Source organism: Crinia signifera, chromosome 5 (genome assembly GCF_055691185.1).
Source record: "Crinia signifera chromosome 5, ASM5569118v1, whole genome shotgun sequence".
NCBI classification, from domain to species: domain Eukaryota; kingdom Metazoa; phylum Chordata; class Amphibia; order Anura; family Myobatrachidae; genus Crinia; species Crinia signifera.
Window position 1 is genome coordinate 206,951,026 of NC_139221.1, and position 912,500 is coordinate 207,863,525.

Below are 912,500 nucleotides of genomic sequence, written 5' to 3' on the forward strand. Positions count from 1 at the left end.
CACTCCGTTCTGTGCATAAGTGAGAGCTGCAGCTGTGTGAGCCCTGCAGAAAACAGTGGTTTATGCAGATACAGCCCAGTGTGAAGTTGCTGAGAATTGCCTGAGGATTTTATATATGTCCTGGGTGAAAGCAGCTACAAAGCCACCTGAAAAATCTGTCAACATGGAGGAACTGCTTAAAGCCTTGCTGCAAGCTACAGCGGTACAGCGGGAGGCCACAGCAGCTCCGCAGGAGGCCACCAGGCAGCAGCAGGTGGCAATGGATGAACTTTGCAGGCAACAGCATCAGGATAGAGAGGCCTTAACCGCAGTGGTGCGAAGCTTGGCAACACGGACCGGTGATGTGGCCGTCAGTGCTCCAGCCAGCTCTAGTTCTATCCAGGCCAGTCACTTCCTGCAGAAAATGACAGAGACTGATGATGTGGAGGCTTTTCTGACCACATTTGAAAGGACTGCTGAGCGTGAGAACAGGCCGGAAGCACAATGGGCCAGTCTGCTAGCACCTTTTCTCTCGGGAGAGCCCCAAAAAGCATACTTTGATTTAAGCCCTGCAGATGCTCGGGACTACGACAAGTTAAAAACTGAGATCCTAACCCGCCTGGGAGTCACACTGTCCGTAAGAGCCCAACGGGTGCACCGCTGGGTATATGCCCTGGAGAAGCCTCCTCGCTCACAGATGCACAACCTTATTCAGCTAACCAAAAAATGGTTACAGCCAGAGACATTAACTGGTCCCCAGATGGTGGAAAGAGTCGTCATGGACCGTTATTTGAGATCCTTGCCTGTGGTCCTGCGCAAGTGGGTGAGCCATGGAAATCCGGATACTGCTGACCGGTTAGTCGACATGGTAGAGAGGTATCTGGCGGCAGAGGAATTACTGATGACCACCCAGCACCCCACAGATCCCCCGACAGCGCCCTTCAGTGAAGACTGGTAAGACTGTTCCATGGGAAAATGTTGCTGGGCGGTTAAGAAAGCGCAAGGCTGGAGAGACTGTAAACAGTGGCCCTGGAGACAGGCCAATGGGACTAGAAAGCTCTATGCTGCCCAACGGGTTGATAATCATGTGATTAAATGTTTCAGGTGTGGTATGCCAGGTCCTATTATTGCTAATTGCCCAGTTACGCAGGAACCCATGCAATGTGATGCTGCCTTTGAAAATCGCAGAATGTCTTTCTTTGCTAGATTAGCCTGTACTGTGGTGCCTTCTCCTAAACTCGAAAGACAAATGTGTGATGTTTTCTTAGAGGGTAACAGGGTAGAGGCTTTGCTGGACTCAGGAAGTTTGGTTATCCTTGTGAAAGCTGGATTAGTGAATCCCTTAAAGGTCCAGCAAATACCTATTGGGGTTACTTGTATACATGGGGATACCCAACATTATGCCACTGCTGAAGTACATATAGAAACTTGTTGTGTGTCAGCAATTGTGAAAGTAGGACTGGTCCCCTCTATGGTGCATGAGGCCATAATAGGGAGGGATTTTCTTCATTTTTGGAAGCTGTGGGAATCACGTTTAGCCACAGATGGGAGAAGTGAAGAGCCAGTAGTTAATGCCAATGATTTTGTGGATGTATGTGGGTCCTTTGAACCTTCTGACCCTTTACCTTTTTCTAGTTTGGCTGGGGAGGGGACAGATGGAGAGTCCAGTGAGGACCCTCTTGCTGGAAACGGAGAGGTAGTAGTGCCTGATCTGGAGGTAAAGAAATATTTGTTTATGTCTGAACAGTTAAAGTACCCTACTTTATTGAAGGCTAGAGAAAATGTTAAGGTTGTTAATGGGGAACCCGGGGTACCAGGTGCCAAGATTTCTTATCCCCACATGGCTATTTGTAATGAGCTTTTGTACCACGTTGTCAAAAAGGGTGAGGAAGTGGTGGATCAGCTGGTAGTTCCCCAACCTTATAGGAGAACGGTACTAGATTTAGCCCATAGTCATGTTACAGCAGAACATTTTGGGGCAGAAAAGACCACTGAAAGAGTTTTACAAAGGTTGTTTTGGCCAGGGGTGTATAAAGAAGTGTCTGAATATTGTTCTTCCTGTCCTGAATGCCAGTATCATGTCCCTAGACCTCATTTAAGGACCCCACTAGTTCCCATGCCTATTATAGAGGTCCCATTTGACAGAATAGCCATGGATCTCGTGGGGCCCTTGTTAAAATCCGCTCGGGCCATCAGTATATTTTGGTAATAATGGACTACGTCACTCAATATCCTGAGGCTGTCCCTTTACGCACTATCACAACCAAAGCGATAGCTAGGGAACTGGTGCAGGTTTTCAATAGAGTGGGAATACCAAAAGAAATTTTGACTGACCAAGGTACTCCATTTATGTCTAGGGTCATGAAAGAATTGTGCAAATTGTTTAAGGTCACCCACCTCAGGAAGTCTATCTACCATCCCCAAACTGATGGGTTGGTGGAAAGATTTAATAAAACGTTAAAAAGTATGTTAAAAAAGGTTGTTGACAAAGATGGGAAAAGCTGGGATTGTTTGTTGCCCTACTTGTTGATGGCCATCAGAGAAGTTCTGCAGTTCTCTACTGGGTTTTCTCCGTTTGATTTATTGTATGGTAGACACCCCAGAGGACTGTTGGACATTGCTAAGCAGACGTGGGAAGGACAACCCACCCCTTATAAAAGCGTTGTTGAACATGTATCACAAAGGCAGGATAGGATTGCAACCGTGGTACCTATTGTCAGAGAGCACATGGAACAAGCCCAAAGTGCACAACAGAGTGTATATAACCGGAGTGCCAAGATATGGGAATTTGCTCCGGGGGATAGAGTTTTTGTGTTGGTGCCCACTGTGGAAAGCAAGTTCCTAGCTAAATGGCAAGGACCATTTGAGATTTTGGAAAAAGTGAATGAGGTCAATTATAAAGTATACCAACCAGGTAAGAGAAAACCTGAACAAATCTACCATGTTAACTTAATCAAACCCTGGAAAGATAGGTTGTCTCTGTCAGCGGAGCCTTGCTCTTTGGCATCTTCACCTTAGTTGCTTCCCGTGGTGAAGGTAGCACAATTTGAATAAAAGTATTGGGTGCGCACAAGTGGATAAGGTGCAGCTTAAGAAAAATGTGCAATAAAGTGACATCCAGTACACTTTAAAACAGCAATAGACAAAAAACAAAAAGCACACACTCAATAAAGCGCTCCCAATCCACACCATGTATATAAAGAGGGAAGAAATAAATGGATTACTGTTCCTTTAAGAATTTCTCAAATTCATATATTCATTTCCATACAGTGGATCTGTGAATGAAACCTCAGCTTTATGCAGCCCATCCAGCATACATATTGCCAAGGGGAGAATAACACAAATTTAGTGTAGATGGTTAGATCCCTTTAATTATAGTTGTAAATACTCTGTGCACTCACAATCTCTCACTTGGAAATAGCACATTCAATGATAATCCACTGGCCAACAGCATCAAATCCTCATTTCAGGATGATGATACATAGAGGGATTAAAAAAGAAGCAGCGATAGTGCAGAGGATTAAAACAGCAAGATATTTTAATACATATTGCACTCACACATAGAAGACGAAAACAAAAGCACAATTGGTATCCCCAATGGCAGATCAGGAACCCGATGTGTACAGCCTCACTCCCGAATGCTGGTGTTATGCTTCACTGACCCTCCGGAAAGGTCAGACTCAGGAAGCCAGGAAATGAAGTCCACAACAAGTCTCCGATGCCAGGGTCCAACCGAGTGTTCAGTCCACGCTAAACGCGTTTCGGAAATGTCCTTTATCAATAGCGTGGTTTGTGGACTGTCTGCAGGTTGTATTTAACAGCCTGCTGATTGCGTGCATGAGCCACAGCTGTCGCTAGCCGCACATGCGCAGATTACCTATCCAAAATGGCGGTGCGTTCCAAAGACCTGGAAGTACCGGGTCTTTGCGTTCCACCATGTTATTTCTATGCGCAGCATTCTCCATGGTCTTAATCTACATGGAGAAACATAAAAATCAGTAATAATGTATTAACTAAGTTCACATTAATATAGATTTGCCTACTGTGGTTTCCATTGTTGGTAGCTATTAACCATATACAGATAAATAATTTAATTTCATATTTAAAAATCAGTGATTAAAAAACATTTTTAATTAAAAAATATATAAAAATATATATAAAACCACAGTAAGCCATTGTACAGCAGAATAAAATAAGATATACTTAGAGGATAACATATCCAAAAAAACATTGATACTAAAAAACATCGATGTCTATGCGATATGTATACCTCTAAAAAGATAGCAAGTGAAACAGAAAGGAATGAGAAAATATTATATTAAAAAGTGCACATGGAACAAGCCCAAAGTGCTCAACAGAGGGTATATAACCGGAGTGCCAAGATATGGGAATTTGCTCCGGGGGATAGAGTTTTTGTGTTGGTGCCCACTGTGGAAAGCAAGTTCCTAGCTAAATGGCAGGGACCATTTGAGATTTTGGAAAAAGTGAATGAGGTCAATTATAAAGTATACCAACCAGGTAAGAGAAAACCTGAACAAATCTACCATGTTAACTTAATCAAACCCTGGAAAGATAGGTTGTCTCTGTCAGCGGAGCCTTGCTCTTTGGCGTCTTCACCTCAGTTGCTTCCCGCGGTGAAGGTGTCAGAGACATTGTCAGCTGATCAGAACAATCAGGTTAAAGAATTTCTCAACCGAAATAGGGAGATATTTTCAGAGCTACCTGGCCAAACGACCATAATAAAACATGATATTGTCACTGAACCAGGGGTCAGGGTTCATTTAAAGCCATATAGGATTCCTGAAGCTCAGAGAGAAGCTGTCTCTAAAGAAGTTAAAAACATGTTAGAACTAGGAGTCATAGAGGAATCAAACAGTGAGTGGTCCAGTCCTATAGTTCTCATCCCGAAGCCATATGGTAGCATACGCTTTTGTAATGATTTTCGTAAATTAAATGAGGTGTCCAAATTTGATGCATACCCTATGCTCCGTGTGGATAAGCTTATAGAAAGGCTGGGAACAGCCAGGCTTCTCACCACATTGGACCTGACTAAAGGTTACTGGCAGATACCCCTAACTGATAACGCAAAGGAAAAAACAGCCTTTTTGGTTCCAGAGGGGCTGTTTCAGTATAAGATGTTACCTTTTGGGTTGCATGGGGCTCCAGCAACCTTTCAACGGACGATGGATAAAATTTTGAGGCTCCATAGAAAATATGCAGCTGCATATTTGGATGATGTGGTAATTCACAGTACGGACTGGGGGTTGTGAAGATACAAGTTCTTCAATCACTCAGACACCGAGCAGATGAAACCAAAATATGGTTTATTTTTATCACAGCACACACATATAGATAAAGACAGGAACAAGAGGCAAATGTAGCATATAAAAGTTATCGGGTAGCAGTCCAAAATGGCAGTCCTTGTAGCAGCAGTTCCAAAGCACAAAACTATCACTCCTCCACACAGCAGTGATAGCAGATAAGTCCACACGAAACCTAGACAGAGTACAACCTCTTAGTCTAGGACAGTCCAAAAAATCTCCCCCCTGGCTTGTGTGCAAGTCATTTTAAAACCTTCTAAATTCCCACGGTGCACAAACCAAAAGTGGGCTTGCAGTGGATCTTGATTGGTGGATTCAAGAGTCAGGTATATCCCCCCCCCCCTCAAGCTGCTGCTGCCCCCCTTGCTGGGTCAGGCTCCAAAGAGTCTACTAGAGTCCAGAGATATGCAAAGGAGTGTCAATAAGGAGGAACAACCACAAGCTGATTACGTTGTGTGCTGATCACCCCCTGTGAAGATTGTCCCTCAGCTGTCACCCTCCTGTAAATAGCAGGAACAATAGTATGGTAATTGGACATAACATTTTGGTGAAATCATACACTGTTCTTTCATGGGTATTTCCTGTCCGACCATATTTGGGTAACAGCATCTAATACTATGGTACACACAGATATGGGGAATAGAAACATCTGCAGAGAACAAGAGGGCTAAAATGTACATTAATTACTGTGGAGTTCTACAGCCTTATACTATATGATCTGAAAATACACACACATATATGGGGAACAGACATATCTATAGAGTACGAGAGGGTACAGACTGACTAAAGTGTACATTCATCACTACAAATAATAAAATATCATAATTACAGTCTTACTGTCAGTCTGCTAACCTCACATTCCTTCCCCTACATCTTTAGTCACTGTACCTGTTGTTCCGGCAACCGGGAGCAGTGTGATTCAGAGCAGAGAATCTCGGCTAGAGGTGCACCACCTGAGTCCCACAGTGTGACATTATACCAAAACCATCTTGTAAGAGGCGGCTGGTTTGCAGAACCAGCAAGTGCAATATTACAATATAAGTTATGCATGTTAACTAACAAGTGAGTTAGCAATTCCCCGTCTTCAAATGTTGGGTACCCCCCCTCTGCAACATCGTAAACTTTTACACCGGGCACACCTATAGGGTGTGCTAATACTTTTGCCTCTGGCACAATGGGGCAGGGAGCAGTTTCCACCTCCCCCTCTTGCCCAAGGAACATCTGCCAAACAGCAGCCCAATATCGGGGCTCTGGCCCTGGCACTTCTGCCACTCTGTCAAGTCCTTCCTCCCTCAAACCCAAACTAGGGGCATGGCAAATTTCAGTACAGCATTTGGTCTCAATTCCCAGGGCTGAGGAGGGACCCTCCATCAGGAACAATTCCGCTGGTGGCTGCAGGACAGGCCGTATCAGCTCTATCCCCTTACAAGCCAGTTGCTCACCTGCAGCCACTTCTGCGTACACCTCCTCCTCCTGGATAAACTCCTTCCCCAGCTGAATATGCTGGGCAGCCTGAAACAAGACGTCATCTGTGACTGGTATTCTTGTGGCCTGGATGTTGGCGAATACTCCTCTACCCACGGTGATCTCTTCTTGGACGCAGTCCTCATAGATCCCCTGGCAGCAGGATAATAGCTCTTCATCTTCCATCTCATCAAAAGGGAAGCTGTAGTGCAGCTCCTCCTGGGGTGCCTGGCTAACGGGCCCCACTTCCTTCACTTTGGGGATAACCTCCCCCAGTATAGAACACTGACCAGCTTCTTCCCTAGGCTGTGAGAGAAGCTGTTTCAGGCGGTGCCTTTCCTCAGTCACCCTGCAACACTGGTCTCGCCATGCTGGGGTGTCCAGGAGCCTGTGATCAATCGCCTCTTCCTCTCCCACAATAAAGCACTCCTCCAGACACTCCAATTGTTCCCACACACTCAGCTTTGCACCGAAATGGAGGATCCATGCCCGATAATCGGTAAATGCTTTTGTAGAATCCCCCTGATCTTGAAGGATCTGCTGGATGATTTCCCTGCGCATGCAGGATTGGACGGGTATACCTCGCAGCTGACATTCTGCTATCAGCTCCTCCATACTCATTTCTTCAAGGGCAGTTAGGGGCCCCCCTGACAACGACCCTTCTCTTGTGGTAACAAATAATTCTGTGTCAGACCCCTCGGTTGTCTGCCCAGATTGCAGTAGCCCCCTTATAGACCTTTCCTCTGGTTCTATCTGGGGCATCAATTTATTCTGGACTTGTCCTTCAGCCTCAGAATATTGTCCTCTTTGTAGCATCTGGGTAACTGTAGCAATCACTTCCTCTGTAAATTCTACAAACTCTGGCTCCCCCAGCAGATTCCACGAGGTGGCCTCACCTTTACAGTGCAAGAATGCATCCCCCAGGTAACACAACTTGTCCTGTATGCTGGATACTCTCCACCCGCTGATCATCTGCTGAGCTTCTTCCCAGTACTCCCAGATATACTGCATTTTTCTGACAATAAATAACAGATCCGGCTTCCCAGCCTGCCGATACACTGAAGAACCTCCATCCCTGAGCTCCTCTGCTCCAGGGGTCTTGAGGCATCCATTTTCTTTCCTTGGAAACATTTTCCCTTTCACAGGAATGACACCTGCTCACTTGCTGAACTTCACCTTAGTGCATTTTCCGTTTCCTTACATATGGTCTGATCCTCTGTACTCTGTGCTTTCTGTGCTCAATGGTTGGTGTCTGAATGATCCCACTGTCGCTGCCGCCAAATGTGAATATACTAGTTCTTCAATCACTCAGACACCGAGCAGATGAAACCAAAATATGGTTTATTTTTATCACAGCACACACATATAGATAAAGACAGGAACAAGAGGCAAATGTAGCATATAAACGTTATCGGGTAGCAGTCCAAAATGGCAGTCCTTGTAGCAGCAGTTCCAAAGCACAAAACTATCACTCCTCCTCACAGCAGTCATAGCAGATAAGTCCACATGATACCTAGATAGAGTACAACCTCTTAGTCTAGGACAGTCCAAAAAATCTCCCCCCTGGCTTGTGTGCAAGTCATTTTAAAACCTTCTAAATTTCCACGGTGCACAAACCAAAAGTAGGCTTGCAGTGGATCTTGATTGGTGGATTCAAGAGTCAGGTATATCCCCCCCCCCTCAAGCTGCTGCTGCCCCCCCTGCTGGGTCAGGCTCCAAAGAGTCTACTAGAGTCCAAAGATATGCAAAGGAGTGTCAATAAGGAGGAACAACCACAAGCTGATTACGTTGTGTGCTGATCACCCCCTGTGAAGATTGTCCCTCAGCTGTCACCCTCCTGTAAATAGCAGGAACAATAGTATGGTAATTGGACATAACATTTTGGTGAAATCATACACTGTTCTTTCATGGGTATTTCCTGTCCGACCATATTTGGGTAACAGCATCTAATACTATGGTACACACAGATACGGGGAATAGAAACATCTGCAGAGAACAAGAGGGCTAAAATGTACATTAATTACTGTGGAGTTCTACAGCCTAATACTATATAATCTGGAAATACACACACATATATGGGGAAGAGACATATCTATAGAGTACGAGAGGGTACAGACTGACTAAAGTGTACATTCATCACTACAAATAATAAAATATCATAATTACAGTCTAACTGTCAGTCTGCTAACCTCACAGGGGTCCCATTTGGTTAAAGTACAAGCAGTACTGGACTCAATCAGAAAAGCAGGGTTTACTGCTAACCCAAAGAAGTGCTGCCTTGCAATGGAGGAGGTTAAGTACTTGGGCTTCACCATTGGTAGAGGTCTGATTAAGCCCCAATTAAATAAAATCGATGCTATTCAAAACTGGCCTCGGCCAGTGAATAAAAAACAAGTAAGGGCTTTTTTGGGAATAACTGGGTATTACAGACGATTTATTCCTAATTTTTGCAGCCATAGCAGTGCCGTTGTCAGACCTTACCAAGGGGAAGCAGTCAAATACGGTGAAATGGAACCCTGATGCAGAAAAAGCATTCCAAGCGTTATAAGTGGCTTTGTGTTCACAACCTGTACTGATAACGCCAGATTTTTCAAAAGAATTTGTTGTACAGACAGATGCCTCAGAGGTAGGGATAGGGGCTGTGTTGTCCCAAACCAGAGATGGGGATGAACACCCTATCATCTATTTGAGTAGGAAACTCAATGAGCATGAAAAAAGGTATGCCATTGTGGAAAAGGAGGCTTTGGCCATTAAATGGGCATTAGATACCTTGAGGTATTACCTTTTGGCAGGACAGTTCAGGCTAGTGACAGATCACGCCCCTTTAAAATGGATGCATGTAAACAGAGGTCAGAATGCTCGGGTAACCAGATGGTTTCTAGCATTACAGGATTTCAAGTTTAAGGTCGAACATAGACCAGGTTCACAGTTGGCCAAGTGTTCCGGCCCCTAGGTCGAAACAGGGGAGGGGGATATGTGACAAGAACACTGGAGTAGTGTTTGAGGGCAGGTATATTTGTCCCAGGTTCTTGTCCTACACCTTTTAGAAACAGGTGTTTTGCCTCACAGAGGGCTAATCAGCAAGCAAGCTGTAAAAAGGCTGTCAGAGTGGACAGTGTGAGAGGATTGCCTGGGAGATTGCAGAGTCTCTGTGTGTGAGAAGCAAACCTGCCTTTTACAAATGAGTCCCCAGTGTTGACTGGGAAACTTTGTATTTTTCTTTAGTGACAGTTAGGAGCATCCTGCGTATAGTTAGTGCCGGACAGGCAAGGTATTTTCTTTTTATGTTGGCTGCCGTCTACCCCAGGAAAAGGCATCCAAATTCCCCTACAGTGTTACAATATATATATATATGTCCTGATGAAAATGGCTGAGGACCATTGAAACGTAGACTAAACAGGCTGTGTTCTGAGTCTTTATTTCTTTCTACTTGAGTGCCTCCCTTTGCTGTGGATATATATATATATATATATATATATATATATATATATATATATATATATATATATATATATATATATAGTCAATATACCGGCACTCCTCTGTGGCTTCTCAATGTCCTTGCTCAGGTGCCCTCTTCAGATTTGGTCTTGTGCGGCCATCCCCCAATACAAATGGATGGCGGGGGTAGGAGTGAATTGCGCTGCTGATTATAGATAATTATACACTAAATGACTGTATAAAGATGAATGTAGGACACGCTACTACCTTTGTACCTGAGAAGGTGATTCAACCAGCTATATCGCAGCAAAGCTTCACGGAAGCAGTGCCAGCCGCATAACATCACCGGCAATTAGCCACCTCGCGTGCATCCAGCCAGCAGCACAAATCCTGTGCATACACCAAAGGCACTTAGCCGCTTCAAGCTGCTTCAAGCTCTGTACCTCCGGCTTCATTGGAGCGTGCATCTCTCCCCCCTCCTCCCCTGGGCTTACCGCCGACTGTGCATCCATTCACCCCCAGCTGAAGTGCGGCTCACCTCCATCCTGAGCTGCCAGCCATCAGCTGCGCACAGCCTAACTACACTATACAGAGGAGATCGGAGTCCACTGCAGAACGGCGCATCACCCTCCAAAATCACTCCCTACCACCGCAGATTGAACGGTGATTTCACCCCACACTGCGGGGTGGTTCTACCGGCGTGCTGCCGAGAGGAGTTGTTATTCCATCTGAGGGGCTCCCTTGTTCCATCAATCGGTACCGCCTGCATTAAACATCTACCAACTACTATTTTGGTGAGCATACAATTTATCTGACTGCCTAATACCGTATGTATATTTGACTGGCCAGTCCCATATAAAACCGGACCTATATATATATATTTTTTTCTAGCTGCAATCACTACCTGCAAAATACCGTCAGCTCCAAGCCATATCTTATTTGCTGAGCTTAAAAATATATTTTGCTGTGAAGATATCCAAGCTAAACTAGCTGTTTTGGGATCCCAACTCTCATTACATACATATTTCATATCTTATATTTATTATTGTATATGCTTGTTGTAATTCTATGTGTTTTTTCTAGATAAAGATATATATATAAAAAAGGCTACAGTGTGTCCTACATTCATCTTTATACAGTCATTTAGTGTATAATTATCTATAATCAGCAGCGCAATTCACTCCTACCCCCCCCCCCCCCCATCCATTTCTTCTTTTTCTGTGCGCCTAGACGGGCTCACAGGAGTGTATGCTGCAGCTGTAGGATTTCCATATGCACCATTTTTTGATTTATCTAAACTAAAATACTGGAAATTGCCGAGCGCCAGGAAGTGTGTATCTAGGTGCCTCTTCTAGGGCCACTCTATTTCACACAACACCCCCCATTTTTCATCCCCCAATACAATTATATACAAGGAGGCACTCTGAGTCGGTTTAAAAAAGTGCAAACAAATCGCTGGTGTTTATTAGGTGGGCAACGTTTCGGGGCTGCACCCCTTTCTCAAGCCTAAACAAGTGAACATACCTGTGTACAAATCGTGTTTAAATACATTTACTTACTGACTACGCCTCTTCCTCTCCCCCTCCATGGCGCGCTTGGCGTGCTGTCGGCGTCTCCCTGCTGCATCTCTGTCCGTTTCCCCGGCGCGTATGACATCGCCTGAAGCAATTAACAAACCACCATAATCCCCGAAGAATAAACGGGGTCTGAAGATTGTATCAAAAAAGCACCTATTGTATTGACACACATGCGCATGTTTTTTATAGAAGTGTCTAGTTAGAAGTGTTAATGATTTTGTCCGTATGTTGCCGTCTTCTGTTACAGAGCACTGGTTGTCTTGGCAACCAGACGCTCTGACCGCCGGGCATGGCTGAACGCGGCGTGACAGTGCGGCGCATACCTGTGACGTCATACGCACCGGGGACACGGACGGAGATGCAGCAGGGAGACGCCGACAGCACGCCGAGCGCGCCATGGAGGGGGAGAGGAAGAGGCGTAGTCAGTAAGTAAATGTATTTAAACACCATTTGTACACAGGTATGTTCACTTGTTTAGGCTTGAGAAAGGGGTGCAGCCCCGAAACGTTGCCCACCTAATAAACACCAGCGATTTGTTTGCACTTTTTTAAACCGACTCAGAGTGCCTCCTTGTATATACTTGTATTGGGGGATGGCTGCACAGGACCAGATCTGAAGAGGGCACCTGAGCAAGGACATTGAGAAGCCACAGAGGAGTGCCGGTATATTGACTATATATTGTTGCTGAGGAATTTATTATTTTGCATCGGACAAGGCACCTTGGGCCATCAGTTGCTGCGCGCCCTTTCAAAGGGACTGAACAAGGACTGCACTTACGCACAGAGCACAAGCACTTTTTTATTTTGGCACACCACATCTCCTCGGCTGACATATCTACCTTTGCTGATTGTTTGGAAAGGAAAATAACAGGGGCGGTCATGGCGGAGCATGAAGTCCTATATTCTTCAGTGTGACAACAGCGATAATTTCAGCTATTCAGACCTGGAGATAGAAAATATTCTGCACAAAGAACCTGCGTTTGACAGGATAATGCATAGCACCAATGAGGAACTGTTCCGGGAATTGCTGAAATTGAGTAAAAGGGAAGTGGATTTCCTGTATCACAGCAGGACATTATCCGATTATTATCGTGTTTGCCAGATCCTGAGGGGGTTTCGTATAAACAACCTGCCCACGATTGTCCACTATAATGCGGTGTTCTGCAAAACCTGGATCTCCATCCTTAATAAATGCTCCACAGACCTCATGCTCCTGGTAATCCAGGAATCCACACAGGAGTTAATAAACACCAGAGAGAAGCTGAGTAAATTCTCCAGTGAACATGCAGTAAAATTGGAGACGGACACCAGCACTAAGTGGATGGATAAATTGAAGGAGCAGCTGGAGAACTATACAGCAGAGCTGATAAAATTTAAAAAACAAAAATTGATAAAAGTTCAGCAGGACTACGAGACCCACAGAGTATATCCGTGGTTGGGCACTGCACAAAATCAAATACACCCAAAGAGGCCGTACATAAGACGGCGACCAAGAACCCCGCAGGACGAACAGGCCAGCACGTCCGCGAGTGAATCAGAAGAAAGACCACACAACTCCAGAAAACAAAAGGAATTCATCCCTTTATGAGTTCGCACAAGAACAGAAACGGGGGCCCTGGTGTCAAGAAAGCCACCTGCCGCGGCGGGCAAAACTGACGGCAGAAAAACAAAGGGTCGGAAGTAACAAGTGCAATCTTTAACATCTCCTCTGTACCTCTTACCACGGCTGAAACCACGCTATTGAGTCGTGGGCTATCTTTCATTCCCAACAATCCCTATAACCAGTTCCAGCACAAAATTGACAACTTTAAATTCCAACGGCAGTTAAAACTCAAGGAGCATTTTAATTCCACAGAACATTCAGAGGAGCAATTACCCCAACGTCTTTTGAAAGTAGGCACCCGTTCCACGTTTGAACCCACCACCGTTAATGCATCCATAAAAACGTTCCACCGGGCACTAGAAGAGCAACCGACAGCACCTCTCAGGAGACCACAAAAAAAATCTACCGCAGGAAGAATTTCAAGCTCTGAAAGCTTTGAGTAAACGGTCTGATATCATCATCCGAAATGCGGATAAAGGTGGGTCCATAGTGGTCATGGACACCACACAGTACAAGCAGGAATGTGAGAGGCTCCTTACCGACCAACACACCTATGAGGTGTTAGGGGGAGACCCCACAACACAACACAATACAAACGCGAATTGGACTCACTGTTGAAATCTGCCCATAATGATGGCATTATCTCCAACAATGCCTGGAGAAAGTTATCCAAAGAATTTCCAGTAGTGCCACTTTTTTACATTATCCCCAAGATACACAAGAGCACCAGCCAGCCCCCCGGCAGACCCATAGTGTCAGCCCAGAGGGTCTCTATGCGAACCTGTGGCCATCTACATAGACCACTTCTTGCAGCCATGCATTCAGAGCACATTCACCCATCTGAAGGACTCTTCCACACTGCTCAGAAGATTACAAGAGATAAAGGACCTTCTTGTCGACACCACACTGGCAACAGCAGACGTAGCCAGTCTGTATACATGCATACCGCATGATGCAGGGGTGACAGCAGTGCAACAGCTGCTCACAGGAAACATAAAATACACGGGCCCGGACCTCCAATTTTTTCTGGCCATCTAAATGTTCACATTAGAACATAACTATTTCTATTATGATGGAAGATATTACAGGCAGAGAGTTGGCTGTGCGATGGGGTCAGCAGCCACCCCGTCGCTACCAAACTCCTACATGTGGAGTGTCGAGAAACAGATGTTATTTGAGAATGAGAACATTGCCTCTAGGCTACGCCTTTATTATCGATACATAGATGATCTCCTGTTCTTTTGGGCAGGAGACATCAAAGGTCTACTGGAGGTGATTGAACAACAAAATGCATCGGCTAGCCCAATAAAACTTACAGTGGCCCACCATGAAAATGAGATACACTTCCTGGACATTAACATTCAAATCCAGGAAGGAAAAATAAAAACATTGCTCTTTACAAAAGAGACGGATCGGAACACATTGCTTCATCATGCTAGTTTCCATCCGAGAGCCACAGTACACGGGCTGCCATACTCACAATATATAAGAGTGTGTCGATGTACCAGTCATCCAGTCGAAAGGGAGACACAACTGGATATGATGACCGAGAAATTTAAGGACAGGGGTTACCCCATAGCAGAATTGAAGTTGGCAAGGCTGAAGCCCAGCAAACATACAAGAGACAAACTGCTTGAGGAGCGTAAAAGAACAAACCTGTCCAAGGTGATACCGTGGGTCCAGCAGCACCATGAACAAAGTGAGAGCCTGGTGTGAACAGGAAAAAGATACTGGCCCAAGGTCATCTCAGACCCTGATCTAAAATCTCTGAGAAATCACCGGCTGATGCCCAGTTACAAGAGGGGACGGAACCTGAAGAATTGGCTGTTCAAGACAGATGTGACGGGAATGGACCCAGGCAGCTCCAAGAAACATTTTCTATCCAAAAAGAACGGGTGCCACAAATGCCTGGGATGCACCACCTGTGGCTTCATGCTAGCGGGGAACCATATAGCACACCCGCACACAGGCCAAAAGTTATATATCAACAAGGTCCTGACATGCACATCAAAGTTCGTTGTGTATGCTCTGTACTGCCCATGTGGCTTATGCTACGTGGGCAAGACAGAGCATCAATTCAAGGAGAGAATGGCACAGCATCGGACAGCCATCCGGGCAGCCATCGCAAGAGGGAGTAGTGAGCAGCCGGTGGCCTGCCACTTCGCTTTAAAGCAACACGGGGTGGCATCCATGCGCCACAAAATCATAGATCAAGTGCATGTGTCACCACGAGTGGGTAACAGGGGTAAAGCCCTGTTACAATAAGAGGCCAGATGGATCCACAAAATGGATACAGTACAGCCGAGAGGATTGAATGAATCCCTTTGGCTGGGCTGCTTCCTGTAAATATGGGGGGGAGGCCAAACCCAATGTAGAATGGGCCCAACCATAGTGGAAGTAGCGAAAAAAAAATAAGCATCAGGAGGGAAGTTGTGAGGGTGGGCTCGATTAAGAGAGCAACACCAAACACACCCGTGTAGACCTTTGATGGGTCACCCATGTAAATAAATAAGCAAGGGGAAGGCATTACGGGAGGGTAAGCGGGGACAGGGGCCAGGCAATTAAAATTCTTTTTGAAACCAATAAGAAGCAGAAGAGTCAGTGCCCTGAGATGGGGAATTTATAACTAGGGTTAACACATAGTATTTATCCCAGCACAATAGGCACTATGGCCATGGGAGGGCTAACCCACAAGATTTTAATTAAACACGGCCAGCACAATCAATAGGCACAGTTTTTAACCATTCATCACCTGAAGAAATTAACAAACCACCATAATCCCCGAAGAATAAACGGGGTCTGAAGATTGTATCAAAAAAGCACCTACTGTATTGACACACATGCGCATGTTTTTTATAGAAGTGTCTAGTTAGAAGTGTTAATGATTTTGTCCGTATGTTGCCGTCTTCTGTTACAGAGCACTGGTTGTCTTGGCAACCGGACGCCCTGACCACCGGGCATGGCTGAACGCGGCGTAACAGTGTGGCGCATACCTGTGACGTCATACGCGCCGGGGACACGGACGGAGATGCAGCAGGGAGACGCCGACAGCACGCCGAGCGCGCCATGGAGGGGGAGAGGAAGAGGCGTAGTCAGTAAGTAAATGTATTTAAACACCATTTGTACACAGGTATGTTCACTTGTTTAGGCTTGAGAAAGGGGTGCAGCCCCGAAACGTTGCCCACCTAATAAACACCAGCGATTTGTTTGCACTTTTTTAAACCGACTCAGAGTGCCTCCTTGTATATACTTGTGTGTGTATATATATATATATATATATATATATATATATATATATATATTCCAGTTTATCCGGCACTCTGGATGATAGGGCAAATGCCGGGGTGCCTTCTTACGATATTGATAGTATAGATTACCTCCTGGCCCAATTGGACCTAGTAGGGAGAAGCGGCACTCCACGGGCTTAAGACAAAGTTCTGGTTTATTCCAGGTTTAAAATAACAAAATAGTACACATGTCGTCAACGTTTCAAGACCTCACGGTCTTTTCTTCAAGACTCGTACTGTGCAAATAAAGTGATGCTGTGCTCGTGAAAAAAGGCTGTTACAGCCTATCTTACCTTAAATAGCAGAAGTCAGCTGTGAATAATGCGCCGCATGTTCTCCGGTGTCCTGGCGGTCGCGTTTCCGGGGATGCCTGTGACGTCATCCCTGTCACAAACCGTGGGTCTCAGCCCCGTCTGAGACCACGTCCATTACCTTCCCGGTGGTCAGCAGTGAGAGTAAGGCCTCTGGTAGCTGTCAGTGTCTGGCGAGATGTCCCATGTTTGGCTGGTGTTGACCCGTGCAATCGACATGCCGGCACGCTGGAACCCGCGCGTCATGGGCGCCGCCATGACACATGCGCTCAGCTGACCAGAGGGTCCAATCCCGCGGTCCAGCCAGGGTGACCTCTGACCCACACACCTGCACACCTCTCAGGTGTGCTCACTCTTTCCCTGGACTGATTGGTGCTGCTGCAGCTAGCCAATCAGTGCGCAGCAAGGGGGATATATTCCGGCTTCTAACTCTCAGTCATCGCCTTGAATATGTGTTCATCTGACCTCAGTCCCTCCTGTGTTCAGCTGTTTCCAAAGGCTCCTGGTTATCTGGTCTCCCCGTGTACCTCTCGCAGTTTCCTGCATACTACCTGGTTTGTCATCTCCAGAAGACTCCTGCCATTCCACTCTGCAGTCGAGTATTACTCCTGTTACCATCCTTACCTGGCATACCATCTCCAGAAGCCTCCTGCAAAATAACCATCGTGCAGTTGAGTGATCCCATCGACCCTGCTGTCGACATCAGTGTTGACACTTTCACACTGTGCCTTCCAGAGACTATTCCAACCCCCAGTGTCTCCAGTATCACTACTACTCTCAGCCTACGTCCAGAGGACCTGGGCAGAGGGCCGCGACCTGCCTGTCAGACGCAGCAAAGTCCATATCCCCTTGCGGGGGTCCCTGGTGAATACCGCTGGCAGGTTAGACTCCGCGCCTCTGTGTACGGTCTCCGCCAACACTCTGGTACGCAAGGCAGTGCCTCTGTGCATGTCATTCATCAGGCCTCCAGCCTTCCGATACACAGCGCCCTCCACTGGTCCACCACGGTCAGGGTCGGGAACACAGCAGACCACAGACCTGACAGTATATTCAAGGCCGATGGACTCGGCCCAAGACCCAAGTGTGGGACCAGCGGTTCTTCAAAATGTTGCTGCCAGAATGGAGACCCAAGAAGCCACTCAGCAGCAGGTGATTAAATTCTTACAGGATGTGTCCAGTCGGTTGGACACCCTGCAACAGTCCCTGTCGACTTCTGTGTCAACCTCTTCTGTAAGATCAGCAACACCAGCTCTATCATCCCGTCTCCATCTGCCAGCACCCACCAAATACGATGGTGACCCCAAGACCTGCAGAGGGTTTATTAACCAGTGCCAAATTCAGTTCGAATTGGTTCCTCATAACTTTCCTACGGCCAGAATTAAAATCGCATACATGGTGTCGTTATTAACTGGCTCGGCCCTGAAGTGGGTATCACCCTTATGGGAAAAAGCAGATCCTCTGCTGACGGACTATGACCAATTCCTCCTGACCTTCCGCCGCATATTCGACTTGCCAGGTCGACCCGTGTCAGCAGCTACCGACATCCTCCAGGTTAAGCAAGGGTCCCGCCCCATGGGGCAGTATGTAATCCACTTTCAAACTCTCGCGTCTGAATTGCAGTGGAACAATGACGCCCTGACAGCTGCCTTCTGGTTAGGAGTTTCTGACCGGATCAAAGATGAACTGGCATCTCGCGATCTTCCTACCCCATTGGAAGATCTCATATCTCTATGTGTCAAGATTGATCTACGTCTTCGTGAGAGAGGACTAGAAAAACACAAGAAGTTAATTCCCAAAGTTTCTCCCAAGATTCGTTCTGAGTCTCCTACGCGTGAAGAACCAATGCAAGTGGGTAGATCACGACTGACTCCCGAAGAACGCACCCGTAGGCAGCGCAATCGGCTGTGCATATATTGTGCTGCCCCCAGCCATTTCATTAACAATTGTCGCGAGCGTTCGGGAAACGACCGGGCATAACCTGTAAAGGGAGGAGTCAGGTTGGGTCAAGTGGTGAAATCTCCTCCAGAAAATGACTTTGTCTTACCCGTATCTTTGGATACCCCTGCTGGTGCCCATTCCAGCTCCGCCCTGGCAGATTCCGGCTCGGCCGGGAATTTTATTTCTCAAGACCTGGTTACTAAACTGAAGATTCCAATGGAACCATTAGTTCCACATCTAGCTGTTACAGCAGTTGACGGCAGCAGAATCCCAGGCAGTGAGGTTCGCTTCTGTACCAGCCTCCTCACCCTCAGAGTCGGCATGCTGCATCAGGAACAGATCAAATTTCTCGTTATTCCCAAATCTTCTTATGAAATCGTCCTTGGTCTTCCCTGGTTTCGTCTTCATAATCCAAACATCAATTGGAAGACGCTACAGATCGAGCAATGGAGTTCTCATTGCCAACAGCAGTGTATCAAGTCAGTGGTTCCCACTCGTTCAGCCAATGTAAAAATTCTTCCTGGGCTCCCCGAAGTCTACAGTGAATTCGCTGATGTGTTCTGTGAGCAGTCCGCTGATACTCTTCCTCCTCATCGTAATTGGGACTGTAAAATTGTCCTCCTCTCTGTGAAATTCCCTCCTAAAGGTCAAACTTACCCATTGTCCGTTCCTGAGACCCAAGCCATGTCTGCATACATACAAGAGAATCTTCAGAAGGGCTTCATCCGGCGCTCAAGTTCACCAGCAGGCGCAGGTTTCTTTTTTGTAAAGAAAAAAGATGGAGGCCTCCGCCCGTGCATCGATTACCGGGGTTTAAACAGTATCACAGTCAAGAACAGTTACCCGCTTCCTTTAATTACAGAACTTTTTGACCGAGTGCGAGGTGCCCGACTCTTCACCAAATTGGATCTCCGAGGGGCATACAACTTAATAAGAATCCGTGAAGGTGACGAGTGGAAGACCGCATTTAACACCCGGGATGGTCATTACGAGTACCTGGTAATGCCTTTCGGTCTTTGTAATGCCCCAGCAGTATTCCAGCAATTTGTAAACGAGGTCTTCAGGGACATGCTCTACATTTGTCTTGTGGTATACCTCGATGACATCCTCATTTTTTCAAAAGACTTATCCTCTCATCGAACTCAGGTCAAGGAAGTATTATCTCGTCTTCGCAAAAACAAACTGTATGGCAAGATTTCCAAATGTACCTTCGAAGTTCCTTCTGTGCCCTTCCTGGGTTACATCATTTCTGGTTTCGACCTACGTATGGATCCAGAGAAGTTGGAGGCTATTAACGGGTGGTCGCAACCCACTTCCCTCAAGGCAGTCCAACGCTTTATAGGGTTTTCCAACTACTACAGGAAATTCATTCGAGGCTTCTCCACGCTGATTGCACCCATCACCGCACTCACCAAAAAAGGGGCTAATCCAGCCAACTGGCCTCCAGAAGCCGTCGCAGCCTTCCAGTTTTTAAAACAAGCTTTTGTCACTGCTCCTATCCTGTCCCAGCCTGATGTCGACAAACCCTTTTTTCTTGAGGTAGATGCCTCTCACATAGGAGTCGGTGCTGTACTATCTCAAAAGAACAGTGATGACAAACTCCACCCCTGTGGGTTCTTCTCTCGCAAGTTTCTTCCAGCAGAAAGAAATTACTCCATTGGAGACCAAGAATTATTGGCCATCAAATTATCTCTCGAAGAATGGAGATATCTTTTAGAAGGTGCCAAGTTTCCCGTGACGATCTTCACAGATCATAAAAATCTGCTGTACCTCCAGTCTGCCCAGTGTATGAATCCTCGACAGGCTCGTTGGTCCTTGTTTTTCTCTCGTTTCTCTTTCAAGTTGTTATACCGTCCAGGCACTCAGAATGTGAAAGCAGATGCCTTATCACGTTCCATGCAAGAAGATTCTGACCTACAGGAGAATCGGCCCATTCTGGACCCCATCGCCTTTGCTCCCACTCAGGTGTCGCCTGTGCCTCCTCCTGGTAAAATCTTTGTTCCCACTGAACTACGTCAGAAGCTTCTTTCCTGGGCACACAAGTCGTTATTCTCTGGGCATCCTGGCGCTCAGGGGACATTAAAAATTCTTCAGAGATCCTATTGGTGGCCGCAGATTGGCAAAGAAGTAAAAGAGTTTGTGGCCTCATGTCCAGAGTGTGCACAGCACAAAGTGTCCCGACAAGCTCCAGCCGGCCAGCTCCATCCTCTGTCCATCCCATCTCGTCCCTGGACTCACATCTCAATGGACTTTATCTGTGACTTACCCAAGTCCCAAGAGTATAACACCATATGGGTAATAGTTGACAGATTTTCCAAGATGGCCCGATTCATCCCGTTACCCGGGCTACCATCCGCCCCCAGTCTGGCTCAGCTGTTTGTACAACACATCTTTAAAAGTCATGGCTTGCCTAGCGAAATTGTGTCCGATCGTGGGGTACAATTTGTGGCACGGTTCTGGAGAGCCCTGTCTGATGCATTCCAAATCAAATTAAAGTTTTCTTCAGGCTATCATCCCCAGTCCAACGGTCAGACAGAAAGGGTGAACCAAGATCTGGAGACCTTCCTACGTCTTTATATATCATCCTCTCAAGATGACTGGTCGAGACTCCTCCCGTGGGCAGAATTTGCTCATAATTTCAGGTACCACACAACCACTGGTCATTCCCCTTTCTTTATAGTCTATGGACAAAACCCCCGGGCTCCCAATTTTGAAATGTTACCAGCGATAGAGGTACCTGCAGCCGCAGCAGCCGTTAACCATTTCTCTCAAATCTGGCGTGAGGTGCATTCCAACATCACGAAAGCTTCAACAAGGTACAAATTCTTTGCAGATCCCAAGAGAAGAGCTGTTCCTGAGTTGCGTCCAGGAGATAGAGTGTGGCTTTCTACACGGAATCTCAGACTGAGAGTTCCCTCTATGAAATTTGCTCCCAGATTTATCGGCCCCTATACGGTTCTACAAAGAATCAATCCTGTCGCATATAAATTGAAGTTACCCAAATCTTTACGCATTCCCAACTCATTCCACATCTCTTTGTTACGTCCTCTCATCCTGAATCGCTTCCATACTTCCTCACCCGCACTACCCAAAGTTCGAACCAGCAGGGGAGTAGAATTCGAGATAAACTAGATTATTGATTCTCGTCGGAGGTATGGACGTCTCCAGTATCTCATTGATTGGAGAGGATATGGTCCTGAGGAGAGGAGTTGGGCAGATGCAGAAGATGTGCATGCCCCCCGTTTACTCAAAGTATTCCACGAAGAGAACCCGTCCAAGCCTAAAGGGTGTTCGGTGCCCACCCTAAAAGGGGGGGGTACTGTCACAAACCGTGGGTCTCAGCCCCGTCTGAGACCACGTCCATTACCTTCCCGGTGGTCAGCAGTGAGAGTAAGGCCTCTGGTAGCTGTCAGTGTCTGGCGAGATGTCCCATGTTTGGCTGGTGTTTACCCGTGCAATCGACATGCCGGCACGCTGGAACCCGCGCGTCATGGGCGCCGCCATGACACATGCGCTCAGCTGACCAGAGGGTCCAATCCCGCGGTCCAGCCAGGGTGACCTCTGACCCACACACCTGCACACCTCTCAGGTGTGCTCACTCTTTCCCTGGACTGATTGGTGCTGCTGCAGCTAGCCAATCAGTGCGCAGCAAGGGGGATATATTCCGGCTTCTAACTCTCAGTCATCGCCTTGAATATGTGTTCATCTGACCTCAGTCCCTCCTGTGTTCAGCTGTTTCCAAAGGCTCCTGGTTATCCGGTCTCCCCGTGTACCTCTCGCAGTTTCCTGCATACTACCTGGTTTGTCATCTCCAGAAGACTCCTGCCATTCCACTCTGCAGTCGAGTATTACTCCTGTTACCATCCTTACCTGGCATACCATCTCCAGAAGCCTCCTGCAAAATAACCATCGTGCAGTTGAGTGATCCCATCGACCCTGCTGTCGACATCAGTGTTGACACTTTCACACTGTGCCTTCCAGAGACTATTCCAACCCCCAGTGTCTCCAGTATCACTACTACTCTCAGCCTACGTCCAGAGGACCTGGGCAGAGGGCCGCGACCTGCCTGTCAGACGCAGCGAAGTCCATATCCCCTTGCGGGGGTCCCTGGTGAATACCGCTGGCAGGTTAGACTCCGCGCCTCTGTTTACGGTCTCCGCCAACACTCTGGTACGCAAGGCAGTGCCTCTGTGCATGTCATTCATCAGGCCTCCAGCCTTCCGATACACAGCGCCCTCCACTGGTCCACCACGGTCAGGGTCGGGAACACAGCAGACCACAGACCTGACAATCCCGCTTCAGCGTGAGGGTCGCCTGGCAACCACGGACGCTCCTCCCGCCTCTCTTCCGGGTCTGTCGGGCTTGTCATGATTAAGACCAACTGTTAAATAAAGTTGGAAAGGTGTCAAACCAAACGTAAACAAACTATAAAACAAAATTGCTTCTGCTAGTGTTTTAAATAATGATGGATAAGTGGGGATGGTTCCTTGTGTGTTATTTAGTAAGTGAACCGAATCAAAATTAAAGTAGATGTATCTAATAGCTGAGCGATGTTTAATATTTAATATTTTACTTTTGGTATAGTTATAACATACTTCTATGAACACAGCAACACCTGGACATCATTCAAAAACATCACAGGAATAGTGTTACATATACAATCATGCAGAATACACTGGTATACTATAAAATATATGACTATGTGTACATACATTCCTGACTTCATGTTATTATATGAACACATTCCAGGCAATCTTGTCGTTCATGCCTGCTGGTTTTAAAGTGTTTAATCTGAAGATCCACTCAGATTCTTTTTGTGTAAGCAGTTTACGTCTGTCCCCCCCTCTATTTAATTGAGGGATGTGGTCTATTATTTTGCACTTCAAACTGGCCAAGGTATGCCCATGTTCTTTGAAGTGCCGGGCTACCGGTTGGTCTATGGCTTCCCCCTTTAAGGTTGCATTAATGGCGGACCTGTGCAGTGCCATACGTTCGCGGAACGTCCTAATGGTTTGCCCCACATAATACTTGCCGCAAGGGCAGATGATAATGTATATTATGAATTGGGATTTACATCCTACTACATGTTTTATTTTATACTTTTTTCCTGTTTGTGGATGTTTAAAGTATTCTCCAGGTTCCATCGAGCTGCAAGTAGTGCACGATGGGCACCTGTAACACCCAGTTTTTTTTCTTTGAACATTGAACAGGGTAGGCGTCTCTTTTGGGGCAATATTGGTTTTAATTAAAATATCCTTTAGGTTACGCCCACGTCTGTAACTAGGCATTACAGTTTTGTTTTTAAAGGTAGGCAGGTTTTTATCTCCCGAGATGATAGGCCAAAATGCTTTAGTGGCCCTGGATAGTACTTGGGTAGCAGGCGTATATGATGTCACTAACGGTATTTTGTTGAATTCAATTGTTTTCTCTTTTTTATTATTCAACAATTTTTCGTTGGTAACCTCTTTCAATGAATTTTTCTATCATTTTGTTAAGGTTCGGTTCTAGCTGGGTCCTGTCACTCGTGATTCTGGCAACCCTTATCATCTGTGATTTGGGGAGGCTACGTTTTAATGAAGGGGCATGGTAACTGCTATATTCCAAAAGTGTGTTTCTGTCTGTTTGTTTTTGATGGATGGAAGTACTTAGTGTACCCTGATTAAGATGGATGGTAACATCTAGGTAATTGACCAATTGATTGTCAATGACATAAGTGAATTTAATTGGTCCCTCCTGTAGGTCATCAATGTAACGGGTGTACAAAATGAGATGTTGACTAATATTTATATCTGTAAAGAAAAATTGGTTCTCTTGCTCGAACATATAAATATTTGCAAGGGATGGGGATACATTGGATCCCATTGAACACCCTGTCAGCTGTAAATAATAACACCCATTGTGCAAAAAGTAATTTTTAGTTAAAGTGAGGTAAAGTAATTCCAAAAACAAGGGGATGTCCAATGCAGAAAAATTCACTTTATGTAGAAAAGCTCTCGTGGCCGATATTGCTTGGGCATGGGGTATCACAGTGTACAAATTCTTTACATCCATTGTACAGAGAAGGGCATCTGGTGGGATATGTCCTAGGCTCTGTAGATGTATCAAGAGTTGCGTGGTGTCCTTTAGGTATGATTTCTGTCGCATGATGTATGGCTGTACCAATGTCTCCGCAGAGATGTTGCCTCTTCAACGCCGGTGCTTAGAATGATTCTATTGGCTGCTCCCAGCGGCGCTTCTCATTGGCTGCTGAGCAGCCAATAGAATCATTCTGATGTTAGGCGCTGAAGATCAAACATCTCCAGCGCCTTTCATCATATTGCCGAATGGAGCTGCCGGAGCCGCAAGAGCTTGAAGATAAAGAAGAAGAGAGAAGAGAGAAGAGAAGACAGAAGACCATCCATGGTGGACCTGGTGAGTAGGATTTACTTCCACAGGTCCAACATGGATTATCGTCGGACAGGACGCCGACCCCGGAGCCGCCGACACGGTGCAGCCGACACCGGAGCCAGCGACACCAGAGCCAGCGACCTACCGACGGGATAAAGATAGGTAAGTATGAGTGTGTGTGTGTGATGTGTGTATTAAACTTTTATTTAAAATGTGTGTCAGTGTGTGTTTTGTGTACTATTTTTTTAACAGTAGAACTACAAGTTACAGCGGGCCCTTTAATGCCCTGCAGGCTGGGACTTGTGGTTCTCCAAGTCCCAGCTTGCAGGGGAGGCTTGCTGGCACTTGTAGTACCACTGTTAAAAACAATAGATTTAACTTGATTTTACACAAAATCAGCTCCATGCCCACAGCCCAGGGGCATGGAGGACAGCCCCGGGCTTCAGCATGGGCAGGTAAGTTCTGGAGGGGGGGGAACCCTTCTTTGGGGGGGTCCCCACTTCCCCAGGACCCCTGCCCATGCTGACCAGCCACAGGGCTGAATGCTATGGCCGGGGGGACTTGTATAAAAAGTCTCCCCCCGGCTGTGGCATTACCCTGCTGGCTGTTTGGGTCCGGTGCTGGTTCTTTAAATACGGGGGACCCCAGTCATTTTGTCCCCCGTATTTGGGGAACCAGAACCGGCCCTTGAGCCTGGTGCTGGTTTCATAAAATCGGGGGAACCCCAACTTGTTGGTTCCCTTGATTTTATGAAACCAGCAACGGCTCTTTGAGCCCGGGGCTGGTTATGATCGGGAGGGGGACCCCACGCCGTTTTTTTTTTTGTTTTTTTTATATCGCACATTTGAAAATGCGCACATTTTCATGACTGAAAATGCGCACATTTTCATTACTAAAACTCGCCCGAAATCGCACCACATCGCACTTTTTTCCCGTGAATTCGCATCTCATTACATATGCGAATTTGCGGCAAAAAATGCGATTTGGAAAGGTGCGATTTTGTGCGATATGGTGCGATTTTTGGACTAGTCCAAAAATCGCACCCTATTACATATCGCCATATATGTCAGTATTTTGACCTTGTCGGGATTTGTAAATGTCGGTATTTTGACCATGTCGGTATTTTGACTTTGTCGGAATTTTGACCTGGTCGGGATTTTGACCGTCGGTCAATGGTTGTCGGTATTTTGACCATCGGATTTTGACTGCATCCCGCGTGTCCTAAGTAAGTTAGTGAACAAATCATCTCCCAGTTATATATGATTCCCATTTCTGTATTTGATCATATCTCCTCTTAACCTCCATTTTTCCAGTGAAAACATATTCAGCCTGGCTAACCTAGCTTTGTATTCTAGTGATTTGAGACCTTTTACTAGCTTAGTCGCCCTTCTCTGTACCTGTTCCAATTAATTTATGTCCTTTTTTAAGGTGTGGTGCCCAGATCTGAACACAGTATTCCAAGTGTGGTCTTACCAATGCCTTCACTATCACATTGGCATACCTTGAATCCATACCCCTTTTAATGCATGCTAGTGTCCTGTTTGCTTTTGCTGCTGCACTTGAGCTGCACTTGCTGCTGCACTATTACCCAATTTTTCATATATGATGACACCAAAGTCCTTCTTTACAGCATAATTCCCTATAGTAACTCCATTTAGCCTATAAGTAGCTTGTTCATTTTTGTTCCCATGATGAATTATTTAAATGTATCAATGTTAAACTGCATTTTCCACTCTTTCAGTTTAATTAAGTCACTTTGTAGTGTATGTACATCCTCTTCTGAGTTATTTTTCTTACTCAGTTTCGTGTCATCCGCAAATATTGCAATTTTACTCACTATGTCACTTCCTATATCATTAATAAATATATTGAACAAGGTGGGTCCCAATATTGAACCTTGGGGGACTCCACTTTGGACCTTACCCCAGCTAGAATGTATGCCATTTACCACCACTCTCTGTTCCCTATTGTGCAACCATTTTTTAATCCAATTACCAATTTTATCTCCTAACCCCAAGTTACCTAGTTTTATTAATAACCATTTATGAGGCACCGTCTCAAAAGCTTTAGAAAAATCAAGCAGTATTACATCAACAGCTTTCCCTATGTCCATTTTCCCCTATAATTTTCAGGATTAGTTTTGCTACCTTTCTTCCATATTGGTACTGCATTAGCTGTACGTCAGTCCTTTGGTACCATCCCCAAGTTTATTGATTCATCGAATATCAGATAATGGTAGTGCTATTTCAATCAAGTCAATTCTTTCAGTATCCTACGGTGTATTTCATTTGGGCCACGAGATAGATTGCAGAACCTACAGTAAATACTGTAGTAACCAATTTTTCTCACTAAAACATACAGTTTGGGAGCAATCAAGAGCCGAGCATTTAATCTGTGGGAGATCCTCTGAAGATTCTTCCCTTGTGAATTCTGAAGCAAAAAAATAGAAAGAATAATTCTGATTTCTTTTTTCCTTATACTACCAGGGTACCATGCTTATTTTTTAGTGAGCCAATATTTTCCTTCCTTAACCATTTCCCGCTTATATAACTGTATAACTGTATAATTTTTTGGGATTAGATTTGCTATCTGTGGCTATTTTACATTTAGTCTCTTATTTAGCCATCTTGATTGTATTTTTACATTTCTTATTATATTCTTTATATGCTGCAAATGATTTGAGTGCCCTCCTTTTTTTAGCTATTTCAAATTTGTCTTTGCTGTTAAGGCAAATCAGTTTCCTGTTGACATTTGTTCTTTTATTTACCCTAGGAATAAATGTATCAGTGCCCCCCCCCCCCCCTTTTTCTCTTTAAAGTTTGCCACCTTTTAGTAGTATTCATACTTATAAATAATTTCTTCCAATTTACATCATTTAAGGACTCCTCAAACTTACCAAAGTTGCTTTTTGGAAATTTAAGGGCATAGTTGCTCCAATATAGTTATCTTTGTTAAAGTGTAATTCAAATATGGTCATATTGTGATCACTGTTCCCCAATGTCTCCCTTATGGTTATGTTAGTATGTCCCCATTGTTGCTTATCAAGAGATCCAGAATATTGTTACTTCTGGTTGGACTTAATAAATAAATTGATACAAATAGTGGTCATTCAGGGCATTAAATAAAACATTTCCCTTAGTGCAGGGGTGTCCAAACTTTTTGCAATGAGGGCCAGATTTGGTGAAGTGTAAATATGTGGGGGCCGACCATTCAGCTTGACCTTCTTTGAATCATTAATCACATCAGAATGGTCCCCCACTCACTCTGTCCCCCAGCCTGCCACTCCTTTATTATATGTCCCCCATTCACTGTATGTTCCCTATTCTGCACCCATTCACTCTGTCCCCCAGCCTGCCCCCTTCTCTTAATGTCCACCAGTGCCTCCATTCATTGTATATCCCCAAGCCTGACCCTCCTTCACTGTATGACTCCCATTCACTGTATGACCCCCATTCACTTTGTACCCCACTCTGCCCCCATTCACTGTATGTCCCCCAGCCTGCCCCTGCTCCCCATTCTATGAATGGCCATCACTACCTCCATTCACTGTATGTCCCCCAGCCTGACCCTCCTTCATTGTATGTCCCCCACTCTGCCCCCTCCCTTCTCTGTATTTTTCCCAGCCCCCTGTGTGAGCCAGAGGAAGGAGAGGCAAAGCAGGCACTGCAAGGACAGGAGATGCTTGGGCTCCCGCTGCTGCCCTCCTCCGCTCTGCATGTTACAGGAGCAAGCTTCCCCCTTGCTTCCCCCCTCCCCACACACTGCTGTCACTGTGATTGTGGAGTAGGATGACATACGATTGCAGCAGCAGGGGTAGGACGCCAAACACATCTGACTGTGGCGGCCAGCACCTCCTCACTGCAGCAGATAGCAAGGTAAAGGCGCGCTCGCCGGGGCCCCACCTTTAGTGTCCTGTGTTGTGCTTCTCACATCTGATGCTCTGCCCGCTTCCAGCGGGAGGGGGCCACTTGAAATGACAGCATGGGCCGCAATTGGCCCCCGGGCCTGACTTTGGACATGCCTGCCTTAGTGGTACTACTTGCCCTTTCTTTACAATTTATTTCTGAGTAGTTAAAGTCACCCATAATAATAATGTCCACTAAGCTGGCTGCTTTTCCCACCTGTAGCAAGAGGTCTTTTTCCTTCTCCGTATTTATGTTGGGTGGTTTATAACATGTTCCTACTATAAGTTTTTTTAGCCCCTTTAATATTATCTGTGATTTCTATGCCGCCTTCATTAAACACAACAAAGATCCTCATACATATCCTTGATTTTTTGATAGGCAGACTTGGTAGTTGCTTAAAGCTGCCTAATGGTAGAGCTGGCCCTGCCTCAACATTCTAATGGGGTAGAATTTTGAGGAGATTTTAAATGCTTTCATGAAATCCACACTGCATCCTATTGAAACTTCATTTGTTAACTATGGGATAATAAAATCCCACTGGTAGATTATTTGGCGAGTAGAAATTAATTTTCCTAACCATAATAATCTATCCCAGAAATATTTTCCTTATAATACAGAATTGTATAAAACAGTATTGCTAAGCATCAAGATGATCTAGTAATACAACTATTATTTACAGTAGTCAATATATAATTAATTTCTACATTACATTCAGCTAGATGTTTGCATTATTTTTTGCTAAAGAAACAAAACATGTTTTGCTTAATATTCCTTATAATGGCTAACTAAGACTTTTAGTTGATTTCTGAATTATTGTTCAAACACAAATAAACTGTATTGAAATAACTTTATTTCTAAAGCTACTAAATAAGAAAAATGCTAATTTTAAACCCCTGAATACAGTACTGTAGGTCTCCTGTTTCATTGTTTTAAAGTTTCTTGAAAAAAAAAATCAATAAAATGAAGTTGGGGAAAAGATGCATTGCTGACGATGACAAACACATTACATTGCCATTAATAATGCAAATGCTCTTATGATGTACAAAAAAAATCTCTGCTTTATTTTAAGATTGTTATTATGGTTTGTTCTAAGATTTGGAACACACTAGAGAGCGTGGCCTAGTATACAGATGCATTTACCTTGACGGAATGAAATTGAAAATGCTTTACAACAATGGCCTGGAGAATACTTTGAATTCACCATGGGCCTCTCCTTTTCATATCCCACTTAAAATAAGGCTGGTGTGGATGTTGAACCACACCTACCGCTTGTGCCAAGAGAGCAGAGCAAATGAATAGGTCAGGCACCTGACATATTTCCTTCCAATTTCAAGGGTAGAATGTGTTCATTTTCTGACTAATGGCATGTCATTTCACTGAAGCCTTTGGTCGCGAATTAATCTTGGAATCAAAACAGATTTTCCGGGGAGCAATCTTCCATCAAGTATTGATTTTTTTGCACTCATGGAGCCCGTACTCCCTAATTTAATCTGACAATGATTCTGAACAATGGACTGGAAGCACCTAAGAAACTCACAAAAGAACTTTTCACAATGATTTTTTTTTCTCTAAAGTAAAACACAAATGTAACCAGCACATATAGACCAGTCACTGAGGGACAAAATTGTAAAAATGTAATGTTCTATTACAGTATTCCACATTTGCAATGAAAATCTCATGTACTGCAGTCAGAGACCATGATGATGTGCAAGTGTAATTAAATATTTTATTTACATTCTGCTTTGCACATTTTTAGCAGAGTACTGCATGCAAAATAATTGATCAAGTTGAAAATTTGTTTTATATATATATATATATATATATATATATATATATATATATATATATATATATATATATATATATATATATATATATAGTCATGGGTACAGAAGGAGGTCACTCGCCAGACTGGAGTTAAAAATGGTTATTTTTATTTCATCTCATTTTATTTACGCTGCCATCACATATGGTCAACGTTTCGACCCGAATTAGGGCCTTTTTCTAAGACTTGTATGACAGCCATATCAGAAAATACATCGAAATAGTGTAGACACCTATATCAAAAAAACACATACAAACAAAAAATGTGTATCAGTCACTAGGTGGAATTAGGTTACTCACTCATTACTACAATGCAGACTATCCCAGACTGGTCAATTTCTATCAATGTCACCTCCTTGCAGACAAGCTAGCAAGGTGCAAATATCTTACATATTAAAGCCCATTCACTATCAATAATACACGCCAACCAAACCAAATGCTTCAGCAATACATACCATGAAGTGTCCAAAACGCTGCACCACGAGCTGTTAATGCATGTCAGCGTCGTGTACCACTGTTTGCTATCAGTCCACCTTTTAAAGCGTCATATGGCGCGAAAAACGTCATTTGAGACGCACGCCAGACTCCTATTTGGACCGCACATGTCAGGCTAACATTTCCGGGTGCGCGGCACACAGGTAGCGCGTCACCCAATTATTCCTATCTAACAAGGCATGTGATCGTGACTAGCGCGTCACATGACATTAACACCCTATCATATTAGGCTTTATGGCTGTTGGTAATGAATGGGCCCGCACGCCCCAGCCTGGTCTCCATAACGGAGACCAGTGCCCTGAGCTCCGCAGGCGAAAATGGGGCTGCTCTCCCATAGGCCGCCATCTTAGCAATGGCGCAATACAAGCAATCATGTCCTGTAATTGGTTGTTCACAGTGATATTTGGTATTAACTTTATTGTTCATTTTTACATTAACAGCGTGTATGCGCCACAACAGACGGCTAAAACATTGCATCGCAAAACAACACTTGCTTCCGCTATGATGTCGTATCCCCCAAGAGGTTAAATGAACAGCTCAACTTTAATATATTTCGATGATCATGTATGCTATCCTACCACATTATCGAGTCTGTGTGTTTCGCAACTTTATTGTCTATTTATACTGTTATACCTTCTTCTTACAGTTTCAAGATATTTCAGTTCTTTGATTAAATGTTTGTTACTATGGTGATGGTTGCACGGTTTGGGATTGGTGGAAATACCAATGATGTCCGATGATGTCATCATTGCCAGCCCGATAGGCGGGGATGTACGAGCTGGCCTCATTCACATGGTGGTGATATGTTATATAAGGTATGTTCTGTATTTTATGTTTATCCTGATGAAAATTTCGCAAATGAAATTGAAACGTTGATGTAAAGGAACTGTTTCTTGCCTCTTTATTACGCCGAGAGTGCCGCACCTTTGCTTCATGTACTACCTTCTTGTGAAGGCACCGGCTAAAGTTATTGCTTCATTGGGAGTGCCTGGCCCCTTTCTCTGTGTGTATATATATATATATATATATATATATATATATATATATATATATATATATATAGAACCTCTGTGTGGAGACACTCCTAATAATCGACACTCTGCACAGTGTTAACGGTAACGTTTCGAGGTTTATTACCTCTTCATCAGACACAGAATATAACATAACATCACATTTTATACTTACAGCACCAGCAGCAAACTGCAGCCGGGCGGCTCCGTTGCCATGGGACCCTGCAAAAACAATACAATACAACTTTATTGACAACAAACACATCTACTGAAAATACACAAAATAAGAAAAAGATTAAAAGCAGACAAACATATTACATATTAGGGTCCCATGGCAACGGAGCCGCCCGGCTGCAGAGACGTGACTACGTTCTCTGCGTAGGGACGCTAGATGGCGCAGAGTGATGACGGAAGCGGAAACCACTGGGTGCTGCTCCCGCGCCGGACTCCTGTTTGCTGCTGGTGCTGTAAGTATAAAATCTGATGTTATGTTATATTCTGTGTCTGATGAAGAGGTAATAAACCTCGAAACGTTACTGTTAACACTGTGCAGGGTGTCGATTATTTGGAGTTATTTATCTATATTTCCGGTAGTGCTGCTCCCACTGGAGATATAGAAACAGGAACACCCGGCACTCTGCTTGTTAGAAATATATCTTGCTGCGGTGCCTTCCAAAGAACTCCGCAGAATCCCAGTACAATCCAGCAGCACTCACACAGTCTCTTTGATGAAATAAAAGTCCTTTATTAAGCGGTCCTACGCCGTTACGAAGTTTCCTCCGTCATCAGGGACACAAAGCATATACGAATACACAGGCAATAAATACCTAACAACACAACATTACCCCGCCCCCCACGTCCCACCCGATTGGCTAATCCCACAACCCCCAGGTACGGAGCCCGCCACACACCTGTACCACAAGTCCACATCAGCCGCAGGACACCCGGAACACAGCGAGATAGAGCACAAGCCACTCACACTGACCTGCGCTTCCGCCCACGTGACCGGACTGTCCCACCGTCTGATTGGCTTGACAGGTTGCGCGTCATCATCCCGCACCAGGAAACCGGAGGATCAGACCAATACAGTTTCTATGGAAACAACAAACAATAATAATAAAATATCATGATAAAAACATGTTTAAAAGCATTTGAAAACATTTGAAAGTGAAGCGCAACATCGTAACAATCCAATAACATTCATTAATATAATTTGGTATCCAGATTGGATTATACCATCAGACTAAATAAATACGTAATGCGATCACTGAAAGCAAGCAGTTACAACGGTGCCCCAAGACAACAATATGGCATATAATATGGCTTGACAAAAGATCTGATATCAATATATTAATATGAACTGTGCTAATATAGTAAACAACGTAAATGTAGAGGAAAAGCATAGCTAAAAAGATGTTTATAGAGGGAATCCTATATGGCATCCCAGAAAGTCAAAGAAAACACTGGAGCCCCAGCGTTTCATTTAGACCTCCTGGGGACATAGTTCCCAATGAAAAAATCCATCGACTTTCTTTCTGAAGTAAGATCTTATTTCTATTCCCCCCTCTAATTAGGGGTGGGACATGATCTATAATCATAGTACGAATACTAGCAACATTATGTTTGAAAATCGAACAATGGCGGGCCACAGGCTGGTCACTGTGGCCACTAGACAGGGCTTGGTGAATGGCTGACCTATGTTGGGCCATACGCTCTTTAAAGGAGCGCTGGGTCTTCCCAACATAGGTCAGACCACAAGGGCAGGTCAAAGTGTAAATAATGTAAACTGAAGTACATGTCAGGGGAAATTTAATAAAGATTGTATTCCCTTTGTGCGGATGGGTAAAAAAACTCCCCACTGACATGGACCTACACGTGGTGCAGCCCAAGCACCTGAAACACCCATTTTTTTCTGGAGAGAAAGTTTTGGCCGGGGGGGATTTTATCCCAGCCAGTGATGTCATATTTAACCACCATATCTTTAATACTCCGTCCCCTGGTGTAGCTGGGGAGTATTTTAGAATTCTGTAACAGGGGTAGATCACTGTCAGAAGACACCAAAGGCCATAAATCTTTGACCCTCCTTGTTCTCCTCTCAGATCCGATGGCATAACGATTAACCCAAGGTACCCGTTTATCAAGTTTATTATTGGCGGGAACTATCCTAGGGTTTAACAACTGATCCCTGGGCATGTGCATAACCTTATTTTTGAGAACCTCCAATTCATGATATTTTATTATTATTGTTTGTTGTTTCCATAGAAACTGTATTGGTCTGATCCTCCGGTTTCCTTATGCGGGGTGATGACGCGCAATCTGTCAAGCCAATCAGACGGTGGGACAGTCCGGTCACGTGGGCGGAAGCGCAGGTCAGTGTGAGTGGCTTGTGCTCTATCTCGCTGTGTTCCGGGTGTCCTGCGGCTGATGTGGACTTGTGGTACAGGTGTGTGGCGGGCTCCGTACCTGGGGGTTGTGGGATTAGCCAATCGGGTGGGACGTGGGGGGCGGGGTAATGTTGTGTTGTTAGGTATTTATTGCCCGTGTATTTGTATATGCTTTGTGTCCCTGATGACGGAGGTAACTTCGTAACGGCGTAGGACCGCTTAATAAAGGACTTTTATTTCATCAAAGAGACTGTGTGAGTGCCGCCTTCATCCTGCTGGTATATATATATATATATATATATATATATATATAGTCAAGTGCGTTCGTCTGCGGCACTGGGGACTGAAATAACTCACACAACGGCCAGCTCTGTGGTAACGTTTCAGCCTTTATCGGCTTTTTTCAAACCAGCTTACATGAAAAACAAGTGAATACACTCACCTTATATGTGCAGCAGATCCACACTGGCGTGCAGCAGCAGCGGGCACTTCCGGGCGCACGATCTCGGCGCCTGTCTGTGACGTCACTGTGAGAAAGACGGTTGCCGTGGCAACACGATGCTAAGTGTTCTATGTGAAAAAAAAAAAGGAAATCCAATAACCATAGCGATCAGCAAGGGGTGAATTGAATACTATTGGGATACATATATGTATATATAAAAAAAGTATGTATATGTATAGTTGAAAAAGAAGAAGAAAAAAATATCCGTGCCCGCTGAGACTAACACTGCAAATGTGGAAAAACTGACACAAATCATGGTGAAATAATAAACAACATTTTGCGGGGCATAAATACCGGGGTAGAAAATTGCTCCAACTTGAATCGAGATGGATACACAAGTTAGATTCATTGGCCCCCAAGGGGCTCAACGAACAGCTGGGCCTCCGGTGTTTTTTATAAATGCCAGTTAGGGTGTTGGTGGGACAGTGCGTCGACACTGTACAATACAATGGGACAACCACAAATGCTCATATATATATGTACTGAGGTCCTACTATAATGTTGTATTTTGGAGCTAATAATTACACATAGATAATACCCCATATGCCCTATCGCTTACTTGTGGGCAAAACTTGTTGTTGTTTTAGAATTACGAATGACGGAATCAGCAGAGTAAAAATCTTTTTGACTTAGTCAAAAAAGTCCTTGTTTACACAAACATAATCTTTTTTATATATAAAAAATTTTTTTCATTAAATTTGTTTAGTCATATATATAATGTTTGTGCCTATAAATATACACAAACTAGTTCACTTTAGTATTAAAAACATTGATAGCACTTTATGACGTCCATTTAACACATATTTTAGATACCATTGGCACTTAATGTACTGATGTTTTAATAATTATATATAGAATGAGCACTGTTTTAGAGCTGTATATGTATTTATGCCCCGCAAAATGTTGTTTATTATTTCACCATGATTTGTGTCAGTTTTTCCACATTTGCAGTGTTAGTCTCAGCGGGCACGGATATTTTTTTCTTCTTCTTTTTCAACTATACATATACATACTTTTTTTATATATACATATATGTATCCCAATAGTATTCAATTCACCCCTTGCTGATCGCTATGGTTATTGGATTTCCTTTTTTTTTTTTTTCACATAGAACACTTAGCATCGTGTTGCCACGGCAACCGTCTTTCTCACAGTGACGTCACAGACAGGCGCCGAGATCGTGCGCCCGGAAGTGCCCGCTGCTGCTGCACGCCAGTGTGGATCTGCTGCACATATAAGGTGAGTGTATTCACTTGTTTTTCATGTAAGCTGGTTTGAAAAAAGCCGATAAAGGCTGAAACGTTACCACAGAGCTGGCCGTTGTGTGAGTTATTTCAGTCCCCAGTGCCGCAGACGAACGCACTTGACTATATTTGGTCCGGCGCGCTGGACCCTGCTGAAGGCACGGGGCTTATTCTCGACAAGGAGCTGAGTGCCGACTACCCGTATGTTTATATATATATATATATATATATATATATATATATATATATATATATAGAAAGGTCTTACCCCCTCGCAGAAAGGATTGGAGCCGGCACACGGTAGTAGGTGAAGAAAAAAAGGATTTATTGCAATTACATCATTGCACAAAGAACAAAGAGACAGCTGCCGACCTGACAGCCGTTTCAACTGCATGTGAGCAGTTGAAACGGCTGTCAGGTCGGCAGCTGTCTCTTTGTGCAATGATGTAATTGCAATAAATCCTTTTTTCTTCACCTACTACTGTGTGCCGGCTCCAATCCTTTCTGCGAGGGGGTAAGTGCTTTCTATTAACCACATTATGTGCCTGGCACCGGAACAGTTTTATCTTTAACCAGAGTGCCAACCTGAGAACCCAACTGTCTATATATATATATATATATATATATATATATATATATATATATATATATATATATATATATATATATATATATATATATACACGAATGGAGGTAGGCGGCACTCTCAGATTTTTCAAAATGCAAACAAATTTATTGTGGTGACTCCAACATGTTTCGGGCACAGCCCGTCCTCAGGGAACAACAGATCGTAATACGATCCTGAGGCAGGAAAGCTGCCATCCAATTCCCCTCAGACAGGGCCTACCCTATTCTCAAATGCTTAGGGTGAGGCGCATCACCAGCAGAGAGGATAATGTGAAAGACGAACTTGACAGCATGCAAAAGAAATTTGAGCAAAGGGGCTATAAAACTGAGGAATTGGTTAAAATTAAGCAAAAAGTACTGGCTACCCCAAGAGAAAAAGCGCTAGTTGGAGCCACTAAAGAAAGATCATTAGGAAATAAAATCCCTTGGGTCACAAAATTTAGTGTAGAAAGTAGCGACACCACCAAACAGGTCAAAGCACTCTGGCCTATAGTAGCCACAGACCGTGATTTAAAAAGCCTGCATAACACCAGAATCATGCCAGCCTATAAGAGGGGGCGGAATCTGGCAGACCTTTTGGTAAAGACAGATGTCTCGTCATTGGTGAAAAAAAGTATACCATCACATTTTTTATCTAGGCCAAAAGGATGTTATAAATGTATTGGCTGCGTGACATGCAGTTCAATGCTCACAGGAGACACGGTTAATCATCCACATACAGGGAAAAAATTTAAAATTAAACATTCTGTAACCTGTTCATCAAAATTCGTGGTCTATATTCTGTCTTGTCCATGTGGTTTATACTACGTGGGCAAGACAGAATGCCAGTTCAAAGAACGCATGGCCAATCATCGATTGGCCATACGCCAGGCTATCGATACAGGGCGAAGTGACCAACCCGTAGCCCGCCACTGTGTAGAAAACAAACACAGTCTAGCGAGCATAAGATCAAAGATAATAGATCAAGTCCCAGCCACGGCCAGAGGAGGCAATAGGAAGAAAAAGCTTTTACAAGCAGAAGCCAGATGGATCCACCTGTTGGATACACTGGCTCCCAGGGGCCTGAACGAGCAACACGGGTTACAACACTTTATATAATGAGTAAAAAATATTTTGTATAAAATACTAAAGTTGAGTGTTGCTCTGGAGGGGTATAGCGTTTAATAGTGAGTGTTAGTATATAAAGATAAAAGCTGCCCCACCATATATCTGCTGTGCCATTTTTTAAATGTATGTTTATATGTATGTAAATTTTACACTTTTTTATAACACAATTGCATTAAATTGCAGTTATTGTATGATGCCAGAATAGGCATCTCTTAAATTGGCCTGCAAAGGTCTCTTATGTCACGTTTAGCACAATGTTATTCATAGATGTTTGCTTTTTGTTTTTTTTCATAGGAGCGCCTGGTTGCCCTAGCAACACATCCCTGAAGCGGCACCCAGAGAGAGGCTTGGACTCCCTGTGCGTTCCAGATGATGCGCAGCGCGGGGTGACGACATCAGAGGGAGAAGCCGGAAGCCTGTGTGGTAACGGAGCTCTTACTGAGGTGTCTGAGCCAGCAAAGCGCGGCAATGGCGGACGGGTGAGACAGTCTGCAGGGGAGCCCACAGGTGAGAGTTGTAGGGGATTAATGAGGCGGGGGGCGGGTTTTCCCATGTAGAGTTTTGGTATTTATTTGAGCACTGTGCACTGTGTGAGTTGTTCCCTGAGGACGGGCTGTGCCCGAAACATGTTGGAGTCACCACGATAAATTTGTTTGCATTTTGAAAAATCCGAGAGTGCCGCCTACCTCCATTCGTGCATCTACAAAGGACCCACCAAGTCCCCTAGGAAGGCACCGGGTCATACTAAGTGACATCCGCAGGAGTGCCGGGCATCGGGTAAAGTATATATATATATATATATATATATATATTCCACGGAGTCAGCCCGGCACTCTAACCTGAATACTTCCAGCTGCCGATGGTGCCTTCCTGGGTAGATATGCAGTTGTCGACAGGAACAGAGGCGGCACTCAGCGGACTTAGTAAAAAAGGTGTTTAATCACAATAAAGTGAAATGAAAGTCCAACGTTTCGGAGCAAACGTGCTCCTTTTTCAAGGTGTACAAATGTAAAACAAACAACTCATACCTTATATACCTCACCCAGGAGTGTGCAGGAGATCTCGCCCCGGGGCCGGAGCAGGCGTCTGACGTCATGTCCGGGCAGCGCGGTGTACCAGCGCGCTTCCGTGTGTTCAGTTGCTAAGTGATTCCGGCGGCCAGGCTAGCATTGTCCGTTGCCTGGTAACCGCCGTCAGAGGCTGCGTCGGTCCCGTGGGCGGGATGTACTGTATAAACAAAGGAAACCAGTGATTACGGAGATTAAATGTACAGTTACAAATCAACTATAACATTGTGACATGACTGCCGCAATGGGCAGATTACCTGTGTCTATAGTGACTAAATAGAAAGAAAAAAAGAATGAAATGAAAACAGATAAAAACGGGTCACCAGTTTGAGGTCTCCACACCTCCCAATCTATAAGTGTTGAGCTGGCTGAGAGCCAATCTAAGGAAAAAGCAGGATAGAGCCTTGTGGTCCCCTGTGACAGGCAGAAAGGAGGCCCCTGCCACGGGTCTCTCATCTGCCGGACCCAGGGGAACCCCTGAGGGAAACTTCACCCAGTGTTAGCAGCAGCGATCGGCTATAAGTGCTATCCCTGGATCCACGTCATAATCAATGGTTAAAAGAGCAAAGTCTACGAGAGCGGTGTTGTAGTCTGTTCCAACTATGTTTCGGAATCTTGTCTCTTAGTTTTGTGGGACCGGTTGGTCTCACAATGTACCGCCCCAATATCAAAAGACTAGCAATCCCAAAAATTATATAGAAAAAAGATGAAAAAATGAAAAAAATGAAAAAAATATATAACAAATATCAATAACACACATGATGGTGCCTTGTGGTACTGTTTCTATCTCTTTCAATTTCAATAGAAAACTAGTAGTATCCTTGATGAATCCCTCCTGTTTGAGTATTAGGGGCTGCAGGATGGAGTCTAAAAATTGAGAGACCGGTTGGAAGATGCCATCTTGGGCCGAAATAATCGGTCTACCAGGTGGTGTGGTTAAGTTCTTGTGAACTTTTGGTACTGACAGGGGGTACAACCTCAAAGATCTGGAGACTCAGAAGCAGGAAGTTCTATGCATTCCAAGAAGTGAACTGCTGTCCCCAAAAATTAAAGAAAAGACACATATCATCCCTTGGGTCTCGAAATACAACACCAGTAGCCCCGTGATTCCCCGAGCCACGAGGGCCCTCTGGCCCATAGTGTCCACGGACAAGGACCTCCACTGCTTCAAAAAGACTCGCCCCATGGTTTGCTACAATAGAGGAAAGAACCTCAAAGACCATTTAGTCCACTCGGACATTTCTAATTTCAACAAAACAGAGATTCCAAAGAATTTTCTATCCTGGCAGCCAGGCTGCTACCGCTGCGTGAAATGCACTACGTGTGATCACATGATTGTGGGCAGCACCTTTTCCAATGCAGACGGCAACAAAACCTTCAAAATTAGGCACATTCTACATTGCCGGTCCTCATTTGTAGTCTATCTGATCTCATGCCCGTGCCAGCTCCTATATGTGGGCAAAACGATTAGGACGGTACGCGAGAGAATGGCCCTACACCGGTCGGCCATCAAGAATGCCTTAGCTTCAAAAACATCCGAGCAACCGGTGGCACGGCATTTTCTAGAGGCTAAACACAGACTCCAGGACCTTAAATTCATCGTAATAGATCATGTCCCGGTCTCCAACAGGGGAGGGGACAGGGAAGGGTCATTGCTACGCTGCGAAGCCAGATGGATCCATATGTTGAATTCGGGCAGACCCAAGGGCCTTAATGAAAGGCAATCCTTGAACATATTCCTTTAACACCTGATGATATCTAATGAAGATCCACAATGGACTTATACTCCAGTCGAGGCAATGCCACCTTTGGTTTCTCCCCAAGGAACATTCCTATCTGTGTTCATTATCATGACTTCTGTACTGCATTTTTCAGTATATTTTTTTCATTTTTTTCATTTTTTTCATTTTTTCATCTTTTTTCTATATAATTTTTGGAATTGCTAGTCTTTTGATATTGGGGCGGTACATTGTGAGACCAACCGGTCCCACAAAACTAAGAGACAAGATTCCGAAACATAGTTGGAACAGACTACAACACCGCTCTCGTAGACTTTGCTCTTTTAACCATTGATTATGACGTGGATCCAGGGATAGCACTTATAGCCGATCGCTGCTGCTAACACTGGGTGAAATTTCCCTCAGGGGTTCCCCTGGGTCCGGCAGATGAGAGACCCGTGGCAGGGGCCTCCTTTCTGCCTGTCACAGGGGACCACAAGGCTCTATCCTGCTTTTTCCTTAGATTGGCTCTCAGCCAGCTCAACACTTATAGATTGGGAGGTGTGGAGACCTCAAACTGGTGACCCGTTTTTATCTGTTTTCATTTCATTCTTTTTTTCTTTCTATTTAGTCACTATAGACACAGGTAATCTGCCCATTGCGGCAGTCATGTCACAATGTTATAGTTGATTTGTAACTGTACATTTAATCTCCGTAATCACTGGTTTCCTTTGTTTATACAGTACATCCCGCCCACGGGACCGACGCAGCCTCTGACGGCGGTTACCAGGCAACGGACAATGCTAGCCTGGCCGCCGGAATCACTTAGCAACTGAACACACGGAAGCGCGCTGGTACACCGCGCTGCCCGGACATGACGTCAGACGCCTGCTCCGGCCCCGGGGCGAGATCTCCTGCACACTCCTGGGTGAGGTATATAAGGTATGAGTTGTTTGTTTTACATTTGTACACCTTGAAAAAGGAGCACGTTTGCTCCGAAACGTTGGACTTTCATTTCACTTTATTGTGATTAAACACCTTTTTTACTAAGTCCGCTGAGTGCCGCCTCTGTTCCTGTCGACAACTATATATATATATATATATATATATATATATATATATATATATATATATATATATATATATATATATATATATATATAAAGAATCCAACAACCTGCACCCACGGACTTGCTTCAAGAAAAAAGACTCAGACCAACAGGCTCAAATGGACAAGCTTTCGGGCTTTATTGCCCTTCGTCAGGTCAGCAGCATACAAACTTTAAAGTGCAAATATCTCACCTTATATTCCCCAGTGCCATCTCCCTTCCGTCTGCCCCGGCCGCCTAAGGTCCGCCCCACACGCCGCAGTCATTTCCGGGTGCATCCCCATGTTCGCTCCGCTCTCACCGGAACTCGATGGTGCACTCCTCATGCTCTGCGTCGCCGGCGTCACGTTACCAAGGTAACCCGGCTGCAGACGTAGGTTTCTGGAATACATAAACCAACACATTACATATACATGAACAATTACCAAATTATAGTGAAAAGAAACACCGTGCATATATACAGTTATACAAACGAACTATCCATGTACATACAGGAACGAGAATTGAATTTCATGATTATAAAAAGGGGAAAAAAATATATTTTTTATATATATAATTAATCTAATCATCACACAATATAAACATTAATGGAAAACAGCTAGATTTAAATGGTCATTTAATCCTCTTGGTTTCACAGTATCTAAGTAATGAATCCATTTTGACTCCAGCTGTAATAAAGCCTTATGTCTATCTCCTCTTCTTTTACTTTCAGGTACATGATCTATAATAATATGTTTAAAACTAGCAAGGTTATGTTTAAATTCAGCAAAATGCCTCGCTAGTGGTTGATCGGAAGGTTTCCCTGAAAGTGCCGCTCTGATGGAGGTCCTATGCATAGCCATCCGTTCCTTAAAGGCCCGGATGGTTTTGCCAATGTAACATAACCCACACGGGCATTTTACCATATAGATCACGTAGGTAGTACTACATGTCAAAATATGTTTGATTACATATTTTCTTCCCGTGTGAGGATGAAAAAAATTTTTTGTTGCTACCATGTGTTGACACGTAGTGCAACCTGTGCACTTGTAACAACCTGGGCTTCTCCTTAGGACTCTCTCATCTCGCTGCATGTGCTCAGTAATATCTGAATGTACCAGCCAATCTTTTATGTTTTTCCCACGTTTGTAACAGGGCATTAAAGTAGAATGTTTCAAACTCGTGAGTTCCTTATCCGTTTGGATAATAGGCCACAAAGACCTCGAAGTATTCTTGATGGCCTGGTGGGCAGTATCAAAATGCTGCACCCAATGCATGCGGTTAGGTATTTTTTTATCTTTTTTAGGAGGTGGATTTAAAGCTACTTGTCTAGAAACCCCTTGTATTTTACTCCTAGCTCCTGCAATTATTTCATCAGTATATCCTCTCATTTTGAATTTGTCAGACATCTCATCAAGACACCTCTCATACTCCCCCTCCTCACTGTGTATCCTCCTCGCTCTGAGGTATGCTGCTGACCTGACGAAGGGCAATAAAGCCCGAAAGCTTGTCCATTTGAGCCGGTTGGTCTGAGTCTTTTTTCTTGAAGCAAGTCCGTGGGTGCAGGTTGTTGGATTCTTTATATCACACTGTGTTTCCTGGCACCGCGGCATTTTTACAAGCGAAGGAGGGTGCCGGTCTGCTGGATTGTATGTATTCTGGAAGTAGAGAATTTTGCTCGTTTTCCTGATATAGACCTTCAGGCACCTCCGCCATATTTATGTGTTTGATACACAGCCTATGTTGCACATTGGACTGCAGTACATAACCAGACCCTATCTCTAGTAAGAGAGAAAGAAAAGGAGATTGGTGATTCTTTTTAAATCACTATACTAACGGGTGTCTGTGGTGCATTATGGATGAGGCAAGTGGCTTCAATTGGACTGAGATACCAGCATGTGAGATTTTAAGTCTCTCTGAAAGTGAGACTGAGGCGGTGTTGTTTAAGGAGAAGTTTGTGGACACACTAAGCGATCTATCAATCGATGATAAATTTACAGGACTGCTACGTTTAAAGAAAAAGGAGGTGGATTACTTCCTTCATGGTGTGACCCTCTCGGATTATGTGCGGGAGCGCAAGATTCCGAGGGGGTTCAGAGTGAGGAACACACCTACGATTGGCAGATTTAATAAAGATTTCTGTAGAAGGTGGATCGCAGTCCTCAACAAGTGTTCATTGGATCTAATGACACTTGTTGTGGAGGAATCAGCCAGGGAATTAAACTTGTTAAAGGCAAAGGTCACTGAATATGAGGCTTTACACAAAACTGCTTTACTGCAGGACAAATCACAGGACTGGTACATAAAACTACAACAGCAAGTTGCCTCTTATAAAAGTGAGCTCGTGGCCTTTAAAAAGAAGAAACTGGACATAGTCCATAAAGACTATGCAGAGCACCAAGTATACCGCTGGCTGTCTGGCAAACCTGAACCATCCTTTAGAGATAGAGGACGTTTTAAACAAAGAGAGTTCAGAAATCGTAGAGATCAATTCTCTTCAAGTGAGCACCCGTCCTCATCAGGTGATGACTCTAATCGTGAAAGTGGTATGGAAAAACCCCCTTTTAGGGAACTCTGGTCGAATGAACAGAGGCAAAGGCAAAGGGAGAGGTCGAGCCACAAACGTACACGCAGAGGGGGTAAGCGCCGGAGTAAAAACAAGGCGAGGGAGAACCAACCCGAAGTAAACCTGGTGTACAATTTGTCCAAACGTGTCCTAACCACAACTGAAGAAGCAGTATTAAATAAAGGACTGAGCTACATACCTACTAACAAGTTTAATAGCCTCAATTGGAAGATAGATATGCATTACCTTCAACGCCAATTGAAGCTTCGAGAATTTTTTGGTTCTAAGGGAGAAACGAGACAAGAAGAGACTGTACAAGAAAAAGTGTCCTTCAAAAGAAAGTCTGCCTTTGAACCTTTCACACACAATCCAGCCATTTTGGGTTTTTCACGAGCTTTGGACGTACAAGTATCCAGATCCCAAACCAATTGTCCACCTTACAGGAATAATTTAACAGGGCCAGAGTGGGAAGCCCTTAAATCCCTTAACAGCTATAGGGATGTAGTAATAAGATCAGCGGACAAGGGGGGAGGGATAGTGGTCCTCGATGTAAATGATTACTGTGATGAAATCTATTCACAGCTAGCGGATCCAAAAGTATACCGCTGTTTAAGATCTGATCCTACTGATCTATACAAATCCGAGGTTGACTTGTTACTGGACAAAGCAGTGAAAGATAAAGTGATTTCCTCTACTGTGTCTGATTACTTGAAGGTTGATTGTCCTAGGGTCCCTATCTTGTACACATTACCGAAGATACACAAGAGATTGGAAAAACCCCCGGGGCGCCCTATAATATCTGCCCGGGGGTCTCTTTTTAGTAATATATCCACTTTTTTGGATGTGTATCTTCAACCATGTGTGCAGGATAGGGATACCTACTTGAAAGACACAACCAATCTGTTGAATGATTTGAACTCGCTTGGTGACATCCCGCCTAACACCTGGTTGTGTACGCTGGATGTCACCAGCTTGTATACAAACATTCCTAATGATGGTGGCCTGCTGGCGGTAAAAAAATTGTTGTCTAACAATGTATTGTATCAGGGTCCAGACCTTCAGTTGTTTTTGAGTCTCCTAGAGTTAGTTCTGACTCATAATTATTTTTATTTCAACAATAGGTATTACCTACAAGTGGGCGGGGTTGCGATGGGTTCGCCCGTCGCCCCCGCCTACGCTAATACTTATATGTTTGCCATTGAGGAGGAGATGTTTTTTAACAGAGATGTTCGTGATAGAGTTTTCTATTATAAAAGGTACATAGACGACATCCTGTTATTATGGTCTGGTTCAGCTGCTGATTTTTCTGATTTAGTGTATAAGTTGAATAACTTGGAATGCCCCATCAATTATACTCACCAAATGAGTTTGGAGGAGATAGACTTCCTTGATGTAAAAATTATGTTACAGGAGGGTAAAATTTCTACTAAGTTGTTCACAAAAACAACAGACAGGAATACACTGCTCAGAGCTGAAAGTTACCACCCCCCTGCAACCATTAGGAGCCTACCATACTCCCAATTCCTCAGAGCGAGGAGGATACACAGTGAGGAGGGGGAGTATGAGAGGTGTCTTGATGAGATGTCTGACAAATTCAAAATGAGAGGATATACTGATGAAATAATTGCAGGAGCTAGGAGTAAAATACAAGGGGTTTCTAGACAAGTAGCTTTAAATCCACCTCCTAAAAAAGATAAAAAAAATACCTAACCGCATGCATTGGGTGCAGCATTTTGATACTGCCCACCAGGCCATCAAGAATACTTCGAGGTCTTTGTGGCCTATTATCCAAACGGATAAGGAACTCACGAGTTTGAAACATTCTACTTTAATGCCCTGTTACAAACGTGGGAAAAACATAAAAGATTGGCTGGTACATTCAGATATTACTGAGCACATGCAGCGAGATGAGAGAGTCCTAAGGAGAAGCCCAGGTTGTTACAAGTGCACAGGTTGCACTACGTGTCAACACATGGTAGCAACAAAAAACATTTTTCATCCTCACACGGGAAGAAAATATGTAATCAAACATATTTTGACATGTAGTACTACCTACGTGATCTATATGGTAAAATGCCCGTGTGGGTTATGTTACATTGGCAAAACCATCCGGGCCTTTAAGGAACGGATGGCTATGCATAGGACCTCCATCAGAGCGGCACTTTCAGGGAAACCTTCCGATCAACCACTAGCGAGGCATTTTGCTGAATTTAAACATAACCTTGCTAGTTTTAAACATATTATTATAGATCATGTACCTGAAAGTAAAAGAAGAGGAGATAGACATAAGGCTTTATTACAGCTGGAGTCAAAATGGATTCATTACTTAGATACTGTGAAACCAAAAGGATTAAATGACCATTTAAATCTAGCTGTTTTCCATTAATGTTTATATTGTGTGATGATTAGATTAATTATATATATAAAAAATATATTTTTTTCCCCTTTTTATAATCATGAAATTCAATTCTCGTTCCTGTATGTACATGGATAGTTCGTTTGTATAACTGTATATATGCACGGTGTTTCTTTTCACTATAATTTGGTAATTGTTCATGTATATGTAATGTGTTGGTTTATGTATTCCAGAAACCTACGTCTGCAGCCGGGTTACCTTGGTAACGTGACGCCGGCGACGCAAAGCATGAGGAGTGCACCATCGAGTTCCGGTGAGAGCGGAGCGAACATGGGGATGCACCCGGAAATGACTGCGGCGTGTGGGGCGGACCTTAGGCGGCCGGGGCAGACGGAAGGGAGATGGCACTGGGGAATATAAGGTGAGATATTTGCACTTTAAAGTTTGTATGCTGCTGACCTGACGAAGGGCAATAAAGCCCGAAAGCTTGTCCATTTGAGCCTGTTGGTCTGAGTCTTTTTTCTTGAAGCAAGTCCGTGGGTGCAGGTTGTTGGATTCTTTATATCACACTGTGTTTCCTGGCACCGCGGCATTTTTACAAGCGAAGGAGGGTGCCGGTCTGCTGGATTGTATATATATATATATATATATATATATATATATATATATATATATATATATATATATATATATATATATATATATATATATATATATATATATATATATAATATATATATATAATATATATATATATATATATATATATATATATGAAAGAAAATACCCAGCGCAAAAAAGTCCACAGTCTCGTTATAGGGTAGGTCCAATGTCCCATATAATGTGTGCAGCTTCACTAGCAGGATCCAACCACGAATCCAAACAGGGGTATGCTTGCAAAGAAGAGAAGAAATGAAGCGCACAAATCAGCAATAAATTTATAAATATTTACTTCTGTATATGCTGACATACATTGGGTTAAAATCTGAAAGCTTGCCGTATAAGCAGGGCCAAACAGCCGGACCAGGCGCCGATGTAACAGCCGCAGGCAGTGATCAATTGCAGGCGGAGCGCATCAAAGTCGGGCAGTCAGCTGGGAGCCTCCAGGATACAACACGGACCAGACCAGGACGTCACCACGTCGGGAACAGGTAACCACGCCCAACGCGTTTCGTCACAGCTACGGACTTCCTGACGAAGGACAGGACAATTGCACCCCACATTACTGTGCACTTGGACATTGTATCCACGTTATCCCCCATCCCCTTGCCCATACAGACCGCTGCGGTCACCCACATAGGTACATAGGTTCCTATTAAGGGACCTATGGTTAAAGAGTCCTACCTAGGTCACTCTTACACCTAAACAATAGGCCTAGTGGAGTGATACCCCGCTGGCTTATTCCTGCATCACCAGGACTCCACACATTCTCCCACTGCGACTTCATTTTTATTTAATAAATTCATTAATATTTACCCACTTACCATCTTACTCTCTTCTTTTGCTTACATCTACACACTATATTTGTATATTCATCATAAGCGCATCACAGGTGAGCGCAGTCTATCCATTTCTTTCTCATAGTACCTCACAAGGTGTCCAGGACACACCTGATAGACTGCAGCCCCTTTAAGACCATACACATACCTCTCCATGCCTATAGGACCTACGCTAATGATAAACTTGAGCGCATATTACCTAATATTCACTACAACGAACCTAAAATGCCAACCCCCTTCCCACCTCATGCCAACCAGCATAAAACACCCTCTACCCTGTGGTAACCAGCATAAAATGCCCCCCAGCATGTAACCCCTGCAAGGAGAATATAACCCCTAGCAACAAGCATGTAGGTAAGCAGCACTTATGTGCTATAATATGTACTTGTTATAAAAGTGTGTACTATAATGTGTACTGGGCATATCTGTGTGTTCTATAATGTGTACTGGGCATATTGGTGTGTTCTATAAGGTGTACTGGGCATAATGGTGTGTACTGTAATGTGTACAGGCATAACGGTGTGTACTGTAATGTGTACTGGGCATAACGGTGTGTACTGTAGTGTGTACTGGGCATAACAGTGTGTACTGGGCATAACGGTGTGTACTGTAATGTGTACTGGGCATAACGGTGTGTACTGTAAAGTGTACTGGGCATAACGGTGTGTACTGTAAAGTGTACTGTAATGTGTACTGGGCATAACGGTGTGTACTGTAATGTGTACTGGGCATAATGGTGTGTACTGTAATGTGTACTGGGCATAACGGTGTGTACTGTAATGTGTACTGGGCATAATGGTGTGTACTGTAAAGTGTACTGGGCATAACGGTGTGTACTGTAATGTGTACTGGGCATAACAGCGTGTACTGTAATGTGTACTGGGCATAACGGCGTGTACTGGGCATAACGGTGTGTGCTATAATGTGTACTGGGCATAACGGTGTGTACTGTAATGTGTACTGGGCATAATGGTGTGTACTGTAATGTGTACTGGGCATAACGGCGTGTACTGTAATGTGAATTGGTACTACTATGTGACCACACCACTTCCCCCAAAAAAACATGCCCTAAATTTTTAGCGCGTGCCTTCGGCGCGCACTGTCCCTTTTTTCAGGTTTATATAGTTTCTAGTGTATACTGTATGTATCTTTATGCGAGTGGGCCAATTGATACTTCCCCCCCCCCCCCCCCCCCCGACCCACATGTGCCATGCTGGGGAGAAGGGGAGAGGAGGCATACATATATATCTATTACTGGAAAAGATTTGAGGTTATGTTCTCCTTCTAAACAGCAGAGGGCATCCTTGCCTGTACATTATTTAAACCAGTACACTGCTGTGTTTGCTTAGATCTGATTATAAAAACAGCTTTTTAGTGACAATAATAGAGGCAATATAGCCAGAATTACCGAGTCCCTGATTTAGGTGACTGAATTTAGCTGTTTATATTAGACTATATCACACGGGACATACATATATCATTTCCTGGCTCTTGTACATAAAAGTGCCTAAGATCCCTCAGCTGACCAGCAGAGGGCAATTAAAATCATAAAATACAAGAGCACCAGTAAAAACAGTAGTCATATTGAGTAAAAAACGTTTATTACCTAACAAATCTATTAATCACTGATACCTTCTCAGTAAACTTTCATATACATTGAAGTCATGCTGGAATAAATAAAATTGACATTTTCAATTACATATCTTTTTAAGATCACTTTTCTCTTCTAATTTTTCACTAAAACACCATCTGTGTGTATATATGTTTGTATGTGTGGTTTTAACCCCTAAAAATTCACTGCGGCCTCCCATCAATATCCTATAATGGGATTTTTTAGAACATGACACATCAAAAGTTAAATTTTATGTGTTTTTTTTTTTACTTGAAGTGCGCTCCCAAAATAAGGCGTCTAATGCATTATTGAGATGAACCTTTTCTTTCAACTTAAACCTTGATTACCCCTAGCAGTAAATCACACGGACACATGACCTGAAATAACTCACACGGACACGTGACCTGAAATAACGACACGGACAACCACTGCATAAGTTTAAAAAGGTAAAGGGTATTTATTGTGGTATGACCCTATTGAAAGGGATGGCCTAGAGAGCGCTTGACGACCAGCCAGTCATAAACGTTAGCAATGGCGGCGACTACAACGCCCCAACTTGTAACTAGGGCGAGGAACCGCCCCCATTGAATTCAAAGCCAGCCTGCGCTGTGACTGTCTTGCCGCCCCTCCTAGGGCCTAATGAGAACAGTTCTAAAAGTGTCCTGCGTCCCCCCTCGGGGGCAGAACTCACCCGCCTTCCTGGCAGAGGGTGGCAATACCTCACAGTGACCACCTGTACTTCAAACTGGACTGCTGATCGAGAGCGCCCTCCCGCCAATTAATATTAAAATTGATGAGAGCCAAATTTGGGTGCCGGCTGGAAGGCCATGTGGTAGGTTAGCACAAGGGAGGGAGGGTGGGAATCCAGACTCAAGAGGAAGATGGATCATCTGACTACCTCTTATATACCTCCACCTAAGCTACCACCCCTTCTACACCTGATTGGCTACCCCATCTACACTGCACTTCTATGGGTAAGTGACACTCTGATTTCCATCTTTGTCATATCATCTCAAACTGCACCGACTCTTATATTCCCTCATGCCTAGGCAGCCCTCGCTCTCTCTAAGGCGTCTAATGCATTATTGAGATGAACCTTTTCTTTCAACTTAAACCTTGATTACCCCTAGCAGTAAATCACACGGACACATGACCTGAAATAACTCACACGGACACGTGACCTGAAATAACAACACGGACAACCACTGCATAAGTTTAAAAAGGTAAAGGGTATTTATTGTGGTATGACCCTATTGAAAGGGATGGCCTAGAGAGCGCTTGACGACCAGCCAGTCATAAACGTTAGCAATGGCGGCGACTACAACGCCCCAACTTGTAACTAGGGCGAGGAACCGCCCCCATTGAATTCAAAGCCAGCCTGCGCTGTGACTGTCTTGCCGCCCCTCCTAGGGCCTAATGAGGACAGTTCTAAAAGTGTCCTGCGTCCCCCCTCGGGGGCAGAACTCACCAGCCTTCCTGGCAGAGGGTGGCAATACCTCACAGTGACCACCTGTACTTCAAACTGGACTGCTGATCGAGAGCGCCCTCCCGCCACAGCTGGGTTCAAAAATTGCCACTTAAAGACAATTACTGTAGAATCCAAGCCCGCCAAACCAATCAATAACTAAGTCAACCAGAGTAACCCAAACCTAATCCCCTATCTGCAACGACTGAACAAGTCCTGAAGTAGAACGGCCATGCCAGATTCCACCAAATGTACACCATAACTTCTGTAGAAGGATGGGGTCTCGAGTGCTAAAGAGGGGTGTCTAACTGCTGTGCCTCCCATGGACGTGACCGCTTTGGAGACCGCAAAGTTGACCTTGCGTCTGATATTCTCTAATGACTTGGGGTTCCAGCAGCCCCTCCAGTTGAAACGAGGCATTATGTCGGACCAAACTACCCGCAATCCAGGCCAAAGGCCTACCAGAGTCTTAAGATCAGCCTCGATCCTCAAAATAAGGCCTATGCTGGTTCCCCGGCCTAAGTCGTTACCTCCTAGGTGTATCACCAACACATCCGGGCGACCCCAGCGACGCTCTTTATCAGACAGTAATGGTAAAAGACCATTCCACCGGAGAACCTTGACACCGAACCAATGTACTGCCTTCGCCCCTAGCTCTGCCCGGGCCCTGACAGCTAACTGATGATTGGATGCCCAGAAAATGTATGAATGCCCGACGAACCAGACAGTGGCATGAATCGTTGAAGGGGAGGAAGGGCTGAAAAAGAAAACCCTAACCAGTTAGCATTCAAACTTAAACTGTATAAATGCACAACGTAGGGTTAGACATATAATGCACAACATGAATTAGTACACTAGAATCCAAGTGAAGGGGAAAACCTTAAAAACCTCCGGTGGACTTGAGGGGGGGGAAGCCAATTGTAATCAGCCCACTATCGGAGGAAAAATTAAAAAATTCCCTTCACACCGTCGATTCCGTAACGCTGCCGTTACAAAACCGATTGTAAACATAGTTTTTGGATCCAGCGCCGAAGGCGCGTGCTAAACTTATCTAGACGTATATAAGATTTATAAGCGGAGGACTTCCAGCGGCCGAGTTGCTGAATGGCATTCACTGGAAGGCCCTCCGCTGCTGCGTTGGTGGCCGTACCAATACGGAACGAATGCGTCCCGTAATCGGCGACCTCCAAACCCAACGCAGCCACACAGCGCTTAAACACAGCAGTGCACAGTAAGTGCGTCACGGCCATGTATCAGCATGTGCGAGGAACTGGGCCGTAGCGGCAGGCCTCAAAGGCAGATATGCCGTGGCCAGCCGCAGATCCCCTTTACCGCTGGGACTTAAGGGATGCCAGCGGCCTCTGCCCAACTGATCGGTCTCAGACCGGCGGAGCACACAAAGGACGAACCGTCCTGGAAGACCATGTCTTCGAACCGCACCTAAATCAGTGGCATTCTTGCTGGCCGCAACCAGCCCGCCGACCCTAAAGTCCCTAAAGAACGCAAAAGAGAACGCCATCCGAAAGAGTGACATCTCTTCTGCGCTCTCCGCTACGCTCTGAACACAGGCTACAATTTCCACCGCGTCTACAGCTCGATGGACTTGTGGGAATCCGCTGTCATGGTCTGCACTCTCGCCCTCAAAGCCCTTGTTAGTGCAAAGGCTTTGGTGGTGTCAATGCCTAATTTTTCCCAGCATATAATTTCCATAATTATATTTATAACCATGCCCATAACGTTAATAATAGTCAAGAATAAATAATCTTGTTTCCCATAAGCCAGGAAATATTGCATTTCAAGTTGCACATTTCATCCCACATGTCATGCTTGGTCTCTAAATGAGCGAAATTACATTAGCTGTCAGATGACAGTTATTAGAATTCCATATCATATTGCACTCACATGTTATAACAAATTATAAGTTAGTCACAGAAAAACCAGCATTAGAGATGAAGTCATTAACATTTCCCAAACACCAGTGAACCATACAGGATACAGCAAACAAAGGGGCGTGTCTATAGGCTAGTGATACCAGGTGAATGAATGGTCTCTGGGAAGACAATAGGATCAACCCCTCCCCCTAGAAAGTTTCTTGGATAGTGAAAGAAACATATCCAGTTAGTTGCTTTTGGAAAGTCGACCAGACAAGATGGACATAGACTCCCCGGGAAGAGTGGCCGTCTACTACATGTGTGGCAGGAAGTGTTAAGTATACTCTACCTATATATTGTGTACTAGGACCCCGGTTATGGAATATGGATTATGTTAGAGAGTTTAAGAGTAGTTAACTTCCATTCTTAGTTTGTCTTCAGATATTAACATGTGCATAGGCCCAGAGTATGTTTACATGGTTACACAAAGAAAGCTTCTGTCTGTAGTTGAGGGTGACCTGTGTGAATGATGTTTAGCTAGCCTGTAGTTATGAATCGTGAGTGGAGTATAGGTGGATCAGCAGGATCAATGGTGTGTTGGCCCTGTACCGTGTGGAGGTTTATTGTGTTGGAAGTGTGGTGTTTTTGATCTGTTAGGAGAGGATCTGTTTGGCTTGTTAGATTGAGATACTATCCTATGTCATACCAGAGGGATAAGCAGAATAAGGCCTGGAATCAATTGTAGACATGTGCTGCAGGCTCCGGCCTGCAGTGTGTCCTTTGTGCCGGTAAACGGCTAACATTGGTGTTTGGACTGGCCCATGTGTGTCTTAGTGTGGTTGTAAAGGAGTTCTGTAATATATTGTCTGGATTCTTTGTATTGAAGTGTGTGTGTCTGCGTCCCAGAATGGATTAGCCCTGAGTTGTTTCTATTGAAGAGTGTGAATGCTTTGTGTAATATCCAGTGAGAATATCTAGATAAACTATCGGATAAAACCAACTTATATGTAACAAATGTTGATAGCATGATGCTCGAATGGTGTGTGTGTAATGGCTTGTGATATGATTAGGGTATGATTAGTCCTTAGATTGTATAGTGCTATTTAAGTGTTCTGTACAGAAGTACATGGTAGATTAATGATATATTAATTGAGTATGCAACAGGTTTAATGTGTTTGATGGATGTGCAAGTTATAGTCAGGATTGTGAGTATTGCATGATGCAGGTTATAGGTTAATTTGGAGTAAATGTTGTGAATAGAAATTATGAACGTACAGTCAGTTTATGTGTGATTGCCAGGCGGAAGTTATTAGTCTTTTGTTAAGGTTCCTTTGTGGGCCATGTAGTGGAATCTAAGATGGCGGAATGCCATGCGGCTGACCAACATGTGTTCTGGCCAAAATGGCCGACAATCAGGCTCTTTCATGCTACTGTATAGCCACCCCCCCCCCAGCTATGTATTCACATTTATATATTTATACATCACTGAGGTTAGCTTTATTAAAGGATGCTGGAGCAATAATCGTTATTTTGTATAATACCTGTATTGTTATATTTATTATCCATGATACAGTTTCATCTGGTTACACTTATAAATAATATTCATTGATTATAAATCTGGACATTCACTAATTGATTGATTGCGACATGAATAAATTAGATAGACTTTGCATATATAAATAAATGTACTTCCATAGATGGGGTCTCAGTCCTCGGGATTAAGCATTTGACGATGTGCGGATATGCGCAGGTTTGCGAATATCGGCAGGTGTGGGATCATCTACCAGAAAAGAAGAAAAAGTTTTTATTTTTATTTTTTTTCTGGTGCGTTTTGTGTGTTTCCATATTACTGCCGGTTAGGGGCCTGTGTTGGATCTGTAGTATTACAAAGCTCTAATTTGAACTTTGGGACAAAAGGAAAAACATTTATTTATATTTAAATACCAAGATGCGATTCTATAAGTATATATATGTTATAATAATTTGTTTTCTCTCATGTGATGTTATCCTTTTTTTGATGTTTATCTTTTAAATAATAGTCAGATATGATTAGCAAGGGCTGTTTCAGGTTGAATTGTTTTTTTTTTTTAATTTGAATTGTTTTATAAGCAGTGCAAATTTTAAATAAATGCACATCTTTTATAATTGCAGCAGAAGCGGATTATAAGGGAATAATGTATAGCCATAAATTGCAGGTATCTTACTGCAGACCATCTCAACCTGAGAAAGCCATTGTATAGTTGTATGTTGCAAAGAACTCTGGGTAAAAATGCTATTTCTACTAAATAAATTTATTTTATTTTTAGTATACCTTTCAACATATGGTAATGAGAATAGTAGGCAAGGTGGAAAGCATTGCCAGTGAAACTTTCATTCCCATAATTGATAGGATTGAGTCATAAGTATTTTAACTTTAGAAAGATAAAAGTAGAGAGAGATAAAATACCAGTCGAGGGAAAATCAGGTACAGTTAAAATCAACAAATTCCAAGCAGTATGAAATTTGAATGTTACTCTAAAGTGTTACATTTGAAACTGAAACTAATTGTTACCAAATATGATATATAACATTTTTTCTTTTTCTATTCCAGGCTAAAAGACAGATTTCTCCTAAGCATATAACACAACAAAGAAAGATTCCTTAACTTTAAAAAGGGCCAGCCAGAGGGTATTTAGATGTAATTTAAGGTGTTGAGACAATAGACTTACAACCATAGCCAAAGGCAGAATTTGAATAGGAATGGTTCATTCATTTGCTTTCTCTCCCACAAGAGACTGTAGTTTCAATAGTTCACAATAGAAACAAAAGTTTTTTTTTTCCTGTTATGATCTGTTACCCCAAATGCATAAGTGCAGGAAAACTGTAAGAGGTATTGTACTGTGTGGAGTTTGTTTGTACCTGTTAAGAGTAAAATTTCATTTGTTTTCCCCTGTGAATGTGAGATATCTACAGTATAGTAAGAGGTGTTAAATTCATAGTGCCATATCCTTGCAAACCACAAATGTTATAGAAAGAGTGTACTGTTGGGATTTCTTGAATAATTAAGTTACTGTGGGACACAATGCCAAGTGGCACTGTGTGAACCCACATAACTATGCAAAAGAAGGCGGGACTCGGACACATGGGTGTCAACGTCTGCCGCTCAGTGAGACACTGTTTGCGTGATGGACACATGTGTGGGCGCATGTGATTGCCTAGGTACGCTGTACAGGTAAATGCCCAAGGATGGGTAGTGATACTTAATTGAGTGATAATTACAATTCATAAATTGAGTAAGACTCCTGTTGAGTTACAAACAGGATTCTTTTATTATTGTTCAAAATTCAAGAAATTCAAATAGTATTGATTAAATTCCCATTGATAGTCAAGGGAACACTCGTGTGACATCCAGTAGAAGAGCTACCAGCCTAGGAAGATTTTCTGTACAGAAATATTTCAAGTTTAAGCATAAGACCATAAGATGTATAGCGCCCAGTGTGAAACATAACTGAGGCGAACGGGTGTGTGACGGCACGACTCAAGCGCAGTGTAGTCCAGTGTAGGACAGTCCAGTTAGGACAGGGTGTACATGGCGACGTGCACATAGGAACTGCCCCTTCAGTGGAATTGATCCGCTAGGAGGGTACAAGAAGATACATCGGAACCCAGTGATCCGATTAGCTACTTTAGAAAATCCAGTTTCTGGGGGCACAGGAAAACAAGTTTGTTGTGCCCTGGAGAAATTAGGCCGCACCTTGCAAGTTGACTAGAAGTTCGCTGCTAGTTGAAAGACTTGGTGATTGAGTATCTTACCTCGTATCCTTCGCACCTCACTTGATTGTGGGGATGTTCTAGGAAGCTGTAGAAGTGAGTGTTTGGGGAGCTCTCAGACAAGTAATAACCCACCGGTATCTATTAGGCGTGAACGTTTATTCCTGTAATTATGGGTAATAACGGGTCACGCTGTGATAACGTGCAAGTTAGGGAGGAAGCAAGCCGGCCAAAAGGATCGGCTGCTTTTATTATGTGCTGTGAGCACGGTGAACGAGCAGTTGTTTACCAAAAGAAATGAAAAGGAATACACAGGCAGCAAGTTAGAATTTCCCAGTGTTGATAGCTTCGAACCGGATGAATTACACAATAAAAATTGAAAATATGTCTGCTCTCATCAACGCGAGGTAAGAAGAGGCATAGTGTTTGTTTAAAACTGTGGTATAGGAAGAGGCAATAGGAAGAGTGATGGTAAAAGTGCAATTAGACTGTTAATGCGGAATAGCAATACCCCCCCCCCCATTCGTATATAATGGGACCAGTTATTCTAAAGTGTCTGATGTAATTGTGAAGCTGACTAACCTATACCCTGTGTCAATTCCTTGTTAAGGATTAGTAAGTGTTGACGTAATATTCGAGACAGCTGTCGTCTCCGAGACAAGATAAGTTGAATGTAAGGCGGAGTCAAACAGCCAGAGAGGATGCTGTTTTTCCCAAGTGGTAAGAGACGGTACGGTCGATGCCAAATTGACACAGCTGGAGAAGTAGGTATACTGGTTTCACACTGACTCAGGTAATAAGTATTAAGGTAACAAGATAAATTGAGAATGCCAAATTGTATTTGAAATTAATTACATCCCCAGGTTAATAACTGCTGTAGGTATAGAGAAGCAGAGATGTCACCCAAATGAAGAACGGTAACTAGAAAGACTCTTAAACTTTCATTCTCCCCTTTCAGCAAGTAGATTAAAGATTTAAGAGTAGAACACAATATTACAGCGAACACATGAAGGTTTAGACTATGGTAAGACATACAGGTATAGAACACGAGGAAAGGTAGAGAACAAGATAACATGTTCTATTCAAAGGAGTACTGCATACGATCCGCCCTCGGTACCAGGGTAACGACGTATTGGGAAATTTGTTTTTGAAACATGCTTGTTCATTACATGACATATAGTTCCCATGACACATAGGTATGTAAACACATAGATATAGGGAAGTGGTTACAAGTTAATAGCCACCTAGTGGTGACTTGTATGTGATGTAATTGTCAGTCCAGGTTCTTAGGAATCAAGTAAGGAGAAATGGAAGTTAGTCTATACGTACTCTCTTTTGTTTGTTTGATTGTCATTGTTTGTTTTGATGGTTCTCAGAATCAGACATATGTCGTGTAAGGTGTCTAAAGATTTGTTTTTCTGTTTGTTGTTTAGTTAAGCCGGAAAGAGCTGTGATTGGACCCGGTCAAATGTGACGCATTGAATTTGGAAACCCCTATTGCTCCTAATTGCATGGAGAGCGTATGGACCTAACATTGAAAAAGTTTCATCCCCTAGACAACGAGATATATTACAGAGTTTTTTAAATGAGATTTAAAAATCTCAAGATATTGATAGTGTTAGGTCCAGATGTCAAGTAACTGATAGTCCCTAGTGATTAGACAGAGAAGGAAAATGAGAGATTGAATATTCTGAATATCTCAGATTTCCTCTAGTCACATTTTGCCGAAGAAGAACACAGATTATCTGGCTCAGAAAACTGTATTTGTAATATATGGAGTGATATAGAGGTTAAATTGAAAGAAGTTTGGTAGTACAGGGTAGAAATACCCTTAAATAAATTAGAGCGCCACCTAGTGTCAAAAGACAGTAAGGCGAGGGTTAAACTATAGCACTCTAGAGTGTAGAAGCTTCACAGATGTGGGAGGCGGGATACTTTTTAACGCTTGGGAAGTTCTTTCTGTTTATGTCTCTGCAGGGAAACAAGTCGACGACAGAACTATCGGAAGTCTACAAGTGGATCGGATGGAATACAAGAAGCCAAGAATGGTAGGGAAAATAGGTTAAAATGCAAAGATATTGATACTTCTTTTTCCTACAGATGCAATGGAGAAGGAGAGACGAGCCCAGCCGTAGACAGATGATGGTCCTCGAGATGACGACTTGGATACCGACAGATGACTGGACAGGAACCCAGCTAGAAAGCCCCAAGAGCCGACGAAATACACAAGCCGACCAAGAGAATGATGACCCCTAGACGACCCCACGTCGTGATGAGCAGAAGACCCACTAGAGACTATTTTTTTTGGCCCTTAGTTTTTATGTCAAGAGGCACTAGGAATGACCCAAAAGTGCGTTAGAACGGTTTTTATCCTGGGAGGTCTAGCCGGGTTTTTAGTCCACTAACTGCACTAGGAGAAATGACTGTTCTCCACTCTTTCAGGAAATCTTTATAATACTCTGTTAAATTGTTTTTTGTTATGTGGTTCATCCATGTTTTCCTAGCATCCTTTGTAGGACATATGAAGGTTGTACAACCCTGTACACACTGCGGTAGGTAACACAACACCTATGCAGGAACACTACACCCACATAGACTACACATACATTCCCCAAATGTATCATTCAGTCATGTGTGTCTGGGCTGTGGCCCTACAACTATTGTGAGGTCATGGTCTGGACATGCCGGCGTTAAGTAAATGCACTCCCCCATTTATTATTAATCTAGGATTAAGCCATTGCGCAAAAATGATACATCCCCTTCTTTCTACATATACACATAAGTTCCACCCTTTAAAAATCTTTTTTTTATCAATGAAAAATATTTTTATGAAAAATATTGACATTTTATGAATTATGAAAATGAATGCGGAAATTATGCATTATTAATGTGACAGTTTTATATACTGTCAAAGGGACGACTGTCAATGCCTAATTTTTCCCAGCATATAATTTCCATAATTATATTTATAACCATGCCCATAACGTTAATAATAGTCAAGAATAAATAATCTTGTTTCCCATAAGCCAGGAAATATTGCATTTCAAGTTGCACATTTCATCCCACATGTCATGCTTGGTCTCTAAATGAGCGAAATTACATTAGCTGTCAGATGACAGTTATTAGAATTCCATATCATATTGCACTCACATGTTATAACAAATTATAAGTTAGTCACAGAAAAACCAGCATTAGAGATGAAGTCATTAACATTTCCCAAACACCAGTGAACCATACAGGATACAGCAAACAAAGGGGCGTGTCTATAGGCTAGTGATACCAGGTGAATGAATGGTCTCTGGGAAGACAATAGGATCAACCCCTCCCCCTAGAAAGTTTCTTGGATAGTGAAAGAAACATATCCAGTTAGTTGCTTTTGGAAAGTCGACCTGACAAAATGGACATAGACTCCCCGGGAAGAGTGGCCGTCTACTACATGTGTGGCAGGAAGTGTTAAGTATACTCTACCTATATATTGTGTACTAGGACCCCGGTTATGGAATATGGATTATGTTAGAGAGTTTAAGAGTAGTTAACTTCCTTTCTTAGTTTGTCTTCAGATATTAACATGTGCATAGGCCCAGAGTATGTTTACATGGTTACACAAAGAAAGCTTCTGTCTGTAGTTGAGGGTGACCTGTGTGAATGATGTTTAGCTAGCCTGTAGTTATGAATCGTGAGTGGAGTATAGGTGGATCAGCAGGATCAATGGTGTGTTGGCCCTGTACCGTGTGGAGGTTTATTGTGTTGGAAGTGTGGTGTTTTTGATCTGTTAGGAGAGGATCTGTTTGGCTTGTTAGATTGAGATACTATCCTATGTCATACCAGAGGGATAAGCAGAATAAGGCCTGGAATCAATTGTAGACATGTGCTGCAGGCTCCGGCCTGCAGTGTGTCCTTTGTGCCGGTAAACGGCTAACATTGGTGTTTGGACTGGCCCATGTGTGTCTTAGTGTGGTTGTAAAGGAGTTCTGTAATATATTGTCTGGATTCTTTGTATTGAAGTGTGTGTGTCTGCGTCCCAGAATGGTTTAGCCCTGAGTTGTTTCTATTGAAGAGTGTGAATGCTTTGTGTAATATCCAGTGAGAATATCTAGATAAACTATCGGATAAAACCAACTTATATGTAACAAATGTTGATAGCATGATGCTCGGATGGTGTGTGTGTAATGGCTTGTGATATGATTAGGGTATGATTAGTCCTTAGATTGTATAGTGCTATTTAAGTGTTCTGTACAGAAGTACATGGTAGATTAATGATATATTAATTGAGTATGCAACAGGTTTGATGGATGTGCAAGTTATAGTCAGGATTGTGAGTATCGCATGATGCAGGTTATAGGTTAATTTGGAGTAAATGTTGTGAATAGAAATTATGAACGTACAGTCAGTTTATGTGTGATTGCCAGGCGGAAGTTGTTAGTCTTTTGTTAAGGTTCCTTTGTGGGCCATGTAGTGGAATCTAAGATGGCGGAATGCCATGCGGCTGACCAACATGTGTTCTGGCCAAAATGGCCGACAATCAGGCTCTTTCATGCTACTGTATAGCCACCCCCCCCAGCTCTGTATTCACATTTATATATTTATACATCACTGAGGTTAGCTTTATTAAAGGATGCTGGAGCAATAATCGTTATTTTGTATAATACCTGTATTGTTATATTTATTATCCATGATACAGTTTCATCTGGTTACACTTAAATCTGGACATTCACTAATTGATTGCGTGCGACATGAATAAATTAGATAGACTTTGCATATATAAATAAATGTACTTCCATAGTGGGGTCCCGTTCTCCGCGTAACTTAGCACGGAATATATCTCGGCTAATGCCGCAGACATGGCAGATGACAGGCCCGCACCATAATGCCCACGCCCGAAAACAGCAACGGTCATCGACCGACTTCCGCTGTTCCCCGGGGACTCCTAAAAAGGCCGCCCCGTCCTGCAGCGTGGCTGCATATGCCCTACTGGTGGAGGGGGCCAGGGATTGCAAGGTAATCCACCCATAATAAGTGAGCCCAAGGGGCGCAGCGATCGGTACCAACTCGCAAAACTTCGCAAAGTAGAGCCGCGACAGGGCATCGGCGATGCCATGGTCGACCCCTGTAACGTGCTGCGCCATGAAATGTATGATGCCCTGCAAGCAGCGTAATACCAAATGTGTGAGCAGTGTCAGGGGTGAAAAAAGGTGCCCTGGTTGTTAGTGGTGCGTACCCCTCCTAGGTTACATCACCATAACCTCCCGTCTGGCTTGCCAACGTATGAGCCCACCAACCCACCGCTACAGTGATGGGAAAGACTATAATAGCACCAAATTAGCCATGAAACCCCTCCCAATCCATGATTGAGGCCATGTGGGTGCACGCCATTCGCCCTGAAAAAATGCCCCGGAACCCGAGGGCCCCCGGGGCCTGCGTAAATAACTGAAGCCTGGCCATAGGCGAAGGCTCTGCGGTCTAAAGAAACTCCTCATTAAAGTCCACCAGAAGTGGAGACCAGCCGACCAGGTCGTAGCGTATCTCCCGGGACAGCCTACATGTAAGGGGAGCCTTAGTCCCCGCTGTAGCCCCTACCAGCTTGTGGCAAAACACCGCCCCTGGGGGGCGGCCCAGCACTCAAAATTAAGGGACCCCCAGTAATGACTGGACCTGCCTTAGATTGGCCTTCTTCTTGGCCCGACAGCCCTGTATAAGGACCTGAAACCTGCAGGCTCGGTCAGCCGGCAGGCTACAGCCGCCGGCCGCAGTGCCAATCTCTAAGCATGGCCAGATGTGATGCATGTTGGGCCCTAGGTCCTGGCGTAGGTCACCGATACCCCTAAGTTAGGGTGTCACGGAAGGGGGCAGAAAGCGGACTCCATGCCCAACTTGGCCCTGAGTGCACAGTGCCCAACTTATAGACTAGCCAGGGTATTTTATCAAACAGCTGATAACGCACTTGCACGCCTACTCAGTAATAGCATCTTTAATGGATGCCCAGCGAGGGCAAGCGGGTGCTGGATTAACCGGTATTTACCCAGAGCCTTCTTGGGTACTACTCCCAAGGGCGAAAAACACATGTTGGGCTAATGGTACGGCAGTGGTGACTGGCCCCCCAATTCCAGGAAAAGCGGCGAAGACGGCATTGACGCCTCTATCGCCCCATGGAATCCTTGACGGCAAAGCACTGGCCTTTAGCGGCTGGCTTTGTACCCTGCTTGCCAGGGGAAAAAATGACTTCTTGGGATGGCACTCAGAAGTAGCATGGCCTTTACCCATGACCTGCAATCATATCCTGACGCGCTTAAGGCCCACGGGCGTAACCCGTGTGTCTGCGTGGGTCAGACAAAATTTCTCGTCCTAATCCCTCCGAGCCGTACCCTTGTAAGCGAGAAAAACCCATGCCCAAGGAAAATGCATCGCCTAACGCTGTTGCGCTCCTTGAGTCTAGGGTTAAAATAGCCAGATGGAATATAAGGAACTGCTTAAGCTAGGGTGAAAACTCCGATATGAGTTTTCACCGACACCGGCCGATGTCTTGGCCTTGTCGAAATCAGTTACATGTTGCTAGCAACGTGAAACATGCACGAACTCCCCCTTGGCTATTTTTCCCTTTGTGCCCATATGAGACCCCTGGACCCTGCAGTGTCGCTGCGATGGACCATGTCAGAAGAAAGCTGGGACTCAGCGAAGGATTTAGTCTTGCTAGCCCGCTAACCCCTTCCCCTGCTTGCTGTGCAACTGTGCGCGCTAAGCTTGGCAAACCTGTGGGGGCGTCTAATGGTTCCTGACTCCTCGCAGCCGGCATAGGAATGGCCCGGAAAAGACTCTGAGGTATCATAACCATCATGCTCACCATCACCCGGAAAGTCGACAGTCTCCCGAGGCCTGGCCTCATGCGACGCCCCTGCTGCAGCTGCCTGGAGAAGCGATCGCCGTTGTTGCCTGTTCGCCTGTCGACCACACTTCAGCGCCTGCGGCACCTGCCGTAATGTTCTCCCCAGAATGATGATCCACTTCCGCGGCTGCCCTCCTGGCAACCAATGAGCCCTTGGAAGAAGCATGCAAAGCGGTTAGAGACTCACTCATAACTCACGCACAACCAACCCCACCCTGAAAGAAGTGGGGGCAAAGCCACCTGCCATGGGTATGACAGTCCGGGGCCATTCGGACGGGGTAGGGCCATACCGGAGGCATGTGGTGCCGTAAGCTAGGGGGAAAACTCGTGGGAACCGGGCCCGAAACCGTGTAATAACCCGGATGAGGTTACATGTGAGGGCCCTCCGCCTTCTGGCGGTGCCTCAGATGCCCCCCCAGCCCTGATGGGGGGAATGTGGAATTTGATGGTGGGTACCCCTGCCGTAGAAATATTGGCACTGCCTTGGCCGGGTACAAAAAACCCCAACTGGGGAATACAGCTGCCCCTAATGTACGTGCAATGATGCAAGGTACCAGCAGGGGGCGCAGCGCCCCTCTGCAGGTATGAAACAGCCGCCGCCTGGGATCCAGGAACCCTGGTAGCGGGGCGTCCCAGATCCCCCTGCTGTGCAGCCCAGGCCCCGATTGTGGCGCCCCCTAAGGGCTTATGAATACCGTGGGGGGGGGGGCACCATGGGGATGCGTTTGCCGGGACTGTATTAGAGCTGGGTAAAACGGAGATTAAGCTGAGCCGGGATCAGACGGATTTCCCGGTGAAAAGATACAGATCTTTTAGACGGATCCTCAGCTCGCTTTAAAAAACAAAGGGGGATATACATGACCGAGTAAAAACACTGATCGATGGCTGGGTGCAGCATCACCATCGATGGCAACGATGGTACTCAAGTTTTTTTGATCCAGTACGTCTCAGCTGCCACAGGTGGCAGCACTGAGACCAGGAGAATGAACTCTAAGCTGAGCCGGCTCATTATGCGGCTCTCGCGAGCCGCTGAATCGGATCCGTATATGGGAGCCGGATCAGCGCGAGGTCCCGGCTTTGTACAGTATGACGACCCGCAGCCGCCGCCGGGTCCTGTGCACTTGCGGTCGCGGCGGGGCTGGGGAGAGGGATGGGATGCTTCCAGAGAGCCGGGCGGGGGAGAGGGGACCTGCAGCAGCGCAACCGTGTGCGCCGCCCGCCCCCCGCCCGGAGGAGGACGCTTGTTGTGGAAAGTAGCGCGGTGAGCGCAGCGGGGGAGAGGGGACCTGCAGCAGCGCCACCATGTGCGCTGCCCGCCCCCCCGCCCGGAGGAGGACGCTTGTTGTGGAAAGTAGCGCGGTGAGCGCAGCGGGGGAGAGGGGACCTGCAGCAGCGCCACCATGTGCGCTGCCCGCCCCCCCGCCCGGAGGATGACACCTGAGGGGGAAGGTAGCGCGGTGAGCGTGGCGGGGAACAGACTGGGCATATGCCGCCGGCGGAGGAAAGCCGCCAGCGGCGCTAAGCTGCCTGGAGGGTGAGCCCTGAGCAGGCAAGGGGGGATTAGTTGTAGATCCCGCCTGCCTGCCGCCACCACCATATTCCGCAGCAGCCGGGGGATGGGGGGGGGGTTGTATAATGGCGCAGCAGAGGGGCAATGAACCGGGAAGGGTGATATGTATGGATCCCCCACTGCTGCACTTATCTCTTTCAGGCTGTTCAACGTGATCCTCCCAGCAAATCCAGACTCAAGAGGAAGATGGATCATCTGACTACCTCTTATATACCTCCACCTAAGCTACCACCCCTTCTACACCTGATTGGCTACCCCATCTACACTGCACTTCTATGGGTAAGTGACACTCTGATTTCCATCTTTGTCATACCATCTCAAACTGCACCAACTCTTATATTCCCTCATGCCTAGGCAGCCCTCGCTCTCTCTAACAGTCCTTTTCTCTCTTGCTTGGTGGTGCGGGCGCAGCCATGACAATGACAGTGTCACATTGTCTGTCAAAAAAAAATAATAATTACTTGAAGGGCGGGCTGTCCAATGGGAGAGAGGCTGTCCAATCGGGCTGTTCAATGGGAGCGAGAACGAGCTGTCAAATGGGAGGGAGCGCAGTCTGGATGGAGTGTCAGAGACAGCAGTGTCTGCTGGTCTCTGCCTCAGCTTCTCCTATGCGTGTGATGTGATCACATCACACGCTGGAGACTGGAGGCCATAGGAGAGGAGCCATGAAGATGCCAGTCAACAAATAGCAAGAAAAAAGATGTGTCCTGGTGTGGTGCACCTAGATAAACTGTACGATTAAAATATAGCTTTTATTAATATGTCTTAAAGGCGAAATATAAAAACACACAGACAAAACAAAATGTATGTGGATGTGTTTAAAAAGCGGCGGCTCCTTGATTCCACATCCGTTCTGACTAGAGGTAAGTATCCCCACAGGTATGGTGTGCTGACACTTGTATTATTAGTATAACGTTAGTATAGTGTATTAGTGTCAATATAGCTCAATACCCCTTCATATAAAAGCGCATATGTAAACACCAGTGCAGTGATCAATGTGAATTTGCACAGTTGGGCTGTTGACCACAGTATGATAGACTATATTTGTGTCACATGGGACACCATATGTTTCAAATCTATATTGTATAGGCTGGAATTGCCTTAATTATAGATGAACCTCTATGTAGAGAATTAGTCTGTCGTGAACAGGAGTATACTCTATTCGTGTGGTAGTGCTGAATCCAATCGGCTTATAGGTATTGTCAAATGTATAACAAGTTTTAATAAGTCAACTCAGATATCAGTCTACATAAATGTCAACTGATTCAAAATGCACCTTGGTTTGTTTCAGAACTCTGTTTTGCAGGCTAGAATTACCCTCAATATAAGGTAGCCTTGGTGCTGAATAGACCTGTCTACTTAAGTCAGTAGACTATATGTTCTACGGGCTAGAGTTATCCTCAATATAAGGTAGCCTCAGTGTTGGATAAGAAATAACCGTCAACACATAAGTCAGTCAACACTAATAAACGACATATATTAGAATTCCCCTTATTCCTCTTATTTTGGCTGGAATTGCTCTTAACGAGGAGAGAAATACATGTAAGGCTCTTTTTCACAAAGAGTTATTATTGTCGGTCAGTGTCGACTTATAGTATGGTCTATGTCAGCATGAAGTGATATTACCAATTGCTCATTGGAAAGTGTGGTTTTGTGCACCGTTGAAACAATGATGAGTCGATTGTGCTCAGGCACTACAGATTTTAAAACATTTTAATATATTTTAAACATTCAGCAACAGCGCTGTCTATTAGCGCATGATAATTTTAACAATCACTGGTGTGAGTAAGGTTTTTAATCCTTTCCTGGACTGACTTGTAGGTTGATAGTATACCAACACTATTCATATAAGATCTGTGGTCAAGGTGGTATACTTAAGCAATTAGCAGGGGCGCTGCCTAAGGTTGGTGGAAAATTACTTGATAGTAATCCACCTGCGTTATGAACACAGCTACCAGAATTAAGTACAGGGTAGGGGCACTGGTCGCTGTAAATGCTCAGTAGCGTGCCCTCCTCTAGGCAATATAATCGCACAGAGTACAGTGATAGTGCTCAGTCCGGTTGCCCTAAATATATTAAGGTCAAACCCCTCTGGGCAGTACGAAACGCACAGAGTACAATGATAGTGCCTAGTCCGATAGCCTAAAGTATGTTAAGGTCAATCCTTAATTAGTAAAGGTTTCTGCCCCCAGCTATTTGTTAATGTGTGGTCACAGCATATCACCAATGGTGTCTGCTGCACGGTGGTGGAACAGTGCGCAAGTAATGAAGGGGTTCCTGTGGGTTAAAACAGAAGTCAAAAGTACATCCTAGTCAGATGCGAATCAAAGGAGCGTCACCGCTAGCCGGCGTACGCTTCGCATTTAGCTTTTTCAAGGCCAACCCGACAGGCCTATCTGAGGTGTTTAAATACCCTATCAAATAGGTAGGCGTGAGTATCTCAAGTTTCAATGATTGGAGAATGTCCAATCATCTGTTCGCTCCTTCTCCGGGGCGACGTATATTCATTCAATAGGCTGAGTTGATTCAAATTGATGGGCGTGAGTATCTTAGGATTCAGTAGCCGTGGAGTGTCCAATCCTATGTTCGCTCCTTCTCCGGAGTGACATGTGATCGTTCAGTGGGTTAGATGGAATAACACTGCATATGGGAATTCTCGTAGTGTATTGGCTAATGGCCGGATCATTCAAACTGGGTGGGCGTGATGAGTTCAGATGGAAATTCTAATCGGCATATTTGTTTGTCGTATTGGACTCTGTGTGTATATTTAATATGCTTTTTTGGAGATCTCTTCTCTAAACAATGATGAGCGTCAGGTATCGCACCTGGGATATTAGGATTTATGAATTTTTACTAGTATGCGTTACCGCAATATAAAGTAAATATCTCTGGGATATTGGGGAATAAAGAAATGATGAGACACTGATGAGACACTGACGCATGTCTTACATGATACATAAAAATTTTTTTTATATATATAGTTCCCTCAGATCACTGTTGGTAAATCAGTACAATAAGTGCTGATACAGGAAGTATACTATATAGCCATTTGTTTCAATAATGCTTTCTCCTAGTTGATACAGATTATCGTGAAAAAAAGGGGAAAAGGCTGCAAGTGAGGTTATATTGATTTGGATTGCTACAAAAATCCTTTAGAATAATATCAGTTGTGATACGAATGTCACACCTATAGGTAGAATTAATTCATAATCAGAAGTAGGGATTTATAATATATCTCTAGATTGATTTAATTGTATAATGTAATCATATTGGTTTAATATAAATTAGCGCACTGTACATAAAGACAGTATCTGGTTGTTAATAATAAGAGTGGAATGTGGTAGAAGATCGTGCTTATTTAAGAAGGACGTGTGGTATGGAAAAGTATTTCATACTTAGGAAGTTTTAGTGTTGTGGTGTGTGACTGACGATGTCAGTCTCGGTGATACGAATGTGGACAGTTTGTAGTGTGTCACTGTTGGTGAAGGTAGATTTAGATGAAGGTTATAGCCCGCATCCGTGTTGATATAGTGAATGGGAAATGGTGAAAAAGAGGGAAACCGCAAGTGTAACAAATAAGAACAAAACGTGAAATAAAACTGTGCAAAAACGGGACGGGGGTGTTAGGGACCCCATTGTAGTGGGTAGTGTATAACTATTTAATTATTCGAATAATAAAATAGTATAAAATAAAAATAAAATAAGATAAAATTGATATTTTGTCGACAGGAATGATGTCGACAGTTTTGATTTCATGGGATAAGGTAAGTATGGTTGGTCTCTATATTCCTAGGTGTGTAAATATCAAGAAAATAGATGCAATGAGATGAATAAAAGTTTGTCGAAAAAGAGTCTACCTCAAGATGCCAGTCAATACAGAAGGCCCCAGGCACATGTCCCCAACTTCTGAGCCTACTCCGCTACGTGGAAATAGTAAGTACAAGTGGTTGGTACTTTTTGTTCTAACATAATATGGTCGACAGTCATTAGGTCAGCATCATAGGGTCAACATATAGGAATTTTGACAGGTAATTAGGGCGTCATTTCTCAATGATGACAGGTATAGAAGTAGACACATGCGTTAAGTGAATTGCCATGGGTTTGGTACACAGTGAAAAGGTCAGCATGTTTTTTTTTATATATTTAAATCCGCCATTGCACATGTGTCGACCAACCCTTGGGCATGCTAATTTTCTTCAGGAGGCCATAACATCGTCCACAGTCATTAGGGTGACATATAGGAAGGTCAACAGGTGTATAGGTCGACACAGGTATTGGTCGACACATGTACCATGTCGGCACATGTCTACCAAGATTAGAAACAATTATTTTCAGTCTTCCATGGCTCTTTTTTGGAGTGATTCTAATAGGGATTGTGGGGGGTGGGTGTGTTCGGATTAGGATGAAAGGCCATAGTGCACTTATGTACAAACTATGGCCCTCCAGCTGCTGTGAAATCATGCATTGTCACAGATTTGCTATTATGGAATATTTAAAATATTCCAAAGCTAGGAACACAGTTTGGCCAAGGCTGCCATACTGTGTATATTGGCCCTTATTCAGATCTGATCGCAGTACTAATTTGAATTTGAAATACAGAATGTTTGCATTGTAAAGTACTGAATTTTGTGATTATATTGTGCCCATAGTATACAATGTGCCCCCTAGAAGAAGGCATCCAAATCGCACTGAACAGGCGGCTAGGGTCATGACGACGGTATTAGCAGAACGTCTTGATGGGATGGATGCGGCTATGTCAGCACGTGAAGACGTGCGCCTGGAACGCTATTTGCACGCTCAACAGGAATTGAACCAGGCGTTCCTGGCACAATTAAATGAGGATACACTTAATTCTCAAAGGGAAAACCAGGAATTCCAAGTACGCCTGTTCAGAGAAATGCTGGAATTCTCAGCTTCACAGCAGAGAGAGATGCAGAAGTTTCAGATTGCACTCTTTGAGCGTTTTCTTACTCCCCAAGAACGTGGGCCCCCTCCACAATACCCACAGTATGGCCATCACCCATCATTCCGTGACCATAGCCAGCCTCCAACCTACCTTCATCCCGCCCAATATAGCCATGCACCTCCACTCAAATGGACAATATGTGTGCACTCAGTGCTGGTCAAATTTGCAGCTTGTCTTTTGTAAAAGGGTTAACGCCCCAAACCCCAAACGGATACACAAAGTTTACACAAGAAAATAACAAAAGACTAGCGCTGAAGTAAATAACAAATTAATGTTATCTTCAATCTGGGATTTCGATTCTTGGTGACGAATCCCTCCTGTTACCATAAGGAATTGAACTTACAATGTAGTTCAATCTGGTGTGCCCGTAGCAGGTTCTTTAAACACTGTGAAATAGCGGGGGGTAACAGCATGGAGTTGACTTACATGAGATTTCTGTCCCGAGTTCACATAAAAGGTTTTTTTTGCCGGAGGATGAATGCAGGCACCAGATGACAGGTACAAAGAAATTTATTACAGCAATCCAAGGATCCAAATAGTAAAAATACAATTAAAAAGTCCAGACGCAAACGGAGCAGAGGTGGATGATCAGCGGCTTGTTCCTCACTGCGGCGTGCTGCAGACAAGCGCCGGGGGAAGGAAGTCTGTGTAGCGCTGTGTTATTCGTCCCAATCTGCGTCCTGAAGCTCTGTGTTAGAAGCCGCCCAATCAACGCGTTTCGGATAATGGGTTTATCCTTTTTCAAGATGTGCCGCCAAGATCATAGTCAGTGCTTTTAAAGCCGGGTTGTCCTATCACATGGTGTTCACTTGACCAATCGTAAAAGATGCCCATTTGAGAACCAGTTCGATCAGGTTCTCCACCCCTTGCGGTAAATTCCACCCAATTTCTATCTCCTGGATGTTTATTTTATGTAATATTTGTGTCCCAATAAAAAGTTTGTTTTGCACCATATATTTCTTTTTCTTCCCATGAGGGAAACTGGATACTGTGTATGGGATTTGACGCATGCAGTGATGAACGGGATGCTGGTTATTTAAACCCAGGCTATTTACTTGTGGAGAAGAGGAACGCTATTCATTCCTGAGGGAAGTGTGGTAGTTTTTCTTTTTTCCTTATAAGCGCTGGTGTTAAGGATCGACCCCCACTTGGTACCTCCTGGTACCCACCTGTTTAATAAAATAAGGCTGACTGATAGTAACTTGTAAGAAACCGGACATTTGAATGGGGAAAAAAAGGAGATATAAAGAACATGGTTAGTGGTACGTATATATTACCATACTACCCCCCTTAATTACTATATAAGCCACTTGTATTCATAGTCCACATTTAATCCATTGGGGACCATGGTATTAAGGGTAAAAATACATTTCATCTCCATTTTCGCCAAACGTTCCTCCATGTTATTCTTTCTCCACTCTGGTTTGCAGATTTTAATTCCACAGAAGGATTTTAGCCCTTTTATGTCACAGTCATGTTTCTCCTTAAAATGTAGGGAGACATTATGTAATTCGTAGCCCTTTTTAATATTGCGGGTGTGTTCAGCTAGACGGTCTTAGAGGTGTCTGCTGGTACGTCCCACGTACTGTTTCCCACAATGACACTGCAACAAATACACTACATTTTTGGAATTACACGTAACAAAGTCATTGATGGTGAAATTCTCATTATTAGTATTGGATTTATATTCTGTAATTTTAGATGTAGTTTTACAGGCTTTACACATTGGGCATGTACCGCAGCGGTAGAAACCTTTGGATAGAACCCTAGTTGTTCTTTTTGGTACAGTTTGGGCACTTCTGACCAAGATGTTGCTAAGATTATCTGCCCTGCGGTACACGAATTTAGGACGGTGTCCTACATATTCTTTAAGAAGAGGATCTTTAGTGAGGACACTCTATTAATGCTGTACAGTTTTTAATAACTTCAGTATTTCTAATACCTTAAAAACATTTAATATACGTATGCACTTTAAATATATCAGTTAGATTTTTAAAGTTGTAACGTAGAAGCCGGACACAGGTCTTTTACGATTGGTCAAGTGAACACCATGTGATAGGACAACCCGGCTTTAAAAGCACTGACTATGATCTTGGCGGCACATCTTGAAAAAGGATAAACCCATTATCCGAAACACGTTGATTGGGCCGCTTCTAACACAGAGCTTCAGGACGCAGATCGGGACGAATAACACAACGCTACACAGACTTCCTTCCCCCGGCGCTTGTCTGCAGCACTCCGCAGTGAGGAACAAGCCGCTGATCATCCACCTCTGCTCCGTTTGCGTCTGGACTTTTTAATTGTATTTTTACTATTTGGATCCTTGGATTGCTGTAATAAATTTCTTTGTACCTGTCATCTGGTGCCTGCATTCATCCTCTGGCAAAAGAAACCTTTTATGTGAACTCGGGACAGAAATCTCATGTAAGTCAACTCCATGCTGTTACCCCCCGCTATTTCACAGTGTTTAAAGAACCTGCTACGGGCACACCAGATTGAACTACATTGTAAATTCAATTCCTTATGGTAACAGGAGGGATTCAAAATCGAAATCCCAGATTGAAGATAACATTAATTTGTTATTTACTTCAGCGCTAGTCTTTTGTTATTTTTTTGTGTAAACTTTATGCACCTCCACTTGCCTATCCTCCACATCACCAACCCCACACAGAATATGTACCTCCTACACATTCCCACCCTACCCAGACCAACCCCATTCCTACCCCTGAAAGTATGCATCCTCGACCAGATGAGGATACACCAGCAGAGGAGGAACCCATTTTTACTCGTCTATCATAAGTTTTATATATGTCAGTAAATTGTTTTAATACTGAATTTGTTACTACCTCAAGAAAGTTTATATTTGTAAGTTTTTATAGTTGTGAGTACTCACAGTTTTCAAATGGGACCAGTTGGCATGTTTTGTGCTATAATTTTTTTTTTTATTAGTTATACAAAATGTGTGTGTCTACTTAATTGAAAAAAGATCTTGCACATAACATTAAACAAAAGATGTATTGAATACTAAACAAAACCCAACAAGAATAGAATTAACAAACATGTTCACTGCAGCAAAGCGGGAAGGTTTGCCACTATAGCTGTCCTCATCTGCTCTGCTGTAGAAGAACAATCACCATTGTAACAATCTGTTTCAGGTGCAGGATAAGCAGACGTATCCTGATTGGCCCACTCAGGAAGAAATTCCTCCCTCCTGAACTCACACAGATTGTGCAAAATACAGCAGGCAGCAACTAATTTAGGCATCAGTTCAAGGCTCACATCATTGCGCTTCATGAGACAGCCCCATTGTCCTTTCAGCCATCCAAAAGCATTCTCAACCACCATCCTGGCTGTGCTAAGGCTGTGAGAATAATGGATTTGTTTCTGGGTCGAGGTACCATGTTGCGTGAAGCCCTTCATGAGCCATCGTCTCAAGGGGTAGGCTGCGTCTCCAATGATATGTACAGGAATTTCCACTCCGTCAACATATTTCGACTTCTAAAGCAAATAAAATGACAATGGCATTAATGATTTGGTATATTAAACAGCGTCACACTCCTCTGTCAGGGACAGTGCCATGGGTTTATTTTCTAGAGCTATTTCAAAACAATTGGATTAGAATGTGTTAAAAGGTGTGAAAGGAGCACGCACCATGCAATTTATCACCTGTACACATATGCAACTCTTGTGAAATGGTCGACAGGAACCATCACAACACATCAAGTTCTTGTTGCCTGGCTCCCTGTGTGTGATGTTCAGTTTCTACCAGAGGTCTTTGTTGCATACCATTGCACAGAACATATACAGACCAAACTGTGCTAGATCCATTACAGCACCTACATTTGTTTTCAAAGTTGAAAGCATGTTGACATTCCTGCATGTTGTGCTGTGCCATGTGTCGACCTAAACACAGTCAACCACCTTGCTAGTGACCACACCCCTTAATGCACTGCATGATTGACATTATATGTGTGTAAGTACACTTCTAAAATCAATAAGTACTAACACACAGGTGAGGGCAAAAATTAGGTGCTGCCTCAAGAAGTAAATATGTTCACACTAGGCAAGAGTTTGCATTTTTTTGTAAATTGCTGTAGTTTACATACCTCTCTAGGAAAAAGCCATCCACCTTGCCATCTTCTGCAACTCGATACAGATCAGAGTTCGATAGAACACATGCATCATGGGATCTTCCGGGCCATCCGATGAATACATCAGTGAAGCTACAGAAATAGATAATGTTATTAAACATATTTAAAAAGCTTGCCTACCTGACCCTCTCATTCAGGATAAAATTGATCTTTTCCTGGACTACACTGGTAATATGATTGCCTTCAACTGTGCTGAAAATTAGAAATTTCAAAGCTCCACACAGGTGATGCCAATCAGGTATTACCAGGGAAGTCCACGAACAGACCATATTCTTCCTGAAGGAGAGGGTCAGGTAGGCAAATATGATTGCACAAGAAGAAATCATTTCCCCCCTCCACAAACCACCGCCCCCCCTCCCAAAAATAAAAGTCTTACCAATACTTATGATCAACCACGGCTTGTAATATTATGGAATGCCAGCCCTTGCGATTATGGTAATCCGCCGGACTATCGTGAGGTGCAATTATGGGTATGTGTGTCCCATCAATCGCTCCAGCACATTGCGGATATCCTCGCAAGACAAAACCATTAATGGTGTCCTCCAAGCGTGCGCCTTGAGGTAGACGAATATAACGTGCATACAGGATGTCCAGCAAAGCGCGGGTCACTTCATGAACAATAACGCACACTGTAGATATCCCAACTCCGAATAAACACAATATCGACCTGTATTCGCCAGGGGTGGCATACGACCACAATGCTATTGCTAGCCTCCTGCTTGGTTCGATCGGTCGGCGGAAATTGGTTGCAGCACGAGTCAGTGCTGGTGTCAGCAGTTCCAGAAGGTAAATAAATATTCCGCGAGACATACGGAAGTGCGCTTTCCACTGGACATCCTGAAAGTTCATGACACAGCGCATGAAAATTTCACCACTGGGACGTTGATGCATCCACAAACTCTTTTCTGTCGACACACTGATCCCTATGATGGTGTTCATCATCGTAGCTATATAGGACCTCCGCCTGCGGTGGTATTCTCGCTGGGACCGGTTGTTATCACGCAAAAACCGATGCAAGTTCCTATGACTCTCTGTAACATAAAGCTGTCTCCTACTCCTCCTCAACCTGCTGTTAAGCAAGCAGCACAATGTCAGGACCTGCAATAGCCTCTCACATGCTGAATCTATCAGCAGTACAGCACATGTAAGCACAAACTCACCAGAGACATGTGCTATGTCCGCCATGATTGCTGCACTGATCAGTGCAGCCACACACCCCCTTTTTATAGGTTGAAAATGTCATAGGTGTGGGCCAGTGTGGTCTGAAGAAAGGGCCAATAAAATAATGACAGGCACTATTTTCTCTGGCTTTAAACGTGTTCAGGGATTAAACGGTTTCAAAGGTGATATGAATGGTACTTAAACGGTATTTTAAAATGGTAATCTGCTGCAATGTGAAGACTAGACCCGGTTCAAATACCGTTTTAAAATACCGTTTTTTGAAACGTTTTGGCAATGTGAAAGCAGTATAAAAGGAGTTACAAAAATCTTTATGGTGTGGTCCAAAAGTGCTGTTTACATCCTTGTTTTGTAAATGGAACAATAGCAAAAACTGCACAAGCACAGGATAAAAATACAAAATATGGACCGGGACCAGGTAGTTACAAGTGCTAGAACCAGTGGTGGCTTCTACCTCATTGGCCCGATGCCGCCCTCCCTGCTGCTCCCCACCACCACCGCTGGGCCACGCTGGTCCCTGCTGCTGCCAGTCAATGCTGGTCCCAGCCATTCCTGGCTCCCGCTTTGGTAGCTTCTTCAGTACTGCACATGCTATGGTCCCCAGCTTCTATGAACAATAGAAGCTAAAATACAGTCCTGGGACCTGTACACTGCAGGTGACAGGCACCGGGACCGGCACATGCGCAGACCCCGGATTCTAGGGGCTGCAGCCATAGCAGCACACAGAGGCATCCCGGAGGAAGGGGACACATCCCAATGGGACTGTTTTGGGTGACTGGCAGGTCAGACTTACAAAAGGAAATCACTGCCAGTCACAGTGAGGACAGTGCAGTCTTATATTTTGTACACACGGTGAGATTTGGCATGAGATTTTGACTATATACTATATACGGATGTAGGTTGCCCAGGTTTTTGAACCTTTCGATCCCGATGCGTCCTGATGCACGTTCTTGCACAGCAAAAATCCAGACAGACAGGGCTGCCAGATAGAGCCAGATATAGAAGACTTCATTGACTATATAGTTAAGATCTGTACTACAGATGGAGCAGGCTTCTTCTTTGCTGGCGAATCGCCAGAACGTCAGCGCTAGCGATTCGCCAGCAGCCTCGCTAACCATCTGACTGAGATGCGCGTGTGTCTCATGCGCACGCGCATCTCAATCTCCGTCGGCGGGGCGACGGGAACCCTTTCCGTCTCCGCTTCAGGGAGACGGACAGGGTTGGGGGGGGTGTGGGCAGGCGGCGGGGACCCCGGGTGACCGCCGACAAGCCGGCGGTGACCCAGGGGAAGCGCTGGAAGCGCCGTCGGAAGGGGACATGCGCGCCTCTAGTGCCAACTTGTCCCCATGTCTTTTGGCTTGCCGTGCGACTCAATCCCGATGTGGGGGGAGATTCTCTAAGAATCTCTGCCCCCTTCGCCGCCCATCGCATATTTAATTATCGCATATGCTGTAACATATGCGATAATTAAGGCAAAGGACAGCTCTTGCGTTAAGAGCTGTCCTTTGCGGTGAGAGACGCCGGGTCCCAGCAGGGAGGAGGTCACAGGTCCGGGCAGCACTGCGCTGTGCTGCCCGGACACAGGTGAGGGGGGAGGGGGTGATGCGGGGCGGCGGGGGGTCGTCGCGGGGCGGCGGAGGGTTGCGATAGAAGCCCATTGAATTCTATGGGGCATCGCCAGATTTTTCTGGCGATGCCCCCCGCCGGGTTATGCTTACAGCATCCCAAAATGCGGTAAAAACCCCGATAACGGGGTTTTTACAGAATTTTTAGCTTAGAGAATCTCCCCTATGATCTGCTATGCAACCTCCCGGACGAAGGCTGAGACAAAGCCACGTCCCGGGCAGCAGCGTCGCAACTGCTAACACATATTTAGATGTAAAGTCCTAAAAGTACAATATAACTTTGATTTGGTAAATTATATATTTGTCTTGCATGTCAATATACCCTGCTACCAATTTCCTATGGCAAGCCTGGCCAACCTGTGGCTCTCCAGATGTTGTCAAATTACAAATCCCATCATAGAAGGAAACACAGATAGTGGAGAGTTTTTAGGTTCTCTCACTAGCTGTGTGTCCCGGCGCTGTTAGGTCAATATAAATTTGTAAATTGGTTAGATCAAAATAATTCCCAGCTGCAGCAGGTGTTTAGGGTGAGTCTGCTAGTACTCACACAAAAAGTGAAAATAGAGAACAAAGAGATAAACACTTTGCGCTGCTGGGTTTATGTTATTAGTTGTTGTGTGAAGCCCACCAGTAAAATGAGCACTGGACACACTATGGGTAAAAATATATTTTATATATAAGAAAAAAACATATGGTATAAATAACACAAATTACATATAAGACATTGATAAAGAAATAAAAACATGCATATAAAACTATCAGGTTAGATCGATCCAAGAATATATATTTGGACTATGCCAAGTGGCAATAATAAAGCACTTTGAAATAGTGGTTGGTGTGGGGGTCTCCGTATCTGTCACTAAATGGGTTAATGAAGGGTTAATTCCGGTGTAATTAATGGAAAGTAAATGTCGAGCAAGCCAATGGTTAGTTTAGCGCAAAACAGTCATTTACGGCACAGTAAGCTTGGTTAGCGAGTAAGCAATAAACGCCAGATAGTCTGTAATTAACAAGCATGTGCAGTCCAGTGTAAATGGATGTAATATCTCACCCTCCGCTCGAGTGTGTAGGCAGCAGGATTCGGGGAGCAGGATTCATCAACAGCTCAACCGGACAAGGCAATTTATTGGAAGCCCCAGGTGAGTTCGCCGCATAGAGCGGGTCCTGTAAGGACAGCAGTGGTTAGAGCGATAAGCTGGCTTGAGACCCTTCGTTTAGGCTGGCTGGTAGCGGCTCCAATGGAGGAGAGAAGGAGCGCAACTATCCGGCTTTGCAGTGTGACCACGGAGGTATCCCACAGGCGGAAGTGACTTCGACGTGTTTCGTTTCCACAGTAACCAGAAACTTTTTCAAGACAAGTTGGTATCTCCCACCAGTGCTCTTTTTAAAGGCTTAATTGCGCACGATAATTGAATAATTCATCAGGCTCCTAGTCAGTCGATTAATCATTAGTATACAATTCATTGTTAAGCAGTGTGTCCAGTGTTAATACACAATATTATAGTTTGTACAAAAAAACATAGTTACCAATATCTTATCTGTCCATTTTTTATTCCCATTTATAGTGGTGATAAGAGTCCTACGGATAAACAATAGCTATTCAGAGTGGATAATTGATATTATAGCAATCAATTTATTCTATAAAGAGAGAGAAAGATCCGGATATAGTCCTAATATAGAGATATATTTACAACAAATTTAAGAATTCCAATACCTCCGATTACATAAACCATACTTATAAACAAGTTTTAAATATATATATATATATATATATATATATATATATATATATATATATATCTGGAGGCATAAATGGATAATCTAAACTAATGGATTCCAATATTAACATTGATCATAGGTAAAGAAGGTAAGAGATCTTCACAATACATAGTATAACCTTTCTTATATTTTTGTTTTTATTTTTATTTTTAGGAGGTAAATGTAATTAGACAAATTCTCAAGTATCAAGTATCAATCAATAGTTATAAATATAGCTAGCATACTATTTTGATCATTTGGCTGGTCATTTCTCATTGCCGCGATCTCAAGTCTGTGGGGGTTGGAGGAAGCAACATCTGCAAACTCCCGATGTCAAAGATACTGCGCACCGGGAGTAGATGTCAGTTAACCCAATCCCCTCAGAATGAGAACCCGGACTCGGGTTCTAACGTCCCCTATACTTTTGATTAATCTAACAGAGATACATTGTTGTTCGATCTATATTATCTAGCTATTAGCCAACAGCCCCATAGAAATATCCATTGGGTTAGTTCAATATGTTTACATATATATATATATATATATGTTTTTATGAATGAGCTACTTAGCAGTTCACAATCAAACTCTGTTCAAATAATAATAATAATAATAATAATAATAACCAGAAAATAATAGTAATAATAATAATAATAATAATAAAAAATCTCAGTAATATAGCACCAGTACTTTATATTTTTCTTACATTGCTGTCTAGTCTAAACAGGTCAGATCCAAGGCTTCATTTAAACCTTGTGGGTATAAGGTATCCAATTTAAAGATCCATAAGGATTCTGCTACACAGAGTTTTCTAAATCGATCACCCACTCTCTTGGTATTAGTGATGTGTTCGACCCCCATGATGGTGAGACCACTGGGGTCACCATCATGGTGTTTAGAGAAGAGTCGTGGGATACTATGGGTTGAAAGTTTCTTAAGGATGTTGTTACGATGTTCTCTGAATCTTGTTTTGATACTTCGAGTGGTTCTACCCACGTATTGTAGGTGACATGGGCACTCCAATACATACACACAAAACACTGTATCACAATTTATAAATTGTTTAAGAGTAAATGTTTTTTTTATTGTAAAAGGAAATCACTGTGTTTGCTCGGTTAACCATATGTTTACATGTCAGGCAAATATTTTTATTGCACTTATAATTTTCTAGTGGTTTATTCGGAAGCCAGGAGGTCTGAGATGCTGAGGGAAGTGAGGGTAATAAACTAGGTGCTACAAAATCTCTTATGTTCCTATTCCTTCTAAAGACAATTCTGGCGTTTATTGCTTACTCGCTAACCAAGCTTACTGTGCCATAAATGACTGTTTTGCGCTAAACTAACCATTGGCTTGCTCGACATTTACTTTCCATTAATTATACCTGAATTAACCCTTCATTAACCCATTTAGTGACAGATACGGAGACCCCCACACCAACCACTATTTCAAAGTGCTTTATTATTGCCACTTGGCATAGTCCAAATATATATTCTTGGATCGATCTAACCTGATAGTTTTATATGCATGTTTTTATTTCTTTATCAATGTCTTATATGTAATTTGTGTTATTTATACCATATGTTTTTTTCTTATATATAAAATATATTTTTACCCATAGTGTGTCCAGTGTTCATTTTACTGGTGGGCTTCACACAACAACTAATAACATAAACCCAGCAGCGCAAAATGTTTACCTCTTTGTTCTCTGTTTACAAATCCCATCATGCCTTGCCACAGTTTTGCTATAAGGGAGTGCTAAAACTGTGGCAAGGCAGGCTATGATTTGTAGTTTCACAACATCTGGAGAGCCACAGGTTGGCCTGTCCTGTCCTGTCCTATGCAATCATTTGCATAGACAAAAACGTGAATAGAATCTTTAATAAATAAATGCCAATATACCAACAGTGTACACTTTCATTATTACTATCTGATTCACAAAGCAATATTGCTGGCACTTGGCCTAGCTTCTGAATTTATGTATTTCTTCTTGTTTAGAAGATTGAGCTTTAACTTTTCAAGTACATTGCACCCAGTTATTTTTATATTATGTAGCTGCAAAGCCTTTCAAAAACCCATTCTATTTCTGATTATATCTTCCCATGTGGTCAGCAAATACATCTTCTTTCTATAAATTATGGATTCTTCAATGTATCTATTCCTTTCCTAGTCTACATAAAATATTTTAGTAACAAGGTCCTTTGTCTGCCCCTCAAATCTGCAAACACACAAGAGCCATAAATCAGTTTGTATGCCAAGAACGTAAGAAGTTATTGTGTAATGTTTTCCTTTTGATAAAATAACCTTGCGCCCAGTTTGATACAAATAAACAAAAAATCCAGTTCTCTTTTTGTTATTTCAATTTTAAGTTTATTTTACTTAAAGTACACACCAACCAAAGGTATGAATTCTAGTGCTAAAAACAAAAATGGTGAATAAACTATGATGATATTTGATAGGTATATTATTATTATTATTATTATTATTATTATTATTATTATTATTAATAATAATCATAATAATGTCTAATACATGCCACCTCTTACCATTACAATTTAACACTAATTAGAGACACAGAGACATGTATTAGGAAGGGAAGGCAAGCTGTAATTCAAATTTTAGTCTGTTCCTAACTATTAATAACCAGGGTCTATTTTAATTAAAGAATGTGAATAGTGTAGAAGAATAAAAGTATGGTGGCACAGAAAGAACAGCCCCACAACTGCATACACTCAGGGCTCCATCATCCATGATAGTCATGAATTCCCACCCCTACCATAACACTATACGTTAAACAATTCTAAACCTCACCTTACACCCTGATGTCACCAAGGGTTTTCTAATATGCAAGGCCATGAAGGTTTGGGCGCGAGTGGTGCCCGTTCGCCAGGACACACGTCGCCCAATAGATAGCTCCCTCCTTCAAGCCCTATTGGTGGCGGTCGAGCAGTATGCAGAGTCCGCACTCGAAGGACTGCTCTTCCGCCTGGCATTTTCTATGGCCTTACACGGGGCATTCCGGGTGTCCGAGTTGGTCGCCCCATCCAAAAAACGGAATGCCACCTTGCTGCAATCAGATGTGCGATTGGACAGCGGGTCCCTATGGTGCAGGATAAGGAGATCCAAGACAGACCAGGAGGGGAAAGGGAGATGGATAGCCCTGGACCCCGCCTCATCTGGGAGTGTGTGTCCAATAGCGTTAGCAGACCAGTATGCGACAGTCAGACCAGCGGGGGGAGAATCCTATCTACGGCACTATGGGGGGTCACCACTGAGGTACCAATTCAGCTGGATGTTGCGTAGATGCCTGGAAGGTATAGGCCTCTCCCAAGGGAATTCGGCACATACTCTTTCAGAATAGGGGCGGCTATAACCGTGGCAAGGGCAGGCCGCACGGCGGAAGAAATTAGGGCCGATGGCATTCCGCTAGTTACAAGAAGTACATCCGCCCCCGCACCTACTAGCATGAGGGCAGTGCGCCTGCCTAATTGCGCTAGCGCTTGGGTGGATGTTTGTATGTAATTTGTGCCCATCCTACTCAGGGATTAACTACACTCTGTTGTTGGGCAGAGCGTCTAGAGTTTTCACACTTTTTTACCTGAACTGACGGACTGAATTCAATAGTCCCTCAGCAGGTCCAGACGTTTTTGTCCTCTGGACGAGTAAACCCCATTCCCCAGAACCTCTCCCCCTTTGTGTCAGTAATGGGCATTCTATTGGTACTTTACCAAATTCTATGCAACCAAAATTGGGCAGCAAAAAATGTTTATTTTCTTTGGCAGATTCTCCTAAATAGGCATAGGCAGGCAGTCCTTTACAAACTGATACTAATATCCTCTCACACATTTCCTTCCTCTATAGGTCTGACAAGCGATAGCCTCAGGGTATGGATGGTAGATCAATCTTTTGTACATTGGGCCGCAAAGCTGGTAGCGTCCGGGGGCGGACCTGTATTCGCTGGCTCACGCCTGGTGAGGTGGTTAGGTATCTGGGGCATGTCATGGAGTGAGCTTAAGGCATTCCTGATGGTGAACGTACGTTTATATGGGTTGCCCGATATCCTGGTGATTCACTTAGGCGGCAACGACTTGGGGAAGATGTCCCAACTGGCACTGCGGGCACAGATCTTGAGTGATCTGGGGGCCATTAACGCAGCATGGCCTACCTGCACCATAATTTGGTCTTATATCATAACCCGGTTGTGTTGGAGAGGTGCACGAGATGGTAGAGCAATAGATGAGGCTAGGAAGAAGCTTAATGCAGCGGTGGCACGGTGGCTCATAGCTGCCGGAGGGGCGGTCGCCAAGCACGACCGAATTCGGTATCAGTGCCACCATCTCTTCCGGCTTGATGGGGTCCATCTGTTTAAAGACGGACTGTTTATGTTCTTTGATCTGTTCCTTGGAGTGTCTTCAGTGCTATAGGCTGGTGGCGGGGGCGGGGGTTTCCTGGGACCAGGACCCCCACTTTGGCAGGAAAGAATGGCAGATTAATTGATTTAGGTCTTCATTAAGCAATGTTTATACATCACATCGGTGTTTTTCGGTGCGCTCACCTTTCATTGACTAAAGGCCTGCGCTGGATCACCCGCTCGGTGACAGCTACACCACCCGGTCGGGTTGGCAGTCAATGGAATAAGTGGAGCCATACCGCTTGTTTAGGGAATACGTCATTACATACGTCAGTTGTGGGGTGGAGCTTAGATCACTAGCAGTTCTTTCTGGGCCATCATTTAACTAAGGAATTATAGTACAACCAATTAGCTTAAAGTGTTTTAAATAAATTCAGCTAACAGTTTCTGCCATACCCGATTCCTTATTTCAGGTTTATATAAGTAAGTGTTGAAATGTGAAACTATATACATGCATAAGGTCACATATCAGTTGCTAGGATGTTTATGAATTCCCACCCCTACCATAACACTATAGGTTAAACAATCCTAAACCTATCCCTACACAAATAATCACACACAGGGGCATAACTAGAACGATGGGAACCCCATAGCAAAATCTTGAAAGGGCCCTCCCATGCCCTCCATTGTCACTATAATGCGCATTGAGGGGAGGACAGAAGAGTGAGAGACAGAGAGACAGATGGAGTCAGGGAGAGAGAAAAAAAAGGGAGGGATAAAGAGAGAAAAGGAGGGGGCTGGTAGGAGTGAAAGGGGAGAGAGTGCGTCAGGGAGGTACCTTTTAGTTACCACCCCCCCCCCCCAGTAAAGGTGCCGCTGTGTACACCCCTGCCAGTAAAGTTGGCACTGTGTACACGCTCCCCCAGTAAAGGTGCCACAGTGTACACACGCCCCCCAGGACAGATAACGCTACCTCTGACTCTGCCGGGTGTCCAGTCCACCATGCACCGCCAGATTTCCGTTACGCCAGGTCTCCACAGTACACCGTCAGATCTCCCCACCACTCCTGTCATCAGCACCGGAAGCTGCACAGTGCCGAAAGCTGAACAGTGCAGGCGTTTTTGTATTTGGTTGGTCATTAGAGAGTGACATTGAGCCCCCAGGAAGAGCTGGACCAATCTACAGTGGTGCACTGTCAATGGGACACAGGACAGCGGTGCTGCCATCCTACCACTGCCAGCAGCATTATTTTAAAAAGTTACAGGGTGGTACATGGGATTGCTAGCTTGGCCTCGGGCACCCCCAACCCACCAGGCCCCATAGCACTGATCACACAATTATGTTACCCTTTCCAGTCCAGAGGCTGACACTCACAGATAATATGAAATGCATTCCGTATTTATTATTATTATTATTATTATTATTATTATTATTATTATTTATATTATTATTTACATTTCTAGTAATTCCTGCACACTTGTTATAATTCTACAGCGTTTGTGAACTCCAATGGAATAATAGCAGCCTTTTTGCGTATGTGCTCATATAATTGAATACATAAGATCTTTTAGAAATGTATTATTGTTTATTTATACAGTGTCACTATAAAATAGCTCTGTGTGGACAAAATTGAATCATGCACATAACCCTCTGCGTCTTTGGATCTTACAATCTAAATGAAGAACATACACACATTAGGGTCAACATATATTGTAGCACAAGTTTAATTACACACTAGCATATTGGTCCTTCTAATGCCTGGTGGAGGGTCCTCTAATCTATTCTCCACCTCCATCCCTACATTTTTCCTGGCCCATAAAACCATTTCTCTTGCATTGACTTTCTTTTTGCTTCTCACTCCATTTTTCCTGAAGTTCAATCTTATCCATCCGATAGCCTTATCTGATCACGCCAAGGTCACATCACACTTTTCCTTCCCTGAAGAATCTTGCTCCAATAAACTGTGGAGATTCCTAACCCGGATTAGCAAATCAAACACATATAAAGTGCTCTTGTAAACTGTTGTGCAGAATTACAGTGTGAATAATGTAGACACTGCCCATTCGGACCTGTCCTTATTCGTCCTGAAACCTGTTCTGAGAGGTGCCATTATTTCCTACACTGCAGCCTCCAACAAGAACTATTCTAAAAAATACTTCCAACAAGCATTAACAGACGCTTTTCAAAGTTTCAAAATCTCCAATTCTCCTTCAATTAAACAGACATACCTGTACCTATTGGCGAAAACTCACTTTGATGAATACCTGGCGGATATGGGTGATTGATATATCTTCTCTGTTAACTACAAACTTCTGTCCAATTTACTGAAAGGTTACCAAAAACCAGCGGTAATCCTACCACTCTGCAAACCTGATAGCACACTGACACATTCCAAATAAACAGATTGCTCACACCATGCAGCTCTTCTACAAACATCTTCCCTCAAGAGCCCCCCTGCCCCCCACTCAAATAGCCTCCTCCTCACCCTACACCTCCCTTATGTGAATCCCTTCGCTTCCCAACACTGACATCTGAGATGTCTGCCTTTCTGCAGTCACCGATAATTATCAAAAAAGTCTCTTCAGAAATTCTCAAACTGAAACCTAATAAAGCCCGACCCCAATGGATATAGTGGAGAATATCACAAACTAATGTCTCCCGTGTTAAGCCCTTTCTTGACTGCAGCTTTCAATTCTAGCCTATCATCACCAACACCCCCTCACCATTTTAACTCGGCTATTTTAAAAATCCTTCCCAAACTCAATAGAGACCTATCCCTTCCTGGATCTTACCGCCCCATATCACCCCTTAATTTAGATTACAAGCTCCTTGCTAAAATATTAGCTGACTGATTGAAAATTCTCCTTCCTCACATTATACATCCAGACCAGACTGGATTAGTTCCAGGCCGACACTCTGTGGTAAACTTGAGGAAAGTTATTTCTGTCCTAGCATCTAGGTCTTCCTCCCCTCCACTACAGGTTGCTATACTCTCTCTAGATGCAAAAAAGGCTTTTGATTTAATCGAATGGCCCCACTTATATGATTCTTTTTGCAGATTTCAGTTACCAAATTACTTTATTCCCACAATCCACCTGCTCTATTATGCTCCCCAGACCTGAATTTCCTGTAATGGGTTTCTAATTTAGAGATAAGCGCCGGAGCCGATATTTGGATTTGTCGCCAGGATTTTAATTTGGATTTGGCTTTGTCAAACCGGCGAAAGGTTTTGGATTTTTTTTTCAAAAATGGTCAAAAAGACACAAGATTATTTGGTATAGACACAAGATTATTTGGTATATCTGGGGTTGAGGTTCACAAACTCTATACAACATCTATATTCTATACATTTTACTCACTTTATTTCTTTGATGGAAAGGGACTTTGAAAAATGGAAGCATCTCCCACTTTCATACATTGGTCGATGCTATTTGTATAAAATGATATTGTTCCCTAAACTTTTATACCCGGTCCAGATACTTCCGTTTTTTGTGGCTCCACGTGACATTGCACACATTAACCGTATGCTGTCTTAGTTCATCTGGGCCGGGAAATGCCCCAGAATTTCCCTGTTGAAACTGCAACAGCCGCTGTCATTGGGGGGATTAAATTTGCCTAATATCCAGGATTATGCCTTGGCCTCAAATCTTAGATACGCAGTGGACTGGGTGGGTAATGCTAACAACTACGCTAATTTTACTATAGAACAAGCTTTACTACCAAATCATTCATTAGTTTCTTTATTACACACCCCCGCACTATCCATCCCTGTAGCAGCATCATTTTTGGCAGATGACTTTTGGCAGATGATCATTCTACGGTCCTTACTACAGTATGGGCCTTATTCTGCTTGGAGCGTCCGGGCCGTACGCGTATGTCCCGGGGTTTTTTACGATCTGCGCATGTGCAGATACGCTAATGCGCCGGCGCGAACACTCCACAACGCTTACGGCCGGGCTCTCAACGTGCGAAAAAACCTGTACGCGAGCGTACGGGTAATGGGGCGGCATAGGGGCGTGTTGATGGGAGCGGCCGAAATAATGAGGGAAAATGGGCGTAAATATGGGCGTACACGGGGGTGTGCACCAAAAATGAGCGGTGCTACTACCGCACGATCGACTAAGGCACCGTTCGTTTCGGACACCAAACAGGCGTCCGCCAACCGCCAGCTAAAACCACTCCTACAGATACCGCATGCCAGCGTGCGCCTGAGTTGGCTAATTAACGCTGATTACTACTCAAACACATACACCTGAATGTAATAAGCAATGCTGCAGTCTATTAACTACAAACCATGATTTCACTGCCTGCAAGCCACACATGCAGCACGCAAACACATTGGAAGCTTATGTTTCTATACTTCTCCACATTTAAAGGTTTGTTTAATTTAAGGTAAGAATCTTTTTATACGCTAAGGTAGGTATTTGCTAAACAGACACATTCACTACCTGCTTTCATAGACTTTACGCAGTAGCACACTCAATCTACACAAGTCGACATGTGTCAACGTGTTCACTCTAATACTAACATAGGTTTGGTATTTAGGATACAATAACATAAACCACATCTAACACCTACAAAGGATGTTTCAGCAATGTTTTAAGCCCATGACCACTATTTTCCGCACAATCTTTGTATAGTACCCAAAATTATGACCTGTACCACTATCTCATCTGCTATGATTTGGATTTCACTACACTCTGGATGTAAGATGCCACCAATCACATTATTGCACTCTCATCTCTCTAACAAAGGATTCCTACATCTGATTATGACACTGTCAAATCATATATATTTTAAAAGTTATGCATGTTTGTTCACAAGCTAATTTATCATGTTTGGCCCATTCACACATCTTTTTTTAGGGAGGACACATCTGAATTCCTACACAAATGTACCTTTTCACCCTTGTTTGTCTGCCTCACCCACTCCATGAGGAAAGCATTGTTCTGGACCTGCTTTTACCTACTACTGTAGGAGCTACCTCACCTGCACACAAACTGCTTTCTCACCTATTAAGTTGCTCTGCACATGTGCTGACACAAACTAATTAGCATGGAAAAGTTGGATAGGAACATGGGAATGGCCATGGAGAGGGTTACACATGGGAAACTTCCACCACACTTCAACAAATGTTCAAAAATACCCTGGTCAGTAAGTACACATAAATCTAGTATTTGTTTCACACAAGAAATTACACATACCACAATTTAGATTTAATTTGTAAAATAAATTTATTTGCTGTTCAGCATCACAGCTTGACACTTTAATGTGAGAAATCAAAAAAACAAATAAAATAGACACACAAATAATAAAACAGCCAGAACAAGAGGTTGCATATCTCCAAACATGTGTTACCCTGCAAATGCAATGGTGAAAGAAATGGGGACACCAGAATACTGCAACAACCAGGGTGAATACTAAGCAAGATACACACCACCAAAAAAAAATATCCTGCATTTGTAGAGGTCAAAATACGAACTTTCATGCCCATGGCACGCAAATGGATCGATGGGCAACTCAGGAAGCGGATGTCCAGTGCAATTTAAACCTTTGGCCTCCAACCACAGAGGAAGTGAACCAGGTCTCATTTGGGCCCTTTTTTGCCCCTTTTAGATGGGGCCTTGGGGACAGGGGCCTTTGGGTCAGCTGGCTTTCGGCGTCTTCCCCTAGTCGCCACAGGAGGGTCAGCCGAGGTGGAAGGTTGGGGAGCAGCTTGGGGTGGGGCAGCAGATGGGGGATTGTCCCTTAGGGACCTGGCGGTGGACAGCTGCTCCGCAATAAGTTCATTCTGGCGGCTGAGGTGTTGGCCAATGCTTAGCATGCCAGCCGCCAGAGTTTCATTAATGCGGTTCAACGCCTCAACCTGCAGCTGGTTTGTGGCCTTCCACTCCGCCAGAAAATCCGCCACCTGCTGCTGACGGATCGCAGCATCCACCCCTTGCTGCTCGATCCTGTCCAGCGTCACCAACAGGCTCTCACTCAATGTCTCCTGTGGCTGGGGCTGGGGGCGACGTCTTGCTGGAGGCTGGACCACCTGCTCCACCTGTGGCTCTGCAGAGGCCGATGCTGCCGGTACATCCTGACTTTCTGCTTCTGCTAGGATAAGAATTGAAAACAATGTCACCATCACATACGCAATAAAAAATATCTTTCTAAATACAATGCATTACTGTGACTTACCATCAAAAGCAGCAGCAAAGACCTCCACCGGGAGCTCACTGTCCATATTGGAGATCCCCCTGATCTCCCCCACATCGATGACGTCACAGGAGTCCAGCTCCAGGGGGGTAAACTCCAAATGGTCAGGCATAGGACCGCTCCCGGTGGACATGCTGTGGTTGTACCGGTCAGTCATCTTCCTCTTCAGGGCACTTTTGAAGTCAGTCCACCTACAAGTTTAAAAATACAAATATCACCATGAGATATGTGCACCACTGTGCTACGTGTAGGGTTACCACCTAGTCCCTTTAATTCCGGACACATGTTACTTACACAGGTTCTGTGGCAGTTTAAAATTAGGTGAAGTGGAGTCTTGAAGTCAGCCAGCCACAGAACCTGTGTAATTAATATGTGTCCGAAATTAAAGGGACTAGGTGGTACCCCTAGCTACGTGACATTTCCTAGTGTGGGTGATCTTTTGTGCCATGTGTGGCCAAATATTTCTTTGATGGACAAAACCATGTGCACTGCAGGTGAGGCAGGTGTAAAACCCCACCCAAATCTGATTATCTCTGCACAAGTAACACCTGCCTCACCTGCAGTGCACATGGTTTTGTCCATCTAAGAAATATTTGGCCAGAAAGAGTGAACTAGAATAAGGGCCTCAGTTCCTGCTGGAGACTGCTGAAAAATTGCCCTGACAAACACACTAACCTTTTCTTCACCGCGTCCCAAGTTCTGACCACTGGTGCCACCTGGTTCACTTCCTCTGTGATCTTGTCCCAAAGGTTTCTCCTTGCACTGGCACCCGGCTTCCTGGTTGCCAATTCAATCCATTCGCGTGCCCTGGGCACGAGAATTCGCATTTCGGCCTCTACAAATGCAGGGTTTCTCCTTCTGGTGGTGGTATCCTGCTCAGTCATCACCCTAGATGTTGCAGCACGTTTTCTGGTGGCCCCAGCTCTCTCACCATGCACCTGCTGGGTCACACCTGTTTGGAGAGATGCAACCTCTTGTTCTGGCTGGTTGCTTGGCCCTTGTGGAGCTGGTGGAGGTTCACCAGGGCCTGTTACTGAGGGGCCCGCTTGATCTTGCAGGCGACTCCTCTCTTGGGCCCTCCTTCTCCGCTCCTCTTCCCTCTTCTGTAATGCTTGAAGCAGGGATTCGGCTTGTGCTCTCTGCAGAGCGTCCTCTGCTGCTGAATCGTCAGAGTCAGACATGTTTGCAGCAATTGTGGGCTGCATCTGACTGAATATTTATATGTTAATCTCCCGCCACGAACAAGGGGGCGTATATATTTTCCCGCAAGGTAGATGCAAATTTACGCCGATATTTCCCGCCGATAATTGCCGCTTAAATTACGCAGGTCTCAATGCACCTGATCAATCACCCGTATATGTATATACACAGGTTGTGGAGCATTGTGGGCTACATCGTGAAATGTGTGCACCTGTCATTCCAATGATGAGTGTTGTCAGCTGGTATCTGTTGGAGTTCGTGTATGCTTTGTGAGTCACATTTCAAAACATCACGTTATCATGCTTGCCTTGCATATGTAATGTGTATGAAATTGTCATACAGCAACATGTTGCATTGTGGCCCTTTAGGCAGCGTAGTTATAAGTAGAGGGTTGCGTGTATTATTTTCCGCCTACTGTATATACAGTACTCCTCTCCATGCATATCGGTGTATCGTGCCCCCTTTAAGCAGCGTAGTTATAAGTAGAGGGTTGCGTGTATTATTTTCCGCCTACTGTATATACAGTACTCCTCTCCATGCATATCGGTGTATCGTGCCCCCTTTAAGCAGCGTAGTTATAAGTAGAGGGTTGCGTGTATTAATTTCAGTAAATACAGTACTTCTCTCTTCATTGAATGCATGCTGTTGGTTGTGGTGTGTGTATATCGGAACGGTCCGCGTAAGTTTCTATTCGCATCCAGTTTGTTAATGTAAGAAGGATTAATAAAGTTAATACCAAACAAACAATTTTTTACACCAATCAGCAAGCACCAAAAGTGATATATGTACCTGCAATTAATAACTGCGCCATTGCCACCATGACTTCAACCAGGGCTAGGGCGTTTTCTACCCAGGAGCTATTGGCCTTGGTTGAGGTCATGGACCGCCGCCTGGGGCCCAGGGGCCCTTATGTATCTAATAGGGAGAAGCGGCGGGCATACAATGCTGCCCGGCGGCTAATTTTCGCCAGGACCGGCGTAGATAGGAGCCTGGCTCAACTGGAGCGGCACTGGTCGGACCTGCGCCGGCGGCAGCCAGTGTTGCTCAGCACACTTCGCCGCCATATTGCCCGATGTAAGTTTTTATTTACTAGTATGCCTGCGTTATTTTGCAAATGTTTTCTGTACTTTTTATAAATGTGTCCCTGAGTATGTGGGTGTATATGGGGGTGTATATGGGTGTATAGGGGGTGTATATGGGTGTATATGGGGGTGTATATGGGTGTATATGGGTGTATAGGGGGTGTATAGGGGGGGTTTAAGGAGTTGATCAGTTTTTGGGTGTAGGATATCAAATAGTTTGCATGATAAATGTCTGAAATTTCACAGCAATGATAATTTTGAAGGTTATGAGCATGACTAATGTGAATTTTTCTTTCCCCCTTTTTTATGAAACCCAATCTTCGATTTCTATGCCATCAACATGAACATTTCAGCACGGGCAAGGGCACGCATTGAAGCCCGGGAGCAGGCAGCCCGGGACCAGGCAGCCGAGGAGGAGGAGGAAGAGGAGGAGGAAGAAGAGGAGGAGGAAGAAGAGGAGGAGGAAGAGGAGGAGGAGGAGGAGGAGGAGGAGGAAGAGGAGGAGGAGGAAGAAGAGGAGGAGGAAGAAGAGGAGGAGGAAGAAGAGGAGGAGGAAGAAGAGGAGACCCAGGGTGCAGTTTGCACCCACACAATTTCCCCATCCCCCCCCCCTCCCCAACCCCCACCCCCTCCACAACCCCCCCCCCTCCACAACCCCCACCCCCTCCACAACCCCCACCCCCCCTCCCCACCCCATTTCCAACCCCCCTACACCTCTCCACCACCCACCCCCAAACCTCTCCACTCCCCAGTCACACCCACTACCTCGGTCCAAACACCAGGACCATCCTCCTTGCTCCTGCCCCCCCCAACCACTCCACAGCCAAGCAGCGGCGCCCAGGATGGCTCAAGTAGCCGTAAGTAAATAATGTGTCTAATGTTGACCTACACATTTCTACACATAAACAATCACAACAACCACATATGTGTATCCAACATCAACATTAGTTGCAACATATCACTGCAGGCCGACCATGAGGTGTGTCCTGTCCTTCTCCAGGAACAAGGGTCCCCTTGGTGGTTTTTTTGAGTGTGGCCATGCCTCACCCCTTGAATAATTGACATAACAGTACATCCAATGAGATATCCGACATTAGTGGTGTGGTAGTTATGTGGCTCCAGGTGTTGGGTAACTCCAGTTCCCAGCATGATGTGCAACACAGGGCCAGATTATAATGGAGGCGCAAGGGGTCAGTGCCCCTGGGACCCCCTCTAGCTAGGGGCCCCCTGTGGTTGTCATTTTTTTTTTTTAAAAGAAAATGTTTAAGTTATGGTTTTTTTTTTAGCTAAATGTTTTGTGCATGGGTGGGGTAGTGCTGCAGCTTCACCTATCTGCCAATGTGACAATGATTTATGGTGCTGAGCATCGGGAGGCAAGGCACACTGATTGCACAAGTGTGCAGTGCATTTCTGTGAGTTGACTAAGTCCCATGACACTTTGCACCAGAGGACAGAGGCTGAGAAGTTTGTGCTGAGCTCTGATTGGTGGAGCTCATTACATACTTCTCAGGTCCATGGAGAACAGCAGCAGCAGCTTAGTCATAGGAGGGTTTTTAATCAGAGGCAGCACTAGGACTGTGAGGTCTCCTCCAGAGTAAGGGGCAGAGGGACAAACACAGGCTTTATATATATATGGTCTTCTACTGGTGACACACTGCATCGCTTTTCTCTGTCTTGAAAAAGGCCCTCCGGGGTCGAAACGTCGACAAATTTATGCTGACTTCTGTCAAATAAATCAACTTTTTCTACCTGCTATTGGTGGTGAGTGCCCTCTCTGGTGACCTACACTGGAACTTTACATTTATATCTGGAAGTGACTTTCCTTAATAGGAGCACCCCCTGTTGTGGACATTACCTGGATGGGAGTGCGGATTCCCCTACATATGTATATATATATATATATGGTGTCTATTATTATTCCGAGTGCCGCCAACCCCCTGTCTATATATATATATATATATATATATATATATATATATATATATATATATATATATATATATATCCCCTGCTGGTAACCATTGACCAAGTTTATTCTGCCTTTACTCTGTGTTTTGACAGTATAATATTCGCCCATGCAGTGTGCGGCCAGTAATGACAAGTGCAAGGGGGCCCCCCGCTCTAAAGTACCCCGGGCCCCCCAAAGGCTTAATCTGCCACTGGTGCAACTTAAATGTAGAGATTGTTTTGGTAATAGTGTGTGAGGCCATGCGGATGCATGCTTTACAAACATAGCTGTAGGCCTATAATTTGTACAGCAATGTCCTAAAATTAAAAAAGTAAGGAGTGCTTAAGCCACAACAATGTCATAACCCTTAAATAGCACAGGCTAATTGTGAGGTTAGAGGAGAGTCCCCCAAATCCAAAGTACCAATTGGGATACAGCATACATTCATTGATGAAGGAGTAATTGAATTAATGTTATTTACTATGTACAGTATGTGTGTGTTAACATATTATTTTTTAGTACTGTGTTTACAGCAGACCCATCTTCAATGTAGTTTACAAATGTATGTGGCCTTCACACATAACTCTGAACTTTTTATTATGTACAAATACAACAAACATTTGTGTATGTTATATATTTTTTTTTTTTTTTTATCCCTTCACTACAGACACTGAACAGCACCAGGAGGAGGTCGCCAGAATCATGAGGGAAATGTTCCTGACCCTCCTCTATTTATTTATTCTTTTTGGGCAACTGGAGGCCCTCATTTAATTTATTTTTATCCCCCCCCCCCTTATTATGTTTGTTACAAATAAAAGTTTCGATTCTGTTATAAATTGCCTGTGTTTTTACTAATAAATATGTTAGAGGGCTTGTAAGGGTAGGTACATACAGATGTGTACTGTACGTTATACTTGTAATTTGAGGTGAGGGGTAATGATTGATGTGTGAATGTGTGTGCTTTTGAGTAAAATAACACATAGTGAAAATGCATGAATGTTTAATGTTGTTCGATTAAAACATCACACATAACATCAGGGTAGGTATACATGTTACACATTTTGGACAAAGTAATTACGTACATAATTTAGTACATATACAGAAACACCAACATAACTTGATTTAAAAGTAACAGCAATATGGGGACACATAGATAGTGATTAAAATGCCACATTAGAACATAACAAATAGACATGTAATGTGGGTTAAAATGTAGTTTTATTAGGTCTTTATTAAGGTAGACAATTGAGTTAATAGAAAACAATAATTGAATAACAAATAGATTAATTAATCAATTGTCAGATTAGTAGTTGAGAGGCAAGATTTGCAGGTCCATATATGTGAAGGGTATGCCAGCGTGCACGGACGAACGCTCACTCTCACGAGCGGTGACATAAGCTGAGTTTTCCATTGAAAACAATAGGGACCCGTCCGTGCAAACTGGCGTACGCTCAGATCGCCGCAAGAAGGCGGTGGGGAGACGGAGGAAAGACGGCCGTAGACGGCGCCGTACGCTCAGTTGTACGCCTGTTGTCGGAGTGCAAGGGCTGGCCCGTCCACGTACGTTGCCGTACGCGCATTTGTACGGCACTCCCCTTCTACGGTATTTCTGCCCGTACGTAAGCGGCTGATTTGTGGGTGGACTTAACCCTAACGGCCGCGTACGGCTAGCGTGCGGTAATTGTGAACGTACGCACGTTTGGCCGCTCCAAGCAGAATAAGGCCCTATGTCAGGTCTTAGGGACAGACTTCCTGATATACACATTCCTCTATTTGCATATTTTCAAGTTCGTAGTTACGGCACCAAACTTATAGTGGAGATGAAAACCCTAGATAGATCAAATACCCTGGATAGCTTGAAAAAATCTAGAGTGGGACACCCCCTTTCTACCTTCCTATTATATGATCAGGTTAGGAAGAGAATTGATTTAACCGTAATAACAACTGGTTTAACTAAGTGGCCGGAATCGATCCCAGATATGTCTATCCAGACAATAATGAAGGCTTCAGTGGTGTTAAATAGACAGTTGATTTCCTCCTCCTTTGCAGAAATGCAATTTAAAATTCTACACAGAGCTTATTACACTCCCAAACTTAGATTTCTAATGGGATTGGCAGATGACGCATGATGTTTTAAATGCAATCAGCCTGATGCTGACATCCTTCACTGTTTGTGGCAATGCCCTATAGTGCAGGATTTCTGGAAGGAGGTACAAACTTATATAACCAATGTACTACATATTGAATTTAATGCTTCATTAACCTGGGCCCTGTGGAATCATTATGCTGACGGCTTTATACCTAAGCCTACTTTGGGAAATAGACTACTATTAGCTACAATTGTGGCTGTGGCCAAGAAAACTATTTTATCCAAATGGATTCAGATAACTCCAGTCCCCCTGTCTTTGATGCTGCCGCGGCTGGTACATGTGTTCCGTATGGAGTGGGTCGAATGCTCTTTAGACCTGGAGTCAAGAGCCCCTAAATTCTTTGATATTTGGCTGCCATATGTGCGCACCCTACCTAGTACTGAGCGGGACCACTAGGTGGTTCGACTTTCAACATGGTACAATATGGCCATGCTGGAACATAGTGCCCCCTCCCTTCTGAGAGGAGAGATGTGGCTTACATATTGCTGTCAGCATACATGAATAAGCCCTGGATGTTTGAATGTTTCTCCCCATTGGGTCAGAATACTGTTTTATTTGTCATTAACAGTGTGTACCATACTGCACTTGGTGAATTACTGTGACAATTTGTTATTATTTGGTTCATACCTGGAACATTTTGTGCTGTCTGTTTTCAAATAGGTCAACATTCTGTATTTCTTGAAATAAAAAACATTTAAGAAAAAAAAAATGGTAAAAAAACGCTCCAAGCTTTTTTGTCCTTAGAGTAATATTTACCTTAAAAACATTAATTACTAGCCCTTTCCAGACAATTTTGACCAATTTACAGCTCACAATGGCCCTTATTCTGATCTGTGCGGAAATTCCCGCATTCTTACGGAGCGGTCCGCACGCCACGGTGTTTTTCCGCATGCGGCCATCGTCCGTAGAAACGCCCACGTGTCCTCCGCATTCGGACGGACTCACTCTTTAAGAACAGGGCGTGTTTACGGACGACATACAAACCATGCGTGTGCGGGAGAAACACTCTGATTCGGCACGGTATTACAGAGTATTACAGAGTATGCTCGGGAATACCGCATCCGAACGGGAGCCAAGCGGTGCTACCGCACGTAAGCGGAGGATTTCCGCCAAACAACCCACTATGAAGTATCTTCTGCAATACATCACATGACCCACTTATTCAATTACCTACCCTCATAAAAAACAGCTTATTTGGAATTGGAATCAATTAGATTCCAATATATCCTTACAAGCATGCCTAACACATGCATAGCACACATTAACCCTTACAGCAATGTAAGTGCAATGGTTTCTATTAAAGCACTGACAAGCGGCCTATTAGTGAGTAATGAGTAAAGGAGTAGATTCTATTGGGTTCAGGTGTTAATGGTTGTAGTCATTAGGCGTACGTTCGCCTACCGCATGAACGAGTGGTGTCCGCAAAGCAATAGTACACTTGTGGACACCGCACATTTCAGCCCTTTTTGCTCGCGTGCATTCGGAGTGGTTTCCGAATGTACGCCCCCCAACATAAGTGTACTCCCCCGTGTCCGCCCATGTTTCCGCCCCGTTTTGCCCACTTTGAAACTACGCCCATGTGTCATTCCGCATGACGCCCATAATACGCCCCTATTTCCCGACTGATAGCGGTGACCAGTTTTGGACGGTCTTTGTCCGAACTGGTACCGAGTCAAGGCGTGGCACATGCGCGTAGCGTTCTCCACGCATGCGCAGACGCCGTAAAGACGCAATCCGTAAGAACGCGGTAAAGTCCGCATCAATCAGAATAAGGGCCAATGTTATTTTCATTCAATTTAGGCCAAGGTCTGCAGCAAGCTGGCTAGTTATTAACACTCTGAACTTTTGGCAGTATCAGTATGGTGTATTGGTGTGCACTACACACAAACAATAAAGAAGAGCAAAATAGTTTTTATTTTTAATGTGCAGCTTATATAATGCTGCGTGGAGGCCGAACAATCACACATGGAACTTCTGACAGTATACTATTTTTGCAGTACACTCAAACAATGAATAAAGAAAATAAAACTTGATTTTGTTTTTTACTGTTAATTTTTTGTAATGTGCAGCTAGTATAATGCTGCATGAAGGCAGAACAATCACACATGGAACTTATGATGTATACTATTGGGGTGCAGTATACACCAAAAAAATAAAGAACAACAACATTTATTTTTACATTGTTTTTATTTTTTTATTTTTATGGACGGGGCTTGTATAACACTGCGTGGACTGTGAAGGCAAAACAATCACACATTGAACTTGTTCTGACTGTAGTATATGGTGTATTTAATTGCAGTGCAGCACACCACACACCACAATGAAAAAAAATAAAAAATTAAAAGCTGACTGACAGCCTGCCTGTGTACTACTGTACCCCACTACACTGACTGACAGCCTGCCTAACACATGACCAGTACAATTACAGTGTGTATGTGTATATATATATATATATATATATATATATATATATATATATGCGCAGCTGGAAGTGCGACTGCGAAATGGCACCAAATTCTCAGGAAGCCGAGCTTTTATAAACTTGGCATCTCGCAAGAATCCAACGCTAGATTCCAACGGAAACTCGTGAGCGCGGCTTGCAGGCTCTCGGGCCCTCGGGCCGACTATGTTCGAAGTGGTTCGGATTCCACGGAATCCAGACCGCTCATCTCTAGTTGCTATCAGATCCCTTAATCATAGGGAAAGGCACAAGGCAAGGTCTGTCCACTCTTACCCCCTGCTTTTCGCTATAGCACTAGAACCTCTGGCGATACTCTTAAGCTACTCCACTGTTTACATCAGCATTCTCATCTACTGGCAGGAGCTCAAGATCGCTGTGTTCGCTGTTGACATGCTCCTTTTTGCATCAGATCCCTTAGCCTCTATCCTGGAAAGCCTACACCTCATCATATAATTTGGGAAAACTGTAGGTTATAGGATCAATGTCATAAAATATGAAATCTTACCCATTAACCTACCACAACCACTCCTCTCCTCTCTTAACACTATTTCCTCCTTTAAAGTTACTCAAACCCGCTTCAAATATTTAGGTGTGCAGATCCCCAGAGAGGTCTCTGATATCTTAACATTAAACTTCTCTAAAGTTATTACAAATATTATATCCAAATATTATATCTAGAGGGCTGGACAGACCTTCCCCTTTCCCTATTAGGCAGGATAGCAATCCTGAAATCGGTAATATTTCCTAAGATTTTCTATATAATGCAATTGCTGCATTTCATTATCTCCACATCAGACGAGTGCAAACTCAGAAAAGCATGGTACGCTTTATTTGGCAGGGAAAAAACTTAAAATAGTATATTCAAAATGAGTAATGACCAGAGATGAGGGAGGCGCAGGGGTCCCTGATATTCTATCCTATTCTCTATCTATTCCTCTGCTGCGGATTGAATATTGGGACTGAGTACCTATACAGACCTGAATTTGGATCAGAGTGTCTTTCACCCATATTTGCCAAATGCCTTATTGCACACTAAGAAAACCCTTATCCCTCCTGCAAGACTACAGCGCCCTCTCTTTCATGACACATATCTTAGTTGGATTATCTTGCACAGGAATTGAAGAAAGACCATACTGCCTCTCTCTACTGTATGTCACACTCTGGGGCAACCCATATTTTGTTCCCTCAATACACAAGTCTAACTTCCTACAATGACGAGAGAAAAGGACTATGCATAGCCAATCGATTTTTGATCCTGGCAGCTACATTTTTCAATTCTCTGATTTAAAGAAAAAAAAATTGCTTCCCAACTCACATTTTTACATGTACCTCCAAACATGTCATTACGTACACTCCCTAAACCTGATGATTTCTCTTTTACAACCCAAATGCACCATCATTAAGCTATTGAAACGATGGGTATCTCACCCCTATAAAATTAAAAATGTGTATGACCTAATTGTTAACTTACCTTCCAAACCATATTTGCTCATGCTTGCAGACAGATGGCACCACAACGTAGATAGTGTGGTCTCGGTTGATGACCTGGTGGCACCTTATACCTCCACCATGAAAACCCTCCACTCTGCATATCTGTAGGAAGTTCACTTCAAGACCATACATAGAGCTTACTTGTCCCCCAGCACCAGGGACTATTTTTACCCCTGGCGATGAGGGACGCTGTCCAAAATGAAGAGGGACGGGAGCCACCTTCTATCACTCCTTTTGGGATTGCTATAAAATAAGACTGTACTGGAACAAGTTGTTTTCATATATAAATTGTCATTTTTAGGTTTCCCTGTCTCCACATCATAAAGCGTGTTTATGTATTAACTTCTCGGACTGGTCCGGCATTGCTTAATGCAGGCAACTGTTTCCACTACTTAGTATTTTATTCACGATTTCCAAAAAACTGATCCTAAAACACTGGACATCTCACTCGGGTCCATCTATTGGTGAAATGCATAAGACGGCACTTCAACAATTATATTGTGACCATAAATACTTGTCTGCACTATCCTCCTCAGGCATCATGCGTTTTCGCAGAAAATGGGACATGGTACTTGTGGAGTATCACGGCTCCCATCGTATGGCATCGTATGCCATATGTAGTGGCATACGATGGCATACGATGCGATGCGATGTTTTACCGATTTTTGAGCATTTTTGCGCAAAAATCGTATGCCATCGCATAGCATCGTATGCCATATGTAGTGGCATACGATGTCATACGATGCGATACGATGTTTTACCGATTTTTGAGCATTTTTGCTCAAAAATCGTATGCCATCGCATGGCATCGCATGCCATATGTAGTGGCATACGATGTCATACGATGCGATACGATGTTTTACCGATTTTTGAGCAAAAAATTGTCAAAAATCGGTAAACATCGGATAACATCGTATGCCATATGTAGTGGCATACGATGTTATACGATGCGATACGATGTTTTACCGATTTTTGAGCAAAAATGGTGAAAAATCGGTAAAACATCGCATGGCATTATATGCCATCGATGCGATACGATGTTTTACCGATTTTTGAGCCATTTTAGCTCAAAAATCGTATGCGATCGCATCGGATGCCATACGATGGCATCCGATGCGATGCGATGGCACCCGATTTTGCACTGAAATGCATCAGAATGCATTGAAATGTGTATTAAAGTAGTGAAATGCCCCCAAATGCCATTTTTCATAGTGCACCACCCCCACTATCAACGTCAACCCGAAGCGTGGCGAGCGCAGCGAGCCCGCGAGGGGCGGCGGTACGCGTCCTACGACCTTTTCATACCCCCACTATCCACGTCGGCGTGGAGTTGAGAATAGAATAGTGTGGCGAGCGCAGCGAGCCCCCGAGCCCGAAGCGTGGCGAGCGGACGCGGATACCTGTAAAGCCCGCGAGGAGACGTGTCTAGCTGTGAAGGTATCCGCGTCCCCTCGCGGGGCTCGCTGCGCTCGCCACGCTTCGGGCTCGGTGGCTCGCTGCGCTCGCCACACTATTCTATTCTCAACTCCACGCCGACGTGGATAGTGGGGGTATGAAAAGGTCGTAGGACGCGTACCGCCGCCCCTCGCGGGCTCGCTGCGCTCGCCACGCTTCGGGTTGACGTTGATAGTGGGGGTGGTGCACTATGAAAAATGGCATTTGGGGGCATTTCACTACTTTAATACACATTTCAATGCATTCTGATGCATTTCAGTGCAAAATCGGGTGCCATCGCATCGCATCGGATGCCATCGTATGGCATCCGATGCGATCGCATTCGATTTTTGAGCTAAAATGGCTCAAAAATCGGTAAAACATGGTATCGCATCGATGGCATACGATGCCATGCGATGTTTTACCGATTTTTCACCATTTTTGCTCAAAAATCGGTAAAACATCGTATCGCATCATATGACATCGTATGCCACTACATATGGCATACGATGTTATCCGATGTTTTACCGATTTTTCACCATTTTTGCGCAAAAATCGGCAAAACATCGTATCGCATCGTATGACATCGTATGCCACTACATATGGCATACGATGTTATCCGATGTTTTACCGATTTTTGACCATTTTTGCATAAAAATCGGTAAAACATCGTATCGCATCGTATGACATCGTATGCCACTACATATGGCATACGATGTTATGCGATGGCATACGATTTTTGAGCTAAAATAGTTAAAAAATCGGTAAAACATCGCATCGCATCGTATGCCATCGTATGCCACATGCGATGCGATGCGATGCGATTTTTAGCATACGATCTGCATACGATGCAGGTCGTGGGAGCCGTGATACTCCACAAGTACCTGGGACATACAGTAAATATGTGTATATATATATATATATGGACTGGGGTTTGCGGCTTGGCACTCCTGCTCTCACTAGCAAATTCCCAGGTGCCCTCAGGATCCAGTATGCAGTGTAGGTGTAGCCAGGTATAATCCAGGTAACAGACAGACAGCGGCACTCAATGGGTTTTTCAAAAGTGGGTTTAGTGGTACTCCAACGTTTCGGGGACTAGCCCCTTTGTCAAGGTGTAAGAACAACACACTGTTCTTACACCTTGACAAAGGGGCTAGTCCCCGAAACGTTGGAGTACCACTAAACCCACTTTTGAAAAACCCATTGAGTGCCGCTGCCTGTCTGTTACCTGGATTATACCTGGCTACACCTACACTATATATATATATATATGTATATATATGTATACAGTATATATATATATATATATATATATATATATATATATATATATATATGGTACTTATGTAGTATCTGGGCTGCCAATTTCTAAATCGGGTCGGATCGGGAGATCGCATCGCATCGCATGCGACCATGCGATTCGATGCGATGCGATGCGATGACCCGATTTTTCCATAGGAATCAATGTTAAAATGGACTGAGTCCATTTTAACATGGAATTCAATGGGAAAAATGGGTCCTTTTCATACCCCTACTATCCAAGTGGGCATGGAGTTGGATATAAACCTGTGGCGAGCGTAGCGAGCCACCGAGCCCGAAGCGTGGCGAGCGAAGCGAGCCCCGCGAGGGGACGAATACCGTCCCCTCGCGGGGCTCGCTTCGCTCGCCACGCTTCGGGCTCGGTGGCTCGCTACGCTCGCCACAGGTTTATATCCAACTCCATGCCCACTTGGATAGTAGGGGTATGAAAAGGACCCATTTTTCCATAGGAATCATTTTAACATTGATTCCTATGGAAAAATCGGGTCATCGCATCCGATATCGGATGCGATGCGATGCGATGCGATGCGATATCGCATCGCATCGCATCTGATTGTATGCCTTAACTTAAGGCATACAATCAAAAAATCGGCAGCCCAGATACTACATAAGTACCATATATATATATATATATATATATATATATATATATATATATATATATATATATATATATATATCAATATGGACAAAAAGAGGCACTCAGGAGGACTTGGTAAAAAAGTAACAAATCTTTTAGTGGAGCAAAGCCCACGCTATCGACTATGGATGGTGACACTCAGTTTAAAATCTACCAATTCTCAGAGTTCCTGCCCTGGACTATGTTATGCTCATCTACTTGGATGATTGCCTGAGGTTTTCATATGCTAGATACCCATCATACCCCCTAGTCTTACACTATATGGTTCATTCATCTACAGTGCATTTTAAAGGTTTGGCACCTATGTACCATTTGTTATTGATGTGCAAGGTGATTCAATATCCCCCCCCCCCCCCCCCCATCTTATTCCTCTCACGCTTTTTCTTCTCTATCACTCTCTACATTTTGGCAATATTATATTGTTACATATTCTATTGTTATATTGTTTTATGTTATAGCCATACCATTCGTCTAGGGGCAGTACAGAGAGTGTAATGGTTAGCATTACTGCCTCACAGCACTGAGGTCATGGGTTCTATTCCCACCATGGCCCTAACCGTGCAGAGTTTGTATATTCTCCCCGTACATGTGTGGGTTTACTCCAAGTACTCCGGTTTCCTCCCACAATCCAAAAATATACTGGTAGGTTAATTGGCTCCCAACAAATTAACCCTAGAATGTCTGTGTGTGCGTATACATGTGGTAGGGAATATAGATTGTAAACTCCACTGGGGCAGGGACTGATGTGAATGTTCAAATAATCTCTGTAAAGCACTGCGTAATATGTATGCGCTATATAAGAAACTGTAAATAAATAAAATAAATAATAAATAAATATTTGTTATGTATTTGCTACGGATGTCGGATGCATGACAGCCACACGCCATAGCTGAGCTGAACTGTTACTACTGTATTTGGATAGCAAGATTCTAAATACCATACATTGTGTATTGACATCGTTTGATTGTAATCTCTCATTGAAAATCAATAAAAATGTTTCTTAAAATAAATAAATAATATACAGAATAATATATTGGGTAGAGAAACAAGACTTGTTTTCTTATGTAATTAAACCATGTTTAAAAGATTAAATAATTTTATTAGTGTACATAAAAGGCAGTCATTTCCATTGCTTGTTTAAAAACAACAGTGTTTTATTAAGGCCTCTACGAGCAATGGTGTTTAATTCATAAATCCACTTGCTTTCTTTTTGATGCTGAGGGTTAAATTTAACAGGATGCGAAAAAAAAAATGTTGGTGACGTTTTTCCCATTATATAATATACACATCGCATATTCAATGCAAATTTGGGAAAATTATACTAAAAATTGCCACATAGGCAGACCAGACCAGGTTCTGACAGGCACATTGACAGAACCATGAACAGATCATTGAGATCTGTGCATGTTTCTCTCTTAAAAAAGTGTGAAAGTTAAATTATAAAAAAATGGCGTGTCCCCCCCCCCCCCCCCCCCTCCGAGCATAAACAGCACTAAGCTTATTGAGCCAGACCTGGTTCCAAAAATACTGGGGGACAAAAGGCGTAGGGGTCCTCCGTATTTCTGAAACCGGCCTGGGACTCTTGGACCGGTCCTGGTTCCAAAAATATGGGGGACAAAAAAACTGGGGGTCTCCTGTATTTTGAAACAAGCACCGGGCTCCAACAGACCGCGGTGTCATGCCACAGCCGGGGGACACTTTTTACATAAGGCCCCCCAACCGTATCATGGACGGGGTACCTGGGGTAGTGGGGATTCCCCCCCACTAAAGGGGTCCTCCCCAGGCTTCACCTGTCCAGGGCTGAAGCCTGGTGCTGGGGACGCTGGCCTGATAGGGTTAAATCAGCCATACAAAACATTTCTTTATACAGGTGAACTACAAGTCCCAGCAGGCCTCCCCCGCATGTTGGGACTTGGCAAAACACAAGTCCCAGCATGCGGGGCATTAATGGGCCCTCTGGGACTTGTAGTCCACCTGCAAAAAGAATGTGCAAAAAAAAGACACTAAGAACAGTACAAGTTTATTACACACACACACATTAATTTTACACCAATATACTTACACCACCAGGGTCCAGCGCTGACTCCCTCCTCCACTGCAGACTCACACCACACTAACAGCGGGGTGAGCCGGCTTCCTCTGTGCCTGCTAACAGCTTCTATAGCGCTGTCACAGCACTAGAAGAGTGCCTCAAAGAGTGAACTAGAATAAGGCCCCCTGTCCATTTGTCCTTGCTGTCCTTGAATTTTGGCTCATACCATGTGGCACAATGTGTAAGGGGCACTAGTATTAGCTAGTATAAGGGGTCCTACTAGTGTGGTGTATAAGGGGTATGTGGTGTGGTACGCTACACTTAAAGACATGCCCCCTTTTCAGTGGCCACACCCCCTTTTTCCTGGAGCGCGCGTATAACTAAATTTTTTATTTTTCCATACCCCCACTTTCAAATTTCCACTTCGAGCACTGCTTACATGTATGTGAGCTGCTTATTTGTTTTTAGTAAATTTGATATGTTTAATCATTTGGTGCGCTCCTTCTGTTTTTTTTCGCATACCCTAACCCTCTGAGGCTCGAGCAAGCCCCTATTGAAGTTGAGCAGCACCTATATTCCTTTCTGGACGGAGAGAAATCTATTTCAGAGACGTTGCGCATTGGTATTTTGTATATATATATATATATATATATATATATATATATATATCTCTTATATATTTGGCTACATCTGTCACTCAAAGTGTGCCTGAAGCTGTAACGCTGGGTGGAGCCTCTGACTCACATGACTGACTCACACGACAGCCCAGTGAGCCCACAGTGCCAGACTGCCATGGTCTGCCTAATTTTACACCAATATACTTACACCACCAGGGTCCAGCGCTGACTCCCTCCTCCACTGCAGACTCACACCACACTAACAGCGGGGTGAGCCGGCTTCCTCTGTGCCTGCTAACAGCTTCTATAGCGCTGTCACAGCACTATAGAAGCTGTTAGTGTGGTTGGCTCTCACCCTTAAAGTTGGGTAATCCTCCTCACCCTTAAAGTTGGGAATATGGTACTGTAGACGTTTTCTTAAAGGAGCTGGATGGAAACTCTCATTCCAAAGTATTGTGTTCCTATCAGTTTTTTTTTTTTAATAAGACATTTGAAATGCCCCATCCGGCAACATGGTAACGTCCAAAAATTTGACGTTCTGTAGATGGGTGTGGATAGTTTTATCGACCACAGTAAGGTCGACAGTCATTAGGTGAACACCATTGGGTCGACAGGTGTCTAGGTCGACATAAGTGAAGGTCAACAGGTGTCTAGGTTGATATAGGACAAGGTCGACATGGGTTTAGGTCGACATAGCGTTAGGTCGACATGAGTTATGTCGACAGGTCAGAAGGTCAACATGGTTTATTTTACTGTTTTTTTTTTACCCAAATGTCGACACAGTCGACATGGACACAGTTGGAAGGCAACCGCAGCCCCTCTCATCACTCGCTTCGCTCGCAATGCTTCGGGCACTATTTTATTCTCCCACCATGCCCTAGTGGATGGTAGGGCATGAAATAACGCCTGTCGGCATATGTCGGCTTAAAAACAGTAAAAAACCATGTCGACTTTCCGACCTGTCGACATAACCCACGTTGACCTAACGCTATGTTGACATAAACCCATGACGACCTTTTCCTATGTCGACCTAGACACCTGTCGACCTTCACCTATGTCAACCTAGACACCTGTCGACCTTCCCCACGGTGTCGACCTAATGACTGTCAACCTAAGTGTGGTCGATTATTCGACCGTATCCCCTGTAGATGAACTTGATGACACTGATTGATTATTTACGATATCTTTTGGATGTACACATTTCCAGTAATACACGGCCATGGGGACCAGGTTCGCCTCAAGTTTCACCAACCTATTTATGGGGTGATTTGAGGAGTAGAACATCTGGGGGCGGGACTTGGGGGAGAACCTGGTCCTCTATGGCAGATACATAGACGATTTGTTTTTCATTTGGGATGGGGATTTAGATTCTGTCACTGAGTTCACCAATAATTTAAATAGTAATGAGTACGGTTTCACCAGCAATAGTCAGACAGAGGGTGTCACTTTCCTGGATATTTCTCTCACGGTAGAGTGAGAAAGGATAGAGACTCAGACGTATGTTAAAAGTGTCGATCAAAATAGATATCTAAATTATAGGAGCAGCCATTACAACAAATTGAAAAATAACATACCCAAGAGTCAGTTCATGAGAATGAAAAGGATTTGCTCAACGGATGTGGCTTTTGATAGACAAAGTAGAGATCTACATCAAGCATTTTCAGAACAAGGGTACCCCGAAAAACTGTTAGATGAGTCCCTGAACATAGTTAAGAATATGGAGAGAAAAACATTGTTCGAAATAAAAGAAGATAACCAACCATCCAAGACGTGTAGGAGAAGGGATCAGAATAAAGAGAGGAAGGCAACCTTTGTTATACAATATAACGTGAAAGCCATGGAAATAAAGAAAATAGTGAAGGGTAACATGTATTTGTTGAAGTCGGACGAGATTCTGAATAAAGAGATAGATTTTAATAATGCAGTTGTATTCAGAAAATCTCGGAACCTGAAAACAAAATTAGCACCTAGTTTCTATAAGAAGAAAGGGAAAGATAAAATTAGCAACCCTACATGGCTGCCATCCCCACCAGAAGGTTACCACTCATGCGGGGGAGGGGGTAAAGGGGGATCGTGTGCATCATGTATGTATATTGAGAGAAAAACAACCACCTTCACTTCATATGTGTCAGGTGAAACTTTTCCTATTAAAGGTTTTTTAAATTGTAAGACTAAGTATATCATATACATTCTAACGTGTGGATGCGGCCTACAGTATGTGGGCCGCACCATTCGGAATCTTCATGTTCGTTATATGGAGCACAAGCGAAACATTGTGAAATTTAGTAAAAACAACAGCCTTTATAGACATATGACTGGCTGTCAACGAGGAAAAACAAAAGGGATTAGGATGTTCGGAATAGAACATATCCAAAGTACCCCCCCGGGGAGGGGACAGATATGTCCAGTTATGCAGGTGTGAAGCATACTGGATATTCTGCCTAAGAACTCTTAGCCCCCTGGGTTTAAATGACAGCATTGAACTAAACAACATTTAAATTTAAATTGTGCCTGGCATGTCTGAAAAATGAAATGTGGTCCCATGTTATGTGTATTCGTATGGATACAATGAACAGTTTGAGACGGGTTTAGGGGGAGGGCTTACTGGCCCCCCACTTCTCCAAATTATGATTGTTTGTGGTATTTAATGCCTTATTTGCAATGTAACCTGTTAACTCTCCCAAAATGAGATGACTTGCATGTATGTATATATATTGTCTGTATCGATGCAGTGTGGGGCCCTATTAGTACTCCCTCTCTTCTCTCACTTTGCTTTCCCGATCATTAATTAGGGTTATATAGACATTTATGTAGGTTAACAATATTATGTATATGTATATGTGAAAAATATAGAATAATGAAAAGGATGCATTATGCATGTATTCATATTCCCCTAAAAAATAGGTTGTGATAAAATTGCATTACTATATTATATCGATTTCTCTTTGTTTTAAATAATTGTGGTATCTGTATAATGTTGTTTGTCTGTGAAATAGTGGCTGGATGAGGCGAAATAACCATAGCAACAGAATGTGGAAAAGAGGCTTGGTTACAGGCTGAATGCTAGTAGATAAATATGGCTACACTTGAGAGCGAGGCTTGGAATATAATATAATATAAATATGGCTGTGCCTAAAAACGAGGCTTGGAATACAATATAAATATGGCTGCGCTTGAAAAAGAGGCTTGGAATACAATACATACAAAAAGATGGCCGCGGCAGTCTATTGTGTCAAAATGAGGCTAGGAATACACGGAACTAAAATGGCCGCCGTCATCTATATATAGTAGTAAAACCAAAACAAGGCTTAGCATACAAATCAGGAAGTGCGGGGGCGCGAGACGCGCGAACCAGCATGCTATAAATATGATACCTGCATATCTAACAGCTCAAACTGAGGAAGCCGCCGATAAGCACACAAGGCGGAGAAATGCATTTTTGAGCTCTACCAAGGTACCAGTCCTTTCAAGGCATCACCAGCCGGGTCACCCCTACAGTGGACAGCAATATCCAGTTACATCACTGGTAAAGGAGGAGAGAAACGTACCACCCACAGAATTTGCACCTGTGTGAGGAGGTCTACCCACAGTGGCGTAACTATAGAGGGTGCAGGGGATGCAGCTGCTATGTTTGGGGGGCCCCAAGGCAATCCCCCTGCACCCTCTAAAAAAAAAAAATCGTATTTTTGTTACTGGTGTCCCGGCAGTTTGGGTCCCGGCAGAGACCGAGTTGCGCTGTTACCCGGAGAGAGGCAGGCGGAGGAAGGCGGAGTGCAGTCCCAGCAGTTAGGCTACTGTCAAGTACCCAGCAGTTATCCGAGGGAAGGAAGCGGAATGAGGGAGGTGGGGTGTTTGCGTGGGCGGTTCTTGTGGTACATCTCTATACGCGGCTACCGCTCCGTACTGGCAGTGGCTGCCGCGGCTCTAGCATTGTACCGGACTCCTCCTCTCCGGGTGCCTCATCAAGGATCCCCCTCCAGCCGGTGATCGGGAACTGCGGCTGGTGAAGGAAAGGTCACTGCCCCAGGCTGTCACCGGCTCCTATGATCCTGACTCGGTCTCAGCAAGCAGACGGCGTTGCATGCTGGCCATGTCAATTATGCTGGCAAAAAGTGAGTTGAAATAAAAGGCATCCGATTAATAATCATTTAATATGCATGGGGGTGGAGGTTTGGGGGGGTGTATTTGGCATATGTATATATTGTAAAAGGGGTGAAAGCTGGGAGGGGGCATCTATGCCACTTCTTGTCCTTCCGGCTGTCTCCCATATGTCCTTTGCCCCTCCCAATAATGCCCCTTCCTTCTATCTATGCCCCCTTACATCCCTCCATCTGTCCATATATACCCACTCCATCGATCCTGCCCATCTTTCTATACCCTTGCCTGTCCATCCTTCTATCTATGCCCCTCCTGTCAATTTGTGCCCCTCGCATCTGTCCATCTATACCCATCACATGTATGCCCCTTCCCTTCTGTCTTTCTATGCCCCCTACCATTCATTTGTCTGTTGGTCTACGCCCCCTCCTGCCCTCCTGTCTATCAGTTTGTGCATTGATGCCACCACCCCCTCCTGTGCTGTAATCAATAGTGTCTCTCCTGCTTGCTCCCCTCTTTTCTCTCTCCCTCCCTAACACTTTCCGCTCTCTCTCTCTCTCTTTCTCCCTCTCTCTAACTGGCTCCTCTCTTTCTCTCCCCCTGACGCCCTCTTTCTTTCTCTCTCTCATCCCTAAATGGAATTGTAGTGGCATAAGATGGGAGGGGGCCCCATCAAGGTTTTGCTATGGGGCCCATCAAGTTCTAGTTACGCCTCTGTCTACCCACTTTACAATCGCTGTTGGAGACCATTGACTGTGTCAGGACTGGTAACTATAATGGATTACAAACTGCCATTAAGGAACTAACATAATGCCATTTCAATTCCAAGCCTGCTATTTGCCTCAAATCTATAGCCAGCACTATATTCATAGTTATTCATTTATATGTACAACTATTTTTAAATAAATACAATTTATTATTCAACAATTAATTGCTTATAAATTTGTTTGATCCCGACAAGACTGCGCTTCTTAAAGCGACAGCGTCCCATATTGGGACAAAGTCACTTCCTGTTTTTCCTAGTATTTTGTAAGAGGCAACACATCCTCTTCTAAAAAGCAGCAGCAGCCTAGCCGGGTACATTAAGCTTTATTTGTGATCCAAATCACCAGGTTGAATACCCCCAGCGCTCCTAGGTGCCCCTATGGACACTCCCTCTTCCTACAGTAATAGTGTCATCAAGTTCACCTACAACATTGATCCACAGAACTTCCAATTTTTGGATGTTAATATCATGTTGCAGCATGGGGTGTTTCAGATGTCTTTATTTACAGAAAAAAACACAGAGGGATTCCCAGTGACCACCATCATGGGGACACCGCTTAGCCCTGATTGGTTCTAAACGTTTAGGCCTTCTGGGCCTTCTGGGACTTGTGGTTCAATTGTAAAAACCTTCTGGGACTTGTATTTCTATTGTAAAAACAAATGCATTTTTAAAATCTTTTGTTTTTACACAAGGGGGACACCTTTATTAGGCAGACCACTACCTTAGTTACCCCATCCAGGACTGACCATCCACGGAAGTCAAAAGTTCGGCCGGGGAACCTTGCATAAAAAGTTTCCCCTGGCTGTGGCATGACACAGCTGGCTGTTGGAACCTGGTGCTGGTTTCTCAAATATGAGGGATACCCATGATTCCACCCACCCCAGTATTTGGGTAAACAGGACCGGCTCGAAGATCCCGGGGCTATTTATGCTCTGGGGAGGGGTGACCCCCATGCCATTTTTTTCGGTACTTGTTTCCTAGCACGGCCACACCGATTTGCATCGGGGTGGTCGTGTCGGAAAAATCGCGTCGGTCGCATCGCATGCGACCAAATCGCATGCGATGCGACCGACGCGATCGACGCGATTTTTACATTGAATCAAATGTGAATAGGGTCCCTGGGACCCTATTTTACATTGCCTTCAATGTAAAATATTCCCCAGACCCCCAATTTTACCCCCTCAACGCCACCCCACGATTGACGCCAACCCGAAGCGTGGCGAGCGCAGCGAGCTCACGAGGGGCGTCGGTGCGCGTCCTCCGACCTTTTCATACCCCTACTATCCACGTCAGCGTGGAGTTGAGAATATAAAGTGTGGCGAGAGCAGCGAGCCACCGAGCCCGAAGCGTGGCGAGCGCAGAGAGCCCTGCGAGGGGACGCGTATAACTTCACAGGTATACGTGTCCCCTCGCGGGGCTCGCTGCGCTCGCCGCGCTTCGGGCTTGGTGGCTCGCTGCGCTCGCCACACTTTGTATTCTCAACTCCACACCGACATGGATAGTAGGGGTATGAAAAGGTTGGAGGACGCGCACCGCCGCCCCTCGCGGGCTCGCTGTGCTCGCCACGCTTCGGGTTGACGTCAATCGTGGGGTGACGACGGGGCCATATACAATGTGAAATGGGTCATATTGGCCCATTTCACATTGTTTCCTATGTGAGATGGACTTAATCAAGTCCATCTCATCTTGTGCCATTATAATGGCACAAGACCAACGCAATGCTCCCGATTTCAATGTTAAAAAATATTTTAACATTGAAGCCTATTGCAAAATCGCGGGCATCGCGTCGGTCGCGTTGGGGGCCATGTTAATGGCCGCAACCGACGCGTTGCCCGCGATTTTGCCTTTGCCGGCAAAATGCGAGTGTGGCCGTGCTAGGAAACAAGTACCTTTTTTTCTTTAATTTTTTTAGTTGTAAACACTTTTTATTTTACAGAACATGCACAGATCTCACTGATCTGTGCATGGTTCTGTCAAACTCGCCAGCCTGGACCTGGTCTATTTTGTTTATGATTTTTGGTAATGTTTACCAAAAATTGCACCCTATTACATTTGTAAGTTTGATAAAAACATCTGGGTGTGATTTGTAATGTGTGATTTTTAAGACATGTCAAAACATGCCATTTTTACCACAAATTGTGCAATTTTTAACAGCAAAATGCACCTACAATATGTGCAATTTTCGGAAATGTGTGATTTCAGACTTTTTTTTGCCAAAAAATTGCACATATCAGAAAATTGCACCCTATTACCCCTAATATGAAAATGGGGAATTTACACTGAAAAAATCAAGGGGATCTCCTTGATCATGTCTCACCACTGCATTATTAAATGATTGTGTTATTGCATTATTAATCCATCCTTACTCCACTGATCTGCTGTTATAAATACGTATTCCTACCTACATAACCACTACCATGTTGTTCCATAATTCTATTCTCTTTGACTCAAATATTCTGCACATAGTAAGTTCAGTCTAGGAAATTTTGGAAAAAAAATGTGTTCGTTTCTCAAAATATGTCTGTATGTGTATGGGGATGTCTTAATGTGCTCTATTTTTCTCTTTACAGTACTAAACTATAGAAACCGCTCAAACAAAAGCAATGTTTACTGAAGGCTTGCTGCATCTAGTAATAAATACTTCAAGACTCTTGAACTACAGTAAGAGAAGTTAGAAAAATATTCTTATGCTTCTTTTTTCTCATGTAGGCATACAGATCTCCAGAGGGCATTAACTGCAGACAATGCTGTATGTTACTGTCTTTCAGCTCTCTCTCTCTCTTGATTGGCCAGATGCCTCTCAGCGTGGTATAATGTAGATTTACAGCCTCAATGTACTGCATTCTAGCAGACTGTGCTGTCTTAAGCATTTTAGATAAATATTTCCCATACACTCAGAGTTGGGTTAACTATCGGCAACACAAATAACAGCTTTAAGCTTACAGTAACATTTTCTATCCAAATGTCTAAATGGCCAGTTACAAAGTTAAATTGGTCTCTGGAGAAAGGGAGAACACTGGGCCTATTTATCAATACGTCACTTTAAGAGCTTTTGGCAATTTGCCAGATTCTATGAATTCATCCTTCACATCAGGTACAATAAGACATCTCGTGTTTCAAAATGTATTGGATATGTGGTTTCTTCCATAATGTTGCATCTTTGCTACACTTTGTGGTTCTTACTGCATTTACTGTATATTTCTGCAACATTAGATTTAGTCAGGCGCATAATTCTCGTCATGGGGGTTATTCTGATTCACTCGGAAAGGCACAATCATTCTCTAATGGACAAAACCATATGCACTGAAGGTGGGGCTGATGTAACATGTGCAGAGAGAGTTAGATATGGGTGATTTATTGTTTCTGTGCAGGGTAAATACTGGCTGCTTTATTTTTACTCTGCAAGATAGATAGTTTGAAGTACACCCCCCACCCAAATCTAACTCTCTCTACACTTAATTTCCTTTATTTAGATGTCGCCACAAGGGATCTGCAGCACTCAATTACAAAGTACATAAGTGATGCTCCGGGCACGTAGAATTACTAGTGCACAGGAAGAATTGGGCAGTTGTCTGTCAAATATGTCATCCAATTTTGAGGAAAGAGGGTATTGACCATGGTTTAATTGCAGACACTAGGAGGAAGGTTCTGAGCCTTACAAGAGAGGAGGCATTAACATCAAAAACTGCATCTAAAAATGTAGACGATAAATTGATCTGGGTAAATACATATCACCCAGTGAGCCCAGCTTTGGGCAAAATTGCCAAAAAGCATTGGCCGATTTTGACTTCTGATCCCTCCCTACCATCACTTAAAAACAAGTCTCTTATGCATTCCTACACTAGAGGTAGGAGCATCCAGGATTTTGTGGTTAAAAACAATGTTTCTTTTCCTCCCCCTAAAAAAAGTTCTGCGTTTTGGAGTACAGCCAAATTACGCTATAAGTGCAGTGGATGCACAACCTGTTCCTATATGATACAAGGGGATTCATTTTTTCACCCCTACACAGGCAAGAAATTTAAAATGCATCACAGAGTTAGCTGTCACACTAAATTTGTTGTCTATGTAATAAGTTGCCCCTGCGGACGCCACTATGTGGGCAAAACAGAAAGGTCCTTCAAAGAGAGAGCAGCTGCCCACCGTTCAGCCATTAAGGCTGCCATTCTGTCTGGCCACAGTGAACAGCCGGTAGCCCGGAATTTTGCTGAGGCTAGACATAACATGGCAATGCTCCGGTATAGGATCATTGACCATGTTCCCCCTTTTAAAAGAGGGGGTGATCGTGCCATACGACTACTCCAACTGGAGTGTCGGTGGATTTTTATGCTTGATACCCTAAGTCCCCGGGGGCTCAATGAAAACCTGGGGCTGTCCTGTTTTTTATGAAATTTTTCATATAAAATTTATGAACTGCTCTGCATGCATGATTCTATAATGGCAGATACAAATATGTCCTTGTATAGCTCCCGTGAAAGAGGATTAGATATAAGGAGTAAACCTAGGAAAAAAGTTCAGGTTAAAGTTGTTTGTATGAAACCTTTTACAAAAGAGATGTTCTATGCTGTGCGTCTAAGTGCAATAGTTCACTAAATGGTGGTTTTATTGTGGTTTTATTGTTGTTGTATATGTATTTAATGTGATGTATTTAATGTCATAGATGGAGTATTGCCGGGGAGCCGGAGGCCATATTGTTTATGGTGGTTGCCCGGCAATGGCACAACATGGGTTCCCTTCATGCTACCCGTAGTGTCTTCATGCGGGTGACGTCACATCAAGGCGCCGAAGCGGGAGACGTCGGGCGGCGTGAACGGACGGTAAGGTATGAATGCGTTGTTTTATATGTAACACTTGTTCTTCCTGCACCTTGATAAAGGGGCTACTAAAGCCCAGAAACGTTGGTCTAATCCAGTGTGGAGTCTTTCATTGCCGTGCCCCCCAGCCGTCTATATATATATAGAAATAGACTTCCACCTTCATGCTGTTTCTCTCAGCGACTATTTTAAAACCAAGATGATCCCCAGAGGTTTTAGAATACGCAATTGTCCTACTATTGGTCGTTTCGACCCACAATTCTGCAAGCGATGGATAGGCACTTTAAACAAGTGTTCTTTGGACTTAATGGTTCTTGTAATAGAACAATCATCCAAGGAACTTGTACTGATTAAAGAAAAAATTAAGAGCTATGAAGCCACCAATCTGCCACTGCTCACCTCTGATTCCGAGACTGACTGGCTAGATCGCCTTCAACATCAAATCACTGTATACAAAAAAGAACTAATCTTATTCAAGAAAGAAAAATTAAGTAAAGTCCAGGGAGACTAATTATGACAGACATCAAGTGTACCGTTGGCTTGCTGGCAATTCAGCAGAGGGCCAAAAGCGCCCGTTTTTCAGAAAGAAAAAAACATTTAAAACCGGCCTCAGTCAATTTGAGTCTGATTCTTCCCAGGACATTCATAGTTCTAACAGTGACTCTGACAAGGCTTTTTCCGGCAAAGTCCCTTTAGGGGTCAAAACCCGACGAGGCAGAGGAGTGAAAGGAGGAATAAAAGAAGATGCACATGCAGAGGCAAGCAGTGGAAGAGGCAGAGGTCGAGTGGGTCGTCCCCCAACGAACAAGAAACCCTGATCTATAATCTGTCTTCACATGACTTGTCGGAAATCGAAATTAAACTTCTTAATCATGGTCTCTCATTTATTCCTTCTGTGCCCGCACAGGAATTACAGTGCAAAATTGAGAACCATGAACTGCTCAGAAAAATTAAACTAAAAGAATTTTTCGCTAACCAAACGCCCTCCCTCATACCCTCCTCTGATGCCATCCCTTCTTCAATCAAGAAATTTGCTCCTCCTTCCTCGTTTGAACCTTTTACTAATAGTCCTAGCATCAAAACGTTTGCTAGACTAATTGATCAAGAAACCATGGACATTGTTCAAAAACCTACTATGGTCCATCCCAATCTTTCAAATACTGAACGCTACGCCTTGAAAAACCTTGCTAATAATAGCAACCTCATTATCCGCCAAGTGGACAAAGGAGGTGCTATCGTGCTTCAGGATATCGATGCCTACCACACAGAAATCATGAGACATTTATCCGATGTTTCCACCTATCGGAAACTTTCAAGTAACCCAACTAAGATGTGTCGTCAGAAACTGGTTGAAATCCTCCAATGGGGAGTCGATTCCCATGTCATCAACGATACCACCAAGAAAATTCTTACCCCTGAATTCCCACTGGTACCCATCCTATACACTTTGCCCAAAATTCATAAGGGTCTTGACCCTCCCCCCGGACGTCCGATCGTGTCGGCCCAAGGCTCCTTATTGCAACCAGCAGCCACCTACTTGGATGATCTGCTGCAACCTTTATTCAAATGTCAACAGACTTTTTTATTGGATACCACCTCTTTTTTGAAGAATATTGATGATCTCCCCCTTCTACCTCCTACTGTAACTCTAATCTTTTACCGGGGGGCGCCTCCTGCATTGTCGGCAGGGGGGCGCCGAAAATCTAGTTACGCCGCTGCCTTTGAGATCAACAATAACCATGTCCACTTTCTGGACGTCGACATAAAAATGGTCGACAACACCCTTATCACTAGTGTGTACATTAAAGGGACGGACCTTAACACCACCCTCCAACCAATTAGTTGCCACCCACGTAACTTAGTAAAATCACTCCCTTTCTCACAGATGATTCGATATCGCCGCATTAATAATACCGATGCCATCTGTATGATTCAATTGAAAGAACTTGTGGAGAAATTTGTCATTCGTGGGTATAATAGAGTTGAATTAATGGAGTGTCTGTCCAGAGTGCTCGCCATGGAAAGAAACTCCCTTTTGTGTCATAATCCCAAAACCAACAAGGCTGCGCAGACCATCACTTGGGTGAATAAATACAATACATTGAGTAATGCTATCTCATCAGTGATAAAAAAGAATTGGTCTATCCTTAAAAGTGACGGTTCCTTACCCTTTAAGGATACTCGCATTATGCCCTGTCATTCCAGAGGTCGAAATCTTAAAGATTTCTTAGTGAAAACTAATGTCACCTTTAATCCGTCACCCACTGAACCTAACTGGCTTAACCAACTCCGTCCCGGTTGCTTCAAATGTACATGTACGGCATGCCAGTTTATGCTGTCAGGAGATTCCTTCTCCCACCCTCACTCTGGCAAAGTGTTTAAAATAAAATACCACTTCACGTGCAACTCATCATTTATTGTCTATCAACTTATCTGCCCGTGTAGTCTCAGCTACATCGGGAAGACTGAGCGCAAATGTAAAGAACGCATTGCGCTGCATAGAAGTGCTATTCGTGCGGCTCTCTCCAGTGGTAAGGCTGAACAGCCAGTGGCTCGCCACTTCTTGGAGTGTCGACACCCACTGAACAGCCTACGATTCAGAATTATTGATTGCATTCCACCTGCCATCAGAGGTGGCAATCGCTCTCTCCAATTACTACGCTGTGAATCCAGATGGATTCAGCGCTTGAATGTGATCTCCCCTAATGGTTTTAATGAGCAGATTTCTCTCTCTGTTTTTAGATGAGATTTTTTACAGTTATATTTGCTGTCTTTTGCCTATGCTGCTTATTTGTAATTATGATGACTTAATACCGTTATTATATACCAGCACAGCACGCTGCACTTTGTCACTGTCATGCACTACATTGAGTCCTGACGAAGGGGCCAGGGAGCCTTGAAACAGCACGTCGTAGACGAATGTTGGTGATGTAATTTTGCACAAATATATATTATTATTGAAATACAACTCCCCTCCTGCTCTAGCAGCGACGCGGGTGGGCGGGGCTGCAACAGCATCAGTGCATCACCTGTGAAGCTGTGGCATGCTGGGCTGGGGGTCAGGGTGGGCTACATATTGCTCCGTGGCTAGCTGGGCACGCAGGCTGCCCAGGGAAGCCTAGTAAGAGGCGGGATTCTGGGCAGCATGTCCCTGTCAGAGTGCAGCAAGCCTCCTACTTGGAGGAGAAGAAAGGAGGATCTCTGCTTTCCTGTGCAGCACTGTACTAAACCTTGTGCCATTCGCAAGTAAGGAATCCTGTTCCTATTACATTAGAAGTTTAGCCTCTATGATCTCAACCCCCCCCCCTCTCTCCCCCCCTCTCTCTCTCCCCCTCCCCTTTCTCTCTCTTCCCCCTCTCTCTCTCTCTCCCCCCTCTCTCTCTCTCCCCCCCCTCTCTATCTCCCCCACAAACTACTTTGTATCATTCAGGGACAGTGTTATATCCAGTGGCAGCAGCAATTAACCATTGTTTATAATGTGTACTGGGGGGCATAACGGTGTGTGCTATAATGTGTACTGGGCATTACGGTTTGTGGTATAATGTATTCTGGGCATTACGGTGTGTGCTGGAATGTGTACTGGGCATAACGGCGTGTGCTGTAATGTGTACTGGGCATTATGGTGTGCTATAATGTGAATTGATACTACTATGTGACCACACAACTTCCCCCCCCCCCCCCCCCAAAAAAAAAAAACATGCCCTAACATGTCCCTGTCCCTGTTTTCAGGTTCATATAGTTTCTAGTATATATGTATCTTGATGCAAGTGGAACAATTGATGTTTTTCTTTCTGTGCAAAACCAAAAATATATATATCTTTTTTTTTTGGGGGGGGGGGGGCACTAAATGAATGTCTTGCCCCAGGCACCAGAAACCCTAGTTTCGGCCCTGACTATTGTGGTTCTCCAGATCCCAGATCCCATACGCTAGCATGCAGCGTTCACAGCATGTAGCAGCGGCAGACACAAGCTGCAAAAATGAAACAAATAAATAAAAAAAAATGGTGTGGAGTCCCTCCCATGAGTATAACCAGGTTACAAAAGAGCACCAGGCTCCAAAAGCCAGCAGTGTAATGCCATAACCAGGAGAGACTTTTTACACAAGCTCCCCTGGCCATCACATTAACACCCTGACTGGTCAGCTCAAGGGCGGTGGTTGCCGGGCTGATATTAACAGTGTAAAAAACAGATTGAAACCAATACTTTTTATTTTTTTTCACCTTGCATTTAGCCTTGGCAAAAGGGCGTTTGGAGCCCTGAAACGTTGGCACATTTTTTGATGCACATATCATAAAGTTATTTTTTGCACCAAGTCCCTCTGGAGTGCCATCTTTTCTTCCTTACAACAATATATCTATCTATCTATCTATCTATCTATCTATCTATCTATCTATATATATATATATATCTGTTTTTACACTGCGGTCTTATCTACTCTTCAATTGTTAATACTTTTGTTTGCCTTGGCTCTTGAAAATGGGGGTTGCGCCCTGAAACTTTGAGCACATTAAACTGTCTACTAACCCGTGCAGTGCCGGGTTGTGTCTGGGGTCCATCTTGGCTTTATGTATATATATATACGAACAAAAAGCAGAGTCACTCAAGGGGTCTTGTATTAATTCTTTTTAGTAAATGATGTCTGACAAAAAACAGGGTACATGCACAGAAGTCAACGTTTCGATGCTGCCCCTTTTCAAGACAGCATGTCTGTTACTGTGTTTACATGCTGTCTTGAAAACGATGGGGCATTTGAATACTAATTCAAGGAGTGCCGAATCATTTCAAATTTATATATATATATATATATATATATATATATATATATATAATTAGAGATGTGCAGACTCGGATTCCTGAGATCCGAGCCCCCACGGACGTCATCATTACGAGCCCGGTTCCAAGCAGCGCTCTGAGATTCCCGCCTGACTCGGGTCCGTCCGCGTGGTCAGAACGTCATCTCCCGGCGCCGGATTTCGCGAGGCTTTAAAAGCGGCTGCTGCGCCCGCCATCTTCACTCCAGTCTGCCTCAGTGCTGCTGTGTACTCTGTTCTCCTCTCTGCTTAGGAGAACAGTCTAACTGTGTACCTGTAGTACTACTGTCTTCTCTGTGCTGGGGCCTACCTCTGGTGCTGTGCTGTGCCTGTAATATTATATTATATATTAATAATTAATTAATTATATTATATATATATAGTCCACTGGTGCTGCCTGCACTGAATCTGCCAGTATTATTTAGTTACTCAGTCCACTGTTGCCACTGGCAGTGCTACTGCCTACCTAGTGTACCTACCTAGTACATACTAGGCTGCTATATCTTCTTTAATTAAAAAATAATACTTGTGCTGTGTGGGACTGTAAAAAATAATTCCATGCTGCTGGTGCACTGACGTGTGCCACTGAGTGCCACTGCCAAGCAGTACCTAATATAAAATTAATTATTATATAAATTCTGCTGGTGCACTGCATAAAGCTACTGGTGGTGTGTAATATAATAACTACCTTTTGTGATGACCACTGGAAGTGCTACTGCCTGCCTGCCTACCTACCTAGTACCTAGTAGTTTGTTTTCTCTACCTACTAGGCGGCTATATTATTAATAATTACTTGAATTATATATAGTCCACTGATGCTGCCTGCCTGCACTTAATACTGTGAATAGAGGTTGCCAGTATTATTTACTCAGTCCACTGTTGCCACTGGCAGTGTTACTGCCTAAGTGTACCTACCTAGTAGTACAAGTACATACTAGGCTGCTATATCTAATTTAATAAAAAAAATAATACTTGTGCTGTGTGGGACTGTAAAAAATAATTCCATGCTGCTTGTGCACTGACGTGTGCCACTGAGTGCCACTGCCAAGCAGTACCTAATAATACAATTAATAATTATAAATTCTGCTGGTGCACAATACTAGTATTGCTGAGGTATCTACCTGTCTTGTGCCTAGTAATGTCTTATCTACCTGTCTGTTTTCTAGTACTGCCATATCTACCGTCTGGTCTGGGGCTCACTGCCTAATACTGGCGTATCTACCTGTCTGGTCTGGGGCTTACTGCCTAATACTGCCGTATCTACCGTCTGGTCTGGGGCTCACTGCCTAATACTGCCGTATCTACCGTCTGGTCTGTGGCCCACTGCCTAATACTGCCATATCTACCTGTCTGGTCTGGGGCTCACTGCCTAATACTGCCGTATCTACCATCTGTTTTGGGGCTCACTGCCTAATACTGCCGTATCTACCGTCTGGTCTGGGGCTCACTACCTAATACTGCCGTGTCTACCTGTCTGGTCTGGGGCCCACTGCCTAATACTGCCATATCTACCTGTCTGGTCTGGGGCTCACTGCCTAATACTGCCGTATCTACCTGTCTGGTCTGGGGCTCACTGCCTAATACTGCCGTATCTACCGTCTGGTCTGGGGCTCACTGCCTAATACTGCCGTATCTATCGTCTGTTTTGGGGCTCACTGCCTAATACTGCTGTATCTACCGTCTGGTCTGGGGCTCACTGCCTAATACTGCCGTACCTGTGTGGTGTGGGGCTCACTGCCTAATACTGCCGTATCTACCTGTCTGGTCTGGGGCTCACTGCCTAATACTGCCGTATCTACCTGTCTGGTCTGGGGCCCACTGCCTAATACTGCCATATCTACCTGTCTGGTCTGGGGCTCACTGCCTAATACTGCCGTATCTACCTGTCTGGTCTGGGGCTCACTGCCTAATACTGCCGTATCTACGTCTGGTCTGCGGCTCACTGCCTAATATTGCCGTATCTACCGTCTGGTCTGTGGCCCACTGCCTAATACTGCCATAACTACCTGTCTGGTCTTGGGCTCACTGCCTAATACTGCCGTATCTACCGTCTGTTTTGGGGCTCACTGCCTAATACTGCCGTATCTACCGTCTGGTCTGGGGCTCACTGCCTAATACTGCCGTACCTGTGTGGTCTGGGGCTCACTGCCTAATACTGCCATATCTACCTGTCTGGTCTGGGGCTCACTGCCTAATACTACCGTATCTACCTGTCTGGTCTGGGGCCCACTGCCTAATACTGCCATATCTACCTGTCTGGTCTGGGGCTCACTGCCTAATACTGCCGTATCTACCGTCTGTTTTGGGGCTCACTGCCTAATACTGCTGTATCTACCTGTGTGGTCTGGGGCTCACTGCCTAATACTGCCATATCTACCTGTGTGGTCTGGGGCTCACTGCCTAATACTGCCGTATCTACCGTCTGGTCTGGGGCTCACTGCCTAATACTGCTGTATCTGTATAACTGTCTGCTGGTGCATACTCACTGACATATTAATTGCACTCCAGTGGTGCTGTCCTGTGAAATAACTCCACAAAAATAATGGAGATCCAAAATATGGAGGTTAAAAAACAAAGGAAAGATGAAGATCCACTTCCTCATATTTTGATAAGGAATCAAAATATGAAATGTAAATCGTTGGAAGAGAAATTTAAACTTGGCAATATGCCATTTACGACACGGAGTGGCAAGGAACGGCTAAGGCCATGGCCTAACTTCATGACTAGTGGTGCAGCTTCAGATGACGAGGAAAGTCCTCCTCCTCCTCTCTCCCCGCCCAATAGGAAATTAAAGAGAGTTAGGCTGACACCGACTCAAAAAATTCTGAAAAACTTTCAGAAAAAAAAAAACGAAAAAAATTCGGAAAATAAATCTGAAAAAAACTCAGCCTTCTAAAGACATATCCCAAATCCCCACGGAGACTCCTAGGGTGGCGGTGGTTGTGATGCCGGACCTTCCCATCACTGTGCGTGAAGAGGTGGCTCCTTCCACCATTTGCAGTACGCCCTCTGCATATGCTGGAAGGATCACCCACAGTCTAGTTCCAGATTTTATTAGTGAAGGTGATGTTGTACACCAGGAAGAGGGTATTGATGTAGCTGGCACTGAGGAGGAAGTTGTCGAGGATGATGGACAGATGGTTTGCTTAAATGACGCACCAGAGGAGAATGAGGCATCTCTGGGGGAAAAAGTTGTTGTCCATGGGATGAAAAAGCCCATCGTCATGCCTGGACAAAGGACCAATAAATCCACCTCTGCGGTCTGGAATTTTTTTTATCCGCATCCGGACAACAAAAGTATTGCCATTTGTAGCTTATGTAAAACTCCAATAAGCAGGTGTAAGGATCTTGCCCACCTAGGGACAACCTCCCTTCAATGTCACCTAAAGAAGCGTCATGGTTCAGTGTTTAGTTCAGGAACTGCGGCTAGCAGTCCAGCGACACCTAAATCACTCGGCCCTCCTTTTGGAGCCAAGTGCCTGAAAAGCACACCACCAACTCCCTCCTCAACAAATTCCTCCTCGATCCGAATAGGGGAGAGTCCTGCAGTCCACCTCACCTGCATGAATGACTCCATAGATTCCTCCGGAGGATCCTGCAGCGCTACGCCTACTACTACTGCCGCTGCTGCTGTTGCTGCTCTTGGAAGTCAGTCATCATCCCAGAGGGGAAGTCGTAAGAACGCTACGTCTTTCACTAAGCAATTGACCGTTCAACAGTCGTTTTCCATTAAGATGAAATACGACAGCAGTCATCCTATGGCAAAGCGGATAACTGCAGCCTTGACAGCTATGTTGGTGTTAGACGTGCATCCGGTGTCCGCCATCGATGGAGTGGGATTTAAACGGTTGATGCAGGTATTGTGTCCCCGGTACCAAATCCCATCTAGATTCCACTTCACTAGGCAGGCGATACACGCGATGTACAGGGACGTCAGAAAAAGTGTCCTCAGTGCCCTGAAAAATGCGGCTGTACCCACTGTACACTTAACTACGGACATGTGGACAAGTGGATCAGGGCAAAACTAAGGACTATATGACTGTGACAGCCCACTGGGTAGATGCATCGCCTTCTGCAGCAGCAGCATCTCCTGCACGCCAGCTCCTTCCAAGGCAGGCTACGCTGTGTATCACCGGTTTCAAGAAGAGGCACAATGCCAACAACCTCTTAGAGAAACTGAAGTAAATCATCTCCCTGTGGCTTACCCCCTTTAGACTCTCCTGGGGATTTGTGGTGTCGGACAATGCCAGTAACATTGTGTGGGCATTAAACATGGGCAATTTCCAGCACGTGCCATGTTTTGCCCACACAATAAATTTGGTGGTGCAGCATTTCTTAAAAAATTACAGGAATGTGCAGGAGATGCTTGCGGTGGCACTCAAAATTTGCGGACACTTTCGGCATTCTGCCACTGCCTGCCGAAGGCTGGAGCAGGAGCAAAAACTCCGCAACCTGCCCTGCCATCAACTTAAACAAGAGGTGGTGACGCGCTGGAACTCCACCCTCTTTATGCTGCAGAGGATGGAGGAGCAGCAAAAGGCCATTCAAGCCTACACGGCCACCTACGACATAGGCAGAGGAACGGGGCTGCACCTGACTCAAGCACAGTGGAGGCTGATTTCCGTGTTGTGCAAGGTTCTCCAGCCGTTTGAACAAGCCACACGTGAAATCAGTTCCGACACTGCCTGCATTAGTCAGGTGATTCCCCTGATCAGGCTGTTGCAAAAGCAGCTGGAGAAAGTGAAGGAGGAGCTAATGCGCAGCGATTCCGCAAAGCATGTCGCTATTGTGGATGAAGCCCTCCATACGCTTTGCCAGGATACGAGGGTGGTCAGTCTGTTAAAGTCAGAGGAATACTTTTTGGCCACAGTGCTCGATCCTCGGTTTATAGAGTATGTTGTGTCTCTGTTTCCGGCGGACACAAGTCTACAAAGGTGCAAAGACCTGCTGGTCAGGAGATTGTCATTTGAAGGGGACTGTGACACAGCCCCAGCTTCTCCTTCATTTTCTCCCCCACCTGTGCCTGTGAGGAAACAGCTGCGATTTCCCACAGAACCCGCTGGCGGGGATGCAGGGCAGGCAGGAGGAAGTTTGGACATCTGATCCGGACTCAAGGACCTGCCAACGATTGCTGACATGTCTACTGTCGGTGCATTGGATGCTGTCAACATTGAAAAAATGGTGGCAGCATCCAAGTAGACATGTCCAAGTAGACATGTCAGACAGTCCTTACCTGTACTGGCAGGAAAAAAAGGCAGTTTGGAAACCCCTGTACAAACTTGCTCTATTTACCTGAGTTGTCCCCCCTCCAGTGTGTACTCCGAAAGAGTATTCAGTGCAGCGGGGAACCAGGTCAGTGAGCGGCGAAGGAGGTTGCTTCCGAAAAATGTTGAGAAAATGATGTTTATAAAAATGAATTATCAATTATTCAGTGAAGACCAGGAATTGCCTCCGGAGATTATAACAGGACCTGTGATTGTGGAGTCCAGCGGGGACGAATTGATAATCTCTGAGAATGAGGAAGTACACACTGAAGGGGGCGAGGAATCAGAGGAGGAGGAGGATGATGATGAGTGACAATGACATCTTGTTGCTGTAGAGCCAGTTTATACAGGGAGATACTATGAATTGTTTTTTTGGTGTGGGGGCCCAAACAAACCAATCATTTTAGCCACAGTTTTGTAGGCCCTGTCGCTGAAATGTTTGGTTTGTAAAAGTGTGCATGTCCTATTTTCGCAACATAAGGGTGGGTGGGAGGGCCCAAGGACAATTCCATCTTGCATCACCATTTATTATTCCTACTGCTGAGAGTCATTCATATGTGGGACTTTTCAATGCATACAACTGTTTGCATTCCACTAATGAGAGTAATTGATTGCTGCACCAAACGCCCACTGCTGGTTGCAGCTCTCACCCTGCTTTAATTTGTGAGTCTGCCACTGCAGCCTTTTTTTTGGAGCCTTGAGACTTTTAGGGATGCTGTACTAGCCGACACCTTTAGGTGGACTCTGGTCTGTCTTGTATCAAGCACAGTGGTCTCGTGTGCATGAGATTGTTCTCTGTCCTCTTCTAGAATTGTGTCACCATCTTCATGGGTGAGAATGTGATCTCCCTGACCCTCAATAGAATAGAACAAACTTTATTGGCCATGTATGCTTGCGCACACTAGGAATTTTCCTGGGGCAACCTCCTGTATTATTAATATAGCAACAGGCCTCAGAAACACTCCGCCCATATAGAGGGCCTTCAACAAAGGGAGTCTCTCCAGTACTATCCCCTATACTGCAAATAGGGGTACTAGGGGCCTCTGGGCGCTGGACGTGCCTTGCAAGTCTTCTTTAGGGATCCATCCGGGGTGCAGGCCAGCAATGGGACCACACCATGTCCCTGTAGCACGGTACCCTGGGGGAGTCAGGGCTGGGTCAGGAAGGGTACAGGCTGAGTGGGGGTAGGGCACCCTTGTACCCTGCTGCTGTTGCCGGCTCTGGCCGGTAGCGTCTCCCTGGCGTCACGGCTGGCACTCTGCCTCCCTCTTGCCTTCCTCACGATGCTGGCTGCTGGCTCTCTCTGTGAGCACCGCTGTCCATCACCGCCGGACCTACCGGGTGGGTGATTAGCGTGCGCCCGCTCTCCTCTCCTGTCAGTCACATTGCCCGGGACCTCGCAGGAGCACCCGCTCTCCTCCGGCCACTGTGCAGCTTCAGATGTGGCTGTCAATCACCGCCGGGTCTCCTGCAAAGCAATGCTGCCCGGCTCTCTCCTCTCTAGCGGGTCTCACTTCTGCACGCTTCAGGCTGCGCACTCTGCTGCTCTCCTCTCTGTGGATCTTTAGGGTGCCCAGAGTGTCTTCTCTCTCTAAGCATGTGTCAGCCTCTCTCACGCTGCTGCAAACCCTCCTCTGTCACGCTGCACAGTTTCAGGTCCCCTCTGACCTCTCCTTTCACAGGGCTATTTTTGTGCAGGCTCCAGCAGGAACTGTGGCCCTTATTCTAGCTCACTCTTTCTGACAAAATATTTCTTAGATGGACAAAACCATGAGCACTGCAGGTGAGGCAGGTGTTACTTGTGCAGAGATAATTAGATTTGGGTGGGGTTTTACATCTGCCTCACCTGCAGTGCACATGGTTTTGTCCATCTAAGAAATATTTTGTCAGAAAGAGTGAGCTAGAATAAGGGCCACAGTTCCTGCTAGAGCCTGCACAAAAATAGCCCTGTCCTTTCATGCTCCCTGGGCAGCCAATCAGGTGGGGTGTCAGGCTCCCTGCACGTGGACTGAGCTGGGGCTGTTTAACCCCTCACATCCCTGCAGTTTTCCTCTGAGCAGCATTGGCTGCAATTAAACTTCTTTGGGGGCACAGGGGCACTCCAGGGGCACAGGGGGTATCCTGTAGTGGGCTGCCACACAAGCCCATTCACATTTTTAGAAATATGGCTATCCACAGGTTGTTCAGTCTGCCATTTGAGATTGGGATCTTTCAGCACAGAGACAAACTGCACATCAGGGTCAGGATCAGACAAGTTGATAAACGGGGTTTCGACCATGAATTTGTCAAATAATACCATTGGCCTGCAACTATCAACTTTCTTTGGTGAAACGGCAGAGTTAGTGGGATCCACGTGGTATTCCATCTCCTGGCTTTCTTTCATGCTGCACCGCTGTCTCCGGGGCTGTCACTCAGCACCAAAAAGCTGCATTAGCGGCCGCTGTTCCTACTTCACAAGATTAAATTAATTAATAATAATCATAATCACAATCAAGCCAGATAGGGGTCTTGTTAAATATTAAACTGACCAAAACAGATACACACTCGCAGAACAACTAGTACTGCCTCATCTACCTGTCTGGTCTGGTGCCCACTGCCTAGTACTGCCGTATCTACCGTCTGGTGCCTAGTACTGCCTTATCTACCGGTCTTGTGCCGAGTACTGCAGTATCTACCGTGTGGTGCCTAGTACTGCCTCATCTACCTGTCTGGTCTGGTGCCCACTGCTGAGAGTCATTCGTATGAGGGACTTGTCTTTTCAATGCATACAACTGATTGCATTCCACTAATGAGAGTAATTGTTTGCTGCACCAATCGCCCACTGCTCCTCGGCTGCACTGTGTAAACAGTGTACAATCAAGCCAGATACAGGTCTTGGTACTTGTTTTGAGGTTGTAGCAGGGGACTGCAGCTACTCGTAACACCTTGAGCGAAAATCAGTACTTCTCTACCGGCAAAGGACATCCTCCTCGACCGAGTGCGCAGCTTCATGAGGGACGCATGTGAAGCAGTGAGCAAAGGGAACACCCGCCTAGCGAGCCAGATCACCTGAATCCACCCTAGCGATCAATAGAGTTACAGAAGTCGCAGCCAGATAGAACTCTTCCAGCTGCCACCTAGTCATTGATTAGCCCCCTCCTCTCCACCCATTAGGCAATGATTGACGAGATGAATGGTAATAAATAATAAATGAATAATTAATAATCACAAAATTAAAAATAAGATGAAATTAATTAATAATAAATAATCATAATCACAATCAAGACAGATAGGGGTCTTGTTAAATATTAAACTGACCAAAACAGATACACACTCGCAGAACAAATCAGTGCGGCACGAATTAATAATCATAAAATTAATCAATCACATTTATAAATTAATTAATAATCAATCACAATCAAGACAGATAGGGGTCTTATTAAATATTAAACTGACCAAAACAGATACACACTCTGCACCATCGAGCAGGTGATCGCTGACATGCCAGGTGCAACTGTCTTTAGCACCCTGAATGCCAAGTGTGGGTTTTGGCAGATCCCTCTGGACAGACCCTCTTCCTTGCTTACTGCCTTTATGACCCCTATTGGGTGCTACGTCTTCCTCCGCATGCCCTATGGCATCACCATGGGCAGCGAAGTTTTACAGCACTGCATGGAGCAACTGTTCGCTGGCTCTCCCTGTGACATCATCGCTGACAGCATCCTCATCTGGGGCCGCACCAGAGAGGAGCATTTGGAAGGGTGAATTGTTTAAAATATAGCGCACTCTCAAAACATGCAGCAGTTGGTGAACTGTGTTTTTGTCATAACACCAGGAGTGATACAGAAGAAAAGTGGTTTGTTCACCAAACAGCGCTACCCTGAGATGTTCCCATAAATTCCACCAATATGTGGTAAATATTAATACATAACTTAATTGTAGGTAGGTAATGAATCCAAATTGCCAGCCAGAGATTCACTCTGAAATAAAACAAGAAAGTACCCTTTTGTCCCCCAATAATTGGGACTCACATTGAGGGCACATAAAGACACATCATAGTGTAATATGGTACAAACAAATGAATTTTAGTTCGAAATCAGCATTCAGTCCCAATGGCATCAATGTTTTTAATTTAAAAATCCATTCCATCTCAGCCTTGGATAAACGTTTTTCAACATCATTTGTTCTAACTTTTGGAAGGATTTGTTGGATGCCATAAAAATTTAAAATGTGGCACTCTTTTTTGTTGTGAACTAATTTAAAATGTGCTGGGACTGAATGTGTTTCTAAACCCTTTCTGATGTTGTATATATGCTCGGAAAGGCGAGTTTTTAGGTTCCTTGTTGTTTTCCCGACATAACATAATTTGCAGGAACATTCCAACATATATACAACATTCCTTGAATTACACGTAATAAAAGAATTTATTTTAAAACTTTTACCATTGGTATCAAAACTTAAAAACTTGGCTTTTTGGCTTTTAACCGTTCTGCACATAAGGCACATACCGCACCTATGGAACCCTTTGGTTCGGATGCTTTGGCGCGGTTCAGTCTCTATACTACTGTGCACCAATTGATCTTTTAATGACGGTGCCCTCCTATAAATAAAGTTGGGGTGATCGGGAATATGTTCCATTAAAATAAGGTCCTGCTGAAGAATTTTCCAGTTATTTTTAAAAATATTCTCAATCTTTTTAAAACAAGAGTTGTACTGGGAAATAAAGGACCATTTAAATTTATCGTCATTATTTCTCTTCGTTTTTTCCACAAGAAGGTCTTCTCTACTGATCCCAGCTATACGATGTTTGGCTTTTACAATGGTTTTTTGTTGGTAGCCTTTTGAGAGGAACCTATCTGCTAGTTCCTCTATTTGGTTTTCACAAATCGTGGGATCAGTGCAGTTACGCTTAACTCTGGTAAACTGACCGAAAGGTATTCCTTCCAGCCAGTTAGCGTGATGTTCGCTAGTTCTATCAATAAAACTGTTGGAATCAGTGGATTTTCTAAAAATTTTTGTGCAAATTTCATTTTCAGAAATATAAATCCATAAATCTAAAAAAGAAAGACCCTCTTGGCTGATGTTAAAAACTAGTTTTATGGAGAAATTATTAGTATTCAGGTTGGCACAAAATGATTCAAGTTCGGAGTGATTCCCCGTCCAGATAAAAAGTACATCATCTATAAAACGTTGCCAGGATACCAGGTTCGCCACCAGATGGCCTTCGGGCCAAATGTACTTCTCTTCCCAGTATGCCATGAATAAATTTGCATAACTGGGGGCGAACCTGGTACCCATAGCTGTGCCAACCAATTGAAGATAAAAGCAACCATTAAATATAAAATAATTATTTTCTAAAATAAACCATTAAGAATAAAATTTTTAAGAGAAGGTAAAAAATCCGTTTGATCTAAAAAATAGGAGACGGCTAAAATCCCTTTTTCCATATCTATAATCGTATACAAGGTGGATACGTCAGCACTCACTAAAAACATGTTTTCTTCCCATTTGGTACTTGCAAGTCTCCTAAGAACATCTCCTGTGTCTTTTAAGTAGGCCTTTGTTTTATGAACCAGGGGTTGTAAGTAATAATCGATTAGTGATGATAGATTTGATGTAATACTATTGCAGCCTGAAATAATTGGCCTACCGGGAGGTTCAACTGGGTTTTTGTGAATTTTCGGTAATACGTAAATGGTTGGGATGGACGGATGTTTGATATTTAAGAACTCAAACTCTTTTTTGGTGATGATACCATCATTAAGAGCTGTTTGAGTGAATTCTAGCAAAGCTTTCATAACTTTTGAAGTCGGGTCTGACTTCAATTTCTTGTATGTTATGCCATCCTCTATTTGGCGTAAAATTTCTGCCATATATTTATCTTTATCCATTAGTACTACACTACCGCCTTTATCAGCAGGTTTAATAATGAGATCATTGTCCTCCTTCAATGATTTTACTGCTGCCATTTCTTTATTTGATAGGTTACATCTCCTACCATGTTTTTGAGAGGAATTTTTGTTTATTATTTTGTCTACTTCCCCACAGACTACTTTTCCAAATGAGTCTATACAGCTGCCTTTTGCTTGTAGTGGGTAGAAAGTGGACGGTGCTTTAAAGTGCGATTTATCACAGGATTGTTCAGGGCTTTCATTATCTTTATTTAGAAAAAAACGTTTTACTGTTATTTTTCTTATGAATTTTTGTATATCAAGAAAGATATCAAATGCACCTGGTTTATAGGTGGGAGCGAATTTTAAGCCCTTCATTAATATATTTTTTCTTCATAAATATTAAGTTCTCTTTTACTCAAATTGAATATTTTTACTTCCTTTTCCATGATCAACGCCTCCACCAGGTACTCCAACGGGCTCGCGCCCTCAACCTCAAGCTCAACCCTGACAAGTGCAGGTTCAGAGTCACAGAGGTGGCATACGTGGGCCACCTTCTCACCGACAAGGGCATCCTGCCAGACCCCAACAAGGTCTCTGCCGTCCTGCAGATGCCCCTCTCAGCAGACAAATTGGCACTCCAGCGCTTACTGGGGATGACCAATTACCTAGCCAAGTTTCTCCCACGGTACAGCACTACCACTGCACCCGCACGGTGTTCCCCATGGCAAAACAGCTCCTGCGGCCTAGAGTCGAATCCCAAGTGAGTGATTGCATCAACAGACACAGAGCAGGCTCCAAGGTGTCCTACGACAGATCGGCACATCGCCTGCCACCACTTTCTACAGGACAACTTGTTCGCATACAGACTGAGCAAGGCTTTGACAGAACAGCAGTGGTGCAGCATCCAGCAGAGTGTCCCAATAGTTATGTGGTGCAGTCTGATGATGCCTTGTATGAGCGCAACCGCCGACACCTGTCGAGTACAGCTGAAGAGGACTCTGCACAGCCAGGCCCATCAGTTGCTGCCACTGCTGCAACCAATGCTAGTGATGGTTTACATCATTTGGACGATCCCATCCCAGAGACCTTACCGGTGTCAGAGCCCTCACAAACTGTCCAGGACAATCCTATGGGCTCACAGCACACCATCACCAGGTCCGGGCGGGTGTCCAAGCCCAATCCCAAGTTCCAAGACTTTGCTATGTAGTCTTTCTCTTTCTCTTTATCTTCATTGTATTCTAACTGTTCTAACCATGCATGTTGTGTCCTCTCAGTTTAAAAGGGGGGATGTAGATGCATCTGATGCATCTTGGTAATTGTAGTACCCTGGTAGTGATGTCACTTCCAGTCACATGACTGGCCGGGTAGTCAGAGTTAGCCGAAACTGGAATAAAGACGCACCTGTTTGAAGCTGCACAGGTGTCCGTGAGTTTCCTTGATACGCACACATCTACATCTTCCATCTGCCACCTTAAAATGGATTAGCCCCCTCCCCTACACCCATTAGGCAATGATTTAAGAGACAACTGGTAATAAATGAATAATAATCACAAAATTAAACAATCAGATTACATTAATTAATCATAATCACACAATTAAGCCAGATAGGGGTATTGTTGGATGTTAAAGTGATCAAAACAGTTACAGACTTGCAGACAAACTCTGTTCTGCACAAAATGCCCACCGCTCCTTGGCTGCACATGGTAAACAGTGCACGATTAAGCCAGATAGGGGTCTTTTTTGGGCCTATTTTTTTAAACTGCCATCCTGTCTGCCGCTGCAGTGCCACGTGTTTGTGCCGCACACTTGTGTGGCTTAGCATAGTTATCCAGCTACATCGGTGCAACCTTTTGCCCTAAAAGCAATATTGTGAGGTGTTCAGAATAGACTGGAAATGAGTGGAAATGAATGTTATTGAGGTTAATATAGCGTAGGAGCAAAAAAAAAAACCCAAATTCTGCGATTTTAGCCGTTTTTATGCTTTTTTAACAAAAAAATCAGAACCCAAAACCCAAAAAATAAAAAAAACACAAAACATAAAAAAATATACTCCCAATAGTATTGCCAGCAGCCCTATGGTGTTTCAATGGTGATTCCTGTCTCTCTCAGCTATATAATTCATACACAATAGGTTTTAAACATAAAACATTTATTATAAGAAAATATTTAAAACACTTTTTCCATATCCAGTTCTTTATCAGAGGTGAAATTTTCACAAGATTAGGGATGGAACATAAAGCCAAAGCGTTTCGTCTCGTTATGAGACTTCATCAGGGGTATACATGTTTTAAACCAATCTTTAATAGGTCTATTGATGGTTCTTTCCCAGTTGTACAGAGAGTAATATATATTGGCCCTCTGGTGGAATAAATGGTTCCTCCTGTGTTAGGTGGAACGCTTATTTTGGTGCACACCCTTTTATATGGGATATTTCGCTAAACAGGGGCTCTCCTATAATCCAATATTGGAATCCAATTCAAACTACCATCAAATAATGACCTCTGTTGGTCCTCTAATAATTAGGAAAATTGGTCCTCTAGAATATTATTATTCGGGAAAACAATCAGGCTGCTTCTGTGAAGTAGGTGCATGTGCTCACATCAAGACTCAGCCTGCACATGCACCTACTTCACAGAAGCAGCCTGATTATTTTCCTGAATAATAATATTCTAGAGGACCAATTTTCCTAATAATTAGAGGACCACCCTTTGGCCTTCAGGGTGTGGAAGGACATGAAGAAGGCCAAAGGAGGCCGACACACGTTGGAGCACCACACACAATTCTTTTCTAAAGTCTCCTCCCCCTCAGAGAGAGTCAAGCACACGGTGCCCAGTGGAGGTAAAGCTGCGGGTGTGCGGGTTTTCACGACAAGGCTCATCTCGCGGCAATACCAAAGCCCTGAGGTGCCGTGGATGATACGGCAGCAGGACCCGACTACCGCAAAGCACCACCCAGCAAAGAGGACAGCGGGAGACCAGGAAGCAGGTAAGTGTATATTGCGGGTTGAATGGGACGCCAACCTCCCGTGACACCTACCTGCCGCACACCGGACCCAAACTGTTTCTTCCCTTTGCTGATTTTTTACCTATCCCCTCACCCCCAATGCCTCCCACCTCCAACTCCATGGAGTAGAGGTGACCCAGACATGGAGTAGAGGTGACCTAGTATGCACAAACACATTACCCTTGGGAGCACAGGTTACAGAAACCCCTCTTTTTCTAAATATTTTAAATACATAAAAATAATCGGGCTCAGCAATCACCATAGCAAACTGACTCACCTTAATAATAAATAAATAAATGGGTTTTGGTTCATGAATTGATCAGCATCCAAGCTTGCAGCCATAGGCGTGCTCACGGGGGTGCCCAGGCATCCCCTAATGACCAGCTCTCTCCTCCACAGACTGCGGTGCCGACAACTGTGGGGAGTCAGTGATGCAGTGTCTTCCTCGGCGGCCACTCCAAAGATGGCCACTGCCTTGGAGGAGACCGATACTAGAGGCCGGCATAGCCTCTAGTGTCCCTCTAAGGAGCACAGCGCGCCCAGCAGCTGGACCATGGGGGAACTTGAAAGCAGGACCTCCCTCCTTCCGCAGTGGCACTGTGGAGGATGCAAACTCGTTCCTATAAGGCCTCCTATTACTGCACAGGGCTCTCTTGTATGCTAGACAGAGCCAGTGCCTCTCAGGGTGTGTTCTGTACAACCTGGAGTCCTCCTACCGCTGGCCTCCCCTTTGCACTGTCCCTGGATCCTCTGGCCTCTCTGACACCCTGCAGCTGCTCCCACAGATTGGTGAGTGCCCAGGGTTCACTGTACTCACCAACCCCTCTGCGTGTGTGCCCCCCTTCCTTTGTATGTGTGACCTTCTGTACACTACTATCCCTGTGTGTGACCCCCTCTAACCCCCCCATCCCTGGTGTTTGATACTCCCTGTATCCCCTTCACCTATGTGTAACACCTTGCCTCCGCTACCCACTTCCTCATTTACTCCAATTTCCCTGGTGTCTGATCCTCTCTTACCCCTACCCCTGTGTTTGACACCTTGTACCCAAACATGTAAGACCCCTTGGCAATGAGCATTTAATCCCCCCTGGCAATAAGCATGTAACTCCCCCTAGCAATGAGCATGTAATCCCCACTGGGCAATGAGAATATAGTCCCCTTTGGCTACGAGAATTAACCCCTATCAATGAGCATGTAACCCCTGGTATTGAGCAACAAACTCTGGCAACAAGCATATAACACCTGACAATGAGTATGTACTGTAGGTAAGCGGCACTTATGTGGAATAATATGTAATAGACAATTAAAGTATGTCATATAATGTGTAATGGGCATTATTGTGTGGGGTATAACTTGTGATGGGCATTATGGTGTGTGACCTTATTTGTAATGGGCATTACAGCGTGTGGAATAATATGTAATGAGAATTAAGGTGTGTGGCAATATGTCTAATGAGCATTACGGAGTGTGGCATAATGCGTAATGGGCTTTATGGATTAAGACATAATGTGTAAAGGGCATTACAGTGAAAGTATTTGCCACGCCCCTTCAGTGTGCACTGTGACTGGTTCTAGTGTATGTGGGGGACATTATTAATTCTGATATATATAAATACATAAATAAGTCACCAACTATTTAGTTTGCATTGATGCCCAGTAGGCGATGATAGACCCACCCGTCCAATGGTGCAGTATTATTCTATCACCTAGACTTTTTGATCACAGCTTTCTTTTGCGAAATATCGATAGAAAAAAAGAAATAAGCACATTTGTCCCTAGTTTAAACTAGTATTTTTTTCTCTAAAAAAAATCAGTCTCTTAAAAAAATAAAGTAAAAGTTTGTCTGACTACTGCATAAATAACTAATGATATTGATGTTAGAAATTAGCTCAAAAATGGTAAAAATAGACTAAACATAAGTGTTTGAAAATCGTCAGCAGTGGATGGATTATTTTATTCATCTACGCCTAGAAATCTGTATGTGTGCTGAAGATCCATTGCATTTAAACACAGTAAATTTAAAAAATGTTGTCACTGTTTCCTATAAACGCATTGATGATGATACAGCTCCTGCAACCTTTATCAGTGTGCCATTGGTACTAAGGTTACATCAATGTCATTAACAGCAGAGAGTGCAATCCAGGGGAGAGACATAGAGTGAAAACAACAAAGATAAGTAAATTAACTTGTTGAATAGATAGTTTGGGGATTAAAGTACTGGAGATAAAAAACGGGGAGAGATTTAATTGGAGGAGACACACAAAAGGGATATATTGATGGCTGGAGAAACACAAGTGGACAGATTTGATGGCTGAAGACACAGGAGAGATATTTGATAGCTGTAATCCCCCCCTCCCATAAGGAGGAGAGAACTAATGATCATAGACACTGACAACCCCTGCATCCACAGTCACCCACTGTCATCAGGTCATGTCCATTCACAAAGCCACATTGGGAGGGAGAGGGCCACAGCCACAATTTTGCCTATGGTATCAAATTGGTCAAGGCCGGCCCTGTACAAACTCGAATAACCTTGTTCTATCCTTAGCATCAAAATAAATGTTCTTTTCTATAGCAGTCGTTCTTAAAATCGATCCTCAGGACCCCACACAGTTCATGTTTTCCAGGTCACCCAACAGGTGCACTCATTACTGACTGACACATTTTAAAAGACGATCCACAGGTGGAGAAAATTATTTCACTTGCTTCTGTGAGGAGACCAGCAAAACATGCACTGTGTGCGGTCCTGAGGACCGACTTTGAGAACCTGTGTTCTATGCAATCCTCTGTATAACATTTCAATAGTAAAATGATAAGAGAGTTAAAAGATAAATGTTGGTTTGTGTGTGTGTGTGTGTGTGTGTGTGTGTGTGTGTGTGTGTGTGTACTGCATGTGAAATTAGCATGTAAGAATAATTAATAATTCAATAACATTAATTTGAATTAGATACATTAATTTGAATTAGATAATTAAATTCCATATCGCATTTTCATGTCAAACAAATCTTTATTCATATGGTACAAATTAAAAGTGACAGATCTGAAGCTTTTAAGAAATACACAAAGTGCAGCTTTACTGACCATACAGATATTGCTCTAGATTAATTACAGTTTTAGTTTATTCCAGTTTATAAAATTTAAAGCAACCTGTGCAGGTAATTCAGCTTTGGTTTCAGTGTCAGAGCAGTAAGGAGTTTCCAGTACAGTTTTTGTTTATCTTCCAGCCATAAGTCCACCACAAAAAACTCCTTTTCCAGTGGAAATTTAACATAGTATCTCCCTCAGTGCTGTCTTTCATTCAGTTCAGTGCTGGAAACAAAAAACTAAAGCGTTATGTTATTCCAATCCAACCATTGTAGGTATTAAGCAAGTATGATGAGAAGTACCTTTGGTGCTACAAATGAATTACACAAACAGAAAAAACGTATGTATAAATAGTGAATTTTAAATCCTTTCTAGAAGTGGAAACATTGCCATGGAAATTTTATTTCAGGATTTACACCATTTTCGCTTTCACGCTGTTGCAGGGCTTTGTTGTGAAACAATAACAAACATGTATGTTCTGCTTTTCCATGTGACACTTTAATATTGCAAGATTGTCAGCAACATTTAGCCATTTTTTTACACTGTGCATATACCTACATACATTGAGCTTTGGTCCAGCATTAAGACGAGCAAAGGCATTTTTACATGTTTCTTTTTGGTTATAGCTTGTTTATAGCTTGAGTATTTCTATACGCCTCTACTTTTTCATTGATGCTTTCTCTTGTTTCTGTCATTGCAATGTTGAGAAACTATAACAGCCATTTCTGTTTGCAAAGCAGCAGATCCACATTTTTTGGTGTGTGTAGAATACACCTAATGCAAAGATTTTCTTCTTTAACTAGTTACCAGCCCGTCAAAATGACAGAGCCACTTAACAGTGATGCCAGCGCCAGCAGCTATGCATGCCCGAACAGAGCAACAATTGAATTGCTCTGTCAGGCACCATCTAGTGGTTGCAGGTGCACAAAACATTTGAATTCCCCTATTGGAGGTAAGGAGCAGCATTAGCCTTTTATTGTATAGCAGTGATTCTCAACCTTGGTCCGCAAGTACCACCAACAGTGCATGTTTTGCAAGTCTCCACACAGAAATAATTAGCTCCACCTGTGGATCTTTCAAAATGTTTCAGTGAGTAATGAGTACACCTGTGCACTTGTTGGGTGACCTAGAATACTTGAACTTTTGGGGATACATGAGGACCGAGGTTCGAAATCACTGTTGTATAGGATAAGGGATGCTAGGCTGATATTTATATTTTATAGATTTAGATGTCTTCTATATTTTGGCTACTGAGGAACAGGGTGTCTTTGATTTCCATACACATTACTGCTCTATCTAGAGCCAAGAAATAAGGGATTATTTACTAACATTGATCAAAGGCACAACTTTATACTAGAACATTTCAATACATTTGCATTTCTTGTCTAATGTGCTGGACACATAAAAAGCAAGTTTAGTGATTATTAAGTTAGAACGAATTAGTGCACCTTTGAGTTTTGTTAGTAAATAGCAATACAATATGCCAGTTGAAAATGTTTAATAACATAACTTGTTGGTTTAAGTAGCTTGTCTTTACCCGGTAGTGGCAGACTATTAGTATTGTAGGGCAGGATATGACCTGTAGCTCTACAACAGCTAGGAAAATGAGCATTAACTATTTCTTTTCTACACGATCATCAGCAAGAAGAAATCATGTGATAACTACTTATAAACAGTATTGCTCCTTCTTTATTACAACCCTTTAATAAAGTGATCATTGCTTGCCACAATTTATTTTCTAGGCAGAAAAATGCATTCAACTACTGTGTACTAATTTGTACTATGTGTACTAATTTATTTATGTGCCATCATTATAGTAGTACCACCCAGGTAATGACACTGACTTGGCCTAAGTCTGAAGCCAGGATTAGAAAGGGGGAAATCTGATTACTTTATGATCCATCCAACAGTAACCATGCTCAACATTATGGAGCTGGGAAATGTAGTTTTGAATTTAGATGCTTCCGCACAAGAGCTGTTTGCATCAAAAGTGGAATATTGTGAGCCAAGGCATGTGGTTGGCTGAGCTGCTTTGCCGAATCACATGTATTTACTGATAGGTGGAGCTGATGCAGAGGGGAAATCACACACTCAGTAGGGAGCATTGATGTTTGGGAGAAAAATCCCATAATGATTGTCCACATTCATAGCCATTCTATGTACTGTATATGAAGAAACAGGACCAAAAATGGCCTTTGTACACTCTAACTGGTTAACATATTATACACATCTGGCTGTATGTGCATTGTATTGTAGCATACCTAAGTTAGCTAGGAGCTATTACTGGGGCATGATAACGCTCCACATGGCATATAGAAAAACTATTAAAAACAGAAACATTTTGCAACCAATAACCTTAAGGTCCAACATATAATATGGATCCAATTGGATCCCGTTGCATCCAGGCAGATAGAAACATTTTTTGGTACTTGTTTCCTAGCACGGCCACCGACGCGATGCCCCCGATTTCCCATTGAAATGCATTGAAAAAAGTCAAAACTGCGTCGGTCGCGTCGCAGGCGGCTAAAAAAGGCTTAAATGCCCGCGATTTCCCATAGGGAACAATGTTAAATGCCTCAATTTATCCAAATCATCATAGGGAACAATGGTAAATGGGCCAGAAACCCCCCAAAACACCCCTGAACAGTGAAATGGCCCCCCAAAATTAGTTTACGCCACCCCACGATCAACGTCAACCCGAAGCGTGGCGAGCGCAGCGAGCCCGCAAGGGGCGGCGGTACGCGTCCTCCAACCTTTTCATACCCCCACTATCCACGTCGGCGTGGAGTTGAGAATAGAATAGTGTGGCGAGCGCAGCGAGCCACCGAGACCGAAGCGTGGCGAGCGCAGCGAGCACCTTCACAGGTAAACGCGTCCCTTCGCGGGCTTCACAGGTATCCGCGTCCCCTTGCGGGGCTCGCTGCGCTCGCCACGCTTCGGGCTATGTGGCTCGCTGCGCTCGCCACACTATTCTATTCTCAACTCCACGCCGACATGGATAGTGGGGGTATGAAAAGGTCGGAGGACGCGTACCGCCGCCCCGCGCGGGCTCGCTGCGCTCGCCACGCTTCGGGTTGACGTTGATCGTGGGGTGGCGTAAACTAATTTTGGGGGGCCATTTCACTGTTCAGGGGTGTTTTTGGGGGGTTCTGGCCCATTTACCATTGTTCCCTATAAGGATTTTGGTAAATTGAGGCATTTAACATTGTTCCCTATGGGAAATCGCGGGCATCGCGTCGGTACCATCGCACATGATTTTTTAGTGCATGCGATGGCCGCGATGCCCCCGATTTTTACTAACGATGCCCACGATCATGATCGGTGTGGCCGTGCTAGGAAACAAGTACCCATTTTTTTTAATAGATTTATTGTGGACCCTGTTGCATCTAAGTGGATCCAAGTATTTTAGTGGCAATCTATTGAGGATCCATTTGGATCTTGTTGCATCCAGGTGGATCAAAATGTTTTTTGGTAAAATGTAATCTGGTGGATCCAAGTGTTTGGATGCGGATGGTAATAAATGACCCCTAAGTCAGAATTTAAAGTATCCACTTTAAATTCTGACTTAGAGGTCATTTATAACCATTCATATCCAAACACTTGATCCTAACATTAAGTTAGAAATTGATGCAATTAAGAACATTGAGATCATAAGACTTGGTGATGGCATCATACTGTATAGTGGTGGCACTTATATATATTTAAAATATAAGGGAAACTAAAACATTTCTTACCATATGTGTTTTTAATGGAACTGCACATTTTGTAAGCAAATATGTGGAGCTGCTACTTAAATGCCTTCACCACAAGAGTGAGCATCAATGGATTGATATATCAGTAGTTGCAATGCATTGCAGGTCCCTTCTGGCAAAAAGGGTAAAACTTTTCAAAGTGAAATAAAATACCACTATACAATAACAATACTCTTGTATCTATTCAGTCTACGGTATCCAACAACATAGAGCACTAAGAGCATTGAACAAAAAAAATGTACAAAAAGTGTTGTTGTTTTTTTTCTTTTTTCTTTTCTAAAAAACATGTTGTGATCTGTTTTTATGCAATACGGTAAAAGGGGAAAAAGTGGCTACAAATATTTATGGTTTCAATATTTACACCTTTCAGACAATTTTGTTGAGTTATTATTCTTGCTAGGCCTTCAAAATTAGTAAAATGAATATAGGAAGCATTACCGTATATTTTCAAGAATACAAAAACAATACAAAATTATAAAACAGTAAAAAAAATGTTTCAGTGTGTCAGTGGTTGCAATAGCTAATTTATTATACTCTATGCAGCAGGGATTAGTTGTCTGCTAATATTTTTTTACTACATTGTAGTTTTGTACTTGGGACATTTTAGCCAACAGAATTAACTTGACAAATAGAGTGCAATTCAATTCAGAGTGATGTGCAGTCACAATGTGCGAGCAGTACTGTTATCAGATGTGAGATAAAATGAGCAAATATGCAGTCGTAATGTGCTGCCATTAAGAAAGGGCACACGTACATCACTATGACTTGAATCGGATTAATTTATTACTTAACATTTAATTTATGATGCTTGAAACATACAGTGTAAGTTGTACTGATTCAATTTTAAACTATGTCCACCTACAATCAGATTTATTTATTGATTGATTTATTTACAAAGCTCGTAATAATTTGCTGGATATTTCTTTATGACAATTTAACTAGGTAATTAAGGTAAATGTTGTTAGGTTCAAACCCTTTCTATCATACTTCTACTTAAAAGGTTGCTAGTGTCTCGTAACAGTTAAAACTGAAACATAACAGTTTTTGGTTACACAGGGGTAGATTTATTAAGGTTGGTGAAGTGATAAATAGGCCATTGACAATGTACCAGCCATTCTACCGCAACTGCCAATTTTCAAACCCAGCCTGTAACATGACATATAGGAGTTGATTTGCTGGTTCATTATCAATACCCACTTTATCACTACACCGGGCTTAATAAATCTGCTGCACAGTGCCCAGATTCCTATATAATTTGTGGTATTCAGTAACGATAACTGTCTTTCTGTACTTTTTTTTAAAAATCAGGTTCAATGTACTTGTAACAATTTAAAACAGTTGTTATTCATATGGATAGATACAAAAGCACTAGAAATGCTCAACAAGGTTAATCCTTTGGTGTGTATATTTGTGAGGTAAATGTAATTGTGCATTTTTACCTGTCATATATATTTGTGGCAAAATCAGACTTTACCACATTAGGCTTAGCAACCAGGCTTCATGTCATGTATATTTTTCAATTGACTAAATATGGGTAGGGCAATTTATCTCAAATGCGAGTCACTAAGGTGTTATAATAGACAGGTTTTCTTTAATTAATGTTGAACATTAATTGAAAACCGCTCATCAAACAAGTAGTAATTATACCACTCCATTTATGTGTTTATGAGTAGATTCAACAGACATTGATTAAATGGCGTGAATGCAAATATTTATCTAAGTAACTTGATAAAAGTCATCTACATGAAATTAAACATCAATCTGGAATCTTCAGCTGTTTCTAAAACAAGTGTGTCACATAGGCATAGACAGTCTGTCACATTATGCAATGCACAATTATTTAGGTAGCTGTGATAAACAGTTCAGTAGCTGTGATAAATAGTTTAATACTCCCCCAGTCTTTCATTTGGTTTATTGAGCTGCTTCTATTTCGTTAGACCCTCAATACAATTCTTTGGCTAGGAGACTTTGGAGAGAAAATACAGCAAATGGCCGCACACCATATTTCTTCTCTTAGGATTTTCAGTAATGAGGTACAGTATTTCCTTGCAGGGTAAGGAAATGACATGCACCCAATGATTAGAATTCATTGGCGCTACATGATGATAACAAAATATTATTCAGGTGTAAACACGGAAGCCATGCATCACATGGATTACGAATTGAAGCCGTGTTCAACATATGATTCGTTTAAAAAGTGAGCGACTCATAAAGGTAAAATATAAAATGTGCTCCAACATAATGTAACAATGCCATAAAAAAAATGAAACAAAAATTACTTTATCCACATAGCAGACAATGAAATGTGTAACATAATATTATGCTCATTATATAGAGAAGTCCAACAATCTAGTTTTGCAACACCATTTTTCTGGCTTTGGTTAATAGTGAAGATTTTCTAGTGATTGAGCATTTAAAAACTAAAAGTCTACGATTGATCCTCCAGGTGGCAGTCTTGCCTTCTTTTTAAATACATAAAAGAATCTCGTGTTTTTCAAACAGTGTTCGCATTGCCATAATATACAGAAAAATGTACGCAGTTATTTGGTTTTTGTGAAGTCCATAGCAAAAAAAAATAGTCATTTTTTTTCCTCAGGACTACTATCACATACACACACACTAAGTGGTGTGCGTTATATTTGGAAAACTCATGAATACATTAATAAATTGTTCTGTCCACCTGTGTTTTTCAGTCTTTTTATCTACTTACAAGAATGATGAACAGGCATAACACAGAGCTGAATCTCAATGTTTTAGGAATTTTCTTCCATTGAGTCCGTTAGAGACTCCATAGGGACTCCTGTGCCTGGCTCATGTTGTTTTAAACGTTTTATTGTGTTCTTGAGAGCTTGCCGCTTGTTGCAGAACCAGACCCGGACAACTTCCCGGTCATAGTTTAACTTCTCAGCAATTTCTGTCATTTCCTGTCCAGAAGGATGCGTGTTCTTCTCAAAATGGGCATTCAAGATCTCTAGTGCCTGCGGAGTGAAAGATGTGCGCCTCTTCCGTTTTTTTGAAGGCTCGCTGCCGATAAATTCTGTCAAATTCTGCATACCTGCTCGGTGGCGGGCCTCAGCCTCGGCCATCCACCTCTCAAGGACAGGCTTTATCTTCTGGGCACTTTTAGGGGTGATGTCCAGCTTTTCAAACCTGGCAGGATACAAAAGGCCAGGGTTCAGTTTGGCTGTCAGACTGCTAGCTATAGTGTTCTCTTGGGCTTCCTGTGGTAGGAAAAAGTGGCTTCTCAGGATGGTGTGTCTGAGGGGAAAATTGAAAAAGAAGAGTCTTACACTGATGCTCTGCCAGGGTGGGACTTCCTGCCTGCCTAACTAATGGACTGGCAGAGGTAGTTAACAAGGACACATAAGCTCTATGAAAAACAATACGAAACATACATGCAACATTTGAAACATTCAACAGCAATATGAAAAACTTTCAGTTTAAATAAAAAAAAAGCATAGTAGATAATAATAAAATGTAACTGAACAAAAGATGCTCCCTTACTCTCTGTCTAGTTGTGTTGTTTCTTGTAGACTGTTTTTATTACTCATAATGACTTTTTTCTGTCTTGCAATGCGTTGAACATACTGTATTGTTGTATCAGTGTACACGGGGAAATAAACCTCCCTGTTCTACTGCTGTGTTAATGTTTTTTCCTCTTAGCTTTCAAAATATGAGTGACTTCTTGAAGGATGTTGGTTTTGAAAGGAATTTTAAACACACACACACATGCTTAGGCTACATGCACATGCTTACATTACACACACGTTTGGGCTACACAAACACATACATTTTCACAACCTTGCTTTAAGTAAGAAAATAAAAAGGCTGTGCCTCAATTACTCTACTGTGACGCATCAACCAAATAGGATTGTACCCTTAGGTGAGGTACACAACTGTCCGAAGGACTGGACTGTAAGGTTTATGCACAAACATGTATGTCTTGTAGCTACACTTACAAATCATTTGTCCGATATGTCTGGGCAGCAGAACAATCTGAAAATGCCCATCCACTTGTGAGGATCTACGGTCGTTAGATCAACACGCAAAAGTCGACATCCATTGAGTCGACCACGGAAGGTTGACATGGCTTAGGTCAACACCTGAAAAAGGTAGACATGCTTAAGGTCGCCATGGATGGAATGTTGACACAAGGATTAGGTTGACAGTAAAAAGGTTGACATGGGTTTTTACTTTTTGAGCCGACAACTGCCGACAGGCACATTTTCATGTCCTACCATCCACTAGGGCAAGGAGGGAGAATAGAATAGTGCCCGGGAGGGGACACGGTGTACGATACAGTGTCCTTGTCTACCATGTTGACATTAGGGACAAAGAAAATTGAAAAACCCATGTCAACATTTTGACTGTCGACCTGGACACTGTCGACCCAATGCTTGTGTCGACCTTCCATCCATGTTGACCTATTTGAGTTGTTGACCTAAGCCATGTCGACCTTCTGTGGTCGACCTAATGCATGTCAACCTTTGGTGGGTTAACCCAATGACCGATAGCCCATGTGACAACATATTCAATGGATTCTACAGCCTACTGTATATATTGTTTGCTTGGGGGGGTTGCTCATATAATAAAGGTGATGTACCAGTATATCATGCAGGGCTGCCTTGTTATGTATTTTAATGACACTGTTCACAGAAATATTGGTTGTATGTACGAGTTGATGGTTTAGCCGATTCTGGATATTGTTCAGTGGCTGTATAAATGATTAGGGCATTTGGGGCACACAGTGGACAATATCATCCACTAGTATCGCTATTTCTTGTAAATATGGGGTGGGCAAATGACTGCCTTGCCCCGGGTAATGGGAATCCTCATTTCGGCCCTGCCATTGATAATTATAGGGAATGTAATCTGGAGTGCTAATTACCCTAAGCAGTAAGTCATGTGAAACTCACAATGCAGATCATCATTTGTGTGCAATTATGCCTAAAAGAATGGTAACAATCTGCTTATGAAAATTTCCCCATGAACTTTTGCATGATTGTGATTGTGAATAACAATATGGAGGATAACAAAAGCAAAATTGTGCCTTCAAAGCAGGGTCGGCTCTACCATTAGGCAGCTGCCTAGGGTGCCAGGCTCTGGGGGGGGGGGGGGGCAACCCCAAGTCTGCTTATCAAATGATGAAGGATGTCTATGGGGATCCTTGTTGTACTTAATACAGTTGGCTGCTGCGGAACTTCTAAGAGCGCACCTCCATACTTTCCCTTGAGGCATTCTTCCCTACTTTGCTGCCTCCTCCTCCTTGTACTCTGTTGTGGGTGGCAAAGGGGGGCCTCTAGGGAAAGCAGGGGACTGAGGTGGGGCTGGGAGGACTACCCAATTTTTTGGGAGCCTCCCTGCCATTCTATAATGTTTGTCAAGTATGCCTTAAGGGGTTAGAAAGTGGGTATTGGTGGCAGTATGGGGGAGAGGGGGGGGGGGGTGCAGTAAGTTTTGCCTAGGGTGCTGTGAAGCCTTACACCAGCCCTGCTTCAAAGTTCTGCCTACTGTAGATGACCAGCCTCTTTACAACTGTTATTCTTCTTCCAAAATGGTGTTTGTTAGAGAACATATTTAAGGTTTTAAATAAGTCACAGAGAAATAGCAAACTGGGACTATCTTTATTCTGTGTGTAACATGTGTTCATTGTTTTGTTGCATCTCTATTTGTTTAAGTGGTAATACAGTATATACAGGACTCACTGAAGCTGTAAGGTTGTGTTCATTTTTTTTAGTTACAATATGTGTGGGTTTTTTTTTTTTTAAATCTAGGTATGTAGCAAATAATTTAGTGAATGTCACATCAACTACATGATGGTTTCAATGGATACCATAGATTACTGTGGGCCAGATGCACTAAGCTTCAAATGTGATAAAATGGAGAGTGATAAACAGCCAGCCAATCAGCTCCTACCTGCCATGTCACAGGCTGTGTTCGAAAAATGTCAGGCAGGAGCTGATTGTATGGTTGTTTATCACTCTCCATTTTATCACTTTTGAAGCTTATTGCATCTTGTCCTGTATCTGATGTAAAAATTGGTGTTTATTTAAAATTATTTCTGCTTTTTGTATTGTAATTTAGGAATGAAGAGGAGCACTGAGTATCCAGAAATGTTTTGTTTCTTATATTGTGTACAGATTCACAGTGCTCGAAGTGGGCCGGTATACACCGGTATGGTATACCGCAACTTCTTCGAGCACTGCTTTCTTTTTTTTATTGACGGCTTTGATCTCCCGAGTCCTCATCCCTTCAGTGGCTATTAGCAGCATGCAGGATGCGGGGTGCGAAATGGAGCAACTGTCCCCCCAACTCGTGCTGGACACTGCTCCTGTCACTACGCAGGAGGCCGGGTAAGACGGCGGGGCCGTCTGGATCACTGCCCTGCTGTGAGGCATGCACGTCACCGTCCACATGGGATGCGCTCTGTGCGCTCTGCTGCTAGGTGGAACTACTGGCGGTGGAGTGCACCGGGACCCTGATGTCAGCGCTGAGGCTGTGACCCTTCTCCCACCGCAGCCTAGGTCAGGACCCTGGCGCCACCGGCGCTGAGGCTGAGACCCTACTGCTGCCAATGCTGTGGACAGGGGGACCCGCTGCTGCCTTACTAGGTACACTTCTCCCTGTGCCCCTTCTCCCTATCTCTCTCTCTCTCCCTGTGCCCCTTCTCTTCTCTCTCTCTCTATCTGTTCTCTCTGTCCTCTCTCTATCTATCTCTTCACTCTCTCTCTGCACTAACTGTCCACTGGGGTAGGGAGGAGGAGATAATTGTGTCCAGTAGGTCTGAGGTTTGGCACATACATGGGGGTAAGTGTGACAGGGACAGTAAACCCTGTAGACACGGGGCGATATATCGCTCGGTGTCCCGTTTGCATCAGCGACCAGAGATGGTCGCTGATGAAAAAGAAACTGCTGGGGGAGCCCGGCAGTGGAAATCAGCTGGTCGCAGGAGCAAGCTTCTGCGACCAGCGATCACTACGGGCAGAAAATGGGAGCGCGCACCCAGCAATTTATCGGCAGTGCACACTCCCATCGCTGGCAAGCGACCATATTTCCAGCGATATTTGCAATAATCGCCTCCGTGTGTATGCACCATTAGTGAGTGCGTATATGGCCATGGTTAATGGATGCTATGTGTGTTCTTTAAAGCAATACAGTGATGCAGTTTACACACCACGGCAACTGCTGGAGCCAGGGGCTTAGACCTGCTGTCGTCAGGACACAGTACACCTGCTGTCGTCAGGACACAGTACACCTGCCACCACCACTGCCGGAGCCTGCTGGAGTAGAGGCGATCCACTACTTCCCAAGCAGGTGAGAAATAGACCTGTCTGTCCTTGGAGGGAAGAGAGGGGAGTTAAAGTGATGCCTGGCAATTCTTTTAAACTATCGCCCCCTCTTCCCCTCTACCCCCTCCTCCATTCCTCGACCCGCCTCCTCCCCACCAGTCCCCTCTTCCTCCTCCCTCTTCCTCTGCTCCTCTCCCCCCTACTCCTCCTTTTCCCATTCTCCTCATTCCCTTTTTCACTCCTCCTCTCCCCGCTCCTTCTCACCCTCATCAGCACTATAGGTGGCATTATATGTGTAATGACCAAGCCCCTTTTATATAGCCACACCCACTTTTCTGGAGCGCGTCCTCTCTTTCCATACCCCCACAATTTTCACTTCGACCACTGGTACAGAAAGTATGTATATATGCACAAAACGAGTTGAGCAACTATGGGCCTGATTCATCTTCTGTTAGCAAAACAAAAAGCATACAAATGGGTAAAACCATGTTGCACTGCAGGTTGCGCAGATGTAACTATTGCAGAGAGAGTTAGATTTGAGCAGGATGTGTTCATATTAAAATCTAAATTGCAATCTTAAAATAAAGCAGCCAGTATTGATCCTGCAAAGAAAAATTATAACCCACCAATATCTAAAATGTTCTGAACATGTTACATCAGTCCCACCTGCAGTGCAGCATAGCTTTGCTAAGTTGTGTTTTTTTTTATTAGCTAACAAAGATGAATAAGGCCCAGAGTTGCAGCTCCACCAGAACACCCCACCACCACCACCCCCGGCGCCGTATACCTTCGCAACCATACAAGGGGATTTGTACCTAGGCTCACAAATATAAGTCAGTGAAGAGTGACTTATATTTGCGGGTGCCGGGATGAAGACAGGACAGGAGGCTGACGTCATGTGAAGTCAGCCACCCCCGGCGCACTTCATCCTTCCAGCATTTGCATGAAAATGCCCTATTGCAAATGAACCAGAATTGGCCACTATATGCAAATATTTGCCCATAGTATTTCGATTTTTATGCACCACTGCGGAATTCATAATTCCCTGCCAGAGAAGGTTGTGATTGCATACTCAATTTACTGTATATATTAAAGAAAGATTAAAGACATCTGAAGCCATCTTCGGTTATGAGGGATTTCTGGAATGGAACAGATTGGTGGTTGCTTGGGTTTGCAAATATAAGATAAATCCAAGATATGGTTGGTGGACTGGTATCTTTTTTCAAACTCCTCAACTATATAACTAAGGGGGTTATTCTCTAACATTTGGCCCCCTGTAGGAATGTAACAGGGCTGCTGTAGGAATGCCTTCGGTGACTATCACAGTTACCAAAGTGATCATATGTGTAGGGGAGGGGCATCCCCATGAAAATGCTGGACTTTTTTTCAGCTGGGATCATGGGCGGGCCAATGCCTGCAGGGGGCGGGTGGCTGACGTCGCTTGATGTTAGAGCCTGCCCCAAATTCAAAGATGTATGGCCAGGATAAAAGTAAGTACAAGCTTACTTTTATCTACGAGGAGGAAGAAAAATCATTCGATGGTGAGTGGCCATCGAATGCTTTTTCTTCTTTTAGGCCATATGCGAAGGGATATGTTATCTTACACATTCCCTTCCATAGCAGGTGTTCGGCCATGCGGCGTGAAGCAAGCGACGTTTGCTTGGAGAGCGGTGATGAACCACCGCCTATTTATTGTAACTGTCATCAATATCACTGTACTATAACACAAGCTTTATCAATGCTGCAATAGATCCATCTGAAAACATATGCACAATTTGGTCAACATGCTCTATCAACTTTGTCTACATGAGAGTACCCCATTACAGCCCTGTTACAGCTACGCATTGCAAGTGGGGAAGCAGAGTTGTCAACTTTCTGGCTGCCCTCTCCGGGATAGGACAGCCAGCTTGGCAAAAAATGTGACAGAGCCACTGGAGTGATGCAAAGAGGAGGCGGAGCTCACTTTAGGATATTGTACAGGGGCAGGACACTTGCATAAGCATCATCATGGCCACGCTCTAACCTCACAATGCTGACATTATAGGCATAATATAGCGGGAGGACTGGGCCACGATGATGTGATTCAGCATGAATTGACTGAACTGGTCCCCTTAGTTGCGGGGGATTGCAGGGATTGTGGGGAACATGCCCACCTTTTGGGGGGATGGGAGGAGCAACCGATTTTTGACAGCCTCCTGGCCATTCTAGGGTAGGCAAGTATGTGGAATGAGATGTGTAGGACTTTGCTTCTCCAGTAGCTGTGTATGCCAGTCTCTGGTGCACGCATAGTGCACTAACACACAAGAAATACTGCAAAGGGATTTGGCCTCAAATAGTCGATACTATTTAATGATGTACACAGGCCAGATATACTGTAAATTATGTTAGCATCAAAAGTAATATTGAGACAATAGTACAATATCAAATAAATATTGTGAGTTATGTTTTATGAATAGTGTTGCTTTCCATAGAAGAGAGAGAAAATGCTAACTCATTACCCTACAGAAAGGGACGTGGTATTTAGATCATTGGCGTTTCTCGTCTGTGTTGATTCGTCACTACATGATATTTTGTATAACAATATACAAGTCATGAAACAAATTTCCCAGCAGTAGTATCCTTGTATAGACTGAATAAAGGTTATTTTCTACAGGGAGGTATCTTATAAGAAAAAACAGTAGGGGATACCATAGAAGTGAGAGGATCCTATGGAGCTTTTTGTATTTAACAACAATCAATGGGTTTTATGGAAAATCATTGAGCAAAATGTGAGCTGCAAGCTCACTACCCCATACTGATGTTATTTATAACCTTAGTCTTAAACTGCGGGAAAAGTACACTTCTGTTCTACAGGGAATACATTAAAAATATAAAGAGCGGATAAAGAGACAGAGAATTTCATGGATCACCAAGAACAAAATCCACTTAAATGAGCTGGGATTTGGTTGGCTTTTTTGTGACAGACTCCAAGGTCTTCAGGAACAATAGAAACCTCTAGGCTTGGTATATGCAGCCTTATTTACAAAGTATAAACTAATGGTGTATTGTAACATGCATATACAGAGTATGTTTAAGAGAGAGATTTGCAAATGCAGACCAAAAAAAAAATCAAGTCTGTACACTATTATTATATATGTTTTTATGCCTGTGTATATGTATATATATTAATATACATATGTATACATATATGTATATGTGCATGCACACATCAATATATATATATATATATATATATATATATATATATATATATATATATATATATATATATATATATATATATATATAGCATTCATTTCTATGGCTTTACTTTATTCAAGATAAGTTCTCATTTCCCATCTGTACTTTTTCTATTAAGTGTGTGTGGGTGTGTGTGGGTGTGTGTGCGTGCATGTGCTACAGTGCAGCAAAGGGACCGAGCCAATGAAATGATTGCTGTTTGTAAATGAACTGACGAGAACTAATGAAAAAAGTGCGGAAGTCAAAGAGAACAATATGCTATAATGTTGGAGATAGTTTTTGGAAATAAAAGTTAATAAAGTTTTAACATGATAGCACCAGAGGTTTAGTAGAGATCAAACTATCATTCTCATGCACATAGGGCCTAAATGTCATCAATAATGGGCCTGATGGGGCTTCCCAGTCTTCAGCAAACACAGGAAACTGAAGGGTTTCAGAGTTGCCTTTCAGGAACAAATGCCATCTTTAGATGACGTTAGTTTGAAGATCCGTCATACATGTGCAGTCAGTGGGTAATCTATAGTAACAATGCTACTTCTATAGCAGTATTAGTGATAGCAGGGACTATGGATTTTCATAGCAATTGTCACCCCCCCCCCCCCTGCACTGCTGTAAATTGGATAGTTAATCATGGGGGAGGGGCATCCAGGCCCCAATGGAGTATAGGCCCACATCCGTTCTATATTACATTCATGTAATGATGGTATTGATACTATATCTATGGTCTGTATGTAAACAGGGCTGATTATTTTCAATATTAGCATATCCACTCACATTTATACTTAAGGTGCATACACACTGTACAATTTTTTGACCAATATTGTTGAAAGACATTTCCCTTGAATCCAGTGTCCTGGACAAAAGATGTTGACGAAAGATATTGACAATAGACGAAAGATGAAAGATCCAAATTGAGCTGCATGCACAGTTGACGAACAACGATGAACAACTGGCGGGTATGCGCATCATCATTCGTCATTCATCGCAAAGGCACTGAAATATATTTTGACCAATTTCGTTCAGAATGGCCGAAATTGGTCAAAAACGTTGGTAAAAAAATTGTACAGTGTGTATGCACCTTTACAGTATGCTTGGTAATGCTTAGGAGTGGGGAAGGGAATAATAATAAACTTTAATACTATTACTGAGGTATTTCATATTGAAGTGAAAAATAAATGCTGAATTCACTAGGGGGTAATGTTTTAATCTCTTTTATTTAAATAGGACACTTAAAAAGGCAATAATATTTCAAAGCAAAAAAAAAATAATAATAGTAGGGGAATATTTAAAAAGCATGTTTTTGCTAAGTTCTCTTGTTAATAGATTTATTGCAGGAAGGTAAAATGTATGGTACTAGCAGATATTCATGCAACGCATGCACAAATATGTAGTGTGTTGTATGACATCTTACCTGCAGATGGCAGATTGGCTATAAGCTGGGCCTTCTGTTGCACTTAAAGCCTGTCCCACTTGCGTTTGCGTCAGACCCAGGGAAAGGCGACGGATTTTAAAAGCTTTAGCAAACTCTCTTATTTCTTCCAGATTTACTCCATCAACCTCACCACTGGCAGTTTGTGGGTCTGTAAAAAAAATGATATGGAAACACCATGTTTCATATGTGTGAATAAGTTGAAATAATACTGTACTTGGCATGGTTACAGCAAAACATATTAAAAATGAAAGCTCCCAACAATATAAATGGGCATATTATTATATACAGCATCCTGCTTTATATTTTTCATAAGAACACATAAATATCCCAGCAGACTTTCTGATACAAAATAGCAATTAGGCATGCAGCCTAATAAAAGCATACATACTGTATGATACAATTTTACAGGTTGGGTATCCCTTATCCAAATACCCATTATCCAAATTATTCCAAAGACCATAGTCTCCAGAACAGTACTTTTTTATTATTATTTATTTTTGCTAAAAACCTACTCGGTACATCTGTAACTGGCACTACTGGAGACATCTGTAACCAGCACTACTGGGGACATCTGTAACTAGCACTACTGGGGACATGATACAGATGGAGCCTCTTTAATTCAGCTTAAGCGCTCACCAGAATGTCCCCGCTGGTAAGCAGTGGGTAAGAGGGACTCCATCTGATTGGGACGCCCGAGCGTCTCACACGTGTCCCAGTCACTCGGTGGCAGGGATTGGAAATCCTGCCCGTCTCCACTTCAGGGAGATGGGCAGTGTTATGGGAGGCGGGGAGGTGGTGGTGACCAACGGCGAGGTGGCGGGGACTGACAGGGAGCTCCATTGGAACGGGGCGCAAGAGTGTCTCATGTGCACGTGCCCCCTTCTGGCGGCTGGTGGCCGATAGCGGGGGCTGTATGTAACTGGCACTAAATATGTGCCAGAAAATGATTGCGTAGCATGCAAAGTCAGTGCCTGAGATAGGACACAAACTTTATTTAATGTTTCATGCACAAATAAAATATATTTGTGTGTATTTCATGTGTTTGATGTGTTTGTACAAAATAAATGCAAGATACCTCAAGATACCTCATTCAAATGTAAAAATATCCCAAAATACGGAATAATCCATTATCCAAAATGCTTGTGGTCCCGAGCATTGTGGTTAAGGGATACTCAACCTGTACTGATTTTCAAACACTTGGTGGGAATAATCCATAATTGTGTTTATATTAGTAATGCACCAGTTTTGTGATGGGCACTGTAAAAACAAATACAGTATAGGGCTGATTCTGGCTGTTTCTATGCCTGTCTGTTGAAGGACCGTAATTTAACTAAAGTAGGCATTTGTAGGGAGTAAATGGGCAGTGCCCATGCAGTCACATGGAACTATTCTGTCTATTGGAGTGGCATGGGCTTGTAAGCCGACTACCTTATTGGATCTTATTATACAGATGCAGATTGGACGTCTGATATTTTGGCCCAAATGTGTGGCTAGTGTAAGTCCTGATGCCAGGGCAGCCGAGAGGAATGCCGGGCCCCAGTAAAATTTTGGGGGCGTGGCCTCAGTGTGGGAGGTGTGGGCACCCCCACACTAAGGCCACGTCCCCAAAATGTTTAGAGGAAGGTGAAAGAAAACGCTAAAAACTGTAATTTCAGCAGCAGCACACAGCAGGCTCAGCATTACCTCTCACGCTGTCAGTGAGACACTCATGCTGAGCCTGCTGTCAGCACAGCACATGCTGTAGAAGTGTGTGCTGCTGTTGCTACCCAGGAGGGACATAGGGGGAAGCCTGGGCCTGGGTAATTAGTACCCGCTCCCCCCCCCTTCTCGGCTGCCCTGCCTGATGCTACTGATGATTGGCGAGGGCATAGGAATTGTGGGCAGGAATGTTTTTCACATGCATTAACATCAAGGCGGATAGTCATATAGCAGGCTGACATTGCTGTATGGAAAAGCAGCTACATACTACTCAGAACCAAGCCCTACGGCAGTGGTTCCCAAACTGTGTGCCGTGGCTTCCTGGGGTGCCTCGGGACACATGCAGGGGTGCCCTTGGTTGGTGGTCCAGGACCAACTCAAATTTTTAATGGTTAGTTATTCATGAGCAAAACCAGTGCTGGTGCCTGCCAATCATAAAATGTGTACAAACAGAAGCAAATCCTGCCCTTTACCACATAACTGACCCTGAGAATTGCATATAAACCCAATCTAAATTTTATATTTTTTTGGCCTAGGGGTGCCGTGAAAAAATTCTGATACTCTAGGGTGCCGTGATTCAAAAAAGATTGGGAACCCCTGCCCTACGGTATGTCTGATTATATAAAAGTATAGCTGAAATGCACAGAAATAGTAAAGAGAACATAATGTAGACAGTACAAGTTGCATTAGAACGAATGCAGGAAAAATGAAGAATGTGGACACCCCTCTATTTTATCATTCTTTCAGCCTTTACATTTCCCATGCTACAGTACAAACAAAACGCAGCTATAATACATATTTCCAATGTTTTCTTATTTTAGCAAAGCTTATAGCTAAAGCTTCTGAAAAGGGCATCTAATTGTAGACACATACTAGGTGAGGAAGATTCCTTTGGTGCCAGAAAATGCACACAATTTAAGACTTATCAAGGGAAATGATATAACCACTGGAGCCCAAAACCTTTTTCAACTAGTGATCACTGATTTAAAATATATATATATTTTACAAGGTAAAAAAAAAAAGTTTTCATGTTTTTGTATGTAAATATACGATTAAAAACGATATAGATATAAAAAATAGATACATGATATACAGCTAGTAATTGTTCCTTCTGTATTTTTCAGTTCAAGGTTTTCAAAGTGGAGATTAATAGGCTTTCTCTCTGGAGATTATTAGGCTTAGAATAGGATTTATTTACCCAATACTGATCAAATGTGTGGTTAAGCTGTAACTAGTCTGTACACCAATACCCCTTTTAACATCACACAAATAACTCAGGACCTTTTCAAGTTACCCTGGTCCAGCAGCCCAGCATTCCAACCTGGGTCGAGCAACTCGGTCCTGTTCACACTATGGAGGAGGCAGCATCAGCTCCAAGCAGTGTCTCCTCCCCGCCCCCTGATGATGTACACTCCACTCCCTTTTTTACATCAGCCGGAGGCAGGTGGAACACTGACAGGTACACCCCAGCTGCTCTGACTGTGCTGCAGAGGCGCATCCACGCTCAGGATAACCGAGTGCACAGCTTCCTGTCCACACAGCACGGGAGGAGGGTGGGACGGCAGGCTGGCAATGACTGGCAGGAATGCTGACGGTTGTGTCAGGAAGCTTTTCTCTCTCTATTGTCTTCTCTGTGGGTGTTCACCAAAAAAAAGTGGTGCCTAGGCAGATAGACACTTAAATCCACCTCTGGTGACCAGGTATTTGCAATATGAAAGGGGTATTATATCTGTTATTATTGTCTTATCCTTTTATTTTGTAGAAAAGGAGTGTTATAGCTGTTAAGGCATAATAGATTATAACCAAGGGGTTTATTCTAGTTCATTCTTTCTGACAAAATCCTTCTTAGATGGACAAAACCATGTGCACTTCAGGGGGGCAGATGTAACATGTGCAGAGAGAATTAGATTTGGGTGAGTTTTTTTGTTTCTGTGCAGGGAAAATACTGACTGCATGATTTTACACTGCAATATAGATCTCACTTTGAAGAAAAACCCCACCCAAATCTAATTCTCTCTGCACAAGTTACATCTGCCCCACCCGCAGTGCACATGGTTTTGTCCATCTAAGAAGGATTTTGTCAGAAAGAATGAACTAGAATAACCCCCCAAGTGCAGTATCATAAACATGTTTCATATGTATCCCCAATATTTATTGGGCACTATAACCTTATTTCTAAAAATATATATATATATATATATATAGTATGGGTGGGCGGACCGGCACTCGCTCCTGGCTGTGCAGCCTGCTCCGGTGCCTTCCAATACGGAGGATACAGACTTGAAAGAACAGCGGCGGCACTCGGAGACTGGTACAAAATAACTTTTATAAAAGCATCAAACTGTGCAAAAAGACCGACGTTTCGGGGGAGAACCCCGTTTTCAAGGTGCAGAAGTGATACCTTGAAAACGGGGTTCTCCCCCGAAACGTCGGTCTTTTTGCACAGTTTGATGCTTTTATAAAAGTTATTTTGTACCAGTCTCCGAGTGCCGCCGCTGTTCTTTCAAGTCTATATATATATATATATATATATATATATATATATATATATATATATATATATATATATATATATTTTTTTATTTTTTATTTTCTATAAATGCCTACTAAAACTAGGAAATATTATTATTCTTTAAAGGTACCCTTACAGTAGATCTCTGAGTATATGAAATTAATAAAATACAAGCAGTAACTGTAATGTTTTTTAGTCTGTCAAAATCAAACAGAGGTCAATCCAATTAGAAAAAGCACCCGAGAAATGTGAGATCCAATTAGAAATGCCAATTTGCAGAACTTGAGTCAAGGTTGTGGGAGTTTTCTACCAAAAGCAACCTGGGAGAAGTGCATGCAAAAGTGAGGGAAACATCCTGCACAACAAAACGTGACAATTGAGATAGCAGGACCATATAGAAGAGGCCCTGAGGAAGACCCACGAAGCGTACGCCGGCCGACCCAGCCGTGCGCACGTTCCTCCAGCAATTCCCTACCCCCCTTTTTTTGTGTTCTATGAAATGTATTTATTAGTCCTTTTCAGGACTCTAATGTAATAGCAGCCTCTTGTCACTAGTCACCCTAAGACCACACCAGCAGCAGTACGAGCTGACAGTGGCACAGGGTTGGACTTAAAGACATACGGCAACTGAAATCCTGTTTGCGGCACTTGTCCCTAGGACAGGGAGTGCGCGCCGATAGCTACCTGTTATACGGAGAACGGACGGCTCCCTGCTAGCTGTACGCGACCATAGTATCAGGTCGACAGCACGGGGTTCTACCTAGTACCTGTGATACTATTGTTACCGTTACCACCAGCCTCTCCTTTTGGGGGAATCATTGCATACCGTCCATATAGGGCAGGTTTAAGCTGTACTGGTTAAAGAGTCTCCCTGCGACCGCAACTATAAGCTATATTCTCAATAAACAGCGTAAGGAAAAAACTCCACACCATCAGCCTAATTAATAACCCTAGCCCAGGTAGCAATGTTTATCCGGGCATTGAATTGATTCACTAGCAGTAACCCATACATATAATAGAGGTGCTGCATCACCCTAAAAACCCGCTCTGTAAGCACTGATTTAATAGTGACCTCAGACGGAAAGGGGTAACCGATTAGTGATATTACTGCATTTCTGTGATAACACACAGCTCAATTGTATTATCAATATACAAATAATACAAACAGCACCACGCCAGATAAACTGGTAATTAATTGAGCTAATTAATTCAATCTCAACCAATTGAGTACCAAACACCGCATCAAAGTAGCTAACATATAGGCTGTTACATTTGTATATAGAACACAAACCTATTTAAGATTGACACACTTCTCTCCTCAAACAATTGTTCAAAGGTCAAGAAGGAGAAAGCTAGTAGTGTAATTGATAATATTGAATAGAGGGAATTTGCTCCAGGAACTCGCACGTGCCTTTTAATGGCACACTGTTTTCACTTGTGTTAATGTTATTTGTTGTTTGTCATATTTCGTGTTCTTCACTTTTAAAATAAAAATAATAAAAGGTAAATTTTATGACTCTTTTCTATAAATGGTGCACCACCATATGACAATCCATTCTCTTTTCTGTAAAAATCCCATATAGAAGGATGTTAGTGGACATTTGGAAAGTATGTAATATTTTTACAATTGTTGAAATATGATAGCAAGAGTGTGTTTTATAAAATTAATCCAATTTGTTTTTAAAGTGTTTGTATAGCATTTTTCTGTGTTTTTTATACAAATTTGTAAAAAGTTGTAAAAGATTTACCTCTAATTTGCAAAGTTCAAAACCCCCTCTCCCAACCTTATGACACATCCCTGTATTCGCCTAAACTCTTAAACCGTTATTGAGGTTTTAAAAAAATATTTTTGAAAACTGAGATGTTACTATTGGCCAAATGATGCTATTTAAACTCCAGACACATGTTTATTCGTTAGGAGGGGTGTACAAGAGGTTTTACACTGTGTCCTGAAATTTTTACCTTGAATTGAAGATTTTGCCCTATCTTTTCACCTCCTCAGGGTTGTGTGCAAAAAAAAGAAAAACATGAATTTCATCTAGAACAGCAATGTGAGTTTTTAATTGGATTGGAAATGTAATTTGCAATGCAAGCTTGCCATGAGAACAAGCTGAAGAGACCCAACTCAGTGGCACTGCTTGGTACAACTTCTCCACCTGCCGTACAGACTTGGTACTGCTTTGTGTGTTCAAGGCCATGAAATTTGGTGTGTGACATTTGGGACATGGCCACATGCCAAACCCTCATTCTTGCCATGCTGGGAGCTTGCTGAGTACTATGGGAGCTGCTGAGCACCCCTAGCCTGTACCAGCAGAGTATGGATGCTTTGCGAACAACACTCTGGAGTGCATGGGGTGCTAACAAAAGTTAAATATATTTAACTGGTCTCTGCAAGTGCTACTGAACTGAGGATCACTTCCCCCTGAGACACATTCAAATATACTATACATTAGGGGTGGGGTAATGTCACTGAGGGGATCTATTGGGACTGGATGATGGTAATTCCCATAAAGGTGTATACATATTTTAAAAGTAGTTGTAACTTAATTAAATACACATTAATTGGCATTTTTTGTTATAAATGTAATTGTTAGTTTAGTAGTAACAAAAGACACAAGAGTCATAACTAGTGGTGTGCAAGTGGTGCTGTAATAGATGATGCAGGGCCCTGGGGGTGGCACCATTACTACCGCCCTACAACTGGTTAGCATTGCTTCCTGCCACAATTTGTTTTACCTATATGGCATGTACCCTGTAATTTTTCAAACACAGCCTTAAATATGGCAGTTGGGAGCTGATTTTCTGAAATGTCTCTGACCTCAAAGGGGTAAATTTACTAAGATGGGACCTATTTCAAATAAGATGTTGCTAGGAGCAACTAATCAGACTCGTCTTATTTATGTAACGCCTTCTAGACATTAATAGATATAATCTGATTGGTTGCCCAGAGCAACATCCCATCTGAAATAGAACTCCCATCATAGTAAATTCCTCTCAAAGGCTCAGTACATCTCTCTGAATGTTAGCTTTGCTCCATTTTTATTTTATAAATACCACAGTTTTGCAAATTCCCTAAGTTTCCAAAAATGTACTGAGTTGTACTTATGTGGAGTGCCTTAGCTGCCTGTTATTATTCCTACATTATTCAGTGATGAATAAACCATTAGATGTCCTCCTCGGAATATTTTCATGTTATCGTCATTCTCTTTTAGAAAATCCTGATCAAAGGTGTTACCCCTTCTGCAGGTATCATCATAGTTAAATGACCTATACTTCAGTGACAATTATTGGGGCTTCTCAATGTCCTGGCTTTAAATGATATCCCATGCATTCAAAGTGTATTGTTATGGGCCCTTTGCAGCACCATAAGTATTATACACCAACATCACATGCATATAGATTTAAATATTATTTCCTTAAATTGTCCCTTTCCATACTTGATAGAGTGAGTCATGTTAAGATGTTACTCGTTGCAGTTTTATTAAACAATCTTCTGTATTTATTCCTTATCGAGGACTCCAGGAAAGGACTGCTTTGGTCCATTTATTTGCAACAAAAGTTAGTTTTGCTAAAAGTGTTAGTTTATGTAAAACACATAGAAATGGGAGGGTTAATTGTTACTTTCATCTATAACTATACTACTAATTACATGCTATACTACTAAATACATTTTCTTCTCTCTTATTGGTTTAACACACATACAAATATAGCTATTCAGGTACTTGTGTATTTTGGCGGCGCCCATCGCATCGCATACAATAACGCATGCGATGGTATGCGATGGTATGCGATTTCGTGCGATAGTGTGCGATGGCATACAATTTTCAAATTGTATGCCATTGTAAATGGCATACAATGCCATACGATGCAATGCGATGCGATTAAACATTGTATAAGCACCCTAATGGGTGCTTATGCAATGTTAAGCACCCTAATGGGTGCTTACAATGTTAAATGCACCCCCACGCCACCCCCCCACTATAAACGTGAACCCGAAGCGTGGCAAGCACAGCGAGCCCGCGAGGGGCGGCGGTACACGTCCTACGACCTTTTCATACCCCCACTATCCACGTCGGCGTGGAGTTGAGAATAGAATAGTGTGGCGAGCGCAGCGAGCCACCGAGCCCGAAGCGTGGCGAGCGCAGCGTGCCCCGCGAGGGGGCGCAGATACCTGTGAAGCCCGCAAAGGGACGCGTTTACCTGTGAAGGTATCCGCGTCCCCGCGCGGGGCTCGCTTCGCTCGCCACGCTTCGGGCTCGGTGGCTCGCTGTGCTCGCCACACTATTCTATTCTCAACTCCACGCTGACGTGTATAGTGGGGGTATGAAAAGGTTGTAGGACGCGTACCGCCGCCCCTCGCGGGCTCGCTGCGCTCGCCACGCTTCGGGTTCACGTATATAGTGTGGGGGTGGCGTGGGGGTGCATTTAACATTGTAAGCACCCACTAGGGTGCTCAAAAGCACCCTTTAGGGTGCTTATGCGATTTTTCATCGCATATGGGGTAAAAATCGCGTCGCATCGCATGCCATCCGGTACATGGCATGCGATGCGTTCATCGTGCGATGTACATCGGGGCCGCCGCTATAATACACAAGTACCGCTATTCATATTATATTATAAACAAACAATATAGACCCATCACTGTCCCCCTATAAGAGCTTTCTGGCAGGACAAGCCCACACTGGGGCAAATATGACATAATATACAAAAGGGTTCAACAAACCTAATTCATAATACTCTGATTATGTATTAATGTAATCCACATTCACTTACAGTATGTGTTTGTTGTAATTCCTGGCAGTGCAGAAGTCATGAGCAATTAGTCAACCCTGGGTACTATAAAGTATTACGTTTCTACAAATGACAGCAATTGTAATTGAGGGAGTCCTTATCTGCTTGTGGTGGAAGGAAACTCTCTTAATTCAGTAGTGAGTTCAATACTGTGGAATTCCTAGACCTCCGTCATTAAAAATCAATGGTTACACATCTCACTCCAAATATATCAGTTGTCTCTATTGACTTGGAATACAAGGGAGGGGGAGAGAGATCTTGAACACTAGTGGGGTGAAGTTTGCAGATACTGTAGGTGAGAGTTTATATATATGCAGTCACAGTACAGAAGAGAAAGACTCTAATCTTTGTGGGGGCGCTGTTTTAGGAATTATTTTTATATTTTAATGATTAAAGCTTCAAAAAGTAAGTAAAATAGGACATTTCAGACCAACATAGACAGATGAGCTCCATGAACTATATCAATGGTAGCAACCAACATATTGCTGTCATTGGAATAGTTTTATAAAGCTCATTTGCCTATCCCTTTCTGGCACAGCACTATCTATCTATCTATCTATCTACCTATCTATCTATCTATCTATCTATCTATCTATCTATCTATCTATCTATCTATCTATCTATCTATCTATCTATCTATCTATCTATCATCTATCTATCTATACAATATACATAAATGCTGAAACAACATAAAGTAGTGTTTTAACATTTCCATTCACAGCTGTTAATATTGTGTTAATTACACATAATGGGGGTTATTCTGATCCACACGCAATGCTGCGAAGTGTGGATTTAATGCCACCCGCAGCTCACACAGCATTAGTGAATTAGTGCAAAATGTAAAAGTGTGAATTGACAGTGGATGCATGCTTAGTAGTCATTAGACTTCATAGCCTTTAAAATGTTAAATATTCAGCAAACTGGAATATTTTGGCAGATCATATTTCTGGGTACAGGTTTATTATCCCTTATCCATATATCTGTTATCCAAATTATTCCGAAACCATAGTTTCCAGAATGTTTTTTTTGTGTGTGTGCTTAAATCACTACTGGGACATCTGTAACTGGCACTACTGTGGACATGATCTGTAACTGGCACTACTGGGGACATGATATGTAACGAGCACTACTGAGGACATCTGTAATTGGCACTACTGGGGAAATCTGTAACTGGCACTACTAAGGACATGATATGTAACTGGCACTACTGTAACAGGCACTACTTGGGATATCTATAACTGGCAATACTGGGGACATGATATGTAACTAGCACTACTGGTAACATCTGTAACTGGCATTACTGAAGACATGATACATAACTGACACTACTGAGTACATCTGTAACTAGTATTACTGGTGACATGATATGTAACTGGCCTTACTGGGGACATCTGTAACTGGCACTAAATATGTGCGAGAAAATGATTGCTTAGCATTCAAATACAGTGGTGGGGTCCTGGGGTGCACACCAATTGAGAGATTGCGGAGACCTTTCAGTAGAACTGCATACAAAGTCAAAGGTGCAGGTGCACAAATTAAACTCCCAATTTCAAAATTTTTGCAATAAAATTTTGCATTTTTAGCGAGGTTCTTCGCTTAGTTATGGCCATAAGTAACGGCTTGCCCACCGCGACCAGGTGACCTCATTAGTCGGGCAAGTCCCTAACATTTTGCGGGGTACAAATCTAGGGCACAGGGCACCCCAAAAATGGTGCAGCTGAGTGACCCCAGGGCAACACAAGACTGAAAGAAATATATAGTTAAACAAAGTGAGGATAGGTTAGTGAGAGAGGCTGCTAAAAGATAGCAGGGATAAGTAAGTGAGAGGTAAAAAAATGAGAGATAAAGTAGTGAGAGGTGAAGTAGTGAGAGGTAAAGGTTAGAAATGAATTACATTGAAATAAAACACACAATAGGGATGAAAGTGAAAATGAAAATAAGTGTTAATTTGTGTTGCTCCTGAGGCCAAACAGCCACACCAGTCCAGGGGGGCCCACAACCCAGAAATGCACCCCCCCATCTGAAAATCCATTAAACATTTGTGCAGGTCTCACCTTGCTCTGCATGCAGTCTAAGAAATGTCAGGAACCTAATTAAAACCAATATATAGGACAGGTGGGCGTGGGTGCTACCACCAGGCGCAGAAGGGGTCTCTGGCCTTCTAATGTGTATGGAAATACACGGCATTAGATATACAGGGGTGGGGTCCTGGGGTGCACACCAATTGAGAGGTGCGACCCTGCGGAGACCTTTCAGTAGAACTGCATACAAAGTCAAAGGTGCAGGTGCACAAATTAAACTCCCAATTTCAAAAAATTTTAAAATTGGGAGTTTAATTTGTGCACCTGCACCTTTGACTTTGTATGCAGTTCCATTCAAATACAGTGCCTGAGATCCAAAAGTACACAAACTTTGTTTTATGTTTTGAAACTTTGTTTAATTCACAAATAAAATATATTTGTGTATTTCATGTGTTTTATGTGTTATACAACATAAATGCTTTTTTTTTTTTCACACTTCGGTCCTGTTGCCAAGATGCCTCAATGAAATATAAGAAAATTCAGAAATATGTAATTGTCCATTATTTAAAATGCTTCTGGCCCGAGCATTGTGGATAAGGGATACTCAACCTGTATCATATTCAAACCAGTTACTGCCAGCTTGCCAGGTTGTCAAAGGTCCTGGGTCAGGGGATAGGACAGCAAAGCTCTACCACCCATAGATATGAACCCATTGAGGCCTTGAGGCCACTGGATACTGGAGAATGCTATCTGCAAATTAACCCAATGGCAGCTTTGCATTTTTGTCTGTGTTCCTGCTCCTTCATGGAACCCCAAAAGTCAAGACCCTGTAGTCTGGTTGAGTATATGAATTAGTTTAAGTACTTCACTTTTTGCATGTCACTCACTAGACATGTTCAAACTGTCTGGACTTATTATTTTGTATGTTATATCTGGATGTACATGGTACTTGGCTATTTAAATGCTGGTGATATTTTTTTTGGGGGGGGATACAATAGTTTTTTGCTGATCATATTACGTTTTATGTATATTCTAATCCAACATATCAGGTGCGGTCTCTGCCTGTTGTTTAACAAAAATATCACCTGGAATTAACTACGACTTAAAATACTTGTACCTGTTTAACAACCTACACAGTATTTAATTAAAGAATGACTGTATCTTTAAATGAATCATTATATTTTAATGCCTGCTCAGTTTCATGTAAGTGCCAGATGATCTTAAGTTGAAGCTTTCACTAATAACAATATTTTAATAAATTATATTCATTTTATTAATCAATCTTTCACAGCTATATTTGAGTCAGGTTAGCAGTTACTGCATGCAGTAGATTTGGCTATTGTCCGATTTAGAATTGTAATTGTAACATGCAAAATGTGTGTGTGTGTGTGTGTGTGTGTGTGTGTGTGGGGGGGGGGGGGTATTCAGAAACAAGTACTGTAGAAAGTTGATAGAAAAAATACACTTCATTATAGAAGCAATTTTCACAGTATAGACATATATACATGTACAGTAGGTTACGTTAATTAGAACAGAGGTACTTACTGCTTACTAACTGGCCAACACTCAAAGCTGAAGAAGAGGAAGATGAAGAGGAAGTAGAGGAAGTTTGGCGAACCGGACTTTGAGCCATTGATGTCTGATTGTGAGCCAAGTGCAGAAGATTGGCCTGTGATGTAGCTGGACCCACTGGTGGCTGTGCTGGTTGATGGAGCTATATGTTGAAATGTAAAAATATGTAAATAGATCACATCTATAGGATATAATGAACATGCTATTTAGAATATGACCATGGTGTAAAAAAATGGCAAAAGTGTCACTTACAATTAACATTTTGTGATTCAACATTTTGTGATCGTTAGCCAGTATCAACCATCAAAATTGTGCATTTGGGACTGAAATCGTTCTGATGTATGGCCAGCTTAAGACCTTATGGGGCCCTAGGAAAAATACCAGTTTGGGGCCCCCTCAAACAATCCATAGCACTATATTGTTGCTGCTGATTGCAGACAGCAATCGATAGAGTACCTTGGTTTTTTACACAGTCTACCGACAAATGCTCAGCTGCATGAACATCGGCATTGTGTACAAATTTGAATCAGGCTCTAGGTCTTTTGGAAGTAGGCTTAATATTTTTTTTTATCCAATCAAAGAACATCAAAGGGACTTTGGGAGTGTGGACAGATCAATGTCATGATGTCATGTGTAAGCCACACAATGCTCCTCTAGGAGTGTTATGGAGAGCCAAGATATCTTTATGGGGACCCTTGGGACCTGCTGGGCCATAGGCAGGTGCCTAGGTTGCCTTGTGGAAAACCCGCCTCAGCACGCAATCCTGGTGTTCTAGGATTTCACTCTGACAGGGAGGCAGCTATCTGATCGCAGGGATCTGCAAATTAGCAGAGAAGCAATCAAGTCTGAACAACACCATATATTGCAAATGCAATGGGTTTCCCCATGTGTTGAACCTTAAATTTTCTTTTTATTGCTGATTTTCCTTGCATCTCCTAATTCTGCAAGGACAAGTGCATCTCTGTGGTTTAACACGATAGGTAAACCCTGCTGAATTAATCACTGCAGCATGTTACCAATGAGGTAAACCAGACAGTAAAATTGGATTTCGCCAATGGAAATGTGTTCTTTCCTTTTGTTTTCTTTTGAGGTAGTGCACAAGAGATCCTTTGAAATGTGCCCCACTGTTACACTGTTGACCACCAGCAACCTAATGACTGCCTCAAACCAAGAGATTAGGTTACACTAGTAACCTAGACCTAATATCCCTTCATGTAAGATGGTCTGTGGGCCCTTGTTCAGTCTTATTCTGGGCCAGCAGCCTAGGTTTTTTGAGCACTGACAGAATCTAGGGGCCTTATTCTGGTTCACTGCTTCTTAGATGGACAAAACCATGTGCACTGCAGGGGGGCAGATGCAAAATGTGCAGAGAGAATTAGATTTGGGTGAGCTATTTTGTTTCTGGGCAGGGAAAATACTGACTGCTTTATTTTTGCACTGCAAATATATCTCACTTTGTAGTAAAACCCAACCCAAATCTAACTCTCTCTGCACAAGTAACGTCTACCCCATCTGCAGTGCACATAGTTTTGTCCATCTAAGAAGGAATTTGCCAGAAGGAGTAAACCAGAATAAGGCCCCTAGTGCATTTCTAGTCTATTTCGCATATACATGTCTCTGTGGCCATTTTTCCAGTGATTTCCCTACTGCACATGTACAAAACAACTCAATGATTCTGCCCTGCTGCAGCTGCGGATGGTGCTTACCTGGAGAGGTAAGTACTGAATATGCATATAGGTGCAATATGTGTAGTGTAGCCCTCCCCTTGACTCAAGTGGCCCATGTGCATGGCACCCACTGCACACATTATAGCATTATAGATACGCTAGTCTGCTTATTTTAATGCTCATTAAGAGTTTTTCTCTTCTATGTTTAACTTTTTCCTTAATGGGCAGATAACAGAGTAGAGAGCATTCATTAAAAAGGTTGTACAATCCGTATTTCTTCAGCCAGCAGTTTATTAATATCTGGAGTGCCTATGTGTAGTAACCTCCCACTGTGTGCCATGATATTTTCTAAAAATGGCATATGCCTCATAGAAAGAAAAGACACTAGTGCAGCATCAGAGCCCTTACTGTCACCTGTGTTGCTGACATATTTCTGAATACATCACATAGAAGATGGCGCAGCTTGCAACAGGTAGGATGCAGAGTGTGTGGCCAGCCTGCCCCCATTATACTGTATATCAGTGGTTACCAACCTTGCCCTCACAGCACTGAGGTCATGGGTTTGATTCCCAGCATGGCTCTAACTGTGCAGAGTTTGTATATTCTCCCCATGCTTGCGTGGGTTTCCTCCGGGTACTCTGGTTTCCTCCCACAATACCAAAATGTACTGGTAGGTCAATTGGCTCCCTACAAAAATTAACCCTAGAATGTATCTGTGTGCTTACATGTGGTAAGGAATATAGAATGTAAGCTCCACGGTGCCAGGGACTGATATGAATGTCAAACATTCTCTGTAAAGCACTAAGGAATATATATAGAGAGAGAGAGAGAGAGAGAGAGAACAGGTATGCCCGGCACATCCTCCTTGATCGTTGCTTGCAAGTGGGATAATATAGTAGACGTAACGTGCAGCACTCCACAGCCAGTAATGCAGATAAAAAGCTCTTTATTGAAGACAACGTTTCAATATCAAACCGACATTGTCATCAGGTACCTGATGACAATATTGGTATGATATCGAAACGTTGTCTTCAATAAAGAGCTTTTTATCTGCATTACTGGCTGTGGAGTGCTGCACGTTCCCGTCTACTATATATATTTATATATATATATATATATATATATATATATATATATATATATATATATATATATAAATATACAACGGTGTGGCACTCGTAGCCAAAACAAAGTACAGTAGTCAAGCCAAATAGCAACAACGTTTCAATTTATCAATTGTCTTCAGGTTACCTGTAACCTGAAGACAATTGATAAATTGAAACATTGTTGCTATTTGGCTTGACTACTGTACTTTGTTTTGGCTACGAGTGCCACACCGTTGTATATTTACATTCCATTTCTAGTGGAGGCACCGGCAGAGTTTTTCTGAGTTACAGGGAGTGCCAAACCTCTGGACTACATATATATATATATATATATATATATATATATATATATCTATCTGAAAAAGAGAGTGAGAAGGGCACCTCCTAGTGCAGTATATAGATATATTTCTGTAAAGTAACCCTCCACCTGAGTGATAAATAGCACCCCCAAAAATTAAAGGAGTACCGTGAAATATAGATATCCATTAATAAATAAATAATTATATCTTCACCTATCGATCTTTTAAATTGTGTCAGTGAATGATAGGTACGCCTGTGCACCTGTCGGGTGACCTGGAAAATGTGAACTGTTAGTCTACTAGATGAACGAGGTTGGGAACCTCCAGTAACGTTGGGAACCTCAAGTAACATGAAAAACCAGTGTCGACCATTTCTATGTCAACCATAAGCACTTGGGTATGTCAACAATTTCATGGTGTCGAACTAGTCACTGTCGATCTAGGCATTGTCTACCCAGTGGCCGCATACCAAATTTTTAAGAACCCACTTCTAAAACATATCAAATTTGGGAAATAAAATAGCATAAATAATTTCCTTGGTTAAATGGTCACAGAATGATAGAAGAATTGTTTCCTATATGTTTTTTGTGCCACTTTCTTTTATTGTGAGCAACCTACTGGCTAAAAATAAATGACTTTGCAGTTTGCCTGAGAACTCCTCATAGAGATGAATAATAAAAATGTACAGAACAGTATGATCACATTGAAATATGTTGTTCTCGTAGTACCCAGCCCAAGTGTTCCCTATATACCTTGTGGTCCTAATGTTTATTTGCAAATGTTATTGATATCTATGGTAAATTGGTAACATGTATATTGTATCTGATGCTGCTTTCCCACTGCAGACCCGTTTTAGTTTACAGGTAATCTTAAATGGTATTTAGCATTCCCACTGCTGCAGATTACAGTTTCAAATGCCATTTAAGTACCATTCCCATTGCAGGTAAAACGTTTTAGCTCTTCAAAACGTTTAGTGCCTGTGACAATGGGTCAGGCCTGTCTTTCCTTGTTGATAGATATATATATAGATATATATATATATATATATATAGATCTATGTCTATATATATATATATATATTATATATATATATATATATAGATCTATATAGATATATATATATGTCTATATATATATATATATATATATATATATATATATATATATATATATATATATATATATATATATATATATATATATATATATATAGATCAAATACACTGTATCACTGCTTGTATCACACACCATTGTTTTGTCCTGACGACGGGGGAGACCCCGAAACGTAGACCAGTAGACAATAAATTTGTCCTACGTTCACCAGCTACAAGTCCCTGAGTGCCCTTCTTTCCTCATTTGTGTCTTTATGGGCTGCGAGGCCCCCAGGGTGGCACCAGGGCAAGTCACTTCTTTGGACTCATCATAAGTCCTGGGTGCCGATCTCTCGCTTGGATATTGTATGTGCTTGCTTTCCTGTTCCTTGGACCTAGCAACCACACAGACTCTGGCACCAGGCAAGTCCGTTACTCTTTCTCAGACCTGCTTACCTCCACCACTCACGAGGGATCATTCCTGCATTTTGTCGCAATTCCTCCCCCTAGGCTTAGGGGTCGAGGCAAGTGCAGCAGCTGTCGCTTCCTGCTTGCCCACGCTGGTTCCCTGACTGAGCATGTCAACTACTGCACCTGAGTTTCCAGCCGCTGCAGCATACGTCCTTCAATGTGACAATATAGATCATTATAGCTACTCTGAAGCCGAAGTGGAGGATATCCTGTACAAAGATTCTGCATTCGATGAAACAGTGATCAACACTAATGAAGACATCTACAATGAGCTGTTTTAATTTAAAAAAACGCGAATTGGACTTCCTTTACCACGGACGTACTTTGTCCGATTATTACAGAAGTAAGCAGATCCCCAGGGGGTTCAGGGTGCACAACACCCCTACCATAGGGAGGTACTCAGTCCCCTTCTGCAAAAAGTGGATTTCCATACTGAACAAGTGTTCTATGGACTTGATCCTATTAGTGATTGAGGAAACAAAAAAAGAACACTTGCTCACCACCACCAAAATCGACACCTTCGAAGCTACCAACCTACCAGCCTTAGTGGCAGATCCACAGACCAAGTGGCTTGAAAAACTCCAAAGCCAATTGGAGTCGTATAAAACAGAACTACTCCGGTTCAAAAAAGAAAAATTGAAAAAAGTTCAAACGGACTACGAACAGCACGCAGTGTACCCCTGGTTGAGCAATACCTCTAGGCTGCCCGCTCGAGGTAGACCCGGGGGACGCTTTAATCAACGGCAACGTCCGCAGCACTCAAGCACTTCGGGCAGTGAGACCGACTCCACTTACAGGCGAGGTCCCGCCACCACCCGCGGTCCAAGCCCTTTAGGGGTAATCACCAGGACCGGGGGCAAAACCGGCCAAAAAGACCAACTAGGCGAGGAGGTCAAAACCGTCGCCAAAACAAAGCGCAAGCCTCCCAGGGGAGCACGGACATAATCTTTAACATCTCATCCACCCCACTGACAGACCCAGAAATGCAGGTCCTCAGCCGGGGATTATCATTTGTTCCTACCAGACACCCAGACAGGTTTCGCTGGAAAGTGGACACATATAAGTTACACCGCAACCTTAAACTCAAGGAATTTTTTTCAAAACAGGCGCCAGTACCATCGGAGGATGCCCTACCACCAGCCATCAAAAACCTGGGTCCAAGATCAAGATTCGACCCCCAGTCTACAAATGCTTCTATTCGAACTTTCTCACGGCTGCTCGACACAGCACTCCCCGCCTCCCCCCCACAGGTATTTCCTAATCTTCCTCCAACAGAGCGATCAGCCCTCAAAGATCTGAGCCAGCGCACAGACATTATTATTCGCAGCGCGGACAAAGGGGGAGCAATAGTAGTGATGGACACCAGCTACTACAGGGGGGATTGCTATCGTCTCCTACAAGATGGCAATACGTATGAGAAACTTCGCGGGGATCCCACCCCCAAGTTCAAATCAATTTTGGACAAATTGCTGTCTACAGCAATGAAAGATGGCATTATTTCTGAGGTGGTCGGTAAAAAATTGTCCACAGCATTCCCGGTCACCCCTATTTTTTACACTATTCCCAAGCTACATAAGGACACACAGCGCCCTCCTGGCAGACCCATCATCTCTGCCAGGGGGTCGCTGTGTGAGCCTATTGCGGTCTACCTTGATACATATCTACAACCATGTATCCAAAGCCTCCCCACGTATTTGAGAGATTCTTCCTCTCTACTGGAAAAGTTTCTTGTCACGGTTCCTCAGATGCAAGATGTCACCCTAGCCACTCTAGACGTGACAAGTCTATATACCTGCATCCCACACGACGTTGGGTTACAGGCAGTGGCATCACTGATTACCGATAACCCACTGTTTCATGGTCCTACCATTAACTTCTTTATTGACTTACTGAGATACACTTTGTCACATAACTATTTTTATTTTGACGGCAGTTACTACCTGCAAAGGACGGGGTGTGCCATGGGATCCCCGGTAGCCCCGTCCTTTGCAAACGCCTATATGTGGCAGGTAGAAAAAGATCTTATTCTCAATAATGTCAGTGTGGCGCAGAATGTTGATCTCTACGTACGCTATATTGATGACCTCTTCCTGCTTTGGAAAGGTCCCATCCATCCTCTTGAAGAGCTAGTGACCAGCCAGAACGGGTCGGGTCACCCTGTTAAACTCACTTTAACCACCAGTACCACTTCTATAGCGTTCCTAGACATCTCCATCTCCATCTATGATGGTACTCTCCACACATCCCTCTATGTCAAACCCACCGACCGCAATACACTATTGCGGCACGACAGCTTCCACCCCCGCAACACTGTCAAGAGTTTACCCTACTCCCAGTTTCTCAGGGTTTGCAGGGTTACAGACACGGTGGAAGAGACTGAAAGACAACTTGACATTATGATTACTAAATTTGCGGACAGAGGGTACCCCCTAAAGGACCTCCAACAGGCCAAACACAAAGCCCTTATGCAAGACCGTCGAACCCTCATCATGAACACCTGTCCTAAGACCAAACAAGCCAGCATCCCCTGGGTCCATGAGTATAGTACCACGAGCAATATAACTTCCCGTAATGCCAAGCAATGGTGGGAAATAGTTAAGTCAGACCCAGACCTTCCCTTTTTTTAAAAATCCAAGCTCATGCCCAGCTACAAAAGAGGCCCTAATTTAAGAGATCTGCTCATCAAAACAGAAATCACTAATTTTGATACACCAACCCGTAACAGTAGAACTGGCAGAATAGGGTGTTTTAGATGCCTGGGGTGCACCACCTGCAGCTACCTAGTGAGCTGCAAAGAGATAGCCCATCCCTTCTCCGGCAAAAAGTTTAAAATCAAGTGGCCCCTGACATGCACCACGGACCACGTTATTTATGTTATTCAATGCCCGTGCGGGCTTAACTACGTCAGGAAAATCGATTGCGCCTTTAAGGTGCGCATGGCACAACATCGCAGTGCCATTAGGGCAGCTTTACAGTCTGGTAAAAGTGAGCAGCCGGTAGCACGGCACTTTGCCATGGCTAAGCACAATATGGCCATGCTTCGTTACAGAATTGTTGACCATGTCCCAGCCTCACTCAGAGGTGGGGACCGCTCCAAAAAACTCCTGCAATTGGAGTCCCAATGGATTTTTAAATTAGAGACGCTGACACCCAAAGGCCTTAATGACAGTTTGGGGTTACACAATTTTTTGTGAACCCCCATCCATGACGGTTCACAGACTGCCCACTCCACCACATTGAGTTGGCCACAGAGTTAATTTACAGACCCCACACCCTTTGTCTACATGCTTCAGTAGTTTTGAGTGCCCTTGTGTGCACCTCCTTCACTTACTGTGACACCTGCCAGTGGTTTACTCTGGTTCAGTCAGCTTCATGCCCGTTCACACCAGCCATATATATCCCTCTGGTGGGGGTTGATAGCCGGTTTGTGTACCATATGCAGCCGCTTGTATATGCTTTTTAATTCTGGCTTTATCTTTGCTGTAACAGCAAAGTTACTATAAGCCTCATTTTAATACGTTACATTGACACTTGTAATTTCCCATTTTCCCCACTAGATGTCAGCATGTCACCACGTTTTCTGTTTTTTCATATTTCACGAGTGAATACATCCTCTTATTTCGTTTTTGTTTATGGATGTATTATTTTGTACACATGCTGTCTAGGCTATTGTGTTATATTTTTACACAGTCATTGCATTGTTTTGCTTTATTATTCAGTATGCGCTGTTTCATTGTGCACTAAACTGTCTGTACCGCCCCCACAGCCCGCCCCACCCGCAGCGGGACCATGTACACCGCCATTGGTGTACAAGGTGTAAAAGGGGTATAACAGGACGGGGGCGGGGGGCAGCGGGGCGTACCGCCGGGCTGAAAGTGGTTAATCTTTCAGCCCGGCAGCGTACACACACGGAGATGATTGCTGAAAAAAATCAGCAATCATCTCTACCGTTTAAAGATGCATTCCCATTGCATCTTAAACGGTAGATTACCGTGCAAAACCCTGCTCTGAAAACGGGTTGAAATACCGTTTAACTTTAAACGGTATTTCAACTCTGGCGCTTTCCCACTGCAGCCTTAAACGGTATTTTGCCCTCAAAAATCGGCAAAATACCGTTTTAAGGCTGCAGTGGGAAAGGGGCATTACTGTAATCATTTAGTATAATAAAATTTAACCAGAAGGGTTAATGTTTTTTAACAAGTTCTACAATGTAAAATAAAGAATATTAGTCACAGATGTACTGTATTATGTGTACATTTAAAAGCAAGGCACCACAGGCACAGATTTGTGAGTTCACCTTTAATATCCTTAAATCATAATAAATGTTCAGATATTTTTTATAATGCATATGTAGTAGCTTTCTATATATACTTTTTTATTTTATTATTTATTTATATTTTTTTCATTTAAGGGCCAAAAAGGAAAATGTAATGGGTCATACACACATCTCTTAGATATTAAGCACAAATCACTTTGTGTGTACACCCTGTAGCAGTGATGGCTACCCTTGACAATTCAGCTGTTTTTGAACTACACATCCCAGCATGCCCTGCATCAGTGTTAGCATGGCCAAATAGTCTTTAGAACGTAAGCTCTAACGAGCAGGGCCCTCTCTCCTCATGTGCTTTTCTTAGAATATATCTCTGCCACTGTTATAATTGCATCAATGTCCACTGTTGCAACTGTCTTTTTTATTTACATGTACTTGTCCTAAGTTGCATTTGTACTGTAAATCACAATCTTTCTTGTATTGTTCTTTGCTCATCTATGTATTGTCAGGCGCTGCGGAACCCTTGTGGCGCCATATAAATAAATGATAATAATAAAAAATAATAAAATGTTGAAATATTGTATGTGTACATAATGGCACTAATCATTAATAATAATCAGTCTACATAAATATATATGTGCGTCTCTTAGCTATTATAAATTATTGCTATACTTTGCAGCAGTAGAAAATGCATTTAATGCTTTAGCCATTGCTTTTCTTTGTACGTCAAAAGATTGGTTACCATAGCAATGCCTCTTTGTTTACACCCTTGAGTGGTAATCAGAGAGGTGAAACGTGCTGACAAGGGGCACATCTAGGACCTCCTGCTGAAAAAGTCAAGGGGGAATTTCTATAAAAAGTAATGCTTGCCATTTACAGACTTCCTAAATGTTATGTTGCGATAAAGTAAAATATCACCAGAGAAGCTTTATTTTTCAGAAGAGAAGTTATAATCAATATTACAAGACACCAAGAGACACATAAGCTGTTCTTTTTCTGCTCTGATTGCAGTTCCATGACAAACAGTTTTTATGGAGTGAAAATAACTTAAGCTGAATGAACAATTACACTTGTGTACATTTATTTGTATTTACCCTTGTTTCTCTATCAAGATGCAGATTCATCATATACTGTACAGTAAGCTAAATGACTACATGATTCTATTAAAGTTCTATTTTTAATTTGCTGCTTTTCAAATGAAAAACACTGGTTTAATCTTGCAAACTTGGACAATGCATAAAACCTACATGACTCAGGATAGTATGTATCAGTCATTACATTTGGAATGCAGTACATCCTAAAAATCACAAAGGACACCTCTTCTGATAGTAGATGCCCTTTGGAATGATAGTAGGGATGGCCATTGTTGCCTTTGCCATCGATGGTTGCCTTCGATGGCAAAAGTGCAACTAACCATCGATAGTGTATAAATATTCAATGGATGATCATCAATGTTTTTATATATCAATGGTCATCCATTTTCTTTGATTGATTGGCCTGTAGGCCAATCAAAATGCCGGGTCGGGGCTTTGCGGGTACCGGGGTGGAGCTATGCTCCTTGTCCTGACACCTTGGGGAAAAAGCAAAAATTAAACTAATCCTTTAAGCTTGACATTGATGGTGGGAAACCATCTGGTTCTCCCCCATCGATGGCAAAACTATTCGACATTGTCCATAAACCATCAATAATTTCTAATCATTGATGATCGATAGCCATCCCTAGATGATAGGACTTGTGGGTTTATGACCCAGGAGTCCTTAGGTGAGATTTAATAGGATGAGAGATTCAGAAAGAGAGAGATTTGGTAAGAAATCTCCAGTTTTATTAAAGCGGCAATCATTTACACTTCAAAACCAAACAGGAGATTTCTCACCAAATCTCTCACTTTCTGATTCTCTCATCTTATTAAATCTCACCCCTTGTGTCCATATGTGGCTTTTGGCCAGTTCATCCACAAGCCATTAGTAACATTTGGTTCCTCTCAGGGAAGTATGAGAAAATAAGCCCATAGGTTTCTATAGGCAACACCATCTATAGATGAAACTGCCTATCAGGAACAAGAGCTGAAAGGTTTATCTTCTTGTTGCTTTATCAATATGGTTAATGCTGTGAAACCGCTGCAATTTTACTAATTATAACAGTGTTTAGTGGTTAGTACATCCTGTCCTCGTTTTCCTATTCATTGACATAGTATTCATGCTTTTCTTTGGCATGTTTGCTACATTGGAGTATAAAGGAACACAAAAACTGATGCAAGCACCGATTCTCACTCACCAACATGATCCGTTACATTCCGGCACTCACCGGAAATGTCAGAGAGAAATGCCACTGTAAATGCAACCTACTGTAATGTTTCCCATTTACAAACTAAACTTCCCAAGCTAACAGCCACACATTCACACAGCAGCTCGAATTCTACTTAACATACTGGATATTAATAACTGCCTTGTGTTTTTAGTTGAAAAATAAAATTAACCATTCCATGGATATATTTTAATGTTTGATTAGAAAAAGCTGGACTTCCCTAGTAACAATGGCTGATTTTGTTGGAGAGAGCTGTAGAACCATAGACTGTGACTTCTTCCGGACTTTGATGAATGAGAGTCAATGTATTTCAGCAGGACTCAGCATGAACAAAATTAATTTAGAAATGTGGAACCAGTAATCTGTAAACAGCTATCTTCATGACTGCCTAAGGGTTAACTAGATTTTCATATATGGACTCGCTCACCAAATGCAATTGGCTGACACTACAAGAGGTGCAACCCATCCCATCATCCACTTAATGATGCTTGGAAGATTTTTGCACACATAGAAATCATAAACTACACGATATATGATGATGATATATGATGAATAGAAGGTAATCCGCGACCCACTATTGCAATGCATCACTGCATACATATGGATTATTTTTAAATTAATTTGTACAAGCTCAAAAAGTTGGTAACAGAAAGCGAACTGATTGTACTGCAACTATATAAAACTATGAGATGGAGAATAAAACAAAAATTAGAGTCTGGATACCTTAAGAAGTTATTATGAAGGTGTAAACACAAATTATTATTTGCAGAATTGAAAGCAAATAATTAAATATTTTCTCAGCTGCACTACGCACTATGGGCCTGATTCCGGTTCTAATGGTGGCTGTGGCTCATGGCATAAAGTATTGACGTTCAGTATTTTGCACATTCCCCAGACCCGTACTGCACATGTGCACTATGGGGGTTATTCTGGTTTACTCCTTCTGGCAAATTCCTTCTAAGATGGACAAAACCATGTTCACTGCAGGTGGGGTAGATGTAACTTGTGCAGAGAGAATTAGATTTGGGTGGAGTTTTACTTCAAAGTGAGATCTATATTGCAGTGTAAAAATAAAGCAGCCAGTATTTACCCTGCACAGAAAAAAAATAACTCACCCAAATCTAATTCTCTCTACACATTTTACATCTGCCCCCCTCCAGTGCACATGGTTTTGTCCATCTAGGAAGGAATTTGCCAGAAGGAGTGAACCAGAATAACCCGCTATGTGTCCATGATGTCAGAAGCAGATTGGCTGCAGACTGTGAGTGACAATCTGCTCCTATTTGGGGATGGGGAAGGGCAGGGCCGGATTTGGGGGTCAGGCCGCCCCTAGGCACCACACTTTAGTCCCCCCCCTCCCCCCCAAGTACCTGGTCGGACCATCCCCGGCACTCAGTCCTGCAGTCAGGCTCAGCGCCTCCACTTGGCCGGTCAGCCTCTTCACCTGCTCCCGCAGCCGCTGTAGCCGCCGCAGCCTGTGCTGTGTGACCGCTGTCACTCCCCCTGTCATTCCCCTGCCTGCAGCAGTAGTGGTACGCACACCCAGCAGTGCCCCCTGACAGCCACACACAATCCTGTGCCTGCCCGAGGGGCAGCGGGGGAGGCCACTGGGACGCTGGATGAATGCTGGGGACCACCGGCGAAGCTCCTCTGCCTGTCCTCCTGACATGGGGCACCTGTTGCTGAGCAGGGCTACCGATGCCGGCAAGGAGGGAAGAGAGAAGTTAGAAGAAGGCAGAAGCAGGGATCAATGTATAACAGTACGCTCTGCCCCGCGATAAGCAACTCCCACAGGAGTGACAGCGCTCTGTGACGAGTGTGAGTGGGCTTCACGCGTGCGGTGCCCGGCGCTGGGGTGGCACAATCCCGGGCAGGGACGGGCAGGATGCCGGTGTTGGACACATGCTATAACCCGGCGGCTGTAAGGGGAGGCAGGAGCTGGGGGACGGGTCCTGGCTGCCTGCCGCCCTTAATTTGTGCCGCCCCTAGGCCCGTGCCTCGGGAGGGGGTGGTGACAGTTGCCAGTTACCAAAATGGAGGCATGTCTCAGAAGACAAATATTTGATTGCTGTTAGTGTTGGATTATTAAATTAATGTAGATCCTACAAAAAGGGTCAGGCAATAAAATCAAAACACGTGTCTTGTTGTATTTTTTAATACAGAATTTCCTGCTAGTTATCAATCAAAAGAATAATTTTACAATAGTTTCTAACAAATGATTGTAGACTTGTCATATTGTGATAGAAAACAACCATTTTTGTAATTAATAACATCAAATAGGGTACTTATGTATTATCTGGACTCCCATGTTAAATGCACCCCATTTTTTCATACCCCTACTATACAACTACGCATGGAGTTGATTTTATATAGTGTGGCGAGCGCAGCGAGCCACCGTGCCCAGGGCCGGTGCTAGGGTGTTTGGCGCCCTCCTGCGAAATATAAATTTGCGCCCTCACATACCTTTCGTGCCTCAAAGCAAAAAAGGCCTTGATCTCGCAAGAAGCATGACCACACTAGTGCCAACGTTTCATATTACACCTCAAAGTAGCACAATCTTATTCACATTACCTCATAGTAGTCTACATTATTCACATTACCACACACAGTAGTACCCCTTTCTCTTGTTAAGCTACACAGTGTTACCCGTTATACATAATGCCCACAGCACAGTAGTAGTGTGGAGAGAAAGAGTGAGCAATGAGGTGGGGATCTGGGCACATGTGAACATAGCAGCATGGGAAGTCAGAACCACATTCCACGACTGAAGCTCCATGCCTCCAAGTATGGACTAAGCAATAGGTGCTGAGTGGGAGCTGACAGTCAGCAAATACATGCAGGCAGGAGCAGGGGAGCAGGCCAAGCTCAGCACTCTTTAGTGCAGGAGCTGACTGGCAAATTTTATCTTGGGGCCAAAGCAAAATCACTGTCCCATAAGCAGCCCACAGATACATCCAGAGGCACACATGGATGAGAGAAGAGACACACATGACCAAAGGGAGTGGCAAACATGGGTTGTAGCAGAAGCAAACAAGGATAAGATCAATCAAAACAGGTGCAAAAATTGTGGATGAATTGGGAAAACAAAATAGGGGGAGAGAGAGTGATGAAGTGACAGCTACAGGCACACGGGATGGGGTGGATGGAGCAGACATGTACAGTTGGTTAGACAGCCAGCATGTAGGGGAAGAAAGTCAAATGTGGCATGTTGAGGAATTGATCATGGCAGTTGGGACCATGTGTGGCCTGGCTGGGATTGGAGCAGATGTAGACACAGCTGGTCTACATCTTTAGTTGCTAGTTATGCCTCCTCCAGTACTGTGCGGTCCTTGTCATTTATGCAAACTGCATATATATATATATATATATATATATATATATATATATATATATATATATATATATATATATATATGTATGTAGATGTAGGAAGCGTCACTCCAGGGCTTGTGAAACAATGTGATTTATTTGGTCAACGCTGTTTTGGGCATCAGCCCGCTATCAGGCTAAATGGCATTAACCAAATAAATCACATCGTTTCACCAGCCCTGGAGTGACGCTTCCTACATCTACATGCACTGGAGCTGGCACGCAGGCAAGCAGCGTGACCCCGATTATAACAACAGGGAGTGCCGGTCTACCAACCGATATGTATAGATAGAGAGAGATATATATATATATATATACAGGATTTATTTAGTGTCCATCCTAAGAGTGACTACTTAAGAGGGGGCATGGCCTTAAGATGATAGTAGCGGTAAGGCAGACTGGGGAAGGGATGTTGACACACATACATGCACATACAGACACTGATAGTCCCTGACACGCAGACACACAGACAGATACTGATACACTGACACAAAGATACACAAATGCTGACACACTTAGATGCTGACACTTTGGCAGACGCTAACACCTAGACACAAAGGTGTGGACACATGGACAGGAGCTGACATACGAGTACCGACAAATAGATGCTGACCTGTGGACAGACTGACATATAGACACGCTGCCACATTCTGAGATTGACACACAGACAGCCACTGACATAATAACACACATACGCTGTCACCCAGATTCTGGGACAATGACAAATGCAAAGACTGACAGATGTTGACACACAGACACTGACTCACAAATGTTGACACATGGACAGACTCTGGCACATGGACACTGACACACTGATAGATGGTGGACACTGACACACTGAAAGATGCTGACACAAGGACACAGATGCTGACACATGGGCAAATAGACAGAGGCTGGCAAGCTGACACTTAAATGCTGACACACAGTCAAACTAAAACATGGACCTGCATATATATATATATATATATATATATATATATATATATATAATATGTGTGTATATGTAATGAATACAATAAATAAATGGGTGCCTACCTGTGTGCACCCAGGTTGAGGGTAAGTACGGCAGGAAGTTCAGAGGTTTATGGGGCCCTGAGCTCGTTTCAGTAGCTGGGAGCGTGCCAGTGCCATGTTTGGGCAGAGGAGCCGGGGCACTCTGGCAGGCGGGGGAGATGAAGAGAGAGCGCAACGCCACTGCATATAGCAACGGGCGCACAAGAGTCCCGGGGAAAGCCAATCTGCAAGCTGAATGACACCGGGGCGGCTGTGATAGAGGGAGGGGGGAGAGCCGCTCTGCAAGCTGCCACAGCGGGGAATGACAACGGGCAGCTGTGAGAGAGGGGGGAGAGACGCTCTGCAAGCTGCCGCAGCGGGGAATGACAACGGGTGGCTCTGATAGATGAGGAAAGAGCCGCTCTGCAAGCTGCTGCAGCGCGCAGCAGGGAATGACAACAGGCGTCTGTGATAGAGGGGCGAAGCCGCGGCGAATGGCAATTGGCGGCCATGATAGAGGAGGAAAGCTATTCTGCAAGCTGCTGCCTGCGCTGCCTGTCATGCATTTTTACAGGGTCAAAGAAGCAGGGTCAGCAGAGGCGGGAGAGCGCCTCACCAGCGCGGCGCCTACCTGCTTTGCAGGTTCTGCTGAGTGGCTAGCGCCGGCCCTGACCGTGCCCGAAGCGCGGTGAGGTGGGGGGACGCGGTCTCATAAGAAAAACGGGAGTCCAGATATTACATAAGTACCTCAAATAGTGCTGTCAAAATAGTTTTCATCTTGAGATTTCAAAGAAAATAACCCTCATTACAAAACTCTGAAGGAAGCATACTGAACAGAGGAGAGGAACGTGGCACGTGATAGTGCTGATGTTATTCTCTTAGACTGTACTGTGAAGCAGAGGTCGACGTCATGCTAATCAGGAACCACTAGCTTATTTTGAAAAGTTTGAGACCTGTGCGGCACATTGTTTGATAAATATGGATTTGCATTGATATTGTATTGTCCTTAAGCTCTATGTATACAAGTGTCTGTCATCTGTTTGCTGTTAACATACTAAAACATCAACATATTTCCCAATAGTTAATTCCATGAGTTTCTGTGCGGTGCTATATTACTTATATGAGATAAAGTGTTAAAAATGGTAGTCATTTCTTGCTGTTTAAAGGGGATCACGACCATTTATACTCCACTTCGATGATGGTCTCTGGATCTCATCCTATAAATGGGGATGTAGTAATACTATCGACTAACAAAAAAAACAGCAATTAGAAGGGGCAGTCTGATGAACATGGCACTAATGTGACGTGCAGCTTTGCCATCATGTAAGATGTATTAAGTTGTAACTGACTGCAAGCTTGCAAAGTAGTCCCAATGTCCCTTGACTCTCACTAATAACTGAAGCCATAAATGAGTACAGTACATTAAGCAGTATTTTTGAAGACAAATGAAAAAGAGGCGCATGATCTAACACGGATCATACACAGTGATCTTTGTTTCTGCCTCTTCATACACCACGGTGCACTTTGCTATGTGAAGGCATCACAGGAGAGGCATGCATCTTGAAGTATAATGAGTAAAGAAAAGGCGCTAATGCTGAGATGAATGTATGTTGGCCATAATTGGAACTAAATTTATTCATCCTCATGCAGAGCTGTATGCAGCTTTGTGGTGCACTCCCCCCCCCCCCCCCCCCCCCCATATGCTTAGTATGCTAGTCTCCATAACTATCAGGGTGTACTTGCACCAGCCAATATATTGGTGCACATGATACACTTAAGCTGGTGCACACCATCTGAAAATGTGAGCCAATGACATAACAATACAATATATATTATTACCTGCTACATGTGACAGCACCATGTTAGCCATGGAATGATCCCATTGGATGTGCAGCACATCCAATGGGATTGTGTTATGAACCACGGCAGTGAACAGTGGATTGGGAATACCTATTATACAATGGTCATGGAGATTGGTTGAAAATACAATATTTGCTGATATTTTGCATAGTATGTACCCAGTTTTAGAAACTGTCATATTTGCATGTCTATCCAAATTTTTATAGCTTGCAATTCCATCTACGGGTTAAATTTAATAAGATAGGAGTTGTATTGAAGATGGGATGTTGCCAATAACCACCAATCAGATTCAATCTATTATCTAGTCCTCGAAAAGGTCCATGTTTTCCAAATCACATAGCCAGTGCAGAGCTGCAGTCATTACTAACTTTTTTCAAACTTGCTGCATTCATTCCTATTATAGATGCACAAGTTGCCTGAAAAACATGAACTGTTGGTAGATCAGGGTTGGGCAACATATGGCCTGGCCATGACCCAATCTTGACTGGCTGGCTGCCCCCACCAATGTACAATGATAAGCGGCCCGATGGGCTGAGCTGCTTGTCATTGTGCTACATACTCTGGGATTTTCTCAGCGGTGCCGCATAACTTTTGGAACCCCCCGCCGTGCTGACAAACAGCTGATTCTATTTGCTGAGAGCAGGTGTAAGCTACTCACATCGATATCCGGAAGCCGCCGCTGCTACAGCTAGAGCGGTCACTATCTCGTGCCGCTAGCTTGGAGCCGTAGCTTAGCAGGACTGGGAGGGGATAGAGGTCATTGGTGGGAGTGGCCTAAACTTCTGTGCACTGCACTCTGCCAGAGAGGAGGAGACAGAACACCAGGCTGCTGCTGTTCTGTGCCAGAGCTGCATGTGGAACTTTTGCCGGGAAGTCGTGTCTAAGAGACACCATGGTGAACTCAGACAGTGTATGCTTACTCTGTCTGTGGGAGATAGAGATGTGTGAAAATGAGGTGTGTTTGTGTGTGTGTGTGTGTGTGTGTGTGTGTGTGTGTGGGGGGGGGGGGTGTTTGCTGTGTGTGATAAGTGGGGGGGGTTGCTGTGTGTAATAAGCTGGGAGGGTGTTTACTGGTTTGCTGTTTGTGATAAGCGGTTGTCGGCAGTGGCAGAACAGAAGCTAAGGCAAGTTCCCCCTGTCTTTTTAAAGCATTTTTTTATTTAATTTCTCATTTTGCACTGCCATGGAACCTGTTGCTGCAGCAGCATGCCTGAAGGTGGAGGAACTACGTTACATTCGTCTGTGAGGTGCAGTCAGTAGGCTTACCCCCTGCTTGTTAATGTGAGGCTGTCTCCCAGCATGGCTGCAAATGGGAGACCTGTGTCACTTTACCGCCAGTGCCAGCCACAGGGCCTCATCTCTGTTAGATGAGTCAGTAGGGTAGGGTATATAGGGGGGGGGCAGGGTATAGAGGGGTCAGTGGTGTAGTGCCAGGTATGGAGGAGTCAGTAATGTGGCAGGTATAGAGGGGTCAGTAGTGTAGTGGTGGGTATAGAGTAGTCAGTAATGTGGCAGGCATAAAGGAGTCAGTAGTGGCGGGTATGGAGGAGTTAATAATGTGGAGGGTAAGTAAAGAATCAGCGGTGCACAAGACTCGATCACTGACAGCAACTGGGATGAACATAATTGTCATTAGGCACCCTTCCCCTCCCATCCCATCACAGAACTTTGCGTCATTCGGAGTGTCGCAATGTGAATGTGGGCGCATACCATGTGGGGTAATATGAATTTTGGCTCCTTTCGTATGCGTGATGTGAATTTTGGCTCATACTAGACGTTTATTGTTTTTATATATATATATATATATATATATATATATATATATAGGTAATTCTAATCCAGCGGCACTCTGAAGACTTTAGTTAGTCAAATAAAGAATACAATGGACTCAGTAGAGCTTTCAGCCAACGTTTCGGGAAGCAAATCCCTTTTTCAAGACATAAAGGGATTTGCTTCCCGAAACGTTGGCTGAAAGCTCTACTGAGTCCATTGAATTCTTTATTTGACTAACTAAAGTCTTCCGAGTGCCGCTGGATTACAATTACCTGCATTTTTTCTTTTGATAAAGAAAATTGAGGGCACCTGAAGCAGATGCTATGTTTGAGTGCGAGTGTCGGCTACATTGAAAAAAAAAAAAAAAAAAATATATATATATATATATATATATACAAAATACCAATGCGCAACGTCTCTGAAATAGATTTCTCTCTGTCCAGAAAGGAATATAGGTGCTGCTCAACTTCAATAGGGGCTTGCTCGAGCCTCAGAGGGTTAGGGTATGTGAAAAAAAAACAGAAGGAGCGCACCAAATGATTAAACATATCAAATTTAAACACAAACAAAATACTAAAAACAAATAAACAGCTCACATACATGTAAGTAAAAAGCTGTCAGCGTATCATCGTGCTGTACAACTTGTGTCCACATCAGTGCAACATGTAGGGGAACCAGAGCGGATATATATATATATATATATATATATATATCGTTTTTTGTAGTTCCGCACTCCCAGCCAACAATGTGAAATACAGGGGGTGCTCCTTTATGGCGACACAATGTGTCCCAATTTATAGCAAGGTAGGATAATCCAATAAGGGCACTCACCAGAGTTATGAAAAATGTATTTAAGGTACATTACCAATCAGACAATTGTCTGATTGGTAATGTACCTCAAATAAATTCTTCATAACTCTGGTGAGTGCCCTTATTGGATTATCCTACCTTGCTATATATATATATATATATATATATATATATATATATATATATATATATATATATATGTATATATATATATATATATGTATATATATATATATATATATATATATATATATATATATAAATGTATCTAATAGTTCCGCACCTATGGCAGCAGAGACACCACGGCGGTGCTCACTCCAAGGAATATATTTCCAAATAACAAAGAGAAGCAAAGAAGAGGGCACTCACCAATTTGTAGAGAAAACGTGAAAAAAGGTTTAATGCTTACATGACATGGCTAACATTTCGGTCCTTTGTCAAAGCCAAATACTTCACAAAAGAGGTCCTTCCACCATGAACACCATGAACACCATGAACACCTGGTGTTGTTAAGTGGCCCTCCAGCCAAAACAATTGCCCACCCCTGATCTAGAGGAAAGGTTTGGCCACTAGAAGGTACTAAATAAATAAGAAGTGTTGATGTTTGCTATGGACAAAGGCCCATCTTCATTAGAATTATCATCTTAGTAAATTTACCCCTACATGTGTCCTGCTAACATTGCCTATGTGAGCGTGCCCAATTTCTGCCCAGTTGTGTCTCTTCAGTCATAAGTGGAATTGAAAATGGATTTATCTATTCACATATTCATGGCTCAAGGTCATGAGCAGTTTAGTAACACGCAAGAAACGTTCTGCAAAAAGGCACATGTCCAGCTCAGCTTCGGGTGCTACATGTCTGCAGGGTGCACTGAGTACAATGAGTAAATGTATCTCACATCTCAATAGGTGCTAGTTTTAGTCAAGTTGTCCTGCAGCATGGAAAATAATTATGTGTTGTAGGGTATATATATGGTACAGGAAAAGAGCAATTTACCTGTTGCCCAGGTTTGAGCGGTGAAAGTGTTATACCCTGGGTATTGATCACTGGCAAAATCTGATTCCCGATTACAGTGGCAATGATCTGTCCCTGGGCATTGGTCAGTAGTTGTGGCGTAATGGGCTGCACTTGAAGTCCCTGAGCTCCACCACCTGCTTGGTTGGATGATACTGGATTTGGCATAAGTGGAATTGTTCCAATAATCTGAAAAACAAAAATGACACATTTATTATTGGCAGAACAGCGTGGTGGAAAAATAGACTCTTCTGCGTTAATATATTACATCCCTGGTAAATGCTATTTATAGAAATATAGTATGAGTTCTGTTAGAGATCCTCATTAGCATACATGTCTGGCCTTGGGTTTAGTCAGGAACATCATATTCACCAGATGCAAAGTATTTTTGCAAGTTTAAAGATTATCAGTATTCCTGATTTCAAAATATCGCCATCTGCTGGCTATACAGTAAGTAGATTGCTAGAACTTTTCAATAATAAATTCTAGAAGACAATAATATTACCTCATATTGAAAATAAAAAGTTTATGAAATTCCAAAAAGATTTTTGAAAATGACAATGTGACAACCCTTCTTAACTGACGGATATTACATTTGTACAGCAAATATTATAGACAGCTTATTGTGCATCATGTAAAGTTAGGTTGTGTTATTTGGAACAATTCCAATACATTTCTGATACCGTGCATCTCAATCACACCTGCACCTCTGTGCGCAAACACTGTGTAATGCATATGCCATACATGTTTTTAGGGATATTGGTTTACATGCAGTAGTAAAACATAAATCAACTTTGTGAACATCGGAACTATGTGTAGTAGTACGTGTAGTAGTTTCTACTACAGTATACTAGTTTGGAGTTATCTAGTCACGAAGGCTGGTCACAAATGGTATGATTTTGCCATCAATTTGGGTGACTTATAACAGGACTAATGCACACCGCCCAAATGCCCCAATTACATTTGCAAAGGCCCACTTATTGGATGCTGTTCCACTCATGGGTCGTAGCGTCCTGTGAGCAGAGGGGTGCAGTTGGGGGAGCCAGTGATCACTGCTGCTCTGTACAGCACCTATCAGAGCAGGAAGGGAACCAGGGGCTGCCCAGCTACTATTGGAGTGCAACGGAAGTTCCAATTACAAAAAAGTTGGCAGGTATGCTACTGTGGGATTTGATCCCACCCATGATTGCCAATTTGAATAGATGTGAGAATTGAGAAATCCTGGTCTGATTTACATCTTGATATATACTGTATAAGAATTTAAGTATTTACTTCTGCAGAAGTAAAGTAAGTAACTTACTTAGGTTTCCACATTTTTACATCATTGATTGTAATTTTGCATTAATGGTATGGTGACATTGTAAGCACTTAAGGATTACCCGCTGTTCTAAAAGTCAGGTTTTCAAATCTTTCAAGATTAAAAAGTTTTGCACAAATGTATCGAGTTAAATATTTATATATTGTACTTGTATATTGTAAAAAAAATTATACAGGAAATTTATAATTTGAGTATATATATATATGGGATGCGGTCATTTGGTCTACTGCATTATGGTCGACAGTCATTAGGTCGAATCCATTAGGTCGACATGCTAAAAGGTCGACATGACTCTAGGTCGACATGGGAAAAGGTCGACATAATTCTAGTTCGAAAGGTCATTAGTTCGACAGGTCATTAGTTCGACAAGGTCATTAGTTCGACATTGTCTATGTCGACATTCACAAGGTCGACATGGAGTTTTTCACTGTTTTTTGAGCCAACATGTGCCGACAGGCGGTATTTCATGCCCTACCATCCACTAGGGCGTGGTGGGAGAATAAAATAGTGTGCCGAGCGTAGCGAGGCACCGTGCCCGACGCATTGCGAGCGCAGCGAGCGATGCGAGGGGATGCAGTGCACTTTAAACTGTGTCCATGTCGACTGTGTTGACATTCAGGTAAAAAAACAGTGAAAAACCCCATGTCGACCTTGTGAATGTCGACATAGACAATGTCGAACTAATGACCTTGTCGAACTAATGACCTGTCGAACTAATGACCTTTCGACCTAGAATCATGTCGACCTTTTCCCATGTCGACCTAGAGTCATGTCGACCTTTTAGCATGTCGACCTAATGGATTCGACCTAATGACTTTCGACCATAATGCAATAGACCAAATGATCCCAACCCGTCTCATATGCTGTCTTGAAAATGGACCTTGTTTGGTTCACAACATCGGCTCTTTGGTGATGTATTATTAAACTTTTTCACTATTTTCTGGATGTTGGCGTGTGCTCTATTGCAGATATCTAGTGGTCTGCATTTGGACTTTATTGATGGTACACCCAGTGTGTTACTTTAGATGGAACACCCCTCTGTTGTTCATTTACCTGGATAGGAGTGCGAATCTCTCTCTCTCTCTCTCTCTCTCTCTCTCTCATATATATATATATATATATATATATATATATATATATATGTTACAAATAGAAGAATAGAGGGGCGCTCCATAGTGCATAAACAGTTTATTTAAAAAAGCACACAGCAAATAGTAGACAAGCCAGTGGTTGCTCGTACCAAAATATACATCAGGTGTGGGCTGGATACCACAGGGTTTAAACTTTACCAAACCAGGCAAACTCCAACCTCCGTCCGGGGCACCGACAGGAACACTCAGCCCACGCTGCTTTCCCCTCCAGGGGTGACACAGCGTGCCGGGAACCACGTGCGGGAACAGACAACAGGAAGGCAGCCTGGACCACAAACACAGCGAGCGTCTCCGTAGCCACGCCCCAACGCGTTTCGTGGAACACTTCGTCAGAGGGCGTGGTCTACGGACGCTCGCTATCTGACTAAAACACAAGAGCTGTCCAATGAACAACGCCGGGTCGTTTTACAGACAAGTGCCTCGGCTAATCACAGCGGATTACCCGCTTGTACCTCCTATTGGACGCATCTAGCCAATGGATAACGGTCTCAGTGATGACACACTACTAGACCCACGGTGGCCTATAACACACCTTTCAAACGTGACTGGCAGTTTTATCCGCCAATCACCATCTATTTACATTCTTATGGTCACGTGTATAATAGTAACACACTACCGGATCCTAAATAGCCAATAGCAGACGTTTACGTCATGATTGGCAGCTATATCTGTCAATCACCCTATGTTTACAACGCAAGGCTGCATATGGTCTGATATGTTTTACTGTAGCCAATAGATAGCATATTTAAAGACTGAAAAACATGAGGGCCAATTACATATTATTAATATCATTGGACAGCGTGCGTTTTTTGAGCACAGATTATATATTGTATTCCCCACATTTCATATAAGCAACACATTAACAGAAATTGTCACAACAATCTATATAAGCAATTTGCAGCAATAAAAATCATTATTATGTAATACATCATTAGACTAACTACATCAAAATTAAAAAAAGAGAGAGAGATATATATATATGCATGCAATTTTGGGGGGGAATACTGTGCCTGTGTCTTGCTGGGCTGCATACTGTATGCATCTTTGCCAACACATAGTGGCCAAACACATTGGAAGCCATACATTGGAAGCTACCCCCCTACAATATGGTACTATTGTCAGGTATAGTACCAAAAGATTGGAGAATAGGAGCGGTAGTGCCAATATTCAAAAAAGGAAAAAAGGAAGATCCCGCTAATTACAGACCCGTTAGTTTAACATCGATTGTGGGTAAACTATTTGAAGGATTTTTAAGAGATGGTATCCAGGAATATTTAGACCATCACCGTCTACTCAGTACTAACCAACATGGGTTCGTGAAAAATCGTTCATGCCAAACTAATCTACTAGGGTTCTATGAAGAGGTTAGCAAAAACCTCGATAATGGAAATGCTGTAGATGTGATTTTCCTAGATTTCGCTAAAGCATTTGATACTGTCCCACACAAGAGATTGATTAATAAAATGGGGAACCTAGGATTGGGTGAAAATATCTGCAGATGGGTAGGGAATTGGCTATGTAATAGAGAACAAAGAGTGGTTGTGAATGGTTCCGTATCAGATACGATACCGGTACTAAGTGGAGGGCCCCAGGGTTCGGTTTTGGGGCCCATTTTGTTTAACATTTTTATTAACGATATTGGGATAGGGTTACTCAGCAATGTATCCATCTTTGCGGACGATACAAAACTTAGCAAAGTTATCAAATCATCAGAAGACATCACCATGCTTCAAAATGATCTTGCAATTGTAGATGAGTGGGCAAAAAAATGGAAGATGAGGTTCAATGTAGATAAATGTAAGGTTATGCACCTTGGGAGACACAACCAGTGTGCAAGTTACAACCTTAGAACTTAGAACCGGAGAGGAACTTGGTAATTCCATACTTGAAAAGGACCTAGGAGTCCAATAGACAGCAAACTGGGATGTAGTGCCCATTGTAATGTAGCTACAAAAAAGGCCAACAAAATTCTGGCATGTATTAAGAGGGGAATGCAAACTAGGGACTCAAGGGTAATTATGCCACTGTATAAAGCATTGGTGAGACCTCACCTCAAGTACGGAGTGCAGTTCTGGGCCCCACACTATAAAAAGGACATCATAGAATTAGAAAAAGTCCAAAGGCGAGCAACAAAGTGTCACGATCCGAGCTCTCAGACAGACTTTCTTACCGGCTTAGTGCCTCCGCAGGTTCAGCTTGCGGTCCAGATGTCATCCCTGCCGGCGTCCTGTCTGTCGTGCGCCATCATTGCTGCCACCTTCCAGTCCTCTCAGCGCTGCTGAGTCCGCGGCTGCGCGGCGCACCGCTCTCCTGACTCCCAGTGACAGTACCCAGTGCACGGCAATCCATCTGTCCGCCGCCATTGCTCCCAGTCACAAGCATGGCGTGCACAAACACACTTTCCCGCCATAGCAGACATGGGGGCTGCCATGTTTCTCCCAGTCACATGTTTGCTCTGTCCAATCCTGATGGTTCTGATCTCCCTGTCATACCTGCCCGGCCAATCCTGGCCACTCAGTGGGTATAAGTATGCAGGGAGCTCTCAGAACCATTGCTAGTGCTTCAGTTGTCTCCAGTGTGTGTTCAGCTGTCCTTGTCTCCGTGCAAGTGTATTCCTGCTGGTGTTGTCTCCTCTATGCTGCAGTGTATTCCAGGCATTCCATCTCCTGTGAAGTCCAGGTTATTCCATCTCCTGTGATCCTGCTTCTACAGCCCAGCACTCAAGCCTAGCTCCGGGACTCTGGTCCTTCCGATGTTCCATCATCTCTCACCATCGATGTTTCATCATCATCTGTAAAGTCCGATATTCCGGATCTCCTGTTTCCAGTTTCCGTCCGTCATTCCGGACCCACAGTCTCCACTCCATATCCGATATTCCGGATCCGATGTTCCACCATCGATACCATACCATCATCATCCAGCTGTAAAGTATCGCTATCTGCAAAGACTGTATCATATCTCCTGCATACTTTACTGCCTGTCTATTTACAACCATCTACTAATAAAACTCGGTTGTATTTTATTACTGACTGTTCATTGGCTTCGGGTGCACTGTCACGCATTCTATGCGTAAGGGTCTTCTCCAACCTCCCCGGTTCAGGTACCGGTCCAGGTCCCCACCAGAGGTCTCAGTCTCGTCGACTCAGACCCCTGGTGTGACACAAAGCTTATTAGGGGAATGGAGAATTTAAGCTACGGGGAGAGATTAAGCAATTTGGGACTATTTACATTGGAAAAGAGACGTTTAAGGGGGGACATGCTCAACATGTACAAGTATATCAAGGGCCAATATAAGGAACTGTCACACACCCTCTTTTCTACTAGAAAGGAATCTAGGACACGAGGTCATGAGTATAGATTAGATGAAAAAAGATTTAATTCAGCTAGTAGAAAGAATTTCTTTATGGTCAGAACAGTCAAACTCTGGAACTCTCTTCCCAGAGAGGTGGTAACGGCTGGCTCATTAAATGCGTTTAAGGCAAAGTTGGACAAACATTTACTGGAGAAAAACATCCATGGGTACAAATAAGAAATATAATCTGTCTGTAAAATATCAGAACCTACCAAATCAGCAATGGATATCTATACCAGGTTGAACTAGATGGACGCAAGTCTTTTTTCAGCCTTACCTACTATGTAACTATATGTAACACAGGGGGAAAATCACTCGCCATAAAATGATTTTTCCCCTGCTTGTCATGCTGTTCTTGATAAAACTGCCACTGCCTTCGATTGTCCCCACACTTGAACACTTGCTTCACTAACAGGACCTGATTAACCAATCGACTGATTAGGCTGCAGCCTGGGGTCCTGGAGATAGATTGCGCTGGGATGGGAGTGCTTCCTACTGCCAAGCAATGCCTCGCCAAATCTCCCGGGATCACAGAGACAGGGAGGCCGTGGAAAAGGAAATACTTTGAGAGCTGTCTCCACCAACTACGGCGATAAGTGGCAATATGAATGGAGCCCTTATAAGCAAAAATGTGTTGGTGTTGGGGAAGAGGGGGGTTGTCACTTCTGTATTAGCCTAGAGCGGCTGTAACTGTTAATCAGGCCCTGTTCACTAAACCCATCACTGCACCTGTAGGAGGAGCATTCTCCAGTGTGAAAAACAGCCTGGACCTTCTTTTGCATCTTGGAGACATCATTGTGTAACACCCTGACATTAGGTGACCTCAGTCACCAGGTGCCACAGTTAGTAAGGGGTTAATGCCCCAGCACAATGTATGCTGCCAGCCAGCCAGTGTTAATTGCAGCAGGGGGCGGGGGTGATCCCCTGATGGACAGGCAGAGCAGGAAGAGGAAGTAGAGAGAAGCCTGCAGGGAAGGACTCATGTGGGAGAGAGAGGAGCCCCAGCACCACAGAGCACAGGTGGCAAGTAAGGGGTGCAGCAGCAGCAGAGCCCAGTCCCAGAATGAAGCAGCAGCATTAGAGCCCAGTCCCAGAGTGAAGCAGCAGCAGCAGAACACAGTCCCAGAATGCAGCAGCAACAGATCCCAGCAACATTGTGAGCCCAGCTGAACCCTGCATGCTAATCATGAATGTGTCATTGTGATTTATGGGCTTCTGTGTCAAATCAAATGACCAGAGGGTGAGGGCATAGTTGGAGTTAATCCTTGGCAGACCGTCTGAAGGAGTTGGTGATAGCATGTCCCCAGTAACGTACCGAGGTGTAGCTGAGTGTGGCAACGCAAAATCGCCCACACTAGCGTGACCTGGAGGTTGCACCAAGAATTGCCAAGGCCTCATCCATATAGACAACTGCCTTTGAGGTTCCTGGAAAATACCTTAAGGACAAGGTTACTGTTTAAGGGTCTACATCAGAATCCCTGGAGTAATAGTGCCACCCGGTGGCCCAAGAGTGAAAGAACAGCCTTTGTTATAACTTGAAAGAAGACCCTTATTAGTCAAAGTGTGATTTTCTCCCTGGATGCTAACACGGTGCACCAGTTCCGTTCAGGACTGGCCGGCCCTAGTAATAGAGAGTACCCGGGTACTGCAGGTTACAATGTATTGTGATTATTGTTGATTATTGCTGAATTATTGTTGGATTTCTGCATTGTGATTATTGTGTGCTGGTGAAGTGCTTATTTTGTGCTGAATACTGGAAGGTTGGTGCCCCTAGTTACAGACCCAGAATAAAAGGTCAAAATTGATATTTGTTGTCCATCTTTCCTTGTGTCCATTACGTGGAAGTGAGAAGACTGCTGACTGGATAGGAAGAAGACTGGGTGTGAATTGGTTTCGGCACCTGCAAGCCAAGGTAATTGTGTTCCCGTTGTCGGTGGTTACAATTGCAGCATTTCTTAGTAAATTAAATACACACTTGGGTGTAAATGAATATGTTCTTAGAAAAGAGGAGTATGGAATTTAGATCCATCAGCACCTTGCGCCTAATTTAATATGCCCCTATATAACAAATGATTATTACCCCTTTATCCTGCCTTTTGGCCATAGTAACATAAGTCACATACACATTAGTCATTGGCGGCCAATATTGTTCATACACACTGAACGATATTGGGCGCAGATATCATTCAGCTATTTGTTTATGTTTGAAAGACCTGCATGATTGGAAGACATCAATCATCATTAACGACAGGCGGGATCGTGCAAAGTTAACTATATTGAGTGTACATACTAGACAATATTGTTAAAAATAGCGCTTAAAAGCCCCTTCCCATTGTTCACAATATTGCCTAGTGTGTATGGGGCTTAAGTATTACTAGTAAACAATGTAAAAATCACTAATTTCTTGGATATTATTTTTTCCACAGTGTGTGCCTCACAAATTCATGGTAGAAAAACAAGCAGGTGGATGTGGAGGCAGTGGCCTGATGGAGGGGCCCATTATGAACTCCCCCGTTGCCGAAGTAGTGGGGGAGAGAGTACAGGCTACCACTGCAGCTGCCTCTCTCCCCAGCACATGCTGCTCAGTACTGTGTGCTGAGCTGGAGAGAGAGACAGCTGCAGTGGCAGCCTGTTCACTATCTCCCTGAGTGGGTGTGTGATACCACCCACCACTATGGTCTTTTTAACAGGGAAATGTCCAGGCTCCTCCAATTGGCCACACCCACTCATTTTTCCAGGGTTTGTCAGAGCTGTCGGTGTCCTTGTGTAGGGAGTTTGGACTACTTCCTGGTGTCATCCTTCCAGGGTGACACCAAAATGCCAGCTTCTCCACCATGACTGGGACACAGGTGTTGCAGTGTGATATTATCTTGCAACGTCTGAATCCCATCACTGAAAGGGAGTCAGTGTCTCTGGGGCAGCCTAGCATCTCCAGGGATGCCCGGCATGACCCCAGAATGCCAGTCATGTAACTGGGGGTACCACAAGTCCATGCGCCCTTAGTGATGCAAATATGGGACTACTGTGGGCCACACCCCTTTCAGCTATGACACGCACTGTTTTAGATTTTGTTGGCACACACTAAGGGGGGCTGCCTTTTGGCCATACTGGGTGTCAGCCAACACTGCAGAATAAAACTCACATTGCTTACTATGTCTTGTTAGTTTCTTCAAGAATATTTTTACTGATACTGGGTGAGAAAGCAGAAACTGCATTGTTGGAGAGACTTTAATGTGGACCTTTCCAGATAAATTCTAGAACATGATATAATACTGCAAAAACACTGAGGAAGCCGCTGATCGTTATTAAGCGGAGAAACGCTAACCAGGCCGGTGACCGTTTATCCACATTGTTATCCAGGTGGCCTCCTGACTGTCCATAAGCATGCTTCTCTAAAACTCAGCAAGGATAACAGCTGTGGTAAATATATCACATCACAAATAATTAGTATTTTCTTGCTTTGCATTGTGATGCTTCTTCGAAATATTCTACTAACAGACTACTAATTACTAATTCATTTGATTCAATGAAGATTGCACTCCTTCTCTGCATATACTAACCAAAAGTACTAAACAGCTTATACAGAGACTTTTCTTTCATTGTTTGACCTACAACTGAAGTATTAACAATAATAGGGGACTTCTAACCCATCTTTCCCAACCAATGACTCAGCTCTATTACCATTATGTATAAGTTGGAGAATGATTAATTTATCCACTTTTTATAATTTGTTGTATTGTTAATTTATACCTTTTTTTTTAGTTAGAATTAAAGTATTTATTTAATATATAGTATATTACATTTCTGTCTATATTCACTGAATTTGGTCACAGTGACCACTAGTGGAGAGTTTCACCTGCTGCTACAAATGTAAAAGTGTTTGGATTATGTGGGGGGACCTCTACTTTAGCGCAGTTTATTTATTCCTTTTGTCGATAACACAGAGTATGTATTAGTCAGAGAAATATGTATATTAGCAAATTGATAACCGAACCTGACATTTTTATCTAAGTTCTGCTTCCAGTATTGTACTGAATTTTTGTTTTGTGTTGGGTTTTTAAGGTATTTTTATTTTTTACTTTTCATTTTGGGCCAAATTATTTTTATGTTCTGTATTTGCATTTACATCAGTCCAATGTAACACTTTGAATGCTGTACATGTTAAATCGGTAAAATCAGTTCTTTTGACTTATTTTTAAAGAAGATAAGACAAAACATTTCTTGCCTTAGTAATATAATAGATAAAATACAAGGCAAGCCTTTTTTATTTTTAAATTTTTTTCCAAAACTTAAACCCATTTACCCCAAGGCACACAGACTCCGTGCATAAATTGCTTTATGTCTCCAATGTAATTTATAGAATAAGTTCTTATGGAAGAATTTAGAAGTGCATGGTTGCGTGACATTTTTCTATTTGTTTCATCAGAAAATAGTTATCATTCTCTAGAATAGAGATACTATTTCCAATTTCCTGTTTCAGGTTTAAAATGTTCCAGATTGACAGCCTTAGATGTCTCATCACATTCCTAAGTACATGAATTATGCTGATTGAGTCTTTTCCGCTGAAGAAATGACTTCACAATATCACAGAATAGCATTCTTAATACGCTAAGAGTAAAAGTTTGTGACAGAAAGTATTTTTTCGACTTAAAATATGAAACTTGTTAGCAAAGCTCAAATACATGTAAAACCCGAGAGAAGCAATGTAATCATTTACAGATAATTAACATAAACATTGCTCATTTTACTGCACTTTCCTGTGTGGTTTCAAGGTAGAATGAGTGATACATCTTCATCCCTTCCATACATGTAGGCTTTGAAATTATTTTTAGTTTTGTAGTTAATAAAAACACAAACACAAACTGCGGTATTCAATGCCGCCGGCGAGGGGGTGTCTGCGGTGAGGGTGGCTCGCTGTTTAACCCCCGTGCCGGCCGTTTGCCCTATTCAATGTTCCGGAGGATGGCGAGGATTTTCCCGAATGGCGAGGTTCATGGCAAATGCAGGGAGCCCGCTGCATTTAGCCGTGAGTTGCGTGTTTTGGCGGCTGCACACGCCATTTCCACCTTGCTGTAAAAACCCAGCAAGGTGGAAACGGCAGGTGCAGTGTGTCAGTTGAATACTGACCCACGAGCTGTCACAGGACTGCTTGCCGTCACAGCTCGCCAGGTGGCATTGAATATACGATATATATAAAGAGATCTTTGTGCATATTTTGGTTTTAGAGTAAAGTAGGGACTAGAGCAGCGGTTCTCAAACTGTGGGTCCTGACCTCAAAGTGGGTCCCGACCTGCTCAGCATGGGGTCGTGACTTCATGTTGCTTACCATTATGCTGATGATTTTTCTAATCTCAGACAGTGATTCAAGGAGTCTGAAAAATCTGTTGAATTGTCTATTATTTTAGACTCCTCACCTTATTTTGTGCCTCCACAATGCTGCCATGTATTTGCTGTCTGCTGACACTGTCGTACAGTGGTACTGCCATTAAAGTCCAGTGATAAGGCCATTAAAGTCCAGTCTAGTGACACTGCTGTATAATTCCAGTCTAGTGATACTACTGCATAAGTCCAGTCCAGTGGTACTCCCGTTAAAGTCCAGTGATACTGCAGTTAATGTCCAGTCCAATGATACTGCTGTTTAATTACAGTCCAATGATACTGCTGCATAAGTCCAGTCCATTGATACTGCCGGTAAATCCATTGGTACTGCCATTAAAGTCCAATGATACTGCTGTTAAAGTGAAGTGGTACAACTGTTAAAGTCCAGTGGTACTGCTGGAAAAGTCCAGTGATACTGAAGTTATTGTCCAGTCCAGTGATACTACTACATAAGTGCAGTCCAGTGGTACTGCCGTTAAAGTCCATTGGTGCTGCGATTAAAGTCCAGTGATACTGAAGTTAATGTCCAGTCCAGTGATACTGCTGCATAAGTCCAGTCCAGTGGTACTTTTGTTAAATTCCATTGGTACTGCTGTTAAAGTCCAGTCCAGTGATACTGCTGTAGAATTCCAGTCCAGCGATACTGCTGCATAAGTCCGGTTCAGTGATACTGCTATTAAAGTCCATTGCTTCTGCCGTTAAAGTCCAGTGATACTGCCGTTAAACTCAAGTCCAGTGATACTGCTGTATAATCCCAGTCCAGTGATACTGCTGTACAATTCCAGTCCAGTGATACTGCTGAACAATTCCAGTCCAGTAATACTGCTGCATAAATCCAGGCCAGTGGTACTACCGTTAAAGTCCATTGGTACTGCCATTAAAGTCTAGTGATATTGCCGTTAAAGTCTAGTGATACTGCCATTAAAGTCCAGTCCAGTTATACTGCTGTATAATTCCAGTCCACTGTTACTGCTGCATAAATCCAGTCCAGTGGTACTGCCGTTAAAGTTTAATGATGCAGCCGTTAAAGTCCTGTCCAGAGATACTGATGTATAATTCCAGTCCAGTGAAACTGCTGTCCAGTCGAGTGTTACTGCCGGTAATGTCCATTGGTACTGCTGTTAAAATCCAGTGGTACTGCCATTAAAGTACAGTGGTACTTTCGGTAAAGTCCAGTGACACTGCGTTAAAGTCCAGTACAGTGATACTGCTGTATAATTCCAGTCCAGTGATACTGCTGCATAAGTCAAGTCCAGTGGTACTGCCGTTAAAGTCCAGTCCAGTAATACTGCTGTATAATTCCAGTCCAATGAAACTGCTGCATAAGTTCAGTCCTGTGGTACTGCTGTTACAATCCATTGGTACTGCCATTAAAGTCCAGTCATACTGCTGTTAAAGTCCAGTGGTACTGCTGTTACAATCCATTGTTGCTGCTGTTAAAGTCCAGTGGTACTACCATTAAAGTCCAGTGGTACTGCCGTTAAAGTCCAGTACAGTGGTACTGCTGTTACAATCCATTAGTGCTGCCTTTAAAGTCCAGTGATACTACCATTAAAGTACAGTGGTACTGCCGTTAAAGTCCAGTGGTACAGTCATTAAAGTCCAGTGATACTGACATTAGAGTCAATAAAGTCCAGTCCAGTGATACTGCTGTATAATTCCAGTCCTGTGATACTGCTGCATAAGTCCAGTCCAGTGGTACTGCTTTTAAAGTCCAGTGATACTGCGGTTAAAGTCCAGTGATACTGCCATTAAAGTCCAGTGATACTGGTATTACAGTCAATAAAGTCCAGTCCAGTGACTACTGTATAATTCCAGTCCTATGATACTGCTGCATAAGTCCAGCCCAGTGGTACTGCCGCTAAAGTCCAGTGATACTGCAGTTAAAGTCCAGTAGTACTGCCGATAAAGCCCAGTGGTACTGCTGGTAATGTCCAGTGATACTGAAGTTAATGTCCAGTCCAGTGATGTATAAGTGCAGTCCAGTGGTACTGCAGTTAAAGTCCATTAGTGCTGCCGTTAAAGTCCAGTGATACTGCCATTAAAGTCCAGTCCAGTGATACTGCTATACTGCTGTATAATTCCAGTCCAGTGATACTGCTGCATAAGTCCAGTCCAGTGGTACTGCTGTTAAAGTCCATTGGTACTGCCATTAAAGTCCATTCCAGTGATACTGCTGTATAATTCCAGTCCAGTGATACTGCTGCATAAATCCAGTCCAGTGGTACTGCCATTAAAGTCCATTGGTTCTGCCATTAAATTCCAGTGATACTGCCATTAAAGTCCAGTCCATTGATACTGCTGTATAATGCCAGCCCAGTGATACTGCTGCATAAATATAATTCAGTGGTACTGCTGTTAAAGTTTAATGATACTGCTGTTAAAGTCCAGTGATACTGCTGTATAATTCCAGTGGTGCCGCCATGTATTGTATATAATTTCAGGGATCCTGCCATATGTTGTGTATAATTCCAGGGGTGCCCCATGTGTGCCGTATAATTACAGAGGTGCAGTCATGTGTGGTGTATATTTACAGGGGTGCCACTGGGTGCCGCATAACACCAGGGGTGCTGCCATATATCATATATAATTCCAGGGGTGCTGCCATATGTTGTGTGTAATTACAGGGGTGCTACCATGTGTTGTGTATATTTCCAGGAGTGCCCCATGTGTTCCATATAAATTTCAAGGGTAATGCCACATGTCAGGAAAACTTCCAGGGGTGAGCCAATGGTTCCATATAATTCATGGGGTGCTGCTAAGTCAGCCGTATCAGTCTAGGGGAGCTGCCCTTTTTTATTAAAGGAATAAAAAAGCTTGTTTTTATTTTTACTGCAGGAGTGTCACCATGGGCCTTATTCTGATCGGTGCGGATATTCCCGCATGCGGACGGACCGCCGATGTTGATCGTCTGCGCATGTGCAGAGGTCACTCTGCGCATGTGCAGGCGATTTCGCCGCACAGATTCTTTATACGCCGCACAGGGGGCGTAGAGGGGCGTGAGGGGCTACTTAGCCTCATTACCCTATGCATACGCCCCGCGTTTCATGGGCGTTCCCATGCAAACGCGGGGTGTATGCATGGTAATGAGGCCGTGACGCGTGGGTACGGGGCGGGCATCTGACATCGCCGGATGTCAGCTGCCCGCCCCCATACATGATTTCACACGGACAAGTGTCCGTGTGGTCTTGTGTGGCGGGACCTGGTGGAGCGTGCGGCCCTGCATTCGATGTTCGGCGACCATCGAATGCAGGGGCTGCCCCCAAGACGGAGGAGGCGTATCCCCGTCCAATTTCATGCGGATCGCCACATATCCGCGTACGGACGGCAGGTGGCGATCCGTATGGAAGGCGGGGATTCGCCTGCACGGTCGCGGCCGCATATTCTGATCGGGCCGCACCGATCAGAATAAGGCCCCATGTGTGGAGTGAGGTGTTCAGGATAGACTAGAAATGATGTTATTGAGGTTAATAATAGCGTAGGAGCAACAACAACCCCCAAATTCTGCGATTTTAGGGGGTTTTATGTTTTTGTTTTTTTTTAAATATATAGATCCAAAACACGAAACACAAAACATTAAACACGGAAGGGTGGTGTTTTGGAACAGATCCAGACCCAAAACATGCCGGAGATACAGACCCAAAACACGAAAAGTACCTGGTGCACACCCCTAATTTTCATGTGTTAAAGGGAAAGCAGACTGAATTGTTATTATGACACGGTGGTTTGCGCTTCAGCTGGACTCACTCATTAATATGTTTATGAGCAGTATCTACAAGCTGCTGGGGAAGAGGCCAGAAGATGGTGCGATAAAGAAAGAAGATATATAGTGCTGGTTGGATGAAGAAAAGAAGAGGAGACACTGTTTGCCAGGACTGGTCCACATTAGAAGAAAGATGTGGATCAGAGAGTACAGTATGTAGAAGATCTAATCTGCAGCATTTCCAAGCCTACTGGTAGGTGCCTTGGATTTGAGCACCAACCAGTAACTTATCCAAGTGGGACAAGATGGGCAGATGGGTGCCATGAGAAGGCCCATGCCATGAGTATAAGTGACTCTGGGCATTAGATAAAGGGCACTTAATGTGACCTAAAGTAGCATGAGTCCCTGGTGAGTGGCTGGTCATTAGTTATTAGACCAGTCAACTCTTTATTAACAGATAGGTATGGTGTGATATAATTAGCTGTAAGAGGCACTACTGTGTGGCATAATGTGAATAAGTGGCACTACTGTATAGCATACTGTGTATAAAAGGGTGCTAATGTGAATAAGAGACTGTGCATAGCCATAGCTTGGGTGCATACACACATAGTGATCCGTTCTTAATTTCAAAGCAATCTCAACAGATCACTTAGCAAATAGGCTAAAATTACTCGTGTGTATGTCCCCTTACAGGTTTTTAAGATAAAAACTAAATAAATGTATATGTTTTTTTCTAAACATCAATTGAAGAAGAAGGCTTCATTTTGATACTGGAATTTATATTATTACTGACAACAGAATGTCGACATGGTTAAAAAGTCTAAATCATGACGAAACTGCCACCCAGAAAACAGGGTTGACACACCCTTGTTTCTGTAATGCTAGTTGTTGCTGCTCCTTCCACATCCTCAAATGGCCACAGAATGTCAATCATACAAAAGGCTAGCACTCTTTAAAGGACAGCGCTACAAAAATAGTTTTCTAGGAATAAGGGGCACTACTGAGGGAAATACCATATTTAATGCTCTAAAAGACGCATCTGACCATAAGAGGCACCTAGTTTTAGAGCTTTCACTCTATGCATCCCCACGCTTGGCATCCAAGCCATGCCCTGCAGATGGGAACTAGTAGCGCTACTAGTTTCCATCTGCAGCAGGGCCCTGCCGATGATATACAAATCACTGAACGGACTACACAGCACACTGCATGATCCCCGCTCTGTGAGCTGCTGACAAGTACCAGGGGAGGGGGGAGAGCGGGCTCTGCTGCAACTCCTGAAATGCTGGCGCAGCAGCATCCAGGAGTTTTCTGCACACTTTTTTTGCAGTATTCGCTCTATAAGATGCACACACTTATCCCCCCCCCACACACACACCTTTTTTGGGAGAAAAAGTGCGTGTTATGGTGCGAAAAATACGGTAACATGTATAAGGAGAACTACTGTGTTATACTTGAATAATGCTAGGACGCTAATGTGTGGTGTAAGGCACAGGGCACCGAAATGTCTTGTTATGGCTCCGATATCCTATACCAGCAGCTTTGTCTTACAGTTGCCCTAACTCACCTATTGATAATCAATTAAAACTATCTGTCTCAAATGTTGAAGCCGAAGCGGCTTCATTATTTACATACTGCATCATATTATTCAGCACAGTTTCCCCCAACGCTAGCAGAGTTGTACAGGACCTGTCAGCTCACTTGTGCCATGCATCTCCCACTGTGTGGCGTATTGAGGCGGGTGTGGGTTGTTAGGTCTACACCAACTAGGTTGACAAGCATTGGGTTTACACCACTAGGTCAACAGACAGCAAGGTCAACATGGGTCTAGGTCGACTGGACATTTGGTCGACACAAGCATTAGGTCAACATGGGCAAGGTCGACAGTCAAAAGGTTGACATGGGGTTTTTCACTGTTTTTTTTACCCAAATGTCAACACAGTCGACATGGACACAGTTTGAAGTGCACCGCATCCCCTCGCAATGCTTGTCGACCTAGTTGGTGTTGACCTAATGACCGAATCCCTTTGAGGCTATGGGGGGATTCTGCCTAGTTTGCAAAAGCAAAGGCCTTCTTTAATGGACAAAACCATGTGCAATGCAGGTGCGGCTGATGTTACAGAACATGTGCAGAATGAGTTACTTTTGGATGAGTTATTTTGTTTCTGTGCAGAGTAACTACTGACTGCTTTGTTCTTACACTGCAATTTAGATTTCAGTGAACACACTCCACCCAAATGTAACTCTCTCTAAACACCTGCAGTGCACATGGTTTTGTCCATTAAAGAAGTTTTTTGCTTTAGTAAACCAATCTCCCCCAATATGTAAGAAGACACATTATGAAAAATGTCTGCTGTTTGTTTAACTCAGAGACACACTGTATGGTAGGTTTTTCAGAATATTTTGTTTTTTGTTTTGTTTTTGGGGGGGGTCCAGCCCCTTTTTTTCATACTTACCTCATCCCCTGATGTCCACGGCGGCCTCCGAATCCTCTTCAGCAGCATCGCCGGTCCCAGGGGTGCATTGCACGAATGCACGGGCACGAAATGCACCCCTGGGACCAGAGATGCTGCTGAAGAGTATCCCAGCAGCCACCGTGGACGCCGGGGGACACAGTGGACATTGGGGGACCATCGGTATGAAAAAATATATATATTCCAAAATCAGAAAAAATACCTTATTCAAAATGCTTGTGGTCCTGAGCATTTCGGATGCTTGAAGAAGTATTAGCCGGGGTGCAAGGCAGGAGAAGTAATATATTTTGTTGAAAGTCCGGTGAGTGCTGTGTGTTCGCTGAATATATATATATACCCTTGCTCTCTATATATATATATATATATATATATATATATATATATACACATATATATATACACAAACATACACACACTCACAGAGAGAGAGAGAGAGAGAGAACTGGGAATTTGTCATATATATTTTAAGATATATGACAGGACAAGACCAACTCTTCATCTGCAGAGAAGGGGTTAAATCTTTAATAACCACTGACTGGTCAAAAATAAAGAAAAAGATTACAATTATATTTTTAAGTGAATTTATCCAGAGGGTTTTGGGACACACAGTACATTAATTTCACATTAGTACTTTTTAAGTCTACAGTACTTGCTTGCAATGGCTATATACATTAGTTTGTTGAACACGTTAGTCTAATTGTAACCCTCCACTGATTTTGAATAGGCCTCTTTATACTTTCATATAATTAAAGCCCCATTGAAAACCAAGCTTTATATTTCATTAACCTATGCGTATAATAGTTGATGGTTCAGAAACAAGAACAAACAGCCCATAGCAGTTTTTAGGGACAGCACAAATAAATAATGTAGGGTAATAATGAGGAAGGAAGAGATAGCTTTCTTTGATGGCTTTGACCGGCTTTGTGACCTGATTATGTCACAGAGTGTCAGTACCAGAGACACTACAAAGGGCATAGCATCCCATCAAATCTATTTCCGCTGCAATCACTCTACTCTGAGTCTTGTTAGAAGCACAAAATCTATCAGGCCTCATTAGCACCATTTACCTTCAAGGAGAACAGATAGCAAATCTGTGCCCCTTCATCACAATAATGAGAACAACTGGACTCATTACATTATGTAATTGGATCAACCCAGGCTTATCTTCTACTAAGCAGTGGCAGCTAATTGTGTATTAAAATGCTCTGTAGGTTGCTTAACGGCCTAGGTCTTTACCACAAGTTCAGTTTCCTGAAGCAGATACACAGCATGTTGATCTTCTTGTTCTAGACATGTGTACCCGAGGACTCCATTGATCACTCTATGCTATGTGACCTACTATTTTTAACCCATTCACTATATATAATAAAGCATAATGTACATGCTTCTATTGGATGTGTATTCTGCTTCTCTTATCTTATCTCTTAGATTTAGTTTCAATGTATTTAAAAATTTTATTTAGACAACAATCAGTTACAGTATACTCATTTGATGCATCGGTCAGCCAGTTTCCTTACTTGTGTGACCGAATATTTCGCAAGTGTTCTGTCTAATAAGATGCAAAGACGACAAGCATACATACTGTATAGATACAGCAATGACCTATTCTTTATCCTAACTTAATATCTGCTAAAACCAGGTTGCTTTGCATATAGCACATGTAGCACAATCTTTAAGATGAAAATTTTATATTGCTCCTGGAATTTATTTTGTTACTGACCACCAGAATGTCGACGTAGTTAAAATATCTAAGGCCCTTATTCTGATTGACTCACTTGGATATAAATTTGTTCGGATCCCGTTTCTTAGCCTCCTGCGCATGCGTACTGTTCGCTATACGCATGTGCAGGTTCTGTCACCCATGCACGCTCGTGACCCAGCAAACAGAAATACGCTGCAGATCATGCTCAGGCAAAGTAGGCGTTTCGAAGGGCACGGTTACAAAACTGGGCAAAACTGGGTGGCAACCGGGGCATATAGATGGGTGGTAACTGTGAATCGCCAAGCTTTTAAAATGTATTGCGACGCAGCGTGCCGTGGTCGGCCTTGCTGGCTGGCGGTACAATTGCCATAGGTAGCTTGAATGAGCGGCACTACATCTGTAGTTAAAAACTATAGCCAGAATCGCACTGTGTGTCCACAGCATTTGTCCTTGCAACAAATAGTGCAGCAGGTGCTTATGTAAAAAGTATTGCTGGATTATATTTCAAACATAACCAGCAGCAATTTAATACCCCAAACTGTCCTTTCATTGCTGTGCTCATTGTCACTTTTCTAGAATCCTTTACAGACATAACAGTAGGGGTCCTCTCTAACAGTAACCCATCCAAGACATGAAATGGGACCTGTTTAAATAAAAGAAACTGCTATAAGTGAGAAACTGAGCCTCAAGTTAAACATTGATGATGTAACATGTCATGATCTCTAGACTTTATTCCAAATCACTGTACTAACTTCACACCACCACTTGTAACAGAATGTTTTACGTAAGCTGGGAGTACCGTGACTCTAGTCAAAAAACCTTTTAAGTATTACACATGAAAACTGCTAAGCCCCCAAACCCTACAGCTAAAGCATAGTGTGAGATACAATTTAAATAAGATATGTAAAATTATCATGAAACTCATACCTGCAAAATTTGAATATACTTATTTTACAGTGATACATCTTTTATGTACACATCAGAGACTAACCATAGTAGGTATTTGGTTTGCTGAGTGCCCTCTACCCTCTCGTCTGCTTTGTACAGATGGCAGGGCACTGCCAATGTCAGATGCCTGTGTTGTCTTGTATTGATCTTGGATCTTTCGCTTAATAGGAAGCCAATGTGATTTCCCAGTGAAGTTTGTGTGTTTGTGTGTGTGTGTGTGTGTGTGTGTGTGTGTGTTTGTGTGGGTGGGTGGGTGGAGAGAATATGGAGAGTAATTATATAACTTATTTTCCTATAAGAACAGGCATACTGGCATCTTATGAGAACTGACATACAGTACATGTCACATTCTGTAGGAATTCTGTATTCTCACACTACCAGTCTCAGAGTCTAAACCTCCAGTGTATTTCACCAGGGACCCCCACCAGGAGGTTTGGACTTCTCTGTGCTCTGTAGGCAGGTTGTGGTCCCCTGTTGTAACCCCTTGTACTGGATAATAGTGTGAGTTAAAACTCTAAAAGTCCTCAGCTAGTATTTGATACATAAATGTTCACAAAGATGCCAATGAAATTATGCAATGGAGAGTCATGGTCAAGCTTGAGATCATACACAGGGAAAAATACACATTTGTCACAAAAAAAGTATGCAGTGAAGATCATACAATGGAGAAGTCTCAGAATCAGGGTCATACCTATATGGGTGCAGGGTGTGTGCTGCACACAGGCCGCTGGGTCTAGAGTGGCCTATACCACACATCCTGTATTTTTTAAGTACTTACCACTTTGGAAACCTGCATTGGCAGCAAAAATAAACTGGAAAAATAGCACCATTTTCCTGGCATTTAGTGCATGTGCAGTCGAAATCACATGGAAAATGGCCACCCTAGCATTTCCCTGGAGACCTATACATGCACAGCAGGCACTGGCACAGCAGTTGAGTTTAATAGTGACCCTAGTGCTCAGAGTCTACTGTGCTGCAGTGCTGTGAGCTGGAGAAGGATGGGGACCCAGATGGACAATGCACACAGGCCCCCTCCTTATTTTAACATGCCCCTGCTTGAAATGTTTACATTGATAACAGTGGCAAAAGCAGAAGTTTTTGAGAGGGGTTTCCAAATGTAATCCAAAATCTCACACTCGGCAAGGCATTGGAGTAAATATGCGAGTCTGGGGAAGCGTTAACAGCCCCGGAAATTGGTCTTTTTATACACTGGATATTGTATGGAGTACAGTATTGATATTTAACAGTACAGATGGTCTATAGTATAGGCTCTTTCAAAACACTTAAATAAGATAAATGGTCAGGAAAAGGTGTAACATGTCACAATAAATAAATATACAAACATAATAGATACAGTACTGCACAATCTAAGCTCACAATCTCCCACTTCATGGGAAGGCTCCTGTCTCTTCCTCCTGGCTGTAACTCTCTAGTCCATTGCAATGTTTAAGGCTCAGATCCACACATACAGTAAATGTGGTAGAAGAAGCTGGTACGATGGGCATGTGCAACAGCTCTGCTCTGTCCTTTAAACTGCATGATATGGTGGCAGCTCTATTGATAATATTATGTACCAGCTATAAAGCCACTTTCCAAGAGGAGAGGTTTCCGGGCAACCAGAGACCCTTCGAGTCCTGGTGGTCAGTTCTGGGTCATACTTCTCACAGATGCACTAAGCTTCAAATGCGTTAAAATGGAGAGTGATAAACAACCAACCAATCAGCTCCTGTCTGACATTTTTCAAACACTGTCTGTGACATGACAGGTAGTAGCTGATTGGCTGGCTGTTTTTCACTATCCACTTGATCACTTTTGAAGCTTAGTGCATCTGGCCCCCTATGATGTTCTGGTAAGTATTTCTACAATAATCCCAACCCTAATCCCTTACCATCCCTTAAGTGACTAAATCTAACCATACACCCAAACACAGCCTAACCTTTACCCCTTTACCCTCACGTAAACTAACCTTTACCCCGCAGCCTAACCATAATGTATATACAGATGGCGAGCGCCGGCGGACAGGGGCTACACTGGACTGGGACGCGCATGCGTCTCAATCCTCCGTCAGCGGGGCAGCGGCATCCTGCCCATCTCTGCTTAAGGGAGATGGGCAGGGTTGGGGGGGTCGGGCGGCGAGGGGTCCGGTGGCGGGGAGGTGGCGGGGACCCGGGGCAAGCTCCGTTGGAGCTGGCGGCTGGCGAGGGCTGGCGAAATTATCACCCGCCCCTGCAAAGATGAAGCTACAGATGTAGCCCCTGTCATCTTTGGCCGGGGCTCGCCAGACCCTCCCCTCTGGCGAGCACCGGCAGACAGGGGCCACACGCACGTTCTAATCCTCCGTCGGTGGGACAGCGGCATCCTGCCCATCTCTGCTTCAGGGAGATGGGTAGGGTTAGCGGGGGGGGTCGGGGTGGCAAGGGGGACCGGCGGCAGGGGAGGCGGCGGGGACTCGGGGCAAGTATTGCCAGCCCTTGCAGAGATGAAGTTAGCTTCATCTGTAGCTTCATCTGTATTGTCGACATTTCAGCTGTTTAATTTTTGCCAATGTTATGAATATGAACATTGTTATCGACATTTTTATTACATCCCACTACAATTGCTATTTGTTAATTACCACGGTCATTGTGATGACATCACCAATTGGAAATTAACAGAAAGATTTAAACAAGTTTAAGACCCTGTTGTGAGGCAAAATACTCATTCTATGCTAAGTGTGACCTAAATTATACTAAATGTGGGAAAACATAAAAAATGTCCAGATTGACGTATGGAACGAAACTGAACAGCGTTATGCTTATTTACATTATTTACATTTCTTCTCTTTATTGCTGGGTAATACTCAGTGGCATAGCTACTGTGCGGCAGCCACCACAGCTGCTTGGGGGAGCAAGCACCAGCGGGGTGCTGCCGGTGCTCATCAGGCGGCAGAAGCAGAGAGGATGGCGGTCACCGGGCGCACTCTGTGCCGCAGACAGTCTCCCAGTGCCATGATCTGTCAGATTTTTCTGCCACGGCACCAGCGGGCAGCTCTACACTTCCTTCCTATTGAGCGGCATCAGCAGTGACTATGCGGCTGGCTGATGACCAGTTCAGCTGCCGCGTATTGTAGTCCCCGCTGCACAGGGTCAAACATCAGTGGTGCTGCCGAGCCAGCAGAACCAGCATTGCCACCCTGCCAGCAGCAGTGACATCCCGGCCAACATGAGCAACAAGTGGCAGCAGTGGGGAACAGAAACCCCTCCACCCCCACCAATGGTAAGATGCACACTAATGTGGGCAGTGACCTGCTTGCTACCTTCATAACCACTTGGCTCCAGACCAGCCGCCACCGGAGCTCACTATCTTCAAAAAAATCCGCAACTTTATGGAACTCTATAAAATTCCATCTGAAGACATCTGCATTTACTGCTTTCCTCAATAAGGATTAAAAATCTTCACTTGGACATCCAACTGCGATAATTACCATATATACTCGAGTATGATATATATATATATATATATAGTACTTGTTTCCTATCTGGGTGCCCGCTACGTTAATTGCGCACCATGCTATTCTCCGTATAAAAATCAGATCGCATCGCATCGGATACCACAAATGCACATACACGATATTGAACGATGTGATGCGATGCGATCCGATTTCGTTCCCGCTTTTATGGTTGGCCCATAGGATATATAGGAAACCCCCCCCTGATGGTTTAAAATGCGTCTCCATTGTTAACGCCACCCCAGTATTGACGTCAACCCGAAGCGTGGCGAGCGGCGGCGGTACGCGTCCTCCGACTTTTTCATACCCCCACTATCAACGTCGGCGTGGAGTTGAGAATAGAAAGTGTGGCGAGCGCAGCGAGCCACCGTGCCCGAAGCATGGCGAGCGCAGCGAGCCCCGCGAGGGGACGTGGATACTTCACAGGTATCCGTGTCCCCTCGCGGGCTTCACAGGTATCCGCGTCCCCTCGTGGGGCTCGCTGCGCTCGCCACGCTTCGGGCTCGGTGGCTCGCTGTGCTCGCCACACTATTCTATTCTCAACTCCACGCCGACGTGGATAGTGGGGGTATGAAAAAGTCGGAGGACGCGTACCGCTGCGCTCGCCACGCTTCGGGTTGACGTCAATACTGGGGTGGCGTTAACAATGGAGGCGCATTTTAAACCATCAGGGGGGGGGTTTCCTATACAAATCGTGGGTTTGCGGGGTTATTACATTGAAATCAATGTAAAATCGGGTCTCAGGGACCATTTAACATTGATTCCAATGTAAAAATCGGGGTTGATCACGTCACCGCATGCGATGCGATCCGATTTAAAATGAAATCGGATCGGATAGCATCGTATGCCATCGTACATCATCGAGTACCGAATCCGATGCAATGCGATCCGATTTCATTACGGTGCCGTACGTAGAAAACCTGGGCGCCCAGATAGGAAACAAGTACCATATATATATATATATATATATATATATATATATATATATATATATATATATATATACATACATACATACATATAACCCCCTCCCCCAGACAGCCACTACCGAGAGACAAGTGCGATACCCCCACTGTACAAAAAAAGTAGTAGCGCTAGACAATATAAAATTAGAAGTACAATTTAATAAACAAATCAAATACAAGCACAATAAGAGAAACAATAAGGCACTGGCATCTAATGATGGCTACCTAATATGAGGGTCCATTCCTATTATACCGCCATTGGTTCTTTGAATAAATTCCGGATACAGTAATAAGTCTGTTTAAGCTCAAGAAATGATGTATACCGTATATACTCGAGTATAAGTCGACCCAAATATAAGCCGAGGCAACTCATTTTACATAAAAATGGGAAAATGTATTGACGCAAGTGGGACCCTCACTCGAGTATAAGCCGAGGGGGGCTTTTTCAGCATAAAAAATGTTCTGAAACAGTAGGCTTATACTCGAGTATGCAAGGGGTTTTTCTATCAATTGATAAAAGAACTAGGCGCTGGTATGAGTTACCTCTTTTACACAAAAAGCTGCTGCTTGAGTAAGGTCTATAGTGGACCTTAAAGGGAACAATATAGGGCAGTGGTTCCCAAACTGTGCGCCGCGGCTCCCTGGGGTGCCGTGGCGCTCTCACAGGGGTGCCGCGACCGATGTCCCTAAAAAGGCAGCCACATATATGGGCTGGGCAGAGTCAGCTGGTGCCAGGGGTGGTGTGCGGCAGATTTGTGCTCCGAAGAAGGAAGAAATTAAAGCGATGGGGACGCAATGTGTAATGACCGATGTCAGCAGAGGCGGGTGAATGTACTCGGGTGCAGGCTGCCGGATGTCATAGCGCGGGGGGGAGGTAATGGCGGCTGTCAGAGGAGCAAAATAGTGCTGTTCTGTCTGGCAATCCTTCTGCCAGCAACGGTGCCGCTGTCCTTTGCTCCCCCGGCAGGTACTGGTGAGAGTATGCAGCAGCCAGCGGGTGCCGAGCTGGAGACCCTGCCGGCGCCGACCTGGGGACCCTGCATGCGCCGACCTGGGGACCCTGCATGCACCGACCTGGGTACCCTGCAGGTGCCAAGTTGGAGACCCTTTATGTGCCGAACAGGAGACCCGGCAGCCAGTGATAAGAGGCAAGTAACACTTGCTGGAGGGGGGCTACTCTAGTAGATGGGCATCAGTGTGTATTTGTGTAATATCTAGCAAGTGTGGAAAACGTTGTAGGACTACCTGGACTAGTAGAAGCAGGACTGAGGAGGTACTGTCTGAGTAAGAGGGGGAGGTGTTAGTGCAGCAATTAGTGGAGGATTCTAATGATGATGAGGAGAAGGGGTCCACTATGCACACCAAAACTAAGGACCTGATTCAGACCTAAGCACCCACTGTATTGGGCTGATTTATTTGATATCTACTGCTGCTATTTCGGATGAGTGCTAGTGATGTTTGTGTGATATATTTCTTCCGTTTGGAATACCAAGGCACCATCCAAGCTGATGCATCTAAGCCAGAGTGCCGAGCAATTTGTCAAGTATATATATATATATATATATATATATATATATATATTAACACTTCTGAAAAGGTGCTGGAGGATTCACACGTACATACCCTATTCTGGTATTATATCCTTCACTTCTTCACAAGTGCCCTGCCTCTTTTATAAGGGCCTTCAATAAAGGTTCTTCATCATCGGATCTTTCCTATATTTTTAAAATAAATTCTGTTACTGGTCTTAGACCTAGCATACCGCCCATTCCTGTGTACCCCTGAGGAAGTCTCTTCGGAGACGAAACGTGTCGGGTCTATCCATGCGGTCTCAAAGATCATAATTTGTCAATATTTATACATATTTTTAATAAATGTCATTAAGAACGTTTGATTGTCTATCTGCCTAAATTTGAGCACTTGACAAGGTGGTGGAAATCATAATAGCGCCCTCTACATCTCACTGTTTGGTTTCTGTTCTCATCTCCCACTAGCAGGGGAGATTTTGTGGAGGTAGTCGCTTTATACAATTGGAAGCGCTTTCAGGGTCAAACCCCCATTTGCATATATATATATATATATATATATATATGTGTGTGTATGTATGTATATACGTATTGTGTATATATATATATCTATATATATATATATATAGATATATATATAGATATATCTATATATATAGATGTTGCAAGGGTCTGGCACTGCCCACCAGTTTGCTGAACGTACTTGCCCGGGTGCTCATTCTGTTTCAGGGGTCTCCCCCTTACTCATATAACAATCCAAATGAAGAACGTCACTCCAGGTCTTGGTGCAGAAAAAACGTAGTTTTACTAAGTGCCTACGGCGTTTCGGGTCAAGCCCGTCTTCAGGACATACTTATATATGGATATAGATATATATAAATATAAATATTGAATATTGATGAAGTCTTAGATGACGAAACGCGTTGGGTACTGCCTGCTGACTCCTCCATAAATAGATAAGTTCTGACATTAATTTTGTACTTTTTTACCTATAACTTTTTACATATCTCCTATTTTTTAGCGATATTTCATGTAGGCATTTTTTACTTAGCTTCGCATTTTTTATATATACTGTTTTTTCTATGACATTTCTTGTACTGTGTGTTCTTATATAAATGCTATTGTGCATTTTTATACATTTTTATATGTATTAAATAAAACTTTCATATGTTTTAAAAGTAAAATGTTTCCTATACAGGTATTTGTAGTCGCTTAGACCTCTATCCAAACCATTATATCTATATATATTACATATATCCATCAGGGGGTAGGCAAATCAGGGGGGGGGGGGGAGATTTTGGCTGGTGGGAGCAAAATCTTTAGTTACACCACTGGTAATACTACTTAAACACTTGTTGGTCAACAGCTACAGTTACTTATAAATCTTTTTAATGCTGGTTTTAGCTGCAGAAATTCACCCATCAGCCTTATGGGACAATGCTGCATACTATACTATATTTTAATAAAGTGTTTTATCTGTTGATGATTGTGAGCATTGTAGAGAAACTGCAGGTTATTGAATAAAAATAGCACTGTATAAACATACAGTTTGGGTGACAACTAGTTACAAGTCTCAGACACCATTTAGTTTTCTACACAGTGTTCAACCTGACCAGAAATCATAGAAGGAATTGAAGAGACTTTTTTTTAAGATCTTCTGTACAAGATGATCGTTTGATGAAAGGGTTTGAAAGACGGGTTAAAGTAGACATTGAAAGGTTATAGTAGAGGGCACATTGTTCATACAATCCTCTTTTAATATGTGCGGTGTGCACCTGCGATAAGATGATTCATTAGATATGGTCTCACTTTGACAAGCTCCATCGTTCAACACCCAGGATGGTGATGGAACAATTCTGCACCCACCCTGTAAATATGACAAGGTCAGCATCTTTTCTGCATCTTGAATGGGAGGTAAGAAAGCTTCAGATGTACCTTTGTTTTCAGTAAAAATTAAACTAGAAAAATGCGTTCAGTTTATTAAATAATATTAGAAACCATTATTAGTTGCAAATTACAAAGTTGAAACAAATGCAAAAGTGTTTTAATATATATATGCTAACATTCTGATTCTTACAGTTTATAACTATTTTACGCTGCGTTGTTTAGATAAAATACATGATACAGATCCCTGAAAGTTTTCTATATGTATAAAATAGAACTATGAAGGGGTCACTCCCGTGATTGCAATGTCTTCTAAGATACACCAAAATAAAACTGTAAGATACAACATTCCAAAAACAATCATATCACAGCAATACAGATGTACTGTGTGACTGTCATCTTGTTGTCAACGCAAATCTAAAAGGAACAACACCCTTACATAAACAATTAAAACTTGAACAAATCCGTGTAACAATGCATTAAATTGTAGAATTTCAGAGAGATGGTGTAGACCAGCAGTTCTCAAACTGTGGGTCCTGACCCCAAAGTGGGGCCCGACCTACTCAGCATGGGGTCACGACTCCCATGTTGCTGACCATCAGCCTGGTGACTTTCCTAATCTCAGTCAGTGATTTAGTCTGAAAAATGTGATGAATTGTCTATTATTTTAGACTCCTCCCATCATGTTGTGCCTCCACAATGCTACAATGTATGTGCTGCCTGCTGACTACACATGTGATGTGATGGGTTATGGTATTTTAGACTCCTCCCATCATGTTGTGCCTCCACAATGCTGCCATGTATGTGCTGTCTGCTGACTACACATGTCATGTGATGACCTTCTATAGTAACTTTCTGGGGTCCTGTCATTATTTTTATTGTCTGATGGGGTCCCAGAGCAAAATAGTTTTAGGGCCCCTGGTGTAAACGAGTGTCACAAAGCAAGTTTAAATGTGTTTGTCTGTCAAACCTCTTTAACTGATTTTTAGGAATACTTACCTTTATAACTGAGAATGTTAGGATCTCTTTAACCCTTTGATTAAAAATGCCAGCGTGGCTCACATTTGTTATATAAATTCAAATAAAAAAATGTTACGTTAGAAAAGGTTATATTTACTATATAAGGTAAACATTCCATGTATATTAATGTTTGTTTGGCCATTTTCACACCTACAGTATTTTGACAAATTCACTTGGCACTCAAAGGGTTAAGCTATATTAGTGTTTATTCACCTCTACAAATGAAACAACTGCTATTAGAACCTCGGTAACTGGGATTAGTACAGGTTTTGACAACTCTCTACTTCCGATCAGTGATGTCAAAAGGGACACGGAAGCCAAGCGTGTACATAATACATAATGTACATGTTTTTTATTTAGCATAGGCACCTCTATAGTTGACAAATTTACTATTTGAACCTGCAGAGTGAGAACAGCTATTATTTATTATATATAGCTTCTTGAACCCGATTAAGGGTACTCTTACTCTAAAAGAGAAAAGTAGGGCTGATGCCAATAGCAACCAATTGTATTTATTTATTTACAGTTTCTTATACAGCGCAGCATATTCCGTTCCAATTGGAATCAACAGTGATTGGACAAACTGGGTAAATATAGACCTAGAGTTAGGAAGGACCTGCTCGCAAGCTTACAATCTATAAAAGTCTATCTATTATATCTAGGATACAATAGAGAAATGATGATAGCTAGGATCTGATTGGTTTCAATGAGCAACATAAACACTTTTTACTTTTAGAATCTTTAGTAACTTTACCGCTAAGGGTGGTATTCAATCTAGATTCATGGTCGTTTTTACCGGCTTCTGACGTCAACTTGACGGTCGGTAATCAATGTTACAACTATCGAGTGTCAGAAAGGCCATTGATTGCCGCAAATGGACTTTTTTTGTAAAAAAAATGGTCACGGATTCGACAATCAGCAGCTGTTTCAGACAATTCAGATTCGTCTCCATAGAGAGGGGAATCTGTAGCAGATAAGTCGCAGCCAGGATTGAATACTGAACTGCCGATATTTCCACCTGTTGGAAATATCACCAGGGATTGAATACCCCTTTATTGAGAAACCGGATAATTGAGATACAGTACCTCTTTAACCCTTTAACTACAAGTAGTGTTCCTTAAGATTCCACTGAACCAGGATTGATTTTTGTGTGTGTGTGTGTGTGTGTGCGTGCATAGTATATGTGTATATACAGTATGTATATATATCATGAGGAATGACAGAGATAATGAGACTACAGCCCAAGGCCTTTCCTCGGAGGGGGGTGCATCAAGCATCTAACCCCCAATTAGAGCTGTCCTTTAGGATTTAAGGACTTCCAGTTCCTTCTGCACATGCAGTGACCATTGGTACTGGCAGGCTCATTTAATAACCACCCAATCTCTTGCAGATCTTGTATGTGTTGTTCCACAATGATGGAATCTTTTAATATGAAAGATATGTTTAATATATTTAATATATTTAAAATGGAACTTTACATGATCTCTTCCTACCATAACTAGAGGAGTATGATGTGTGCTGCAGTACAAATCGCAGGGCTACCAAACGTAATGCACTTAGCAAGAGCTACCACTCTCAGACCTTGGGTTGGCACAGTTATGGCACTAAAGATATAATCATTGGGTCTAAAACATGATAATTGATAATCATGCCCCATATTCAGTGTGCCACCCTTATACTGATCTGATGTCAATCAGTTCTCAGTGTTGTACTAAGGCCTAAAGGGCCCACCCTCAGTGGTAGGTCCCTGAACAGGCTCCAGTGCGGTGTGGCCAGCCATCACAGAGGTTTAGTTAACCATTAGAGAATCCATGGTCTGGGTTCTTCAATAAAGATAGATAGATAGATAGATAGATAGATAGATAGATAGATAGATAGACAGATAGATATTGTATATATTGAACACAGCCAATGCATGAAAACAAACTCAATTAATTACAGCAATGCAGTGTAGAAAATACATCATAGACCGCTGTAGTGTCATGTAACATATGTATAATGTATAATGCAGGTGCACTAGTATATAATGTGGAACCTGAGGCGGAGGTGTGCCCACAGGGAGTCCCCCCCCCCATTCCCATGTGGTCCCGTCCGGCTCTGCATTGTGAAGTAATTTCACATTGCAGTACTGCATTCTGGACTACCAAATATAACAGACATTAATATTTTACCCCCTGAGCGATTTACCAGTCCTTCTCTGCTGCTCTACATTTTGCAGAGCGTTTGTGAGCATTAGCTCTGCAGTAAGTGGTGCTGAGAGGGGTTCCGGACGCATTCCCAACAGTCGGGATCCCGACAGTCATTTACCCAGCGTCATTTACCCAAAACGCCGCCAGCCGGGTGCCCGACGGCCACCCGCTATTTTCCCTAGAGGGGGTCCACGACCCCCATAGAGGGAGAATACAATAGGTGGCTCGCATAGCGAGCCACCGTGCCCGCAGCATGGCGAGTGCAGCGAGCCCACAAGGGGCTTTTTTGTGCTAGTCATGCTGTCTGAGTACGGACAGTCGGGATCCAGACTTCGGGCTAATGACTGTTGGGATCCCGACTGTCGGAGCCCCATACCACACCAGCTGAGAGGAAGGGGAACATGATGCAAGGATTATTGAAGTAGTGTTTATGAAGGAATTAAAATATGGAAAAGGTATGATTAGACAGGCAGCAAGGAGGTTAAAGGTCTAAGAGAATAATAATGATTGGAGAAATTACTGGTGGAGTTTGGGCGCCATTTTGGGTGAGCTCAGCCTTATCTAGATGGCCAATGGTTGCCCCATGGTGATCAGAGACTGCATCTTTGAATGCAGTACTTGGATCTACAATGCTGGAATATTTTGTCCTCATGTGTTTCCTGTGACAGTAGCATATTTTTACATAGGCCACTTACCTAACCCCTGTAAAAGTGGTACCTTCGTGGTCCAAGTCTGCTCTGCCTTCTGCATTTGCTCCACTTAATGTGGCTGTTGTGTCTGGGTGTTGGCTAAAGACATGGGGGTACTGGGTTGGACTGTCTGCCAATGCCACTGCTGTGTGGCCTTGCCCTCAACTACACTGCTATGTTCAATGGACCTGATTCATTTTGATTTTGCAAATGGACAACATTTTGTGATCTGCTCATGCACATGAGCTGCACTTAGCTGTGACATTCTTGCAACAGTACTAGATTCAGTTTGATTGACAGACTGCTACTGTTTGGGAGCAGGGAAATGGTGTGGTCAGTAAAATGCAGACATGATGGCATCATTCTGACCGTACACTTGGTGGTTAAACCCCACGTTCCCTCTCCCCCATATGAAATGTATTTTGATCTGTTTTCCTTAAAATAATAGTTAGTGGTGTCCAATAGGTGTTTGACAGTTTACCAATCCGTATGGCTGTGAGGCGCAGTGTGTGACGTCTGACACTGCAACCTCTGAAGCCCTGACAGGGAGGTTGATCATACAGCGTACATTGCTGCATACTCCCCACAGGTCTGCCAGGCCGGCATTTGGCTTTCAGCCCAGTCTCTGATTGCACGCTGATATTAAACATGCCTAGCATATAAGCAGAGCGGCACATTACTTGCCATTGGGCAATCTGTCTTCTTCTCACTAAGAGACATTGCCTATCTATGTGGATTTTATTTCCACGGGTAGGGGACTTTAGCCAGCATTTTGATAAAGCCACATTAACGTGGTCTGATCCGTTCACCAATCTTACTCACCTCTTTCACTCTTATAGAACTGAATTTAAGTAGACACTGCAATTCTATTCTAAGTGAATATTAAACACAGATTTCAGTCACCACATAAAGTTAAAACAGTTTCAAATGCTATATTCAGCACTCACTATTGAAGTGAATAATAAAGCTACTTAGTATTGGAATAGTGGGGTCCCACGTCGTGAGGATAGTGATATTCTTTTTATTACATGTTAAATGTCTGTATATGTATGTATCTTATCTTTTATTTCGCTATAATTGTAATAAATAATCCAATAAAGGTTATATTTTAGTATCAAATCTCTCTGGTGCACCACACAGAGACACTCCTTTTGTCTTTACAATCTCTCCCATTCTGATGTTCCCCACATGCTGCATATTCGGGCACATGCAGTGAATCTGAGAGCCTGGCATTATAGCCCAGGGGCGGATTGGCCTGCCGGGAAACCGGGCCATTTCCCGGTCGGCCGCTCCATATGTCCCCAGAACCGGCCGCTCACCCCCTTTTTCGGGCCGCGGACCGCACAACTGCGATCACAGCGTTTTGCCCATATCAAAGATGGCCGCGGGAGGGCTGTTGCACATGCGCGGCTGCAAGCAGCTCCTCCCGCGGTGCTTTGGTGTGTGTGAACCCTGATCCCCAGCAGCAGAGCCGGCCTAGGGGAGAGCTGAACGGTACCTGCTATGGGCTCCGGCAGCAGCAGGGCATCTTCGGAAAGGGGGCGTGGCCACGGGGGGTCCCGCGATTAGGCCACGCCCCCAACTTTGCCTGGCCCTGATCTGTAGTAGGTGGCTCCTGTGGTCCTCGTCCAGGAGACAGGTAATGTGTGTGAATGGACGGACCACACTGTGATACTGTATATCTGTGTGGGGAGTGGGACATACAGCATGGACATTAGGGAGAGGGGCACATCAGTAATTTCATACTGCCCTCCCCCCCCCTCCCACCACCCAAAAACACCACAAAAACTAAATTTTTTATATATGTTGGACAGGGCCGTAACTAGGGGGTGCTGGGGGGGCATGCGCACCAGGCGCTGCATGTGGGGGGCGCTGTCAGCGGGGGTCCGGGGACGGGCAGCGGGGTCCGGCAACGTGGCTTGTACTCCACGCAGCACGGTCCGGGGATGGGCAGCACCGTGGCGGCTTTATTTCTTGTACTATAGTGAGCTACGCTAGTATTTGCCCGGCGGGAAGCAGATTTTCAAAAGACTTGCCAGATGGAATCATGGTGTGCGGCATATGTATAATGAGCATTATGGTGTGCGGCATATGTATAATGAGCATTATGGTGTGCGGCATATGTATAATGGAGCATCACAGTGGATAGCATATGTATAATGGGCATCACGGTGTGTGGCATATGTATAATGGGCATCAGGGTGTGTGACATATGTATAATGGAGCATCACGTTGTGTAGCATATGTATAATGGAGCATCACGATGTGTGGCATATGTATAATGGAGCATCACGGTGTGTGGCATATGTATAATGGAGTATCACGGTGTGTGGCATATGTATAATGGAGCATCACGGTGTGTGGCATATGTATAATGGAGTATCACGGTGTGTGGCATATGTATAATGGGCATCACGGTGTGCGGTACATGTATAATGGAGCATCACGGTGTGTGGCATATGTATAATGGAGTATCACGGTGTGTGGCATATGTATAATGGAGTATCACGGTGTGGCATATGTATAATGGAGCATCAGGGTGTGTGACATATGTATAATGGAGTATCACGGTGTGCGGCATATGTATAATGGAGCGTCACGGTGTGTGGCATATGTATAATGGGCATCACGGTGTGCGGTACATGTATAATGGAGCATCACGGTGTGTGGCATATGTATAATGGAGTATCACGGTGTGTGGCATATGTATAATGGGCATCACGGTGTGCGGTACATGTATAATGTAGCATCACGGTGTGTGGCATATGTATAATGGCATCACATGTATAATGGGCATCACGGTGTGCGACGTATGTATAATGGGCATGACGGTGTGTGGCATATGTATAATGGGCTTGACGGTGTGTGGCATATGTATAATGGGCATCACAGTGTGTGGCATATGTATAATGGGCATCACGGTCTGTGGCATATGTATAATGGAGCATCACGGTGTGTGGCATATGTATAATGGACATCACGGTCTGTGGCATATGTATAATGGAGCATCACGGTGTGTGGCATATGTATAATGGCATCACGGTGTGTGGCATATGTATAATGGACATCACGGTTTGTGGCATGTGTATAATGGGCATCACGGTGTGCGGCATGTGTATAATGGCATTACGGTTTGCGGCATGTGTATAATGGCATTACGGTGTGCGGCATGTGTATAATGGGCATCACGGTGTGCGGCATGTGTATAATGGCATTACGGTGTGCGGCATATGTATAATGGGCATCATGGTGCGTGTGGTATGTGTATAATGGGCATCACGGTGTGTGTGGCATATGTATAATGCAGCATCACGGTGTGGCATATGTATAATGAGCATCACGGTGTGTGGTATATGTATAATGGGCATCACGGTGTGTGGTATATGTATAATGGGCATCACGGTGTGTGGTATATGTATAATGGGCATCACGGTGTGTGGTATATGTATAATGGCATCACATGTATAATGGGCATCACGGTGTGCGACGTATGTATAATGGGCATGACGGTGTGTGGCATATGTATAATGGGCTTGACGGTGTGTGGCATATGTATAATGGGCATCACAGTGTGTGGCATATGTATAATGGAGCATCACGGTGTGTGGCATATTTATAATGGGCATCACGATGTGTGGCATATGTATAATGGAGTATCACGGTCTGTGGCATATGTATAATGGAGCATCACGGTGTGTGGCATATGTATAATGGGCATCACGGTCTGTGGCATATGTATAATGGAGCATCACGGTGTGTGGCATATGTATAATGGGCATCACGGTCTGTGGCATATGTATAATGGAGCATCACGGTGTGTGGCATATGTATAATGGCATCATGGTGTGTGGCATATGTATAATGGACATCACGGTGTGCGGCATGTGTATAATGGGCATCACGGTGTGCGGCATGTGTATAATGGCATCACGGTGTGCGGCATGTGTATAATGGCATTACGGTGTGCGGCATATGTATAATGGGCATCACGGTGTGCGGCATGTGTATAATGGCATCACGGTGTGCGGCATGTGTATAATGGCATAACGGTGTGCGGCATATGTATAATGCAGCATCACGGTGTGTGGCATATGTATAATGCAGCATCACGGTGTGTGGCATATGTATAATGCAGCATCACGGTGTGTGGCATATGTATAATGAGCATCACGGTGTGTGGTATATGTATAATGGGCATCACGGTGTGTGGCATATGTATAATGGGCATCACGGTGTGTGGCATATGTATAATGGGCATCAGGGTGTGCGGCATATGTATAATGGGCATCACGGTGTGTGGTATATGTATAATGGGAATCACGGTGTGTGGCATATGTATAATGGGCATCACGGTGTGTGGTATATGTATAATGGGCATCACGGTGTGTGGTATATGTATAATGGGCATCATGGTCTGTGGCATATGTATAATAGGCATCACGGTGTGTGGCATATGTATAATGGGCATCACGGTGTGTGGCATATGTATAATGGGCATCAGGGTGTGTGGCATATGTATAATGGAGCATCATGGTGTGTGGCATATGTATAATGGGCATCACGGTGTATGGCATATGTATAATGGGCATCACGGTGTGTGGCATATGTATAATGGGCATCATGGTGTGTGGCATATGTATAATGGGCATCATGGTCTGTGGCATATGTATAATAGGCATCACGGTGTGTGGCATATGTATAATGGGCATCACGGTGTGTGGCATATGTATAATGGGCATCACGGTGTGTGGCATATGTATAATGGGCATCATGGTCTGTGGCATATGTATAATAGGCATCACTGTCTCCCCTCCCTGCATCCTCCACCACTTTGTGACTCCCCTCCCTGCAACCCCTGCCACTCTGCATTCCCCCTCCTACCCTGCATCCTGTGCCACCATGCCCCCCTCACACTCTGCGTCCTGTGCCACCCTTTGTAAGTCCTCACTCCCTTCATTCTCAGCCACTCTGCATCTCCCCTCCTAGCATTCTACGTCCCCCCCTCCCTCCCTGCATCCTCTTCCACCCTGCCACTCTACTGTGTTGGGAGACCCCCCCCCCTGTCTCTATCTCCCCAGCCCCACAGACTGCAGAATAAACACTGTACGCATGCGCCTATTTTGCAGCCTGAGGGGCTGGGGACATAGCCAGCAGCTCAGAGAGCCACTAGCCTTGCCCTCACAGTGACAAAAATTGGGCGTGACCTCGTTGAAATAGGCCACACCCCCATATTGATAAACCACACCCCCTAAAAAATTGAACACTCCCCCCCCCCCCCCCCCGTTGGGGCTGCTTCAAGATATTTCCCGGGCTGGTTTTAATTCCCAATCCGCCCCTGTTATAGCCTCACTACAATAGACAGCTCCTGCATCATTGCCATATCTTCTTACATCTCCTGAAACCAAGGACGCAGCACCAACTTAATCTGTGTGCATCTCTGAAACCGGTCCAGTGCCAGTTGATCCCAGCACTTCCTACTGTAGTTACCATTACAATATGTTGGGTGCCTAGGGGTTCTGCACACCCTGCTACAGTATGAATAGAAATGCTTACGCTTTTATCTACTTAATTTTTTATCAATTATTTATATGCGTTTTTAAATATATACGTTTTAAAAAATAAACTCAGTGGATGGCAAGTATATAATGACTATTTCAATTTTTTACCTGTCCTTGTGCATTTGTGACTAGTTGACCAGTAACACCTTGCAGACTGGAGAGTGCATTCCCAAAGGCCTGTGAACTTGCTATTGAGCCCATAGCAGCTGCTGCTGCTGCTGCCGCCGCTGCCTGATTTGCCAATGGATTATTAACCATCTGAAAAAAACAAGTGTATAAAAACATTATATTTTAATTTAGCACATTTCCACACAAAGAGACATATATTATTATTATTTTTTTAAACAATACAAAAGATGCCATTCTGTGCTTGCATGTGCTTTACCCTTTGGTTTACCAACTTTGCATAGTATTATGGGCCTGATTCAGCTCTGCTCGCTAGGCTGCATATATGCGCTGACTAGTGAGCAGGTATACGCCTTTTTTAACTTCCTTTTTTGAAAATTAAATAAAAAACTGTACACATTTTAAAACTATTTATTACAGAGGTTCCCAATCTTTTTTGAATCACGGCACCCTAGAGTATCAGATTTTTTTCACGGCACCCCTATGCCAAAACAAAATTTATTAGATTGGGTTTATATACGATTCCTAGGGTCAGTTATGTGATAAAGGGCAGGATTTGCTTCTGTTTGTACACATTTTATGATTGGCAGCCACCAGCACTGGTTTTGCTCATAAATAATTAACCATTAATAATTTGAGTTGGTCCTGGACCACCAACCCAGGGCACCCCTGCATGTGTCCCGAGGCACCCCAGGGAGCCACGGCACACAGTTTGGGAACCACTGATTTATTATTTATTTTTTTTTTTTTTCCGCCTGTTACACAACATGGGAGATTTGATTTTACACCGTTTTAAAAAGAATATTTTGTAATGTCGCGCTCCGTTGTCAATACAGTGATTCAGTCGAATTTGAACGTTTCGGTCTACTCTTTCAAGCATGTCAACTGGTATATTGGCAAGTGGAGTTCATTGTGAAGAATTGCACAAAGAGAGCATCCAAGGGAAACTGCATGTTTATGAGCAGAGTGCTTAGGAGACTGCAGCACAGACAAACAAATTAATTCAACATTTTCAGGGGCTGTGACGGTCCTCAGATGTCCTTTCTTTCTTCTGAACACATTCTTCGTTTTCCTGAAGGCACCCACCCACAATAAAATCGATTTCCGATCAGGAACACGGCCTCAGAAGGGAATTCGAAAGGGGAAGTCGAAAGGCTTGTTGCACCGTGATGACCGAGCGGTCAATAGAAAAACATGCCTCTTTAGCAAAAGCGCACTGCTCCCTTGACCAAATCATTATTGTGAGTGAAATGGGTGGGGACACAAGCCTCCCATCCAGCCCCTTCCACTGAACCAATCCCCACCACTTTGTGACCTAAACTAACAACCCCAAGCCCCTTTAAAAAAAGGGAGTTCCCACACCTCACCCTGTATAAAGCAACTAGAGAGCAGAGTGTGTGTATTGTATAACCACCTGATATTTGGGGTCTGCACTGTATAACTACTATAACCATACCTCCCAACAGGACCCTCTCCAGGAGGGGCACAATACTCTATTCCTGAACTTTCCTCTTAATTTATGATTGCCATCACCTGTGTGGAAACACCTTTCTTATCATTAACCTGTTTAAAACAGGTGATGGCAGACATAAATGAAGAAGGAAGCCCAGAAACAGAGCATTGTGTCCCTTTCTCGAGAGGGTCATGTTGGAAGGTATGCTATAACTAAAAATTTGAGTAACTGTATGTCTTACCTTCTCTTATGGTGATGGCCCTTTGGAAAATTTAACAAAATAATTAGATACATTACATGCCTCTGCATTATACTGTTTGTATGCGGTGACCTCTATAATTGTATATACCATCATTGATGGTAGATATCACAATGATCGCTCTCATTATGGTTGGGGTTTAGCCATACATAGTGGCTAAACCAGACTAAACTAATTATCGTTATGCAAAAAGTCTAATTTGAGCACTCAGACAGGTCACTTTTTTTTGCATATTTCAGGCTGCTACCCCTGAGGGGAGTGAGCTGAAACGCTGGCTCTGGCAGCTGATCATGTACGGTGGAAGCTACAATTGAATAGCTCAGTTGGGTGCTATCTGCTGGCTGCCTAAACCCTTAAGAACTGAATTCCCCTCTATGAAACCTAAAAATACCCTGAAACCTTAGTGATGCAGATTTTTATTTTAAAACATATTGAATAAACACCAAATAAGTAAACTGTAATCCCTGAAATTATTTAAGACACTCTCTTGGCAAAATAAAATAAGATAAAATAAAGAATTATCGGCTTTGCCTTTCAGGGAGAACTGTCATAGATAGCTTGATGTCCAACTAATGGGCCTCTATTGTACGCAGTGGGGATTTGTTTTTTCTCATTCCCTTAGGAGATAACTACATTCTTTGAACACTTTTCCTTCTTTCAGGGGACCTTTTGAATTTTCTTTTTAATGTGAAGCACATAACTTTTTCTCCTGCACAGGTCATGAATCCTGTGTAAGAGGGAAGGAGTAGGCTTCTTTGTAGAGTAAAGAATTGTGCTTTTGTTAGGGTCAGTCTGAAGCTGCATGAGTTTGTGTTTTGAAAGGAAGAAACTTCATACGTCTATCTATAATGAAAATAGAGCAGAAACTGCACTTATTATACTTGATTGCATTGCCATTCACCCTTACAACATTGCTATATGTTGCTTTATAGTATGTTGCTGCAAGTGAAATAAGTTTACACTATGCATACTATGGGTACAACACTGTACCTTGAGTATTATGACCTTTATAAATTCATAAATGACGTTTAGTTCTGTGAAGAGCGATTGTCAGATCAATGGGCAGAGGATATGAGGATATACAAAAAAAAACCACAATGGACATTAACCCATCTCAGATGATTAAATGCAAAATAAAAAGATTATTGAAGAAGCACAATAGCAACAATAATGAACTTATAGAGGATGTAGGGCCAGATGTATTAAGCTTCAAAAAGGGATAAAGTGGGTAGTGAGAAACAAACAGCCAATCAGCTCCTACTGTACCTGTCATTTTTCAAACCCAGCCTGTAACATGGCAGTTACAGTAGGAGCTGATTGACTGGCACAACTTTTTTATTTTGTAGCTTGATACATGTGACACGTAGGGAGACTAGGATGAACTATGTATTCTGCCTGTCATCAATCTGCACCTTTTGACCCATAACAAGAGGTTCCTTCAGAAAATTAGTAGTTGACCCTTGCATTAATGTTAATTATTTTTCTTTTGTATTGCTTTTTTAGAATTTGTTAGAGTTTTATTATGTCAGCAATTCCTAATTCCAGGACCAATCCATTTTAGTGTCAATATAATGCATCTTTTTTCACCCTTCTGTTGGGCAGCATTAAGATACAATGACAGCCTTTCAGACTCACATCACCATGCAAGTCTATTGCTTTCTTCCTTTGCAATATGTTAGATTTGATAGCATGTTACAGTACTACATTCCACAATAATATGTTATTGCCAACAGTATCTGAGAGTGTAGTGGAAACATAAGGAGAAGGGAAAAGGGGAAATTATTAATTGAACGCACAAGCCCATTGAATCATATATACTGTTAAAGCAGTGCCACCTCATTGTTCCTCTTCAGCTCCATGCTAAGTCATTGCCATACAGTGCAATGGGTAATATCATTACACCTGAAAAGTGATTTTGCTGTTACCAAGTGCAGTTGATTCCAGGGAGGATAATACATGCCACTTTCACATCTCCATCACATTTCCACTTTCATGTCTCTCATGCAGTCCAGGTTCTGCATCCAGAACACTTTATCCTCTCAAACAGGCTGGGGGCCATAGTGACAAGTACATAATGCCATATTTTTCAGGAAATAAGCTACCTGTGAAATTGCCTTCAAGATTGCTATTTGAAATGTACTTATTACAAAGATCCAAGAACTGGAAGGTGTTTCCGCCATGTGTAGGCTTTGAGGTGGCTTGGATGAGGCATCTGAGGGTGAATACTGCTTTATATGTCTATATATATATAATATATATATATATATATATATATATATATAATCTTAAAAATAAAACACTATATAATGTTGTAAGTAGACTAGTATGCCAGGTGATAATTTTTATAGCAGAAATTCATTTTGATAGCAAGTTCAGCTAAGCCTCAGATCATAATGTGCAAATTGCCATATGCATTTGTCTAAAGATTATTTATTTTAACACTCAGTATTAATATACATATACAAATATATATATATATATATATATATATATATATATTTATATATATATATATATATATATATAGTCCATAGAGCAAACGCACACGCTGACTGTTAATAGGGCCCGTGCCAGGTCATGAAGGGATATAGGTTAAAGTCCTGTATGTGATCCCCAGAGGGTAACAGAACTGACAGCACCAGTCATGAAAAAGATCCAATCCACCAGATAAATGAATGCAGGTTTTAATAGATCCAAGCTCACAATAATCCGGAGCATAAATGGACACCCAACAGGCTGATACAATGCTTAAATTGATACATTACACGTCTCCTCGACGGCCGTTTCGGTGCATGGCACCTTCATCAAGAGGGGTCATCAAGACACTAAACTCAGGACCTAGAATTTAAAATGGCATCCAATGGCATACTCACCTGTTGACACTCAGACCATCAACCTCAGGTGCAGCGGTCGCACACTCCAATCAATCCCCGCGTCACAGCAGACAGCGCACATTACCTCCATGTACTGGAAGTACAGGCGGCGGTGTGGAAGCAATCTGCCGCGTACAGCGGAGGGGGAAGGAGATGTGGTTCCACTGTCCCCGGAAGAGGTCCGGTCTCCGGGCGGTTGTCATGGTAACCAAACCCCACAACGAATTTGTGACTTCTAACAATCATAGTTACCACATTGTAAACAAATGCACGTTATTATGGGGAGATAAAGAACATATGCATGAATTAAAGAAAATCTATCAAGTGAAAAAAATGAAAAATATATACGTGTGCACATAGCGTCACCGCAATAGCCTAAGGAGGCAAGTATCCGGTGTGCTACCACGTATATATACACAAATCTAGTAATACAATCAGAAGGCACAGTAATAGTAATGTATAATCACGAAAGACTGCCCTAGCATAAAGGAAGAGGATTAATTGGAGCGGTACATCAATGAGCTAACATACTATATATGAAAAACCATCCACATAGACACACTAGCCTGCATGATTAATTAATTAATGAACGGGCAAAAGAAAACTCTTCATTGAGACAAAACGGTCTCATGCAATTGAGTTCATAGATCCAATAGCATTCTTTCTTCATCAGAAGGCCATGTCTATCCCCACCTCGCCTCAGGGGGGGCACATGCTCCAATGGCATGAAAGCAAAATCCTTTATGGAGTGTCCACAATTGACAAAATGACGCGCCACTGGGGGCGTACTTGCTTCCAACTTCTGATAAGCCTTGTTGATGGAGGACCTGTGTACTCCTATTCGCTCCTTGAGCATTCGCATGGTTTTGCCCACGTAGATTTTGTTGCATGGGCATTTAATCAAATAGACCACATATTTAGTCTCACAGTCCATTGGATGTTTAAGATTGTATCTCTTGCCTGTGGTTGGGTGTATGAATATTTTGGTCTTAATCATATAGCGGCAGTTGACACAACCAGTACAATTTTGGGAGCCGACAGGCCTAGAGAGCCATCTTTTTGACTGGTCTACTTTAGGGCTAATGTCCAAATAAGTCAGTTGTTCCTTGAAATTCTGACTTCAAGTACATTTCAAGATTGCTATTTGAAATGTACTTATTACAAAGATCCAAGAACTGGAAGGTGTTTCCGCCATGTGTAGGCTTTGAGGTGGCTTGGATGAGGAATCTGAGGGTGAATACTGCTTTATATTTCTATATATATATAATATATATATATATATATATATATATAATCTTAAAAATAAAACACTATATAATGTTGTAAGTAGACTAGTATGCCAGGTGATAATTTTTATAGCAGAAATTCATTTTGATAGCAAGTACAGCTAAGCCTCAGATCATAATGTGCAAATTGCCATATGCATTTGTCTAAAGATTATTTATTTTAACACTCAGTATTAATATACATATACAAATATATATATATATATATATATATATATATATATATATATATATATTTGATTCATAGTATGCACATGTACAGGCTGATTCATATGAATTTCTGTCCATAGACACGAATGGCAAGTTTTTGCATATACTGTAGCATATGTGCAGATGTGAATGTGTATATGTTTGTCTATGTGCATCCTATTCCGAGTTCCCCCCGAGGCACACTGGAAATTAGATTTACAACTTACATAATAACACTATTGCAGAGAATACATTACGTACATTTGCTAAGACATGGCAAGCCATCAGCCATTGTAATGCATCTCTGCTCTGGTAGACCTACTATACACAGAGCATTTTGGGGGGGTTTAACTGGGTGGTAACAATGTGATTGCAGTAATGTCATTGGAGGGAATCAAAGGCTCCATGAGATTCTGAGTTGTGCAGTCCGGGAAGAGAAGTCCATTTTAAACATCTATCTTGCACATAGCATGGCATTTGTGCAAGTGTATATACTTATGATAATTGAATAAAATCAATGAACAGCAAGAGTTTGCACTTGCACATTTACTTATCCCTGCATTAATTGAATGGATAATTGCATTAGTTGAATGCAGGGACATGTCAGGGGAGGCAGATCCTCACCTGTTATAAATAATAAAAAAAAAAATTACACAGATGATATTTATAACACGTTTAGGCCCTCATTCTGGTTCCATCGGTCCCCCGCGTTTCATTGTAAGCCTCTGTGCATGGGCACATTCTCATATGGCATGTTACATAGTTACATAGTAGGTAAGGCTGAAAAAAGACTTGCGTCCATCTAGTTCAACCTGGTATAGATATCCATTGCTGATTTGGTAGGTTCTGCTATTTTACAGACAAATTATATTTCTTATTTGTACCCATGGATGTTTTTCTCCAGTAAATGTTTGTCCAACTTTGCCTTGAATGCATTTAATGAGCCAGCCGTTACCACCTCTCTGGGAAGAGAGTTCCAGAGTTTGACTGTTCTGACCGTAAAGAAATTCTTTCTACTAGCTGAATGAAATCTTTTTTCTTCTAATCTATACTCATGCCCTCGCGTCCTAGATTCCTTTCTAGTAGAAAATAGGGTGTGTGACAGTTCCTTATATTGGCCCTTGATATACTTGTATATGTTGAGCATGTCCCCCCTTAAACGTCTCTTTTCTAATGTAAATAGTCCCAAATTGCTTAATCTCTCCCCGTAGCTTAAATTCTCCATTCCCCTAATAAGCTTTGTTGCTCGCCTTTGGACTTTTTCTAATTCTATGATGTCCTTTTTATAGTGTGGGGCCCAGAACTGTACTCCGTACTCTAGGTGAGGTCGCACCAATGCTTTATATAGTGGCATAATTACCCTTGAGTCCCTAGTTTCCATTCCCCTCTTAATACATGCCAGAATTTTGTTGGCCTTTTTTTTGTAGCTACATTACAATGGGCACTACATCCTAGATTGCTGTCTATTTGGACTCCTAGATCCTTTTCAAGTATGGAATTACCCAGTTCCTCTCCGCTAAGGTTGTAACTTGCACACTGGTTGTGTCTCCCAAGGTGCATAACCTTACATTTATCTACATTGAACCTCATCTTCCATTTTTTAGCCCACTCATCTAGAATTGCAAGATCATTTTGAAGCATGGTGACATCTTCTGGTGATTTGATGACTTTGCTAAGTTTTGTATCGTCCGCAAAGATGGATACATTGCTGAGTAACCCTATCCCAATATCGTTAATAAAAATGTTAAACAAAATGGGCCCCAAAACCGAGCCCTGGGGCACTCCACTTAGTACCGGTATCATATCTGATACGGCACCATTCACAACCACTCTTTGTTCTCTATTACATAGCCAATTCCCTACCCATCTGCAGATATTTTCACCCAATCCTAGGTTCTCCATTTTATTAATCAATCTCTTGTGTGGGACAGTATCAAATGCTTTAGCGAAATCTAGGAAAATCACATCTACAGCATTTCCATTATCGAGGTTTTTGCTAACCTCTTCATAGAACCCTAGTAGATTAGTTTGGCATGAACGATTTTTCACGAACCCATGTTGGTTAGTACTGAGTAGACGGTGATTATCTAAATATTCCTGGATACCATCCCTTAAAAATCCTTCAAATAGTTTACCCACAATTGATGTTAAACTAACGGGTCTGTAATTAGCGGGATCTTCCTTTTTTCCTTTTTTGAATATTGGCACTACCTCTGCTATTCTCCAATCTTTTGGTACTATACCTGAAGATAGTGACTTGCTAAAAATATAATGTAGGGGGGTAGCTAGTTCATCCCTTAATTCCATTAATACCCTCGGATGAATCCCATCTGGCCCTGGTGACTTATTTGTTTTGAGTTTGCTTAGCCTCAGTATTATTTCCTTCGGCGTGAAATCCACAATGAGATCTGGCTTATTTGTCCCGTTTGTGGTAAATGTTCGTTCCACAGTCTGCTCTCCCTTAGTAAATACTGATGAGAAGAACTCATTTACCAGTTTTGCTTTTCCCTTGTCCTCAGTAACACTTTTTCCACTAGTATCAGTTAGTGGGCCTATGTTTTCTATGCTTCTGCATGACGCTTTTGCCAATCATGCACTTGGGTCTCAGAAATCCAAAGACTAAATATAGTATAAATGGCACTATAATGGAAACTACTGAGGAAGAGAGGGATCTAGGTGTCACTATTTCAGGGGACTTAAAAGCAGGTACAGTAGGCAATGTAACAAAGCAATGAAGAAGGCAAGTCAGATGCTTGGTTGCATAGGGAGAGGTATCAGCAGTAGAAAGAAAGAAGTAATAATGCCACTGTATAGGTCATTGGTACGACCTCACCTAGAGTATTGTGTTCAGTTCTGGAGGCCATATCTCCAGAAGGATATAAATACATTAGAGACTGTACAAAGAAGAGCAACTAAAATGGTGCATGGCCTGCATCACAAAACGTACCAGGAAAGACTAAAAGATCTTAATATGGATACTTTAGAGCAGAGAAGGGAAAGGGGGGACATGATAGAAACTTTCAAATATATCAAGGGTTTTAACAAGGTACAGGTGGGAGACATTCTTCACAGGAAGAGGAGCAACAGAACACGAGGACATGCACTGAAACTAGAGGGAGGAAGATTCAGGGGAAATGTGAGGAAGAATTACTTCACAGAAAGAGTAGTAGATAAGTGGAATAGCCAACCATCAGAGGTGGTAGACGCAAATACAGTAGTACAATTTAAACATGCTTGGGATAGGCATATTGATATCCTTACAAAAAAATAAGGATCAAATATGGTTTGAGGTAACATGTTTAAAAAAAGGGGCAGACTAGATGGGCCAAGTGGTTCTTATCTGCCGTCAAATTCTATGTAACTGATATCTAATTTACAGTTTAAGTTAGAAAGCTGTAATTAGATATCAGTTATGTTGTGCAGGTGCACTGCACTGTTACCAATGAATGTGATTTACACATTTTCCATGGTACAGTAGTCTAATCCAGTGGTTCCCAACCTTTTTTGTCTCCCGTACCCCTTGATTAGGCTTTTCATTTATGAGTACCCCCTCGTGAAATTTTTAGGGGGCATGGCCTAAAAAGGGGTGTGGCTTAACAGGGGCGAGTCATACTGGCAATGACGAGAAAAAAAAAAGTGCAACCACTTGACCACAATATAAGCTCAGCCCATTCTGCGGACAGCATATAAAATAACAGAACCTTGTCAAATCTCTATTACTGAAGCAACAGACATTCCGACGGATCACGTTAGCCTTCCAATAGTGCCAGATACACATATGCCCCCAAAAGTGCCAGATACACATATGCTCCAATGGTGCCAGGTATGCCCGCACAGTGCCAGAAACGGGAATGCCACCACGGTGCCAGGTATGACCCCATGGTACTGGGTATGTGCCCACAGTGCCAACAATGCCACTACAGTGCCAGCAACAAGTATACCCCCATAGTGCCAGCAACAAGTATGCCCCACAGTGCCAGCAATGCCCCACAGTGCCAGTAACAAGTATGCCCCACAGTGCCAGCAATGCCCCACAGTGCCAGCAATGCCCCACAGTGCCAGCAACAAGTATGCCCCACAGTGCCAGCAATGCCCCACAGTGCCAGTAACAAGTATGCCCCACAGTGCCAACAATGCCCCACAGTGCCAGCAATGCCCCACAGTGCCAGCAACAAGTATGCCCCACAGTGCCAGCAATGCCCCACAGTGCCAGCAATGCCCCACAGTGCCAGCAACAAGTATGCCCCACAGTGCCAGCAATGCCCCCATAGTATTTCCCAGCAGCAGCACACTCACCATTGACGCTGCTGCTGGGGAGAGGACAGTCCAGTAGCTGCCATGTAGCTGCCGCGCTGCAGTGCTTCTCTCAGGGAAGGAGAGTACAGCACACTGCGTATCTCTCCTTCCCTTCAGTGTGACTGGGCTGCCCGTCAATCAAAGTTTGCGGGCCGGCTCCTGATTGGCTGCCGGCCCGCAAGCTCTGATTGATTGGCGGACGGGCGGCCAGTCACAGGGAAGCACACTGAGGGGTAGGAGAGATGCGCAATGCACTCTCCTCCCCTACAGCGACCTGTCTGACCTGTCAAGGTTGAAAAAGCTGATCAATTCAGCGAAACGCATCGGTGGGACTGCATTCCCAACTTCTCTTTGGCACTGCACCAGCACTTTACATCCTGATCCTCTGTCAAAAACCTGGTGCCTTACAAAACCAGCACCACTTCAATTTTGGCACTATTGACCACCTGCAAACCAGCTACAGGACACCAACTACCGGGAAGCTCCACCAAGGTCCTTGACATTCCTCCAGCGGTATTTCAAAGAGAGAACTTCTCAAACACCATCCCCGCACAATAGTGAGGACAACGGACCCCTATTTGGAAAAAATCCCATTGTAGTGGTGAGACTGCTATTCAATTGCATGAACTGCCATTATTCAATTGCATGAACTGCCATTATCCTTATTTTGCCTATTCAGGAAAAGTGCACAATATTTCCAGTGACCACTAGAGGGTATACCAATTGTTTTTTTATTATACATGTTTTATTACATGTTCTTAATATATGCTTTTTTAATTATTTGAATAAATGTTCAATTAGTACAATCCCAATGTGTTCTTTCAAATAGCGCAGCCTATACATATTGTATCTTTTTTCATGTTGGGAGGTATGCTGCAGCTACAAAAAACACATTCAAGTATATATATATATATATATATATATATATATATATATATATATATATACATATATATATATATATATATATATAAATGCAGCACGGGTGGCACTCCAGAAATAACGACAATCAGACCAGTGTCAAATTACCAGCGTTTCAAATGTTATATTAACATTTTTCATCAGGGTGAAAAATGTTAATATAACATTTAAAACGTTGGTAATTTGACACTGGTCTGATTGTCGTTATTTCTGGAGTGCCACCCATGCTGCATTTGTATATCGGAGTGAGATTGTCTCTATCTCCCCCTGGGAGGGCACCCGGCTCTACTGTTCAGCTGTTTGGAGTGCCGGCCATCCATTGGAAATTCGTTATATATATATATATATGTACTTCAGGCAAGGTGGCACTCAAGGGTAACACTAAATAGTGTGGTGCAAGGTCCATAAAACAATTTACAGCAGCACTTGATCCTTAATAGGAAAGAAAACCAGCACTCACGTTTATGATGAAAAAAGTAGATTGTATTTCAAAGAGTCATGTCGTTAAGCCAGCGTGTCAGCAGTCCCTGGGACTGCTGACACGCTGGCTTAACGACATGACTCTTTGAAATACAATCTACTTTTTTCATCATAAACGTGAGTGCTGGTTTTCTTTCCTATTAAGGATCAAGTGCTGCTATATATATATATATATATATATATATTTTACTTGTGTAGTTTCACGGCGTCATCATGGCGCCGCGCGTCTGAGTCCCCTTGCGGGGCGCGCTTCGCTCGCCCATGCTGCGGGCTCAGTGGGTCGCTATGCTCGCCACGCTATCTAAAATCAACTCCATGCCAACATGGATAGTGGGGGTATGAACTATCCATGTTGGCATGGAGTTAAGTTAGTTTATGTTAGATAGTTTGCCGAGCGTACAAACCGGAAGTAGCACGGCGCCATGATGGCGCCGTGAAACTACACAAGTACCATAAATATATATATATATATATATATATACACACATACACACAAAGGTGACTCCAGATGCGCCAATAGAGATGGTAGCAGCTACTCTATAAATCCCCCTGTTAGCCGGAGATGGTAAGGAATACAAATGATAATACAGGATGAGTATCCGTTATCCAAATTATTCTGAAAACGATAGTCTCCAAAATGTACTTTTATTTTATATTTGCTAAACTGGCTACAGCTTTAACTGGCACTACTGTGGAAATAACATGTAACTGGCACTAAATATGTGCAAGGACATGATTGCTTGGCATTCCATTTCAGTTTCTGAGGCTGTTCACAAACATTGTTTAATTTTTTAAAACCTTGTTTCATGCGCAAATAAAATATATTTGTGTGTATTTCATGTGCTAATACATCATAAATGCAAGATACCTCAAGATACCGCATTCAAATATAAAAATATTCCACAATACAGAATAATCCATTATCCAAATATCTTCTGGTCAGTGGCGTAACTAGGGGCCCGCAGCCCCAGCAATGGCGGGGGGGAGCAGGCGCCAAGGGGGCGCAGGGTCCCGACACTGTTATCTGCGGCAGCCGTGTGAACTTAGCTTATTGCTACAGACAGGACAGCCGGGAGACAGGACTCCCGTAGCTGCCTGATTGACACAGGCTGTGCGGGGACTCATGCTGCGCCTCATAGGGGACAGAGTCCCCCCTTTCCTTCCCCCACCTCCCTGCTGCAGACAAGGAGACAACCTTGTCTGCATCTCTGGCCGGGTAACTGCTCCGGCAGCAGCGGCTCCTCACATAGAGCTCAAACACCTTAGCTTCCTGCATTGATCAGACAGGAAGCGTGTGCACTGTGCACTGTGCAGCAGCAGCCAGCAGTTCCTCTCCCCGGCAGCCAGTTGACTTATCTCCTCAATGGTTAGTGCTTTATGTGTAGGTGGAGGAATGTCAGTGTGTGTGTGTGTTATACATCATGTATGTTGGTAGGTATGCTGCATGTATGTTATATGTTGTGTGTTGTCGTGTTTATGCATGCTGTATGTGTGTATATGATATGGTGTGTGTGTTTGTTTGTTTGTTGTGTTTATCATGTTATATGTACTATATGTAGGTATGCTGCATGTGTGTATATGCTGTGTATGCCTTATATGCTGTGTGTTTGTTGTGCTGTATGTGTGTATAGGATATGCTGTGTGTGGGTTTTGTGTGTATGCATGCTATTTGTATGTATGTAGGCATGTGTATGTACAGTATACTGTATTTATGTTTGTATGTTGTATGTCTGGGGATATATGTATACTATGTGTGTGTATGCATACATGCTATGTGTGCGTGTTTGTTTGTATGTATGTATGCAAGACAAGGTGGGCCCCTAAAAATGACAATGGGCCTGATGTAAAGGCGTCTACATTCAGCTCCCATGTAGGATGCCATCCAATCTTTTTTAAAAATGCATGCAATTACAGGGAAAAAAGTGCCTTGTAAAAGATTGGCCCTTTAAAAAAGTCTGACCAGCCCATAGTCATTTGCAGGGGCCACCCCTTGTCTTAAGCACCCCAGCCCCAGCATTGGTCAGGAGCCAAGCTGCACATGCCCTCTCCCCTCTGCCAGTGCCCACAGCAGCAACTACCACCTCACCCAATAGTGTGTGTTTGACTATATTTTATATATATATATATATATATATATATATATATATATATATAGGGGGGGGGCGCCAAAGATTTTTTTTTGCAGGGGGGAGAAAATTTTCTAGTTACGCCACTGCTTCTGGTCCTGAGCATTTTGGATAAGGGATACTCAACCTGTAATAGAGAGCGCTAGTAAAGTCAACCGTCTTCAAATTTTTCACCAAAGGTCATCAGGTTGACAAATAGATGTTTATACATTCATATGATAACCAAAAAATATTTCTATTAAAACATAAAATTTATATACAACATCTGTTTGTTTTCAAAACCCTATGCGTTTCATCTAAAGAGACTTTATCAGGGGTCAACGTACAGACAGTCGAAGAATGAATGAATTAATGATTACAATGAATCCTTTTGTGACTGGTTCTTTTAGATAAGTATGTTTTGAGTATAATCAAATAGTAAAGAATGTTTCATGTACTTTTCTGTTTTAGAAGAAAATATTTCATATAGATTCGATACCAAGTATGGAATCCACCAGGGTGTCTCCTCAACACAGGAAGTATATACAATTTAATTGAAGTACTCGGCACTCCCTGTTTCCACATGCACTTAACATGGAAAATTTGGGAAACACTTGAGGATCTGACTGGGATCCTTCTATTTGTAATAACATAAGATAAGTTAGGTGGTTAGTGTTGCGCTCTGTCCTTTTTTTTCTGATATGCCCAAAGCCGGGGGGGGGGGGTAATGTACCGCACAATACTGATAATGACACAATGATAGTCTTAAATGCCTTTACTTAAAAAAAAAAAAAAATGGTAATAAGTTGATGCAAATAACAGTAACCATAAACAGTACTGACAGCCCTAATTCTAACAAATCCTGTAGTACCCTGCTCTGGTCTGTGCACCAGGCCCTGAGCGCGTGTGCCAGATGGGTAGCAACGGTCTCCTGACTTGTATATGTTTCAGGGAATGATGTTCATTAAATTCCATATTAGGAAGTATAGTCTCTGTCACAGTCTTAGCCTAGCGGCCAATCAGTGCACGCACCCATCTTTGTGGCCGGAGGGTGGGGGGAGAGGGGCACTGGGCTGCACCATTAGCATATGGGAACGCACAGCATTTCATGGGCATTCTCATGCTAATGCTCAGAGCAACCTTACATTTGCGTGCACCTTCCACACCTTTCGATGGCCAGCGACCATCAAAAGATGGGGGACATTCCCACTGACATGCGAATGGATGTTTATGTAAAACATCCATTCGCAGCCAGTGTGAAGGACTGTGCCTTGCGAATGGTGGGACGGTTCACTCGCACAGATGCAAATTCACATCAGAGCGAATGAACCAGAATAACCCCCATGCCCTGAGACAGAGAAATCTGTGCTCCTTTAGTGGCAGCCACCCCAGCTCCCTCTCCTGACACACAGCATGTGGTGTGCATAGGCTAGCATGCCACTTGCAACAACAGAGGGAAACTTCAGCGCACGGGAAATCAGGAGCAGAGGTAATTACCATTTTTCCTCTGTCTCCTTGTATACCTGAAAATTCCATTTGCCAAGCTGTATCAGAGGTGAATTGCATCCCTCTTAACCCCCACAGCAGCCTAGGAATAAAGGTGACTTATTTTGTACTACCATACAGTAGGTCCATATGGATTACAAATCAATCATCACATAAGAGCCACCAAAATTACATTAACCATATTTGCCCTCCAACATAAAGGATTATGTTTTTATGGAATTTCATGTTGTCTTATTATTGACTTTTTATTGATTATTTGTGGATTAGTTTTATTTTACTGACTTTGGAAATTATTACATTTCAGCATCTTTTGAAAATAACAAGTGTTTCTACATCTGATCCAGGGCATACTGTATATATTCAAAAGTATGGACTAAGATCTTATAAAAGCCCCGTAGCTACAGTATAAGAGAAATGTGAGTAAAATATAAATAATAAGAATAAAAATGTATAAGAATAACAAGGAGGAAATGCTAAACTGGAATAGGATGATGAAGTCACAACGACGAACACATTGGAAACCTATGATACCTACCTCATCTTAGTATGTAATATTGGGTTGCATAGTATTAGGATTGCTCTGTGAAGGTAGGCAAGACTATTATTATTATTATTATTATTATTATTATTATTATTAATAAACACTTTGAATTTAGCACAAATTCTGACCTGGCTTCTTCGCATAAATATAATGCAGAGAAACAAGACTTTGATGTACATGCACATTGTTCCTTTTCAGAATTATCCAAATAACCAAGGTTCCCATTCTGTCTTGCAATGGTGTAAATATAGTTAGTCTGCAGTTATGGTTAGGTTAAGGATTGAGTGCTAATCCAGGATTGCAGTGCTGCAGACCAGATCAGTAAAACAGATCCAATCTGTGCCATGTAGTGGGGAGCCCGTTCAGAAAAATACCTTGACAAAGACCCATTTGTGTGGAAATGTGTCGGTAGCAGATGGAGTCTGTTGCTTGTCCTGGAGGGAGAAGAGGCAAAGTGAACTTGGGAAGTGAAGGAGACAGTGGAGGACCCAAAAAATGCATTTGTTTGGGGAAAAGGCACAACTTTGGATAGTGCATCATGACTCATTAACTGGCCTGCAACATTGCCGGGAGAAATGCATGCCGATTACCAGCTTTGACCATTCACCTCTCCCAGTGGTGAGTCCAGGCATTGTTGCCTGGGAAGTTGGCAGTGAAGCTTCCCAGAAGCGGGAAGCATCCCTTTATTGCGGCAGTGCCTGCCAAAGAGAGACCAGAGATTTTCCCCGTTGCTTATTACATCTTGGAGAAGGATATATGGTTATTTTGCATAGCAGCCATAAGACACCATGGGGATTTCAGGGGAATAACATCTTCCCCACGTGGTGGTCTAATTGGCATCATAGACAGATTACCCTAAAGGTCCAGTAATTTCTACAAATTTTTCAATGTTTTTCTTCATTTATAACTTTTTAACTTTTTTTTTAGGACTGTGTTTTTCGTGTGGTATAATAAAAAAACTGCACATTTTTAGAATAAAGGAAATTGCTCGTCTTTTGGAATTATAAAGACTATATTTTTGACTTCTTGGGACTATATGTGAAATCGTCTTAAAGTTTTAGATATACAGTACCTCAAACATTTAGTCCAGCGCTGTGATACCTCTCCAATATTTATTTATATAAATTGTTTTTGGGATAGTAAAGAGTGGAGCTATCTTTTGGAGGTTCAGCAGCACCAGAATTATTTTTAAGCGCTCGAGACAGTTTGACCAAGATAAAAAGTTTCTTATTGTATTATGAGACATTGTTAGTTCATAATTTCTAAGGAATCTACTTATCTCAAGTAAAAAATATGAGCAGTTATATGGAGTTTGTGTTAGTAATTGCTATAAGCAGCATATATGTAGCATGCTAATTCCTCCCAAGACATCATTATTCACAGTGTGATGTGTGTGTTTATGGAAGCTGAGCTATTGAGATTGTTATCTTAATGTCCTTACATGTTTGGCAAAGGCACAGGTGTGCAGAGAAGCACAGCTATGTTTAACTCCATTGCTCTGGGCTGCTGTCCAGACAAATTATTGATAAAACTCTGCATGAAACCAACTACCTCCATACAGTGATAATTTCATTCATGAACTCTGTGTGGTTGAAATGCTAAAGGATATTTCACACATCTATAAATCCCATATAAAAAAAGTAAAATGTAAAATACTTATAAATCAACTTTAGAATTTATATGGGCACCAAGGACAAATAATTTGCATCACTCAAGAAAATAAAACTAAAGCAAATAACAAAACTTAAAAAATTAACATGATATGACATTTTAATGCCTTTTAAAATGTAAACTTCATTGTGCATTGCTTATTATTTTATGAAGAAAATACATCCAAACTGAATTACGAATATATTAAACGTAGTTTAATATATTCATGAACATCCCACGCATTTATTTTTGTATTTTGCATGTTTGAGCTGGATAGATCAATTCATTTGTGACTAGTTTTATGTTTACTTGCAGTGGCGTATCTATCGTGCCACAGATACTGCAGCGGCTTGGGGGAACCAGTGCCGGTGGGGTCTGCAGCAGGCACATTGAAAATACAGAGCCTGAGAAGCTGGGGAGCTGCTGCTGCAGGGAGATGCCTGGCAGCGCTCGTCGTGACATGATTCTGTCACTGCCCACTGGCTCTCATTGGTTAGACTATACACAATACCTATTGGCTACTGTGTATAGAATTTGCAGGCCACAAGCGGGGATGGCCGAGGACATGTACTGTCTGCCTTGGCAGCTCTCTCCGTCCTTCCCTCTGTGTTCTGAATAATGAGGTGCGTTCTGCCTACATACATACACACATGTGGGGGGGCATTGGCGAATATGTCTGTGTGGGGGGGGATACACAGTTTACAATAGGAAAGTGTTGGGGAAGTTACAGTGTTCAGTAAGTGTGTGTAATTGGTGGAGGGTCAGTCAGTCTGCAGTCCTAATGTGTGTGTGAGGGAGGGAGGGAGGGAAAAGTCTGAGTCTATGCAAGGGAGGGGGTAGTTTGCAGTCAGAGTGGAAGTGTGTGTGTGTGTGTCAAGGAGGAGTATACAGTCCTAGTGGGTGAGGTCACAGTCTGCTTTCTTGGTATGGGTGTGCAAGGGGGTACAGTAGTTTGCATTTTGAGTGTGTGACAGAGGCAATAGTCTGTGTGTGTAGGGAGTGTACACCCTAGGAGTGCCAGCTTGTCTTTGTGTGTGTGTGTGTGTGTGTGTATATATATATATATATATATATATATATATATATATATATATATATATACTGGATGGCGATCCAGCACTCCTTGCTAAGGGGTTAATTGCCCCAGTGCCTTTGCAGGAATAAATGCAGAGGTGGGTGGGTGTTATCCTATATGGAGAACACACAGCACGGCACTCGAGGTCTTGTGAAGAATGTGAAATTTATTCAAGCAACAGTTTCGGAGCTGTGTGTTCTCCATATAGGATAACACCTACCCACCTCTATATATATATATCTATATATATATATATAGATATATATATATATATATATCTATATATATATAGATATATATATATATATAGATATAGAGGTTCTGTGGGTCTGGCACTCCTATGTAACCTTGAAGTAGCTGCAGCCGGTGCCTTCACAAGGGAATGGATAGAGGCTTTGTGGTGCGGCACTCGTAGCTTGATAATTATTGGCAATAAATACTCCGTACAACGGGATAAGTGATCACTTATCCCGTTGTACGGAGTATTTATTGCCAATAATTATCAAGCTACGAGTGCAGCACCACAAAGCCTCTATATATAGATATATAGATATATCTATATCTATATCTATATATATATATATATATATATATATATATATATATATATATATATATATATATATATATTAGGGTGGGGTGAAGAAGTTGAAAATTAGATATATAAAATTGGCTAGTGTGGAAAAGTTTTGACTTGACCTGAATAAGAAACGTGCAAAAGCGTTTTGCTCTAAGTCAATATCTTCTGTTCCGGCAAGACCCCTAAAGTTTCGCTTTTTTGATGAAAACAACGAAACGTATTAAGAAGCTCCAATCTAGTTAAAATTATGTCAAAACATCTTATAGCGGTTCATTAATATACTTAGTAAAAAGAGTACGAGTAACTGATCCGTTTTCATGGTCACAATTGTGAATATTGTGTTTTTTTACCCGGACGTTTTTTTTTTTTTTTTTTGGAGAGGATGCTCTGTATTTGAAGTGACCAAGAAAAAAAACTTGGGGCAAAAAAATAAGGGTAAATCATTTTTGTTTGCCCTTAATAGAATAGTGCACCTCTAGGAGTTCTAATGTCCAACTCTTTACTGAATGCTACAGTATGGGCCTTATTCAGATCTGTGCTCAGTACAAATTTGTTCAGAAAATGGACAAAACCATATTCACTGCAGGTGTTGCAGATGTAACATGTATAGAGAGAGTTAGATTTGTATGAGTTATTTTGTTTCTGTGCAGGGTAAATACTGGCTGCATTATTTTTACACTGGAATTTAGATTTCAGTTTCAGCACACCCCAGCCAAATTGAACTCTCTTTGCACAGGATACATCTGCTCCACCTGCAGTGCACATGGTTTTGCCCATTTTCCAAACAAATTTTACTGAGCTCAGATCTGAATAAGGCCCTATGTTCAGTAAACAATGCATTACACTCTGTTATTTAGGTGCAGTATTTTAAACACTTCTGGTTATTTTTAATTGTGGCAGTTTATTTTAAACATGAATTGGTCTGAAAAACAGTTTTGCATCCCCTATGCTGGGAGCATGTGCCAGAAGAGCAAGGTGGGCAATGGAACTGGTGGAGAGACACTCATTGGAATGCAAGAGATGGGCTCTCCAGCTGTTGATGAACTAGACATCCCAGCATGCCTTGCCTCAGTTTTACTATTTGGTCATGTTGAAACTGATGCAAGGCCTGCTGGGATGTTTAGTCCATCACCTGTGCAAGAGTATTACAGGTCTACTGAGAAGCTGGAGCTGCCAATAAGAAATGGTAAGAGACCACTATTCAACCAGGGATGGTTTGTTGACAGTTCATGAAGATATACTGAATGTCAACATGGTCACACCCATATGCTATGCAAAAATTTGACACAGCAGCCAGAATTCTAAAATCAGATATATTGTGTGTATTGAAAATAATAACAAAGTCTAGTCTACTGGATATGCTATTGAGAGTTATTCATTCTATCAGTGGTGTCCAGCAGTACATACAGTACAGTATATGCCAATCAATATGTTCATTCCTAGGCAGGATTGATCAGCAATACTTTATTTCCTTTTTATGTGCTTACTGATCCAATTTAACAGTCTAATAATAGTGGACATCAATCATAAGTGGTTTGTATAAAACTGAACTCAAAACACAACATAAAAAAACAATAAGAAGACAATACTGTATGGTACTTATTCAGATCTAATCGCAGTACAAATTTGTTCTCAAAATGGGCAAAACCATTTGCACTGCAGGTGGGGCAGATGTAACATGTGCAGAGAGAATTAGATTTGGGTGGAGTTTTACTTAAAAATTAGATCTATATTGGATTGTAAAAATAAAGCAGTCAGTATTTTACCTGCACGATGTTCCGGATATAGTGAACATCAGAAGCCATATCGCATATTGTCGGCTTTTGAGTTATTTTGTTTTTGTGCAGGGTAAATACTGGCTGCATTATTTTTACACTGCAATTTAGATTTCAGTTTCAACACAGCGCACCCAAATTTAACTCTACACATGTTACATCTTCCCCACCTGCAGTGCACATGGTTATGCCCATTTTGAGAACAAATTTGTACTGCGATCAGATCAGAATAAGGGCCTATGTGCAACACCTTTGAAACCTGTTATTTTTTATATCAATTTTATTTTAGATAACATTAGATTTGTTTATTACAGCATAATGCACTTTAACATGTTTAACTGTTAATATATTGGCTAATCTTTTGCATAATTTATGTTCTAATTCAGTCAAATCATGTTAACAGCATAGGGGATGCAAAACTGTTTTTCAGACCAATTCATGTTTAAAATAAACTGCCACAATTGAAGACAAAAAATAGAAGTGTATAAAATACTTTGCACTAGGACAAACTCATACTCTTTTTTGCTATGCTAAAATAGACAGTGACATAATTTTAGCTAGATCAGAGCTTTTTCATACGTTTCGTTTTTCATCTAAAAAGGGAAACTTTAGGTGTCCTGCCGGAACAGAAGATATTGACTTAGAGCAAAACGCTTTTGCACTTTTCTTATTCAGGTCAAGTCACAACTTTTCCACACTAGCCGATTTTGAATATCTCAATTTCAACTTTTTCACTCCGCCCTAATATATATATATATATACATACACACATGGAAAAAGGAACCCTCCCCTTAAAAATCCTTTGGGGGGGGATGTTACAACAGTCAGGGGGAGCAAAATCTCTAGTTATGCCAATGCTTACTTGGCTCATTATCTCCATATTTGTGGAGTTTATACTGCTAATCTTCTAATGAAACTAGCATCAACTCAAAGAAATGCATCAACTCAAAGAAATGCATCAAGTTGTTGCTATTATTTACCTACTATTACTCTTCATACTTACTTCATATTACCATGCTCTGTTTGATGAATAATCCAAATGCAAGCCAAGTGAGAATACTTCTTTGCCATTGCATTGGATTTCAGAGGTGAATAATTTCCCTAAAATGTGAGTACACTGTATTTCCTCCTGGATAAAAATATCCTATTACTGCACTGGGCTGACTGTTTTCATTTTTATTCTGAACTTGAACTCTGTGAAGAATTTATGTGGGCTATAATCTGAGGTGCTATTAAGTAGGGGATTCTGAGGCTGGTAACTCTAATGAACTTATCCTCTGCAGCAGAGGTAACTCGGTATTCCTTTCCCAGGGCAGACCTCATTAGACACAGTTTCATTGGTACTTATATGTTAGTTGAGCACCCACTATAGTTAGTATGCTCATACCCCCACTATTCATGTCCGCGTGGAGTTGATTTTATATAGTGTGGCAAGCGCAGCGAGCCACCAAGCCCGAAGCTTGGCAAGCGTAGCGAGCCCCGCGAGGGGAGGCGTAAAACTAAGCAAATAGCTTAGTGGGCGCCCAACTAACATATAAGTACCGTTTCATCAAGTGTTTGATGGTTTTTGCAACTGCACTTGAGGATACAGTCGAAGTTCTTAAAATTTTCTGTATCTGCCTGACCTTTATATAAGGGTGTCCACTGCGTACTAACGCTACCTCTGCACAACACAACGGATGGATTCAAACACATTAAGAAGGCAAGTAATTCAACAGATTGACACCTGTTAAATTAGAACCATTCCAGAAGACTACCTCATGAAGCTGATCGAGTGAATGCCAAGAGTGTGCAAAGGTGTCATCAAAGCAAAAGGGGGCTACTTTGAGGAATCTAACGTATAAAATATATTTTTAATTGTTTAACACTTTTTTGTTTGCAACATAATTCCATATGTGTTCTTTCATAGTTTTGATGTCTTCCGTATTAATATGGAATGTTGAAAATTATTTAAATAAATAAAAACCAATGGATGAGAAGGTATGCCCAAACTTTTGACTGGTACAGAGGCTGTGTTGCCAAACCGAGAGTGAATCAGGGTCTGTAAAAGTGCGGTGTGTCCAAGGTTTTACCGAGAGGTTCCCAAGAGTGCACACTAGGATTGCTAAAGGGGCAGCCGGTATGACATAATAGCAGCTGTTTTTTGCTCAAAGTTTCCTTACCCAGTCATTTTGCAATTTCACAGACTTTAGAGACTTGAGACCTTATTCTGGTCCACATGCAATGCTGTGAATTTTCAGCATTGCCTGTGGGTTAAACGCCGGCCACACAGCCCCCCCCCCCTCCTTGCTCGCAGACCATCGAATGATGTGGAAGGTACACGCAAAACTAAGATACTCCCTGGTGTCTTAGCTATATGTGTTCCCTGTACAGGAAGAGGGCAGGCAGATGACATTCGGTGACGTCAGCGCCCCACCCCTGGTAGTCGCGTCACTACATAATTTCCATGGGAAAGCCCAGCATTTTCATGGGAACACCTATGAAGGGCTGAGCGTTCCAATGGACACACCCCCTCCTCCCACACTGGTAGGTGCTAATGGGACGGCGAACTAGCAGTTCACCATGCCTGCTCGCACCCACCATGTGCACATGCACAGAAATGTGCATGGGCATAAGTAAAACATTGCTCCCCAAGAGAAGTGCAGGGGAGCGAATCAATCCAAATCAGGCCCTTGGAGTCTGAGCGAATGGCCATCGCACCAACTAAAGCTACTGCTCTGGTGGAGGGTGAACCTGAGTCTGGAAGAATTTCCAGTTTGCCGAAACTTTGGCCAGGGTCCATTAAATGGCACTGCCTTCACCAAATTTCCAAGGAGTCCCGCCATCCCATTTGCCGAGACCTTACCTACAGTAAACAGAGGCAGGAGGCTGAAAAGCAGCATAAGCTGTACTGCATCCCAGAGGGTTGGAGAAAGGCGATAAAGGCAGATGTACCCCTTCAAAGAAAAGCTGACCCAGGAAAGCAAGAAAGCAGTATAATGGAGTACAACTTGATCATCACCCTGTGAATATACCAATGGTCCCATCGCAAATCGAAGCTCAGAGGAGACATGTGCAGTGCATCGGCAAAGCTGATGAGACACGGCCACGAGGTCGCAGAGGTGGAAAGCGGGTTAGAAGATGGCAAGCTTTAAGAAAAAACCCTGTAGACCCTGAGCTAGAGTATAGGAAAGTCACAGAGATGCCTGACCCTTCGAGGGAGCAGTGTGCTTCCCCACTCATGGAGAAGCAAGGGGGGGGGGGGGGGTAATGTGGTAAAACAGGGTTAGTTTCACCATAGTGATATATTTTTTCTGGTCACTGCCTTGTAAAGTGCCAAAAGTTTACTCCTCCATTACTCCACCCCATCGTAGCTTCACCCCCTCACCTTATTGAAGAGTGCATCAGTATGTGGGGCAGGGCGGACTGATAATCATTCCCTGATCACTGCACATGCAGAGATAAGCATATTTGTCCTAAAACTTTTAGATCTGGTGTATGCGCACACGAATGCCACATGCACGGCAAATTGCAGAGCGATATTGGGAGTGATGTTGGTGATCACAGACCACAACATTACTCACAGGGAGGCGCAAAATGGATTTCCTCCTTTAGAGACAGCAGGGACTTTCCATGGGGCTGTTTGGGGAAGACAGGCAGTACCGACGTATGGAATACAACCTGGCCAGGTAACACATTCCTGGCTCCGGTCATATCCTGTGCATTTACAGCAGCCAAGTGGTTAAAGGGATTCAACACAATTCATATTATATATTGAGAGAGAGATAGAGAAAGAGAGATGGCTGAAACACAGCTTTTTCTAGAGCAATGCATAAATGTGGTATTAAATTGCCGTTTTTCCTTAGACAGCTACCACTGTGATAACGGGATCAAGGCGTGAAATGTGATACAGGTCCCACAGCATTTGATTCGGACAGATTGCTTGCCTTCAGTAAGATGGAGTATCCTATGCCCTTGTCTCCAAGATACAAACATATCTCTTCACTTTAATCTAAGAAATTAAAAAAAACAGGCATCACAGTCATGAGAATTTCACCTTCCTGGCAATTCAAAGTTCTGGAATAATCTTACAATTGAGCTACAAATGTGCCATAGCAATAGTATTACACTACACTGTAAATCCTATTTTGGAGTGTGTGTCAGTGTGTTTTTATGTGGGTGTGTATGTATGTATATATATATATATATATATATATATATATATATATATATATATATATATATATATACAGAAAGAAAAGGGAAGTCAGCGCCAGGTATATAGTGAGACAGGAGAGATCGAGATATATTTCTACTCTTGACAAATTACTCCCCCTGTGTGTGTGGGGTGCCTGCACGGGTCCTGTGAAGACAGTGGTGTACCGCCTCTATAGGAAATAAGTATTGTAAAAGAATGTTTAGAACCCGGTGACTATAGTAAAAAAACTAAGAATATACTTAAAAAAATCCTCAGGGAACACACACACACATAACTGTTTCAGATGTATGAAATGAGGACTGATACTGCATGCTAGTTCCAAGTAGCCATGTTGTAAAAGAACAGAGGTAACAGGAAACCACACCCCCAACTCCCATGGCAACACTAGGTGTGGCCAAATACATAAGATTAACATTACACAAACATCTCCCTTTTTTTAAATATACTTAAGGTATACCATAACTGACAATGCTAACAATGTCCTTCATTAGTGTTTTTTTTTAACTATAAATCAAGTCTGGCGTCCACTGCGAGTATAGACAGGTTGAGCCAGAATTGATTTTTGTTGTGCCGGAGTCCTTATAACTCTAGCGGGTGATAATGATGGACTGCCATCTGATATGGTTGCATATTCCATGTTCTCATTTTCTCCAGTATCTGGTAGAATGACCTGTGGCCTTTCAAATTCTTGATTTGCCATTTGCACAGCCGGCTCCATAATTAGACCTGGAACGGAATGCCCTACTGTCTCCTGTACAGTAGCATTGGCCGCTCAGCTATTCGCACATCCACACGATTGTGTCTGTACAAATTACCTTCTCCATCCACGATATATGAGCGTGGTGCAACCCTGCGCACACAGGTACCACGTCTCCAACGGCCTGTGCGATCTCCAGGAATTGGCTTTATATGAATTGGCTCACCAATAGAAATTTCAGGCAAATCCTTAGTAAATCTATCATACCCTAACTTGGAAATCTGTGTCCTCTGTTGTAGCATTTCTGGTACAGCGTGTACTACACTTTCATAGAGTAAAGTACTTGCTACTGGCAAAGATGTCTTAAGCCTCCTTGACATTAGACGCTGTGCAGGACTGGTCTCCATGCCCTCTGTTTGTGTATTCCACCAATGTAATATTGCATTCCATGCATCTGTACTATCACTTCTAGCATTTTTTCACAGATTCTTCAATATCTTAACTTCTGACTCAGCTTAGCCATTTGATTTTGGATAACGTGGGGAAGAGGTAACATGCGCAAACTTCCATTCAGAAGAAAATTGTCTAAAACTGCTCACAGGCAAACTGCGGACCATTGTCCAAAATCACTCTTTCAGGCTGGCCATAATGTGCAAATCTAAGGAGTTGGAGACCCATCATCTTTCCACTGCCAGCCTGCACTGCACCATTGGACTTTATTGTATCCGGACCAGTCGCCGCTGTGGGGACTATTCACAGTCATCTCATTACTGACAAGTGGAACTCTGTTCAATTTACCACCACCCAGGAGGATACAGCTGCAATGCCATCCTCAAATTGGATATATTAGCACTATTTTTCTTTTCTTTATACTTTAACCCTTTTAGGGATTCACTCCCTCACTACAGTAGCTGCTTGCCAAATCACTCCTTGCCAGTGCTCTTTTTTTTTGCTACCCAGGTAGCTATTTTGATCCATATTGTATCCCTGTCCAGGAATTCGGTATGAAATCCACACAGTCAAAATCCCGACAGGGTCAAAATCCCGAATGGGTCAAAATACCGACAAGGACAAAATCCCGACAAGGTCAAAATCCTGACATTTAAAGTCCTGACAAGGACAAAATCCCGACATTTAAAATCCCGATATATAGAATGTACAGGTGAAACAGTCAACATGAGTTTATGTCGACAGGTCGCAAGGCCGACATGGTTTTTTCACTGTTTCTTTACCCGAATGTCGACACGGTCGACATGGAAGCAGTTGGAAGGAAACCGCAGCCCCTCGCATCGCTGGCAATGCTTCGGGCACGGTGCCTATTTTATTCTCCCACCACACCCTAGTGAATGGTAGGGCATGAAATACCGCCTGTCGGCACATGTCGGGTCAAAAAACAGTGAAAAAAAAACCATGTCGACCCCGCGACCTGTCGACACAAAGTCCTGTTGCCTGTTTCACCTTTACATTCTATATGTCGGTATTTTGACCTTGATGGGATTTTGTCCTTGTCGGGATTTTGACCAATTCGGGATTTTGACCCTGTCGGGATTTTGACCGTCGGGCTTTTGACTGCATCCCCTGTCCAGAAGTCAGCGCAGGGCTACACATACCTCTGAGAGGCGAGGCAGAAATTTGGCAAAATATGTCACAAACCCAATCAAGTGTTGCACGGACATTGCATCAGTGGGCTTTGGCATTTCCAAGACCACTTTAACTTTTTCAGGGTCAACTTTAGAACGTTCAGAGGACATGAAAATGACCATGAAAATGAACCTCTTTCAACTTAAATTGTAGCTTCTTCACACTAAGTCTTAATTTCACTTTTCGGCAACGATCCAAAAGTGCTAGCAATCTGCGGTCATCATCAGCCTTTGCTTCCTTTTCAGTCTCACCACAGCCAACTACAAAAATATCATCCGTTATTGGCTCATTGCCGCTCAGTTCAATCAGCAATTCATGTTGTTTTCATTGGTAAACTTCATGTTAAGAAATCTTTTCCTGCCCCATGGGGTCCAAAAGGTGGTTACATAGCTGCTTATTTTCATCCAGCTTGCATTACAGAAAATTTGCATGACATGCATCCAGTTGCTTTGGCCAGCTTATATAACACATCCTCCAATATTGGCATAACTTAGGGCCTTATTTTGGTTCATTCTTTCTGACAAAATCCTTCTTAGATGGGCAAAACCATGTGCACTGCAGGTGGGGCAGGTGTTACTTGTGCAGAGAGAATTAGATTTGGGTGGGGTTTTACTTCAAATTGAGATCTATATTGCAGTGTAAAAATAAAGCAGTCAGTATTTTCCCTGCACAGAAACAAAATAACTCACCCAAATCTAATTCTCTCTGCACATGTTACATCTGCCCCCCCCCCCCCCCTGCAGTGCACATGGTTTTGTCCATCTAAGAAGGATTTTGTCAGAAAGAATGAACAAAAATAAGGCCCTTAATGAGTTTTCCGCAGTGCTTGATTTTAAAATGTAGGCTCTATACAGATTCTTAGCTTGTAAGGCTTGCCACAATGACCACATTGCTAATCCAGTCAGTTGGTTCAGTCATAGGTGCAATATGCCCATGTACTTCATACTGATCAAGTAAAGCTTTCACTCTTGGCTTAAGGCTATAGCAACTTTTGCTTGGAGCACATTGGAATAGCGGGAACACTTGGATCATGTTCAAAATGTACTTCCCCAGGAACAGACTTCACTGGCCCCTTAACACATCATCATAGGCATCTATTAATTGTTCTTTCCTCAATGGTCCAGACAAATCATGTTCCATCTTATGTAGCTCAGCAGGAATAGTAAATTGCATCAACCCCAAGCGCTCACACGTGGAACCTGATAATAATGGTTTCTGATTGGTCCCCACAAGTTCAACAGTAAGCATGTGGGTACATCCACTGACAACATATTTTGTTCTGAACCGTCCCAATGATCTCATCAGATCTCCAGAATACAGCTTTAGTTTAGTGTCATTTGGCAGTAATGGAACTCTAGGAGCCAATTCCTTCTTATCTTCCAGAATCATAACATCACATGTTGCCCCTGAGTCTAACTGACATGGTTGCCTCTTGTTATTAATAAACAGATGTGCAAACCACTTCTGGCCTATGATATTATGGGATAGGTCACTAGGTCTACAAGCATTGGGTCGACAAGCATTAGGTCATGGGTCTTCAAACTGTGGCCCTCCAGATGTTGTGAAACTACATGTTCCAACATGCATTGCCACATTTTTTCCTATAAGAGCATGCCAAAACTGTCAGGGCATGCTGGGACATGTAGTTCCACAACATTTGGAGGGCCACAGTTTGAAGACCCATGCATTAGGTCGACACCATTAGGTCTTAGGTCGACATGCATTAAGGTAAACATGACTGCAGGTAGACATGGGTTCTTTCTTAAAGCAAAAGGTTGACAGTTACAAGGTCGAAATGAAAAAAAAAAAATTTGTTATATAAAATGTTATCTAATAATAGGTAATATGTACTATATAAGGTAAAAATTACAGGTCATTATGATGAATAAAAAGATTTGCTTGGCAAATTATTACAACTATATTGACAAATTCACTTGGCACTCAAAATCTGTGTACACATGGGGGCGATATGGGCTGAAATTGCTGGAAATATGGTCACAGGTGACCATATTGCCAGTGATTGAAGCACGCACCAGCGATATATCGCCGGGTGCGCGCTCCCGTTTTTAGCCCCCTTATGATCGCTGGTCGCAGGAGCTTGCTTCTGCGACCAGCTGATTACCTTTGCTGCTCCCCCGGCAGAGGTTCCCTTTCATCAGCGGCCATCTCTGGTCGCTGATGAAATGGAGAAACTGAGCAATATATTGCTCAGCCATATATTGCTAGCAATATATGGCTGAGCAATATATCTCCCCCGTGTGTACGGGGCTAAAGGGTTAAAAAAAACTTACAATGATTCATATTTTTTTTAAGTTATTAACAAAATTTACTTCTGTAGCATGATCTATTTGTGAAATTCCTAAAAGAGACACATAAAGTACCTCTTTTATTAATGTTAGAAATATTAGAAATCCAAAACAAACATGAGCGTACAAAAACTGCTACCTTTATCACTGTGTGATTTCTGCTGTTTATTTCAATAGTTTTATAAAACAGCATGTGAGGAATGCATAGGAAAATTGCTTCCCCCAAAATGCATGTATACTGTTAGTCCCGACAAAAGGAAAATGATTACAGTACATACTTATGTGTAAATGTTACAAATGTCTCATTCACATAGTACAAATGGTGTTTTAGCAATAGTACACTTCCCAAACCCTTTCGCTTTATAAATTCTATTTATTTTTATACTGCTTTAAGCAAGTTAGTTTTCCGTTAATCTGTATTTTCTGCGGCCATTGACACAGACTCCTTCACCATCATATTTTTCTATCTTGATAATGTTAGATTTGGAAATTGTGTGCAAGCACAATTTACCATGGCAAATAGCACACAGCAGGATCTAATAAGGGGACATGTATAGCCATATGCAGTACCTCTATTAACACCTACTGTGTGAGTTCTCATATAAAGGCTCACTGGAATAAAAGAAAGTGGGCTTATTATTTTCAAACAAATTTCCATGTTAAAAAATTTTGTAAAATAAAATGACATTCCACAGTATCTTCTCAGCTTTACAAACACATGATACAGTATGTACAGTATTCAGAATACGTTTGTCTGCCATGACTGCATTTTTTGTGATTTTCAAACCAATGCTGTTTAAGACACATAGATGTTTTTATTCCATCAGATTCATTATTATTTCCTATGAATATTGTCACAGATGTGTATTTAACATTTTTTTATTACTTTTTAATTGTTTTTCACTCAGCCTGTGCCGATATACTGTAGCAATACAAAAGTTTTAACGGTACTTGTTTCCTAGCACGGCGCCCGTCGTGGGTCATCGCATACCTTAAGTTAATGGATGGACCGACGCAACGCGATTTTAGGGCTATTTTTAGCCTTTTTCCCCACAATTAAAAAATCGTGTCCATCGCATGCCTTAACTTAAGGTATGCGATGTGACCGACGCGACTGACGCGGTTTAACATTGAATGCATTGTATTCAATGTTAAATTCCAATGTCAAATCGGGTTCATTGTATGCCATTATAATGGCATACAATGCGACCGATGCGATGGACCCGATTTTACATAGGGAACAATGTTAAATGGCCCAATGGACCCGATTTTTGATTGTATACCCACCCTTATGGGTAATTTGTATGTGAAATGCCCCACCATTGTTAATGCCACCCCACGATGAACGCCAACCCGAAGCATGGCGAGCGCCGCAAGCCCGCGAGGGGCGGCGGTACGCGTCCTCCGACCTTTTCACACCCCCACTATTCACGTCGGTGTGGAGTTGATGTTATAACTATAATCTCCCTGAAACTAGTTTTCAAAAGTAGGCAATTATGACGTACATAGTAGATCAGAAAGTTTTTTTTTCTACCAGTACCTTGCGCCAACTGCATGGACAATGCCATCACAATGTTTTTATAAATAAGAAGCATTTGTGTTGCATTATGGGGACTCACTTTGACCATGTTGTTTAAAGGACAACTGCTAGTGAATTGTCAGTTTTTACTGAATAGTTACAGTACATTGCACTTTTCTCATCCACAATAAAAATATATACAGTACATGTGGAATATAATATCCTTTTATTTAGAAACCTTCAGAAGATTGTGCAATATATGACATTTTTGCTAACAGCATTTGTCTTACAGGAATCTCATAGGATCATGATCTCTATTAATAGGCTAGGCACTTGTGTAGTTTGCTTCGCTCGCCCACGCTGCGGGCTCGCCACGCTATTTAGAATCAACTCCATGCCAACATGGATAGTGGAGGTATGAACTATCCATGTTGGCATGGAGTTAAGTTACTTTTTTGGACATATTTCGTGGCGAGCGTACACCCGGAAGTATGCTGGCGCCGTGAAACTACACAAGTACCATAGGCTAAATGCTGGTCCCAGATATTGAGTGGGTAATTTGTAAGCACCTGAAGGCAGAGCTTTAATGTCCTCACTACAAAGGACTGCCACTATTAAAAAAGCACAATCCTTTAAAAGTACTGCAACTGGTCCCCGCAGACACAATTGCCTTTTTCCCAGACACCTTGTATGCCAAAATTTTTATCTTTATACTACAGTAACCTAGTTGCCTTTTTTACTTCTGCTGCCACGCTGGTTGCTGGTGACAATCTCCTAGCCTGCCATTGACCCACTTATCTAGATCCTTTCCTTCTGCCTATAACTGTCGAGTTACATTTGGAACAGGCCGAAAATGGTCATGAATCGAACTGTGGGGAACGTCCGAATCGGGATTGAATACCCCCCATAATGCTTTATAACTAGCTTTAAAAAAAGTCCAGCAGGGGTAATGCCATCAATACAACACTTTTGTGATAATGCCATCAATATACAGTATAGGGATATGTAAAAAATCTAAACCACTTGACCATGAATATCACCCATTTGGGGTTAATTAATCAAAGCTTGACGACACATACATGAATAATCAAAACAGCTTGTAACTCAGGCTGTTTTAAAAATCAAAGGAGCTACTTGGTTGGTACTTTGGGGGTTATTCTCGTTTGTTTGCTCCCCGTGTGTTCACACGGGGGAGCGATGTTTGGCATCTGCACATGCAGATTATGCACATGTGCAGATGCTGGATGCAGGCAGACACAATAAACTGCTAGTTTGCCATCCCGTTTGCACCTAGCAGTGTGGGTGGGGGTCGGTAGAGAAGGGTCGCACTCATGGGAACACCCAGCGTTTCATGGGCGTACTCGTGAAAACGCTGGGCGTTCCCATGGTAATTCACCTGTCCTGTGGGTTTGGGGGACGATCAGCTGATGTCAGCGGATGTCAGCTGCCCGCCCACTTCCCGCACAGGGCGCTTGTACATGTAAGACACCAGAGAGGTGTCTTGCATCTGTGAGTGCTGGAGAAACCATTTAATGGTTGTCAACCATCAAATGATTTCACCCCCGCACCCAAGGCTGCAAATAGATTTTTATGCTAAACATCCACATGCAATGCTGTGAATTTCTCCCTTCACCTTCTCTCCAAGAGTTGGTAAATTTCTCCCATTTTTTCAGCAAAAGGGTTTACTGTATAGCACTTTCACAAATCAGTCCCTGTGTTATTTTCAGTGATGTAGCCCTCCCATCTGTATGTTCTGTTTTGGGCCAACATGTACATGTGCAATATTACTGTAACTCCCCCCTCCCAATCTCCACCTGTATATCCTGTATTGCGCTCTGCTTCTCCTCACCTGTTGCTCTCTTCACCTGTTTGATCCCTGTTATTTGGGGATTGTCTCACAACCCACCTGGGGCTGGCAGTGTCCCGTGGTGGGAATCCCCCTGCCCGTTGCAGGGAATAGACCATGTGTGCATGTGCAAAGCATCTATTCACTGAGACATAAGGGAGATGGGGCATGGCCAGTGGCTCTGAGAGCGCTGCCCATGCCCCCACAGTGCCAAAAAGAGGGTGTAGCTTCACAACCATGCACATTCCACAATGCCATGACCCTTTTCACCTGAGGCCATGACACTTTTTGAGACGCGTGCGGCAGGGCCACGCAGGGAGTCCAGAGTAGGCGTTCTATAATGTTGAGAGGTATGACAATGTGTTCTTTATCCCCCCCTCCATATCAACTCTTAACTGTCATGTTTCGAAAATGTCACGTGAAAAATTACAGCAGCTAATTGGCTTGAGCACCATTAAACATACGTAACAAGTGATAACAAGAATGACACTCATGCTTAAGTCTGCCCCCATTTTGTCTTTCCTTTATTGTACAGTATGTCCTGTAGTATACACCCTATTTTTATGTGTTTGCACTGTGCCCTCACACTCCCCAGCCTGTGTACTGTACTGTGCTTACCCCAATGCTTGTTTAGTAACAGGCCTATACTTAGGACACACGGGCATAGCTGAAGCTCGAGGAAAAGAAATTCCATACTGAAAAAAGAAGAGGATTCTTCACCATTAGAGAAAGAAAGATAACTAAGTTATCTAGGTGGAGGCGCAACAGATAGAGCTGTGTGGTCAAGCAGCAGTACAAAGTATGGGGGTGTCACTCCCCAATGGAGGCAAACAGAACAAGATATGGAAGTGACTGCGCTAATAATGGTGTACTACTCACATCGATAATCAAGGTATTTAATATGCAATTTAACCATAAAATGTAAAGAATTATGTAAAAACGGATATGAGTATATCTTTAAAACATGTGGGAAGGGGAAAAAAAAAAAAAAAAAAAAAAAAAAAGGGGGTATCAAGGGGTGACTTTTTGACTGGTTTGGTAGTTCATACGGTACCGTATTGTTATGCCAGTTGGTTAGATAGTAGTCCTTTTTTCAATTAAAGTACCTCACTGAAGTTTGGTGGGAATGGTGGCTCCGATTGCCCCGTTGGCTGTCCAAATGGAGAGTGCAAGATTTTCCTGCAAATTCTGTAGCCCAATAGATGGTATGGGGTATCTTTGGATATTTTGGAATCCCAAGAATGGTTTTGAATCCAACAAGCCAAAAAGCCAAAAGGTCCAAAAAATCTTCGGAGGTTTTAGATGGAATTGTGGCAGAAGTGCAATGGTGAGTCCAGTCAGTCAGCCCCAGGTGATTCACCAACGCGTTTCGCTCTTACAGGGAGCTTTTTCAAGGTTGAAACCTTGAAAAAGCTCCCTGTAAGAGCGAAACGCGTTGGTGAATCACCTGGGGCTGACTGACTGGACTCACCATTGCACTTCTGCCACAATTCCATCTAAAACCTCCGAAGATTTTTTGGACCTTTTGGCTTTTTGGCTTGTTGGATTCAAAACCATTCTTGGGATTCCAAAATATCCAAAGATACCCCATACCATCTATTGGGCTACAGAATTTGCAGGAAAATCTTGCACTCTCCATTTGGACAGCCAACGGGGCAATCGGAGCCACCATTCCCACCAAACTTCAGTGAGGTACTTTAATTGAAAAAAGGACTACTATCTAACCAACTGGCATAACAATACGGTACCGTATGAACTACCAAACCAGTCAAAAAGTCACCCCTTGATACCCCTTTTTTTTTTTTTTTTTTTTTTTTTTTTTCCCTTCCCACATGTTTTAAAGATATACTCATATCCGTTTTTACATAATTCTTTACATTTTATGGTTAAATTGCATATTAAATACCTTGATTATCGATGTGAGTAGTACACCATTATTAGCGCAGTCACTTCCATATCTTGTTCTTCACCATTAGAGCAGTAAAATTTTGGAACTCATTGCCGGTGGGGGTGGTTACAGCAACTACAATTGATGAATTTAAATCAAAACTGGATAGATTGTTGGCCACTAAGGGAATACTATAGATATGACTTACTAAAGTCACTAGTTACAAGTCAAATATGTTAAACGTGATGGACTAACATATTTTTTCAGCCTTAATTACTATGCTACTATGTTAGTACAATATGTGTTCAACACCAACTCCCCCCCACACACATGTTAATTAAACATCATGCATGCGATCTCATGCTCCGCCAGTCCTGTCTGCAGTCTCCTCTAGTCCTCTGCAGTGGAGTGCTGCTGCTCTTTCAGTGCAGGGTGTACTAAGCCTTGAAAAGTGATAAAATTGAAAGTGATAAACCACCAACCAATCAGCTCCCACCTGTCATTTTTCAAACCCAGCCTGTAACATGGCAGGTAGGAGCTGATTGGCTGGTGGTTTATTACTCTCCATTTTTCAAGCTTAGTACATCTGGCCCTCTGTCTGTTGCTGGCAGAATTGTAACTTCATGCCCAGCACACTGCCAGGAGCTAAGGTCAGGGCGCTTTTCACAGCTATTATCTTGATGGAGCAGGAACAGTTAACTAAACAGTGTAGTCCATCATAGGAACCAATTAGGTAACTTTATATTGGGGTGGGGGTGGGGGGGTTGTACGGTTTCTATTCCTAAAACATTTGTTTAGAAATGGACAACTGCTGATGGAAAAGTGGGCCACATATAACTATCTTATATGAGGTTAATGTAGTGTCAAATTGATTATAGAAAAAGCTGTAAGCAGCCTTAAAGACAACAAGGCTTCAGGCTTCCAGTAGACTTCTCAGAGTCAGTGGATGAGGAGGATACTATGCTCTACATTGTGGTGATATACCTCATTCAGTGATTATTACTTTTAAAGAGGAGGTGTTACCTTTCCACCTTTGGGTCTTGTCTATTTGGGCACACCTAATATGACAGGTCTTAAAATTTCCGGATGAGAAAGGAACTTCTTTTCTTAGGACCATTTTAAAGAAGGTTATACTTCCACCTGTTCCTTGGTCTTTAATTTGATTTTAAAGCATATATAGTAGTTTATATTAATGTTTCCAGGGACTGTGTAATAATGTTTCCTTAATGTTAAGCTTAAAAGCAGGGATGGCCAAAATGGTCCTCGAGATCTAACAACAGTTCTTGTTTTTCAGCCCCTTAGCTAATGCACAGGTGTAGTAATTACTGTTACATTTTCAAACCTGTGTTTCATTTATTCCTAACAGGCAAATTCTAGAGATACTCAGGTGGTCTGGAAAACATGAAGGAGCAAATGTATTAATCCATGGAGATGGAGAGAGATAAAGTGCCAGCCAACCAGTTCTAAACTGCTTTGTTACAGGATGTGTTTGAAAAAAGTTAGGAGCCAATTGGCTGGTTCTTTATCTCTCTCCATTTTATCACTCAACAATTCTTAGTACATAGACCCCACCAAACTGTTGATATACTGTATCTCCAGGACCGATTTGGCCACCCATGCTCATGTCATGTCATGACAGTGACAAAAGACCATTGGTGGCCTTACAAATGTTAACCGGGTTTGGTAACTCTTCGGATATCGTACGTATCTGATGAACAGACAGCACTGATGTGCAGAAGAGGACATTCCATAAATGGTCTCCATCTCCTCTCCTCGTATTAAGGATTTGTGGGTAAAACTGAAAACATTAAATATACTACACACATTTTCTTTATGGTACAATATAGATCGGCGCATGCAGCAGAAGTCACCATTTAAAAATATGTGACCCACACAGTATTATTCATATCAGCAGTAAAATCTATTGACATTCCTGCTCAACCTGTGAGGGTCTCGTTATATAGAATATAGTAAGTTTTTCGCATCCTACAAAACAAAAAAAAAGTATTTTCTTTACGGTAGAAGATTGCATCTCTAACTACAGTTATATTAACAGATCTAAACTGTATTACTGTCATTCTCAAATAAATATACTATCTGTACACTAGACGCACCAGTCTATGTAATTTTCAGAAGAGAGAAAGAATTAGACTGAAAGTATAAAATAGACACCTCAGTGATAATAGTGGGTAAAACAAGGATATTATCCCATTAGCAAAACCTCACCTAAAAATTTCACAGAAACACAGAAAAATTCCAGTCATTTCTCATTACTCTGAAGGTCAACCTTGCTGGGAAAATTGTTTCTGCTTTACAATTCCCCAAACTGTAGAAAGCGGTTAGAGTCCTGGACAAAAACTAATGTTGCATTCAAAGGGAAAAGAGGCTGATACGGCAGGCTGCAATAATAAGAGAATTTTTACTCTTTCCACTTCCCTGTGAACCTAATCAACTGTGACATGAGAAAATATACTGGGCTCACCCAGCCAGAATGTGACTGCCACCTGAAAGTGTCCTCAATATTCCAGTGTGTGGGACTCTACAATGATCCTTCCGACATCAATTTTGTACATGTACATCAAAATGCCATTAGAAATGCTTACAAACACCTCCTGCTCACAGTCTAGCTTTCAGTCACCAATCGAAACTCTACTGTAAAGACTCCCCAGTGGTTGACTAAAGGTTTCTTTCGTTTACTAATTTGAAAGCATTTGCTAATGGAGTGTTGTCTTGAGAGATCTAAAGCCCTGCATGCCAGAATGTCATTAGAAGCAATATCTTTATACTCAATGTTCTGTTAATCCTTTCAAAACAATTCAATATTATTCATTGACCCACCAAATTCTATTCTTTACTAAAATTAATGGTATGGGCTAATTGAAGTATGAAGTGAAGGAAAGACTATTTCAGCATATATTACATTAATGCAGTAGAATAGATGGGAAGTGAGCTGTTTGATTACAAGTATATCTCAACATGCCTCAGAGTATTACCGATTTTGATTTAGTTTAAAAATACAGAATAATAATCTCTTTAAACTATCACACAGAGAAGTGGGTGCGACGTGGGGGACTAATAGCATTATGATATTGTATACATTATTGATACGGCTTCTTAATGCCAGAAAAGCTGTATGTTCTGTTAAAGAAACATTACAAAGTAATGTGTTTGTCATTGCTATTTGAAAGCATTTTGCATGCAAACCATGGAAGGTGATAAAGTTTCAAGCAAATTGCAATGTCCCTGACTGATTCAGCCGCATTTATAGCGTCTGAGTGATATGCGAAAGGTGAAGTTAATTTCATATTGATGGTGTGTTTTGTGTTTAAAAATGGTGGACACCATACTGTGTGTACCTGGAGAAAGCTTGCAAAGGCAACCAATTTGCCAAATTATACATGTGGTAATGCAGCTTGAATACTGTAGAAGCTAGAACGGATAGGTTACACTGCAACAGTTGAATCTAGAAGAGAAGGAATTGAGAACTATGTCGAGATGATTGTGTCATTTGATCTACAGTGGCCCAGAAGTTCAATCTAAAGTTCGATTAATTACTGTATAATAAACAGGGCGTACCCCTTTATTCTTTATTGTCATCAGAGAACACCAGGAATAATTCCTCTATGTTTTAGTTACTGTAGATTATTAATTAATTTGTTAAATAAAAAACAAGTACAACATGCATTAAACTTCTTGAGAAAAGACTCAGGAGGAGGAGTATCAAGCAGAGAATGATAACGTGGAGATAGAGGTGGAGATGGAGGTAGAGATGGAGGTAGAGATGGAGGTGTAGATGGAGATGTATCAAACAGTGAAGAGTGCAGGAATGGGCCAGTGGATAATTTGCTCATATTGTAGCAACTGACCGCTTTGTGGAAGCATTAATCAGGCAAATTTAATAAAATGATAGGTAAAAAATTTCTGTTTGCTATGTGGAACTTCACCACTAGTACACTTCTGCGCTATTTTCACTGCATGATAAATCTATCGTGGAGTACCCAGCCTGTCACAAGACAGGTAGAAGCTAATTATTTGGTACTTTACCTCTCTCCATGTTCCAATCTCACTTTAGAAGGTGGTATTTCCGTGTATTTTTTAATTCTTAACATTGCATTGAAATCCTAATTTTCATTCTAATTTAGAGAAGATTAAGCCATAAAGTGGAACTTGATATATGCTATGTATCTATGTCAGACGCCCTTGTTTTAGGCTGCCTGAATCCCCCCCCCCCTTTTTACTGATAATCGGTTGCAAATCGGTCAATATCAATCGGATGCTGCATGAAAGATTAGAAGATTTACCAAAAGATCCATAGGAACGCACATGGGATCTTGAAAGGAATCTTTTTTTCTCAGGATGGACAATAGATTTCAAGGCTAATTAATGTGCACATCTTAAGATCACAGATCTGACTAGGGTCTGGGCACCTTAAGGCACAACATATACAGCCAGAAATATATACCCCAGACAGCAGCATGAGACAACATATATGGTCAAATGTAATAGGATGAGAGATTCGGAAAGTGAAAGATTTGGTAAGAAATCTCCAGTTTTTTTTTAAAGCGGCGATCATTTACACTTCAAAATCAAACTGGTTTTGCAGTGTAAATGATTGCCGCTTTAAAAAAACCTGGAGATTTCTTACCATATCTCTCACTTTCTGAATCTCTCATCCTTTAACATTTCACCTATAATATCTACAGTATGACAGTGCATTTTATGATAGTGGGCATCTTGTATGAACTTGGGGCACAAAACAAGATACACCATGAGGACAATTTGCTAATTATTACTGTTGCGATGTTCTTGAAACAATAATAATGGGTAATTTCCACAAAGGACCCAAAGTCATGGGAAAGAGTGATATGCTTGTGTTGCCTTAAGTCACTATGTGGGGCCTTCATGTACTATGGGTCTGATTCTGGTTGACTCGGTAAGTTGCGAAGATCGCAGCTTACCAAGCTCCAGAGAGGCCACCCTGCCGAATAGCCCCCTGCCGCCCCCCCTAACATAGGAATTGGGAATACGTCAATATAACAAAGTGCAGAATCATTAAAGCAACAGAGAACTAAGTGTTTTCTATAAGGGGCTGGCTATGAGCCATCACCAGCAAAGGAAACCTGTTTATGTTTGCTTATGAATAATAATCATGTAAGTTCAGGCCCATCTACATTTGTGGCAAATGATTTGTATCTCTAAACTATGAGCAATGACAGCTGAGATGGAGACATATAAACTATGATGTAAAAGCCTACTACTGAAAGAGAGAAAACTATTACATCATCAACAGGGCTTCTTGTTCTGAAAGCACCGCCCCCCTCCCCCCCAAAAAAGTACAGTAACCATGTTTACCGGAATAGAGAGCCCTAAAATGTTGAAGTTAATTATAAAGGATGATGTCACTATATACAATTAGGTCAGAACAGAAAAAAGTAGTAGGTAAGTGTAAAAATGCATATAAAGATCATTTTATTCAGAATATAGTTAAAACTTAAGGTCCCCATGGCCCCCATGCCAGTTACAGTGTGTCTATATCATTTTCTATTTGTGTATTAATTTGTACACAACACTGAGAGAATTATTGGAGAATGTAGAATATTAATATTTACATACTAAACCAAAATGCTGTAAAGCTATTTGATATCATTTGGATATCAGGTAAGAAAAAAAAAAAAGATGAAAAAAAATAGAATTTATAATTATTTGTCATTTGCGTAACATCGATTTACTACAGAGTTCTTTGGAACCAATGGGGAGGAAGACAGATATGATGTCCCAGCCGCTTAGCAACAGTCGGGACTCAAGGAGGAGACAAGTCAGAGTCACGGCTCGTGACAGAGTCTAAGGGATGCTGCTATGAGCAACCAATCAGAATCTACTTTTTATTTATTTAGCACATTTGAGAAAATAATAGATATAATCTGATTGGTTGAAAAAAACAACATTCCATCTTCAATAGAACTCCCATCTTAGTAAATAAACCCCTAATGGATACATTTATTAAAGCTTTCTAAAATTAAAAGAGGTGATATTGCCTATTTGCCCAGATCCTGTCTATCATTCTTTAGGATGTAACCTGGGCCGGACTGGCCATCTGGCGCTTCAGGCAAATGCCAGAAGGGCCAATGGCCTTGTGGGACGATTTTTTTGTGAAGACTGCAGCAGTGTAGTAGCGCCGCTGATGCCTCCTGGGCTTCATTGTAGGAAGCTGCCTGGACAGAGACTGATGACCTGCGCTCTCCTCCCCTCACAAAGCAGCAGTGGCAGGAGCAACAGGACTAAAGCCGGTGGCATTTTTTTTTATCTAAAAGTTTTGTGCATTGGAGTGGGTTAGGGCTGCAGCTTAACCTATCTGCTAATTTGACAATGATTACTGGTTCTGAGCATCAGGTGCCATGGCACACTGACTGCACAAGTGTGCAGTGCATTACTGGGAGTTGACTTAAGTCCCATGAGACTAGCAGGTCAGAGGCTGAGACTTGTGCTGAGCTCTGATTGGTGGAGCTCACCACATTCTTCTCTGGCCCATGTAGGACAGCAGCAATGGCATCATCATGGGAGGGTTTTTACTCAGAGGTAGCGGTGAGCCTGTGTGGTCTCCTACAGAATAAGGGCTTTTCATGTGGTGTATATGTGTGTGTGTGTGTGTGTGTGTGTGTGTGTGTATATATATATATATATATATATATATATAAAACAATACTCCACAACGCGCTTAACAATATCAAACAGAAGAACTTTCTTTGAACAATTTATACTGAGGCTGCTATACCACAATGTTACTCGAGGGCCGGGTAACTTACATACAACATACACTTCCCAAATGTGGTTCAGCGCCCTTTACTCAATTGATACTCCATACGTCATTTCTCCAAGATAACAATTTATTAAAATCTTCAAAGTTTGATTGACCCTCTGGCCGTACAACAGAATCCCTTGCTGAACCACATTTGGGAAGTATATATATATATATATATATATATATATATATATATACAACAAGGTATGGGGGTCCCCTCTCTGCGCTCAGAGTTTTTGGAAGCAGCACCTCCGAGGGATCCTCTGTTAGATAGGATCCAGGAAATAGAAATGAGAAAGAAAGGGGGGTTTCAGAGGGCGCGAGAATAACACAGCAATTTAGATAAAAGAATTGTATTTAATACAAAAGGATTAAGAATGAAATTTCATATGAATCACCCTATATCAGGTGTAACAAATAAACACAAACACAAGTGTTACAACAATATGCCACTTCTGGTGGGCAGATGAATTGCTCAAAAGATGTTCACAAATGTATGCAGGTGGGCTTGTGTGCTCAAAATGCCAGGGCCAATTTCTGGTCCGAGTCCACCCCTGGATGCAACAGAGAAATAACAGACATAATCTGATTGGTTGCTATGGGCAAAATTGCCTCTTCTCATTTTTAAAAGCTTTAGTAAATTTACCTCTAAGCTCTCTGTCTCTATTCATTTTGTCATTATGCTTTTGGAGTTAGAAATGAAACCCCTCCACACCCATGTAGAGACAACAAACTCCACACAGATAGTATCTTGGTTAGATCAGTACCCGAATACATATGCTGTGAAGCAGCAATGCTATCCATTGTGTCTCAGCCAATATTTTATCTTTCTTAAATGAAATTAAAGCAGTGAACAAAGGTATATTTATATTTGCTTTCCTAAATTCATAGAAAACATTCATAGAGTGAATAGAAACTTTAAATTGGCTAGACCATACTTACAGAAAATGCAAAAGTCACTAGTTTGATATATAATAGCACCAGTGGCGTAACTTGTGGGTGGTCAGGAGCAAAAATATAACAGGTGACAGGGAAAGGGGGGCAGGGAGAGGCAGGGTGAGGCAGAGTATGACAGGGAAAAACAGTTGGTGACAGGAAAAGGGTGACAGGGCAAGCAGTGGGGGCCCCTTAGTCCTCAAAGCCCCGGCGCACTGCACCTGCTGCACAAGTGGTAGTTCTGCCTTTGAATAGCACTCCAACAGATTATTTTACTTTATTTTTGATGCTCATTATAGAAATGTCCTAGCTTAGGGGTAGACAATGTGCCTCACTCCTTCTGCTATGGAATTACACATCCTGATGCAATGCTACAGTTTTAAAATGCCTTAAGAACCAATCAGTGGCAAGCCATGCTGAAATGTGTAGTTCCATTGCAGCTGGAGCAAAGCACATTGCTTACCCCTGCTCTACTGTAGTGTATTGTTCTCAATATCCCAGGTTCCTGTACAATATATAACTAGGGACTCAAAAGTAATTATGCCTCTGTACAAATCATTGGTTAGACCGCACCTCGAATACGCAGTGCAGTTCTGGGCCCCTCACTATAAAAAAGACATCATAGAATTAAAAAAAATCCAAAAAGAGCAACAAAGCTTATTAGGGGAATGGAGAATTTAAGCTACGAGGAAAGATTAAACAATTTGGGACTATTTACACTAGAGAAAAGAAGTTTAAGGGGGGATATGCTCAACATGTATAAATATATTAGGGGCCAATATAAGGAACTGTCAATCACCCTTTTTTCTACTAGAAAGCAATCTAGGACGCGAGGGCATGAGTTTAGATTAGAAGAAAAAAGATTTTGTTCATCTAGAAGAAAAAAATTCTTTACAGTCAGAGCAGTCAAACTTTGGAACTCTCTTCCTGGAGAAATGGTGTTGGCAGACACTATAAATACGTTTAAAATAAGGTTGGATAAACATTTATTGGTTAAAAACATCCGCGGGTATGAATAAGTATCATAATTTGTCTTCAAAATATCAGAACATACTATACAACAAGGGATAAGCTACTATAAACATAGGTTAAACTAGATGGACGCAAGTCTTTATTCAGCCTCACCTACTGTAACTATGTAACTATGTAATATGTATAATATGTAATCTAGTAAAAATCCGAACACAGGATTCTACAGGTGGGGGTTTCTGAATGCTCGTTTTAGGATAAACTTCATTTCTTATTGCGATGAATAGCAATTATAAGAAATTCAATCTGATCTAGTCAGATAAATAGTTTATAATATAAATAGTACTATATATTGATATAATAGTATATTAACAGTATTTGAAGAGTTAAATCATTGTATGTTTCAGATACATTCAGAAGTCTGATAAGAATGCACTAACATTTACCACAGATATGAAAATTGTTGCTGTGTTTTCCATGTTGTCAATGACTGCTCGTTTGAAAAACTGACAAAACAGCATTTGGTGGGTGCCAGCAGTAAGAATTCCAATGGAAAACCGCTGGTTAGATGACCGGCGCAGGAGTTCCAATACCGCTCACAATGCCTGAGCCAGAATCCTGACTGTTGGCATCCGGAGTGTAAGTAAGCCAAGCCTCAGTTAGGGTTAGGCCATGAGGGGATATGGTTTACGCTGGGAAATATATAGGGGATGTTAGGGATAGGATGAGGGGGGCTTTGGGTTAGGGTATCAGGGGGATAGTTGGGTTAGTCACTAGGAAGGGAGAGTTAGGGTAGGGTTAGGCACTAAGGGGGTACAATTAGGGCATACTTGCCTACTTTTGAAATCTAGTTTCTGGGAGATTATAGCTGGTAGTAGAATTGTGCACAGCGTTCCATTGAGGGGGCGAGTCATGCTCCTCCCAAAGGGTGTGTCTAGTTCTATATATGGAGAGATTATGAAAAGAGAGTGTGAACATGACACTTAGAAGCGTGGGTGTGTACTGCTACATTTCAGAGGAATTTTGAAAAATTACTTAGATCCAAATGTAGATGAGCCCCAAAGCAGTTAGCAAGAGCTAATGTGGGCTAGGTGACATGAGGGAGATTGCTAGACTAATGAGGGAGAGAGGGAGTTTACTACTATTTCAAGGAGACTCCTGCCGAATGCAGGACGGTAGGCAGCTATGAGTTATGGTTAAGCTGGGGGAGGAGGGCTAGGTTTAGGCAGAGCTACAACTGTAAATGGCCAGCAGAGGCAGGAACCCAGGGCACAGACAAGACAAGTTGAAAAAGGGATTAATTTTTATTTGTAAACATAAGTCATTGAACGAGTGGCCAGACTATAACAAGCTGAGTTGAGGTGTGCAGAACATCACAGGTCAGGCAAATCAGTACTGATATGGAGGACTGGTGTTCCTGTGGGCTACCACAAAAACGGTTTGTCGCTGAATTGACCACTAGACAGTGCTAGAGAGGCAGCAGATAGCATAACTCTGGAACAGCTGGAGCAATTTACACCACACATATGATTTACAATCTGGGAACAAACACTGTGGGGGTAACACACCCCTAGCACCCTAGAGGAGGGACAGCAGCACAGACTATATCAGGACATGCATGATATGTCAGTGATGACAGGGACAGTGTGACAGTGACATGATGTGAGGAGGGTAATGGATGTAACACGAACCCACACACCGAGAGTTATATAGTGGCAGTAGCCCAGCAGCTTGTGTACATCAGGAAATGCATATGTTCTGTGCAATATAAGAAACTTTAAATAAACAGAAGTTTTCACAGGGGCACTGACATGATGTGAGGAGGGGAATGGAGACAGCAGGAAACCACAGACTGAGAGTTGTATAGTGGTAAGAGCAGGGTCCCTTGGGGGCCCAAAAAGGGGTACTGCCACTACACAAAGTGGGTCAGGGAAGCAAGATATGCCATAGCATAGAGGGGGTAGAGGACATAGGGTTTAACAACAAATGTTGTCAGATTGCAGCTCTAGAATGGCCCCTCCCCTACTGTCTAACGCACCTCACTCACCATCTGCCACCTCCACCACCTGAGCCTGCCGTTGCCTGCACCTGCCTCTCAACGCTGACTGTCCACTGTCCACTAACATCTGTATTTCTGCACAGTTTAGTTTCACTTCAGGTGGGCCTGGCTTAGCTATACAACCTGCTTTTTCACTTTCAGTTCAGAAATGCCTGGCTTGGCAAAACAAGCTGCTCTGTTCTGTGCACAGTCATTTTCATTGTGCTACTGTAGTAACTATAATTCTAATTTACCATCCTCATCCCATAGTGAAGCTTAGGTATTCCCCTAGTACAGAATATATACTGTATGAGTTTAGCTAAGCTGCACACAAAAAAAGCTGGAGTGCAAGCCTAAAGGGGTGTCCACACAGTGCGATTGCTTTTCTATTTGATCGGGATCGAATCGCAAGGCAACCGCATTCAATTTGGATTATATATATAACTAGGTGATTCATCGCGCCCTACGGGCACTCTTCACACCATCGTGAGGGGCTGAGCCCCTTAACCTGTGAATGCATTTATTGCGTGTGTGAGTGTTGGGTGCAAGGGGGCTATGGGTGGGGAAAGGTGTTATTGGTTCATGTGGGTGGGGTGGCGGGTGCGGGGATACTGTGGGTGGTGTAGGTGGGGTATGAAGCACTATTATGTATTGTACGCCACTGTGCTCTGCTTCCCCTCCATGCACTTATGGCCGAGCGGGGAGCGGTGTCGCCTGTCACTTGCTTCTTGCCACTCAGACATAGTTACAGGCAGCATGCCGCCGATGATAGGTGCCGGCTCTAGGCCCTCTCATGGAGGGATAGCTGTGAATAGACGGAGCTGGTGTGAGATGGTGGGGGATGCTGCTGGGGGGAGCGTGTGGAAAGTGGGGATACAGCTGGGGGATCAAGGGGGGAGCAGGGGATACACCTTCTCTCGCTCATCACAGCCATTTGATAGGCAACCCAATCTGTCACTCTATGACTCAGTAGTGCTAGAATATATATATTTATATAAATCAGTATTGCTAAGGTGTATATATATATATATATATATATATATATATATATATATATATATATATATATATATCAGTAGTGCTAGGTCACAGGCAGCAGAAGAGGAGGCACAGAGCAGGGGGAGGCTGCAGTGCTCAGTATTGAGCATCACTTTGGATAATGCTCACCCCTCTTCATAGATTCTGCTGCTGCATACCAGGGGACAGTGCTGCTGCTGAGCTTCCTTTCTCACATGTACAGTCTATAGGCAAGCTGCATCCGGCCAATCAGAGGCCGCCCTTTACCGCACAGCATGCCGGGAGTCCCTCACCTGTGTCAGCTCCTCTCCTTCAACATGTTCCCTGTCATCTATTCTCTGTTTGATTATCACATGGGCAGTGACATGTAGCATGTATGTAGTTACTGTAGATACTGCAGTGTGTGTGTGTGTGTGTGTGTGTGTGTGTGTGTGTGTGTGTGTGATCATCACATGGGTATCTTCTTCTTCTCTTGCTATTTGATAGGCTACTCGATCTGTCACTCTATAACTCCGCCCATGACTCAGCCCAGCGTTATACACACAGTCACAGAGTGACAGATCTGGCCAAATATATAAGAGATAGTACAGATCTGTACTATATAGTCTTACCCGCACAGTCTATTTGTCTATTCCATGTCGATGCCGCAGGGCTGCGCATCGGGATTGAATTTAAATTGAATGTGTTCAAATATAAAAATAGACCATATAGAATAATGTGTAAGGGGCATGAGGTACATGTTAGTTTCGGAGCCAGAAAGACAGCAAAAATGAACATTGTAACTCACTGCAAGCACCGTTTTCTTTATTACTCCACTGCAGAGACATATGATCAACATACCAGCTGTCTCCATGAAACATTTCACTGATATTTTTGTAGTAGTGAAAGTCAGCACTACCTAGTCTGATCCGGCAGTCCTACCTGCATGAACAAGGGGTCATGCGAAACAAAGCCTCCAACATCCAACGAAAGGTGCCAGACAGAGGTGTAGGGCCCCTTAAAGATCACTCTTCAAAACCAGGATTGATGCTCATAGTTAAGCAGTGGGGTGCAGGAGCATATGTTATCTGCACATGTTACATCTTCCCCACCTGCAGTGCAACATGGTTTTGTCCATTTGCTACAAAAATAGCCCAGTACTCAGGTCTGATACAGGCCCCTATTCCAAAGACATAATTTATACACAAGTCGGTGATCCAGTTGTTTTAGTTCATCCTCCTGGGCACCATCCTTAAGAGTTAATAACTAGGTGGTAAATGCAATGTGGGCATGGGGAGTGAGGCTCCCACCCAGACTTCACCCTCAAATTTAGGACTTGCACAATAAATATCGAAATACCCTCATAAACTAGTTCATTTTGGACAGATTACACGCAAATCCGATTGGCCTGAGAAATCGGCCCAATAGGATGTGTTTGCACGGTCCTGTGTGCATTGGACAAGAGTTGGAGGTTGGACATGCATGCAGTCCGACCTCCGACTCGGACCCCCAGTCAGCGACAGGGAACCCATTGCATGTGAAAGGACCGAAAGCAATGTAATGCAGCAGTGTATGTTATTTAAAGGCTTGTTCAACTTCTTGGGCGGCTCAAGGGGGATCGGATGCCAATACACTACTGCGAGAGTAGTTTATGGCCACCTTAATAGTTGAACAAGCCTGTGAATAACATTTATCTAATTAAATGTTACCAGTAGTCACCCACTATAATGCAACATGTTTCAGGATTTTGTTTGCTGTACATATTTGTCATCCTGCGTGATATTTGCAAAACCATTATTCATACTGTACACAAATATATATGCTGAATTTTAATGTATATTTTCCCCATGAAAGTTCATTAGCTTCTCATTTTTCTTTCTTGTTATTTAGAGAAATTATTGCAAAGATTTGACATATACAGTAAATTGAGTACGTGGTTGATGTTCATGACCATTTAATCAATAAATACTGATCTTTTAATAGTGTAAATCCAATACCTAAAGGGTCAGGGAATGCATTCCTTATTGAAGCAATGAGCTACAGTTAGTCCTTATTCGCAATATTTATTTATTGTTTCTTTTCTAAAAAAGAAAAAATCTTCATCAAAAGCTAAAAAAAAGTATTTGTTTTTTTTTAGTTTGATTTTCTGTATGTAATTAAGCTTAAAAATATCAAGTTATTATTATTATTATTATAATTTTATTTATAAGGCGCCACAAGTGTTTCGCAGCGCCGTACAAAGGAACAATACAGGGAGACAAAACTTGGCATAACATTGAATAAATATCAAAAATACAGTACAAATAAAGAGCACCACAGTTCAATACACATTACAGCTTAAATGTAAGTAGTGAGGACCCAATCAACATACAACTAGAGGCTTGAGGCCAATGATGGAGATGAGTATGAAGATGGTCACTGAGTGTTGGGTAAAGGAGAGCTGTGAGTGAAATGTGAAGAGAAGTGGGCTTTGACAGGAGGGAAGAGGGCCCTACTCGGAGGAGCTTACATTTTATATTCATTTCCCACTGTCTCAAAGATATTTCCACATGAACGCACTTTAACCCGGGTTTTTACTCAGTAGAAAAGGGTCCAGAAAAATCCTGGTTCCAGTTATCGGGAATCCAACCCAGGTAGCGACCAGGGTTGGACACATGTAGGATCTTGGTTAAGGGGCAAACAGGTTACCCAGGTTGTCTGATCCCAGGACCCATTTACAGCATACTGAGAGCCAATATCTCTCAAACTGGGAGGTTAGGGTACACAGTGCACACTGTCATCACAAACAGCAATGCAAACAGCAATGCCAGCCTAGTAAAAGTGTGTGCCTGGAGGCTGGGGACAGCTCAGCAGCTTCCAGATTGTTGGGCTGAGTGATGTGGAGGAGCTCACAGCCCATGAGGCTCACAGCTTATGAGGTGCTGAGTGAAGTCCTAATGACTGACATACTGTAACTTGGATTTCCCTCATTCTACGGGATTAAGAGAGGTGAGTATGTATTGATGGTGTGTGTAATAAAGTTGTACTTTATTAGGTGTTTGTGTCCAATTCTAGGTTCTGTTGTAGGATCACAAGTCTCAATGGGCCCATTAATGCATGGAATGCTGGGACTTGTAGCTTGCCAAGTCTCTTCATGTGGGGAGGGACTTGCTTGGACTTGGTCTTCCCAAAGCACAAATAATTTCCTTGTCTGTATTGAAGGTTTAACCTTAAAGAAAGAAAGGAAAGCAAAAAAAAGCAAGCAACTGGGCAAAACCATGTTGCGCTGCAGGTGGGGCAGATGTAATATGTGCAAATAGATTTAAATTTGGGTGGAGTGTGTTCAAACTGAAATCTAAACTGCAGTGCAAAAAGAAACTTTTATAACAGTTGCGGGCTAAGGGGGTTCTAGCTTGTTTGCTCCCCCATGTGTTCGTCAGCCGCCTGCCCACTTCCTCCCGAGCGTCCATTTTATATGCGTGCACCTTCACCATCATTCGATGGTTGCCGACCATCAAATGATGTGGGTGGATCCCACTAGGCTGCGAATGGATGTTACTGTGTAACATCAATTCACAGGTCCTGCGAGAGAATCACCCTTGCGTATGGGTGGTGGCCAGGCCACCATATGCAAGGCAAGGTTTGGTGGACTTGCAAGGCTGCGAATCAACCAGAATAATTCCCTTTGTTTCTTGAAAACTGTCCTTGAAAACTTGAAGTAATAGCTCAAGCTCATGATCCAACCTTTACTTAATTTAAACATATTGCTTGTAAAATTCATCAATGTAGCCATTGAAAAGGGCAAGCCTGAGTGATATGTCTTTTTCACCAGTTTTTCTTACTTCCCTGATTGAATTTTTGGTATTTACAAAATTTTAACCATAAAGCAGAGTTTATCTTTTTTTCAGCCAAAGCAAAAAACAGGTTTCTAGACACATCTATGTTTGCTTTATTCAGGGATTACAACAGACATGGGGCCAGATGCACTAAGCTTCAAAAGTCATAAACTGGAGAGTGATAAACAACCAACCAATCAGCTCCTACCTGACATTTTTCAAACACAGTCGGTAGCATGGCAGGTAGGAGCTGATTGGCTGGTTGTTTATTTATTTATTTATTAATAGTTTCTTATATAGCGCAGCATATTCTGTTGCGCTTTACAAAGGGGACAGTGATACAACAAAACAGGGTATTTACAGACAGTCAAAATGTAGGAGGGCCCTGCTCGCAAGCTTACAATCTATAGATCACTCTCCATTTTATCACTTTTGAAACAGTGAATCTGGCCCATGATGTTTTCCTACTTGAATGTGAGCTATGCCTGTGTGCTTGTTAAACTAGTATTTATAAATGATAATATGCAGACTAGTTTCTTTCCTATTGTTCTGGCAGTGATGTGGTCTTATCATTTTCTGCTGTTAATGTAAGGTGATTTAATTTAGGTTTAGGGCACATGATTTGTGCTCCTCCTGATAGACAGCAATAATTGTGCTTTTTTTAACCAATAAGAGTCATTTAATTTCAATTACTAAAGGGGAATGTATCAAGCCTCGGAGAGACAAAAAAAGTGGACTGGTTGTCCAAACCAACCACATAAGCTCCTACTCTAACTGTCCATTCAGAATAAAAAAGTGGACTGGCTGTCCAAACCAGTCAGCTCCAACTGTGCCTGTCCATTCAGAAACTATGCTAGATAAATGTCAGAAACAATTTTTTTTCCTTTTGGTTATACACTTTATTGACTTTTATTGTGCTGAACATCAAAAGTCCTGGATTTATGATGTCACATAGGCAATCTGCCCCAAATTCAGTCAAAACACCCGATAGTTCATGTGAGTACACTGTATTCTTTCCTTCAGTAAAAACGCCACAAACTGACATATAATAAGATTATCATGGACAACTAAAGTATCAATTAATGAATAAAACAATAACCAGGCAAGCAACTTTCAGTTTAAATAACAAAAACAAAGTAAATGATACCTTTTATGGTTTTCTATATCTCTGATTGGTGAAACCAAAGAAACCCTTCACAACTTCACACAATTTCTCTTTCTGCCTTTTATGCCATTATATTGCCTTACTATCAAAAATACATTCACAGTACATTTCATTAATCATTTGGTACTGCGAAGTTCATAATAAAAACTAATTCAGTATGGGTTTCTTTAATGCATACCCTCCAACATGACCCATTCCATTATGTATAAAATGCTCTGCTGCTGGATTTCCCTCTTAATGCATAATTGCTGTCACCTGTGTTGATCTAGTTAATTGATGAGATGGGTGTTTCAACACAGTTGTTGGAAATCATACATTAAGCGGGAAGTCCAGGAGCAGAGCATATTGTACCTAATGGGATGGGTTATGCTGGAGAGTATGTTAGAGGTTCTTTAAATCTGGATAATACACGCACACACATATACTGTCTTATTTTTAAAATGTAAGGAAAATATGTGTATATTGGAAAACTGTCTTTCCAATATGTTCAGCTCAAGCAAGAGTTCCAGGTGTAAATTGACAAAGAAGAGAACACCTCTTCCATTAGGCTAAAGGGTAACATCCAGATACTTTGCTGTAAAGCTGGGTACACACAAAAAGATTGGTCTTTCCAATCTGTCTGGTGGAAACAAAAATCTGGTAATGTACTGTATGGGAGCATATGAGAATCAAACATTTGTTATCAAACATTGGAAAACAGACAATGGTTGGTCAGACTAATTGGTTAAATCCATTTGATTTAACATATTCATCCAAACAATCGTTTTTGTCCATTTTCCGGCAATTGGGAGTGAATGGTTGATTGTTATATGTTTCCATACATTGCCAGATATTTGTTCCCACCAGACAGTTTGGACAGACAAATCTGTAGATGTGTACCCCATTTAAGGCAAGGACAGCCTGGTACTGTGTAAATGTGTTTCCCTACTCACTACTTGGGAATAAAATCAGGAAAATGTATTGTTTTTGCAACTGCTGAATGGGTAGTGTATAAATATATATTCAGGCCACTGAACTTAGTATTGATACCCATTCATACTGCTGGCTGGATGTAGAATTTTGCCGGGGCTTATTTCTGCCTGCATTGTGAGATTACATCATCTGCAAGTATCTGGACTGCCACTCTCCTTGTGTAGTAAATGGGACCTGTTTTGGCTGACCTGGGTTACCCATTCACACTGCCGTCTATTCCAAGTTCTTCCCAGGAGCCACCCTGTAAGCCCTGGATTCACGAGTTACTGGACCTGGGTTACCCTTACACTGAGCCTCAACCCAGTTTTATTCAGCAACAACCCAGGTTATTTTGGTGATGTTAAAGTGGTAGGAGATATATTTTGCATGTAGCCAAAAAAAACTGATTGCATATATTGCTGATTCAGAGGTGGGCACCATTGTAACTGCTAAATACACAGCAACTATGCAATTACGTATATGCTTAGGCCACAGGAAGTGTCATGTGTAAATAGATGCCTCCTGTTGGATTCTCAGATCATCTGCTGAATGTGATGGATTAGGATCGGATCTTCTGTGTGTCCATTGGTCATCCGAGTAATCCTCAGGATCACGCCGCCAAGGTCAGTAAGTTCATCTAAGGATATAGCCATTGGCTTTAACAAGCCCAGAAAACACGGCAGACATGCCCCATTTTTTAGAACACACCCCCACCGCTGCCCCAAAACACCAGCAGTGCAAATTCGGAATGGCAAATTCTGTATAGCTTGCAAAAAAACCCTTGCCTATGTGATGACGACCTGTTATGGCGATTAGTTGTCCCCTAAGATGCAACTGTGACTCTACATTGGACCTACATCTAATGAGCTTGAGAGAATGTGAACGAATATGCACAAAAATACCCCATAAATGGACCTAGGTTCATCTCTACACAGCCCATGAAGAGACAATAGAATGATGTCATATTTTTATGAACACTGTGAATATACTTTACATGCACAAATTAATTTATTAGTTATAATTTGATAAATTACTGATTGATTAAATCATATTGCTTAAGTTCCCAGCTGATGCCCCAAAAATAAAATTTTTATACAAGAGGAAAAGGTTTTGGAAAACACATTTTTGTTTGTACATGCAATCTGATACATATTTATTATCTGCAGTGTTTGCTTTTTAATCTCTTTTTCATAGATGTTTAATAATTAAACACAAATGGTATTTACATTACAATATGGATTCCCAGCCAACTAATTTTATGGTTTAGGCACTAGCATTCATGGTTGATTAGCCTTTAATTGCATAAATACCTACACATTAGGTATGAAACAAGTTTCTCTCTTCTATTAGCATGTCATTATTTTTCATTGCTTCAAATAAGATTTAATTTTAGGATTAAGCAACTGATTCAAGTTTCCAGGGTGGAATTTTTCAAGTGCCTAGACAAATGTGACCGAATATTATATTCATGCCATACATGATTTGTATAGGCTTTGTGTTAATGTAGAAACATTCAGTTTCATTTCTTAAAGCTCTGCTATTGAACCGGTTAACAAATGTGACCCCGATACAAGATAAATGGACATATTGGGGGACATTTATATGATCTGCATTAACCGTAATCAGCCAATTTGATGTCTGCTTTCATTTTTTAAACTGCTATTCAGAGGCTATTTAAGAGAGGAGGTGCCCTGTGTGCAGCCTTCTCCATTCGGGCCCCCTACTCCAACACTGCAGAGCCCCTAGAGGGCTCAGACTCTACTGAGCATGCACAAAACTCCCAAAAAAAAGTGCTGTAACCATTTTTCCAGTGACTCAGGCAGTGCTTCTGCCTTCGTTGAGGGACTCCAGAGGAGTAAGTACTAAAAATGGGTGCAGTGTGCACAATGTGGGCCCCTTGGGACTCAGGGGCCCGTGTGCACTACGCACATCGCTCCATTGTAAATACACCACTGCTGCTATTTATGAATTATTGCTATTATTAATAAAGTCATGCACTATAAATAACAAGATAGTAAGAAAAATGAAAGTAGAAAAATACAGTACCCAAACATTGCTAAAAGTAGCATGATGATACAGTAAATCCGAGAACCAACACAATGGACGAAACGGCAATACAAGGGTATAAACCATGTTCAAGAACCAAGATTGGTTGGACCCGGGCTTTTAGTCTGAAAGGGGTACTATATGAGTGATGTTACTCAAACATTTCAGATTACTATTGCTTAAAATTTAATTTTAAGTCATTGTGTTTATATGTAAAAGATGGCTTATCTAAAAACTACAGACTGATTGAAAATGCCCTGCTACCAACCAATTATACAGTACTACAGCTGTAAGTTTAGATCCATCCGCAAAACGGTTTTGCATGCAGCCTTACATCAGCTGTATGTAAAAATTTGGCTTGATCTTAATAATGGCTTGATCTAGTTGACTCGTGAAGCTGCGAATTTCGCAGCTTTGCAAGTTCTCTAAACGCCATCTGCATGGCTGCCCACTCCCACTCGCATACTGAATATCCATGCACGCATGCAAATGGATGTTTTGCATATACATCCATTCGCAGCCTTGCATGTGGGGACAAAATTATTTGATAGTCGCCGACCATCAAATGATTTTGCAAGTGCTCACAGATCTAAAGGAGCCCATACACGGTCCGTTGTGTATGGCTCCGTTTTGTACTATGCGATGCGCGGGAGCGCGCATCACATAGTATGGTACAAAAAGTATGTGCTGCACATACTTTTTGTACTAGCTATACATCGGATCGGAGTGCATGCACAAAGCATGCACAAGGGATGCGATCCGATCCGATGTGTGCTGTTTAAGCACAAAAACGGATCCTATTAACGGACCGTGTATGGGGGGCTTAAGACACCTCTATGGTGTCTTAGATTTGCTGGCTCACTGCACGGGAAGCGGTGAGGCAGCTGAGATCCGCTGACATCAGCTTCCCATCCCCTGCACCGGCATCATCAAATTTAAATGCAAACGCCCATGGGCACAGCCCCACGCCGCCATCCTTTGCCCCCCGCCTACACTGCTAGGTGCAAACGGGATGGGGAATTGGCAAGTGGCTGCACATACACATGCAAAGTCGTGAAACATACATAGCTCCCCTGTGTTAAGTGCGAATTCAGAAAGTAAAAGTGGAACCCAAGAAGTTTTTTGGGTTTAAGATTATTTTACACGGTGCAAATATGCTATCTGGGCAAAATGTTATAAGGTGTGAGAATCAGAAAGTGAGAGATTTGCAGAGAGTTTTCAAAATTTTTTAAAGTGGCAATCATTTACACTAAAAAAAACAGGCTGCATTTGCCATGTAAATAATTGCCACTTTAAAAAAAATGGGAAAACTCTCCCAAATTCTTTCATTTTCTCGCACCCTTTTATTTGGCTCTATGGGGTTTATTCTAGTTCACTCTTTCTGACAAAATCCTTCTTAGATGGACAAAACCATGTGCACTGCAGGGGGGCAGATGTAACGTGCAGAGAGAATTAGATTTGGGTGAGTTATTTTGTTTCTGTGCAGGGTAAATACGGACTGCATGATTTTACACTTCAATATAGATCTCACTTTGAAGAAAAACCCCACCCAAATCTAATTCTCTCTGCACAGGTTACATCTGCCCTACCCGCAGTGCACATGGTTTTATCCATCTAAGAAGGATTTTGTCAGAAAGAATGGACTAGAATAACCCCCTATGTGTCTGGGTGCATTAAAATCTGGTAAGGGGTTTGTTGGATTGCAGCATTTATTGGTTCCACCGCTACTGTCACTTTACTGCACATACTGTAGATGGAGGGCTGAACCACATCATAAATATGGACGTCCAGAATGTAATTTAAACAAAAATAAAAATGTTAAAGCAATATGGGAGATACATATGTTGTGTTGGTGGTTATCATGTCAGCATCCAGTATACTGACAACATATTGTCGGCAATGTGGTGATAGAAGATTTATCTGCTGAATACTTCTACAATAAAATAAGCAGTTTATGCTCAGATAAAGAATGCATCAGATTTTTTCTAATTTTGGTGCAACACAAGTAAGTTCATTAAGTTTTCTTGGGTTCAAGGTTTCATTAATGAATAAGAGTATAAATAAAAGTCATGACCGCAGAGCTCAATGCGCAGACAGCCCACATAGTGACTTTCAACAGTTTACTGCCGCACAGTGACAAGAATGCTCTTTCTTTCACTATTAGTAGTCTATCTGGACAAGTGTATAATTCCAAACCAAAAGAATAAGGGTGAGAGAGAGGTCACAGATTGCTGGAGGCTGTAATCTGAATTAACTCATAGAAATAGTTTACAAGATAGAAAACTGATTGAACACAAAACAATAGGTAAACTTGCAAAGACTGTGGAAAGATGAGGCAAACAGAAATACTGTTATATAAATGTTTTAAATGTACTAGTATAAAAAACATGAATCACAGAATTTAAAAAAAATTATAAAAATAGCAACAACTGTATGATACATAATGTAGAGGTAGCAGTATCAGCAATATATAATTGCTTCAGAAGTATACAGTAGATTTAATAGTAATTATAAAAAAAAATTAACGAATGTTCCCATTCAACAGGAAGTTTGGCCAGTTCTGATTTTCACTAGGCAGCCAAATTTATGTGGACGATTGGATAGGAGGTATATCCAGAGGAAATCATGGGTGCAATCTGGATGAATCAGTGGCATGGATAATATTATAGTCACGTAAGAGGGCCATAGAGGAAAGTCTGCCATAGGCATATGTACATGGTATATGATAGCAGGAAGCCAGAAGAAGTTTTGAAGTATTTTTTTAGGATCGCTAGGATATAGTAAACATTCTTGAGTTTTATCATTTCTATGATCACAGCATTTCTTTTGCCACCATAGTTTGATTTCACACATATAAATGTACTTCATATGCTGAACAATAACTTTAGATTTTTACTAGAGTTGTGCAATATTGTAGCACATTTTTGAACATTATTGCATCAATGTTGCGCAGATGGAATCCTAAAGTGGAACAAGTATTTTGCAAAGTTATGGCAACCTCGACTTTCCCTCTTGATCCACCATTCCATGAAACAGAAATTTGCATTTTATTGAATTTATAAAATGTTGGATGAGATACAGATGTAGCAACGCTCATCATTGGGATGTCAATAACCACGTGTTACTCCCATGATGATTGGTGTGATCCTACGGCTCATAGAAACACATTTAGCTGCGAAATAGCAGCATGCCGATTCAGTGCCGCGGGTGTGAATTGGTGCGCCAAACAGGAACAAGTGGTGGCAATCCGAGAACGCTGATCCATCTTTAGCTATGCAATAATACGCTAATGTCGTAAAAAGAGTCTTGTGTAAAAAGACAACACCTGCTGGCTTCTATGAGCCAATGTTTGACTATTGATACCCTCAAGTTACTCAGGAAAACCAATATTTTAACCAGAACAGGCTGTCACAAACCATTTTCTGTAATGATGGCCATTGCCATTCCTTTCCAACCCCCAAATGATCACTGAACATCAATCATGCTAGAGCTTAGGAGCACTGCGACCATTATTGTAGAAAGAGGTCAGCACATGCGGAGACATGCATAAACTCCATGAGAAACCAATACTGTAGGTCTGTGCTTATCCCTTAAACTAGTTTAGTGCTACAGCTATGTTTTTTGTTGTGCGTAGGGTGATTGTTGGAGGACATAGAATACTTAATGACACATTTATTTGGTATATTTTCAAAATTTGGTGCTAGAGAAAGAAAAAGGTGAATATTTTTTATAGTAATTTTAGCTCATCTCATACTACAAGTGCTTTTCATTCCCTAAGCCAATACATATATGGGGACATATGTAATAGGTACTTGTTTCCTATCTGAGCGCCCAGGTTTTCTACGTACGGCACCGTAGTGAAATCGGATCGCATCGTACACATACACGATATTGAATGATGCGATGCGATGCGATGCGATCCGATTCGATTTACCACAGGATTATCATAGGAACAATAGTAAATGGGCCAAAAACACCCCTGAACATTGAAATGTCCCCCTAAAAGTAGTTGACGCCACCCCGCCATCAACGTGAACCCGAAGCGTGGCGAGCGCATGAGCCCGCGAGGGGCGGCGGTACGTGTCCTCCGACCTTTTCATGCCCTACTATCCACTAGGGCGTGGAGTGAGTATAGAATAGTGTGGCGAGCGCAGCGAGCCACCGAGCTCGAAGCGTGGCGAGCGCAGCGAGCCCCGCGAGGGGACGCGGATACCTTCACAGTTATACGCGTCCCCTCGCGGGCTTCCCAGGTGTCTATGGCGACGCGGACACCTGGGAAGCCCGCAAAGGGACGCGTTTACCTGTGAAGGTATCCGCATCCCCTCGCGGGGCTCGCTGCGCTCGCCACGCTTCGGGCTCGGTGGCTCGCTGCGCTCGCCACACTATTCTATTCTCACTCCACGCCCTAGTGGATAGTAGGGCATGAAAAGGTCGGAGGACGCGTACCGCCGCCCCTCGCGGGCTCGCTGCGCTCGCCACGCTTCGGGTTCACGTTGATGGCGGGGTGGCGTCAACTACTTTTGGGGGGACATTCCACTGCTCTGTGGTTTTTTTTGGGGTTTCTGGCCCATTTACCATTCTTCCCTATGCTGATTTGGGTAAATTGATCCATTTAACATTGTTTCCTATGGGAAATCGAATCGGATCGCATCGCATCGCATCGCATCGTTCAATATCGTGTATGTGTACGATGCGATGCGATCCGATTTTTCTACGGAGAATAGCATGGTGCGCAATTAAACAAGATAGGAAACAAGTACCATGTAATAATATCTGAGTGACCTTGGAAATGATTGCCGCTTTTTTCAGAGTTCAACTAGCATAATGAACCTCTGGTGAACTTGGACACTGGGACAGCACTGGTGTTGTAATGGTGTTGTTCAATTCCCACCATGGCCCTAACTGTGCGGAGTTTGTATATTCTCCCAGTGCTTGCATGGGTTTACTCAGATTGCTCCGGTTTCCTCCCACAATCCAAATATATACTGGTATGTTAATTGGCTATAGTGAATATAGATTGTAAGTTCCTCTGAGGCAGGGACTGATGTGAAAGTTAAAATGTTATATGTAAAGTGCTGTGGAATATGTGTGCACTATATAAATAACTGTTAATAAATAATACGACCTCAAAAAAATTATAGTGTATTATGTGAAGTGTGATAACGCAGAATTTGCGAAAATGGAGCAAAATAAAATGAAGCTTTCTGAAACATTCTGGGGAAATGTGCAGTTTGGACCAGTAATATCCAGGATTATTTTTTTTTTTTCTTCCCATGAACATTTCCTGTTGTCAGGTGTCAAACCCCTTATATGCCCCTTTGTGATGACCTAGGACAATTTCATAGAACCTAAAAGGTGATGGATTGGTCCAATTATGCCAGATAACTCATAATTCAGATAAAAAAAGAACTGTGGAAGAAGATTGTGCTTTCCCTGAATGGGCAATTTGTTTTATAAAGTCAAGAAATTACAGCTAAGGATGAGAGAAAATAAATCATGAAAAAACTGCTTTACTATTGATCTTCTGCTAGATGTATCTGCCAGGATCCTTTCTCTTAGTTTTATGTAGTTGAACTCATATTTTTTTCAACCCTTTCATTGCCTGAGAGGCCCACAAAGATACCAAAAGTATATCCATGCAGGCTATATGATGTGTACATAGGATGGTCACAAGGGGTTATTGTGACTAGGACAGTAATGGTCATCATTTTCCCAGGTTTTTAAATCATTCTAACATTTTAACACAATGTGTAGTGATTCATTGAGGTCACTTGGCTAAGTGCCTATTAAAAGTGGATCTACTCATAGTGCATCCAGGACCAGTGTACTGGGAATTAGTGGTTGAACAGAGACCATGACAAGCTGTAATTTAAATTATACGTACTTGTTAGTATGCCCCCTCTGTGACATCTCTCCATGAAAATTATCATCAGGGACACTAATCACCTACACCAGCGCAACTGTCTTTTGCATGTGGTCCAATGACCTTAGGATGTATTCAAAAATAAGTCATGCATATTCATGGACAGTGCTTTTTTTCAGATGGTACTCAATGGTACACAGTAATAGAATCTTTTTTTAAATATATATATATATATATACATATATTTGTAATTTGTCATTCTTATAATTAGTTTATGATTTAAGCATTTCAAACTTGTCCAGAGTGTGCATGATACTTTGCGAGAATTTAATTAGCATTATAATTTACTGCTGGCCACTTGAAGCAGCTGAGCTCTTTATTAAGACCAGTGGCAACAGCAGGGTGCAGTTATCAAGGATTACAAAAAAAGCATCCGTAATTTAAAAGCCTAAATATTAAAGCCCAAGGATACCCCTTTTTTTCACCCATGGTAAATGACTGCTTCTAATCGAATTCCCCAATGTTTGTGTGTATTCCAACAGGTGCTCTGTTTCCTGCCAGAATCCACAATAATAGTAGTCAGTTAATTTATTTCTGGTGTTATAAAAATGGAACAACTATGTGACCTGTAATTCTCTCAGTCTAAAAAAAATCCAATCTATACATCCCCTATGATACAAATAAGGTAATTATATATGTAAAATTAAATATTATAAGTCAAAGATTTTGGATAGCGATTGTTCTGTAAAAGTATGGACACATGAAAGAAAAAGGAAGTAACCTCAACATTCATCCAAATGTTCAGGTCCATTTGGACCTATGGGCGTAGGCGAATCTAAGGGGTGGTCATGGGGTGAACCGGACCATCCATTAGGCTGCCGGCTGCTGCACACACAACTTGAAATGGCAGCCGGGCAGAAAAGGGCTGTGCGCTGCCTGGCTGTATAGTCACTGTCTAACTTCTAAGCAAAGCAGCAGCTCCATCCCCATCTATATCTTCAATGCTCCCACCGGACTGTGAGCCAATAGGCGCTCGCAATTCAGCAGCCAATCAGGAGCGGCTATCAATACCACTAATGCCGCTCCTGATTGGCTGTCGGCTGCAAGCTCTTGGCTTGCGGTCCAGCGGGAGTATTGAAGATATCAATGGGGACGGAGCTGCTGCTTTGCTTAGAAGTTAGACAGTGACTATACAGCCGGGAAGCGCACAGCTCTTTCTGCCCGGCTGTCATATCGCTATAAATTGTGTGCACCCCATTTTCTCCCCCATTGGCAACGAGCAATTTCATTCCCCTCTGACAATGAGCAATCCCCCTCCCCCCGCAACGAGAAAATTCACTCCCCTTTGGCAATGAGCATTTCACTCCCCCTAGCTACAAACAATTCACTCCCTCCTGGCAACAAGTATGTATTCCCCTTAGCAACGAGCAATCCCCACTCCCCCTTTGCAAAGAGCATTTAACAACTCCCTCTTGGCAACAAGAATGTATTCCCCCTTGGCAACGAGCATGAAGCCCCCTTGGCATCGAGCATGAAGCCCCTGGCATCAAGCAAGAACCCCCTAGCAATGAGCATGTAGGTAAGCAGCACTTATGTGTCAAATATGTAATGGGCCTTACGGTTTGTTATATAGTATGTAATGGGCATCATGATGTGTGGCACAATGTGTAATATCCATTATGGTGTGTGACCTTATGTGTAATTGGCATTATGGTGTGTGGATTTATTTGTAATGGGCATTACATACGGTGTGTGGTCTAATGTGTAATACAACGCCCCTGTCTATATTTGTAATGGGCATTACGGAGTTTGCTAAAATGTGTAATGGGCATTACGGTGTGTGGTCTAATGTGAATTACAACGCCCCTGGCATTATTTGTAATGGGCATAAATAATTCAAATTGGTCCTGGATCAGCAAACTGAGGCTCTTCGGTATGTAGCCTGAGGCACAGTTTGGGAACCACTGCTATATAGTATAGAGCAGATACAGTATTTAACATGAAATGAGTCTACCAAATAAAAAACAGAAAGCCTGGTGTGATGAAAAAACACACATGTTGACATAAATCCATTGCATTGATGATAGCACAATCAGAACATACTATAAACACTGTTCCCTTGGGTAGAAACAGCAATAGTGTGTACCTTTAACTGGGTGTCTAACCCTATCCCCTATATTTTAACTATGTGGACATTTTGGGGCAGTACAGTTGGTGTAATGGTTAGCATTACTGCCTCACAGCGCTGAGGTCATGGGTTCAATACCCACCATGGCCCTGACTGTGCAGACTTTGTATATTCTCCCCGTACTTGCGTGGGTTTCCTCCGGGTACTCCGGTTTCCTCCCACATTCCAAAAATATACTGGTAGGTTAATTGGCTCCTAACAAAAATTAACTCTAGAATGTCTGTGTGTGCGTCTATATGTGGTAGGAAATATAGGTTGTAAGCTCCAATGGGGCAGGGACTGATGTGAATGTTCAACTATACTCTGTAAAGCGCTGCGCAATATGTGTGTGCTATTTAAGAAACTGTTAATAAATAATACATTTTGGCCATATCAACATTATATGATTCAACATTCTGGTATCAATATTATAACAGCATAGTTTATATGTATTATTAAATAAGGCATATGTCTAGCTAATCTTCATGTAATAAAAACATAACCTTACACCAGTTCAGATCTACAAACACCTTTCTTTCATCTTACAGAGAAGTGTGAAGGTGTACATACACTCGTCCGACTTGTCTGAGGCACAAGTCGGACCAGTTTTTCCTTGAATTTACCTGGCAGGTCCTTCGTCCGACTTGGCACTTGATGTGCCATTTTATACAGGCGACAAATTGAATGTGGGCGGCATCTCTGGTGCTCGGTAAGCTGCAATGTTCGTAGCTTACAGAGAAAACCAGAATCAGGGCCTTTGTCTCCTAAAATTGGTGCATATAACTTTTACAACTACTATTACAATAACTTACAACTAATACTTCTACTACTATACTACAACTATTCCTACTAATACTAGCACTATTCTATTACTTCAACTATTACTACTACTACCACTACTACTACTACTACTACTACTACTACTACTAATAATAATAATAATAATAATAACAACCTTAATAAAAAGTGCACTCATTCCCCTGCCCTCTTTTGTTATCCCTGTTTTCAGCTGCCAGTTAATAATCTGAATACATATTTTAAGATTGGGTTACTAACATCTCCTTTTATAAATGATTCAGCTACATACCAAACCAGACACTTTTTTTATTGTATTTTTTTTTTTTAGTCGGTAAGTGTTTATGGTAACATATACATATATGGAGGTACAGTACCTTGACAGTTACACTACAGCTGCAGGAAAGCTGTGGCACCTGTTTAGTAATGAATGTGTAGTACCAGCAGTTCCTGGCCATTGGAAAGAAGCCAAAAGAAAGGATGGAATAAGCTTGCTGATGAGCTGCCCAAAGCTGGCTCGTGTTACGGATCAACCAGAATCCAGCTCCCTCTTCTCTGCCTGCGCTGATGTAACTCACTGGAGTGGCAAATTACATCAGACCTACAGCTGTAACCCGACATTATGATTAATTTGATCAGTAATTTCTCCTGTTTTTCATTTTAATCGGTGCGACTGTTCTGCTGTGACAGGTCTTTCAGATCTAATTAAGATAAATTTCAGAGTAAAAGACTTGGCAGAATTTTCAAGTCAAATGCAAGCTTCAAGTGTGAAGACCAGAGGCACTAATCAATCAAATTCTAGGGGAAAAATATGCAGGGCTTTAACTCAGCAATCAACCCATTAATACCTAAGCAAATTTCACATTCTCTTGGACTGTTTAATCATTTTCTCTAAACAGTCTGGCAAAAGAATAAGCCTCGTATTGCATGTATATGATCACAGCACTGTGAATGTGCAACAGGAACAAAATAGCCAAAAGCAGTCATGGCAACTCTAGCAGATCTTGGAAATCAAAATATTAAATGGCACCGTTTTCAATTGATTTATCCTCAAGCTGAACAAACCTTATGAGTATGTTGTCCCTACCTTCTGGTGCCTATAATGAGACCTGCCTGGTCTGTGGCTGTTCTAGGCTTATTAAATGAACAGGAAAATTCAAAAGATCTGTTTAGCCAATATGGTTTCAAATACATATTTTAAACTACTCAGATGCATTATAAGTACTATTAAAAAACACACACACATTTTAAATGCGTACTCATAAAGAAATTACTATAATGGCTGTAAGTCATGGCATTGGGATAAAATAAGCCATGCAAAGTGTTTATAGCATGAGTCTTCAAACTGCGGCCCTCCAGATGTTGTGAAACTACAAATCCCTGCATGCCTTGCCACAGTTGTAACACTCCCTTATAGCAAAACTGTGGCAAGGCATGCTGGGATTTGTAGTTTCACAACATCTGGAGGGCCACAGTTTGAAGACAAGATTGCAAGATTTCAAGAAATAGCATCTAGTAATGTTTGCAAGTATACACACCAGAGATAATGCTGTGTCTTATATACAGTAACTGTATGCAGAAAATTCTTTGTCCACTCCAAATATCCTGTCTTTACACATATTAGTATACACAGCAGAGAGCCAATATGATGGCAACATCAGCAAATTGCCCAGAAGTTATGCTATTAAATTCCTAATGGCTTCTGACATATACAGACAACATATAATTAATTCAGGGTTGCCGACTTTAATATTCTCCTCTACGGGAGAAGCCCGGAGAGGAGAGTTTCAGCAGCTGCTCGGGGGGCGGGGCTTGAGCGTGCCGTCATTAAGCCCCGCCCCATTGTGGTAAACAGATGCATTCACGGATCTCCGTGGAGGGGGCGGGGCTAAAATGACGCGATTTTGCCGTTTTAGCTCCGCCCCCTCCTCTGAGACCCGCGGATTGCGGCATTTAAATGCCGCAATCGTGGGTGCAGCGGGGGTCCCCCCTGAATCCGGGAGGGTTGCCCACCCTTCCGGGGGGCCGGGAGGGGGACCCGATTTTCGGGAGACTCCTGGTAATTCCGGGAGGGTCGGCAACCCTGAATTAATTTTAATAACTGTTAACTATAAAATAATGAGATTTATAACAGACTATGGCAGTAAAAAGGCTGTCTTCATTTATAGCAAGAATTCTAACTATGGTGCAACATGTGCTGTAAAAATAAGTTAAAGGGAGAATTAAGAGGGATAGGGGCAACAACCATCGCTACTATTCAATGCAACTATTGCATGCATTGGGGCAAAAGGGGGAAGGTTTTAGGGAAGGCAACAGCACATCCACAGAGACATGTAACCAGGGCCGTCACTTTTCATTTAACCACTGAAATGGGCTGGCTGGAATGAGAGTATTTAGGCCCTTATTCAGATCTGATCGCAGTACAAATTTGTTCTCAAAATGGGCAAAACCGTGTGCACTGCAGGTGGGGCAGATGTAACATGTGCAGAGAGAGTTACATTTGGGTGGTGTGTGTTAAAACTGAAATCTAAATTGCAGTGTAAAAATAATGCAGACAGTATTTACCCAGCACAGAAACAACTCACACAAATCTAACTCTCTCTATACATGTATATCTACTCCACCTGCAGTGCACATGGTTTTGTCCATTTTGAGAACAAATTTGTACAGCGATCAGATCTGAATAAGGACCTTAATGCACCTGTGTTAATTCACACAAATGGTTGTAATCAAATTACAATGACACAGTGTCCCCAGACTGCCGACTTTACCGGGGAGGCTGCTGGACATTTCAGAAGAGAAGTTAGTTAGCTATGACTTTATTATAACTTTTTATAGCATTTTTAGAGTCATTTATTTATTTATTTTACAACTAATATTGTGGTCTATGCAGTTATTGTACAATTCTAAAATGTATCTTTCCTAAAGTTTATAATCTAGCTAGCATAAGTGCCATTAAACATTATACTATAGGGTTGGTAACACTAATAGATTTCTTATATATACATTTTGTTATTAATTTTAATTTTTACATACATTAGGCATAATTTACACATGCATACAACTCAGCATGAGCAGCAGAGTCTTAAATTGCCCATACAATAAACCAACTTTTCTCAAACCATCAAACTCACCAACCATCCAACTTGTCTTGTGGGGAGGTTTGTGGGGGGATCCTGGGGAAGTGGGGATCCCCAATGAAGGGGTCCCCCCTCCAGAATTTTCCTGCCCACTCTGAAGCCTGGGGCTGTCCCCGATGCCCCTCGGGCAGTGGGCATACAACTTGAGCACACTATTCTCTATATCATTTTTATGAACTACTTTCTATATCTTGTCTATGAATTATGGATACACGGTATATAGTTATTATACATATAACTGCATTCTATATCATGTCATAGATTTATGAACATACGGCACTGACAGATAATAGATCAGCAAGTAGAGTGAAACTGAAGGTGCGTACACACGGGGGAGATATATTGCTGAGCAATATATTGCTAGCAATATATTGCTCAGTTTCTCCTTTTCATCAGCAACGGAACCTCTGCTGGCCGTGCCGCAGAGGTAATTAGCTGGTCGCAGGAGCAAGCTCCTGTGACCAGTGATTAGAACGGGCTGAAACGGGAGTACGCACCCAGCGATTTATCGCCGGGCACACTCCCATCACTGGCAATATGGTCACCAGCGACCATATTTCCAGGGATTTCAGCCCCTATCGCCCCCGTGTGTGCACAGCTTTATTAACATTTGATCCATATTTAAAAGGGGTGCGCCAGGCAATTATTAATTGCAGAACATCCTGAGATCTGTATTATTATTTAAATATATTGGTTACCATTAAGCAATGATTCATTTTTACTAGCCCTTTAAATATTTCAACTCACTAAACATTTGGACCATCAGTATCTTAAAGATTATTTTCCTGGTTACCAGAGTCATTGCTACTAGCCCTTGAGATACTCCAATGTACTAAACAATTGGGCCATAAGTAGCTCTAAGGGCGGCCATATGCACACTAGGGCAATTTATCTCAGGCTTGCTGTCTGTCGTTGGTGTATACCTAACAACCCACCCCCAATTAAATTACCAATAAAATGCTACACTATCTTCTCTTTCCATTATTACATAAATACTTGTGTGGTGTTCCCAACCCTCATACTGTTTAGTATACTAAAGTATGAGAGGAGAGGGTCTGCCTTGCCTGCCTCACCTCTCTGCACGTCACTTCGCCACTCTTGGGTCTCCAACTCTCAGCACACCATATTGGAGACTATAGCCCCGTACACACGGGGGAGATATATTGCTCAGCCATATATTGCTCAGTTTCCCCTTTTCATCAGCGACCAGAGATGGTCGCTGATGAAAAGGAACCTCAGCCGGCGGTGCCGTAGAGGTAATTAGCTGGTCGCAGGAGCAAGCTCCTGCGACTAGCGATTAGAATGGGGCAGAAAACTGGAGCGCGCACCCGGCGATTTATCGCCGGGGCACACTCCCATCACTGGCAATATGGTCGCCAGCGACCATATTTCTAGCGATTTCAGCCCCTATCGCCCCTGTGTGTACACAGCTTATCAGTTCTTAACAATTTGTTTGTGGTGTAAGTTCCATCTACAGTTTAGTTTGTAGAGATTTTAGTAACTCAATTCTTTCAGTCAAAGCTGGTTATTGCTATATTCATGTAAGTGACAGTATCATGCACTGTGACTATACATTAAAAAATTCTCAGATGTCACTACACTTACTCTAATTGACAAGATGCAGCAAAGAAAATCAATCGACCAAGGTTAAGTTTAAAAAATAGTACTGTTGTAAAATAAAACATTTTACTGAATTCAATAAAAACTTATGAAATTTCCATTCAATGGAGATGTGACAAGGAACAGTTTATGAATCTCAATGTGCTGTTGGATGATCTGCTAGTGTTAATATTTGTTCATTTTGTGAAACTTTAAGCCATTTCACCTTGGCAAGTCACTTTCATTTAATTTCCTCTCTGAAGAAACAACAGTATCTGTAGCTCTCTAGAAATAATTGTTGTTATCCTTCAGAGTTTTTGAAACAAACAACATCATCATTCTGAATTACTGTCTTCTCTTGACAATTTTTGCATCACTCTAAACTAATATCCTTTCTATGGATTCTGAATAATGTAAAAGTACAAAACTGATGGAAAAAAAGAAAAGTCGAGAATTCTTAAATAAAATTCAAGCTCTCCCATAGTTGTCATTCCCTTAAAATTAAAGAAAAATATTACAAGCCTATTGCATGCTCTGATTTTACACAACTGTGGGTTACCTTAAAGTTACGAGCAAAGCAAAATAAAGAGCAAATTTGCACATGGTTAAACCATGGGGGTGATTCACTTTGGATTGCAATGAGTCGAATTCATAACGGGGTCCAAAGTCTTTGCTCTGTGCATGTGTATATTTGCATGCGTGCATGTACAGGGCTGTAATGCAGACATCTTTGGCAGGGACGTGTGGTGAGGTAAATGACTCAAGAGTCCCTGGCAAGTTCCACAGCCAGATTTGTACACAATATATGAGCCATGGGGTACATGCCAGCATTATACACATGTGCAGCAGTATATACTGCTGGAGATTGACTGAATTTTGATAAGAGATGTGCAGAAAAGGTAGCCAGGTGAGGCACTGCCTCACCTGCCATAGACTTTTTACTCCAGAGTTTTGACTATAAAAATTATTAGAATAATAAAAATAATGATTGTTTTATAAATTATTTGTGTGTTTGACATACGTTATCAATCCGAAATGCCGGCATATACGCTAGTATGACAGGAAAGGGGGGCTGGGATGAAGGCAGGGTTCAGGCGCATGAGGAAGCCCAGCGTTTCCTTGGTGCTCCCATTAAAATGTTGGTTGCGCCCAAAAAAATGCTGGCCATCCCCATGCGAACGCAAATGGGCCAATGTCTGCTGGGGGAGGGCTGCTGACATCACATGATGTCAGCGCCTGCCCCATCTGCATCCCAGACGCTCGCAAATATAACTAGTCTAGGATGACTTATATTTGCAGACGGGTGGCACAATCATTCGATGGTTGGTGACCATCAAATGATTTCGCCCCTGTTCGCTCCCTTGCGAATGGATGTTTATGCTAATTAATTTGCAAGCAAGTATTCAGTACACTGTAATCTCGATTTTAAAACACAGTTGTGGCACTTAAACATCAGGTTCACTAATGGGTGTGGCAGATGCATTTGATGACATCATAATCAGCTCACTACTTTCAAAAGAGCTAGAGAATTGTAAGACATGTCCTTTAAATCAGGAACATATGTAATGTTCTATTAATTATATTGGTTGTATTGACTTTGGCTGCATCTACAGTGCATGCACCTTCCAGAGAATCTTCTCTACATTTAAGCAGCTTTAGGCAGTTGCCTTTTACGCTGACATATGGGGGAGCCACTGAGTCTGCCATCACATCTTGAATGTCTCTTAGAGACATTCTTGTCATAGGTATATAATACTGCTAATCCCTAAGGGAATGCAACATGGATAACGCTGGTGGGATAGAGGGGCCAGCGGACTGAAAATTTGCCTAGAATGCACCAGCCTTGCTTTAAGCCACTGACTCTCCATTCTTGTCATAGGGGGCAGTGGTGCACGCAGGGGGGGGGGTTTCTGAGTACCCAGAACCCCCCCAGGAGTATATGGGCCCTAGGCTGAAAGCTGAGGGTCCCCTCTTTCCATGGGTACAAGAATTTAAAAAATCGGCCCTTGGGAACCAGAGATATCTGACTTCAAAGCAGTGGTCCCCATCCAAGCCTGTTAACTGCTGTTCCCAGTGAGATATTTCAGGTTCTGTCTAACTTAGAGTTAGGACTCTCCTCCTTTGATAGACACTAGCAGTTTGTCTCTACTGTTCCCAGAACCAGAGATATCAGCCTTCCTGCAGCTGGTTACTGCTCCAGCTCCACACCGAAATCTATTTCCAGGAACTGGATATATCTGCAGTCAAGCAAGCTGTCCTCCCACCAGATAATTATGACTGCATATTACACATCCTCTACCACCCTGGAAGTTATATATCAGGGCCCCTTCATTCAGCCCAATGCCCTCTTCTCCCACCATCTGTGCAGTAAAGGGGTAAATAGTGGAAATTACTGATCCAGGCCATACATGCTGAGCGGTTGATGTAATACCCCCTACCATCCGCGGGACATCAAAGCTTCCCTGCAGCCCCCTTCACGGGACCCCACTGTTCTGCAGGTTATCGCTGAAAATGGCTACAATACACATAGCTATCACATCAATGTTTGATTCCAGGCATGCTATCTGGTCTGAAGCTCACAGCACACTTTGCTTTTATAGGTGAGCAGCTACCAACACACCTGTTACTAATCATCTAGGGAAATGGTTAACATAAGCTATGGAATCTTAGTTAAAACATGGTGCATGAGAGAATGTGACCACAATAAGACTAATTTTAAAAAATGAATCTAATAAACAATATATACACTTAACATCGGCACTCACCTTTCCTAGTTTTGGGGTGCCCTAAGGCTTGTGACCACATTGTTTAAACAGACATTGTAGGGGCTCTGCACACACTAAATTAATTTAGTGTGTGCAGAGCCCCTACAATGTCTGTTTAAACAATGTGGTCACAAGCCATAGGGAACCCCAAAACTAGGAAAGGTGAGTGCCGATGTTAAGTGTATATATATATATATATATATATATATATATATATATATATATATATATTATTTATATACATTTGGTCTATCTATAATACTTTAACTGACCCGGCATATACTGGGTCACCTAGGAGTCCATCTCCGTGCTTTGCTCCGTGCTTTGCTTCGCCCCTCTGGAAACCCCCTTCTGAAAATCCTGCGTTTGCCCCTGGGGGGTAGCAAGTATAAGTTGCTTGGAATAAACAAGTGCATCATGAAAAGACGAACATGTTTACTAAAAGAGAACAAATTGCTGCCAAAGAGAATATTGGCCCTTATTCTGGTTGGTGCGGCCAGAGCCGCACACGGTGCTCTGGCCGCACAAACCAATCCCCGCCCACGAGACGGATCGCCACGGCCGTCCGTACACGGACGGCTGGCGATCCGCATAAAAATGGTGGAGGCGTACGCCTCCACCATGGTGGGAGCTGCCCCCTGCATTCGATGGTCGTCGACCATCGAAGGCAGGTCCGCACGCCCCAGCAGCTCCCGCAAGCTGAGACCACACGGACAATCGTCCGTGTGCTAGCTTGTATGGGGGCTGAGAGCTGACATCCGGCGACGTCAGCTTTCCGCCCCCATGAGTTGCGTCATACCCTCATTACCATGCATACGCCCCGCGTTTGCATGGGAACGCCCATGAAACGCGGGGCGTACACATAGGGAAATGAGGGTATGAAGCCCCTCACGCCCCTATACGCCCCCTTTGCGGCGGACGAAATACGTCTGCGGCGAAGGGGGCTGCACATGCGCAGATTGACCTCTGCGCATGTGCAGAATAAAAACATCGGCGGTACGGCCGCACGCGGGCCGTACCGTCCGAATTAGAATAAGGGCCATTTTGTTCTATAAAATGCACTGTATATTTCTGCCTCAGTGAAGAATGTTTTGTGCTTATGTTACAGAATTTTAAGTAGTGCAAACAAACATCCTCCTTAAACATAATATTCCTTATCACTTTTTAGGCAGCAATTGGTTTGGAGTAATACTAAAGAGTACTGGTTGTTCTGTATTTTAGAATGTAGATTGGTTGTTGTGGACAAGATCTGGTTAACCACAATTTAGTAGTATTTGCTAGGGCCGTCATATGAGACAGCTGCTGAATCCAGTCTTTCTTTATACTTTACATATGGATACCAATGGTACTATATTTACCAGCAAATATGAGCTGACCACAAAAATATGAAACAAAATAGATTTAAAATGTTGTTCCTATCACTGACCTTTGAAGATCGAAATAATGATATATACAGTACATGCTATACTTTACAGTTTTATGTAATAAATCTTTGTATGTTTTGTTATAATAACTCTTGGATCCTAATAGCTACATCTTGTATCGTAATACATGATGTTTTACAGTATTGCAGTATTGGTAACCTTTTGACATTAGTTGATACAGGTGGAGATGTACTAAGCCTTAAAAAGTGATAAAATGGAGTGATAAACCATCAGCCAATCAGCTCCTAACTTTCACAGGCTATATTTGAAAATGATAGGTAGGAGCTGATTGGCTTGTGCATTATCACACTCCATTTTATCACTTTTCAAGCTTTATACATCTGGGCCTTAAACATTTCCGAACATGTTTCAGCACTTGGAAGCAAAATAATTGGTTTTACAAAATTATACGTTGCCCTTAATACATCAGAGGCCCTTCATACTATTAATTTTCTTTAGTTATTTGTAACTAATGTCAACAGGAAATTGAAATATGTACAGTACCTGCAAAGGGTTTGGTGGGGTTATCGGGGAAGGAAGGCCGTGTCCTGGTGATTGATTGGGCTTCTGAGGAGAACCACACGTCTGCTGGCTTGTAGCTAGTTGGTTTTGGCTCTTTGTTGGTGTTTGGTTTTGCTGCTGTTGCTGATGCTGATTCTGTTGCTGCTGGGAAAGCTGTGAGGGAAGTGGCTGTGATGGTTGCTGGCAGGATTGTTGATGCTGGACTGTAGTTTGCTGTTGTTGTTGCTGCTGTCCTTGCTGTTGATGGTGATGATGGTGATGATGTTGCTGAAGCTGCTGTAGATGTTGAAGTTGCTGAAGTTGCGTGTTTAGCGATGAGGTAGCTGTTTATAAACAAAAGAGTGGGTTAATTGTTGTAACTGAACATTTTTATCTATCAAGTAGTTATCCATTGTTTGATACATTTGTTCACAGGGCCCAGATATAAATATAGGGGAATCTTTAATAGAGAACGACTTTGGGTATCATTCACAGTGACCTTAGCTACAGTGCTCAATGTTAAGGAGCAGCAGCAAAGGCAAATAAGGTATTAGCATGCCTAAAAAGGGGAATTGATGCAAGGGAAGACAGTGTTACTGTATCTGGTCATTGCATGAATCATTGGTACGGCCTTATCTAGAATACAGTGTACAGTTCTGATCACCACTTCATAAAAAAGACATCTTGGAACTTGAAACGGTTCTGAGAAGAGTAACACAAATGATTAAGGGTTTAGTGTTGCTGGGTTATTAGGAAAGCCTAGCCAAGTTAGGTATATTTACCTTATAAAAAATACATTTAAGAGGAGATATGATTAATTTATAGAAATATATTAAGGGTCAATACAGAGAACTACCAGGTAAACTGTTTACCAAAGGACACATGGTCACTCTATAAGGTTAGAGGAGAGGAAGTTTCTCACCTACCATAGGAAGGGTTTCTTCACAATAAGGGCAGTTAGGATATAGAATACTCTGCCAGAGAAGGTTGGGATGGCTGACTCAATTTATACATTTAATAAAAGTTGGACATATTTTTAGCGGAAAAAGCATCAAGGGTTATAGCCAATTGTTATAAGTTATAATAGTGGACCCAAAGAGAAATAGGTAGAACAGGTAAGTAACTTCATCGTGGTCATTTATAAACATAAGCTGGTGGTATAGATTGGTGTCTTTTTTAAACCTAACCCATTATGTTATGCATGTATATTCTGTACAGTACTTGCACCTGCATGTAATAATCTTTTGATGTTCTATTTAAATATTTGCACTTGTACACTCTTTGGTGGTTTTCGTTGTTTTTTATGCTATTATCATTGTTTACATATAACTCTCAGAAAGCCTTTTGTGTTATTTTGATAAACCACAACATTTTCCATAGAAAAGACATACGGTATATAAGGCAGATGGGAGATTTTCATAGCCCAATCAGGGGTACCTGTACAGTTGGATGCAGTTTGTACCATAAAGAGCCATTGTAACATGTATACCCCCAAAAATAGATTCCTGCATAGTAAGGTTCAATGTGCACCAGTCTGACACCAGGAGATAACAGCGGTAAATGTGTTAGGTTAGTGTGGTAGTTCATGTTTTATGCCATTAGATTGGACAAATCTCCTGGAAAGTGCACATGTGTCTGTTCAATTGCCTGCATGAGGCCCGGCCATAACCAGGGTGGTGGGGATGGTGCTTGGAACACAGCACATTTGCTCTGTGGTGCATCAGCCACATCCACCCACAATCCTATCTGTATGCCCTGCCAGCTGTTGTCTACTACCAGCTACATTGTATAACAGCAGTAGCGCACGCAGGGGGGGTTTCCGAGTACCCAGAAACCCCCCCAGGAGTCTAAGGACCCTAGGCTTAAAGCTGAGGGTCCCCTCTTTCCATGGGTACAAGAATTTTAAAAATCGGCCTTTGGGAACCAGAGATATCTGACTTCAAAGTAGTGGTCCCCATCCAAGCCTGTTTATTGCTCTTCCCATTCAGATATTTCAGGTTCTGTCTGACTTATAGTTTTTTGAGGGTATATTCCAAAAGCTGAGACTCTCCCCCTTTGAAGAACACTAGTAGCTTGTCTCTACTGTTCCCAGAACCAGAGATATCAGCCTTCCAGCAGCTGGTTACTGCTCCAGCTCCACACACCTGGTATGTAGTTTTATATACTCGTTGGCAGATTGCTCTGCCTCCTGAACCGTGATCCCCTAGTGCCCAATAGCATTTGGTAGCTGGGATTCTCTAGTTCTTAATTCCATTAAAATCTAAGAAATCTATTTCCGGGAACTGGAGATATCTGCAGTCAAGCAAGCTGTCCTCCCACCAGAAAATTATGAATAATAAGCCCACTCCACTATACACCCAATCTCTGCATATTAAACATCCTGTATAACCCTGGAAGTTATGTGTCAGGGCCCCTTCATTCAGCCCAATGCCCCCTTCTCCCACCCCATCTCCCACCATCTGTACAGTAAAGGGGTAGTAAGTGAAAATTACTGATCCAGGCCCTACATGCTGAACAGTTGATATAATACCCCCAACCACCTGCGGGACATCAAAGCTTCCCCCACCCCTACCACTGGAGGATCGGTAGGGGCCCCAATACATTGCTATGCCCAGGGGTCTACACCGCTGTTATATTTATATATGTGTGTGTGTGTGTGTGTGAGTATATATATATATATATATATATATATATATAATTATTATTATTATTTATATACATTTGGTCTATCTATAATACTTTAACTGACCAGGCATATACTGGGTCACCTAAGTGTCCATCTCCGTGCTTTGCTCCGCCCCTCTGGAAACCCCCTTCTGAAAATCCTGCGTTTGCCCCTGAACAGTAGTGGTGCCCAAGGCTTCTTCTCTGCTAGATGCAGTGCTACCATGACACATTAAAACGGCAATGCTCTACCAGTCTGACCATGTGTTCCATCCCCTCCTTCATCTCCTGCAATGTCTTTGGAGACTGCAAGAGATGGGTGTGGTATGGGACTCCGACAGTCGGGATCCCGACAGTCATTATCCCGACGTCGGGATCCCGACTGCCCGGAGTCAGACAGCATGGCGAGCGCCAAAAAGCCCCTTGCGGGCTCGCTGCGCTCGCCACGCTGCGCTCGCCACGCTGCGGGCACGGTGGCTCACTACACGAGCCACCTATTCTATTCTCCCTCTATGGGGGTCGTGGACCCCCACGAGGGAAAATAGCGGGTGTCCGTCGGGCACCCGGCTGTCGGCATTTTGACAGTTGGGATCCCGACGTCGGGTAAATGACTGTCGGGATCCCGACTGTCGGGAACCCGTCCGGCACCCGCAAGGAATATCATGACATCTCTCCTAGCCCATTCCCACTGTGCCCTTCACCCATGAGCCATGGTGTTCGGTTGGGCAGTGCAACACACAGTGATACAGCAAGCAGAAAGCAGGAATCAGGACTCCGTAGAAGAAATGGCACCTGGCGGGCGCTGACAGAGGAAGATGAATGAGATTGAAAGCACTACACTTCTCTGAGTGGTGGTGGCGGAGGAATGAAGATGAGGAAATGGAGGAATGATCATGAGGAGGAATGATGATTGGTGAGGATGAGGTTTAGAAGGAGGAGGGGCTTTACTGTAGCATATTGTTTCTACTGTTGCGCAATGTGTACTCAGACAATACTTTTCCAATCCATTCCTGCATGCATTTTTCATCTCTAAACAGAAGAAAGCAATTGCTTTAAATGCATTTAATATTACATAAGAATAGATGTGAAAGAAAATGCAGCAGAGTGTTATCAAAGCTGGAGAGAGATGAAGAACCAATCAATCTGCTCCTAGCTGTCTTTCTTCAAACACAACCTGTAATATCACAGTTAAAAGCTGATTGGATAGCAGTTTATCACTCTCCATTTTAATTTCCCATACTGTATATTAAAATGGAAATATTGCAAAAATATTACAGTAGTGAAACCCACATACTATATATATTTTATATATATATATATATATATATATATATATATATATATATATAAACTAAACACACATTGTGGTATGGCGCCTACAAACAAGGGAGTTTTTACCTGTTTCCTGTGAACTTCTGAGAAACAATAAAACAATACCTGGAGAATAACAACAGTTTCACTTAATGTCATTTCGGATAAACACCATTCATGGACTTGAAATTAACATAATTTAGGTGCCATACCACAAGTGTGTGTTTAGATTGTTGTATTTGTCCCCTAACCCTCTAGGGACATTGTGGTAAGGCAGCTAACAGTGTAAATCCTTTTTGTATTTAGCGCGATTGGATTATTGGTCTGTATATGTATATATATATATATATATATATATATATATATACACACACACACTAAACTTCGGCACTCACCTTTCCTAGTTTTGGGGTGCCCTATGGTTTGTGACCACATTGTTTAAACAGACATTGTAGGGGCTCTGCACACACTAAATTAACTGATAATAATAGTGGAAATTTCTCCACTATTTATTATCAGTTAATTTAGTGTGTGCAGAGCCCCCACAATGTCTATATATATATATATATATATATATATATATATATATATATATATATATATATATATATATATATATATATATATATATATATATATATATGGAGAAAAAAGAAAAAACAGAGTGCGCCCCTAATGTAAAATCCACCACCAGAATATAACCAATAGCCAGAGAATCAATGGTAATTCCAGCACAAAATTCACAGTTATTGATTTAATACAACATTTATTAAAAACATGTAGTTTTCATCTGTGCAGTATAATTCATACAGAAACATGGAAATACACCCAAAGCGTTTCGTCGATACGACTTCCTCAGGGGTAAAATTTCCGTATGTTGGTGGGTAGTGAGAATAATCACTCCCGGTATGTAAACCTTCTAAAAAAACGGATCCTAAGCGGATAATTAATATATAGTGCACAGCTGCATCAAGTTCCAACTGTATTTTGAATATGGATCAAAAATGTAGAGATCCTTCTAGAGAGTCAAATCCTGTAGAGGATCTTAATATTTAAGTTTTTAAAGCACCACTGCATCAAAATTCAGTCTGACAACATTTGAGGGTCCTAGAAGATGAAGTATGAGGACTCCTCTGAACAAGGAACGCAGCAAGCCTATAATGAACCAACTGCAGGTATATATATATATTGTATGTAAAATCTTAATGTACCGTTATACCCTGAAAGAAAAAAAGTGTATTATTTTACAGTATCCTAAGAGTTACAACAGAAATATAAGGCCACACTAGACTTCAATATGAAAAAAGTGCCAACGACTTCCAAATTCTGAGAAAACATCTTTCCAGCAATATATTTTTATCTAATTTCTTTTCTTGCTGCACCACTGCGGGCATTTCCAGGCCTCAAACAGTCACTAAAAATATTTTCTTTATAAAGGTTAGGAAAATTCCCTGTGGTCCGCTCAGGAGCTTCTGAACTGTAGCACAACAAAGACAGCTTTGGAGTATAAAGTCCACCTTCCAAGACAATAACAAGAAAACTTAATCTGGATCCCTCAAAGAGCGGATACACCAATATACATCATCCCTAAAGGAACGCCATTTAACTGTATTTAACCACGGTATAAAATTGCAGACGTCCTATTAGCAGGATGTCTGCAGTTCTTTACATGGGTCACAAATAATACATACACATTTGTATAGCATTATTTTGTATTTTACCAGAGCACTTTAGTTGTTGATGGCTTCACTTAAAAATGGAAAATGCATCTTAGTTGAAGACTACTTATAATGTACACATAGATTACAACGTATGATGGGTGGAACAATGGCTGTAATTGTTTGGCACAGAACCCCTTCCTAGTTTAGTCAATATGTGGATTTCTGACTGCTAGCATCATAATGTTACTAGCTTGCAGGAGTTGCAGGAACTGGGTAAAAAGCTATGTTGGATGATCTGCACAGGGCCATCTAAGAAGCTTTGTAGGTCCTGGGCAAAGCAATGTAATGGGGCTCCTACACACATTTGCAATATTAAATGCTCCTACTGCGGTCCCACACTTTCTTGACATGTCTTCTTACAGTGAAAAGCTGTCAGCACTCTGATTGGTAAATTCCTCCTGTCATCCACCATTCAGCATGCTGACACTTATTCACTGTCTGGCTGCAAGCTAGGAGGCTGAATTCTGACTCGACCAGCCTGCCAAGGGGATTGTCTGGCTGCGAAGTGAGCCCATATGTTGATGGGCCTGGAGCTGTACTGCTTTGTTAGTCAATAAGAGGAAATTAGACAGGGTTGAGGAACAAATAAATCTTTGTTAAAATAGAAAATTATGTTTGCCTCAACAATCTACTGTGAATACAACATATAACAAATAAAATATCATAAAAGTAAACAAAAAGAGGTTTTGTTTGAAAAAAATCTATTTAAACATCAAATGAGGTTGATCTGACTGTATATATTATTATAATCTAAATGTGTTAATTATGACCCATGGGTCCATATTGGTGGAATATCAAGCCACACTACCCTCATCCCAAGCAGCAGATTTTTCTGGTAAATTAGCCACTTCACAGCAGTTCCAATATCACCCAGAATCATTATATTGATGGTGATTGCAAAATATGGATATCAGTGTGATAATACAGTAATGTACTACCAAAACATTATTGTGTCCTCATTGGTCTAATTAAATTTTAGGATGAATCCAAAACAGGAGCAAAAATTACCCAAGGATATCCATGTTCGCTGCAAAAGGTTAAATGTGCTGAGAGATTTGTAGTTAGGATGGGCCTAACCTTGTATGATTCCAAATTTCTGTGTCAAAATAATGTCCAGTGTTTGTGTACCACATGCAGAAGCTTACCCAAACTTTGCCATTACAGTCTACGATATCAAGATATATTGCGTGTTACATGCAAAAACAATGCATGCATAGCATACATCCCAACTGTCCATATTACAGTGGGACAGTCATGCTAACTGTACGCTGTCCTGCTTTCTGTGGGGACAGCTGGGCGAGCCAGTGCTTTGCTGAACAACCAGTGATCACTGAATAGATGATATGTGTATGCAAAGGGCATATATTCAGTGTGGGGAGGGAGATGTGGGGCTGCACAGCGAGCACTGGACACTCTCCTGGATCTGAGGCTCCGCCTTTTTGTGACCCCACCCCTTTTTGGCCCATTTCAGGGATTCACAAGTTCCAAATAATTTGTTGAAAATTCTGCTTTTCTCCTAACAGAGGATACTTGCTTGTATGCATGCTTACAAACTATAGATGTTTAATATGTTTTTTTATTTATTTTAGCATTTATTGTTTTTTACCCAAAAGGAATTAAAAAAAAAGTGACTATCTGCATACATATAGGCCCTTATTCTGATCGGTGCGGCCCGATCAGAAATATGCGGTGATGTCCGTCTTGGCGAATCCCCGCCTTCCGTACGGATCGCCACCTCCATCCGTATGCGGATATGTGGCGGTCCGCATGAATGTGGACGGGGATACGCCTCCTCCATGGTGGGAGCAGCCCCTGCATTCGATGGTCGCCGAACATCGAATGCAGGGCCGCACGCTCCACCAGGTCCCGCAACACAAGACCACACGGACACTTGTCCCCACGCGTCACGGCCTCATTACCATGCATACGCCCCGCGTTTGCATGGGAACGCCCATGAAACGCGGGGCGTATGCATAGGGTAATGAGGATAAGTAGCCCCTCACGCCCCTCTACGCCCCCTGTGCGGCGTATAAAGAATCCATGCGGCGAAATCGCCTGCACATGCACAGAGTGACCTCTGCACATGCGCAGACGATAAACATCGGCGGGCCGTACGCAAGCGGGAATATCCGCACCGATCAGAATAAGGGCCATAGTGCAGATCTGCAATATATAGTCTATGCAACCAAGACTTTCTGCATGAGATCCAGATGAGATTTTGACTACAGTATATAGTCAAAATCTCATCTGGATCTCATGCAGATTGTACAAGTGTGTACACTCCATTAGACTATATTTCTTTCAAGAACATTAACTTACAGAATCTATGCAAAATTTGCTATTGATGGACCAGAATTGTCAATCATTGGTTTATTTGGTGATATATTCTATTATTTTATAATGAAATGTTCAAATTCTTCATGTATGAAGTCAATGTGAAGTGAGAAGCGGTAATGTTTCAATTTATTGTGTATGTCGCAGATGATTATTCTCAGTAAGTGGTTTATATCATAACATATAGCGAATAAAAGAACAGGAAGCACAACTTACGCCAGTCATCTTTTTCCTATCTCCTCATCAGACAGACTAAAATATTATGGACAATAGAATATTGAGTATACATATTCCACCCTTGTTCTCCTACTTTCATGAGACGCCTGTGTTCTGTGCAATCTGCTGCTTGCAGACATTTATCTTCTTAGGCCATGTATTAAATAGGATAAAGAAGCACAAAATGAGAATTGTAAAATTTCGGAGTCAAATGTAAGTGACACAGCTATAATTCTTTACGAAGTAGCAGGTAAGATTGATTGTCAGGGGTCATAAGGCTAGGTCAAACTTGGCTTATTTGTCAGCTGAATGTCATTTTTGTTTTCCCTGTCACGAGATAGCTTTTTAAAAAAAAATGCAACTCCTTCCTCATTATCTGGGACTTGGCTGCTTTCCTGCCATATAGTATTAATGAAACTGTGCTTCAAACATGGCCTTCATCTTTGAGGTTCTTCTTTTTAAATACTTTTATATACATTCAGTACAGTATTTTCCCTAACAGGTGATTTGGTAAGAAAAAAAAATATATAGCACAAATGTAAAATAAATTATAATATTTCTGAAATAGACCAACATATATATAATGCACATGCTACAGCTGTATTCACACATTTAAAAAAAATGATACCAATCTAGCTAATTGGCGGTAATTGGTGAGCCAATGATTACGCTAAATGCCACAATGAATCACAGTGCACACATGCACACACACATACAGTATATACGTTACATGGTCCTCTGCATGTTAAAGCGTTTTCCCGTGAAGTACCTATATGTTATTAATCATGTTCATATACAATATATATTTGACGCCATTATGTTGCATTTTACAGTATCATTCATTTTGAAACTACTATTCGCCCCTGATGAAGTCACCTAGCTGACGAAACGCGTTGGGTCAGATTCATATGTTTTGATCACATGCTGTGAATGAACCACATACAGGATACGAACTGAATTGTATTTGTTTGTTTTTATCTTTTGTATACCAAATATTATAAAGGTAAAACCTGTTATAAATAAATATTTTTTACATGATATGCATATTAGTATATCTTAAGCGCACTCTGTACCCTCTCTTTGTTCATCTCTAAATTTTGGGTCCCGTCTAACAGGGGATCCAACAGGGTTGCGCAGATTGGGGTACCCCCCCTTGTTTTTATATATATATATATATATATGTGTGTGTATATATATATATATATATATATGTATATATATATATATATATGTGTGTGTAAACTTTGGATGAGTGGTGCCACCTGTGCTAAAATAGCATACCCTCCAACATGACCCATTCCATTCGGTACACAATACTCTGTTCCTGGACGTCCCTGGTAATCTATGATTGTCATCACCTGTGTGGAAACACCCTTCTCTTCAATTACCTAGTTCCACACAGGTGCTGGCAATCATACATTACCAGGGATGTCCAGGAACAGAGCATTGTGTACCGAATGGAATGGGTCATGCTGTAGGGTATGAAATAGTAGTTAAGACAGTAATATTCCCTTATTTATAGAGGGTGTCAGCCAGTCTTTAAGAAAAAGTGATGGTATGTTACTTAAAAAATGTAGAGCAGTATACAGTATAAAGACTACGGCGACTAATTAATGTGCATTAAGAATAGTTAGTAATTAAAACAATATTTAATTGGATGATAAAAGGTATGTATAAAATTGGACATATAGTAAAAAACATACAATCAGAGAGGAGGACATAAAAAGGTAAAAACAAAAAAACAAAAACAAAAAATATATATATTAAAAATATATATATATGTAGTGATGAACCGGCACTCCAAACCTTAAACGTAATGGCCCCGGTGTCTCCTCTATGTAACCTGGCAGCCACTATACAATGTGTAGTCCGGCAGGCGAGGGGGAGCGACACTCGGAGGTCTTGGTATGCAGCAGTAAACAGCCAAGAGGCAAATAAAGGATCAACGTTTCGGTTTTAATAAACCTTTGTGCGTTGATACGAATTAAGGATACAGGAGAACTTTTGTTTAAAGACCTTTTAAGGACCTTTACTGCTTTTATGCTCACCATTTGGAAAGCAACTGGATCACTAAGTAGCTTTCACCAGCCGCCATTGCACGTCCCTCTGCATTATAGCGTGTACTGTTGGTACGACATACTCCATTTGCACACCACTTGGAGACACCCTGCATGGCCACTACCACCTATTCCCGGGCCGTACCAACTGCTGCACACAAGCATGGATTTTTTCTGGTGTGCGCAACTCCACAGGAGGCATTGTGCGACCACCAGTAACACCAGCCAAGGTTGCCTCTAATAATTGGAAAGAGATGCACATCAGCAATACTCCCCAGGGACTAGATTATTAATTGAGTACCATATCCATCAAAGACAGAGGTACATCCATATCCTTCTAAACTATTCCCTTTGAACAAGGACTCAGTGGAATTAAGAGAACATCCAACTATCAATGTCACACTGGTGAGCTGCTGCAATTGAACTCACCGATACTCACCTATACTCTTGCGTGGCAAATTATAGGTACCCTGTACATCCTACCTCCATATAATAGTTTTCACAATTATTTATTCATGCTTGCATGTGCAGTATTTTCTGATATTAATTGAATATATGCAGGAATTGTTATAGCTATATTTACCATACCTGGTTTTATTTTTGTTTTTTAGTAATAATCTACTATGTTAATCTGTAATTGATATAATTTTAAGTGCCACTTGGTTTGTGCTGTTCTTTTTTACTGATTGGAAGCTGGCATCCATCCCCCTAGTGGCTGCTGAATATATATATATATATATATATATATATATATATATATATATATATATATATATATATATATATATATATATAATTCTGTTTGTTGGAAGCAGGCACTCACCAAAACGACATCAGAGCAAGTTGAAATGGATTATTTAATCAATCATCATGTATGTCAACGTTTCGATCCGCCACAGGGATCTTTGTCAAGACAAGATATGTCATAAACAAGACAGGCAGCACCAGGGAGTGTCACACTCCCTGGTGCTGCCTGTCTTGTTTATGACATATCTTGTCTTGACAAAGATCCCTGTGGCGGATCGAAACGTCGACATACATGATGATTGATTAAATAATCCATTTCAACTTGCTCTGATGTCGTTTTGGTGAGTGCCTGCTTCCAACAAACAGAATTATATTTGGGATTTCGATTCCCTTAAAGTGGAGCACCTCCCTGTTGCCTTGTGACCTACCAGTGTGCGGATCATCCTACCAATATATATATATATATATATATATATACATCTTAGAACATCACCCTCTCTAGCGCTTAAGACATAATATAAATAATGTACCAGTATGTTTTTTTAAATATTGGGGGAAACTTGGGCACCTGGAAGCAACACACACAACAACAACGTAGGTTGGGAATTGCAAACATAACTTAGGTTGGGAATTGGAAACATAACTTCAGTGCTATGCAGCAGTAATGCTTATCACTGCGCCACCATGCTTTCCAAAGCACCGAAGTAATATGACACTTGAAGTAGTTTGCATATTGATTTAAAATATTTTATATGCTTTCTGCACACTTAAAAAAATAATAATATATCCTTCTTTATAAACATAACTATTAAAATTGACTTATTATTGAAGATTCATTTCTGTGAGCCATACAATGATATAGCTTATTTTTGTTCTGTTTCAAAGTCATAATTTAGTGCACCCTATATTTTCTGTAGAGTACTGGCCACTACTTATCTTTCTCAATCGTCTTACCTGGTTTTAAAGTAGTCTCATGACTTTTTTTTTTAGCTTTCCTATGTAAATGAGTTGAGACTTGGCAAGCTCACTTATTTTTAGATGGCTTAATCTAAAGCAGTAATAGGGTTATTCACATGAGTCTCATCTGTCATTTTTCTCAGATTTACTTTTTTAGCTCTTCACTTTCAGGATGAGTATGATGGAAATGATTTCTCCAAGTTAGTTAAAAAAAATTGTAATGTCTTTCTTCATTAAAGTACATAAAAAAAACATAACCAAACATAACAATTTATTAACATAAATTTAGTCTGTCTTGACTAAAATTACAAAAGAAACAGTATATATATATATATTTAAATATATATATATATATATATATATATATATATATATATATATATATATATTGAAACGTAGGCATTAAAATCTCAATATGTGTTGAAAACTCCATTGCCTATTTGTGGAAATATGGTATAATGAGGAATGTTTTTTGAGCCCTTCAAAACCATTCTTAATTCTCTACACTACATTTGCTTATATAACAGCAATTTATTATATTATTTATTTACTACTGGATTGCTTATAAACAAAAGTAGGAATTACTTTGGTATCCAGAACAAGCTTCAGAAGATTATTCTGAAAATATTTCTGAATTTGGGGCAACCTAAAACTAAATACATTATAAAGTGAAACAGGTTCACTGCAAAATATGGCTTTACCATGTATTCTGAAATTACTTATTTTGTTTGAATTATTTAATATCTGGGTTCTTTACCAGATATAAGCCCTCATATTAAAGTGTGAAAGGCCTACAATTTAGATCATAGCTAAAGTCAATACCATTCACTAAAATCTCCTCCGAACCCAACATTGCATACTAATTATTTTTATTTAAAATACAATTTCTGAACTGAAAAGGAAATTTGTTCAATAACTTGTGAACTCAGTTTCTGCCTTAATAAAGAAATATACACAACTAGCAACCCACCTATGCTTCGCATGGGAATATAGTGTGCAGGGCACAGCAACACGGAGTTGTTCCCTGCTTCCCTTCTTAGAAAATGCTCATTAGGCTCACAGACTATAGGGTTTAGGTCAATAGTAATGTTAAAAGAAAACGTCCGGAGTAACTGCTGCCAATCTACTGAATGTGCATAACAATTCGGTTTGCGAGATGACCCCTTTTAGACAGACAGACATACAGACAGACGTGACCTTGCTTTATACTAGGTAAGGATAGAGAGTGACACTGTAACAGTGGTAAGAACATAATATTTTGTCATATCAAAATTAGATGCTCAAAATGGTTACATATTAACTAATGCCAATGCAAGATTAAATGGCAGTTACATGAACATGTTTGGGGTTATCAAAATGGTTAAATTCAACTATAAGGCACCTTTAATTAAAATTATCAAGACCAGAAAATGTAAATTATTCTTATCAAGAAGGCATCATGAAACCCCTTTAGAGACTGCCTGAGGTCCCTAAGCTGCTGGTTTCACACCAACAGTAAATAATGGACGTAAACCTAAAATAAGCAAATATTGCATTATTCATGTAAGCAGATCAATCAATCAATCAATCATTAACAACATCACTTGTTAGTGACACCCCACCTGTAATCTCGGTATATCACATTCACAAAGCAATTAGAGACTTTTTATCAACTGCATAGACATAAAATAATGAAAATTGATGCACGGGAACTGACTTCAGATGTTGTGTTAATTAAACTAGACTTTTAATACCTTGAACTTTACAATCCATTCTATGAAATATGGCCACAGTGGGGCCATGAGAAATGTTGCATATTTTGGCATTGGCAAACACAACGGGCCTTATTCTGGTCGATGCGTAATTTTCCGAATTCTTTCGGATGGCGTTTTTTCTGCGCATGCATGGGCAACGCTATGTGCATGTGCCATGCAAGGTCTCCGTACTCGTTCTCACTAATACCGTACAGAAAAGTGCACCGCATTCACTCTGGAAATATGGGCGTCATTTGGAAGTACACAGGGGCGTAGTTTCAAAGTGTGCTAAACTGGGCGTAAACATGGGCGTACATGAGGGAGTGCACTAATTCTGGTAGGCGTTCATTCGGACAGAACACCGACTGCAAACGAACCAAAAGGCAGGAAATATGCGGTCTCCATAAGCAAGTATTGCTTTGCGGACACCACTCTGTCATGCGCTAGGCATTCGGAACGCCCAATCAGTACGCCCGTACCTGAACCAATGTCAGCTGAACACAATACAATCCACTCCTTTACTCATTACTCATTAATTACACTCTTTTCATTGCTTCAATTGGAACCATTTCAGCTTAAATGGACCATTACAAAACACACAAATCTATGCTGAAAGCACGGCTGCATTTTTTACACACATTTACACTGCAAGCAATGGACAGAACTTGCTATCACTAATATAAATATACATGTCACTTTTGCATTCACCAATAAAAGCACACATTTGGGGATCAAAATAAAAATTTATTGCAGTTAGGGAAAACATAAGATTTTAAAAGCATGTTCTTTGGCCAGGTTCCCGTCCGTTCTGACGCGGGAAGACCGTGCAGACGCTGTAAGACCGTGCAGAATATGTGTGTGTTCACCGCACACGCAAGGTTTGGATGTCGTCTGTAAACACGCCCTCTTCTTAAAGTATGAGTCCGTCCGAATGCGGAGGACCGGTGGGCGTTTCTTCGTATGATGTCCGCACAGCGTGGCGTGCGGACCGCTCCGAAAGAATTCGGACATTTACGCACCAACCAGAATAACCTCCAACATCCATTCTATCTCCTGAGACATACAGGATAATGATTGGGTTTTATGGTGAGAGGAAGGACATAATATTTAACCATTTACACCAAAAAATTCCTTGGGGAAAAATCATGATAGTCTTGTTCATGAAGATTTCATACTTTCAACTCTGCCTGAAGGTAAAATGGAGGGAAAAATTGTGGGGGACTCTACTGGCCTCTCAGCAGAGCCAATTTTCAAGTGCAGGAGGTCTACATTGCATCGTGTCATCCTACCCCACCCTGCTGTAAAATCCCACAAACTGTGTCTTTAATCAACAGGAGGCAGAGCCAGTATGATGTGTAGCTATGACCCCACTGTAAAATGTAGCATAAACATTAAAAGTAAACCCCCTATACAAATCAGCATCAGTGGCTTCTTAAATACAGTAGGTACAGATAGAATAATATCAGTATTTTGAAAATAGAATAGAAATACAAATGTACTTTCTTGATAATGGGCTTATATTTATTTGGAGGACTGATTCTGCAGTCCCATCACATTGTTAATCTGGCCTTGCATTAATTGCAATTTGTATGTTCCTAGCAAGAGATACTAACAAACTTAGGTCCTTTTTTTGGTTCGCTCGCAGAGGCAAATTCCTTCTCAAATGGACCATGTGCACTGCAGGGGGGGCAGATGTAACTTGTGCAGAGAGAATTAGATTTGGGTGTAATTTTTTTTCTGTGCAGGGAAAATACTTACTGCTTTATTTTTAAACTGCGATATAGATCTCACTTTGAAGTAAATCCCCACCCAAATCTAATTCTCTCTGCACAAGTTACATCTGCCCCACCTGCAGTGCACATGGTTTTGTCCATTTAAGAAAGGAATTTGCCTTTGCAAGTGAACCAGAATAAGGGCCTTAGTTCTACTGCTGAAAGGCTGTTTACCTCCTGGGAAATGTTTTTATGCTAAATTGCGTGGTCACTGAAATAATAAATGATTATTAACCTCAGTATCCTGTGGTAAGGGCACCCAGAATACAAATGGGGAAAAAAAGAAAACTAGGTCAGTTTTCTGACAGAAATTAGGTTTAATGGAGATTGTTTTATAGTTACTTAGATTAAAAAAAGTGCTGGTGAACCACAAAATGGTTTTACTGCTTCAAAAAATAAATAAAATAAAGTGTGAAATCGCAACGTATAATTCAATGTTATTAATATGCACTAAATCAGTGGTTATCTAAATGACTTCTCCTGGACCACTGGCACCAGAGATCATAGAAGGAGATAATACATTTCCTCACAGTTGACATACTTTATTTGCATATGGATCGGCTACTGACATATTGCATTAAAAATTCTGATTTGGCAAAAGGCCAGTATATTAGATCTCAGAACTTTGGTAAAGGAACCACATCACTGCAGTTTCCATTTCAGCACCTACTAGCAGACCCTGAGTTCTCATATTAGTTGTACTGTTACTTCATTAGCATAAGGGTAAAATTAAAAAAAGCAAAAAAAAAACCACACTATTGGGCAAAGCTCTCATCTCAGATTTATTCTAGGCAATCTTTAGCAATTGCACAATCCCCCATGGGGGAATACACCCATGGGAACCCCCAGCGTTTCATGGATGTTCCCATGAAAATGCTGGGTGTTCTGCTGCTGCTGTGGGGGGTGCGCAGCTGACGCCAGCAGATGTCCTCTGCCCATTCGCTTCCCGCACTGGATGGCCGCAGATCAGAGACACAACAGAGGTTGTTCTGATCTGCAAGCGCTTCCAAAATCATTAGATGGTCATCCATTTGCCTGCCTGCGAGGAATCGCGCCATTCGAGGGGGGGGGGGGGCGCGGCGGCCGTGTGGTCGGGAGGCAGCATCTGGTGGACTTGCAAGGCTGCAAAATTCGAAGCCTTGCGAGTCAACCAAGATAAGGTCTTAAGGGTATAAATTGTGCAATCCTATTATTACTGAATAGTTTGATAGTGCACTGTGTACACACAGGTTGCCTTTATAATAAGCTTTGCGTTAAATAGAGGGACATGGAGTTAAATTAAGTGATTACAAAGATCTGCTTCCTCCTAAACTCTCTACAGACGTGTAATTAATTTGATCTTCTTCAGTCATTAAGTCAGAATCACAGTGAGCTCTTTTCACTCTCTCTATTAATTCACTGGAGATCATTTCTCACAAATCATTTAGTTAGGCAGCACTGCTGGATTACATTTAAAACCCCCTAAAATGGCTTGTAATTGATGTCTTTTTATGAACATTTACTTCTGCAGAGACCATTCTCAAATGCCCAAGCTCTTGGGACCAGCATGTGTTAATAATACAGAACGTCTGTCTCTGATGGTACCCAGTTAAATTAAAAATAGCTGGAAAGGACACATTAGTCACCGCTCATCAATTACTGATGAGTTTTATCTGCTTCTTTTTGTCATTCTTTGCTTATATTATTTTTTTCTTACTCAGCATTTTCAGAGAATTAATTCTAATGAAAAATATACAGCTGTTTTTGTAAACTCATGGCGGACACACACAAGGATTTTGTATAGTTGGGATCAGATTTTCTAAAAGATACAAGAAGTTTTCTGCAAGTGTAAATGCTTTAGTTTACTAAGTGTATCTGAAAACTTATTGCTATCAATCCACCCACAATCATTGCTTCATACCACACCAGTTCTGTGCAAACAGTCCTAAACCAAGGTTCTACACTCAACCAATGTATAAACAAATACTCAAATTAAAATATGTACAATAGAGAAAACACTGTATAACAGACTTATCTGGAGTCTGGAGCCAGTACTGGAGATATATTGAACGAAATAAATCCACTATACAGTGGATAGTGTGCAATTCTGATTTTCAGTCCTCGCAGAATTCAAAACTATGGGGGTTATTCAGACCTGATTGCTGACCTGCTAATTTGCAAAGCCCTGTGATCATGTAATCGCCACCCAGCAGAGTGAAATCCTGCCCTGTGCAAACCTGTTAAAAGCTTGCGAAAATATCGCAGTCCTGCAATTATAGCAGAAAATCCATTCATTATCACTCACCATCTAATGATTTTTCCAGTGTGTGCATAGCCCAGGACCTACTTGGGCAGTGGGTTTGAAACAAGCTGATCAAGGCCGGAGCTGTTGTCAAGCACCCTCCCCGAATACACTTGGCGCACCTGTGTTTTTGCGGACAGTAAACCGCTGGATGGCTCCCAAACATGCTGGATTCCTGTCAATCAGCTTGAGTATGGCGAGTGATTTAAAAAAAATGGATTTTATCAGAGGATGGCCTCACACATGCGTACTGAGAGCCATATGAATGCTCAGTCATTCAATTAACATCATTGTACGTGTACTGATGAGAAGCGCACAGCATGTGCAGGTACCGGGGAAGAACCAAAGTGCAGACAGCAATGTAGGTTACCAAGATGTACCAATGAGCAGAGCAGAGGAGGTGCAACTACTGGAATTGGACCGAAGCACAGCCAGCAGTGCTGGTTACCGAGATGTATCAATGAGTAGAGCAGGTGCAGGTAACAGAATTGGTGGAAGTGCAGCCAGCAGTGCCGGTTACCAGGATTGAACCGGATGAGCAAATCACTGCAGGTTCAGATACCAGAATTGAACCGTGCAGACTGCATGGCAGGTTACTGGAATTGAACTGGATGAGCAGATCACAGCAGGTGCAGGAACCTTACCAAAGTGCAGCCAGCAGAGCAGGTTTCCGGGATTGAATTGGATGAGCAGATAACAGGAAGTGCCGGGATTGACAAAGTGCAGGGGGCAGTGCAGGTTACCAAGATTGAACTGGACGAGCAGCGGCAGATGCAGGAACTGGAATTAATCAATGAGCAACAGAAGCGTAGAGCAGCTACCTGGGAACACTGGGGTAATACCGCCTGTTGGCACATGTTGGCTCAAAAATAGTGAATAACCCGTCAACCTTTTGACTGTTAACCTAGCCATTGTCAACATAATGCTTGTGTCGACCTTCCTATGTCGAACTTAAGCATGTCAAACTATTTCAGGTGTCAACCTAAGCTATGTCCCATATCCTTCCAGGCCACGTGTGGATCTATAGAATGTGTCAGTAAGAAATGAATGCAGCATGTTTGAAAATGTGACAGTTAGTAATAACTACAGCGGTGCACCAGCTAGGTGATTCAGAAAACGTGGACTGTTGGTAGATCTCGAGGACTGGTTTGGCCAGCCCTGCTCTAATAGTTAGGTAAATCAATGTGGCAGTTGAGCACATCCCTTCTAACCTTACCCATAAACATGGGCCCCCTACCACTGCATTTCCCTGGTGCCCCTTCATGCCTCAGTCTGACACTGCTTTTAGGGTTAATGTACAGGATGCACACAGCAAATTAAATAGTGCAATACCAACGATTACTGGTGGGTTGGTTATGCCCCTAAATGGGTTATTAGAAGCTGAGAGTAAATAGAACAGTAAAACATTATAGTACTGTTTACTTAAGGAGGTAGACAGGTTTGATGACCACAGGTAAGCACCTCTGCAAATATAATATACACAATATGTTGGACTTACAATGATGTATCACACTCATATAATAGACTATGGGAAATATTATATACCATAAACGCCAATGCACAAAAGTGTGCTAAGCACAAGCATAGGTGCACTATAGGCAACAAGATTTTTTGACTCTATCGCCACACCAGAAATAGGCCATAGCCAGCTGCCAACCTGCAATTATTAGAAATGTTTCTATGCTACAGAGCAGACCTTCGCTATCAATAGAAAGCACTTTCTTTCATTGGGTCTTTGATTTTGTAGCTCTATGTTCATCCTCACCTCTCAGCTTACCTATTTTGGTATCAGACACATGTAAGACACATGTTACTATGTATATGTGTGTGTGTGTGTGTGTGTGTGTGTGTGTGTGTGTGTGTGTGTGTGTGTGTCTTTTGAGCTGCTACAGTTACAAAATAACTGGACCAGCCATTATATCTATTTTGTGGAACTCCACAAAGCTAAAAGTATTTTATCCAAACCTTACATACTTTAGGTGTACTTCCTGGATGTGCTTTCTCAACAAGATTAGACAAATTGCTGCTATCATCTTTAATTTGATCTGTAGCAGATGAGTTCAACAATGCACCTTTCCTAGCCGCTGTGAACCAGACTTGTATTCAGCTAAATAAAGAAGAGGTGGAAATGCAGGTCACTGATTATCTCGACTATCGTTCTAGTTGTCAGAACAGCTTGGAGAAAGAAGCCTGCTAAAGTAGTTGTTGGAATGAGCAGGAAATGTAAAAATAATTTAGCAAAGTGTGTATTATTTATTGCACCTACAAATCACACAAAGTCAAGTCACACAACGGAGTTTACGATTTTTTGAAGCCCAATTGTTTTGAAAACTATTTTGTAGGTTAGGGACTTTCACCAAAATTACAGAGCGGTTTTGTTTTACTTTAATATAAGAAGGACAGTTTATGGACATTGGTGCTAATTTAGTGTTACATGCAAATTACAGACGGTACACTGGCATTGTGTGTGCAAAACTAAATGCTGATGTTTTTTGCCTATACAGTATGCCGAGTTGTACGCCTCTGTCCATATACTTGTTGAAATACCTGGAGTTCTCTTCATTATTAGCAAGCACAATCCCTATCACTGGTGCCAGAGATCAGTTTAAAATCTTTGCCTGCATAGCCTGCAAATGCATATACCCACCTTGGACACTCAACTTGGCTTGTAAACTATTATGCTTATTTGTACATTTTTTGGGGGGTGGGGTGTATTAACGCCCAAGGGGGCCAATGCGTAACAAGCCCACTCTTCTAAGCCTTGGTTTCCCCAACATCCTACCTTGTGCCAGCAAGCACCTCCCTCCTCCTACAAGGAGCCATCTTTTATGTGATATTAGAAAAAGGCTCTTTGCTTTCACTGCACAGCACCATCTTCCTGAAGATATCATTTGGAAGAAGATGCCATGGGGGAGAACCGACCCACTTGCTAGCACAAGGTAAGATGTGGGTCTTGTGGGTCACTGCTTAGAATATTGAGCATGCTATGCATTGGCCCTCTTGGATGTTAATGTGCTTGCTGATCTTAGGAGATCATATGCACCACAAACCCTGCACCCTTATGGCTTTGGCCTGTCCAGATAGTACTGTTCTTAAATTATGCTAAATTACATTCAGTCTTTTCCTTACATGACTCACTTTTTCTTGTTGCACAGTGTATGTAACTGGAGGCACTTATGGATCAATTTATAAAAGCATTGAAGACCTTTTTTCCTGCTTTCTAGCAATAGAAAGGGAATTTTGCTACTGCATTTAAAAAGAGCAGAAACCACGTAGAAACTGAGAGATATCTCCTGTTTTGTACCATGCTGTTCAGGAGTGCCAACACCATAGCTAACAATGGTGTCCAGTGAATAATCTCCTTACTTGACATCCATCGTGTGACATGCATCATGTGCACCTGCTGCCTGCAGCTCATGTCACGTGGCAGCTTGGTGGGCTGCTGGCATATTAAAGAAGTATATTTAATATACTTATTTATTAAATAAGTAAGTATATTAAATATACTTATTTAATATGCCAACAGCCCACCAAGCCACCATGTGACATGAGCTGCAGCAGGTGCTGAGCCGGGGGAGCAGGGTGCCTGGGGACATGACCACGTCCATGTTACCAAAGGCCACACCCACTTTACCCATGGTCACGCTCCTTCCTAAATGTGTACCGATTTCTGCCCTTCAAATGTTGGAGGGTATGTGTCCACTGTCTGGGAATTTACAGATGTGACAGTTTCACAGGGGAAAACTATTGTAAAAAGAAAGCATACCACCATCTAAACAGAGCATTATGTTCACTAATTACAGAGAAAAGCCGGACTAGACCATTGTCTTACAGCTCTTTGCCTTAGTCTGTTGTGTTTTGCTTTTGGGTTCCTGGGGTCCTGGCACAGTGGGCCTCCTTCAGCACCTTTCTGCGTATGTGCCAAAGGCTCATATGCAGTGGGCAACAGTTGGACAATGCTGTCTTTTGCAAGATTATACTTATGTGCCATGAGACCACTCCAAATGCCCCTTATGGGCCACCATGTTCCTGCACATAATAATTTCAGGTTCGTAATTTTGTTCCAGTGTGAGTGACAGTCAAAGAATCAATACAGAATTATAAGATAGTTTATTTCCATACAGAAGATGCTTATCCTTCTATGTTCCCCATAATGAAGTTCACCTTGAAAGAAGTAGTAAACAAAACTTTCACAGCACAGTTAGTTATTAGTTATTAGTATATTAAATAAAATATTGTTATTGGTATAAGTGTATTTATTGTAATATTTTTATAGTGTATTAAATATGTATTTCAGGTTGTAGTGATATCAACTGCAACCATTGGGTGTCACGGCTAACATGTCAATACCGATATGTCATGCCAGTTGCCACTATTGCAGTTGGAGCTTTTGTTGTACCCAGGCCAAGTGACAAAAATGGTGTTGGTCATTTATGCTGATATTTTATCTGTTTTTTAACAAATACTGGTTCTATAGGCAAAACACAAATGCTAATTTACATATTATAGTATTCTATTGCAAAATTGTGACTAAACAATGGCACAATGATCTAAAATTGGGACACACCAGGCTCCAACTTACTACATCTGTAGTCAAGCCAGTAGTATTAATATGAAGGTACAAAATCTACCTGGAAAATCCATACAGCTATCTGATCAAGAAAAAAATGTTTCTTCTCTGTGCTAATAAACTGTCTAAAGCCCAATACACATTGCACAATGAAATAGTTAACAATATTGGCCACTGGTCACAGATGTTGAGCATTCACACTGAGCGATATTGGTAAACTATATCGTTCAGTGATGTCACTGGGACCCAATGAACATGCAGGTCGTTGGCTATATAGCCAAATTGACCTGCATGTTCAGAAGACAGCGAGGCTCATTAACAACACGCCTACAACTTAACAGTGTGCATCACTAATGATATTGAGTGTACACACTAGAGGATATTGTGAAAAATATTGCTAAGAAGGCCAATTGTAAGTTATGTATTTCACAATATCCTCTAATATCCTTACTGGTCTTCATAGGAACAGACTCTCGCCACTGCAATCCATTTTTAATGCTGCTGCTATTCTGATCTTCCTAGCAAGATCGTCTGCTGATCCGCTCTGCCAGTCCCTCCATTGGCTGCCTGTATTTTACTGTCTTCAATATAAAGTACTTCTATTCACATAGAAAGCTATTAACCATACTAAACCAGCATATAACTTTTTAATTATATCTCTAAATATCTCCCAACTCGACCACTCGCTCTGCACAAGATCTGCGTCTGTCTTCTGCATGGATTACTAGTTATCACTCGCTATTACATGACTTTCATGGAGCTGCCTCCACCCTATGGAATGCCCTTCCACGCACAATAAGTCTCTACTATAGTGATCACTCTAGCACCCTACACCTTTCAAAACCTGTGTAGTTCCTCTTTCCTGCCTGGGGTGTCGCTGTCTGCTTTGGTTCTTTTAGTACATTCTGGTCTGTATTGTGATACAGGCCACAATGTGATAAAGACACCACTGCTGAAACTTTCAAGCATTCTGTCAAAACTCACCTCTTCAGGCAAGCCTATCATATTTAAGTACCACACACATAACCCTCTGAGGCACTTATGTGTACCTTCTGGACTTGCAACTTGGGGCCTGATTCTGGTTCACTTGCAAAAGCAAATTCACTCTCTTATGGATAAAACCATGTGCACTGCAGGTGGGGCAGATGTAACATTTGCAGAGAGAGTTAGATTCTGGTTTTATTTTGTTTTTATGCAGGGTAAATATTGGCTGCTTTATTTTTACACTGCAATATAGATAATCAGTTTGATTAGTACAAACCCCACCCAAATCTAACTCTTTCTGTACGTTACATCTGCCCCACCTGCAGTGCACATGGGTTTTGTCCATTAAAGAGAGAATTTGTTTTTTGCAAGTGAACTAGAATCAGGCCCTTGGTGGGACTGCTATGCTAATACTGGTGCCTCTCCTTGTGTTTCCCTCATATGGCTTGCAGCAGGGCCCTCCTACCTCCCTGTCTGTTTGTTTTTATCCAGTTTGTTCTATCACTGTCTACAATAGTAAAGCGCAATGGAATCTGGTGCGCTATGTAAGAAACTGTAAATAGATAAATACAGATGGGTCAGGTCCCATCTTTGCAGTGGATGGCGCTGGCGTCGCCAGCCGCCATCCCCCGCCAGCGCCATGGGGATGGTGAGAAGGGGACGCGCGCGCACGAGCGGCGCGCGCGTCCCCTTCCGACGGCGCTTCGATCCGTTCCCCCGGGTCCCCGCCGGCTTGCCGGCGGTAACCCGGGGTCCCCGCCGCCTGCCCGCACCCCCCCCTAACCCCCCCTAACCCTGTCCGTCTCCCTGAGGCGGAGACGGACAGGGTTTCCGTCGCGCTAGCGACGGAGACTGAGACGCGCGTGCGCGTGAGACGCACGCGCGTCTCAGTCTCCTCGCTGGCGAGGCTGCTGGTGGGTCGCCAGCGCGTACGTTCTGGCGACCCGCCAGCAAGGATGTATACAGTAACATACTGTAACTAGTGTGTATGGGGCTTAAAAGTTTACTAGCATTCAAAGCAGGGATCCTCTCTCAGCCTGTAAATCCTAAAAAACATAACAATGCTGTACTGTAGCTTGAGCTCAGGTTCTCCATTCTGTCATGGTATTAGAACTTTTACTTTTATTTTTCTGGGTATTATATTCAGCTGTTGTATAAAAGGCAACATGTATTCTTCCCTTAAATAAAAATTTCTCAATGGATTTGTTTATCCTAGGGACAGATCTGTATCATAGTTGCCTATCCTCCTGCATTCTGCAGGAGACTCCCTGAAATAGCAGCAATCTCCCTCTCTCCGTGATTAGTCTAGCAATATCCCTCATTTCCCCTAGCCCACATTATGTTGCTGTTACATATTTGGGAAAAAAGTAATGAGAGATAGATACATTTACATTGAATCAGCAGCACCATTCCCAGCATTGGTGATAAAACACAATGATCCCTATGGCAACAATGGTCCCAATGGTCTTATGACCATTTATATGGAACCACGTGTGAAATAAAATAGATGAACAATCCCTGACACGTATCAGTGACTTTTCTCTAGCAAGTATAGTAGCTCTTACTAACTGCTTTGGGGCTCATCTACATTTGGATATGTCATTTTATGACACACCTATCATATGTAGCAGTACACACCCACAATTCTAGGTGCCATGTTGAGAATCTCTTTTTGCAATCTCTCCATATATGGAACAAGACATGCCCTTTGGGAGGAGCATGACACCCCCCATCAATGGGGCGCTGTGCAAACCGTGGACGTTGAGGGACCATCGGGGCACCGCTGGGGGAACAGGTAAGGATGAAAACAAAATATTCCAAAATCTGCAAAAATCCCTTATCCAAAATGCTCGTGGTCCCGAGCATTTCAGGTAAGGGATACTCAACCTGTATGACCAAACTTTCCCAACAATGATCAAAGAAATATCCCAGCAGCTTTTATGTTAACATATACAATTATATTTTTATTATTCGTAATCTTTAATTAATCAATTCCAGCATATTACAAGTTTTAGAATTTAATAATTTACATAATCAAAAGTAATCTTTAAAATATTTGTATGTTCTTAGTAGTATTTCAAATGTGTGTTCCTTACTTGCACAAGTATGTTTGTGATACATGTCCCTTGTACAGAGAAATAAATCAGTTTTAAATGAATGAAATTGTCTATATAGAGGGTCAAAAAGGTTTGCATGGTTATTTATTAAGTTGGCACATATCGTGGCAGGTGTTAGACAGGTCGCAAAGACTTCTATGAATATTTTTGTGATCTGTCAACATGAAAAAACATCAAATGTCAAAGTCACATTTTCTAGTTACTAGACAAAGGATCCTACACCTGAAACATTGATGATGTTTATAGTAGTAATTTATTAAGCAGCTTTAATCATTTCATCAAAACATAACATTGGAGTGAGTGTATATGGGTACCTTGAATACATAAGGTTAGAAATAGAAATGCATGAAAACTGTTGTACAGGAAAAGACAGTCATGTTGCCTGTGATCCTTTTGAGGCAGAGAGGTGCTTAGAACGTATATACCTGCTACAGCTGTATACATGGTTGGTCAAGTACACACTTCCTAGATTCATGTGTCTGTGAAATAAAATGACCAGTTCAAGGGCTGCAGAGGCTGACACTGAGCTTCAGAAATAGGCTTTTGGTGTCCAATTTCTTAATGTACTGTACCCTTAACGACTGAGTTACACCTTGTACCCTATTATACCCAGAGGAACTTCTTTCAAATGTCTGGTTTTATAGTTAGGAAATAGTGAAAAGATAGTTTAGTGGCATTGTGTTTTTGTAGAAGGAAACAATATTACTAGGATTTACTTTTTATCATCTGGCTGCATGTGTGTTGAGCAACATGTAACCAGGTCCAGATTCAGCTTAGAACAGGGATGGGAGAACCTTTGGCTCTCGACTCCAGCTGTTGTTGAATAACGCATCCCAGCATGCCCTGCAACAAGTTTAGCATGGCCAAAGAGCAAAGCTGTATCAGGGCATGCTGGGATGTTTAGTTCATCCCTGGTTTAGAAGAATGCTATATCAGCATAAAGTATTTCAGAAGATAAAAGTGCAGCAAACTCTCATTATGTTTAACAGGGCCTCCAATGAAATGGGAAATGTGAAGTGCTACAGTATCATGTGAGGAGTGGACTATAGGAGACAGAAGACAGCAATAAACATCAAGAGTGGTGTGAAGATGAACAGTGCAGAGTAATAATAGGAGGCTTTTGTCAGACTGATGCTGAAGTTTGTGTCGTTTTTTCTGTATGCGCTGACAAGTTTGCATAACTCAAAATACAAGTTACATGACATGACAATGATGCCATTAACTTGTAAAGGAAGTGTAATGTAAGAAAGCCATGGTTTCTGAAAACAGCACATTTCCTGCTCAGACGACCCAGAAGACAATTTCTTACGCTCATTTTCTTGAAAAATATACAGTATAATATGCTGCCACAGTTTAGTTGTTGAGGAGGGTGGTATTCAATCCCGGATCCCAACTGTCCTATGTCCGGACAGTCAGGACCCTGGCCCGCTTTCATTCCGCTTGCCAGTTTATTGGCAGGTGGGATTCAATGCCCTGTCTGCCGATCAACAAAAAGGGGGGGTGTCTGCAAAAACGGCCACGGATTGTCGAGATCTGGCCATGATCTCAACATTCCACAGCCGTTTTCCACAAAATGGGCCCAACTTTAAGTGCTTTTAATTGATATTAAATATATTAGCCCATTTATACACATTGGGCCTTATTCTAGTTCACTCTTAGAGGCAAATTCCTTCACAGATGGACAAAACCATGTGCATTGCAGGGGGGGGGGTATATGTTACAGGTGCAGACAGAATAAGATTTGAGTGAGTTATTTTGTTTCTGTGCAGGGTAAATACTGACTTCTTTATTTCTACACTGCAATATAGATCTCACTTTGAAGAAAAAACCCACCCAAATCTAACTCTCTCTGCACATGTTATATCTGCCCCACCTGCAGTGCACATGGTTTTGAGAAGGAATTTGCATCTAAGAGTGAACTAGAATAAGACCCATTGTCCCCTGTTTTTTGGGAACCAGGACTGACCCTTGAGCCTGGTGCTGGTTTTATAAAAATCCAGGGGGACCCCTAGCCAATTTTCCACGTGATTTTATGAAACCAGGTCTGGCTCTTTGAGCTCGGGGCTGGTTATGCTCAGGAAGGGGGACCCCAAGACATCTTTTATTTTTTTTTACATTTTTTTTAGACAGAACCATGCACAGATCGCACTGATCTGTTCATGGTTCTGTCAAAAATCACACATTACAACCTGGTCTGTTTGGACGGCGATTTTTTGTAAAGTTTTCCCGATTTCGCATCCCAATAATTTTGCGATTTGTAAACTTTTTAATGGCAAAACATCTGGATGCGAATTGAAAAATCGCCACTTCAGAAAGTGTGATTTTTACGGCAATTCACATCTCATTAAGTTAGCAATTCCAGGAAACCATGCGAATTCAGATGTTTTTTGCCTAAAAAAGACAAAAAAAAAAAACACAAAATCGCATCATATTAAATGTCACCCAAAAAATCACATACAGTATTTAAAACAATGATATCAAAAACCATAATGGATTATGCTGGTACTATATAAGTAAATGTTAAGAAATAAAATCACCAAATATAAGCAATGACATCAGTCATCATAACTAACCATTTATTCAAATGTAATTTACAAAGCTAAATAACATCATTTGTGTAATATATTAAATATCAATTAAAAGCACTTGAAAACAAGACAACAACAATTCACAATACTTGTAGATGTAATATTGATTTGCTGACTGTTTATTGAAACCTGTAAAATGCTAAAATTGTGCATTACCCATTCCCTGCACAAATTCAGTACATCTCTGACATATAGTCATATGATGAAGATGTGGCAAACTCTATTAAAAGTAACATTTCCAGAAGTGTTTCAGGGTAATAAATGGATAGCACAACAATCAATAGTTTTATCTTTATCAGTGTGCTGTGTTCTGTCTAGTCTTTCTTGTGGGTAATCAGCCTCTTTTGATGAAGTGATTACTAGATAATGCTATCAATGAACTATCTAGATTAATTAGGTCAGACAAATCCCTCAGCTTTCAGCAATTTCGGTAAAAAATGAATATGTTCTTTGGGATCTAGAACAAGCTCTGGACATTATCAGAAAATGCTTAACAAAAGATTGATTCTGCTGAATATAGCAATTATAACAGTGTATTTATTTTCAGCCCCTTATACACTTTAAGCATTACTACATCATTGATTGTTCAGATATGGGACTTGGAGAACACAGGCCTGTCAGTTATTACTGATTAGGAAAAAAGACTGTCAATCTGACTATTAATCATTATCTATACATGTGGCGGACATGTTCAATACTACGAAACTCTTCCCCTTTCTTCAATGTAGAACAGAGGTATAAGAAAAGAGAAAAGAGAGAAGCTGTCAGCAAACACCCACAGAGAAAAGAAACAAAGCAAAATAAATAAAAAATATAATGTTACGGTAGGGACATGTCAAAATTAATATTATCATTTATTTATAAGGAGCAACAAAATTCTGCAGAGCTGTATGGTTTGGCGGGCCAGCATAGAAAGATAATATAACACAAACGACAAGCACAACACAAAACAGGCATAGTCAAAACACAAACATGTACTGTACATTTAGAAAAAATAAGTCAAGACAATAATACAGGTATTTCAAGAAGCCAAAATGCAAGATTACCAATGCTCTCATCATCCATATAATCATTTTTGCTTATAACCCAGCCATCTTTACAGGTTCCTAAGCAGGAAAAGAGACAGGCTAACCAGGTGGTATGGCCATAACCAACAACTAAAATAAATATGTGGGTAAATGTTAGAATCTCAAGTATTAGGATGCAAAGGAGGGCACATAAGCACATTACCTTAACCACTTGCTCCAGAAAGTGGGTATCACCTCCTTGACCTTTGCCATCTTACTAGCGATATTTAGAAACATGGAACATTTGCACTAGAGAGCAAAGACTCTGGCAGGTGTCAGAGTTTTTACTTTCATTGTGTGGTGCCATCTTCTCGAAGATGTTTGGAGGAATATGTCCCAAATGTAGTTGGAGGGACCCACTTCCTGAAGCAAATTATTATACTTGGGTGGGCAGGGGGCCCAAGCCATTGTTGATCACCCCATCACGCCCAGATTATTGTAATTAATAGACTCACTAGTGGGTGAACAGATAGAACGCTAAATGCTGCAAACATCTGTATCTTCATTGCCAATGTCACTTACATCCTCATTGACAGAGCCAAACATCCCTGTGATGTGCCGCCCGATCCTGCCCACCAAGACACAGAGGCCTAGCATGGGATTCTTAATTCCCTATCACTGATGGTCAAAAGTCAATAACCTCTGAACAGAGCAAACAAATGAAGCTCAATGTAATTAATAAAATACAAAGGTTTAGAATGGAGCATCTGATAAGCATACTGGTCCTTTAACAATTGTCAGGAACAGCCAGGTGGTGCCACCTTGACCAATGACCCTGGCAAATGCCATTCTGACCAACCATTACAGCCCTAAGCAGGAGCGGATCTAGAAAAAAATGACATGGGGGGCACCATGTCAGGGGGAAAGAGGGAGTTATGTTCATCTTACAGAAAAAGTGTAAGTGTCCTCACAATAGAGGGCAAGGAAGGAGGAGTAGATGATGATAGGGAATGAATGACAGGGTAGGCAGTGTGGGGATGTAGATGATGTCGAGGAGAGGCAGTGGTTGACAGCAAGTTCAGGGTGACACAGAAAGGCTGAGGGCGACAGGTAGATACAGTGGGGGATGGAGAGGCGCAGAGTGACAGGAGAGGGTGATGGAGAAAGGCAGTGGATGACATACAGTGTAAGGACCACTGGGATGGATAGGAAGGGGACATAGAGATTGTGGGGACATACTGGGCTCAATTAGGAGGGATATCAGGCTAATTGAGGTCAGCAGCTGATTGATGTTGGCTGGCGGCACCGGGTAACAGCAGCTCCATCCCCCATCCACCATGTATCTCTGTCCATGGGCAGCAACAAAAATCTTGGGGCCTGGTACACTGGCATCCCCCCCCCCCCCCAACCACCTTTAAAACTCCCTCCCTGATTTAATAGAAACCGGATCCTCCAGTGCCCATTACTGGAGGCCAAACACCATTTTCATCAGGATTTGTCTCATGAGTGCCAGTCCATATCTTGGGGCAGATCTATGAAGCCTGGTAAAGTGATAACAGCTGATTGGCTGGTGCATAATAACCTTCCATTATTATCACCTTCAACTTTATCACCGCTTTATCACTTTACCAGGCTTAATACATGTGCCCCCTTGTTCCCTGGTGCTTGGCTAACCTGTTGTGGCAGCAAGAGCCAGTGCAGCTTCAACTCCTACTGCCCTGCAGCTTCACCTCCTCCTCCTGGCAATTCTTTGCAGCTTCATCACCCAGCATCCCACAGCTTCATCCTCCTACCTCCTCCCTGCAACAGCACCAACAGCACTGTCCCTCCCTTCTCCTGGCAGCAGAGCACCAGCAGCTCCTTCCACCTTCCTAAATTTGCTACTATTGCTGAGCATGGTATTACAATATGCATAACAGGTAAAGTGTATAACAAACATGTTTTGTACAGAACATGCAGGAGACTTGCAGAGACGGGCAAGGGTGAACACATATTATACCAGCTTGATGGCTGCGAATTGATTTATGATAAAATCAAAAGTTGTCTCCAAGACAAATTATGTAGTTTAATATTCGTTGTTTGATCTTGCAGTCTGCAGTAGAAGTGGCATTTTACATAGTGCAACATACTGTATCAGACATTATGCATATGCACCATATACAGATTAGCCGTATAACTGCACAAGGCACAGCTCATTGCATCTCAACTCATCACTCTGTAGACACAAATCTTACACTGACAAGGGAACAGTCTGTGGGAGAGACTTCACCATCACTAGCCTCTTCCAGGTGAAACAAAAACCATATCCTAGCTATATATGGTATTATATAAAGCACTGAAAGGGAGATGCCAAACCTCGCAAGTTATAATTTTGACATCTCTAATCCAAAATTTTCCAGAATATCCAAAATATTTTTGTATTATAGAAATTATTTTTAATAAACAATCCATCACAATGATTCTCTCTAAACATGTATCTTGTATTCTGCAATGAATGTCTGTTATCATTATTATAATTTGTTTATTAAACGCCAAAAATGTATTAATACAAAAAAATGTTTATTGATGCAAATCAGAAGAATAAAGAAAACAGTATCCCTTAACATTACAAATGTATGGTCAGTTATATTTAAGGCAAAAGTTAATTAATCTGAAAATGTGTAAATTGGTGCTAGATCTAAAGCATTTATATTTTGTGAAGTACACGTTCCTCTAGCTCTCTAATGTTACAATCTGGAGCCCTACCATATATCCTATGTTTGCTTGTACAATGTGTGTATAGTGTGTTCATTAATGGCCCGTGCTTAATCACAGTTCAGTCTCATTAGGTCCCTATTCAAGACTCATCTTTGTTAAATTTACCCTCGTGTATAGTATAAAGATCAAACAAATAAATAATGGCATGAGAAGATTATGTTTATAGAGCAACATTTAAGACATACAGTAATAAAATCCTAGGCTGAGTGAATGTTAATGAGCTGTTGCAGAGTAGAGGAGATGAACCGAGATCTAGTTAATGAATTGCCTGTACAAAATGGTAACACAATAGAACAGCACAATGGGTGGGTTGCAGCAAGCTAAGATAATGTGGGCAAATCTTAGAAATGCTGTTTAGCCACTTACCGCATATGTCCCAAGCCCTGGAATGTAATAGAATCTGGGACTTGTATGCGCTGCCATAGACCATCTTGAGGAAGGACAACGGTCAGAAACGCATTGGTGTGTAACTGCAGGGAGACGCTGGTCTATAAGGGACTTTTGTGTTAACATCTCCCATTCCCATCTACCATTTCCCTCAATCCGGGTGGAGTCCTATATCCCACTACCTCCTACCTGGAAAGTGTATCATTACCATTTTTTATCATTTGTATTCATCTTTTTATATGCCTTGTGGAATAAATGTCACTTCTTTGTATTTAGTATTGGTGCACATTATTGGTTTTAAACCACATAAATAACTTTTTTGTTTGTTTGTTTGATTTGGATGTGGACTGTTTTTGGGAGGCTTGCCCTTATAAATGCAATGGGAGAGATGGGGGACCTGCAATGGGAACCCACGTGACCTGTGACAAAAAATACTTTTATGTGAATGGTGTCATTGTATGCTTTTTCTTTTTCGTTTCTTTGGAAGTACTAAAGGCATTTTTCTAAAAAAGAAAGCAGAGAGGAGAGAGCCCTGTAATAAATCTCCTAAAAGGACTTTGCACTTAGGGAGCGCTCATTTGTGTGTTTGATGGTATCAGAGGATTGGTGCTCCGGGGTGGGTACCAATTTGCGGTCCAGAGGGCGTATTTGGCTTAGACATATTGTTTTCATTTTTAGATGGTGATTCCATATAGTATGGGCTTCTGTTATGCCTATCCTCTGTTAGAATCTGGGACTTTTATATTGGGGATGCACATGCATGTGATACACTTGCGTGCACAATTGGTGCAAATGTGGTGCACGAGCATCTGACATGCATGCGTGTCCCAGTGTGGCTCCAAATGTACATCAGCATGGCAAGCCCCTACAGAGGAGAAAGCTGAACTAAACAGCGCTATTGGACCACACAATAAGAGTTAATCACTCCTTTTTTATTAATAATAATTTAATAAAATTAAAATTAAATCAACATAAATAATCATTTCCAATGGCCGGTAGGCTAAAACAATATAATAACAAAAAAATAATATATACAGTATGTAACATAAAAAAGTTTAAATAAAAAATTGAAAAATAAAAATTGACTGTACTATTGGTATAATGCTAACTTCAAGCAATTAAATTTTACTGGCAATCTATGGAATTTTTAATAACCGTAGCAACCATGCATTCAAATTCCTTGTTAATTTTGTTAATAGAGCTATGGAAGAGGGTAGTTATGTAGCCAATTTGTTGAGTTCCACAATATTTGAACATGAATTGATGTCAAACGTTCCTTTTTAAACAGCATAAATCCTTCTTCTTTTCTATTTAAGACTCTCAGAGGAGAAGCCAGCGATACACATAGCAGAGAACGCAGCCATACAGAAGTGTGATTCAATGCGAAATGGCACCAAGTCATGGCTATGGCACCTTAAATGGAGTTGAAGTCCTGGGAGTTTCTGACATAGAGAAGATAACGTTCAGCCTCGCAGTGGGATCCAAGTTTGGCGGCTTGGGTGGACTCAGATCCCAGCTTATCTTTAGTATCAGGATAAGAACACTACAGATCGAACGTTCTTATAGGTTTACATATAAATAGTTAAGAGAGAAGGTTAAACAGTAAAGGGCACATAAATAATACACTAATACACACATACGTACTGTATTATAGTAAGGTTAGAGCAACCAAAAAAAGGTTGTACTTAAGGCTGTGTGTTGAACAGCAATTTATGGTCATGTATTTCTGTAATTAAACAATAATAGAACTAATGAGTTTACCTATGAGGAGAGAGGTGGTGATTTAAGAGAGAGAATGGTTTTAGAACAAAGTTAGGGGAGAGCAGCTTATGTGGAGTAGCAGGACTGGGGCTTTATTTTCTATAGTTTATTATGGATTTTTTTCTCTACCTGAACCGTGATGATCAAGAAAGAAGAAACAAAAAGTTGATTTTTGCTTTTAATTTTTAATAACATGGGTATGTTTTACTCTTTTGTAAAATGTTTGGTTACAATCAACTTGGCGCATTTTGGTGGAAATAATTCAAATTAAATCCATAGCAAAATATGATAAATAATATACAAATGTGCATGAAAGTATGTCAAAATATAAAAATACATAGAAATGAATTCAATAAGGATACCAGAAGTATTTAGATGAGCTGTTGGTATTCTCATGGGTCCCAAGCCCAACATGAGGAGTTTTAGAGATTTATTAAAGGTTAGATAGAAATAATTTGGAGTGAGATAAAGTACTGTACCAAACAATATTTTGTTATTTTACATTCTGTGAGTGTGATGAAGCATACATCGCATTTTGCATGTGATGCATCCCACCACTCATTGCAAGCACAGTGGCAATAAAAGTTGGTCTTTGCAATAAAAAGCCTTCAGAGTTCATGGTATGGGAGTTCTTCTGGTTCTAATTTGATGGACATTGTGAGGGATCCAACCGGATGCCATTCAGTGCACTTTGTGAAAGAAATGCCATCTACAGACAGTGTTACCTACAGGGTCTAATCTCCATGTATCACATTCCAAAGATTAATGCATATGATATAAATTGCATTTTATGAGGTTTGACTACATTTTTAAGTATAATGTTTCTCACCAGGCTCTACCAAAGCTCTGATAAATCTCTCCATAAGAGTGAATCTTGGTTCAAGTAGAACTAGGGGGAAATGGTTTCTGGACAATAGGTTGGCGGTGTCTAGGTTGATACCATATGGTCAATAGTGACAATGTTGACATAGACCAAAGGTCGACACAAGCAGGCATGTGTCTGCCTTTTGCTAATGTTGACCTTTTGTCTATTTTGACCATTTAGTGCTGGCCTACTGACCATTGATCTGGACATTGTCGACCCTCTATACTATAAGCAGAGGAAATGTATAATACTCTCTAAAGTGTAGAGGAGTTGACCATGGCAAACCTTCAGCTTCTACATATAATGTACTTGATAAAGTATAGGTAGAAGCTGATGTTATGGAACACTTGTTTACTTTAGAACATTGGTCTTCAAACTGTGGCCCTCCAGATGTTGTGAAACTACAAATCCCAGCATACCTTGCCCCAGTTTTGCTATAATGGAGTTTTAAAACTATGGCAAGGCATGCTGGGATTTGTGGTTTCACAACATCTGGAGGGCCACAGTTTGAAGACCCATGCTTTAGAAGATGATACAATGCATTTCCCAACCTTTTTGTGAATAAAGTTTTGCTATTGTTTTGCTTTGATAAATTGCACAATAAAAGGCAGCATCTAGTGACTTAAACCAGACTGTTATCTGCAGGAGTAAATGAGCCTTGTCAGGTTGTCTGCATCTAGAATGCATTGCGCAATTGGAAGTTAGACGCACATTCTGCCAAACTCACCATGAGCCCCCTACTGTATTAACACATCTGAACAAAACAATATTTGTATGTAAACTGGGGTATATCTTTCTCGATGCATAACATAAGCTCCACCATTACCATAGTGACATATATTGAATTTTGAATTAACTGTGCATTTACTCCTACAGCAGTAACTAAAAGTTGGTTAGGAGAAAGGTTAGAGGAAAATCCTGAGTTTGATTATATTGTAGGTGGAAATATATTCATTAGACAATACACTGACACATGTATATGTAAGTACTTGACTAACACAAATATTTAATTAATTTACTGGTTATGAACAGTATGTACTGGGCTGGAGGAAGAGGCTGCTCCAGCAACAGTTAGTTCTCTTTCCTTGTACACTGCTCTCTACACTGCATAAGGGAGTGAGTGTGCCTGTTTAAAGAGTACCTCCCTCCAGGAGCCACTGGGCATGCTGCATATCATTTTAAACAACAGATAATGCTTGTGCGCCCGATATAAATACAAATGCAACCTGTAAGAGGCTTACATTTTACATTTTTATTTTGTTCAGGGGACATATTTAGACATCTAATTTCTGTAATTTCTGTACACTATATACAGACGTATATATACATACATTATATCCATGTATATATATACATATATACATGGATAACTGTTTCAAGGTCGAAGCCCCTTCATCAGGATAATTAACAATGAAAATTTAAAGTGCAAGTGCACTATATATATATATATATATATATATATATATATATATATATATATAGTATGTGCTGCCCTCCATGCCTGCCAATTGACCATGGTTTGTTATTATAAAGTCTTCTATGTTTGCATCATGTGTCATCTGACCAAAGGACAGTCTACAAAGGGAAAGCTTCATGCAAAATTTATGCTTATATGGCCGTTTCAGTGAGTGGGAAAATCAATACTGCAGACATGATGCACAAAAATGACTGAGTGCTCGCTGACTGACACTAAAAGCACTGAGAGATTGAGAGGCGGCATTTTCTGCACAAGAAATCAAGTGTATTAGAGTCTTATAGTAGTCTGTTCCCCTTATATTACCCTTTCCATGAGATTATTTTTTGATAACAATTATGATTGTGAGGCTTAAGGCAATTACACTATTACAAAGGAAAAAGCTCCTTTTTATATCCCCGTAAAGCTGTCATATATTTCAAGACATAACTGCCTTCCAATTATTTCTGCAACAATGCGCTTTTGTAGAAAGACTGTCTTAACAGATATATATTAGCCTTATATGTTTTATAAATAAAGATCACAACCAAGATGCAATCTTTGGAAAAAGCGGCTTGCAATTCCTACTTGCAATGTTACAAAGTGTAAAAATGTATGTATATATAGATGAGTTCCAGTCTCCTGGTCATTCTTTATTACATGAGACGAGTGTCGCTGTGACCCAGCTCTATATATATATATATATATATATATATATATATATATATATATATATATATATATATACAGGACGAGGAGGCCGGCACTCAGGACTAGGTAAATGCCAACAATAACTTGCTCCGGTGCCCTCTAGCCAGAGGGTGAGCGTCCTCCAGAAGTATATAGCGGGAGTAAGCGGCACTCGGAGACAGTGGTAAATGGTGAAATCCAAGTAGGAATATTTATTCCATGTGCAGGGAACAAAACGTTTCGGAGCTCGCAGGCTCCGTCGTCAGTTGAGAGCAAGTGCTTACTCTCAACTGACGACGGAGCCTGCGAGCTCCGAAACGTTTTGTTTCCTGCACATGGAATAAATATTCCATATTCCATATTCCTACTTGGATTTCACCATTTACCATTTACCACTGTCTCCGAGTGCCGCTTACTCCCGCTATATATATATATATATATATATATATATATATATATATATATATATATATATATATATATACAGGTTGAGTATCCCTTATCCAAAATGGTCGGGACCAGGAGAATTTTGGATAACGGATTATTCCGTATTTCGGAATATTTTAATATTTCAATGATGTATCTTGAGGTACCTTGCATTTATGTTGTACATATACATCAAACACATGAAATAAACACAAATATATTTTATTTGTGCATAAAACATGGTTTCAAAACATGAAACAAAGTTTGTGTACAATCTCAGGCACTGAATTTAAATGCCAAGCAATCACTGTCTTGCACATATATAGTGCCAGTTACATATCATTCCCTCATTAGTGCTGTTACAGATGTCCCCAGTAAGTTTTTAGCAAAAAAAAAAAATTTTGTTCACTTTCTGAAATGTATGGTTTTCGGAATAATTCGGATAACGGATATTCGGATACGGGATACTCAACCTGTATATAAAACAGGATATGAACCTATTGAAACAAATGGACAGATAGTTGGAAAACAATATCTAAATCCTTTGTCAATTTTGAGTAAGGAATACAAGTAAATATAAATAGGAAGACCATTTGTGAACACAAAAAGGAAATATTTAATTAAATGGATTGAGATGTGTGTGTTTCCTAACAGGCTGACACTTTAATGAGTGTGTAGTTGTTAACAGAACAATATAACAGAGGAAACAGTGAAAAATGATCATTACCTTAATCATATTAAGAACAAATGAAGCATGCAAGCATGGTAGAAATTATTCATCTTTTGCAAGTAATTAAATTTAGTGCATTAAAAACCATATGATTCAATTATTAAGCATAACATGTTTTAACTGTACAACCAATACTGTGTACAATATAATATTCAAATATGTTACAAAGCTAATTATATTGGAGCAATCACTGATAACAACAGTTCTATCAGACAGATGTTTTAATTTTTTACTGCAAAAAGACCAGTATATGGCAATTTGCTGTGCTATAGATTGTAGCAGGATAACAGTGCTGATTTACAGCGACCGTATTTATTTTCGTCAGTTAAAGGGGTGTAGTATGACGGAAAAGAGTTTTATGATTTTCTACTCTGGAATAATAGTTATTAACATTTATTTCTTGAACGGTTCTGTGACAACAGTGTATAAATATTGATAGTGGGGGCATGGAAAGATGGTAGGATAGAGAGTCTCACTATGGATTGCGTGATGGGGGAGAAGTGGTGGGGGACAAATAGCACTTAATGCTTCTGTACTTACAGGGAGGGTACAGACAGGATTATAGTCACTGGAGTGAAAGGTATAGTGTTAGGAGGATAGAATAAAGGAAGACAACTCTGTCATTGAGGGTTTACAGTCTAAGAGGTAGGGTAGTAAACAGATGGCTAAACTGGGAGAGAGAATAAGTTGGTACTCAGAGTGAGCTAACAGCAATGATATGGTTGTATGAAGTATTGAGAACTCATTTGAAGGTGGGAAGATTGATTGATTGATTGATTGATTGAGTGAGTGAGTGAGTGAGGGAGGGAGTTCCAGAGAAAAGTGGCATCACAAAAGAAATCTCAGATGTAATAGTGAGAGGAAGTAATTTGAACATAGGTCAGGTAGTGGAGCTGTGGGTGGGGGGGAGTGTGGACAGAAGACGTTTTGGGATCAATCAGCAATTTGCCGACAACCCTCCCTTTTTTTCTCTTTTTTTATTGAAATACATATGGAGAAAACACAAGATTCATTTAATCTGTCCTCTATTTATAATTACAGTCAGAATGACCATGAGCTAGTAATATGAACAGTAAATAGCACATTTTGATCATATACTACAGTAGTTAATATAAATAGAATGTTAGAACAATTGAAAAATACATTAAGGGGGATATTCAATCCCCAGCGAGCATCTCCCGTGGGGGAGATGCTCGCTGGGCCCTATTCAATGCTGTCTTCCCCAACAGCATTGAACAGGGTTTCTCGGCAGAACGAGCCCGACATCACTAGCTGTCGGGTTCGTTCTGCCGAGAACGCCCGGGAAGTGACGAGCTGCCGGCTGCAGCTCGCCTCTTCCCGGCCGCAACTCACGGCCATGCCCCCTTCTCGCTCCACAGCAGACGGGACATCGAATCCCGCCTGCATGTTCTCGGTCGAGCTGACCGAGAATGGGACTGGGTCAAGGCGGTCGAGCAAGCTCAACTGCCGTGACCCTCAGATTGAATACCCCCCTAAATGTATAAATGAAACAGGACCTATTCATTAAATAACTTCACAATCTCTTAACAAACTTTTATTCATAAATTAGGTTATTAATTAAAACATGTATCCTAATGAATGATTTAAATTCCCACTAATTGTTGATAGACTTATGCATCCACTGAAACAACACTGGACTTATTTTGATTGACTGGTTTGGTAGGTACAGATTGCCACCAGTTGTAATCATTTTAAAAGCAGACCAACAAATCAATCAATTAAAATGCATTGGTAAGTTATACTTCAAATGGCTGAGATCCACCTGCATTACCACCTGTATCACTTCATACCAGGAGACAGGTAACAAAGCTAAATTCGGAGGCATTAGCCTCCTGAAGAACCTCAAAAAGAGAATATCTAGAGAAACTACATAGCATTCCTACACATGTAGAAGTTTAATAGAAAACAGAAGGTAACCCAAAGCTTCCCACAAAAAAAGATCAAGCATCTTCTCAGCACCCCTCTTACTGGTAAGACTGAGGCAATACATGTAATACACTTATTGCAGGATACCACTAGATATTAGGACACACACATAACATGGCTGATTGACAAATGTAATGCCAACTAGAATATGGTTATCAATAGACACTCCCCCCCCCCCCCCCCCCACTACGCATTGAATCACAGCTTACAGTACCTACATTTATGGAACAATTTCATGAGCAGGCATCACAGTAAATAGTGTATTATTACAAGAATAATTACCCAATTGATACAAAATTTAAACAGATACACTAACATCTTAGGAATGCAGTGTTGGCACGACTCACTAAGTGCAAATATACCAATGGGCTGACAGGCTGAGAAGATGTTATCTGAAATTAAATAAGGATGCTACTTGTGTTGTAGATTTTGCAACTCAGACACTGCTGAACTGACGCGTTTCTGTGGCTTTTATTAGCTTCATCATAAGGACATAGATTGCAAGCCTCTTAGGGATGACATGAAAAGAACATGTCAAAAATAATATTTGGTGCAGCTGTAGATTTGACCAGTGTATGTTTAAATGCCGCAAAAGTTATCATTGCTGTATGATTGTGCTTAATCTTAAATAAGTAACTATCTACATGGAGTTTGCTTGTGCTCAGGTACCACAAGAAAAATATTGGGCCTGGTACTTGATAGATAGATCTTCTATAGATGGCATGTCCTCATGCAATTGGGGGCATGGCATCAACTCCTTAAGAGGTTGCGCCAGCGGATATTCGTGGATTCCTCTTGTTCTCCCTGTGTTTGCCTAGGGCAGGGCCAGGGACTAATATGAATCATTAATTATACTCGGTAAAACACTGCCTAATGTTATAGTTATAAATACATAGATTGTGCTGCAGCACTTATTCATTGTAGAAGTCCTTTTGCTGCAGCGTTCGCTCTATCTTGGGATAAAATGCAATAAAACAAACACTAATAACACATTTCATTGGCAAATATTAGCTTTGCAATAGTACATTTTATATTTGAAGCATTGGATGGATAAGAAAATAAGTTGTAATACAAATGGTTCTCTACATGTACACTCAACACTGACATGAAGGGACTTGATCAGACCTTTGCTAGAATATGCAGTAATGTGGGATTTCTCATATGCTTGCACAATTGCTATACATGTTCACTGTCCTCAGGCATCGCTAACTGGTTGATATCCAGTAACTATACATTAATACTTACAAAATATTTTATTTATAACAAGTGGTAATTGTTTATCATTAGAAAAATGTTGAAATATATACTTTATAGTATAGTCAGTGCCAGATCAGCTCTGGGATGTATGGAACTGTAGTTCCAGGCCTCCAAATAAGCCCATTATTATGACATCATGAACAGTCATCCATAAATCATATGTTCTAAAACTGTGTATCTACTGTTTCACAAAATTCTGCAATTTTTCTATCTTTATGTATTTAGAGAAACAGAGAACTTACGGTATTATATTTGATGTCCACATCCTCATGCCTGCAGTTACATTCACACTGCAACTCCTCCCCTTCTCAGTATAGGCCTTTGAACTTTGTCAGCTGTAAGCCCATGTGGCCCTTAATCCAGTCATAATTTACATCAGCGGCTGATGGGCCGTATTTATATATGGCACGGTCAGCCATATTTGTCTGTGTGCATCAATACACCATTGATAGAACTTGGCCGTATGTGATCGCCAAATTTACAACCATTCGTACTGCAGATTTCGGATCTGAAGCACCAGTAAATACGAAGTAGACCACGTTTTTGGCTGAAGCCTGCATGGATCAGTCAGATTCATGCAGGCTTCTATGTGTAAAAAATAGATAAATAATTTTTAAAAACCAGCGTGCAGTGCCCCGTTCGACAATTACCAGACCTGGGCTCATTGAGCTGGTCTCGGTTGCAGAAATACAAGGGGGGAAAAGCTGGGGTCCCCCTGTATTTGTATAACCAGCACTAGGCTCCTGGCCCGGTCCTGGTTCCCAATATATGGGGGACAAAATGAGTTGGGGTCCCCTGTATTTCAGCAACCAGCACCAGGCTCAAACAGCCAGCAGGCTAATGCCACTGGGGGACACTTTTTATACAAGGTCCACCGAGCCAAGCATCAGCCTGTGTCCCGGGACACCTACCCCCCCCCCAATAGAGGGGTCCCCTCCCTCCAGGACGAACAGCTGCGGAGCTCCCCTAGAGCCCACCAAGGGTAAGGGTTAGCAATTGAATTCGGAAGACAAATATCAATGGCTATGACATCGACAAATATGAATCGTGACAATATGGCAGCTTTGTAAATTTGCCATTTTCACTGTTCGTATTGGTGGCCCATTAATGGTCTATCCCATATATACACTTTCCTACCTCTGATCAGCCGTTTATTGCTGACCTCAAAGTGGGATTCTCAGCACTTGTTTTCCCTGTGGTACACTGGTACACAAAGGGAAGGCTACTAGTAGCATCCACCTCCTGCACCAATAATGCTATAATGCTACAATAGCAATAGCAGAGTTCATGTGTTTTTCTACTGTTCATGTTTTTCATATGTTTTGCTACTGTGTTATAACTCCCAACTGTCCAATTGTCCTGATTACAGTGGCAGAGTCCCACTATTTGGACTATGTCACTCTGTCCCACCTGCAAGCAAAAGTGCCCTGTGGACAAGGGGGAAATTCAGGGAAACTTTGATCACTGCTGCTCTACACAGCAAAGCAGCAGGTGATCATTGACTAGATACTGTACACATGTTTGCAACATGCTCAGAGAGGAGACGTGATGGATGTGAGGCCATGCCCACTGACCCAAGGCCATACTCCCATTTTTGTAAGCCAAACCATTTTTTCTGTTGTCTTAAGCGTGCATGATTGGGAGATAGGGAGTATGTGTTGTTTATGGAAGCTGGGGGCAGAACCTTTGGGAAAAATAAGTACTAGCTTGTTCATTGAGGGCACCAGTGCAAGTTGTTTTTACTGTACCTTCTTACTTTCTTGGAGTGCCAGACCTTGATATATACATATATATATATATATATATATATATATATATATATATATATATATATATATATATATATATATGTATCATAGTGAATTAAATAAATATTTAGTTGAAGTTATCATGAAATGTTTCGTTGTTTGTATTTAAGAGTTTTGGAGAGGTGTAAAATTTTCATACTGTACTGGACAGATAGAAATACATTACTACATTGGATATTGCCACATGGAACCATCCATCATGCTCTTGTTGCTAAATATCTCGCTTTCCACATTGTCTTGTTAGATGATTGCCTCCGGTTCTGTCTGCTGCTATAGTTTCATTTGGAAACCTGCTGTGTCTCTTTATGGGGGAGGGCGATGGAAATGATGTGAAGCTTGAACATTGACAATGGCTGGATCCTTTTGTGATGGACAATAAATTCTGTGACAAACAGCAGTCAGGTATCTAACAAGGGACATTTGCCATGAGTAGACTTTCTCTCCAACAATTGTTTTCTTCCTAAACTTTTATTGCTAAACTATAAATGTAGTTTATCTAGTATTTGTACAACACACAATTTGTATCTTGCAGTCCTCTAGTGTCTAGATAATATATATATATATATATATATATATATATATATATATATATATATTTTATTGATGTCACATTTTTATTATTATTTTTATTCTTATCTGCTGAAAGATCAATACTGAATATTTAATCATTTGTTTATAATGATTCAGCAAGGTCTGCCTGGTAGTATAATGAATTTCACAATCACATTATAAGATCAAAGATTGGCAATAACTTATATTTGTGTTATTTTCAGATAATATTTCATGTATTTAATGTGCTACCTTGAAGTATTTTTTTTTTATTCATTACTACATAAAGTAAAAGGGGTGATTTGCAAGAATGGGTGATTTAAAGATCAGCAGCATTGAGGTCATGGTTTCAATTCCCACCATGGCCCTAACTGTGTGGAGTTTGTATATTCTCCCCATTTTGCGTTGGTTTCCTCCCAAAATCCCAAACTATACTATTGTCGATTAAATGGCTCCCAACCAATGAATGGTGTGACCATTTGATAGGAAATATAGGTTGCAAGCTCCACTGGGGCAGGGACTGTTGTGAATGGCCAAATATTCTCTGTAAGGAGCAGCAGAATATACGTGCACTATAATACTAATTCTTAATAAATCAATAAATTATAAAATAATAGTAAATAATAATAATAAAATAGTGAATTTGTTTATATTACCCCCCCCCCCCTTTCCTTCCCCTGTAGGTTGTTCTGCTCAGTGACAGTATATGCAAAGTAAAGACCTGCTATAGTGGACTACATAAATTATTTGTAAAATGTTGAGTCATTATATAAACCACTAGTACAACCAAATGTGACAGCTTCTCATGAGTGGGGCCTTATGGGGGTGACCGATTCCTTCTACTGTTAACTGTATAATTATTACATTAATTATTAGTAATGTGGTCTAATTAACTTTGAATGTTAGAGTGATTTCCAATTATCTCATGACATGCACAACTAGGCAGTTAATATAAAGTAAGTATCTTTTGTTTAAGGATATGGGGCTTTCAATGAATCAAATAAGACAACTATATTATTGCAAACTATGTGGGGAAAGTGATGTAGTAACATTTACCTCATGAAAATAAATGGTCAATAGCCGTCTTACTCTTATGCATATATATCTGACCTTCTTCACACCCATGAGTCTTCCCCCATGAACTACAGTCTCTTGTCAAAGAACAGTTTTGAATATCTGCAATCCTCATTAGGCCAGTCAGTGTCATTGATTTTTTTCTAACCGACATGCCCTGGATCATCAATGAAGTCTAGTTCATATAAGCTAACCGTTTTGCATGAAACATGAGTTGCATTTACTGTATGTATTCAGTAACCAGCCTCACAATGTTTAACATTACACATCTGCAGGTTACCATAACTGCAATATGGATTTTGCTATAGGGCCCAGTATCCTATGGGCATTTTAGTTTGACTACATCTTAATGCTTCATCGCATAATAAAGACATCAGTAAAGAATGTAAAGAGCAGGCAGTTGTCCCAGAAGTAAACAAATATATTTTTGGTTCCTGGTACTGTTGTTATGGTTATTCAGATCTCAGTTGGTAGGTGGGATTTAGAGTGTTCAAGGACAATTGCTCAAAGAAACCTGAAAAATGAACAATGAAATTGTGTCATCTATCCCTCATTTCTATCCTACAGCTCCCCTATATCCTAACCATTTAACTAACTTTTTACACAATGTTACTCTATCTACCCCACGGCTTAACCCTCACCCACTGCAAATCAATCTCTCCCTCTACCTCACTTGCCTCTCTACTCTTTTCTCCTTTTTTCCTCTACACTCCATCACCTCTCTCTTACACCCCTTTCACACCAGCCAAAATTCCCGGTGGTGTAAAGGGGTCCTGGGCCTAATCCCTGGGACCAATATGCAGGAATTTCAACCCTGCTACCGGTTGCTCCCGGGACCTTCCCAGACTACCGGCTGGTGTGAAAGGTGCAGAGACATGTCCCTCCTTCTCATGTTGTCTTTGCTGATGCTGATAGGCTAGCAGGGCAAATTCCTGTTGTTGTGGATCTTCTGACATGCCCAGAGGCATCACACAACATGCAGGAAGACACTGTGCATGCTCTGTGGCACAACAGACTCCCAGGAGTTCTCAATGACTGCTCTGCCATACAAAGGGGAGGGAGAGCAGACGGCAGACACAACATGAATACTGCCTCACCTATAGGGATATATAGCTGTGGAACAACATGCATCACACACACACACACACATAGCTCCCATTTCTCATAGAAATGCAGGGTCAACCCGAGTTCAGTGTGAAAGGTGCTGTGTAAACGTGTCCAAACCCGGGAATGTCCTTGCATGTCCCCGGAACTTATATCCCGGGTTGGTCTCTGCATTTCTGCTGTGAAAGGGGTATTACTCGCCCCTTTGCTACCTCTCTTCCTACTTCCTCCCACTGTCTGCCTCTATCGCAGCCCCTACTCACTTTTTCCTGTGACATCAGTGATATTGGTGGTTGGTGTCAGAGGTCATATCAACACTCACTAACTGATGTTATTTGACATGAATGTTTTATTTTATTATATACTGTACATTGCATCACCAATGAATAAATATATGACATCTCTTATTTTGTATCATTCAGCTATGCTGAAAAGGATGACTAGAACAATTCATTGTCTAGATTTATTAATATACACTTGTAAAAGTGTAAAACAAAAATACTTCCAACTCAAAAATATATATATTTTAAAATACTTTAAATAAGATTTACTTCTACAAAGATGATTCATTCTACAATATGTATTCAGACAAATTATGAAATAGAAATAATTTTAACATACACTATGAATATATATATTTATTTAAAATGAAAAATTCATATATCACAGAACAGCAATTTATTTGGCTTTTTTTTCCCTGCTGGTTTAGTGAATTCCCCCAGTGCAAAATTCAGAATTGCATATGAGATATTTGAGTGTCTCAAACGATGTATGATAAATGAAGTAGCGTGCTACTTATACGCTTATCATGTTCTCAGACTAGCAACAGGTTCAGAAAAGGGCACCGCCAGTAAATGAAATTTTCCACCAGGACAATATATCATCAGAAGGAATGTATGCACTGAAAACTTACAAGCTCGTTCAGGATGCGGATGAGGTGTGAAATGGTAAAAAATGAGAAGCAGAGACAGCAATACAGAAGATTTCAAATTCAGCAGCATTTTCATAGCCATTGAAGATACTGTATTATATACATTACAAAATATAGGATAGTACTGCTCTGCACATAGGTAAAAATAGATTTTACAATGCCCCTTCCCCACACAGATTGCTACATGAATGCAGTGCATGGCTTCCTATCCTAACAAACAAAGCGTGTTTAGGTCATGAAGAAAAGTTTGTAAGGAGGTAATTTGATAGAGCTGCAATTATTAGGGAGTAATTGTACTAAGCACAGCACACAATAGAAGCATATTAGCAGCATATTCACACAAGTACTCTCCTGTCAAACCTATGTGCTCACCAACAATATAAACTCAAATGGATCCTATATAGGAAATATTTGTAAAATTCTCAAATACTTATTTTACAATTTAACCAATTTTCAATGCACTCATTTCTCAAAGAAAGGTACTGTACAGTCAGGGGCGGATTGGCCATAGACCTTACTGGGAAGATTCCCTGGAGGCTGACGCACCTGTGAGGCCACCTGTCAGTCAGTGCCTTTTATAAAGATGTAGCCCTATCTCCCTCCTGTCTCCCACATAACCAAACTTTGCCTGTAAGCAGAGTACCCAATGCTGCAGAAACTCTTTTTTTGGTGGGTGCCCATCTATATCCATTTTGACATCTGTGAAAGGGACAGGAGTAGGTACTATATGGGTGTGTAAACATTTCTGGGGTTTTTCAGGGCTCCACTGGGGAAAGGTTGAACATATTTGTGATACTTAGGGGATTATGTTAATGAGTTGTTTTTCGGCTTCATGGAGGTTTTTGGATCTGTGTTCAGTCTCAGTCATTTATTATTTTAAGTGTGGAGGTTTGTGATTTGTCAGAGAAGCTTAAAGTTCTGGGGGGCCCACTTGACTGCCAAGTGTATTAAAACCAATGGCTTCCGCACAGGTGTAGGGATGTATTATTCCCATCTATTTTAGGCTTTGGCTCCACCTACATTTGATTTGGTGCCGCCCACACGAGGCCACTTGAATACATTTTTTCAGGGCCACTTTTAGTTCCCAATCCAGCCCTGTGTACCATAAAGGCCCTTATGGCATGTTCTCTTCGGGAAACATCCAACAAATAGTGTATATCTGGCTGAAGTCATTTAGAAAGTCATAATCTTGTTACTACCTTAAAATGGAAAAAATATATATATTTCCGATTCAGTGCTAGAATAATAACATACAGTAAATAGTCACTATACATACTGCGTCTTGTCAAAGAAGAGATTCCATAATGTGTGTAGGGTACAGAGTTAAATGCACATCACAAAAATACATTTATTGTGGGAAAAAAACAACTAACATACTAATGTTCTACTTTGTTGAGAAAAGCACATGAACATTTAAAATCATACAACATACAGTAGTGACATCACTAATGAGAAACAAATTCAAAAATGGCACTGGGCACATTGGGGATGTCAAGTAATTTCAGTTATGGTCCCAGAAAGAAAACAATGAGTGTCCCCATAACATTTGGGCGACCCCAAATGTAATTTTCAGTATAAGCCGCATTGTTACAAGCAAATGATATACACAAGTCATTTGACATTATCAAACACGACTGAGAATTTGCAGGCATATTATTGATAGACCAAGCATGCATATGGCGCATAGTAGTCATTAGCAAGGTCACCCAGTGACAAAAGCATGCTACCTGTTTTAATCGCTGGCTGTATGTTTTTGAATGACAGGAAGCCAGCATTTGTGGATGGTAACTCTACATTTTCTGGGAATGTCAGGGGAAAACAGGCATGCCCAGGCGTTTAAGGGAAAGTTATGAGACATCAGCTCCATCACTGATCACCCTGTTTCTATCGCTGCAACAGAGTAATTCCTGGGCTGTGCGCAGACTACACATACTGGAAGAATCCTTCAACGGTGAGCAGCTTGCGAATAGATTTTGCAGCTATTCACAGGCCTGCAATATTTTTGCAAGCCATGATAAGCAATTAACAAACTTGGCGGGATTTCACTCACCGTATAGCTGATCGCTGGGCTCCGGTACTACACATGTGCATTGTCAGTAATGCGCATGGCACCAGCTGCTAGCGCCTTCAGCCAATATCTCCCTTGTCAAGGCGTCACAGCCTGATTGACAGGCAGGGGGCATGGTGGGGTGGTCCTCAGATTTTCACGGGCATGTCCATAATAACAGTGGACGTGCTCATAGAAACGCTGGGCGGGCCTGAGCGAAAACAGGCGCTCCCAACTTCACTTCAAACCCAGCAGCCTCCATGTCACTCCTGGGTAATGCAGCTGCTCAAGCACCAGGGAGAGGAGGAGAAATCTTTTGATGGTAGGTAACCATCGAAGGATTTCTCCTCCCTGTGGGCGCTAGCGAATGATGCATACCTGTACACATCTGTTTGCAGCCCTGCACAGGAATTTGGATGGCCGGGGAGTGTGTGCATTCGGTAGGGTGACATTAAATTGCTAGCTGGGCTCTGAACACACGCAGCCCAGCGAGCAGCTATGAATCAGGCCCATAGTGCGTACGTACTGAACAATTTTAATAATTTGTTATAATGAATGATCATTACCGGCAAATTAATTTAAAATGTTGTGTAGAGGTTTCGTTTGTTAGTCCGTTGAACATTTCCACCACAATCTTGGCAGATATATTGTCCCCTTCTACATCAATACAGTATATTCAATTGCAAACAACTAATGTTTTGTCAGAGTACAAACCTAGCACACATACGAATATACCAATCCCATTTTCTCATCATACAGATGCAATTTTCATTTTCACTGTGATTTTTTTTTATATCATCTCTTCCAATTCATCTACTCAGCAGACCTCATGGATAACACAGGATGGTGTCATCTGTGTTAAGAGATCACTGCTTTATAATAGTCTCAGTAGCTAAGTAGTTAATCCGTGTTTATCAGTCTGGCACCAGATTTATAGATGGAGTCTATAAAATGTTACTGTCTGAGGTTAAGGATCATTTGAACTTTCACTCAACATACAGTTTTATGTGCAAACGGAAAGTATCAGTTCTTATCAAGCCACAGTGCAGATTAGAATGTCTGAGACCAGAAAGTATAGAAAAGTATTTATATTTCTTCCTTTGGCTTGTACATACCACCCAACAGTCACAATTTTATGCTGGAAAGCCTCAGTTTGTAGGGGGCGTGGTTAAGCCGTGAATGGCTAGAGGGTTGCTCTCTATTTCTCTCTCCATCCTCACTCTGTCTATTCTTCCTCTCTTCCTCTCTCTGTGCTCTCTCTCCACACTCCATATCTCTCTGTGCTCCCTCTCTCTATACGTGTGCTCCCCGTCTCTCTGTGCTCTCGCTCTCTGTGCTTCCTCTCTCTCTCTCCCCTTTTGCTCTCTCCCTCCCTTTCTCTCTCTCTCCCTTCCACCTTACTCTCTCTCTCTCTCTCTCTCTCTCTAGGCACATTTTACTGTTACAATATACAGCCAGCTGCCAAGTTAGGACTTTTACCTTAATAATGAATATTTTAAAATAGCTCAGGGAGGGGGGGGGGGCAAAACGTGGTGCCTAGGGATAGCCTGACACTTAGATCTGGCACTGATTTGAACCCTAATCCTTATTCACCCCTCCCACAGCCTAACCCTAAACATCCCTTTTCACAGCCTTACCCTATCCACCCCCATGGACCCTAACCTTTCCAATAGTGCCTAGCCCTAATCCTAAACGTAACCCTATCTCTAGTGTTTACCATCCGAATCCATCGGGATTGTATCTGTTGGTATGCTGCTGTTGGCACTCTGATAAATGGGAACATTACCACTGGTATATTAACTACATCCCCAATAAACACCCCTGCGTGAGAATATAAATATACTACTGAGAAGCAAAGAAACTAGAAAGCAAAAGCTATTTATTTAGTAAAATATGGAAAAGGGTGTGCAAATGAAAATAATAAATTAAGGTTATCTGAAGGTTAAAAAAATATCTTCTTAGCACTTATATCATGCGCTGTTGTGTTTGTAATATGACAGTAGTGTTGACACACCTAGTCTGTTCTTCAAAAGTCTGCACTTTTTTCAGTCCACATTACTACATTATAACCTTACACTTTACTGCATCGAACCTATATACAAACATACCAGTAATTAGCTTTTCCCATTAAAATAATAAAATATGCTTCATTGAGAATCACTCTTCTTACTACAGGAGTGTGTGAAGTTTGAGTATCAGGAACAGAAATAGATCTCTCTCATTATCTCAGCAACCTCAGCTCTTGTGGTCTGTGTCGATGCTATCTGATCATGCACTGATGTACTTGTGGTTAGTAAATGATGGGATTTCAACTCTCTGAGCTCAGTTCCTCTCCCCAGAGCCACTTTACCCTTCTGACATTCTTTTGCAAATCTGCCAGAAAAATTCACTTTCACACTGGGATCATTACGCAAAGATCCTGAGTAAGCAGCTATTAATTAGGGTGATTAGGCCTCAGGTGCAATTATAAACCACAAGGCCCACTTAGCATCTATTCTTAAGTCTTTCTGCAGTACTAGTGTTTCAGAAAGCTTCATTTACCACCATTTACTGAGTAAATAAACTATAGCTCATTGTTAATGCTGCAAAAGACTGAAAAGCAATACCAAATAGTAATATTGTAGTATTCAAAGCATTTGATGATATTAGAAGCTAATGTAAACAATATGTCACATTAGTATATTAATGAATAGCTGCTTGTTAGATTGAATAGCATGTCAAATATTGTGTCCGCTTCCTTTGGCATCTAAATGGCTGTCAGACAAAGTCTAGGTTGACAGTCAAAAAGGCCAACATACACAAGGTCGACACAAGCAAGAGGCCAAAATGGAAAAGGTCAACACATGAAAGGGGTATTTTCCTGTTTCATGTATTGACCATTTCCATGTGAACCTTTTGCTTGTGTAGAACTTTTGTCAATGTCTACCTTTTGCGTTTTGACCTAATGACTGTCAACATAGACATTGTCTGTGAGCTATACCATACTCACCAACTTTAATAATAAGAGAGATGTGCATTGTGGATTTAAAATGCACTAAACTTAAATTGAAATGAATCTGTGCAGAATTAAAGACATTTTGGTTGATTCAATCTGGGATTCTGACTGTCGGACGGTCAATCTGGGAGTCAGGCTGTCCAACTGTTGGAAAGTCCAGACTGTTGGAATCCTAAATTGAATTGTTTTCATATCATTCAACAGGAACTCGACAGTCGGAATTCAACGTTCGGACTGTCGAGTGTCAGAAAGTCGGAGGATTAGTGAAAATGGCCGTGGAGTGACGAAAAAACGGCAGAGAATTTGTCAATCCATGGCCATTTCCGACACAACAGATCCGACTACTTTTAAAGTTGGATCTGTTTTGTCGAAAACTGCTGTCAATGCTGTTGGAAATGGCAGCATTGAATAGGCGATGGCCTCTATTTCCGCCAGCAGAAATAGCAGGCAGGATTAAATATCCTCCTAAAACTAAAGCTTCTAAATATGAAAAAAGGTGATGTTGCCCATAGTAACCAATCATATTCTGTCTACCATGTCTCTGTTGCAATGATAGACCTAATCTGATTGGTTGCAAAAATATAAATACATTAGCATCTCTTGTATTGCAACATTAGGTACTTGTGTATTTTGGCGGCGCCCATCGCATCGCATACCATAACGCATGCGAGGGTATGCGATGTGACGCAATTTCGTTGAAAAGTGTGCGATGGCATACAATTCTCAAATTGTATGCCATTGTACATGGCATACAATGCCATACGATGCAATGCGATTAAACATTGTATAAGCACCCTAATGGGTGCTTATACAATGTTAAGCACCCTAATGGGTGCTTACAATGTTAAATGCACCCCCACGCCACCCCCCCACTATAAACGTGAACCGGAAGCATGGCAAGCGCAGCGAGCCTGCGAGGGGCGGCGGTACGGGTCCTACGACCTTTTCATACCCCCACTATCCATGTCGGCGTGGAGTTGAGAATAGTGTGGCGAGCGCAGCGAGCCACCGAGCCCGAAGCGTGGCGAGGGGACGCGGATACCTGTGAAGCCCGCGAAGGGACGCGTTTACCTGTGAAGGTATCCGCGTCCGCTCGCCACGCTTCGGGCTCGGTGGCTCGCTGCGCTCGCCACTCTATTCTCAACTCCACGCCGACGTGGATAGTGGGGGTATGAAAAGGTCGTAGGACACGTACCGCCGCCCCTCGCGGGCTCGCTGCGCTCGCCACGCTTCGGGTTCACGTTTATAGTGGTGGGGTGGCGTGGGGGTGCATTTAACATTGTAAGCACCCATTAGGGTGCTCAAAACCACCCTTTAGGGTGCTTATACGATTTTTCATCGCATAGGGGGTCAAAATCGCGTCGCATCGCATGCCATCGGGTACATGGCATGCGATGCGACGCGTTCATCGCACGATGCTCAAATCGGGCGCCGCCAAAATACACAAGTACCCAACATTACTTGCTTGGTCCTTTACTCCAGAGATGGGGAACCTTCGGCCCTCCAGCTGTTGTTGAACTACACATCCCAGCATGCCTTGCAACAGTTTTAGCATGGGCAAATAGCAAAACTATAGCAGGGCAGTATGGGATGTGTAGTTTAACAACAGCTGGAGGGCCAAAAGTTCCCTATCCCTGCTTTACTCAGTCTCAAAATAAAGAGTACAATAAATAAACAGAGTACAGGTATATAGACAAAAAGTGAGAAGAACTTAATGTTTTAGCTTTAGACATATCCTCTACAGTGTATTTATGCTGTACTGAAAGCAAGTGGAAATCATCTTTGTTGTACTGCTTTAATAATAATGTTATAGTTTTAAAAGTAAAACAATAGTGAAATGTAAAAATAAAAATAGTTGAATCGTACCACAATTGTTGGAGCTTTAAACGCATTCTCCTGAGTAATAGTGGGCGCTTGTTTTATTGACTATATCAAAACCATAATCATTTAAACATTATAGTTTTCTTCAGATGACTGGCTATTATACTGTTGTACGTATCTAGCTTATTTGCCTAATTGGTTGAAGTGAAACCAGACTCTGTTGTGTATTCGCTTCCCAATAACACTGCGGAACCATAGAAAACAGTAGCAGGATAATTGGAGTCTTTGATTTGGAAGCTGTAATTTGATATGAGAGAAAAAAACACAAGAAAAGTCATCCCAGCAATAAAAAATGTGACGGTAAGTTCTCTGTGCTGGAAATACTAGATAATACATGTTCACTCTCTGGACAGTGCCTTCATAATGCAGGAGCAAGTGCAAGCAGCAGTTAAATTGTATTGGCGTACACTTGATGTTCTCCTTTAATAGCACCCAGTAAAAGGCTGAATGGATTCAACAACAGTAGCTGAAAAAAGTGCAATGAGTCATATTAAAGGAAAATGGAGAAAAGGATACAAGACTCTCCACTGAACACAATCTCATATTGTAGGCAATCTATGATAACACTATTTTCATTTCAATTCAGTCCCATAAAATTACCACTAACATTACAACTCATGCAGAACGCAGATAAATGTAAAAATGTCACAGAACTCTTCCAGATGGGACTTTTAGTTCCACTAGATCACCATCTACTTTTTTACTTGTCTAATATTTCATTACAGGCTTCCATAAGTTAATTTTCTTTCCAGTGACCATGTAAATCACAAATCAATTTTCATTTAAAAATGCCTGACTACGGATTGTTCTTGAAAGCTCAAACCATATGGTTCAGTGAATTCACAGGCATCCTAATGTGCATTAAAAAATGGTTTGTTTCTCTTCTGTTATTTTCTCTTTTTGAGGACACGTTGCCCATTTTGCTATATCGTTATGGGTGAATAATGGATATTTATATATTTTATATTAAATAAAAAGCAAGAAATAAAGAAAGACAGACAGACAGACACAGACAGGCAGGCAGGCAGACAGACAGACAGACAGACAGACAGACAGACAGACAGACAGACAGACAGACAGATAGATAGATAGATAGATAGATAGATAGATAGATAGATAGATATGACCAAACGGTACACCTACACCTGTTGGGGTGTTCATTCATTTTTGGTGACAGGTTTACCCTTGATATATATATGGAGAGCAATAGTGGGTTGGCGCCCCCAATGTTGATCTCTCCTATTAGATCAACCAAGCCTTAGTCAATATAAATCTAGCACATAGGAAAAAAGTCCATTCAATCTTTAAATATTTATTAAAAAGTATTTTCTTTCCACACAGTGGTAATAGTTATTCCAGATCTTTGTACATTTCATTGATACATCTCTGGTACATGGAAACAGCAGAAGAAAGTAACCCAACGCGCTTCACCCCTTAGCGGGACTTCATCAGGGGTTAACAGATCTCACAACAAGATTTTGTATAATTTTCACAGGTAGCGACAATTCATAACAGGATTGTTAATAGGTCCTTGTACAAATGAATGACCTATTTCCAATGTCTATGTAGGAGGACCGACTGGTGGGGAAAGATTTTTCTCAAAACAATGTTGCTATAAAAGATTCCTTTCTCCTTTGAACAACAATTTTCCAAAAAAAGGAGTCTTTAGAGGTGGCTATACCTATAGTGGATAAAAATGATGATAACTGTCTCCCTAAAGGATCTGGGGGGGGGCCCAGTTGGTTAAAGGGCTGGATATCAGGTAGGTCCAGCTTAATACAATTTAAAAGGTGATAAATTCAGTACAGAATCAGGGGTGCTCCAGGAGGCAATCCTCATACTTAGTAGATGTGCTTTGGTCAATGTATCATCATTTTTATCCACTATAGCAGGCATGTCCAACGTTGGCCCTCCAGATGTTGTGAAACTACACATCCCAGCATGCTTTGCAATAGGTTTAGCATTCTCTAATAGCAAAACTGTTGCAAAGCATGCTGGGATGTGTAGTTTCACAACATCTGGAGGGCCAACATTGGACATGCCTGCACTATAGGTATAGCCACCTCTAAAGACTCCTTTTTTTGGAAAATTGTTGTTCAAAGGGAGAAAGGAATCTTTTATAGCAACATTGTTTGGAGAAAAATCTTTCCCCACCAGTCGGTCCTCCTACATAGACATTGGAAATAGGTCATTCATTTGTACAAGGACCTATTAACAATCCTGTTATGAATTGTCGCTACCTGTGAAAATTATACAAAATCTTGTTGTGAGATCTGTTAACCCCTGATGAAGTCCCGCTAAGGGGACTGGCATCTTGGCAGGAGGAGGCTGGCATCTTGCTGCACACGATGGGGACAAGGGTATTTAGGTAAGTGTTTGCTTTTTATTTACTGAGCTTGACAAAGGTCATTAAACTGAAACATTGCTAGCAGACTTCCTGTGTTCATTATTTCGCAAGTCCTGAGAGTGCCTCCAACTCCTGCTCGCTATATATATATATATATATATATATATATATATATATATATATATATATATTTGTAGATGAATAGCACTCCCAATCCACTTAACAGTTCATGCTGGGGTATCTATCCCAAGCTCAAAGTCCATGTAACATAGTCCTGGGCCACCAATAGAATTTGTAAAATCAAGGAGAACTCACCAGACTTTTCTTGAAAGTATAAAAACAAACTTTATCTTACGTCATCATGTCATCAAAAAGGTGTAAGTCGACGTTTCGGGCAATGCAGTGCCCTTCCTCAAGACAAGGCACCAGAGGCACAGGAGGCAGCAGGTAACCATTACAACTGAACTTAGTCTTAGCCATATATATATATATATATATATATATATATATATTTTTTTTTTTTTTTACCTACTTACGTTTCGAAACCTCCGCTTGTTGTCAATAGACAAATAGCATTAAGTGAAATCTATTCATGTCATATTCCTGTCAGTTGCTTGAGTGACATTTCTTTTGAAGCCCTACATGTGTTTAATAGTACACCATATGCAAAATGTGAGTGTTGACTGAATATAGATACACAAGTATTTACAGCGGCACTCAGGGATAAATGTCCACCATAATTTTAGCCAATGTTTTATCAGGGAGAAGAGTAGAGGGATAAGAACTGATCCTTGGGGGACTATGAGGGATTTGGAAGTTAAGTTAGTAAATACTGAAAACAGTCATTGTCGATGTACTACTGTACATCTGCTGGTAAACCAGCAGAGAACTGTGTCATTGTGGACAATGAAACATAGTATTTGGAAGAGGGGAGTATGGTCAATGGTTTCAAAGGCAACAGATCAAGAAACATAAGAAGGGATAAATTACCTTTAAATTTAGCAGTGGGAAGATGGTTTTTGACACATGTATATATATATAGAGAGTGACTACCAGAGACACGGTGTGTACAAATGGTTGATGGGAGAAGGTTCTTCGCAACCATCAGGGTACAGACACCGAGGAGGGTATCGCTCACGGCAACCACGTTTCAGAGAGCCTGAATCCCAAATTTCCAACTCATCCTCTGAGACAGATACAGGTGACAGCTTACCCCCCCCTCGGGGTTCCTCATATCAACAAACGTCCTCATCTTTTTTAGAGCAAAGAAACAGACCCACCCGCAGAGACATCTTAAGTCGGCGTGCAAAAGACCGCACCCGCGGAGGGGTGGGAAATCCAGGCAGAGGGCAAACAGGAGGTTACAGGGGGTACAGGAATTAATCTTCAATCTGTCATCCAAAAACCTCTCACAACCAGAGCGCACATTGCTTTCGAAGGGTTTGAACTTCATACCCACACACAAATTTGATTCATTTCAGTGGTCGATTGACCACTTTAAAATGGGGAGGAAGCTCCGCCTTCGAGAGCATTTTGACAATAAAGCGATGCAAACTCCTATGCCAACCCCCACTATAGCTCCCAAGAAGATCTTTAAAAGACCAAGTACTTATGATCCCATTAGTACTAATGCGAGTTTAAAAACCTTCCTACGGGTAGTGGATAAAGATTGTAAGGAACAAGCCAAAAATAACAGAGTCTTTGATAACTTGTCTGCTGCAGAGAGAACTGCATTAAAGGGGTTACAGGACGATACATCAGTGGTCATACGTAGCGCCGACAAAGGCGGATCCATCGTACTACAAGATTTTTCTGATTATGACCACGAGATTAAGAGACAACTGGGTGAAAAAACAACTTACCTTGAATTGACCTCTAACCCAATGTGTGCTATTAAGCACAGAATAGATGAATTGCTGAAAATGGGTTTGACACAAGGGTGGATTGACGAGGAGACAGGGGACTACTTAACAGTTGAACATCCGGTGTGCCCGATCTTATACACGTTGCCTAAGATCCACAAGTCCCTCGTCAATCCACCTGGTCGTCCAATCATATCAGCAAGGGGTTCTCTCTTGCAGCCACTTGCAAAATGGTTGGACCACCATCTCCAGCCACTGGTCCAGGCCACCCCCACATACCTCAGGGATACCTCACAGTTCCTTGAGGAGATCAGGGGGTTAGGTATCCTTGAACCCGAATGTTTATTGTGTACAATGGATGTTAATTCATTGTACACAATTATCCCACATAAAGAGGGAAGTGAAGCAGTGAGAGCTGCACTTTTGGAAGGGCCTTATGGGGGTCCACCCATTGAGTTTGTGTTAAATGCGCTAGATTTGGTATTGAAGTATAATCACTTCCTCTATCAGGAGAAGTACTATATGCAGTTGGCGGGGACCGCAATGGGGTCCAATGTGGCCCCGGCCTTCGCCAATCTTTTTATGCACTCATATGAACAAAAACACATCTTTCCGCATTACTCTGGGCAGATTAAATATTTAAAGAGATACATCGATGATGTCTTTCTCATTTGGTTAGGTGACGAAGTATCTTTTGTTGAGATGGTTAACACTCTGAATGGTTTACCCTCTCCGGTGAGATTCACGTATGCATGTGACTCCAGTTCTATGAACTTTCTGGATATAACTATCCTGAAGAATGGAGCATTTTTGGGCTATACTCTCTATCAGAAGGTGACTGACAGGAACACTCTTCTCTGGGCCACGAGTCATCACCCGGACTCTCTTAAGTCCAATTTACCCATTTCACAATTCCTTCGGGTTATGCGTAACAACTCTGAAGAGGTGACAATGACAAGACAACTGTCTGAATGTAAACAAAGATTCCTGGATAGGGGGTACAGCCTTAAAATTATTGATAAGAGCCTCGCCAAAGCCAAAAGAAGGTTTCAAGAACAAAGTATGATCCCTAAAGGTTTAACCCAGAACGCAAGAATGATCATTAATACCCACTGTGACACCAACTTCAAGAACACACAACGTGTCATCAAATCACAGTGGTCGATGATCACTTCAGATCAAGCGTTTAAGAAACTTGGTAAGGCCCCTCCACTACTCAGTGTGAATAGAGGACCTAACCTTAAGGACCATCTTTTGAGACCCAACATGAAACCAGCAAAAGCAGATCAAGATCGGTGGCTCACTAAAAAGAATGGGTGCTATAAGTGTCTTGGTTGTGCAACCTGCCGAGCACTCATTACTGGCACATTCTTCTGCCATCCTCACAGCGGCACAAAAATATATTTGAAACACCGCCTGTACTGCCTACTTGACCATGTGGTTTATTACCTGATCTGCCCATGTGGCTTAATGTACGTGGGAAAAACCATTCGAACCCTACGTGAGAGAATTAATCAACACAGATCCTCGATCCGATTGGCCTACTCTACTGGCTCCACTGATAAGCCGGTGGCAGCACATTTTGTGAAAGAAAAACATCAACTGTCCACCTTGAGATATATGGCCATAGATTGGATTCCTCCCCCGCCCCGTGGGGGTGATAGGGGGCTTATGCTTCTGAAAAAAGAGGCCCAGTGGATCCATCGCTTGGACACTGTATGGCCCCGAGGCCTGAATGAGAAAACTCATATGAATATCTTCTTGTGATGAAATATGTTGAGTCTGTGATAATACCTCTCAGTGATAGTATAAGTTTAGTAGTCACCGTTAGAAAATACTGATTATGTGCCTATGACTACACAAGGTACATAATATAGGTGATAGATATGGATTTCTGGCACCTATTTACTTGTTTGCAATAATAGTAAAATAGCAAATATGTTCTAAAAACAGAACCTAAAAGTGATATCAATGGGACCTAATTGATATTTGTTTTTAATGGGTGGTTTTGGAGTCTGGGTGCCGCATTCTAGGCTGTTTTTTAGCCAGATATGTGACACTCTGATTCCATATCTTTTAAATCTGCGTGTATATGTTGTTTGTCCTGTTTTGATGCATACCAAGGTTGTGGTACTTTGTAAACCAGAGGCAGTAAGTAAACCTGGCCGATCGCCTATAAAATACTATTTTTTTAAACTATATATTTTTCTCAAAAAAATATATATATATTTTGTTACATCTTTTTTGCAAATTTGTTTGAGACACTGTCCCCATGATTATTAAACTATATGCTTGAGAAGAAATATGTCAAATACGCCATCACCATTATGTGGACCTTTCTTTGAGTGACATAAAGTTTTTTATTAAATAGCCTGCGGTCCAAAAGAATTAAAGATGGCCGTGCGTTTCACAAGTTAGATCGTGTAAACGCAACTTTGCCCCTTAAAACAAAGTGTGTGATTCTTGATCAATAGGAACTAGGGATCCCTGCTGCCGCTTGCCGGGGAGACTTCCTAACAGAGCACACGTTAAGCTCTGGTACGCGTCACCGAGGGGTGGCGCATCTGGTAATAGCGCGAATTCCTCCTTCCGGTATGTGCGTTCCAATGCGGTGGAACGCATGCCGGAGATCACCGATATGAAGCGCTATACAGCTGCCAGCGCTAGGTAAATAACTATTTTGTTTTCTTTACTAAATATGACATAGGTATGGACACAGGGGAAGAGGTGTACAATGGCTAATAGTGTATATGTAATAGATAATTGATTAAGTGGCGACGGGCAGGCACTTCCGGCCTCTGGTGTGTATTTATACTGTGTAGATGCTTATGGTGATTTGTACTTCTGGGGCTGTGACCCATCCACCATTGTCTTGACAAAGGGCCCGCTGAGGCTCGAAACGTCGACACCCTGCTTTGAAATTCTGGTGATGTATTAAACTTTTATTGGCATTGAATTTGGAAGACTGGTGAGTGCTCTTTAAACTGGACTTTATATATATATATATATATATATATATATATATATATATATATATATATATATATAGGAATACAAAACTGCCGGCACTCCAGGGTTAACACAAACAGCATAGTCAGGTGCCAGAATGATGATTATACACAGTCCAATAATCCCAAGATGTGGAATAATAAACGGCACTCAGAGATTCACAGCTTTTGAAAAACTTGTATTAGGAAATATACAAATATAGTATATTTCCTAATACAAGTTTTTCAAAAGCTGTGAATCTCTGAGTGCCGTTTATTATCCCACATCTTGGGATTATTGGACTGTATATATATATATATATATATATATATATATATATATATATACAGGTATATATAAATATAGAGGTACACATGTCTAATTGGCCACTGAGTGTCTGACTCCCATATCAGATTTTATAAAGTGTTTTTTTGTGGGTGCCAGCTTACAGGGCCTATTCTCCCTCATGCGGGGTTTGCCCCCCTGTTGGAGTATGAGAAGTTGGGATTCCATCTGCCGGGCCGCTATTCTGAGCCCGTTTTCTGTGGCCAAAAAAAATCAGATAAAGCTTAACCAGTACACCTTCAGTCTCCATTCAGTCATACGATTCACAATTTACAGAATAGGATGAAAATTTGTAAGTTTGCTCTTCAGTGTAATTTAGGGACAGAATTTCTGGAATAGAGAAAACTAAAGATTTCCATTAACCCACATTTTGATGTAAAATTCAAATTCCATACCATGGGAAGTTCTAAACTGAGACTACAATAACATTTCCTCATGAGATTTGGTTTGCCTCCACAAACTTCATGTGGATGTAGATTTCTGAAGAAACAAACCACACTTCTCTGGAGGAAACACTTGCAAATTATAACTTTTAAAGGTAAAGTGTTTCTTCATCACCTTGGTCACCTTTTTGTATTCACGAGGACCAGCTAAAATTAGAAATTTTTATCTTAATGTACAAATGTCCTCTATTCTCTAATGATAAGTAACTGGAAGCCAAATCAGACAGTTCCCTCCTCATTCCAGGAATCCACAGGTTATAGACAGTGGTTTAACTTCCACAGTTTCATAAGAGGAAGAAAACAAATATACTGAAAACAGAGGTACTGATGTGGTCATGCAGATATAAAGATGGCGAGACATGATTACAGAAGGTGAGAGATAAAATTAGGAGAAACTGTAATAGAAGGAGATATCAGATATTGACATGAGGAGATATCAGAGATGGGATAAAATGACAGATAAAATTATATGATGAGGAAATATAAAATGATGGTAAATACGAACTAGGACAGTAGTAATGCACACCCTAATGTGATGTGCTGTGCAGACTTATGGGTAAAAGTACCATGGGCCTAGATATACCATTTTGGGAACATACCACACGCCATGGCCAAATACCCCATAAATTGTTTCATAAAGTGGTTTTTCTCCATTTTATACTTTTAATTTATTTTTATTATTCTTATATTTTATTAATATTTTTAATATATTTACATTTTTTGTAGTGCTCCTCTTCTCCAGGACTATATTGTTTGGGAGTTACTTGGGTACATTGTTAGTAAGCATTGACAAACCTCTACTGCTCTGTGTGTCTCCTTCATACCACTGAAGTGCCTCATGAGCAGTTATAGAGATAGGTATCTGATCAGAATTGTCAGTACTGTGTAAAGCCCTACTCTTCATGGCCCAGATCTCCGAGCCATAGTCAGAGACCAGTACAGATAATATTCATTCCAAACTGTGGCTTATGTGCAAGGTTCAGAACTACTTTTTATACTATTACTAAAGAATGAAACATGATTGGGGAAGAATTCTCCAAGGATACGAAGGAAAATGGAGACAGTTCTACACTATGCAGGGAACCCCCAGATTGACAGTAGTGAAGACAAGAAGCACAGTTATTTAAAAAACTAATAATAAATAAAGGAAAATGTAAAAATTATTTTTGTTAGAAGTAATATAATAGTAATAACAATATTATTATTAATAATAATTATAATAATAATAATAATAATAATAATAATAATAATAATAATGGTAATAAATAGGCATGTAACTCCCAACATGTCCCCAGCCATTTACCAATAATTTGAAAGCACAAGATGCTATTTTGCTGATGATCTCCTGGGGACACAGGAACTGCCATCCGAATGTTTATGAGTGAGAAGGCATGACAGACTCAAGGTGATACGTTTGTGCACCATCACCTACATATAAAAGCTTGCCGAAAACAGGAGACAAATGGACATTATGCTACAGATCCTATCCCAGATTTGATTTCTTCTTTTTCACAGGCAGATGGACTGCAAACTTCACTGCATCTCTGTGTCTAAATTAGACATTACACTTGATTTCCATTATGCCGCCAATGAGCTATGAGGTTTTCATGCACACTTCCACTTCATGTCATCTAAAATCCTTTCCACATTGTATCTCAACTACATCCCAGTTCATAAATTGCATTTCTCCATGATTTCCAAGATTTTCTGCTTGAAAAGTTACATAGCTTTTTTGTAATTCATGTGCTTAGGACGAAACCCAGGAAATGTACAGTACTGGCTATCAGCAATATGAGAGCTGCCTTTTGTCATTACAGAAGAAAGAATAGGTATTTATGAAACCCTCCCCCTGCACTGACATGTTCTACTTTCAGGAAATGGATCATTTCTTACTTGGCGTATTTCTAGTTACAAGACCTTGAGAATGTGAGCATTGTGGAGGCTTTTTCAGATTTCTTGTTCATTTTAACTATAATACTGTACTTACAGTATAGTATAGTCGGTTGACCATATAAAAGAACACCACTGCACGGTATTTGTACCTCTATAATAATAGTGGTTATTCAGAATTGATCACTGTTGGGCGAGTTCGAAATACGTTCAATTATCAAACGACTGTGCATGTGTATGAACTGTAGCACGCATGCACGCCGCAAAATAGCAACAAAAATAGCGAAAATATCTAATCACAACCCCCTCACAATTTGATGGACAGGAAGGTGGTGTTTGGGGGTAGAAACCTGCCATTTTCTGGGAGTGTCAGAAAAAACACAGACATGCCTAGGAGTTTTAAGGGAGGGCCTGTGACATCAGTGCTGGACTCGATCAGCCTGTCTCTGTCACAGTGCTGTAGAGGGGTCAGACTTACTGTACTTACATTTTGACTTACAGGGAAAATCATTCGATCATGACTGAATAACATATGGATTTGCAGTGAATAGTGAATAACAATATTTTAGCAATTCGCTCGCAGACTTGCACAGGGTGTGTTCTCACTCAGTATATGGGTGGTGGCTACTCGCAGACATCTGCAAATTTGCAGATGAGTGATCAAGACTGAATCAGTCCCAATGTTATGTGCATAACATTAGTTCTGTGTAAAGGATATCATTCTTTCAAAATCCATTCATATTGAACAACTTAAATACACATTGTACTGTGTGTGTGTGGATAGATAGATTGAAAGGTGATAACATAGAAAGTGATAAACCACCACCAAATCATCTGCTTACTGCCATGTTAAAGGCTGTGCTTGAAAAATTACAGGTAGGAGCTGATTAGTTGGTGGTATCACTCTCCATTTTATCTCTTTTCAAGGCTTTGTACAGCTCACCTGTGTGCTTTCTTGAAGAAAGTTGGAAAGACAGAGATATTTATTTTAAAGCAGGACCTCCACATGATTTATGTTTATTGGCTAATCAGCACAATAATTATATTGCTGTCAATCCAAATGTGTGGTCCTCATGCAAGAAGTGTGTCTTATAAATGCTTTCCCCATTATAGTGTAGCAATGCCCCATTAAAAATATACAGTAACAATGAGCATACCTCCCAATGTCCTGCTTGTCCCTATTGAGGGAAACAGAGGGGCTGGGGGCTTGACCAGCAGCTCACAGAGTGCTGGCCATGCCCCCACAGTGGCAAAATAGGGAGTGGCCTAGCATTAATAGACCACACCCCTAGCTAAGAGACCACACCTCAAATTTTAGGCATGACTTTGGCATGCGCAGGAGGGACTCTTGCACATACCAAAGATTTCAAGTTCCTCCAGAGTTGGGAGGCATGAATATGTATGTAATTATTAATGAAAAAATGCTTCTGAAATTCATATTGTAGTAATTCCCCCATTATTATAAATGTTTTAATGTGCCCATTATTCAAAATATAGTGATATCCCCATTATTCATTATGTAGTAATTCCTCTCACACTCATAGTAACCTAATTCATACTGAATGGTCCTGACTCAAACGGATCAATCTCTGGTGAGCTCATAGATGGGCACAATAGTCCCGCAGACGCCGCGGTGGCGGGGAGGTGCTGTATAAGTGTGGACGCTGGGGTCTGCGGGGCTATGTAATGCCGCTGCCACTGCCGCCTTCCGGGAGCTCACCTGTGGTTGGAGCCCGGGACCCACAGAAGATTTGCCTGCGGTCCCGGCTCCCCTGTCCCCTCCTGGCTTCTGTTTCTAAGCTAAACGGACCATCACAAAATGTCCGCCCCATACAGCAGAAAACTGTCTGCTGTATGGGGGCAGACATTTTGTTATAGTTCGTTTTCATTAGATGCTGGACTCGGAGCCAGGAGCGGACAGGGGAGCCGGGACCACAGACAAATCTGCGGGTCCCGGGCTCCAACCACAAGTGAGCTCCCGGCAGGCAGCAAGACAGGCAGGGGGGTTTTAACTGTGTGTTCTGCCGAAATTTCAGCGGGGGGGGCTGTAATTTTTAGTTAAGCCACTGGATGGGCAGCTATTCAAGAGCAGTCACTTTGTATTTTGTAAAGGTCAGCATGTAAACATATTTATTTATAAGGGGGGAGGGGCAGCACTTTATCATGAATCATGGTGGCATTTCTGTATTATTAATTAAAGTGAGTAATTAAGTTTTATTTATATACATATGGAGCGCTTCGCAGACGGAGAGGCGCTCCATATGACTGGGTGTCTCACACGCACTTGTGTCCCAGTTTCCGGGCAGCAGGAGACGGGAACCCTGCCCGTCTGCGCTTTAGGAACATGGGCAGGGTTAGGGGGGGCACCCCGGGATGCGGTGGGGACCAGCGGACAGCGATGCAGCAGGGACCGACAGTGAGCTCTGTCTGAATGGGACACGCAAGTGTCTCGTGCACTTGTGCCAAGTCTTGCATGATTTGGAATGCATGTAAGTCCCTCCCTTGTGATTTCAGGTACCATAAAACACTTAAAATAAATGGAAATAAATGTTATTGGTGTTATTAATACAATAGGAACAAAAGCTGTTCCAAATTGCATGATTTTAGCTGATTAATAGATTTTAAAGATATTCAGATCAGAACCCAAATCACTTGAGCTTGGTTTTGCTAAACCAAAACTAAAACATTACAATGATCTATAGGGGTTCCTTATCAATTGCTGACAGTCCAGATCCCGGCTGTCAGGATCCCAGCCCCCAGAATGCCTGCAACGAGGCCCCTTGCGGGCACGGTGGCTCGCTTCGCTTACCCCAAGGTTCTATTCCCCTCTGGGGGGGGGGGGGGGGATGGACCTCCATGAGGAGGATTAGACCCTGTTTGCTTAGATTCCCACTGGCTGTAATGTTGGCAGTTGGGATCTTTGCATCGGCATCCTGACCGCCGGGATCATGACTGTTGGCATATTAACTACATTCTGATTTAGAATCATACCAAAACACAGGGGTCTGCATAAATCTTTAGTAATTTCACATGAATGTATTCTAAACTTTCATTATCATACTAGTGTCATACACACTACTTAGTATGACCATGGCTATATTGTAACAGCTTACATACTGTACTTGGCTTCACCTGTTACTACTCTTTATGATTTAACTCACAGCTGCTGCAATGTCTTGCCTTCTCTACTGCTGTAATTACTATGTCACAAAATGTTTGAGTGATTGTAAAACATAAATACTACTATGTGGAATAATAATAATAATAATAATAATAATAATAATAATAATAATAATAATAATGTTGTTATAATAATAACAACATTAAAAATGTCAAGACCATAAAAAAAGGTAAATTCTGCAGATCCACTAAATATCCAAATTTCCCTTTTTTAGGGGGAAATCATTTATTACCCTACATGAATGTTGAATAAGTTTGTATCCTTTCTAAGAAATACTCTACACATGTATTCATCACTTCAGTATTACTTGTGCATCTGCATCTCCAGTGACTGCTCGAGGGTTCCAGGCATAATGCCCACATAGCCACCCAATACTTCCCTATAATAAGGTCCGTCTTATTATTATTATTATTATCCTTTATTGATATGGCGCCACAAGGGTTCCGCAGCGCCCAGTTACAGAGTACACTTAATCAAACAGGAAAAAACAGTAACTTACAGTTGAAGACAATACAGGACAAATACAGGGTTAATGATTATAGGAACATCAGCCGATTGCTGCAACATAAGTATCCAGGTGGCAGCAAACAGCGTGCTTTGGTGCAGTCGAAGACTACTGAAGTAAGAAAGGATAAGCACATGAGGTAAGCAGTAGGCACTGGATAAAGTAATGCTCTAAGGCCCCTTCATACCCATTCACTGGAATGACCTACTAGACTGCTCAGGGTGTGTGCCGGTTGAGTAGAGAGTAGTGGGAGAATCTAATACGATGCGAGAAGCCCGCAATGTTTTACAAGGCACAACCGACCTGGTTTTGCCTTGTAAAGGGTTTCTGCTTTAAAAATGTCCATTCTCGGATGAAATCTTTGACCTTCAGTGTCTCACACCCTATAACATTTACCTCTATAAGTCCCAGTGCTATAGGCTGCAGCTTTCTTAGCATCGAGGAAAAAGATAATGTACTGCACCTCTTTCATGAAAGTGAATGCTTGGCACCAATCCACAGAGGAAGATTTTGGGGTGAGGGCACAACAATAATGGCCGCTCCCGCCTAATTATATTATTTTTATTGATTACTTATAAGCCCTCATTTAGTAATAGCAAGTATAATGGATTGATAAAATAGGGCACTAACTGTGACATTTTTTATTCTTTATTATGTATACATATTTACATAGTATTACAGTTTACAGGGGCAGTACAGTATCTGCATGTTCTATCCATTTACACTCTATTACAGATGGAATATGGTACAGTGCAGTGGATATTTTGAAGTAATTGGTACATTTCAGGCTAACAGTATCACAAGCATCCAGGTGCCACCCCCAAACATGTGCCGACAGTGGCACCAGAGGCGTAACTATAGCACCGCAGCCCCCGCAGCCGCAGGGGGGCGCTGTGCATGTGTGGGCGCCGGGGGGCTGTGGTGCTATAGTTAGCCCCCTCCCATCCGCCCATCTGCCGCCCGCCAATCCGCCGCCTGCAGCCTTACCTGACTTCACTGGTCCCGTCCCGGCTCCCTTGCTGGCTTCATTCTTCTGCTAGTGAGACGGACCACAATAAAATGTCCGCCCCATATAGCAGACAGTTCTCTGAAACTGTCTGCTGTATGGGGGCGGACATTTTGTGTTGGTCCGTCTCACTAGCAGAAGAATGAAGCCAGCAAGGGAGCCGGGATGGGACCAGCAAGACAGGTAAGGCTGCGGGCGGGGGGTGCGGCAGGGGGCGCCCCCCATTAACGGCGGGGGGGCACCCAATTCATAGTTACGCCACTGAGTGGCACGTGCCTAATGGGAAGTTCGGCTCTGCCAATCCATACATTATGGCACTGTTTTCAATAAACATTTGGTATTTAAACTATCTAGCAAAGCTTATTGTGATACATAGCAGAATATTTATTAAAATATCTGAACAGCACAAAAATGCTGATTTTATTTGTGCCAATTATTCAAGTTTTCTATCTGACATGCTATTTGTCATATCCTAGTCTTGTAAATCTACTGCATGTCTGAAATGGATCCATTTGTCAGGATACATTGTCCTAATTCCCAGCTTACGTGCATTTCATTCTCTCCTCAGCAACGCCTCCCTGATCTGTTAAACTGAATACCTTTCATGGTCTTGTAATAAACTGGAAGTGAGTAACAGTGGGATATCAAAGGAAATAATACTCTTGTTGCAGTTGCTTCTGGGGTAGCCTCCTGAATGTGGCTCATACGATATATCATCTTTCCTGACACCTTTCACTCTCAATTATTTGGCTGCTGTCAAAACAAATCCATCAAATTACAGTGCTGTGTCTTCATGCTGCCGTTCTATTGTAAGCTGGCTGCATTAGCTTTGAAATAGAAGGAAGTATACATTTTTATCTGTATTATTTATTTAAGACTCCTTTCTCCCTAGTGAGTTATCTCACAAGCATGGCAAATTCAAATTATCTTATGTCAAATGCTGAATAAGTTCTGCTACAAAATGTGCTTTTTCAATCATAGCACACCAGGGAATATGCCCACATAAAAGACCCATTGCATGATGGAAAAAATATATATTTTATTACATTATTACCACTATAGACCAATGTTATATATGCTTTATTATGTACATACGTGGATGATCGGAATCAAATTTAATACAGCTCAGCGACGTGTGACTTAGGAAGGAGGAATGCAAAACTATACATGCGCAATTTTATGTCTTCAGTTGCTGCTTCTGCTTTATGTAAAACAGTCTATGAAGCAGGAGCAAATAAATGCTTAGTTATTGCTAATCTATGGAATTCTTACAAATACTGTTATATGCTTGTACGTTTTACTTGCAGAACCCATTGCATATTTACTTTTATACATAAAGTACTGTATGCTTGTGAAATCACATTATATTTTAAAAGTTTAAAGGATATTTGTAAATAAAGTACAAAATAGATATATACTATTATTATTATTATTATCAGTAGTAGTAGTAATAATAGTAGTCATAGTAGTAGTGGTATTAGTAGTAGTAGTAGTAGTAGTAGTAGTAGTAATATTATATTTTATGTTCTTAGGTTCATTTTGTGCTGTAAATGATTAAAAAAGAATTATCACATTTACAATGTGTCAATAAAAACATGCCTAGTCTCCAACACAAGTTTGCAGAATTTCTCAGCACAGCTCTACCATCCTGACTCAGAAGTAGATGCATTTGAAACATCTGGCACAAGTACCTGAGGATTCCCGCTAGGGAACGCTGTTCAGTACTGCATGGAGATCATTACGTTCCTGGATGGTAGCTGGCAGTGGCTTTTGTTGGCTGGCTTGTCAAAAGACACAGTTCCACTTGCACTGGTGTCTTCTGAGCAATCATAATGTCTGTTGGGGCAACCAATGTCTGTTCGATGGTGCAACTATTTTTGCACCGCATCTGATTACTGCCTTAATTCGTGGACATCTCTTTAACTGACCCATCAGCTGTGCTATTGGCAAAAATGTGCATACTGCAAATCTCTGTCCATCTTTGAATCAGGCACTATGGGCCTTATTTTGGTTCACTCTCAGAGGCAAATTCCTTCTCAAATGGACAAAACCATCTGCACTTCAGATGGGGCAGACAGAATTATATTTGGGTGACTTATTTTGTTTATGTGCAGGGAAAATACTGACTGCTTTATTTTTACACTGCAATATAGATCTCACTTTGTAGTAAAACCCCACCCAAATCTAACTCTCTCTGCACATGTTATATCTGCCCCACCTGCAGTGCACATGGTTTTGTCCATTTGAGAAGGAATTTGCCTCTGAGAGTGAACCAGAATTAGGCCTTAGGTTCCAAAATGTAGGATTTACACTAAAGTAGTAGATTGGATAAAATATGGCAGAATAATATTATGGCTATGTGACATATTTATCTATAATTTTTTGTGGGGTACTCACTCAAATTAAGAATCCCAGGGATTTACTGTGGAATGAACATAGCGGATATTTCCTTTGGAGCTGCTAGAACCCGGTAGTTAATGCCATCTGAAGATGAAGATACTGTAGCTTATATTAGTTTATAGTTTACTGTATTAGGGATATTCTGTGCCTTCTTTCTATCGCATTTGCCGGCCAATGGCAGTGAATGCGCAGTGTGCACCGAGAATCTAGCATAAGCTATCACTCTGCTTCCAGCTCTTTGTCAGGACTGGTTCTTATCGAAGTCCATCTTCTGGCAACAGCAAAATGGTAAGTTTGTGAAAAAAAATGTGGATTGTGATAAATATGCCATTACATCATCTGATGTTGTCATGTTGTCAGATGTAGTGTAAGTTTATAGTACACTTTATGTTGTATGTATACATCATATATCATTATTGTAATGTTTGTATTACAAGTGGAACTACAGGTATCAGCAGGCCCTATAATTCTTTGCATGCTGATACATGTAGCTCTCCAAGTACCAGCATGTGGGGTAGGCTTGGTGGCACATGTAGTTCCACAGGTAAAACTTAATATTACATATATTTTTTACACTTGATTACTATAAACTTCCAGAGGTGCTTTTGAGGGCACCAGATCAATGGGTACACATGGGGGAGTCCTTGTATTAGGAGGGCCCACACTCCCACAGGGACCCTGGCCAGGTCTGACTAGTTGTGGGGTAATGCCATGGTCACAGAGGCCAATATAAATATGTCCACTTGCTGTGCTGACTAGTGGAGATCAGTGCAGGTTACAAATATATGGAAGACTTCAACACAGAGCCATCTTTTGCATTGGGCTCAATGGGAAGTTGCCCAAGGGCCTCAGGATTCCAAGGGCCCATGACCAACACCCTCCCCACTCGCTGAATGGCTGCCATTGTCGACAATATCTTATTCACTGCTTCCAATAGCCCTTCCCCCTTGGGGACCACTACTGGAACTTTGTTCTGAAGAATACAGGCACTGCTGAAGATATTGCACCTTATTGGACGCCGGACTCTCAGTGAAAGGCCCTGCCGCCGGGATACAGCTATAGCTGAAGGATCAAGAAAGTCTCATGTGGGACTGCCAAGTGAAAGGGTAGGCAGTGTAAATGCTGCCACTGACACCTGCCCCCCCCCCTCCATGTCCGACAGCAATAGCATCCCACCAAGGACAACACAGCTGCTGCCGGTGTGGCCCCTTTTCATTGCTTTGCCCAGGGGGGGCGGTGAATTGTTTGTTTGGCCAGGGGCCTGTGCTGCTATTACGTCAGCCCTGCCTCTACATCTTTTTTCCCTCCATATTTTTAGATCCAGGAATGGTCCAAGAGCCTGGTGCTGGTTCGTTAAATACAGGGAAACCCTATGCAAATTGCTCCATGTATTCTTAGAACCAGTAGTAGATAGATCCTGGGGCTGGTTATGTTATCAGGTTTTTTCTTCAGTTTTAATAGTTTCTTTTACTCATAGAAGCATTGCCCAGGTCTCACTGATCTGTATTTGCTTCATGTTTAGCAGTGTTTGGCTGCCAGAAAACTTGGCAGTCAAACACGAAATACTTCACACTTGGAAAGGGAGCTTCATAAATAACTTCATAAATTACCAGAAAATATTTTTCAAAACAAACCCGTGTCCATTGGTAACCATCCAAGTTGCACAAACGTGGAGTTTTGTAAATTTACACCATAAATAGTGTTTGGCCATAATTTTATAATTATAACATGTCCCACTTAATGGAAGGTGTGAAGGAACATATACTCCAGCTTAAGGTTGCTACCTGTACTAAGGCCAGTCTAAAAATATTATGGGCCTTATTCTGGTCAATGCGTAAATTTCCGAATTCTTTCGGATGGCGTTTTTTAGCCGTCTGCGCATGCGTGGGCAACGCTATGCGCATGTGCCACGCACGGTCTCCGTACTCGTTCTCACTAATACCGTACAGAAATGTGCACCGCATTCACTCGGGAAATATGGGCATAATATGGGCGTCATTCGTAAGTACACAGGGGCGTAGTTTCAAAGTGGGCTAAACTGGGCGTAAACATGGGCGTACACGAGGGAGTGCACTAATTCTGGTAGGCATGCATTCGGACAGAACACCGACTGCAAACGAACCAACAGGCAGGAAATATGCGGTCTTCATAAGCAAGTATTGCTTTGCGGACACCACTCGGTCATGCGCTAGGCATTCGGATCGCCCAATTAGTACGGCCGCACCTGAACCAATGTCAGCTGAACACAATACAATCCACTCCACTACTCATTACTCATTAATTACACTCTTTTCATTGCTTCATTTGGAACCATTGCAGCTTAAATGGACCATTACAAAACACACAAATATATGCTGAAAGCACAGCTGCATTTCTTACACACATTTACACTGCAAGCAATGGACAGAACTTGGTATCACTAATATAATTATACATCCGTCCGTTCTGACACTGTTAGACAGAATCTTTGTGTGGCCACCGCACACGCGCGGTTTGAATGTTGTCCGTAAACACACCCTCTTCTTACAGAGCGAGTCCGTCCGAATGCGGAGGACCTGTGGGCGTTTCTTCTTACAATGTCTGCACAGCGTGGCGTGCGGTCCACTCCGAAAGAATTCGGAAATTTACGCACCAACCAAAATAACCTCCTATATTATTTTTATTATTTATAATAAATATTTTATGGATTTTTTAGAAACACAATTTTTTTTATAAAACAGTGTAAAAATACCTCATTTATCTTTTATCCAGTTCAAAAATGTATACTACTATATCAGTTTTACTAAAAATAAAACTGAAAAGAAACAAACAGTAAGAAATAGATACAGTAATATTATTCAAACACTATGGAACATAAAACTAGATGTATATTCTTCAGTATTATACTAATGTGGATATTGTGGATTATATTATTCAATTTACAAAATAATAAAGCAAGTGGGAGAAGAATTTCAGTTTGCAAAATGACTATCCAATATCGCTATTTACAGCAATAATTTTAACTATCATTAGTTGAACAACATTACATATAAGGGTGATAATAGCACAGACATTTCTTAGGAATTATGACCTCAGTGTGAGGCTTTCCTTCATATCGACCCTTCCTTTGTCCTTTCTTTCACAGAAATATAACTATTCAATTACTGACAACTTCTCACCAGTCTTTGATTTGTCCACCTTTCTTTCGGTAGCTGAAAAAAAAATACTTTTTCCAGTTGCATTATTTATGTGTACAGTAGCTTAACTATATAGCTCATATTCAACACACACAGGTATAAAATTATTATTTACACTTTGTAGAGACAACAGGAAAAACCGCTCTAGAAAAGTCTATTCCAGTGTACATCATTCATTTGTTAGACCAACTAAAAAATAAAACTCTCTCTCTCCCTCTCCCTCTCCCTCTCACTCTATCTATACAACTTTTATAAATAATTTCATTGTAGAGATTTAAGCTGTGGTACAAAGTTTAAAGGGATTGATTTGTCAAACCTTACAAAGAGAAGTGCGGGGATTGCCCACAGTGACAATCAGAAATCAGCTATCATTTTCTAGAAATGATACTGTAAGCTAGAATTTGTTACCAAGGGTAACTTTTCCTTTTTTGATAAGTTTCATAGATCTTCTGCATAGCAAAAATCTACAAAGCAGCGCAATTAAAAAAAAAACTTTCATCAATAAAAATATGTACCAAAATAATCAAAATCTATTGTCAAGGACAACTTGTACATTTGTTAGCTATCATTTAGCTGAACATTTATTAGCTATCAATGTGTTTTTTTACTCTGGAAGCACAGAGACCCACATGTTTTTAATAACCAACACTAGCTAAGGCTGGCTACACTAACGCAGGTAGACTTGCAGTAAAGTGCGAGATACAGTACTCCTGCCACAATGTCAACCAGCCCTAGACTGGTCAGTGGAGACCCAGAATCCCAAAGGGCAGGTAGGGCATCCCAAAGAAAATTCCATCCATAAGGACAACCAGCTCTTTGTCCTACCTCTCATGCAGTGGGTATCACTATCTAGGTATCTGGGTAATCTGTAATTAAAAAAAACTGTATGACTTATGTGCAGTGGCGGATTTAGAGGGGGCACCAGGGCACGTGCCTCCATCATTGACTTGCCTTTTTTATTATTAAAATTGTTGCATTGCTGTGGGTTCGGTTTACTGGCAGTAGTGTTACACAGCAGATGTGGCAGCAGGAGACTGAGGACCTCAGCCTCTAGGGTGCATGAGCCTGCTCTGCCAGCCTCCTGCTTCCAGGTGGCTCTTTCCCCGCATGGACAATGTGCCAGTAAATTTGAGAAGTAGAGTGTGGAGAGTGCTGAAAGACTGGACAGCAGAGAGCCAGGTGGGCAGGAAGGGGAGGGGGGCACATGGGACACAAGAGTATAGAAGTGGTGGGCAGTACTGGGAGGACTTAATAATAGAGAGTAGAAAAGCTGCTGGCAGCAGGCAGTGATGTCACTACAGGGCCAATATATCAATAAGAAGCGATGCTGGCATGGTTACATCGACACACATTGCATTCTGGTACTCTGCAATGCCGCCTGTGCTTATTAAAGCAGGGTAGCTGGGACATGCTAGTTATTATTAATATTGTTTTACAATTGGACTACTGGTCGCAATAAGGCTGCCAGGGTATGATGTCACTTGGAAAACAAAAAGTTTTTGTCTACTTTCTGGGCGTCAAATGTCAACTTACTCCTGTACTCCACTTATATAAATACAAATTGAAAAAAAACACAACACACACACATAAAATTGGTATAATATTTGATGGTGGGTATGTTAGCTCATTGTGTCATCATGACCCCACCCCTTTTGCATGTCATGATTCATGGATTTGATTTATGTGGGGAGGGTCATAATGATGTGACTTGCTATGCCCTGTCTCACAGAGATCACTCACCTTACCTTTGACAATTGTCCCAGAAAGGAACAGAAAAAAGTAAGCAGGTACGCCTTTAATATATATATATGCCCTTATTACTTCAGCTTACACTAATTCATATTGAGCATGCACACTCAGCGACTCTCTATCAGACAAGAGGCTGCTTAAGTTTACTTGGCAGCCCAAAAGCGAACTCTGAGTTAAGATGTTAAATAAATGATTTAAATACACAAGAGCATTCTGCATTTAAGTAAACAAAATAAGATGAGATATGCTTTCAAAAAGAGAAACCATTGGAGATGTTTTATTATTGTTGCCTATCCAGCCTATGCTACTGTTAAAAAAAAACACAATGTTTTTAAAATAAAGAAGTGCCCTACATAGGATATTATGCCCGTACTGCATATCCAATAACCTTATTTGGCATTTTGCATTCATTGTATAAATAATAAATGCAACCTCCCATCATTTTAAATAGTTTATTTCACATAGAAAGGTAGTTTAAACAACTGTTTTACTCTAAGGGATACTAATACAAGGGGGAAAATGCTTGTTATAGATTATATGTCATATTCTCAGGCAATACGTGGGACCACTGGGGGTTTTCTAGCTAAAAATAAGGAGCCAGTAAAGCTTTCATTATTTTGTTTTCATCTTTTTTTTTTTCCTAGCAATAATGATGCAACCATTTGTTAAGAATTCACCAAACAACAATGACAACATTCTCATGTCTAACGCTTCATATTCAATCTTTCTTTCTGAAACTGTCATAGTAGTTGAAGCATTCAGCTTTCCAGACTCTTCCCCATGTGTCTTCAATAACCTTTTTTTTCATTTTGCTTTCTCAGTAAAGGCAAGTACTCCAATTGCTACTTTACATAAAATTAGAAAATGTGTAGTTTCTGAAGACCAATCCCTACACATGATGCCCCACCTCTATATCAAATGGGAGATTTTTGGCAAACTGAATAAACCTAGTGTTTGGAAATTTGCTGCAATACATTAAAGTAATTTACAAAGTCGTAAAAGGTCAACATAGTGCAAATTCAGGTTTTGACCTTGTGGCCCAATGTAATAGACTCTGGGTTGCGGAAAGAGCAGATGTTTTGAAAATTTACTGTAGCTGCCAGACCTAAACCGGCACATTTTGTAAGGGCAAATCCAACCGGGTATGCATCTAAAAAAAGATGGCTGCTTTAGATCTTGTGGCTAGATTGCTAAAAAAAAAAAAACACTTTTGGCAACTCTGGGTTATTACTTTTGGAGCTCATGGTGATTCGATTTGTGCAGGTCACAGGTTTGTTTGGCAAGGAGACTACATTTGTGTGGAAATAAATAATTGCATAGGCAGATCCAAGTAGCTAACGCCTTGAAGGTGTGAGGAGTAGGCACATCATTGAACACTGATTTGTGGAGCGATGCTGAAACATAATATGCTTTGCTGGGGCGCAATTATTGCAATGAGATATGGGAATGGAACATTTTTATACATGTTTCTTGCCATGCAGTGACTTTAACACAAAGACTTAAATTATCCGCCAGTCTGAAAAGCTAAACATCCTAGCATCTGATGTATGACCTCTAGCATGTATATGCATTCACATTTCAATACTTACAAACTAAACCTGAAATAAAGACTCGGAGACTTAGGTTTGGCAGAAATTGTTAGCTGATTTATTTTAGCACTTTTAAGCTAGATTAATTTATTAATAATTAATTAATAGTGGACCAGAAAGAACGGCTAATTAACTAAGCTCCACCCACACAATCTGCATACATAATCAAGCCTACCCTAACAAGTGGTATCCGCTCAACCTACTTCACTGACTACCCACCCATCAGGATTGGGTCGCTGTCCCCGAGCGGGTGATCCAGCGAAGGCCTAAGCCAATGAGAGGCGAGCGCAACGAAAAGCAAACATATACATAGCATCATTATTTGAATAAGAACTAATTCTATTAACCTCCCGTTCTTTCCCGCCTATCAGCCAACGCAATTAAACACCCACCCAACCATAATAACACAAGGGAGGGAGGGAAAACTTTCAGGAAAGAGAGGAAGACTCCACCCTTTCCTGCACTAATATCCCAGCTAACACCGCCCTTCCATAAGTTCTTATTGGACCCCAGAGTTACATGCTTCCCTAGGTCACACAACAGCCTTGGATGTTTAACCCACTCCATGCCTATTGCAAACATTACGTTAAACAAAACAGTATACATAAACAGTACACTCTGGAAAGAATAAATAAACACGTAAAACAGTATTTTCTGCAAAGTACTGGTGTAGGGGAATGATTGACATTTGTCTGCAAGTGTTACTTCACTGCAGCAGAACTGAAGAACCGTTCTAGTTTGCTGCAGACAACTAATTGAGGCAACATTTTGCACTCAGAGGAAGAAATATGGCAGGGAGGAAAATTAAGAAAATACCCCCAAAGAAACCTTTATAAATATTACTATATGTTTTATGCTGTGAGTAGGGTGCACCCATTTGTCTGTTTTCATACACATTGGGTGATATTCTTCTCCTATGGTATGTATCCGGGAGATAAGGGTCTCTATAGTAGTCTATAAAGGAGGATTACATTTACACCACTGTGTGAATACAGTATTGGGTACTTGTGGATTATCACGGCTCCCATCGCATGCCATCGCATGCCATATATAGTGGCATGCGATGGCATGCGATTGGATACGATTTTTGCCGTTTTTAACCATTTTTACAAAATTGCATGCGATCGCATCGCATGCGATCGAATTGCATGCGATCACATGCGGTTTTTAACAGAAAAGCATCCAAATGCATTGAAATTAGTATCAAACATGTTCAATGGCCCCCAAATGTCATTTTCGAGGCTGTACCACCCCCACTATCAATGCGAACCCGAAGCGTGGCGAGCACAGCGAGCCCGCGAGGGGCGGCGGTACGCGTCCTACGACCTTTTCATACCCCCACTATCCACGTCGGCGTGGAGTTGAGAATAGAAAGTGTGGCGAGCGCAGCGAGCCACCGAGCCCGAAGCGTGGCGAGCGCAGCGAGCCCCGCGAGGGGACGCGGACACCTGTGAAGCCCGCGAGGGGACGCGTATACCTGTGAAGGTATCCGTGTCCCCTCGCGGGGCTCGCTGCGCTCGCCATGCTTCGGGCTCGGTGGCTCGCTGCACTCGCCACACTTTCTATTCTCAACTCCACGCTGACGTGGATAGTGGGGGTATGAAAAGTTCGTAGGACGCGTACCGCCGCCCCTCGCAGGCTCGCTGCGCTCGCCACGCTTCCGGTTCGCGTTGATAGTGGGGGTTGTACAGCCTCAAAAATGACATTTGGGGGCCATTAAACATGTTTGATACTAATTTCAATGCATTTGGATGCTTGTCTTTAAAAAAACGCATGCGATCAAATCGCATGCGATCAAATCGCATGCAATGCAATGCGATTTTTTTCCCATGCGATGGCCATCGTGGGAGCTGTGATACTCCACAAGTACCCAGTATTGTATACAATATTAACCTGGGATGTACTGTATTACATTATTGTTGCCTTTTATTTTATGTACCTCGAGAGTCGAGATTATCAACAGTGAGTACTAAGGTTGGGATATACTTCTCTAAATTATTTGAAAATATATATGGAATAAGTATCTCTGCATGTCCTCTGAGATTGTATTAAACCACAGACATTTACTGCAGAGTAATTGCCCACTCTGTGGACAGTGGCAGAAAGGGAGATTGACTTGGGTGGTACAACTGAAAAACCATAATGCAGGTGCGGAGCTGAAGGGCGTAAGTATTTGTGCACAAAGCACCTCATGAGAAAAATTTGTATAAGGATCTTGATGGAAATGTTGACAAAATGGATTGGTCAGATACCTAGTGCCAATAGAATTCTAATTTTTCCAAATTCCTCAACACCTAAGCTGGAGATGCTGCCAGGATTTTGGTTCTTTCATGCACATTTGGTGGAGATGCCTGAAATGTTATAGATTACTGCCAAACTTGCAGATTCTTATTAATTATCTAATACTGACAGACCTCTACACTTTAAAACATCTTCCCTTCAATTACCTACTGTTGGTAATACTCCCAGACTTAGGGCGGTATTCAATGCCGCTGATGAGCGGGTTTGGGCTGCAAGGATGGCTTGTTTTCAGTGAGGATCGCCAAAAACAAGCCATCCTTGCCATCTAACCCCCGCCAGCCGCTTGCTGTATTCAATGTTTTGGGGAAATCTTCACCGTCAGAGGATGGTGAGGATTCCCCTAAACAGCGAGGTTCGCCAAAAATGCAGTGAGCCCGCTGCATTATGTGGTGAGCTCCGCCGTTTTGATGGCCACACTTGCCATTTCCACCTCGGTGAGTGCATACTCTAATGGCAAGTTAGCGGCACTGCTCCCGGCACCATTGAATATACCCCATAGTAACAAACTCGCTAGATGCACTTAAAGTGCATATTTGGTTCCTAGGACAATCTAAAACTGCACATCATGACTTCTCTCAAGGAAAATATATGTATATACACAATGGAGTTGAAGTCAAGTATTCTGAGGAATACTGTATATCAATCTGGCTCATAGAACTTGGATCCGTGGACTCAGCTTAGCTATATCTCTTTTGCTGTTCTAATAGCATTCAAATTATACAGTCTTTGAATGTATAATATTGCTTAAGAGGACCTCCTTCCTCTACTATCTTGTAATACAATTTATTTGGGATACCATCACCTGCACACTTTGGGTCTGCCTAATGGGACTGTGATATTGATCATCATGAACAGGAGATAAGCTTCTCTTCCTGGCCTTAAAACCCAGTCATGTGCATAGCGGCATGCAGCTTGCGAGATTCCTAAAGCACCAGTGATCCATTTGCATTGCATTGGAAAACCACGGGTGCAAGTGTGAACAGCCTGTTGGCACATATAATAGCACAGATAATGTAGGGAAGCATAGATGGTTTCATGGTTAGCATTGTGTGCAAGGGTGTAACTACCGGGTACAGCTGCTATGAGGTCAAGTGCTTTGAGGCACCTAAATTCCTTGTGTAAGTTAATTGTGTCATATACATTTATCAATATTGGTTGGAACATAGGGGCCCTTAAAAAGTTTGCTATGTGGCCTACACATATATAGTTACACTTCTGATTGTGTGCATAGTTTTCCTCCAGGTACTCCACTTTCCTCTTGCAATCCAAAGCTTTATAAGTAGGATTATTTGCTACTGAAAAAAAAGATTAACCCTAGCGTGTAAGTGTGTGAGTGTACATTAGATAGGCCAGGTAATTCTCATTGGCCTTCAAAAGTCTGTTTCTGTTTCTACTAGTGCGATAGTACACTAAGTAAATAAATCATTAGTTTGGGAAGCATTGTCTTTGTTACTTACAGTATTAGACATAGTGCTGCTCTCGGCTGTCCCAGAAACAAGGCAGCATGTTAAACTTAACACAGAGGAATATAAAAGCTTCAGCACTGCTCTAGCAGCAGTGGTACTTGCAGCATTTATGTCATGATGTAGCTCTTATTGGTCCTTGTCATTCATGTTCTGCCTATGTTAGCACAGAAAAGTACCTGAGCATAAGATATTCCTCTAAGTGAAACATCATTGTTATTATTACTGACATTGGTGCTCATTAAAATACATAAGTTAGACACTGGATTTCTGTAGGCTCTGAAAGCAATTTCATGTTCCTTGAAGGGATATACAAATGAATAGAGACGGCTTCAATTTGCTTAAGAGAAACATTGAAATTTGGATTTTGACCTACGGAGGAGGGATGCAATTATAGTTACAAAAAAACAACAGATTAAACCGTACACAAACTGACACACATGTCCGCACACACACAGTATAAATGGAGGGAAATTCTTCTTTTGTGCAAATACTGTATGCTCACAACTGCATATGTTTTAAATATGAACTGTAATATAGGGTTCAATGGCCCAAATGTATCAAAGTGATAAAATGGAGAGTGATAAAAAGCCAGCCAATCAGCTCCTACCTGCCATGTTACTGGCTGGGTTTAAATGACAGGTGGTAGCTGATTGGCTGGCTGTTTATCACTGTCCACTTTATAACTTTGTGAAGCTTGATACATCTGGCCCAAAATGTTTTATCAACATTAAGGGCGAGATGTATTAAGCTGAAAATGCAGTAAAACCTCAGTTTTACCACATTTTCCTATGTATTAAAACCTGGCCGCACCGATACCGCTATAGTGCTATAAATATAATACAAAATGAATTATTGTATTTTTGTAGTATTTACAATTACACAAAGTATTGCTTTAAATATGGAGGTGATCAACGTATGTTCTGCATATGCACAGTAGATGGCCAGTGCATGTGTCAGTGGGGAGCACAGGAGAGGGGTCTTAATGATCACTTTTCAGTAATATTTGTAGACTAGTAGCCCATAGGCAATCTTCAGTGTAATGCAATCTTCAGATGCTTCACATATGGAGTTTGATATACAATATGTGACAGCATCGCAGTACACATATAAACCTATGGGACTGCCATACTGTCAAAAATGGAAGACCACGCAGTGTCTGAAATATCTGCTGCAGTCTCTCCTTCTTTAAACAGAGAGTTCCTTAATATTTATACTGTAGGTGCCAACCATATATGGGTGTTTGGGGGGGATAGTCCACAATTATGCTTGCCCCTTAAGTTTTTAGCATAGACCTAGTGAAAGTGACATTAATGCCACATGTAAAATGCAGACAGGAGCAGAATATACCTACTTAAATGACAATGTTTTTTCACCAAAACTGTGTAGATTTTTTTTAATTTAGTAACATTTAAAAGTATTTTTAAAAATAAAATCCTCCCCACAATTGGCACCATCAGTATTGCTCCATGTCTCTGAATGTCTTTCTGCCATTTCATCTTCGATGTCATCTCGCCACCTCAAACTCAACATTTCCAAAATAGAATGAATTATATTCCCACCATCCAAGAGTATTTACCAACCTGATATCTCTATCACTGTTGAGAACACAGCAATTAATCCTACTCCACAAGCTCGCTGCCTAGGGGTCATCCTCGACTTTGAACTGTCCTTTATTCTTTACATTCAATCTCTCTCTAAATCATGTTACATGCATCTAAAAAACCTATCCAAAATGTGTCCATACCTTACACAAGACATTGCAAAAACTCTAATCCATGCGCTCATTATATCACGCATTGACTATTGCAATAGCCTCCTTAACGGTCTTCCTAAGAAAAGACTCACCACTACAATCCATTTTGAATGCAGCTGTGAGGCTGATCTTCCTGGCTAGACGCTCATCCTCTGCAGATCAGCTCCTTCCGTCCCTCCATTGGTTGCCTGTATATTACTGCATTCATTATAAAATACTTCTAATTACATACAAAGCCATTACTCTGATTACACTGACTTCTATCTCTTCACTAATCTCAAAATATATCCCCACCCAACCTCTCCGATCTGCACAAGATCTGCGTCTCTCATCCACACTCATTACTTGCTCCCACTTCCACTTGCAGGATTTTCATCGGGCAGCACTCACCCTATGGAATGCCCTTCCACGCACATTAAGACTCTCCGCTAGCCTCCAAACTTTCAAGCGTTCCCTGAAAACTCACCTCTTCAGTCAAGCTTATCATCTTCAGGACCCCCAAACAACTTCCAGTAGCATTTATATCTAATTAAATCATATCACGACTGTAATCTGATGGGATTGCCATGCTATGGAATTCCATCCTTAGGTATTCCTCCTATTATCTTTATAGATTGTAAGCTTGCGAGCAGAACCCTCCTACATCCATGTCGGTTTGTATCTACCCAGTTTGTTTAATCACTGTTGTCTCCAATTGTAAAGCGCAACAGAATATGCTGCGCTATAAAAGACACTGTAAATAAATAAATAAATTCTCAGGAATTCTGGGGCACAATTATATTGGTAATCACAAACCTCAGCATTATACCCAGTGGGCCACAGCAGCAGGCAGGAGGAAGCGTGCTGTGAATTGCTCAGAAAGGATTTACTCCACAACAGAAGGAGGAATCAGCTGGGAACATATGTAATATGACCTGGTCAAGTAACACACTCTTGGCTGCGGTCATGCCCCATATGTTTAAGTCATTCAAGTGGTTAAGGATACATATTTATCCAAATCCACTCCTATTAAACTGGTTAAATATTAGACTATAAACTGCTAAAAGGGTTACTGTGACATAAACGGAACTGAAAAGTTGGTGGAAAGTCACTCGTACTGCAGGTTACTTGAAAAGGCATAGTAGCCACTTGAAAGGCATAGAAGAGCAAAACTAGTGAAGCCAAACAAAAAGGTGACTGGCTGAAGTCTAAAGGATGTAGAAGTTGGGACTGGTAAGGCAGAAGTGGGTTGTTGAGACAGAAGTGGGCTGGGGAGACAGAAGTGGGCTGGGGAGACAGAAGTGGGCTGGGGAGACAGAAGTGGGCTGTTAGATTGAAGTAGTCTGGCAAGAATTGGGCTGTTTATGCATAGCCACCTATCACAGCTACTAGACGGCTCTGCAGCTATGCTTTTGCAGCTGCTAATCCTTTTTTTTTAAATATACTGTACTATAACAATAGCAGCACCAACGGGAGAGATCGAGATGAGCAATAATGTTCTGTCTAATGCTGGGTTCACACCAGAACGATATGGCCTCAATTCCCCCAATTTCGATACAATCTCAACCAATTGTATGTAAATTGGCCATGTTTTGGCACGTTTTACATCCGATTCCAATCTGATGCGCATCCCTGCTGGTCTTTGGTCATTTTGGAGATCCTACCTGCTGCAGTCAGGATTTGTCAAGGTAAAGATCATGAGCAGATCGTGTGCTCCATACATATTGTGCGACCATCTTACGATCGTCTCACGATCATGATCGTTCTGGTGTGTACCCTTGTCTAACCTTTAAATCTGCCACTGTTAAGAGGGCAGATTTTTGAGGGGACACAAAATCGCACATTTTCATGACTAAAATTCGCACATTATCGCACTTAATCGCACTTTTTTCCCCGGAATACGCACCTCATTAAATATGCAAATTTGTGGCAAAAAATTTTGATTTTTAAAATGGCGATAATGGACGAATTTGAAAATGACTTAAAATCGCATTCTATTAAATGTTACCCATTTTCTCTCACAGAGATATTGGCACTCAAAGGGTTAAAAAGTATAATGTACTTATTAGCAGTAGATTGTTTTTATATTTTAAACATCAATTAAGTAAACTGGTAAAATGTCTCATTTTCCTCATAGCTTCTCTAACTATAGTATGGTGAAATGTGCTAATTGGCATATTAACAGAGATTTTTAAATGATATAATACTGATTTTTTTTTTTTGTGATGTTGTTTTAAGGGAAAATTAGTTTTAAAGTGTAAGACAGTAGTGGGATGTTGGGAAAACAAACATAATGGCTCTTATTCTGATCGGTGCGGCCGCATCCGATTATGCGGCCAGGACCGTGCGTGCGAAACCCCGCCTTCCATACGGATCGCCAACTCCGTCCGTACGCGGTAAGAAGCTGGCCGAACGGCCCGCACGTGTATTTTTCACGGAATACGCCTCCTCCATCTAAGGGAACCTCCCCCATCATTCGATGGTCGCAGACCATCGAATGCAGGACCGAGTGCTCCACCAGCTCCCGCAACCTCAGACCCCACGGACATTTTTCCGTGCAAAAGCAGGGATCTGGGCGGGCAGCTGACATCCGGCGATGTCATATGTCCGCCCCCTACACGTGCGTCACGGCCGCATTACCATACGTACGCCCAGCGTTTGCATGGTAACGCCCATGAAACGCGGGGCGTATGCATATGGTAATGAGCCCAAATAGCCCTTCACGCCCCTCTCCACCCCCTGTTCGGAGTGTTCACATATCATGCGGGATTTGGCCGTACGCCCCGCTCGCACATGTGCAGAGACGCCTCTGCACATGCGCAGACAGAAAACATCGGCGGGCCGAACGCACGCGGATATATCCGCACCGACCAGAATAAGGGCCAATGTTTGTAATTTTAAATTAAAAGGGGTGAGTTTTAGTGCAAGAAATACTTCACCTATCTTAATAATTTAAATGTTGGGTTTATTGATATGAAAAGTAGTGAGATATTTTGCTATTATTGTATTATATTACCATGTTGATATTGATCAAGTCAACACGGATGAAATATCACAATATTTGAAATGTCAACAAAACATCAGGTCTGTCAGCTCCAGCTGTGTTTTCCAGGTATGGTAGTATATTGTTCATGACTTCCGGTGCAAATTTTCGACTTCCGGGTGTATTGCTAGTTCTAAATGTATCAATTCACATGGTGGACAGTAAACCTAATTCATAATGTCTACATCACAATAATAACACCAAAATGTCAACATTGTTCAACATGTTGCCATGTGAAATTTTAACATTCTCAGTATGCAAGCAGTTAGGTTTAGGTGTCACTGAGAGGGTAATGGTTAGGATGTGTGGGTTTAAGGTTAGGTAGTAGGGGGAGTATTAGAGATTAAGATTAGGGAAAGGATGAGGATACTTAATGGAACAACATTCTTCTGATGTATCTGTCAGAGCTATTGCTAAAATGATCACCGGACCAAAAAACCAAGAAGAAGACACTGGAGATGCCAATAATGCTGGAAGCAGTTAAAACACTAGACCGACCAAGGGATGATTTGTCAACAGTTTATCATGTTGACATGCATCAGGTCAATATTAGGATGTCAAAATGCATTAGGTTGAGGTGAGAATGTTTACATGTTGTAAACGTCAACATGTTACAGTTCAACTTGATTAGCATGTTGACATTTCAATTATGTAGACATTCTCACCTCCATCTGATGCATTTTTTTATATTCTTATATCGCCTTGATGCATGTAGACATAGCTGAAATGTTGATCATACATACCAAACCAATCGTACTGTATCATCTAACCTTTCCATTGATTCCTAACCCCCAACCCTCTGCAGCCTAACCTTAACCCTCGGACATATTATCAGCATTTCACAATTTGACGATATTGACACTCTGCAGATGAACAAATGCTCAAGGTCATTATTTCAACAGTATCATTATGAATGACATTGTAAATGTTGACATTAGGACTACATCCCTAAACATTTTACTCTTTATACATTTTATTTACAAAATGCTAACATTTTGCCCTTTTGTCTGAAGAAAGTTCTTTTTAGTGCATCATGATCAAACCTATTATATCCTAAATGGGTGTATTTTTTATATTTTTCTTAACAGATTCAATATAAACTATCAAATTATTTATAATATACAGTATCTGAGCTTTATCTCTAGATCGAGACTGTCATGAATACATATTATTGAACTTTGAATGCTTTTGTATTTCTGCTGTATTTTTTTTTTCCGAATACAAATTATCATATAACAATTTTTTTTAATTAAATTCAATAGCTTCTGTTTTCCTTTTAAATAGAAAATTAGACAAGCGTGTCAACTCTTAGGGATTTTATAATCTCTTTTACATCAATACAGGCACATGTTTAACTTCGTTTAAATGATTAAAATTTTCTTTATGAGTGTCAGAAACTTAAAAGAGCTTTGCAAATGACAATATGCAAATTAAACAGTTTCACCTGCAATGGGTAAATATTATGTCTGTCTTTCTGAATGCTGTCAATTTGACATAACTCAAAAATTTCCAGAAAAGAGTTGAGGAGATACAGTTTTGCATCTTTCGCTGAATTTTGAATGCCATATTAAATCTATTGGAAAACTGAGTTGAAGTTAAGTTACAGTAGTACAGCCAAAGTTACAGTGGGATACGGTCATTAGGTCACCAGCATTGGTGGTTGGCAAGCATTAGGTCAACACCATTAATTAGGTCGACATGCATTTAGGTCGACATGACTTAAAGTCGACATGCAGGAAGGTCGACATGACTTAATGTCGACATGGGTTAGGTCAACGGGATCATTGTGTCGACACGGGTAAGTCGACAGGGTCATTAGGTCGACATGTTTTTTTTTACTGTTTTTTTTTAGGGAAAATGTGCCGACAGGCGGTATTTCAATCCCTACCATCTAGGGTGTGGTGGGAGAATAAAATAGTGTACCGAGCATAGCGAGGCACTTTGCCTGAAGCATGGCGAGCGTAGCGAGTCATGGGAGGGAACACGGTGCTATGTTTTAGTGTCCATGTCGACACCAAGCATGGCGAGCTCAGCGAGCCATGCGAGGGGACCTGGTGCAACACTTTAGTGTTTATGTTGACTGTTTTGACTTTCCGGTTAAAAAAAACCACATATCGACTTTTTCAATGTCGACCTTACCCGTGTCGACATAATGACCCAGTCGACCTTACCCATGCCGACCTAATGACCCGGTCAACCTAAATTCATGTTAACCTTCCCGCATGTCTACCTTAACTCATGTCGACCTAAATGCATGTCGACTATAATGCTGGTGACCTAATGATCCATACCCGTTACAGTACCTTGGCACATGCATGTTGAAAACAAATCAGCTGCATTGATGCTGGGGTGTATTTTAAATTCCTACCTTTATTGCTACTTACTAGGGATGGCCAGTCAGAGATCCTTTTGGATCAATACCAGATTTAATACACTTAGAAATGGAAATAATATTAATCTTTTTTAGGATATACATTTTTCAATACTTGTGAAAAAAGGTTGCTCATTCACACAGATCTAGTCACACATTTGCAGTGAAGTAATAGATACAGGACAAGGTAATAACATAACCACCACCATCGCAATTTCTGGATCGAATCTATCAATATACAATTGTCTCTAGAATCGATCTAACATCGTTATTCATGTGGCAGCCATTAAAATGTATCTTACTGAAAGATCATTCTCCATCTATCTCTATTATATAGAGTATTCTTAAAAAATATATACCTCATTACTCTTTAGGACTCATTGGGTCATCAGTCGATGAAACGGGTTTATAAGTATACAGTAAAAAGTCATTTTAGACTTTAAGTTTGGCAGATTTAAATGATTGCAAGAAATGCAAATTCAGGCTGCAGCTTTATTGCAGTCACCATAGATAATGGAGCTTTATTGGACTGCAGAGGCAGGTCAAATACGTACATACAGTATTTTTATCATTTAGAAGTAGGGTTCTTATCCATACCCCTAATGCCCGTGGATATGGAGGTCATTGTTTATGTTTATTTTACAGGTGAATCACTGGCCCCAGCATGCAACGGCCCACTAGAACTTTTATACTTTTTTCTAATAAAAGTATGGCCAGAAACGCAGGGCGCCATGTTCAGGTGGAGAAAGGAGCATCACATAGAGCCAATGCAAGTTTGATAATGCATCGATTCTGTACGTGTATCTAAGTATGCAGTGCAGATGGAGTGCAGATGGCGTTGCACTCTAGTAACTCTCCGTATGAACAAAATTGACTGCAGCATTCAAACCCAATTCATAATTAGTCCTGTGGGAGGAAACCTTCAACATCCACACAGATAGTGCTCAAGTTGACCCTGAAATATGAAGCCATCACTGTGAGGCAGCAATGCTAACTACTGTGCCACCATACCCTGTACGTTTAGTATTCGAAAACAGCAGTTTTGGTAATGTCAAATCTATTTCATGAGAAAACCTTTGCCTAGGCATTATTAGTAGATGAGTTTATCTCTCATAATTCTTCTCTCCTATAAACAAATGACTTATATGCCTATAAAATCAGTAATGTCTTCTTACATAGTAATTAGTATCACCTATATTTATTTTTATTTTTAGCTTCAGTAATGTATGGAATAATATATGTGAGGTTTTTTTATATAGAGTTTTAAATAATGTCTTAGGACAATGGGAAGAACTGAACACTAAATATATAGCAAGGAACAGGCTTGCATTTGTTCAGTAAGTGGAACAGTGCTGCATGATTTGTGGGAACAATAACATGACAAGAAAAAAACTGAATTTACATCTTTATTGAGCTATTTATGAATCTGTAATTCATACAATATCCACAATGGCTTAATCCTATTCCACTGCCGGCGTGTTTTTTGATACACTGTAAATCATATGTGCTGTGTGAACAAGGCTGGCTGCAGAAATGTGCATTAATTTCCTTACATTTAGGGAAAAGTCAATACATTTTGTTACTCACTATAACTAGGTTTTTTTATTACATTTTCTTTTCAGGATAGTTATCAGGGTGAAAGTGCAGTAAATCACGATTATGCATTGACTTATTTTCATTTTCTGAAAGGCTACCGTATATGTAATTAGATATATTATCCCAAATGTATAGAATACATTTCCATAAAAATATGAACAAATAAGAAACAAGTATAAAGAAAGCTTGTATCTGTTACATGAAGAAAAAAAAACTATAAAAACTCTCTATTTTATTATTCATGTTGAGCTAATAGATAATTTACATTATTAAGAAATTAATGTTTTACTGTTTATGTGAAAATCACTGGGAAAATGTCCAACTCTCCATTTACCCAGTGATTTGTGCGGCACTGCCAGTGCCATTGTAGTGCTTTAGAGAGGTACATACTGTACTATAGTTCATGGATACAGGGCACACACTGTGTTCATTAGCTGATGTGACTGGTTTCCATTGGGCAAAAGTTTGGTGAGCGGAACATTCTAACCCTTTTCATTCGCATAGGAGTCGAAAAATCCCTGCTTATTGGGTGGCTGCAAATAACTGTCACGGTTTCCAGACCAACACATTGCGGGGCTGCGCATCATAATAATTGCATATGCACTAACATATGTGATTATTGATGCAAAGAACAGTTCTTGTATCAATCTGTCTATTGCCTATAACATTTTTTAAATAATGAGTCCCGCTTCTCCAGCATAACGTGGAGAAGCGGGCACACGTTATAGGCAGATGTATTAACCCCCCCCCCCCCCCAAGCCGATAACGGCTCTCCTTATCGGCTCCCCCCCCCCCCCCCCCCCCGGCGTCCCGCGCACACCTGGCGGGTTTCTGGGAATGCGCGAGATCTCGCTAAAACCGCGAGATCTCTAGTGCAGCCCGAGCCAGAAGCAGGGCTAGCGTTATCCTATCCCCCACTATGGGGAGCCCTGAGCTGGTGAAGTGGCCAGGGCAAATTAATGCCTGGGTGGCTGTTAATACATCGCCCCAGCGCTAAACACTGGGGGGGGGGTGCAGGGGACAGCTCCGCAGAGCGTAACTCAGTGGGCTGTCACTAGCGCGCGTTAAGTGCATTAGTAATACATTAGGGAAATCGTAATCCCCTCCCCAGATAACCAGCGTTAAGTGCATATCTGCACTTAACGCTGGTTCATACAATGAGAGCTGTTGTTTGCGGTGTGTCAATGTACTTCCAGGTCTTGAACCCGGGAGTCCCTTTGCACATGCTGAGAGATGGCACTGGCTGCGGGGATGCTGGAAAGGGATCCATGACAGATCCCTCACACAGCACTGTGGACAGATGCCCATAGGATTTGCTGGCAACTGAGCACTGGCTGAGGGGCTTTGGTGCATTTGGAAATGCAGTGAAAATCCCCAAAAAAGGGGTTTTACCGCATTTTCACTTTAGTGCATCCCGTCCTGGGAGAGTTCACCAACTGTCACATTTTCATGAGCACAAAGGTAATGCATTGGAAATGGCAGGTGGAAGTTTTTCACAAAACTCTGCATTTCAGAGTTTTGTGAAAAACTTCCACCTGCCATTTCCAATGCAAATGAAATAACACACCAATATAATTTAGCAAATCTACGAAAGAATATGTGCCCAGCATCATAGGAATAAGTCACTCATAAAATTTGTCCTTCTGGTATTATTATAAAGATATGCCTCTATGTACATATATATATATATATATATATATATATATATATATATATATATATATATATATATATATATATATATATGTACAGTATGTATGTATTTCTATTCTTTCAGTAAGACCACTTATTGATAAGGGTGTTGACATGTTCTGATCCCTTCATAGCTGAGTGCAGCTCTGTGCAGCCACCACTCACCTTCCAAAGTACATACTGTCATAAGTCTAGGCCCATTGGGTGGGTGTTTTACTACTGCACTGCTCCAATGGGGGAGACTATACAGCCTACAGGATGTATGGCCATAATGTGCAAAGAATGCACTGGCCTAATAGTAGGATGCACAGTCAGCAAGCATGTAACTCACGGGCACTCTGCCTGTGCGACAGCACCAGCCACACCACCCATAATACAGCCCTTACTTGGTGCTTTGGTTTCATCTCTCACTCACTGCAAAGAATACAGTATATAGATTAATTTGCTTCCAGCTATTACCTGCAGTGTGTATATATGGTATGGTCACCTGAAAGAAAATATAGGGGTCTAGGTGTTAAGCCTTGGAGAGATATAAAGTGGACAGAGGTAATGTAACAATTAGGAGCTGATTGGATAGTACTTTATTTCTGTCCACTTTATCTCTCTCCAAGACTTAGAACATAAATTCCATATATTGCAATCTCCACTGTGGCAGGGGACTGGTGTGAATGGCCAAATATTATTTGTAAAGTGCGGGAAAATATGTATGTGTTATATAAATACCTAATAGATAGTAATTATCCAAATGCAGAGTACAGGTGTCTACACTATTATTGTTAGCTGCATTCTTAGAAATAATGTGAAACCATCAAGTTGACCACTTAGTCCAAACTGTTCCAGTCTCTCCTGCCTGAGGAATGCAGTATTAAAAGTCAATGCCAGATCCTACCTACCTTTCTCAGGCTGGGAAGGTATGTACTGTGGTTAGTAAGTATCTAAACACAACCCAAACTTAACTACTTGCAAAATTTAAAATTGCTAAATTATATCTTAAAAAAATTCTCCTTACTCTGCCACTTCCAGTGCACTTACAAATAGTTGGCATGCATTTGGAAGGCTCACTACATGATCAGCCCATCTTTCTGTGATGCTATGCTTGCATGAAATCATTGGGGAAGAGCTACGACAAATGCAATACATTTCAAAATGATTGTCAGTCATTTCTGTTTTTGCAATTTACAGCAGTTACCTGTGACTTTTCAAGGCTTATTAAGTTTTGGTGTCACGTTCCTCGCTTGTCATAGTAGAACTTGTGCGTATCTCATTTGCTACATGCCTCTAAGGTTTCAGCAGAAATGACGGATCTCGATTTTCTTTGGGTTAGAAGCCATGTGTGCCAAACTGCTAAGGGCAAAGCGTTTTACTTACATTAACATGTCATATTTGATGAACTTTCTTTTAAATTATATTACAGGGCAAAAGAAGAACATACTGATAATCCGAGAATTACATAAAGGCTGGTGACAGGCAGTTATTTTCCTGTGCAAAGACCTATTTCCTTATCAAACATACACATAGTATATAGTAATTATGACTCACAGTTATTTGTGTCTCCAAGCAATCTTTAACACCGGTAGTTACAAGGTATGTGACACATAACTGCACTCAAGCAATACAGTACTAAATGGTAAAGTTATGGACTTGATATTCTTTTCAATAGACTGTGGCATACTATTAATATCTTAAATTGCTGCCTTCATTATGCTAGTTGTATTCAGACAACTAGGGGGAGAAACCTTTTTACAAGTTTTTTTAAATATATAGCGGAGATTTATATTTTTTAGAAATCTACAATGCTAGCAAGAAATTCTACTAAAAATGTACAGTACTACCAAATAATGGTTTATCTTACCTTACATTTTATTATGAACTGTACATAAACTTGTGATAATACAAATTCAGTTTTTGTGGACGTGCTACTCCTTGTAGCACAGCGGAATTTCAGAAGTGCTAAAACTCGCCATTGTGTCCCAGGTGATTGATAAAATCTTCAGTTGCGGAAATAGTTTCATACAAAGATTTGACTTCTAGGCCAATTCTGAAGGTTCAAGAACTAACGTCACATTTCTAAATCATTCACAAAGGATAAATTCTGAACAAAGTTATACATTTAAGGGGCCACGCAAACAGAGACAGACTGGAGTAACCAGGGTCTACTAGTAAATACAATGTATTTTTTTCTCTTTTAAATCTGCACTACTACCAATGTGCTTTATATGATTTGTTTTGCTGACCTCCCAGTTCCCGTGCCTGGAGCTGCAATATAAGCAGCTGTTTTTTTCTGGAGAAATGCTAGTAGGTATCAATGGTGCACATCGAATGACCAATCACAAGCCCTCATCTTCTGAAGGCATTTCATTTTGAAAAATCACATTATCATTCCATCTTTCTATATGGATTTACAGCTGCAATGCTTGAATTGCCAATGCTGCTCAACCCCCGCCCGCATTTCGGTTTAACTCAGCCTTTCTAAAGAACAAGGGGAGTTTTGAGGAAAATGCCTACAGGGAGTAACTTTCAGCTACTAGAGGGAGCAGTGGATTAACAACAAGGCAGCTGGGGCAGTTACCCAGAGACCTCTGCACACAGGGACCCACACACATTGGTAGAGTGGGAGACCCTGTCACAGACCCACATTTATGAACTGAGATCTCTGTGTGGTATAATGTGAACTGGAGGCACTACAGTGTGTTCAACACATTTATGATGCAAGGATTATTTTCATATTATACTTCTATTTATACAATGTCAACATATCAAATTCAAAATTGTATTGGTAGGGCTCCTCATAAGTGGGTTACCCTGTAGCCCATACAAACCTCAGGCCTGAGTGGGAGTAGGTTAGTAAAAATCCAGCAAGTAGGAAGAAGAGCATATTTATCGTTATCTGATGTAAACTGGGTGTTCACTGATTGGGTTTTCACTGACATAATCACAGCCTATATGATGTAGCGTGAAGGATAATTCCAATTGTGGTCTGATCTTTTGTCATTTGCTATGGGGGAGTGGGGGTTAGTAACCAAATAAGGGTTACTGACCCTGAGAAAGGATTCTCTACTGTTCTCTCTGCTTCCCAAAAACTGTTCTGTGTGCAACATTGGACATGTCCAAATTGACTGCATGCACATGCTCATATGGGGGACTGCAGCTTGAGCAGTGGACAAAGTCATATAGGAACTTAAGTTGCAAGAGAAAGAACGATGGTGAATAAATGAATCCTACTTCATGACAGTAGGGTCATCGACCCCTTTACTACCAAGCTTTATTTATTTTACCAAATTGTATAGGTTTAGGATATGCATTTGGAAGCACATGGAAGGGTTACCTAATAATTTCCCACATTTGCCTGAAAGCAATTGAGTGTGACCTGTAATGAGGTGACATTCCATTTCCAGTGAGAGGTCTGTGTAGTTGATGTTATAATAGTAAGGGAGCCCTGTAATGCAGCATATTCTTAAATGGGCACTGTAATGCAACATAATCTGACCTGCTGGTATATTATGAACTGGAGGGTGGTAAAATGTGGCATAATATGAACTTGGGCACTGCAATGTGACACAAGACGGAAATCATTAGCTATAAGTAACGGCAGCATGAAGTAGGCCATTGCCCATTAGTATGGGTTCAAGAAAAAGTAACACATGGTGCAAGTCCTAACATATGAATTAATAAAGGAATTATAATCTGTACATACTGTAGATGCCTCCCAGTTGTTAAACTTAAACGTAAGTGTGTGTGTGTGTGTGTGTGTGTTTGTGTGTGTGTGTACACATACATATATGCATAATTGCTTGCAGTTGTTTTAGTTCTGACACTGCACCTAAAAACTTTGGCTAATACAGCAAGCTTATAGTGATTATGTGCCCTCAGCGCAAATCCAGAACGCATAAGCAGAATAAATTCATGACGTATCATGTAATGTTTATTTATAATAGCATATATACGCATAAGCAAAAACAAGCAATGGAATGCATTTTTTTTTATAATGCCTGTTTCTTCATTAAGATTTTATCATCCACCTCCTCTAAAAAGCTTCTTCCTTCACTTTGTTAAATCTGCTTTTACCCAGTGCTGTTTCTGCATTATTTTAATCTTTGCTTCCCTACTTTACATGCACTCTCACATTTTAAACAAGTAAAATTTGTGCATTAGCTTGCCCTTTTTTCATTTATGATTTATGACTGACAGGTTCCGAGCTGCAAGTTAATGGTATGAGAGAGACATTATTTTAAACATTAAAGTGAAAACCATTTACAAGTATGATAAGAAAGGTCTGTTGACATTAATCTTTAAAATAGCCACAAGGTGCTGCATAAGCTGGGGCCCCACCAACAGGTGAAACTCTAGGGACAATAGAAATATGAAAAGTAAAAATCATCTAAAGTAATAAAGCAACTTTCCTGAGAATATTTAATGGAGCTTATTTTCCTGCACAAAGTCCAAGTGTATTTAACATGTAAGAAAAATCTGATTAAGCAGATCAGGGTCATCATCCCACTCCAGGGCTTGCTGACTGACAACACTGAGGACAGATGGTAATGTGTTGGTACAGAAAAACCACAATCAATCTACAGTAAAAAAAAAAAGATGTAACAGCCCTGCATTAAGTTACTCTTTACACCAGGCATGTCCAACGTTGGCCCTCCAGATGTTGTGAAACTACACATCCCAGCATGCTTTGCCACAGTTTTGCTATTAGAGAATGCTAAAACTATAGCAAAGCATGCTGGGATGTTTAGTTTCAAAACATCTGGAGGGCCAACGTTGGACATGCCTGCTTTACACGTTAGGCCTTGGAGAGCACTAGTATAACTCTTGGGCACCATTTTAAATCTGTCATCCATACTAACCTGCTAAACTGGATTAAGGGGATGCACAGAGAGCAACTGGCCCAGGCCCCCTTCTGCCAGGGCCCAGCAGTATTAATGCATACAAGGACACAGTCACTGACTGTGAGACCTTCCTGAAATGGTTGTGACACATCTGCGTCTTACTCTCCACTCATCTTGATACCTCCCACAAAGCTCACTACCTGTCAATTGTTCTGTGTTCAAATATATACTATGATGCTGTCTAAAATCCGTCCAGGCACATGAGCAGTGACACTCAGACACATGAACAGTAGGAAAAAAACATTGGTCAACTGTGAAAACATTGGCAGTGTATCAGGCCATTATTGGAAATAACATATATCAAAAGGTGGGGATCACTGATCTGAATAATATACATTATGTCACTGGAGAGTTTACCCAACTAAGGGGGTTCTTCAGACATGATCCCTGCTGTGCAAAATTGCAGAGCCCTGTGATCAGATAGTCACCGCCCAGACAGAATGAAAACCCGCCCTTTATAAAGCCTGTGAATGTTTTGCAAAAAAAGATCACCAATTGTCTTCCAGATGCAAATCCATACGCAACTCATTCACCATCGGGTGATTTTTTTTTTCACCATGCTAATTTTCACAGTAGCAATCAGCTCTGAATAACCCCCAAAGTTGTCCCGCCATACTTCTGTAATCAAGCAGATAAAATTTAAGTGATATCCGAATAAACTTAGGAGAAGTTGTGTATGGTACACATAAATGTGGAGGGGATTTAGTCAGTATCTAAACTGCCAGGATGCCAACAACCACATAACTGGCAGCGGCATCCTGACTGTCAGAATCCACATTCTGCCAGTATTAGGGTTAGGTTGCAGGGGTGTAAGGTTAGGGGTAGGCTGCAGGAGGGGTAAATAAGGGTTTGGCTACAGGAGGGAAGAGATAGAGTTAGCCTATAGGAGGGGTGGGTTAGCGTGAGGGTAAGGGTTCCAGTACTTTCAAAAATGTGTCAGGATTATGACAATTGGGATGCCACTGCCAGTATTTTGACAGTCTGCATTCTGACTGTTGGGATACCAAACCCAACCCCTGTGGAGCATATCTTGCATTATTTCATTCTGTCTATGCACTGGACATAAGCATATGCAATACAGTACGGTTGATGCAGCTTTGTAAGCATTTTAGTCACATCTCCACTTTGTGACTTTTGTGACTCTTCAGCAACTGGAGACATATCTGGTAACGCATACAATGTTTCTTGAAGGCATGTTGACAGATTTTCAGCTTTGCAGAGTAGGGAAGAGACACGTCTTTCACTAAGGAAAGGGTTTGGTTCAAGTAAATTCCTATGAAGCTGATGATGATGATGATGATGACTTACTAAACAAGTGTGTGGATACCATTCAGATGTTTAGATGTATAAATATCTACATATAATAAAAATATGCACTTAGCTTCAGAAAGTAATATATGGATTAGTTGATTCATAGGCATGACATGGCCAGTGATGATGTTAACTCAAATGTCATCAGTTTTATCTTAAGAAGTGTATCAGATTCTACTAAGATGATGCTGTAAACTTACAGAGGTGCATCAGGTGTTTGTAGTGGGGGTGATATTTTATATGTTGAAAGAGCTGCAGGTAAATGTAGGCTATGCACAAAAATCTTTTTTCATTTATGTATCACAGAGGTAGGATGAGCAAGTACATGGTAGTTTGCTATATTGCCACTTCTCCACCTGCATTTTTTGCATGAATATTAGTATTTGACATTGTTTATACAGTATATAACATTTTCCAATGTTCCCCTAAATTCATAATTCAAGAAATATAATTGTTTATAGATAAATAGCTACCTAGATATAGAAAGAATATATACAATTTTAAGCAGTGTATTGAGAAATTTAAATCCCCCCATCCCCCCTCCCCCCCCCCCCCCCACACGCAGCTTCAGTTTGGCAAATCATCCTTCTGATTGTATATTGTTTCAGTAATCTCATGAGTCACAATTAAATAAAGAAACTTACCTTGTAGATTTTGCAATGGCAGCGTCATTATCCCTCCTGCTGCTGCAGCTGCAACCAGGCCTTGAATGTTTGTAAGATTGGCTGTAGGCAACGTCAGGACCAGTCCTTGTTGCCCCCCGAGTTGCCCAGCCATGTTAAATGGGATAAGGATTGGCTGGTTGAGTGCCGGAGCACCTCCGGGCATCACTCCTGCTACCGCTGATGCCAGCTGTTGTGCTGCTAGCAGTGGCTAGAAAACAAACATAAATCTGAATTTAGCAAAGTGTGAGTTTCTATTGCTAGGAAGACTGAAAAATCTACAACGGTACTTTGAAAAGCATTTTATAAACCACTTTGCTTTATCAACTGGCTAAGTGTTGTTTACAGTATGTTGAACTGCAAATGCAAGGTGCAAAGCATACTGTATACTATGTATAAAAAATGTACATCGCCATTGTTTAGCAGTGGTATACAGGTACAATATGATGCCAGGACATAAGAATAACAAATGCCTAAACAAGTATATTGTGTTTTCCCATGGGCAATGTTTTATTTAACTCCACACCATATAAGTGTTACATTTATATGGCTGCTATTGCTATACATTCTTTCAAACAATAAAAAAGAAATATATAAAATGTCCCGAGCACCTCTGGTTAGAAATAAGTATTTAATACCTGGGCTGTAAGACCAATGCAGAAAGTAGAAATTTCATAGGGGAACGGGTTTTTATTGGGTTTCAGTATTATACAGTAACCCATGAGGTCACTATAGACTAAATATAAATATAATATAACATTGTAATGTATTCAGTGCATACTTGTCTACTCTTCAGATCTCTTCTCCGGGAAAAGCCCGGAGAGCAGATGTTGCTTGTTACTTTGAGGGGGCGGAAGGGAGGGGGTTATCACATTACTAGGCCCTACATCCAAAGCAGCGCAATTTAGGAGGTGCATTACTTAATTACAAATTTGTTTCATTAGCCCTGCCCCCCCATTCAATTCCATGATTCCACTGTTTAATCTCCTCATCCTGCTTGCGTCACTAGGAAGCGGATGGGATGCAGGAGAATAAAATATCCTATAAAAATCCAAAGTTTTCCACAAGTTGTAGGAGAGTTGGCAAGTATGATTCAGTCATGACCAGGCTCTAAATACTTTAAGCATACTTTAGTTGCTTATAATAGGGTGTATGAGACTGTTGCATAAGGGAAATGGCTTTATTGATCCTACTGTAGAAATGGTCCTTATCTTATCTGCCAACTGCACAACAATTTGACAATTTAAATGATTTTGCAGTAGATGTATCAAAGTTACTGAGTAACCAATCAGCATACAGCCATCATTTATCAAGTAGACCTGTCCTTCTGTCATCTTCAGAAGGTTTGATACATCTCAAATACATGTGATTGTGGAAATGTAGGGAGATAGAAACATAGAATTTGACGGCAGATAAGAACCACTTGGCCCATCTAGTCTGCCCCATGTTTAAAAAAAGGGGCAGACTAGATGGGCCAAGTGGTTCTTATCTGCCGTCAAATTCTATGTTTCTATCTCCCTACATTTCCACAATCACATGTGTTTGTGATTGAGTGAAAACACACTAAGCTGCTGGCCATGTTGCCTGACCACAGGGTTACTCAGGAGGTCAATTACTGACCAACATGTGTCCGGTGTTTGTGCTTTCAAACACAAGGAGCAGATCTGAGATGCCTAAACTGGGCACCATAATACAAATTCTGGTGGCTGCAACATTCACATTTGTCACACAGCTGCTGCGGCATTGCCTGCATCTCTGAGTCATTTCCTTTATTCACCACCACTTATAAGCAGCTACTCCTGTAATATTCTACAATAACCTTACACATACTGTACTTTCATACAAGTTTACCAGCTAATTCGGCTACTATATCGTACACAGAGATGTGACCAGCTTAGACTGCTTATTTAAAAAACTTAATTATGACTTAATATAATTAAAAAAATGAATCAATAATATGATCGTCTTGATCTAGTCAATGGACATAAATAACTTCTTACATATTGCAAGTTTGTGGAGCTGTAAATAATTAATGTCTTCTATCAGTAACAAGATGAAGTGCAAGCACTAGTGCATAATGGAAGCTACCTCTGCAGTTTGTACATTGATCATGCATCTGATATTTTAAGACACTAATTTCACTTCTAAAAAGAACTATGGGGTCATTGGAGAGAGATGAAGTACAGAAAATCATACTACCATGTTACAGGCTGTGTTTGGAAAAATGACAGAAGCTGGTTGGTTGGTACTTTATCTCCATCTACTATCTCTCTTTTAGAAGTCTTAGTACATAGGGGGTTATTCAGACCTGATCATGATTTCACAAGCCGACCGATTATCGAATGACTGTGCATGTATCTGAGCCACAGTGCCCATGCGCAACACCAGTACAAAATATCATCGATTTTTTTCCTGCAACCCTGCCATAGTTTGATTTACAGGAATTTGCCCTTCGTGGGTGGCAACCGGCTGTTTTTTTTGGGATTGTCAGGAAAAACGCATGCATGTACAGGCATTTTAAGGGAGGGCTTGTGACATCAGCTGCAGCCTTGACCAGCCTGCAGTGTTGTGGAAGGGTCAGAGTGAAGCACACTTGCACAGACTGGAAAAATAATTTGATAATAAGTGAGTTGTGAAGTGGTTTGCTGAACAGCGATTGATCTTCAAGTAATTCACAGACTTGCATGGGGCAATTTCGCACAGTAGTGATCAGGTGTGAATAAGGCCTATTGACCTCAGTGTCTGTCTAATTTGGCTTGTTCCCAATTATGTCTTGTTCCTCTCATTTGCTATCAGTTTGCTATTAGAATAGAACAGAACAATGTATAACACCAGTGTCCTTACATTATTAAGATAGAAACATACTGTAAATCTGATATATAGGACTTGGTACAATTTTCAAACATAAGGATTTTAAGAACAATATCTAAAAAATTTAAAATTGTCTTTCAACATAGATGTTAAAATCAGCCAAAAATTCTTATTAAAATCAGAGATAGAACATATTTGTTTGCTTATACCAGCGACTTATGTCAGGACATAACTGTGATCTTTCCATGGTTTCAGTTATTTCATCAGGGCACTGTCATTTTATTGGCTCAGTCTGGGTTTAAGTAAATGGATCAATTGTCTACCCATGTGTGGTCAAATTGCACACGGGTCCTGTGTTTCGGGAAGAAGGCTGACCAACAAGATCTACTCATGGGTGGCAGCTAAATTACTGAACTGCACATTTCAGGGGAAACTTTCAAACTATGTGGGCTCATCAAGTCTTTATGTTCCACACTTGCTTTCATCTAGCACAAACATCTTCTAGTTTGCTCAACAGCTACTAATAATGCAAATTTAATGATTGCCAAAAGCAATATGATTTCAGAAATCTCCCAGGAGGTCTTAATATACTTCAAATGCTACATTCAACATCCACCTGTCTTTTCAAGGATGCTACTTACACTTTGAGTCAAGCAAGAGAACAAGAAGAGCGTGTCATAACATGCATTACATTAGGCATGAGACATTTTGCATTGCATAGTCACACACTCCAGCATCTAGTGTAAGCTTGAATGAGCTAAGGAGAAATATAATAAATAAATTAACAGTTTTATTAGGAGTATATACTTTTACAGAAGGAGATTTTTAAAAGCTTGGAGATTGAGTATCAACCAATTAGCTTCTTGCTACTATTTTGTAGGCTTTGTCAGAAAAATTAAAGAAGCTGATTAGTTCTTTATCACTTTTTACTATCTCTCCAAGGCTTGATAAGTCTACCCTACCATCAAATATGCTAACCTGGTTACTTAATTGAGCCTTCGAATATGAAATAGAATGTCACATAATTAGGGGGACAATGGCCACTTTCTTCATTCAAAAACCTACAGTATACAACAAAAGACCAGCACTGTGGTTTGGCAATTTAATTGCTAGTGATGACCAGGGGCAGATTGGCAACTTAAAGTGGCCTTGGAAACATTTCCTGAAGTGGCCTCATGTGGCCAGTATCAAATCAAATGTAGGCCAAATCAAAACCTAATTAGGCAGGATTAATTCATCACTATACCTATGTGGAAGCTCTGTTGGTGTCAATATACTTTACAGGCTAGTGAACCCCAGACCTTTAAACTGCTATTACAATTTGACATTTAAAATAAGGCCCTACCTCCCCCTCACTGAGACTGAACACAGACCCCAAAACTACCATCATGCAGACAAACAACTCATTATCCCTCAAATATCTCAAATATTCCCACCCTTCCCCCAGTGGAGCCAAGGAACACCTCAGAAAATGTTACATCACCAGAAAGCACCCACTTCTGTTATATTAACATATATCACAATGCATATAGATGGGCGCCTGCCTAAGATGAGTATTTGCCCTGTCAGGCAAAGGTTATTTGTGTGGGAAAAAAGGAAGTGGACAGGGCCACAACCGTGAAAAAAAATTAGTCACTGTCTGACAGGCGACCTCACAGGTGCACCAGCCTACCAGGACTCTTCACTGTAAGGCCTATGACCAGGGCCGGTGCCACCACTAGGCAAATCTAGGCATTTGCCTAGGGCACCGGCCACTGGAGGGCGGCATTTTGCCCTCCGTGCCGCGGGGGTACCTATCCTGCGGCGCTGTGTATTTAAAGCTGGCGGCGGAGGCAGCGAGGGGTCCCTGCAGTCAATAAGAAATAACGAGCGCTATCCGCCGGGCTATGCGGAAGCGCTTCTGTTGTGAAAACACTGTCCGCATGCTGATTGGCTGATCAGCCAATCAGCGTGCGCCGTGCGGCCAGTGTTTTCACAACAGAAGCGCTTCCGCATAGCCCGGCGGATAGCGCTCGTTGACTGCAGGGACCCCTCTCTGCCACCGCCACCAGCTTTAAATACACAGCGCCGCAGGACAGGTACCCCCCCCGGCACCGGGGAGCCCCCACCCCGACTCGCCTGGGGCACTCTGGTGCCTTGCACCGGCCCTGCTTATGACCAATCTGTCCCTGTCTCAGATTTTATTTCATGATACCTACATGAATTTCCCCTTTTAAGTATAATATGTCAAACTTTATTGGTCCTTCACTAATAGAGATTGGCATAAAATATAAAATGTATTAATAAATATGCATACACACATGTCATTTAGAAACAGCTCAATTACAATAATAAACCATAGAAAAAGCAGATCTGTCAATCTATTAGAAGAAAGCACTCTCAATACAAAGAACTAGTTGTAAAACAGAAATGGTAGCTATTATAAATTATGTACTATATTCCAATGAAAATCCACAGATTCTATTAATATTTGGTCAAACCAACTCCGAAACTGGAATACATATAAATAATAACATTGTATCACTAGCCATTGAAAGAGTGTACTATTTACAAAGATCTGTGTGTACTGCCTTACATACAAAGAAGCAAAATACAAAGTAGCTATGGACACTGATACAACTGATGACACAAATTTTCCTCTATGCGGGTCAAGAAATTCATTGATTGGGTGAAGAAATACCTTGTTGGCAGTAATAGAGCCTGTACATCATTAGACATCTCTTTGTAAGCAAACAGGAGCTTTTATTTATACTAAGCAGGTTTTCATTCTACATCTTTGTGTTCTAGTGGATCTGGTATTAAAACTTACTATTTGAGTCTGCATGGCTAAATGTGAAGCCACAAATCACATTATTAGGACTCATGTCTTAATTGTGTTTCAATTTCTAGGTCTGTCCTACTGTGTACTATTGGAATCTTGTATTGTGGATATATGGCACAGCTTGGCGCAAATTTATAAAAAAAATGTGTGAGTTGTTTGAATTTAAAACAACATTTATTGACATCAATATTTTTAAAAAACAAATTTCTTTAAAAACATATACTTATACATACAAGGTGCACATGGACATCACAATGGTTCTTTTTATAATGAGTAAAGAATACCTCACCCTATAGCTGGATTGCGGTGGGCTAACTTTGAATATATCAAATCTGCGGCACCACCGCAGAAGATGTGAGGGTAGAAGTCCAAGGGAAAAGTGCAAGTGCGTCCCCTTTCAGTGGATGTCCAAGTGTCCAATAGTGGGTGTGTTTACACCAGCGTATAGCAGCAACGCGTTTCGAGGAATAATCCTCTTCTTCAGGCTGTCAGAAGAAGAGGATTATTCCTCGAAACGCGTTGCTATAGGGTGAGGTATTCTTTACTCATTATAAAAAGAACCATTGTGATATCCATGTGCACCTTGTATGTATAAGTATATGTTTTTAAAGAAATTTGTTTTTTTAAAAATATTGATGTCAATAAATGTTGTTTTAAATTCAAACAACTCACACATTTTTTTTTATAAATTTGCGCCAAGCTGTGCCATATATCCACAATACAGAATTCTATCTCCAGGGGGAAGGTATCCTCCCTATGGTTCACTAGCAGGCTGCATTTTTATAATTTATGCGCACTAACCACTTGAACACCCCACCAAAATTGTACTATTGGAATCTAGAAATTATAATGTGGATTATGATTGGACAGTAACAGGGCCATAAGAGGCCATGCATAAGAATTAGCCACTATTTCTATAATGGGCAATGAGGTTGCGCATGCCCAGTAAGTTGTGTACCTTTTTCATACTGTACATGCACAAGAATATGAGGTTACACATTTGTTTGCAATCCATATAACAGGCTGCCAGGAAACTCCAAAAGCAAGAACACTGTAAAAAGGCTTATCACTGTTGGATAAATAAGTCCCTAAAGGAGACATATTGTCCTGCATGCTAATAAATATATAGTGCAAGTTAAACACTACACCAGTCATGTTACAACATCCTGAATGTAAAGTGTGGCTTTGGTAACATCATTTTAATGGTGGTTGTATTTCAGTGGCAGGGATTGGCAATCTTGTCAGGGTCAACTGGGAAGATGATTATGCAGATTACAGAAAATCATATAAAAGAATCTGCCAGCTTTTGCGAAAAGATCAAAATAGAGATAAAGTTCATATTCCAATTTAGCAATAATTTAATGTTCATGCAAGAGCCACAGCCCTAACTGCCATGTTACAGGCATGGTTTGAAAAATGAAAGCTAGGAGCTGGATGGTTGGTACGTAATTAGTGTTCATTCTAGCACCCACCATCTTTGAATACCCATGCAGTTCCTGTTCTCTGCCTGGGTTGTCGCTGTCTGCTGTGGTGTTTCTAGCACAGGTCTGGTTTGCATATCAGTGTTGATATACACACCATACTGTGCTAGAAGCACTACAGCAGACAGCGAGACCCCAGGCAGGGAAGAGGAACTGCATGGGTTTTCAAAAGTGTCGGGTGCTAGAATGAACACTATGTTATCTCCATCCACTGTATCTTCATCTAAAACTTAGTTAGGTATATGTTAGTTGGGCACCCACTAAGCTATTTGCTTAGTTTTTTGCGTACGCTCACCTTGCTGCGCTGCCACACTATATAAAATCAACTCCATGCCGACATGGATAGTGGGGGTATGAGCATACTAACTATAGTGGGCAACCAACTAACATATAAGTACCCTTAGTATTAGTAAATAGATCCTTAACCCCTTCAGTGGCAGTTTTTTTTTGTTAGAGAACGCCCCCCACTGGGCAAGCTGTTTTTGGGAGCGCTCCCTAAAAAAACCCATTGTATTTCCAGGGGCAAGACAGCGCCGCACGCTAGATCAGCCGCTGCCCGGCCCTGCCCGCAGCTCAGCGGCGCTGCCCAGAAGAAGGGAGCGCAGATAGTGGCACTACCGAGGATTTTCCTGGCACTGGTCCATAGCCCAGAAAATTCTCCGGAGTGCCTCCGAAGGGGTGAAAGTAGTGAAAATAGTGTTCCAAAGTCCTGAGCCGAACATTTGCGGAACTTGCTGTTCTTGGTGCTCCTCAAATGCACTGACATACAGTAAGCTTAGGCAAATGCCAATTAACTTATAATAGACTTTTCCAAATTACACATATTACTTTTTCCTTTACTATTCTTTCTTTTACTGGTAACCTGTGAAGATGAATGTATGACTCACAAATAAAAATTTTCATTCTACAAAATAAAAATCCCAGGATGTGGAATCTAAGTGTATACCACTGTGATTGGGTCAAATTATTCTCTACTTCTTACCTAGTGCATAAGTAGTAAGCACCCTTTAGCCCCTCTAAGGTAAGATAAATTGGGGAAAAGCCTGTGGAAACTAATGCTTGAATGGTTAAATTTGAGCTTGAGTACCTCATCTAAGAGTCAAATCTGCTCCGTAGGGAGATACTTTGTCTAACAAGCTCCTTTTCCATATTTAATGCAGAGAAAAAGCTCTGTGACACATGTCTTGAATGTTCCAATTTATACGTCTTGTCTTCTGTTAGGAACTAGTACGAAAAAATCATTTCAGTTTCCTTTTGTCTTGGGAAAATATTGTGATATTAGGACGCATCGGTGCAGGCAGAGTTCAGGCTCATTAACATATTCTGCAGAGTTACGTAGAGGCTGTTGATGGCTAGAAGTGAGATTACAGGGGTACCGTACCCCATGACTGTTTTCTGGGATATTGATCTTAAATGGCAAGCATATAAGAAATAATATAATATAAAGCAACTATGATATGTTCAAACATTAAAAAGCAAAGATTCTATATAAATAGCAACATTAAGAAGATACTGTATAAGAGTTTTTATGTATCATTGGAACATGGATATATGCACCTATATATATAGTTGCTGTATAGCCATACAATAATACTGTATATTACTAATTTGAATGTGGTTATAAGCATCTCATGATATGTTTATTAATATAGATATGGAATAATAAATCATTACTGTCCCTTTTAAAGATCACTGAACCTCTATTATAAAGTATGTACCTTATTAACTTATAACAGCTACAATAACATTTAAAACATTGCACTTCCTTTCATTTACACTGAATAAATCACATGCTCCTTAGTAACACAATTGTCTCATATCATTTAGAATGGTTCACTCATCAGTTAATAAACAATGAATGCATATCATTACCTGTGGCCCAACTGAGAATCCCGGATGAGACTGGCTGAGATGAAGAGGATCGTTCGTACCCGACTCAGACGATACGGAGTTTCCTCTGGCCCCTGGAATGCAAAGAGAATCTCTGTCTTATTATCTGAACCAGAGATCAGCACATTACATTGCACTCGTGATGTCACAGAGCATCAGGCTGAAAATGATATGCTTAAACGCTTTATCAATAACACGAGAGCTCAAATCACTTATCAACTGCATAAATTATGCTAACACTCGTTCGGAGCAGTCGGCTCATTCAGGGAGATACAATGATCTGACAGCAGAGAAACTGAACCTATCATCACTGAGGCTAATGTGGGTCGCATTATATCAATTTACATACATGACTTCCCAGCATGACTGTGTAGCATAATTTCTTTTCATGCTCGAATGAGCAACTGCTAGTGTAATTTCTAAACGCAAACCAAATAAAGAAACACCACCAGCATGATTAATTTACTACTGATGTACACCATCGTTTGTGTCTCAGTGCCCTGAATAGAGATCCATCTGGCAAAAACATTATGCTACAACAACTAACTAGATTATAATAAATTATTGCATAATGTCGTACTGTCAATTTGCATATCTTATAGTTTCTCTAACAGATGTAAAACATTTCTTCCATATTGCTATGTCCTTTAATATCATTTAACATCAGATAGTAAGCTCTTTTTTGTTAAGAACAATAACATTTCATTTGTTATATGCTTTGCTATACGGCAATGTAATAATTTTGGAAAAATGCACATTTTAGGAATTAAAAAAAAGCTTCTTAATATCTAAGAGTGTCAGGAGTCATCTTTAGTAATGTAACTGCTTGAAGGCTGAAACGTGATAACTATTTTGATACATATTTTATTCACCTCACACTGTATCTGCGGTGTGGATTAGCGCACAGATAATGTCTTGGTAGACTGTCAAAAGATTGACATTCACTAGGTTGACAGTGATAAAAGGTCAACACATGCAAAATGTAGACACATGAAAAGGTCAACATAAGTTGTTAATGTTTTTGGTATAAATGTCGACACCTGAGCATGTGTAGCTTGCCATACTTAGTGTAGCTTGCCATACTTTGGACCAGGTGCTTTGCTCCAATACCGCTGCACTCGGCACACTTTACTTGGAAAAAAAGTCCCCAAAAATTGGAGAAATCTTGATAAACTCATGTTGATCGTGTCATTTGTCGTCAATTGTCAGATCACGCTTTTTATGTGTCAACCCTTTGTCAGTGTCAACTAATGCATGCTGACCCTGTTGATCTAATCCATGTCAACATTTTGTCAATGTCAACCAAGTGCATGTTGACCTTTTGATGATGACCTAATTACTGTCTGCCTTGACATTGCCTGTGAGCCATCTGGGTACCCTGTATCTGATAGACCTCTTAAAATAATGACCTCAGTCTGTAGGTTGATCCCACAGTACAGTAAGTAGTATATAGATACAGATCCTGTATTTTACCTGCTTTGTTCCCAAGAGTTATATAGAACTGTTCTGTGAACTATTGGTCGTGTTCTGCATTTGGCCAGAAAAGTTTGTACAATGCGACACCAGCCTACCTCAATCATGTAAAGTGTATTGAATAGATCAGCAGCGTTCTCTATTTATTAATAGAGATCAAATCCTCCACATTAACACATATCATGCAATATGTCATTCTGTGCAATGCCAGAGCAAAAGTGGACTTAAAGATTGTATCGCCAGAACAAATGCTACTTAAAATATAGCTAGGTACCCTGACGTAAATAAGGCAGGATGCATCAATCTGAAAGTTGGGGCAAAACCTCAGAAAATACAGTTTTCAGCGCTTCTTCACCAATCCCTGAAATATGACAGATTCAGCAGCTTGGATTTGGTGGGTAATGTCATCTTTAGATGGCATTGGGGACGTAGGGCTCCTCGAATGGTCATCCGTTATCTCTTTTTGAATGACCTGAGGGCAGGGATTTGAAGGTGTCAGGGACGGAGCTATGCTAGATTTCCCTACACCTTGGAAACCTTTTTTTAATTGTTCATGGTGTGCCATTGATAAAGGGAAAAAATCTGGTTAGGGTATAAAGAGAGGATACATAAGGATGACCAGCATTTGGGATGCTGACATTGAGAATACTGACACCGGCACTCCAAAAGAGGGAATCCAGACAGTGGTCAGGTAAGTATACTTACCTCCCACCCTACAGCCTTTCCCTAACTCTCTTCACTAGTGCCTAACCCTAACCCCATACCCCACTACCTAGCTCTAACCCTCCCGCTTCTAAGTGCCTAACCCTGCTTAAGAAGCACAGCACTAGCTGGCTACAATCCGTGTATTATAGGTGATTGTATGATGTGCTTCTGCATAACTGCGGAGTGTGAGCAACTGGATGCATGGAGTAATGTCTGCTCTCTTCCATTATGTGTGATTGTGTACATATGCGGGGGGAGGGAGGTATCATGACATGAGCTTGCTCCTGGTGTCATTTCTCCACACTGCAACTCTAGATGGCATTGCCCTATAAAAACCGTTGGGCTTTATTTACATTTTCCCCCAATAGGAATCCAATCAGAATCCTCTTGGGGTATCTGGGTCCATACTAAACAATAAAGGCCTAATTCGGCATGGTTAGCTAATCAGACAATTTGCAGTGGACTCCAAGGAGAAAGCCGTCACTTAATCTGAAAGAAAAAATGCTCCATGCAAAATTGCAAATGGGCCACTAACTGCTATCCATCGCAGATCCATATGCAAATACTGAAACATCAAAAGGACTTTGCCTAGAACATGGCCTAGAAAATGGCATGTTACAACCCCCAAACACCATGCTTCCTCTCAATCAAACTTCGGCTACTGCACATTGCGTTTACGAGCCATACACATTTTTATTCACTATTTCCTCTCACACATGCATAATTGTTCTATAATCGCTCAATTTTTTAATTCTCTAATTAGCAATCCATGCTGAATTAGGCTCATAGCTCAGTACAATATTGCCTTCAGCATTTGTAATTTTCATACAATTCTGTTATTTTTAGAGAAAGACATATATATTACGGTATCATGTGTTATCCATATTTTTATTGATTTGTTTCTTTTTCATTCCAATATGGGCTTTGGGAAAATGTTATTTAACCAATATATTTTCTTATAAATAATGTAAAAACAACTGAGCGCATTAAAGTGGCAATAAAATTGACTGCTACACCTGATTCAATGGACTTTCTATCTATACGGCGTTATGTCAATCAGAACAGAGGTACATAATAGGATTAACTAATAAATGTGCAAAGCTATTATTCGCAAATTTGAAAATCTGATTAATCTGTAATATCCTTTGTGCCGAAAGTCAGAAATGGACATTGCTTGGGGAATACTTACAAGCACTCAGCTGAAATACCTAAATTGATTTTGGAACAAACTAATAAAAACACAGAGACTTGCTGACATTTTTATAAAGTGATTTCTGTCAAAGTACGTCTGGCATTTAAATGACCACTGTCATTTTCAGACTGGGAGAAGATGCCCTATTATATTTGTGAAAAACAAAAACAATAACAGATTCCTTAAAATATCACAGAGAAAAGTAATGTTTTTCAGTGTTTAATTGTAATATTCCTGAGGCAGAGATTAAGTTATACTTGGAATTTATTTTATATGTACAGTACCTGTACTAAGATGCTTATTACACTAGAAAGATCATCATAGCTGGCAATCAAGTGAATTATCCTTAGCTACAGTATGCTTTCTTGTGGCAGGTCATTTATTATATTAGCGTCTTTCAGATTTGTATAGCTTAGTTAGTTCATACCTCCCAACTGTCTCGCTTTTCCCTGGATTGTCCCGGTCTTTTGGGAGGGGCCAACGTCCCGACCGGGGCCGAAAGTATCCAGCGGTGGGGAAGGGGAGAGTTGGTTGTTCTCCCTGCCGAGCAGGGAATAGATGCTGTGTGCACAGTGTCTATTCAGAGAGGCAGAGGGGCTGGGGGCATGCTCCCAAAGCTGGCTGCTGGCCATGCCCCCGAACTGATGGAAAATGGGGGCATGACCTGCAGCAGCAGCATCCCTGCACACCCCTATGGCATAGGCCATGCTGGCACCCCATCTTTGTAGCACAGTTTTTCTATTTATTCTTTATTAGAGCTAAACACCCATGAGTTGCCATGCTCCCGCTCTAGTAATGTCTTGGAGGCTGTGTTTCTATGTCTCCCATTCAAGCTATATATTTTAATGCACAAAAGTGACACTTTTAAGAAAGGCAGTCTAAATGTAAAGGTATGACAATTAAAGTAAACTGAACCCTAATATCTATATACCTTGATCCTAACACTCCAACTACTGTCCAATCTCTCTCCTACCTTTTGCCTCCAAACTCCTTGATCGCATTGTCTATAACTGCCTTACAGCCTTTTCTTCCTCCCACTCCCTGCTTGATCCATTCCAGTCTGGCTTCCATCGTCTCCACTCAACTGAAACAGCCCTCACAAAAGTCTGCAATGATCTTCATGCTGCCAAATCTAAGGACCACCACACTCTAATTCCTTTTGACCTCTCTGCTGCTTTTGATTATGTGAACCACCCTTTCCTTCTCTTCCAAGGGAGTGAAATCCTTCACTTCCTTGGTCTGCGTGATACTGCTCTCTCCTGGCTATCTTCCTATCTCTCTGACCACTCTTTTTTTGTCTCCTCTCATGACTCCACCTCACCTGCACTTCCACTAACAGTAGGTATCCCCTAAAGCAGTGGTTATCAACCTCAGCCCTCAGGGACCATGGGGGAGGGGCCCTAAACTGCACACCCTGAACAAATGAGGTGCTACCTGCTGAGACCTGTAGTGCAGCAAGCAGGAGGAGGAGTTTGTAGGTGCACACTAATATAAATGCTAGACCTTTTAATATCATTGCATTTCTGAGGTTATTAGCATAATGATGGTCATTATTACCGGCTTGTCCACCGCGTCCAGGTTACCTTAATAGGGGACCCCAATGGTGCATGTTTTCCAGGTCACCTCACAGATACACAGGTGCACTAATTACTCACTGGCACATTTTAAAAGATCACAGGTGGAGCTAATTATTTCACCTGTGATTCTGTTAGGAGACCTGGAAAACGTGCACTGTTGGGGGTCCCTGAGGACCGAGGTTGAGAACCACTGCTCTAAAGCTCTGTTTTTGGTCCTCTTCTTTTCTCTCTATATCTCTACTTTCCCGTTCCTTTAAACTACACATTCAACATCTCTCACAATCCTGTCATTTCCACGCCAATATTTCCAGGATCAGACCCTTTCTCACCCAGGATGTTATAAAGACCCTCATCCACTCACTAGTCATCTCCAGACTGGACTACTGTAATCTGTTCCTTTCTGGCCTTCCTGACAAACACCTCTCTCCACTGCAGTTTATCCTTAATGCTGCTGCCCAGCTCATCTGACCTTATCTCTCATATATATATTAGTGCTGGGCACGTTAACGCATTAATATCGCATAATCGCCGTTAACGCGAGGGGGGGGGGGGTGCAGCGGGATGGGGGTGCTGCAGTGTCAGGGATTGGAAGATGGGGGCTGCCGGGCACGGGGAAACGAACGTGTCTGCAGCACAGTGGTGCAGAGTCTCTGTCCACATGCTGATGGAGACCCTGTGCCCCTCCAAATATGGCCGCCGCTGTGAAGGAGACAGACGCTAGAGGTGCTCCTTTCCCTCTAGCGTCTGTCATGGATGTGCAGAGTGACCAGCGCTACCCGGAAGTGCGGATTCCGGGAGCGCTGTGCACCCTGCAACCCCTGGCAACGAGCAAGGAAGCCAACACCCCCCTGGTAGGAAGCAAGTAACCCACGACAACCTGGCATGGAGCAAGTAACCCACCCCCCTGGCAACGAGCATATATATATATATATATATATGCCACCCTAATAATTGCTTCAGTGTCCTGTCCCCTGATGGGACTGTCTCTTGTGGGGCCATACAAATAAACAATGATAATAATAATAATAATAATAATAATAATAATGATAATAATATATTAATTAATGAAGAGTGGGATTGCAAAATGGTAGTTTGGATGTTTATACTATTTCCACTTTTTTCAGGGGTCCGTCAATCCTGCAAAGACTGGACAGTGGATATAATGTATTCTTTAAAATGTGCTTGGCACATCTGTTTGCATAACATGTGATTCATACTGTAACTGACCGTTCTGTAAACATTAAGTACTGTAGTATGTGTGAATCATTTTTATATATGACCTCTTGCTGAGTTTTATTCATTAAATACCACTTATGTCGTTAACTTTTTCATTTTCTTACACTTTGTAGGGGACATTTTCTAAGAACTGCAAATTACCTATAATTGCCCCTTATTGTGTCTATTCACCAGAACAAAATTCAATAATTTACTATAAAGCATTTTACTTGCATCTTTGTCTATCCATGGTGTATGCTGCAATTTGTGTTGAATCTGCAATTTTTTCATTAGTATTTGCTTCAGAAGTCACATTTAAATGCCCTGTAAAACTTCAGAAGTTACATGTCAACAGAAAGCAAATCACGCCTTAATTTGCATCATAAGTCATATCTCAAATCCCACCACAAGCCTCACCTTAATTTGCATTACATGTTGCTGAAAAAAAGGGTCATCCTCTAATTACTGCTGTGACCCAGGCCAAGCCTGCCTCTGAGACTAGACCATAACCAAACTCAGCAATATTGTTTTTTGGTGGTGCATTGAGGTGAGATTTTTGAGAGACATTGGTGTGGCTTTTGATTAAACATAGGCAAAAATATGGATTTTACATATCAGGATGCTCAAAAAGTTGAGGTATGTTTTATTTATTTTTTTGAAAATTTGTGTGTAATAGCAAAGAGGATTCTTAGTAAATGTCTGATTTCCTTTGCTTTCAACGTCATTTAGACAATGTACCTATGGTGATTTGGAGTACTAAGTCACATTTGACATGTGATTTCTATGCAAACTAATTCTTAGTAGATATGAGATACAGTATGTGATTCACAAATTTTTTTTGCCAATACCTCCACCCACACATTGACCAAAGTTTCCCCCCAAGTGTTTGTCTACCATCAGGGCAGCAGATGCCAATGCATGCCAAGACTTGTTATTTAAACAAATTACACTTCCCTCGAAAATCATATTGTGTTCAATCGGTTAAGATTTTGTACCATAATAAACATTTGTTTTAGCAATACATAAATTAAATGTAGTGAAGGGAATGGTGTTTATACTGTCAGTGGTTGTGAAGAAAAAAGTTATCTTTACAGTTTTAGTGTATCAGCTAACATAATTGTAGTAATGCCATGTATTGAGGTAACCCCTATGCTGCAAGAGCTTTTATCACTCCTGTTCTAAGCCCATTTGCACATTTTACTCCAGCTACATTCAAACATAAGTAATTTTCTTATGCACAACTCTCAAATATTATATCATATTTATTTGCTCAGAAAACTACTTTATTATTATTATTATTATTATTATTATTATTATTATTATTACTATTTTATATTTAGTTGAAGTTTCTATTTTTTGTTGATTGAAATCACAAAAAAATGACTATGGGGCTATATCATTTGAAGGAGTTTATCTCCTCTTTTAGATAATAGTGCCCCTGAGATTATGATGAGGATGCCTTCTTAGCGATACATCTGTGCCTTCTTCCCCCTCCCCAAACTTCTTATTATTTTTAAATGTAGTGTATCTTGTTATTGCCCGGTGATTACACATGTTCAATAAAAAATACCTACTAATGGGAAGTGGTTCAAAAAAGTCTGGCATGTATTTGATAAAACATCCTTACAGATGGAGCACCCTTCATTCAGGCAGGGGCTGACGGTAGATTCTCCAGCCGCCTGCCCCTGCCAGCCGCCGGAAGGGGACGCGCACACATGAGACGCGTGCATCCCCTTACAACTGAGCTCTCCCCGGGTCCCCGCCATCAGTCTCCAACATATTCTCCCCTCTCCCCGCTTCCCCCCCCCCCCTAACCCTGCCCGTCTCCCAGAAGTGGAGACGGGCAGGGTTCCCGTCCCCCACCGACAGGAAACTGGGATGCACGTGTGTGTGTGTGTGGGGGGGGGGGGACACTTGCGCGCACTACATCTGTAAGTCCACATACAGTATTTGGGTGCTCTGGCTGCACTTGTCTGTCCTGCCCAAAGTAGTGAGGTCTCCTAGAGTGATCCAAAATCAATTTGTATCAGCCTCTGGTCGGAACCAGAAGTTGACACAAACTGCACAAAATTGTTCACTGCCGCATAAGGTAGTGAGCACGTTTGAGCAAATTCAAGATCTGGCTGGAAGGTGAAGGGTGTGAGATGCAATGCCGTCAATCCAAAATATTGTATAAATATAGTAACGGATATTATAAAATATAGAATTCTGAAAGAGTTATAGAACTTTTTAAAGAACAAGCAAATATGCTGGCATTAGCTTAGAAATGGTTAGTGGTGTCTTTAAAGTAGAATGCAGTCTACAAGACAATTGCCTTTTTCTATACCTTGATGGAATCTCGCTCCAACAAAACAGTAATCAAAACCATAGCAGTTGTGGCTCTCTGCCAAGTTCTATAGTAAATAGGGGAGGAAAGGGGTGTAAGAGCTCAGACTGACATGTTATCAAACGCACATGACAAATGCCAGCTAGAATTCAAAACTCACTACATTAGTTAAAAATATTATTAGCAATAAATGTTAAATTCTATACAATAATAGCAATAAGTAATGTATTAAGCCTGTGTCAAAAGCTTGACATACAGTACACTGTCAACTAAATGTCTGTCACATGTAAGCTAAATACACACCTACAATTATTGGGCCGATTTGCAGATAATTGGGTCATAGGACAGATTTATTGTATAGTTTGTGTGAACGATCATTTCGGCTATTTGCTGATAAATCAGGAAAATCTTGCTCACAAATACAGTTGATTTTCCTATATGCTGTTCCAAAGCAAAAATATTTGCCACAATCTCCTGATATCAAGCAGTGTGTGTATTCCCAATGATCTGCCCATACAGTATATCCTATGTTTTCCTGTGATTATGTCATCTCCCTTGTGGGTGGGCATATGCAAATGCTGTGTGAGGAGGCAGAAAATCAGTATCTTAAAGAAAATCTGTGTGTCGCTGAACAGTTTCCCGAAACATCGTCTGATTGTTGGGCAACCCAATTTTTTTTTACGGTAGATACTTGGCTTAGGATAAGGTGGCCATTCAGTGTGATATATTTTACAGTGTATGTTGTGATATCTACGCTCCTCATTTGTAATGGAAAAGGGAAATGTTGGGTTTGTCGCCCATTGCAGTGCTGTGTGCCAGATGCAGCCTTCCAATCATTGAATCGTACATGCTGGCCAATTTTTGCACCTGTAGCAGAATACTAATTACTGTTATGGCAATACACTGTTCAATTATATCCGTCCAACCAGATGATTTTCAGCTGAATAGGCCAACAATTGGACAATATGGGGGAAAATTACTAAAGGAAATTTGTAAAAAAATAGGTGTATTTGTATCCAGAAATACACTTATTTTTGACATTTACTATCCCGAAAATACGGCAATTCGTAGTCGTATTGATGTGCTATCAATACGAATACGAATTGCCATATTTTCGGGATAGTAAATATCAAAAATAAGTGTATTTCTGGATACAAATACACCTATTTTTTACAAATTTCCTTTAGTAAATTCCCCCCCATATGCCTAGTAATACACTTATTGATTTGTATTGATATTTGTCCACTTTGTAGCTATTATATTGTGTTAGATAAAATAAAAATTATTAAATATATGTTTATTTTTACGGTACTTGTGTATTATCACATCGCCCCCGATATTAAGTTGCACGATTTTTAATCGCATCGCATGCTATCGTATGCCATACACCCGATGCACAGAGATGCGATGTGATTTAAGCCCCCTATACGATTTTAAATTGTATAAGCACCCTAATGTGTGCTTACAATGTTAAATGCACCCCCACGCCACCCCCAGTATGAACCCCAACCCTAAGCGTGGCGTGCGCAGCGAGCCCGCGAGGGGCGGCGGTACGCATCCTCCGACCTTTTCATAACCCCACTATCCATGTCGGCGTGGAGTTGATTTTATATAGTGTGGCGAGCGCAGCGAGCCACCGAGCCCGAAGCGTTGCTAGCGCAGCGCGCCCCGCGAGGGGACGCGTATTACTTTACATGTATTACGCGTCCCCTCGCGGGGCACGCTGCGCTCGCCACGCTTTGGGCTCGGTGGCTCGCTGCGCTCGCCACACTATATAAATTGAACTCCACGCCGACGTGGATAGTGGGGGTATGAAAAGGTCGGAGGATGCGTACCGCCGCCCCTCGAGGGCTCGCTGCGCTCGCCACGCTTCGGGTACACGTTCATAGTGGGGGTGGCGTGGGGGTGCATTTAATATTGTAAGCCCCCATTAGGGTGCGTATACAATTTAAAATCGCATCGCATTGTATGGCATTGTATGCCATATACAATGCTATACAATTTTAACATTGTATGACATCGGGGGAAATCTCGTCGCATCGCATCGCATACCATCGCATGCCTTATGGTCTGCGATGCGATGGGCGCCGTGATAGTACACAAGTACCATTATTACATTTTTAAACTATGGTTATAAAAAATTAGAAACTATTAAAAAGATTCTGATTACATTGCTTTTATTTGAATATTTGCATAAACATATTTTCTTACTTGTTATAGATTTTTTTACCGTGAACGACATGCCAAAAACTTTCATTTCTAAGTATAACATATTCTGCTGGCCCGTGTTGCTCCAGAATTTAGCATTTTGAAACACAAAATACAATGCATTTGATATATTTCAATATTCAATCTAAATCTGTTACATTGGAAAGCCAAATAGCATGCTTGATTCTTTACTTTGTTCCTTTCTAGCATGCACTTTTGAAAATTGGATCAGAGAAGTTATTATGTATTGTGCTAACACAATCTAATTCAATTCAAACAATGCCCAAAATAAATAATACATTGTAGGGGCAATACAGCATCAGCAGCAGCAATTCTACTGTATGTGTGGCTTGTCTATTTGATACCCCATACATTTCTTATGAACTGGGCTGTAAATACTGATGTTGCTGAAGCCTACACCAAATGCATTAACTCAAACATAATCATGTTAGGGTCACTGAGATCTTCCCAGCTTCCCATGGTATTCACATGACATTTCATACTCACTGTTTGCTGTTAACACTGAGAATCTAGTTTACAATAAAGGTTAGTTATTAACAAAGGGATATTTATGTGCACTTTTGCTTCACATAGGGATTGATCTTTGACAAACTGAAACAAAAAAAATCTGAATCAAAATTGTTTTGTGTACGGTTCTCTAACAATCAGTGAAAACAACAACAAAAACAATAAACAAAATAACGGGTCAATAACTACAAAGGTCTTTTTTATTACTGCTAACACTGGAACTGTGATTTTTTCAGTATTGTTATTTACAGTACTTTAGATTAAACTGTATGTATTTAGATTTGACAATTAAAAAATAATAGAATTGACAAGATAAATAGAAAATGTTTGAATTTATGGTTACTATCACTACCTGAAGGTAATGTTATAAAGAGATATGGATCTCTGGGACCTGATTCAGTTTTGTTAGCAAAGCGAAAAAGCCACTGGGCAAAGCCATTCTGTACTGTAGGTGGGGCAGATGTAACATGTGCAGAGAGAGTTAGATTTTGGTGGGAGTGTGTTCCAACTGAAATATTAATTGTAAATATAAAGCAGGCTAACATCTGTAGGCTACATGCAGAAACAGCCAGTATTTTCCTTGCACATAAACAATTAAATTGCATTTCCTCTCTTTGCATTGCAACATGGTTTGTTCCAGACCCAAAGTTAATTGCTTTTTTGTGTAACTGATTGTGGCCCTAATAGTGCCAGGAGCAACTCTAGCTGTTAAACCATAACTGTTTGCCAACACCAAGGATAGGCAAGGAGTTATATCCGAAGCGCTACCTACGTAGTTAGTGTATACTTATTTTATTTCCAGAATAGGCATCTCAGATTAATTTTTTCTTCCATTCTTCTACTCCTTTTCACTTATACTGTACACTAGTAAGCCCACTTGAAGCAATTGCTTTGAAAGCTAGTATTCTACCTTGTAATTGCCTCTGTCTTTGTGCATGTATGAGAGAGAAAGAAATGTAGTTTCAATCGCTGCAAACAGATGACAGGGTTTTGCAGACACACAATCAGACACTAGACATATATAAAGATGATACGAAAACTATATAGAAAAAAAGTTTCAATTTAAAAAAATCTATATTTTTTGCTTGCAATTTTTCTTTCCAGCATTGATAATATAATGCTCTTATTAATACCTACAATTATCCTAGTGATTAGATTTAACCTGCATTAAATACAAATATCTCACAGATCAGTAGTTTTTGGATTAATATTATTATTATAATTTTATTTATAAGGCGCCACAAGTGTTTTGCAGCGCCGTACAAAGGTACAATACAGGGAGACAAAACTTGGCATAACATAAAATAAATAACAAAAATAGAGTACAAATAAAGAGCGCCACAGTTCAATACACATTACAGCTTAAATATAAGTAGTGAGGACTCAATCAACATACTATAAGAGGCTGGTGGCCAATGATGTAGATGAGTATGCGGACTAAGATGGTCACTGAGTGTTTGAGTATATGAGAGCTGTGAGTGACATGTGAAGAGAAGTGGGCTTTGACAACAGGAGGGAAGAGGACCCTGCTCGGAGGTGCTTACAATCTAGTAGGAAGGGGAGACAGACAGATTACAAGAGGTGCAAGCAAGTGGGTGGTGGCTAGATAGTAGGATGTAAACAGGCAAGGGGTCGGAGAACCAGCTGGTTTATGCAGTGGAAGGGTATACTTTGATGAATAGGTGAGTTTTCAGTGCCCATTTGAAGCTTTGCAAGGTCGGGGAGAGTATAATGGAGCGAGTGCGTTCCACATTACTTACTGTACATTACTTACAGCCAGTAGTTTTAAGTATTTAGATCTACAATCTGCACCGTTACATTTAACCCTTTAGTGCTTTAGTCTAGCAGATCAGGGCATTTGTAAGATGTACTTTCAAAAACATTTTTATGTTATGCTATCAATAATGACCAATACCTTTAAAATAAAAAAACTTCTGTAGCATATTAAAATTTAGTAAAAAACACATACACATATATGTACATACATATACGAGTGCCGCCACTCCATGGGCCAGACATGATTCTTAAAGAAACAGGGCTGCATGGTGTTAAGTAATGTTTCAGGCTTCATTAACCCTTCGTCATGCAGTACATAAAAACTTTAAAGCCCGAAACATTGTTTACCATCATGTAGCTGTTATTCTTTAGATTGATGTCTAGCCCATGGAGTGCTGGCATTCTTGTATATATGATTAACCTCTAACAAGGCACCGCAGCAATAAGGAATTTAGAGTGGGATCACTAAATACTAAAAATAAGAAATTATATATATTCAAAAAGAATGCAGAAAAGTGCACAATGAGTGGAATTTACTACAAGAAATATATGCTCACATACACGGGGTAAAATGAAAACAGCTTGTCAGCACATCGGTGAAGCAGATAATGCAGGTAGACCGGGACCGGCCTTGTATCGCCGCTGCTACTCCTCGATACGGACCAGGCAGATCACAAACGCAGATGCTGATGGCCATGCCCAACGCGTATGATCGTCAGTGGACTTCGTCAGGGGGTGTTTTATATATATATATAAATGTAGGGGTGGGGATCCGGCTCTCCCTGTTAGATATAGTCCTGCGCTGGGTGCCCACTCCAGTGGGAAATGTGTACAGATACTGGGGTTGGGAGTAGCACTCCAAGCGGCTTGAATAAACAACACTCTCAGACAGAAATATTTTCAACAACGTTTCAGTGCTCCCTATTGAGCAATTTCCTCAGGTCATGTATATATATATATATATATATATATATATATATATATATATATATATAGTATCCTGCGTCCCCTATATGCTAACCAGCGGCTGTCAAATAAGGGTAGGCGGCACTCCAACGGTTAAAGGTGATCAACGATGTTTATTTCAATATTCCATAAGCCGACGTTTCGAGGCGCTAAGCCTCTTTTTCAGGGCGTGTGATATACAGGTAAAGTGCACTTTACCTGTATATCACACGCCCTGAAAAAGAGGCTTAGCGCCTCGAAACGTCGGCTTATGGAATATTGAAATAAACATCGTTTATCACCTTTAACCGTTGGAGTGCCGCCTACCCTTATTTGACAGCCGCTGGTTAGCATATAGGGGACGCAGGATACTATTGATTACTGGGAAGGCACCACGGAATGTCCCTCTCTCAGCAGCAGTGCCGAACTACTGGACGCATATATATATATATATATATATATATATATAGTGTAGGTCAAAACAGTGGCACTCAGTCGGCTTTCACAAATAAAGAAAATTACCAGTCATGGTATAAGTAAAGCGACGTTGCTTGACTTATTCCATGACTGGTAGTGTCTTTAATTGTGATAGCCAACTGAGTGCCACTGTTTTGGCCTACTACATGTTTCTGTAGTGATTTCATCCCGGTGGTTCTAGTCTATGTAAACGGTGTGCCGGTCCAAAGGACAGATATATATGTATATATATATATATATATACAGATTTGCATGGAGGAGGCACTCCTAGGTCAAACAGGGTACAAGTAGTGATGCATATAAATCAGCTGGTGCCTTCCATATGGTAGGTATGTCCTACGAATACAAAATTCTTGGCGGCGGCACTCAGTCGAATAATTAACCACACCATAGGCAATGGTTTGTAGCCGATGTTTCAAGGCCGTCTGGCCTCTTTATCAAGGTGCACCTTGATAAAGAGGCCAGACGGCCTTGAAACGTCGGCTACAAGCCATTGCCTACGGTGTTGTTATTTATTAGACTGAGTGCCGCCACCAGAAATTTTATATATATATATATATATATATATATATATATATATATATATATATATATATATATATATATATATATATATATATATATATATATATAGTAATCTGCACTTCAATCCAGTGCAAGTATTGGGGTGCTCCAATTATGGTACCAGAAAGTGTCCCATACATAAATGTGCAGGTACAGACCAATACCAATAAAGGTCTGAATAGAGGGCACTCTCTTAAATTTTGTAGAAAATACTTTTTTAATACATCACCAAACAAGGTACATTGACATTTCAGACAAAGTCAGTACTTTTTCAAGACACTACAGGAGACAGCCTGGCAGCTGAGTAGAAAGCAGCATACTCTGCTCATACTCTGCTGCCAGGCTGTCTCCTGTACTGACATATTGGGAGAAATTTATTAAGATGTGGGAAACCAATCAGATCCTGTCTACTATTTTCTAGAGCAGGGCTGGGCAATTGCGGCCCTCCAGATGTTGATGAACTACACATCCCAGCATACCTTGCATCAGTTTCAGCATGGCCACATAGCAAAACTAATGCAAAGCATCCTGGGATGTGTAGTTCATCAACATCTGGAGGGCCGCAATTGCCCAGCCCAGTTCTAGAGGGTGCTAAATAAATAAGAAGTTGATGCTAGCAATATATGGCTGAGCTATATATCTCCCCCCATGTGTACGCACCTTCAGAACCATGGTGGCAATCAGTGCTATAAGGCTGTAATACTATTACACCATCATATCATTAAACTGCAGTTGTACACATGGGAAGCAATTCAGTCCCCGGTAATTACCATGGCTAATTGATCCCCCTCATCTGCTGTGTGTTCAAAGAGTTTTTTCTTTTTGTCTGCATATTGTGTATGTAGAACTGGTTCCTAACCTTTCTCCACATCAATGTGATATTGAAAGGTATAAATACTACACAGCGCATAAAAGTGGCAGTGAGACCTGCAGAATATAACAGGATTAAATGATAATAAAATACATAATAGCCTAAAACCTTTCACTTCACATTAATAGCAGAGTAAATTGTTACAGCTCAGCTTTTAGACCTTCCATCACATCACATCATATTTACATTTATTTTTTTTTTTATCTTTTATTTGAAGCATCATAAGTAATTGAAAACTATCTACTGGTAAAAAAAAAAGAAGATGCTATTAATTTAAGTGCATTTATAGTGTGTTATGTCACTAATAGACTTACCCGACATTATGCCTTTATCCTTTTTACAAATCATTATTTTATTGTCCTCTCATTTGTAAGATTTTTGTTCCATTTAAAGTAAAGCAGAGTGAAAGCTTCACTGGATTCTAATATGTTATTGTCCTGTCATTACTTTAACTCCATTATACAGCACAAAATAGGCATCAACTTCCATTTGTCATATTATTTATTCCTAAGGATTATGCCAGATTTCAGGCTGTCAGATGCGCCCACTAAAAATAATTTGTTGTCAATTTGTAAAATCTTATAGTTTTTTCTTTTGTTGTCTTTAAAACAAAGTTGTTTTACTTTTTAATTAGAAGTTTGACTATTTAATGATTAAACCATTAAAGGATAATTCTTTAGATTGATGCTACCACTAGAATCATAAAAAAATGTTTTGAAAACCAAGGTGAAAATGGTACTGTGTTATATAAATTCTAGGATTTAATTAATGTTTAAAGTCAAAATAATATGCTATACAGATGGAGTAGCTCTCATTTGAGAGCTACTCGATTATATTGCCACTCGCCAGCTGCTGACAGAGGACAGTAGGGGGCGTGCGTGCATGAGATGCTCTGCCCCTCCACTTGCTCTGCCCCCAGCTCCCCCCAATCCCCTGCCAATCTCCCTGAAGAGGAGACGCGCAGGGAAGCCACTCCCCACCACCTTGCTGATGGGGATGAGCAAGCGTGTGAGATGCTGTACATACATAATATAAAGTTATGAATAACAATATTCAAATATTTTTTCAGATAATTGCAGCCATTAAAATCCAAAAGTATTACTTGCTTCCATTTAAATTTTAAGACTTTTCTTGGAGTGCAGCCAATCGGTGAAATGACCTCTCAAGAACAATAAGGGCTAAATTTACTAAAGCTTCTATAAGTAAAAAGTCTGGATGTTGCCCGTCCATAACAACCAATCAGATTCTAGCTATCATTTCTATTTTGCATCCTTGAAAATGATAGACAGAATGTGACTGTGCTATGGGCAACATCCCCACTGTTCACTTTTCGGAGCTTTAGTAAGTTTACCCCTAAGGGTGGTATTTAATCCCTGATTCTGACTGTCGGAACATCCCGACTGCCGGAATCCCGAGCTGTTTTAGCTCCGCAAGCCAGATACTCGACAGGCAGAATTCAATGTTCCGTCTGTCGAGTGCCAAAAAGCAGGCGTGTTGGCGAAAGCAGTCACGGGTATATAAACATTGCTGCATCAGCAGGCGATACTACAATAAGTATTAGGGTGGAGTGAACCATTGGATTGCCACCGATGGAAGTATGAAGATGGTTTAGGTAAAAGAAGGAAAGGCACTTGAGGAACCCGCTACAATGACCATTTGTACATGTACCCCCAATTTATAAATTTGTGAACTACAAGTATTTCATGTTATAGGACTTTTCTGACCTAACATTGATGCTACAGTATCTTTATTGCGGTACAGAATCAGGGTGCTTCAAGTGCAGTATCTGTACATCAAGTATGAACACAAGCTGCAAAGCAGAGCTGCCATTTTAAAATAAGAGCAAAAGCCCAGTTGAGCTTACTTCAAAACAGGTTGTCACTGCAAGTCTCCCCACATTACCATGCGAGTGTACATTTACACATTCGCTCGCATGCACCTGCACAGAGGAAAAATCATTCAATGGTCGCTCACCATTGAATGATTTGAATGAAACGCGTTGGTGCTTCTTCAGATCCTTGACCACTGCTGCTGGACTTAATTGCTGATTCTTCTGACCACTTGGTCCCCTAAAAAATCAGAGGTCTTTGGCTCAAATTCCCTGGCATACAGTATACGGATACAACTTGCTGTGAGGTTGCAGGTGGGCTTATAGTCATCATTAGTCACTCCTTCGGACAGCTTCCAGGATATCTCAAGCCGTGTGGACTCCATCAAAATCGGGACTGCTGCTATTGTGGACAGTGCAGGTTATATGAATCCATCCTTTGGTCAATTATTTATAACACATGATCTGGATACCATTGCTGCTATTTTTACAATTTTTTGTTTTATTGATACTCATGATTTATTAAAATTAAAAATTCTTAATTGAAATTGATTCACCTATCTCTATCATTGAGCGCTGCTGCCTTCTCTTTTGTGTTTTTTTGCCTATCAGGGGACTGACCATCCCCTTATTAGCAGCCACTTTTAAACTAGTAACTCTTGATTAAAGCGCTCTATAGTTGTTTAACCAAGTGTTAAACTACAACTACTTTTGTTCCTTACTATTCAGATGAACGCTATTCAAAGAAATGGGGGAGGGTGCTGATGTCATGTGATGTCATCTTGCCACCGCAAGCAGGCATGGGTATAAAAAAATGGTACACCGCATGGTCAGTGTATGATGACTTATCTGTATACAATAGATTGCTTTATTACAGTGAGGTTCTTCATAAAACTATTTGGTTAGCTTTCACTTTTGTATTACTATCTTTAATCCTTTGAGTGCCAACATCCCTGTGAGAGCTAAAAAAGAGTTACTCACATTTGATATATATAAATTTAAATAAAAAATTATGTGTTAAAAAGATTATATTTCCTATAGAAGGTAAACATTACAGGTCATTATAATAAATATAAATGTTTGTTTGGCAACTAGCACACCTATTTTGAAATTCGCTTCATTCAAAGGATTTATTTAAACTTCTAAAAACGGACAAGGGGTGGGGTTGATCGCAGATAATTCCAGACCATTAGTACCGTCCTCAGGAGTGGTTGACCAACAAAGATCACGGCAAGAGCAAGGTGTCTAATTATTCACAAGATCACAAAGGAACTCAAGGTAAACTCTAAGCGACTGAATTCCTTTCTTACATTAGCTAATGTTAATGTTCATGAGTCCACCATCTGGAGGATACATGTTATGGATTGCAAAGCTGCAGTTCTCTATAAATAACACTGGGGCAGATGTATTAAGCCTTAACAAGAGATAAATCCAAGGTTGATAAAGAGAAATAAACATCCAGCCAATCACATCCTAACTGCCATGTTACAGGCTGAGTTTGAAAAAAGTCAGTAAGGAGCTGATTGGCTGGATGTTTAATCTCTCTTTATCACCCTTGCATTTATCTCTTGTTAAGGCTTAATACATCTGCACCACTGCTGGCTGTCTGCTATTTGCTAATATCACTGTCCTCAAAGGCTATTAGATCAATGATTTGAGGACAGATGAGTCGAAAATAGATCTTTTTGGTTTAAATGAGAGGCACTATATTTGGAGTAAGGAGAAAAACTGCATTCAAGCATAAAAAATTAAAACCATCCGTAAAACATGGTATTAATGGTATCATGGTTCGGACAGTTTTGCAGCATCTGGCTCAGGATGATTTGCCATAATTGATGGGACAAAGAATTCTGAATTATACCAGAATATTCTAAAGGAATTGTCAGAGCATCTGTGCATGGGAAGCATCTAAGGATAATGTGGGTCATGGACAAATCCAGCGACCCCAAGCACACAATTCATTCAACCAAAGAATGGAGAGAAGAATACATGTAAAGTTTTGGAATGGCTTACTCAAAGTCCTGACCTTTATCCCATCAAAATGTTGTGAAAGTACCTGTAGCGAGCAGTTCATGGGAAAAATAATCCACCAAAATAACAGAGTTTATGCAGTTATGTAGAGAGGAATAGGATGAAATTCCTCCAAGCCGATGTTCAATACTGATCAACAATTACCAGAAATGTTTAGTAGCAGTTATTGCTGCACAAGGAGGTCATGTCAAATTCTGAAAGCAAAGGTTCACATAAGTTTGTCAACAGTAGATATGTGATATTTGATCATGGGCTAGGATGCACAGAATCTGCTGTGGGCCCCCTCCTCACTTATGAAGAGTAGACTCTGGCATTATGCATGCACAGCTCTCTCGGAACATGGATCCTGAGCCTTGTTCCCGGGGGACATCTCCAGAAAGCATGCACTAATCACTTGGAAAGGGCTGTGGCGACCATTTTCTAAGTGATTTGTGTCTGCATCGCAGAGACTATAGAGTGGTAAGTATAACATATGGGTGCAGTGCGTGGGCCCCCATTTGTTTATTTTGTTTCTCTTTTTCTACCTTTAGGACTTGTGAAAATATGAGGTAGTTTTAGGAAAATTTTTAGCTGAAATATAGATAGTTCTAAAAGGTTCCCTAACTTTCAACACTGTACTACTATTTCTCCTCCCACCTTACTTCACCATTGTAATCCCTCTCAATCAACAAAAGGCCTCATTTCTACTATTTATAAAATATTCCTCCATTACAAGCAGGTACAAAAGAAAGCACACAAGTTGTCCTGAGAACATGAGCTGGGCAATACTCTAATCTTTGATGAGTCAACAAAAGCTCTATTTCTGTCCAGGTAGACAGAACTAATACACTTTATTTAACTTGTACTGTTACAGATGTACATACAACTCTCATACAACTATCCTCAATAAGCCATGCAATGCAAGAGGCCAGGCATGATTGAGCCAGCAGTTCCCGGACAGCTCTGTTAGTATCAGATGGGGTTTTTTTGCCAAAAATTTGTCTTATTCACATAAACTTGCAAGAGAAAGGCATAAAAAGATGCCCGGCATGAGAAAACGCGCTCACTACTAGGATTGGTTAAAAGGGCTGTTGTTGCTACTCAACTACAGTACTTAGCAATTTTGCCTACAACTACAGAGCTATGCTGGGGTATGTGTAGCCAGTGAGTAACCCTGTTGCATATTTGGTGGGCCTTTCCCAGTTTTTCGACTTTTATGGTCAAACGTTCACAAAGCCAATTATTGCGGTACAGAATCAGAGTGTTTTCTCCGCTTTATTCTTTAAGCCAATTTCTCCACTTTATTCTTTTGGTACTTTGGGCTATCCCTCAGCTCCTGCCTCCCCTTGCAGAGACTTACTGTGTGCAGCTGTTTCACATTGTGTCACAATGTAGCAATCCCTATAAGCCAGCAATGTGGTATGGCTGGCTCTACTCCTTCCATTTTCCAACTTCTGTTTTTGAACCTTTAATTCCCAATGACTCCTTTATTCTAAAGCTGACTATACTGTGATGTATCGCAGCAGTGTATGGCCATCCATTCACCTGTGAGGCACACACATCACATGCAGTCCTTTCACATGTGATGCATCGCATGTGACCCCTGTTCTCCGCCACTGCGAGGGAAGTCGAAGTTCAGTCCTGCATGCAGGTCAGACCTTAGACTCAGGTCCGATGTGCACAGGGCCATGCATCTGACACAATGGGACATCAACTGCATACGATTTGGTCCGAAATTGGCCAAATTGCTGTAGTGTAATTTAGATAGGACTACCGATTTATTTGTTCCATAGTAACACATTTGTCTGGATCGCATTATGGTTCTAGCTCAGCTACTTTTCAATTGCCTTGGAGATCACCTGCAGGAATGTTTTTGATTGTTCATTCTGACCACTTCTTGTTTTTTTTCTTCTCCTTCTTTGAAAATGGCTTCAAATAATTATTTGTAATATAGTATCTATATAATTATACTGTATGTCATTAGCGAGGCTTTATTTAATGCAGGAATCTGAGTTGGTAAGTGGAACAGAATATGACTAAAAAGTGCCTTAAACATTAGGATTAGGCCGTTGTGTATTCCTTTATCATCAGCTGATTAGACTTTTTATTTATTACATTCTCATTTTGGGTGTAACAAAGAGTTCAATGTTAAGTGCCATGGGCAGCACATTATGAAATATATTGTTGGAACTGAAAAGCCTGTAGTTTTATTTCTTATTTACAGCCATGCATATTGACTGGTTGACTAACTCATTGTGGCTGCATGACATAGTTTTACTGTTTCCAGTTCCAACCTCAACTTAGGTAATATGTGAAAGGCTGGAAAGGATGAAAGAGCTAATGTAAATGGCTACACTAAAACTCAACTTCAAATACAGTGGGCCTGAGTCAGAAGTGGACTCAGTGTTAATTTTTTGGGGGATTTTTGTTATTGTCTATGTATGTGTATGTGCATTTTTTTACCTAGGACTGGACTGCGTCCCCCTCACCGAATCAAAATACACCACTACAGGATGAGCCAATTGCAGTATGTGCGACTGCATTGGCTTAACTGTCACTGGCAGTGACTTCCTATTGGAAGGCCTACCTGCCAGTCACCTGCAGATGTTTCCTCTCTCTGGGACTGCCAGACCGGGCTGCGATTAACACCGCAAATACCGCAAGTGCTGCCATCTGCACTCTGTAAATATTGCGAAACATGTATTCATTTTACACTACAATTCCCGACAGTCTGCAAAACTTCTCTTTGTGCTATTCCCAGGAATGACCGGGCCTAAGAGGGCCCATACCAAGAAGGAGACTAGGAGCAATGAGAGTTGAGAAGAAGCCTCGGACAAGCGGGCATCTAATAACTTAATTTTGCTGATGCTGAGCGATGTCCTTTCAAAGGCAGCAAGCAGGGCCGGCGCTACCCACTCAGCAGCTCCTGCAAAGCAGGTAGGTGCCATGCTGAAAAGGCGCCGTCTCCCTCCCTGCTCTGCTAAAGCTGCCTCAGCCCTCACTGTCACTGCCTCCTGCACGCCACCTGCAGCGCCTGTCTGACAGCGGGCGGGTCGGCAGTATAAAGAGCTGCTCCCTGCACCGCAAGTGCACACAGCCTGCACACCGCCCGCAGTGCCTGTCTGACAGCGGGTAGTATGGAGAGGCTGAGCAGCTCCCTGCACCGCACACACACTGTCATCCTCCTGTGACCTGCCCCCTCTTCCTCCCGGACACTTGCGCTGTGGCATGTAGCGCTGTCTGTGAATGCCTGGATGACATGTCATGTCCGGATCTGCGCCCTACTCATTGCTCCCTGCGCCTGTCATCTGTCAATCAAATGACGAACAGGCAGCAGCGCCGCCCTTCCTTCCCTCTTCTCAGTGTGCTGTGCCAGTGCCACTGCCAGTCCTCAACACTCCGCCCCCTCTATCTCCTCCCCTCTTCTTCCATCTCCTCCGCCAGGGGTGTAATGGCGTCCTCAGCGCCCTGCCTACGCAGATAGAAGAGGAGGGACTGCACAAGAGTTAAACAGCAAATGAACAGTGAGTCTTATTATACATGTTTATAACAATTTTTTTAATAATTGTAGATTTTTTTTTATATTAATTTAGACACTTTTCAAATAATGGGCTGGGTTATGTGCCTAAAGGTGGCCATACACGCTGCAATAGCAGCGTGCGATGCGATGTGCGCTCCTGCAGGCATCGCATTGCACAGTACAAAAAGTATGTGCTGCACATACTTTTTGTACTGCTTTTGTATCACATCGCACACACATTGCATGCATGCCATGCGATGCGATGTGGTGATCTAGCCCATAACGTATGTGATTCTCGCAGCGTGTATGGGCACCTTTAGTGCCTGCAACATTTTGCGGACAAAGCACTGAGATAGTGTATGCATACCCGAGATCCTCCATAGGATCGCATGTTGCATACACTCCCACAATCGGGTTGCAGCTTGTTGCAATGGCAATGTGAAAGGGCGCAACATTTATGGTTTGCAGGAAGGCGCCAGACACCCTAGCACCGGCCCTGGCAGCAAGGACTCTGTTGGATGTTGCTCTATTCTTGCTGTTTGCTGAGGAGTCCCAATAACAGTTCAAGCTTCAGGGCCCCAAAACTGTAGGTTTGCCTTAATAGCGGCAGGCCCTAGTGCTAGTTGCACCACTTCCCCCTTCTATTAAGGTATTATATATGCATGCCAGTGGGAGACAGAGAACCACTACAACATACTATACCAAAGCATTTGCCAACAAACTTAATATTATAATTTCTCTTTTGCTGTTGACTAAATTATAGACGATTGCCATAAGAAGTGCAATAGACCGATATTTATCACACAAATATGGGAAATCAAATAAAAAGCCTTGCATGATTCTACTAAAAATAATCTAGATACATCAGTACTAACATTAGACAAAGTGAACATAGGCCCTTATTCTGATTGATGCGTACTTTTCCGCATACTTTCGGATAGCGTCTTTACGGCGTCTGCGCATGCGTGGAGAACGCCACGCGCATGTGCCACGCATTGACTCCGTACCTGTTCGTGCAAATCCCGTACAAAACTGTGCCCCGCAATCAGTCTTGAAATATGGGCGTATTATGGGCGTCATGCGGAATGAGACATGGGCGTAGTTTCAAAGTGGGAAAAACTGGGAGGAAACATGGGCGGACACGGGGGAGTACACTTATGTTGGGGGGCGTACATTCGGATAGCACTCCGAATGCACGCGACCAAAACCGATAGAAATGTGCGGTGTCCATAAGTCAAGTATTGCTTTGCGGAAACCACTCGGTCTTGCGGTAGCCGAACGGAACGCCTAATGACTACAAGCATTAACACCTGAACCCAATACAATCGACTCCTTTACTCATTACTCACTAATAGGACGCTTGTCAGTGCTTTAATTGAAACCATTGCTGCTTCAAGGAACCTTTACTAAACACACACATATGCTGTACTTGTCCCACACTTTTAAACTGCTAAGAATGGACATCACTGAATATTAATCCTATCAATACACATGTGTATTCTACATGTACTAATTAAACCACACAATTTTGATAAAGTAAAGAAATTTATTTAAAGACATTTCACACACAATGAAACTGTGAAGCAATTAAAAACAAAAACAAAAAATAATACCAAAAACCATGGCAGGAATGTACCAAAATAACTTATAATCCAAAATAAATATAATTGCACACATTCATAGCCACAGCAGAATCATTTGGAACACAACCGGGGACTTAGCAACATCACTTCAAGTACAGCTGACAGTAATGGCAGGCAAAAGAGGGCAACAGGGGAACCAAAAATGACATATGAAGCAAGGGCTCATCTGGTTACCCTCAGCACGTGATTGGACACAAGAAGCTGACACACACAGCACAATGAAAGAGTTGGGACCACATAACGGTGGAGATTAATGCAGCCACAAGTTCATTTGCGAGCACGTTTGCCCTTGGTAGGCTCCTTGGCCTGTGCAGCAGCTCTTCGGCCACGGCCAGATGCTGGGGCAGGTGGAGCAGATGCTGGTGAGGGGGTGGATGGTCTACCCCTCCTGCCAGCAGGGAGTGTTGCAGGTGGTAATGCACCAGAAACAGATGACATTAGGACCCTATTGCTGTTAACTAGCTCCACCATAAGCTCATTATGGTGGAGGAGGAGATCATTTTGACGCGTGGCTTGCTCGGCCAGCACCTGAGCACTTGCAGCCATGGCCTGATGCGCCTGAACCATGGCCTGATGCGCCTCAGCCATGGACTGCATGCTCCCAGCGATGGACTGCTGGGTGCTGACCAAGCTCGCCATGATCTCCTCGGTCCTACGCATCTGTTCTGATGCCAACTCTCCCTGCTGGTTAATGTCCCCAAGCATCTGGGCCAAGCTGGCATAATCGGCTTGGGCCAATGGCTGCTGCTGCACACGGCTACCACTGGGGCCAGGTGGCACGGACTCCTCCACCTCCTGAGAAGACTGTTCACCAAGCAGTGGGGTGTCTGTTGAAAATGAGAAACACAATTAGGACACATTCTAAGATAATTACTTGCACAAGCTTATGGCATGACAAATATTTACCTTCCAGAAAAGACGCAAACACTTCAGCTGGGGCCTCGCTATCCATCGTGCTCACCCCCCTGACCTCCTCAACTGCTACACAGCTCTCGGCCATCAACTCCAGGGGGGTGAACTCTAGCCCTGATGGCATGGGCCCGGCCCCAGATCTCTGGCTGTGTTCCCACCGCTTGGTCATCTTCCTCTTCAGGTTGGTTTTGAAGTCGTGCCACCTGCAATGTAAGTTGTCATATTAATACATGTCACTCCAGATGTTAGATGTTGCAGCCATTGCTCTGTGCTACATATTACGACATGTGCTTCATGTCAAAAACATGACATTACATTCAACTATGATATCAACCGTTACAATACACATTCACACTCACCCTACTCTAACTCTCAACTAAATAACATGGCAATCATGTCTGTGTATCGTACCAACCTCACCGGCCATTTGCCAAATCCATCTGAGCATTAATTCAAACATTACTTGTCTATTACTGGGCACATGTATCACAAAACAACTTGCCTCTTCTTGACATGCTCCGCCTCACGAACTTGTGGCGCCACTTCATTAATCTCTGCCGTTATGTCTTCCCAAATCTTCCATCTGCGTGTGTGTGTCAGCCTCTCCGGTGGACACTCAATCCAATCACGTGCTCGCGGAACCAGGATGGCAAGCTCCTGTGCTTCATATGCCTTATTTCGGGAACTTGGTTCCTCTGTTGGCCTCTTTTTCCCCTTGCCACGTCCATGCCCACGCCCACTGGCACGTGGCGCTGTACTTGAAGTGCTGCCCATGGTAGTATCTTGTGAAGTCCCCGGTTGTGTTCCAAAGGATTCTGCTGAGGCTGCATATGAGGCAGCTGCAGGTTGCCCTGCTGTAGAAGGGCCAGGTGCAGGTTGCCCTGCTGGAGAAGGGCCAGGTGCAGGTTGCCCTGCTGGAGAAGGGCCAGGTGCAGGTTGCCCTGCTGGAGAAGGGCCAGGTGCAGGTTGCCCTGCTGGAGAAGGGCCAGCAGCCTCAGCATTTCCCACTGCCTGCATGTGCAGTGGCACATAGGAGGTGCTGGAGTCCATCTTGTCAAAAAGTAGCTGCAACTCTTGGTCCACCTCTGATTGGGATCCAGACATGTTAGCAGCAACTTTGTCACATTCTAATACACCTTTATATACTGTTTGTGTATCCTGTTTGGCGTACATCAGCGGCAGCTGCGTTCCGTGCTCGAGCATAACGACCGCCTGCGTACGGCGTGGTTTTTTCGCGCCGCATACGTTGCGGAAATTCCATTGTGTAAAACCTGGCGAAACTTCTACATGAAATATTGGTCACCAATTCTAACATTGCATAGAATCTTCGGATACACCTGTGACTATCGCACAATATACATGCTATTTGGTAGCATGACATGACATTTGGTTCATGACTACTGTGGTATTGTTGATTTTGATTGCAATCTAAAAGTAGCCCAATACCTTAGAAAATCCAGGCCACAAGTCATGCAATACTCATCACTACTGTTATAGACAACACATGTGAGAGGCCTATAAATAGTGAATTGCTGCTAGAATCATTTGTCTCCAGATCTGTACTTGTCAGGGTCTAAGGTAAGCTCTTCCATGGTCCTTGTAGATATGATATCCATTAACAATGTAAGTGTATGAATGTATGCACCATTGCCTCACTGACTACAGATTGTTGGGCCAGCAAAGTGTTTGTAGCATTATAGCAACATGTCACATGTTCACTATTTCAATCACAGGTCTTAAACCTGTGTGTGTCCATCTATTGCAGGACAACATGTCCCAGCAATAGGTGAAATGTGTCAGAGTACATGATGTCGGCAACAAATGCAGACACCTTTGATACTCAAGTAGTGTTTAGTAGTTCGATGTTGTAAGCATCTGTGTGTTTAGGACGGTGTGTATTGAGTTCATATTATTGTTACATCATTATAGAGTCAAATGGATCTTCGCTATTTGACGGGGCGGCCATCTATTGTACGTATTGAAGCCTACAAATCTATTTGTTGTCGGATATGGCCATTATGTGCATAGGTGCATCATTATTTATGTTCATTTCTTTCTAGGTTGCTGAAGCAATGATGGCATTCATGGAAAGGAGGCTAAGGGCACTTGCGGCTCTCCCCACTCGTCGCCCAAGGAGGCCAGGACGTGCTAGAATCTATCGCACATGGGTGACTCTGTTTGGTATGCCCGATGATGAGGTACTTACTAGGTACCGGTTACCGCCACATGTCATTCTGGATCTGCTCTCGTTAATTGAGAGTGATCTGGAACCTCTACACGGGATCACGACAGCAATTCCGCCTCACACACAGCTGCTGGCGGTGTTGCATTTCTGCGCCTCAGGATCATTCCAACAAGTAGTGGCAGTACTTGCTGGAATATCTCAGCCGGCCTTCTGCCGAATCCTGAGGCGTGTGACGTTGGCCATGTTCAGGCGCAAGGGGCACTTCATGGCCATGACATTTGCCACCGAGACCCTGCGCAGAAGCCAGCAGGCCTTCCATCAAATTGCTGGCTTCCCTAATGTGATAGGGGCTGTGGATGGCACCCATGTACCATTTGTGCCTCCATCTCGAAGTGAGAAGATATATAGGAACCGCAAATTGTTCCACTCACTGAACGTGATGGTGGTATGTGGCCCATCCATGGAAATTCTCGCCTTCAACTCGAAGTTTCCCGGAAGTGCCCATGACTCTCATGTCATCCGACAAACCGTGATATGGCAAAGACTACAAGAGCTGGAAGGCCGTGATGCGTGGGTTCTGGGTGACTCCGGTTACCCATGTACGCCCTGGCTACTTACGCCGTACAGCTCCCCAGCACCGGGCCCACAGGAGGCATTCAATGGGGCGCATGTTGCCACCAGGCAAGTGGTGGAGCGCTCAATTGGCCTTTTAAAGGGTCGATTTAGAGTGCTCCACCGCACTGGTGGGGACTTACAGTATGCGCCTGAAATGGTGTCGAGGATCGTGGGCCTGTGTGTATTTTTCCATAACATTGCTGTGCGGCGTGAGATACCCTTTGATGAGTGGGAGGTTCCATCTGAGCCGCAAGATCCGCCCATGCGCCCATCCCGCGCCCCTGAATGCCGGAGGGGATACCAGCTGCGGGACTCTGTGGCGCAAAGATTCTTCAGGTACATTTTATATAGTTGACCAGAACACACCAATTGTTGTAAAAATCACCCCTTCAAATAAGTACAGTGTGTTAGTTGTCAGTGTTACAAAACGACAATTAGCCAGCCTGCCCTCCTAATGGCAAAGAAATTGTAGATATTTATCATATGTGCTTAGTTTTGGTGGAAGTACAATATAGGTGCTCATTATTATACCTTGTGCAAGGGATCTTATGTGTTTGTTATATCTTCATTATTGTAGTTGATACTATCCCTGATGTCTGGTGAGTACATTGATTTATTCTCTAATGTGGTGGGGACTTTTTTCTGTGTTGATGTATGATTTGTTTGCAGATATATATATATATATATATATATATATATATATATATATATATATATATATGATATTGGAATTTATGAACATGTTTAAAAATTTCAAGGAGCAGCCAGGCAGCCAGGCAGCCAGGCAGCCAGGCAGGCAGGCAGGCAGGCAGCCAGCGCTGGTGTATAATGCTGGACTCAGGATACCTGCAAGTATGTGTATGTGTCTTTTAAACATAAATGTACGCATACACATAGATGCATAGAGTAAGTAATGCTAAGTACAGCTATGCGTTGCTAAGCTATAGCACGCGTTGCTTGGCGGAGCGAGGCGTTATTGGATTTGCAAAGTGCATACACACTGTGTTTTATATATATCAGATTTGTTCATTGCCATACATCAGCACTACCGTTTTGAAGGCATGCGAATTTGTCACCATTTGTGTTGGCGCAGAGACGCTGTTCATGTCAAGATGAACAATAAAGTTATTAACAGAAATAACTGTGATAAACCAATGCCACCACATGATTGGTTGATTGATGCCATTGTTAACATGGCGGAGACACGCAGGGCAGAGCCGTTTTCGCCTGCGGAACTGAGGGCTCTGGTCTCCGTCATGGAGACAAGGCTGGGCCGTGCAGGGCCGTTCATAACAAATGGCCAGAAGCGGCGGGCCTATGCTGCGGCAGGGCGCCGCATTTTCGCCCGCACTCGGGTGCGGAGGACCATCGGCCAGCTAGAGAGGCGGTGGTCAGACCTCCGCAGGCGCCAGCCCCAGCTTCTCCACCAGATTAGGAGGGAGATAGCTGATTGTGAGTATTTTAGCTATGAAATTTCGCACTGACATCATAGCATATATAAACTATAACAATTGTCTCATGATAAGTGGGTGTCCATGGGTTTAAAAGTCCATAGACTGTTATGTGTGCTTCTTCCTGGTTAACATGCAGTCATGTGCCTTTTATATGTAATTACATAGCATTCATGATTCTGATGCATACAATGTGCCAGATCTAATATGTGTTAAACATTGATAAATGCCAGGGTTGTAATGATTGAACAAATTACTAACAATCACATAATAACTTAAATGTCACACTTTGGAGTCCATTAACAGTAAGGAGCTACTTTCAAACATCGTTTGCCAACATTATCACCCTTCCATGTATGTCTTGTTATGGATTAATACATGTGCCCCAATGACCCTACATTGACCATGATTTTGGTTTCTTCCACACAGCACGAGCCAGAGCACGACAGGCACGTGAACAGGCCGAGGCAGGCCAGGCCGAGGAGGAGGGGCAAGAGCCTGATGAGGAGGTGCCGCCGATGGTGGAGGAGGAGCAAGTGGAGGAGGAGGAGGAGCAGATGGTGGAGGAGGTGGAGGAGATGGTGGAGGAGGTGGAGGAGATGGTGGAGGAGGAGTATGTGGTGGAGGAGGTGGTGGAGGAGGAGGAGGTGCCTGAGGAGGTGGTGGTGGAGGAGGTGGAAGAGGAGTTGGTGGCGGAGGAGGAGGTGGAGGAGGTGTTGGTGGCGGAGGAGGAGGTGGAGGAGGTGGAGGAGGTGGTGGTGGTGGAGGAGGTGGTGGTGGCGGAGGAGGAGGTGGAGGAGCTGATGGTGGCGGAGGAGGTGGCGGAGGAGGGGGCTGAGGAGGCCACGGTTGCCCCGGAGTTGGCCGAATCCGAGGGGGAGGAGGCGTGTGAGGCGCCGGAGGCCCAACAAATCGGTATGTATACATAATGCATCATTCATGAAGTAGTTGTACTGGTATTTGTTATGTAGCACTGGTGATGGTAAATTTTGTTAGAATACTATTAATACAGAACCCAAAGTGGGTAGCTACAGATACAGGTACGGGTTAGATGGGGTGTCCAAGGCATCCCTTTCATCCAGGACACCTCTGAATTACACAGGTTTGTGGGATGGCTTGGAGCTCCATTTTGACTGCCACATAACCGTTGTAGTTAAACAGGATTCTGGAGTAAAGGGATGAGTGTATCATTTGTGGATTAAATTCACCTGCTGCAAGCGTCGATTCTGACCCATCATATAGTGGAATGTATCTTTTTGTTGAATGTTATTTATAAACTATATGATGTATGCTATAAATGGAGTATGGGCCGGCCTACCTTGGAATGGAGTCACAAATTGCCAGTGTCCCTGGAGCCTCCTCTACCTAAACACCCCCTGTAGTTCAGATTGTTTTTTTGCCCTCACAGAATTGTAGGTTGGTTGAGACTGAATTATGATTTGGAGGATGTGTACTGTGCATTCCTGACATTTGCATAACTCCCATGCCACGAACCATCACTGAACTTAGACTGAGGAGATTGTGACAAGTTCTTATTGACGGAGGCCATGACATGCTTGTCATTGGTTAGTCATGGGTGGGTTGTGAATGAGAAGAAACACTATGACTGTTATGTCTTCTGCAGAGTAAAGGGTAGAGGGACAAAAACACAGTATGTAGTAAATAAGTTTGCATGTATGTATGTATATATGTATGTGTCATATCTATTTATCTATGTGTGTCTCTATCTCTCTACATATATATATATATATATATATATATATATAGATATATATATATATATATATATATATATCTATATATATATATATATATATATATATATATATTACACATGTCACCTAGCATTTCTGCAATTTATGTAGCAGTATGTGAAATGTATGCATGAATATCATGACTAATTTTTGCCCCTTTCACATGCCCACAGATGCCACAACACCGGCAGATGAGGGGGTTCGTGGGGCCCTCCTGCGGATGGGCCACCATTTGCGGCTCCTAATAGCCGACCTACAGGACCTCCGAGATTTACTGTTATAATTTATTATTTTTTCCTTTTATATTTAAATGTTACATTTTCAAATCAATAAATGTTTTATGCAAGGTCAAAGTTGTTGGTTTTATTTGCACATTAAACAGTATATGTGTAGATTGTTTATAATATTTTACACAGGGTCTAATACAAACCATTGCACTTCAATTGCTGTAAGGGTTAATGTGTGCAATGCATGTGTTAGGCATGCTTGTAAGGATATATTGGCATCTAATTGATTCCAATTCCAAACAGGCATTTTTGTATGAGGATAGGTAATTGAATAAGTGGGTCATGTGATGTATTGCAGAATAGACATAATAGTTTGTAGTTTGGCGTAAATACACCGCTTCCGTGCGGAAGCACCGCTTGCCATCCGTTTGGATGCGGGATTCCCGTGCATACTCTGTAATACCGTGCAGAATCGGAGTGTTTCACCCGCACACGTATGGTTTGTATTTCGTCCGTAAACACGCCCTGTTCTTAAAGAGTGAGTCCGTCCGAATGCGGAGGACACGTGGGCGTTTCTACGGACGATGGCCGCACGCGGCAGCACACCGTGGCGTGCGGACCGCACCGTAAGAATTCGGGAATATCCGCACCGATCAGAATAAGGGCCCTAGTCATACTGTATACAGGCAAATAGTTTTGCAAGCCTAATGATGTTGAGCAGATAGCAGGATGGACAATAAAATTGTAACATATAATAAATGCAGTAGACAGGACAAAAACATATAACTTCACTGTGCACTCTTAAATCTTGTAATACAAATTACCAAGTTAAAGTCAAAAGCTCATTGTCTTGGATGACAATAGAAACGGTGACATTTAAAAGCATACTGTAGTGGCATCATTTTCAGTATCGTCTTGGTGTAATTCTAGCACATATTATATTTAACTTCCAATAAAGTATGATAAAAAACAAACCAAAATTTCACACTAAAATTACAACTCCTAATTAAAAATAATACACTATGCTAAAATAATAAATGAAACAGCTGCAGATTTCCAAATTCCAGGTTGTAATGAAAACATTTCTCTATTGTAACCTAGACAGAATCTGAGTGGTTGCTACAGTAAGATCAACATCACCCTTTGGCTTAGAGTTGTGAGGGGCATGATCTAGATTAATGCTAAAGGTGCATACACACTGTACAATTTTTTTGACCAATTTCGTTGAAAGACCTTGATGACCAATTTTCCTTGAACCCAGTGTCCTGGACGAAAGATGTTGATGAGAGAAGAAAGACCTAGCTACAGTTTATAGGCATTTTTTTTAAAGATATCCCAATTGAGCTGCATGCACAGTTGACGAACAAACTTGATGAACAACTGGCAGGTATGCGCATCATCATTCGTCGTTTGATGCATACACACTGAAAGATAATTTGACCAATATCATTCAGAAGGGCCAAAATGAATGAAATTGGTCAAAAAAAATTGTACAGTGTGTATGCACCTTAAGGGTTGGGGTTAAATAAGCTCAAAATTCGATTTGGCTCTATAGTACAGGATGTGGCACTTTGGCACCTTTGGACTAGCTGATTTTTGTTTTTGTTGTACACAAATCTGAGTCTGTTATAAGATGGCCTTGCAGAAAACGGAATTGATCCCTAAATTGTAGTATTAAATTTAAGCTTTCCAGTACTTGTGGTTTACATGCAAAAGCAGCCAGTATTTACCATGCATGCAAAAACAAAATACAGTATACGTATTTTCACCCCTTGAACTACAACATGATCTGTCCAAGCACAAACTTGTTGCTTGCAAGCAACCCCGTAGTGAGGAAGGTCCTTATTAAACATACAAACAAATTAAGGCAACGGGTGAAAATGATGTTGCAATGAAAAGTGTACAAATTTAATATTTTTATCATACTGGGAAAATGCTGATGGTTTTTCCATGCATCACATACTGTAAATACAGAGCAGTTTGATTATAAGAGAGTCTGTTAGCACGAAGTGGTATTTATTGACACTGAATATAAATCCCCAATAGCTACATTAACCAGTACAAACCCTATGCATCTATCATCCTATTAATAATTCTGACTCATTTTCAGCCCATATATATTATTTATATAGAGGGGGTATGTGGTAGTTTTAGGAAGGAATCATTTTATAAAGAATTTAAACAATGAATAAAAATTCAGGGACATTTCATCTCTGTGGAACTACAAGTCCCAGAGTGTGCTTAAAACACAACTGTTACTGTCAAGCTGGCAAAATTACTGGACAATCCAGTGTATCACTGCTTAATGAGATCCAACAGGAAGTCTCTGTGGAACTACAAGTCTCAGAGCATGCTTAAAACACAATGGTTACTGCAGAGCTGGTAATATTACCGGACATTCCAGCATTTCACTTCTCAATGAGATTCAACAGAGAATCCCCTGTGGAACTACAAGTCCCAGAGTGTGCTTAAAACACAATTGTTACTGCAGAGCTGCCAATATTACCAAGCAATCCAGTGTTTCATTGCTTAATTAGACCCAACAGGGGTGTCTCCATGTGAGTGGTACACCACTTGCATTTTGCTCCTGGTGACCTATTATTCAAACTAACGGATTTGCACTTTGTATACGTACACTTGTAATAATGGCTGATTGTCTTAAGGGGAGAGACTGCCCTCCTAGTATTATGTGTAGTAGTCAGAACTCGTCCGCCCTTGTCCTTCTTTCATCCATCATTAGAACAGAAAAGTTTACTTCTGCTGCCTGTAGACCCCTCGTGCCCCCCCCCCCTCCCCACACACACACACACACACACACTTGTGCCCACCAGCTACCCCCCTACTCGGCCCCACCCCCTGCATAGAGCATACTGTTCTGTCACCTGTAATATATATCGTAGCCTGTCCTCCCTACTTGTCTCAGTCTGTCCTCTGACCCCTCCTTACCTGTCACAGCAAACCCTCTGACCTAGGGTGACCAACTCATCCCTTTAATCCAGGACACATATTAAATACACAGGTTCTGTGGCAGTTTAAAACCAGGTGAAATGGAGTCTTGAGGTGTGGCAGTTTAAAACCAGGTGAAAGCCAGCCACAGAACCTGTGTAATTAATATGTGTCCCGGATTAAAGGGATGAGTTGGTCACCCTACTCTGACCCCTACCTACCTGTCTCAGTCTGCCATCTGAACCGAACCCTCCTTTCCCTTCACAGCCTGCCCTCTGACCCCGCCCTACCTGGTCTTAGTCTGTCCTCTGACCCCTCCATATCTGTTGCAGCCTACTCTATGACCCCTCCCTACCTATCACAGTTGACCATCTGACCCTTCCCGGCTCTCTGAATCCCCCCACCCCTAACTGTCACAGCATGCGCTCTGCCCTTCCTATCACAACCTGCCCTGTGCTTTCTACCTGTTGCAGCCTGCCCTCTTCCATATACCCAGCCAGGACTGGCTCCAGGGAGATTCTAATAGATCCGTCGTATGAGGGTGCCACACAACAGAGTTGCAGTTGCAGATGTTGTCTGCAATTGACAGAATGGAAGCTCCAGTAAGTATTAGTGCAGGGGGTTTGGTTTTTATTTATTTCCAATGGGGGATAATGTACCTTATTTTATTGTATTTTTGTGTGTGTGTGTGTGTGTGTGTGTGTGTGTGTGTGTGTGTGTGTGTGTGTGTGACAATAAATATGAATATGAATGTGTTTTTATATTGTGCCTGCGAGGAACAATGGGCCTGATATTAGACGATTTTGCAAAACTAGTTCAGTTTAATGGGATGGGAGGGGGTGCAGCAAAGATGGATCTGTACCATTTTTGGGGTAGCTGTATAACGTCACATGCAGCCGCTGGGAGACAAAAATTACAGCAATGTGTCTGCCTTCACAGCCAGGCTGCGAATGCAGGAGGCTACCCTTAATGCCTAGATCTGCAATGCAATCGACATTGCTTGGAAGAACTTTGGGCATCACTGTGTGTTATATAGTATGTAATAGGCATCACGGTGTGTTATATAGTATGTAGTGGGCATCATGGTGTGTTATATAGTATGTAATAGGCATCACGGTGTGTTATATAGTATGTAATAGGCATCACGGTGTTTTATATAGTATGTAATGGGCATCACAGTGTGTTATATAGTATGTAATGGGCATCACAGTGTGTTATATAGTATGTAATGGGCATCACGGTGTGTTATATAGTATGTAATGGGCATCACAGTGTGTCATATAGTATGTAGTGGGCATCACTGTGTGTTATATAGTATGTAGTGGGCATCACGGTGTGTTATATAGTATGTAATGGGCATCACAGTGTGTTATATAGTATGTAGTGGGCATCACGGTGTGTTATATAGTATGTAATAGGCATCACGGTGTGTTATATAGTATGTAATGGGCATCACAGTGTGTTATATAGTATGTAATGGGCATCACAGTGTGCTATATAGTATGTAATGGGCATCACGGTGTATTATATAGTATGTAATGGGCATCACAGTGTGTTATATAGTATGTAATGGGCATCAGAGTGTGTTATATAGTATGTAATGGGCATCACGGTGTGTTATATAGTATGCAATGGGCATCACAGTGTGTTATATAGTATGTAGTGGGCATCACTGTGTGTTATATAGTATGTAGTGGGCATCATGGTGTGTTATATAGTATGTAATGGGCATCACAGTGTGTTATATAGTATGTAGTGGGCATCAGGGTGTGTTATATAGTATGTAATGGGCATCACGGTGTGTTATATAGTATGTAATGGGCATCACGGTGTGTTATATAGTATGTAGTGGGCATCCCGGTGTGTTATATAGTATGTAATGGGCATCACGGTGTGTTATATAGTATGTAATGGGCATCACGGTGTGTTATATAGTATGTAATGGGCATCACGGTGTGTTATATAGTATGTAATGGGCATCACAGTGTGTTATATAGTATGTAATGGGCATCATGGTGTGTTATATAGTATGTAATGGGCATCACGGTGTGTTATATAGTATGTAGTGGGCATCACGGTGTGTTATATAGTATGTAATAGGCATCACGGTGTGTTATATAGTATGTAATGGGCATCACAATGTGTTCTATAGTATGTAATGGGCATCACGGTGTGTTATATAGTATCTAGTGAGCATCACGGTGTGTTATATAGTATGTAATGGGCATCACGGTGTGTTATATAGTATGTAATGGGCATCACGGTGTGTTATATAGTATGTAATGGGCATCACGGTGTGTTATATAGTATGTAATGGGCATCACGGTGTGTTATATAGTATGTAATGGGCATCACGGTGTGTTATATAGTATGTAATGGGCATCACGGTGTGTTATATAGTATGTAGTGAGCATCACGGTGTGTTATATAGTATGTAATGGGCATCACGGTGTGTTATATAGTATGTAGTGGGCATCACGGTGTGTTATATAGTATGTAATGGGCATCACGGTGTGTTATATAGTATGTAATGGACATCACGGTGTGTTATATAGTATGTTATGGGCATCACAGTGTGTTATATAGTATGTAATGGGCATCACGGTGTGTTATATAGTATGTCATGGGCATCACGGTGTGTTATATAGGGTGACATTCTATGGGATGCGATTTTGATTATTTTGCGGTAATTAGACCACAAAATGGCGATATCGCATTTTTCATAGAAATCGCAAATTTAATGTGATGCGCTAAGGGACTGAAATCGCATATTATGTGCGTTAAGGTATGCTGAGAAAAATTGCGAAATTAATTCGCATTTTTATCACATCCAGATGTTTTCGTATAGAAAAGTATACAATTCGCTTATTTAATGCAATGCGCATTTGCACATCGCATTAATTAGGTGCCTAATTTTCGCACTTATTTCAGACCAGGGTCTGTTTGTCGAATTAGCCAGAACCCTGCACAGATCGCAATGTTCTGTGCAGGGTTCTGCTGTAAAAAATAAAATAAAGGGTTAAAATAAAAAAAAAACGAGCGCGGGGTCCCCCGCCCGAGTATAACAAGCCCCGGGCTCACTGAGCCGGTGCTGGTGACATAAAATCAGGGTCCCCGACAAATCGGGGTCCCCTTGATTTCATGAAACCAGCACCAGGCTCAAGGTCCGGCGCTGGTTCCCAAAATACGGGGGACAAAGTGACTAGGGGTCCCCCGTATTTTAAGAACCAGCACCGGACACAACCAGCCAGCAGGGTAATGCCACAGCCGGGGGAAACTTATTATATAAGCTCCCGCGGCCAAAGCATTAACCCCCTGGCTGGTCAGCATGGGCAGGGGTCCTGGGGAAGTGGGGACCCCCCCAATGAAGGGGTCCCCCCCCTCCAGGACTTACCAGCCCATGCTGATAGTCCGGGGCTGTCCTTGATGCCCCTGGGCGGTGGGCATCGGGCTGATGGCTTGTGTAAAAAAAAGAAGTACAACTATTGTTTTATACTGGTGAACTATGAGTCCCAGCAAGCCTACCCCGCATGCTGGGACTTGGAGAACCACAAGTCCCAGCATGCGGGGCATTAAAGGGCCGCTGGCACTTGTAGTTCAGCAGTACAAAAAATAGTTAACAAAATCACACTGACACACTGTAAAATAAAAGTTTAATACATACAAAACACACACACACTGATACTTACCTACCTTGAGCCCGTAGGTCGGTCCCTGGGTCCTGGGTCCGGGCTCTGGGGCTCCAGGGCCGAAGAGTCCGGTTCCTTGGGCCTTGGTCCTGGTTCCGGGGCTGGTCCTGGGGTTCCGGGGCTCCTGGGCTGCCGAATCCGGGGTCCGGGATCCGAGGTAGTCCCCAGGGGTACCTAAGGAAGCAAATCCAACTCACCTGGTCCCCGGCGACGACCTCAGAATCCTCTCCGGTGACAGCGCTGGTCCCATCTGCTACCCGGCTCGCAGGACTTTGACAGGCGCTGTGATGTTTCCTCCCCGGTGTCTCTGCACAGAATGATTTCTTGGCCAATCAGGAGCCGAGAAAGTCGGCTCCTGATTGGCCAGAAATCATTCTCAATACAGACGCCGAGGAAGTAACATCTCAGCGCATCTAGAGCAGAGATGTTTCCTCCTCGGCATCTCTAGTTAGAATGATTTCTGGCCAATCAGGAGCCGACTTTCTCGGCTCCTGATTGGCCAAGAAATCATTCTGTGCAGAGACGCCGAGGAGGAAACATCTCAGCGCCTGCCGGCATTGTCCCGCTGCGGGGGTGGCAGTTGGGAGCCCCCCAAGCTGATTGAATAGACGCTGTGCGCATGCACACAGCGTCTATTCGCGGCCGAAAATGGGGTTGCGGCTAATTTGCATAAGTCGCGACCTCATTTGCATAGGCACGCGAGTGTCCCTATTCCAGCAGCCAAGAAGTTTGGAGGTATGCACCAGAGGTAGACCCAAGCACAGAGGAGACATTTGTACTACAAGTACACAGTTAGACTATCCTAAGCAGAGAGGAGAACATAGTACACAGCAGCACTGAGGGAGACAGCCCCAGCTAATAAAATAATTACAGCACAGCACACCAGAGGTGTGCTGTGCTGTAATTATTTTATTAGCTGGGGCTGTCTCCCTCAGTGCTGCTGTGTACAGCAGTACTACAAGTACACAGTTAGACTTCACAGCAGCACTGATAGACAGCCCCAGCGAATATTGCGTTCAAGGTCAAGCTCAAGCTCAAGTTTAAGCCCCAGCAGCAGCACCAACACACCCTCTCCCAACCCACTACTAGACTGGAGTGAAGATGACGGGCGCAGCAGCCGCTATTTAAATCCTCGCGAAATCCGGCGCCGGGAGATGACGTTCTGTCCATGCGGACGGACCCGAGTCAGCGCTGCTCAGAACCGGGCTCGGAATGATGACGTCCGTGGGGGCTCGGATCTCTGTTGTGTCGAGTCTTCTTACTAAAGCTATTCTGCAGTATGAGTTACCTTCTTTGTTTTTATACATAATAGATGATGTGTAACGACAACAGCTGTCAACTGATAATGTTACTAGTTTACCTTATCCATCATTTTGCTGACACCTCTTTTTGTAAGATATGTATTATGTATTTAAATTGAGCATTCAATGTGAAGGTGCAGGAATTGTAATTTATCACTCTCTCACACACACAGACACACAGACACACACACACAGAGACTCACTCAGAGATATGTAATCATCTGTACTGTGTAACTTCCTACTTAATAAAAAACAAACAAAAAAATCTTGTTATACTTAATTAATACTACCATATGTATATCTACTATCTATATCTGTAGTGTCCTCTCTGGATAAAGCAGAGAGGAGATTCAGGTGGCTGGGGCTGGACTATTCATGTCTTTAGGCCCTTAGCAACAAAATTTGAATAGGCCAAAATTACATGGTACAATAAATCTGTATGCAGGGCTGCCACTAAGAATTTTGGGGCCCGGAATGGATTTCCAGTCCATGCCCTCTCCCTTCACTTACCGCCCGACTCAGCATTTCCCGAAGCATAGGCTTCTTCAATGCAGGGTGCTGGCAGCCAATTAAAATGCAGCACCGGCTGGTGAGCCAACCAGAGCTTGTGTATGGGCAGCCGCTCTGATTGGTTAACAGTACTCAAGCTCTGATTGGCTCAAAAGCCGGTGCAGCATTTTAATTGGCCACCAGTGTCCTGCATTAAAGAAGCTTTTGCTTCGGGACCTGCTGAGTCCCGAGGACCGAGCGCAGAAGAGGATTGTGGTGGGGAAAATGAGCTGCCTGGGCCCTTCTAGAGGCCGGGGCCAGGGACAGCTGTACCCACAGCGCCCCCCTGTTGGCGGCCCTGGCTGTATGACATACAGTATTATGCAACAAAAGAGTACAGTATATGGAACATATACAAGGTACTTGATTAAATGAAGGTTGGCTACCCTCTCAGAATGGCCAGAGTGTCCCAGAAATCAGGTCCCCCTCACGCCCCCCGCAAAGGTAGGCAAGCCTCCTAGAATTGTGCCCGTCCTCTGCGACCCCCCCCCCCCCATCAGTGGGGGTCCGTGTGCGATGCCTGAAATACTGTCATTGCACAGTGGGGGGCGTGGCTACAAGGACACGATTGTGCTGTCCACACCCCCAAATGCATCTTACCTTTTCTAGTACCACCCCCAACCCATCCCGCCCCTTTCCTACCCTGTCAGCTGTCCTGGCCTCCTGCCTTACAACAACTGGCTCAGCCCAAAGGTAGTCAACCCTGGATTAAATGCAGAACATAACATCATTATATAGAAGTTCTGATTTTTCCATGCTCCCTCATTGAGTAAGGAATATGTTACAAAGCAATTGGCAGTATGAGGCCACTTGAGGGAGGTGACAGGGTATGTCTGCGAAAATGCAGGTGCATGTCCTGACCATTTCTGGGGCGAACAAATGCAATCTCACACGCAATGTCACATACAGCGCCACAGCTTCCGAGGTCATTCTGTGTGCCCCTTCTCAGGGAGTCGATGTTCCTCACATCTGCATTGCACTTATGACAGAGTACACAGATGCAGGGAATGTTGCAATGGCTTCAGAGGGCGTCTTTCCTCACTTTTGGGTAAGCACTACACTGAAAATGAATGGATCACTGCTGTGTCGGCATTGTTATCACATCTGAATCAGGCCCATCCTTTTGTTTGGATGCCCCTGGTAGGATTCTTGGCAGTGTTTGCCCCATTCACTTTCATTGCAAACTCTATTTTGTGATACCCTCTCTGCTGGTGTTAGATAATGATAATGTCACAGGCTAGACACAGATAGGACACATTTTAAATTTACTAAAATAATTATTGCACATTGTGATATCACTTCAAGCTGCCCTTCCCTCACTAGCATGATTGACAGAAGAAAAAGGTCCTATCAAAAGGTATTTCTAGAACTCACAATAAATAAAAACATAAATTTAGTGGGATAATATTATTGCCGATATTACTGAAAGATTGACTAATCCTTGGAGTATCCCCAGCACTGCAGTGTGTGTCAGAGATGCAGGTGAGCTGAGAGCTCAGCCACTTTCACAGTCCAGAAAGCGTGACAATGCTCCACGCCAGAGGGAGGAAAGGCTAATTGAGAAGTGTGTATAAAAAAGCTATAATGATGAGTAGCATTTACATGTATTGATTAGAAGCCAGGCCACAGTCTCTCATTTATCACTGGCCGCAGCTGTGAAAGATTGCCCCGTGCCGATTGGCATTGCTCATATTCTCAGATTTTTTTTTTTTATTGTATATATTTTTTCTCATCCTCTTTCTGAACCAAAATACAGATCCACCAGCTGGAATGGGCTGGTAATTACTCCTGAAACTCCAGCAGCTGCCGCAATTGCCAAACTGCTGGAGTGAAAAATTCCATCCAGCACTTCCGATTTTTTACATTACCACTGCATAATAATATTTGACGAATAATTAACCTGGGTTAATACTTTAGGGAGCTATTTGCAAGTAAATTGATAAGCCAAGCACTAGAAAGGACAAAATGCTTATGGCATCTCTGCACAATCAATACCATGAACAGAAATTTTTTAACCCACGAGAAGAGGAAGATCCTGTATTTCATTTACACATACTAGATTCTTATTGTAAAGTACTTGCTGTTTTGTGCCTTCAAATATTCATAGAACTAGTAACTTGTGATGACCTTATAATCTTTCATTTATAGTAGGGTATAATTCATACTAAAAAGAAGTGTTCCTAATGAAAAACTGATGTTTAATTCCCGTGCCCTATTTATACATATACTATCATCATCACTGAGCTCCAGGGTGACAGTTTCTAAATGTCAACTAAATGTGTGATATAACTTACCATTGTTTTTAATGTCTGATAGTGTCCCAAGCCCACAGTAATAGCTGCTGATTGTTATGAATCGGGTAGGGTCCCAAGCCGTAGCCGCTGTTTAGAATGGTCACAGCAGACACTACGCTGTTGAACTTTCCCAGAGATGACTGACAACTGCGAAACTAAGGCTTCACCTCTAATAGCCACATGTGGAGGGCCACCAAATCTTATAAAGAATACTGGGGCAGATGTATTAATCCTTAACAAGAGATAAATGCAAGGGTGATAAGGAGAGATAAACGTCCAGCCAATCAGCTCCTTACTGACTTTTTACAAAAACAGCCTGTAACATGGCTGTTAGCAGGTGACTGGCTGGGCATTTATCTCTCCTTATCACTGGGGTGGCCAATCCTGGGATCGGGGGGATCCCGGGATTGGGCCCCAAAATGTCTGGGATTTCAATCCTGGGATTGGAGGATCCAATCTCGGGATTTCAGGATTAGTCTGCGCATGCGCAGTCTAATGCCGGGTAGGGTCTGAGCACTCGCTCAGACGCTGCCCGGCTGTCCCCGATCCGGAGTGTGGCCTGCGCAGCGTGATTAGGTCACAGGTCACGCTGCACAGGCCGTAGCACTACACCCCCACCGTCGTAACCCGCTCGCCACCGGACCTCCCCCAGCCGCCTGCCTCCTCGCTGAAGCCGCCTGCCGCCTGCTTCTCAAAAGTAAGTGTGTGGCCCCGGCAACTGCTTGCCCCCAGGCCAACCACGTAATACCCTCCGCCTGTCTCTGCATCGCCGCCACCTGCCCCCCTCCCCAAAAGTCAGTTAGTGTGGGGGGCAAAGGGGCAATTTTCTTTTAGGCATGCCAATCCCGGGATTTAGGATTCGCTGCACACTCGCCACTGCCCGACGTGTTCCGGAGCCTCGCTGTCCCCCCTATTCAAAGTCGCAGGGGCTCGCTGCCCCTGATGGAGAGTGTGAACCCCTGCGGCGGACGCCGCAGGGAGCCTGAAGGTGGTGGCAGACAGGGAGATGGAAGTCTCCCTGCCTGCCCCAGAACCTATGTGGGGGGAGGTCGGCTCCCCAGGAGCCAGGCAGCACAGGCTGCCCCCCCAGGGAGAGTCAACAGGGGACCAGGTATTCACTGCACCCGATCGTGCATATGTAATGATCGGGTGCAGTGAATATATGAATATCTAATGAGCGGCTCTCGGCTCCCGGCCCCCTGCTGGCTGTTATGTGTAAAAAAAAATATATATTTTTATTAAATTAATTATATATTCATGTGCTATAAGCACATGAATAAAAATAGCATGCCCCTTCTCAGAATAAAATTCCTGATTTTTTTACACCAAAAGTTCACTTTCCACTTCACCATGAAAAGATGGCGATTTGGTACACGGCGACACGCGGGGAAAATCAGTTAGAAAGACGGCGAGAAGTGCACATTGAATAGGGTGATTCGCTTTTTGACCCAAAAAATCACATTCCAATGCAAAAATAACACAAATTCACCGTGAAACAGGGCGAATTATCCTCATTGAATACTGCCCATTGTTGGATCAAGCCTAAATATGTTCCTTTTACATTCATTTTTAAATATGCTGTCTCGTTAAAATAAAAACAGGAATCGGCACTTTTGTTATATATTTAAAAAGGTGAGAGATTCAGTACAGGGGGGGGGGGTGTATTCAGACCTTTATCGCACAGCTGCAAATTCTGCGGCGATAATCAATAGACTGCAAATGCGTATGGCTCGCAGTAAAATATGCAATAATTATTGCAAAGGGCAGCTCTTGCACTAAGAGCTGCTCTTTGCGTTGTGGCAGGCGATGTGCAGCGGGTCACCGATGGCTCCCAGCGGCTACCCCTCCCTCCTTTACCAGGCTGATGCTTCTGTTGCTGCAGGGCAGGCTCTCCTCTTCCTCCCTGTGTGGAGAGGATGTACAGTGCAGGGAGGAGGTCACTGGTCCGGGCAGCACTGTGCTGCCCGGACACAGGTGAGGGGGGTCAGTAGGGGGTGAGTTGCAGGTTCTTTTATGCTGGTGTACTACATTACAAAGCCAACTCACTCTCTTCTCATCTAACTGAATTACATATTTTTAGACTGAAAGCAGTTGCAATGGTTAACAATGCCCATTAACTACCACTATCAAAAGTTTATTGAGAGATATTATGAGGTATAAAACATTACGTACAGTGACATGCTGATTTGTATACCTAAACAAGCCAGAATCCAACAATTGTACATACTGTAGGTGCTGTACGAACATCTTAAATATCGATTCCCTGTTGTCTGCTAATTACACATATGAACCATTATGACAGCCCTCTGGGCATTTGGTTCAGGATTGTTTGGAAATTGCACATTGGACAAATACTTTAAAAGGTTTAAGTAGCAAGCATACAGCTTAAAGTGGGTAAATAAAACAAACAGATGTGATAAAAGCTAAATGGGATCGGTTGTTAAGTGAAGTGGTGTAAGGGGTCTTTTGTGCAGTGTGTGGCATGTGACTGCACCAGTTATGCAGACACTCCCCATTTGTCATTGTGCAAAGCGACTCAGGGGAAACAGCTACATCTTAAAAGCTCAAACTCTGGCACTAAGCAAAATCAATGAACAAACAATCTAACACAATTGGTCACATATTGATAGAATTAAATACTGCTGTTAACGTGACTTGTCATTGATCTGACAAAAAAACATAGTGCAGGGTAAAAGTCGCCTGCAGCCTTTAGAGATTCACTGTGCTCATGTAGTGAAGGTTATGGCCAAATCTGCCTCCACTACTATAGTCATGCTTATTGTAATATTGCACTATCGGTATACCATGATGTCCTTTGTAGAGATTGTACAGATACGTTGAGTTCAAAATATTTTCAGCACTTTCAGAACAATGTCATTATAGACATACAGTAATATAAAACGGCAAACTGTTTTTATTTTAATGTATGGCTTACTTTAAAATATTGTTTGCCGTTTGCATGCACTAGGCCATCCAGTGACGAAACCAAGCATATTTTTTAATTGCTAGCCGTACACAAGTTGATTGACAGGAAGCTGAAGTTTGGGGGGGTGTCACCTGGCTGTTTTCTGGGAGTGTCAGAAAAACTCAGGTGTGCCCAGGCATTTTAGGGTAGGTCGTGTGACAGCTCTGGACCCGATGTGCCGGTTTCTCACCCACTAAATGAGTGAGTCCTTGGTTCGGCACAGACTGCGCACACTGGAGAAATCATTAGAGTGAGTTGGGAATGGGTTTACAGCTAATCGCCGACTTGAGATATTTTTTTCTTATCTGGTAGCTAATCTCCTACATCTCCAGTGGTTTCAAGGGTTTCTTCTGGATATGACAGCCATGTAATCATGACGTCAGGATGTCATGGAGTAGTACCTGTGGTAAGTGACCCTAATCATAATCCTAACAATAACCCTCCGTAGTTAACCCTAACATTTCAACATTTTGATTGTTGACATTTTGCCTGTCGACATAGAGTATTGACTGCATCTCATGTCAATATATTGACTGGCCCTACCATTATTCTAAAAGTGTTTCAGTATATGATTAATTGTGATTGAATGCAATGAATAATAAAGTAAGCCATCGGTATACTTCTCTTACAGCGCACCATTCATTTCAGGGGTTCCAAACCTTTATTCCGATTATGTCTGTCAATTCGTTTTTGGACACGTGGTTCCAGTTAGTAATAAAGTAACATGCCATAACAATACAATCAGAGTAGGAGAGCAGCTCAGTTTTTACGCATCGTAATCAGTAGCGCACGCAGGGGGGGTTTCTGAGTACCCAGAAACCCCCCTGGAGTCTCACGGCCCTAGTCTGAAAGCTGAGGGTCCCCTCTTTCTATGGGTATAAGAATTTTAAAAATCGGCCCTTGGGAACCGGAGATATCTGACTTCAAAGCAGTGGTCCCCATCCAAGCCTGTTAATTGCTCTTCCCAGTCAGATATTTCAGGTTCCTTCTGACTTAGAGTTTTTCTGAGGGTATATTCCAAAATCTGGGACTCTCCCCCTTTGATGGACACTAGTAGCTTGTCTCAACTGTTCCCAGAACCAGAGATATCAGCCTTCCAGCAGCTGGTTACTGCACCAGCTCCACACACCTGGTATGTAGTTTTATATACTCGTTGGCAGATTGCTCTGCCTACTGAACTCTGATCCCCTAGTCCCCAGTACCATTTGGTAGGTGGGATTCTCTAGTTTTTAATTCCATTAAAATCTAAGAAATCTATTTCTGGGAACTGGAGATATCTGCAGTCAAGCAAGCTGTCCTCCCACCAGAAAATTATGAATAATAAGCCCACTCCACTATACACCCCTCCTCTGCATATTAAACATATAAATATCATCTATGTATTATTATAATCATTTTTCTATTCATCACCAAATCATATATCTGTGTATGTGTACAGGGCCGAAACTAGGGTTTCCGGCGCCCGGGCCAAGGCAGTCATTTGGTGCCCCCCCCCCCCCCTTCCAGTGGTGTTCCGGGGACAGGCAGCGGGGTTCTGGGGACTGGTGTAGCTGCTGTAGTGACAGCTTGACTCCGTCCGTCTCTCCTACTAGTGCGGCAGCGGGAAGTGCTGGTGATGACTTTGAAAAGACTTGCCGGACGCTGATTGGCTGAATTCAGCCAATCAGCGTCCGGCAAGTCTATTCAAAGTCATCACCATCCCTTCCCGTCGCCACGCTAGTAGGAGAGAGTAGAGACGGACGGAGTCAAGCTGCCGCTACAGCGGCTACCCGGAACCTTGCTGCCTGTCACCGGACCTCCGCTGGCTGTCCCCGGACCTGACAGCGCCCCCGCCCCCCCCCCTCCAGCGCCCGGTAAGCATGACCCCCCAGCCCCATCCCCCCTAGTTACGGCCCTGATGTGTATGTATGTGTACGTGTGACTCTGGCTATGATACCAGCCAGTGCCCCCATAGCCATTGAACTCACTGCACTTCACTGCATGACACATGTATAACATTTACACCTATGGCCTTCTCAAACCACTTCTCTATGCCTACGTATGATGATATAGTCAGTGTATACCCTATGCTTAAAACGTAATCCCGTCAATCTCTCTCATATAAGTGTTTCATGTGTCCAATAAGGACAACCACAATCTGCCATTATGATGTGTTCCTCTATATCTGTATTATATCAGTGCATTCTGACACATAAAGCATGAGAACTGAACTATAGTATAGAGGGTATGCCTAATACAGTGAGCCCGGTCACATACCCCTCCTGCACATTACATATAGAAAAGGTCACTTGTCTAGACTCGCAGGTAGGAATGTTTTGTTAGCCATCAGCAAGTTCAAAAAGGCTTAAGGTTCTCAAATAGGAAAATGGACAAAAGTAAAATCAATCCGCTTTTGCTACCCAGCTGCTAAGATGAAAATAAAAGACATTGAACTGTGCCTACCTTATCTAATGTACTAGAGTATTGCTTGTCTCACTAACAATTTTGTTTGTGTCTTCAATTTTAGCTTTTGTTATAATCTGTGGATATTGCATTTTACATGCTGTAAATTAAATATTGAACTTAATGCACTGGAAAAACACAGAGTGTTAAAATGCTTAATTCAAGTAGGTAAAAGCCTGAGGGCATTTAAAGCTTGGCTCATATCATGTTAATATTGCATTAAGCATTCTATTATTGTACAGGATGCTTATTCGTAATGTCTGTGGGGAGGACGGCTTCCAAAGATTTCAATTTCAATAAACAGATTATGCAGACGCTCGGTATACAATAAGGAAGGTAGTAATGAATTGGTTATAAAGTCCCTTGCCATTCGTTTGGTATTTTTTAATTTTGTAAATAACATCACAAGTGTTTTGGGGGTAAGTGTTTGTGTGCTTATTTATTATTGACTTTTTTAAAATGCATTTAACATGAGAATTTATTGCAAACATAAAAAGAAGCATCTGTTGGAGGATGCTGGCTGATGGAATCTGTAGTATTAAAAAAAATTGCAGAAAGCTATCTTAGAATATCCTGAAATAAATTATTAATGGACACTTATTTACAAATATAAAAAAAAAAAATGTTCTTTTTTTAGAAAAGTCCAGTAAATGTGTATAGGAGGAAGTCACTCAATTCTACAAGGCATAGGGCGGTATTCAATGTGAATACCGGCGACATGCAGCGAATCCTATTTAGGATTCGCTGCACATTCGCCACTGGTCGCCGCGTTCCGGAGCCTCGCCGGCTCCGGTATTCAACGAGTCAGGGGCTCGCTGCCCCTGACCGGCGAATATGAGCTCCTGCGGCAAACGCCGCAGGAATCCTGAGGACGGTGGCAGGCAGGATGGAAGTCTCCCTGCCTGCCCCAGAGCGTATGTGGGGGGAGGTGGGCTCCCCGGGTGCCAGGCAGCACAGGTTGCCCCCCGGGGGTGCCAGCAGGGGACCGGGTATATTCACTACACCCGATCATGCATATGTAACGATCGGGTGCAGTGAATATATGAATATCTAATGAGCGGCTCGGCTCCGGCCCCCTGCTGGCTTGTCAGTGTAAAAAAAAAATATATATATATATATATATTTTTTTTTTAAATTAAATATATATTCATGTGCTTACAGCACATGAATAAAAATAGCATGCCCCTCCTCAGAATAAAATTCCTGATTTTTTTACACCAAATGTAAAAAACAAAACACTTTATTTTAAAAGTTCACATTCCACTTCACCATAAAAAGATAGCGATTGCTGCTCGGTGAATCATGGCGAAAAAATCCTTGAAATGTATTCGCCACCTGGTCATTAAATAGGGTGATTCACTGTTTTTGTCAAAAATTCGCCTTACAGCACAAAATCGCCATAAAAACCTGGCGAATCAGCCTCATTGAATACCGCCCATAGACTTATATAAAAGCAGATACACTATGGTTTAAATGAATTAGCATTAAGAAAAATAGGTACTTGTGTATTAGCAGGGCTAATTTGCAATTTGCTTAGTGGGCGATTCTGCGTAAGAAAATCGCATCGCATGGGCCGTTTTAGAACCGTGCAATGCAATGCAATTTTCCCATGTAATTTATTCACTGCTCTCTTGGCCCCGACGGATCGCATCGCACCTCCCACAAAATCGCATGCGATCGCATGCAATTCTATAGGGTGTGATGCCATTACATTAGCTATACACTTGTATGACATGCAATGAGGTTTTAGGCACCCCCCCACTATCCATGCCACCCCGAAGCGTGGCGAGCGGCGACGGAACGCATCCTCCCGAACTTTTCATACCCCCACAATCCACGTCGGCGTGGAGTTGATTTTATATAGGGTGGCTAGTGCATGCGGATTACTTTACATGTATTCCGCGTCCCCTCGCGGGGTTTGCTGTGCTTGCCACGCTTTGGGCTCGGTGGCACGTGCACTATATAAAATCAACTCCACGCTGATGTGGATAGTGGGGGTATGAAAAGGTCGGGAGGATGCGTTCCGCTGCCACCCTCGGGGCTCGCTGCACTCGCCACACTTCGGGGTAGCGTGGATAGTGGCGGGGGGGCTAAAACCTCATTGAATGTCATACAAGTGTATAGCTAATGTAATGGCATCACACCCTATAAAATTACATGCGATAGCATGCGATTTTGCGGGAGGTGCGATGCAATGCGATCCGCCGGGGCCAAGACCGCAGTGAATAAATTACATAGGAAAATCGCCTGTGACGTCCACTCTCTGTGCCCGGCTCCCCTGCACGCTTCTGTCTCTATGGCGTCCATCTGCACACTGTTCTTACCTGTGGTGTCTCCAGCGGGTGATCGTGGATGGTGCTAGTGCCCCGGAAGGCTGGTAAGAGGTTGCCTGGTGGTTGTATAAACAAAAACTTGTGGTACCCAGCCCACAGTGGTTACTTTTATGGTACGAGCATTTGTTTGCTCTACCTGTATCTGATTTTACTACTATTTTATTAAAAAAATTGTCATTTATGCCTCTATGGAGCGCCCCTCCTGTCCTCTTCTTTGACAGATCTACCATTTCTCCCAGAGTCCAGGGAGCCTTTGGAGGAGGCAGCAATTCTTAAATTGGATTTAGTGCTCGCTTGCTAGATCATACTGATCATCAAGGCTTCTTAATCAGCTGGGGTATTTACTCCTGTCAGCGCCACAGGTCCACTACTTTCTTTTCATATATATATATATATATATATATATATATATATATATATATATTTATATATATATGCGGGTAGGTATTAGGATGCCGGGTGCCATCCCCAATGGGATAAATACATGTAGGGTGGCGGGCGGCACCTGAAGACGATTAAATATCGAAACGTTGTAACTACACTTGGCTGTGAGGTCTTTGTTCAGACACCCCATGCATTTGAAGGTCCGAGAGTGCTGCCCGCCACCCTACATATATATATATATATATATATATATATATATATATATATATATATATATGATATATACTCGAGTATAAGCCTACTTTTTCAGAACAGTTTTTATGCTGAAAAAGCCCCCCTTGGCTTATACTCGAGTGAGGGTCCCACTTGAGTTCTTGAGTTATATTCGGGTCAACTTATACTCGAGTATATACGGTATATATATATATATTTTTTTTTTTTTTAAACTAGGACTGTAAAGTCAGATGCCATTGCTGATATTCAATTGAAGTAATACAGTATATGGCATCTGAGGGCAACCACAGCAGGCATGATAAAATCAATACCCATTGAGCTGCCTCCACTGGGAGGCAGAGATTGCAGTACAGTACTGTGTATGAATTTTGCTTGCAAAGAGTTTTCCATCAAATACATGGAAATAAGAGAATGTGAGATGTTATGAGGTACATTTATATTAAAAATAAAATAACTTTCACTCAAACTGTCAACATTTGATGGTTAGAATCCTGCAACAAACATGATGTGCCTCAGAGAATCTAAATATTCCAATTTCTGCCAATTATTTTCTTGCCCCTGTCCTTCATCAGCATGACAGCCTGTAATGTCCACAGCAGACTCCTTCCTGTTGCTCCCATAAGTGTCCTTTGACCAAGGGCTTTTGCCAAGCAAATGAGAGTTCAGGTTTATCTCTGTGATTCTTTAAGACGTAATTGCTTCAGCCTCAAGAAAAGCCAGACAGGACTTTGATTATTTTAAACATATTTTCTGATGCATTTTTTGTGTTTCAGTTCAAGTTTCCTATTGTGTTTTGTCCACAGGCAAGATGATGCTGTGGTACATAATAAATAATAAAACTGTCATTGCTGTTATTATTTTACATTTATTTTTAGTCTTTTACATTGCTATTGCAGTGATTTAAATTAACACACATTACATTTCCAACAAACTGCAAAGGTGGCATATCCTGCTCCAAAGATAATAAGAGAAAATTATTAGTTGATCCTCTAACCCTCATTATTTGTATAATTCAACCACCTTAATGATATTGATGTTGTGTGCTATTCCAGGCCCTCTAGGCCCTGCTTCCTGAGTGGCGGGTGTGCTGGCCCTCCCCTAGTTACGGTCCCAGTTGTGTGCTTAAGGGAAGCTACCATGTAGAAAAAAACTACCAATTCTGGTGGATCCAAACATAAACTGGTCCAGATCTCTCAAAGAGTCCTGCATCTGATCTGCCTGTAGTTTGGAATAATAATTTTAAATCTGAAATTCGATGTTTAGATGTAATATTCTTATTCCAAACTACAGGCAGATCAGATGCAGGACTCTTTGGGAGATCTGGATCGGTTTTAGTTTGGATCCACCAGAATTGTTTTTATTTTTGCTGATTTTAGTTTTTTTTTTATGAATTTTTATCAATTATTATCAATTTTATAAAACTGAACAGAATCTGAATCAAAACATTGAGGGTAGCAGTAGTGCCAAAACACGATGATGAATTAGAATCAAAACATGCGGTTCCGCGCATATCTCGTAGTATAAAGTTCAAAGGTTATGCAAAGGTTAATAGAGGTATTGCATCATCAAAGTTAAATATAAACTATTTCTGATAAAAACAGATTTTTATCTTTAATGGGGCCTGTGCTCTTCTCTCGTCTCTTCGATCATCAAAAGGGGAAGTCTGTTCTGACTCAAGGCATAATTTGTATGAGGTAGCCCATTTAAAGAAATTGCTGTCGTATTTTTACCATTGCAAAATACGCTGTGTTATTGAAATGTCAAATTGTTTAAACCTAGCCTTTAACATGATAGTTAGGACCTGATTGGCTGGTTTATTATTACCGGACACTTTATCACTTCACCAGGCTGAATAAACCTGCCACTCAATCAGCTCTGTCCCAGAAGCCATGTTAACACCTGCAACTAGGGGAAAGAACGGCACCTGTCTGGTACCGCTCAGCCTGCGCTGCTGCTGGACTGTGAGATGGAACCCACCAATGAATGCTGATACATGTTACAGATGGCTCAATCTTGTCAGTCTGACCCTGACACACTTGTCATTGTCACACCTTTATTTAAGGGGAGGGGGCACCAAATGTTGACTTGCCTCTGGGCGACTGTGACTGTGATAAACTTACGCCTCTAACCTTCAATGTACACAAACTGCTGTTTCATGCACAAAACTATTAAATATTGTATCAAATTACTTTCAGGCTGTGTGTATAAGGTGTATATGGAATAAAAATGCATCGAAAGGATCAAGTAGGCAATTATGCATTATAGCATGCAAAAATTCCACACTATGAAAAAATCCAATCTCCAAAATACTACTGGTCCATTTCAGATATGGGAAACTCAACCTGTATTATGTTTTAAACATACCTGCAGCGTTATACCAGCGTTCTAGACATATCTTTAGCTTATCCTGAATGAACTGACTTCTCATCTCTTCTTGTCCAGGTAACCAACATTCTACATTCCTGATCTGGACTGCAGATTATTGCACCCCCTGTGCTAGATTGATTTGATATTGTCATAGGTAATTGATCATTCTGCACACTGCTTTAGATATCAAAAAAGTGTTTTTGACAAAATTAATTTTGCAAGTTAACTATAACATCTCTGTTGCCTCTGTGAAGGGAGGAACTTCATATAATTCTTAATGATACATGTTATCTTGGAATGCTATGGTTGTTTATGTTAGCCACTTTTATTACTTATCATTGTAGTAGGGGGGTGGGGATTGGGTGGTAGAGTCCAATTAAGGAGAGCACATGCATTGTCTCAGCATTTAAGGATCATTGTATAGGCTGTGGCTGGTTTATGCTGTGTGCATGGTATAGCTGTGTTCGTAATATTTGAAGGGCATAATTTTAAAGGGCGGCTTCATTTAAGCATAACTGCAGCGTTATACCAGCGTTCTACCGAAGTGAAACAGAAGGACAAATAACAACCACAACTCTGAAAAAGTATAAAGTGAGTTCACTTTATACTCACACCATACAACTCCTGCCTGCTTAATCTGGATATTCTGCCATAATAACATCACCTTTTTGACATCAGCAAGAACATTCACTGTAACCTTTAATGCTTGTATTTGTACTGTCAGTCTTGAAAATGCCCAGCTGTACCTTTAATGCCTCCACCTGTCCTGCACTTCTATTGTCAGTAGGTGTCTCCCAAGGTTCTGTTCTTGGTCCTCTGTTTCTCTCTATATATACTCACTTCCTCTATCCTCACTCGTTCCCAACTGTCTCTCTGCTATCTTTTCTTGGATGATCCAGTGCTACAGTATCTTATACTTAAGGGGGAAATTTACATAATTACAATATTTTGTATTCGTATTGTTAATAGGAATAAATATGAATGCACACGGCTGCAACAGCCATATGGGTCCTCCCACCCCCCCCTCCCCACGGCCGTAACCAGCACCAGGCTGAAAGAGCCGGGGCTGGTATTAAAAAATCAGGAAACCATTGAAGTCAGGTGTCGCTGTATTTTTTAAAACCAGCCCCAGGCCCGGGGTTGGTCCCCAAAATATGGGGACAAAATGACTAGGGGTCCCCCATATTTTAAGAACCAGCCCCAGACCCAACCAGCCAGCAGGGTAATGCTGCAGCCGGGGTGAGACTTTTTATACAAGTCCCCCTGGGCCAAAGGATTCAGCCCTACCAACCAGTCAGCCTGGTCAGGGGTCCTGGGGAAGTGGAGAAACCCTGAATAAAGGCCCCCCCCCCCTCCAGGACTTACCTGGCCAGGCTGAAGCCTGGTGCTGTCCCTGGTGACCCTAGAGCGGTGGCCACCGGGCTGATAAAATGGTGTAAAAAAAATAGAAGTAACGGTACTTATGTAGTAACTGGGCTGCCGATTTCTAAATCGGGTCGGATCGGGAGATCGCATCGCATCGCATGCGACCATGCGATTCGATGCGATGCGATGCGATGCGATGACCCGATTTTTCCATAGGAATCAATGTTAAAATGGACTGAGTCCATTTTAACATGGAATTCAATGGGAAAAATGGGTCCTTTTCATACCCCTACTATCCAAGTGGGCATGGAGTTGGATATAAACCTGTGGCGAGCGTAGCGAGCCACCGAGCCCGAAGCGTGGCGAGCGAAGCGAGCCCCGCGAGGGGACGAATACCGTCCCCTCGCGGGGCTCGCTTCGCTCGCCACGCTTCGGGCTCGGTGGCTCGCTACGCTCGCCACAGGTTTATATCCAACTCCATGCCCACTTGGATAGTAGGGGTATGAAAAGGACCCATTTTTCCATAGGAATCATTTTAACATTGATTCCTATGGAAAAATCGGGTCATCGCATCCGATATCGGATGCGATATCGGATGCGATGCGATGCGATATCGCATCGCATCGCATCTGATTGTATGCCTTAACTTAAGGCATACAATCAAAAAATCGGCAGCCCAGTTACTACATAAGTACCGAAGTAACTATTGTCTAATACTGTGGAACTATGAGTCCCAGCAAGCCTCCCCCGCATGCTGGACTTGGAGAACCACAAGTCTCAGCATGCGGGGCATTAAAGGGCCCACTGGCACTTGTAGTTCCACAGTATTAAAAATAGTAAAATAAACACACTGACACACAAGGGGTTATTCTAGTCCATTCTTTCTGACAAAATCCTTCTTAGATGGACAAAACCATGTGCACTGCGGGTGGGGCAGATGTAACTTGTGCAGAGAGAATTAGATTTGGGTGGGGTTTTTCTTTAAAGTGAGATCTATATTGAAGTGTAAAATCATGCAGTCAGTATTTTCCCTGCACAGAAACAAAATAACTCACCCAAATCTAATTCTCTCTGCACATGTTACATCTGCCCCCCTGCAGTGCACATGGTTTTGTCCATCTAAGAAGGATTTTGTCAGAAAGAATGAACTAGAATAAACCCCACAGTGAGCTGTGAAACGCTAAAATATAAAAATATTTAGAAATACGAAATAATCTTTCATCCAAAATGCTTCTGGTCCCAAGCATTTTGGATAAGATATACTCAACTTGTATTGGCGCTGTCCTCAGGACCCCAACATGCTTTCAAGGTCTCCCAGCAGGTAAAAAAACAACTGTATTCTTTTCTCACTGACACATTTTAAAAGATCCATAGGTGGAGCTAATTATTTCACTTGTGATTCTGCAAGGAGACCTAGAAAACATGAACTGATTGGGGTCCAGAGGACTGAGTTTATGGCCTATTCAGTGAAATGAAGAAGTGGAATTAGATAAGCTTATACACCGTCACTGCCACCCACAGAATTAATTTCACAAACTTGACTCATGTACAGTATTAGTATCAGTTGAATTTTCCACAAGTCAACCTAGGCGCATGCCTAGGACCCCGCAGATCGCATGGGGCCCCAGATAGATATAGATATAGTGGCCATACAAAACATTCCCAAAGGAGCATTGAGTGAAATCATGATATCACATGGACCCGCCCACATTACCAAAGTCCCTTCGATGTTCTTTGATAGAATAAAACAATTTGGGCACACAAAATGGTATCATTCACTGTACTTGGCCAGTCAGTTTACATTATATGTGAAACAAGTATTAAGCCTACACATGTAGCGCCTTTCATGCTTGCGGGGGGCTGGCGATAGAATCGCCAGCCCCCGCCAGCTGCCGGGCCCCGCCATCCGTCGGAAGGGTGTGCAGAGCTTCCCGTCTGTCCCCTCCTCCTTGCCACGATCCCTGATTGCCTCCCTAACCCTGCCCGTCTCCCTGAAGTGGAGGCGGACAGGGTTCCACCGCCTAGCCGCCAATTGACTGGGGCGCGCGTGCGTGTGAGATGCTCACACGTCCCAGTCTAATGGAGTCCCTCTCAGCCAGCGCTCGCCAGCGGGGACATTCTGGCAAGTGCCGGCATTGAATGAGAGGGGCTCCATGTGTACTTCCAAAAAACCTAGAGCCTGATTCAGATTTGTACACATTGCTGGAGTTCACGCAGCTGAGCAGTAGACTATGCACTCGCCAAGGTACTTAATCAATGCCGCCTGCAATACGCAGCAAAAATATTGTTCTATGGATTGCTGGAGGAAGGCCCCAATCCGGTAACCTGTGTAGGGCCCCATGAGGTCTATATCTGCTTCTGTCTCTCAGACTGTGACGTGATACAAAATCAGCAGCTGGAGGCCCAAAGTAGTTTGCAAATTAAGTGTCTGCCAGTGTTCTTGTGTCTTTGTATCAGTTATATTACTATGGTTGGATACTATTGGTCTTAAATGATAACATTACTTGATAACAACAATTATAATTGGATTCTCGGTACTTGTGTATTATCGGAATCGGTACATCTGTCAGACCACAATTAGGTCTACAGTCATTAGGCCGACCCCACTAGGTCGACTGGCAGGAAAGTTGACCTGACTTAAGGTCGACATGGGCCAAGGTCGACATGACTTAAGGTCGAATTTGCATAAAGGTCGACATGAGGAAGGTCGACTGGTCATAAGGTCGACATGGGTTTTTCACTGTTTTTTTACCCGAATGTCGACATAGTCGACATGAACACAGTTGGCAATGAGAATCGGACCCTCGCATCACTCGCTTCGCTCGCAATGCTTCGGGCACGGTGGCTCGCTTCGCTCGCCACAGCTTTAATAACCTCCTCCACGCCCTAGTGGATGGTAGGGCATGAAATACCGCCTGTCGGCACATGTCGGCTCAAAAAACAGTGAAAAACCCATGTCGACCTTATGACCAGTTGACCTTCCTCATGTCGACTTTTATGAAAATTCGACCTTAAGTCATGTCGCCCTTGGCCTATGTCGACCTTAAGTCAGGTCGACCTTCCTGCCAGTCGACCTAGTGGGGTCGACCTAATGACTGTAGACCTAAGTTCATTCTAATAAATGACCGCTTTCCGTATTATCACGGCGCCCACTAAGCAAATTGCTTAGTGGGCGATTCTGCGTAAGAAAATCGCATGCTGTTTTTGCGTGCGATGCGATGCAATGCGATTTTCCTATATAATTTGGCACCGCCCGGGGCAAAAAAAAAAACAGTGAATAAACTACATAGGAAAATCGCATCACATGCAATGTGATGCGATTTGCCTATGGTTCCGTACCTATGCTAATTGGGCGCCGTGATAATATACAAATACCGGATTCACATATGAAACACACTGATTTGCGTGCATGACACAGGCATGCAAATGTTTATCTCTATTCAGCTAATAGGTTCTACTAGTAAAATGAAAGCTGTCACTTTACATTGCATCAGTACAATCTGTATCAAAATAGAAAATGAGGAGCTCCCAGTGGCCCCAGATTCTATTTCAGTCATTAGCTGTGAGGAATTGGCAGGGAACCATTGAAAAGTCCAGACCCCTGTGTGGTTGTTTAGTCCTCAGGGGAATTCACCACTAATGCTGTTTTATGCCCCACTTCTTTACAATGAAGAAGGGAATCTCTATATTTTCTGTACAGATCATAAATAAGAAAAGAAGAATAGCAAGCACATTACATTGTTAGTGACTTTGTTGGAAGGAACCTGTTACATGACCGTCTTGTCTAATTATTAAAATTTCATGGTATGCATTGCTATTATAAGAGAGCTCTTGTTCTAATAACATGGTGCAAAGTCGTAAAAGAGATATTGATGCGATTAAATTTCACACTACTATATTACTAAATATTGTAATGTGAAAAAACATGATTCTTAAGTGCTACTAGATTCCATATACTGTACTGTAAATACTTAAATGTTTGCTACCTCACAGAGGAAACTTGTGGATTGTAATTGCTTTTTTTACTGGAAACAGTAGTTGTAGAAACCCTTTTATACATTGGTACAGAACATAAAGCATCAAATAAATTATGGATGTTCCCTCATACACCTATCCTCAAATTCCACCATACTGTGGCCATGTCTAGCACAACATACTGTAGATCCATGCAGAGGTGGAATTACCAGGGCCGGCGCCACCACTAGGCAGCCTTAGACATTTGCCTAGGGCGCCGGCCACTGGAGGGTGGAAGAAAGGAGCAGGAGGTCCCCCCCATGGAGGTAAGCAACTCCCCCCCCCCTCACCCAACAATACCCCCCTGTGCGATGCGGTGGGGCCCGCCCAGCATCACCCGGCACCATCCCCCCGTTTAGCGATGCAGCAGTGGCCCCATCAAACCCCCCTGATGGAGCGGATGTGCGCCGGGCCTAGATGGAGGTGAGCGCCGATCCCCCCTCTCTCCCCTCCCCTGCCTGTGGAGCAATGCCCGGGCTGCACATCACCTCACCCGGCACTGTCAGTCCCCTCCCTGCACGGAGCGATGGCCGCACCCCCCCCCCTCCGCACGGAGCTACGGCGAGCGCCGGGGCAAGTGAGCGCCGGGGCGTCGTACCACCCCCTCCGCCTGGGGCGCTCCGGTGCACCGGCCCTGGGAATTACCATTAGTGCAGCAGGTGCATGCACTAATGGGGCCCTGACTACTAAGGGGCCCAATGCTGCTCAAACCAGTTATTGTGAATTTGGGTTGGGGTGAAGGAGGGGGGCCCTAAATTTTATATTTGCACCTGAGCTCACAACCCACAAGTTCCGCCACAATTTCCGCCATCCATGTATTCTACAACAAACTTTTTTACAATATATGGATCTTAGGCTGGGTACACATCAGAGCACCTTGTTCGCAGCCAACAGGCTCACATATGGTATAGCCTATACACACTGCATGATGCAGTAGTACGATGAGGCAACTGTGCCATGTTATGCCGCATTTAGCATCAATGCATTGTCAAAACCCCCAACGTTGGAGGTGACCAGCTGATACCTACCATACTGGAGAAGGAAAGGGGACTGGGCCTTGGTTCGAGGGGGTTTAGCATTGGTGTAGGAGAGTGGACTTGTTACATGAATCCCTTTATGTAACATTAGTACATTTTGTTTACATTAATGAATATATTTAATTGTGGGGGCATGTCCATCACTCCCTAAACTGGGCAGCCTCCAGCTCCCCTCCATGCACTGTAAGATGCCATGCGCATGCCCATGGCATGTATTCAGTGATAACCAGCTTCATTGCAGAGCAGTGCTCACAGGAGGGCTGGATTAACAATGGACCTGATGGAGCTACAGCTCCAGGCCCACTTTCCAAATAAGCCCATTTTGTAGCTGAGGGCCAGGGCTTTCCAATGAGCCCAGCCCCGTGTCGCTAGCCCCCGGGAACCGGAGATACCGCCAGGCAAACCTGGAACGTTTTCCCCATAGGATAACATGGGACCCACTAATTCTGTATAATTTTTAGCAATGTCCCTGTTTATGAAGCATATTGTGCATTATTGCTCAATCTGTTTGGTATAGTGCAGGCATGACCAAACTATGGCCCTCCAGCTGTTGTGAAACTATATGTCCCATTATGTATTGCCACAATTTTGCTATGTCAAGGCATGCTGGGACATGTAGTTTCACAACAGCTGGAGCGCCACTGTTTGGACATACCTGATATAGTGTGTATTTTGGCTCAATCCATGTGGCAAAATGTGAATTTTGCCTTAATCTGTGTGGCATAACGTGAATTTTGACTCAATCTGTGTGCCATAGTGTGAATTTTGGCTCATTCCATGTGGCATAATGTGTAAGAGGCAAGTACAGTATAAGGGGGTTACTATTGTATTGCATGATTTGTATATGCTCACAGGCTCCCCTATCTTCCCCCGGCATGCGGATACAGGGCCAGCGGCACCACTAGGCAGCTTTAAGCATTTGCCTAGGGCGCCGGCCACTGGAGGGCGGTAAAGAGCTGGAGGAGGAGCAGCAGCAGGAAAGCTCCCGCAGTCCGCAGAGGAGAGCAGGAGCCAGGGAGGAAGGAAGTTGCCAGCTGCCTGCATCTGCCTAGCACAGCACCTATTCAGTAATTTGGTGAGCCGTACACCCCGGTACTGCCCCCCTCCCCAGAGCGCGCCCGTGTTACTGGCGCGTTAAGTTGCGCCAATCTTCGGCGGGTGGTGGCCGCCCGCCCTCCAGCTAGTGGGCCGCTATCCACTGCCCCCCCCCCCATGCTAGACTGGACACAGCAGCTGTTACATTAGCGCAAACCTTTGGCGGGTGGCGGCCGAATCCCCGCCCCAGATAGTCAGCCACAATCTGCTGCCCCCCGTGCTGGACACAGCAGCCATCGCCGCAATCTGCTGCCCCCCATGCTGGACACAGCAGCCATCAGCTCAAATCTTCAGGGGGGGGTGGGAATTGTTGCTGTCCAGACTCCAGCAGCATTACGTCAAGATGTTCCAAACCACATACTGTAGTATGTTGCTGGCATTGTATAAATAAAGCTTAATAATAAAGGGTTTGGGAGCATGTACAAGTGTTTTGTGCTACAACCAAGTATGTGATCTGCAAATGGTCTTAGCCAATCAATAGCATCCTATTAATTTGTATGGGCTTTTTTTTTGTGCTCTGACGCTGTCGCTGCACCGCTGCCCGGCAGCATATTCTGCCTGGTTCCCTGTGGCGCCCCCTGCTTCCACTGATGGCAGCAGCTTTCTACCCTGCCCAGCCCCTGTGTCACCCCCCTGTTCCCCACGCCAGAAGCAGAGTGACCGGTAACATCAGCATGTCAGGGGCGGGGTGTCAGTGAAACAGGGGCGGTAATCTGTAGGTTTGCCTAGGGCGCCTAGATGCCTTGCACCGGCCCTGTGTGGATAGCTTACATAAAGGGGTTTATGTAATATTGGGGCAGATGTATCAACCAGCGTTAAGTGCAAAAATGCACTTAACGCTGGTTAACTGGGGGGGATTACGTCTATCCCTAATGTATTACTAACGTGCACTAGTGACAGCCCGCCAAGTTACGCTCGGCGGGGCTGTCCCTGCAATCCCCCCCAGGGATGAACGGCCGGGGCGATGTATTAACAGCCTTCAAGGCGTTAACTCGCCCCGGCTGCTTCGCCAGCTCAGGGCTAGCGTTGTCCTATCCCCCACTATGGGGACAACGCTAGCCCTGCATCTGGCGAAGCGGCTGCGCTGGAGCTCTCGCGGTTTTAGCGAGATCTCGCGCATGCCCAGTAAGCCGGGCAGGGGGGGCGACGGCGAGTGCGCATGTGCGGGGCGGCGAGGGAGACGATAAGGAGAGCCGTTAACGCTGGGGATAACGGCTCTCCTTATCGGCATGGGGGATGTTAATACATCTCCCCAGTTACGAGTGCCCGCTTCTCCTCGTTATACAGGAGAAGCGGGATGTTATGTCAGAAGCGCAAAAGGGGGGGGTTAGTACATCTGCCCAATTGTAACATAAATGGGTTCATATAACAAGCAAGACAGTGTCCAAATAGTGGGACTGTCCTGCTGGAATTGGGAGAGTTGGTAGTTATGCATTGTTAACGATATCTTCTGATTGAACATGCAGCGCAGCCAACCAGCATATATTAACTACACAGGAGCGCACGATCGCAGGTACATACTGCATGATCTGGTCAATGGGGGAGATTCTGGTTGACTCGCAAAGCTGCAAAATATGCCCGCACGATTGCCCCCCCCCTTGCATGTCAATTTCAACGCCGTCCATCATCAAATTCTACAGCGCTTGCAGATCTAAGACACCTCTCTGGTGTCTTAGATCTGCGGCGTCCCTGGGCGTAAAGTGGGCGGGCAGCTGACATCTGCTGGCGTCAGCTGCCTGCCCCCGGCACCTGTCTCATGGGTGCATTTCCATGGAAAAGCTCATGAAACACTGGGCGTTCCCATGGGCATTACCAGGACCTCTCACCCACTGCTATGGGCAAACAGGCCAACGAATAAGCAATTCGCCGCGCCCACTTGCACCAAGTGGCTGCACATGCACATACACATGTATGCGCATGTGCAGTCCCAAACCATCGCTCCCCTGTGCGAATGCGCAGGTGGGTATGGATTAGAATCAGGGCCTATGTGTCATTCCGATTTGCCCGGGGTGGTAATGCTCGGGATTTTTTTACCACTGAATGGCTATTTCTACTTGGGGGAGTAAAGTATTTTACGGTACTTGTTTCCTAGCACGGCCACAATCGCATTGATCTTGTGCCCTTAATAGTGGTATGCGATGGCCCCCGACGCGATGGACCCGATTTCCCATTGAAATGCATTGAAAAGTTAAAAAATCGCGTCGGTCGCGTCGCATGCGGCTAAATAAGCATTAAATGGTCCCAACGCGATGCCCCCGATTTCCCATAGGGAACAATGTTAAATGGCTTAATTTACCCGACGCGATGCCCCCCGATTTCCCATAGGGAACAATGTTAAATGGCTCAATTTACCCAAATCAACAGGGAACAATGTTAAATGGTCCAGAAACCCCCCAAAACACCCCTGAACAGTGAAATGGCCCCCCAAAATTAGTTAACGCCACCCCACGATCAACGTGAACCCGAAGCGTGGCGAGCGCAGCGAGCCCGCGAGGGGCGGCGGTACGCGTCCTCCGACCTTTTCATACCCCCACTATCCACGTCGGCGTGGAGTTGAGAATAGAATAGTGTGGCGAGCGCAGCGAGCCACCGAGCCCGAAGCGTGGCGAGCGCAGCGCACCCCGCGAGGGGACGCGGATACCTTCACAGGTAAACGCGTCCCCTCGCGGGCTTCACAGGTGTCCGCGTCGCCACGGACACCTGTGAAGCCCGCGAGGGGACGCGTATAACTGTGAAGGTATCCGCGTCCCCTCGCGGGGTTCGCTGCGCTCGCCACGCTTCGGGCGCGGTGGCTCGCTGCGCTCGCCACACTATTCTATTCTCAACTCCACGCCGACGTGGATAGTGAGGGTATGAAAAGGTCGGAGGACGCGTACCGCCGCCCCTCTCGGGCTCGCTGCGCTCGCCACGCTTCGGGTTCACGTTGATCGTGGGGTGGCGTTAACTAATTTTGGGGGGCCATTTCACTGTTCTGGGGTGTTTTGGGGGTTTCTGGACCATTTAACATTGTTCCCTGTTCATTTGGGTAAATTGAGGCATTTAACATTGTTCCCTATGGGAAATCGGGGGGCATCGCGTCGGGACCATCGCATGCGATTATTTAGCACACATGCGATGCGACCGATGAGATTTTTTACCTGCGATGCCCCCGATTAGAATCGGTGTGGCCGTGCTAGGAAACAAGTACCTATTTTACAATGGACACAACACCACATTAGTATATTTTTGTTTAATAAAACATTTAAATACTGTATATATATTTTTTTAAATAATGTTAAACTTTATTAAATAAAAACAAATTACAATTTCTTACCAGTTTCTGGGGAGTTTTTTGTGTTTAAATGATCAACAGAATATAAGCTAATTGATATCACTGTAATACCCATTAATTATGCCTTAAGTATTTGGAGAGCAAATCTCACCTTATTTGTTGTTTTTATGAAGACACGTATAGCATTAAAAAAAAACTGCTAGAAAACTTTGTGATTATTACTATTAACAGTGATTTTTACTTTGTGTCCTATACTGAGCATCGTTACTTACATAATATATACTGTTTTATTTATTCACATGACTCATGGAATCTGTATTTGTGATTTGAATAACAGGGTTGTATAGTATTCTAAAGGGTAGTTTCCAGTATATATTTTCTTTTATAGAGCAACCAAATATAAAAATAAAAGATCTTTTTTTGTTCTGGACGAAAGCTGCTGTAAGGAGATTTTTATTATTCACTCAGTAAGTCGTAGAATATTTGCTTCAATCTTTGGATTTCAGAAAGAAGTGAATCAGGCAGAAGGACAGAAGGTCACAAATTAATACTGGTCATTGCTCAAAGTGTGTTGGTTATAAATAATAAAAAAGGAGAAGGTGAAGGACACTAAAATATAACTGAGGTCCTCGAAAGAAAATAATCAAAGGGAGATGAAATCTAATTTCAGATTTAAAAAGCCTGGCAACTTTGAAGCTTAGGAAGTTCAGTATTTGGTCACAGGGAATCAATTCTTTGGGTTCACATGTGATTCACATTTAGAATCTGTGTTCCTGCCCGGAAGGACTTATTAAGAATACCTTTAAAGGTATTGGTAATATAACACTTTTCAGTCAATGATATATTGGAGGGAATTTAATTCTGTGCAATGGCAAATTGTACAGGTAAGCAGGAAAATTACTAGGATTCTCTACAGTATTAGATTGAAATGTGTACAGTGATGTCTGCTGGACCATTGTAAGGAAATGAATTCACTTCAATATATAGATCTTTGCAGAGTCAGCCTTGACCAATTTGGTGCCCTATGAAATATTTTAGCTGCTATTCCTTTAAATTGCAGCTAATTTTTAGGCTTTTAAAGGTGCCCACAGACGCATCAATTATCCAATGCGTTTTGTACAAAACGCATCTTATGTACAATTATCGGGTGGTGTTTATGGGCTTGTGCAACGCGATGCGCGTTCCCGGGAGCCCGATATTGTATGTCTAAAAAAGTATGTGCTGCACGTACTTTTTAGACTACATCTGAAATTTAACATTACAAACATGGGTTCATCGCATCGCTTGCATCCAAGTGCACATCGCATCGCAAGCTGGAAGAAAAATTGTATAGAACCATTGTACAGTCAAAAACACATAGCACAGTAAAATTGATGCGTCTGTGGGCACCTTAACAATCATCACTTGCAATCTTCAACGCTACCGCTTAGCAGGACTTCTCCATCATTCTGGCTCATATGGTAAACGAATGCTTCTGCAATAACACACAAGGTAAACCCCACCACCCTGAGGTAAGGGGCAGGTTCCTTGGGCAATAGAGCCCTGCACACTTGGCTGTCATCTGACTTTGCTCAAAATGGTCATGCAGTGGCTCAAGGGAAATCTCATTGGTCGGGGTAGCAGTTGGCCCCTTAGTCCCCAGGGGCCCTGGTGCAACGCACCTGCTGCACCAATGGTAGTTCTGCCTCTGGTTTAGTGTTCCACTTTGATTAAAGCATACACAGTTTTTTTTCAAAGTGACAGGTGTTACTGTATAAATAAACCCACAGGGGAATAGGGGAAATCCCTGCTGGGCCCCACTATCTGGGGCCTACCTCTTCCTCTAGGGATCAGACTATGCACCTGAATTACACATTATATATGTTACCTTATATTATTCTGGTACATTATTGTGCATGCACTAGCAGTATTTACTATCATTTACCATACTTACTCTCTAATGGTTAGCCAAACCTCAGTGTCTTGCCTCGTTTTGCACTCCGAGGGCTGTCGGGAAAAACTCAAACAGCACTCGGATCCATACGTGGATCCCTGCCATTCGGGGGCATCCGGATTTCAGAAATCCGGGTGCGCACATCCCTAGTTTTTAGGCCACTGTACAAATATAAGTGAAACTATCTGGTGGAGAGACGTCTGTGCCCAGGGTGTGTATAATGACCGAAATCCCATTAGCATGATTAGGCACACTAGAACACATGATTTTCCAGCAACCTCACACCTTTCAAAGTACCCAGACAACTGAACTACAGTACTTCTAATTGTCAGCAAAACCACAAAGCCTAATCATTTAAGATTCATAGGAGGATTTTAAATTGGTGCAGATTTTTCACCTACAGTAGTGTGGAAAAATCTATCACGGTCAAAAAACATGTGGATCAGAGAATTGCAGGCATTACATTTTAGTCAGTTTTCACCAGAGGCATCTCTCTCCTTTAGGCCCCAAGGGTGCTGAATTTTTCACCTTAGTGAAAAATCGGGCCTTTGAACATTTTTAGGTTAAATTTCAATTCAACCTGTCCTATTCAATTAAAGTGCTGAAAGGTGAAAAAGTTGTCACGGTTGAAAAACAAGGGGATCAGCATTTTCATCTGGAATTTAGTAAGTTTTCTCTGATGCAGTTGTGACAAAAAAAAAAGTTAAACTGCATCAGCAAACAAAAATGGGCAAAATCTCAAACAATTGAAAGCCACAAAGTGTGTGCGTGTGTCTGTGTGGGGGGGAATCAATCCATCACCAGCGATGCATGCACAGTGATGTTGCAAAAGATCCAAAATAGAAGTGATCAAGTTTGTAATGACTGCACTTATAACTCATCACAGGAATGGGTTCCTTTCAGAGTTCCTGTCTCTGGATGTAAATCTTCATACATTTGGAGAACATTCATTTTGTATTGCACAAATTACTGGTGATAATAAACAATATTGAACAAACTAAACAAAAAAAGACAAAAAAGAAAACCAGTTCTCTCAGATGCACTCTGTGTCCACAAAGCAGATAGGGCCTGATTCAGATCCAATCGGTACTGCGTGCATTCGCACGCAGTACCGATGTTGTGCGTCTGCGCATGCGCAGGCGGGTATCTGCGCATGTGCAGGCGTATGGTGCGTGCACCCACGGCGACCTTTCGGGTCGCCGGGTGCACGCACCCATGTCGGCACTGCCTCCCCTGCTTCCCCTAACTGCACGTCCCTGCACTCGAGCAGTTGGAATTTCAGTACTCTGTGAATACTGGCCCCTGAATATCATTTTAACAACATTACAATGTATGAAGCCTGGCAAAGTGATCAACTGAAGATAAAGTGGAAGAAGACAAACACAGCTGAATGGCTGGTGTGTTATCTCCTTCTGCAATTATCTCTTCGCCAGGCTTAATACATCAGCCCCTATGGGCCTAATTGAGACCTGATGGCACAGCTGCGAATTTGCATGCTGCGCGATTATCGATAGACTGTAGATTTGTGCGGCCCATATGCATGCACGAGGCCACCTGCTACTTTTGGCAAGTTGATTGACAGAAAGCATTTGGCGGGTGGTAAGCAGATGTTTTCTGGAAGTGTCAGGGAAAACGCAGGCGTGCCCAGGCATTTTAGGGGAAGTCGTGTGATTTTGATCAACCTGTTTCTATTGCAGCCCTCTAGTAGGTCCAGGTTTACAGACAGATTACCCACAGTGGAAAAAAAAATCATTCTATGGTTAGTGGCTAGCGAATGATTTGCAGCTATTCTGCAGCCTGCAATACTTTCACAAGCCATGCTAAGCAATTTGCAGGCTTGCATGGGGCAGGGGTTCACTCTGGCGGGGTGGCGTATACCTGATTGCTGGGCTCTGAAAATTAGCTGCCTTGCGATCAGGTTTGAATCAGGCCCAATACACACTGAGCAGAAAATATTATTATTGAATATGTATACAGCACCAGTCATGGAAAATTACCCTGTTTGGAATTGAACCAATGACCCCTGTGCTGCGTATTGGTCAAACTTATTACAGATAGCACATAAATAATACAGTAGGTAAAAATGTACACTTCCCAACTAAAAATAAACATGATTGGATACATAGATTTTTATAGTTATTTTCTGCCTTTACGGGTCTTCATAAGTGAATTTCAGGCTAAATTACAGTGTACTTTGATATTGAAACTTTAGTGGCCTCAACTCTAAGTGTACTGGTTATTTACAATGATCACTACAAGTGAGTGCCACTCTTTTCAATTGTACAGTATCCTTGAAGAGGAAGCCTTAGAGGCTCTGAAAGCTCTGTAATTTCATAGAAGTAGAGGCTTAATGAACAGACATACTCTCAAATTATAAAGTGAACATATTGCATTGTGTAATAATACTGATTTTCTCTGCACACTTCCAGTCTTTGTCTCTGAAAAGTTGTCATAGAAAACTGTGAGCCCGGGGGAAATTATGGCATACAGGAAAATTTTGCTTATTATTTTCAATTTTCTTACTTTAAACATATTCAAATGTAACATTTGAAATGTTTGCAAGAATTTTTTCTTCTCTGCTTTGTGGGAGTGCAGTTCTGTAAAAGCGTATCCGGAAAAGTACTGTAATTGTATCAAATTGCCAACAGGTGCTTTCAATTACTGTACTATTAAGAAATGTAGTAATCTAAATTTAGGTTACAGGCCAGTCACAGGAAGTAGCACAATTGTGGCGATTTTGCCCTTAAATGTAATGTAGGAATAATTTAAATTAAAATCAGTTATTGATTCTTTAAAGCTACTGTTTTGGAAGCCTATTACGTAAAATACAATGCAATATATTAACATATGTTGGTTTGCATATGGCGGTATGGTACAAGACCTCTATTCCAGGCCTCGCCAAACTGTGGTTCTCTAGCTGTTGTGAAACTACAAGTCTAAAACTGTGGCAGGGCATGCTAGGGTGTGCAGTTTATTTATAAGTTAAAAATATCTTTGTGGTATTATTTTCATTATTATTATAGTGAAAACTCTGGAGTATACTGGAGTATGACATGTGAGGCTCTGCCTTCCCTGCCTACCCTGACTACATGTCATTAAAGACACCCCTCCACAGCACTGATCATAGTCCTCACAGCACTAGTCACACCACTGGTGTGCTGATCACACCCCCTGCAGTGGAGTACAATATCCCCATCATATGTACTGTACTGTACTAAAGTTTTATATTTATTACACTATTTTAAAATAATGAATGTATAGACAACAGAAATGCTATAGAAGTGTTGTCTTGTTCATACAATATTTTGTTGAGCCTCAGAAAGTTATAATATAGGTAAACATTTAGGGCCTTATTCTGATCGGTGCGGCCGGATCCGAATATGCGGCCAGGACCGTGCGTGCTAAACCCCGCCTTCCATACGGATCGCCAACTCCGTCCGTACGCGGTAAGAAGCTGGCTGAACGGACCGCACATGTATTTTTCATTGAATACGCCTCCTCCATCTCTGGGAACCTCCCCCATCATTCGATGGTCCACCAGCTCCCGCAACCTCAGACCACACGGACATTTTTCCGTGCAAAAGCAGGGATCTGGGCGGGCAGCTGACATCCGGCGATGTCATATGTCCGCCCCTACACGTGCGTCACGACTGCATTACCATACGTACGCCCAGCGTTTGCATGGGAACGCCCATGAAACGCGGGGCGTATGCATATGGTAATGAGCCCAAATAGCCCTTCACGCCCCTCTCCACCCCCTGTTCGGAGTGTTCACATTTCATGCGGGATTTGGCCGTACGCCCTGCTCGCACATGCGCAGAGACGCCTCTGCACATGCGCAGACACAAAACATCGGCGGCACGAACGCACGCGGATATTACCGCACCAACCAGAATAAGGGCCTTAGTGAGGTCCTGGGTGTGAAAACATATGGATGTCCTGCGGACAGGATGGAGGCAGTCACAATATTGACACCTGCTTCCTGAGAGGGGCCCAGTAAGTATGCTTACGCTCCTCCTGCCCCCCCCCCCCCTCTAACCCTCCACCCCCGCAACCTAACCCTAACACTCCCTCAATCTGGAAATGAATGGAGGCATATGAGAATCAACCTTTTTATTTCAAGTACTGGAAAACAAACAATGGTCATTCAATCCGTTTGATTTAACCAATTTATCTGAACATTTTTTTCTAATTTTCCAGCATTTGGGAGCAAAATGTTGATTGATTGATTTGCTCCCCTACATTGATAGATTTTTGTTCCCACCAGATAGATTGGACAGATAGATCTATAATTGTGTACCCAGCTTTACAGCATTGCTTACTTACAATTGGTGAGGCTCGTTGACACCACTTTGTTTGACAGTTACCAACATTATCTATTCCACTGAATCATGTTTTTCCATTGAGAAGCTTTGCATTGTTTTTCTAGTCATCACAATTGAATATGGTGTAAAAACATTCACAATTTCTTATTGTACTATATATTTCTAGAACATGAGATATATTGCTCTTATGTTGCATGCATGGCAGTCTTTATTCAAGTATTGTATTTTATAAGGAAACAAAAATGGATGACGGCAGGAGATAAAATATGTATTTGAAGAACACTCAAATGAGACTTGTAAGTAAAAGACATGTGGTTATACAACACATCAATCTAAGAAAATGGTTCTAGCATTACATCTCTTACAAGGGTTTATATCACCCCCTGGCACTGTTTCTTTTAAGGGAAATGAAAATGCTGGCATGTGTGAGGCAAAAAAAAAAGGTTCCATTAGAATAATCTCTCCATAAGGAGGTTTTAAGTCTAACCTACTTACTGACCCATGAAGGGTAAATGCTAAATTCCTACAGCCACATATTCATGTTACCCACCGGAAAAGAGAGATGAGCTGCGGGTTTCCTTTAAATTACTAGAAGATGGATTAGCAGGTACCATAATCTGTAAGGAGATCATCATCTACCTCATACACCTGCAGTTTAAGTGGCGCAGGTCTTGACAAAGGATTATGACTTCAAATACAACAATCCACTTTGTTCCTCTGAATGGACTTATTTAAATAATTCTCTGGTGTCACACAGACACTTACAGCAGTTTCTGTACAAACTTTCCTGCTAGAAAAGTCATTTAGATTAATAAATAAATAAATAAATAAATAAATAAATAATGACACAAAAAGAATAATATTAGTTTAATTTAGCTCTGTTGTGCCCCTTTCAAACTGATCCTCAGACCCAGGTAGTGACTGCAGCCCCCCCAGGTAAAATCTATCACTGTGCTCGCTCTGTGTTAGTGAAGCCAGATGCAGTCTGTGAGACTGCACTGGCTTCACTGTGACTCGCAGTGAGTTCCTATTGGAAGTCTGACCTGCCAGTCACCCAAGCCAGTCCCATTGTGAGGTGGTCCCTCCCTCCAGACTGCTGCTTTGGCTTCTATAGGCTGCAGCCGAAGCAGCCCATAGAACCTGGAGTATGCGCATGCACATGTGCCAGTCCCGCTGCCTGTCATCTGAACTGTACAGGTGTCAGGACCGTTATGTGGCTTCTATGGGCTGCAGGTGAAGCAGCCTATAGAAACTGGGGGCATATGCATGTACAGTGCTGAGGCCAATACAATGCATGTGCCTGTCTTGGTGCCTATCATCTACATTGTACAGGCACTGCGACCACGGCAGGGAGTGGGTGAGTTGTGGTGGAGGGTGCTGGCATCATGGCCAATGGCACCTCCCCTCCTACATTCAAGTAGGAGCCACAGCTGGACCCTGATAATTGCCTGGTTGCTGACGTGTCGACCCTTGGTCGAGGTAAGGTGTGAGAGCACCAAAGCTAATAACTTGGCTTTTGCACATGCGTATAGACCGCCAGTCATTTGCAAGTTGATTGACAGGAAGCAGGCGTTTGTGGTTGTCACCCGGGCGGTTTCGGGTAGTGTCAGGAAAAACGCAGGCATGTCAAAGCGTTTTCAGAGAGCCTGTTTCTATCCCACTGGCCGAGTAGGTCCGGGGTTATGCACAGACTGCACACACTGGGAAAATCATTAAATGGCGAGTAATACCCTTTTCACACAGAAAATTCAATTCCCTGGTGAACCAGTTCCACCTGGGAATTTCATGAAATACACAGGAAATTTTTCTGTGCGAAAGGGTCAGACTGGATCTTAAACTCCGGGTCTCTGACCTTGCAAATGGTGGGTAAAATCTGTGTTGACCCTTTCACACAGGCGAAAAACCCGTGTAATAGAGCAAATGACCCGGAGATTTGCTCTCCTGTGTAAAGGGGGTCTGATAGAGTGCGGCTGAATAACCTGACACTTGAAAAAGCTGGGTAATTGCCGGGTTATTTTGGCCACCGCTGCTTGAAAGCTGTAGAAGTTGCGAATAGAGTTTCAGCTAATCACCAATGTGCAATATTTTCACAAACGTTTTTCAGCCTTCCACAGGGCAAGATTTCACTCTGGCAGGGATGTGACTATCTAATTTTAGCAGAGAAGAGATCAGGTCTGCATAACCCCCAATATTTTTTAAGTGCAGATACTGCTTTTTTGGTAGTACACTGGAATACATGTATTTGTTATTTCATCTGTAAAGTTATTTGTTCTTTCTTACTTTGGGGGTGATTCTAGTTCACTCGCTATTTAGAGAGTTTGAGCCAATGTTTTGGGGACTGCGAATGTGCATTGTCTATTATGTGGATGTGCAGCTCCCCTTTGCGAATGGCTTAGGCGGCTTGCATAATTGCCGAGCTGTCCACAAGCATCGGGGTGGGCCAGGGGCGGAAGACGGCAGGGACAGGGATAACCCATGGGAACTTCCAGCGTTTTTGTCCCTTCATTCACAAATAAAAGACAGTTTCCACTGACTTTTGTTTGCGAAGGCAGAAGAAATCATTTGATGGTAGACGATCATCGAATAATTTCTCCTACAGCGGAGGCATGCAAGGGTATGTATTTTTGTTACATGGTGGCAGCATGGGGGAGTTTGGGTGGTGGCGGGCGGTTGTTTGGATGGGCCGTGTTTCAGGCGCTCGGTAAGCTGCGATTCTAGTAGCTTACTGAGCCAACCTGAATCGGCACCCTTTGTTCCCAAGAATCAGCTCTTCTGTGCGCTGTGGCATGAATGATCAGGATCCCCATTGATTTGCTAATGTTATATTATGTTAGGTTACAGATACAGTATAAATTCTCAAATTCGATTAAGGGTAAGATTCTTCTAATGCCACCTTGATAAGCTGAAAAAAGGCTAGCTAAGCTTGTTGTATTCTGCTAGTTCAGGGAAGGTAAGATACTGGCTAACAGTTCAATTCCAGTTATTGTTGCTAAAATATAATGTATATGCAAAATAAAAAAATAAGAAATAAGAAAATGTAATCATTGGGAGCTATGTGAAATCAAGTCATGTGGATTCAGTACCGCTCGCTAAGCAGCCATTGTTTGCTGTTTAGCGAGTGGCTTAACGCTGTCCACGACCTGCCGAATGCCCTCAGTACCTTGCAAGTGAATATAGACAAACACATCCCCTCGCATTTCTCTCCCCTTTGGAAATAAAAGTCAATCTGAACTGACTTTTATTTGTGTCAGTGTCTGCTGAAAAGGGGTGAGCGCTGACGTCATGTGACATCAGCTGCCCACCCCCGGCAGGTCTCGGCCCGCCTGTGTTCCCAGGGAAACAATGTTAATATGATTGTGCTATCGTGTGGTGGAATTTTGATTGGTATTACTATTGTGTGACTACACCACCTTCCTTGTGGGAGCACTATGGACTTAGAAATGCAGTATAGAGTGTTAGTAGGCAGAGCCGCAGATCTGGTTATTTAGAAGTATAGGATATTAGAGTAAATGGCAAACAGCATTGAGAATTAGGAATCCTGGTAGAACCATGTCATACACTACATTTAACCAAAGTCAAGCACCTGTGTTTTCTCTTTGCACTTTGCTGTACTGTATATTATATCGGACTGCCCTTATGTCAAATGTGTCGTTTTGATATTGCAACCACTCTTTCCCACTGTGTTTACCATACATGCAGATGTTAGCACTGTTCAAATGCTGATAAAGTTAGATAAAAAATGAAGGTAGCTACAAGGTAGGTACATTGTTAGAGAAATGTATGGCTGGAGATTAGTATTATCGGTACTCTTTACCTAGATGGGCGCCAGCGATTGAAATCGCGGGCGTCGGGGGTAAAAATCGCGGTCATCGCGGTCATCGCGGGCATCGCGGGTAAATCGGGATGCCCGCGATGCCCGCGATGACCGCGATGACCGCGATTTTCCCATAGGGAACAATGTTAAAAAGGCAGATTGACCGCGATTTTACTGTTAAATGCCTCAATGGACCCGATTTGGCCATAGGAATCAATGTTAAATGGGCCACAGAGCCCAAATAGGCACAATTAACCCTTAAATGTCCCCCCCAATTTTTAACGCCACCCCACGATCCACGCCAACCCGAAGCGTGGCGAGCGCAGCGAGCCCGCGAGGGGCGGCGGTACGCGTCCTCCGACCTTTTCATGCCCTACTATCCACTAGGGCGTGGAGTGAGAATAGAATAGTGTGGCGAGCGCAGCGAGCCACCGAGCCCGAAGCGTGGCGAGCGCAGCGAGCCCCGCGAGGGGACGCGGATACCTTCACAGGTAGACGCGTCCCCTCGCGGGCTTCACAGGTGTCCGCGTCGCCACGGACTCCTGTGAAGCCCGCGAGGGGACGCGTATAACTGTGATGGTATCCGCGTCCCCTCGCGGGGCTCGCTGCGCTCGCCACGCTTCGGGCTCGGTGGCTCGCTGCGCTCGCCACACTATTATATTCTCACTCCACGCCCTAGTGGATAGTAGGGCATGAAAAGGTCGGAGGACGCGTACCGCCGCCCCTCGCGGGCTCGCTACGCTCGCCACGCTTCGGGTTGGCGTGGATCGTGGGGTGGCGTTAAAAATTTGGGGGGACATTTAAGGGTTAATGGGCTCTGTGGCCCATTTAACATTGATTCCTATGGCCAAATCGGGTCCATTGAGCCATTTAACAGTAAAATCGGGTCCATCGTGCCTTTTAACATTGATTCCTATGGGAAATCGGGAGCATCGCGTCGCGGGCATCGCGGGTACATTTATGGCCGGCCGCGACGCGACCGACACGATTTCCATGTTTAACATGGGTTTCAATGGGAAATCGCGGGCATCGCGTCGGTCGCGTCGCGGCCAGACATAAATGTACCCGCGATGACCGCGACGGGCGCCCAACTAAGTAAAGAGTACCGTATTATCATTTTACAATGTACAGCCCATAGGCAACATATAGTTCACTTATACATTTTTTTTCAGAAACACTTTGTAAAGAAGCCCATGTTCCCATAATCTTAAAATATACTGTAACAAAGGAGCATGCTATTGTGACACTGACATTGGTTCATGTTCATTCTGGAGCATATCCAGGTAAGGGCAAGATTTTGCTTACAAAAAAACCTTATAGACCTTACTCCAACTTTGAAAAGCCTGCGGTGCGAGAAAACAAAGAGTGATACCTGTCCGCTAAATATTGACATCTTTACACTGGGGAGGTTGCTGCCTGGGGGGAAGGAGGGTGCTGGGATATTTTCAGTTCTCCCTGCTTTGGCCTCTGGACACAGACGGGGGATGTCACACCCATGAGGGGGGGTGCCACACACACAAGAGGGGAGTGTCACGCACACACTCACACATGCACAGTGGAAGTCTTTTCTCTGTGATTGAATTTGGGTGGCATTGCCCTTTGTCTAGTGCTAGTACTGTTCCTTTTATCCTTTAAATGCTACACCTGCTGAGCATACCTCCCTAATCCCCCAGTGATGGGGACAATTCAGTGCCTATTGTGACAGTGAGACAGAGTCCTAAAATATTAAATATTGTAGGGACTGGCGTAGTGAGATTGGATGGCTGGGAGATTTGTTTTAGATTTTAAATACAATATAGCGGACAGAATATAAAGGTCATGGTTTATTTTCTACAGTAATAATTGGCTACCCCCTATTTACATATGTTCCTCTGATCAGTGAGCCGGATCTGTGGGTTGAGTTTCTGCTTTTCATCTTTTGGCTTTCTGTTGCATGCTGAAATCTATGTAAAAGTTATTACTGCTGTTAAATATTGGATTCTTTATATTACAGATATAAAATAAGTTGGATAACTTCAAAATTACTGTTATAAAATATTATTGATTGTGAATGCATGCATGCTCTCTGACCACTTTATTCACTTTTATTCCTCCAATGACTTTATTATGGTAATGCTTTTATTTTTCAGATATATAGACTGTCTTTACTTTTCTATCATATGGCCAGATGCACTAAGCTTCAAAAGTGATAAAATGGAGAGTGATAAACAACCAACCAATCAGCTCCTGCCTGACATTTTTCAAACACAGTCTGTGACGGCAGACAGGAGCTGATTGGATGGTTGTTTATCACTCTCCATTTTATCACTTCTTGAAGCTTAGTGCATATGGCCCATTGGGGGAAATTTACCAATATGAAAAACCTAGTTTTTCGTATTGGTATTTTCCCTACGACTGCATACGACTGTTTAAGTCGTATGCAAAGTCGTGTTCCGGAGGATCAGTTACAAAGCAGTCATATACGACTGCTTTGTAACCCTCCGATGGTGTAATGATTCGTATTAGCGGCCGTATATACGGCTGCTAATACGAATTATTTCTAGCAGTCTGCACGGATCAGTCAGATCCGTGCAGGCTGCATGGTGTAAAAAAAATAGAAAAAAAAAATAAATTAAAAAAAAAAACGGCGTGGGGTCCCCCCCACAGCCATAACCAGCACCAGGCTGACGGAGCCTGGAGCCGGTAATTAAAAATCAGGGAACCCGACAAATAGGGTTTCCCCGATTTTTAACAACCAGCCCCAGGCTCCTGCTCTGGGGCTGGTTCCCAAAATACGGGGGACAAAATGACTAGGGGTCCCCCGTATTTTAAGAACCAGCCCCAGGCAAAACCAGCCAGCAGGGTAATGCCACAGCCGGGGGGAGACTTTTTATACAAGTCCCCCCGGCCAAAGCATTCATCCCTACCGACCAGTCAGCCTGGCCAGGGGCCCTGGGGGAGTGGGGACCCCCCCAATAAAGGGGTCCCCCCCCTCCAGGACTTACCTGACCAGGCTGAAGCCTGGTGCTGTCCTCGATGCCCCTGGGCGGTGGGCATCGAGCTGATGGTTTTGTGTAAAAAATAGAATAAAAACCATTGTTTTTTACTGTGGCACTACAAGTGCCAGCAAGCCTCCCCAGCAAGCTGGGACTTGGATAACCACAAGTCCCAGCCTGCTGGGCATTAAAGGGCCCGCTGGGTCTTGTAGTGCCACCGTAAAAAAAATAGTTAAATAAAACACACTGACACCCGTTTTAAATAAAAGTTTAATACACACATTACATACATACTGATACTTACCTTTCTTGATCCCGTAGGTAGCCCTGGTCCTGATGTCCTGTGTCGTCCTCCAGGTCCATGTCGGCTGTCTGCGTCGTCCTCCAGGTCCATGTCGACGGTCCGTGTCGTCCTCCAGGTCCATGGCGGTGTCCGGGTCCGAAGAAATCCATGTTGGAGCTGTGGAAGGAAATCCTACTCACCTGTTCCTGCGCTGAAGAAGTCTTCTCTTGATCCGACGTAGTCCAGGTAATCTTCCTGCTGTCGCCGGTCCCCGCTGTCTGCGCTGTCCGTGCATCGCGCTGAGGAGAGATGCTGAAGTTTCATATTCGGCGCCTCTCCTCAGACTGAATTCTATTGGCCGCCTAGCAGGCCAATCAGGAGCCGACTTTCTCGGCTCCTGATTGGCCTGCTAGGCGGCCAATAGAATTCAGTCTGAGGAGAGGCGCCGAATATGAAACTTCAGCATCTCTCCTCAGCGCGATGCACGGACAGCGGAGACAGCGGGGACCGGCGACAGCAGGAAGATTACCTGGACTACGTCGGATCAAGAGAAGACTTCTTCAGCGCAGGAACAGGTGAGTAGGATTTCCTTCCACAGCTCCAACATGGATTTCTTCGGACCCGGACACCGCCATGGACCTGGAGGACGACACGGACCGTCGACATGGACCTGGAGGACGACGCAGACAGCCGACATGGACCTGGAGGACGACACAGGACATCAGGACCAAGGCTACCTACGGGATCAAGAAAGGTAAGTATCAGTATGTATGTAATGTGTGTATTAAACTTTTATTTAAAACGGGTGTCAGTGTGTTTTATTTAACTATTTTTTTTACGGTGGCACTACAAGACCCAGCGGGCCCTTTAATGCCCAGCAGGCTGGGACTTGTGGTTATCCAAGTCCCAGCTTGCTGGGGAGGCTTGCTGGCACTTGTAGTGCCACAGTAAAAAACAATGGTTTTTATTCTATTTTTTACACAAAACCATCAGCTCGATGCCCACCGCCCAGGGGCATCGAGGACAGCACCAGGCTTCAGCCTGGTCAGGTAAGTCCTGGAGGGGGGGGACCCCTTTATTGGGGGGGTCCCCACTCCCCCAGGGCCCCTGGCCAGGCTGACTGGTCGGTAGGGATAAATGCTTTGGCCGGGGGGACTTGTATAAAAAGTCTCCCCCCGGCTGTGGCATTACCCTGCTGGCTGGTTTTGCCTGGGGCTGGTTCTTAAAATACGGGGGACCCCTAGTCATTTTGTCCCCCGTATTTTGGGAACCAGCCCCAGAGCAGGAGCCTGGGGCTGGTTGTTAAAAATCGGGGAAACCCTATTTGTCGGGTTCCCTGATTTTTAATTACCGGCTCCAGGCTCCGTCAGCCTGGTGCTGGTTTCGGCTGTGGGGGGGACCCCACGCCGTTTTTTTTTTTATTTATTTAATTTTTCTATTTTTTTACACCGAAGCCTGCACGGATCTGACTGATCCGTGCAGGCAAAAACGCAAATACGACATGAAAATGGTGTTCTATTTTCCTGTCGTATTTGCGTGGGTGTTTTACACCACTAAGCAGCCGTATTATCCATACGGCTGCTTAGTAAATCAGAAACCACCATTCTTTTGAATGGTGATTTCTGTCGTATTCTATCGATGGTGTAGACATTCGTATTTGTAACTACAAATACGAATGTTCCATCTTTAGGACTACGAATTGTTGTATTTTTGGGATTGTAAATCCCGAAAATACAAATTCGTAAAAAAAAGGTGTATTTCTCCCTACGAATACACCTTTTTTCTACGAATCCATTTTGGTAAATGTCCCCCATTATGCTGTCATTTTGTAAACATTTTGCAGATCAAAACAATACATAAAATAATTTTATTTACATATTATTTTGTCTGTAAAGCTGGGTATTCATCAATGATATATTGGATGATGTGCGATCCGCGTCACATTGCAGCAACCATTATATAGTGTGAGCTATCAAATCCAAGTAATTAATTGTTTGATGTACTGTATAAAACCATGGAGAGAGATAAAGTACCAAACTATCAGCTCCTGTTACTTTTCAGCGCAGCATGTACAATGACAGTTAGAAGTGATTGGTTGATACTTTATCTTTCTCCATATTCGATCTTTCTTAGGTTTAATTTATTTCCTCCAGGATGTTTTGCACATCAAAATAGATGATTATATGGATGATCCATATATGGATGATTATATGGATGATTTGTTACATGAATCTTGTAACAAAATACAGTAGATAGCTTTTTCATATGATACATCACACAGTATACCATCCAAATGTCCTGATTCCCCCTAGTTAGACATTGTCCTGTGGGCAGGTGGAAGTTTGGGAAGCAAAGCAGCGAGTGATCCATTAATAAATGCATTGCATATGCACACAGTATTTATACAGTGTGGGGAAGTGAGGCAGGCGCTGCTCAACTACTATGGGAGCGCTGGCCACGCCCCTACAATGCTGAAAGCAGTGTTGGGCCAAAAGGTCACACCCCCTCCCTCTCAAGGCACTACACATCTAAGACCACGCCCCTTTCTGGGACCTGCCTTGGGCACGCAAGGGCCACAATCTAGAGGAAATTAAAAGTATTAAATCCTCACATACATTTGCTATCAACATGAAATCCAAATACATTTGCAGTAAATTGGCAATGCCATCAAACCATAATATAACATTACACAACAAGTCAATCAAATAAAGACTGTACTAAATCCATTAAGTTCCTCTCATTGGTTTCAATTACAGTATTCCCTTATAAATGACAATGGATAAATTAACAATTATTACTAAATCCTCCAATTCAGTTTAGATCAATCCACAATCAGGTGTTTGTGGCATTAATTAGAATTGCCTGCAATCTCACTTATATCAATTAGATGCTATGAATTAAATTCTATTATTTTAAGGTATATCTTATGTTGGCCACATGTTTACAGATTCATTCTAAAGATTTGCCATTGACAGAATCTTGAAGATCAATGTGATGGGTAAAAATAACTAATTATCTTTTAGTGCCCTACAATTTTCCCTTTCATAAGTAATAATTGTGTTGATTCAGAGGATACTAAGCAAAACACCTACAGTAGTTACTAATAGATGGTAAGCTCAGGCAGGGACCGACTAAGTAATTTCTGTAAAGTGCAACGGAATATGTGTGTGGTGCTCTATATAAATGACTTAATAATCATAATCAGGCCAGTATTCAATGATTTCTTTCACGATGTACAGCGAATCCTTTTTAGGATTCGCTGCACATTCGCAGGGTTCCGGAGGGCTGGAGCATTCGTAGCCAGCCCTACCTCTCCCCCTATTCAATGCTTCAGGGGCTAGCTGCCCCTGGCGGCGAATTTTAACCCCCCCCCCGGCTAATGCCGCAGGGAGCCAGGGGACAGCGGAAGGCAGGGAGATGGAAGCCTCCCTGCCTGCGCTGGAATGTGTGGGGGAGAAGGAGGGCTCCCGGGGACACAGGCAGCAGAAGCTGCCGCCCCAGGAGAGCTGGCAGGGGAGGCAGTGGAGGTCCCGCTCATGCAGGCACAGTGGAAATCTAATGAGCGGCTTCCCGCCCCCCTGTGACATCATGTGTAAAAAAAAAAAATCTATATATATTTATGTGCTGCAAGCACATGAACTAAATAGCATCCCACTTCACATAATAAAATTACTGATTTTTTTTACACCAAAAAAAGAAAAAAAACCTTTATTTTAAAAGAACACATTCCAGATCACCTTAAAAGATGTCGAATGCAAAATGGTGAATCATGGGGAAAATCACGGTGAAAGCAGTTCTCCATCCTAGTGTTACGATCCGGAGCCCAAAGAACATTTACCTTTCATCTAAATGCCTGTCCAGACTTGCTCTGAGGTATACACCTTAATAGACTTCAGTGCAGTGATCTGGCTTTCTCTCACATGACATTCAGAAACCAAAACCTGTCTGCCTGATTCTGACATCATCCAGCTGGGTCCAATCAGCCCCGCCCTGATTCCTATAAGTATGCTGGGGAAATGGTCTAGAGTTGTCAGTGCAATGGTGTCTACAGCCTAAGTAGCATCTAAGGATCTGCTCCTGTGTTATTCAGCCTCCAGACCAGTGCTATTGTCATCTCCAGCACAGCCTGACTCCTGGCAGTTCTGCTGCATTCTCTCTTGCTGATTCCAGTCAGTTCTGCTCCTGCAGTTACCACAGTGTCTATCTGGTTCACCATCGGTTCACCATCGGTTTGCCATCGTTTCACCAACGTTGTCAACGACCACTGCGCTTCCCATCCACCTACAGCTCTACTACCCGGTACCATCTTCTATTACCAGACACCCTTCAGAGAGTCATCATCGATTACAGCCACCATCGGTGACCTAACATCGAACAGCTATCATCATCGGTGTACTTTCTTTCAGTGACTGTGTTATTGGTACTATCCCGAGCTACATACTTACCTGCAGTGCTCCATTGTTGTCTCCGACACACCATCGATGTTCAACATCGGTTTCTGCAAAGTGAACCTCCAGAATCCAGATCACTGTGATATTGTGTTATTGAACATTTCTAGTTACTGTATTGCTGGCTCCAGTCCAGTCCTCATCATCTCAGTGATGTTTTGCTTATTTCCAGTCTTCTGAAGTACTTACCTGTCTATATGTGCAAAACTCATTAAACAACCAAGTTTTCATTTTTACCTCAGCCTCAGTGTCAAGTCAGTCCTCAAGTGTGACAGTTTGCACTGACCAGATGAATCCATCGGAAGGACAGGATCGGATTACTGGGCCGATTCAACACCTGGCAGCCCGTATAGAAAATCAAGAGGCTGCACAGAATCAGGTCATCTGTGTTCTACAAGATCTGTCCACAAGCTTGGATAATATTCAAACTTTACTACGAGGCACTGGGGCTCCTCCAGCAATCAAGGTAGAAACTTTGATTCATCCCGGCACCTCGCCTACATTTACCTACTCCCACAAAATTTGATGGATCTCCCAAAAATTGCTGTGGGTTCATCACTCAATGTGAAATCCACTTTGAACTTCAGCCAAGTAACTTCCCGTCAGATCGCACGAAGGTAGCTTATCTCATTTCGCTCTTCTCCGGTTCTGCGTTGGATTGGGTATCACCCCTCTGGGAGAGATCTGATCCTCTGCTATCAACCCATACAGAGTTCGTGGCTTTCTTTCGTCGTATATTCGATGAACCAGGACGTACATCATCTGCTTCCTTCAACATCCTCCGGCTTCGGCAGGGGTCCAGAACTGTGGGCCAATACCTGGTGCAATTCCAGACGTTAGCTTCTGAACTTTTATGGAATGAGGAAGCCAAGCATGCAGCCTTTTGGAACGGATTGTCTGAACGCATAAAAGATGAGCTTGCCACCAGAGACTTACCCCCAAAATTAGATGACCTCGTGTCCCTGTGTAATAAAGTCGATCTGAGATTAAGGGAAAGGGCTATTGAGAGAGGAAGGACTTCGTCTTTCAAAACCTCCACCACTTCTCAACCTCGCTTCAATTCATCCCCAAAAGAGAAACCTCAAGCCCTAGCTCACCAAGAAGAGGGGCAGTTAGGGGTACTCTTTACCTCTTCCTCCAATACAGACTGTGTCCTCCAAGTCTTCCTGAAGGTTGCCCAGCATGCAAAAAAAATTCCTGCTTTGTTGGATTCTGGTGCTGCCGGGAACTTTCTCACCATAGAATTCGTTCAACGATGGAAAATCCCCATCGAAAAACTTTCTAATCCAGTCTACGTTACTGCCGTGGACGGTAGTAAAATTCTCGGAGGAATTATTGCTCACAGGACTCAACCTCTGTCATTAAAGGTTGGAGTTCTTCATTCTGAACTAATCAGTTTCTTAGTGATTCCAAAGGCATCTCACTCCATGATCTTAGGTCTACCCTGGCTCCGTCTTCACAACCCCACGATTGACTGGAATTCTTCTCAGATCTCTGCTTGGGGTTCATGTTGCTCTAAATCCTGTCTACAACAAGTAGTTCCTGTTCGGAAATCTTCTATTAAATCGTGTGATGTACCTCCTCCAGCATACAGAGCACAGATGTATTCAGCAAAGCTGCCGCTGATGTTCTACCTCCTCATCGTCCTTGGGATTGTCCTATTGACCTCATCCCTGGAAAAATACCTCCCAGGGGTCAGACATACCCGTTATCTCTTCCAGAGACCCAGGCGATGTCTGAATACATCAAAGAGAATCTGGCTAAAGGGTTCATTCGAGCATCCTCCTCTCCGGCCGGAGCTGGATTCTTCTTTGTAAAAAAAAAAGGATGGAGGGCTAAGGCCCTGTATTGACTATAGGGGTTTAAATGACATCACTATTAAAAACAAATATCCATTGCCTCTAATTACTGAACTTTTTGATCGGGTTAGTGGTGCCACAATCTTCACCAAGCTTGATCTCCGAGGGGCCTATAATCTAATTCGTATCAAAGAGGGTGACGAATGGAAGACGGCATTCAATACAAGAGATGGTCACTACGAATACCTTGTGATGCCATTCGGTCTCAGCAATGCCCCTGCAGTCTTCCAGTTCTTCGTAAATGAGTTATTTCGTGACCTGCTGTACCATCATGTAGTAGTCTATTTGGATGACATCCTTATCTACCCCAATAACCTGGAAGAACATCATCACTGGGTCAAGGAAGTTCTGACTCGCCTCCGCTCTAACCATCTCTACTGCAAATTAGAGAAATGTATATTCGAAGTGAAGTCCATCCCAATTCTAGGATACATCATCTCTGGGTCCGGCCTTGAAATGGATCCCGACAAACTCCAGGCAATCCAAGGTTGGCCAATCCCAACTACCCTCCGAAGTGTCCAACGCTTCTTGGGATTCGCAAATTATTATCGAAAATTTATCAGAAACTTCTCCACTCAGTAGCACCAATTACGGCTCTCACCCGCAAGGGAGCAAATCCTGCTAAATGGCCGGAAGAAGCTATCAAAGCTTTTCATCTCCTTCATGCTAGAGGTCGATGCCTCATCTGTGGGAGTTGGGGCGGTACTATAACAAAGAGGTCCTGACAATCATCTGCATCCCTGTGGTTTCTTCTCTCGCAAATTCTCGCCTGCAGAGCGGAATTATGCCATTGGGGACCAGGAATTGCTCGCCATTAAATTGGCACTGGAAGAATGGCGTTATCTCCTGGAAGGAGCTGCCCATGAAATCAGCATTCACACCGATCATAAGAACCTCTTATACCTCAAAACCGCTCAATGCCTCAACCCACGTCAAGCCCGATGGGCCCTATTCTTCTCCCGCTTCAAATTTAAATTGTCATTTTGTCCTGGGACTGCCAATCGCAAAGCGGATGCACTTTCCCGATCTTGGGAGCAAGACACAGAATTAAGTACCACAGAGAAACATCTTATCATTGATCCCATCGCCTTCTCTGCCGTAACTATTAATTCTCCTCCTCCAGGAAAGTCTTTTGTCAAGCCAGCTCTCCGTAAGAAGCTCCTCCAATGGGCTCATGCTTCAAGGTTCGCCGGGCATCCTGGTGTTCAGAAAACCTGTAAGTTCTTATCCAGGTCTTATTGGTGACCGTCCCTTAAAAAAGACGTACAGGAATTTGTTGCTTCCTGCTCTAAATGTGCTCAACACAAATCATCTCGCCAGTCTCCTGCCGGACAACTCATTCCATTGTCTGTCCCTCACTCTCCATGGACCCATCTGTCCATGGATTTCATCACTGATCTACCAGAATCCTCCAAATACAACACGATTTGGGTTATCGTTGATCGCTTCACAAAGATGGCTCATTTTGTCCCACTTATCGGACTCCCTTCAGCCTCTAAATTGGCTCAACTGTTCATTCGAGAGATATTCAAGCTGCACGGCCTTCCCCAAGAAATTATTTCAGACCGAGGCGTTCAGTTCGTGGCCAGATTCTGGCGCAGTCTTTGTGCTACCCTTCAAGTGAAATTGAAATTTAGTACTGCCTATCATCCACAAACCAATGGTCAAACTGAAAGGGTCAATCAAGATCTAGAGACTTTCCTTCGGTTATACGTTTCATCATCTCAAGATGACTGGGTAGAATTACTGCCCTGGGCAGAATTCTGCCATAACAATCAGTTTCACACCTCTTCGTCCTCCACGCCATTCTATGCTAACTACGGTTTCCATCCAAGAGTTCCTGAATTTCAACCTCTGGCTACCACATCTTTTCCAGCGGTGAATTTGACACTCCAGCATTTCTCAAAGATCTGGAAGACCATCCGGTCCTCTTTACTAAAGGCGTCCAGCAATTATAAAAAATTTGCTGATAGAAAACGAAGAGCTGTTCCATCTTTAAAACCAGGTGATTGTGTGTGGTTGTCTACCCGCAATCTAAGACTCAGAGTGCCTTCAATGAAGTTTGCTCCACGATTCATCGGTCCATTTCCAGTAGAACAAGTTATCAACCCTGCAGCTTACAGATTGAAACTTCCTCCATTCTTGAAAATTCCAAACACATTTCATATTTCTTTGTTAAAACCATTAGTTCTCAATCGTTTTCTCTCAAAACTCCCCAAAACACCCAAGGTTCAGACGCAACGAGGAGTTGAGTACGAGGTATCAAAAATTCTTGATTCACGACTCCGGTACAATCGCCTTCAGTATCTCATCGATTGGAAGGGATATGCAAATGGAATTGAGGGTAAAATGTGCCTTTTTGCAGATGACACAAAGGTATGCAACAGGGTAGACACACCAGGAGGGGTAAAACAAATGATTGATGATCTAGGTAGATTAGAGGAATGGTCAAGAGCATGGCAACTACAGTTTAATGCCAAAAAATGCAAAATCATGCACTTGGGTTGCAAAAATCCAAAGACTAAATATAGTATAAATGGCACTATAATGGAAACTACTGAGGAAGAGAGGGATCTAGGTGTCACTATTTCAGGGGACTTAAAGGCAGGTAGGCAATGTAACAAAGCAATGAAGAAGGCAAGTCAGATGCTTGGTTGCATAGGGAGAGGTATCAGCAGTAGAAAGAAAGAAGTAATAATGCCACTGTATAGGTCATTGGTACGACCTCATCTAGAGTATTGTGTTCAGTTCTGGAGGCCATATCTCCAGAAGGATATAAATACATTAGAGACTGTACAAAGAAGGGCAACTAAAATGGTGCATGGCCTACATCACAAAAGTACCAGGAAAGACTAAAAGATCTTAATATGTATACTTTAGAGCAGAGAAGGGAAAGGGGGGACATGATAGAAACTTTCAAATATATCAAGGGTTTTAACAAGGTACAGGTGGGAGACATTCTTCACAGGAAGAGGAGCAGCAGAACACGAGGACATGCACTGAAACTAGAGGGAGGAAGATTCAGGGGAAATTTGAGGAAGAATTACTTCACAGAAAGAGCAGTAGATAAGTGGAATAGCCTCCCATCAGAGGTGGTAGAGGCAAATACAGTAGTACAATTTAAACATGCTTGGGAAAGCCATATTGATATCCTTACAAAAAAAATAAGGATCAAATATGGTTTGAGGTAACATGTTTAAAAAAGGGGCAGACTATCTTATCTGCTGTCAAATTCTATGTTTCTATGTTTCTATGATATGGTCCTGAAGAGCGTTCCTGGACTGATGCTTCTGAGGTTCACGCTCCAAGATTGATACGTGAGTTTCATCGCAAATTTCCTCGAAAACCTCATAGGTGTCCTGGGGCCACCCGTAAAGGGGGGGGTGCTGTCATGATCCGGAGCCCAAAGAACATTTACCTTTCATCTAAATGCCTGTCCAGACTTGCTCTGAGGTATACACCTTAATAGACTTCAGTGCAGTGATCTGGCTTTCTCTCACATGACATTCAGAAACCAAAACCTGTCTGCCTGATTCTGACATCATCCAGCTGGGTCCAATCAGCCCCGCCCTGATTCCTATAAGTATGCTGGGGAAATGGTCTAGAGTTGTCAGTGCAATGGTGTCTACAGCCTAAGTAGCATCTAAGGATCTGCTCCTGTGCTATTCAGCCTCCAGACCAGTGCTATTGTCATCTCCAGCACAGCCTGACTCCTGGCAGTTCTGCTGCATTCTCTCCTGCTGATTCCAGTCAGTTCTGCTCCTGCAGTTACCACAGCGTCTATCTGGTTCACCATCGGTTCACCATCGGTTTGCCATCGTTTCACCAACGTTGTCAACGACCACTGCGCTTCCCATCCACCTACAGCTCTACTACCCGGTACCATCTTCTATTACCAGACACCCTTCAGAGAGTCATCATCGATTACAGCCACCATCGGTGACCTAACATCGAACAGCTATCATCATCGGTGTACTTTCTTTCAGTGACTGTGTTATTGGTACTATCCCGAGCTACATACTTACCTGCAGTGCTCCATTGTTGTCTCCGACACACCATCGATGTTCAACATCGGTTTCTGCAAAGTGAACCTCCAGAATCCAGATCACTGTGATATTGTGTTATTGAACATTTCTAGTTACTGTATTGCTGGCTCCAGTCCAGTCCTCATCATCTCAGTGATGTTTTGCTTATTTCCAGTCTTCTGAAGTACTTACCTGTCTATATGTGCAAAACTCATTAAATAACCAAGTTTTCATTTTACCTTAGCCTCAGTGTCAAGTCAGTCCTCAAGTGTGACACCTAGAATTGAACACACTCTCAGCGGATCACAGTGAAAACCCCAGTGAAATACACCAGCGAATTGCAGCGAGCATGAAACAGAGAACTGGCCGGCATTCACTGTTCGCTTTCGGCGCACAGTGAACATTGAATAGGGTGAATAAGATTTTCAGTGAAAAAGATTCACCGCAAGGAGTGAAAACAGCCCGATTCACCCTGGGGAAAAAAACGGTGAGTCGGGAGCATTGAATACTGCCCTAAGAATAACATTGCTCCATTTATTGCCTTCCATAGATCAGTTTAAACAGCAAGTACTGACACATTATTTTCTAGCCACTCCCATTGATACACATGCATTGCCATTGATACACATACAATTTAATAAAGCTAAACACTGTTCTTAGGGGTACGGAAAAATAATTTTAACTTGATCTACCCTTTGTCTTCTATCATACAATTCTCTAGCCATGAGCATATTTTTTCCCACATAGACCAAGTTCTTATGATCTCAATAAGATGGGTACACACTAGAGCAGTGGTTCTAAAATTGTGGATTCCGACCCCAATGTGGGTCCCGATCATTTCAGCATGGGGTCATGACTCCATGTTGCTGACCATCAGGCTCCTGATCATCCTGATCTCTCAGCCAGTGATCCAAGGAGTCTGGAAACTTGGATGAATTGTACATTATGTTAGAACCCTTGGATCCCTAGCATCTAAGGAGTCATCAGCCATCTCTGTGCTCTACCTCTCCTGTCCCTTACAGCAGCAGATTTATCCTCTACATGCAAATATCTGCAGAGGGCACAATGCTGGCAGCAACGGCTCCAAGACAAAACAGACAGACCGCACTCAGATTTATGCTGGGTACACACAAGAACGATTTGGACTCAATTCCCACAATTTTGATGCATCTAATGACCAATTGTAAGTAAAAAGAGCAAAATTATACATGTTTTCAATGCATTTCCGATCCGATGCATGTCCGTGACGGTCGTTTGGTCACTTTGGAGATTTTAGCTGTTGCACTAAAGATTCGTCATCTACATTGGATTGGGTACCAATTGTGTGCAGATCATGTGCTCCAATCCCAACATTCAACCTTTATACCATTTCAGGAAATTGTTTCACGATCACCGCATGACCATGGTCGTTCTGGTGTTTATCCTACATTAGTGCAGGTTTCTTAGTGGTAAATCTGGCACTGAAGGATTGGTGGTGTATACCCGATATGTCAGTGTACAACGTAATACATATTGCGTCAACCCTGCAGTATAGCCAATGCTGATATATCTTGTAGATATGCAATTCTGAATGTGTGTACAAGCAACACACTGACTTTCCATACATTGGCTGCAGGGGCTGACATCATAGCTAGATGGGCAAATTCAAATGCCCGCCCAGTTGCGATGTCAGGTCCAACATACCCATAATGGCTGAATGACAAATGTGTGTGCTTTATTAATAAGTAGTTGGTGCAATGGTGGGTGGGCGGCCGAAACCGTAACAAGCAATCGCAACATTAAAATATCTACAAAATATGTCGTTGTTTTTTTTATTATATTACACAAACAACCTGCAACAGGTGCTTTACCTGTCATGATGAAAAGGCCATTACATCAACACTAATCACAGCACTAGAAAACTTCATATCGCCTTATCAATAAAATATCACCAGAGCTGCAGATGCCGGTTTGCACCCGCAAGAGTTAACTCTCCAGGTATATGCGCATGCCTGACTTACTGTAGTTATCTGGTTCATGCATGCGCAATACAAATGGGAGCCTGAACTTGCTCTTTCAGTTCCAATTGCGGTAAATAAATAAAAATAACAAATTGCTATATTTATGTCATGCCGAGAAACATCTCACAGGTGAAGACCGAAACGTCACTTCAGGCACTGTACATTAGAGAAACGCTTGCTACCTGTGGGAGTTTGGGGGAGGTTCAGGCCAAGAGAAAATGACTACAGTACCTCTCTGTGTGGCTCCTGTACTCGGCAGGAGGTTTCATTTTCTGAGTGTACTTGCCCAGAAATTCAGCTTTGTTACATATGTCTTGTACTGTAAATATAACTTTTAGAAAACCAGGGCCTGATTTTAAATTGGTAGAATAGCAAAATGTCAATATCTTTGCACCTGAACAAATAGTGAAGGGTAAATACTGACTGCTTTTACATGTAGCCCACAAATGGACACACCCCTCTCAAATCTAAATCTGGTTCTGTAAAAATTGTTGCTATTTTAGCACTGAAAGTGGCTGTGTGTTCGGTGGATAATTCAAAGCCTTTGACACATCCCTGCATTTAAGCCTGACTCATCCATAGTTACTCCTTAAATGAATACATACATGATAAAGAGTTACAGGTGATCCTAAAAACACAGTATATTTCAGTTGAGGATACAATGTATAGCATTTACTGGGATGCTAAATGTATAGTATGGCTGTGTTTAATGTATGACATTACTGGGATGCTATGTGTGTTTCTGGTGGTCAATAGGATGCTGGCTATATTTTATGGCAGCTTCTATGCTGCAATCTATCCTGTATGGCAGTCACTAGGATGCTGTCAGTACTGTATGGTGGTTACTGTGATGCTCTCTGTACTGTGTGGCGATCATTAGGTTATTGTCTGTATGTTATTACACCTGTTGTATGTTGAGTATCACAGCTAGAAAGATGCAAATGGAAAAGTCTTCCTCTGCAGAGCTGAGTGGAAGAAAGTTCTTATGTATATTAAGTATTATGTTTATGGAGCTGGATGTATAATTGAATAATGGAATGATGGATAAATATTTGGTAGTTGTGAGGAAATAAACATTTTTGCCTTTGTAATTGATGTTTTGGGCTATTTTTTTAATACAAGTGTTATAGTTGTGCTTATTTGGTTTACAATTGGTGGTTTGCGTGTTGTCTAACATTGAAATGAGTTTTGAGAGGAGGAAGCACCACCTCCCCCTGTTTGAGAGGCACCAGTCCTCACCTGTTCCCCCCCTTTGACCTCTCACTTTTTTCCCTTATAGCACCCACTGACTTCAGCCCATTTCCAACCCGGATCAGTTGAAAATGTACCCTGCATTGGGTCACCCAATCAAAAAGGTTGTGGTGCCCCTGAATCTTTATGCTATAGTAGTTAAGATTTAAGGAATTGGATAGCTAAGCTGCAATAAAAATATGTCCCTTGAACAAAATGTCAGTACTAAACATTGCTTAGTTATATTGTTGTGGTATTACGTTGTCGTTTATTTGCAAAGTTTGCTTTTCACATTTATTATTTTGAATAATGATTTGAAAAGAGCATAAAATGAACATGACTTACACAGACGTACTTTTAGTATGGCATTACAAAATATAAAATGGTTAGGTTTAACAATCCAATTCTGAAAATAAATTCTGCACATTTACCAAAATGATTACAAATGTGTTTATAAGCTATTTTCAAGAACATCATAACTGAAATAACTACATAAAATTTCTAGCATTAGTTTACCCTCTCTCCACGGCACATCTAGCTCTCCAAGTCTTTAATGCATTTTTAACTCTCTGGTGTTTGCTCAAAGACTCTCAAACACAATCTAAATTCTACTGTCAAGCAACGCAATTATTTTTACTAATCCATGGAGAATGGTGCAAGCGGAAACATTTGAACTGAGCCAGTACAATAATTTTATGACTCATTCAAGCAGACGCTAGTAGCATTATGTAAATGTCTGCTAACACCTTTTCCTATGCATGAGCACACCGTGCTAATTTTCCTGGGGCATTAAACACTTTTCGTCACTGGTCAGTTCTGTAACATCACAGGCAGATGAACTAACCAGATGTTATACTGTATAAACATATAGTAACACTAAAATATATTTATTTTTGGTACTCTTTACCTAGAACGGCGCCCAAGATTTTGATCTTGGGCATCGCAAGGTAAAAAATCACGTTGGTCGCATCGCAAGCGACCAAAAAATCGCATGTGATGCGACCGACGCGATTACCGCGATTTCACATAGGGAACAATGTTAAATGGCCCAATTGACCCGATTTTACATAGGGAACAATGTTAAATGGCCCACAGAGCCCAAATAGGCACCCTCAAGTGTGAAATGCCCCCCCCCCCCAATTGTTAACGCCACCCCACAATCAACGTCAACCCGAAGCGTCCTCTGACCTTTTCATACCCCCGCTATCCACGTCGGCGTGGAGTTGAGAATAGAAAGGTACCTGTGAAGGTATCCGCGTCCCCTCATGGGGCTCGCTACGCTCGCCACGCTACGGGCTCGGTGGCTTGCTGCACTCGCCACACTTTCTATTCTCAACTCCACGCCGACGTGGATAGTGGGGGTATGAAAAGGTCGTAGGACGCGTAACGCCACCCCTCGCGGGCTCGCTGCGCTCGCCACGCTTCGGGTTGACGTTGATCGTGGGGTGGCGTTAACAATTGGGGGGGCCATTTCACACTTGAGGGTGGCTATTTGGCCTCTGTGGGCCATTTAACATTGTTCCCTATTTAAAATCGGGTCAATTGGGCCATTTAACATTGTTCCCTATGTGAAATCGCGGTAATCGCGTCGGTCGCATCATATGCAATTTTTGGTTGCATGCGATGCGACCGACGCGATTTACATTTTAACATGTATTTCTTTGTGAAATCGCGGGCATCGCATTGGTCGAATCGCATGCCATTATAATGGCATGCGATGTACATGCGATGCCCGCGATGGGCGCCGTTCTAGGTAAAGAGTACCTTATTTTTTAATTCATAAGGATAATCCAGACAGGGCTATTTCCTAATCTCCTAACATAATTATTACGAGTGGAACCTATCAATTGTTATGTGCCTTTAAGAATAAAGTGCATTAGAACAAACAGCCATTATATCTGAATAGAAGAATTCTTTAAATACTATAAATAGAAAAAAAATGTTTTATATATATATATATATATATATATATATATATATATATATATATATATATATATATATATATATATATACATATACTGTACAGACACACAGTGTTCGTACCAGCAGGAATTTTGTTTACAATGTTTTTTTATTATTGTTATATAATTAAAAAATTGAAGGAATTGAAAGTTTTATATAGTTACAAAGTAATATGAAGGGATAGTGTCTTATATCCTTCTATAATAAAGTAGATGGTAAAATATCCATATACGGGTTGAATACTTTATTATATATATATTATATATATTAACAGAGTCAGAATCATATTAAGATAAAAATACAAATGTACATAACAGCAAAAGGAGTAAAGACGTGTGTTGGGGATGCAGTTAAGATCCCGGCGGTCGGGATCCCGGCGTTCAGAATCCCGACGCCGGAATCCCGACCGCCGAAATCCCGACACATTCTCCCTCCGTGGGTGTCCACGACACCCATGGAGGGAGAATAAATTAGTGTGCCGAGCGTAGCGAGGCACCTGACCCGCTGTGTGGCGAGCGCAACGAGCCCGCAAGGCGGGGCGATCCCCGTCCCCCCCTTGTCGAGATTTCGGCGGTCGGGATTCTGGCGTCGGGATTCTGAACGCCGGGATCCCGACCGCCGGGATTCAGTACTGAATCCGTGTGTTGCACATAGCAACCAATTAGGTTTGAGGTAACATTTAATAAGTGCATTCTATCAAATTCCAAGTAGCAGTTGATTTGTTGCCATGGGCCACTTCTCCGCCGACTTACTTCTCTGTTCGTTTCTATGCTTCATACATCTCCCACACAGACTGGTAAAAAATGGCTCTGACAGAAGTACAGGCTATCAGTAGCAATGGCACAAACAGGCTCAGATCCTTGCGCAGGACCCATTCTGCAGGTGCCTTAACAGGTACTGAGATGTTGAAAGAAGGACTTCAGCAGACTGTCAGTGATTGATTGCAGTCTTTTGAGGGGAGGGAAGAGGTCAGGGAACTCCGTCATCGGAAGCAGAAGTGTGTAACTCCAACCATATCTGAATAAGGCCCTCTCTTCTTCTGCTGTGGAAATATCCTAGTTTAGAGTACTTTGTCCTGCTTTCTCGCTTGGACATGTTTGTCCGTCAGTGAGTAAAGTGTGATAACGCTCATTCACTGCTGCTCTGCTCGGTTTACAGCGGATGTTTTTATGTGGCAGTCCAACATTCCTCCATTGCTATATGGCCTTGTTCCAATTCACACCTCTGAAGTTTTTCCATTAGCTCTTAAGGTGATAATTGAAGGGAAAGAGAGGATAAGGATGAGCAACTTCACTTGCTAAAGATTTTACTATCAAGGGTTATCTTGATATAGGGAGTTAGGCAACACATGACGTTTGTTAATATCTGTACTAGTTAAAAAGTTAGTGTTTAGGAACCAATACAAGATATTTGGATTTTAAAGTACATGTCTAAATGCTAGCTAGCTGATGGTCTGGTTGGAGATATATTTAGCCCCAAAAGTGTACAATAATTATAGGTTTGGACGCTGGTCCTTTAGGACGCTAGGGTGTCTAGTATATGAAGGATCTGGTTAGAAAGCTTCAGCCTAAAATAAATAGCAGCGTAATACTGGTGTTATACCGTAGGACAATAGAAGGCAAACAACAGACCAACATTACTACAGAAGTACTGCGTTACAACCATTATGCTGGCTCTCCTCACCTTTGCCATTAGAATGTCTGAACAAGGCCCAGCATCCATACATATGAGAAAACCAGGACTGTTCACAGGCCTAACCTTCATGGTGAGCAGATAGCTGAGGGGAGAAAGTGCCAGGGACAATTTACGTACAAACACTTCCAGTGTACTTGAATGTGCCCCCCACTTTCTCACACCCATCAGGACATTTTATCAAAATAATGATTCCCAAATTTCTCCCTTTGTGGGCGCCTGCAGAGTGTTTTTATCATCCTTTTTTCTCCAACAGTGTACTTCCACCTCACAGTATGCTATTCCGATGATGTATACCTCCACAGATAGCACTCCCTGCCAGTAGTGACCTACAGATGGTTGCCTCAGATGGTTCCTTCATGGGCAGGATGTGCTTCACAAGGATGTTTCCATGCACTGTATATCATACTACTACACAAGCATCCGACCTTTCCATATCTGTATTAGGTCCTTAATTGGCTCACCTCCCACAGTGTAACCTTCGCAGTGCACCCAAAATGGCTGCCTTATCTGGTATACTGAATGGGATGTAAAGTACATGGACCTAACTGTCTTATTGGGACACTTCTTCACACTCTTTCTGTAATTTCTTCTAGGGGTAATCTATTTTACCCAGAGTAATGCTATGCAGTGCTCCTAAGAAGTCTGCCTCACCTGTTAACTTGTTAACTCATGGAAGCTATTATCCAAAAATGCCTGCACCAACACTACATTGTGCCTACTGTGCTCTTAAGACTTTATTTTATGTCGGTGTGACTTATCTGTTGCTGTAGTACTCAATTCCTATGTATTATGTGTGTTGTATTATGTGCGTTGTCTTTATGTCTCTAAAGCACCTTGAGTCCCATTGGAGAAAGTGTGCTATATAAATAAGTCTTACTTACAATAAGGGACCAATTCAACTATGCACAGTGGACCTTATTCTGGTTAACATGCAGCGATGCACAGTTCGCAGTGCTGCGTGTCTTTTTAAGCCTGCCCACCACTTGCTTTGCCACACACACCCTTTGCAGGGCAAATTCACCCACACGGCTGCGAATGGATATTTTGCATAAACATGCATGCTTACCCCAATCACTGCTACTGCTACCTCCAGTCCTCGCCTGAGGCGAGGACTGGAGGTAGCAGTAGCAGTGATTGGGGTAAGCATGTACTTCGAAATCTGGATACTGACGTCACGATATCTGAGGAGAATCTGAAGAGGTCCACGACAGGATTGAAAAGGGAAGTCTAATGGAAACTTTTTTTTTTTTTTCAAACAATGGGTATGCCTAGAATTCAGCACCACCCATTATTTCTTACCATTCTCCATTTGGGGCTCTTTTTGTGAGAGCTCATACGGTGCAGATCACGCAGATCCTCTACAATAAGCGCCACGTTACCCTACTACCAATATATCTATAGATTCTTCCATATGTCTAAAGGAATAGTGCTCTATATGTAGGATCTGGGAAGACATGGCGGTCCTGGAACTGTCATGGAAAAGGTCAAATAAAAACATGTTTTGTCCCTGCTAAAATAAACCATTAAAAAGTGTTGAACCTCCAAAAACTAAAAACATATATAACGTACTGTAAGCCCGTATACAGTATATTGACTCAACAAAAGCTATGTGGTTTGTGGTTTTTCAGTTGAACATGCCACATAGGTTGGATTCTACATTTGTTATTGGGCTGTTGTTGAGAATGGGCAGGTTGTTGTTTATTTCTCTAAACTTACTAAAAAAAAAAAAAATTCCAATGCACACACCATTTAAAGTTGTAAGAAAAACCTACTAATATCACCCCCTAGAAGGTGATGAAGACATGCAGTCTCTGTTTGTGCTGTTTTGGTTATTGGTCTTTCCGTTCACACTCCCTGCATAAAGCAATGCACTGAATATCTGTCTATGGGAAGCAGAGGGTTAAAAAACTAGTAGATGATTTGTATATGACTTAACTTTTTCCAGCTTGTTAACATTTGTAATTTGTTTACACAAGTGGCATTTGTATTATACCAGATTATGATGAGCACCTCGGTAATTTTAATTAGAATTAATTTACTCCTGGAAATCTTGAGGCTCTGAAGAGCCTCTATCTTTCATCTAGGGAGTAGAGGCTATATTTAGAAGGGACTTTTAGTCTGCTGTAAAGGATTCAGCCAAGCTGGCTAACAGATGTCAATGCGTTGTGATCTTCATTTATATATTTTGAGTATATTTTACTCAAATTTCCAAATAAGCAGGGGTGCTCCTCTTACAGCGTTCATGTGGGAGCTTATGGCCAAATATACTGGTGTACAGCAGATAAACACTTTACAACAGTTTTCCAAAAATAAATTAGCTCTCATACAAAGGAGTAGCATTACCTCACTATGGGCCTGTATGCTGGAAAAACTTGTTCTCCAAATCGGCAAAACCAGATGTAGTATGTGCAGAGAGCTAGATATCGATGGGGTGTGTACAATTGAAAGCTAAATTGTGGTGTCAAAATAAAGCAGCCAGTGTTTACCTTGGACAGAAACATAATAACCCACCAAAATATAATTCTGCACATTAAATCTGCTCCACCTGCAGTGCACATGGCTTTGCCCATTCTGAGAACAGGTCTGAATTAGGCTTTAATGTTATAAGACTACAAAATATGCAAATAGCCAAGTTTCCCTGGAGTACACTTTTTAAAAGACCCATTAGGTCCGTGTAGTGCACAGATACTAAAAATAAATTTTCACTTAAATCACCAGGCCCATTGTGCTTCATTAGGAAATATATAAAGCCCTGGTGGAACAGATTCTACACAAAGAAAAAAATAAAACTTTGCCAAATCTAGATCTAACAGCTTTGACAGGACACCCGTGCTAGATGTAAATGGCAGGCAAAAACAGTAGAAATGCGTGTTCTCTAAGCAAGAATTACTTTATGAGAACTAGCAGGTATTGCTTTAAAGGTGAATAAAGCAGAAACACGTGGTCATTTTAGATGGCAAGAACACAATATTGTTTTCATGCCATGCAATAATGCCAGAATTATGACACTTCAAACAATCCAGCTCAGAGATGCTATCATTAATATTGCTTTAGAGCAGTTCCATCTCTACTTTGTCACTATAAAATTTTATATCGTCATATCAAGGCAAGCACAGATTCTCTTTGCTGCCATTATCTTCACCATTATATAGTTTTCCAAATGAATATGTAATTATCAGGAACCTGTTTGAATAAAGATAAGACGCAAGTAGGCAAGAGAACCTATCATGCACTGGACTACAGTAGGCATCAGGTACCCATAATGGGCAGGTACTTTAAACAATCATTCATATTTCTGTTTACCACCTTAATTCAAACAAGCATTAAATATCCAGTCAAGGTTTCAAATTTGGACTGGTAACACCTCACGTACATCTTTAACAAACTGCATGTTACTTTTCTATAAATGAGCATACATTTATACCATAGTTTTAGTTTAGGGGTTCTCCTTCCATAATAAGGACAATTATTGACAATCTTTCCCTATAGATTGTAAGCTTGCGAGCAGGGCCCTCCTACCTTTTGACTGTCTGTAAATACCCTGTTTGTTGTATCACTGTCTCCTTTTGTAAAGTGAAACGGAATATGCTGCGCTATATAAGAAACTGTTAATAAATAAATAATAAATACATAAATACGTATGGAAGTATAAACAAAGTATGATTATTAAACAAAGTCTAAAAACTTGAAACAGCTGTCAAAACAAAATTTGATGAGGAATCAAAAACAGAATCTTTGTAACCAGACATCAGCTTGCAACTACAGTATTATAGTAAAGAGTTACAAAATTAGCACGGTGTCCAAATGTTTAATCACCACAAGTAAAAAGCAGGTCAAGGATTGTCATTTCTGCATAATAAATTACTGTCACCATCCAAAGATCAGTAGTAATATACTTAAGTCACTGTGCTATTAGCTGCATGATAAATTTACTTAATATCAGATCTGTCACCTTCCACTATGACACATAATGAAATGTCTTCATTAAAATATATTTTTTCCTATGCAAAACTTTTTTTTTCAGTAAAATAATAAGAGCAATTTTTACCTTTAAATCAGATGAGTAAAATAAAAAATGTGTTTATCGTTAGTCAACTTGAGACAACAAATGCTATAAATCAGTTTGCAAACCAATTCAATTGCCCATTTAGCTGTCATCTGTCAACACATATGATGCGTACTCATTAAAGAAATTATGTCACCACAAAATCCATAACCTGAAAATCTCTTAAATCATTTCGACCAGTTATATTTCTCTCCATTTGTAAGCAAGGCTCTGTTTTTATCATTGCAGTATTTTTCTAAAACCTATTAAGGATAGCAATTTAAAAAAAAAAAATGAAAGGTTTGGATCAAAAAATAAGCTTCTTTTATGCAATCTTAGAATCACACCCCAAATAGGCTGATGGAACATTTTCAATTTTTCCCTCCCAGCTGGAAAAGTGTATTACTAAATAAAGTGACAAAACATCTTGGAAACTAACATAAACGTGCAATTTTAATGCCTCCTAATCACACAAATCAATACAAGATTTTTGTACTTGTGCATGACCTTCCTCAAATTATCTCTCCATTTTGGTTGAATCAGGGAGAGCGTGGGCTATTTGATAAAACACTAAGTGTGTGAAATGAGAGGCCTCATCACTTTTGCCAGACTCCTTTTGACAGCATGATGATAGAAGCATCACATCTCTGGAAGAGAAAATGCAAACTGACAAGAGATGAGCCTTTAGATGTTGAATATAATCTTGAATTGTGCTTCAAGTGCCTTATTATCTTGTCTTTTGATGTCTGAAGGGGTGGTTCATTGTTAGGGGGAAAAAAGGAGAACAGTCACACATCTTTACCATTTTTAGAGGGGGAAAAAACTGTTTGGCCTTTAACAACTGCTTTTTCGTCTAATGTCCATTTCTTTTTGACAATAAATATGTCAGGCCATCAGTAAGTGACAAACAATTTGCTTTATATGCCAGGCTTTTATGGCTTGTGGGAGATCATGTGGAAGCTTATTTCTAAAAAGCATTTTAAATTAGCACCATTACAAATGTTAACATAGATGGGATCCTTATGCAGATGCTACTTCACTTGCTATTATCGCAGTTTCCAGCTGAGTGTGTTCCCATATTGACTAGATAAAGTTATGTTTTGTCAGTAAAAAGACCTTTAAATGTGATCTTGGAAAGATAGGAACACTTAGAGCAAATGTTATTAATTAGTTATCAATCGTAACAGAGCTTCGCGAGTAATACAACACGTCATGTTGCATTATTGAGGCAATTATGTGTTTAAAATGTGCGTGTTAAGCAAGATTTCTATTTATCAGCACACATGTTGATTTTTAAATACCTAGAACACTAATTTCAAGCTCATTTATGATTGATTGTAAACACACTAAAATGTTCCTTTATACTCCAAATACCTACCCAACCGTATTATTATTTGTCAGAAACAGGTTTCAAATATGAAATGTCCAACCAGAAAAAGTAAAAAAAAAAAATTTCAGTAACATGCATGAACATTAAAACTGTGATACCGAACAACCTGAGAACATACATTATAAATATAATATGCATACATTATTTTTCAATCCAAACTGACACATGATTGGAGTAGTGAAAACATTCCCTTCAGAAAAGCACGTGAAGTCATGTCTTTGTTTATGTTAAAAGCAAACACATTCTCACTGATAAGCCTAATATAGAAGGAACCTTGCATGTTATCAAAAATGGCTTCCAATGAAAATAATAGTCATCCCATTAAGAAGACAGTTTAGACAGTAAGACAGTTAGAGCCAGATGCACGAAGCTTGAAAAGCGATAAAATGGAGAGTGATGAACAACCAGCCAATAAGCTCCTATCTGACATTTTCAAAACACAGTCTGTGACATGGCAGGTAGGAACTGATTGGCTGTTTTTTTTTATCACTCTCCATTTTATCACTTTTCAAGCTTAGTGCATCAAGCCCTTGCACAGTTTAATGATCTGGTGTTTAGATGCATGGCCCTCATATGGCAGGAATGCTGTCCTAGCCATGACCGTGGATGGACTGGGGCTGGTGACAAGGAGTGTGTGTGTGGCCACAGTGCACCAATAAGGGGTGTCTGTTCTTACAATGGGCTTCATTCTGTGATCCAAACATGAATAGGGAGGGGAATGGATGAATAGTGAGCCAGAAGGCTGCATTGCGTGCAACCAACTTGACTCTGTTTGACCAGATTGCCCTAACAGGCAAAACAATTGTGCTAGTCTAGCCCTGCTTATAGCTCCAGTTCGTTACAGATACGTGTTATAATACTATTATGTGTTGGAAGCAAGAAAATGTTTCTCTTGATAGATAATTAGTCATACTTACCTACTCTTCCAGGAGTCTTCCAAGTTCAGGAGGATCTCCCAGACAGAAAGAGTAGGCCAACTTTCCACAAACTTGGACCCTATTACATTTACACGAAGATGTTTGTTTTAATAAAAAAGTTTCCTTGTATGTGCAGATCAGTTACTATCTTTTTAAGGACTTAATAGCTCATTTGTAATAATGAACATTTTTTTGTTTTTTAGCACTAAGAAAAATCACACTGAATAATGAAAAGGCCATTGCAGGTAAACCATATCAGCCGTATTAATTCCATGAATACAATAAAAAAAATTTAATCCCGGCTAATTGAATAAAATTTATATAAGAAGAAAAAAGTACAAAAAATATGTTTACACATTGATAACAAAAATTGCAAAGTTTTTATTGTACCTATTTAGTGTTTTTTGTAACTATACATACAGTAAATACAAATTTGCCAGTGGGTTGCACTTATAGGGGCACATGTAATAAGGTCTAAGTTCACCGGAGGTGAGGGATATCATCCGAATTCAGACTTTTTTTTAAAAGCACAATCATTTAAAATGCATGGATTTGCCTTGTAAGTGGTTGCCGCTTTAAAAGACGTTGTGGTTCACCCGGCACCTCAGACAAACTCATACCCTATTAAACATGCATACTATGTATTAATAATTAAAGTGTCCATTTTAATATATGTTAAAGGAAGCCATCTAGCTGAACCGTTATTCATACGGATGCTTAATTACAACCCATTAGAAAACAGCGACACGCTCGGTACACTATTATATTCCTCCTCTATGTCCATATGTATAGTTAAGTAGGAAAGACCTAATTTTTCATGTTGACCTATTAAATGTGGACCCTATTGCTTGTGTTGACCTTAGGATCATGTTCACCTAATGCATGTAAACCTTTACATGTGTTGATCTTTTACCTGTCGACCAATAGTGGACGACCTATTGACTCTCGACCTAATTACTGGCTGACTAAAACTAGATGAAATGTAAGCTGGAATTTGCAGTAGCCAGCCACAGAACCTGTGAAACTCATACAGTAGGTGTCCTTGTTTGGATGGATTTTATGGCAACCTATGATTATTTTAAAAAAAGCAATACATTCAATACTTCCTTATTATGTTAAATGGAAAATCATGTTTCCTTTTAACTCTACAGAACACACTGAAAAATAAAACATTGTAAAAAAAAAAAAACGAATTGAGCCAGCTTCAAGCTAGTGTCAATTTATAGCAACAATGTTAGAGCTAAAGCAAGGAATGCCTTGCACACTGTACCCTCCACTCCATTCCCTTATTATAATAAATTACACTCAGTGTTGGACTGGTCCACAGGGGTACAGGGGAAACCCCCAGTGGGCCCCACTGTCTAAGGGGGCCACACCTCCAATTATAGGGTTAAGATTCCAGACTGTGGACATGAATAATACATTATACATGTTACATTATACCACACAGGACTATGGTGTATATTCTACAGTGCATTCCTGTAATCTGGTACATTATCATGCATGCGCTAGCTGTATCTACTATATTTTACTGTATGTTTTACTTTTTTAATGCTTAGTCAAACTTCTGTCAGCAAGCCACACCCCCTCTGAAGGCTGGCCCCTATAAATACATTTCCCAGTGGGCCCGTCATATCCCAGTCCGACGCTGATTGCACTTCATAATATGACATCTCCTTTTGCACTGTGCTGCAAAACTAAGCGACTCACTGTTTGTTAGAAAGGTATGTCCCTTCTCTACCCAAATAGATTCACTTTTGCAAAAAATTTACTACACAGGCACAAATTGAGGCAAGTGGCTTTTACAAAGATGATTTTGCAGTGCAACTCTGACATTTTATAAAGCTTTCAATGGGGCCCATGGTCAAACGATTACTAAGGAATACCATATTTACACATCAAACGTTAAATGGGGCCTATAGTCACACATTTACTAAGAAATAACATTTTTACACATTGGCATTAAATGTCACCCATAGTCACACAATTATTATGGAACCCATATTTACATATCAGAATTAAATAGGGCCCATAGTTACACAATTATTAGGAATCCCAAATTTACACATCAGCATTCAATGGGACCCATATTGACATAGGGCCTTATTCTGATCGGATCGGTGAAACATGCGTACGGACGTTCACACCGAGTGTTTTCCGCATTCTCACAGTGGCCGTGAGTCGGCCCACAGAACAGCCGCACACAGATGGTCACAGACACCGACAAAGGGGAGTGGTGTACATTTGAGCGTACGCCACTGTGCATGGACGGATATCAGCCTTTTTTATTGTTCGAGGTGAAGATGTCTCAGTCGACCAAGCATGAAAAAATGGTTTGTGTGTAAACATCATCTAATATTGTAACAAATAAGACGTTACAGACTGATAGGCAGATGTTGGGAACCTTTGCTAGAGATATGTGATTGCAATAATGTGCTTCATGGCATCTTACATACAGAGTGGCATAAATAAAGTTAGGAGATTGCAAAGTTACAAATATATGTCCAAGGTAAATATTAGTGAGATTGTGAGCAAAATAGTATCCATGAGCATACGACATTTAACAAACATTGCAAGTAGAAATGGTGACCTAAAAACACATTGTTGGTGTTAGATGTGATAGATGTGTGGGGAAAAAAAATTAGACTTGTATGTTTGTGTTGCAGTGAAAAAAATTGACACATGTTGACTCCTATATATTGTGTATCCTGCTTTGTAACGATGTAAAAAAACACTTGCACTAAGGGTGTAGATGGTTACAAAATAACTAACTGGACATATTGAAACATGTGTATTTGGATTAATACTACATAATGTATTTCTGGGCTGTGTCTGGCTTGCAGGTATTGAAATGAGGCATTTCACTTAATAGCCTGCAGCATTGCTTAATATTGCAGTCAGGTGTATGCAATTTACTTGTAATTGGCGTTAATTAGCAGATCAGGGTGGCCGCACTCAGACGGAAACTCTAAGAGTGGTATTGAGCACTCTTTGGCGTCTGACTGTTTTTGCCCCAAAATGCACGTTGCGCTCGCCGAGCGAGGCGGTTGTCCCTCCATGCAGTTTGAGTGCACACCCCTGTGTACGCCCAGGTATACGCCCAGTTTTTGAGCCTCTCCCTTAAAAACGCCCCCATTACGCCCACTGTCACTGTGCGATCGCGGATAGGATTTTTTGCTCGGGACAGTCCGTTCGTCAGCGGTTTGCTGACGCCGCAAATGCGTATACCGAATGATACGCATGCGCAGTAGAAAAAAAACTCTGGACCATGCGAATGCGGTCCGCCCGCACCAACTAGATTAACCCCCATAATTACTAAGGAATCACACATCGGTAACTAATTTTGAGTGCAACATGTCAAAAGAATAGTAATGAAAATGTTGGTACAGTAATATATTTACTTTAATATGCGAATATACATTTATAATGGAAACAGATGCAGTTACCGTAGATTTGTTCTATTTGCAATACTGCTACTATATATGTTATACTTCATTACAAATCACGTTTAAAAGTTGAATGAAAGTGTGCAAAAGAGTAAAAAGCATTGTTCCCAAACTTAAGGTGTATAAACACTGTATGCTTTTTTTGACCAATATCGGTAAATTTGGCCCCTCTGAACGATATTGGTCAAAATATCACTCTTTGCGTATGCTATGAAAGACAAACGATGATGCGCCTGTATACAATTTTTTACAACTACACATAAAGTTATAGGTAAAGGATACAAGAGTAGGTGGAGAATTGCAAACCTTTAGCAGGGAGGTGTCTTTCCTTTAGCTCTGCAGTAAATAAACCTCTTACTATAAGCTTCACCCCTTGACCCCATGTAAACAATGCCACTTCACAAAATGAGATCTTGTTTAATATTTAGATAGATTTAATATCTGGCACTAATCAATACTTCATCCTCGATCCACCCACCTACACTCATCCATTGGTGCAAACCTTTGTACCCCTGCAGATATACTGATCTCGGCCACAAGTTTGCACAAAGATTCATGTATAAATTGTGTTGCGGTTTTACACTTTTAGTTTGGATAGAACTGTTTGAATGTAAAATGAAAGCTACTGCACAAGAGGGGTCCTTTTCATAAACAACAAACTGCTTGTGTCATATCAGTCTGCGGGGATGTGTTAAAGATCATTTGCTAGCCCTGATCTCTATCACATGCATTACAAACAATGTCAGTTTATCTATGCTTTATATTTTAGCAAGTGATAAATGATTTCTTAGTGACAAGCACGGCAATACACACATTTCTCCATAATTCTTCCATAACCAAAAAGAAATGTCTGACCACACACAAATCTTTTTCCAGGGTGACTTAGGATATATAATTTAGAATATTATTTTAATTACCATTTAGTACTGTACACATTACCCCCCTACAACTGTTATTAAAGTTTTTTTGTACAAAGGCATTGAAGTAAGAATTTTTTTTGTGTATTTACAGTATATTTACACTGTTATCCATGGAAATTATGAATAATCCCACATCCTAAGCATTACACGTAATAGATCTTATATGTGCGGAAATACATACATACATACAATATATACTAAACATTACACAGCATGCTCTGTGGTTCTTGTGCATAGAGTCGCACGAAAAGGGTTTTATAAAAACCTTTTTTTGTGTGTGCCTAGTTTTATTAAATATAACTTTCAGAAATGTTTCAATTAAAAAGAATATGTATACACTAGCTTACACCGCCTTGTAATACCAACAACTGCTCATTAGTCTATGTAAAGAGTGATCCCATGCAGACACAGCCATAATTCTGTTCACTGAGAATGAGACGGTCTAGGTTTTGTTTTCACAATATTCAGTACAGCTACGTGAAATGCTGGCCACAGTTTTTATTTTCCTAGGGGAACGGGACACTACACGGCCCACTTGCCCAAGCTTATACAGTACAGTTGGAGCCACAGCAATGTTTACAGGAATGAGGTGCACGAGCGTCTCAAACAAACAGTAAGAGCACCTCATACATAAGCACGTCCCATTCTTGGTGATTGTAGTGGTTCCATCTGTACAGTATATCAATCCACCACTAGATTGGTGGAGCATTAGCGTGCATCCACGTGTATTGTTTGGCGTGCATCCACGCACCTCTGCGCACCTGAGCACACAAGAGAAGTGGCGCGCCAAAACCCTTGCTGCAGCGAGCTGTCGGAAATGATGAGAGTGGCTCCATCTGTATATGGAACTTGATTTGGTCACGTAAGGGTTTGACCTTTGAGTATTTCCATATATCAACATTAACCAAAATGTTGTCAAAAGGCAGTTAAGATGTCAATATGGTTAAAATGAGAATATCTAACATGCAGAAATCTGGAAAATGTTGACATGAATGAAAATGTTGACATATTACTTTGAAACACTGAACATGGCTACATTAGGTTTAGATTTAATGGTTCGGGTGAATGCTATGATTAGTGATGGGGTTAAGCATCTCACAAAACTGGATTGTCAATATTGTGACTATGGAATTAATAAACCAAACCCAGCCTATGGGCTTATCATATCATTTGGCCCATACATACAGTATGGCCCATATGTAGCCAGCATACAATCAGAACAGCATATAAATTATCTACATAATGTAAAGGTTCCATTTTTATTTTAATGAAAGCATTCTGTTTTTTTTTCCTCCTTGACCATACATACAGTGGTCAAAGTTGGAATATTGTAGTGAAGGTATGGAAATTTGAAAGTGATTTAATGTCGATCCTATTTTCTAGTGTGACGTGCGCTAGAAAAATGGGCATTGTCACTTAAAAGGGGGCATATGCTTAAGATGATGGGTGGTGAGGCAGACTGGGATAGTGACGCTGACAGATGCTGCTAATGACAAGTTGTTGACAATCATAGATGCTGTCAGATGAATGCTGACATAGAGCCTGACACAGACATGAAGACACATATTAATACTAACCCACAGATGCTGACACACAGATACTGACACATGGGGCAGATTGGGAACTAAAAGTGGCCCTGTTAATTTTTCACGAAGTGGCCTCAAATCAAATGAAGGCATAACCAACAACAAAATAAGCCTGATTAATACATCCCTACACCTGTGTGGAAGCTTTTGGTTTCAATATGCTTGGCAGTCTAGGGGGCCCCAGACCTTTATGCTGCGGTGACAAACTACAAACCCCCGCATTTCAAATAATATGCCACCTCAGCCCACTGATACTGAACACTGACTTAAATACCTCCATTAAACATTAAACAAACAACTCACAACCATAATCCACTGAAGTAGCCCAAAAACAGACCCCTCAGATAGCACACACTCATGTCCCTGTACAGTGGCGTAAGTTCGTTCCAGATGCCCGGAGGCAAGATATATATTGGTGCCCACACACACACACAACACAATAAAACCTTATATAAAATATATATTTCTCAGAACAGAAGCAATATTGTTGGCTTTTAAATAACTGATTTATACTTGCATGGGGAGGAGAGGTGCCCCCTTGGGAGCAGGAGCCCGGCGGCAGATGACTCCATTGCCTCCCAGAGTTCTGCCTCTGTCCCTGTAACTGATGTCACAATAGATATAGCTGGGTGCCCACTTTAGATGAGTATTTACAGTGTTGGGTTCTCTTCTCCGTGAAAAGGCAAAGTTTGTATGTGGGAGACAGGAGGGGGGTAGGGCCTCTATTCTAGGCAGCGCCAGATCATATAAATAAGTCACTCCCTGACAGGTGGCCTCACAGTAGCACCAGCCTACTGGGTATCTTCCCTGTAAGGTGTATGGACAATATGCTCGTGCTGACACACAAACAGATGCTGACATCCAGATACTTACACACATACCGACACTGACAAGTTGACACAGAGACACTGAAAAATGGACAAACTGGCTCTCAGACACAGGCACATGGAAGCTGACACACTGGAGGATGCTAACGCACACACGCTGACCATTTTGCCTCCCTGCTCATTGTATACACCTCTGATATTGAAGTGAAGGTAGAAAAGGGAGACGAGAGCAGCCTCAGGCACCTGGTTGGAGAAGGTGATTAAGGAGGGGTAATAGTGATAAAAAACAACTGCCATTTAGAAGAGCATGGAAAGGGAAAGATACGGCTGCTGGGTTATAAAGCAGGGTGGTAGGAAAGGAGTGAGGAACACAGATAGCCACCAGATGGTAGGATAGCAGAGGGGGTGAGAGAGACACTGCTGCCAGCTTAAGACAGCCACTGGGTAGGCTCTTATTAAATCTTGTAATCTCTTGCAATAGTTTATTAAAAATAATCAAATGCGGGAGATATGCACCTTGGTGTAAAAAAAAACACCTAACTAGACTAATTTCATCATATTGCGGTTGACAGTTTAGCTCTAATGGAACTTTACTGTATGTCCCCTCATCTCCCTGTACATTCAGGTCAATACTTTCCCACTGTCTCTTAAGCCATCCTTGACTTTATACCCTCATTCCCTCCCCATATTTAGCCACCGGGTGGTATGATAGAGAGTAAGAGAGAGACTCCTGCCAGCTACCAGGTGGGAGATGGGGGGGGGGGGCACATATGCCGTGTGATGTGATAATGGAGGGTGGACAGAGACACAGCGGCCAGCTTAAAGGAGCAGGAAGGGTGGAAGACAGCTACAAGTGGGAGAAAAAATAGGACGCCCCCGGGAAGGGATTATGCTGTAAGAGGAAAAAAAACAATCAGTGCTTGAAGCGCCAATATAACATACTGGCATATAACAGCACACTTTGAACTATGTGTGTGTTTATATCCCAGCAGATCAGAGGTAATTAGAGCATCATTGATGCAACTCCATACATAATTGCCAGGGCCTGTAGCAACAGTCAGGCAATGCAGGAGTTTACCTGGCTGGAGGGCCCCACTTGGGCAGGCTGGATAGGAGATCTGAGAATATAGGACTGTGGTTACAGACATAGCTCTCCATTCTAGTAGTCCAATGAGAATGAGGGGGTCTGTGTACCACTCTGGCCCTGTAGTCTGCTTTGGGGCCTCAGCTTGAAGCGGGACATGGTGCAGCATCCTGGTGACTTCAACTAAGGAGAGTAGGCCACTCACACAGATGAAGCCCTTCCTTATTTGTAATAAGAATGGGTTGGGCCTTGATGATGTGACTTGTCAGCATGGCTTAGCCAAACCACACCACCCCTGTGCTATAAATGGCCCTGTCCCACACAAGTACAACATACATACTGTATGTACAGTACCACAAACAACTCATTTTGTGTTATTTAATGAAAGACAGGGAGGACTAGGAAAGGGTCACTGTCACACAGCTGAGTACTGCGCAGCGAGACGCTCATTTTAATAAGTCATCATCAAAGCAATGCTGCTTCTAATAAAGTTATCTGCAATAGAGGGGGCACGTGATATCTCACTTTCCGCCATTCCCTTGGAGGGCTTAAGTAATCACAAATCTCCCATGAAGAAATTCTACTTATGTTTTTCTTGAAGTTTTCTTTCTTTTAACGTGAGGACGTCTGATGTATTATTTATCTGCAGACGTTCACCAGCAAAGATCCCAATCAACTGAAAGCCCTGGTTTTCAGACAAATTATGGGTTTATTATCTTCTTACAGGAAATCAACATGAAAACCTGCTCAAACCTTCACCAGCATTTGTAGATGGAAAGGAAGTGTTTTTTCACAGCTGAACCTTGCTAATTAGAATAAGACATTTCCGTGTGCATATCAAAGTAGAGTTTGTTGTGTTCATCTAGTTACTTATCATTAGTGACATAAAACATATAAGCATTGCATTTCAAATCAATACGAGCATTGGCAACCAGCTTGCTTAATGGAGGTTTCCTATCAACACGGTGACTAATTATTGTTTGAAATTACAAGACATTTACCTGGAACTTTCAGTATATTAAATTAAACCTTTTTAGTTGTCGCTTTTACAAGTCTTTTTTGCTTATAGAATGTACTCATTTAAATATTGCTGGAATAAGACTTGTAAGAGTGTATGAAGATCTGTAAGGCATGCCGTATGTTACATTTGCCTTATTATTATTTAGTTCTAAGCAGAGTTTTTTGACAGTTATTTCTGACTACTTAAAGTGGACCTGTCACATATGCATTAAGCACATATTATCTTATCAACATACTGTATAAATAAACATCTCAAATTTATTATTGTTGTCAATTACATGAAGTTCAATGATATGGACTGTCTTCTAGGCAGGTAAAAATATTCATGAGTACGAACAAAAGTACAGTGGCTACATCCATGAATATGTATTTCTGCAGCTACAGTACAATTGGTATTCCGCGACCTTATGTATGAAGCGAATGAAGTATATGTACTTGGGGGTATATTTACTACTATTACTTTACGCTGCAACATTGCTTCTGTAAACCTGCACTTTAGTAAATATATCCCTTAGATTTAAGGTCATTTGGTCAGCCTTTGATATTGTGTTATTTGATTGCATTACAATCCATAAATGTACATCATTGACCACTACAATGTTGCTTTACAGATGGAGCCGCTCTCATTACAGCGACTCCTGGCAATAGAATCAGCATGCACCATCCCCCGCCAGCCACTGGAGTCTGAAAGAATGGGGAAGCCCTGCAGCTGGCTGCTCACTCTCCCCTGCTCTCCCCATTCCCTGCCTGTCTCCCTGAAGTGGAGACGGGCAGGGAAGCACCTGGTCCCCGCTCCACGCCACCTTTCAGAGTGGGATGTGTGGGCGAAAGAGCCGATCTCACGTCCCAATCCGCCAAGACGCTATATATATGTCGCACTGGCGGGCTGGTAATTATCTGTATAACTAAATGATAATTATAATCGTGCATTTAAACATTTTTGTATTGGTAGGATCTTGCTCACTTTGGTTCTCAAAAGCAAACAAGATAAAACTGTAGGAAGTTTGGCACTGCACAGCAAATGGTTGTGGTATGTAGGCACAGCAGTCGGGATTCGGAATCCCTTCTGCTGGTACTTTGACAGCTGGCAAGTGGAAAGAAGCCCCTTGCGGGCTCAGTAACTCGCTTCACTCAAAACAGTTTCTATTCTCCCTCCTGGGGTTCATCGACTTCTATGCTAACTGTCACAGTCATTCACCTCTATGTTAACCCAAATATCCTTTCCTATGACCCCTCTCCTTACGTAAGTTATCTCCATTACTTTATAAAGTTCAGGATGTCTTAAACAGAGCTTATTATCCTGCTTCTATCTAGAGACACAATATCCTTTAAATTGTGTCTCTCCTGTCCGCTCTGTGGATGGTAGCAGGTGGGGAGTTTGATTGGGGCGGTACACCTGTCAAACCGTAACGCAGGTGTCCTAAGGCAAGCTCAGGGAGGATAGAAACCTCCCATGGAGCAGAACTTGGAAAACATAGTAAAACCACAATTTTCTCCCAAGCCCTCTAACTTTGTGTCACACTTTATTCCTCACAAAGCTTTGTATCCGACTTCCAGCATCTCATTCAAACCTGATGCCTCTAATGTTGTGATATTGCTGATATCTTATCCAAGATGTTACCAAAATGCCTACTCATTCTTTCATCTTTTCCACCATGGCTACTGAAACCTGATTTTCTCTGGAATTCCCCTCACACATATCTATGCTGGCTTCAATCCATCTTAAATGCTGTAGCATGAGTGATCTTCCATGATCACCTCTCCACAGCCCATACCTAGAAAATCTCTTCACTGGCTCTCCGAGACCTCTTCACATTTCTTTGCAAGGCCCACACCAACACTGCACCTTTATCTGAAAGATTTACACTATAAATTACAACTCATATCATCTCAAAATACACCTGCTGACTCCCTTTTAGAACTACTTCTGACTGGTGCCTTGTATCGTCTTTGGTAACTACCACTCACTCAACTTGCCTACAAGTCTTCCCCAATGCTGTTTGTGAAATTTTCTAGCCTTCTCAATCCTGTATCAGTATCCTGCAGACTTCAAAAATATATGAGCATATTTATTAATAATATTTGCACTAAAATTATGTGAAAAAGCCTTTTCACATTATTTTAGTATCCCCGGAATGTATCAATGGGCTTTTGGAGCAGTTTTTGTGATAAAACACGCTGTGCATAAAAAGTGTTGAATACGGAGTTGTCCCTTTCCTGTGTGTAAAATGTTCACTCCAACCAATGAATCAGTAGTTGATTACTGCTACCAAGAGAAAGTAGTCAAAGTTTTGAAGTTATTTAGACTTCGTATGGGTTACCAATACTGATTATTGGTTGCTTGAACATGGACATATTTAAATACAATGGTCTAATTTTTTCTGTTTATAGAACCAACTTGTACTAAATGAAGAAACAAGTGTAATTGAAGAGTGGCAGCTTCAGAGCTAGGGATGCAGTGTAGTCAAAATAATGGAGCCACACCAAGTGGCACCCTAAATGCTGCCAAAAATTGCCTGCCATGACTTACTGGCAGTTGGCCCCATCTCTGGAACCATCACTGGTTGTCGTGTATACTCTACTTATAATAACTAATATACTAAGTAATGAAAAGAGATGGCTGTGATTTATATAATATACTGGCCCTACTACTGATTTAATTAACTATTAGTGGGATATGTCTAGATGGAATCAGACATTCATTATCAATGCTTGTTTTGAGGGGCAGTTTAAAAGAGGAGAGGCCTATTGTGCAGGCTCCATGCAGGCTCCTCCTTCTCTGGCAGGGCAGTTGACTCTGGCTTTGTATATGCACACATCTCCAGGAACATATTCTTTAAATAGCCAGTTTTCTTCTTTTTTTAGCTACAGTCTTAAGGACATACACAGGGATTGATTCCGCAGCCGCCGATATGGGCAGCCTCATGGACCCAGCAAGGTGCCAGCATTAGCAAGTGCTTTAGGAGGAGCATGGTAGCCTCCCCCTAGCCCCTCCGCCGGCATCAACAAGTGTATGCCCTTAGCAATGCCGGGTCCTTGAGGCTGCCAATATATGCCTGCACAGTGTAGTTTTACTGGCGATAATGGCGCCGCCGGCCCGCCCCCCCTTCCGCAAATCATCCATGGAAGTATATCCTGACCTACACTAACGTAACGGCGGCAGCCTCCTGCCCTGCTGCTGCTACTCGGTCCGGCTTCCTGACAGCGCAGAGTAACCAGCCTGGAGGAGGATTTCTGCTGCCGCCCTGTCAGTGGCATAAGTCAGCTTACCGCTATCTGGCTGCTGACTCCTGATGCTGTTAGCCGCGTGGTTGGAGCTGCTGCCATTCGGGCAGGGGCTGTCTCCTCTCCTGTCACTGCCGCTGGTAGGTACCACACTGCTGATGGTATGAGAGCCCTGTCACTGTCGCCGGTGCTACAGTGCTTCTGGCAGGCATTGCATTGTTAAGTCAGGGCAGATCATGTCGCTGCCACCTGCTGCTGCTTGGTGGGGGGTGGGGAATATCTTGTCATTGCCGTCAGGGCTGGAAGACTCCACGCTGCTGCCGGCCTGGGGGGGCTGTCACTCGGCCAGTGCTAAAGTGTCGTCGACAGGAACCGCGCTGCTACTGGTCAGGCGGTTTCTGCCTTGGTTTGCGGCGTACCCGCTTCCCTCAGCCTGGACCCACGGCAGAAGTGTAAAGAATCACAGCATTGTGAAGGACCAAAAGTGACCCCTCTGGGCTTAGTGCCCAGGCGGCGGGAGCCTCCATTGCCTCCCAGAGTTCCGCCACATTGTCTTATATAGTGCATCAGATTCCGTTACAGTGTCTTATATAGCGCAGCAGATTCCAGTACAGCGTCTTGTATAGCGCAGCAGATTCCGTTAGTGTCTTATATAGCGCAGCAGATTCCGTTACATCGTCTTGTATAGCGCAGCAGCTTCCGTTAGTGTCATATATAGCGCAGCAGATTCCGTTACAGTGTCTTATATAGTGCAGCAGATTCCGTTACAGCGTCTTATATAGTGCAGCAGATTGCGTTACGGTGTCTTATATAGCGCAGCAGATTCCGTTACAGTGTCTTATATAGCGCAGCAGATTCCGTTACAGTGTCTTATATAGTGCAGCAGATTCCGTTACAGTGTCTTATATAGTGCAGCAGATTCCGTTACAGTGTCTTATATAGCGCAGCAGATTCCAGTACAGCATCTTTTATAGCGCAGCAGATTCCGTTACGGTGTCTTATATAGCGCAGCAGATTCCGTTACAGAGTCTTATATAGCGCAGCAGATTCCGTTACCGTGTCTTATATAGCGCAGCAGATTCCGTTACAGCGTCTTATATAGCGCAGCAGATTCCGTTACAGCGTCTTATATAGCGCAGCAGATTCCGTTACAGCGCCTTATATAGCGCAGCAGATTCCGTTACAGCGTCTTATATAGCGCAGCACATTCCGTTACAGCGTCTTATATAGCGCAGCAGATTCCATTATAGCGTCTTATATAGTGCAGCAGATTCCATTACAGTGTCTTATATATTTCAAATGTATCATGCCAACACATGTTAGCCACGCCCCCAATTCATTACCGGGAGGAGGGGCGCGAAATATGCCCTTGCTCCGGGCACCATGGCACCTAGCTACACCGCTGTATGTAGGGAATCAAGGATTGTTGCAAAATTATTCAACACTACATATATTATAGCAGAGTCCAGGAGTGAAGCCTTTTGTCACCTAGGGCAAAGACTCAGATCCCCTTTATTTAAATTAGACAGTAAGTACAGTATGGATGGTACAGAAATGCCACTGTAACCACAGGCAGATTGAGTCTTACTTTTTTCTATCAATCTGCAGGCAACAAAGCACCGAGTCCACAAATAACATTCCACAATGATGTTTCTGCCAATGTGTGTTTACATTTGAAACTACACACCATTGTTGTTTTATTAGTAATATCATTTTTAGTCCTTAAGGTATAGTAATGGTATTACTATGATGCCAGAGAGGCAGGTTAGGATATGTCGAATTTTTTATTTACCTTTGCTGCATAATTATTATTATTATTATTATTATTATTATTATTATTATTATTATTATGCTATATAGACCATAAGGTAAGTAGATATAATATTATCTCTTATTTTATAGATTTTTTTTTTGTATTTCTAACTCAGAGAGTGCACCACAAATACAACTCTTTTATGACAAGCATTTTTTTTAATACAAGGACAGGGCCCTGCACATGCTGCCTCACTTCCTGGCAGTGGCAGTGTCATTTTTTTCTATAACTCCAATCTCGACTCCTGAGCAGAATTGCTTTACATGTGGTAACTGACTGTGCCAAGAAAAGGGTAATACTCTTGGGTGCGATTTCATGACTTTTTCCTTGCAAGGTACAGTAAGTTACCTGCTAAACCATAAAATCTGTGAAACCATAAATTCTGTGAAACGTTTCCTAAACCAAGTGATCAGGGCATTTAATGCAGATTTCTGTTCGAGCCTCTTCAAATTCAAATTCGCCCAAGGACTCCTGTCCTGATGGAACTAAATGTGCTGCTGCAAGTCTGCAATAGCAAGAAATACAAATACAACAGGGTTGCCTACTTTTGAAAAACCATTTCAGGGAGAAAAGTAAAAGCCAGGGGGCGGGCCCTGCATCACCAGGGGGTGGGCCTTGTGCCGCCAGGGGGGTGTTGGTGGCGCCATCATCGTTATCTAACGCATGCGTGGCAGAAAGGGGTCCTCTTCCAGGAATCTGTGAGATGTCCCAGGATTCCAAGAGAGCCAGCAATTATTAAGAAATAATATTTATTTTTAAACTACCAATAATTTTAGGTCATATGCCTCAAAAAAGTGCAAAAAATGGTCTATATGAGCTTGAGAACTGACAATCTACATGGAGCAAAGAGACAAGAAAAACAAGGCATGGACTAGACATACTCATGGAAGGGAGATACATATGATATCCTGGTGTTTGGGATGCCTGCAGTCAAAAGTCCTACACCGGAATGCCAATATGAAGAAACCCTCCCACTAGTGTCTAACCCCATATGCCACTGCCACAGCCCTCTTTCAGGAGTCCTTGAGATGTCCCAGGATTCCGGGAGTCTGACGGACATTCCGGGAGAGTCGGCAACAATGAAATACAAGTGTCCCCAGGTCCCACACTCTCCCACTCCACTCTGTCTCTCATTGTCCCTCCTCTACTACAGACTCCAGTGTTCATCTCTCTGTGTTGCTATTAGCTAGCCCATTAAGAGGAAGAAGCAGGCTTTATATAATGCTAAGCACATATCTGACTCCTGGTCAGTGAAATGTAATAGGATGAGAAAATCAGAAAGTCAGAGATTTGCTATGAAATCTCCAGATTTTTGAAAGTGGCAAAACCAGTTTGATTTTGCAGTGTAAATGACGTTTAAAAGAACTGGAGACTTCTAACCAAATCTCTCACTTTCTGATTCTCTCAGCCTATTATATTTCCCCCCTGGTGTGTCCCTGCACCTTGTAATGCGTAACAGTGGAAGCAGGGCAGTGCGAGTCTCTTACACTGCATCCTAAACTATGATATGGTCACTGAGGAGTATATTTACTAAAGCTTCTAAAAGTGAAAAATGGGGATGTGACCAATCCAAGTCTGTCTTTCATTTTCTAGGATGCGATAGAGAAAAGATAGCTAGAATCTTATTAGTTGCTAAGGGCAACATCCTGACTTTTAACTTTTATAAGCTTTAGTAAATTTACCCTTGAGATTAGACACTGCAAGTGTCTTCTACAGTCACCACAAATATCCCATTAAAGCATGAAATTTGGTGCAACAAATCCTGTAAAAATTCAGACACAAGTTCTTTTTTATCATTACTATCAACTGAGAAATAAAAAAAAATATTTTTGAAATCCTAATTAACTGTTTATTTGCTACCATTTAAAAAAGTAATTGTTTATTTACTATGATGCCTATGTAGCATGTAATGACAGCCTTGGAATTGACAATGGGGCATGGGAACCATACCCTCCACCAGTAGCGCACACAGGGGGGGTTTCTGAGTACCCAGAAACCCCCCCAGGAGTCCAAGGACCCTCAGCTGAAAGCTGAAGGTCCTCTCTTTCCAAGGGTATAAGAATTGTAAATATCGACCACTGGGAAGCGGAGATATCTGACTTCAAAGCAGTGGTCCCCATCCAAGCCTGTTAATTGTTATTCCCAGTCAGATATTTCAGGTTCTGTCTGACTTAGAGTTTTTCTGAGGGTATATTCCAAAAGCTGGGACTCTTCCTCTTTGAAGGACACTAGCAGCTTGCCTCTACTGTGCCCAGAACCAGAGATATTAGCCTTCCAGAAACTGGTTACTGCTCCAGCTCCACACACCTTGTATGTAGTATTATATACTTTTGGGCAGATTGCTCTGCCTCCTGAACTCTGATCCCCTAGTCCCCAATACCATTTGGTAGGTGGGATTCTCTAGTTTTTCCATTAAAATCTAAGAAATCTATTTCCGGGAACTGGAGATATCTGCAGTCAAGCAAGCTGTCCTCCCACCTTAAAATTATGAATAATGAGCCCACTCCACTATGCACCCCTCCTCTGTGTATTAAACATCCTCTACCACCCTGGAAGTTATGTATCAGGGCCCCATCATTCAGCCCAATGCCCACTTCTCCCACCTCATCTCCCACCATCTGTGCAGTAAAGGGGTAATTAGTGGAAATTACTGATCCAGGCCCTGGATAATAATACCCCCTACCACCCGCAGGACATCAAAGCTTCCCCTACCACTGGAGGATCGGTAGGGGCCCCAATACATTGCTATGCCCAGGGGTCTACACTGCTGTTGACGCAGTGGCGTAAGTTCGTCCCAATTGCCCGGAGGCAAGTTAAGTGTTGGTGCCCCCCCCCCTCCCCCTCCAGCTTTTACAGACACATACACACCTCTGTCACTCAATAAAAACAGACACTTCTGTACAGGGGTGGATTCAGAACAAAACAACAGGGGGACCATGACAGGGAGAGGGGTTATTTGTGTGTGCCCATAAAACAATGGGTGTGGCCTCACAACAATTTCTGGCTCCCAAAAGCAGTGGTGAAAACTGAAAAGGTGATGGGGTGGAGAAGGAAGGGAGGCAGTGATGGAGTGGGGAGTGAGAGGTACAGTAAAAGGGGAGAGTGACAAGGAAAGGGGGAGTGAGTGAGAACGGCGGAAGGGGTGGAGTTTTGGACAGAGAGAGTGGGGGAGTGAGAGAGAGGAGGAAGTGTGGAGTTTTGGACAGAGAGAGTGGGGGAGTGTGAGAGAGGGGAGAAAAGGTGAAAGTGAGTGTGAGAAGTGGGGGGCTGAGAGTGTGAGAGGGGGGAGAGAGATAGAGAGGGTTCTAGAGGGAGAGGGCTGAGCGTAGAAAGGGGGTGAAAGAGGGAGGGTGAGAGGGGGTGAGGGTGAGAGAGGGTGAAGAGACAGAGTTGAGAGAAAGGGAGGAGAGACTGTCAGTGGGAAGCAAGACAGAGGGGGTTAAAGAGAGAGGAGATGGGTGAGAGGGTGAAGAGGAGAAAGAGTTTGAGAGAGAGGAGTGAGAAAGGGGGATGAGAGCGGAAGAGTGAGTATGCGAGAGGGGGAGAAGAAAGAGGGATGAGAGAGGGAAGAGACCGATATTGAGAGAAGTGAGAGAGGGGAGTGAAAAAGGTAGAAAAGAGAGATAGGGGTGAGAAAAGGAGTGAGTGGGAGAGAAGGGTGACAGTAAAGGAGGGGGGGAGTAAGTGTGAGAGAGGGGGAGAATAGAGGGGAGGTTGAGGGGAGAATGAGTGTGAGAAACAGGGAGAAAAGAGAGGGGTGGGAGTGTGAAAAAAAGGTAGAAAGATAGAGGGGGAGAGGGAGTGTGCGAAAGAGGGAGAGAAGAGAGAGAGAGCATTGATTTAAGTGTGAAGGGAGCAGCATACAGATCAACATTACCTTCTCTGTGTCACTGGATCCCCGTAAGAATGGTAATGCTCATGCGGGGGGCGGGGGTGCCCCATGTCCCACGGAGGTGTTGCAGCTCCCAGTATGCGTCCTGGCTCCCTCGAAGAGTGGTATACGGGTCGGCCTGCTTCTGTGTGAGGTGACATGTGGGTCGTCCAGCTTCTGTGATATGCGGGTCGGCTGTTTAATACGTAAAAAAAAAATCACATAAACGACACGGGTTGTATGCTCACGTGCCTTGGTGGCCCTCCGAAATCTGCCACTTTCTCTGCCACTTAAAACACACCTGTTTCACTGAAAACACACATGCAGCACACCTCTTGAATAACATACACTTCTGTCACTAAAGAAATACACACATACACTTCATTCACTTATAAACATCCATGCACACAGACTGCTTACTTATTAAACGCCTCATGGCACATCTCACATTATTTGCATAAATGTACCCATTTATTTGGGCTGCAGATAAAGAAAAAAATAACCCATACTCACACATATACCTCCATAAAGGGGGTCATTGTAATTTGTTCGCATCCAACGTGCGTTCGCACGGGGAACCTATGTTGTGCGTATGCGCTGGCACATGTGTATCGCCACACTATTCGCCAAGCGCAGGCACCCATGGGAATGCCCAGCATTTTATGGGTGTTCCCATGGTAATCGGCCCGTGACGTGGGTGCCAGGGGTGGACAGCTGACATCACCGGATGTTAGCTGGATGCCAAGTTCCTCTCCAGCGTGTACGCATATCTAAGTGAACTGAGAGTCACTTAGATATGCGTGCATGTTCCACATTATTCGATAGTCGGTGATCATCGAATCATGTGGGTGTTTCCATGTAGCCTGCAAATGGATGTTTATGTTAAACATCCATTTGCAGCCCATGAGAACGAACGTGGCATGCAGGGGGGAAATCGGACTGACATTTGGAGGGCGGCGTATCACACACCTATACACATGCATATATAGTCACACATATATACACATACTGTCACACACTTATACATACCTACACTTATGCATACATATACTCACACACCTATTCACCCATGCACACATTCAAAAAGTATAATAATTACACACAGATAAATACATACTGTACATAATAATTACACACACACACACACACACACAGATAAATACATACTGTATATAATACTCACACACACACAGAGATAAATAAACACACAGATAAATACATACTGTATATAATACTCACACACACACACACACACACACACAGAGATAAATAAACACATAGATAAATACATACTGTACATAATAGTTACACACACACACACAGATAAATACATACTGTACATAATAATTACACACACACACACAGATAAATACATACTGTATATAATACTCACACACACACACACACACACAGATAAATACACACACAGATAAATACATACTGCATATAATACTCACACACACACACACAGATAAATACACACAGAGATAAATACATACTGTATATAATAGTTAAGCACACATACTGTCACACTCACCATGCTACTGCTGAAGGGCCTGGGATGGCTGGCAATGACTGTGTGTACAGTCTCCAGTCCAGTGACGTGTAGCCACGCCCCCTTTTCGGACTGCTCCTCCGGAGCAACTCGCACCCTCTTATCTGGCTGCAAAGTGTTGCAGAAACTGAAAGTAAAGCTCCCAGCAGCCCTGAGCTTCCTGCAGCAAGGTCTGCTAGGAGCTGTAGTTTATTTTCATTTTCTCTAATGCTGGCTGTCACAGCATTGTTGTGTGCACTATGCTCCTGAGCTCCTCACTCTGTGCCCCCCCTAGTGGCTAACGCCCGGCGGCCAATGTCTCCATTGCCTCCGGGAGTTACGCCACTGTGTTGACGCCCCTGTATGTATGTATGTGTATGTATGTATGTATGTATGTATGTATGTATGTATGTATGTATGTATATATATATATATATATATATATATAATTTTTTTATTATTATTATTTATATATATTTGGTCTATCTATAATACTTTAACTGACCCGGCATATACTGGGTCACCTAAGTGTCCATCTCCGTGCTTTGCTCCACCCCTATGGAAACCCCCTTCTGAAAATCCTGCGTTTGCCACTGTCCACTGCCGCTCACACACACCCACACACCTTTGTCTCTCCCACATTCTTGCATTAACTGTTTAACAGTCACAGCAAACCCAGGATCCTGCTACATTGGGCACACAATGGGAATCCAGAAATGCAACTTTCACCAATGTACCCAATAGGGGAAATAGAGCTTTACAAATCCCTTTAAAGGCTGATAGCCCCTCCAGTACTTCTGTGAAAGGTAAGACTGTTGGAAAAATATTAATTATTTTAGGTAAGAACTATTGTTTTGCATATTAACTAAGAGATTTTCATGAAGACTTATGGCGCCTACACACTGCTAGATTGCTCAGATCGCTCAGCACACAGCGCTGCTCAGCACACACACATACATACACACACACACAACAATGTGTAGTGCTGTGTGCTGAGCAAGCCAGTGTTCTCTGTTGTTGTCCGCTATTTTAGTCTAGTTTATGCGCACCATTGTGAATTCGCATGTTTCCTAACTGCGCAGGCACTTGCGCATTTCTATGCATGTGCATGCGCCGGGTGCGAGCGGCCACAGCAAACAGAGTGGTCATCGGGTGCGAGTACCCACCAGTGCGGGAGGGGGGGCTTGGGGCAGCAGCTTGTAGTCGCACCCATGGCAACGCCTAGCGTTTCATGTGTGTTCCCATGAAAACGCTGGGTGTTCCCATGGTAATGTCTTAGTTTTGTGTGTACCTTCCACATCATTTGATGGTAGGTATCCATCGAATGATGTGGGTTTGGACCCATAGACTGCGTATGGATGTTTATGCAAAACATCCATTTGCAGCCGTGCAGGCAAATTCACCCTGCGACGGGGGGGGGGGGGGGGGGGGCGTTTTGTGCGAGCGGCGGGCATGCTTAAAAAGACAAGCAGAGCTGTAAACTTTGCATCGCTGCGTGTCAACTACAATAACCCCCACACAGCGATAGTCAGATCGCTAAGAAGAAAATGGCTCCAAATGTGTGTAGGCCCCATTACTCTAAACAGTACAGTGTAGTACCAGACTGAGATCATTTTCTCTGCTCCATCTTTACAGAGCTTGATATAGAATCTGATATAGGACTAAAATACTATACAGACTGAGCTAAAACAAGCTGAAATCTCCCTGGTCTATCACTTACAGTGAAGCATCTCCATGATTTCATTTTATTAGAACACAAAGGGTAAGAATCCACTCAAGAGTTGTGTTTCAAGCTGATCTCCGAAATACAGTGTAAAGAAAAGAGGAAACTTAGGCACATGAGGAAAAAATGATATTTATAAGTGCTGATTTCTTCCAGCCAGAGTGCTGCCACTGACGTTAAAAATCAATAGGCTGAATGAATGAGACTGCCAGTAGCTCAGTCAGAGATTACATATTTGGATAGAAACATGAATGGTAAACAGCACAGGGCTTTATGGCAGGATCACATGCAATGAAATGGTAAATGGTGTGTATAATAGACTAGCAATCTAGCCGTCCATGGGCGTCCACAAGAATGGCAGGGATTGTTTAGGATTATAGACACTGTTTATAGCTGTGCATAAAACTGATGCGTGAAATAATATATATATAAATGCAAAGTGCAACAAAAAAAAATAGTAGATTTAAAAACATGTATGCTATTTATAATGTATACAAAATATATAGTAGATCAAAAGCAAAAGTCATGACAACCAGTCTTATTTTATTTTAAGTGCAGTAACTGCCTATTTATAATGTCCAGAATTTGGCAATAATGTTTTGCAGCCCATATGTAAATGTGACAGCCTGCGTGCTGTAGTGCTAGTTTTTAGATGACTTAACCAATCTGTTTTTGCCATTTAAATGACTGCTCTTTACGGAATATTCGAACATTCACATCAGTCCCTGCCCCAGAGGAGCTTACAATCTATATTCCCTACCACATGTACACGCACACACAGACATTCTAGGGTTAATTTTATGTTTATGATTTTTATTGCCTGTTATGTACTGTTTGCTACTTCGATAATATTTTGGAAGAAAACAAAACACATTCTCAAAAAGTTAATTGTGGTCTGTGGTCATATATGATCAGCTGGTTTTCTCAACCTATTCTGTGTAACCACCAACACTTTGCCCATCTGAATATTCACTGGGTTGGTAGAAGCTAGAAGATGCCAACTAAAGCTACACTCACCTCTGAGCTGTTGTACTGCTCATAAGGCTACCCTTATACTATTTGTTTTAGACCAATTTGACTGCAAATCATTGCATGTGTGGATGAAATGTCCATCAATCAACATATAATCAGGATTTATTCCCAGTGCTGTAAATCTATAGTTAGTTGATGAGCAAGCTATGGCAGTGTGTGTGCTTACCTTGCTGCTCTCTGCTCTTTGAACTACACTTTCTGAACATTGAATCTGAGCATAAAACAAGTAGATCCCTCCAATTTGGTCTTACATATATCACTATATTTGCCTTGGAAAATATTAATTAGGCCAGTGGCCACATTGTTAAGTGTATAAATTCTTCTGCAAAATTAAAGTAGATCCTAGTACATAATCGTCTCTACTCGAAACTCATTACTAGATCTCACTCACAATTGCAGGACTTTCATCAGGCAGCTCCCACCCTATGGAATGCCTTCCCATATAAGACTCTCCTCGAGCCTCCAAACTTTTAAGCGTTCCCTGAAAACTAATTTCTTCAGGCAAGTCTATCAAATTCCTGAACTGCTCACATAACCATCAAAGGCTTTCATTCTAAGTACCTTTGTAATCTGGTGGGATTGCTCTACTATATAATATATAGTGCTTACTCTTGTGTATCCTTCCTATTTCCTTATAGATTGTAAGCTTGCGATCAGGGTTTTCCTACATTTATGTCTGTCTGTGATTGCCCTGTTTATCCTATCACTATTAATACCAATTGAAAAGCACAACTAAATATGCTGCGCTATATAAGAAGCTGTAAATAAATAAATAAATAAATAAATAAATAAATAAATATGCAGACTGGCACAACATTTAATATTCCTGGTATGGCCAACTGCTATTAAAAGCAGGGTGTTTTTTATAACATTAATATTTGTATTGATGGGTCACAAATAACATTGAACAAAGTGTGCACCATCTTCTCCTGGTCACTCAGTAGTGTACATTGTACATTGATGATCAATCATCAAAGCCTCATAGAATGTGATACAGTATATACCTTATTAACTAGACATCTCTCTAACACCTCAGACTGCATCAGTATGTTCCACGTTTGCATCAGTAATGATGCAGACAAAGTTTAAGTCCCTTCATTTATTCATTTCTATGACACGTCCAGTTCAGGCTTCCCCCAGATTGATAGGAGATACTATTACATGCATGTGTTCAGTATCCTATTAGTATCCGGCAATAAAATGGGCACCCTTAGATATACATAAAGAACCCTTAAAACTATAAACAGACAATTTTACAGCATGTATTTAACACTAATTTAAATATTTTAAATATGCATATAATTTAAATTGCTCTGCATATGAATAATAATATAATGTCCACTTATCAGCTAAGCTTTTATTATGCGGTGTATGATTGTAATGCAAGTGATGTGTATGTGTAGTCTTTGAGCGCACCTGTAACAAGGGTTTCTGTTAAACCTGTGTGATTTCCCAGCATGTCCTGGTATCATGCTGTGCACAGAATTTTTTGCAGGTGCAGTTTATGTATTATTATGTCAAAATGTGCCATTAGCGGCTCCAGATAGCTGTTGTAAACACTTTGTACATAACACAACCAGCCCATTACAGTGTTCTAAAGGATGTTGTGCAACGGTATAAAATATACAGTAAACTTTGTTTTAAGCCTAGATATCACAGAATATACTTCATTCTAGAGTATTGTATTAGAAAAGGTGAAGAAGGTTCTACTGTACATACTATCTAGATATTAAGAATACCCATGCAAAGGCACACCTAGTCTGCAATAAGCAAATAGACACCAATGCATAAATACATTATATAACATAGTAACTGTCACATTAATGTACCCATTTTTCTGCCACAAAGGGAAACAGATGAGCGATATTTACATACTGTATAGCCATAATTGGCTACAGTGTGCCATACAGTAGTTACTGGTGAAGAGAGGGATGTGCAAGATGTCTTGTGCTAGAATTACTTATGTTTAGGTTAAGCTGTGATTAATTTAGGATATACATACAGTATGTTACATACAGTGTGTTAATTAGACAAAACATTGTCTTGGCACTTTAGTGACTGTAATAAACTGTACTCCGCCTGCTCATTGTAAAACGTTATAACTAGGGCATAACGTATTTGCACTAAAAGCAAGAATATTTCCAAATTCAAGGACTGCCAAAAAATTTACGTTATAGAAAAAGTTTTGCACCTGACTGTAAAATAAAACTGCATATTAAAAAAAATTATTCCCGGGATTACAACTACAAGTACAGTATTCCGAGCTTCTCTGTATGTAATGTATATCCTTCTGTAAGTTCATTTATTAGGTATTTTACAAAAACTGCATTTTTAGGTTTCCTGACACTATTTCCTTTTTTCTCTTTTTTTTTTTTCAATTCAAGCACCACCCACATTGGCAGTTGGAATTATTTTAAACTTGTCCCATGAGCAAGACAAGCCTGTCTTTGGGGACACAACTAGCTATGGGAATCATTTGTTTTATAAAATTCACTCTGCCATGACATATATCTACACAATAAGGTTGAAAAATTACCTATATGAGAACAATCCCAATTTTAAAAGGTACAATTTTAACGGTCTCATTCCTCTCACCTTAAAGAAAGCAGTCCCCTGTGAAAAGCTTAGGCATAATATGACTGCATTGGGGATGTATCGCACTTGGCAAGGCCGAAAGAGCATTGGCACAGTATTTAAAAAACTTCACTAAATATTTGTATAGAATGAAGCATAGAATAGTTCGCAAGGCAGTTTCTGCAATAGAAAGACAGTGGTGTTCTGGTTTCTAAGTGGTCTGAATATTTTGCCATAACGGGTAAAGTTATGGTGAGATTAGGAAAATAGTGATCTTTTCTTATAATATGTATCTGAAACCAGAAAATATTTTAAGAGACTTGACACATACTGGAAAAAAAAATATATATATATATATATATATATATATATATATATACATATATATATATATATATATATATATATATATATATACACACACTGTATATACATATATAGTATATACTGTAGTAATATGTATATCTCATCAAATATAGGAGCATCCCATGGCCATCAGGGGGAGTAGGGTTTGTTCTTGCAAAGGAGTTATGAACAGTGAAACTCTCAATCATTATAATACAGTAATAGATATACATGCTGAATTGTAACTATTGTTATATAGGCTTGACCCTCAATAGTGTGTAATCCATGCCTATTAGTGTGCACGACAGGTGGGCACATTGTTTACAAGCACAGTGCATGATCAGCATAAAATGCTAGACATGTAATATGTAAAATACAGCATTAACGGGTTCAGATACATATATTAGTTCTGCTAAGTTTTTGGTAAAGATCACCTCCACTTCCTTAATATATATAGTTGTGGACAGGTACTTATTAGTAAATAATGTTACATTATACTTTACATAGCAACCAGAGGGAACAGCACTTAGACACTTCTAAACAGATTATTGACAGCTACTGTATTATTAATTTATATCTTAATGACACTGATTTATATGATCTTGTCTAAACATATTTCATTTTACCCTGCATTGTGCATATGCAATAATACTGCCAGATTACAAGTAACAATATATATATAATGGTACATTTAGTAAATGGACCGTTTTGGGTATTTACGCACTTCTTTTTAAATAGATGTAAAATCTGTAATATAGTTATCTCCAATAAATGCTTATTTTAAATAACTACCAATGTTATTTTGCAATTAAATACTATTTAGTTGTTCAGCATGCAAACTAAAAAGTTGTATTTTCTACAATGTTAAGGTTACTCATTCTTTCACTTAACTTACTTTAATTACTTTAACTTAGCAAAAAATTACAAATAAAGCACCCATTCGTCTCAAGGAAGCAAAATCATCTATTTTCCAATGATATGTAAATATTTTTGGTTCGTAACGGCTATGCAGTAAATACATTATTGCATTCAAAATTAAGATGTGTACTTCAAAAAGTAGCAATTTATTTTTGAGATCTATCGGTTGCTGAAACAAGTTCTCCATGCAAAGAGGTAAATGACTAAATAAATTACTGTTTATTTATTAATATGTAATCTACAAACATAAGATAAAAGAACACATGTAGGAACAATTACAGAAAATTATTTATATAAACTGATATCTACAAAGATGGTATAAGGTTAAATGCTAAATCTAACATTCATATTAAGATGATCATGTGAAAAATACTTTAGTATCACTTAGAACTGTCAATGTGGCATTACAAGTTTAACTATTTCACTTACTTATAGAGCTAGCAAATAAGTATAACTTTTATTAAAACAAATTCTACTTTTTGGAAGCAGCAAATTTTCTATAAATTTTAACGAAATTCTCTAAAAATATTATTAAGTAAGCACTGGGTAATACAACCTGCATCAACATATATGTGGGCACTATTAAATTGTAGTACACCCACCTGGCAGATATAAACAGCAGCCTACACATACATCCAATCATACATAAGCTACAACATAACATAAAATATAACCTCTATCCATGAATATATTTTAAGTTTATAGCTAATTCCCCCAAAAATGTTTTAATAAACTTACTAAACTGAATTGAAACTTTTTGTATTGAAGGATCTTTTATAGATAAATACTGAACAAATAAATCTACATCAGTTTTGATTTGCAGCCTGCTTAGATCTCTTGATATATTAGTGATATAAAGAGTTCCCATATCATTTTGATTATTGATCTTGCAGCCATAAAAGATTATTGCAAAAATACAATCCTGAATAGCTGCTTTTACTTAAAAAAAAAAAAATGCTGGAAGCAGAAATAAATGAACAGAAAAAGCTTCTTGATTACCTCATCTCATCCCGAAAATGAGACCTTGAAGTCTGATATATCTTGTGGGAGCAATATCATTTACCCTAGCCTCTGCTCCTCTTTGTAATTGGAGATCACAGGTGCTCGAGTGGACATCTACTCTGCTATCCATTTGAATGAAAAATGCCTGTGAAAAAGTGGAATACACAGCTCGCTGCTCTACTATGCTGCCTGCGGTAGCAGCAATACTGTACATGCTTACATATTTACAGGAAAATCATTATATACAGCGTTTTAGGCACCGTGATCCTTATAATTTACATTTACGATCAGTGGTAGTGTTGTTCTGCATTTTCAACTGACTATGTGTCACATGCCATTAGAACTCTATAGCAAAGCACAATTGTAGCAACACATAAATCAAAATACTCTGTGGAAATTGCTAACCAAAACAATAATAAAAAAGACAATGACTACCGGAATTAAAATAAAATCCATAAACAAGTTAAAAGCAACATAAGTTACTTGGGTTGTAAAATCCACCTTTCATTCAACCAGTCATTTATGGATGGGTCTGTAGAATTAACCTTTGCAGGTCACTCTAGCTCTCAGGGGGTTAATCAGAGATAGGGGTTTCTTATATCAAATATGATCACAATACCAAGGTTTGGGTATCGTACACTCAATTTCGATGTTCAAGTAGACTAATTGCGAGTATAGGTAAACAAACAAAAACACTGCAGAATAATAAAAGCGGGACACTAGTGTCTTGGACAGCATGGCAGAAGTGAAATTAAATACCTAGACAGACTTACCGAAGAGCTTGCTGGGAGTGTCTTCACCATCATTTGATTCCAGAGGAGCAAGCAGGGGCTCGTTCAGCTCACTGTCTGAAGTAGCTGCCTTGTCCTCACCTCTCGACTCTGCATTCATCTCACTCCGCAGCAGCAGCAGAGGCTTACTGACTTTTCCGGCTATCATTGGATCCTAGTGATGGGGGGGAAATAAAGAGTGAGGGAAATAAGGAACTAAAGTGGACGCTATGGTGTTGGTACACTCTTACCAACACCTTCCCCCTCTCTGTCTTTCCCTCACACACACACACATACACACACTCTCGTCTCTCTTATCTCTCCAGCTGCTCCTGTTGTTATTGCTGGCTGCAGTCAAGTGAAGAGCTATTACAGATCCAATGAGTTTTCCATTACACCCCACCCTATTAAAGCTCAACTATCATGTGAAAGATTCAGAATGCTTTCGTGAGAGTGAACTTCTGTGAAAGCATGCTTACAATTATCTTTGTAAATGTATGATTTACTACACTGATTCCTTACTTCATTGCACTACAATAAGGCACCCTGGCAGTAAGAAAGTAGCCCCTCACTAATTGCAACACTGGATAATTACACACTTTGAAATCTATCTGCCTCCGTCAGTCACTGTCTCCAACCATCTTCCAGACACTGCCTCGACATTATGCAAATACCTTCTAATTAGATAATTGTAATACAACTTAGTATTAATATTGGTAAACACATATTATCTTCAATTCAAAACGTTCACAAAAACAAATTAAAATTCAAATAACAATTAAATATATATATATATATATATATATATATATATATATATATACATTCAAAGTAGTAATAAAACGATTATTTGGGGGTGAATTGTGACAAACGTGAATAATTGTAAACTTTAGCCATTTAGTGCTGAAAGGGACAGCAGCCTATTCAGAAGCTGTGTATCCTATTTAAATGGACAGCAGCCTATTGAAGAGGTCAGCGTACAGCTGAAAGGGTCAGCTGAGTATTGTGCAGCATACAAATCTTAGAATGACTATGTTTGCACATTCCCAATACATAAACATTTGAAGTGGAACCAAAAACTGACAATACATTTAAAAATCTGAAGGTCTTCTACATCATCTACACAATTAATTTCACAATTTATGCTATTGCCAAACCAGTAGTAAATCAGCATACATCAGCCAATAACAAAGCATGCACAAACAAATAACTAACAACAGCAGGTAAAAACAAACCTTTGCAGTCCTGGAAGTTCAACTGCAAGATCATACTAGTCATTTTTATACCCGGACAATAAAAATGCTCCCAATTTACACATAATACAGTTTCCTCCAGCACCGAAACAACAAAAACTTTATGACAAAAAAAAAAGACGCACAGCACAGTAGGATTATAAATTCTGTATTTTAGAAATATATAAACCTAGAAATGTATTTGTGAAAAAGAATTATGAAGTCAAATAAAACCTATAAAATAACATTAGCAATAATACTTACAAAATAATTGCAATTGTTCTTATTGTCGTGGCAGTAAGGCCCCAAAATATAGGAATGAAAAGTACTTCCTGGCGATTGGATCGGTTTTGCTCATCTCAATCAGAGGCCGTTGGTGGGGTCATAGGCTCCTCCACAAAACTGTTTTTTTTTATTTATATATATATATATATATATATATATATATATATATAATTATTATTATTATTTTTCCATGTGCATATTGTTTTTATGCCAAATCTTAAGATACCTTCAATAATAAATAATAATAACAGCAGCTGAATAGAGCAGAGGGTACAAATGACCCTGTGGTGTTATCTTGCAGCTATTTATTGCTAAGTTCATGCCTAAATGACTCTTATGCAGAGAACAGGTGACCAGCGTGCTAGGAGGTGGGCTAGGAAGCTCCTAATGTCCCATCATCACATTGGTCGATGCGTGCCTGTGGCTTCTTTAATGTATTCATGACTGAAAACTGAATTTGATATGACACATGATAATCTATGAAAATGTTAATCAATACAAATAGTTTAAGCTGTCATCAAATGCACTTCTTTAGTCAATACTCATATTGCTGCAAACAATGTCACTGTCACCAAGGCTTAATTTGCACAGCACTTAAATATTGGAGTCTGTGCATCAGTGCACTCCTCTTGAAATACTGTAGGTAAACACATTTTCTCCCTATTTAAGGCTAGAGCACTCAGCATGCATTTAGCTGAGTCGAATCCTACCGTTTGAATACCTTGATAGGTCCACTGGAGGGCAAAATTAATACTTAATTGAATCTCACAGTCATCAAAATAATCAATACTTTTTTATTATTTATTCTTTACAGTCTGTTGACTGTTTCAAACCTCAGAGGGGATGGTGGAAAGGATTCATGGCTTTGAAACACTGTCATTTAACAAGGTAATTTTCAGCGGAGCATTAGGGTTGTGAAACATATAATAAAACAAAAATGGTGGCTTATAATAAGAAGAAAGAAAAGAATTATATTTCTGCCATCTAATAAAACAAGATAAATAAAAAAAAAAAATCTGGTGCAGGGAGAAAGGGAAAATAAAGAGGGGGGAGGGAGGCTGAAAGGAGACAGAGAACGAGGATAGGTAGGAGCTGGGTTTTGAAAGGTTTTATCATATCAAGAGCAGAGCTGAGCTTTCATAATGCTGACATTTCTCATCCTGACAATCCTAAACAAGTGAAAAGGATGGGATCGCTGATATCATCTTTCATCACATCCTCCAGCTTAAGAACCAACATGACAGCTCCTCTTCCCTATACACTGTTAATTACTAAATAAAACACTCCTCTGCAAGGAAGGGTGGCAGCACATAACCGATACCAAGGGTCTACACAAGCGACAAAGTGGGTCTTAAAAAATTTGTTTTTGGTGGGAGATGAAAGGGGTCAGGAGATAATAAAGAGGATACAATAACACACCGGGCAAGAAAAATCCTCTTGAGACCAATTTAAGATAGATCCTCACTCTCATCAAATCTAGGGAAGAGCAAAGCTTTTATGATTTGGCGTTGTCACATGGAGGCACTTGTGTATAGTGTATATTGCGTATTTAAAGAGAGAAAATACATAACAAAATTACAGCTTAATTTATAGGTTAAGCCAGCTACTGTCCCTTTACTAGTGATCCTCAGGGACAAAAGACTGAGGATCTGGCCATGTTTGTCTCTGCAAGGGAGAAAAGGCAGGAACAGTACAGAGAGAAAAAATAAGTTTACTCATCACGGTACTGTACGCCACATCACATAACTAATAAAATGGGACCTTAGTTACCTTTAATAAGGCTTTCCATACTTTATGTCAGGTCACTAATGAATTACAAAGGTTTTTTGGATGGCTGACTTCAAACTTGAATTTCACCTGGTTTTAAGCAGCCACAGAACCTGTGTAATTTATAGGTGTCCTGGGTAAAAAAAAAAATATTGTATGGTAAGCCTCTTTATAATGTACAGTATGTGTTACTTTTACAAGCCTCTGCATAACTCATTGCCCACCTGTATTTCTTATATCCCCCTGTAACCTCTACACTGCTCCAATGACCTTTTAATGTACCCCTCACGGAACCTTATCCAACAGCTGCAACAATAATCCTTTGCATCTTCCTCTGTAATTAACCAGTTCCTCACCCTATCAGCCTATATTCAACACCCCAAGCATTTGGATGTGTGCAGTGAAACTTTCAAACCTTCATACACATGCACAAAAATAATTACCAAAACTAACATTTTGAAAGATAAGATATACTGTATAGTACAATATATCAAGATCAGAAAGGTACTAGATTCCGACATACGGTTGGAACCAACAATGTACACCGCTGTCATGTCTAACATATGAAAACGTTATGTCATGATACATCTGATGTTTCAAAACTACTTTGAAAATTGTTATCCATAATAATATTTTATGCCAGATTCTGCAATGAATAGGTGAATTCTAGGACAGATTTTTATCTGCAGTCGAAAGATCCAAGCGCCTTTACAGGTGATCAACAGATCTCACCTACAGTATATCTGAGGGGGCCCGCTATAAAAAATATTGGGGCAGATGTATTAAGCCTGGAGAAGAGATAAACTGGAGATAAAGTGGAGATAACTTAGAAGAGTTAACGCACCAGCCAATCAGCTGTGTTTGAAATATGACAGTTGGGATCTGATTGGCTGGTGCGTTATCTCCTTCCACTTTATCTCCAGTTTATCTCTTCACCAGGCTTAATACATCTGCCCCATTGTGTGAAATACCTAAAGGGATTGACAGTTGATAAAAATCATATGACGGGAAGTAAAGCCCTTTATTTTATTAATGTATGGTAAGAAATATAAAATTACCAAATAAAAGTATACTTGTAATTACGTTTAATTTCTATTATTTTAAAATATTTCCAATATTCAAAAATATGTATATGATGACACATTGCATTTGAAACTGTATGATTCTTTAGTGCCTGCATTTCTGTGGCACATACAGATGGGTCCACGCTCACCTATAGACCTGTCTCGGTGCACCGATCGCCGGGACAGGGACGGGTGAGCGTCTCACGCGCTTGCGCATCCTTTGCTGGGAATGGGGAGTACCAACGTCTCACATGCACATGCGCTTTTGCACCTAGGCGTGCTGAGTGGTGCTCCAGGAATAGCGCAAATAATCGTGGCTCCATCTGTAGCACAAAAGCTGTATATTTAATAAAACAGCAAAAAAAAATTCATTTAAAAGAAAACATGCACTGCAATAGGCAGAGTACAGAAGATGGGGCAATCCGTTATTTTTTTTCTGTCAATACTGTCAATCTGGCTGCATTAGACTGAAAATGGTTAATGTGGTTTTGAGGCGTGTTTTTAATCAAATTATCTTTCTCTCATGTTCAGTTCAGTATTCTCTTATGTTCTGCTTTTGTGGAACTACAGTACATGCCCTGTCATACTGTATAATGTGCATTCTGAAACCAGGGCCATTGAGATAGCCAGGGTGCCCACTCACAAACATGAGAGGTGTGCCCACACCTCTTCTGAAAATAGAAGCTATGCTAAATAAAATATGCATTCCAGTGCCCTGAGGCCCTGGCTATCATTATTAATATGTGCCCTTCTTGCCCTCTGGCTAAAATAAGTATCTCCACAAGAATATGTGAATAGCAGGTGCATGCAAGCCTTTACATTTCCAATTCATTTTCCTACTCTCTAAGGGCGGGATGTACTAAAGGGAAAATGCGGTAAAACGGGGGTTTTACCGCTTTTTCCTATTTACCATTACCTGTCCGCCCATTTTCGCTTGGCAGGGGATACCCTATAGAAGCCTATGGGCTTCTATCGCCGCCCTCCATCCGCGCGCCCCCCCTCCCGTCTTCCTGATCTCCTCCTCACCCAGCAGGTGTCACAGCCGGAAGGACATCCACCTGCAGGGGGGAGGAGGAGATGCAGGGGGACACTGGCAGCCGCTGGGATGTGACGGAGACCCCCGCAGACCACATCAAAGGTATCGCGGGGGTCTCCGTCACCACAACCCGATGCTAGCCGCATATGTTAGTACATATGAGGCAGCATCGCGGCGGCTGCCAGGCGAAGGGCGGCGATGTATATTAATACATCCCGCCCTAAACCTTTTGACGTGAATGAATGAGCATATAATTTGAGTTTGATGAAACATCAGACTTGATAAATGGAATTTTGCAGTAATTTTCAGGGAGTTCCCATTATCTTGGTGAATTGTATCAGCAACATGGTGCTTAGATAGACTAATGCAGCGGTTCTCAAACTGTGGCTCCTGACCCCAAAGTAGGTCCCAACCACCTCAGCATAGGGTCACGACTATGTTGCTGACCATCTGGCAAATGTGTCTGTGGAGGGGGGACAGGGTATAAATCATCAAGTAAACACCCACTGCTATCTTCTTCCATCCCTCTGTCACCCTTTATCATCCCCCCCCCCCCCCCCATTACCAACTGCCTCCCTGTCACATTAGCGGTCACTTCACTTCAATGACCACACATGTGGGGGCCATTCACTAGTAACTTGCTGGGGTCCTGTAATAATTGTATTGTCTGATGGGGTCCCAGAGCAAAATAGTTTGAGCATCCCTGCACCAATGCATTACTATAACATTTTCAGATTAAAAGGGATACAGGAATACACATAGCTTTTATTTGAAAGCATTTTATGTGTGTTTTAAAGCATATAATATATATGCTATGATGTTGATGAAACTATGATAGATGATGGAAACCAAATAAACTTGTTCAGAGTGTCAGATAAGCATTTGCTGCACATTGCTTTTCATAAACACTAAACATATGATAAAAATACAATGATGGTCTAAGGATTGAAGTTCTCTGGGAAAACTCATTTTCAGTTTTCAAACATAGTCTGTGAATTGACTGGAGCTGATTGGCTGGTAGATTATCTCTCTCCACTTTATCACTTTTCAAGGCTAAGTACATATGCTCCTTAGTACCTGATAACTGCTTTGGAAATGCGTGACAGTACATGATTGAGATATGCTCATTAAGACTACTGGGGGCTGCCTGTAGTGCAGGTATCTTGTCGTCCCCACTCACCCTACACTCGTAAATCTTTAGATTGTGGGACCTCTGTAGTTTAGAGAGCATAGGCTATTGCCCCTGTTGCCCCATCCATAATCTGACTCTGAGTGCGGGCGTTCCCTGAGAGATTCAATATAATGGTATTCAAATATGGTGGGAAAGCATGGAGTTTAAGCATGCACAAGTTTAAGGATTCAAAAAAAAAGGTACTTGTGTAGTTTGCGTCTGAGTACCCTTGTGGGGCTCGTTTCGCTCACCCACGCTGCGGGCTCGGTGGATATACATATATATATAGACATTGTAGGGGCTCTGCACACACTAAATTAACTGATAATAAATAGAATCTAACATTGATGTGATAGCTATGTGTATTGTAGCCATTTTCAGCAATAGTGTTAGGACGTGCTGAAAAGTGGGGTCCCGTTAACGGGGCTGCAGGCTTACATACATTGATCAATTCATGAACCAAATCTCCACTATTTATTATCAGTTAATTTAGTGTGTGCAGAGCCCCTACAATGTCTGTTTAAACAATGTGGTCACAAGCCATAGGGCACCCCAAAACTAGGAAAGGTGAGTGCCGATGTTTAGTGTATACATGATTTTACTAATGCCCTAAGGCTGGGGTAGCCAACCCTAGTCCTTGAGAGCTACCAACAGTGCATGTTTTGCAGGTCTCCTCACAGAATCACAAGTGAGCTAATTAGCTCCATCTGTGTATCTTTTAAAATGTGTCAGTGATTAATGAGTGCAGCTGTGCAGCAGATAGGTTGTCTGGAAAATGTGAACTGTTGGTAGCTCTCGAGGGCTAGGGTTGGCTACCACTTCCCTAAGGCATAAGTGACATCTGTGTTGGAATGCCTTAGGGCATTAGTAAAATCGTTTTTTTTTTTTAATCAAACAAGACCCAGAGTGACATCTGTGTTGGAAGGTTGTATTTGGTGGTATTCAGTTCCCTCTGGAGTGGCACCCGGGCCAAGAGTATCCCCAAGTGGATATGGGGAGTGCCGGACTATTTGTGCAATATATATATATATATATATATATATATATAAGGGATGTGCACCGGCCACTTCACGTTTTGGGTTTTGGGTTCTGATTACCTTCAGGTTATGGGTTCTACTGGGTTTTACCAAAACACCCCATCAACGTTTTGGTTTTTCGGATTTGGGTTTTGATTTTTTTTTTTTAAAGCATAAAAAACACTAAAATCACATTATTTAAGTTTTTTTTCCTCTTACACTCTTAAAAACCTCAAGAGCATTGATCTCCACTCATTTCCAGTCTATTCTGAACACCTCACACCTCACAATATTGTTTTTAGGCCAAAAGGTTGCACAGAAGTAGTTGGATAACTATGATAAGTGACACAAGTGGGCTGCACAAACACTAGACTGATACGGCACACTTAATAGCACCCCTGGACTGATACGGCACACTTAGCATCACCCCTGGACTGATATGGCACACTTAGCATCACCCCTGGACTAATACAGCACACTTGGCAGCACCCCATGAATTATACGGCAGACTTGGCTCACCCCAGGAATTATTTGGCAGACTTGGCTCACCCCTGGACTGATATGGCACACTTAGCATCACCCCTGGACTGATACGACACACTTAGCATCACCCCTGGACTAATACAGCACACTTGGCAGCACCCCATGAATTATACGGCAGACTTGGCTCACCCCTGGAATTATTTGGCAGACTTGGCTCACCCCTGGATTGATATGGCACACTTAGCATCACCCCTGGACTGATACAGCACACTTAGCATCACCCCTGGACTGATACGGCACACTTGGCAGCACCCCACGAATTATACGGCAGACTTGGCTTACCGCAGGAATTATATGGCACAGATGCTGGCACCCCTGACCTTATACAGCACACTTGGCTTACCCCAGGAATTATGCGTCACACATGTGGGCACCCCTGGACTGATATGGCACACATGGCGGCAGGCATGGAATTATATGGCAGACAATTATTCCTGCAGTAAAAATAAAAATTTGTATTCTTTTAATTAAAAAAAGAGAGCAGCACACCTGGAATTATAATGCAGACTTAGCAACACCCCATGAATTATACAGCACTCTTGGCTCACCCCTGGACTACAGTGCATTTAACAGCCCTTGCAGTAAAAAAACAAACAAAAAAAACCACCTTATTTTTATTTTCATAAAAAAAAGGTCAGCTGCCCCGGTCTGATACGTGACACATGGGGGCACCCCTGGAATTATACGGCACACATGCGGGCACCCCAGGACTGATACAGAACACATGGGGGCACCCATGGAATTATATGGCACACATGCGGGCACCCCTGGACTGATACTGGACACATGGGGGCACCCACAGAATTATACGGCACACATGCGGGCACCCCTAGACTGATACAGCACACATTTGGACACCCCTGGACAAATACAGCACACATGTGGGCACCCCTGGATAGATAAAGTACACATGCGGGCACCCCTGGACTGATACAGCACAAATGTGGGCACCCCTGGACAAACACAGCACACATGTGGGCACCCCTGGATGGATACAGTACACATGTGGGCACTCCTGGACTGATGCAGCACACATGCGGGCACCCTGGGCACTGGCAGCATTAATTAAAAAAAAAAAAAAACATTATTTTTTGCTTTGAACTTTTTTTTTATTCAAATAATGCCGCCCCCTCTGTAGCACTAGCAGCCCCCTGTATGCATTAATCATCCCCCCACCCCCCCCAGCAGGTTTCCCCTTCACACCTCTCAGCAGACAGCATGGACACATCCGTGCTGTCTGAAATCACCAGTTTGAAAATGGCGCCGACCGCCGGGAACTATATATTCCCAGGTCTCGTGAGAATCCAACGCGGGATGATGATGTTTTAGCCTCGATTTGGACTCTAAAAGATGGCGGGAACCAGCGAACTCCTCGGATCCAGGCTCGGATCCAGCCTCGGATCCAGCCTCGGATCAGGTAAGTTCATGGAGGTTCGGTTCTCTAGGATCCGAACCCGCTCATCTCTAATAAATATATATATATATATATATATATATATATATATATAAATCAGTCTTTCATCAAGGTTTTATGCAGTTGTCCTCATACAAAAATTTGGAAAAAAAATAAGATGAAAGTTGTAACATATCCTATCCAATGAATTATTTTGGTTGCAAATGCATTTCAAATGTCTCCCTACAGCTCTCTAACATTTTCACTTCATGAATGGGAAATCCATTACAAACATAATTGAAAAAAATAAATAAAAAATTCTCCATGTTTTATGTGTTTTATTGCAGAAACATATTAGTTCATTTAATTACACCATATATGATGAACGATGAGAGTGAGTTTACTTACAAAGCTTATTATTGGTTAGTACATTGCTGCAAGCAATGCAGCTAATACAGTTTGTCTGCCGGCTGCGGAGAGAAGCCTATGCCAGGTCCCATTACTACAGTACCAATACTGTTACACCACAGAAGACAACGCAATATACATACACAACACAACCACTAGTCCCAAACATGGCACTGCTCAGCTCCAAATCACACTCCATACTCTCCATTCGCCAAGCACTCCATGACATACTGTGCACAGTACAGTATATGCAGTACTCACAGTCCAATATCTATATACAGATGTGCCCCCTTCCATCGTTGCCGCAATGCATACACAACGGTACACACATCACAGTAATGCTATGCCCACTAGCCTATATACACTCATATCTGCAGTTTTACCATACAATGCAATGCCCCAAGGAAAATTCAGGGTCACAGCAATGAAGGATATGGACACATCTATAGATGCAGTATATACACATACCAAACAATCAACTTCACACTGTGGCATTGGCACTGTGGAATGAATGAACCGCCTTTGAATTAACTCCAGAATCTGTACTGAGTTTACTGTTTTATTCCATTTTCTGAGCTTTTACAGTGTCAATTACACACCGGTACTTCCCCAGACCGAATGGAGTAGTCTTCTCCTTCATAACCTTATACTGGTACTGCTATCTACATCAGGCCTCGCCCCCCAAAGTGCTGTTGACAGTCTCCTCTTCAGGCTTCTCCCATAAAGTAGACAACAATGGCCTAAACGAATGCTAGTCTACCTTCATTTCTGGTTTAAATAAGCATGCAAGGCAACATCAAATTACGTTCAAATTATACATGACATATATGAGTGTTTGAAGTGTTTATTTATACACTGGAATACACATACAATACAAACTCAGGGGCAGATTTATTAGTGTTCAGTGATAAAGTACCAGCTGATAAGCTCCCAACTGTCATTTTTTAAACCCAGCCTGTAACTTGGCATATAGGAGCTGATTGACTGGTAATTTATCACTGGACACTTTGGGCCTGGTTGGCTTGCTAAGCAGTGGTCGTTCATGCCTACATACCGCCTCCCCCTGTGTGAGCGCCATGCGAACTATGCAAGTCGGTGAAGGTGCCCGCTCAGAAGCCCTACACAGTTTCTGCTGTTGTGTGAAGTTGATTGGACAAGAGCCATATAAATTCAAAACAGCTGTTGACACATCCATATGCAAAAAGCTTTAAATTACCCAATGTATGGAGTAGTCTAGAGAGGCACTGCCACTCACCGTGGACGCCACTCCCCCCGGGCCATCGCCACCAAATGTTAACCTCAAATCATAAGCTTTTTTAAATTTTTAGACAAAACACAATCAGGAGCTTAGATGATCTATTTGCAAGACCTGATTGTATCATTAAAGAGAAAAAATGGTGATAATGTGACAATGCGCAACCTGCCGCTGTGGTGAGTGAAATATCCTTAGAGAAGGATTGTATCTTTGTCATAGTTGACTGTGACTGCCCCCTCTGAGAACGGGCACCCAGGTTGCTGCAGTGAATAGTGGTGTAAGATGCATGGCTTAATATTTATTATTTATTAAAAGTTTCTTATATAGTATATACAAATTCTGCAGTGCTTTACAGAGCATATTTGAACATTCACATCATTCCCTACCCCAGTGGAGCTTTCAATCTATATTCCCTACTACATGTACATGCACACACAGACATTCTAGGGTTAATTAGTTGGGAGCCAATTAGCCTACCAGTATATTTTGGGATTATTATGGGTAGTGATGCACAGGCTTGATGCAGCACATGACTTAGCCATAGAGGCTATGTGGGATGTGGCTGCACATACAAAGCCACTACATCAGGATCCCAATCTGACCACTTCATTGGTGGTTGGGTGGCGGGTAGGACTGGCTCTGGGGTATTTGCCCACTCTTCCAGGGCCCGGGAGCACCACTCAACTTTCGAGAGCCTCCTGGCAGTTCTGGGAGAGCAGGTAATTATAATCCTCATGGTTTAATTATTTAAATTTGGAGATCCCATACAGACGAATAGGATTTCAGTTATCAATTTTATATGTATCCAATGTACAACACCATATGTTCTGAGAATGTGAAAGCAACAAGCAATATGATGTCACCTTGAACAGGATAGCAGGTGCATGATACAACCAATAAAATGAAAAAGGTAACATTGTCGGACCGGTCCCTAACATTATTGGGGTCCAACACTGGGGCACAGGGCTGGGTTGCTGGATCTGGGTTATTCCTGTTGGTGCTTTCACACCGCACAGTGACTCGGGTCAAAATGTCAACAACCTGGTGTGAAAGGGGTCTAAGGAATTAGCATGCATAAAAGAGGTATAAAGGCTAGGGAAGACCGTGTAATTTGGCAACTTTATAAATCATTGGTGCGGCCTCATCTAGAATACAGTGTACAGTTCAAGTTACCGCTCAATAAAAAGTACATATTGAAACTTGAAAAGTTCACACAAGAGCAACAAAATTGATTGTGACTACCTCACATCCGGCAAGTGGAACGCACAAGTACGGAAGAGACTTTCACTTCCGCAATACACTAAAGCCGAACTTCCGTCCATGTGATTCGGACCGGCGTCTAGATAATATGGCACACAGCCTCTTATGTACACAAGGCATAGACGGAAGGGACTCTCATCATCTTAGGTTTTATTAAAATCTATTAAGCATTATTGGCGCCGTATTTATAAAACACAGCCGCTCCCGGAAGTACCAGTTCCGGAACCGGAAGTACTGCAAGAATAGGGTATTTAAGCAGATCTGGTCAGTGACAGATCCCATCTTGAAAAAGGGACTTGATGTCCCGAAACATGTCGATTTGAGGAGCCTGTCACTGCTTTTTATTAACCCCAAGGAAGGATTTAAGGTAAGAGCTGCAGAGTGTCTGACAGGTTCAAACCTTAGAGTTTGGGCCTTATTCTAGTTCACTCTTTCTGACAAAATCCTTCTTAGATGGACAAAAACATGTGCACTGCAGGGGGGCAGATGTAAAATGTGCAGAGAGAATTAGATATGGGTGAGTTATTTTGTTTCTGTGAAGGGAAATTTGCTTTATTTTTACACTGCAATATAGATCTCACTTTGAAGTAAAACCCTACCCAAATCTAATTCTCTCTGCACAAGTAACATCTGCCCCACCTGCAGTGCACATGGTTTTGTCCATCTAAGAAGTATTTTGTCAGAAAGAGTAAACTAGAATAAGGCCCTTTGTCTGGATCAAACCTAAGCGTGCGGACCAACAGTCACCTCAGAACCCCACTTTATCCTTTTTATATTGATGTAATTTTAAAATTACCTGTAAAGTCAATAAACGTCATTTTTTTACAAGAGAAGTTGTAAAGATACCTTGATGAGAGCAGAAAACTACAGCACATCGTGAGTACGGGTATGCCACCCATGTTTAAGTAAAGAAACCATTATATGTATGAACGCATCTCATATATGTAAGTGAGGTGCGCAACTATTGGCTATGCACCACTATTTAGAAGAAAAGGATACACCTACAGACATACACATTGCTGTTTTTTGCTTATTTTTCATATTCGTATATGAGAATCATCTATTCGATCTTAAAGGGATCTTAACGTCGCAGATCATAAAAAGGAAGTATAACACTGCACCTTTCATTTACATTCTCCTGGTGTCGGCACAAGGGAAGCGCTAAGTTTGGTTTACCACCCACTTTAAAACTATATCACATTTTATAAGTCTTTCTAAGGTTGGACTTTACGGTTCACCAGACAAGCAGCCTCCCCAGGAGCGCCCGAGGTACACCCCACACCCCAACTAACAAAATTGATTAAGGGTTTAGAGTCATTGGGTAATGAGGAAAGGCTAGCCAGGTTAGGTATGTTTACATTGTAGAAGAGGGGACATGAGTAATATATACAAATACATAAAAGGTCAATAAAGCGAACTAGCTGGCGATCTGTGTACAGAGAACTGTACACAGGACACACGGTCACCCCCTAAGGTTAGAGGACAGAAGGTTTCTCACTCAGCATAGGAAGGGTTTCCTTAAAGTAAGAGCAGTTACAGTATGATATGGAATACTCTGCCAGAGAAAGTTGTGATGGCAGAATCAATTGATACTGTACATTTAGAAATTAGTTAGATACATTTTTTTTACAGAAATAGTATTCAGGGGTATAATCATTCATTATAATGTCTTTTTTTCAACCTCCCAAACTATGTAACTATGTAAAATTAGAAAAATGTTGTTCCATTCCTTGGCCTGATTTAAAGACAGACGCAGAACACATTGCTACAGCATGAGGACTCTGTAGGAAAAAATCAATGGGGGAAATTAAATAGGATGAGATAATCAGAAAGGGAGAGATTTGGTAAGAAGTCTCCAGTTTTTTTAAAGCATCAATCATTTATTGTTATGATCCGCCTCCAGTGGTCTGTTTGGGTTTTGTATTTGTTCACTGTATCAGTGCTCCAGGTTTTGCTGTACCACCTTGCCTGGTGTTTGTGCATACCCTGGTCCTTGGGTGTGGTTGCATGCTAGGTTATTTAGCTATGCTTTCAGCACTCAGACCCTGCCGGCGGTTATAGTTCTGATTGTCAGGGTTCCTGCTCTAGAGTGTTTCCGGTCCCAACACATTGTATCCAGCGTCCACAGTGTCTGACTCGTGTTCCTGGTCCCTGGTTGCTTCAGTCCTCAGTACATGCTTTGTCCAACCTGCAGTGTCCTTGCCAGAGCCTGTTGACAGCCGTCATTTCAGATAAGTCAGGGGTCCCCTGCATCCTTATCTTTGCAGTTCCTTTTTCCTAGTGCAGGTATACAGGGTTATTATTATTATCTTTCCATCTGTGCATTTTTGCACCGATTGTGTAACTCAGGGATATTCACCTAGTTACCATCTGTGGATTCATACCCTCACGTTCTGGGAGGCTGAGTGTTTACATCATCTTACCCATTCTTGCAGTGTGATTGATTTCCTGCGGGCCACCTTGTCCAACTCAAGAACAGGTGACACCGGTCTGGGGCTGGACTTAATTCAACCCCACAAACATGGTTGTTATTGGTGAAGGCCAGCAGGACCGTCAATCCACTGCAATCGGGTCCCCTCACTCAGCGCTGCGTAACATTTACACTGCAACACCATTTTGATTTTGAAGTGTAAATGTTTGCCGCTTTAAAAATTTTTTACATTTCTTACCAGATCTCTCAATTTCTGATTCTCTCATCCTATTACATTTCACCCAAAATCTTTATTTTTCAACTTTTTTATTTTTGCCCAGTCTAGCATAAAACGGACCCTGTAGAAGCAGTCTTTCTAAAATGGATATCCTTATGTTTGGATATTGGATGTTCAACAGTAGCGACATAAGATTAGATGATCCTGCAGCAGACAGGCCCTTTGGCTGCGTAACCGCTGTGCGTAGTATAGACATCAGGATTATTTTGTTTGTGTGTTTGTCTTTTACCATAATGATATCCATCTTAACCTCTGGGGGCAATAAATTGGCCTTGTCTGTATGTATATTGTAAAAGTCTGAGAGATAATCAATGTAATCAATGTGATCAGTCTGTCATTGTCAGGCTAAATTGCTGGTTATTTATTAACATTCTGTTTCTTGCCTGACTTGATGCGTATAATAGCAGGCCTTCTCATGTTATTTTAGGGTGAAAATGGATTTTCAAATGTTTTCTTTATAAATCAAAGCATACATCTAAACTGAATTTTGTAAATATATGTGCATCAATGTCATTTTATTGAATTATTGTGATTTTATTTGTTATGTAGCAAATATTAAACTATATTTTTAAAACCTGTTTCATAGCTTAGGTTGTGCAAAGAAGTATAGTCTGCATATTTTGATTATATAAAAGGAGAATGCTGTCTGTGTTGAAATGCATTCCTACAATGTGACCCAAGTTTAGTTTCATTATACGGATCCCAAGTCCGACTTGTCTTAAGGTGCCCACAGACGCATCAATTATCTAATGCGTTTTGTACTTTTTAAGCACAAATTGCATCTTATGTACAATTATTGGATGGTGTTTATGTTCCTGGGAGCCCGATATTGTATGTCTAAAAAAGTACGTGCTGCACGTACTTTTTAGACTACATCTGAAATTTAACATTACAAACATGGGTTCATCACATGCATCCAAGTGCACATCTCATAGCAAGCTGGAAGAAAAATTGTATAGAACCATTGTACAGTCAAAAACGCATAGCACAGTACAATTGTAGCGTCTGTGGGCACCTTTAAGGTCGAACCATATTTTTCTTCAACTTCCCGTCAGCTCCCCGAAGGGCTCACATACGATTACTGCAACGGCTGCCACAAGACTATTGCGACCCATGCACAGTTCAACTGTAACGCATGCACAATGGCAAAAAGAAACTCGACATCATACAACAATGAAACTGCATCCATCTCCATTCAGGCCCAAAGCATACTTGCCTACCCTCACTGCAGGATGATCCTGATTTTTAGGGCAGCAAACACCAAACCCCCCCCACACACACACACACACACACACACAACCCAGAAGAGTAGGGGCTAGCCCACATCGTGTCTGCTTCCTAGTGAAGTGGGCAGGATTGTATGTTACTCACAGGCAAATGTGGAAAGGGGTGGGGCTAAATGACTGGAACAAGTAATTTAGCTCCTTGCCCATCATCATTTAAATCCCAGGTGATGTTGGGGGTGGGGCCTAATGACGAAACATATAGAGTAGTAAGTACGGTATAGTCCAAAGTCCACTTAGAAAAACCCTTACTATACTGAGTAACTTAATTTATGCCTTAATTCATGTAAATGAGCAAACATCAGGGTTGACTATTTTCTAATAAAGAACATATTTAAGAACAGAGATATGTCATTTTTCAATTTTAAACTTCCTATAACAAATGTAAGGGCAGGTAGCAATCTAATTTGAAAGCATTCACGTCTTTTTTGGGTATAGATACACACTAAGGGATATTTTAACTGCTATAGCTCTATATCGTCTATAGCGTCATCGATACTATATCGTCATCGATACTATATCGTCAACAACTGCATGTTTAAAATGATGACAAGCTGTTGTCACTGAACAATATCATTAGCTATATCAATCAGTGTGTATGCATTTGCCTGGTAGTTTAAGGGAAAACACTGTCACGATCGCACATGGAGCATATCGTGTACTGTGTACCTAGCTGTATTAAAATTACTCTTACTAAAATAATCTGAAAGGGTCAAGATTTATATAAATAAGATTTATTGACTACTGTATCTATGTGATGTTGCACTAAATACCAACTTTGACATTTTATCTGGACTGGTGAGTGCCCTCATTAGGCTCCTTGTGGACTGACTCATATCATATGGGTAATATAATGTATGTATATCTACTGTATCTCTCTCTCTCTCTCTCTCTCTCTCTATATATATATATATATATATATATATATATATATATATATATATATCAAAAGAAATACCCTTTCAATGCGCTGGAAGATATCTGTCGGGGCAGCAACTCTATTAGTCCCCCCTGTTAGTGGGGGAAGTAGAAGAAATGGAGAAAAGAGAAAAACAGAGTGTGCCCCTAATGTAAATTCCACCACCAGAATACAGCCAATAACCAAAAGTCAATGGTAATTTCAGCATAAAATCCACAATTTTTGATTTAATACAACATTTATTAAAAACATGTAGTTTTCATCTGTGCAGTATAATTCATACAGAAACAAGGAAATACACCCAACGCGTTTCGTCAATACGACTTCCTCAGGGGTAAAAATTTCCGTATATTGGTGGGTAGTGAGAATAATCACACCCGGTATGTGAACCTTCTAAAAAGCGTATCCTATGCGGATAATTAGTATATAGTGCTCAGCTGCATCAAATTCCAACTGTATTTTGAATATGAATCAAAATTATGGAAGTCCTTCTAGAGGGTCGAATCCTGTAGAGGATCTTAATATTTAAAGCATCACTGCATCTAAATTCAGTCTGACAATGTGAGAGGGTCCTAGGAAATGTCGAATGAGGACTCCTCTGGATAAGCAGCACAGCAAGCCAAAAAGATGAACCAACTACAGTTGGAATTTGATGCAGCTGAGCACTATATACTAATTATCCGCATAGGATACGCTTTTTAGAAGGTTCACATACCGGGTGTGATTATTCTCACTACCCACCAATATACGGAAATTTTTACCCCTGAGGAAGTCGTATCGACGAAACGCGTTGGGTGTATTTCCTTGTTTCTGTATGAATTATACTGCACAGATGAAAACTACATGTTTTTAATAAATGTTGTATTAAATCAAAAATTGTGGATTTTATGCTGAAATTACCATTGACTTTTGGTTATTGGCTGTATTCTGGTGGTGGAATTTACATTAGGGGCGCACTCTGTTTTTCTCTTTTCTCCATATATATATATATAGACCAGAACGGCGGCACCCGGAGGCTTGGTAAATAAAGTAACAACTGCAGGTTGGCGTGATCAAACGTTTTCGATGTTTATTACATCGTCATCAGGAATGATGACGATGTAATAAACATCGAAAACGTTTGATCACGCCAACCTGCAGTTGTTACTTTATTTACCAAGCCTCCGGGTGCCGCCGTTCTGGTCTATATTACGTTTGGGGTTCTCCCCTTAAGGAAGGCACCGGAGCCAGTTACTCTATTAAGTGGTTGTGCTGCTCTTCAAAAACTGTGTATATATATATATATATATATATATATATATATATATATATATATATTATACAATAACAATCATACTTAGGTGGGGAGTATAAATAAAGCAGAAAATAGTTACAAAGAATGATCCACATACATCTAGCCTCTGTACGCAGTAAATAGTCCTTCTAGTAATATTCGGCATTACTACTGTATATTCTGTATGTGACCATGGCTGTATCTAAACAATTGCTTCTAATGTACAATAAGTGCATAGCGGTTTCCAAGCGTGTGGCTGACCAGAAAAGGGGTGGGACGTGACCTCAGGTGGAGGGGCATACCTTAGTGCGGCAATCTCATTATTTTGACATTTTTGGGGGCGTGCTAAGTGCTCCCTGAGCAGCCCCTGGATCCCCTCACTGACCTGTTAGGTGCCGTGCCCATGCGCACCACATCTGTTCAGTTAATCAGCTGATCTGCTGAGCCGTGGTGATCACTGCCTCTCCCAACAGAAATCTGACACCGACCGAACACTTCTGACTGCATGTGGGACAGCGAGACAGTGTTCAATTAGAGGGACTGTCCCGCAGGAATCTCCCGCTGTGTGGCATATTTAGGCAAAATGTATAAAGACACATCTGTATTTACATAAATTATTAAGCTACATGTACAGTATACCTTTTTCTGTGTAGTAGCTATAGACATCAAGTCAGTGTGCACAAAAATATGCAGTTTGGAGATATTACATTAATGTGAATGTAATCTGACAGAGAGCCAAAGTATTTTTTTTCTTTGTTGTTTATAATTCTTTACTGCTATGTTGTTTTGTTATAGTGGTACTTGTTTCCTATCTGGGCGCCCACTAAGTTAATTGCGCACCATGCTATTCTCCGTAGAGAAATCGGATCGCATCGCATCGTACACATACACGATATTGAACGATGCGATGCGATGCGATCCGATTCGATTTCCCATAGGAAACAATGTTAAATGGCTCAATTTAGCCAAATTATCATAGGAACAATAGTAAATGGGCCAAAAACACCCCTGAACATTGAAATGTCCCCCCAAAAGTAGTTGACGCCACCCCGCCATCAACGTGAACCCGAAGCGTGGCGAGCGCAGCGAGCCCGCGAGGGGCGGCGGTACGCGTCCTCCGACCTTTTCATGCCCTACTATCCACGTCGGCGTGGAGTGAGAATAGAATAGTGTGGCGAGCGCAGCGAGCCACCGAGCCCGAAGCGTGGCGAGCGCAGCGACGTGGATACCTTCACAGGTAAACGCGTCCCTTCGCAGGCTTCCCAGGTGTTTGCGTCGCCATGGACACCTGGGAAGCCCGCGAGGGGACGCGTATAACTGTGAAGGTATCCGCGTCCCCTCGCGGGGCTCGCTGCGCTCGCCACGCTTCGGGCTCGGTGGCTCGCTGCGCTCGCCACACTATTCTATTCTCACTCCACGCCGACGTGGATAGTAGGGCATGAAAAGGTCGGAGGACGCGTACCGCCGCCCCTCGCGGGCTCGCTGCGCTCGCCACGCTTCGGGTTCACGTTGATGGCGGGGTGGCGTCAACTACTTTTGGGGGGACATTTCAATGTTCAGGGGTGTTTTTGGCCCATTTACTATTGTTCCTATGAGAATTTGGCTAAATTGAGCCATTTCACATTGTTTCCTATGGGAAATCGAATCGGATCGCATCGCATCGCATCATTCAATATCGTGTATGTGTACGATGCGATGCGATCCGATTTCATTACGGTGCCGTACGTAGAAAACCTGGGCGCCCAGATAGGAAACAAGTACCGTTATAGTATCTATCAGATGTTACTCTAAGGGCAGTATTCAATGAGAAAAATTTGCCGTGTTTTATGGCGAGTTTGTGCTTTTCTCGCGTTGGAAGGAGACTTTTGCTCTCAAAAAGCGAGCAACCCTATTCAATGTGCACTTCTCGCCGTCTTTCTAAGTGATTTTCGCCGTGTCTCTCCGTGTAGCAATTCTCCATCTTTTCATGGAGAAGTGGAATGTGAACTATTAAAATAAAAGTTTTTTTGTTTTAATTTTGGTGTAAAAAAATCAGGAATTTTATTCTGAGAAGGGGCATGCTATTTTTATTCATGTGCTTATAGCACATGAATATATATCTTAATTTAAAATATATATATATATATTTTTAACACAGAGCAGCCAGCAGGGGGCCGGGAGCCGAGCCACTCGTTAGATATTCATATATTCACTGCACCCGATCATTACATATGCATGATCGGGAGCAGTGAATATACCCGGTCCCCTGCTGGCTCTGGGGGGGGGGGGGGGCAGCTTGTGCTGCCTGGGTCCCGGGGAGCCCTCCTCCCCTCCACAAAAGTTCTGGGGCAGGCAGGGAGACTTCAATCTCAATGCCTGCCACGTCCCACGGCTCCCTGCTGTGGACGCTCGTCCGCTGCAGGGGTTAAGATTCGCCACGAGGGGCAACTCGCCCCTCCGACATTGAATACGGAGAGAGCGAGTGGCAGCCAGCCCTCCGGAACACAGCGAGTGTGCAGCGAATCCTAAACAGGATTTGCTGAACACGGCGAAATTTCACATTGAATACTGCCCTATGTCATGCATTGCTCTACCTGTTTGGCCCTGTTGATCTCATCTGGGCTTGGTACATCTTTTTTAGTTCATATTTTTATCTTGAATAATCCAGACATGCCTCTCTCTCTTTACTTAATATCATGTGGAAAGTAGCCTTTCCTTTTATACAATAAGGCAATCCATCAGATATAGAGCTCTTGAAATCTCTGACAATCTATACAAACAAGTATACAAGTACAGTATAAGCTGTTTACTGAAAATCAAAGTAATGTAACAGCCATTGAGAGTGTTGCCACATTTCCACAAATTTATTGGAAGTGTTTACATACTGTAAGATGGGATTTGGGAAATTTCTGAAAAACTGCCATGTATAAACTTTTTATGTAATTGAGGATACAGTTACCTCTCCTAAAACTATCATGGTAATTAGGCATAGAATCATTGTGTTATTTTGCTTACTTATTACCAGGGGTTAAAGTGAGGGGGAACGGGGTGGAACTGAGTTCCACCTCCTCTAACGGTGAAGTTGAGCATTTTATCCTCCACATTGGCCCTGCGCAGTAATTCTCACAGAAAAGCATTCTAGTTTGCAGGGGGATGCCAAAAATCCTACCACTGGCCCTATCTCTGCCTAATGGGGGGAGGGGAGGGGGTGTAATTAGGTGGCATTGAGAAATGAGTTCCCCCACCTCTGCATGACCACTTTATGCCCTGCTTATTACCATGTTAATGTATGTAAACTTAATATTCTATTCCGTATACTGAATAAACCCTGGGATTTATACTAAGATTCTGTAAGGTACATTGAAGTATTTTTTAGACATTTTATATTCTGTCCAAATAATTATCAATCACAGAAACTAATATTTTGGCAATCACAATTTAGTTTTTCTATTTTTAATAGTAATATGCACATTTTTTATATAGATCTACCTGTGCTATGGAATTATATTACAGTATAACCCATTTCTAGATATAGAAAAATATAGACAGGTCAGCCAGGTCCTGGGAAAATATGGTGGTGTGGCCAATGGGGGAGGAGTGGCCAGGCCTACTACACCCCCCCCCCCCCCCCCAAGAAAAACAAATAAACAAATTACAGACACAGTGGGGGGGGATAAGAAATTATCTGAGTACTATTACAGGTATGTTCTAGAGTATTATGCTCATATATTGACAGATCTGACGCTAACTACTAGTGGGCAGATGGGAAGGCGGCTGCTGCAGATGACAATGTCTGACAGCTCACTGAAGAGGGCAGTGGCAGCAGATAGCCCCATGCACGGCTGCTGACGCCTGTCAGTTTCATCAGCAGCTGCCCGCCAGAAGCACCTCCTGGTTACTGTGCAGCGCAAACTGCCCTTGCCCGCTGTTCAGTTAAGCTGGCCCCAGATATGGGATGTCCATAGGCATTCCAAATATTCCTAGGGCCAGCCTAGGGCCAGCTCTGCTTATTGATCTCCAGAGCCTGTTCATGTTGAACTCCCTGCACTCTGTATTTATATTCTGGTCTGTCTGCCGATTCCCATCTTCTGGTGCCACATTATCCACCAGGTTCTGAGTCATTTCTATTGAATCGCTTCAGTATGACTCATGGCTACCAGTTTTATTGTCTGCTTTCATACCCACCAGTCCATAAATAGATACCACGCCAAAGGGCTGTGATCTAAGTATAAGGTGCAACGAAGCCCAAAACTGCTTGCCATGGCACCAAATACCTCGAAAAGTTGAGGTGCTGATGTGCCCTTTAGAGACGGAAATCTAAAATCAATATCTGACCATATTTCTACCAGCCCTGCAATCTTACAACTGATGTTGGGACAGTATCACTGATAGGAGGCACAGTTTAATGGGTGTAAAGGGAAGCAGTGGTTTACCTTCTCTGGGCTGGTGGGAAATTCAAAAGAAATGTAGATCATTACACACATCTTGTTACCTTACATATTTAACCAGCCTTTTATATTGAAAAGGCCAGATTAATCCATTCTACATTTAAGCAATGCAAGGGGATTAAGTAACAACCAACCATTTCCTATGATTTTTCAAACACAGCAAGTAACATGACAGTTAGGAGCTGATTGGCTGATTCTTAATCTCTCTACACTTTATCACTCCCCAAGGCTTTGTACATTTGGCCCTATAAGACCAAAACTAATTAATGTAGGTCATTATATTTTTGATGCCATCTTACTATCTCAAGCTTAATCTTTGATTAAACTGAGAAAATAATTGTCAGCAAAGGTACATGCTCTATTGGTATTGCTACATTAACAAGAACACTTTCAGCTAAAATTGCAAAATGTTCAGGCATCAGTGAGGCACAATAATTTAAAGTATCACACGCATAACCCTCTGAGGCACTTATGTGTTATATAGCTTTCCTTCTGGACTTGCAATTTGGTGGGACTGCTATGCTTAAGCCTGGTGCCTGTCCTTGTGTTTCCCTCCTATGTCCCTAAAGATTGTAAGCTTGCAGCAGGGCCCTCTTACCTCCAAGTCTGTCCGTTGTTACCCAGTTTGTTTTATCACTGTCTACGATTGTAAAGTGCAACGGAATCCAGTGGCGCACGCAGGGGGGTTTCTGAGTACCCAGAACCCCCCCAGGAGTCTAAGGGCTCTCCACGGATACAAGAATTTTAAAAATCGGTCCTTTGAATCCGGAGATATCTGACTTCAAAGCAGTGGTCCAAGCCTGTTAATTGCTCTTCCCAGTCAGATATTTCAGGTTCTGTCTGACTAAAGTTTTTCTGAGCTCATTCTGACAGAGCCCTTCATGAGTACACATCTCCAGTAAGTAAGAATTGTACCCCGAGTCACTCAGATTCTGTGCAGAATACACCTGTATCTTAATCGAGCATAGAGACAATATATCCTACTAGGAATATTATCTGGCTTTAAGATAAATCGTTTGTCTGATTTAAACCAAGAAATGGTGATGTCTACAGACTTTTAACCTTTTAAGGCAAGACCATGTATGAATATTGAGAGGCTCACACACAGACTCAACATCTGTATGCAATTAGCCTGAGTCACTATTGAACCCCTGATGAAGTCCTGTGTGGGGACGAAACGCGTTGGGAATATTTGTTTGCTATCTTGAAATATCTGAACCTTTTAATGGTCTGAACCAACCACCAATACCGAGTGGAAAAAGAGACTTTTAATAAACGTTTGAAAATGTATGGACTATTTACTTTTAGAAAGTTTAAGGATTACTTGAAGGCTTGTTTGACCTTATCCGTAAGGTCAACTTAAAGGGTGCCATATTACAATTGTTTCCCACATCCTATTCATCCCCCATCCAACAGGGGAATTTGTAAGCCAGGCAGACCAACTAAAATATCCAAAGTTCTGTGGAAACTAGAGTCTGTTCTCTATGTATATAGGTGGACTCTCTATTCTCTGTTCTCTATGTAAATGAGGTGGACTCTAGCTGTGCACACTCCCTCTGGACTTCATTATTGTGTGGGTCTCATACCACTGAGCCTTACCTTTTGTTTCTGGAGAAAATCAAGCTCTTTTGCTTCTGTTTGAGTTTTCCTATCTGGTTATCTATGAGAAACTCTATCTGGATATATATTTTTGTTTTGGATTGACTTAGCTGTATCGGTTGCTCCTGATGAAGTTGCCCCTGATGAAGTCATGAGAATGACGAAACGCATTGGTTGTCCACCATCAACCCACCAGAGTTGTGCATACATCTGTGAACATCTTTTGAGCAATTCATCTACCCACCAGAAGTGGCATATTGTTGTAACACTGTGTTTGTGTTTATTTGTTACACCCGATATACGGTGATTCATGTGAATTTTCATTCTTAATCCTTTTGTATTAAATACAATTCTTTTATCTAAATTGCTGTGTTATTCTAGCACCCTCTGAAACCCCCTTTCTTTCTCATACATATATATATATATATATATATATATATATATACAGTATATATTTTATTGTTATTATTTATATACATTTGGTCTATCTATAATACTTTAACTGACCCGGCATATAATGGGTCACCAAAGTGTCCAACTCCGTGATTTGCTACGCCACTCTGGAAACCCCCTTCTGAAAATCCTGAGTTTGCCCCTGGAATCTGCTGTGCTATACAAGTAACTAAATAAATAAATAATTTAAAAGGCAAAAACCAACATGGCCTTTACTTGTGTACACTTGGTTCCAGAGCATACATAGGAGCGGATTCAATTCGTTCCTGCCCCCTGCCCCCAATAAACCCCAGGAGTGAACAGCTTTAGCGAGTATCACACTAGTCCAGCCATTCGTTCCAGGAAGGAAGGGCTGGGGGCAGTCAGGTGGTGGACTTAGGGGTATGCCCAGAATTTCATTGTCATACCCCTGCAAAGTCATGTCGATGCCTGCTCAGGGCGGGCAGTTGACATCACATGATGTCAGCGACAGCTCCGAATTTGGTAAATAGCGACAGGAATAAAGGTCAGTCTAGACTGACTCTTATTGCTGAACGGAAGAAAAATCATTCGATGGTGAGTGCCCAACTTATGAATTATCTCCCATTTGGCTTGCATCAGAGGCAGAGCGAATGAGTTATGGGCCCAGGTGCAAAAATATGCTCCCCCCCCCCATACCATAATGCCCATTACACATTGTCACACAATGCAGTACCCATTACACATTATGCCACACAATGTAGTGCCCATTACGTATTGTTGGACACCGTAATGCCCATTACACATTGCCACACACCGCAAGAGCAATATTTCAAATGTCCATCAGGACTGGTTTGAGCCCCTCAGTAGCCAAGAATATGAGTGCACACCGCGCAGAGCCATGGCGGTAGGTGGTGACTGCCCATGCACTGCTACTCCTAAGACCCAGCTCTCTTTTGTTTGATAAGTCTACTGTCCTCCCTCTCTGATCCTCTCTCAGCATAGCAACCCTCACAGCACAATACCTCTTCCCATCACAGCACAGGACAGCAATCCTCACCAGGGGCAAATGCAGGATTTATAAAGGGGGGTTTCCAAATGGAATGCGGCCAGGATGTTGGTGTTCACTATACTAATACCAGCATCCCGAATACTGTCAAAACACTGGCGCCAGAACTTCATAAAGATCATAATGACCACGCTGAAATACCAACAGCCATCATCCTGAGCCTAAGTATGCCGGACAGTTTAAGGTCACGTTTAGGCACTAGTGGGGGCTCAGCTGTGGATAGCGTGGGTTAGGTTTAGGTATTTACAATGTAGGGTTAGGGTTAGGCTATGGAGTGGAGGCTAGGTTAAAGCGGCTGGGTACAGGGGTTAGGTAGACACTGGTGAGAAGAATAAATCCGCAAACACACGGGGCGACCTGGAGCCCGTGCTTAGCGACATGCGGACACACAGATAGTTCAGTACACATCGCTACACAGGCTGCTCAGCACCGACAGTGTGTGCTGAGCGATCTGTGCGGAATGGGACTTTGCCTATTACAAGCAATGTCAATCCATTGCAGATATTAGCGTTAATATATCTATATATATACATATATATATATATACACACACATGCACATATAATTGACTGAAAATTACTAATAGTGGAACCAAAATATATAGATATAGGGCTGTACTAAACTGCACTGGACACAATAAAGCTGTATCTTCTTGCTGCCTTGCACTTACAGCACTTATATACAATACAAATACAGATACACACATATTCTATCCTACGTGCTGCTGCCGCCAACAGCTGCCCTCTACCACCACTGCTGCCATGTGACAGCCGCAGCTTATCTCACGCAGAGTGACTGCAACCGTTGTCGCCATTGCCGATGTCCCGACCCTTCTGCTTCCAGGAGCCCGCTGCTGCTCAGAGACTGCTCTCTTCAGCACTCTCGTTATGAGGAGCCCGCAGGTATGTGAAAAGCTGCCTACGACTCTGCCAGGCACAAAGAAGCAGCATCGGCAGGACATCGGCAGCTCATAAAAAAAAAAAAAACTTGGGCTGTCATGGGGGGTTTCTGTGCAACCAGAAACCCCCGCTCTGTGCGCTACAGCTCACCCATTACAGCAGAGCACCCCTCTTCCATCACAGCACCCCTTTCCTTTCACAACACAGCAGTCATCTCCCATTCTAGCACAAGTCTCCTACCACAGCATCCCTTTCCCTTCAGAGAACCCACTCCAATCACAGCACTGCACCCCATCCTACAGCTTCCCTCACAGAACAGTGCTCCTCACTCATTTCAGCACACTCCATACACTCCCCTTACATTAAAATACCCTTTTTGCACTCCTTAAAACATACCTCCAATCATCCATACCCCAACTAGCCTCATAGAACACCACAAAGCATGTACCCTAACAGCACAGTAAACCTCCATGACCAATGAAACAGCCGTCACAGCCCACATTGAATCTACAGTGCTGGTGGCTGTGATGGCTGACACTGGGGGCACCCGGGCTGAGGATTGGAGTGGCAGCGTTTACCTGTTTGCTAGGATGTGAGTATACGCAGCCTAGTGAACAAGTCTGAATCAGGCCCATAGTGCAAAAACCCAGCTCTGCTCTGTGAGTACCTACATTTGAAGCCTTCACCTTACAGAGTTCAGCATCATACTCTTCTACCAATAAAAATGCCATTAACAAAACTGCATCAAGAGTTATTTCCTTGTTCCAAATTTCTCTCTTTTTGACCCCTCTTTGCTCAAAATGTGAACTTCCATCCACGCTCATTAGATCTCTGATTAGATCACTTTTTGCAGACTGCATCCACTTTGTGGAATTTCTTTGTACAAGAAGATTTATCTACTACCTTTAAACCTATAAGCATCCCTTGAAAACTCATCTTCTTAGTCAAGCCTTTAAAAAAGTAGCTTTTCTCTTTGCAATCTGGCTGGACTAATATACAATCTGTGGCATTTAACCTCCTGTATCAAACTCCTATTTTATTGAAAGCAGGGATGTCTTACCACTTTGCCTGTTTGTTAATACCAGTACTTGTTTTATTATTATGCTTGTTCCCAATTGTATGGCACTGCTGTGTATGCTGCTGCTATTGAAATAAATGTTAATAAATAAATATATTACTCAGTGCTGCTCACTTCCCAGGAACTACTTGCCAGTACAGTAGCTTAGTGGGAATGTTTCCCAGCTGCACTGTTTAATAAATTAAATCATTCAATACATTTCTTTGTATGTCCTGGATACAACTTGCCTGTGAAAGCTATTTAAGGCTGTAAGAGTTGGAAAGCCACAGACCAGTAAAAGTATACATTTTGTAGTCTGGATAATTTAAAGTATATTACAGACTTGAGCAGGGGCGTAACTACTACTCTGTGGGCCCCATAGCAAAATCATGAAAGGGGCCCCCTGCCCCATAGTCACTACAGTGCCCATTAGGGGGGAGAATGACGAGAATGGCAGCGATTAGAGGACATGAGTGGGGGGGGGTGGGGAATAGAGGACGAGAGTGTGTGGGGGGAATAGAAGAAGAGAGTGTGTGGGGGGAATAGAGGACTAGAGTTGGGGGTGTAGAGGATTAGAGTGGGGGGGAACCAGAGGATGAGAGTGGGGGGTAGAGGACAAAAAAGTGTGGGGGGGGTAGTAGAGGAAGCCAGGGGAGTAGAGGATGAGAGATGATTGGAGGTGGCAGAGCAGGGTTTACCGCTGGTGCCTCCTGCTCAATCTCCCTCTTGTTGGAGCAGTGTGCCGCGCTGGGTCTCCCATCAGCCAGCGCAGTGTCTCATCGTCCTGCACGCCAGGTACCTCACTCACTGTCAAGGTGTATCCCGTTCATAGGGTCTGCAGCGGCGACCGCAGAGGGTGTAAGCGGCAGGGAGGGTATCGGCAGCAGCCAGCAGGGGGCCTGCACCCTAGGTAGTTCCGTCCGCCACTGGACTTGAGTAAAAATTGTAGCCAAACCACTTTATGTTAGCAGGACATACTGTAGGATGGGTATGGTATAGCTCACAGACAATGACTAGTCAGAGATTCAATAGGATGACACCAAAAGTTAGACATGCATTAGTTAGACACTGACAAAAGTTTGACATGCATTAGTTAGACACTGACAAAAGTTAGACATGCATTAGACATTGACAAAAGTTAGACATGTATTAGTTAGACATTGACCAAAAGGTTGTGGAGTCAGCATAGTGATCTATATTGGCTTAAAACCTTGCATTGATTGGAAAGAGTTAGAAGAGCACTACTGTGCGTTCTCCAACAATATGGCTCCTCAAGGGATACTACAGTTCCCTTAACAAGGGGGCCAAATACACTAGATTTGTGCATGCTCTGTGCCTTCTATCACTGTGTAAGTCCCATTAGTGGTCCGATTAGTGGTCATGCATCTGTGCTCCCTCACACTGCGGCATGTGCTCTATCACACTGAAGCGCTCCCTCACCCTGCAGCCTGTGCTCTATCACACTGAAGGCCTCCCTCATCTTGCGGCCTGTGCTCTATCACACTGAAGCGCTCCCTCACCCTGCAGCCTGCGCTCTATCACACCGGTGTATGCCCCCACCCTGCGGCTTGCGCTCTATCACACCAACTGTCTCCCCCACCCTGTGGCCTGCACTCTATAACACTGAAGCATTCCCTCACTCTATCACACTGACGTGCTGGTTGCTATCTAACTGAGGGGAGAGAGTTGGGGCTGAAGGGAATGATGACTAAGTGGGTGGGGGGGGGGCTGTTTTGGCGCCCCTTAGATTGTCAGGACCCAGGTCAGCTGTCCCCCTTGACACACCCCCCCCCCCCCCCTGTCGCTGGGCCTGGGTTTAGGAAGTGTTCGCATGTGTTTCCTGGGCGTACACACCAAAACACTGGGTGCGCCCAGGAAAAAACGCAGGGCATCCCTTTGTAACTCGGGCGGGTACCTGCCTTCCAGGGGCAGGCGGCTGACATCAACAGACATCAGCTGCCCTCCCAATTTTTGGAGCTGGACGATGCAGATCTAAGATTGGCAAGCACTGAAGTAATCCTTTTATGGTCGGCAACCATCGAATGATTTTGGAACTGTGCGCAAGCCTGTGAAAGGATGTTTATGTGAAACCTCCATTCACACTGCAGTGGGTACATTTGCCGTGTAGCGGTGGTGTGCATTTCACGCCTTGTGGGCTGTGTAACAAGGGTCGCTAAGCAACGAACTAACGATGCTTAGCAAGCCAACCAGAATGACCTCCTATGGCTTCTGTCCCTTCTTCCTGGAAGCTCGTCTCTGATCCAGTGCACTGATTAAGGACTCAGATCCACACACACACAGCAAACCTGGTAGGCGAAGCTGCAACCACTGGTCATGTGCAGGTCCAGTATGTTATTTAAAATTCATGATGTGGCGGCAGCTTAAGTATTATAAACCATTGCTATTGTTGTCATAACTTGATCCACTTTTTGCAAAGAGGTATGATAGATTAACTCATGATAGATTGACTCTAGGTTGACAGTCATAAAGTCGACCACTATTGGTGGACAGTCAAAAGGTCGACAGGGTCAAAAGGCCAACAATCAAAGGGTCGAAAGTCAAAGGGTCGAAAGGGTAAAACGGTTGACATGGTCACAAGAAAGGTCGACATAAGTTTTTTATTTTAAATGTTTTGCCAATATGTGGGGTATTTCATGCCCTACCATCCACTACAGCGTGGAGGGAGAATATAATAGTGTGCTGAGCGCAAAGAGGCATCGTGCCCAAAGCATGGCGAGCCCAGCAGTACACTTCGACGTGTCCATATCGACCTATGTCGACATAGACACCCCAATTTTTTTTTATAAAAAACCCGTTGACCTTTTTCATGCTGACCTTTTGAATGTCTACCCTTTTGACCCTGTTGACCTTTTGGCTGTGAACCTTTTGACCCTTTGAAAATGGGGCATAAACATAACCCCACATTTTGCCACATCCCACCCAGAACCAGATCTCTTCTCTCTTCCTTGTAGATCTCTCGACACCCAGTTCAGTAGTTACTGGTGTATCTATGCAATTTATCTCAGAGACTATAGGGGTAATTCAGACCTGATTGCACAACCGCAAATTTGCAACGGCCAGTGTTCAGGTAGACGCCGCCCCTCTAGAGTGAAATCCTGCTCTGTAAATTAACGTGATCGATGTGCAAATTAATGTGAATTGCTGCAAATCTATTTGCGTGTCGTGCAAATATCTTTAAAACCATTCGTAAGCTGCTTATTATTGAATGATTTTTATACTGGGAACCAGTTATCACAGGCTCAGGCATATCGAGCTTGTTGCTGATGTCTCACACCCTCCCCTAAAACACTTGGCCATGCCTGTATTTTCCCTATCACTTGCAGCATTTTTCTGGCATGCCTAGCATGTTTCTTGGTACTCCCATGAAACGGGCGGTTACCACTCCCTGACACCTCCTTCCTGCCAATCACCTTGCGATCTGCCAGTGATTTGAAAAAGTAGCAGGATTTCATTGGACAGCTTTGCGCATGCGTTCTGTGCACAGCTTATCAAAAATTGTCCACCATGCGCATTTGGGTTCAGGTCTGAATTACCCCTTACATTATGGCCCTTATTCTCGTTCACTCGCAAAGGAAAATTTCTTCTCAAATGGACAAAACCATGTGCACTGCAGATGGGACAGATGTAACTTGTGCAGAGAGAGAGAGAGAATTAGATTTGGGTGGGGGTTTACTTCAAAGTGAGATCTTTATTGCAGTGTAAAAATAAAGCAGTCAGTATTTACCCTGCACAGAAAGAAAATAACTCACCCAAATCTAAATCTCGCTGCAAATGTTACATCTGCCCCCCTGCAGTGCACATGGTTTTGTCCATTTGAAAAGGAATTTGCCTTTGTGAGTGAACCAGAATAAGGGCCTATATTGCTATATACATGAACATGATACCAACTTTCAGTAAATGTAGCATTTTGTCAACCAAACAGTAAGAAAAAGAAAAAGTTAATAGCAATCTTTCTGACCCTAATTACTACTACAGTATATAAAGATGTCATAAATGATTTACATTGTATTGCGCATTTTTTTAAACCCATATCAAGACTTATGCCTCTTCTCTAGATCAGGGTGAGCCAGGGCCAGTCCTTGAGAGCTACCAACAGTCAATGGCATATATTCAATGCCGTGGGCGAGCGGTGACTGCGAGCAGGACTTTTTGCTCGCAGTCACCGCTCACCCTGTCAGTATTCAATTGACCCCCCTCATACGCAAATTCCCCCTCGCTCCGTTTTTTGAGCGAGGGAGAATTGGCGTATGTGCCTCCAAAAGCTGCGAGAATCGAGGCTAATTACAGCGAGTTTGCTGCACTAGCCGCGGCTCTCGCAGATTAGGGGAATCCTCGCCATTCTGTGACGGCGAGGATTCCCCCGGAACGTTGCATAGTGCGAGCGGCCGGCGCGGGGGTTAAACTGGTTTAATCACTGGTTTTCTGCGATCCTCGCAGTTTAACCCCCTCGCCGGCCGGCATTGAATACATGTGAATGTTTCCAGGTCTCCTTAACAGAATCCCAAGTGAAGTCATTAGCTCCAGCTGTGTATCTTTTAACAATGTGTCAGTGAGGGATGCGGTCATTTGGTCGAATGCATTATGGTCGAATGTCATTACATCGAATCCATTAGGTCGAATTGCTAAAAGGTCGACATGATTCTAGGTCGACATGGGAAAAGGTCGAAATGATTCTAGGTCGAAAGGTCATTAGTTCGACAGGTCATTAGGTCGACAAGGTCATTAGGTCGACATTGTCTAGGTCGACATTCACAAAGTCGACATGGGGTTTTTCACTGTTTTTTGAACCGACATGTGCTGACAGGCGGTATTTCATGCCCTACCATCCACTAGGGCGTGGTGGGAGAATAAAATAGTGTGCCGAGCGTAGCGAGGCACCGTGCCCGACGCATAGCGAGCGCAGCGAGCGATGCGAGGGGATGCAGTGCACTTTAAACTGTGTCCATGTCGACTGTGTTGACATTCAGGTAAAAAAACAGTGAAAAACCCCATGTCGACTTTGTGAATGTCGACCTAGACAATGTCGACCTAATGACCTTGTTGACCTAATGACCTGTCGAACTAATGACCTTTCGACCTAGAATCATTTCGACCTTTTCCCATGTCGACCTAGAATCATGTCGACCTTTTAGCAATTCGACCTAATGGATTCGATGTTATGACATTCGACCATAATGCATTCGACCAAACGATCCCAACCCGTCAGTGAGTAATGAGTGCACCTGTGCAGCAGCTAGGTGGTTTGAACAATGTGAACTGTTGGTAGCTCTTTATTGGAGTTGGCTACCCTTGCTCTAGATATTACTTTGTTCTCTACTTTCAGTATTTTACCAACATAGCCTGTTGCTGGTAGCAATATTCATCCAATTGTAAGAATTTGTGTATTGTGTTGGCAACCCTGATAAAGTGCCATTTACATCAGACAGCAACAAATTTACTCTACCAGTTGTGACTGAGCATGTTCCTAGACCAAATCTGTTTGGACATAACTGCTCGCATCAGCCAATTGTAGCTGCAGTATCAGTCATTTTTCAGAGACAGGTGATGCTGCATTATATTAATGTAGTACATCATGATTCATGAGGAAAACAATTAAACATCATGGAATTTCATCATCAACCAGCCAGCTTCAACCAAAGTTGTAAAATAAATTAGATTTTAGGGTTAAAGTACAGTAATCTGTCATGTGTATTTTATCCTTACTACCTTTTGTGTTATTTATTTTGCAGTTTACACAAGTGGCAAATGTTTGGTAATACTGACCTACAGTATTGTACCTACCAGCAGCTGGAATTGGAACCAGTAGACAAAACTAATTTATCACAAAGGGGAAGATTTATGAAATATGGGATAAAGTACCAATTTAATCAGTTTTTAAGCTGATTGATACTTTATCTCTCTCTTGATAAATCTTCCCCTAAAGGGGTCTACACACGTAGCGATTTAGGGGCATTTTCTAAGCAATCTCACTAGATCGCTTCGAAAATGCCCTTACAGTACATCGTTCTGTGTGCAGGGGCCATAGCGATCGCGTGAGCGTATCACATGCTCGCATGTCCCCACCAGCATGACAGCTTGGAGGGGATTCCCTGCCCATCTCCGCTTTAGCTCGAAAGCCGCACAATGTGTATGTGGCAGCGTTGAGCGTTGAGTGCTGATGCGTGCTCCCACATCATCGCTGGCTCCTCTGTTCATCTGCTGGGTGGACTTCCCTATAATCCTGATCTGCCTGGATTGCTTAGAAATTAAGCACAGATCGCTCCATGTCTATGATTTTTTAAAACCAGCCCGGCTCTTTGAGCCTGGTGCTAGTTACGGCCGTTGGTGGGACCCCACGCTGTTTTTTTAATGTATTTACTTTTCTTTACACACTGCAGCCTGCACAGATCTGACTGATCCGTGCAGGCTGCCTATACGAATTTGTACGAATGAATACGCCATCAGGAGTTTACAAAGCAGTCGTATTTGACTGCTTTGTAAATTACCCTCCGGAACACGAATTTGAATACGGTTAAAACAGCCGTATGCATTCGTATTGATTTGTATTAAGAATACGAATACGAAAAATCGTATTCATATTCTTAGTAAATTTCCCCCACAGTATCTAATCTCTCCAGAGAAACATGGACATGACAGATCGCTCATCACTCATGCAGTGCTATGTGCTAAGTGATGCTAGATTGCTTAGCACGGAGACTCAATTCACCCTGTGTGTACAGGCATAAGTCTCTGGCTACTCTGAGCCTGCGATAACTTGTGCCCATTGTAAAAATCATTCGATGGTGAGCCTGTTACGATGTGTTTTGAACACAAATAGATGCAAATTGATGTGTAGCTGTAAAGATCCATTTGCACAGCGAGCACATTAACCCCTTCAGTGGTGTTTTTTTTTTGGTACTTGTGTATTGTCACGGCGCCCTTCGCATCGCATACCACTAATTAAGGTATGTGATGGCATGCGATGGACCCAATTTCAGCCTTTTTTTGGGCTGAGTATACAATTTAAAAATCGGGTCACATCGCATGCCATTACAATGGCATGCGATGCGATGCGACGCGATTTGCCATTGAGTTCCATGTTAAATGGCACCCCCAGACCCGATTTTTAATTGTATACCCACCCTGATGGGTAATAAATATGTAAAATGGCCCCACATTGTTAACGGCCCCCCACTATCAACGCCAGCCCGAAGCGTGGCGAGCGGCGGTGGTACACGTCCTCCGACCTTTTCATACCCCCACTATCCACGTCGGTGTGGAGTTGATTATATAAAGTGTGGCGAGCGCAGCGAGCCACCGCGCCCGAAGCGTGGCGAGTGGACGCTCATTACTTCACAGGTATATACGTCCGCTCGCCACGCTTCGGGCTCGGTGGCTCGCTGCGTTCGCCACACTTTATAAAATCAACTCCACACCGGCGTGGATAGTGAGGGTATGAAAAGGTCGGAGGACGCGTACCGCTGCCCCTCGCAAGCTCGCTACGCTTTGGGTTGGCGTTCATAGTCGGATGGCATTAACAATGGGGGGCATTTCACATACTCATGACCTATGAGGGTGGGTATACAAAAAAAAATCGGGTCTGGGGGGGCATTTAACATGGTCATAAGGCATCTGGGTGTCTGTACAATTAAAAATCGGGTGAAATCGCGTCGCATCGTACAATGCCCTGCGATGGAAATCGGGGGCGCCGTGATAATACACAAGTACCTTTTTTTTTTTAGGGAGTGCTCCCCACTGGACGAGTTTTTTCTTGGGAGCGCTCCCTAAAAAAAAACACCACTGTGTCCCTGGGTCCGGACAGCAGCGCTGTAAATAACGGCTGCCCGGCCCTGCCCCCGGCAGCCCGGCAATGTGCAGAATGATGTTACGAGATCATGCCGCACACAGCAGGGGGAAGGGAGGCAGGGCCGGGCAGCAGGAGCCGGGTAGTCACCGAAGCTGAGTGCGACACGGATCTCTGTGCTTAGATCAGCGGCGCTGCCCAGCAAGGGGGAGCGCAGGCAGTGGCACTGCAGAGATTTTTCTGGGTTTGCCAGTCTGCGCACTGGAGAAAACCCTGGAAAATTCTTGGGAGTACCAGGAAGGGGTTAATTTGCAAGGTGGAATTTCACTCTAGCGGGCAACAGCTTAGCTGAACACTGGCCATCCGAATTCATGGCTGTGCGATCAGGTCTATTTTACTCCCACAGTTGACTACTAATTATGCTTTGTAATAAAAATGAGCTCAATACTTTACTTTAAAAGGACAGTGTGCACAGATCTCACTAATACATATTGGACCTTATTCTGGTCCATTCACATCGGCTGCTGGTTTGCACGGGGATCAATATTAGGTGCATGCGCAGCCACATTACTGCGCATGTGCATAACCCAGTTGCTTGTGGCCACAGCGAACAGACTGTTCACTGGGTGCACACACCCAAGATTGCAGCCAGGTGGAAATTGCCCGGTGATGTGGGCACCGGGGGCGGGCAGCTGACATCACCAGATGTCAGCTGCCTGCCCACTTCCTGCCAAATGCCCAGGCACATCTAAGGTTACCTGAGAGTAACATAGTAACATAGTAATTAAGGCTGAAAAAACACGTTAGTCCATCAAGTTTAACCTATGTAACTTGTAATTACTGACTTGAGTATGTATAGGATTCCCTTAGTGGCCAAAAAATGCATCCAGTTTTCATTAAAATTCTTTAACAGTAGTTGCTGTAACCACCCCCACCGGCAATGAGATCCAGAATTTTACTGCTCTAATGGTGAAGAATCCTCTTCTTAATTCAATACGGAATTTATTTTTGTTGAGCCTCAGTACATGTGTAATGGACATCACGGTGTATGGCATAACATGTGATGGGCGTTGAAGTGTGTGGCATAACATGTAATGGGTATCACGTTTGTGGCATAACGTGTAATGGGCATTACAGTGTGGGACGTAACGTGTAAGTGGCATTACGGTGTGCAAAATCAAGAATAGAATTGAAGCAAAAAGTTTTTTAGGAAATATCTCAACACAAAGGTGGTAAATCTACTTCCACCCCACAACACACACACAAATTATCCTATGTGCGCAACTAGTCAGGCTCTACAAAATAGTTTCACCCTAACCAAGAGTTTAATTCTAAAACAAATGTAAAACTTTGTAACCACTTCCTACGCTACATTTGTTTGCCATATCAATCACAGTTAAGCTGGCCATCCAAATTCATGGCTGTGTGATCAGGTCTATTTTACTCCCACAGTCGAGTACTGATTATGCTTTAGGAAGAGGAGGACCTCATGCCATTTTTTGTAATAAAAAATGAGCTCAATACTTTACTTTAAAAGGACAGTGTGCACAGATCTCACTAATACATATTGGACCTTATTCTGGTCCATTCACATCGGCTGCTGGTTTGCACAGGGATCAATGTTAGGCGCATGCGCAGCCACATTACTGCGCATGTGCATACATATATATATGTCTAGTGTCCGTGAATCTCCAAAACACTGACTGTTTTTTAAAGCGGCAATCATTTACACTGCAAAACCAGTTTGATTTTTTTGATTTTGCAGTGTAAATGATTGCTGCTTTAAAAGAAACTGGAGATTTCTTACCAAATTTCTCACTTTCTGAATCTCTCATCCTATTATATTTCACCAAAGGTTTCAAAGCTTCAAAGTTTTGTAGAGCAGTACAGCAATAATGACTAGTCGTGTCATTTCATGAAAAGGGTGAAGCTTGAGTTACAAAGGCAGAGCAGGGGACTCAAAACTAAAGTAGAATTCACTCAACTCATGCTTAACTCTCTATTTAATATGACCTGCCTTCTGAATTGTCCCAGTCCATACTGCAATCTAAAACGTCTTATCTGCTCATTGTTATACGGCAGCCTGTAGAGTGCAGAGATACTGTACGCAATTCTCCTAACTATCCTTAATAAATTAGCACACATTTATCAAATTTATAATTATATTTAGTAGAATAATAAATCACAAAGTACTCCTTCTGTCAGTGACACACTTGGGGGCTGCACTGGGCGTTGCTCTATCCTTCAAGAGTGCCGTACATTACAATTAGGACCATATTCAAGTCCATTCGCATGGCCGCCTGCGTTCACGCTGATGTTTTCACTTTGTGCATGCACATTTCTGCGCAGGTGCATGCGCTGGGTGCGTGCAGCCACAGTGAACAGATTGTTCGCTGGGTGCACGCACCCATTATTGTGGCCGGAGGGCCGGGGGCAGTGGGGGGGCTCATTAGCATTTGTGAACTCCCAGCATTTCATGGGCGTTTCCATGAGAATGCCCATCGTTCTCATGGGAACGTGTGTGTGTGTGGGAGCCCTGTAGATACACTGCTGTCTGTACTTTGACCCCAACCTTTCTACGCAGACACTGACTCTCCAGTACCATAACCTACCTCCCTCTAAGAATATCAAGTCTCCCCAGTACACCATATGCCTCTGCTGACATGGTAGCCCCCAGTACCCCAAACCCTCTGACATGTATACCCCACCCTCTCCCCATGGCACTAGATTTACCCACTCTGGTGGACAGTTGGGGGCACATTATACATTTTTCTATGGGTCCCACAAAGTATGAACCATGCCATGGCTCGGCACAGCAAGTGAGGGCTAGCTGTATATGCAATTAAACATAGATATACCTACATTTTTTTGTATCATGGTCCCATTGCAGTAAAAGAAAACAGTCTAAAAGCAGGGCCATCTCTTCCGTTGGGCTCAGTGGGTAGTTGCCCAGGGGCCCCAGTATTCAAATGGCCTGTCCCAACCCAGCTGGACTGACAGTTTATGTGTTGCCTTACTGTGGCATATTTTGAATTGGGGGTATTATTGTGTAACTAGTGCCCTTCCCTGTGAGACCACGCTACTGTCTGTGTTCCACTTGTTGTTTAAGGACACTATAGCTCTTTCTGCCACGGGACACGAACATATTTAGTTATGGCCCTGCAGGGGCATTAAATGACAGGCCTCCGCCCTCCAGGCCCCCTCCTCCCTGCTGGTAGCAGGGTCTGAGCACTAGAGAGCACAGACTCTAATGTGCATGAGCAGATATGCAGAAAAATGGGGCTGCTGCCAGTATTGTGGGACTCCTTGGTTTAAAAAATATAGCTGGTTGGTTAAAGGTGGGGGGTGGTTTTGTCTCCCCCTTACACCAGAAAATGTAAGGGCTAGGCTGGTGTAAAAGGGGCCGGAAATGTCCCTGCATGATCCTTGGACCATATTCCTGTGTAAATCCCTTCATTTTCTGGTGTGAAAGGGGTATTATTTCAAATAGCCGGGACCTGCAGTGCTCTGAATACAGCCGGGCAGCCCCTGCTCTCTTCCTGGCTGTCAATGGCTGTCATTTCTGCCCAGCGGTGGCTGTTACCCAGTTACTGCGAGCATGTATTCCCCCATGGCAATGAGCATGTAATCCCACATGGCAACGAGCATGGAACCCCTGGAAATGAGCATGGAACCCCTGGCAATGAGCATGTGGGTAAGCAGCACTTATGTAGCATAATTTTTAATAGGCATTATGGGGTTTGGCATAATATATAATGGACTTTATGGTGTCTGGCTTAATATGTAATGGGCATTATGGTGTAAATTTTTAATGTGCGCCTTTGGCATGCAATTCCCCAGGTTTATGAAGTATATTGTGCATTATTGCTCAATCCGTATGGTATAGCCAAAGCCATGTAACAAAATGTGTGGCATGGTGTGAATTTTGGCTCAGTCGGTGTCAATTTTGGCTTATTCGATGAGGCATAATGTGTGAGGTAAGTACAGTATAAGGGGGTTACTATTGTGTTGCATGGTTTGTATAAGGGGTATATGGTGTGGTAAACTTAGGTAACCACATAAAAGGTGCTGAAATGTTGTCTACCAAGTTTTGGCTTTCAGTATTTTTTTTATGACTGGAATACCGCCTCACCCCGCAAGTATCTTAGGACATCGGTGTCCTGCAGGTGCACCTTTGGAGAGCATCCGCCAATATATCGCCCTGCATTTTTTCCTATGCCAGCCCCCTGCCTTTTCCAGGCATATATAATTAGTTGAAAGTATTTACACAAATAGAGACACATTCATGAGCAGACCGCCCAACCAGAACACTGGTCACACCTCCCACATTATTAGGTGCTGGCCACAACCCCTATTATTGCACATAATAGGCTCTTGATAATTTTCAGCTCCAGGCCCATTTAGACCTTAATCTGGCACTGCCTGTGGTGAATGTGAAGTCAGTGGCGGGGTCCCTGCAGTGGATGGTAACTAGTAGCGCTACTAGTTCCCATCATCCACAGGGACCCTGCCGCTGAATGCCCATCCGCTGCAGGGACCCCGCTGCTTGCACCCTCGCTGTTGTCTCTGGTGAAATCTGTCCTGTGATCCATCCGTCCTCTCCCCTGTCTACGGCCTATGGCCTCTCACCCGGGGCATACTATCCGCTGGGGGCGATGGGACACCAGGAGGGAGGACACCACTGACTCAGCTGCTGAACAAAGCAGTGACCCGATGATGACAGGATTTGCCAGAGATCCGTGAAGGGACGCCACTGAGGGAGAAGTCACCACAGGGACACCACCTGGAGGACTCACAAGCAGTGGTGCTATGAAACAGAATTTCGGACCCCCACCTTGGTGTTGGAAGGCTTCCTGGGTGAGCACTACAAGGCAAGTGGGGAGACAACCTGGAGGGCACACAAGCAGTGGTGCTGTGTGACATAATTAAAGAAGCCCCCCTTGCTGCTGGGAAACTTGCTGGATGAGTACCGCATGGGACACGGCAAGCAGGGATTCTGCTTCTCATATTGCACCTGGGCAATATGCTATACTTAAGGGAATAAGGAAGGAGAGGAGGGAGGTGTCCCCATTGCTGGGTGGGGTGGGGGTGCACCTTTGTTGTCCAGGGCCTTCATAGACCTTAATCTGGCCCTGATTCAAGCATTCTTCCTGAAAGCGTCTAGTAATATCAAAAGGTTTGCAGACAGGAAGTGTAAAGCAGTTTCCTCCTTAAAACCTGGGGATTGTGTGTGGTTTCCACTCGTAATTTACGACGTTCCATCCATAAAATTTGCACCTTGTTTTATTGGTCCTTTCCCAGTGCAACAAGTCATTTACCCGGCAGCTTAGAAAGGCTTCCTCAGTTTCTGAAAATTCAAAATACATTTCATATTTCATTATTAAAGCCATTGATACCCATTCGTTTCCACTTCAAGTTACCCAAGGCACCCAAAGTTCAGACTCAGTGATGTGTAGAATATGATGTTTCAAAGATCTTGGATTCTTGCATTTGTTATAACAGTCTTAAATATCTCAGCAATGGGAGAACAGGAATTTCCCCAGATTTTCCAGACTTATGGACCCGATAATTCTGCTTATTTCTACAGTCTGTTCATGTAAAGTGTATGCAGATAAAGCTCATAATAGCACACTGGTACATATTCAATAGCAGTGCTAATGATTTTACTATAGCAAATAAAAGTAATTAATGCACTGATTATGTACTGTACAAGCTCCAAATTAATCTTTTGCAATTTGTAGATCTTGTGAAAATACTTTATGATAGATGTTAGCCAGTTTTAGGCTTATGAAAACCATAAAACAAATATAAAACAAAAAAAAATATTGTACAGTAAGTATGTAATATATCTCACTCAGTCTATTAAAGTGAGAAAAAAGCATTTTGAAGCAGTAAAACTTACACCCAGCGGTGTCCACTTTAGATAAAAAAAAATATCATTGATTGAATGGAATGCTGGTCTCATTTTTGCCCATCGATTCCCCTGGTGACCTTCACACAGCATCAAAGCCATGTACGAACCCAAACTGACCCCTGGCTTTATGTACATTATTATAGTGAGAGACAGAAGCTACTTACAGTCCATTCTATTGTCTCCACGGATGTATAATAAAGAATTCTAGGACTGCTCCTGCCGAGAACACTGCATGCACGGACCGTCTCTCTCTGCTCTTTATAGAAAAGATCTTAAAACTCTCATTTTCTTTCTACAGTACTCTGCCTTTGTAGAAGAATGCAGCACCTTTAAAATGAGTCACCAAATATCTACCTGCTATTTTCTATACAGTTGGAACTATGTGCATTGTTTGCAAAGTTTTAATTGTTTCTCTGACTTGTTTGGCATAGAAAACGTATGTGATAAACTTATTTAACCGTACGCTAAATACTCTATATTACCAAGATATTTATTTAGCGCACAATTTGAATATTGGCTTTAGTTTTGGGCACCGATCTAAAAGAAATATATAGAAAAATGCAGAATAGATCGGAAAATATATATAGGACAGTAAGAAAAATTGGGGTCTATGTTCAACTGTGATACAGTCAGTAAAGATTTTGCAAGTGACTATGTAAGTGCCAAGGTGGCATCTAATGTCACTGGAAGAAAGGCAGTGTCAATGTACTAAGGGGTATATTATGAACAAGTGATATTTTTGTAATTATTTGTTACTAATCTTATGTGATTATCCAACCAATCAGCTCCTTATTGACATATGCTTTCAAAATGTTTAATTATGCCCCTGAATTCCATACCAAAGGAGGCAGGGGGGGCAAAACAGAGGATTTTGAAGATAAACGATATTGCTATTACTAGTATATAAAACAACTGGAATGATCAAGGAAACAAATAACTCAAGCAGACTTTTTCCTCATGTGAGATTAAATTGGCAGCAGTTTCAATAATAGTTTGATCTATTTTTGCTTTATTAACACAATTAGAATTTCAAAAACACTTCAACTCTATAGATTTCTTCTCAACTCTACTCTAAGCCATGAACACTTGGTAATTGTGAATGCAAATTGTTAAAAAATAAAAAGAATCTTAAAACAGGACTATATAAAAAATAGTGTATATCAATAAAAAATAACTATGCACACATAGATACCAAGACTTCTAGGCATTGTCTAATATTGCCTATAGACTGTGAAACATTTAATATACAGATTTTCTAAAAATTCTGCAAGCACCGAAATGGGTTAATATTTCCTGCCTGAGACTCTGAAGCTTTAGTATCCGGTAGTGACTCCAGAGCAGCTAGCATAAAGCAAACACATCTACAAGAAAGTTATTTGTTCACACAATACATATTTCATCCAAAAAACCCCACTGGTTTGAAAACCTGAATTTAAACAATGTAAATCTTACCTTAGTGTTCAAAGCATAGCTACTGAGCAGGAGAGTGAAAAAGAGAAGAAAGGTAAAAAATGCTATTTACACAAATAACAGTAACCCAGATACATCCAGCAGGATGGAAGAAATAGGTCCTTGCAGTGTAATCATGTCTCTCTAGATGTATAAAAGTATTTTACCACCCTTTGCAACAAATCGGGAATGAGACCACAGACTCCCGTGTGTTGCTGCTGAGGAATTTCATGTCAAAGTCAACTTCTCAGGCAGTCTCCAGAGGACTGAGCAGTGCACATTCTCATGAAGGGTGTGAAAATCAGATTTTCTAAAATGGATCAGTAATTCTCAATGAAGGGGACAAGGATCGATAAATCTTTGCTAAGTAGATTGTAAAGGAAAAAATTATTCTTGTGGTGACAGCACATTAGAGCTTTGCAAACAATCCCAATAAACTAAAGACACCCCATTTCTCCCAAAGCATCTTTTCAGACCAAATGTGTTTTTTTCTTCTATTCTTAATCCACAATCGTACAGCACTTATATATTTGTATTTGCTAAGCAATGCTCCTGTTGGTGCTATATTCACAATAGATCCAACTGGACTGTTTGCATTGTGTTGAAAATAAACGTAGCCGTATTGCGTATAAAGCAGCATCGTAATGTTTGTTTATTTGACAGAAACCGACTTTTTCAAATTATTACCCATTCCCTCTAAGGATGAAAACATCCAAATATTATATTTTGTGCTCTTTTATTGTGAAACTTACTGTACTTGCATATTAATGGTGATCAAATTAGAGTATCTGCTAAGAACCTTCTTCACTATATTGATTGCATGTCCAGCATGGAGCCGGGTGACGTCACTGAACAATATCGTTCCGTGTGTATGCACTATGGGGGTTATTCTGATTCACTCAGAAAGTCACAATCACTCTCTAATGTCCAACAACCTCTTTTTTTATTTTTAGACGCTTTAGTAAATTTACCCCTAAGTAGTAGTACTCAAAATAATGTTTTATCTCTCTACAAAAAAAACTATTTAAAGAATGTAGTGTGCAAATGTGTAGCACTACTGCTATTATATGGTACCCTGTCTCATTTTGTACCTAATGAAAGGCAAGCAGTCACCTGAAACATAGTGCACTAGGTGATGTCCACTGGTAAAACTAAACAAACTAGTTATTCAAATACAGTTTTACCTGCTGCTTCATATTGTATAGCCTCAAACAGAAAAAAATACTTTTAGTAAATGTACATATGGAATGAATCCATGTTGTTTGAAAGTTGCATCTCTACACATTTTCCAACTCAGTATCTGCCGGCATGATGAGTGTAAAGATATGTCGGGGGCAAACACACCCCCCCCCCTTGCCGAATCTCCTTGGCACAATGCAAGGGGATGTATAGGAGAACACATCCCCTCGTATGCCTCCACTAGCTGGAGAAATCTTTCTATGGTCGCCAACCATCAAATGATTTCTCCTGCCTTCACAAATTGTCAGTGAAAAGTGACTTTTATTTACGTGCGCTACGACGAAGACGGGGCAGGCAGCTGCCCACCTCCAGCAGGCATTGGCCCACCCGCATCCCCATGGGAACGTCCAGCATTTTCATGGGATGCCCATAAAATGAGTTTCCATGGTCCAGGGTTTTCACCACCCCAGCCCCCCCCCCCCCCCCCCCCTGCAACAAACGGCCCGGTGAGTGTGTAAATTGCTAAAGCCAATCGTTGCAGGGGTCTGCACATGTGCAAGAAACGCATTTGTGCATGCGCAGACCCACAAACATCAGAACGGGGCAAAATTCACCACTGAATTAGGCCCCAAATGTGTATGTTCTTCCAGTACTCCTGTATATTTCTTCTGGATCCTCTGATTTCCTCTAAAGTCAGCCTAGCCAATGGGATTCATGATTTCAACTGACCCAAGAATATTTCCTTCATCAAAAACAAATATAAACTTCTCTAGTTAGCTCGCTCGAAGCAAAAACTTTGAAGCTAGTCTGCTACCTTCTGTGTTTGTGCATGTGTGAGTAAGAGATGTAGTTTCACTTTCTGCCAGCAGATGACAGTGTTTCAGAGACTCAGGAACTCTAGACATACTGTATAGTATATATATATATATATATATATATATATATGTATGTATGTATGTATGTATAGATAGATAGATAGATAGATAGATAGATAGATAGATAGATAGATAGATAGATTATACTTTAAGAGCATTAATTTTACACTGCCATCTAATTTGTTGTTTATTTGCACAAGTAGAATAGACTGATACAGTATTATAACATCTCATCCCTAAAATTAAGCTACAGTAGAAGCTACCCAGGTACGATATAGACACAAACAGGAGAGCATTCATCGAATGCTTTAATAAAATAGTGTTAGATGAAGTAGAAAAAAACCTTTAAAAAAAGAGAAAAAATTGTAACCTTACTAGAAAGGAATGGCAGGCTTTGGAGTCCTTGAAAAAGCATAAAGAGGTAATAATCAAACCGGCGGATAAGGGTGGAGGGGTGGTCCTTATGGATGTTGAGGACTATATTATGGAAATCAACAAACAATTGGGAGATGGAAAAACATATGAGAAACTAAAAAGTGACCCGTTAACACGTATCTCGAAATCACTATTATTGTTAACCACACAAGCATTAGAAAAAAATGTAATCACTAAATCTGAATTTGAGTTTCTCAATATAACAGACGCATCCACCCCAACAATATATGTCCTCCCAAAAATCCATAAGGACCCCCTCCACCCCCCCGGCAGGCCCATAATATCTGGGACAAATAGTATTACCTCAAATCTGTCCGCCCTAGTAGATCATTATCTACAACCATTGGTTAAAAACACCCATGCATATGTTAAGGATTCAAATGAAGTGTTACAACTTTTGGAGGAAGTAACATGGAAAGAAAGCAATACCATGGCAACGGCCGACGTCTCCACACTTTATACTATTATTAGAGAGGAGAAAGGTATAGAGGCGGTACAATATTTTCTCAACCAAACCTCACATTCAGAGGATTTGAAAAACTTCATTTTGGATAGTATAAAGTTTATTTTAAGAAACAATTATTTCTACTTTAATGGGTGCTACTACATCCAGCGGGTTGGAACGGCTATGGGCACCAGGTTTGCCCCCAGCTATGCAAACCTCTTCATGTCATATTGGGAACTTCATACCGTATGGCATGGGGGGGAGCTGGGGGCAGGCCTGGTGCTATGGCATCGATTTATCGACGACATACTGTTCCTGTGGGACGGAGATCCCAATGAATTAGATTCTTTCTGTGAAAAACTCAATGTTAATAATTGTGATATAAAGCTAACATTTTGTAAGAGCAAAGAACAAATATGCTTTTTGGATTTGAGCTTATACATTAAAGAAAGTTTCCTACATACCAAAATTTATAGGAAACCAACTGACTCCAACAGTCTCATTGAAAAATCAAGTCAGCACCACGAGAATTGGCTGAATGGCATACCCTACAGCCAATTCTTGAGGGTAAAAAGGAGTTGTACAGAACAGTCCGTTTATCAAGAACAAATCAACCAAATGAGCTCCAGGTTCCTGGAAAAAGGTTAGAATGTAGACCAAATAGAGGAAGCTCAAAGGAAAGTTGATGTTATTGAAAGAACATCTTTATTATCTGGAACTAAACCACCTAAAAAAGCAGACGACAGACTTCAATGGTCATTTATTAGTAAATACCATTGTCAGCATAAAGAAGTTGAACATATTTTCAGGAAAAACTGGCCAATTCTTCAGAAGGACCCAATTCTGGGCCCTAATTTACCCATTCATCCAGGCTTTATCTACCAGCGATCCAAAACGATCAAGGATACCGTAGTAAAAAGCGCAATGGAAGTACCAAAAAGGAGCAGTGAAAGAAGCCAGGGTTTCCACCGCTGTGGCCTTTGCTTGATGTGTCGAAACACGAAAGGCACAAGTAAGATTAAAGAATTCACAGTGAAAGGCCAAAAATATCCTATAAGAGACTTTATCACCTGCAATACAAGAAATTTTGTGTATGCCATAGAATGCAATTGTGGATTAGTATACGTAGGCAAGACTACGAGATGTTTGAAAGTCCGCTTAGCGGAACATATATATAACATCAAAAAAGGCTTGGATAATCACACAGTGTCTGCACACTTTAAAAAGGTACATGGCTCGAATCCCGGGTGTATTAAAACTTTTTGGGGGATCCAGACCATCAGTCCTAGCTGGCGGTATAACAATATAGCCTCCAGACTAGCAAGGACGGAAATGGAATGGATATATAAATTGCATACCTTAGTGCCACTGGGTTTAAACAGTGAGTTTGAACTCAAGTGGTTTTTGTAGCCATGTACCTTTTCTCTTAAAATGGTCTATTTTTTCTATTTCTATCTTTTTGCTATGTTCCTCGTTATATTGGGTATATATATATTTTCCTTTTAAATGTATGTATTTTTCCCTTTTTTAAATAAATTATATATATCGATGTTGCGTATTATATCGATATAATATTTTAGAATTGTAAATGTAATGAATTCCTTTATGTATGTAACTGATACGTTTTTTATGTATATTTTTTTATACTTCTTCAAAATATGGATTGCGCCTTGTGAGCTGATTGAACTCATGCCCCGTTATTTGTGACATACCACTCAAATCGGACTCAATCAATGATGGGCTGAATACGAACTTTGTCATAATAATGGAGGTGCGTTCCGGAAGAAAGAAAATTTGCGTTCCACAAGCCAGGAAACTGACGGAGAGACATGTGACGTCACTTCCGGCTACTGAGACCGGAGCGTGGCTTCCGGGAGATCGGAGCTGTCACAGCTGATGCAAATCTTAATTGTATGGGGGGGTATAAGAAGGCCCCGTCCGATGGTGTCCACTACGCTTCTGAGGAAGGGCACACTTGCCCGAAAGCGCGCTTAAGCCGAGTGAACACCACCGAGCGGATCCTATCCTGAGGCCCCAAGAGAGGGGCTGCATTATCTGACATCCACCGCTGGCCGGCTGTTTGAAGGACCTGCATGTTCCAGGGCACAGTTCCAGGATCCTATCACCCTGAGGGGTTTTTTCGCTTGATTTTATCTACCACATGTGAGTGTATCTAATAAAGTGTTAATTTTAACTTTTGAAACAAACGTCTCTGCACTATATATACCTCTCATCAAGTCCACAGGGACATTTCATGTGGCAGATTGGAGTGGATGGAAAAGACCCATTGATATGCATACAATATCTATCTGAAATGTGAGTGCATTGAATAAACACCAAATCAGCATCTTGTTTCAGACATTATTGCACTATGGTCTTTTCTCCTTTGAGTTTCTTTTAGATCTCAGAGACTCTAAAGAATATATCTTAGTATATTGTGTAAGTGATATACATTTGTTAACTCGCCAGTGGATATACACAAAATTGTTGTACAAACAGGAGAGCAGCCATGCAAGAATGTAAGAAAGAAGTTAAGGGGATAGAGTGTGGCAAAGGAATAATGAATAAAGCCTAATAAATAGGTAGCACCACAATCTACTGTATATACTGTATAGGGTAGGAGCCACAATCAAATAATTTAATAGGAATGGGGCAAAGTCTCACTTAAGCTACATGTAGTGATGAAGGCCCACAATTAAGCTATGTAAAGGGGGCACCAAATAAACAGCCTAATAAAGCAGTAACACAATCAAGCTGTATAAAGTGAAGCCAGTGTGTATATGTGATTGCATTTAGGTTAAGTAGATTATGATTTATCTTTGAGCAGACTAAATTCTACGTTTGTTCTGACGGAGCCGAATATGCGGCCAGGACCGTGCGTCCTAAACCCCGCCTTTCGTACGGATTGCTCACTCCGTCCGAATGCGGTAAGAAGCTGTCCGAACGGACCGCAAGTGTATTTCTCATGAATACACCTCCTCCATCTCAGGGAACCTCCCCCATCATTTGATGGTCGCAGACCATTGAATGCAGGACCGAGTGGTCAGGCAGCTCCCGCAACCTCAGACCACACGGGCATTTCTCAGTGCAAAAGCAGGGATCTGGGCGGGCAGCTGACATCCGGCAATGTCATATGTCCGCCCCCTACATGTGCGTCACGGCCGCATTACCATACGTACGCCCAGCGTTTTCATGGGAACGCCCATGAAACGCGGGGTGTAAACATATGGTAATGAGCCCAAACAGCCCTTCACGCCCCTCTCCACCCCCTGTTCGTAGTGTACACATTTCATGCGGAATTTGGACGTGCGTCCCGTTCGCACATGCGCAGAGACGCCTCTGCACATGCGCAGACACAAAACAACGGCGGACCGACCGCACGCGGACATTACCGCACCAACCAGAGTAAGGGCCTTTATCTTGTATGTAAGTATAAAAAAATGGAGATAGTGTGTATGGGCGCTTAAGTGATAAAAACAAATAGAGATAGTATACATACAAATAAATGTAGAATCCGCCTGTTTGATTGAGGGTCTAATTAAAAGACCTTTCCCAAACAAACAGGTATAAAAAGACCCTCAATCAAACAGGCGGATTCTACATTTATTTGTATGTATACTATCTCTATTTGTTTTTATCACTTAAGCGCCCATACACACTATCTCCATTTTTTTGCACACGTATTGATCCTAGGCCTGTGGTGAAGGTCTTAAGTGTGAGGTGGGCTGCACTGGTGTAGTATCAGCGCCATCTTTGAACAAAACCTTTGAATTATTTGTATGTAAGTATGTTAAATAATATCTAGCAAATAGTAATGAAATCTTTAACCCTTTGAATGCCAACATCTCTGTGAGAGATGCGCAAAATATTCGCTAAAATGCCGACATCTCTGTGAGACATGCGCAAAAAAAAAGGGTATCAACATCTCTGTGAGCGATGTGCAATATATCCGCTAAAATTGTCAGTGTCGCACACATTTGTTATATGGGGGGACATTTACCAAAATGGATTCGTAGAAAAAAGGTGTATTCGTAGGGAGAAATACACCTTTTTTTTACGAATTTGTATTTTCGGGATTTACAATCCCAAAAATACAACAATTCGTATTCCTAAAGATGGAACATTCGTATTTGTATTTACAAATACGAATGTCTACACCATCGATAGGATACGACAGAAATTACCATTCAAAAGAATGGTGGTTTCTGATTTACTAAGCAGCCGTACTGATAATACGGCTGCTTAGTGGTGTAAAACAGGCATGCAAATACGACAGGAAAATAGAACACCATTTTCCTGTTCTATTTGCTTTAAGCCTGCACGGATCAGTCAGATCCGTGCAGGCTGCGGTGTAAAAAAATAGAAAAATTAAATAAATAAATTAAAAAAAACGGCGTGGGGTCCCCCCCACAGCCGAAACCAGCACCAGGCTGAAGGAGCCGGGGCCGGTAATTAAAAATCAGGGAACCCGACAAATAGGGGTTCCCCGATTTTTAACAACCAGCCCCAGGCTCCAGGTCCGGGGCTGGTTCCCAAAATACGGGGGACAAAATGACTAGGGGTCCCCCGTATTTCAAGAACCAGTCCCAGGCACAACCAGCCAGCAGGGTAATGTCACAGCCGGGGGACACTTATAATATAAGGTCCCGCAGCCAAAACATTAACCCCCTGACCGGTCCCCCCCCTCCAGGACTTACCTGACCAGGCTGAAGCCTGGTACTGTCCCCGATGCCCCTGGGCGGTGGGCATCGGGCTGATTATGGTGTAAAAAATAGAATAATCTATTGTTTTTTACTGTGGCACTACAAGTGCCAGCAAGCCTCCCCAGCAAGCTGGGACTTGGAGAACCACAAGTCCCAGCCTGCTGGGCATTAAAGGGCCCGCTGGCACTTGTAGTTTCACAGTTAAAAAAATAGTACACAAAACACACTGACACACTTTTAAAATAAAACTTTAATACATACAAAGCCCACACATACTAATACTTACCTATCTTCTTTCCGTAGGTATCCCTGGTCCTGTGTCGTCTTCTGGTCCATGTCGACGTCTTCTGGATCCATGTCGTCCTCGCTGTCGGCGGTCCGGAGTCCGACGAAATCCATTTGGGAAGCTGTGGAAGGAAACCATACTCACCTGTCCCAGCGCAACGTAGTCCAGGTAAGTGTCTTGGCAAAAAAACAAACCGAACACCCCGAAACCAGCCGGACAGGGAGACGCACGGTACTCTGTGTACATCGTGCGGCTTCGCCTCCCGAATGCCGCTATTGGCCGCCTTGCGGCCTAGAGGCCAATCAGGAGCCGCTAGGCCGCAAGGCGGCCAATAGCGGCATTCGGGAGGCGGAGCCACACGATGTAAACAAACACCGTGGGCGAAATGTAATAGGGTGTGATTTTTTAGACATGTGCGATTTTTGGTCAAAAACGGCCGAAATCGCACATTTTCCGAAAATCGCACATTTAATAGGTTGAAAATCGCGGTAAAAAATCACACTTTTTACCGCGAAATCGCACTTTTAGAAGTGCGATTTTTAGTCACATTTCAATTCGCATCCAGATGTTTTATAAAGTATACAACTCGCAAATGTAATAGGGTGCGATTTTTGGTCAATGTTACCAAAAATCGCAAAAAAAATAGACCAGGTTCTGACAGGCGAATTTGACAGAACCATGCACAGATCATTGAGATCTGTGCATGGTTCTGTTAATAAAAATGTGTAAAAGTGTTTTTATAAAAAAAAAACGGCGTGGGGTCCCCCCTCCTAAGCATAACCAGCCCCGGGCTCATTGAGCCGGACCTGGTTCCAAAAATACGGGGGGACAAAAAGCATAGGGGTCCCCCGTATTTCTGAAACCAGCCCCGGACTCTTGGACCGGTCCTGGTTCCAAAAATACGGGGGACAAAAAATCTGGGGGTCCCCCGTATTTTGAAACCAGCACCGGGCTCCAACAGCCCGCGGTGTCATGCCACAGCCGGGGGACACTTTTTATACAAGGTCCCCCGGCCAAAACATGAGCACCGTGGCTGGTCAGCCTTGGACGGGGTACCTGGAGGAGTGGGGACCCCCCCAATAAAGGGGTCCCCCCCCCCCAGGCTTCACCCGTCCAGGGCTGAAGCCCGGGGCTGTCACCGGCGTCCGTGGCCAGTGGACGCCGGCCTGATAGGGTTAAATCCATCATACATATCATTACATTGCTTTTTACCGGCGAACTACAAGTGCCAGCAGACCTCCCCCGCATGCTGGGACTTGGAGAACCACAAGTCCCAGCATGCGGGGCATTAATGGGCCCGCTGGGACTTGTAGTCCACCTGTAAAAAGAATGTTTATAAAAAACACACACACAGAGAAGTACAAGTTTATTACACACACACACCTCACTTTTACACCAGCATACTTACCATTCCTGGATCCAGCGCTGGTCTGGCTGCTTCTCAGCCGGCTCCCCCCGCACTGACAGGCAGCGGGGAGAACCGGCTGTCTCCGTTGCTTCTAACAGCCTCTGTAGCGCTGTCCGAGTGCTACAGAGGCTGAGAGCGTGATTGGCTGAGCTACAGTATGCGTCTCCATGGAGACGCATAGCTCAGCCAATCAGGACTGAGCTATGCGTCTCCATGGAGACGCATACTGTAGCTCAGCCAATCACGCTCTCAGCCTCTGTAGCACTCGGACAGCGCTACAGAGGCTGTTAGAAGCAACGGAGACAGCCGGTTCTCCCCGCTGCCTGTCAGTGCGGGGGGAGCCGGCTTAGAAGCAGCCAGACCAGCGCTGGATCCAGGAATGGTAAGTATGCTGGTGTAAAAGTGAGGTGTGTGTGTGTAATAAACTTGTACTTCTCTGTGTGTGTGTTTTTTATAAACATTCTTTTTACAGGTGGACTACAAGTCCCAGCGGGCCCATTAATGCCCCGCATGCTGGGACTTGTGGTTCTCCAAGTCCCAGCATGCGGGGGAGGTCTGCTGGCACTTGTAGTTCGCCGGTAAAAAGCAATGTAATGATATGTATGATGGATTTAACCCTATCAGGCCGGCGTCCACTGGCCACGGACGCCGGTGACAGCCCCGGGCTTCAGCCCTGGACGGGTGAAGCCTGGGGGGGGGGGACCCCTTTATTGGGGGGGTCCCCACTCCTCCAGGTACCCCGTCCAAGGCTGACCAGCCACGGTGCTCATGTTTTGGCCGGGGGACCTTGTATAAAAAGTGTCCCCCGGCTGTGGCATGACACCGCGGGCTGTTGGAGCCCGGTGCTGGTTTCAAAATACGGGGGACCCCCAGATTTTTTGTCCCCCGTATTTTTGGAACCAGGACCGGTCCAAGAGTCCGGGGCTGGTTTCAGAAATACGGGGGACCCCTATGCTTTTTGTCCCCCCGTATTTTTGGAACCAGGTCCGGCTCAATGAGCCCGGGGCTGGTTATGCTTAGGAGGGGGGACCCCACGCCGTTTTTTTTTTAACTTTTTTTTTTTGCACAAAATCGCATTTATGAAAATGCGCACATTTTCATGACTGAAAATGCGCACATTTTCATGACTAAAAATCGCCCGAAATCGCGGCAAATCGCATTTTTTGCCGCTAATTCGCATCTCATTACATATGCGAATTCGCGGCAAAAAATGCGATTTTTAAAGGTGCGATTTGGTGCGATTTTTTTTTAGTCTAAAAATCGCACCCTATTACATTTCGCCCCGTGCGTCTCTCAGTCCGGTCTGGATTCGGGTGTCGGTTTGTTTTTTTTGCCAAGACCCTTACCTGGACTACGTCGCGCTGGGACAGGTGAGTATGGTTTCCTTCCACAGCTTCCCAAATGGATTTCGTCGGACTCCGGACCGCCGACAGCGAGGACGACATGGATCCAGAAGACGTCGACATGGACCAGAAGACGACACAGGACCAGGGATACCTACAGAAAGAAGATAGGTAAGTATTAGTATGTGTGGGCTTTGTATGCACTAAAGTTTTATTTTAAAAGTGTGTCAGTGTGTTTTGTGTACTATTTTTTTAACTGTGGAACTACAAGTGCCAGCGGGCCCTTTAATGCCCAGCAGGCTGGGACTTGTGGTTCTCCAAGTCCCAGCTTGCTGGGGAGGCTTGCTGGCACTTGTAGTGCCACAGTAAAAAACAATAGTTTAATCTATTTTTTTACACCATAATCAGCCCGATGCCCACCGCCCAGGGGCATCGGGGACAGTACCAGGCTTAAGCCTAGTCAGGTAAGTCCTGGAGGGGGGGGACCCCTTCATTGGGGGGGTCCCCACTCCCCCAGGGCCCCTGGCCAGGCTGACTGGTCGGTAGGGTTAATGTTTTGGCCGCGGGACCTTGGACCTTATTCTGATTGGTGCGGCCGGATCCGAATATGCGGCCAGGACCGTGCGTGCGAAACCCCGCCTTCCATACGGATCGCCAACTCCGTCCGTACGCGGTAAGAAGCTGGCCGAACGGACCGCACGTGTATTTTACACGGAATACGCCTCCTCCATCTAAGGGAACCTCCCCCATCATTCGATGGTCGCAGACCATCGAATGCAGGACCGAGTGCTCCACCAGCTCCCGCAACCTCAGACCACACGGACATTTCTCCGTGCAAAAGCAGGGATCTGGGCGGGCAGCTGACATCCGGCGATGTCATATGTCCGCCCCCTACACGTGCGTCTCGGCCGCATTACCATACGTACGCCCAGCGTTTGCATGGGAACGCCCATGAAACGCGGGGCGTATGCATATGGTAATGTGCCCAAATAGCCCTTCACGCCCCTCTCCACCCCCTGTTCGGTGTGTTCACATATCATGCGGGATTTGGCCGTACGCCCCGCTCGCACATGCGCAGAGACGCCTCTGCACATGCGCAGACACAAAACATCGGCGGGCCGAACGCACGCGGATATATCCGCACCGATCAGAATAAGGGCCCTTATATCATAAGTGTCCCCCGGCTGTGACATTACCCTGCTGGCTGTTTGTGCCTGGGACTGGTTCTTGAAATACGGGGGACCCCTAGTCATTTTGTCCCCCGTATTTTGGGAACCAGCCCCGGACCTGGAGCCTGGGGCTGGTTGTTAAAAATCGGGGAACCCCTATTTGTCGGGTTCCCTGATTTTTAATTACCGGCTCCAGGCTCCGTCAGCCTGGTGCTGGTTTTGGCTGTGGGGGGGACCCCACGCCGTTTTTTTTTTTCATTTTTTTTTTTTTTAACACCTTGCAGCCTGCACGGATCTGACTGATCCGTGCAGACTGCCTACAAATAATTCGTATTAGCAGCCGTATATACGGCTGCTAATACGAATTCCTACGACATCGGAGGGTTACAAAGCAGTCGTATATGACTGCTATGTAAATCCCCCTCCGGAACACGACTTTGCATACGACTCAAACAGTTGTATGCAGTCGTAGGGGAAATACTAATACGAAAAACTCGGTTTTTCATATTAGTAAATTCCCCCCATAAATTCAAATAAAAAATGTGTAAAAAAAAAAAATTCTCGTATATAAGGTAAACATTACAGGTCATTATGATGAATAAAAATGTTATCTTGGCAATTTTCACACCAATTTTAACAGATTCACTTGGCACTCAAAGGGTTAAATCTAGTCTATTTTTCCTAATGCAAAGCCCTTAATCCGCATATTTCCTGTGCTGCAGTAAAATAGGGACATCTAATGTCAGATAGCATAAAACACATTGCATTGTTAAAAATCGGGGAACCCCTATTTGTCGGGTTCCCTGATTTTTAATTACCGGCTCCAGGCTCCGTCAGCCTGGTGCTGGTTTTGGCTGTGGGGGGGACCCCACGCCGTTTTTTTTTTTCATTTTTTTTTTTTTTAACACCTTGCAGCCTGCACGGATCTGACTGATCCGTGCAGGCTGCCTACAAATAATTCGTATTAGCAGCCGTATATACGGCTGCTAATACGAATTCCTACGACATCGGAGGGTTACAAAGCAGTCGTATATGACTGCTATGTAAATCCCCCTCCGGAACACGACTTTGCATACGACTCAAACAGTTGTATGCAGTCGTAGGGGAAATACTAATACGAAAAACTCGGTTTTTCATATTAGTAAATTCCCCCCATAAATTCAAATAAAAAATGTGTAAAAAAAAAAAATTCTCGTATATAAGGTAAACATTACAGGTCATTATGATGAATAAAAATGTTATCTTGAAAATTTTCACACCAATTTTAACAGATTCACTTGGCACTCAAAGGGTTAAATCTAGTCTATTTTTCCTAATGCAAAGCCCTTAATCCGCATATTTCCTGTGCTGCAGTAAAATAGGGACATCTAATGTCAGATAGCATAAAACACATTGCATATGTTATACCTGAAACGAAACACTGAGAATCTTTTAAATGCTCTCAACACATCAGCATGATGCATCGATCTCGTTGGAATCACTTAGATCTAAAATAAATGCACAGATTGTTTTCACAGCTTGTCTCTCTTCCCCAGAACTGCAATAGGCATGCTTGTGGCTGCTTCGCGGAAAGGATTTCAGCCCCCTGCCTTGGTCTGCTGTGGCCCATGACACGATCAATACCTGGGGTTAGAAATCAGAGAAAGACTAGAGAAGATTATGAAGATGAGAAGAGTGACAGAATTAGCACAATTTGTACTCTGTCTCACCTTGAATAGATGTGGATGAAAAATGCAGACCTTTCCAAAGCACTATAAAAGGGATAGATGTATTTGGTTAAATACAGAAGGAATGTTGCTGGTTTTACTGTTTTATTTGTTTTCTCATAAACGCCATTGATATGTACATAAACTCCTGTAATAAAGGTGAATGGTCCTTAGTAAGGTGATCATTGAAGTATTCCCTAAAAATACTGTGAAGGCATGTGACATGGTTAGAGATCATGTTGTGGCTCTCTATGCGGTAAGATAAGACATAGAATGTGAGGGCAGACAGGAACCATTTCATACCCTCCAACATGACCCATTCCATTAGGTACAAAATGCTCTGTTCCTGGACTTCCCTGCCAGTGGCAGTTGCAGATGTGAGCCTGCAGCACAGTCCAATATTCAAAAAGGGGAGCCACCCCAAACATCACTGTCCTGGACTCACTGGCAGTTGATGTGACCCCCCTCTTTGAATATTGGACTGTGCTGGAGCCCCACCTCTGTAACTGGCACTGGCAGGGAAGTCCAGGAACAGAGCATTTTGTACCTAATGGAATGGGTCATGTTGGAGGGTATGCCATTTGTCCCACCAAGCAGGCACGGACAACAGGGAAGGGGGGGAGGGGAAAGCCAATCAAGACCCCAAGATTTAAGGGGGCCCCCATCACAGGGCTTTATTTACTAAGATGAGAGTTCTATTGAAGATAGAATGTTGCTATGGGCAACCACTCAGAATCTATTTCTTATTTATTTAGAACCGTGTAGAAGATAATAGAATCTGGTTGGTTGCCCATAGCAACATCCCATCTTCAATAGAATTCCCGTCTTAGTAAATAAAACCTACAGAGTCCTGCTGGGTTAATGTACAGTAATGCTGGGTAATTACTCCCATGAAGCTGTGCATGTGCTGATCTCTGATTGGATGAGCCCTTCATATGCTACACCTGTGTAGATAAGCAGCAACAGCCTCATAGAAATGACACACTGATGCTGCTACTGATGCTGCTGTGGCTGCTGCGGTGAGTAGACAGTGGCATTATTTGGGGCACTGGCATTTGCAATGATGCATGTTTCGCTGTGTGTGTTTATGTGTGTGTAGGGGATACTGCAATGTGGCATAATGTGTGAGTATTGTAGTGTAACATAATGTGTTGGTCTGGCCGTGTGTCATAATATGTGGGTACCTCAGTGTGGCATTATGTGTGGGCATTGCAGTGTGGTATAATGTGTGGGCTCTGCAGTGTGGTATAATGTGTGGGCATTACAGTGTGAAATAATATGTGGGCACTGGTGTGTTATAATGTGTGAGCTCTACTGTGTGGCATAATGCATGGGGACTACAGTGTAGCATAATATGTGAGTAATGCAGTGTGGTATAATGTGTGGGGACTACAGTGTTGTATAATGTTTTAGCACTGCAGTGTAGTATAATATGTGGGGACTGCAGTGTGGTATAATGTTCTGGTACTCCCCCCTGCCAAAAAGTTTGTGGTGCCCCCCCCCCCCCCCCGGCTCCTCTCCAGCGTGCTTCCCCAGCGTGTGAAGCATAACGGGGAAGCTGAAGCAGGAGAGAGGAAGAGAGACCAGAATACACTGCTGCTTCCCTTGGTTTCTGACGCATCCCAGGCCGCCCTAGCACGCCCATCCGCCCTTCCTGTACACAGTAGCCAATAGCCGGCTCTGTGTACAGTCAATTGAATCAGTGGGGGGATTTGTCATCTCTGCTATGGCCGCACCCGCGCTGTGGCTGTCTCGCCTCCAGTGCTCAGTCAGTGGGCAGTGGCAGGCAGCAGCATGTCGGTGCGTTGAGCAGGTGCCGGCGCCCACACAGACCCCACTGCTGCTTGCTCCCCCAAGCGGCTGCTGGGGCTGCCTTACAGTAGTTACGCCACTGTCCATACAACTGTGGCATTGATCTTCTTCCTAATGTTAAGTTACCCAAAGGCCGACTGTACTTTTTATTCCTATCTGAAGCTAAGGTTATGGAAGAGTACATAAAGGAGAACTTAAGAAGTTAAGCAGTGAGCCCCACGAGGCTTCGCGGAATACGAGCCCGAAGTGAGGCGAGCGCAGCGAGCCCTCTGCGGGTATGCTGAATACATGTAAGGTAATCCGTGTCCTCTCGCGGGGCTCGCTGCGTTTGCCACGCTTCGGGTTCATATTCCGTGTCCGCTCACCACGCTTCGGGCTCGGTGGCTCGATTCGCTCGCCACACTATCTAAAATCAACTCCACGCCGACGTGGAGAGTGGGGGTATGAAAAGGTCGTAGGCCACATAACGCCACCACGCTTCTGGATGGATACTGGGGGTTGCATCTCATTGTAAGCACCCATCACATCTCATGGCATGGGTGCTTGTAGAATTAAAAATCGCATTGCATTGCATCGGGGGGGATGCGATGCGATGCGATTTTTAGGAGCCCATATGATGGAAATCGTGGGCGCCATTCTAGGAAACAAGTACAAATTATTTCTTCGGAGGGATTTCAAATGGATTTGGTTAAAGTGCAAGCCATTGTGGACTAGGTCCAACCCACTAACCTCAAAGCTATACAGAGATTTTTAGGGTTTGTGAACTACTACCATAGATTGATTCCTTCCTTTTCTTCCAATGTTGCGCCTATTGTGGATCTCACCAGGAAGGGGGCTGATTCGTCTTGCTGGTCACCGCTGGCTCAGGAAGCATTTAAGAAATTAAAGGAGGCATTTATTTTTGCCAAGATATTACGCCACCCCAACCCGGAGCTCCCTTTTATCATTGAGGTAGATGCATCAGAGGTGGGAAATGGAGCTATACTTTTTCAGGTGGATACATTTGATGGTCTTCTCCATCCTTGTGCCGGGATGCAGTTAAAATCCCGGCGGTCGGGATCCCGGCGTTCAGAATCCCGACGCCGGAATCCCGACCGCCGAAATGCCGACATATTCTCCCTCCTGGGGTGTCCACAACACCCCTGGAGGGAGAATAAATTAGTGTGCCGAGCGTAGCGAGGCACCGGGCCCGCTGCGTGGCGAGCGCAGCGAGCGCGCAAGGGGGGGGGGGGCGATCCACGTCCCCCCCTTGTCGGCATTTCGGCTGTCGGGATTCCGGCGTCGGGATTCTGAACACCGGGATCCCGACCGCCGGGATTCAATACTGAATCCCTTGTGCCTTCTTTTCTCTGAAGTTTACTATTGCAGAAAGTAATTATGATGTTGGGAACCAGGAGCTTTTAGCCATTAAGTGTGCTCTAGAAGAGGGGAGACATTGGTTGGAAGGGGCAAGTTCCAGGTGACCATTTTTACAGATAATAATATTCTTTATTATTTACAGTCGGCCAAGAGTAACTCTCTTGGCCAACTGTAGGCCAGGTGAACCTTGTTTTTGGCTTGTTTTAATATGATTATTACATTTGGACCAGTGTCAAAGAATTCCAAGGCCGATGCTCTTTCAAAGTGTTTCTCCATGATTCAGGAGGCAAATTCTTCTCAAGAGGTTATTATCCCATCATCATGGTTTGTGGTAGGGGTGACGCTAGGCTTGTTTGATGAGATTCTGCAGTCCCAGTCTTTGGCACCAAATACCACTCCTTAAGGGAGACATTTTGTTCCTTCAAATTTTCAGGATTTTTTTTATATTCCATGCATGCAGGACAGCAGGCCACCCAGGAGTCTCTAAGACATTGGAGTTGTTGTCCTGAGCAGTATGGTGGTGCGCTATGAGAAAGGATGTGAAGGACTTTATTCAGTCTTGCGAGGTTTGTGCCAGAAACAAATCTCCCCGGGGTTCTCATATGGGTCTGCTTTTACCATTGGCTGTTCCTTTAAAACCATGGTTACATATTTCGATGGATTTTATTGTTGATCTGCCTCGCTCTTTGGGTCATGTTGCCATTTGGGTTGTGGTAAATAGATTTAGTAAAATGGCACATTTCATTACTCTTGCAGGCGGAGTTCCTTCAGCCGAAAAGTTGGCTTTTTTTATTTTACACATTTTCCATCTTCATGGGTTGCCACAAGATATTGTCTCAGATAGAGGCATCCAATTTGTGGCTGTTTTTTGGAGAACAGTTTGTGCCGCATGGTTTAAACACTTCTGGGACCGCAAAAGGAAAGTATGTAGTCTGAGGACAGGGGACTGGGTGTTGTTTTCCACTAAGAATATTAAGCTTCAACAACCCTCTCAGAAGTTGGGTCCCAGGTTTATTGGTACATTCAAGATCATGAGACAAATTAATCCAGTGCCATTTCGGCTTTAACTTCCAAAAACACTAAAGATTTATAACACATTTCATGGTTCACTACTTAAACCAGCATCTTGACCGAAGTTTAGGGGGTGGGCTCTGGTCATGGTACAAGGCCATAAAGAATTTATCATTGACAAGATCTTGGATTCAAAGATTGTCCGTAATCAATTATATTTCCTTGTCCACTGAAAAGGATATGTACCAGAAGAGAGGTATTGGGTGTCTGACAAATAACTCTATGCTTCATCTTTATTGCAATCCCCCAAACTTCTGGATTCAGCACGGCAGTGGGGATGCAGATGGAGGTCTCAGCTGCCATGTTCCACGTCGGATGGAAGCAGGCTTTTTGCATAAAACCTGGTTTAGCCATCTCATGGGTGCCAGTTATAGTGTCCTGTTTGCCTGTCTAGTGTTCAGCGTGCCCCCTGCCTGCCCTGCAGATTTCCTTGGCTGTTATGTTCTCTCATACCAGCATCAGATAAGTCTAGTTCTCCATTATTATCTTAGTATTTGGTTTATGTGATTTATGTGCATTGTTGTACCCCCTGCATTTAAGGGATATTGTGTATATCATTTAAGACCCTTTGCATTGTTTCACTTGTAGTTCCGTACCTAATCACGTATCGGTTTTGGTGTGTGGTCAACTTCTCCATGCCCTGTTTTTGCAGTGCCTAGCCTCCTGCAGCAGCCTTGTCCCACGTTAAGTACTGGAGGCACTCCAGTATCCGGCGGATCTAATTTGCTGGAGAAAAGTGGCTGTTAAAGGTGAAGCCTTACTTTGCAGGAGGCAGAAAGGACTGCTGGGCACCAGCATCTGGGTCACCGCATCACCACTCCTAACACTGCCCTAAACACCTATACACACACACGGGTTCATTTTTGTCAGGAGCCAATTAACTTAACAGTATATTTTTGAATAAGGAGCATAACAACTCCTTTGATGATGCTTTTATCAAGAACACTCAATAAAATTGTAAAATTATAGGCAAATTCTTATTGGTTGGGTAACTTTACTAATTTCTCTGCTTGATAGTATGTAGATGTTTGAGGTAATGATGGGCCCATTGCCCATGTACAGACCATCACTCTGTAGTTTTAATAGTTTTAATACTGTATACAACAGCATATATAAATGCTAAAAGGAAAACATAGTTCACATTTAAATAAAGACACATGTGTGAGTGTGTATATTTCTTCAAACACACACATATATTTAACTTACAGAGAAAACTTTTTCTTCAGGACAGATATGAACTTTTCTATAGCCTGCATGTCATCGGCAACCATATGAACGTCTAATTCTGCTCCATAACTGTTTGTATTCTCAAAAAGTATAATTAAAAAGAGAATTGAAAAATAGAAAATCCTTTAGTGATGTGCTGTATTGTATTCGCCTAGTTCCTTTATCCACAATCCTTTCTGTGGTGTCAAACGTTGCTATAATCTTTAAGTGTTCACAAGGAAGGTCATAAGCGATACATTTCACTGGCTGTCAGCAGATCTGGCAAACAACTTTTATTTTCATGTTTAATGTCCATTTGTCAAGGACAATGTGGATCCTTTTCTTCTAACTCCTTAAACTAGTGCACATGGGAGTCTTTACGCAGAGCTGTCGTTTATACCGTCTCAGCTCCAATATTCTGCAAAATATCCAGTTGTGCTGAAAGTATAACCCTGTACTTTTACAAATTCCATGAGTATAAAGCATTTCCCCAGGATTGATATTTATTCTTGCTTTATAGAGGTGAGGGCATATATGGTACATCTTTTTCTAACCAGTAAGCTGAAATGGCGCAGTGTCCAGGGGTCTAACATTCAATTGATAGATACACAGCAAAATTGGGGAGGGAGATGCCGAAACCCGCTCTTGAAACCCACACTGTACTTGCTTTTTTAGCTTAGATCCCATGTTGGTGTTTACTGTGCATGGGCCTGCTCATTACATGCTCAAAAGATCAGATCATGTCCTCAGTAATGGGTAGCCAAATATCAGCCCAACACTACCATCACCTTGGGCATCATAGTGGTAAAACACAGGCTCATTAACAATGCTTAATGCAAAAGCAAAATAGATGTAGTAATGCCAAGAAAAACACATTTAACTTATGGTTTTATGACTCTATTGACTCATATTTAGGGCCGGCAACAGATTGTGAGCCGGCCACATACAGTACACAGAAATTTCTGGGAGCCGCTCACCCCCTAAAGCACTAGTTTTGGTGTGGAGCAGGGATGATGAGTGGGAGAATTGGAGGCAAGAAGTACCATATAACGGCTGACCCCAGCACAGACAGCCTCACCACTGAACTGACAGCTGCAGCCACTTATTATTTTAAATGGGAGTACCCCCTTCATTAAAACTCCCCCCATCTCGGCAAATTTTGCACTGCAACAGGGTTATTGCGGACAGTGCGCCACAGGGTAAGTAAGCTGTGGTCAAAGCACTATCTGAACTGCCCTAGTTACGGCTTTGCTAGCCAGCTGCCAGAGGTGGATCTAGACTTTACATTTTTTGGGGTCTAGCACAGTCTAGCACTGTTTGACACTTACTGCAATATAAAATGTCTCTCTCAGTACACATTATCAGACAGACACAGTTTCAAATAAACCAATGGAAATTATTTATTTTAAATGATTAACAGAAAGAATGGAATTACATCAAATAAAAGTATAATGCAAGAAATGTGACCATGAGAACTACTACCATTTTGTGATCTGCAGAACTATTAAATTCCAAAGTGATAGGAAACCACAGAGAAACCACACTTTAGAAATTAAAATCGAATGACTATCAATGATTTTTCTAGTAGTAAAATAGAAACTCTCGATTTACTAAGCTGTGGCTTTTGAACCTGCTGAAAACCCGACTGGAAGAATTACGTGTCTCTGGCTGGCTAGTTGGAAGGAATAATTGGAGAGATCAATGCGCAGGCTTTTATGTAAAAAAAGAAAAAGTTAAATGGAAAAAAATAAATAAAACAAGTTTCATAAGGGTCCTCCATTTTTAGAAGGTCACTACAGATGGTGTAATGGTTAGCATTACTGCCTCACAGCACTGAGGTCAAGGGTTTGATTCCGACCATGGCCCTAACTGTGAAGAGTTTGTATATTCTCCCCGTGCTTGTGTGGGTTTCCTCTGGGTTTTCTGGTTTTCTAACACAATCCAAAAATATAGTGATAGGTCAATGGCTCCCAACTAAATTAACCCTAGAATGAATAGGTCTGCATGTATATGTGGTAGCTCCACTGGGGCAGCGACTGATGTGATTGTCCAAATATTCTATGGAAAGCACTGCAAAGTATATGTGCGCTATAGAAATTACTGTTAATAAATTGTTCATAAATAAGGTCAAATTTGCCTTTAGTAAATGCTGGATTTTAACTTTAAAATTCAATCTCAATTCAAGGTGGTCCCATCAGTTTAAAATCCATTGCAAACCATTTCTTAGTAAATAACACAGACTTGCATAAGGCGGAAAAAAGGTATCTACTCAATTTCTTTTCTACACTCCAGAATGCTGTGGAGGGCTTCCAATATTTAGAGTAGCCCCTGCATCCCCGGAAGTGTAATAGCCCTCCCATATCTAACCACTTCCTGGGTTAAAAACAATGTATGCCTATCAGCACGGTGAAGGGGGAAGAGGTAAAAGCAGATATGTGGTAATTTAGCCCCGCCCTCAGCCAGCAGACCTACAAATCACAATCGCATTTATGGGGCAGGGCCTGATGACATAACAGACTGATCATGTCATCCAAAGTGACAGTGCTGCTTCTCCTCTTTTTGTACGAAAGAGGACAACTAAGAAGTCGGCAAATTTGCTACTAACTTGTCAGGTGATGACAATGCCCCATTACGGTGGCATAGACAAGAAATCAGTCAACAAAGGTGAGTGCATCCAAAACTGTAAACTATTGCATATGGAATGATTACCTGCTGTTCTTTTCCATCAGAAGTAACAAGCACTGGCAACCATCAAATCATAGATAAGAACAGAGTAGTCTAGTTTTAAGTCAAAGATAACTAAGAACTTACAGTCAAAACTTAAAAGTGTTTGGTTATCTATCACCAATAACATTTCTTTCTTTCTTTTTTTCTTTTTTTTAACTATGATTGCCGACTGCATGTGTAAAAGTAGGCTATACCTTTGTTTACTATATTATTTTTGGCAATACTTGGAAAAGTCTATTGGCATAGACGTCCCATTGATCACATATGAACATCACCTAAAGGTGATACTTTCTTTCTTCAGATTGTACCAATACTTTTATCCAGAAGAAGTGCAAATCTAGAAAGTCAAAGGGAAAACTTGACAATTGCAAATGTAGTTTTGCATCATACATTTTTACTGCAGCCAGCTGGGAGTTTCAGAGAACAACACATTGGAGCACAGACAACACATTGGCATTTGATGAACTCAACATCATTTGCAGCAATTTTGATTTCCAAATACTGTAAAACTTATGTAATAAAAATTGGTCTGAAGGATGATTTAGATGGATTTTATCTTTTTCTTTTATACTGTTTTCACTATTTAGCGAGTTTGGGGGAGAACATTATTCTATAATATGTGCAACTGGGTAGAAGCCTTCTTAAATTTTTAATGAAGTCTAGTGTCTGTGTTAGTGAGATTTCAATTGGTTGGCATATGGCTTAGTCCACTGAGAATAAGATTTACACTTCAACAGTTTTTTTTTCTGCCTTCAATGCACACGTTGATTAAGTATCATATCTATGCTGGTTTTGTTACACGTTTTCTGTGGATCCTAGGAATTTGTGCTCTGACCTCAAACATCCACAAATGCACTCCACAAATTTGAAGTCTGTTTAATGTAGAGGATTAAAGGGAATACATTAGAGAGTAAAACTTAATGTTCAGCATCTCCATCCAACTACCTGTTTTTTAGTTTGTTTTTCACAAGAATTAACTGTAAAAGCAGAGTTGGTTTTCCCATAATTCCCCAGGGTGGTATGCAGCACACATTTCATATATTCTTGAAATAGAAAATCCTCTTGATATTATGCATTATCTACCTCAGAAAAGTTGGAGCAATGCATAGAGAATGTTAGTAATTAAGCATTTAAAAAAAACTAGTGCAGCAAAGAAAACGCAAATATTAACAGAAAATTAGCATTAAAGAAGAATGATAAGGATATAGCTTTAACGTCAAAGATATGCATGTAAAACTTCCAATTGATAATAAGAGATGTGCGCTGACTCACAGGTTTTGGTTTCGGATTTAGATTTTCATGATTTGGTTCCATCTACAGTGGCAAACACAGAATTTTTAGAGGGGGGTTTCTAAATGTAATTCAAAACCTCCCAGCGCATTGAAGTAAGTACGGAAGTCTGGGGGAGCAGTAACAGCCCTAAAAATTGGTCTTTTTATACACTGGATACTGTATGATAGAGTATTAATATTTAACAGTACAGATGGTCTATAGTATAGGTTGTTTCAAACATTTACATAAAATAAGTGGTCAAGAAATGTTCAAACATATCATAATAAATAAATGCACAAACATTATAGAACCAGTGCTGCACTTTCTAAGCTCACAATCTCCCACTTCATGGTAAGGCTCCTGTCTCTTCCTCCTGGCAGCTACTCATGACCATTGCGATGATTGAGAGCTCAAAATGTGGCAGAAGAAGCTGGTACAGTGGGCATGTGCAGCAGCTCTGTTCTGTCCCTTATTGATCATATTATATACCAGTGCTATCGTGGTCATAGTTTAAGGCACTTGCCAAGAGGAGGGGGGTTTCCGGACAACCAGAATCCCCTCCTGCGTTTGCCTATGGGTTATGCAAACATACTCATGTGTGTTCTGGTTTTGTTTTGGATCTTTATTTTATTTAAATTGCTAAAAAAGAAAGCTGAAATCATGTAATTTAGGACTGGTTTGGGACCAACAATATTTTTCACCTCAACAACATTAATTTCCAGCCATTTCCAAACATCTTTGTTGACATCACAATATTATTTTCCCCAATATTGGCCAAATGTTGCAGCAAGCTGGTTGGCTACTAAGCAACAGAGCACAAACACATGGCAGTTTAAGAATATAGCACATCTAGGAAATATTGCCACACAGCAGGGGCAGACAAGATGATGGCACAGGAGGATGGCAGGATGCATCTGGCCCTCAATGTGATAAAACTCAATTGTGTTTTGTATTCTATACTAAAAAGTTCATATGACTATCCACATTCTGGGGCTATTCTAGAGCTGTATTTGAGGTATATTTAAGCTTGGCAAGAAATAAAGTAACAACCAATCAGCTCCTAACTAAAGCTGGGTACACAATGGCTGACAATAATGATTGTTCAATTGATTGATATTGGTCAACTGATTTATCATGGACAAGCACGCATGTGCGAACCCTTGTCCACAAACATATTGCATTGATCCTGCAGCGCCAATATATCTGCTTTGATTTCAGTGCATCATGCTGTGTGTACAGGTAATCTGCAAATCATCCTTACACTTGCTGAATAGGCCACTGGTGACTGACATCACAACTAGATGCCCAACATATCAGGCCAACATTTGGCAAGTTTTTATGTAATTACTGTACCAATCATCAGATAACTCAGTGGATCGACTGGACAGCCCTTCCGTCGGCCTAGTGTGTAAGCATGTGCACAGGTGTGAAATCAATTAAGTGATACAGAAAATAAATTAGGAATCTAGAATAATAGGCACTCAGGTGGATGTCAAATGAAAGTCCTTTTTTTTATAGATAAAAATGTGCAAACACTTTATTCATCCATATACAGCAATTTCCATAAAATCGATTTGCAGCAATATTCAGTAAAAAATTAAAAATAAAAAGAGGATTATAATCCCAACGTCAGTCTATATGCTTGAACAAACACTTCACACTAAGAGAGCGGGGCAGGGATAAGTGAATTTTATGAAATACCTCTACTCCCATCTCTGAATCCCCAGCTTAGGTGCTGCATACAATCTGTAACAGCTGTACCACGTGGGGGTAGTCTCCTTGTCGCTGCAGCCGTGGAACCGGCTTCTAGTGCACAAATAAACGTGGAGTGTACACAATAAAGAATAAACTATATTGGTAATCGATATCATTCAGTTATATCAACGGGACCCACTGAATATAGGGGTCATTGGCTATATAGCCAAAATTGACTTGCATGTTCAGCAGACAAAAGGAAGGGTGTATTGTTTAAAAATGTGCTCCCCTGGGGCTGCAGCTGCTTCCCTGCACTAATTAGGCGTTCAGTGCTACTGGGCATTTGGGTGCTCGGATGGACTCAGGTGTTTGTGTGCCCTGGCAATCGGCGGGGGTTTGTGGCGTGCAATCGGCAGAGTGAGCAAAGGGGAAAGCGACAAGGGGGGAGTTCCCATTTGGGTGGTGCTGCCAGATGGTGCACCACAGCACCACTGGCACACATCTAGGGATCAGTGGCATGCATGGAAATTTTCCAGGGTAGCCAGCAGCACAGTTCAGCTCGTAAGGGGTTAATTGACCTCTAGATAAGGGTCTGATTCAATTGGGTCCCAATTCGGTTGCCAAAGACCAATGTGTTTGCTTGGAAATGGAGGCGGGGAGCGCCTCTGAAAATAGAGTCCTGACGCCTCCATTTTTGGGGTGTGCTGATGACAGTTACTATGTCCCAATAAGCAGATTCTCTGGTGCCAGCAGTTAAGGTGTGGTGGCCATTCTGAGCAACTTTAAGGTTGCCCAACTGCCCGGTTGTGGCAATGTGGATCTGTGTATTTTTGGTTGCAGGCAGCAGATCTTAGATGCTGGCAGTTGGCATTATTTAGAAATAGAAGACTCCTGTTCCATTAACAAAAAATTCTAAGACCTGCTGCTGTCAAAGGCACAGCTCGGACTCCGACTGTGTCTACCTCTGAATCAGGCACTATGTACTACACTAGACACGAGTATGGGGTGGTACTTCACATAGATGTTCTCATCTCTTGTTTAAATAACACATGCTTTCTTCACACAGGTTTGAGTAATGTACATATAAGTTTCTTGTTTGCGATATTTGTCAGCCATGGCAGTGCAATCATAAGCCAGAATAGGCTACAGCTGAGTGCTTCATCTTAAACAATACACTACTTCTACGCTTCCTTTACTAGCATCATTCTGAAACAAAAAGCTCTTTTTTTATTATTATTTCAAAGTTTTAGCACTGTCATTCCTCTTCAATCACATATCCATTTAGTGTCTCTTTGGAGGTACAGAATGGATTTAGCGATATTTGTGTGAATTGCTAAATCTATTTTACAATGGATCCATTATTAAAAATCATACCATTTGTGTGTTTTTTTGATAACTCTGAAACAGGCAGACCGATGAAAATATACGAGCAAAGCTGTAAGATTTTATTATTGGCTCCAGTCCTCTTGTAATGCTCTCTGTAAACCATGTACGGGTACTAATGCTTTGAACTAGCGGCTGTCTTTAAAGATTGTTATTGACAGATTCTTTTCTTGGTAATGTTTTTAGATAAATGATTAGTCATGGGTAACAATATAACACTTAGGAGGCTGTGTATTAGGCTCCCAAATCGGGCATTTTGCTGTTAAAAGAACCTAAAAATGTCATTTACAATAAGTACCTCTTGGCATAAATATATAAAGCGGTTTTGTGCTAGTTTTTTCTTTTTATTGAAAAGACATATGGATATTGGTTTAGTAAAGAGATGAATGGCTAGCCAGGTTTATGGTTTCTGCCAAGCTGCAAAAGAACATCTATGGTATCAGTAATTAATTAAAGAACACAATCTTTTTTTTATCTCTCTTCCCTCTATTAGCAGAACTGCAGATAGATGTTATCAACACAAATACAGTGTTCCAATTTGCTACATATAGTTGGCAGGATGTGAACTAGAGCATCCTGGGATGGAGGATCCTGTAGGGGTATTCAACCTGATGCCTCCAGCTGCTTTGGGACTATACATTCCAGCATGCTCTATTAATGCATGCTATTTCTGTGGTAGGGCATGCTGAGATCTGTAGTTTGGCATCAGTTGGACAGGTGTACATTGAATACCACTACCATATTTCTGATATCACATCCTGGTCTAGCATTCTTGGAGGGAGGAAAAACTTACTAATGGGACTGCCTCTAATGCGGGTGACTGGCAGGTAGAACATCCAATAAGTTGTCACTGCCAGTCACAGTAACGCCAGTGCAGTCTGCTTCTGGCTCATTGACATGAGCTGAGGTGGAAAAATTTACATGGGGGGGTGTGGGTGCTGCAGTCCTCAAATATGAACCACCACATAACTGACCCAAGGGATGACAGGTCCAATTTACTTAACTTCAGGTGGGGGGGGGGTTTCCATCCCTCAATAAACTTTTAACTTTGGGGTGCTATAAAAAATATGCTGATACTCTAGGGTGCAGTTATTTAAAAAAGTTTGAGAACCCCAGAGTTGGAGGGAGTAACATTCACTAAAAAGAAACATTATGCTCAAAAGGGGCGTTGCTTTTTGTGTAGAATTCTTAATGAGCAGAATAAAGTGCACCTGTCACCCAAAACTGCAGAATAAGTTGAAACCTGATGTTCTACCGATTCATTGGCTACTCATAGTACAGTATAACAATGATTTTTCTTGGTTGCCCATAGCAACATCACATGTGAAGTACAATACACATCTTCATAAATTTCCCCCAATTTCTTTAGCAACTATGCTGTAAATTATTGTTTTATTTATAACATTTAATGGCAACAGTGTATTGTCATTTATAGGTAACTGAATCCCATTTTACAGACCTGGATAAAATGTGCTCTTATGTCAGTAAAATGCAGTCTTACATGTTGCCAGCCCTGCCCACAAACATAATGTACTGACCATTGTCACCTCAGGGAGAGACTTATAGTGTGTACACACGGTTCGATATGGCTTCCGATGTTGACGATATCGTCAACATCGGAAGCCATATCGCATACATATCGCATACTGATTGTATGCATTGTAAGGGCTTCCTAGCCCGATGCGCGCTCCCGTTTAAGGAGAGATCGGAGGGGAGATAGAGTGGGCAGCACACTCTATCTAGCACAAATCGCAAGCATATCGCATGCATCGTATGTGCCTTGCGATATGCTTAAGATGCGATGTGCTATACGATTTCCAGGGCCCTGTCAGTCATCCTGTTGTTAAGTCAAAATCACTTAGTCAAAATCTTAAGCAAATCTTAAGGCACATAGGAAATCGTATAGTAAATCAAATAGGAAATCACATAGCAAATTGTATGGTAAAAAGTCAAAATCTTAAGCATATCTTAAGGCATATCTTAAGGAGTAGAGAAAAAAAGGGAAAAGTTAAAATCGGACAAAACATCGAATCGTACATCGGATCGCACAGAACATCGAACCGTGTGTACACACTCTAAGGGCCTAATTCAGCATTGATTGCAATATAGAGAAGACACAGCAGACTGCGAGTTCTGTCCAGACAGAAAGAATAAAAATGCCCCTCACAACAATTGTGAATGCATTGCTAATGACTGTTTATTTGCAAATTCCGAACCATTGCATCTTTGCCATCTGAGCTAATGTGAGTAGGCCTGAGGCCTCTATTAAACTACGACTGAGACAGGCTGGAAGTGGTCATCGCTGACGTCAGAAACCCTTTCCACAAATGCCTGGGCAAACATGCGTTTTCTCAGACATAACCAGAAATTTGCATGTTTTCTCGCAGAAAAGCTGGTTTTCTGTCAGTCAAACTGCGACTGGATTGAGATTGTTAAGGATTCACATTTTTAATCGCTAGCACCTGCAATACAAATGTTGCCCATGAGCCGTCATAATTGCTTAATATGAGAATTCTCTGATTAGCAATCCATGCTAATTTAGGCCTTAAATTCTCTAAATTGCAAATTCTAATCCACAAAATGAAAATGCAAGAGTATAACTCCAAGATTGTTTAACAGATTTCACATACTGTACTCTTTAATACAAAATTCAATTAATCGATTTTCTTTTGTAAGACAGATGCTGCACTATCACTAGTGACCAACAGGCAGCAGTACAAAGTCACCCCAATTTTCTGATGTTAAATAGCAAAGCTGTAACTAGACGTTTTGGTGCCCCTTTAAAATTAAAAAGGCTCAGTCTCCGCCCTGAAAGCACATAACAAAACTATTGGGGCATGGCTTCATGGGGAAGGGCATGGCCACAGAATAATACCGTACAGTAGTTTCCATAGAGTGGAGTCTGTTATTCATATTATGCCATACAGTAGTACCCTTTGTACATGTTACACCATGGTAGAACCCCTTATACACATTGGTGGTGATTCTAGTTCCTTTGGAACGGGGAAAAATCAGCCCTGTTCCGATGGTTAGGGGACTGTGCTTGCCCATGGTCTTTTATGCTCATGTGCAGGTCCCCATTGCAAATGGCTTCAGAGACTCGCAGGGAGCAGGGTGGGCGGGTGCAGACTCCTGTGCGTCCCCATAAAAAACACTGGGCGTTCACACGGGAATATGGGCTGATGTGTGCCTGGGGTGGGCGGCTGATGTCCCAGCACATGCAAATGAAAGTCAGTTTCCACTGACTTTTATTTGCGAGCCCAGGATTATTCATTTGATGGTCAGCAAAAATCAAATGATTTCTCGTGCAGCAGACACATGTGAGGGGATGTGTCTTCGGCACACCCCTTGCATGGTTGCAATGAAAAACGGCGTGGGAGGAGGCAGGTTTTCAGTGGGGTGAAAAATGAAAAATAATTGATGTTGCCTATAGCAACCTATCAGATTCTATAATTTTCGAAGATGAAATAGAGAAATGAAAGACAGCATCTGATTGATTGTTATGGGCATCACCACTTTTCATTCATTCAAGCTTCAGTAAATTTAGCACTAATTGTCCAGCGCCAGGGGTGAAATTAGGTGTCAGGCAGCCCCTAGGCACAACATTTTTGTCCTCCCCCCCAGTATCAGCCATGTCCACCTTCCCCTGTATCAGCCATGTCCCCCTCCCCTGTGTTAGCCATATCCTCCCTGTATCAACCATGTCCCCCTCCCATGTCAGCCATGTCCCACTCCCCTGTGTTAGCCATATCCCCCTCCCCTGTGTCAGCCATGTCCCCCTCCCCTGTGTTAGCCATATCTGCCTCCCCTGTCAGCTATGTCTCCCTCCCCCCGTGTCAGCCATGTCTCCCTCCCCTTGTGTCAGCCATGTCTCCCTCCCCTGTGTTAGCCATGTCCCCCTCCCCTGTGTTAGCCATATCCCCCAGTGGCGGACTGGGCCGGGGGGCAGGGTGCCACCTGCCCCCCGGGCCAGTATACATTGCTGTGTCCGGGCCGGGCTCTGTGCGCCTGTCGGCTGGGTCATGCAGAAGATAGACAGTAGAGCTCGGCTTGCGGTGCCAGCCCTGAGAACCTCCGCAGCAGCAGCTAGTCAGGAGGCTGTCAGATACTGCTGCTGCTGGTAAAGACTGCGCGCTTCCTGACAGCCAAGCTCTGCTGTCCTTCTCCTGCATGACCTGGCCGCCAGGCACACAGCTCCTCCTTATAGCCGACGGGCTCTCCCGCATGATCAGCCGGGACCGAGAACAGGGAGGTTTAAAGGTGGACAGTATGACGCTCACCTCCCCCGCTCAGCCCTGCTCTCAGGTCCCCGGCCACACTGCTCATAGCTGGCTGTGGGAGGGAGACTGGCACAGAGGACGCTTGCTGCCCGGCCACTCTGCGCTGTACATGAAGCTGGGAGGCTGAGCATGCTGTCCTCAGGGAGCATGCCACACTACAACAGGGAAAAGGTAAATTTGTGTGCACTGGGGGGTGAATTGGGGGGTGGGAGAATGTTTTATTGTGGAAATTGAATGGGGTGGGAAAACACTGTGTAGTGTGGACAGTGAGTGGATGGAGTAGCGATTTGCATACTTTTAGTCCCTTCCCCTCCCCGCGGACCCACAAAATTCAGGATTTCATACAGCGGTGAAGGGGGGAGCAGGGACTGTAGCAGTGATTCGGGAGACCTTCCCACCATGGGGGGGGGGGGTGTCACGGGGCCGTTTACTAGTGTTGGCCCCCTGGGCTGAAAGTTGCCAGCCAGCCCCTGTTATCCTCCTTGTATCAACCATGTCCCCCTCCCCTGTGTTAACAATATCTACCTCCCCTGTCAGCTATGTCTCCCTCCCCTGTGTCAGCCATGTTCCCCTCCCCTGTGTTAGCCATATCCCCCTCCCCTGTGTCAGCCAGTTCCTCCTTCCCTGTGTTAGCCATACCCCCCTCCCCTGTGTCAGCCATGTCTCAATCCCCTGTGTCAGCCATGTCCCCCTCTCCTGTGTCAGCCATGTCCCCTTCCCGTGTCAGTCATATCCCCCTTCAGAAGGAGGGGGGAGAGAAAGAGCGTGAGAGAGAGTGATAGGGAGAGAGGGAAATGGAGAGGAAAAGAGTCAAGAGGAGGGAGAGAGGGAGGGAGGGAGGGAGGGAGGGAGGGAGGGAGGGAGGGAGGGAGGGAGGGAAAGAAAGAAAGGAGAGAGAGAGAGGGATAGAGAGGGGAAAGAGGGAGAGATTGTGTTAAGGCCCTGACTGCCCAATGTTCTAAGAAGCTGCATCCTATGCTGCAAAAAATTGCTCCCGGCACTAGTTCTTGGTTGTCATCTCCTGTCAGTCCCCTGTCCCGGGCTCCAGCTCCTGGGTGCCGCACGGGTAAGACCTGAGCTCCAGGCTCACGCGAGAAACCCAGTTCCCATGAGAAGCAGCAGGCCCCCCGACTCCTGCGTGAGGCGCACTGCATACCCGTCAGCTGTGTAGTGTAATTTTGTTGTCAAAAAATGACAGTGGGTACAAACTACATATACTGTAAGTTTAGTTTAGTTTTTGGCTATGCTCTTCTTACTATTTGCATGACAGTGCTGTGCTAGCATCCGCAGTTTTTATTTGCACATATGGTCCAGATGTATCAAGCTACAAAAGTGATAAAATGGAGAGTGATAAACAGCCAGCCAATCAGCTCCTACCTGCCATGTCACAGGCTGGGTTTGAAAACTAACAGGTAGCAGCTTATTGGCTGGCTGGCTGTCTATCACTCTCCATCTGATCATTTTTTAAGCTTGATACATCTGGCCCTTATTAGGGCCTTTTCCATGTTGACCATTTGGTTGTGTCAACCCTTTGAACATGTTGACCTAATTCATGTTGACCTTTTCCATGTGTTGACCTTTTGCCTGTCCACCAGTAGTGGTCGACCTATTGACTGACGATCTTTACAGTATTCACAGGACCCATACTGTACATGTGCATTAAGGGTCCTGTGAACTAGGAGACACCGGCCCAGATGCACAAATGCCTTAAAAAAATGATAAACAATCAGCCTATCAGATCCTGAATGTAAATTTTTTAAACCCAGCTTGTAAAATGACAGGAGCTGGTTGGCTGGTTTTTACCACTCTCAGTTTTATCACTTTTGAAGCTTGGTGAATCTGGCCCAGTAGGGCTGCAGACATCAGTTGATTGAGAGTCTGCAACTGATCTGGAGTGATGGCAGGACAGCGAAGTGCTCCAATTCACAAAATGGAGGCACATTCCAGGCCAGCAACAGAAATCTTGGGGCCATGGTTATTGATATACTTCCAACCCTGCCCCCTTTAAACAGCAGATTTTGATAATATTGCACATTTAATTTTTTTTTTTTTTAGTAAAAAAAAAGCAGATAATTAATATTTACTATGCAATGTAATAAAAAATCTACTGCACTATTGATGAGTACAGTGGGTGAGAGGTCAGCCAGCCGGCACTTTGCTAGGCACTGCATTGCCTCAGCCATGATTACAGCCATTGAGCCCCCCAGAACCTTGGGGCCTCGTACAAGGAAGGGGCCCTTTAGGGTGTCCCTTTGATTGCCTCTGTCGTCTGCCCTGCGCACTTTGCCTTTGTGCTGTGGGAGTACCAAGGTCAGGGTTTCCGTCTTCTGGTGAAGACTTCCTAGCCTCTGCAACAGTGCTGCTGTGGGTGGCCTGTGTGACCTATGGGTTACTCAGCTGGCCACTGGTGTAGCAGGTGATCGAGTGCTATGCCCTTGGATGCATTAAAGAATTGCAAATGCATGCAGCATACCTCTACTGTCTTATGCAAGACGCTTCCTGCTGCAACAGTGCTGCTATAAGCAGCAGCAATACTATTTCCGACCACATCTGCATCACCCCCTAGATCAGTGGCGTCCAATCTTTTTGCGACAAGGGCCAGATTTGGTGAGGTGAAAATGTGTGGGGGCCGACCATTCAGCCTGACATTCTTTGAATCATTAATCACACCAAAATGGTCCCCCACTCTGCCCCCATTCACTCTATGTCCCCCAGCCTGTCCCTTCACTGTATTTCCCCCAGCCTGCCCCCATTCACTGTATATCCCCCAGCATGCCCCTCCTTCACTGTATGTTCCCCACTCTGCACCCATTCACTCTATCCCACAGCCTGCCCCCTTCTCTTAATGTCCATCAGTTCCTCCATTCATTGTATGTCCCCAAGCCTGACCCTCCTTCACTGTATGACTCCCATTCACTGTATGACCCCCATTCACTATGTACTCCACTCTGCCCCCATTCACTGTATATTCCCCCAGCCTGCCCCTGATCCCCCCTTCTCTGAATGGCCATCACTGCCTCCATTCACTGTATGTCACCCAGCCTGACCCTCTTTTACTGTATGTCCCCCACTCTGCCCCCTCCCTTCTCTGTATGTTTCCCAGCCCCTTGTGTGAGCCAGAGGAAGGAGAGGCAAAGCAGGCACTGCAAGGACAGGAGATGCTTGGGCTCCCGCTGCTGCCCTCCTCCGCTCTGCATGTTACGAGACCAGGCTTCCCCCTTGATGCCCCCCTCCCCAAACACTGCTGTCACTGTGATTGTGGAGTAGGGTGATATATGATTGCAGCAGCAGTGGTAGGACGCCAATCACATCTGACTGTGGTGACCGACACCTCCTAACTGTAGCAGACAGCAAGGTAAAGGCGCGCTCGCCGGGGCCCCACCTTTAGTGTCCTGTGCTGTGCTTCCCACATCTGATGCTCTGCCCACTTCCAGCTGGAGGCTGCTGGCCACTTGAAATGACAGCACGGGCCGCAATTGGCCCCCAGGCCTGACTTTGGGCATGCCTGCCCTAGATACATAAGTGCAACCAAAAAGCATGAAAAAACAAGATTTCGTTTGGCAGGATAAAGTGCACAACAAGCAATTTAATTTAAAAAATAAAATACACAAAAGTCATATGTCATACGTATATACAGGACTGATTTACGTACACTATTTAAGCTACAAATGTGACCATTGCTATCTGTAATGTGTAATTAAATTTTCTTCACCATGTACATTTCTTGGTGAATCTGCAAATTTACAAACAAGATGATTTATAAAACAATTCAAAGAGGTACTTATGGCAGTTTCACTACTACGCTGGTCCTGGCTCTGTGCACTGATTGGTGCATGCATAGTGACACAAAAGTGTCACATAGTGATACTTGCCTACTATCATGCAGACTGCCTTCTGGCCATGTACTTCCCAGGTGCAGAGTGTAGTCTTTGTGGCTTAATGGTGCAGTTTGCCTGAATTATGTTATCAAGAACAAGTCCCTACTTTACTATGCTGGGAATCATGACTTTGCATAGCGAAAGGGCGGGGCCATGGTGACGCAAGCATGGCACCACATCGTCAACTGCACAACTTTTCACTCTAGAAAAGGTTTGATATATCTTTGTCTATGTTACTGAACAAAAATTGTGTTTCACTATGGCCCTTATTCAGATCTGATCGCAGTCCAAATTTGTTTGGAAAATGGGCAAAACCATTTGCACTGCAGGTGGGGCAGATGTAACATATACAGAGAGAGTTAAATTTGGGTGGGGTGTGTTGAAACTAAAATCTAAATTGCAGTGTAAATATAAAGCAGCCAGTATTTACTCTGCACAGAAACAAAATAACTCACCCAAATCTAACTCTCTCTGCACATGTTACATCTGCCCCACCTGCAGTGCACATAGTTTTGCCCATTTTCCAATCAAATTTGTACTGCGATCAGATGTGAATAATGGCCAATGCACGTGCCAGCTCTCACACATAAGCGGAGATGTACTGTATCAATCCTTTCACAGAAATAAAGTGATATTGCATAGTCTATAAAATAACAGAAGCTTTTTTGCTATGGGCAACTTCTCCAGTTTATGTCTCTCCACATGATACATCTCCCCCATGGTGAGAAGAAAATCCTATAGAGCTATGAAGTAAATGACGTGCCATCATCATACCCCCAACACCCAAAATGTTACTGTACTGTATGTCCCTGCAATTTTATGTTATACTATATTACAAAATAGCACATAGCACCCAGACGAGCAGGGCTGCATTAGCAATGGGGCATGGAGCCCAGAGGGTCCCCTGCTATACAGTGATGAGAGAAAGTTTTTCCCTGTCCCAATCTACAGCCTTGCTCCCTCACCTCCCAGACACTCAAAATACCATCACACTATCATCCCTGCCCCCTATGTTAGGTCCAGTCTGAAGTCCTGCCCCGGCTTAACAGAAGCATTGTCCCATATATGTAGTACTAAGCTCCACCCTGTGATGCAATATGCTCTTTGGGGACTTGTTCATTTAAACTGGGAACAGCCTATGTCATCTACATATTTATAGAAGCTTTACAATGTCACCTCATTTAAATAATTCTTGTTCCCCTTTTATCCAGGCACTCCTGGTCCGGATTCTGATAGTCAGTAGACTGACATCGGAATCCCGACTGTTAAAAGCCAGATAGTCAGGATCCTGACATAAAGGGACTATGCTCCCTCGTGGGGGTCCACAACCCTCATAGAGGGAGCATAGGACCTGTAGCAAGTGCAGTGAGCCACCAAGCCCACAGGGTGGCCAGCGCAGCGAGCGTGTAAGGTGCTTCATAACGCTCACCCCCATGTCAGAGTCCGGGCAGTCAGGATTCCCATGGATCACTTCTACATCCTGTCTCTTCATTCAGGCACCTCATTCCGTTCTACCCCTGTACCTTCTTCCAGGTAGCCTCATTCATGCACCCTGTCCCTTCATCCAAATGTAGGTAAGCACAGTACAGAATCTCCTCAAGGGCGAGATGTAATAAACTTGATATGTGGTAAAATGGAGATTGATAAACCACCAACCAATCCGCATTTAACTGTCATTTTTCAAACTCAGGAGCTGTTTGTCTAGTACTTTATCACTCTCCATTTTATCACTTTTAAAGCTTAGTACATCTGGCCCCAAGTTTGGCATTTGTAGTGTCAGGCATTGCAACCGCCTCCCACCAGCCCTACTACTATCTTTTACAATTTAAGCGTCTGACTCCCTCCTCACTTGTATCACCCTTTCCATGCGTGTCTCCGCTCTTTTTCGAGACCTGTGCCTCTGCCGCCATCACTACAATGTACTTCCACGAGCTCTCAACATGCATCTCTGTCCCCCTCTCCACCTGTTTTTCTCTACTGAGATGTGATGTAGCGATGTAGCATGCCACCACAACCCTTTGCCCACACAGGGAAAACTATTCTTTGGCGCTGATCACAACATCTTTGTTAGCACACATTAGGCCCTTCAGGGACAAGTGGACCTTAATCTGGAACTGGCAGCGAGAAACCATTATGTTGCGTTTGCAGTACTGTTCATGCAATTTTGAAACAATAAACAATGTTCTTTATTGGAAGGTTATTACAATCCGAGTGATGTCTGAATTTCCTCACAAGTGATAAACTGTAGAAAAACACTTCAGCATTAAGTCATAACTATAAAGGAAGCAAATGGAAATAATTAAACAAGAAGTGTACAGTACTTGTTGCTTGTGTCACCTATGACACTAGAATCTGTGTGTATTATTTCCAGAATATATTCTTTTCTGTACCTCACAAGCCTAGAACACAACTCATGCCTCTGTACATATTCTGTAGGTAGTCACATTTTGCTATCAAGGGTTAAAGAGCTGGGGAAAGATGCACTAAACTTCAAAAGTGATAAAAAGAGTGATAAACAGCCAGCCAATTAGCTCCTACCTGCCATGTCACAGACTGTGTTTGAAAAATGTCGGGCAGGAGCTGATCGGTTGGTTGTTTTTCACTCTCCATTTTATCACTTTTGAAGCTTAGTGCATCTGGCCCGTGGACTTGTGGAGGAAAGGGGTATGCAGATTTAGGTCAAATAAAGACACAAATTCATATATACCTGTCACTAGACAGGTGTATCTCTTTCTTATGCAAAAATGATAATGATGATTAGCAGCTGCTTCTGATTGGCTAATAGCATCTAGTCTCCCCTACTGTAAATAAATCATCTGTGTGACTGCAGAGAGTGCAGCCATAAAGCAACATTACTAAATTGATATTTGGGTTCAGACATTGGCACTTTAGAATATTACCATTTGATTTCTGAAAGAAAATAGAACAGATATTTGTATTTAATTGAATTTTATTTGTACTTCTATGTTGTATTTGTGTCTGTGTTTCAGTATATTTTACATAGTAACTGTAACTTTCACATTGCTTAAATACACTGTTAATGACTTCATAAAAATATTTTCTTATATACAAATCTGCTAATAAATTTGATAATGACACTAACAGTGTCAATCCACTTCTCTGTAATTTATTTTGCTACTATGGACATGAACCAAGTGCATATACAGTACTAATGTATACTCCTAGAAAGCTGTTCAATACAGATGTAAGCAGTGCATATCTATCCCATGACAATCATCATACATGACCCCTGTGGCAATCGGCATGATCCCTTTGCCATGCATGTGCATCCCATGGCTCATAGAAAAGCACCAAACCGCAATATCACAGCGTGGCGATATTTAGCTGCGGGTGCGTATCAGGCATGAAAAACAAGAGCAAGCATTGGCAATCGGGAATAGAAGAGCACAGCTACATTTGTATGCTAAAGTTTTAGTACTGGACTAATCCAGCCAGGGCCATATAGAGTGCCACCAGGTAACAAAGCCGGGCCCCCTCTGAGCCCCTTCAATAAGCCCAAGCCTGGGTACATAGTACCCGCTCTTCTCCCCTCTCGGTACCTGTGGGGGACTTTATGTTTGCCACTTTGAAGAAAAATGGGTACTTGTTTAGTTTCAAGGCAGCAGCTTTAGTTTCAAGGCGGCAGCTTCTTGCAGGGCTCGCTTTGCTCGCCCATGCTACCGGCTCGGTGGCTCGCCACGCTATCTAAAATCAACTCCATGCCAACGTGGATAGTGGGGGTATGAACTATTCATGTTGGCATGGATTTTATTTTAGAAAGTTTGCCGAATCCGGAAGTAGCGGTTGGCTATGCTGCCGCCGTGAAACTAAATGAAAACCGAAAAATGCATCCAGAGCAGCATGAGAGAATAACATTCCTATTACAATTTAAGTGTGTAATATTAGCAAAGAACACAAGCCATGCTGGACCACATGGACTTGCAATAAATGATATGCAATATATAATATGTAAAGAAATAGAATATCAATAAAATGATACAACTAAAATATTGCACTGCTTAAATCCTGTGTATCCAAATATATCTAGCAGAAAAAAAGACATTGTACACTTGCACATACACACATACTTCACCCAACAAACTATTCTTGAATTACTTCAATTCGACCACAATCATGTCAAATCTGGCTGTTAGATTAAGTTTTCTGGCTTTGAATTTAATAGCACAGCCCTAAGGATATAAGATCCACATTGGAACATTCAGTTATAAAAAAAAAGTAAGAAAAACGAAGAAGCTAAAATTGTTTCACCTTTGAGACCACTGCTTTTCCAGACTTCGATGATAAATCATCATGAATGACACTAACCGAAATGAGTTTGATATTCTTTTGTATATTTGTCAACATTTTAAAGCATTCTACATCTAACAGAACTTTCTGAGTGTTCCTTGGAAAGATTGAATGGCCTTTCGTTGGTGGATATTTCATATTATTTGATTCGTACCATACAGCACTTCTGAAAGTTTGTATGTCTCTTGGCCTTAGAAGAATAGATGCTCTGTTTACAGAGTGGGGTAATGGCCAAGGATTGCATCCTCCACATCAGCTCATGCAATTCTCTTGACTATGCAGACACAAAAGGCATATAAGTTACAAATAAAGGTCTTATTCAATGCGCTCAGAAACTGACCAAAAAGTTTTTTAATTAAATTGACCTAAGACTCAGTTTCCTGTGAGACCTAATGATCCAAGTCTTTTTACTCTTAAAATATTCTTACAACTCAAGACCATCTTGTAGGCCATAGGCAAAACAATGCACTGGGGCTCCTACCCATCCATTTATGGGAAAAATGTAAAAAAGAAAACATAACTTGCCCCTCCTGTGGTTCTGCACCTTCTCTCCATATGCTTCCATACAGTGAATGGCTGTCCGCATTCTGTTTGGAGGATAATTCCTGTCATCCACCCACAGCCATTCACTGTCTGGCTGCTGGCTGGTCGTCAGGTGGAAAATGCAGTGCCCTTATTGGTGGATAGTTTCAGGCATCCTCCAACCAACATGCTGACAACCATTCAATGTCTGGCTACAAGCAAGGAGTAAGGTGAAGAATGCTACTGGCTACTCTGATTGTGAAGAACTGGCTTGGCAGTATTCTCAGAAGCTCTTGATGACCCAGGAGAAAGATGCTCTCTGGCTCAAAGGCCCTGGGCAGCTACCCAGTGTACTCATGCGTTAAGATTGCTATTGCAAAACCTTATATTGTAAGTGCAACCTTTTTTAAGTTATTAAAGGCAGTGATATATTTACAGAAGAATAGATTCAGATTCATATAATTTAAAGACTTTATCTAACTGTAGGTTTATGCTGTGTAGTATTTGGGGATTAATGCACATTCATGTGATCTAGTGTCTCCATTCATGTTAGAGGGATTTCTGTCATTTCAGGATTTAAAGAGTACAATTGCCATACTGTATATTACAGTGCAATGCAAAACACTTTCCCCAAAGAATTTGCCATGCTGTAGTACATTTTGCAGAAACAATGGTATGATGTCACCTCGGTCAACCAATCCTTTAACATGGGAGACAAAGTGCTAGTGCTTGGACCCACTACAGAAAGTAAGATGTATGCTCAATGGGTGGGACCGGTCGATTACAAGGTTCGACAGGAGGGTAGAAGGAAAGAGGTACAACTTTATCATGTTAACCTGTTAAAATGTTGAAAGAAAAGTGCCAGTGGACGGTTCCCCAGTTCCTTATTTGTTTACTTTCACACTTTTGGCTATATTGCTGAACTTGTTGCTGCCTTGAGAAAAGTCCTCAGGGACTGAAACGTCTGCAGGCTAACGTATACTCATTAAACTGAATGTTGCTATTGGTGAATACTATCTTCAAGCCTGGTGAGTGTTTGTCCCATATGGGAATTGTAGTCAAGACGGACAATAAGGGTAAAGCGCAGGTGCAAAAAACATAGATACAGTAGATACTGTAGATAGGTAGATAGATAGATAGGTAGATAGATAGATAGATAGATTTGCATCGTATTTACCGTCTCCTGAGTGCCGTTATTTTCCCTTTGGAGATTGGACTGCTGTTTACATTACTCTGGCACCGGGAGCAAGTTGTGACTTTGTATATGAGTGCCGACTGCATTGGAACAGTATATATAGATAAAGAAATATATTATTATTATTATTATGACATATATAAAATATATGATATATTTAATGTATATTAATATATATATTATTACTACTACTACTAATAATAATAATAATAATAATATAATAATAATCTGTAATAATGTATCATAATTATTATACAATTACTATTGTCTCCTCAGTAAAACCTGGGAATTTCTGAAACAGTTATATGTAATAGTCTGGCTTTCATTATAAAGATAGTGAATTAGAATTAATATTTTACCAACACAGTACTACTGTCTCGTGAAACTCTTCACTCTCCTTCATTCTAGATAAAAAAAATATTTTTGAAAACTACATATAGTAAATGCATATATGTAATAAAAGAGGACATTTTGCAAGGTATTTAGTTTAACATTCCTTAAAGAGGCTGATTGTATCTTTAGAATAATATGGTTTTGGGTTAAAATGCTTGATAACAAAGAAAAGGTCTGATGGGGCTGCTGACTAGCCAAATGCTTTCTTAAGCATTCGTGTTTTGCTTAAGGACTTGTGTCACTTTCGAATGACCTTTGCTGAATGGACTTAGTACAAGTTTTCCGTTCTACTTTCTGCCTTTTTTTTTGCTCATGAAATTGCACTTGCTGTATGATGATTCAGAATATTTAGAATTGTTTGTAATAATGGAAAATAAATTATATTTACACATTTCTATCCTTATGAAGAGGAGGTGACTGTGACAACATTTTATTACAAAATGAAGAAGGATACAATTACTGCTTCAATTCCTTATGTGGTCCTGTAATTGGCAATATTCATTATAATATTAAGTATCCATTAAAATATGAAATCACCATTAGAATATTAAGTACCAAATATTGTATATACAGTGAATCTTGGTTTTAAATTTAATCAACCAACAATTGATAAGTGGGTAATTGTCCGAATACTGTACCTTAGTATCAGGGTGTTAAATGTAGACCATTAAATTTTTAACAGTTACTTTAGGACCTTATTAACTTATTATTTGCTGATTTTGACATCTATACTAATATAATAAATGTATGTATCAATGGGGTAGCTACCATAGGTGCAGGGAGTACAGCTGCTAGGGGGTCCATCTGGGGCTGATCCAGGAGAAAATGACAGGGGGCACCATGATAGGATAGGGTTTGGCAGGGGGGGGGAGTGTTAGTGTTGCCAGTGTACATGCTAAGAGAGTGACGAGAGAGAGTGCGGGAATGGGATTAAAAATAGGCCCTGGCGTTTAAAGTACACAGGCCCACCTTGGCATCAAAAGTGAAGGATGTAGTTGTGTGCGCACCGAAGGCACGCTCTGGAAAAGGGGGTGTGACCACTCAAAAGGGGGAGTGTCCTTGAGTGTAGTGTACCACACCATATACAACTTCTACACATTATGCAAGAAAAACTAGACCCCATTATATTTGCCCCTTACACATGATGCCAAATGGAATGAGCCAAAATTCACATAATGCCACATGGATTGTGCCAAAATTTACATAATGCCACATGGATTGTGCCAAAATTCACATATTGGCACACGAATTGAGTAAAAATTCACATAATGCTACACGGATTGAGCCAAAACTCACATAATGCCACATGGATTATGCCAAAATTCACATACTGTAATGCCACACGGATTGAGACAAAATTCACATAATGCCATACGGATTGAGACAAAATTCCCAATATGCTTCATAAACAGGGACATTGCGCCCCAAAGGTGCGCATTAAAAATTTACACCATAATGCCCATTACATGTTAAGCCAAACACCATAATGCCTATTAAAATTATGCTAAAGGTAAGTGCTGCTTACCTACATTGCCAAGGATTCCATGCTCATTGCCAGGGGTTCCATGCTCGTTACCATGTGGGATTACATGCTCATTGCCAAGGAGGAATACATGCTCACAGTAACTGGGGCCAGGCGCCGTCGGGCAAAAGTGACAGCCATTGACAGACGGGCAGAGAGCAAATAATACCCCTTTTACACCAGAAAATGCAGGAACACCAGCCTAGTCCTTGCATTTTCTGGTGTGATGGGGAGAGAAAACCACCCCCCTTTAACTGGCTATATCGTTTAACCGGCTATATCTTCAGAACCAACTGATCCATTTACACGAGACCAGTATCATATTGAAGAACTTTTGAGTGGGCTTCGAATGATTTTGGTCCCGTGAAACTGGGCCCTTTGGTTCCAGAGTAATCTGCTCTCAAATAAATTGAACAGCCATGAATTTACATTTCAGTAATAAAATATCAGTTTACCCACAGTATCTTCTGAACAAATTGACTCATATGGACAAGCCTGGTATCAGATTGAAGGCCCAGCGATTTGAGTTCAAATGTGATGAATCACAGGCTTCTGTGATGCCGGGTAGGGGGAACTGGCAGCCATCGGAACCAGGTGGGGGTCGCAATTAGCGGGTCCCATGTTATCCTATGGGGAAAACGTTCCAGCTTTGCCCGGCTGTAGCGACGCGGGGCTGGGCGCGTTGGAAAGCCCGGGTCCTCAGCTACAAAATGAGCTGGAATGGCAGAGAAGTGTCACCGTTGAATGATGTGGAAGGTACATGCAAAACTAAGACACTCTCAAGGTCAACATGGGGTTTTTCACATTTTTTTGAGCCATGTGCCGACAGGCGGTATTTCATGCCCTACCATCCACTAGGGCATAGTGGGAGAACAAAATAGCGGAGCAGAGCGCAGCGACCCATGCGAGGGGACACGGTGCTACGTTTCAGTGTCCATATCGACTGTGTCGACATTCAGAACAAAAAAACTACAAACCCCATGTCGACTTTTTGACTGTCGATCTAACCCATGTCGACCTAATGACCCTGTCAACCTAACCCATGTCGACCTCGCCCATGTCGACCTAAATGCATGTCGACCTACTGACTGTCGACCAACATTGTGGTGACCTAATGATCCATATCCACCATAACTGATGCCATCTGAAGATGAAGTTAGGCACCAGAGCCAAAGTATAGATTTGCATACTTTGTATTCCAAAACTTGCTAAATCCTGTAGCACCAATGGAAAAGAGTTTCTACTTTGGTCTCTCCATGTTACATTTTGGGAATCCTAATTACTTGAGGGTACTCTTTGTGTGATGTCCTGCAAATACTGCTTCATAATTAGGCCCCTATGACTCAATCATTAGTCTATGAATGGGATCAGAAAATATCATACAACAAGATGCCTTATGCCTCAACCCACCAGTTCTTTGCAAATGAATGGGCTGCCTTTTTATAAATGTTGGTTCAGTTGGAAAAAAAAAAGGCCATCTGTATTGTGGCTAGCCAACAGTAACACATCATTCTAGCACAGCTGGTAATTAACCATTATTGCAATATGCTCAATTCTGCCCAAATAGGAAAATTGTGTGTAGCATTATTTCACGTACAGTAGTGTTGCTGTTGCCTATTTCAGCTTTAGGAACATTTTTTAAAACACCTAAATGTAATCATGAAGGTAATTAATATTTTTTCTTTATAATATACAAAACATTACATATTATAATGCATATATTACATATATTATATATTATATTATATTATATTACATATTTAGTTTTACAGTCCAGTTGCTGGATATGAAGTATTGAAGATGATATAGGTATTGATTGATTTGAGTCATTTTCAATTCAAAACATGACTTTGAGACTTAAGGAAAATCTATGTGATCAAGAGAAACTGGGAGATGAAAGTGGAATATATCTGCTAAATATGTGAGTGTTCTCTTTGAGGCATGTGCAAGTCAGATTAAACTTGATTAACTGTTTTATCCAAGATAGAAGAAAAAATGCTATAACTTTAGAATTTTTAAACTTGGCTACAAAAACATGTAAAACAAGCAACATTTTCATTCCAGACTCCATGTACCTGGGGGCCAGAGCTGTACTGTTGCTTCCTCATCTTCGTAACCACCATAATGAATTTTTACAAGTTTCTATTAAGCAAAAGTACAGTAGCTCTGAGAATTGTATTTTACTTTAATACTGTGATGTCCATCTTCCCAGGTATGGATCCACAGAATACATATAATGCAGATATAATGCGTGGCTGTTAGAGATCCGAAAAATATCCAGCGTCCCTCACAGCGACTTTTATTCATTGACTTGGCTGTATTTATATGTATTTATACTAAAAGAACAGTCGCTGTGAGTGATGCTGGCATTTTAAGTGGATATTTTTAGGATTTCTCACAGAAATGTTGGCACTCTAAGGGTTAAGGGATATGTGGGATTGTTTATTCCCTATAAGATTATTAGTCTACAAGGACACATAGCCTGAGGTAGTGGCGACACTGGGGTCTGGGACAGCCAATAAAACCCCCTTGTGATGCCACTGGCCTGAAGTCACACAAAAGTGATGTGGAATCTATTATACATAATATTCATATCTATGGAACAACCATGAGTAAATAATGAAGGTGACATTAAAACAATCACAATTCTAACCTCTACACAACACCAAAGGTTGGGCATAAAACTTCTGGTTTTATGCCCTGCACACACTTTACAAAATGCTGCACCTAAATGACCCTCCAGTTAAACACTAAGCAATTATGGATATCTATATCATTTAGACAGGGCCAGCTCTACCATTAGGCAGCTTTAGGCAGCTGCCTAGGGCGCCAGGATCTGGGGGCGGGGGGGGGGGGGGGGCAACAAGTCTGCCTATCAAAAAAAGGATGGTCTATGAGGATCTTTGTTGTACTTAGTACAGGTGTCTGCTGTGGAACTTCTAAGACCTCACCTCCATACTTTCCCTTTAGGCATACTTCCCTACAGGAGCTAGACCAAAAGACCCCTCTAATAGAACCTATAAAACTCCAAACTCTGATAACCTTTTTTTAGGTCCCCGCCAATACAGAGAAATGGGCAAATATCAGGGGGGGGGGGGACACACCAAAGAAAAGACGACATCTAAGTACAGAGGAGCTAGAGGAGGAAAGAGAGTTCAACGTAAGAAAATAATTTCAAAGAAACCAATCACTAATATATTCAATATTTCTTCCCGACCCCTTAGTGAGGTAGAGTCCAGACTATTGCAAAAGGGCTTAAAATTCTCTCCGTCGACCGATGCCAATATTTTCACACTCTTTATAGAATTAAATCGCTATATCCGCACGTTGTGCCGACAGAGATATTTCTTCTCACAAAAATCTCGAAAGGATAATGACCCTGGATTACCCATCCTCTTGGATAGTGGTGACCAGACTTCTTTGGACATATTGGCAGAATTATGGACGGATAAGTCTAAACCAAGAAATAAATCTGATTTCTACCCGATAAAGGCCAAGGGTACGAGCATTTAGTCTTTTTACAAGACAACACTTGATGACTTTAAAAAGCTTTGCTCTGGTGACAAACGCAAATCTAAATACAACTTTAGGGATAACCTCACAGTGTGGGAGAAAAAAGCCCTTGCCGGCCTCACTGGAGACACTTCCATTGTCTTCAGGGAGGCCGACAAGAGCGGAGGGATTGTTATCCAAGATAGAAATTGCTATGTGGATGAGGCTCTTCGCCAGCTTTCGAATTTGTCTTTTTACTCCAAATTATCTGACAATCCAACACAAATATATACTTTAGAGCTAAAGACACTCCTAGATCAAGCACTTATAGATTCTATTATCACCAAGGATGAACATAAATTTTTGTTTAATCCTCACCCCTTGGTTCCCATTTTTTATCACCTTCCCAAAATTCATAAACACCTCACTTCCCCGCCTGGTCGTCCTATTATTTCTGGTGTCCAATCATTCACTTCCAACCTTTCACAATTTGTTGATTCCCATTTACAATCACGGGTGACCGCCCTCAGATCACACATCCGTGACTCTACCCATTTTCTAAATTTGATAAAAAATATCGTTTGGAAGGAGACCTACCATTTTTTAACTCTCGATGTATTCAAATATTCCACACGAATTGGGAATTAATACCATCTCTAAAAGATTAAGAGAGGATGGTGATCTGACGGCGGAATTACAACACTTCCTTACTAACTCTATATCATTTATCCTCAAACACAATTATTTTCTTTTTCAGGACACTTTTTATTTACAGGTGATGGGAACGGCCATGGGGACCAGGTTTGCGCAAAGTTATGCCAACCTCTACATGGGGGAGGGTGAGGATCAACTCATTTGGGGGTCCTCATTTGGCGCGAACCTGGTCCTATATGGCCGTTATATAGATGATTTATTCTTCATTTGGGATGGGGATTGCACGTCTATCACTTCCTTCGTTTCACATTTAAATTCCAATTCTTTTAATTTAAAGTTTACTCACGAATATCACCCTCACTCTATTAATTTCCTTGATCTTACCATGAGGAGTGCTGATGGCTCAATTCATACCAGTAATTAACAAAAATCTGTAAATACTAACTCATATTTACATTTTAAGAGTAGTCATTACCCCCCTTGGGTAAAGAATATACCCAAGGGCCAGATGTTGCGACTCAGACGCAACTGTTCACAGTTAGATTCTTTTGACAGCCAGGCCAAAGACCTCATCACTGCATTTCAAAACTGTGGATACCCCCCCAACTTATTCAAGATGCATATAAATCCAGCAGAGAGAGAGACAGAGATGCTCTTTTAAGGGACAAACGTCCTAGGGACAAATGTCCCACAGATCCCCCCGCCAATAGAGAAAACCGTATCTCTTTTATTTCCACCTTTAATAGGGATTATCAGGAAATCAAAAAAATCATTAGTAAGAACCATTCAATATTGAAACAAGATCCCTTACTGAGGGAGGTACTTCCTCCTCATCCCTCCATTATATTCAAGAAAAATAAGTCTCTAAAAAAAATTGTTAGCTCCAAGTAGCCTAAAATGTCCAAAAACAATGACACAAAAATCAACCTCTTCATTAGATTGGCTTCCAACAAAACCTCTAGGATGCTATAAGTGTGGTGGAAACCATTGCATCACTTGCAATTTTATCACCAATAAACTGACGGTAATCAATACACTAACTGAAAAAATAAAAATAAAAGGATTTATTAATTGTAATACTTCCTATGTCATTTACCTACTTACCTGCACGTGCAATTTGAAATATGTGGGTAGAACCACACAATGTTTGAGGTCCAGGTTCCTCGAACATCGTCGGAACATCATAAAAGGGTCTCTACTCCACAGTGTTTCCAGACATTTTTCTGAATGCCATAAAAATGATCCCAAACACTTGAAATTAACAGGATTGGAACATGTGCCGCCCACTAAGAGGGGCGGCGACAGGTTCCATATCTTATGCAAACAGGAGATTTTCTGGACATTTAAAATGGATTCGCTCTTTCCCAGAGGCCTGAACGAGGCAATGGAGCTCAACATTGTCCTCTGATTCATCTGTCTGTTTCATTATTCCAATCCAAATTTGAAATAATCTTTCCCCTCCCCTCCCCCCCCTCCCCCCCCCCCCTTCCACTCTTATCATGTTTGTATATGTTCGTGTCAGATATTCCCTCTGATTAGGCATGAACATGTCAATATAAATTAAATTTGTTTTGTATAATTCCCCTATTCAAACAAGGGACCTATCAAAAGGAAATTATAATATAAATAACTATACATCTATAATATAATACATCTAGACTGATGCGGGTTTCTTTATTAACATTGGATAAAGCATTGTTATTACTTTCATACTTCTTAAGGACCATATCAATTATGTTTATGAAAAGATGCTATGCATAAAAAACTTTTTTCTCATTACACTTATTGTTTATTATAATTATTGTGAAAAAATTCCTATACTACTAGCTCTCTCTATATGACGTTTACAAACATTGAAATGTACTTTATCATTTGATCAAAAATGTCTGACTATTACATCTTTAACCTCGCCCCTCTCATTGGTCTCACATTAGATTAAGACCCTCTATATAGGTTCTACTTTTTGATCGAATTGTGGATTCATATCTTTATATGTCAATATATTATGTGTATATGTCCGATATTTACTTGATGTCCCCATCACGTGACCCAGCTTTGGAACGCATATGCGCTCCAAATTCAGTGAGAGACAATTGGAAAAAATCGGAGATTCCGATCACGTGTCCTTTTTCATTACGTAATGACGCTGTATGTGTTAGGCATACACGGAGGACCGCGCCGTCATATGACGCAACCTACTGTGCTTCCCATGTGACTACTCATACTCCATCATTCAAAGCCGCCACATACTTCTGGGATGTAGGCGGAAGTAATTATGTCCCACGTTAGTTGGAACGCATTATGCGTTCCACAGTCACATTTAATATATTCTTTCTGTTTATATACATTTCCCTGTTCTCCGACCTCTTCTATAATGCTTATACTGATGATTGCGCTATATAACCACTATAAAACACCTACAATTACCTCTCTAAAATACAAACATTCCTCTATATATTGTGCTGTTATCCCGATCACGTGACCTATTAAAGTCACGTGACCGGAGTTGATTTCTATAAAAATCATTATTTCTATGTATTTAGAATACAGATTTGAATGCATATTGATTGCTAATATTAATTGATTTAATATATGTCTGCCTACCTATTTTTATATTGATTCTCTGTTTATTTTATGAGTTTAAATTATTAATTGCATCTCACAGGTGCACCAATTTATTCATTAAGAAAGGTATATATACCTGATCCAGGTACACAGTCCCCCACACCTTTGATAAAGCTGCAGGACGCAGTGAAACGCGTTAGATGAATCCCCTCCTTGCCTCTGGACATCGCTGTGATACTTCACTCCATTGCGGACATCCATCCACTGTTTTTTCATCTGGACATCATTTAAAGGCAGACACCGTGCTCTAAGACACCCCTGGTAACAACATCTAAACCAGTGAGGCTACATCCTTTGGCACGGAAGCCATATCTGATTCATTGCTGGAACTTTATTGGTCATATCGCCTCAGTTACATCCCTCCGGTGTTCGAGACATCCACCATCTATCTCACACCCACAATAGAGGACTGAATCCATCTAGCGATCCCTGACTCCTCCAGCGGCATATCAAGCAGCCGCATACATCGTGAGGACTTTCCAGCTACAAATTACTCCTCAAAAAAGATCCAGAATTTCCTGTTGGTAAAGTGCACTTACCTGTTCTCCATAATCAAGTGATCACATAAATTATTCTATTTCACAATGTCCATTGAGGCGGGATAACTTTTTTATACCTCATTTTATTAATTCTTTTATTCCCCACCTTTCCCAATTTATATTAAGTTGTTATTAATTGTTTTAATATTACGTATGTAAAATTGTACCATATATGCATTTTAAACAGTAAAATTTGTACCTTTCATATATATTTTTTGTTATATTCATTGACATAAGCGCAGCCTAAACCCGCCTTGTGCGAGTACCTTTTTCATACTTCCCTACTTTGCTGCCCCCTTCTCCTTGTACTCTATTGTTGATGGCAAAGGGGGCCTCCAGGGGACTTGCCCACTTTCCCAGGGTGCTTTTTTGGGTGCCTTTCTGCATACCTCCCAACTGTCCCGCCTATCGCGGGAACGTCCCGATTTTTTGGGACATTCCCGCATCCCTCCCGCAGCCGGCAGTGTCCCGCGGTGGGGGGGGCAGTTGGGAGACCCCCTGTCACCTTGAATAGATGCTGTGCGCTTGCGCACAGCGTCTATTCCTGCTTCCGAGGGGAATGCGACATGTTCAGCAGGTCACGGAGCTGCTGAGCATGCCCGCACAATTCCGAAAATGAGGGTGAACATCAGGCCACGCCCCGAAAATTCTGCTGCGCCGGAGGCGCACTTCTGGGTGTCCCGACTGCTGAGGACACAAAGTTGGGAGGTATGCTTCCGCCATTCTGGAATGTTAGGCAAGCATGCCTTTAGGGGTTGATATTGGTGGCAGTATGGGGGGGGGTGCAGGAGGCTGACGTTTTGCCTAGGGTGCTGAGAAGCCACACACCGGCCCTGCATTTAAAGTTGTCACCGGGACCCTCGACGAACATACAGTCACTGACAATATAGTCAGACTTGAGGTATAATATAAATATCACAGAGCAAACATCGCTAACGATTTTTGTATTCCAAACATAGTCATTTACTGTAGTATACGTCACTTAATCCTAGTCTGGATAATTCAAGGGATTTAGAAGGAGATGATGTTTCTAAATTCCCGAGTGACAGTCAGTTCATGTTTGGAGTAACTCTGGCCATGTAAAACAAGAAATCAATTACCAAAAATTTTAAGTAAATTCTTGGAAAAACACAAAGTATGAATGCAGCTGTGAGGCGGATCTTCCTGGCAAGACTTTCATCGTCTGCTGATCCGCTCTGTCAGTCCCTCCATTGGTTGTCTGTATATTACCACATTCATTATAAAATACTTCTACTTACATACAAAGCCATTACTCTGACTACACCGACTTATATCTATAGGATTCCCTTAGTGTCCAAAATGTATCCAGTTCTGCTGTAACCACCCCACCAGCAAAGATTTCCAGACTTGTTACTGCTCTAATTTATATCCACTTTAAATCATATTCATCATTACTTTATCTTTGATCCAAACTGAGTTGGTAATTGCTGCAGGAAAAATCTTTAAGCTCAGATTGAGCAGGCAGTGGCCTCGCGGTATATACAGGGTACAGTGGGTGCAGATGGAGCTGTGGAGTGATGTTCAAATTCCAGGAAAGGGTAAATAGTGGAGTCCTTTAGTAAGGGATGCAGGTATCAAACTAGCTGGTTCAAGCAGAAGTATAGGTTGTAATTGTCCTCTAGATGTCATTGTGTGCCACCTATCACGTTTCGTTGTTCAAAGACAACTTTCTCAAAGGTCATGTGGCACATCTGCACCCACCAGACCCTGCATAACTGCACTACTGTGAGACTACTGCCTGCTCAATCTGAGTTTAAAGATTCCACCTGCAGCAATTAATAACTCAGTATGGATTCAAATTAAAGTTGTGACGTATATTTTTTAAAGCGGATATAAATTTTGGGGATCAAATTTTTCTTTGTGAGGACTGAGTGCTATAGAAATTATTCCAAAATCCTCTATGTGTCCCTTTTATAGCTTTTTATTTTTAATGCAATCTAATCAAATGTATTGTTATAACCAGTGCTACTCTGTTTTTTTTTTTTTGCATACCCTACTTATGGCTTCAAGTGAAAGTGACCATAAAGGTTTCTTTTTCAACTGCAGGCCAATTCTGAGGATTCTGTCTAGAAGGCCCATACTTGTTGATGTATTGTGGAAAAAAAATACAATTATGCATAGGATTAGTGGCTTTCAAGAGGTTGGGGATAGTTGAAGTGTGATTGAAGAAATACAGTAGCTAGTAGTGGGAAGCATACCCTCACTCGCAATGAATAATACAGGGTAAATACACATCGAGATTTCTTTAAAGGGAGGACAGGGGTTCTTAGAATAACTGCGTAACCTACTTACAGCTTCAAGTGAAACTGCCAAGAAGGTAAAGATTTATTTTCCCAATTTTGGACCAATTCTAGGATTTTTTTTAAGTAATACACAAATCGTCAGTGATGCTTGTGCCATGATAATTATATTATACCTCAATTTGTGTATGTTACATGTATTTGTTTTTAAACGTGGCACCATCTAAGGCAGGGCTGGGCAACACCGGCCCTCCAGATGTTAATGAACTACACATCCCAGGATGCTTTGCATTCGTTTTGCTATGTGGCCATGCTGAAACTGATGCAAGGCATGCTGGGATGTGTAGTTCATCAACATCTGGAGGGCCGGTGTTGCCCAGCCCTGATCTAAGGTCATAAACCCTTTTCTCCAAAAATGTGTAAATTTTCAGATTTGAGTGCTTGTTCAGATAATAGGAGCGGGTATCGTTAACAATATATTGGGTAGGCACTGAACGATATGCACGATATCTTTAACAATATTGTTATCATGCACATCATTAACGAAAATAGTATAGTGTGTACCTGCCTTAAAAAACAGTCTTGCCCCAATTTGGATGTGGTGGTAGCAAGTAAAACCACTATGGCTAGGTAAGGGGTGGTGGAACGCGTCCTATGACTTTTTCATATATATATATGATTTTATATAGCGACCGAGCCCAAAGCGTGGCGAGCGGACGCGGAATACATGTAAAATAATCTGCGTCCCCTCGCCATGCTTCGGGCTCGGAGGCTCGCTGTGCTCGCCACACTATGTAAAATCAACTCCACGCCGACGTAATGAAAAAGTCGGAGGACGCGTTCTGCTGCCGCTCGCCACGCTTCACCACGGGGCGACAGGGGCAGTTGCCCCGGGGCCCCCCATACATCAGAGGCCCCCACACTCTGCGGTGGTGGGTGTCAGGCAGTTGGGTCTGGGCATCGCGGGGAGGACAGGGGGTTGCTGCGGCAGCTAGACAGCCAATGCCCATCCAACCCAAGGAACCTGCGGCAACTGGATAGTCAGCGGCGAGGTCCCTGCAGCAGATGGGAACTAGTTCCCATCCGCCGCAGGGACCCCAGTGCTGCACGGACCACGCTGCCATGTAACACCCTGCACTTTAAATAATTTGTAATCTGTGGCAGGCTCCTCCCCTCTATACCCCTCCACCAGTTTTAGAAAAAGTGCTCTGGTGAGCCGGACGCTGCGGAGTCCCCTTCCCACCCTGCGGTGTTTGACGCCTGGGTCCCCAGCCTTGGAGGCCACTGTCTCCATGTGACTCCAGCCATCTGGTCTCGGCTCGTGCTAGAGTCCCGTGCAGCCCACCACCCACAGCAGCACAGCTGAAGCAAAGAGACTGGTGGCATCTACAGGTACACCCAGTGCTCTGACTAGTGGAGTCGCAGAGTATGTAGCACAGCAGTTAGGCCCTAGGGAGCTGCCATTATATATTTGGTGGCATTGTGGACAGAGGGGATGGAGGGGGGCATGGTCATGGTGAGAGGGGGGTGCGGTGCTGGTGGGAGGGGATGGGGGTTCGGTGAGAGGGGGGCCCCCACAATTTTTGTTGTCCAGGGCATACTTGCCTACTTTTCAAAACTAGTTTCAGGGAGATTATAGTTGGTAGTAGAAGTTTGCACTGTGCCCCATTAAGAGGGCGTGACATGCTCCACCTAAAGGGGCGTGTCTATTTCCATATATGGAGAAATTGTGAGTGAACATGGCACTTAGAATCTTTTCAAATTAATTATATCCAAATGTAGATGAGCCCCAAAGCAGTTAGTAAGAGCTACTATACTTGCTAAAGTGCTGGGAAATGCTGATGATGATTCAATGTAAATGCATCAATGTAAATGTATCTATCTCTCATTCCTTTTTCCCCCTAAAATGTACCAGTGTAATGTGGGCTAGATGAAATGAGGGAGATTGCTAGACCAATGAGGGAGAGAGGGAGATTGCTGCTATTTCAGGGAGACTCCTGCAGAATGCTTTAGGGTAGGCAACTATGGTCCAGGGCCCCCACAGACCTTAATGCGGCCCTGTGGACTGACCATAGAAAACAGATGGATTAAGAGCCACCAGCAATCCTATGATAAAGGTCATACAAAAAAGATGCACATGATGACAGCTTCTAAATGTAGTCTACAGATGCTGGGCAGCTTAATTTCTACACTGCAATGACGATATGAGTTTGGACACTCTCCTTTCATGTCAAAATATCTTTGCAATATTAAATTCTGCCCCACCTGCAGTGCATCATGGTTTTGCTGAATTGCATAGTTAGTTACTTGCTTTTTTTTGCAAGTAACTCTGAGAATCAGACTCATTATATCTGGTCTGATAAATGCTCATGTATTACACAGCTATAAAGTACAATAAGTTGTTAAAAACATAAAAAAATTGGATTGTATGATTTCCACTTGAGTGTTTTTTGCTCTATGACAGGGGTGGCCAACCAGTCAGAGGGAAAGAGCCGAAAAATACCTGTAGTCAAGATAAAGAGCCAACAACGTGCGCGCGCCAAAAAAGGGGCGTGGTCTATTTGTAAGTAGGCCAAGCCCCATTTCTGTGTCTATTCCAAGCCAAAACTTTCGTTTTTGTATCCTGACAAAAGGTGCTCCAATAAATGCACCTGAAACATTGATAATTCATATGTTGCTATGGGGTTAGCATGGTCTGCCAGGGGTAAATGCTTGTTGCTATGGGGTTAACCTGGCAGGCTGCCAAACCCAGTACTAATAATATTGAGGATTAGGGTTCCTTATGCGGGGGAGAGGGGATTCCCTAATTTGCACATTGGGGGCATATAGGGTAGCTGGGATTCCCTAATCTGCACATTGGGGACACATAGGGTAGCTGGGATCCCCTGATCTGCACTTGGTTACTAGTGACAGCTACCCCTCATCCTGTGCATCTCTGCGGGTCCCGGATTGGCCAGACATGCACAGTCATGACACATCCGTTCTACTGCAGAGAGGGTGCCCCGAGGATTAGCAGGGGGCTGGGGAGCTGCTCTGCTGGCTAGGTACCAGATGGCCCTCTGTGGAGCGAGATCTCCACTGCAGCCTGGGATCCTGTGCTCATCGCAACTTCCTCGCTCCCCATAGGTCTCAGCAAGGGCTGAAGGTGAAACACTCCCCGACCAATAGCTGTTTCTGCAGATGCTGCCAGTGCCAGCCAGGCGGCCCCCACGGGGGGCTGGGGGTACGGATAGACGAGAGATATGCAGAGGACGCATGACACTTAACACTGCTGCTCTCCGCTTAGGCACCGCTGCCTGTCATCCAGTGAGACACTGACAGGCAGCGGCAGTCAGAGAGGGCAGCGGCAGCCAGAGAGGACAGCAGCGGGGACGCAGAGCAGGGAGACCTTCACTACTAGATGGTGCCTCCTTGCCCTGCTTGCTGTGCGTAGCCGCCGGGACCTTTGATCTCCCTTTGAGACCCGCACTCCTCTGCCTTCCCCTCGCCGGCAGCCTCCTCCCGGCGCTGAGGGGAAGAAATAAATGACATGCGGCTGGCCGCGGCACCCTATGAGAGGGGACTGGGAGCAGGAGCCGCACTTAAACAGGGGTCGAGCCGCATGCGGCTCGAGAGCCGCGGGTTGGCCACCCCTGCTCTATGAAATAACACAGGGCAACATTCTCTAAAAGCAAGTCTAATCTCCCATCTTCTTAGAAATATATTTATCATATAAGAGCAGTCCCTATATTGAGTTGTTTAGACAATGCTATAGCACAATAGGGCAACTCAGAGGCGGACAGTAAAGCAGCTTAGTCTATTGTCACACATCTGCAAGTGTATACAAATGCCAATACAAAGCTCTTCCCCGAATTACATTCCTATGTCTGCTTGTGCAAGGACTGAGATACCTGCTGTTAACATCAGAAGGCACTGTAATACCGCTTGGTGCTTTTTTCCATGTAGCATTTCCTAGCATGGCTCCCACTAAACTATTTGCTCAGTGGGCTATTCTGCATAGTGAAATCGCATCACATTGCATGGGCCATTTTAGGGGGATTTTCCTATGTAATTTATTCACTGCTCTCTCTGCCCTGGGCCATCGCATCTGCCGCAAAATTGCATGCGATCGCATGTGATTTTGTAGGGTGTGTGATGCCATGACATTAGGTATACAATAATATGATTGTATGTCCCAAAAATAGGTTTAACGCACCCCCCACTATCCATGCCACCCAGGCGCGTGGCGAGTGCAGCGGAACGCATCCTCCGACTTTTTCATTGTCCCTCTATCCATGTTGGCGAGCCTTTTTTATGTTTCTTCCTACAGTATTATAAACCTCAATAACATTAATTTCCAGTCTATTCTGTTGTTTTTAGGTTGCACCAAGGTAGCTGGATGACTAAGCTAAGTGACAGAAGTGGGCCGAACAAACACTGGACTGATATGGCACAATTAGCAGCACCCCTGGACTGATACGGCTAACTTAGAAGCACCCCTGGAAATGAAAGTCACACTTCGTAGCAGCCCACATTCAAGTTTGTTTGGTTCTTACCTGGTTTGTGATTTGTCTGTGTAGCCTGAGCTTTCCTGATTGATTACAGCACCTGAGTGAGACATGCTCAGCTCTCACTGAGTGAGGCACCTGTGAGACTCCAGCAATTAGCTCCCTATATAAAGCAGACTCTGGCAGTCAATCCCTGCCAGAGTGTACGCTCACAACCTGCTTCAGCATCCCTTGTATTATTTGTGTCTTCCTGATTAGCAGATACTGACTTTGGCTTAATCCCTGTGTACCGTGAACCATTAGTTATCCATGTATGACCTCATCCTGCCTTCTGACTACTCTCCTGCCTGATCCTTGTGTACCGTGCCCTGTGACTACCAGTGTAGGACCTGGCTAAGATAACTATGCGTAATCTTGAGTCCACGCTACATGTTTCCAAGAGTTTGCCAGTGCCACCTGGGGAACCTGTTTAGGGGACTGTGACCGGCGCGTTCATAGCAACAAATCCCAACTGGAGGGGTCACTGCTGAACACCTATGGTGTGGTAAGATTCCGCACCCCTGTATCCAGTCTAGCAAATCCCCGTACTAGTGCCCAACATCATGAGCCTGAGATTGTAACACCAGGATTCATATGGCACACTTAACAGCACCCTTAACTGCAGTTAAGATATATATATATATATATATATATATATATATATATATATAGTCAGTGGTAGACAACTGCGCCTTCAGTGTAAAGCATCAAAAGGGCATATCCTTAAAACAGTAAGGTGATGTGCGTACCAGATTGAAAGATAGAATTCGCTCGTAGTATTAAGGATATGCACTTTTGATGCTTTACACTGAAGGCGCAGTTGTCTACCACTGACTCTATTTGTAAATTGGCCACGTCGGAAAAACGTGACCACCTGAGACATTTTGCAGCCCCTTGTATTTTCTTGGAGTGTTTTTTCTTTTTTTCCTTTTTTCATACATATTGTGCACAAATTTATTGTACACGTTTATTTTCACTGAAATAAGGTTGCAGCGCTTAGTGCACCACACATCTCTCTCTCTCTCTCTCTCATATATATATATATATATACAGTGGTCGAAGTGGGGCGGTATACGGGGGTATGGCATACCCCCACTTTAATCTGAAGATAAAAAAAAAAAGTTTTTTTCCCCCCTCAGGATGCTCTCTGATCACTCAGCAGCACATATTGTGCTTTTGTAATACCCCTGTACAACGGGGCAGTCTGGCAGGGGACGTTGATGGACAGGGGGGTGTCCGAAGGTGCGCACTATATTCACTCTTTACTTTTCCATACCCCCACTTCAAAATTTCCATACCCCCACTTTAAAATTTCCACTTCGACCACTGTATATATATATATATATATATATATATAATAAAAAAAGAAATGGGCAACATCCCTGGACATCTAAGGGAAACTGGGCAGCACCCCTAGAATTATACAGCACACATGGCAGCACCCCTGCAATTATACGGCACACATGGTGTACTCTTGCAATTTTACGGCAAACATGGCGGCACCCCTGCAATTATACGGCACACATGGCAGCACCCCTGGAATTATACAGCACACATGGTGGCAGCCCTGGAATTTTACAGCACATATGCTGGCACACCTGGAATTATATGGCACACATGGCAGCACCCTGGAATTATGCAGCACACACGGCGGCACCCTGGAATTACACACAACACACACATGGCGGTACCCATGGAATTATATACAACACATGACAGCACCCCTGAAATTATACAAAACACATGACAGCACCCCTGGAATTATACGCAACACATGGCGGCACCCATGGAAGTATATGACACACATGGCATCACCCTTGGATAGTGTTTATTCTAGCACACGCTATCTTTGAAAACCCATGCAGTTCCTCTTTCCTGCCTTAGGTGTCGCTGTCTGCTGTAGTGTTTCTAGCACAGTGTAATATGCAAACCAGACCTGTGCTAGAAATACCACAGCAGATAGCGACACCCCAGGCAGGGAACAGGAACTACATGGGTTTTCAAATATAGCGGGTGCTAGAATGAACACTACTTGGATTTATACGGCACACATGGTGGAAGCCCTAGAATTATTTGGCACACTTGGCATTACCCCTGGGCTGATACGGCACACATGACAGCACCACTGGAATTATAAGGCACACTTGGCAGGACCCCTGGATTGATACAGTACATTTAGCAGCAGGCCTGGAAACAAACAGGACACTTCGTAAAACCACAGGATTGATATGGCACACTTAACAGCACCCTTGCAGTTAAAAAAAAGCCCTTTTTGTCATTTAATTAAAAAAAGAAAAGCGCAGCATCCGTGGACATATATGGCACACTAGCAAGCACCCTGGGGCTGCTAGGGGTCACTGGGCATCACCCCTGGACTGCTGCGGGGCACTGGGCAGCACCTCTGGAATTATAAAGCACATATGGCAGCACCCCTGGAATTATTTGGCACACTTGGTGGAGCCCCTGGGCTTATACGGCACACATGGCAGCACCACTGGAATTGGACTAGTGTAGGACACGAAACAGCATGCCTGGAATATTATAGCATACATGGCAGCACCCCTGGTATTATATACAGTATGGCACACCTGGTGGGACCAATGGAATTATATGGCACACATGGTGGCACCCCTGAAACAATAAGGCACACATGATGGCACCCCTGGAAATTTGCAGCACACGTGGTGCAACCCCTGGAATTATACAGCACACATGGCAGCACCCCTGGAATTATAAAAGAAAAACATTGTGGCACCCTTATATTTATATAGGGCACACATGGCTGCACCCCTGAAATTATACATGGCACACATGGTGGAACCCAGGGAATTATACAGCACACATGGCGGAACCTCTGGAATTATACAGCACATATGGTGGCACCCAGGGAATTATACACAATGCATGGCAGCACCCCAGGAATTATAAATCACACATGCGGCACCCCCGGACTGATACCGCACACAAGGCAGTACCAATGGAATTATACGACACACATGGTGGCACCCCTGGAATTATACAGGACAATTGGCAGCACCCCTGGAATTATACAGCACAATTGTCACCCCTGGAATTATTCGGCACACTTGGCAGTAGGGATGTGAACCGCCACTTTTCAGGTGTGGGGTTTTGGGTTCTGATTACCTTGAGGTTTTGAGTTCTAATGGGTTTTGCCAAAACACCTCCTAAATGTTTTGTGTTTGGATTTTTGGGGTTTTGGGTTCTGATTTTTTTGTTAAAAAAGCACAAAAACTGCTAAAATAGCAGAATTTTTTTTTTTTTTTTTTTTGCTCCTACGCTATATTAACCTCAATAACATTCATTTCCACTCATTTCCAGTCTATTCTGAACACCTCACCCCTCACAATATTGTTTTTAGGGCAAAAGGTTGCACCGAGGTAGCTGGATAACTATGCTAAGCCACACAAATGTGCGGCAAAAACACGTGGCTCATGTAAGAGTGGCACTGCAGCTGTAGATACGGCAGTCCTAGGCACCAGACAGGTAAATACGGCAGTACTAGGCACCAGACAGGTAGATAAGGCAGTACTAGGCACAAGACAGATAGATACGTCAGCAATACTAGTATATGTGCACCAGCAGTATTTATAATAATAATTTTATTATTACTGTAAGTACTGCTTGGCACTCAGTGGCACACGTCAGTGCACCAGCAGCATGGAATTATTTTTTACAGTCACACGCAACACAGGTATTATTTTTTAATTAAATAGTCAGATGCTTGGTTGCATAGGGAGAGGAATCATTAGCAGAAAAAAAGTAGTAGTAGTAGTACGTTTATTTATAAGGCGCCGCAAAGTGTCCGCAGCGCCGTACATAGCAAACAAAAAACAAATTACAAGGTAACGTACAGGGTGTGTTGAAAAATACAGTATGAATAGGGGTATAGCTGGTAGAACTAAAATCAGCATCAGTTCAAAAGTAGGTGTTAAAATTGTCGAGGAGACTGAAGATGAAGTAGAGGAAGGGAAGAACAGGACAGGAGCACAGGTGAGGTAAAGAGGTAGGGTGAGTACGTGAGAAAGGAGGACCCTACTCATAAGAGTTAACATACTAAAAATAGGTGGGTGGACGAATGAAAAACAATAGGATAAGTAGGAACGGAGGCAGGATAGGAGGATCAAAAGAGGTTAGGAGGAGGGATAGGCTAGTCAAAATAAGTGGGTTTTGAGGGAGCGCTTGAAGGAGGTAAGGGAATCAGAAAGCCTGATGGGTAGCGGGAGGTTGTTCCAGTGCAGGGGGGCAGCGCGAGAGAAGTCTTGGACACGGGAGTGGGAGGAGGTGATTAGGTGAGAGGTCAGTCGGCGGTCAGCGATGGAGCGAAGAGGATGGGAGGGAGTGTGGATAGAGATCAGTGAAGAGAGGTAGGGAGCGGTGGAGGAGAGAGCCTTGTAGGTGGTGGTGAGGAGTTTAAAGAGAACTCGGAAAGGAATGGGGAGCCAGTGAAGAGATAGACAGAGGGGGGAAGCGGAGGTAGAGCGACGAGAGAGGAAGATGAGCCTAGCAGCAGCGTTAAGAATGGATTGGAGAGGTGCGAGGCGGGTGAGAGGTAGCCCAGAGAGAAGGATGTTGCAGTAGTCAAGGCGGGAGATGACAAGAGAATGAATGAGAATTTTGGTCGCGTCAGTGGAGAGGAATGGTCTGATGCGTGAGATGTTGCATAGGTGAAAGCGGCAAGACTGTGAGAGAGCACGAATGTGGGGGGTGAAAGAGAGGGAGGAGTCAATGATGACACCGAGGCAGCGCGTTTGGTCGGTGGAGGTGATCTCGGTTTCACCAATGCTGATGGAGATAGTGGGAGAAGAGGGGATGTTCGGGGGATGGAAGATTAGAAGTTCAGTTTTAGCCATGTTTAGTTTCAGGAAGCGTTGGGCCATCCAGGCTGAGATGGCCGTGAGGCATTTGGAGACCTTGGACAGGAGTGATGGGGATAGGTCGGGGGAGGAGAGATAGATTAGGGTATCAACAGCATAAAGGTGGTAATGAAAACCATAGGAGCTGATGAGGGTGCCCAGAGAGGGGGTGTAGAGGGAGAAGAGGAGAGGGCCAAGGACTGACCCTTGGGGAACACTGACTGGCTGCGGGGTAGTAGGAGAGGAGGAGCTCAGAGTGGGGACGGAGAAGGAGCGATCGGAGAGGTATGAGGTGAACCAGGAGAAGACCGTGCCAGTGATGCCATAGGAGCGGAGGGTGTTGAGCAGGAGAGGGTGGTCAATAGTGTCAAAGGCAGCCGACAGATCAAGCTGGATGAGGATAGAGAAGAGGCCTTTGGATATAGCCGATAGTAGATCGTTAGTGACTTTGGTCAGGGCAGTTTCAATGGAATGTAAAGGGATTGGAGGGGGTCTAGAATGGAGTTAGCAGTAAGGTGGCTTAGGAGACGATTATAGGTCAGGCGTTCTAGGAGCTTGGAGGCAAAAGGGAGGAGGGAGATGGGCCTGTAGTTGGATGGAGAGTTGAGGTCCAGATTTGTTTTTTTGAGAATTTGTGAGATAAGAGCATGTTTGAAGGAGGAAGGGAAGATCCTAGAGGATAGGGAAAGATTAAAGAGGTGAGCCAGGTGAGAGCAGACTGACGGACTGAGACGACGGATAATATTGGAGGGGATAGGATCGAGCGGGCAGGTGGAGGGAGAAGCGGATTGAAGGATAGAGTGGACTTCAGCAGCAGTGGTGGGGTAAAATGAGGACAGGGGTTGGAAGGAGGGGAGTGGAGATGTAGGAGGGGAGGAGGGAGAGGGTGAGGTCATGGCAGCAGTGATGGCAGTCCTGAGAGAGGAGATTTTGGTTGAAAAGTAGGTAGCAAAATCAGCGGCTATGATGGAGGACGGAAGAGCTGGAGGAGGGGGGGAGAGCAAGGAGTTGAAGGTGGCAAAGAGCCTGCGGGGATTGGATGATTGGGAAAGGATGAGGGACTTAAAGTAGGATTCCTTGGCCAGAGCAAGGGCAGAGCTGAAGGAGAAAAGAATGAATTTGAAATGGAGATAATCCGCAAAGGAGCGTGATTTCTTCCAGAAGCGCTCAGCAGTGCGAGAGCACTTTTTAAGGAATCGGGTGATAGGCGAGTGCCACGGTTGGGGGTTGGAGCATCGAAGGGGGATAGAGGAGGGAGAGCAGGATAGGTCCAATGCCGAAGATAGGGTGTCATTATAGAGGGAGGCGGCGAGGTTCGGGCAGGACATGAGGGCGATTGGGGCGAGAAGAGGACACAGCGTGTTTGAGAAGGCAGCAAGATCAAGTGTGTTGACGTTATGCCATGAGACAATGCGCTTGGGAGGGGGGTGGGAGAGGGGGAAGCAGTGAGGGAGAAGGAGATGAGGTGATGGTCAGAAAGAGGAAAAGCCGAGATAGTGTAGTCAGTAAGGGAACAAGAGCGAGAGAAGACGAGATTGAGGGAGTGTCCTTGGATGTGGGTGGGAGAGGTAGTCCACTGAGATAGGCCAAGAGAGGAGCAGAGAGAGAGGAGTTTGGAGGTGCCAGGATCAGCGGGGTTATCCAAGGGGATGTTAAAGTCACCAAGAATGACAGATGGCAGGTCAGAGGAGAGGAAGTGTGGAAGCAAGGCGGCGAAGTTGTCAAGAAATTGGGAGATAGGGCCAGGGGGGCGGTAGATTGCAGCGACACGGAGGTGGTAGGGGTAGTATAGACGGATAGAGTGAGACTCAAAGGAGGAGAAAAGGGTTCAGGCTGAATGACACTGTGGGTGCATGAGGCTGAGAGGAGAAAACCCACGCCGCCACCTTGACGACCGTCAGGCCTGGGAGTGTGAGAGAAAGAGAGGCCACCGCGGGAGAGAGCAGCTGGAGAGCCAGAATCAGAGGTGGAGAGCCAGGTCTCGCTGATAGCAAGGAGGTGGAATGCTCTAGAGATGAATATTTCATGGATGGCAGGGAGTTTGTTGCAGATGGATCTGGCGTTCCATAGTGCACAGGAAAGAGGGGGGGTGGGTTGTCTATTTATGTGGATAAGGTTTTTGGGAATGCAGAAGCGAGGGGGGGTCATTGGGAGGGTGGGGGTGCGGGGGCGAGTGGTCAGGATAGGTATGGGATGGGAGGGGATATTAAAAAAGACGTAATAATGCCACTTTATAGTTCATTGGTACAGCCTCATCTGGAATACTGTGTCCAGTTCTGGAGACCATATCTTCAGAAGGATATAAATACATTGGAGAGTGTACAAAGAAGGGCAACTAAAATGGTGCATGGCCTACATCACAAAACTTACCTGGATAGACTAAAAGATGTTAACATGTAAAGTTTGGAGCAGAGAAGGGGGACATGATAGAAATCTTCAAATATATCAAGGGTTTTAACATAGTACAGGAGGGAAATTTTCTTCAAAGGAAAAGAAGTAATAGAACACGAGGACATGCACTGAAACTGGAGGGAGGTAGGTTCAGGGGAAATGTTAGAAAGAATTACTTCACAGAAAGGGTAGTGGATAAGTGGAATAGCCTCCCATCAGAGGTTGTAGAGGCTAAGACAGTAGAACAATTTAAACATGCTTGGGATAGGCATATGCATATCCTTACAAAGAAATAAGGATTAAAAAGGGTTGAGATTACCTGAAGGATAAAAAAAGGGACAGACTAGATGGAACAAATGCTTCTTATCTGCCGTCAAATTCTGTTTCTATGTTTCTATGTATATTGCCTTGGAGAGAGATAAAGTGTAGCAGATGCCCAAATCAACTAATCAGCTTCTAACTTTCATTTCAAAGACCATGGCAACTTCTTCACTTTATCACTCCTCCAAGGCATTATACAGCTCCTCCTATCTGCAATAATATAGGGTTGGCCAGTGGAGGATGAACCATCATTGATTAACAATGATGCCATGAACACATCAATGGGGAACCATAGATTTTTTTGTATCCATCAATGTCCATCTCTGCTGTGATGAATAGCCAAACACAGCTTAGAGGAGCTCAGCTGGTTTCCCAACTCCATGAGGGAGAAAAACCCCATGGCCTGCTTTGAGGTAGATAGGAGGTAGCTGTTTTGCCAAGGTATCAGGAGCTGCTATGAGCTAGAGGTGTGCAGTCTCCTTATCAGGGATAGAATTATATTTGCTAGAGCACTGCAACTAGAGTGTGTAGATATGTGTTTGTCACTGCAAAACAAATTGAATGTACAGTAGCATGATGTAATGTAATGACCAGGAGGAATTGTAGGTATGCTGAAGAACACAGTGGGTACATATATAATAAACCAAGCAGAGATATACAGTAAAGTGTTTTATTGATAACTTACAAGAGTCACTGTGCTCCCTATGGGGTAATAATGGAAATCATGCTACAAGAAGGGTTGCAGGTAAGGGAGTATATACCTTCCATACATATCTGGTCAAGATGACATTTGTTGTATGCTTCCCTTAGAGTTGGCTACTGTGTAGCCATGGGATATATCTCCTTGGAAGGGTATCCTCTTATCTGTTGGTTACCTCAGTGTCTAAAGGTAGCCTAGAAGACTTTTGACCTGGACCAGGCTGTAATTTACTCCATAGGTATCAGCACATGGGCCAGCTACTACATTGGCGGAATATAAGGTGGTTTTTGCCCCTAGGTACTGGTATCAGCATCACTGGTAGTGGGGAACAACAGTACACCCCATAGGTTATATGTTAGCACAATACCACTATATGACACAGTGTAGGTTTACATATTAAAGCCTGCAAGAATAATAATTGTATGTTTATTTTAAATATTATTTTAATATATTGATATAACCCAGGGCTTATGGCGCATACACCGCAATGTAGGTTAGCACTTATTGCTCAGCACATACTGCTGGCGCACATGCGATGCACCAGTGATGTGTGCTGAGTGATCTGTGCGGACCAGTGTTCTCTGGTGAGAACGCTGCCGATCTAACTAGAATTATACTGCATGGTATACACACAAAGCGATCAACGTTTCATTTCTAACCCATCACTTAGAAATAGGGCAAAAATCGCCTTACAGTATATGTTATAATATGCATAATCTCCAAATTCATTTCAATGGCATTGCAAAAACGTTTCTAAATGATTAATTGTTCAAAAGTACACTGTCTAGTTCAATATAAAACAAAAGTAGCAACAATGAATCAAATATTTACACAACCAAGTATAACTTAGGTTCAGATCCTTGACTTCCCCTAGAATGGAGACTAGTCATCTTTTTCAAGAGACAATATACCAGACATATATCTGTCCAGTATTTTTTCGATCTTTTACATGACAAATTGTCCAGTTCAATCCAGGATACCTGGCAAACATAATCATAACTGACTGACCCATGCTGTCTACTATTGCTTGCAAACAGTATTACCTTCATTTGGTATTCAATAACTCTATAATGAATTATTGGGAATTAGCAATGCTTGCTCACTTGCTGACAAACCAATTATATCACATTAGTATGGTGTAGTGCAAGAAATTAAAGCACATCAAAATTCCAAATAGCAGGAAATTCTGCCTTCTTTCTCTTTTAAGCTGTTCTTTTTGATCTAGCAGTTAGATAAAATGCACCTACAGAGCAGCATTGCCAGACAACAGAGAGAAAGCAGCAAATATCAACAGCTAATCTGTCTTTTGAAGAAATAGTCCCACATATCAGAGAGGTTTCAAAGCTAATGATAAAACAAAAGGCCTGGAGCTACAGCACATTTACCTGTAACTGTGACATAGAAAAAATTGTTTTCCCAATCTTTAATAACTCTGTCTCATTCTCACAGCTCAAGTGACTTTAAATCAGTCTTCGATTTTAAGTTAAAGTACAATATACCGTATGAGTTTTATTTGTATTGGGTGTTTTCATTTGATTAAATATTGTACAGTCATCAATAGTGTCCATTTAGGAACTCATTTGAATATTTGCATTAATTTATATATAAATCAGAAAATGAGCTGTATTTTTTTAAATGCAACTGAATTAATATTCAAACATTTAATAAGTACTCTAGTTTTAATTTGTAATACAATATGCATGTCAATTATGATTGAATGACATTTAACATAACATTTATTGCAAATGTAGAAATAAAAATGATTGCATTCAAATAAATTACACAGCAAATAAGTAATTACATAGTATAATACGTAATATAGTTTTTTTTGCAGTGGAATAACCAAACCAAAAAAAAGCATTAATTGCAGCCTTGCATAGCTCCAGGCACTTTACTTGGGGGGGGGGGGGGGGGGGGGGGGGATGGGGGGCGGGTTTGTTTAAGGCAAACTGTGGATAATTGAAACTGCCCAAAAACAATATATATATATGTATATATATATAATTTTTTAAATTATTTTATCATATTTATTTAGCACTGCAGGAATTGTATTTTGTACATGAATAGTTAGAACAATACTTTTTAAAATATGTCCAATACATTTTTTATGTTACATATTGGTCTTTTTGTTGACTTTTATATTGCTGTTACTGTACTGTACCTCTACATTGCTTGGAGAACATTTACAGTTTTTCATTATTTGTCTGAAAGTGTAAACTGATTTAACCTGGGGCACTTTCAATCCAAAACAGCAGCATGAATAGCTAGTATAACTGTCACACAGCACTGAAGTCTTAGGTTGTTATTATCATCATCATCATCATCATCATTATTATTATTACATTTTATTTCTAAGGCACCACAAATGGTTCCTAGCACTGTACATACAAAACACATTAGAACAATACAGGGTAAACACAACATCATATTACAGTAACCAAAACTAAGCACAAGTTACAATTAGCAAAAACAAATCTCATTGCTCAATACAGCTGATATGTAAGGTTAGCAAAGGAGTAATCTGTGTATTACTAGAGAGTGCAGCCATTGGGACAGATCAACTACTATGAATTGGAGGAGGTGCAAGTTAGATGACCAGTTGGTAGGTGAGGGCTTTATTTGAACTGTGAGAGATGAGGCTGTGTAGAAAAGGGCACTGCATCAAGGAGTTTACAATCAAGGGGGAGAGGGTGGCAGACAGGTGACATGAGGCAGGAGCAATCCTGCGGAAAGGAAGTAAGCAGGAGAAAGATGGCCAATGCAAGAGGCTGGGGATGGAGAATGTGATATTTAAACTGGTTATATGGTGGAAAGGTATGCTTTGATGAACATGTGTCTCTCAGTGCCTGTTTGAAGCTTTACAAGGTTGGGAAGAGTCTGATAGAGCAAAAGAGTTAATTCCAATGAAGCTGGCAGCACATGTGAAATCTTGGATTGAAACGTAAGGTGCAGTGAATTGGGTGGTGGAGAGGTGATGATCATTGGCTGATCATAGAGAGATGGGGTTGGAAATGTAGGGAGCAGTGGCCTAGCAAGTGAAGGTGAGGAGATTGAAGAGGACTCTGTCTGGTAATGGGAGCTAGTGTACATTTTGGCTAAGGTGAATGACAGCTGTGGATCGGCAGGAGGTCAAGATGAATCTAGATGCAGTACTGAAAATCGATTTGAGGGGAGTGAGATCGGAAAGTGGAGGGCCAGTGAGGTGAAGGGTTTCAGAAGTAGAGCTGAGAAATTACCAGTGAGTTAATAAGTTGCATTCTGGGAAAGGAACAGCCTGATGCAAATTATGTTGTGTAACTCGAACCAAAAGGACAGAGCTAGAGATTTATCATGGGGGGGTGAAGAGAGGGAGGAATTAAGAATGACACCAGGCAACAGAGTTGGGGGACAGGGCAAGATGATGGTGTTATTAACAGTGTTAAGACATCCAGGAGGAGATGACGCACAGGCAGCTGGATACCTTAAAGAGGACAGAGGGGGGAGGTCAGAAGAACAGTAGTCTAATTGCATGTTGTCAGCATAGAAGTGTTATTGAAGGCTGAAGGAGCATAAGACTTCACACATGAAAGAGTTGTACATAGAGAAGAGAAGGGGGACAAGGACACTACCAATGGCAAGTATGAAAAGTTGTGAGTTGGAGCCAAAGGCAGACAAGGAGAAGGATTGGTTGGTGAGGTGAGAGGTGAACCAGGCAAGGATGGTGCTGTAGAGGTCAGTGGACTGAAGTATGCAGAAAAAGAGAGGATGAATAATGGTTTCAAAAGAAGTGGAGGGGTCCAGGAAGATGAGCAGAGAAAAGTGACCTCTGCTTTTAGTCCAACCAATGCAGGTCATTTGTGACTTTGACCAGGGCAGTTTCAGTGAAGTGAAGAGAAGACCAGATTGGAAAGTCTCTAGGATGGGGTTGTTAGAGAGATAGTTGGTGAAAAGGCTGTAAACAAGATACTGCCCTAAATGTGTGTATATTCTCTTCATGTTTGCAGGTGGTTTCTCCATGTGATAACAAGGGAAGAGAAGAAAGACTGTTATGTACGTGACACCCCCCCCCCCCTCCCCCTCCCTCTTTTTGGTTTCTCCATGTGCTCCGGTTTCCTCCTACAATAAAAAAAATACTCTGGTTGTTGAATTGGCTCCTGAAAAAATGTGTATATTTGTGTGTGTATCTGTGCAGGGAGTATAGACTGTAAGCTCCTCTTGGTCAGGGACTGTGATTGCGTGAAATATGCTCTGAAAATTGCTGCAGAATATGTGTTCACTATGCAAATAATTGGTAGAAATAATAATGATTTCAAAGAGAAAGCTTTGTACATCTTTTGAAACAGGGTAGAAAAGTGATAAGCGTCCTGGGGCAGTGACTGGGAGGTAGCTATAAGTGAACACAAAAATGTCAGTCTCATATTAGTGCCAGGGACATGTCAGTGAAGGCAATGCTGGCGGGTCAGTGAATTAGGCATGTGATACTGCACCTTCCATAGGGCTGGTGGAAGTGTTCAAATCGGGAGTAGTGGTGCACAAATGGTGGCACCTACAAAGTTACTAGAGATATTAAAGCATGCAGAGACACAGAAAGTGGGCACCTCAGTTCTAGCATGTTCAAACAAATGCTTGTACATAAGGGGAAAGGGCTGATACAAGCATTTGAATAAGGAATACAATATAACTAAATAAACTGATTCAAATGTATTATATGGCAAATTAAATATGACGGTTTTTCCTAAATTTAGAGTGCAGTACAGTAGGTTGTAATTAGAAGTGACTTTATCACACTGTGCTGTTTTCCCCATAGACCGCTTTCCCCCAGTGTATTGTCATTGGCCAGTTGTTCTCACTAGTAAAATATGAGAGGGATCTTATCCATGCAATAGACAGTGAGAAAATGTGCTGCACATCTGCCTATTTATGTTGTGGTGTCAGTCATTTGGTAATTGGTGGTCTCTTTAGTGTAGCTTAAACAAACACTACAAAAGCACCATGGAAATGAGAACTTACTTGACCCATTTTTATTGTCGGTGTGTATTCCAATGGCGCTATGCAATTATCTCTATGTCTATGCTTAATAAATGATAATTTTTCTGCGCAAAACTACATAATTTGCCATTACTCCGCTAGAAAATGCATAAAAGACTTGGTGTAAATTTACTAAAGCTTCTAAAAGTTATAAAAGGTGATATTGTCCATAGCAAATGATTTGATTTTGTCTATCATTTCTCTATTGAATCCTACCTCCTTGACAACAATACACCCACCCCCCCTCCCCCATACTGCTGTATCCCCTCGCAACCATGTGAGGGAATGGATGTGTTACGAAGACACTGTTCGCAGGGGTTTGTGTCTGCATGCGCAAACGTCAACCATCGTGGCAGGGGAAAATTTGATTCATTCCGAGCGAATTTGAATCAGACCTTAATTCAGAATTGATCACAAAGCAGTTTTTTTTTCATATGGAAAACCATGCTGCACTGCAGGTGGGACAAATGTAAAATGTCTACCTGCAGCTTACAATCTATTAAAATTGGGTCCATGTCTGGCTAAGCTGTGTAGTCCTAGGCGAAGCACGTACACAGAAACACAAACTTTACTCATACAAAGCTTGGTAGGTGTGAGGGCCTTATAAAGACTGGACAAAGGAGAGCTCCGTACAGTACTTCCTAACTGGACCTTCATTGTAAGTTCGTACTGCAGTGAGGGGGTTAATTGACCTACAGTATTTAGCAAAAACTTTGATCTGTCAATGCAGCTTTGACAAAACTCACATTTACAAGAAACCCCATACTTTTAGAGCTATTTTCCTATTTCCACATGCCAGATAAGTTGCTCTGTATAATTTGCTGTTGTTATTGTTACTATTATTGTTTATTTATAAGTCACCATAAGGGTTCCGCAGCGCCTGACAATACATAGATGAAAAATTAGGTACTTGTGTACTAGCATGGCGCCCCTCGCATCGCAGACCATATCGCATGCGATGGTATGCGATGCAACACGATTTCGGCCAATGTTGTACAATGGCATACAATGTGATGCGATGTGATTATAAATTATATAAGTACCCTAATGGATGGTTACAATGGTTAAATGCACCCCCACACCACCCCCAAGTATAAACGTGAACCCGAAGCGTGGCGAGCACAGCGAGCCCGCGAGGGGCGGCGTTACGCATCGTACAACCTTTTCATACCCCTACTATCCAAGTCGGCGAGGAGTTGAGAATAGAAAGTGTGGCGAGCGCAGCGAGCCACCGAGCCCGAAGTGTGGCGAGCGCAGCGTGCCCCAAGAGGGGATGCGGATACCTTCACAGGTATCCGGGTCCCCTCGCGGGCTTCACAGATATCCGCGTGCGCTCGCCACGCTTTGGGCTCGGTGGCTCGCTGCGCTCGCCACTCTTTCTATTCTCGACTCCACGCCGACGTGGATTGTGGGGGTATGAAAAGGTCGTAGGACGCGTACCGCCGCGTGGGGGTGCATTTAAGCATTAAATGCACCCATTAGGGTGCTTATACAATTTAATATCGAATATGAGTTAAAATCGCATCGCATCGCATGCCATCGGGTGTATGGCTGGCGATGCGATTCGATTAAAAAAATCGGGCGACTAATTATCGGGGCGCTGTGCTAGTACGCAAGTACCAAAAATTACAATGCACTGCAATTTCAGACAAGTACATGGTAAATAAAGACACTGATGCAATTATCAGGGTGGCAGAGATATATTCTAAGAAAAGCACATGAGGAGAGAGGCCCTGCTCGTGAGAGCTTACATTCTAAAGTGAAGGGGCAGACAGACTGGGGTGACACAAAAGGGATAGAAGTGAGCATAAACAGAAGTTTAGGATTATAAATGGTTAGAGTTAATGAAGAAGTCGATCTTAAAGTTTTGTGTAGAGTCTGATAGGGAGGGGTACAGAATTCCAGAGATACGGAGCACAACGGCTAAAATCTTGGAGACAGGAATGGGAGAAAGTAACCATTTGGCGGGAGAGGCAGAGTGCATTTGTGGAGCAAAGAGATTGCATTGGAGTGTAAAAACAGATAAAGACAGATATGTAGGTGGGAGTAGAATGGGTGATGGCTTTGTATGTGAGTGTGAGGAGCTTGAATTGTATTCTGAAGGGGAAAGGGAGCCAGTATAGGGCTTGTTGGAGAGGAGAGGTGGACATTGTACATTTGGAGAAAAAGATGAGCCGGGAAACAGCATTGAGGATAGACTGGAGTGGAGAGAGGTGTTGGACAGGGAGGCCATAATCACTACTGATAATAGTGGCACGTTTGCTTTATTTGACAAATATTCCCCTCTGTTTTAAGAGCTTAATAAATATCTCAGCTGCAATGTCCCCATACATTGTATTATATGTAGTATGCTCCAATTCTTACTGGAAAACAATGAATACTCTATCTGCTATATCTCATGCATTTCATGTTTAAGAAATATACTTTCACTTAATTAAGTGGAATAATGTGTAAACTACTGTTCTTCTATGATTTCCAGAGCCGAAGGGCTTGTTAAATAGGTTCCAGAGAGAATGCAGATCACCACACCATTTCACATGCAAAAACATAATTACTAAAGAGCTCTTTTCACCACGGCAACATTTATGGTCGTATTTAATTTACAATAAACTTATCACAGTAAAAAAAAGACTTCCGGTTTTTTTTTTTACATTTCCCATTGAGAAGTCGCCATCACACAACCTGTTACAGTACAAAGCAGTGGGATTTCCCAGAAAGGCAAATCCACAAATACCAGGCAGTAGTTTAGTTACAGGTATTTATCAGCTACATAAGAAATACAGTGTTTCAACAAAAGCAAGGCAACAACACAGTAAAAGTGTTTTTTTTTCCTCACAAAATCCATATTCACATCCCCAATGGGTTGAACAACACTGACTCTGGAATCCCCAAATCATTGGAAATGCAGTCACAAGAATCCTGACAGACGGCATCCTAATCATAAGTATGTCTCTCAACATTAGGAGTGCAGGGGGAAGGTTAGGGTTAGGCTTCATGGAGGGATGGTTAGGGTTAGAAAGGTTGGATTAGGGTTAGGCACTAAGGGGGAGGGTTATTCTGCGATGGAGGGGGTTTAGGCATCAGGCAGGAAAGGTTAGAATTAGGGGGGTAGTGGGAGAGAGTAAGTATACTTACACAGCCCGGGACAGGAATCTGTTTAAGCAGGATGCCGCTATCAGTCATCTAACTGCCGGCATCCCATCCACTGGTCTCATGTATATGTATCCCCCCAATGAACTTTGCTTGTTGTATATTTTAACCTTTAATAATGTTAGATAATTGGATGTTTAGATAGAAATTGATGCAATGACGAATCAGTCTTTGTAATAATTTTGCCACTACGGGGACTATTACTTTACTTGAAGCAAATAAAATCCCATCCCACTGTTTGCAGGGTTCCAGACAGCTGACAGACAATGACTAATTAGACAGTCAATAGATAGACACCAAAAGTTAGACATGCATTAGTTAGATATTGACAAAAGTTAGACATGCATTAGTCAGACATGGGCAAAAGTCAGACATTGACAAAAGTTAGACATGCATCAGTAAGATATTGACAAAACTAACCACACAAGTAAAATGTTGACATGAAAAATTGTCAATGTCTGACTTATGCATGTCTAACTTTTGGTGTCTACTTATTGACTGTCTGACTAGACAGTGGGGGAGATTCTCTAAGCTAGAAATGTGGTAAAAACCCCGTTATCGAGGTTTTTAGCGAATTTTGGGATGCTGTAAACATCCCCCCGCCGGGTTACCTCGGCGGGGGGCATCGCCAGAAAAATTTGGCGATGCCCCCATAGAAGCCAATGGGCTTCTACCGCAAGCCCCCGCCGCCCCGCATCGCCCCCTCGCCGCCCCGCATCGCCCACTCCCCCCTCACCTGTGTCCGGGCAGCACAGAGCTGTGCTGCCCGTGCTGCCCGGACCTGTGACCTCCTCCCTGCACTGATCCTCTTCCAGGTGCAGGGAGGAGGAGAGCCCGGCGCAGCAGCGCCGGGTGTGGGAGGGAGGGGGAGCCGCCGGGACCTGCTGGGACCCAGCGACTCTCACCGCAAAGGACAGCTCTTAATGCAAGAGCTGTCCTTTGCTATAATTATCGCATATGTTAGAACATATGCGATAATTATAAATGCGATGGGCGGCAAGGGGGGCGGAGATTCTTAGAGAATCTCCCCCATTGTCTGTGAGCTATACCACACCCCTGTTTACACACAATAACTTACACAAAGTATTGCGTTAATAGTTGCATAAACCCAGCTAGTTAGATCACATAGGTTATCTTCTTTTAGCACTTTTTCCATTACTTATGGAGCCTCTCAATAGGATATTTTCCACAAAGGAACACAAATTGGGTTTGATGCTGTCTTGATTTTTTTTTTTCAGATAATATGTTTATAAATTTTTTTATTGTAAGGGCAATTTCTTTTAATTTAATCATAATACAATATTTGCTTTAAACATAATAATCTATGGGTGTGCATCAGATTGGTCATTTCATCCTGTTGTAAAGCAACCTGCTATAGGTCAAGAGAGAAAAAAAAAGAAAAGCCAGAGCAGAAAAGCCCAATTCCAAATGGCATTGTGATGTTTAAATTAGTTACTGCACTAGAATACTCCCTATATATATATATATATATATATATATCTATATATATATATAGATATATATATATATATCTATATATATATATAGATATTTATTCATATATATATAAATATATATATATACTGTATACACACACACATATATACGGGTATATATTATATATATATATATATATATATATATATATATATATATCCTACTACATATTAATTTAGGCCATATTCCTCAACTACCTTCATATTTCTTGCCTGTTGTTTACCTAATTCACATCATCTGTTTCTTTCACCAGCTAATTTAATATCCTTTGTTCCATTACATTTCCAAAAGCCAGTGAACATATAAATGTGCAGCAAGCCTAGGCCCTAAGGCCGGTGGATCAAGATGGCAGGCAGGCTTTGGTGTCCCTGGGGAATTAAGAGCCAGAAGGGTGATTGGACACAGTGACCTGTCTGAACGAGATGAGAGAAAAACAGGAGGGCTGTAAGGCTGATGAACTAACCTGTCACTCACAAGACTAGGTCTCTAAATATGAAGAACAGATACAAATACAGTGTGAGATCATTAAAATTAATACCGGTAAATCTGTTTCTGTAAAATTCATATTTATATTTTGAATGGTTACATAAAAGTACTTGTGTTTTCTTTCGATGTTTTAGCTATATAAGCCAATTACATGCATTTGTCATAAGTTTCTCTCATTGCTTAAACATATATATGTAAGTTGCCCTTTACTTTTCCTGATATTGTCCTATTAATACATGATTTTGTTTAGTGGTGTTGAGCTATTCTTAGCATTGCTTACTGCTTTTACCTAACACTCAGGTCAATTAATAAAATGCAGTATATAGAGAGAACATACAGTATACTGCTCAGCACACAAGGAAGTACAGTACACTACGCAAATGCAGTGCACGTTTCTGAGTGCTGCCATCCAATGCCATAGAAAAGTAAACTTGCAATAACTATTGTAAAGGGCCCCATACACTTGTGCGACATCTCTGAGGGGAGAAGTCGTATGCAATCCCCCTTGAACCATTCAGAACTTTCCCAGGTGGCAGGATCGCATGCGATATAAAGCATGCTACCTTTTATATCGCTATATCGCATGCGATCTCAGCAACTGCTGTCGGTGGCTGTCCGACTCAGATCCTACGATCCCTTGAAATCTAGGGTCTCAGATCTGATGCGCATGGGACCACCCATTGGAGCAAAGACACATGCAATTTACCCTATTTACCCTATTTCACCTGATTTCTTAGCCTGATGCCTTGGAATCATGTGAAGTGGAGCAAAATCGCAGTAGTGTATGGCCAGCTTAAGTTTGTTGCACATATCCACTACATATACACGTTGTAGTAAATAAATAAATATACTTATAAAGAAATAAATATGAGTCTTCGGTTTCTAGAGGCGACATTGTGAATTCAATAAAGTTATCTTAAATGTCACATCTGAAAACGACCTATTTTTGCAACATTTCTTGTCTTCATCTATTGCCATCTGCTGTAATCTAACTTGCTGATTTTTCACAAAGAACCAATTGATAATAAATATGCTATAGGCCAGGCTGTACTATTTTTTTAAATATATATCCTTGAGGGTGGATTATAGTACATCTCTGAAATACATGACTGAAATGTTTATTCAACTGCTAGCCTATATTTTATTTAAAACAAAATACAAAATAGATTTGCTGTAAAACAAATCTGAATTATAAATGAAAGTATGTCAATGGTAGTATTCAAAGCAACATTAATTGACACATATGGCACATTTCAAGATTTCTGCTTACTGACAGCAATGTAGGCAAATAATTTTAAACACACATATATATATTTATGCTTTCCAAATCACATTTATAATTTATATAAGCTTTACAACAACAGTGCACAGTAAATACATTAACATCAATGCATTCATAAAAAGCAACTTGTTTTTGCATTTTTGATGATGCTATATGTACTTATTTTTAAATATTATTTTATATTAAAAATCATTTATCGTACTACACTTTGATACCATAGAAGTCAGTAAATACTACTCTAATGATGCTCCATTTGCAAATAGTTAAGTACACTGGAGGTAAATAGTGGGTTCAAGAAAAACTATTTGAACCAATTTGTTTTGAATCTGAAAAAGTGAACAAACTAAAAAAAAAATCTGTTGTTATGCTGAAAATTCGAACGCACTTATCAATATTGTAAAACAAAATAACACATAATGCACTCAAATCACCTGTATTCTATAGCAGGTGATCAGCACTGGAATATAAAGCTGTCATTATTTGGTTATATACTGAATAGACCATCACTTAGTCTAGAACATAATGCTATACAGCAATATAATGAAATAATTATGCACCTTACGATTTGTGACACATTGATTTGTAGACATTGAATTTTAAATGATCAAGTATTTTTATATTAATGTAGATCTCTAAAAAGAAAAACACTTTCCTTGAGACCACTTTTGAAACATGCTTCAACTTTAATTCCTTTTTGACAGTCCAAAACTGTTTGGAGCCAAATCATATAACTTTAAATAGCTATAATAAATACCTGAATGGCATAATTGTCAGCATATAAAAATCAGTTGCAGTTATTGTACAAGGCTGCTGTATTCTGATTTCTGACAATTTTTTACAACAATTGTAACAACCTCCAACTGGGGAATTCACACTGGTAGCTTCTATTAGAAAACATTAGCTACTTTAAAAGTCATAAAATGTGTTCAGCTTCCCAATGTAATCTCCCATATAGCAATATGTAAAGGTTTTGGTAGCTAATTATAACCTGAGGTAAATGCATATACTGTATATTGTTTCTAAAAATGTACATTTTTGACAATTACCATTAAAACATCAAATACCTTGTTTTGTTATCTACAGTTATAATTTTGTCTTATAGGCTGCTATTTAAAAACATCCCAAATCTACTTTTTTTTATAAGCAGGTGTATATCAAGAAACACAAGCTACAGTAACAACATACATTACACTTATCAGAAATATCTCTCTGAAGTAAGACAAGGACTCACTGACCCATTCGGAAGACAAAAGACGGCGAAATGGTAAAGCTTTAAAAATCAGCTCTTGAGGCCTCTGAGAGATATTCATCCGGCATTTCATCACAGCAGACCCAGACCCTGTTCACCTCCCTGGATACAGCAAGGAGAGAACTAAATAGAGCTGTTTATTAAAGCTGTTGTGCTGGATCGCATTAGGAAGCTTGAACAGACCACCTGGACCTCTCAGATTCTGGCAGGGTTTAATTTCCTAGCCGCCCCCTTTGCTGCAGCAGTGGACTACTGGATATACTTCTATTTAAAGCATACTGGACATATATTTGCTGGTGTGTGTGTGTGTGTGTGTTTGTGTGTGTTTGTGTGTGTGTGTGTGTGTGTGTGTACAAACATATAGATAGATAGATAGATAGATAGATAGATAGATAGATAGATAGATAGATAGATAGATAGATAGATAGATAGATAGATACTTAAAGATCCTCTATATGTATTTATATCCACTAAAGAATCAGGCCACATATATAGAAAAACTACTGTAAATTATCAACTGAAAATTGCAATATACAGTATATTCTCGTTTACATGTTACTGTAAATGTATTAACAATACAAAACACATAGTACATGTTATTAAGAGCATTTAAATGTCAAGTGTAAACAACAGTATATCTTACATACTAAGTTTCTAGCCTCCCTAGCAGCCAAAGACACTGAAAATGGTGGCGTATACATGAATGATGAGAATCAGATGTACCGGTAGTGATTGGGGGGGGGGGGGGGTATAACTTAATTAAAAAGGGTTGAGAAATGGCTGACACGATACCTGGCCAATTACAGCTTGCATGGTCCCTGTGTCCTGCTGCTGAGCTGAAAGATCACAATCCGTCATATGTAGTCTTTGAAAGACAGAATGGGGGTTTCTGCCATGCATCTGTCAATCAACTTCTGCACTCACAACCATCAGTAACAGCAAAAGGGGGAAATAAAAGTCAAGCTACACCAACAAATAGGATGAAACGATCATGTGACCTTCATCGCACACACTCTCACCCAGAATTACACTAGCTACACAACGTATGAATTTTCTGCAGATGTGAAATGACATTGACAAATACCCAGTACAAACTAAATAAAGTGAGACCGGCAGACTCTCTCACCAAGTACAAAACATGTCTTGCGGTACATGAGTGGCTTATAAAATAGAACGCTTTATATTATTATTATTATTATTATTATTATTCTTTATTTAAAAACTTTCCTGAGGGTGAGTTTTTGCAGGAAGAATGGTATTTAAATCAGAGATATCACAAAACTCATAGGTCTCTGCTTCCCCCTCTTGAAAGAGCTGAGCAGTTTAAGTGCTCCGTTCTGTAATGTGCCCATGTCAGAATGAAAAAAAAAAAGCTAAAAATCAATGTGATGCTTCTCCCACAAAGTGCCAAATGAAATGCGGACAAAGCGTTTCATAATCCTGTTCCCTTATGAGTTGAAATGTCTCAGTTAAGATTGTGTATTGGACCAGTGATCGAAAATTAAAGCTCATAACGCACAAGAAAAAATGACTGCGGATCTGGAGGCAATCGGAGCATCGTATTTGTCACAGATTTCCAGAAATACTGACTCAAAAATAAGACACTGATTAATGTTTGGTTTTTGTTGCTTAGATAATGAACTTTCTTTAAAGAAAAGTCAGACACACAGTAGTGCAAATCAGTAAGAGGGGACATCTGGTCATCTTAGGACAAGGGTAGCCAACTCCAGTCTTCGAGAGCTACCAACAGTTCATAGTTTCCAGACAACCTAGCTGCTGCACAGGTGCACTCATTACTGACTAACACATTTTAAAAGAGCCAAAGGTGGAGCTAAATACTTCACTTGTGATTCTGTGAGGAGATATGGAAAAAGTTAACTGTTGGTGGCTCTCGAGGACTGGAGTTGGCTACCCCTGTCTTAGGAAGTTTTATAATCACTAACTGCAAGGACGAAGGTGTGACATTATGCTTAAAGTTGCACTATTACCAATGAAAATTATTTCCTAATGTGACTCCTCCCTCTGTCTGACACAGAAGCACATACCTCCCAACATGACCCTATCCAGGAGGGACACAATGCTCTGCTCCTGGACTTTCCTCTTCATGTATGATTGCCATCACCTGTTTTCCACAGGTTTACTAATAAGAAAGGTGCTTCACCACAGGTGATGGCAATCATACATGAAGAGGAAAGTCCAGAAACTGGGGAGGGTCATGTTGGGAGGTATGGAAGCATAATGGGGGAAGAAAGCTGCATACTGTATTTGCCAACACATATAGTGCATTCTTTAATTTTGTATAAATATAGTAATAAATTGAAAATAATAACTATGGGCCTTATTCTAGTTCACTCTTTCTGACAAAATCCTTCTTAGATGGACAAAACCATGTGCACTGCAGGGGGGCAGCTGTAAAATGTGCAGAGAGAATTAGAGTTATTTTGTTTCTGTGCAGGGTAAATACTGGCTGCTTTATTTTTACACTGCAATATAGATCTCACTTTGAAGTAAAACCCACATAAATCTAATTCTATATGTGTGTAAACTATAACTATGAAATAACCTGTTTCATTTACAAATAAAATGCATTTATTTATAATCCCGGTCCCCCGGAAAGCCCCGCCATCCTCCCGGTTTTTCAGCCTTCATGCTGAAAAATTGGACTGCACATGCGCAAGTCCCAAAGTGCTGGGGGCGGGTGCTAGTTACCAGCGCAACGTCATGACATACCTTGCGTCATGGCGTCGCTTTCCTGTGTGATGGCCACCGCGGAGGCTATGCGGAGGCTATCAGCGTGTGCTGCAGTGGTGGGAGTGGTCCGTGGCAGCCTGGCAGCGTGAGTGGCTGGAGCGGCAGCAGTGAATAGTACCGCTTGCAATTTCATTTGGTTCATTTGGTTAGTCCCACCCACGACTCCGCCTCCTTTTGTGCGATACCCAATGGCCACGCCCCCTACTTGCTGCAGCTGGCTGCCCTCTCCCAGCTGAAAAGTCGGCAACCCTGCTTGCTACTAATTACCCAAAATGGCTGCCGTATTATATTCATGGATACTGCAGTGGTAGTATCTAAACCTAATCTAAACCTTTGTTCATGCTGATAGATAAATAGAGCATTTATATATTAATAGCAGAAGGACAACTTTTTTGAGTGACTTATTTCTATGATGCCATTTTATGAGCAGAGAAGATCATATACCAAATTAAAGCTTTTGGTCCATAGATTTTCAGAATTATATTGGCATTGTAATTGGCTGCATTGTTTCGCCATTATCTGCCAGTTACAATGCATCACCATTGTGACACTCTGTACATCTGCGGGATGGGTGTGGTATAGCTCACAGACTATGTTTAGTCAGACAGTTAATAGATAGACACCAAACGTTAGACATGCATTAGTCAAATACACTTTGGAAGGATTTACCCCCTGTGTGCAAGGATTTACCACATGTGTCGACCTTGATGCATGTTGCCCTTTAGTTGTCGACCCTATACATTTCAACCTTAGTGCTGTGGACCCTATTACCCCTACCCTTGAAAAACAGAAATATGGTTTATGCTTCAAGAGTCACATAATGTTATGAGTTTATGGGGGAAATATACTAAGATGTGTATTCTACTTCACATCTGATGCATCATCAGGGCAAAGAGACTCCATTCGGAATCACTCACCATCTAATGATTTCCCCCTGTTCAAAGCTGCCAAGTAAGTCTATACTGAAAACACCATGGGGAGGCAGTGGTCCCCGGCCCTCCCACCCAATGGCCGGGCAACGCCTGTGTTTTCTGGGACACTCCCAGAAAATGCCAGTGTACCGCCCCCAAATGATCGGCGCCTGTCAATTAACTTGTGAACAGCCAGCGACATCGCAAGGACGGCTAGCGCATGCACACTGCTGTGAAAGTGCCATCATTCGTTAGTCCCTCGGGCTGCGAATTCACAGCCAAGCAAATGCGTCTGACCGGGCCCTTGGTTAAAACTATGAACAGGCCACACAATGAACATAAACTAATAGCTCATGAAGAATTTGTATATGCATCTACTGGTTGGGCAAATTCCTCATGACCCCAGTGGATTTAGGGGGTGATTCTGGTTGGCTCGCTAAGCAGCAAGCCTTCTAATGCCACCCACAGGCGTGTGAATGCCCGCCCCACCATGCTCCGAACATCCCGATGCTTTGCGCATGGATATTTTGTATAAACATCCATTCGTAGGGTAGCGCGCAGGACTGAACTCATTCAATGGTCGCCGACCATAAAGTCAGCCACCCACCCCCAGAAGGCAGGTACAAAGCCCCCTACCAACCTCCATTCCCCCCCCCCCCTATGCAAGTGCCATGGCAACAATGCAAGTCACCAAAGGTGCCCACACAGAAGCCCTACCCATGTGCATATGCAAAGTGCTAAAACATCCATCCCCAGTGGGAACACGCCGGGGCCCGAATGAACTAGAATGAGGGCATTAGTTTAGTTGTAGCCGAAGGAATGTGTTAAACGGTAACATGTATAAATGTGTCCATACTTAGGAGAGAAATACAGATGGGTCTTGTCCCATCCTTGCTGGCGGGTCGCCATGGCGTCTGCGCTGGCGACCCGCCAGCAGCCACACCAGCGAGGAGACTGAGACGCGCGTGCGTCTCACGCGCACGCGCGTCTCAGTCTCCGTCGCTAGCGCGACGGAAACCCTGTCCGTCTCCGCCTCAGGGAGACGGACAGGGTTAGGGGGGGGTTAGGGGGGGTGCGGGCAGTCGGCGGGGACCCCGGGTTACCGCCGGCAAGCCGGCGGGGACCCGGGGAAACGTATGGAAGCGCCGTCGGAAGGGGACGCGCGCGCCTCTCGTGCGCGCGCGTCCCCTTCTCACGATCGCCATGGCGCTGGCGGGGGATGGCGGCTGGCGACGCCAGCGCCATCCCCAGCCAAGATGGGAAAAGACCCATCTGTACAAGGCAGGGCTTCTGTTCCTTGGGGTAACCAGACATTTCCCTCTTCCTGCAAACATCTGAACATGTTTCTTTCTATGCAGTGAAAGGATTATTGCCTGCATAAGAAGACTACACAAGTACACTCAACATACAATATTTAAATACAATACAAGGCCACCATAAGGGGAAAACTGATGTATTGGGACTTAGTAGTTTCCCTTTAGTAGATGTACAAAAGTTCCTGCACCATTAGTTCCCCCTTAGTAAATGTACCTTTAGATTCCCAACTTTTACAGTTGTCCCCCTTGAGCAGCCCCACTCAGTTTATGCAGCCTCTATTTAATCCCAAATTAGTTGCCCCTCCTTAGTATATCCCCCACAGTGTTTTTTTGTCCCCCATAGGTTTTTCTTCTGTGCAGACAGCACGGCAACATCCGTGCTGTCTGACTTCTACATGCAGAATGAAGATGGCGCCGGAGCCGGACCTTTTATAGAGATCCAAATCCGACGCAGGATGATGACGTTTTGGCCTCGATTTGGACTCCTGAAAATGGCGGGACCCGGCGAACTCCTCGGATCTGTCCTCGGATAAGGTAAGTTCGTGGGGGTTCGGATCTCTAGGATCCGAACCCGCTCATCTCTAATTTTTACTACTTTTTTTTAAATGGAAGCAAAATGTATCCACCTCTTATTAAACCTATGGGTTTCATTCTGTGTTGGGAGCAAAGCAAAAAGATAACATGTAATGTTGGCCTTGATACATGTTTGTACACAAATGCATACACAGTTGTTTTTGTCTAGGTTACGGAACTGCTAATCATTGCAAGTAAAGAAGATAGATCTCCACTGAAGCCAGTGCTTATAAGCAGCACCATCAAAATGGACCTTATTCTGGTTGATTTGTTCACATGCATCCGTGCGAAAAGTAGTCACATGCCCGCAGTTAGTGACGCCCATAGCACATGTGAACAGGAGTGTTCACAACAATACACAAAGGGGAGTGGACTCCAACTACCCGCACACCTGCATGCTCGTAAGCACATTCGTGTCAGCGCAGGATCATGCACTGTGCGTTATTTTCATACGCAACTCGACCCATACGCACTTATCCAACCCATCCTCAACACTATAGTTAATTACATGAATTTGCTCAATTCATTGTGCTTATTGTCATTGTCATTATTGTGCATTGTCATTTTCTAAATTAGTGGCCATTAATAATTAGCAAGGAAGCATTTATTATATGGATGTGTTTTTTATGTACTGTATTACTTCCACAACTACATTTAAATATATGCAGTGCTATTTTTCAGCAGGAACCAGCAGGAACTGAGTTCCTGAACCTCTAATTAAATATGACATCATCAGGAACTAAAAATGTACTTTCCATAAGATAAGTTTTATTTTAAAGTCACCTCTGAGTGCCTTTGTTTCTAACTACAATATATATATCTATCTCTCCCTCCCTCTCTTTATTATATAAATTATTTTTTATTTAATTGATCCACCCCCAGACCAGGAGTTCCTGGACCTATTTTTCCCGAAAAATAGTACTGAATATATGTATCCTACAAATGTCCTGGATCTGAATGTCAAAAACACATAAGTGCGTTTCTTATATTAAATGTGTGTATACTGTATTTAAAAAAAAAAAATTTCAATGTATACTCACATGTTTTAATGGTTACGTATTTTTAAATGCTAGTCAAATAAATTTAAACTCCAATATCATGAATGCAGTTGATATTGTATTTATTTGCTATGTCATTGTGTAAGATAGTATTGTAATATGCAATCCGGTCACTACAATCTATTCTGTTGCACATACTGTACATGCATAGGGTTCTGTTTGAATACTTGTAGTCAAGATCTAGTCAGGCGATTGCGACACGTGGGACAGCGCATCACCGTTGCTCGGGGTCATACACACAAAGTGATTTGTGCTTAATTTCGAAGCGATCTAGACAGATCACTTAGAAATTTAAGATGTGCAGGTTCGGATTTAACCGGATTTACTCGGATTTCAAATCTGTAACATGGGCCCTTATTCTGGTTGGTGCAGATATGTCCGCGTGCGTTCGTTCCGCCGATGTTTTGTGTTTGCGCATGTGCAGAGGCATATCTGCGCATGTGCGAAAGGGACATACGTCCAAATTCCGCATGAATTGTTTACACTACGAACAGGGGGAGGAGAGGGGCGTGAAGGGCTGTTTGGCCTCATTAACATATGCATACGCCCCGCGTTTCATGGGCGTCCCATGAAAACGCTGGGCGTACGTATGGTAATGCGGCCGTGACGCACGTGTAGGGGACGGACATATGACATTGCCGGATGTCAGCTGCCCGCCCAGATCAGCTTTTGCACGGAGAAATGCCCGAGTGGTCTGAGCTCGCGGGAGCTGCCTGACCACTCGGTCCTGCATTCGATGGTCTGCGACCATCGAATGATGGGGGAGGTTCCCAGAGATGGAGGAGGTATATACATGAGAAATCCACTCGTGCTCCGTGCGGTCAGTGGCTTACCGCATTCGGACGGAGTGAGCGATCTGTACGGAAGGCGGGGTTTAGGATGCACGGTCCTGGCTGCATATTCGGCTCCGGCAGCACAGACCAGAATAAGGCCCATGATTTGGCTCCAAAAAATGTAACAGCCAAGTAGCCAATAAGATCCCACTTTGAGATCCAAGTAAATCTGGGTAAATCTGAACCTGCAGATCTCTATGAGAAATAGGGCTAAAATCGCCCCATGTGTATGCCCCTTTCATTTGGCCCCTAATTCAGCCCGAATCACATGACAAATGTGTTCTCAAAATGGGCAAAACCATGTGCACTGCAAGTGGGACAAATGTAACATGTCTAAAGAAAGTTACTGTAGATTTGTTTTTTTTTGTTCTGTGCAGGGTAAATACTGCTTGTTTTATTTTCACCTGCAATTTTGATTACTAACTCTATCTGCACACATTAAATTTGTCTCAACTGCAGTGCACCCGGTTTTGCTCATTTTGAGAAGAAATTTGTCCTGCGATCAAGTCAGATTTAGCTGTATCAATGATTTCACATATAATGAAAAATTTAGCATTACAGGTTGAGTCAGTGGCGTAACTATAAATTTTGCTCCCCCCTGCCAAAAATGTTATTGCGCCCCCTATATATATATATATATATATATATATATATATATATATATATATATATATATATATATATATATATATAATAGCGATCTTCAAATAAATGAAAACAGGAGGCGGCACTCAAGTGCCGCCTCCTGTTTTCATTTATTTGAAGATCGCTATTATATACTTATTTTGTGGAAGGCACCTCACCATTTATTCTGCTGGATGCTCTAAGTGCCGGTCCTCACGACCTCTATATATATATATATATATATATATATATATATATATATATATATATATATATATATATATTAATATATATATATATAGTGTTTGCAAAAACCACCCAAAAAAGTGGGTCCCGGGGACTCTTCACTTCTTAAAATTGGGGTCCTACCTGACCTTTTCTGGGTCTTAACGGAATAAAGCCTCCTCTCCCCTTCTTCCCAGCATGGCATATGTGGGTCGGGGGGAAGTATCAATTGGCCCACTCGCATAAAGATACATATATACTGGAAACGATATAAACCTGAAAACAGGGACAGTGCGCGCCGAAGGCGCGGGCTAAAAATTTAGGGTATACTTTTTTGGGGGAAGTGGTGTGGTCACATAGTAGTACCAATTCACATTCCAGCACACACCAGTCTGCCCAGTACATTCCAGCACACACCGTTATGCCCAGTACACATTACAGCATACAACGTTATGCCCAGTACACATTACAGCACACACCGTTATGCCCAGTACACATTCCAGCACACACCGTTATGCCCAGTACACATTCCAGCACACACTGTTATGCCCAATACACATTCCAGCACACACCGTTATGCCCAGTACACATTCCAGCACACACCGTTATGCCCAGTACACATTACAGCACACACCGTTATGCCCAGTACACATTACAGCACACGCCGTTATGCCCAGTACACATTACAGCACACGCCGTTATGCCCAGTACACATTACAGCACACACCGTTATGCCCAGTACATATTACAGCACACACTGTAATGCCCAGTACAAATTATAGCACACACCATAATGTCCAGTACACATTATAGCACACACCGCTATACCCAGTACACATTATAGCACACACCACTATACCCAGTACACATTATAGCACACACCGCTATACCCAGTAAACATTATAGCACACACCGCTATACCCAGTAAACATTATAGCACACACCGCTATACCCAGAAAACATTATAGCACACACCGCTATACCCAGTACAGCTTTTAGCACACACCGTTATGCCCAGTACACATTATAGCACACACCGTAATGCCCAGTACACATTAAACCAGATAAGTGCTGCTTACCTACATGCTGGTTGCTGGAGTTACATGCTGTTTGCCACTGGGGGGTGGGGGGGGGGTGTTTGTATGCTGGTTGCCCAGGGGACATTTCATGCTGGTTGCAAAGGGGGCATTTCATGCTGGTTGCAAAGGGGGCATTTCATGCTGGTTGCAAAGGGGGCATTTCATGCTGGTTGCCCAGAGGGCATTTCATGCTGGTTGCCCAGAGGGCATTTCATGCTGGTTGCAAAGGGGGAATTTCATGCTCGTTGCAAAGGGGTATTTTATGCACTTTTCCCAGGGGGGCAGTTCATGCTATTTGTCCAGGGGGCTGGAAATGCTGACAAGGCGCTCAGAAGAGTAGGTGAGTGGGCTGTCTGCGCGGCGGGGGGATGAGATGCGGATGACATAGCTGATGTGCTGATCTGAATTGAGCAGCATGTCAGCTCTTCCAGCCACATCCAGTCCCCCACCGCGCAGATAGCCCGATCACCTTTCCTGCTGAGAGCAGTTGTCAGCTGTTACAGGTGCATTCCAGCCAGTCCCGTTCCACCCCTGCTCTTAGCAGCAGACTGTACTTATGTAAACAGCGTGGCGGGATGGCAGAGGAGCGCACAGCCGCACACTCAGTGAAACCTTGTTTGCTCTGCTCCCTGAGGCCCCCTCCCTGTCTGATCATCTTCCCGGCTCCTCTGTCTGGCCTCTCCATCCTGTGATGTCACATAGGTGATACATTACTGAGGCAGAGTAACCAGCAGTCACTGCTGCTGCCTTACCCCCGCCTGCTCATTGGACAGCTGCCCGCCCACCTACCCTCCCATTGGACAGCCGCCTGCCCATCAAGGCCAATGTGACAGTCTGACACTGAGTCTGTCAGACTGTCATGGCTGCGCCCGTGCCCCGGCCGACTCTCCTGTGCGGCGCGGCGCACGGTCACCAACAGCACATAATGTCAGTCTGACTGACACAAACCAGCACCTCGCCTTGCTCAGTGCCCCGGTGCCCCGGGCAGTGGCAGGGGCTGCCTTGCGCAATCTACGCCACTGGGTTGAGTATCCCTTATCCAAAATGCTGGGAACCACAAGAATTTTGAATAAGGGATTATTCCAGATTTCAGAAGATTATTTTTTTGAACATACTCACCTGGTGGTCCTCCGGTGGTCTCCTAATGTCTACGGTGTCCCCGGTGTCCACAGCAGCCATCTGATTCCTCTTAAGTGGCATCCCCAGTCCCTAGGATGCATTGCACTGGTTTGCGGGTGTGCCACTGGCGCATCCTTGAGACCGGGGATGCCGCTGAAGAGGAATCTGATGGACACTGGGAGATGAGGTGTATAAAAAAAGGTGCGGGTTGGAGGGACAACAAAACAAACCCAAAAATATTTTAAAAACCTACGGTTTCTTGAATATTTTGGTTTTGGAATATCCGGATAAGGGATACCCAACCTGTACTTTATTGAATAGCTGCTGCCTGTTCTGTATTGTATAAATTTCACCTTCATGATGCAGAGTGTATTTTTCTTGTCACATGTGATGAATGTGGTTTGCTCAAGTTTTTTGCAGATTGATTTGTTATTCTAAAGTGCCCTATGATGTCATCAGCTGTGCGGATCTCTGGCATGAAAATATTACATATTGATTAAAAGATCAACTTTATCAAATAAATGTTTATATTTATTTTATTTGTCATATCCCTTTAGTGTACTGTTTCCCCAGATATATGGGGCCACATTCAGAATAAGACCCAATTCAGCCATATATGTACATGCACAGAAATAAAGGCCTGATTCTGGTTCGGTACTTATGTAGTATCTGGGTGTCCGATTTTGTGATTGTATGCCTTAAGGTGGCCATACATCAGAAAGATATTGTACCCAATCATACAATCTCAATTGATTGTAAGATGGATTGTATGCAGATTGTGTGCACATCTTGTGTACACAAATCATACAATCAATCATCAGATGGATTGTATGACTGATTGTATGATGGATTGTATGCAGATTGTGTGCACATCTTGCATACACAATCATACAGCAGATGGATTGTATGACTGATTGTAAGATGGATTGTGTGTAGATTGTGTGTCCAAAAACCACCAAGGACTGCCGGGGATTTCAAGGGAAATTGTAAACAATCATGAGCGCAATCGATCTTAAGATCGATCTTTCTGATGTATGGCCAGCTTTACCTTAAGGCATACAATCAAATGCGATGCGATGCGATTCGATGCGATTTTGCATAGGATTCAATGTTAAGAAGGTCCTGTTCATTTCCCCACTATCCAAGTGGGCATAGAGTTGATTTTATATAGCGTGGCGAGCAAAGCGAGCCACCGTGCCCGAAGCGTGGCGAGCGAAGCGAGCCCCGCGAGGGGACGCAGATTTCTTAAAAAGAATTCTGTGTCCGCTCGCCACGCTTCGGGCTCATGCGATGCGATGCGATGCGATCCGATTTCTAAATCGGACGCCCAGATACTACATAAGTGCCTCTGGTTCACTTACAAATGGTTGATCAAAGTTCTGACTTCCAATTATAATTTGTCATTCAGAAGGGGCAGGTCCTGTGTCTTCCATTTCCAAGCTGCATCAACCCTTTTATAAATAAATGTCTCCACTAAAGACTAACCACACTACACCATAACACAATAGAGTAGGAAAGATTTAACGTAAAATAGAAAGTGTGTAGTAGCTGGGCAGTAGATGTCTCATAAAACCACCCCGGAATTATTGAGGAAGAAATAAGACCATAACATGGTAATAATCCAAAACTACAATGTTGATTATAAAATAAAAAATGTCTATCACATAATGAAAAGCTGCTTAGCCTAATAAAGGCACATTACACTGAAGATAAGTTGCTTATCCGATTGTGAAATGCATTTTATGCTTTTGATGGTATTGTTGAATTACAAGCAAAATGTCATTTTCGCAGAACATTTTGTCTGTCCCGATATAAATCTCACTGATAGCTTTAGAGTACTGAAGGAGTTTTCATGTCATTTGATTTATAGTACAGATATCATTTTAAAACACTTTTACAGAGATTTTACAATTTATCCATCGATATCAGTGGCTTTAGTTGTCATTACAGATAAAATGCAGCTTAAATATGTAAATAATCATCACTTTTTTATTGTTCTTTTGAATACACCTTTTATAAATAATATGTTATACTGTATGTATCTGAGGATAACTGAAACGGTCTATAATTAATGTGAAGTTTAGAGTAGTGCATGGGATGTGTGGGGAACGCACCAGTTGCCTGCTGTGTCTGACCTAGCCGCTGCATACATAATCTGCTCCTCCTGTCCCTACGCCAGAAATACACCTCTTGCAGATTTCTGAGGCAGCAATGCTGCATCCCGGGTCCCGGGTCCCGGCAGGTTCAAGAAACAAGCTGCAGTGAGTAAAAGTAAGGGAGGGAGACATGAAGAAGATGGGTAGGTGGACAGAGGAAAGAGGGGTGGGCATTAATATCAAACAGATGTTGCACTACAAACAAGAAGAGGGAACAATAACAAAAAGATGTGAGTCACCCTTATGGGTATTTGACATTACAAATGCCCCCCCATTGTTAACGCCACCCCACAATGAACACTAACCCGAAGCGTAGCGAGCGCAGTGAGCCCTCGAGGGGCGGCGGTACGCGTCCTCCGACCTTTTCATACCCCCACTATCCACGTCGGCGTGTTAATTTTCTATAGTGTGGCGAGCGCAGCGAGCCACCGAGCCCGAAGCGTGGCAAACGCAGCGAGCCCTGCGAGGGGACGCGTAATACCTGTGAAGTAATGTGCGTCCCTTCGCAGGGCTCGCTGCGCTCGCCACGCTTCGGGCTCGGTGGCTCACTGCGCTCGACACACTATATAGGATCAACTCCACGCCGACGTGGATGGTGGGGGGTATGAAAAGGTCGGAGGACGCTCGCCACGCTTCAGGTTGGTGTTGATCGTGGGGTCGCGTTAACAATGGGGGGACATTTGACACATCAGGGTTGGGAAACAATAAAAATTGGGGTCTGGGAGCCATTTACCATTGGGGCCAATGTAAAATCGGGTCTCAGGGACCATTTCATATTGATTCCAATGTAAAAATTGCGTCGATTGCATCGCATGCGATTTGGTTGCATGCGATGCGATCGACGCAATTTTTTTGTAAGTACCATTTTTTATGATATATATGTATTTTATATTTGAGTATGATACAGGAGGGCGGAGAGAGGTGCAAGGGCGAAAGGGAGGTGCAGTGGGGACATAGAATTGCAGGATTTTAATTGTCTGCGGACAAAGATTATTGACCACATTCCCCCATTAAAAAGAGGTGGCAATAGAGGTAATCTATTATTAAGATGTGAGAGTAGATTATGAAATTGGATGCACTGGCACCCTGTGGCCTAAATGACAAGTTGGGCCTCCATTGTTTTTTGTAGAATATTGCACTACATTGTAAAATATTATATGACATGTTAGCACATCACCTGAGGTGGAGACACCAGGTGGTGGCATAGTAACCTTGGTTATTAATGTATAATTTATGATTACTTGTAGTGGGGTTGTTTGAATGAGTAACGCAGTCATAATGTTTTATGATATCTGATCTGATACAATATAACGTATTACAATACTGTTGCCTTTATGCGATTGATCCGTGCTTCGTTGTATATGTGTTGTATGTTTTGTATATTTGACCATGTAATTGGAATTAACCCCTTCATGACAGAGCCAGTTTGTGCCTTCATGACAGAGCCCTTTTTTTCAAATCTGACATGTCTCACTTAAGTGGGGATAACTTTTTTTTGCTTTTACTTATCCCAGTGTTTTTGAGATTGTTTTCTCATGACACATTGTACTTCAAGTTAATGGTAAATTTTGGTCGATACAGTCTGTGTTTTTTTGTGAAAAATACCAAAATATCGTGAAAAAATTGAAAATTTAGCAATATGCAAAATGTCACATTTTCTGCTTGTGAGACAAATAATCATACCACTCAAAATAGTTAATAACTAACAAAGACCATATGTCTACTTTATGTTGCAATCATTATTTCAACCTCCTTTTCATTTTTTTGGACACTAGGAGGCTTCAAATATGACTAGCAAATTCTCAAATTTTCAAGAAAATTTCAAACACTGATTTTTTTAGGGACCAGTTCAGTTCTGATGTGACTTTGAGGGACTTGTATGTGAGACACCCCCATAAATGATGCCATTTCAAAAACTGCACCCCTCACAGTATTCAAAACAGCATTTTGGAAGTTTGTTAACCCTTTAGGTGTTTCACAGGAATTAAAACAAAGTGTAGGTGAAATTTCAAAATTTCTTTTTTTTTGCAGAGTTTCAATTTTAATACATTTTTCTAACGAATACAGTAGATTTTACTAGAGAAATGTGACTAAAAATTGATTCCCCCAATTCTTTTGTTTTCAAAAATATCCTATATGTGGCCCTAGTGTGCACGTTGACCAAACCACAGGCTTCATAATAGAAGGAGCACCTACTTGATTTTGGAGCCTCCTTTTTATGAGATTTTTTTTTAGGCACCATGTAGGTTTCTAGGCACCATAAGTGCTAAAAGTTAGGAACCTCCCCCACAAGTCACCCCATTTTGCAATCTACACCCCTCAGGGAATTCATCTAGGGGTATAGTGTACATTTCAAACCCCCAGGGGTTTCACCAATTTTGGTACAACTGGGATGTGAAAATGGAAAATTACATTTTTTTACACAAACATGCAGTTCTGGCTCAAAATTTTTCATTTTCACAAGGAATGAAGGAGACAAAGCACCCCAAAGTCTGTGCCCCAATTTCTCCCGAGTACGGCAATGCCTCACATGTGACCAAAAAATACCAGTTGGGCGCATGGCAGGACTCAGAAGGGAAGGAGTGATTTTTGGATTTGGCAGCACAGATTTTGGTGGAATGAATAGTGGGTGCCATGTTGCATTAGCAAGACTCCCAAAGCACCAATACAGTGGAACCCCCCCACAAGTCACCCCATTTTGCAAAGTACACCCCTCAGGGAATTCATCTAGGGGTATAGTGTACATTTCAAACCCCCAGGGGTTTCACCAATTTTGGTACAACTGGGCTGTGAAAATGAAAAATTACATTTTTTTACACAAAAATGTACTTCTGGCTCAAAAATTTTCATTTTCACAAGGAATGAAGGAGACAAAGCACCCCAAAATCTGTGCCCCCATTTCTCCAGAGTACGGCAATGCCTCACATGTGACCAAAAAATACCAGTTGGGTGCATGGCAGGACTCAGAAGGGAAGGAGTGATTTTTGGATTTTGCAGCACAGATTTTGGTGGAATGAATGGTGGGTGCTATGTTGCACCAATACAGTGGAACCCCCCCACAAGTCACCCCATTTTGCAAAGTACACCCCTCAGGAAATTCATCTAGGGGTATAGTGTACATTTCAAACCCCCAGGGGTTTCACCAATTTTGATACAACTGGGCAGTGAAAATGAAAAATTACATTTTTTTACACAAAAATGCAGTTCTGGCTCAAAATGTGTCATTTTAACAAGGAATGAAGGAGAAAAAGCACCCCAAAATCTGTGGCCCAATTTCTCCCGAGTACGGCAATGCCTCACATGTGACCAAAAAATACCAGTTGGGTGCATGGCAGGACTCAGAAGGGAAGGAGTGATTTTTGGATTTTGCAGCTCAGATTCTGGTGGAATGTTGGTGGGTGCTATGTCGCATTAGCAAGACCCCCGAAGCACCAATACAGTGGAACCCCCCCACAAGTGACCCCATTTTGCAAACTACACCCCTCAGGGAATTCATCTATGGGTATAGTGAGTACTTTGACCCCACTGGTGTTTTGTCAAATTGTTAGGCATCGATACGTGAAAATGAAAAATGTCATTTTTTCCATTAATTTGTAGATTCACCCCATAATTTTATACTTCCACAAAGGGCAATAGTAGAAAAAGCACCCCAAAATTTGTTACACAATTTCTCCTGAGTATGGCAATACCCCATATATGGTTGTAAAACGCTATTTGGGCAGACAGCAGGCTTCAGAAGGGAAGGTGCACCATTTGGCGTTTTTGGCGCAGATTTTGCTGGAATGGTTTTCATGCGCCATGTTGCATTTGCAGAACCCCTGTTGTATCAGAGCAGTCAAAAACCCCAACAAGTGATACCATTTTGTAAACTACACCCCTCAAGGAACTCATCTATGGGTATAGTGAGTACTTTGACCCCACTGGTGTTTTGTCAAATTGTTAGGCATCGATACGTGAAAATGAAAAATGTAATTTTTTCCATTAATTTGTAGATTCACCCCATAATTTTATACTTCCACAAAGGGCAATAGTAGAAAAAGCACCCCAAAATTTGTTACACAATTTCTCCTGAGTATGGCAATACCCCATATATGGTTGTAAAACGCTATTTGGGCAAACAGCAGGCTTCAGAAGGGAAGGAGTGCCATTTTATCACAGAGTTTGCTGGAATGGTTTTCGGGCGCCATCTTGCATTTGCAGTTCCCATATTGTACCTGTGCAGTGGAAATCCCAAGCAAGTGATACCTTTTTGTTACTAGCCCCCCTCATGGAACTCACTTACGGCCGTAGTGAGCATTTTGACCCCACTGGTGTTTTGTCAAATTGTTATGGGCTGTGAAAATAAAAAAAAAAACTAATTTTTTACATTAATATGTAACTTTAGATCAAAATGTGCCATTTTCACAAGGGTTAATAGGAGAAATTGTGTAACATATTATGGGGTGCTTTTTCTCCTGAGTATGGCAATAGCATATATGTGTTTGTAAATTTCTGTTTGGACACATGGCAAGACTCAGAAGGGAAGGTAATGGCATGCGGCTCTTTGTACAAGCTGTGTGGAGTACATTAAAATTCAAGGGAAGTGTGATATATCTTAAAACAATCTTTGATACACAAGCCTGGTTGTGTGGGGCAGGTTTCACAATGGTAAGTTGTGTCCTTTCTTATCCCCTTTTTGTAGCATACTCTACATCGTTTCTGGGACCTTCCTTTCTTTCCAGTGTGGGGGACTTCACTCGGAAAATGTTGCCCTGGTACAATTCGCGAGGCCTCGCTTCCAGAAGTACTAGGGCCCCCCTGTTCCTGGTTGCCAAAAATAAGGGCCTTTATTACTGCCTCTTGGTACTCCAGGAATGTCCCCCTTTGGCCTGCACATCGATGTAGTACAAATGCGTTGTACAGTGCCATTTGTACTATGTGTACAGCTAATTTTTTATACCAGAACCTTGTTTTTCTCATAGCACTGTAAGGCTTCAGCACTTGATCTGACAGGTCGACCCCCCCCCATGTACCTATTATAATCCAAAATGCAGTTGGGTTTTGTAGTTTCGGTACTTGTGCCCCGCACTGGGACAGGGGTGCTGCTATGGCCATGCACTGTTGTCAAGATAAGGACATCTCTCTTGTCCCTATACTTGACACACAGTACATTGTCGCTGCATAATGCCCTGCTCTCGCCCCTTCTAAGTGTTTGCCCAAGCAGCGACCTAGGGAGGCTTCTATTATTTTTCCGTGCAGTGCCGCATGCCACAGTACTTTTGGAAGCGAGGCTTTTGAATAGTGGGACGCTGGTATAGAAATTATCCAGGTACAGGTGGTATCCCTGGTCCAGCAGTGGGTGCACCAAATCCCACACTATCTTCCCACTAATTCCGAGTAAGGGGGGGCATTGTGGGGGGTCTATTTTTGTGTCTCTACCTTCATATATCCTAAATTTGTGTGTGTACCCTGATGTACTCTCACACAGCTTGTACATCTTCACACCATACCTTGCCCTCTTACTTGGCAGGTACTGGCGGAATTGGAGCCTCCCTTTGAAATGTACCAGGGACTCATCTATTGAAATGTGCTTCTCGGGGATGTATGCCTGGGCAAACTTGGTACTAAAATGGTCTATTAGGGGTCTAAGTTTATATAACCGGTCATAATTGGGGTCATCCCGGGGTGGGCACTGTGCATTATCCCTATAATGGAGAAACCTAAGGATCGCTTCGAAGCGGGTCCTTGACATAGCCACACGGAACATTGGTGTATTGTATAAGATGTCTGTGCTCCAGTAGGACCTAATCGTGGGCTTCTTCACTAGCCCCATGCACAGTACAAGGCCCCAAAATATAACCATTTCATTTTTATGTACAGGGGTCCACTTGCGGGGCTGGGCATAATTAGAGGTGGGGTTTTGCTCAATAAATTGTTGGGCATAAACATTAGTCTGGGTGACCATTAGATCAACTAAATCATCACTAAAAATTTTTTTAAAAAAGTCCAGCTCTCTGAACCCTGCTGAATTAAATTGTATTCCTGGATTCCCTGTGAACTCAGGGACCTGGGGTACGTAGTTTTCAGGGGTTGTCCATGTGGGGTCAGAGGACTCGACTACTGCAGTGGGAGTCCTGCGTTGCCTCCTCGGGGGTTCATCAGAGTCACTAGATGATGAAGAGTATGACAAACGGAAATTTGTCTCATCCTCGCTAGCAGACTCAGTTTCAGAGGCCAGAAACGCGTATGCCTCCTCGGCAGTATATGTTCGTTGGGCCATAGTTTTATTGGTGTATGTATTTATGAGGTGCTTCAACACGTGTGGGGTTTTGTAGCACTGACAATGTGCAAATGCACTGCAAAAATTATGGTGTGCGAATGCACTGAAAAATTATGGGGTACAAATGCACTGAAAAATTCTGGTGTACAAGTAACGCACAGAAAAAATTATGGGGTACAAATGCACCGAAAAATTATGGGGTACGAATAACACACAGAAAAAATTATGGGGTACAAATGCACCGAAAAATTATGGGGTACGAGTAACGCACAGAAAAAATTATGGGGTACAAATGCACCGAAAAATTATGGGGTACGAATAACGCACAGAAAAAATTATGGGGTACAAATGCACCGAAAAATTATGGGGTACGAGTAACGCACATAAAAAATTATGGGGTACAAATGCACCGAAAAATAATGGGGTACGAATAACGCACAGAAAAATTATGGTGTACGGATAAGGTACAGAAAAATTATACGGATCACAACACACAAAATTAGGTGGTGACTACAGGGAGGGTGATCACAGCACAGATGACCACAGGGAGGGTGATCCCAGCACAGATGACCACAGGGAGGGTGATCACAGCACAGATGACCACAGGGAGGGTGATCCCTGCACAGATGACCACAGGGAGGGTGATATAGGCAGGGGTGACCACAGGGAGGGTGATCCCTGCACAGATGACCACAGGGAGGGTGATATAGGCAGGGGTGACCACAGGGAGGGTGATCCCTGCACAGATGACCACAGGGAGGGTGATATAGGCAGGGGTGACCACAGGGAGGGTGATCCCAGCACAGATGACCACAGGGAGGGTGATATAGGCAGGGGTGACCACAGGGAGGGTGATCCCTGCACAGATGACCACAGGGAGGGTGATATAGGCAGGGGTTACCACAGGGAGGGTGATCCCTGCACAGATGACCACAGGGAGGGTGATATAGGCAGGGGTGACCACAGGGAGGGTGATCCCTGCACAGATGACCACAGGGAGGGTGATATAGGCAGGGGTATTGTGGTGATCAGTGCAATTTTACACAGCCTAAACACAGCCTAAACTCTGACACAGCTCTGACACAGTTTCTCCTTCCAAGGCTCTAACACAGTGAGAGGGTTAGAGCCCGGGAAGAGAAGCAAAACACCCCTTTTACAATAGAAAGGCTGTGATTGGTGTAGTCAGGACTGACTGACCAATCACAGCGATCGGCGGGGCGGGACCACTCTGATTGGTCCGCGGGCGCACTGACACGATCGGCTGCTGTTGATGACAGCAGCCATCTATACTATGTCGCCTTGTCACTTGACAAGGCGACATGACACAGCGGGGACGTACCTGTACGGCAAGGTGCGCGAACTACCCCGCTGCCGTGACGTACAGGTACGTCCGCGGGCGGGAAGGGGTTAATATACTGTTTTTAATGGTTTTGAATCACATAGGATTTCATTAAGAGCCCGCTGATGACAGCTGCACCAATTGCTCCCCTCTAGCAGTTTAACCACAGGTGAGGAGGTGTGTTTGTCTAAGAGAGTTCTGATGATTGGTGGAGGTGATACCTATGGTGAATAAATTGTTCATGTTTGAATCATTTTGTGATTATCCCTGACGACGGGAGTGACGGTCCCAAAACATGTTGGAGAGAGAGAGAGAATGTGGGGTTCAGAGTGCGCTAATGAGAAATAATACACAATTGTAAAACACAATGTAATTTAATAAAACAGTGCCCCATGGGCAACATATAAAACACAGAAATGTTTTTATTACAGCATATTTTTGTAAAGTTTCCAGATTTTGGTTATTCCAATAGTGAAAAAGGACCAACGCGTTTCGTCAGAAATGTGACTTCATCAGGGGCTTACAAGCATAGATTTTTTGACAACCAAATGGCACTGTAAATTCAATATAAACATTCATGAATAAAAATGAAAAAAAATCTGTCTGTACATTAATTAAGAAACATTTAGCAGATGAAAAATGAGATACGGAGAGGAGGATGAAAGGAGAGGAAAATAATGAATAGTATAGGACATGATTAATATTAAGATCACTTCTGAATAGATAATAGTATGCCAATGTGAAAATACAATTCGTAAATATCGTGAACATATAAATTGTGAACATTAAGTGGTACTTGTGAGTTATCCGGGCGCCCGATTTTTGGTCGTATGCGCATCGCGTCGCATCGCATGGCATCGTATGTTAACCAAATGGCATGCGATGCGACGCGTCGAGATGACCACCCGAACCCGATTTTACATCGCATAGCATCGTATGTTAACCAAATGGCATGCGATGCGACGCGACGAGATGACCACCCGAACCCGATTTTACATCGGGTACTATGTAAAGTGATCACGTCGCATCGCATGTTAACCACATGGCATGCGATGCGATGCGATACCACCCGATTTTTGCAGTGTAAAACCCCCAAGAAAGTGTCCCAAAAAGTGACACAATGTCAGTCCCATCCCCATTGTTAACACCACTCCACTATCAACGTGAACCCGAAGCGTGGCGAGCGCAGCGAGCCCGCGAGGGGCAGCGGTACGCGTCCTACGACCTTTTCATGCCCTACTATCCACTAGGGCGTGGAGTGAGAATATAATAGTGTGGCGAGCGCAGCGAGCCACCGAGCCCGAAGCGTGGCGAGCGCAGCGAGCCCCGCGAGGGGACACGGATACCTTCACAGGTAAGCGCGTCCCTTCGCGGGCTTCACAGGTGTCCACGTCGGCGACGTGGACACCTGTGAAGCCCACGAAGGGACGCGCTTACCTGTGAAGGTATCCGTGTCCCCTCGCGGGGCTCGCTGCGCTCGCCACGCTTCGGGCTCGGTGGCTCGCTGCGCTCGCCACACTATTATATTCTCACTCCACGCCCTAGTGGATAGTAGGGCATGAAAAGGTCGTAGGACGCGTACCGCTGCCCCTCGCGGGCTCGCTGCGCTCGCCACGCTTCGGGTTCACGTTGATAGTGGAGTGGCTGTGAGCATCCAATATCATTCATCCATATCATGCATATCTGACACATTAAGGACAACTGAATTAAAGGTAATAACTGTGTAATTAACATAAGAATGAAATAAATTAGAATAACAAATAATCATAAAGCACACAATAATCTCAATCAACATCATGATTTATCAACTAACGTGAGCGCATGCAGAATACGCTCAAATGCATTGTCTCTCGCCAGGCATTTTCGCCACACGAACTCCTGCATATAGGAATCTAGATGATGGCGTGCTGTTCCCCGCTGGCGTTTGTTGCGCCATTTTGCACACCCCCAAAGTCGCTCAATGTTCTGTGTGTGTGCACCAGTCTCTGGGTCAACGAAGTTGAAGCGGTGATTTACCCGCAAGTGGCTGTAACCAGCCCGCTCCAGTTCACTGGTTTGGTAGGCACGCCAGCAATCACTTACAATGGTGCTGCCAGGTGCCACGTGCTGCACAATTGCACCAATGAGAGTGGGTGCATCTCTTTTCGGAACTGCAACCATAAAACAGTCCCCTGTCTCCCGGCACACTCCTCCGAACACCCACTGCTGTGGGAGTACTCTGCCAACATTGGCCTTGCGTTTCACAAAGAGGGTTTCATCAACCTCCACCATTTTCCCTGGGCCTCCAATCTGCTGCTGTGGCTGTGCCATTAAATCACATTGGCATGCCTCCCGCATCAGGGCATTGTAGAAAATGGTGCTTTTATTGCAGAGTTTCAAATTTTTGGCACAGAATTCAATTGATGTCAGTTCATCACACCAGCACCAGATAAAACGCAGGATCGTCATGAAGGGGAGCCTGCACCCAGGATAGAATAGGGAGGCCCGCAGACTCTGCTTTTTGCTGCAGCTTTTAATATAGCAGCGCCATTTGCGCTCTTGCAGGGACAGGCGCATAGGGTGGCCATTTGGGCATGTGGCAGTCAATGGGAGCAGCCCTTTCTCCTGCAGGAATGTGACTGTCTCTTCCTCTGTTTTTGGGAGGCTGAAGATGCCATCAACCACAGCCATTTTGGCAATAATAGTGTAAGGGGTGAAATGGGGCAGGTGTAAAGGGCCAAATGGGGCAATATTGGGGTAAATGTCCAATAATTCACCTCAGTAATATGCAACAATGCTGAAAATCAATTTCTCTCACTCAAACACTTGCTCTCTCCTCTGGAAACTACCTCACAATGATTTTCTGCCAGATGTGCCAGAGGGCGGGTTTAAAAATGGGCGGGAAGTGTAAACATCGCGTCGCATCGCATCCCATTGTATACCATACAATAAGCATACGATGCGACGAGATACGACGCAATGGAAAATCGCGTCGCATCGCGTCGTATCGTATGCTTATTATAATGGCATGCGATGACCACATCGGGCGCCCGGATAACTCACAAGTACCCATTAAGTTATAATAAAACAATGATATTTTTAATTATATTGAATACATATATATATATATATATATATATATAGAGAGAGAGATATAGAGATATATATAGAGAGAGAGAGAGAGAGAGAGAGAGAGAGAGAGAGAGAGAGAGAGAGAGAGAGAGAGAGAGAGAGAGAGAGAGAGAGAGAGAGAGAGAGAGAGGTGAAATAAGGCGGCACTCAGACGGGTTTTCTTTCAACGTGTGTATTCAAGAAAAGGACCAACGTTTCGGGGTCTTTATCACCACTTTGTCAAGGTGCCAATGGAAAAATATATATAATTGTCAGCCTTTACCAAATATTTTAAGACAGAGACATTACAGAATATATGAATGTGGTTCCAGTAATAGGCATATAATAAGTGAAGGCTGTCTCAGCCTGCTGGAGCCCTGGTATCATTGACTGCTTGTGGTAGACTATCCACTTTATACTCACTCCGTGATTACTGTAGGAGTGGGCAATACCTACGTGTAAGATCCCTATACGGCAGGTTAACTGAGGACACCATCCACTTATTTAATACCGGTGTCCAGATTAAGAACAACAATGGTATAGGACCTTGTCTTTTTAAAGACATATTGACCTATAATCGATGTTTGTATAAACTTTTTAAGTACCATAAGAATACCCTTTGATGTACAGATCCCATCGTGAGGGCTAAATCGTCATACCCCTGATGAAGTCGTTTTGACGAAATGCGTTGGGTTTTTAATAAAGGAATTACATGTCCTAACGAAGTCTACGTCTCATTTTAAATAAGGACATGAGAATTTCATACCTGATCGGATGATCACTTTTATTGATTAATTGTATTTTTATGTTGATTGGCTAGGTGGTAATAATCTGTAGCGCACTCTGATAACCCCCATCTGTTCTGTTCTGTACACGTGGGCCCTCACTAACAGGAGAGCTCTATCGGAGGGGCAGCTGACCTTTAGTTTAGCGCACAACAAAGTCTACCCCCAATTGTTATATATATATATATATATATATATATACACACTTAACATCAGCACTCACCTTTCCAAGTTTTGGGGTGCCCTATGGCTTGTGACCACATTGTTTAATCAGACATTGTAGCTGAAAATGGCTACAATACACATAGCTATCACATCAATGTTTGATTCCAGGCATGCTATCTGGTCTGAAGCTCACAGCACACTTTGCTTTTATAGGTGAGCAGCTACCAACACACCTGTCACTAATCATCTAGGGAAATGGTTAACAGAAGCTATGGAATCTTAGTTAAAACATGGTGCATGAGAGAATGTGACCACAATAAGACTAATTAAAAAAAATAATCTAATAAACAATATATACACTTAACATCGGCACTCACCTTTCCAAGTTTTGGGGTGCCCTATGGCTTGTGACCACATTGTTTAAACAGACATTGTAGCTGAAAATGGCTACAATACACATAGCTATCACATCAATGTTTGATTCCAGGCATGCTATCTGGTCTGAAGCTCACAGCACACTTTGCTTTTATAGGTGAGCAGCTACCAACACACCTGTCACTAATCATCTAGGGAAATGGTTAACATAAGCTATGGAATCTTAGTTAAAACATGGTGCATGAGAGAATGTGACCACAATAAGACTAATTAAAAAAATGAATCTAATAAACAATATATACACTTAACATCGGCACTCACCTTTCCAAGTTTTGGGGTGCCCTATGGCTTGTGACCACATTGTTTAAACAGACATTGTAGCTGAAAATGGCTACAATACACATAGCTATCACATCAATGTTTGATTCCAGGCATGCTATCTGGTCTGAAGCTCACAGCACACTTTGCTTTTATAGGTGAGCAGCTACCAACACACCTGTCACTAATCATCTAGGGAAATGGTTAACATAAGCTATGGAATCTTAGTTAAAACATGATGCATGAGAGAATGTGACCACAATAAGACTAATTAAAAAAAAAAATCTAATAAACAATATATACACTTAACATCGGCACTCACCTTTCCTAGTTTTGGGGTGCCCTATGGCTTGTGACCACATTGTTTAAACAGACATTGTAGGGGCTCTGCACACACTAAATTAACTGATAATAAATAGTGGAGATTTGGTTCATGAATTGATCAATGCATTTAAGCCTGCAGCCCCCTTCACGGGACCCCACTGTTCTGCAGGTCCTAACACTATCGCTGAAAATGGCTACAATGCACATACTGTAGCTATCACATCAATGTTTGATTCCAGGCATGCTATCTGGTCTGAAGCTCACAGCACACTTTGCTTTTATAGGTGAGCAGCTACCAACACACCTGTCGCTAATCATCTAGGGAAATGGTTAACATAAGCTATGGAATCTTAGTTAAAACATGGTGCATGAGAGAATGTGACCACAATAAGTCTAATTTAAAAAATTAATCTAATAAACAATATATACACTTAACATCGGCACTCACCTTTCCTAGTTTTGGGGTGCCCTATGGCTTGTGACCACATTGTTTAAACAGACATTGTAGGGGCTCTGCACACACTAAATTAACTGATAATAAATAGTGGAGATTTGGTTCATGAATTGATCAATGCATTTAAGCCTGCAGCCCCCTTCACGGGATCCCACTGTTCTGCAGGTCCTAACACTATCGCTGAAAATGGCTACAATACACATAGCTATCACATCAATGTTTGATTCCAGGCATGCTATCTGGTCTGAAGTTCACAGCACACTTTGCTTTTATAGGTGAGCAGCTACCAACACACCTGTCACTAATCATCTAGGGAAATGGTTAACATAAGCTATGGAATCTTAGTTAAAACATGGTGCATGAGAGAATGTGACCACAATAAGACTAATTAAAAAAAATAATCTAATAAACAATATATACACTTAACATCGGCACTCACCTTTCCTAGTTTTGGGGTGCCCTATGGCTTGTGACCACATTGTTTAAACAGACATTGTAGGGGCTCTGCACACACTAAATTAACTAATAATAAATAGTGGAGATTTGGTTCAGGAATTGATCAATGCATTTAAGCCTGCAGCCCCCTTCACGGGACCCCACTGTTCTGCAGTTCCTAACACTATCGCTGAAAATGGCTACAATACACATAGCTATCACATCAATGTTTGATTCCAGGCATGCTATCTGGTCTGAAGCTCACAGCACACTTTGCTTTTATAGGTGAGCAGCTACCAACACACCTGTCACTAATCATCTAGGGAAATGGTTAACATAAGCTATGGAATCTTAGTTAAAACATGGTGCATGAGAGAATGTGACCACAATAAGACTAATTAAAAAAAATAATCTAATAAACAATATATACACTTAACATCGGCACTCACCTTTCCTAGTTTTGGGGTGCCCTATGGCTTGTGACCACATTGTTTAAACAGACATTGTAGGGGCTCTGCACACACTAAATTAACTAATATTAAATAGTGGAGATTTGGTTCAGGAATTGATCAATGCATTTAAGCCTGCAGCCCCCTTCACGGGACCCCACTGTTCTGCAGGTCCTAACACTATCGCTGAAAATGGCTACAATACACATAGCTATCACATCAATGTTTGATTCCAGGCATGCTATCTGGTCTGAAGCTCACAGCACACTTTGCTTTTATAGGTGAGCAGCTACCAACACACCTGTCACTAATCATCTAGGGAAATGGTTAACATAAGCTATGGAATCTTAGTTAAAACATGGTGCATGAGAGAATGTGAGCACAATAAGACTAATTTAAAAAATTAATCTAATAAACAATATATACACTTAACATCGGCACTCACCTGTCCTAGTTTTGGGGTGCCCTATGGCTTGTGACCACATTTTTTAAACAGACATTGTAGGGGCTCTGCACACACTAAATTAACTGATAATAAATAGTGGAGATTTGGTTCATGAATTGATCAATGCATATATATATATATATATATATATATATATATGCACATACAGACACATGCATGGTCATATTGGCCACGGAAGACACACAGACATCACCTCTGACCGGGCTGACTGGGACTGGCGGCAGCGTTGATTGTGCAGTGGTTGTGCAGTGTGAGAGACTGCTGAGATCAGGAAGGTGTACCTGCGGTGATATGAGCATGCTGCAGAAAGAGCCATTCTTTGTTCACCTGATGCTGGCAAGCTGATATATTTTAACTCCCATGTATGTGAGCATATACAAATAGTAAAGAATTCGTCTTATATTTGGCTCATGGTGCGCTTTTTTCCCATTTTTTTCCAAATATATATATATATAAATAGTGTTGGCTTGGGGTGGCTGCACTCAGACACGAAAAAAATGGACAAGAGGCGACTTGTGGGATTGATGTTTCAAAGCCCGTATGCCTTTTTATCAAGGTGCTAGTGGGGAGAACAAGTGCAAATACATTGTAGCTTACCTAAATAGTGTCTGGCTCCGTCCGTGGCTCCCACCGGAGCTGGTCAGACATGGAGCCAGACACTATTTAGGTAAGCTACAATGTATTTGCACTTGTTCTCCCCACTAGCACCTTGATAAAAAGGCCTACGGGCTTTGAAACGTCGGTCCCACAAGCCACCTCTTGTACACTGTATCGAGTGGCCAGCAGTGACCATCTCCCAGGAGTGCACCAGAATTTATGCTCACATTTTGTGATTTTGACACCCCGGAGTGCCACCTGCAGCATATATATATATATATATATATATATATAGAGAGAGAGAGAGAGAGAGAGAGAGAGAGAGAGAGAGAGAGATTTGGATGGCGGCGGCACTCACGGATCATGAAATAAACAGTCAGCAAACCAGGGTATTCCCAACGTTTCAAACCTCTGTGGTTTTTTTTATCAAGGTGCATTGAACACCTATGCAATTAGATATATATATATATATATATATATATAGTGGATCCAAAAAAAGAGCACTCTGGAGACTTTTCATTCAAATCAACCAATCTGTATTGCAGTATATCGGTATATACAATATATATGCAATACAGATTGGTTGATTTGAATGAAAAGTCTCCAGAGTGCTCTTTTTTTGGATCCACTATTCGTACTAACAGTGGCACCGGAGCAGCTGACTTTTTGGAGTACCGGGATAGGTGGATATATATATATATATATATATATATATATATATATATATATATATATACTAGGTGATTCATCGTGCCCTCCGGGCGCTCTTCACACCGTTGTGAGGGGCTTCGCCCCATCAGAAGTAGAACGGAATCTGCTGCGCTATATGAGACACTGTAACGGAATCTGCTGCGCTATATAAGACACTGTAACGGAATCTGCTGCGCTATATCTGCTGCGCTATATAGGACGCTGTAACGGAATCTGCTGCGCTATATAGGACGCTGTAACAGAATCTGCTGCGCTATATAAGACGCTGTAACGGAATCTGCTGGGCTATATAAGACGCTGTAACGGAATCTGCTGCGCTATATAAGACGCTGTAACGGAATCTGCTGCGCTATATAAGACACTGTAACGGAATCTGCTGCGCTATATAAGACACATATAAGAGAGATTCACCCCCCCATAAATCACCCAAACCCCATGATTATTCCCACTTTAGTAAAAAACTAAAATCCACCTTGAGAAGAACAGGGTGGCAGCAGAAACCTGAGAGATCCCCCCCCCCACCCCACCCCACCCCACCAAAACCCCACCCCACCAAAACCCCAGACCCCATGATAATTCCCTTAATTCTTTATTTTCAAAAAAAAACCGAAAAAGTCTACCTTAAGGAGCACAGCACAGATATTCTCTGTAGAGGCAGGGAGGAGTCTTCTTCCTTATTACTGCTGCTCAGCGCTGGCCGGGAGCCAGCCCGAGCAGGAGCAGCAGCAGCAGCTTTATTAGGGACTGGACTGGAGGCGAGCAGTGAGTCACATGACATCACCCCATCACGTCGCGGCGGCATGCCGGGTCCAGGTGAGCAGGGCAGCCGCCGGGCAGGGCAGCCGCCGGCGCACGCTGCCCTGCGTGTGTGAAATAAAGTATTGCAGGGCAGCAGGACTTCACCTCATGTGCGGAGGGGGGGCGGCGCCCTGCGCCCCAGCTGCGCCCGGAGCGGGTGCTCCGGTGCCTCTGCCCTCCCTACGCCTCTGGCTGCAGGTGTGAGGCAGAAGGGGGGCAGGTGAAATGTCCGGTGGGGCGGTGGGACGCCGCGCGTATATGAGGGGGGGGTCTGGGCGCGCGTTGTGTAGATGCCTGGGGATGAGTGTGTTAGGGGAGGGGTTGTGGGTGGTGAGCAGGCGTGGATGGAGTTAGTGGGCAGGCATGGGGAGTGGTGTGCGAGGAGGGGTGTGTGCTTGTGGAGAACAGTAGGACAGAGGTGCCTTGCTTTTGCAGTGTGGCTGACGGTGGATGGGCCTGTCAATCACCCGTGAATGCCCCGCCCACCGTTTGCCACACTGCTTGACTGACAGATCTGGCTAAATATATGAGATATATATATATATATATATATATATATATATATATATATAGGCAAAGAAGCAGACAGCGGCACTCTGGGAATTTTTAAAAATGTATATTAGTGCAAAAATAGCATACCAACGTTTCGGGGCATAAGGTACCCCTTTGTCAAGGTGAACAGTGCAGTAACAAAAACAAAGTGCAGTGTGCTTACCTAAATACAAAGTGTAACTGTAGAGGATGAATCACGCCGTTTGGCATGCTGGAGCCATGAACCCGGAAGTGAGCTCTGGCAGGAAGTGCCTGTCGGTGGATATCCTGTCCGGGAGGTGTGGGCTGGAGTGCAAGTGTAATACCCTGGACATTGGTACTATTATTACAAACTTTAACGGGGGCTGCCTGGGCATAGCGAAGGGTACTGGGTGCCTCTCCACAGCCCCAGTGGATGGAACCCTGTCGCTCACCAGGACTGGCCGGTTGTTGTTTAGAAAGAGGGGGGACTGATAAAGCTAGAGGGCTCGAGCCCCACGACGACGTGCCCAGCGCACCCCGGGAGATGCCCGCGCGGAGAGGAGTATAAGGAGGGACAGTGGCGGTTGGAGCCGGTTAAGCAGCCGAGGCAGAAGGGAGAAAGGTGCAGGACTGCGCAGCGGCAAGCGGAAGAGAGAGACCGGACACTTACCGGAGGCCAGGGGAGTCCAGGCCGGCGTGAACAGGCTCCATAGACGTCGTCTGGCGGAGTCCAGCTGAAGCGCTCCGGGAGGCGGCAGCGGGAGCGGAGATTGAAGACGCGTCCAACAGCCGACACCAGCCAGAGGTGCGTCACCAAGGGGGCGGCGACGGGGAAGGAGGATACCGAGGCGAGGCGGTGCTCGCACAGCGGAGACTTCAGCCGGGGAGTGGTGAGTGAAAAGTCCGTCCCACTGATCCACCTCCCTCCATCAGTCTGACACGGCATCACGCCCCCCGGAACGCCCCACCCACAATACCGAGTGCAGGAGAGGGCTAAACCCGGCTCCAACTGTAGCCAGGGGACGCCCACAGGCATCTACGCGGTATAGCATAAAAGGAAGAGGAGTGCTCCCTCTGCCTGTCCTACGCCACCTCCTTCCATTAATCTGACACAGCGTCACGCCCAGGAACGCCCCACACATAATACAGAGAGCAGAAGAGGGCTAAACCCGGCTCCAGCCTTAGCCAGGGGACGCCCATAGGATCTCACCTAGTGCAGTTACAGAAGAAGGGAGAGCAATTAAAGACAGGGACAGCGCAGTACAGAAGCGGCCGAGTAAAGCAGGAAGGAGGACTCAGATTCCCCCGCATACTAGAACAGCTTTAGGAAGATGATACTCCTAGCGAATAAAGTGGAAGCCGTCTAGCCACCGACGAAGCGTTAAGCACCCCTCACTGACAAGAAGGTTTATTTAGTCTGCTGGACCTATTATCCAACAAAGGCATACGATCTACAGGATAGCACAAGGGACCAGAATGAGGAGAGACAGCTAGTGTTATCTGTGTAAAGACAGGGAGGACCTCACACTTGTAGCCTCCATACGGCTTCAAAACACTTCAGAGAATAGACTAGGATCCCCTTGCTGGGGATAGGGAGAAGTCAGAAGCCGCTACACAGTAACTGTTGAGAATATGTTGTTGCCACTTAACCGCTCAGGTGACCCCTTTTAGACAGAAACTGCAACTACATTGTGACAGGCACAAGGGCTCCTATGTTGTATGATACATTGGTTACAAAAGTTTATTATAATTGCATTGTTGCAAGTGTGAAAGTTATGTTGTGTCGTTTAAAGGCATAGTTTCTAGTTTAAACGCTGAAATGTTATAGCGTAATTTTGCATAACCTGCGTAAGTTGAAAGGTAATACCCTGTACCAACCTGTTATATTCAAATACGTACAGTATGTCCGTAAGAAATGTTACTGCAGTATGATAAAATAGTTTTGGTGAATTGTTATGACGGATTGCATACGATGGTGTATTATGCTCTAACCAGTCAAAATTGAAATGCCAATTGTTTGTTGAACTACCCTATCCTATGTTCAGTTAAAATAAATTTCTATATATAAAACTAACCGTCTGTACTTACCTGCACTGAAGAAAAGCTTTGCAACGGAGAAAACGGAACCTAAAAGAAAAAAAGGTAAACAAGGGTAAGAAGAAAATTGCAGTGCATTACAGAGGTAAAAATTTTGGCGTCCACGAACAGGATCACGAAAGGAAAATGATGAGTCCACAAAACCCTGCACCAACATCAGGAAGAAGGTTTTTACCGGCAATAGACCCCTCACCCAATAAAAGAGTCAGCCCCACAATGGAAGCGTCACCCATTACAATGCCCTATTATTTTGGTGCCCCGTGGATACCAACGTATTCGGGAGATACTCGTACACCGGGAACCACTACATTTAAGGACTTCAAAGACCAGATGCTGTCCATGTTCAAAGTATACAAACTCGGAGACACACAGCAAGTAGAGATACTGATGGGACAGTTGAAGGGGTCTGCTCGTCGGGAAGTCAAGTCATGGGCGGAAAAAGAAAGGCAAACAGCAGAAAACATCTTTAAAAACTTGCCAGCATATTCGATCGGAGAACAGTGGCCGAGATCAAAAGTCGCCTATATGCAAGGAAACAACGCCCCAACGAAACCCTCAGAGACTTTGCATTAGGGTTACAAGAGGCGTTGAAGACCATTCAAACGCTGGAGCCACAGGGGGAACCACATGGAGATGAGACCCTTATTAACCTATTTATTGAAGGAGCTTCTGGAGAAGCGACGCGCGCCCAACTAAGAATGTGGAGGCGACAAAATCCGACGTATTCTTTTCCCGAATTCAAAGAGACGATACTACAAATTCTGGGCTTAGACGCAAGCGTCGACCCCGAGAGTGAGGAGACCTTTGAGGTAACAGAAGAGACGGGAATAGCAGAGGCCAGCCGAAACTGGAAAGGCCCAGCCACTCAGCAAGCACAAGCGGAAAGAGACCCTCTCCTCCTAGAATTAAGTAAGAACATGATGGAGTTGGGGCAGGAACTAAAAGAGATCCATCAAGAACAGGCCGAGGCCAGACGCAGAGGGTGGCGGCAGAACGCGGGTGGAAGAACTCGTCCCCGCTGGGATGTACCCCGCGAATACGGCCGGAGAGCCACCGACCAATTCGACGATCAAGGTCGACCGATCTGTCGGCGATGCCGGCAGAGTGGGCATATTGAACGGAACTGCCCGCAAGAAGTTTTAAACGACCAGACCCCGGGGAGGCGGACCGACCCTCGGGAGGAGACGCACATGTAGGTCCGGTACCAAAAGAGTGGAGGGCACACTATGTTGGCGAGTGCCCCCACTTGAACATTAAGATCAACAATATCATCTTGCCAGCCCTCGTCGACACTGGGTCGCAAGTGACGACGATTCAAGTTGAAGAGTTTGCCAAATACTGGAATCAGGAAGAACTCCAAGAAGTACCCACTAATTGGCTACAGCTGATAGCCAGCAATGGCCAACAGATCCATATTAAAGGGTACTGGGAGGCGGATCTGTGCCTTGGAGCGACCAAACTGGAAAAACAAGGGTTCTTGGTCACCACTGTGCAAAATCAACACATGCCGCCCGTTATATTGGGCATGAATACACTAAGGAACTGTCCAGAAGAATTGGTGGACCTCCTGAAGAAAGAAATGCGCCTCGCAAACCCGAAAGAGAGAAAAGCCTTACAACGAGCTGTTCGAGTGCTGGTAGGACAGCAGAAGTTTGTAAACAGTGAAGGTGAAGCGGGCAAGGCGAGAATTGTTGATCGACGCCCCGTGGTTCTCAGACCAAACTCCGAACACATCGTATGGTGTAAGGCGAAGATTGGACCTGGGGGTCAGGACTACAAAGCTGTCCTAGAATCCTGTAACCTCGAGGGGCGGAACCCTTTTGCTGTGGCCAGAACGTTAGCCAAGGTCGACCGGGGAAGGGTCCCTATTCGAGTGCTAAACCCTCATAACTACCCCATTAGACTCTTCCGGAACTGCCCAATAGCCAGCATTATCCCAATCAACTTCCAAGATGTAGTGGAAGGGAAGAATCCAGGAGACTCCCAGGAGCATATCGCTGGACAAATAGTATCACCTGACGGCGGGCCTACGTGGTGGTCTGATATTCAGATTGGGGATACCAATACCCCGACGGAAAAAAAAGAGGAAGTCCTCCGCATTGTACAGAAGAATGCTGCCACCTTTAGTCAATCTCCTGCTGACTTCGGGACAGCGGAGGGTATCCATCATTGCATCCCGACGGGTACTCACCCGCCCATCAAAGAGCGACATCGGCCTTTGCCCCCAACGCTATACCAACCTGTAAAGAAGATGCTAGCCGAGATGGAAGAGACCGGTGTAATCCACGAAAGTTGTAGCCCTTGGGCAGCCCCAATTGTCCTGGTAAAAAAAAAAGATGGAAGCCTTCGGTTCTGTATCGATTACAGGAAATTAAATGCCATTACCCATAAAGATGCTTACCCCTTGCCCCGGATAGAGGAGTCGTTAACTGCCCTCAAGACCGCCAAATACTTCTCGACTCTTGATTTAACCAGTGGGTATTGGCAGATTCCGATGGCCCCTGAGGATAAAGAAAAAACAGCGTTTACAACACCAATGGGCCTCTTTGAGTTCAACCGCATGCCTTTCGGCTTGTGCAATGCCCCTGCCACCTTTCAAAGGGTAATGGAGCACTGCCTCGGTCATTGCAACTTCGAACTAGTCTTGCTATACCTCGACGACATTATAATCTTTTCCAAAAGTTTTGAACAGCACCTGAAACATCTGGATTATGTGTTCGGCCATCTGGCTCAGAGTGGACTGAAGCTCAAACCCTCAAAATGTCACTTGTTAAAGCCAAAAGTTCACTATCTGGGACATGTAGTTAGCGAAGAAGGAGTGCAACCAGACCCTGATAAAATCTGGGTAGTGCAAGATTGGCCCATCCCCACTACAGTGAAAGAAGTCCGCAGTTTTCTGGGCTTCGCAGGGTACTATAGGCGATTCATAGAACACTTTGCTAAAATTGCCGCCCCGCTTCATGAACTGTTGCGAGGCAAAACGGGCCGAGAGAGAAGAAGTACATCCCCAGTAGTATGGGCTGAAGAACACCAAAACTCGTTCCAACAACTAAAGTCATCCCTGATAAAGGCGCCACTACTAGCCTATCCGGATTATTCCAAACCCTTCCGTGTCTATACGGATGCGAGCCATCAGGGACTTGGGGCCGTATTAGCCCAAGTGCAGGAAGGGAAGGAACGGGTTATAGCCTACGCCAGTAGAGGTCTGCGTAAAACCGAAAGAAACGCCGAGAACTATAGCACTTTCAAATTGGAGCTTCTGGCCCTTGTATGGGCTATCTCGGAAAAATTCAAAAATTACCTGTCAGCCACCTCGTTTGTCATAGTAACAGATAATAATCCGTTAGCCCACTTACACACTGCTCATCTGGGGGCATTAGAACAACGATGGCTGTCCAGATTGGCCAACTTCCGGTACACCGTTGAATACAGAAGTGGCAAGTTGAATGGTAACGCTGACGCACTGTCTCGACTCCCAACTCAAGATGTAACTGAATTGGCAAAAGACCCGGAGGAAGAGGTGGAGACCCCCTACTCGTACCCCGCTACCAATAACTCGCTACCCGTCATCTCTGGACCATTAACTGCCAGTGAGAGCCCGGACTCTGATGACCTGGAGGACACATCCATTGACTTTGACTGCGAGGCCATACAAAAACAAAGCCCCGTAATCCAAGAGTTAATCAGCATCATGAAGAACAAGATCCGGTTGACAAAATCGCAAAGGGATAACGCAGACCCCAAACTCATTAAGTTGCTAAGACAGCAGGACCGCTTCCGATTGCGACGTGGCCTGTTAGTACGGATCAGCATCGACCCCGGTACTCATCGGTCCATCGTACAGAAGGTTGTCCCACAACAAGAGGCCCGACCCCTACTGGAGGCCTACCACGACCACTCCGGACATTTTGGCTTACAAAAAACCGAGGCAGTGTTGCGGAAAAGATATTTTTGGGTCAACATGCGAGCGGATGTCGAACGGTGGTGTCAAAAGTGTGTGGCTTGCAATCTCAAAAGGCACCCCAAGCCGGATCAGAAGGACCCCCTCTGTCCGATCAAGAGTCACCAACCAATGGAATTGATCATCCTGGACCATGTTAAATTAGAAATGGCGTCCAATGGGGTCCAATATGCATTGACAATAGTAGATCATTACAGCAAGTTCTTGATTGCCGTCCCAGTTAGGGATTTGACTGCAAAGACCACAGCGGAGGCCCTGTTGAGACACTTGGTTCGACCTTATGGATACCCAGAGCAGATTTTGACAGATCAGGGACCCGCATTCGAAGCACAAGTATTCCGTGAGCTTTGCCGACTGTATGCCTGCAAGAAATTACGAACCACGGCTTACCATCCGCAGTGCAATGGACTGTGCGAACGAGCAAATCAAACGATAATTAGCATGTTGAGGAGCCTCTCCACGGACCAACGTTCCCATTGGCCTGTCGCTTTGGCTGAGCTAGTGTACTTATATAACAATACCGAACACTGTTCTACAGGCTTCACCCCATTTTATTTGATGTTTGGACGGCACGGAAAATTGCCCAAAGATGTTGAATTGAATTCCGGAGTGACTGAAACTCAAAACTTTCGTACGGGGTGGGTGGATGAGCACCAACGACGAATAGGGGTTGCCCGGAAAATTCTACAAAAGCGAATGGAAACAGTGCATCTTCGGCAGGAACGGAACTACAATTCCAACGCCAAAGCAATCCCTTTAAAGGTTGGTGATAGAGTCTGGAGGAGAAAGATGCGCCGGGCCAGTAAACTTGACGTTCTGTGGGAAGAGGAACCTTACCTCGTCGTAAAAACACCAGATAACGACTTACAGGCCTATCAAATTCAAAGAGAGGAAGACGCTCCCATCATTACGGTGCCGAGAGACCAGTTGAAATTATGCCCAGCGGAAATCCCTGTTTTCCCCTCTAAACAGTCGCCTGATATAGACACATCAAAATCTGTTGGAGATGTACCTTTCCGTGATCCAATGGATTTGCTATTGTTCATGTGCGGACCAAGTTTATTGAATACCACCAAGAGAATAATTGATCAGCCGCAAGTGGAACAGACGGCGGAGAGCGAATCAGACGCTCCCACTACAGTGGGTCAACTTGAAGACAATGGTGGTACTATAGTACTTAGAAAGTCGGAGCGTAGTAATCGGGGGATACCACCGTTGAGATATCGAGTTTAGAGTATATGCTTGCTGTCAATACTGTAACCGACAGTTGGGGTATGCCCCTTACTAAAATTGTATATATGTATATAAAGTTGTAAAGAGACTGTGGGGAAGTTTGAACTGTATAGATGCCCGAGGACTGGCATCATTCCACCGGGGAGGCATGTAATACCCTGGACATTGGTACTATTATTACAAACTTTAACGGGGGCTGCCTGGGCATAGCGAAGGGTACTGGGTGCCTCTCCACAACCCCAGTGGATGGAACCCTGTCGCTCACCAGGACTGCACAACACTTTTATTGGCAAGCTGCTCAATCAGAGGTCTGTCATTCAGGTGCCAACAGGGAGGGGTAAATCTGGTTAGGAAAAAAAACAGTTTGTATCCCTATTGCACACTGAATGAGAAATATACATATAATAATCAGATAATACAGAGATCTTGGTTGCATATATCTGCAGATATAGGGTTAAGCCCCCAGGCCGTACGTCAAGGCATCTCTGTCACTGGGGGTCCCTAACACTGGGTATGGGTCTGGGGTGTGGGCCCCCAATATGCCGGCACAGGCTGACTACTCCAGTGCAGCACACAAATGAAAGTTAGTAGGTGTTAAATAAGAAGCACATAAGTGCTATGTAAGGAGGTGAAGGTGTGGTTAAAATAATACATACAATGTGATAGGGAAAAACATAAATGTTAATAAAGTGTTAGGGTGTGTCAACCTGGAGCAGACCAGCCATACCAACAAAGAGGGAATCACACTCCCAAACCCATCCCATGCACAATAACAAATTTATGGGCCTAATAGCCCAGTGTAAGGCCACATGATAATGGCTTACAACATCTGAGAGCCAGCTTACCTGGAGATACCCCTGGCTTCTCCAATGGCACTCAGGTGTCAGCAATCCCTCCTAATGCTGACCCATCTGTGCCTCTCTCAACTGCACAACACTTTTATTGGCAAGCTGCTCAATCAGAGGTCTGTCATTCAGGTGCCAACAGGGAGGGGTAAATCTGGTTAGGAAAAAAAACAGTTTGTATCCCTATTGCACACTGAATGAGAAATATACATATAATAATCAGATAATACAGAGATCTTGGTTGCATATATCTGCAGATATAGGGTTAAGCCCCCAGGCCGTACGTCAAGGCATCTCTGTCACTGGGGGTCCCTAACACTGGGTATGGGTCTGGGGTGTGGGCCCCCAATATGCCGGCACAGGCTGACTACTCCAGTGCAGCACACAAATGAAAGTTAGTAGGTGTTAAATAAGAAGCACATAAGTGCTATGTAAGGAGGTGAAGGTGTGGTTAAAATAATACATACAATGTGATAGGGAAAAACATAAATGTTAATAAAGTGTTAGGGTGTGTCAACCTGGAGCAGACCAGCCATACCAACAAAGAGGGAATCACACTCCCAAACCCATCCCATGCACAATAACAAATTTATGGGCCTAATAGCCCAGTGTAAGGCCACATGATAATGGCTTACAACATCTGAGAGCCAGCTTACCTGGAGATACCCCTGGCTTCTCCAATGGCACTCAGGTGTCAGCAATCCCTCCTAATGCTGACCCATCTGTGCCTCTCTCAACTGCACAACACTTTTATTGGCAAGCTGCTCAATCAGAGGTCTGTCATTCAGGTGCCAACAGGGAGGGGTAAATCTGGTTAGGAAAAAAAACAGTTTGTATCCCTATTGCACACTGAATGAGAAATATACATATAATAATCAGATAATACAGAGATCTTGGTTGCATATATCTGCAGATATAGGGTTAAGCCCCCAGGCCGTACGTCAAGGCATCTCTGTCACTGGGGGTCCCTAACACTGGGTATGGGTCTGGGGTGTGGGCCCCCAATATGCCGGCACAGGCTGACTACTCCAGTGCAGCACACAAATGAAAGTTAGTAGGTGTTAAATAAGAAGCACATAAGTGCTATGTAAGGAGGTGAAGGTGTGGTTAAAATAATACATACAATGTGATAGGGAAAAACATAAATGTTAATAAAGTGTTAGGGTGTGTCAACCTGGAGCAGACCAGCCATACCAACAAAGAGGGAATCACACTCCCAAACCCATCCCATGCACAATAACAAATTTATGGGCCTAATAGCCCAGTGTAAGGCCACATGATAATGGCTTACAACATCTGAGAGCCAGCTTACCTGGAGATACCCCTGGCTTCTCCAATGGCACTCAGGTGTCAGCAATCCCTCCTAATGCTGACCCATCTGTGCCTCTCTCAACTGCACAACACTTTTATTGGCAAGCTGCTCAATCAGAGGTCTGTCATTCAGGTGCCAACAGGGAGGGGTAAATCTGGTTAGGAAAAAAAAACAGTTTGTATCCCTATTGCACACTGAATGAGAAATATACATTTAATAATCAGATAATACAGAGATCTTGGTTGCATATATCTGCAGATATAGGGTTAAGCCCCCAGGCCGTACGTCAAGGCATCTCTGTCACTGGGGGTCCCTAACACTGGGTATGGGTCTGGGGTGTGGGCCCCCAATATGCCGGCACAGGCTGACTACTCCAGTGCAGCACACAAATGAAAGTTAGTAGGTGTTAAATAAGAAGCACATAAGTGCTATGTAAGGAGGTGAAGGTGTGGTTAAAATAATACATACAATGTGATAGGGAAAAACATAAATGTTAATAAAGTGTTAGGGTGTGTCAACCTGGAGCAGACCAGCCATACCAACAAAGAGGGAATCACACTCCCAAACCCATCCCATGCACAATAACAAATTTATGGGCCTAATAGCCCAGTGTAAGGCCACATGATAATGGCTTACAACATCTGAGAGCCAGCTTACCTGGAGATACCCCTGGCTTCTCCAATGGCACTCAGGTGTCAGCAATCCCTCCTAATGCTGACCCATCTGTGCCTCTCTCAACTGCACAACACTTTTATTGGCAAGCTGCTCAATCAGAGGTCTGTCATTCAGGTGCCAACAGGGAGGGGTAAATCTGGTTAGGAAAAAAAACAGTTTGTATCCCTATTGCACACTGAATGAGAAATATACATATAATAATCAGATAATACAGAGATCTTGGTTGCATATATCTGCAGATATAGGGTTAAGCCCCCAGGCCGTACGTCAAGGCATCTCTGTCACTGGGGGTCCCTAACACTGGGTATGGGTCTGGGGTGTGGGCCCCCAATATGCCGGCACAGGCTGACTACTCCAGTGCAGCACACAAATGAAAGTTAGTAGGTGTTAAATAAGAAGCACATAAGTGCTATGTAAGGAGGTGAAGGTGTGGTTAAAATAATACATACAATGTGATAGGGAAAAACATAAATGTTAATAAAGTGTTAGGGTGTGTCAACCTGGAGCAGACCAGCCATACCAACAAAGAGGGAATCACACTCCCAAACCCATCCCATGCACAATAACAAATTTATGGGCCTAATAGCCCAGTGTAAGGCCACATGATAATGGCTTACAACATCTGAGAGCCAGCTTACCTGGAGATACCCCTGGCTTCTCCAATGGCACTCAGGTGTCAGCAATCCCTCCTAATGCTGACCCATCTGTGCCTCTCTCAACTGCACAACACTTTTATTGGCAAGCTGCTCAATCAGAGGTCTGTCATTCAGGTGCCAACAGGGAGGGGTAAATCTGGTTAGGAAAAAAAAACAGTTTGTATCCCTATTGCACACTGAATGAGAAATATACATATAATAATCAGATAATACAGAGATCTTGGTTGCATATATCTGCAGATATAGGGTTAAGCCCCCAGGCCGTACGTCAAGGCATCTCTGTCACTGGGGGTCCCTAACACTGGGTATGGGTCTGGGGTGTGGGCCCCCAATATGCCGGCACAGGCTGACTACTCCAGTGCAGCACACAAATGAAAGTTAGTAGGTGTTAAATAAGAAGCACATAAGTGCTATGTAAGGAGGTGAAGGTGTGGTTAAAATAATACATACAATGTGATAGGGAAAAACATAAATGTTAATAAAGTGTTAGGGTGTGTCAACCTGGAGCAGACCAGCCATACCAACAAAGAGGGAATCACACTCCCAAACCCATCCCATGCACAATAACAAATTCAATGGACTGTGCGAACGAGCAAATCAAACGATAATTAGCATGTTGAGGAGCCTCTCCACGGACCAACGTTCCCATTGGCCTGTCGCTTTGGCTGAGCTAGTGTACTTATATAACAATACCGAACACTGTTCTACAGGCTTCACCCCGTTTTATTTGATGTTTGGACGGCACGGAAAATTGCCCAAAGATGTTGAATTGAATTCCGGAGTGACTGAAACTCAAAACTTTCGTACGGGGTGGGTGGATGAGCACCAACGACGAATAGGGGTTGCCCGGAAAATTCTACAAAAGCGAATGGAAACAGTGCATCTTCGGCAGGAACGGAACTACAATTCCAACGCCAAAGCAATCCCTTTAAAGGTTGGTGATAGAGTCTGGAGGAGAAAGATGCGCCGGGCCAGTAAACTTGACGTTCTGTGGGAAGAGGAACCTTACCTCGTCGTAAAAACACCAGATAACGACTTACAGGCCTATCAAATTCAAAGAGAGGAAGACGCTCCCATCATTACGGTGCCGAGAGACCAGTTGAAATTATGCCCAGCGGAAATCCCTGTTTTCCCCTCTAAACAGTCGCCTGATATAGACACATCAAAATCTGTTGGAGATGTACCTTTCCGTGATCCAATGGATTTGCTATTGTTCATGTGCGGACCAAGTTTATTAAATACCACCAAGAGAATAATTGATCAGCCACAAGTGGAACAGACGGCGGAGAGCGAATCAGACGCTCCCACTACAGTGGGTCAACTTGAAGACAATGGTGGTACTATAGTACTTAGAAAGTCGGAGCGTAGTACTCGGGGGATACCACCGTTGAGATATCGAGTTTAGAGTATATGCTTGCTGTCAATACTGTAACCGACAGTTGGGGTATGCCCCTTACTGAAATTGTATATATGTATATAAAGTTGTAAAGAGACTGTGGGGAAGTTTGAACTGTATAGATGCCCGAGGACTGGCATCATTCCACCGGGGAGGCATGTAATACCCTGGACATTGGTACTATTATTACAAACTTTAACGGGGGCTGCCTGGGCATAGCGAAGGGTACTGGGTGCCTCTCCACAGCCCCAGTGGATGGAACCCTGTCGCTCACCAGGACTGGCCGGTTGTTGTTTAGAAAGAGGGGGGACTGATAAAGCTAGAGGGCTCGAGCCCCACGACGGAGATGCCCGCGCGGAGAGGAGTATAAGGAGGGACAGTGGCGGTTGGAGCCGGTTAAGCAGCCAAGGCAGAAGGGAGAAAGGTGCAGGACTGCGCAGCGGCAAGCGGAAGAGAGAGACCGGACACTTACCGGAGGTCCGGGGAGTCCAGGCCGGCGTGAACAGGCTCCATAGACGTCGTCTGGCGGAGTCCAGCTGAAGCGCTCCGGGAGGCGGCAGCGGGAGCGGAGATTGAAGACGCATCCAACAGCCGACACCAGCCGGAGGTGCGTCACCAAGGGGGCGGCGACGGGGAAGGAGGATACCGAGGCGAGGCGGTGCTCGCACAGCGGAGACTTCAGCCGGGGAGTGGTGAGTGAAAAGTCCGTCCCACTGATCCACCTCCCTCCATCAGTCTGACACGGCATCACGCCCCCCGGAACGCCCCACCCACAATACCGAGTGCAGGAGAGGGCTAAACCCGGCTCCAACTGTAGCCAGGGGACGCCCACAGGCATCTACGTGGTATAGCATAAAAGGAAGAGGAGTGCTCCCTCTGCCTGTCCTACGCCACCTCCCTCCATTAATCTGACACAGCGTCACGCCCAGGAACGCCCCACACACAATACAGAGAGCAGAAGAGGGCTAAACCCGGCTCCAGCCTTAGCCAGGGGACGCCCATAGGATCTCACCTAGTGCAGTTACAGAAGAAGGGAGAGCAATTAAAGACAGGGACAGCGCAGTACAGAAGCGGCCGAGTAAAGCAGGAAGGAGGACTCAGATTCCCCCGCATACTAGAACAGCTTTAGGAAGATGATACTCCTAGCGAATAAAGTGGAAGCCGTCTAGCCACCGACGAAGCGTTAAGCACCCCTCACTGACAAGAAGGTTTATTTAGTCTGCTGGACCTATTATCCAACGAAGGCATACGATCTACAGGATAGCACAAGGGACCAGAATGAGGAGAGACAGCTAGTGTTATCTGTGTAAAGACAGGGAGGACCTCACACTTGTAGCCTCCATACGGCTTCAAAACACTTCAGAGAATAGACTAGGATCCCCTTGCTGGGGATAGGGAGAAGTCAGAAGCCGCTACACAGTAACTGTTGAGAATATGTTGTTGCCACTTAACCGCTCAGGTGACCCCTTTTAGACAGAAACTGCAACTACATTGTGACAGGCACAAGGGCTCCTATGTTGTATGATACATTGGTTACAAAAGTTTATTATAATTGCATTGTTGCAAGTGTGAAAGTTATGTTGTGTCGTTTAAAGGCACAGTTTCTAGATTAAACGCTGAAATGTTATAGCGTAATTTTGCATAACCTGCGTAAGTTGAAAGGTAATACCCTGTACCAACCTTTTATATTCAAAAACGTGGAGTATATCCGTAAGAAATGTTACTGCAGTATGATAAAATAGTTTTGGTGAATTGTTATGACGGATTGCATACGATGGTGTATTATGCTCTAACCAGTCAAAATTGAAATGCCAATTGTTTGTTGAACTACCCTATCCTATGTTCAGTTAAAATAAATCTCTATATATATAAAACTAACCGTCTGTACTTACCTGCACTGAAGAAAAGCTTTGCAACGGAGAAAACGGAACCTAAAAGAGAAAAAGGTAAACAAGGGTAAGAAGAAAATTGCAGTGCATTACACAAGCGTCTCCATGGAGACCGGCTTTCACAAGGGTCTGGGGGTGGCTTAGAGGAACGCCCAGCGTGATTGGTCCATTTAACAATACAAACAGTAACAGACCTGTTGAATGCTGAAGTGACAAAAATGCATTACTGAAAGCATATGTGAGCAGTAGTGGTAATAATAAAGCATGAGTGACGACAGTGATAGTGGTCAGATACTCAGTCCATATGAGAGTGACATTAAAATTACACTTCTAAAAACAAACGCAGGTGACATGTAAAGAAGAAATCTGTCGGTTAAAACATCTAGTGATATCTCCAGACCGTGGGGGGTTAATTGTATCTGTGTCATATGGGTGGACGCATAGTATCGTCTCGCTCAGTCAATCCTTGTAATAGGATTCCTATTTAATTAATTTATGGTGCTGCTGACACCTGTCAACAATAAGGGTGTCGACCTTAGATTGTATGTCACTGGCTCAAGCAGGAACGTCTGTCTGTATTAAAACCCATACTTGGCAAATTACTTAGTCACTGCTAGTACATGTATAACTAAACAATAGGGTATAATAAATGCGGGACAACTGAGTATAATTGGAAAGGGGGGCAGGGATAGCGAGATAAGCAGAGAAGAAGAAAAAGCACACCAGAAAATCTCAGTGAGGGTAGTTGGTCCACCTGTCGGCACACAGTATGCGGTGTGCCGACAGGTAGACCAACCACCCTCACAGAGATTTTCTGGTGTGCTTTTTCTTCTTCTCTGCTTATCTCGCTATCCCTGCCCCCCTTTCCAATTATTTCCAATTCCAAGAGGGCATTTCACGTATAAGCAGCACCCCAGGGCATTATATGTATAAGTGGCACCACAGGGGACATTATGTGTATAAGTGGCACCACGGGGACAACAGGCATTTCATTTAAAGTAATTAGATGCCTTATTGTGGGGAATAAATTGTAAGGGGCATTTTTGTGTGTGTGACATAAAATGGTGTCAACTGCCTAACTGTGCTTAGTATAATATATTATAGGCAGGGCTATTTTTCAGCAAGCTCCAGCAGGAACTGAGGCCCTTATTCTAGTTCACTCTTTCTGACAAAATATTTCTTAGATGGACAAAACCATGTGCACTGCAGGTGAGGCAGGTGTAAAACCCCACCCAAATCTAATTATCTCTGCACAAGTAACACCTGCCTCACCTGCAGTGCACATGGATTTGTCCATCTAAGAAATATTTTGTCAGAAAGAGTGAACTAGAATAAGGGCCTCAGTTCCTGCTGGAGCCTACTGAAAAATAGCCCTGATCATAGGCATTACAGTGTGTAACATAAAGTGTAATGAGCATTATGATTGGTATGTGTGTAAGGGGCATTATGGTGTGTGATAAAATATTTAAGCAAGGAAAAATGTCAAATAATGTATGGGGCATGAATTAATAAATTTCTTTTTCCCCTTTGGTGGCCAATGTATTGGCATGCAGGTTGCAAAACTGGGCTACATTGCCTTTTGCTGCAAGACCATGATCCTTGCAGTGAGGTCAGACCCACTGTTTGGAATGCGCATTTATGCCACAATTTTTTTTTTTATGTCAATGGGGCTGGGGGTGCCTTTTTAGGTATTCCCACTGGGAGATTAATTGCCTAGATTACCCTGTTTGTTTCACCAAAATGGCAAAAGTCAGGAATGCTTAGTTAGGCTGCGGGAGGCCGTGCATATGATATTGTAATTTTAAAATATAATGTTCACTTTGTAATGTTTATATCACTACTATTGTCATTACATTCAGTGATTACTAAGGTTTTCATGTGATGTGATGCGGGAAGAGGTCCATGAAGTTGTTGGTGGTAGTGAGTACCTATATTGGGTGGCACCAACCCAAGTGACGCCTCTGGACATTAATGTTGAAGAAATGCACTCTATACCTGTCTCCCAGAGTGGCAGCAGCTTCAGCCCGCAGGCTGATATGTCCCCTTGCGCCTTCCGTCCCCTGGTGTAGGCGGTCCCTGATTCCCCCTTTACGAGGGAGTGACAAGCATGCCAAGGGTCAGTTACCAGTGCGCCCAGATGAGTTGCGACCCACGCTGTGTGCCAGTAGTGAGGTGATCCTATGCTAAGCAGTGTGTGTGAGGACGGTGCCATTATATCAGCACATCCAGATCCCCAGCAGACATACCCGACGGAGAAGCAGTCAGTCACCGCCAGCAAAATTTCCTGTATAGTGCCTGCAGCGCTAAACCTGCTGAGACCATCACAGACCAACTTTAAGTCTGCATTACCCTTCAGCTCAAGCTAAAGGATACGATAAGTACCTGCACCATATACCTGTGTACACCTGGCTGTGATATATCTGCTACATACTGCATACCCCAAAGTTAACCCTCTGATGTCTGTTAACTATGTGCTCACTACAAATGAACCTGCATTCATGGTTAAGCTAAAAAGTGTGTCTGTAAAAACACCAAGAGCACCACTATATACTCTGCCAAAATTTACAAAAAGAGTACGTGAAAAGAACAATGTTGACATAATAACTGTCAACATTTTGGTAGCCACATTATGATTGTCAATAATTTTATTATAAACAAACCTGCAAACATTTTTAATATGCACTGTAATAAACTATTTCATTTTCTACATAGTTTTATTTAAGGTATATACAGTACTGTAGTTGGCCATAGACAAAGCTGCATAATAAAGATACATTCTGGAAGTATACAAGTCCCTGATACCTGAAAAAAGTACCATTTTCATTGTCTAGAGAATGCAAAAAATGATAGTTATTTGGTTCTGTTATGAATAAAGAGTTATTGTGCTTTTTATATTTATATATTTTATGTTCACCGTCTAGGCAATGAAATTATAATTCGAAGATTAGCATTCTTGTTTGATGGCATTACATCTAATCCTTTCAAAATGTTTCTTCTTAACTAGAATGGGCCAGTGAGACAGTCTTCATATTTATGAAGTGAATCACTTCCATTTATTGACATACATTGAACTGTGCTTTATAGCTATTTATCCTTGTTAGTTACCTGGGGCTGATCATTTTCATTGGAATTTAAATAATGTAAGGTTCAAGACATTTTTATTTTCTAAGATTATATTATTAGTATTTGATTTGGATTATAGGTTCAATTGAAAGTCATTTAAGGTACTATAAGTAACGTCTTAGGTTTAGGTTCCTATTATTATACGTACAGTAATTACAGGAAACTCATATCTTACGGGAGTTACCTTTTATAAAATGAACATTTCATACAGTAACAAAATATAAAATACTTGCAAAAATCTCCACATATTTATCTTACACAGCATAGCAAGACGGAATCCATGTATCATTATTTTAGCTGACTTAAAAAACAGGTAAGCAATGTAACAAAGCAATAAGGAAGGCAAGTTAGATTCTTGGTTGCATAGGGAGAGGACTCAAGAGCAGAAAGAAAGATATAATAATGCCAATGTATAGGTCATTGGTACGGCCTCATCTAGAATACTGTGTTCAGTTCTGGAGGCCATATGTCTAGAAGGATATAAATACATTAAAGACTGTACAAAGATGGGCAACTTAAATGGTGCATGACCTACATCACAAAACTTACCAGGAAAAAATAGAAGATCTTAATATGTATAGTTTGGAGCCAAGAAGGAAAAAAAGGGAGACATGATAAAACCCTTGATTTTTTTTTAAAGTTTCTAACAAGGTACAAGAGTGAGACATTCTTCAAAGGAAGAGAAGTATTAGAACACAAGGACGTGCACTGAAACTGGAGGGAGGTAGGTTCAGACGAAACTTGAGCAAAAACTACTTATAGAAAGAGTAGTAGATTAGCTTCACATTAGAGATGGTAAAGGGTAAAACAATAGAGTATTTTAAACATGCGTGGGATAGATATAATGATATTCTTACAAACAGGGCATACAGGCCCACCGACAGAGGGGGTCTGTGGGGTCTGGAGTCCCGGCCCCTGACAGAGAAGGGGGCCCAGACCTGGTCCCACAACTATAAATATTAAATAGCTCCTTACCAGTTATCTATCTCTGCCCCTGATTTCTGTCCCCATCGTGTGTCCATCGGTTTTGCTGCAGCCAGCCTCTGCTTTGGTCTCGGACAGCAGGGGCTGCTGGGACATGTAGTTTTTTTAGGTGTCTGGCAGCCAGGCACTTAAAACAAAACTACATGTCCCAGCAGCCCCTGCTGTCCGAGACCAGACTAATGGATGCCTACAGCAGTTCTTGGTGAGAGCTGCTGCTCTGGATGTGTCAGAGTCATAGGCGAATCTAAGGGGTGGTCCGGGGGTTCACCGGATCACCCATTAGACTGCCCGGCCTTTCTATTACTGTACCTTTAAATAATATGAACGCCGCCACCGCCCGTTTTATCCCCTATTCAAACCATAAAGATGGCCATGGCCAAGATGGCCATTATGTTTTTGTCCCCCCTGTCCTGGTTTTCTATATATATATATATATATATATATATATGTATATATATATATATATATATATATATATATATATACATATATGTATATATATATATACATATATATATATATATATATATATATACCTCACCTATAAAAGCAAAGTCTGCTGTGAGCTTCAGACCAGATAGCATGCCTGGTATCAAACATTGATGTGATAGCTATGTGTATTGCAGCCATTTTCAGCGATAGTGGTAGGACCTGCAGAACAGTGGGGTCCCTTGACGGGGGCTGCAGGCTTAAATGCATTGATCAATTCATGAACCAAATCTCCACTATTTATTATCAGTTAATTTAGTGTGTGCAGAGCCCATCCAATGTCTGTTTAAACTATGTGGTCACAAGCCATAGGGCACCCCCAAACTAGGAAAGGTGAGTGCCGATGTTAAGTGTATATATTGTTTATTAGATTATTTTTTTTTAAATTAGTCTTATTGTGGTCACATTCTCTCATGCACCCTGTTTTTAACTAAGATTCCATAGCTTGTGTTAGCCATTTCCCTAGATGATTAGTGACAGGTGTGTTGGTAGCTGCTCACCTATAAAAGCAAAGTCTGCTGTGAGCTTCAGACCAGATAGCATGCCTGGTATCAAACATTGATGTGATAGCTATGTGTATTGCAGCCATTTTCAGCGATAGTGGTAGGACCTGCAGAACAGTGGGGTCCCTTGACGGGGGCTGCAGGCTTAAATGCATTGATCAATTCATGAACCAAATCTCCACTATTTATTATCAGTTAATTTAGTGTGTGCAGAGCCCATCCAATGTCTGTTTAAACAATGTGGTCACAAGCCATAGGGCACCTCAAAACTAGGAAAGGTGAGTGCCGATGTTAAGTGTATATATTGTTTATTAGATTAATTTTTTTTAAATTAGTCTTATTGTGGTCACATTCTCTCATGCACCCTGTTTTTAACTAAGATTCCATAGCTTGTGTTAGCCATTTCCCTAGATGATTAGTGACAGGTGTGTTGGTAGCTGCTCACCTATAAAAGCAAAGTCTGCTGTGAGCTTCAGACCAGATAGCATGCCTGGTATCAAACATTGATGTGATAGCTATGTGTATTGCAGCCATTTTCAGCGATAGTGGTAGGACCTGCAGAACAGTGGGGTCCCTTGACGGGGGCTGCAGGCTTAAATGCATTGATCAATTCATGAACCAAATCTCCACTATTTATTATCAGTTAATTTAGTGTGTGCAGAGCCCATCCAATGTCTGTTTAAACAATGTGGTCACAAGCCATAGGGCACCCCAAAACTAGGAAAGGTGAGTGCCGATGTTAAGTGTATATATTGTTTATTAGATTAATTTTTTTTAAATTAGTCTTATTGTGGTCACATTCTCTCATGCACCCTGTTTTTAACTAAGATTCCATAGCTTGTGTTAGCCATTTCCCTAGATGATTAGTGACAGGTGTGTTGGTAGCTGCTCACCTATAAAAGCAAAGTCTGCTGTGAGCTTCAGACCAGATAGCATGCCTGGTATCAAACATTGATGTGATAGCTATGTGTATTGCAGCCATTTTCAGCGATAGTGGTAGGACCTGCAGAACAGTGGGGTCCCTTGACGGGGGCTGCAGGCTTAAATGCATTGATCAATTCATGAACCAAATCTCCACTATTTATTATCAGTTAATTTAGTGTGTGCAGAGCCCATCCAATGTCTGTTTAAACAATGTGGTCACAAGCCATAGGGCACCCCAAAACTAGGAAAGGTGAGTGCCGATGTTAAGTGTATATATTGTTTATTAGATTAATTTTTTTTAAATTAGTCTTATTGTGGTCACATTCTCTCATGCACCCTGTTTTTAACTAAGATTCCATAGCTTGTGTTAGCCATTTCCCTAGATGATTAGTGACAGGTGTGTTGGTAGCTGCTCACCTATAAAAGCAAAGTCTGCTGTGAGCTTCAGACCAGATAGCATGCCTGGTATCAAACATTGATGTGATAGCTATGTGTATTGCAGCCATTTTCAGCGATAGTGGTAGGACCTGCAGAACAGTGGGGTCCCTTGACGGGGGCTGCAGGCTTAAATGCATTGATCAATTCATGAACCAAATCTCCACTATTTATTATCAGTTAATTTAGTGTGTGCAGAGCCCATCCAATGTCTATATATATATATACATATATGTATATATATATATATATACATATATATATATATATATATATATATATATATATATATATATATATATATATATATATATATATATATATATATCATACCTCCCAACATGACCCATTCCAGGAGGGACAAAATGCTCTATTTCAGGACTTCCCCCTGAATGTATGATTGCCATCACCTGTGCTGAACAGGGAATTTGATAAGAATGGTGTTTTTCAACACATGTGATGGCAATCATTCATACAGAGGGAAGTCCTGAAACAGAGCATTGTGTGTATATATATATATATATGTCCAGTCGGCGGCACTCCCCAAATAAAGATATTCTCATAGGCAGAATTCAACGTTTCGAACCTTTTTATTAGCGGTTCTTCATCAGGATGTAGAACCGCTAATAAAAAGGTTCGAAACGTTGAATTCTGCCTATGAGAATATCTTTATTTGGGGAGTGCCGCCGACTGGACCTATATGCTGACCCTGAGGGGTTATGGATGGCACCCTGACATAATTGACTGGTTGAGGAAGTGCTGCTCCTATCTGGACTTATATATATAATTATAGTGGATGGAGTACTGGCTTTCGGTACACTAACAGTGTAAGTGTGCCAGTTGCAGGCAGGCAGCATGTCCCCCCCACCCTTCCCTGCCTTTACCATTTAAAAAAAAAACATATATAAGTCCATGGCAGGCAGGCTGCCCCCCCCCCCCCCCCCCCTCCCCAGGCCCTGGGTATGCATACTTTGCGGGAGTGACTTGCCCTGTTAATCCACGCCCCCTTTAAACGAGGCCACACATCCTTCGCCGCGCGCAGATCCATTCTATGTTAGTGGTCTAATTTACCATATTTTTAGATTAGCCTATAGTCAGAGTGTGGTGCTTGGAGATGGTGCACTGCCTGTGCGGATGAGGGGAGGAGGACCCAGCAAGTCACAGGGATCCAAAGAAAACACTGCAGCAAGGATCTCCCTGTCAGCCCACCACCAGGGCCGGTGCTACCCACTCAGCACAGCCTGCAATGCAGGTAGGCGCCGGCCCTGAGAGGCGCTCCCCCCCCCCCCCCCCTCCACCTTCCTCTGAACTACTGCTGCTGCCAAGTACCATAGCTGTAGGGGCACCTGGCTCCTTCATTATCTGCATGAAGTGACAGCGTCACCCTCATTCTTCCTGCACATTACAATTTATCACTCGGCGGCTACTCAGTCAGGCACACTGTAACTGCACAATGCAGCCTGCAGAGCGCCAAACCTGGGACACAGAGGGTGAGCGCCGATCAGCTCCCCCTCTGTATCCTAGGCTCGGCTCTCTGCAGGCTGCAGTGTGCCTGACTGAGGAACCCGGAGCTGCTGTGCCTGTGTGAGAAACCCTGAGTGTAGACAGGGGGGTGATGCCGTGACGCTGCCACTACATGTGAAGGAGTGAGCGCAGCAGGTACTGTATTGATCCTGCATAATAAACAGTATGTACCTCAACAAAGGGGGGTGTTGACAGGAGTCATAATATCACTTACACAGGGTAAGAGGGGGACATGGGTCACATATGGGGAAGTGGAGATTTCATTTTACTGGGTAATGGGAGCAGCATCAAGCAGTAGAGGGGGAGATTGCTTTGCACATATATACATACATGTTATCATGATGTATGTAATATATGTGCTGGATCGATACCCCAGGGATAAGAGCATTGCGCACTGCAGGAGTAAATCACCATAAGCCCGCCACTCCGGACTACACAGCACTGGTGATCCCTGGGGTATCTATCCAGCACATAAATTACATACATACATGTAACATATATGCCTGTATATATGTTAGAGAATAAGGAGGTACATCATAAGCTGCTTTGCCGCAAAATCCTATGTTGTGTGATGGACTCTTATATAAATGTGGTAGCGCTGATCAAGCAACCAAAATGCATATGTTGCTTAGAAACTGCCTAAAAGAGTGTGGCTTGGAACTATGCCTGCTAAACAAATATAATTGTCATAGAATCCAACTATATATGTGTTTTGTTGCTAAGTTATTGCCATATAGACATTGGTGACAGTAATATCTAGGAACTTTCAGAGGGACATTGGTGAGACTGTGATTTACTGTGTATTGCCCTCTTGCTGACCCTGCAGCCAACTGTCAATCAGCCAGGCTCTGGAAGTGTCCTCGAGGACACTAAATGTGCGGGAAATGCAGGGTCTCGAGGCCTGGGCGGGAGAACAGCTGTTCTCGTGCCAGACAGCTGACCTCCCTGCCAGGGTATAAAAGAAGTGTCAGCGCAGCCAGAGCTCAGCTCAGCTGTTCCCTCCTTCAAGTGCTCACCTCTCCGCTGGCGGCTCTAAGCTGTAAACGGAGCTATATACATTAGCAGCAGCGAGAGAGGTTATGAGCCATAGAAGGAGCTGTCTAGCCACCTGACCAGAGAGATAAAAGGCACATATCACCGCATTCCTGCAGGCTGACAGAAGCAAGCACAGCGCCCTATAAAACTGCTATTCAGAGGCTAAAAGAGAAGGAGCCGGCTGCTAGCCCCAAGTATGCCCCTCCACACCCAGAGCCTGTCAGAGCCTATGACAGTGCCCTGCGGGAGACGGGAGGCGGTAGGGGAAGGAGAGTGCTGAAGACGCTGCAGCTGAGAAAAGCCAAGTACCTTGCTGCCGGCGGGGAGAAAGTCACGCCGCTTATCTATGGGAAGAAGCCGTCCAGACACCTCCGCTGTCTCCTGAGTCCCGCCTGAGAAGCCGTGCTGTACCAAGCCAGGTGACGGAGCCGCACCCCTGTTTCCGCCCACCACCATCAAGTGAGAGAGCCGCTTGGCCGGAAGGAGGAGCCGCCTGCTGGTTGCCGCCCACTAGTCCAGTGACGCGCCGGCAGGAGAGACCAGCCCGTTCACGCCCCTCTACACCCAGGTGCCGCCTGCTATACCAGCAGCGCTGCCCTGCGGGAGACGGGAGGGAGTGTGAGCGGTGAAGAGAGGGAGGAGGGAGAGCTGCCTATCTGCCGCCGGAGAAGAATGAGTAAGTGCCGCCCAGCCAGCCTCGACAGCCCGCTCCAAAGCCAAGCTGCCTCCCACCACTGATTCAAGTTGGGGAAGCAAGCCACCTCCCCGCTGCCGCCCACCATCACACCTACAGCGCTGTCCATCCACTACAGAGAGGGAAAAGAGTCGCCGCCCTGCAGCCGCCCACTAACGCTGCTGTAACGCCCCTCTACACCCTGGTGCTGCCTATGCTACGGGTAGCTACCAGCGGGAGACGGGAGGAGGTGTAACAGCTATTTAGAAGCAACCCTGTACAGAAGAAACGCTGATCAACTATCCAACCTATGTGTTCCTCTGCTGTACCCTGTGACCTCCCATCATCCATTCTTGCCGTCCAGATAGGAGAGGGGAGCTGTTGTGCCCATTCTAAATCAGAGTAGCCCAGTGTTACACCCCTCTACACCCAGGGGCCGCCAGCATCTATAGCGGTACCCTGCGGGAGACGGGAGGTGGTGAGGCAGAAATCACTTTGGGCATTAAAGAGAATAGGGCAGCCACAGAAGAGAAGACAGTGCAGGGACAGAGTCATGAGCCATACCTATCAGTTACTGCAGCCAAGTACAGCAAAGTACAGGAAGAGAGGAAGATAGAGAGAGAGAGAGACTAAGACAGACAGATTACAGCTGCGAGAATTGGTGAGCCACAAACTCTATTCATTGCACCTATACACTATAGGTAGCCAGTTCTGGACCATTTATAGTAAAGTGTACTAACTTCAAGCCTTAAGGAAAGCCCTGAGTTAGCCAGACTATAATTCAGATTCACTAAAGTAGAAGATTTCTCTACCAGTACAAAGAGCTCAGTATTGGGCTTTATGCAAAACCTTTAACTGTGACTGATTATATTTGGCAACAATTTACCTCAAGCTGCATTAACAGTACAGCACAGTAACACATTTGTAGCAAGGAGCATTTAAGAAGATTAGTTACCTATCTGCAGCTATAACTGTTTCTAAGGGCCCCAACGCGCGCCAACGAGAGCATTCATACTTATATACTGTGTTTATTGTTATTATACTGGCCAGTAATGGGAAATTTTTGTAATGCATGCACTATTTTTATTGTATAGGCAAACATAAGGGTTTTAGTTTGTTAGTGATATTACATATATGTATATATGAAATGTAATACAATGTTTGTATTTTAAGTATTTACTGCATCTAATTAAATTACTTCTAAGTATACTTACCATTTGTGGGGTATTTCCTTGACGCCATTCACTGGTATCTAGATAAATAAATAGAGATAGTGGGTTACCCAAGTGACCCATATATATACTTCTAAAACTTGGGTGGAGGCACATTACATTAACCGTTACCCTCATACTTAAAAGAGGGCTACATTTGGAGGCACAGGCCGAGATACGAAAAATAGGATCTCCTGTTTACCAGGCAGGAGAAAATGGAGATCATGTCAGGGAAAGATATTTATGAATGGTGTTCAAGGAAAGGAAAAGATGAGGATAAATGTTTTGCAGTAGGAGGAAATTTTTCCGAATTTACTGATGATAAAATAATACAGCAAATAAATAGGCTATGTGGTGTAGTCAGACCTAGAGTAATAGATAAATGGAGAGGAGAATTGGGGAAAGTTGTGGCTGTATTAATTGAGACTGACGAGGACTTAGACAGTGAGTTAATACCATTAATGATTATCGCTGACAAGGAGACGGGGAGGAGATGGCACATTATGTGGCCTAAAGTAACAGAAGAAGAGGCTGCAAGTGTGCATGCGTCAGCATTCAGGTCTGGAGAAGGAAATGAGAGGGGTGATGCTGATAGAACCACTCAAGAAAATGATACCAACCTAAATGGTAGTCAATTTGAGACTATGGTAGGCAGAGTAGTCACTCAGTTGGAACGTTGGCACTATGAGGGCAGCTATAGAAGATTAAGAATCTTTTCTGGGATTATCCCTGTACCCACTGGAGAGGAGGCTTATGAAGCCTGGAAGGAGGCTGCCATACAACAAGCCGAAGAATGGCAATGTCCGGATAAAATAAAAAGGCAAAGAATCGTTGAAAGTCTGAGAGGTCCAGCTATGGGGATAGTACAAGCTGCCCGGCGTAGCAACCCAAATGCCACGTTGGACACCTACTTCGAGGCACTCGATTATGCCTTTGGAACCATGGAAGATGTAGGAGACCTAACATCCCGCTTATACCACACTTTCCAAGAATCCGGAGAAAAGCTGAGTACCTTTCTAATTCGTGTAGACAAGCTGCTGTACAAGATTGTGGACAAAGGAGGGATTGAAAAGAAGGATGTCGGTAAACAGCGGATGAAGCAGCTCCTAAGGGGGGCTTTGACCAGTGACCCTGTAGCGCAGAAATTAAGGTGCTCAACAATGCAAGAACCTCCTCCTACCTTTAATGATTTACTCAGAGACATAAAGCAAGATGAAGCACTGATCGAAATGAGGGAAAAGACCGTGAAGAAAGTGAAGGTGGTCCAGCCTACGACAGAAAGCAGTGAGTTCGAGAGCAAGGTTCTTAAGATGTTAGAAGAACAGAATAAAAAGATAGAGGGTTTTTTGACCCAACAGAACTCTAAGACTCCTAATGTGAACAGCTATACCCCAGTGAGAGGCTTGGGCAGAGGAAGCGGTAGAGGGTGTTTCAATTGCTGAAGATTTGGACACCGAGCATTTGAATGTAATAGAAATGCATACAGAAACCCTGGCAGAAGAACTGAGAATGATGAGCAACAACCAGAAAACCAGAATCAGGGAAACGGGAGAGGGAGACCTATGAACCCCGCATAGACTCCCTCGAAATCACGTACTGTGCCATGGGAAACTCATGGTGGAATGGGGAATTGCCTGAAGGTTTGGTGGGGCCCTCCTGCCATTTGAATGCGACCATCAACGACAAACCATGCCGAATACTCCTCGATAGCGGATCCCAAGTGTCCATAATCTTTGAAAATTGGTACCAAGAAAATTTGCCTGATGTACCCCTTAAACCACTCAGCGGGCTCGTGATATGGGGACTTAGTGCAGAAAAATACCCATATTCGGGCTATGTACAAGTGACTCTTAAATTCCATCAAGAATCATCAGAAGAAGGTGACACTCTGGAGATCCCTTTAATTGCATTGGTGTGCCCTGATTTATCGAAAGAGAGAGGTGAGACACCAGTGATCGTGGGGACAAATACCCGGTTGTATTCCTTGTTACAAGAATGGCAGGAGGGTGAGAGTGAGCAGTTCAAGACGACTTCTTTCTGCATTCAACCTAAAGAAGATAAATTCCATGTCTGCTTTGAGGGGAGCGACATTCATAAAAGTGATAAAGATGAACTTATCTTTGAACTTAAAAAATACCAACAGGCATTCTCCGAGGGAGAGTGGGACCTTGGCACAGCAAAAGGAGTTGAGCACAGCATCCGACTTACCAACGAGACCCCTTTTAGAGAACGCTCCCGAAGGATTGCCCCAGCTGACTTCGAGGATGTGCGACAGCATTTGAAGGGATTGATTGAGAACCAACTAATTATTGAATCTCGGAGCCCTTACGCTTCCCCCATAGTGGTGGCCCGAAAGAAAAGCGGCAAAATCAGAATGTGCGTAGACTATCGTACGCTAAACCAACGTACTATCACTGACCAATACACCGTGCCCAAAGTGGATGAGGCTCTAGACTGCTTGCAGGGGAGCAACTGGTTCTCGGTGCTCGATCTTAGAAATGGTTACTATCAGATCCCTATGAAGCCAGAAGACAGGGAAAAGACTGCTTTTATATGTCCCCTGGGATTCTTTGAATTCCTGAACATGCCCCAAGGGATCAAGGGAGCCCCTGCAACTTTCCAACGGGCCATGGAAAAGATTGTCGGGGATATGGCGTACAGAGAAGTGGTCGTATACCTCGACGATATCATAGTATTCGGAGCCACTTTACAAGAACACAATCAGCGCCTTTTAAAAGTACTGGAAAGACTGATTGAAGGTGGATTGAAATTATCGATCGACAAGTGCCTGCTGTGTCAATCAAAAGTCAAGTATCTGGGCCACATCGTCAGTCGGGATGGGGTAGCTACTGACCCCGAGAAGGTGGATGCGGTGAAGAAATGGCCAAGGCCGACTAAATTGAAAGAACTGCGGTCATTCTTGGGTTTCTGCGGATATTACAGGAGATTTGTTCCCAACTACTCCAGTGTGGCCAAGCCCCTAACCGACCTCACCAAGGGGTACCCTTCGACGAACAAGAAAATTAAGAGCAAGAAAGAGTGTTATAAGGTTGGTGAGCCTTTTGGAGACCGATGGACACCAGCGTGCGAAGCAGCTTTCCTGTCTCTGAAGAGATGTTTGACAGAAGCACCAGTACTAAGCTATGCGAACCCTGACAGAACCTACACCCTCCACATCGACGCCTCTCTAGATGGATTAGGGGGAGTGCTATACCAGGAGCACGAGAATGAATTACGGCCTGTATCATTTGCCAGCAGAGGACTTAGTGAGAGTGAAAGACGGTACCCGACGCACAAGCTAGAATTTTTGGCTCTGAAATGGTGCATTGTCGACAAGTTTCACGAATATCTGTATGGGACATCATTTATAGTGCACACTGATAACAATCCACTCACCTATGTGCAGAGTACCGCCAAGCTTGATGCCACCGGGCACAGGTGGCTGGCCGCCTTAGCTCTCTATGACTTCTCCTTGAAATACCGTCCGGGTGTCAACAATACAGATGCCGATTCACTCTCCCGCATTCCAGGACAGTTAAGCAACAGCGTAGAAGACGACTGGATTGAAGTGCCTGCCAGCTGTATTAAAGGAATGTGCCATAGTATTGGAGTAGAGCTGCAGTCTGAAAAGAGATGCGTGGATTGTCTAGGGCCTCCTCCGCAAGTCCTACCACTATCATATTGCTGGCTCAGTCAAGTCGAGATGGAGGGACTGCCGAAAGTGAGACAGGATCAACTAAGAAAAGACCAGCGAACTGATCCCGGTATGCAGTATGCCTTCTTGAATAAGTTTGACCATAATGTTTCACAAGACATCAAAAGAGAAGCTGAATTGTTGAGGCGACAGAGGAAAAATTTTATCACTAAGAAGGGAGTGATGTACAGGAAGCATGAAACTGAGAAAAGCCGGTGGCAAATTGTGCTCCCCAAGAAACATCGAGAAACAGTAATGAAGGCATTACATGATAGGCATGGTCACGTGGGAATGGAAAAGACCTTAAAGTTAATATCTGACCGTTTCTACTGGCCTAATATGAGGAAAGATGTGGAAATGTACTGCAAGAGATGTGGAAATTGTATTGTCCGGAAGACCCTCCCGGGGAGGACGGCCCCTTTGATGAATTTGAAAAGTCAAGGCCCCATGGACTTAGTGTGCATAGATTTCTTGACGTTAGAAGTAGACCCAGGGAACAAGTGCAACATCCTAGTAGTCACTGACCACTTCACTCGCTATGCACAGGCGTATGTCACCCCAAATCAAAAGGCCATTACAGTCGCCAATGTGCTCTGGGAGAAGTATTTTGTACATTATGGTCTTCCCAACAGAATACATTCCGATCAAGGACGTGACTTCGAGAGCAGGCTCATCAAGGAAATGTGCCAAAGATGCGGGATAAAAAAGTCTAGAACCACTCCTTACCATCCGCAAGGCGACCCACAACCTGAGAGATTTAATCGTACTCTGTTGGACATGCTGGGGACATTGAGTCCATTAGACAAGCGTCGTTGGAAACAACAGATCTCTCGGCTAGTACATGCTTACAACTGTACCCGTTGTGATGCTACAGGATACTCGCCATACTACATCATGTTTGGGCGTGAAGCGAAACTCCCCATTGACGTCAGCTTTGGGACCCCAGATCCTAACCAGTCCAATCTGTCCCATCTAAAGTATATACAGACTCTTCGCAGAGAACTCAAAGAGGCATATGAACTGGCTAAAAAAACTGCTGATAAGTTAGGGAAGAAGAATAAAACCAATTATGACCGCACTGTACGTGACCATATTCTCCATCCGGGAGACCGAGTACTACTGAAACGGCTAGGACATCCTAGAAAGTTCAAAATCGCCTACAGGTGGAAGGAAGAACCTTATGTAGTGCTGGAAAAGTTTAAAGACTCACCTGTCTACAAGATTCAAAGGGAAGATGGAGAGGGAGCCATCTTAACTCATCATCGACAGAACCTCTTACCAATAGGAAGAGATACTCGCATGGAAGATCTTATAGACAAAAGCATAAAACCCATCAGGGAAGAGATAAATACAGATAATACAAGTCAAGTACAGCACCAAACAGAGTCTGAAGAGAGTGAGGAAGAGATTGGACAGGGTTGCTACTACAAAGACTGTGATCGAGACACTGATAAAATTTGTGAACATAACCCAGAGACTGATAAACTCTCTTCACCAAGCCCTGTGTTGCCTGAGTGGGATTTTACAATTGATGACTCTGACCGTCCTGTCCCTGAAGAATGGGTTGTGGGAGCGGGGGATGTAACAGAAAGTTATCCCAATGACTATACTTCAGAGGATGGGGAAGCATTTGGGGAAGTGACTGCAACTAGGCCTCAGAGAGTATGTAGGCCCCCAAACATTGTTACCTATGATCAGTTAGGGGTACCCACCTATATTCCAAGAGTGACCTACCCTGCCAACTTAGCAGTGTGGCCTTATTTTGCAAATACTGAAGTTGTATATTAATAAATGTCAATATTGCTATGATGATCCAAGTTCATTTATTGCCTTGTATCATCAGGGGAAGAATGTAACATATATGCCTGTATATATGTTAGAGAATAAGGAGGTACATCATAAGCTGCTTTGCCGCAAAATCCTATGTTGTGTGATGGACTCTTATATAAATGTGGTAGCGCTGATCAAGCAACCAAAATGCATATGTTGCTTAGAAACTGCCTAAAAGAGTGTGGCTTGGAACTATGCCTGCTAAACAAATATAATTGTCATAGAATCCAACTATATATGTGTTTTGTTGCTAAGTTATTGCCATATAGACATTGGTGACATATCTAGGAACTTTCAGAGGGACATTGGTGAGACTGTGATTTACTGTGTATTGCCCTCTTGCTGACCCTGCAGCCAACTGTCAATCAGCCAGGCTCTGGAAGTGTCCTCGAGGACACTAAATGTGTGGGAAATGCAGGGTCTCGAGGCCTGGGCGGGAGAACAGCTGTTCTCGTGCCAGACAGCTGACCTCCCTGCCAGGGTATAAAAGAAGTGTCAGCGCAGCCAGAGCTCAGCTCAGCTGTTCCCTCCTTCAAGTGCTCACCTCTCCGCTGGCGGCTCTAAGCTGTAAACGGAGCTATATACATTAGCAGCAGCGAGAGAGGTTATGAGCCATAGAAGGAGCTGTCTAGCCACCCGACCAGAGAGATAAAAGGCACATATCACCGCATTCCTGCAGGCTGACAGAAGCAAACACAGCGCCCTATAAAACTGCTATTCAGAGGCTAAAAGAGAAGGAGCCGGCTGCTAGCCCCAAGTATGCCCCTCCACACCCAGAGCCTGTCAGAGCCTATGACAGTGCCCTGCGGGAGACGGGAGGCGGTAGGGGAAGGAGAGTGCTGAAGACGCTGCAGCTGAGAAAAGCCAAGTACCTTGCTGCCGGCGGGGAGAAAGTCACGCCGCTTATCTATGGGAAGAAGCCGTCCAGACACCTCCGCTGTCTCCTGAGTCCCGCCTGAGAAGCCGTGCTGTACCAAGCCAGGTGACGGAGCCGCACCCCTGTTTCCGCCCACCACCATCAAGTGAGAGAGCCGCTTGGCCGGAAGGAGGAGCCGCCTGCTGGTTGCCGCCCACTAGTCCAGTGACGCGCCGGCAGGAGAGACCAGCCCGTTCACGCCCCTCTACACCCAGGTGCCGCCTGCTATACCAGCAGCGCTGCCCTGCGGGAGACGGGAGGGAGTGTGAGCGGTGAAGAGAGGGAGGAGGGAGAGCTGCCTATCTGCCGCCGGAGAAGAATGAGTAAGTGCCGCCCAGCCAGCCTCGACAGCCCGCTCCAAAGCCAAGCTGCCTCCCACCACTGATTCAAGTTGGGGAAGCAAGCCACCTCCCCGCTGCCGCCCACCATCACACCTACAGCGCTGTCCATCCACTACAGAGAGGGAAAAGAGTCGCCGCCCTGCAGCCGCCCACTAACGCTGCTGTAACGCCCCTCTACACCCTGGTGCTGCCTATGCTACGGGTAGCTACCAGCGGGAGACGGGAGGAGGTGTAACAGCTATTTAGAAGCAACCCTGTACAGAAGAAACGCTGATCAACTATCCAACCTATGTGTTCCTCTGCTGTACCCTGTGACCTCCCATCATCCATTCTTGCCGTCCAGATAGGAGAGGGGAGCTGTTGTGCCCATTCTAAATCAGAGTAGCCCAGTGTTACACCCCTCTACACCCAGGGGCCGCCAGCATCTATAGCGGTACCCTGCGGGAGACGGGAGGTGGTGAGGCAGAAATCACTTTGGGCATTAAAGAGAATAGGGCAGCCACAGAAGAGAAGACAGTGCAGGGACAGAGTCAGGAGCCATACCTATCAGTTACTGCAGCCAAGTACAGCAAAGTACAGGAAGAGAGGAAGATAGAGAGAGAGAGAGACTAAGACAGACAGATTACAGCTGCGAGAATTGGTGAGCCACAAACTCTATTCATTGCACCTATACACTATAGGTAGCCAGTTCTGGACCATTTATAGTAAAGTGTACTAACTTCAAGCCTTAAGGAAAGCCCTGAGTTAGCCAGACTATAATTCAGATTCACTAAAGTAGAAGATTTCTCTACCAGTACAAAGAGCTCAGTATTGGGCTTTATGCAAAACCTTTAACTGTGACTGATTATATTTGGCAACAATTTACCTCAAGCTGCATTAACAGTACAGCACAGTAACACATTTGTAGCAAGGAGCATTTAAGAAGATTAGTTACCTATCTGCAGCTATAACTGTTTCTAAGGGCCCCAACGCGCGCCAACGAGAGCATTCATACTTATATACTGTGTTTATTGTTATTATACTGGCCAGTAATGGGAAATTTTTGTAATGCATGCACTATTTTTATTGTATAGGCAAACATAAGGGTTTTAGTGTGTTAGTGATATTACATATATGTATATATGAAATGTAATACAATGTTTGTATTTTAAGTATTTACTGCATCTAATTAAATTACTTCTAAGTATACTTACCATTTGTGGGGTATTTCCTTGACGCCATTCACTGGTATCTAGATAAATAAATAGAGATAGTGGGTTACCCAAGTGACCCATATATATACTTCTAAAACTTGGGTGGAGGCACATTACATTAACCGTTACCCTCATACTTAAAAGAGGGCTACATACAGGGCCGGAGCTACCATTGGGCAGCTTTAGGCTGCTGCCTATTGTGCCATCCGCTGGGGGCACCTCTTCTGCCCAACATTTAAATTAAGTGTATTGGTGGGGGCTGCCTCTTTTGTCTCAGCATTATTCTTTAAAATAAATGGTCCCAGCTGCTCCAGATGGTGGGGAGACACTGGCCCTGATGCTGCCGCTGACTGCTTAGCGCCGGCCACTCCTCACAAGCTGCGGTAGCGGGGACCAGTGCCTCCACTGCAGCGGCACTAAGCAGTCAGCGTCAGCAGCAGGGACCAGTGTCTCTTCAGTCAGGCTCAGCGGCAGCAGAAGAAATTAGCACTTCCACACCAGCAGCAGTGGCGGCAAAATTAACCAGAGGGTGACAGCAGCTGGAATCAGCCCCTGCTAACCCGGCCAGGGGTAAGATGGTGTTTCTAGTGGTGCAGCAATAGGGTAGTGCAGTGGTTCCCAACCCTGGTCCTCAAGTACCCCCAACAGTGCACGTTTTCCAGGTCACCCAGCAGGTGCACTCATTATTCAGGCACATTTCAAAAGATCCACAGGTGGAGCTAATTATATCACTTGTGATTCTGTGTGGAGACCTGCAAAACATGCACTGTTGGGGGTACTTGAGGACCAGGGTTGGGAACCACTGGGGTAGTGGCTGCAGTGCCTGGTTAATCAGTGACACTACATGCAGTGTAATTTGAATAAGATTATGCTACTGTGTGCCGTTATTTGAAGAAAAAAACACAACCTGTGACATCATAAACCTTTTCTTATGGTGCGTGTCTCTATTATAAGGTATGGGAGGGAGGGCGCAAATTTATAGTTTGCAGGAGAGCGCCCAACACCCTAGAACCGTCCCTGCCACCCACCACAGTGAGTACTTGTATTATATATTCTTGTTCAGGCTGATCTCTGTTGCTCCCCTCTCTCTTCTGTTTCTCACACTTTGTTACACACTCACCAATTTCCCCTGTTCATTCTCTCTCACCCTCCCTCTTCCATTTCCACCTATTCCCTTCTCTCTCTCTCTCACACACACACACACACACCACACACACACATACATATACATTCATATACAGGGGGCCCTGCCTTTTTTGACAGTCTCGAGCCCAAAAATTTCTGATGGCAGCCCTGAGGGCATAAAGTGGTCCAGGAGCGGTAGTAGAACTCATTTCACCTGCCATCTACCCCAACCTCCCTCCCCATTAGGCAGAGCCAGGGTCATGCTAGGATTTTCAGAAACCCCCCACCAAATATAAATTTGTGCCCTGCGCCCCCCCCCCCCCAACTTTATAAAGGGACGGTGGTCTCACAATAAAGGAACATGGTTACATAACAGTACCCTCAATTGAAAGTATGCCACACAGTAGCACATTCCTATTCACATTTCATCTTATATAGTGCCCCTGATTCATATTACACCACATAATAATGTAATTTATTAACCTTACAACACATAGTAGTGCCCCTTAATCAATCATATTGCATCTCTCAGAAGTGCCCTTTATTCATGATACGCTACACAGTAGTACCCTAGTACCCACTATTACCACAAAAGTGTCATTTTTCTCAATGCCTATAGAAAGTAAGTTTTATTTATATAGCGCACTTTTGAAACGGGACACAATCAGTGACCTTGTACACATAATGCCCAAAGTATGGCCCCTTATACACATTTCTGCCTCGGTCCCTCTAGCAAGTCCATTCCCTGTGTCCCTCCAGCAGCATCAGCGTCTCTCTGTTTCCCTCCAGCATACAGTACGCTGAGCTTGCTCCTCTTAGTGGCACTTCTTCACTTCAGCAGCACTCATGGAATGACTCTACATACACCGTGCCAGAAAAGGAAGAAATGAAGGACAGACACAGCATGTGTGAATTGCAGGAGGGATGGTCTGCAGTTAAAGGAGAACCATTGAAGCATCGGGACCTGAGAAAGTGGGAGATCGCTGCAGCTCATCAGTAACATTAGCACCACCTGTATCATCTAGTAGGGGTACAGTCACTAGGTCGACAGTACAAAGGTCAACATGCATTAAGTTGACCTCTGAAGGTTGACAGGTCTTAGGTCAACACAAGAAAAAGGTTGACATGGCTTTAGGTCAACAGGGTCATTAGGTTGACACAAGCATTGGCTCCCCATGCTTTGGGCACGGTGCCTCGCTATGCTGGGCACACTCTTTTATTCTCCCTTTACACACCAGTGGATGGTAAGGCATGAAATATCGCCTGTCGGCTCAAAAAAAAAAATAGGAAAACCCATGTTGACCTTTTGACTGTCGACCTTCCCAATGTCGACCTAATGCCTGTGTCCACCTAATGACCCTGTCAACCTAAAGCTATGTCCACCCTTTTCATGTGTCGAATTAAGGCCTGTCGAAGTTTAGTAGTCGACCTAATGCATATCGACCTTAATTTGGTCTACCTTATGATCCACACCCTCTAGTAGTGGGTAAGGCTTTACTGTTGGAGATACTGTGCAGTGCCATGGTGGAAGTGGACCTAAAGAACTGAGGATCTAATTGGGTTTGGGGAAACAATAAGGTTAACTAAGGAGAAGACTAGGAACCAGATGTACAGTATCAGGCTTCAAAAAGTGATCAAATGGAGAGTGATAAACAACCAGCCAATCCAGCTGCCATGTCACTGGGTTTAGAAAATGACAGGTATGAGCAGATTGGCTGATGTTTATCACTCTCCATTTTATCACTTTTGTAGCTTGATACATTTGGCGTATTCCAGGTTGAAATTGGTGATGCAGCACGGGGCAGGCACGAATAAGTAAAGGAGCATGTGTTCTACTGCCAAGATGGGTAAAGGTTGCCACCCTCCCTGGGTAAGTGTTGTTTAAGAAACTTGCCCAATTAAAATATGTAATATATAATCTTGAGCAATTCACCAATGTTCAGTCTAAAAAGTTTGACAAGATGGATATTCCATACGCAACTACTGTATGTACATTTCTAGCAAGCTTTTAATTGACATCTACTCAAGTACCACTTTTTAGCTTTGCATCATTATAACATATAGTAAAATCCTTAATAATGTTTACTTGTAAACATTGTCCACTTAGGGGCTATTACCAAACATTGTGAAAGTAAATCATGAGATTCACTGTCACGCTTTTCGATAACATCACTAATGCAATAATCGCCCTGCAGGGAAATGTGAAGAGTGCTTGAAGAATAAGCAATCATCAAACAGAGCATTTCTCAATAAGCAGAACGAGAGCAGGGCATACACATATTAAATAAATTCATTGTTTAGTGATCTTTTATGTTAACATTAAGTTTATTAATGTATTGCTATCAGAATTTGTATTATGTATAGTCACCACTGATGTGTGACACTCCTCAGTTTCCTGTTATGTATGCATTAGACTGATTTGTGTCTGAGAAATAACATATCAGTTACACACACTGGAAGCACTTGTTCTAGAAGACAATAATAACAATCCACCACTGGTTGCAATGTATGAATTCTAGGTTAAAATTGCATCTGGAGGATGCATAGGACCAGTAACTGGTAAGGTCAGACTCGCATCCAAAGGCAGCGCACTCCCCTGTCCAACATCTCTTTATCATCAGGATCTGACATAGCCCAGCACCACACTCCATGATATGAAGAAGAAGCATCCAGCATCTACAACATATCTATCGCAAAGTGAGTGCCACATAAGAACATTTAAAAAACGTATTTAGACTTTTTTTGGTGCTCTCTGACCTTTGACTCTCTGCTGTAGGTTTCTAAGTTCTGTGAAGAGTAAGTTGATGATAAGCACAGATGTAGCCACGTTCATCGTTGGCATGCCAATCACCATGTGCGACTCCCGTGACTCATAGAAAGGGATCGGTATGAAATCCCAGCGGTCGGAATCCCGGCGGACAAAATCCCGACGCCGGAATCCAAACCGCCGAAATCCCGACAAGGGGGGGGGTGTGGATCGCCCCCCCCCCCTTGCGGGCTCGCTGCGCTTGCCATGCAGCGGGCCCAGTGCCTCGCTACGCTTGGCACCCTCTATGGGTGTCGTGGAGGGACAAAGTGTCGGGATTACGTCGGTCGGGATTCCGGTGTTGGGATTTCGACCGCCAGGATTCCGACCGCCGGGATACTAACTGCATCCCCATAGAAACACATTGAATTGTGATATTGTAGTGTGGCAAATCAATGCTGGGTGCCGGACGGGGTCCCAACAGTCGGGATCAGGACAGTCATTTACCCGACGTCGGGATCCCGACAGTCAAAACCCCGACACACAGGGGCCCGCCGGCCACCAGCTATTCTCTCTCGTGGGGGTCCACGGCCCCCATAGAGGGAGAATAGAATAGGTGGTGAGCGTAGCGAGCCACCGTGCCCGCAGCGTGGTGAGCGCAGCGAGCCCGCAAGGGGCTTTGTTGCTCTCTCCATGCTGTCTGGGTCCGGCCAGTTGGGATCCCGACGTCGGGAAAATGACTGTTATCCCCTGCCTGCTTAAAAGGCCTTAAACCCGACATCAGAAGATGCAGACACTGACATCATCACTCAGAAAAATTGGAGACACTGTCCCCTTTCTGTAAATGCAGGAAGCACCAACCCCTCCCCACCCACAAATGCCTTTGCAACAAGGAATTGTGGGGGATGATTCCAGTGGTGTAAGTTCATCCCAGAGGCCCAAAGGCAAGATAAATCCCCCCCCCCCCCCCCCCCCCCAAAAAAATGCACACACACCACCCTCTTATATCTTCTCTAGACTTCAAACCTTCAAGTCTTCACTGAAAGCTCACCTATTCAGGCAAATTCCAGACTCGCCCTTAGGGCCGGATTCTGGTTGACTCTCAAAGCAGCAGTATTTCACTGCTTTGCAGGCCATGTAATGCTGTGTGCCGGGGCATGCGAATGCCCGCCCCCCGCTACATTCGGAATATCCCCGCAGCACTGAGAATGGATGTTTTGCATAAACTTCCATTAGCAGGCTTGCGAATGATATCGGTAGTGCTTGCTAATCTAAGTCAGTTTCTGGTGACTTAGATTAGCGGCTATGTGCTTCGAGAACATCCGTTGAGGTCAGCCACCTGTCCCTGGCATGCAGGTGGCCACCCCCGTTCACAAGGGGATGGCCAGCATTATTTTGGGTGCACCCAGCATTTTTGTGGGTACACCCAGGAGACGCAGGGCATGTGAATACCCCCTGACTGCCCCCGGCCCGCCTCCTACACGCCTCCCTTTTGCAAGCGCCTCGGAGACTATGCAAGTCTCCGAAGGTGTCCGCATTGAGGACCTGCACATGCGCATAAGTAATTATGTGCTGAGTTTCACCAGCGAACTCCCCATGAGAACTGGTGAGTTCATTAATCAGAATCACCCCCTTAGAGTTTTCATATGCTACCCTACCCAATTACATCCCCTCTATACAGTACACACATACAGTATATTCACTTTATTCACTTAACATCCTCTTGACCCATGGCCAACCTTGCTTTGTAGTTATATAATACAGCCCTTTGCAATCTGGACCATTTTGCAATAGATAGCACGTGCCCTGTGTATTAGTGCGTATTCACCCTATAGATTGTAAGCTTGCAAGTAGGCCCTTCCTACCTCTGTCTCTTTGTTATTAGCTGGTTTGTTCTATCACTGCTGTTTCCAAAGGTGCAACAGAATATGCTGCATTATATAAGAAAATGTTAATAAATAAATAAATAAATAATGACAACATATTTTGCAAAGAAAACAATGGTACAGAGAGCATATGTATGTGCAATGGAATACATACAGTACGGCCAGCGGTATAGCTAGGTGACATGGTGCCCGGAGCAAGGGTATGTGTCACCTGCACCCGCCACCTGTGTGGATCCCCAGCCTGCACCGAAGACCAGCAACCCGGGCTCCGTGCCGCCTCTGCCGCCATCCCACCACTATCCCGCCTCTTTCGCCATTCTGTTACCTGCCCGCCTTCAGTCCGCCTCCTCCCTGCCTCCTTCCCACATCAAAAATGCAGTGACTTTTCTGGTGTGAAAGGGGCCAACCCAGGAATGCCCTGGTGTGATCCTTGGGGGATATTCCCGGGTGGGTCCCTGCATTTTCTGGTATGAAAGAGATATAAATTGCAGAGCTGCACTTATTTCTAACATGTTAACAGCTGACAGCTTGCAAAGGCACCTCTTCATACAGTATTTAAATACGGGACCTAATAGCACACAGAACACTCGTCCTGCTGAGGAAGCCGCCGAGACAAAGGCGGGGAAACGCGTTACAGAGACCCATAAGTAGACCCATTGGTGCCGGTACCACTATATAGCCTTGCAAGCGCTGACCTCACTGATATTCAGTCCAGGAGTGTGGAGAAACCCGCTTAAAGATGCATTGCACACGCAGGGAATCAGCAGCTGGGACACAACTACCCCGTATTAAAGGCTACAATCGGGAGGCTGGCAAGTTATCGCTCAATTGAGCTTGTTATGTTTTAAATTCACTGACTGAAATTCGGTTATACTAACCATTGGAGAATGTATGCCACTACCTACAGTACTAACAAATAGGAGCTGTGAGAGAGCTGCCTGTTGGTGACTTGACTAACCTACATCATACTGTTTGCTACAGAACTTTAACCTGGAGTCAGAAAAAGCACTTTATCGTTATTGCTATGTTTAAATTGACAGTCACATTATAAATACAATTATTTTATGTCTGTTCAGTACCGGCCGGTGAATTGTGTATAAATTATAATTAAAAACTTGATTTTTATAAAAGTACCTGTATCAGCGCTATCTCTAAATTCTTGTTTTTTCATACAGTATATGATGGTATGGGTTAACAGGTGGACAGTGTCTAGGCAGACCCCTAATGGTCAACATGAACAAGTTAGAATTAGAGAAAAGGTTGGCACAATCAAATTGTTGACACGCAAACGGTCTACACATGAAAATGTTGACATGAGATTTAATGATTTTGTTTTGGTGTCAATTTGTAGATTTAGGCACATGGATCATAAAATAGCTTTGCTTTCCATCAATCACCATTCCCGAACATGTGGATGGTAATGTATGAGAGAATAGAGAACAGTGTTGGACTGCAGGGATAGGGGCCCTTGTTTAGGGGTGTGGCCAGTCTAGAGAATGGGTGTGGCCACCTGTCACAGAGGTTTGGCTAACCATTAGAGAGCGCATGGGCTGGGCCCTCTGATAAGTATATAGTAAATACTGGTAGTGCATGCATGATAATGTACCAGATTAATAACAGCAATGCACTTCAGGAAATACACCATAGTCCCAAGAGGAGATGGGCCCCCTGGCAGTGGGGCCCACCGGGGGTTTCCCCTGTACCCCTGTGGGCCAGTCCGACACTGATAGAGAATCTTATGTGGGTGCACAATTAAACCACAAGTGCGACTGAAATACACAGCAAATCATATGTAATTGCACAAATAAATAGCACACTTGGGGTATCCACATTAATAAATCTAAAATATATAGAAGAGAATAATATATATACAGTGTGGAAATATGGATCCAATGTAGGCAAACAGAAGCAGGTTGGTCAGTCCTGGATGTCCAAGATGTAAAGCGGAAGGGTCAGACCTCAATCCCGGTTACTGAGATGGTATGAAAAAGTAAAAAAAAAAAACCCTGATGTCATTCTTAACATGTGTCACCCATGTGTCAACCATGTCGACCATATGTTATCTGCTGCCAGATGTAGCCCCTGTCATCCTTGTCCAGGGCTCGCCAGACCCTTCCCTCTGGCGAGCGCCGACAGACAGGGGCTACACTGAACTGGGACGCGTGTGCGTCTTACACGCAGGGTTAGGGGGGGTCGGGGTGGTGAGGGGGACTGGCAGCGGCGGCGGGGGGGACCCAGGGCAAGCTCCGTTGCCACAGGGCGCACAGGCGTCTCGTGCGCGTGCGCCCCCCGGCGGGAGCTGGCGGCTGCCGGGGGCTAGCAAAAGTATAGCCAGCCCCTGCAATGAAGAGGCTGGCTCCATCTGTAGGCCTTTATTCTAGTTCACTCGCAAAGGCAAATTCCTTCTCAAATGGACAAAACCACGTGCACTGCAGGTGGGGCAGATGTAACATGTGCAGAGAGAGTTAGATTTGGGTGGGGTGTGTTGAAACTGAAATCTAAATTGCAGTGCTAATATAAAGCAGTCAGTATTTTCCCTATACACAAACAAAATATCTCACCCAAATCTAATTCTCTCTGCACGTTACATCTTCCCCTTGCAGTGCACATGGGGGGTTATTCTAGTCCATTCTTTCTGACAAAATCCTTCTTAGATGGACAAAACCATGTGCACTGCGGGTGGGGCAGATGTAACTTGTGCAGAGAGAATTAGATTTGGGTGGGGTTTTTCTTCAAAGTGAGATCTATATTGAAGTGTAAAATCATGCAGTCAGTATTTTCCCTGCACAGAAACAAAATAACTCACCCAAATCTAATTCTCTCTGCACATGTTACATCTGCCCCCCTGCAGTGCACATGGTTTTGTTTTGTCCATCTAAGAAGGATTTTGTCAGAAAGAATGAACTAGAATAAACCCCTCGGTTTTGTCCATTTGAGAAGGAAATTGCCTTTGCAAGTGACCCAGAATAACCCCTATAGGGTACAATCATACAATTTCAATAAATTGAAGTGTCATATTGCATGGATTGCATGCCAATGCATGTGTCACCTGACGAGATGCACGGGCACGTTGGTCGAATCTCGCAGCTCAAGATATTATGTGCTGCACATAATATTTATTGCTTCATATGTGGGTTTTAAATATATACAATTTATCACAATGCAATGTACGATCTGTGCTGATTTGAACTGTGATATACCCCAGATAGCCCAGCTCTCATTCCATCAACCGATTTCAGGTCACCAGGGGCATGCGATTTATTGTATGATTGTATGCACATTGAATGAGGAAAAAAGCATTATGCGATTTATCGCTCATATGTAAGTAACACTAGAATGAATATCTGTGCGAGTACATGTAGTAGAGAATTTAGATTGCAAGCTCCACTCCGACAGGGACTGATCAATGTTCAAATATTGTCTGTAAAGCCCTGTGGAATATGTGTAAACTATATTAGTAACTGTTAATAAATAAATATGTATGGGTACCATTAGAATATGGACTAATCATAGTTGGCATACAGTTTACAAGACAAGCTGAAGAGCAATGCCGTCGAATCTGCTTTGCCTCAGACTGCAGTATGTGAGATTTTGTTCATTTTGACAAATATTCTTTATCCTCTTTGTGCAATAATTAACGTAACCTGTACATTATTCCTGGACAATGGCGTAACTTAACCATTTAACCCACCTTTGTATTGTAGCGCTTTTCTTGGCAGATCCACCCACCCACATCGCATTCTTATTCTTCTCTTTGAAAACATCAAATACATAAAGAACCTTTTATTATATATGTCATACAAAAAGTGATTTCTATATGTAACCCCAACAACAAAAATATTTCAATGTTTGCTTTTATTTTTATCTGCAGCAAGCACAAAGAATGGTACAGTATTCCTTAAAGAAATGATAGGACATGCTTTCAATAGGTTTGAACTTCAGTGCCATGCCATATCACTGATTGCAGCAAAAGTGTACATTTTTACTGTCTGGATACAGCAACAAATAACAATGACTTTGTCAGCTATGAAATGTATTCTTTATGTAACAATTTTACTGAAATTGCTGGTGCAACTGTACACTGGATTGCAAACAATTGGAACGTAACAATCTTCTTTTTGTGTTAAGAAGTTACCCCTGGAGGACCCTGGATATAACAGAATTGAGCTAAAAGTTGTAATGGCTAGTTTAAGAACGTCATGGGAAATTATTGGCACTAAGCTCCCTTCACTACAAGGGCTGATGCAGGCTATGCTCAGGATGAATGTTACTACTGTGGCTGTGACTCTCTCAGGCAGCATCTGGTAATCCACAGGAGAAAACATTGTTCTGAGTTTATAAAACCCGTTATATCCAAACTATAGCAAACCCTTTCAGCTGCATTATAATAAAGCTGTATCTGGTAACAAAAGAATATAACAAAACTACAACTGAAATCTGTATACTGTTGCATTCAAGAACAAGAATAAAAATACTAAATATTTTAAAACCTAAAAGACTTGAAGGTTAAAGTGCCCATACAGCCCCATTCCTTGCCACCAGGAGGGAGATCATATGTGCCACACATATGATCTCTGGATCCGATGCACAAAGGGCTGCACATAGCATCAGTTCCTGGCTCCGCGCCTGCATCCAAACAGTGAATGGCTGTTGGCATGCTGATTGGTGGATGGTTAGAGCTATCCAGGGCCCCTGAAAAGGTATGTCGGGCCCCGGTAAAATATTGGGGGTGTGGCCTAATTGTGGGAGGCGTGGCCACCTCCCGCAATTAGGCCACACCCCAAAATGTTAAGTTGGGGTGAAAAAACACTCTAAAGTTGAGGGGGGAGTGTTATTGTCCCCCCCTCAGCAGCAGCTGCACACCTACAGCAGCATGTGCTGTGCTGACAGCAGGCTCAGCATGAGCTCTCACGATGTCAGTTAGACACTCATGATAAGCCAGCTATCAGCACAGCACATGCTGTAGGTGTGTGCTACTGCTGCCCAGGAGGGACAGAGGGGGAGGGAGAAGGGGGTGGGTCGGACCAGGGCACCCGCCTGGGCCCCTCCAGCAAGCCGGAGCCCGCGTAATTAGTACGCGATACCACCCTTCGGCAGCCCTGGAGCTATTCACTTTAGTGCTGCATTCTCTATTAGCCACACAGAGAGTGGATGCCTCCCAGCATGCTAATTGGTGGATGGAGGTGTCTACACAATTGGGGGAAATTTACTAAAGGAAATTTGTAAAAAATAGGTGTATTTGTATCCAGAAATACACTTATTTTTGACATTTACTATCCCAAAAATATGGCAATTCGTATTCGTATTGATGTGCTATCAATACGAATACGAATTGCCGTATTTTCGGGATAGTAAATGTCAAAAATAAGTGTATTTCTGGATACAAATACACCTATTTTTTACAAATTTACTTTAGTAAATTTCCCCCAAGATGTCTACTTGCACAAACATAGCAGTAGTGAACAGGCTGCTTCCCATGATTTTTTTTGCTTGTATTTGATTGTATCTATAATGGTGATATGGTCACTTGGTCTACAAGCATTGGTTCGACAAGCATTATTTCAACACCACTAGGTCGACATGCATGGGGTTAGGTTGACACAAGCATTCTTTTTAGCCAACATGTGCCGACAGGCAATATTTCATGCCCTACCATCCATTAGGGCATGGTGGGAGAATAAAATGGTGTGCCGAGTGTAGCGAGTCACCGTGACTGAAGCATTGGTGAGCCATGAGAGGGGACGTGGCACATGTCCATGTTGATTGTGTCGACATTCGGGTCAAAAAAGTGAAGAATCCCATGTCGACCTTCCCCATGTTGACCTAATGACCCTGTCGACCTAATGACCCTGTCAAACTATCCTCATGCCAACCTTTAGAACTAGCGTAGAAATCAGGCAGCACTCTCGGATTTAGGAAAAACGTGATGAAATACTATTTATTCTCCAACATGTTTCAGGAATGTGTGGCCCATCCTCAGCGATCAACAATAGTAACAGCGTGAGACACTTAAATACTCAAACATAAGAAAAAGCCTCCCCCCATGTGCTGTGCGGCTGCCCGCCCCTCTTACCTGCGTCCTCCATTAGTTATCCCCACTCCCACTTCCCTGCAGCGTGTCTCACCCTGTAAGACGCCACTAGGGAGCCTGTTGCTCTGCCCAGCTTCCAGTCTCTCCCCATGAAGTCATCAGGCGTCTCCTCACGCTGCGGTTCAGCTAGGGAGCCAGGCCTAGTTTTGGATTCTGCAGGGAGGGAGGTTGCCATAGCACCTGGGAAAACAAAATAAATAAATGTGAATAAACTTGCACAAAATAGCAACGTGTTTTAAGAGGCTGTTGCCAACCAATTAAGAGGCGACATACTAAACATTAAAAGTTAAAAGATTGCAGCGTGACATGTATACATAGAGGTGTCCTCAGGCAAATTAGACCAAGTGCTCAAAGACATACTGTATGTTTTTTTTTTATATTATAAATGCACAGATCCTAATGTGCTTTACTTTACTTTTATTATTAGTGGTCCTTGCCAACTGGTCACCTTATCATGTCTGGGTTAATAGAGTAACAGTGTATCATATATTGCAGCCTTACTATATCTTTATGGTGGGTTGCATAATTTTGCTCAATCCCAACCAAAATCTAAAAATCACAAAAAATTATACAATCCATGTTGCTCATTTAGACCCCAGGGCAAGCGTGTGTCCAACTGGTGGATCCACCTCGCCTCCAACTGTAGGAGCATTCTCTTCCTGTTGCCCCCACCCCTAGGAGGTTTTTGTACCTGGTCAATGATCTTAGACCTTATGCTGGCTCTGCTGTGCTTTTTTTCTGTGCAATGCCGTGCAACCGGCTGCTCACTCTGGCCAGAGACCAAAGCTTGTCTAATGGCCAGGCGATGGTTCGCCAATCTCTCTTTAAATTGACACTCTGTTTTGCCCACATGGTAAAGCCCACATGGGCAAGACAGAATGTATACTACTTAGCGACTAGAACAAGTGACTGAGTGCTTGATTTTAATCTTGCGGCCAGTGTGGGGGTGCCTCACTGTGTCGCCCGCTATCATCGAGCTGCACGTCACACACCCAACACATTTGTAACAGCCTTTGGGTCGTGACAATAAGTGGGTGGGTTTGTTACTTTTAACCAACGTGGCCACATCCGTTTTGACTAGTTGGTCTGCCAAGTTACGACCTCTTTTATAGGCCGGCATGATCTGGGTGTTGTGGAGACTTTTTAAATCCCTATCTGTGGCTACCAACGGCCACAAGGCTTTAACTTACAGTACCTTGTGGTCTCACTACTACCCATCGCATGCTGCGTGACCCATGGTATTTTGTTACCTAGATCTTTCTTCTTGCTGGTGGCACTCAGTGCTGACACATGGGGAATGCCAAAAAATTTACGTTTATCCCTAAGTCTTTCCTGTTGTACCCTCTTTGTTCAAATTTTGTTTGCATGGTGTCTAAGGCTTCACATGCGGCTTCCTCATTGCTGGTTATCCTCCTTACCCTCAACATCTGAGAGTAAGGAAGACCCTGCAGCAATGCTATGGGGTGACAACTCTCGTGTCTTAAGATTGGATTCCGGTCAGTTACCTTCACATGCATCGAGGTTTCTATCTTGTTCTGCTGATTTTTACATCGAGGAAGTTGATGACCTCCATGCTCATACTGTAGGTCAACTTTACAGGGTGGGCATACATGTTATGTGCCTCAAAAATACCTTTCAGCTCCTCCATGCTCCCTCTCCAGAAAATAAGCAGATCATCTATGTATCTGCTATACAATATTATTTTGTCCGCATATGGGGCCAGAAACACCAGCTGCTGGTCCACCTCACTCATGTATGCATTGGCGTAGGATGGGGCCACATTCGACCCCATCGCTACGCCAAGCCGCTGGCAATATACTGTACCATTAAACAGGAAATAATTGCGATTCAGAACTAAATGCAACAAGTCCATGAAAAAAGGAACCGATGGGCCCTTGTAGGCCTCATTGGTTCTAATCAAGTTCTCTACCGCCTTCATTCCTTCAGCATGCGGTATGCAAGTATAGAGTCCTACCACATCTGCGCTGCACATTATGGTGTTGTCAGGCAAAGCACCCAAGGCACCAAGAAGTCCCAAGAGATGGTTAGTGTCTTTCAAATAAGACTTAGTCGCCTGTACACATGGGTTAAGTAGGGCATCCACAAATGTAGATACTGGCTGTAAAAGTGACCCCCTGACAGAGATGATAGGTCTGCCAGGGGGCCTCTCCAGACTCTTGTGTACCTTTGGTAACATATTAAGCAATGGAGTGATGGGATATTCATTGCCCAACGCCTTGCCCAACTCTTCTGAAATGATGCCATCATGTACAGCTATGCTGATTAGGCCGTCCAACTCTTTCTTGTAATCCACTGTCGGATCTTTATGCAGGACCTCATACACTTCCGCATCCACTAATTGTCGCATGCACTCTGTCATATAGTCATGTAGATCTTGCACCATTACTGACCCGAAAGAAAAGGGACCAACCGGAGTTGGTGTGGAGCGCTTACCAGGGGTGGTTTTAGTCAAGTAGCTGCTGCTTAAGGGAGTAGTCAGCTCCCAAATAGAGAAAAGCAATTTAAATAAAAGGTATAGCAGCGCTAGTCACTAGCGCTGCTATACCATTACTGACCCACCTTTGTCCGCCTTGCGGATCACAATGTCCGTCCTTTTCTTCAATCCCTGCAAGGCATCTCTCCATTTTGGGCAAGGCATCTCTCCATTTTGGGCAAGTTGTTATGCTGTTGCTTAGTCGACGGAAGTTGACCAACTGATTCCATCATACGAGAAAAAGTCTTGATTGAGGGGTTACAAATCTGTGGATCATATGTGGATTTGGGAATTAACTTCCTCAGTTGTGGTGGTATGTCGACACCTCCTGGTCCTGTGTTGCTTTTATCTTTGAAGTGCTTCCTCAATCTTAATGTGCGCCCAAACTTGTAACAATCCAAAGTCCACTCAAACTGATTGGGTGAGTGGCTAGGGACGAATGACAGGCCCTTAGATAGCACTGAAAGCTCGGCCACGGTTAGAGGGGTCTTGGATAGATTAAATACTAGTTCTTCTAACGGCGGTTGCCTTTGCGGCTTGCTCTGCCTCTCGGCCTGCCGACCCCACCTCATCCGCCTCCTCTGCCGGTGGGTAGTTTTAGACCCGCCCGGGTCTGTACCCCTAAACGGGGATTGCCATCTTCTGTATTCTCGGTACCGCTGTCGATGTCCCTTGCAGAGGTACTAGTGCCCTCCTCCTCATTGCGTCTGTCGACGCTGACGGGGGGTGCCTGCGAATTCGTCTGTGGTCCAGCCGTACTTAGCCAATGATATACTCTGTTGGCCTCGTAATTGGCTTGCACCTTCCTCCATTTCTCCCTTTTGAATTTAAGGAGCTCTTTGTGGTACACTTCAATCTGATTAGAACTATTTCTGACTAGAACCTTTAGAACTATGAAGATTTTGGCTAGACAATCATTAGCTTGTATGCAATGAAATCAGCTCTATACAATCCCAGCAATGACTTCATTTAAAGTGAAAACTAAATTTAAAACAAGTGCAGGATCATAGGTACAGGGACAGAGACAGGGACAGGGACAGAGACAGGGACATTGTGCGCTGAAGGCGAGGTGCAAAAATTTCCACTGTAATGCCCATTACACATACTGCCACACACTCTAATGCCCATTACACATAATGCTACGCACAGTAATGCCCATTAGACATAATGCCACACACTATAATGCCCATTCCACATAATGCCACACACCATAATGCCCATACACATTATGCCAGAGCTTGACAATTGTTTGTAAAATATGGACAATAGGTACAGTGTACGCCAAAGGCGTGCGCCAAGAATTTGCACCGTAATGCCTCATGATGCCCATTACATATTGCGCCACACACTTTGATGCCAATTACACATTACACCTCTCACCGTGATGCCCATTACACTTTATGCCACACACTGTGATACCCATTATACATAATGCCACACACATAATGCCCATTACACATTTCTCCTCTAGCCATGATGCCCATTACACATAATGCCACATACTGTGATACACATTACACACTATGCCACACACATAATTCCCATTACATATAATGCCTACAGTAATGCCCATTACACATAATTCCCCCAGTAGCGCCCCTTACAGATTTCACATATTAGTGCAGTAGAGAAGAGGGAAGGAGAGTGCTCACCGCCACAGCACTGTGCAGTGTGTGCTCAGCTCCTGTGCTGCTGAGCGGCTCAAACCAGCACTGACAGACATCTGAAAGATGGTGCTATTTCATGAGCCAATCAGAGCTTGCGGTCTGGCAACCAATCACTAACTCTGGCTGGCGATCCTCAAGCTCTTACAGGCTGGCAGACAGGCGCCATATTTGAAATGATCAACAGTGCCAGTGTGAGCAGCTCAGCAGGCAAGGAGCTGGGCAAGCACCAGACAGGGCCATGGTGATGAGCGGTGGTGGGTGGAGAGTAGCCAAAACCAGTGTTCTAGGCTGTATCATGCTCAGAGTGTTGATTTATCAGGCACTTCCCTGTAGTTTTATTAGTAATACTCCCTCCTTGTAGTTCTGTTATTAAAAATTTGGTAGCCCACCCCGTAGATAATACATTTCTTCTGTTATATCATATGTTCTGATATAACCTCACTGCACATACTACACTATAACTGCTGACCATAACCCACTGTGCATACAGTACTGTCCCTGCTGACCATAACCCACTGTGCATACTGTGCTGTGCCTGCTGGCCGCAGGCCCTTATTCAGATCTGATCGCAGGACAAATTTGTTCTCAAAATGGGCAAAACCATGTGCACTGCAGGTGGGGCAGATGTAACACATACAAGCAATACAAGATGACTGACAATCTCCCTGGACCTGGGGCTCCATGCAGATCTCACCTCTTGGGGTATCAATGATCTTCAGAATGGTGAGTAAGCAGCCCAGAACAACTTGGGGGGACCTGGTCAATGACCTGAGAGCTGAGACCACAGTCACAAAGGTTACCATTAGTAACACACTACGTCAGTGGTGGCCAACCTGTGGCTCTTGAGCCTCATGCGGCTCTTCCCCTTGTAAAGTGTGGCTCCTGCTCCCACTGCTGCCTGCCGCCCACCGTCTGTCCCAGTCCCCCCTGCTGCCGGTTCCCTGAATCCCTTCTCCTTCTGAGCAGCAACAATGGTGAGTGCTGCTGCTGGGAAATTTGCACTGTGGGGGCATAGCAGTTTGTGGCACTGTGGGGGCATAGCAGTTTGTGGCACTGTGGGGGCATAGCAGTTTGTGGCACTGTGGGGGCATACCCGGCACCGTGTGGTGCATACCTGGCACCGTTGAGGGCATATGTGTATCTGGCACTATTGGGGGCATATGTATATATGGCACTGCACTATTGGAGGCATATTTGTATCACACCCACCCAAGGGGTCAAAATAGGCTACGCCCCTTTTTTTGGCGCATGCACCTTCGGCGCGCGCATGATTTTGGCTCTTTAGCTTGACTACCGATATTTTCGGCTCTTTACCTCTAACCGGTTGGCCACCCCTGCACTACGTCATCATGAATTAAAATCCTTTAGCGCCTGAAAGGTCCCCCTGCTTAAGCCAGCACATGTCCAGGCCCATCTACTTTTTGCCAGTGACCATCTGGATGATCCCGAGGAAGATTGGGAGAATGTCATGTGGTCAGATGAGAGCAAAATATAACTTTCTGGCATAAAATCCACTCGCTGTGTTTGGAAGGAAAAGAATGATGAGTGTCATCCCAAAAACACCACAGCCTCTGTGAAGCATGGGGGTGGAAACATTATGCTTTGGGGCGGCTTTTCTGCAAAGGGGACAGGACGACTAATCCGTATTAAGGAGAGGATGATTGGGGCCATGTATCATGAGATTTTGGCCAAAAACCTCCTTCCCTCAGTAAGGGGATTGAAGATGGAACATGACTGGGTCTTCCACCATGACAATGACCCCAAACACACCACCCAGGCAACTAAGGAGTGGCTCCGTAAGAAGCAATTTAAGGTCCTGGAGTGGCCTAGCCAGTCTCCAGACCTCAACCCAATCGAAAATTTTTGGAGGAAGTTGAAAGTCCGTGTTGCCCGGTGACAGCCCCAAACCATGACAGATCTAGAGAAGATCTGCATTGAATAGTGGACCAAAATACCTGCTACAATGTGTGCAAAAACTACAGGAAAGCTGACAAGGGGGTTAGATAGTAGTGTTAAACAAAAATGATTATTTGGAAGAAGCTTATAGGCTGTTAAATGATGTAATTACATATCAACGGCTCACCAGCAACCCAACTGAAGAGGTAGTTGGTAAAATAAAAGATATCATTGAGTTGGGATTACTAAATAAATGTTTAACACTTAAAGAATCGCAGTGTATCATTAACCAGCACCCTATAGTAGCTATTTTTTATTATTTGCCAAAGGTCCATAAGCGCCTTATAAAACCGCCCGGTCGACCAATTATCGCCGGGATTGGATCGGCTACCTCTTTCTTGTCTGAATTCATTGACTTACACATTAGGAAATATGTCGTAAATTTAAAATCCTATACTAAGGACTCCACTCAAATTTTTTAATTCTTGGAAACTTTTCAATGGCAAAGTGATTTCATGTGGTGTTGTATTGATGTTGAGGCTCTTTACACGTCTATACCGCATACAGGTGGCGTGGGAGGGGTAAAATATTACCTAGAAAAAGATAATGCCCTTAATGATGACTTCAGAGTTTTCCTTTTGGAATGCATTAATATAGTTATGAAAAATAATTATTTCACCTTTCAAGGGGACTTCTTTCTCCAAAAATGCGGGGTCGCTATGGGGACCCCGTATGCACCGAGCCTCGCTAACCTTTATTTAGGGGAGGGGGAGGAGAATAATGAAAATATTAATATACATTTCAAATCAAATATTAAATGTCTAAAACGTTATATAGACGACATTTTGATCGTCTAGCAGGGAAATATGGAGTCTTTTGAAACTTTCATGCAGGCCTTAAACATAAATGATCATAATTTACGTTTCACCAGTAAATGTAGCAAAAATAAAATAGAGTTCCTAGACTTGGTTCTGGACACTGAAGATTGGGAAATTGGTAGAACAATCAATACTTATACATACCTAAAAGGTGTCGACAGTAATAGCTATGTCGACTATAAAAGTAACCATTACCGTAAATGGCTTGATAATATCCCGTTTTCACAATATATGCGCATTAAAAAGAACTGTAGTAACACTGTCAAATTTGAGTAACAAGCCAAAATTTTTGACGATAGGTTTAAAGAAAAACATTATCCTCTGAAATTAATAGACAATTGCAAACAGAAGGTAAGATCGCTCGACAGAAGTCATCTCTTACAATATAAAAATAAGGATATTACACATGGAAAAATATTTGTTCCTTTTATTACAAAATATAATGCACAAGGCCAACAAATCAAAGATATTTTGACTAAGCATTGGGATATACTCTTGCTTGATCCCATCCTTAAAGGAGTACGTCCCAGTAAACCTCAGGTAGTTTTCAAACGGGCCAATACACTTAGATCAGTGTTGGCTCCCAGCAATCTCAAAACCGAAGCAGATTCTAATTGGTTATGAAAAACCAAAGATTATTTTCCGTGCAACAAATGTAAAGTTTGCAAATATATGAGCAAGGAAAGAACAAAGTTTTTTAATGCGGACAAAAGTAGATCTTATGAGATTAAATCCAACATTTGCTGTACCACGACTAATGTTATATACCTTTTAGACTGTAAATGCGGCAAACGCTATATAGGTAAAACGAAAAGATTATTAAAAATATGCATTTTAGAGCACACACGTAGTATTAAAAACAAAGTGTTGACGCATAGCGTGCCGCGACATTTTGATAATTGCTGTTCTTCGGACCTTAATAATTTCTCTTTCAGAGCCATAGAGCATGTCAGTCTTGACAGCCGTGGTGGTGATATTCTTAAAAAGTTGAGTATGAGTGAGACATTTTGGATATATACTTTTTTATACATCTTTTTATTGTCGTTTTATCCGATTTTATAAAGATATACGGATGAACTGTCATTCTGGAGCATATGCTTGTAGATACTTGAATGTGAACTGTGTGTATATGTAAATTGCTTAGGATTGTATTATATATGTCACCTGGATAGGGTAATTGATAGCCGTATATATGTCTGACAAGGAGAGGTCTGGACACACCCCCTGACGAAGTCCAACGGTGACGAAACGCGTTGGGCGTGGCTTAGACTCCTGACGTGATCTTGCGTCTCTGGCTATCTGCTTCCAGCACACGAGTGAGAGGTCCCAAATTTCTGCGGTGTGACGTCCCTGGATACAGGCTTACAAGTGCGGCGGTGAGAGCGGTTTGCCTTGGAGGCTTTTCCTGATACCATCTGACGTCCCCCATCTGTTCCATCTGATCGATTGATGTACCCCGTTTTGCTGGCAAGCTGATTGTTCTAAATCTTGATGTATGTGAGCATATGTACATGAGTAAATTTTTACATTCATTATACTCACCAGTGCGCTTTCAGGAACTCCAGAAAAAATGTTGTAGAGAGGATGGGGCAAGAAAAGGAAAAATCAGGAAGAACACAGAGAGGAACAAGAACAGGAATAAGGAAACAAAATAAGAAAAGAGGTTTAAAAATCTGCAGTAGGTATTTTTAATCAGACTATCAATTAAAGGAAAATGAAACTAAATGACCATCAAAAGGATTGTCATTTGCCCCTAATAATGCACAGAATTATTTGTAGATGCTAATAAGTATACCAGGACATTGACTCTTAAACGCCATTTCCTTAAAGGAGAAGTTAATATAAAGAAGGTGGCAGAAGAAATTAGCCACCAGAAAGTCAATAGGGCGAGTTTGAAAGCAGACGGGGATCCACAACCGTGATCCCAGATTGATTACCCCCCTTACTATCTATATATAGTTTTTTGTAATGCATGACATACAACCCTGTGACAAATTACTAGGCAAGAAATGTTCTGATAGGCATTTTTAAAGTGAGTTTGACCAGCAAACATTATCTCCCTACATTACAGATCAAGAAATGGGATTGTAGGCAAAGATGAATAAATAAATGCACACATAATGAGTTTTATTTATAAGTATATTCTTGTTGATTTTTGTTTTACTTCATAAACCTGTTCTAACTTGAATTAGCACCTTCACTCAGCTGACTTGCTAATGCCTACGCATTGCAGCTGCAGTATATTGCTGTATTATCTGGCTCTCATAAAAACAGCGCATAAAGTTACAAAGATTTGAATGCTTGCTGCTGGCGCATGGCATGCAGGGAGTTGTAGTTCTCTACCAGACCTTGTCATGTGACTGCTTTTTACTCGCAATGGCTGAATCACAACACGTATCTGCTGGGTTCCCTGCTCAGGTGGGTGAGACTCTAATCGCCCTACATAGTACATGTTATAGACATCTCGGCGTTTTATGTGCCCATACGCTGCTCGGTGCCAGAAGTCACAGTCCCTACTTCCGGATATGTGCCTGCTGGCTGCTGTGCAGGTGACATATATCCGGAAGTAGAGGCTACGGCAGTGTAGGTGTCAGTCTCGTGTACAACACAGCAGTGGTTGTGTCGCTGCCGGTGTGTTATGTATCCGGCTACACATCTGTTGTACAAATAGAACATATCTTACGTTCTTTATTTTGCTTAAAGGACAAATCATTACAGTATATATGACAGGGAGAGACAAGGAGAAGGAGAGGTAGGGAGAGAGAGAGACCGGGAGAGGTAGGAAGGAGAGACAGAGCTGGTGCGGTCTGCTGTGGGGTGGGTTCCTAGCGGCCTCTGGGTGTCCCACCAGGGCCCCATGGCCGATGCACCTCCTCTCCCCCTCCTGTCCCGGCAGGGGGGAGGTGGGGATGGGTCGCCGAATGTGCTGGGTCCTGCTTGTGCCAGAGGTGATCTACCTTCTCAGTGGGGATCCCCAGGCTAGGGTGACCAACCGTCCCGATTTGCCCGGGACTGTCCTGATTTTGACCTCCTAAATCCCGCGTCCCGGCCAAACCCATCCCGGGACGCGGAAAGTCACGTTTTAACTAAATAAAATTGTTGGTTGTTGACCGACAGCTCAACTGCTCTCTCCCGCACAGCATTAGACTGGGAGTGTGGGAGGGGAAGCTGTTACGCGGTGTGCGCTGCCGCCTCCCCATCAGTTAGTTCGGCCAATGCGTGACCGCGTCCCCTCCCACACTCCCAGTAATGCTGTGCAGCCAGCCAGGGCGGGTGCAGTCAGGCAGCATTGGCGCCACTGCGCCAGACAACGCGTGATTAACGTGGTGTTAATGACCTGCTGCTGCCTGCTGGTGAGCCCCTGAGGTGACTGACTGACGGCGCAGCAGCGGCGGTGACCCGACCGCTGCTGGAGGCTGTAGCCTGCGAGTCGACTCTGCGAGTCTGCTACAGTGTGCTGCTGTGCCTGCCTGTGTGCAAAGCAGCGTATATGCGGTCGGGCCTACCCCTATTATACTGACTAAGGGCTATGCTGAAAGTTTTTGCACTGGTCTGCACTGTCTGGATAGGATCATGATGCCTTAGTCAGTATATAATGTATTCCCAATCCCAGGCCTAGCCAGTAGCCCTATACTAAGGGCCTTAGTCAATAAGGCCCTTAGTATAGGGCAAGGCCTGGGATTGGGAATGGAAATCCCATTATATACTATATATATATATATATATGCTGCCCCCCTAACCCCTGACTTTTCTGGGAGGGGGGGGGGTTTGTCGAGCCCGCGACCCCCTGTCCCGGGTTGGCCCTTTGGAAAGTTGGTCACCCTACCCCAGGCTAATGGTGCAGCCGGGAGCTGCAGTGCTCTCCTTCCTCCAGCCGGCACTGTCTCCAAGTGGCCGGGTGTCGCCTCGTTCCCGGCTCGGCGCTCATCTTTGCAGCCTATCTCCTTCCTTCGGCCAGGTGTAGCCACGTCCCAGGTGCCCGGCTCGGCGATCGCCTCAGCAGCCTCCCTCTAAGGCAGGTATTCAATGCTGTGGGCGAGCGGTGACAGTGAGCAGAGCTTCCTGCTCGCTGTCACCACTCACCCTGTCAGTATTCAACGCAGCCCCCTCATACGCCAATTTCCCCTCGCTCCATTTTTTGAGCGAGGGGAAATTGGCGTATGCGGCTCCAGAAGCAGCGAGACTCACGGCTAAATACAGCGAGTTTTCTGCATTAGCCGTGGGTCTCGCTGTTTTGTGACGGCGAGGATTTCCCCAGAACGTTGAATAGAGCGAGCGGCCGGCGTGGGGGTTAAGCAGCGAGGATCACTGGTTTTCTGCAATCCACGCTGTTAAACCCCCTCGCCGGCCGCATTGAATACCTGCCTAACTCTGGCCAGGTGTCGCCACATCTCCGGCGCTCGCCTCAGCATCCTCCTTCAGCTCCCCTCCGCCACGCAGCACGCTGCTCCAGAGGCCGGGGATGGTGGAGCTCCATGGATGGGGGATCGGAGCTCCACGTGCATGCGACCATCCCCGGCCTCCACCGGAAGTCATATAAGTAACTGTGAAAAAACAAGAACATTGCCTTAACTCTCAAGAATTTTATTACTTTAAAAAAAATACAAATCGTTTGACGCATTTGGGGTATAAGCCATCCCAAAATGTATCTTATAACATAAAGGACAAGGGTTGAAATACATAATCAGGCTAGAACGATAAAATATCACAAATTAAGCTATTATGTTTGTGCCACGTTATTGCGAAAACTCGTTAAAATCCCTTAAACAAGTCTACCGATAGCACTTCTTTGGTATTTGTTTTTACGCTTGTCATGTGTATAGGGCAACCAAAAGAAGGTCTTGGAAGTCTATTTTATTTTTATTATTATTATTATGATTGTTTACTTATATGGCACCACAAGGGTTCAGCAGCCTGATAATAGTGATTTACAGTACAAATGCAACTTACAGTATGACTAGTACATGGTAAATTAAAGACAGTTGCAGCTTAAGCAATTATTACAGTGGCAGAGATATATTCTTAAAAAAGCACATGATGTTATATCCTAGCCTAGTCAGGGCAACACCTCGCTCTGCCGCATCATTCACAACCAAGAAGTCTTGGTAAAAAACTTGAGCTTGTTTGAAGGCCGTAGTACCTTTTCACCTGCTTGGATCATAGTTGCCTACCCTCCTGCGTTCCGCAGGAGACTCCCAGAGATAGCAGCAATCTCCCTCATTAGTTTATCAATCTCCCTCATTTCACCTAGCCCACATTACACTGTTACATCATAGTTACCTCCCTTCCTGCATTCTGCAGGAGACTCCCTGAAATAGCACCAATCTCCCTCTCTTCCTCATTAGTCTACTAATCTCCCTCATGTCACCTAGCCCACATTACACTGTTACATCCCCTCTTGGATCGCTGTTCAGAAAGTCCAGTGACAAATCGTACCTTCTGAAAATCTCTACTGAAAAATTATGTGATGACCATTATACCATCATTTCCTTTATGTGTGTGTGTGTAGTTACACTTCCCTTAATATCTTATTCCCTGAAATATTTGTAAACTGTAGGTTTCTATCTGGAAAAAAATATGAAACCTAAAGCGAATAAGTTTACAATAATTTCATTTAATTGATTTTTGATTACTTGCTGGTAAAGTTTCAATGTGTAAATGAATATGTTACTTTATCATTGGGCATTGTGTGTATATGTGTGTATAGTATATGTATATTCTACACACAATGTCCAGTGATAAAGTAATATGTAACTCAGAGGCCCTGCCAACGATCTCAATTCCTACTTTTGCAACAAAAAACATGCATGCACTTAAAAAACGTTTGAAGAATTTTTAAGAAAAGTTACATAAAACGTAAAATTTTGCATGGGCTCTCAAAATACAGAAAGGGAAAAAAATACAGGGTGTCCCATCAATTTTTCGGACCTTCTATTTTAAGGGGCACCCTACCCTAGGCATGTGCCTAATGGGAAATCCAGCCCTTATAGCTATAATTTATTTAGCACAACCTGGAAAATGACAGAAGCACATTGGATTGTATGGGCAACTTTCTCCCCTTTCACTCTCTTGAATGTTTTATATATGTTTCCTGAATAGGTCACTAAAGACTAAAACGCAAATGAGCTTCATATGTGGAAAGGCCTATGCCCATGGATCTCTCAGTAGGAGCTGGAGTAGCAGAATGTGTACTATAAGGATGGTGTAATGAAAGGGCTTATTGTGCTGGGGCTTGCTGCTAAAAAACGGCAGTTTGTGTGGTACACTGCCCCACCAATATCATCTTCTTATAGTTCCAGTATTATTAGTGTCATGTTGTCACTATAAAACTGATGTCACACTGGTGATTAGAAGCACTGACCTTTTCAGAAATTCTAATTTCCTGAATGAAACTTTGCTGAAAAAGAAACCCGTTTCCCTGATATTTAGGAGGACTTTAGCTTTCAGGATGCTGCATGCTCTCCGGCCCCATATATATGGTAACTTTCATACTTTTAAACTCCTCTGCCAAGTTAAATCAGTGGGTGTGGATTCTTAGTTCGACAAACATAAGGTCAACCACAATTGGTCGACAGGCTGAAGGTCGATAAAAAGGGGTTTATCAGCAAGCAAAGGCAAAATAAGTCAAGTAAGCAGTGGTGAAGGGCATTTTACGTAGCGACTGAAATGTGAAAAGAGCATCGCATTCCCACTTTAGGGCTAAATTACATCCAAAATAACATGTGCTAAATAACCATGTAATTACAAACTTGTGTCTCAATGGACCTTATTCCGATCCGTTCGGTCCATGGAGGACCAATGTTCTGTGCAGACGCGTTTCTGTTTGCCGTGTGCACGCACCCTACAAGGCAAGCGGGGGGGCGCCGGGCAACACATTAGCATATGGGAACGCCCAGCATTTCATGGGTGTTCTCAGGCTAATGAGGCCGTGACGGACATGGGGGGAGCGGGCAGCTGACATCACCGGATACCAGCTGCCCGCCCTGTCCTCACACAGGGCACCCGCAGTTTAGAGTCACTATATAGGTGTCTCTGAACTGCGAGCGCTGAATAAATCATTCGATGGTTGGCTACCATCAAATGATTTCTTGCCACCTGCGATGCCATGCCATCAGAGGTGGTAGAGGCAAATACAGCAGAACAATATAAACATGCTTGGGATAGGCATATTTATATGCTTACAAAAAAATAAGGATCAATTATGGTTTGAGGTAACATGTTTAAAATAAAAAAGGGGCAGACTAGATGGGCCAAGTGGTTCTTATCTTCCGTCAAATTCTATGTTTCTAGCTCCATGCATTAATCCTGGATCATTCCCTGCACAGAAGACCTGTGCCTTATTGGATATGCCTCATCGAGTATTGGCATAATAAATATTATCATTGATTTGGAATCTATGGTTTTGAGGAAGTATTTTAATAATATAATTTTTTTTTTTGTATAATAAATAAAAACTACTCATATTTTTTCATGGGTCTCTTTGCTGCTAGTTTTGTCTTCTGCAAGTGAAATGCATGCTCAGTCCGGTAACAGAGTTGGCCATTGCAAAGTATTCCAAGCTTCTGCTTTGAAAACCTCCTGGGATGCTCTCGCAATATGTTTTTGTCATCTTCCATCTGTATTATGAAGCACTGTGCAAACAACTTTGCTAAATCTATGAGTCTGAGCAGACAGTATATCTATATACACTTCGGGATTCACCCAGCTTCTGTCACATCATCAATAAACATCAGTGGCCCAATGCTGTTGGCTACCATGCATTCAAATACTATCACAATGCTCCCACAGTGTTTTATAGTTGAGGCTGTATGCACTGAATAATGAACCATTCCAAGCATTCTCCATATGCCAGGGTTCCCTACCTTTAAAGTCTCCTCTCCGGGAGAAGCACTTCGAGGGTGTAAACGTCATTAAGCTAAATGACGCAATTTGCCTCTGTAGCCCTGCCCCTCCCCGCAAAAGCCGTGAATTGTGGGAAATTAACACAGCCTGCAGGGGGAAGGGCTAGATGAGGGGATTTTTGGGAGCCTCGGACATTCCAGGAGGGTAGGCAATCCTGCCATATGCCTTCTCTATATGCTCTTTCTTCCCATCATTCTGGTACAGGAATAATCTGGGTTTTTAGATGTTGTTTTGCAAAGTTTTATCTGGTTTTGTGTTCTTGGTATTATGTATGGTTTGCACCTTGTGGCGAGCCCTCTGTATTTGTTCTCGTGAGGTCTTCTCTTTATGGGAGACTTGGAGGATGATATGCCTACTTCTTGGAGAGTGTTCCAGGGCCCTCTTTTTGTATGGGCTTAATGGGCACTTGCCCAGGGCCCTATGCTGGTAGCTGAGGATCCCCTCTTTCCAGGGATACCAGAATTTTGAAAATCGGCCCTGGCAAACTGGAGATATCCAACTTCAAAGCAGCAGTCCACATCCGACCTGTTAATTGCACTTCCCAGTCATATTTCTCAGATTCTCTCTGACTAATGCTGGGTACACACCAGGACGACTAGGGCCCGATCCCCTCAATCTAGATCCAATTCCGACCAATTGGATGTAGATTGTGTGCTGATTGGGCCCTTTTCTGTCCTGGAGTGGACCGATACTGATCCGATGCGCGGTCCCGCGGGTCGGTCGGTCGTTATTGAGATCCTACCTGCTGCAGGTAGGATCTCAATGAGGACCATACAGCCGGGTGCAGGTCGCCATCGGATCGGACCCGCTCATCGTGAGTGGGTCGTCCTGGTGTGTACCCTACATTAGTTTTTCTGAGAGTATATTCCAAAAGCTGGGACTCTCCCGTTTCTGTCGACACTTGCGGCTTGTCTCTATCATGCCCAGAACCAGAGATATCAGCTTTCCAGTAGCCGGTCCCTGCTCCAGCTCCAAACGTCTGGTGTACAGTTTTATATTTTTGTCAATGGATTGCTCTTGCTCCTGATCTCTGATCTCCAAGTCCCCAGCACCTCCTGAAAGTTGGAACTCTAGGTTTTTATACTATTGAAGGCTAAGAAATCTATTTCCAGATAATGGCAATATCTGCAGTCAAACAAGCTGCACTTCCACCGGAAAATGACGAATATTAAGCCCCCTACATTATCCAACCCTCCCCTGTGTATAAAACACCCCCTACCTCCCTGGAAGTCATTTACAAGGGACCCTTCATTCAGCTCAGTGCCCCATTCCACACGTTAGTGTTCACACTCCCACCACTTGTGCAGTAAAGGAGTAATTAGCAGAAGTTACTGCTCCAGGTCCTACATGTTGAGTGGCAGATAGAGCACCCACTGCCACCCATGGGACATCAAAGCTGCTGCTGATAGCACCCCCCACCCCTAGGAGGGGAGAATGGGTAAGGGCCCCAGTGCATTGCTTTGCCCAAGGGCCCACACTGCTGTTAAGACGGCCCTGGATTGTTTTTCACTTGGCTGGATGTTGTGAAGAGGTTTTCATTTACCATTGAAAGGAGCCTGCGTTCATCCACCCCTTTTGTCTTCACGGTTGTCAAGGGCTTTTGTGTTGCGGAGAAAGATAGAACGCACTTGTGAGATCAGCATGTACAAAACTGTTGATTTGTCCACTTCAAAGGTTCCTGCTTTCTCTCTGATGGATTTTTTGTTTCTTTTTTGCAGCCTAAGGATGGTCTGTTACATTTCTATTGAGCGTTTCTTTGACCACAAGTTGAGGGCTTACAGCAACAACTTCTAAACACACATTAACCACTTGGAATCAACTGCAGACCTTTTGCATGCTTAACCGACAAAGAAATAACTAATGTATATCCCATAGCAGTCCATGGAACAGCTTTTGAGTAAATTGTCCATTTACTTTTGGTTTCTGGAAAAAGAGGAGGCTACATGTTAAACAGCTATAATTGGCTCAGTGTCCAAATATATTATAGGCTGTATTATTGTAAAAAAAAAATTGTAACAAATACATCAGAATATATAGAGGCATTAGAGAAAGTATTTGGAATGATAGTGACCCAGGAAAGTGTGCATGGTTTTGTGGACATTGATAAATGATGTATTAGATCTGCTTGTTGGTTTGGGTATTGTATAAAGAACATTTTCTTACAATAGCTTGAAGGCTTATCAAGAATAAATACACCTGGACACATTTTCATTTGCCTTATTGGTCTGCTGACCTACTTTGTTCTATTGATCTGTAGCTATTATTATGGCATATGGGAAACCTGTTGTGAAAACTTTTCTGTTCTAGCTGTTGTTGAACTACACATCCCAGCATGCCTGGCAACAGTTTAACATGGCCAAACTGCAAAACTGCAGCAGGGAACGCTGGGATGTGTAGTTCAACAACAGCTGGATATTCCCTATGCCTGCCTTAAATGTTGTCTTGTACTCCTAGTTTGCAGCATTGTGTTCAATTCCTTTTGCTACACAAATATATTGCTTCTGTACGATATTGAAATAAACATTATTTTTCTTCAAATGGAAATGACAAACGCTTAATGCAGTGAAGATTAAGATATCCTTGCCTCAGGGGGATAGCGGCTCTCCCAAAGGCATTGAATGCAGCAATATTGCCCGTTCCGGTGTGCTCTTACCTTGCCTTGCATTTGATAGTGGATCCTATACTTTTATTCAGCATCATCATTGCTTTTAAATGTAATGGACCACATTACTTAATAGGACAAGCACCCATCAAGTGCATTTTTGTGCTAATGCACTTCATCTGACATTTGTCTTCCTAAAGATCCTGAATACCATGATAATCTGAGTTTATAATACACTGAAAGCATGAGCTACACCATTTTCTGTCTCGTAAGATGCATCATAAAATTTGCCACACATATGTACATTTTGTAGAACATGAAATACACAGTAGAGACCGTTTTTATATTTATATGGACTTTTTTAATGACTTGCATATTACAGAGAGCATTATTTGCACACACCCTTTCATTTAGCATTATTTTGTTTTTCTCTGTTGCTTTCTTTAAATGTGTTTCAGACTGTTACAACAAAAAAACAGAAACAAACCAGAAACAATAACAGTTTTACCATTAGCCATATTACGGATAAGACACACTTTTACCCCTGGTGGCATGTAAAGTTATATAGAGAAGTAGGTGAACTTATTTGTGTAGGTGTTTTTTATTTCTTTTTTATTTCAGTTTTGCACAATATGCATTGCAGTTTTGCACAATATGCATTTAATTTTATAATGCCCGCATGGTTAAAATGAGTTAAGCATTCCAATCATGTTGAGGTCCTGGGGTTCTCTTATTTACATAACAAACAAAGGCTTTTCATGTGGTAACATACATATACATATATATATATATATATATATATGTGTGTATATATATATATATATATATATATATATATATATATATATATATATATATATATACTGGTCCAATCCCCGCAGGGAAATAACGGCACTCAGGAGACGTTTCTTAGATGCAATAAAATTGTAATGGATGACAGGGGAACGTTTCGGGGGTTTAATCCCGTCTTCAGCCCCACACCTACAGCAAGGAACATTACAACCAGAACACATTTTATACTTACCAGGTCCCGGGTGTTCCGCTCAGACGCCGGCTGCACGCATCCCGCTATCGGAAGTGAACTGCGTACCACATCCGGGGAGTGACGTCACCGGCCAGTCACCTAGCAACCTCCGGCGTGCGTCTCATCCACCCGGAAGTTATGCATTCCATGTACCTCACGGAGCTTGAATGCAATGCGCCTGTACTAAGCGGGCACCCGGGACTGGCACAATATAACAAAAAGAAACCACATACCATACTGATCCAGCTCCAGCCGCCTAAAGGGATAATGGATAGCCAAGAAGTTAGGAAGGTCCTACCAGGAACACAGCCTCAGGTCATGTCTCCAAATGCAGGAAAACCTCCATCACATGACAACCATATCTCTCGATGGCCTGCCGGGCCATTTGACCAGTGGGTGGAATCTACAAGAAAAAATACAAAACAGTGTAAATATACAAATATACAAAAGGCAGCATGTGAAACACCATATACGTATAACGCATGCAGACTAAAGAGCAAACTAGTTTGATATCAAGAGAAACACATAATAGTGGATAAACTGGAGGCCTAACAATATTAATTAAGTGAGGCTATTCCAATTAATCTTCTCATTCAGGCCGTCAGGGTGAATGGTCCCCAGCCGGAAGATCCATTCAGATTCCCTGATGAGCAATTTCTTGGCCCTATTGCCCCCACGGAGGGATTCACCAACATGGTCCAGCATAAAATATTTCAGCGATGAAATGGGATGACCAAATCTTTTAAAATGGCGGGCCACCGGCTGGTCCACGTCCCTCCCTTTAAGGGATAGATTAATGGCCGACCGGTGTGCCGCCATTCTTTCTCTGAAAGTACGGGTTGTCTGCCCTATATAGTAGAGACCACAAGGGCATACTATTGCGTAAACTACGTGGGACATTTTGCAGGTTAAAACTTGTCTGATGTCAAAGATTTTTGGTGAATGAGGGTGCTTGAACTGCTTGCACACTACCAGGTGCTTGCAAGTTTCGCAAGAGAGACAGCTATAGCAGCCAGGAGGTTTAGTATAGGTGTTAGGGGGTTTGGGGATGCCTCTTCCAGATATATCAGCCCTCACGAGGCGATCCCTGATATTGGGCCCTCTCCTAAATGCTGCCAGCGGCCTAAGTTTGTTCAATCCTGGCAGGTCGGGGTCTGTTTTAATTATTGGCCAAAGTGCATTAGATGCATGTCCAATAACTGCACTAGCTGTCGTAAAAGAACTTGACCATGGTAAGACCAACGCAGGATCTCTTGCTCTGGGAGTAAGCAATTGGTTTCTAGACATCCTCAGAACTTGATTTTTTTGTTCCAGCAGGGTAGAGTGGTTATAACCCCTGGATACAAACTTAGAAATTAAAGTATCAAGACGTGATTCAACCTCGGAAGGATTACTGATAATTCTCGCCACCCGCATCATTTGAGAACGTGGAAGACCACGCTTCAAAGCTGGTGGGTGGTGGCTGGATGACATTAGAAAGGTATTTCTATCTACATCTTTAAAAAAGACATCAGTACAGATTTTGTTATGTACAATGGAGACTGCTACATCTAAAAAGTGTGCCTCTGTGGTACTCCATGTTGCCGTGTATTTAATGGTAGAGGTACCCGAATTGATCACCTCCAGCATTTCAGACAGAAGGTCAGGTCCACCCGTCCACAAGATGAATATATCATCAATGTAGCGGGTGAATCTTAGCAGGTGATTGCTCACAATGGGGTTATTCAAAAAATTTTCTTCTTCTTCAAAGAACATAAAAATGTTCGCAAAAGAGGGGGCCACAGGAGCCCCCATGGCACACCCTCTTTGTTGCAAATAATATAACCCATCGAACAAAAAATAATTACGTTGCAACGTCAAAGTTAACAACTTAATGAACAGCTCATGATTAAAGACTTCTGGGTCGAGGTATTGTGCAATGAATCTGCGAACAGCCTCCACCCCCCCATCATGAGGGATGGAGGTGTAGAGGCTGCACACATCCAGACACACCATGATGGTGCCGTCAGGCACAACCTCAATTTGTTGAAGCATCTGAAGAAAACTGGTGGTGTCCTTCAGGAAGGATGACTTAAGCCGCAGAAGAGAATATATATATATTTATTTGTATATATATATATATATATATATATATATATATATATATATATATATATATATATACAGATGGCTTTCAAAATGGCACTCAAAAGAACTCTTTAGTAGGTTAGGTGCAGGGTCCAAAGTGAGAAATGTAGAAGTAGCACTTACCCTGCCTTGCAGCGGGAAGGAGATAGACCAGCACTCAGTTTTGAATTAGAAAAAAACGTGTATTCACAGAAAAAACATCGTGGTTACAGCAAGGTTAACAGCATGATGGAAGATACATGACATCACAGCTGACCCGACAGCTGTTTCGAACTGGATCCTATCCAGATCTCTTCAGGGGTACTGACAGTGCTGTCGGGTCAGCTGTGATGTATTCTATATTTCTATATTGATACTGAGTCTCCGAGTGCTGCTTGTATATCAAAGTTATATTTCTGGGGTGAAACCCGTCTTGAGGGCACTGGAGCAGGCTATCCCTCAGGGGACTCCAGAGTGCACACTGTTATATATCACAACCCAAAATCTCTAAAATTGCGCTATTAAGTTCCAATTTTCTATATTGGTCGCTGTTGACACTCAGGCCCTTATTCTGATCGGTGCGGCCGGATCCGAATATTCGGCCAGGACCGTGCGTGCGAAACCCCGCCTTCCATATGGATCAGCAACTCCGTCCGTACGCGGTAAGAAGCTGGCCGAACGGACCGCACGTGTATTTTTCATGGAAGACGCCTCCTCCATCTCAGGGAACCTCCCCCATCATTCGATGGCCATACGCCCCGCTCGCACATGCGCAGAGACGCCTCTGCACATGCGCAGACACAAAACATCGCCGGCACGAACGCACGCGGATATTACCGCACCAACCAGAATAAGGGCCTCAGTCCCCTACTAGCTGGGACTGAAAATACCTACCATACACATCACAATAGTGTCTTCAGCGCCCTTAGTTTGTAATGTCCATACAATATAATACACATTAATAATAAAATTATTTAAAATGATTAGATACACTTCATAGGTGGTTCTTTTGAAGAAAATTTTCTTTTATTTTTCAAAAACGTGATCAATACTCAACGCGTTTCGCCTCGATAAGAAGCTTCATCAGGGGTTTGTGATCTATAAAAGTATACATAAAAATCACATTTTGGACATTACATAATTAAAACATTACATATTTATAAAAATACATACTTAATTACAAGACATATATGTAAAATTATACATAAAATTATAGTAACGATGATACTAGTATACAGATGGAAGAAACAGACTTATATTAATGAATTTCTATTTGGGTATTCAATTGATTAATTTAATTTATTTATCAGTTCTTTGATCTTTTGGAATACGGAGGTACATACCTTTTATTCGAATTTTAGTATTTAGTACCCATCAAAATCAGGTCATGTTTGGTTGTAAAAAGATAAAGATTTCTGTAATGGCCCAAGGGCTTTTTTTGACCAGACGATAGAACCTAATGGATTTATATAGACATAATATTTCTACTTAGAAATCAAGAATTAGCAAATATAGCCTTCTTCTTATTATTTCACATACATACCTTATTTAAAAGTGAGCACCATGTATGAAGTTGTAATTTTTTCCAGAAAAGTATCTACAAGAATACGGTTGAATTTCTAAAGAAGAAAATAGAGTGGGTGGTTTGGTTTCTTATATATTTGTAATAAAATATATATATATATATATATATATATATATCCTATGGGATTTATATCAAACATTTATATCAACATTTTTGTTACATACCTCCTAGAATTTGTTTTGGGGCATATTCAGTGATATATTTAACCTTTTTAGTTCCGTAGGTTTATTGCCATAAACCAAAAACTTCACAGGAAATTCACCTTATATTTTAAAATATTCCTAAAAGAAATATATAATACATATTGATATATTAACTGGTACCATACTTTGCAATCATATATGTTCAAGATTACTTAATGTGTACCTTACCCTTCAGTATAATTTTAAATAATTTTATTATTAATGTGTATTATATTGTATGGGCGAAGGGCGCTGAAGACACTATTGTGTTGTGTGTGTGTGTGTGTGTGTGTATATATATATATATATATATATATATATATATATATATATATATATATATATATATATATATATATATATATATATATATATATATATAGTCCAGGTTCCCAAGGCACTTCCGTGTCAGGGATGTGAACACTCTCCTTTGAAATAATACTTCAATGTTGGTATCCATAGAAAAAAGTTTTTAATCCAATACTTTAACTTGCATCATGCCCCGACGTTTCGGTCCACATCAGACCTTTATCAAGGAGCTTTTGATGATGGTCATATAAAGTTCAGCATAGCTCACAGATTAGCCCCCGTTCCGAGGGATAATCTGTGAGCTATGCTGAACTTTATATGACCATCATCAAAAGCTCCTTGATAAAGGTCTGATGTGGACCGAAACGTCGGGGCATGATGCAAGTTAAAGTATTGGATTAAAAACTTTTTTCTATGGATACCAACATTGAAGTATTATTTCAAAGGAGAGTGTTCACATCCCTGACACGGAAGTGCCTTGGGAACCTGGACTATGTTTGAGGCATATGGTTACACATATTAACCTCTTTGCTGAACACCCCCAAGTTGTTTCTTTACAGTGTGAGTGCGGTCTATCCCCTTGGCGTATATATATATATATATATATATCGTCACACTGTACAAGCAGTGAAGGCAGCACACGGTCAGGAATGCAAAGGAATCAGCAGGTAACTTCAAAATCGTCATCAGGCATAATACAACAATAACAGTGCTCACCTTATATCCCCCACTCCATCCAGCACGCTCCGGCACGCGTGAGTCTGACAGCGGGAAACGTGCCGGAGCGTGCTGGATGCGAGTTTTTTTTTTTTAATTTTGGTGTAAAAAAATCTGGTTTTTTTTTCTGTGAAGGGGCATGTTATTTTTATTCATGTGCTTATAGCACATGAATATATATTTAATAAAAAAAAAAAATATTTTTTTTAATTTTTTTTTTTACACAGTGCAGCCAGCAGGGGGCCGGAGTGCTCGAGCCGCTCATTAGATATTCATATATTCACAGCACCCGATAGTTAATATGCACGTTCGGGTGCAGTGAATACTGGGTCCCCCGCTGGCTATAGGGGGGGGCAGCCTGTGCTGCCTGGGTCCCGGGGGGGGCCCCTACCCTCCACATATGTTCTGGGGCATCCAGGGAGACTTTAATCTCCCTGGATGCCACCGTCCCACGGCTCCCTGTCAGCTCCCTGCCGCGGACACTCGTCCGCTGCAGGGGTTAAGACTCGCCGCGAGTGGCGGCGAGTCTTAAATACATTGAATAGTGGGAGCAGGAGGCTCCGGAACACGGCGAGTGCATGGCGAGAGAAAAAATCTCTCGCCATGCACAGAGAATTTTCTACATTGAATACTGCCCTATATCTGCCTGTGACCAGGCTAATGGTTTGCACCGGGACTTTGACTGTTTTCCAGTGGATGTGCTTGGCCGTAGGACATTATATCTATATATCTATATATCTCTATCCTGACACAGTTGACCATTGACCAAGTTAATATTGCTTTTACTCTGTGTTTTGACAGTGTAATATTCTCCTGTGCAGTTTGCGGCCAATAATGACATGTAGGAGGGGGGCATTGGGGCAGATGTATTAAGCCTGGAGAAGTGATAAAGTGGAGATAACTTGGAAGAGTTAACGCACCAGCCAATCAGCTGTGTTTGAAAGATGACAGTTGGGATCTGATTGGCTGGTGCGTTATCTCCTTCCACTTTATCTCCAGTTTATCTCTTCACCAGGCTTAATACATCTGCCCCATTGTTTCTAAAGTGCCCCGGGCCCCCCGAAGGTTTAATCCAGCTCTGCCCTCGAGGGCCTGAGGACTAAGCGACACTGCTGTGTGGCATATTATGAACTTGGGTTGGAATGGATGAGGGAGGCCCAAATTTTATATTTTAGCACCTGGCCCAACCACTCAAAAGGTCTACCACTGCTTTTACCTGTTTTTAATATCAGCTTTTACAAATGTTCATATCGCACCAACAGCCTGATTCAGACCTGATCACTCATCTGCAAATTTGCAGATAACTTGCAATAGTTAGCCGCCGCCTAGACAGAAAGAAAACCCACCCTATGCAAATCTGTGACTGAATTGCGAAAATATCACTATATACACTATCCTGTCGCACATCCATTTGTAATCCATGAGCCATCAAACGATTTTTCCAGTCTCTGCACATGTAAGTCTGACCCTTCCACAAATCTGTAACAGAGAGCGGCTGATCGAGGCCAGCGCTGATGTCACACACCCTCCCTTCAAGTGCATGGGCAGGCCAGCGCTTTTTCTAACGCCCCAAAATGCTGACTTCTTGTCAGTCAAATTGCGAGGGGATTGTGATAATATCCTGTTATCGCTTGTGCATGCGTGCTATGATCCTTATGCATACGCAGTCATCCGATAATGAAACGGGTTGCAAATTCGCACATCATCGATCAATTCTGTATCAAGCCCTATGTTCATAAAACTTAATAGAAGTATTTTGTGAAATTAGTGTTTTTAGATTGATGTTTACACCTTGCCAATTGTGAATATACTGCATGTTATCAAAAGTAAGATCTATGTAACTAGTCAGCTTTCTTTGTCATGCAGTCATTGTTTTCTCAATAGGTAGGTCACAAAATGCTTACACTCACTGTCAGCATCTTGGTGTAACATTTTATTGCTGTTGATCACTATAAATAGCTTAAGTAAATCTTCATTTTGCTGACCTCTTGAAGAATGCAACACATCAGCAAATTTTGTTTCGATGGATACTTGAAAGATTGCTGGTCACTTGCACAATATAGTGTTATTGTTTGACAAAATGTGTGAGACAGTGATTCTATCAGCTCTGCTGTCTTACTGCAATCATAACTTTTGTTTATAAAATTTGCTTCCTTATCTAACATTGGTGTATTATTAAAAACATAGCTATGATATGTGTAGTATGCTAATATTTATTTTCCTTCTTCCACCTTTTTTCCCCTGTAAAATAAAATCCCTAATAAATGCGGTTTTTAACAGTGATACGTTGTTCAATACCATGTTGACCCAAATACAGATACCTAGATTTGTATTTAGCTAATAAACCCTGGCACTGTTGAGACAGTCTAGCAGACTCTAGTCTTTAACCTTGGAATTGTCAAGTCTTTATGGGCTTGACAGCAGAGTGCACACTAGAACTCCCCTTTTTTGACTACATAGGAGATATGGGAACAGTAGTGCAGCATAAAATTGGAAGACAAATATTTGTCAGATGTTGCAGCAGGTCAGAGGCACAGGATTGAGTGTACAGGCAGACAATCTCATGTCCAAGACCAAAATAATAGCCTGGAGCTGGTATACTGGCAGACCATATAATCATAACAAGTGCTGGGTATAGACCTAATAGCAGCCAGAGTAGAGCATATGTAGATAAGTCAATCTTGAATTTAACTCCATCGTTATGCAAAACCTTTTTGTTTGCAAAGGAGTCCAGTGTGCCTTATTCACCCTTTGATATTTCGCACGTTGACAATAGTATAATCATAGTTTTATTGCATGCAATTACCTGCTCAAGACCATTTAATCCTAGTAAATGCATTTGTCGAAATTATATTTTATAATTTTTGTAGTGTAGAGCATCCTGGGAATGTTACCATGTGTGTCTACAATTACCTTTTGTAATGACAACTTTTATTTAGCATCATGATTTATTTTTTTCTTCTTGTAATCCATCACTGTGGTGGATATATATAATTTTCATAATTTTATTGGAGTTTTAAACAAATTATGTGGTACTAAAAAGAAAAAATGGTAGGAGGAGCAGTAAATGTACTTTATGTATTATCACGGTGCCCATTACGTAGTTTGCGTAGTGGTATATTGAGAATACCAATACACCACTATACATAAGTTACGTAACCAGCAAACTACGTAAGTTACGTAACTTGTTCAGGAGCTGTGCTACATAAACTATGTAACTTACGAAACTTGTTCAGGAGCTGTGCTAATACACAATGGTTCATATCCCCACTATCTACGTCATACCCCCAGTGTCCACGTGGGCGTGGAGTTAATTTTATAAAGTGCGGCGAGCGCAGCGAGCCACCGAGCCCGAAGCGTGGCGGGTGGACGCGTATACGCGTCCCCTCGCGGGGCTCGCTGCACTCATTCCTCCACCATGACACTCCCTGGTGGCAGCAATGTATGCAATTAGCGTAATGCAGTACGCTGAATTACGTACATTGCTGCCGCCGGGGAGTGTCATGGAGGAGGAACGCTGGCGCCGAGGAGTGTCATGGAGGAGGAACGCTGGCGCTGGGGGCACGGAGGAGGAACGCTGGCGCCGGGGACAGGCTCCAGCGGGACATGGAGGAGGCGAGTGCTACACACATATTAGCCGGGTCAGCGTAGCATGGCCGGTTGCCCTGCTAATACACAAGTACCGCAGTAATAAATAAATAGGAATAGCATCTCAAAATAATGAATATTCAGATTTCAAAGCAGATCTAGTCATTATTACACCAGGAAGGATAATCTTTATTTAAATTTGGGACCAAGCTGTGCACCTTTGCTATCTGTGACAGACCCGTTCCATGGCCACCAAGAGAAGAGGACTGCGTGGGGCAAAGAAGACATTTCCATCTCAAAGAAAAGTTTTTCAACCACTTTAAGCAGAGCGGGATGGTGAGGCTGCTTTCAGTTTTGGCATAGAGCAGCACTTGTTGCTTTATAATATATATATATATATATATATATATATATATATATATATATATATATATATATATATATTTGAATATATATTTTGAAAAGCAGGACACAGCATACGAGATCAATTCCAAAGGCAAGTCTATTTACAGGCAACAGCATACAGTTAATCACAGCATATAACAGACTCTTATAACAGATTCACTGTGGTGAACTCCAGCTGCATGCTACTACTCCTGAGCATATTATTGTGAAAAAATCTTCCAGCAAAACCCTCTAAATAACTCCATTGAGTTTGAGGAAAAAAACAGTTTTTTCTCTGTCCCATGATTGGGATCTTTCTGGACTGTTTGTTGAAATATTCATCACTGTATAGGACATTCATAGTTATTATTGATTGCATTCTTGCCCCTGATGAAGTCATGACCATGACGAAACGCGTTGGGACCCTGTCATCGATCAAACTGAACGACTAACCATAGTTGTATATTTTTGTTGAGATTGTTCACCACATGTTTATGTATGATTCCTGATTACGGGTTTTTATATGTTTGTACATTTTATTAAATATTGACTCAAAATTGGTTTACCATCTGAAGCGCCCTCTGAAACTCTAAAGTCCTCTTGTATTAGATTTCTCAGTCTGCGTATAAGCCTTTAAATGTACTGCAGCCTCTTCTCCAATGTGAAGGCTCTCTCCAGGGGATGCAGTTTAAATCCCGCCGGTCGGGATCCCGGCGTTCAAAATCCCGAACGCCGAAATCCCGACACTTTCTTCCCCCGTGGGTGTCCACGACACCCTCGGAGGGAGAATAAATTAGTGTGCCGAACGCAGCGAGGCACCGGGCCCGCTGTGTGGCGAGCGCATCGATTTGTCGTGATTTCGGCGTTCGGGATTCCGGTGTCGGGATTTTGAACGCCGGGATCCCGACCGCCGGCTTTTCATGCCGAATCCCTCTCCAGGCTCCGTGCAGAATCCTATAAAAAGAAATGGATCACATACAGGACCCAATGTAACAGGGTGAGAGATTTTGGGAGAGTTCTCCCATTTATTTATTTATTTATGTATCAATTCATTTATTAACACGCAATCAAATACATGGCAAAATGAGCCTGGTTTTGCAGTGTAAATGATTACCGCTCTAAAAAAAAATGGGAAGACTCTCCCAAAATCTCTCACTTCATCCTATGGGGGCACTGAAGTCTGTTATGAATGTTGGGATAGAGTGGTGTCTGAGGAGTTGGCACTTCAATATTATTAAAATGTGGTAGAATCCTCCCTCTCCCAGACTCCAGTCTAAAGCTGTGTACACACTGGGGCGATTTCAGCATATATCGCAGGCAATCTGGTTGCTGAGCAACCAGATTGCCAGCGATTGGAGTGCGCACCTCGCCGGGTGCACGCTCCCGTTTTTAGCCCCTTTATGATCGCTGGTTGCAGGAGCTTGCGACAGTTATAATTAAATAGGATGGGAAGATACCAGCTGGAATCGTGGGAGCGTATGAAAGGGCTGGAGGCTAACATATAGTGAATCATACCATCCTCACAGATCTGCTGCATTTTGCAGTGATGAGGGCAGAGACTAATGATGTGAGAGCTCCGCCCCTGTTGTAATCACTGTATTTCCTCTTGGGGCTTCTCCTGGAGAGGTCCATCAAAAAGTGGGCTCCTATGACCTGTACTGATGTTGTTGAACAGACTAAATTATATTGGTTATTAGATGTTTTCTGGAATATGCTAAGTTTTTAACATTCAGTTTTATTTTGAGCTTATGATGTCAATGTCAAACACCTACAAACCATAAAGGTCTAAGAATTGCTTGTCCCTCAATAAAAAGGTTTCTCATGTTTTTCTTTTTTTTTTTTTTTGTAGGAGGTGATGTCTCCTGAAGAATCCACGGAGGAATCAGAGGTGATTTACTATACAATTATTTATAAAATAGGTCCAAAGGTTTTTTTTAAATACTATTTATCATCATCACTTTGTTTTCTTATGTTAATAATCAGGTTATAATTTCTAAGAGGGATTCCTAGTGTGATATTTTTATGTATATCTAGTAAAAGTGGTTTAATATACATTGGAGCAGATGATAAAGGGGAAGGTAGTAGTGCAACATCCAATTTGCTATGTTTGAAAAATGGCAGTTAGTTAATCACTTTATTAGGATTAATACATCTGCCCCTTTGTACTAATAACATTGGTCTGGACAGTTTCAAAGGAAGTCTGCGATATTATTCAGAATATTGAACTGTTAAAAGAACTGTTTCAAATGTTATTCCAACATTTTTCATCAGGGTGTTGGAATAACATTTGAAACGTTGGCTCACTACCCCTGACTTTTGTATTTATTTCTGGAGTGCCACCCTTGTTGTATCTTTGTATTGGAGCAAGCTCACCCTCTTCTCCTGGGAGGGCAGCCGGCTGTTTGAGAATCTGATATATGGAGTGCCGGCCATTCCCTGGATCCGTTATTTATTTATATATATATATATATATATATATATATTCCACAAGATGGTTCAGCACAGCCACACTCCAAACTGTTTCCTCAGCGGGTGCCCGCAATCCGCAGCAGCGGTATACAAGAAGCAAGAAAAAAGCAGCACTCCAGCTTAAATATAATCCAAATCTTTAGTGAAAAGCGATACAGCAACTTTTCAACAAATTAATGTTTAAGCTAGACGAAAACATTAATTTGTTGAAACGTTGCTGTATTGCTTTTCACTAAAGATTTGGATTATATTTAAGATGGAGTGCTGCTTTTTTCTTGATAGATATGATGCCGCCGCCGTTTCTGTTTTTTTTTCCTTTAAGGGGCACAGCAGCAGTGTGGGTGTGCATGCCCGCGGACGGAAGGTAGCAGGATGACCGGATGCTGCTGGATGCCATGTGCCCAGACACTGACTGCAGGCCAGCCGCAGGATTCTCAGTGTCTCCCTCCCTCTGCCTGAACAGCGTACGTGTCTGCTCCGTGCCTGTCAGGAGTCAGGCCGCCCGGGGCTGCTGGAGGGAGAGAAGGAAGCATTAGAGGAGAGTAGCGCGGTCTCGGTGCCAGCTGCTGGACCAGTGGAAAAGTGGTGCCCGGTGGCAGAGCCGGGCCCCACTTGCCAATTATGTATCATTTCTCTTTCAATGGTCCTGGTGACACAGCTCAACATTGGGTTGTAGGAGGGTCCATAGGAGCCAGGCACCTATCCTAAAGCTTTTGGAGGGTAGGTTCCTCCCTCTGCATCCCAGACTCTTCAGTTCGTGTTAGGTGCCCACTGGAGTGGGTGCTATTCTAAAGGGCTGCAGGAGCAGCCGAAGGATTAGAGTTAGTTAGGAGTTTTTTATTTTATTAACTTTTACACTAGCTAGGTAGGCACAGTGTGAGGATTCTCATTGAATCCTCACACTGACAGCACAGCAGGAGCTGACAGAAGCGCGTCCGGTCAGCTCACTGCGCACAGGGGAGACACTGTGTGGTCTCCCTGTGCGGCGCTTACAGCTTCTCTTAAGAAGCTACCTGGGCTCCGGAGTGCTCTGAAGCCGGCTTCACGCTAGGTGGGGGTCATGGGGGACAGGTGCTCCGTGATGGCGGCGGCCATTTTCTGCGGAGCTTACACACTGAGCTCCTGTGTGAGGACAGCAGTGTGTTACAGGCATATTCCAAGTGGTCCCCAGCAGAGGGGGAGACACTGGAACTTGGTGATCCTGCAGTGGGAGCGGCTGTCTGGGGGTGGTTGGCGCCAAAAGCCACGGCCCCCGCAGCAGCAGCGACTTGGTCTCTTCCCTCACTCTGTTTGGCGCCATTCGGAAGACGCTTGCAGCGGAGCTGAACTGGCTGACAGATTCTGGCAGAGTGTTCGGATTTCCTGGGCATCGTTTTCCCCACTTCTGAAAGCTTCCGACAGATAAGTGACTGTTGTGCATTGGCTCTGTATTTAACGCCTATACATTGTGCACTGTGACTGTTACTTTTTGCATCATGTCTGAGCAGCAGTCTGTGGCTTTGGGGGAGGGAGCCCTTAATGCATTGTGCGCTTGTAGTGTGTGTACACTAAAATTTGCCCCTGAACAGATGGCCAAGGGGGGCTTGTGTATTACTTGCGCTGGTGTGAGACCCATGGGCAGTGAACCCCAGATGGTAGAGCAATCGGAGCCTGCATGGGCCAGTGCCCTGGGCAGGTCTGTAAATGCCTTAGTGCAATTGCTGGACAGGCAGAGTGATGTGTTGGTATCTTCCCCTAGACCTACTGTATGTCATCATCTCAGAAGTCCTCTGGCTCCTTGCCTCTGACCCAAGCAGATCCTGGGTTCTTTCAGGTCATGCAGGATACTGCAAAGGGATCAGCAGATTTAATGATTTGTTAGACAGATTTGATAGTGATACTGTGGGGACCCCTAAAAGGTCTTATTCAGTTCCTTTGCTTGCTGTTGAATCTGGAGAGGAGGGAGAGTGCACAGACATCCCCTGGGATCAGGGTGATGACTCTGAGGATTCCTCGGCCTCAGGGGTGGAGGATTTGATTACTGCTGTAAAACAGGCTTTGAATTTGTCTGTGGAGCATAAGACTGCTGCAAAAGGAGTATTTAAACGTCAGCGTAAAGAAACTGTTACCTTCCTTGCTGATGAAGGTTTACAGGATTTGTTGGAAGGGGCTTGGAAAATGCCTGATAAAAGGCTTCAGATGCCTAAGAGATATTTAAGTCTGTACCCCATGCCTGAGGCTCATGCGGACCTCTGGGAAAAAGTTCCGGTGGTGGATGCTTCTGTGGCACGGCTTTCTAAAGCCACTGTGCTACCTGTCCAGGGGGGTGCAGCCTTTAAGGACCCCGTAGACAAGAAGCTTGAAGGTAACTTCAAGGCAATTTTTGAAGGGGTGGGTTTCACTTTACGCCCTCTTATAGCATCAGCCTGGGTCTCTTAGGCCATGATTGTTTGGGCCAGTGACTTATGTACTATTTTGAATGCTGACCCAGGTGTGTTACTGCTAGCTGAGAAGTTGAAAGCAGCAGCGGAGTATTTGCTTGAGGCTGAGGAGGAAGCACTTAAAATGGCTTCCAGAGTATCCACGGTGTCCGTCAATGCCAGGAGAGTGCTTTGGCTTAAAGCCTGGGAGGCGGATAACGAATCAAAAAAGGCATTAGAGGTGTTGGCTTTTAAAGGAAAACTGTTGTTTGGTTCCGAGCTGGAAGAGATTATTAAGCAGGCCACGGGAGGCAAAAGTACTTTCCTGCCGGCTCCTGCAGCAAAACAGCCCTCAAGATTTTCTGCTTTTAGACCATCCTTTCGGCCCTCCCCTAGAGGGGGTGCGTCCTTTCGAGGACATTCATTCAGGGGAAAGTTCCAGTCCTCTAGGGGCAAGGCCCCAAAATCAAAATTTGGGGAGTCTCCCAGCGGTCAGGTGGTCAAGGTGGGGGGGTGTCTGCGATGGTTCAGGGATGCTTGGGCGTTGTTGGACCGGGATCCTTGGGTGTTGGACATCATATCCCAGGGATACAAGATTCCCTTCAAAGGTCTTCTTCCGAGAAAATTTCTACCCACACCACTGCCAAAGGAGTCTCGGCTCCGTTCTGCTCTTTTGGGGGCGGCTCAATCCCTGTTAGAAAAAGGAGTGGTGATCCAGGTCCCTCGAGCGGAGTGGAAGAAAGGCTTTTATTCCACTGTTTTTGGTGCCCAAGCCAGACGGTTCCTTCAGACCGATCTTAAATTTAAAGTCTTTGAATCTCCATTTGGGGGTAAACCATTTCAAGATGGAATCTCTGCGGTCTGTGCTGCTAAGCTTGGACCAGGGAGAATTGGTGGCGTCCATGGATGTCCAGGACGCATATCTTTATGTTCCTATCCACCCGGAACATTAGGTTCTAGTGAGGTTTGCTATAGGAAACCAGCATTTTCAATTCCAGGCGTTGCCCTTTGGACTGGCCACAGCACCAAGGGTATTCACCAAAATTATGTCGGTGATGGCGGCTGCACTCCAACTGGGGGGAATCACTGTGATTCCGTATCTGGATGACCTGCTGTTCAAAGCAGAGTCGGCGGAGATCTTGCAGAAACACTTGGAAGAAGCCATCAGGTTTTTGCAAGTTCACGGTTGGTTTTTAAATTTACAAAAGTCTCAGCTTGTGCCATCACAGAGAATCCAGTTCCTGGGGGTTGTCCTGGATACCCATCTACATCGGGTATTTCTACCAGAGTCAAAGGCCAGGGACATATCCATCTTGGTTCAGGAGATTCTGGGGTCTCAGAGTCCATCGGTTTGGAGGTGTCTCAAGCTGCTGGGGAAAATGTTGGCGACTTTCGAGACGCTACAGTTTGCCAGGTTCCACTCTCGAGTATTCCAGTGGAACATTCTGACATCCTGGTCAGGGAATACTGAAACCATGAAGTCAGACCGCATAGTGTTGTCTCCAGAAACGCGGTCTTCCCTAGAATGGTGGATGGAGGTGGATTCCCTTCAGTGAGGTCGGTCTCTGCAGTCCTGGGACTGGCTGGTAGTCACTACCGACGCCAGTCTCAGGAGCTGGGGGGCAGTTGCTCTGGACCTACGGCTTCAGGGCTTGTGGACCTCGGAAGAGTCAGCCTTGCCGATCAATTTCCTGGAACTGCGGGCTGTGTGGAAGGTGATATCTCTGGCAGGAGAAAGATTGCATGGTCTCCCATTACGGATTCAGACGGACAATGCCACGGCTGTGGCGTACCTGAATCATCAGGGAGGCACACGCAGCAGACTGGCTATGTGGGAAGTTTCCCGGATCTTCTTGTGGGCGGAGCAGAAGGTTCCAGCATTATCAGCGATATTCAACCCCAGGGTGGAGAATGTCGGGGCCGATTTCCTGAGCAGGGAGGAGCTGCTCGAAGGGGAATGGAGTCTGAACTCACAGGTGTTTCACCAGATTGCAGTGAAGTGGGGAACTCCGGATGTGGACCTTATGGCATCCAGGTTCAATCATCAAGTACCCAGGTATTATGCCAGGACAAGAGATCCATTGGCCAAAGCAGTGGATGCAATGACTAGCCCCTGGGAGGGGAATCTGCTTTATGTTTTCCCGCCGTTTCCAATGCTGGCAAGAGTTCTGAAAAGAATCCAATCCCAAGGAATCCCGGTGATTCTAATAGCTCCGGATTGGCCAAGGAGGTCCTGGTACTCGAGGGTTCAGAGATTGTCTGTGGACTCGTGGCATCTACCTCTGAGGTCAGATCTGTTAAGTCAAGGGCCGTTCTTCCACCTGGATTTAGCTTGGCTAAATTTGACTGCTTGGCTATTGAGACCGCCATCTTAAAGAACAAGGGTTTCTCAGAGGCTGTGGTAAACACCATGGTAAAGGCTAGGAAGTCGGTGTCTTCAGCTAACTATTATAGGGTCTGGAAGACCTATATTAGGTGGTGTGAAAGGCAGAAGTCGCATACATCTCGATTTCGACTTTCAAAGTTACTTGAGTTTTTGCAGGATGGTTTCTCGTCTGGTCTAAGCCTTCAGTCACTCAAGGCACAGATCTCGGCTCTGTCGCTCTATTTCCAGAAGAGGATAGCGTTGCTACCGGAGGTGCAGACTTTCCTGCAAGGGGTTTCCAGATTGAAACCTCCCTACAAACAACCAGTGGCTCCATGGGATTTATCACTGGTACTGGAGTGTCTCCAAAGAGCGCCTTTTGAGCCGTTAATGTCAGCTGACCTTAAGTTCCTTACATGGAAACTTGTCTTTTTGTTGGCTGTTGCCTCTGCAAAGAGAGTATCGGAGTTGGGAGCATTGTCCTGCAAGTCTCCCTTTCTTATTTTTCATGATGACAGGGCTGTTCTTCGGACAGTACCCCAATTTTTGCCAAAAGTAGTCTCTGCTTTTCATTTGAATCAAGAGATTGTTCTGCCTGTGTTTCAACCCCCAGAGGGTTCCAGGAAAATTTGGACGTTGTGCGCACCTTGCACATTTATGTGGACAGGGTGAAAGGTGTCTTGAAGACTGATACCTTGCTAGTCTTGTATGATGTGCCCAAGATTGGTTGGCCTGCGTCTAAGCAGACCATTGCTAGGTGGTTGCGTTCTGTCATTGCCTTTGCATATACTAAGGTTGGTAGGCCTGTTCCGGCCAGGAACAACGCGCATACCACCAGGTCGGTCGCCATCTCTTGGGCGGTTTGACATGGGGCCACAGCTGAGCAGGTTTGCAGGGCCGCCACTTGGTCATCTGTTCACACTTTTGCCAAATTCTATAGGTTCCATGAGTTCGCATCGAAGGACGCATCATTCGGGCTAGCAGTGATGAGAGCTGCAGACCTGAGCGTACCCTCCCAAAGGACCGGCTCTTGAACGTCCCGATGTTGAGCTGTGTCACCAGGACCATTGAAAGATAAAAAGGGATTTTTGTAAGAACTTACCGTTCGAATCCCTTTCTCTGATATGGTCCTGGTGACACAGCGATCCCTCCCTTACGCTCAGTAAGTATGCCAGTGTTCATGATGTATCATGTTATATATGGTTGAAAAGTTAAATTTTGAATTTGTGCATATAATATGTGCAGGCGTTTGTACTGAGTTAATGTATTCCAGTGGCTTTGCAAGATTGAACTGAAGAGTCTTAGAAAAAAAAAAAAATTGAACTGAAGAGTCTTAGAAAAAAATAATAATAATAATTTTGGTACTTGTGAGTTATCCGGGCTGCCGATTTCTAAATCGGGTCGGATCGGGCATATCGCATCGCATCGCATGCGACCATCGGATGCGATGCGATGCGATGACCCGATTTTTCCATAGGAATCAATGTTAAAATGGACTGAGTCCATTTTAACATGGAATTCAATGGGAAAAAGGGGTCCTTTTCATACCCCTACTATCCAAGTGGGCATGGAGTTGGATATAAACCTGTGGCGAGCATAGCGAGCCACCGAGCCCGAAGCGTGGCGAGCGTAGCGAGCCCCGCGAGGGGACACAGAATACCGTCCCCTCGCGGGGCTCGCTTCGCTCGCCACGCTTCGGGCTCGGTGGCTCACTACGCTCGCCACAGGTTTATATCCAACTCCATGCCCACTTGGATAGTAGGGGTATGAAAAGGACCCCTTTTTCCCATTGAATTCCATGTTAAAATGGACTCAGTCCATTTTAACATTGATTCCTATGGAAAAATCGGGTCATCGCATCCGATGGTCGCATGCGATGCGATGCGATGCGATATCGCATCGCATCGCATCTGATTGTATGCCTTAACTTAAGGCATACAATCAAAAAATCGGCAGCCCAGATAACTCACAAGTACCATAATTTTTATATATATATATATATATATACGGTCCAAAGTCCCACCAGGTAGGACAATAACGGCACTCAAAAGGATTTTTCATCACAAGGAAAACTGTATTAAAATACAGACATGTACAGAGTAATGGGTTACGTTTCGGGGGACAAACCCCGTCCTCAGACCCTCCTACAGCAAATGAATCCCCCAAAGAGACCTCATTTATACTTTACCTGAAGCCGCCACGCTCCCCGGACATCTCAGTCGCGTCTGCCGCTGCCGGAAGTGATCAGCGCGCGCTTCCGCCCGGATGCAAGTAGTGTGTTGCCTAGCAACCCTTCTGCTTGCGCTCCACAGGCGGCGCGCGTCATATGACACAAACCCGGACAGCTACACGCAGCCACTGGAGTCTCAGTGGGAGCCCGGGCGGCCAGATTAGTATACAAAACAATTATAGACCCCAATAGACCTGACTCCATAAGCGCACCCGGCTGTGTGGATTGGAGGAGATAGCGCTATCCAGCACTGATATTATGTACTCACCCTGCTGGGGCACCCTGGATCAGCACTAGCGCACCACATCAACCACCATCACAGTCCTTGGTTGCCATGGGTAACTCGGTCTGTGGGGATGTGAATGAAAAAACAAAAAGACAAAAAAACAAATATTAATCAAAGTGCAACAATAATAACCAAAGTGACAATAAACATGGACATATACATATACACATACAGAGAATTACATATATTAGCAGAGAGAAACATTAGTAAAGCTGACTCGTAATGATTAGGCAATAATAAATCAATCAAGGATCCTAAACCTCATATAAGGCTATTGAGGTTAATCTTTTCATTAAGACCACCCGGTTGGATGGTACCCAGCCTAAAGATCCATCTAGCTTCTAAAGTTAGCAGTTGTTTGGCCCTGTTACCGCCTCTCATCGACTCAGGAATATGGTCGATCATAAAGTACTTAAGAGAGCTTAGAGGGTGACCTAACCTTTTAAAGTGACGAGCCACCGGCTGGTCCACTTCCCTGCCCATGATGGACAGGTTAATGGCCGACCGGTGCAACCCCATCCTTTCACGAAACGATCTCGTGGTTTGCCCCACATAATACAATTTGCAGGGACAAGCAATAACGTAAACCACATAGGTGGATTTGCAGTTCATGATGTGTCTAATTTCGAATTGTTTAGTGGAATGGATATCACGCATCATGAGTGACAGAGATAAACTGGAACCCAGATTGGATGAACTGATTCTAAAGTTCACACAAAGAGGGTATGACCCAGTAGTTCTACAGGAACAAAAACTTAAAGTTCTTCGTCTCCCTAGGTCCCAGTTATTTGTGGCTAAAAATAAAAGTGCCTCATCCATTCTACCCTGGACCAGCACTTTCTCCACCTCCAGCCCCGTTATAAAACACGCCACCAATGCTTTATGGCCCATCATAAAAACAGATCCAGATTTACCTGGACTTAAAACACTGAGGCCTCTAGCGGCATTTAAAAGGGGTGCCAACCTCAAGGATCGCCTCATGAGAACAGACATTACAGGCAGGGGCATCCCCAAGCCACCAAATGTGTTCTTTAAACCCCCGGGCTGCTACAGCTGCTTCTCCTGCACGACCTGTAGTCACATCATCACCTGTCGTACATTTAAACACCCCCATTCCACTAAACAATTCGAAATTAGACACATCATGAACTGCAAATCCACCTATGTGGTTTACGTTATTGTTTGTCCCTGCAAATTGTATTATGTGGGGCAAACCACGAGATCGTTTCGTGAAAGGATGGGGTTGCACCGGTCGGCCATTAACCTGTCCATCATGGGCAGGGAAGTGGACCAGCCGGTGGCTCGTCACTTTAAAAGGTTAGGTCACCCTCTAAGCTCTCTTAAGTACTTTATGATCGACCATATTCCTGAGTCGATGAGAGGCGGTAACAGGGCCAAACAACTGCTAACTTTAGAAGCTAGATGGATCTTTAGGCTGGGTACCATCCAACCGGGTGGTCTTAATGAAAAGATTAACCTCAATAGCCTTATATGAGGTTTAGGATCCTTGATTGATTTATTATTGCCTAATCATTACGAGTCAGCTTTACTAATGTTTCTCTCTGCTAATATATGTAATTCTCTGTATGTGTATATGTATATGTCCATGTTTATTGTCACTTTGGTTATTATTGTTGCACTTTGATTAATATTTGTTTTTTTGTCTTTTTGTTTTTTCATTCACATCCCCACAGACCGAGTTACCCATGGCAACCAAGGACTGTGATGGTGGTTGATGTGGTGCGCTAGTGCTGATCCAGGGTGCCCCAGCAGGGTGAGTACATAATATCAGTGCTGGATAGCGCTATCTCCTCCAATCCACACAGCCGGGTGCGCTTATGGAGTCAGGTCTATTGGGGTCTATAATTGTTTTGTATACTAATCTGGCCGCCCGGGCTCCCACTGAGACTCCAGTGGCTGCGTGTAGCTGTCCGGGTTTGTGTCATATGACGCGTGCCGCCTGTGGAGCGCAAGCAGAAGGGTTGCTAGGCAACACACTACTTGCATCCGGGCGGAAGCGCGCGCTGATCACTTCCGGCAGCGGCAGACGCGACTGAGATGTCCGGGGAGCGTGGCGGCTTCAGGTAAAGTATAAATGAGGTCTCTTTGGGGGATTCATTTGCTGTAGGAGGGTCTGAGGACGGGGTTTGTCCCCCGAAACGTAACCCATTACTCTGTACATGTCTGTATTTTAATACAGTTTTCCTTGTGTTGAAAAATCCTTTTGAGTGCCGTTATTGTCCTACCTGGTGGGACTTTGGACCGTGTAAATTCGTTTACTGGCACCTGGGTTGATGCTGCAAGTACATTGGAGTGCCGGCATTTTTGGATGGATATATATATATATATATATATATATATATATATAAATATAAAATATAGAGAGAGAGATTGGATGCTGGTGGCACTCACGGGATTTAGGAATAAATGAGTACAGGACACTTTATGATATATGCTCATCTGTAAATAAAGTTTTATTAGAGGCACTTGAAGCATGGACTCCCCCCACCAGTCACTTTGGCTGAGGACAATCAGGAGTTATGGAGGTGCTCTTTTGTGGAATTTATCTTAATTAGATAGGCCTTTTAGCACAGCTCAAAGTACCTCCTAGATTACATGATATTTTGAATATTAGCAGCACAGTTGAGAATTATCAGATTTTTTTTAACATTCCGTAACTAAAGACCAATTATAGTCTTTTATAGCTTATGTTTTAAAGCTACTTCTACCAGTATGGCCCCAAATGCCAACTGCTCTGTGTCATCTCTGTTATTTGCATGAAGTACCACTGGAATGGAATGTGTGCTCTCAAGGCCTTCCTCTTCACAAGTGTTCCTCCTTCTCCATGCCCTACTGCCTACCCTATTAAAAAATGGTGGCTGGCTGTGGATTGTACTCTTTCGGAATGGGAGGAGGAGGTGGTAGGGGCTTGACAGTATTTGGTTAGCAACGACAGTTTCCCCATTCATGCTCAAGGTAACTGCATCTTCTTGAGATGTGGGAATTTGAAGTGGTCCATGCTTCAACTGGAATTCCAAGGGTTTATTTTGCTTTTATGTTTTGTGTGTATATTTTATATAATATATATTATGAGAAGAAAATGGGGGATGAATGTGTAAAAATCTTCGGTACTTGTGTATTATCTGGGCGCCCATCGCATCGCATACCACTAATTAAGGTATGCGATGGGACACAATCGCACAGACCCGCACTGTGCGATAAAATATCGCATCGCATGACATTCGCACGCCGCCCCACGCAGGCTCGCTGCGCTCGCCACGCTTCGGGTGGGCATTGATAGTGGGGGTGGCGTTAACAATGGGGGTGCATTTAACATAGTAATCACCCATCAGGGTGCCTGTACAATTAAAAATCGGTTCCAATTTGGTTGCATCGCATGGGATCGCATGCAATCGGATCGCATGAGATGCGACCAAAACTATGTCGTACGATGGAAAACTTGGGCGCCCAGATAATACACAAGTACCAAATCGTCATCACTGCTCTTAATAGTAGCACACATATACTTACATCTGAGATAGATGTGATAAGCCTCCTGCTTCCCAGCACTGGTGCCTCCGGACAGCCGCTGGCACAGTCTCATGTCCGCCCACTCGCAGTATTGACATCACATGTCCTTGCAACCATGCCTTTAGCCACTTCTCAACTTCAGCATGGGGTGTGGGCTTCACCCTAGGCAGTTGGGTTTTTATCCCTCACTCTGCCCAAACTTTTATAGAAACAGAGTACTTTCTAATACAATTGTTCTACAGTAAAACTGTCAATCAATTGTATTATCTGGTATAAAACATAGAAATGGAAATAACCATAGACCCGATCCAACACAATAACATTTAATCAATTCTTTTGGCGTAGTCATATGGATGTTCCGACACCATTTCATTAGGACACTTAGTGGACCTTCTATTGGTACTTCATGTCTGCTTTTCTGCTGCACTCTGAACAAATTAATGAATGAAGAGGTAAATACAAAAGACTTTATAGAAATAAAATGATTGTTTTGAAATAAAGCTATTCTTTTTTCCTGACTTCTCTTGAACTGTAGCCATATAACAATGAATTATTATTTGATTTTACTGTGTATGACATGTAAAACGAATTGTCATACTGGCTCGTCACTGCTTTTAAACCTTCTACTACCTTTCTGCCGTCTACAGTCGCTGCCATTATTGCAGTACATATCTGGTACAGTATTATGCCTGAAATTGCATTATCTGAATATAAATCTGAACAAAATTAATGTGATCCTAATTAGCATATTGGTAAATTTGGTTAGAAATGACAGAAGAGGCTATTGGGCTGTATGTACAATTATCTTTAGCCAAGCCAACAGACCCTAGTGCTGCTGGAGCCGATCCTAGATTTCTGTCCCATTGATTGAATGATTCCATCCATTGTTGCCACCTACGTCTGTGGCCAAATTAGACACTTTATCACACTGCAATTGTCAAGCAACAGGACCAGCCCTGGACTTGCCATCTTAATTACTTGGTATAATCTCTGAATTCTTTGCATACTGTATGGCATTTTTCTTCTTGCTTCCATTGATAAAAAAACATCTTAAGGAAGATGTACAGAAACACAGGTAACACATACAATCTGTATTATCCTTCGCTTTAATATCATGCTGAAATATTGTGCTACTACAGTACATGTAGCTGTGTTAATTAAAGGTTCTGAGTGGATAAATGGCACTCTGAGGTGAAGCAATAGCCATTGACATGAGCAGAAAACCATTACATTAACCACCCATGATAGAGTGAGGAAATGTCAGGGGAAGGGGAAGTGGAGAGACTGTACCAACCAAGCTGCATGGGTCAGAAAAGACAGGGTAAGATAAATTAAGGACCCCAGTCTCTCACACTATTCAGCGCTTTAGTATGACCTTTTTCACGGCACCCCTAGGGAAAAAGTTTCGGTACTTATGTAGTATCTGGGCTGCCGATTTCTAAATCGGGTACATCGCATCGCATGCGACCATCGGATGCGATGCGATGCGATGACCCGATTTTTCCATAGGAATCAATGTTAAAATGGACTGAGTCCATTTTAACATGGAATTCAATGGGAAAAAGGGGTCCTTTTCATACCCCTACTATCCAAGTGGGCATGGAGTTGGATATAAACCTGTAGCGAGCCACCGAGCCCGAAGCGTGGCGAGCGTAGCGAGCCCCGCGAGGGGACACAGAATACCGTCCCCTCGCGGGGCTCGCTTCGCTCGCCACGCTTCGGGCTCGGTGGCTCGCTACGCTCGCCACAGGTTTATATCCAACTCCATGCCCACTTGGATAGTAGGGGTATGAAAAGGACCCCTTTTTCCCATTGAATTCCATGTTAAAATGGACTCAGTCCATTTTAACATTGATTCCTATGGAAAAATCGGGTCATCGCATCCGATGGTCGCATGCGATGCGATGCGATTAAGGCATACAATCAAAAAATCGGCAGCCCAGATACTACATAAGTACCAAAGTTTCTCATTGATAAAATCAGAAAACAATATTAAATTTCATAAATTGTGTTTATAGCTCATACTCATTGTCCTTTATGTGGTTACAATTTTTTCATGGACATGGACCACCAATACAAGGCACCCCTGCAAGTCCTGCAAGGCACCCAGGGTGCCACGGCACACCGTTTGGGAACCATTTCCTAAGGCTTTGTTTTTATTCTTACATGCTTCGAGCTGTTCAGTTTTGAGTAAAAAACTAAGGTGAGATAGACACTTGCTTAGGTGAGCCATTGAACTTTATAGTCTATGATGCAGAAACCGATGACCAAAAGGATGGGAAACCTTGAAGTTGTTCTGTTCTTTGTTTCTGTCCTGTCATGTGTGTCTGCAAAGTCCCCATGTGCAAATGTTTTGGTCAACCTTTTTCCCCACAGAGCGTAGTGATTTCTACCCTGTGATCTGTGAAAAACCAAAATCGAGGAACGTCTAAAAAAATAAAAATTTTGTGCACATAGTCTTACAAGTATATAGCAATATATGAATATGAAAATTATTTATTATGCAGAATTTAAGGAAACTCATATACCCCTTTTAACATCGGATAAATAACCCAGGTCTGACCAGCAACCCAGCATTCCGATCCACTTTAAAAATAAAAGGGTTAGCTCCAGGTCGGACCGGTGTTGCTGTGCAGTATGAACAGGTAACCCAGGTCGAGGTACCTGGGTCCCATTCATGCTATAGGGAGAAGGCGGTACTTGTTTCCTAGCACGGCTCCCATGGCATACCACACTTAGTGGTGTGCGATGCGTACGATGCAATGCGATATTCATGTTAAATTAACAGGAGTGCTTGTACAATGAAATATCGCATAGCATTGCATGCCAGCAATGCCTGATGAGTGCTTACAATGTTAAATGCACCCCAATTGTCAACGCCACTCCCGCTATCAATGCCAACCCGAAGCATGGTTAGTGGTGGCGGTACGCGTCCTCCGACCTTTTCATACCCCCACTATCCACGCCAGCACGGAGTCGATTTTAGATAGTGTGGCGAGCGCAGCGGGCCACCGAGCCCGAAGTGTGGCGAGGAGACGCGGAATACATGTAAAGTAATCCGTGTCCCCTTGCGGGGCGAGCTGCGCTTGCCACGCTTCGGGCTCGGTGGCTCAATGCACTCACCGACGTGTATAGTGGGGGTATGAAAAGGTCGGAGGACGCGTACCGCCACCCCTCACGTGCTCGCCACGCCTCGGGTTGGCATTGATAGTGGGGGTGGTGTTGACAATGGGGGTGCATTTAACATTGAAAGCACCCATCAGGGTGCATCGCATCGCATGCCGCTATATTGCATGCGATGCGATGCGACTCTATAAGATGTTCTACAATCAAAATATTGGGCGCTGTGCTAGGAAACAAGTACCGAGAAGGCAGCGTTAGCTCTAGGCGCTGCCTCCTCCGCTACCCCCAGATGATGCAACACTGCTCCACTCGTGCCCTTTCTGACATCAGCGACCCGGCTTATTGCCAGGTCAGTGTGGTGGCCTATTATAGCAAATGCCGGGTTGCTCCCTGGACGGACCTGTGTCCAAATCGCTAGTGCGACCCGGCATTTGCGATGTGAAAGGGGTAATACTGTAGATATTTTTTTAAATATGCATATAAATTAATGAGCAGAAATCTCTGTTTAAAGGAATCTAGCAGAAATGTGTACCCATGGGCTACAGACATAATTTCTAAATCATGGTTACATTTGGAGATACCTCAGTCTAATATGAAGAGATTTGAAGTTCATTATATATGTTTTGAGGCTCAGGATATACCATTAATGTTATATGGTTCCTAAAGCTCATTATACAGAGCCCTTGGTTTATGTGGAAGTAATTACAGTCATTATAGACCATGTTGAAGAAATAAGTTGGCCACGCCATACCCATTAAAGGAAAAGGACTATTTGGGTGAGTTGTCTTCCTCAGCTAAGACTAGTGACTAGAAGAGACTTTTTGGGGTATATTAAGACAATTTTTAGAATTGGAGATGTTGCCCATAGCAACCTATCAGATTCTAGGCTCTTGTAGAATGTGCTAGTTAAATAAGTAGCATCTGATTTGTTGCTATGGACAACATCTCCACTTCTTAAAAGCCACAAAAAGCTAGATACTATGGTACAAAAATAACTTTGAGAAAAATATCATCGTTTTCCGCAAGGAGTCGACCTTCTTCATCACGTCTGCAATTCTCTGACAGAAGACGTTACAACAATCCTTAAAGAAAATACTACAGACACAACAGGCCTCTTTCTTCCTGAAAACCTTTCCAACCCCCTCAAGAACACAAATTAAAGGCAAATCCCAGGAACCTCTATTTCCCGGAGCAGCAATTTTTACTATTAATATCCAATGAGCTCTACAAAAGGCACTAGCCTTAACTCCTATGCATCACCGTAACATGGGTTTGTGCTTCAAGATATTTTTCATATGACTTTGCATTATGTGGACTCTATGAGAACACATTTGTTCAAATGTAATAGCCTCCGAGTTTAGCGGCCTTGCGGGATGCCGGACGAACTTGGAGGCTCTTTTTTAAAGGAGCAGTCATTTACAGGGCACGGTTTTGCCTTATAAATGAGTGCCCCTCAAAGTTTGTCCGGCATCCCGCACGGCCGCTAAACTCGAAGGCTATTACATTTGAACAAATGTGTATATGTAAAACTGTTTTCAGGCAGTCAGTGAATTATGGACTTCATAGACCATTTTATTGAAGGATCAAGGGTCTTCAGATTTTTCAATCTTAAATTGTTGCTACATTGCAGAAAATACAACTAATAATAGCCTGGGTTGTTTATCTCATTCTTCCACTAAAACAGTTTTTCAGTATCTCCAGAGATATCAAGAAAAATAAAATAGAAAATCCAAGTGTGATCAGATGTGTTCAAAAGTTTAATCCTGCAAGAACTACTACAAAGAATCAGACTTTAGCAGGCAGAGAGCACCTAAGAGAAACCTATTTGGAAAACCCAAGTAGTCTAATTGCTACAGTCCACTTAAAGGAAATGTTTTTCATACAGCACTGTGTATAATGCTTTCAGTGTGAGCAGTAAGAGACCTAAATACTCCAGATTCCATGTATGGGACAAGATGAATGCGTCGCAGAATTTGTGTTTCATAAGAAAATAATGGTGTCTACATGATTTCTCCGATCTGCATATCCTTATTTGATCAGAACTGTCTTTCACAGGTGGACATTCTGATATCAGGAAATGCACTGTTATTCTTTCCTATTTAGACTTTCACAAAGCAAACATTGGAGAACAAATAAAGAACCTTTATCATAAAAGGCTAAAGGTGGCCATACACTAATGTGATTTCTCGCACCAGTGTATGGCCATCCTATCCCACTTCAGCCGCCTGGGACCTTGCCAGTCGGCAAGATCGCATATGATACATCGCATGTGGTACTTTCACATGCAACCGTGTTCCCCACCCCCGGCAGGGAGTCCAAGTTGGAGGTCGGATGGGCTGCAGGTCCAACCTCTGACTCCTGTCTAATGTGCAGGGGACCGCACATCAGACATGATGGGATGTCATACACATGTAATTTGGCCCGATTTCACCTGATTTCTTTGCCCGATCCACCGGAATCGGGTGAAATCAGGCCAAAATTGCAGTGTATGGGGCCTTAACGCTGCTCATTGCAAGGTGTCAAGTGTTTTGTGTGCCGACAGCCATTAGATGGCGTCCGACAAAGCAGCTCACACAACCACAGCGCCGGTTCCGTTGTTCCAGCGTTTTGATGGGCTCATAACAAGTATAAGTTGCTTCTTCAATTTCTTAAACATTTACAATTTCCAGTTACCAAGGTATGTCCTTGGGGAAAATCAAAGACTGTCATCATCTAAACAATAGGGCCCAGGGTCCAACCTTTCATCTACATATAAAAATGCAACATTTAAATGGTATGGATATTAAAAGGAAGTGTCTATAAATTTACACAAGCAGGAAAGAATAACTCATACAGGTAGAAAGTATATTGCATGGTGTGAACCCAGACTAAATCAAATTGAAGTTTCTATTCCACAAATCTTTGCACTTTTTTTTGGCTGGATGAACTTTATTGGGACTTGCTTATTCATACTCAGGGTTGCCCACCCTCCCAAAATGGCCGAAAGGGTCCCGAAAATCGGGTCCCCCTCCCGCCCTCCCAGAAAGGTAGGCAACCCTCCTGGATTCTGGAGGACCCCCGCTCGCCCCCCCTGTTTGTAGCTTCCCCCCCCCCCCCCTGACCGCGACGTTTAGCTAACCTGATTTGCCGATCTTCGGGAGGGGGCTGGGCTAAAGTGTCATAATCGCGTAATTTAGCCCTGTCCCTCCACGGAGAAAGGCAAACGGGGTCATTTTCCAGCATGGGGACGTCACGCTCAAGCCCTGCCCCCGAACTCTTCCTGAAAGTTTCCTCTCCCGGTTTCTCCCGGAGAGGAGATAACAAAAGTCGGCCACCCTGTTCATACTAAAGGTACAAATATCAACATTTTGTACTTGGGTCCAAATTAATTTCAGATTATTCATTTTTTTCTAGACCACAAAAAGGACCTGTCCCTCCATTGTGGAAAACCCAGTGCCATCTTTGACAATGAAAAGTGCCTCTCTGGCACCAGCTGCCTGCAATATGATTAGTTTAATGGGATTACTGTGAAAGAATGTTAGCCACATCCTCCTGATGTAATAGACTCCGAAGCTGATGCCTGGCAGACATTTTGTATGTGCCTTGTTCAGGAACTGCATCACCTGCAGCTCTTGGTAGCAGGTAAGGCTGACAAATTATGTTAATTGAAGTCTGGAATGGCAGTCTCAGGAGGAGAAATGCTTTCCCGGTTCTGCCTTTCCGGCATGCAATTAGCAGGCAGCACTTGCAAAAGGAAACCACAGCTAACTAAAGGACTGCAGGCTTGCTGTTGTGTTATGAATACTTCTGTGGGTGCTGGAACCTTTAGGTAAAATCAGATACTGGTTTCAAACAGTTGTTTTGTGTTGTTTTTTTATTTATTAAATCCAATGGATGGCACTAAAGAAGTAATTCTAGTGTCAGTTACCTCTGCAAGAAAATTTGAGAGCTGCAAGTAACTTCCAAACTCAACTCACAACTGCGCTGCATGCAACAGGGGTATGTTCACAATCCATACCTCCTTTTGTCTCCTCCTCTCTGTTCTAGCTGGGACCAGCACAGAGCTGACCCAGAAAAGAAAACCAATAAGCCACATATTGTTATATCTCTGTGTTCTGCTGAGATTGGAGTTTTTGGTATGATGGGGGGCATGAGTGAAACTCTGGGTGCTTCTGGGGTTTGCATGTTGGTGGGGGTATTGTAACTTTGAGTGGTGCTGAGGTTGGTGTATTGGTCTGGGGAGAGGGTAACTCTAGGTGCTGCTGAGGTTTGGGCATTGGTAGGGCTGTGTGTGTGTTTCCATATGTTGCTGTGGTTGGGGTGTTGGTAGAAGGGATACGTTTGTCTCTGGATGCTGCTTGTGTGTTATGTTAATGTGACTCTATGTGCTTCTGGGGTTTTGCTAGGGCCAGTAAGGGTGTCTCTCGCTGCTGCTGATGTTGGGGTCTTGTAGGTAAGGAGTGGGTTACTGCTAGGGTTGGATTGTTGGTCAGGAATACGTGTAAGGCTGGTTACACAACATCCAGACAACCTGGATCATGTCTGATGGGACAACAGATGTAACTAACTGTGTCACTGGTCACCTGTACACACAATGATATACAGTAGCATGTGACCACACAATAAAATTAAGTTAAGTGGCCACCTCCTGGAGTATGCAGTTGGCTGCCAGGTTGACTTGCCTAATGTACAGAACAGCCGATGTGCTGACAGGCATGCGGTCACGTGTATATGTCACTCTTATTTGTGGAATTGGACAACTTATTGTATTGTGTACCCAGTAACTTATTATTATTGTGTACCCAGCCTAACTGTGAGTGCTTCTGAAGGTAGAGTGTTGGTAAATCTTGGAGCAGCTAAACTTGGGATGTATGTTTGAGGGTTATTTGTGTTGTTGAGGTTTTGATATGTTGATATGTTTTTCCCTTTTCGGTGCTGTTGAGTTTGGGGTATTTCTGGAGTGGGTGGGTCTCTTTACTGCAGGGACTGATTTGGTGTGTGGGGGGGGGGGTGACAACCAATTTTTTTGCCCCAGGGCCCATGGTATGATCGTATGCTCATGCATAGAGAACTCTCTACAAGAGCGGTGGTAATTTTTTTTTGGAATGAGGAGAACGTGTCTTTTCGACTGAACCATGCAAAGCATCAAGACCAGATATCGATCCATACCTTTTTGAAATCCATATTAGTTGGATGTTCTGTGCTCCTACTGACTCAGTTTAGGAGACATTATTTTTTTCCACACATCCACTGAAATATTTTATACACCGCACATGTATAGCTTGGAAATCTTATTTATAGTATGCTATCAGTCAGTAACATGTTTACTCTTAATGTAAACAATTCATACAAATTAAAGGTATTTTTGAGCACCACAAGTAAGTGTGCTTAGCTGAAAACACGTCAAATGCCTTATATTCGTGCCATGTGTAATGGCCATTGACTTTAAGCATATTAAATAGTTATATGGTTTTAGTAACATCCACTGTATTCTTGTACATGACAGTTGAAATGGTTTATGTCTTTAATTAGAATTGCAGTACATTTAAAAAACTAAAATAAAAATACACGTTCTTTAAGAAATTGATTTTTGAAAGAAAAGCTGTGAGTTTTCTTGTATGGGGTAAATGTCACTCTGCTTATGGCTGAGCTTTGCTTCAAGTCAGAACTTGTACTATTTCATCACGTTGTCATGGAGACGGAGAGAACTGTCATCTCAACTCAAGCCGCTGATGGTTTTATTTGTAGGTTTTCAGGATTATTAAAATTTAACAAAAATTATTGATTTTCTTTTTATTAACGCTGGTTTGTGTTTACCCAAGAAGTACTGGCACTGGCAAGCTTTTTCTTGTCAAATATTATAAATATTTAAAGGGGAGGGGGTACTGGCCGAAAAAAGATTGTTGTGTGTGTGTGTTTTTTTTTTTTTAACCGCGGAAAGAAATATTTTTCTCTTACTCTTCTTTTTTTTTTATCCTCTAGTTGTTTCAGATGTGATGTATTGTCCTCAGCAATTGAGCACTCTGAGTGAATTGTATTTTACAAATCATTTTCCATTTCCTTTGTTTACAGCAAGACAAAATGCCTCCCAAAATCACAGTTAGTCAGACTTTAACTTAACATAAAAGATACCTGTCAGAACATGAAATGGCGCATCAGCATGGCAAATTGTGAAGTTTTTCAATGTATTTATGTGCTGGTAAGATGCTTCAGTGCACTAAGTTCTGAAAGTATATATTTTTGTCTGCGCAAAAGAAACGATTACCCTTTTCTTTCGTTAAATGAGAATGGCAAAAACTTATTTACATCAGCTTTATCTAATGGCCTGTATGAGTGCTTTTATGCAAAATAGCCAGGAGACTAGAATTAACTTTTCACATTGGCTGCACATTAGTTCTCCTCATTTTCAAAGCGTCAAGTGGGCAGTGTTATTACAATGACATATTGAGGAGAGTTGCTTTTCATTGCACAAAAGCCATTGTAGCACTTGTACAAAAATCACAGATTACCTAGTTATCCGGTGCAACTTTATTATATAGATGTGACTATAAGAATGTGTTTGATAGATTGCAGAAGATGTGGGATACATACCCTAGATTCAGAATGTATGAAGAGATTTACTAAGTCTTTGAAAGAATAAAGTACCAACCAATCAGCTTCTGACAATTGGTGTGCACTTTTTCTCTCTCCACCCATAGGGTGACATTCTATGGTTTGCGTTAAATGCGCATGTTTTATTAGCGCACCATATCGCCGCAAATCGCACTTTTTCAAATCGCATTTTTCAGCCAAAATGCGCATATTTAATGTGATGCGCATTGGAGGCTGAAAAGTGCGAAGAGGGGCGATTTGCAGCGAAGTGGTGCGCTGTATTTAGTCCTAAAAATGTGCGATTTTCAAGTCTGAAAATCGCACATTTGCAGGACAGCGCAAAGTTTTAAAAAAAAAAACCGAGCGCGGGGTCCCCCGCCCGAGCATAACCAGCCCCGGGCTCACTGAGCCGGTGCTGGTGACATAAAATCAGGGTCCCCGACAAATAGGGGTCCCCTTGATTTTATGAAACCAGCACCGGGCTCAAGGTCCGGCGCTGGTTCCCAAAATACGGGGGACAAAGTGACTAGGGGTCCCCCGTATTTTAAGAACCAGCACCGGACACAACCAGCCAGCAGGGTAATGCCACAGCCGGGGGGAGACTTTTTATACAAGTCCCCCCGGCCAAAGCATTAACCCCCTGGCTGGTCAGCATGGGCAGGGGTCCTGGGGAAGTGGGGACCCCCCCAATGAAGGGGTCCCCCCCCCTCCAGGACTTACCAGCCCATGCTGATAGTCCGGGGCTGTCCCCGATGCCCCTGGGCGGTGGGCATCGGGCTGATGATTTGTGTAAAAAAAAGAATGAAAACTATTGTTTTACACTGGCGAACTATGAGTCCCAGCAAGCCTACCCCGCATGCTGGGACTTGGGGAACCACAAGTCCCAGCATGCGGGGCATTAAAGGGCCCGCTGGCACTTGTAGTTCTGCAGTGAAAAAAATAGTGCACAAAATCACACTGACACCCTGTAAAATAAAACTTTAATACACACAAAACACACACACACTGATACTTACCTACCTTGAGCCCGTAGGTCGGTCCCTGGATCCTGGGTCCGTCCTCCGGGGCTCCAGGGCAGAAGAGTCCGGTTCCGGGGCCTTGGTCCTGGTTCCGGGGCTGGTCCTGGGGTTCCGGGGCTCCTGGCGTGAAGAATCCGGGATCCGTGGTAGTCCCCAGGGGTACCTAAGGAGGCAAATCCAACTCACCTGCTCCCCGGCGGCGACCTCCGGTGACAGCGCTGCTCCAGACTGGTACCCGGCTTGCAGGACTTTGCCCGGCGCTGAGATGTTTCCTCCTCGCCGTCTCTGCACAGAATGATTTCTCGGCCAATCAGGAGCCGAGAAAGTCGGCTCCTGATTGGCCAGAAATCATTCTGAATACAGACGCCGAGGAAGTAACATCTCAGCGCATCCAGAGCAGAGATGTTACTTTCTCGGCGTCTGTATTCAGAATGATTTCTGGCCAATCAGGAGCCGACTTTCTCGGCTCCTGATTGGCCGAGAAATCATTCTGTGCAGAGACGGCCAGGAGGAAACATCTCAGCGCCGGGCAAAGTCCTGCAAGCCGGGTACCAGTCTGGAGCAGCGCTGTCACCGGAGGTCGCCGCCGGGGAGCAGGTGAGTTGGATTTGCCTCCTTAGGTACCCCTGGGGACTACCACGGATCCCGGACCCCGGATTCTTCACGCCAGGAGCCCCGGAACCCCAGGACCAGCCCCGGAACCAGGACCCAAGGCCCCGGAACCGGACTCTTCTGCCCTGGAGCCCCGGAGGACGGACCCAGGATCCAGGGACCGACCTACGGGCTCAAGGTAGGTAAGTATCAGTGTGTGTGTGTTTTGTGTGTAATAAAGTTTTATTTTACAGGGTGTCAGTGTGATTTTGTGCACTATTTTTTTCACTGCAGAACTACAAGTGCCAGCGGGCCCTTTAATGCCCTGCATGCTAGGACTTGTGGTTCCCCAAGTCCCAGCATGCGGGGTAGGCTTGCTGGGACTCATAGTTCGCCAGTGTAAAACAATAGTTTTCATTCTTTTTTTTACACAAATCATCAGCCCGATGCCCACCGCCCAGGGGCATCGGGGACAGCCCCGGACTATCAGCATGGGCTGGTAAGTCCTGGAGGGGGGGGACCCCTTCATTGGGGGGGTCCCCACTTCCCCAGGACCCCTGCCCATGCTGACCAGCCAGGGGGTTAATGCTTTGGCCGGGGGGACTTGTATAAAAAGTCTCCCCCCGGCTGTGGCATTACCCTGCTGGCTGGTTGTGTCCGGTGCTGGTTCTTAAAATACGGGGGACCCCTAGTCACTTTGTCCCCCGTATTTTGGGAACCAGCGCCGGACCTTGAGCCCGGTGCTGGTTTCATAAAATCAAGGGGACCCCTATTTGTCGGGGACCCTGATTTTATGTCACCAGCACCGGCTCAGTGAGCCCGGGGCTGGTTATACTCGGGCGGGGGACCCAGCGCTCGTTTTTTTTATTTTTTAACCATTTCTATTATTTTTTACAGCAGAACCCTGCACGGAACATTGCGATCTGTGCAGGGTTCTGGCTAATTCGCCTAACAGACCCAGGTCTGAAATAAGTGCGATAATTAGTCACTTAAAAAATGCGATGTGCAAATGCGCATAGCATTAAATAAGCGACTTGTATACTTTTCTGTGCGAAAACATCTGGATGCGATAAAAATGCGAATTAATCTCGCATTTTTATTCACCAGACCTTAACGCACATAATATGCGATTTCAGCCCCTGCGCGTATCCCATTAAATAAACGATTTAATGGGAAAATGCGATATCGCCATTCATTTTGTGGTCTAATTACCGCAAAAAAACGATAATCGCATCCCATAGAATGTCACCCTTAGTCTTTAGACCATTTAATACTTGAAAAACGGAAACCTAACCATATGTGAAAATGCCTTGTATTGAGCCTTGCATAAGCACTGTAAGATTACCTTCTTGACGTTTCTGTTTTTGTTCCCCATGTAGGAGGATGACAGTGAAGAAGAACCAAAGTTAAAGTATGAAAGGCTGTCCAATGGCGTTAGTGAGATCTTGCAGGAAGATGCTGCCAGTTGTATGACTGTCCATGAGAAGGTATTCATAATGACTCATTTAATTTGTACATTTTTTATGGTATTCTCATGAGAGTTTTGCAATGAGTCTAAACTGATAATATGCCCCTGAGTCCACACTCTACATTATATTTGAAGCATAACGTTAATGTGCAGTGCTAATACAGGTTAGACAATCCTTTTTTAAATACACGGTAATTAAATATGTCCACTCTTGTAGTCACTGTCCAAAAGCTTTATGATACAGTATATATTGTATTCTTGTGTTCCTTATTGTTCAAACCAATTCAAAATCTCAAGGTTTACAGTAGGTGAAATTGGTTCTACACAGTTAATGTTCTAGATCAATTATCAATGTAAATTTGTTAATCCTCTATGTCAGTGGTTCCCAAACTTTTTGAATCACGGCTCCCTATAGTATCAGAAATGTTGTCGTGGCACCCCTAGGCCAAAAAAATGTTATGGCGTAATTTAGAAAACATTATTAAATTAAGTCAATTGTGTTAATATGTTATCTTTAGGGTCAGTTTTTTTGGTGCATGACAGAATTTGCTTCTGTTTGTCCATATATTTTATGATTGGAAGCCACCAGCACTGGTTTTGCCTATTACATTGACTATAAATCATTTTGAATTGGTCCCAGACCACCAAGCCAGGGCACCCCTGCAGGTGTTCCGAGGCACCCCAGGGTGCCACGGCACACAGTTTGGGAACCACTGCTCTATGTCTTGTATATGACTGAACTCCAGTAGGTGTCCACTGTAGCACTCCTGATTCACTTTATCACTTGTTCTCTGAATGTTTTGCTTATTTCACACTTTTATTGGAGCACCTCTTGGAAGAACTGGACCAGTATCACTCTTAAGACATTAGTGTTCAATGCAGTGTTTGATGAGATAGGTACACACTCTATGGGGGTGATTCATCATGGCTCGGAAAGGGCCGGATTTGGCCCGTTCCGATGGTGAAAGGTCTGCACATGCGCATATTTGCGCATGTGCAGACCCCCGTGTGAACTTCTTCAAAATATTAAAGGCATATTTTGTTATGTTGCTGTTTTTAGTCATGTGGTAATCACCAGACATTTTCTATGCCCTCGCCTGTACATATTCATATTCTTGATCTAAGAAAAATACTTAGGGTTTTAATCCTAGTTATAAATTTAGAGGCTTTTCTTGGACAGGGTACTGAAGTAAGATGTTCTTTACTTTTTTATATAATTCTACAATGAATTGGCTTTTGACAGGTTATTCTATTGGGAGTAGTATGACCAACTTAAATACTCATTCCAATACACGCAATCATGTCATCCATTTGGGAATGGATGTGTTATTTGGTTAATGCCAGCCTATCCGTATTCTCATATTAGTGACCAAAAGCAGTAAAACATGTATCAACAATGAGCTGGTAGAAGAATTGGGGTAGAGTCCATATGCTGCATGATCTGATGAGTTTGGCATTGGTTTAAATTACACTTTCTGGATTTCCTTTTAAAGTTACAGAACAATCTTTGGTTGCTAGTAAATTTGCCTGATGGGCTAACCTTGGCTAGAATATATGTAGAACTGGGTGATCCAGCCTCCAATGGGGTCAGGTCTAAACAATATCTTTGGGTTGATGATAATGTTATGGCAATACACAATGGCCCTTATTCAGATCTGATAACAGTACAAATGTCTTCTCAAAATGGGCAAAACCATGTGCATTGCAGGTGGGGCAGATGTAACATGTCTAGAAAGAGTTAGATTTGTTTGAGTTATTTTGTTTCTGTGCATAGTAAATACTGGCTGCATTATTTTTACATGTAATTTAGATTTCTCTTTCAACACACCCCACCCAAATGTAACACTCTCTGCACATGTTACATCTGCCCCACCTGCAGTGCACATGGTTTTGCCCATTTTGAGAACAAATTTGTACTGCGATCGGATCTGAATAAATGCAAATTAGATAACTACATTTTTAGCGCTATTTCAGAAATTTTTTACACATGCAAGCAGTCATTCTGTTACTGGGCTATATGGCCTCAGATACTTATTTTTCTGGGTATTGTGGAGAGATCGTGATGGAGAAAACACACTGTAGGAGGCAGACCAATGCTAAGGTATCGCAAAAGGTACATACAAAGATGACCCAAGCCCTGGATTCAGATAGACAAGGTACAGAAAGTTGAAAACAACAGATAGAATGGTGGTGGAGCGCTTGAATTTAAAAAAGAAATATGTCTGACCAATTGTTACCTTTGATAAAGTCATCTGTGGATGACGAAACGCTTCAGGCCTACACACCAGTCTTTGGACCTCTGTGGATTATAAATTGTGCTCACTTGGACCAACTCTCCAATACCCCAATCGATACCACATCTACTGGACTCCAAAAGGGACACCGCCACCTGCTGAACTTTGGAGCCTTCCATTCTGTGAGTTATACACCATCTCCTTTCTCACGATGGGAACTAAACATCAGGCTTCCAGTCAGGTTTACGGATACCCGCCATTCCAGCAAAAAGTGACTGTCTAACAGGAGGGTAATAATAGGAACAAGTGAGACATTCTATTCTAACCACTTAAAGTCCTTAACCAATTCGATTAGGGGTGAATACTGCTATTTTATTGCATGCAAAGCCATTATCCATCATGTATGATATACTATACATATATTAATGTGTTTATTTTGTATTTTAATGTATTAAATTGCTTATGAAAGATTAAAATACTATATATTTTATGTAATACCCAATTGGCCAGACATATTTATTTTTTAAATTCAAGCGCTCCACCACCATTCTATCTGTTGCTTTCTTATTTCTAAAACCTTTAGGGGTCTGACCACCCCCAGGTGTGAGCAGCTAAGCAATCAACAACCCACATCATTAGCGCTCGTCCATATCCTCCTCCACCCTGGTGGTAGAGCATATATACTTTTTCAAGGTACAGAAGGTTGCAGCAGTACAAAGCAATGTCCAGTAAGTTATAGGCAAAGATCATGGGGAAGGGTGCTGGATGACTCACCTGACAGTCGGGATCCCAACGTTTAGTATACTGATGCCAAAATCCCAACTATTCAACTACTGCCCAACAGTCCTGATCCCAACCAGCAGGGGCCTTTTCTCCCATGTGAGGGTTCACAAACCCCATAGAAAAAGAATAGAACCTGTGGAGAGCAAATCGGGCCTCCAAGCCCTCAAGGGGCTTTCTTGTACTCCTCTCCCTGTTGGCTTAATAATGGTCGGAATTTCGATATCAGTATACTGACTGTCGGGATCCTGACTATTGGCAAGTCATACAGAACCCCATGGGAACACAGTAGTTAACAGCAAAGTCCAGATATGAAGCTATGGAGCAGGAGATAAAAGAAAAGTTTGAGGCAGTCCAAGTCAACCCAGGAAAGTGCTCAAAGAAAAACCAGTTCAGAACATTAAATCTAAGCTATAACTAGCACAGGTATAATAGACATGGAACATTAAAAAGCCCAAGGATCAAACAGTATGAGGTTTGGAGAAATACCCATCCTCATCCCTTGATTCAACTTAGTGCCTCTTGTGGAGAAATGCAGACTTTTCTCTCATATACCAGTGGAAAGCTAGTCAGAAAAGCGTCAGTGCCTGATTTAAAGGATACCAGGAGGTATTACTAACCAATGGCTAATACTGCAGTAGTGCATGGTGTTGATCATTATAATCTCAAGTTCTTTTTCTAATACATTTCTATCTATATGTTGTGTCAAAGCTGAGTTGATAATGTATAGGGTTATATCTTTTGTTGCTCATTGATAACTGATGTCATTTCTAGTCCTTGTGTAATTGAATTTGTGTGTTGAAAGGTTATAAGATAGGGACAAATAATAATAAACCTACTTTTACTGAATTTGTATTCCTGCAGCTAAAACACACATTCTGTCAGTTTTCAGGTGTCCAGCTTTGGAACAACATTTTTCGAGGGTAATAGAGTTCTATATACTTTTATTGGTTATTTAAATTATTCATGATGGGGGTGAGTTGCTATTGCCATAGTCTAGAAATGGCAGATAAACTCTCTCTTTGTGGTTTGATCTTGACACAACTCACCTTTTTTGTATGTAGCCCCATAGGACTGCAAACAAAGAGACTCACATTGGGAGCTACTGTAAGTACAACTCATAGCTCAACTTAGAGGTTTAGCCCCCTTACATCTAATTGAATTGACTCCTCTATTGCTGGTGTGCTAAAAATTGTAGCTATCCAGCTGGATTTTGAAAACCATATTAGCTGTGGTAATCTTCTGTCCTATGACAGTAGGAGTTTAAATACCAAATTTTGTATTAGTATTTTCTTATTACAGTAAATTAAAACTGCAGAATGATGATACTCACTAGCAAGTTTTTGGATTATGTACTGTGTTCATAGAAGTCTTCGATTTGAGCCCAGAGAATCCATTTTTCTATTGGCGTTATCATTGAATTCTTTATTAATAGAGCGTTTTATTCTTGTTTTGCTCAATATGAAGTTTGACCTATACAAAATGTTCTAACATAATACAGAGAATGGTTCCCTTATTTTAATAAAGCAATATTGTCCATGTTTGACATTTAAAACAATTAAATTGTGTAGTTGAGAAAATAGTTTTTGTTAATACAACAAAAGCTGATACAGGTTAAAAAATGAAATGTAGACACTAACATTACACCTCACCTGCTTCCTGTATGATTTGTCCAGGGTTGTTTCCCTACAAAACATTCTTCATCACCATATAGACATTTGTTTATTTCCTGAGATTCAAGCTATGGTCCCATTGGCAATGCAGGGAGCTTTTGGGTGACTAGTCTTATACTATAAGATTATATGCCCAACCTTTCTGGTTGGAACAATAATCAGGTAATGTATGAGTGCAAATATCATTTAACCATTTGCTCCAAAACACATAGATGTTCACATATTTGCTTTAACCAAATTATCCGAATGTCCATTTTGCCCATTTTGCAAATTTCTTTATTTGGCCATTCTATCTTGTGAAAATAAATGTTCAAAATAAAATACAGTACTTTACAAAGATTTTCACATATTCTATACAAGTCTAGTAAAATAGTAATGATAGGCAACTGTTGTTGTCATGTTAGAATTTGCAAAAGCATATACTGTACAGAGACGCACTGCATATCTCTTCTATAATAGCCCAGAACTGTCAATACAGTATGTGCCTGTGTGTGTCTAATGCTGGGCGGAGTCCTAAACACAGTCACATAGTGAACAGGCCACCAGAGATATGGTATATTCATATGTGCACACATTATAGCTGGAGCAAGGCACAAGACAAAAGGTATTTACATTATTTTATACCCTCGGTGTAGCTGCAATGAGGTCCCGTGACGTCAACGCAGAGGTATGCCCCTGTTCGGTGAGAGGGGAGGCGTGCCATCTCACCAAACAGGGGCAAACCTCTAGGTAGCGCCCATACGCAGGTCATACACCTCCTCTCCTCCACCACTGCTACTTTACTCCACGGAGTAGCTGCACGGAGCTTCCTTACATCCCTCCACAGCCCTGCACTCACAAGCTAGCGCCCACACTACCATGCACTGGCAGGGGAAGGAGTCACTTGGACATACTACTCTCCACCCGTACACTGTCAGTAGGAGGAGCCACTTTTCTCCAACGCTGCTACTACAGCCGAGGATGGTAAGGAATAAACGCCGGACACATACAGCAGCACTGCCCCGTCCAGATTGATTGCATCCCGGGAGACAAGCTATGAGAGGCGTAGGTCAGTGCGCACCTAGGGACATCATCACCTATCCCTACCCCACACCCCCCCGCACGTCCAGCACCCATAGCAGCACCGCAACTGTCACTCACATTTTGTAGATCTGCACCTGACCACAGCACCCACATGGGTCGTCCCTGCACCCATAACACCACCACCTCCAGTATCCCTGCACCTGCCACTACCCACCCACATCACCCCCAAGCATGCTACTCCACACACGGCACCCTTGGACCTGCCCCTCACCCACCACGCCACCACACACACACACACACACACATACACATACAACAACACCACACCTGCACCTCCACCACCCACAGCATACCCATATCCACTTGCAAACACACCACAACCGCACCTCCCCCACCCGCATTACACCTGCACTAACCTCACGTGCGCACACACCCCATCACTTACCCACACCAACCCCGGCCACCACCATGCAACACTTTATGCACCCCTGCCCTAAACCATCCCCCTCTTAACTGCAGCACTTTGTGAATGAATTTGAAGTGGTCAACCATATAGTGATTCGAATTGGAGGTATGTGCACAGCAAGGCTTCTGCTTTGGGTACCTTGCTGTGCACATACCTCCAATTCGAATCAGTATATAGTTGAACACTTCAAATGCGGTCACAAACTGCTTATTCACCAAATCTAAGTTAATTGAAGGACCACTTGGGTTCCATTTTGAGAAATCAACTTTGGTGGATGTCTTTCGCAATCAAAATCAACTATAAGTTATCCATTGGATGCATAAACATTGGATACATACTCATGTGAGGATTTGCATGCCTGATAGTGTTATTATTCAATCAAATCTCTGTATTCCTACCCCTGATGAATTCACGTTTTTGATGAAACGCATTGGTGTAACAATTTAAATCTGATGATTGTACTGTCAACACTCTAAGGATTCACTGCTATTATCAAAGGAAACTTGAATTGTATTGAAATATGTATGCACAATGCTATGCTTTTAGAGCATTTTTAAATTAAATACTGTTTGAACAAAATATGTATTAATTTTACATTTGATATCTAGCTAGCACCCTTGGAATCCTATTCTTCTTTTTATTTATATATATATATATATATATATATATATATATATATATATATATATATATATATATATATATATATATATGAAAAAGGAGAAAGAAAGTAGTTTCTGAGGGCGCTAAAAGATTATTGAGCAGCTGTATTAAAAAACAAATGCCTATACAATTCACATATACATATTCATAAAATGTCAGTATAGCATCCTTTTTAAAAAAATTACAGCAAACATCATTCGGTCGATGCAGAGATTCCAACCCGTTTCGTCATTATTATTACTTCATCGGGGGCAATCATAAACCGATTAGATTGACTAGTCGCTATCCGTGGTATAAATCCAATGTAGTATATATCCAGTAACAGAATGTCCAATAAACATAGAGGGATTGTCCTCTGATGAAATTCCTTCAGGGGATATGATATAAGCTCAGATTAGCTGAAGGTCTATGACCTTTCTCACTGCCAACTACCGTATAGTGGCTAATGTGAGAGGTGTATACCGCAGGAATCCAAAACAAGGATATGTGTGTGTGTGTGTGTGTGTGTGTGTGTGTGTGTAAGCAACATTTATAGTTTATAATTTCATGGATATACCAATTATTTTTATAAAACACAACCAACAAAAAATTTAAGTAGGGAATGGGTGTGATAAGAAGGGGTGGTCAAAACTGGGGAGAATCTGGGAGGAGGTAGTAGTAGTGGAGAGAAAACAACTAATTGATATAAAAAAGAACCTGAATATATTACTGAGTGTAGTCATAACTTAAATGTAGCATATTTCCTTTATTGCAAAAGTGAGTGACACTCTTCTCCACATCATTAAATTTTATATTTATAAGTGAGTGTTTCAATTCAGCTATTGTTGGAGAGTGTTTGTAAATCCAATTACATTTAAAAAAAAAAAAAGAATTGCCAATAGTAAGGAGGATTTACAGAGTAATAATAGGTTACTTCTCAATACCTAGATCCCAATGTTTATATCAAATAAACAAGTATGGAATAAGGTGTTTAAATAGTTGCAGAAAAAACCAATCCCATTAGTTTGTCCCAAAAATTTCTGATGTTGCCACACTCCAAAGTTGTTTTAAAGGGTAGCCCCTCTCATGCCACACTTAGGAAATGCCCCCAAATCATCTGGGGTAAACCAACTAAATTTTATTGGAGAAACATATGCCCTATTGATACATTTAAGATGTGTCTCCTGCAGAGAAGCTGAATACACATATTTTAAAATATAAGAGCAATGCTTTAGTAAGGCTATCAATGAAGGAAGTGAAGGGATATCTTCTTGTCCTTTCAATATCATGGAGCATCTGAAAGTGTCTTTTCAAGAGACAACAAGAGAGACATATAAATTCCTAATCTTATATCCTAGCAATATTTATTGATAGATTCCTGATTCTATCAAGTCTCTTCTGAGTTAACTATGGCCTGCAGCTGTTTTAAACAAATTGGCGGGCTTGTAAAAACATTAAAAAAAACTGTTTATTGGTTAGACGATACCTTTCAGCTAATGAGGAAAAAGTAAGAATTCAGCCACCTGGGATGTATATGTTCCATATTCCGGGAATAACTTCCTTTCCAGATGTGTGATGTTGTCAAGACCAGGAGAAAACAGGGGTTGCCCCAAAATGTATTCAAATGAGAGCTTTTATGGTTTCTACTGAATATTTTATTAATGTTGCACCATACTTTACAGCAATCTTTTACATTAATATTCTCCAAGACTGAGGGGGATATACGCCCACCCTATTTAGAGGACATAATCAACGTGTGGCACGAAGCATTCTTAAGAATAAGAAACCTTGCATGTGCATTGGCATTTACTATACAAAGACTTAGCCGGATACAGCAGAATGTAGTAATTCAACAACTAATAAAATACACACCTTAACACCTGGTTCCCGTCAGGGTCGACTATCTATGACCCGGAAGTACTACCGCCTAATATGTTACAACCCACTGGCGAGTCCCGGACGCCGGCTTGGTCCGGAACCCGGAAGTGCCGATGACACAGCACCACTGGTGAATCCCGGACGCTAGCTTGGTCCGGGAACCGGAAGTGCCGATGACTCGGCAACATACGGCTTCATCTGCCCTCTTACCACTTCATTTGCTGCACTGACACGCCACCCGGACGAAGATCGGGTCCATTCTGCAGATTGGTCAGTCCATGACCCGGAAGCTCCGGTGCCATGACAACAAGTATATACAAACTAAACACAACACGTTACTATTATTGGTACTTATATTTTTTTTGATTAATTCTTGCAATTATATGAACCTTTTTAGCAGTATATTGTAAGTTTTGTTACTAGATAGTCCTTTACCTCCTACCTAAGCGCTATATATGATTTTTTTTTACCTATTGATTGGTTGTTCTAATTAACTGGTCACAGTACCCATGTCACAGGGTATTTAAGCCAGACACTCCCATACATCAAATATCCTTTGATAAAGCTACCTGGAGTAGTGAAACCGGTCAGAAACTCACCTGCCTCAAACACCTACTAACCCTAAGGACTCTGGGATTGTAGACCCGATTATCTTCATTTAGACGCCCCTTCAACTTCCATTTCGGATACAAACAAACCCTATTGCCATGGAAGCTAGAGGTTGAGGACATCACCCCGCTTTGCCACAGTCAGCAGTTGGAGCTGGTAATTTGTGCCATCTTTGGGGCACTCCTGGATGATCCATCTTGTCCTCCCTCTATATTGCCTAATTGGGGACCCTCCTGTTCCTATGGACCTGTACAATCGGGACTCTCCTGGTCATTCCAATACATACTGTTTGGTGTGGTGAGATACATTGGAGTTTCAACTTTTAAATGTTTTATTGTATTATTTGATACCCACTACTGGCTTCATGTCAGTTTAGAAGTTCAATCAATTTTGTAATAGATCTAATCAATCTTCTTTTTATCAACCAATTATTAGCGCTGCTCAAACCCCCCCCCCCCCCCCCTTTTATTTTTATTTACTATTCTCCAAGACTGGGCTGGGTGTTAGTTGTGTGTAGGAGACCAGCAGAGGAATAAGTGTAGAAAGATTGCCTTCTATTTCCTTATTTGTGAATATAGATCCCTTGGTAAACTACTGTAGATGGCAATGTATCTAAAATATCTGCGTGGGTGAAGGAGGTAATATCAGGCAAGCTAATGCCCCCTTCTGCCTTGGGGAGTTGTAACCTGGAAAAATGAAATTTAGTTAGTGGTAATATTTCATATATCGGAAAGGCAAGTTTTGATTAAATCATTACTCCCAAATATTTAAGAGGGGATTGGCATAAGAAGAATTGCAAAAAGCTAGGACAGGACCTAAAGTGGGAGTGATCAAGGATCAATGGTTTTGATTTGGCATAATTCACTTTGAACCCTGAAAAGAAGACATCTGAGGGTTGGATATAAATAACTGCGATTAAACAGCAATTAAACTTAATAAAACTTGTGTCACCCTTTTGACTTTTGACCTTCTTATGCTGCTTTCCCACTGCCTACACGGGTAAAGACCCGTTTTTTTTAAACGGGTCTTTAAACGGGTAAGAGTCATAAGACTCTTTCCCACTGCAGCTTTTAAACGGTAAATTACCGTTTAAAAGCTGTTTTTGTCACATTCACACTTACCCGTTTAAAAACCCGTTTAAGCAGTGTAAAGATAGGGGGGGGGGGGAGAATTTAAAAAAAAAAAACGGCGTGGGGTCCCCCCCACTGCCGTAACCAGCACCAGGCTGAAAGAGCCGGGGCTGGTAATAAAAAATCAGGAAACCCGACAAATAGGGGTTCCCTGATTTTTTACAACCAGCCCCAGGCTCCAGGTCCGGGGCTGGTTCCCAAAATACGGGGGACAAAATGACTAGGGGTCCCCCGTATTTTAAGAACCAGCCCCAGGCACAACCAGCCAGCAGGGTAATGCCACAGCCGGGGGACACTTATGATATAAGTTCCCGCGGCCAAAGCATTAACCCTACCGACCAGTCAGCCTGGCCAGGGGCCCTGGGGGAGTGGGGACCCCCCCAATAAAGGGGTCCCCCCCCTCCAGGACTTACCTGACCAGGCTGAAGCCTGGTGCTGTCCCCGGTGACCCTGGAGCGGTGGTCACCGGGCTGATGGTATTGTGTAAAAAATAGAATAAAAACCATTGTCTTTTACTGGTGAACTATGAGTCCCAGCAAGCCTCCCCCGCAAGCTGGGACTTGGAGAACCACAAGTCCCAGCCTGCGGGGCATTAAAGGGCCCGCTGGGTCTTGTAGTTCCACAGTAAAAGAAAGAGTTAAATAAACACACTGACACACGTGAAAAATAAAAGTTTAATACATACATAACACATACATACTGATACTTACCTATCTTGAGCCCGTAGGTAGCCCTGGTCCTGATGTCCTGGTCCGTGTCGGCGTCTGTATCCAGTCGGCATCCCTGTCGGCGACGGCGTCGGCGGTCCGGAGTCCGAAGAAATCCATTTGGGAAGCTGTGGAAGGAAATCCTACTCACCTGTCCCAGCGCGACGTAGTCCAGGTAAGGTCTTTGCAAAAAAAACAAACCGACACCCGAACCAGACCGGACTGACGGAGACACACGGTGTGTTTACATCGTGCGGCTCCGCCCCCGAATGCCGCTATTGGCCGCCTTGCGGCCTAGCGGCCAATCAGGAGCCGCTAGGCCGCAAGGCGGCCAATAGCGGCATTCGGGAGGCGGAGCCGCACGATGTAAACAAACACACGTGTGTCTCCGTCAGTCCGGTCTGGTTCGGGTGTCGGTTTGTTTTTTTTGCAAAGACCTTACCTGGACTACGTCGCGCTGGGACAGGTGAGTAGGATTTCCTTCCACAGCTTCCCAAATGGATTTCTTCGGACTCCAGACCGCCGACGCCGTCGCCGACAGGGATGCCGACTGGATACAGACGCCGACACGGACCAGGACATCAGGACCAGGGCTACCTACGGGCTCAAGATAGGTAAGTATCAGTATGTATGTGTTATGTATGTATTAAACTTTTATTTTTCACGTGTGTCAGTGTGTTTATTTAACTCTTTCTTTTACTGTGGAACTACAAGACCCAGCGGGCCCTTTAATGCCCCGCAGGCTGGGACTTGTGGTTCTCCAAGTCCCAGCTTGCGGGGGAGGCTTGCTGGGACTCATAGTTCACCAGTAAAAGACAATGGTTTTTATTCTATTTTTTACACAATACCATCAGCCCGGTGACCACCGCTCCAGGGTCACCGGGGACAGCACCAGGCTTCAGCCTGGTCAGGTAAGTCCTGGAGGGGGGGGACCCCTTTATTGGGGGGGTCCCCACTCCCCCAGGGCCCCTGGCCAGGCTGACTGGTCGGTAGGGTTAATGCTTTGGCCGCGGGAACTTATATCATAAGTGTCCCCCGGCTGTGGCATTACCCTGCTGGCTGGTTGTGCCTGGGGCTGGTTCTTAAAATACGGGGGACCCCTAGTCATTTTGTCCCCCGTATTTTGGGAACCAGCCCCGGACCTGGAGCCTGGGGCTGGTTGTAAAAAATCAGGGAACCCCTATTTGTCGGGTTTCCTGATTTTTTATTACCAGCCCCGGCTCCTTCAGCCTGGTGCTGGTTTCGGCAGTGGGGGGGGACCCCATGCCGGTTTTTTTTTTAACGGGTAAAGGGCTACCCCTTTCCCACTGCCGAAAAAACGGCTATAACACGGTAAAAACACTGCTTTTTACACGGGTAACAAAAACCGGTATTTGTTACCCGTGTAAAGCAACCTGGAGCTTTCCCACTGCAGCTCTAGCCGTTTAAAAAGGCTAAAAAAACGGCATTTACACGTGTAAAGCCTGCAGTGGGAAAGGGGTATTATTGTCAACCTAATGGTGTGTAGACCTGTAATTTTCAACATGTGTCTGTTGACCATTCTTAGGTGTCGACCTACTCACTCTCGACCAATGGTAGTCAACCTAGTTATTGTTGAACTAGACATTGTAGATCTTCTATGCCATAACCCTTTAACTGGGTGTCAGGGGCAAACCCTATGTAACCTGTTCTAGATTGGCATTAAGGGGTAAATTTCCTAACATGGGAGTTCTATTGAAGATGAGATGTTGCCCGTAGCAACCAATCAGATTCAACTTCAATCTTGAATAAAATGAACATCTTAGTAAATTAACCCCTCAGTGTCTTAAAAGAAAATACATTGGTTAAGCGTGCATCTTATTAATTGCATGTACATTTTTCTTTTCTAGGAATCTATTTTTTTCCTATTTAAAAACAAATGAAAATAATCCAGTTTAAAAAAACAAAACTTTTTTTTTTATATATGTCGATTACTGTACATACTGTTATTGGTAAAACAGCTAAAATCACTCATGCCCGTCACAAACCCTCCATGTGAGAATGTCTTGAGCATTTGATGAATTTCATTTAATAGACTAGAAGAAAGAACGTTACAGTACCTCTCTGCTTACTGTTATATTTTATTGGGTGGAGAGTAAGGGAGATAAAATACCTTTCACTGAATTAGAAAGCGATCCTAAATCTCCACTTTCCAAAAATGGATAGCTCTAAAACTTTCCAAGCTCTTCTGCCTGCTTTTCTCATTCTTTGTCCCTTAGCTATTTCTACTTGGAAATTCATTTTATTTTTTTGCCCTGTCTCTTCTACTTGTTTTTGGACTTTTTTTTGCGCGATATCGGCTGTCTTCCAGGACATTTAGTCACCTTGAAATCAACAGTTTATGTTTCCTTGACTGGTAGAAACACTTTGCTTTCAAAGCAGCCATTTGTTTGTTTCACATGGAATAAAAGAACATTCATATCTTAAAAATATGTCTTGTAACTTAAAAGTACTCTCTCTGGTTTGACATGGAAGGTTTGGTATATGAAACAGTCTGTTAATGTCATTGAGGTTGTCTGTAGAAAAAATAGTTTCTTGTGTAGTTCTGGTTTGTTATATTTAATGTATCTCGGGGAAAGTTATACTTCTTTAAATCTAAGAAGGGCTTTTAGTATAGAAGGTCATGCAGGGGCTTTGCTGAGTAGAGGAGTTTTTGATATTCTTGTATTTGTTTCACGGTTTAGAAAGAAATATCACACATGGAGCCAAATGGGGCAGTTTTCAAGGTTTGATAACTATCAAACCCTAACTACACTGAAAAAACCTTTAAGTTGGTGCCTTGTCCTGTTTATTGTTGGATAACTTACTAGTAAAAGATTTTGATAATAATCCCCTCCGATAAGCTGGGGTCATGAAGGGCTGCACTGTTCAGCCATTTTTAGCAGGGCTCTTCCGTTTCCCTTACAGCCCTGGTTAGAATCGTGGGTCAGGTAGGTGTGAGTGGGAGGACCTAAGAGTGCCGTTTGTCCTTTTCTTCTCCCCTGTCAGTTAGTGAACATGATTGTTTGGCCAGATCAGTATTACAGGAGAAACCTCTGCAGTCTCTGGGTCTCTGATATGTTGGTTCCATAATGTTATCTACGTGTTGGGTATTAACCCATATGCAATATTAACCACAATTGCAGTGAAACATTAGCACTGATTTATCAAATTAATATTGCAAAAGGTATTCAACCAGATTTGAATCACTTCAGATATTAAAATGAATGATGTTTTTTGGCGCGTTTAATTTGTCTAGGACAAGTGCATGAAAAAGTTAGCAAATCTACTTAGAAGTTCTGCCATTTATTGCTTACAATAAAAATGTTTCCTACATTCATAACCTGTTCAGAGGGGTGCTCACATAAAAATGTGAGTTTCATCTGTAGAAACAATGAGAGTTTGGAATTGAATTGCAAATTAAACTTGCAGTGCGAGTTCTACGTGAGACTGTCTCGCAGGATATGATTTGCACATAAATGAAATTCACCCCATTAAGTAAAAATAGAAAGTGACTTACTACTGTGAATAACCAATTTAATTTCTGTTCAGCCAAAATCTACTTCCCCAAATAAAAAATAAATAAATAAATATAGATAGATAATCGTAAATTTAGTGCCGCGATGCGGTTGATAAAAGATATTACCAGGAATCATGCATCTACACATGCAAAACATCATGTACATCATGCAAAAACAGATGTCACATCATTCAATCAGCCTGAGAGACCTACACCCAGGGCTGCATCAGATGCACATGCACAGTGTGTACATGCATGATTCGTGGTAATCTCTTTTATCACCCTCATCGTGGCACTAAATTTACGATTAGATACACTTTAAGTTGTGAGTCTAAATACGTAGTATATCAACTTTTTTGCCCGTGCGGCTTGTCTTACATAGGTAAGACAGAAAGATCCTTCAAAGAGCGTATAACTACACATAGGTCTACTATACGACAGGCTGGAGGCAAATGTGACTTACCGGTACCAAAGCACTTTGTGGCTTTCAAACATTCGTTACCATCACTTAGGTACAGAATGATAGACCATATCCCACTGAATATTAGGGGAGGCAATAGGGGCCTACTTCTTTTAAAATGTGAAACCCGGTGGAAACACCATCTAGAACAGGGGTAGCCAACTCCAGTCCTCGAGAGCTACCAACAGTTCACATTTTCCAGACAACCTAGTTGCTGCACAGGTGCACTCATTACTCACTAACACATTTTAAAAGATCCACAGGTGGAGCTAATTACTTCACTTGGGATTCTGTGAGGAGACCTGGAAAACATTAACTGTTAGAAGCTCTCGAGGACTGGAGTTGGCTATCCCAGATCTAGATACTATAGCACCGCGGGGAGTCAGCTGTTATAAAAATCAGGAAATTCCATTTATCTTTATTATGGACAGTCTATTATTAGCCAGTGCAGTACTTGAATTAAAAATGGGTTTTCAGTATAAAGCTATATAACTTTATTTATGGTTCGTTTAGAACCTGTGATAGTACAGTATCTTGCTATGAACTTTGCTCATGATAATAGCTGATGAGTACTTTTCATATGTACTATTAATTTAAATTCTGCACAGTATTATGCACTTTACAGTATGAGAATTGCTGAAGTGGTCTTGCTTATTTGTATGTAGTTTTTTTTATGTCAGTATGTATATCCGTTTAAATTTGACACCGTTGACCATGGCATTCTAATTGAGCGCCTGAAGAATTTATGTGGTCTTCATTTCTTACTGGCAGATCACAGAGAGTTTCATCGGGAGTATACTCTTCACCACCAGTGCCATTGTCTTGTGGTGTCCCACAGGGTTCTATACTATCTCCCATGCTTTTTGCAGTTTACATGCTTCCACTGCATGACATAATCAGAAGTCATGGCCTGGTCTACCACTGCTATGCAGATGATACACAACTGTACCTGTCCTTTGCTCCAGGCACCAATAACACAATAAAAACCTTAAATGGCTGCCTAGCTGAGCTCCAGGAGTGGATGAGTGCCGGTTGGCTGAGACTGAACCCAAATAAAACAGAAGTCCTGATGATAAATCACAGGAGAAGATGGCAACATAACCAACTGACAGGTCTTACGCTGAGGCCACAGCACTAAAAAACTCTGATTATGTGCGGAATCTTGGTGTTGTCCTGAATAGTGGCCTGAACTTAACTTAAACATCAGGTGTTAGCCACAATCAAATCCTCATTCATTCATCTTAGAAACATAGCCAGAATCAAGCACTTAACTCCCTCAGAAGACCTGTCTAAAGTCATACATGCATTTATATCATCACGACTAGTCTACAGCAATGCTCTCTACCTGGGTCTCCCAGCAATAGAATTGCACCGCTTGCAGCTGGTACATAATGCAGCTGCCAGACTATAAACTAACCAGCCCTGCTCCTGCCACATAACTCCCATTCTCTACTCCCTTCACTGGCTACCTGTAAAATGGCGAATCATTTTCAAGATTGCCTTACTCACTTTCAAGGCCCTACATGACCAGGGCCCAAGGTACCTGCAGCAGCTTCTGATTCCCTTCTGTCCTACTCGATTGCTACGATCCGTTGAAGAAGGACCACTAACAGTACCCAGAATCTCCCTGAATTCATCTGGGGGTCGAGCTTTCAACTTCATTGCTCCAACCTTATCGAACTCTCTTCCTTGCACAGTGTGAGAAGCCCCCTCTGTAGAACTTTAAAAATAGACTAAAGACGAACTTGTTTACGCAAGCATTTCACTGACATCTACTGTTAAGCTTGTTATGTATTTTGAGCTGTAAAGACAATGGTAAAGCACTTTGAGTCCTATTGGGAGAAAAGTGCTATATAAATATAATTATTATGTCACGGCTAAAGGGCTGGATGGAGTCGTGTGGTGCACAGAAGCCGGAGACGGACCAGGAGGAGTAGGATTGAAACGTGCAGGTTTAATAACAGATTTCATCAATGATAAACTTCACTCAAATACTTCTTTAAGTGACAGTTGGGATAAATTAAATAGAGTCCAGCACAATATTAATAACGAGCAGGTAAATCTGGAAACGTGTACTTGATGAGCCAGAGTACATAGAGGAAGATCCGGAAAGAGGTTGATTTGATGACAGAAGAAATGGATCCGGATGACTGAAAGATGATGGGATGAATGAGTTGTATGAAGGAGGGCAGCGGAATGCTGTGCAGGGTAATTCTGGGACACAAGCAGGAACAAGCACTAGGTAGGACTTGCAGCATTGGTGTCAGGAGAAAACTTCCTTGTAGCAAGATGCAGGGAGCAAGGCACCAGAGTCAGGAGAGAAAGAGCCAGGATCCGGGAAACAGCTAGGAGTTGTGAATGACTCCAAAGACTCATTGCACTGACACTGAACAGCCTAGGCAGATCCCTTATATCCCCAGGGGACGGCTGCCATTGGCTGTCAGCGCAGGATGAGGAGGGAACCTCCACTCTGGGCCAATCTGTCTCCTGCCCTCAACCAAGATGGCGACGCCGGCCTCCCAGCACCACTATCTGCAAAGACACCGCTACCCGATGCTCCCCTGCTGCCATCCCTACCCAGAGCTACCGCTATCCGCACACCGCAGACCGGAGCCTGCACACGCTAGCCGGCGGCGGGCGCGGACGGGTGAGTACTATACCCGCCGCGCTCCGTCGCGGCTACGTGTGACAGTACCTCCCCTTTTCAGGGTGACCCCAGGGCGCCTATGGGCCTTGAGGATTTCTCTGGAGAAATTGCTTTATCAGTTTCGGAGCGTGCAAATCAATGGAATCCACCCAAGAGTTCTCTTCGGGACCAAACCCAACCCATTCCACCAGATACTGGGTACGAGAATTGCGGCAACGAGAGTCTATAATGCGTCTTACCTCGAATTCAGCCCCACTTTCAGAGTAATCTTGGGCGGTTTGGGAATCTTCTTTTGATAAGAGTTCAACCTTAAAGGCTTGAGGAGGGACACATGGAAGGAATTGGAAATCCTTAGGGAAGGAGGATGTTGAAGTCTATAAGCGACCGGATTAATGACTTGGGTGATAGGGTATGGTCCAATGAACCGGGGAGCCAGCTTTATAGAGGGCAGACGGAGGCGTATATGGCGGGTAGACAGCCATACCCGGTCTCCGACTTTCAATCTGGGCGCTGCCCTTCTTTTCCTGTCTGCCATCCTCTTGTATCGGGCGGAAGATTTAAGGAGAGCGGTGTGGACATCCGACCAGATTTTAGCAAAGCGTTGTAATGAAGTGGTTGCTGCAGGAACTTCGGAAGAGGATAATTCTGAGAAATCTGGAGATCGTGGCCGAATACTGTAAAGAAGGGGGTGGTTCCGGAGGAAGAGTGATAGGAGTTGTTATGCATATATTCTGCCCACGGGAGAAGATCCACCCAGTCATCTTGGGAAGACGAGACAAACAGTCGGATAAAGGCCTCCAAGTCTTGATTCACCCGTTCTGTCTGGCCGTTGGTCTGGGGATGAAAGGCAGTGGAAAACTTGAGTTTGACCTGTACCGCGGCACAGAGAGCTCTCCAGAACTTTGCAACGAACTGTACTCCGCGGTCGGATACAATCTCTTTGGGCAGTCCGTGAAGTTTAAAAATGGTTGAGATAAATAGCTGAGCCAGTACTGGAGCAGAGGGGAGACCTTTTAGTGGGACGAAATGGACCATTTTAGAGAATCGGTCAACCACTACCCAGATTGCAGTATGACCTTTTGAGGGAGGTAGTTCGCAAATGAAGTCCATTGACAGATGGGTCCATGGTTCTGTGGGAATGGTTAGAGGGCGGAGAGGACCAGAGGGAGTTGTTCTGGGCACCTTATGCTGAGCACATTTTACACAAGAGGCGACGAAGTTGGTTACGTCGTGGCGGATGGTTGGCCACCAATAAGAACGTGACAGGAACATCAAGGTCTTTTGTGCTCCTGCGTGCCCTGCGAAGCGGGAAGAGTGTGCCCATGACAATATTTTCTTGCGGAGTTCGGGGGGAACGAACGTTTTACCTGGAGGAGGAGATGGCTGTACGGTTACTTGGGCGAAGACCACCGGATCGAGGATTGGCCGAGGAGGTGTCTCTAGGTCAGAGGTCGTCTCAAAGGAGCGGGATAGAGCGTCCGCCTTAGTATTCGTGGTTCCAGGTCGGAATTTAATTTGGAAATCAAAGCGTTCAAAGAACATGGCCCAACGGGCTTGGCGGGCAGTAAGGCACTGAGCTTGTTTGAGAAAGGACAGATTTTTGTGGTCTGAATACACGGTGATCTTATGCCGCGCCCCCTCCAGAAGGTAGCGCCACTCCTCTAACGCAGTTTTGACTGCAAGCAACTCCTGTTCCCCGATGGGGTAATTCCTCTCTGCCGGGAGGAATTTTTTGGAGAGGAAGGCACAAGGGTGTAATTCTTGATCCTCACCTTTTTGTGACAAGATGGCCCCGATCCCTTCCGAGGATGCGTCCACCTCGAGAATGAAGGGCTTGTCGAGGTCTGGTTGGAGGAGGATTGGTGCTGTCATGAATGCTCTCTTTAACTGCTGGAAGGCAGAGGATGCTTCTGGCGACCATCGGCTTGGATCAGCTCCCTTGCAAGTGAGAGCAGTGAGGGGAGCAGCGATAGTAGAGAAGTTCCGGATAAATCGCCGGTAATAGTTTGAGAACCCTAGGCATCTCTGAATTCCTTTGAGTGTTGTGGGGGCTGCCCAGTCTTGGATGGCTCTCACCTTCTCTGGGTCCATCTCTATCCCAGTGGCGGAGAGAATGTGACCCAAGAATGGAATGGACGTGACCTCGAAAACGCACTTCTCCAACTTGCAGAAAAGTTGATTTTGGCGAAGACGTCGTAGGACTTCGGACACTGTCTGTCTGTGAAGTTGAAGATTTGGAGAGAAGATGAGTATATCGTCTAGATAGACTACGATGGAGTGGTACAGCAAGTCCCGAAAGATATCATTTACAAACTGTTGGAAGACGGCGGGGGCGTTACAAAGGCCGAAGGGCATCACCAGGTATTCATAGTGACCGTTGCGCGTATTAAAAGCCGTCTTCCACTCGTCACCTGGACGGATCCGGATCAAATTGTAGGCCCCTCGCAGGTCCAATTTAGTAAAGATTACTGCCCCTCTGATCTTGTCGAATAGTTCTGCGATAAGGGGTAAGGGATAGCGGTTTTTAATGGTGATGTCGTTCAGGCCCCTATAGTCGATACATGGCCGAAGACCGCCATCCTTCTTTTTCACAAAGAAAAACCCGGCCCCGGCCGGAGAAGTAGATGGTCGAATGAAACCTTTGTTTAAGTTCTCTTGAATGTACGAGGACATGGCCTCAGTCTCGGGTAGCGACAGGGGATAGATGCGGCCACGAGGAGGGAATTTCCCGGCCACCAGCTCTATCGGGCAGTCCCAAGGACGGTGAGGAGGCAGGGTGTCGGCACCACCTTTACTGAAGACATCTGTAAATGAACGATATGGTGCGGGTATCGACAAGGGTGGAACTGAAGAGGATGAAGGACAGTTACCCTCACTTTGTGGATGAGTCTGGTAGACCGGAAGGATCTGAGGAATGCAAGTAGACTGGCAATCTGTTCCCCAGGCCTTGACCTCCATATTGGTCCAATCGATTTGTGGGTTATGTTTGGAGAGCCAGGGAAGGCCCAGGACCATTTGGTGTGAGGACTGTGGAAGAATGAAGAATTCGAGGGTCTCTTGATGTAGAGCTCCTATGAGCAGTGTCACCGGGGTGGTCTGATGGGTGATTTGTCCACTACGAATTCGACTCCCATCCACTGCAGTGAGGACCAGCGAGTGATCCAGGGGTTGTACAGGCAGGGCATGTTGGGTGACAAATGAGGAAGAAAGGAAGTTTCCCGCTGCTCCAGAGTCCAATAGGGCCTGAACTCTTTTTCTCCCTTGGGGACACACAAGGGTAACCGGAATGGTGGAATCAGAAGAAGAGGGAGATGGAAGCAAGACTCCTAATCGGACCTCCCTCGGGGAGATTAGGAGCGGTTGTTTCCCGGCCGCAGCGGGCAGGAAGCCAATAAGTGAGCTGAGGAACCACAGTACATGCACAGATTCTCTCGCCGTCTTCGGGACTTCTCTTCGAGAGAAAGACGGGAGCGGTTGATTTGCATGGGCTCATCTGTTGACACCGCAGGAGGTGGGGTTGGTTTGGAAGCTGGTGCGACATTGGAAGGGAATCGAGGGCGAAGGCGATCAGAGCGATTCCTCTCAAGTTGGCGTTCTTGGAGTCGCAGATCGACCTTGTTACATAATGAAATGAGTTCAGCCAGGGTGGAAGGAGAATCGCGAGTTGCTAACTCGTCCTTGATGCGCCCGGCTAGGCCGTCCCAGAAGGCAGAAACGAGAGCCTCTTCGTTCCATCTGAGTTCGGAAGCCAGGGTTTGAAATTGTACGACATATTGTCCCACTGGGCGACTGCCCTGACGAATCCTTAGGATCTCCGTGGCTGCGGAGGACACTCTGCCAGGCTCGTCGAAGATGCGACGGAAGGAGGCCACAAATTCTTCATAATTGTTGAGGATGGGATCCGCACGCTCCCAAAGGGGGGACACCCACTCCAGGGCTGGACCCGCCAGTAGGGACACGATGATAGCCACCTGAGTCTTGGGAGAGGGGAAATTGGAAGGCTAGAGGGTAAAATGGACGTCACATTGATTCAGGAATCCTCGACACCCCCTCGGGGACCCGTCATATTTACTGGGGGTTGATAGCTGTAGATGGTGAGGAGCAGCTGGCGCAGGAGGAGCAGCAGAGGTCGAAGCTCCGGAGGTTGGTGCTGCCGAAACTGGGGGAGCCGCCTGAGGTGGTGACAAGGTCTGGAGAAATTGAGCCACTTGACGCTGGGTAGCCTCTACCTGTTCCAAGCGAGCCATGATGCCTTGAAGAACATCCGTCATGGAGGCCTGTGCTTCACCCGATTCCATCGGGTCAGTGCAAACTGTCACGGCTAAAGGGCTGGATGGAGTCGTGTGGTGCACAGAAGCCGGAGACGGACCAGGAGGAGTAGGATTGAAACGTGCAGGTTTAATAACAGATTTCATAAATGATAAACTTCACTCAAATACTTCTTTAAGTGACAGTTGGGATAAATTAAATAGAGTCCAGCACAATATTAATAACGAGCAGGTAAATCTGGAAACGTGTACTTGATGAGCCAGAGTACATAGAGGAAGATCCGGAAGGAGGTTGATTTGATGACAGAAGAAATGGATCCGGATGACTGAAAGATGATGGGATGAATGAGTTGTATGAAGGAGGGCAGCGGAATGCTGTGCAGGGTAATTCTGGGACACAAGCAGGAACAAGCACTAGGTAGGACTTGCAGCATTGGTGTCAGGAGAAAACTTCCTTGTAGCAAGATGCAGGGAGCAAGGCACCAGAGTCAGGAGAGAAAGAGCCAGGATCCGGGAATCAGCTAGGAGTTGTGAATGACTCCAAAGACTCATTGCACTGACACTGAACAGCCTAGGCAGATCCCTTATATCCCCAGCGGACGGCTGCCATTGGCTGTCAGCGCAGGATGAGGAGGGAACCTCCACTCTGGGCCAATCTGTCTCCTGCCCTCAACCAAGATGGCGACGCCGGCCTCCCAGCACCACTATCTGCAAAGACACCGCTACCCGATGCTCCCCTGCTGCCATCCCTACCCAGAGCTGCCGCTATCCGCACACCGCAGACCGGAGCCTGCACACGCTAGCCGGCGGCGGGCGCGGACGGGTGAGTACTGTACCCGCCGCGCTCCGTCGCGGCTACGTGTGACATATTATTATTATTATTATTACTATGGTAGCATTCAGCGCCGGCGCGATGACATCAGTCCGTAGATGCCCGGAAGCCGGTCGGCGGGACTGCATGTCAGAACCAGCACAGTGGTGTATAAAGGTATGTTTCATTGTACTGTTTGTTAGCCTGATGATAATGTCCAAATAAAGGACGTTAAAATATTGCCCACATAACCTGTGTACGGTATGATTTATATGCTGAGAGTGCCGCACCACCGTGCTAGCTATATATATATATATATATATATATATATATATATATATATATATATATATATAAAAGCACTCACCCTCCTTGCAGAAGGTTTTGGGAAGAACCGGCACACACTTGTAGAAGTCCAATGTCGATTTATTTAACCCCTTCATGACAGAGCCAGTTTGTGCCTTCATGACAGAGCCCTTTTTTTCAAATCTGACATGTCTCACTTAAGTGGGGATAACTTTTTTTTGCTTTTACTTATCCCAGTGATTTTGAGATTGTTTTCTCGTGACACATTGTACTTCAAGTTAGTGGTAAATTTGGGTCGATACAGTCTGTGTTTTTTTGTGAAAAATACCAAAATATCGTGAAAAAATGGAAAATTTAGCAATATGCAAAATGTCACATTTTCTGCTTGTGAGACAAATAATCATACCACTCAAAATAGTTAATAACTAACAAAGACCATATGTCTACTTTATGTTGCAATCATTATTTCAACTTCCTTTTAATTTTTTTGGACACTAGGAGGCTTCAAATATGACTAGCAAATTCTCAAATTTTCAAGAAAATTTCAAACACTGATTTTTTTAGGGACCAGTTCAGTTCTGATGTGACTTTGAGGGACTTGTATGTGAGACACCCCCATAAATGATGCCATTTCAAAAACTGCACCCCTCACAGTATTCAAAACAGCATTTTGGAAGTTTGTTAACCCTTTAGGTGTTTCACAGGAATTAAAACAAAGTGTAGGTGAAATTTCAAAATTTCATTTTTTTTTTCCGGATTTTCAATTTTAATACATTTTTCTAAGGAACACAGTACATTTTACTAGAGAAATGTGACTAAAAATTGATTCCCCCAATTCTTTGGTTTTCATAAATATCCTATATGTGGCCCTAGTGTGCACGGTGACCAAACCACAGGCTTCATAATAGAAGGAGCACCTACTTGATTTTGGCTCCTTTTTATGAGATTATTTTTTAGGCACCATGTAGGTTTCTAGGCACCATAAGATGCTAAAAGTTAGGTACCCCCCCACAAGTGACCCCATTTTGCAAACTACACCCCTCAGGGAATTCATCTAGGGGTATAGTGTACATTTCAAACCCCCAGGGGTTTCACCAATTGTGGTACAACTGGGCAGTGAAAATGAAAAAAAATAATTTTTCATTTTCACAGCTCAGTTGTATCAAAATTGGTGAAACCCCGGGGGGTTTGAAATGTACTCTATACCCCTAGATGAATTCCCTGAGGGGTGTAGTTTGCAAAATGGGGTCACTTGTGGGGGGGTTCCACTGTATGGGTGTTTCGGGGGTCATTCAACCAGAATCTGTGCTGCAAAATCCAAAAATCACTCCTTCCCTTCTGAGTCCTGCCATGCACCCAACTGGTATTTTTTGGTCACATGTGAGGCATTGCCGTACCCGGGAGAAATTGGGGCACAGATTTTGGGGTGCTTTGTCTCCTTCATTCCTTGTGAAAATGAAAAATTTTGAGCCAGATCTGCATTTTTGTGTAAAAAAATTTAAGTTTTTACACAAAAATGCAGTTCTGGCTCAAAATTTTTAATTTTCACAAGGAATGAAGGAGACAAAGCACCCCAAAATCTGTGCCCCAATTTCTCCCGGGTACGGCAATGCCTCACATGTGACCAAAAAATACCAGTTGGGTGCATGGCAGGAGTCAGAAGGGAAGGAGTGATTTTTGGTGGTGGAATGAATGGCGGGTGCTATGTCGCATTAGCAAGACCCCCGAAGCACCAATACAGTGGAACCCCCCCACAAGTGACCCCATTTTGGTCACCAGCTTTGGGAGGTGATGTAATATATAATATTACATCACCTTTCATTAATGTCATCTAAATATTATATAACTGAGATGGTGATAATCTTTTATCGAAGAGTGGACCCCATCAAGAGATCCTTAGTAATGATAGAAACATACATGCAATTATCTTTAAAATTTCTTATATTCTAATATAACTTAATTTAACTGTACAGCCCCTTGCTTAATGATATTAGAATCTAGAGATTCTCCTTTCTAAGGTGCGATTCTGGCTATAGATTTTGACTATATACGTTCGAATAGAAAGTTAGTCTGAATCGCACGGTGTTCAGCCACATGCGATAGCGTTTTGATGCCGATGCGAGCCCATGTGTCGAATAGAAAAATAGACTGTGCAGGCAAGTCTATCTTGACTATCTCATCTGTAGAATGTATTTGGCCTAGTGACAAATTGCAAAATAGTCTAAATCTAAAGTGCAGTTAGCCAAAATTGGATAGTTAAAATCGTATCGAACCTGAATCGCCCCGGGTATCCACACCTATACACTATTGCATCAAGTCCATTTTTAAAATCAGCTATACATCGCTTATATATCTGTGTGCCACTGAATCTTAATATGCATAGGAAGTGCTACGGTGCAACAACTTGTCAGGTTCTGCATTTGTAACACACCTGGTGCAGGGACCGCAGTGTAGGCCTGGCAAGGGCTAGGATGAATGAAGCAAGTTTGTTGAATGGCAGTTTTCATAATGTAACCAAAATGGATTGGTGAAAGAAGACAGTAGTTATAGGTCAGATTCATATTCATTATACAGTACCAGCTTTAGATTATATTTCTACTTTAGACCTTCGGTTGTTATTGGCAACATATGACCTTTTTAGAAAAAAAAATAAAAGAGATTATTTTTTAATAATTTTATTCTTCCTACCTAAAGCTTGCTTACCTAATTGTAGTTTCACTGAGATATGAAAAATTACTCTCAATGTGCTTATTTTCCTGGAGTATGATTCTCTCCTGACAAATAATGACAGGAGAAGCAAGGAGTTTCTAATCATTAATCATATACACCTCATAGAAAGGAAACATCTCTTATAAATGGAATCCGCTCATATCATCAAATCCCTAGAATTTCCAAGTCTTCTAAATGCCTGCCACCCTGACATGCATTGGTCAACTTATACTTTAATCCGTTAATTTTATGATTTATTATTGAACTGAATCTCAAAATAATAAAGCTGATGGCTTAGCTAGATTGTTTACCATGAGGTAATTCATACAAATTGAACCACAGATAGACATTCTCTAAGAATTAAATACTCTGGAAGTAACCCCCAATAAGGTCTTTTTTTCCCTTGAATTTAAATAAAATCATGGCAAATCATTCTCATGGCAAATCATTCTCTTCATGTCCCAGAGGCAGTGAGGTTAAGAAATAATGCACAATGATAGACTCATAAGTTACATACACAAGTTTCTTCTTCCTTTTGGTAGGCAAAATCTCCACTTTTCCAGTTGGCTCAATTTCCATGGGTTTTATTATTGATTTACCTGCCTGCAAAGGCTTGACTGCCATCCTGGGAATAGTCAACCAACATATTAAAGATTCTCAGTTTATATCCTGTAAGAACTGCCTACTACTAATGTAAACACTGCTCTAGAAATTCACAGAATATCCTTATCAGATGATATGGTCTCAGATTTTGTGTGGCATTCAGTATCACTGTTAAGGTGCGTACACACGTGCAGATTTATCTGTCCAATCTATCTGGTGGGAACAAAAACCTGGAAATGTATGGGAGCATATGATAATCTAAAATGCTTTGATAAATTTGATATATCAGAATGATTTAAACAATTTGACTGATCACTGTCTGTTTTCAAGCGTTTGGGAACAATTTTTTGATTGTCATTTGCTCCCATACATTTCCAGGTTTTTGTTACCACCAGGTAGATTGGACAGAAAAATCTGTATATGTGTACCCACCTTTACAGTAACTTCATATTTGCAATGTATCTCCAATTAATAATGTAATAATCCACACGTGAGTTAGGTTAATTTACTGGATCATTAATTATACCACGTACTTCCACAGACCATGATCCTCAGAGAGTGACCTGTTGGGAGTACTTGAGGGTTAGAGTTGAGAACTACTGTGTTACCGGCATCTTTCTCCCAAGCACGTTACATTATTTGCAAAACTAGGATACCATCCAAATATTCTTTCTAATGTCACTAAGGAGTCCTGCATGCCGGTTGTCACCGAAAAAAGTGTCTCATTACAATACAAATTAGAGCAAAAGGTAATTTACAGATAGTCAAAGAATATTTTAATAGGGCAGCAGACAAGTTTCATATTAGATCGTTTGTCTCTCCACTGAAGACCCGACATTTATTGTATTGCAACTAAAGTTTGGCTACATTGTTTTAAATTTTGGGACATATGCATTAATACATGGAGAGATATAAAGTACCAACCAATGGGCTCCTAGCTGTCCTTTTTTAAACACAGCCTGTAACATGGCTGTTAGGAGCTGATTAAATGGTACTTTATCCCTCACCAAGCATTAATGTATATACACCTCTGGCAAAAATCAGTGGTGGATTTAGGTAAACCACAATCTATTCAGAGCCATTATGGCCAATGAATTTGCCCCAGAGCTTCCTTCTGAAAGGGGACACCTGTGTGAAAATTAACCATTTCCATTTTTTTCCATGGTGGTCTGTTTCAAAACCACCCATCACAACCTTGGTCTGTTTAGGTGGTGATTTTTAGCAAAATTTCAGAGGCGAATTCCGATTTAGCATCCTATTAAATTGGCGATTGTTTACAAAAAAATCACAAAAGTCGAAATATCTCATCCAATTAAATGTCACCCTAGATACTTGTTTGAAGTTTCAACAGTCCAGGAGTATCCTGGTTTAAGTAGAATACCCTGAAGAAATCCCTGACAAATAACCTGTTTTCGGGTGTGCTACATGTTATCACATAGGCCCAGGAACTTATCCTGGATTCTATATGGCTGTCCCTTAATGTACCAGGGAGGAATTATAGTGTTTTAATTGATTAGCCTCAAGTATTGAATCCCATAGTTACCACAATTTTTCACAACCAGTAAATTATTGAAGTTAATTGAATTCCCCCTTAGACACTGGGTAAAACCTAGATGACTTGTGGCACTATTTGGCCAATTCCAAAAGATGGATATGACAAATTGTTCCAAATATCCAGTGTGTATGCAATAAGCCACTGACTATGTGCACTCCCGCATGTGCTCAGCAAATCCTCCTTTGGTCCTGCATGCATGGTTGACTGACTGGAGACATTGCGGACTAGGGCCATGCTGCAGGTTGCCTATCATTTCTGGCTCCCCGCAGTGTCCTGTCACATGTCACATCTTGCTTGGTACACCTCATCTAATGTGTTCCCACCTTAAAAGTCAGTATCGACCTACTTTGGGATGTCTGCACCATTGAGCCTCCATGCCACTGATTACTGGACAGCAAACAAGAAGCAATCAGATAGCGATAAGGGAGTGATTCAATACAATTCAGTTCCCAACGTATTCACGCCGTGGACCGATGGTGCGGCTCTGCTCATGTGCAGGGCCGCTATGTGAACCCCTTCGGCATCTATGACAGTCGCTAAGGCATTTGCATGGGTAGGGAAGGGAGGACGGCAGGCAGGGACTGGAGCACGGAACGCTCAGCGTTTTATGGGCGTCCCCATGAAAATGCTGGGCGTTCCCCAGGGAATGCAGGTGCGCCAATGCTTGCGGGGGCGGGCAGGTGATGTCACATGACGTCAGAACCCACCCCCTCTTTGGCGTACTCCGACAGAAATAAAAGTCAGTTTAGTCAGAGATCATCAAATATTTTCTCTCCCCTTTGGCCGTATGTAAGTGGATATTGGCCCTTATTCAGATCTGATCGCAGTACAAATTTGTTCTCAAAATGGGCAAAACCATGTGCACTGCAGGTGAGGCAGATGTAACATGTGCAGAGAGAGTTAGATTTGGGTGGGGTGTGTTGAAACTGAAATTTAAATTGCAGTGTAAAAATAACGCAGCCAGTATTTACCCTGCACAGAAACAAAATAACTCACACAAATCTAACTCGCTCTGCACATGTTACATCTGCCCCACCTGCAGTGCACATGGTTTTGTCCATTTTGAGAACAAATTTGTACTGCGATCAGATCTGAATAAGGGCCATTGTCTCGGATACTGTATTTTCCCTGGCGGGGAGAAGAGAGGGGGCATTTGGCAGGGTGCCGTTAAGCAGCAAATGACCACAGCTTAGCGAATGATAGTGAATCATGCCCTAAATGCTTGTTAAATATAATTGCCGCAGTTTGCTAATTTTTTTTTTCTTTAGACAGTTTTTACAATAGAAAAAGTCTTTAATTTATTTGGATACTCCATATAGGACTGTGAAAGTTTAATCAATAATCATATGCACATTTTACGTTATTAATAAATAAAATGTGTATGTTTTCTTTAAATACTTCCCGTTAGTGGATTCCGCAATTCATTTATTTCTGTAGTTCTGCATACTGTTATTGTTGTGTGCAAATTATCATTATCCTTATTTTCGTTTTTACCCACTTATCCGCCTCCCTTGAGCTCTAAAGCATCATATTTTCACCAGGCTGGCTGTCTGCTCTGGATGAATAATCGTCATGGCACCCGGTGCATTCAAGCAGGCCTGTGCACTGGAATAGTCATACCTAGTTATGTCAGCACACCTGATGTTTTATTAACAACTATTGATTTTTTTACCCGGGGGACTTTCCTTTTTTTCTTCCTGAAAAAAAAAGGGCAACCTTGCGGGAGAAAAGCAATGCAAGGGATGAATTGATAATAAACTGCTTGCTCTTATTTTATTTTATTATGATGATGATGATAATTATTATTTTCTTTTATATGGGGGAATTCTCTATTTAGAATTAACATATATATGAGCCAGTATTTGCATTACAAAGTAATTCTAATTGCACTCTTTTCATAGAAGTTTCTGGAAGGTCATTTATTTATATATGTTAAAATGAAACTGCCACTGTTGGCAATTGCAGAATTAAGCTTTTCATTATAGATGGCAATGAACCGTTATTGAAACAAATTAATTAAATGTAATGTGTTACGATTGACAATAGTGGGATTAACAGTATATACATTATTAACAGCAGATTGATGTATATAAACAGCACATTTTTGGCTATTTTTTTTTTTACTGAAATAGACTTGACATTTAATTCTCTGAAGAGTTTATTTAGTTGTTATATTTTTTAGCTTTTCTTTTTTAAGCTGTAACATCAAGTGATCTGGAGTTTAAATGTGTGCATACTGTTTGTGAAATAAATAAATCTCAATATTTGTTTTTATTAAATCGGACACTTGTCCAATCAGGTGAATCAAGAGAAAGGAGTACTTTTGTATTCCCTGGTCCCAGATAATCAAGTATTGATCCCAAATATTTTCAGCATGGTGGCAGCATTACCTTTTAAACTTTGGAATGTTTCAGCTGCTGATTTTGACTATTTTCAACTATTTTTTTTGGACTGCATATTTGTTGTTTTTTCTTATTTAGGGTGGTATTCGATGTGCCGCCGCTATTTCCGAAGGGGGAAATAGCGGTGGCTCCCTATTCAATGCTGTCTTTAGCGACAGCATTGAAGCGGGATCACGGCAGAACAGGCCCAACTTTAGAAGCTGTTGGGCCCGTTCTGCCGATAACGGCCATGGATTGTCACGATCACGGGCGCAGATCGACAATCCACGGCCGTTTTTGCGGCCACGCCCCCTTTACGCCGATCGGCAAGCGGGACATTGAATCCCGCCTGTCGTTCAGCTGTCGGGCTGACCGCAAATGGGGCAGGATCACGGCTGTCGGCAGGGATCGACAACCTTGATCCTAGATTGAATACCCCCCTTATTCTTGTTCTCTTCAAATTAATTAGGTTGGCATACTTGTTAATGATTTGCAATTTGATTGATACAGTTTATAACACGGATCAAAAATGATGGGACTGTTTTGCATTGTTCACATACACACATATTTACATAAAAATACACTTATTTGCAAGCCAAGATGGTGGCATTTACCAGGTAGCAATAGGTTTGGTTGGGTTTCAGTTCTATGCTGAGAGTGAGCTATGTTCATGAATGCGCTTTCTTATGCATCCACTTAAAAATATCATAAATGTACAATAATATCAAGCAGTAAAGACAGTTCCCATGTCCCCTTATTATCGTGAATTTTATAAAATGAATTCGACCAAACAGAATTTTTTGAGAAAAAAACTTACTCAGAAGGGCCTTTCTGAGCGATATGTTTGCAAAAAATGGGTAGTGTGTACGCTCAATATCGTTAACGCCCCCCTTGTCTGAACATGCAGATCAATTTTGGGCAACAAAACTTTTATAGTCAATATATCATCGACCCGCCGAGATCATGAACGACAAAAACAGTCAGAAATATCTGCAGTTTTCACCAAGAAGAGGGCGAATTTACATTCCACCTATTCAATGTTTGCGACTGTCGAAAATTTTTAGACTTTCTGAAATGGCCACAGAATGGACAATTCAGCATCTGTTTTCAACAAAACAGAATTGCCTTTTGAAAAAGTTGAATCTGAATGAACAGCAATGCGGCCATTTTTGGGTGTGTGCCGATATTTCCGACACATTTAATACCCCCAATGTTGAGAGAGTTCCCCCCCCCCCCCCCCCCCCAAAAAGTGTTTTACTTTATTTTTAACCACACCCTTGAATGACCCATATAAAGATGGGTTGTTGAAAAGTACATATTGGGAAAGTGATTATAGGTTTAGGTTGACTGGCAATAGCTACTGTACCTTTCCCTTGTGTCAACCTTTTCTTAAATTAGACTGAGTGCAGGTCGACATTTTTGTCATTGACAACATGGTGCATGTCGACCTTTTGGTGTTAATGTGCTCAAGTTCAACAGTAACATCATGTCGACACAGGCAAAAAGTTGCAATTACATTTGTCAACACAGGAAAAGGTCAGCAATATTTTCTTATTCAATTTTTTGGATTTTTTCATGCTTTGCATCCTATATAATATTAGAAGATTGACATTAGAGTGGCCAATCCCAGGATCGGCATCGGCGGGATCCCAGGATTTGGCCCCAAAATGTCCAGGATTTCAATTCATATTTTGGCATTAGATACACATGCCTGGCTGTTCCCAACCCCGGCGCGTGGCCAGCTCAGCGTGGCCTCTAACTGTCACGCTGCGCAGACTGCAGCATTGCATCCCTGCTTCGGTAGCACTGTCGGTTCTCTACTTCTGACCGCACCTCCTGCCCTGCTGATACGCCACCCACCCAAAGGCACCGGACCAATGCCAATCCCTGGAATCCTGGGATTGAAAAAATGCCCCGGGATTGTCATCCCTAATTGGAATACATAATTGCACAGTAAACAGAAATGTGCTGTGAGCGATTTGCATCCAACAAGTAAACACCAGTTACTTGTAAAATTTCTTTGACAGAATACTTTAACATTCATGTGTACTCCGATTAGTAATAAGTATTCCGACTGCCACAGTAATTGAGGGTCCATGTTGACAGGTGTCTATATTGACAAAAAGCCCATGAAAACTTATGTCGACTTTCTTTTCATGTATTGACATTTTCCATGTCAACCTACTTCATGTCAACCTAGTCCAGTGATGGCTATCCTTGACACTCCAGCTGTTGTTGAACTACACATCCCAGCATGCCCTGCATCAGTTTCAGCATGGCCAAATAGTAAAACTGTAGCATGCTGGGATGTGTAGTTCAACAACAGCTGGAGTGTCAAGGGTTATCCATGCTATCCTTTTGGTGTCAACCTATTGACTGTCGACCTTGACGCTGTAGACCTATCAATGCACACCCTGAGCAAGTGTTGGTGTGCTGTGTGCATTTATTATTGAATAGATGCATAATAGTTTTTCATATAAGTAATAAGATGGAATGAATGGTGATCTCAGGTAGTAGTTTGATATAAATGGTACTTTAAAAGTGTATTTCTCTTTGCTATCATACTTATTGATCAACATTTTCTGGCATGATCTACTGTAGAACACATATGGTACAGTATTTGCCAAATGTCTGAAAAGTCAGATTGCTGTTAATGCCTCAGGCTGCAATATGTAGCTTCCCCATGAGTATTGTGGTTTTATGCAGCCACAATGGTCAATATCTTTGACAAAGGGACATGACACCATGTGTACTGATGAAATGTAGTGCTTAGAACTTGCTGGGGAATGGTATTGCTCCTGCACTTAGAGCCTTATTCAGATATGAAATTAGCTTTTTTTAGAGAATGGACAAAACCATGCTGCACTGCAGGTGGGGCAGATGTAACAAGTGCAGAGAGAGTTAGATTAGTGAGAGTTATTTTGTTTCTGTGCAGGGTAAATACTGGCTTCTTTATTTTTACACTGCAATATAGATTTCAGTTTGAACATCCATCCATATCTAAATCTGCATATTATATATCAGCCCCACCTGCAGTGCACATGGTGTTGCTAACCAAATGTGTCCTGCGAACATGTCTGAATTAGGCCCTTTAAGTCTATGAGGCATACTTGCCTACTTTTTTTTTTTCATCCCTCCAAGAGAAGCCCAGAGAGGCAACACATCAGGAGGGGCGGGGACAAGGCTGATTTCATTTTGCCCCGCCCTATGGTTTAAAACTCCATGATTCGGGGGCCGCGGAGAGGGGGCAGGGCTTAAATGAGGCAAAATGTCGCTACAGCATAATTTTAGCCCTGCCCCCTCTTTGCATACCTGCAATTTGCTGTAATTACATCAGCGGGGAAGGGGGGCTGCCCACCTTCCCGGGTGGGGCCGGGAGACTGACCCGATTTTCAGGAGCCTCCCAGCCATTCCGGGAGGGTAGGAAACCCTGATATGAGGGCTACTGAATACTGTAGTTAAACAGTACGGGGCACTTACAGTAAATACATCATATACTGTACCCTTTTCTGGTATTTTTGTTATTGTATGTAACTAAGTAGCATATACAGTATCAGACTATAAAACTAAAGATGTCATAAACTATGTCAAAATGAAGTCTTGTCCACATACATGTATGTGCAGTGTTTGCAATGGAATAGACTTCTTTCAAGATTATAATGCTTTGTCGTCAGTGTAACAGAATCTTCAATGCTGATACATTGTTATACAAACAAGTATAAAGCAGTAGATTTGTAACCCTTTTGGTAAGTGTACAATATGATTGCACAGATAGTGATCAGCAGACTGATAAGGAATTGACATGTACAGTATGCTGGAGATGTAAGCTAACCAGATCCGCTTATCACTATCTGTGCATCCATATTTGCACAATCTTACAGCATGGGTGTCAGAAAGATACAGTAGTAGTTTCTTGACTTTGTGATTGCGTGAATATGAAATGTAGTATTATTTTGTATGGTATCTTCCAGCATGCTATGTTGTCTCACCTCCATCTACACCAGGAGTGTCAAACTTGTGGCTCTTCATCTGTTGTGGAACTACGCATCCCAGTATGCTCTGCCACAGTTTTAGCACTTCCTAATAGAAATCTGTGGCAGGGCATATTGGGATGTGCAGCTGAAGGTTTGATAGCCTTGATCTGCACAATATTACCATGTACCTATGTCCATCCCACATTCTCAATGTCTTATTGGGCCTTATTCGAGTTCACTCTTTCAGACAAAATCCTTCTTAGATGGACAAAACCATGTGCACTGCAGGGGGGCAGATGTAACTTGTGCAGATCTAATAAGAGTGTGTACACACGGTTCAATGTTCTGTGCGATCCGATGTACGATTCGATGTTTTGTCCGATTTTTACTTTTCCCTTTTTTTCTCTACTCCTTAAGATATGCCTTAAGATATGCTTAAGATTTTGACTTTTTACCATACAATTTGCTATGCGATTTCCTATTTGATTTACTATGCGATTTCCTACCGTCTTTCCCCGATAATTAGACCTACCCCGATAATAAGACCTACCCCAGATTTTGGACGCTGGTCCAAAATAAGCCCTCCCCCGAAAATAAGACCTACCATTTTCCCCATGTAATTGTGTGTACACCTAATGTGTAGCCTCCGCTCGGCCCCTGCTGCATCCGCTGACCCCCGCTGACCCCCGCTGCCCTCCGCTCACTCACCAGCAGCACCGCAGCTCCCGTTCCCAGGGATGCATTGCGGTAGGCGCGGCGTGACGTCACGCCGCGCACATCGCGCCGCGCACATCACGCGGCTGACTGACTGAGTGGCTGGATGGCTGCTGCTCACCACAACACGCCATCAATGAACTTCAAAAAAACAGGTGGGGGCATGTAAAATACAAATTGTGGGGCATTTCATAAAGGCAGTGGGGAATTTCTTAAAGGCGCAGGGGGGCACATTAAATTGTGGGGCATTTCATAAGGCATTTCATATTAAAATAAGCCCTCCCCCGAAAATAAGACCTATGGTCTTTTTTGGAGGAAAAAAAAAATAAGACAGTGTCTTATTATCGGGGAAAGACGGTATGTGCCTTAAGATTTGCTTAAGATTTTGACTTAGCGATTTTGACTTAACAACAGGATAACTGACAGGGCCCTGGAAATCGTATAGCACATCGCATCTTAAGCATATCGCAAGGCACATACGATGCATGCGATATGCTTGCGATTTGTGCTAGATAGAGTGTGCTGCCCACTCTATCTCCCCTCCGATCTCTCCTTAAACGGGAGCGCGCATCGGGCTAGGAAGCCCTTACAATGCATACAATCAGTATGCGATATGTATGCGATATGGCTTCCGATGTTGACGATATCGTCAACATCGGAAGCCATATCGAACCGTGTGTACACACTATTAGATTTGGGTGGGGTTTTACTTCAAAGTGAGATCTATATTGCAGTGTTAAAATAAAGCAGCCAGTATTTACCCTGCAAAGAATCACCAAAAAATCACCAAATCTATTTCTATCTGTACATGTTACATCTGCCCCCCTGCAGTGCACATGGTTTTGTCCATCTAAGAAGGATTTTGTCAGAAAGAGTGAACTCGAATAAGGCCCATTAAGCATACTATCTCCCTGCTACCTTGTTCTTGTCTGTTCCATTGCACTTTTGTCCACTTCTTTCTTCTCTTTCCCATGTCTACAGCATGTTATGCATATACTTCTCTACTGTGTGTCCTTGTTTATTGCATTTACATCAACATTATACTTTGGGTATGTATCAACTAGGTTGTTGTATGTTGTTTTTTTAAATGCTCTTAGACCATGTGTGTAATTCTGTTTGGTTTCCCATCACATATCATTATCCTCCCCACCATCTAGACAATATTTTATTTTGTACTTCTGTCAGATATGCTTTACTTCCATTAGTGAGATTTGTGACTAACATTTCTTTATCATCCAATTTGCCTTCTTATGTGAATGCAGGCATTTGATTATTTACATATTATATTGCGGCTTGCTTTACAGTGCACTGAAATTCAGCTTGAAGCTAGTATCTCGGATTACCCCTGCATTAACCTGTTGGCTGTTGACCCTACATTAACATGTTGGCTGTTGAATATGTTTGCTACAGTACAGTATCTGTCCATTTTTATGAAGCCTCATAGCCTGATTTGTATCCAGGACACTGCATTCACTCTGCATATTTAATGAGTTGCCAGCAGTCAGTGCTCGAACAAGTGACATGCCAAGATTTGTCAGCTGATAAGGGTTCTGGTTCTGTGCCTTACCAGTAGTCTTATGGTAATGATGGTTTGGGATATTCAAGATTTCCTACTCTTGGGAAATGCTTTACATGAATAATCACAACAATGCCTCTTATCTTTATTTCTCTCTTGCAGTTTTTGGCCTTGGGGACTCACAATGGGAAGGTGTATTTACTTGACATCCAAGGAAATATGACACAGAGGTTTGATATTGTAAGTATGTCACCAAGAAATATTGATTGCTGTAGTCATTATATGTTTATTTGTGGGTTTTTCAATGTAATTATTTAACATATACTTTTATGCTTCACACGTATTAAGCAGCACTCATGAGGCCTACAGTACATATGGGGCGATTTCAGGGCATTTTCTAAGGGAACCCATACATTAGCCTGACTTGTCCTAGGCACAAGTCGGACCTGATTTCCCGGGAGGGGTCACACATGATTAGGCACTTGATGTGCCAAGTTTTGCATGTGATAAATCGCCATGCGATTTATCATATGCAACTCCCGGGGAGCTGCAGTGGGAGATGCGGGCAGGGTCAGCGGTCGGGGGATGCTGGGGAGCTGTATGGGGGGGAGCCGGGCGGGGGGCGCTGGGGAGCCGGGCATGGTAAGTTGACAAATAGGCAGCGGTGCTGAGGGGTGCCGGAGAGCCGAGCAGGAGACACAGAGGCAGCGCGCAAGGGGATTGTGATTGGCTGAGAGCTCTCTCAGCCAATTGCTAGCTGCCCATTCATTTGTAATGTTTTTTTTTTCCTTGCAAAGACTAGTCCTTGATCCTTCTACCCAGCTCCCTCGTTTCCCTTGCCGGTTCACCAGCGTCCCCCGGCGCACTGCCTCTGTGTCCCCTGCCTGGCTCTCCAGCGCCCCCCCCAGCACACACACACACCCGCTGCCTATTTGACAACTTACCATGCCCGGTTTTCCCCCTGCAGCTCCCCAGCATCTGCCGCTGCTGACCCTGCCCGGCTCTCCCCCTGCCTGGCTCTCCGGCGTCCCCCCGCTCGCTGCTACTGCCCGCCCCTCGCAGTGTCCCCCGCCCAGAGGCTGCACATAAGACTTAGGAAATCTTATGTGCAGCTGGTCCGACTGCCTGACTGCGATCCGATGCGCACGGGAAATTGGGTCGAACTGGATGTCTAAACATGCGATTTGGGCCGATTTCACGGCCTGATTCATCCGAATCGGGTGAAATCCTGCCCAAATTGCATAGTGTTTGGGGGCCTTTAGAGATCTGACTAGATTGCTTACATCACTCTGTGTGTAGGGGCCATAGCGATAGCCTTATCAATTCATATCCAGCATGCTCGATAAATCTAATTACATTGCCAGTCAGGGCTAGTATTCTCACTGGAGAACACTAGCCCTGACAGATCTCTCTGCGCATAGCGCTACCACATCGCTGTGCAATGCTGTGTGCTGAGCAATCTACATTGCTGAAATCACTCAGCAGAACTCAATTAGAGTACATTTCGTCCTTGACTTCAATCTCCGTTCCATTTGAGTTAACAGACTTTGGGACAAAATTATTAAGTCTTAACAAGAGATAAAGAGGGTTATTCTGGTTCATTACCTCGGATGCGAATTTGCATCCTTGCGGATGAACCAGATCCTGCCTTGAGAATGATGGTACACCAGCCCACCATTCGCAAAGCGTGTACGTTCGCACTGACTGCGAATGGATGTTTTACATAAACAGCCATTTGCATGCCATTGGGAACCTTCCACATCTTTCCATGGTCGCCGACCATGGAAAGATGTGGAAGGTGCATGCATATGTATGGTTTCTCTGAGCAACCTTACATATGCGTGCACGTTTAGGAGGACATGGGCGGGCAGCTGACATCCTGTGATGTCATCTGCCCGCCCCCGCATGTCCGTCATGGGTGCATTAGCATGAGATTGCCCAACATTCTCATTCAAACGCCCTTGAAATGCTGGGTGTTGCCATATGTTAGGCGTTCCTAATTACAAATTCTGAGCTCCTGGACAAGCCTATATCTTGGCATGCCTTATTTTGTCATATGTGCGTGGTATTCCGATGATCCAACAATTCTCTGCATCGCTGCGGGATTGATTTCACCACAATTACAGCAAAAATAAAAAAGGGTCAAATGTACCCACTATTAGGGTAATGGGAGCTCTATTTAAGATGAGATGTTGCTTTGAGCAAGCAATCAGCATCTACTTATTTGTATTTAGAACCTTCTAGAAGATAATAGATAGGCTGTTGCTATGGGCAACCAATCAGATTCTATCTGAAACAAAAATCCCATCTTAGTAAATTTCCCCCTTAGTCTCCAATATCCCCCTCCGCAGTCTCCAATATCCCCCTCCGCAGGGATCTGTGTGCAATCATGCCACCATCCAATTGGGAAAACAAAACTATGTAGTGAGTTTCTGTTTGTACCGTATTGCAGTATCAGACCCAGAATAAAATTTGCACATTTCAATCCATGCACTCTGTACAGTAGCTACTTTTACAGTCACAATTTTTAAAAGCGAGTGGTCTTTTTACAATGGAGTAACTGTTGTCATTAAAACGACTGCATTTTTTACTTTGTCCTTAAAATGTCATGTATCCTAAGCTAACCGTCCTTAAAATGTCAGTCTCTCATAAATCACTGAAAACATTTACTGTTGACTAAGCATCTCATTATTATGATACCAATGCTGCTTACACCTGTTTATTTCTTACTGTGCAGCGCCTCTCACTTACAACAAATACTTTTAAAAAATCAGACATTATCCCAGTTGGGTTAGGAATTTGAACTTCTCAGACAAAGGACTTTTTTTTTTCTGTGATGCTAGTTTTCAGTCTACTGTAGTACTGCCAGTCTTGGCTGTGATTTATTTGAACCTTTTAGGATTCAACTGAACAATACACTATAGATAAAAGATGAAATAGATAAAAAACATGAAAAAATCATTTTTGTTTTGTTTTTGAACATTTTTTTTCTATACAACTTTTTATACTGAAATTAAAGCATATCTGCCATGATATGTGTTCAATTAGGCTGGGTACACAATAGGCCAGTGTATAAGCTGTCCAGCCAAAGCACCAGCGGTGTCATATCTCACGGTCATTAAGTGCATACATACTTACCAATCATTGGCCCAATGTGTTGTGAATGAGGTTGCAACTGGGCGGGCATTTACATGTGCCCGTCCAGTGGTGATGCCCGTTTCTGGTAACCTTTGCGGACCGCCTGTGCATTCGGCACAGGGCTCAGATATATCTGCAAATCTATCGTTCATTGGCTGTGCTGCTGGCCTGATGCGCTCTGTCTAATAAAGACGTTGTGGGTACACACCTGCTAATGTGTCAACAATATATTGACCATTCAGTAGATACTCTGCTTTACATTAAAAACTAAAACATTCCTACTGAAATTTGCCCACCTCATAAATGTGAATAAAAAAAAAGTTTTGGTTTACAGCAGCTCTGGGACATGGGTTAATATAGATGTGTCTTCATACACAGAGTTGCCATTCAGTTTGAAATGCACTGTGCGGTTGTAATGATTTAAGGGCAGTATCGTGTAGTCTTTTTCTATACATTTTAAATGTTGTTTGCAAGAAAACACCTCTCCATATACAGTAGATGCTGGGCTGCACATAAATTAGTTTTAAATACGTACAAAGTCACATATGAAGCATAAAGCTGTTGTGAGGTAAATCAGTGGTCACTACATCTTACACAACACCAACACAGTGTCAAAGGTCAACGTTTCAGTTAACAAATGACACCTTTATCAGGACATCTCCACCAGTCAAAAGGAGTTTTGGGTCAGCAACCCAGGTAGATGGTGGGGAATTTATTATTTATACCAACCCTATTTCGGGTTACTGTATATAAATATATAGATAGATACATTCCCTGTATTAAGATATTCACATTGACATTCACATTCCAAAACATTCTGATAACATAATTAGACTGAACTTGCTTTTGCCAGTAATGGTTAGTATTTGATTTGCAGTGATTGAGCTTGTGGTCTAGAATGAGTGCACAGTCGCCCCATACACTTATTTAGGGGCTCAGCTGATATCGGACTGATTGCCCGGCCCCAGATGACTATACAGTGTATGTGATTTCTAGTCCTGAAATAACTATCTTGCTTTAATTGTATGCCATGGAAATTAGAACATTATTGCTGGTTTCAAGCTTCCCCTATTGTACAGCAAATCCGAGAGGTACCAATCATGGGCCGAATGTAATCTGGTGCGAAATCTACCCAAATCGGATGTGTATGACATGCCATTGGTTCCTGCATGCAGGTCTGACCTCTGACTCTGACCCCCCTCCCATCGGTGGGGAACGTGGGTCGCATGTGAAAGGGTTAATCAGAGCAGTTCAGATTAGTGATAAGTTTGCCTCCTGGCATCCCAGCAGTGTTTAAGCAGCAGATAATGAAGCAGCATGTCAACTCATAAACAGTTAAATATAAGCAATAGATAAAGGGCCTGATTCAGACCTCACCGCACTGCTGAAAATGTGCACAGCCAGTGATCAGTTTAGCCTCCACCCCCCTCTCCAAATACATGTATATGCTGTGCAAATAGATGTGAACGGCTGCACATCCGTTTGCATCCGAGCGAAAATGTCCTCAACCCATTGCAATAAGCTCAATATCTCTTTTAAGGCTTAATACATCTGCCCCAATAACGGATAGGGAAAAGAGGAAAGAGCACTCTTTGCTAGGGGCACTCAATTAAATGTAATAAAAAATGCACTTTTCATTAAAAGTTCATTTTTAATTGCATAGCTACATTTATTTGAGTGCTCTTTCCTCTTTTTCCTATCCTTTATTGGGGCAGATGTATTAAGCCTTAAAAGAGATAAACGCCTAGCCAATCGGCTGCTTACTGACAATTTCAAACCCAGCCTCTAACATGACAGATAGGAGCTGATTGGCTGGACAGTTATCTCACTTTATCACCCACACATTTATCTCTTTTACCAACTTCAAACACCTTACAAATCAGTTAGGTTGTGAATATTCATATACCCCTCACTACCTCTTTGTTAGTCCTTTGACATATTAATACTGATGGAAGGATCCAGTGCGGATTCCATGCCTGCGTTTTCCCTGATACTCAGAGCATTTTTCCAGCATGCCCTGAGCTTTTCTTGACACGCCCTACATATGATCGTTTCCCACCCACACATGGCCACTCCTAGTCAATCACCTTGTGAACTGCCAGCAAACATTGTATGAAGAACTTCCCTAGGCTTGTTAACTAAACACCCCTGGTGCCTTTGTAGCACACTGCCCTTTTTTACACTTCCATGTCTGAAAAAACACAGGCGTTCCCAGGCAATTTTGGTGAGGGTCTGTGACATCAGCCAAGACCACTTCCTCCTTGTCTGTTGCAGATTAGTGTAAGCCTCATGGGCCCCATACACTACAATGATTTTGTTAGATTACAAACTTTCGGAACAATATATATAATTTGTAAGGTGGCAAATTGTATGTGTTTTCCATCCTATCCGATGCGAGGTCCTGTGAGTGCTGGTTAGGAGCCCCTTTATTGCTCCTACTGCACCATTGGTACATTGGAATCGGATGGAAAATGGGTGCTTTTTTTGTTCATGTGATATATCGCATGAGATTTATCGCAGGAAGTTTGGCTTATGTTTTCAGTCCCCTCTAGCCCCCTAATCCAGCCCATTGTATATATTGTATACTATAAGATATATCTCATGCAATTTATCTTGGCTTGATCAATCGCTTGAGATATACCTTATACAAAAATGACACCATAGTGTCAGGGTCAGGGTCAGACATATCGTTGTAGTGTATGGGGCCCTTCAGACCTAAACATAATTGCTGAGATGGCAGGAATTCTGAGATGTTTCGGGAATTGCGTAAGAATTTGTGAATAGATGGCGATAAGTGATCCATTCACAATTCTCTCGCAATTTATCAAGTGGTGTTTTTCTGTCTGTGCGGTGGCTTTTTCCTTGCAGTCCACTCTCAATCTCACATTAACGATAATGATAATGTAATTCATTATTCTGATTAGGTGGTGGTTTGAAGACGATGTGTACATTATCAGTATAATTTGCAAACCTAAAGTTTTTGGGGTATTGTAGGTGTATTGGTTTTTGTCTGTGTTTGAGAATAGGAGTAGATTATGTCTACCATCTTTCCATAGCATTATAATGGGCAGCTGCCATGCCTCTGTCAGCATATACAGATGAATCTATTACTGAGTATCTGCTGTCTGTAAAATTGGACGCACATTAGTGCGCTGACACAGCTGGCCTGGTTTGTGAAAGGTCAAAGGTTTACTTGTTAAGTCTGCTAAATCAAATTAAGCATCTTGTTTCAAATATTCTCAGCAAAAGCCTTCCAAAGACATTTTTGACATTGTTGTTTGGTCAATGATGACCTTTCTTTGTAAGTATCTGTCAAGTTCAATTACCTTGCTTCATATGTTTGCATTTTTATGAATTGGATAATCAGACTTATAGAAGCACTAATGACAGTCCATTAGTTATTCTCTAATTAGCCAATCATTTATTATGCATGTATATATTTTTTATTAAATATTGAATAGACTTTGAGTCAATGTTGCTTGATTGTTGACATTTTATAGACACACACCTATACAATTTTGGAACCTCTTGAGTGCCGCTGCATCTTTCCTTGGATATCTATATATCTCTATTTATCTATCTATCTATCTATCTATCTATCTATCTATCTATTATATAATATATATATATATATATATATATTTATATATTTCACTCCCAACTTAAAGTGGCTGCTGAAAGTTCTCAAAATAGCCCATTTTCCATTCCCACAATAATGTGTGGCAATGGTAAAACTTCTGCACCTCCAGTGTATTTTCATCAGGTATCATAAACGTGTTAATTAATGTGCGGACTGAACAATAATGAATCATTTGCCTGTAACAGTGTCTTTCCTTTCTTCTTTTCTCCTTAAGGTGCCCATACATGGTACAATATTTCTCTGCGTTTTGAACTAGATCGCATTGCATGCAAATCGAATGCGATTTGCGTGCTATGCGATCCGAAAAAAGCATGGGCTGCACAGACTTTATGTGCTGTGTGATGGGATGCCCACCCTCGCACCATGTATGGGCACCTTTTAGGTTGACCTGGTTCCAGGATCATGGGCTCATCAGATAATGATGATTTCCTCTTCCTATATTATGCAATTCTTGGGCAGGGAACCCTAAAACCAAACACTCCCATTGGGGATAAAAAGGCCAATAGTGTGATATTGTTTTGTAACATTTATTAGGGTGTGATATGGGACTCTGACAGTCGGGATCCCGACAGTCATTATCCCGACGTTGGGATCCCGACTGCCCGGAGTCAGACAGCATGGCGAGTGCAAAAAAGCCCCTTGCGGTCTCGCTGCGCTCGCCACGCTGCGGGCACGGTGGCTCGCTACGCGAGCCACCTATTCTATTCTCCCTCTATGGGGGTCGTGGACCCCCACGAGGGAAAATAGCGGGTGGCCGTCGGTCACCCGGCTGCCGGCGTTTTGACAGTCGGGATGCCGACGTCGAGTAAATGACTGTCGGGATCCCGACTGTCGGGAACCCATCCGGCACCCCATTTATTAAGACATTACTGTAAGGATTCTGGGAGTGTCCCCGCCAATCTAACTCCGTTGCCTCTGGCTGGAATCGACGGACGTGTGCTAGGCTAGGCTTCACCTGGGCCCGTCTCGGCTGAAGGGCGAATTAGGTCCGCCTCACTCCGCTACAGGCAGGTCTTAGGGATGGACAACACGTCCGCCGAGGCCAGAAGAGAGCAAGGGGACAACCTAACTAAACACCAGAAACGGGGAACTCCCAGAAACCCCAGGGGAGCAACAATGCTCAGCAGATGACACAAAATGGCAATAAATGCTTGAGAGATGTAATATAAAGAAATAGCAACAATGCTTGAGAGATGTTATATAAAGAACTAGCAACAATGCTCAGGAGGTGATATAAAAATGGCAACAATGCTTGTGGGATGTTATATAAAGAAATAGCAACAATGCTCAGAAGAAGATATCAAAAAATGGCAACAATGCTTGTGAGATGTTATATAAAGAAATAGCAATAATGCTGAATGAGATGTACAACAAAGAAGGATGCCAAACAGCAGGAGGGAAACACAGGGTAACCCCTGACTTATCTGGAGAGATGACGGAGTCACAGACAAGCCCCTGCAGACTTCTGAGGATGATGATTCTCACAGCTGGGCACACTAAAGGAATCTCAGGCACGGCAGGACAAAACCAGGCAAGGCAGACCAGGCAGGGAACAACAGGGGTTCTTCCGACAGGGACCAGGACCAGGAACACGATCTTAGCAAACAGCTGAAAGAACGCTATAACCGGCGTCAGTGTGAGAAAGACGCCGGCTTATATTTGAATTAGCCGCCCCCTGTGGCGACATCACTTCCTGTCCGCCCTGCAGAGTCTTCCCCCTGCAGAGACGGCCGGAGCGGAAGTTCGGGGCGTTGCCTAGCAACATCCCCGAAGCTTCCTGATGACACGCGTCGGAAGATGGCCGCCGTCCTAGCAGCGCAGACGCTGCCGAGGGACCTGGACGGCGGCGACGCCAGGTACGGCGCCTAACAATTACATAAAGAATAGTAAAAAAAAGTCTTGTACAATCAGTAGAAATATAAAAGCTTATCTAGTTATTTTTGCATCAATGTAGGTGCTCAGCAGTAGCTTTCCAATGTGTTTCATCCTGTTCAATGACTTTTGGGACCTTCTCAGGGGTCAATGGAAGTCCATTTTTTTTTTATTCTTCATGTAATGTCTTAATAACTGTTACAAAACAATATCACACTATTGGCCTCAATAGGGAGTGTTTGGTTTTAAGATTCCTTGTCTGGGATCACATGATATGTGAATTATCATTACCTGATTAACCAATGATACAGGCACTAGGTTAACCTAAGGAGAAATGAGGGAAGGAGAGACACAGCTACAGGCAGACGATTCCTTTTTGTTCAGTATGCAGATTATCACTTTTCGACCTGTTGTCAAACTCCGTTCCCCCCCCCCACACACACACACACACACAAAGAAGTCACCTGCTTCTGTGCCCTCACGTCCTCTCCCATGGGAAAGTTGTATAGCAATGTGGGTAATGCAAGTGGCACTTGGACTCTTGAAGAATGGTGCAAAGCAGTATTTATTTGATTCGTTTCAGGGATTAAATCCTGATGAGGGGGATTTAGTCCCCGAAATGTAGATCGAATAAATAATGCTTTTAATGCTTTTCACTGTTCCTCAAGACTCTGAGTGCCACTTGCATTTCGAATCTTAAAATGGCATCCTGTTGTCTACCCAGCTCATGTGTTTTGGGTAGCCAGCTACATAGATCTGATCTTGTGCTAATTTGTTGAAAAGAACAGAGGAAATCTGAACCACTTGCCAATAAAATATAGTTATATAGATATATATACACGTCACAGCAGGCCTGGAAACTTACCTACCTACTGCCTGGCCAATTCTTTCAGTGCTGCAAGAGGTTGATAGGACCTCTTGCGGCACTGACAGAACCTACTGCCCGCTGCCACTGCCTCAAGGTAAAAGGTTCTCTGTCTGCCCTCCCATGCAGCAAAGGAAAAGAGTGCCCTGGTCCTACCTTCTGACAAATTGCTGTGGTTGCCACTGCAAAAACAGTTTATTATGCAGAGAGCAGGACATTGTAATATGCAGTTGGCTACGAACTTAGGAGCCTACTACAGTTGTATAAAAGTACATTTTGTCAAATGTAGCCACCTACTGCATCTTACTCTTTTTTTAATTTATTTTTTGCAGACGATAGTTATAGTGCCGTTAATCTATATGGCTCCACTCACGCTTCTTACAGTAGTGAGATGCGCATACAAGAGATCATAAACTTCAATGTTTGATTCCTTGTTATCTCAAAATACTGGGGAGGGGGGGATCTATGTACAAATGTTCAGTTTTGGGTTTTCAGTGATTTTACATTTGATTTTGCAATGTGAAGATTTGCTAAAGGCTAAATTGAATATAAAATCAAATCTCATTCAAAAGTAAATATTGACAAAACGTTAGTACTTTTGCATAGACAAATATAGGATCCACTGATTTACTGATTCCCCTGATTTGAAAATTGGACACAATTTAAACACAAAATTGTTATACTGTCACAAAATAATTGTCTAAAGGTGCATACACACTGAGCAATTTTCACCAGTCTTAGCAATTTTCACAGGGTTGGACATTGTGGAAAGCATCCACTCTGTTACTCATCTGCTGGTAAAACCAGCAAATGAGCGTCAGTGGTCGGCGATGATGTGGGAGCGCATACACACTGTGCGGCTTTTGAGCTGAAAGTAACTCAAACAATAAAATTGAGCTGCCTTAGAAGCAAACAGGTGATTTAGGCTTCTAAACACAATTATTTTCTTTCTATGCATGTAACATTGGTGATTTATCGAAACCACATTTAGAAGAACCACACGATTGTATAGGTGATTTTATGTTGGATTTTGAAATGCACATACAAAATCAAACAAGAAACCATTAGTCCAAATCGACATACATCGAATTTGGTTTTGAAATCAAAGGCGTTTTTGGACACTGAAAAAGAATGTCAATTTCATTCAGTTTCAGTTGAGGGGACATCTATGCACATGAGGCTGCTGGAGGAGAAGGTTTCTTATGGCAAACTTCAGAAAGTCATTTCAAATTATAAAATCATTGCTGCAACTATGGTAAATGGAGTTGGATAATACTTTCCAATGGACAGTGCATTTTAATGTGTACAAAAAGGAGGACATGACCTTTGCTTAAATGCCAGAATGCAGGTTATTGTTTGTTCTGTGTACATTTTTTGCTTCTACTCTAATGCATAATATATTTTCTATGCTCCTAGAGCATTATTAATTTGTACTCTTTGTTTCTTCTGCTTGGAATGCACAAAATAAAAGTGACAATAAGTCCCATTAAATAGTTATATTTCTAAACATTGTCAAACTTTGTATTAATGTGTTGTTCTTGCCCTCTGACAATGTGTTACACTTTTTCTAAGGCATATACATATTTAAATATTGTGTTATTTCACTTACTCTCTATTGAAAACTGATGATTAAACAATTTATTCATTAACATAATACTGTATATAAAGCTATACATTGGACAAATTTATAGTTTACTTATTACATTTTTAATACTCAATCTTTACTGGCATAGGTGAAGTATGTTAATACTATTTGTGTAAAAATTGAGTGCCCCATTACACCACTGTGCATAGGTGGTCATTGTTCCCATACATTGGTTTCCAAAGTCTGGATTTTATGTATTTCTGAGATGGTAATTCGTCCCCCTCGTGTCCTTGCTGAGCGTTGTGCCTAAGAAATGCCCACCGTGTGCATGGACGGTGTGTGGAGTTTGTATATTTTCCCTGTGCTTGAGTGGATCTCTTCCTGGTACTCCAGTTACCTCCCATAATCAAAATATCCTTTTAGATTAATTGGCTCTTGAAAAAAAAATGAACCCTGGCGTGTAGCTGTGTGTGTGTGTGTGTGTGTGTAGCTGTGTGTACACATGGGCAGACTGTGATGGGCAAGTGGTTTCATCTGCTTTCAAATGTTTAGATTTCTATCTTATAGTAATATAATCCAAGAGGCAGTTTCTATTAGCCAGGGGTTTACCAAGGGCTTATTTCTCTGCCCTGAGCAATTAAATAAGATACCTACAGTATACCATGTGTGTTAACTGCCAATGGGTAGCCTTAATGTAGTAGTTTTTATTTTTATCACAGCCTCAGTAGTTCTAAGGAAAATTTACTTTAAATTCACCCATACACATTTCCCCACATCGTATACATGGGGAAAATGCAGAAAAATGAGGCAGCTTTATCTGTACGTTAAACACCGCAAGTAATTGAATCCGCCTCTAAAAGTAGTGATTATTTATTTTACATAAAAAAAAATCAAACCAAAGAGTTTACATTTATCTCTAAGCATTGAATTCAATTAGCTTCAAGCAACGCTGAACTAGCTTCAGGCTGATTACTTAAAGTAACATAATTTGTATTTATAAGTGCAGCTAATATCGTCTCGCAGCTAATTGAATTTCGCTCTAAATGATATCACAGTGAATGGATTTTCCCGCTTGTTTGCAAAGATATCAATATAAATTTCCCTAACAGCACAAATCTGCAAATTGATAACTATCTTCAAAGTTGTCAAGGTGATAGAAATGTATTTTAATAATACGTGGCTTTGCAAATCTGTTATTAATGATTTGTCAAATTTTATTTGTCAAATTGACACTGCTTTGTTTCCCACATTGAAAATCTAAAACTGTTCAGCCTGACATACTCTGAAAAAACTTCTGTAGCCAATGGCAAGTGAGGGCATGGCCTGGTCAACTGTTAATTTGCTCATTCAAGATCGGTAGTTGCAAACATTTAAATCTAACTTTATTTAGCAGTTTCAGTACTGTAAAATATCAGACTGGTAAAGCCAGTGTTTCCAGTCTTCCTATTTTAATATTCTGTGAATATTGTGATTAAGCAAATTTTGCTCCGGGAGCTCAAACATATATGAAAAACAACCAGCTAATGATTGGGATTTCTATATAAAAACAGCATTCTGGTGAGCTTAATACAATATTGAGAGTATCTTTATTACCAATATACAATGCAAACCGCATCTCCCTTCTCTCTTAACTAGGACACAAAAAGCCCACCTGAGGGAGTACAGCAACAAGGACCTATATTGTATGAGTACATGGTTTGAATCCTGACTACCTATCCCAATGTCAGCCAGACCAACACTGAAAATATAATACCTACAGAATGCAATGTAGTAGTTACCTCTATTCAATGCCAACCTTGTTCTGTAGGCTACTCTAAAATGTAAACCCTCTGATGGTTTACAATGCAGGCCACCTAAACCACCAGTACACATGCGCAGCTCCCCAGAAAAATGTCAGTGCACCTATTTCCCTGCCAATTTCCCTACTGTGCATGCACAAAACATCTGCATAATGGCTGCTACAACATTGTACTGGTGAGTTGTGCAGTGCTGCTGCTGCCAAAGTGGGATTCTGGAGTGGTACTGTATGTATTCAATAAATAGGCTCGGGTGTGTGGTGCCCCCCCTGGACTCAACAGCCTGTGTTCACACCTTGCACCAATTATAGATATGCCAGTGGGTACAAAGAAGGAACCCACAAGACATTGGTCAGAGACTTTATCCCGGATTCTTTGGAGTAATGGCCAAAAAACGAATTTGTTTAATGGACAAGGATAATTATCTGTAATTGAATAACCCCAGGTGGTAAAGCTTAAAGCTGGGTACACACACAAAGATTTATCTCTCCAATCTGTCCAGGGGAAACAAAAATCTGAAAATGTATGGGAGAAAATGACAATTTCTCCCAAACACTGGAAAATGGATAAAAAGGATTGTTTGGTTTAATTTGATAAATCAAACGACTTTAACCAATTTATCTGAATTTCTATTGTTTGTTTTCCAGCCTCTGGGAGCAAATGGTAGAATCTCATATGCTCCCATACATTGCCAGATTTTTTTTCTGTATGTATGTTTGCTGCCAGGGTGTAGAAATGGATTCCTCTCCAAAAGCAGGCTGAGACAAGCCTCCCTTGTCCCAGCCTGCTTTTGGAGAGGAATCCAAATCTACACCCTTTCAGCCCGAGTCATACACCAGACTACATCCGGACCAGTTACCATTCCACCACAGGAACCCTATCATTCAAGTTGAATTCGCAGTGACAGAGCCAGGTATTTGCATACCATCAAGACCTGCATATTTCCACCCACTGAGTGACTTTGGATCCATATACTGGGGAATCACCGGTACTATCCTTTGCCATCTCTCGCCAGTGAAGAGAACTTAAATATCTGGTAAATATATACTCGCATTCGCTGGAACTCATATCCAAATACCACTCCCTCCATGACATCTACATGCTAGCTGTATCATATATTACTCAGATTTTAAACATATCTTTGCTTTTCACACATTCACTGTGATCATTACTTGTTTATTTAATGTGTCTAAAAGCTCAGTGTCTTGCAAAAACATTTACTTGGTACCACTTATTAAAGGATGTTGTAAAGTACATTGAACTTTGATACTTATAATCCTAACATAGTAGAAAGGTTTTTATTGATTTTGTTTACTAAAACAAAACACTTGTGGCTAAATATGTTAAATTTATAATAATGTATTCCGTTAACTTCTTTAATTTATTAAAATTGGCTGTTTACCTGCCCATCCCTTAGGTGGAAGCCATAGTACTAAAGAAAGGTTATTGTTCTGCTTTAAGCCCTATGGAAAAGACAAAAAGAAAACGATACCCCTGGCGCACTTCAATCATATATAACTTACACTAAGGTATTAAGTCCACAAGTTCCAATATAATGGAAAAAGAGAAAAGAGTCCCTCTGTGTTTCCCACACTGACAATCAGGGTTCCAATAAGGATAATATCCTCCAAAATATCCAATGCTTTCTGGCCCTCCTCTGGATTTTTCTAAAGAAGAGAAAAACTGATTGTGCAGACACCTTTTTTATAGATGGCAGATCATTTTTAATGTTGCACTCACAATTTTGCAGAATGAAAAGGCATATAATCACCATCCGGTGATAAACGTTGTGGGGGGTTGCACCCAATAATTCCACGATTGTGCCCAGTATTTAAACCTCTCTCCCCTTAGGATTTTGTCTATGGGAGAAGAAAAACTGATCGTGCAGACACCTTTTTTATAGGGATAACAGATATTTTATTAATGCACTCACAATTTTTGCAGGGTAAAAAGGCATATAGTCACCAGCCGGTGACAAACGTTGTGGGAGGTGACACCCAAGAACTTCCACGGTGATAGGCTCCGGAACCTTTCAGACGTTGAAGTATGGTCCACAGCGTACAGCATATATAGAATGAACAGGTATTTCTTCCAGCCACGGGAACACCAGCTTAATGCATTTCAGACCTATTTGGTCCTTCTTCAGAAGCGTGATGTTTCCCGTGGCTGGTGGGATTTAAATATCAAAAAGGGCGCCAAGGAACCTCCGTTCCTGTGCGCCGATTCCGGAAGTCTGCGTCACTTCCGCCGGAAGTGACGCGCATGCGTTCCATTCTCAGGAACTTCGTGCGTTCCATCTAGCGGAATTGTACTTCCGGTTTCGATATACACACACTAATGAATATTGCACATTCCCCGGTATTTAGCTTCATGGGCACAAAACATCATAAGTTATTCAGTGTTTACATGCAATACATTTTGAACGTTCTTCTTTCCATTTGACGGTTCTTTTTGTTGTTTATAATAAAGCAATCCATTTTCCAATTTAATTCATCGGGAGTCCATATTTGGATAAAAGTCCATATATATATATGAAAAAACATATAAATAAAAACAAGGATTAGAAATCATCATAAAAACATATAAAAAATATTAAAAACTATGGAAAAGTGCATACAAGGCAGGTGAGAAAGTGCAGAATTTTATAAAAACCATTTTAATTCAAAATCACTGTTTAACCCATTTGGCACTAGTGTATTCAATTTAAAAATCCACTTCATTTCTGACTGTGCTAAACGTGTTTCGGTGTTCTTATTTCGCCATGTGGGGGTGATGAGTTCTAACCCTCCAAAAGATTTTATACAACATTCTTTGGATTTATGTTTTTTTTTAAAATGAGCTGGAACTGTGTGAGTTTCTAATCCTTTTCTTATGTTATACACATGTTCCGCTAGACGTGTCTTGAGATTTCTAGACGTCTTCCCCACATAAAAGAGACCGCAGTCACATTGCAAGAAATAAATAACATTTTTTGAATTACATGTAATAAAATCATTTATTTTAAAACTAGTGCCGTTAAAAGAGAATTCTTTGGTTTTGCTGACACCTTTTACCGTTTTGCACATAAGGCACATCCCACAACGGTGAAAACCCTTGGTTCTTTCACTTGTTCTTGATGTTACATCTAAGCAACTTTTTACCAATTTATCTTTTAATGATGGTGCCTTTCTGTAAATAAAACCTGGATTTTGGGGGAGTTCTGTGCCTATAACTGGATCATTTTTCAGAAGGTGCCAGTTCTTTTTAAAAACAGCTTCAATTCTCTTAAAATCAGGGATAAAATCTGTGATAAAGGACCACTCATTATTGTTTTTGGGTTTGTCATGTTTTTCTGCCAACAGGTCTTCTCTCTTTATCACATCTGCCTTTTGTTTAGCAACTAATAGTTCTTTTTCACCATAACCTTTTGCTAAAAACCGGTCGGACATCTCTCCCACTTGAACCTCATAGGTATCTTTCTCTGTGCAATTTCGTTTGACCCTAAGGCCTTAATTTATTAAAATTGGCTGTTTACCTGCCCATCCCTTAGGTGGAAGCCATAGTACTAAAGAAAGGTTACTGTTCTGCTTTAAGCCCTATCAGTAGCATGATGCAGTTCCCTTCTCTCAGAATGGGGGACCATGAGCTGTTTACTCCATCAATATAAAATTGTTACTTAGCAACAGCATTTTCGTATAACCTAGACACACTCCACAAAGACTACTTATGTTATATAAACAGAACATGTAAAAATGGTTTTACCTTAGTTCACCTGAAATGCCATCTAATGCTATTAAAGCCACTTAATGGATTTTTCCAATGTTAAATTAGATTCCTAACATATTTGATTGGGGTATTATATCATCTAAAGCAAAAACTTTTCAGCAACTAGTAGCGTTTTTAACCAATCAAAGGTGCAGGGATGGCTTGTCCGAACTTGGAGGGTCACTTGCTAGCTCCATCTGGTTGTGTAGTTCAGTGGTCAGCTGGTTACCGGCATATCAGGAGTACAGTACTTTTCTCTGGTACTTTTTTTTCCCTTTTACTTGACCAATAAATAAGTTTATATGGGCTCGCCCTAACACCATAGTGGGGTGTTGTTCAGTGACACAATCATTGTGTAGGACAACGAGCTGCTATAATGGAATTATTAAGAATAGCATTACAAATTAAGGATGAAAAATGTGCCACCCCTGCATCTATTAGGGAATATGGTTATCTGTACACATGACATGATGTCTATAATGCTGCCCATACACTTATGCGATCAGATGCAATGGGACATCTGATCGCAACAAGTGGTACCCAGTGCAGCACCCGATGTCACATGCCATCCTGCGATGGACACCGGGTGCTGGAAGAGGGGTGTTGTGGGGCTGTGTAGGCGGGACCGGAGCTAGGGACCATAGCGGTGGAACTTTCAGGCGGTGGGACTTGTCAGCAGCAGTTGACTTTGAAACACTGGGCGGCCCTCTGATTGGCTGAGAGAGCTCTCTCAACGGCCTCAGCCAATTAGAGGGCCGTCCAGTGTATCTTCTGCCGTTGCCGAGTCCCGCCGCCTGAAAGCTCCACCACTCCGGTACCCGCTACACAGCAGCCATGACTCCCCTGCTGCTGCTAAGTCTCTCCAGTCCCCAGCATTACGGTAACGGCTCACCCGCCAGCGCTCCGCTCCCCAATCCCGCCGCTGATTGCATTCGAGCAATCGCATGTAGTTAAAAACCACATGCGATTTCTCATGCAATTCGATAAATATTATGTGCAGCTCATAATATCTATCGATCCGACATTCAATGGCGAGCCTTCGCATCGCGTCGAATGTCAGCTTAAAAATGCATGCAATCATTCGATTTATCGGCCAGATGTGGTCCAGCATTTCCCCAGCATTAAGAAAAAGACTCTGTGCGCACAGCGTCTATTCAGCGACGCAGAGGGTGAAAGGGGCATGGCCCGACAGGGGAAACCATTTGCATATGTCCCGCCCTCATTTACATATGCCACCCTTTTTTGTCGCGCGAGGGTCCCACTTCGGGCACTGAAGAAGATGGGAGATATGTACTTAGCACAATGAAACTTGGGGCAGAATTATTAATTCTGGTAAAGTGATTAAAGCAGTGATAATGTGGAAGGTAATAAATCATCAACCAATCAACTCCTAACTGTAATTTTTCAAACATAGTTGATTGTCTGGTGCATTATCACCTAACATTTTTCACCTCTTTATCACTTTATCAGGCTTAATACATCTGCCTTATGAATAGCTTGGCTCATCTGTTTGTGCCCAAGACTTTTCAGGTGAAAACAATGCAAAAAGGAAAAAAAAACAACACTACTGTATGAACAAGCGTAGACACATCTTGCGTGCAGAGTTAAAAGATCTGTTTAGGGCTTAGGGTTAGAGTCAGTGTTATTGGATAGAGCTGGATTTATAGGGACAGAGTTAGTGTTATAGTATAGGGTCAATTTCTAGGGATAGGGTCATTGTTGTGATAGTGGCAGTTATATAGTGTAGGACTTTAGTGATAGGGTCAATGTTATAGTATAGGGACAGTTTTCTAGGGACAGAGTCAGTGTAATATTATAGGGTGAATTTCTATAGATAGGGTCATTGTTATGATAGGGTCAGAGTTGTAAGGATAGTGCCAGTTTTATAGTATAGGGCTATAGGGAAAGGGTCTATGTTATAGTATACGGACAGTTTTCTAGGGATAGAGTCATTGTTATTGTATAGGGCAGTGGTACACAAACTGTGTGCCTAGGCACCCTGGGGTGCTGCAGGGCTCTTCCAGGGGTGCGTTGGATTGGTGGCCCAGGACCAATTCACATTATTTAGGGTTAAAAGGATAGTAAAAAAAAAGTGGCTGGCAATCCTAAAACACGTGGACAATCAGAAGCCCAAATGTATACCACCACATAACTAAACCTAAGGATGACAGTAAATGGCACCATTTAATTAATTTAATATTGTATTCCAAATGCATCAATAAATTATTTTATCCTAGGGGTGCCATGTAAAAATTCTGATAGGCTAGGGTACCGTGATTCAAGAAAGTTTGGGAATCACTGGTATAGGGTCAATGTTCTAGGGATAGGGTCAGTTAAAAGGGATAGGTTCAATGTTTTAGGATAAGGTCAGAATGATAGTATAGGGTCAATGTTGTAGTGATAGGGTCAGTGTTGTAAGATAAGGGTATAGGGCAGTGGTTCCCAATCTTTTTTGAATCACGGCACCCTAAGGGTATCAACATTTTTTCACGGCACCCCTAGACCGCACAAAAATGTATTAGATTGGGTTTATATGCGATTCCCAGGGTTAGTTATGTGTTAAAGACAGGATTTGCTTCTGTGTGTACATATTTTATTATTGGCAGCCATCAACACTGGTTTTTCACATAAATAATTAACCATAATTAATTTGAATTGGTCCTGAACCACCAGCCCAGGGCACCCCTGCAAGTGTTCCAAGGCACCCCAGGGAGCCACGGAACACAGTTTGGGAACCACTGGTTTAGGGTATAGTATAGGGTCAGAAGTAGAGGGCTATAATCAGAGTTATAGTATAGGGTCAATGTTTTAGGTATATGGTCATTTATAAGGATAGGTTCAGTGTTTTAGGAAAGGGACAGAGTTATAGGGATGGGGTCAGTGTTTTAGTATAGGGTCAGTGTTATAGGGATATGGTCAGATTTATAGTATAGGGTCTATGTTCTAAGGATAGGGTCAGAGTTGTAGGGATAGATTATGTGTTATAGGATAGGATCAGTGTTAATTTATAGGGATAGAGTTATAAGGATAGGATCAAAGTCATAGGGATAGAGTTATAAGGATAGGGTCAGAGGTCTAGGGATAGGGTCAGTGTTATAGGGATAGATTGTGTTATAGGATAGGATCAGTGTTATACTGATTGTGTCAGTTTTATAGTACAGTGTTAATTTATAGGGATAGCGTTATAAGGATAGGGTCAGAGTCATAGGGATAGAGTTATAAGGATAGGGTCAGAGTCATAGGGATAGAGTTATAAGGATAGGGTCAGAGTCATAGGGATAGAGTTATAAGGATAGGGTCAGTGTTATGGGGATAGAGTTATAAGGATAGGGTCAGTGTTATGGGGATAGAGTTATAAGGATAGGGTCAGTGTTATGGGGATAGAGTTATAAGGATAGGGTCAGAGTCATATGAATGGAGTTATAAGGATAGGGTCAGTGTTATGGGGATAGTAGAGTTATAAGGATAGGGTCAGTGTTATGGGGATAGTAGAGTTATAAGGATAGGGTCAGAGGTCTAGGGATAACTTCAGTGTTCTAAGGATATGTTCAGATGTATATGTCAGCTCACTTTACAGCCCTGGAAGTCCCAGTAACAGATCCTTGGGTTTTGGTAAGTATGAGTAGTAATAGGTAAAGTTGTGAGGGGGGGGCAACGATAACAACGGCACATTTGAAGCTCATTAATGAGGTATTTTTCTTTAAAAATGCCCTGATTTCTGAGTGTCATCGCAATGACAAAGCTTTCCCGCAAACTATGTCCCTGCATGAGATGATTGGTTCATATTATTTCGTCAATTATCACATTGTGGATTGGGCAGATATTATAACAGCACATCCGCATCTGCGGGGGTATGGATCATTGGATAGACAGCAACTAGGTCGACATGCAGGAAGGTCGATATGGCTGAAGGTCAACATGCAGGAAGGTCGACAGGGTCATTAGGTCTACACAAGCATTTGGTTGACATGGGGAAGGTGGACAGTGAAAAGGCCAACGTGATTTGTCACTTTTTTTTCCGTCACTGAAATGTAGCACTGTGTCCCCTCTCATGGCTCGCTGCATTCGCCATGCTTCAGGCTCAGTGCCTTGGTACACTCAGCACACTAATTTATTTTCTCACCACGCCCTAGTGGACGGAATACCGCCTGTCGGCACATGTCGGCTCAAAGAAAAAGAAAAACCTCATGTCGACATAATGCTTGTTTTGACCTAATGACCCTGTCGACCTAACCCATGTTGACCTTCCATGTCGACCTTCCTGCATTTTGACCTTTATGCATGTCGACCTAATGCTTGCAGATCTAATGATCGTATCCCATCCGAGGATGCAGGTGATGATAAATTGGCCCCTAAGTCCAGTTACATTACTTAATCGCTGTGCTTACCAAATATCCATCACATACTCACAACTTGATACAATTATACAGCACAGCGTAGCCAAATGTCCACATCTCCATACGATTACAACTCGGCTGAGCGACATCAAAGCCACCTTCTTTATCAAAATGTGTCAGAGATGGTCGCTGATGAAAAAAAAACTGCCGGGGGGAGCCCGGCAGTGGTAATCAGCTGGTCGCAATAGCATGTTCCTGCGACCAGCGATCACCACAGGGGCAAAAACGGGAGCGCGCACCCGGCGATGTATCGCCGGTGCACACTCCCATTGCGGGCAATATGGTCGCTCAGCGACCATATTTCCCACGATTTTGCACAAAATCGCCCCTGTTTGTACGCACCTTTAGTTAACTTGATTCAGAGATGTACACAATGCCGATATTTGCAGAGTTGAGCAATTATCAACCAACTGCACATATGTCACAGTCGCACTGCGCATGTGCCAAATAACTTTAGTGATTCTGCTTGCAGTAGTGATTTCTTTACAAAGTGATTCACAATCAGGGACCATTTGGGGGGCGGTTACGGGCCATGTCGTGACCATTTTGGGTGCCTGTCTTCACTACAATGCATTATTTAAGACTGAGTTTAAGAGCATGGTGGTTTCCTAGTTGATATGGGTATGGATCATATGGTCGACACCACTAGGTCGACATACTGCAAGATCGACATGGGTCTAGGTTGACATGGGACAAGTTCGACAGGTCATTAGGTCGACACAAGCATTAGGTCGACATGGTCTAGGTCGACATGGTGTTTTTCACTGTATTTTTTTTTACCCTAATGTCGAGACAGTTGACATGGACACAGGATTAAGTGCCTACCACCAGCGCTAGATACAATATAATAATGTTACTTCCCTCTTTCCTATGTCCTTTTTGGAATCGGTATCACTCTCAGCTCCTTCAATTCAGTTGTACATGTAAGAAGAGCATATAATTCTCATAGTGCATACCGTTTAATAATGATATTAAACGGTATGCACTATGAGAATTATATGCTCTTCTTACATGTACAACTGAATTGAAGGAGCTGAGAGTGATACTGATTCCTAAAAGGACATAGGAAAGAGGGAAGTAACATTATTATATTGTATCTAGCGCTGGTGGTGGGCAATCCCTACTTTTTGCAGTTATATCCACTTTCTTTGGGGTGCCTGAGAAACACCCCAGGGGAACGCATACCTTAGCTGCTAGTGCGCACTGGGTGAGACACTTTGATCTGTATTTGCACAGGATTAAGGGCACTGCATCCCCTTGCATGGCTCGCTGCGCTCTCCATGCTTCGGGCACACTATTTTATTCTCTCACCATGCCCTAGTGCAGGGCTGGGCAACACCGGCCCTCCAGATGTTAATGATCTACACATCCCAGGATGCTTTGCATTAGTTTTGCTATGTGGCCATGCTGAAACTGATGCAAGGCATGCTGGGATGTGTAGTTCATCAACATCTGGAGGGCCGGTGTTGCCCAGCCCTGCCCTAGTGGATGGTAGGGCATGAAATACCACCTGTTGGCTCAAAAAAACAGTGAAAAACCCCATGTTGACCTGTCGACCTAGACCTGGGGTAGCCAACCCTAGTCCTCGAGAGCTACCAACAGGGCATGTTTTGCAGGTCTCCTCACAGAATCACAAGTGAGCTAATTAGCTCCATCTGTGTATCTTTTAAAATGTGTCAGTGATTAATGAGTGCAGCTGTGCAGCAGCTAGGTTGTCTGGAAAATGTGAACTGTTGGTAGCTCTCGAGGGCTAGGGTTGGCTACCACTGACCTAGACCATGTCGACCTAATGACCTGTTGACCAAGACCAGTGGTCAGGGAACTCGGTCCTCATTACCCCACACAGTGCATGTTTTGCTGGTAACCAACAGGTGCACTAATTACTCACAGACACATATAAGGTCCGCAGGTGGAGTTAATTATTTCACTTGTGATTCTGTGAGGAGACCTGCAAAACATGCTCTGCCTGGGGTATTGAGGACCGAGTTCCCTGACCACTGACCTAGACCCATGTTGACCTAGCAGTATGTCGACCTAGTGGTGTTGCCCCAATGACTGTCGACCATCTTTAGGTCGACCAACCGACCGTATCCCATTGATAATATCTCTTTAAATTTAGAAGGTTTTCCAATACTGCACTTTTACACATCACATTATATTGCAATTATTACATCGATAGAGTTACTTGAACATCTTATTAGGAGTACCCTCTTTTATACTGAAGGATCTGTTATTATAGCTACAAGTGCATTTCCTGTATGAGGCAGGTACCCCAGGTGTCCACATTGTGGATCACTACCAGTGTGGAGGAAAGTAGAATTTGCTTACAATTGCTTATCAGCATGCTGAAACACATTGTATTGGACTACGCTGTCATATGTTATCGGAAAACAAATAGTTACATTGCTTCGATTTAAATATTGCATTGTCTCAGTCTTAAAGTGCACTCCAGTCTCTTGTTTCTTACCCACTCTGCTTTAGTTCCACTGGGATGCAGCATTTGTGGAGGAATCAATTATCCATTTGTTAGTAAGGGAAGCTTTACAAATTATACATTAGCGGATTGATTTCTCAAGTTCACCATTGGGGGACTGATAATATAAGAAGGATAGCGATGATTCTCCCGGGAGATGAAGTTGCCACAAAAGAACACAATTAAAAGAGGTCTCCTCAACAAGTCTTAAATTTATTCCTAATTGAAGAGCTGACAGAATCTATACTAAGTGTATTTATTTCCAGCGTTTTACATTAGGTAATTGAATATTGCGCAAGGTGGATTTGTTTCATGTTTGACTTTCTCGTCTTTAAGTTTGTTAAAGAAAATAAATAAGGAACCAGTGTTGGTTTGAGTGGAGATTTATTTCACACTTTGCATATTTCACTGAATATGTAAATAAAAATAAGTTAACTACAGAGTAGAACTTCAATGAGAGTCAGTTATGCACATTTTATTGCACAGTTACAGGTTTTAGGCTGGATCTAACAGAAGAAGACAAAACTCAACAATTTTGGCATGTGGAAAATACTGGTAATGGGTGTGTAGTGTTCACGCTAGGCTTTTTTAGTGGGCGCTGCACCCTGCCCAATTTTTAAAGGGCAAATGCGCTCTGCCCTCTAGCAGCACCCTTCTAGTACAGCCTGCTGCCTGTCCCCGCCAATGTGCACGGGGAAGCCCAAAGCCGCCAGAGATGCCAGCGCTTCATCGGCAGTGACTTCAGCGGGGCCAGGCCCGCTCAGTTTTGTGATGTCAGCCGGCTGGTCCACCTCTGTTGGTGATGGCTGCAGACGGCTCCGTCCCATTTGATGATGTCGTCGCCAGGCTAACCCCATTTGGCTACGTCGGCATCGGGCCCAGGTCCAACAACGATGGCCCAGGTCTGCCCCATTTATGCTGCCCCCCCGTGCAGCACCACCCTGCCATGCCAGTTCCTAGAAGGAACACTAGGTGTGGTATAGCTCACAGACAATGTTTAGGTCAACAGTCATTAGGTTGACAGCAGAAGGTTGACATGCACTTGATCGACATCGACAAAAAGTCGAAACCTACAAAGGTCCTCATGATTTTTTACTTTTTTTTGTGTCATTGTTGACACCTGAGCACATGGGACCCCCAAATAGTCAGGCTTGTGGATTGTAAAGTATATAAAAAAAAATGTTTTAAATGCTGGAAAAAAATGTGTCAATCTATTGCTTGTGTCGACCTTTTGTTAATATCGACCTTGTGCATGTCGTCCTGGACATTTTCTGTAAGCCATCCAGATACCCCTGGTAACATTTATATTAGCAGAATTCCTGATGGTCAGAATCCCGGGCCGTTTTTGCTCAGCTTGAATGAAACTCAACAGGCGGAATTGAATGTTCCAGCTGTTGAGTGTCGGAAAGTGAGCATGTCGGTGAAAACGGCTGTGGAATGTCAAAAAATGGCGTGAATTTGACAATCCTTGGGCGTTAAAGTCGGATATGTTTTTTCAGAATCTGCCTTCAATGCTGTAGGAAACGGCATTATTGAATAGGCGGTGGCTGCTATTTCCACCTGCTGAAATAGCAGCCGGGATTGAATACCCCCTAAATTTTTCTTGTATCCAGCTTAGGGGCTTTCTATTCTGGGTTCCAGATTTTATTTTCTGACTATGGGGCTGCAGATAAAAATTCCAGTGGTACAAGTGTAGCATATAGTCACACTTGCTCAACATACATACTGTAGCTGTGCCTAATATAATTGAGCCCTATGTGTGGGATATTTGCCGATCAAATACTGATATCTGGTTAAAATAAAAGTCCAGGCTATGCAGTAGTTTAGTGTTGTAAAGGTCCTCCCAGGGTATTACATTTAGTGCGCAGCTTTGCAGATTTCACTTCTTTGTTCATTAAAGCTACCAGAAAGTTTGCCTCTAGGTTTATCCTTAGAATCAAATTTCAACTCTAATTATGCCTTAGGAGGAAAATTGTTTAATACTGTCAGTAGGTTTTACTCTTAAACTATCTTCCAAGTGAAAGGTGTTCCGATTGGTAGGCTGGGAAATAATAAGTAGGCTTGGGAATAGTTGCTAACTTCATTATATTGCACTGGTTTCACCTCCCTGCCATAGGACATTTTCCCGCTCTTGTTGCACAACTTTCAGTTGTATCTTCTGAGATCAGATTAACGCATATATTTACATATATGAGAAGATATAAGTTAAACTGGAACTAAACTTTAAAAATGAAGACCCTTATTTTAGCAAACTCACATATGCAATGTGTGACTTGGATCACTTTCGCTATCTCATTCACTTAATGTGGGCTGAATTGATATCAAACTGTAAAACTTTCCTCCATTTTGTTTGAGTGTTATCTGTAAAGAGGTAAAAAGCAAGACTACTTCACATTTGGCTGCTAGCTGGACAGAATGCCGTCAGGATGCAGATGTTCAGTATATCAAGGCAAGACCAGCTAGAGAACTTTGATTGGATCAGAATGCTGACGCTGCAATACCAAATTTAGAGAGCAGTAGCATGCTGCCGGGGATGAAGGGGGGGGGGGAGGCTGAGGGTTAGGTTGCCAGGAGGTGAAATTTATGGTTAGGTGGCGGGGCAGGGAGGTTAGGTTTAGTTTGCCCATAGCAACCAATCTGATTCTACTTATTTATCTAGCACCTTCTAGCAGATCATTGTTCTAGAATTTGGTTGCTGTGTGCAATATCTCCACTTTTATAAATCAACACTTTAATAAATGTGTCCCCAGGAGTCCCCAATTCCTACAATAACTAAGTCTGTTGGAGTATGTAACAATGACCATCACTAGCACATTCAACTCTAGTCTGGAACATGCTAGAGCAGAACAAAGGCCCTTATTCTGATCGGTGCGGCCGGAGCCGCATATGCGGCTCCGACCGCACCAGACGAATCCCCGCCTTCCATACGGATCGCCACGGCCGTCCGTACGCGGCCATGTGGCGATCCGCATGATTGTGGACGGGGATACGCCTCCTCCATGGTGGGAGCAGCCCCTGCATTCGATGGTCGCCGAACATCGAATGCAGGGCCGCACGCTCCACCAGGTCCCGCAACACAAGACCACACGGACACTTGTCCGTGTGAAATCTTGTATGGGGGCGGGCAGCTGACATCCGGCGATGTCAGATGCCCGCCCTGTACCCACGCGTCATAGCCTCATTAGCATGCGTACGCCCCGCGTTTGCATGGGAACGCCCATGAAACGCGGGGCGTATGCATATGCAAATGAGGCTTCGTAGCCCCTCACGCCCCTATCCACCCCCTTTGCGGCGGACAAAATACGTGTACGGCGATTTCGGCTGCACATGCGCAGAGTGGCCTCTGCACATGCGCAGACCGAAAACATCGGCGGAACGGCCGCATGCGGCCGTTACCGCTTCAACCAGAATAAGGGCCTAAGTCTGTTGGAGTATGTAACAATGACCATCACTGGCACATTCAACTCTAGTCTGGAACATGCTAGAGCAGAACAAAGAGTGGAATCGGCCCCAAGACCAGTCTCCAACTTTGAGTGTTGAAAAGGCAATCTGTTAGTACACAGAATCTATAAAAGCTTATTTGTGATAATGTAGCTGATCAGTCTGCTTGGTACTGCTTCAATGCAACAAAAATAATTATCAGATAGTGATGACAGTGGTCCCTAAACGGGTTGTGATCATTTGGTCTACAGCAGGGCTGGGCAACACCGGCCCTCCAGATGTTAATGAACCACACATCCCAGGATGCTTTGCATTCGATTTGCTATGTGGCCATGCTGAAACTGATGCAAGGCATGCTGGGATGTATAGTTCATCAACATCTGGAGGGCCGGTGTTGCCCAGCCCTGGTCTACAGCATGATGGTCGACAAGGGATAAGGTCGACCTGGTTCTAGTTCGACAGGTCATTAGTTCGACAGTGTCTAGGTCGACAGTCAAAAGGTCAACATGGGGTTTTTCACAGTTTTTTTACCCGAATGTCAACACAGTCGACATGGACACAGTTTAAAGTGCACGGCATCCCCTTGCATCGCTTGCTGTGCATGCAATGCTTCGAGCAATGTCCACGGTGTCCCTCAGCATCCATGTCGGCCTTCAGGATCCTCTTCAGCGGCATCTCAGGTCCCAAGGATGCATTGCGTGAGTGTGAGGTCACGCCGGTGACTGGAAATGCCGCTGAAGAGGATACCGGAGGCCACGGTGGACACCGGGGGAGGAGGTAAGTATGATAAAAAGGGGTGGGGGAAAATAACAAAAAAAAAATCGAAATATTCTGAAAAACCACGGTTTTCAGAATATTTCAGTTTTTGGAATACACGGATAAGGGAGACCCAACCTGTACTGTATAGCACAGTGATGGCTAATGTTGACACTCCAGCTGTTGTTTAACTACACATCCCAACGGGATGCGGTCCGTATCCTGGCGGTCGTAATCCCGACAAGGGGGGTGCGTGGATTGCCAGAATCCTGACCGCCGAAATCCCGACACTTTCTCCCTCAGTGGGTGTCCATGACACCCACAGAGGGAGAATAAATTAGTGTGCCGAGCGGAGCGAGGCACTTGGCCCGCTGCGATCCACGTCCCCCCCTTGTCGGGATCCATCCCAGCATGCCCTGCATCAGTTTTAGCATGGCCGAATAGTAAAACTGTAGCAGGGCATGCTGGGAAGTGTAGTTCAACAACAACTGGAGTTAGCCATCACTGGTATAGCACCTGTGTGATTCACAGCTGGATCTACGCGTGACTGCAGCACTTCCAATGGAGCTTTGTGGCACACCCACTGTTGCAGCAGAGTTTATTAGCTCTGTCCCAGGAGCCCTGCTAACACCTAGAATAGGGGCCAAGATGACTTCTTCTTGGTACTGCTCAGCCTGTGCTACAACAAGCAATGGTGCACTGACCGCAGTTACTGGACTGTGAGATGCAGTGGCAAACGCAGGATTTTCAGAAGGGGGTTTCCAGAGTGGCGGAGCAAAGCCAGGTCAGTTAAAGTATTATAGATCGACCAAATGTATATAAATAATAATAATAAATATATATAGTGGAGTGGGCTTATTATTCATAATTTTCTGGTGGGAGGACAGCTTGCTTGACTGCAGATAACTCCAGTTCCCGAAAATAGATTTCTTAGATTTTAATGGAAATAAAAACTAGAGAATCCCACCTACCAAATGGTATTGTGGACTAGGGGATCAGAGTTCAGGAGGCAGAGCAATCTGCCAAAGAGGATATAAAACTACATACCAGGTGTGTGGAGCTGGGGCAGTAACCCGCTGCTGGAAGTCTGATGTCTCTGGTTCTGGGAACAGTAGAGACAAGCTACTAGTGTCCATCAAAGGGGGAGAGTCCCAGCTTTTGGAATATAGCCTCAGAAAAACTCTCCGACAGACAGAACTTGAAATATCTGACTGGGAGGAGCAATTAACAGGCTTGGATGGGGACCACTGCTTTGAAGTCAGATATCTCTGGTTCCCAAGGGCCGATTTTTAAAATTCTTGTACCGATGGAAAGAGGGGACCCTCAGCTTTCAGCCTAGGGCCCTTAGACTCTTGGGAGGGTTTCTGGGTACTCAGAAATCCCCCCTGCGTGCGCTACTGGGATGGGATGCTGTTTCATGCTGCAGACCACTGAATCTTGTCAGCTCTGATGCAGACCTACCAGCGACACTACACTTTTTGCAAGGGGACAGGATGGGGGCACCAAATTCCAACTTGCCTCCGGACTACTGTGATGAGTTTATGACTGTAATTACTGTAATCAAGTGTACAGGGAAGCAAAACCAATTCTAATCTGCCTCAAAAGTCATAATTAAAGCTTAGGCAGTACATTTCACTTTGTACTATAAACCAGAGGTAGTTTTTAGCTCAAGTTCCAGAAATAAATTTATCTGCAACAAGAAAGTCTTGACAAAAATGCAATGTTCTGAAGCCGAGAGGTGAAAGTTCAAGGCTAAAGGAAAGATGTGCTGCTTATTCCTGAAATAATATTGCTACAGAAGTACCTTACAATAATAAAAAAATATGTTTAGCAGTTCTGTAACTAGTGCCCTGTGCTGGCCCCACCCCCTTTGCATGTGATGGGGTCACAGGCCAACACAGGGGGCGGAGAAGGGCATGGGGTGCTGGGCAGCCCCATTAGCACATGGGAACGCCCATAGGCATTTCATGGGCATTCCCATGAGAACTCTGAGCATTGTCATGCTAATAAGGCCGTGACGTGGGTGTCGGGGCAGATGTCAGCTGCCCGCCCATTTCCTCCCCAGCGTGCATGCATATATAAGGTTGCTCAGAGCTACAGATGTAGTGCCTGTCATTTAGCTAGCGGCTGGCGCCAGCCGTCGTAAGGGGACGAGCGCGCACAAGACACTCGCACACCCTGTTCTGACGAAGCTCTCTGACGCCTACCGTCGCGTCTTCACCGCCTCCCCGCACCCCCCTAACCCTGCCCGTCTCCCTGAAGCGGAGACGGGCAAGGATTCTGCCGCCCAGCGGAAGGGGCATGTGAGACGCTCATGCTTCCCCGTCAGATGGAGTGCCTGTCTGCCGACTCTCAACAGCGGACGGGATCTGGCGAGAGCTGGCGCTGAATGACAGGCGCTCCATTTGTACCTTACATATGTGTGCACCTTCCACATCTTTTAATGATCGGTGACCATTGAAAGATGTGGGAGTTTCCCCCTGCCCTTTGAATGGATGTTACTGCATCCGAGCAAATCAATCACAATAACCCCCTTAGTGTATAGTATGTCAGACACTAGTTTGTGCTGGAGGAAGCTATTATTATTATTTGTATTATTATTATAATTTGTATTCTTATTTAATATTTTTTTTTTTTCACTACAGATAAGTTACATTAGAAATTCATAGCACAAAGTACCCCATGAACCGCCCATTCCATGGTTACTTATGTTATTCTCAGATTATATTTAGCTTGAAATAAACAATTTGATTACACTAGATTTAGAAATTTGTCATGCAAATTTATTTGACCCATTGCACTGACACAATGTTACTTTATAGTAGCTGCTGCAACAGATTGTGTCATTTTTTATGCAGACACTGTTGTATGTTACATAAGCCCATAAAATTGCGGCCATCATTGTAAGATGTGAAATACTTTTTTCAAGTGTTCATCTTATATAATGAAACGTGAAAGCTGCTCCTCACCTCTGGGAAAGATTTCAAGTGTGTTACACGTCTGAGTCACCTTAATAAGCAACTAAATTGTTGGTCCATTTGGGCACACACAGCCACCAACACTGTTATGATGTTCCTTAATTTTGACTGGTAACTAATGACTAATAATATATTTTTTTCTTAATTTCATTTATAAATTCCAGTTTATATTTTACTTTGTAAATGTATCTATAACTACAGCATCTTTCTCTTTACTGCATTTTGTTTTATAGAGCACTGTGAAGATCAATCAGATCAGCCTGGATGAAAGCGGGGAGCACGTGGGCATCTGTGCAGAGGATGGCAAGGTATCTGCTCTGATTTTATTGTAGTACAATAGCAACATAAGCTTATATTAACTGGATGTTTTGTCTTTTTATGCTTAACGCCAAGAATTCAGGAACCATGTCCAATCATTAACCTCACCAGGCACAAATATTTAATCAACTTAATTCTTCAATAATCTGTTGGGAGCAAGGGCAAATATATTTCAGTAAATCACTCCTGAACCAGTTATGTTTCCCCAGAAAAGAATAGAATATCAAATGATATCTTACAAATAGCACATTTATTGGGTTCATATGGACAAGACCATACAGCATACTTGCCTACCTGACCCTCTCCATGCGGGAGAAAATGCTCTGTTCCTGGACTTCCCTGGTAATGTATGATTGCCATCACCTGTGGTGAAACACCTTTACCTAGCTCCCCACAGGTGCTGGCAATCATACATTACCAGGGAAGTCCAGGGACAGAGCATTTTCTCCCTCGTGGAGAGGGTCAGGTAGGCAAGTATGCCATACAGTAAACCCGTCTTATTGAAGTATTATGGACATCTATGCTGTCTTCTAACTAGAGGTTTTTGTAATTCTAGGCGAGACTGCAACTTACTGCGCTCATCCGCCCCCCCCCCCCCCCCTCACCTTCAAACACACACACACCACACAGACCTTCCCCACACACCAATCAATCAGATTCTATGTATTATCTAGAAAGTGCTAAATAAATAAGAAGTAGATTATGATTGGTTGCCCGCAGCAACATCCCATCTAAAATAGTACTCCCATCTTAGTAAATTTCCTCCTCTGGGTCATCCTTAATTTTGTGATAGACTCCGGAGCAGCCCCCAGATTCTTGAGCCCCTAGGCCGGCCCTGGCAAGTAAGTATTTACATTGGTTAGTGCAAACGGTCTTGCTGCAATTAATAATTTAGCATGGTTTTCTGCATAGTGTAAACTGAGAAGCTTTTCGTTATCAGAAATGTTTCTTTTTGAATTGGATGGATTGAGGCTGCCATAAAGTTATGTTGGGCTGCATGTGTGCAAATCACAGTTATAGCGGCTCATCAATAAGATGCCGGGATAGAGATGAGGCGTGACACAATATTTTGCAGGTGTTAGTCACTAAATGCAGCTTTAACACATTTTAGTTTTTATTTTGTTTTTATAGCAGAATTAAGCAGAACCAGTGATTTAAAATACCTCAGTAAGCTATATTTCCACGGTAGAAAAAAAATCTATAATATAATGGCTGCAATATACCTCAGATACTTTCTGGGCCTCCTGTGACATTACTCATACAAATGTGTATTTATTGTTTCTGAAGCACCATTCGGTTGACCTCTCTGCCTTCCAAATTGTGATAGGGAGTGAAATGTAGCAAGAGGCTGCCCTCAATTCATATCCCTTATTATTATCAGACTTTGCTGGCCTCACTCAGAAATTTCTCTGATTACAGAAGTATATTTTTCCTCAAATGTGCCTCAGGAAAAAGTAATTACAAGAATGTCAATATTGTTATTTGTATTAAGTTGATTAACAGCTATGGGAGAAAAGAGGAAGTCAGGACTGAGGGGTTATATAGCTGTTGGAGTTATCCCCCTGCATCTCACTGCCTAGCTGCCTGCTTCCTCACAATGTACACTTGTGCCTCTTCTGTTATAAATCTGCAAAATTGGATTTCTGTGGACTGGAGGTTCTCTGTCTCACATTAAGACAGTGGCAAACACTTATGTGTGTTTCCCTTGAATTATTGAGACTTTTGGTGAGCAATTGTAGTTTATCAGCCTATTAAAGTATCCTACGACAGCCACATTAAATAGATGTAAAATCAATATATGTACAGTCCAATTCCCCAAAAAATGGTGTCTACCTTTGCAACTGGAGAGCATTTATCATGGATGCTATATAACTAACAATTATCAGGGCTTCAAGGCACTGTGGGTCTCTGACATGTCAGGGATTTAATGATTGATTTTCCTCTTATGAGAAGGAACCATTATATTTCCTGTGTGTGCGAACAGTGCACATAAATAGGTGGTGGTAGGATATTGGGGGCAATGTACTAAACTTTTAGTGAGCTGGGAGATGTTTAAATAGATGTGCAAGGTACATTTTATTTGGTGTATGTTTTATTTCTACTTGTCCATAACTGATAACAAGTAGGGATTAAAAGATATATGGTTTAACTGTACTGGCTGCAGACTGTTAAGCAAGCATTTTGACAGCATTATCCATGCATAGTTGAAAATAGTAATTTTGCTGCAGAGCTGTTTGTCGAAGTGCATCATGAGTGGTATGCTGCGGCCATTTTGGGGATGGCAACAGTCGGGGTTTTAAAAATGGGGTCCCCTTTTTGTTATAGCAATAAATGAGGGGATATGCCAGGATTAGATAAAAAAGCATAGTAAGTTTATTGAATGCATACACATGGGAGTCTCAGTCCACGAACTGATAGACAATGTGGTTACAAACAGTGCAAGATTAAATAGGGCTTGGTCCAAACAACAAAGAAGGCACAGCTAGAACCAAACCGGGTCACACATGACATCATAAAGAGTTATTACTAGACACTAGGCACAGTTATCTATATTATATTTAAGATGCTGGGTCTCAGGATGGTCAAGTAAGGGCCACATGTCAGAGAGGATGCCACATTCAGTATTATTCACAGAACTGACAATGAAGTAACTGCCACTCTTTACACAAATACATATATTTTCACTTCTGTGGTCCTATGTAAAATAGTATTAACAGATATCATCGGTAAACAGATTTATTCCTTAGAGCTCCATATTGTGAGCTCCAAATCTCTCTGACATTTTGTAGGTGTGCCGAAGCTAGGATCTGCATATTGTGGCAGAGCAGCAGATCACAGAAGCATGCATGATGCCTTTTGTAGCATTAGAATATTTACTATGATACAGGCGTTTATTCTAATTGCATGCGTGAGTTTTTTTGCTAGTGGAAAATCGGTAGTTACCTGTGTTGGACCCAGGATGCTCCCGGGTCCAGGGGCAGTTGAAACAGGTAACCTGATTTGATGGGACCTGGGTCCTGTTCACTGCACTGTAAATGCTGTCATCTCCCAGCGCCACCCCGACACCACCTCCCAATGATTTCACCCGCCTGGCTTAATGCCGGCTCGGGCTTCTAATGGAAACCAGGTACAAAATCCCTGATGCGACCGGGCTTGCTAGTGGAAAAGGGATATAAGCGACATGAGTTCTGTCCACTATTTTGTGTTCTCAATCAATATAATATAACTAGTGGTCTTTAGGAGGGAATGGTTACAGTGCATAACAAAAGTATTTGCAGTGCTTCACTTTTTCAACATTTTGTTATGTTGCAGCCTTATTCCAAAATGGAACTTATAAAGTTAAAGTTCTATTACAAATTGGATTTTAATTTTCTTATCTAGCATAGAAGAGTACACACATTTTTTTTCTCAATCTACTATTGTTTTGGTTTATTTTAAACACAAATCAATATATTTCCAGCAGACATGGGGCACTACATTTTTAGAACTCCTTGCTAACCTATCTCTTAAATTACTGTATAAACTTGGGCATTGCTTCATAAATCCTTCTTAACTTTAGGCAGTTCCGTGAAATGAGTGGTCCTGCATTGTACCAGAATATAAATGCTGAAGCTGAAGCATGGCATTACATGCCCCTCCTCGATGCCGCTCACTTTTTCACAGCTTGTGCAAACATTGCACATATGTCCTTGTTTTCTTTCTAAAAGCCAGTCCTTTTTAAGTTGTGTTTTTGTTCTCTTTTTTTTTTATTAAAACGATTACTGAAAGTGACATACAGTAACTCAGAAGGTTGCCATAATCAGCCAGCAAAGAAAACCCCTCAAAAGCAGGAATTAATGTCAGGTTATTTGCTGTTAAAATGGATGAAGGTTTTTGCTTTCCATTCATTTTGATGGCAGAGACCTTGAACACTTATATAAGAAAAAGGAAAAATGAGAAACTATTTATTGTTGCTTTGGACAATAGTTCCCTAACTGAATGTATATTTGCAGTAACACCATGGAATAATGGGCTTTTTTGTGACGGCTTAATAGAGGACAGTATTTTAAATGTTGCTGATAGCATTATACTGTTCATGTACAGTAGATAGCTTTCACTAGAGCCTGATTAACCAATAGGCTTAATAAGATACAGCCTAGGGCGCCAAGACTGAGGGGGGATGCCTTGCAGGTGACAGCAGAAGAATAAAATGAAGGCCTAATTTATTCCATGCCTGTCAACTTTTACCCATCTCGATGTACTGTGGGGTGGGGTGAAGTTCTTAAGGTAACTGCCAGATGGCTGTGCCAATGCAACTGACGGAACCATTACTTTATGTACATTGTGCTTCAGTTCCAGCTGGGCAGCCTAATGCCAAAGTCTCCTTCACACACCACAGCCATTAGATCCAGTGGTGGAGATACCGTAAGGCAGCCCCCGCTGCTGCTTGGGGGAGCGGGGGCTGCGTGGGCGCCGGGTGCTGGACAAGTCAGTGTGACAGAGGCGTAACTATAATGCTGCAAATGCCGCGGTGGCTTGGAGGAGCAATCGCCGCGGGCTCTCGGCTGTGCTTCCTCAGACTTGGCCGGCTGCACACCTCTCTGAAAAGGAGAACTGCATCGCCACACTGCCACTAGAGAAGGTATTTAACATACTACAGTCTGCAAAGGCTGAGGTGAGAGGGGTTATTGACAGGCCATGGCTGGCTATACTGCACTGTGACAGCTGCGGGATGGGGTGATTTAATAGTCAGCTGGTTGTTTCACAGAGGCATCCCTTTGCCTGTGCAGGGGGGACATAGCAGGGAGTGTGCAGCCTATCTATAACCCCCGTACCAGAGCCAAGCCATCACCTCAATTACTGCAGCCTAGCTGTACCCTCTCCTGCTGCAGCCTAATGCTAAATTCCCCTGCTGCCTAGTCGTCACATTCCCCGCCACAGCCTAGCCGCCACCTTCCCCGCCACAGCCTAGCCGACACCTTACCCGCCGCAGCCTAGCCATCACCCTCCCGCCGCAGTCTAGCCACCACCTTCCCCGCCGAAGCCTAGCCACCACCTTCCATCTTACTAAGATGTGTATTCTACTCCACATGTGAAGTTGATTTTGGCAACCAATCAGATCCTGTCCACTAACTTCTAGTGCTAAATAAATAAGAAGTCGATTCTAATTGGTTGCCCATAGCAATATCACCTGTGAAGTAGAATACACATGTATCCGTTAAAAAGATTTATTAAAGCACAATAAAAATCAACAGTGGGTGAGATCACGTACCACAGCGGGCAATTAGGAACCGCAATTAGTTGGCATAGAGAAGGTGTTAGACACCTAAGTGTTGGAGCCGGTTACACTCTCTCTCCGTACTCCTTCCTTCAGGTGACGACGCTAGGCCACACCCCAACGCGTTTCGTCATCGAAATGGGGATCCCAGCGGTATGAGGTTTGTAGGCCTAGGCTCTGCGTCCTTAGGAAAAGGCAATGTTGCAGTTACCAGCCAAAACAGGGTGCACTGAGCGTATCTCCCAGCATGCCCCTCTCCACTGGGGAGACTTCACTGTTGCTGCATCAGGTACAGTAGCTGTAATGGCCTAGTGCAGTGGTTCCCAACCCTGGTCCTCAAGTACCCCCAACAGTGCACATTTTCCAGGTCACCCAGCAAGTGCACTCATTATTTAAGGTGCCCATACACGTTACAATTATTGCACACAATATTGTATACAATATCGCATCTCATCGCATATTGGTTTAGCGATGAGATGAGATCTAGTACAAAAAGTATGTGCAGCACATACTTTTTTGTACTAGATCACATCTCATTGCATTGCAAAACTTATGAAATGAGATGAGAAGCGATATTGTATACAATATTGTATACAATATGGTATATTTGCTAAAGGTCAAATTTGTGTTTCTTTTTTTTTTTTTATTAATTTGTCTCTTTTACTAAAGTTAAAAATAGGCAAACTCATTCAAAAAAGGCTGATGTTTTCCCAAACTTCTATTTCAGTGTTTTATGATGTGTTCTATGTAAAACAGAGATTATCCACAAATATACCAAACAACAAGACAAAAAATAATAGGTATTTCTCAGTCCTAAAACACATTCTGTTTTGTAAACCATCATTATGATGAAAGTAGGCATGACAGACACTATACCGATGTTTTTGCAGTTGAGTGATTATAAGTAAATTGTGCATGAATATGCTTTGCACTGTGCAAGGCCTGTTTCATACGTGTTTGGGAGTCTCTGTTCAGTGTACCATGCTGTTCAGCCTTTGGGTTGCTTGTGAGTGCACTGCAAATGTGTATGCAGTTGCTGTGCCTTTGTGATGGCTTCAAAGGGCATCTCTGTACTTTTATTTGTTTGTTTTTCATTTTCATTTTATGACATTTTGTCCCTGGTTTTTATTTGAGATCCTTTTTTTTTTTTTTTTAAGTACTGTAATTACTGTATACCAAAATGTGAAATTAATCAGCAGTTTTAATGTGCAAACAGATTCTAATTGTTAAGAAGAATTAGAAGTAAAAAGCTAGGTGCTAGGAGGACTAGAATTTCAAGGTCCATACACACTATGCTTTTTTTCCCCAGCTTGTATGGCCAGCAATGAAGTGCAAATCGCTGGCTGGAAAATCTCTCAGTGCAGATAAATTGAGCGACTTCCCATAGTAGGAGACTATGGAAAACCATTCTCTCATCCTGTCAAACAGGAAGGCGGTGGCTGACGATGATTCGGGAACGCACTTCAGCAATCACCACCCGGCCATACACACTAGGCCGGTTTTGAACTGGAAGCAGCTCCCTGCCCCAGCAACACCTACCACAGAACAGATGCTGGAGATCCCCTGCCGCTGCTCCAGCCGCAATTCACAGCAGACAGTGACCAGGCGGCAGGCTCGGGGATGTTTGGGGCAGCTCGGAAAGACTCAGGCACCCGAACTCCCAAGGGCTCCCGAGTCCCCCCAAGCCACGCCGAACATCCCCGAGCCTGCCGCCTGCTCACTGCAACTAATGGTGTAGGGGAGAGTGGCAGGGGAGCTCTGACGTAGGATCGACAGGAGTGGGGAGCGACCACTGTGGGGGGTGCCCGGAAAGGTGATGCGCCAGTGGTGCACAGCTGCAGGCGACCATCGAATGATTTGGCCCCCGAACCCAAGGCTGCGATTAGATGTTTATGCAAAACATCCATTCGCAGTGTTGCGTGTGGACCAGAATAAACTTCTTTGTCTCCAATGGCACTTTGAAACAAATAGGTGCAATAGTGTTTTTTGCAATCCAGTGATGTGGTCACAATAAAGACATTATATAGCGGGTCTTACCCACCAATGCCAAGTGTCCAGACAACTGTATCAGAGCTGTGCTTTTCCATTTCAATGTGTGCAGGAGAGCAGGGGAGATGGCAAGGTGTAGTAGCTTGTCTTAAGGGGCACGCACACGCACAGATGATTGGTGGTATACACTACAGGTGGCAGAATCTGCAAACTGATTCACTTTGGTGCGTCAGCGGGTGTGAACGGTGGCTCCAGTAGAATGAAGAAACAGGTCTTTTTGCATCCACGTGCAGGTAAAGCATCTTGGGTTATTAAAGTGCCATTCCTTAACCGGATTCGGAACTCTTTACTTAGAAGGGCGCCCATCTCGGCCATCTCGGGCATTGAATGCACTAAAAAATCAGGTGCGATGCGACAGACGAGATGCCCGAGATTTCCCATAGGGAACAATGTTAAATGTCTCAATTGACCCGATTTTCCTGTTCAATGCCTCAATTGACCCAATTTTTCCATAGGAAACAATGTTAAATGGGCCACAGAGGCCAAATAGGCACCCTGAAGTGAATAATGGCCACCCGAATTGTTAACGCCACCCCACGATCAACGTCAACCCGAAGCGTGGCGAGCGCAGCGAGCCCGCGAGGGGCGGCGGTACGCGTCCTACGACCTTTTCATACCCCCACTATCCACGTCGGCGTGGAGTTGAGAATAGAAAGTGTGGCGAGCGCAGCGAGCCACCGTGCCCGAAGCGTGGCGAGCACAGCGAGCCCCGCGAGGGGACGCGGATACCTTCACAGGTATCCGCGTCCCCTCGCTTCACTTGCCGAAATCCCGACAAGAGGGGGACATGGATCGCCCCCCCCTTGCGGGCTCGCTGCGCTTGCCACGCAGCAGGCCCGGTGCCTCGCTACGCTCGGCACGCTAATTTATTCTCCCTCCAGGGGTGTCATGGACACCCACGGAGGGAGAAAGTGTCGGGATTTCGGCGGTCGGGATTCTGAACGCCGGGATCCCGACCGCCGCGATTTTAACTGCATCCCCCTTAACCAATGCGCGGCACTTAACGAGGATTATGCTTCAGGTGCCTCAGGCACAAGAATCATTATCTGCAATAAGCAGCCACCAAAGCCGCGATAACACATGGGATCAAGAACTGATTTCGATTTTTATGTGTTATCGCACCATCGAGGGTCCTTTTCTGGATGATAAAAATGTCATTGGATAGCTTGATGATGACCTTCAGCCAAAAATAGCTCTATCAGGCCGATATATTGGTTGAAAAAGAATTGCAATGGCCTAACAGTGAATATTTTACATTTCTATGTAATTATTATGCAAAACAAATCTCCTTACCATCGAAAGTCTAAATAATACATTATTTTAAAAAAGTATCCTCTATTTTACAGGTACAGGTTTTTGGACTTTACTCAAGAGAAGGATTACATGAAATATTTGATTGTCCAATAAAGGTGAGAGCAGTTTTCTATTTTACATTTTGGTTGTATTCTAGTCTATTTTTACGGTTTTCGATAATTCCTCATACTAGCCGCATACTTTGCCAAACTTTGAAGTGTAGGAACACATATTTTTCCTTTTGCTATCTATGTTTATAATTCATGTCAATGATGTGTCAAGTAATTCCATTTGCATTATTTCTGCTATTAATCATCGGTACCTGTGTATTAGCAGGGCGCCCAATTAGCATACGTAGGAAATCACATTGCATCGCATCGCATGGGCCGTTTTAGTGCCGTGCGATGCGATTTGCCTACGTATGCCATTTATTCACTGCTTTCTTGGCCCCGGCCATTACATTAGCTATACACTTGTATGACATGCAATGAGGTTTTAGGCTCCCCCCACTATCCACGCCACCCCGATGCCTGGCGAGCGGCGGCGGAACATGTTCTCCCGACCTTTTCATACCCCCACTATCCACGTCGGCGTGGAGTTGACTTTATATAGCGTGGCGAGCGCAGCGAGCTACTGAGCCCGAAGCGTGGCGAGGGGAGGCAGAATACATGTAAAGTAATCCAGTACCCTCCTGGAGCTTGCTGCACTCGCCACGATTTGGGGTCGGTGGCTCGCTGTGCTCGCCACACTATATAAACTCATCTCCACACCGAAAGACAGATAGTGGGGGTATGAAAAGGTCGGGAGGACGCGTTCCACCGCCACTCGCCACACTTCGGGGTCGCGTGGATAGGGGGGGAGGTGCCTAAAACCTCATTGCATGTCATACAAGTGTATAGCTAATGTAATGGCATCGCACCCTATAAAATCGCATGCGATTTTGCGGGAGGTGCGATGCGATCCACCGGGGCCAAGAGAGCAATGAATAAATTGCATAGGAAAATTGCATTACATCGCACGGCACTAAATCGGCCCATGCGATGTGATGCAATTTTCTTACGCAGAATTACCCACTAAGCAATTTGCTTAGTGGGCGCCCTGCTAATACACAAGTACCAAATTATTATGTATACTTGTATTTTCTTACTATATTTGGGGCAAGTGCAGGATTTCTGGAGGGGGTTTCCAAATGTCGGATTTTGGAGTGATTGTTGCCAGCCGATGAAGGATATATAATTAGCATGTAACAAGCTATAGTCTGCCCCAAACAAAGGGGACAATCCAGACCCATTTCAGCCCAGCTTTTGGTGGAAGGGGGTCTGCGCAGACCCCCTGTGGGAATGCCTTTGGTGAGTATTGTGAGGATACGGGGTTCCCCAATCACTCAGACACCAAGCAGATGAAACCAAAATAACGGTTTATTTTCCACAGCACACACAAATAGATAAAACAGGAACAAGAGGCAAATGTAGCATAGAAAATCTAGGTAGCAGTCCAAACAGGCAGTCCTTGTAGCATCACAGTTCCAAACCAATTCCACAGAGCAAAACTTTGCTTATCCACACAACAGCGATAGCAGATTAGTCCTCCGAATTCCACAGGGATCCCCACCGCAACACTATCACATATACCACACAGCCGTGATAGTGCAGGAAACCATACAGCACTGGACACTCCACACAGGAGTAGAGGTGGGCCCACCCAGGGCAGATGTTGTGTTCCACAAGACACCCAGGCAGAGTATGACCTCTTAGCCTAGGATCGGGACTAACATGAGAAGCTGGCCTGTGCAAGCCATTTTAAGACCTTCTAAATTCCCACGGTGCTTGCACCATCCGTGGGTTTGCCCAAGTTCCTGATTGGAGGGTTCAAGCATCAGGTGTTTCCCTCCTTTAATCTACAGCTGTCAATCTTCTGCTGCCCACCTGCTGTGTAAGGCTCCACACCTGTCACCTTCAACCACATGCGAGGGAATGGGTTCTCGTACACATCCCATCACATGCTAATGAGCGGATGTGGGTGGCTGGAGGAGCGGACGTTTGGTGGGCGGCGGGTGGCGCTGACCTGTTCACTAGGCTGTGAGTATACAAACAGATCTGAATCTGGCCCAAAGTGCAGTTTATGTAATTCAGTACCCCAGACATAGGCAGGCCCAATAATCATGGTAAGCCACTTACCAGATTATCTCTCTGGTGCCATGATTGAGCACTCAAGAATAGAGGTATGAAGCAGCGATAAAAGTGGAGAAGTGTAACAGTGGAGTAGTATGCCATGGCAACCAATCAGCTATGTATAATTTTATAGAATGCACTTGATAATTGGTACATCAGAACTGATTGGTTGCCATGACACACATCTCTACTTTCACACCTCTCTCTTGTCCCTGCTTTATACATTTAAAGACCCATAGAGACACACACCAAAGACAGTAAATCTGCTGCCACTGGGCATGTGCAGCAGCTACATTTCACTCTTTCCACTGCATGTAGTGGCTTCTGTCCAGTCTGTGGGTAAGAGGGGTTTCTGGGCTATTGAACTCCTCCCATGCCTGCGTTTGCCAAAAACATTAATACTGTTGCTCACGCATTCTCAGTACTGCCTATTATTAGAGGATACAGTAATTTGAAGGTAGTGTAATGAAAATGTTCATTTTAAATAAGTATTAATTTAGCAGTCTCTAAAAATGTTGATGGGCTTGATTTAAACCTGATCGCTGCGCTGCAAATCTTCAGAGCCCAGCGTCTGGGTAAATACCACCCTGCCCGAGGTTACACCGCCCCCGTGCTGGGCTGCGAATACGTTCGTAGCCGTGCACACAGGGGGAAACCCATTCACAATCATTCAACATTTAATGGTCTCCATCCATGATCACAAAGTCGAGTAAGTCTAGACTTACTCGGCACCGTGATGGCCATGGGGAGAAGAAGGCGCCGATGAGTAACTGTATAAGTGCATCCGGAAGAATTCACAACGCTTCACTTTTTACACATTTTGAATATGATTCCACAAGCTTGGCACACATATCTTTGGCCAGCTTCGCCCCATTACCCTTTGAAGCAGATCTCCAGAGATGTTCAAGTCTGGGCAGTGGCTGGACCACTGAAGGACATTCACAGAGTTGTCCTGAAGCCACTCCTTTGATATCTTGGCTGTGTGCTTAAAGTCGTTGTCCTGCTGAAAGATGAACCATCACCCCAGGCTGATGTCAAGAGTGCTCTCAAGCAGGTTTTCCTACAGGATGTCTCTGTACAGTGCAGTATTCATCTTTCCCTCTATCCTGACTATCCCCACAGCATGCTGCTGCCACCACCATGCTTCACTGTAGAAATGGTATTGGCCTGGTGATGAGCAGTGCCTGGTTTTCTCCAAATAAGATACCTGGCATTCACACCAAAGAATTCAATCTGTCTTATCAGACCAGAGCATTTTGTTTCTCATGGTCTGAGAGTCCTTCAGGTGCATTTTAGCAAACTCGAGGTAGGTTGCCATGTGCTTTTTACTAAGAAGTGGCTTCAGTCAGGCCACTCGACCATACAGGCCTGATTAATGGATTACTTCAGAGATGAATGTCCTTCTGGAAGGTTCCCCTTTCTTCACAGGGGAATGCTGTAGCTCTGACAGAATGACCCTCAGGCTCTTGGTCATCTCCCTGATTGCTCAGATTAGATGACCGGCCAGCTCTAGGAAGAGTCCTGGTGTTTCAGAACTTCTTCCCTTTACAGATGATGGACCACTGATCTTCAAAGCATCAGATATCTTTCTGTACCCTTCCCCAGATTTGTGCCTCGAGACAATTCCCTTGACTTCATGCTTGGTTTGTGCTCTGACATGCACTGTCAAGTGTGGGACCTTAGATAGACAGGTGTATGTCTTTCCTAATCATGTCCAATCAACTGAATTTACCAAAGGTTGTCTCCAATTAAGCTGTAGGAACATCTCAAGGATGATCAGTGGAAACAGGATGCACCAGAGCTCATTTTTGAGATTCATGGCAAAGGCTGCGAATAATTGTGTGTATGTGTGTAGAATTTTAAGGCAAAAATGAATTTAATCCATCTTGAAATAAGGCTGTAAAATAGCAAAATGAGGAAAAAGTGAAGCGTTGTGAATACTTTCTGGATGCATTGTATTGTACCATATTTCAAACTATATTCATATGTGCAAGTCAGTCATTTCGTGTCAGTTTATCGGGAATAACTGATTGGGCTGGAGCGAATGAATTAGCCACAAGAAACCAACTTGGCTAATTACATTCTCCCCTAGAATGGCAGCAGAGGTTCCAATGTTAATATATAAACCAAACAAATATGGAACAGTTATCTGAAGTACAGTATGCTGCACAGTTCATTAATTTTCAGCTACTCTAGAAGCCTTTTATCGACAGGCTGTAGACCTAAGTGACCTTGCAGCCATGATGCTCTTTTGTCTATCCCATTTTAGAATGGAGCATTTTAGGGTAGTCTACAGGATTTATTACACAGCTTACTGCTTCCCACAGCAGCTACTACAGGAAATGTATGATTTAGATCTACAGGAGCACTGCAACTGCAATAAAGTCTGGGAAGAAAAGGCGATACACTGCAAAACTATTTATTTTGCCTACTGTGAGCCAGAAAGTCTCACTTGCTGGTGACTGCCACCTCTATAGGTTCTTATTTGCAGTACAGAGGACGGGAAAAAGGGGCGTGGGCAGACTAAATCTACCAAGAATTGCTCCTTAATTGGATAAATTATCATACTATATTTACCACATCCAACAAAAATCAAATCAATTTATTTGCATAAAGTATATATGGCCATACTATTATAAAAATACATACATTAAAAATCAGTTCATTCAATAAAAACATTTTTAGTACAATTAAGCTGAAAAGAACTGGCTGCTTTATAACAGTCCGTAATACGTGCTGCATTAACATAAATTGTTAGTTATTTGGTATTTATCAGACTGGTGATTAGTAACAGTCTCATATGCTGTATTAGTGTATGAAACAGCTCAATATTCCACTGGTTAATACTTTGTAGTTTCTGTAAGTATAATCAGTAACATGTTTTCAGACACAGTTCAGTATTTTTGGGTTGGGATCATTTGGTCGACCACAGGATGGTCGACACAAAAATCTATGACGTAGATCATCACAATACATACAGCTCATATGACCTTGGCTTTAATGCCTAACATATGTGTCCTCCCAATGGATATGTGGGTGGTTACATGATTGGCATCAATAGAATTAAGCTGAAATTACATTTCTCCTTTCCCCTGATATGAGAGTAGTTTTCCAGTTGTTTACTCCTTACTACAGTACAAGTCTTCCCTTCTTTACCCTGCCCTTTATCCAATGCCCTTACAATAGTGATAGCAGCCTGGCTGGAACCATACCCAAGGCTCCAACACAGCCAGTTATCATGCTCTATGCGCCATACAGTGATTTAATAAATGAAATGCTGCAAGATTATATATTATTTTTCATTTGTAGGGGCTGTGAGCAGAGATAAAATATAAGGTTATGAGGAATTTAAGGTGAAGCAGTACATGTAGTACAGTAGTTATTTGCTGTCAGTTGATATACTGAATACAATTTTACAGGCACTGTACATTAATTTGTATATCATTTCTAGCATAACTTTCAAGTACATTAGGTTTTGATATAAAATGATGTAAACACCCGTGCATGTAAAACGCAACCTGATATAAACACAGAAAATCATTAGTTATTATGCTGCCCTTTCTGCTTTATTTCCGCTCTTAAATCTGCAATAAAACATAATGCTGCTCCATAAATATAGATTTGCTCAAGACTCCTTTCAGTGGCATTGATATCTGTTTCTGTTGCTGGGATTTGAATAGAGATACATTCTGCAGTGCTCACAATATTTAACATATAGAAGAAACAACCATAGCTTCACAGTGACTGGTACATTAGTAAAATGTTCAATAGATAAAAGTACACTATAAACAAATTCTGAAAATAATTCCAATAAACTAAAAAAAAAAGTGCTACTTATTAAAATGTTTTATCTATGTGAAGTATAGGAGCATATTTTTTAGGGGGCTAAACCCATTATTCTATTAATTTACTAAGGGGTAGATTTATTAAGCCCGGTGAAGTGATAAAGTGTCTGGTTTTTATCACCGGCCAATCAGCTCCTACCTGTCATTTTTCAAACCAAGCCTGTAACTTCACAGTTAGGAGCTGATTGGCCGGTGATAAAAACCAGACTCTTTATCACTTCACCGAGCTTAATAAATCTGCCCCTAAGTAACAGTGACACAGAGGACCTTATGTACAGTTTGAGGTAAATTTTGGATATATTTCTGAAAGTACCTAAAGTGTGCTCTGCAAAAATTTGTACATGCAGAATTGTACATTAGACTGTAATGTATACCACTAAATAATTGGTACGTATATGATATACATGTACAGTATATAAGAGGTGGCGCTCCTGTCTCAGGTACAGAAAGGCCCCTCTTGATTCCATGGTATTTTCTACTATCCCATGCAGTGAAGCAATTATATAGCAGTCTATATTAGAACTAGCTTCAAAATCAGGCTCTCTTTGCCTTTCTTCTGATATGTAATGTAAAAAAATGTATACCATAATTCAGATATTCATTTGCTGTTCTGTTTTCACATTCTACCAGTTAATAAATAACTTATTTAATCAATCAATCAATCAATCAATCAATCAATCACACCAGTTCTAAAATGGTTATAGTTGGCTATAATAGATTAGCTCAGTGGTTCCCAAACTGTGTGCCGTGGCTCCCTGGGGTGCCTCCGGCCACTTGCAGGGGTGCCACTGATTGGTGTTCCAAGACCAATAAGAATTTTTTATGGTTAATTATTTATAGACAAAAACCAGTTCTGGTGGCTGCCAATCATAAAATACTGTATGTGTAAAAATAGAAGCAAATCCTTCCCTTTACCACATAACTGAGCCTAAGAATACATAGACACAATCTGCTTAATTTTATATTTTTTACCTACATTTTTTTATTTTTGCTTAGGGGTGTAGTGAAAAAATTGTGATACTCTAGGGAGTTGTGATCCCAAATAGTGTGAGAACCCCTGGATTAATTTATAGATAACCAGTGTCTATAAAGTTATTCTCCCTGTTCATTCTCAGGGACAAATGTAATAGGGTGTAAGAATGAGAAAGTGAGAGATTTTGGCACTCAATTACTTGGCAAAATTCAATCTGATTTTGCCATGTAAATGATCGCCGCTTTAAAATAAATGGGAAAAATCTATCTCTTTCTGATCCTCACACGCTATTACTATTTGGCCCTCAGTTTGTAAAGTCTCCGTTTACCTGGGATTCAACCTTTTGGCTTTAGGGAACATTTTTTTTATTGTTAATGCATAGTATATAAATATTTGGTATGGTGTGTTGGATGTTGTATTTGTACATTTTAATAAACATGCAAAGTGATAAATCCACACTGGGGGAACTCTTGTGTGGTGACTTCATGTATTATTCATGTATTATTCAAATAACTTTGTAATATACACTTTAAGGGGAATTCAGAGGCAGAGGCATTAGCTTGCTGAAGTGATACAGTGACTGGTGATAACACACCAGCCAATCAGCATCTAACAATCAAGTTACAGACTGAGTTTGAACAACAGCATTTATGAGCTGATTGGCTGGTGTATTATGACCAGCCAATTTACCACTCCACCATGCTTAATAAATCTGTCCCTTAGTTCTTAGCAAAGTGTTTCTGTGATGTGCATTATGTACATAATTATGCTAGCCCAATATTGCTACTTTTCCAAAGCCAACCTCTATTGAGCGTGAGGGAAATTCACTGGTGCCTGCCTTTACTGTATTATACATTTGGAATCATACCAGAACTTAATACATTACAAAATTACTCAAAGTTACTCAGCGAGACTTTTATATGAAGCATGTAACTGTATAATAAACTTGGCTTCAGTTATACATATTGGTAAGTACAGGTAAATAATACCTAAAAGATAAGACACACCATGTTGGCTTCCATTTGTAAGCCCTAGTCTGCATTGATGGTGTTACGTGCAATTTGTAGAATTCATCAATGGCAATAATATTTGATTTTTTAACAAATCTGTAATCTTTGTATCTCTAGATTGTTGCTGTTCACCCTCAGTTTGCAAAGTCTAATTGTAAGCAGTTTGTGACCGGAGGAAATAAGGTAAGTTAAGTCTATAATTGGTTTTATATGGTTCAAGGTTCTAATTATATGGGTCTTTCATTTGAATGATCGTCACAGCAGGTACATAGCAAAGCGCATTAAAATAAGTGATCAGGGGACTTCCGCTTCCGCCCCACATGAAGAGGTAGCGGGAGACAGGAGCTCCTCCGCCCGGGGACACAAACCCGCTCGCCACCCTCCATCACCTCCCTGAACCCCCTGGCGCATGAAACGCCATCTCACACCGATGCCCAGCTCCACAAATCGCCCGAGAAGAGACAGGGATAAGCCGCTCCCGGGATCCAAGATGGCGCCGGACGCCGGGACTCGGACAGCTCCCCCTGCTTCCCCGCTCTCTAAGCAGAAAGAATCCTCCATCTGCAGCAATCCTGGCTCCCCAGCCACAGAAAAGGAAGCCCAGCACAGTGAGTACAGCGCTCCTGACACCCCACTACCCTCCATGACGGCCCCAGTGACATATGGAGATATGGTAGCTGCCATAAGGGCTGCCATAGGTCCCCTATTAAAAGAAGTCACAGCAGACATTAGTGGGCAGATTACACAATTGCAGCACAGAATTCAAACAACTGAACAGACTGCTGCAGAGAACTTTAATGACATAGCTGAGCTGAAAGATGCAGCAAAGCAATCCCAGAAGGAAATAGCCTACCTACATAATAAAGTCCAAGATTTGGAAAACCGCTCGCGCAGGTGTAACTTGCGAATCATAGGACTGCCTGAATCAATTCACGGTCAAGACCTTTTTGACTTTATAAGAGTGACTCTCCCTGACCTCTTAAAAATTGCAGACAGATGTGAGGACCTCATTATAGAAAGAGCCCATAGATTAGGCTCACTTCGCCCACAAGATGGCGCCAAACCACGGGCTGTGATATTCAAACCTTTAAATTTCCTGCATAAGGAACTAATATGGACAGCATCGAGAAAACAAAGGGATATCACTTGGCAGGATCATAAAATCCTGATTTTTCAGGATTTTTCGGCCGAACTATCCAAGGCACGGAGAGACTTCGCCCCCACATGTGCAAAGTTAATCAGGGATGGTGTAAAATTTGCTATGCTATATCCAGCGAGACTCCGCATCTTTAAGGATAACTCATATAAAGATTTCACATCTCATCTGGACGCTGAGGCTTTCCTTACCGACCTAGAAGAAGAATCCAGGCCACATCATACCTGGGCTGATGAAAATTCGTGATTGCATCAGCTGGAATAACTCCCCCATATGCAACATTCAGCTGCCAAGAAAGAACTCCCTCAATTAATCATCTTCCCCTCCCCCACCCAACCCCTTTACACCTCAAGACCCCCGAGAGACACTTGCCTGATGCAACAACCCTCAGCAACCCGTAACCTCTCGCCCCCCCTCCACCCCCCCTTTCCCCCCCCCCTAGTCACAGAGCAATGCAAGGAGGTGGATGGGTGAGGTGCATTACCGAGATGACCAACCTAATCTATCACCTATACGCCCACCTTTTCTCCTTCCATCCACTTTATTATGATCTATATCCCCCTTCACATCCAAGATGGACAGGTTGTCTTGACAAACCAGAAGGACTTCACCTGAGAGATCGACATCACTGCAAGATACCCGACTGCCAAGAGAACCCATCAGGGACAGTTAAATTTACATTTTTATGTGACATTCTGAGACCCCCCCCCCCCCTCCCCTGGTATTACACCCTGACCCTGTTGCCATACTCTAATAATGCCACTCTCCACTCCCCCCCCCCCCCCCCCCCGTCCCTCCCTCCCTTTGTTATACACGCCTGTGGCGGGCGACAAGTTAAAAAGTTTTAAAAGTATTCATGCGAATGAATAATCCTTAGAGCTAGATATTGTATTTCTTAAATTGTTCAGTGTGGAGGTAGCGCCTTGGTGGGGGTGCTACCTTAACGACCCCCTACTGTGAACCTGAGCCTCCTGATGCAAGAAGAGGACGCTCGGTCTCCTTCTATGGAAGTCTATTGTATAAGTTCTCCCCTCTCCCCCTTCTTCCTCCCCCTGGACCTTTCTTTTCCCCGGTTATGGTGTAGTTATAATGTCTCCAACACCAACGCTTGTTTAACTAAAAATGTGATACCTATGTTAGGCTTGATCCCATTCACACCCGGCCCCCACAAATGTCTACTTTGACAGTGGGGAGCTGGAATGTGGGTGGGATCAACTCTCCTCAAAAGAGGAAAAGAATACTAATGTATCTTAACAAGATCCATGTCGATGTTATGTGCCTGCAGGAAACCCACCTCACACAACCCGAAACGGCCAAGCTCCGGATGCTCAACTGGCAGGTTCTTTCCTCAGCTTCCTACAACTCCAAATCCAGAGGAGTGGCAATCCTGGCGAAAAAACAACTCCCGATCACAGCTGAAACCTTACTCACTGACCCAGAAGGTAGATACACCCTTTGCCGTATCACCATAGCCCAATCACAATACCACATATTTAATATCTATGCCCCAAACACCTATTCTAAACAGTTTTTCCTAAATTTAATTAAGGTCCTGACCCCATACATTCACTTACCAATCATTTTCTGCGGTGATCTTAATCTCATATCTGACCCTGACCTAGACAAACAAATCCCGACCCACAGATCGATACCTAAACTAGGGGTCCCGGCACTGGCTGAGAGCCTACAACTGATGGACATCTGGAGGGTGTTTCACCCCACAGAGAAGGACTTCACATGCCTCTCCGCCTCTGCTGGAACCCTATCGCGAATAGATTATATTCTCCTTTCCACTTCTGCTTTCCCAGCAGTAATCACCTCATTTATTGAACCCATAGCCTTATCCGACCATGCAGTTATATGGCTTAAATTACGCTTAGCCCCGGAAAAGAGAGAAGTTATTACCTGGAGGTGCCCGTCACATCTTATGGTATCTTCCTCTCTAAAAGAGGTGGTACATGACGCCTGGGATGATTTTGCCTCTCACAACCAACCCACTGCATCTGCCAATCCGGCTTTGTTCTGGCAGGCCTCTAAGGCCACAGTGAGAGGGGCAATCATATCACATACCTCTTTTCAAAAGAAGACAATCGCCCAAGAATTTGCTAAAGCCCAATCAGAACTATCCCTTGCATATGTAACATATAAAAACACCCCATCACCAAGCACCAAAACGGAATACCAAAAAGCAAAGTCGACCTTTGAGGTCTTATTTGTAAAATCAGAAGCCCTACATACCTTTGCTTCCAATGCTCGTTTTTACAAATATGGCAACAAATTGAGCAAACTCCTATCCAACCTTTTAAAAGGCCACCAAGCCCCATCAGTAATACACCCATTAAAGCGCCCTGACGGCACCATGACCATCTCTAACAAGCAAATTGCCCAAACCTTGACCTCCTTCTACTCCGCTCTATATGCTGCCCCACACCCAGACTCTGACCAAGCCAAACGCTTTTGGGAAGGCCTACACATACCACACTTATCCTCTCAAGAAGCCGATACACTGTCTACCCCCGTTACCCTAGAGGAAGTCCAACAAGCTATTGCAGGATTACATTCTGGGAAAGCCCCCGGCCCAGATGGATACACTCCTGACTACTATAAATTATTATCTCCAAAAATATCCCCCATATTAAAAGATGTGTTCAACCAAATTATGCTCAGCAACAACGCCCCCCCCCACTTCAATCTAGCCACTATTAAAGTTCTCCCGAAAGCAGGCCGAGACCTGTCTGACCCGGGCTCCTATAGACCCATATCCCTCCTGGATATTGATTACAAAATATTAACCAAAATATTAGCCGAAAGACTGAAGCTCCTAATGCCTTCACTGATACACCCAGACCAGACCGGCTTCATATCCGGCCGTAATCCAGCAACAAACATCAGGAAGGTATTATCAGCCCTACATAAAGCCCGGGGATCCATGTCGGACGCCTCTCTGGCGATACTCTCCCTGGACGCGGAGAAGGCGTTCGACATGGTCCTGTGGGATCACCTATTCGACACCTTAAGCAAATTTTCTATCCCTGACAAATTTATCAATCTGATCCGCGCCCTCTACACTGATTCCTCCTCCAGAATAATGTGCAATGGCTTACTCTCTGACCCTTTCCCCATACAACGCGGAACTAGACAAGGCTGCCCATTATCCCCCCTACTTTTTGCTCTAGCATTAGAACCCCTAGCCACCGCTCTACGCCAAACCCCCACATTTGGAGGCATCAAAATAGGAAATGTTGATCTACGCGTCTCACTATTTGCCGACGACATGCTCCTCTTTCTCACGTCCCCTGAACACTCCCTACCTGAGGCCCTCAAATTAATTCGAAACTTTAGCTCTTTTTCAGGATACAAAATTAATATAACCAAATCCGAACTCCTAATGTTAAAAGGCCCCCCCTCCCCGCTCTTCCCGGCAGATTCAGACCTATATAAGATTAAACACCAGTCCACGCAGATAAAATATCTAGGAATCCAAATTCCAGACCGGCTAGACAAGTTATACTCCTGTAACTTCGAGCCCCTGATAGTACAAATGACGAACACCATGGAAACATGGGTGAACCTACCCCTGTCTCTGCTGGGAAGAGCGGAGGTCATCAAATCAATTATAATCCCCAGACTCCTATACGTCCTCCAAATGATCCCCATGAAAATCTCTAACACTGATGTGAAAAAGATAAACTCCAAAATAACAAAATTCCTGTGGAATGGAAAAAGAGCTAAAATAGCCTTACACAAACTCCACACTCCCAAACATTTGGGAGGCCTAAACATCCCAGACCTTAAACTTTACTCGAAATCCCTCTTATGTAGATTCGCATTGGGATGGCTAACAGAAACAGGAATTTACTCAGATTATGACTTGGACTGTGCCCTTTTTGCACCCTTCTCCCCAAACGCCCTACTACATATTCCTAAAACGAAACTACCCAAACAGATATCCCAAAACAAACTCTTCATAGACATACACTCCGCCTGGTGGTCAATCACAAAAGCCCTAGGTTTCTCCCCACTAAACACACCATGGATGTCTCTATGGGGTAACCCCGCATTCCCCCCCAGCCTAGACTGCACGGGCTTCAAACGCTTAATCCATAAAGGATTAAAAAGCATCTCTCAGGTGTTTGACCCAGGAGGGCACCCTCACACTATTACTGAACTGCAGAGATTATTTAACTTCTCACATTCTTCTACATTCCCTCTCCTACAACTCAGCCACTACACCAGATCCCTCCCTCCACTTAAACAAGCTGAGCCTGCTACGTTGATAGTATCCGGAGCTGTGGCCAAATTCCAAAAGGGTAAGTTCAAACCCAAACTATTCTATGACCATATTGTGGCCCTTCCAGGAGCCAAATACCATAAACAAATAATAGACTCATGGACTAAAGATAATGTTTTATTAACAGATTTAAACCAGATGTTTTCACAACACCAGCAAACGCTGAGGATACTGAAATCGTCAGTGCTACAGGAAGTCCATATAAAATTTATACATAGAGCATACGTGTCTCAACATCAACGAAGCTTTTTCGTAGAGGACGAGGATTGTACATGTTTGAAGTGCCGATCTCCAAAAGCTTCGTTCATTCACAACTTTTGGTCCTGCAGGCACATAGCGAGATTCTGGAACAAGGTGGTAACATATATAAGATGCAATTTTCATTTCGAAGCAACCCTTGACCCTCTTCCCCTACTGTTCGCCAATTTCGAATCATGGCCAATACCACCCCCCACGTCCAGACTCATACCTATCCTCACCCTCTTGGTCACAGTGGCCAAAAAAGCCATACTTAACTCATGGATAACCCCCCACTTACCGACGGTGACAGAGATAGAAACCTTACTCCTTAAATATTTATGCTATGACAAATATGACCTCTTGAGAAACTCTTCTCCTAATTCCCATGTGAAATTCTGCCTGACCTGGGCCCCCTTTATCAACAGCCGCCCTCCAGTTCAGAAAAGCGAAATCTGCAAACTTCTAGAGCTACCTGAGAATGCACTTTAGCTATAACCCCCCCCCTCTTTGAGGATGATCCCATGAAGAGTTGAATGAGAGACTAAAAGGCTACACACCCCCCCCTACCCCCCCCTCTCTTCCCTCTGTCTTTCCCTTTCCCCCCCCCCCCCCCCTATAGAGTTTGTTCAATGTTATATTTATTCTCCACCAGTTCGAAAATATTAGAAAAGTTAGGACAAGGGAATGATGTGTGATAACTCAATGCTAATCTGGAGTAACATATTACGTAGAAAACGCATAGGCCACGGAGAGAGATATGTGATTTCCCTCAGCACTGTATATTTAACTTGCTAAGACCTATGCGGCCCAACGCGTTAACCCAATGTTAAATTCTGACCTGGTGACAGGCTCATCTGTGATGGCCCCACCATGTCCATATATGAAACTCTAGATGTTTACCTTGTTGTAATGCTTATTCCTTGTTCTAAATAAACATAATTTAAAAAAAAAAAAAAAATAAGTGATCATCAAGGAAATAATTCTATGCAGTTCTTTCTATACTTTAACATAAATTAATTGAGCAATACATCTACTGTAGGTTAAAGGGTTAAATGATATTAGCAGTTGGATTGGGCATGGAAAAAATAATTCTGATTAGAATTTGCCTTAAAATAAGCCATAGCCTAAAGAGACAAAGCAAGTTATTCTGGCTGGCCTTATTAGAACTATTTGGTGAGTCCTAAGGATGTAGGTCTGTATTCAGCTATAGTACTAGTAGTATTTTATATAATTACACATTATGTACTAAGCCTTGAAAAGTGATAAAATTGATAGCGATAAACAACCAACCAATCAGCTCCTACCTGTCATTTTTCAAACACTGCCTGTGACATGGCAGTGAGGAGCTGATTGGTTGGAGGTTTATCACTCTTCATTTTATCACTTTTCAAGCTTAGTACATCTGGCCCTATATGAGACAACTTGTTATAAGAAAATTCATAGTTCCGTTCCCCTGGTTTCTATTAATTGGGGTCATGGTAACAATAAGCTTTATAAATATGATTATCTTAAGGTATCTTGCATTTATGTTGTATAAGCACATCAAACACATGAATACACACAAATACATCTTATTTGTGCATAAAACAAGATTTCAAAACATAAAACAAAGTTTGGTTGGCATTCAAATTCAGTACCTGAGATTGTACAAAATAATTTTCTTTCAGATATTATATTTAGTGGCAGTTACACATCATGTCCTCGGTAGTGCTCCTACAAATGTCCCACATAGGTTTTTAGCACCCCCCCCCCCCCCCCCCCCCCCCCCCCCCCAACAAAGAAATTCACTTTCTGGAATCTATGGTTTTCGGAATAATTTGGATAACGGACATATGAATTAGGGATACTCAACCTGTATATTTTATTTGTGCACGAAACAAGGTTTTAGGCACTGTATGTGAATGCCAAGCAATACTTTTCTTGCACATACTTAATGCCAGTTACATATCATATCCTTAGTAGTGCCAGTTACAGATGTCCCAGTAGTGCTTTTAGCAAAAAAAGAAAAATTACGTTCTGTAAACTATGGATAGGCTTATTTTGGACAAGGGATATTCGGATAAGGTATACTCAACCTGTACTTATTACTCTGTAAAGATAGGCTCTATATAAATGCATTCAAAACTTTCCATATCCAAGTTACAGTAGATGCCAATAGAATATGAAAATGCACTGTGGACAGTGTAAGTCAGTTGAAGATATGGAATGTTTTATAGATATACATACATGGAATTAATATTTATACAGCACATCTAGGCTGAGTTGTCTGTAAAAAGTACAACTAAAATGAATAAATGATGGAGGTAGATGTACCAACACTGGATCTCTGATGAGGAGCGCAATACAATTGAATATTATCCTTTTCAGCTGCAACAAAAAGGCAAAACACATCCGAGGCAGACATAAGGGAATGAATAATTTCCTGGATTTGTCAAATTCATTAAAAGAGAGTCTATTACCCTGTGAGCTTTCAGAGGTGAGATTGACTCATGGGAATGCCTCTCTCCATACGGAACGGTTCACAGTCATTCCCAGCTTGATGTAGCAGAATAGGTGCCCCGGTTATCAGTAAGCGGACAGTGCTCTTCTATTTTACCTATTTCCAAATGACATAATCCCTCTAAACCAGGCATGGCCAAACTGTGGCCCTCCAGCTGTTGTGAAATTACAAGTCCCATCATGCCTTGCCATGGTTTTGCTATTGGAGAATACTAAAACTATGGCAAGGCATGCTGGGATGTGTAGTTTCACAACAGCTGGAGGACCACAGTTTGCCCATGCCTGCTCTAAATATTATGTTAGCAATGATAATTGATACTTAGCATTGTGGGCAGATACATTATATAAACACTTTTTTAATTCAGTAAGAACAGCTATACAAAAAACCCAGAAGTTTTGTTTTTAACATTAATTCCATGTAAATCTAAAATGTGTTCTATTTTCCATGAATATTGAGTCCCTGTTCCATTGGAGGTTATTGGTGAATACTTCTATGGTTCTCTGCAGAATAGTTGTTGGTTAAGTTTTACCAAACAAGTGAAATACAATCTATATAATCTATCCAAGTAATGTACTTACCCTTTATTTCTTTAATACTAATTATACATTTAGCTTTTTCCACTAATTGACCACTACATTATTTGACTTCAGTGTGTTAATTGTCTCCTTTTTGTTTGGATTTTTATTAATGTAGTGTTACATGTAGAGGTCATAAAATCTGCTCGTACAGTATTGTTCTGTTTGTATAGTTCAGTATTTCTGTTCAGCCATTTGTCATCCATGTATAAGCTCTCTGTAAAATTGGTTGTACATTAAATATAATAGGATATTTTCATCGCCAGTGTAAATCACGCCACTTCAAAACCGGTTGAAAAGTTTGATAAATGTATACTTTATACCTAGCGTTGATAAAGTGCTTCAAACATTGTATATAGTTGGTTTTGGAGGGGGCTTGACGAAAACAAAAAAAGCAGTAATATGTTAAAACTAAGAAATCAAGCTAGAAGATGGTAAAATACAGCTTTAGTGAGCTGTATAAATGTGAGGCAAGATAAGCAGGATCCTAAATCATTTTTAACCTTGTCCAAGGGCAGTTTTATACTGTTCATACTGTAGTTTGAATGTACAGCTACATATGTAGTTTACTGTACTGTATGTCTGATTTCTCTACATATAATGGGCCTAATTCAGGTTGGCTTGCTAAGCAGAGGTTTTTTGCTGCTTAGCGAGCACCTTAACACCACCCCATTGAACTGCTTTCCTCCCCCAGCTCCCAAATCCCTTCCCTGCCATGCGAGGGGATGTGTTAGCTAACACACCCCCCCTGCAATTGGCCGCTTGCAGGAGAAATCATTCGATGGTTGCCATCCATCGAATGATTTCTCCTGCCTACTGAAATAAAAGTCAGTCTAAACTGACTTTTATTTCCTCCGCAGATTACCGTAGATCAGGCATGTTCAAACCGTGGCCCACCATCTGTTGTGAAACTACACATCCCAGCATGCCCTGCCATAGGTTTAGCATTCCCTATTAGCAAAACTGTGGCAAAGCATGATGGGACTTGTAGTTTCACAACAGCTGGAGGGCCAAAGTTTAGACATGCCTGCCGTAGATGGAGCTGGTGCTGACGTCATGTGACATCAGCCGTCCACCCAGAGCAGGCATCGGCCCGCCTACGTGTCCCATTGGCCTATATTAAATGATGGGTATCCCCCTGCTCTGGGCCATTGTCCACCCCCACCTGCCCCCCTACCTGTGCAAACGCCTCAGCGGGTGTGATGCTCACCAAAGGCGTTTGCAAAGGGGGTCTGCACATGCACAAATACGCACATGCTCAGACCTCCCACCATCGGAAGAGGGCGGAATTCATCCCCATCCAAACTCTGTTGAATCACCCCCAATTTAAAAGCTTTTATTTATGATACTATTGATAACTGTATGGTTACCAATGGTCGAAATACTGACAAGCAATGCTGACATTCATTATGCCGACATGGTCAGAGTGCCGACACTGCCATATAAGTGTACCATATATATAACTCTATGTCCACTTGGTTTGTGAATTAAGAACAAGTCGGTTTTAAAGAAAAAAATCATGAAAAATGACTTTATGTCATGTTAACATTTCTTATGTCGGCATTTTGCCCATGTCAGTATTTGGACTGTCTGCCAATGGTTGTAGATATTTTGATCATCTCTGTTGGAGAAAGTGCGCTATATAAATTAAACTAATTTACTAATCTGTATTTTGGCTGTCAGTAAATTGACTGCATCACCTCTCTTTATATTGTGTAGAAATCAGTAAAAAAGCATTTTGAAACAATTTGACATTTTTCAAGGACTTTTTCTTCTTGCTAGTATGTGAAGTTTAAGGTTGATGGATGATTCTATAGAATATAGAAATAAAAATCTTTGCTCCTTAGTTCAGATCATCTTTGGTGGATGATTGCGGCTGAGTTTATAGAAAGGGTTTAAAGTGACACAAAATATATATAGAAATGTGGCACTATCGTCAATTTAACATCTCGCACATGAGCAGTGCAACTTGTATGCATGTGTTATCGCAAAAATATTACTCCACTGCATGGAAAATCAACATCACATCCATCTTTGAAGCACGCCCAAGTTCTCTAGCACGTGAATACAGAAGAAGAAAAAAATTATAATATTCTTATGCTGGGGAAAGTGGAACATTTGAACCAAACTTCAAAGACCAATTGATCCTATCAGTATGTCATGGGGTACCAGGTTTACAGAATTTTCAAATCTGTCCTTTCCCTCCTGACCCCCCCATTTTTGTGAGGGAAGACATTTGTGTATAGGATAATCAGCTTCTACCAGAGCCTTTTTTCCTGACTTCCTTTACAGAAATACTGTACTAGGAAATTCTTAAACCAATATTTTTCATAGAAATACAATTTTACAATCAAAGATCATGATTATACACATAGATTTAGAAAAAAATGTATTGATATCAGATACTTTATTTGGGCATGTTTTTATTTCTATAATGTCTCACTGGATTAGCATATGGACTCAACATATATCTTAGGTCTATCTTCACTGGTCATACTGTGGGTACATACCGACATTGACATATTGGAACTTTCTAGGTACTGTAGTACCCTTTTTGTGACATCAAAGGGACTTGATAACTGCTGTCCTCAGTTGTAGCATCAACTTTATATTCAGGCGAGGTGTAGGTGCTATTCATACTATCTTAATGTAAGGAATCCCTTGTTCCACAGGCCACATCATGGTGCCTGGAAATAGCGCTGATTCCTGCTTTATGTATTAACACACATACCCCCCATTGTGTCATAACTGCAACTGGGGCACTATCAGATCCATATATGTTTAGACACTGAAACAAAAGTCATAATTTAGGATCTGTAAACCACCACAGTGGATTTGAAATTGAACAATGGAGATTAACTCAAAGTGCAGACTTAAGGTGCCCATACACGGTACAATTATTGTATACGATTTGGACTAGATCGCATCGTATCGGTTTTGCAATGCAATGAGATGAGATCTAGTACCAAAAGTATGTACTTTTTGAGCTGTGCGAGGAGATGTGTGATGGGAGTGCGCATCTGTCCAGCAATTGTACCATGTATGTGCACCTTATGCTGAACTTAAGACGTTGAACAATAATATTGTATGATTCGTTTATGAATTGCAGCCATTGTTATACACAGGGTAAATGTATTAAGCCTTAAAAAGTGATAAAGAGGAGAGTGATAAAGTACCAGCCAATCTGCTCATAACTATCATGTTACAAGCTGTGTTTGAGAAATTACCATTGGGAGCTGATGGACCAGTTCTTTATCAATATTTACTTTATTACTAGTCCAGGCTTTATACATTTGGCCCATTGTTCCCTATTTTTAGGGTTTTCAAGGTAATTGGACAAATTAACATAATCATTAATATAATGTTCATTTTTAGTACTTTAAAGAGAATCTTCTTCAAGCAATGACTGGTTGAAGTGTATAGCAATTTGCCCTGTTTTTCCTCCTTTGTTATGCTTTGCCAGGCCTTTACTGCTTAGTCATTGGTCTCTTAGCCTTTGGTTTTGTCTTCAGAAAGTACAGTACAATGCATGCTCGATCGGGTTGAGATCAGAGTATTATACTTGTTATTGAAAAAATCCTGGGTTGCTTTTGCAGTATGTTTTGGGTCATTGAAGGATTGTTGGCCCTGCACACAGACTGTGAGTATAGCAGCAACCATGCAGCTGATATGTTTGGGGAAACCAGGCCTCACTAGGATAACTGGAGCACAGAGTGTCTCGCTTACTTGCTGGGTCTAATATGATTTGTTGTAACAAACAGAGGATGCAGGCACTACAGGGTGGATGATCAATTCCAGTCACAGTGCTGGTCATTACATTTAATAGTATGAGTTACAATGAAAATGCAATGGTGCACAAGCAGGCAGTATATAGTGTGGTATAGAACATGCAGTGAAGGGGTAGGAGAATATGATTGCAGCTTAGTAGTAATATTTCAAACTACAGCAGTATGGGTACATATGTTAAAGTTATAGAAATTTAGGAAAAAATGGGTACAGATCAGCATCAATATATCAAAGGACCATAAGTTTGTGCACTGTCTGGTGCTGATTGTCCCAAAAGATAGTAGCATTTTAGTGTAAATATAAAATACTAGGGGGCAACATTAAGCATACCTGTAAATGTTACTATATGCTGTATGTTACTGGTGGGTATTGTAGCAAGTTGCATATGAGTGCAGCTCCAGAGTAAGCTGCTATATGCAGCAACAATGTAGTGGGACACATCAGTAGCCCATAGCTGTTCATGAAACAACTTTTGACTCAATTGTCCAATTTGGACTCTTCAAAAAAAAAAGGGGGCTATATTTTAAATAGTTGTAGTTTCTAAACTAATTCTCTTATTTGGATGTGAATTCCCTGAAATGAAAGCTTCAGAAAGATAGTGACATGCAGTGGGAACAAAGACTGGCATTGTGATAGACTATCTTATAAGCTTGCATTATCTTCCAGAATTTCACTTGGAAGTTGGTACTGCATAGCAGGGGGATATCCAATTGGCAGGTGTGAAGTTAAATGGTGTGTGTGGGGATTGTTAATCCACCCCTATATAGATACCATTAACTACACACACAGGCATCATATATGACGCTCCAGTCTTAAGGCCTGTCCGATGGATGGTGAACGTTTATGCTTGTGCAATTCTTGTTTGCAATTATAACGTTGCTAATGCTGGCTGTGCCAAAAAAAAAAAACATGAAATCAGACAAGATGACGACAGCGCAAAAATTACTGTTGGGTTAGCTGCTGCAGCAGCCGGAGCAGGTCTCCAACTATCCACCTACTCTTCCCAACCATAGCAGGGCAGAAGCTGCTGCTGCAGGCACAGCAAGTCTCCAACTATCCACCTTCCCTTCCCAACCACAGCAGAGCAGAAGCTGCAGCAGCCAGAGCAGGTCTCCAACTATCCTCTATATTTTACTAAGGGCATAAGCTGATGCTGCAGGCACAGCAAGTCTTCAACTATCCACATTCCCTTCCTAACCACAGCAGGGCAGAAGCTGCTGCAGCAGCCAGAGCAAATCTCCAACTATCCACCTACCCTACCCAACGACAGCAGGGCAGAAGCTGCTGTAGCAGCCAGAGCAAGTTTCTAACTATCCACCCACCCTTGGCAACTACAGCAGGGCAGGAGCTGCTGCAGCTGGTACAGAAGATCCCAAAAACGCTCAATGAATAAGAAAACAATCGAGAGAAAAAATATCTGACTGGGCATCAATCTCACATGGGTTTCACAATGATATCTACAGTGTTCAATTCACAGACGACTCTGCCAATGAGTCCCTTATTTCAGTTTGTCGAAAGTGAAAATGTGTTTAATTTAATGGACCCTTATAGGCCTTTAAGGATACACTTAAAGGAGTCTGTTTATTGTGTTGTATTCAGAAAGTCATAAGCTTTCCAACGACATATCGCAATGCATGAAAACAACAGAAATAGCATGGACCCTTATAACAGCACCCTTAGGGGTTCATCCGATTAAACCCATCTTCAAACTTAGATAGTCCCTTAGGATGATAAGGTAATGTGCAAAGTATGAAGATGATAAGTGAAAGCGTTCGAGAGTTATTGTGGAACATCCATATACACACACACACACACACACAGGCATCATTCAATTATAAACTTAAAGACCATAGAGTTGCTAAAATAGCAGATGTAGGAGACCTCACAGGCTCAGCGCTGCCTCTGATAAAAACCCTCCCATGGTGAGGCTGCTTTTGCAGCTGTCCTCCACAGGCCTGAGAAGCATGTGATGAGCTCCACCAATCCGCACAAGCCTCTCAGCCTCTGACCTCTTGTGCAAAGTCTCATGGGACTTAGTCAACTCCGAATAATGTACTGCACACTTGTGCACTCAGTGAGCCTCTGCTCCCAATGCTCAGCACCATTAATCATTGTCACATTGGCAGATAGGAGAAGCTGCAGCACTATTTATTTATTATTATTATTATTATTATTATTTATTTATTTATTTAGCACTACCCCACTCTCATGCACAAAACCTTTAGCTAAAAAACAAAAACTTTTCTTTTAAATACACACCAGTCACAGGGCGACCCTAGATAAAGGGGGCCCAGAAGTATTGACCTCCTGAGCCCCCCCTTAATGCTGATGGAGAATCTACCAGGATGGGGCATCCCGCTCACACAATACACAAAGTCTGCTCAATGATGCTGTTTTTCCTGGAGACTTTATATTAAATGAATATACATTTGCATTTATATTTGCATTTATATTTGTAAATTTACTTAGGAGCTATAGTTTATGTACAGTGGATACTTGTTTGGTTTTTAAGAAGTGACGGAGCCAGCTGAGTGACACTTTTTAGTGTCAGTACTAGCTAAGAGGTGGCAGCTGCATTTTACAAACTGGCAACATTTAGTCAGCACATCAGCTGCAGCTCTGTTCTGCCTCCGCTCCAATCAGTGAACAGAATGGAACAGAAAAATCATAGCAGCATTGCAGTCACCGGTTGGAAGTCTACTGCTTCCTTTATCAGCCCGCGGATCTGGGGCTCTGCTGAGACAGCCCAGCTGGGCTGAACAGAGTTTCCAGTAGGCCAATCGTTCTCTGGGGATCACTATTAGATATTTATACACTACTGTTTGCACTAATAGATATTAATAATCTACTTGGAGTAATATTAGATATTTATACACCACAGGGTGCACTATTCAATATTTTCAACTCATGGGAGCACTATTCTATGACTAAATGTGTCCACTAACGAGGACAATATTGCATATTTTTCAAATAATGGGAGCAGCAATAAATATTTTTCGACTAATTTGGATACTATTTAAAATGTATCTACCAATCGGTTCTCTATTAGATATCACTTTAGTAGTAAAGAGTTACTTAATAAAAAAGGCACTATATTGTATGTATTATTTACTATAGTTTAACAGCACTTACTATTTCTCTGGTACATAATAAATAACAAGGCTAAATAACATAATAAATACCAAGAGATGCCCAGTCCATAAGAGGGAAATAGTAAATCTTAATTGTTATAATGCCCAGTGCACAATGCTATGTAGCACTAGGATTTTGCACAATTTAGGATAAAACCATATGCTTCCCATGGAGGAAACGTTAAAAAATTTCAGCCACATTGACTTCCCATTATTCATTTATGTATACTGCTTTCATTTCTATTAATGTGTAGTTTCTTAAGAGAAAAGCCAAATGTTTGCCCCAAATGTCACATTGTTTTTGTCTTGTTTTTTAATGATTAAAACCCTTGCATTTATTTGTGACCTTACACTATGAGGTGTTCTGCTTCTGAAAAGAAAAATTACATATTCTGTTCTCTTAAAAGTCTTGATGAGTACCTTTATAATGCCAAGGCTGCCTCATAAAGAGAGCCTTCATTCCTTTATTCTAATGTCCCTTTAATAGAGGCCAATGCTTTATTTTCGAAATAATAAGAGGTGTTCTGTGATACATAGAGATGCAAAAATGCCAAAGAACAAATACGATGTGTTTTGCAAACTTAGAAATGTCAGTGTGTAAATGCTTTTGGAATGACATGGCACTGAGCGGGATGATTTAGCTTGACCTGTTTAAAGCTACAAGCAAAATACATTTTAGTTCTGTAATTACTATGAACAGTTGTGTGCATTTGTGTTTGCCTTGTCCCTCTAGCATCAGTGGGTCAACTAGAGAGGAAAGAACATTTTATAATGTGGACAAGGAATAAACCAGCACCATGTAACCATTTTTATCCAGTACTGCTTTGTTTCTAGTAATCTAAAATTTAATGTTTACTAGCTTAAACTTAATTTGGACATACAATAGCCAGAAGTATGTGGACCCACAAATCTCACACCCATTTGTGCTTGTTAAACAGCTAGTTCCAAGATGATGGGCATTTGCATCTATTCACCCACAGCATGGGTGAGGCTGGGCACTGATAATGCCGAGTTACAGTATCACCCAGTCTGTGTTCTATTTCTTCTCAAAGATGTTGCATTTTTTTCTACTCACATCATCTGGCCATTGCTGACTGTGAGACAGGGCAGTGAATCATGGAACAAAGGTCCTTTCTGGCATCCATTCCCATTTCACTAGGACTTTGAGGTGGATCAGAGAAATATTCTCTTCCAGGAGTCTGTGGTGAGTCACAAAACATTGTGGCTCTTCCTGACACTTGAAGCACACCATTCTCTAAAAAGTTACTATGCAGCATTAAGGTTTCACTTCACTGCAAATAAGTTTGTAATATCACTCACTGGACCTTCTGTTGACCTTGCTTGGGTCGGTATTCTGTGTGTTGTCTCCTCACTTGCTATCTTGGGAGACACATACATGCTCATCTTTTATGTACTCATTTGCATGATTGCAATCATTGGTGGCCTGTCTTCTCATTCATTTAGCAGAGTGTTTAAACCTGCTTACTGCTCATGAACCATAAAATGTTTATTCTCAGTTAGACTAGATACTTTAATCTCTTGTGCGTTTGTTGCTGTAGTTTATTTTTATTCCTTGTACCTGTTGTTAGGCATCAGCTGAGGTTCTGTATCCGGTAGTCTTCCACTTCAGGTCTCCTGGTATCCTCAATTTTTTATGCTCCATTGACATCAGTTCATACCTGATGGACATACCTGGTCCTCACAGGGGAACCATAAATTGTGTGCCACTAGCAGTGAAGTCCATGCCCATTTGTTGTAGCCCATGGCAAATACCTACATTGTTAGACTCCAATATAATCAGCATTAAACTAAGTGACTATGAAGGGTATCCTATTTTGGCCAATATTTCCAAAAGGTGGAAATATCGTCCATTACCATTTTGTCCAGGACTCACCTGTGCAGATTCAACCTTGTTTAAAGTCCTATCTGCATTGTCAAAAATGTACATTGGATGGTCGTTTCCACTAATGTTTTCGCTGATCCACAAACTTTTCAACTTTTGGAATCTATTTCAGCACTCGGAAAAATGGACCTGACATTGAATAGGTTGAATATCAATTCGACCTTATCTTGTCGGAAACTGATGGGATTGAAACACACCACACACACACACACACACACACACACACACACACACACACACACACACACACACTATTTTCCCCTTTAAAATGGTTCTATGTTTTACTTTGAATGCTTTATTTAATGGCTGAAGATCATATTAGAGTATATGTAATTAGCTGGATTTGTCAAAATATATTTTTTTCTGAGATTTTTGTTTCATGATTAAAAGTTTTCATTTTTTTTTCAAATCAGTACATAAAGTAGTTGTTTAATTCCTGTGACTTAAATTCTGATTTCTTTCATAGCTCAACTTTCAAATCCACAAGCAGTCATTTCCAGTAACCGCATCAGAATCATCTTTCTGGCATGTAAAATAATGCTTTCATTGACGTATGTAAGCAGATGTATGGGGATTAAACCTATTACATGGAAACAGAAATTATGTGGACCCACAAATCTCACACCCATTTGTGCTTGTTAAACAGCTAGTTCCAAGATGATGGGCATTTGCATCTATTCACCCACAGCATGGGTGAGGCTGGGCACTGATAATGCCGAGTTACAGTATCACCCAGTCTGTGTTCTATTTCTTCTCAAAGATGTTGCATTTTTTTCTACTCACATCATCTGGCCATTGCTGACTGTGAGACAGGGCAGTGAATCATGGAACAAAGGTCCTTTCTGGCATCCATTCCCATTTCACTAGGACTTTGAGGTGGATCAGAGAAATATTCTCTTCCAGGAGTCTGTGGTGAGTCACAAAACATTGTGGCTCTTCCTGACACTTGAAGCACACCATTCTCTAAAAAGTTACTATGCAGCATTAAGGTTTCACTTCACTGCAAATAAGTTTGTAATATCACTCACTGGACCTTCTGTTGACCTTGCTTGGGTCGGTATTCTGTGTGTTGTCTCCTCACTTGCTATCTTGGGAGACACATACATGCTCATCTTTTATGTACTCATTTGCATGATTGCAATCATTGGTGGCCTGTCTTCTCATTCATTTAGCAGAGTGTTTAAACCTGCTTACTGCTCATGAACCATAAAATGTTTATTCTCAGTTAGACTAGATACTTTAATCTCTTGTGCGTTTGTTGCTGTAGTTTATTTTTATTCCTTGTACCTGTTGTTAGGCATCAGCTGAGGTTCTGTATCCGGTAGTCTTCCACTTCAGGTCTCCTGGTATCCTCAATTTTTTATGCTCCATTGACATCAGTTCATACCTGATGGACATACCTGGTCCTCACAGGGGAACCATAAATTGTGTGCCACTAGCAGTGAAGTCCATGCCCATTTGTTGTAGTCCATGGCAAATACCTACATTGTTAGACTCCAATATAATCAGCATTAAACTAAGTGACTATGAAGGGTATCCTATTTTGGCCAATATTTCCAAAAGGTGGAAATATCGTCCATTACCATTTTGTCCAGGACTCACCTGTGCAGATTCAACCTTGTTTAAAGTCCTATCTGCATTGTCAAAAATGTACATTGGATGGTCGTTTCCACTAATGTTTTCGCTGATCCACAAACTTTTCAACTTTTGGAATCTATTTCAGCACTCGGAAAAATGGACCTGACATTGAATAGGTTGAATATCAATTCGACCTTATCTTGTCGGAAACTGATGGGATTGAAACACACCACACACACACACACACACACACACACACACACACACACTATTTTCCCCTTTAAAATGGTTCTATGTTTTACTTTGAATGCTTTATTTAATGGCTGAAGATCATATTAGAGTATATGTAATTAGCTGGATTTGTCAAAATATATTTTTTTCTGAGATTTTTGTTTCATGATTAAAAGTTTTCATTTTTTTTTTCAAATCAGTACATAAAGTAGTTGTTTAATTCCTGTGACTTAAATTCTGATTTCTTTCATAGCTCAACTTTCAAATCCACAAGCAGTCATTTCCAGTAACCGCATCAGAATCATCTTTCTGGCATGTAAAATAATGCTTTCATTGACGTATGTAAGCAGATGTATGGGGATTAAACCTATTACATGGAAACAGAAATTGTTGACAGATAACCACTTTCACCCATCTAGCCTGCCCTAAACATATATATCCATGCACACACTTACACACACTTTTTGTCTAGAGCCAATTAACCAACCAGTTTGGATTATAATCTGAAACTGGAGTACCCACAGCAAACCCACGCAAGCGTGGGGAGACTAAACACACACCACACAGTTAAGGCCATAGTGTGACTCGAACCCCAGTGCTGTGAGGTGATGATGCTAGCCATTACACCATCTGTACTGGTTCCGGTTGATCCGTACATGTGTCTCCTTAGATTCTGTTTGTCCCTACTGTATTCACTCTTGTTAACTGAAGCAGAACTGAATGCAGCAGGTCAATGTAAGACACTTCAGCCAATCACATTTACAATGTTGAGCTACTGGCTTCTTAACATCAGTGTGCAACTACTCTAAATGCTGCCAGTCACTTTCACCTTTAGGTGCTTCTGCTGTGATTGACATTGCTATTCACTGTACAGCTGTTGCATTTGTTGTCTCAAAGTTTCATCTTTTTTTCTTCTTCTTTTGGGAATGTAAAGCTTTTTTTTTCTTCTTCTTCTGAGTTTACTCTCAGTCAATTTGTAATTCTAAAGTAGTAACACTTTAGCAATTTGCATTAAATGTCCTCTGTCCGTGACCCCTGTGAAATGGAACAGATATTTTTAAACCTTAGTTCATAAGATCTGACCAAAAGTCATTTGCACAGTAATGATTTTGCTGAGGCACCCATGGGTGTAAGTACTGTCTACAGTACACCCACAAGATGAGCTCAGTAGGACAAAGAAACTAAATTACAAGATGTTACCCTTGCAGTGTTATGTGCTGCATAGAATATGTTCAAGTGTTGATCAGGGTTCAGTTTGCATCTTTTCTGCTTTACTCTGGCACCATCTTGTGGCCCAATACTATGTTGGTTATTTATTACCATTCACATTTGTTACAAAATACATTGAGCAATTACACAATATTATGTATCCCAATGTAAAAATTATTAAGCTATGATATTAATCCACTCAATCTTAACCATTTCAGCGCCAAGTGAATTTGTCAAAATAGGTGAAAAAATTGCCAAGCAAACATTTGTATTCATCATAATGACCTGTAATGTTTACTTTACATAGGAAATATAATATTTTTTTATACAACACAGTTATTTGAATTTATATAACAAATGTGAGCGACGCTGGAATTTTTAGTGGATATTTTGAACATCTCTCACAGAGATGTTGGCACTCAAAGGTTTAATACATGCAAGTATCTAGTCAAAGTTTTCTTTGGAATTGTTAAAGTTCTTTATGTTATCATTTATTCCGTTGTTGTTATTACTACTATTATTATTATTGTTATGCTTTATTTATAAAGTACCAACATATTTCATAAAACTTTACATTGACTGGATCATAATACAAACCAATGTGATAAATTGGCATTAAATGAAAGGCTCCAGCCCAAATAGGGTTATATCCTAATAACTTAGAGAAACAATTGATGCATTATGTAGTGAAATGACAAGTTTAGCTTGGGGAAGTGTTGTAAAGCAGGAGCATTTTACAATGGGTACAGAACAGTTACAAGGTCAAGCTGAACTGAGATGATATTTCATTAGACCCTCAACACAACCCCATCTTTGGTGTGATGACTCTCCATGCCACCCTGTAATTTCCCCAAATATATTATTGTTGAGTTAATGATTATATGGTAGTAGGATACAAGGCTGGTATAAAGCACTGTACATCTGCCTTGTCTATCAAGCCTCATATCAGTCCTTTTTATAAGTGGTTAGTATTACATTAATTCAGTGAAATAGTTAAAGTAATAGATATATGGTCAAATAAAGGGCGGGAAAGGTTGGCCGTATCCAAAGATAGATTTCATACTACAAAATGTTCTTCTTCAGTTTTACTTTATACAAATGCAAATGATTGAAAGATTAAGAGGTTATTGTAGTAAGGTATGATATGGAATGAATGTGTTTTTTAATAACTGTAAAAGTAATGGGTCAACATAAATTGGGAGCTATGCCTGGCAAAGGTCCCATTTAGGAGGTGTATTGTGTATATAAAAGATATATTTTGAAGATACCGTATATACTTGAGTATAAGTCGACCCGAATATAAGCCGAGGCACCTAATTTTACAACAAAAAACTGGGAAAACTTATTGACCCAAGTGGGACCCTCACTCGAGTATAAGCCGAGGGGGCCTTTTTCAGGATAAAAAATGTTCTGAAAAAGTAGGCTTATACTCGAGTATATATGGTATATGCCTGTGTAGATATATTTTGATATATGTCTGTCTGTAGATTTATAGAGAGATTAAAACAACAGTGAAACAATGTAAGGAAATACTATAGTATAACAGTATAGTTTGTACACAGTTTGGTTAACTACTGGAATAGTCATCAGTGTATTTTCAGATGTGAAGAAGGGTTATTGTATAACATACTCTGATCAGAACTGCTCTTTTTATCTTTCCCTGTGTAGCTTCTGTTATATGAAAGAACCTGGCTGAATCGATGGAAAACAACTGTCTTACATGAAGGGGAAGGGAATATAACCAACATAAAATGGAGAGGGAATCTAATTGCCTGGGCCAATAATATGGTAAGGTGCTTATGTGGACCAATATGGTATTAAGCAATCTTGTTGTGTTTGTGGCTAAAGATGGGTCTTCATACACCTATCCTGTTTGTGCCATATGGTGCGATACACCTGGCGCAAATTAAACGCTCTGCCACCGACAGCAATTCCTGTGCTTTGGCACTTTTTCACAAATTTCATTTGCTAATCATGTACTAAGTAGGTAATAATATACTAATTACCATAGTAAGGATTATTTTTCTTTGTCCGAACAGAACTGGTATAAAGTAGCAGTTTAAGCAAACGATATGCGGCACCAGTCAGTCATGTTAAGGTCAATTGTGTGTATGGATCTGATAGCTAGTTATCAGAAATAGGGGCGCAGATATTAGAGGTGCTTCGTCAAGCTGTGGTGCACCTAATGGGGTTGTTACACTCGTACAAAGGTGTATATATATATATATATATATATATATATATATATATATATATATATATAAAGGAAGGTTTGTGCTCCGAGCTACAGTAAATATATATTAATTTTATGAGTTACACAAGTTAAGATACAATATATATTCAATTTAATAAAGTTTAATAAAAAGTATTTATGTCGGACTTCCAAAAGGAAGTCATTGCCAGTCACAGTAAAGCCATTGTAGTCTTACAGATTGCATCTGACTTCACTTATTCCGGGCACAGTGGCAGATTTTACCCATAGGTAAAAACAACCACTTCTCATACCCCTTTCACATTACTAAGCCGGTTCGGACTCGGGCTTGATCCCGGGTCCGACACTTTCACATTAACCCGGGTCCGACACTTTCACATTAACCCGGGTCACCGATTAAACAAAGGGTGACCCGGGTTTACCCCTTTTTGTAACTCGGGTCAAATTGCTGGGTTTGTTGACCTGGGTTATAAGCTTTGGTGCTTTAACACCGCACCTCAACCTGGGTCGACATGTCAGCAAGTCAGCAATTTCCCGGGTGCCAGGGGCAGTGTGAAAGGGGTATGCATTTGTACACAATGTGCTATAATGTAGTAGCCGCAGATATGTTCTGCTCCATATATTGACTCAGTCACACACAATATAAATGTGTTACATATCAAATTAATCAGCACAGTCTCTTTGTGTGTCCTGGCTTCTGATGCATTTTCGGCAATGAAAGACCCCTGACGTTAGAGTTGCATTGGACCTGGCATCTCACTCACACAAGCCATCTCCTCCTGCATAGTGTATTGAGGCTAGATGTATGAGGACACATCTGTACATAGTCATTCTTGCAGATGACCGACATTTCTGGTATTGAATAAATATTTCCCAGCATTAAGTCCTGGCATACAGTCTAACCCAATCTTTAACCCCTCCACCCTAAATTCTACCCAACTACTAGTGTAATACACATCATCCCATGTCTGCAGTCACAATTGTCTGGTGACTGCAGAGACGAGTGGACATGTGTCAGTGTTTGCATTTGCCCTGCTGCCTGTCGATCTGATAAAACAGCAGAAGCTACTTCAACTACTGAAGCCACTGCAGTCTCAGTTGAAAGAAAATAATTATTTCAGCCGAGAAACAAAGTACATTACGCTCCTGTTGTTGCCGAAGGCTGCACAGAACCATAGAAGAAACCATTGATGATAGAATATTGCTCCTTTGACATACACAGTCCTTTTAAATGTGAGGGGTTGTTTTTTTTGTAAGGGATGTGATCATTATTACAGTTTGACCCATTGTGTCCTTACATGCTTAATACTAAATGCATCTTTGTAACCAACATCTGTCCTATGGTGCGGAGAGAAACTATCGCAATGTTTTTTATTGTATTATATGTCCTTTAGCATGTCCCTTTGTCACAGAGATGCAAGTACAAGCTCAAAATAAAATTGCTACTTAGTGCTTTGGTTTCATGATTTCTTTTCTCGTTCCATTCCATACAGCCAAACATTCCATACAGCCAGGCTGTTACTTAAGTGTCAGCTTGTGTAGTTCAGTCTGAATAAATATGGTTATAATGGACCATGGCTTTTTGATCATAGGCAGTACCTTTTGTCTTGACTTCAATCATATAAACAGCAACAGAGCATTATGATGAATAATGACTAAGTAAATTACTTATACATGCTTGGTCCTCTTTCTATGAATAATTTAGTCTTGATTGCCCAGTGACAGGTGAAAACCTTGAAGTATTGTTTCAAATACAGGAACATTTGTTGTAGGTTGTTTATGTGCCAAACTGGTTTGTGTGTCAAAATCAAAGAGCTGTTTATTACTGCAGTGTATACTATGTGTAGTTACTGTAGAATTACTAAGCGTTTGTATTTCAAAGGAGCATCAGACATTTGGTATATAGAATAGTTATTCTATCATTCCCTCTCTTCAGATATCAATTTAGACTTTAATTATGACTTTTACTTTCTGTAATATACAAATGATCCACCTTCTGTATTGCATGCGTATCTCCTTTGGTCTGCAGAATATTGGGATTCATATTGGGAGAACAGATGCATCCTCAATAGGCCATGGCAGTGCTATATGCTGTCAGTTCCCGTTCAACTCTGCTTGTTGGAATGAGTGTGGGAATCTGTACATCTGTAGGGACAATTCTGTTTACATTGTACCATTATGGTAGTGCTATAAAGAGTGCTCATTTTTAAAACTGTTTATTTTTTATTTCTTTCAATTATAAATCATATTAAAGGTCACAGCAAGAAGCTTTTTCCCTTTATGTTAAACCTTTCAGTGCCAACGTTGCTGTGAGAGATCCTCAAAATATCTTCTGAAAATGCCAGCACCGCTCACAGCGACTGTTAGTTTAGTAAATAAATACAAATACAGCCAAGTCAATTCATTGAAGTGTCGTTAAATATTGCACCCCAAAAAAGAACAGTCGCTGTGAGTGACGCTGCCATTTTTAACAGATCGTTTGAGGATCTCACTTAGCAATGTTGGCACTCAAAGGGTTAATGACAGAAACTGTGGCTTCTGAACAAGACAATAGTGATCTATACTCCAGACTTGTTGATGTATGTATGTACAGTATTATTAAATATTGTTTTATATTCTATATGAATATTTGTATTAATTGTTATTTGTTTTCTTGATGTACTGTATGTTACCTGATTGTTCTAATAACTCATAACTGTCATCAAAGTAATATCATTTTAAAAACAATGTTTAATCCCTGCCACTATAGGCTAAAATAACCCTTGTGTTACATTTACAGTTACTTAAGTTTGTTCAAAACTGTATCTTATTGTTACTTTTGTCTGGCTAATTTTGCAACAAGCTGTACATATGTTTTTATGTGTTCAATGGATCACAACTTAATTTTTTTCACTGGCTGTCTGAACATTTAAAACATTGGGTGAGATTTAGTAGGATGAGAGAATCAGAAAGTGACAGATTTGGTAAGAAATCTCCAGTTTTTTTTACAGCTGCAATCATTTACACTGCAAAATCACTTTGATTTTGCAGTGTAAATGATTGCCACTTTAATAAAACTGGAGATTTCTTACCAAATCTGTCACTTTCTGAATCTCGTATCCTATTAAATCTCACCCTTCAGCTGTAAAGTGAACCCTTTGCATAACTCCAGCACCAAACCAACATGAATGTGATGCTACAGGTTAAAATGTCATCTGTAGTGCTTCATGTCTATAACCTGCCTTGTGGTTCAAAGAACAGTACATCATCCCTCTTTGAGGGAAATCTAGTGTTGACATAAGTAAAGGTTCCCACTCACTAGAAAGTTCTGCGATCTTAAGATGTGCACATAAATTAGCCTTGAAATCTTTTGTCCGTCCTGGACAAAAGATTTCAGGCAAGCGCACATCTTTACCAAAGACTTCTCTTTAAGATCCCATGTCCGTTCCTATGTATCTTTTGTTAAATCTTCTGATCTTTCATGCAGCATGTAAGATCAGAAGATTTAGCAAAAGATCCATGGGAGCGCGTGCACCTGACCGATATCGGATGTTTTTCAACGGATATCGGATGTTTTTCGACCGATATCGGACGTTTTTCGACCGATAATGTGTAAAATCGGCCGATATATAGCGGTCAATTTATTGGAAATAGGCCAATCTGCAAAAAAAAATTCCATTGTGTGGGCACCTAAGAGAGAATTTGAATTTATTTTGGCAAGAATTATTCCATTGCACTGGTAAAAAGTAATACATATAATAAATAACCAACCAAATGAATAAAAATATTCCGTGTACATACAAGATTTTTTTTCTTCATATATCACATTTTTTAAATATATCCCATGAATGACCAGTTGCTTATGGGGTACTGTAATCTACCCAGTAATACTGCTTTCACATTGCAGAAACGGGTATTGACCCTGTATTCTTAAATGGGACTTTAAAACGGGTCTGAACCTTAAGACCTTTCACATTACAGGTGAAAACCGTTTTAAAAATCATTTAATACCATTCACACATTCAACCCATTTAACCCCCAAGGACACGTTTCAAGCCATAGAAATAGAGCCATTCACACTGCCTAAAAAACGGCTTTAAAACGTGTAGGACTCTGCTTTTTAACCGTGTTGAAATACCAGTTAACTTTAACCGGTAAATCAACTCTGGCACTTTCACACTGCAGCCTTAAACGTTTTAAAATGGAAAAAAAACAGCAATATACCGTTTCAAAAGTGCAGTGTGAAAGGGGTATAAGTGATTTATTTGTGGTATCACCATATGCAGTGGAATTATCTCTGTACCATCTATCTATTTATCTATGTCTATAGTTACATGTGTGTTGTAAACAAAACAAATACATGGAATAAATCATATTACAATATACAGTATAATATAGTTTGTCTTACTGTATGCATACTATACTTTTTTTTTTATTTTTAGTCAGCTTCTGCAACTTTATTTTAAGACAATGGCATGGGAAATCTTAACTAAATGAAGTACACCAGAAAGAAATAGAATACTAATAGAAATGCATTGTAGATTGTGTGTAGAATTTTAACATTGATTTTCTTTTTCTACCCAACTTTGTTACTTCCGCCATCCCCATTGCTCTGGATAAATTGTATTTATTTATTATTTATTTAGGTAGTTCTAAAGACACTTTATTTTTAACTGAAATATAGCTTACATGTACAATACATTTTTTATGGTCCTGAAGTGTGTGGTATAGGGTTCCAACAGTCGGGATCCCGACAGTCATTAGCCCGACATCGGGATCCCGACTGGCCGGACTCAAGACAGCATGGCGAGCGCAACAAAGCCTGCGGGCACAGTGGCTCGCTAAGCTCGCTACCTATTCTATTCTCCCTCATGGGGGTCATGGCCCCCTACGAGGGAGAATAGCCGGTGGACCTGCGGGAACCCGTCTGTCGGTGTTTTAACAGTCGGATCCCAACGTCGGGTAATGACTGTCGGGATCCCAACTGTCGGGACCTCGTCCGGCACCCATCCTGAAGATATAATAAAAACTTTGGTCATGAGCCTTTCCCTTGCACATGTTTACAAGAGTCTGGTGTATGTGTCTTCAAATTCTTGAAATGTATTTACTTAATTGAAGGTTTTGCTTATTTAAGTGGGAACTGTTTGCTTTAAGATACATTTATACTGCTCTTTTATTTTAAAAAAAAATACTTATTAACCATATGTTGGGTTTTCATTATAGGGAATAAAGATATTCGACATAATCACAAGACAAAGGATTACTAATGTACCCAGAGATGACACCAGTCTGCGCCCAGACATGTACCCATGCAGCCTCTTCTGGAAGGATAGTTTAACACTTGTAATTGGATGGGGGAAATCTGTTAAGGTACTTGTGATTAATCTTTAATCTTATACAAGTGATGTTTTTTTCTATATAAAGAATGGGGCTTTGATGCGTTTTCCAACCTTGTCCTTGTTCCACTTCAGTTTTACTTAAATATAAAGCTTGATGAAAAGCTTCTTCCCATTCCATGGGGATGCAATCCAGTGATGGTTCAACACGATTTAAATGACTCGATACTGTGCCTGGTAATATATTATTGTTTATTGCAGATTTGTTCTGTGAAAGAGCGTCATGCCAGTGAAATAAGAGATCTACCTAACCGTTATGTCGAGATTGGTAATAATTGACTTTTCTTTTAATGATAAAGTATGTAGCCAGCACAATATTTTACCTAATATTTTGATGTATTTTAAATATATATATATATATATATATATATATATATATAGACATAGAAAGACTTGTCACTCCAGGGGCTTCAACAAACATGAAGTTTATTGGTGCATATCATATGATATGCGCCAATAAACTTCATGTTTGTTGAAGCCCCTGGAGTGACACGTCTTTCTATGTCTATGTTGGAGCACGCAGTGGCTTTTGCGTGAGCACCCGGGCACATACATTCTAGCCACCCCCTGCAGGCAAGTGGAGTGCCAGACCTCTCTGTTGGCTATATATATATATATATATATATATATATATATATATTTTTTTTGGAACAAAAGAAACTGTGTGCGCTTCAAACAATTTAAAAGTTAATCCAGTCCAAAACACGACCTTTGTATAAAACAAGGACCACAAACACCAGAGTCCTTGACTTTTGACCCGCAGCAAATCTTCCAAGGATGACCCCTGGGATCCACAGGGGGAAGAAATCTAGGCAAGAACAGAAGAGATGCGCTTCATGGTGTATTACCCAAGGTACTTTAATATTAAAAGAGATAAAATTCCAAGGTACAGATAATTGGGACTCGTACCTAGTAAATAATAGCTGTGGGCTAGATACCACACGATATAAATATAAAACAAGCCAAACGGCAAAGCTGCTCACGATCAAGCCGGGAAATAGCTGGTTCAACTCGCTGGAAGCCGCAGGGCTGGATTGCGATGCCGCTGCCTGGAGGGAACAGCCTAGTTGAAATCACCGGAGAGGGAGACAGCCACGGAGAGCGTAGTAAGCCACACCCTGACGCGTTTCGTCATAAGACTTCGTCAGAGGGCACCGGACACCAGGAAACAGACACGTCACTGCAGAACTTCTTCTAGCAAACGGTGAAGTTTATTGTAACGCCCCAACGGCTTGTTTCGGGGTTTCCCCCTTTCTCAAGAGGCAATACTGTAAACCCCGAAACGAGCCGTTGGGGCGTTACAATAAACGTCACCGTTTGCTAGAAGAAGTGCTGCAGTGACATGTCGGTTTCCTGGTGTCCGGTGGGAGCTGGGGAACCTTGCTGTCTACAGATTTTTGACAAAGGCACGCAGCTTGTGAATCATTCGTGGAGAGTGCTGGTCCATTGGCTATATATATATATATATATATATATATATATATTCTAAAATGTATGTGTGTGTGTACACACATTGATCCACCCTTGTGTATATATGTATATATATATGGACGGCAAAATGACGCGGCACTCCAGACCATACAATCAGTGCAAAAGACTTTTATTTCGAGCAACGTTTCAATACGTGGGTATTTTCTTCAGGCTTGTGTATGTAATGTACCGTATTTATCGGCGTATAACACGCACAGGCGTATAACACGCACCTTCATTTTAAGAGGGAAATTCCAGGAAAAAAATAAGAATAACTCAGATAAAGCAGAAGCCAGAGAAATTCACTCATCATTTCCCCCCCCCCCCGCCCCCCCAGCCCCCAGGTTTATTACAGTGTTATTACACTGTTTATTAGCATACAGCATTAATTTAAATACCGTACTGGATTTTACTTGCAGGGCAGCACAGTTATCCTTCTCCTCCTCCAGGCTACAGCCAGCGCTTGGAAAGGCTGATGACGCTGCTGTAGCCAGGGAGGAAGGAGTCACTGTGCAGGGAGGAGCTTTAACCCCTTGGGTGGTGGGTTGTGCTGGGGCAGGACAAACCTACCAGGGCAGGTTTATCCTGCCCCAGCAAAACCCACCACAGAAGGTTAAAAGCAGCCCGCCCCCCCCTCGCCTTCGCTCCGGCGTTAGTACGCCGGAGCTTCCCTGCTGCCTCTCTCCCCCTTCCTAGCCGCCTGTCACATTTAGCAGTGACGTCGGCGGCAGGCTGGGGGATGTTCGCGGCTCGGGAGGACTCGGGTGCCTGAGCGCTTCCGAGTCCCCCCGAGCCTGGCCGACATTACCCGAGCCTGCCGCCGACGTCACTGTAAAGTGACAGGCGCGCCGGGGTGGTCTGGGGAAGCTACGATCGCCGGAGGACAGGGGGACTGGGCCTGATCGGAGGTATGGGGTAGAGGTGCTGCGCCAGTGGTGCACACCTGGACACCACTGGCGCGCACCTATTATATACCAATACAGGTATATTTACCGCAATTTACCGCCGTATAGCACGCATATCGGCGTATAACACGCAGCCATCTTTTCCCCCTGTTTTCAGGGGGAAAAAAGTGCGTGTTATACGCCGATAAATACGGTATATATATATATATATATATATATATATATATATATATATATATCTGGGCATCATGGTGCATTAAAAGGGTTTTTAATGAATAACAAATGTTGGACAAAGGTGAGCAGAGCATCGGGCGGAGAGTCCACAGGAGCAGCAAGCCAGTGAATGTGCATTCACTGGCTTGCTGCTCCTGTGGACTCTCCGCCCGATCCCGCTCTCCTTCAGGCGTCTGCCCGCAACCCAGCGGGGGGCGCTTTTGATGTACTCGGTTCTTTGGGACCAGGATTGCCCAGCTGCCTAGCCTGGTTGATATATGTCACGTGGTATCCAGTCCACCCTGTTTTAATTCTGGTACGAGCAAATGCCCTGCTCCCCTTTGTCCAACATTTGTTATTCATTAAAAACTCTTTTAATGCACCATTAAGCGCACCTTCCTCTTTGTTTTTGCCCAGATTCCTACCTCATTGGATCCTTGAGGATTTGTTTCTGAAGGTTGCTGCAGTCCGCACACATAAGGACTTTGGTCTTGGCTAATATATTCCTTCTACTCAGCTAAAGGAACATTCACTGGATTTTCCAATTCCTACACTCAGCGCTGGTTTTACTATTTGATATATATATATATATATATATATATATATATATATATATATATGAAAGGGTTTGACTCTGAATTGCGCTTAGTTGTATGTGCAGCACCACCAAAATTCCTCCTGTTAGTGAGGAACAGTATAGTAATCAAGAAGGTGTGGGGGGGGATTGGGGTGCGCTACCTAATATAGAAACTGTACCTCCCAATATAACACAATAAAATCAAAAATACATTTCTGAAATTCGTATCCTTGTATTTGAAGATGTTCACAATTATTAGGCCCAGTCCATTTCAGGATAAATAGTCCTTTTATTAATGTAAATAATTTATATATCATTAATAAAAGGACTATTTATCCTGAAATGGACTGGGCCTAATCATTGTGAACATCTTCAAATACAAGGATACGAATTTCATAAATGTATTTTTGATTTCATTGTATTATATTGGGAGGTACAGTTTCTATATTCGGTAGCGCACCCCAATCCCCCCCCCCCCACCTTCTTGCTATATATATATATATATATATATATATATATATATATATATATATATATATATATATATATATATACACAAGGGTGGATCAATAAGTACCTGTGTTTGAAGACAGGTGGCGTTACTGTGGAAAGTTGGTATTACTGTCATGTACAGTACTACCATCTTTCAAACAAAGCCACACCAAATTTCAGATTGATTCATAGGTTCGTTTTTTCAATGCACCAGCTCCCTTATCCGGAATTGTTATGGCCAAATTGCATAAATTGAGCTATGCATTGTTGCCGCATCCACCATACTCGCCTGACTAGGCTCCCTGTGACTTCTTCTTTGTTCACTAATCTGAAACAGTGGCTCGCGGAAGGAAATAAAATTCATACAGTAGCACAACTCATGCAATTCGGCTGCAACAACTATATATGTGTGTGGATATTTTTTGTGTGTATATATATATATATATATATCTATAGCGATTAGAACAAGGTGGCACACAGATATAGAGATTTTTCATGTACTGCGGTGCAAGGTTCATAAGGCAATCAATACGTACATTTATCTCCCTTTTGGTAACGCAAGAAACGAACCAGCACACGCAAAAGTTTCAAATGCAAAAAGGAGTGTATTAGAGGTACATTACAGTTTGTGGCACCAGCCAGTTTTCCTCATAGCTATATATAGCTTTGTAGAATGACCGGCACTCCACGCTCTCCAAAGGTGAAATGCCCTGGTGCCTTCCCAAGGTGAATATACCACCAATACAGTGCAGAAACAGATGGGCGTCACTCCAGGTATCATGCAAACAGGTGATACTTTAATGTGTTAAAACGCCGTTTAATATATAGTGTGACATACAAAACGTAGGACCTGCCTGAGGAGAGGCAGCACGGCAGGTCCTATGTTTTGTAAGTCACTCACTATATATTTTACACATGTTTGCACTTGTATTGTTGTGTTGGTCCTGACGACGGGAGTAATCCCGAAACGTCGTTGACCCATTAAAGTATCACCTGTTTGCATGAGACCTAGAGTGACGCCCATCTGTTCCTGCACCATATATAGATAGATAGATAGATAGATAGATAGATATATAGATAGATTCACTTTCATTGAATACAAGTACCAATAGCTAAATATTTCATCTACAATCATATGCAGTTTACTACGTTGCATATAATGCTTTTTTATTTTCTGCTGTCTTTATGTAAAACTATTGTAAATTCATACAAAATGCAGTTAGTATATTAGTAGAGCCCTGCTGAGACGTCAGGATTTCATTCAAGATCCTGTTTTTTACATTGTTTTGTAGATCAAACCTTGTTCCAAGCCTGTAAGCAATATGTGGAAAGCGAGACAAATTCTCAGTTTGTGAAATAGTGTGTTCGAAAGCTTTTCCCAGTAACATTGCCTCTGGATGAATGACATTCGAGCAGGTTTGGCTCAGATGTCTGCACTTCTAAACTGATGAAAAGGATTGTGTGGAATGTTCAGCCATTTCCTACATAAGCGTTGTCATGCCGTAATGCTGCGTGTAATGACCACTGCGCCGTGTTTCAGTGTAGACAGCAGGGTTTGATTGAGTTAATGCTGGTGAATAGTTCCAGCTAATTCATACATTATCTCAGAGACAGGGAACCTGTTGCTACCCAGCTGTTGCGTAGCTGTACACTCAAGCACAGTATAACAGCCTCTGGCTAGCAGGGCATGCTGGGACTTGTAATTCCCCAGCAGCTGGAGAACCACAGGTAGCCTATACAACATTTCATGTGTTCTGTTTTCTCCCTCGTTTTATAACTTTTATTTTATTCTCTATTTAGTGTCACAGTTTGATACAGAATTCTTCATTAGTGGAATTGCACCTCTCTGCGATCAGTTTGTGATGCTGTTCTTTGTAAAGGAGATGTCTGATAAAGCGGTAAATATAACCTTAATCATGAAACATAACATATAAGGACCTTCTGTCTCTGATCTTATTATTACTTTAAACCACAAAAATATGAATATTACACAGTATGCTCTGTGCATACTGACATTCTTCTAAATGTATGGGGTGAATAATGTTCTATACAATTTATTCAAGCATCAGAGCTAAATAAATTTGTCATGGATAACACATTCTCAACTATTTCAGAAGAGCAGAATTTCCTCATCCAACATTTATTTTTTGTTTTAACTATAAAAAATAAATTCACCTATCCCAGAAGCCATGTTTTCTTTTTAGTACAAGAGTAACAGTAATGCCCAATTCACACGGGCGACTGCTTAGTACAGATCGCTCAGCACACAGCGATGCACCAGCAATCTTGCCAGTGTTCTTTGGTAAGAGAGAACTGCCGATGACTATTTGCTGCATGCAGTTTAAGTCTAGTCCGGCGAAGGTGACGCCGTTGTTGAGATGCCCACACACAGAGTGATCCGTGCTTAATTTCTTTGCTTAGATATAGGGGTATAATCAGGGATGGTGCCAGCCCTTGTAGCACCCCAGGTGACCCCCCCCCCCCCCCTGCCCCCGGCCCCCTCCGCTCTGACCCAGTCTGTGGGGGGATGCGGCCACCATCCACCTGCTGGGGGGGGGGCCTGGAAATGCACAGAGAGAGGGCAGGAAGACAGGATTAGTTTGGGCTGATGCCGGAGGTGAACGGGTCGGTGATCGCATACATCTTGCCAGGGCCATCTTAACAGCAATGTGGGCCCCTGGGTAAAGCAATGCACTGGCGCCCTTACCCATTCTCCCCTCCTAGGGGTGGGGGGTGCTATCAGCAGCAGCTTTGATGACCCACGGGTGGCAGGGGGTGCTCTATCTTTCATTCAACATGTAGGACCTGGAGTAGTAACTTCTGCTAATTACTCCTTTACTGCACAGGTGGTGGGAGGGAGAACACTAACGTGTGGAAGGGGGCACTGAGCTGAATGAAGGGTCCCTTGTAAATGACTTACATGGAGGTAAGGGGTGTTTTATACGCAGGAGAGGGTTGGATAATGGAGTGGGCTTAATATTCATCATTTTCCAGTGGAAGGGTAGATTGTTTGACTGCAGATATCGCTATTATCTGGAAATAGATTTCTTAGCCTTCAATAGTATAAAAACCTAGAGTCCCAACTTTCAGGAGTTGCCTGGAACTTGGGGATCAGAGATCAGAAGCCAGAGCAATCCATTGACAAACATATAAAACTGTACACCAAACGTTTGGAGCTGGAGCAGGGATCAGCTGCTGGAAGGCTGATATCTCTGGTTCTGGGCATGATAGAGACAAACCACTAGTGTCGACAGAAAGTTGAGAGTCCCAGCTTTTGGAATATACTCTCAGAAAAACTCTAAATTAGAGAGAACCTGAGAAATATGACTGGGAATTGCAATTAACAGGTCGGATGTGGACTGCTGCTTTGAAGTTGGATATCTCCAGTTCCCCAGGGCCGATTTTCCAAATTCTGGTATCCCTGGAAAAAAGGGATCCTCAGCTATCAGAATAGGGCCCTTATACACCTGGGGCCCCTGGGCAAGTGCCCATTAAGCCCATACGAAAAGACGGCCCTGCATCTTACATGATCAACCACCACAGTGGCAGAAGAGTCCACGTCCATGCCATCTTCCCTGGGGACCCTTCTCCCCTGCCCTTATGCAGTAACCAGTCACACTTCTGAGAAAAATCAGCTGCATCCCTGTTATGTGTGATGCAGCCGCCTATCATCTCCACGGTGGGCATAATCGCCCTGTGTGTATGCCGCATACGATATTTTTGTTATTGTTTTGAAGAGCATCATGCGTTTTATATTTGCCACCCAGTAAAGTTTGTATAATTTTGATTTGAGAGCTGCTATATGAAATAACATGGCAGTAGTTTGCATTTTGTGGACGTGTTTAAATTCATTTTTTATTTATTACCAGTTTTTTACCGCGGGAGCGCGCACCTCAAAGCACACATCGGAACAGCATGCATAGCAGCGTGTATGGGCAGCATTAATCTCACTGCATTGCTTATTGAGGCATAGTCCGTGGTACCAAAATGGGTGGGGGGGGGAGTACTTTTTACCTGGCCCGGCTTTGATGGAGGGTCCTGGGTGACATATACTTTTTGAACTGTGTGATGGGATTTGTGCGGGAGCGAACATCGCATCGCACCCGCAAAATGCACCATGTATGGGCACCTTGAGAAAGACATCACCAAAATAGTCTCTAGCTTCCAAGGCTCAAGTGTTTCAACAATTTCAGCCCTAATAAGCCAGTACATTTTTTTGTAATTGTTTTAATTACCATAAAAAATCACATGATTTATAAGCATACATAGAAACATAGAATTTGACAGCAGATAAGAACCACTTGGCCCATCTAGTCTGCACCTTTTTTTAAACGTGTTACCTCAAACCATATATGATCCTTATTTTTTTGTAAGGATATCAATATGCCTATCCCAAGCATGTTTAAATTGTACTACTGTATTTGCCTCGACCACCTCTGATGGGAGGCTATTCCATTTATCTACTACATTATTCTGCGTCTGCTTAAATTACTTTTACAATACTTGCTACATCTTTCGCAAACCACAATGGTTTCCTTTTCCTTGTGTTTTTCCAAACTCTTTTCACACAAAGTTCTGTTGCTTTTAGTATTGCACTTTTTAATTTTTTCCACTTCTCCTGCACTCCTTCCAAGTTCCTCCACTCTGCCAAAGAATCCCTTACAGAGTTTCCCATCTCTACAAAATCAGCCTTCCTAAAATCTAAAACCTTTCTTTTTGTGTGCGATGAGTCGGTCTCTGTCTTTATTTTGACCCATACTGCTTGATGGTCACTGGATCCCAGGTTTTCACCCACATTCACATCAGATATTCTGTCACCATTTGTAAGTTTTAAGTCTAATATTGCGTCCTTACGAGTGGGCTCCCTCACCAATTGCTGGAGGGATGCTCCTTGCAAGTAATTCAGAATGTCCCTACTTCTGGTGGAACTTGCAACAGGCAACTCACAGTTTACATCAGGTAGATTAAAGTCTCCCATTATTATCACCTCTCCTTTAATGCCATTTTATTGATGTCCTGCAATAGGCTCTTATCAAGTTCATCTTCCTGATCTGGTGGTCTGTAGATCACCCCTATACGAAGAATCGCCTTCTCCCCTGTTTCTATGGTCACCCCAAGGGCCTCATTTTTTTCTTCAATACTTTGTATTAAGGTAGTCTTTATGCTTTTTTTTTTTACATATATTGCAACCCCTCCTCCGATTCTTCCCATTCTGTCCTTCCTAAATAAAGTATATCCTGGTACAGCTATGTCCCAGTCATGATTTTCATTGCACCATGTCTCTGTAATAGCCACAATATGCAGTTCATCCCTTGTCATTATTGCAACTAGTTCTGGGATTTTATTTCCTAAGCTCCTAGCATTTCCACACATAGCTCTTAAAGTTTTGTTTGTGCGTCTCCTGGTACTACATGTATCATGAGCACCCCCCACTTTACACATACTAGTCTTTATAATGGGAAAATCTGCATGCACATATTTAGTGGATTTTCTGTATTAAATGTGAGGTCTGGACACACATAAGGGGCAAAGCCAGTCATGGTACAACATTCATTCCGAAGTGATGGTCTCCGTGGAAACATGATACTGTACATTTGTAGCCATGGGACACAGGGCAGACCTCTGCAAGCTAATACATAATGCTGATCACTCAAGCAGAAATCAAACCTTCAGCTTTAAATTAAACATTTTGCTTTCTTGTTGGGCTACCACTAGTCATTTCTTGGTGAATTTCTCTGGAATTTTATGCTGATGATTTTGACTTAAATGTTATGTATACAGCATACAATTCTGTGTGTATATTCATACAGTATGCTTTATTTAAAATGTTAATAATAAGTGAAAATGGAACTTAATGCCAATTCTACATAATTTATTTATGGTTCCAGAATAAAGTGTTTTGTGCGAGGCCGCGCCTTGATATAATTCAGCCACATGCAGATTCATGCGAAGAGGTTTCCTCAGATGCCATAACAGTCAGAGGCTTTCAGGAGAATGAGTGCCGGGATTATCGCTTGGGTAAGAAGATGAACATCAGGAATTTTCCAAATATTAAGTGCTCTACTAGAGTGCACAAAGTGCACCAGTGTATTGGGGGTGTATCAAAGTGCTTTTTATTTAACCTGCAAATAATAATTTTGTGCAGTTTCCAAACAACACATACCTTTTTCATTTCCTATATATGGTAACTTAAGGCTTTCACCAGCCATCTACTGTAGCTACCATGTATAAATTGGACATGTACCAGGCTTGGAAACCCCCGGTGGGCCCCACCTCCTCCTCTAGGATCTGATTCCAGACTGCTTACTTGAATTTTACATTATACTTATTTTACGATGCACTGGACTACGATGTATTTTCTATAGTGCACTGCTGTTATTCATATGATACATTATCTTGCATGCACTAGCAGTATTTACTATTTATTTTTATTAAGGGGCCCAGACCATGCACTACATGGATACCCAAGCCTTTTTGGTAGCTGGCCACACCCCCTCTGGAGACTGACCTCACCACTAAACATGGGCCTCACCACTGAATTGCCCTGGGGGGCCCATAATACCCCAGTCCGACACTTTCATGGCCTCTACATAGTGGGCAGGTAGTACACTGATGGTTAGCTTTGGTATCTGTTGTCACCTTTACTTTTCCTCCTCACTGATATGGTGGTGTTCTCTCTGTCACTCTTCTCAGTCACTGTACTACCCATGATAGCCAGAAACTGCATCTCGCTACCATATATTTGTATGTATAGCTAAGTATTGAGACATCTGGGCATTCTGAAGATCTAGTAAGTAGGGGGTGCCCACAGTATATGCTGACAACATTATACACAGGCATGTTTTAGTCAAAAACATACCATAAGGGCTTCCACAGTCTTTTCTTAGGAAACCCTATAATGTAATTTGGATAAAATATAGTTCCTGATTTCTTTTTTCAGAAATGATGATCCACATGAAATTCTGACATGGACGTATTTATAGTAATATATAAAGTTTCCATATTCAAAGCTGTCTGCAGCACTTATTAAGATGTGGAATGCCCCATATTTAGACTATTCCATTCAGTATGTGGAGAATGCTTCAGTGAAACAAAAATGTATGGGGTAGATAAATTAAGGGAAATCTAGCACCCGACAAGGTAAAAATGCATCAAACAAATTACACTTAAAAATGTTTTTACTTCTTTGTAAAATTGGAAAATAATTTCAACTAACGTACCAGAGGAATTTGCATTGTGCCATATTAGCTCTTTTTAAAAGTGAACCTTTAGATTTTATAATTAAAATTTCAAGTCAGAATAATATCGTTTTCAGTTTTGACAAAAATTCAGTATTTGAAATTCAATTTTAGATTTCTCTTAGTTCATGTGTTAATATGTTTTCTGGCATTGTATATTGTACAGCACAATACATCAGCAACTAAATATCCATAGAATCATTCTTCTCGTGCCTTTTAATAGTCTATTTAAGGATGGTTTGTGAATAAGATGGATAGAGCTCAAGATAACTATATTCAGAGATCAATCAAACCTCGGGTAATATTACCAAACCGCATACACCTTGTTTTACTGGATGGTCATATGGCTGGTACACACAGGTCCCTCTTTCCTCCCCTATTAAACAAGCAGGGGAGACACAATACAACAGGACATAGTGCAGATCAGCAATGTAAAAAGGGATTTAATACAACAGTTGCACTTACAATAAAATGACTGATATAAAAGCATGAGACACGCAATCCTTGTGGCAAAACAGCATACAGATGTTAACGATAGAAGTCCTCTCAAGCTGGGTTCACCGGTCCGGAATCGTATGGCCACAGTTCAAGGTCCAACTTCTGCCAGGATGTACCACTTGCGGGATATGCCAGTCCAAAGTGTAAAAGATGGCACGCTTAACGCGTTTCGGAATCTATGTTCCTTCTTCTGAAGCATGCCAAACAGTCTTAGGGCTCAGGTATATATACCTGTAGGTAAATTTACACAGCTGAACACTTGCGCCGCTAATCGGCGTACAACTTCCGGGTTACCCCCGAAAAACATGGCGGTGCGTTCCAAATGCTGGAAACACGTCACCGCGTTAATCATGTATAGTCGGAAGTGCCGCTCTCAGATTCTCCGGCACGGTCTCACGTATCCTCACGTTGCCATGACGCCCGCTTGCGCTCCGTCAGGCATAGCTGTGCGTTCCAAGCCTGTACATTAAGAATTGCAGTATTTATCTCAGAGTCGCTGGCTTGTTAATGCTCAGTATTCTGTTAATAGGTTAAAAAGAGAATTATTTTTGCAATTTATTTCAAGGGGAATCCGGAAGTTGTTTACAATGAAATTTACTCCATCCATGGGCTAAAAAATAGAAAAACAAAATTAGAAACTACATATAATAAAATACAATAAAACTTTCTTTTTAAGGGGAGACACTAATATTCAACCAGCACCTTTTAATAGACACCTTAGTGAATGGAAAAAGAAGAGTTATAGATAAATCAAGATTTTCAGGAAAGGAAAGGTTTTAGTTCGAACTCACTGTTCAGACCTCTTGGTACTAGTGTGCCCAAGCGATATACCTGTATCCAGCGCATCTCTGTTTTTGAGAGTCGCTTGGCTAAATCGTTAGTCCGACTTTTTGGTATAGTTTGTTTTAATAGTCTAGTTACGAAATTTGGTGACAGTCTGCTTATTAGCGCTGTAGACAGCTCTGAATAGGTAAAGTAATTATAGCCACCTTGTATTTGACAATAATTGATTTCACATACTGTATATAAATATTCTCGTATTTTGTAGAGTATGCCGAAGGTGAATCCCTCTTTTATATAATAAGTCCAAGAGATGTTGTTTTGGCAAAAGAACGAGATCAAGATGACCACATTGACTGGCTGCTGGGGAGAAAAAAATATGAGGTACTTTATATATTCTGTAGAAAAAGTTAAAAAAAGAATCTTTATAATATATTTTATTATTATATTTATAGTAGCAGCAAAACGGTCACAAGTATCAACATTGGTGCTAACCACTTGTTATAAATGCAGAAAAAATGTGATGTTTTGCAGTATTGCCAAGTTTCTATATGAGGTTCCAAATGGATTCACAATGACACCACTGATAAAAACTGAAATTCATATAGGTGTCATATCTTTAATTTATTTATTTTTCACTCCAAAGGTTCGCTATCAGTAAATTCTCTCCACTCCCAATTTGTACTAGCCTGGACAACATGTCATTTCTCAGAGTGAGGACTGGGAATGGTCATGGACTCACACTGGGTATTTAGTTGTAGGGGAATATCCTATTAGCAGCAGTAATTTACCACTGCTAATCGCTTTCCCCCTAACTCCGGCATTTATTGGGGATTATGCTTTAGGCACCCAAAGCATAATCCCACAATAAGCAATTGTCAGAGCTGGAAAAAAACATGAAATAAAAAATTAGATTCCATGTTTTATTACGCACTTGGATGCCCTTTTTCTTTTTTATCAGCCAGACCCACATTGCATGTAATTCGATAACCTCTTTTGTGCTTTATGCAGTAAATAAGAGAGTTGTTTGCAGTACACAAAAATGCCATATATTGGTGTATAGGTATGGACAGCATACTGACTGGTGTGGGCATATTTTACGCAATTATGTAAATAAATAAGAAACTGCATTTTTAGGAATTTATAAGCATGTATAATCGAACCCAATTATATGGGTTATATACATTGCTAAATCCCATTTTATGACTAGGCTATGGGGCAAATCAGTCTATGGTCTCTCTACAAAGCTGAGCCCAGGAGAGTATTGACCTCCATTCTATTACCACTGCTCATGCAGAGTTCGGTACTTGTTTCCTAGAACGGCCACAACGATTTAGATTGTTGTGGTCGTAAGATAAAAAATCGGATCGATCGCATCGCATGCGATTTGGTCGCATGCGATGCGACCGATCCGACCGACCGATTTTTCACCCGATTTTTTTTTTTTTTTCACATGATTATTTTCAATTGCCCCCCCAAATGTTACTAAGTGGGCTAGACCCCACGATAGACGTCAACCCGAAGCGTGGCGAGCGCAGCGAGCCCGCGAGGGGCGGCGGTGCGCGTCCTCCGACCTTTTCATTCCCCTACTATCCACTAGGGCGTGGAGTGAGAATAGAATAGTGTGGCGAGCGCAGCGAGCCACCGAGCCCGAAGCGTGGCGAGCGCAGCGAGCCCCGCGAGGGGACGCGTATAACTTCACAGGTATACGCGTCCCCTCGCGGGGCTCGCTGCGCTCGCCACGCTTCGGGCTCGGTGGCTCGCTGCGCTCGCCACACTATTCTATTCTCACTCCACGCCCTAGTGGATAGTAGGGGAATGAAAAGGTCGGAGGACGCGCACCGCCGCCCCTCGCGGGCTCGCTGCGCTCGCCACGCTTCGGGTTGACGTCTATCGTGGGGTCATGGCGGGCACATAAAAAATGTGAAATGGGTCATATTGGCCCATTTCACCTTTTTTATCATTTTTCCCTATGTGAGATGGACTTAATCAAGCCCATCTCATCTTGTGCCATTATAATGGCACAAGACCGACCGATTTCAATGTTAAAAGATTTTTTAACATTGAAGTCTATGGAAAAATCGGGTCAATCGGTCGGTCGCATCGCGGCCGATTTTAATTGGTCGCGACCGACCGATTGACCCGATTTCTGTCAATCAAATGGAAAAAATTGTAAAAAATCGGCCACATCGTGAGGATCGTGTCCCTTAATTAAGAGCCACGATCACTCACGATTGTGGCCGTTCTAGGAAACAAGTACCCAGAGTTCTATTCTTTGACCGGTGTAACCATGTACATCTTCCTAAGTTCTATTGCTTTAGCTCCAGCTAATAAAGAAAATGTAAGCACATTTAGCACATAAATTGGAGAGAAATCATGCTGTTATTTTACATAACAATTGTTACATTTCTGTTGCTTAAATTGCTACTGTAAATACACTCAGTGATGGAACTATGAACAGAGTGCCTGGATGCATGATTCCCAGCTACTGCCCCCAGGGAACCCTATCACCCTCTCAGTAACCTCCCATCACCTGTTCCTGGAGCTTAAAGCTGGACAGTTTAACACTCTCCCACTGTTACTATGAGACATGTACAGTAAGAAAGATGGAGAAGAAAGATTTGGCAGGGAGCCTGGATGAGGTTCTTGTACTTCCAGCAAGCCACTTCTGGTCCTTGTGACCACTGGCTACACATAGTAACAGTAACCCAAAGCATGCCTACAACAGTGTGCTCATTTAAAAATGCGAATGTGCCTCCTTGGCGCCAACCTGTCAGCTGGTGCCCGGAGGACAATGCTTCTATTACCTTTGGGTCTTGTGTCAACTTTTTAAATGTGTTGTGCTTCCTATACCAGTGCTGGTGGTATGATTAGTCTGCTGTAAATTCGGAGTTAATGTTAGAAGATGTTGCAAGAAAAAGAGGCCTCCATGTGTATCCAGGGTAAATTCTGAAGATAAGTGTGCACTCTCAGCATTAAACTTGTATGATTTAATGAACCAGAAGTGGTTAAGCTGCATTTGCCACATTTTTAACATGACAGGTACAGTAAACTGTATATGACAATATTCCACACTGATTATTTTCAGATCATTAATTGATTTATTATTAATTAGTTTGATTCTCTTTTTTTTCCGTTTTTTAATAATATTGTCTACATTATACTGTAGGAAGCTCTTATGGCTGCAGAGATTAGTCAGAAGAACATTAAGAGACATGACGTTTTGGTGAGTATTGTAAAGTTACACTTTTAGCGAAATTCTTAGGGGTAGTTCCTTAAAATGAAAAATGTCATTTCAATTTGTACTTTATTGCTTTCTAGACAATAAGAGACCAAATCTAGTCTGTTTTAGAAACTTTAGGTAAATTTACACCATATTGTCATTTTTCATGAAAATGCTTCATAATCACAGTGCAAGGTGATTGGTATGCATGAGGAAATGATGTGCTGATACTGTATATCTGTGTGTGACTGAGGGGCAGATTTATTAAGCTTGGATAAGAGATAAACTGGAGATAAAGTGGAGAAAAGGTAAAAGGAGATAAAGCACCAGCCAATCAACTCCCAACTGTCTTTTTCAAACACAGCTGATTGGCTGGTGCTTTATCTCCTTTTACCTTTTCACCGCTTTATCTCCAGTTTATCTCTTCTCCAAGCTTAATAAATCTGTCTCTGAATCTGTACACAGAGCTGCAATATAGGTTTTGGTCTTCTCTGTATACAGACTCAGTCACACATTATATATACAATATATAAATGTATGAGGACACATCTGTAACTTGGCTTATTCTATATATTGTATTTGAGAAATGCTGTTTTCTATTATTCTATTTATTATTTTTAGGATATTGGCTTAGCTTACATAACACATCTGGTGGAAAAAGGAGATTATGACATGGCTGCCAGGTAATTATATCACAGTAAAGTAATTGTGACACGCTGTACATTATATAATGTATGGAGGCATTTGAATGCAGCGTTAGTGGTCTTTGGGTAGAAGTAGCATTTATCTGATTACTTTACAGGATAATATGATTAGCTATTGTAATGGCAAAGGTTGACACTCTAAAGGCCCCCATACACTAGGGTGACTTGTCCTTAGGACAAGTCGCCCCCGACTTCCCCCTGAACTTCCCCGGCTGCTCCCCGGGGGAGCTTGATTAGATTGGCACTTGATGTGCCATTTTTTACATGTGATAAATCGTCTCGATTTATCACATGTAAAAAACCCGGGGAGCAGGGGGGGGGGGGGGGGCTACAGAGGTGGGAGCAGGGGGGCTGGGGACGCTGCGGGCGACACGTCTGTGTCCCCCGCTGCTGGGGACGCTGCGGGGGACAGCGTCTGTGCGAGGCGGTAGAGTGAGCAGGGGGGGCTGGGGACGCTGCGGGGGACACGTCTGTGTCCCCCGCTGCTGGGGACGCTGCGGGGGACAGCGTCTGTGTGAGGCGGTAGAGGGAGCAGGGGGGGCTGGGGACGCTGCGGGGGACACAGGCGGCATAGAGCCGGGCAGGGGGAGCCGGCCGGGAGCTGTCAGTAATGAATAAAAAAAAAAAGCCCATACAATGAATGGGCAGCCTGTGATTGGCTGCTGAGCGCTCTCTCAGCCAATTGCTGACTGGCTGAGAGAGCGCTCAGCCAATCACAGGCCGCCCATTCATTGTATGGGCTTTTTTTTTTTATTCATTACTGACAGCTCCCGGCCGGCTCCCCCTGCCCGGCTCTATGCCGCCTGTGTCCCCCGCAGCTGCGCCGCGTCCCCAGCCCCCCCTGCTCCCTCCACCGCCGCGCCGCCCCACTAGGTCCCAAGTCGGGTGGTCGGACGTGCAGCAGGTCCGACCACCCGACGCAGATCCGATGCGCACGGGACCGCGCATCGGATCTGAGGGGACAACAAAACTAGCCGATTTTGGTCCGATTTCGGCCAGATCCGACTGATCTGGCTGAAATCTGACCAAAATCGGCTAGTGTATGGGGGCCTTAAGGGCAGTATTCAATGAGGATAATTCACCGTTTCACAGCGAATTTGTGCTATTTTCGCGTTGGAAGGTGATTTTTTGGGTCAGAAAGCGAATCACCCTATTCAACGTGCACTTCTCGCCGTCTTTCTAAGTGATTCTCGCCGTGTGTCGCCATGTAGCAAATCAACATCTTTTCATGGTGAAGTGGAAACTGAACTTTTAAAATAAAGTTGTTGTTGTTTGACATTTGGTGTCAAAAAAGGGACATGCTATTTTTATTCATGTGCTGATAGCACATGAATATATATTTAATTAAAAAAAATAATATTTTTTTACACAGAGCAGCCAGCAGGGGGCCGGGAGCCGAGAGCCGCTCATTACATATTCATATATTCACTGCACCCGATCATTACATATGCACGATCGGGTGCAGTGAATACCTGGTCCCCTGTTG

The 912,500-nt window shown here is 42.6% G+C and overlaps 3 protein-coding genes across 8 annotated transcripts in view; 2 read left to right on the forward strand and 1 right to left on the reverse strand.

The window, feature by feature from the left end:
* Positions 1 to 141,332: 141,332 nt before the first annotated feature.
* On the reverse strand, positions 141,333 to 654,806 carry POU6F2 (POU class 6 homeobox 2). 6 transcript variants are annotated; one of them, XM_083188467.1, is made up of 10 exons: positions 654,615 to 654,806; positions 534,164 to 534,335; positions 405,261 to 405,352; positions 396,258 to 396,486; positions 298,011 to 298,351; positions 224,937 to 225,086; positions 187,469 to 187,675; positions 166,434 to 166,602; positions 153,846 to 154,014; positions 141,333 to 145,055 (listed from the first exon to the last, which is right to left on the reverse strand). In XM_083188467.1, the coding sequence occupies exons 1-10, from the start codon at positions 654,699 to 654,701 to the stop codon at positions 144,659 to 144,661; spliced, it is 2,013 nt and encodes a 670-aa protein (XP_083044593.1). In that variant the 5' UTR covers positions 654,702 to 654,806; the 3' UTR covers positions 141,333 to 144,658. The 6 variants fall into 6 exon arrangements, with proteins under 6 accessions (XP_083044593.1, XP_083044589.1, XP_083044591.1 ...); XM_083188463.1 differs by having other exon boundaries at positions 141,333 to 145,163; XM_083188465.1 differs by lacking the exon at positions 654,615 to 654,806 and adding an exon at positions 577,406 to 577,565 and having other exon boundaries at positions 141,333 to 145,163.
* A 54,725-nt stretch (positions 654,807 to 709,531) lies between these two features.
* On the forward strand, positions 709,532 to 710,758 carry LOC146005780 (paraneoplastic antigen Ma1 homolog). Its single transcript, XM_083145206.1, has one exon. It carries the CDS (start codon positions 709,532 to 709,534, stop codon positions 710,756 to 710,758), a length of 1,227 nt encoding a protein of 408 aa, XP_083001332.1.
* A 27,630-nt stretch (positions 710,759 to 738,388) lies between these two features.
* Positions 738,389 to 912,500, forward strand: part of VPS41 (VPS41 subunit of HOPS complex) — a 258,397-nt gene continuing 84,285 nt past the window's right edge. Inside the window, exons 1-15 of the mRNA XM_083188469.1 lie at positions 738,389 to 738,491; positions 758,322 to 758,360; positions 782,435 to 782,542; positions 819,289 to 819,366; positions 850,045 to 850,119; positions 858,782 to 858,844; positions 866,845 to 866,910; positions 888,996 to 889,115; positions 894,742 to 894,888; positions 895,116 to 895,182; positions 900,372 to 900,469; positions 904,460 to 904,589; positions 907,356 to 907,471; positions 910,257 to 910,313; positions 910,932 to 910,993. Coding sequence (XP_083044595.1) covers positions 738,393 to 738,491; positions 758,322 to 758,360; positions 782,435 to 782,542; positions 819,289 to 819,366; positions 850,045 to 850,119; positions 858,782 to 858,844; positions 866,845 to 866,910; positions 888,996 to 889,115; positions 894,742 to 894,888; positions 895,116 to 895,182; positions 900,372 to 900,469; positions 904,460 to 904,589; positions 907,356 to 907,471; positions 910,257 to 910,313; positions 910,932 to 910,993 — 1,325 coding nt within the window. The 5' untranslated portion in view covers positions 738,389 to 738,392. The remainder of the gene's footprint in view (positions 738,492 to 758,321; positions 758,361 to 782,434; positions 782,543 to 819,288; positions 819,367 to 850,044; positions 850,120 to 858,781; positions 858,845 to 866,844; positions 866,911 to 888,995; positions 889,116 to 894,741; positions 894,889 to 895,115; positions 895,183 to 900,371; positions 900,470 to 904,459; positions 904,590 to 907,355; positions 907,472 to 910,256; positions 910,314 to 910,931; positions 910,994 to 912,500) is intronic.

Coding starts and splice junctions, on each gene's coding strand:
- POU6F2 (XM_083188463.1), bottom strand. CDS start 654,701: ATGAAATGCCGGATGAATATCTCTCAGAGGCCTCAAGAGCTGATTTTT. Junction 405,353..534,163: donor CACTCCCAGCAAGCTCTTCG/GTAAGTCTGTCT, acceptor TTTGCATTCCAG/GGGCCAGAGGAAACTCCGTA. Junction 166,603..187,468: donor CGCTCAAACCTGGGCAACAG/GTAAATTGCTCT, acceptor TTCAACATATAG/CTCCATCAACCAGCACAGCC.
- LOC146005780 (XM_083145206.1), top strand. CDS start 709,532: ATGGAGATCATGTCAGGGAAAGATATTTATGAATGGTGTTCAAGGAAA.